We start from the raw sequence: 1,054,788 nt of genomic DNA, 5'->3' as shown, positions 1-1,054,788 counted from the left end.
TTCTATATCAATAGAGTACTGGCAGGCCTGGTTGATGTATGCTGTGTAGTTTATCTAGATGATATTCTTATTTTCTCAGCCTCAGAGGAAGAGCACAAGAAACATGTTAGACTAGTTATGAAGTATCTAAGAGAATACCAGTTGTTTGCAAAGCTTGTCAAGTGCACTTTCAAAAGATGAATGATCTCATACCTCAGATATATCATTAATAACAAAGATATTAAGATGGATCTAAAGCAGGTACAGATGATTATAGAGTAGCTCTTGCCATGAAGTTTTTATAATATCCAGATATTTCTGGGTTTTGCAAACTTCTATCAGAGGTTCATATAAAAGTACTTGATTATTATAATGCTGTTAACAGATCTCTTGAAGAGCAGTGAAAAGAAAAAAAAGAAAGAATCTTTTCTCCTGATGCCTGCTGTCAGAGAAGTATTTTGTGAGTTGCAGATGATCTTCTTCAGAGAGTCTGTCATTCAGTACTATGATTCAGAATATAGAATATGTCTGGAGATGGATGCTTTGGAACATGCTGCAGATATGATATTACTACAGCTGTTTGAAAATGAGTGGCATCTAGTTGCCTACTAATCATTCAAGTTTGACCAGACCCAATGAGCCTATGGCATGCCAGATAAGAAGATGTTAGCCATTGTCTGAGTGTTTGTTTATTAGTGATAGTACTTAAAAGAAATAAAGTACTCTGTAGAGATTATCATGGACCATGCAAATCTTCATTCATTTATGAAGTCCATGAATAAGATGGTATAATAATGACATGTAAGATGGATAGAGATTCTTGAGATGTATGACTTTGAGATTCTCTACTGCTCTGGAAAGCATAATCCAGCTGATGCATTATTATGAAGACCAGATTATGTTAAACTAGAAGAAGACATTGGTCTGCTGATATATATGCTCAAATAATATTATGTGGATAGTGTTCCAGAGTGGAATCCATTTGAAGAAACTTTCTTTGATGAAGAAGATATTTAAGTATATGCTGCTTGTACTGTTCAAAGCAGTAGGGTAGAGGTAATGCAGAGAAGATCTGGTGGCATCAAGATGATTAAGTCAGTCCAGAGAGCATCAGTTAAAGATGCTGGAAAGACTTAATAAAGAAATTGCAGGAGATTCTGGATTTTCTGTGTGCATATAAATATAGTGATGAAAAATGAAAAGATCTATAATAAATTAATTATGAGTGTGTTGGATCTGCTGCTAGAAGTATAGAGAGATGATCTCTCTGTATAAGTGAGATTTGCTGAGGCAGGATCTCAGCAATTAGAGTGGAAAATAGATGAATAAGGTCTTTTGATGAAGAGTGGCAGGATCTACATCCCTAATAATCTAGCTCTAAGACAGGAACTACTATGAGTCCATCATGACAATTCATTTGCAGGTCACTTTGGTGTGATGAAGATGTTTGTCTTGCTTTGGCAAAAATACAATTAGCAATTGATGAGACAAGATATTCAGATGTACATATGTGAATGTCAAACCTGCTAATGAGAGAAGACTCCAACACACAAACTATATGAGTTGCTTGTATTATTGCTGACATTCAGTAGTTTCTGGTGTTTAATATTCATGAACTTTATAATGAATCTCTCTCTGAGTGAAGAGAAGAGAAACTCATACAATACAGTTCTGGTTGTTGTGGATTAATTTACAAAGCTTGCACATTTTCTTGCATGTAGAAAGAAGATTGATGTGTCAGAGATAGCAAATCTTCTGTTCAGAAGAGTGTTTAAAGACTTCAGATTTCTAAATAATATTGTTTTGAATCAGGGATCTGTTTTCACAAGTGAATACTGATCAGAGCTATATTTTCACATGAAAGTTAGACAAAAACTTAGCATAACATTCCATCCACAAATGGACAGCTAAACAGAGATACTGAACAAGATTTTGGAGAGATATCTTCATATCTATTGTAGTTATAGACAAGACAACTGGAAGAAGTGACTTGTGTATGCAGAATTTGTATACAACAGGTCAGAATACTCTGTAATGCACATGTTCTCATTCAAAACAATATACAGCTTCAAACCTAGAGAACCAGACAAGATTCAGAAGTCAGTCAATAACAACAACAACATACAGATAATGCCTGACAGAAGACTGAGGATAATCTTTATATTAAGAGATAGTCTGGTAGAACATTTGATGAAAGCAAAAGAGAATTAAGCACAGTTCTATAACTAAAGATATCAAGATAAAGTGTATGCACCTGATAATGAAGTAATGTTATCATCAAGAAACCTACAAACAATATATTCTTGCAAGAAGTTAGACAACAAGTACTATAGATCTTTCTTAGTGATAGAGGCCATAGGAAATAATATATATTGACTGAAGCTCTCTCTGAGCTATCAGATTCATAATATTTTCCATGTCTTATTGTTGGAACTGTACTACATGAGAACAGATAAGATGTCAATATGTTCTTCTGTAGTACTGGTAGATAATCATTATAAGTGGGAAGTAGATAAAATCTTGAATGACAAAGCATGCTACTGCAAGAGATGTTATCTAGTGAAGTAAAAAGAATTCTTTATTAAGGAATTAATATGAGAACCTGAGGAAAATCTTGAAAATGCACAAGAAACTCTTAAGAATTACCTAAAGAAAAGACAAAATTACAAGAAGACAAACAAACCTATATACAGAAAGAAAGATAAATATAACATAAAATAAACATAAAGATCACAATGCATCTATAAAATCAAGAATTTAACAGCAAGAAGATGTACTGTGAGGGTGCCTGAGATGCAGTCATAATAGTGGTGAATCAGTTATAGATAAGCAAGACTCAGAAGTCACAGATACATTTGATATAATAACAGATAAGATCACAATAGAAGATGCAGTCACAAAGAAAGATATTACAGACAAAGAAGTATAAAGAGAATGAAGTATTTCTACAATACTCTGAAAACCAGAAGAAACAACATTAGTTAGATAATTAATAGAAGACATGAGATTGGCCTAAGCAGAAGTTAGTCTGAGAACAAGTAAGATAATACAGAAGATCTATAAGACTGGTTTCTGTACTATCTTGAAGAGCTTTAGTTCCACTCATTAAACAAGTTATAAGATAGTCAAGTAAGACTTGAATATTTGCAACTTCATTTTCTACTCAAGAGAGAACAGTATAAACTAGACTTGACAAATAAGAAAACTCAGATGAGCTATCTTTGATAGATTCTATCTCAGACATGAGGTCCATGGTCTTGGCTACATAATGTGAGGCAAGACAACAACATTTCATGGAAGATTCTTTAACAGTAGAAGTGATCTGGTGGTGGTGATGTTTAGCAGCTTCTGAGTTGAGTCCACAAAATTCACACATGAGTATACTCATGCACTTGATATTGTATGAATGATGTGGATTAGCTGTGTCAAAACTATAGTATTTTTCTCAAAGTTGCAAGAGTCAATAAACTAGTTTGACAGTGGATTCTGGAACCTACAGCCATATCAGAACAACAAGAAGAACAGATAAAGATATACTTACATTATAACAGATACAGATTTGATATTCTAAATAATAAGAACAAGATTTCTTCTCAGCATTCTATAGATAAGACTCATCTTTATTCAGGTGGTTTGTGAATATTAAGTAAACACAGACAGAGTACAGAAGAGTGTCTTCTTTGTTATACACAACAGAGTCTTTTAATAACAATATTGTGATGAGTTATAAAACAAACAAGAAACAACATCTGAGTCTAAACAAAGCAGAAGAAAAGAAGAAAGAAGAGAGTCAGAAACTCTCTATTTATATCTGTTATAATATATCAAGATTACTAGTCCCACAACTTATTGATAAACAATGTGACAACAGATAACAGATGATATAGCAATCAGATAAGTAAACAAATAAAGAAATGAGTATGTGATGAAATGCTGGACTTTTGTAATAAAACAATTACTGTCCTATAATAAAGAATGTCTACTGCAACTGGTAGTAATATGCATGTGGGATATCTATATAGACAAGCAGTGAGTAATGCAGAAGCTTACACATTCAAGAATCTATAATGCTCCACCAATGATAGAAGAGCTATAACAACATACAAAAAACCACTTTAGTGACTCTATGTCTTGAAGTTCAAGGCCTCTGGAGAGGGGGATAGTGTTATGAATGTAGACCTAGATCAACCAAGCATTGAATGATGTTGGATGTTCAGGGGTATTCACATGACCCCAATGCTGAATGTATAAGAATCACATGATTTGCATAGATTGTGGGAACCCCAGCATTCAGTCTCTGAGTGAGGGAACTCCTATATTTTACACACAACTCTCTCCCATCAGTTGTGGGCATCATACCTACTTAGCTCTTTCATACCTCTAATTCTGGGAAAACCTATGTGACCTACAACTGGTTCACCTAACATCTAGTTATAGATATTAAAGATAAATACAATCAGTTTGAAACCATACAACTGATAAATATCTATAATGAAAAAGATCTAGAGAACAACTCAAATCTTTAAACTATTGAGAGAGAACTAGTAAATATCTCAGCTTCTTAATACTCTATTGTTACTGGAGATATGAATGCTCACTATTCATGATGGAATTCAAATATAGTCAATTCTGTTAAAGCTGAAAAACTAGTAGAATAGCTTGAGGAGAATAATATGAATTTAATAAATAAGATAGACAGAGAAACTTTCTTCAGATCAAATTTATCATCTAAATTAATTATAGATTTGATCTTCTTCTCCACTAACTTAACTCAAAAGATACATGAGTAGTGAATTGATGAAGCTCTTCACTCTGACTTTGATTATGAAATTATTTAATTTAGTATTGAACTAAATACTGAAAATCTTGTTGAAAATTCACTTTATTTAAATTAATATAACTTTCAGAAAGCTAATTGAGATGAAGTAAATAAATCTCTTCTTCAAAATTTAGAAAAAGAAGAATTTCAATAGACTTCAATAGATAATACTTCATCAGAACTTGAATTAGAAGTAATTAAATTAAGAAATCTAATTCAAATCTTTATTGAGAAACACATTCTCAAAAAGAGAATAACTAAAAGATCTAAGTCTTGGTGAAATAATGAGCTAAAAATCAAGAGAAAAGCTATGATAAAAGCCTTTAGAGAACTGAAAAATAAGCAAGTTAGCTTAAAGTTCTTTCAACAAACTAGAAATGACTACTTTAATGCTATTAAAGAGGCAAAGTCATCTTGTTGAAATGAATTTCTGGAAAATACTCAAGAAAAAGAGATTTTTAAAGCATATAAATATACCAAAGAAAAAAAAGTAGAAAAAACTTCTATTCTAGAATTCTCAAACTCTGAAAATAAAATAGAAAATAAAGCTATTTTATTTAAAGAGAAATGTAATGCTTTTATAAAAACTCTTTTCAGAGAATCATCAAGTTATCCACCAATAAATTAAAATGAATATCATGAAAATCCAGATTAAGAATGGCCTAATCTTCAAGAAATAGAGATTAAAAACTTTATTTTTTCAGGCTTCAAAACCAGTACACCTGGCCCAGATAGTATATTCTTTCTTATACTACAAAAAATCTATCCAGTACTTAAAGATAGATTTTTCAAGTTATACTCTATACTATTTGAAAAGAGATATCATCCAGAAATCTGGAGAGAAGCTACTGGAGTTATTCTAAAGAAATCAAATAGAAAAGCTTCATTACCAAAATCTTACAGAATCATCTCTCTACTTAACTGCTTGAGAAAAGTTATAGAAAGAGTTACTGCTTCTAGACTTTCTTATTGAGCCTCTCAAAATAAACTACTATATTTTGATCAGTTTGAAGAAAAGAAGCAATGCTCTGCTATAGATACTGTAATAAGCTTAGTACATGATATTCAATTAGCAAAAGCTAATAAATTAGTAGTCTTAGCTCTTTTTATTGATATAAAAAAAGCATTTAACTATATTTCACTAAATAGACTCTTAAAAGTCTTCTCTGATTTGCAACTATCTAAATCACTAGCTATATGGATTTTTCATTTTATGCAAACAAGAAAAATCTAACTGATTTTTGATGGTGAGAAACAACAAGAAAAGATATCTATAAATACTGGAATTTCTCAAGATTCACCTCTATCTCTAATACTTTTCTCTATATATACTATATTTCTCTTTAAGAATAATAATGATCTAGATTTTAAAGATATCAGAATTTCTAGTTATATAGATGATACTGAACTTGTTATCTTCTCTTTCTTAATAAAAGAAAACTGCTTTAAGTTAGATAAAGCTTTACAAGTAATGTCTAATAGACAAGATTCTTATGTAGTTCAATTTGATATGGAAAAGACTGAGTTAATCCACTTTACTAAATCATTTAGTGAAGATAACTCAGTTAAACTACATGATCAAGTTTTTAAATCAAAAAAGCTAGTGAGATAGTTAGGTATTTGGCTTGACAATACTCTTACTTTCAAGAACTATATTGAAATTAAGATATCAGCTGCTGAAAGAGTTCTTAATTAAATAATCAGACTTTTAAATACTGAAAAAGACCTTACTTTTCAAGCTATAAGATAACTTTATATAGCTTGTATTACTTCAGTAGCTGATTATGGTGTTCAGATTTGGTGGAAGAATCAAAAGAATCTTCTCTATAAGTATAAGAAACTTCAAAACTCTGCTTTAAAAAAGATTCTAGAAGCTTTTAAAACTTCTTCAATTTATACTATAAAGATTGAAGCTGCTATTCCTTCTGCTAAAGTAAGATTTAATAAACTATGCAGAAACTATACTTATACATTATTAAAAATGCCAAAAGAATATGCAATTAGAAAAAAATATCTTCTAGCTTTCCACCTTATAATAATGGTGTTGATCTTGATTGAGGAAGGTTTTTAGATTAGAATCAATCAGAATTAAATAATGAATATGTTGTACAAATATCAACTAAAAGAAAAAGAAAAAAAAGAAAAATCAATAAACAAAAAAAGTATCCAACTATTCACAATTTGTTCAATGATTTCAAATATATTATCTTCTCTAAAAACAGAGAGAATCAAAGCAAAATAGAATGCACCTTGGTCTGAAAATCTAGCTGATTTGATAGATATTCAAATTGAAAATTCAGACAAGAAAACAGCTAAAGATAGTCACATAAATAAAATTAAAAATTTAGATAATAGATCTTTAATTCTCTATTCAGATGGATTCAAAGCCAAAGAAAGTTAATATACTGGTGCTAGTGTATACAATCTACAAGATAATATTAGATTCTCATGAAATCTAGAAAAATATCTTGAAGTCTTTGATGCAGAACTGTTTGCTATAGATAAAGTATTTAAATTAGCAAGTTCAATCTCTCAGTCTTAATCAAGATCAATATCAGATATCTGAGTGTTTTCTGATAGTCAAGCTGCTATTCAGAGTTTCATGAATCAAGATATTAATTCTGACTTATATTATCTTTAATCTATAAGAAAAACTACTAAGTATATCAGAAATCAACAAATTAATCTACATCTTCATTGGGTTCCTGCATATACTATAAATATACATGAAAATAAAGAAGCTAATCTAGCAGCAAAAAATGCTACAAAATTAAATCAAGTTTATTCAGAGAGATATGTAACTCTTACTTATATAAAAAGACAAATAAAAGAACAAGTAATGATAGAGTAGTATAAAGATCTTTTTAATAAAGAAAGCTCTACAAATTACTACTCTTAATTTAAAATAAAGTTCAGATGAAAAGTATCAGCTCTTTCTATATCAAAAAAAATATGGTTAACTATTTGCTAATTAAAACTTAATTATGAATATTTCAGATCTTATCTAGTAAGATTATCTGACTACTTTTTCAACTTATGCTCTTTCTGCAACTATGTTGAAAATTCAAAGCATTTATTATTAGACTACTCAGCTTATCAAACTGAAAGAAGAAAAATTTAACAAGAACTTGATATTTCTCAACTATCTTTAAATTTTATTTTTGAAACTGAATTAGACTTAAAATGGCTAGTTTTATTTCTGAAATGTACTGGAATAGCTACTAGACAGTGGCTTTCCCAAATATGCTAATTTTATTTCTTTTTTGATTTATATCATATTGCTACAAGAACTATTATTTTTCTTTAAAATTAATATTATGCTCTATCTGCTATTTGACTTTTGTAGAGAAAGAACATCTTATATTGTCTTGAAATACTTTGAATTTTATCCTTTATTCAGTTTCTACAATGTATACTAAGTAAATTCTAACAAAGAAGCTGTTAGGTAGTCTTTATAGTCACTGACTACATAAGACTATAATGAATAATAATAATAATAATAATAGTTGCCAGAATACAGATCTTTTATCTTGCTTTTTTTTTTCACATATATTTCTTCTAAAGATCCATTGTCACACTGATCCACTCATACAATCCTCACACTGGGCAGCAATAGATCTGATACTATCTTGTGAAAATATAAATATTGTACTGTTCTTTTTTGAATTAGCTATACTGCCTCTAGCAGACTCTTCTACCAAGCACAGATAATGCCTATTGGGACCATCAAAAAAGAACTGATCAAGCAAGATTGGGATAAATTATATTTCAAGATAATTTGGTTCATCTTTTGTTAATAGCCAGAGAATTTTATTCTCATTGCTGCCCTGTGAAGCTCCTGCAACAGGTATCTTCCGTAATACATAGCACTGGAGCTGCTGGTCATGGGTGAGCCAGATTATTAAATAATCACCAAATCTAAGCTTGTGAACTATCTTGTAGCAATCTCCACAAAAGATATCTTCAATAAGAATTGGATAGTACCCACCAGGGCTGTATCTTTTCAAATTCTCCACATCTGACTCAGGGTAGTAAATTTTTTTGGCTTCCAAAGACAGTGGCTTAGCTATAGAATAATAACACAGAAATAGATATTCTGGCTAAGAAGCAAGTCAATGTTGCATCAGTGGAGATTTATGAGGAAGTCTTTGGTGATATTGCTGAAAGACACTAAACCAAGAAAACAAAGATCCAACTCTGCTAACAGGAGCAAATTTCCAGCCAATGCTCATTGTCTTCTTGATGTGTGAGGAGTTGATGAACTGTTCAGGTTAGCCACTGATGACAGCTGAAAGACAAAACAGCCAATGCTAGCAGAGCTAAGGCAGGCTATGCCTCAATTAAGGATAGGCTGGTGTGATCACAGCCTCACACACCAACAGGCGCCAACATCACAGCCAGTCTGTCATTGATTTGACCAAATCAATACCTCCAAGCATCAACCCCTGAGGATTATTTTCTGGGCTTCAGGAGAACCCCGCTTTTGCGCTCTCTTCCAGTTGCCCTTGAAAGATGTCAAAACCATGCACGAGGGATTTTCTCCTGAATCGCCTTTTTGCTCCTTTCTTTTCGCCCTCAAACATTATCCGGAAGCAGTCTCAGCGGAGCTTGGAAAGTCATGGCTTCGTGGTATGATATAGGTTTGCCCTGGAGAGTCCTCAAAGCCGTGGCTTTTGGTGTGAAATATTTAGCCTGCAAAGGAAGCAGTCACCAGGTGTGATGATTGCTCAGGCTAATAAGAAACTGAATTCCATTAGGTAGCTAATCAACGACATATTAAGCATGAGGAAGAAAAGAAAAAGAAAGGAAAGATGCAGGCTGCGGTGCGGTTTATATAGCCAAGCAACGGGAGTCCCGGCTTTGAGCCCTGGCCCTAAGCCCTAATCGAGATAACCCAGTTTAGAGCCTTAGTGCTGTCACACCAGGTAGAGAGAGCCGTAGTAGATGGTTTTAGAAGTCAGAAAATCAAAGATGAATAGGCTGAAATGGAGCCATTTTTGGTGGTTTTAGAAAGAGCCAGAAAGCCAGAAATCCAAAAGTACCCAATTGCTCATTGGTTATTACGGCCATGAATTAGCAGGCACGCGCAGTGTATATGTATCGGCCTTACCCTTCAATTATTTAGTTCCCCTCGCATGAGGCAGCATCGAGGCGTTCTCTGTTTGGAGTTGACCCCGAGTGGCTTGCCCACAAAGCAAAGTGATGCAGAGATTTACTATGGTCGCAGCCAAATGTAGCGAGTCCAACGGTGGCAGAAAGATGGAACATTTCAGCGAAACCTTGAATCGTGTCGGAGCCGTGGTTCCACTGTTCCGAAAACCGCCGAATTGGCAGGCACTAAGCCAAACTAACTAGAGAAGAAGCTGCTGAGCTTGCTATGTGCTATTCCACCTGCTGAAAGTCTGTTGAACAGCCTGTTGTTCAACCCCCCAAGTCTTCAATCCCTAAGCCTACACTGTGCTCACAAGCTCCACCAAGGTGCAGCAATTGCAATATACTTGGGCATACAAGAATAAGATGTCCTAATCCTAGTTTAATTTAATTTGATTCAATTAGGGGTTGTTGAGCGTAGATAATTTGAAATAAAATTTAATTAGTTGGAATATGGAGATTTGGCTGCTCGCTCGGGGATGCTCGCTCGCTTGTACAGAGGTGTGGAACAGAAGTTCCTGGAAAGCTTATACAGACAATACTGTTTTACAAATATCTACTACCCCACCAAATTTGCTAGGAAACTCAAAGTACCCCTGAAATTGACTAGTCACTCTTATCTAAATTCTGTTCCAAATTTTCATCTTCTGTATCCTTCCAAGGATCCTCTTTACCCAAATTATATAGAGCAGCTAGAGCTTCAGCAGCTTTCAAAGTCTCTAGACTAGCTGTTCAAGAATCTGTCTCAAGATTCTGCTGTTAAGAGAGCTTTTTCTTAAGCTGTTGACTCTTTTATATGTGAGACATCTTATAATCACTCTCTTTATACTCATTACTTCCTTTCAAGCATATAATCTCTTGAATATAATATAAAATCTACTCAATCTACTGTTAAATCTTTACTTGTGACAGCTCTTTCCAGGCTTTCTTTTATTCATGTTCAGTGGTCTTAGATTCTTGTAGAACATTTTTAGTAGTTATATATTACTTGAGCTATATTCAGACAGGCTCAATTATATTTAAATCTGGTGAATTACTAGACTAAAGTAAGTGATTAATCTTGTGTATATATATATATATATATAGCTCTTATTAGTGAAAATAAGTATATACTAAAGCTTTATCTTCTAGAATAACAGTATTGGGTTGTGATTCAAGATATTTCTTGATAAAAGAAAATAATTTAGCAAGAAGAATCTTCTGAAATGAAAGAAGTATCAGATTAGCTAGAGAATTTAATAGTAAGATAATATAATCTTAACATTTTCTGATATCTATATTAATCAACTTTTCTCTTGCCTTATCAGACAAGCTTGCCAGTTTTTATAGTAAATTTGAAAGTTGGCTTTCTTTTATAGTTTGAATAAATTTATAAACAGTAAATTCTATTAACAAGCTTTTATTTCTCTCTTATTTTTATCTCAGAGTTAATATTCAAGATATTTAGTTTCTTTTAAGCTTGATATTTGACTGCTGCAGTCTTTGATTTTCAAATATAACAGAGTTTCTTCTTCTTGTACATAAAGTAATCTTAAAATATGAAATCTGAGAACTTCTTTTATTACTAATATATACAGATAGAATTATAAGCTTTTGAAAATTTTTTTTTATACATGAACTGCTTCTCTTCTATACTCAAGAACTACAAAAGCTTATCAGTTCAGATAATATTTTTTTAGTTCTTTAGAGTTTAGTTCTTATAGATAAGATAGAATCTGAGTCTTTTTTTCCTTATAGATTTAGTTAGATCTAGTTTCCAAGTTAATTTGACAATAATAAAGTTGTGTTTTTTAAGAATTTATAAAACACTTGAATAAGATATACTAGCTTTAAATACTAGAATCTCAGTAGATTTCTCTCTTTCTAAGCAGCTATTAGTTACAGAGATAATGATTTCAACTTTTTTAATACTTATTTTCTTTAATCAGTCTGATCTAAAGGCATCTTCCATATAACTAAGAGAAATTTAAAAGTTATTCTTGAGATTAAAGCCATGGTCTTTTGCTTGCTTTTGAATATTATAAAGAGTAGAAGAAGAAGTCTGAAAAGTATAAGAAACATCTAAGATAGAAATTCTATAAGAAATTAAAGCAAGAGCTTGAATTTATATAACAAGCTTATTATAGAGAGAGATTTCTCTGGAAGGCATGATAGACAAATTTGATGTTTTAAATTTGGAAAGATTTGGAAAAAGATAGAAGTCAGACTGTTTGTTGAATAATAGAAAATACCTGCTACCCTACTAAATTTTGGTGAAGCAGCAGGTAACTGCAATACATTGTAACAAAATAGAGTTTCCAGAAACTTTTGTTCCATACCTCTGTAGATTAATGTCAGTAGTTGTTAGTAAAAATTATTAATATAACATAATTCCACATCAAACCAGATATCACACTGAGTTAGACGCTAAAATTATCATATTCCAATTAACTAGATTTTAATTCAAAATATCTTAACACCACAACACTCAATTAAATTAAATTAAATTATATGTAATTGAGAATATCTTAATCTTGTATACCTAAGAGTATTACAATTGCTGCAGTGTTGTAGAGCTTGTTAATATGGAGCAGGCTCAGATGGCAAAGGCTTGCAAAATTAAATAACTGACTGGTCAACAGATACTGCAAGCTCTGCAGATAAAACTAGAAGACTTTAAACTTCTTTACTAGTTAAATCTTCTTTTTGTTGAATTCAGCATCTAGATCTCTTGTATTTTTGCTTCTCTATCTTATTTATGTTGAATATATTCTGGTATTACTTTTTTATAATTATAATACTGACTATGCTATATTTACAAGTCTTGATAATTTAATTAAAGTTTTTCATAAAGTTCTGAGTCTGCTAGTCTTCTATATAATCTTTAATCTTATCTGTCTGCTGGTGTAATTGCTGCAGGTTACTAGATATTTAAAGTATTCAGAATATAATTAAATTACTAGAGCTGCTGTATAAAGAAATAGAAGTTTGAAGTTGAATATTCAGCTGCTGAATAATATAGTCAGACTGAAATAATACTATTTCAATAGTCTTGAAGTTATTCTGAAGACTCTGAGCTTTGAAAGCTTCTGCACAGACTGTAAAATAAGCTTCTAAGAAATTAATCTTTTGAATAGCATTAACTTTCAGTTATATTTGTTGTTGAACTAGATCTCTATATACTTGCTTTAGAACTGCAAAGACACTTATATTCAGAAACTACAAAAAATATGATGAATATAGTAGCATGCAGAGTATAATAATTTCAGTATTCTTGCAAATTTAATTAAATTCTGATGTAAGATGACTGCCATACTTGTCCAGAATAAGAAGAATAGAACTGTTAATCTGATATAGCTTTACTGCAGAAATAAACAGTCTAGTAAGTTACTTGATTTTTATCTTATTTATAATCTAACTATTGATACTAATATCTAGTCTTTAGTATTCTGAAAGATCTTTAAGTTAAACTTTCTGCAGACTCTAATTTTTGAAAATAATGTATGATGATAGTGCTCAGTCAGAAATATTTACTGTCTTAATTACAGTTACTTATTTGTGATTTTCAGACTGTAGTAGCTTAGTCTAGCTGTAGTACTCACTACTAGTAATAATCTTAGTAGTGGTACAGAGTCCTATTAAAAAGCTAATTTTATTAAAGTTATAGATATCTTTAGACAGAATCTCATACTTAGTAATTATATTTTTCAAAATCTTAAATCAGCTCTGAATAATCTTCATATTCTTATATTTGATCTGGTTATAATTATAAAGATATGAATAACAGTATTGAAGCTCTGTATAGTGTTTAATCAGTCTTGAAATCTAGTTCTTGCTAATCTGGAAGAGAATAGTGATGAAATACTATAGAGAAAGAAGATAATTAGCTGTATTCTCAATTAATACTGCCTGAGGAAGAAATTCTTATTTAGTTTGATCTAGTATTTATTTAACTAGCTTATCTTCTTCAGCAGAAGATAATTTAGCTGAATTTATATGTAAATTCATCTGTAAAGACTGTTCTTTTAGCTGATTGTATAAAGTAGAATGAGACACCTTAAATAGCCTTGCTGCTTCATGAATTAAGAAAATTTCTTGCTTTTTGAAGACAGAAATTGCAAGTTCAATTCTTCTCTCTTGCTCTTGAGAATTTGAAGACTTTTTATTGCAAATTGGTGGCATAATTGCGCATTGAAGTGGATGAGTAGTTAAATTAAAAGATATTTTGAAATGGTGTCCAACTTGGTGTGGTGTCCGGTTCGGTGTGGAATTACGTTACTTCCCGGCGAACTTGATCATTTGTCCACATAATATAGTCTGCTTTGCAAGTACTAATCAAATTTCTTGAATTTTATCTTTGTAGATGGTGAGGATGTGGTAGACCCAATACCATCTTTTGCAATCCTTATTGAATAAGCTCTGGTACATACAATCTCTTTTTCTACTTTCTTTTTTTCTTTTTGGTTTCTTTCTAGGGCAGCGGGCAGCTAGGTATGTATAATTTCATTTACTCCAGTCATACAGAGCCTGTGTACAACATCTAGACAAGGCTTGCACCTTTACATGGTGCCTAGGACTAGTAGCCTGTACACTGTACAGTGAAGCCAAGCAAGTTGAGTATTAAGTTTTATATCATGTGAACAAATGATCAAGTTCGCCGGGCAAGTTCGCCGGGTGATCAAGTTCGCCGGGAAGTACGTTAAGTTGTCAGAAACATTAAGTTAGAAAGTGATTAAGCAATGCTAAACTTAAAATGGTTAGTTTGTGCCACCTTCTTTGGCATACCAGGTACTCCGTACGGAGTACGGAGTACAGAGTAATTCGAATAACTTGACCACTGGGCACCTTCGAAAGGCTTGAATTGTGACCTCTTCTGCCTTGACCTTCATGATATAATCAAAAATGATGGGTGTCAAGCAAACAGTTAACTTGTTCCTTATTAGTCTGAATTTTTTCTTTGCCTCCAATGTGGTCTCTGGCCTAGACAAGTTCACCCAATTCAGCTCCCTTCCCAAATCCTTGTTGCCAATTCAACTTGACGATTCAAGCTACAACGAGATTGTATCTGATCCTCGCGATTACCATGTCGCTATTCTTCTTACGGCAGTTGAGGCTCGTTATGGATGTCAACTATGTCGAGATATGCAGCCGGAATGGGATTTGTTAGCGAAGAGCTGGAATAAGGCCTCTCACCCTTCGACAAGACTACTCTTTGGTACACTCGATTTCGATCAAGGGAAAGCTGTTTTCCAAAAGGTAGCGAGAAACATTCAAGAATAGATGACATTAACTGAATGTGAGGCTAGCTCATTCTTCAAACCGCCCCTGTGCTACTCCTCTTTCCTCCAACTGTTGGACCTGCTGCTAGACAGAACAGTTCGCCCCTTCGATATGATTTTAATGGGTAAGTCATGGCAAGGGAAATTCACGTTGGCATTGGAGCATCATTTTGATCTACTCCAGACCTGTTTCCGCGGACCAGCTTTACACCTGGATCAGCCGCCACCTTCCCGAAAGTCCAAGCCTTGATATAGTTCGTCCGGTAAACTACACCCGAATCCTGGGAATAACTACTTCCCTTCTCTGCCTTATTTCGATTTTTGCAGCCTCTTCTCCCTACATCTTGCCAGTTGTACGCAACCGAACTATATGGGCTGCTATGAGTTTGATTGCCCTCCTTCTCTTCACGAGCGGTCATATGTTTAATCACATTCGAAAGGTTCCATATGTGACTGGTGATGGCAAAGGTGGAATAACCTATTTTGCTAGCGGGTTTTCAAACCAGTTTGGGCTGGAAAGCCAAATCATTGCTGCAATATGTAAGTCCCAGCTTTTCTAAACTATGGAAATGTGAATATCTAGGTACTAATATTTATTTTCAAGATGGGCTTTTGTCTTTCACTATCATAGCGTTAGCCACAAAAACACCACAGATTGTTGACACCAAGGCACAGCAGGCAAGTGTTGTTATTTGGAGCATAATTTTATTAGGCATGTACAGCTTTCTCATGAGTATTTTCCGAGCTAAAAGTGGAGGTTACCCATTTTTCCTTCCACCATTTTAACAGTTTAAAAGTGCTGTTACTCTGAACTTGTACTTTACTTATTTTTTCTTTTTATTTTTTTTTCCTTTCAGCTTTATTTATATATACTCTGTATAGACTTATTATATGCATACTTTGCCTAGTTACTTACTAGAAATTTTAACTTTAAAATATTATTATTATTATTATTATTCATTATAGTCTTATGCAGTCAGTGACTATGAAGACTACTTAGCAGCTTATCTGTTAGAATTTACTTAGTAGACATTGTAGAAACTGAACAAGAGAAAAATCAAAGTATTTCAAGACAATATAAAATATTCTTTCTCCACAAAAATCAAATAACAGATAGTATATAATATTAATATCAGAAAAAAGCAAAAATTCTTATAGCAGTGTGATAAAAATTAAAAGAAAATAAAATTAATATATTTGAAAAAACTATTATTTAGTGACTATTTCAGTATATTTCAGAAATAAAACTAGCTATTTTAGATCTAATTCAGTTTTAAAGATTAAATTTAAAGATAGTTAGAAAATATCAAGTTCTTATTAAATTTTTCTTCTTTTAGTTTAATAAGCTAAGTAGTTTAATAATAAATGATTTAAATTTTCAACATAATTACAGAAATAGTATAAGTTAAAAGAGTAGTCAGATAATCTTATTAGATAAAATCTGAAATATTTATAATCAAGCTTTAATTAACAAATAATTAACCATATCTTCTTAAATATAGAAAGAGTAGATGCTTTTTATTGAAATTTTATTTTGAACTAAATAGTAATTTATAGAACTTTCTTTATTAAAAAGATTTTCATACTACTGTATTATTACTTGTTCTTTAATTTATCTTTTAATATAAATAAGGATATATATCTCTTTAAATAAACTTGATTTAATTCTGTAGTATTTTTTACTGCTAGATTAGCTTTTTTATTTTCATGTATATTTATACATGCAGAAATCTAATAAAGATGTAGATTAATTTGCTGATTTTTAATATACTTAGTAGTTTTTTGTGAGGATCGTACGTGTGGATCAGCGTGACAATGAATCTCTAGGGGAAATATACATGGAAAAAGAGTACATGAGGTAAAAGGTCTGTATTCTGGCAACTATATATGACTTGTAAACAAGATTGCCACTGGCTCCCAGCAAGGGGTTTGTGCAGTGACAGCCTTTTATGTGTGCTCATGAGCACATGACTTAGTGCCTCGCGAGGACACATGCAACTCCCAGTAGCTCACAAGCTGAGACCTCTGGCCCTCGCGGGTGCTGTTTGTCTGTGTAAGGGGTTCGCGGCGAATCCTTACATTTTTCTTATAGATTGAAGATAATATAAGCTAGAATTGAGATCTTGATTCATGAGTCTTTGAATAGCAGCTTGACTATCAGAAAATATCCAGATATTTGATATTAATCTTGATTAAAATTAAGAAATAAAACTTGCTAATTTAAATACTTTATCTATAGCAAACAGTTTTGTATTAAAAGCTTTAAGATGTTTGTCTAGATTCTATAAGAATCTAATATTATCTTATAAGTTGTATACAGAACAATCCACAGAATGCTCTTTTCACAACTCAGTTAATTCTTGTTCAAATCAGATGGTACTATATTTATTTGAAAGCTATTTCTCTACCTAAGAATTCCTCCAATTTTCACTTGGTTTGCCTTGCAAGTTGTTGAGATATAAGTGAAAATACATGGTGCTAGCTTTGCACCTATCAGAAACACTTCTCATATTATTATTCAGCAACTACATGATTTTTTCATCTGAATTTTTAGAGACAATCTCAATAGCACTTTTTATACAAATTATCAAATTTTCTTTATTATATCTCTATTATTTGTTATATTATTATACTATTTCTATCTGAAAAATCTCTTACTGGACACTTTTTTATTTTGCTTTTTCTTGCTAAGACTCTTGCTTACTCACATTTTTGTTGAGCTGTATTAAGTAAGCTAGAGTTCTTATTTTATCTACTCTTATTTTATCTCTCTATCTCTTCTTATCTGATCTTTACTTCACAAGCTTTGCACCAGCACTAAATCAGCTCTATCAACTTGATAATCTTGATATAGCTGAGCTAAATTAATTCCTGCAAATTCTGACTAATCTTTACTAAATTCTAGTATGTTCTATACTGTTTAATAGCTGAGAAATCAGAATTAATTAGTGAAAAATAGCTTTTTAAATACTTATAATAACCAAGTTTTCAAACTAGAAACAAGCTATAATATAGACTACTTTGCAAATCAGAGCAGTTTTTATTAATTTCTCTGTATTTAAGAAAAAAATCCAACTAGATCTTTAGTAACTTGACAGGTTTGCTATCTTTTTTATCTGATAAAAGATATGCTTGCTTTCTGGTGCTGCTATATATAAAAAAACCAGATGCTTTTTTTAACTTTCTGCTCAGAATATATCTTAATTTTATAGTACTGGCTTTGGTATCTTGAATATAAGTCTTTACTACTTCTCAGCTGGTTTCTGAAAACTTCCCTGCAAGAAGCTCTCTAGTTTAATATTTCTCTTTAAAAAATATACTTGCTAGTATTAATCTAACTAATTTTTGAGACATAATTGCTTATATCTCTTAGATTTACTAGCTTGCTCTCTTGCTTTCTACTTTTTCAATAGTTTTTTTATAGTTTTTATTCTAGAAGCTGTTTCTGTAATTACAGTCTTCAAGAACAACTATATAGTTTGCTAGTTCTCTTAAAAAACAAGTTCAGAATTTAATAGATGTAGTTCTGACTAAAGAAAAATCTACTATATTGAGATTTTCAGCTTTTAGTAAAACAACTGAACTAGTTTAGATTAACTATTATTATTATTATTATTATTATTATTATTATTTATTATAGTCTTATGTAGTCAGTGACTATAAAGACTATCTAGCAGCTTATCTGTTAGAATTTATTTAGTGTACATTGTAGAAACTGAAAAAAGAGAAAAATCAAAGTATTTCAAGACAGTATGAAATGTTTTTTCTTCACAAAAGTTAAATAACAGATAATATATAAAATAAATTTCAAAGAAAAACAAAATCCTTGTAAAAGTGTGATACAAATTAAAGAAATAAAGTTAACATGTTTGAGAAAGCTACTGTCTAGTAGTTATTTTAGTACATTTTAGAAAAAAAACTAATCATTTTAGATCTAATTCAGTTTCAAAAATAAAATTTAAAAATAGTTAAGAAATATTAAGTTCTTGTCAAATTTTTCTTCTTTCAGTTTGATAAGCTAAGCAGTTTAATAGTAGATGCTTTAGATTTTCAACATAATTGTAGAAATAGTATAAGTTGGAAGAGTAGTCAGTTAATTTTATTAAATAAGATCTGAAATATTTATAATCAAGCTTTGATTGACAGATAGCTAATTATATCTTTTTAGATATAGAAAGAGCTAATACTTTTCATGTGAATTTTCTTTTAAATTAAAAGTAATGATTTGTATAGCTTTCTCTATTAAAAAAATCTTCATACTACTTTATTATTACTTGTTCTTTTATTTATCTTTTTATATAAGTAAGAGATATATATCTTTTTGAATAAACTTGATTTAATTCTGTAGCTTTTTTTGCTGCTAGATTAGCTTCTTCATTTCCATGTATATTTACATGTGCAGGAACCCAATGAAAATGTAGATTAATTTGCTGATTTTTAATATACTTAGTAGTTTTTCTTATAGATTGGAAATAATATAAGTCAGAATTAAGATCTTGATTTATAAGGCTCTGAATAGCAGCTTGACTATCAGAAAACACTCAGATATCTGATATTAATCTTAACTGAGATTGAGAGATAGAACTTGTTAATTTAAATGCTTTATCTATAGTAAACAGTTCTGCATTAAAGACTTCAAGATATTTATCTAGATTTCATGAGAATCTGATATTATCTTGTAAATTATATACATCAGCACCAGCATATTGATTTTCTTCAGCTTTTAATCCATCTGAATAGAGAATTAAAGATCTATTATCTAACTTCTCACACTATTACTCAGTAACTACATGGTTTTTTCATCTGAAATTTGAAAGACAACCTCAATAACACTCTTTATACCAACTTCAAATTTTCTTTATTATATTTCTATTATTTGTTGTGTTATTATACTATTTCTATCTGAAAAATCCCTTACTGAACACTTTTTTATTTTGATTTTCCTTGTCAAGACTCTTGCTTACTTATATTTTTGTTGAGATGTACCAAGTAAGCTAGAGTTCTTATTTTATTTACTTTTATCTTATCTTTCTACCTCTTTTCATTTGATCTTTGCTCTCCAGACTTTATGCCAGCACTAAATCAGCTCTATCAACTTGATACTCTTGGTATAGCTGAGCTAAATTAATCTCCGCAAATTTTGACCAATCTTTACTAAATTCTAGTATCTTTTTATCCCCTCGTCCGGCCGCCAGGCAAAATTAGCGCCTTGGCACCAGATTATAAACTACAGTATTAATGGCATTTTTCTGACCAATAAGTTCACATACTAAAATATATGGGAATTTATTGGTTAAGCAAAACATGTTCATTACTGGTTTTTGTGTTGATTTCAAAAAATGTGTTTTTTTTACCTTTTCAAAAAATGTGTTTTCACCTTCTTAATTCCTGGAGCAAGAATGAAATCTCTCAACAAGGAACCCAACAACAGAGAATCTGCATCCAATTTCACAGATAATTCTACTTATTTAGAGATCTTTATAGCTATTAGAACTGACTATTTTAATAGAGCAAGCAAAATCAGCAAGAAAATGCAAATGAACTGTCAAGAAAGTTATAAAGAAAGTCTCTCAGATGAAAACTCCTAACTTTAAATTTATGAAATACTTTCACTGTCTGTCTGTACTAGATCTTTCTGCTGATATTAATACTATAAGCCTAGCTATCTTATTTACTCTCTATATTACTGAGAAAGATATATTGCAAATTGTGAAAGCTATAAATTAATATATAGGAATTCAGCAGATAAAATCTACTGCTGATCATAACTGTTTCTGAAAATTAACTACCACCATCAAGATCAAGATATTTCTTAGTATAATTATTTATATGAGAGTACATCAGTCTCTGCAGCTTTGTTAATACTAACAGAAGAATATTAAACAAGAATCTATTTACTTGTCTGATTTCTATATAATATTTAAGTGATTTAAGCAGCTCAAGTAGTATATTTATATATTAGACCCAAATCTCCACAGCACTCAGAGCTTATTTGATAAATCAAAACCCCTTATTATCAAATTTTCATACTATATATAGATGCTACTACCAATCAGGCTCAACTTTCTTAATTAATAAGATAATGATTCAGTGCTTTGACTACAGCAAGCACACAGTTAAAATATCTAACAAGTTAATTAAGCAGAGATATAAGATCTTTAGCTTAGCAGAACAGAACTATTTTTGAATCTTTTACATAAGTAGTCATTAATTAGGTATTTTGCATATGCTACAGCACTCAGAGTTGACCAAAACTGAATTTCTAGTAGTGAAGTTAATTAAGCAACTTTCTACTATTTCATCTAATTTGCTGCTATGCCCCTTGCCTGAGCTTGAAGATATTCATTTAAAGAAAGTTACTGGCTACTTAATTTATATGGATAACTACTTCTTGTTAATGACTTTATTCAGCTATCTATAAGAGCAAGAATATGAAGCTTGTGAAACTACATGACCAGATAAATTATCTACTATTCTTCAAGAGCTCAAGAAGCATGGTAGCTTAGCAAAGATTCTCTACAATACTTTATACTACTAACCTGAGAATAAGATTCTCTGTCTAGTCTGGAAAGATAATAATATAGTACTTACACTAGGCTGGTATTTGGGACCAGAATAGAATTTCATTTTCCATTGAACCTGGTCTTGGTCCTGAATTTAGAAACAGCTGAAATCCTAAATATGGAATCTCAGTCCTATGTCCTATCCCACTTAAGAGCTTGAGATTCTATTTTTATTCCTATTCTAGAAATTATTTCCTAGTCCCATCCTCAAATAGAAAATCATATCCTACATTCTATTTCAGCAAAGATGATAAACTTCTATTTCCTATTTCAGTCAGGTTCATAGTGAAACCAGAATAGGATTAGAATTCCCAGTCCCATTATATCAAATTTATAGGGAAGAGTCAAACTGATCAAATTTTGTGTAGACTGTTATCAAATTTTATTACTTTTTTGATGAAGGTGGAACTTTTAGGAAAATTAATTTGATTGTTAAAAGAAACAAAGTATTAAAACTAACTAATAACTGAAGCTAGCAAACAAACAGAAACTATTTAAATAGCAAGATAATTATTATTATTATCATCTTTATTATTATTATTCTTCTTTTTTTTTCTTTTTTTTTTTTATTTCTTCTTCTTCTTCTGCTTTTTCAGAACTGGCTTTGTGAACTGGACAGGGGCTCTAATATCTGTTATTTAACAGGTGGGGATCCTGACAGTGCTGAGGGAAGACAGAGAGATGATAGTGGGCAGTGGCAGTGATGATGGAGCAGCAGCAGCAGTAGTTAGTAAGGTGGAGGTAGTATACAGATAGTAGGTGGTGGTGGCAGAGACAGAGCAATCAGATGTATTAATCAAACTGAAATAGTTTGACCTAATTTTAGTATTAATATTAAGAATAAGCTTCATATCATTAGTATTAACTGTAACATACTTATGATGTGTCATTGTCATAACAGAGTTTATATTACTTAGTATAATTATTAATACTATTACTAAAAGTAACTTACACTTAAATAAAGTATATAAGATTGCTTTAGTCATCTTCTGAAGTAACTTAATAGTAGTACATTGCCAGTGATATTTATATTCTTGATAACAAGACAAAGTAATTTCTCAAATTAATTACTGAAACAAGACCACTGGCAAGATTAGCTCAGTAGAGCTTTGAAAGTAGCAGATTTTCTTGATAGCATCTATTTTCATTAATTAGCATCAAGACTATTATCAAAAATTATTACTTTTTGATATACAAGTGCTGATCTTTTAATTTTGAATGAGAAGGCAGAGATAGAGATTCTTCTGATTAAAGTTAATCAGATTAATATCTTTATTAACTTTATGTTAATTACTCTTCTTCAGAGTCTATTCTTTCAATATAGTCTTGTGCCACTTCTCTCCAGCTGTGCAAAATAAATATACATAGAAAAAATTAACATCTTGTTAGTAAATAATATACACCAGAGCAGTATTCTGTAAGTACTTATTTCTTAACATAACTTATTTTGTTGCAGTATATATTTATTGTATGGATGAATGTTGAAGTGCAGTAAATAAAAAGATGAGAGGGGAGAGAGAAATTATCAATATTAGCTCTGAAGAGAAAGAAGAAGAAGAAAAAGAGAAAGAGAAGAGAAAAGAGACTAATCTGATATTATTATTCTGTAGCTAGTATAGCAATAATATATTGATTTTGTTTATAGCAACATGTTTGTAGAATGTAAATAATATGTATAGTAATCATTCTACAGTAGTTAATTAGTACACTCTATAATTCTATTATTCTGTAGCCAGTATAGCAATAACATGTTGAGCTTGCCTATAGCAATATATCTGTAGAATGTAAACAATATATATAGTAATTATTTTATACAAGTACTTGATTAATATACTTTATAATCTTATTATTTTGTAGTCAGTAATTCAACTTATCAAATATAATTGTGAAGATGGGGCCAAAACAATATTCAATAAGAGAGAGGACTTGTGTGGCATGGGAGCATTGCCAGATCTTGAAAGATCATCAAAAAGATATATTCAAGACAGAAGAGACAGATTACAAGATATATTATTATATGCTAAAGAAAATCTGAGCAAAACATAAGTAATATATACTCTTAGTGGTTTGTGTTGAATTATATTAATATTCATTGCAGACAGGATAGTAATAAGAAGAATTACAAGATAATTAAAGATGAAGTTATTAAAAAGTTGATAATCAAGTAATTTATTAAGAGTAAGTCAAAAAAGTATTATAAGCATTAGCTTATAATCTCTCAGCAAAAGAAGAGAGAGAAGAAGAAGAAGTATTACTAAAAAAAAACTACAGAGATTAAGAATGAAGCTTGATAGAAAAAGAAGATAGAATTCAAAAGTAATAAAATTTAGTAATGATTCTGATATATTTAAATTAAAATAAGTCAGATGCAGCATTCTATTGCTGCATGTAGAGAGATCTGATTCTGCTAAATAATAGCCAGACTTGAGATCAAGATCATAACTCATAATTATAATTATCTTACTGTAGTTGGTGTGTTGAGAGAGAAGATTAAGAAAAAGATAAGAGAATCTCTAAATTAATTATAAAATCTGAGTAAAGACAACAACAGCCTATCTGTTTCAGAAAAGATGAAGAAAAATGATTTTGAGATTGTGGTGTTCTCTAATAAGAATGATAAGAAGAACAATAAGATAGAGAATAATTGAATTATTAATATTTAGAGAAGAAAGTTAGGTTTTTAGTTCTTTTTTCATATTAATTTGAGAATGAAATATCATTAAATTGACAAAATATTTTATTTTCCTGAAGAAAAATGTTCTATTTTGTTGATAAAGAAGATTTTGTAGTTGATTACTGTACTTACAAAGTAAAATAAGACTAACTATCTAGAGATTATCAAATTTTGCTCAGGCTCTGATCACATTTTGTTACTTTTTTGACTAAGGTAGAACTTAGAGAAAAATCAATTTGATTGTGAAAAAAAAAAAAAAATCTAACAACTAAAGCCAGCAAACAAGCAAAATCTACAAAGATTTCTTCAGAATTAATTATAGTTTAACATGGAAAAAAATAATTTGTATTGTGAAAAGAGCTGCATTATAAGTTATTTATTACTTGATGATTGACTACTGAAGCTGCTGAGTTAATTAATAATAAAAAGCATGGTGATCTTAACTGAAAGATAAAGCAATACTATTCTGATTTTTGATTAAAATTTAATCAGATGGCAGAGTATTCTAAGAGTACTCCAGAGATAATTTGCAAGCATTACTAAATCTTTTTTAGTTATTCAAGCTTTTCTCAAAATAATACAAGTGATCTGAAGAAGCATTTAATAAGCAAAGATTGTACAAAAACTAGTAATAAACAGAGTAATACTCTGATTAATATAATAGTAGATTATGGATTCTAATTTCTGAAATGTAACAAATTTTAGTAATAATTCTGATATCTTAGCAACAGTTTTCAAAGCATTCTTGAACAGATTCAGATCTGTCTGTTTCTGAATGTAATCAAGATAATTTTCTCCAGCAGCTTGTGCAAATATTAATATTCTTGAATCTCTTATTTTATGTTATTGAGAATCCAGCATTTTGTATATTAATAACCATGCTTAACTCTGTAATAGCTTTACAGATATCCACATGAGGAACATTATATTAGATTATAAATAATATATATAATTAGCTATTCTAAAATCTTCTTTTTAACTATAATTCAATAATCAAGATATCTCTGATAGTAAATAATTGAACAAGTTCCAATAATCTTGTCTTTATGATAATTAATAATTATTATATTATAAAGAATTGGGAGTACTGTAAGTATTTACTGAGTTTTAAAAGTTTAGAAAGTGCTTATACTGGCAAGAATATGATAGAGATTTTTTAATAATTACTAGTAGTATGAAGACTTGAGAGCAATCTTCTTGTAATTATAAGTAATAATACATCAAACAATGATATTATATAAGCATATCTTACACATTAGTTGAAGTCAGCATTGCAGCAGTTGAACAAGATAACTAATTGAAATGCAGAAAGTAAAATAATACTTTATCTTGCTTATATAATTTAACTTGTGGTTCAAGAGCTGGTTTGCAATCTCAAGATTCAGCTAGATAATAATACTTTACCCACTATCTTTAATAAGAGCTTAATTACTAATAATCTAGCATCAACAGATATATTTGCAAATACTCTTAGAAAGATAACAAAATTTGATAATGGTCTTGATATACTTGAGTTAATTTACTAATCTTTGCTTGATAATAGATTTATCTTGTTGCTAATGTAATTAATGTCTTCTCTTAACTCACTGTACATTTTTGAAAATATTAACAAGAGAACCAGTGCAAGATAATTCAAGATATTTGCATAAGATAAAATTCTATCTATAAGATATGTGTTCATATCTTGTTGCTTTAACAAGCTGTGAACTCATGAATTCAGAACTTATCACCAAAATACTAAAGACTTTACTTATTAAACTATGAGTAAAAGCAGCTAGAGTATATAATTGAACTGTTGCAGTCATTTAGTTAATTTATCAAGATACTGTTCAAAACAACAGACTTAATGATTCATCTGATATAGACAACATATAATTATCTTTGAGAAGAATAAGACCCAATAGTTGATAACAAGAGAGAATATTCAAGAAGCTATCAAAGTTGTTAACTTGAAATTCCAGAAATATTATGGTAATACTGAGCATTCAAAGAGTAAGCTGCTAGCTATAGCTGCTGCTCTTCATCTATCACATTATATAAGAGTATATGATTTAGAGAATTGAATCAGTAATGAGCATGAAACATACTGATAATATATTTTAAGATTTTACAAAAAGTATTATAAGAAATATGAACAGTCAAGAGAAGTAATACTTGATATAAATAATATATGTTTGTTATAAGTATTATTCTGATTTTCTCTCTGCTAACTTCTCTAGAATACTAAGTAAATAATTTTTGAGAGATCTTATTAAAGACAAGCAAATTTTCAAAATAAAATGAAGCAATATTTAAATAACAAGAATTTGATATTATTTCAAGCTTTAATTCTGAAACAGTGAAGAATGCTAAAGTCTGATTTTCTAACTGTTGCTCAGATGGCAAGAGACATTCTGGCTATATCTTTAACAGAGATTGAGATAGAATAGGTTTTCAATATTGCTTGGAATATATGTTATTATTAATAATCACAGCTCCATGCATCTACAATTAAGAAGATCATGCTACTTAAACATAAAGATAAGATGCATATGCTAGATGAAGCACTCATATCACATAAGAAGTTGGCCAAGAAAGTTATTCAAGATAATTAAGATGATCAAGATATTCTAGAGATTGTATGAGAAGAGATTGCAAGCCTGCTAAATCCACTACTTAATTCAGATAAGAAACAGAAAATATGTCAATGTTATCAATAGATAGACTCAAGTAGCTAATAGCTTACAATATAATTTAATTATGCAAAGAGTGTTATCAAATTTTGGTACTTTTCTGAAGTTGAATAAATTATGTTAGGACTATTACTAAATTTTATTACTTTTTAACAATATAAATAGGACTGAAGTTTCTGATCTCATTCTACACTTTACTGATCCCATTCCATATACAATATTGAAATTCTGGTTCTATCTCATTTTGTCATGTCAGATTCTGGGCCTGTTCTACTAGCTAGATTTTGATTCTGGTCCCAATCCTATCCCAATTCCAGTTTCCACAGAACTATCTCAATATGCTGTTAAATAACCCAGTCCCATCCTATTAAGCTGAGCTTCAACCTGATCCTGTCCTCAGAACAGGAATTGGGACAGGAATCTGGGACTGGAATGGGAAATTCTGGAACCAGATACCACTCTATTACTGATGATAACTTTACTGCTACTAGTATTTTTATTAATATTTATTTTCTTTATATTGATATCTATCTCTATCAACTCTGCAATATGAGGTATTATTATAGTTTATCTTGTAGGTCTTGGTAGCATTATACTAACTTAGGCAATTATATGTTGAAGCATTCAGAATATTAGAAGAACTAGTTGTAGATTATATAGATTTTCTCAGAAAGAGATACAAAAGAACTAAGTAGGTCTGATGTCTGCAACTGATAAAAGAAAGTCATGTGTAGAATGTAGAGATTCTCTAACTAGAAGACTGAACACTAAGATTTCCATAATCTGTATAAATTATATAATTCTTATATATTCAGAGTTGAGATCATGTAAGTTTCTTTTAAACATCTAATATTATCTGGTGCTTGGTTTGTCTAGGTCTACATTTGTAATACTGTATTATTTACTAGTGTTTTACTAGTAATAGCTTTACTACTACTAGTATCTTTATTATTGTTCATTCTCTTCATATTGATATCTATATCTATTAAGTCTGCAATATAGAGTGTTGTTATAGTTTGTCTTGTAGATCTTGGTGACATTGTACTAACTTAAACAATTGTATGTTAAAGTGTTTAGAATGTTAGAAAAACTGGATGTAAATTATGTAGATTTTTTCAGAATTTGAGATACAAAAGAGCTAAGTAGATCTGGTGCTTACAACTGATAAAAGAGAGTTATACATAGAATATCAGAGTTCTTTAACTAGAAGACTGAATACTTGAGTTTCTATAATCTGTATAAATTATATGATTCTTATATATTCAGAGTTGGAAATTATATAAATTTCTCTGAACATCTAATATTATCTGGTACTTGGTTGGTCTGGGCCTACATTTGTAACACTATAAGAAAAACTGCTAAGTATATTAAAAATCAGCAAATTAATCTACATTCTTATTAGGTTTCTGAACATGTAAATATACATGAAAATAAAGAAGCTGATCTAGCAGCAAAGAAAGCTACAGAATTAAATCAAGTTTGTTTAGAGAAATATATATCTCTTATATAAAAAGATAAATAAAAGAACAAGTAATAATAAAGTAGTATGAAAATCTTTTTAATAAGAAAAGGTCTACAAATTACTACTTTTAATTTAAGATAAAACTCAGATAGAAAGCATCTACTCTTTCTATATCTAAGAAGATATAGTCAACTATTTGCTAATTAAAGCTTGATTATGAATATTTCAGATCTTATCTAGTAAGATTATCTAACTACTTCTCCAATTTATGTTATTTCTGCACCTGTATTGAAAACCTAAAGCATCTACTATTAGATTGCTTAGCTTATCAAACTAAAAGAAGAAAAATTTAACACAAATTTAATATTTCTCAACTATCTTTAAATTTTATTTTTGAAACTGAATTAGATCTAAAATGATTAGTTTTATTCCTGAAATATACTGAAATAGCCACTAGATAGTGACTTTCTCAAGTATATTAACTTTATTTCTTCTTAATTTGTATCACTTTGCTACAAGAATTTTTGTTTTTCTTTGAAATTAATATTACATACTATCTGTTATTTGACTTTTGTGGAGAAAGAACATCTTATATTGCTTTAAAATACTTTAATTTTTCTCTTTTTCAGTTTCTGCAATGTATACTAAGTAAATTCTAACAAATTAGCTACTAGATAGTCTTTATAGTTACTGACTATATAAGACTATAATAAATAATAATAATAATAATAATAATAATAATAATAATAATAATAATATTAATATTAATATATAATATATAATATAATAAATAGAAAAATGTAGATCAATACAGATTATATAGCTAAGAAGATATTATATCTCAAAAGATTATTAATTTGTTTGAAGAGAAGAATCATGCTATATATACTAGATATGTAAAAGAAGAAATAATATAGTGAAAGTATCAGCTGAATTCTTTACAATATAGTATCAAAATTAATCAAGAGTATTGTCAAGATTTACACAAAACTGACAAAATCACTATTATTTATTCTAGTCTAGATATAAATTAGAAATATAGATTTAAATTAATTTCTGTCAAGAATACAAATCTCAGAAATAGAGAATAAAAGATACAAGTACAGAAAAAAAATATAATCAGCAAAACATATTCTAATTAGCTATTTAATATTTTATTAACTTAGAGAGAACATTCTGTAAAAGAAAAAGAGAAGAATAACAGATCAGTAAATAATACTTTTACAGTAAAACTACAGTATCAAGATAGCTAGATTATAATAAAGGCTGAATTACTTAGATAATTTTAGTGTATTAATACAGAGTTAGTAAAGTAATAAGTTTCTTTGTAGAGTACTGCTGAACAAATAGATACAGCAGCAAAGACATATAGTATTTAGAATATACTAGCTAGAATGATATTAAAGATTCATCTGTATTTTTATTTATTATTTCATTTCTTGCTTTTTGATATTTACTGCTTTTTTGATATTATAAAGGTTGAGATGAAAAATTGTTAGTGTGTTTGTTTAGTTTGTATTTAGAGCATGTGACCTATAGTGGATTTTGGGGGGATTCGGAAACCATAGATCCACTGGTTCTGATACATGGATTTTGGGATCAACATATATCCATGAAAACCATAGAATCTTAGTATATTTTTATCTACATTTCTAGCTTGGAAACATTCCGCTCACTACTTTTGGTTTATCAACCATTACAAGTAGATTAGAGTGGATTACAAAGTATATTACATGACTATTTGCAAATTCACTATGTACAAAAATTGATCTAAAAATGATTCAACAAGCATGTAGGATTCTAGGAATCTAGGAATTGATTCAATGAACTTGTAGAATTCCTAGGGATCTAGGAATCAATTCAACGAGCATGTAGTATCCTAGGAATCTAGGAATTGATTCAACAAACATGTAAAGTCTGAAGGTTGAAGGGATGAATCTATCAACAAAACCATTGGCAAATCCATCAATAATCAATCTAACTAGGTAATCAACTTAGCAAATCTCAGCAGCTAGGTAGAGTGGTTGATTGGTAAGTTGGTTGATTTTGGAAGGAAAAATCAACATGAAAAAACAAACAAAGCCCTTTGATCTTGAAAGATTTTCAAAGCTATACCATATTTAGTTAGGAAGCCTGATCAAAAACCTTAGCTGGTGCATGATATGTTCCAAATTTTATATGTTTCAGACCCTTTATACATATATGAGAAGAAATAGTTGCTATACTGTAGATCTACAGTTCTCAGTTGAGAAACTGGTGGTTGTCAGATAAATGTTTTCCAAAGGTTGCTCAGAAATCTCATTTTTCTGGTATGGACATGAAAGACAGCAGATGTATATCTTTTTTGTATTCTATTTTCAGCAGAAGATCACCAGATTGGGATTCTTTTTAAAGAGATAGAGTTAAAGATTTCTACCTCTTCTTTTAGAAGAGATAATCCATTCTCTATATTGAAGATCTCTGTAGAGATACCATGAACTACAAAGACTTTCCAGTGCTCATCTTTGTGAATTTTCATGCTCTCTATATCAAAGTTTATTAGATCTGAGAATATAGATATTCAAGTTTGCTTGTGTTTTTGAAGAAAATCAGCTGAAAAGTCTTCTGTTGTTATTAAAATTAGAGATTGTCCTCTAAATAACTTAGCAATTGAAGAAATAGCTGGTTTTTCAGTAATATTTGCTTCAGTAAAGCTGTCATTTATTCTATTTCTGAAGAAGAAAGCTTTGTTACTAATCTCTTCAAGTACTTGAGTATTCATCTTGAGAATTAGTCTTCTTTCTCTAAAGAGTTTTGGCTCAGAGAATTGTTTTTTATCTTTTTTATCATTTACTTTAGAGAGTAAAGAAGATTTAACTGAAGATTCAGTATTTAGTTCAGTTTTTAGAGCAGAAGAATATGATTTGAAAGCATTACTAGCAGATACTTTCTCTTAATAGCAGCTTTGCAAAGTATTATTACTGTCAGTAGCTATTTTTTTCTGATTTTCAAGCTGTATAATTCTTTTCTCAAGATTTTGAAGTTCAGAGTTCTTAAAAACAGTAGTATCTTCTTTTTCTTTAAAAAAAAGAATTTTTAAATACTCAAGATACAAGCATTTAGTTCTTTTTGCACAAGAACATGATTCTTCTTCTGAGATTCTTTAGCAAGAAGCTTAAGAATTGACTTTAGATCTTACTGTTCAGATTCAGAAGAAGAATCAAAAGTAGAAGGCATTTTAACTATATTTCAAGAAGTATCTTCTTGAATAAGAAAACAGAAGATAATCTTTTAAAATTACTTTCTTAAGAAAATCTTCTGGGGTTATTTTGTATTCCACTTGCTAGTTAAGCCAAACTAGTTCAGTTGTTTTACTGAGAGCTGAAAATCTCAATATAGTAGATTTTTCTTTAGCCAGAGCTACATCTATTAAATTCAGGACTAGTTTTTTGAGAGAACTAGCAAACTATATAGTTTTTTTTTGAAGACTGTGATTGCAGGAACAGCTTCTAGAATAAAAACTATAAAAAAACTATTGAGAGAGTAGAGAGCAAGAGGGCAAGCTAGTAAATTTAAGAGATATGAGCAATTATATCTCAAAAATCAGTTAAATTAATACTAGCAAGTATACTTTTTGAAGAGAAGTATCAAACTAGAGAGCTTTTTGCAGAGAAGCTTTCAGAAACCAGCTGAGAGTATTCTTAAATTTAGTAGTAAAGACTCACATTCAAGATGCCAGAGCCAATACTATAAAAATAAGGTATATTCTAAGCAGAAAAGTGAGAAGGGTAGCTGGTTTTTTCAGATATAGCAGCACCAGAAACCTAGCATATTTTTTATCAGAGAAAAGATAGCAAATCTGTTAAGATACTAGAAATCTAGCTTGATTTTTTTCTTAAATGCAAAAAAATTAATAAAAACTGCTCTGATTTGCAAGGTAGTCTATATTATAGCTTGTTCCTAGTTCAAAAACTTAGTTACTATAAATATTTGAAAAGCTATTTTTCACTAATTAATTCTGATTTCTCAGCTACCAAACAGTATAGAACATACTAGTATTTAGTAGAGATTGGTCAGAATTTACAGGAATCAATTTGGCTCAGCTATACCAAGAGTATCAAGTTGATAGGGCTGATTTAGTGCTGGTGTGAGGCCTGGAGAGCAAAGATCAGATGAGAAGGGTAGAGAGATAAGATGGAAGTAGATAAGATAAGATAAGAGCTCTAGCTTAGCTTGGCACACCTCAACAAAATGTGAGTAAGCAAGAGTCTTGGCAAGGAAAATCAAAATAAGAGAGTGTCTGGTAAGAGATTTTTCAGATAAAAAGAGTGCAATAACACAACAAATAGTAGAGATATAGTAAGGAAAATTTGGTAGTTTGTTTAAAAAGTGTTATTGAGCTTGTCTCTCAAAATTCAGATGAAAAGATCATATAGTTGCTGAGTAATAGTGTGAGAAGTGTTTCTGATAGACATGAGGCTGGCACCATTTATTTCCACTTATATCTCAACAACTGGCAAGGCAATTTACATGAAAATTGGAGAAATTGTTAGGTAGAGGAATAGCTTTCAAATGAATGTGGTTTCATCCATTTTGAACAAGAATTGACTGAGTTGTGAAAAGAGTGTGTGATGCACATGTTCTGGCAACTATATACAACTTGTAAACAAGATTACCACTGACTTTTAGCAAGAGATTTATGCAGTGACAGTCTTTTATATGTGCTTGTAAGCATATAACTTAGTATTTTGTAAGAACACATGTAACTCTCAACAGCTTACAAGTTAAGACTCTTAACTCTTGTAAATATTGTTTGTCTGTGTAAGAAGTTTGTAGTAAATTCTTACAGATTTTTCTCTCTTGTAAGTCTTGGTTTCTCAAGATAACTATCTTATTAAAAATCTTCATGAGTAGAGAAACAAAAAGATCTCTTGAGAAAAATAAAAATTTCCTTATAAGAAAAAAAGTACAGCCTTACTAGAGATGTGATATCAACATAACTCTAATAGTATAATAATAGAACAGAGGTAAATAACACAGCAATATATAGAGAGCTTCTATTGTTTTTACTAGCTCTGTATCACTATTAAATAATGAATACTAGCTTAAGAGAGAGCTTTCTCTTGCTTTTTTTTTCTCTTCTTTTCTTCTTTTTCTTCTCTAGTCTATATTATTATTATTAAAATAAGTGAACTCTTCAAGCACTGCTTTATATGGAAGACAGGCTTGCAGAAGACCTCTGATATTCTGAAAGAAAAAAATAGCTATATCTTGATGCTTTATCTATCTAGCCACAAGATTACAAGTTGATAAGTTCACTCTAGTTATGTCTTTGCTTTATATGGTTATGAGATCTTGCCTTTACATAAGGTTTGATTTGTGAAGAGACTGATATATACTAGTTACTGCTGCTTTACTCTCTTTTCTCTTTTTCTTTTGTAAGTTGTCTCTGCTTTTCTCTCTCAGAACAATGCTCAAACCCTTTTTCTTTTAATTATTATTTATTATTATTATTATTTATTATAGTCTTATGCAGTCAGTGACTATAAAGACTAACTAGCAGCTAATCTGTTAGAATTTAATTAATATACATTATAGAAACTGAAAAAAGAGGGAAATCAGAGTATTTCAAGGCAATATGAGATATTCTTTCTCCACAAAAGTCAAATAACAGATAGTATATAATCAATTTCAAGAAAATTCAAAGTTCTTGTAACAGTGTCATACAAACAAAGAAAACAAAGTTAACAAATTTGGGAAAGCCACTGTCTAGTAGTTATTCCAGTACATTTTAGAAATAAAATTAGCCATTTTAGACCTAATTCAGTTTCAAAAATAAAATTTAAAAATAGTTGAGAAATATCAAGTTCTTGTTAAATTTTTCTTCTTTCAGTTTAATAAGCTGAGCAGTCCAATAGTGAATGCTTTGAATTTTCAACACAATTGCAAAAAGAGTATAAGTTAGAAGAGTAATCAGATAATTTTACTAGATAAGATCTGAAATATTCATAACCAAGCTTTAATTAGCAAATAGTTAACTATATCTTCTTAGGTATAGAAAGAGTAGATGCTTTCCATCTGGGTTTTATTTTAAATTGAAAGTAGTAATTTGTAGAACTTTCTCTATTAAAAAGATCTTCAAACTACTCTATCATTGCTTGTTCTTTTATTTGTCTTTTTATATAAGTAAGAGATATATATCTTTCAGAACAAACTTGATTCAATTCTGTAGCTTTCTTTACTGCTAGATCAGCTTCTTCATTTCCATGTATATTTACATGTGCAGGAACTCAATGAAGATGTAGATTAATTTGCTGATTTTTAATAGACTTAGCAGTTTTTCTTATAGATTAAAGATAATATAAGCCAGAATTAAGATCTTGATTCATGAGTCTCTGAATAGCAGCTTGACTATCAAAAAACACCCAGATATCTGATATTGATCTTGATTGAGATTAAGAGATAGAACTTGCTAATTTAAATACTTTATCAATAGCAAATAGTTCTGCATCAAAGACTTCAAGATATCTGCCTAAGTTTCATGAAAATCTAGTATTATCTTGTAGATTGTATACACCAGCATCAGTATATTGATTTTCTTCAGCTTTGGATCCATCTGAATAAAAAATTAAAGATCTATTATTTAGATTTTTAATTCTATTTATATGACTATCTTTAGCTGTTTTCTTATCTGATTTTTCAATTTGAACATCTATTAAATCAGCTAGATTTTCAGATCAAGATATATTCTATTTTGCTTTGATTCTCTCTCTTTTTAGAAAAGGTAATATATTTGAAATCATTGAACAAACTCTGAATAGTTGACTTGGATACTTTTTTTGTTTGTTGGTTTTTCTTCTTTTTCTTTTGTTTGATGTTTGTTCAACATATTCATTGTTTAACTCTGATTGATTCCAATCTAAAAACCTTTTCCAATCAAGATCAATACCATTATTATATGGTGGAAAGCTAGAAGATACTCTTTCTCTGATTGTGTATTCTTTTGGTATTTTAAATAGTCTATAAGCATAGTTTCTGCATAATCTATTAAATCTTACTTTGGCAGAAGGAATAGCAGCTTCAATCTCTATAGTATAGATTAGAAAAGTCTTAAAAGCTTCTAAAATCTTTCTTAAAGCAGAGTTCTGAAGTTTCTCATACTTATTAAGAAGATTTTTTTGATTTTTCCATCAGATTTGAACATTATAATCAGCTACTGAGGTAATACAAGCTATATAAAGTTGTCTTATAGCTTGAAAGATAAGGTCTTTTTCAGTATTTGAAAGTCTAATTACTTGATTAAGAACTCTCTCAGCAGCTAATATCTTGATTTCAACATGGTTCTTAAAAGTAAGAGTATTGTCAAGCCAAATACCTAACCATCTTACTAACTTTTTTGGTTTGAAAACTTGATCATGTAGTTTAACTGAGTTTTCTTTACTAAATGACTTTGTAAAGTGAATTAGCTCAGTTTTTTCCATATTAAACTGAACTATATGAGAGTCTTGTCTATTAGATATTACTTTCAAAGCTTTATCTAATTTAGAGCAGTTTTCTTCTATTAAGAAAGAGAAGACAACAAGTCCAGTATCATCTATATAACTAGAGATTCTGATATTTTTAAGATTTAAATCTTTGTCATTTTTGAAGAGAAATATAGTATATATAGAGAATAGTATTGGAGACAGAGGTGAATCCTGAGGAATTTCAATATTTATAGAGATCTTTTCTTGTTGTTTCTCACCATCAAAAACTAGTCAGATTTTTCTAGTTTGCATAAAATAAAAAATCTATATAGCTAGTGATTTAGGTAGTTGCAAATCAGAAAAGATTTTTAAAAGTTTATTTAATAAAACATAGTCAAATGCTCCTTTTATATCAATAAAAAAACCTGATGCTACTAATTTATTAGCTTTTGCTAGTTGAATATCATGTACCAAGCTCATTACAGTATCTACAGCAAAATATTGCTTCTTACCTTCAAACTGATCAATATATAGTAGTTTATTTTGTGAGGCTTAATAAGAAAGTCTAGAAGCAATAACTCTCTCTATAACTTTTCTCAAATAGTTAAGAAGAGAAATAATTCTGTAAGATTTTGGTATTGAAGCTTTTCTATTTGATTTCTTTAGAATAACTCCAGTAGCTTCTCTTCAGATTTCAGAATGGTATCTCTTTTCAAATAGTATAGAGTATAGCTTGAATAATCTATCTTTGAATACTGGATAGATTTTTTGTAGTATAAGAAAAGATGTACCATCTGGGCCAGGTGCACTAGTTATAAAACCTGAAAATATAGAGTTCTTGATCTCTATTTCTTGAAGACTAGGCCAATTTCAATCTGGATTTTCATGATATTCATTCTAATTTATTGGTGGATAACTTGATGATTTTCTGAAAAGAGTTTTTATAAAAGCATTTTATTTTTCTTTAAATGAAATGACTTTATTTTCTATTTTATTTTCAGAATCTGAGAATTTTAGAATTGAAGTTTTTTCTACTTTTTTTTTCTTAGTATACTTATATGCTTTAAAAATCTCTTTTTCTTGAGTATTTTCAAGAAATTCATTCCAACATGATGACTTTGCCTCTTTAATAGCATTAAAGTAGTCATTTCTAGTTTGTTGAAAGAATTCTAGGCTAACTTGCTTATTCTTCAGGTCTCTAAAAGCCTTTGTCATGGCTTTTCTCTTGACCTTTAGCTCATTATTCTACCAAGGTTTGAATTGTTCAGATATTCTCTTTTTGGGAATATGTTTTTCAATAGAGACTTGAATTAGATTTCTTAATTTAATTACTTTTAATTCAAGTTCTATTGGAGTGTTCTTTATTGAACTCCATTGAAACTCTTCTTTATCTAAATTTTGAAGAAGATACTTATTCACTTCATTTCAATTAGCTTTCTGAAAGTTATATTAATTTGAATAAAGTGGATTTTCAACAAGATTTTCAGTATTTAGTTCAATACTAAACTGAATAATTTTATAATCAGAGCCAGAGTAAAGAGCTTCATCAATCCACTACTCATGTAACTTTTGAGTTAAGTTGGTAGAGAAAAAGGTCAAATCTATAATTAATTTAGATGATAGATTTGGTCTGAAGAATGTTTCTCTGTCTATCTTATTTATTAAATCCATATTATTCTTTTCAAGCTATTTTACTAGTTTTTCAGCTCTAACTGAATTGACTATATTTGAGTTCCACCATAAATAATGTGCATTCATATCTTCAGTAACAATAGAGTATTAAAAACTTGAGATATTTATTAGTTCTCTCTCAATAGCCCAAAGATTTGAGTTCTTCTTTAGATCTTTTTAATTATAGATATTTATCAGTTAAATAGTTTCAATCTGATTATAAATCTTTAACATCTATAACTAGGAGATCATTACTAGAACATATATTAGATTTTAAGCAGAGTTAATATCTGAACTATTTTCTAGCAAAAATCACTACTCTAGATCTCAAATTTTTATTTTCAGAGAGAATGCAATAATTTGCATTATAAGAGACTGTAAACTAATTATCTGAGCTCATCTATAATTTCTGAAATAAAATATAATCAATTTTCTTTTCAAATTTAATATCAAGACATGTATGCATTGATTTCTCATTTCTTTCAACATTATTCTGAAGAAAAGTTAATTTTGAAGAAGTATTTAAAGTTTTATTTAATATAAATTAATAAACAATGGTCTAACTTTAATTTTCTTTTTAGAGAATGCAAGTTGATTTTCATCTTCAGAATCTGTTTCATGAGATCTCTTAAAAACAGTTTTAGTTGTTGAAAGATTCTGTTCAGCTCTCACTAGTTTCATTAATTTACTAGTATTTTGTGCTAAATAGTTAGCTTTTTTCAAGAAAACACACTTTGTACTTTTAGCCACATAATTTTCTGAGCAGTTAGCATATTTTAATGTAGAGTATATATATTTTCTTCTAGTAATCTCACAAATTAATTATTCACACATACTTGTTTAATGTTTTTAAGTATAAATATTACATCTAGCTTCTTTTTTATAGTTTGATGCTGCATAACTATAGATTTGATAGTTAAAGTATTATGTAGTGCTTCTAAATCTCTCTAGCTATTTGTATTTACAAACTTTGAAAGTTTGTCCAGTAATTATAACTGTTTTCAGATTTTCAGCTATTGTAATATTTTCAATATAAAAAACAGCAGATGCATGTCTTTTCTGTATTTTATTTTTAGCAGAAAATAGCCAGATTAAAGTTCTTTTTAGAGAAATAGAATTAAAGATTTCTATTTTTTTTTTTTTAGAAGAGATAATCCATTCTCTATATTAAAGATTTCTGTAGAGATACCATAAACTACAAAAACTTTTTAGTACTCATCTTTGTGAATTTTCATACTTTCTATATCAAGATTTATTAGATCTGAGAAAATAGAAATTCAAGTTTGCTTGTATTTTTAAAGAAAATCAGCTGAAAAGTCTTCTGTTATTATTGGAATTAGAGATTGATTTTTGAATGACTTAGTAATTAAAAAAATAACTGGTTTTTTGGTGATATTTGCTTTAGTAAAGCTGTTATTTATTCTATTTCTGAAGAAAAAGACTTTCTTACTGATTTCTTCAAGTGCTTAAGTATTTATCTTGAGAGCTACTTTTTTTTCCTTAAAGAGTTTTGACTTAGAGAACTGTTTCTTATCTTCTTTACTATTTACTTTAGAAAATAGAGAAGATTTGATTGAAGATTCAGAATTCAGTCTAGTTTTTAGAGCAGAAGAATATAATTTAAAGATATTACTAGCAAATACTTTCTCTTGAAAGCAGATTTCTGAAGTATTACTATTGCTTTTAGTAAATACTTTCTGATTTTCAAGCTGTGTAATTCTTTTCTCAAGATTATGCAGATTAGAGTTTTCAAAAATAGTAATATCTTCTTTTTCTTGAAAAGCAAAGATTTTTTGAATACTTAAGATACAAGTATTTAGTTCTTTTTGCATAAGAACATGATTCTTTTTCTGAGATTCTTTAGTAAGAAGATTGAGAATTGACTTTAAGTCTTGCTGTTCAGATTCAGAAGTATTGTATGTGACTGGGAATCTTTTTGAGTTCTTTAGGGTTTGAAGAGTATCAAAGAGCTTAAAGAGAGTAACAACAGATTGAAAGTAGTAATTAATAGTTCAATAGTGCTCTGGTTGAGTGAGCAGTCTTACTCTGATAACAAAGAGTTTCTGTGCAGATATATCAGAGTCAGGGCAAGACTATCATATCTTCTCAAGAGTAGTGAGATCAGATACAATTGTACAGTATCATAAGACTTCAGTAATATAAAAAGTAATCAAGATATGAAAGTATCTGATTCAAAAATATCTGTAAGATAGATAAGAAAATTAATTACAATAAACAAGTTTATTAGATTTCTGGTAATAAGTGTTCTTATATATATAATATTCTTCTGGTAATAGTTCTGCTAAGCTATTTTATTCATTTTATTACAGTATGCTTGCTATATTCTTTAATTAGTTTTATTACACTCAGTACAATCAGTCAGCTTATCAGTTCTATTACTGGTTATGTAACTTTCTATTTTAAAATTTCTCTACAACAGTCTGTAACTCTGTCTTGTCAGATCTCATTTAATTATTCTGTGTCTTTGACTACCATGTCACAAGGTTCATAATATTATTCTCTTCTTTTACAATGTGTTGTTCTTAACTACTTTGCTTCTTATTTCTGAGATATAAAAAAGTGTTCTTTTATTCTTTTTTAGACTTTCAGATTTTTTTCTTTTCTTGTTCTTAGTGAGTATCTTTATAATTTTCTTTTATCATGTTATCTGCTTCTAATATTTGCAAGAATAATCTTTTTTTTGCTATTAAGTAATTCAGATTTATTATGCTCTCTCTCTACTTTTAGTGTTCTTTATTGAATAAGACTTATCTAAAGTTAAGTCATTCTTTTTAGTATAGTAAGTGTATTTATGCTGATTATTATTGTGTTTATAATAATATTTCTTTCACTGTCAACTGGCAGAAGCTATTTAAGACTCAGAATAAGCTTGAATATATTAAGCAAGAAACTTTCTCTTATCTTCTTCATCTTTAAAAGTAGAAAAAGTTGCTTTGTAATTGAGCTGGTAAATTTCTTGAGTCTGAATTAAAGTCTGTAGAAGATCTGGAACATCTTGAAAAGAAGAAATAAAAAAGAGTGGCTGAGTAGATAAAAGTTTAAAATCTGCTTACTTTATTAAATAATTTTTCTTTCTCAGATTCTCTTTTAGTTATTTCTGATTTGTTTGTTAATACTTTGCTGAGTGAGAGTATTATCAATAAGATATCTTAATAATTATCTGGATATTTCTGAGATTTTCTGTTGGTTTTCAGATGTTTTTCAAAATATTATACTCTTTCTATTTCACTAAGTAGTGAAGTTTTCTGCTGATCTTCTGATGATCTAGTATCTATTTAACTTTATATTCTTGTTCTTTATTAATTTTTGTAAGCATTTCTTTAGTGTGTAGTGATGCTTTCTCCAATAATAAGACATGAAATACTGGATGTATTCTTATTTTTTGAGTAGCTGAAGTTTATAATTATTTTTTCTGATCTGCTTTGTAATTTTGTATGATCTTAATTTTTTGAAATTAAGTTCTTTGCTTGGTTGTTTGGTTTTGATATTCTGTTAAATTAGAAATACTTTTTTCTTTTCTTTCAGAATTGGTGCTTTCTGACATCTTTTATTATAGTAATACTTTATTCTCTTATTCAGAAATTTAATATCCAGTTTTATCTGATTCTGCAGTTCTTATAGTTATATTGTTGTAAGTTCTGCTTCTTAAGTCTTTTGTTATGTAATTTTTGACTGTTTCTGTATTTCTGATTCTCTGTTATAGTTTATGTAGAATGATATCATCTCTATAGTGATGTTCTTTGCTTCATTATAAGCTAATTGTGTTATGAGCTGTAGTGTAACTTAATTATTCTGCTAATAGTTGATATATTCTTGCAGATATTACTTCAAGATTTAATTTAGTTACTCTGTCTATCTATCTGTTTGTGAATGATAGACTGTTGACATCTTCTGTTCAATTTTCAATTGTGCCATTAATGTTGTTCAGAATTTGCTTGTGAATCTGATATCTTGTTTAGTAATTATCTCTTCTGATATTCTATAATTGACAAGCATATTTTGTAACACTATCAGTGCTATATCTGGTGCTGTTGTTGCTTCTCTGAATAGTATAAAGTATTCATACTTTGTTAATCTGTTAGTAATCACTAGTATTAAGTTGTACTTCTTCTCTTCCATATTCTTTGAATTTGGGAGTTTTGTGATGAAATCCATTACTATAAATCTTTATAATTCTTGCAGTTGCAGTATTGGCTGTAGCTTTCTATATAATTAGTGTTTGTTGGCTTTGCTTCATGCACACATCTTATATTCTTTGATATATTGTCAAATATTCATCCATATTTCTGACTAATAGTAGATTCTTGTGATCTTCTTCATTATTTTGTTAATTTCAAAATATTCTGCAGTGATTGTGTTATATTCTTGTACCATTACTTGCTTTCTGATCTCTCTGAATATATATATCAGTTCATAATATAGTATCATTCTATCTTCTCTCTTGAAGTTGTTGTTTTTCTTATTAATCTTTTTCATATATTCATCTTTCTTTATTACTTTTTTAATCTTTTCTTTAATATTCAATTCTTCTATAGTAATTCTTATCACTTTCAATATTTATTAGTTCAGAATTATATTCTTTATTTCTTTCAACTCTCTGAAGAGTGTTCTTGAATTCTGTTCTTTTCTTATAAAATCTGGTCTTCAGCTTAATGCATCTATTCAGACATTCTTCATGTCTTTGCAGTGTTGTATTCTGAAATTATAGTATACCAGTACATCTGTGTATCATCTGGCTTGTTGTCTTGTAAGCTTTTTGATTGTTATAAAGTATTACAGATTGTTATAATCTGAGATAATTTCTGTCTGATATTGATTTTCTTGTAGTTCAATCTTCTATTTCTTCAGTAATACTACTATTGCAAGTAGTTTCTTATCATAAATATTGTAGTTCTGTTCAGCTGATGTTATCATTCTTGTATAGCATGTGACTAGTTATAGTCTTTCTTACTTGTCTGACTGTTGTAATCTTTTTACTATTATATAGTTTAATGCATCTGTATCAATCACACATCTTCTTATCAGATTGTAGTGTCATCTCATTTCTTCTTTTCTGAACTTGTCTTTTATTACTTTGAATGCTTGTTGATACTTCATTATCTATATAAATACTTTATCTTTCTTGAATAGTTGTGTAAGTGATCTTGCTTTCTTTGAAAATCCATGTATAAACTGTCAGTAGTAATTTTTGCTAGTCTGTAAAATATCTGAACTTCTTTAACTTTCTTTAATATCAGCTATTATAGTATTTCATCAATTTTTTCTGACTTTATTTATATTTCTTCTGTTGATATAATATGCCTAAGGTATCTGATTTTCTTCTTAAAGAAGTTATACTTCTTCAGTTTTGCTGATAGATTGTATTTTTGTAGTTTTTCCAGTACTTTCTTAACTTTTCCTGTGTGATCTTTTTGGTCTTCTTTAATGAATATAACTATATTATCAAGATATCTTATTCTAGGGTCTGTTTTTCATTCATTATCTTCTTTAATCTGTATCTGATGGTAGATATCTTTAATATTAATTAGAGTAAATTATGTTGCTTCTCTCAATCTGTCTTGCACTTCTTCAATCAGTGATATTAGATAGCAGTTCTTAACTGTAATGTTGTTTAACTGTCTGTAATTCATATATAGTTATAAAGTTCTGTCTTTCTTTAATACAAACAGTATTGAATATTCTGCTAGTGACATTAACTCTCTAATATAATCTTTCTTAAGATTATTCTTGATGTATTTCTTTACTTTAGCTGATTCTTTCTCATTCAATCTGTATATTGACAATTTTGCTGATTGTTTTCCTTCTTGTAATTTTATCTTATAATTCCAGAATTTATGCTTTAGTAAACTGTTGTTCTGATTTCTTTTTCTAAATATATTGATGTATTTCCAGAATTCTTCTGATAGAGTCTTCTTGATCTTTTTATTCTAATTATTCTTTTGTACTTACAGCTGTGCTGAGTTGTTGAGATTCTTTATAGCTTGATTTATTTTGTTATTATGAATTAAGTTTTTATGAATTTCTTTTGTATTAATTAATTATTCTTTATGTGATATCTTTCTGTTAATCTGACTTATTACAGTCAGTATCTTATCTAAGTTATTTCTGAGTGTAAGTCTTTAATTATAGTATACTAGTTCAAGAGAGTATTCACAGTTTGTCAGTCTAATCTTTTCTTCTTATTAATTAATTTCTGAATTGTGCTGTTTCAACCAAGAGTATTTCAAGACTATATTATAGTTCTCTAGATTTATTACTTTAAAATATACTTTCTTATAATGTTGTTCTATTCTCATTTTAATAAGATATATTTCTTTCTTAACTTTATTAAGAGTTCCTTCTTCTAGTTCTAATAACTGATAGAGATATTTCTTCATTTACTTTATAATGCCAGCTTGTTCAGTAAATCTTCTGTTAATAAATAATTCAGTCACTTCTGAGTTCACTAAGACTGTTGTGTACTTTGATTCAAATAAGATTATCATAACTCTAAGATAACAGATTTGTCTATTGGTAGCTAACAATTTTGCTTGTTTATTTATACTGCTTATAGACTCTTGTTTATAACAGTCTGCTTATTTTCTGAATCAACAAGAGTTATCTTAAGTATCTGTTTGTGTATCTTGCAATCATCTTTATTAGTATACTATTGCTTGTGTATTTTCTGTATATACTTGTTATCTTTGCATTCTGCACAGTTTTCACATTCTTTTAAATCATACAGAGATCTTGTTATTTTCCAAAATTTTTTATCTTTGTGAAATTCATATTAGTATTTGTACTCAAATTTGTTATAGTATAAGTAATTTAGTTCTTCTATTTCTTTTTGTTTTTTATTCCAGTGCTATCTGCATGTTATTATTATTAATAATCTGTTTTCTTTTTCACATGTGGTCCAGTGCAATTAATTGTCTTGAATCTGTAGTATTTTTACTGTTAGGCATCTTGTCTCTTCAGATATTATGCTTTTTATAAGACTGAGTTTCTTCAAGATATCTTCTTTATATTTCTCAAATTCTAGTATTTCTTAACTTGATTCTTTCTTCAGCTTTAATGTAGTTGTCTGTTCTTTACTTAACTAATATTCTTTATTATTACTGTTATCTTGTTTCTGAGTTGCTTGCAACTTCTTTAATAATTATAAATAATATTTACTGTTCTTTCTATTTCTGTGAATAGAACAATTATTATTGTAGTAAAAGCTTTAATAAATTCTGGTATGATCTGAATATTTTATAAATGAGATATTCTGTAAATCTGATATTTCTCATTCTTCTTTCTTAGTATTGTATCTGCAATGCTGGTAATCTTTAATATCATAATTATAGTCTCTATAATACATGAAATCTTCTATAACCCATGTCTATTGTTTGAACTCTTCTTGTTATTTCTGGTGAAGCTTATATAAACATCTATAAATCAGATATTAAGTATGTTTCTTGTGCTTTAGATTCTGAATCTCATTTATTTTCTGTTTGTAATAGTATTTGCAGTCAAGTGATTAAATTTCTTAATTATTACTTAATTTGCTTTTCATTTTCACACATAATTCTTTGTATAACTTTTATTTCTTGTTATTTAGCTTGTTTTAGCATTTTGATTTGTCTTCTAGCTGCTGAGATAGCTTCAGATAGACTTTCATAACTTGTTCTTTAAATATCTCTCTGAACTACTGTTGGAGTTCTTCTTTAATTTACTCTTTCTGAGTTATTATTTGAAGATGTTATTGAACTTCAAAGTTCACTTCATTTTCTTTTAAGATTGCTCTAAGTTTCTTATCTCTTTGATTTACTTTCTTTATTCTGCATTGTCTTGCTTGATATCTGAGCTTAGTATAATAGAAGTATAGTTTCTCTTTCTTTCTTCACTCTTTTTCTTTTTTATTAAGTGTGGTAATTTTCATCATGTCCAGCTCTATGGATGTGTGTCTGTAAGAGTCTAGTTATATATATTTACTCTGGTCTTGATCTTCAGTATAATTTAATAAACTGAGTTGCTTTCATAATGCTTTTTCTTGCTTTTTTATTTTTCATTTGTAAAGTTGGTTTCTAATTCTGACTGTCACTTCAATTATTTTGGTCAGAGTGCATGGTTGTTTCTCTAATTGTACTATTTTATCTTTAATCTTATTAAATAGTTCTTGATAGAAAATATCAGCTAAGGCTTCATTCTAATCAGTATTGATACAGACTTGCTGAAATCTTATAGCATAGTCTTGTAATGATATCTTTTATTATATATGGTGTAACTGCTGGACTGCCACATTTTATTTCTCAACTTCTCTAAAAGTAGTTTTCAATGTTCAAATAAAAATATTGTAACTGTTAATAATCTTAAGCATGTTGTTGTTCTGATCAACTTTGTCTTTTTTGTAGTAATTCTGCAGGTAGATATTAAACTAATTAAATACTGCTCTGTAAAGATATAATATTATCATTATCATCTTGTTCTTATTATTACTATGTTCTTTGTCTTTCATATTCATGTAAATGCACAGTTGTTTCAAGAAAGCTTGTAATTTTTCTTGTTTACTCTTGAAGAATTCTAATAGGTTAACTTTAACTTTATCTTTTTTTTTCTATTGTCTGGTGAATAAAATGGTTATAATCTGAGCATCAAGCTGCTTGTTATAATCTTTCAATTCATGATTCTGCTCTTCAAGCTTCTCAGTAATCTGTTTGAGCTGTAAGATTCTATTTATAAAATCTTGAGTGTTGATGGCTGGTGCTTTGAATGCAGACATGGTTTCTATATTCTATTAGATCTTGATATGGAGTGGGAGTTATATCTTTTATACTTTGATATGATGCAGAAAGTTCTTTCTTTATATATAATCTCTGAGATCTCAGATATATTCTCTTCTGAGTTAGGGGTGATTAATATGTTGTGTGTGACTGGAAACCTTTCTGAGTTCTTTGAGATTTAAAAAGTATTAAAAAGCTTAAAAAGAGTAACAACAGATTGAAAGTAGTAATTAATAATTCAATAATACTCTGGTTAAGTAAGCAGTCTTGCTCTGATGACAAAGAGTTTCTCTACAGATATATCAGAGTTAAAGTAAGACTATTATATCTTTTCAAGAGTAATAGAATCAGATACAATTGTACAGTATTACAAGACTTTAGTGGTATGAAAAGTAATCAAGATATGAAAGTATCTGATTGAAAGATATCTGTAAGATAGATAAGAAAATTGATCACAATGAACAAGTCCATCAGATTTCTGGTAATAAGTGTTCTTATATATATAATACTCTTCTAGTGATAGTTCTGCTAAGCTGTCCTATTCATTCTATTACATTATGCTTGCTATGTTCTCTGATCAGTTCTATTGTGCTTGGTATGATTAGTCAGCTTATCAGTTCTATCATTGGTTACATAACTTTCTGTTCTAAGATTTCTCCACAATGGTCTGTGACTCTGCCTTGTCAGATCTCATCCAATCATTCTGTGCCTTTGGCTGTCATGCTACAAGATTCATAACAAGAAGAAGAATTAAAAGTAGAAGATATTTTAACTATATTTCAAGAAGTATCTTCTTGAAAAGAAAAACAGAAGATAATCTTTTAAAAGAAAATTTTCTGAGATTATTTTGTATCTTACTTACTAGTTAACTCAAACTAGTTCAGTTGTTTTACTGAGAGCTAAAAATCTCAATATAGTAAGTCTTTCTTTAGCCAGAGCTATATTTATTAAATTCTGGACTAGTTTTTTGAGAGAACTAGCAAACTATATAGCTTTTTTTTGAAAACTATGATTGCAAGAACAGCTTCTAAAATAAAAACTATAAAAAACTATTGAGAAAGTAGAGAGCAAGAGAGCAAGCTAGTGAATTCAAGAGATATGAGTAATTATGTCTCAAAAATCAGTTAAATTAATACTAGCAAGTATATTTTTTGAAGAGAAATATCAAACTAGAGAGCTTTTTGCAGGAAAGCTTTCAGAAACCAGCTGAGAATATTCTTTAATTTAATAGTAAAGACTTATATTCAAGATGTCAAAGTCAATTCTATAAAAATAAGATATATCCTAAGTAGAAAAGTGAGAAGAGCATCTGGTTTTTTATATATAGCAGTACCAGGAAGCTAGCATATTTTTTATCAGATGGAAAAGATAGCAAACCTGTCAAATCACTAGAAATCTAGCTTAATTTTTTTCTTAAATGCAGAAAAATTAATAAAAACTTCTCTGATTTGCAAAGTAGCCTATATTATAGCTTGTTTCTAGTTCAAAAACTTAGTTACTATAAGTATTTGAAAAGCTATTTTTCACTAATTGATTCTGGTTTTTCAGCTACTAAATAGTATAAAACATACTAGAATTAAGTAAAGATTGATGAGAATTTGCAGGGATCAATTTAGCTCAGCTATACCAAGAGTATCAAGTTAATAGAGCTGATTTAGTACTGGCACAAAGCTTGGAGAGTAAAGATCAGGTAAGAAGAGGTAGAGAGATAAGATAAGAATAGATAACAACTCTAGCTTACTTGGCACACCTCAACAAAAATATGAGTAAGCAAGAGTCTTAACAAGAAAAATTAAAAATAAAAGAGTGTCCAGTAAGAGATTTTTCAGATAGAAATAGTGTAATAACATAACAAATAATAAAGATATAATAATGAAAATTTGAAAATTTGTATAGAGTGTGCTACTAAGGTTGTCTCTCAAATTTCAGATGAAAAAACCATGTAGTTACTAAGTAATAGTGTGAAAAGTGTTTCTGACAGGTGTGAAGCTGGCACCATTTATTTCTACTTATATCTTGTTATGTGTGACTGGGAATCTCTCTGGATTCTTTAAAGCTTGAAGAGTATCAAAGAGCTTAAAGAAAGCAATAACAAATTAGAGATAGTGATTAATAGTTCAATAATACTTCAGTTAAGTAGGCAGTCTTGCTCTGATGACAAAGGGTTTCTATGCAGATATATCAGAGTCAGGGCAAGACTATTATATCTTCTCAAGAGTAGCAGAATCAGATACAATCATACAGTATCACAAGACTTCAATAATATAAAAAGTAACCAAGATATGAAGATATCTGATTCAAAGATATCTATAAGATAGTAAGAAAAGTTGATTACAATAAACAAGTTTATTGAATCTCTGGTAATAAGCATTCTTATATATATAATACTTTCTGGTGATAATTCTGCTAAGCTATCTTATTTATTCTATTACAGTATGCTTGCTATGTTCTTCAATTAGTTCTATTACACTTGATATAATTTGTCAGCTTATCAGTTTTATTACTGATTATATGACTTCTTGTTCTAAGGTTTTCTTCTTAATGATCTGTAATTCTGTCTTGTCAGATCTTGTTTAATTATTCTGTTTCTCTGGCTGCTGTACTACAAGATTCATAATATTATTCTCTTCTTTTACAGTGTGTTGTCTCCAACTGCTCTGCTTGTGGTTCAGTAAACTGAATTACTTTCATGATGCTTTTTCTTGCTTTTTTATCTTTTGTTTGTAAAGTTGGTTTCTAATTCTGACTGCCACTTCAATCATCTTGATTAGAATATGTAGTTGTTTTTTTAATTATATTATCTTATCTTTGATTTCATCAAATAGTTCTTGGTAGAAAGTGTCTGCTAAGGCTTTATTATTTCAATCAGTGTTGACACAGACTTGCTGAAATCTTATAGTATAGTCTTGTAATAATATCTTTTATTATATGTGATGTAACTGCTGAGCTGCTGTATTTTGTTTCTCAACTTCTTCAAAAATAGTTTTCAATATTCAAATAAAGATATTATAACTGTCAATAATTTTAAGCATGTTGTTGTTCTGATCAACTTCATCTTTTTTATAATAATTCTGCAGATAGATATCAAATCAATCAAATACTGTTCTGTAAAAATATAATACTGCCATCATTATCTTGTTCTTATTATTGCTAAGTTTTTTGTCTTTTATATTTATATAGATGTGCAGTTGTTTCAAGAAAGCTTGTAATTTTTCTTATTTACTCTTGAAAAATTCTGGTGAATTAACTTTGACTTTATGTTTCTTTTCCTATCTAGTGAATGAGATAGTCATAACTTGGGCCTCAAGCTGCTTATTATAGTCTTTTAATTTATAATTCTGCTCTTCAAGTCTTTTAGTAATCTGTTCAAGCTGCAAGATTCTATTCATAAGATCTTGAGTGTTAATAGCTAGTGCTTTGAATGCAGACATGGTTTCTATACTTTGTTAGATCTTGATATGGGGTGGAAGTTGTATCTTTTATACTTTAATATAATATAGAAAGTTCTTTCTTTATATATAATCTCTGAAGTCTCAGATGTATTCTCTTCTGAGTCAGAAGTGATTAATATATTGTGTGTAACTAGAAATCTCTTTAGATTTTTTAAAGCTTGAAGAGTATTAAAAAGCTTAAAGAGAGCAACAACAGATTAAAGATAATAATTAATAGTTCAATAGTACTTTAGTTAAGTGGGCAGTCTTACTCTGATGACAAAGAGTTTCCATGCAGATATATTAGAGTCAGAGCAAGATTATTATATCTTCTCAAGAGTAATAAAATTAAATATAATTATACAGTATCACAAGACTTTAATAATATAGAAAGTAATCAAGATATGAAGATATCTGATTCAAAAATATCTATAAGATAGTAAGAAAAGTTGATCATGATAAATAAGTTTATCAGATCTCTGGTAATAAGTATTCTTATATACATAATACTCTCTGGTGATAGTCTTGCTAAGCTGTTCTATTTATTCTATTGCAGTATGCTTGCTATATTCTCTGATCAGTTCTATCACACTTAGTGTAATTGGTCAGCTTATCAGTTCTATTACTGATCACATGACTTGTTCTAAGGTTTTCTTCTTAATGATCTGTGATTCTGCCTTGTCAAGTCTTGTCCAATTGTCCTGTTCCTCTGGCTGCTGTGCCGCAAGGTTCATAACATATCTCAACAACTTGCAAGGCAAATTAACTAAAAATTAGAGAAATTCTTAGATAAAGAAATAGCTTTCAAATGAATATAGTTTCATCTAATTTGAACAAGAATTGACTGAGTTGTAAAAACAGTGTCCTGTGTCTAGTAGAAGAAATCTGAAAGATATGAAAAATATCTAACATAGCAGTTCTATAAGATATCAAAATAAGAACTTGAATTTGCATAACAAGCTTATTATAGAGAGAGATTTCTCTGGAAAGCATGATGTTTAAATTTAAAGAAATTTGAAAAAAAGTAGAAGCTAAGCTGTTTGTTGAATAATAGAAGATACCTGCTACCCCACCAAATTTTAGTAAGGCAGCTGGTAACTACAATACATTGAAACAAAATAGAGTTTCCAGAAACTTTTATTGCATACCTCTATAGTTCTTGCATATATTTCTTTTACTTAATAATATAAGGTAGTACAAGACATATTAAGTAGCTATGTAGCTTCAGTAATTAAGCTAATTTCTTACTTTTTAGGAGTAGAAATAGCAAGTTCAATTCTGCTCTCTATTTCTATAGAGAATCTTGTATTTTTATTACAAATTAGTTGTATTCTGATACATTAAAGTAGATAGTTGAGAAAGTTGAAAAAATATTTTTTACTTACTTGAAGATTTCACTTGCTTGTGAATTATATTATCTTGTTATTTATTTAAATTATGTAAGTTTTACAACTTCATATTTTAAAGCTATAAATCTGTAATTTAAAGCTTCTTGTAATTTAAAGTCTTTATTTCTTGCTTAATGTAATTCACAATCAAGTAAAACAATTAATCAAGTGAAACACTAAAATACACATACAAATCTGAACTTTTTGCTCTTTTATATCTTAACAACATTGTTGAATATACTTTTTAAAATCTAAATACGGAGGTGTGGAACAAAAGTTCCCGGAAACTCTATTTTGTTACAACATATTGCAGTTACCTGCTGCCCCACCAAATTTTGGTGGGGCAGCAGGTATCTCCTATTATTCAACAAACAGCCTGGCTCCCACCTTTTTCCAAATCTCTCCAAATTCAAAACATCAAATCTGCCCACCATGCCTTCCAGAGAAATCTCTCTTCATGATAAGCTTGTTACATAAATTCAAGCTCTTGCTTTGATCTCTTATGGAATTTCTATCTTAGATGTTTCTCATACTCTCCAGATTTCTCCTTCTACTCTCTATAACATTCAAAAGCAAGCAAAAGACTGTGGCTTTGATCCCAAGAATGACCCTCAAATTTCTCTCAGTTATGTGGAAGATGCTCCTAGATCAGGCCAGCCAAAGAAAATAAGCACTAAAGAAGCTGGAATCATTGCCTCTGTAACTAAGAGCCACTCAGAAAGAGAGAAATCTACTGAGATTCTGGCATTTGAAGCTGGTATATCCCATTCAAGTGTTTTGCAAATTCTTAGAAAACATGGCTTTGTTATTGCCAAACCAACTTGGAAACCAGATCTAACTGAATCTGCAAGGAAAAAAAGACTCAGATTCTGCCTTGTTCATAAGAACTGAACCCTAGAGAACTGGAAAAATGTTGTCTGAACTGATAAAACTTCTGTGGTTCTTGAGTATAGAAGAGAAGCAGTTCATGTATGGAGAAGATTCTCAGAAGCTTATAATTCTATCTGTATACACCAGCAATGGAAGAAGTTCTCAGATTTCATGTTTTGGGGCTGCTTTACATACAAGAAGAAGGGACCCTGCTATATTTGGGAACCAGAGACTGCAGCAGCCAAACATCAAGCTCAAAAGAAACTGAATGCCTTGAATATTGATTATAAGATAAAGGCAAGAGAGGAATGGGAGCTTGTCAATGGGATTCACCACCTACAAATTCACCCAAACCATGGAAGAAAGCCAACTTTCAAATTCACTGTGAAAACTGGCAAGCTTGTTCAACAAGGCAAGGGGGGAGTTGATTAGTATAGATATCAGAAGATGTTAAGATTCTATCATCTTACTATTGAATTCTCTAGCTAATCTGATACTTCTTTCATTCCAGAAGGTTCTTCTTGCCAAATTATTCTCTTTCATCAAGAAATGCCTTGAATCCCAATCCAATACTGTTGTTCTAGAAGATAGAGCTCCAGCACATACCTATTTTTACCAACAAGAGCTCTACAATATACACAAGATTAACTGCTTACTTTGGCCTGGCAATTCACCAGATTTGAATATGATTGAGCCTGCCTGGATGTGACTCAAGCAACATACAACTGCTAAAGGTGCCCCACAAGAATCTAAGACTGCTGAACATGAATGGAAGAAAGCCTGGGAAGAGCTGCCACAAGCAAAGATTCAACAGTGGATTGAGTGGATTCCACATCATATTCAAGAGATTATATGCTTGGAAGGGGGTAATGAGTATAGAGAGGGTGGTTATAAGGCACCTCACATATGGAAGGGTCAACAGCTTAAGGGAAAGCTCTCTCAATAGCAGGATCTTGGGGTGGATTCTTGGACAGCTGGTCTAGAGACTTTGGAAGCTGCTGAAGCTCTAGCTGCTCTATATAATTTGGGTAGAGAGGATCCTTGGGAGGATTTGGAACAGGATTCAGATGAGAGTAACTAGTCAATTTCAGGGGTACTTTGAGTTTTCTAGCAAATTTGGTGGGGTAGTAGGTATTTGTAAAACAGTATTGTCTGTATAAGCTTTCCGGGAACTTTTGTTCCACACCTCCGTATAAAGTATATAAATACTTAATAAATAGTATTATTAATTTGATTTATTTAATTTTATTATTTGTGAAGATACTTTAATACACACTAGTAAAAAGGTAATACAATCCTATAACTTAAGAAATAATTATTATATTTAAATAATTCTTATAATTTACAAAGTTTATTATCTCTGTATAGTATCTTCTTCATTTTATAATAATTAGACATAGACTTGTTAAGATATAAGAGAGCAAAAAGTTGAGATTTGTATGTGTATTTTGGTGTCCCACTTGCTTGGTTGTCCCACTTGGTTGTGGATTATGTTAATTACAGCTTTGTTGACTATTTTATTGTAATTAGAAGAGTTGGATTTTGAAATTGCAGTCATTGGGTGGTAAAAGATGTCGGGTGGTTATTAGTTACTTCCCCTTTACAAGCCACAGTCTGATCATCTGCCTGAATGCAAAACATACCTGCCTTCCACCCACAGATTTAAGAGGCTTCAGGTCCAATATGTGGCCACCAAATTGCATTTGCCATTCTGCTTTGGCCCCTCCCATTCTTCAGACATCTTATGTGTTTATGTCACAATCACGACGATTCGCTTCCTCAAAACAATGGCAGGCAAGACAATTTAAGGATATATACTGGCGAGAGGCGAATCTAAGGGGTCTAAAGAGCCGTGCAGCATTTAAATTACTACAGGTATATCCTTGTGTCTGATACTTTCAAAAAAGTATTTGGCAAAGTTGGTAATTTAGTTCTAGATTAACAATCACTATCGCATATTTGAGCCTGGGCAAACAGTTGTTGATCTGGTATTCAATTTAACCTTATCGTGAATTATGAAGCTACTAACAGTGGTGTTCAGGGTTATGCTCCTGGTTCCTGGTCTCAGGCATGCATTTCTACCACTCTTGCTTTGTTATCGTCTAATGCTTGATATTTATTGTAGGTTGCAGTTGACTTAACTCATCCGAATGGGAGGGTCCTGGGGATTGACATTATCCCTGCCCAGCCACCTAAAGGCGTATCAACGATCCAGGGAAATTTCCTTTCCCCTAGGATTCAGGCATATATTCGGGAATTCCTGAGAAATCCTGACAGAGGCAGACCCCTTCGAGAGGAACTCTGCTCGAGAACTCCCCAAAAAACTTGGACGGCCAATGAGGTGGAGACCTTCGAACCGGGATACATTGACAGAGAAAGGGATGTTAGTGAGCGTATTTCCAGAGAACCCTGCGATGAACACTCTCCTCAGACAGAAGCTGGGGAAGGTACAGTCGATGTTGTTCTAAGTGATATGTCTGCTCCCTGGAAACTAACCACTGGCTATTGGAAACGAAGTCTTAATGACCCGTATAATAGGATGATGAATACTAGCGGGCTGGGTTTCCGTGATCATGCCCGAAGTATGGTATGAGAAACAGTGCAGCATCCAAAGAAGCCTTGGGTTTGCTTACATGACATAGGATCTATGTAATGCTGCGGTGAACTTCAGTTACGATGTATTAAAGCCAGGAGGGCATTTCATTTGCAAATTCTATCAAGGGAATGAAGATCAACAACTCGAACTCCGCTTAAAATCCCTCTTTCAAAAAGTGCATAGAGAAAAACCGGATTCATCACGGAAGGTTTGGGTTCTTGATCCCATTTAATGGTACTCTCAACTAAAGACAGCCACAGGAGTCAAGAGAGGCATATTTTATTGGGTTAAAACGAAAGAGATATGCTATCAAATCAGACATTGTACTTTGACAGAACGGAAGTGTTTATGACTGCCGTTGCCATTTGGTACTTGCCAGGAACCATTTTTTTAGTCAACATAGATGTTGACGTGGTAACTTGGGTATGTGGAGGTTCTGGACAGTCAGGGGGTAATTTCCCCGGCTCTCAGAAGGGTTTCTCGATATATATAAGCTTCTCAGAGAGCCGCCAGGCTTGACACAAGGTGGGCCAAGACTATACCGGCTTTAGACGTCGTTTTAAGGGTGAAAATTGTCGCGTTTGCGTCTCAGCTTCCCGGCCTTCGGCGCAATTATTGAGTCCATCACTCAAGTCAAACAATGCTTTCTCGCGTTTTGCCCCGAGAACCCGACGCCGTTTCACGGCGTTGCGTCCCACCTCGGAAATGCCGAATCGGGACGCTTTGTCAGTCAAACGCAAGACCGAGATATTATTTTGCATCGTTTGTTCAGCCAACAAGTCAAGACTGTCGTGACGCCCTTGCATACGCTGCGTCATGTGTTCTTGAACCCCCGGCTTGTGATTCTCAAAAGAATTGGCATCCTTGACACTCGCTTCAAGTCTCGGCGGCGTGCTCCCCTCCCTAGATGCTGGGGAACGCTTAAATTCTTCGGACATAATGTGCGCAGTGTCGACATCGATATTAGTCCGGCTCAAGAAAGGCGTGACAGAAAAAAGGGATTTATCACCCGGAAGCGTAGAGGAACTTTTAACAGGTTGACAATTTTTTGATCTTCCCGGGGTTGCGATGGCTATCTGCGGTCGGCGCCGCAGAGGTCCCGGCATAAAGTCTTGTGACTCCGCTTCCCTTGCAGCTCCCAAGTAATTATCCAAATGGCTCCTTGGCGCAACTTCCACCTCAGACTGCTTTCCTTCAGCGATGTGCAACCTAACTTTGAGCTCTTTTACCTCATTCTCAAGGGCTGTGCGTTTATCCACTTCGGTCTTCAATCTCATCTCCAGCTTTTCCATTGAATTTTTCTGTTTCAATATCTCGTGGGCGGTTAAGTTACTCTCCTTACCCATCCGTCCCGAATCATTGTGTTTTGCGGACATCAGAACTTGTCGTTGATTCTGAAGTTCCGACTCCAACAAAGTGATTCTTTTCTGCAGGGCCAGTCTTTCCGATATAGCTGTCTGGTAAGAATTATTTTGTACGCGCAACTGCGATAGGCGTAATTTCATGTTAGAAATCTCTCGAGCCAAACATTGCTTATCAGCTTCAGTCCCGGGAATAGTGGCAGATATCGCTTCTAGGCAATTGGCTTCTGTCTAAAGAAAGATCAATATCTCATTTGAAACACACAGGAAAGGACGGCCACCTTGAAGGTCTTGATTTGTCGGAATTTGAATTGAAGGACAGTGTGAAGCTGGGAAAGTCTTGTTTGTACATATTGTAATTGCTTTTGTAAATTCAAACACCGTGCTTGCACACTCTGGAGCTCTGAGGTTGAATCCTCAAGTCTCCCTAAGAAGACATCCCTGTCGTGCTCTGAAAGTAGCTTGGCCACATTTGATGAGCGGCAGCTTTCTTCAATAACGACAGCTGTGGTTTGACCAAGAACCTTTTCATATTCCAATTGAAGTAGCAAAAGAGAAGTTGGCAAAATCTGCAGTATAAGTGTTAGCAATAGTAAAGAACACATAGGGAAGTCTGACTTTATTTAGACCATTGTTTTGATTCCTCTGCTTCACCATGGTTGTATAAGACTTGCGCCCAAAATATTAAAGGCAACAATTTCATCAGGCAGATAAAGGCAAAGAAGGAAGTATCAATATGAAGTGGGCTATTCAATTGATTCTACCTATCATAGTATTTATCAATGTATGAGCCAACACGGGAGAAGAAGTGTGCAGAGAGGTGTAAACCAAAAAGCAGCAGCCTAAAGTGTTCATCCCGCTACATTTTGTGCACAGATTTCAACAAAAACGCACTCAGCAAACCCCATAACATTTTGACCACCCAACACCTTGTACCACCCAATGACTGCAATTTCAAAATCCAACCCTCAACCTTCCAACCATGATAAAATAATCAACAAAGCTGTACGGAGGTGCGTCCCAGAAGTCTTTGCCGCGCTAGTAATTAGGCTTGTACCAGAAATACATTGAACTCCACCAAATTAGTATGGATCAGCCTGTACCTTTGATCATGGATTCATTTCTCCTTTTTTATGTCCCAAGTATTCATATCTCCCAAGATGTAAAGCTGCTAGAGTTTCTGCAGCTTCTAATCTTCTATTATTATTCATTATAGTCTTATGCAGTCAGTGATTATGAAGACTTCGCTTCTAATCTACTAGCTAAGTAATTTTTTTCTAGATTCTGCTGTTTTGATATTTTTCTCTTTAAACACTGATCTTTATACTTTTTAGAACTTTTATAATTACTCTCTTTATACTTATTCTCTATCTCAAGCTGTATAATCTCTTAAATATGATGTGAAATTCACTTAATTCACTGTTAAATCTTCTTTTATTAAAGCTTATTTCAGACTTACAGCTAAACTTTTTTTACAGTCTTGATTTTATATAGAGCTTTATAAGAAGTTATATATCTTTTTATCTATATTCAAGCAGACTTAATTATATTTAAATCTAGTAAATTCTCTAATCAAAGTAGCTGCTTTATTTTATATAAACTATATAACTTTCTCTGTACAAAATAAATATGTGCTAGTACTTTATCTTCTTACACTAGAGTTTTTTAATTAATCTTCAAAATACTTCTTTATAAAAAGAATAAGCTTGGAAATAAAAATCTTCCAGTTAAAACAAAATAAGAAATTAGTTTGTATTTTAGTAAAAATTCAGAAAATTTTCAGATTTTTTAATATTTATATTAATCTACTTTTTATTATTTTTGTAAGCCAGCTTTTTATTCTTTTCTGTAAATTAAAAGACTGATATCACTTTTTTGAAAGATTTTATAAAGCTTTATTATTATATAGTAGTATTAAGCTTTTATTCTTTTTTTATCTCAGCTTTTCTTACAATATTTCTTATTTAATTTTTTTTAAGTTTTCTGCTTTTTTATAGAGACTTTTGCAGTCTAAATATAATAACTCTTTTTTTATAAATAAAACAGTCTCAAAATATAAAAGTTAAGGTCTTCTTTTATCTTTATCAGATACAGGTTTGATTATAAGTTTCTAAAGTTATTCTTTATATGTAAAATTAAAAAGATTTCTGTTGATACTTTAAGATAACTAAAAGTTTATTTATATAGATAATATTTTTTCAGTTATCTAGAATTTAATTCTTATAAGTAATAGGAAATTTTAATCTTTTCTCTCTTATAGACTTAGTTAGATCAGATTTTCAAGTAGATTTAATATTAATAAAATTATAACACTGCAGAATTCATCAAATACTTAAGATTTATTAGGTTTAGAGATAAGAAAGTGAATTTCCCTTAGCCAGCTCTATTCTTGTGAATTAAATTTAATATCTTAGATTTTTTACTAAAATCTATCTCTTTAGAGTATTCTAATTATTTTACACATCTTTAACAAATAAAATATTAATTTGCTAATTTTTTTTAAAACTTGTAGCTGTAGTTTTTAACTTATTTTTCAATTATACAAAGAGTTTTAGCAGAAATTCTTAAAGCAGTAGAGACTTTATTAACTGATATTTCTCAGAAGACTAAAGGTAAAGTTTAAATATAAATAATAATTGAATAAAACTAATTATTTTCAAGTATTGAAAATTATAATTAAGATGAGATTCAAGCTGGTGATTACTTTAAAATCAGAAGGTAAATATAGATCTATAGTAGTTTAATTGAGAAGTATTGTACTTTTGATATAGCTATAATTACTAGTGTGAGTAAAGAATTTTACAATGCATCTCTGTAAAGCTGTTAAAGTCTCTGGAGCTTTTAATTTACTAGCAATCTTTTTTTATATTCTGCTACTTTGAGATCTTTTTCTTTAAATATTAATATTTATACTTTTTAAAGTTCTTATAATCATTTTCTTTATACTTATTCTCTTTCTCAAGCTGTATAATTTCTTGAATATGATGTGAAATTTGCTTAATTCACTATTAAATCTTCTTTCATAAAAGCTTACTTTAAGCTTTCAGACAAACTTTCTTTATAGTCTTGATTTTATATGAAGTTTTATAAAAAATTATATATTTTTTTATTTATATTCAAGCAGACTTATTATATTTAAATCTAGTAAATTTTCTGACTAAAGCAGCTGCTTTATTTTATGTAAATTATAGAAGTTTTTCCTATATAAAATAAATACATGCTGATGCTTTATTTTCTTGTACTAGAGTTTTTAATTAATCTTTAAGATACTTCTTTGCAAAAAAAATAAGCTTGAAAATTGTTAGAATAAAACAAGAAATTAGTATTTATTTTAGTAAAAATTCAGAAAATATTCAGATTTTTTGATATTTATATTAATCTACTTCTTTATTATCTTTATAAATCACATTTCTATTCTTCTCTGTAAATTAAGAAACTGGTCTTCTTTTAGGAATTTTATAAAGCTTTATCTGTTGTATAATAGTATTAAACTTTTGTTTCTCTTTTATCCCAGCTTCTTTTGTATTATTAAGCTTATTTAATCTTTTTTAAGCTTGTTGCTTTTCTGCAGAGATTTTGTAGTTTAAATATAAGAACTTTTCTTTTTATAGATAAAGTAGTTCTAAAATATAGATATTGAAATATTTTTTTATCTTTGTCAGATACAGATTTAATCACATTTTTTAAAGTTGTTCTTTATATGTGAAGAGCTCTCTATTAATATTTCAAGATAACTGAAGTCTTATTTATTCAGATAATATTCTTTCAGTTTTTTAAAGTTTAATTCTTACAATTAATAGTAAATTTCAGTCTTTTCTCTTTTATAGACTTAGTTAGATCAGATTTCCAAGTAGATTTCATATTAATAAAGCTATAATACTGCAGAATTTGCCAAATACTTGAGTAGAATATACTAGATTTAAAAAATTCTTAGTGAATTTCTTTTAACCAGCTTGATTTTTGCAAATTAATTTTAATATCTGAGATTTTTTACTGAAACATACTATCTCTTGAAAGTATTCTAATTAGTTTACTTTTTCAATAAATAAAATATTAATTTGCTGATTCTCTTGAAACTTATAGCTACTATTTTTAACTTATTTTTTAATTATACAGCTAGCAAGAATTCTTCAAGCAGTATGGAGGTGTGGAACAAAAGTTCTCAGAAACTCTATTTTGTTACAACATATTGCAGTTACCTGCTACCCTACCAAAATTTGGTGGGGTAGCAGGTATCTCCTATTATTCAACAAACAGCCTGGCTTCTATCTTTTTCCAAATTTCTCCAAATTCAAAACATCAAATCTGTCTACCATGCCTTCTAGAGAAATCTCTCTCCATGATAAGCTTGTTACATGAATTCAAGCTCTTGCTTTAATCTTTTATGGAATTTCTATCTTAGATATTTCTTATATTCTCTAGATTTCTTCTTCTACTCTTTATAATATTCAAAAGCAAGCAAAAGACTGTGATTTTGATCTCAAGAATAACTCTCAAATTTCTCTCAGTTATGTGGAAGATGATTCTAGATCAGATCAGTCAAAAAAAATAAGCATCAAAAAAGCTGGAATTATTATCTCTGTAACTAAGAGTCACTCAGAAAGAGAGAAATCTACTGAGATTCTGATATTTAAAGCTGGTATATTTTATTTAAGTGTTTTGTAAATTCTTAAGAAATATAACTTTGTTATTGCTAAACTAACTTGGAAACCAGATCTAACTAAATCTGCAAGAAAAAAAAGATTCAGATTCTATCTTATCTATAAGAACTGAACTCTAGAGAACTGAAAAAATATTGTCTGAACTGATAAAACTTCTGTGATTCTTAAGTACAAAAGAGAAGCAGTTTATATCTAGAAAAGATTCTCAGAAGCTTATAATTCTATCTGTATATATCAGCAATAGAAGAAGTTCTCAGATTTCATATTGTGGGACTGCTTTATATACAAGAAGAAGAAACTCTGTTATATTTGGAAATCAGAGACTGCAGCAGCTAAACATCAAGCTTAAAAGAAACTGAATATCTTGAATATTAACTGTAAGATAAAGACAAGAAAGAAATAAAAGCTTGTTAATAAAATTTACTGTCTATAAATTTGCTCAAATTATGGAAGAAAGCCAACTTTCAAATTTACTGTAAAAACTAGCAAGCTTGTTTGATAAGATAAGAGAGAAGTTAATTAATATAGATATCAGAACATATTAAGATTCTATTATCTTACTATTGAATTCTCTAACTAATCTGATACTTCTTTTATTCCAAAAGATTCTTCTTGCCAAATTATTCTCTTTTGTCAAGAAATGTCTTGAATTCCAACTCAATACTATTGTTCTAGAAGATGAAGCTCCAGCACATATCTATTTTTATTAATAAGAGCTCTATAACATACATAAGATAAACTGCTTATTTTAGCCTGGTAATTCACCAGATTTGAATATGATTGAGCCTGCCTGAATATAGCTCAAGCAACATACAACTGCTAAATATAAATAAAAGAAAGACTAGAAAGAGCTATTACAAATAAAGATTTAACAGTGAATTAAGTAGATTTCACATTATATTCAAGAGATTATATGCTTAGAAAAGGGTAATAAGTATAGAGAGGGTGATTATAAAATGCCTCATATATAAAAAGGTCAACAGCTTAAGGAAAAGCTCTTTTAACAGCAGAATCTTGAAGCAGATTCTTGAGCAGCTGGTCTAGAGACTTTAGAAGCTGCTGAAGCTCTAGCTGCTCTATATAATTTGGGTAGAGAGGATTCTTGAGAGAATACTGAAGATGAGAATTTGGAACAAAATTTGAATAAGAGTAACTAGTCAATTTCAGAGGTACTTTGAATTTTCTAGCAAATTTGGTGAAGTAGTAGGTATTTGTAAAACAGTATTGTCTGTAAAAGCTTTCCGGGAACCTTTGTTCCACACCTCTATAGAAACTTTGTTAACTAATATTTCTCAAAAGACTAAAGGTAGAGCTTGAATGTGAATAGTAATTAGATGGAACTAAAAGACTTCTGGAACACATCTCTATAATTAAGCAATCAATAAAGAATTTAAAATCTCAAGAAGCTTTAAATTACAGATCTATAGCTTTAAAATATAAAGTTAATAGAACTACAGTTGTACAGTAATTTCAAGACTTATAAATCTTCTAATACAAAGTCTCTTCTCTTTATTATAAATTATTAACAGATTTGTAAGAGAGATTTCTTAATTATATAAATAATTTCACAGTTACTAAAAGACTTTTCTTCTACATCTTAAATTTTACAAAATCTTATTAAAAGAATTCTTAAATAACTTATTAAAAAGTACTAGATTTCTTACTTTATTAAACATTATAAAGACAAATATTTACAGTTCAATGCTTATTTTACAACTCAGTTAATTCTTATTCAAATTGAATCAAATATTGTTAATTTGAAAGCTATTTCTCTACCTAAGAAGTTCTTCAATCTTTAAGTAAATTACCCTGCCAGTGGTTGAGATATAAGTAAAAGTAAATAGTGCTAGCTTTTTACCTATTGAAAACACTTCTCATACTATTACTTAGCAACTACAAGATTTTTTTAACTGAATTTTGAAAGATAAATTTAATAATATTCTTTAAATAAATTGTCTAAATTTTTTATTGTATTTCTGCTAGTTATTATGTTATTTTGCTCTTTTTATCTGAAAAATCTATTACCAGATGCTTTTGTATTTAAATTTTTCTTTAAAACTCTTGCTTATATTTTGTTGAGAAATGCTAAGCAAGCTAGAGTTCTTATCTTATCTACTCTTCTCTTATCTTTCCATCTCTTCTTATCTGGTTTTTACTACTCAAGCTTTTGTATCAATACTAAATCAACTTTATTAACTTGATTAGAGTAGTATCTAGTTCCACGATTTTCCAATCTGGTTCTAGATTTTTATCCTAATTCCTATCTTAAAAATAAGATTAGGTTAAAGCTCAGCTCAATAGAATAAGACTGGATTGTTTAATAGCATACTGGAATAGTTCTATAAGCACTGAGATCAGAATAGAATTGGGATCAGAATCAAAATCTAACTAGTAGAACAGGCCTGGAATCTGGTATGACAAAATAAGATAGAATTAGAATTTCAATGTTGTATATAAAATAGAACTAATAAAATATAAAATGAGACTAGAAATTCTAGTTCTACTTGTATTGTCAAAAGATAACAAAATTTGGTAATAGTTTTAACATACTTTTATTAATTTATTTAACTTTAGAAAAGTAACAAAATTTAATAATACTCTTTGCATAATTAAATTATATTGCACGCTATTAACTAACTTGAATCTATTTATTGGAAATATTGATATATTTTCTGTTTCTTATCTAAATTAAGTAGTGAATTTAGTAGACTTGTAATCTCTTTTTATATAATTTCTGAAGTATCTTGATTATTGTGAATAACTTTCTTGATCAACTTTTTATATAATATATGTCAAGAGTTAAACTGAAGTCACTATCTAAGACTTTACTTACACAAACATACTGCCTGGAGAAAAAAGAAGAAAACTGATAGCAAGTATATATATATACAATATATATATAATATTTGTGTATGACACTAAGCTGAAAAAAAAGTAGATGCTAAGCTAAATAGAGAATAATATGTAGATTTCTTGCACAGCATATCATTGAGAAGCTTGACCTGAGATTCTTAGTATAGCATGGTATTAAGAGCTTAGCTCAAGAAGAATAAAGGTTCAACTTTTTATAACATCTTTCTTTGGTTTATCAGATATTGTACTATCACCTGTGCTTGCAAATGCTATTTTGATACTTATAGTATTTTTTATTTATCAAGAGCTACTGTTTTTTATAAGTGTAGTGTTATTTCATATTAAACATGCATATTTCTTTTATTTGACAAGATATTTAAGGTGTCAGCAGTTTCTTCACTTCTCAAAATTCTTCTTCACTTTATATTTTTTCTCTTTCTCAGTAGTTGCCCCTGGTAGTTACTAATCTAACTGTTACTAACTACAGAAAAGATCTATAATATCTGACTGAAGAAGCTATATATAAAAGATATTGTAGATTTCTGGTGGCATATTCAGATAATAGTTAAGTAAGTCAGCTACTCTAATAATTATAAACTTGGCATTTTTTACATCTAGCTTCTTACTCAGATAATCTGTCTTGATATTAGACAGATCTAGTCAGATCTTGTTTTTCTATTTTGAAGTTTTACAAGAATTTACAAGTGTGATTAATGTTTTTTTCTTGTTCTTATTAAATAGCAGTTATTGCAGACTAAATTTATTTAGCAGCACTTTATAATTTATGTATAACAGTTTCTACTTGCTTGATAAAGTAGTATAAAGTCTGATTTATAAGTAAGATATCAACTTTAAAATTCAGAGAGCTTATATTATAGTTATATATTAAGAAGAGAAGACTTACTTCTGTTGATGTAGTATTATAATTATTAATTACTAGCTCAGCTAGTAGTAATTATTAGATTCAGTTATTCTGTGCAAAATTAATAAATTTTTAAGTCTTCAGTATTTGGTTCATGTATTCTGTAGATTTATCAGCCTCAGAGTGCAAAATTATGAAGAAATATCTCTTAATCTTTAACAGCTAGTATAAGCAGGTTCAAACCCTATCTATAAATTATAACTTTCAATCAGAAACAATAGTTATAGATAATTTATAACAGCAGTATATGCTTTATATAAAGACTTGAACTACTATCTCAATCTTAATATTTCTATATAGTTTAAAAATGACCTTTTTAATAAGTCAGTCTATAATAACTATAATATTTGTACATTTTTATTCTAATAGATGAATAATAAAGTTTATAGAAAGCTCTAATCAAATATAATTGAGAACAGAAAGAAGTTTTAGCATCTCTTTTTAGTAATTTTCTTTACACTATTATTGCTTGATAGAGATTGCAGTTTCATACAAAATACTACATATTCTTGACAAGTCTGGGCCAGAAATATTTATATATAAGTATATAAATTATCTGCTTTTTATTTAAATAATCTGGTATTATAGAATTATAAACCTTCTGTATAATTTACATATATAAATCTTCAGAATTTGAAATCAAATATTGTCTCTAAAAATATAACTTATTTCTGTTATTAAGTGTTATAAATCTTGTGGCATAGCAGCCAAAAGCACAGAATAATTAGATGAGACCTGACAAGGTGAAGTCATAGACTATTGCAGAGAAACCTTCCATAGTGGATTTTGGGAGGATTCAGAAACCGTAGATCCACCAGTTCTGATACATGGATTTTGGGATCAATATATATCTATGGAAACTGTAGAACCTTAGTATATTTTTATCTACATTTCCAGCTTGGAAACATTCCGTGCACTACTTTTGGTTTATCAACCATTACAAGTAGATTAGAGTGGATTACAGAGTGGATTACAGAGTATATTACATGACTATTTGCAAATTCACTATGTACAAAAATTGATCTAAAAATGATTCAACAAGCATGTAGGATTCTAGGAATCTAGGAATTGATTCAACAAACTTGTAGGATTTCTAGGGGTCTAGAAATTGATTCAACAAGCATGTAGGATTTCTAGGGGTCTAGGAACTGATTCAACGAGCAGGTAGGATCCTAGGAATCTAGGAATTGATTCAATGAACTTGTAGGATTCCTAGGGGTCTAGGAATTGATTCAACAAGCATGTAGGATCCTAGGAATCTAGGAATCAATTCAACAAACTTGTAGGATTCCTAGGGGCCTAGAAACTGATTCAACAAGCATGTAGTATCCTAGGAATCTAGGAATCAATTCAATGAACTTGTAGGATTCCTAGGGGTCTAGGAATCAATTCAACGAGCATGTAGGATCCTAGGGGTCTAGGAACTGATTCAACAAGCATGTAGAATCCTAGGAATCTAGAAATTGATTCAACAAGCATGTAGAATCCTAGGGATCTAGGAATTGATTCAATGAACTTGTAGGATTCCTAGGGGTCTAGGAATCAATTCAACAAGCATGTAGGATTCCTAGGGGTCTAGGAATCAATTCAACAAGCATGTAGGATCCTAGGGGTCTAGGAACTGATTCAACAAGCATGTAGGATCCTAGGAATCTAGGAATTGATTCAACAAACATGTAGGGTCTGAAGATTGAAGGGATGAATCTATCAACAAAACCATCAGCAAATCTATCAATAATCAATCTAACTAGGTAATCAACTTAGCAAATCTCAGCAGCTAGGTAGGGTGGTTGATTGGTAGGTTGGTTGATTTTGGAAGGAAAAATCAACATGAAAGAACAAACAAAGCCCTTTGATCTTGAAAGATTTTCAAAGCTATACCATATTTAGTTAGGAAGCCTGATCAAAAACCTCAGCTGGTGCATGATACATTCCAAATTTTATATGTTTCAGACCCTTTATACATATATGAGAAGAAATGGTTGCTATACTGTAGATCTACAGTTCTCAGTTGAGAAACTGGTGGTTGTCAGATAAACGTTTCCTGAAGGTTGCCCAGAAATCTCATTTTTCTGGTATGGTTAGAACAGGAAGTCATGTGACTAGTGATAGAACTGATAAGCTGACTAATTGCACCAAGCACAATAGAACTGATTATAGAATATAGCAAGCATACTGTGATAGAATAGATAGAACAGCTTAGCATGACTATTATCAGAAGAGTATCATATATATAAGAATGCTTATTACCAGAGATTTAATAAACTTGTTTATTAAAATTAATTTTCTTATCTATCTTACAGATATCTTTAAATCAGATACTTTAAATATCTTGATTACTTTTTATACTACTGAAGTCTTGTGATACTATATAATTATATCTGATTCTACTACTCTTGAGAAGACACAATAATCTTGCTCTGACTTTAATATATCTGTATAGAAACTCTTTATTATCAGAGCAAGACTGCCCACTTAATTAGAGTATTATTAGATTATTGATTACTACTTTTAATCTGTTGTTACTTTCTTTAAGCTTTTTAATACTCTTCAAATCCCAAAGAATTTAGAAAGATTCCCAGTTACACATAACATATTAATTATTTCTGACTCAGAAGAGAATACATCTGAAACTTCAGAGATTGTATACAAAGAAAGAACTTTCTGCATCATATTAAAGTATAAAAGATATGACCTTCATCTCATGTCAAGATCTAACAAAATATAGAAATCATATCTGCATTCAAAATACCAGCTGTCAATACTTAAGATCTTATGAATAGAATCTTGCAGCTTAAACAGATTATCAAGAAGCTTGAAGAGCAGAACTGTGAATTAAAAGATTATAACAAGCAGCTTGAGATCCAGATTATAGTTATTCTATCTACTGGACAACAGAAAAAGAAAGATAAAGTCAAAGTTAATATTAGGTGAACCAGTTGTAGGTCACATAGGTTTTCACAGGATTAGAGGTACAAAAGAGCTAAGTAGATATGATGCCTGCAACTGATAGAAGAGAGTCATGCATAAAACATAGAGGTTCCCTCACTTGGAGACTGAACACTGGGGTTCCCATAATCCATGCAAATCATGTGATTTTTATATATTCAGTGTTAGGGTCATGTGAATATCTCTGAACATCTGATGTTGTCTGATGCTTGGTTGATCTAGATCTACATTTATAACACTATTCCCTTCTCCAGAGGCCTTAGACTCTGAGGCATAGAGTTACTGAAGTGGTTTTTTGTATGTTGTCATAGCTTCTCTATCATTGGTGAAGCATTATAGATTCTTAAATGTGTAAGCTTCTGCATTACTCACTGCTTGTCTATATAGATATTCTGCATGTGTATTGCTACCAGTTGCAGTAGATATTCTTTGTTATAGAACAGTAATTATTTTATTACAAAAGTTCAGCATTTTATCATATACTCATTTCTTTGTTTGTTTGCTTGTCTGGTTGCTATATCATCTGTTGTCCATTGTCATATTGTTTATCAACAAGTCATGGGACTAGCAATCTTGATATATTATAATAAATATAAATAGAGAGTTTCTGGCTCTCTTCTTTCTTCTTTTCTTCTGCTTTGTTTGAGCTCAGATGTCATTTCTCATTTATTTTATAACTTATTATAATGTTGTTGTTAAAAGATCTTGTTGTATATGACAAAGAAGACACTCTTTTATACTCTGTCTGCATTTACTCAATGTTTATAAACTGTCTGAATGAAGATAAGTCTTGTCTATAGAATATCAAGAAGAAATCTTGTTCTTATTATTTAGAATATCAAATTTGTATCTATTGTAATATAAGTGTATCTTTATCTGTTCTTCTTGTTGTTCTGATATGGCTGTAGATTCCAGAATCTGTCATTAAACTAGTTTATTAGCTCTTGTGATTTCAAGAAGAATATTATAATTTTGATGCAGCTGATCTGCATCATTTATACAACATTAAGTGCATGAGTATACTTATGTATGAATTTTGTGAGCTTGACTTAGAAGCTGTTAAATATTACTACTGCCAGGCCACTTTTACTGTTAAAGAATCTTTCATGAAATGTTATTGTCCTGCTTTACATTATGTAGCCAAGATCATAAATCTTGTATCTGAGACAGAATCTACTAAAGATGATCTGTCTAAGTTCTCTTATTTGTCAAGCCCAGTTTATACTGTTCTCTCTTAGATAGAAAATAAAGTTGCAAATATCTGAGTCTTGCTTGACTATTTTATAACTTATTTAATAAGTGGAACCAAAGCTTTTTGAGATAGTATAAAAACTGATCTTGTAGATCTTCTGTATTATTTTATTTGTTCTCAGACTAACTTCTGCTTAGGCCAATCTCACATCTTTTATTAATTATCTAACTGATATTGTTTCTTCTAGTTTTCAGAGTGTTATAGAAATACTTCATTCTCTTCATACTTCTTTATCTATAATATCTTTCTTTATGACTGCATTTTCTGTTGTAGTTCTGTCTGTTGTTATATCAAATGTACCTGCAACTCTCAAGTCTCACTCATCTATAGCCAGTTTGTTACTGTTACAGCTGTGTCTTAGATATTCTTATAATATGTCTTCTTACTGTTAAATTCTTGATTTCATAAATATATTGTGATTTTTATGTTTGTTTTGTGTCATGTTTACCTTTCTTTCTGTATATAGATTTGTTTGTCTTCTTGTAATTTTGTCTTTTCTTTAGATAATTCTTAAGAATTTCTTGTGCATTTTTGAGATTTTTCTCAGGTTCCCACATCAATTTCTCAATAGAGAATTCTTTCCACTTCACTAGATAATATCTCTTGTGGTAGCATGCTTTGTCATTCAAGATTTTGTTTACTTCTCACTCATGATAGTTATCTACCAGTATCACAGAAGAATGTGTTGGTGTCTTATCTGTTCTTGTGTGGTACAGTTCCAACAATGAGACATGGAAAATATTGTGAATCTGATAGCTTAAAGAGAGCTTCAGTTAATATGCATTATTTTCTATGATCTCTATCACTAAGAAAGATTTATAGTACTTGTTGTCTAACTTCTTGCAAGAATGTATTGTTTATAGGTTTCTTGATAATAATATTACTTCATTATCAGATGCATATACTTTATCTTGATATCTTCAGTTATAGAACTGTGCTTGATTCTCTTTTGCTTTTGTCAAATGTTCTATCAGACTATCTCTTAATGTGGAAATCATTCTCAGTCTCCTGTCAGACACTGTCTGTATGTCATCATTATCATCAACCAACTTCTGGATCTTGTCTGATTCTCTAGGTTCAAAGCTGTACATTACTTTGAACAGAAATATGTGTATTGTGGAGTGTTCTGACCTGTTGTATGCAAATTCTGCATACACAAGCTACTTCTCCCAGTCATCTTGCCTATGGCTACAATAGATATGAAGATATCTCTCTAAAATCTTGTTCAGTGCCTCTGTTTGGCTGTTTATTTGTGAGTGGAATGCTGTGCTAAGTTTTTGTCTAACTTTTATGTGAAAACATAGCTCTGACCAGTATTCACTTGTGAAAACAGATTTCTGGTCTGAAACAATATTATTTGGAAATCTAAAGTCTTTAAACACTCTTCTGAACAGAAGATTTGCTATCTCTGGTGTGTCAATCTTCTTTCTACACACAAGAAAATATGCAAGCTTCATAAATTGATTCACAACAATCAGGACTGCATCATATGGGTTCCTCTCCTCTTCACTTGGAGGGAGGTCTGTTATAAAGTCTCAGAAGAACCTATGAGGCTACTAACCATATATGGAAGCTATAGGAACCATGGAATGTGAACTCAATAGATGTGTGTGCCTTCACTCCTCTCATCCAAAGGATTGTGGAATAAGAGGTGAGATGAAAACTCTGCATTGGATCAAAGAAGATCCGAGCTGCTAAGCTGGAGACTAACTACATAGAGACTAGTGTCTTGACACTGCCCCCTAGGCTCCAGTGAGTACTGGGAGAAGACAAATTTCTAAATACATAAATCCAACAAATCCAGGATCCAAGCTAATTCAATAACCAAATGAGTGGAATATTTCTTAGTAAATGGTAAGTGGAAGTCCAAATTGGAGGTTGAGCTCCAAATCTATTGCTGGTGTAATGTTGTTGTGGGTTATGCCACTTCTGCTGGTGTTTGTGTCATCCTAATCAAGTAAGTGTGAATGTAGGATCCATGTTGTTGAGATTCAATATCTGTAAGAATTCTTTAAATTTTTGTTTTCCAAGTGGCTTTATCAAGCTGTCTGCTGGATTCTCTGTTCCTGGTATATGGTAGAGTTTCACTCTTTTCTCTTTGAGAAGCTTCTTCATGAAGAACCAATGTGTATCCATCCATCTGATGGCTGGTGTATATGTCAGCTTGTGAGCTAGTGCTATAGTATTCACACCATCTGTATATATAGAAATCAGAGCTTTTGCTGGAAGATCAAGATCTTGTAAGAGCTTCTGAATCCAGAGTGCTTCCTTCATGACAGAATCAAGAGTGCAAAATTCTGCTACTGTACTTGACAGCACAATGATTTTTTGGTGTTTTGAGCTCCATGTGATGGGAGTTCCCATATAAAATAATATGTATGCTTCTGTTGAGCATTCTTCCTTGCAGTCTTGGTGACTAGCATCCATGTAGACTTGTAATTCTGGGATTCCAGACTTCAGAGTACCTCTGAGGGTTAGGCCTAGCATGGGAGATTCTTTTAAATAACACAGTATTTGTTTACTATATTCTAGGTGCTCTAGTGTTGGCTTCATAGCAAATTGTTGAAGTTTGTTGACAGCCAATGTAATATCAGGGCAGCTCTTTATTGAGAGCCAATTGAGAGCTTCAAGAAGCTGTTGCAGCCAGTTCACAATGCTTTCAGTAACTACTGAACTAGACTCAGGCTCCTGTATGCTGTACTTCTTCTGCCATAGAGATGGTCTGAATTGTTGAGCCACTCATGTAGAATTTAGCAAGAATCTTTTAAACATATAATTCTTGAGAGAGATAGATTATTTGCTTTGTATGAGCTTGTTCAATTTTGCAACCTAGGAATCTTGACAGTTTGCCTAGAGATTTTATAGGGAAGTGGTTGGACAGCTTGTTTTTGAAATCAGTAATGGTTTCTTTTGTAGAAGCAGCAATAAGAGCATTATCAATATAGATTATTAGTAGCAGGCCAGACTCTTTATCTATAAATATACATGGATCTGTATTCTTTAGTGACTTTAAACTGATCTTTATAAGAGCTTTTGTGAAGATCTTCTGCCAAAGATGTCCTGCTTGCTTCAGTCTGTACAGAGCTTGCTGGAGTCTGCAGATGAAGTCTTTTCTTTCTGTTCCAGTTGGAAGGCTCATATAGATCTTATAGTGCTTAAGTATGGCATGCAAGTAGGCTGTAACTATATCAACTTGTTTGCAGTGCATATCTTCAACTGCTATTTTTATAAGTGTGAGCTTGATAGCTGATTTGGTGACTATGGATGCAGCAGTCTTGTCAAAATTAAGGCCAAGATGTTGGAAATTACTGTATATGACTCATCTAGCACAGAAGGAGATAATGTAGCTGTCAGCATTCACTTTCAAGTCAAAAACCCATTTTCCAGATAGGATCTTAGCTGTAGAATCTATTGAATCTGTCTCAACTAGCTCTCAGGTATTGGCAGCTTCTAGCTTCTCAATTTGTTTTTCCATAGCACTCTTCCATTTGCTGGTATATTTGCTAGTTATAGCTTCTTTGTAGTTGCATGGAACCTTAACTTTGTAAGCTAGCAGGTCAGCTGTGAGATAGGAAGTGTAATCTTCATATAGTCCTGGTGATTTGCCTTTAGTTGTATGGCTTGATATGTGTCTTGTGGGCTAAGGGTTTGGCTTTATTGAAGCTGTAGGTTCTGGTTTGTGTGTAGGTGTGGATTTGGTGCTCTGTCCCAGTTCTTTCAATGCATCTCTGAACATCTTATTGTGGATTTGGCCCTTGATTGAGTTGTTGTTGCTATCTTCATTATATGGAGGCTCTGGTGTTTCTTTGATAGTCTTATGAACAGACTCTTGAAATTTCATCATGTGTTCAGATGCCAAAGAAGTCTTCTGAGATGATGATGTTATTGTTTGAAGCTGTGAGCTGTGCATTTGCTCCTGCATCCAGAAAGGTATTGGAATCTCAGAGTTCTTAATCAGATTAGTTTCTTGAGCATGTACCTCTGTAGACTCTTGTGTTGAAGCTGATAGAAGTCTAGTAGCAGCTTGCTTCTCTGTCTCTATAGCTTCCTGCTTTGGGAAGCTTGGAATCACAAAGAGTTCTGTAAATTTATTCTTCAGCTTAGAATCTTTCTTTTTTGGGAGGTCTGGGATGGCATCAACATTCTTATTGAACTTGGCATCATGTGTACATATAATTTTGCCAGTCTCCAGGATCCAGATCTTATAAATATGTCTATTCTTGCCTTCATATTCAACTAGGCAACTGAGTTGAGTCCTGAGTTTCATTTTATATGTCTTATTGTAGTTCACTCTATCCTCTGGCAAAATATGTGTGTAGGCTATACATCTGTAAGCTTGTAGGTGCTGTAGATTTGGCTTCTTTTTTCAAAAGAGCTTGTATAGCAATTCTCTGTCTTCAGCTGGAGGGATTCTATTCATAATGTAGCAAGCAGTTTGCAAGACCAGATCCCAGACTTCTTGTGGAAGCTTCACTTCTAAAATCATGACATGACTTATTTCTACTAAATAGCTGCTGATTTGTTCTGCTACACCATTTTGCTCAGATGTGTATGGAGTGGTCACTTTGCATTTAATTCCATGGGCCAGGGCAAATTCCTTCTTAAATAGTGAAAATTCAGTGCCTTCATTCATTTGTATGGTATTCATGTAGAAGCCTAGTAGATTCCTGAGCCTCTTGACATGCTTCTGGAGGCTATGTGAAGCTTCAGCTTTATTCTTGAGTAGTATAACCCATTTAAAATGTGTGCAGTCATCCATAATTATTAGAGCATATTTGAAGGCTTGAAAACTTGTTGACTTTATAGTTTGAAGATCAATGTGGATCTTCTGCCCAGGAACTGTAGACCAGATCTGTGGTGTTTGGGATATCTGCTGTTTTGATCTTTCTAGTGCACATGCTTCACAATAGAAAGTAGCTTGATCTTTTATTTTGATTTCCTGGTCTTTTACTGCTTTTTGTATGGTAGGGAATGTGCAGTGTCCCAGCTGTCTATAGAGAAGCTCTGGTGTAAGCTTTATAGTAGTGTATATCTGTTGAATGGCTTTCTCTTGCTGATGAAGTGGCTCTGTCTTGAGAATTGTAACATCATCACTTTTCTTAGCATATCCCACTAGTTTGTGATCTCTTTGTGTTTGCAGCATGTGGTCTACTTCTGTAAAGTAGAGATTCAACTTTTTGGTCAACTAGTTTGTGGAAAGCAAATTTGTGCCTAACTTCAGGTTATACCATGTATGTATATGGATCTTGTTGACAATGCCATTCTGGACAATGCATCTAATATGTACTATGCCACTACCCTTTATGGAAATGATTTCTTCATTTGAAGCTCTGTACCAATGGTCTGTAGTAGAATCAAAGCTAGTAAAGTAGACTTTATTGCAACAAATTGAGTGGCTGCAGCATGTGTCAATAAGCCAGGTTTCCAGACCAACAGCTCTCTTGAATATGGATGCCACCAAGCCAGGTCCAAATGCCATGCTGGTGAAGCTATTTTCAAATCTCATTATGAGATGATTTTCTCCTGTATTATCCTTAGCATTTTCACTGGAATTTGGTTGCTGAGATTTGAATTGACTCTGGTTTTTCTGTTCAGAATTCATGTGCCATCTTTCTTTGGGCCTTGGTCTCATCTATAAATGTGGCTTTGGCTTCCATTCTTGATATCTCTTGTCAGTAAAAAGGTGAGGGCATTGTTGTATGGCATGACCCAGAGTCTCACAATATCTGCAGTTGTCATTTATTTTACTAGGTATTTTTTCATATAAGAATTTAACATGGTCATTCCACAAGACTTTCTTCTGTGGAGCATATTTCCATATGATTTGCTTGTTAGAGACAGTCTCTTTGGATTTGGTTTGTCCAGCCATATATATCCTGCTTGGAGCTTCCACATATTTCTTTGCCTCCTGCACAAGATTCCTCATATCCTTATATATTATGTCACTTGAGTTTGTATTTCAAACTATTGATAGCACACTATCTGTGTAGTTCTCATTAATCACTCATACACCCTCAATTATCTTGTTAATTACTAGAGAAGAATGTAATAAATGAGGAGCTCACAATGCTCTCTGATATTGTTCAAGCAGTACATCAAGGTATTGTGTAACTGATCTCTAGTCATGTTGATGTGTGTAGAAATAATTCTCTGCTGCATGGATGCATGTATTTTTATCAGACTTTAGGAAGAGCTGCTTTGTGTAGAATATCATAAGAGCAGGATCATCAATATTGCCTCTATAGTACTTGCTGATCCAATCTCTAGCATCATCTTCCATGCTTAAGCTGAGCCATGTAGCAAAGAATGTCATGGCACTTTGCCATTTGATTTATATATCTTCAGAAGCCTCTGTAGGCTCTGGCACCACTGTATTATATAGAATCCCCCAGCCATAGTAGTTTAGCTGCAATCTGACAATGTTTAACCAAGTATTCATATTTTTCTTATCTTGTAGCATGGGGATTGATCAAATTGTTGTTTCAGTGATGTCTGTAACCATTTTGTCTGCTATATTGAAATTCCTTTTGATTTGGGGAGTTGTTTCTCTGAACTGGCAGCTTGCAATGCTGCCCTGTAGAAAGCCAACTCACTATGTGATGCCTGCTGGCTGTGAATGTGCATCCATGTTGGTGCTAGCATCCTCCATATATTCTGCTGGACTCATATTTCTGGAGATTGGATTGGAAGTTGGAGCTGAGAAGCTCTCCAGGTCAATGTTCATTGTTCTGTCAAGGGTTTTTCCTCTTTTGGGCAACTCCAAAGGCTTCAAAGATTCCTAAAGAAGGGCTCAGAACCTCTCAGAAGAATCTATAAGACTACTAACTATATGCAGAAGCTATAGAAATCACAGAATGTGAACTCAATAGATGTGCATGCCTTCACTCCTCCCATCCAAAGAATTGTGGGATGAGAGGCAAGATGAAAACTCTGCATCAGATCAAAGAAGATCTGAGCCACTAAGCTGGAGACTAACTACATAGAGACTAGTGTCTCAACATAAAGTCTATAGATATTGAACACCAGAGACCACTGGATGTTGGTAAAGATGCAAGCAATCTATATAGTTTATGTGTTGGAGTCTTTTCTTGTTAGCAGGTTTGGCATTCACATATGTATGTCTGGATATCTTGTCTCATCAATTGCCAATTGTATTTTTGCCAGAGCAAGACAAATGTCTTTGCCACACCAAAGTAACCTGCAAATGGGTCATCATAATGGACTTATAGTAGTTTCTGTTTTAGAGCCAGATTATTAAAGATGTAAATTCTGCTGCTTTTTGTCAAAAGATCTTATTTATCTATTTTTTACTCTGACTGCTGAGATTCTGTCTCAGTAAATCTCACTTATACAGAGAGATTGTCTCTCTGTGCTTCTAGCAGCAGATTCAATATACTTACAGTTGATTCATTATAGATTTTTTTGTTTTTTATCATCATATTCACACACACACAGAGAATTCAGAATCTTCTGCAATTTCTTTATTAAGTCTCCCCAGCATCTTTGGCTGATGCTCTCTGAACTGACTTAATTATCTTGATGTCATCAGATCTTTCCTGCACTATCTCTATCTTACTGCTTTGGACAGCATAAGCAGCATGTACTTGAATATCTTCTTTATTAAAGAAAGTTTCTTCAAATGGGTTCCACTTTGGAACACTATCTGTATAATATTGTTTGAGTAAATATATTAGCAGACCAATGTCTTCTTCTAGTTTGATATAATCTGGTCTTCATAATAATATATTGGCTGGGTTATACTTTCCAGAGCAGTAGAGAATCTCAAAGTCATATACTCTGAGAATCTCTATCCACCTTACATATTATTATTATGCCACCTTGTTTGTGAACTTTATAAATGAATGAAAATTTGCATGATTTATAATAATCTCTACAGAGTACTTCATTTCTTCTAAGTACTGCTGCCAATAAACAAACACTTAGACAATAGCCAACATCTTCTTATTCAGTGTGCTATAGACTTGTTGGGTCTAGTCAAACTTGAATAATCAGTAAACAACTAGATATCACTCATCTTCAAATAGCTGTAGCAATATCATACCTGCAGTATGTTCCAAAGCATCCATCTCCAGACATATTCTACATTCTGAATTATAGTATCAGATAACAGGCTCTCTGAAGAAGACTGTCTGCAACTCACAAAATACTTCTCTGGCAGTGAATATCAGAAGAAAAGGTTTTTTCTTTCTTCTCTTTTCACTGCTCTTCAAGAGATCTGTCAATAGCACTATAATAACTGAGTACTTTCATATGAACCTCCAATAGAAGTTTGCAAAACTCAGAAATATCTGAATATTATGAAAACTTCATGGCAAGAGCTACTCTGTGATTATCTGTACCCACTTTGGATCCATCTTAATACCTTCATTATTAATAATATATCTGAGATATGAGATTGTTCATCTTTTGAAAGTGCACTTAGTAAGCTTTGCAAACAACTGGTATTCTCTTAGACACTTCATAACTAGTCTAATGTGTTTCTCATGCTCTCCCTCTGAGACTGAGAAAATAAGAATATTATCTAGGTAAACTACACAGCATATATCAACCAGGCCTGCCAGCACTCTATTAATATAGAACTGGAAGATCACTGGTGCATTTGACAACTCAAAAGACATGACAAGATACTCAAAACTTCTAAACTTTATACAAAACATGGTCTTCCATTTGTCTCCTTTTTTGATTCTAATTCAGTAGTAGGTATCATATAGATCTATCTTGAAAAAGTAGCATGCTCCTGTCAACTGGCTTAATATCTCATCTATCAGCAGCAAGAGATAACAGTTCTTTACTGTAATTGTGTTAAGACCATAATAATTAACACAGAGTCTGAGTTCTTCATCAGCTTTGAGTGCAAACAATATTAAAGCTCCTGTCAGATTTTATAATAGATGTATCCAACTCTTACATAACTTGTTCTTGATGTACTCTTATAGAATCTCTGTCTGCTTGAATAATAGTCTATAGATTAGCATGTACAGGGGCTTACAGCTATTTTTAAGAATAATCAGATAACTGATCTTTATTAATTCTGGCAACTCTGCTACTTTTTCTTCTGAGAAAACATCTTTATAGTCTCTCAATCACTCAGACACTTCTGTCAGGACTTGATTGTCATCTGACACAAAAATAATATAAGAGAGTTTGTTCTTGATGTGCACTGCTTAGAGAAATCTATCTGCATTCAGAAGTTCTATTATTTTCTCTAAGAGTTAGTAATATCATGTCTTGTTCTTCCAGTCTATATCTGGATTGAAATCTTCTAACCACAGCATGTCTAGAACTATATTCACATCAACCATATTGATCACTATAAACATATGTTTTACTATCTTTATAATCCCCATGAAGTTCATTATAGTAAGTTAAGTCTTGTAAATGCTGTACTAATCAGCCTCAGCTCCATTCAATATCTTAATAACTCTTATGGATGTCTCTGGTTGATTCCAGTTCAATTAAGATGCTAGTTTATAGAAGATACTGTCCACTGTAGTATCTGAGTCCAATAGTGCAGCTTGCTCTGTAAGACTATCTGACAGTGTAGTCAGTATGGCCAACAGACACATACTGTGTCTGCTTGCCTTCTTTATTAGATTAATACTCTATCTTTCTAATGTTTGACCTGGATCTTGCATGAGCTTTATGACCCTAGCCTTTGCTCAATCCTCATTCTTTTTGTTTGTCTGCTGGAACTTGTTAGAGCTGTTTGTACAGAACTTTACTTTATAGTCTGATTGATCATATTTTAAATAAAGCTCTTCATTTATTTATTGTTTGTGTTTCTCTTTCAATATTTTTAGAAGTGGTTTCACCAGCATCTTCTTTATTTATGGATAATCTTCTTTATTATCTTGTTAAAACATATCTTTCTCTTGAGAGATTGAGATTTTCTGTTTCTTCTTATTTTAGTTCTTGTTCCACTGACTTTGCTTCTTCTTTCCTAGAATGAACTTAATAAGTGTTGCTTGTTCTTGTAATTCTGCAACCATTTTTGATTGATATTGCAGTTTATCTAGTTCAGCCCAGATGATTAATCTGAGCTTCATTTATAGAAAGAGTACACAAAAGAATTTATCTGGTAAACTATTCAGATTCTGTTTGAGTTCAGCAATATACATGAAAAACAAGAGTATGAATTGGTTCTCTTATTGAATAATGTTATAATAATACTGCATTATATCTTGACTACAAGTTATCTCAGATTCAACATTATTCTTACACCACATCTCAAATTCATTTTATAATATAGGTAGTTGTTCTTTCTCTATTTTCAACATCTGCTAATGCATCTGGGGTTTATTACAAAAATAACTAGACATCTAATTAATTCTGATCATATCTGATATCTTTTATAATAATTTTCTCAGGCAAAATTCCTGTCTTATTAAAGCTAATCATAATTTGCACTCACCAAGTGATTTGCCATGGTAGTAAGATGCTTTTGGTGGCTTCACATTGTTGAAATTATCTGACTTCTCTATTGATTTTGTGTGTAAGGGGAACTCTAAAAAAAAATTATTATTCACTATTCTCTGTTCATATTCTATCTGCTTCTGCAGTCTGTATATCTTATTTTGTTCATGTATGTCTGCTAGATTCTTTTGCAGATATGTCTTCTTTTCTTTAAAGATCTTCTCTCTTCAGATTTCATTTAATGTATTGAGAGGTGTATCTCTATTGCCTATATTGTCTGCTGGTGTCTTGCTAATAGTGGCTCTACTGCTATCAGCACCTTCATCAATATTTATCTTCTTTATATTAGTGTCTACCTCTGTCAGATCTGTAATGTGGGGTGTTGTTGTGATTCATCTTATGGGTCTTAATGGCATTATACTGACTTAGACAATCATATGTTGAAGTGTTCAGAATGTTAGGTGAACTGGTTATAGATCATGTAGATTTTCCCAGAATTAGAGGTACAAAAAAGCTAAGTAGATATGATGTCTGCAACTGATAAGAGAGAGTCATGTGTAAAATATAGAGGTTCTCTCACTCAGAGACTAAATACTGGGGTTCCCATGATCCATGTGAATTGTGTGATTCTTGTACATTCAGTATTAGGGTCACATGAATACCCCTGAATATTCAACATCATCTGATGCTTAGTTGGTCTAGGTCTATGTTTGTAACAGTTAACTCATCAGAACTCTTTAAGAATAAACAAGAAAAATTACAAGCTTTCTTGAGATAACTATACATTTACATAAATATAAAAGGCAAAGAACTTAGCAATAATAAGAATAAAATAATAATAGCAGCATTATATCTTTACAGAGTAGTATTTGATTGATTCAACATCTATCTGTGGAATTACTATAAAAAAGACAAAGTTGATCAGGATGATAACATGCTTAAGATTATTAACAGTTACAACATCTTTATTTGAATATTGAAAAACACTTTCAGAGAAGTCAAGAAACAAAATGCAGCAGCTCAGCAGTTATATTATATATAACAAAAGATATCACTACAAGACTATGCTATAAGATTTCAGCAAGTCTGTGTCAATATTGATTAAGACAATGAAATCTTAGCCAATATCTTCTATCAAGAACTATTTAATGAGATTAAAGATAAAATAGTATAATTAAAGAAACAACCACACACTCTAACTAAAATAATTAAAGTGGCAGTTAGGATTGAAAACTGACTTTATGAATGAAAAATAGAAATACAAGAAAGAATATCATGAAAGTAATCCAGTTTATTGAACCACACTAAAGATTGAAACTAGAGCAAACATATATAACTAAACTCTTACAGACACACATCTATAGAGCTGAATGTGATGAAAGTTAATATACTTGATAAGAAAGAAAAAGAGCAGAGAAAGAAAGAGAAACTATACTTCTATTATACTAAGCTCAGACATTAAGCAAGGCAATGCAGAACAAAAAAAGCAGATCAAAAAGATAAGAAACTCAGAGCAATCTTAAAAAAAAAATAGAGAGAACTCTGAAGTCTAATAATATCTTTAAGTAACAACTCAGAAAGAGTAAATCAAAGAAGAACTTCAACAGTAGTTCAGAGAGATATTCAAAAAACAAGTTATAAAAGTCTATCTGAAGCTACTCCAGCAGCCAGAAGATAAATCAAAATGTCAAAACAAGCTAAATAACAAGAAGTAGAAGTTATGCAAAGAATTATGTGTGAAAACAAGAAGTAAATCAAGTAATGATTAGAGAATTTAATCACTTGACTACAAATATTACTACAAACAGAAAATAAACAAGATTCAGAACACAAAGCATAAGAAACATACTTAATATCTGATCTACAAATATTTATGCAAGCTTTATCAAAAATAACAAGAAGAGTTCAAATAATAAACACAAATTACAGAAGACTTCATATATTACAGAGACTATAGTTATAATATTAAAGATTATCAGTATTGCAGATGCAACACTGAGAAAGAAGAATAAGAAATGCCAGATCCACAGAATATCTTATTTACAGAACATTTAGATTACATCAGAATTTATTAAAGCTTTTACTATAATAATAATTATTTTATTTACAGAAATGAAAAGAACAGTGGATACTATTCATAACTATTAAAGAAGTTACAAGCAACTCAGAAACAAGACAACAGCAATAATAAAGAATATTAATTAAACAAAGAACAGACAACTACATTAAAGCTGAAGAAAGAATCAAGTTGAGAAATACTAGAATTTGAGAAACACAAAGAAGATATCTTGAAGAAACTCAGTCTTATAAAAAGTGTGACATTTGAAGAGATAAGATACTCAACAGCAAAGACACTACAGATTCAAGATAATTAATTATACTGAACCACATGTAAAGAAGAAAATAAATCATTAATAATAACAACATACAGACAGTATTAAAATAAAAAACAGAAAGAGATGAAAGAACTGAATTATTCATGCTACAACAAATTCAAGTACAAATATCAATGTGAATTTTACAAAGATAAAAGATTTTAGAAAATGACAAGATCTCTATATAATTTAGAAGAATATGAAAACTGTACAGAATGCAAAGACAATAAGTATATACAGAAAATACATAAGCAATAGTGTATGAATAAAAATAATTGCAAGATACATGAACAGATACTTAAGATAACTCTTACTGATTCAGAAAACAAGCAGACTGCCCATAAACAAGAGTTTGTAAGCAGTATAAATAGACAAGCAAAACTGTTAGTCACCAACAGACAAATCTGTCATCTCAGAATTATAGTAATTTTACTTGAATCAAAGCACACAATATTCTTAGTAAACTCAGAAGTTATCAGATTACTTATCAACAGAAGATTTACTGAATAAGCTGGTATTATAAAGTAAATAAAGAAATATTCCTACCAGTTGTCAGAACTAAAAAAAGAAACTCTTAATAAAATTAAGAAAGAAACATACTTCATCAGAATAAGAATAGAACAACATCACAAGAAAGTGTGTTTCAAAGTGATGAATCTAGAGAACTATAATATAGTCTTGGGATACTCTTGATTAAAACAGCATAATCCAGAAATTAACTAGCAAGAAGAAAAGATTAGACTAACAAACTGTGAATACTCTCTTAAATCAGTACACCACAATCAGAGACCCACACTCAGAAATAACTTAGATAAGATACTGACTGTAATAAGTCAGATTAACAGAAAGATACTGTATGAAGAATAATTAATTAATACAGAAGAAATTCATAAAAACGCAATTTATAATGACAAAACAGATTAAGCTATAAAGAACTTTAATAACTCAGTACAGCTGTAAGTATAAAAGAATGACCAGAATAAAAAGATCAAGAAGACTCTATTAGAGAAATTCTGAGAATACATCAATATATTCAGAAAAAGAGATCAGAACAATAGTTTACTAAAGCACATACTCTAGAACCACAAGATAATACAACTATAAGAACTGCAGAACTAGATAAAACTGGTCAAATAATCAAGCAAAAAACTTGATTTTAAAAAATTGAAATTATACAAAATTATAAAGCAGATTGGAAAAGACAATTACAAACTTCAGCTACCCAAAAAGATGAAAATACACCCAGTATTTTATATCTTATTATTGGAGAAAGCACCACTACATGTCAAAGAAATGCTCACAAAGATTGATGAAGAACAAGAGTACAAAGTTAAATAGATACTAGATTATCAGAAGATCAGTAAAAAACTTCACTACTTAGTGAAATAAAAAGAATATAATATCTCAGAAAACATCTGAGAACCAACAGAAAATCTCAGAAATATTCAGATAATTATTAAGATATATTATCAACAATACTCTCTCTCAGTAAAGCATTAATGAATGAATTGAAAATAACTAGAAGAGAATCTGAGAAAGAAAAATTATTTAATAAAGCAAGCAGATTTTAAATCTCTGTCTGCTCAGCTACTCTTTTCTGTTTCTTCTTCTCAAGATATTCCAGATCTTCTATAGACTTTGATTTGAACTTAAAAAATTTATTAGTATAATTGTGAAGCAACTTTTTCTGCTTTTAAAGATAAAGAAGACAAGAGAGAGTTTCTTATTTAATATACTCAAGTTTATTCTGAGTCTTGAACAGCTTCTGTCAGTCAGCAGCAGAAGAATTATTATTATAAATATAATAATAACCAGTATGAACACACTTGCTATATTAAGAAGAATGACTTAACTTTAGACAAGTCTTATCTAACAAAGAACACTGAGAGCAGAGAGAGAATATAACAAATCTGAATTACTCAATGGCAAAAAGAAGATTATTCTTGTGAATATTAGAAGCAAACAATATGGTGAAAGAAAATCATAAAGATACTCACTAAGAACAAGAAAAGAAAAAAATCTGAAAGTCTGAAAAAAAATAAGAGAACACTCTTTTATATTTCAGAAACAAAAAGCAGAGTAATTGAGAACAACATACTGTAAAAGAAGAGAATAATATTATAAATCTTGTAGCATAGTAACCAAAGACAAAATAATTGAATGAGATCTGACAAGATGAAGTTATAAACTGTTGTGGAGAAGTCTTAGAATGGGAAGTTATATGACCAGCAATAGAACCCATACCAGAAAAATGAGATTTCTGGGCAACCTTCAGGAAACGTTTATCTGACAACCACCAGTTTCTCAACTGAGAACTGTAGATCTATAGTATAGTAACCATTTCTTCTCATATATGTATAAAGAGTCTGAAACATATAAAATTTGGAATGTATCATGCACCAGCTGAGGTTTTTAATCAGGCTTCCTAACTAAATATGGTATAGCTTTGAAAATCTTTCAAGATCAAAGGGCTTTGTTTGTTCTTTCATGTTGATTTTTCCTTCCAAAATCAACCAACCTACCAATCAACCACCCTACCTAGCTGCTGAGATTTGCTAAGTTGATTACCTAGTTAGATTGATTATTGATGGATTTGCTGATGGTTTTGTTGATAGATTCATCCCTTCAATCTTCAGACCCTACATGTTTGTTGAATCAATTCCTAGATTCCTAGGATTCTACATGCTCGTTGAATCAGTTCCTAGACCCCTAGGAATCCTACAAGTTTGTTGAATTGATTCCTAGATTCCTAGGATACTACATGCTCGTTGAATTGATTCCTAGACCCCTAGGAATTCTACAAGTTCATTGAATTGATTCCTAGATTCCTAGGATCCTACATGCTTGTTGAATCAATTTCTAGATTCCTAGGATCCTACATGCTTGTTGAATCAGTTCCTAGACCCCTAGGATCCTACTGCTCGTTGAATTGATTCCTAGACCCCTAGGAATCCTACAAGTTCATTGAATTGATTCCTAGATTCCTAGGATACTACATGCTCGTTGAATCAGTTTCTAGACCCCTAGGAATCCTACAAGTTTGTTGAATTGATTCCTAGATTCCTAGGATCCTACATGCTTGTTGAATCAATTCCTAGACCCTTAGGAATCCTACAAGTTCATTGAATCAATTCCTAGATTCCTAGGATTCTACATGCTCATTGAATCAGTTCCTAGACCCCTAGGAATCCTACAAGTTTGTTGAATCAATTCCTAGATTCCTAGAATCCTACAAGTTCATTGAATCAATTCCTAGATTCCTAGGATTCTACATGCTCGTTGAATCAGTTCCTAGACCCCTAGAAATCCTACAAGTTTGTTGAATCAATTCCTAGATTCCTAGGATTCTACATGCTCGCTGAATCAGTTCCTAGACCCCTAGGAATTCTACATGCTTGTTGAATCATTTTTAGATCAATTTTTGTACATAGTGAATTTGCAAATAGTCATGTAATATACTCTGTAATCCACTCTGTAATCCACTTTAATCCACTTGTAATAGTTGATAAACCAAAAGTAGTGTGCAAAATGTTTCCAAGCTAGAAATGTAGATAAAAATATACTAAGGTTCTATGGTTTCCATGGATATATATTGATCCCAAAATCCACATATTGGAACTGGTGGATCTACGGTTTCCAAATCCCCCCAAAATCCGCTACGGACTGATAAGCTAACTGATTGCACTGAGTATAATAGAACTGATTAGAGAATATAGCAAGTATATTGTAATAAAATGAATAGAACAGCTTAGCAGAACTATTACCAGAAGAGCATTATATATATAAGAATACTTATTACTAGAGATCTGATGGACTTGTTTATTATAATCAATTTTCTTATCTATCTTACAGATATCTTTGAATCAGATACTTTCATATCTTGATTACTTTTCATACCACTGAAGTCTTGTAATACTGTACAATTGTACCTGATCCCACTACTCTTGAAAAGATATAATAATCTTGCTCTGACTCTGATATATTTGTATGGAAACTCTTTGTCATCAGAGCAAGACTGCCCACTCAACTGAAGCATCATTGAATTATTAATTACTACTTCTAATCTGTTGTTACTCTTTTTGAGCCTTTTGATACTCTTCAAACTCTAAAGAATCCAGGGAGATTTCCAGTCACACACAACATTAAGTAAGTAGTTTGATACTAATATCTTTACTAAAAGCTTAGAGAAGAACTATAAGTATTAATTCTTGAAAGCTTGCTTTATTTCTTGAAGTTGTATATCTGCTGTGTATATGGAGGTGTGTCTCAGAAGATTTTACTCACACTAGTAATTATAGCTGTATCAAAAGTACAATACTCTCCAACCAAATAACTACAGACCTACATGTACTTTCTGATTTCAAAACAATTACCAGCTAGAATCTCATCTTAATTATAATTTCCAATGCCTGAAAATAATTAGTTTCATCCAATTGCTATTCACATCCAAGCTTTAGCTTTAGTCTCTTGAGGAATACCAGTTAACAAAGTCTCTCCTGCTCTAGGAATTCCTGCTAGAACTCTCTGTACAATTGAAAAACAAGCTAAAGACCACAGCTATAAGTCTCAAGAGAACCAGTAAATTAATATTTCATTTGTTGAAGATGCAAAGCAAGTCAGAATATTTTAAAGAGATAGATTTCAGTAAAGAATCTGAGATATTGGATTTGATTTGCAAGAATAGAGCTGGCCAAGAGAAATTTACTGAAATTCTTGCCTTTGAATCTGGTATATTCTACTCAAGTGTTTGGTGAATTCTGCAGTATTATAGCTTTATTAATATCAAATCTATTTGGAAACCTGGTCTAACTGAGTCTATAAGGGAGAAAAGGCTGAAATTTACTATTGCTTATAAGAATTGAACTTTAGATAACTAGAAAAATGTTATCTGAAGCCTGCTTAAATATAGATAAAAAGATATACAACTTCTTGTGAAGCTTCACACAAAATCAAGACTGCAAAGAAAGTTTGGCTGCAAGTCTAAAATAAGCTTTTGTAAAAGAAGATTCAACAGTGGATTAAGCAAATTCCACATCATATTCAAGAGATTATACAGCTTGAGAGAGAGAATGAGTATAAAGAGGGTGGTTATAAGGGTCCTTGAAAGTATAAAGGTCAGTGTTGAAAGGGAAAGATCTCAAAATAACAAGATCTAGAAAGGGATTGTGTAGCTAGTAGATTAGAAGCTGCAGGGACTCTAGCAGCTTTACATCTTGAAGATATGAATACTTGAGAGAATGTACTCTATACAAGAGAAGGAATAAATCTATGATCAAAGATACAGGTTAATCCATACTAATTTGGTAGAGTTCAATGTATTTCTGGTACTAGCCTAATTACTAGCGCGGCAAAGACTTTTGAGGCACACCTCTGTATATATTTCCAGTATTCAGCTAGTAATAGCTTCATTGTATTTTTCACTCCAGTGGTATGACAGATTATTATACTATCTGTAATTATATAAAGCTTTAATAGCTGGACTTTCTGATTCTTTAGCTATTTGTCATCAGCATTAGCCAGCATATCTTAATCATATTATAAGAGCATATTTAGTTCTATATTGAACTTTCTAAAGTAGTAGCTAATGTAAAAATTAAAGTTGTTTAAGATATTTATGCATTATATCTGTCTCTTATTAAGATGTTATCAGATTATAAAGTACTTTAGATTTTAGTAATTAGTAAGAATCTTGAATTTCTTAATACTACAGAGCTCAGAATTCTATTTTTATAACCACTTTATTACAGCTAGCAGTTTCTTGTCATAAATCTTATAATTATATTCAGTTAGATATATTCTTTAAAAAATAGATATATAATTATAGTGTACTCTTCTTATCATATTATAAGAGCATACTCTCTATTATATAGTCTGAAAAGTCTGCTTCAATCACTGTCTTACAGCTTGTATTAAACTGTAAGAAAATAAATACAGTAGTAAATATATTGTTTAATTTATTTAAATTTATTACTCTTCTTGATTAGTGCTATAAGCAGTACTACTATTTTAAAGAAGTTCTTTATAAATTATTAGTAGAACTTTGCAAATTCAATAAAGCTATACATATCTTTAACTATTGTAGAAGACTTTTTATTCTAGTATAGATTGCATCTTTTTGAAATTCATCTGCATATTTTTACCAGTCTTAATACTAAATTCAAGATATTTCATTAATATAACTTCAAACTTATATTTGCTAATGTTAATATACAGATTTATTTTTTATAACTATTATAAAATCTTCTATATGTGCTTCTGATATTTCTTGCATAATTCAGCAGAGAAGATTAAGATATTATCTATGTAGATAGAGTAGACCTTGTTTAGATAAGTATAAAACATCTAATTAATATATTTTTAAAAGATGCTTGAAGTATTTACAAGTTCAAAGAGAGTAATTATTTATTTAAAAAGTTTATATTGTATTTTAAAGACTATTTTTTATTTATTACTCTCTGATATTCATATTGAATAAAAGACTTAAATAATATCTAGTTTTATAAATTACTTAACATATTTAATATATTTCAGAGTTTTGTTGATCAAGAGCAACAGATATTAATGTTTCTTAATCAGTGTATTTAGTTCTCAGTAGTTTACACAGAAATATAAACCACTGTCAGACTTTTTTTATAAAGAGACCTGATGCAGCAGCACTTGATTTACTAACTCAGATAAAACTCTTATCCAGTAAATTTATTATAGAACTAGAAGCTCTTTTTGTAACATGCTGTATAATAACTCTTATAGAGACTGAGCTTCTTTTTCATTCTCTATTATTAATTTGATCTGGTGATTAATTTCAGATCTGTAATAGAAGAGTAGCTTATTGGTATTTTTTATACTGAAAATATTCAGAAATTTATAATAGTACTTCAGTAACTTTATTCAGTGATCTGGATAGTTCTTCTTACAGAAAATCTTGTCAATACCAGTTAAACTAGCAGTAAAGATGTAAGCTTGTTTGATTTTTTTTTTAGTATTAAGTTATTAAGCTGCTGATCAAGATTTGTAATACTTTCAGATCTCAGACTATTTATTCTACATGTTTAGCAGATAGCATAATGCTGAAGAACTTAAATCAGAGTATGTCTTTTTCTTTATTCAGTACAGCTATTTCTAACTGTAGTCAGAAATATTCTAGTATTATATTACATCTATTCAACCAGAAAACTTTATATATGAAAACTTGTATTTTGTGCTCTTCAATATTCAGTTACTATATATCTTATTATTTTGTGATTCTTTGCATTATAAATTCTTTCAGCATTTACCCAGAAATAAGTATACATTTAAGCTTGTACTTTTATACAGCTTGAGAAGTAATAAGGGAGTAATCTTAATATTTATTATTTATTATAATTTTAGCAACACCTGTATTATTAGTAATTATATATATAATAAAGAGTTTTATAGCAGATATCTTCTCAAACTTTCTTTATTTTTCTTACATAAGCTTTTTACAGTACTTCTGTCAGTACTTTTTAACAAAAGTTATTTATTTCTTTTCTTATTATTTCTTACTATATGCTCTTTTTCTAGTTTCAGTATAATATAAATAGTAATTATAGATCACAGTTGGGCTTGATGTTGTAAATGTTAAAATAAAATATAAGAGCGAATTTATATTATATAATCTGATCTGCTATATTAACATATTTTACAGCAAACTTGAACACCCAGTGAACTCAGACACTTTTGCATGTGATATAAAACCTTCTTAAGATAGCTTGCTTGGCTTTACCAAATAGGCTAATAGTCTCAGGCACCATGTAGAGGTGCAAGCCATGCCTAGATATTATATACAGGCTCTGTACAACTGGAGTAAATGAAATCATATAATTATTTAATCTTGAAAGAGAAATATCATATAATGTAGTAGCTCTCTGTTGACTTAATCATTGGTCTTTTACTGTAGAAGCAGCTAAAAAAAAAGTCTATTTGTACTTATTTTTACTGTGAAATAAATATATAATGATGAAGACTAAGAGATTTGATTGGTGCTAAAAAATCAAACTATATCATGTATAAAAGTGTCCAAGTTCACTGTGAAATATGTTATAGATAAAGTTCTCTTTGTCACTATAACTTTATTTTCTTATTATCTACTAATTCAGCTCACTGTAGCTGTCTTCCAGCATTAGCAAAGAGATTTATAAAGTTGCCAGCAGAGAGAAAAGTAAACTTCTTCAAAGTAAAAAAATTTAAAATCAAAGCTGAAGAAAATAAAATAGATATAGATACAGAATTTGATCTAATTCAGCTCTTGTATTTGATAATTAATCTAATAAAATTATGTGCAATATTTTTTATAAATTTCAGATGTTGGCATTTTAATAACTCTTTTTATTAATTAGATGCTCAGAGCTAATAGTAGATACCTCTTTTATAATTAATTATTTATTGATATACCTTACTTAAGAAGAAGATAGTTAAACTTAAACAAGATTATAAGAAAAATTTATTCTTGCTTAATTAAATATAGATATTATGAAGCTTTTTAAAAAATTAGCAGATAAGTTACTAAAGATTAATCTTATTTAAAAAATTTCTTGAATATGTACTCTATTATATTATAATAAGCTTTAACTCAGAAGAGCATTATTTTGACCGTATTTTTCTCTAATTATAAGTTTTTATAGACTGCTTGATCTTGTTCATTTTTAATAACATATTCATTAATTTATAGTTTGTCTTAGTAAATTTACTTCAAAGCTTGAATACAGACTCAAGTTCTTCTTATTGAATCAGGTACAGTCAGAGAGCTGATAACAAAAAACACTTTACAGAAGCTTCACTAGCATCAGCTAAGCTACTATTATTCTGAGCAGCTCTTAGCTGCTAGTACAGATTCTTATTCATCTGACTTTAATATATTAATAATTTAAAAACTATATTAGTGTGTTTCTTTTCATTTTCTTTATTATTTTGTGGCTTGCTTTAGTATCTGAAAAAGACTCTAGAGCTTCAAATGTAAGCATCTGATTTGTGTTTGTAGTTTATAGTTATAGTTTGTAGTTCTTATTACTGCTGTTAATATCTTAAGATGTAGGTGCAAGACTGACTTCTTCAGTACTGCCTCTTATAGTTCTGTTCTTTTTATTTTTCTGTTTGTAGGTATCTATTTTATAGAGTAAAGAACAAGTGGTATATAATATCAAGAGCCAAACTGAAGCTACTAGCTAAGACTCTATATATATGAAGGTACTGTCTGGAGAGAGAAAGAAGAAAAATAGTAGGCAAGTGTATGTACAATATATACATAATATTTGTATGTAATACTATACTAAAAGAGAAAGTAAGTGCTAAGTCAAAGAGAAAATAGCATAGAGGTCTCTTATATAGCATGTTATCAGAAAGCTCAGCCTGAAAATCTTTGGCATGATATCAAGAGCTTGGCTCAAGAAGAATAGAGGCTTAACCCTCTTACATATAAGTGCTTTATCTAGTATATATATCTTGTCTCTATGTTTAAGCAGCATAATTTCTTAATTATAAATGCATGAAGGTATAATTATTGATAATAATATATATCTCAAGCAATATTAAAAACTCATTCTATCTTAATCTCTGTTAAAAATATAGGTCAGAATATCTCTTGTTATCTGAGCAATAGTAAAAAAATCAGACTCTAGTATTCTTCATTATTCTAGAATTAGAGCTTAAGATAATATTAGATTCTTATCATTTAAATATCACTTTATTTTATTTTGAAAATTTGCTTGTTTTTAATTAGGTTTCTCAAAAATTATTTTCTTGATATTCTAGAGAAGTTAGCAGAGAAGAAAATCAGAATAATACTTATAATAAATATATATTATTTATATCAACTGTTACTTCTCTTAGCTGTTTATATATCTTATAATACTTTTTGTAAAATCTCAAAATATGTTATTAATATGTTTTATACTTGTTACTAGTCCAATTCTCTGACTTATATACTCTGATACAGTATGATAGAGCAGAAGCTAATAAATTGGTAGCCTCAGCTCTTCTTATTGATATAAAAAAAGCATTTGACTATGTTTTATTAAATAGACTTTTAAAAATCTTCTCTGATTTGCAACTACCTAAATCACTAGCTATATAGGTTTTTTTTATTTTATGCAAACAAGAAAAGTCTAACTAGTTTTTGATGGTGAAAAATAACAAGAAAAGATATCTACAAATATTAGAATTCCTCAAAGTTCATCTTTCTCTTCAATACTCTTCTCTATATATAATGTATTCCTCTTGAAGAATGATAATAATGTAGATCTTAAAGATATCAAAATCTCTAGTTATATAGATAATACTAGACAAGATCCTCATGTAGTTCAATTTGATATGGAAAAGACTGAACTAATTTACTTTACAAAATTATTTAGTAAAAGAGAACTCAGTTAAACTATATGATCAAGTCTTCAAACCAAAAAAACTACTGAGATAGTTAGGTATTTGGCTTGACAACACTCTTACTTTTAAGAACCATATTGAAATCAAGATATCAGCTGCTGAAAGAGTTCTTAATCAAATAATTAGACTCTTAAATACTGAAAAAGATCTTACTTTTCAAGCTATAAGACAACTTTATATAGCTTGTATTATCTCAGTAGCTAACTATAGTGTTCAGATCTGATAGAAGAATCAAAAGAATCTTCTTAACAAGTATGAGAGACTTCAAAACTCTGCTTTAAGAAAGATTAGATTGGAATCAATCAGAATTAAATAATAAATATATTAAATAAACATCAACTAAAAGAAAAAGAAAAAGAAGAAAAATTAAAAAACAAAAAAAAGTATTCAAGTCAACAGTTATTCAGAGTTTGTTCAATGATTTCAAACATATTATCTTCTCTAAAAACAGAGAATTCTGAATCAAAGCAAAATAGAATATCTTGGTTTGAAAATCTAGCTGATTTAATAGATATTCAAATTAAAAGATCAGACAAGAAAACAGCTAAAGATAGCTATTTAAATAGAATCAAAAGTTTAGATAATAGATCTTGCTCTATTCAGATAGATCAAAAGCTGGAGAAAATTAATATGCTAGTGCTGGTGCATATAATTTACAAGATAATATTAGATTCTTATAGAATCTAGATAAATATCTTGAAGTCTTTAATGCAGAACTGTTTGCTATAGATAAGGTATTTAAATTAGTGAGTTTTATCTCTCAGTTTCAATCAAGATACTGATTAGATATCTGGATGTTTTCTGATAGTTAAGCTACTATTCAGAGACTTATCAATCAAGATCTTAATTCTGGCTTATATTATCTTCAATCTATAAGAAAAATTACTAAGTATATCAAAAATCAGCAAATTAATCTACATCTTTATTGGATTCCTGCACATGTAAATATACATGAAAATGAAGAAGAAGCTGATTTAGCAGCAAAAAAAACTACAGAATTAAATCAAGTTTATTCAAAGAAATATATATTTCTTACTTATATAAAATAATAAATAAAAGAACAAGCAATGATAAAGTGATATAAAGATCTTTTTAATAGAGAAAGCTCTACAAACTACTACTCTTAATTTAAAATAAAAACCTGGATGGAAAGCATCAGCTCTTTCTATATCTAAAAAGATATAATCAACTATTTGTTAATTAAAACTTGGTTATAAATATTTCAGATCTTATTTAATAAGATTACCTAACTACTTTTCTAATTTATGTTATTTTTGTAATTGTCTTGAAAATTCAAAGCATCTATTACTAGACTGCTCAGCTTATCAAACTAAAAGAAGAAAAATTTAAGAAAAACTTTATATTCTCTAACTATCTTTAAATTTTATTTTTGAAACTGAATTAGGCTTAAAATAACTGGTTTTATTTCTGCAATATACTGGAATAGCTACTAGATAGTGGCTCTTTTAAACAGGCTAATTTTTTTATCTCTCTATTTATATCACATTACTACAAGAATATTTACTTTTCTTTGAAATTGATATTATGTACTATCTGTTATCTGACTTTTATGGAGAAAAAACATCTTATATTGTCTTGAAATACTTTGATTTTTTCCTATTTTTTATCTTCTACAATGTATACTAAGTAAACCTTAACAGAAAAAGCTGCTAAGTAGTCTTCATAGTCACTAACTGCATAAGACTATAATGAAAAAAAAAAAGCATAATAGATGAAGAGCAGCAGCTACAGCTAGCAGCTCACTCTTTAGATACTTAGTATTACTATAGTATTTCTAGAATTTCAAGTTAACAACTTTGATAGCTTTTTTGAATATTCTCTCTTGTTATTAACTATTGTCTTATTCTTCTCACTTTCTAAATACTGGAAAAGATGATTATAGATTGCTTGTTCTAGATAAATTATTGGATCTGTTATTTTAAACAATATCTTAATAAATTAACTAAATAGCTGCAACAGTCTAGCTGCTTTCAGTTATAGTTTAATAAGCAAAGTCTTTGGTATTTTAGTGATGAGTTTTAAATTTATAAGTTTTACAGCTTGTTGAAGTAACAAGATATGAACATACTGTATATTTTATAGATAGAATTTTATCTTTGTGAAACATCTTGAATTATCTTATGCTGGTTCTCTTATTGATATTTGTAGAAATATGTAGTAACTTGAGAAGAGGTATTAATTATATTAGCAACAAGACAAATTTATTATTAAGCAAAGATTAGTAAATTAACATGATCTACAAGCAAGCAAAATCCATAAGCAAGCGAAAGATTAAATTAACGCATCTCAACTAACTAGAATTTAACCCAAAATATCTACACTCAATAACCCCCTAAATAGATTAAATTACATTGCAATAGGGCTGCAGCATCTTCTTCTTGTATGATCTAAAATATGGCAGTTTGTACACCTTGGCGATACCTACAAACATGATGCAGACTTTGAGATTACAGGCTTAGAAAGTTGAGCAACTGACTGTTAAACAAATTGAGCAGGTGAAATAACAAACTCAGTAATTTCTTCTCTAGTTAGATCTTCTTTATATTGAATTCAGTGCTTAGGTCTTGTATATTTTTGCTTCTCTTTCTTAATTGCAGCAAATATATCTTGATATTACTTCTTCATAATAATGGTGTTGATCATTCTATATTCACAAGCCTTGATAATTTGGTCAAATTCTTTTATTAAGCTCAGAAATAAGCTCTCAAGCCCCTACTCTATAAGATTCTTGATCTTATCCACCTGTCAATACAACTGCTTAGCGCTGCTTAGTGTTTATAGAATTCAGAGTAACTGGAAGTTGCTAGATTAGCTAGTTAGATAAGTAGAGGTTTGAAGTTAAATATCTAGCTGCTGAATAATCTTTTTATTCTCATATCTTGCTTACTTGTGATTATAGCATCTGGAATAGCAGCATTTAAGTTTTATATACTATTTAATCCGATTTGACATCTAGTTCTGGCCAATGTGGGGAAGAGAAGAGGTAGAATCTTGAATGGTAAGAAGATGATTGGCCATATTCTTAACAAATACTGGTTAAGGGGAATTCTTCATTTAACTAGGTCTAGAATTTATTAAACTAGCTGATTCTTTTCAGGCTCAGTCAATTTGGTGAAATTTATATGTAGACTGATTTTACTTTCTTTTACTTGATGATATAAAGTAGTATAAGGCACATTAAATAGCTGTGCAGCTTCAGCAATTGAGCTAATTTCTTGCTTTTTAAGAGTAAAAATAACAAGTTCAATCCTGCTGTTTATTTCTATAGAGGATCTTGCATTTTTATTGCAAATTGATGGTATTCTGATGTGTTCAAGTGGATAGTTGAGGAAGTTGAAAAAATATCTTTTGCTCGCTTGCAGATTTTGCTTGCTTGTAGATTACATTAAGTATATCAAGACTGTTACCAAATTTTGTGATCTTTCTAAAAGTATTTGTAAATATATCTGTTAATACTAGATTATTAGTAATTGAACTCTCATCAAAGGTAGTAAGTAGAGAGTATCATTGCCTGGCTGAATCTTGATATTACAATGTATTAAAAGTATCAATTGATATAGCTAAGTTAAATTAATCTCTGCAAAATTCTCACTAATCTCTATTAAATAGTATGTCTTATACTATTTTGTAGCTGAGAAACCAGAATTAATTGGTGAAAAATAGCTTTCTAAATACTTATAGTAATTAAGTATTTTAGACTATAAACAAGCTATACTAACTATATTTTAAATCAGAATAGTTTTTATTAATTTTTCTGAATTTAAGAAAAAGATCAAGCTAGATCTCTAATAATTTGACAGATTTGCTATTTGTTTTATTCTGATAAAAAATATCTTAATTTTGTAGTGCTGCTATATATAGAAAAACCAGCTGTTTTTCTTACTTTTCTGCTCAGAATATATCTTATTTTTATTATCTTGAATATAAGTTTTTACTACTAAATTTAATAATATTCTCAGCTAGTTTTTGAAAGCTTTTGTGCAAAAACCTCTCTAGATTAATATTTTTCTCCAAAAGGTATACTTGTGGATATCAATCTAACTGATTCTTGAAATAAATTACATATATCTTTTAGATTTAACTAGCTTGTTGTCTTGTCTTGTAATTTTTCAATAATTTTTTTATGCTTTTTACTCTACTCTAGAAGATCTTTCTGTAATTACAGTCTTCAAAAAAACTATATAGTTTGCTAGTTCTCTTAAAAAACTAGTAGAATTTAATAAATTATAAAAGTGAACAAATTAATCTACATTTTTATTAGGTTCCTGTATATGAAGAAGCTGATCTACCAGCAAAGAAAGCTACAGAATTAAAGCTACAGAATTAAATCGAGTTTATTCAGAGAGATATATATCTCTTATTTATATGAAAAGATAAATAAAAGAACAAGCAATAATAGAGTAGTATGAAGATCTTTTCAATAGAGAAAATTCTATAAATCACTACTTTCAATTTAAAATAAAACCTAGATGGAAAGCATTTACTCTTTCTATATCTAAGAAAATATAGTTAACTATTGACAATTGTAGCTTGGTCATAGGTATTTCAAATCTTATTTAATAAAATTATCTGATTACTCTTCCAATCTATGCTATTTCTGCAATTGTATGGAAAATCCAAAGTATTTACTACTAGACTATTCAGCTTATCAATCTGAAGAAGAAAAATTCAACAAGAACTTAATATTTCTCAACTACGTTAAAATTTTATTTTTGAAACTGAATTAGTCTTAAAATAGCTGATTTTTATTCCTGAAATGTACTGGAATAACTACTAGACAGTGGCTTTCTCAAATGCACTAATTTTTATTACTCTTTTTATTTGTATCATATTGTTACAGGAATATTTGTTTTTCTTTGAAATTGATATTATATACTATCTGTTATTTGAATTTTAGGAAGAAGGAACGCCTTATATTGCCCTGAAATACTTTGATTTTTCCTATACTAAGAAAAACAACAGTAAAAACTTCACAAATCTACTCTTAAGAGAAAGTATCAAAAAATAGCTTTAGTACTAGTACTAAACTATATTTCTTTGCTTTAAAAAATGATCTAAATAAGGAATTTTTGATTAAATATTCTTCACTTTTTTGTATCTTTCAAATTAAAATAGTAAGGAAGGTAAAAAACAGCCTTCTGAGCAAAAAACCTTTAGAGAGAAGAGACCAGTTCTTAAGATAAATACTGAAGTACTTAAAAAAATTAGAAACAAGCTCTTCTTTTCAGAAATAAAATAAATGACAGCTTTACTAATGTAAAAATTACTGAAAATCTCCTTATTTCTTTAATTTTTAAGTTATATAAAGATTAATCTTTAATTCTAATAACAAGACTTTTGTGTTGATTTTTTTCAGAAAAATAAATAAGCTTAGATATTTATATTCTTAGGTCTGATAAACTTTAACATGAAAAGTATAAAAATTTATAATAATAAGTGCTAGTCTTTATTATTTATAATTTCTCTACACAAATCTTTAATACAGAGAATAAATTATCTTTTTTTAAAAGAAGAGATAGAAACTTTTAATTCTATCTCTTTAAAAAAAATGTTCAATCTGTCTATTTTTTACTAAAAATAGAATATAAAAAGAACATCTATCTGCTGCTTTTCATATTTAAAAAATTATAATAGCTGAAAATTTAAAAGAGTTATAATTACTGAACAGACTCTTAGAGTCTGCACGTACAAATAAAGAGATTTAAAAAAATATTGCTTAATACTATAACTATTAACTCTGTAGGTAGCACTAGACTATTAAAAAAGTTAAATATAATATGTATGTTCAAAAATATTAAGTATACATAAATACTTACTTTATAAGACTACTAAAAGAAAATATATACAGAGTACATTCTATACTAAAATAGACTAATTACTTAGAAAATTATATTGCAAAAAACATAAGTATATCTTCTTCAAAAAACCTGATTATTCAGCTCAACCTACTAGTAATAATTTTAATTAACACTAGTTAAAGTTAAACAAAATTTTTTTACAAACTAAATCTGTTTTTAAAAACCTTATAAAAAATATTCTAAAGATAAAGATCAGATCTTAAGCTTCAAAAAGAAAATTAAACTTTACATCACTATTTATTAATTTATATAAAATAAAACTTCAAATACTTCTTCAAAATTGAATTTTTTTTAAAGTAATGTTAAAAAAAAATCAAATAGCAATGCATACATATCTTGATACTTAATTTGAAAAGAAAATTGATTATATTTTATTTCAAAAACCATGGATGAACTCAAATAATTATTTTACAATCTTTTATAATATAGATTATTGCATTTTCCCTCTGAAAATAAAGATTTGAGATCGAGAATAGCTATTTTTACTAAAAACAATCCAGATATCTCTGCTTAAGAGATGCTTATGTACTCTAGTAATAATCATTTAGTTTATAGATGTTAAAAATATATTTATACAATCAGTTTGAAACCATATAACTGATAAATATCTATAATAAAAAAAATCTAGAAAACAACTTAAATCTTTAAACTATTGAGAGAGAACTAGTACATATCTCAGCTACTCAACTCTCTATTCTTACTGAAGACATAAATGCTTGTCATTTATTATGAAATTCAAATATATCAATTAAAGCTGAAAAACTAGTAAAATAGCTTGAGACAAAATAATATAAATTTAATAAATAAAATAGATAAAGAAAGTTTTTTTTAGATTAAATCTATTAACAAAATTAATTATAAATATAATCGTCTTCTTAAGTAACGTAACTCAAAAAAAATATATAAGTAATAAGTTGATAAAGCTCTTTACTCTGATTTTAATTATGAAATTATTTAATTCAGTATTGAACTAAATACTGAAAATCTTGTTGAAAATTCACTTTATTTAAAATCAATATAATTTTCAGAAAGTTAATTAGAATGAAGTAAATAAATTTCTTCTTTATAATCTAAAAAACTAACAGTTTTAATAAATTTTAATAGAAAATATCTTATCAGAACTTGAATTAGAAGCAATTAAATTAAGAAATCTTATTCGTCTCTATTAAGAAATCACACACGCTCTTTTCACAACTCAATCAATTCTTGTTCAAATTGGACGAAAGTACATTCATTTGAAAGCTACTTCCCCATCTAAGAACTTCTCCAATTTTCAGTTGATTTGACTTGCGAGTTGTTGAGATATAAGTGGAAATGTTGCCAGCTTCGCGCCTGTCAGAAACACTTCTCACACTATTACTCAGCAACCACATGGTTTTTTCATCTGAAATTTGAGAAACAACTTCAATAGCACTCTTTAGACAAACTATCAAATTTTCTTTATTATATCTTTATTATTTGTTGTGTTATTACACTATTTCTATCTGGAAAATCTCACTAGATACTCTTTGGTTTTGATTTTCCTTGCCAAGACTCCTGCTTACTCATATTTTTGTTGAAGTATGTCAAGTAAGTTAGAGTTCTTATTTTATCTACTCTTATTTTATCTCTCTATCTCTTCTCATCTAATTTTTGCTCTCCAAGCTTCATGCCAGCACTAAATCAGCTCTATCAACTTGATACTCTTAGTATAGCTGAGTCAAATTAATTCCTGCAAATTCTGACCAATCTTTACTAAATTCTAATATGTTCTACACTGTTTGGTAGCTGAGAAATCAGAATCAATTAGTGAAAAATAGATTTTCAAATACTTATAGTAACTAGGTTTTTGACTAGGAACAAGCTATAATATAGACTACTTTGCAAATTAGAGCAGTTTTTATTAATTTTTCTGCATTTAAGAAAAAAAATCTAGCTAGATTTCTAGTAACTTGACAGGTTTACTATCTTTTTCATCTGATAAAAGATATGCTAGCTTTCTGATGCTGCTATATATTAAAAAAAACAGGTGTCTTTCTCACTTTTGTGCTCAGAATATATCTTATTTTTATAGTACTGACTCTGGCATTTAAGAATATTCTTAGCTGGTTTCTGAAAGCTTCTCTGCAAAAAGCTCTCTAGTTTGATATTTCTCTTCAAAAAATATACCTGCTAGTATTAATCTAACTGGTTTTTAAGACATAATTGCTCATATCTCTTAAATTTACTAGCTTGCTCTCTTGCTTTTTACTCCCTTAATAATTTTTCCATAATTTTTATTCTAGAAGCTGTTCTTGCAATCACAGTCTTCAAAAAAATCCATATAGTTTGCTAGTTCTCTCAAAAAACTAGTTCAGAATTTAATAGATGTAGCTCTGGCTAGAGAAAAATCTACTACATTGAAATTTTCAGCTCTCAGTAAAACAACTAAACTAGTTTGAGTTAACTAGCAAGTAAGATATAAAATAACCCCAGAAGACTTTCTTCTAAAAGATTATCTTCTGTTTTCTTATTCAAGAAAATATTTCTTTATAGTTAAAATATCTTCTACTTCTGATTTTTCTTCTGAATCTGAACAGCAAGATTTAAAGCCAATTCTTAATTTTCTTGCTAAAGATTCTCAAAAAAAGAATCATGTTCTTAGGTAAAAAGAACTGTATCTTGAGTATTTAAAAAAATTTTTCTTTTTAAAAAATACAAGATACTGCTGTTTTTGAGAACTCTGATCTGCTAAATCTTGAGAAAAGAATTGCACAGCTTGAAAATTAAAAAGTATTATATACTAAAATTAATAGTAATAGTACTTTACAAGTCTATTCTTAAGAAAAGATATCTAGCAATACTTTCAAATTATACTTTTCTGCTCTGAAGACTGAACTAAATACTGGATCTTTAGGTAAGTTTTCTTTACTTTCTTCATCTTCTAGAGTAAATAGTAAAGTTGAAGATCAAAAAAGGTCTTCTGAGCTAAAGCTCTTTAAAGAAAAGAGATTAGTTCTCAAGTTGAATACTCAACTACTTGAAGAGATTAGCAATAAAGTAATCTTCTTTAGAAATAGAATAAATAACAGCTTTACTAAAGCAAATATTACTGAAAAACCAGTTATTTCTTTAATTGCTAAATTATTTAGAGATCAATCTCTAATTCTGATAATAACAGAAGACTTTTTAGCTGATTTTCTTGAAAAGCATAAGCAGACTTGAATATCTATATTTTCAGATCTAATGAATCTTGATATAGAGAGTATGAGAATTTACAAAGATAGGTACTAAGAAGTCTTTGTAGTTCATGATATCTCTACAGAAATCTTTAATATAGAGAATGAATTATCTTTTCAAAAAGAAGAAATAGAAATCTTCAATTTTATTTCTCTAAAAAGAACCCCAATCTGGCTATCTTCTGCTGAAAATAGATTACAGAAAAAACATGCATCTACTGTTTTTCATATTTAAAATACTACTATAGCTGAAAATCTGAAAACAGTTGTAATTGCTGAATAGACTCTTAAAGTTTGTAAATATAAATAGTCAGAGAGATTTAAAAGCTCTGTACAAGACTTTAACTGTCAAATCTATGATTATACAGCACCAAACTGTAAAAAACAAGCTAGATATGATATTTGTACTTAAAAATATCAAACAAGTATACATGAATGCTCAATTTGTGAGATTACTGGAAGAAAATATGCACACTTTACATTAAAATGTGTTAATTGCTTAGAAAATCATGTGGTTAAAAGCACAGAGTGTGTTTTCTTTAAAAGATCTAATTATTCAGCACCAAAATACTAGTAAAGCAACAAAACTAGTGAGAGCTGGAAAAAGATCTTTCAATAACTAAAACTATTTCTAAAAGATCTTATAAAACAGATTCTGAAGATGAAAAATCAAGTTGTAATCTCTAAAAAGAAGATTGAAGTTAGACTACTATTTATTAATTTATATTAAATAAAACTTCAAATACTTCTTCAAAATTGACTTGTTTTCAAAATAATGTTAGAAGAAATGAAAGATCAATACATATATGTCTTGATATTAGATTTAAAAAGAAGATTGATTATGTTTTATTTCAGAAACTATAAATAAGCTCAGATAATCAGTTTACAGTCTCTGAAAATACATATTATTGCATTCTTCCTGAAAATAAAGATTTAAGATCTAGAGTAGTAAATTTTTGCTAGAAAGCAGTCCAGATATCAACTCTGTCTAAGATCTGATATATGCTCTAGCAATGATCTTCTAGTTATAGATATCAAAGATAAATACAATCAGCTTGAAACTATACAACTGATAAATATCTATAATCAAAAAGACCTAAAAAACAACTCAAATTTTTAGACTATTAAAAGAGAGCTAGTAAATATCTCAGCTACTCAACTTTCTATTATTACTGGAGATATGAATGCTCATTATCTATGGTAGAATTCAAATATAGTCAATTCAGTTAGAGTCGAAAGACTAGTAGAATAACTTGAGGTGAATAATATAGATTTAATAAATGAGATAGGCAGAGAAATCTTCTTCAGATCAAATCTATTATTTAAATTAATTATAAATTTGATCTTCTTCTCCACTAACTTAACTCAAAAAATACATGAGTGATAGATTAATCTCTTCACTCTGGCTCTGATTATGAAATTATTCAGTTTAGTATTGAACTAAATACTGAAAATCTTGTTGAAAATCTACTTTATTCAAATCAATATAACTTTTCAGAAAGCTAATTAGAATAAAGTGAATAAATCTCTTTTTCAAAATCTAGATAAAGAAGAACTTTAATGGAGTTCAATAGAAAATACCCCATCAGAACTTGAATTAGAAGCAATTAAATTAAGAAATATAATTCAAGTCTATATTGAAAAACACATTCCTAAAAAGAGAATCACTGAAAGATCCAAATCTTGGTGAAATAATGAGCTAAAAGTTAAGAGAAAAGCTATAACAAAGATCTTTAAAGAACTAAAGAATAAGCAAGTCAGCTTAGAGTTCTTTCAACAAACTAGAAATGACTACTTTAATACTATTAAAGAGGTAAAATTATCATATTCAAATAAATTTCTTGAAAATACTTAAGAAAAGGAGATTTTTAAAGCATATAAATATACTAAAGAAAAAAGAGTGGAAAAAACTTTAATTTTAAAATTCTCAGATTCTGAAAATAAAATAGAAAATCTTTTCATTTAAAGAGAAATGCAATGCTTTTATAAAAACTCTCTTCAGAGAACTATCAAGTTTTCCACTAATAAATTAAAATGAATATCATAAAAATCCAGATTGAGAATAGCTTACTCTTCAAAAAATCAAGATTAAGAACTTTATCTTTAAGCTCTAAAACTAGTACATCTGGCTTAGATAGTATATTCTTTCTTATGCTACAAGAAATCTATCCAGTACTCAAAAATAGGTTATTCAAGCTATACTCTATTCTATTTGAAAAGGGATACCATTCTGAAATCTGAAAAAAAGCTACTGAAGTTATTCTAAAAAAGTCAAATAGAAAAGCTTCATTACCAAAATCTTACAGAATTATCTCTCTTCTTAACTACTTGAGAAAAGTAATATAAAGAATTATTACTTCTAGATTCTCTTATTGAATCTCCCAAAGTAAACTACTAAATATTGATTAGTTTAGAGGAAAGAAGCAATGCTCTGCTATAGATACTATAATAAGTTTAGTACATGATATTCAACTAGCAAAAGCTAATAAATTAGTAGCATCAGCTCTTTTTATTGATATAAAAGGAGTATTTGACTATATTTTATTAAATAGACTTTTAAAAATCTTCTCTGATTTGCAACTATTCAAATCACTAGCTATATAGATTTTTTACTTTATGTAAACAAGAAAAATCCAACTAATTTTTGATGGTGAGAAACAACAAAAGATATCTATAAATATTAGAATTTTTTAAGATTCATCTCTCTTTCCAATACTCTTCTCTATATATACTATATTCTTCTTGAAGAATGATAATGATTCAGATCTTAAAGATATCAGAATTTCTAGTTATATAGATGATACTTGACTTGTTGTTTTCTCTTTCTTAATAGAAGAAAATTGCTCTAAATTAGTAAAGCTTTGCAAGCAATATCTAATAGACAAGATTCTCATATAGTTTAATTTGATATGGAAAAGACTGAACTAATTCACTTTACAAAATTATTTAGTGAAGAGCACTCAGTTAAACTATATGATTAAGTCTTCAAACCAAAAAGACTAGAGTGATGGTTAGATATTTAACTTGATAATATACTTACTTTTTAAAAATTATGTGAAAATCAAGATATCAGCTGCTGAAAAAGTTCTTAATTAAATAATTAGACTTTCAAATACTGAAAAAGATCTTATCTTTCAAGCTATAAAATAACTTTATATAGCTTGTATTACTTCAGTAGCTGATTATAGTGTCCAAATTTCGTAGAACAATCAAAAGAATCTACTTAATAAGTATAAGAAACTTCAAAACTCTGCTTTAAAAAAGATTCTAAAAGCTTTTAAAACCTCTCCAGTGTATGCTATAAAGATTGAAGCTGCTATTCCTCCTGCCAAAGTAAGATTTAATAAACTATATAGAAACTATGCTGATAGATTATTAAAAATACCAAAAAGAATATGTAATTAGAGAAAGACTATCTTCTAGCTTTCCACCTTATAATAATAGTATTGATCTTGATTGGGGAAAGTTCTTAGATTGGAATCAATCAGAATTAAATAATCAATATATTGAACAAACACCAACTAGAAGAAAAAGAAAAAGAAGAAAAATTAAAAAACAAAAAAAGCATCCAAGTTAACTATTCAGAGTTTGTTCAATAATTTTCAAACATATTATCTTCTCTAAAAACAAAGAGAATCAAAGCAAAATAGAATGCATCTTGATCTTAAAATCTAGTTAATTTAATAGATATTCAAATTAAAGAATCAGACAAGAAAATAGCTAAAGATAGTCACATAAATAGAATTAAAAGTTTAAATAATAGATCTTTAATTCTCTATTCAGATGGATTAAAAGCTGAAGAAAATCAATATGCTGGTACTGATATATACAATTTACAAGATAATATTAGATTCTTATAGAATCTAGACAAATATCTTGAAGTCTTTAATGCAGAACTCTTTGCTATAGATAAAGCATTTAAATTAGCAAGTTCTATCTCTCAATCTCAATCAATATCAATATTAGATATCTGGATGTTTTTTGATAGTCAAGTTGCTATTCAGAGACTCATGAATCAAGAGCTTAATTCTGGCTTATATTATCTTTAATCTATAAGAAAAACTGGTAAGTATATTAAAAATCAGCAAATTAATCTACATCTTTATTAGGTTCCTGCACATGTAAATATACATGGAAATGAAGAAGCTGATCTAGCAGCAAAAAGAGCTACAGAATTAAATCAAGTTTGTTCAGAGAGATATATATCTCTTATTTATATAAAAAGACAAATAAAAGAACAAGTAATGATAGAATAGTATGAAGATCTTTTTAATAGAGAAAGCTATACAAATCACTGCTTTCAATTCAAAAGAAAATCCAGATAGAAAGCATCAGCTCTTTCTATATCTAAAAAGATATGGTCAACTATGTGTCAATTGAAGCTTGGTCATGGATATTTTAGATCTTATTTAATACAATTACCTGACTACTCTTTCAACTTATGCTATTTCTGCAATTGTGTTGAAAATCCAAAGCATCTACTATTAAACTGCTCAGCTTATCAAACTGAAAGAAGAAAAATTCAACAAGAACTTGATATTTCCCAACTATCTTTAAATTTTATTTTTGAATCTGAATTAGGCCTAAAAGGGCTGGTTTTATTTCTGAAATGTACTGAAATAGCTACTAGACAGTAGCTTTCTCAAACATGTTAACTTCATTTCTTTAATTTGTATCACACTTTTACAAGAATTTTGTTTTTCTTTGAAATTCATTTTATATACTATCTGTTATTTGACTTTTGTAGAGAAAGCACATCTCATATTGCCTTGAAATACTTTGATTTGTCTTTTTTTTCAGTTTCTACAATGTACACTAATAAATTCTAACAGATAAGCTGCTAGGTAGTCTTTACAGTTGCTGACTGCATAAGACTATAATGAATAATAATAATAATAATAATAATAATAATAATAATAATCTAATAACATTATCTGACTACTCTTTTAATTTATACTATTTCTGCAATTATGTTGAAAATTCAAAGCATCTACTATTAGATTGCTCAGCTTACCAAACTAAAAGAAGAAAAATTTAACAAGAACTTAATATTTCTTAACTCTTAAATTTTAATTTTGAAACTGAATTAGGTTTAAAATAGCTAGTTTTATTCCTGAAATATACTGAAATAACTACTAGACAGTAGCTTTCTTAAATATGTTAACTTTATTTTCTTTTAATTTGTATTACTTTGCTATAAGAATGTTTGTTTTTCTTTAAAATTGATATCATATACCATCTATTATTTGACTTTGGTGGAGAAAGAACATCTCATATTGCCTTGAAATACTTTGGCTTTTCCTCTTTTGAAGTTTTTACAATATATATTAAGTAAATCCTGACAGATAAGCTGCTAGGTAGTCTTTATGATCACTCACTGCATAAGACTACAATGAATAATAATAATAAAAAAAAGGTATTAAGTTGATAAAGCTGATTTAGTGCTAGTGTGAAGTCTGAAAAGCAAAGATCAGATAAGAAGAGGTAGAAAGATAAGGTAAGAGTATATAAGATAAGAACTCTAGCTTGCTTGGCATATTTCAACAAAATATTCAAGATATTCAGTTTCTTTTAAGCTTGATATTTTAACTGCTGCAGTCTGATTCCCAAGTATAGCAGGGTCTCTTTTTCTTATATATAAAGCAGCTTTAAAATATAAAATCTGAGAACTTCTTTCATTACTGATGTATACAGATAGAATCATAAGCTTCTGAAAATCTTCTTTATACACAAACTACTTCTGTTCTATACTCAAGAACCACAGAAGTTTCATCAGTGCAGATAATATTTTTCCAGTTCTCTAGGATGTTCTTATAAACAAGATAGAATCAGAGTCTTTTTTTTCTTACAAATTTAATTAGATCTGGTTTTCAAGTTGGTTGGTAATAACAAAGTTATATTTCTTAAGAATTTGCAAAATACTTGAATAAGATATACCAGCTTCAAATATCAGAATCTTAGTAGATTTCTTTCTTTCTGAGCAGCTCTTAGTCACAGAGATAATGATTCCAGCTTCTTTGGTGCTTATTTTCTTCAGCTGGCCTGATTTAGAAGTATCTTCTACATGACTGGGAGAAATTTGAGAGTCATTCTTAAGATTAAAGCCATAGTCTCTTGTTACTTTAAAATATTATAGAGGGGTAGAAAGAGAAATCTAAAAAGTATGAGAAATATCTAAGATAGAAATTCTATAAAAGATCAAAGCAAGAGCTTGAATTTACTAACAAGCTTATTATAAAGAGAGATTTCTCTGGAAGGCATGGTAAGCAGATTTGATGTTTGAACTTGAAGAGATTTGAAAAAAAGTAGGAGCTAGGCTGTTTGTTGAATAATAGGAGATACCTGCTACCCTATCAAATTTTGGTGAGGCAGCAGGTAACTGCAATATGTTGAAACAAAATAGAGTTTCCGGGAACTTTTGTTCCACACCTCTGTACTAGATTTCTCTTTAAGGATGATAAGGATCTATATTCTAGAGATACCAGAATTTCTAGTTATATAGATAATACTGGACATGTTATTTTCTCTTTCTTAATAGAAAAAAACTACTCTAAGCTAGGTAAAGCTTTACATGCTATATGTAATAGATAAAATTATCATATAGTTTAATTTAATATAGAAAAAAACTGAATTAATCCACTTTACTCAATTCTTTAGTAATAATAATTTAGTTAAACTTCATAGTCAAGTCTTTAAATCAAAAAAGCTAGTGAGATAAATATTTAGCTTGATAATATACTTATCTTCAAGACCTATATTGAAATAAAGAGCTTTTGAAAAAGTTCCTAATTAAATAAATAGACTTAAATACTAAAAAACATTTTTACTTTTCAAGCTGTAAGATAACTTTATGTGGCTTGTATTATCTTAGTTGCTGATTATAGTGTTCAATCTGGATAGAAGAATCAAAAAAACTTAATCAATATAAGAGACTTTAAAATACTGTATTAAATAAAGATTTTAAAATTTTTTAAAATCTCTTCAGTTTTTATAATATCAATATTGAAGCTGCTATTCCTCTAGCAAAAGTAGAATTTAATAGACTACATAAAAAATATACTTATAGATTAACCACCAGTCAATAATACAGACAACAAAGATATGTTCTTGAACATATCAGATAAAACCGAAAGAGAAGAAACTCTTGAAGAAAAGAAGACATATCCGCAAAAGAACTTAATAGATATATGTAAATAAAATAAAATATACAGGCTGCAAAAACAGATTAAATATAAACAAAAATTAGCAAATAATAATCTCTCTTCAGAGTTCCTCTTGCAGATATGATCAATAGAGAAATCAGATAATTTTGATAATGTAAAATCTTCAAAAGCACCTTATTACTATGGCAAATCACTTGGTGAATATAAAATGTGGTTAGCCTTAATAAGACAGCAGTTTTACCTGTAGAAATCACTGTATAAAGTAACAGATACTGTCAGAATTAATTAGACATTCAGTTACTTGTGTGATATATCTTTGATGTACTAGCAAAAATGTTGAAAATAAAAAAAAGAATGATTACCTACATTATAAAATGAGTTCAAAATATGGTGTAAGAATAATATTGAACCTGAGATAATTCACAGTTAAGATACAATGCAGCAATATTATAATGTTATTCAATAGGAAAAACCAGTTCATATTCTTTTTTTTCACATACATTGCTGAACTTGAACAAGATCTGAATAATTTATCAGATAAATTCTTCCATATACTTTTTCTACAGATAAAGCTCAGATTAAATATCTAACTTGAGCTTGATATACTACAATAATAATCAAGAACAATTGCAGAGCTAAAAGAGCAAGCAACTCTTATTCAATTAATCTCAGAAAAGAAGAAATAAAGTTTGTAAAAACAAAGACCCAAATAAGAAGAAATAGCGAATCTCAATCTCTTAAGAAAAAGATACATTCTAACAGAATAATAAAGAAAGCTTTTTATAAATAAAGATAATGCTTACAAAACCACTTCTGAAGATATCAGAAACATAAATAATGAATAAATAAAGAGCTCTATCTAAGATATAGCTAATCAGGCCACAGAAGTAAAGTTCTGCATGAGTAACTTAAACAAGTTCTAGCAGACAGACATAAAGAATAAAGATCAGGTAAAGACAAGAACAACAAAGCTCATGTAAGATCTAAGTCAAATATTAAAAAGGTAGAGTATTAACTTAATAAAAAAGACAAGCAGATATAGTATGTGTCTGTTAACTACACTAACTACACTATTGAGTGGTTTTACAGAACAAGCTATACTATTGAACTTAGATACAGTTTTGGTGGGTAAAAAAGTGTGCTAGTTGAAGGATTTAGATCTCACACTTTAGAGTGCACCTGCAGCTCATTTACCAGTAAGCCACCTTAGTACCATAAAATAGATAAATCTAAGTATAAAAAAAAGAAAAACTACATATAATGGAAAGCAGGACTAAAAATATTACCACATATCATGAAGTCAACTAATTAATAACAAGAAAGAGTACCACAAGAATATTCAAATTGCAGCTGTAATGGAGATAAGCTAGCTAGAGATAAATAATGTTCAGAAGTTTTAAAAACAGATAACACAACAATAAATGACATCACAACAGATAGCACAGTAGCAGACAGTATAGCAGCAGATGAAGATAAAACAACAGATACAGAACCAGAGAGATAATAAGATGTGTGGAGTATGTTTACAATATTCTGAAAAATCAGAAGTAAGTGCAGTAATGATCTTTTATGTGTGCTTGTAAGCATGTGACTTAGTGTTAGTCAAACTATGAATAGTAGATATAATATTGATCTACATAAGAATTAGTTTAGAATAAGTAAAGATAATAGAGCAAATATATAAAATCAGTTTCAGCAGTATCATAAAGCTTTTTTGTCTTGCTACTGATTGATAGACACTTATATATTTCTTATCTCAATACAGATCTGTAATATTTCAGCATTAATAAAAGTAAGAAAATACAAAAACTCTTGAATATCATTATTAGAAATTGCACTTGCATAAGATTTTAAGAATATTGCCAGATAATAATATTGAACAACAATAGTGTTTTGTGGAAGAATTATCAATAGAGAACAAGATACAATAATATAAGATGTATATTTTTTTGACTGAACTCTGATACTTTACAGCCAGAGTTCAAATCATGATATTTTTGTATCAAGCTACTCATCTCTTTCACAAGAGCTATGTAATAAGAGTTTGCGATAGCAAGATTCAGATATTGCTCGTGAAGACATAACAACTTCTAAACAAGATTAATTGCAGACTTATAAACCTATATTCACATCAGAATAACAAAGAAAAAAAGTGAAAACTCTCTTATATTGTGGCATTTACAGATAGCATGATCCAAACAGTGCTTACAGAACTTTTTCTCTTTATTTCAGACATATAACTTTTTTTTATTCAGATGATTATTGAATATTATATAAATATATACTGAATATAAAAAGATATCTTTCTTTTCACTAGAAACAGGGCTCTTGGTCACAGATATTGTAAAAGCTATAGATCAAACATGGTTGAAGAAGAAAAGAAAACAAAAGTGAGAAAACACCTACTTATAGTTCACATACTATCACAACATCTTAAAGTAATTAGACCCATAATTTGTTATTAATAAACATAACAACAGATAACAGATAACACAGCAACTAAACTCAATCAAAAATAAGCTGACAAACTAAGACAATAATATGATGAAAGACTAGATATTTGTAGCAAGCTGGGGAATATCTTATAATGTAAAATATCTACTGCAACTAGCAGTAGCACACACAGAAGATATTTATATAGATAAGTAGTATGAATGCAGAAACCTGCACATTCAAGAACCTATAATGCTTTACCAATAATAGGAGAGCTATAATAATGTAAAAAAAACCACTTCAATATAGCCCTATACCTCAAAGTTTGAGGCCTCTAAGGGGGGGAAGGTAATATTATGAATGTAGGTCAACTAAGCATCAGATGATATTAAATATTCAAGAGAACTTACATGATCTACAACTCTGAATGTATAAAGATTGCATGATTTGTATAGCTTATACAAACCTCAGTATTCAGTCTTCTAGTTCGAGGACTCTTTATGTTCTATGCACAATTCTCTCCTACTAGTTATGGGCATCAAACTTACTTAGCTCTTTTGTATTTTGAATTCTGTCCACAGTCTGTTTATAGAGATAGTCAAGTAATTGTGAGATCATTTTTCTATAAACATACCTTCTTCTATCACATGAAAATCTTTTAGAAACAGATTTAGTCGTAGAAAATTTCTGTTCAGCTCTTATTAATACCATTGATTTACAAATTATATATTGAGCTAAGTAATTAGAATTTTTGAAAAAGATACACTCTGTACTTTTAGCAATATAATTTTCTGAACAATTAGTATATTTTAGTGTAAAATATATATATTTTCTTTCAGTAGCCTTATTAAGTATTTATACATAGTTGTTTGATGATTTTGAGCACAGATATCATATTTAGCCTTTTTTTACAGTTAAAGTATTATATAGTATTTTTCTAAACCTCTCTGAAAATATATTTACAAAGTTTAAGAACCTGTCCAGTGATTATAACTGTTTTTCGCTTTTCAGATATTATAGTATTTTTGAACATGAAAAGTAGCAGATGTATTACCTTTATGGTCTATTTTTTTAGAGAGATAAAATTAAAAGTTTCTATTTCTTCTTTTAAAAGAAATAAGTCATTCTTTATATTAAAGATTTTTGTAAAGATATTACAAATAATAAAGACTCTCCAGTGCTTCTCATGAATTTTCACACTCTCTATATCAAAGTTAATTAAATCTAAGAATATAGATATTTAAACTTGTTTATATTTCTCAAGAAAATCAGCAGAAAAAGCCTTTTGTTATTATTAGATTTAGAGATTGATCTCTAAATAATTTAGAAATTAAAGAAATATCTAGTTTTTCAGTAAATTTTGCTTCAGTAAAGCTATTATTTATTCTATTTTTAAATAAAGAAGACTTTTATTACTGATTTCTTTTAAGTACTTCAGTATTTTATCTTAAGAACTAGTCTCCTCTCTCTAAAGAGTTTTTACTTAGAAGACTGATTTTTATCAACAGAAAAGATTTAGCTAAAGAGTCAGTATTGAAATTAGTTTTTAAGAGCAGAAGAATATACTTCAAAAGTATTACTAAAGTTATTTTTCAATATTTTCTCTTCAGAGTAGATTTATAAAGCATTACTAGTACTTTTATTACCAATAAATAATATTTGATTTCAAGCTGTATAAGGTTGTTTTCTGAAGAATAAAAAAATAAAAGATATTTTAACTATATTTTAAGAGTTATCATTCTTGAATTAAAAAAAACAGAAGATAATCTTTTGAAATTACTTTCTTAAAAAGGTCCTCTGAAATTATTTTGTATTTTACTTGCTTAGTTAATTGAAACTAAGTCAGTTATTTTACTGAGATCTGAAAATCTCAATATAGTAAATTTTTTTTTAGTTAAAGCTATATTTATTAAATTCTGATCTAGTTTTTTTAAGAGAATTAGTAAACTAAATTTTTTTTTTTTTAAAGACTGTGTAATTGCAAAAACATCATCTAGAGTGAGAATCATTAAAAAACTATTGAGAAGTTAAGATAAGACAGCAAACTAGTAAATCTAAGAGATATAACTAATTATATCTTAATAATGAGTTAGATTAATAGAACTTCAAAGTATATTTCTTGAAGAAAACTATCAAACTTTTACAGAAAAGATTTCAAAAATGAGGTAAGAATATTCTTAAATTTAGTAGAAAAGACTTACATTCAAGATACCAGAGCTAATACTATAAAAATAAGATATATTCTGAGCCGAAAAGTAAGAATAGCAACTGATTTTTCTTGATATTAGCAGCATTAGAAAGCTAGTATATCTTTTATCAGATGGAACAAGATAGCAAATCTATTAAATTCCTAGAGATCTAGCTTGATTTTTTTCTTAAATATAGAAAAATTAATAAAAACTACTTTGATTTCTAATATGGTTAGTATAGCTTGGTTTTAGTTTAAAATACTTAGTTAGTATAAGTATTTAAAAAGCTATTTTTTACTAATTAATTCTAATTTCTCAGCTACTAAATAGTATAAGACATACTACGGAGTACTTACTAAAGATTAGTCAGAATTTGCAGGAATTAATTTAGCTCAGCTATATCAAAAATATTAAATAGAGCTGATTTAATATTGATGTATAAGTCTGAAGAGCAAAAAATTAGAGAAAAAATAGAAAGATAAGATAATATAAGAACTTTAGCTTGCTTGATATATCTCAATAAAATATGAGTCTTTCACAAGAAAAATCAAAATAAGAAATTGTTCAGTAAGACATTTTTCAGATAAAAAGAGTGTAATAATACAATATCTAATAGAAATATAATAAAGAAAATTAAATTATTTGTTTAAAGAATGTTATTGAGTTTATCTCTCAAAATTCAGATGTAAAGATTTTGTCATTGCTGATTTATTAGTATAAGAAGTGTTTCTGACAGATATAAAGCTGGCACTATTTATGTTCACTTATATCTCAAGCGGCAAGGCAATTTACTTAAAAATTAAAGAATTTCTTAGACAGGGAAATAGCTCTCAAATACATATTTGTTTTGTTTAATTTGAACAAGAATTAATTACGTTGTAGAATGACTGTTGTAGATCATCTATAATCTCATCTCAATTATAATTTCCAATGCCTGAAAATAATTAGTTTCATCTAATTGCTATTTATATCCAAGCTCTAGCTTTAGTCTCTTAGAAAATACCAGTTAATGAAGTCTCTACTGCTCTAGAAATTCCTGCTAGAACTCTCTGTATGATTAAAAAACAAGTCAAAGACCACAGCTATAAGCTTTAAAGAAACCAGTGAATTGATATTTCATTTGTTGAAGATGTAAAATGATCAGGATACTCTAAAGAGAAAAATTTCAGTGAAAAATCTAAGATATTAGATTTAATTTGCAAGAATAAAGCTGATCAAGAAAAATGTTATCTGGACAGATGAGACTTTAGTTGTCTTGAAGCATTAACAGAAAGCTCTTTGTGTATAGAGAACAACTTTAGAGGCTTATAATTAAACCTGTATCCAGCAGAGATGTAAGAAGACTTCAACTTTTGAAAGTTATATAGTTTACATGGAATAAAGCAGCTGCTTTAGCAAGGGAATTCACCAGCTTTATATGCAATCAAGCCTGCTTGGATGTAGATAAAAAGGCGTACAACTTCTTATAAAGCTCCACATAAAACCAAGACTGTAATGAAAGTTTGGCTGCAAGCTTGAAATGAGCTTTTGCAAGAGAAAATTCAACAGTGAATTGAGCAAATTCCATATCATATTCAAGAGATTATACAGCTTGAGGGAGGGAATAAGTATAGAGAAGGTGATTATAAGGGTTCTCAAGAGAATAAAAGTCAGCATTTAAAGGAAAAGATCTCAAAACAGCAGAATCTAAGAAGAGATTGCTTAGCTAGTAGATTAGACGCTGCAGAAACTCTAGCAGCTTTACATCTTGAAGATATAAATACTTGAAAGAATGTACAAGAGGAGGAATAAATCCATGATCAAAGGTACAGGTTGATCTATACTAATTTGGTGGGGTTCAATGTATTTCTGGTACTAGCTTAATTACTAGCGCGGCAAAGACTTTTGAGATACACCTCCATAGAAGAGAATTATAATAATTATTATTACTAATTAGATCTACCTTTTTAACTTTTCTATTATTAGATTGCTAATATTACTCTCTTTATTCTTATTTTCTATGCTTTTTCTTATCAGACTATCAATTACTATTCTTTAACTTTTATTTTCTTACTAAATTGCCCACTCTCCATCTTTTTTTTGTTATTATTTTGGTTTTGCTTTGCTTTACATACCTACTTGTTATTATAAAACACTAATATAGAGACTAGAAGAAAATAAAATGAGAATTCTAATACTATATTAGAAAAAAGATTGTTTTAGTTCAAGATAACTCTCTTCTCAAGCTATATACACTATCAGTAGTCTGTATATCTTGTACAACACTTTTCAGATTTATTTCTTCTTCTTAGGTAGCTTATTAGCTAGAGAATATGAATGAAAATCTCTTATTTATAAAGTTTGCTACTATTCTCTTCTTAAAGTTATCTATATAAGTAGAAAATTTTTAGTATATTACTTCTTGTAAGCTTTAATATTTATTAAAATATATCTATATCTCTTTTTGCTACTTAGTCTACATCTATCTCTACTATACTATTGATGTATATTTTTTCTGCACTCTTACTATCTCTACTAATTCACTTACTTTGACAAGGCACTTCATTGTTTCCTGCTCCGATACTAAAGTTTGAGAAATATAAAAAAGAATATCATAAAGAAATTAAGCTTTATAAAAAAGTATATCTGAAGAATAAAAATACTCAATAGTAAAAATACTTTAAATTCAAGATAATTAATTACACTAGATAGCCTGTGAAAACGTATATAAATTATTGAAAATAATATCATACAAGTGGCACTAGAACAAAAAGCAAAGTTTTCACATTCTTTTAAATTATGCAGAGATCTCATCTATTTTCAAAATACCTTGTTTTTTGTGAAAATCACATTAATATTCATACTTAAATTTATTATATTATGAATAATCTAGTTCTTTTACTTTCTTTTGCAGAATACATGGATAATACATATATATAAAAGATATACAAAGAATAATATACTGATAAGAAGAATTGCAGAATATACAATCAGGTACTTAAGATAACTCTTATTAATTCAGAAAATAAGTAGGCTGCTACAAACAAGAGTCTAGAAGCAGTATAAATAGGTAAGCAATATTAGCTATTAATAAACAAATCTGTTATCTTATACTTATAGTAATTTTACTTGAATCAAAGTATACAACTAGAGTACCTATTTTTACTAGGAAACAGTCCAGATATCAACCCTGCTTAAGATCTGATATATACTCTAGCAATAATCTTCTAGTTATAGATATCAAAGATAAATACAATCAGTTTGAAACTATTCAACTGATAAATATCTATAATCAAAAAGATCTAAAGAACAACTCAAATCTTTGAACTATTAAAAGAGAACTAGTAAATATCTCAGCTTCCTAACTCTCTATTGTTACTAAAGATATGAATGCTCATCATCTACAATTAAAGTCAAATATAGTCAGTTCAGTTAGGGCTGAAAAACTAGATAACTTAAGTAATACAAATTTAATAAATAAGATAGAGAAATCTTCTTCAGATCAAATCTATTGTTTAAATTAATTATAGATTTGATCTTCTTCTCCACTAACTTAAATGATATATGAGTGGTGAATTAATGAAGCTCTTCACTCTGATGCTGATTATAAAATTATTCAATTCAGTATTGAACTAAATACTGAAAATCTTATTGAAAATTTACTTTATTCAAATCAATACAATTTTCAGAAAGCTAATTAGAATAAAGTAAATAACGCTCTTCTTTTAAAATCTAAAAAAAAAGAGTTTCAATGAACTTTAATAAAAAATATCTCCTTAGAACTTGAATTAGAAGCAATTCAGTTGAGAAATTTAATTCAAATCTTTATTGAGAAACACATTTTCAAAAAGAGAATAACTGAAAAATCTAAATCTTGGTGGAATAATAAGCTAAAAGTCAAGAGAAAAGCTATAACAAAAGCTTTTAGAAGACTAAAGAATAAATAAATTAGTGTAGAGTTTATTTAATAAACTAGAAATGACTACTTTAATACTGTTAAAAAGATAAAGTTATCATATTGAAATAAATTTCTGAAGAATGTCAAGAAAAGGAGATTTTTGAAGTATATACGATTTAAGTATATTCAAGAAAAAAAAAAGTAGAAAAAACTTCTATTTTAGAATTCTTAGATTCTGAAAATGAAATAGAAAATAAAGCTATTTTATTTAAAAAAAAATACAATATTTTTATAAAAACCCTTTTCAAACCACCAAGTTATCCACCAATAAATTAAAATGAATATCATAAAAATCCAGATTGAGAATAATCTAATCTTCAAGGAATAAAGATTAAGAACTCTATTTCTTCAGACTCTGGTACCGGTAAATCTGGTCCAGATAGTATATTTTTTCTTATACTGCAAAAAATCTATTCCATACTTAAAGATAGATTATTTAAACTGTACTTTATATTATTTAAAAAAGAATATTGTTCAGAAATCTGGAAAGAAGCTACTAAAGTTATTCTGAAGAAAGTAAATAGAAAAGCTTTAATACTCAAATTTTACAGAATTATCTCTATTATTGATTGCTTGAAAAAAGTTATAAAGAGAGTTATTATTTCTAGGCTTTCTTATCAAGTCTTTCAAAATAAACTACTATATATTAATCAGTTTGAAGAAAAGAAGCAATACTTTATTATAGATACTATAATAAGTTTAGTACATGATATTTAACCTGTAAAAGCTAATAAATTGATAATCTCAATCTTTTTTTTTAATATAAAAAAAAGTATTTGACTATATTTCATTAAATAGACTTTTAAAAATCTTCTCTGACAATTATCTAAATTACTAGCTAAATAGATTTTTTTTTATATACAAACAAGAAAAATTCAACTGGTTTTTGATAATGAAAAATAACAAGGATATTCTTAAATATTACAATTTCTCAAGATTCATCTCTCTCTTCAATACTCTTCTCTGTACGGAGTATATATTATATTTCTCTTTAAGAATGATAATGATTTAGATCTTAAAGATATCAGAATTTCTAGTTATATAAATAATACTAGACTTGTTATTTTCTCTTTTTTAATAAAAGAAAACTACTCTAAATTAGAAAAAGCTTCACAAACAATATCTAATAGACAAGATTCTCATGTCATATAATTTGATATGGATAAAACTGAACTAATCTACTTTACTAAATTATTTAGGGAAGATAACGTAGTTAAACTACATGATCAAGTTTTCAAATCAAAAAAGCTAGTAAGATGGCTAGATATTTGACTTAACAATATATACTTACTTTCAAGAATCATATTAAAATCAAGATATCCTGATGCTGCTGAAAGAGTTTTTAATCAAATAATTAGACTTTCAAATTCTAAAAAAGATCTTATATTTCAGGCTGTGAGATAACTTTATATAGCTTGTATTACTTCAGTAACTGATTATTGTATTCAGATTCAGTAGAAGAATCAAAAGATTTTACTTAACAAGTATAAGAGACTTTAAAACTCTGTTTTAAGAAAGATTCTAAAAGCTTTAAAAACTTCTTCGGTTTATACTATAGAGATTAGAGCTACTATTCCTCCTGCCAAAGTAAGATTTAATAAACTATATAGAAACTATATTTATAGACTATTAAAAATATTAAAAGAATATGCTATCAGAGAAAGAGTATTTTCTAGCTTTTCAACTTATAATAATGATGTTGATCTTGATTGAAGAAGATTTTTAAATTGAAATCAATCAGAATTAAATAATAATATTAATAATAATAATTACTATTTATTATAGTCTTATGCAGTCAGTGACTATGAAGACTACTTAGCAGCTTTTCTCTTAAAGTTTACTTAGTATACATTGTAGAAACTGAAAAATAGGAAAAATCAAAGTATTTCAAGACAATATAAGATGTTTTTTCTCTATACAAGTCAAATAACAGATCATATATAATATTAATTTCAAAGAAAATCAAATATTCTTATAACAATGTGACACAAATAAAAGAGTAATAAAATAAGTGAATTTGAAAAGGCTACTATCTAATAGAAATAAAACCAGCTATTTTAGGCTTAATTCAGTTTTAAAAATAAAATTTAAAGATAATTGAGAAATATCAAGTTCTTGTTAAATTTTTCTTCTTTCAGTTTATAAGCTGAGTAGTCTAATAGTAAATGCTTTAGATTTTCAACAAAATTACAGAAATAGTATAGATTAAAAGAGTAATCAGATAATCTTATTAAATAAGATCTGAAATATCTATAACCAAGCTTTAATTAACAAATACTTGAGCATATTTTCTTAGATAAAGAAAGAGTAGATGCTTTTCATCTGAGTTTTGTTTTGAATTAAGAGTAGTGATTTATAGAACTTTCTCTATTAAAAAATCTTCATACTACTTTATCATTATTGTTTTTTATTTGTTTTTTTATATAAGAGATATATCTCTCTCTGAACAAACTTGTTTTAATTCTGTAGCTCTTTTTGCTGCTAGATCAGCTTCTCTATTTTCATGTATATTTAGATATACAGGAATCCAATGGAGGGGTAGATTAATTTGCTGATTTTAATATACTTAGCAGTTTTTCTTATAAATTGAAGATAATATAAGCTAGCCTCTGGCTCTACAGCTGCTCTATCTCTGAAGTCCTAGGCTCATTCAAAGATCAACCAGACTTGTAGAAAATATAAATACAGACAGATATATCTTAAGCTATTATACATGTCTCTATAATAACTGACTGCCACAAAGTAGGTACTCTTAAGCTAGCATTAATTATTCTGATTCTAGTTAAGCTACTACTGCCTAGCTTACTGATCTAGTACTACTAGTAGACTAGCTTAGCTTCTGGAACTAGCTACTAGACCCTGCCTTCTAGTTACTAATCTTAGCATCCTAGTCTACCAATTAGCTATCACAATCTTACTATATTATACAAAAATAACTAACTAATTATCTTTATTAGAGATAACCAAAGGTGCTTTTGTTAGGTAGTTTTCAAATTTATTCCCTTAAATTGGCGCTCTACTTAGTTATCTAATTATTACTTATTATTAGATTACTAGGTGGAGTAGCTTTTAGTAAAGAAATGAAGCTTACACTATCTATATCACTTTTTAACTTTACCAGATGCCAGGTGGACCCACTATCTTTACTTAATTATCAGTTATTATTAGATAAGAAATAGTAAGTAGCTTCTAGTAGTGTGATGAAGTCTATTCATCTACATCATTTTAGCTTCACCAAATGCTAGATAGATCTACTATCTCTATCTAATTATCATTTATCATTAGGTGAGAAATATTAAGTGATGTAGTTAAGTTATAAGCATATATGTGTTGCTTTTTATACTGCAAGTCTGGTGGGTAAAAAGTGTGCTAGTTAAAGAATTCAAATCCTGCACTCTAAAGTGCACCTGCTGCTTATTTTATCAGTAAGTCATCTGACTAGATCTTATATTATAAAAACTTTTTTACATCAGTGCTTTTTTAATCAGATACAGCTGATATTAGTTCTGATAATTATAAAACTAAGATAACAGCTTTTATACAATATTTTATTAAAAAGAAGAGATAAAAAAAATTATCTGTATCATATTATAGAGCAAGAAATTATAATAATATATTATTATAGTACACTTAATCCAGCTTATCTGATTAGTCTTGCTATTTCTTATATTAAAATTATGAAAAAGCAAGAAGTTAAGTTTTTATTTATTAGCTTCAGAGTAAAGAGACCAGCCAGCTGTACTATATAGCAGAATTTGTAGTTAGAGAAGTATACTGTAACTTATTAAAAAGTCTAGTAAAATCTTTAATGTAAATTTATCAGAAGCAGAAGCTTCTATACAATATAGAATAGATTAAGATGAAGCTGAATTAATGATTTGATCAAGCAGCACTCAGCTTCTACTAGAGCAATTATATAATCTACCTTTTACTCTCTCTAGTTCAAACAGGTTATTTGGTAGCTTAATAGTAATCAGACAGCAATAATGATCTACTTTAAACTCTTCCTATCTAACTACTAGTTATATACTATATAAAAATTATAACACCAGCTGAATAAAACTGTAATATTCACAATAAAGGACTACTATATTTACTATTAGACTGTTCAGCTTATCAAACAGAAAGAAGAAAAATTTGCAACTATCAAAATTACTAGATATATATAAATTTTCTTCTTTTATGCAAATAAGAAAAATCCAACAGGATTTTGATGGTGAGAAATAACAAGAAAAGATATTCTTAAATATTAGAATTTCTTAAGATTCTTCTGTCTCTTCAATACTCTTCTCTATATATATTATATTTCTCTTTTAAGAATGATAATGATTCAGATCTTAAAGATATCAGAATTTCTAGTTATATAAATAATACTGGACTTGTTATTTTCTCTTTCCTAATAGAAGAAAACTGCTTTAAATTAGAAAAAGCTTTACAAACAATATCTAATAAACAAGATTCTCATGCCATATAATTTGATATAGAAAAAACTGAGTTAACCTACTTTACTAAATTATTTAGTAAAAAGATAACTCAGTTAAACTACATGGTCAAGTTTTCAAACCAAAAAAACTGGTAAGATGGTTAGATACTTAGCTTGACAATATACTTACTTCTAAGAATCATGTAGAAATCAAGATATTAGCTGCTAAAAAGAGTTTTTAGTCAAATAATTAAACTCTTGAATACTGAAAATAATCTTATCTTTCAAGCTATAAGACAACCTTATATAGTTTGTATTATCTCAGTAGCTGATTATAGTGTTCAGATTTGGAAAAATCAAAAGAATCTACTTAATAAGTATAAAAAACTTCAAAATTCTGCTTTAAGAAAGATTCTAAAAGCCTTTAAAACTTCTTGAATTTATACTATAAAGATTGAAGCTGCTATTTCTTCTGCTAAAGTAAGATTAAATAGACTATATAGAAACTATACTTATAGACTATTAATAATATTGAAAGAATATGCAATCAGAAAAAAAGTATCTTCTAGCTTTTTAACTTATAATAATGGTGTTGATCTTGATTGGAGAAGATGTTTAGATTGAAATCAATCAGAATTAAATAATAAATATGTTGAACAGATCTCAAGTAAAAAAAAAAAATTAATAAACAAAAGAAGTATTCTAGTCAACTATTTAAAATTTGTTCAATGATTTCAACTATATTATCTTTCTCTACAAACAGAGAGAATCAAAGCAAAATAGAATGCATCTTGATCTGAAAATCTAGTTGATTTTATAGATATTCAAATTGAAGAATCAGACAAAAAAACAGCTAAAGATAGTGAAATAGAATTAAAAATCTAGACACTAGTAGCATTATTGAAGAAATGGATTGAACTACAAGAAAATCAACATTACATAGGATTATCTTAGATTATAATAATCTGTAGTACTTTATAACAATATAAAAAACTCATAAAAACAAGCAAGATGATATGCACATGTATTAATATACTATAACCTTAGAATACAATACTACAAAGACACTGGAAATATCTAGGTAAATATTTTCATTTAAAAACTAGAATAAAGTAAAGAATATGATTCTGAACTGACAAATACTAAGGGCAACAAGAATTATTATAGAAGAATCAGATATTGAAGAACAAATTAAAAAAACAATAAGAAAACATGTATGCAAAAGGATTAACAAGAAAAACAAGAACTTCAGAGAAGAAGATAAGATAATACTATATTAGAAACTGATATATATATTTAAAAAAGTCAGAAGACAAGTAATGATACAAGAATATAATATAGTTACTTTAAGATACTTCAAAATCAATAAGGTAATAGAAATGATTGCAAGAATCTACTATTAATCAGAGATGTAGACAGATATTTAACAATATATCAAAAAATGTAAGATGTGTACACAAAGCAAAGCCAGCAAAAACAGTTATATAGAAAGCTACAGTCAATATCACAACTGTAAGAATTATGGAAATTTATAGCCAAAAATTTATTACCAAACTCCTAAACTTAAAGAATATAAAAGAGAAGAAGTACAACTCAACCCTGGTAATTACCAACAGACTAAGAAAATATAAATACTTTATACTACCTAGAGAGATAACAACAGCATCTGATATAGCACTACTGGTATTGGAAAATATACTAGTTAATTATAGAATACTAGAAGAAATAATTACAGATGAAAATACCAAGTTTACAAGTAAATTCTGAACAACACTGATAGTAGAACTGGAAATTAAGCAAAAAATATTGACAGTCTACTATCTACAAACAGATAAACAAATAGAGTAATTAAGCTAAACCTTGAAGCTAATACTTTTTTACCAAAAAAACTCTCATTCCACAACTTGGTTAATTCTTATTTAAATTGGAGAGAATAATATTTATTTGAAAAATATTTCTCTACTTAAAAAGCTCTTCAATTTTCAAGTAAAATATTTTGCTGGTTGTTGAGATATAAGTGAAAATACATGGTACCAGCTTCTTACTTATTAGAAACACTTCTCACACTATTACTCAGTAATTACAAGGTCTTTTAATCTGAATTTTGAGAAATAAATAATACTTTTTAAATATATTATTTAATTTTCTTTATTATATTCTTACTAGTTATTGTATTATTATGATTTTTTATTTAAAAAAAATCTTTTACTGAATCTCTTATTTTAACTTTTCTTACCAAGACTTTTATTTTACTAATACTTTATTAAGATATATCAAGCAAGCTAAAGTTCTTATCTTATTTTATTTTTCTATCTTTTCTTATCTAATTTTTGCTCTTCAGACTTTACGTCAATACTAAATCAGCTCTATTAACTTGATAGTCTTGATATAGCTGAGCTAAATTAATATCTGCAAATTCTGATTAATCTCTACTAAATAGTATGTTTTATATTATTTAATAACTGAGAAATCAGAATTAATTAGGAAAAAATAATTTTTTAAATACTGATATAAAGTAACTAAGTATTTTAGACTATAAATAAATTATACTAACTATATTATAAATCAGAGTCGTTTTTATTAATTTTTCTGCCTTTAAGAAAAAAAATCAAGCTAGATCTCTAGTAATTTGATAGATTTATTATTTTTTTATCTAATAAAAAGATATGCTAGCCTTCTGATGCTATTATATCTAGAAAAAGCAGTCACCTCTCTTACTTTTCTGCTTAGAATATATCTTATTTTCATAGTATTAACTTTAGCATCTTGAATATCCGTCTTTACTACTAAATTTAAGAATACTCTTAGCTAGTTTTTGAAGACTTTTCTGCAAGAAGCTCTCTAATTTAATAGTTCTTTTTAAAAAAAATACTTGCTGATATTAATCTAACTGATTCTTGAAATATAATTACTTATATCTTTTAGATCTACTAGCTTGCTCTCTTGTATTGTAATTTCTTACTAATTTTTTTTATAATTTTAACTCTACTTTAAAAGCTATTTCTGTAATTAAAGTCTTCAAAAAAAAATTTTATAGTTTATTATATTGTGGTTCTCTTATGTCTACATTGTACTATATAGTACATTTCTTCCCTTAGTTATGCTCTATCAGAGTCTACAAATTCTGATAGATTCTGATGTCTTCTGACATCAGTCTACAGTCATGTATATGTAGATAGCTCAGTTTTCTTTAGTTCAGGGAACTCAAGCAATTCAATTCTCAGACCACATCTGGTAGCATGTCAAGAGACTATCTCTCTGTCAGATACATATCTTCATGATATATCTTCAACAAAGCAGTCAAGGTCTTGTTCTTTGATTTGAGAATTGATATGCAATCAACTTTGATTATTCTCCAATACAGAATATGTGGGTGTCTAATAAAAACTTATTATAAAAATCTGCATTCTTAATCAGACTCTATAAGAGTATCTCTTTATAAAATAAATATCTGTCTTCTTTTTTTCAAATATTCATCCATCAGAAAACAATACTATTATCTATAATAGCTTTACAATTCTTGATATCTTTGCAAAACTTATCTGTTGTTACTCTTTTGTAAATCTCTCCATGACAAATCTCAATCAAAATCTCTCAGTTTCTATCTCTAAATCTTCTGATATTACTCTGTCTTCTACATTTGAATCTGATGCTGTAAACCATCTAGCATTAGCTGCCACTATAAACACTCTGCATGCCATACTTTCTGATAACCCAACATTATATGCAGTTTATAGTTAGCTTAATATAGTTATTAATACTACAACTACTGAAAGTTAGTGTATTAGTCTTTAAGAGAGAAGAGTAAGAGCTGATATGAAACAAGAGTGTGATTTAAAAAAAGAGATTCAATATCTGAAAAACAAGATAAGTGAGAACTTGAATTATCTAGTGAAACTTCAAACAGTAATACTTGTACAATATAGTGTCTAATTAGAGAAGTTAAAATTAAAGAACAGCAAGTCTTTTGCTTGAAAAGTCTCAGAAATCAAGAAATTCAAAGAATATAGTAGAAAGATAACTGATAATATAGTTGACAAGTAGCTTTTCTAATACTAATTATACTGAAATAGGAAACTCATCTTCACTAGAAAGACTGCAATCAATGCTCAGAAAGTTACTCTAGTATTCATCAGGCTTACAGATAATACTGCAAAAAAATAAGCTACTGAAGAAAATCTAACAGATTATAATCTAAACAATTATTATATATCTAATATATAGCAAGATTTTAAAGACTGAATTATCATCTGATATTCAGAACTTAATACTGAGAATACTTGATAGAAATATTTAATAAGTGTTAAACAGAAAGAAAATATTTAATTATACATTATTAAGCTTGATTAAGCATATATTAAACTTAAGTACTTATTACTAAAGCCTGTCTATATTCAGTTACTGTTAGAAGAACTAAAAAATAATATTTTAATAAAGTGAAAGAGAGAACATCACAAGCTGATAATAAAAAATAAAATTGTAAAAGTTTTTAAAAATATTGAAGAATTTCTGAGAATATCAAGAAGCAGAACTGCTTGGAGAGATCTTGATGAATCTGACTCTAATATAATAAATCTTAGTGCATTAGTCTCTACTCTTAATAAAAAGAAGATAGAGAAGATTAATGCTCTTTATTGAGCTCCAACTTCTTTAAAAAAGAACTTTTAAACCTGGTGACTCTGGTGCTACTACAATAATGTGTGTTATAATTATAGTGTAAAAAACTATAGATTAGCCAAATGCCCAAATGAAACTGATAAAAAAAGAAAAAAAGAAAGAAGAAAAAAGCTAATACTAATTCTAAATTAGAAAAAGAGTAGAGTTAGTAAATGCAGAGATACTTACTGATGCTCTATATAAGATCTCTACTTTCAATAAGATCTCTGATTTTCCTGATCTGCTGAACTCAGCAGAGGCTCTCAAGACTGAATTACTATCTTATTCAATACTAAACATCTTTATACTGCAGGATCAGAACAAATGCTCTACTATACAAAGATTGTTGTATCTGAAACTGATAAAAATATCAAGATAAAGATCTTGTAGAATTTTGAAGCATTAACCAAGTTTATTAACAAAGCTCTAGTAGAAAAGATAAAAGTTAAGTTAATTCTCTCCCAGAAAGCTGTCAAACTACTGAATGAGAAATATATGTAATTAAACTACAGAACTTATCTTTATCTTAAACTTGGTATCTTCAAATGCTGTATTGCTGCTAAAGTTCTTAATAACTTTAATTATAAACTGATCTTGAAAAGATTGTAGCTAGAAACTTGAGATTTGAACATAAGTTAGAAATCAGCACACATAAATATCACTAATAGACAAAAACAAACACACATAATATTGTCTTGTGACATGCAACAGCATATTAATACTGATGATCTTGAGCTGAATTTAATAATAAGTCATTAGTTAGCTTGTGTCTTGTGAAAAAAATTAACAGAGTGTTATCTTTATATTCTAAAGATAAAAAATAAGAAAAAAGAAAAGAAGAAAAAAAAATACTTCTGTTGAGAATTTAAAATTAAGAAAGTTGCTTGATAAGTATAAGAATATCTTTCAAAAGAACCTACTATTAAGACTTCTGCTAGACTGATTGTTCAAGCTCAACATTAATACTGAGAACATACTACTGATAAACATTCATATATACTCACTATTACAGATGCTTCTTGAGAAACAAAAATGCTAGATCAACAAGATATTAAAATAAGAACTTATATAATTATTTACAAGTTCATGAAGATTTTCTATTCTTTTTGCTAAGAAGTCTAATAATGCTTGGTGATTGTGCATTGACTATCAAGCACTTAACAAAATCACCTAGAAAAATACTTATCTGCTGCTCAGAATCCAGAAGCTGTTAGACACTATTAGTAATACTAGAATTCTATTGAAAATAGACCTTGCTACTGATTTCTGGCAGATTCAGATTGATGAACTATTAGTAGAGAAGACTGCATTCAATATATAATAAAGCAAGTATAAATTTCTTGTAATATTTTTTAAACTTATAAATACTCTGCTCTTGTTTCAAATAATAATAAATATTATTCTTTTAAAATATATTAGTAAATTCTGCTTGATGTATCTTGATAATATTGTTATCTTCTTTCAGTTGAAGAAGAAATATTTTGAGTATCTTTTAAAAGTTTTTAATAAGCTCTAAGTATATACACTCTATACAAAAAAAAGTAAGTGTATGTTTCTAAAGAACAAGCTCAAGTATTATAGTCATATTATAGAGAAGAAAGTGATATGACTCTTATCTGCTAGGGTGAATATGATTGTAAAAATAGCCTGTATTAAAGAATATGCATGAAGTCTGATAGTTCTTGAATTTGGCCATGTTCTATAGATAGTTTATAATGAACTTTTTGCAAATTACTGCTTCTTTATTAAATCTGTTAAGAGAAACCAATGAAAAAATAAGAAAAAAGAAGCTTTGTCTGATAATCTAGAATACTGTCTGTTACTTAGCATTTCTGGAATTGCATGAAGCTGTAACAAAAGATTCTATTATAATTTAATCAGATAAAAGCAAGTCATATACAATCAAGACTAATACTTTAGAATAGACAATTAGTTATGCTCTTTATTAATTAAGAAAGAACAGATTTCTCTATTCTATAGTGTTTGACAGCAAGAAGCTTACAGAGGCTGAGCTTAATTATCTAGTTTATAAGAAGAAGCTGTTAGTGATTAAATATATTCTGAAGATGTTTGATTAATATATTAATAATAGAATGCAGATAACTATAATTACTGATCACAAGAGTCTGCAGTATCTTTAGATAACTTGTAAGCTATTAAAAAGACTTGCTTGTTAAGTTGCTGACTTTCAGAAATATAATCTTTTAATTTAGTATTATTCTGACAAGAAAGATATTGTTTCTGATGCTATTAGCAGATGTTCTGATTTTCTTGAAACTGGCCCAGTTAATATTACTCAAACTAAGACTCTTTCTGCTCTCTATAATACTGAGAAGAAAAAGTGATATAATGCTATAATGATTTATCTTTAATTAAAGAAACTGCTTAACAATCTGTCACTTTGTTAAATAGTTTTGAAGATGAGCTATATATTCTGATATAGAAAATTAAATCTGTCTGATAGACAAGAATATGCTTATTCATATGTTCAACAAGAATGTGAAAGTAATATATATTAAGAAACTCTTTCATAATGACTTAATCAGATGTATGCACAACAAATTCAGTTATTTAGAATGCTCTAGATTGTTGGAAGTCATCCAATCTTATGAATATTGATTCAATATAGAGAGAGATATCCAGAATGCAGTCAAACAATGCTCAAATTGTCAAGTTACTAAAGAATTAAAGAAAAATTTAGAGAGAGAAGAAACTTAATACATAATTAATGTTCACATAAAGTCTTTCAAGAGATGGAGTATTAATCTTATAGAATGGTTACCCATAATATTTAACAGAAACTGGTGAATTATAACTGCTATTGACTATATAACTAGTTAGCTGTTAGTGAAGTCTCTAAAGAAGGCAACAGATAAAGAAGTTGTAAAGTTCATTTACAATAAAATATATATTAATTATGATGTATCTTAAGAGTTGTTGTTTGATAATAGTGTTAATCTTCTGTCTGAAGCTGTTCCTCACTATATTATATAGCTTCAAGTAAAGCACTGCACAATAACATTCTACTATTCACAAATGAATGAGAAGATCAAGAATCTGAACAGTATTCTTGATAGAATGGTGATGAAATATCTTCTTGAAAAGCTTATATATCTTTAGAATAAATATCTCTTGCAAGCACTGTTTGCTATATATATTTGTCTTCATACCACAAATAAATAAAGCTTCTTTTATCTTCTATATAGTATTCACTCATGTATTTCTTCTAATAACAACACTTTTATTCCTGACAACATATCTTTAGAAAATGCAGAAGAGAGGATTTGCAATATCATGCATGCTAGATTGATAATAAATGAACTTCTTCTTAACTAAGCTATTAAATCAAAGTGTATAAGAGATGATATGATCTGGGAAACAAATTTCAAGATAAGAACTTGGGTCTTTATACAAAATAAAAATTCTAAGAAGTTCTAATCTAGATAGTTAGGTCTGTATAGAGTGATCAAAATACACTCACTAGAAATATATACTCTAGAGAAATCTGATAACAGAGTTCTAAAGAATCTTATCAATAGTATAAAATTAATAAAGACTTATGTAAAGAATTCTAAAATATTATAATCTTTGTCTATAGTTAGTCACACTTTAAAGAAGAAAAATCTGTCAGTTGAAAGATCTTTAGAGATAAGATATATTATAAATGTGTATGAAGATAATATTACTTTCTATCAGAGCTGTCTACAATTATCAAGTGTGAGTAAAAAAAGCTTGAAAAGTGAATCAGATAATAAGTTAGAGTCTGAGAGAAAGAAGAAAGTAATTATATATAGTATTACTAGAAATAAGAACTAAGAGAAAAATAATAATACATCCAGTAGTAATTAGCTTTTTTGTGAAAAGAATAGTAGGCACAGAGCTTGTTCTTGCAAGAATAAGAATAATAAGTTGAAACATCCATCAGAATCAGAACAGAAGAAATTTAATAGTGAGCAGAGAGATATCTCTAATAATGTAAAATCTGGCAAGAAAGAAAGTAAATACTGGTCTACTAACTTGTTTAATAGACTCTTTACTATTATAGTTTAGTCAAGGCTTATAATTACTATAAGAATTACTAGTTGAATATTCAGATTATAATGAATGATAGAAAGAATGCAAGATACTGGTGATCTTTAAGAAAAATTTCTATTAATTTCTATCAGCTAATTATAAATAAATATATTGAAATAGAACTCTAAAAAGCACAAAGCAAAGAAGTAACTCTAAAGAGTACAGAAAATAAAGAGAATAATTTTAAAAAAAACAACAAAGAAAATAGTATGATCTACCATCTGTAATTAAATATTGAATCTTCAGACTCTTTCTTTAAAATATTATCAAGCTTCTCAAGTTAATTATTAATCTTCTGTAGAATAGTTTGAATGGTAGCACAGACATTACACAATATCTTAATATTGTTTTTAATGTTGTGTAAGAAAGAAACAAACCTCTGTAGATGAAGATATAGCTTTAGAGAAACTTACTTGAAAGTAGAAGAAGATTTCAATACTTCTTTATTAAAACTGAGAGCAGTGACAAGTTTAGTCTTTCAGCTAGAAGAAACATATAAAGAAGTATCAAGAACTTTCTAAAGAAAAAAAGACTAATATTCAGTAACTCTGAAATGTAGTAAGCAAGCATAAGAGAGGTTAAATCAGATATAGAATGTACAGATACTCTTTCTTATTACAAAACCAGATATACTTTCAGTAGTAATATATTATAAAAAAAGATCATTATCTTTTATGCAGGCAGCATAAGAACAGTGCTTGGTATGTCTTCAGATATAGATTATCACTACATTTATTTAATACTTCTTTCTGATAGACTTTATATTCAAGAACCTATTATTAACAGAACTGCTTTACTGTTTTATTAAATGACAGATGCTCAAGCTACTGATAGTGGTAACAGTCTAAGTTAATTCTGAAACAAAGAAGTAATGTAAGAGCAAGATCTGACAGATAAGTATCTTATAGACAAGAACTTCTGAGCTGAGTACAGAATACATTATGTTTATAATTAATTAGTAATAAGAAACTATCAGCAATAAACAAACAAGAGATTCTTATAATCTAATAAGATAGTACAAAAGATCACACTTGAAACTGTTGAGATAATATAGTTGTTTATAAAGTAATCAAATATTTTAATAGTGAACTTCTTTTCAAGATTAAGCAGACAAGAATTTTATTTTTTTAATCATAACTTTATACTACAAGAATATATTACAACTGATAGATCTGCTCTCTCTAAGAAGTATAGAAACTTGATCTCAGAAAGAACTGTAGTTATAGTCTGAGCTATACTTTCAGTATTCTTTTCTAACTTTTTAATATAGAAGGGGTTTGAGATTGATTTTAAAAGATTTGAAGAGACCTAGTTATTTTTAAAATACTCTAGTGAGAGAAGTAGAACCTTCTGCTACACTATTCTTGATAGTTTTGATAAAATTAATTTTAGTAGCAGAACATTCAACAGAGATCTTAACAGAGAGTTTAATAAAACTTTCAGCAAGAAATTCACTATTATCTTGAATCTTTTGTTTTTTCTTAAGTTCTGGTACAGGGGATTCTATAATACCTGTGTCAGATAACAACAACAAAGAAGAGCCAGATAGAGACTTACTATGGAACTTTAATTAGCAATGCTTGAACTTATACTTGCACTTTATTATTGAGAAAGTTTTCACTTCTGTAGAAGCTAGCATTGCATGCAAGAAAGTAGATAACTGGTTTGCTATAACATCTTTTATTATAGATTTTGATAATTTCTGTTTATTTTCATTAGTGGAGGTACAGGAGAAAAAAAAGACACTATAAAAAATTTATACAGCAATGATTAGAACTTCTATAGTCAAAGATAAATATAGAATCACAATAATATACATAATAACAACAATAAACAAAGCAAAAAAAGGGAATACAATAAGAGAAGAGAAAAAAGAAAGAAAGAAAGAGAAAGAGAGAAGATATTATTAATATTCTATATATATTATTAGATAAAAAAATTTCCTTACTAAGCAACAGTAACACCCACAATAATACTTATTAATAAGTCTTATTAGTAATCACATGCACATATTAACTCTTTACAAACTTCTTTTTATCAGAATCTTTCTAACATACCTATCACTACTAAGCTATATTTAATAGGCCTTGGAGAATCAAGTCCAATTAGATGGGGGAGAATGTGGTTCTCTTACATCTATATTGTACTATATAGTATATTTCTTCCTTTAGTTACACCCTATCAGAGCCTACAAACTCCGATAGATTTTAATATCTTCTGACATCAGCCTACAGTCATGTATATGTAGATAGCTCAGTTCTCTTTAGTTCAGAGAACTCAAGCAATTCAATTCTCAAACCACAATATGTAGTGTTTTTCTAAAAAAGCAGTTCAGAATTTAATAAATATAATTTTGACTAAAAAAAAATTTACTATATTAAGATTTTCAGCTTTTACTAAAACAATTAAGTTTAGATTCAGTTTAGATTAACTATTAAGATAGATATAAAATAATCTTAGAAAGTTTTAAAAAGTAATTTTAAAAACTTATTTTTTTAATTTAAGAAAATAATTTTTAAAATATAGCTAAAAGCTGATTAAGAAAGACTAATATCTATTATCTTTGATCAATAAAACCCTGAAATAAGTTGAATATGCTAGATGATTTATGAAACTAGATATTATTCAAATATTTTATTAGATCTGAATATCAGAGAATGATAAATGGAAAATAGTCTCCAGAATATGATATGAACTTTTTAAATAAATAACTAAGGTGGTTCACCACTCAACAAGCCAAATTTTTGCACCATCAAATTTCTTCAACACTTAATTTTAATATGTAATAGCATGACCAATAAAGCAATTAAGCTTGCAATTAAAGATCTTGAATTACAAAAGACTTCAAATTACAGTATAATTACAAAAAAATATTCAGTCAGCTAGGAGACTCTGTACTGGCAGTGTCAAGATCTACAAGTCAATTATTATAAAGCAACCTCTAGACATAAAAAGCTTATTAATATACAGAAAAATAAGTTTTTAAAGTATATAAATGAGCTCTGCAACTGCAGTCTTGCTTCTATATCTCAAATTCTTCAAAATATCATACAAGAGATGACAGAAGAGAATATAAGAATTAACTAAATAACATAATTTTGTGAGTACCACAAGAACAAGATTAAGTTTGTTTATTTTAAGCTTTTTGACAAGAGTAGATAGATAGCAGATAATTATTACTGCTTTCAGTACTTCTATAATCTTATATTTTAATGCTTTTTTTGCTTCTTTGCAAGTGCAGCTATTAAATTTAACCAACTTATTAAATACTTGTGCTACTGTATTTAGTTGAGCAAGAAAATTAGCAAGTATAATATTACACCAGAAAATATATATAACTTTAATAAAAAAAATTTGTTCTAGACTTTTATCATGTTTCAAAGTAGCTTGTCTTTATTAAAGCTTTACAAGCTGGTAAAAGTATTATAACTCAGAATAAAAGCTGGAAATTTCTCTTACTGCTTTATTCAATCTCTGCAGATAAAATTACATTTTTTCCAGCTCTTATTTATCAGAGTAAATCCAGAGATCTTCAGAATATATAGCTGAATAATTTTGATGAAAGTGAATATACTTACTTTACAGTCTTAGTGAACAGCTGAAGTAATAATAAATATAGTTTGCAGTAATTGCAACAGATTTTTAATCTGCATATAAAGATAAAAGCAGATAAAGTAAGATATCTGCTTCTACTAGATAAGCATTCTTTCTATATAAATATGAAATTTATTGAATATATAAACTGTAAAAGAATTCTGCTGTTGATTTTTCTACTGCACTCTACTTATCATTTGCAATCTCTTGATATTAGTGTTTTTAAGCTACTGGGCAAAGTGTATTCCAGCAAGCTGGAATCTCTACTATACTGTAGACTGGGCTATATTTAAATAACAAAAAGAGATTTCTGGAGACTATTTAATACAGTATGAAAGAAGGCTTTGACAGATGATAATATATGTGCTCTGACTTTATAAAGACTGAAATTTATTCACTGAATCTCCAGCATTAACTAAGCTAATTTGAAACTGCTAATTAACAAGGCTCTGTATCACTAGTTAAGCCTTCCATCTTTACAAATATACAGAAGCTTTGTCAAGAAATTAAGAGTATTTATTTTTGGCATAGCTTAAATTTGTAGAGTATTGAATAAGTTATCAAAATTAGTAAGTAATTTGCAATATGAAATGAACTGCTAGAGTATGAAAATTAAGCTTTAAAAATCAACTATTGTAATGGAGAAACAGCACCACAAGCAAGACAAGTCTCTAGATTTACTTGATAATAATCTGAGCCAGGTCTAGTTCTGAAGTTCTACAAAAGTTCTGCAGGCTCAGGAATACTGGAATGAAATAGAAACTGAAAAAGCTTATAAAATTACTCAAATACAAGAGATAAAGCTTCAATAAATGCTTTAAAGAGAGCAGACAGCTAGAAAGACTGAAGAAAAACAGATTAAACAAAAGACTATCTATATAAAAATCTGCAAGCAATAAGAGACTAAAAAGCTTGAATATATTATATAATAAAAGACTCAGTATATTATCTGTAAGAAGAAAAAGACTTTATAACAAGAAGAGAAGAAGAAATAGAGTGTTAAATATGCTAGTAAATACTAGTAGTCAGAGCTTCAAGTACTGACTTCAAAGTACTGTTAACAGAATCTCTCTGCAAAAGAATCTTATGACAAGTCTATATAATTTTTTCAAAGTAGTAGTAAGAGCTCTACAAGCCTCTCTAACAAGTCTTTAAACTTTCTAGCTGAGAAATCTACTGCTGATATTTCTTTACAATTTTTTCTATTCACTCTCTATATCTCTTGCTCTGGCCACAATATCAGGCTGTTCACATGTTTATTTTCATAGCCATACTAATTTCTATACTTCAAAGAACACATTTAATATTTAATATGTTAGGTAATCTAACTAGCACCTCGCTCACGTGACCTATATAGATTAGCTAAGATTTCTTTTTAGATAGCTTAGTGAATGACAAGCATACAAGTTCTTCATCAGATTATAGCTCTTTGTACTAAAGAGCAAGTGTATAAGATTAATTTACAGCTTAATTAGATATTAAAGCTTACAATCAACACTCTGAATAGTTATTCTTGTGAATAATAAGATTTTATAAGCATTAAAGAGAGTGTATGTTGAGATAGATATCTTCTATATGTGCAATCTCTGTAGCTTTCTAGCACTGAGCTGAAGAGTAAGTTGAACTTTGTAGCTTTCTGGCATCTGATTAGAGAGTAAGTAAAACACCTGCTAAATACATCTAGTAAGCAAATTGAGCACCGGGCAATATCAAAGTCATGGTGAACCATACTAATAAACTGGAGCACTGAACTTCTGATCAGAGGACTTTAACAGACTTCTTTATATTTTTAAGCTTAAATAATTAAGTAGACTCAGAGATAATCTGCCAAATAATAAGCAAAGTTCAAGAGAGAAGAGTGAACTTCAAATATTGTGCAGAATAATGCTGAATTAACAAAAGATAATACAAAAGCAACAGAAGTTAATATAAAGATAACAGAAGATAGTGTAACAGCTGGCATAGCAAGTAAATCTTCTATCAGATCAAGCAAGCACTGCAAATGCATCTGCAATAATGCAAGAAAATTCAGAGCAAGAAGCTTAACAAGAAGAAGAAGAGAACTGAGAAATAAACTCTGATAAGAAACTAGAAGAATATGTTAGTAATCTTATAGATATAAATATGTAAATTGGCAGAGCAATTACCCAATTCATGAAGATTATAAAAATGGTGAAGAAGTCTATAACTCTGACTGAAGCCAGCAACTATCTAGCATAAAGCAAAGCTATTCTAAAAATAGTCTGCCAAGTAGATATTGAGAAGATTATTCTGGAAAGACAAGAAACTTTATTATGGCTAGAGTGCTTGAAAATTTCATAATACTAGAATATTCAGAATAATTAGCTATATAATTTAATTGACAGTATAATATCTGCACAAGCCAGAGAGTACTTTAAGAAATTAAATAGTCTTAGTATCTACAAACTCTGGGAAGCTGTAAGAATAGTCTTTTAAGAAAGATCTGAGATATAGTAGGAAAAACCTATATATAGAGTTAATAAGAATAACACCATAGTCTGCTGACTCAGAAAAAAATTATATAAAAAGATTTCTAGCAATCTGTAAAGAATGTGAGAGATTAAAATTCAAACAATCTGATTACACTCTATCTGATATTTTGAAGACAAACATTATGCCTTGATGAAGAGAGTTCATACAGAACTGATTTGATATGGCATGCTAGAGTAGAATGAATCTACTGAAGAAGAATTTAAAAGATCTACTAAAGAATATTCTCCACTAAGTCTCTAAGAAAGATGAGAAGAAAGATGAATCTACAAGATCAAATACAAATACAATAACAAGCTTGAATGTCCAAAAGTCTTATAAAAATATGAACTCTAAATTCAATTCAGAAAAGAGCTCACTGCAAAACTAAAACTGCTATATCTGTGACAAACCTGGCCACTTATCTAAATTGTACAAATCTAACAAAAATATGAATTTGAAGCCTAATGAGCTTAAGAAATACTCCAAAAATAAAAGACAAGAAGACAACTACAGTTGCAACAGACAAGATTTATTTGATTCACAAAGCAGTTTTTTCTATAAGAGAAGTGTGTGAATCTACAGACAAATAGATTCTTGACTCTGGAGCTGAATTCCATGCAACCTCACATACAGATCTAGTTTAAATAGATCCAAAGAGCTATACAGTACAACTGCTTATAGTGAATGATTTGAAATCAGTCACCAGAGAATTTAGCACAGCTAATATTCAGACTGACAATGGAGAATTGAGTATTAGAAGAGTTAGAATTTTACCTGACCTTCAGATTAATCTTATAAGTCTTGAGAAGCTTATATAAGATAGCTTTGCAGTAGAACAGCTTTATATTGACAGAGAACATGTCTTCCTACTAGAATTAGTAGATAAAACACAGAGCTTTGAAGCTGTGCTTAATGAGAATAATATTCTAGTCCTATGAATATCTAGAATATGCAATTTACTGGCATATGTGTTTTCAGTATTTATGAAACTTTTAGAACCCTGCTATGTAACAGCAACTCTAGAGAATAAAGATAGAGATAATGTGCTTTTGGCACTGAATTACCTGGCAAAGAAGCCAGAAATCAAGAAGAATACAATAGCTAATTGGCACAAATACTGGAGGCATCTCAATGCCTATGATATAGCTATTTTAGCTAGAGATCTGAAAATGGCAATGTGAATAAAGAGAGTAAAGAGGCTAAAGTTCTGTAAAATCTGTGCTAAAGTTAAGCAAGCTTGCAACTTATTTGAATCTAGAACATGCTCTATAAAGTCTGAAGCTAAAATTTTTATTAATATTACAGATAGTGGCTGTACTCTATCTAAAGACTCTGATTCTCCAAGCTATATAGTAAAGTGAAGTATTTTCTACTTATAATAAATGATGCCACATGATACAGGTGAATCTATCTTCTGAAGAAGTGGGTAGAAGCTCCAGAAACTCTAAAGAACTAGATTAATATAATTAAAGTATCTACTAAATGAAAGATTAACACTATACTATCTGATAGAACTTCTGAATTAATAAGCTAATAACTGACTGAATTTTACAAAAGCAAGAGTATACAATAAAAGATTATGTATCTATATACATCTTAACAAGATGAAATAAGTAAATAAGAAATATGATCTTTTTGTAAGTGTACAAGAAGTGTACTTATAGACTTAGAACTATCTAATAAATTATGAAGTGAAGCTCTTGCCACCAACTTTATAATAGTAAATCTATTATCTACCTCAGTGCCTTTATATAAATGCAAGAACATGAAGCTACTAACACTCTTTAAAGTCTGAATAGATCTGCAACCTTATTACAGATAAATCTGTAGGTGGAAATGTGATGCTTATATAAAGATTTTGAATAAATTTTTGAAGCTCTAATCTAGATTCAAGAAGATTAAATTTGTAGAATATTGTAGCATGCACATCTACAGGCTTTGGAACCCAGAAATGAACAGTATAATGATCTTGTAAGATGTTATATTTGATGAGAAATTGAATCAAATTCCTATAAATTTGCTAACTAAAGCTGAATATGTTGAACTTCTGGAGAAGTATAATTATATAGATCTATTGAATGGCTGGCAACATAAGCTACTAGCTTATCTTGTGAAGAAGAAGCTAAAAATCATGAAAAAGCTTGTAAACAGTAAATTAGAGACTTTAGAGCTTACATATCTGAGTGAAGAGCAAGAAATTCTCTTGAATGCTATAAAAGAAAAAGAGACAAATGAAGCTAAGCTTCTAGTACTCAGTACATATACAGATATACCAAAATCTATTGCTGAAGCCAAATGCTCTAAAGAGTAGCTTTATTAAAAGAAGACTCTAGATATTGAAGTCTCTAAATTACAAGAGAAAGATATTTAAATTCTAGTTAAGAAGAAATTTCAAATGCAGATTCTTTCTAGCAAATAAGTATTTGACAGAAAGCTTAATAATACAGGTAGCACAGTATAATTTAAAGTCTGTTGGGTCTTATATAAATTTGAACAGCAAGAAGATGTTCACTACAAGAAGATCTATACAGTAGTTGTTAGTAAATTTACAACAAGAGTCTTCTTTGCTATCTCAACAGTTAAGAACTAGAATATCAGAGTCTTTGACTTTATAATAGTCTTTCTAAATGTGTTAGGAGAACTGGTCATAGGTCACATAGGTTTTTCTAAAATTAGAAGTACAAAAGAGCTAAGTAGATACAATGCCTGCAACTGATAGAATGGAGTTGTGCATAGAATGTAGAGGTTCTCTAACTAGGAGACTGAATGCTGGAGTTCCCATAATTCATGCAAATTATATGATTCTTATATATTCAGAGTTGGGGTCATGTGAATATCTCTGAACATCTGATGTTGTCTGATGCTTGATTGATCTAGATCTATGTTTGTAACACTATCCCCCTCCAGAGATCTCAGACTCTGAGACATAGAGCTACTGAAGTGGTTTTTTGTATGTTATTGCAGCTTCTCTCTTATTAATAAAGCATTGTAGATTCTTAAACATGCAAGCTTCTGCATTACTACTACTTGTCTATATAGATATCCCACATATGTATTGCTACTAGTTGCAGTAGACATTCTTCATTATAAAACAGTAATTATTTTATTATGAATATCCAGCATTTTATTATATACTTATTTCTTTGTTTGTTTGCTTGCCTGATTGCTATATCATCTGTTGTTTATTATCATGTTTTTTATCAATAAGTTATGAAACTAGCAACTTTAGTGCATTGTAATATAAGTATAAATAGAGAGTTTTTGACTCTTTTCTTTTTTCTTTTTCTTCTGCTTTGTTTGGGCTCAGGTGTCATTTCTCATTTATTTTATAACTTATTATAATATTGTTGTTGAAAGACTCTGTTATATACAACAAAAAAAACACTCTTTTATACTTTATCTGTATTTACTTGATATTTACAGACTATCTAAATAAAGATGAGTCTTGTCTATAGAATACTAAGAAAAAATCTTGTTCTTATTATTTAGAATATCAAACCCATATCTGTTATAATATAAGTATGTCTTTGTCTGTTTTTCTTGTTGTTCTGATATAGCTGTAGGTTCCAGAATCCACCATCAAACTAGTTCATCAGCTCTTGCAACTTTGAAAAGAATACTATAGTTTTGATGCAATTAATCTGTATTGTCCATATAATGTCAAGTGTATGAGTATACTTATATGTAAATTTCATAAGCTTAACTCAGAAGTCACTAAATATTACTGCTGCCAGATTACTTCTGCTATTAAAGAATCTTTTATAAAACATTATTATTCTGCCTTATATTATGTAGCCAAGATTATAAATCTTATGTCTGAAACAGAATCTATTAAAGATAGTCTGTCTGAGTTCTCTTGTTTGTTAAGTTCAGTTCATACTGTTCTCTCTTAAGTTGAAAATAAAGTTGTAAACATTCAAGTCTTGCTTGATTATCTTACAACTTGTTTAACAAGTGAAACTAAAGCTCTTCAAGATAGTATAGAAACTAGTCTTGTAGATCTTCTGTACTATCTTACTTGTTCTCAGACTAACTTCTGCTTAGGTTAATCTCACATCTTCTATTAATTATCTAATTAATATTGTTTCTTCTGATTTTCAGAGTATTGTAGAAATACTTCATTCTTTTTATGGTTCTTTATTTATAATATCTTTCTCTGTGACTGCATCTTCTATTGTAGTTCTATCTATTATTATACTAAATATACCTGCAACTTCCAAGTCTTACTTATTTATGACCAGTTTGCCACTATTATAGCTGTGTCTTGAGCAGTTTCACAGTATGTCTTCTTGCTATTAAATTCTTGATTTTGTAGACATGTTGTGGTCTTTATGTTTGTTTCATATTATATTTATCTTTCTTTCTGTATGTAGGTTCATTCATCTTCTTGTAATTATGTTTTTTCTTTAGATAATTCTTAAGAATCTCTTGTATATTTTCAAGATTTTTCTTAAATTCCCACATCAATTCCTCAATAGGAAATTCTTTCCACTTCACTAGATAATATCTCTTGTAGTAGTGTGCTTTATCATTCAAGATTTTATCTACTTCTTACTCATGATAGTTATCTACCAGTACTGTGGGAGAATGTGTTGACATCTCACTGATTCTCATACAGTACAGTTCCAATAATAAGATATGGAAAACATTATAGATCTGATAGCTTAAAGAGAGCTTCAGTTGATATGTATTATTTTCTATGGTCTCTATCACTGAAAAAGGTCCATAGTACTTGTCATCTAACTTCTTGCAAGAATATATTGTTTGTAGATTTCTTGATAACAACATCACTTTATCACCAGATGCATACACTTTATCTTGATATCTTCAGTTATAGAACCATGCTTGATTCTCTTTTGCTTTCATTAAATATTCTACCAGACTATTTCTTAACACAGAAATCATTCTCAGTTTTTTATTATTATTATTATTATTATTATTATTATTATTATTCATTATAGTCTTATGTAGTCAGTGACTATAAAGACTACCTAACAGCTTGTCTGTTAGAATTTACTTAGTATATATTGTAGAAACTGAATAAAGAAAAAAAATTCAAAGTATTTCAAGACAATATAAGATGTTCTTTCTTCACAAAGATCAAATAGAAGATAGAGCATAATATTAATTTTAAAGGAAAATAATAATTCTTGTAGTAATGTGATACAAATCAAAAAAGAAATAAAATTAACATATTTGGAAAAGCTACTGTCTAGTAGCTATTCCAGTACATTTCAGAAATAAAACTAGCCATTTTAAGCCTAATTCAGTTTCAAAAATAAAATTTAAAGATAGTTGAGAAATATCAAGTTCTTGTTGAATTTTTCTTCTTTTAGTATAATAAGCTGAGCAGCCTAATAGTAGATGCTTTGGATTTTCAATACAATTACAGAAATAGCATAAATTCAAAGAGTAGTCAGATAATCTTATTAGATAAAATCTGAAATATCCATAACCAAGCTTTAATTGGCAAATAGTTGACTATATCTTCTTAGATATAGAAAGAGTAGATGCTTTCCATCTGGATTTTATTTTAAATTAAGAGTAGTGATTTGTAGAACTTTCTCTATTAAAAAGATCTTCAAACTACTCTATCATTGCTTGTTCTTTTATTTGTCTTTTTATATAAGTAAGAGATATATATCTTTCAGAACAAACTTGATTCAATTCTGTAGCTTTTTTTACTACTAGATCAGCTTCTTCATTTCCATGTATATTTACATGTGCAGGAACCTAATGAAGATGTAGATTAATTTGCTGATTTTTAATAGACTTAGCAGTTTTTCTTATAGATTGAAGATAATATAAGCCAGAATTAAGATCTTGATTCATGAGTCTCTGAATAGCAGCTTGACTATCAGAAAACACCCAGATATCTGATATTGATCTTGATTGAGACTGAGAGATAGAACTTGCTAATTTAAATGCTTTATCTATAGCAAATAGTTCTGCATCAAAGACTTCAAGATATTTTCCTAGATTCCATGAAAATCTAATATTATCTTGTAGATTGTATACACCAGCACCAGCATATTGACTTTCTTTGGCTTTGGATCCATCTGAATAGAGAATTAAAGATCTATTATCTAGATTTTTAATTTTATTTATGTGACTATCTTTAGGTGTTTTCTTGTCTGAATTTTCAATTTGAATATCTATCAAATCAGCTAGATTTTCAGACCAAGGTGCATTTTCTTTTGCTTTGATTCTCTCTATTTTTAGAAAAGATAATATATTTGAAATCATTAAACAAATTCTGAATAGTTAACTTGAATTTTTTTTTTTATTTATTGATTTTTCTTCTTTTTCTTTTTCTTTTAGTTGATGTTTATATAACATATTAATTATTTAATTCTGATTGATTCTAATCTAAAAACCTTCCCTAATCAAGATCAATACTATTATTATAAGATGGAAAGCTAAAAGATACTCTTTTTCTGATTGCATATTCTTTTGGCATTTTTAATAGTCTATAAGCATAGTTTCTGCATAGTCTATTAAATCTTACTTTAGCAGGAGGAATAGCAGCTTCAATCTCTATAGTATAAATTAAAGAAGTTTTAAAAGCTTCTAGAACCTTTCTTAAAGCAGAGTTTTGAAGTTTCTCATACTTATGGAGAAGATTCTTTTGATTCTTCCATCAAATCTGAACATCATAATCAGCTACTGAAGTAATACAAGCTATATAAAGTTGTCTCATAGCTTGAAAAGTAAGATCTTTTTCAGTATTTGAAAGTCTGATTATTTGATTAAGAACTCTTTCAGCAGCTGATATCTTAATTTCAACATGATTCTTGAAAGTAAGAGTATTGTCAAGCCCAATATCTAACCATCTCACTAGCTTTTTTGGTTTAAAAACTTGATCATGTAGTTTAACTAAGTTATCTTCTCTAAATGATTTAGTAAAGTGGATTAACTCAGTCTTTTTCATATTAAATTGAACTACATAAGAATCTTGTCTATTAGACATTGCTTGTAAAGCTTTATCTAACTTAAAGCAGGTTTCTTCTATTAAGAAAGAGAAGACAACAAGTTCAGTATCATCTATATAATTAGAAATTCTGATATCTTTAAAATCTAGATTATTATTATTCTTAAAGAGAAATATAGTATATATAGAGAAAAGTATTAGAGATAGAGGTGAATCTTAAGAAATTCCAATATTTATAGATATCTTTTCTTATTGTTTCTCACCATCAAAAACCAGTTGGATTTTTCTTGTTTGCATAAAATGAAAAATCCATATAGCTAGTAATTTAGATAGTTGCAAATCAAAGAAGACTTTTAAAAGTCTATTTAGTGAAACATAGTCCAATGCTTCTTTTATATCAATAAAAAAAGCTGAGACTATCAATTTATTAGCTTTTGCTAATTGAATATCATGTACTAAGCTCATTACAGTATTTATAGCAGAGCATTACTTCTTTTCTCCAAACTGATTAAAATATAGTAGTTTATTTTGGGAGGCCCAATAAGAAAGTCTAGAAGTAATAACTCTCTCTATAACTTTTTCCAAGCAGTTAAGTAGAGAGATGATTCTGTAAGATTTTGATAATGAAGCTTTTCTATTTGGTTTCTTTAGAATAACTTCAGTAGCTTCTCTTCAGATTTCTGGATGATATCTCTTTTCAAATAGTATAGAGTATAACTTGAAAAATCTATCTTTAAGTACTAGATAGATTTTTTGTAGTATAAGAAAGAATATACCATCTGGGCCAGATGTACTGGTTTTGGAGCCTGAAAAAATAGAGTTCTTGATCTCTATTTCTTGAAGATTAGGCCATTCTCAATCTGGATTTTCATGATATTTATTCCAATTTATTGGTGAATAACTTGGTGGTTCTCTAAAAAGAGTTTTTATAAAAGTATTGCATTTCTCTTTAAATAAAATAACTTTATTTTCTATTTCATTTTCAGAGTTTGAGAATTCTAGAATAGAAGTTTTTTTCACTTTTTTTTCTTTGGTATATTTATATGCTTTAAAAATCTCTTTTTCTTGAGTATTTTCCAGAAATTCATTTTAACAAGATGACTTTACCTCTTTAATAGCATTAAAGTAGTCATTTCTAGTTTGTTGAAAGAACTCTAAGCTAACTTGCTTATTCTTTAGTTCTCTAAAGACTTTTGTCATAGCTTTTCTCTTGATTTTTAGCTCATTATTCCACCAAGGCTTTGATCTTTCAGTTATTCTCTTTTTGGGAATGTGTTTCTCAATAGAGATTTGAATTAGATTTCTTAATTTAATTGCTTCTAATTCAAGTTCTGATGGAGTATTATCTATTAAAGTCCATTGAAATTCTTCTTTTTCTAGATTTTGAAGAAGAGATTTATTTACTTCATCCCAATTAGCTTTCTGAAAGTCATATTGATTTGAATAAAGTAGATTTTCAACAAGATTGTCAGTATTTAGTTCAATACTGAATTGAATAATTTCATGATCAGAGTCAGAGTAAAGAGCTTCATCAATCCACCACTCATGTATTTTTTGAGTTAGATTGGTGGAGAAGAAGGTCAAATCTATAATTAATTAGATGATAGATTTGGTCTGAAGAAAGTTTCTCTGTCTATCTCATTTATTAAATTCAAATTATTCTCCTCAAGCCATTCTACTAGTTTTTTAGCTCTAACTGAATTGACTATATTTGAATTCCACCATGAATGGTGAGCATTCATATCTCTAGTAACAATAGAGTATTGAGAAGCTGAGATATTTACTAGTTCTCTCTCAATAGTCTAAAAATTTGAGTTGTTCTCTAGATCTTTTTGATTATAAATATTTATCAGTTGTATGATTTCAAACTAATTATATTTATCTTTAATATCTATAACTAGAAGATTATTTCTAGAGCATATGTCAGATCTTAAGCAGAGTTAATATCTGGACTATTTTCTAGCAAAAATAGCTACTCTACATCTTAAATCTTTATTCTCCAAAAGAATGCAATAATATACGTTATAAGAGACTGTAAACTGATTAGCTGAGCTTATTCATGGTTCCTGAAATAAAATATAATCAATTTTCTTTTCAAACCCAATATCAAGACATGTATATATTGACTTTTCATTTCTTCCAACATTATTCTGAAGAAAAATCAATTTTGAAAAAGTATTTGAAGTTTTATTTAACATAAATTAATAAATAATGGTCTAACTTCAATCTTCTTTTTAGAGATTATAACTTGATTTTCATCTTCAGAATCTGTTTCATAAGATCTCTTAAAAACAGATTTAGTTCTAAAAAGATTCTGCTCAGCTCTTACTAGTTACATTGATTTACTAGTATTTTGTGCTGAATAGTTGAATTTTTTGAAGAAAACACACTCTGTACTTTTAGTTACATGATTTTCTAGACAATTAGCATATTTTAATGTAGAGTGTATATATTTTCTTCCAGTAATCTCACAAATTAAGCATTCATGCATACTTGTTTGATGTTTTTGAGCACAGATACCACATCTAGCTTCTTTTTTATAGTTTGGTACTGTATGTTTATAGATTTGATAGTTAAAGCATTGCACAGTACTTTTAAATCTTTCTAACTGTTTGTATTTACAAACTTTAAGATTCTGTCCAGCAATCACAACTGTTTTCAGATTTTCAGCTATTGTAGTATTTTGAATATAAAAGACAGCAGATGTATGTCTTTTCTATATTCTATTTTTAGCAGAAGATAGCCAGATTGAGGTTCTTTTAAAGAGATAAAGTTAAAGACTTCTATCTCTTCTTTTAGAAGAGATAATCCATTCTCTATATTGAGGATTTCTGTAGAGATACCATGAACTATAAAGACTTCTTAGTGCTCATCTTTGTGAATTTTCATGCTCTCTATATCAAAGTTCATTAGATCTGAGAATATAGATATCCAAGTTTGCTTGTGTTTTTGAAGAAAATCAGCTGAAAAGTCTTCTGTTGTTATTAGAATTAGAGATTAGTCTCTAAATGACTTAGCAATTGAAGAAATAACTGATTTTTCAATAATATTTGCTTCAGTAAAGCTGTTATTTATTCTATTTCTGAAGAAGAAAGCTTTGTTACTGATCTCTTCAAGTACTTAAGTATTCATCTTGAGAATTAGTCTTTTTTCTCTAAAGAGTTTTGGCTTAGAGAATTGTTTTTTATCTTCTTTACCATTTACTTTAGAGAGTAAAGAAGATTTAACTGAAGATTCAGTATTTAGTCCAGTTTTTAGAGCAGAAAAATATGATTTGGAAGCATTACTAGCAGATACTTTCTCTTGAGAGCAGCTTTGTAAAGTATTACTACTGTCAGTAGCTATTTTTTTCTGATTTTCAAGCTGTATAATTCTTTTCTCAAGATTTTAAAGTTCAGAGTTCTCAAAAACAGTAGTATCTTCTTTTTCTTTAAAAGAAAAGATTTTTTAAATACTCAAGATACAAGTATTTAGTTCTTTTTGCACAAGAACATGATTCTTCTTCTGAGATTCTTTAGCAAGAAGCTTAAGAATTGACTTTAGATCTTACTATTCAGATTCAGAAGAAGAATCAGAAGTAGAAAGTATTTTGACTATGTTTTAAGAAGTATCTTCTTGAATAAGAAAACAGAAGATAATCTTTTGAAATTACTTTCTTAAGAAAATCTTCTGAGGTTATTTTGTATCTCACTTGCTAGTTAACTCAAACTAGTTCAGTTGTTTTACTGAGAGCTGAAAATCTCAATATAGTAGGTTTTTCTTTAGCCAGAGCTACATCTATTAAATTCTGGACTAGTTTTTTGAGAGAACTAGCAAACTATATAGCTTTTTTTAAAGACTGTGATCACAGGAACAGCTTCTAGAATAAAAACTATAGAAAAACTATTGGGAGAATAGAGGGCAAGAGGGCAAGGTAGTAAATTTAAGAGATATGAGTAATTATATCTCAAAAATCAGTTAAATTAATACTAGCAAGTATACTTTTTGAAGAGAAGTATCAAACTAGAGAGCTTTTTGCAGAGAAGCTTTCAGAAACCAGCTGAAAGTATTCTTAAATTTAGTAGTAAAGACTCACATTCAAGATGCCAGAGCCAATACTATAAAAATAAGATATATTCTAAGCAGAAAAGTGAGAAAGGCAGCTGGTTTTTTCAGATATAGCAGCACCAGAAAGCTAGCATATTTTTTATCAGATAGAAAAGATAGCAAACCTGTTAAGTCACTAGAAATCTAGCTTGATTTTTTTCTTAAATGCAGAAAAATTAATAAAAACTGCTCTGATTTGCAAGGTAGTTTATATTATAGCTTGTTCCTAGTTTAAAAACTTAGTTACTATAAGTATTTAAAAAGCTATTTTTCACTAATTAATTCTGATTTCTCAGCTACCAAACAGTATAGAACATACTAGTATTTAGTAGAGATTGGTCAGAATTTGCAGGGATCAATTTGGCTCAGCTATACCAAGAGTATCAAGTTGATAGAGCTGATTTAGTGCTGGTGTGAGACCTGGGGAGCAAAGGTCAGATGAGAAGGGGCAGAGAGATAAGATGAAAGTAGATAAGATAAGATAAGAGCTCTAGCTTAGCTTGACACACCTCAACAAAATGTGAATAAGCAAGAGTCTTGGCAAGGAAAATCAAAATAAGAGAGTGTCTGATAAGAGATTTTTCAGATAAAAAGAGTGTAATAACACAACAAATAGTAGGGATATAGTAAGGAAAATTTGGTAGTTTGTTTAAAGAGTGTTATTGAGCTTGTCTCTCAAAATTCAAATGAAAAGATTATATAGTTGCTGAGTAATAGTGTGAGAAGTGTTTCTAATAGACATGAGACTGGCACCATTTATTTTCACTTATATCTCAACAAGCAGCAAGACAATTCACATGAAAATTGGAGAGTTGTTAGGTAGAGGAATAGCTTTCAAATGAATGTAGTTTCATCTATTTTGAACAAGAATTGACTGAGTTGTAAAAAGAGCATGTGTGTGCAGTAACAAAATTTGTCAGTCTTTTATTAGATATCATCTGTGCATCATCATTATCATCAATTAACTTCTGAATCTCATCTGGTTCCCTAGGTTTGAAGCTGTACATTGCTTTAAATAGAAATATGTGCATTACAGAGTGTTCTGACCTGTTGTATGCAAATTCTGCATACACAAGCTACTTCTCCCAATCATCTTGTCTATAACTACAATAGACACAGAGATATCTCTTCAAGATCTTGTTCAGTGTCTCTGTTTGGCCATTTATTTATAGGTGGAATGCTATGCTAAGTTTTTGTCTAACTTTCATGTGAAAACATAGCTCTGACCAGTATTTACTTATGAAAACAGATCCCTGATTCAAAATAATATTATTTGGAAATCTGAAGTTTTTAAATATTCTTCTTAACAGATAGTTCATCATCTCTGACATGTTAATCTTCTTTCTACATACAAGAAAACATGCAAGCTTTGTAAATTAATTCACAATAATCAGAACTATATTGTATAGATTTCTCTTCTCTTTACTTAAAGAGAGATCTATTATAAAGTTCATGAATATTAAACACCAGAAATTACTGAGTGTTGATAATAATACAAGCAATCTATATAATTTGTGCATTGGAGTCTTTTCTTATTAACAGGTTTAGTATTTGCATATATACATCTGAACATCTTGTCTTATTAATTGCTAATTATATTTTTGCCAGAGCAAGATAAATATCTTTGCTATATTAAAGTGATCTGCAAATAAGTTATTATAATAGACTTATAGTAGTTTCTGCCTTAGAGTCAGATTATTAGAAATATAGATTCTGCTACTCTTTATTAAAAGATCTTATTTATCTATTTTCTACTCTGAGTACTGAGATTCTGTCTCAGCAAATCTTACTTATACAGAGAGATTATCTCTCTGTACTTCTAGCAGCAGATTCAACACACTTATAGTTAGTTTATTATAGTTTTTTTCATCTTTTATTACTGTGTTTGCATGCATATAGAGAATTCAGAATCTTTTGTAATTTCTTTATTAAGTCTCTTCAATATCTCTAGCTGGTGCTCTCTGGACTGACTTAACTATCTTGATACCATCAGGTCTTCTCTGTGCTATCTCTATCTTACTGCTTTAGATAGCACAAGTAGCACATACTTGAATACCTTCTTTATTAAGAAAGTTTCTTTAAATAAGTTCCACTCTAGAACATCATCCATATAATATTATTTAAGTGTATACATCAGCAGACCAGTGTCTTCTTCTAGTTTAATATAATCTGATCTTTATAATAATGTGTCAGCTAGATTATGCTTTTCAAGATGGTAGAGAATCTTAAAGTTATACATCTCAAGAATCTCTATTTATTTTACATGTCATTATTATGCCATCTTGTTCATGAACTTTATAAATAAATAAAGATTTGCATGATTTATAATAATTTCTACAGAGTACTTTATTTCTTTTAAGTACTGCTGTTAATAAACAAACACTTGAACAATAACCAGCATCTTCTTATTCAGCATACTATAGACTTATTGAATCTGATCAAACTTGAATAATCAGTAGACAACTGAATGCCACTCATTATTAAACAGCTGTAGCAATATCATATTTGCAGCATGTTTTAAAGCATTCATTTTCAGACATATTCTATATTCTGAATCATAGTAGCAGATGACAGATTCTCTGAAGAAGATTACTTTTAATACATAAAATAATTCTCTGGCAGCAGATGTCAGAAGAAATAATCTCTTCTTCTATTTATTTTCACTGTCTTTCAAGAGATCTGTTAACAGTATCATAATAACTAAGTACTTTTATATAAATCTTCAATAGAAGTTCACAAAACCCAGAAATATCTAAATATTATAGAAACTTTATGACAAGAGTTACTTTATAATTATCTGTACCTGCTTTAGATTCATCTTAATATCTTCATTATCAATAATGTATCTGAAGTATGAGATTGTTTATCTTTTAAAAGCACACTTAGCAAGCTTTGCAAATAACTGATATTTTCTTAAACACTTTATAACTAGTCTAACATATTTCTTATACTCTCTCTCTGAGATAGAGAAAATAAGAATATCATCTAGATAAACTACACAGCATACATCAACCAGGCCTGCCAGCACTCTGTTGATATAGAACTGGAAGATTACTAGTGCATTTGATAATCTGAAAGACATGACAAGATACTCAAAACTTCTAAACTTTGTACAAAATATGGTCTTTCATTCATCTTCTTTTTTAATTCTAATCCAGTAGTAGGCATCACATAGATCTATCTTAGAAAAGTAACATGCTCTCATCAACTAGCTTAACATCTCATCTATCAACAGCAAAGAATAATAGTTCTTCACCATGATTGCATTAAGACTACAATAATTAACACAAAGTCTAAGTTCTTTATTAGTCTTGGGTGCAAATAATACTGAGGCCTCTGCTGAACTTCATGACAGATATATTCAATTTTTGTATAACTTGTTCTTGATATACTCTTATAGAATCTCCATCTGCTTGGATGATAGTTTATAGATTGATATGTACAGAGACTTGCAGCCATCTTTAAGAATAATCAGATAACTGATTTTTATTAATTTCAGCAACTCTGCTACTTTATCTTCTGAGAAAACATCTTTATAATTTCTTAATCACTCAGATACTTCTGTCAGAACTTGATTATTATCTAATATAAAAATAGTATAAGAGAGTTTATTCTTGATGCATACTGCTTAGAGAAATCTATCTGCATTCAGAAGTTCTATTATTTTTTCTGAGAGTTAGTAACACTATATCTTGTTCTTCCAGTCTATATCTGGGTTGAAATCTTCTAACTACAGCATGTCTAAAACTATGTTTATGTTAACTATATCAATCACTATAAACATACATCTTACTATCTTTATAGTCCCCATGAAGTTCATTATAGTGAGTTGGGTCTTGTAGATGCTGTATCAATCAGTCTCAGCTTCATTTAATATCTTAATGACTTTCATAGACATCTTTGATTAATTCCAGTCCAATTAGAACACCAGTTTATAGAAGATACTGTCCACTGTGATATCTGAGTTCAACAGTACAGCTTGCTCTGTAAGACTATCTGACAGTATAGTCAGTATGACTAATAAATATATACTGTGCCTGCTTGCCTTCTCTATTAGATTAACACCCCATCTTTCTAATATTTAATCTGGATCTTGCATAAGCTTTGCAGTTTTAGTTTTCATCCAGTTCTCATTCTTTTTGTCTGTCTGCTGGGACTTGTTAAAGTCATTTATATAGAACTTTGCTCTATGGCCTGGTTAGCTATATCTTAGATAGAGTTCTTTATTCATTTATTATTTATGTTTCTCTTCTGATATTTTTAAAAGTGATTTCATCAGCATCTTTTTCATTTATGAATAATCTTCTTTATTGTCTTATTGAAACACATCTTTTTTTAAGAGATTGAGATTTTTCATTTCTTCTTATTTTGATTCTTGTTTCACTGACTTTGCTTCTTCTTTTCTAGAATGAACTTAATAAGTATCACTTGTTCTTATAATTTTACAATTATTTTTAGTTGGTGTTGCAGTTTATTCAGTTCAGTCTGAATGATTAATCTGAGCTTTATTTATAGAAAGAATACATAAAAGAATTTATCTGGTAGATTGTTCAGATTCTGTTCAAGTTCAGCAATATATATAAAAAACAAGAGTATAAATTGGTTTTCTTATTGGACAGTATCATGATAATGCTGCATTATGTCTTAACTACAAGTTATCTTGAATTCAACATCATTCTTACACCATATCTCAAACTTATTTCATGATATAAATAGTTATTCTCTCTTTATTTCCAACATCTGCTAATACATCTGGGGTTTGTCACAAAAATAACTGGATACTTAATTAATTCTGACCACATCTAGTGTCTTTCATAATAATTTCCTCAGGTAAAACTGCTGTTTTATTGAAGCTAACTATAATTTGCACTTGCTAAGTAATTTGTCATGATAGTAAGATGCTTTTGGAGGCTTCACATTATCAAAATTATCTGACTTCTCTATTAGTCATGTGTATAAGAGAAACTCTAAAGAGAAATTATCATTTACTATTCTCTGTTTATATTCTATCTGCTTCTGCAGTTTGCATATCTTATTTTATTTACATATGTTTGCTAGATTCTTTTGCAGACATGTTTTCTTTTCTTCAAAGATCTTCTTTCTTCAGATTTCATTAAATATATTGAGAGATATATCTCTGTTGTCTGTATTATCTGCTGATGTCTTGCTGATAGTAGCTTTACTACTACCAGCATCTTCATCAATATTCATCTTCTTCATGTTGGTGTCTATCTCTATCAGGTCCACAACATGGGGTGTTGTGATTCATCTCATGAGTCTTGGTGGCATTGTACCAACTTAGGTAATTGTATGTCAGAGTATTCAGAATGTTAAAAGAACCAGTTATAGATCATGTAGATTTTCCCAGAATTAGAGATACAAAAGAGCTAAGTAGATACAATGCTCACAAATGATAAAAGGAAGTTGCGCATAGAACATAGAGGTTCTCTAACTAGAAAACTGAACACTGGAGTTTCCACAATCCATGTGAATCATGTGATTCTTATATATTCAGAGTTGGGGTCATGTGAATACCTCTGAACATCCAACATTGTTCAATGCTTGGTTGGTCTAGATCTACATTTGTAACAAAATAAAACTCTTTCAGAGAATAAATGTGTATATGTTTAACTATCTACTGGATTCAAGCATGGGTGGGGTAATCTAGTAGAACTCTTATACCAGAGACTTTATAAGTTGAAGCAAGCTGCTAAACTTTAATATCAAGCAGCTACTGACTATCTGAAATCTCTAGAATTTTAGATCTTTCCATATAATGTGAGCTTACTCTACCACAAGAGAAAGCAAATCTATCTAACTCTACATGTTGATGACTGCTGTATAATGAGACCCAATAAAGCTAAAATAGAATAACTTATTAAGAAGCTTCAGAAATGCTTTAAGATTAAGAAGATTATAAAGCAAGACTGTTATCTAGACATGTGGGTTCAAAAGCAGCTAAATGAAAACCTTTTTGTGAACCAGGAACAGTATATTGAAAATCTACTGACTGAATATGAAATGAAAAACTGTAAACCTTCCAAAACACCAATAAAGAAAGAAATAAGCATTAAATTTGTGCTAAATCAGACTCTTAAAGATGAAGTTGAGAAGCAGACTACATCTATAAATTACAGGAAAAGTCTGGGCTCTCTACAGTTTTTAGTTATGTGTACAAGGCCAGATATTGCATTTGCAGTCAATTGTCTGGCAAGATTTAACAGCAGGCCCAATAAAGAGAGCTGGGTGGTGTTCAAGCAGATTTTATACTATCTCAAAAGCACAAAATTGAAAGAAATATTCAAAAGAGATATGAATTCTGAAGACTTAAAACTAGTGGCCAGTTTGAATTCTGACTAAGCTGGAGCTAATTCTGTGTACAAATTCACCAGTAGCTGCATTATTACCATGAATGGAGCTCTCATATTGTGGAGATCACAGCACCAGACATCTGTCTTAAAATCAATAACTGAAGTAAAGTATTTGACAGCTAGTAAAGCTGCTTGTGAACTAGTTTAAATCAATAATCTGTTAATAGATGCTGGGGTGATTAGTAAAAGCTCAGTAAAGCTAAAAAGCTTGAAATGAAGTATTCACAACAAGAGAGCAGTTAACTTAGCTAAAACTGAAGCTATAATGTAAAGAACATGCCATATTGAGATTTGACACTATATGCTAAGAGACTAGATTCAAAAGAACAAAATCTCAATTAAGCACATTGAAACTAATGTGAATAAAGCTGATGAGCTTATAAAGACTCTTGTAATAAATCTCTATACTCAATTTGTAAGTGTGATAGGGGTAACAGATTGATACAGAAAAATATGAAAGTTTATTAGTAAAGCCAGCAAAAATACAGTATTGTGGCCAACAGAGCTAAGCCTAAAAAAGAAATAAATCTGGATTTAGTAATTAATTTTTATTGTGAATTTGAGAGATTTAGAAGCTCTAGATCTTTGTAACTCTGCTTGCTGCTGGAGCTTATTGCATGAGAGGTATTAGGTAATTCAACTAGCACCTCACTCACGTGACCCATATAGATTAGCTGAGATTCCTCTTTAGATAGCTTAGTGAATGACAAGCATACAAGTTCTTCATCATAATAGCTAGTTTAATAATAATAATTTGTTGTTGAGATAATTAATAAATTTATAGCATGGAATATTAAAAGGAATTTGACTTATTAATTGGTTTAGCTTATTAAGTAGTGAGCTACCTTAGTTACTCTGTATTTCATACAACCACAGAAAATACTTTAATCTTTACTAATATAGTTACAGAGTACAGACAACAGTGCTTCAAAGTTGTATTGAAATATATATCTAGCTATACAGCAAGAGTCTGACAAACATACATATCTGTTGTGGAGCTAGATATTATGGCCATCCAACTGATTATATAATTATCATAAAGATGTTCTATCTCATCTCTGGCATAAATAATTCATTGCAATATTGTTAAGTAGAGTAGTAAAAAAAATGTATTTAAAAAGTTGCTGACAAGTATTCTTAAATATTTTAATTACTCAGTCAATTCTTTCTCAGATTCTCTATCAGATTTTGCTTTTCTATTTGCCATCTCTTGTTGAAGTTTAAAGGAAAACTTATTTGCTACTGCTGTACCAGTATTCATAAAATCTAAGTTATATAGACTTGTATACTAATCTCAGTCAATATAATTATTCACATAAAAAAGTCTTTTGTCTTTATGCAAAAACTTGTCTTTTGTTGCTGGAATAATATATGTATTACAGATGATATTTTTCATAGAGTAGATTTGTTATTAATTAAGATTGTAGCTTTTTGATAGAGACTTTTAAGATATTACAGATAATTCCATCTCAATCATGCCATGAATTATATGAAATTCCAGTACAGATCTGTAATATATCAATAAATACATTACTGTATATTGTAGATCATGCAGATAATATATTAATCTTTTGGCTTCTTATATATTTTATTTGTTTATGATTAAAAACTGTATAATTATAAGCTGGCCAATTATCTTGCCATTCAATATAGATCTACTTGTCTAGAATAGTTCATACACTTGAACCCAAATGTAGTTCTGCTGCCAGAAATTTGCTTTTCCCATTTATACTGATAAGCAACACATAATTTTCTTGATTAATCTTTTTAAGTTTGAGTCATTCTTTTCATCCAGTTTTCAAGTTATAATAGATTGATAAATTTGAAGACAGTATATCTTAACTTAATTTAGTTGAGATTTTCATTCATTATTGAAAGCATAAGTTTCTCCAGATTTTGTAATATTTAATTGCTTTTGCATTTCCCAAACAAATACAGCAAGTGCCTCAAGAAATTTATTATCTAGACTTTCTAATTAACTAGCTAGATCTGCAGCAGTGAGTTGATTCTTGAGAAGATTTCTAGAACTCAGTTCAGACAGCTACCATCTCAAGTCATGTATAGGTACTATCTCTGACAGGCATGTGTTCTTGACTTCTAGCTCATCAGCTGCTCTTGCTGCTTCTTGATTTAGAATTTTATCATCAAGCACTATATTCTTGATTAATATTATGTTCATGCAGGAATGTTATATTTGATTATTTGGTTCTAATATAATTCTTGCTTGTTAATTCTATTGAACAGCTTTTTAACTAAATATTTGTGTAATATCTTATAATTTTCAATATTGAATTCATCAAGACTCTTAAATTTATAGATAAATTACATATAGTGAACAAGTACATAAAACTTGAAAAAGTTAAAATACTTACTCTTAGCAAGATCTTTATTATTTGTCTAGTAGTTACTAAAAGCTTATTTAAGTCTGTTAATTCAATTCAGTACATGTTCAATATATTTTAATGTATTCTTATCATGCAATTAATACTACATAAGAAAAAGCAAATCAAGTAAATAGTAGAGCAGCTAACTTTATCTTTGTTAGTATTAAAGTAATTACTATAATTAACTATTACACAACTGCTCTCTGTTAAACTCTAGTCCATTGACTTATAGTACTGAACTTCTTGAAGTACTTTAGTGAATAATACACAGAAATCTGTCAAAACCACTCATCAAGCCTTGCAATATCACCAGTATCTGATATAGTAACAGTAGAATCAGAGTCTTTCTTCTCTTGGCAGATTGCTTTAAAGATATTCTTGATTAAAGTTTTTAACCAGTCAATCAAATAATTTACTAACTCTTTAAGTAATTAGTAGAAAATGTCAATGATCATAATACTATAAATATTTACCAATAAATGGTATTATATAAAGTTCAGAACAGTATGAACCTACATTTTTTTAATTCTTGTTGAAATTTCATCAAGTCTTCTGGTTGCTATTGCATTCTGCTGGTTCTGAAGCATTGCCAGTGTGTATTTATAGATTCTCATTATTATTATTATTATTATTATTATTATTATTATTATTATTATTATTATTATTATTATTATTATTATTATTATTATTATTATTATTATTATTATTATTATTATTATTATTATTATTATTATTATTATTATTATTATTATTATTATTATTATTATTATTATTATTATTATTATTATTATTATTATTATTATTATTATTATTATTATTATTATTATTATTATTATTATTATTATTATTATTATTATTATTATTATTATTATTATTATTATTATTATTATTATTATTATTATTATTATTATTATTTATTATAGTCTTATGCAGTCAGTAACTATAAAGACTACCTGGCAGCTTATCTGTTAGAATTTATATAGTGTACATTGTAAAAACTAAAAAAAGAGAAAAATCAAAGTATTTCAAGATAATATGAGATGTTCTTTCTCCACAAAAGTTAAATAACAGATAGTATATAAAATGAATTTCAAAGCAAAATAAAATTCTTGTAAAAGTGTAATACAAATTAAAGAAATAAAGTTAACATGTTTGAGAAAGCCACTGTCTAGTAGCTATTCTAGTATATTTCAGAAATAAAACTAGCTATTTTAGATCTAATTCAGTTTCAAAAATAAAATTTAAAGATAGTTGGAAAATATTAAGTTCTTGAATTTTTCTTCTTTCAGTTTGATAAGCTGAGCAGTCTAATAGTAGATGCTTTGGCCACTAGCTCTACAGCTGCCCTAGCTCTAGAGTCCCTAAGACCTATTTAGAGGTTAACCAGGCCTGTAAGAAATGCAAATGCAGAGGGATACACCTTAAACTATTATACATTTCCCTGAATTGGCACCTCACTTAGTCACTCAATTATTAGTTAGTATTAAATTACTAGGTAGAGTAGCTTTTAGTAGTATAGTGGAGCCTACTTACTTGCATCATTTTAACTTCACCAGATGCTAGATAGACCCACTACCTCTACTCAATTATTAGTTAGTATTAGATAACAAATAGTAAGTAGCTTTTAGTAGTGTAGTGGAGCCTACCTACTTACATTTATTTTAGCTTCACCAGATTCTAGGTGGACCCACTATCTCTACTCAATTATCAGTTATTATTAGGTAAAAGATAGTAAGTAGCTTAGTAGAGCTATAAGGATACATGTGTTGCCTTTTACACTACAACTTTAGTAGGTAAAAAAGGTGTGCCAGCTAAAGAATTCAAATCTCATACTTTAAAGTGCATCTGCAGCTTATTTACCAGTGAGCCACCTGGCATGGGTTCTTATTGACCAGGATTCTGTTAGATCCTCTCATGCATTAGGTGGAACAGTGCAAATAATATAGTATCTATCACTTTTAACTTTAGTTATCAACTCTTGTTCTTTATAGTTAGCTATTATTTCAGCAACAATAGGAAAACAGTTTCAAACTTGTTCATCAGTATATTTAATCATGAAGCCTGTTTTATAAAAGTGTTCAAGTGCTAATTGCTCAACCAACTATCAGTCAATTTTGCTAACAAATTCAGCATATATCTAGCTGTATAGCTAGATTATATGTTGTGATGATAAAAACCTGTAGAGCTTTAAAGTAAGACTTACACTTTAGTATAATTCTTATAAACTTATAATATACTTGAGATTTAAGTTTCTGTAATATATTCTTTAGTGATGAGAGAAATTCAACAAGCATTGTACTATTTATATTATAAGACTGCCTTGTTATATTACTTAAATTTCTAATTAAGAGATATATAGACCATGAGTTCAAGTTTTTATATTGATTGGTAAGCTGTGTTTTGTCTGTTACAATCAATACTAGTACTACAGTTACTCTATTAAAAAAGTTCTTCTGCATATTCTATCATCAATTTTCAGTATACATTTCTGTATACACTTGATTATTGCTCTGATTAAAGTGCTGCACTAGTTCATATATCAGATATTTCTGAAATAGTTTATGGCCAAGAAGATATCAAATAACATATTCAACTTTCTAATACTGAAGCTTACATATTTTAAAGTGCGCAAACCTGATTCTGACAAGAGAACTATTATATTTATCTGAACCCAATTTCTTGCAGTATAGTTATATAAGATCTCAGCAGCTTTTGAGAAGAGCTTATCTGTATTGTGAAAACTTAGTTATATAGTAATACTGTATAGAGAAGGGCTCTTCAAGAAGTTATTATTATTTCTCTTGCTAAGTTTTACTCTGAAAAAGAAACTTGCTATTTTATAATCAATCTCACTATAAAATAAATAAAATAGATTGTGTTCTTTCAGATATTCATAATCAGATTTAATTTGAACATTAACAGATACACCTGTTCTTTAATTTGTTATCTTGTATATAATAGTGTGAGTTGTAGATATGATAAAAAGCTTGGCTGGTGAAATCAGAATGTAGAAGTTTGAGATTTTTTTTCACAGCAGATTTTATATATTCTCTGTAGTTTTTTTATATCTATATTGTACTCTATAGTATTTTTTTTCTTAGATATTACTTTATCAAAGCCTACAAACTCTGATAGATTCTGATGTCTTCTGACATTAACCTATAGTTATGTATATGTAGATAGCTCAGCTCTCTTTAGTTCAGGAGAACTCAAGCAATTCAATTCTCAGATTACATCTGGTAGTATGTTAAAAGATTACCTTTCTGTTGAACATGTATCTTTATGATGTATTTCTAACAGAGTGGTCAAGATCTTGTTCTATAAATTGAAAATTAATATGCAATCAACTTTAGTTATTCTCTAATACAGAATGTCTAAGTGTCTAATAAAGACTCTTGTGCAAAATCTGTATTTTTGATTGAACTTTACAAGAGTATCTCTTTACAAGATAAATACCTATCTTCTTTTTTTGAATATTTATTCATCAGAAACCAATATTATTGTCTATAATAGCTTTACAATTTTTAATATCTTTGCAAAACATATCTGTTGTTATCTCTTTCATAAATCTTATTATAGCAAATCTTAATCAAAATCTCTTGATTTCTGTCTCTAACTTCTCTGATATTACTCTGTCTTCTATACTTAAACCTAACACTATAAATCACTCAGTATTAGTTACTGCTATAGTGTTATGAATCTTGTGGCACGGCAGCCAGAAGTGCAGAACAATTGAATAAGATCTGACAAGGCAGAGTCACAGACTATTGTGAAGAAATCTTAGAACAGAAAGTCATGTAATTAAGCAATAGGACTGATAAGCTAACCAATCACATCAAGCACAATAGGACTAATCAGAGAACATAGCAAGCATACTGTTATAAAATGGATAGAACAGCTTAGCAGAACTATCACCAGAAGTATTATATATATAAGAACACTTATTTTCAGAGATTTAATAAACTTATTTATCATGATTAATCTTTCCATCTATCTTATAGATATCTTTGAATTAGATACTTTCATATCTTAGTTACTTTTCATACTATTAAAGTCCTGTGATACTATATGATTATATCTGATCTTGCTACTCTTGAAAAGATATAATAGTCTTGCTCTGACTTTAATATATCTGTACAGAAACTCTTTGTCATTAGAGCAAGACTGTCCACTTAACTAAAGCACTATTAAACTATTAATCACTATCTTCAATCTGTTGTTACTCTCTTTAAGCTCTTTGATACTCTTTAAGATCTTAAAGAACTTAGAAAGATTTCCAGTTATACACAATATATTAATTATCTCTAACTCAGAAGAGAATATGCCTGAGATCTCAGAGATTATATATAAAGAAAGAACTTTTTGTGTTATATTAAAGTATAAAGATACAATCTCCATCTCATGTCAAGATCTAATAGAATATAGAAATCATGTCTGCATCTAAAGCATCAGCTGTCAATACTCAAGATCTTATAAATAGAATCTTGCAGCTTGAACAAATTATTGAGAAGCTTGAAGAGCAGAATTATAAATCAAAAGATTATAATAAGCAGCTTGAGGCTCAGGTCATAGCTATTTTATTTACTGAACAACAAGAAAAGAAAGATAAAGCTAAAGTTATTCTACTAAAACTCTTTAAGAACAAACAAGAAAAATTACAAGCTTTCTTGAAATAACTGTATATTTACATAAATATGAAAGACAAAGAACTTAGTAATAATAAGAACAAGATAATAATAGTAGTATTATATCTTTATAAAGTAGCATTCAATTAATTCAATGTCTACCTGCAGAATTACTATAAAAAACATGAAGTCAATCAGAATGACAACATACTTAAGATTATTAACAGTTACAACATCTTTATTCAGATATTGAAAACCACTTTCAGAAAAGTTGAGAAATAAAATGTGACAGCCCAGCAGTTACACCATATACAACAAAAGATATTACCACAAGACTATACTATAAGATTTTAGCAAGTCTGCATCAATACTAATTAGAATAATAAAGTCTTAGCTGACACTTTTTATCAAGAATTATTTGATAAGATTAAAGACAAAATAATATAATTGAAGAAATGACCATGCATTCTGATCAAGATAATTGAAGTAGCAATTAGAATTGGAAACTAACTTTATAAACAAAAAATAGAAAAGTAAGAAAAAGTATTATAAAAGTGACTCAGTTTGCTGAATCATACTGAAGATTAAGACTGAAACAAATATATACAACTGAACTCTTATAAACATACACTTATAAAGCTGAACATAATAAAAGTTAACATGCTTGATAAGAAAGAAAAAGAATGAAGAAAGAAAAAGAAATTATACTTTTATTATATTAAGCCTGAATATCAAGTAAAGTAATGCAGAATAAAGAAAGCAAATCAGAAAGATAAGAAACTCAGAACAATCTTAAAAAAAATAAAGAAAATTCTAAAGTTTAATAATATCTCTGAGTAACAACTCAGAAAGAGCAAATCAAAGAAGAACTCCAACAGCAGTTCAGAGAAATATTTGAAGAACAAGTTATAAGAGTCTATCTGAAGCTATCTCAGCAGCTGAAAGATGAATTAAAATGCTGACACAAGCTGGACAACAAGAAATAAGAGTTATACAAAGAATTATGTGTAAAAACAAGAAGCAAATCAAGTAATGATTAGAGAATTCAATTACTTGACTGTAAATATCACTACAAACAGAAAATGGACAAAATTCAGAACCCAAAGCATAAGAAACATGCTCAATATCTAATCTATAAATATTCATGCAAGTTTCACCAGAAACAACAAGAAGAGTTCAAATAATAAATACAGATTACAGAAAACTTTATGTATCATGAAGACTATAGTTATAATATTAAAGATTATCAGTATTGCAGATGTAACACTGAGAAAGAAGAATAAGAAATACCAGATTTACAGAATATCTCATTCACAAAACATTCAGATTATATTAGAATTTATTAAAGCTTTTGCTATGACAATAATTACTCTATTCACAAAGAAGAAAAAAATAGCAGATACTACTCACAATCATTAAAGAAATTGTGAGTGACTCAGAAACAAGACAATAATGATAATGAAGAATATTAATCAAGTAAAAAATAGACAACTGCACCAAAGCTGAAGAAAAAATCAAGTTAGAAAATACTAGAATTTAAGAAGCATGAAGAAGATGTCTTGAAGAAACTTAGTCTTATGAAAAGTGTAATATCTAAAGAGATAAAATATTCAACAGCAAGAACATTATGAATCTGAGACAATTAATTACACTAGACCACATGCAAAGAAGAAAACAGATTATTAATAATAATAATGTGTGGACAGCACTGAAATGAAAAGCAGAAGAAAGTAAAAAAATCAGACTATTTATGCCATAATAAATTTAAGTATGAATACTAATGCAAATTTCATAAAGACAAGAAATTTTGGAAAATAATAAGATCTCTGCATAATTTAAAAGAATATAAAACCTGCACAGAATGCAAAGACAACAAGTATATACAGAAAAAACACAAGAAATAATATATTAATAAAGATAATTATAAGATACACAATCAGATACTTAAGACAACTCTTGTTGATTTGGAAAACAAGTAAACTATTATAAACAAGAGTCTGTAAGCAGTATGAATAAGCAAGTGAAATTATTAGTTATTAATAAATAAATCTGTTATCTCAAAGTTACAGCAATCTTACTTGAATCAAAGTGTACAACAGTCTTAGAAAACTCAGAAGTAACTGAACTATTTATTGACAGAAGATTCACTAAACAAGCTGGTATTGTAAAGTAAATAAAGAAATATCTCTACTAGTTATTAGAACTGGGAGAAGAAACTCTCAATAGAGTTAAAGAAGAAACATATCTTATCAGAATAAGAATAGAACAACATCACAAGAAAGTGTGTTTTGAAGTAATGAATCTAGAGAACTATAATATAGTCTTGAAATACTCTTGATTAAAACAGCACAATCCAGAAATTAACTAACAAGAAGAAAAGATTAGGCTGACAAACTGTAGATACTCTCTCAAACCAGTACATTATGATTGAAGACTCATACTCAGAGATAACTTAGATGAAACACTGGCCATAATAAGTCAGGTCAACCAGAAGATACCACATAAAGAATGATTGACTAATATAGAAAAAATTCATGAAAACCCAACCTATAACAACAAAGTAAATCAAGTCATAATTAGAATTTTAACAACTCAGCACAGCTGCAAGTATGAAAGAATGATCAGAATAAAAAGATCAAGAAAACTCTATCAAAAGAATTCTGGAAATACATTGATGTATTCAGAAAAAGAGATCAGAACAACAGTTTATTAAAGCACAAACTCTAAAATCATGAGATAAAATTACAAGAGAGAAAACAACTAGCAAAATTGCCAATATACAGATTAAATGAGAAAGAATCAGCTGAAGTGAAGAAATATATCAAGAATAATCTTAAGAAAGATTACATTAGAGAGTTAATATCACTAGCAGAATATTCAATACTGTTTGCACTGAAGAAGAACAGAACTCTATAACTATATATAGATTACAGACAGTTGAACAGCATTATAATCAAGAACTGCTATCTGATACCACTGATTGAAGAAGTGCAAGACAGATTGAGAGAAGTAACATGATTTACTCTAATCAACATCAAAGATGTCTACTACCAGATATAAATTAAAGAAGATAACAAATGGAAAACAGACCTCAGAACAAAATACCTTGATGTTGTAGTTATATTCACCAAAGAAGACTGAAAGAATTACACTGGAAAAGTCAAGAAAGTACTGGAGAAACTATAAAAATACAACTTACCAGCAAAACTAAAGAAGTGTGACTTTTTCAAGAAGAAAATTAGATATCTTGAACACACTACCTACTATCTTTAATAAGAGCTTAATTACTGATGACCTAGTATCAACAGACACATTTGTAAATACTCTTAGAAAGATAACAAAATTTGATATTAATCTTGATATACTTGAGTTGATTTACTAATCTTTGCTTAACAATAGATTTATCTTGTTGCTAATATAATCAATGCCTCTCCTCAACTCACTGCACATTTCTGAGAATATTAATAAGAGAACTAGCATAAGATGATTCAAGATGTTTTCATAAGATGAAATTTTATCTATAAGATATATATTCATGTCTTGTTACTTTAACAAGCTGTAAACTCATGAATCCAGAACTTATCATCAAAATACTAAAGACTTCACTTATTAGATTATGACTGGAAGCAGCTAGAGTATATAGTTAGACTGTTGCAGCTATTCAGTTAATTTACTAAGATACTGTTTAAAACAATAGATCTAATAATTCATCTAGTATGAGCAATGTACAATCATCTTTTCCAGTATTTAGAAAGAGAGAAGAACAAAATCTAACAGTTGACAACAAGAAAGAATATTCAAGAAGCTATCAAAGCTGTCAACTTGAAATTCCAGAAATACTATAGTAATACTGAGTATTTAAAGAGTGAGCTACTAGCTGTAGCTGCTGCCCTCCATTTATTATGCTATATAAGAGTATATGATTCAGAGAATTGAACCAGTGATAAGTGTAAAATATATTAACAATATATTTTAAGATTTTACAAAAAGTATTATAAGAAATATGAATAGTCAAGAGAAGTAATACTTAATATAAATGATGTATATTTATTATAAGTATTCTTCTGATTTTTTCTCTGCTAACTTCTCTAGAATATTGAGCAAATAATTTTTGAGAGACCCCATTAAAAACAAGCAAATTTCCAAAATAAAATAAAGTGATATTTAAATAACAAGAATTTGACATTATCTTGAGCTTCAATTCTGGAATAGTAGAGAATGCTAGAGTCTGATTTTTTAACTGTTGCTTAGATAGCAAGAGACATTCTGACTATATCTTTAATAGAGATTGAAATAGAACAGATTTTCAATATTGCTTGAAATACATATTATTATTGATGATTGCAGCTTCATACATCTATAATCAAGAAGATTATACTGCTTAAATATAGAGATAAGATGCATATGCTAGATAAAGTACTCATATTGCATGAGAAGTTGGTCAAGAAAGTTATTCAAGATAATCAAGATAATCAAGATACTTCAGAGATTATACAGAAAGAGATTGCAAGCCTGCTAAATCTACTACTTAATTCAGATAAGAAACAGAAAATATGTTAATATTATTAATAAATAGACTTAAGTAGCTAATAGCTTGCAATATGATTTAATTATGCAAAGAGCATTACTAAATTTTGGTACTTTTCTAAAGTTGAATAAATTGATAAAATTATATTAGAACTATTACCAAATTTTATTACTTTTTGACAATATAAATAAGATCAGAATTTCTGATCTCATTCTACACTTTACTAATTCTATCTCATATACAATATTAAAATTCTGGTTTTATTTCATTTTGTCATATCAGGTCCCAGGTCTGTTCTACTAGCTAGATTTTGATTCTGGTCCCAATCCCATCCCAATTCCAGTTCCCACAAAACTGTTCCAATATGCTGTTAAATAACCTGGTTCTATTTCATTAAGCTGAGCTTCAATCTGATCCTGTTCTCAGAACAGGAATTGGGACAGAAATCTTGAACCAGAATAGGAAATCCCAGAACCAGATACCACTCTACATCTGTAAACTTTTATAAAACTTTAAGATAAAAAATAAGATCTGGCTAAATCTGTGCAATATTAAAACAGACTATCTGAGCAATAAGTTAAATGCAAAAAATATCAAGTTTATAGTTATTAGAGTGAGCTTATATAGCTACTGTCTAAATATACTACTAGAAATTTTCAATATCTTTTATATGCAGCTTCTCTATCTAGCTATTATAAACCTCTTCCCTAGCAAGCAGCAGTTGGATTAGCAACTGCCAGAAATAATTACTAAGAAAGAAGAGAAATATAAAGTAAAAAAATTTCTTGAGAAGTGAAGAAACTATTAATATCTTGAATATCTTATTAAATAAAAAGAATATGCATGCTCAACATGAAATAATACTATACTTATAAAGAAGACAGCTACTTTTGATAAATAAGAGTACTGTAAATATTAAAATAAAGCCTCCAGCATTTACAAATATTAATAATACTACAATATCTGATAAACAAAAGAGAAATATTGTAAAAAGTTAAACTTCTGTTTCTCTTAAGCTGAGCTCTTAATACTATACTATGTGAGAAATCTTCACATCATTTTTCTTCTGGCCTAGTGTCTACTTTTTCTTTTAGTCTAGTGTCACACACAAATATTGTGTATATATTGTATACACACTTTTCTATTATTTCTTCTCTTCTTTTGTCAAGTAATACATTTATATATATAGAGTTTTAACTAGTAGTTTTAGCTTAATCTATAACAGAGAATTTCTTAGTATATTATTTCTTGTAAGCTTTAATGTTTATTAAGATATGTTTATTTATCATATGCAAAAATCCTGCTAGTTCTTGGCAATACCAAGAATAAGAATTGCACTACTTTTGTATGGCAACTCTTATAGAAAGCAGATAGTCAAAGATCTTCCATTAATTAGTGAAAATCTCAATCAGTATTTGAAGCTCTGCTTATTATCTATTCTGGCAATTTTTACACAATGTCTCTAAAGCACAGACAGTCATCTAGTGTCTTCTCTAACAATCACAAAGGCTTTACTCCATACAGCTGTGGAGCCTTTAAGGTAGTTCACCACTAAGCAAGCCACACCACTAAACGAGCCAAATTTCGCCAAATGCTCCACGCAACAAATTTATTAAATATCTCAACAACCAGATCTTTATTATTAAATAGCTATTAAATATTAAATAAATGTATTCTTTAAAGCATAGAAATTAGTATAGTTAGGAAAATAAACAGGTGGACGGCCTAATATTATGGCCAGAGTGAGAGATTTGGGGGGTAGATAGGAAAGAATTCAAAGGAATGTCAACAGTAGATTTCTCAGCTAGAGAGTCTAATGTCTTGCTAGAGATGCTTGTAGAGCTCTTACTTCCTCTTTTGGAAGGTTGTATAGGCTCTCTGCAATGAGGCTCTTTAGTAGGGGAGTTCTTCTGATGGTGCTTTGAAGCTGGTGCTTGAAGCCCTGACTGCTGGCATTTATTAGCATGTTCAACTGCCCATTTTTCCTTCTCTGCTAGTTGTAAAGCCTTCTTCTCCTCACAAGCAACACATTGTGCCTCTCTTTGTCTAGTATGTTTGATTTTTTTGGCCTCTCATTGCTTCTGGGTCTTTTTACAGGCATTCTTCTGTTTAATTTATCTTTTTTCAACATTTCTAGCAGCCTGCTTCTTTTGAAGCTCCTGTTGAAGTTTTGTCTCTTGTATTTGAGTAATTTTATCAGCTTTTTCAGTCTCTATTTCATCCAGGTGCTTGTGTGCCTTAAGAACTTTTGTTGGAGACCAGAACTGTGCTTGACTAGGATTATCTCTATTGAGTAGGCCTAGGGGCTTGCCTTGCTTGCAGTGTTGCTTCTCCATCACTAGAGTTGATCTTAGCCACTGATTCTCATGTTCCAGCAGTTCATTATGAAGAGCAAACTGCTCACTGGCTTGAATAATCTGTCCAATGCTCTGTGAATTTAGGCTGTACTGGAGACATATATTCTTGATCTCTTGTCAGAGCTGGTGCATATTACTAGAAATAGGAGATTTAACTGGCAGTGTAGAGGCTTGAGCAGTTTCAAATCAGTGTAGTTGACATTGAGAATCCAGAGGATTAATTCCAGTCTTTGCAAAGCCAGCAAGTATATTTTCAACTGTCAAAGCCTTCTTCCAAGCCACATTAAATAGTCTCCAGAAATCTCTTTTTATCATTCAAATATAGCTCATTCCTTGACATAGTAGTGCTTCCAGCTCATTGGAATATGCCTTGCCCAGCAGTCCAAAGATTCCAACATCAAGAGATTGCAAATAGTGGGTTGAATGTGGTGGGAGGATTATAAGGAGGATCTTTTCATGGTCAGTGTATTCAATAAATTTCATATTTATATGGGAGGAATGGCCATCTAGTAGAAGCAGATGTCTTTCTTGACTAGCTTGTTTCTTAGTATGCTGATTGAAAACCTGTTTCAATCACTCTAGTTCATATTTATCATTGCTCCAACCATTTGTTGAAGCTGCAAAGTAGGCCCATTTGCTTCCATTATAATCATCTAGTCATGTATTCTGGAGATCTCACAATTTGCTCTGGTAAATAAGAGCTGGAGATAGTGCAATTCCTTCAGTAGAGACTGAGCAGAGCAATAAGAGGAATTTCTGACTACCATTCTGGGTGGTGGCATTCTTTCCAGCTTGTAGGGCTTCAATAGAGACTAATTGCTTTGAGGCATGGCAGGAGCCTAGGAGGAATCCTTTTTCATCAAAGTTATAGATGTTTGAGGGCTCAAGATTATATTGATCAATTTTCTGCTCCAACTACTCCATAAGTAGTAGTTAAATAGTTAGCCAGCATCAACAACTGCAATCACAAGTAATCAAATAAATTATCAAATTACAAGCATATAGAAGTGCTTAAAGCACTGATAGTTATCTGCTACCTGCCTATTTTGATCAATTGCTTTGAGATAAATGTATTTGATCTTGTCATTATGCTGCTTACAAAATCAATTAATCCAGTTGATCCCAACATTCTCTCCTGTCATCTCTTGTACAATATTTTGTAGGATCTGAGGTGTAATGGCAAGGCTGTGGCTAGAGAGCTTGTTTATATAATTCAGGAGCTCTGCCTCCTGTATATCAGAGAGCTTTTTCTTATATTGGGAGGCTGCTTCATCCTGAGCAAGTTGCAAGCCTTTATGCCATCAGCACAGGGTCTCTTAGTTAACTGAGTACTTTCTTGCAGTTGCAGTGTAATTTGGGGTCTCTTGCAATTCAAGATCTTCAATTGCAAGCCTAATTGAGGTGTTGTTGACCATGTTGTCACATATTGAATGTTGAACATTGGAGGAATTTTGGTGGTGGAAGATTTGGCTCGTTTAGTGGTGTGGCTCACTTAGTGGTGAACTACCTTACTGCTGCTGAAGCTTCTACTGCTGCTGCTGCCTCTGCTGTCTCTGCTGTTGCAAATACTGGCTCTAAAGCTGTTCAGACTGTCTTGTATAATCTCTGCAAGTGTCATATTTCCCGAATTGATTCTTCATCACTGTGTGGACAATTCTATTCAAACTCTGCTAGGACATACATTTCATTGATAGTTAGCCAAAGAGTTGAACAAGTTAAGAGAAACACTGCTGCCAGATGTGAAAAGATAGTTAAAAACTCTTTTGCAAATTACTGTACAAATTTCCTATTAAATCTGTCTAGAAATAATTCATCAATCCTAGCAAACTGCACTGCAAAACAATCTATATTATTACTAAAATATGTTTGTTTGCAGCTGCAAATCTGTCTTTCTTCTATCTTGTTCTCTATACTGTTGAATACTGCTGAAAACAATGAGAGAAAAGAGAAGAAAAAAGAGAATATTCTGACCAGTGATTTGAAGTAGAATTAAGAGCTAGATTATATCTTGAGTATATCTTTTTAAAAGATGATTAGGAAGAAGAATCTTCTTTCTTCTGCTGCTGATTTCATAACTGAAGAGAAAGCTGTGTGAGAGCTTTATATCAGAAAGAAGTATTTCAAGAAGATTGTTCAGAATAAATAAGTCTGACAAAGTCTTGAAAAATTAAAAAAGCTAGAAAAAGAAGTAATTAATACTTCTAATACAGAGAAGAAAATGAACAGATATATGTAAGAGATTGATTTTGTAGTTGCAATCAATCTCTGCATCTATTTAAATAACTGTATTGCTGTTTGAAAGACTCTTGATAAGAGTACCTGCAGAACTCTTGATCCTGCTGATATAGAGAATATGAAAATATTCTCTATATGACTGCATATTGGAGAGTCAGATTATAAGATGAAAACCTGCTCAGCAACTATTTGAACAGTAAAAGAATATAGTACTTCAATATCTTATAATATTAAAGATTTCACTCTGAGATCTACTCTTGCTATTCAGGCAAATCTTAAGTATTAGTATACAGCATATTCTTAATCTGCTTTAAAGCTAGATATTAAGATCAAGATGGAATACACACCTTTACTGAAAATATAACAGTCTTCAATAAAACTTATAACAGTAGCAATAGCTCTGTCTGTTACTGCTTCTTCTGCAGCAGCTTCTTAGTAATTAAATTACTTGCTTCAGCAGTAGAGTACATGTTTGGAGACTCTTTAAATTACTGGAGACTATTAATATTTGTTGATAGATTATTTTTGCTGCTGTGGCTCTAACTACTTTAATAAAGAAAACTACTACTTCCCTGATTCTGCAGACCTTAATCTCCACTATAATATAACTGCAGTGCAGCATGAAAGCTGGGTAAATGCTGTAGCTGCAGAAGAAGCTACTCTGCAGTAGTCTTCTATTAAATTAATATAATATTGGATGACAGAACAAGATTTAATTTCTTAAATCTCTTGTGATCTGATCAAATGCAATATACTACAATAAACAAAGAGTGTGATGGAGCAGATGTTGAAGATGCAGCAGCAAATACAGCAGCAGTTAATGCAATAGAGAATGATAGATTAAATAAATAAAATAAAAAAAAACCAGAAAAAGTATGAATAGCTTTAAAACCTCTGTTGTCAGCAGTAATATATAAAGTAAAATATGCTTCAGCATTAGCTATTGTAGTGGGGATTTCAGTACCTCATTAGGACAAAGGTTGTTCTGGTCTGAGGCGCAAACCACCCCAAAGCTACTATTCTTGAGCTATATAAACCACCTGTAGCCCCTGCATCTTGCTTATTACCTTCACACACCATTGCTCTTTTCTACACACTCATTTCTTACTACCAGTTCAGTTATTAGTTAGAGAATATGAAGATTTCTTGTTTATGAAACTTACTACTGTTTCTTATTAAAGCTGCCTGTGTTAGTACAGGGCTCTTTAGTACTATTACTTCTTATGAGCTTAGGCATCCATTAGAACATACCTATCTCTACACATACTACTTGACCATACCCTTACTATATTGTGATTTTTCATCTTTCTTGCACTCTCACTATATTAACCAATTCATCTATCTTGACAAGGCATTCCATCATACCCCACTTCATTTGGTGACCAAGCTGAGAAACCTGAAGATGATGATGCAGTGATTTAGTGACTGCCAAGAAAGAAAAACAAATTCTGAGACACATAAAGCAATACACTATTTCAAGATAAGATTTTATGGACTAGGAACACAGTACTAATCAGGTTTTTTATTTAGAAACAAGATTAGGGAGCTTAGATTTGAATATCTCTTATCTAGAGCTTGCCCAATAAGCAGATTTTTGGAAGATATTGACTAATAGACAGAACATACTGTGTGACATAACTAAAGATCAAGAAATCAAGAAATTAGAATCAGAATCAATTATGGCTGAAGATACTACAGAATCATATGTAACTATGTTACAGAATGAGAACAAGAGAATTGTGGTTCATTCCCACATTTCTATGTCTTCTCCTGGCACAGCAAATGCATCTTGGTTTGACAGCAGAGATGCTATCCTGTTTATTGAAAGATTTTATCAGATGTGCAAGAATCATGGGGTAATTAACCCTAAAAACATTATTGAACAGTTGGCTAGATATTGTGTTACATGAATTGAAGAATAAATGAAGATCTTGAAAGACTACAAAGAAGATAATTAGAAAGTATTCTTCAAAGAGATTATTTATGAATTTCATGATCAAGACATTACTTACAAGATTCATCATCAGAATTATTTCTGGACAATTACAAAGAAATCACATACTTGAGATGGCAACATTCATATCTATATTTAAGAATACACTACTATCACCAGTACAGTACAAGCTAATGGAAGGCTTGATAAATTCACTAAGATGTCTTGGTTTCTTCAGAGACTATCTGAGAAGCTTCAGAATAAGATTATTGACAAGGCCAAGCTCAATCTTTCAGACAATATGTCACCTATTGATTTTAGAAAAGTTGTTCAGGTGACCATAAATTTAATCAACCAGTATAAAGGGAATAAGAAGATCTTTAAAGAAGATAAAATAAAACAGAAGAAAATAGAGAAGCTTGATGAGCAATATTAATTAGCTAACAAACCTCCAACAGTTGAAGCTTCAAAAAAAACAGCTAGTTTTGCAAAGACTGAAGAATCCAAATCAAAATCCAAAGTCAAGAGCTCTGACAGCACTAATATTGAAGCTGCTATTAAAAAGATGATCAACAAGTTTACAAATTTAGCATTGGCCATGAGAGTACAATCAAATCAGCTACAAGAGAATTCTAATCAGTATTATATACTGCAGAGAGAAGAACCTCTAAAATCTATACCAAATTATTTAACTAATATAACTGTTAATTCTACAACAGTACAAGAGAATACTCAACCACCAGTCAACCTCTATTTGGCTCAAAATGACTTTTCTATAACAAGCTATAGTGATGCTTATGAACAAGAAGAAGCTTAGACTGAAGAAATTTCAACACATCTCTCATACTTTTACTGTGGAAAACCTGAACATCATCAATCTTAGTATTATGAATACCAATTCAATATGAGTAATGAATACTGCCATATTAATGATAAAGAGAACTTACATATAAGCTTTAAGAATCAAAACTATCAAGTTGTCACTTCTAAATCTGGAATCTCAAACATGTATATTGTACAGTTTATGGAAGAGAATGAATGAGTGATTCCAGAGTTAACAAGCTCTAAAAAGAAGACTAATTAGCAAGAAGAGATATCTTCTGCAAATTCAATTAGTATGAAGATTCAAGCAGAACAACTTGCATACCTAATATCTGATGAAGAATCTGATTCAGATAAGAAATATAAACTATTAGAAGAAAGAACATCAGTCAATATTAAAATCATTAAAGAAGCTAAGAATAATCAAAAAGCTAAGATTGCAATACTCTATACTCAGCATACTGAACAATTTATTACTTACCAGAATAATCAGACTAGTGTTAATAACAATATTATGAAAGACATTGAACTGATCAATCAGAAGAAGCCTGAAATTCAGAACAAGTTTACAGAGAAATAAAGATTAAGATATTCTGTAACAGATTACTTATTTTCTTAGATCTGTAATTTAATAAATGCCAATGAATTAATAGGTCAAATTCTCAATGAAAAAGTCAAATTGTCAGTCAAGAAGCTTATAGATATATCACCAAAACTTTATCAAGCATTCTTCAGATCAGGCTAGAATAACAGTACTAGCAAAAGCTATGCAAAGATTGGAGTCTTCAAACCAGTTTAGTCTGAGCTAAATATTAATTCTGGTCAACTTACATCAAAGTTTATGGTGCCAAAATTCAAAACAGTATACAGAATGTGTTCATTATATTAACCAGTCACTATAAACTAACAAGAATTAATAGCATTGATTAATACTGGTTCAGAAATCAATTTGTTATCTCAGAAGTATACTGAAATGTTGAGTCTGCCAATAAAAAATAAGTCACAAGTAACCATAATTGTTCAAACAGAAGAAGTCACTTTTTTTTACATATTTTGTGACAAAGTGCCTGTTTAAATTGAAGATATTATTACACATACCTCTTTTCTTATATTCAAGAGAGAGGATTAGCAACTTATTCTTGAAAGACCTTAGTAATTTGCTGCCTGTTGGAAGTGCAACACCTCAGAAGATAATGGAGTGAACTGTGAAATTTATAATAAGAAACAAACACATTGCCTAGTTTTTAAAGACTTTAAGCCAAACTCAAGCAATATAAGATATGCAACTGATAAATCAAACAGTAATTATTTAAATAATTCAACAGGCATTTAATCAGGCAGATGCCTATAGATACAAGATCTGAGAAAAATAAAGAAGATGTGATGAAGACAATAAGTATAAGAATTAATAATAAGAAGATTGAAGATCAGAAGATTGAAAAAAATAAGAAAGTTAGAAGCATTAATAATAATGCTAGTATTGATGATTACAGTAATGAGAAGAAACATAATTCCAGTATTGATGAATTTAAAAGCACACTAAGTCTAATCAGATTAATCAGCATACTGGTGAATTAAATGGATTAATCAGAAGACAAGAATAATTTTGTATCAGAAGTTCAGATTTTTCAATCTCCACTTTCTGATCCAGACAGTGCTATGGCTCACTGCAAACATTACACACACAATATAAATTCCAGCTTAATTCAAAAACCTATTTCACAAAGTATTTAACTAATTTACACATCTCTGAACAAAAATCACAATTTTGTCACAAAGAAATCACATCAAATAGACATTTTCAATAGTAGATGGGACATCAGGCTGCCTTCTTCAGAGGTCTGAAGAGTGTGCACTACTTATAAGCAGAAAGCTGATAAGATAAGATTATTAGCACCTGGAAAATCTAATGGAAGCAAGCCAGAAGATCTAGATAATTGAGTGGATGTTTGTTTGAATAAGTATTATTCTGAGAAGAAACACATTGTGTTTAATTATAAATTTGATGACTATATTAGATCTAGAATCACACTCTTTTCTGTTGAAGAACAGCTAACAAATAAGAGAATTAAGAAGCTCAAAATTGAATTCAAACTGATAAATCAGAAGAAAGAATTTTTTATATCAGTTCTTTATAAACATGAAGAAACATTGACCTGGTCATTTAAAGATCTATATGGCATTCATTCTGAATGCTTGTCTTCTTAAATTATTCAGACAGAGTCTCATAAGACTTGGTAGACTAAGACTTACCAAATTTCTTGTGCTCTACATGATAAGCTAATTAAAATCATTCAGAACAGGTTAGAAGCTAAAACATTAGAATCTTGCCATAATTTATATACCAATCTTTATTTTCTGGTTATAAAGAAACAGAAAAGTGAATATCATTTAGTTAATGCAGCACATATGTATAACAAAGTTACTATTCAGAACACTTTTATTTCTTCTAATATTGATGAATATGCTGAAGACTTCAGTGGATTTGTTATAGCTAGCCTATGCAACTTATTCTCTAGATATAATAATTTTTCATTAGCTGAAGAAAGTAGAGATATGACAGCCATTGCAACTTTTATTGAGCTCTTTCACCATACAACTTTAGTTCAAGAGACAATGAATTCACCAGCTCAAGCCCAACACAGAATAATGAAGATAATACATGAGGTTTTTTCAGAGATTGCTTAAGTCTTTATAGATGATCTTAGGGTAAAAGAATCACATATCAAAAATAAAACTGAAGTTCTTCTAGAAATAAGAAGATTTATTTATGACTATCTGCAGAATCTGAACTACATTCTATAACTTGTCAAAATCTCTGAAGCCAGAATCTCCAGCACCAAATCTCAATTCTGCATGTCTGAAGTCAATGTCATTAAATGGATCTGCAATTATGACAGACAACAACCTGAGAAAGCTAAGATGACTAAAATTGCAAATTGATCTACTTCTACAAGCATTACAGAATTACAAGAATTCCTAAAGCTAGCTGGATATTTCTGAATACTTATAGAGTATTATAGATGGATAGCCAAATCTTTACATTATCTGCTTTGATAAAATGTTATATGAACATGAACTAAAGAGTAAAATAACATCTTTATGCTTTTGAAAGAAAAGTTATGTTCATTTCTTATTATTCTTCTAATCAATTACAAACAAGATCTTTTGCTTATCACTGTAACTGTTGATGCTAGTGAATTAGAATGAGGAGAATGTATTATCCAGAAGTAACAAGAAGCTTGACATCCTACATAATATAAATTCAGAGTATGAAATGATTCAGAGAAAACATATAATGCTGGCAAACAAGAATGCAGAGCTGTTTTGAAAGTCTTCAAGAAATTCCAACACTATATATATGGAGTGCTCTTTACTTTGGAAATTGATGCAAAAACTCTTGTCACTCAACTTAATAGAACTGCTACAGATGTTTCTGGAGCTTTAGTTACTAATTAAATAGCTTGAATACATCTCTTTAACTTTACTGTTAAATATGTTTCTGGGACAAAACACACAGCTGCTGACAGACTGTCTTGTTAAGAGCTAGATATTAGAAAACAGACTGAATCTGAAGAAGATAAAAATCTGTTTGTCTTTATAGATTCTATAAGAGTTTTAGCTGGCTGAGCTCTTGATAGTAAAGATCTTAGAATACTGGACTTCACATATTCAGAAGAATCAGAGAAGATTGCACAATACCTAACCACTCTATCAAAATCATTGCACATGGAAGAGAAAAAGTATGTGAAATTCTGAAGAAAGACAATGAAATATGTAGTGGAGGTCAATTAATTATTTAGATGAGTGGAATCTGGTGTGTCTCTAAGATATGTTGTGGACAATAAAGAACAGTATAAATAAATTTTACACATGATGTACAACAAATTTGACTATAAAAAGTGAGAGAGAACATACTCTGCTCTACAAGCTAAATACTGGTAATCAGAGATGTATAAAGATGTGTTTGCTTATATAAAGTACTGTTCTCAATGTCAATAAAGAGATTTATAAAGATTGAGTGAAGAGCTTTATTCTATCTGAGCTCTTATCTGTTGGAAGAAAGTTGAAGTAGATATCAAGCACATGTCTTTCTGTCAAGAACAAAATTATTTAGTTATTGTCAGATGTAACTTCACTAAATAAGTGAAAGCTAGAGTCTTGAAAAAGACAACAGCTGAAGCTGTGATCAAATTTCTTTATAAGAATATTATCTGTCAATGGAGTCTGCCTGCCAAATTTGTTATAGATGGAGAACCAGAGAATAAGAATGTTGTGAAGACCTTACTGAAGAAATTTAACATTAAATATATTATTATTTCATCCTATAATTCTTCTGCAAATGATATGGTAGAAGTTGACCATAAGTTTTTGACTAATGGGCTAGCTAAAGCTATCAATAATACTGGAAGAAATTGAATTAAATATTTTCCTGTGATTCTGATGGCAGATTAAATAATAACTAAGGCTAGTACTGATATCTTCTCTTATAGATTACTAATGGACCAGGAGATAGTTCTTCTGATTGAACTCAAGATTTCTACTTAACAAACAATTCTTTAACAAAAGATTCAAATAACTGAAGACCTGCTTCTGATGCAAGCACAGCAAATTAAAAGACAAGATGAGAATATTCTGGAAGCAGCTTATTATCAGCTCTGAATGTGTGCTAGAAATAAGAAATACTTTGATAATACTTATAATATTCAGATCAACTCTCTTCTATCTAGAGATCTTGTCTTGCTTCACAATATCAAGAAAGAACAGAATATGTCTAGAAATAACACCCTGCACTTTTAATAACTAGAACTCTATAAAGTTAAGTCTGTCAATCAAGAACTAGGTTTCTATCATCTTGAAGAATTAGATAGCACTGAAATTAGAGAATCTATTGCAGGAAACAAATTAAAGAAGTATCTTATAGAATCTGAAATGAAGTTATTCAATAATAGCTCAGCAGATTCTGATATAGAGATGGAGAACATCTCTTAAAGATATGCCACCAGAAGTCAATCTAACAATCCCTCTAGCAGTTTCTCAGATGTCAGCTTCTTGGATCAGAGTGAAAATAAAAATGATCAAGAAGAAATGGAGTAAACACAATTTTCAATTGTTATACCAGATGACTAGAGCTTTGCTGTTGTTATACCTCTACAAGATGTTTAATTTGTTGTGTTTTGTTTGCAAAAGTGAAGTTTTTACTTGCTTATTCAGGAAGTTTCTTTTATTTGCCTGCAAAGTGAAGTTTTTGCTTGCTATTTCAGAAAGTTTCTCTTTCTTTGTTATTTGCATAAGTCTTTACTTTTTCTGAATTTTTTTGAAGATATTTAAAGATCAATTTTTCTTTTCTAGAGCTTTTACTTTCTTTTACATTTAAGCTTGATTCTTTACAGATTCAACATTTCATTTGCAAATTTTTTGATTTCTGATATTCTTCAAAAATAGCTGGACAAAGCAACCTGCCTTCTTTAGCACCAGCAACCAAAAACCAAGGTCTGGTTATTACCAGAGACAGTAGAGTCAACTTGGATAGCTATTTCTTCAATAACCTAACAGCAGCTATGGAATACATCAATAACCAAGCTCCACACTGTTGATATGGTCTACAAGTCAAGCTGATGAACACACTTATACAAGTGACTGATGTGATCACTGACTTAGTGGCCTATTTCTATCAATATGTTGAAAGATCTAGAGCTTGGCAACACATTACACACACCAATTTCAAAGTTAATTTTCATGATGCTCAAAAGATTACCCTAGATGTCAAACAATATCATATTAATATGCAAAAGATCAAGAATAGGCTTGTTACTACATAGAGAATAGACAAGATTGATGCTATATAGCCAAAAGTGAAGAGTCTGTAGACTGTACAAAAGCTTCACCATACTCTAAATATCTACAAGAATTAGAATAAGTTCACCAACAATATTAACAGCACAGTGCTCCAAAGACTAGATGCTACAGAAGCTGAACATTACCAGAGCTTAGCTATATTGCCAGACAATTATACTACAGCTAATAAAGAAGTTAATCACACTTGTGAACTTTCTTCAAGAGATGCTCTACATTAACAAGAACTTACTATTAGAAACTATAGTCTTCTACAGCTATTGGCTCTTTCACAGTTATCTAGCTTCCAACATTTAATTCAGAATATCACTAGAAGCTCTTCTACTGCAAGCAGCCTCTGAGATCTACTAGAAGAACCACAGTCACCAAAATTATCAAGAGATATTCCAATAAGTAGAATGTCAATACCATATAGCCACAATGTATCAGAAGCCTCTATACATAGTACAATGTTGATTAGATTATATAGATTGGAAACTGGCCAATCACAGCTGCCATTTGGATTTACCAGCACACTGGCCAATTTATTCAGTTAATCAAAAGCTCTAAAGTGCTGCAGTGAAAGAATTACAGCCATATCAGCACACCAAACTCTTCAAGACCTAGGCAATAAAGATGAGTCTGTTATTTCTTCTGAAAGTAATAAGAAAATACTCTGATATGAACAAGAAGAATCTGTCATGGCAGTATGCTCTGGTACTTGCTATTACTGTAGTTTCAAACAGCAGCTTCTCCAAAAGATAAAGAGTACTAAAACACATTCAGAGTTGAAGCTTATTTGCATTCTGAAGCAGTTAGAAAAGGTCTTTAGCAATAAGAAAGCTGACATCTATCTATACTATAACCATGCTAAACTAATAGCTTCAAAACTTGGTTTACAGACTCACATACTTAATAGAGAGAAGCTTCTCAATTATTTAGCTTACATCCATAGGAATTATCACAATATTAGCTTAGTCAAGACTAATGACAGCATCTATTTCTGGTTCTGTTTGGCAAATAGATCAGCTAGAGCTGAAGATGCTTTAAGCATTTATAAATTCAAACATCAGCCAAGTATCTCTCTGGTCACAAAGATAAAGACCTTTGACTTTAACCAATACACATAAATAACTGGAGTTAACAAGTTCATCACTAGCAATCTTCAGAAGAAATGGGAAACAACTGAATCTGTTATCATTCTCCAGCTAATACACTGGTGGAACAATAAATTACAAGATATCACTACCACAGTACTCACCCAGGTCAACAGCAAATACAACATATACTACCATCATCAGCAAATAATGAGAGATTGTGACAATTATGAATGATTAAGAATAATGTATTACAGTATCAGCCAATAACTTATATGCCAGAACCCTGCATACTATCTATAGTATATACTGACAAGATCCAATCACACTTGGAAATTAATCTTCTATTCATACTACATCAAGTATACTAAGCCAGGGGATAAAACTGGGTTTCACCATATTAATATCAATGTTCCAGATGCTATTACTACTGGAAGAGACATTAACATAATACAAGAATTCTTGATCTTAACTGCAGAAGAGCCCAGTAACTGTACAGAAATCTTGCCAGAAATGCATAATTATCTAGAGAATTAGTAAAGACTAGTTAAAGAACAAGACTTATTCACTGATAGCTATATTCACTACATTAAAGATATAATGTATACCAAGAACAACAAAAGAAAATTTAGTATTAGATGGACCAACATTATTTGCAAATCTGGTAATGTCTGAATTACAAGCTCTTTGCTATTTCATGAAGCCCATGATCCATGCAAAAAGATTCAACACACTATACTACTCTGGTATGTGGCAATTCAAGAGAACCATGAACATCTAGAAGTCAATAAAGCTGGTACATGGTCCCAGCTCTTCACTGCATATAGAGATCTAGTTTCAGGGCCTTTGTCTCCATCTGGTCATTTAAATTATTACACATCAGTTCCATATCAATTCCCTACTGCTATTTAATTACAAGGCTTAGAAGCTATATCAGATGCTCTGATAGAATAAATTAAATGAGACAACCTCATGGTAATTGAGGAACTTGATATTCTCTTTAGCTCTGATAACAAAAAGACTCAGGACTTTATTAATAACTGGCATCTAAAAATCACACAAATTGCTCTGAATACTATTGTCAAGACTTACCAAATTGAAAAGAAAGCTTTTGGTAATAAATTCTATTGGCATTGTGTGTACAATAACATTGATCCAGTATCAGTTCAGCCTTCTTCTCCTTCTGAGAACTTGGTGAAAGAAGAGGATTATGGTGATTATTATTAGAGATTGCTGCTATCACTCTTCTTATTCTTATTTTCTATGTTTTTTCTTACCAGACTGCTCATTACTATTTATTATTCTCTTATTTTACTAAATTGGTTTTATTTTATTTTATATGTTGCTTGTTGTCAGGGGACACCAATATTGAAGGCCAGGAGAAAATATAGTAGGAATTCTAGTATCTTATTAGAACAAAGATTATTCCAGTCTGAGGTACAAACCATCTCAAAGCTATTATTCTTGAGCTATATAAATCATCTGTAGCTCCTGCATCTTGCTTATTATCTTCATGCACTATTGCTCTTTTCTACATACTCATTTCTTACTATCAGTTCAGTTGTTAGTTAGAGAATATGAAGATTTCTTGTTCATAAAACTTGCTACTGTTTCTTATTAGAGCTGCCTGTGTTAGTACAGAGCTCTTTAGTATTATTACTTCTTATAAGCTTAGGCATCTGTTAGGACATATCTATCTCTACACTTACTACTTGACTATACCCTTACTATATTGTGATTTTTCACCTTTCTTGTGCTCTCACCATATCAACCAATTTGCCTACCTTGACAAGACATTCCATCATACCCCGCTCCACTATTTCTTCAGGTGAAGAACCTTTTACTATTTCATACAAATTATACTAACTATGAAGTTTTTTTATAGAGTAATATTATATCTTCTTCTCTACTCTATATCACTCTGAAAACAATTATCTCTACTTTGCTAGAACTTTCTACTTTTATGCTATCTCTTTTTATAATTCTGCTGTCAATTCCCTTCTCAGCTATGCTGCCAGTACTATTCATCCTGCCTACAATCTCTTGCCCAAAATTCTTGAGTCCTATTGACAATAAAGAGGATGATTTTGACTTGTTGGTCACATTTTTTGATTGAAAGTTTGCACAAATGAAGAATACTGACAGAAAACTTTATTAGGAGAATGTTAAAAAGATTGTTGTTTTCAATAACTGGAGAATCTATAATCTAAAGGCTATAGAGAACTATGAGTTTGCTATCTACAAATGCACTATTGCTAGTGATATAACTGATGGTTTAGCTTGGGATTTTTGAACAGAGCTCCAAAGATTTAAGAAATACCACTGATAATAAAAAGAAGAAAGAACAAATATGATATTAGCTTTACAGATACTTTGAAAATAACTTTTTGATTAATTAACTAATTAATTATCTAGCTTAATCCCATTCTCTTCTTCTTTTTTATACTGCTCCAGAAAGCATCTAAATCTTACAAGCTCATCCTCTTTATATATACTTCTCCAGCTGTGTGTCTAAATTGTGACCTGGTAAAGTAACCACTGGGATTCTTGAATGGCTAGCTCAAGAAATTCTTTATAGTTTTTGCAGAATTGCTGTAGAGATATCCAGTGTCTTTTCATTCAAGCTTTTAGCATGGAAAATATCAATTCTATAGAATTGAAGTCAGGTGAATAGAGAGGAAAATATTAAATAAGATGGCCAGCAGCTCTAATAACTGCTGTCATATCTTTATGGACATGGATAGAGATATTGTTTAATTTTATAATTATTGAATGGTCTCCATATTTGATAGTTATTACTGGCAATAACTTCTCTTGAAATCATTCAAGAAAGTTATTTTTTGATCAGTATCCTGGTTTCTAGCCTGTACAAGACAACCACCCATCAATTATTATAGTTTTGCAAATGCTCCATGTCCTATACTGTGTGAGATTTATCTCTGTATTTATAGGGATCTGTTCTGAAGATGTATATTCATATACTTGCCATTCTATCTTCTTATTGAATATAGACTCATTAAGAAATATAAGATCTTCAGCTACAAACTAGTGTATGTTATTAATATAGGTCTGCTGGAGATCTGTATTATAAGAGTGAGATATATAATAGATTTCCTTTCTCATTTATTCTTTTTTTGCTAGAAGGTGAGAGACTGTAGTCTGAGTAACTACTATCTCTCTTTTATGCCAAAGCCAGTTTACCAGCTCATCTTGTATATACCAGCTTTTATAAAGCAGTAGCTCAAACAGAGCTTCTTTATCAGCCCTGGTTAGTTTTTAAGAATACCCCAGATAGTGGTAATGAGATTTTTGAATGCTTTCATATTGCATTAGATTGCTTTGTATCTGGTAGACAGTTAAACAAGAAACATGCCTTTTTTTTGCAGCAGCTTCTGGCCACCAACCAAGCAGAAGAAGATAAAGAATTTCAGCTTGTTTAGAGATAGACAAACTGTGTGAAGTAGAGTGGTATCTGATTCTGGAATTTCCTGTCCTGGTTCTGGATTCCCATCCTGATTCCTGTCTCAAGAACAGGATTGGGTTGAAGCTCAGCTCAATGAGATGAGACTGGGTTGCTTAACAGCATATTGGAACAGTTCTGTGAGAGCTGGGATTGAGATAGAATTAGAACTGAGATCAAAATCTAGCTAGTAGAACAGGCCTGGAATCTGATATAACAAAATAAGTGTTACGAACGTAGACCTAGACCAACCAAGCATCGGACGACGTCGGATGTTCAGGGGTATTCACGTGACCCCAACGCTGAACGTATAAGGATCACACGATTCGCATGGATCGTGGGAACCCCAGCGTTCAGTCTCCGAGTGAGGGGACCCCTACGTTTTACGCACGACTCCCTCCCACCAGTTGCGGGCATCGTACCTACTTAGCTCTTTCGTATCCCTAATCCTGGGAAAACCTACGTGACATACGACCGGTTCCCCTAACATTCTGAACGCTCCGACATACGATTGCCTAAGTCGGTACGATGCCACCAAGACCCACGAGACGAACCACAACAACACCCCACGTTGCGGACCCGACAGAGGTAGACACCAACGTGGAGGAGATGAACATTGATGAAGGTGCTGGTAGCAGTGGAGCCACCACCAGCGAGACACCAGCAGACGATACGGGCAACGGAGGTACACCCCTCAATACATTGGACGAAACCCGAAGGGAGGAGACCTTTGAAGAAAAGAAGGCACGTCTGCAAAAGAATCTAGCAGACATACGTGAACAAAACGAGATCCGCAGGCTGCAGAAGCAGATAGAATACGAACAGAGAATAGCGAACGACGATTTCCCTTTAGAGTTCCCCTTACGCACAAGACCGATAGAGGAGTCAGACGATTTCGACGATGTGAAGCCACCAAAAGCACCTTACTACCATGGCAAATCACTTGGCGAGTGCAAATTGTGGTTAGCTTCAATGAGACAGCAGTTTCGCCTGAGGAAATCATTACGAAAGGCACCAGATGTGGTCAGGATTGATTGGGCGTCCAGCCATTTTCGTGACAAACCCCAGATGCATTGGCAGATGTTGGGAATAGAGGGAGAACAACTACCCACGTCATGGAACGAATTCGAGATGTGGTGTAAGAACGACGTTGAACCCGAGATAACTCGTAGTCGAGGCACGATGCAGCATTATCATGACGCCGTCCAACGAGAGAACCAACCCATACCCTCGTTTTTCACGTACATTGCCGAACTCGAACAGGACCTGGACAGTTTACCAGATGAATCCTTTCGTGTACCCTTCCTACGGACGAAGCTCAGACCAATCATCCGGGCTGAACTGGATAAACTGCAACACCAACCAAAAACGGTTGCGGAATTACGAGAACAAGCGACGCTCATTGAGTCCATCCTAGGAAAGAAGAAGCAAAGTCAGTGGGACAAGGACCAAAATGAGAAGAAACGGAAAATCTCAACCTCTCAAGGGAAAGGTGCGTCCCAACAAGACAACGAAGGAGGTTATCCACGAACGAAGAAGACGCCGGTGAAACCACTTCCAAAAATGTCGGAAGAGGAACACAAACGACGAATGGATGAAGGGCTCTGCCTAAGATGTGGCCAACCAGGCCATAGGGCAAAGTTCTGTACAAACGGCTCCAACAAGTCCCAGCGGACAGACGAAAAGGACGAGGATCGGGCAAAGGCTAGGGCCGCAAAGCCCATGCAAGACCCAGGTCAAACATTAGAAAGACGGGGTGTTAACCCAATAGAGAAGGCAAGCAGGCGCAGTATGTGCCTGTCGGCCACACTGACTACACTGTCAGGTGGTCTTACGGAGCAAGCTGCACTGTTGGACTCAGGTACCACAGTGGACAGTATCTCCTACGAACTGGCGTCCCAATTGGACTGGGATCAACCAGAGACGCCCATGGGAGTCATTGAGATGTTGAACGGAGCTGAGGCTGATTGGTACGGCACCTACAAGGCCCAACTCACTATGACGGACTCCATGGGGACCACAAAGGTGGTAAAACGTACGTTCGCGGTGATCGACATGGTCGACGTGAACATAGTCCTGGGCATGCCGTGGTTAGAAGATTTCAACCCGGACATAGACTGGAAGGACAAGACGTGGCGTTACCGACCCTCAGAGGAAACGGTGGAACTCCTGAATGCAGGTAGATTCCTCCGAGCGGTGCGCATCAAGAACGAACCCTCTTATGTCATTTTCGCGTCAGACGACAACCAAGTCCTGACAGAAGTGCCTGAGTGGTTGAGGGACTACGAAGACGTTTTCTCAGAAGAAAAAGCGGCAGAGTTGCCGGAATTGACGAAGGTCAGTCACCCGATTGTCCTTAAAAACGGCCGCGAGCCCCCGTACATGCCAATCTATGGACTATCGCCCAAGCAGACGGAGGTCCTACGAGAGTACATCAAGGACAAGTTATGCAAGGGTTGGATACGTCCGTCACGAAGTCCGGCAGGGGCTCCAGTGTTGTTTGCACCCAAAGCTGATGGAGGACTCAGGCTCTGTGTCGATTATCGTGGTCTTAACGCAATCACGGTGAAGGACCGTTACCCCTTGCCGTTGATAGACGAGATGTTAAGCCGGTTGGCGGGAGCACGCTACTTTTCCAAGGTAGACCTACGTGATGCCTACCACCGGATTAGGATCAAAGAAGGAGACGAATGGAAGACCACGTTTCGTACAAAGTTTGGGAGTTTTGAGTACCTTGTCATGCCTTTCGGGTTGTCAAACGCACCAGCGACCTTCCAGTCCTATATCAATAGGGCGCTGGCAGGCCTGGTTGACGTATGCTGTGTAGTTTACCTAGATGACATCCTTATTTTCTCAGCCTCAGAGGGAGAGCACGAGAAACACGTTAGACTAGTTATGGAGCGTCTAAGGGAATACCAGTTGTTTGCAAAGCTTGCTAAGTGCGCTTTCAAAAGGCGAACGATCTCATACCTCGGATATATCATTGATAACGAAGGTATTAAGATGGACCCAAAGCGGGTACAGACGATCACGGAGTGGCCCTTGCCACGAAGTTTCCATGATATCCAGGTATTCCTGGGTTTTGCGAACTTCTATCGGAGGTTCATACGAAAGTACTCGGTTATCGTGGCGCCGTTGACAGACCTCTTGAAGGGCAGTGAAAAGGGAAGGAAGAAAGGACCTTTCCTCCTGACGCCCGCTGCCAGGGAAGCGTTTCGCGAGTTGCAGGCGGCCTTCTCCAGAGAGCCTGTCATCCGGCACTATGATCCAGAACGTAGAATACGTCTGGAGACGGACGCTTCGGAACATGCTGCAGGTACGATATTGCTACAGCTGTTCGAAGATGGGTGGCATCCAATTGCCTACTGGTCATTCAAGTTTGACCAGACCCAACGAGCCTATGGCACGCCGGATAAGGAGATGTTGGCCATCGTCCGAGCGTTTGTTCATTGGCGGCAGTACTTAGAAGGAACGAAGTACCCTGTAGAGGTCATCACGGACCATGCAAATCTTCGTTCATTTATGAAGTCCACGAACAAGGTGGCACAACGACGACACGTAAGGTGGATAGAGGTCCTCGGGGCGTATGACTTTGAGATCCTCTACCGCCCTGGGAAGCATAACCCAGCCGACGCATTATCACGAAGACCAGATTATGTCAAACTAGAAGAAGACATTGGTCTGCCGACGTATACGCTCAAACAACGTTACGCGGATGGTGTTCCAGAGTGGGACCCATTTGAAGGAACTTCCTTTGATGAAGGAGGTATCCAAGTACGTGCTGCTCGCGCTGTCCAAAGCAGTGGGGTAGAGGTGGCGCAGGGGAGACCTGGTGGCACCAAGATGGTTGAGTCAGTCCAGGGAGCACCAGCCAAAGATGCTGGGGAGGCTCAACGAAGGAATTGCAGGAGATCCTGGATTCCCCGTGTGCGCGCGAACACGGTGACGAAAAACGAAAAGGCCTATGACGAACCAACTGTGAGCGTGTTGGACCTGCTGCTAGAAGCACAGGGAGACGATCCCTCTGTACAAGCGAGATTCGCCGAGGCAGGATCTCAGCAGTCAGAGTGGAAAATAGACGAACGAGGTCTTTTGACGAAGAGCGGCAGGATCTACATCCCTAACGATCCGGCTCTAAGGCAGGAACTACTACGAGTCCACCACGACGACCCATTTGCAGGTCACTTTGGCGTGGCGAAGACGTTTGCCTTGCTCCGGCGAAAATACAATTGGCAATCGATGAGACAAGATGTCCAGACGTACATACGCGAATGCCAAACCTGCCAACGAGGGAAGACTCCAACGCACAAACCATATGGGTTGCTCGCATCACTGCCGACACCCAGTGGTCCCTGGTGTTCAATATCCATGGACTTTATAACGGACCTCCCTCCGAGTGGAGAGGAGAGGAACCCATACGATGCAGTCCTGGTTGTTGTGGATCGATTTACGAAGCTTGCACGTTTTCTTGCGTGTAGAAAGAAGATTGACGCGCCAGAGATGGCAAACCTTCTGTTCAGAAGGGTGTTTAAAGATTTCGGATTTCCAAACGATATTGTTTCGGACCGGGGATCTGTTTTCACAAGTGAATACTGGTCAGAGCTATGTTTTCACATGAAAGTTAGACGAAAACTTAGCACGGCATTCCACCCACAAACAGACGGCCAAACAGAGGCACTGAACAAGATTTTGGAGGGATACCTTCGTGCCTATTGTAGCCATAGGCAAGACGACTGGGAGGAGTGGCTTGTGTATGCAGAATTTGCATACAACAGGTCAGAACACTCCGCGACGCACATGTCCCCGTTCAAAGCAATGTACGGCTTCGAACCTAGGGGACCAGACGAGATCCAGGAGTCGGTCGACGACGACGACGACGCACAGACGGCGCCCGACGGGAGACTGAGGATGATCTCTGCGTTAAGGGATAGTCTGGTAGAACGTTTGACGAAAACAAAAGAGGACCAAGCACGGTTCTATAACCGAAGACGTCAAGATAAAGTGTATGCACCTGGTGATGAAGTGATGTTGTCATCAAGGAACCTACGAACAATACGTCCTTGCAAGAAGTTAGACGACAAGTACTATGGACCTTTCTCAGTGATAGAGGCCATAGGAAATAACGCATATCGACTGAAGCTCCCTCCGAGCTATCAGATCCACGATGTTTTCCATGTCTCATTGTTGGAACCGTACCGCACGAGAACGGGTGAGGCGCCAACGCGTCCTCCCGCGGTACTGGTAGACGACCATCATGAGTGGGAAGTAGACGAAATCTTGGACGACAAAGCACGCTACCGCAAGAGACGTTACCTAGTGAAGTGGAAAGGATTCCCTATTGAGGAATCGACGTGGGAACCTGAGGAAAATCTCGAAAATGCACAAGAAACCCTTAAGGATTACCTAAAGAAAAGACGAAATTACAAGAAGACGAACGAACCTACGTACAGGAAGAAAGGTAAACGTGACACGAAACAAACATAAAGACCACAACGCGCCTACGAAACCAAGAATTTAACGGCGAGAAGGCGTACCGCGAGGGCGCCCGAGACGCGGCCGCGACGGTGGCGAACCGGCCATAGACGAGCGAGGCTCGGGAGTCGCAGGTACGTTTGGTACGACGACGGACGGGACCACAACAGAAGGCGCAGTCACAGAGGAAGGCATCACAGACGAAGAAGTATGAAGAGAACGAAGCGTTTCTACAACGCTCCGAAAACCAGAAGAAACAACGTCGGTTAGACAATCAATAGAAGACGTGAGGTTGGCCTAAGCAGAAGTTAGTCTGAGAACAAGTAAGATGGTACAGAAGACCTACGAGACCGGTTTCCGTGCTGCCTCGAAGAGCTTTGGTTCCACTCGTCAAACAAGTCGTAAGATGGTCAAGCGAGACTCGGACGTTTGCAACTTCATTTTCTACCCGAGAGAGAACAGTACGAACTGGGCTTGACGAACGAGGGAACTCAGACGGGCCGTCTTTGGTAGATTCCGTCTCGGACACGAGGTCCACGGTCTTGGCTACATGGCGTGAGGCAGGACGACGACGTTTCATGGAAGGTCCTTCGACAGTAGAAGTGGCCTGGCGGCGGCGACGTTTAGCGGCTCCTGAGTCGAGCCCACGAAATTCACGCACGAGTATACTCATGCACTTGACATTGTACGGACGACGCGGATCGGCTGCGTCAAAACTATGGTATTCTTCTCGAAGTCGCAAGAGCCGACGAACTAGTTCGACGGCGGATTCTGGAACCTACAGCCATGTCAGAACAACAAGAAGAACGGACGAAGACGCACTTACATCACGACAGGTACGGGTTTGACGTTCTAAACAATGAGAACAAGATTCCTTCTCGGCGTCCCATAGACAAGGCTCGCTTTCATCCAGGCGGTCCGTGAACATCGAGTAAACGCAGACGGAGCACGGAAGAGTGTCTTCTTCGTCGTGCGCAACAGGGTCTTTCGACGACAACATCGTGATGAGTTATAAAACGAACGAGGAACGACGCCTGAGCCCAAACAAAGCAGAAGAAAAGAAGGAAGAAGAGGGCCAGGAACTCTCTATTTATACCCGTCATAACGCACCAAGGTTGCTAGTCCCACGACTTGTTGATAAACAACGTGACAACGGACAACAGACGACATAGCAACCAGACAAGCAAACAAACAAAGAAACGAGTACGTGACGAAACGCTGGACTTTCGTAATAAAACGATTGCTATCCTACGACGAAGGATGTCTACTGCAACCGGCGGCGATACGCATGCGGGATGTCTATATAGACAAGCAGTGAGTAATGCAGAAGCTTACACATCCAAGAACCTACGATGCTCCACCAATGATAGGGGAGCTACGACGACGTACGAAAAACCACTTCGGTGGCCCTATGCCTCGGAGTCCGAGGCCTCTGGGGGGGGGATAGTGTTACGAACGTAGACCTAGACCAACCAAGCATCGGACGACGTCGGATGTTCAGGGGTATTCACGTGACCCCAACGCTGAACGTATAAGGATCACACGATTCGCATGGATCGTGGGAACCCCAGCGTTCAGTCTCCGAGTGAGGGGACCCCTACGTTTTACGCACGACTCCCTCCCACCAGTTGCGGGCATCGTACCTACTTAGCTCTTTCGTATCCCTAATCCTGGGAAAACCTACGTGACATACGACCGGTTCCCCTAACAATAAGATAGAACTGGGATTTCAATATTGTATATAGAATGGAACTGATAAAGTATAGAATGAGACTGAGATTCCCAGTCTCATTTATATTGTCAAAAGATAATGAAATTTGATAATAATTCTAATATAATTTTATTAATTTATTTAACTTTGGAAAAGTAATAAAATTTGGTAATAGAGTGGTATCTGGTTCTGGAATTTCCTGTCCTGGTCCCAGATTCCTGTCCCAATTCCTGTCCTGAGGACAGGATCAGGTTGAAGCTCAGCTTAATAGAATGGGACCAGGTTGTTTAACAGCATATTGAGACAGTTCTGTGGGAACTGGGATTGGGATGGGATTGGAACTGGAATCAAAATCTAGCTAGTAGAATGGGCCTGGGACCTGACATAACAAAATAAAATAGAACTGGGATTTCAATATTGTACATGAGACAGAATCAGTAAAGTGTAGAATGGGACTGGAAACTCTGATCTCATTTGTGTTGTCAAAAAGTAACAAAATTTAGTAATAATTCTAATATAATTTTATCAATTTATTCAAGTTCAGAAAAGTACTGAAATTTGGTAATGCTCTTTGCATAATTAAATTATATTACAAGCTATTAGCTACTTGAGTCTATTTATTAATAATATTGATGTATTTTCTGTTTCTTATCTGAATTAAGTAGTAGATTTAGCAGACTTGCAATCTCTTTCTGTACAATCTCTGAAGTATCTTGATCATCTTGATTATCTTGAATAACTTTCTTGGTCAACTTCTTATATGATATAAGTGCTTTATCTAGTATATATATCTTATCTTCATGTTTAAGCAGCATGATCTTCTTGATTGTAGATGCATGAAGCCATGATTATCAATAATAATATGTATTCTAAGTAATATTGAAAACCTGTTCTACTCCAATCTCTGTTAAAGATATAGTCAGAATATTCCTTGCCATCCAAGCAACAGTTGAAAAATCAGACTCTAGTATTTTCTACTGTTTCAGAATTAGAGCTCAAGATGATGTTAAATTCTTGTTATTTAAATATTGCTTCATTTTATTTTGGAAATTTACTTATCTTTAATAGAGTCTCTCAAAAATTATTTGCTCAATATTCTAGAGAAGTTAGCAGAGAAGAAATCAGAATAATACTTATAATAAATATATATTATTTACATTAAATATTACTTCTCTTGACTGTTCATATTTCTCATAATACTTTTTGTAAAATCTCAAAATATATTATTAATATGTTTCACACTCATTACTGGTTCAATTCTCTGAATCATATGCTCTCATGCAGTATAATGAATGAAGGGCAGCAGCTATAGCTAGCAGCTTACTCTTTGAATACTCAGTATCACTATAGTATTTCTGGAATTTTAAGTTGGCAGCTTTGATAGCTTCTTGAATATTTTTTCTTGTTATTAACTGTTGTGTCTTGTCCTTCTCTCTTTCTAAATACTAGAAAAGATGATTGTATGTTATCTATACTAGATAAATTATTGAGTCTGTTGTTTTGGACAGTATCTTGGTAAATCAACTGAATAACTGCAACAGTTTAATTATATACTCTAGCTGCTTCCAGTCATGATTCAATAAGCAAAGTCTTTAATATTTTGATGATGAGTTCTAGATCTATAAGTTCACAGCTTGTTGAAGCAACAAGACACAAACACATATCTTATAGATGGAATTTCCTCTTATGCAAACATCTTGAATTATCTTGTGCTGATTCTCTTGTTAATATTCTTGAAAACATGCAGTGAGTTAGAGAGAGGCATTAGTTGCATTAGCAACAAGATAAATTTATTATCAAGCAAAGATTAGTAAATCAACTCAAGTATATCAAAATTATTACTAAATTTTGTTATCTTTTTAAAAGTATTTGCAAATATGTTTGTTGATGCTAGATTATCAGTAATTAAGCTCTCATTAAAGATAGTAGATAGAGTATTATTGTCTGGCTGAATCTTGAGATTGCAAACCAGCTCTCAAATCACAAGTTGAATTACATAAGCAAGACAGAATATTGTTCTACTCTCTGTATTCTAATCAGTTATCTTGTTCAACTGCTGCAATACTGGTCTCAACTGATATGTAAGATGTGCTTATATGATATTATTGTTTGACATATTGTTACTTGTAATTATAAGAAAATTACTCTTAAGTCTTCATGCTGCTAGTAATTATTGAAGAATCTCTGTTATATTCTTGTTAGTATAAGCACTCTCTAAACTTTCAAAATCCAGTAAATACTTATGATACTCTCAATTCTTTGTAATGTAATAATTATTAATTGCCATAAAGACAAGATTATTGGAACTTGTTTAATTATCCACTGCCAGAGATATCTTGATTGTTGAGTTATAATTAAAGAGAAGATTTCAGAATAGCTGATTGTACATATCATTTATAATCTAATATAATATTTCTTATATAAGTATCTGTAAAGCCATTGCAGAGTTGAGTATAATTATTAATGTGCAGAATGCTGGATTCTCAATAGCACAAAATAAGAAATTCAAGAATATTAATGTTTGCATAAGCTGCCAGAGAAAATTATCTTAATTATATTCAGAAACAGACAGATCTGAATCTGTTCAAGAACACTTTAGAGACTATTGTTAAGACACCAGAACTGTTATTAAAATTTATTATATTTGAAAAATTAGAATTCATAATCTATTATTATATTAACCAGAGTGTTACCCTGTTTATCACCAGTTTTTGTATAATCTTTGCTTATTAAATACTTCTTCAGACCACTTGTACTGTTTTGAGAAAAGCTTGAATAACTGAGAAAGATTTGACAATGCTTGCAAATCATTTCTGAAGTACTCTTAGAATGCTCTGCCATCTGATCAAATTTTGACCAAAAATCAGAATAGTGTTATTTTGTCTTTCAGTTAGAGTCACCACACTTCTTATCATTAATTAACTGAGCAGCTTCAGTAGTCAATTATCAAGTAATAAACAACTTATAATGCAGCTCTTTTCACAATACAAATTATTTTTTTCCATGTTGAACTATAATTAATTCTGAAGAAATTTTTATAGATTTTGCTTGTTTGCTGGCTTTAGTTATTAGATTTTTTCTTTTCTTTTTTTTTTTTTCACAATCAAATTAATTTTTCTCTAAGTTCTGCCTTAGTTAAAAAAGTAACAAAATGTGGTCAGAGCCCACACAAAATTTGACAATCCCCAGATAATTAGTCTTATTTTACTCTGTAAGTACAGCAACCAACTACAAAATCTTCTTTTTTTACAAAATAGAACATTCTTCTTCAGGAAAATAAAATATTTTGCTAATTTAATGACACTTCATTCTCAAATTAATATGAAAAAAGAACTAAAAATCTAACTTTCTTCTCTAGATATCAATAATTCAATCATTCTCCATCTTATTGTTCTTCTCATCATTCTTATCAGAGAACATCACAACCTCAAAATCATCTTTCTCCATCTTCTCTGGAGCAGATAGACTGTTGTTGTCTTTACTTAGATTCTGTAATTAATTCAGAAATTTCCTTATCTTCTTCTCAACTCTCTTTTTTGACATACTGACCACAGCAAGATAATCATAACCATAAGTTATAATCTTGATCTCAAGTCTGACTATTATTTGGCAGAATTGAGTCTTTCTATATGCAGCAATAGAATACTGTGCCTGGCTTGTTTTAGCCTAAATATATCAGAATCATTACCAAATTTCATTACTTTTAAATTCTATCTTCTTTTTCTGCTAAGCTTTATTCTTAGTCTCTGTGATCTTTTCTCAGCAATACTTCTTCTCTTTCTTCCTCTTCTTTTACTGAGAGACCATAAGCTGGTACTTATAGTACTTCTTTAACTTACTTTTGGCAAATTGCTTAGCTATCAACTCTTCAATAGCTTTATCTTTAATTATCTTGCAATTCTTCTTGCTGCTATTCTGCCTGCAATGAATGTCAATATAATTCAATACAAACTACTGAGAGTGCATATCATTTATATTTTACTCAGATTCTCTTCAGCATATTATAACATGCCTTGTGATCTATTTCTTCTGTCTTGAATATATCTTTTTGATAATCTTTCAAGATCTGGCAGTACTTTCATGTTATATAGATCTTCTTTCTTATTGAATATTGTTTTGGCATCATCTTTATAATTGTATGCAATGAGTTGAATTGCTGGCTACAGAATAATAAGATTATAGAGTATATTGATCAAGTACTTGTATAAAATAGTTACTATATACATTGTTTACATTCTACAGGCATATTGCTATAGGCAAGCTCAACATATTATTGCTATACTGACTACAGAATAATGAGATTATAGAGTGTATTGACCAAGTACTGTAGAATGATTACTATACATATTGTTTATATTCTACAGGCATGTTGCTATAAACAAGATTAACACATTGTTGCTATACTGGCTACAGAATAATAACATCAGATTAGTCTTTCTTCTCTTTTCTTTCTTTTTCTCTTCTTCTTCTTTCTCTTCAGAGCTAACATTGACAATTCTCTTTTCTCTTCTCTCCCCCTACTATCTTTTTATTTACTGTGCTTTAATGTCTATGTGTACAACAAATATATACTGCAACAAAATAGGTCACATTAAGAGATAAGTGCTTGCAGAATACTGCTCTGGTGCACATTATTTACTGACAAGATATTAGTTTTCCCCATGCATATTCATTTTGCACAGCTGGAGAGAAGTAGCACAAGACTATATTAAAAGAATGAGCTCTGAAGAAGAACAATTGATGTAAAGCTAATAAAGATATTAATCTGGCTAACTTTAATTAAGAGAATCCCTGCCCCTGCCCTCCTATTTAAAATTGAAAGGCTGGCACTTGTATGTCAAAAAGTAATGATTTTTGATAATAGTCTTGATGCTAATTAATAAAAATAGATGTTATTAAGAAAATCCACCACTTCCAGAGCTCTACTGAGCTAATCTTACTAATAGTCTTATTTCAGTAATTGGTTTGGAAAATTACTTTGTTCTGTCATCAAGAACATAAATATTACTGACAATATACTGTTATTGAGTTACTTTAGAAGATGGCTGAAGCAATCTTGTGTGCTCTGTTTAAGTATAAGTTATTCTTAGTAATGGCATCAATAATTATACTAAGTAATATAGACTCTGTTATGGCAATAGTGCACTGTAAGTATGTTATGGTTAATACTGACAATATGAAGCTTGTTCTTGATATCAGTGCCAAAATCAGATCAAATTATTTTGATTCAATTAATGCATCTGATCATTCTCTCTCTGCTATCATTACCCACTGCCTGCATGCTGCCCCCACTTCACCAACTACCACTGCCATCACTCCATCATCACTGTCACTGCCCACCACCATCTCCCTGCCTTCCCCCAGTACTGTTAGGGTCTCCACTCATCAAATAACAGGTATTAGAGCCTCTGTCCAGTTCACAAAGCCAGTTCTGGAGAAGCAGAAGAAGAAGAAGAAGAAGAAGAAGAAAAAGAAGAAAAAGAAGAAGAAGTAGAAGAAGAAGAAGAAGAAGAAGAAGAACAATAATAATAATAAAGATAATAATAATAATGATTAACTTGCCATTTAGATAGTTTCTGTTTGTTTGCTAGCTTCAGTTATTAGTTAGTTTTAATACTTTGTTTCTTTTGATAATTAAATTAATTTTTCTATAGATTCTGCCTTCATCAAAAAAGTAACAAAATTTGGTAATAGTTCACACAAAATTTGATCAGTTTGACTCTTCCCTATGAATTTGACATAATGAGACTGGGAATTCTGGTCTCATTCTGGTCCCACTATGGACCTGGCTGGAATAGAAAATGGGAGTCTACCATATCTGCTGGAATGGAATGTGAGACATAATTTTCTATTTAAGGATGGGATCAGGAAATAATTTCTGAAATAGAGATGGGAACAGGACCTCAAGCTCTTGAGTAAGATAGAACATGAGACTGAGATTTCATATTTAGGATCCCAGCTGTTTCTAAATTTGGGACCAGGACCAGGTTCAATGGGAAATGGGATTCTGTTCCAGTTCTGAATACCAGCCTATTTGGTAATGCTCTTTATATAATTAGATTATATTGCAAGCTATTAGCTACTTGAGTCTATCTATTAATAATATTAATGTATTTTCTGTTTCTTGTCTGAATTAAGTAGTGGATTTAGCAGACTTGCAATCTCTTCTTGTACAATCTCTAAGATATCTTGATTATCTTGATTATTTTGAATAACTTTCTTAACCAACTTCTTCTAAGATATGAGTACTTTATTTAGTATATATATCTTATCTTCATGTTTAAGCAGTATAATCTTCTTGATTATAGATGCATGACGCTGTAATTATTAATAATAATATGTATTCTGAGTAATATTAAAAATCTGTTCTATCTTAATCTCTGTTAAAAATATAGCTAAAATATCTCTTGCCATCTGAGCAACAGTTAGAAAACCAGACTTTAGCATTCTTTATTGTTTCAGAATTAAAGCTTGAGATAATATCAAATTCTTATTATTTAAATATTACTTTATTTTATTTTGGAAATTTGCTTGTCTTTAATAAGATCTCTCAAAAATTATTTGTTTAATATTCTAGAAAAGTTAGCAAAGAGAAAATTAGAATAATACTTATAATAAATATATATTATTTACATTAAGTATTACTTCCCTTAATTGTTCATATTTCTTATAATACTTTTTGTAAAACCTTAAAATATATTGTTGGTATATTTCATGCTTATTACTATCCAATTTTCTAAATCATATGCTCTTATATAATATAATAGATGGAGGGCAGCAGCTACAGCTAGCATCTTATCTTTTAAATGCTTAGTATCACTATAGTATTTCTGGAATTTTAAGTTAGTATTTTTGATAGCTTTTTTAATATTATCTCTTATTATTAACTGTTAGGCCTTGTCCTCCTCTTTTTCTAAATATTGGAAAAGATAATTGTAGATTATCTATATCAGATGAATTGTTAGGTTTATTATTTTAAACAGTATCTTGATAAATTAACTAAATAGTAGCTGTAACAGTTTAATGATATACTCTAGCTACTTTCAGTCATAATTCAATAAGTAAAGTCTTTGATATTTTGATAATAAGTTCTAAATTCATGAGTTCACAGCTTGTTCAAGCAGCAAGACATGAACATATATCTTATAGATAGAATTTTATCTTGTGTGAATATCTTGAATTATCTTGTACTGATTTTCTTGTTAATATTCTTGAAAATGTGCAGTAAGTTGAGGGGAGACATTAATTATATTAGCAATAAGATAAATCTATAATTAAGTAAAGATTAGTAAATTAACTCAAGTATATCAAGACTGTTATCAAATTTTATTATCTTTCTAAGAATATTTATAAATGTCTCTGTTGATACTAGATTATTAGTAATTAAGCTTTATTAAAGATAGTAGATAAAGTATTATTATCTGACTGAATCTTGAGATTGCAAACCAGCTTTTGAACCATAAGTTAAATTATATAAGTAAGACAGAGTATTATTTCACTTTCTGCATTCTAATTAGTTGTCTTGTTTAATTACTGCAATACTGGCCTCAACTAATATATAAGATGTGCTTATATAATACTATTATTTTATGTATTATTACTTGTAATTGTAAGAAAATTGCTCTCAACTTTTTATGCTGCTAATAATTGTTGAAGAATCTCTATTATATTCTTACTAGTATAAGCACTCTTTAAACTTTCAAAACTCAGTAAATACTTATAATACTTCCAATTCTTTGTAATGTAATAACTATTAATTACTATAAAGATAAGATTATTAGAACTTGTTTAATTATTAACTGCCAGAGATATTTTGATTATTGAGTCATGATTAAAGAGAAGATTTTGAAATAGCTAATTGTATATATTATTTATAATCTAATATAATATTTCTTGTATAAGTATCTGTAATATCATTGCAAAGTTAAGCATGACTATTAATATGCAGAATGCTGGATTCTTGATAGCATGAAATAAGAAATTTAAGAATATTAATATTTGTACAAGCTGCTAAAGAAAATTATCTTAATTATATTTGGAAATAAACAGATCTAAATCTGTTTGAGAATGCTTTGAAAACTGTTGCTAAGACATTAGAACTGTTACTATAATTTATTATATTTGTGAAATTAAAATCCATAATCTATCATTATGTTAATCAGAGTGTTACTCTATCTGTCACCAGTTTTTATATAATCTTTACTGGTTAAATACTTCTTCAGACCACTTGTACTATTCTAAGAAAAGCTTGAATAACTGAGAAAGATTTAGTAATGCTTGCAAATTACTTCTGAAGTACTCTTAAAATACTTTGCCATCTGATCAAATTTTGGTCAAAAATCAGAATAATATTACTTTGTCTTTTAGTTAAGGTCACCATGCTTCTTATTCTTAATCAACTGAGCAGCTTCAGTAGTCAATTATCAAGTAACAAATAACTTATAATGCAGCTTCTTCTACAATACAAATTATTTTTTACTATGTTAAACTATAGTTAATTCTGAAGAAATCTCTATAGATTTTGCTTTTTTGCTGGCTTCAGTCATTAATTAGATTTTTTTTCACAATTAAATTGAATTTTCTCAGAGTTCTGTCTTAGTCAAGAAAGTAATAAAATTTGGTAATAATTCAAGCAAAATTTAACAATCTCCAGCTAGTTAGACTCATTCTACTTTGTACAGTAATCAACTACAAAAAATTGTTATTATCTACAAAATAAAATATTCTTCTTTAAAAAAATAAAATATTATACCAATTTAATAGCACTCCATTCTCAAATTAATATAAAAAAAAAACTAAAAATCTAACTTTCTTCTCTAGATATTAATAATTCAATCATCATTCATCTTATTATTCTTCTTATTGTTCTTATCAGAGAATATCACAATCTTGAAATTATCTTTCTTCATTTTCTCTGAAGCAGATAAGCTGTTGTTATCTTTAATTAGACTTTATAATTAGCTCAGAAATTTTCTTATCTTCTTCTTAACTCTTTCTCTTGATACACTGACTGCAGCAAGATAATTATAATTATAAGCTATAACTCTGGTCTCAAGTCTGACTATTATTTGATGGAACTGAGTCTTTCTATATACAGTAATAAAATGCTGTATCTAACTTGTTTTAATCTAAATATGTCAGAATTATTATCAAATTTTATTACTTTTGAATTCTATCTTTTTTTTCTGCTAAGCTTTATTCTTAATCTCTGTAATTTCTTCTTAATAATACTTTTTCTTCTTCTCTCTCTTCTTTTGCTAAGAGATCATAAGCTGATGCTTATAATACTTCTTTAACTTACTCTTGACAAATTACTTGACTATTAACTCTTTAATAACTTTATCTTTAATTATCTTGTGATTCTTCTTGCTGCTATTCTGTCTGCAATAAATATTAATATAATTTAATGCAAATTACTGAAAATACATATCACTTATATTTAGCTTGAATTCTCTTCAGTATGTTATAGTATATCTTGTAATCTGTCTCTTCTGTCTTAAATATATCTTTTTAATAATCTTTTAAAATCTGACAATGCTTTTGTACTGTATAAATCTTCTCTCTTATTAAATATTACTTTGATCTTATTTTCATAATTATATGTGATAAGTTGAATTAAAAACACTGTGTGATAGAATTATAAAGTATATTGATCAAGTACTTGTATAGAATAATTACTATATATATTGTTTACATTCTACAGATATATTACTATAGACAGGCTCAATATGTTGTTACTATACTGGCTACAGAATAATAATATCAGATCAGTCTCTCTTTTCTTTTCTTTCTCTTTCTCTTTTTCTTCTTTCTCTTTAAAGCTAATATTAATGATTTTTCTCTTTCTTTCTTTTTATTTACTGCTCTTTAATATTCTTCTGTATAATGAATTGTACTGTCATAATAAGTTATATTAAGAGATGAGTGCTTGTAGAATACTACTCTGGTGCATATTATTTACTAACAAGATATTAGTTTTCTCTGTATGCATTTATTTTACACAGCTGGAGAGAAGTGACACAAGACTGTATTAAAAGAATGAGCTCTGAAGAAGAGTAATTAGTGTAAAGCTAATAAAGATGTTGATCTGGCTAACTTTAATTAGAAGAATCTCTGTCCCTGCTTTTCTGTTCAAAATTAAAAGACCAGCACTTGTATATCAAAAAGTAATAATTTTTGATAATGGTCTTGATACTAATTAATGAAAATAGATATTATCAAGAAAATCTGCTACTTTCAAAGCTCTACTGAGCTAATCTTTCTGATGACTCTGTTTTAGTAATTAATTCAGAAAATTACTTTGTTCTGTTATCAAGAACATGAATATTGCTGACAATATACTGCTATTAAGTTATTTCAGAAAATAGCTGAAGCAATCTTGTATACTTTATTTAAGTATAAGTTATCATTAACAATGGCACTAATAATTCTACTAAGTAATATAGACTTTATTATGGCAATGATGCACTGTAAGTGTATTATAATTAATACTGATAATATGAAGCTTGTGCTTGGCATTAGTGCCAAGATTAGATTAAACTATTTTGATCTAATTAATATATCTGATTGTTCTGTCTCTGCTATTATTATCTGCCATCTGTATGCTGCTCTTATTCTGTTAACTACTGCTGCTGCTGCTCTACTATTACTGTTACTACTTATTACTGTCTCTCTATCTTTCTCTAGTGCTGTCAGGGTCTTTGCCTGTCAAATAGTAAGTATTAAAGCCTCTGTCTGATTCACAAAGCCAGTTCTAGAGAAGCAGAAGAAGAAGAAGAAGAAGAAGTAAAAAAAGAAGAAGAAGAAAGAGAATAATAATAATAATAATAATAATAATAATAATAAAGATGATAATGATGATAATAAACTTGTTATTTAAATAGTTTCTGATTATTTGCTAGCTTTAGTTATTAATTAATATTAATACTTTGTTTCTTTTGAGTTTTGATAATCAAATTAATTTTTTTAAAAGTTCTGCCTTCATCAAAAAAGTAATGAAATTTAGTAATGATTCACACAAAATTTGATCAGTTTGACTCTTCTCTATAAATTTGACACAATAGAATCAGGAAATTTGATCTTATTCTGATTCCAATATAAATCTGACTGAAATGAGGAATAAGAGTCTATCTTTTCTGCTGAAATAGAATATAGAACATAATTTTCTATTTGAGAATGGGACCAGGAAATAATTTATAGAATAGAAATAGGAACAGGATCTCAAGCTTTTGAGTGAGATGGGACATGAAACTGAGATTTCATATTTAAGATCCCAGCTGTTTCTAAATGCAGAACTAGGACCAGCTTCAATGGAAAATGGGATCCCATCCCAGTCCTGAATACCAGTCTAGTGTGGAGGATAGAAAGAAGGATACTTGAAGTGGTAGATAAGTAATATATCTGGAACATCATCTTCAGGCAGTCAAGATATTGTGTAAAAATTGCTAGAATAGGTAATAAACAGGGCTTCAAATATTAACTGATATAAACTTATTTTCTTGTAGAATTCTTGCTAATCAACAGTGGTTCTTTAACTATCTGATTTCTATAAGAGTTGCCATACAAACATGGTGCAATGCTTATTCTTGACATTACTAAGAACTAGCAGAATTTTTGCATACAACAAATATCTTTCTTACTACTTAATTTATATTTATCTTTACTATACTGTTAATGTATATTCTTTCTGCACTCTTACTATCTACTAATTTACTTACTTTAATAATCTTGTTCACTTCAGTATCTTTCAGCTTAATTCTTTTCTTAGTTCTGAAATCTAGCTAAAACTCTTCTTCTTTAGTTAATTAATATTCTTTATTATTGCTACTATCTTGCTTCTGTATTGCTTGTACTTTTTGGAATAATTATAGATAATAGCTGCTGTCTTTTCTGTCTTGATAAATAAAGCAGTTATTTTTATAGTAAAAGCTTCAATAAATTGTAGCATAGTCTGAATAATTTATATTATTATTATTATTATTATTATTATTATTCTTATTATTCATTATACTTTTATGTAGTAGTTAGTAACTATAAAGACTATTTACTAGCTTTTCTGTTAAGATTTACTTAGTATATATTGTAAAAATCAAAAAATAAGAAAAATTAAAATATTTCAAGATTAAGATATTCTTTTTCTATAAAAGTCATTTAACAGATAGTAGCTAATATTAATTTCAAGAAAAAAAATAAATATTTTTATAGCAATGTAATACAAATAAAAAGATAATAAAATTAGTTATTTGAAAAAGTTATTATCTAGTAGTTATTCTAGTATATTTCAGAAATAAAATCAGTTATTTTAGACTAATTAAGTTTCAAAAATAAAATAAAAGACAGTTGAAAAATACTAAGTTCTTGTTAAATTTTTCTTTTTTCAGTTTGATAGATTAAATAATCTAATGATAAATACTTTGAATTTTCAATATAATTACATTAATGTATTTTACAAGCAAGTGGGATAATCAAGCAAGCAGAACATCAAAATACACATACAAATCTCAATTTTTTGCTCTTTTATATCTTAACAAGTCTATATCTGATCATTATAAAATAAATAAGATATTATACAGATGTAATAAACTTTGTAAATTATAAAAATTATTTAAATATAATAATTATTTCTTAAGTTATAGTATTTTATTATTTTTTTACTAGCATGTATTAAAGTATCTTTACAAATAATAGAGTTAAATAAATTAAATTAATAACACTATTTATTAAGTATCTATATACTCTATATTGAAATTTTAAAGTTTATATTTAACAATATTGTTGAGATATAAGAGAGCAAAAAGTTGAAATTTGTATATATATTTTGATATTCTACTTACTTAGTTGTCCTGCTTAGTTGTGAAATATGTTAATATAATTCACAAGTGAGTAAAATCTGCAAGCAAGTAAAAGAGAAAATTAAGGCATCTCAATTAATTAAAATTTAATTTGAAATATCTATGCTTAACAACTTCTAAATAGGTTAAATTATATTGCAATAAAACTGTGACAGCTTCTTCTTGTATGGCCTAAAATATAGTAGTTTGTATATTTTAGTAGTATCTGTAAATATGATGCAGGCTCTGAGATTGCAGACTTAGAGAGTTGAGTGACTGACTGTTTAATAAATTAAGCAGATAGAATAGCAAGCTTAGAAATATCTTTCTTAGTTAGATCTTCTTCATATTGAATTCAGTACTTAGATCTTGTATATCTTTACTTTTTTTTTCATTTACAGCAAATATATTCTGATATTTATAATAGTGGTATTAATTATTTTATATTTACAAGTCTTGATAATTTGGTCAAATTCTTTTATTAAGCTCTAGATAAGCTCTCAAGCCACTGCTTCATAAGATTCTTGATCTTATTCACCTGCCTATACAACTGCTAGAGACTGCTACTTAATATTTGTAAAATTCAGAATAATTAAAAGTTGCTAGATTAGCTACCTGAGAGAGTAGAAATTAGAGTTGAATATTCAGCTGCTGAATAACCTTTTTATTCTCATATTTTGCTTACTTGTAACTATAGTATCTGAAATAGTAGTATTTAAGCTCTGTATAATGTTTAATCAGATTTAACATCTAGTTCTGGTCAACACAAGAGAGAAAAGAAATAGAATCTTGTATAGCAAGAAGATAATTAGTTATATTCTTAATAAACACTGATTAAGAGGAAATTTCTTATTTAGCTAGATCTAGAATTTATTAAACTAGCTGATTCTCTTCAGACTCAGTTAATTTGATTAAATTTATATGTAAACTAATTTGTACATGTTTCTCTTTTGCTTGATAATATAAGATAATGTAAAACATATTAAATAGCCATGTAGCTTCAGCAATTAACCTAATTTCTTGCTTTTTAAGAGTAGAAATAGCAAGTTCCATCCTGCTCTCTATTTCTATAGAGAATGTTGTATTTTTATTATAGATTAGTAGTATTCTAATATGTTGAAGTAGATAGTTAAGAAAGTTGAAAAAATATCTTTTGCTTACTTGCAGATTTCACTTGCTTGTGAATTACATAAGCAATTCATGTGCTTATTTAATTTCTTGTATTTCTTACTTTTTTAATAAAAGAGCATCTAATATTACCTTAATATACTTGAATTTCTTAACAAAATTATGTATTTAATATATAATAACTTAACAAATTTTTCTTAGTAGTTTGTATAGTTACCAACTGCATAACTTATAAGACTATAATAAATTATTATTATTATATATTATTATTATTACTTATTAATTCAAGATAGTATAAGCTAGAATTAAGATTTTAATTTATAAGTCTCTGAATAGCAGCTTAACTATTAGAAAAAATCAAGATATCTAATAATCTTGATTAAGATTGAGAGATAGAACTTGCTAACTTAAATACTTTAGCAAATAGTTCTGCATCAAAAAATCTAAGATATTTAACTAGATTATATGAGAACCTAATATTATTTTGTAGATTCTATACACCAGCACCAGTATATTGATATTTTTCAGCTTTTAATTTATCTGAATAAAGAATTAAAGATTTATTATCTAGATCTTTAATTTTATTTATATGAATATCTTTATCTGTTTCTTTATCTGACTTTTCAATTTGAATATCTATCAAATCAGGTAATTTTTCTGACCAAGGTGCATTTTATTTTTCTTTGATTCTTTCAGTTTTTAAAAAAGGTAATGTTGTTAAAATCATTGAGCAAATTCTGAATAGTTGACTTTGATTATTGAAATTATAGTTGTTGGATTAGTGAGAAATGTTAATTACTAGTCTTGGTAAAGACTTCTGGGAGACTAGTGGGGACTGGGCTGCACTTTGTAAATTGCTATCCTGCTACTCCACCTTTTCCTTCCTTTTCAAAGGCCTGAGTAATTCTTTCTGCCTTAGAAATCTATCCATTTTTATCATCTCTACTGACCTGCTTTCTTTCCTAAGTTGGTGCACTTTTTCTTTTATCCTCTCTTTAAATGCCTTGCGGCTTGGCTATGAAACAAAGTCACTTTGGAGCTCTTTTGTACTAACATCATACATGGTCTAAAAGTGACACGCTCCCGAAAACTTCAAGGAGGTGAAGAGCACCTGCCTCGTTACTTTGCAAAAAATGGGTTTGTTGATGCCGACCCAAAGAAGACAAAGAAAGATGGTGGTGGCAAGGCCAATTGGTGAGAAATCTTATGTGTAGCATAGAATTCTACTGTTGCTGATACTAGTGAAGGGGTAGGTCTGGAGAGGAGGTGCATGATTATGGCTATACATTTGCAAATGCTCGGCGTCGCTCAAACAGCAGCAACCAAGCACTTGAAGATTTTAAAACTAAATTTGAAGCTATCGAACACGATCCCGTCTTCGAAGAAGACATTCATGGACCAGAGCAAACAGATACGGAAACCTGTGAGTTGAAGGATCAAAATTCGGGACAATGTGTCAGTATTGTGGGCAGGTTGCACTCGGATACCGAGAAGCGAAAGGGGCCATAGATGCATTATCCTAGCCTGATCCGTTGAGATTTGCTGAGGACTGTTTAGTGAAATTCCCAAGCCATGTAATGTTCTAATGGCGCAAGCTGGAGGGTCTCAAGCAGGGTTCGTAGCTGCATATTTCATGCAAGCTAAGGAGTAGCTGAAGAGAAATGTCTTTGACTGATCCCCTAAATTTCTCATTGCTAGCCTGCAAAATCTAGACTCGCAAATATTAGTTTCTACTTCACGACCAGGAACAGGGAACACAAATGTTGCAGCTTCTACAGGAGCCCAATGTATGCATTTGCCTTAACTCTCCATATGGCTTGTTAATCCGGCGACTTTGTAAACATTGCAATTTCGAAAAGAACTGTGTACCAATAAAGTGCTCCAATGCTTCAACAAGCTCCACCAGCGTGCTTGCTCTTAAAGTAGCCTGCTGGATGGTAGCTGAAACAATAACTGACTGGACAGTCTATAATTTTCTGAAAAAATAGATGTATGCGAATTGCTTCATCTCCTCAATATCACCACCTTGAACAACCTTTTCATCATTGAAAAGAACCCATTGGCTGTCTTCATCCTGGGCAACTTCTTTTCGGACAAATGCAACATAGTGACTAGGATATGTCAGATCAGTACTTTCGGAAGAATATGCGCTTACTTACCCAGTATGAACTGAGACACCTTTGTGGCAGATGATGGCGTGTAATTGAAAGAGAGCAGGTATATCACTAGATCCTTGCAACTGCGCTGGGGATCCACTGCTTACTTGATATCCCTCGATCTCCGCGTCATACGGATGACTTAAAACCCAATCCAACGCCCTGTTGATATCTCCATCCGTTTCAAGGAGCGCTTTCCGAGCTTTCGGGCGATCAATGCCCATGTCAATTAGTTGACCAATCTTTGCTTCGTCTTCATGTGAACAGTGATTCCCACCGCTACCTGGTGGTGCGGAAATGTCCGTCGCATCGATATCCGGATCATCCATATGTGAAAGCAACCAATTCAACGCGGCATCCGTATCCGTATTTCCTGTGGCATAGAGTGCCTTTTTGATCCGAATCTCAGGAAACCCCATACTGAGAAGCATGGCAACCGCTGCTTCATTGGGTTGAAACTCGATATCTAGGGGTGAGGGCTCATCTTCTAATAAAATTTCGCCTGCCTGAATGCCAAGCGAGCGATATTGGCTGAGATCCAAGGGTTCGTCACTCACTTCGACGGGGATATTAAGTTTAGTTGGCACCCAGTTGATCAGTTCAAACCGTCTAGCGTTAATAATCAAGTTTTGCGGAAATGTCTTGAAGAGCGATCGCTTTCGGAAGCCCTTCTTGCTTTCGCACCCAGAACACGTTAACTCGACAATTTCTTCTGCAGTAAAAATATCGAGGCATTCCCTGAGAGAGACACGGTCAAATTTCGAAGATACCGGTGTTTCTCCGCTTGCGCAACTCTCAGCATCATTGTCTTCTTTCAAGCGACGAATTGGCACAGGAACAGAAATATTATCCTGTTCGTCAATTTTATATCGCACCTTTCCACATGATAGGCATTGTAACCGCTGCTCCAAATTAAAACGAAAAGATGCAACTGGATTGGGAGTGTCATAATGTTTATTGACATTTATAAGTTTAAAAAGGTGCAGAAGAAATTCAAACGCATCTTGCTGGCGCATTGTCGAAAATTCATCATGACCGCGACCAATTAAATGTTTTAGCATTCCTGGAGCTAGCCCTAACTGATGAGGTAGGTCTTGACAGCCCGTGTGGGCCACCGTATCGGAGTTTGGGACAGAGTAACGGCCTGAAATAAGCCCATCGGCTATTTTCCTTAGTTGAGTTTCGAGATCCTCCGCCGGTAAAGGTACTACTGGAGGAAGCTCTTGTGGTTTAAAATATCGGTATTCAAACTCCGGTAGGGAGAACAAGCACTGGAGAGCACTGGCAAGGTAGCAACTGTTGCCGAGGTTTCGCAAGCCGGTGAGTCCTGGCCCAAAGATAGGCTTTAGGTCCATCCCATCGCTTGAAGTCATTGTAAACTCCCATTTAAGGTTTTGCTCAATCTGCATTTCCGTGAGACTTTTCTCGGTTTTTTTCTGCTCAGTGATCATAATTCCCCAGTGTGCTAGGTGCAAAGCTAGATCCGGGTCAATTCGTTCCTCATTGCAGGCATAACAGAATACATCAGCAGACCCCTCAGGAGAGATCGAATTTAACTTGACCGAGACAGAATGTGTCAAATTAGAAGCATGTGCAAGTGCATGGGAATTGCCTCCCATGCCTCCAAACTGACTGCGACCACAGCCAACATTGCCACATTGTAAGCATAGCCAAAGATTTTCTTGCATGGAACACTGAGAACAATGAGAAAATTCTGCGGAATATTCAGAATAACTTCCCGAATAAAAGCCACGTGGGAATCGTTAAACATACTGTTAAGTTGCATTAAACTAGCATCATCCTGGGTGAGACACAGGATATGTTCACATGATGTAAGTTCAAGCTCCCATGCCTTTACTTCTTCCTTGCGAGAGAATGTGAGGGTGTTCATGACACCATCTATCACATCCTGCAACACTGGGATAGAAGAGATATCAACATCATCATTGTGGCAATCATAACATATTACTTTGATAGTGGTGTTATAATGATCTTCTTCTCTTAAGGGCTTGATCGCTAATTTCGATATTTTAGGGGGAGGTTCATCACGCTATAGCGCGCAAGGAGTTAGCCAAAGCCAGATTAACAAAATCTGTAAACAGTGTACAAAGATATCAAGTATGACCAGACCTGTATTGGCTTGCGCGTTCTCCTAATATTTAGGGCCAATGGGTGCTGACAGCGAGCATGGTGAAGGGCAGCATGATCTCTGTTCCCCGTACAACCTCCATTAAAGCAGCTGAGGCAGACATTCAGCCCAGATGGATCGTCCTGTAGTCCTTGTTAATAATGCATCAGGGCGACCATATGTGGTCCATGCGTACTATAGAGTCAAAACATTGGGTGCAATCTTCCCGATATACAGATTGGCTGTTTCTGGGAGGTTGCAGCCCTGCCGAATCCACATGCGGGCACACCATGCTTTTGCTAGAAGTTAACAAAGCCTTGAGATATAGCAAGAGAATGAAATGGGATAACTATTATGATCCCAACTGCGGTAAAAAAAGCTAAACCACAAGGGCTGAGGTATGAGGGGGTTGTTGGAAGCCAAGAGCGGAGCACGAAGTCAGGTTGTCATTGATTAATATGTAGGTAATTATGAAGGTATGAAGTATGGTGTAACTAACTAGTGCTTAGCGGGGGTGGCAGGTTGCGGCGGGTTACGACCCGGGCGCGCCATGTAAATGCATGATTGATTGATTGATTATGTCATCCACAGTCCCAGCTGCTTTGTCAGCAGCTATGCGGGTGTAACTTTGTGTGATTGCCAGCTCAGTGTGCTCTAAATACAAAATAAACAAACACAACAGCAAGCAAAATAAATAAACACAAAAACAAGCAAACTAAACAAATACAATAATATAAATACAGGTTTTTTATCCCATTCTTTATAACCCTAAAAGCAGTAGGTGTTGAAAAGCAAGAAATAAAATATAAATAAAAATGCAGATAGATTCTTAATACTATTATAGCTGATATATTCTGAATACTATGTATTTCTGCTGCTGCATTATTTACTCTGTATTACTTTTTAAAAAGACTTATTACTTTACTAACTCTATATTAGTGTGTCAGAACTGTTCAAGTAATTCAGTCTTTATTACAAATCTTGCTATTTTGATGCTTAGACTTTGCTGTAAGAGTATTATTCTTAGATTTATTATTCTTCTCTTCTCTTTCTACAGCATGTTTTCTCTGAGCTGACAGTATATTAAGCAGTTAATTAAAATATATTTTACTGATTAAGTCTGTTAATTACATTTTTTTATTCTCTATACTCAAGATCTATATTCTTGTTAGAAATTGCTTTAGGTCTATATTTTTAATCTACATCTGGATTAGAAGAAATAATAGTGGTTTTATTAGATTTATGTAAATCTTGAAAATATTCTTGGTTGATTTTGATGCTATACTATGGAGAATTCAGCCAGTGCTTTTATTTTACTAATTCTTTTCTCATATATTATTATATGCACTGTGATTTTTCTCTTTATACAAACTAATAATATTTTAAAGTGTGATATTTTCTTAGCTGTAAAATGTATATTAAGTTAATTCTTCTGTTTCTTGTAGCCAGGTGGCTTACTGGTAAATAAGCTGCAGGTGCATTCTAGTATGTGGGGTTTGAATTCTTCAACTAGTATACTTTTTTACCCATTAAGGTTGTGGTGTAAAAGATAATACATGTATGCTCATAGCTCTACTAAGCTACTTACTATCTTTTACCTAATAATAACTAATGATCTAGGTAAAGATAGTGAGTCCACCTAGCATCTGGTAAAGTTAAAATAAATGCAAGTAGGTAGTCTTCACTACACTACTAAAAGCTACTTACTATCTTTATTTAATGATAACTAATAATTGGGTAAAAGTAGTAAGTCTATCTAGTATCTAGTGAAGTTAAAATGAATGCAAGTAAGTAGACTCCACTGCACTACTAAAAGCTACTCCACCTAGTAATCTAATAATAAATAATAATTGGATAACTAAGTGGAGGTGCTAATTCAGGGGAAATAGATTTGAAAACTACTCAACAATGGCACTCCTGGTTATCTCTAGAGATAGTTGATTATCTCCAGAGATAATTGGTTAATCATTTATATGGTAAGACTGTGATGGCTAATTGGTAGGCAGGAATACTAAGATTGGCAACTGGAAAGCAGGGTTTAGTAGCTAGTAGACCTAGCTAGCTTCTAGAGCTAGTTACTAGATCAGTAGGCTAGGCAGTAGTAGCTTAACTAGAATCAGAATAGTTAATGCTAGCTTGAGAGAATAGTTTGTAGTAGTTGATTATTATAGGCATATATATAATAGCTTAAGGTGTATCTCTCTGTGTTTGCATTCCCTACAGGCCTAGTTGACCCTTAGATAGATCTTAGAGAACTCCAGAGCTGGGGTAGCTGTAGGGTCAAGAGCAAGATATCAGCTGCTGAAAGAGTTCTTAATCAAATAATTAAACTTTTAAATACTGAAAAGGTCTTACCTTTCAAGTTATAAAACAACTTTATATAGCTTGTATTACCTCAGTAGCTGATTATGATGTTCAGATCTGGTGGAAGAATTAAAAAAATCTACTTAATAAGTATGAAAAACTTCAAAAGTCTGCTTTAAGAAAGATTCTAGAAGCTTTTAAAACTTTTTCAATTTATGCTATAGAGATTGAAGCTGCTATTCCTCCTGCCAAAGTAAGATTTAATAGCCTATATAGAAAGTCAAGACTTTTAATCTTTGTAAGTATTGGTTTATCTGTATTGTTATGAATCTTGCAGCACAGCAGCCAGAGACACAGGATGATTGAACAAGATCTGACAAGATGAAGTCACAGATTGTTGAGAAGAAATCTTAGAATAAGAAGTCATATAATCAGTGATAGAACTGATAAGCTGACTAATTACACTGAGTGTGATAGAACTGATTGAAGAATATAGCAAGTGTACTATAATAGAATAAATAGAACAGCTTAGCAGAACTATCACTAGAAAGCATCATATATATAAAAATGCTTATTATCAGAGATCTGATGAACTTGTTTATTATAATTAACTTTTCTTACTATCTTACAGATATTTTTGAATCAGATACTTTCATATCTTGATTACTTTTCATATTATTAAAATCTTATAATACTGTATGATTATATCTGATCTTGCTACTCTTGAGAAGATATGATAGTCTTGCTCTGACTCTGATATATCTATATGAAAACTCTTTATCATCAGAGTAAGACTGCTCACTTAACTAGAGTATTATTGAATTATTAATTACTATCTTCAATCTATTATTACTCTCTTTAAGCTTTTTGATATTTTTCAAACTCTAAAGAATTCAGAGAGATTTCCAGTCACATACAATATATTGATTATCTCTGACTCAGAAGAGAATATATTTGAGACTTTAAAGATTATATATAAAGAAAGAACTTTCTGTATCACATTAAAGTATAAAGATATGACCCCTATCTCATATCAAGATCTAATAAAATATAGAAACTATATCTGCATTCAAAGCACTAGCTATCAATACTCAAGATCTTATAAATAGAATCTTGCAGCTTGAACAGATTACTGAAAAGCTTGGAGAGTAGAATTATAAATTAAAAAATTATAATAAGTAGCTTGAGGCCCAGGTCATGACTATTCTATTTATCAGACAACAGAAAAAGAAAGATAAAGTTAAAGTTAATTCACTAAAATTCTTCAAGAGCAAACAAGAAAAATTATAAGCTTTCTTGAGATAACTGTGCATCTATATAGATATGAAAGACAAAGAACTTAGCAATAATAAGAACAAGATAATAATAGCAGTATCATATCTTTGTGGAGCAGTATTTGATTGATTCAACACCTATCTGTGGAATTATTATAAAAAAAATAAAGTTAATCAGAATAATAATATACTTAAGATTATTAATAATTATGACATCTTTATTCAGATATTGAAAATCACTTTTAAAGAAGTTGAGAAATGAAATATGATAGCTCAGCAGTTACATTATATATAATAAAAGACATTATTACAAGACTATATTATAAGATTCAAGCAAGTCTGTGTTAATACTGATTAGAATAATAAGATTTTAGCTGACACTTTTTATCAAGAACTATTTGATGAGAGTAAAGATGAAATAATATAATTGAAGAAATAATCATGCACTCTAATCAAGATAATTAAAGTGACAGTCAGAATTAAAAACTGACTTTACAAATAAAAGATAAAAAAGCAAGAAAAAGTATTATAAAAGTGATTTAGTTTACTGAACCATACTGAAAGTTGAGGCTGGAACAAACATGTACAACTGAATCTCTATAGATACATATTCATAAAGCTGGACACAACAAAAGTTAACATGCTTGATAAGAAAGAAAAAGAATGAAAAAAGAAAGAGAAATTATATTTTTATTATGCTAAGCTAGAACATCAAGCAAAGCAATGCAGAATAAAGAAAGCAGATTAAAGAGACAAGAAACTTAGAGTAATCTCAAAAAAAAATAGAGAAAACTCTGAAGTTCAACAATATCTCTAAGTGATAACTCAGAAAGAGCAAACTGAAGAAGAACTTCAACAGTAGTTTAGAGAGATATTTGAAGAATAAGTTATGAAAGTCTATCTGAAGCTACCCCAGCAGCTGAAAGATGAATTAAAATGCTGAAACCAGCTAGATGATAAAAAATAAGAGTTATGTGAAGAATTATGTGTAAGAATAAGAAGTAAATCAAGTGATGATTAAGAAATTTGACCACTTGACTGCAAATACCACTACAAACAGAAAATAAATGAAATTCAAAACTCAAAATACAAGAAACATGCTTAATATCTGATCTATAAATGTTTATATAAGCTTCACCAAAGACAATAAGAAGAGTTTGAATGATGAACATGGATTATAAAAGACTTCATGTATCATAAAGACTATAGTTATAATATTAAAGATTGCCAGTATTACAGATGTGATACTGAGAAAGAAGAATAAGAAATGCCAGATCTACAGAACATTTTATTCATGAAACACTTGAATTATACCAGAATTCATTGGAGCTTTTGCTATAATAATAATTATTATATTCACAGAGATGGAAAGAATGATAAATACTATTTATAATTATTGAAGAAGTTGCAAGTGACCCAGAAATAAGACAACAGTAATAATGAAAAATATTAATTAAGTAAAGAACAGATAACTACACCAAAGCTGAAGAAAGAATCAAGTTGAAAAATATTAGAATTTGAGAAATATAAAGAGAATATCTTGAAGAAACTCAGTCTTATGAAAAGTGTGACATCTGAAAAAGTAAAATACTCAATAGCAAGAATATTATAAATCTGAGATAACTAATTACACTGAACCACATGTAAAGAAGAGAATAGATTATTAGTAATAATAACATGTGAACAGCACTGGAATAAAAAACAGAAAGAGATAAAAGAACTGAATCACTTATATTATAATAAATTTAAGTATGAATACCAATATAAATTTCATAAAGACAAGAGATTTTGAAAAATAATGAGATTTCTGCATGATTTAAAAGAATGTGAAAACTGTACAGAATGCAAAGACAACAAGTATGTATAGAAAATACACAAGTAATAGTGTACTGATAGAAGTAATTGCAAGATACATAAACAGACACTCAAGATAACTCTTGTTAATTTGAGAAATGAGTGAGCTGTCATGAATAAGAGTCTGTAAGCAGTATAAATAGGTAAGTAAAATTATTAGTCATCAATAAACAAATCTGTCATCTCAGAGTTATAATAATCTTACTTGAATCAAAGTGTGCAGTGATCTTAGTAAACTCAGAAGTGACTGAACTATTTATTAATAGAAGATTCACTGAATAAGCTGACATTGTGAAGTAAATAAAGAAATATCTCTACCAGTTATTGAAACTGGGAAGAGAAACTCTTAATAGAGTTGAAGAAGAGACATATCTTATTAGAATGAGAATAGAATAATATTATAAGAAAGTGTGTTTTGAAGTAATGAATCTAGAAAACTATAATATAGTCTTAGAATACTCTTGATTAAAATGATGCAATCCAGAAATTAACTAATGAGAAGAAAAGATTAGACTGACAAACTGTAAATGCTTTCTTGAACCAGTACACTACAATCAGAAATCTACACTTAGAAATAACTTAGATAAGACACTGACTGTAATAAGTCAGATTAACAAAAAGATACTGCATAAAAAATAATTAATCAACACAGAAAAGATTCATAAAAATCTGACTCATGATGACAAAGTGAATCAGATTACAAAGAATCTCAATAACTTGATGCAGCTGTGAGTATAAAAAAATGATCAGGATAAAAAAATCAAGAAAACTCTACCAGAAGAATTCTGGAAATATATTAATATATTCAGAGAAAGAGATCAGAACAACAGTTTACCAAAGCATAAACTCTAAAATTATGAGATAAAATTACAAGACAGAAAACAATCAGCAAAATTATCAATATACAGATTAAATAAGAAAGAATCAGCTGAAGTAAAGAAATACATTAAGAATAATCTCAAGAAAGATTATATCAGAGAGTTGATATCACCAGCAGAATATCTAATACTGTTTGTATCAAAGAAAGACAGAACTTCATGACTATGTGTAAATTACAGATAGTTGAACAGCATCATGGTCAAGAACTGCTATCTAATATCACTAATTGAAGAAGTGCAAGACAGATTGAGAGAAGTAACATAGTTTACTCTAATTAATATTAAAGATGTCTATCACCAGATATAAATTAAAGAAGGTGACAAATGGAAAACAGTGTTCAGAACACAGTATGAACTGTATGAATATAATATTATGCTGTTTGAACTAATAAATGCACTGGCAATATTTCAAGCACTTATTAACAATGTACTACAAGAGTATCTAGACAATTTTGCCATTGCATATCTTGATAATGTGGTTATATTCACCAAAGAAGACTGAAAGAATCATATAGAAAAAGTCAAGAAAGTACTGAAGAAACTATAAAAATACAATCTACTAGCAAAACTAAAGAAGTGTGATTTCTTCAAGAAAGAAATTAGATACCTTGGACACATTGTGTTAACAGAAAAAATATAAATGGAGTCAGGAAAAATTGACAAAATACTACAATAGCTGATATTAAAGAAAGTCAAAGAAGTTCAGATGTTTTATAAACTAGTGAATTACTACTGACAGTTCATATATGAATTTTTGAAGAAAGTGAGACTACTTAGTTATTTAAGAAAGATAAAGTATTCAAATAAATAATAAAGTATCAACAAGCATTTGAAGTGATAAAAGACAAGTTCAGAAAAGAAGAAATAAGATAATACTATAATCTGATAAAGAAATATGTGATTAACATGAATGTATTGAACTGTGCAATAATGAGAAGATTACAACAATCAGATAAGTAAGAAAGACTATAACTAGTTGCATGCTATGCTAGAATAATGACACTGGCAGAACAGAACTATAATATTCATAACAAGAAACTACTTGCAATAGTGGTATCACTAAAGAAATAGAAGATTGAACTACAAGAAAATCAACACCAGACAGAAATCATTTCAGACTATAACAATCTGTAATACTTTATGATAATCAAAGAGCTTATGAGATGACAAGCCAGATGGTATGCAGATGTACTGGTACACTATAATTTCAAAATATAACACTGTAAAGATACTGAAAATGTCTGGGTGGACATATTAAGCTAAAGACTAAATCTTATAAGAAAAGAACAAGATTCAAGAACACTCTTTAAAAAATTAAAAGAAATAAAGAATATGATTCTGAATTAACAGATGTTGAAAGTGACAAGAATCACTACAGAAGAATTGAATATTGAAGAAAAGATTAAAGAAGTAATGAAGAAAGATGAATATATGAAAAAAATTAATAAAGAAAATGACAACTTCAAGAAAGAAGATGAAATGATACTATATTATGAACTGATATATGTACCCAGAGAAGTCAGAAAGCAAGTAATGGTACAAGAATATGATATAATTACTGCAGAACATTTTGAGATCAATAAAATAATAAAGAAAATTATGAGAACCTACTATTGGCCAGAAATGTGGACAGATATTTAACAACATGTTAAAGAATATAAGATGTGTGCATAAAGCAAAGCTAATAAACACTGATCATATGAAAAGCTACAGCCAATACTGTAACTGTGAGAATTATGGAGATTTATAGCAATGAATTTCATCATGAAACTTTTGAATTCAAAGAATATAGAAGGGAAGAAGTATGACTCAATACTAGTGGTCATCAACAGATTAATGAAGTATAGATACTTCATACTTTTCAGAGAAGTAATGACAGCACCAGATACAGTACTAATAGTACTGCAAAATATGCTTGCCAACTATGAAATGCTAGAAAAGATAATTACAGATTAAGACACCAGATTTATAAGCAAATTCTGGATAATACTGATGGTATAATTGAGAATTGAACAAAAGATATCAACAGTCTATTATCTACAGACAGATGGACAAACAGAGTAACTAAATCAAATCTTAAAGCAATATCTGTAAGAATATGTTAACTATCAACAGAATAATTAAGTTACACTATTGCTTATGACATAATTAGCTTATAATAAAGTAAAGAACACCACTACAGAAATAATATCATTCTATATAAACTATAGCAGAGAATCAGAAATACAGAAATAGTTAAGAACTGCATAATAAAAAGCTCAAGAAGCAGAACTTATAGCAATATAACTATAAGAACTGTAAAACCAGATAAAACTGGACATTGAATTCCTAAATAAGAGAATGAAGCACTACTATAACAGAAGACACCAGAAGATATCTATTCTGAAAAAAAGAGAAAAAGTATTTCTAATTTAATGAAATATCAAAACTAAATAATTAAGTGAAAAACTTGATTTCAGAAAATTGGGACCATATAAAATCATGAAGTGGATTGGAAAAGTCAACTACAAACTCCAGCTACTCAAGAAGATATGAGTACATCCAGTATTTCATATCTCATTATTAGAAAAAGCACTGCTACACACCAAAGAAATGCCTATGAAGATTGATGAAGAACAAGAATATAAAGTTGAACAGATACTAGATGAAAGAAAATCTGAGAAAGAAAAGTTATTTAATAAAGCAAGCAAGTTTTGAATCTTTATCTGCTCAGCTACTCTTTTTTGTTTCTTCTTCTTAAGATGTTTCAGATCTTTTATAAACTTTAATTCAGACTCAAGAAATTTACTGGCTTGATTATAAAGTAACTTTTTCTGCTTTTGAAGATAAAGAAGATAAGAAAGAATTTCTTACTTAATATGCTCAAGCTTATTCTGAGTCTTGAACAGCTTCTGCTAATTAGTAGTAGAAGAACTATTATTGTGAATAAAATAATAATCAGTATAAATATACTTGCTATACTGAGAAGAATAACTTGACTTTAGACAAGTCTTACTCAGTAAAGAATACTGAGAGCAGGAAGAAAGTATAATAAATCTGGATTACTTAATGACAAAAAGAAGATTATTCTTGCAAATATTAGAAGCAGATGATATAATGAAAAGAGAATCATCAAGACACTCACTAAGAACAAGAAAATAAGAAAAAAATCTGAAAGCCTGAAAAAGAATAAAAGAACACTCTTTTATATCTTAGAAACAAGAAGCAGAATGGTTGAAGATAACATGCTGTAAAAGAAGAGAATGATGTTATGAATCTTGTAGCATAGCAGTCAGAGACACAGAATAATTGAATGAGATCTGACAAGACAGAGTTACAGATTATTAAGAAGAAACCTTAGAATAAGAAGTCATATAATCAGTAATAAAACTGATAAGCTGACTGATTGCACTAAGCATAATAGAACTGATTGAAGAATATAGCAAGTGTACTATAATAAAATGAATAGAATAGCTTAGCAAGATTATCACTAGAGAGTATCATGTATATAAGAATACTTATTACCAGAGATCTGATAAACTTGTTCATTATAATTAACTTTTCTTACTATCTTACAGATATCTTTGAATCAGATACTTTTATATCTTGATTACTTTTTATATCATTAAAGTCTTGTGATACTGTATAATTATACCTGATCTTACTACTTTTGAGAAGGCATGATAGTCTTGCCCTAACTCTGATATATCTGTACAGAAACTCTTTGTCATCAGAGCAAAACTGCTCACTTAACTAGAGCACTATTAAATTATTGACTACTATCTCCAATCTGTTGTTGCTTTCTTTGAGCTTTTTGATACTCTTCAAACTTCAAAGAATCTAGGGAGGTTCCTAGTCACACACAATATGTATAAAGAGTTTACAGCAAGTTCTTATTTATATAAGAGATTTGCAAGTGAATTCTTATTCATGTAAGAGATTTGCAGGCAGATTCTTACAGATGAAAAGCATCAGCTCTTTTTATATTTAAAAAGATATAGTTAACTATTTATCAATTAAAGCTTGGTCAAGCATATTTCAGATCTTATTTAATAAGATTATCTGACTACTTTTTCAACTTATACTATTTCTGCAATTGTATTGAAAATTCAAAGCATCTACTATTAGACTGCTTAGCTTATTAAACTGAAAGAAGAAAAATTCAATAAAAACTTAATGTTTTCCAACTATCTTTAAATTTTATTTTTGAAACTGAATTAGGTCTAAAATAACTAGTTTTATTTCTGAAATGTACTAGAATAACTACTAAACAGTAGTTTTCTCAAATATATTAACTTTATTTCTTTAATTTGTATTATACTTTTACAAGAATTTTGTTTTTCTTTGAAATTCATTTTATATACTATCTGTTATTTGATCTTTGTGAAGAAAGAACATCTCATATTGCCTTAAAATACTTTGATTTTTCTCTTTTTTCAGTTTCTACAATGTACACTAAATAAATTCTAACAGATAAGCTGCTAGGTAGTCTTCATAGTTACTAACTGCATAAGACTATAATGAATAATAATAATAATAATAATCTTGTGGAGCTCTACACAAAATCAAGACTGCAAAGAAAGTTTGGCTGCAAGTCTAAAATAAGCTTTTACAAGAGAAGATTCAACAGTAGATTAAGCAAATTCCACATCACATTCAAGAGATTATATGGCTTGAGAGAGGGAATGAGTATAGAAAAAGTAATTATAAAAGTTTTCAAGAGTATAAAGATCAGCATTTAAAGAGAAAGATCTCAAAACAGCAGAATATAGAAAGAGATTGCTTAACTAGTAAATAAGAAGCTGCAGAGACTCTAGCAGCTTTACATCTTGAAGATATGAATACTTGAGAGGATGTATAGAGGTGTGTGTAAGGATTCACCACAAACCCCTTACACAGACAAACAGCACCTGTGAAGGCCAGAGGCCTCAGCTTGCAAGCTGCTGGGAGTTGCATGTGTTCTTGTGAGACACTAAGTCACATGCTTGCAAGCACACATAAAAGGCCATCACTGTGCAAACCCCTTGCTGGGAGCCAGTGGCAATCTTGTTTACAAGTCATACATAGTTGCCAGAATACAGACCTTTTACCTCACATACTCTTTTCCATGTATATTCCTCCTAGAGATTCATTGTCACGCTGATCCACACATACGATCCTCACAGTGTGGAACAAAAGTTTCTGGAAACTCTATTTTGTTACAATGTATTGCAGTTACCTGCTGCCCTATCAAAATTTAGTGGGGTAGTAGGTATCTTCTATTATTCAACAAACAGCCTGGCTTCTATCTTTTTTCAAATCTCTTCAAATTCAGAACATCAAATCTGCCCACCATGCCTTCCAGAGAAATCTCTGTTCATAATAAGCTTGTTACACAAATTCAAGCTCTTGCTTTGATTTCTTATAGAATTTCTATCTTAGATGTTTCTTATACTCTCCAGATTTCTTCTTCTACTCCCTATAATATTCAAAAGCAAGCAAAAGACCATGACTTTGATTTCAAGAATAATTCTCAAATTTCTCTCAGTTATATGGAAGATGCTTCTAGACCAGACCAGCTAAAGAAAATAAGTATTAAAAAAGCTGGAATCATTATCTTTGTAACTAAGAGTTACTTAGAAAGAGAGAAATCTACTGAGATTCTAATATTTAAAGCTGATATATCTCATTTAAATATTTTGCAAATTCTTAAGAAACATAACTTTATTATTATCAAACTAACTTGAAAATCAGATCTAACTAAATCTGCAAGAAAAAAAAAACTCAGATTCTATCTTGTCTATAAGAACTAAATTTTAGAGAACTGAAAAAATGTTATCTGAACTGATAAAACTTCTATAGTTCTTAAGTATAGAAGAAAAGCAGTTTATATATAGAGAAGATTTTCAGAAGCTTATGATTCTATCTGTATACATTAATAATAAAAGAAGTTCTTAGACTTTATATTTTGGAGCTACTTTATATACAAGAAGAAGAAACTCTGTTATATTTAGAAATTAAAGACTGCAGCAGCCAAACATTAAGCTTAAAAAAAATTAAATATCTTGAATATTGACTGTAAGATAAAGACAAGAGAGAAATAAGAGCTTATTAATAGAATTCATCATCTATAAATTCACTTAAATTATAGAAGAAAGCTAACTTTCAAATTTACTGTAAAAACTGGCAAGCTTGTTCAATAAGATAAGAGAGAAGTTAATTAATATAGATATCAGAAGATATTAAGATTTTATTATCTTACTATTAAATTCTCTAGCTAATCTGATACTTTTTTCATTTCAGAAGATTCTTCTTGTCAAATTATTTTCTTTTATTAAGAAATGTCTTGAATTTCAACTCAATACTGTTGTTCTAGAAGATAGAGCTCCAGCATATATTTATTTTTATTAACAAAAGCTTTATAATATATACAAGATTAACTGCTTACTTTAACCTGACAATTCATCAGATTTGAATATAATTGAGTCTGCCTGAATGTAGCTTAAGTAATGTACAACTGCTAAAAATACTCTACAAGAATCTAAGACTGCTGAATATAAATTAAAAAAAGTCTGAAAAGAGCTGCTATAAGTAAAGATTTAATAGTAAATTAAGTAGATTTCACATCATATTCAAGAGATTATATACTTGAAAAAGGATAATGAGTATAGAGAGAGTGATTATAAGATATCTCATATATGAAAGAGTCAACAGCTTAAGAGAAAGCTCTCTTAATAACAGAATCTTAAAGCAGATTCTTGGGCAGCTGGTCTAAAGACTTTGAAAGCTGCTGAAGCTCTAGCTGCTCTATATAATTTGGGTAGAGAGGATTCTTGAGAGAATTTGGAACAGGATTCAGATGAGAGTAACTAGTCAATTTCAGGGGTACTTTGAGTTTCCTAGCAAATTTGGTGGGGTAGTAGGTATTTGTAAAACAGTATTGTCTGTATAAGCTTTCCGGGAACTTTTGCTCCACACCTCCGTACAAGAGGAGGAATGAATCCATAATCAAAGGTACAGGCTGATCCATACTAATTTGGTGGGGTTCAATGTATTTCTGGTACTAGCCTAATTACTAGCGCGGCAAAGACTTCTGGGACGCACCTCTGTAGTTTGTGAATGAATAAGATCTGTATTTGATTGTTGTGGTGGTAGGGGATCAGCAGATTTGAAGGTGAAAACGTGTTTTTGAAAATCAACATGAAAACCAGGTATGAACATGTTTTGCTTAACCAATAGATTCCATATATTTTAGTGTGTGAACCTATTGGTCAGAAAAACGCCATTAATACTTGTAGTTTGTAATCTGGTGCCAAGGCGCTAATTTTGCCTGGCGACCGGACGAGGGGATAGTTCAGGAGATCCGACGGTCTCCGTCGAATATCATCATCTTGCCACTCATTACAGCATGCAGGGAGGTGGCTCTATGCTTGAAGTCTCAATGTTGGGAGGAATTTCATACCATGATAGAATGGAATCCTCCTCACCAAACTAAGGCTAGCTGAAAGTAAAGTCTTGATATTTTACCACTTACCTCCCCAGGGACGGACGAGGGGATAGTCTGTATGTTGGGTCCGACCACTCAGAGCGTCCTTCTTCAACGCTATTTTAAGCCCATACGTCCGTGACCGTCACCATGCCGTCCATCACCATTTGTGGGAAGTCTAGGGATCGCATTGGCAGAGGCCGTCAGGCCACCCTGGCTCATTTGACATGAGAAACTCGAGTAGGCAGTACGAACTGTATCCCATTACTGCACTTGTTTCATCGACATGATGGCCTCTCATTCAGCTCCCTCAAACGTGCCCTTATCCGATATCGACAACCAGTACTGGAATGAGCGTTCGGAGAGGCGGACAGCAGCTCTACATCAACTGAGGCGGTTCTCAAAGAAAAGTTATGCAGAGAGCAGGTGCCACCTCCATTTTGGGCCTTCTGTCAAGTCGCGGACGTATCCAAACTGGAAGAGATGGTCCTTATTGTGCAGCAGGCCCCAAATGCCAAAATAGCACAACTTTGCCTGGAACCGACAATTAAGGATTGTGATTCGGCGATAGCCCGATGTGAGTTTGCGCATCATTGTCCTCATGGAGAAGTTCTTTTCTGAGCTGAATTTTCATTAGGGCTGCAAAACTTAAGTGCGAGGAATACTACAACCTCCGGTACAGATCGTTCAACAACAGCGAGCCGTAATGTTTGTCAATTTTCACAAAGCTAGGGTGGGCTTTGCTAACGGGTCTTCAACAGTGCAAAGAAAGAGATCAGAGCAAGTGCGTGCTTACTGGATGGGAGGAACCGGATACTGCGCATATTTATACGCATAGCCTTATAAAAGCATCTGGGCGTGAACCAAGAGCAGTCGGGAGATTCTGGGATATCCTTGGTTTGTTTTGGGAGGAGGAACGTGTCGAACAGTGGAAAAAAGGAGATATTCAGTGACCCACGGGACTTGAAGGCACCAAAGGATGGTTGCTTTAACATGATCAGCCTTGATAAGCATCCACACGCTCTCTGGGGAGCTGGTCGTTTCGCCCTGCGACCTAAAGAGCTCTCTGCAGATCTCAAAGAACTAAAAGTTGAATTCCATTGGCAGCCGAAGCCCTCGCATGAGACAGAAGAAATTGATCTTCTTACAGAGCCAGCAACGTCCCGGGGTTTGTACAAGTATGGGGGACGTGGTTTGCCAGTCCCTACAGGTACTTATAAGGAAGATGGTGAGCCGGAATACAGGCCTATTGCTTCAGGGGATATTTTTTTCTCTGACTACAGATGACCCTGACAAACTACCACTACCAAGCTGGCCCCTCCTTGAAATGCAGTGGCATTTACAGAGGATTGCAGGGATGAGTGGGGCCGCCGAAGCAAGCGGGGACTTGGACCACAATGATGATGATGACGATGGAAAAGAGATGCCCACATATGATCGTGACGCCAATGTACGGAGCGTTAGAGCCATCTTTGAGTGGTTACGGCTTTTACCGGAAAATGAGCAATCTACACCCCGCCCATCCCCGCCCATGTCTGTCAATCCCCGTGTAGGAGCTCGTTTCGCTCCCGCTTAGTGACCAAGAGAGAGAAGGCCAAGCGGGTGCTGGTCGGAGGTTATGGCTCATTAGAGGTAGCAGATGGAGGAGAGCGAATTTCGAGAGAAGGTTGCGTCAATGGACACAGGAAGGAATCCCTCCAGGTACTTAAAAACAAAAATTCATCCATATAGTCGATGTCTTCAGCCCCCAACCATATGCTCGTCCAGTCAGGTTTAGTCCAGGCTGGATGACAGCATTTCTGCTGGTCCAACATATTGGTTGCTTCCATTGCAATTGTCCAATCTCCTTCATTTCGCATGCCGCATACCTTCCCATAGTGTTTGGTCAGCGTCTCCATTAGGACGTGCGAAATTCAGCCGCTTGTAATGACCTGAGCGTTGCAAAGCAGTACCCAGCTCTCAGTGCGTGAGTCGAACACTTCCTGGCAACAAATGTGGTATCAAGCTGCCCTATTGTGCCATTGGGCCAGGGAGCTCAGGCAACCCTCCTTTTCCCCCGACACGGTATACTGGTGGAGTTTACATGGTATTTGGCAATTGGCTAGCGCAAGAAGTGCGCGAGGCTGTGGGCAGGGAGGCATCCCTGGGGCAAAAAAGTTGGCTTGGTCTTCATGAGTCGACAGCAATCGGCGCAATATCACAACAATTGGGAAAAGTATGCAAGGCTCTCACCAAAATTCCTCTTTAGGAAATTATGCATGTCAACATAATCTTTCTGCACCGCTGCCTGAGTTTGATCTTAGCACATTTCATTAGGATACGTTAACCACAACAAGGAGGGAGCGACAACTCTCAGAACCAATCAGCTGGCAAGGAGAATACAGGATGAGCATTGATTCATCACGGGCGTATCGGATCCATTACCCTGCCTTGAAATCACTTGAGTCTCTCGTATGCAAGACTTCAAGACAGCCAATGGAAGCTCGCCCTTCTTGGTGCGAGTGATGAGAGACATATTCATTCCTTTGTTTGCCTGCTTGGGCTACCTATCTGCATGGAAGGGATCAACTCAGTCAAGCTGACCTGTTAGTTTTGCGGCACAGCTTCTGATTGCACGATTTCCTTGCGAAGCATCGTTTTAAAACACTGGCTGAACCACAAGGCGACTCGCATATTGACCGAGCCAACATTTTTTCGTACAGGGGAGGGAAGGCTGCAGCGCTGACAATGCCTTGTGGATATTTAAATCGACTTTTCTGCTGTCTCATCAGAGATAGAACTTAAACTTTCTCTTTACAGATAGATATCTCACTCCCTTCTGGATCTTTGACTACCTGTAATTCTCAACATACTCTCCTTATCTCCACTCGGCACCAGAATGTCGGGAATCGTGCTTCGCTCAATCTACTATGTGGCGCTGAAGCGACACATCCCCATCGAGCTAGCCACTCAACGTAGGGATTACAACGGACTCCTGTTGTGAAATCTGTAATGTCTAGCGGAAGCAAGGGCATCAAGCATCAAAGGTACCACTATATTGGACACGGAATGTAGGTACGAATATCGTTATATTGGCATTGGCTCTTATGCTTGCTCATTCATCCCTCTCTCTCTTTGATGAAAGTCGGCAAGATAGGTACGGAGTACACATAGTTATAAGAGGAATGCCAAGAAACTAAAGTACCGCTCCACATCTCTGATATCGCAACTCCCTGATTGCATTGATGAGAATCTCAAGAAGATTGCCGCTGACCTTACGGAGCGTGCATTCAATAAACTCTCGCCGGGGTATCAGGCAAACATCCAAAAGATAATTATCACGTACGGATCAAACCCACCTTTGAGGAGCGCCCATAGCCTTGCAACAGGGAGAAGAAGTGAGGAAGCACCCAGAAGGCGGGCAGAGGAGCAAAGGGAGGAAGGACTGCGAGAGATTGCCGTTGCAAACGACATTGGATAGGAGTGGGAAAGAGGACAGGCAGACTGGCCTTCAAATAGTCGCGGCGACCCTGAAGGGCACCGTGGAAATGGTGTGCCTGTGGAGCGCGAACCTGCTGCGATCGAGAGCACTGGCACAGGGCATGAAGACCGGCCAGCGCGCATGCGGCGTGAGACCAGCTGAAACCAATGGAGCGCGCCGGGGAAGTCCGTACTGTACCATGTAACTTTGGTGAGGGGCTGGTATTGGTAAAACGCCAAGTCTTCCTAGCGAAAGCAAATGGCTTTTGGTCCACACCTCTGTATGTGGAATTCCTTGAGTCAATGGCGATAAACCCAGCAGCCCAAGGCGGAAAGCCGATTTTTCCTTTACCAAATTTTTGTTTTTTAGGGAACCAGTAAGTAGTACTTCGTACATTAGGGAAAAAATGTCCAAAGTCCATCTTCTTGATTATGTAGCCGGGAATGTTCGATCGCTTGTCAATGCTGTGGAAAAGTTAGGATATCAGGTTGAATGGATTCAATCCCCTGAAGACGTGAAGAAAGCCGAAGTTAGTGCCCCGTACCCTGTACCCCGTAGTTGAAGTGAACCGAGAATGCCAAAATATGTCGACTGACTACAACTTAGAAATTGATACTGCCTGGCGTGGGACATTTTGGCCACTGTGTAACACAGCTTTCAAAGGGCGGATTCCTTGAACCCATCAGGGAACACATAGAGTCCGGCAAACCATTTATGGGAATTTGCGTTGGCCTTCAAGTGCTATGTCAGGGATCCGCTGAGGCTCCTGGAGTCAAAGGATTGGGCCTAGTGCCGGCGACCTTGACGCGATTCAACTCTTCAAACAAAAGCGTTCCCCATATTGGATGGAATTCAGCAAAGTGCGAAAAAATCAGTCAAGGCAGTCCACAGACATTTTTCGGTCTGAATCCAGAGAGCAGGTATTATTACGTGCACTCATATGCAATTCCTTATGGAGACGGTCTGCTTAGCAACGGCGAATGGGCCGTAGCTACGGCCACGTACGTAGACGAGACCTTTGTTGGTGCTATAAGTCGAAAAAATGTCTTTGCTACTCAATTTCATCCGGAAAAAAGCGGTGCCGCTGGCCTGCGCACATTACACGCTTTTTTGGCCGGGGAAAATGGTCTTGTTGGGTGTTCACCGACGTTGCTTGTGCCCGGAGACCTCACACGACGAATAATTGCTTGCCTTGATGTTCGAGCCAACGATGAAGGTGATTTGGTGGTCACAAAAGGAGATAAATATGATGTGCGCGAGAAGAATGACGACGCCGGCCGTGGCAAGGTGAGGAATCTTGGGAAGCCAGTTGATATGGCAAGGAAATATTATCAACAGGGCGCAGACGAGATCGTTTTCTTGAACATTACGTCCTTTCGCAATTGCCCGCTAGCCGATGCGCCGATGCTTGAAATTCTTCGCCAAACAGCGGAGACAGTCTTCGTCCCATTAACAATCGGTGGGGGAATAAGAGACACTGTTGATACTGACGGCGCATTTGTTTCTGCGCTGGATGTCGCAACAATGTATTTTAAATCAGGAGCTGACAAGGTCAGCATTGGCTCAGATGCGGTGATTGCGGCTGAAAAATACCATGCATCGGGAAAACGGCTTTCTGGCACTACAGCCATCGAGACGATATCAGGTGCGTACGGAAATCAAGCCGTAGTGGTTAGCGTGGACCCGAGGCGCGTGTACGTTTCAAGCCCAAGTGATACTCGGCACCACACAATCTGGACAGAGTACCCAGATGATCGGGGCAATCGGTACTGCTGGTATGAATGTACCATTAAGGGAGGCCGAGAAGGGAGGGACATCGATGTCAAGGAATTAGTTGAGGCTGTGGAAGCCATGGGTGCTGGAGAAATATTACTAAATTGTATCGACAAGGATGGTTCAAGCAATGGGTTTGATCTTGAATTAATAAGAGACGTGAAGTCATTTTCGACGATACCCATCATCGCCTCCAGTGGTGCCGGTAGTCCAGCTCATTTCAAAGATGTTTTTGAACAAACTACGGCCGACGCTGCTCTCGGTGCTGGTATGGTATGTGGAGATCCCATTCAACGGCATAAATAACTGTGGGTGCAAACTAATATGGGACCAGTTTCATCGTGGTACATTCAGTGTTTCTGAGGTTAAGAGTTACCTTCAAGAAAATGGGCTTGTTATCCGAAGCCTTGACAACCTGGGCACTTGATCTTCAACATAGAGAGGCTGTTAATGGAGTGATTCCGTGAAGTGAATTTGGTGCACGCATACAGGATTCATCCTCTCCATTTTGAATTGTACAGAGCCCAAGTTCAAGATATAAAATCAAACTAAAGGGGTCGCGATGATTCAACCTCAGGTACTCTGTTCCCTCACAATCCAACAGGCAAGTTGTGCTGGTATGGCATCACTTATTGCAGTCTCAACGGCTTTGTGTTGGGAAAATACACTGAAAGTGTCCAATAATAGGAGCTATTCCTACTTTATCAGTACTCTATTAACTTCATTCCACTTTTGAACAAAGACTGGAAGTAGCACCATAAACCATGATAAGCTAGGGCATGCCGGTGGCATCTTAATATGAGTATATAGGGATAGCACTCACTGCCAGGACTGATGCGACACCAAAAGTAGCGTGAATATACTTTGTTTGACTGAAGCTTGAAGGTTCGCAAAACAAACAATCAATCAACATAGCAAAATCCATTTTAGCCATAAATTAACACAAAAGACGATGAAAAGGGAAACCAGTTATATTTATTGTGCTTGTCATGCTCCCTGATAAAGCATTGTTAATAGTGCTGGGGAATTGAGCATTACAGTCATATTGAGCCCGGAATGCTAACTGGGAACTTCAAAAAGGGGCGAAAAAAAAAAAAAAAAAAACGCATCACGTCACAAACAAAGCGCCAGAGTGAATTTTTGGGGAGCCATCACAGTTCTTCATGTACTGTGGCCTCAGCTTGCTTCGAAGAAGCAGGTGTTCCACTCTCCGTTGAAGCAGTGGACGCGACGGTCTCAGTTTTCGGTTTGCCAGTAACATCGCCTCCCTCCTCCACTTGTCCCTTGACATAAGCATCAACATGATATTTTCCATTATCACGGATAAAGTTCGCAAGATCTTCAACAGTTCTCGTTCCGCGATATTCCACAGGAGAATCCTTCGAACCGGCAGGGTAAAGTTTTATCGTAGGAAAGCCTTGAATTTCATCGGGTACATCATTCGCAGTAGCATCTATTTTTGCAATGACGACCTTTGAAGAAAATTCGGGATTATTCGCATAAAGCGAAGCTAGCTGTTCATATTTAGGTGCGAGGCTAAATGTGAAAGTCAGAGATGAAGCATGAGAGATGATAGAGAATGAGGGGCTTACGCCTTGCAGTGCCCACACCATGGGGCGTAAAACTCCAACAATACATCCTTGTCGTTGTTTTTCACGATGTCTTCGTATGAGTGACCAACCACGACAGTGACGGGCCCTTCTTGGGATTCAGGTACTGGTTCAGACTTGATACTGGGTTCAATTTTTCCATCAAGAACATCCTGGACGAATTGGCTGATGTCTTTTTCATCAATTTTTTTGGTCTGGTCATAAGGAAATTTCGTGTTCTTCACAGTATCCTGAATAGCAAATGCTGGAAACTTCTCAGGGTCAAGATTGAGATTTCCAGCATGCGCTCCAAAAGCTTTCGCATCAATGGTAGCAAAATTAATAGCGCCCTTTAGCTTTCTAGCGAGAGGCTTCAGGTCTGCAGCGAATTGCTCACGTTCTTCCAGCGTCTCTGCAAAGATATAAGCAAGAGGAATCCCTGCCTAAGCCCAAGAGGACGTTCACCGCAAGGTCAGTTGGATCTAATTAAATGTTGCCAGGAAAAGCTATCATTACTCACAGCCATGTAGCCAGAATATGTTTCAGGTCCAACTTCGCCGACAAGAGGAGTGCTAGCAGTTTTGACGAAGTGAGTTATTGCTTCTTTGTCGAATTTATCGACAAAAATGTCCTTGCGATCATCAAAGTCCTTATATAGGACAATTGCTGGCTGTGAGACACCCTCAGCCTCCGCCAATGTAGCATCATTGGTGCCTGCAAAAAGATATTCATCGCGTAACGCTTCAGCAATGGAGGTGAAGGTCTCATTTGATGCCTTATCGTCCTCTTTGAAATATCCAACAACGACTATTTTGTCTAGGCCTTTGATAGTTTCAAAGGTATCAGATGTTACCTTAGACACAGCAGGTAGAGACTGTTTGATCATAAAGGATACAATCCTAGCCATGACAATTCAGCAACATGTAGCAAGATGAATAAGGGGTGTCAAAGCTCATCACATACGATTGCGACTTTCTAGCACCATTGTAGGGCTTTGTTGACTCCAAGCCGCGGAATACCTTCAGTGTGGGATAGCCTTCAACGCCATATTCTTCACACAGCGCGGCTTCTTCAGTGCAGTCCACTTTGACAAGCGGGATATTCTTCTCCTTCAACTCAGACGCAGCCAACTCGTACTCTGGGGCAAGGGCTTTACAATGCCCACACCATGGCGCAAAGAACTCCGCGAGGACGAGGTCGTGTTGCGTAATAAAATCTTTGAAATTATCAGCCTTTAGGGATTTGACACTAGACTCGTCATCAGCCGCGAAGGCGGAAGTTGCAAAGCAGATGCCCGCCAGGCCAAGGGCGAGATGGCGCAACTGGTACATCTTGGGTAGATTAAACCCCTCGGCTCGCTCAAAAGTCAAGGCTCGAGTGCGAGGACGGACGCGTCAATGGTATCTTGACCGACCACTGCACAGATGCAACAAAGGAATTGATGGCTTGGAATGATCAGTAGTAAAAGAAAGGCTTCAATTGTTCAGCCAAGCATTGGAGAAGAGGGCTGTTTGTGTCAGGATTTGGGGAAATCAGAGGTTGTTATAGCTTTGCCCAATGAACTTTGAACTTTTGCGGCCGAAGATAAGGACAGGTTGTTCTTTTCAGGGCAGAGAAGACACGACATTACTAATGCGCCCCTTTACCAGTATCTGGAGCCACTTAAAATGTGTGGCGTATGGACTCTATTCTCCGCACAATGCTCCGCCTGGATAGGAAGAATCCTCCGATAGGGACTGGCGAAGTTGCTCACCAACTCCACATTTTAGTTAACTTAACTCCGGCTGTGGGCTGACCAGCTCCAGCCTTGTGTAGGCAGATCAATCAACCCCTGCTGCTGCTGCTGCTGCTGCTGCTGCTACTGGGGACTCCGTACATACGGGAATTCAAAATGCTCAAACAGTGTTGTCTGTGACTTCTCCATACATTTGGTTGAATCTGACTACATAATTATGGCTTGGCTTGGTAAAGTTCATGGCCATTGCAAATGTCAACAGGTATGCTCTCAACCCTGAGCTTCTGCACCTCACATCAGGTTCAATAGGCAGATGTTCAATGATACACTGATGTAGTTGGTTTACTAGCCATCTTTTGTTAATAGTGTGTACAACACACAATAGTTTGGTACAGCGTATTCATATTCCACACATATTTAGGAGTAGGTCAGTAGTTCCCTTCTCTCCAATGATTTCACCGGGGGGGGTAGTTTCACTAAGGTCATGTAGGAGAGGAGTAAGGCTGTGACGAGGCCATCTACAATCTGGAGCTCCCTTGCGCAGTAGTTATCACAGATGCAGAAGTTGAGATTGCTAACATCACTATCAGCCTCATTCATGCTTGAGACTACTCTGATGCACTGATACTAAGTTATTACTAACTGGTCATGATGCTATCAGGACAACATCTACTTTGTCGCCTTTCCTCAAGTAAGTATTGAGTACCATAGATACACTCTATAGTGCTGAGTAGAAACTGAACGGTCCTACGCCGTACGGAAACTGAAAATATGAAGTATACTCCATGCCCTGTACTCCATAGACGGTTTGACATTTCTGTTGAAACTCATCGTGCTACTCCGTACTCCGTACATGGGCGCCAAGCTTCCCTTCAACCTGACCATTCGCTAGTTAACTAAACATTTCTGGACTACTCTGTATGTACGGAGTAGAAGCTAGCTTGGCATCCACTGCCATGATATCATAACTTACTACCTAACTATCCTAGGTAACTTTGTACGCGCCCTGTCAGGGTAACTGCTCTGTATGTATGTACATCACGTCCAAGGTGGCTTGTAACAGCGTAACCGCGCTAATCTTCGCTTGGACTTAGCCAGACCTTGACATCATGTATGTGCAGGACATCCCAGACCAAGGAGCTTCTGCAGACCTTCTTTTTGTCCTGAATTTCTCCGCAATCTATGCATATTCTGGTTTGAGCCTGCCGAAGCGAGAAATAAATCGCCAAACGTGGCGCCTTGTGAATGTTTCAAAATGCAGTATACACCGTTTATCTCGGACATCGAAATTCCTTTCTTCTCCTCGCTTGCGACGTTGAAACTTAACCATGATAAACTCGACGATTCAATCCACAATATCTTAGGGTTCTACGAAGTTCGGCCCTCTGATCCACAGGAGGTATCCTGCCGGATGCAAGTCCCCGGCAACGCCCTGGTCGCTGATAAGTGGGTTCTGCTCAAATGGTCTAAAGGTTCTTTTATTGACTTGCCATTTAGAGTCCCGTTTGGCGCTTTTCGAGCCGAAGGTGTGATTAAAAATTTCAATACTGCTGAGGAGTATCGTATCGTCGACAAATCAGCCATGCTTCACGATGCAGGGAAGCGAGTAAGTTATCACATAGTCCTGGCCTTGTTATACGGCGCTAAGCTCACGACATCACTTAAGATTTGGGATGCGATAATGGATGGTTCAGTTTATTCATCCCCATCACTTCTTGCGTCGTTTTTGATGCTTTCATTTGCAGATCTCAAGAAGTATAGATTCTCGTACTGGTTCGCATTTCCCGCCATTCATTCGAACCCCCCTTGGGTTCCATCGCCTGTGCATCATGATAGCCGAGATCTCGATAAATCGGAAAATGCGATTCACCAATCTTCCTTCTCGTTGACCAATTCAGACAGGGATGCATTAGTAGATGCAGTACTGGCGTGGCGGTCGACTGTAGAGCCGCGCCAGCATGGCTTCTTCCTCGCTAGAAGAGTTCGACATCTGCCTTCTCAACCTCAGTTAGAGTCTAATATACCCACCGACCCTGGTTCTAATGCAAGCCCACTTCAAGCTCCAGACTACAATAAATGCAACTGCACGTGGGAAGTTTCATCTCTGTCCACATACGAGAACGGGTTTTTCGGAAATGCCGCAGCGGAAGACTGTTTTATTTGTTTTGTTGATCCATCCAATTACCCAGATGCACCGGGCTGGATGCTAAGGAACTTGCTCATCCTAATCCGACATAAATGGAGGCTCAATAAGGTTCAAATCATTCGCTATCGTGAAATACCATCGTTTGCCATGGAACCCCAAAGCACTGTGATGATCTTGAAGTCTGACACGAGTATCGATGATAGCTTTTCTCGCTCTGGGAGTTTAGTCATGCCTAAGCTTAGTGGATGGGAACGCAATGCAAATGGTAAGCTTTCTGGTCGCTTGATAAATCTCACAGAACACATGGACCCCGAAAGGTAAGCCCTTGACATTCCTGAAAAAAGAAGAAGCAACTAATATGATGCTTTTAGAATAGCAGATCAGTCAGTAGATCTTAATCTGAAGTTGATGAAGTGGCGAATTACTCCAAGCCTTAACTTGGATGTTATCAAAAGGACCAAATGTCTATTGCTTGGTGCAGGAACCCTGGGATGCTATGTGGCGAGAAACCTCCTAGTAAGTGGGAAGACATTTTAATGAGATTGTTAATCTAATATAATCATAGGCCTGGGGCGTTCAAACAATCAATTTTGTTGATAATGGTTCTGTTTCATTCTCCAATCCTGTAAGGCAACCCCTTTTCGGATTCCATGATTGCCTATACGGTGGTGCCAAGAAAGCCGTTCGTGCCGCCGAAGCTCTCCAGGAAATTTATCCAGGGGTTTGTTCCACCGGTCATGTTCTGTCTATACCAATGGTAGGACACCCGATGGTCAATAATAATGATGCGAAAAGTGATTATGAACATCTAAAGAACCTTATTGATCAACATGATGCCATTTTTCTGCTGATGGACAGCCGAGAATCCCGTTGGTTGCCTACTGTCATGGGCAAAGCTGCTGGAAAGATGGTCATGAATGCGGCATTGGGATTCGACACGTTTGTTGTAATGCGCCATGGAACTACCGCTAGACGTCAGGAGTCTGTCCTTGGCTGTTACTTCTGCAATGATATCGTGGCGCCAGCAAATGTAAGTTCATCTGGCTCCATATATCCCAAGCTTGGAGTCTAATGCTAGACAGTCCACCAGGGTGCAAACCCTTGACCAGCAATGCACAGTGACAAGACCAGGAGTAGCATCTATGGCGTCCGCCTTGCTAGTTGAGCTTTTCGTCTCAGCCCTTCAGCAGTTTAATACACCCCCAGCCCCCGACTCCTCAAGCCATGAAGAAAACTCCTCACACCCCTTGGGTATTGTACCCCACCAGATAAGGGGATTTTTGTCAACCTTTTCAAACGTTGTTGTCACTGGACAAAGCTACGAATTCTGCAGTGCCTGCTCCAATAATATTGTTCATGCATATATCACAGATGGGTGGGAGTTTGTTCAGCGGGCAATCAATGAAAATGGGTACATCGAGGAAGTTAGCGGGTTGAAAAAGGTAAGTTCCCTTACAGTAATCTATGATAAAATGCTGATAGGACTAGGTTCAACAATCAGCAGAAGAGGCGATTGCGTCATTGGAGCTAGAGGATCCCCTTGATTCAGAAGGTGAAATGCTGTAACAGGACATAAAGAGCATTTACATGCCACAATCGTTCCTTCTATCCTGGATACATACCCATAGTTATCGTCCTATGAATTTACCTGAGTCAATTGGACACAAGATGAATCGATGAAAGGCCCTTCGCCCCATTATACCCAATTGCAAGGCGTAAGTGGAGATCTTCACAAGTAGATGTATGCAGAGCGTATTCCAGCAGGGGTATCATGTTGAAGGTCGCTTCATTTCTTTGTAAGGGGCTGGTTCTTCGAGCGACTCTCGCGTCTCCGCTGTGGAGGGATTTCGCTTTCTCTTCCGAACAAACGCGTTCAAATCATTTGCGCCTTTGATAGCTTCTTCCAGTAACACTTTCCCCGCCGGTGACTGAACTTGATTAAGTATGCTATTTTCCAATACACGATCCGGAACCTGAAAAGAGTCCGTAATTGAATTTGGTGGATGAAGTAGATCAGTAAGCTATCGACAGGTTAGTAAATAGACAACTTCAAAGCAATATGAAAACTAAAGCAGAGAACACACCCTTTGCTGCATATCGGCCACAATCTCCTTTACATCCTCTATGTTGCGACTAAGCTTGGCCAGTTCCTGGATATTGCCGGACCCCATACCCGCCAGCTTCTCTTCTTCTGAAGATATTCTGAACTTACAGCACTGGATTGCCGCTTCCATATGTTTTGCTGCTTCTGCTCTCATTTGCAAATCGACTTGCGATGTCACATGGCTATCTTCGCCACTCGTTTGGGTGACGGAAGAAAATTCCAAGGCTAAAGATAATTTGTAATGACATTCAGCAACTGTAGAGTCCCCTGGCGGAAAAAGTTCACGTTTAAGTTTCAATGCAGCCCGCAGGTCGGACACCGCCTCTGAGAATCTTTCACCCTCTAGGGAAATTTCTGCTTGTAAATCGTAAATATCGGAAAGTCGCTCCTTCAGCCTTCTAATTTCGGTAGATTCGGGAACACCTTTCTCGCCAGAAAACGACAGCAATATACTGTCCAATTGCCGCGATAATAACACACGTGCCATGTCAAGAGTTTCGAATGCGTTTTCGAAATCATCGTCTTCGACGAGCGCTTCGCGCCCCGTATCCCCGGCGTCCTCCTCGTCTTCGTCGTCGTCATCGAAATTTTCATCCCCGTTAAACTGAAAATAAGTTTTATTGGTACCGGTGTCACTGTTTGTTTTCACATCTCGCTCTGCAGCTGCTTTATCTTCCGTGGAAGTGTCATTTTTGTCACTTTGAGGCATAAAGAATTGAGGTTGATTAGACGATTCCTTTCCCCGGGGTTTCGATGATTCAACCACATTTTGAACAGCGGCCTTAGAGCCAAATACGTCGCTTTTGCTCACTGCAACGTGATAGAGGCATCTTCCATATGAGTAAAGCAAATCTGCATTGTCGATAGCCATTTCGCCATTTAATTCAGCTTGTATTTCAACCGCTCGAGAATACAAGTCGGCAGCGGAGTTATAGTCTTTGATCGCTTCCTTTGCAGAAGCTAGGCGTTTAAGCTCTGCCAGGCGATCTTCCTGAGAAGAAGATTCTAAAGTTTCTGGCATGATCGAGTGATTCCCGGCATCAAGGACCGAAACGGCGCGTTCTTATGCAATGTTCAAGGAAGCTTTGTACGAGGGTACGATGGATGTGGCAAAGGTGGTGAAATTTAGCTCCCTTTCTCTGTTCTCGATAAGGTACGACGTCAATTGTTAGAACTTAGTTAACCTTATTGAGCAGTTAACTAAGTAACTAAGTTAACTTAGTTAGCGCGTCTTACCTAACTCGTCCGCCATTCGGGTGGTTGCCTTCATGCGGAAGTACGTATCTAGACGGAGTACTCCATGACGAGGAAGTTAACGGGTCACGTGGTCCTAACCCATGTTGGGCTATGACTTCAACTCTTCGATCTAAATCAAATCCCTGCCACTTCTTTGGGGCACTTGTAGATTGCCTCGAGAAACTATGAAACAATACGAAGTAGATAGTTGTATGATATAGCCATTTGACTTCCAGGTGATCAATATTCTGAGAATGACACGGAGTAAGGGACATCATAACATGTAATTATGATTTAGTCTACAGAAAACTCAGCCGCCTTGCACCCTAACTCGCCATCCTATCCAACAACGCCTTTCATCATGTCTGGCCTCGAATGTCAGTCATAGGGCCGAGGGATTAAAGTTTGAACTGGCATTAAGTTTCTTCTGGATTGCTCCTGACAGCACCGACAATCCATGTAAACCAGTCGTCCAACCTGCCCCTTTCAATGTAGCTGCGTAGCAATTTGGCTTCTTCATCAAAATCTTCGAGTAAACGAGCTTGCTCTTCTGGGAGGAGACGAGAGGCAAGCCCCTGGGGAAGTATGTTCGAATTGGCAATATCCACAGGCGTATGGACTTTGCAAAACAGCTCGGACTCATTTTCAAAGTCTATCGAATTTTCAGTGAGTGCATACCAGAAAGATACTTCCTTCAGAACAGATTGGAATTACCTTTTATATCACTCAAGGTCCTAAATAATACGGTGGACCGGATAACATCTTCCACTTCTTTATCTCCTTTTTGCTTGGTGCGATTAATGATATCCCAATCATCGCGAATCATACAACGCCGCCAGAGAAGCTTTTCAAGAACATTGCAGTATTCAGGGTCCTGACGGCTCAAATCACTCAAGCTTAAAGCTTTCAATGCCAAACTAAATTCATGGCCGATAATATCCTCGTCCCCATCTTTCATAGAGGGTGCGGGATCTATTAATGTCAGGGTATCAACCAGTTCGTCAGGCTCCATGGGGCACTTGGCAACCAACTTCGCTAAATTACGATGAAGAGCTTCGCGAAGAGCGGGTTTCGAATGAACGATTACCTTCCCGAACTGCTCATTGGCTAATTGCACCTCCGCACTTTGGTCAATTGCGCCGTGTATAGCAGGTGCTATATGACCGTACAGCATTTCTTGAATGCGTGAGAGCTCGGAAAGATCATCAAACCGTTTAATATCTTCCTGAAGGCTTGCTAGATCCTGTTTCTCCGAACTTTCAAGTGTCGCAAGCCGACAAAGCTTTCCTATTGCGAGTTCCACTTGTTTGCTCCATAGATTCGACTCATAGCTTGTCGCAAAATTGCATAACGATTTCGAAGCGCTGCCATAATCCTTTTCTCCTAGGACATCATTCATCCAACTCAGCTTGGCGTAACGTGGTCGCTGATGCAGAAAACGAGTAATATGTTCTTGATACGGTGACATCAATACTAGCATCTCTGGATAACCAGCCAATATCTGTCGGGTATAAAAAGGGTTAGCCCAAGCCTCGCCAAATCTCTCAAAATACTTGTCAATTCTCAGTTGGCAAGCCTCCATTTCGCCATCGTATGCTGGGTCGCCTGCTCCTGCTGGATGACGATCTCCAATCCGATTTTCCATTTCGACTATAAGTTCAACCAATGCGTCCATGTCCTCGAAATTCTCAGCGAGCTCGATAGACTCTTCTAGTAAACCCATTGCTGCCATCTTGTAAAGGTGCGTTTTACGGTGCACAATGTAACATTTTTGAAGCTCTTTCCCAGCATCCTGCTCCTCCACCGAAGCTTGGGAAATGCACCAATTCACACGCTCCATATACAGTTTCCATAATACTCTGAACGCTTTGGGGATGTTCTTCTTAATTCGTTGGATCATACTAGAAACGGTCTGATCAGGACCCCCCGGATCTTTTTGTTTCAGCCATTGAAGGCAAACATTCAATTCGGCATCAAGGAGTCGTTCGCTCTCGACGTAGTTGACTTTGTCCGCCGTCCACAGCGCGGAAATCAAGCTGTACTTAGGCATCGGAAGCCCATTTATACCCGGGTAGCAATCCCTTAGTCCATATAGCTTAGCGTGCTCCTCCCGGAGCTGAAAAGTGGCACCCAAAGCAGCCAAAGAAAGCTCGCTCGCTTGCAAAATTTGCCAGACGAGCTGTCTATCCAATCTGGTACCATTGTTGGACATATCCCTAATGCCGTGTAGAATCCAAGGAACGATATAGTCCATTCGCCATGTATCGTGGATAAACCAATGGCGAACAAGATCTTCTTCCCTATTGCTAGAAGGGAATTTGGTTCTAAACCTTTCTCCCATCTGTCCTAGAATATATTCCAGATGAGTCCCACCAATTTCAGAGTTCCTACATATATTTTCCTGAGCTTTCCAAACCGCCCTATGAGCAGCTACTTTCTCAGCGTGTGATAATAGAGTCCATCTTGCCGGATAAGAGAGTTGGAAATGTTGCTTGCTTAGATAAGTAGCCAATGCGCAAAGAGCTGTAGACCGCAATTTCATTTGCTCATCTAAGCTTGCCACCGTCGCCGGAACAAATTTGGAATTAGATCGAAGGATGTCGCTGCTAATCTGAAGAGCCGCATCCTCAAGAGCGCTTGGCGACATGCACAGTTCCTCGTAGCAAGTAAGATCCAATGGGTTGCCTTTAATATCATAAAATACAACTTGTTCAAGTCGAGATTTCACCGTTATCCGACCTTCGTCAACACCTGTGCGGGATATGGGTCGAGCACGAACGGAAATACGAATCAAGCCGAGATTCTGAACCATTATGAGGCAAGACGGAGATTTCTGGTCAAATTGTGAACGCTCAACTCCACATCCAAGAATTGCGTGGTCATTTTCATCGCGGAATTTGATATAGTCCTGAAACGGGGTCGGAATAGGCCCGCCGTCAAGCAATAGCTGCGAAGAAGGCGATTCTCGCAACGGTACCAAAGATAATAAAACAATTCCACACTCGAAAATAATGAATCCAGTGTGCCCAGGTTTAGGGACGTGTATCCGTGGTGTCCATAGATTATCGTGCCTAGTCACAGTCGGTCTAGGGGTGACTGAGGAAATACGACCGACGGTGACTTGAGAGCCGTGGATATCTACCTCAACAACCCAATAACAGTTCGACCGCTGTCGTGTGGCGGACAAAAGCACCCATAGAGAGTATCTATCCTCACTTCCCTCTAGGTCCACGCTGCTAGAGTCCTCCCGAAACGTGAAGTCCACAAGCTGGTAGGAATCGGGATGATAGTCTGTCGAAATAACACAACTCTCCAATGCGTGACTTACCGCCTTCACCACCTCGATCCGTGTTTTGAAGATACTCCCATTGCTCCAATGAGTGTCCCAAACTTCTATTAAACCGGAATTTGTAGCAACCAAGAGGTTGCGGTGCCCCCGTCGATATGACTTGCCAGCCTTGGCAGCAACTACATTCTTCCGCCAAGAAGCACTTGAAAGAACATTCCGAATTCCTCCAAGTAAACCACCGCCCGTTAATCGCGATGAAGCATTGAGAAATTGAAAGTTAAGGGCCGGCTTTCCCTGTGAGTCTCGAACGCAAACATGACAGACCCGTCCTGTAGATAATATGACTATGAACCCCGCTGGCTCAACATTAACGATCTCTGTCGCATATTCACCAGAAAGCAGCCCAGGGATTGCATCTTGTAAGCCGCTCCGTTGTTGTTTAATCAACCCAAGTATCGTCGGATTTGAAACAGTTTCCCAAAACAGAACTTCACCGGTTGATGGAAGGACAATGACTAAACCAGGTTCCGAGTGAGTTGATGGAGAGATGAGGGTTGCTAAAGGTAAAGCGTCGCTCGGCTTTGCTGAAAGTTCTAAAAGGGAAAGCACACGGACATCATTCGTAGCTAATGATGTAGAGGCGGCCGAATATGGCCATAGAATTGCGTTCCTTCTGGTAAGGGCAACGCAATATCCAGCATCGGGAGAAATAACACAACGAAATGGTTCTAAAGGGGTTAGACAAACGCTGGGAATCGATAGCCTTCAAAGGATTAGGCTAACCTCGTAAGATCTCCTTCACCCTATCCGGGACTGATGGTAAATGAGTAGCTAAATAATAGTCGTTATTTACCTATTGGAAGCATATGTCAGCCACAAGCCGTCGTCAGATATCAGTTCGACAGTCAATTACCAAGATATTTGACATCTTAAGGCGGTCACAGTTATCGAGTTTCTCTGGCGCCGGACTAGAGGTATCATGTAAGCCGGTGTTGTTCGGAGGAGTTGATTCCCTTCGCGCTGTCTCATTTTCGCTTTGATTAAAACCAAGCTTTATTTCACACTCTTCCTCCGTATCATAGTTATCGAAGGAAGTATCCCGCAGCAGTGATTTTTGTTTCTTTGCTTTCGGCGGATTGGAAACGTCATCTGAGGTTCTCTGTCTTCGGCGAGAGTTTCTATAAGCTAACGGAACCTGGGTTGCACTATTTGTGGAAAACATGATGAAAAAGGTGAATTGACAGAAGTTTGCAGGTTCAGTCCTGTTTCTATGCTTGCTTCGGAATGCTATTAGAGAGACGAAAATGGCACTTGTCTGGAGAGCTAAATAAACTCACAACAAGGAACAGTTCAGCGTTTGGCGAGGACACGCTCCGACAGAGAGCGCGCAAAACTTCACTCACGTTGACAAAGCACCCCATACGTCGTACTCCGTACTCCATTTAGTTTGGTAGACTATGGAGCTGTTGGAGCATGGAAAGCTAATCTTGGTTGTACTGCTACAAAAGAGGCTAGCGACATCTCATCTCTTACGGTGAGATGGAGCTTGGCCTGATCACGTGGGGTCACGTGCGCGCTAAACCCAAAAGAGTTAGGGTGCGCGAAACAGGAGCTCTCCCAATTACATAAGGTAACCAATAATGCTTGGCATCTGCATCTTGCCTGCGGAATAATGTAATCCACCCCTGAGCGAACCTGTTAGGTAATCCAACCAGCACCTCACTCACGTGACCCACATAGATTAGCCAAGATTCCCCTTTAGGTAGCTTAGTGAATAACAAGCATACAAGTTCTCCATCAGGTTATAGCTCTTTGCACTGAAGAGCAAGTGTATAAGATTGATTTACAGCTCAATTAGATATTGAAGCTTACAATCAACATTCTGAACAGTTATTCTTGTGGATAATAAGATTTTACAAGCACAAGAGAGAGTGTATATTAAGATAGATGTCTTCTATATATGCAACTTCTGTAGCTTTCTAGCATCAAGCTAAGAAGTAAGTTAAATTCTGTAGCTTTCTGGCACATAATCAGAGAATGAGCAAAACATCTGCTAAACACATCTAGCAAGCAAATTAAGCACCTGACAATATCAAAGTCATGATGAACTGTACAGATGAACCAGAGCACTAAACTTCTGACTGAAAGGCTCCAACAAATCTCTCTACATCCCAAATCAAGCTTAGATAATTAAGTAGGCTCAGAGGCAGCCCACCAAATAACAAGCAGAAGTCTAGAAAGAAGAGTGAACTTCAAATATTATATAGAATGATGCTGAATCAACAAAAGATAATATAAAAGTAATAAAAGTTAATGCAAAGACAATAGAAGATAGATAACAGCTGGCACAGCAAGTAAATCTTCTATCAGATCAAGCAAGCACTACAAATATATCTGCAACAATGCAGAAGAATCTAAAGCACAAAGCTCAATAAAAAGAAGAAGAGAATCAAGAAATAAACTCTAATAAGAAACTAGAAGAATATGTCAGCAATCTTATAGATATAAATATGTGAATTAGCAGAGCAATCACTCAATTCATAAAAATTATAAAGACAGTGAAGAAGTCTATAACTCTGGCTGGAGCCAGCAACTATCTAGCATGAAGTAAAGCCATTTTAAAAGTAGTTTGTCAAGTAGACATTGAGAAGATTATTCTGGAAAGACAAGAGACTTTACTATAGTTAGAGTACTTGAAGATTTCACAATACTGAAATGTTCAGAATAATTAGCTATATAATCTAATCAACAGTATAATATCTGCACAAGTCAGAGAGTACTTTAAGAAATCAGATAGTCTTAGTACTTATAAACTCTGGGAAGCTGTAAGAACAGTCTTTCAAGAGAGATCTGAGATACAGTGAAAAAGCCTACTTACAGAGTTAGTAAGAATAACACCACAATCTGCTAGCTCAGAAAAAAATTATATAGAGAGATTTCTAGTAATCTGTAGAGAATTTAAGAGATTAGGGTTCAAACAACTGAACCACACTCTACATGATATCTTGAAGATAAATATTACATTTCAATAAAGAAAGTTCATACAGAACTGATTTGATATAGCATGCCAGAGCAGAATAAATCTATCAGAGAAGAATCTGAAAGATCTACTGAAGAATATTTTTCATTAAATTCTTAAGAAAGATCAGAAGAAAGACAGATCTATAAAGTCAAATATAAATGCAACAAGCTCAGATTCTCAAAAGTCTTACAAGAATACAAACTTTGAATTCAATTCAGAGAAGAGCTCACTGCAGAACTGAAACTACTATATTTGTGGCAAATCTGGTCATTTGGCTAAATTTTGCAAATCTAACAAGAATTCAAAGTCTAATGAGTCTAAGAAAGACTCTAAAGACAAAGACAAGAAAATAACTACAGTTACAACAGACAAGATCTATTCAGTTTATAAAGCAGTCTTTTCTACAAGAGAAGTGTATAAATCCACAGACAGATGGATTCTTGACTCTGAAGCTGAATCCCATGTGATCTCATGTATGAATCTAGTTCAAATAGATTCAAAGAGTCATGCAACACAACTGCTTATGATGAATGGTTTGAAATCAGTTACCAGAGAATTTGGCATAGCCAGTATCCAAACTGACAACAGAGAATTAAGCATTGAAGGGGTTAGAATTGTGTCTGGCCTCCAGATTAATCTTATAAGCTTTGAGAAGCTTATACAAGACAGCTTTACAGTAGAACAGCTTTATATTAACAGAGAACATATTTTCCTACTAGAATCAGCAGATAAAATACAGAGCTTTGAAGCTGTGCTTAACAAGAATGACATTCTAGTTCTATAAACATCTAGAATATGCAATTTACTGGCATACATGTTTCCAGTATCTATAAAACTTCTAGAGCCCTGCTATGTAACAGTAACTCTGGAGAATAAAGATAGAGATGATGCACTTTTGGCACTGAATTATCTGATAAAGATGCCAGAAATCAAGAAGAATATGATGGCCAATTGGTATAAATACTGAAGGCATCTCAACACCCATGATATAGCTATTCTAGCTAGAGATTCAAGAATGACAATGTAAATAAAGAGAGTAAAGAAGCTAGAGTTCTGTAAAATCTGTGCTAAAGTTAAGCAAGCTTGCAACCTATTTGAACCTAGAACATGCTCTACAAAGTCTGAAGCTAAAATTTTTATTAATATTGCAGGTGGTGGCTGTATTCTATTTACAGACTTTAATTCTCCAAGCTATAGTGAAGTGAAGTATTTTCTACTTATAACAGATAATATCATACAATACAGATGAATCTATCTTCTGAAAAAGTGGATAGAAGCTCCAGAAACTCTAAAGAACTGGATCAATATAATTAAAGTGTCTACTAAATAAAAGATTGGCACTATACTATTCAATAAAGCTCTCAAATTAACAAGTCAACAACTGGCTGAATTCTACAGAAGCAAGAGTATACAACAGCAGATTACATGCTTATATACATTTCAACAAGATAGAATAAGTAAACAAGAAATACAACTTCTTTGCAAGCAAACAAGAAGTGTACTTATAGACTCAGAACTATCTAATAAGTTATGAGGTGAAGCTCTTGCCACAGTCTCTATAATGATAAATCTATTGTCTATCTCAGTATCTCTATATAGATGCAAGAACATGAAGCTGTTAACACTCTTTAAAGTCTGAATGAATCACCAATCTTATTGCAGATGGGTTTATAGATGGGGATGTGACATTTATATGAAGATTTTGAATGAATTCTCAAAGCTTCAATCTAGATTCAAGAAGAACAAATTTGTAGAATATCATGGCATGCATATCTACAGGCTTTGGGACCCAGAAACAAACAGTATAATAATCTTGTGAAATGTTATATTTGATGAGAAATTGGATCAAATCCCTACAAATTCACTAACTAAAGCTGAATACATTGAACTTCTGAAGAAGTATGATTACATAGATTCATTGAATAGCTGGCAACACAAGCTACTAGCTTATCTTGTGAAGAAGAAGCCAGAAATCATGAAGAAGCTTGCAGATAGCAAATTAGAGACTTTAGAGTCTATATATCTGAATGAAGAACAAGTAATTCTCTTGAATACTATAAAGAAAGAAGAGACAAATAAAGCTGAGCTTCCAGTGCTCAGTACACATACAGATATACTAAAATCTATTACTGAAGTCAAATGCTCTGAAGAGTGACTTTATTGAAAGAAGACTCTAGATATTGAAGTCTTCAAATTATAAGAGAAAGACATCTGAATTCTAGTCAAGAAGAAACCCCAAATGCAGATTCTTTCTGACAAATAAGTATTCAATAGAAAGCTCAATAATACAGATAACACAGTACAATTCAAAGCTTATTAAGTTATATATGGATTTGAACAGCAAGAAGACATTCACTACAAGAAAATTTACACAGTAGTTATTAGTGAATCTACAACAAGAGTCTTCTTTACTATCTCAACAGTCAAGAACTGAAAGATTAGAGTTTTTGATTTTGTGACAGCCTTTCTAAATGGAACTCTTCCAGAGGATAAACATGTATATATTCAACTATTCACTGGATTCAAGCACAGGCAGAGTAATCTAGTAGGGCTCTTACACCAGGGACTCTACAGGTTGAAGCAAGCTGCTAGACTTTAGTATCAAGCAGTTACTGACTATCTGAAATCTCTAGAATTCCAGATCTCTTCATACAATATAGGGTTACTCTATCACAAGAGGAAGCAGATCTACCTAACTCTACACATCAATAACTGCTATATAATGGGACCTAATGAAGCCAAAATAGAATAGCTCATCAAGAAGCTTCAGGAATGCTTTGAGATCAAGAAGATTATGAAACAAGATTGTTATCTAGGCATGCAGGTTCAAAAGCAGTCAAATGAAGATCTTTTTGTGAATCAGAAATAATATATTGAGAATCTACTGACTGAATATAAAATGGAAGACTGTAAATCTTCCAAAATGCCAATAAAGAAAAAAATAAGCATCAAATTTGTGTCAGATCAGACTCTTAAAGATAAAGTTGACAAGCAGACTACATCTACAAATTACAGAAAAGATCTGAGCTCTCTACAGTTTCTAGTTACATGTACAAGACTGGATATTGCATTCACAGTTAATTATCTGATGAGATTCAACAGTAGATTCAATAGAGAAAGCTGGGTGGTGTTCAAGCAGATTCTACACTATCTCAAGAACACAAAATTAAAAGAAATAGTCTTCAAAAGAAATATGGATTCTGAAGACTTGAAACTGGCAGCCAGTTCAGATTCTGACTGGACTGGAGCTGACTCTGTGTACAAATCCACCAGCAGCTACATTATTACCATGAACAGAGCTTGTAAGGATTCGCCGCGAACCCCTTACACGGACGAACAGCACCTGTGAAGGCCAGAGGCCTCAGCTCGCGAGCTGCTGGGAGTTGCATGTGTCCTCGCGAGGCACTAAGTCATGTGCTCGCGAGCACACATAAAAGGCCGTCACTGTGCAAACCCCTTGCTGGGAGTCAGTGGCAATCTTGTTTACAAGTTGTACATAGTTGCCAGAATACAGACCTTTTACCTAGCGTACTCTTTTCCATGTATATTCCTCCTAGAGATTCATTGTCACGCTGATCCACACGTACGATCCTCACAGAGCTCCAATATTATAGAGATCACAGTGCCAGATGTTTGTCTTAAAATCAATAACCAAAGCAGAGTATTTGGCAGCTAGTAAAGCTGCTTATGAACTAGTTTGGATCAACAACCTGTTGATAGATGCTGGGATAATTAGTAAAGGCTCAGCAAAGCTAAGAAGCTCAAAATTAAGTGTTGACAACAAGAGAGTGGTTGACTTAGCCAAAGCTGAAGCTATAATATGAAGAGCACATTATATTGAGATTCAGTACCATATGCTAAGAGACTGGATTCAAAAGAATGAAATCTTAATTGAGCATGTTGGAACTGATGCAAATACAGCTGACAGACTCACAAAGGCTCTTGCAATGGATCTCTATGCTCAATTTGTAAGTGTGATAGGGGTGACAAGTTGATACAGAAAAATATGAAGGTTTATTAGTAAAGCCAGCAAAAATACAGTATTGTGGTGAAATGGAGCTAAGTCTAAAGAAGAAATAAATCTGGATTCTGTAATTAATTTTTATTGCAGATTTGAGAGATTTGGAAGCTTTGGATCTTTGTGGCTCTTGCTCACTGCTGGAGCTCATTGCATGGGGGGGTGTTAGGTAATCCAACCAGCACCTCGCTCACGTGACCCACATAGATTAGCCGAGATTCCCCTTTAGGTAGCTTAGTGAATAACAAGCATACAAGTCCTCCATCAGAACCACCTTGGAAAAGATACTCCGTACATACAAATCTCAACTTTTTGCTCTCTTATATCTCAACAACATTGTTGAATGTAGGCCTTAGAATTTATATGTAGAGTACTCTGTATATACGGAGTAGACACCTAGTAAACAGTCTTATCAATTTTATTTATTTAACTCTATTATTTGTAAAGATACTTTGATACATGCCAGTAAAAAGATAATAAAATACTATAACTTAAGAAATAATTATTATATTTAGATAACTAATTCTTATACTTTACAAAGTTTATTATAACTGTATAGTATCTTCTTCATTTTATAATGATCAGACATAAACTTGTTAAGATAAGAGAGCAAAAAGTTGAATGTATATTTTGGTGGTTCGCTCGGTGGTTTGGTTCGCTCGGGGGCGGATTACGTTAGTTACCTAAATGTATTATTAATCATCCTTCTCTTCCAGAAAACTTCGAGCGCTGGTCTTCTATCCTCAATAGCAAACATCCAGAGCCAGAAACAAGACTTGGGATTCTGGTAAATTCGGGCCTTGTAAAGCTGAAGTTCAACCATTTTTGTGAGAAGCCGCGCGAATCAGCATTTCTAAAAAGGGGAAAAGGAAAAGGGAAGAAAGAGAGATGGAGCGTATGCTGCTGCTCTCTCCTCCATCGCTCGCCGCCCGCCCAGAGAGGTTGAACACAATCCTCAGCTCTCACAGTCGATATGCCACTGATCTCCAGATGCTTGATCGCGTAGCGGCCGGCCTTGTGTCGCTACCGCAATCTACCTATGATATTGTCATGCTTTTAACAGATGTTGATGGGTTGGGAACAGGCTCGACCTCCGCGATGGGTCGCGGGGTCATCCAATCCGTCGTACGTGCGCTCCGCCCAGGGGGAAAATTTAAAAGGGAAAACGGGACTTTCCCATCGACGGAATGTCCAGACAACACCGAACTTATGCTTGCGGGGCTGGTGTTCGATGATACTGGCGGTCTATTAAAGCCGGACTTTGGCCCTGAAAACATTGTGCCACTTAAACTTGGAAAAAGAAAACCCGTCCACTCAGTTTCGAGCAATGGCACAGGTACTAGTGGACCTCATGTCAACATGCAATTATCGACTGGGTCCATGCTGAAAGGACAAACCACGACCATCAAAGGAGTAGGTTTCGTCGATTTTACCGACGATCCATCTCTTTCCGAAGCCGATATCTATAGCGGGCAGACGGATGACGAACTCATTGATGAGGAGACACTTTTGGATGGAGAAGACATGGGGCGACCAATTATTCAACGTGAGTTTGGTCTGCTTTATAGATATAATCTCTTATGGCAATGCTAACATGCTTTCAATCCAGCACCAGAATGCCGCCCAAAAGCTGGGAAACGTCGAAGGGCTTGTAAGGATTGCACCTGTGGACTTGCAGAAAGACTGCGTGAAGAGGATAAGGCTGCACGCGCCAAAGCAGATGCTACTTTGGAAACTATGAAACTAGCCCCTAAAGAGCTGGCGGAAGTTGACTTCACAGTCCAGGGCAAGCTGGGGAGCTGTGGGAATTGTGCTCTTGGCGATGCTTTTCGGTGTGATGGATGCCCATATATTGGCCTCCCTCCATTCAAACCTGGCGAGGAGGTCAGACTTTTGAGTAATGATGTCCAGCTTTGAACTCGCAGTGTACTCGGGAGCATGATCAGGCATTGTTCCCCGTACCTCTCTTGTCCACGATGTAAATGTATGCCTTCGCATTCATGTTAGTTGCCTGAATTGCCTCGTGTCTTCATGATCTGAAATTGCTTCGATTTTGCTTCTGTGGTTTAACCTACCCATGAGAGGCCTCACTTGTCTGACATTTTGAATTTATCTAAGACTAAGAGTATGAATAGAGGCCATGTCATTGGTTACATGCATATAACCATACACGCGATGGTGTAGAGTATGAACTTGGCGGCTTAATCACATCACAAGGACTTTCATCGCCTCGATTTGGAATGAGGTATCTAGAAATTAGGAGAATTATGGTTAGGAAAGGTCAGGGTATGAGAAATATGAAATAATTATTCGGGTGCCCAGAAGTTCCCGTTCCCTCTTAGATGGTCCAAATAGAGAGTTACCTCACCCTGTACAGAGTACTCCCGGATGGTTGGATGCCATGGGTCTGACTGCGCTAATCCTATTTAATTTTAGATATGGTAGGCCGAGGGCAGCGAGACTTTGCCCGAGGGAGGCGAATGAGCGTGGTGTGGTTGGAGCATCGCAAGTCATGCCCCAAAAGAAAACTCAGCAACACATTTTCATCCTTCACCTAGTTGGGACTCGCAGAACAAATTCTACTTCATTGACCCAGAAGGGGGCAAATCTACAATAGAAAAGAAACGAATATCAATTGCTTTAGATATCAACCATGTCCTTCTCAACACTTGTCCAAGACATCGCATACAGAGACTCCCATCCCGATGACCGCAGCTCAATCTTGTCGAGAGGAGGCAGGACTCGATCCCATGCCAGCACGGCCGCGACCAGCGTAAGCATTTCCGGCGACATCTCGAGCCAGTTACATGCTGGCTACAGCCATCCACTGAACCGCATCTGGCAAGCTGAGAGGCAATTAACCAAGGTCAGTAATGTACCATTTTTTTTGTTTCCCACCGGTTTCGCTAGATCGCAACTAACCGAGCACTGCTCACCCAAGTCTATGCTTATTTACCCCCTCTTCATAACCGATGTTCCTGATGAAGAAACTCCTATCCCATCCCTACCAAATCAATACCGTCGTGGAATTAACCGTCTCGTTCCCTTTCTCACCCCCCTGGTAAAGAAGGGCCTTCGTTCAGTTATCCTTTTTGGGGTCCCTCTTGCCCCTAACGCCAAGGATGCTCTCGGTACAGCAGCGGATGACCCGGCAGGCCCAGTTATTCAAACCATTCGCCTCCTTCGCGCACAATTTCCTCAGCTCTACATCGTAACTGATGTCTGTCTGTGTGAATACACTTCTCATGGCCATTGCGGGATTCTGCGAGAGGACGGCACGTTGAACAATGCTCTATCCATTGATCGAATTTCCGACGTGGCCCTAGCATATGCAGAAGCTGGAGCGCATTGCGTTGCTCCTTCCGACATGAATGATGGTCGGGTCCGTGCCATCAAACTCAAACTAATCGAAGCTGGCATTGCGCATCGCGTGCTCCTCATGTCCTACAGTGCTAAATTTAGTGGATGTCTATATGGACCGTTCCGCGATGCGGCAGGATCAGCTCCTACTTCTGGCGACCGTAAATGTTACCAACTACCACCTGGTGGCCGGGGTCTCGCCCGTCGTGCAATTCAGAGAGATATAGCCGAGGGTGCAGATATTATCATGGTGAAACCGGCAGGTAGTTACCTCGACATCATTAGTGACGCCAAGGAACTAGGTAGGGACATGCCCGTTGCGGCATATCAGGTCAGCGGTGAATATGCGATGATTCATGCGGGTGCTAAAGCCGGTGTGTTTGATCTGAAATCAATGGCAACAGAAAGTACAGAGGGCATTCTGCGCGCCGGTGCCGGCATCGTGGTGAGCTACTTCACACCAGAATTTTTGGACTGGCTCAGTTCCTGAACAATGCTATGAGATACCAAGGAGATGGAGCTTAGGGGAGTATTAATTTTACTGCCCTAGAGCTTGAACATCCCTAATGCTTTTCTGGTTTGCCAGAAACCCCCAGTACATCGTGGAGGCTGTCATTATCCGCTTCGAATAGGAGTGACCGCAATCTTAGTCCTACTTTGCCATTTGATCTGCACAACACTCAGCTACATGGTCAAAAATGTACCCGGGATCTTGACTTGTGTAACTTAAGAATTATCATACCTAATGTAGGGTTTCAATGAGGTCTATGTAGACCATATTCGCATCATATGCTGACTAAATATGATGATTCATCTATACGGTTAGAAAAGAACAATTGCGACAGCAAAATAACCAATAGGCAAATAAAAGGCGATATATCTAATGTGCGGCCATCCAAACGGTGAATATGTTGATACTACAGACATACAGATCATAGATGCAACTACTCCGGGACCAGCCCTCCCATGACAATTAGGAATTGAAAACAAGAGGAAAAAAAAAAAAAAGAGGTAGGATGTGAGTTAGGACATTATCAAACGGCACAGCAACAGGAACAAAAGGAAAGGAAAGGAAAAGAGCAAGGCAAAAATATATAGATCCGCAGTGTTGACAGTAAGATAGGTTCGATCAACCTTTTTGGGCTGCGTAGAGTTCCAAATGTAGAAACCCAAACACGCAACAGGAGAATCAAATAACGAGAATCAAACATAATACACCGCTGAGGCTGTTTTTTTTCGCATCAGAACATGAGTATCGTAGCAAACAAATACGCTCACGGATAATTGGGTTTTAGACCTTGAAAGCCATAGGGCAAAATTTGAGACCTGACAACTTCACCAGGAGCAATATACGCCCCTCTTCCCAGTGTCACACCCGGCAGAATCGTGCATCCAGCGCCAATCCAGCAATCTTCTGCAATAACAACCGGGCGTCCTTGGTAACGGCTTTGCGAGCCTTTACGCTCTTGCATACTACCAATAGCCATCGAACTAAGAATGGTCACATTGGGACCTATCCACGTATGCGCACCGACGGTAATAGTGCAGTCATCCGCGAAGAAGCAGTTTTCAGATATCAGAACATCCTCCCCAATATTAATGTTATAGCCGTAATGGCAATTAAAAGGGGCTTCCACCACGGCACCGGGACCTAAAGATCCAACCAGATTCGAAGAAACGCTTTCGGTTTGCCCCTCTGAGGAAGGTATCAAAACTTCGTTCAATAGCCGAGTACGCTCGATGGCACTAATGCCATAGATCGGGTTACCGGCATTGGCGAACCGCCAAAGGGCAGCTTTGCAGCGTTCCCGATCCTTGATCAGTTGAGGATCGAAAGGTCGATACTGTTCGCCGCTGAGCATCTTCTCCTTTTCTGTCTTTCCGCTAGATTCAAACGTAATATGAGGTTCCATGTTCAGAGCCATTCGTGCTTGGGCAGAGTAGTTGGCAGGGTCAATACGAGGAGGGCCCGACCTTTGTTCCATTGTCGTCTGAAATACGGCCATTCCTGGCTTAGCGTGTGTACTATGAGTTAGTTCACAAGATGAATGCACAACCGGATATTCCGACTTAGACTTGTCGGCGCGGGACATTTCCTTCAATCCTGAACTCTCTCGGAATTCAGGTTTTGGTGGTCCGTCTGGAAGATAAGCCGTTGGCCCCTGAGCAGTCCAAGAATTTTTAAGCCATGAGTTTCTCGAACCGGGCCCCGGAGGGCTACTAATGTATTGCGTTGCCGCCCGATCGGCTTCATCAACAGGGACTGGTCGAGATTTACTACCATCTGGGAGCATTGTCGCCTGAATCCTCGCGTCATGGCGCTGAGGGCTCATTTCGTGCGTGTATGGGTGAGCGACCTCTGGATAATTTCCTTTTGATTGCAAAGGAACAGGCCCTTTAGGGTTTGCGGGTTTCTGCCAAGTGCTACGGACAGAATACCCTTCACAAGGAAAATTGCCGCGAATGCAATTATTACCTGAAAGTTTGATTAAAAATCTATGGCAAAATAGTTTCTGTACGTGGTGGATCGATAAAGCCAGTGTAACTTACACGCAGGGTGCTGCTCATCACACTTCTTCTTTCGCCTACGGCACGTCATACAACCCGTTTTGGTTCTATTACTGAACACCCTCTTCCTTTTAGGGCCGGGCTGCGTAGCAGGTGTTTGAGATTGCGCTTGCGACTTGCTTTGAGGTTGGGTTTGGGTTTTGTTTGGAGGTTGAATTTGGTGATGCGGTTTATCTTGATCATCTGGTTGGTTCGTGGCATGAGTAGCCAATTGAGCCTGATTTGGGCCTGTGGTTTCATCCGGGTGCCCGTTTGGTACAGGATCCCAGGCTTTCGAAGCGACATTGTTGTCTTGCACATCCCGCTGGAGAGCTTCTGCGACCTGTGCATCAGAAGACTCAGCAGGGGGGGCTGACTGTTCTCCATGCGTTGTAGACCGTGAATCGCGGCTATCCCAGCTAGGGCGATGAGAAATAATGTTGGTTTCATCTGTTGGGTCGGCAGAGGAGTATTGTCGCTGCATAGTCTTCACCGCGGGCTCGGATTCAGGGGTAGTGGCCGGCTTTCCCATGCCGTTCGTATCTAGCGAACGTGCCTGCACCGTTACGCTATCATCCGCTTTAGAGTTGGGACTTCTGGGATTACTTTGAGTATGATTATTGGTCGATGGCGAAGGATGCCTATCACTAGAATCAGATCTCTTCCGTTTGTTTCGATTTAGGCTGGCGGAGCACGCATCAGAGGTCCTGAGGTTTTCGATTTGATCGTGATTCACTTTTTCCGATAAGCTATCCATTAACAGTTCGTTCTGCGCGGGTGAAATCTTTTGATGGTCACTTCCAGGTCGGCTTTCGACAGATCTTTCACATTCATGGCTGCGGTCAACCAGCGGTTGGAGGTCCGAAGAGCTGTGTAAGAGCGAAGGAGGATCTCTGCCGTTGACGGCAGTAAACCGAGACGGGCTTTGCTCTATACTTGGGTCTCTTGTCGAATCATGGTTTCCATTAGCCACCGTTGGGGCCGCCACAGCCGACATTGCCACTGTTGTTTTATATCTGAGTCTAATCTAACCGCGCAGTGTAACGGAGACTTTAACAAGGCCCCTCTATGCCAATGCGGATTAGAATCGGTTGCGCGGACCGGGCCTTTAGGGACAAGGAGCTGGTCTGTAGCGGATAATGGAGCCGGACAAGCCTTATCACTTTTCAGTGAGGCCTGGCAGTGGATTTATGGTAGACGCATACGATCGAAGCTGAAGTGGTATCAATCATGCATAAATCACAAGATTCCAACCGCCGCGGTGAGGAAACAGTTCGGCAGCTAAGATAGAGAGGCAATGGCGCCGACCAGAAGGTGGATATGAACTATGGCGGGCTTAGTGGGTTAACCAAGGACTTAGAACGGACAGTTAAAAATATAGAAGCGATCCTTGAGAAGGCAGTAGATTAGGCATAAATGGGTTAAGGATCAAGGTAAGGGAAGAACGTTTTGGATGAAAGCAAAGTGTGTATGTATTGAAGGTATGACGATGGAGCTTTTAGTCTTCGGGGTATCACTGATCTCCTGCTCTAAGCTATGGGTTGGCTAGAGATTGAGTGTCTCGAAAGGAAACGGAAAGCGACGTAGATTAAGTGACGGTGGAATGGGACTGGAAACAATCGAGTGGGAAAGGGAGAGAAACAAGAGGGAGAGGGGAGTTGGAGTTCGGGTGGGCGATTAAAACCACCTATTATTATGAAGACGACAAGGCGAAGCAGAGCTGAGTTAAACTAAATTAGGCTTGGAGTCGACGGTTAGAATTTAGTCCCAAGGGAAACTGGGAAAATCAGCGACAAGAGCGAAAGAGGTGAACTGCTCCTCTCAAGACAACGAATCACCGACTATAGGTACTCCGTAGCTTTGGCCCCCTCAGTCTCTTATCCCGTATTTCGAGTCGATGGTCATGCCATAACCGATTAGATGAGATATTCTCTCGACTCCTCAAGGTGCGACAGGTCCTTGAATGAGAGGCGGGGGTCTGCGAATGGTTGAATCAGACCTCCAGCCTAACCGCCCTTAACCCAGCGAAATTGAGCGATCAGACGAAACTTAGGGCGGCTGGGCGGGTGGGAAGGGCGTTTGTATCGTTTCGTTTCGGCTGTCGCTTGCGTTGCGATTGGATTAGAACTGTATTATTGGTTTGCGCCTGTTTGGCCTGAAAGAAGGTTGTAACCCTGGTGGTCCGGAAGCTGTTTTGCCTTCACGCTCACACGCATTGGTATTATTCAGTACTGACCTGTATTTTTTCTTACATGAAAGTGTAATTCATGATCCTGATGCATGTTCTTTTGCGTCCCTGTCCAAAAAAAAAAAAAAAAAAAAAAAAAAAAAAATATATATATATATATTATACAAGAGCTGAAAAAACCACAGGTCAAATAATGACAACTTGTTGAGACTGCTTTTTTAACAACACAAGTTGAATTACACCAGCCACTTAGATGGACATATCACGCACCTGAGCACTCCTGAAATTCAAAGGTTGTCAACTCGGTACAGCGTACTGTCAAAGATACATGGTACCTGCCAGCACATACGGGGTACAAATAACCAACCTTCTTTACTCGTACAAATGTATGTACGGTGTATGCACAGGCGGAGGCCAGCCAGCTAACTAAGCGGCGGCTGGCATCAGCTTGTTCATCTGGAGTTAACCTCTCAACTCTGTGGACTTTTTGTCCCAGCCAAACACTGCAGATCGCACATGGCAGGCAACGACAATAAAAATAGCAGTTAACTCGGGACTCCGTCCTCCGTACTCCGTACTCCGTAGGCGCTGCAGAATGTTAAACCGCCTAGCGCGGGGCTCATTTTCTGGCCAGCCAGTTCAAATTGAAATGCCTTCTCGTCTTCTTGACAGGGATGGACGGTCGAAAATACCGCCGCAAAGTCAGCGACCACCAAAATCCTGACCACCAAATTTGCCTCCCTATCCCCGCCGTTGGCAGTCTTTGGTTACCCAAAGAACTAATCAATCGCCATCTATTCAGAGGTGCATAGCGCGCTCCCAAATCGCATATTCGAGTTCCGGGATTGCAGTACTATGCGTGCTCCGAGTAACGTTATTGGACATACGGAATCCATGGCCAACCAACCCCTGTTGCCAGAACCAAAAGGAAGTGGGTTCCATGTGGTTTGGCTCAGGAACTCTTTTGGATATGACTTCTTGGGTCTGTATTTCCAGGAACTCCCCGGTTGCAAATGTCATTTGAGGTGACTTCAAGCTGAGTTACCAGGTCAGATTTCAAAGCCAGCAAAATAATCCAGGTGCAAAAAGAAGCCAAAACTGTAGGCAAAATACTCCACACATAATATTCATGTATTCAATCAAGAGTACCCTCTCACTCCAGAGGTCTCCAGGCAGAAAATGGAAAATTCGAAATAAATTCATGTCCAGAGAACTTTGGATAATGTATACGGGGTACAACGTGACTTGTATCAATTTATCCTGGGCAATGGAATGGGGGGGGCTGGGGTTTGATGTTTGTGGAACAAAGACTTTCCCGCGGTGACACTTGCACATCTCAGCGCCAGTCGCTAACCAACCGCTTGTCGAGGAGGGGAATCTTTGAGTTTTCTTGGATGCACAGTCTTGCCAATCAGCATGAATTGCAGGGTGGCCAATACACCATGTTCATCTTTTTCCTCACCAAGAGAAATTTTAAAGATGTGGGTTTGGTGAAAGTACAGAGTACCATGAGTTGAACGAATAGTTTAATCACCTAGAAGTTCCAGTTAATATGCCCTGACATTCATGAACTGGCTGCCCAGGTAACTACAACTTCGAAAAAGTAGAACAATAATCCGAACTGTCGGGTTTCCCGCTGCGGCTCACTTGACGAGACGGGGTACAGAGTACGGAGTACAAAGTTAGTTAGTCTATCGCGGCAAAGGCGTGCGGAAAAGAGGTTTTCCGAACTGAATCATCCTCGGTGGCGGCAATTTTGCCCGCGCTCGCAAAACATTTTTGAAAGTTGGGACGGAATCGTACGGAACCCCAAGTACTTTTTCATCATCCCTTCATATCTTGAAATTTGCACAGTCATGAAGTTTGATATGGCGGTACATCTTGGGGCAATATAAAGACGACAACCCGTGATAGATATGCCGAAAAAGGGGACTAGATTTCCTAAACCTGGATTAGCTCCTCTATGATGCAATTTCTAATGCGAACCAGTGAGTACGGAGTATTTGCACCCGTTATCGAACGATGAATCTGCTAGTGCGTTGACATTGATGAACGCTCTAAGTTGAATCAAATTCGGGTCATGTCGTTAAAGCCTCGCGATTCCGTTCCATGCGATTGTACGACCAGCTCCTACAAACGGGATCCAAGCCGATAGTGGCAAGCACCGACGGGCGGGAGAGTATCAGCTCAACTGGTGAACACACCCTGTAGCCCGGAGGAAAGAATTATTTACGATTTCTATAGCTACCTATTTACCCATAGCAACATTTATTGTTGAGAAGATATAACCTCAGAGGCCGAACGATTGTGGGGTAATGAGGGAACTGATGATAATAATGCGCGGGAGTCGGTGGCTCGGTGAGCCAGCCTCTTCTGGTGAAACCATAGACATGTACTCCGTACGGAGTACGGAGTAGTTAACGGAATGCACACCTAGTTACATCATATCGTGTATATAACTATGAATGCATGTCCATACATAGATACCACAGAACTCACTGAGTATCCCGTACTCCTTGCATGCCACGAATGTACATACATCCATATGTATACACAATAGGTCGCTGCCTTCCTAGGTACCAGTTAATTGACACGAACGTTACGTGGGATAGTTCGACTGCCGGATGTCAATTGTCGAAGGCGGCCACATTGTCACTCCGTTCCCAGAACCTTGCTCCACATCTCCTCCTCCGGGAAAAGAACCGTCGAACTCTTGAACACGACCTGTGAGTTAACTAGTGAAGTGGATCATGTTTGCCTCTTGGCCCAAACTTCGGGTGTTGGATCAGACGCGGCTGTTGTTGAGGGACGGCGAACTTTTCGCGAGCCACCGACCATCACCACTACCGAATTTCACTGCCAGGCATGTCCGATTCTAATCAAACGCGCATCGGCCACCATAACGGCTCTATCGTCTGAGTTAAAGTCAGGATGGATTGGCCATTAAATTTCTATCCTCCTTTCGGCCCTTCAAAGATATATTTATCTTTAAGTCTCTCATTGATCTCCTTCACATACCTGTAGAAGTATCCAAAAGGGAGACTCTACTTTCATTTTCGACATCTTTCGTTTTTTGTTCTATCCCAAATAAGATACCCATGTCTAAGCCTCAAGTTCACGTCGCTATAGTTGGGGCCGGCCTTGGGGGCCTGGCTGCAGCGATTGGCATAGCAAGGGCCGGGCACAAGGTCACACTTCTGGAGCAAGCTCCGGAGCTGGGGGAGGTACGGATAGCACATACCTCCGGGTCTGCAAGATCCTATCTCTTATATGTGACCGGATATTAACCTTTATTTCGTCTTATTATTTAGATTGGAGCAGGCATCCAAATCCCCCCCAACGCGTCCCTGATTCTCAAGCGGTGGGGTATCCTAGACGCCATAGAAGAAGTCTCTGTTCGCCCGAAAGATTTTATCCTTCGTTCTTATCGGGATGGGAAAGTACTCTCAGTCCAAAATGTCCTTCCGTATACCGAAAACCGATATGGGACACCTTATCTCCATATTCACAGAGCAGATTATCACAAGATTCTTCTGAAGGAAGCGATAAGGCAAGGTGTAGAGATTCTACTTGACTCTACTGTGATAGGAGTAGATTTCGAGAAGCCAGCAATTCATTTGAAAGAAAAGCCTGATTTCCACGCCGATGTCGTCATTGGCGCTGATGGTCTTAAATCGGCGTGTCGAGAAGCCCTTCTTGGCCGGCCCGACCCTCCTCGCCTAACCGGGGATTTGGCATATCGAATTATCGTGAGGGCGGAAGACATGAGGAAACATCCTGAACTCTCGGAGTTCCTTGACCAGCCATGCATAAACTATTGGATGGGACCGGATGCTCATGCGGTGTGTTATTTCCTCCAGGGTGGTGGCCTATACAACATTGTTTTAATCTGCCCGGATAACCTTCCTGAGCTTGTGAATATTGCGCAGGCAGATCTGGAAGAAATGCGGGCTTTCTTTGAAAACTGGGACCCAAGGTTGAAGGTTATTCTTGATCTGGTCCAAGAAACCAAAAAATGGAGATTACAAAACAGTGTAGAAATGGCAACGTGGTGCCACCCGAGCGGAAAATTTGCATTGCTAGGGGATGCGTGCCATGCGACTCTTCCATACCTGTGAGCCTCCGAACATTCGCTGCTGTTTTTATTGGGCACTGACAGTCTATCAGAGCACAGGGAGCGGCGCAAGCTGTGGAGGACGGGGCAGTTCTCGGCACTCTGTTTGAGGAGCTCGATGACAAGGCTCAGCTAAGCGATCTACTCGCTATTTATGAAAAAATACGAAAATCGAGAACAACTCGGGTGGTCCAGGGAAGCACAGCTCTTCGGGACATTTTCCATATGCACGACGGCCCAAGCCAGGAGGAGCGGGATAGGGTACTCCTGAATGAAGCACCCTTCGAAGGATTCCCTAACCGCTGGGCGGATCCAGTTTTCCAGCAGTTCTTGTTCGGATATGATGCACGTGCCGAAGCACTACAAGCATGGGACGCATATAAGAAAGGGAAATCCCCCGAGTCCATAAAGGGAGTTGAATCTCGCCTGTGATCATACTGAGCGTTGTTGCTATTTTTGGTTTTTTTTGTTTGCCTTTATGCAGGAATGCTGTATCATCTGTTCATAATTCTGTATATTGGACCGTTCTAGAGCCCTGAGGATCAGGATGCCTCAGAGAAAGGCCTTCAAATATTGTGCCTTGGAAGGCTTCTATAGATAATCTGGAAAGTATAGAGAGCATTTACACAACCTAGGCCATAAGAAATAGCTTCAATGAGCGCTGAGGTAGAAGCAGGACCTATTTTTATTTTGTTACCAAGGGCTTAAGAATCATATGGATCCTTCAATGAAATAGCGCTGCATTTAACTGTAAAGGAGGAGAATTGAAGCTTAAATACCCGAGAAATTCATAGTTGATGGTTATCAGGTTGTAACAACTATGATCACCAGATCACCCAACCGCGCCATGGCAGAGAAGTGCAGTTAATGCCGGACCTGTCAAACCCAGAAACACTCCCAGGTTCTCTTAAATAGTTACTAATGACTAAGCTGTTAACTAATGTAATCCACAAGCGAGCGAAAGATTAAATTAAGGCATGACAACTAACTAGAATTTAACCCGAAATATCTACACTCAACAAACCCTAAATAGATTAAATTACATTGCAATAGGACTACAGCAGCTTCTTCTTGTATGGCCTAAAATATGGCAGTTTGTATATCTTGATGATGCCTGTAAACATGATGCAGGCTCTGAGGCTGTGAACTCAGAGAGTTGAGTGACTAACTGTTCAACAGATTGAGTAGATGGAATAGCAAGCTCAGCAATCTCTTCCCTAGTTAGACCTTCTTCATATTGAATTTGGTGCTTAGATCCTGTATGCTTTTGCTTCTCTTTCTCATTTGCAGCAAATATATCCTGATATTGCTTCTTTATAATAGTGGTGTTGACCATTCCATATTCACAGGTCTTGATAATTTGGTCAAATCCTTTCATTAAGTCCTGGGTGAGCTCTCAAGCCCCTGCTCCATAAGATTCTTAATCTTATCCACCTGCCTATGCAACTGCTGGGGGCTGCTTGGTGTTTGTAGGATCCAGGATGACTGGGAGTTGCTGGATTAGCTAGCTTGGGGAGTAGAAGTTTGGAGTTGAATATCCAGCTGCTGAATAATCTTCCTATCCTCACATTTTACTTGCTTGTAATTATAGCATCTGAAATAGCAGCATTTGAGCTCTGTATGATGTTTAATCAGATTTAACATCCAGTTCTTGCCAACACAGGGGGAGGAGAGATAGGATCTTGTGTGGCAAGAAGATAATTAGCTATATTCTCAACAAATGCCAGTCTGGGTCGGATTCCTTGTTTAGCTAGGTCTAGGATTCATTGAACTAGCTGATTCTCTTCAGACTTAGTCAATTTGGTTGAATTTGTTTATAGACTAGTTCTTGCACATCTTCCTTTCACTTGATGATATATGGTAGTATAAGACACATTAAATAGCCATGTAGCTTCAGCAATTGAGCTAATTTCTTGCTTTTTAAGAGTAGAAATAGCAAGTTCAATCCTGCCCTCTATTTCTATAGAGGATCTTGCATTTTTATTGTAAATTGGTGGCATTCTGACACGTTGAAGTGGATGGTTGAGGAAATTGAAGAAATATCTTTCGCTCGCTTGTGGATTACGTTAACTAGCTCACCTAGTTAGTTAACTAGTTACAAGTTACCTAGCCATTTAAGTTAACTAACAAGTTGGTCCTCAGGACTGCAGCACACTTTGAGAAATGGAGTCATTTAATTATCCATTTGGACCCTGTACTCTGTAGTTCACTGTGTGGCTTAACAGTTGATAGCTACTCGGTAATTAGTTTTCCTTTTGAGGTGGTTGAGGATGATCCTTTCTGCTGGTTAATTTCCCCTTGCAAATTATTGATAGGTCGCAGCTGTTAACTAACCAAATTAACTAACTGGTCAAGTCCCCAAGTCCAACAGTTAACTCGTTTGGTTATTCAGTTAGTTAACTACCCCTCCCCACTCGTCCATCTCCCTGATATTCGAAGCTAAGAACTGCTTCCTCATCCCACTCACATTCACCAGGTCGACCTCAATTCTTGCACCCTAGCTGGAAAAAGAAGGATTGATCTTCCTCGCGGGGTGTATCCCTAACCTTGGTGCACCATGTCTGTTTCGATACAGGAGCTGGACAACACTGTCCGAGCTTTCTACGAAGGCTCAGGCGATGTTGTATGTTTCTTCCCGAGTTGTCCTAAGACCCGAGCATTATGAATAACTGCAGATGCTAATGTCCCTTGATTCGATCAGAGAAAACAAGCGCAACAATCATTAACAGAGGTGTGACCAGCCAGTCCGAGGCAATTTTATCCCTAATCGCGCCGAGATGCTTACTTCTATCTACAGTTCAAACAAAACCCCGAGGCCTGGTTATTAGTGGGAAATATTCTACAAGAGTCGAACTATGTTCAAACAAAATGCAAGCAGCTGTAAAAGTTCATGCTACATTTTGAATTAGGCCACTAACTCCTCATAGATTTGGCCTTGCAGGTCTTAGACGATGTGATTATGACACGATGGAAGGTTCTTCCGCGAGAGCAATGTCAAGGTACAGCTTCTCCGATCGTTTTGGTTTTAGATATGCGTTGTTCACCTTTCCCCAGGTATCCGAAACTTCATCGTCAATTGCATCATTGAACACTCCAAAACTGAGGAAAAGTTGAAGAGCGAAAGAGCATTTTTGAATAAACTCAACCTCGTCCTCGTTTCGATCTTGAAACAAGAATGGCCGCATAATTGGCCTACGTTTATTAACGAAATAATTTCATCTTGCCACACGAGTTTGTCCATCTGCGAGAACAACATGGCGATCCTTCGTTTATTGTCCGAGGAAGTTTTCGACTATTCCCAGGACCAAATGACTTCGACAAAGGCACGGAACCTGAAAACCACAATGTGTCAAGAGTTTTCTTCTATATTTCAACTATGTTCCGAGGTTCTTAATACTGCTACTCAAAGCAGCTTAATCAAAGCGACACTAGAAACGCTTCTCCGGTTTCTCAATTGGATCCCGTTAGGTTACGTTTTTGAGACACCTATCATCAATACTCTTCTCAATCGTTTCTTGGACGTGCCCGACTTTCGAAACGTAACATTAAAGTGCTTGACCGAGATCGGGAGTCTACAGGTTGGACCTCAATTTTCGTACGACGAGAAGTTGGTACAGATGTTTACGGAGACTTTGACAACTGTTTCCAAAATCATTCCCCTATCATTAGATTTAAGGCAAACTTACGCGGCTAGCAACTCCAGGGATCAAGAGTTTGTTCTCAACTTGGCACTTTTTCTCACAAACTTCTTTAGTGTGCGCTTACATGTGAGTAATTTATTTTATTTATTTATTTTTGTTTTCCTAATCTCCAAACAAAGCCAATCTGACCATGTACCAGCTTATCGAAAGGCTCCCCAATCTTGACTACCTGACTCACGGACATTTTTACCTCATCCGCATTAGCCAAATTGACGATCGTGAGATTTTCAAGATCTGTCTGGAGTACTGGACAAGACTAGTCCAGGAGCTATATGAAGAAATGCAGCAACTCCCAATAACGGATATCAACCCTTTAGTTAGCATGGGTGTGAGCGGTTTGTCAAATGGAGGGGCTCCTAATCCTAGCACTCTTGCCAATTATCCTCTTCGCAAACATAAATACGCCGAGGTCTTGTCGAGTCTCAGAACTGTGATGATTGAAAAGATGGTGCGGCCGGAAGAAGTGTTAATTGTCGAGAATGATGAAGGCGAAATCGTTCGCGAATTCGTCAAGGAGAGTGATACGATCCAGCTATATAAAACTACAAGGGAATGTTTGGTATATCTTACGCATCTTGATGTTGTCGATACAGAGAATATCATGGCAGACAAGCTAGCCAAGCAAGTTGATGGGACCGAGTGGTCATGGGCGAACTGCAACACTTTATGTTGGGCCATTGGGTCGATATCTGGAGCAATGAATGAAGAAACAGAAAAGAGATTCCTCGTCACCGTTATTAAAGATCTCCTTGGACTCACCGAAATGAAGCGCGGGAAAGATAACAAAGCAGTGGTGGCGAGTAACATCATGTACATCGTCGGACAGTATCCCAGATTTTTGAAAGCACACTGGAAGTTCTTGAAAACGGTGGTTAACAAGCTTTTCGAATTCATGCATGAAACTCATGAAGGTACGTATAGCGTCGGAACCCCCTGAATTTGGCTAACAAGGTTTGGTGAAAAAATAGGCGTCCAGGATATGGCCTGTGATACATTTATTAAAATTGCCAACAAATGTAAAAGGCATTTTGTTGTGCACCAGCCCGGCGAGGCAGAGCCCTTCATCGACGAAATTATTGGATCAATGAGCAAGATTACCTGCGACTTGTCCCCTCAGCAAATTCACACTTTCTATGAAGCTTGCGGCTATATGATTTCCGCCCAGGGTCAAAAGTCAATACAGGATCGGTTGATTGAAAACTTGATGTCATTACCAAATGCCGCGTGGGATAGCATTATAAATCGGGCGAACCAGGATCCTGCAACTTTGCAAGATGGGGAGACGATTAAAGTTGTAGGTAACATCATGAAAACGAATGTCGCTGCGTGTTCCTCGATCGGGAGTTATTTCTATTCCCAAATAGGCCGTATTTATCATGATATGCTGAACATGTACCGGGCTTCCAGTCAACTGATTAACGATGCGGTTGCGAGAGATGGCAAGTGACTCATGTTTTACTGTTTGATGATTTTTTGCTAACCTCTTGCAGGAAACATCGCCACTAAAACTCCAAAAGTTCGTGGACTTAGGACCATCAAAAAGGAAATTTTGAAGCTCATCGATATCTACGTTGAAAAAGCGGATGATTTGGACATGGTTAACACCAGAATGGTACCGCCACTTCTCGAAGCTGTCCTAGTAGACTATAATCGAAATGTGCCAGATGCTCGAGAGGCAGAAGTTTTGAATGTTATGACTACCATTATTCATAAACTTCATGTGCGTATTTACCCTCTCACGATAGAGCATTGCCACTAACAACATCACAGAATCTCATGGAAGATAAGGTTCCAATCATTATGGAGAGCGTCTTTGAATGCACTCTCGAGATGATTAATAAAGATTTCCACGAGTATCCGGAGCATCGTGTCAGCTTTTTCAAGCTTCTCCAGGCTATCAATCTCTATTGCTTCCCAGCCCTCCTTAAATTGGACGCCAGCCAGTTCAAATTTGTTATCGATTCTTGCATGTGGGCTAGTAAACATGATAACCGAGAAGTGGAAAACACTGGCCTTACCATGTGTCTTGAACTAATGAACAACATGGCAGAGACTGACCTACAAACGTCAAGCATTTTCTTCCGTCAATTTTACATTCCCATTTTGCAGGATGTTTTCTTCGTTCTCACTGATACGGATCACAAAGCCGGTAGGTCAATGAGAAACCCTGAGTGTGGGAAGCTCGACTCACATGGTTCTATAGGTTTCAAGTCTCAAGCGATGCTCCTTTCGCGCATGTTCTTCTTCGTTACTACCAATAAAATCCAACAGCCCATCTATTCCCCTGAACAAGCACCTATGGGAACTTCAAACAGAGAATTTTTACAGGAATATGTGGGAAGTTTGCTCCAGAGTGCCTTTAAAAACCTTCAAGAGTAAGTCGAACGCATCGCTCTGGTCAACCGCCACATCTGACATTGACCGCTCTAGGGTGCAAGTAAAACAGTTTGTTCAAGGCCTATTCACTCTGAACGATGACTTTGCGAAGTTCAAGACGCATCTGAGAGACTTTTTGATTTCACTAAAAGAGTTTGCCGGGGATAACGCGGAGTTGTATGCTGAAGAAAGGGAACAAGCCCTTAGAGAAGCAAAGGCTGCTGAAAGAGACCGGGCAATGAAAGTGGGCGGTCTCTTAAAACCGGCGGAGATGGACCAGGAGGATGAACTTTGACTCGACGAGGAGTTGCGGACAGAATTTGAAAGGTCCGCCGATCGCTGTGCCCATCGCTCGCGGACATCGTATTCAAAGGGTTTTATCTTTGATGGGTGGGAGCTCTACGGTGTCTAAAACCCCATTACAACACAAATCCAGATTAAACTCAGGCTTGGACCGCTTTCGAAGTGCCCCCGCTTGTTAGCTACCCGCCTCCGCCGCACAAGCAACGACGAGCGGTAATGCCTCGCTTATGAGGACGTGATAAGCTACTATTTTAAGAGATCAGGAAACCACAAAATAGGGAGACATGTGTTTAATTTTGAGCAGTGTATCAATATTGTCCATCCACTTGTATTGTTGGATGTATCCACATTGCCATTTCCATTTGTTGGCACAGCTCAACACTGTGATAGTGCTGACCTTGGAGGCTGTAGATATTCACTATTTCAAGAATATCAATTTAAATCAATGGTATTGGATGTCGGAACTCCACATGTACTGGGACCGGCCCGTCATTTCCTTTTTTTTTTTTTTTTTTTTTTTTTTTTTTTTTGGTGCTTCACGGGCCCAGTTTCGCATATGAAGTACTTCATGCAGTCTCCATTTTGGAGAATAAGGCGGCCACGATTTAAAGTGGATTTTATCTTAGGACATGCATTCCTAGGAACAACCATTGATATGAACTGCATACTCCATACCAGATAATATACAGAGGACTCCGTGGTCAACTACCCATGCAGAGTACTCCGTCGTAGGCGCGGTTTATTAACTTTGGACTCTTGACGGCGCCATGACAAGTATGATTTGCAATTCTTGGTGAATGGTGCAAGTGATAACGGGTCAAATATAGTTACAGGATAGAATCTTATCCCCAGAATACTCCGTATTGAAGCTTATGTTCATGTCACGCAAAATGCAACGAGATTCAAATTGATTCCACCCAATTTCCCCGGATACGGAGTATTTTGGCAATGAATCGTCTTAAACTTGATCCCTGATCCCTCTTCAGGCAATAGGGCAACGACCGGGCCGCCGCGGTTCACTCTTCTCGGTTTCGAGCCGGGGCAGGACGTAAGCCGCGACGATGCAGCAGGTTACTGGAATAGTTTTTGAGGCCATATTGGGCTGCATTGCGGTAAAAATATCATTCAACACCTCGTTGGGCCCTTCTCCTGCGAGCACTCACTGAAAAGTGGTCATACCCGCGGCCTCGGTTTGGGACGCTTGACTTCCTGTCTGTTTTGTTTGGACATATTAAATCAAGACTTGGCACCAATGGCGGGCTTCGATGATTTCGAACCAGATCCTTCCGAACAATTTCAAGACCCGCGTTGGAGTATCACGAGGCGCCCTCTGCAGTACGGCGAACAATCATTCGCCCCCGTCAAATCCGGAAATGTAAAGTGAAGTCTGGACTCCCATTTTTCTATTATTGGAAAATCAAGGCCGCATGTGTGCCGACATCGACCCTCCACACTTTGCTGGCTAACCACATATATATTAGAATACGAACACGGCTGACGGGAGTTTGAAGCAGTTCCCGTGGCTTCGCGTTCTGCCGCCTGCACTGTATTGCATTTGAAGGCGCTTTAGCCGACCGAGATGCGCGGAAGCGATGGTCTTCATTGAGGTGCAGGACAACTTGACTGGTCCAGGGAAAGACAAGGTTTCCCCTTGGAGGCATCATCAAGTTTCCTCCCCACTGGATGGTGTGCCCGTCAAAGCCTGACCCGTAACCAGTGGATCAGGTTACATTTCTCAGCTGGTGCTTTTCAAAACTCATTGACCGTCCTCGTATCCAGGAAGACAAGGAGCTCGGTTCCTGCTGATAAAAGCATGAGCCAGACAGCTATAAATCGAGGCTCCTTCCTTCGCAAGTTGGTAAAGGTTCGACATCATCAACAGCGATATTTGCCTCGATTCGACACCGCGACACGAAGTCCATTCTTCCGCAACAGCTCCGCTTAAAAGACGGTCCCATAGTTTGTGCCCCAGTCCGGACTCTAGATATTGTCCTGGGTTATTTCTGACAAAACCACAGGAAAATATGAAACTCACTGCGGCTGCTCTACTTTCTTCCCTCGCTTTCGCCTCAGCGTGGAACCTGGATCTTTACACCACCGACAAGCGCCATGTCAAAACGCACGGAACCAGAGACTCCGGCTGTAAGAACATCGAGTTCCACCCTGCGCTCAAAGTTAACCGTGCAAATTTCCGTCCCGCAACCAATAACTGGCCTGACCCAAAGACTTTCGAGCTTTATGCTAGTAAGAACTGCAAAAAGTTGAGCTACCGTAACGGCAAAGGCAATCACAAGATGTCCGCCAGAACCATTCGCAGTTACAAAGTCTACTAAGAAATTTCACAAGGCCATCAAGGCAGCCTTCGCGTACGGGCTGAACAGCATGATGGGTGGATGGATTGCCTTCAATGCTGGTGGCAGTGGCGTCATATGTCATTAATGTAGTTGGGAATCTAGATTTCTCTTCTCAGGCAGAGGGTCCTGTATTTCATTCTCAAAGTTGTCAATTTCCTAAATGTATACTTCTTCATTCACCAAAAATATCTCAAAAACCCCTGATAATTCTATCTGGTTGCTGTTGCAGACACGGCGGCCGGCGTACTCTGAACTTTGTACGTAGTACTCCGTAGACATGATGGGAAAGGGGCAAGTATTAACTTACTGTCGCACGCACACTTAACTAGTCACCTATGAAGTTTTCAATCTGTATTAACTAAGTTACGGAGTACTCCGTAGTCAGCCTAACCAGTTAACTAGGTTAACAGTCCATGGACGGAGGACCTGGTCCGGGATTTTAGCTCATTAGTTAAGCTCATCAGCCTTTGGGATGGCTGCTTATCACAACAACAACTAATGCTGCCAAGGGCCCCAATGCGGAACATTCTCACCACACCTGTTCTTTTGTGATAATCAGAGCCTTTGAACCATTTGCTGATTCACTCCAAACCATCACCAATAACTTCATTGTCCCCGCCTCTAAAATAGTATCGAAACATATTATCCACCTTGTACCAGGGAAAATCTAGCATGGCGCGAACAAGGCCTCCAAACCCGCCCGCCCCTAGTATAACTACTACCCATGTCGAATCCTCCAACATCCAACAGACAAGACGGGGAATACCGATTACTGGAACCCTAAGGCTACGAGGTGAGGCAACGGCCACAGAGGAGAGCCCTGCCGAACGGAGACATATACGATGGGCTGAAGACGTTGTCGACAACGAAGGACAAGGCAAAAAGAGCTCAAAAGGTACATAATCCCACCTAGGAGAAATATGCGCTTGAAGACCTTCGATCCCTTTTTTTTAAACTAATAAAACTTCTGGGTCCAGTCTGTTGCATATATCATAAGCCCCGAGAGGTTGGCGAAAGCAGTTCAGAGTCAGATTCTTCCGACTCCGACTCTTCCGAGAGCAATAGCGACAGCGAAATCGATAGTGGAGAAGCAAGAATGACCAACAGCCGCTCTCCGAGACGTCATTTACACAATCATGATCATGGTGGCAGTGAGCATTCAGGTCACGGCAGAAAACGACCAAAAACGAAACCAAAGGTAAACGCTTATGAGCGGGTGCCGAAGTATAACGAAAAACGGGAAGGCACTGGGAAAGGCCCTTGACAGGTTCTGGAAGTATAGTGACGATAATGGATTTACGAACCACTACTTTGGCATTTAGTTTACATATGAAGAATCGCGACATATATTATGGGATGATTATTCGTGTGGGGGGACATTTTCGTCTGCTCGCCAAAACAGTCATGGATTTTTGACTGATGATCATCTCGTTGAAACACGCATTACGGCGGAGTCGGTTTCCTGCGCTCTCTATAGCCTATCCACCCCGGCATACGCGAACCCATTTTAGGATGTCCCGAGTTTGTTGCTATAAAGGGAAGTTGGGAACTTTGTCAATGGAACATTGAGGCTTGATGAGAGATGACGTTTAAAATGTATATAATATAAATAGGTGCCCTTAGACCATCATACTCCGTCTCCTAGTGGCAGGGCCGCGTTGCAAGCGCGTTGAGTCGATTGGGGTTTTAGCATAGCCAGCCGCAGTCTCCTCCGTGGAGAACTCAAACATCCCTTCAGCAGGTGGTGTTTTGTTGTACATATCAGTCCTCGTCGTCAAATCGGCATGGCTAGCATCAAGTGATGGGTTTGACGAGTACCTCCGTGTTTCACTTCGCTTTTTTGTCTGGCAACGCTTTTTACTTCCCGCAACAAGAGTTGAAATAGCAATGCTAGATGCTGATTGCCCGTTATGGTAATCCCCGTCAGGATGGGCGGAACATCCCTCCGCCATTTGTTCATGATCGGGTAATTTTGTTGGCGGATCCTGGGGCGCCTGGACGGGATTGTTATTTATAGTGTCACCTTCTTCGGGCGTTTGGAAATGTTCGGGCTGCGATCTCGAAATACGCCGAAATCTGTCTTCCCCAACGGCATCAACAAGCTCCTCTGTGGGGCGTCTCATTTTATCTCTGAGGTTTGGCTCGGCATAGCTCACAGGTCCTCTTGATCGTCTAGACTGTCTAGTCCTTGTATTTGCAGATGCTTTGCCGTCCGTCGGACCCGGCTCTGGGAGTATGTCTGCGCTTTCGGATGTTGCAGCGCGATCGACCATATTTGGGGTAGCAACTGGTGGGTTGGTGTCTAAACAGTGGCCCACTTCCTTGGGTGAACGGGCTCCCTTTATGGGTGCCTTCGGGTTGAATTCAGATAAGTTAGGTTCTAAAACGCTAGACTTTAGCTTGTCGAAACTGCCGCGCTCGTCCTTTATTGTCCTGCTACACGGTGTTCCATTGATCTGTGTGAAATGTCGTTTTCCTTCACCTCTCAGCTGAACTTTTTCTGAATCAGTTTTAACCGGTGACCTTAGGTTTGTGTTTGTGCTCTCTGCAGCAAATGGTTAAATATTTGCCAAAAATATGTGAACAGTGAAGGGAAGATACACTTACTTGGTCCTAAGGCTCGACGCCCAGGCTTCTTTCCCCCCACAGGTTGCCTTTTGTGTTTGAAGACTCTCTGTATGGGTTGGTCCTCGCTACGGATATCTATCTCCTGTGGCAGGTCCTCGGATGATGCATTTAGGCGGGTGAACTGAAAATCATCTTGACAGTTGGAATGCGCTGAGCTGGGCTCTCCCTCTTCCTGTACATCGAATTTTCGTTTGGATCCGGCCCTTGGAGGTATATGGCCATATCCATCTGGGTCTGTAAACCGCTCAGCGTTGGGAAGAATATCTTGTAGAAACGAGCTATCTCTACGTTTCCTTCGCGGTTCAAGGGCCGGCAATTTATTTTGGGACAATAAATTGACCTTGGAGCATTTACTGCTCTCGGGTGATTTCTCTGCGAAGAAAGGACTGGAAACATTAGCAGGAAGAGATAAAAGCGACCCTGATATCGAACAAGGTAGCGTGTCTTCTTGCAGTTGATCGTTTATTGGTGATTCGGGAATTTCTTCAACCCTGGGACAAGTCAGACAAGCAAGTTTTGGTGTGGAGCAAGGCAGGCGTGTTTTCTTACTCAGGAGTTAACCTCGGAAAATATTTATCTTCGCAGATGACAGGAAGTCTATCTTCGTCTCCTGTCGAGACAGTCTTTTCAGGCTTCACATTTTGTCGGCAACAGGAAGGAGACCGCAAGAAATCAGAACTATGCGATTCCTTTGGCGTAATAGGGTGTGCCCTCCGAGGCAACGAACCAAGATCGGTAACCAAAATGGATAGCTCGGCTAGTTTTGCTTCAAGTTTCTCTTTGACAGAGAACAACTGGTTACCGAAGCGCTGACTACCCTGACACTTCTCAACTTCCCTATTCAGATAACTAATTTCATCGCGAAGGGCAACGTTTTCGGTAAGGAGTCGGGACACTTCGGATTCAAGGGTTCTTATCCGCGCGGATTGAATTGAGTTTGCTCGGGCAATTTCCCTATTCTGTCGAATAAATCGTCGCTTCACTAATGGAGTTGTTTAGTACTATGGCGTTTCGCTCGCAATTTCTACACTCACAAGATTCAAGAGACTCCGTTGCCGGAGGAAGATCGTTGAGGCGGGCCATGGAATTGTGGTTCTAGAAGCAGCCTTCCTGTAGCAGGTATAACACCCTTCTATTCGAGTCAAAAACAAGATGGCAACATGTCAGTGAACCGGCCAGTTGAGATTGTCGGGATGTTGTGCTTCTTGGATTGGCGAAGTTGGACTTGTTCGGATGGGTTTGAGTAGAGCAGAGGTTTGTTGACATTTAACTCTTTCTGGTTAGATCATCCCCTAGCAGAAGCTGCCGGAGCAACCCGCTGATCTCGGCAAGTGCTGCGTTTTGTCACCAGAGCAGGCTGCTTGTCGCCAGCGATCACAGAATGTGGCTTTCAATCCTGCCGTCGAGAAAGTTGAAACCTTGATTTGCGCATTATGGCCCATGGCCCGCGGCCGACCGGCATGTTCGGACCATCTGCCGGGTCATCCTTACGACAGCCAAACGGCCTGTCTAGCTCGTCTTCGCAAAACTCGTCCATTCTTGCTGCCCGAGTCGCCGCTAAAAAGGCTGAGCTTGAAGACCTTGTACAGCTGCGCGATGTCAGTAGCGCGTTGGCGACCCAAATGGAAGTATTAAACGGGAAACTTGAAACACTACGTGATGGCACAGAAGGTTTGTCATTTCAATCCTTGCGTTGCTGCAATGATTGAGACATAGACCCTGTATTCGATAGACGTTGGCCGCACACGTTAACCATTGACATGGCGTTGTACTTTAGCTGTTGCTTGTGTTATGGCAAATTGGGAGAATGTGTTGAGGGCTATCAATATGGCGTCGGGTGAGTAAACGGGTGAACAGATTTTGACCTCCTTTGAGATAACTAATGAAACCCTTTCGTTCGTCTCAGCAACAATGACTCGGACCAACAACAGAGCTGTTGAATCAACACATCAACAGGGCAGCATTGACAACCCTCAGGGGTCCTCCCTCCCCGCTCCGCTAGTGCGCATCCCAGCTGAACCGCTGGAATCAACTCCAGGAAACGAGCCTTAGAGATTGGTAATGATACCCCGAGAACAAAAAGGGTCAGGGTATGCAATTCTTTCTCCGATAATATATCTGGGGTTTTGGAGAAGAGTAGGCAGCGTCGGACGGAGCGGCTTGTTCTACCGGCTCCCTATATCGGTGCATGATCCTCACATATTAGTTACTGTGCCTAGCGCCCTGGTTTCGTTCTCCTTTGACTACCCTCTATGGCGGGATACGCAGTTCTTCCTGTTGGTTCAATTGTCGCATTAGCGCTACGTACACATCCAACACGTATTAGATTTATCAAAGGAGAATATGCAACTTGGCTGTCGAGCGCGTCAGGACAGCTCGATAAGCGATATTAACCCCAACGCGCGAGAAAGAAGTCTAGAGTTAACCTACAATGAGACGATAGTTAAATAGGTAAAGTCTCGGGCCAAGTTGCAACGGTCCACGCCCGCTCAGGGTGGAGCCTTTTGAAATTAAACCGCAATCCCCTGGTAGTTAAAACACTGATTCATGGATTGAGCCGAGCCTTCAAAATGAAAGGTGTCGTTCTTGACTACAAATACCCCGTGCGTCTCCCCTGCTAGCCCTTGTTCCGTTAACCTTTACATCCCTCTTAAAGAGTTGTTGATGTCGTATTTCCAATTAAGGAGCGAGACGGACGTGTATTTTGATGACGCGCCCCCAAGACCAAGCCACCAACATATCAATAAACCTACGATGGCAGAATCTGGGCAATGCCATATTATGTAGGTGACGTTTACAAAGTTACAAAGAGTTGATACCATAGCCAATGATGCCTTTTGGCAGATCGCGTGGCGTGTTGTTGTTGAAACCGCGTTCGCGTACACACCAATCTTGGGGGGTTATAGACAAACACCTCTCTCGCAATTGAGGAAGTTTGACGGAGATTCGCGCGCAGTTTTGATAAGCAGGTTATTGGTGACCTGGCCGTTCATCCTCCAGCAAAGAAAACCACGCGTTTCCCGAGAAGACACCCGTCAGGGAAAAAGCAGGAATAATAAAACCCGAAACCCAGCAGCAGAAGAGCTCGACTCCACTGCGGCAAGCACGACCAGCTTGAAGTCACTTTTCTTTGCTTTTTATCAATCGAGGTATGCGGCTCCCGTGTCTATTTGCTCTCCCCACGCCCTTGGACTCCGCCCCTCTGACTGACCTCGTAGGCCGGCATTTTCTGCTTATAGTCTAACCCGGAATAGTCCCGGAACCTACATCAATGCAAACGGAAGCTTTGGAGCCTGCCCTCGGGACTCCGAGATTCGATCCCGATGTGCACAAGAGTCCGAGAGAGGATGGCCCAACGAGCGGTGAAGACTCCTTTGTTAAATCAATTATCACTGGCTCTCCCCAGAAATCCTGCACCCACAACACTTGGATGGATATAAAGTGGGACGCGCCACCTGAATCCAATTCACGTGTCTCTCCCAGCGATTTAGCACAAATAAAAGATCCCCTTGATGCTATTGACGCTCTAGAGGAAGCCCTTGAAGAAATCGGAGAAGCTTTACCGACAGCTCAATATCATGGTCTCGATTCCCCCCAAAGAGGGGGTACCCCGGTTGAAACTAGCAGGAGCCAAAATGGAGAGACTAACCACACGGTTTCCAATTGTTCAAGGAAAGAGACCACCAGCCTCGCGATATCGGAGGGGTTGTCATGCATGGACGGACCTCCCAAAGATGCAGGTGAAAATGCGAAGCCGAAGACTCCACGACAAGCACCAAGCCGAGCACCCGAGCAAACTTGCGAAACACGAACGTTGTCGAATTCCAAACCCAGCAAAACCTCTAGTAACTGCACGGGTCCCAAGGTAGCAGACCGCTCGGTTGGCGAAGCTCTCGCTGCAGGTCAACTTGGTCACACCCCAGCCAATGTGCCGAAGACTTCTAAGACCGAACAGTCCAAAGCGAACCGACTTAGCATCGCCTCACTTAGTACCTCAAAGCCAGGGTTTACACCAGTTAAGTCCACCAAACCCCTCACTAAACCGACCTTCGAGTTACCGGGCGAGGCCATTTCACGGCGCATGAAGGCTCAGCGAGAGCAGCGTCTTAAAAAAGAGGAAGAAGAATTACAGCGCAGACGGGCCTTTAAGGCTTCCAAAATTCGATACAGTATTGTTCCATCTACTGAAGTTAGAGAAACCATTACCAGCCGCTCCAGGGCGAACCTAAGTGCTGCTGAGAATTCTCACAAAGCTCCAGCCCAGGCAGGTACAAGATTGAATTTTTCAAACTCAGCGCAAGCGAGCCCTACAGATAGAACCTCCCTAAAACACACTGGATCCGATGAGCGCCTTGGACGGCGGACGAGTTTTGCGCCCCCAAGAACGCGTCATTCGTCGGTGAACAGTGACCTAATCTCGCGCTCCTCCAGTTTGAAAGCTGTGTCCAATCTTGCCGGGACAAACGGGGCCCAGACCAGAAATTCTATGACCTCTACAAAGACCCCAGCTACAAAGACCGATCACATAATACAGAAGTCCCGAGGGAAAGAAATATTCGGACAGGATCGTCAATTGGTACAGGAACGTGAGCGCGAGCGTAAAGAAAGGGAAGATGCTGCTAAACGTGCCAGAGCAGAAGCAGCACAGCGTGGAAGACAGGCAAGCCGCGAATGGGCAGAGCGACAAAAGCAAAAATCCAAGATTGTCAGAGCGAGCCTCAATGCCTGAAGTCCGATCAGTGGGGCCGGCAGGCGGATTAGGTCCAAAGTACGAAGCGAAAGATTGGCGGTACTTATCTGGAATCCTCGCCCATTAAGCATGTATGAATTCAAGCCCGACTGTGTTTTTTTGATAAGGATCTACAGGCGGTGTGCCTGGACGATACCGTGGATGAACATCACTCACATTCTCGTAGTAACTAGTGCCTGAATTTTGTTTTCCTGCTTTTTCCTTTTTACCACCACCTCCCTAACCAGTTCGAGTTATTCAACTGTTAGGGTACGAAGATAATCATATGTTTGTACTACTACTACGCTGCTCGTGTTGCAAACTACCCTCTCTCTTCTTTTAAAAAACACATTCTCTCTGTCTGTTGATTCTACTGTTGGCATGCTGCAAATGTATTTGGTCCTCTTGTCTTCAAAAAGAAAGGGTTTTTTTTGGGGGGGGGAGGGTTTGGTTTCATGGTGCGGGTATATCCAAAATGATTGGGGGTTTTTCTAACGTCCGGAGAGACTGCTTTCGGTCACCTCATCCATGACAGATGACCGAACTACTTTTATGTCCGGCAGTGTTCATGAAATATGAGTATGGAAACCCAAGTTCAAGCGTTACTAAATTTCAGTCAGCTTACTTTTCCCATCTTCCAACTTGTGCAAAATCAACGGAACTTACAATTCATCATGCAATATCAAATCTATACCTCTAACACCTCGCATCCTCAAACGAGAGTATATCAAGCCTTCAAGTTCCGGGCTAGGTGGCCGAGATTTGAAGGAAATTTATTTATTTTTATTTTTATTTTATTTTATTTTTTTTTTGGCCAGGTCTATGTACGAGACCGAGCTCTCCGGCGACGAAGTCGGAATGGTGGCTAGGAGACCACCCCCTAAAACACCACACGCTCATATAGAGCATGCAGCATTTCCAGAGCGTCAAGATTCTGCAGAGTGCAGAGTGTTTCCGTAACAACGGTGGGCTATACACCAAGCTGCATTTGATACTAGGCTATCCAAAGGCCGGCACGCGGAGACTTTTATGGAGACAAGGAGATAGGTCTAATAAGTACATATTTTCGCTCATGATCATACCGCTAAAGTCATGGACCTCTCTTTCATATTAGCAAAAATAATTAGTCCCTTGTGAGTTTTTTGGATTGAGCAAATTACAGCAAAGCAAAATATGTAACCATCGTTAGGTCCAGCCCCTATCAATGGGGGTATAATATCTTGGGCCGGATGATTTTGACCATATTGGAGATCGGAGTGGAAGCCTCCAATATTTCGCATGCGGCGAATCTCAAAACGATTGAATGGGTAAATTGACCCCATCTACGGAATAGACCAGGAGGACAAATGACATTCATGTACCATAAGCCGACTGCATTCTACAGCTTAGGGGGTGAAAGACCGGAAACCGATGGCTTCTAGCCCTAAATTACGATGCTCAAGTCCATCAAAGACTTGTCAATGCTCTCGATAACGAAGGTGGGCAATGCAAATAGAAAGAGAATTTTCGGTAGCCAACGGAGGTGTTACTTTAACAGAGCAGGAATTTCGACGGCACCGGGTGCCCAAAAGTTATGCAGTGTGTTATTTCCTATGACATTTATCATGAGAATGGAGAGGATTGTATGTAGAATGCAGTGGAAAGAGCATGCAGAAAGAGGTAATGACCCAAATCGATCCAGCGCAGCAAGCTTCTGACCTGCTGGAAACCAAGCAGAGTTGAGGCTGGGAATGGCAGTTGAGAGAGTTGGACGTGAGTACGGAGCACTCCATACAGTTATCAAAATAGGCTTGAAAAGACAACCTCGGAGCGTTCCTACGTGGAAGTCGGGCTAGCCTAGATTCTCCCTTGATGAGAAGAAGAAGGACATGAGGCAAACGAGATTTGAAAACAGTGGGTGATATCATCGCAATTCTTGCAGCGAAAAGCATTTGCCACCTCGGCTGCAAGCGGTGGACATGCGAGACAGACGGCCTTTTTTTTTTTTTTTTTTTTTTTTTCTCCCTTTAAAAATTATTCTTCTCGTATATGCCCGTCGCTCAATCGTGGCTTAGTGGCTTCCACACAAGGACTTGGCGGTGCGCCTCTCCACGAGACTCAATCAGACGACACCGTTCACCAGCCCTATGCACCCTTGACGAAAGTTAAAAGAAGCTTTCATGAGGCGAACTCGAAATTTTTTTTTTTTTTGTCGTCGTTAAAAATTCTCTTTCCGACCAGGATTGTCTCTGGCTTTTTTGCAAAAGGACGAAAAGAGCCCCTCTCAAACCAGCGCGACCACACGGATGCAGGATTCCAACGCCATCTGAGTGAGACCCTGAGATGTATCGTGTTGCAAAACCAACAATCGTGAGGGACGCTCCACGCACAGCTTAAAAAGAAAACTTTCCGCCAAATATGTTAGTTACAACATGGTTCGAGCTGAGCAAGTTACACAGGCACCACCATTTTCCCCAGTAGTTATTGGAGCGACCGCCGACACGCACCCCCCAGCTGGATACCTGGACTTTTGTAGTAGAACCCTGGCGATCCTCATGACCTGGAATTTGGCCCCAAAAGCGAACGGGAGAACGATGTTTGTATATCACAAATGTACATATGTATGTTTATATGCATGTCCTGTACATACGTACATACTTATTGGACAATGTATCCATTGTTCCAGATTTTCATAAAAACAATTGTTCAGTGTAATGTTGAGGTTTGAGAAGCAAACACCAATGGTAAGCGCTGAGGCCTGCACAAGGTCCTTAGTTGAATACTTTTCTTCAATATTTTTTTTTTTTTCTTTGCACTGGTTGGGTAGCCAGACCCATTTTCCTTTGTCTTGATGAAAAACTAACATTTGTTTGATCATCTGTGAGGATCCATAGTGGTCTTGCTCCAATTGTTCCAGATTTCAGCAATGCACTTTCACACAGGGAGACAGGCAATTTATCAACAGGGAATAAGATGAGTGAGTCGAATCGTGGTGTCTGTAATTGACATGTCATCATACATACAAAAGATACATTCTCAAATCAAAAAGCTCATCAGGCACCAAAGGAAGAAAAAAAAGCAGCCAATTGCAGTGCACGCACAAACTTCCATTCCCCCTTTTACCATGGTGGACCTAGCCAGTAAAATCTAAACAACAAACAAGTGAACACCAGACCTATTGCCCTGAAATCCACCAGGAGTGTTTCGCAAAAAGCAACCAAAATGCTCCCTGTTTGTCCCACTATGGATTGAAATCCCGCCTTGAACCTTTTCCAAGGTACAAAAATACTTTAGCAAGGGTGGAGAAAAAAAGGTAAAGAAAAGAAGCCTTTCCATGCGCCTCAGAAAAGTTCTCCTTCTGGACTCTTCTGTCTTCCATAAAACCATTTCCCCCCCAAGTCACTTCCAACATTTGTTTGAATGGAGGAATTTCAGAAAATTTTGCATAAGATTGAACAGAGTGTAGAATAATCCCAACCAACATAAAATGGTTATAACGCCGGCTTGAATGCTGCATGGATGATGCTAAACACAAAAACATTTTTGCCCAGATTTTTTTGATAAATGCTTAACACGTTGAAAGAAAAAAAAAGAGGCCTCCCTGGAGAGTAAAAGATGACCGTAGGGAAAAAAAATAAAAAATAAAAAATAAAGAGATATCGAACAGTAGAGGAGAAGCGCGAAAGAGAACCCGTAATCTCGTAGAACACAGTAATCGAAGCTTAAATTGCAGCGAGCCCTGTATCATGCTTTTGTGTCGATATCAGGTTCGGGCGATGGAAAAAAAAAAGATATGTATAGATATTATCTTATAATGCACATTTGGCGGATAAGGGTTCGTTCAAGAAAGGGTCAAGCGTCGTTTCCAGTCACGAACCTGGTCGAAACAACCAGCGTATTCTTCCAGTTCGGTTTTGGCTTGACCAGATAGAGGGATAGAGGTCGAAGAGGAGCTGCTTAGCGACGAGAGGGAGGTTTGCGAAGAGGTTGGAGATAGAGTCACTCGGGAGGACTTGGAAAATATATTTGAAATGGAAGACAGTGCCGTGTGAACTCGCTGGGTGGTGGGCGTAACGAAATTGGAAGGAGCACCGAGTGGTTGATTTTGCCCATTGTCCTGGTTGAAGACCGTCCAGGGCTGGCCGAGGCCCGTTGTAGATGTTGGAGACGAAGGTTCTGACTCGGACGTCGAGTATTGATCTATCTCTGCGAGCCGGCAAGTCTGAGAACAGTAGGCTCCCCCGAGAGTTTGTCTGTCACAGACAATGCAAAAGTCGAGAGACCAATCGGTAGACATTGTGGGTTGATTCTGAGGTCGGAGGGAGCGGATAGAAATCCTTTTTTTTTTTTTTCTTTTTTGAGAAAATATTCTTTTGGCTGGTGGCTTATCGGTTACTGCCCCAGGCACCGAGAGAAGAAGCAGGATATATAGCAAGTGCGTGGGGAGGGGGGGATGTTGTGGTCACGGTTCAGGTAGAAGCAGGACGAGGACGAAACGATGACACGAAACCGGCCGAGATTTGACTGACACAATGAAAGAAAAGGATGTCGAAAGACAGATCACAAGGTAGAAGAAAGGATGGGAGCGGGGGGTTTTCTGAGGAACTCGTGATTGAAAAGAATGCGTCGAAAGTGAAGAGTGATATGGAGAAAAAGTGGTGTGATGTCTAGGAGGGTCCTCGAGAGAATGTAGGGCGGCTGTAATACTTTTTGAGGACAGGGAAAGGTAGAACACCAAGGTACACACAATCAAGAGAAAAAGAGGTTTTAATGTGGATTATTATTGTGCATGGTTTTGTTTTTCGAGAAAGGGCGTCTCTTTAAGTTCGAATTAGGGGACTTCTCAATCGTTCCTCCACCTTCCCCCCCTTGGCCGTGGGTGCTGGGAGTTTTACATCCACGCAGGCTGATCATCCCGGAAGCTTCGAAAAATTGGGTCAACAGGATGAGGCCTGGTCTTGGGTTGCCTGCTAGTCTCAAAGTCTGGTTTATTTTATTTTTTTTTTTGGTCTTTTTTTTCTTATTTTTGAATTTTGAATTTTTTGGCCCAAAAAGGAGACCCGACGGGAGCAAAAAATAAAACCGAGTTTGACGTATGGAATCACAGAGAAGCGTCCATGTGTCTAGCGTTAGAGGCTAGCGCTGGGCCACCATTCGCCCAATTTTCCTGGCTCTTTTGAGGCACACCCACCCAACCCAGGGAAATTTTCCCTCTTGTCAAAACAGCGGCAAGAGTGGGCCGGGAGGGGTAAGGTGGACATGATTGGGCTCAGGGGGCGGCGCGAGGGGGATGAGCAGGGGACAGGGCGGCGTTGAGGGGGGCCTGTCCACTCAGCGCCAGCCGTCGATTACCGCTAAGCCGTGCTGTAATTACAGAACACTTGCAGCCGCGTCTGTGCACCCGCCCCTAGCCTGTCTGGGAATGGTGGGCCTGCGCTCCCGACGTGCCAAGTGGGCGAAAATCTCTGGAGTGGCGTGGCTATCTCGGATGAGGAATGGCGCCATTGTGGGGGATCTGAGAGTCACCACAAGCGAAAGGTCCCACCCCCTCAAGAAGGTACCGTACCGTACGGTATGGACAGAGGAATTGTCACAGCAATTACTCCGTCCTGCGAGACACTTCTTTCCTGTCTGCACCCACTTCCAGGGGAGGTTGTTAGTTGATTTGAAGCCTAAAGCCGATCAGCCAACTTGGGTCATCATCCTCGACGTTAAAACCCTCGCAGATCAAATCGCTCTAATGGCCCATCAGCCTGGCGTCATCACTTCCTTGTCGTGGAAGACAAATTTCTCTCCCGTCCTGAACCCTCAGGGAGGTTGCAACGAAGACAACCGATCTCAAAGGGGAGACAAACACCTGCTTGCAGGATGGTATTGGCATTGCGTATGATACTGAATACAGTACTCCATGTTTCCAACAGCAGGTCATGCAGGCTGAACCTTCTGCTGCATGCAGGGCCTGTCTGGCTTCGTCGCCCGTCTGAAGGGAGGCCTGAGGGTCTTTCTCGATCATTCCTTTTCTGTCCACTGTATCCGCCCATTATCATTCATTGAAATTTGATATCGCCATCCTCCCCGTATGCTATCATTATTATTCTCATTATTAACTATTGACACAGTCTTACATCATTCTTTTCAAATCTCAAACATTCCGACTCCCAGACTTGCGTATTATTCTTTCCGACGGCAATTTTTCGGGTAGGCTATGTTCTGCATATTTGCAGGGATGGCACAATGACATAGCCCGATCGCAATTGCACTTGTGGCGCCACCCTCATCAACCCTTGCAAGTTGGGTGGTGTGGTGGGGGGGGGAATCAGGAGGGACGTTGCTGCGCTCTCGCTCTCGCCCCGAACCATCGGCACAAGAAAGAAAAAAAAAAAAAAAAAAAAAAAAAAAAAAAAAAAGGGAAAAAAAGAAAAATGCAAAAAGGGAAGCTGGATCCCCGACGAGCCTTTGTGAGGGCTGTTGATAGAGGTCACAGAAGTGTTGGTCTTGGTCTGTCAAAAGTTCAACAGATAGAACTTAGAAAGGAGCGCTTCCACAGGTCCACGATACCTGTTCCACCGCGGAAAGTCCGAGCCTAAATTTACAGGAGTGCGGCCCATCAATAATTGCAAATCTTTCAAAGTTACTCCTTTACAAGCGCTGCTTGACTTTGCTGGTGCCTCTCATTCCGATCTACAATTGCATCATTTTTGTGACTTCTGATGGCTTTGATTGTATCGAGACGCTACTGTGCGGAAGGACCGTTGCATGAACACCTCGCGCAACTAATGTCGCTTCCCATCGTACACTTGCACCGGACTTTGACATATTTTACACAGAAGTTATCCCTGTCGCCATCAACCAAAAGTCCAACTTGAACTTCTGAAGTACGGAGTGGACCTCGAAAGTTTTACGGAGTACGGAGGTGGCGCCTGAATTGGTCCGTGGCAGCGGCGGCTACCAGAAATAAGGAAACCGTCGCACCGTCCTCCAGACTTCAACTCGAGGACAAAGTTCCGGCCATACAGATCTTCACTCCTAGTCTTATTGCCACACCAGAGAAAACGGTTGGTGAATTTAATGAAGCTGGACATCTGGGCTGCAAGACATAAGCATTAAACCTGTTGATATCATTCCCTTGGCCTTCTGTAAAGTCTGGAGACACCTGTTCCTGCGGCTGGGCACACGCAGTCCTCATTCCTGCAGCCAGAGAGACCAATCAGCTTACACTCAAGAGCTCAGCTCTTCTCATTGAACCAAGACTCAAAACACGTCCGAACACTCCAACGTTAAAAAAAAAAAAAGAAAGAAAGAAAGAAAAAGAAAAAAGAAAAGGAAAAGAAAAGAAAGAAAGGAAGGAAGGACACGAACTGGTTGCAGAACAGTTTCATGCAGGCGAACAGCAAGCTCACAGCCTGAGCGGTCGATGTATTCCCCAAAGCAGAACAAAGAGACCAAACTAATGTCATTCACCCACTGTCTACTCTGTAGTCTGTACAGAGTGTAACTAACTTGAGTATTGAAGGACAGAGGATTGTAGAGACTCCATGCAAACAGGCTAAACCGCCAATTGGAGAGATATTCGACCCTCGGATCAGCAACAACCACTCGCAGCTGTTTTCATGTAAAAGCATGGAACCTGTTCTGAAGCAAGTTTCCCACCCGGTTTCGGTTGAAATCTCACCATACCCTGGGGTTCCACGTTTTCTCCTCTCGTTATCCAGTTTTATTATCAGCATTTCAGTTCCTGCCACTCAATCAACAGTTCTCTCCTCATTTGTAGACATTTCATTTGCTGAAACTGTGTTGTTCTAAGGAGTAGACATTGTGTTCCCCCACTGATACCAATATGTGGCACAAATGACTTGGTATCTGCAACAGTGGTTTGGAGCAGGCAAAATGAAGGCTGTTATGCAAACCAGGTCGTGCCTTGGCAGGCTATTTAATGCCGTGGGTGAGGATGTCTTTTTTTTTTAAAAAAAAAAAAAAAAAGAAAAAAAAAGAAGGCGCCTTTACCGGCATCTCATGAGATGGCGAAACGCCTTTGGCTGGCAAGACCTTTTGGTTCTTGGGCCAGCGGTTCAATTACATAGCACGCTTGTCAGCAGGAAACCTCCGAAACCAAGCTGAAAGAACTGGGCGTCAAAGCTCGAGATGCCACCTCAGAACAGACATCGATCAGGAGGCGAGGGTTCGCAGCAATTGCCCGTGGTGAGGATCCTGTGGTGTGCTCTGCGTCGCTCGTGCCTCGTTCCATGAATAATCGGTCCCCGGTCCTTGACGAGAAGAAAAAACCACGCAACATTCAAATCTCCCTTTCCCTGCGTCGATCAGCCCTCAAATTGCTGGGACCTGGAATGCTGCACGAAGACGATTCAGGAAACCCGACCGGCATAAAGGTTTCTTGGACAGATGCAGTAGCTTGCAGCCACGCGCACCGTCCTTGCTTGGCTGTGGATTGAACAAAATGCCACCCGTTCGAAAACAAAGCTATCCCAAGCTTGATTGAAAAATTTCCAGCTGCTCCGTGAATCTCACGCACACCATCGAGATCTTCTCCTGCCAACCCTACTAACACCCGAGTTCAAGCCCACGATCGAGTTGCAAACTTCTTACTCATGGTGACCCATCCTGTTTCTAGCTGTTTCCTATCCATACCTTGAAATGGCTACATATTGTGTATGTCCATGATACAGGTTTATTTTTATTTTTTTTTTTCCCTCCTTTCTTTTTCTCCTTCCCTCGCATTCAATTTTGAGATTTGTTCTTGGATCTCTTGTGTTGTGGGGTTGACAAGGCGTGGCCCGTCCCATGTTCGCTGCTCCACCACGCCGTGTCCCCGCAAAAGATTCAAGGGCGGCAGATTATTCATTAGTTCCTCCAAACGGAGTTCCCCGTATTCACCAGTGCCGCATTTTTGGCACCGCTCGACGACATGTGGAGCACAGTCTTGAAGGAAATCACAAGTATGGTGTTTGCATGCCGAGGAACCGAGACGCCTATCCAGACAGGCACTTATTTCTGCATACATATTACATTTGGGGCATCGCCTGCATTGCATTGCATGTCAAAACGCGACCATTCCTTGTCTGGAGCATATGTATACATGGTATATTTGGTACATACATAATGCGTCTCGAACTGCATTTGCTGGTCAGGGCAACGAATCAAGTCGCATGAATTGAAATTCGGGTGCTGGGAGCAGTTCCCGCAACATGCGATTCGATATGGGCACACACTGGGTCTTCCGGATCCATATGGGAGATGCCACCTTTTAACCTCTTTTCTCAAACTTTGACAGCAAGGCCGATACTCCGCTGCGGAAATCCAATAGAAATGGTTTCGAGTTTTGTGGTCCCATTGTCTCCTCAGGGCCTGACCCATACTTGGGCGGCTGGTATCGATACGCCGGAGTTCGCAGCATGACTGGGGCCTGTCGAAGCGTTCGATGCCACGTTTATCGCGAATGGCAGCCGCCGTTTGATCTTAATTTTGATTTGTTTACGTTTTCTATCAAAGCTTCGGCCAGCGGACCCATACTATAGAACACTGAAGGACTTAACATAACTACTCATCCCTCAAGGATAAGAGAAGTCTAGATTTCTTTCACCTTATTCCCTAACGCCTTTCCCTTTCATGCATGCGTTGCTTTATCTCCCAGGTACGGAGTACGTACCACCCATTTTACCCTCGATGTATTTGCATCATAGTACAAAACCCGCAACTCGCGATGTGCACACGGTTCATCGTCTTTGCACGACTTTTTCTCCCGATATCCTTTTAAAACTCTGAATCTCACTACCAGTGCCCCTTGGAGATGTCGTTCGACGATCCTTGTGTGCCGGGAAGCCGAAAATTTTCCACCGAAGACAAATGGTTCTGCACCCCATTTCAGGCCAGTTAAAACGAGAACACGGTTCAGCGGCTGCCTCGAGGGGAATTTTTGACCACCTCACCGCGGTGCAAAAGCGGATGGTATTCATTTATAATCAATGCCTATATTTCCGCATCATAACCAATCCACGCTGTTTGGGTTGTAGCTGACATTTTCCACTCTGTAAATGGGGGAAGTCTCTACACCTTTACTTCGGAACAGTTTTTCTTGCGTCAAAAGCACAAAGTGCGGGGAGTCAGTCTTAAGCTATAGACCCAAAATTAAAGCGAGAGACCGAGTCCTAGAAGTGATTCAGGGCTTTTTTTTTACCTCAGGGAATTTTGTTTCATTCGATCCAAAAATGTTCTCTCAACTATACCTACCTAGCGTATACAAGCCAGATGCGAATCAATTCTCCTTTGGCCAACGCTATCGCAAAAAGCATAACAACAAGAAACATTCAAGATCATTTATACAACTATGAGGACAACATACCACGCCCAACATGGTCAAAAACTCATTTGCATGGAAATTTAATGAAGATGCTTTTATTCGGAGCACGTTATGTTTGGCTGTCACTTCGCCGGCGTCCGTGAAGCCGATTGTCTGAGAAGGAAGGTGTTTGCCTCAGTATTGCTTTCGAGGCTCCATGTGGTTCCACATCGCCAGCAAGAGTGGTGACACGCGAACCCGGTAGTTAAAAGTCCCACCCGCAGAAAAGCCCACACTTTAAAGCGGGCTATCCGGACTCAGGTTACGAAAGTCAGGTTGAATAAGGTAACATGCGGTGCGTGAGTGGGTTGGTAACTGTGTAACCAACCAAAACAGCGTTGCGCGGTAAATCGAGGATGGGAGCAACCGACAGGATAAGCCGTTGCCCAAAATGTTTAGCAAGGGGGATTAGCCACGGGTGCGCAGGCAAGGGCATCTATGATGCTAAAAGGCCACCCTCTCGTTGATATCATTATGGTCGCATATTTTATGCCGCCAAGGGGATGAAATTTTCAAGGGCTTCGGTCAAGAGTTTTTCTTTCTTCGGGACAAACCTGACGCTGTACTTCTTGGGAATGGCAACCAAGCTGGTTGGGTCTGAGTTGCCCTTGATTGGGTCCCACTCAATCCTGCCCTCTGGTTCGATGCGGAAACAGTTCAACATGCGAAGGAACACGAGGTAAAGTTCCCGGTTGGCCAGGAGGGAGCCAGCACACATACGGTAGCCAACCCCGTAGGTGAACATTGGAGCATCGGGTTGTTCCAGCCAACGTTCGGGTCTGAAAATTTCGGGATCTGACCATACTTCAGGATCTACAGTAGTAAAACGTTAGAGAAAGTTGGAAGAAAAAAAAAAAAAGCAGAAATTTTCCATATTCTTACCCATGTTACAAGCCCAGGCATTGAGGAAGAAGACGCTGCCTTTGGGAATAACTTTTCCTTGGTAGGTAATGTCCTTGATGGATGTTCGTGGCAATGCTAGACGAAGAACAGTGTAATATCTGGGAAACAAAAATTGGTTACTCAAATACCGCTCATAAAACGTAGATATGTCGTAGCTCACCTCAAGCATTCTCTGACAAGCGCCACGATATACTGACAGCTCTGATCATCGGTGGGATCACAGAGCGGCTTATCAATCGAGTGATGTTGCTTAATAGCTGCTGCAGCTTTATCTTGGATGTCAGGTCGTTCAGCAAGCATACCGATACTCCAAGCTACCAGAGTTGTGATAGTATCCAGACCGCCCGACAGCATAGTCAAACTGATGGATGTGAGTTCAACATTGTTGAGTCTAGCCTCCTTATCGAGCATAACATTCGCTTGGATGCAGGGCTTGTGTTCGTTTTTAGCCATTCTCTCCTCCAACCCACGGTTTAGATAGTTCAAATACTTGTCGCGACGGTCGCGCATTTCGGCAGCCTTCTTGGAGCCAACACTGAAAGGATTCAAACGAAGAAGTGGAATATAATCTTGCAAGTTGCCAGTCGTGCTTCGGAAGCGACTTATCTCATCCTCAACATGGGTGATTTCGGCAAAGAGCTCTTCCTCTTGAGAAGCCATGCGGACTCCCCAGTTCAGTGTAAGAGCCAAACTCAGACTGAGTCGTTGGATCATGGGCATAGGGTCCACAGCAACCCGCCCAGCCTTTCCATACTTCATAAGCTCGGCGACGAAATCCTTAGATTCGAGGTCGAGATGGCTGACATAGGTTTGGACGGAGGGTCGATTCAGAGCAGAAGCTGCACCCTTTCTGCGTCGTTTGAGGGACTCACTAAACGGAGATGTTCCAATAGTTGTTCCAGCGGTATTTGATACGACCTAATTTGCGGGTTACGTTATTCATCAGTACATCATTCTTCTTTCGAGATGCAGCCGGATAACAACGAGAAGCGTGGCGCTCACCTTGTGGAACGTATAGAACTCCGGGCGAGAACTCAGAGCCTGTGCATTTTGACCGAATAGGACTTTGGCCGCCGCAGCCGAGTTCACGACGATAACGGGAATGTTGCCGAGTTGAATCTGGTAGACTGGCCCATATTTCTTGGACCACCTGCGGTACTGCTCGGCGGCATTCACTCGAATCTGAGCCAGGTTTCCGATCAGGGGAAAGCCCTTTGGTCCCTTGAAGCCGGGAACACGAGCAGCCGCTCGGACGAATTCATTGGCGATGACATAAATCCCGGGAATCAACAGCGCAAGGACTCCAAGTGCATGAAACGGATGTGCGATGGCCTGCGAATTGAGCGCAGAAATGAACGATGACAACGCCATGTCGGAATTCTCGTCTCGACTGGACGATGATGACGATGGACGACCAGTGTTCTTCCCACGACGGGGCTGTTCATTCTATTATTATAGCCGTGAGTGGCGGCTACATGGGGCTAGAAGAGCGATGGAATTTGTTCCGCCGTGGACGAGCTTCCCCGGCCCAGCTTTCCCCCCGCACTGAGAAGACGGATCGGCTGGGGTACGGAGAAGTTACATAATTCGGTGAGCCGGTCGGCGGTCGGGCTTTCGGGATGAAAACAGTGCAAACCTGGGGATGGTGGAGATCAGATTGCTTGGGGCAAATTCCCGTCCTTCGGAATCATTCCGCGCCGTGCCTTTTCCAATCTGGAGGGAAAATCTACGTTATGCGTCGATGATAACAAATCTGGTATTCGCTTTTTTCCCCATCACGCTTTGAGATGAGTGTGTTCCGGATGTTAATCCCGCAGTCGTCGGATCGCGGCGGGAGTACGAAGTAGGCAGTTCGAAAGGGGCCAAAATTTAATCCGCCTCGTACTTTTCGTACAAGTGTATCTGCACGCGGCTGTACGACAAGACGGGCAATTGATTCCTAGAGGTTCCTTTGTCAACAAAACACTTCGTCTATCGTGATAACCTTTCCAATTTTTTTTTTTTTTAAAACCCTCCTCCCCGTTCCTCGAGATCGCGCTGGTCCTTCTGGCATATTCAAGGCTACCGTCGGCCACAGATGCTTCAACTCCGCATTGAAAGGAGAACGGCCCCGTACGAAACGCGATACATGCCAGATTGACAAGATACCACAAAACCCATTGGCACAAGTCCGCTTCGCACTGCCTGGCCGGAGGGAAACCAGTGAGGGCTTTCTGGAAATTTAGCGGAAAAAACCACGACTCTGATTACGTGATCTGTCACATGCATGCGAGCGGCGCGTGCCTGGGATCGGAACGGAATTTTAATGACCCATGCGCGCTAAATCCCTTTTGGGCAATAAGTGTGATGCGGGTTCGGACTCTGATTGGCCGGGAAGCGCTAGCGTTCCTCGCGAGGAATGACGTTTCGCCGGAGAAGGAGTACTTCGGGGTACCTTCTTTCACGGGCTGGATTACGTCGGTGCCCATGTGTCGCGAGGTAACTCTCTTCCCTGGTGACGATCGCTCGCCCAAAGCTTTTCCCCAAGGCCTCTATTTTCGCATCCGACTTTTGCAAGCGGCCGTTTCGTTCATCGTTCTTCTCCTTCTTTGATTCCACTATGGTCCGTTTGTCCTCCTAGCATGTATTAGTTACGCCTTCTCCTCTGCCCTCCTTTGCTCGGTCAATATTGTATTTTTACTTGACCCGACTCAAGATTTTGGTTGGTACATAGCTATCGGCCGTGTTCAATCACATGCGAAACTGTGGCGCTTGAACAACCCCCTCCAAAAAAAAGAACCGATCCTTGCCTTGACAGACGCCTTCGTGGAATCTAAAAGCGCAAGATATCTGGTCTCATTTTTGCGGTCTCGTCCTCCTCAGCCATATATGACCCAAGACAATGGCTACCAGACCGCCTAATCGGTTTCTAAAAACTTTCTTTTATACGGTCGCGGCTTTTGCGGGAGCGGGCGGCGTCCTTTATATAACTTACCGGCCGCGGAATATTCCAGGATCCGATCCAGCTGCCGTCCCGCCTCCTCGTTATGGCGAAGGCGGGAAGCTATTGCCCCCGCAATTCCCTTATATAAAGAGCCGAGATGAGCAGATACGTGATTTAAAGAGGAGCTCGGCGGGGAGCCTTCAAGGCACCATTAAAGGAAAGCAACTTTTTGATGGCAAAGGAGGCAATGGAGCCACTGCCGCTCATGATGAGGAGCCCTTCGATCTCCTTGTCATCGGCGCTGGAGCAACCGGAGCTGGCATCGCCCTTGACGCAGCCACTCGCGGTTTGAAAGTCGCCGTTGTGGAACGCGACGATTTCAGTGCTGGAACGAGCAGTAAGAGCACGAAGCTGGTGCACGGGGGCGTCCGCTATTTGGAAAAAGCGGTCTGGGAACTTGACTACAACCAGTATGTTTCCTCGGTCAAATTGTCTTTCCTGAGATTCATCGTCCTAATGGCGTGCCTCCTAAAAGGTATTCACTAGTTAAGGAAGCCCTACGCGAAAGGAAATATTTCCTTCATACAGCCCCTCATCTCTCAACGTGGCTGCCAATCATGGTTCCAGTTCAAAGATGGTGGCAGGTTCCGTATTTTTGGGCAGGGACCAAGTTTTATGACTTCTTGGCAGGCTCCGAAGGAATTGAGAGCTCATATTTTTTGCCTAAGAGTAAAGCACTAGATGCCTTCCCAATGCTGAAAAAGGACAACTTATTCGGGGCGTTGGTTTATTATGGTAAATCCCTGAGATACCTGTTCGCTGCATCGGTGGTGCATTGAGCTAATCCGTGGCAGATGGGGCCCATAATGATTCGCGTATGAACGTGTCCCTGGCTATGACGGCCGCTATATACGGATGTACCGTGGTGAATCATATGGAAGTAACTGGCTTGACTAAAGATGCAAATGGAAGGCTTACTGGGGCGCGTGTGAAGGATCTTATCGCCGAAAGAAACGGTCAAGAAGCCCAGGAATTCACCGTTCGCGCTAAGGGGGTCATAAACGCAACCGGACCTTTTACAGATTCTATTCGAAGGATGGATGATCCTAACATCGCTGAGATTGTAGCGCCGAGTTCTGGCGCTCATGTGATCCTGCCGGGATACTATAGCCCAGCGAAGATGGGACTCATCGACCCGGCCACTTCTGATGGCAGAGTGATTTTCTTCCTACCTTGGCAAGGGAACACGATTGCGGGCACCACGGATAGCCCGACTACGATAACGCCACAGCCGATACCTTCGGAAGATGATATTAATTGGATCCTATCAGAGATCAGAGGATACTTAGCTCCAGATATCAACGTTCGACGAGATGACGTGCTTGCTGCTTGGTCTGGCATCCGACCGCTGGTGCGTGATCCTAAGGCTAAGAATACAGAGTCCCTGGTTCGAAGCCATTTGGTTTCCGTATCCAAATCCGGCTTGTTGACTTGTGCTGGTGGAAAATGGACCACATATCGCCAGATGGCAGAGGAAGCTGTGGATGAGGCGATTAAGCAATTTAATCTTCAACCTCGAGCCCTTCGGATAGTTCCTGACATCAGTGGCACTGGCTATCACGTCGACAAAGCTATTCTTGATGGTTCCTGCCAAACACATCAAGTCCGCCTGATAGGCGCTCACGGATACTCAAAAACTTTGTTCATTAACCTTATACAGCACTTTGGGCTGGCCACTGACGTTGCTAAGCACCTTACAGAATCATATGGGGATCGTGCCTGGGAAGTAGCTGCTATGTCATCGCCAACGAATATACGTTTCCCTCTATGTGGAGTTCGCATATCTCCACTCTATCCATTTATTGATGGCGAAATTCGATATGCTGTTCGTCGTGAATACGCGCAAACGGCGGTTGATGTTCTCGCCAGGAGGACTAGGTTAGCATTCCTCAATGCCCGAGCTGCCCTTGAAGCCCTCCCTACCGTTGTGGATATAATGGCAGAGGAACTGCACTGGGACGAAAAGCGCAAAGACGTCGAATGGACCGAGACGGTCAAATTCCTTGTTTCCATGGGTCTTCCTAAATCTCGAGCTGGCGCTACAAGAAAGGATGTCGAAAAGGGCAGATTGACTGGCGTCAGCTCCACTCAGACCAAAAGACCTTTGGTGGACCGTATGTTCCTCTTGTTCTTGAAAAGCATCCCAAGTTTCTAACATAAAAATATAGGCACCAATCCAAATGCGATTCAGTTGGACCGAACCCTACCTGAATAACCACGGATTCGTGGCCAATTCTTTGTTTAAGCATCGACCTCTTTCCAGACACGGATCTATTCCTTCTCCTTACAATTTTGATCTTATGACCTTTAATCTCTTCCCTTCTTTCTTTTAGATATTTTATAGAATGCAATTGTGCATCTCTACTACCATGATATTAATGTCAGTATGCAGACATACGCATATGGCATGCATTACAGGTTTAGAGGTGGCTGCTTGTAAAGCGAGATAAAAATAAATTAATAGACAAGAACGAACTGCATTTCATGGAGTTAATGATCAATTTTTAGGTTTGAACGTTTATGCTTCTTTGAAAAAAGCGAGGGAGGCCTTCAGCAGCCTATTTCTCTGTTCCTTTAGACCTCGATATCTTCACCCAATACCGAGTACAATCATTCATTTAACTCAGGGCTATAGGGGCTCTGTCCCAAATTTAGATCTGTATGTAACTTACATATCCAAAGCTGCATGGCTACAGAAAGTCCATGCTTAACCCTTGGCAGCTGATGCAAGTCACCAACAAATGTCAGCTCCTCCATTGATTAACCACCCAGTCACTGTTAATAGTTATAAATGGTTCATAGCCACTATCCCGATAACTTCGCCCCCTGCAAGCCAGCTGGCGTGCAAGTATCCTTAAAAGTTTTCGGTTTGGATACCAAATTCAGAGTTAAACCTAATCGAGCTTCCAACCAGAAAGAGTTCCGGGGTATTCAGAGGTTTTAGTATCCTTCCGCGTGGACTGCAAATACAAGTATGCCTTTCTTAACTGGCCAACTAACAGATCTTCGTATGATTTTAAATCCATTTCAAAGAGCGAGCCTCAGCGAGCGGTGCCTCGAGATCTCCGGTGTTGGCGACGCCCCAAGCCTTGACGTAATGCACCACACCTGCAAGAGTATAAGCTATCGATATCTAGTAACTATGGAATTATTTTGACAAGGATTCTTCCCGAAATAACGAGGAGCCTCTGCATAATTAGTTTGATATATTATATTGAACAAGGCCCCTACATCCTGAGTGTTGTTGGTAAGTGATTCGAGCCTCAACGTGGGGGTTTTGATGATAGTTCTTAGCAAAAAGTTTGCGGAAGAGAAATTCAACTACGGAGTAGATCTTGTAGAATTAGTTTCAATTTTTAAAATTTAGTAGAAAATTGAAAAGAATATTGTATAGAAGTTATAGTGCCCAATTTCTTCTAATATTTTATATATCATTATTTAGCTTCTAACACTGTATTTATCTGATAGTTCATGCTTGATACTTCTTATTAGTTTTTCTTGAATATTCTCAGCAATACAAGTTCAAGACTGACTTTAAAGCTTTTCAAAGCTGCTTTTTCTCCTTCTCAACACAGTTAACATTAATAAGGCACAGAGGAGCAATATACAGAAGAAAGCTAGTGTTCAACTTAGGTATACAGGGTACTAAGAGGACGAATTTCAAGAAGAGGCTGCGTTATTGTTCAATTGTGACATTGTTGTCTTCTGTGTAGTGTTTTGGATTAGATGTCTTCCATCCCAACAGCGTCTAATCCCTATACCAGATTGGCGTTTTGAAAAACACCTAGTCTAACATTCCCAGGGACTGACATAATTCAGATATTTTCAGGGTAAGGAGGTATTTTCTTTCTATATTGCTAAATGCTTCATGGATTGTTTTCCCGACAGCTTCTGTCTCATTCAAAGATTGTATCATATGTAATTCTGGAAATCCTATGTTGTCATTAGGTTGTTCGCACTTGATTAGTATTCCAGAATTTCCTCCTTGCCAACTTTTGTCAACTTCTATAGACAGATCCATTTGTGATGCAATAATTCTGCTGCAGACTTTCGAGTCTCCGGGTCAATTTCTAGCATGCCTTTTAATGAGATCAATAAAGATATGGACTTCAGAATCGGGCACATCACTAGTTTTCAGGAAAGGCTTCGTTCTGCCGTTTATCAGGCGCTCAAGTCTCGTGGGTTCAAGTTAGAGATTCGGAGAAGATTCCCTGGAACCAAGGCGCATTAGGATGGTAACAGGATATCAATGGCATCAATAGAATGAATGTACAGTACCTTGTTTGTCAAAAAGTTCTGCGCCTCGATTCCCTTTTTTTATGAAGTCAAGTGGGAACGGGCCGAGGATTTCAATAATTCTTGCTAGATGATCATCTTCAGCGGTCCATGTCCCGTTCTCTGATGCTTCACCGGAGAACAGAACTATCCCTTGGACAAACTCCATAAACCTATCAATATCAGGTGTATATGTCAGGATAATTCGCGCCATAGACCAACGAACAATAAAATTTTCTTACAAGACATCCGAGGCTCCATATATCGACACCAGTATCCCAAGGGGCGCCGATAGTCACCTCAGGAGCCCTCAGAGCTGGCGACTGGATTAGGTTTGACAGACGATCTTCCCCCCAAGTCGCTATAATCAAGATACGTTTCGTGTGTGAAGAAATGCGACGTAACCTACGTACCAATGCCGAAATCAATTATTCTGATGCGAGGGTTTATCATCTCCGAGACCAGCGGTGTTGTGATAACCTCTCGAAGCGGCACTGTAATCCCACGTTGACAATCGGCCCGCGCGGGAACTTCCGACAAATACTGAGAAATAGCATGATTCGGGTTTTCCAGCTCTAGAAGTATATTTGTTGGTTTCAGATCTATCGATGGTAAGGATGTCAGCATTGAAGCAAAAGGCCAGAAATTTATGCGGTATCTTATGTCATACCTGTATGAATGATGCCACACTCTCGGTGCAGGAAATCAAGCCCAAGAAGAAGCTGTCGTGTTATCACTTTCACAGATTTCAAAGGTAGCTGTCCGTCTTCGTATTTGGCGGCTTGAAAGTCCAGATGGTGTCCAAGTACGTCAAGTACAAAACAGACATGATCTCCATTGGGTCCCGTATGCTTAAATTGATCGAGAAGACTCAACACATGGTTGCGCCCTCCGTGAGAACTTTTATTAGAAACTTCTAAAATTCTCGAAAGAATCTCTTTCTCAAATATGTCATGGGAGCCGCCGTAACAGTCGGCTCTCAACACCTTGAGTGCTGGGTATCTCTGATATCTACATGACGAGTTAGTTTGGTGTACGACGGCGACGGGCAACGTACTTCGAATCTCTAGCTAGCCAAACCGTGGAATATTGCCCATAACCCAATTTTCCCAGGACAGTGTACTTAACAGAATGAAAAGTATCGCCTAGGGAAATGGGATGAAAACCCCTAGTTTTGTAATAGTCCGGTTCTCTGCGACTGGATAAGGATTCAGAGGATCCGACGATGCTAGCTGAGATGCTGAACCAAAGAACTTTGAGATTCGAAGCCGAGTTTTTGCCAAAGAGGTTTTTATTGTATTCATTATCTCAGTGAAGACCGCGCAATATAGTGGCACGCAGTATGGAGGTCTCGTACAGATCGCCGGGGCGCTGGTTATGTATTATACGTTCGCGGACAGGAGGAGTAGGACAGGACGTTGGTCCTGACCGAGTAGCGCTGTAATCTGACCATTTTAGTTTTCTCACAAATGCTTATTTATACAAGTGACCAACTCTTTATAAACATAATCTTGCCTTGTTGACTTGTCACTTTGGCTGATGTCTTACCTTACTTACTACAAATTACTTGTATCTGTCTGCTGATTACTGTGTGATGCAAGACAATGTGGTTTAGACTGCGCCATATCAAATTCACCACTTTCCTTGATAATTTCATAGTCTAGTGATCACCTTTAGGGTCGAGATTCTTGGAGTCGTCACGTTTTGATCCTCTAGTCAGCATGAGCAGCAAGTTCCACGTCTAGCATTCCATTGGGCCCCGGGGCCAGACTCACTTGACAATTGTCTCAGTAACACCCCATCAATCCATGTCGGCTTTGTTTGCATCAAAGAAATTTTTTATTGCCTTCTCTGCTTCCATGCGCTTTTCAGGATTGCTTTTATATATGCCTTCTCTAAACCATCCAAAGGCTTTAATTGACGAACATAGTACGGAACATGATGATAGGAATGGCGCAGAAGCTAAGCCTCTGAAACAAGCTTGTGGTAAACTGTAAGCAGAACAAGAGAGGAGAGAAGATGTTTGGGCTATGTATGGAAGTAATGGTAGCAAGAAATTGAGGAAATTGAAGCCTCTTTTATAAGTGGAAGAGCACGGAGTGCAATGTGACACAGTAAGGTGCTTTACCAAGACAATTGGCTGGTAGAGCCTTTCCTTTCTTTTCTCTCCTTGGGAGTAGGTGTTGAATGGGAACGCCGAGTTTCATACTTGGAAGCAAGAATCTTCCTCTGGTCCATAGTTCATTGGCGAGATATCCTATTAAGATTGACCACAAGCAACTTGTGGTCATTGAGCCCATATGTGGTGACGAGCGCTGCAGTATAAAATGATTGAATATAGGCTCCGCAAGGCTGTAATGTCTCATGTGCTTGAGAAGGCGATACGCTGCTGAAGACCATCAAATCCCGAGGCGCAGCAGCAGCATCGGCTGCTAACATATCTTGTCTGGCTTTCGAAGCGCTGGTACATGCAATGTGCAATTGCATAGCATTTGGCAAAAGCAGCATTTTTGGTCAATGCTTCATAACAGCCACTGGATTTCGAGGGATACCCTGCTACATTTATAAATCATGCATGATCATGGTGTTGTTCAAGACTGATGTTGTTGCAAACAGGGGAAAGGAGAAAAGTTTGAAGTGGTTTAATTTTTGACTTATCTGAATTAACTACGGAGTAGGTTAGTTAACCAGTTAATTAACTAATGAATTTGTGGCCATGTTTTTACAAGCTAGTACTTGTACAAGAACCTTTCAATTCTTTGTATTTGTGTATATTATATATGTAAGGGGAAGTAGATGGCCCTGAGCCTCCTCGCCAAGTTCAGCCCTACCGCCAGCAGGTCTTTCAATGTGTCTTGTTTAATGTGCTATCGTGTAGCGAAGAATGCTAAAGAACAAGCATTTGCATAGCAGCTAGCTAGTTGAATGCTTGATGCTGTAGTATAGAGAGTGATATGTAAGTAGATTCAATCTAATTTCACAGTATATCAAAAATAGAAGACTGAATCACTGACTGCTTGGATCCTGGAAGGAGGCAAGCAATTCCAGGATCCAAGCGATTGACCTATACTACATAGATCTCACACTAAGATGTCACCTTCTGTTGTGTTCTGTGAAGCTTTGGCGATCAAGTGGTTATTTGTAGCTACTCTGTAGTTTGTAACAATATACTATACAGTGTATAAATTTAAACAATAATTTTTATAGGTTTTAACTGTATAGATAATAATAATAACTAGTTGACTAACTAACTAGTTAGCAATAAAACTGATTACAGTTGAGATGAGAGGACTTGAGCAATGAGGAGATTTGGACTGGCCATTGTTCTGAAACTAGAAACTACATTTATAGTAATTTGGTTGCGGATTCTGTACTCCGTACTTTTGATACAGTTATCATTACTAGTGTGGTAAACCTCTGTATTGGTTGACAATACTCAAAAATCCCAACCAGCACAACAATTTCCGTCTATATCCCTCAACACCCTTTCATAGTTGGATTTAACACAAGGACGTTGGCGGGGGCCTGGGTCGTACTATGAATAATAGATTTCAAAATTTGGTCCTGGCCCAGTGGCAGCAATACACTCAACGCCAGGCGAGCATCCAGTTCGTGAATCGTGAATCGTGAATCGAAAATTCAGGTACCGTATTAAAGACGAAAAATAAGTGAAGTGCGGAGTCTCGCAGGCGGCTCGTAGTAGATCTCACCATAGCTTGTACCCGATAACAAGTCGGACATAGGTAATCAAGATATTGAGCCTCGGTGCTGACATCTCGTATTAAAGAGCAAAAGGAAAGAAGAAACGCGTGAACGAAGGAGAATGGGATACCAAGGACTGATCCGGAGCAGAACTGATATATTTGGAGCCGGAGAGCTGGGATCCCGTATTGCCCTCTTTCATATGAACCAAAAGTGCGTTTACGGACGTCGGTGAAAGCGACTGTTCAGATCGGAATGGAGAACGTAGTTACGTCCCAAAGGCCATCGGCAACACCCAATAACGGGTTATTAGCGCCCACCACACAAGATAAATTCGTCAATATCAGAGGGTGCCCCTCGGAAATTGTTCCAAAACCGCTCCACCGCACGTTGAGCTATTGGGGAATCGCGAAATCGGTCCCGGAAATAGTTGAAGAGTGCAAACTCGTCGCGACTCAATACATACGTATCAGGCTGTGATTGTAATTTCCGCCAAAGCTCACCGATAGCTGTTTCAAGGATAGCGCTCACCCTGGGATCTATCTGGCCATCTTCGCTGTTTCTGGCTGACTCTAACGCTCGTCGAACTGCTTCACGGTTTGGAATATTAGGGCTGTTTGCCATTGTGACTTTGAGTGGAATCTGGCTCATCGATTTTGCTTTCATCAGAAGCAGGATGGGGCTCCCCCGTGCTTTTGTACCATCCCAGCTGGTTGCTATTTTCAATCTCGGAGATGAGGCTCATGAAATTTGCGCCGGCGATGACGCTGACTCCTCTCACATTGATTATTCGGACAAGGAGAGTAATTTATGTGGCAGCGAGTGTGAGGGAGCCTGTTAGGCATCAAGGCGGCCCCCTTTCTGCTGACGGTACGGAGTAACTACTTTACCATAAAGATAACCGGCGACCACTATTTGCAAACGGTTATTTTGGGCTTATAGTTGGTTGACGTTCCCTGCTCCTGGCCTTGTGCCCCGCTCCTCCATTCTAGAGGGTGAGTTAGCCCAATAGAAATATCTGAGAGCACACAGTTGTGAATTGGTATTGCGCTGCCAATTCAAAATAACCATGTGGCGGGCCGGTGGGGCATTTGATGGCGCCCCTGCATCATGGCTTTTTGGATGAACGAAATACCTCGATCAGCTTTCACCGCCCACAGTTCGAGTCAGGCGTTGTTCAGTAGCTTGACAGGTAAATGCGTGTACCGACTGGGATAGCCATCCCTGAACGCAAGCCTGCCCATGACCCCATCGAAAGCTGGGTAGATTTACAGACGCGGCAAATACATCAGTAACGTGACACTAACCCAAAAAAGGAGGAAATTCTCACGTCCGTTTGGATGTGAATAGCGGAAAGAAGTGCAGGATAAAGGAGTTGGTCCTCCCTTGACAACGCCGTCGGCGAAGATCACCTCCTGCTAAAAGGCGCCAGAACGATGAGATCGTGCACGAGTCGCGCAGGGAGACCCATACAGCATCCGTCCGCACAATTTTCCGAATGTTTGGATCCACAAAAAGCTGTGTATCCACTGGGCTATCATTCCTGGTCATGAGCCTAAAATAGTTTCATGCACAGCGGAAGCAATCTGCACGAAACGATGCTGGGCACTATCAAGACGAGCTGAGGGGCCATTTGCATCCAGGTTGTCTCCAGCGCGGCTCTCATCAAAATAAAACAACACCCAATTCTGATTAAATTGGATTTCTTCACATACCTGGTTACTCATAGTCCTGACATATAACAAATCGCCATGCCAGGAGAAGAGACGCTGCCCGAATTCTATGGAATGGAAAAGTGAGAGTGGAGTTGAGCCAGCAAGCGTCGGACCGCGTCTCACTCATGAATTCAGTTCAGATAGGTCGCGGTTACCTCCGCGGCATGTTATTCCCTATTAGACGTGCAGCTGAACCTATTAGCTGGTTTTTTGATGAAGCACTTGCCACAGGAACGCTGCCATATTTCGCCTGACGTCTTCGAATCCCAGTTCAATATACCAAGCAAACGATGCGTTATCGCACGGACCAACGGATATCAACTGAACACCGCTCCAGTAATGTTTGCTGAACATACAAGGACCCAGCGTAGGGGGAAATTCCTGTCATTCCTCCTCAGCGTGTTGAGCAGAGACAACAAGGGCGAGCGCGAATTCCAAAGGGTTGCCTTCACGTTTATGACGACATGAATGTCAGCCCAATCCGCTTCGAAGGAGGAAAGAAAACATGACAGCTACCTTCATGTTAGTTTGGATGGTAGTCGAAGATACTGGGCTCTAGATCGGGCGATAGCGGCATCTGGCGTAGAGCGTTATGCTCCTTTCTTGAAGAGAACATTAACTATCGTTCCAAACCAACACCGAATCATTATTGAGAGTCAGATTGATTTTGTTCCGACTCGTGGCACCACACCCTCGCATGACAGATTTGTAATGCGGAAGGGTTTTGAAAACCTAAACACCGGGAGCGATGCTGCATTGCTGCGTGGAGGAACGGAGGGAGGAGAGAGAGAGAGAGATGAGATTTGCGGGATAAACTCTATCTTTTCGCGATAACGCTCCTGGTTCCGTGTGTTGACTCAGCGTCACAACATTGAGATCGGCTTGTGTTTCGCCGCTGTTTCCCTTTCTCTTATCCAGAGGGTTGGTTTCTTCTTACACCGTTCTTAATACGGGAGCGGCATTTGGTTTCTTCCAGATAACCCCGATGCCTTCTAAAGCATGAATTGTCCACGTAAGAGCCACCGTGTTGACGGCTGCAGACGAGCTGTTAGAGCACCACGATGACGTCTTTAGTGGAAACTTTACCATCCACGTTAAGATCCTTGGACCTCGGGCAAGTCTATACATGTCGGGTCATTTAAAGTCAACATTGGAGATGATGAAGCCACATTGACACGCCAACGGAAGGCTTGAGTCTGTTCCATCCTAGGAAATCATTGCGGCTAGTCGGAATCGAGCCCATAGATCACTCATTGTCTCTGGCAAAGGAATCGGAAACCATTCAACAAAAAAGACCTGCAAAGTGATAATAGTTGCCTGTGAACATGTTTGACTTTGAGATGGAGACCGGATTATACAGCGACAACAAAGACCATATGGGTCCTATTTACGAATCCTTTCCCGCGACCTCTCTCCACGATACGGGAAACATCCTAACCCTACCACCAATGCATTCTCAGCTTTGGAATTGACAACTCCTTGTACAGGGAATTCCAAAGGCATGTGGTGAGACCCGGCCGGAGAGGACACCTTGCTACCAAATTCACCGAGTCTCTACTTATTTGGAAGCTGGTCGTGGTGCCATCATCTGCGCAATATAGGAAGTTTGATAGGCAGGTAGTATAGTTACCATTTTATGGCGCTAGACGCTCGTGCGTGCAGAGTATAGTTAATCATGCATGTTGTGACTTACCATTTATCTAGATCGTAGGGTCCTTAGCATCTCAACTATCCGCCGGTGGTCACTCGCGCCTAGAGATTTTATAGGTGGATATGTAGGTACTTGATTTGCAAACATCATTTCTGGATGGTCAACGAGTTGGTTTGCAACCCCAACGCCAATGCAGTACATTACATGGCTCATTGTGTGGAGCTAGTGGGTTGATAGCGCGTGTTGGGGCTCTCCTGCTCAGGAATTGTGCCTGAAAATAGCTCTGGTGCAGATCGAGGACCCAGATTATCGGGCTGGCCGGGGAGGCGCCAAACAACCATGTCGTTGCGTCCTTACACACTCCAGACGGTGCACAGTTCAACAAGACCTTGTCCGGCGAGCATGGGCTTTCCGGGGGAGTCGGTTATAGCCTACGAGACCAAGGCGCTCAGAGCACACGTCAGTCACGTGGCACACGTGTATGCCGCGCGGAGCCCCTTGACTCTACAGGAGATGTCTAATTAAAGCCGACAAGAATAGCAAGGTGCTCCGTACTCGATATTGAAAACATATGTGCGTAGGTCTTGAGTCCTCGAAATTTGGTAGTTAGTGGCTTGCGGAGCACTCGTCTCCGTACTGAAGATACAGTGAGCCGGGAAGGCTCGACGTGGTCACGGGCAACTTAGCAACTTAACTAACTAGCTACTCCCGGGCGCACAAGCTGTTAGTTAACCAGCCAGCCAATTGCGGAGTACCAGCTAATCGATAAGGAAGGACGAGGGGCGGCTGAGGAAAACCATCGACTCCGACCACAAGACGAAAAGGTCCAGGCACCTGTTGTTAATAGCGTTTGAGACAGCGTCACCCTCTTTGTTGTGTGCATTGTTTCTTTTTGGCTCCTTTTGTTTTTTGAAATGGTTTACTACTTCACATCTAACGTTGTTGAGCCGGCCGCGTTCATTTATGTCGGCAGGGACAAGGAGGAAAGTATGCAAATCTCAACGATTTTCTTCTAATTGGCTTTACTTTGCTGATATGAGTGCCGTAGATGAGGACTTGATAAAATATGGACTGGAGAGTGATGTCTGGTAAGCTGGTCTAGGACGATTCTCCTCCCTTTTTTTCTGAGCCCTGTTTAAACTGACTCGCCAGGGTTCGTACACCCCCGCGTTCCCAACAATCCGCCATTCTCGGATGTGCGTTGTTTCCTGACAGACTCCTAGTTCCATGTCGACAATCTGTCGAGTGCACATGTCTACCTTCGCCTTAATGAAGGCCAAAGTTGGGAAAATATCCCCCAGGACTTGCTCGAAGATTGCGCGCAACTCACAAAGGCCAACTCTATTGAAGGTGTGACGATACCGAAAATCTCCAAGGCTGCAGTGTCTATTCTCTAATAACGACAATCTCATGAGAGGACAGGAAACAAAAAGGATAATGTAACGATCATATATACGCCATGGTCAAATCTATTAAAGACGGCTTCGATGGCGACCGGCCAGGTCTCTTTCCACAACCCGAAGTTGACCCGGAAAATATTTGTCCCTGCACGCCAGAATCCAATCGTAAACCGACTAAATAAGACTAAAATTGAGAAGTTTCCCGATCTCAGAGCTGAAAAGGAAGAATATCTTTCGAAAATTAGGAGAGAAGAGCGAAAGCGAAGAGAGGAGAAACGTGCCACTGAGAAGAGAGAACGCAAAGAGAGGGAAGAGCTGAAGTGGCAAAAGGAACATGCCTACGATGACTTAATGAACGAAGAGAACGTTCAGCAAAGCAGCAACCAGAATCGTGACGAAAGCTATCTGGATGATTTTATGTGATAGGGGCTATACCAGCAAATTATTTTCCTTGTGGCTTTTCTCAACCGCCTCATCCTCGTGCAATGTCGGAGGAGCGAAAGTTGAATAACCGCATTTCGAAATGGATGTATGCAAGACCACCGGGCAGTTTTTCAATCTAGAGCCCTCTACTCTAGGGCTACAGAATGCATAGATATATCCAACGTCCCAACCTATCTCCTTTCTTATTTCTTCGCTATGTATACCCCTCTGGTCTTCCTTGAAAGGAGCTATACCTGGATTGCTGCACAGCCAATCCAATATATGGATGCTACCTAAAGCCGAAGTGATAATCGAGCAATCAGGATCACGAGTATACTGCTCAGTTTCATGCAATATCTGTGCATGCTGTTGAGGCTGGGGGGTTACTGGGGATGTGCTAGAGGAGTAGATCGGGGAGAGCACACGGTTTTGATATATGTTGCTTTCTCAATAAATGGTGCCCACAAAAGCTGGAAGGTCTCCTGTAAATGGGATGGATTCTTTGGTGAGAATATATTGATCTCGGCTGCAATTTTTAGTGTCACTCTCTGGGATTTTTAATGCCTATAAAGGTGGTCATCGCTGTGTGCCTCGACCTTTTGAGCCTAGCTTGCATCTTTATTTATATATTTTATACATTATGCCTGCATATTCAGAATTGGATCGCTGCTGTAGTAGTGTGAGCTGACTGTTAACGCCGACGGGCGATGCATAATATTTGGCTTGAATAAGCTTGAGACAAAGGAGAGCCGACGGAGAACAGGTCTTGGGTAATGAAGCGGTAAAAGGCGAGCTTTCCAGGCTGCACAAGCATGCTGTCTCAACTCATGCACTGCGAATTGCTTTTCTCAAATCTTGCAAATCTCAAGAGTCTAGTTGGATGTAATAATCGAGCAGACGGGAAGAGTGGAGAGACATCTGAACTGGGTAAAGGATGTATAGATATAGATTATACCGTCATCAAGTGGCGCCTTGGGAACAAGGTGCTAAAACCCCGGGTAATCCGTCAGCCCCCCCTCCTCGTCGGGGGGTCAGGCTATCGGGACAGTAAGTTCATGCACCAAGGCACTGGAACGGCATAAGGCACATCACATTTAAGACCCATGTGTTCTTGATGATAGTGAATATCCGCTATTTGGCGCCAAATGCCTTATGATCAAAGTCATAGCTACAGGGGCATTCTCGCCATTTTAGTTACGTGATGTCGCAATCCACCGAGCCGGAAAATGCCATGCTGCGGTAAGCTGGGCTCCAAGACTGGCTGAATGAGTCTGGACAAGGCGCGGGTTACGCAATAGTTGGATACCAAACCCATGTGCCTGAAGCGCACGAGTCCGCAGCACGGATCCCCGGTCAGCCGTGTATGTGTTAGGTAATCCAACTAGCACCTCGCTCACGTGACCCACATAGATTAGCCAAGATTCCCCTTTAGATAGCTTAGTGAATGACAAGCATACAAGTCCTCCATCAGGTTATAGCCCTTTGCACTGAAGAGCAAGCATATAAGATTGATTTACAGCTCAATTGAATATTGAAGCTTACAATCAACATCCTGAACAGTTATTCTTATAAATAACAAGGTTTTACAAGCACAAGAGAGAGCATACATTGAGATAGACATTTTCTATACATGCAACCCTTGTAGCTTTCTAGCATCAAGCTGGAGAGCAAGTTGAACCCTGTAGCTTTCTGGCACACAACTAGAGAGTGAGCAAAATGCCTGCTAAATACATCTAGCAAGCAAATTAAGCACCTGGCAACACCAAAGCCATGGTGAACTGTATGGATGAACTGGAGCACTAAACTTCTGACCAGAAGGCTTCAACAAATCTCTCTACATTTTAAACTGAGCTTAGGCAGTCAAGTAGACTCAGAGACAGTCTGTCAAATGATGAGCAGAAGTCTAGAAAAGAGAGTGAACTCCAAATATTGTGCAGAATAATGCTGAATCAACAGAAGATAATATAAAAGTAACAGAAGTAAATATGAAGATAACAGAAGACAGTACAACAGCTAGTACAGTAAGTAAATCTTCTATCAGATCAAGCAAGCACCACAAATATACCTGTAATGATGCAGAAGAACCTAGAGCATAAAGCTCAACAAAAAGAAGAAGAGGACTGAGAAATAAACTCTGATAAGAAACTAGAAGAATATATCAGCAATCTTATAGACATAAATATATAAATTGGCAGAGCAATCACCCAATTCATAAAGATTATGAAGATGGTGAAGAAGCTTATGATTCTGGCTGAGGCCAGCAACTATCTAGTATAGAGCAAAGCTATTCTAAAGATAGCCTACCAAGTGAGTGTTGAGAGGATTATTCTGAAAAGACAAGAGACTTCACTATAGCCAGAGCACTTGAAGATTTCACAATACTGGAATGTTCAGAATAATTAACTATATAGTCTAATTAATAGCACAATATCTACACAAGCCAGAGAATACTTTGAGAAATTAGATAATCTTAGTGCTTACAAACTCTGGGAAGCTGTAAGAACAGTCTTTCAAGAGAGATCTAAGATACAGCAGAAAAGCCTACTTATGGAGTTAGTAAGAATGACACCACAATCCACTGACTCAGAAAGAAATTATATAGAGAGATTCCTAGTAATCTGTAAGAAATTTGAGAGATTAGAGTTCAAATAACTGGATTATACTCTACATGATATCTTGAAGATGAACATTATATTCTGATGAAGAGAGTTCATACAGAACCAATTTGATATAGCATGCCAGAGTAGAATAAATCTACTGAAGAAGAATTTAGAAGATCTACTGAAGAATATTCTTCACTAAATTCTTAAGAAAAACCAGAAGAAAGATGAATCTACAAAGTCAAATACAAATGCAACAAGCTTAGATTTCCAAAAGTCTTACAAAAATATGAACTCCAAATCCAATTCAGAGAAGAGCTCACTGCAGAACTGAAACTACTATATTTGTAGTAAATCTGGCCATTTGGCTAAATTTTGCAAATCTAACAAGAATTCAAAGTCTAACAAGCCTAAAGAAGACTCTAAAGACAAAGACAAGAAAATAACTATAGTTATAATGAACAAGATCCATTTGGTTCATAAAGCAGTCTTCTCTATAAAAGAAGCACACAAATTCACAGACAAATGAATTCTTGACTCTGGAGTCAGATTCCACACAATCTTATGTATGGATCTAGTTCAAATGGACCCAAAGAGCCATGCAACATAACTGCTTATAGTGAATGGTTTGAAATCAGTCACCAGAGAATTTGGCATAGTCAGTATCCAAACTAACAATAGAGAATTGAGTATTGGGGGGGTTAGAATTGTGTCTGATCTCCAGATTAATCTTATAAGCTTTGGGAAGCTTATACAAGATAGCTTTACAGTGGAACAGCTTTATGTCAACAGAGAATATATCTTTCTACTAGAATTAGCAAATAAAATACAGAGCTTTGAAGCTGTGCTTAATAAGAATGACATTCTAGTTCTATAAATGTCTAGGATACATAATTTACTGGCATACATATTTCTAGTATCTATAAAACTCCTAGAGCCCTGCTATGTAACAGCAACTCTAGAGAATAAAAATGATGTGCTTTTGGCACTGAATCACCTGGCAAAGATGCCAGAAATCAAGAAGAATATGATGACTAATTAGCACAAATGCTGGGGGCATCTCAATGCCCATGATATAGTTATTCTAGCTAGAGATCTGAGAATGGCAATATAAATAAAGAGAGTAAAGAAGCTAGAGTTCTGTGAAACCTGTACTAAAGCTAAGCAAGCTCACAATCTATTTGAACCTAGAACATGCTCTACAAAGCCTGAAGCTAAAATTTTTATTGATATTGCAGGTGGTGACTGTACTCTATTCACAGACTCTGATTCTTCAAGCTACAGTGGAGTGAAGTATTTCCTACTTATAACAGATAATGCCACACAATACAGATGAATCTATCTTCTGAAGAAGTGAATAGAAGCTCCAGAAACTCTAAAGAACTGGATTAATATGATTGAAGTATCTACTAAACAAAAGATTAGTACTATACTGTTCAATGAAGCTCTCAAATTGACAAGCCAACAACTGACTGAATTCTACAGAAGCAAGAGTATACAACAGAAGATTACATGCCCATATACATCTTAACAAGATAGAACAAGTGAACAAGAAATATAACTTCTTTGCAAGCAAACAAGAAGCATACTTATAGACTCAAAACTACCCAATAAGTTATAGAGCAAAGCTCTCATTACAGTCTTCATAATAGTGAATCTATTATCTACCTCAGTGTCTCTATACAGATGCAAGAACATGAAGTCATTGACACTCTTTAAAGTCTGGATGGGTCATCAACCCCATTACAGATAGGTCTATAGATGGGGATGTGATGCCTACATGAAGATTTTGAACAAATTCTCAAAGCTCCAACCTAGATTCAAGAAGATCAAATTTGTAGAATATCATGGCATGCACATCTACAGACTTTGGGACCCAGAAACAAACAGTATAATGATCTCACAAGATGTTATATTCAACAAGAAATTGGATCAAACCCCTACAAATTTGCTAACCAAAGCCAAATATATTGAACTCCCAGAGAAGTACAATTATATAGATCCACTGAACAACTGGCAATACAAGCTACTAGCTTATCTTGTAAAGAAGAAGTCAGAAATCATAAAGAAGCTTACAAACAGTAAATTAGAGACTTTAGAGCTCACATACCTGAGCAAAGAGCAAGAAATTCTCTCAGATGCTACAGAGAAAGAAGAGACAAATGAAGCTGAGCTTCCAGTGCTCAGTACACATACAGATATACCAAAATCTATCACCAAAGCCAAACACTCTGAAGAGTGGCTTTATTAGAAGAAGACTCTAGATATTGAAGTCTTTAAATTACAAGAGAAAGACACCTGAATTCTAGTTAAGAAGAAACTCCAAATGCAGATCCTCTCTGGCAAATAAGTATTCAATAAAAAGCTCAATAATACAGGTAGCACAGTACAATTCAAAGCTTATTAGATTATACATAAATTCAAACAGCAAGAAGATGTTTACTACAAGAAGATCTACACAGTAGTTATTAGTGAATCTATAATAAGAGTCTTCTTTGTTATCTCAACAGTCAAGAACTGGAAGATCAGAGTCTTTAACTTCATGACAGTCTTTCTAAATAAAACTCTTCCAGAGAACAAACATGTATATATTTAACTACCCACTGGATTCAAGCACAGACAGAATAATCTAGTAGAGCTCTTATATCAGAGACTCTACAGATTGAAGCAAGCTGCTAGACTTTGGTATCAAGTAGCTACTGACTATCTGAAATCTCTAGAATTCCAGATCTCTTCATATAATGCAGGGTTACTCTACCACAAGAGAAAGCAAATCTATCTAACTCTACACATCAACAACTGCTGTATAATAGAACCCAACAAAGTCAAAATAGAATAACTCATCAAGAAGCTTCAGGAATGCTTTAAGATCAAGAAGATTACAGAACAAGATTATTATCTAGACATACAGATTCAAAAGCAGCTGAATGAAGATCTTTTTATGAACCAGAAATAGTATATCAAGAATCTACTGACTGAATATAAAATGGAAGACTGTAAATCTTCCAAAACACCAATAAAGAAAGAAATAAGTATCAAATTTATGCTAGATCAGACTCTTAAAGATAAAGTTAACAAGCAGGCTACACCTACAAATTACAGAAAAGGCCTGGGCTCTCTACAGTTCCTAGTTACATGTACAAGACCAGATATTACATTCACAGTCAATTATCTGGCAAGATTCAACAGCAGGCCCAATAGGGAAAGCTGGGCAGTATTCAAGCAGATTCTACACTATCTCAAGAGCACAAAATCAAAAGAAATAGTCTTCAAAAGAGATATGGATTCTGAAGACTTGAAACTGCAGCCAGTTCAGATTCTGACTGGACTGGAGCCAACCCTGCATACAAATCCACCAGCAACTACATTATTACCATGAACAGAGCTCCAATATCATGAAGATTACAGCATCAGATATCTGTCTCAAAATCAACAACCAAAGCAGAGTATTTGACAGCTAGCAAAGCTGCTTGTGAACTAGTTTGAATCAACAACCTGTTGATAGACACTGGAGTGATTAGCAAAGACTCAGCAAAGCTAAGAAGCTCAAAATTAAGTGTTGACAACAAGAGAGCAGTTGACTTAGCCAAAGCTGAAGCTATAATATGAAGAGCACACTATATTGAGATTCAGCACCATATGCTAAGAGACTGGGTTCAAAAGAATGAAATCTCAATCAAGCATGTTGGAACCAACATAAATAAAGCTGATGAGCTCATAAAGACTCTTGCAATGAATCCCTATGCTCAATTTGTAAATGTGATAGGGGTGACAAGTTGATACAGGAAAATATGGAGGTTTATCAGTAAAGCCAGCAAAAATACAGTATCACAGCAAAACAGAGCTAAGCCTAAAGAAGAAATAAATCTGGATTCTGTAATTAATTTTTATCACAGATTTGAGAGATTTGGAAGCTTTGGATCTTTGTGGCTCTCACTTGCTGCTGGAGCTCATTGCATGGGGGGTGTTAGGTAATCCAACTAGCACCTCGCTCACGTGACCCACATAGATTAGCCGAGATTCCCCTTTAGGTAGCTTAGTGAATGACAAGCATACAAGTCCTCCATCAGTATGATTCGGGTCGGGAAGATCTTTGTTCCTCTGCAACTTTGGTTGGCTAGGTTTAACTACTAAGTTACGTACTATGCTGTTGAAGACTATGAGAATACGTCCTCGACAGCGGCTCCACCCTAGCCATTTCGTTCTTCCTCCAGAACTCCAATAATAAGCCGACATTCTCATTATTTGCCTAATGGATGCAATTGTCGTCGTCCCGATACACAAGAAATTTCGCTAAACAGAATGCCGACAGACACAGTTTCTACCCCTCCTCAAGGTTGGTTTCCGCTTCATCGCTACAGAGCGTCCCAAGACTAATCTAACTCGCTTCTTCGGGGCAAAAAAGCCACGGGAAGGTCTAAGAAAAACAAGAAGAAAAAAGGCGCTGGGAAATCGAATGTTAACGGAGAAGATGATCGCAAGTTTCAAGTGTCTCATCAGAGCGCTGCGGCGAAGTCCGATGAGGCCTCCGAGTCCACGACGAAGGTAGCTCCATTGACAATAGCACTGATTTTACGGTGATGTGGCTCTAATTCTAATCCAATTGCATATCTAGACGCCTGCTGAGGATCTAGCAAATGGTTCACAGCGCGAGGACACGGAAAGTCAGTTGGAGAAGACGGACGATGAGGAAGAAAACCAGCCCACAAAGGAGGTTCTACCACCCACAAGAAATGACGAAATATGTTCGGAAAATTCTTTCAAGCAGCAGATGCCATCAGGTATCGAATCAGATACACGGTTTGAAGCTCTCGTACGAGATCGCGACTCACTCCGAGTGGAGGTTTCAGAGATGCGAAGGACCCTCGAGAAGATACAGTCAAAACATGATCAAGAGATGGAAACCCTTCAGAATAAACTGCAAGAGACACACAATGAGAAGAATAACGCGGAAACGCAATTTCGAAATCTTCTGGGCAAGGTCAACACCATCAAGTCCCAGCTAGGAGAAAGGCTGAAAGCCGACGCTGTATGTCTCGCTCAGAGATTTCAATGTCAATATGCCCGCTAATCCTTCGAACAGGAAGAGTTAAGCCAGGCAAGAAGCCAAATTGAAGAACTAGAGGGCCAAAACGAAACACTTAAGTCCGAAGTTGAAGCTAAATCAGCGCAGATTGAGTCGTTGGAGAAGGAGGGTGAGCAGAGATCTAAAGAACTTTCAAGCCTGAGAAATAGAACGAACCTTTCTCAGCAGAATTGGTTGAAAGAAAGGGAAGAATTGCTAGAACAGGAGTCGTATCTACGTGCAGAATTCGAAGAGGCCAAACAGGCCATGCATAACTGGGAGATTCTTGCTATGGAGGAACGATCCGTTCGAGAGGGGCTTGGGGATAAGGTGGTAGACTTGGAAGAACAGCTAAATGCTCTCAAAATTGACTATGAGAGAGTATCGAAGGAAAGCAGAGATCAGGAAAATACGATCGAGGGTCTTCAGAAAGCTCTACAGGAGATCCAGAGAGGTGAGCGCTCCCATACAGGCATTGGGCTTAAGAAGCATCCTGCGTACTAATATTCCGGTGTAGCTCGAAAGCAAGAGTTGCGAGAGCTGGTCGAAAGCTCTGATCTCCAAGCTGAAGATCTCCGGAAGAAGGTTCAAACTGCTGAAAAATCAGCTGCCCAGGCCACTGCGGAGCTGGAAAAAACAAAAATGGAGTTAGAAAGAGCGCTGCCCTTTGAGAAGGAAGTGAAGGAGAAGAACCTCCTGATAGGAAAGCTTCGGCACGAGGCAGTCACGTTGAATGAGCATCTTACAAAGGCTTTACGTTTCCTTAAGAAAGGGCGGCCTGAGGACAATGTGGATAGGTGTGTCGTAAACGATTGTAAGAGCATCGCGATAGCTTCTAACCGTGGGATAGGAATCTTGTGACAAACCATTTCCTTCATTTCCTCGCACTTGATAGGTCAGACCCGAAGAAATTTCAGGTCCTACAACTTATAGCTGCACTTCTGGGGTGGACGGATGGTCAGTCGACTTCCTCTTTTGTTCGTCAAAAATTATACTGACATACGTAGAACAACGTGAGCAAGCTGGCCTTGCTCGGCCCGGAAGCACTGCATCGCTTAGCCTTCGAGTCCCTGGCGCCTCACTCGTGCAGCGGACCCCCAGCTCTCCTGCACTTGCAACGGATTATTTCTCCGAATCCACCCCTTCCCGTAAGGAATCGCTGGCAGAATTATGGTCAAGCTTCCTAGAGCAAGAGGCCCAGACTGGAAAGGAACAAAAGGACTCCAAAGCTGGAGGTGAATGACGATGCTTGATGACTTGTGCTGGCTCACGCTTTCATTGTCGGAGTTTCTTTTGCAACATTCTGTATTTTATATATCCATGAGAGAACAGGGTATCTCGGCTAGCAATAGATACATGAAAAAAAAGGCCAGACCTGTGGAAACTCAAAGTGTTGCGCCAAAATTGCCATTATCCACGATCCAATCTCTCACACTCTTGTAAGCTATGTCAAAATCATCATTGACTACGATTTTGTCATGAGCTCCCGGCTGCTTGGCATATTCTAGTTCATTGCTTGCTTGCGCCAACCGTTTACTGAGGCTATCTTCCGTCTCTGTTCCGCGGCCACGGAGTCTGCGCTCTAGTTCTTCGATAGATGGAGGGGCGAGGAATAGGAACCGGGCATTAAGGTCGGTCTTTTTGACTTGCTTGACTCCCTATTGTTCTCGACTCATTAGCCAAAACACTGCTTTCGGCTAGTGTGCTGTTTGAATCCCAAGCCCAAAGAGCCAAGAGAAGGAAGTAAAATCATACCTCCATTTCAATATCCAATATACAAACCCTCCCTTTTTCGCTAATATTTTTCACCGCCATGGTGCTCGTTCCATAGTAATTGCCACCGAATTGAGCATATTCGATAAAGCCGCCTTCGTCAACAAGATTTAAAAAGGCTTCCTTGCTTGTAAAGTAGTATTCGCGACCATCGACTTCGCCAGCACGAGGGCCTCGGGTGGTATCTATGTGCCCGATTAGCTGCTGCTCCCCTGTCTCTTTAGAGCCGGAAATGACAGGCGGTGTTGCCCATAAGCTTCTAGCTGGTGCTAGCTTATACTCACGAGATACGGAGAAGCTGAACTTATCAGGAAACTCGGCAAAGAGCCGCTTAAGGATCGTGGACTTGCCCGTCCCTGATGGCCCGGAAATCACCACAGGGCGAAACTTGCGCACTGCAATGCGGCAGGGCACGAACATGGCGGTTAGCCCAGGTAGCGAACAGAATTCGCAGAGGACCTACCTGTAGCGGCCATTTTTAAAAATCGATACCGCTCACAGGAGCCAAGGCTTCGTAGTAGCAAAGTCTGTCGAGCAGCGGGGAGGGAAAAAAGAAACGAACCTGGGGCGTGAGTTGCGACCATGGTACAGCCCTCAAGGGGGGTTTGGTTGTTCTTGGCAACGTTATTTCCTCCTGGGGTTGAAAGTTCACACTGGGGAACAGATGAACCACGCGAACCGCCAAGGATGCCCAACTTAAGAGCTAATCCAGATGAAGATACCGATGACAATCTTATTCGCCATCTTTTCTACGGAGTACTCCATATGGATTCTCATGGACATAGGCCAGACCTTGATTTATCTCAGGAAGGTCCTCTAGTGAATCTTTTGGAGTTGGATACTGTTTTCATTTACGATGGAAGCCACCAAAAAATTGAAGACAAAATGGGTCTGGAGGAGTTATAGATTAAACAAAATATCAAGTCCGAACTTAGCAAAGTAAGAAGACATGCTTCTGTGGACGACCTGCAATCTCGAATCTATCCCTGTAAGCGATGCGAACAAGCAGTGGAGAAAAAAAAAAAAATACTAATTCACTGATTAGAAAAGGAAACCATAACAACTGCAATAGGATATCTGGAAAATGTAGCACTAGCTTGCTCGCAGGAACGAAATTGCTTGTATTGTATTCGCATATCCGGCCAATGCAGATCGAGTGGCTCGACATGACCTAGCCAGCAAGAAGTTGGAGGTGTTCACCTCAGTAGCCATTCATCGTCATTCTTTGCGAATTGCGGCTTAGCTCCCTGTCCGCCGAAGGGCTTATGGGTCGACTGCCATGGCCGGTAGCACTGCTTTCTTTCAATGCAAGCAGCTGCTTCGCGCGGAAAGTTTCGTAGTGAATCTGGCTTGTGGTCTCAATTAAGTCTTGAAGGTGGGTTCGTGTAAGGAAATTGCGGAGGTAGACAAATTCGCAATGGCTCTCGTCTTCGACATTGATTACACCCCAACGGTTCTGGCGACCACGAACTTGTTTGCCATTAACAATGATTGACTTCTCACTTCCAACAACGGCGAATGGAATTATGTCCTGCATACCGTGTAAGTATGGTGGCTAGAAATGCGATGAGATACCCCGAGACAACGATGACTCACTTTAATCTGGGCATTGACAGCCCGTTCTTCATCATCCAGCTCATCATTGTCATATGGATACATTTTGAGGTTGTGGAAGGCAAACTCCTCCTTGATTCTTTCCTTGAACGCAGAACGCTCCTCCAGAGTCAGGGAATCGGACTTGGCGATCACCGGCACAACATTAACAACATCGGAAAGTTTCTTGAGGACAACGATGTCAATAGGTTTCAGGCTGCAGGCTCTAGTTAGCATATGTTGAGCTCCTATTCCTCAACTGATACTCTACGTACGCATGTCCGGAAGGCTGGATGAAGAAGAGACAGCAATGGATTCGAGTGTCCTGAATATAGCGCTCTCTCTGTGCAGTGAGTTCCTTTCGGAGGAATGCGGAGTGTTGGTCTTTGATGTACTTGACGATCGGATCCCAGCTATAGAGAGCCGAAGAGTCAGTACTGTGCCCATGTTCCTGTTCACCACATACACGAACCAGCGATCATTATTAACTTGGTCACCGTAGCCGGGAGTATCAACGATATTCAATCGCAAGCGGACACCATTTTCCTCAATAACTGGTTTGGTGTTAGCCTGGGTAAATGACCTTTACGAGATATGGGACGTACTGTGTGAGACGGTTTGGATTTCCGTCGTGGAACGCACAGGCTCATCTGGTGTCAAACGGCCCTTGGAATCAATTAAGTGCGAAGCAAAAATGGTATTGATTAGAGTGGATTTGCCGAGCCCGGTTTGACCTGAAGGAGGACCGAGTTGGTCAGAATGCGATAAACCCTCAGGATGATACCTCGGGGGCACGAACCAACACACATGACGTTGAACTGAAAGCCACGCTTCAGCAGCTTCCGCTCGATCTGCGAAGTGATGCTGTCGAAACCGACATGGCTTCGAGGATAAACCGTATTATTGGCTTGCTGTTGGGCAGACTGGGGAGTCGGGGATGCCATTTCGACTGCTCTCCGCGTTGGTTTCAGCAAGCAAAGCGAATCGATGGAGAAAATCCGTCTAGATCTGTTCGACAACCGATTCAAGGATCAGATCGAGTGAAGGAAGGGATCGGGCTGGCCAACTGAACGGTGGGAGTGGTAGTGAGTCTTCTCTTGACGAACAAGAAACCCCTTAAATTTCTCAGTCCTGCCGATGGACAGCTTGGTTCGGTTTGCTGCGTGAAGGCCAATCGTGGATCAGGGGCTCAAAGAACAACATTAGCCCGCTTCCGGTTTAGCGCTGTTTCCCAAAGCTCCACGAAATTGGGCCAATCAGGGTCCTTTGCGCTCGGTTTCTTCACGAACCCAAATCGGCTGCTTATATAATGATCTTGAGTTTTGCAGCATCTCGCTCCCCAAAGGCTCTGAAGCGGAAGGCGATACCAATCTGTTGCTCTCTGCCGGAGATATATACAGCATTCGCGGCGCGTCTACCAGGTTGCTCGAAATGGCTGCGATAAGACCGATTTGGGCTTCGCCCTTGCCCCATCTCTTCATACGAGCTATCCCTTCCCTCACACTCTTCCAATCTTCAACATCGAGCCGACTGCTGCAATATCTCCCACGCTCTTTTGCCCTATCCTCCAAGACCATTGCCCCGGGTGCCATAGTGCTAGGCCTTCCTTCCATCCTCTCTGGACTTTGGGAATCTATCCTCCGTGCGGTTCCCAAGAAGAAAACCTCTCATATGAAGAAAAGACACCGACAAATGGCTGGCAAGGCTCTAAAAGATGTGAAAAACATGACCAATTGCCCCGGCTGCGGCCAGCCAAAGAGAGCACATCTACTGTGTCCTACATGTGTTAGCGGTACGTTTATAGTTATTATCTGCGGGTTTGATCCCGATGGATAAAGAGAAATCGACTGACAGTTCCGTCTCCAGAGGTCAAGCAACGTTGGCGAGAAGAGGAAAAACCGGCAATATCAGCCTGACCTTTATCTATGTTTGGATTTTGCGGAGCTGTTAAAGACCTTGGATGTATAAAACAATTAAAGGGGGCATGGCATGCGAATTGGCGTTTAAGCGGGTGTTTGCACTATTGATTCCTTGATGATTCATCAGTTGTATATTAGTTTGTATGACAAAATCAATTCTAGATTCCTTTTTGCAATATAAAATATATCTATAATATCTTGTTTTTTGTTTCCTGGTGAAGAACTCTTCTGCATCACATGGTTTGCTCATGCTTTTATGAAGCCTGAGCTTTTGGAGTGATTGTTGCGGCCTTAATTTTATGAATCAACCATACACAACACTTTCAACACATAGCATAGTCATCACTCCATATTAAAACTCTGAACGCCAGGAGAACAAATTGGATGTGTTAGAATACAGGGATATCATTGTGCAGATATGGTAAGAAATCCTAGAGGGACGTTTTTGAGGTGCAAGACAACTTCTAACACGAAGACAGTCGAAGCAATATCTAACATTGCACACTATTGACAATGGTGCTGAACCACAAAGACCCCAGAAAGGGCCTCATGCTTACTGAGAATTACAAATAGCCCATCCTGTCGATATATTTTCTTTGGCAGTCACACCGACCCAGATCCTATCAGCCTCAGGCTCATCATCCCTCAATGTTCATTCAACTACAGAGGCAGAGTTTCCCATTGCCCAATCAATGACAAAAGCTCACAAAATTGGTTGCCACCACATAGTAGCAACTCAGGATGGACTAAGGGCAGCCAGTGCGGGTTTCAGCGGTGAAGTCAAACTGTGGGCATATGAAAATGGGATGTGGAGCGAGGATACAAACTGTACGTGTGAAGTCCCTTTGAATGTTGACTGCCTGCCATGCGAGAAATGCTCTCTGCTCATAGCATAACTACAAAGATACTGGAAAAATCTGCAATGTCTGGGCCATAATTCTGTCTAGTGATGGGCATTATCTCGCTGGAACTACCCATGACGGCCACATCAAAGTTTGGGACCTTCAGAATGGCGCTCACCAGATCCATGACTTTGAGACGAAAGGAAGTTTCGGCATGTGTATAGATATTGTATGCGCTGACAATATTTTTCGATGGCGAAAATCTGACAATATCTTCCCAGTCACCCGATGGACGATTTACGGCTTCTGGCCATCAAAGTGGAAGCGTTTATATTTTTGATAATAGCACTGGCCGGATGCCTTATTCTCTATCAGGTCCGTTCCATTATGTAGTGCGCCCCGACTGTCGCCAACTAACTGTCCGTAGGCCTTGTTGAGCCGGTTCGGGCTGTGGCCTTTTCGCCGGGAGGGAAATTGCTGGCCGCTGCTGGAGATTCAAGGGTGATTATGCTCTACGAAACATCGTCGGGCGAGCAGGTGGCAAACTTTAGCGGACATTCGGCATGGATTATGTCTCTAGACTGGAGTCACACCGGGGAATATCTTCTCAGTGGGTAAGTATTTTAAGGAATATCTGGGATTTTTTTTCTCAGGCCGAATGCCTCTGACACTTTAGGTAGATCGTTTGACGGAAAGGTAAAAGTATGGTCAATTGAGCGGAAAACTTGCGTTGCGACTCTTTCGGAGTCTGACAAGGCGCTGTGGTGTGTCAAATGGCTACCAAAAATGGGAAACGCAGAAGGTTTCGCGACAGCTGGTGCAAATCGAAGCATTGCATTCTATCGTGAGGCTACGGGGGGTTGAAAAGAGCCAGCGCTCAGTCTCTGAATCACACTCAAGCTTGGGAAATAGCGGGTTTGTAGTTCATAATCATGATGTTAGAATGAGGGGTATCTCTAATGCTCAAAGAAAAATATATCAAAGAATGGCATAACCCGGTGTTTCGTTCACTTCATTGTTGCCACGAATAATTTTCGCATCCGTTTAAGGAAGGCCCCAAAATCCCTGTCTTCGTTGACAATGTCAAGTTCACGTTCGATGACCGTCCTCTCCAACTTGGGCCGGCAATGGAATACCTCGTAATCCCGGGAGGCGGTCCCAAGCTCAAACCAGGCCTCTCTCTCCCAGTCCTTTTCCAACAAATGAGTATATACAATCTTTAGCCGATCATCCCTCCCTGCACCTTCGATCCTTAAGCATAGATAGTCCTGCCAAAATTCTAGCTCGGGAGTGTTCAGGCGTGATTGGGCTTCAAGCTGTCTCGCGTGCGCTCTCTGAGCTTCCAATCTCTGATTGATGGCCTTTTGTGTCTCTTCAATCTGCTGTTTTAATCGGTCTCGCGTTGCCTGGCGGGCGTCACGTTCTTGAGTTACTGTCGCAATCGCCTCATGCATTTCTGCCGCTTCCACAGCCTCTTTTTGCAATGTTTGCGCGTGGGTTTGTGCCTTTAAATTAAATATTTCAATATCTTTTTGCTTCATACGTCGGTCCTCTGTAACTATTCATTAGAATCTGGTGGGAAGGGGAACCGGTTGCCGTCATGCAATCAGTTTTAAGGAATAGTACCTTGGAGCTCTGCAAGATTCACCCGAAATTGATTTTTCTCCTCTAAAACTTGCTTCCTTCCTCTCTCAATAAACGCGTCAAATCTTGCGGTAAACTGTGCCATCCGCGCACGTAAATCGTCGAATCCAAAATTGAGAACTGGAAGTTGGTCGGCCATGGATGGCGCATCTGCCGATGTCAGAGGTGGGCGCATGCCCGACACTGACATCGAGGGATCAAATGTTGAGGCCATGATATATCGCTAATTTATCAATCCCCCCAAAAATGTATGTATGTATGTATGCTCCGTGGTGATTTGCCCTTTGATCAATGGGAACGAACTTCGCTGGTGTTTTTCCAGGTGTCAAGAATATTGGTTGCGCAGCAACATCCGGTCTAGCCCCAAGGTTACTTCGATCTGGCTACGGAGTACGGAGTACTGAAACCCCAAATAGGTTGGCGCAAACTGAATATGGCGCTAAACTCAAAATAAGCTTGGCCCTTTCGCCGAACAAGACGAATTTCTGCATGGAGCACTCTTTTGAGCTCTCAAGCCAGCACTATGACCATGCCGCTACTTTTCAATCCATAGCTCCTCACAAACGATTGCTATCTAAATCATTGACACACGTAGTGTGTGCATGTTGATTTTCTCCGCAATGAATACCAGTTTTCTTCAAGTTTTCTTGCTGCGTACCACGCCTCGATCCAAACCAGATGGATGACCACTGTCGTCGAACTACCCTGCAGTATGGGCACCTTGGAACACCATTCTACCTTCCAGGGACGCAAAATTGGGAGTTTACGCGTGTTCCTAAGCGAAGTTGGTATAATCATTACTAATGCTGAATAGCAACACGCTGATGTATCGCTAGGTCCGCCCTTTACTGCTTTGAGGGAAACTTTTGTCACCTCCCTTGAACCCGATTCCACTTTCTCGAGTCCTACAACTCAGCATGAAGCTTCTCGAGTTGCAAGAAAGGAACATTCATTGTTGAAAGCATATCCGGAATTGGCCCCAAGCTTGGGGTTAGTGAACTCTCACGACAGGTCCTCCCAAGTCATCACTGCAACTGTGACGAATTTTGACCCCTTGGTTTCTACGCGTTTGGCATTTGGAAGAGCGGTCAACGAGAATCATGCCGGTAGTCAGTCAGTTCCGATAGTAGTAACTGCTTCTGGTGATCCAGCAACATCCATTGCCGTTATCCCCCTCGATCTCAAAACTAAGAGTACGCTAGCCGGTTCGAAGCGAATGCTCTCTAGTCCGAACCTCGCATACAGCGATGGCGCATGGTGGAAATGCCCTGGAGGCCCAGTGCAGCAAATTTGTTTCGCAGAATCTATTGATGAAGAAAACACGTACTTCGCGGCGAGATTTTCCCAGAGCACTATGATATTTCGCCCTTTGCGCCATAGAATGCCATTACTCTCATCCTTTGGAATGAGAGGTTTTATGCTGGAGCCGCACTCGAAGACCCATCTCAATGCAAATCCATTGGTTGATATACCGATTTCGTTAACTGGTGGCCAGCCGCATGCCGATGTTACTTTTAATCCATGGTACCAACGGCAGGTCGCGATTATTGATCGTTGTGGGAAATGGAGCGTTTGGGATATACGTGGCAAGCACCAGCTTCAAGCTGATTGGATTGCTGATCGAGGTCCCTGTGGATCTCTGTCGCGTGCGTCTGGGTTAGGAATTTCTGAACCCACAAAGGAAGATCATTTTGATGGCTGGGCTGCAGTCATTTGGGTTGGAGATGTGCATCAATTACTGGTCTGTAACCGTCGCAATCTGGCCCTATGCAGACTTAGCATGCAGCCGCCTGAACAGCACCTCATATCCCTTGGGTTACAGCGACCTTCTGAGTGGATTTTGGATATTTCTAGAAGCAAACATAATCCTTCCCACTTTTTTGTTCTTACCACAACCAAAGTCCTGTGGTTGAATGTTCTTCCAGTTGAAGCATCCCCGGATGGCCATGGTGTATCCACATTGCTGAGTTGGAAGCATTTCCGGGATACAGAAGACACAAGCCTCCGCCTCGCACAGGTGCTGGTACAGAACGGTACAATCTCTCTCTGAGTTTCCCTCATTTTCTATGATGGCATATCTAATGAATTGTAGCATTATATATAATTATATTTTCTCATTTTAACGACTTGACTGAAGCCTTTCGGTTCTCGCTCTCGGCGGAAGAATCGTCAATTCCACTATCCATATCCGATCCATTCCTTCTCTCTACCCCTTGGCCCACGAATGGAGCCGAACATCCAGAAGATAGGCAGAAGAGTTTCTGCTTTTCGTCCATGCTATTTGAAGAAATTGATGCCCCCCCGGGTTTCAGCGACGAAGATAGCGGAAGTCCAACACTAATTAAATTTATTGGCCAACGTGCAGATCTTGCAATAGTTGAAGGGTTATATTCCATGGCTCTACCCTTCGAATCTCCAGAAGCAAGTTATCCGCGCCCTAACTCTATTCTGCCTCAAAGAAGACGCAAGTTGGCTAGCTTGGCTCGGGTTGACGACTTTGACTTTGTAGTAGATGATGTGGATGAACCAGTAATCCAGCTAGAGATTGGGATGAAGCAGAACAACAGCCTCCACCGATCGTTCCGCCGAGATTTTCAGCCACACCAACGGACTGAGCAATGGACATCTCTGCATGTTCGAGTGATTACTAGTGCTAGCCAACCAGTTCCACGACAGGATGAGATCGAGATTCAAATACAAGGATTTGACGATTGGATTCGCCTGGCTACCAGCAGACTCCAAGACCAAATAGCTCATGATTCAATGCCTGCGGTATCTCAGACACTGTTAGTGATTGTATTTCTCTGTGTCTTGGTATGTGGTGCTAATGAGCTTGCTAGACTTGAAGCACTCGGTGTCCCACCGGCTCTAAATGCAATTGATAGTAACGCAAGGAACTTTGCACGATTTATTCAGACCATGTCCAGTCCAGTACTAGAGCCCCGCCACCGTCGTTGGTTATCAGGGTTGCCGTTGCCATTTTCCGCTACATCACGGCTACCTGTTTTCACTCCAACGCAGCAAAATGATATGTCCCTTGCAGCACTGTATGACTCCCTTGTCTACGATTGGCTTTCTCCGCTGTCAGATCATGTTCCCAATCGGGTTCGGATGTCAAAAGAAAGAATGATTCGATGCATGGTTGCAGAGATAATGTTTTCGAGAATTAGCCTTGTGCAAATGATGCCAGAAAAGAGAGAGTCCACCAGTCTTGAGGACCAGGTAATGACCTCGTCAGGACCAGCCAATGAGCCGCCGTTTAAAGGGGGACGGCGTGGTGCATCACATGACGGTATATTACCAAGTCAAGGTGCAAGCTTTACACCTATGCTTTACCAATCTCATGAGCCGACAGCGCGAGCATCTCTCGCTTTGCACCGTTATACTACCGTAAATCCCCAACCTGACCCCTTAAAGCGTGTCATGACAACATTATCCCATTGGAAAGTCGGCACTGATCCGGCGGATTACGACTGGCAGAAAACAGTTCACGCGATTCAAGATGAACAGTCACTGTCCGGGGACCATCCAACCGTCCAGAGACGTCGTAGGCGTGAAGAGCGCAAACGACGCCAGCTGGAAAAAGCTCAAAAGCAGGCGTCATTAACGCCGTCAACACCGAAATTAGTTGACGGCGGGAGAATGTGGGGAAGCCAACCAGACAGGGCCATTCGTATCTCTCCGGTCGAGCCCGAGCTCTGGAGCAGCCAAATCAAAGAAGAAAATATACCCCTGACACAGGTAGAAAGAGGAGTATTTGGTAGCAGAGAAGTGGCGCGAAAGAAGATGGGTAAGGAAAGGAGAAAAAGGCGAGCAGCCGGATTTTGACATTTCGAGCTTTTTTGGGAATATGCATGTATGAGCCAACACACTGATATGTTTGTATCTTTTTACACACCATGTCAACTAAATACAGACACCGGAGAGAGTGTCATTGTAAAAATACCAAAGGCAGACATATTTCAACCTGCATTCTCTAGTGAGATATCTAAGTAGCACCAAAACACAGCTGATTCCGGGTCTCAATCTTGGCGCCCCCAAGACTATTTAAAGGGTAATCTAAACCGAAATTCTTGCTCGATATTCGAACCCGATATGAACTCCATGTCGATAAAACGCCAATAAAGATGTATGCAATCACTAGCATGGCTGTCACGCACCTCCATTACGAACTAGCGAGAAAGAAAAGTAACCCTCGTTCGTTCGTGGTTGTGCATTTGCAAGAAGGGGTGTTGATGGTGTATTTACACCTACTATTTGCCTTTTTTTTTGAGGTGGAATTCTCCCTGTCAAGGAGAAGAGGTTGGTCTCAGGCCTCAGATTTAGCTTCTGATTTCAGGGTTTCATCGGTGGCCGAAAATATCGATTATATCGTCAATGTCTTCATCATCTTCCCCATCCTCTAGCTCCTCCTCTTGATCATTGGCGGGGTCTTCGTCTTCGTAATCGTCTTGTTCTTCGTCATCATCTTTTTCCTCCTCGCTGTCATACTCTCTGCTTCCCAAAAAGCCTAGCGTCGCTCTTTTAAGCGCAGAGACGGGCCAGAAACTACCTCTTTCGTCATTTTCGCTGTCTGAATGTATCACCTCGGGTTGCGAAATCGTTGTCCATATTGATCCTCGTCGTCGACTAAGGCCAAAATAGTTACTAACAGTCGGGGATACGGATCGTGCATTATAGCTCTGCGGCAATGCAGGAATCGCCCGGCTTCCTGATCCTATTATCGAGCCTAGAGCATCTGATGACCCATCTGCTGTCGGTATCGATCGAGCTACGGTTCTATTTTCAACAGATAAGTCGTTTGGTGTTCTGGGTATAGATATCGGTATACCGCTACCCTGTCGGGAGACAGGTTCATCGTTTTGGTCGTTATTTGTGGAAAACAATCGAATTTGGGACGTATTGTAGGAATCGCATCTAGCATCGTTAGCGAGTTCCAAACAAATGGAGGTAAATTCCAGCATACGTATCGCATTTCAGACCCAGCCAGTGGTATTGCACAACGCTCTTTGCATGGCAATCGTTGCAATTTATGACAGCTTTGGTATTTCTAAACTCTGCAGGCATCGGCTGGCTCCCTATCGTGCGGTCGAGATTTCTAAAATGGGCTTCCATGTTCGCGACAGTTTTGTTACAGATTGGACAACGGTATGATGTCTTGGAGTATTTATCAAAGCATTTTTGGTGAATGCTATGCCCGCATTTCATGAATATGACTGGGTCAGGAGAGGTGAACATGTATTCGCCGCATATAGGACAGTCGCATTGGGTAGCGCGCTCAATGCATCGATGGCTGGTTTCGATCTTAATGGGTAAACATACACTACATGTCTATGGCACCGTCAGCGATTGTCACGATCATTCTCTTTATAGAATTCTAGCTCATTGGATACCTTGCAGTGGAAAAAATCTTTCCCAAGTCCTTCCCCGCGACGACAGATCCCGCAGTCGTGGCAGTGGTATATACTCTTCGAAGCATCGTTGTCCCAAAGTTTGCAAATTCCGCAATAATAACAGGCGGCTTGGGTGCCACACGATTTACACCACTGGTTAGCTTGTTGAGGTGTTTGGCACATCATGCATAGCATATTCTCTGTCTTTCGTCGAATGAGGGTATGATCCTCGATATCATCATGACAGAACCTGCATGTATACCACCTTTTGCATGTAAAGCATTGGAGTTTGACATTTCTCCTGTAATGCTTGCATCCCAATATCTGTTGTGCTTCCTCATCCAGCAAATTTCCTGCTGCCAAGGCAGAAAGAACAAAGTCGTCATGATCGTAGGGTTGGGCTAATGTTGCGGTACCGGGATAATATGTCGGGGTAAGGTCATCCATCGAGAGATAATAAGGATTACCAGAAGTATAAGAGGTGATTGAGGAAGTGGAAGCTGGGGTAAGGGTAAACTGGTCAGACGAGTGTTTACTCCGCGGCGATAACGGAGTCCAAGGCCTATCATGAGGTTGAATAGTAGCTCCACGCTGCAGCATGGGCTGGGGAGATCCAGAAACCCCGAGCGAGGAACGGTAGCTCTCGGTCATGATCGCATGTATTTGCTGAGCCTTTTCGGCGTTGGATGCACCGCCTTCCCGAATCGCGTGGATACGTTGTCTGAGGATGCGCATGCCGTCGTCGGCAGGGAGAGACTGGCCATTGTCAATCCAACGTTCGTTTTCAACGGTCAGGCCTAGATTGCCATCTCCAATGAGGTCATCACCATCGGTCGCGATTCGGCTCTGCAGCAACGTAGTCATGGCGGAGCTTTCGTCCCACGACGCCCCGGCCAGCATTGATCGGGGCTCATCATTCTGCTGCAATGCATGATAAATGCCGCTTCTCGTACTATTTGATAGTATTCCCGATTGTCGCCGGCTTAGGTACCCATCATGGCTTCTAGAAGATTGGAGCGATTCGGAACTGGAGGAAGGCCAAGGCGGTGATAGTTCAAATTGGGGAAACGGCAATCCCGATTCTGTGACCCGCACGGAAACCGACTCCAGGTCGTTTACGTTTTCTGGTGCATCATGGTTGTTATTCTCGTTTCGAGGCTGGATAACTTCGGGGCTGGCGTCCCGCGACTTGGATTCGGCCTGGTTCGAGGGCAAGGATTGCATGTCGAGCGGTCAGCGTGAGAAGTCCCGAAGATATTCATTGATCAATCAGGCAGGAGATCACTGGAAATAGCAATGAGATTATTTCGTCTCATGCTTTTCAGTGTTGAAACAAACATAAGTGTCTGTATGAGGGCTTGACTGTGGGGGTTCATAATGGATTTGGGTGTTTCTCAGTCAGCCCACGCCTGATGTTACTCCACGAAGTGACATCTCGACATAACAAGCATTCATTTATACGAAAATGGTTGACAAACACACATTCAAGTGAAGTAAGTTTGTATAGATATTACTGAAAATGCGATTTTTATTTGAAAGATATGTGGCACACGGATCATCCATACCAAAAGACCAAAAGATAGGACCTGTCAGTGGGGTTTGCAACTATGTATGTACGTTAATGAGCTGAGCTTCCCATCGGGATTCAAAGCCCTCGAACCGTGTGTGGAAACTGATCACTCTTAGCCGATGTAGCAGCTTGAGTCTGATCGATAACCAGGTGCTCCATATGCGACATTGCACCGCGAAATAAAGGTCCCTGTGGTCACTATTTCCACCCGTGGCTCGCCCGCTTTGGATTTTGTTTTATTTTGTTTATTTCTTTTTTGTCAATAGCTTTCTATCAATAATTTGTGACTATATCGGATTCATCAACATCGCAGGCACAGTTCCAAGCTTTCGTTCAGTAGATGTAGGGCGTTATCAAAATGGACGTAAGGAATTGAACGGAATTTGTAATCGGCGTTGGTTCTCTTCTTTGAGAAGCTACCATTAAATCAGTGTCGTGCAACACAAGCTGAGGGGATGAGCACTTACAATGGTGGGTTCCACACCATTGAAGGGCCTCGATAGAAATTGACTCGTGTCAAGTTCTTCAAAATCTTGCGCTCCGTGGTGCCTGGCTGTTTGCCCCGATCGATGAATCTAATGGTATTGATGATCCTTTGAGGGCTGAAGTCCTCTGAGGATCCGGATCGAAAAGCAGATCGAAGGATATTCCGCACGTTGACTCGTTCGGGTTTGGTATACCTCACGGTGCGCAAGGCCGTTCGGTACAAGTGTCTGTAGGAAAGGACAACAGCATGGCGGTAGCTTACTGACCGGAGAGTATCGACGGTAAGTGACATCTGCAGTAACTATCGCTGCTCGGCCTGTTTATGGCTCTCTGTCGCGATTGAGCGGTGGGGACTTCAGAGAACGGCTGGCTGTTGTGGACGAAAACTGGGTACCAAGACCAAAGTGTTGACTTATTCGACTCAGGCCTTCTGCAAGGCTCACCCCGTCTGGCTCATGGCAATTGCGGTGAAGCCTGCAAACGCGACTGCTGGCCTCTAGAGCAATGCTCTTCCGACGAGCCCTGGGGCCAGCTGGAATCCAGAAGGGAAGCGCAAAGGAGAGCGCGAGCTGCTTATGTCATACTCCTAGGTGCGCACAATCCTCAGGCTATTGTAATCAATACATGCCCGGAATAGGGAAATGGACTCTGGTTATACACGATGAAGTGATTTTCTTCAAGATGTACGCTGATGCGCTATGAACGCGGTGTTTTCACGTACTCCTTAAAGTATATCCCGCCAGTTCTTAATCGCGAGGTTGAAGTCGGTTGAACGGACTTTATTCAAGGCATACCGCGGTGCCTCGTACTCTCTACTCATATAATAATTACATATTGGGAAAACATTGCAGGGCGCCTATATACACTGGATGAGTTGTACGTTACAAAGAAAAGAGCAGACATGATAGGCACAGGGATCTTGAAACAAATAAAAGGCTTGGCTAGCTCATGATAGGTATCGTCTTCCCAACCATGGCATATCAGTACTAGTACTAGAGATATCTACCAGAAAACACCATTTGTTATTGTTTTCAGCAGTCCTGAAGAGCTCTTCGATTTGTGATCTGTTGTCAGTAATTACTTGATCATAAGTACTAGGAGATCCTCATACCGTGAAGCAATATTCTTTCGGTAGAACCTGTGTCTGGATTGAATGCTCTCTACGCCTCTATATGCGCAGGATACTGCCTCTTCGAGACTGGGGCCGTAGGTAGAAACCGAGAAAACCCGTCCTTCGGCTGTTGTGAGTTCACCATCGCTGCTTCTGTTATTTCTGGCATAAAATATCTGTATATCAAGAGGCATAACAGGACTTAGCGGCGAAGATTAGTCAATCAAAGAGAAGTAAACAGCGACCTTCAGGGGGGTGAGCAAGGTAATGATGTTTCCTTTAGAAAGAGATTGCGGGTAACCGTCTGCAGGATCAACAATGCTGCATGCATATCCAGGCAAGACTGGTATAGATACTGTGTTTAGTTTCCCCGTTGAACAAGCAAGTAACACAGCTGCAAGATCACATTCCGGCGCGAGAAGCATCATCATTGTTTGCGTTTCAGTATCTCTAAATCTTGCATCGTATTCCAGGACTTTGGGCCCATTTCTCGCCATCATAATACCTGTGAAAAGTATGCCAGTAAATTGCCGCCCTGATGCCATGTTAGCGGCCCGCATGCCATTTTAGAAGGTCATGGCATATACTCTCAAGCCTTAAGCCAATCCAGCATAGGCTGAATGATGTCACAGTCAATTTCTCTTGATTGCTCCTGTCCTACAAAAGATAAGGATGCGTAGACTCCCATGCTCCCAGTATTTTGGTCCTTTGTTGCAATCCAAGATCCATTAGTGATCCTGGCCTTGTGGAAGCAATATGAAGGTTTTTCCATTACTGAAAGTCAATATACTAATTTTATCACCCTCTAGGTATTCTTCAATGACAACAAACTGCCCAGCAATTAGGGAGTCCACAGTTACCGCCATTGCCTCGAAATACATAAACATGTCTGACCAACGGGCTCTGTGTCAATTTCCAGGCTAAGCTGTGATCGCGGCCTCCTTTTCCAACATGGAATATCCTCTATCGCAAATTGGATGAGGAATTTAAGAGATCGAGCATTGCTGTTGATTGATGAGAGGAAAATTGGGTGGCCAGGAGGATGGGATTTTTCAAATCTAGAAATGTGACGGAAGTTTTGCTTCGCGAAATTACATCGTTTTGTGAGTCTACCATACTTCTAGAAGAATATAGGGGTCGGACTGACTATTCAATATGTATGGAGGACGGAGTAGCTACTCCGTATACTTCTCGAAATATCTTCTGAATCTAGGCCATAGTTATAATATCTTTAAAAGTAGTTGGATAATAAATGGTCACTTCTCACCTCAACATCGAGACAAAAGTCGCATGAATACTATGTAATATTTACATCATTTACGAAGAACTCCCTACTCCGTAGGTAGTTTGGTGGTTTGGTGTTGGTAGGATCTACGTTTAGAGAAGCTTTACGGTACGGAGTACCCCGTAATTTGCTAGTATTGAAAAAATTCCTAAAATCCGCTATGCCTAGAGTACTATTAGTGTCACATGACTGGTCAGGTGCAACCTTGGCCCGAAACGCTGCACCCGGAAAGGCCCTTAATAACGAGGCTTCCCACCTGTTCCACCTCGCTTCTTCTTCTGCCCAACGCACCCTGAAAAAACAGCACTGAACACCGCCCTCGTCAACGCAAACTGCGTCCTGAATTAGACAAAAAGAAGTCCATGACTGCTTAGGCACCTGGACTCTTGTCTTGCATAACTCCTTCCTTGTCCCCAGGATCTACTTCTGGGCCTGCTTAGGTCACTGCTAAGCTTAATTGAGAGTTCTCAAATAAGATACTTTGTGTGCTTAGGAAATAAGCACACTGATTCTCTTTTTGCGAGCAATAGTCCTTTGATCCTAACTGGTGTTCTTCTTTCCTTTCTTTTTTTTTAAAAAAAAATTAACCACACATGAAACAGGCAGATATGCAGATGATTCTCCCTATTGGAAATAATATTTTCTGTGAGACGATGTACCTTTAAGCCTTGGAGGTGCTATCTTTCCAGTGACGTCGCCCCTCGTGCTAGGTGCGGTTGTCGGCAACGGTCACCAGAATGACTCGTGTACTTCATCGGGCCGGGTCGGCGCAAGCCGCTCGTGCTCGCAGCAAAGTCCCCAGAACCAGTCTTCGCAAGCACAAAATAATTATGGAAACTGTCACTCAGGAAAAGAAGAAGCTTCGGAGTGTTGTACGACTTTCAAATCATGCAATCTCTAAAACAATCCCTTTATCGATTATCGCGTGTATTGCTGACTGCCAGTAGATTTCCTTCGAAGCAAAGGCGCCGCCTGGCTACACGTTTATACCGGCCGGGAATCCCAAATTTACTACTGCATGCAAGGAAATATGTCGAAAAGATGGCCTCAAAGTGTATACTGTTTCGGTGAGTGCATATCAGCTTGCTTCTCCATCAATGCAAATCACTAATGCCCCCTTGTTCTCGCTAGACCACACCTCATCAAGGCATGCACAATCTTTCCCAACAAGTTCATAGGATCGGCTATCACTTTCCGAGTGTTGTAGTGGCCACGGTATGCATGGACCGAGGTGTCTTCCTGTCATCGACCGGGAAAGTTATGCCCTATCGGCACTTACCTAGTCACGGACATGTTAGAGAGTTGATGCGCGAACGAAGAGCAGATTCGGAGATATCGCAAACGACAATCAATGCCGAGGCCCGCGATGCGATCAAGGACTTATTTCCTAATATTCCAGATAAAGACTTGAATCAGATCATCAAAACCGCGTTCCGAAAGGTATGTCAACTTCGCACTTCAATACTCTGCTAATAAAAACATAGGGTAAACGGAAAGTTGGGACTGCTGTTGAACTCCCCCTAGCACGTCGCGTCCAGTTAGCCGTGGTCGCGCATATACGTCATGTGTACACCGATTATGATCGTCTACTCAGATTAATGTCTTTTCAAGAAGCTCGAGCTGCAGTTGAAGAACCCTGCCTTGCGAAGCTTGTACAATGGAGAGGTGATGATGAGAGCGGTGAAACCGTTCTTGAAGACGTATTTCGCGAAGTTATTGTTATCTCCGATGATGAGGATGATGATGTCAGTGAAGACAATGAGCAGACACAAGCAGAACGGGATTCAAGTGTCGAATTTGTGTGCAGCAATACTGTGGTCAAAGAACTTCAGACTTGGCCATTACAATACGGTAATTCGTGCACTGTGGATAGGAGCAATCTCCCTGAGCCTTCTGAAGATGAAGCGCCTCCAGGTGTTCGCTTTATTCCAGACCCTCCAAGGAAACGGAAAACAGGGGATAAGAAAAAGATTGATCGTAGAGGCTTCAGCAGATACCAAGCCTGGGATCGAGCCAGAGATCGTTATAAGGATATGTTAAATACGCGTCCTGGCCATCAACCGGCCGGACAGTCGTCTGGACATGATTCCTTACCCATGTCCACAGAGGCGCGGCTGCATGAGATGCAACCAACCCGACAGTTGCCCTATACCGGAGAATTACAACCCCGACCTTTACATATACTTCACCCTGTGGACGCACCTGTTTCAGTGGCCCAACGTTCGTACCGAGATGTAGACGACGCCGCGTCACAACTATATGTGAGGCATCTGAGTCCTGCAATGCAGGCCGCCTAGGTCTAGCCGGGAGTTACAAGTACGTTTACGCTAACTGTTACAATTTGCAGATGAGACGACCCGAACCTCCCAAGATAATCCGTTTGTCCGACGGCTCCATATTTGAAAGAGCCGATAAAATTACGAGACCAGGTTATGATATGCGACCGGGTTTCATTCCTCCTTCATCGCTTCATCCCCGCGGGTATATACCATCTGAACAGGTGAAGTATAACCCAACTAGTAGTAATCCTTACGCTCCCATGCAGGAGACGATCCATAGTGATAGTGAATTCCGTGGACGCACCACAGCCATAGGCCATTATCCAGATGAACATGGTCGCGAATATGGGCCTGACCCGGGACTACTTATGTCGCGGAAGCGGGACTCCAATGGCTTGTTAATCAATGAAGCTTACCGTGAACAGCCTCCACTTGAGGATTTGTCTGGTAGAATGAACATCATTGAAATTGATGATGGCAGGTATCACTTCCCCCCCAAAAGGAGCAAGATCGTGGTTCACAACTCCATTGAGAGTTCGCATCCTGAGGGCCACAGAGAAACTTCGGAACTCCTATATCCAGCCGGAGACATGGACACTCATCGAGAGAAAAGCCTTTATGATTCGAAAAGTGCAGCACAGGGTATTCTGATTAACAAAACACACATTTCTAGCAGTGGATATTCTGATCCACCATTCAATCATAGAGAGCGCCTTGGAGCACAGACGGATCGAAGGTCGACTGGGGAACCACACTTAACGGACATTCCCACTAGAAAGGATCCGCTTACCAGCGATTTCGTTGACCGTGGACATCCCCATAAGGGCCAAGGCCTGAGACATCTTCCTCTTGTTAATCATTCTATTCATGCTGCTACGAACAAACCGTCTGTTGTCAAAGCAGACAGCTCTTTATACGGGGTCAGGGATGACACAGATAATGTCAAACCTAACCAGTTTTCGCAGCTCTCGCGCCCTCGACATGTGCTTCTTGGACCAGAGCCCCGCGAAGGTCGGGAGGTCCAGTTAAAAAGGTCTGGCCACGCCAATTCTGTTGCGATGCAGGTGGATTCACCAAAACGGAGATCCTTTTTATCTAATCAAGATACACGCTCTTCGCGTATCTATTCCCACGACTTTGTTCGTCCTGTAGCTTCGCCGGGAAACAAGGAGCCCTTGAGATACCAACCACATTCCAGACTACATGATGACACAGCAGGTCAAATGGGTCGTCATCCACCAAAATATTTGCAGCAATCTGATCTTTGTGAATATACCTCAGATCGTATGATTGCATATGAAGCCCCCTTAAACCGCTCCCTATCGCCTCCAATTCACCACTTTAGTTCCCGGATTGCCAACCATCGTCCTGCTCATGCACCTCGGCTCTTGCAACAGTTTCCGGTTTCCACCCAGCAAGAAACTTATGATGGTCGTATAGTAGAAGATTCTTACCGTGGTATCCTGCCAGAACAAAAACGGTATGGTTGATATTCTCGGACGTTCTTTTTCAGTGATCGGTCCACTATTGGAATGGACCGCCGCTCTTCGTTTGGTGTGTGGCCGATGCTAACATATGATGTAAAGATATTTCCAACAAGAGCTGGAAACCCGTCCACCAAATTACCGCGAGCCAAGTGTTCGAAGGGAAGCTGTTGAAGACAAGCGTCCTCACACCAGACACGTTGTACTGCGAGACCCTGTGCTTATTCGGGGGAACTGAAAATAGCCATCAGCGGCGCTGATCCCGATACAGCCATGTGATATTTCTTTATTCTTTTTTGTTAATAAGATTTCGCAAAGGCAGACGAGGGCGGCGAAAGGTCATTTTGTATAGGGTCCTTGACCGTCTGGAAGTCTGGTTGAAATGTATTTGCTGTACATACTATTGACAGACGACTTATGTCTGTGAATTTCTGGATACCCCCAATACTACAGCTAGTTACACATTTCGCTTTTATTCTGTAGCCAGGTGGCTAGATATCGGCAGAAACATATTACATACAACGAGATTAGTCAAGCTATAAATATTTCTCCTTTCGTTTTTAGAAGCCAAACTGTATCTACAGACTGGTTGATACGTCATTGCTTTCCCCGCCTGGCAAAGTGGTGGTCACTTCGGTGCGACAGACAACAGCACATCGGCAGTGTTCCAACAGCCCTAAGTTGGAAAAAATAACTATGGAATTTCTACTGCCAGTTCGGAAAATGGCAGGCTCTAGACAGCCATCTCCGTCCCATCTGCCTCGCCTTTAATCACAGTTTTACCAGTCTTCTTGATCGTGTTGAGAACGGTGTCATACTCCAGGGTCGGTTCGGCGACGACAGTTGCCGTTTGCGATTCAAGGTTTACATCGAAGGATTTAACGCCTGGACACACAGCTCTCAGTTAGTACGGAGTATGCCGGCTGAAAATCCTCGTGGTTCAAGTTGCGACGGGTTATTGATAATCGCACCTTCAAGCTTCTTGAGAACTCGCTCGACTGCTCCCGAGCAACCGCCACAGCTCATCGTGACATTAAATTTATATTGGTGTTCTGACATGGCGGCTTGGTGTTATCGGTTCGATAGGGGCTTGCAATGCCTGAATTGCGGGGTAGTCAGCGAACTCATCAATGGAAATTTTCTCTTAATTCTTTGATCAGCAACGGTTTAACTAACTTGACTGAGAATTTAACCACTCTATACTCTATAGTCAACCAGTTAATCACTTCTTAATAGAAGAGGCACCCCGTGAAATTGATGGGAGAAGTAAATAGTTGTTCAAAGTAGTACAAGGAGGCAGTTTTGGGATTCAGCGTTTTGAATGTAACCACGGTTTATTCGTAACTTTTCTGGTTAGTACTTCTCCAAATGTAGTCAGTTTTGACAAAGGGAGAAGCGTGTTTTTATAACAGGTCTGTGGACGGTTGTCGGTGTGAGCAGATGACAGAATGCGCGAAAACAACTCAAATATTATAAATCAGCAAATGCTTTTATTCTACAACTCCACAGTTAGTTAGCTACTTGCCGTCTGAAAACCGGTCCAGCAATAATATCTGCAACAACCTGGAACACCTTCCATGCAAGCTAACAGCGCAATTCGCCTTTTCGCGCGAAAACACCTCAGCCCTGAAGAAGTTCGGTCACCCCTTCGCTGGCTATCGATTCGGGGCTCTTTGATGTAGCCAAAGGATATCGGCGCATAAAAATTCCTCATTTCTCTCGAAAGCGAGAAACATGGATACAGGTCAGAAACCACCGACTGACTTCTGTTGGCGGCCCATGGTAGGCGAAATAAATCCAAGTTAAAGGCCCAATATACGTACCTAGCCAAGGTCCCTCGTGCTCAGAGTTGAACCGGATGGACACATACATAGTTCGACTAGCCTGGAAGTTATTTTCAAAATGATGGGCACCGGAAATCCTCAAATAACCAAAGAACTTGAGCGCCCAGAAAGGAAGATAGGGCCACGCGGCTTATATACCCCCAGACATGCCTTTGCTTTCCACCAGTGGTCTTGGGCCATGGTTACCCCAAATGGCCCCATCTATGCGTGTTCGAAATCTATCTTGTTCAGATAACTAAGTTTTGGTTCTCCGCACGACCCCAAATGTAGCCGACGGGCCGACAGGTCTCTGCTCCCCAGAGAAGTCTCTAACAAGACTGTTTGAAACAAGAGTGCCGAGGTTGGAAATGGGAACAGATGGGGATAAGGGCAATATCTGCCTTATGAATGGAGGCATAATTAAAGATGGATTCATACGTCACATATACAGTCTTTTCATCTTTATCCCTACACCAAATTGTGCCAATACCTGGGGATCTAGGGACCGAAAATGGCACAAAGCAGCAACCTTAGATGGGCCTGCAAAGGGCAGCGCCCCGTGAGAATTGCAAATTGTTCAGGGGCTCGAGGTAATATTCAGGCGGTGGGATTTTGATTGGTCTTTAACTGATATGTTCGACTTCTAGGCGATCCAGGATATCAGATGTTGCGTCAGGTAACGCAAGGAGATGTTGATTTTGTAACTGGAGATTATCTTGCAGGCATGAGGGTCCTTTCTCTAGTGACAACATTTGCAGACTAACATTACAATAGAGATGAATCTTGCAGAACATGCGGAAGCTGTGATAGCAGGAAAGCATCCAGGTTATGACCCTTATGCACTTGATGGCATCGAAAAATCAATTGATGCAATATGGGAGAAGCAAATCAAGCTCATATTGAATGCCGGAGCCCTTAATCCGAGGGGTTTGGCGAAAGAAGTATCAGATCTGGTGAGAACATAGCTTTGATATATCTCCCCTTTGTTTCTTTCACTGAGCTCTTTGAAGATTCGGTCACGGGGATATGATTTAAAAGTAGCGTATGTTGCCGGCGATAATCTTCTTGAAGAAGTGCGAAAGAGCCTGGAGATAACGGGTCAATTACCCGCCCACCTTGATTCCAACAATGACCAAGTCCAATTACAAGCGCATGCTACAGATTTGTTGGATACACATAAAAAGCCGGTTGTTTCTGCAAATGCATACCTAGGAGCTAGGGCAATTGTGAAAGGATTGGAGCAAGGCGCGGATATCATCATCTGCGGCCGTGTAGCTGATGCCTCGCCTGTGATTGGAGCCGCATGGTTCTGGCACGGTTGGAGTGACACTGACTACGACGCTTTAGCAGGCGGCTTGGTAGCAGGCCATCTGATCGAATGTTCCGCATATGTCACGGGGTCCAACTTTTCTGGGTTTACGGAGTTCGATACGGATATGTTCCTTGATCTACCGTTTGGCATTGCTGAAGTGGCCGAAGACGGAACGACTGTGGTCACGAAGCACGAGAATACCAAAGGCCTGGTCAATGCAGATGTGGTCAAATGCCAGTTCTTATATGAATTGCAAGGAGATGTTTATTTGAACAGTACGGAAATGTATCCTTACTCTACGTGGAACGCAGTCTCGAATACTCACTACATACTAAGGCGATGTTAAAGCATATACTCGAGACATTGTGATCGAGAACATCGGTAAAGATCGGTGGGTCATTCTTGAAAACGACTGCAGTCAACCGTTCCTTTTTAATTGACGTGGTCCCTTTCTTGCGAATAGAGTTAAGGTCTCCGGGGTAAAGGGGGCACCGCCGCCTCCAACCACGAAGCTTGCAATTTTTTATCGAGGAGGATACGAGGGCCAACTCCTTGTAAATGCAACAGGATACGGAACTGATAAAAAATGGGAGCTGTTCGAGAAGCAGGTGAGGTTTGGGCTCCAAAAAAGTGGCTATGGAGACAAATTTCAATTCCTGGAATTTCAAATGTGAGTAAAAGAGCACCGAGAACTTGGCTTTTGCATTTCCAAACGGCTGTGTAACTGATTTTTGAGGGAAGTTGTGGTACTCCTGCGGTTAATCCGTCAAGCCAATTGCAGAGTACGACTTATTGCCGCGTTGTCTCACAGGCAGACGAAGCTGATAGCATCATGGCGGTTCCAAAAGCAATGCAGGAATTTACGATGCAACATTTTTCTGGTATGTCAAATTTCCTGTAGCGCAGAAGACTCTAGACTTGAGGACAAGTTGAACGAACGGCGAATCACAGGGTTCCATCTTTCACTGGACATGCGAACCGCAATACCTCGGCCATATTTGGCCTTCTATCCTGCTCTCTACCCCCAACAGGCACTGAATGAGACGGTGACTTTCTTGAACCCCAGCGGAGCGGATGACTTTAGCATTGCAGCAGGACATCCTTCGCGGTACGAGCCACTTGAGGCTCGATGTAATTATGAAACAAATGGCCCATGCGACCTTTGCTCCTTCGGACCTATGAAGACTGTCCATTTGGGCGATATCGCCCTCGGGCGGTCCGGAGATAAGGGGGCGAATATTAACATCGGGCTGTTTGTTCGATCGGTAGCCTCATGGGACTGGTTTCGTACCTTTATGACGCGTGAAAGAATCCGCGAGCTACTGGGCCAGGACGATCGGGGATATTTTATTGAAAGGGTCGAGTTTCCCAATCTCCTGGCTGTACACTTTGTGATCTATGGGATTCTTGGGCGCGGAGTTAGCAGTTCGACGAAACTTGATTGCCTTGGAAAAGGATTTGCAGATTATCTTCGGGATAAATGGGTTGAGGTCCCCACACAGTTTTTGGAAGCTTCTGCGAATCTCTAGACCGTATCATTAACTAGTTTCTGATCGAGTGATCCTGGCATCTTCATACTCGGCCCTTCTAAGCTGGGGGTCTTCACCGCCTCCTTTGTAGGTTTACCAACTTTTTATATGCCGTACCCGGGCGGGGTCAATTTTTGCCACTCTCCTCATTATCGCCCTTTCACGCTCTGACCTCCGTATTTTCTTTGCTGGTAACTCTCTCTTATGGCTTGAGGCAAGCTGCTCTGTCCTGCAGGCAGGCTGATCAGTGACATCACCTGTCGTCGGGGCCAGCCTAGTTTAGCGACAAAAAATCTCCTAGAAAGTTCTCGCCAACCACATGTTTGATTACATAAGCCAACCGCATGACTGTGTTTTAACTAGGCAGAAGAGACCTTCGATGGACATTCCTGAAGGCTGAAACCAAGCGGCCCGCCTTGGTACCTAGCCCGTACCCCTCGTCGGTCTCGCTCTGCAGCTGCTCGTCGTCCAGAAAATCCCACACCGTCAAACGCCCTTCTGTGGCTCTTCTCTTCCTTTTCTCATCGCTTCTAGATCTTCGAGGATACGCCTCTTTTTCTTCTACCCCTTTACCTGATAAGTGTAGCATAGTTGATAATCTTCCTTTGCTGCTTCATCAGTTATTACACACGGATCCTTGTTTCCCGCTCGCTCATTTTCTGCTTCTATTCTTGGGGTTACGCCGTCTACACCTGAAACGGCGATCGACGGCGAAAGCAACCAGCCGGTTCCTTGACATGCCTCATTATTAATTTCACCTTTTTATCAACTTATTATTGTTTCTGCGCTTTTTCATTTCATTTTCATTTTCATTTTTCTTTCCTTTTCTCTTCTCTTCACCCGCACGGCTCGCCCCCATCCCGTGGAACGAGAGGGACTCTTTCATGAATCCCCTTAAAAGCCCCCGACCATAATGATTCGGCGCAACTCTGACGTCGAATTCTCCCTTCCAAACTCCGGTGTGGATGGTCGGGTCACGCCGACGAACGTTCCTAACGAAGGGGATGTCGAAATGATTTCAGAGGATACCCCTTCGCCTCTCACGCTCCCTCCGCACCTAATCGCCCGCCTTTACCCAATTCCCAAGGACCGTAGACGACCGTCTGCTTCGTCTTCTCGCCGCAGCTCCATCTCGTCCCTTCACTCTGTCGTGTCCACTCATGGAAGCTCGCATAGCGATCATATGGCGCAACATCTGCGCCGCGCTTCCATAATCGAATCTCGCAAGGCGCGTCTTGCGGATAGGGCGGCGCACGTCGAGAAAGTTAGGTTACGCGCAGCCCTTGCGAAAAATGCGACAAAAAATGCATTGAAGGAGGAGCGGGCCCTGGCAGCGCAGCAGGCGAGGGAAAAACTGTTAGCTGACATCGCTGCCAAATGCGAGGAAGAGGTGCGTAGGGCTAAGAAAAAGGCAGAAGACATAAAAGAGCGAAAGGCTGCAGAACACGCAAGACTCCGGGTCGAGATGGCGGAGAAGTTTGCGGAAGTCGAGCGAAGGAGGCTGCTCTATCAGCAGACTCTCCGTCGGCCTCGAAGGACAAGCTCTGTGGAGGGGAAGCCTCCCAAGCAAATGCCAGTGAAGAAGCTCAGCCAGAATGCGGCTGTGTGTATTATTCAGAAGGCATGGCGCAATCATCGCGCTCGCACCACGATCAATTTGTTTAGGTCCTTGGATCTGTCTTTGGAAAGAATCCGCAATCTCAGCTTTGAGGAGGTTGGGGCGCTGCTTTCCGAGGAGAATGTGCTTAATGTGACCACCAAAGTGCTCCGTTTGTGTGGGCTGCAAGATTTGGGAGAGAGTTCCATGAGCGGGAGAGGTGCTGTGCGAGTCTTCCTGAGCAGTTATCTGATCCTGTCCCATCCTGCACAAGCTTTGAGCAGCAATGGAGAGCAAGAGCAGGATTTAATTACAAAGGCGCAAGATTTGCTTGTCATCTTCGAACAAGTCATTACCCAGCTTTCATCAATTGGAGTTTCCCCAGTGTCCTTATCCAGCGACCTCCAAACGCTGTCGCAATCTTACAATACTTTCTTCTCTGCCTTCCACGCTTGGAAAACCCACGATTCAACGGTGCTGATCGAGATTATGCTGGCCCAGTTTGTTGAACTGGAGCTTATATGGCAAACGGTCAAAGATGATCGCGATGGAGGAGTTGCTGACGATTACCAGAAGGGTATCCGTCACAACCAGATTCTACTATTAGCACGTTTGAAGAGACTTGCTGGCCGAGACAAGGCCATGGAGATGGTTAAACAGGCACTGAAAAAAGCAAAGCGAGAAAAGCGTCGAAACGGAGCCTCCAGCGAGGCTATACCCCGTGCCGTAACTGACCAACCCTCAGCCGCCAATAGACCCCCAGAGGACGTTCACTCCCCTCTTGGTGAAGTGTTTTCAGCTGATACCGAGCGTTGGCCGCAAGACTCCCTTGAAAATCAGTTGAGTCCACAGGATCGATTCGTTAAGCTCCTGACGGCTTTACCAGATAACAGAACTCTTGTTCATGAACTGTTAATCAACCGCGAATATAAGATTGACCAGGGATCATATACAGAAGTCCGAGGACGAGTTATGAAGCATATGTGCGAGTCGATGAGGAGAGACGCCGAAGTTGGCCTTGGCACCAGCTTGACCGTTGCCATGGCCACTGTCATCCAGGACCGACTTCTGCGCTCGTTGAAGCCCGGAAATTCACTCCATAACTTAATAAGCGAGGTGTTAGATCCAATTCACATCGCAAATCAGTGCAAAGCCGGAAAATTCTCCTACGATGCATTTTTCGACTTCATGAGTACCATTCTTCCTAAGCTGTGTGCTCCCTTCCGTGACCCAGACGTGAAAGCCTTCGCGGAGGACACGTCCGGAGATGCAATTGACCGCTTGGCTAGATTGATGGGCATAATCGACCTCCTATCCTTGGACCATACTAATTTCATGTTGCAAATGGCTGCCCCTCAGCTAATTCGAGAGGGGCCTGGGTACGAACAGCGAGCGTTTAGCAAGGAGGTGGAAAACGGAACGATCACGCTGGAGAAGACAAGGCGGTTTTGGCGGTCTAACCGTGACTCAATCATTGAGGAACTTAAAAAACGAGACCCTGGAAGTTCGGAGGTTACACCTCCCGTCGCAAAGATATATGCGCAGGGATTGGTTAATCTTGTCTTGAGCAATGGAAGGCTATGTCATGATCAAGTTCCGGAAACGCTGAGCCTGGATCACTCTCGACTGGAGGCCCTCCGATCTCAATCGTTCAAAATCGCGGCAACAGCCGCTATTCTTCTCAGCGCGAAGAACTTGTTGAAGCGGGATGTTCGGTGCCAATGGAAGGGAGAAGCAGAGCGTATTCTGTCTCTTGATTTTGGTGAAATTAAACCGGAACGTGTTCAATCTATTCTTGACTCGACACATCCCATGCCAGCAGCAACAAGATCACAGCTTTTTGCTACAATCAAACGGGTTTTGATGCCAGCTTCTGCGGCATCTGCGACGGCTTCGTCTTCATCGGCACCGGGCGTTATCGCGACAAGTGGACCAGCTGCATCGTCTTTCATCCAATCTTCAAATGCACCCTCCGAAATAGCCACATGTGCGCGATACTTTACAGATCCGGTTGCAAAGTTGATGTTGTCTCGGCTTCGGGCACACGTCCTGGCGCGCCTCAGCGCCGCCAGTGCGAAGGAGCGGGTTCGCACTACCAGCACTGCTAGTCAAAGTCTTGCAGCAGCGGGTATGCCGGAATTTGTCAACGAGGTGGGCAAGCTTGTGGATAGCTTGAATCGAATCCGGGAAGTAGACTGGATGTGCCATGGTATGACGTATGAGAATATCTGGAGCGAGGATGCTGATGAATAGAGAAGACGAGCTGTGATCCCTCCGGCTTCATGTTTGCTTTGTGCCCATTGTGTGTTTGTTATTCTGACATGTATACTTTGTATTCTGTTTTATCGTTATTGCTACTGCTATACTCTTTGGATGGAATGGGAACCAATGCCTATGCATCCTTGAAAGAATTTTTGGTGTTCCATGTGTCGACTTGCCTTTGCTTGTTTGTCGAGAACATGATCATGCCTCTCATTCTGATGTATTGGTCCTGCTTCATCGACGAGGCCTCCATAGGGACCGTAAAGGACTATAGTCACGTAACCAAGCCATTGACATTCTGAGATCAACTTGCTGCTGGCTCATTTGAACACCTAGCTACACAACCTGATCAGACCTTTCGGCTCTATGGACATGAAATCTACTGTATGCTTTGCAAGATTGCATACGCTTGAAACACGTTTGTAGCCCCATCAATGCTCATCAAGTTGACCCCGAAGCCAGCATGCGAGCGGAAAGAAGAAGCCGAAGGTCGCAAAACAGCAAAATCGCTCCTATATCGGATGGCCAGACTCGAAGTCTCGGCCGGCGGTGAGCGCACGTGAAGAGTGGAATTGCGCAACTCGGAAAAGGCTGAACACTTCCCACGTGGTTGGCATGTTCCGCAACGATGGTTTCCAGTCTTCTTGAATAACTTCTAAGCCGAAGTGGAGCCTTCCGAGCGGCGAGTGTTGGAGACTGAAACTGGTTTGTCCTCGAGATCCATGATTCCGTGATATTCTTCTTATCGTGGATTTTCTTGATGAGTACGGAGCACTCCGTACCTTCTTGCTCGACTAAGCCAATGATGGCTCCCCGGGTACGGGTTTTCGACAAGGTCAGTTGAGCGAAGGATGAAGCTGTCGAATACGATGCCCTAACAGCGGAGCACTCGCACTCCACGCTCAAGGTCGCGGCGATCTGTCTTCTGCTTTTACGATTATCCTTGCCAAAATAAATTTTCTGTGGATGTGGGAAATGGCCCTGGGTGGCTGGCTGGATGTACACAGCGTGCCTGGAAGGTAATTGGTTGTTTGCCTCTTTCAGAGTTCTCTGTGATCTCAATTATATGTACGGAGTACTCCGATATGTAGTTTATTCAGAGGATGGCGTTTGATGTCGTCCTGCTCCAATCAAATGATTTCCAACTCTTGTTTACTCCGTTCACTTCCAAGACATTGCATGGATAAATCGAAAAGGGAACTGCTAAAGTTAGCTTACCCCTATGGAGTGACGAGCACGTAGCGTCCCACAAGCTCAGGTGCCCTGTGCGTTAAGTCGCATTGAAGCGCAATAGTTATTTTTCATCCGAACCCTAGCAAGCCACAAAGGGCACCCTCTTCCAGAAATATATGCCTGTTCGGCACAGCGAGAGCAGCATGCCTGAATGCGGATGCAACTCTGGTACAGGGGACGAAAATAGCCGGATATTACTTCGGATCTTCATTTTTTTCACCGCTAACACCAGGAATTTGTCACCCCCTCAAAGTCAGGTGGGCTGCTCCGTGGTCTGTCGCTAGTTACCGAGCGACAACGTTAGGACACTTCTTTTTTAATTTTCGCTATGTCCAGAGAGACCCGGCAGGGCCGAGCATCCGAGATTTTGCTCGATTCCGCCGTGATGGCGTTGTTCCCATTCTTCGGGTGGGATCCTCGGGCAGGGTGAAACACGCTGTGAGTGGGCGAGCGAAGGGTGCCACCGGAGATCTTCGCCTTAAAAGTCCCTCTCGGGGATAGCGCGATCGAGGGTGGGTGAATCAGTGGAGTCATGTTCAGATTCTCTTTCGCGACTATCGAGCTGACACAATTCTCCGTTCTCAAAGCTCAGCATCCTTCCTCCCTCTCGACACCAGCAGTTGAAGAGGTACCCACAACGTCCTGAAATGACGCTAGCTAGAAAGTTGCTGCTTCAGCTCAGTCCAAGGATGGCGAGGAATGGCTTGGGCGAGCTTCTGCGCACCCCTTGTCCTTTTCCTCCACGCCCTGGCCAATCACGGCAGGTCTCAAGCAAGCCCGAGTACGGAGTATGCAGCGAGCGAAAGGTGGGAATTCTGGCCTGCAGTTGTGTGGGATGCCGAGCCAGGTAGTCTTGACTCGCTATCGCCAGGGTTCTTGGTGGAAGCCTGCCTCCCCTCGCTTCGCTTCAACGAGTCCAAGTCTTTGATGATACCCTCCCCATTAGCCGTTGCTTTAATAGCTGAGAAAGGAGGAGGATGTGCGCAACTTCTATGATTGAACGTCCTCCCATGCTGAACCTGGAGACCCGTTTACCTTAATTTTCTCCTTTATGCTTAAGTTCTTATGCGTCTAGTGTCTCCTAGAGTGTTCCCTGTCCCTTTCCTCCGTGGGGAATGCATTTTTAGCCCTGCCAACTGTCAAATCATCTCCAGAGTATGCCCAAGTTAAAAAAGCCCGAAACAAACAAGCTCAGTCTATAAGTTCCAGTGTCTCCGGATCTTGGCCCCGAGGCTTTTCTTATATCTCCTTTATCCCAACTAAAGTTTGTGCTCGCTGCTCAGGCATTTTTGAAGGCTTTCCCCGGTTCTGGCTGCTCAAGGTCCTTGACAATGAACTACATGCATCTTCACTTTTCCAGGTAGTATCATTGTAATTCATCCCTTGGGATTTTCACAATGAGCCGCGCCCACTTGGCTTTCTGCTGTATTGCGAGAGAGCGCCACCTCTGATAGCCTATGTTGTTTTATCCATCCATACGGCACTCGATAATAATGGCGAGTGAACGGGAATCTGGGATAAATGATTTTGTTCCCGTATCATACAGTGCGGGCTTTATCGTCCTCTCATACCTTGTTAGCCTAGCTGGATGTGCAACCTGTTTAGAATTGCTTCATCGGCGGACGTCTCGATTCGGCCTATATAATTGGTAAGACTCCAACACTTCTCACACTTCTAATCGCAGCCGACTTAACTGACTCGAATAGGTATCTTCTAATTAGTGCGGCAGTGTGTATGGGGGGTATTGGAATCTGGTGTATGCACTTCATCGGAAACCGGGCAACCATCCTTCACCATGGCACCGATCACCAAATCTCTTATAGCTCCGCCTTCACCGCAGTGTCATTCCTCTTACCGATTGTCGTTCTTATGATCGCATTTTACTTCATTGGAATAAGCGAGAACACAGAAATATATTATATCGTTCTCACGGGAATTTTAACCGGTGCTGCTGTTTGTGGTATGCATTATGTCGGCCAACTGGGAATAGCGAATTATTACTGCAGTTACAAGCTTGCCAATATTATCGGTGCGGCAATCATTGCAATTTCTGCAAGTATTACTGCCCTGGGGGTGTTTTTCCGATTGCGTGCTTCTTGGACACACAGCTGGTGGAAGCGACTGCTCTGCGCTTCCATTCTAGCTGTCGCAGTATCGGGCATGCACTGGACGGCATCGGTGGGCACTTCATACCGAGTTAAAAGGATATTCCTGGACAACGGAGGCCAGCTATCGTCCAGCCAGACTGTGATTGTTTGCACTACACTAGTATGTTTGAAACCGGACCAGATTTAATTTTGGTATTGCTGGCTAATTATCTTTTGGCAGTCTTGCGCAGCATGCGCGTTTCTTATATTCCTTGCGATTTTCACCAAGCGACAATACAACCGTTCGGCCCATCGCGTTGGACAGCTAGTGTTGGCATCCGCATTTTTTGATCCCTCAGGTGGAGTTATGGTCTCACCAGAAGGCCTCCTACCGACCCAAAAGATCACGAATCAATATATTGATAGGGTACGAGATACTTAGGGCTTTTTATCCCTACTTTCCTTCGTGGATAACTAACAAGCTATATAAATAGACTTTTGCCGACGAGGAATTCGGTAGAAACCACCCGGCATTTATTTGGGCATTCCGTGCGAGTCACAACTGGTCCATCTTTAGGAAACTCATTCCTGGAATGAAGTATCATCTTCTCTCTGACACAGCCACGAAGCGGTTTTATCCCGGCAATAGTACAGAGGCGTATGGTGGTGTTGATGTGGATATGAATTTCGAATCCGTTTTCAAAGAACTTTTCTGCGTGGCAGCTCAAGAGCTTGCGGACAAGCTCCACCAGCCTCTCGATAAGATGGGGGTGTTGTATGATGATGTGATGATCACAGGGACTCAGCCCGGGAAATTGGAGCTTGATTCAGAAACCGATCCTGAGTCGCTATGCCCGCCTCAGAGGGTTCTAGGGAAGGGCCAATTTTTGTTCGCTGTGCGTCATCTGAATAGAGAAGAAGCTGTACAACTTTCTGCGAGTGGATGGCGGTTCGCTGCTGGGCCACAGATAGCTCCAATGATAGCACGGGCTATGCAAATACCTCCCGATGAGATGCTGATAAACTTGGAGAATCTACGAAGCTACGGTTCCACGCAGGAGATGATGGAACCCGGTGTTTATTTGATCTGTTTCTCTCTTTATCCTTCGGTCAGAAAAGGATTTGATGTCCTTGTGCGCAAAGATGCACCGAATCTTCTTCCTCATGTGCGGTTACCGATTACATCCATCTCACAATGGCAGCTTGATATTTTATCTCGAATGGATGAATGGCCATTGAATCTTTGCCTAAAGTGGCTCAAACAACATGGCGACAGGCCTACTAAGCCTGAAATGCAATTGTTTTGCCAGCAGATGTACAATGCAACATCTGACCTTGCGGACTTAACTGAGAGCTCTGCTTTTGGGATGGCTAAATTTTCTGCTCGAAAGATCATGATTCCCTGCCGCTTACCCGGGCAGCCTGGAGGGTCAGGCAAATGCACTGCTTTTTCGTTCCGTTTCATTACTGGTTTACAGTCCAGCATTCCCCCTCATCCCCTTTGTCTTACCCCTCTCCGTCTCTTCACTGCCCAACAGCAGGTGTACCCGGGCATTGTGGACAACGCCAATTTCCAACAATCCGTTCTCGAAGAATTCGGCCATTGTGCGGCACACCCAACCCCCAAAAAAGGATCCCAAGCGTCGTCTTTGGTCGGTTCATCCACCCAAAATTCCCACGGCATACGGCCAAGCCGAAAGAGCGACCTTTCTAAAACCACCATTTCCGAAATCGACGATGGTCAATCGAACAAGAAACCTCCTTGGGGAGGTATCATGGTCAGCAATCAAGTAACCGTGGATGTCACGGAACGTCCAGCATCTTTCTGTAGCACTGGTGATTTTGAGATGCAGGACCTCGGTGTCATGGCTGAAGCCAGCTACGCTGGCGCGTACGAGACGTTCGTGGACGAACTCTGCGCCATATGTCGAGAGACAGCCGACGTTCAGTGGGATCTCTAATGGATGATAATGTGAATAGTATTAATACAGCTTTAATGGGAACGGTTTTTTTCGATGTTCGATGATCTTCTTGTTGCTTGGTGATATCGCTGCTGGCTCTTTTTTCCTTTTTTTTTTTTTTTTTTTTTTTTTTTTTTGGTTTTGGGTTTTCCCTCAGGATCTTCTCTGTCTTGCTTGTTGTGGCTCAATTCCAAAAGTTATTATAGCTAACTAGGACCATGTTAGCAACCAGGCGCATACGGGATAAATATTGTATCATAGAAACCAAGATTCGGATACACATGTGAATATTCCAGCTACGTTTTAATCCTCTATAATAGCGAACTCTATCTGGTGCTATGAGAATCAATTGCTTGCTTCGCCCTTATCAGCTTGGTACCAATTCAAGCTTCGAGAAAATATCCCACGACCATCATAATCGTCAATCTCTCATCGAAGTAGTAGATAATCACAAACAGAGCGGCTGATATGCTTGAACATGATCAATTAACTAGTTAGTCTTCCAGGGTGGCTCCACTCTTGCAGTCACTCAAGACGCTTTCTCATTTATCATCACTGCCTCCATCCCGAGGACGAAAACCACAAGAGAGAGTCGCAGCCAGTCCGCCACGGAATTTCGCACAATTCTCACTTGTCCCGCTCTCCTTTCCAGCTACCATGCCGTCGTCGACACCCGAGGGATCTCTCAAGCACCTCTCTGACCTTACCCCGCCTTCTCAGGACCGCACCTGGCTCACCTCCCCGCACCCGCGCCTCCCCATAGCTGCAACATGCTGCGCTGATAAATCAGTTCGAGTCTACTCACTCGTGAACTTTACCCTCTTATCTACCATATCTGGCGGCCACAAACGCTCGGTGCGGTCGTGCGCTTGGAAACCCCACGTAAAAGGCGAAAGCGTGCTCGCCACAGCTAGCTTCGATGCTACAGTTGGAGTCTGGAGACGATGGGATGGATTTGGGAGAGCAGAACGGGACATGCTAGGACTTGCAGGTGGATTAGCGGAGGCGGACCGCCAGGAGGGGGATGATACGGATGGTGATGAAGAGGATGAAGATGAGGAGTGGGGTTTCGCCGTGCTGTTGGACGGGCATGATAGCGAGGTGAAATCAGTGTCTTGGTCTTCTGGCGGGTCACTACTAGCAACGTGCTCGCGTGATAAGTCGATTTGGATATGGGAAGATCTAGAGGATGGGGATAATAATTTTGAAACGGTGGCCGTGTTGCAGGAGCATTCAGGTGACGTGAAGTGGGTGGCATGGCATCCGGAGGAGGAATGTCTCGCTTCGGGGAGCTATGATGATACCATTCGGCTCTGGAGAGAGGATGTGGACGATTGGGGACAGGTAGCTTGTCTAAGAGGTCACGAAGGCACTGTTTGGTGTGTCGAATGGGAGGCTCCTACGTCAATCGCTGGTGACAACGGCGATGGCGCTCCTACTACTATGCCAATTGATCCCGAAAACGGGAAACTGGCACCATGCGAACGAAAGAAATGGATAGAAGAGCGTTCTATGTCTGGTCCACGGCTTGTTTCCTGCTCAGATGACAAGACCATCCGAATATGGCGAAAACAACCCCAAGAAAAGCCACCTCCGGTTCAGTATTCATCAATACCGAGTACAATTCGTCCTGCTACTATTGATGAAACCTGGATCGAAGAATGCCAGTTACCTGCCATGCATGACCTGTCTATATACTCCGTAGCATGGAGCAAGAAGACAGGTCTAATCGCTTCCACGGGCGCAGATGGACGGATTGTCATCTATCAAGAACGTTTCACATCCAAACCTCCGGCGCACACCACATCAGAACAAGATAAACCAGATTCAGCACGAGAGACCCAGAAAGCCAACGGAGAGAGAACCGCACCATCTACAGCATGGGAAGTTGTAGCATGTGTGGATGCCGCTCACGAGATTTATGAGGTCAATCATGTCTGCTGGGCGAAACGAGCGGATCAGCGCAAGTCTCAGCAACAAAATTTAGACAATTCGGAAATGGACCATGCTAATGAAGAAGAGGTCCTTTTAAGTACTGGAGATGATGGTGTTGTCAGAGTCTGGACGTTAGAGCGATAATTCCCCTCGACGTCGTGCTTCGATTTTGAGGAATCTCTGTTCCATTACTGCGTACATTTAAGCCCGGAAATGAGAAAGCTTTCGGACATTGCTCTTATCACTTTTGATTCTCCCCAGCTTCGGGGCAATATAAACGACTGAATGTTCAAAAGATATCTAATGTGGTCTCGAAAAATGTATAACAAATCATTCACATGACAATCAATGTCTAGCCAGCGCGCCAGACTCCTTCCAACACGTATATGCAGATTAATCAGATTTTGGAACGGTGAAAGAGGAGGACAGTAGAAAACACAGAGCTTATGAGCTGGATGATGAAGGCATATTGCTAGGATGGTACGATTCCTTCTGTGCACCGAACTTTTCATCCTCATCCTCGCTATCTCCTCCTACACTGCCGTGACCATTCGCACCCCGGGACCTATCGTCCGTACCGCGTAAAGTGTCCAATTCGGAAGCGTCAAAATCTGCAGCGGCCTCTATATCATCATGGGACGAGCGTTTATTTCGGAATCCGGAAAAAGATCCGGAGCTTAGGCCGTTGAGATTTGGGTAAATACCACGGTATCCACTCCCTTGTCGCTGGCGACGAGAGCGCCAAATAAAGAATCCCCAGACAGCTGCAGCAATGGCAACAACAACAAGGGCAACTTCTCCCGATTTATAGTAAGCTGCCCAAGTTGCAGCTTTGAGTTTCTCCTTCTCGCGCTGCTCGGCAGTAGTGCTGTTGGGGTGATTACCAACAGAAGTGAGAGCTCCTTTTTCACCATCGATGCGAGAATCCGCAGGATTTCCTCCAATGCTAGTGATATCAACACCCAAAAATCTGTCAAGCATGTCACGCGACCGTCTCCCGAAGTCAAATGGTACCATATGGCTGGCGTTGTAAAATAATACATATGTTAGATTCCGCGCTTCTTGATAATAGCCTGCGGCCTCTCCTTCAAAAGTCCAGTCGTGTCGTGGTGCCCAGACTCCGGGCGAAAGCTCGAAGCCCGCTCCGCCAGACCATTGCATGTTGTGGATAAACTGTTCAGTGCCAATATGATTGCAGATAAAATCTTTGGCCCCGCTGAACAAGGTAATAGGGATTCCAGACTCGAGAATTTCTGGCAACAATTGCACTGACGGCTTGGAATTGCGCGCATTAAAGTTGCTCGACACTGCTCCTGTGCATTCCCGCCAGCCAGTTCTTTTGTCATCGTTGACATGTAAAGCACTGATAACATCGTCCCGACGGAGGTATGGGGTTATATGCTTTAAATCTGGCGGCCAGTTCATCCCACATGAAGGGAATTCGTCCCTAAGTCTGATGTCATACATGTTTATACATTTGCCATTTTCTCTTGTCACCTCAAGAACTGCAGAGAGAACCTTTTCACAAGCGCCAGCGTGAATCCGGTCCTTACCACCGCTATCGAGCTCGGATATACATTCCGAATGTGCCCTTTCAACCCGTTTAGCAGCATCGGTGCCGCTTTGTATAAGGTTCTCCTTGTAGGCATAGGTTAGATAGGCCTGATATTGTTCCACAGGGGAGATCCACCCGTTGCCAATAAGCAGGCCTTTGAGGTTCCAGAGTCGACTTTGTGCCTGGGTTGTGGTATTTTTGTTACGATCTAAAATCGCTTTAGCAATATAAGGTATATACTGGCCGGCATAGGATTCGCCGGCGAAATATAGCTGCGACCAAAGGTTAGCACGGATTAACAGAGGCCAAGGTTGTGGAACAGGTAGGGTAACTTACATCATCATGCTCATACTCAGGGAACAACTCAAACCACTTTTCCAGGAACGTGACGAAATGGCTTGCCATCTCGTCCAGTTCGTGGATATAGCTATTGGTATTGACATAACTGAATCCTGTGCCAACAGGCTGGTCCACGAACAAGATATTCGCAAATTCGTCCCAAGATCCTTCATTATATATCAAGGTGTGATCGTCCTTTAATCGATACGGTCCAATCTCCATCAAAGCGCCATCCATAGAGCTGCACCCGGGCCCTCCATTTAGCCAAATAACAGTTCGTTGACGATTAGCGATATGACGATTCTGAAAATGCCAGAAGAAAAGGTTCCCATTGTTTTTGTGGTCAACTTCGACATGTCTATCAAGAAAATAACGTTAGCACAAATAGCCCCAGAGGCGAAGATAATCAATAAAAAATTGACTGGGGGGCGGAATTCCCGCCACGGCTCGCCTCACCCAGCATGCATCTTCAGTAGGGGACCGTCCGGCTGTCCTGGGAGCGAACGAACGTAGTAATTCGAAGCACACTTCTTTTCAGCAACAACCGAGCTTCCCAATACCCCCCATACTAAAAGCCATCTCGCCAATGTATGTAGCAGGAACGCCGGCGTTCGAGTAAAGGTGGATGTCGAGCGCATGGTGGGCAGCGATGACCGCTCCGGCAGAACAAGTCCCCACGCCTGAATGGAACTCTTCACTCAACTAACTATTGCAAACGATACTTAGAAATCATGTATGAAACGGTGGTCTTTGCCTCTGGAAAAAGACGCCTGTTCCGTGAGGATTTGGATGTTCTTTTGGTTGAAACAATGGGCCTATCGATGCGGGTTGCGGAATTGCCGCAGGAACATGGAGCTTCCCTTGACGAAGAAACCGAAGAAAGCGAGAGAAAATAGAGAGGTTAAGAGCCCAAGAGAGACAAATAGCATTGCATACCTGTCAAAATGGCGAGAGGATCCAGGCTGTGTTGCAAGTTCAAGGGGCGGGCGGTTATGAGGTGGTATCGCCGTTCTTGTTAATGTTGGCGAGATGGCCACATCTCCCAGAACACCCGAGCTAGTGTGCAACCCGACCCACCGCTGACAACGCCAATGTAAATCCTCGGTATCCAGTCCCGGATATGCAGCCGCACCTACGTATCCTGTATACCAAGTGGAGCAACACACTATTTTAAGCTTGCGCTAGCTGTTACCGAGCAACTGTTTTAGTGCGGTGATGATAACGTTCTATCTGGACTGCAGCGGGCGGAAGTACGGAGCGGTCAAAACCGGAAATTCTAGTAGAAGAAGTTGAGAATGAACTGCGAAAGATACAAGAATGATTTCCTTTTACCGGCATCGCGAATCAAAGTGACTTCTAACTTTTAATCTCTTGGGAAGCCCGTAATTGCATTAATTCAACATGGAGTATGTAACGAGTCCCAAACAGGGATCTGCTGATCCGCTGATCCTTTCTGCGCAATGGGCCTTTCTCCAGAGTATGCCCCGTCAGATTCCACGGAATATTTAGCAAGTTCGTCATAGCAAATCCACTAGCCCTTTATCCGCATCCTTTTTAATGAGCTCAATCATCCCCTGCAGGAGACTCGTCAGCGCAAACTCGGCAAAGGGGTCCAGCTCTAGGCATCAGCCGGCTCACCTCGGGCATCACGGGCTCCCCTTCTCGACCTTTCACATATCTAAATGGCATTTCCGTAGTTTCGTGCTTGTCGAGTCGTAACTCCGGATAATCTACCCATTCAATCTGGTCCAGAGGAGCTGTATCCATGCCCTGTAAGCATGAACGGAATGCGAATGGAGCTGGGAAGTTACCTTTGTCCTCGACGACCATGCGAGTTACCCTGACTGCAGTATCGGTTGTCATCTGCTTAGGCCCTAGTCTTCTACCCGCATAACCCTTCTTGCGCAATTCTGATGTCCTATCTATAGACAAAAACCGCGTTAATGTGCTTGCCATCAGGCATTGGGTATGCTTAAAGAGAAAGCTAGCAGACAACCGTACCTCGCGGAGGGTCATCTCCTAAAGCAAGCAGGTACCCAATTAGTAGCTGATCCAAAAATGCTTCTGGCATTGTACGAAAACAAAGTCATTTGTGCCAGCGTCTTTATCGGGTCATACCAAGGATGCCCCCATAAAGAAAGATATCGAACGCATCTCCATCCGCCGGGGATAATTCTGATGTAGCGGCTGGATCTAGTAAGCAGACCCTGGGCTTCTGACTGGAAAAAATCTCTTCGACACCTCGGTGCTCCACATGTAAGCTGTCCAAAGCAGCCAGTTCAGGCGGCAATTGCAGCGACTCTGGAACGGAGGTGAGCATGAATTTAGCGCCTGCTGCGCAGGATTCCTTTGCGATAGATCCGTACTCGAGAGCAGACCATGGGCCTAACTCCGGATCCAGATGCTCAACAACATAGGTTTTGGTGGTCGTTCGTGGTATCTCGCCCATTGTATTTTATCCCGATGATATCAAACTCCGTCTTGCGCTTTTTCTGACGAGGTGAGTACCAATTTCAGGTTCGCCAGTGCCCGAAACCTAGAGTGCTTCAGCTACCTCAAATCTTGTGCAGAGTCCTCAATCGAGAGATTTGTCGATAGGTGCACCTCCTGTTTGTCTGTAACTCGGTCTTTGCGGGCTGGCCGTTGCTAATCGTCATCAGCAGAAAATTCTAGAACTCGAGAAAATGTAGCGCGCGGCAAACAAACCACTTTTTCGCTTTTCTATACTATACAAAAAGTAAAAATTAGATATTCTGGAAAAATTCTTGTAGTTAACTAACTACCCATGGGCCCGAGATCCAGAGATGGGGTACGAAAATCGATGCAGTGGGCCTGCATCCAGCACAGAAAATTTCCCAATGCGCCGCAGTTGGGCCGTGCATACAATGAAAACAAGTAAAACTACATTCATTATGCATTTACACATTGGTTGTTCGCCTGAACAGGCAGCTAGGTATTTACTACTGAATCCGATGTTTACAAGCAAATGGTCGAGTTGCAAGTGTCTACTCTTGCGCTGTATCACCATAGAATTTTACAATTCCTCCACATGTCACACGAATTAGACTTGGAAGGATAGGCTATAATATTGAGAGCACAACGTAATTCCTTCGGGGAGCTAAGACATTGAAAACACCGGCTATAATGGTCTAGTCATATCAAGCCTACGTCACTTTCATGCGGAACCAGGATGCTCCTAACGAATGTGTCCGGAGCCTGGCCCATTCCATTCCTCGAACGCTTTGATATGCATGCGGGGGAACCAGTGGCCCGCTTGACACTGAGTTTGTCCATTTGAATAATATGTGACAGAAAATCCCATATCCTGGAACTACCCTGCTCGGAAGACTTCAATCCGAATTCCCATCTTAAACCCGCTATGTTGGCTAGTAGTTAAGTACTGGAACTACCGCATGAACTCACAGCAAAAGGTTGCTGACGGTCGTTGAGGAACTCTGTATCCCAGAATTTCTCGAGGCAGGTGTCTAACATAATGGGGTTATGTTGGTGACACGCTGCAGCATCCAAGGTTATACATGTAGGTGAGATTGGATGCAAGCAGATGGCAACTGCGGGCGTCCTTGGAGCGGAACGCATTACCATGGAAAAAGATATGTTGGAACGTACGTTTACTCACGACATGCCGACGGAGGTGGCTATTCATAATGGATGTTCGCCGTTTGCAGCGGAAATATCACATACTTTGACGTCCCAAGAAATCGATAGAGAGTGCGATAAAGGGTAGAAGGTATCAACTATTGCTGAAAATGCCAATCCTAATCCGTAGTTGACTCCTAAGCCAGATCATCTCATTACCAGAGCAATTTAACTTCTTGTTGTGAAGCATAATCCGTTGAAGTCGATACGGCTGCCAGCAATGCTCGTACATATTGACTGGATCCGGTCAATACAGATTCAATGATGATGGTCCTCTCTCCAGCTGAGAACGGGCAGCTGAGGGAAACAGTCGCCAGAGATCACAATTCATCCTCAGCAGCGATCGCGCAAACAACCTCGCTAGTTTTCAGACCCTCTTCGATTAAGGTCGAGATGTGCAAGCTATCGGCCAACAAGTGTCCCTCCTGGGTTCTTCTTATCAAGGTGTTGCCGCTTCGACGCCCAGACTCTGACGCTGCCGACATTGGCGCGATAGCTGAGGGGAAAAAAAAAGAAAAAAAAAAGAGAGGCGGGAAAAGAAAATGCAAGGGGAAGGACAATGTCACCCGCTCCCTTTGCAAAACGGTGAGGGAGAGTTCTGGGGGTGGGCAGACCACAGGCGTAGTAAGGGCCAGTGTGCATCCTGGAGCAAGCTTGATGGCCGGATAACTACAAGATGAGATAAGTACGCTGGGCTTTTGAAGCGGGACATGACGCTGTTAGAAAGGCCGGAGCAAGAGAAGACGTGGAGGACAGTTTGTCTTCTGTGGATGATTAACTAACTGGTTTATGAGAAGAATGGCTTGAGATCTGAGTTTGGTGTGGGAGAGGTGATTCATGTTGTTTGCGGAAACACAATGACTTCTGGAGAGCCTTTGAAGCCAAAATGAAGAATTTCACGTCCCTATTCCTAGCCCATAAGAATGGCGATATTATCACAGAGCCTGGCAAGATTGAAGTGTTGATCCTTGTCAAGCAAGTTGAACCGTGAAACGGAAGAAACGGCTTTCCACGACCCCTCTTCACCCACAAGAGAGTTTGGCTAGTTCGGTCGTGAGCTCCCAGCTGATCACCTTATCGATAACCACCCAACCCAGTTGAATAACATCGAGTTCAAGTCGTCAGCACTCGCTCGCCAACCCTTCTCTCGCCCCCATTCTGCTCTTCAACGTGCCTCTCTACCAGCTCTTGTTTCCCTTATGCAGTAGCAATTATTTACTTTTTCATCCATTGGGATTGCTGCCAAACCCACCTATGCTATCCTGGCCCGCCTGAAACCTTACCTCCTCCTCGTTAACATCATCATCACCGCACTGGACGTCTCTGCTCACGACCACAGCTGGCTGCTCAAAGTTGACCGAATTTTGCCTTCACGGTGCCATACGCCCAAACCACAGCCATGAACCCTCATCAGCAGAATAAGATCGACATCAATGTAATTTCCACCCCCATCCTTTCTACCTAGACTCAAGTTCACACATTCCCCGCTAACCCAATCCTTTGTCTGCTCCTAGTCTCTGAGCCCCGATGAACAGCGTCTTTTGCGGCTGTATGGGAAAATTCCAAACAAGAAAGACCTGCTCCAAAATAAGCTGAAGGTTGATCCGTCCATTTGTTTCAATCCGGGCCTCTCCTTGGAAGCCCCTCATCATGTCTATTCTGATGCTAATAGCCCCCATATAGGAACGAAAATATTTTGACTCGGGCGACTATGCTCTTAGCAAAGCCGGCAAAGCATCCGACGTTGGAGTTACCAGCATCGGTTCCCGTCATCCTGTCCCGGAAAATATCCCTCACCTGACTGCAACCTCACCTCCCCAAGCAAGCCCCATTCCCGGACATTTCAATGGTCATTCCCCAACCCAGACTGGCGGAGCCCATAACGGGTTACCCGTCGGGATGAGCCGTAGTCCGATCCGAGAAAGTAACTTCCCACACCGAAAGTCGAGTCTGGGAGATAGCGGGCTTGGGGAGGAGGGCCAGAAAGAGAGGTCCAAAGACGCTGGTGAGGGTCTTACTAGTGCTGAAGCGCGCAATCGTGACACCAAAGAAGGGAGCATAAGTCCTCCACGAGTCACAGGCGGTTTGCCAATTCGGAGATAGTCTTGAAGTTCCCCCGGCGTAAAGTGAAAGGGGAGAGAATTTGGCTACAATCTTGAAGTTGGTGGTATGATTTGCTTATTGAGATGGCAACCGTTAAACCGTTCTTTGCACTGGGTGATTCATATGGAGTACCGAATGGGTATGGATATATCGTGGGTGTCTGCTTGTGGAATGCTGAGTGGTCAGTGAGCTTTCCAGGGCTGTGAGCCTGGAATCTCGTTGTGGAGCTCGTTTGCCTTTTATCCTTACTGTTACTTCTCCCTTCCTTATCCCATATCTAAAAGACCCTCGCATGTCCTCAACAAGCTGTCCAACTAGTCTGGACTTTACGTTGCTTCCCAGCTCCTTTGACCACAACTTCTCTTCTTCTCCTTCACTCTCTAAAACCAGCCTACTCATGCCTCCCCAATACTTCCCTCTCCCCTTCTCCTTGAGCAGCCCGTGACATCCCTTCTGTCTCTCTGCGTATCTGTTTTTGGGATTAATGGGGCTTTATCTGTCACCCTGTGTTTCCTCTCATGACCAAGTAACTCTGCATTTGTTATGAAAGCATTCTGCTTCTATATCCAAATCAACACCACTACTTTTCCACGCCTCTAGTTATTTCCTCTTGACCTTTTTCTTTACCTGCGGTGTCCCTTTTCCTATGCTTTTTCGCCTGTTTTTCCCCCTTTTTCTAAAATTTTCTGACATGAAATGTGTTTTCCTTGTGTTGTCATGCTTCAGGCTGAGAAGAAGCGTTTATCATTTGCAACTGCTCTGCTGATTTACTAAATCAAGTCCAAGTATATTTATTTTCTAAATGACGGCGATGATATTCAATTCAATGCTTTCAAATTATCAATTTCCTTAACCCGAGTGATATATTGTACACACATAACTTTGCAATTTCCCCCCCTTTGCTCAGCATGCATCGTTATAATCAAAACAGATAAAGAAACAAGTTAGAAGAAAATGCTGAGGGAGCGCAAGGCAGGGACTTTCTGTTGGATTTGCGGTGGTTTGTTAGTAGCTTTGCATTGTGTGAATCTGGCAGTGATGATAGGTGACTAAAGGAACAGGGATAAAATACAGTGGATGAAGGGCAAGGGCGATGGGATTCTTCATTTGGGATGTTTATCTCTTGATACAGCAACGCCTGGATATCCTACTCTTCTCTCGTCTTTGCCCTAAGACTTGGTGATCATACCACCAGGATTCGGTCGAGCCCGGCCGCACGGCAGGTCGCAGTTAGGGTTCTCGGGTACGTTTAAGAGGGACTTGGACGCTTAGCAAGAATGGGCAGGAGTTAGACGACGTAATGTCCTCCAAATCCGGCCCAAAAAATGGATCAGGTCCGAAAATCGACCGCGGAACGAAGGACTCTTAAGCGAATGTGTTCGCAAGCGTAATTTCCGATAATCAAGATATCATAAGAGCGTTCGGAAGCGTCCGAGTCTAGGGGGATATAACTCGGATTGCGAGAATAAAATGCATCGCAATTTACACGCTGCGAACCGGTAAGCAGCTTCTTGGAGACTGACTAAACAGCCACGCTGGACATATGGCCTCCGACTTCATCATCTCATGTCAGGTATCCAACTGTGTCGAAATAATCCAAATAAAACGCTTGCTTGAGTGGATGGCAAAATATTGCTTCCGATGGTAGTCATGTGTCGATATTCTTTCAGAGCTCCAGTTCACGTTTCAGTCTGTCTTCCAATGTCCAGTCAAGCCACCATCAATATCGTCCTGCTTGCCCAACCACAACTCGACCGCGTAAAGCCCCATCGTGCATCCCAGGTTGACCCATCTCCAAAAGTTCCCGCCCATGGCTCCAGCACTCTTCCACCATTCCCCATTTGCTCCCGTGGATTGGGCAGCAAAATGTTGCATCAGCAAGCTGGTGTAAACGGCAATGAGAATGGATGGTGAAAACCAGCTCAAGAAACCCAAAAATTGACCAGCACCGTCGGAATCATCAAGAGACGCTTCCTGGGATAGAGCTCTTGCTCCAGATTCCCGAACTGCAGGGATAATCCTTGTCGATGCATAGAGCACAAACAAACGATACAGCAAAGATATCAGGACGGAAGGGCTGATGGCACTGAAAGCGGCGCTCACGATATTAAAAGCGGTGTGGATGATGGACGGCAAGGCAGACAGCGTATGCATAAGCGTTGTGTACGAGGCCATGATGATGGGTGGAAGCGGAGGAAAGTCGGGTTGCGAGGACACGGATGGTGTCTCTAAGGGCGTCGAGGGTTGATAGTCGGTGAATATCTGATAGATGCAGAGAACGATGTAGGCAAACAATAGGGAGCTCTCCACCGGATTTCCTCGACCGCTCCCAATGCCCCATGCGCAAAGGAACACAGCACATGTGATTGCAACCCCGATTAAAGCGGAATCAACGCTGCTGATCTCTGGAAACCGTAGCACACGCCATAGAAAGTAAATCGAGCTCGAGATAACCGAGGCGGACATAACAAGGAGGCTGATCTAAGCAGGAGTTAGGTCGGGGGATCTTTGGGGGCGTAGACACGAAACATAGCTTACCATCCAGCTGTCACTTCTTCCACCTCTATTAACTAGCCATCTTGTGATTTGACCGGCAGCCTGAATGACTAGCAGACTGCAAAACCCCTCAGCCAACTGGAAGACTGGAGTAGACCATTGGAGAAGCTTGTCCCAGCTCCCTAGCGACACTGTTTCGATCAAGCCGTTGGCACCGAATATCCATTCATGGATTGAAGTATCTTGTGCTCTCTTCCCATTGAACGTCCTCTCTACCCAGCCGCTGGAGTTATCGGAGTCGACAGAAAATTTATTTAGGGACCAGATCAGGAGTATAGGTGCAACTATCCATTGTGTTGACCTGGCGAGGATGATCAAGGCATAACGAACTCGCGAGTTATCCGGGGTGGTGAGCTTGAGCACGGAGAGTAAAAAGTAGAACGTTGCCAGAGACAGGGAATATGCCAGGCCGCAGGTTCTCCCACCGACATCGAACGCGAGGGGAATGGACAGAACGATGGCGGTGAGGAAGAAAGCGGACGAAATGAGACGTACGATCCACATCGATAGTGGAAGCTAGCTGTACGCACGTTGAAGCTATTCGAGTGGAATCGGGAAGCAAAGACTGCCTGACTGTGCGGTGCGAACAATCTCGGAAGAGGCCCTTTTAGACGATCTGCAGTCTGGTGCTGTCTTTTGGGTGTTCCCTCGTGCCTGTCTCCAAGATAACGACTTGGCTGTAGGCTTTCCTGTGTCGAGATGTCCCGGTCAGACGCAGCCGAACCGATGCTCGAAGGTAGAAAAATTTCAAGCGTTGTTTTGGTAGAGGGACGCCGGCTAGCTTCGTGGGAACTGGGGAATAGCCAAAAGCAGCAAGCGATTTGGTGACGGCGACGATGACGATGACGATGATGATGCCAGAGTGTCCAGAGGCTAAATTTTAATATATTTAATCCACAACAATTACATGTAACTCTGATGATAGTGATGATAGAAAGAGAATTCAGGAGGAGACGAGGAGGAAGAAGAAAAAGAAAGAAATAAGCCAGAGCGTCTTCTCCGTTCTTTTATTTATCACAATTAAATTTGATTTTCCTTTTGGCTTAATTTTTGCTTCCCCCTAAAATCGCGGCCAACACATGCTCGTAGTGTAGGGTCGCGTGCAAGCGAGAAGCAGAGCTAGAATGAGCTTTTTAAGCAATTACTCCCGTACTCTAACATTAAATACATATCAAGATGTGTAATGCCTGCTAGGAAACACTGTGCTTCCCCCGGGGTAACCTCTCGCCGGCTATTAAGACTTGGTTCATCAATCCTAGCTGTGCTAAGATGCATTCTCACGTCATAGGCGAATGGTTAACTAGTTGAAACAACTAGCTAGCTAACTCGTTCACCCACTCAACCACCCGGCGCGCCATTTGCTTGTCGCTGCAAGTTCTTACGATCCCCTCGGAAACCACCTTCTTTCCGCAGCGATTTATGAGTCGCGTTTATTCTCGACTGCTCAGGATGGCACAGGAATCAGCTTCGAAGAAACTCAAGGCAGCTGGTCCTCTGATCGGCACCCACAAGTAATTATGTCTGCTTGAAATTTTTGTCAGAGAAAGCATGTTGACATAATTCTAGTGGGCATTTCCACGCAGACGAGGCCCTAGCCGTGTATCTTCTTCGGATGCTGCCAACGTATTCTTCCTCGCCCCTCATTCGCACCAGAGATGCAGAGCAGCTGGCCGCCTGCCACACCGTTGTTGATGTTGGTGGGGAATACGACCCGGCAAGGAATCGCTATGATCACCATCAACGCACTTTTCAAAACACCTTTCCAAACCATCAGACGAGACTATCGTCTGCTGGCCTAGTATACTTGCACTTTGGGAAGGCAATTGTCGCCCAACACATGTCTAAGCCAATTGACCACGAAGATGTTCAGCTTGTCTACGAAAAGTTGTACACCGATTTCATTGAGGCCCTGGACGCAAATGATAATGGCATATCCGTCTATGAGCCCCAAGCGCTTGCTGCTTCAGGCTTGCAGAAGCGCTTTCGCGATGGAGGAATCAATATTGGCTCCCTAATCGGCGATATGAATCTGCCAGATCCCATCGAAAACCTCGACGAGGATGGCCTCTTCGCCAAGGCAAGCAAATTCATCGGAGAGACATTTGTCAGGAAGCTCCGTGCTGCATCTGGCTCCTGGTTACCTGCCCGAGAAACTGTGCGAGCCGCTTATGAAGCCCGGTTTGACGTTCATCCCTCTGGCAGAATCATCTTGCTCCCAAAAGGTGGGGTGCCGTGGAAGGAGCACCTATATAACTTGGAGGTAAACGCTCCGGGAGCATCCACTATCGCTCCATCCGACGACCCAAGGCTTGGAAAAGAAGCATTCTATGTCCTCTATCCGGAGTCCACAGATCCAGGTGCCAAGTGGCGGATACAGTGTGTCCCCGTTGACGAATCGAGCTTCGAATCTAGGAAGCCGCTTCCCGCGCCCTGGCGTGGAGTCCGAGATTCAGACCTTGACGGTGTCATAGCTGCTGAAACCAAGAGTAAGAATCTCGCCCCGATCCCCGAGGGAGCCATATTTACTCATGCGAGCGGCTTCATTGGCGGTCACAAGACGAGGGAAGGGGTACTCGCAATGGCAGTTAGAAGCTTGCAGTACAGCGACTGAAAAACATCCTGTGTAATTGCACTGTTTATCAACGCGGAAAATATCCATCGACGGCGTATTGGTCTACATGGTAGCATGGTTTCTATATCTAGTTACCTATCTCTATACAAACCCCTAAGTTACCAGATTGCCCGTTATAGCAATCTTTCAACCGGTACTGTCGCGGGCATGATTCTCGCAACAGTATCATCAGCCACTTAACAACCGGTCAGAGAGTTGCCCATAGTGCTATATTTCCCGAGACTCGAACCCCTCCACTTCTTCAGGAGTAAGAATTCCCGTAATTTTCCGAATTCCGTTTCCGTATATGCTTGTTTGCCACAGGTGGAATATGCATATACGCATGCACATTCCCGGGCAGAAATGCTTTAGTGGCCTTGCGGCTGCGCATACTTCCCTCGAAGAGCATAATGGTAGGTCCATTCGTAATTCTAGCCAGCCGGTTAAGTGTGTCTTCCACTTTGCATCCAAGCGACGTCTTAAGAGCAGACCCGGAAGGCCGGCAAAGGTTGCAAGGGCACTCGTGAATAAAGATTGGCGAAAAGGAGACTCAGTCTTCTTGTATTATTCTCGGCGGAAGCGCTCCAATATCCTCAATGTTATCAGATCCGACACCCTGCCTCGCGTGCCCCAAACTTGTACTCGTTTCCCCCAGTAGCTTCTCTATAATTTTGGCTTTGGCAGTTGCTTTTTTCAGCCTTTCGTCGAATTCAGCGACCGCTTCTTCTGCATTTTCCATCGAAAGCGTCAAAGGATCCACCAGGGAAAGAAACGCCGCGAGATGCTTCTCTAGTCGGGGGTTGGGAGGTAGGTCAGGGAGGTGGACATCATCACGATCAGGGGTATTCGTGGAGACTGCTTCAGCGCCCTCAGCAGCGCCATTCAAGCTCTTGGAAGCGTGTAACAAGCCATGATTCCCGGGTAATCGCTTCGCCCAAATTATTCCCTTGCCGTATAGTCTTCCCATCTCTTGAAATTTTTCAAATCCATTTTCAACCGCGAATACGCATCCTTCGTTGTAGCCGGCGACTTCTCCGTCTTTAAATCCGAGCTCGTACCCCTCGGCGTAGAAGGTCTCCTCCAAGTCAAGTAAGCTGTCAATGTCCATGCTTGATGTTGGCGCGTCGTAATATAAGGAAGTTTTTGCTTGCGGGGGAATATCTCTCAAATCAAGGAACATGGAAAGAAAGTTGTGTCACTTCGGCGTGTGGATGACTCAATAGCTTTCCTCTCCCGCTCCGGCTCCGAAATTTATTTTTTTTCTTGTCTCCCCGCCCCCGCCATTTCAGAAAACACCCCCCCCGTTCCCCCTGTCTGCAACAACTAACTCCCCATCGAACAAGCAATATGGGCTCCCAAGAGAAAATCCTGCCCCAGAAGGGCCAACGGAATATTCTCGTTACCAGCGCCTTGCCTTACGTAAATAACGTTCCCCATCTCGGAAACATTGTGGGCTCCGTTCTTAGTGCCGATGTCTTTGCTAGGTTGGTCCAAGTGCCCCGATGAATCCTTGCAGCGAAACTAAGCAGACCGGAGCAGATATCACAAAGCCTGTGGCAGACCGACTCTATACGTCTGCGGAACCGACGAATATGGCACGGCGACGGAAACCAAGGCGCTCGAAGAAGGTGTGACGCCCGAGGAGCTATGCGCCAAATACAACAAAATTCACCAGGAAGTTTATGAATGGTTCGAGATCGGGTTTGACTTTTTCGGCCGGACTCCAACGCAAAAGCATACCGAAATATCGCAGAGCATTTTTAAGCGACTCTACAAGAATGGATACCTGGAGGAGAAGACCGCGGAACAGCCATTTTGCGAAAAGCACCAATCCTTTTTAGCAGACCGATATGTGGAGGGCGAATGCCCCCGGTGCCACTACGATGATGCCAGAGGAGACCAGTGCGATAAATGCGGCTCTCTCCTGGATCCTTTCGATTTGATTAATCCCCGTTGTAAGGTCGACGGCGCGACACCAGTTAGCCGTCCAACGAAACATATTCATCTTCTATTGGATAAACTTCAGCCGCAGATTGAAGATTGGGTTCGCCCTGCTATAGAGAAAGGAGACTGGCCGAAAAACAGTCGAGTCATTACTGAATCATGGCTGAAGGAGGGCCTCAAAGATCGTGGCATTACGCGAGATTTAAAATGGGGTGTACCGGTTCCTCTCGAAGGCTATGACAACAAAGTTCTTTACGTCTGGTTCGAGGCTTGTATTGGATATCCTTCCATAACGGCCAACTACACCGATGATTGGGAGCTCTGGTGGAGAAATCCAGAGGACGTCCGATTATACCAGTTCCTCGGAAAAGATAATGTACCCTTCCACGCTGTCATTTTTCCCGGCTGCCAGTTAGGAACAAAGGACAATTGGACCATGTTGCACCACCTTAGCACCACCGAATATCTTAACTATGAGAACGGCAAGTTCAGCAAATCCCGCGGTATCGGTGTCTTTGGAAACAATGCCAAGGACACTGGCATTCCCCCAGATGTGTGGAGATACTACCTTCTCAAGAACCGACCAGAAACTGGCGATACCCAATTTGAATGGCGTTCCTTCATCGATGCCAACAATGGAGAGCTTCTTGCGAAACTGGGAAACCTCGTAAATCGAGTTGTCAAACTGATAGCGAGTCCCAAAGCTTACAGCAGCGTTGTGCCTGATTTTACCATTCCGGAATCATTCAACCCCGTTCTAGATGATGTAACAGCCATTCTCCGCCAGTACATTGAAGAAATGGAAGGGGTTCACCTTCGTGCTGGGCTCATCACCGCTATGAGGGTCGCTGAAGCCGGCAACAACCTCATTCAATCAAACAAACTCGACAATTCTCTCATTGCCAACGAGCCAGAACGGGCTGCCACCGTGGTCGGCATAGTGACTAACTTAATTCACCTTTGTGCCAGCGTCTTCTCTCCGTACCTCCCCGCAACATCAAAGTCCATTCTCGAACAACTAAATGCTCCATTCAAAAATATCCCATCCCTAGAAGACCTCAAGGACGGTTGGAAGCCCACTGCCATCAAGGCTGGCCATAAGATTGGCAAAGCAAAGTATCTCTTCTCTAACATCGACGTCAAGAAGGCTGATGAATGGCGGGAAATGTTTGGTGGTTCCCAGGCCGAAAGGCGAAAGAAGGAGGAAGAAGCTGCCAAAGTGGCTGCCAAAAAGGCCGCAAACAAGGCTAAAAAGAAGGAGAAGAAGAAGCAGCCCAAGGGAGATAAAGAGGATGTACGCGTGGGAAAGAGTGTGGAGACCTCTGCAAAGGGAGGTGCAGAAGCTGTTTCTGCAACAGCAGAAGACAAGAAGGGTGAAGCGGTGGAGAAGATTACTGATGGCGTTGCCCAGGTCACGATTCCCACATCTTAATACTTGTCAATGGCGATGAAAGAGTATTTTTTTTTTCCGTGGGTTATCTCTTATGATATGATGTGATTATCTTTTCTGATGCTCTCTGACACATTGGGGAAATACTTTTCTATTCCCTTCAGTTTTTATGTCGCCCTTTTTCCTTTAGAGAAAACATAGATGGATATACATTATGTATACCATGGGTTCTAGACATAAATGATAAGACTGGTATCTGCGCAATAGTTGCCTGATTATTGGGAGAGGTGTAGAAGTATTCTATACTCTTAACCCCCTCCTGCGTGGTGAAGTTTGTCATACCTATTCTATTTGAGGACTAGAAAGAAACTCGTAGACTGACCAGAGGCAACGAAGGGAATCATACTCAAATGGGAGATAACAGCAGCCAGAATACCATGTCCAAACATCGCGGTCATTCCAGAATAATCAAAATCAGAGGTGGAAAGGACACGAATGGTCAATGCGTTTGTGGTACAGCTTTTAGGGTAAAGGAGTCGGCGGGAAGGAAAGGCATAGCAAACAGCACATGCTCAGGGAACAGCCATCATGCACTGTTATGGAAATGGTATATTATTCAATCGTGGCCGGCCTGCTTCGACGTGTGCTAACGTATAGGAGTAAACGGCACTTTCTAGATCCTAAGACGCAGGGCTTCTGTGAATGCATGTTGGTGGTCCTTGGTTATTGTATTAGAACTAATCGGGTGCACGATATCGCATCATCTGGTCCTGCGTGCGTTTGAAGGGCGAGGTCGGACTTCTTCTGCGGCGACAGGATGCATCATGACCTTATTCGGAGTTTGTGGAGTATTGCCAGTATATCCCTTGCTCCAGTCATAGCTCACTGCATAGGCAAAAATGTTCCCGTTACGGTTGAAGGTGGAACAGGAAATCGTCCCTCCGACATTGGGAAATCCCTTAAGTCTGTGCTTGGCATCTTTATCCCAAAAATGGAACGTTCCGTCGCTGCCTGCCGTACTGAATGTGCCGTGTGTGGGGTGGAAGGCGATGGAATTGACCGAATAGACGTTGCTGACGGTTGTGGAGCCACTGGGGCTTTCGCGGTGACACTTGAAACTGAAGTTCGAGCTAGAATCCTTGTCTTCAACATACTGAATCGCACAGCGACCCTCAATGCTGCCAACTGCGAATCCTGTAGCATCCGTGAAGCAGCTGACAACTCTTGTTTGCCACTTGAGGGGCGATTGCATGGTCTTGTAGAACTTTGTAGGTTGGTCCAGATTCACAATATTAATATATCGATCTGCTGTGCCGATGACGAGAAGCTTGTTCCTAACGTCCATTGTGTATACCCGTTCTTGACAATCGAGAGACGCAATGGGCGTAGACTGTCGCAAATCCCAGTACTTTACAGTTTTATCCCACGAGCCGGTGACGAGCAAAGGCTGACTTGAATTTGCTGGATTTGAAATCATGCGGCAGCATCGAATAGGCGCGTCATGCGCTGCGACTTGAACAGGATTGCTGGGGTTGCCAGCTAAGTCGAGCATACGGGCGGCTTTATCTGCACCGACACCGACAACCTTGGTCCCATCCTACAATGTAAAACACATGTCAGGACCTGAGTAGGAGAAACGACAGCAGGCTGAATTCGAATACGTACAGGCGACCAACAACAGTTCAGAACAGGACCCTGGTGCTCAAACAGCGCTTTCCCTTCACTCATTCCTTGTTCGTTGATCTCGTAGATACGGACTTTCTTATCCCATGATGCCACTGCAAGGTGGTCGCTAACACTTGAAAATGCGAGATCGGAGATGCTATCCTCCGGGGGCGAGGACAGGGCAACATCCTTAGAGAGATCGCCTGTCGTGCTGGTGGTGGAGCCAAAGAGGGCTGACGACATTTTGGTAGTCGTGGGTTCCGCGTCGCTTCAACGTCCTGATATGAAAGAAAGAAACCGGTACACCAGATAGCATGCAAATCAACCCTGTAATATAAAAACGGGGCAAAAGGAACAGAAAGAAAGCTGAATCAAGGATGGAGGTTGAGCGTGCGATTCGTCGAGTTCAGGAATCTTTCGCTGATGGTCAGAGGATGCAAACGTGTCAAACAAGCTTCTATGATGACTAACCTCACTGAACTGTTAGTCACGAGGTTTCGGAACCTTTTTATATTGGTCACGTGAGAGGCGAGCTTACCTGCAGTTGTACGGAGTACTCAGTACGCCGTACCTCCTTCAGCAAGCCAGAAGCCCCCGCTGGAGGCATACATACATAATGCATATCACACCCTGTACTTCGTATCAGCCCGTGGATAACCACTCTGTGGTTGTTGCCAGGTGGTTAGATAATAAACTTGGGTATGGAGTAATTACAAGTACAACTCAACCATAGGCTTCAGGAAGGAATTTCGACTTGGCGGTGTTGGGTACTCCGTAGTGCGGAGGAGTCATTTGCGGATTTGTGACGTTCCTCAACGGTCCCGGCCCACAGATCAGAGCGCAGCAACCCGCTTTTAACTGCCGGACCGCTTAGAATGCTGTCGCCGGCAAAGCAGTGTGAACGCGTTCTCAAATCGCTCATCCACCAGGTACCAGAGCTTAGTTACTATTGACAACTAGACCGATCCCCCCACCACGGGGAAACTATGAACTGATAACCCGAAAACATTACTAATTATCCCATCATGACGAGAATTCCGATCAAAATTTAAGAGTGAGACTCTGTACAAGTTGAAGGCCCTCGGGATTCAATTGCAATTCCAATTTAGCTGGCTAGGAATATATCTTCGGCTGCAGGAATATCCTTCTTTGCTCTTCGTCACCTAGTTACAACAATGGCCGCAACAAATCTCCCCGCATTCCTTCAGGAATCCATCAAGTCCACCAAGGTTGATTATCGAAAATTGGGTCGTAGCGGCTTGAAAGTTTCCGTCCCAATCCTTGGAGCTATGAGTTTCGGCTCGACCTCATGGGCTCCATGGGTGATCGAGGAAGACAAGGTATCATGCCCTACGGTCAAGTCTGCGAGGATTCGTTAGATCTTGCTCACACCAAGGGTCAAACCATAGGCCCTTCCTCTCTTGAAAGCTGCGTACGACAGGGGTTTAAATACTGTATTGCTGCCCTTCCAATGTAAACCGTGAGATGACATCCAGAGAAGCTAATATAGCCCCCAGTGGGATACGGCCAATGTGTATTCAAATGGCATCTCAGAAGAAATTATCGCCAAAGCCATTGAAAAGTACAGCATTCCCCGCGAAAAACTGGTGATCATGACCAAATGCTGGGCCGTTGTCAGCGAGCACGACAATGTTATGGCATTTGGACAAAACAAGGTGTATGCTCGTAGCAAAGATTATGTCAATCAACTTGGTTTGCTGCTCCGCATCGAAATACTCAGAATGATTATGCTGATAGTTGTGTATAGGGCTCTCGCGCCAGGCAATTTTCTCTGCAGCGAACGCCTCTTTGAAGAGGCTCAAGACGGATTATATCGATCTGCTCCAGATTCATCGATTCGACGATGAAACTCCTATTGAAGAGACCATGGAGGCACTCCACGATTTGGTGAAATCAGGAAAGGTCCGATACATTGGGGCAAGCTCGATGTGCACATATCAATTTGCGATGATGCAATTCTGTGCGGAGAAGCGCGGCTGGACCAAATTCATTTCCATGCAAAACAAGTACAATCTCCTATACCGAGAAGAAGAGCGGGAAATGAACAGATTCTGCAGGGAAACAGGTGTAGGACTCATTCCGGTGCGGCATCCATTCTTCAACACTGAACTGCTGAGGAGTAGAAACTTATATATGTGTGATCATAGTGGTCTCCGCTGGAACGAGGTTTCCTTGCCCGCCCGCCTTCCGTCGAACCTGTCACGCCTCGAGCTGAGTTGTACCTAAAGACTAACAATCTTACCGAGGAGGACCTTGAAATTATCCGCAGAGTGGAAGAGATCTCCAAGAAGAAAGGGAGGAAAATGAGTGAGATCGCTATAGCTTGGATTAAGAGTAGGGTCACCAGTCCTATCATCGGATTCAGCTCTATTGAACGGATTGATGAGGCTTTAACAGCAAGAGAAGTGAGTTTGACAGAGGAGGAAGAGAAATATTTGGAAGAGCCGTACAGGCCCAAAAAGGTAGTCGGTCATTCTTAGATGACAGAAGGGAAGAAGACCGTCTTTTTGGTTGCTTGGATTTCAAAGCGTCTGCTTATTTTCGGCTAGCGTCATACCAAGACAATTACGCAGAACTATCCAGCGAGCATCCCATAGGTCCTTCAAGGCTTGCGCTGTAATCCCTTGATAGTGAGGCGACTTCGGAGAAGGCGATTCCGAGTGCCGAAAGGCAGGCTATTGATCACGTAACTGTCCATCACAACAACAGTTATTGTTTATCAGAATAGTCTGGCTTATCGGGCTCATTGTTTTGGTTCCTGAACAGAAGCCAACTCCTGTCTTGCGATGCCTCTTCGTTGGAAGAAAAGAGTGAAGGGCACAAGACGCGCAGCCGGCGGGTTGGCTTGTTGGCTCCGTCCTCACGCTACTCCGGATTTGGCCTAGTGCTGTGGATTCACAGCGTGGCGAAAATGCGGGGTACATTAGCTAAGCCGGCAGATCCCATGATGTTGATGGGCCGAAGTGGAGCCGATGATGTCGCGGTACTCTAGAAGTACCTCCAGAACACTGCTCCAGAGCTGGCTCAGCGGTGGTTGATGTTCGTCTGTATGGCCGCGCAGTCGAAGGGCTTATGAGGCCATTGTGCCAACCCGCACTTCGTTTGGCAAGGCCGGCCCATGCCCAGTGGACGGTTTGAGAGCAAGCCACCCCGGGCGGACACCATGGTTAACGGGCATTCCCAGGGTTGGTCACGAGACCGCCAGCCACGCTTGGAGCTGCCGCGCCGGATGGTGGCGGCCAGTAGATATACCTCATGGATACCTCCTGTGTGTCTTGGATAATGGCGTGAGTCCATGGTCACTCGGATGTCACGCATGGTATCCTTCCCCCTTTCGGCTGGGCCAAAACCCCGCTTTCGACGGCTGGGATTCCTCCGTCCTCTCTCCTCTCTCCCCATCACTTGACTCCCATTTACCCCGTCGTCGCACTCTCTCTGTCTCTCGCACAGCACACACATACACTACACTCTTCACCACCCATCTAATCCCTCTCCCGATTCAATCCGTCTTCCAAGACAGCCCATCTATACAGCTTCTCCCAAGCTCCAAGGTAAGCTACCTCCCAAGCTTGATACCTACGTCCTCTCCCAACCGCCACCCACCTCGTCTTATCTTTCGTTTCAAACCATTGATCCTTTAATACCTTTAACTGACAGATTGCTCAATCTCAGCATATTCTCGACTCATAAACATGTCCGAACCACTCACCAAGGTCGACTCTGCCGTTGCAGGTCTCTCAACCTCCCCATCAGAGGGCAAAAAGGCCTCAAAACGTGTCACACAGGACAACGGTGTCATGAACATTAACGACCTAGGTATGCTTACTTCCTGATGCTTTTTCCTATTGAGGGGTTTGTGCTCCCAACTGCCTGCTAACATCGTAACCTTTCTCACAGAGAAGGAAGGAATTGAACTACAAATTGCACCAGAGACTCAGAAGTTAAACTGGTAAGAGGCAGCTATATGTTATTACCTCATCAACTTCAAGGTTATTTTGTCTGTTCAATGGCTGATAGCATGCGATAGGAAACTCAACACGTCACCTGCAAGCCTGGATGAGAAAGACACTCTCAAGAAGCTCCTCACAACGCCTCCTGTTAAGAAAATTGACCTTCACTTCCCTCTCGGACTCCAAGTCACTGCCCGAAATCTAAAAGGTGTTACAATCAAAGATGCCTTGGACGCGATATACAAGCAATTTAAGAAGAAGGCATGTGTTGTGCACCAATCTTTTGTATAAGTCTCAGGTGGCCTGTATATGCTTAATACGGACCGATTGCTGACAACCTTTGCGTACAGGCAGATGATGAGCTTGACAATCCCATCCTCGCTGGTTTCGAGTGGGATAAGGAAGAATCCTGGACAAGATTGATCGTACATCAGAAGAAGGAAGGCGCTCCGGTAAGCAAAAAGGCAAAGAGGAAGGGCGAAGCCTAGTGATATCATGCTGCGTTTTAGCGAATCGCACTTGGCAGATAGACCCGACTCAGTGTAAGTATGGTTAGAATCTTTTGGTTCTGCATCGCCGGCACAGAACGTTATGATAGGTATGGGCGTGGAAGGTTGCAATGGCATGTACACGATGTATCTGTATCTACTATGGACTCATATCCATTCAGCTCAAGGAATACTGATGGATCAGATGCTCATCCACCACCGTGCTGTGTCCATTTGTAATAGATATATAAAGTAGACTCTTAAGGATTGTCGGTCACCAACAAGAACCAGTCGTCCGTCCTGCTTGCACCCGTGAAAAAGGGCATTGTATCATATCAATTAAACTGTTATGGTATCTCGTACATTTAATTACAGACGCATGGAGAGAGGCTATTTATCACCAAAAAATGAAGAGAAAGGGATATGCAATTAACTAGCATCACACCTGACTTGGGGAGCGGGAACTAAGTTTTAAGTGGCCTGCCGCTAAGCTAGGATGTCCGACCGTGCACGTCTGATTCACGAGCGCCTTCGAACGAGGGAGAGACAAAATCTAGAGAGAATGGTAGCTAGCCACGAGATTCTCACTCTCATTCTCATCTCCCGCTTCCAAGCAACACCTCAACGATCTCATCTAGGATCTCGTACGCTAGGTGCAGATTTAATCTTCGATTGTTCGTCGTGGCAAATATTCTCCTCGCAGCCGCCTGGGCATTAGCTCTACCCACAACACTCCCTGCCAAATCCGGAATGAGTGTTGCTAACACCACACTGGCGTCGGTACGGCTTTTCATCTTCTCCGCAAGGGTGCGTGGCTTGTTTTCACGGAGCTTTCCACCAGGCCACATTGTGTCCTTGATCAAGGAGATGTAGCGGAGCAACGCAGTATCTTGCACTAGGGATTTGGCGTTGTCGCGAATCTTCCGCTCGATGGTGCCACCAAGGAGCTGGTGCAGGACCACGACTACGGCGCGGCCTCGTAGCCAATTGTTTCCTTTGTTGAGTTCGAAGATTTCGAGGAAAATGTCACAAATTGGTTTGACGAAGGGCTCGAGCTCGCGATCTTCGAACGCACTGAGTTCAGCTTCGGCTTCGGCCGCTGTAAGGCTATCTTCGGGGGTGATAAGCCCCGGTTGTGGGGTGAAGCTACGCTGGGTCGTTGCGGCGGATATGAGGTTTTGTCCGGCGGCAGATAGTTGGTCAAAGACGGGTATACTACCAAGAATATCGTCCACAGAATCGGTAACGGAGTTGTAGATACGGGTCACAAGGTCGCGGCCCTCGCCTTCCCGTGGAGTGCCGGAAGAATGAGTGGCAGGGAGGATTGCACGCTGGGATAAGAACGCACGAAGTTCTCTACTTCGACAGACGTCCGGGAGGAGTAGAAGCTGTTGCAGATAGGCTTCAAGACCTAAACGGCGTTTATGTAAGAAGTCTTTTTGAAGTTTCATTACCACCCTTCTGCGTGGAAACTCGAGAGGTCGGACAGCCGGGTATCGTGTTCGAAGTTGGTGATGGAGTTCGTGAAATTCGCTATATCGACGGGGAACAGCCCACGAAGCAGCTGGCATTTGTTCGCCAGCTTTGCGAGTTACCTCGATGAGATCTAAGACCGCGTCAATACGTATTTAAAATGAAATTAACGAAGTAGATATGCTTACAGAGAGCGTATTCACGGCCATCTTCCTCTTTGCCAACTATAATAGACTTGATCTGGACCGTAGAGCGGCCGTAAAGGCTGTTGTCACTCTCCTGTAAGATATACTGTTGTCTTTGCATCTCCTTTCGACGTATCTCTCGTTGTAAACTGGACCTGGACTTTCCCAATATTCGCAACTCTGCGGTATTGTTCGTCAACTCAGCTTTTCGAGTCAAAGCGCCGACGATTGCTTCTTGTGACATGAGTTTTTCTATATCCGCACTTAGAGCAGAAATAGCTTCCGTCAAACCAAGGTCACCCGGAGCAGCTTCATGTATCTCATCTTCAGGTGATTGAGTTTCGTCCATGACCTCATCTGCATACTCGTCTTCAATGAATTTTTTTTGGTCTGGAAATAGATCGTCATCTGTGAAAACACCAATTCGGGAAGAAGTATTAACAAGACCCAATGAAGCTATACTGGGTTTCGGCTTCTCTGGAAGGTTCCCATGTGGGCGAGTCGAGTCAAAAGAACTTCTCGCGGAATCTCCATCTCTGACAGGGTACGGCAACGAGAATGGTGATCCAAAGCCGCTTTTTGACTCTTCCGGTTTGATTTCATGAGGCTCATTGCTCATTATGTCGTTTAATGCAGCTTCCATATTCGCTATTATGCGACTATCTTGCATCTCTCCATCTCCATTGTGAGATCCCTGGCCGGGGCTGTATGTCGACGACTCCATTGGGTCAGGCTCTATTTCATCACTAAATAAAGGTGCGCGAGGCGAGTCCAACAAGGACCGCCTCTCTGTCGGCAAGGCATCAGTTAAAAGGGACAATTTAGGTGCTTCATTGGCGGGAAAGGGTTTTCGCATGTCGCGGGATTGACAGCTGGACTGAGAACCAGTTCTTTGTAATGCGGCAGGAAACATATCGGATGCTGGCGACCGGTTCAGCACCTTTCTCTCTAACGGAGCAGAGGAAACTGTAGCTGCCTCATCAGAGGCTAAGTATTTGTAATACAGATCCGATTTCTGGAATCCCGGATAGTATTTGTTTTGCATTTCTTCCAACACCATTGACTGCGTAGTTAGTATTGCTGTTCTAGCCCTACGGTATTGTTCGGGGGTGGCCCGTTTGCCGGCGCTAATAAACTCCTTGACGGCTTTTCGTGACTCTTCGGGGACACGAAGTTCGGGCTTTGATAAATGGTTTTCGCTGATCAGTATCATGTCATTTCGGTCCGTTGCCGTCCAAGTGACGGATCTTGTCGGGGTATCATCTCCAAAATCATCCTCTAAGGGATTCCTAAATCCATCAACAACGATCCAGAACTGTACTAAGGACATAAGACGGTGCCGATCCATGTATTCCATAAAGTACGACAGACCCGAGGCATTATGCATAATATCCACCAAAGAAACTTCGTGCGGTTTAGATATGTAGCTGTAACGTAGGTCGGCGTTGACCTGGGGGCTAGAGTGGCCGCCAAGCGCTGAGAGTTTTGCAACTTTCTGATCAAGCACTCTTTTCCCCGTCTCAAGGCGTCTTAAATAAACTTGGTCCTGACCGTCGATCATATTTTCACGTTTCAATTGACTCGCTATGTGACTCCTAAATTTTCTAGCGTCGGACAAATTGTTACATCGTCGTATAGCTCTCACGAAACGTTCAAAGTCCCTTTCTGAATCGTTGGGGGCAAGCTTAGGAAATTGCTGCGACCGCTTTGACCTCGGAATCGCAGAGGCATGCTGATCCAGAGCGGCGCGAAGCTTTCGAACAGTCTTTCGGTCCTGAATGGTTGCTTGGCCATAGGCCTCCACAAGCTGGTTCCATGAATCCGGGTCGGCTAGGAGGTCCATCAAAGGGAAGAGAATGGCGCAAGCTATAATTTCCCTGATCAATATTGATACTGCCCGGCTATCGAGTAAAGTTGACGGTACCAAACCAGGAAGTAGAGAGACAACGATTTTCCGCAGGTGATTTTGCTGAGCATTATTTTTATCGGGAAAGGAGGGTGACGTGGCGGGGTGTAGATTGCCATCTCTGTACCTGGATGCAATAGCGATATCTAGCTCTTCAGACTCCGTGACATTATGCGTAAGATTCTTCCCTCTCACGGCTCTCTCGGCCTTATCGAATTCTTTAAAATGCGCAGTCAAGATGGGTACAATTCGAGACACCAAAATTTCCACGAGATCTTCACTTTCCAGTCTCGCCCGCAGATTGTGAATCGCCGTTCTTATTGCACGATCAATCTCGTTCGCAAATTTGAGATTGCTGCTAATATTTCCATACCATGACCGGATGAAGTCTCTTATGGCGAACTGGAGTAGCTCATCGAGAGCAGCGGAGACGATGAATGACTGTGGGTAGAGCGGCTCCGGCTGATATTTCACATCGACTCGGTAGCTCCCGCAGTGCTCCTCCCAGTTCTGAGGGGAAAGAAAGGCAATGGACGTGCCAGCCAGGCTGACCGGCCTTGCTCGATGGTCGAACCCATCACGAACGGTGAGTACAACCAGGGCTCCAATAGTAAGAGCCGTGAGAGCAGCTCCGAAAGCAAAGGAATATCCGAGAAATCGAAGGACAGGTAGCCATTCAACGAGCAGACCCCAAGCAAGGAGGCCACCAAAGCTAGCGATGAGTATATCGCGGCGACCTAAGGCCATTCTTTCAGACGCGATATTCGGGTCGACCCCATGACTGCTAGCTCAAAAGCGGCATAGATTAGAAAACTCGCTTCGCACTCCTTCGCTGCGTCGTCCTTCAATGAGTGAATGCCATCCGATGCAGACCAGCTTGATGGGCCGCCCGCGAGGATAAGGATCACGTGGCAGAGCTGTTCCGGGTTTACAAATTTCCGGGTAATGCTCGCCAGATCTTACGTCATATGGTCTTGGCGCTGCGGGAGAAAAAAGTAAACAATCCCAACAACCAATTCACACAAGGTAACTTGTCCCGTTCAACTTCCCTCAATTGCACCAACGACATTGAAAACATGCCATCCTTGACGGATTTTGTCGATTTCAACCAGCCTAGCTTCAAAGGTATGGCGATACCCTTGCTCCACTTGCAGTGTCGCCTGTTTCCTGTCTATTCAAAAGCGAAGGTACTCTCGAGTACTTTAGACGAAAGTGGGTGCTGACAGTCATGATGCGAACAGTTGCTGCGGCTGCCATTGCTTTTAATCCAATTTTCTGGAAGTAAGCCACTGGCTATATTTATTGATTCCTCCACATTGATCAGGCTAACAAATTCGATAGTGTGGTTGCTCGACAAGGTACGCTGCTAACGAAGCTGATCTCGTTGCACCCTGCCACTGCAAGTACTTATTTGTCCAAACGCAACCACAGAATACCGAAACCACTTCTTAACTCGCATCTTTGGTAGTCCCTATTATGGCTGCTATTTCCTTGCTGTAGTCATTTTCTCGCTAGGGATATTCCGTGATAATCTCTACAATGAAGCCCTCAAGGATCAACCATATTTTGCGCCTGTCCACCAACCTTACGTTGCCTACGGCCTTTTTGCCGTGGGAAATACCCTGGTAGTTTCCAGCATGTGGGCATTGGGCCTTACCGGGACCTATCTAGGTGACTACTTCGGGATTTTGATGGACGCGCCTGTCACTGGGTTTCCGTTCAACGTTTCAGGCGCACCGATGTATTGGGGCAGCACCATGAGCTTTTTAGCTGTCGCGCTCTACTATGGGAAGGTGGCAGGACTCGTGTTAACCGCGGAAGTGTTTATTGTGTATTGGTTGGCCCTGAAATGGGAGGAGTATGTCGTTCACTCGGTTTACGATCGCTATATTTACTCAATCGTTAAACTAACACATCGCTCTCGCATAGCCCTTTCACAGCCGAAATTTACGCGAAGCGCGATCGAGACAGGGCAAAGTCCGGGAAAAACAGCAAGCGGGCTTAGCGGGTCTTACCGCACGTCGAATTATTCGCCTGGAAACGGGGGCAGATCAACTCCCTCGAACTGGTCATTTCCACGAGACTTCAACAGTGATCTCGGCTATCATATGGCCAGTGATGGCAAAGGCAAATAGGTTATCTGGCAGAGCAAGAAGCTGGAACAACCGACCATTGAGCTATGCATTCGAGCCAAACTCTCGTGCATCCTCAACGATCGACCGAAATAGAACTCCCAGCACCACGGTGGAAAACATCGGCAGGAAGACACTATTATTACTGCCCCAACAAACAAGTAGATTTGTCGCAATTTTATAGCGCCAGTTGCTTCACAGTAGCAAAGAGTGCGATAAAAATAATGCTAATTTATAACCTCCACTATTTTGTACAAAGGTACCCTTTTAACTTTTGACCCTTCGAGGGCTAGAGGCAAAATTAGAGCTACGCTGTCCAATCAAATCTCACTTTTTACAATTAGAGAGGACGCTGATCGAACTGTTGGTCACATTGCTCCGTTGTCAAGAATCAGGGGAAATACCAACATGAATAAATACTACTGCGAGCTTCTATGGCACAGATCTTTTTGGAGGAATTTGACCCGGCGCTCGCATCATCAACAAATAGCATCGATATAATAAAACCGCAAGCAGCCCATTGCCTCAGAAATACGCCTGATAATGCAAAATCCGGTGGTAGGCGAAACGCGCCCCAGAGAAATCCGGCAACAAGATTCAAGCCATGGAAAGGGATTGAAACACCCGTCGCTATGAGTAGAAGGGAATTTAGTATGTAGTCATCTCCCTTACCCCCTCCGTCGTCCTCTCTTGCCTGTTGCACGGCCCTCCTCCACCTCCGCCTCCTCTTCATCGGCACCCTTTTTTAAGTCCTCCCCCTCCGGCAACCCCCACTTCTCTTTGTCATACCAATCCTCCCCATCGCTCATTTCGCCGACATGGCCCTCTGCCTTACACCATTCGAACACGTCTTCCTTCAGTCGGTATGCTTTACGCAGCATCTCTAAAATGTCCGCGAACAAGCGGACTGTCTCACTCTGTTTCTGAATATAGGCCCAGAGTAAATGACGTGCTTCTTCCGCTTCGAATGGTGCAAGGCCGCAGTTGCGGTCTATTTTTATAGATGGGAATTCGTATAGTGGGTGAGGTACTGCATCGTCGTCTTCAACATCGGTAGCATCTGTTGCTTCCCCGAAAGACTTTGGTGATGTGGCTCGACTTGCATCTGACGGCTGGGGCAGTTGATTTGCCTGTGCACGCGTAGTCATTCGGCGTGGAGGTTCGGGTAACTCGTCGCCATCAATGGCGCTCCCGTCGAGCTCGTTATCAGCCTCCATTCCAGTTTTCGAGGTGTCCTGTTGCACAGATTCTTCCTTTTCTTTTACGTTGTCCTCGCTTGCTGAATTGAATCCTGCACCATCTGGGTCTTTGTTACTTTGCTTTTCTAGCATCAATTCGGCGTGGCTTTCCCTGTGTTCTGGTCCCGACCCCTTCTGTTGTTCCGCTACGTTCTTACCAGCATTGTCTGTCTGCAGGGAGACATCCTCCATTTGAGCATCCGTGATTTTGTCCTCGTCAACCGGGGCATCCACCATTTCGGTATCTAGGCCAGATGGTGCATTCGGAGCGGAAACGTTTTCAACGGACGCACGGGAATTTAGTTCGACAACCTCTGGAGGATTCTGCTCTAGAGTAGTGGGTCGGGCTTCGGAGGAACGGCGAATGGAAGATGTGGTGTATTCGGGGACATTGGTGACGAGCGGCTGGAGATCTGGTGGTAGGAGGAACGCGGGTTCAAAAACTGCTCTATCTTGGGGTTTCTCTACGGCTCCGCAAGGAATCCAAGGAGCATCCCCCAGTAATTGTCGGTGAACCTTTTTCGCCTGCCAGAGCGCATATCGCTCCTGTCTCAGCCTTTTATCTATGAGATTAACCATGTGTAATATGGCCTTGTTCTTGTAGGGTTCTGCCATCGACGGATGGTCCGGAAGTTCTGAAGGGTGTCTTATTGGAGCAAGGAGGGCTATAACGATTGATTCACTCGGGTTAGCTCTTTGAATATTTGGGTAACATTTACTCAGGCGCTAGACACCGGGGTTGGGGCTAGACTCACTCTCAAGAGCTATGCCAGAATATGGATTCTCCTCTGCGGCTTCTGCGTCGGCTGTCGCATCAGAATCATCATCATCAAGCTCATCACCTTCAAAATCATATCGCGGAGGGTTGTATTGCAAGATATGTCGCGTGTATCCTGCGTGGTCAACTTTCTGTGCAAACATAAAAGCATGTCAGACGTGGTCAAGACATCCAAAAGCAGTTCACTCAAAGTGCAAGTGTCTCCAACAATTAGCATACCATTCGGTAATAATCCTGGCCGTTCATGATTCCAAGTGCGCCTTCATGGACGTATTTAGAATTCAGTCTGGTTTTATTGCCGCGATTTGTTGGCTGAGTGATTGGCTCGTCGTACGCATCCTGGCCTTTATGGAACGAGGGTCAGCATCTTCCCAAAACTGCATTTGTTTTCGATGGGGCAAAGAATGAGCCAACCTAATCTCTCTCGAGCGAGGGCTCTCTTTAAACCAACAATCGTCTCCTCGATCATAGCTAGTTGGGAAGCCATTCTTTCGTTCGTGCAAAGGCCAAAGGTCAATCAGGAAACGCACAGAATCGGTGTGCTTTCCACAAATATATAGTGACAGCGAACGCGGTAGAGTTAAATTCTTATCTTGCATTGACGTTTCAGGGTTTGTTGCGAAGGAAGGGATGCTCCGTGAACAAGTGAGGAACCGCTGGAAGAATTCGAAGGAGTCGGAACTTGGGCTGAGAGCTGGCTAAGACGAGGACGAGGTATATGTTGCACAAGTCATACCCAACGGATCAGGGGGTCAAGAAGAGAAAGGAACAGGAAGTGTTGAGCTTTCGCTGTGGCTGCTTCAACCATCCTGCTTCAGTGACTTCACGATCGTGGAAGCAACCTTCTTGACCGCTTTCGATGGCAGAATCATCGGTCCGGATTAAAGTTAATTTACTGCCGGGCAACGCTGCGCAAGGTTACTTATCCACAATAGGGCTAGCGCCGGGATGCACGAGAAGATGTCTAATTTTAGCCCCTAATGCCGTCTCTCTGATCAAAGGAAAAGGTACGGAGTATACGGAGTACAGATGTTTTTCGGATCAGTGTTCTTTGTTGTTATTATTTAATAAACTTGATTCTCCCTATCAAGGCGCGATTCCCAATTGTAAAGAGCATCGACCTCGGAAGATTAGTTACAGCCCGCAGTTAAATTGTTTTTCCAGCACAGGGATGAAACCAGTTCCTAAGGCGAGTAAGCTGGAAACCATGGGATTTTCCTGGATTGAAGTTTTCGTAGGTATCAATCCGGTGTCCTTCATATGACGCCATTCGAGTGGAAAAGAGGAGGGGGGAGAAATCCTTCCTTGCGAAGGTGACGTCTGGTTTCAACGGCCGCTCGAGCGGCGGAGCACAGCACATGGCTTTAGGATTAAAGCCTCCAACTGGCAGAAACCAACGTCTTGATGTTTCCATCTGCCACTGCCATCCAGTGCCTCTATATCGGGAAACAAAAGCCATTGACTGTCGCAACCAACGCTAGAAATTTCCACGAGCTTGAGATGACCAAACCATGCCCTACGCCCCTGCTTGAGGACCCAAAAGGAATTTATGGCGGCCGGATCCAAGAACTGGGACCCGTAGTGAACCAAAGCCAATCCTGACACAGGACTCGCATGAATTTAGAATTCGGCATTCCTATCATCGATCATCCAGCAGGCCATTCCATCTAGACAACCAAAGCCCTTCAAGGAAGCACATGTCATGAGTCTAGCGAGCAAACGCAGGCTCCCACATTGAGCTTGGTTTCTAGAGCGACTGTATGGCTTTCCCAGAGTATGCCCGATGCAGAGTATTCGGAAGGCCTAAACGCGCGAAGGAAGCGTACGCATCGATACAAAACCCGTTGGCGTCCTTTCTCGTTCATTGCTTGCTGCAGTCGTTTTGAACAAGAGGCGTAAACGATGCGCCACCTCGGGGATACTGTATCTAGATCACATCGACAGGTGAAGGCGAGAGCAAGTACCAGGTCCGTTCCCACAAGTCCTCAAACTGTTTAGCCCGCAGCTCCCCCTCGCCATATCCGCAAGGCCTCACACGAAGCATAGGCAACGTTGCATTGGCAAATGATCTCGCCTTCCAACGGGATATTATACTTTCAAAGAAGTCGCCAGGAACCCGGTTGCGCAGCAACTTGTCATGCTTCCGCCGAGCCACAACCCATGAAAAGCCGAGCCATTGCTGATGCGCAGTCTCTCCATCGGGACGCTGCAAAACGCACGTCGATGGGAGACCGTTGGAGCGAGTCCCCCGAAGCCAGAGGAGTATCGAGGTGACATCCCTATCCCGATCCTTCGTTAGGGCGTGCCGCTTCCTCGACCCAGTGGCAAGGAGTGATGAAAGGCCCACAACACACATATGGTAAGTGGTGAAAAGGTGTCGCAACACACCCCTGGCGAGGATGCCACTGTTGCCAATAGCAAGATTCGCTTCGTATGCCGCTGGCGGCTAAGGAGGAGGAGGAGTACCGCTTGTGAAGGAAGCTCTCCAAAAAGAGCTTTCAGAGGCCGATTGCGCGGGCCCAACGCAACTCCCCTACGAAGTCTTCACTTTAGGAAAACATGCTCTATCAAATTTATCATGGGGAGGCCTGCAGGCTGGTATTTATGCTTCGAGAGACCGTTCAGCCTGGGCGTAGTTGAATAGCCCGCAAATCACTGCCGGTTCCGTAATTTGATCCTTTGAAGCAATGTAGACGGTGTCGGCGGACTCAACAAAGGATCCTGCATCATGGACGCATGAAAGCCCTCAATGCTCGGGAATCTGGGCGTAAATACCAAGAAGAATGAAAGAAACACAATACCAATTTTCCGCTTAGAATCCGAACCGGGTATTTGTAGTACCACAAAAATGCGTAACGTCGAGAGAGAGCACTGTAGAAGAATTATTGGCTGCTGCGTACGCCGTAGATGATACTAATGCAGCAAAAATTTGATGCCCTAAAGCCCTCAAAACCAAGGCTCACTTCCGAATCTGTTGATGCAAAAGTATGCATTACACAATAAAACCATACCCCTTGAATAATTCCCCAGCCAGGCCTTCTGCTCCATCGCAATAAGCTACCAGGTGAGCAAATTGTTATCCAGTTTCTTCGTCAATTCTTGAAAAGCTCTTTCTAGCTCCACTTCAAGCACACAGCGAACTTTCAACGAACTCATTGACGGCCACACCCCCCGTTCTCCCTTCAAGACCCAGTGTTTAAGGGTATCCCTAGTTGGTTTATTAAAGACCTTTGTCAAATCCTGAACCGAAATCTGTGGTAAAAGCACAATGCATGAACCTGGAATGTTCTCTTCAATAAGGATTGAACGGAGCAAATTAGGCAAGCAATAAAAGCTATCTAGTTGTCTCAGGCGGCAGCGGATCTCCACCTTTGAAAGCGTATATAGAAGGCGGAATATCTTCCACCTTCTAGCCAGAACTTTGGCGCCAGGACGATGAGTGGCCTCACCAAAAATAGGAATAATGAAGGGTCGCGCTTGTGAAATAATGAAATGATTGACATTCAGAAGCTCCGGTAGGCGGCGCAGAGGCGATTCCTTAGAACGACAACGGAACGTATGCCACGAATGAAGATTGAGATTATCAACTGGTTTCCATGGCACGATCTTCCCTGTCTCGCTTTTACACCAGATTGTGACTTCTTCCTCGGCAGCAAAGGACACATTGGAAGCCAAACAAGCGGACCAGATGAGCTAACAGTCCTATTAGTCCAAGGATATTTGAAGAAGTACGGGGATCAGGAGTCCACCTACCACATGGGGCGTCGTGATGTAATTTAGAAGATTTGGAGCGCCTCCTATTGTCGACATTGCAAGAGTTATATTCAGAACACGTTTAGTCCTGCTGTAGGCTTCTTCAAAAGTAATATCTCTTAAAGCAGCTCGCACATGATTTTGCAATGTGATGTGATCCCGAAAGTAGTGCTCATTTAAGCAGCGTATAATTCTGCGGAGGAGACTCTGGAACCAACCATATCCGTCTTCGTGAGAAAATATATGGAACCAGTCGAGGCTATGATATGCTCTCGGTTCTTCGAAAGCCATTATGTCAAGATACTCTCCCTCAAAGAACCGCTCTAGTTCATTGTCCGTTCTAATGCATAATAGAGCTGCGACGAAAGCTCCTGTGGCCGTCCCAGTTATCACGCGAGGGAGTAATCCTTCACGATAAAGAGCCCTCGCAACACCGATGTGACAGGCGCCAAAGATAGAGCCTCCTTGAAACAGCAAAGTTGACCTACCCAAGCCTTGCCTTGCACCACGTATAAAATCAAGCTTGGCTTGAGTATTGAAGCCAGTGTGATGTGGTGGGCTTGTCTGTAGCTGCATCACATAACGCAGGGATATCACTTGTTGCGCTGCGTAGCTTTCGATCAAGTCCTTTGTCCCCGCAAAAGCTTTATTGTATAGTTCTGGCACCGCGATATTGACCATGTTCCGAATTAATCCTGTCCGGATGGTATTGCATACTACTCGAGGATCATCTATATCCTTTGCCCTGCGTAGCTTATCCAGTCGTTCTGTGATGTTCCGATAATTATACAAGGTACTTTCCGGCTCCCGGCGCCTAAAGCAAAGTTGCGACACTGGTAAGCTAATGGAAGTGCATTGGATTCAATATCCAAGGGATATGACACTGTCTCGGAGAGGAAGCCGTTGGACCACGTACCATGCACTCAATCCAAAAATATCATCCAAAGCAACCGCAACGTCTCGCCACTCTTCAAATGTCCTCGCTTGCTCAAGCCTGCGGAAGAGCATGAATTTTCGAGGATAGCTCCCGATCAGGAATGTCAATTGCAGAAATTTCTGGGAAAATAGGGTCACAACTAATGTAACCAACCCAACTGGGTGAAGGTAAGGGTAAAGAACATAAGGGAGTGAGCGTATAAAACGCGACAAGAGCATCACCGTTAAATTAATCAAGGACAACATTATGAGGAAAATTAGCTCGAAAAAATCTAGAAATGTTTCGCGGCGAGCCATGGTGATTGCTCTGACATCTGTAGAAATCAGCTATCTAGGCGATCGAGACAGGGTGTGCATCGTTTTCGTGTCTCCTTCTTTCCCTTCTTTACTTGTGAAAGACTGATGTATAGGTCCTGACTTACTGCGGAGGACGAACTTTGCAGCCATCCTATTTGTGATAGTCTGTAGGTAGGTGTCGGCTCCTAGTCATAGCTGAATTTGCAAGAGATCAATTTGAACGACCCTGGAACTACGAAGCATAAGTCGAGGCCTGAGTCAGTACGGCGAATGGAGTTGTGTAGGAATATCAGGTTAAGGATAGCAGAGACCGGTATGTTTGGAGCTTCCAAGTTATATATGAAGTCATAACTCAGTCAGAAGGTTTAAATAGCCACCCACTCTACTTTGTATACTCCATAACAACTCTGTTGGTTGAAACAAAGTTCCCCTCGACAAAGGTGTAAGTGAATTGTAACTATATGAAAACCCATCAGATGTGCACATGCAAAATATAGATTTGGGGCTTATAAGCGAAACTAGACATCTACTAACTTGATAGTCATAAAATGTTTGTTGAGAATTGTTATGAAACTATCAGCTCAACCCCAGCGATAATCATAACAGATGCGCCGCCATCAGCCCAGCCATAGGAAACAAAGCACTGCAATCGTTTTCGAAACAAGGGAGGGCGAAATAAAGTAGGAAGACGGGTCCCGTTGAAGATACACGTAAGTTTTCATTTTCTCAGCGTATGCATATAGAACATTAAGAAAAGAGGATTCCATTGTTCCCGTTGGTTGGGCACCTTGCTATGAGAATATTCTAGCTTTTTTTTCCCATCACCAATTCAAGGTCATCCCGGATTCCTTCTGACGAAAAATGGCGCCAAACCGTTGCTCCCTTATTCCTCAATGATGTTGCCCTTCTCCGAGACGTATATACCGTCCAAGAACTGTGTAGATTGTTAGTACCATGCTTGCGTAACCCTAAATGACAATAGGGATATTGATTTTGGTATGTGGCTAAAGAAATGGCGATTCTCACTTTTCGGATATCCTTGTTTCTCACACGACAGACTTGGTTGATATCTGCACAGGTCTGTGAGACACCCTCAATGGAGTTTCCGGACAATTGAATCTCATCCTTAACATTCTGGGAAATGACAACTTCAACACCAGGTTGGCAGACAACGCGACGGACAATTTGCTCGCCAAGGAAGTTTCTGTAGGCAATAGATGTTAGCGCAACCATTTCATCACAGCAATCGCCGCACAACCCAAGATCCCCCGACGCAAAATCCAGGCCGCCCCATGCCAAAATTTTTCACATAACATTGCTTCCTTCCCTCCTTGTGAAACCTCTTAATCATTTCACTTTCCATATCCTTCAATTCAAACCATGTCGAGGCGACCAAAAAGGACAGCGCAACAATGTCAATGGGGATATCCATACCGGATCTCAACGGTAATCAATCCAGTCTCCTTGTTGGTATCAAGGTTGACGTTGATGGGAAAGTGAGCATAGACATAACGCATCTTGTATTTGAAGCCGCGGGTAACACCAATGATCAAGTTGTTAATGATCGTTCTGACGGTGCGGAGGGTGGCGACGGCTTTGCGTTCTCCGTGGTGGATTTCGATCGACAGAACGTTCTTCTTTGGACGAGAGAAAGAGACCGCAAGGTGCGACAGATCCTTAACCAGCTTGCCTGCAGTGAGAGATATATGTAAGTGTACATGCCATCGTTACCGGCGAGAACGTGTCGGGACGGGAGGATTCATGGGTTTCTCGAAATGTCGGAGAGTGATCGAATCATACCTCGTGGTCCTTCAACAGTCACAACCCGCGAGCGGATGTGAACGCTCACTAAAATATATCAAAACCTGTTAGCATTTGACTCTATAACAACAGCCAAAGCTTTCCTCCCAGGCGCATTCCTCCCCGGCTTCTTTGCAACAGAGAATGTGGTCCAAATATTCCAGCAGGACATCCGATTCCCGAATCCACCACCACTACCAGCGCCGAGTCCATGCCGTCACGAATCAAGGGGTGAAGCTCACCATTTTCGGGGATTGTCAAAGTCTCCTCGGAATGTATGTAGCGCATCTTGACGGCGTCTGTCTAATTATCTCCGACGGGAGTTGGAGGAGAAATATTAGAAGGACAGAGGAGAATATGTGGTCGTGTCGTTGGCCGTCGTCGTCGTCGACAAGTCGAAATTCCCAAAACCCACACACGGAAGCAATTCAATGGGGCTTCACAACTGTGTGCGTCGCTTAGGGCACGTTTGCGGTTTAGCGCGATGCAAACCACAAGGCTGCCGTGACGCGCCAAAAATGCAATTCGACTATTCCTAAAGCGGTAAAGAGCTTTGCTTCGGGGCTGCGGAGACAAGTTCTTCCGTGCAAGACTGTTGTTCTCGCCCACCCAACCACTTGGCAGGGCCTTGCTATCATGTAAGTGCGCACGGGAGTAGCATGGAGGGAATGCTACGCAGTAAAGAGATGGCTACGGAGTACATACATCTTCGATGGATCATTGTTTTTACGAGAAATACGAAATCCTAAAGAGGGAAAAAAGGACAGAAGGAAAATAATAAAAGGTCCCAAATTTTTTGCCGAAAGGCTTTCAGTGAAGAAAACGCCAGGCATCCGGGCGGGGCGACCAGGGAATTATATATTTGCCCTTTCCAACAATCAAATGCCGTCCACAGCAGTATGACCCCAGATAAATATTAATCGTGGTCAAATTACCCATCCTGTATTCAAACCATCGAGCACTTGCCACGGATTCCAAAGGCATTCGAGCCACCCTGAATCCCCAAATGGATGGCGCGTTCGGAATAAAACAATTATCCTTATATCCAGCAGGTATCACATATGCCCAGTTATCTCTTGCGTAGTAGTTCCAAGTCATCGATCTCTCCAGGGACAACTTTACTGGTGGTAAATCTTAGACCGGCTTATCATCAATCCGTTTTGCCTCCACCAATCTTCTTCCAACCATCTGCTTTATTTTCGGGGCTAGTTCCCTCGAGATATCAAGTGCTTCAATATCGTCCCCACCACCGATACTCTTGCCGTTGATGAGGACATTTGGAACAGTCCTGCGCCCAGTATTGCTCGACAGCAAGGCCTGTAGCTCCTGCCCGAGCGGGTGCTCGTCTAATTCGACAACGAAGGGCGCAGGGACAATGCTATACTTTTCGAGGAGAATATATTTTGCTTTGCGGCTGTAGGGACAGTAGGACTTTGAGAATATAATGACTGAGTAACGAAGACAGACTGTCAGCGTGATCGTGCACGATCTACGTTGGACTTGGGAGGAACCTACTTGGCGATCTCTTCAGTATGGAATTGAATTCCACCTCAATTTCCACTTCTTTCGAATCGCTTTCCTGCTTTGGCACATCTTTTCCCTTCTCGTCCGACGGGGGCACCTTCACCCGCCCCGCAACAGATCCGCCACCATGCTCCCCTTCAGAGTCGCCTTTCGGCGCCACCGGGCTTTCATATCGCTGTCTGTCAACGGCGATAGCCTGTTTATCCTCTGGCTTTAATTTTCCCGGCTTCAATTTTTGGAACATCACTCCATCGTCTTCCTGCTGCCCGACTTTCCGAGCATGTTTGGCATCGAGCGCTTCGACAGTTTTTTGGTAAATCCTCTGATTTTGTATTCGACGTTGATCGGCCTAGCAATATATGGCCCGTGATCGTTAGTTATTTGAATAAATGCAGATCCCTCTCGGGGACCACACGCGAGGAGCCGGGTAGAATATTTACCGTCAGGTACAGAATTAATAAAACGATCAAGAAAACTGAGATCAACAACAGCTTTATTCGACGATAGGGCGACATTTTGCCCGTTGCCCACTTATGGGCAGGTCATCAGCTTGCCTTCTGTTTCCAAACGCGTTGCTGGGCCTAGATATCCAAAGAACTTCAGGTGCGCAGGTTCTCTCGCGGAATATAAAGGCAGCCTGCTCGCGAAGTTCAAATATGATTGATATGGCTTATTGGATCGTTAAAGAATGGAAAATGATTGGGTCTGGCTTCTTCAACCGCGATTAATATTTGCTTGCCGATCGGTGACACCAGAGGTGTTCTCGGCCCGTTTGTCCAGGACGACCTGGAATACTCCGCAGCCTTGCCCCTTAAAACGAACGAACCTTGCTCTTAAGGTTTAACAGGTCATCCAAATCTCGAAGCTTGATTCACTCAGTCATAATAATTGCGAGCAAATTATTGAAAGTACTCCGTACGGAGGACTTTTTTAATATTTTTGGCAGAGAAACCAGATTATTGGCACTGGGTCGTGGCTGAATTCGCTAGTCGGCGGGAACTTTGGAACAACTGGAGCCGGCTTCGCTCTGAGGTCTCATTTGCGCACTGTCGACGGAGCATGTCTCTAAAATACGATATATATAGCCCTACGTGTGAAGCTTCATAGATTTTATACGACGCTGGAACTTTCTGGTCCGTAGGGAGTGCTTCGAACCTCTACCGAAATCCAGGATTTTGGTATCTTGCGCCCTCAATCTCCGGCGACCTGATCGTTGGAATTCCGGTGACGGCTGTACGGAGTCAGTCAAAATCGTAGCCATTAGGTATCTCCCATGGTAGTTGACCGCCAAAACCCACAGGCCAGCACGGTGGCCTCACGGCTGTATTGATTTCAATGCTCCGTAGGCCAGCGCGCCCTCATGCAGACCTTCGTTCGTACTGCCCTATCTTCATATTTCTCATCGCGTACTACCCCCATTAAGCATTCCCAACGGAATAATCCGTACCGCTCGCAGCGTCACAATTTCCTACCGTCCAGGCTAGCACTCACTAACAACCTCACGCTAAACCATCGTTAGTGACATAGTTAGAACATTCCCTGTTAGCTCCCGGGTGGAAACGCCGGGAATCAAACTTCCTCTAAAGTACCATGCCACGTTGATGCGATGGCTACGGAGTAGTTTCATTTAATGGTTATAAACATGGCATTGGGCGCGCATTTTTGGAAAACCGACAAGGCTAAGGAAGCGATTGATATCAACTTGCTGCCTCTATTGAAGTTGGTTATAGTTACGAAAGCTTGTTATAAGTACGCCAGAAACACATGCGATAACTCCAGCTATAGGCCATTTTTCAACACTGACGAGGTTAGCAGTACATGTTGGTCTAGCGAAGGGTCAAGAGGCAGAAATTAATAGGAACAGGCAGTTGAATTTATGTAAATAGGGAACTATCTAGCCATCGAGGAGTGAAAGGAAGATCCATGCATACATGAAAAAGCCATCTGACGGATGGGCTAGGAGGTATCTCAAAAAAAAATAAAATGGAGGCACAGTTGGATGCTCTGCACAAAAGCAAGAAATCAATCTCGCATAGCACAAAAGGCCGCAAAAAGAAGTAGGGGTAGAATGAAGGGAAGAATTGTACATCAAGAAACTGAATATCAATCAAATCACAAATACACAGCTTTAGCCATGGTGGCTCTTAAGCCCAAGATTACAAATTAGTGGTAAAGGGGTCATAAATATGGAATGAGTGCGGTGCAATTGGGTGGGCATGTAGCCATACACATGGGGCTTTTGCAAAACGTGATTCAACTTGGGAATTCCGTCCGATTCTTCTCCCACAAGGCCGTCGCAATCTATGTTAGTACAGTAAAGCAAGAAGGTTATTGGGACAATACCAGTGGAGAATGAAATAAATGTGGGTATAAAATATCTGTGGATCTAACGTGCGGTCACCGTGGCTCTTCTATCTCGTCGTCCTTGAACAACAGTCGTCCAATCTTCCCATTCTTTTGCCATTTCCATGAGCACATTCCCCATAACTGTGGCGGAAGCCATAAGGCCATGGCCTTCACCTTCGAGGACACGGACCTCGCACCGTCTCATAGTTTTTCCAAGCCATCTGACATTATCGACGGGCACTCGAGTGTCTTTAGAGCCGTGGTGTATGACAACAGAACGTGTGATATCATTATACCTAAATCCAATAGTTTGTCGGCGCTCGAGGCAGATCAGTAGGTCAACGGCTGGATTCGCATTGGTCGTGGCTAGTTCCCAGATAGCATGGGTTAAGCGGTTATCGTAATCGCTTTGTCGTTCACGATCTTCTCTTGCAGCGGCAGCAGCAAGGATGGCAGATTCAGCGTTTGGACCAGAAGGATCAGAAGTTGCGCGTGACACAATATCTTGCGACTGGCGGTGAACTGAGGTTCGAGGCACAGTTGTTAAACCGTTTCCGGCGTCCGTTCCGGCAGTGGTTGCGGCCTGCACGGGCGCGGGGAGTTCTTTATCTTTTGCGAGTGCATTAAGTCGTTTATTTTTGCGGGATGTCTTTGGCAGACTGCTTGTGACACTCGCACTGGTCGTAGTCATGAAACGAGAATTCGCGACTTTCAAAATTGGCGTTGGTAAAGCCCGGAGAATGCGTTGGGAGTAAGGAAGTGCGTTAGCCGGGAGAGGGTCCTTATGAGACCCCATTCCGGACATCTGTGAAGGTGGAATCCATGGTGCGAGCAAATGAAGTCGTCCTCGGATGTGCTGAGGCATGCGCAAGGCGGTTGCAAGGGCATATATTGCACCAGCAGAATGCGCTAGGATCGAAAACTTTGTAATCTTTAAGTGATTACAAATGGTTGCCAAGTCATCTATTTGCTTGTTAGTTTATGATGCTTTCTAGTATAGCCCGGTAGAAAAGAATACGCGAACTATCTAATTGAGCTCGAAAATCGCTCTGGAAAACTAAATGAATTAAGGAACATACCGGGCCAGCTAAGAGGTCCTGAGCCATCGGCACAAGGTTCACTTTCACCAACTCCAGGGCGGTCAGGTGTAATCAGCCGCAGCTTGAGGGTTCTTGCGAGTTCATCATAAAATGCAGTAAGGTATCTTGTGAGACCCATTCCCACACAGCAAAACACTACATGCCCCCCTGGGTCGCCCACTTCAGAGAATGCTATTGTCCGGCCCGTTTGTGGGTGTCGCACTTTTTGGGTTAACCTTGCAGCCATCATGTAAGCTCGTACAGCATCGTCCACTGAATCCGCGCTCGATGGTCGTTCGTCTGCACCTGTCGGTGTTTGCGGAACTGGTGAAGGCACGCCGGAAGAAACCCTCCGGTGACTTCTGGTATCGGAATTTGCACCATTAGAACGTCGCTTTCCAGCTTTATGCAAGGGCTCATGTCTTTCTTGCTTCCCCATCATTGGCTGTATATTTGTCGTTTTAGACGCAAGCGGGCCACTGTTTCTCTTTTTAACTGATGTGGTTCGGCGGGTTTGAACGGTGGGTGAAGGTGCGCTTTCTTCAAGGTCGAAACTCAGCTCGAGTCGGGTGAATCGGGTCTGTTCTAGAGAAGTGGAATCTCGTCGTTTAAACGTGCCAGATGGAGTGACATGCTTCACAGATGATTGTGGACTTATTTTAGGGGTGGAAGGGTATTGTCCTGCTGGCTTATCGTTGGCATGTGAGCTATCTTTGTGATTTTGCTGCTGATTGTTGGTCTCCGTAAACCCCTTCGGCGTTCGGTCATTCTCCCCATTCACTTCTGCAATGTCGCGGTCAATGGTAAAGTCTCTGCTAGAGTATATACTGTGACGGGTGGATCGTCTTTTTTTCGAAGCTCCGCCATTTTTATAGCGTAGAGATGACTCTCGCGCAGGAATAAATCTGCCACTTCCAATGCCTCCAGGGCTTAAAGTAACAAAGTCAGTTGCAGTGTGAGAGGAATTTAGAGAAGGCGCCGAATCCCGCCGTGGAGTAGAATCCTCAGGAGGCTGTAAGTGCTCTGCATCACCGCTTCCCTCCTCCGCCAAATCGGCCATCGAAGGGGTCGAGCGCAGACTTAACCGGCTTCTCGAGCTGCTGAGACGGTTCCCGTCCGCCACACTTAAGCGATCAGCATCCTTGTCCTTGAAGAATTCCCGCGACGACCTTTTTAGGATACTCAACGGAGTTTTCAGGCTCTTTCTACCCCCACTGCTGGACGATGCAATACTTGTCATGGACAGCCGGGGACCGGGTTCCAAACTGACTATCCCAAAGCTAGAGAATTCGTCCTTCCCATTTTGCGAAGACGCGTACGACGCCCGAGATCCAGATCGGATCAGCGATGATTCACGTTTGGTGCTTCGAGAGGAGCGGCGGGATCGCGATCGCGCAGGGGGTTTAGACATGCGGACGATCGGTGATATGGCAGCATCGTCCGGGTGTAAGAAATCGGAAATAGAATCATCGAGTGGTGTTCTGTATGCCCCATAATCCATCCCAAACCCAGGACTGGGGGGCGGCGCTAGATCATCTTGCGGAAATTCTGATTGCAAGCAATTTGGTGAGGAAGGAGCAGTATGGGACCCAATTTTTGGAAGACTGTCGAAATGATTCCGCGCGGGGCTCGAGATGGTGGAAAGGGAGGAAATGAGGGAGGAAATGACCTCTGGAGATGCGGGTTGGATATGTACATGGTCAGTGGACGACGGTTCCGACGCTGCCAGTGAACGGGCTGGCAGGGATTGGCGTCGCTGAGAAGAGCCTTGTTGAGTCCGGTGCATTCGACGACGCGGAGGGATAGGTATGGCGGACGGTTCATCGAGCTCGTCGTGGCTCGCGGCGTCCATGACTGGGGTCCAGGATGGGAGCTGGAAGGATGCCTAAACTGCTCGGAATAGCGCGATGAAGTGAAACGCAGGCGGCCCGGCTCGAGCAGCGACCATGATTTCTGCCTCCTTCGATTCGGAAAATTGCTGCCAGCCTTAAATTATTTCATTCAAGATTTGCGCCCATGGTCCCACACGGGGGGTAAGGAGGGTATGCAGTTAGTTCCCGGCTTGCTTTTAGAATTATTGTTTGTTCCACTTGCTGCTGTGAAAGCTCTGTCACTGCAAGATTGTGCTCTCCGAAGAAATAAGGCGCCTTGATTGCAGGGACCTTTCTGATTCCTGTGCTTTGGGAGGGGAAAATATTGAGTCTGGTGAGCGCAAGGATCAACTGACGGGTGTGGGCACCGTGTCTTGGCCTTGGAATTAGGGATATTATTTAAACCCCTGAGTGGTGTGGGATCAATTTGTGTCCTTCGCACGTTTTGATCACCCTTAGCTCATTCAATCACATAGGAAATGCATGTGGATGGTGTGGTTGGATGGCCCTCTGTCTGGCTTGTGAAGCTGGACAATCTCGTGGGCGCAAATGAAATCTCAGAATTGGGCGTCTCCATCCCCGTGAACTAATTGCTTCATTCTCCTATTGGAAGCAGTGTAAATCAAACCATCCTCTGCCATCCTCTGCTGTCCCCTTTCGATGCGGGCCTTCAGACAATTTGATTCAGCTTGATTCAAGTTGCACTCCACAGTGCGTAGCCTGGAAATGTCTCAAAGCCAGTTCATCATCTTTCCACTTCAAGATAATGCACTTTACATTCATGACCAGTTTCTTGAAAAGGCATCCATGCGACAAAAGTCAGGGATTCCCAACAGGGGAACACAAAGGTGTGTGATATTTGAATATGTGCCACCTCCCTTCCACACTCCGCATCGGCGGCATCGTGCATCTTTTGACTCTTCTGTCAAGTCTATGCGTGCAGCAAACGGAATTGGTCGGGAAATCCATGCTTCGCCATGTTCCCGCTACTAAAGCAAAGCGTGAATATGAATGATCGGAGAAGCAAGAAGCTCTCCACAAATCCTTTAACCACATATATATCTTATGCTAAGAATCCATGATGGAAACTGATCCATGTCCATATTTTGGAAGGTATAATTTTACTCCACATCGACAGCTACTTTCGATACCCGATACAATAGTTTGCCTGTTGAAGGGGGGGTATAGTTACATAACAGGAAGTTCGTTTGAGGACCAGCTGTAGCAGATGATTCAATCCTGAGACTTTCTGCCCTGTGAACCCATCAAGAGTAATCCGTACTCCGTACTCCATTCTGAGATCTGTGCCGTGGGAATGTCGGGCTGCTGAATTAAATTCAATAAAGAACTGCAAACTTTCAACGGCTGGGCCAATCGGAGGTGCGGTGGTGGCTGTCACGTCCAAATTGTGCGAACAACGTCAACATCCCACCACCAACTTGCTGGGGTCATCGCGCTCTAGGGTCAGTGACAAGGGCAGACATTGCACTCGAAGGAGCCTCGGAACCTCCAGAATCCATTCCAAGATGCCTTCTAAACACTATCCAGTGACACTGTGACTTCACTGACCAACCACATCGATTTTTCAGCGGGGAACCGAGACGATTCCGCCATGGATGCCTATCCTCTTGACTACGTCGGCCACAACCTTCCGCTTGTTCTTCTCTCCGGAATTGAACCCGCTGGTCAGGAATCGTTACATCTACCGTCGTCCGATGTCACCTATCCCCAGTTGAATGAGAACGGTATCCAAATATTCTCCGACTTTCCGCCATTAACAGATGCGACTGCAAAGAGATTATTAGTTGACCTCCTGGCGGAGGATGCGTCAAAGTCTCCATGGAATGCCCGGGCATACGGCGGAAAAGCAGGAGGAATCGGGTTTAGAGTAAAACGGGTTGGGCGGGTAGGTTAGCAGTCCCATGATTCATGTTGTTCCCGGCAAGGTGCCTTTCCCCAAATTACGTTCTACAAAAAAGGGACGAATTCAATCTGGAAATCCAGTCCGTCTCAAAAATTTGTGATGCTGAATTTCTCTTGGTGTTCAGAAACTCGCTGGCGGCTTCATCAAATTGAAACAAACGCGCTGACCGTCGTCCACAGACCTATACTCTCCCTCCACGTAAAGCCCGGCCGCCGATTCCATCGTCATCCCCCAGCAGCAGCAATCACAATGAAGCCGCAGGTGCTCCCCTTATCCTGCATTCGCCAATTTCCCCCCTGACCCCCGCCTCACCTACATATCCAGATGGGATAGCAACGCCCTTATGGGTAACAAAACATCAGAGCTTGGTCCCTGCCGCATTCGTCAATTTTTTCCCGCTTACGCTTGACTCAAATATGGCGTCCCTTCGCGACAATCAGCTGAAGATTGAAATCAACAGCTTAAAGAAAGATTGGGCCAGTTCTGGTTATAAGACAAGGTTCGTGGTCGCGCTTATATGTGAGGACGGGCCCGTGCCTGGAGACATAAATGATCGGATATCGAGCATACGGAGGGCTACGAATCTAGACCTTAAGAACATCTTCGTTCTTCCACCTACTCCGTCGCAGGAGGACTTTCGTGATTTTGTGAGGTCTCTCTTTTCTTCTCTGCAGGGTCCATGCGTCGAGTACTATCGAGATCTGTCAAAACACGCTAGGCGGAAAAGAAATCGAGGGTCTATACCTCCCCCAACAGCGCCCCCCACAACAGGAACATCACAAACGCTGGCAGCTCAGGGTTGGAATATCCGGTACGAGTTTAAACTCGGTGTGTTTGCAGAGTTTCGCCAGGAAATAGATGCTGCCTGTCGAAGTTACGAAAGCGCGTATGCGCTACTCTTCGGGGAAGAAGTGTTTGAAACGATTGCTGGATGGAGTCCTCGGTTCGATGATGCGCGAATGTTAGCTGATGTTCTTGCCATTCGGATCATTCGATGTCTTTTGTGGACTGAGCAGACAACTTTGGCTGTTCGAGTATGGCTGATGCATGAAAAGCGTATAAAGGATATTGTTGGCAGTCGTGGGAAGGGTACTAACAACTATGGCTGGGAAGCCTGGGAGGCTAGATGGTCACTAGTAATGGCTGATCTAATGCGCCGAGCAGATTTATCCGTTCTAAAAGTCCCAAGCCATGCAGCAGACTCCGATCCAATCCGCCAGGCGACAATATATGCCCCCCCGGAAGAGACTATATCTGCTAACGAAAGGCTGTACCCTTGGGAATTACTCCATCATGCGGGCTACTGGCTGAATCGGGCCGCTAAGCATACTTCACGAAGAAGGTTATTGGCTGAAAAGATCCCAGACGAAGATAGATCCGCGCCCACCCAAGCGTCACCTGCCCAGGCAAAGGGTCGATCAAATGTATACGATACATACCTCGCCCCAGAGCCTTTCGATGAATACCCCCTTTCTGGTAGCAATGGTACAAACCATTCAAAACTGATCATTAGCTATCTTACAGCTTCTTCGGAGGAGTTTTCAAAAAGAGGCCAGTTACGCATGGTAGAGAGCCAGAAACTAGATATGGCAAGGGAGCATATGCGCCTAGGCGAATGGGAAATTGCATTGGATATCCTCCAATCAATATGGCCGGTCCTGACTTGGAGAAGGGATGGTTGGTGGCACCTAATGGAGGAATTTGGGTGGGCGCTGAGGGAGTGTGCACACCACGTTGGGCACTCTGAAACCATTATAAGAGTTGATTGGGAATTGATGAACCGCTGTAAGTGACTGTCGCAGATGCACACCTTCTTTGTCTTGTCTCGAACAAATTTACTTCGAAACCGTACTGCAGAGTTTTCTAATTATTCATAACAGGCTTTACACCGAGAGTAGGATGGAGCTACGATCTGAAAAGGGGCGTTGTAGACCTTCCCACTGTCGAGCCGAAGCCTTCCATCGTATTCAAGGAAGAGGAGGTAATTTCATTTTGTATGTTGTCGGAATATCTAATTCTTTAAGCTTCTCGGATATCCTAATTTGGCAAATAGTGTCAGCCTCATTCGCTTTCCAAAAGCTAGAAGGGAACGTCGGCGAACCATTGCAATCTCAGCTCGTTATTGGATCGTGTGCTCATGGAAGCGCTTCGCCGATTTCTTTAACTGAAGTGAAGGTCACCTTTGAGGGTAGCCTTCGTCCAATCAAGCTCCAGGCAAGCCATGAAGCCGCGATAGTCGCGTGTAACCAAACCGAGATTTCAAATATCACGCTATCTGACTCCCTACTATCGGATTCGGCCAGTATTCTATCACATCCGAGCAATCTGCCTTCCATGATTAGTACGGCCGATCTGACATTAGCTCCGGGTCAGACCAGGGTTTTCAATCTAATATTTATACCGCGTGAAGCTGGTGAAGTCAAGGTGTCTTCAATCACTTTGATGTTCGAAGATGACAGGTTTGACATTACGTATGTCGTAACTCAACAGCCTTCCAAAGAATCTGTCTGGTGGACTTTGGGCAAAAAAGGCGCTATGTCAAGAAGAATTGGCAAAGATAGAGATACTTCCGCCTGTAATATTTTGCCAAAGCCACCGAAGGTTCTTATCACAACCCCCTCATTGCGCAATCACTATTATACAGATGAGCATATGGTCCTTGACGTTCTAGTTGACAATGAAGAAGACGAACCGGCGGAGATTTCTGTTGAAGTTAGGTTACTTGGGCAATCGGAAGCGTCCGCTCAAATAAATTGGGCAGATGAACCAGACGCCGATGCTCAGTCTAATAAGTTTGCTCCTACAACCCCAACTGGTTCTGAACCCCCTCTGGGCCAAATAAAGCGAAGGAGTATCGGTATCGTTGATGCCACTTGCCGGAGAACACTACCCCTCATGTTCACAGACACGTCCATGCCACAAGACTACGAGCTTGAAATTTCCGCATTCTACCATCTTGTTTCAGATCCGGCAACGCCGATATTCAAAACAGTGACTCTTGACCTCTCTTTTATTCGCCCCTTTGAGGCAAATTATGAGCTCATGCCTCGTGTCCATCCAGATGCTTGGCCGGACTTTTTTCATCTCGATGAGCCTGGATTTAGTGATGAGTCCGAGTCCAGGGCGCACGGTCTGCAGCAACGATGGTGTTTGAATTGCAAGATAATCTCATTTGCCCACGAAGCTCTATTGATTGATGAAGTAGAGGTAACAGTAAACGGAATAGCGGGCGGGCTCGTTCGCCAGGTCGGACCAGCGTTACGCAAGGATAATAACGCAGCAGAGATCCTCCCGGAACAAGTTTGCGAATGCGACTTCAATATTGAACTTCAACGCCTCGCTCTTGACGACCGCCAAACGACGACGCTAAATCTATCCCTTGATATCAGATGGCGCCGGCAAGGGGCAGAAGTGGCATCGTCCTCGACCATTGAAGCATTCATACCTAAAACGACGCTCCCAATTCCCCGCTTCGTCATTCCTATGGGAGAACCACGCGTTCTGGCAACGGTTATGCCGTCGTCGTCTGCCCTCTCCGGTTTCATCCACCTGAACTACACGCTTGAAAACCCGTCAATGCACCTTCTCACTTTCAACATTACTATGGAAGCCAGTGACCAATTCGCGTTCAGTGGGCCAAAGTCGATCGCAGTACAGTTGGTGCCGTTGAGCAGACACACCATCCAATATAACCTCCTGGCAACTGGAAAAGACAAATGGATACAGCCTCAGTTAGTGGTGGTTGATTCCTACTACAACAAGACGCTGCGGGTGTTGCCCACGGAAGGGATGAAGGCGGATAAGAAGGGAATTTTGATCCATATAGCCTAGTCCAGGCTTCCATACAAGAGGTCTGCTTAGATAGAGGATAATCTTTACAAAAGTCACCACCCGCAGAATCCTTTGCTAGGCTGTCAACCTAACCTTCAATTCCCCCCTTCTTCTTTTTCAGATCAGATGAAGACCAGAGCAATAAAGCTTATACAAGACCTAAGTTAAATATTAAAAGGATAAAGTATCAATTTAATAAAGAAGACAAGCAGGTACAGTATGTGTCTGTCAACTATACTGACTATATTATCACATAGCTTCACAGAACAAGCTGCACTGTTAAACTTAGATATCACAGTGAATAGTATTTTTCTACAAACTGGTGTTCCAACTGGATGAGAATCAACCAGAGACATCCATAGAAGTTATTAAGATGTTGAACAGAGCTGAGGCTGACTAGTATGACATCTACAAGACCCAACTCACTATACCAGATCTCCCGTCATAGCCGGGAGCGCGGAGCAACTATTTAGCCGAGCCCTGAGCGTCGCTTAAAAATAAGCCACGCTTCCTCACACACTGACTGGTTACTTTATCTAGGATAGCTTACAGCTCAATATATTTCTAGATTGATTCTCTCACGTTGTTCTCATTCCCTTGGTAGGGTATTCTCACATCAATTGCCTTAGTTAATAATGGTATGGCTCGGCATTGGCCGTGTTTTCTGTGTGAGATTTGAATGAAATTCCGTTTGGGACACAGCAATATGCTATCCCTCCTAGATTTGCCTGACTTCTTACTTGAGGAAGTGATTGCGATGGCTATTGGTTATGTTAATTATTACGACGCTTCCGGGACGCATAGTGTGACCAACAAAGTGCTTCCCCTAGCATTGTTGCTTAACTGCCGCCGCATAAACGCACTCACGGATCGTATTCTCTTACTCCAAGGCTTATTTCATGTCAACACGATTCAAGGTTTCCAGAGTCTCGTCGATCTGCTTGGGCATGAAAGACTGAATTTGGTGAGGTGGATCTTTATGCCTCTAAGTAATGTTAATTTGGGAGATAATTCTCGTGAGGGTGATATTGCGACGGCCGAAGACGGATTCGAGCAATGTATATCGCTGATGAATTGTCTTTCTCCACGTCTTCGTGTGCTTCTCCTGCGCGATCCCTCCTGGGACAAGAACCCCATGGAGTGCGACAGAGCCCACAGAATCATTGCACAAGCTGTACAGCGGTTTGGTGATTTAAAACGCCTCGGCTTCCTGTTTCACCATCAGTCGCTACCCCTTTGCGTCTTATTATCGTCCTCTAGCTCCTACGTAGGGAGCAGGGCTGCCAGTTGTGCTTCTGTTCCGAAAAGACCAATGTTTTCTCAACTCCGACACTTACATTTGCATGGTCGTCTTCTGCCACATGTTACATCTCGGCAGCTGATCGAAGCTCTCTCAGAGCAAAATTTACCCTCTCTCATAAAGCTGGATCTTGGCCATATTTACCATCACCCTCAGTCCAATGATGGGTTTGAATGGATCGTGACTCCGGAAGTGTTCCTAAATATGCACCCGCTTGTTCACCTTCGTTGGGTTACAGACTGTGACGCCAGCGGCGCTGAAGGCTCTGTTCCACATCCTCCACCTACAAATGATCACTTGGTAGCTCTCCGGCAAAAGCATGGCCACACTCTCCGGCAGTTAATAATGCAGTATGCCACATGGCTTGACGAAACAAGTGAACCAGCTACTCTCGGATTCACCAGAGATGACGCCGCTATTTTCTTAAAAAACTTGGACCTCGTAAAAGTGGTCCTCACAGTCCCACACTTAGATCTGTACCTAGTGTGGACTACCCCAAAAGCAAAGCTGGAAGCTCTTCGGTCCATAGGGATCAGCCCGTAATCCGATGAGGAGCCCCTATCTATTCTCCGGCGTTGCCATTGAACCGGATCGGATCTATATTATTAGGTTCTCGAGGGATATGGGTTCTCTACCTCTCATAGGTCGCTCTGGTGGGCGCCTAAGTGCGGGGCTAGTCTGGCGATGAACGGAGATGTGTAAGCGCCGGGTTCCCTCCTGAAGTCGATCTCACAGCTCAACAATAGCCCTATCCTCGAGTTCTGCAGACTACGGAGTTCTGAATCGTTTCATCAATTGGAGAGCAAGTACTCAAACGGAGAGAGGTTTGTAGGTACAGGATCGCGTTGGCACACAAAGGGGAAGGCATAGCAAGGAGAAGCTTTCAAGCAGGTTCTGCCTCTCCCTGCAGCTCTCTTGCTTCGATTTCTGTGTCTTGTTTGCCCAGCGAAGCGCGTGCCTCCTCCCGGGCAAGTTTAACTACCACAAAGGCAGTGAGATGCTACTAGTACTAATAGGAATACTTGTTTTCTTACCATGGATGCACACTGCAGCCCGCTTGCCGCTGAACATGGCGTGTGGCATGTTGGTGCTGCCGTTGTTGTTGGCGTCTCCGACCGCAAAGACACCCACAACGCTCATCTGCATACTTGCTTGGTGCACTGCTATCTGATTTGCTCCCTAGCGATGGACTGTTGCCTGGCGCTAAAGGTCTATCGCTGGCATTGCATAGAAAGCTGGCCAATTACCATTTATTGGGCCTCTGAATATCTCAAGCTAGAGGCAAATACTGCATGGAAACCATGGGAAGACCATTAGCACAGCCATGCTCTGCTTCCTCCTTGGCCTTCTCCGGCAAGTATTAAGCACCAGCTCAGGCACGAAGTAGAAGCACTTGTGCAAACCCCTGGTGGTTACCTGGCCAGGCATTCAAATGGTCGACAATGCCATGTTCTTCTTTCAGATTGAAGGACAACGCATCTTCGAAACTTCGGGGGTGTCATCATTCTGATTAGGCGCCTACCAGGACCTACACCCACTCGATCATCGAGCCGGGGAAACAGAACCTATGGCCAATCATTGTTTACCCTGGGCAGCCGCCCAGGGTTTTGTATCCCGACCGGTCCGTTGGGAATGATAAGCTAGGAGGGCACAGAGCCGGGGTTTGTTGCCCAGGCTCTATCAGGTTGCTGTCCATTCTATTTCGAGAATCGTGGATTGACTGCCCCAGCATCTTTGACAATGAAGCATTGAGAGCTGTCGACCAGTGGTTCTACATTTTAGCTCCAAGTGCCTTGTTACATATTTGTGATTCTCCATGAAGGGTGAGAGAAGCTAAGCACTGCATTGGATGAAATGTTCTTCTAGCTGCTGCCTGTCTTTAGCTCTCTTCTTATCCTATCATGCATGGATCAATTGAGCCCAACCTGAATACCATGCAGGCAGGGCGCAGGGCGCGTAGTGGTATAGTTACAGACTGTTGCCTGCTATGTCCAGTCGTCTAGACATCACTCAACACATATAAAGCCCTATAACCTTGATGATGTTTTTGGATTCTTTTGAACAGTAAGCAATTCAGCAAACCATTCGCCTCTGAATCAACTGTCCTCATTCTGATCAGCCTTCCTAACCTCTGCAATATTTCACTTGTCTTGCCCTTCCCCTGTTCATCATGGGTGGCCGTATCATTGGATATCTCGGGATCCGACGAATCCCAGTCGTCATCGCGCGAGAGATTACCGTCCGAGGCACGGTCGTAGCTAGACGTCTTGTCGACACCATTGATGCCAAGGTCGTCGACGTGATATTCCGAAAGGTGGAGCACGCATACCATGGGAATATCCTGTTCACGGAGGAGCAAAAGAAACAGCTCACAGAAGTGCGAATAACGTATGCACTCCCTCTCAAGTCGAAATTCATAACACGGCAGATTCCCATCGCTAACCTCCTGTTATTACCACCTAGTTCAATGCCCCACGAAAGTGATCTGGATCTCGACAACCACCTTTCCTTCGTTGCGGACAAAGAGGAGGAGCCCGACTTCCTCAAGGGGCATGTTACCACCAATCCAGCCCAGCAGAAGGTATGTTCTGGTATTACGAGGAAGGTGTGATGCAAGAATGCTAACCTGAGATTAGCTGGTTGTCTGAAGCTTCGTGTGTTGCGCTGCCAGGTGGTTCGCCGCTACCGCAAGATCTCTGCCTCTGGTTCCAGATGGAGGAGGCAAGTCGAGTCTCGATTCTGTATTGCTAGTGTCGCTAGCAATTAAGTCCAGTCCAACGCTGGACAACATAAAGACATGAAGTGACCCTTGATTGCTCCCACCCTCAACACTAGAAGAATCGAATAACTTTCTAAGCGACATCCTGAAGCCATGGGTGTCTAAGCGCTTGCTCAGCCGTCGGTCGCTCATCGGGATCCCAAGTCAGGAGATGACAAATGAACTCGACGCAATCCTTCGGGACTTTCATGACTGAAAGCTCGTCCTCCAATGACTTTGTACCAATGAGACCCCCAGTAACAAGAGACTTCGCAAGTTCAAACTCCTCCGCGTACTGAGAATCCTTGTCCCAGGGGAAAAGTCCAACAAGCTGGAAGAGGTTTCCGATGCTCCACGCTGCTTTCGAAGTCTCAGGAGATTTTGATAAAATCTGAAAGGTGAGTCCTGATGGTCCAAACAATGTCTTGGTCGCGAGAAAATGAGCCAACTTGGGGCCATTAGTAAACCTCAAGCCGTGGAGGAAGATGGGAGGTGTTGACTTACGCTAACGCCCACAGACCATACATCACACGCGGGAGTTACTGGCTTCCCCATCCAGACTTCGGGTGCGCGTATAGCGAGACCTTGGATACGTTCGTCGAAGCATCTTCCGCTCCGGATCACTACCAATACTGAGTCAGACAACAAGAACATAGTAGTTGCAGGGACGGTGAATGCTACTTACAACCGCCCAAGTCAGCGAGCTTCACAATTGGTGAGGCCGAATCAGCGCCAGAGACCAGGATGTTGTTTGGGTTGATGTCTAGAAAACGCGTTAGTTAGCTTATACGGAATATTATACAGAACAGTCTGACCATTTCAGCTCATGGACAAGGAGACACTTGTACCTGTATGGACGGCAGTGCCCTGCCCATCCATGTCGGCAAAAGCCGTCAAGGCCCGCAGGACCGATTTTGCGACCACTTTTGGAAGTGCGTTGCTGGGAGATCTTCGTTGATGCCGCAATGACCACAAGTCACTGTCCATCCACTCAAACACCAGGCATTTGTCTGTACCATTATCGACGGCTTCGTGCAATGATCTTATGACAGGCGAGTTTCGGATGCAGTTGAACTGATACGCACCCACCTCCCGCTTATACAAAATCGGGAGGTCCTCTATTTTTATCATGACGCTTTCATCACACTCAATTAGTTTCGTCAGCAATCAATGAGGCGTTATGCTGTGCTAACTCACGGAGTTGAAGTGCCTTGGATGTGGCCCTCGAAAACGTTGCTCTTGATCGCGCGATCCACCAGATATGAAGCTCTCTGGCCGGCTATCAGGACCTGCTGTCCTCTCAGGATCAGGTCGTAGATCGGACGCGTCATAGTCACGAGTAGCTGCTTAACTGGTTACCGATATGATCTTGGGTATCTTTCTCTTTTTGGTGAACGACTTGCGGGTTTCTGGATACAGCAAGGAGGCTGGAAAGGGGCGGCGCGTGGATGGGCTCGAGGCCAGCAACACTGGTGGGTGACTAAGCAACGGCCACAACGGAGATGACCCTTCCATCAACCACCCTGATCTTGACTACGGACGCTATCTCGATGCTCGACTGAACCTTTGCTATGAATTTGCAGAATATTAATATTATGGGCCCAAGCCACTACTTTCAAGTGATCTGTACTCATGGATTCTGTATAACTTGGTCGATGAATACACTGGAGAAATATACACCTGTATGCGTTTTCCACAGTCGCAAAGAACGAGGCTCACCTCCAGTCGACCCATGCAGCCTTGTCGTCTCGCGCGGTCTGACAGCAAAACCCGCTGCGCTATCTTCCCTCCTCCTTTCAGCCCTGATCAACATTTCAACCACACCGTGTTGCTACAGGACACATAGCTGATATTTCTTTTTGTCCCCAGGCTGATTCGTGGGGACAGAAGGTTGTGTAGAGATGTAATATTCAGGCGGTCAAAGCAGACAAAATCTAGTGAAAAAGAGTGGTTCTGCTGGGACCTCTGAATAGGTACTAAAGTCACGTGATATAGAAGGTCCAAGTTTCAGATTGGTAGAGGGAGACTAAATACACCGGGGCACCTGACATAGGGGGAAGCCGTATCAAACACAAATCGACTGCCTTGCTGTCAGGAGTAGCATGTGCCCTTGTGCCAAGCGTACTCATCGATGGGCTTGTAAGAGAGCCGGCGGTGGGGCAAGGACAGCTACCGCTACATCACAGTCCCGTAGCGCAGTCGCATATTGTTCCGCTACGCCTTCCGTCTGAAGTATTTGTATTAGTCAGCCAGTTGTAGCTATAGCTTAGCTGAGATCCAAGATCTCATCTGAATATCATGATCTTTGAGAAGCATAACATTTGGTAGCATGTCCTTTGGTTTCATCCAAAGAAGAACTGTTCTGTTGCAGTAACAATACTGCAGCCTATCACCCATTCAAAATTGCACCACAGCTAGATTTCAACAGCATTGCTGGCAAACACTGCTGCAGATGGTTGAGGACAGAACAAGCCCTCTTCCAAATCAGGAAATTTGAACAACACCCTATACCCCACATCACACTGGCAAATAAAGTCATTCCACCTCAGTTGACTCACCATCCTCTTCTCATCTCAACACTCATTTCTCAAAAAATTTCTGAGATAGCTTCAAAAGGCCTTCTCAAAGAGTACCCTCTTCAAGAACCTGGTTCCACAGTACTTTAGCCCAGACCATCCAATCTTGACAACCTTTTATTTCTTCTGTTTGAAACTCTTCTTCACAACTCTAAAACATGGATACCCTGGCAGAACCTTCTGCTGAAAAACCCTTGACAGAAAACCCTCCTGAAGAAACACCAGAGACACCAAAGAAGAACATCAAGTTCAGATACACCAAGGTCTCATGGAAGACAGACACATTTCTTGTGCTATTATATCACAACATCTTTTCTGAAGATGGTCTACAACATTTGCAGTATATTCTATCAGAACAGAATTACAGCAGAGCAGAAGCAGTATACATACTGGAAAGTGCCCAACAGAGAAAGGTTTTATCAGATACAGCAGAAGACTTTGCAAACTCAGATAAAAAGCTACACACCAGAGTTAGATTCTTTAAACAATGGGTTGAACAGTTCCAACAGGGTCTGCAACAACAGAATGGGGGATACACCATATTTTTAAAATGGACACCCCTCTCTTCTGAGAAGAATTCTGTTAGAACACAAACCAACTTCTGTTACATCTGCAAAAAGTGCAACACTTTATCACTCAATAACATTAACTTGAACAAATCAACAGCTATAACAAGTTTTCTTGGGAGCTTTCATTGTTCTGCCCTGGACACATGGGACCTCAACTCTCTTGAAATTGATAGAGGGGCTTCACAGGTCAACTTATCAGCAAACATGTCAGCAAGCAACAGAGAGTTACATGATTATTTTCAAGAGAGCAAAGAGAATCTCCCTCAACAATGTCATGAAGCTCATCAAGATGCATTCTTTTATGGTGATGAAACAGTTGGACCTAGGCAGACCAGGAACATTTTCTCAGCAATCAGAAACAATAATAGAAGATCTTCCTCCACTCACAACCATTAAACTTCATCTCACCCACAATCATCAGCTTATAGTCATGAACACATGTTGTGAGACAAAAACAGGGAACCACCTTTATCAAGTAAACCAGACTCATCAGACAGTGACCATGACTCTCCATATTATCAGTATCATCTTAGACCATCTCACTCACCTCCTTGTAGAAGGGGTGATGCAAGACAGCAGCACTATGGCACACATCACAACAAACAAGAAACTACAACTCACTTGAAACCCAATGAAGTCATGCTCTTCAACCCCAAAGAAACTAGAGTGCAATTTTTTATCTATTGTATAGAACAAATGGTGGCTATTGAATCAAAGAAAGCTGTTCTTCATGTATTGCCACAATGTCTGAAAGAGAATGCTCTTGAGTAATACACTGCCCTCACCTTACAGATAAGACAGAGAATGAACACATCTATATACAAATAGAAACTTCAGTTACAGCAACAGTATCACATTTCAAAGATGGCAGCCACTCAGGAAGCAAATCATCTAAGATACTACTTTTTAACAAGAGATGAACTTCCCATGGCCAAATTTCTGACACAAAAGATAAACCTCCTGAATGAAGCCAGTATAACTGACAAAGATCACATTATTCAATACATTTATGATAGCATCAAACCACAGCTACAGATAGCATGCCCTCTGGACAAAGACTTTATTGATGAGAATCTGGAATCATACTGTCAGAAGTTACAGACACAGGAAGAGCCAACCTTCAGAGTGTGGTCCACCAATCAGCAACAGTTTCAGAGGCAGAATCATAACTACAGTCCAGAGAAATACAAGTAATCACCACAGCATCAAGATACTGCAAAAGAAACTCAGAATAAATCTCAACAGAACCAGAATTGTTTCACACCATGCTCAACATGTGGAAAACAGTATTGGGGCAAATGCAACAAGCTACCTAACACACCTAAACTTGCTGGCAGCATTCTCACAAAGCAAAAAGCCTATACAGTTAAAGCTGAGCAAGCCTCCATCTCATCCACCTTAGATCTAGAGAATGAAGAGCATAACTATGATCATTTACTGCCAACAGACTATATCTCCACTTCTGAGAACTCTGACTCAAAAAACTAGCATCTTCTCTTGAACACAGTTTTGCTTTTCAGACTACAGCTAACTATTTACCTGATTGTATTGATGATAATGTTTATTTTCATGTTTACTTGCATGCTGTTTTGCAAGCTACTGCCAGCCCCTCATCTCCACTAACAGTACATATGCTTAATCTGGACAGCAAGCTCTTTGAGACCTGTTATGATACAGGATCAGGTATTTCCATTATTGATAAGCACCATCTCAAGGCCTTTTATTCAAACCTGCAGCTGCAGCCAAACTATGACAGTATAATTATCAAGATACACAGCCTATCATCTGATTCTATTCTTTGCACTATACTGTTATCTTATCATTACAGTTCACTTCACAGCAGGACATGTCTCCTCTCTCAGCAATCTTTCATGTTGTTGAAAGGATTCCTCCACAAATGTTAATAGGCATGAATTTATTGAAACCCTGGAACACTACAATAAAGCTGGGAACTACCTGTATTCTTTTGCTGAACCCTGATAGCAAACAAAAATTAAAGATACTACTTCAATCTCAAAAGATACTATGCCACACTGACACCCATTCTGTAAAAAGTTTCTGCAAGGTGGCAATTCAAGCTGCCCACTCTATAATAGTGCCAGCTGGCTATGGCAAAGTCATTTCAGTTACCCACAAATCTCTTTCTCAAACTGAAAACCAATGGTACCTTCAGTCACTACCCAGAAAATCTGCATCAACATTTCTCTCTACATCTCAAGGCCTAATAATAGGAAACAGAGTTGATCACATCATAATATCAAACTTCAGTGACTAGGACAAAAAAATTCTCCCTCATACTGTTCTCAGCCATCTCATTTTGCTAACAGACAGTAACATTGTCACAAATTTCACCCTGACCAACAAAACTAGACAACACAATATAGACACAGAGGATCAAGACAATATGTTCTTTGAGCTATCAGATCAGACCCAACACAATCATGATATTAATAGGGACACTTGATGAATAGATATTTCAGATCACTGGGGTTCTGAGTACTGACAGAAAGTCCTTCAACTTCTATATAGATATAAACAGCTGTTCTGAGATGAACTTGGATTAGTAAAGGATGTCAAGATGTCAATTCTCTTTAAAGACAACAGCAACATCTCTGGACTCAAACAAAACCTGTACAACCTTTCCTCCTGTGACCACAAGGCAATAGACAGAATACTCAACAGCTTGCTTAAAGAGAATCACATTGAAAAAGTCTCTCTTGATAAACCTTCACCAGCTGCCTCTCCTGTGTTTGTTGTATGGCAAGGGGGAAAACCCTGTTGTGTAATGGATCTACACTGAGTGAACACAAAACTATTACCAGACACCTATCCCCTGCCAAGGTAAGATGTCATATTGAATGCACTTGGTGGATCAGTGATCTTCTCTTCCCTCAACATAACCAAAGATTTTTTCCAGATACCAATAGTTATAAGGGATCAGTGAAAGACAAGCTTTGTGACACTCCACAGAAGACACAAAAGACTAACAGTGGCAATAATAGATTTAGGCAATTCCCCAGGGTTCTTCCAATATTACATAAAAAACATCTTGAGGAAATATCTCTGGTCATTCATGCTTGTCTACATTAACAATATCATCATATACTCACCAACTACAGAGCAGCACCTTACACACCTTGACCAAGTCCTCAGAACACTCATGGAATCTGGATTGACCTTGTCAATAGTAAAGTCACACTTTGCCTATCCATCAGTAGATCTACTAGGTCATCATGTCTCACAACTGGGACTGTCCACACAGCAATCAAAAGTGGAAGCAATCAGAAAATTAGTCTTTCCAGAAACTTTAGCTGAGTTAGAAACAGCAATAGATTTCTTCAGTTTTTACCACCAATTTGTCCCTTACTTCACTACAGTAATCACACCACTGCAGCAGCTCAAGACACTTGATTTCCATAAGAGTCCTGTGAAAGGACAACTTCATAAGAAACATGCTGCTCAATCTCTTCTTAACCTGATTGCTCAAAACACCCCTGGTAAAGAAGATAAATTAATGGCCTCCACCAAAATTGCCTGGGACAAAGCCAAGGATTTGCTATGTAATATGCCAGTCAGGAAATTCCCTGACTTCACAAAATCTTTTATATTACATTGCAACAGTTCTAAAGAGTATGATTTCAGGGCAGCCATCCATTAATTGGACAGCAATGATCAGGAACACCTGGTAGCATATTTATTGTGGGAATTAAAACCTAACAAAATGTCTTACCAAGCAACAGAACTAGAAGCTGCAGCTCTAGTATGGATGTTGCAAAAAGCTCCACAATACTTCAACCAGGGTGACATTACAGTAGTTACAGACTATGACACTCTCAAAACAGCCCTGCAGACCATGCCAATGAACAAACAACAGAATCAAAGATTAAACAAATAGTTATTGTTCCTCTTCCAGTACTGGCCACAGATGAAGATTGTCCATTGCAAAGGAAAAAACCACAAAAATGTCAACACCCTGTCCCACTTACAAGTAACAAAAATCTACAACTCTTACCCCATCTCCACTTTTATAGAACTGAGTGACAAATTGAAATAAGACATTTGAGATATCTTGTCCCAGAATCTTTGCTTTCAGAAAATACTTTGCAAATTGAAATCTTTGCCTATCCCAAATGAGTATCACAACTTTTGGCTAGATACAGATACAGGCCTTCTCTTCTTCACAGAAAGTGATAGAATGAGACTCTGTATTCTCCAGACTTTGCAAGTGTGATTTCTTCAGCAGGCCCACAATAATGTTGTGCATGGTGGAATTGAAAAGATCTTTCAGCAATTACGTAATATTATTTTTATGCCAAAATTGTACAACCTAGTCACAAAATATGTCAACCACTGTCTGGTATGCAGAATTGCAAAACCAATGCCTCATCTTTCCTACAGTAAATTACAGCCAATCATTACCCCAGACCAATCATTTGCAACCATTACACTTGACTTTATAGTTCATCTTCCACACTCTGCAAACACAAACAATGTCTTGATATCTGTAACAGACAAGTTTTCTAAATAAGTCTGTATCATTCCCAGTAAAACCACAGACAGAGCTGAGGAGTGGGCTACAAGATTCTTCAATAAAATTGTCTGACACTGGGGGTTCCCAGACAAAATGATATCTGATTATAACAACCACTTTCTTTCAATATTCTGGTGTACTGTTTTTCACAAAGCATCAGTAGACCTCTGCTACACCATTATATATCATCCTCAGGCAGATGGACAATCTGAGAAATCAAATCAGACCATTGAAGTTGCTCTTCACTGTTTGATTGTCAGCCACAATATGGAGGAATGGGAGGATATTCTGCCAGAAGTTGAATTCAGTCTAAACATCTCAATATCAGCAGCCATCTTATTCTCTTCTTTCAAAATTCTTTATGGAGTCAAATCAAACACTGCCATACTACCCCCTTCTTCAACAATGGATAAAACTGGCAATCACTTCATAAATGCCTGAGACACTATCAGAAAACAAGTTGCAGATGTTATTAAGTTGGCACAAGCCCACATGGCCATTTACTATAATGACAATCACAAACCAATGGAGCTATCCAATAAGGCTTACATCAGAGTCATACAGAAAGAGAAACACAGATACTCTCTTTCTGAGAATAACACAATCTCTCCAATTCAAGTTAGACCTTATCCAATTGTTGAACATGTCAGGCCTCTAGCTTACAGAATGGACTTGCCTGCCTGATTTAAAGATATTCATCCAGTGATTTCAATAATTCACCTTAAACCAGCAGCTGATGATGACCCATTTGAACACCATCTATCACCACCACCATCAGTTTTAGTTGATGGAACAGAACACTGCATCATGAATAAAATTGTGGACACCAAAATTGGATTAGACAGACAGCACTACATGAAGATCAGATGGGAAGCAGCACCTCTGGAGAAGGATACTTGGCACTTACATTCCAAACTATTAGAAGACTGCCCTATCTTAGTACAAGCTTATGATAAAGAAATAAGACAGAAACACTGTGACAAGCACTAAGTTGCTGGGTCAGTGCCTTTTCAGGCTGGGGCAATGTTATGCTATGCCTTCCGTCTGAAGTATTTGTATTAGTCAGCCAGTTGTAGCTATAGCTTAGCTGAGATCCAAGATCTCATCTGAATATCATGATCTTCGAGAAGCATAACACATATTGCGAAGCCGCTCGGACATTTCATCCCTGTGGCCAGAAATCGTCGAGAAGTATCTGTGCATGTCAGCCAATCGATTGGGTTCTTGAACATGAATAACCAATGGTCAGAAAGGCCCCCAACTTGCTCAGATCAATCATTTCCAAATCTTTCCCAGCCCATCGCGTCATAGTCTGCTCCCAGCCCGATTATTGCATGTGATGGCAAATTTTATGTATTAACTCTTCTTACCCTTCCAGCAGTCAGAGATGCAGCTAATGTGAACATATATTCAAGGAAGCTTTCTCCCGGAAAATTGTGCTCAACGACCGAGAACCAATACTGGTTGAAAAAAAGCCTGCAATTTCCGTATCCTGGCAATTATACAATCCCCCTCCTTTCAAAGGTACCCCCGAGCCAGCATCGGAGAAGACACCCGACGTAGCAGCAGAAGCAGCTTTGATGTATGTTCAAGGTGACTATTTTCAAATTGATGGGCTTAAAGTGATCGCAAAGCGATACTTTCAGGCGTCGTTTTTGGAGTGGCACAAGATGTATTCATTCACCACTGCTGTTGAGGAAGTGTATCGTTCAACAGGCAAGCATGATCCAGGGCTCAAGGATTTGGTCGTAGAGTTGATGATGGCTAAATTGTGGATTCTCTGGAAGGAACATAAGCAAGCTGTCAACAAGCTCCTGGAGACTATACCTGCATTTTCACATGACCTCTGTGTTGCAATGATGGATAGACGCTATTACCGTTGAATAGATCCATCGTACTAGCCATTAGACAGAGAAGTCTTCTGGAAGTTAAATTGCGTAAATACATCAAGGCTTAGCAGAAAACCACATAGATCTATTTCTACTTTGGTCGTCTACCCCTTGTCCGCCCTCGGTTACTTGGTGTTGATCGGTCGTTGAGAATCGAGTACCTTTGCCGCAATGACGCCAGCGTCCTGTTTGGGAACCTCTGCTGGATCACCTCCCGGGGCTTGTTCTGGCGCCTTATCGACAGAAGAAGCTCCTCGTCCGCCTCAGACCATCGGGCCCGGTTTGCTCCTTGGTCGATCATGCTCTCCTCGTAGTCCGCGCGAACTTGTGGCGGTCCAGACCCTCCTCCAGATCTTCCAGGACCGGCAGGGGGCGTGCCCATTGTAGAAGGGCGCATGAGGAGCGAGTAGAGTCCAAGTGCAACAGAAGAAGCCAGCGTCATCGCCTCCTCTGAGGGCATTGGAGTGTGACCTGCCTTGCACAGGCATGTGTGACCTGCTCGGGTAGGCTCCCGAAGCTGGAACTGCTATTATTACAGCTATTAAGTTACAGCAACAAACTCCTTCACATCAACAGAGAAAGGTTTCCCCGGAAGCCTTGTCAATCCAGCCTGATGCATCCATCGCATCCATTTGGAATTGCCATATCTCATGTAGTATGCACCTGAATTTAAGCCATGGGAGATGGGAGAAGCCACTTCCAGCTCCCTCTTTTTGTGGTGCCCTGGGAGATGGAAGATAAAAGAGAACTAACTAATGGAACAAAGTACGCGGCGTATCTAAAATCTACGCAAGTACATACAAAACAAGCCACAGTAGCCTATCCCACTTTGATATTGTCAATAGCCTTGTCAAAAGCCTTGATGATCGGCCCATAGAGAATCTCTGGATCCTTTGGTGTACCTGTAAAGATGTCGCTTTCGCGCAAGGGAAATAAAATTCCCCGCAACTCTCTGCAAAGCGGCTTGATACTATCAAACTTGGGCGGAAACTCCTCCAAAATGAGCTCAAAACCATTGACACCGACCACACCTAGTTTTGCAGTAGCAATGTTTCGATAGCTATTAGTATACCAATTTGTTAAAAGACTCTTTTTTGGCCACTGCTTACCCCAGCCACGAAGGGCGCACTGCCAGATAAGTACATAGAAGAATGATTCGAGATCGTGCCGATATGTATGATCGATGTTGAGCAGCACCTCAATAGCCATGAACTCCATGGTGCCAGTGCGATAGCGCGCGCCGCTTCGCCCGGTGCCGAGCTCCTTGGCAAGGTCCATGTCAATCAGCATCCCCGCGAAGCCAGTCTTCTTGGAATCGGTTATGATGATGTTGTTCTCAGAGATATCCCGGTGGAGGATGTTTCCTTTGGAGTATAGGGATCTATGTGCCTTGACTGCATCACAAAGCACTTCCAAGAGTTCCAGAGGCGACTTGTAGTTATGGATTGGCCGGCCAGCTGGGAATATGACAAGACAGTGAAAAACACAGTTATCATATGCACTGTCACTGGGAGCGAGCAGACTGGCCCCTCGGGCTTCTTTGACATCATATGTAACCTCATTCTGTGGCGCGCTCGATTGCCGGCTGTTGGACTTGGATCACTTTGATTTCGGGCCAGCATGGACAGACTTACACTTCTTCAGATGCTCAGCGGAACTCTCTGTGATGGTTAGGCCATGGTGGTTGCTGAATGATCCGGAGAGGACACTGTGTGGCTGAGAAAAGGATTGTGAGAAGGACGACACGGCGCTGGGTGTAACACGGAAGGAGTACAGCTTTATAAATGTCATGCCTGAGCGCATCTCCTTGACACTGGTGATAGACCAATGGCCGACCAGTCTGGCAATGCCTTTGACTTCTCTTTGGTTGGCTAATCTGAGGAGCTCCGCTTCAGGCTTCTGTCTGTCAGAGGTCCAGGAAAACTTGGTGATGTGATCCCAGTCCTTGGAGTATGGGACTTTTGTGAGATAGCAGGATGTTCCGCGGCAGACAATCGCCTGTTGACGGGTGAGAGGCTGTGGTTTCATCTGCAGCTTCATCTCAGTCCCCTCCTGCGCAACATATATGAAGCGATGGTTGCTGTCCTGCTCTGTAAATGTGTCCAGACCTAGTTCCTCCTCAGTCATCATTGTATAACCAGCAATCACCTGTATGAATTGTTCTGGCTGCTCATGGATATTGAACAGACCCGGGCTGTAGCATCCTGAATGGTCAAAGACCCATGCTGTCATAAACAGCCCGCAGATGGTAAATGTGTGAAGGTACTGCTGTGTCAGCTGACAGGTAAACACATCTCGCGCATATCAGGCAAGCTGCACCAATGTCCTTTTGACACCATCATTGTTAGATGCCTTGAGTTCGCCAATCACCTTGATGTCTCCCCAGTCATGCTCTGTATCTGATGGTTTTCCGCTCTTTCGTTTGACAATTAGATTGACCTGCTGCCGGCCGCCGGTAAGTTCTGTTGGTATGTTTATTGTGTAGTAGCGACGTTGCTCCTTCAAGAGCAGTTCGTCCTGCAGTTGAAACAGCCAGTTCTGTATGTTGTCCTGGGTACACTGAAGAAGTTTGGTCCATTTGCCGCCAATGTGTTGGTTCTTGATTGACTTGTAGACATCCTGAGCACGATCTGTCCAGTTCTTTCCCTCAAAGTATTTCTCAAAGAACCCTTGCACGTCCCAATATGTGCAGCCCTGGATCTCCTCAAAGACTCTTGCCTTGACCAGCTGTTGAGTCTGTTCACTGTCTTGCTGCAATGCAGAGGTATGCATGATCAGCCTGCTGTCAAATATGGGAGGGAAACTTGGTGCAGTTGGGGTCACTCTTGAGAGTTCAGTAATGAGATTAAGAATGGCACTCCAGATGTCATAGTCAGATGCCTTTTGGATGATGAGCTTTACTAGCAGGCGGTAGTGGGTGTAGCTGAAGTCGCTGTTCCGAACACGCTGAAATAGACGCGCTATTTCAGACGCAATGTCACAACCACTGTTCCTCAACCGAAGATTGAAGGCTACTTTTTTTCCCTGCAGGGCAGGGAGCAGTTGTGATACTGCCTCCTGGCAAAGGTGTTCAGGTCTGTCGTCAGCGCTGTCAAGAGAACTGACAGAGGAATACGAATGCTCCGCGTCCAGAAGTGACCTTCGTAACTGGTCGAGAGAATCGTTCAAGGGATGGTTGTTAATAATCTTGCAATCGTCTTCCGATAGAGAAGCCATTTCTTAAGAGGAGGGGAAGGGAGATCAGACTTGGAATAAGGGTAGAGCAGCCGGGGGAAAGTTTCTTAAGGCTGAGCTCTCGACCGTCATTAGCTGCGGAACGGATCAGCGCGTCACGTGAGAAAAGGTGTCCGCGGGCGCCCGGAGAAATGCGGGAGGGGGCGGTTGATGGAGGTATTCAGGCCAATGATGCTATCTGGAATATCCGGGTACCTGCAAGAGCCTGGGACACGGCCACAAGGGCTGCTATGACGCACTCCACGCCCGTGGCGCAGGCTCTGCCTTATCCGGGGGGCAAGTGGGGCTTGTTGCTGCCAAATTACAAGTAAGCTTTCGAGGATGTGGAAAAACGCGGGTTCTGATTGGCGCCATACCTTACGCCCGTGTCATGCTGAGACGCGTACTGTGCTCGAACGCCGGGCGAGCACGGCGCATGGATCGCGGTCGCAAAGGGCATTCCCGGCTGCAATGACAAGCTCAAGGAGGGCAGGAAGAGGCGCCGGCCTCCGCAAGCTATACCGACCCGAAGAACAGGAATGCTGGAGCTTCACGGCCCGAGACAGCCGGACGCGCACACATGTGATCTGACTGGCCTATACCTCCGTAGTGTGTATTGGGGAATACGGAGCTAACTAGCTAATTGCTGATGTTTGTCATTAAATTAAATTGGCCGACTTAATAGGTAGTGGTCTTGTCAATCCCGTCGCCATCCCAGCCGCAGTCAGCCAATTCCGCCGCATGCTGTGCAGCGCAGATCAATCTCTGTGACAGTTACCATCGAGCTTGGTTTGTCATCGAAACTGATGCTCCGATCTGGCTTTCTCCAATTATCTCTCCACAATTTCTGAAGACGGTCTCTCGTCAGCGCGGTCATCTTGGCTGAGAGGTATTGATTATCGCGGATAACTGTTCATTAATTCGAATTGATACTCGCGCTTTCTTTCGAGACAGTTCAATTTCCATTTGCGAAAGAAGAAGTTGATTTAAGAAAAATAAAAATAAACATGGAAGACTCAGCTCCTCAACCAGCCGTCTCGCTGGGACAGGGGGTCGAAACTGCGCCCGGTAAGTAACCATTGTCGGCTTCGAAGTCTCTCTACGACCAACCCATAGTTATGTCGACATGTATCCATATACATAGTAATAAAAACCTTGAAAAACCTACAGGTCCCCTTCAAGCAGAAGCCATGGGCTCAAACCACCCTGAAGGCTATGACCACGTCTTTGACACATCCGACGGTGTGGGCAACGGCCCTCGCATTATCAACATTAGCGACAACTTGGAGGTCTTGTGTGGACCGCTGCTCAACTACAAACGATTGAGTACGGACGATAGTGGTCGCACAATATGGCACGGAACGGTGCTTATTGTTACGCTCCCTGGCCAAAAACACCCCATGTTGCGATTGAGGCCAAAAGGCCCAGTAGCTCGCGGCCAAACTGAGTTCCACACCAATGGCGATGTCGCTACTGGAAGCGAGACGACGATCAAGGGACAAAAGCTCTTTGCGGATCCGGATAAGGCTTTCTGGAGATTTTTTGTTGCCGTCCCGCTGGAGAACTTTGAGGCGAGGTGGGAGTATATCATTCCAACGTTCCGTTACCAAAGCGGGAAAACAGCGAAGGAGTCCTGGAATTTTGTTGTCCCATCTGTGTCAGAGTCAATGCGCATCATGTTCCATTCCTGCAACGGGTTTTCGGTTGGAACAGACCTTGACCATTGGCAAGGGCCACTTTTGTGGAACGATGTGCTTAGGCGCCACGAACAGAAACCATTTCATGTCATGATTGGTGGTGGCGATCAGATTTATAACGACTCTGTACGGGTGGATGGGCCATTAAGGGTCTGGACCGATATTACCAATCCCGCAAAAAGACGATCACACCCTTTCCCTAATACTATGAGAGAAGAGTGCGACAAGTTCTACTTCAATAACTACATCCGATGGTATTCTACGGAACCGTTTGCAACCGCAAATGCGCAGATTCCCCAAATCAATATCTGGGATGACCACGACATCATTGACGGATTTGGCTCTTATACGGATCATTTCATGAAATGCTCAGTATTCCGTGGAATTGGGGGTGTTGCTTACAAGTATTATTGCTTATTCCAACATCATACCCCGCCGGCAATGTCTACCTATACCACTGATACCCCGGAGACCATGCAGGCGGTCAATGGCACTTCCGGGCAAGACCCACGGCAACTGGAGAACAGCTACGTACTCCAAGAAAAGGAGGATGACCCAAGTTACATTCGCGGTGCTAGGCCTGGCCCATACGTGGAAGAAAAGGGCCGAAATATCTGTACTCGACTAGGCAAGCGAATCGCATTTATTGCAATCGATGGGCGTACCGAGCGTACTCGTCACCAGGTCAACTATCCAGAAACTTATGACCTCATATTTGACCGACTAGAAAAAGAATTATCCGCAGCTAATGGCGAAATTAAACACGTGATTGTCTTACTAGGAGTTCCTATTGCTTATCCTCGTCTTGCTTGGCTGGAAAATATCATATCTTCCCCAGTTATTGCTCCTATTCGTTTGCTTAATCGACGTTTTGGTGTTGGTGGTGATCTTTTTAATAAGTTCGACGGGGAAGTCGACCTTTTAGATGATCTGGACGACCACTATACAGCTAGACACCATAAACGCGAGCGCAGGATACTCATCCAGCGACTTCAGCATATTTCAGAGAGATTCTCTGTTCGAGTGACCATCCTTGGTGGCGATGTACATCTAGCAGCCATAGGCCGGTTCTACTCGAAAGTTGGGAGCAAGATTCCGGTCATCAATGACCCAAGATACATGGTTAATGTCGTCAGCAGCGCTATTACCAATAAGCCCCCGCCAAAAGCTGTTGCCAATCTACTTGCTCGCAGAAACAAGATTCACCATCTTGACTTTCACACCGATGAGACGCTTATGAAGATTTTTAACGAGCAGCCTGGAGGAAAAGAAAAGTCTGCAGATTTCAACAAGGTGACGATGCCGTCGCGCAACTACGCATGCATTACTGAAGTTGATTTTTCGGGTGTCAATGGGGGAACAAAAGTTAACGAGGAAGAGCTGGCGCAATTCCCGGCACCGAAGAATGGTCACAACCCTCTTCATCCCGGTGAAGTGGATGCAGGGACAACCCATCCAGCTGCCGATGGAATCACTAGTAGAGTGGGCATGGACGGTGGATTAGATGTGTCAATTCGAGTTGAAATTGATCCTGCCGACAAAGAGGGCACAACAGAAGGATACGGTTTTTGGAGTACGTTCTTCATACCCACATATATCCTCGGAAATACACCCTTGGGGGAAATTATTATGAGGTTATGAATGCTAATGATTTATCTATTAGTTCCACCATTGGTGTCCCCGAGAATGGAGGGCCATCACCGTTTCTCCCGTCATCGTGAGGATCGGCAGACAGCAGAACCCAGCGCAGCCTAGATGTACCATGGATAAAAGTATTCCTTTTCTTATCTTTTATATGATGTATCCTATTTTTGTCTTTTCCTGTTGTGAAGAACTTTTTCGGGATTCCTAAACTGTACTTTCTGGTGGAGGATTTTTGCCCCGATCTTGTATTATAATTTTTTGTTGGTTTTGGGCAGTTGTTCACGTACAGTTGATGCATTGTACAACTTTCCTCTTTTGCATACCCAAACACTCCCTGAGCCCAGCTACCTCTTCCCTGTCTTTGCTCAAATTTTGGTGATTGCATGTTAATATCTCTCTCTAACCCCCTGCATTTTACTCCATAAATCTTCTTGCCTCTTGAGAAGCTGTCTCCTTTTATATCACTTAATGTTTGGTATGGATGCTGTTAATTTTTTTTCTATCCCGGTGGTGCTGGTCATCTCCTAGCTGAGAAAAGAAGTCGCAAAGCTCCCACATATCAACTTATCAAAATTTCTCATCTGTTCACCCACAGCTTCGCCAAGTTGCCGCCTTGTTTCCTTCTGCATAATTTACATGATTTTGGGCGCTATCAATATTCTGGTCACTGGTTAATTAAGGCTGATCTGAACTGTCCGTGCGGGCTTTCCCCAATTTCCGATCGGCGAGAGAGGGCATACGCTACGATATCAAGTGTACCTATCTTTTGCAACATGGGAGGTTTGGTATTCCTTTTTATAGGCAAGCCAGAAATGATCTTCGGCTTAGGAATGAAGCAAGTCATAGCTTGCACCGGGTTTGACTTGTGGCCCATTCGGTGGTAGATAGACCTGTAGGGCCGTGGACCTGGTTAAAAAAATATTACTAGATCCGGGTGAGACAGGGTGGATATATTTTGTTTTGCTGAGCTATGGTCTCTGGACTCCGTGTGCTCTAGGATATGAATCCTCTATACTCCGTAAATACCCATATGACTCTTTTACAACTAACGTTTGGTTTGAAGACAGGCTGGTTATGCAATGACATCATAGGCTTGGCAGGAGTTTTTGGCTCTGTGGTGCCCACATTTCAAGGATAGAAACAGGAATCCAAAGCTTGCACGGACTAGTCTTCTCGGTGGGAACTTCTCGCTGGCCTGACGTGTTGACCCCTTTCTTTTTCCCAAAGGGGGGGTTGATTGACAGTGACATCACACTAGTCACGATGTGGCGGACCAAAAACCCGCCTCGATGGGGAAATAGTATATGAATCTCCCTCAAGCCTTATATCATCCTTAGTTGGATTATGGTATATATTCTATACGCATGATAGTACCTTTTTAACAAATAAAACTGCTGTGACTTTATACTCTTTGGTTGCTGCTTTAAAAAGTTTCTCTGACATTTGTTCAATCTGCTCCACTACATTTTAATCAGTTGCAATGGCAGATTCGTATGTTATATAAGTTCTATGCTGGCTATCAGACGGCTAATCTTCTTCCAGGCCCTGGCGCAACCAATATCATGAAGAGGAGTCCGATCCAGAGCCAGAAAGGGAAAAGGCTCAACCACAGCCCCAGGTAGCGCAACAGCCGCAGCCGCAGCCGCAGCCGCAGCAGCAGCAGCAGCAGCAGCCTGGCAGAATCCTTACACAAGATCCGCAAGCACAGCAACAAGTTGCAATACAACGAACGGGCAACTTAGGGGGACGAACTGGCGCAATCCGCGAATCCCGCATCAAAGACCGCCCTCAACCCAAGGATCAACGAGACAACAGCTTGAAAGTCAAGATAGAACTGGATCTTGAAGTAGAGGTAGATCTCTACGCTCGTGTCCAGGGAGATGTGACGATAGGTTTGATGTGATGCATAAATATAAGAGAATGGTAGGATTACTTGATCTTGCCACTTGGTCCATTTATGCCTCCTGTGCCATGGCGTTATGGTGTTCCTACTGTTTTTGCCCAGGGCTTTGGTTGCGGGATGCTTTTGGTTTGGCGAAGCGGACACCGGCAGGTGTTTTGTTATGAGATTTTGATCTGCAATTTAAAGATTGGCTAACTGAATTTGAGAGAAATTTTTTTTTGCGGTTGATTCCTGCGCCGCCCTGAATTTTAGGGTATAGGACTACATGTTGAAGTTGATAGGATGAAAATATATCCTAGAAATAGCTTACCAAACAGGATTGTTAGTTTTCATCATAACAGGGCTTCAAATATCATAGGGAAACTTGTTGGCAGCATCTGTTTTGTCACCCATACAAACTATAAACTCAAATAAGCATAATTTGATTTGCATGTTGCTGTTGGGTGTCACCAAGCCCACAAGCCGAAAAGCTTTCAACCGATTCCATGACAGTTAATCTGTTAGAAATTGTGAACTTGTGATGATGATTCTCCTATTGAGAACTTAATAGAATATCAGCCACCTATGTCCTTATTAATCTCTATCAGAACAACTAATGACTTCTTTATAATACAAGCTAAAACCTTTATATCTAGACAGCAAAGTAACCAGCTCTCTTATCTGCCCATAACGCCCAAATATGTTACAGATGTGATGGGTACTCACTTGTGAAGTACCCATTTTCTGGCGCGACTACCGATATCCGTCAAGAAATCTATGCCAAAAATTCTTTTTCCTTTCCCTCTCCCGTTTCTCCTTCCATAGCCACCCAACAAGAGCACCAGTAGCATATCCGCCCAAATGCGACCAGTGGTCCATGGCCGCTATTCTAAACGGTAACGCTAGAGTAATAATTTCAACAAGCACGATTACAGCCAGGAATGTACTCCCATTCGCCGAAAACATCTCTTGCCAATCGCGTGGAAGGAATGCAATCGTGAGTTTGTCACTGGAGGTTAAAGATGGTTAGTAAAGTTTTTGAAGTGAATAGGAAGGACATACTTCGAGTGTAGCATGCACCAGGCTGCAACTAATCCCGCAATGGCGCCACTGGCCCCCAGAGATGTGATGGTCAGTTTATTTCCGAGAACGTGAGCGGCGAGTGACGTTAGGGAGGCGATAACTCCTGAAGAAAGATAAAGCGCCAGGAAGTCACCGCGACCGACCTCATCGTGTACTATGAAATGTATATGTAAGCACATTTTCGACAGCTGAATACCGATAGTTGACTCGGGGCAAACATGCATCTTGTCCCAATAAACCAGAGTATAAACATATTAGCACCCAAATGACGCAGTTGCTGATGACTGAACACACTGCCTATAGTACTTAACGAATATGGGTATAGAGGCACACTGATAAAGTATCTGTTAAGCATCCTCCATGCCGGAGGGAACGCTTTCCACATCAGAAATACTGTGACATTAGCTCCGATGAGCCCAATTGCAGTCGCTGCGGCAGGAGGAACGGTAGGTAAGAGACGGTGTTCACGAGAGGGAGGCTCATATGTCTCGGAGTATAGATAGCAAAGTCCGGCGGTGAGAATGGCGACACCCAGCGAGGGAAGTATGCGGCGTGGCTACGGATCTCATTAGAATTGCAAAATATCCAAAACTGGACGAATACATACCTTATTCATCTTCGATGTGTCTACATTCGTAGATGTGGCGCGTATGTGATGCTTTTGAATCCATGCCAGAGCAGGGCGTAGCTGTGGATCCGCACGAGGACGAGCTACAAATGCGATTAAATACACTCCTTTGAACAGGGCCACAAGCTTAGTTAAACTCTTACCTTCTGTGATCGCGGATCCTTCAAAATTTGCCAATTCGGTATTCCTCTGAATCGACCTTGCGAAGTTTTCTTTCTCCTTTGCCTCGGACTCCAACCATTGCTGCCTCTCATCTTCCTCTTTTTTCTTGTTAATCTTCTCATTCTTCTGCCTAATCTCTTGGAGTACACTACGCCCGTACACGTCTCCTTCTTTTTCAACCTCCGCTCCAAATCTTCCGCTTTGAGGCTTGTATAGACCCAGTTTTTCAGCACGCCGCATTAACTTTTCCTCCTCTTCCTGTTCTTCCCTCTCAATTCTCCTCATAATGGCCGCATCTTCATCAACAGGGAAATTCCTGCGGAGCCACTCCAAGCCATCGTCCAAAATATGTTGTGGAACCCCGTTCTTGATATCTAGCGGCAGCTCCAAGTCCAGAGTGCCGGCCAGTCGCCGGCCATGGAGGACTCGAAGAACACGATTCCCGAAAACAGGAGGTATCCTCGGCGTCCCAAATATCTGTGAGATCTGAGAATGCGAAAGTTCACGCGGTTGGAATCGAACGCCTTCTTCTTGCGTCTGGCGACTATTTGGAGGGGCGCTCGGCTGTGCGTTGAGGAGTTGAGAGGTGTTAAAGGAGCGGTAGAATCTGCAATTGTACGAAACTATAGTAGAAAAAGAGGTCCCACTTTGCTTTGAGGTTCGAAAGCTGAAAGCTCCTTGGTCCGAGCTGGGCGCAACTCCCATGCGCAAACCTGGAGGTCGGCTATCTAGGCATAATAAACGGGCAAAGCTTCGAGCTGAGGAGGATGGCTTGCACGGCGGTGAGGAGCGAATTCCAGTGCATGGACCTCGCCATGTCATCGAAAATGCATTGTTCATTTCTAGCAGCTAGCTTTAATCTCTTGAAAAGTCGGTTTCTAGTCTCGTGAAAATGTTTGGGATGCCCGTACTCGCAGCGACGGAGGAGGGCATGCGTCCTGCTAGAAGGTCAGGGTTGTGCGCAAAAAAACAATTAACTCATTCAGCGCATCGCGGTCAGCCAATTCACCCTCCACAGAGGATAATATTACCCAAGTATTGGTCTGTCCTGATTCATGGATGTCGAATTCTGGGCTTCCAACTGATTTCGAAATATTGATTACGTAATATTTCGGGTTTAACAAGTCAAGCTATGCTTTTAACTCCGGAGGCATCACATGATTGGCATCATAAGGTCGTGGATAACGTGGAGGCAACAGAGCGTCAAAGCACCAAAGCATCACGCAGCTTTCGACCATACAGATTGAAAGAAAGAGATAAGCACTTCAGGGCAGAATGTCGTCCGAGTCTTTACCTATTACTTCGACTGCCTTCGCTGCAGCTCTCAAAGACCTGACCATTCCATTGCTCTACGCGAAGGTGTTTGAACTCCGCAACTCAATATCCCACCTCGAGCGATCCAACACCGAACTCAAACAATACATAGAAATAAGCCCAGGAGGCGATGAAATTTGCCAAGAAGCCATATCTGAAAATGAAGAAGTCATCAAGCGAATGTTGGACCGGATCGACCTCGTCAAAGCCGAGGTGGAGGCCCGTGGACAAGAGTGGATCGAATTAAATGGCACAGACAAGCTGGATGAAACAAGTGAAATAGGACTTGGACCTGAAGCGGAAGATATTGAACTACCTGATGCACCGATTACTGGAAGTGATAACGAACGACTGCAAGTTGGCCAGCCCCAGACCCGATCTGTTGAAAGCAACGGGGCATCTCAACAGGAATCGATGGGGCCCCGGTCAGGAGGCAACGAAAGACAACAAGAAGACGAGTCAGAAGGGGTGTATCTTTAAACTGAACTGAAAAGAGCGATTGATACACAAAGCACGGCAGGTCCTTATCCCTGCTGAGCACACTGCAGACACTGCTTGAGTTTTGAATTCTCAGAAAGTGTAGCTTTGCAGCCCGGGATTCAAAGCTTTGGATGCTTAGATTGCTTTACAAATCCCGCTTCATACAGGCGCCTTGATCTGCTTTGGACGGACCGTTGAGCTAGGCTATCAGATAGAATCTGGGGATGGAGAAGAATACGTGAGCAATAGCCGCATGATACCCGGGTTAAAAGTCCTTCCGCCCGAATGCATGAGCGGCCGGAGAACAACCAGATATTCGCAGCATTTCCATTGAACTTGGCCGTAACTGGAGAAACAACCACTATTTCGTAGCTGTGGTTGACATAGCAACTTGAATATGGACAGAGAAATCAAGTAAATAAACATGAAATATGGTCCATTTGCCCACAGTGACAAAGTAACACCGTAATTAAATGCATATATGACTTTCATCCAGTTGAGCCTTCTTTTCTGTGGCCGAGATTTAATCAAGCGCTATAACGCCCATGAAAAAGAATATGAGAAAGACACATCGTTCCGTTGGTAGTCATGCAGAAACTTGCAAAGATTCAAAACGCCCGTGATATCGTAAATAGCCAGCTTGTGGGATGTTTATCCTTGAGAAGACGTAGAGGGAGCAGCAGGCTGCTGGGCCCAGTGACCGGCAAGGGCTTCTGGAGGGATTTTCTCCTGCTTGATATAAATGTCGATCAACGGTTGCATCGGTTCCATCTCCTTGTCAGCGACAAGCTTGTAGTATTTAGCTACCGTCACAAAATGCACGAAGCACATATTCAAAACCTCGTGTTTGTTAATATGCCAAAACGGGTTTTCCCAATGGGCATGATACAAATGAGCGTAGCAACGGAACATTTGTTTCATAATGCCTTGGCAGTCCTTGTAGAACGTTGGTGGGAAACCACTTGATTTACCAATCCAATCTTGGGGAGTCGCTCCAGCGGAATTGGTATTGTTCGTGGCTCCTGCGGGTGGGCTGGCTGGCGACGGATTTGCTACAGACCCAGGCGTAGTTGTGAGTTCAGCAACGGCGAAGGTGGTGGGAGGCGATGACACTTGTTCCGTCGGGAACATCACCGGGTCGTGGATTTTGCTCACGATCCATTTCTCGACGCGATTTATAAATTTGGGAGCCGATATCTTCGCTGCTTTCCCGTCCACCAACCAGGTATATGTCAGGCTATAGAGACAATGGTTATGAGCACGTGTTCACTAGCATCGGCATAAATGGCACAACATACTTTCCAGCAGACATGGTAGGGCAAGTTAGTTCGTTACAGATTGGAAGCCCGGTATGAGTGTTGACTTCCTGGACCACTTGGAGCATGCCATGAATGAGGCGGTTTTGTTCCACAACTGTCTTGGTATTAGATCTTCTGAATGAGCATGTTGAGTTTGGTAACATACTCTGATGGGCCAGCCATTCCCCAAGCTCTACATTCTTCGGACAAGCACAGAGAGTCAAAAAATTCCCCTTGACGTTGAGGGGCGCATATTTCTCCTGGAAGAAGTACTTGATACCTTCACGCTCACTCGGGGTATTATCAGCACTAAGCGGGGACGAGACCGAGGATGCATTCGCGTTTGCGGTTTGACTCGACGAATACGTAGGTGACTGCTGATTCGATGGTGCCGTGCCATTTTTCGGAGGGTTGTTGTTATTGTTGTTCTTATTCCCACCCCTACCAAATCCCTGACGGCTAAACAAGGGGAAATTAGCAGCAGTTTGAACAGCAGAGCACAGGGAGAAAAATGAAACCAAGATCAAAAGAGTACAATCAAGACTGAATGCAACAAGATGAAGGAAAGTGTAATATCACATTTGAAAGGCCCTGTGTAATGGGGACACAAGCCATAATAGTTAGAACACAACTGGGGAACGATGAGGGACAACATACACGCTCTGGAAGAACGTCGCCATGATTGAAATCTGTCTAATATTGGACCACAGAACCAAGCAGTAGTTTACCTATGGTGTCTTAGGTCGCAGCAACAGCTAGATTGAACAATAGAAGAAATTTCTGTCCGTGAAATCTCTCAGTGTGTTTGGAGAAAGTGAGTAAGTGCCTCAAGAATAAGATGGCAGAACGGGGGAGAAGTAAACTCCGGCTCGGATTATCATCTCACTCCGGCATCGATTCGTGCCCTGCCACGCTAGGAGAACTTGGGGAATTAGCGTTAGATCTGGTGGAGCAGAGAGAACTGTGAATGCGCTCACAGCTTCAAGACCTCGTCTTCATCAAGTGGTGTTAGTACGACAAACTGTTTTTCAACACTACTTCCTGTTACTCAGCGCGTGCAGCTTCTGCGATAGCCTTTCGTCTTGTTCAAGCATTTTAGGATTTACACACTCACAAACACGCCACACCTCTACGGAGTATTTCAAACACCTATCAGCCTATCCAAGCTCTGAAGGGATACTCTACGTTTCTAGGAGATGTCTTCGGGTGGCGATAGTCCCAGAGTGGACGAAGATGAAGTTAGGGATACAATTGAAAATGCATCTTTACCAGGCGAAGATAGTCCACCATCGCTTGAAGAGGATAAGCCGGACCTTGACAACGACGACGCGGACCTCTTTGGATCTGGCTCTGAAGGCGGAGACGATTCACACGAGTATGCTCAACATGGCCTTGATTCAAATTTAACATTGTGTGCTAACACGTATTAGAAAACCCCGACGAAAGCTTGACGATGAGGAACTGGATTCAGGCGACGATGAAGGGCGCTGGGATCGGCGTGAATCCCCGATGGACGAAGATGGCGCGGAATTCGGTGAGACGCTTAATATAATGGACCTTAACCTTGGTCGCACTACAGAGCCGGAATCCACGGACGGACAGGTTGGTTCTTTTCGCCTGTGGTACAATTTCTTTTACTGACATCCGTAAATTTCAGTTCTATACGCTGAATATGCCGAATTTCCTGTCCATTGAGTCCGAGGATTTTAACCCTGAGACGTACGTTGCGCCGCCATTTTCTTCCGCTTCAACTTCGCTTTGCTGGCGCTATGACCCCAAGAATGGAAAGGATATTCAATCCAATGCACGTATCATCCGCTGGTCAGACGGCTCTTTGACACTTCAACTTGCCTCAAACCCGACCGAACAATACCGAATGCCTCTGAAACCTCTGGGGCGACCTAATAATTCCTCTAAAAACGCTGATTATGACTCTGAATTGGACTCGCATGTCTATCTTGGAGCTGCTGCAGAAGCTTCATCAGTCATCCGTATCACTTCACACCTCACCGGACAACTTTCCGTTCTTCCTACTACAGTTGAAACAGATGATGCGGTTCAAAAACTACAAGAATCATTGGCGGCTGCAACCAGAACCGGCCGAAAGAATCCTGATGGCACTGTTGCTATGTTCGATGTCAAGGAAGACCCGGAACTTGCAAAGAAACAGGCCGAACAAGCTGAACGCGAGAAGCTTCGCGAGGCCCGACGACGACAGCTAGCTGCAGATCGCGACCTCGATCGTGGAAGGCGTGTAGGCCTCCCCGGAAGAACCGGTGGAGCTGGTCTTACGATCGCTGGATTAGAAGGTGACGACATGCTCGCCACTCGAGGGCGCATAGCTAAGAAACCCAGGCGTAAGCCCAACCGCCGTGGAGAAATTTACACCGACGATGAAGAGGGATATGGTCGCAGGGGTCGGACTCGTGAAGATGAATATGACGAAGATGACGGTTTCCTTGTCCGCAGCGACGAGGAAATAGAGATTGAAGAGGAGGAGGAAGAAGAAATCCTAGAGGAAGACGATAACCTAGAAGCAGAGGGTGAAACAGACGACGAGATTTCTGCTCCACATAAGATGGCCACTCGTGAAAATGAGAAGTCTCCGAAACGACCTCTCGAGGATGGTGAAGAACCGGAAGGGGCCAAAGCGGGCACTCCCCCAGTGAGAAAGAAGAATCGATACGTTGTGGAATCTGATGAGGATGAGTAACTTTAGGATTCCGGTCTGTTCACTCGAAGATCATCAACAATTCCGTAAATTGTCCCTTTTGTTTCTCTATTTCATATTTTTTTTTTTTTTTTTTGTTTTCTTTTTTTTCAAAAAAAAAAAGAAAATCGCCCGCGCTGTGAGATACGGGTGCTTTGGGTGGGAGCCATGTCTTTATAGTGCACTTACATTGGTATCTCCATACGTTGGGCGTCTTATTCTCGGTATTTCATGGGCAATTTAGATCATAGGGTTGTCGCATGCGGAATACTTCGTACCTAGGTCCAATCCATAGGAAAGTGAAAGTCACTTCGGATTCCTCAATATCCCTCGCAACTCCCTAAAATACCTATATAGAAGCAGAAACGCATGTCCGGACATTATTCGTGCCTTGTATGGGAACTGAGAACTACATACAGAGAAAGTTAGGTGAGAAACGTAGAGAAGAATGTGGTCCTAAGGCTGCAAGCCCGCAGAATCCAGACAGTCACACAGATATATTCCACACATTCCAGTTTGTGAGGAGACCATTGTAAGACCTGTTGTCTATCAGCTAAAGGCCCGATTCGCCCTCATCAAAATTAAACCTTGCAATCACCTTCCTTGCACTACCTATGACCCTCAAACAAAAGTAGTCTTGCTCCTTATTGTGCTCGCTCTGATGCTGACAAACTGTGCCGGGTGCATCCGCCGGATAAGCTTTATCCTGCCAGGTTTGCCCCTCTGCATGGATTTTTCGTTGTCTCTCCTCCATATCCTCAATCAACGAGAGCAAGCTCGGTGTTTCAAGGCATTGAGACTGGACAGCATGGACTATAGGCGGCACGCTACTTCCAATCACAGCATGCTTAACGACATTATGTAACCATGCTCTCCAGTGCTTCCGGCGCGGTTCGGGATCGGTAGGCAGCGATGCAATATATGAGGGGTCGACGCTCAGGTTTCCCAGGGCTTCGGCATCTTTGCCAAACACTAGGAGCCACCCATCGGCTACCACATTCAGGAGCGTACCGAGGAGCATGAGGTTTTGCATTGAGGTGTTGAAAGCTTGCGGGCATATTTGGCAGTGAATCACGGATTTCGCGGTGCGTGCTGCGCTGTATAACGTTGTTAAAGTGTGGACAGAGAGCGGAAATGACGACAGTGTTGATATGGAGCTGAGGCATAAGTAGAGATATGATAAACATGAACATTGCGTCGTTAAACTTGGAGCCAAAGGGGAGAAGCTGGAATCTGTGGGCTGGTAATTTGGTGTTTGGAACATCATTGGGGTGTTTATTTGCGAATAGTCCGGGTTATGTGGCTTCCACTCCAGAAGAGGTTCTGGTTGGAAAACTTCGGACTCGAATATCGGCCCATCTGTGACAAACGGACCGGCTCTCAAATCATACTGATTTGTCATAAAAGATTTATAAATTGCCGGGCACATGTTAGCGGCCTCCAATGCGCCCACGGGGTCTGGAATACCCTCAAGGATCGGTAGTAGGTCCGTAATATTGCTGTCATCCAAAGTCTGACTAGGTATGGAATTCTTGCTCTCATCGGACCGTTTCCTCTTTGGAGGCCGCCCCATCGGCTTCTGGAGGGAATAATGACAGACCAACGACTGCTTAACACAACGGCTGCATCCTGTCGCCTCTCCCGAACATTTTAACTTTCGCTGCCCTATAATCGAAGACGTTGGTACGCGAGAGACACCAACGCGCAATCAGTCAAAACGACTTACTGCACTCATCGCAGGCGGTGTGCCGCTTTGGGAGGGCTCCCGCATTGAAGGCCTTGACATTCGAGTATGAGAAGTCCATAACCGGGTCAAGCCAGGGAGCAGTTGCGTTGGTTTGATTGATGTGCATCGCAGCGGTGATGCCCAGAAGAGCCCGACTTAATATTGACAGCAAACCAAAAAAATAAATTGCTACTGACTGCGAGGGCTGGGTTGGTGTTGGTCGGAATTTGTCGAGCCTGGATAGGAGATTCGATGCCCCGCGCGATTTCAGGCACGCTCCAAAATCTTTCAACGGCAGATGAAGAGCAGGTCCGCCTTCGAACATGGAACTCTACTCTCTCAGATCGACCTCCTCAGATTCTCTGTTACCCTTTTCTGTGATTTGAGGCGACGTTGACTTCATAACATACTTAACCTTCTAACCATGCGTGTTGCTCCGTTGACCAATGACAGCAAGTTCAGGTGGCTACCAAGGTTGAGAGCGACGGAACAACAATATTCCTGAGACAGTCGGAATTTTGTTTTTGCAGGTCCGGGCAGTTTCGAGCGGGAAAAAAGCTGCACAATTTCGAGAAACTGCGCCGACGGCAGGGCTCAGCGAGTCATCCAGGCCCCGATTGTTCGCGATGGATTACTCCAAGGGCTCCAAGAAGCGCAAGGCTATAACGAAAGATGTTGACGAAGACCCGAGCGTCGTCTCTGGAGATGAATACGACCTTGAAGCGCTCGACAGGGACGATTCTGATAGCTCCGCCGACGCGAGCGACTCAGAGATTGAGTTGATTGGCGATTTCAGCAGCGACGATGGAGAAGACGACGATGAGCTTCATAGCGATGAAGTCCCATCCGATACGGAACCCTTTGCCCGGGCGAAAAGTGGGAAAATTGCAACCGGCCTTGACGGTTCTTTAGATGGGGAAAGCAACGACTTGTCCGACGATAATGAACCAAATTACCGAATTGAAAAAGATGCAAATGGCAACGAGCGGTATATCTACCCCGAAATCAATCCTGATGATAATTCGGAGTATTCCGAAGTCGATGAAGAGGCCAATACGATTGGCGATATCCCACTGTCTTTCTACGACCAGTATCCCCATATCGGCTACAATATTAACGGGAAAAAGATCCTGCGCCCCGCAAAGGGTCAAGCATTGGATGCACTGCTAGATAGCATCGAGATTCCAAAAGGCTGGACTGGTTTGACCGATCCATCCACCGGAAAGCCATTGCAACTAAGTCAAGAGGAGCTGGAGTTGCTGCGTAAAGTACAGATGAATGAGATCACCCAGGATGGCTACGACCCCTACCAGCCTACCGTCGAGTACTTTACGAGCAAGCAAGAGATAATGCCTCTCAGCGCAGTCCCCGAGCCAAAGCGAAGATTTATACCTTCGAAACATGAGGCAAAGCGTGTTATGAAAATTGTTAAAGCCATCCGGGAAGGCAGAATTCTTCCGTATAAGCCCCCGGAAGAAGAGGACGCAACTCAAGAAGGAATACAGACATACGATTTATGGGCTGACGAGTCTCCACGGCCAGATCATCCAATGAATATTCCAGCTCCCAAACTACCACCACCAGGATATGAGGAGAGCTATCATCCGCCGCCAGAGTATCTACCTGATAAGAAAGAGAAAGAAGAATGGGAGAACCAAGATGAAGAAGATCGCGAAAGAGAGTATCTGCCAACGGATTATAGCACTTTGCGAAAAGTGCCAGGTTACGAAAGATTTATTAAGGAGAAGTTCGAACGTTGTCTCGACTTGTATTTGGCGCCAAGAGTACGACGGAGCAAGTTGAACATTGACCCGGAGTCTCTCCTGCCTAAGCTACCTAGCCCCGAAGAACTTAAGCCGTTCCCAACAACCTGTGCAACACTATTCCGAGGTCATCGCGGGCGTGTTCGAAGCTTAGCAATTGATCCCACTGGGGTCTGGCTAGCTAGTGGTGGAGATGACGGTACCGTTCGCGTTTGGGAGCTACTCACTGGCCGACAATTGTGGAGTGTTAAACTAAGCGATGAAGATGCAGTCAATGTCGTCCGTTGGAGGCCAGGCAAAGAAGCTGTCGTTCTAGCAGCATCTGTTGGTGACAGTATCTATCTTGCTGTTCCCGATGTTGTTAATCCGGAACTGGAAGCGGCTAGCCTTGAGGTGATTGATGCTGGCTGGGCCTATGCTACCTCCACAGGAACAAGTGCTACAAAGAAGACTTCACCGGTACAATGGACTCGTCCTGCATCTTCCCTCGCGGATTCTGGCGTATATGCAGTGATTCCATTAGGTTATATCGCCAAGTCAATATCCTGGCACCGTCGTGGAGACTACTTCGTAACCGTCTGCCCTGGTACATCGACCCCTGCCTCAGTCGCGATCGCCATCCACACTCTCTCCAAACACCTTACGCAATATCCATTCCGCCGACGTCTCAAAGGTGGGGGTTCACCTCAAGTTGCGCATTTTCACCCTTCCAAACCTATCCTCTTCGTTGCCAATCAGCGCTCAATCCGCGCATATGATCTCTCCCGTCAAACTCTAGTTAAAATTCTCCGCCCTGGCGCCCGATGGATCTCCTCCTTCGACATCCATCCTACATCCTCCTCTACTTCTGGCGGCGATAATCTTATTGTTGGTTCTTACGATAGACGTCTACTCTGGCATGACGTCGATCTCTCCGATCGCCCCTATAAAACGCTTCGGTATCACCAGAAAGCCATCCGTGCCGTTAAATATCACCCTCATTACCCTCTTTTTGCAGACACGAGTGACGACGGCTCTTTACAAATTTTCCATGGCAGTGTCACGGGGGACTTACTCAGCAATGCTAATATTGTACCTTTGAAGGTGCTAAAAGGACACAAAGTCACAGGGGACTTGGGAGTGCTAGATCTTGATTGGCATCCAAGGGAAGCTTGGTGTGTTAGTGCTGGAGCAGATGGCACGTGTCGGCTATGGATGTGATAGATTTGATACCTCCTGTCTTGTGTAGTGCACGGATATGCCCTGATACATGTTAATTTAAAGCGGCGCTCTGGGGTTAGCTGTGAGATATAGTGCTCCAAGCTTTCTCAAAACATGCTATTCCTTTAATGAAAAATGCCAATGAGATATTTTAAGAAGACGTCTAACTGGGTATATTTTCAAAACTTAGAGGTATATATGTACGTACATACATACAAAGAGTATGGTGCTGAGACAAATAGTTAAATCGCGACATTCCCGCCTCCCCATTCTCTCCTTAGTCTCTCATATCTCCTCATGTCAGTAACACTTGGTCTAATCTCTGTCTTTGCAACTACGAAATCTTCCAATTTGATTGTATCTCGCCGCTTGATCGCTGCATAACCGGCACGGCGAAGCAATGAACCCAAATCTGCACCGCTGTAGCCCTCACACGAGCGCACCAGGGCTTCGATTTCCGGGGTGACTTCAACAGTTAGTTTACGAACCAATGTACGAAGGATATCTACTCGCTCATTCTCGCTAGGTAGATTAACAAAAAGAAGAGTTTCAAGACGACCAGGTCGTAGCATGGCCGGGTCGATGATATCTGGCCTGTTGGTGGCAGCGATGACATATATCCCTTGTCGTGCGCTACCAAGCCCATCAAGCTCAGTAAGTAATGTGTTCACCACACGCGCAGACGCTTCGGAGAGTGTATCATCGCGACGAGGGACAAGAGCGTCAAGTTCGTCAAAAAATATAACGCAAGGAATAGAAGACCGCGCACGAACGAAGACTTGCCGCACTGCTCGTTCTGATTCGCCAACGTATTTGTTGAGAAGCTCGGGCCCCTTGACACTAATAAAATTGGCACGCGATTCGTTAGCAACGGCCTTAGCAAGCAGAGTCTTTCCGCATCCTGGTGGTCCCCATAGAAGAACACCGGTTGGGGCTGATATCCCGACCTGAGCATAAATTTCAGGGGTTTTGATGGGGTCGACGATTGCAGTGACGAGTTCTTCGCGCACGCCACCGAGGGCGCCCACATCAGCCCAAGTCGTATCAGGTATTGTGGCGAAACCTTCACGTTTCGAGGAAGGTTGAATTTTGGGGAGTGCGGCCAAAAAATCCTCGTTGGAGACAAATACCGTTTGGGGTTCAGATTCCGGAGGCGCCTCTCGAGCTCGCCTTATCAGGCGGCGGAGTTCTAAGATTTTCGGGCTTATGTTGCTCTGAGGCTCTTCAATGTCCATCTCTTCATCGCCTAGAGATTTTAAATGATCTAAATATCGCTTGATAGCAGCTGTCCCCGCTGTAGATACCAGATCATTCAAATCAGCTCCGACAAAGCCAGGGGTCCGTTTCGCAAGTAATGGAAAATCCAGACCATTGGCAAGATTCATATTTCTTGTCAATGTGCGTAGGATTTGTTCTCTGACTGGTTCACTAGGAACACTGAGATTGATCTCCTTGTCAAAGCGACCACCTCTTCTCAAAGCTGGATCAAGACTGTCTGGCCGATTTGTTGCGGCCAGCACAATAACTGGTTTTCCATCCGTCTTTTCCAAAGCTAAGTCGTCCATGCATGTGAGTAACTGGGCGACAATTCTCTTCTCCATTTCACGCTGGGCACTTTCACGCTTTGGAGTGATAGCATCAATCTCGTCAATAAAGACAAGACAGGGAGCAGCCTTTTTAGCCTCGTCAAAGTGTTCCCGGAGTGCCTTTTCCGATTCACCCGACATTCCAGAGACAATTGACGGAGCAGAAATGGCGATAAATGGAACACCCAATTCTGCCGCGAAAGCATTGGCAATTAGAGTCTTTCCACACCCGGGAGGCCCGTGCAGTAGGACACCGCGTGGCGGCTGAACTTTGGACGAGGAATAAACTTGAGGCCGAGTCATTGGGAGGACAATTAGATCTTCCATCTCTTGAATCACGTCGTCCACGCCTCCTAAATCTGCAAGGCTCACATATGTCGGTGGGGATCGGTCGATAGAACTCTCCGCTTTTCGACGTTTCGAGATCGATTCACCACCTGTTTGACGCCTTTTGTTTGTGGGTTGGGGGACCGACGACGAGGACTCAACCGCACCATCTAATTTCTTATGAGTTGGCGGTGTTTTCGACTGTGTGTTCCACATTCCCACGATGCTCTTGTTTACGCCATTCAAAGCCTAAGCGGATATCAGCAATGTATCAGCTTCCAGTGAAATCGTGGCGCCATACCGGAGGCTGTTGTTTCTCGACCAATCCCTCAAAGTCTCCTTCCAACGACTCAGACTCATCTTCACCCAAAGCGTCAGCTTTAATAACGTCCAATACCCGCTCAATACTGTCCTCTAATAATTTTTTGGGTCTGCGATTTAAACTGGAATTGGATTTCTTGATTCGGTCGTAAATCATAGGCACACCAAGCCGTAAATCCGAACCTTCCGCTTGCTGTTCGTCCACGAGCTTGCGGATAATTTGGTAGACCTGCAATGATAGGTAAAAATTCAGCGCTCTATATTCATTCGGGAAAGCCATCAATGTGCTCACCTCCTTATCAAGGCCATGCCCAAGGCTTGGCCGACCGCCGCGATTCCTTGGTGGCATTTTGTATATTAAAAATGCGCTTGTCTCGCTCGCCGCCCGAGATCAACTTTCGCTTCCTGTCATAAATTTGCTGTATCGACAGGCCGGTAAGTTGCCCTGCCGAAGATACCGGAACATTGTTAAGCCGAGACGTAGTCCCTGTTTATGTAACGATTATGCTTATCGATAAGGAATCGGTACCGTAATTCCGATACAGTCGGCTGATACAAGCCATCCGTCGTCGATTCAATGCGTGAGAAGCACCTCACTGGATTGGAAAACGTGCTCTTGAGACTATTGGAGATGCTAGTAAAATGGGAAACACTTCCAGCTCGCATAAAATATCCGCGCAAGATAGGTACGTGTGGTACTGTTATCACAATTTGCTGCAGCGCAAGTCGTCGAATGCGCCGTTGAGCGAAAGGGCGCCTCAGCCGTTTGCCGTTCCTGTTCTACTATACAAATAGAGATTTGTTCTTGTTTTACTCGCTGACTATGAGATTCTGATTCCAGAGCAATTCTCGATCTGAAAAACCAACGAGATAAGCTACATCAGTACCAAAAGCGCATCACTGTCCTAACAGACCGTGAAACGGCCATTGCCAAAGAATGTTTGGCTCGCGGCGATCGATCGCGTGCTCTCTTAGCACTACGACGCAAGAAATATCAAGAATCTCTACTTTCCAAGACTGATTCACAGCTTGGCCAACTGGAAAAATTGACAGGCAGCGTGGAATTTGCCTTGGTCCAAAAGGATGTCTTGTTTGGCTTAAATCAGGGTACGAAAGTGCTACAAGCTATCCATAAAGAAATGGGGGGACTCGAGGGAGTAGAGAAGATGATGGGTGAAACACAAGAGGCTAGAGCATACCAGGAGGTTCGTTTCCTACGCTGCTATTTCATTCCATTATCTAGACCTAGATTACCAACGGTTCGCAGGAAATAAGCCACATGCTCGCCGGACAGATGTCGAATCAAGACGAAGACGAGGTAGAAGACGAATTGGAAGAACTCGAGCGAGAGGTTGCTGGGGGTGTGAAGCTCCCTGATGTCCCAACGTCAGCATTGCCGGAAGAGGAAGAACGGAATAGAGCCACGACAGCTAGCCAGCGTGCCCGCGCAAGAGCCAGGGCACAGGCGCAGAATGCAGTCCCCATGGAAGCCTAAGCCTTGTATCCCTATATCTGCAGTTTCTTTTCTTTATTTCGCCAGGGTTCCCGCACAATATACAGTCACCGCACGGCATGTACATACGCGGTGTGATGTCGGTCTGATGAGTGTTAATAGAAGGAGTTAATGGTATCGTCTGATTTCCTACGCATCCGGTGCGTGCACTTACTACACTTTGGACACAGGATATATCATACCCCCAGTTGTTGGTAATCGGCACCGCTCCCTAGCTAGTATTAATTCATTATTATCATTTCGCTAAGGTAGAGGGAAGCTAAACTAATAGAATAATAGAGATCTATCATATCTTCCAGTATGTCCACCACGGAACCCGTCCTACTGTCCAATCGTCCTTCCAACCCCTTCGCCCACACCTTGTATAATAACATGATCCTTCGGGTTGGCCGCTGCCTCATACAACACCGTAACCGGTTCTCTGATGAGAGCCATATAATGCCCTTTAAAGCCGATATACCCTACCTTTGTGACCTCCTCGTCTCCCCCACTCCAGTTATCTTCGAAAAATAAAGTAACAGATGTCGTAGTGTTCCACTGAGCTCGGTTAAGGGGAATCTCCAGGGCATCGGCATCTGAACCTGTGAGTGTCTGGGGAACGGTAAGTGTTTGGGTGGCCTGGAGATCGGAGGCAGTGGAGAAATCGAGATCCGGTCGATTGCGGAAGAGTTTAATGGTCTTTGGGGCGGAGGTGGTAGGAGGTGCGTAGAACAAGAGGGAGTGGAGTTTAACCTGGCCAGTGAATCTGAAATTGACTCTCGTCAGCCGGAAGTACTGGGTTTGTTAGATGGAGATGTGGCGTCAGAATATATTGACGGAGGGGCAGAGCATGGCGGGGTAAATAATGAATCAAGAGGCGTCAACTTGCGGCATTCGAGGATCGGAGGTTGGACTTACGGGATATACATCAGCATCTGCTCATCCACATCGCTTTCCAGCTCGGGGCTATCGTCTAAACGCTGAGCCCATGTTTTCTTGACGATGGCAGTGCCAGCCTTTGGCTCGGATTCGTTCAGCGTGACAATTCCATCGAAATCGATCTGCTTATATAAAAGCGACTGGAACGCGGGGGTCAAGTCATCGCTATGGTCATGATCATGATCGTGGCCACCATGGCCATGGTGGTGGTGGTGGTGGTGATGTGACATTCTAACACCGCGGTTCTCTATAGTTGGTAGGAAGAAGCTGATTGAACACAGAAGGGACTTGGATTTAGATAAACGATCTGGGTATTATAAAACGAAGGATGGGGTCAAGGGTGAACCTCCACCCTCCAAAATCTTTTTGGGTCTCGAATAACGATCAAGCAAGGGGTATTCCCTTATTCTTCTCTACTTCCCACTAGGATTAGGCCGTGTCGCCCCTTTATGTAATTCGGTGACAGAGACATCAAGATCAACAGACGAGTTTCTTGGACATGCATCACAACGTTTGCCATTTACTCTACTTTTGCCCTCAACACAACTGTAGTATCTAAGCTAAACAGGTCACTCTTTCACCTGGTAATAGTCAGAGGCATACTCAAGGAGCCATGACTTTTGAATTTTAGTGATATCCCGAATAAATATCTTGCTGCTTGTTTGCAGGACCTCGTGGAAAATCACCCAGTCCGCCTTTCGATTCTATTTGTTACTTGTTAGTACTTCAACATCTGACCACTTTCTCTTGGATATAACTTACAAACAACAACGAACTCGGATGCGCGTGAAGGGTTACTCCTCCGCTTATGGTTTTAAAGGTGCCGTCTGGCTGCATCCTAGCAGCATGTCCAAAATATCCCGTTGTGAGGCACCGTTGTATCTGTTCCGCAGTAGTAGCCAGCTGAGACTTGCGGGAGGACAGGGTTTCGTCGATCTGAATTCCAAAGCGGTCCAAGTATCTTTTAAGCTGTGCACGGATGCTAACTGCCTTTTGCATCGATTTATAATTTAGCGAGTTCTCCCGGCACCACTTCGAGTCTTTCTTTCCCTTGGTGACAAAGGCCTGGTACACATTCAGATATGTTAAATGATCCCCTTCCTCCACGGCAAACTTTCTCCGCGCGGATTCCATACCCTTTTTGTCGCCCTCTTGTTGAAACCAAACGGACCCTTGAACACTCGTCATGGCTGCTATGGATAAAATTTCACTGAGGCATCCAAATGTAGAGGCGTTAAGCAAGACTTTGGCCATCATAGGCTCCACCGAAAGCTCAGCCATGTGAATACCAAGAGGTTTGGTCAACTTTGCGTACTCATCCACAGCTCCTAAAGAGTAGAGCAGCTCAAGCGCTCGAACAACAAGCTCCGCAGGTGGGCTAGAGAAGAAATCAAATCGGACGATATTATCAATCCCAAGTGCTTTCAACTGGAGAATCACCGGTGCCAGGTTTGACCTTTGAATCTCTGGAACAGAGGCATCTGGTAGACATGCGTATGATTCCTCGGTATAAAGGCGAAAGCACTTGCCTGGTCTTGTTCTCCCGGCTCGCCCGGCTCTCTGGGAAGCAGATGCTTTTGAGATAGGCACTGCCGTTAAAGTATCGATCCCAGTATTTGGGTCATAAGCACGGAGCTTAGCATATCCGCAGTCAATAACGAATACGATCCCATCGATTGTCACGGATGCTTCAGCAATATTAGTGGCGACTATGACTTTGCGGGTATTTTCAGGAGCAGGGTCAAAAACATAGAGCTGCTGTTCCGTAGTAAGTCCCGCGTACAGGGGTAATGGCAGTAACTCCTGGGATTTTGGGGGTAAACTGGCAGCACGCTCCGAGATTTTTTGGATAGCAAGATCTATTTCTTCTCTTCCGGTGAGAAACAACAAGATATCACCATTAGTTTTCCCCGCATGGATGTCGAATACTGTCTTGATAGCTCTCTCAACATAATCTTCTGCCGGACTCTCCAGAAACAAGCAATCAACCGGATACATTCTCCCCTCGAGGCTAAGAATTCTTCCCACTTTGCCGCCCATTTCGCTTCCATTCTCCGCATTAAACTGGTCTTCTGCAAAAAAACGTAAAAATTCCTCTGCCTGCAACGTTGCACTGCTCACAATAATCCGCAGTTCCGGTCTCTTTTTCATGATCTTTTTGAGTATCCCAAGAAGGATGTCGGTGCTTAGGGAACGCTCATGGGCTTCGTCGACCATAATCACAGAGTAACGAGATAACAATGGGTCTACGAGAGCCTCTCGCAACAGGAGACCGTCCGTTAAGAATTTTATCCGGGTTGCAGAAGACGTTACGTCCTCGAACCGAATTGAATACCCGACCTCTTGGCCGACACTACACCTCATTTCCTCGGCGACCCGAGCCGCAACAGTTGTAGCAGCCACTCTGCGAGGCTAATTCATGAATTAGCATGTGCATCTGTAATTCTACCGCAATGAGATATCAGTAGTTAACATAGCTGGGCAACAACCTACCTGGGTGACTGCAATCTGCTTTCCATCTGCACACCATCCTGCTTTGTCAAGGAATTGAGGCAATTGGGTAGTCTTTCCGCTACCCGTTTGTCCCACGACTATGGTTACAGGATAATTTTCAACGACATAAAGCAAGCTATTGCGATGTTGTGCAATCGGCAATAACGCTGGGGGTTTATAGAGCGACGAGATGAAGCCCGGGGAGAGGTCAAAGTCGGTGGCCATCTGAGTAGGTTAAAAGTTCACCGGGCTAGTCCAACAGAATATATTGCTAACCGTATTGAGCTAGCCATGACCGAACGCTCAAACTCTCAAATTCCCGCCCAATCGGTGAATATGACTTCACTGTTTTCGCGCGATGCTTAGGCTTAGACAGACGATTGAGTACCCCGACCTCATCTGGGGCCGGGGCTGGCTAGGTTGCTCGGCGAAAGTAAAATCCGAGACACCAGCCACATCACCTACTAATCAGTTTTCTTTGGTTGTCTGGGGCAGATGGCGTCACTTGAGTTTGAGCCACACAGGAACTCGTAACGCAACCGTCAACATCCCGAGGGGGGTCAGCTTTCTCGTCTCATTCACCGATCAAGTGCACTTTTATTTTTCGCTTCAAAGCTAGCTTACTTCTTCTTTATAGATTTTATTCGGGCTGTTTTTACGACATAAAAGTCAACAGTATAACAATCATGGCTGACGGGCCAAAGGTACGAGAAGCTCAGATTTCGTGCTGCCTAACGGCCAGTATCTTGCTGACTGTCGAGCGTTTAAAGAACATTGTCAATCCGGAATCCCCGACGACCGCTCGCCCGCTCGATTTTGATGATGAGCCTCTTGAAACGGGAGTAACTTCAACAACTCCAACACTTAGAACTCCGAATGATGAAGCTCCTCCGAAACCCCCGCGTCCACTTAGTCCCGAGCAGGAAGCTGAGAATACGCTGAAGGAAGCATTTCCAAGTATCGATGCCAGCGTTGTGAGAGCTGTGGTAGTGGCTAGTGGTGGAAACATAGATAGAGCCTTTCATGCCTTACTCGGTATGTGCTTTCGAGTCTTCTCCCCATGTGGTACGTTTTGTGAGCTCATCTCAGTTTCAAAGGGATGTCCGACCCGGATGCGCAAGTTGACCCTCCTCCTATGAAACCACCTCGCCCTTCAATCGCTACATCCACCACCCAGAGACAGCTCGAGCAAGATGAAATGTATGCACGCCAGCTGGCTGAGCATTATAACCGTTCGGAACAGCACCGTAGCTATCCTCAGTCTGGATGGGATCATGAACCCCACTTACCACAGAGACAAAGAGAGACCGGCTTAAAGCCGAATGAATTATATGACGATCGAGAGCACAGCTTTATTGATGGTATGCGTGGAACGAACTGCAGACGAGGCCACGGTCGTTTGAGCTAACGTTACCTTTAGACGACCTTCCGATAATTAAAGAGAACATCCGCAAGGGTTTCTTGGAAACCCAAACAAGAGTCAACACTTGGATGCAAAATTTAAAGAAGAAATTGGATGGCGAAGAATCGGAAGATGAGATTAACTACGAGCAAAATCGGCAAGGTCAGCAATACAGACAAGGATTTGGCGAGTCACAAAATTATCGACCAAGGAGAAGTGGTGAGGCTCGTCGCAGTGCGGACCGCGAACGATATGATGCGGATCCACGGGTTTTGAGTGATGATTTTGCAACCTTGGAATTAAGAGATGAAGAGGGTAAGCATTGGCTAAGATCGCCTTCGGAAACATAACTGACGCATGAATGAAGCACCTCCAATTCGTCCACCGCGCCCCGCTGCCAACCCGGATTTGTTCAAATCTAAATCATCCTCCCCTGATCAACGAAAGGTCTCATTTCAAGAAGGCCCACCAGAGGAGATCGGCGCCCCCCATTCTTCCCGTTCAGATTCTCAGAATCGCGCTGCCCAACCACAAGGCAAGCCGAGTAAGTGGCAGCCGTTAGCCACGGTGGAGCCTTCTCCGGTTACGGATCACGATCCTTTTAGCCTTGGGGATTCTGATGACGAGAAAGAGGTTAAAAAGCAGGAGGTGAAGTCGGAGGAGAACGAGAAAATAAAGTCGGCCACAACAGAAGCTGCTAGAGGGGATGCTGGAGCGAGTGGTAGTAATAGCAAAACTGACAGCACTTCTGGAAATCTATAACCTGTAACATAGCACTGAGAGCGAATATACTTGGTCACATTCCATGTTGACCTAGCGTGCATAGTTTCCATATTACCAATTGATCTATTTGCCTTATGTATTCAGGTCATTCCCATCTTGTGTGAGGGCCACAAACAATCCTATAAGAAACACATTGCCTGAAGGCCCAGCATGGTATCGTGTCATAAATCATAATAGCAGCGAATAAAGTACCAATTGTTAACAAAGAAATATCCTCCAAAACGTCGCCAGTATTGTTCCATATCTGGCACTTAACCACCCAAAATAGCCTTGGCCCTATTCACCACCGACAAGCCCTCTGCTTTGACTCGACTCCTTCCGGAGCTCCTTGATGACGGTCTACAGGTGATAGGATGACAGCTGGAGTCAGTCTATGCTTCAATTTCCCTTAAGGTAGCTCTGAAGGGAAGCAAAGAGAGAAGTATCATGGTTTTCTTTTCTGTGCTGATTTGTCCAAAGAGGCATTACGGGGGAACTTACGGCCAGCGCCTCGGGGTTGACGCCATTTTCAATTAGAGATACACATAGAGACAACTCTGTGCGGTCCAAATGGGTATTCTTGACGATCCGCCTATGAGCACAGCCGTCTCTTTCATGGGACGAAGAATTGCGGAGTGTGTACGTACCAGGAGCGTGGATATCTCGTGAAGGATATCGATGACTTCACGAGCTGCTTGGCGCTTTTCGTCCTGTTGGGATGGCATTTGCGAATTGAATGAATACTATAGTCCCTTGTAGAAACTCCAAGGTTGAATGTATATATATAATTTTTCTTTTCCTTTTTTTTTTTCCCTTTAGACAAGTGACCGAAATGTTGGAGAGTCCAGCAGGACGGCCAAACAAAATTAGAGCGCGACCAGTGCAGATCCCAAAAGGCAAATCAACGCCCACTTTTTCCCTCCTCGAGGAACACAGCCAAATTGAACCCAATTAAAGAGGATAATCACTTAAATCGTGCAACAGAAGTCATGTCGCTATCTTCACAACTGGTAATAAGTGACATTCACACACTCCCTCAAAAAAGTGCCACTGCCATCATCGAGTGCATCACGCGTCTTGAAAAGCGCACTTTCCCGCCCTCAGAAGCATTCGAATTTACCATGGACCTATGGAAGAAAAAGCCCAACACGCGAGTGATATACGTGAAGTTTACAGAGATGGCCTCTTCAGTATCTCCGAAAACGAAACTAGCAGATAGAGTCACTAGTAATAGTGCTACGAATGTGATCGGCTACGCAGTGTACGTGCGTATGAAAGGCACTGCACTGCTGCATAAAGTCTGCATCGCGGAACCGCTCCGTGGGCAGGGAGTCGGCAGGCAGTTGATGGCGTATATCGAGCAAAGATTACGGCGGGAAGGCTGTCAAGCTGTGCAGCTGTGGGTTGACAAGGACAGGGCGGCTGCGAGGAGGCTGTACGCGCGATGTGGGTTTGAGGAGCAGGAGACGGTAGAGAATTACTACGGGAATGGGAGGACGGGGATTAAGATGGCCCTGGAGCTCGAAAGCCGCTGAAATCCTTGCTTTTCTGAGAGTCGTCGTCGAGAAAACGAGCTTTGCCAGCTTTGTCTGGTTCTTTAATGTGGGATAACGGTCGGCAAATTGTGCGCGCATTGTCATTGAAAAACCAGGGCCGCTGAGAACCTGGGATAAGAAAGACTGACACTGCAATCCTTCGTGCAGCAAATCACCAGGAACCATTGGACAATAAGACTTCACATGATCGGAATGATGTCTTCAGTGATGGTGGTTAATCCTATGAAGTAAAGGCTCCGTCTAGACATCTCAAAAGCCACCAGCAGGGTGAAGCAGCATCATCTCTTCAGGAGGAACAAGGGGACCCCAATGACCAATCAGGGTGGGTTTAATCAATTGAAGCCTGCTTCTATCATGTGCAAAAGGGAGACTTTGTTTGGCGCCCTTTAGATTAATGTATACAATGTACTCTGTATTTCACAAAAGAGAACGGATGTCGCTCTGGAGTGAACTAATTCTGTGTCCGTGTGTTCTCCCAAAGCTCCATATGGCTGTCCCGGCTATTTTCCCTAAGAAGCAAATCTGAACCTCCTCCTTTCAAGGAAGCGGGCTGGTGGCGCAGCGGTTAGCGCGTAGGATTGCAGATCCCAAGGTCCCCGGTTCAAATCCGGGTCAGCCCTAACATAGTGACTTGATTTTTTTTTTTAGCCCCATGATCGATTAATTATATATAGGCGGTGGAGAAAATGGTGAGGAAATGTGAGGAAAATACTCCTTCGCTTTTCAAGTAGCTTCTTAGAACAGCCGGCTACCATGGGTCATTACTGAATTGTCTATATTTATGTCGAGCCGGGCACACGCTTCGGCTGACTCCCCTGGAAGGACTAATTTACGCAATGCCAATTTCTAGAAGCTAGAAAATCATTCATATTCCGCTTTCTCAATTAATTACACGGCATTTGTGGGAACGACCTAAAGACTCGGCATATTCGTGCTTGAGTTTCGTGACTTGCGGCCTTTGACGAAAGCAGCCCGAGAAAAATGGCCACTGACTTCTGTGTACTCCGTCCCGAGTCCTCTCTCGCTGTTGAAAAAAATTGTGATTGGGAAAATTTAAGCAACAGTGCCTGGAGACTTCAGGGATGGGCTCCACGATACCACGTCCTATTCGGCAATCATCGCAAATCAATAGCGTTAAAACTCTGCAAAAGGGTGTTTGGTGGTGCGCTTAGTCCGGAGTGCTCAAGGCAATGAAAATTTTTCACTTGGCCTCGTGGCGGGATAGTGATCCAGATGGTGGCTTTCGAGCTCAGAAGCGCCGTGGATGCGGGCGCTTTCAGGGAGCCCCTGTCATTGGACAAGAGCGAGAAAACTTGCAGCGGGGAAGCGTTTTGGTCGGCCTAGTTTACTTATTTTTCTCCCTTTTCCGTTTCGCATTGAAAAGCAAGGCGTTATTAACTAACATCCCGAGCAGCAATGGTGAGTTCCCCCAAAACACACTCGTTGCGCTGACGCATAAGTGCCCCGTGTAGACCACGGGCTCTACAGTATTATCTCGCACGATTTTCATCGTTAACTCGGGATGTACGGAGTATTTATGGAGGTATATAGATCCATAGGTTGTGATGCGGGTACGGAGTACCCCGAAGGAGATCTCTCCATCAGTCTGAGTTTAATCAAGAACCTCCAGCTTGTTTCGCGTGTTGCTATCTTCAGAGACATGGTGGAGTCTGGGCGGCAAAGACCATCCCTTGTTGTACTGTGGGCATGGATCGATGGATGTACCTCGTTGCCTCCAGATCAAAGCTGTCTGGCTTGACCGCAGTTTGAACGGGGCACCGGCATTGAAAGCAGTAAAATGTTTGTTCTCCGTAGTTCTAATTGTTTTGGTGATATTTGTTCGAGGTTCCAGATGCTTTTGACACCCCGCCAAATTGCAGTTCAGAGAGCATAATTTAGGCTTTTTCTTTGGTCATGGCGTAACTCTCAGGCGTACGGCAGCCCATACGATCTTTTCCGTGAAGCTTTTTCGTCATTTCTCACATCAACCCTCCCAGCACGCGACCTCCTCCGTTTGCCAACCCCTGATATCTGATTTCCGAAGGGCAATTCGAGTAGAGAAAGGAGCTCTTTCTGGCCGGAGACGAGGCACACGAGCCCAACAGCAATCTTGGCACATCCTCGCAGCCGCCTGGACCCCCAGGCTGCTCCCGCTGACAACCCACATTGACCTTCGTCCTCCACCTCACTTCGCCCTCCTCCATCCCCCGACACAATCTCCCCTTCAAACTCTTTCACAACAACACAAATCCTTTCTCCCCACGTAATCCTCCCACCCAACACCCCCGGGAACCTCGCGACCACGCTCCTCTCACGCCCAATCGACATTGCTCGCTCCATCGACCGAGGTTGCACCCATAAGACGACACACACAAGAAACAACGCCTTACCTGGACTTGACAACACTTGAAAGATGGGTCAGACTTTGAGTGAGCCTGTGGTTGAGAAAGTAAGTTGCTTCTGTGTTGTTTGTTAGAGACAGATAGCAGCCATTCTCGCGTCACCTCAGCTCCAAATGGGCGACTAAGCGGGGCTCATGCGTGCAGCTTTGCACAATGCTTAGTCGTCGCTCCTCTGTTGCTCCCGCTGTTAATACCATGGGACTAACATGACGCGTTTTCTTCTTTGTGACAGAACTCTGAAGAAGGCTCTGATGAGTGTGTTATCTATGGCCTTTCTGCCATGCAAGGATGGCGCATCAGCATGGAAGATGCTCACTCTGCCGTGCTTGACCTTCAAGCAAAGTACCTGGCTAAAGACCACCACCCAACAGACCCAAGTAAACGCCTGTCTTTCTTTGGTGTTTATGACGGGCATGGAGGTGAACAGATGGCCCTGTACGCGGGGAAAAACGTCTCAAGAATTGTTACCAACCAGGAGACATTCGCGCGTGGAGATATAGAACAGGCGCTGAAAGATGGATACCTTGCAACTGACCGCGCCATTCTTGAAGGTGGGTGCCATTCTACATACGTTCCGAGTGCTGTTCGACTCGGCTATACTGATTCCGTGCGACCTTGTCTTTAGATCCTAATTATGAAGAAGAAGTTTCAGGCTGCACTGCAGCTGTGGCTATTGTCTCAAAGGATAAGATCAGAGTTGTATGCGGCCCACCTAAAGTCTGTACAGTCGGCTTTCTCTATTCGCTGCTAACCTCTTCCTAGGCAAACGCAGGTGATTCCAGATCTGTTTTAGGTGTCAAGGGTCGTGCGAAGCCGCTCTCCTTTGATCATAAGCCCCAGAATGAAGGTGTGCTTTGTTTCTATGCTTTCATATGTCAGTTTCTGGGCTCCTAACCTCCAAATAGGTGAAAAGGCAAGAATTAGTGCGGCTGGCGGTTTTGTTGACTTTGGTCGTGTCAATGGCAACCTTGCTCTATCCCGCGCCTTGGGGGATTTTGAATTCAAGAAAAGTCCGGATCTGTCGCCTGAACAGCAAATTGTGACTGCTTATCCTGATGTCACCACTCATGAGATAACTGAAGATGACGAGTTTCTCGTTATTGCCTGCGACGGTACGCCTTCATGAGTTTTGTTCTCCTCTGCCCGAGTTCTAAAGTTCCTAAGCTAACATATTTCTACCAAAAGGAATCTGGGACTGCCAGTCGTCTCAGGCTGTTGTCGAATTTGTTCGACGTGGAATTGCCGCAAAGCAGGAATTGCACCGGATTTGCGAGAACCTCATGGATAATTGTCTGGCTTCCAACAGTGAGACCGGTGGTGTTGGTTGTGACAATATGACTATGATCATTGTCGGTTTTCTCAATGGTAAAACGAAAGAAGAGTGGTATAACATGATTGCTGAACGGGTTGCAAACAACGATGGACCCTGCGCTCCTCCGGAGTATGGTGAGCTTGATATTACCCAGCCCAGCTCCTTGAACTTTGGCTAACTCGGTTTTCTAGCTCAATTTCGAGGTCCTGGCGTTCGACGTCAATTCGATGACAGCCCTGATGAATACGATCCAGGACTTGATAGCCGGCCAACCGGTCGCAGCGGCAGAATCATCCTCCTCGGTGATGGTACCGAATTGCTGACCGATATGGGAGATGGAGAGATGTTCGAAAATGGGGACAGAGTCTCTGAGCAAGAGTCTACGCGTGAAGTCACTAGCTCTGTTGATGAACCGAGAAACGAACGTAAGGGCACTCCCGGACCTCAGACCAATCACGTTGCTCACTCCAATGGCCCAAGCAACGGATTGACAGCGGAAGCAAGCACCACCGAGATGAATCCTCCAGCCCCAGCTGGAGTCGAGCAGTCTGCCAATGCGTCTACCACCGAAGAGCAACCGAAAACCACCTAAAATGCGTCCGTCTTCTTTCAGTTTATTCTTCGAAAGTAATGATTCTGCATTAACCAGTGTTGGGGGTATTTGACATGAGCTCGAGCTTTGTGACCTTTTCGTGATGGATTTTTCTTCTCCTTTTTCCATTTCTTTGCTTCTTGTACTTGCTGATTATTTTCCCCTGGGCTTCCGTGGCGTGCTTGCGGAGGCCTCATGACGAATACAACTTTCGACTACATACGTGAGCCTTCGGCGCTGCCGTGCACGTATGCTATGCCCTTGTCACCAGCTTTTTCGACTTTTCTTTTCCTCTATGAATGCATTTCCTGTCTTGCCAAAGGAGGTTATTCGATGAATGAATGAGACTCGCATGAAACGACGGGGACCGGGTGGATGAAGGCCAATTAGGTTACTTGCTTTCTGATATCGTGGAGGGGTTCCATCCATTTTTCCTATTCTCTTCCTTTGTTCCCTTTTTCTTTTTGTGTTCCCTTTCATTGTCCGTTATCACCCTGTCGAGGCGTTTACATGGGTTAATTTAATCTTCGAGTGTGCAAGCTGAGGATAAATAGCCTTCTTCCCATTTTACCCTTGTGTCCACTGTTTACCCTATCTTACAGAAATTCCCGGCACCAAGCCCACGCTGTTGCAAAGGGAAACGGTTTCTGCTTGAGGAGGTAGCATACTTTCTTTGAACGGGCCGTGTTTATTTGGTCAAGCGCTGAGGCGTGAAGAATGCAGCGATCCCACAGGCAGGTTGTCGTAAACTCGTCTGTGCGAGCTTGCAAATCCAACCCGCGACGATTCTATAGACACTATGTATCAGTCTTCTTAAGATGAGGAGCAATCAGAGCAAATCAATTTCTCTTCTTTTTACACTTCGCGGCAGGGTACAACCGATGAGGCGGGATATTATGCTACGTAGGCCAAGTGCCGCTTCATCCGTATCCCTGCAAAACAAGATGATCATCATAGCTTTTGAGAAAAAATAAAAATAAGAACTCACCCCCTTTTCCATCATTCTCTATCAGTGGGAAAAAAAAAAAAAAGAAAGAAAAGGCCACAGTGCGCCGTCTAAGAAATTCCAATCCTTGAATCCAGAAATCGCCTTTTTGTTTTCGTTCTGGAGAACAGTTCTCCACCTGCTGTCCGGAATCGCGGGAATGGAGCTCGGGATCCACCGCCATTGGTAAACCTGAGGAAGATTGGAAACCAACACATTTGAAAGTTGAAACCCCCTTCTTCGAACAACCTTTCCGGATCTCGCTCTGTCAGACACTCAATCCTGATTCCTCGGAATAGGACGCGTGCAGAAGGCGACCGAACGTACATCTATCCTTAGAGAACACGCAAATGTCGTCGCCGTCGTCAACGGCCACGAAGCGGAAACGCAGCGTCTCCCACCTACCCGCTCCCGATATCCCCCAGTCATCAACTGCCGAATTGCTTCAGCCGTCATCCCGCGACGCCTCTGGTGAAGAAGGGGATGAATCCGCAGCTCCCAGCACATCCGTGAAACATAAGAAACCTGCCCTTGCTGCCGACACGTCCACCGTTCCACCCTCCAAGCGTCCTAGGACCCGATCTATAATACCTTCAGACTTAGCGGCCCAGACTCTCAACGGCGATACATCGTCAATTAGCAAAAATGATCCAGGCGAGCCGTCGGAGACGACGGAGGCAAGTGTAGACATTGAGCATCGGGTGAAACGTCGATCGGGCTCATTCCGTCAGCCAAGAAATCAGGATGAGCGGATGAAGCCGCCGATGAGAGCGGGTTTGCAAGATCCGGCTGGTTACAAGACCAATCCACCTCCTACTGGACGCCCAGTGAGGGTGTATGCGGACGGTGTATTCGATTTGTTCCACCTTGGGTATGTGTTATACGTCCTTTCTTCCAATTGATACATAATTTTTATTTTGACCGGAATACTGATGGAAATTACAGTCATATGAGGCAGCTGGAACAGGCCAAGAAAGCATTTCCCAATACCCATCTCATCGTCGGTGTGACCGGAGACGCGGAGACACATAAGCGAAAGGGTTTGACCGTTCTGAGCGAGGTTGAGAGGGCAGAAACCGTCCGTCACTGCAAGTGGGTGGACGAAGTTATACCGAACTGTCCCTGGATCGTAAGTCCGGAGTTCCTTGAGGAACACCAGATAGACTATGTTGCCCACGACGATATCCCATATGGAGCAGACGAGGGCGACGATATTTATGCCCCGGTGAAAGCGGCAGGCAAATTTTTAGTCACTCAAAGAACAGAGGGCGTGAGCACCACAGGTATCATTACGAAGTATGTCCTTCTATCCATGCCTTTGTACCATTCAGATAAGCTCCTCTGTTGCTAATACAAACCTTCACTGTCCAGGATTGTTCGAGACTACGAAAAATACATCACTCGGCAACTCAAGCGAGGAACCTCCAGACAAGAGCTTAATGTCTCCTGGCTGAAAAAGAACGAGCTTGAGATCAAGAGGCATGTCATTGAGCTTCGCGACACCATAAAGAATAACTGGTCGTCAACCGGTCAAGAATTAGGCAAAGAACTGAGGCAATTCTGGCAAAGCAGGCCAAATAGCCCTGCTCGACGAAGCTTTGACTTTGGACATAATGGCGTCACAAGCCCAACGGGGAGCGGAAATATATTCGGATTTGGAGGTAACAAGTCACACCTCGATAATTCGAACCGGCCAGAGAGCCCCGGCGTAGGCCGGACAGAGGATTTTGCAACAGGATATAGTTTAGGGTTGATCGGCGGGGTTCGATCATGGGTGAGTCGCATGCTCATCGGCTTCTTTTTTTTTTTTTTTTTTTGAAATTCTACCCCATTGCTCTTCGAGTCATTCCAGCGTCGAGCTTTCGGCCATTTTGCTTACCATCTTGTTATAGATGATGCGCAGCCGTACTTCTCTGCGTGATACACTCAGCCTCCCAGCATCGCCTTCTGGCAGTGATGAGGAGCGCAATGGTACTGAGGATACGAAGGCTGAGGCCCCCGGGAATTCGAAGGTAGCTACCTAATATTTCATATACTCAACAGAATGGGCAGGACGATTGAGCCCAGGAAGACCGTGTCCTTGCTATATAATGGCGTTCGTTTTTCTTGGTAATAAAACGATTGCTTTGCGACTATGTTAGTGGGTAGCTAGGAATCCCTAAATATCCACCTCTAAATGACCCTGTCTATGTATATACACCTTATGCATCTCAGTTTCTGCTAGTATCAATATATAGCCTAAAGGATCGCTTGCCTCGCTTATCCCCGTTTGGGTCGAGACCTACGATTGGAATATTACCTAGAAAGTATATTCAATCATTGGGGACTGAAACCATACGAGATCTATGTGGATGGATGACATGGTATATATGTATAGAGTCCTCCGTACTCCGTATATAGAATTAGTTCGCATCCTTGAAATAGTCCTCGGGATTGAACCGAGTCGCCTCCCAACCAAATCTTCAATACGGAGCACATAGCATTCGGCTCCGTCGGCATTCCTCAATTTGATTTCGTAGCCACGGATCCAGCCAACAGGCTATTAGTCATAGCACTCCTCGTCATCGGAAGCGAAGTTGTAATTTCTACTACGTACGATGTAAAAGATATCTACGACGTGGAGATTCGCGATAAAGGAACCGAACTTCTGGTTTAACTAGCGGAGCGCACATCTTATGGCGCGCAGAATTTTTTTTACCCCCCTCCCTCGCCGTTACCAACGTAACTAGATCGTCCAAGCCATGACAGTTTCTCCTGTTGAACCTGGGGGGAGTCCCGCGACCGTTCCACCAGACGAGCTCCGAGAAGATTCGGTATCGCGTGTCGAACTGGAAAGCGATTCTGCAGAGCCAGGGGCTTCTCGGCATGACCAGGATTATCAAGGTGCTCCAAACAAACCGCAAGCAGCTCCTCCACGCCCCGACCATCAGAGAAATAAACGCCACGGCGCATACCTGGATGTCACGAATGCCGGTTCTTCACACTCTTCTTCGTCCGATTCCCTAGTCTCTGCACACTTGCTTCCCCCAAACACCGTGCAATCCGAACCTGTATTTGGAGAACCAGTCTCCCCGTCACCATCGCCTGCACCGGAACTCACAGCTGCGTCCCCGCCTCCGAAATTAGCATGGAAGCAAAAAATTACCCGGACGTGGCTTCTGGGTAAGGGGATGCTGATGGTGATGTCGGCGCAGTTTTTCGGTGCATCGATGAATGTGATGACGAGATTGTTAGAATTGAATGGGCCGCACGGCAAAGGGATGCATCCGTTTGAGGTAACAAGCTCATCCCTGCTGGTTGCATCCTAGTCCCCGGAGAGACTAATAGGTGTTTTAGATCCTCTTTGTCCGCATGTCTGCAACCACTTTCTGCAGCTTCCTGTACATGTGGTACACCAGGGTTCCGCAGCCTTTTGGTGCTCCCGACGTTCGAGGCCTCCTAGTTCTCCGTGGAGTGAGCGGCTTCATCGGCGTTTTCGGACTATATTACTCACTTGGCTACCTGCCGCTGTCAGAAGCGACGGTGTTGACATTCCTTGCGCCGATTCTAACTTGCTACGTCTGCTCTTTAATCATGCCGAACGAAACTTTTACCCGCAAACAGCAGCTGGCCGGGATTGCTTCGCTTCTAGGTGTTGTCCTCATTGCCCGTCCAACGTCGCTCTTCTCGAGTATAGTGAGGTCCTCTGCAGAAGGCATCCCTCCGTATAGCAATACCACGTCCCTTCAATCGCCCATTGCCGCAAGAAACGCCATAGTTGGCAAATCTAGCACCGGTCCCGACTCCGACTCGACACAGCATCTCATAGCCATTGGCGCAGCTCTCGTCGGTGTTCTTGGTGCCACATCAGCATACACTTCCATCCGCAAAATTGGTCAACGAGCCCATCCTCTTGTAAGTGTAAATTACTTTTCCACCTTGACCACGATCATCTCCACTATCGCCGTGCTGGTGCTTCCTAATGTATCGTTCCGTCTCCCTGCCAATGTCACGGAGACTTTGCTCCTCTGCGGTCTGGGCATCTGCGGCTTTTTCCTGCAATTCTTGCTCACAGCTGGGCTGTCGTATGTTCCTCCGCCATCTGTTGTAGGCGGGAATGGCGCAGGATCCGGGAAAGGTAGCTCGCACGGCTCGCGGGCTACAAATATGGTGTATACCCAGATGTTGTTTGCATTGTTTTATGATAGGATGATTTGGAATTCAATGCCGTCGGCGCTGAGCTGGGCTGGGTCCGGGATTATTCTTGCCAGCGCGATTTATGTCGCGATTGCGAGAGATGGGAATAGGGAAAGTATTCTGGCGAATGTGAAGCATGAGGGTGAAGAGGAAGAATCTGCAGATGGGATTCTTGCGGGTGCTCGTGGTGATGATCTGGAGAGCGGGACTGCTAGGGCGAAGGTCGTGTTCCGGAATGATGGGTGCGAGGCGGTGGATGAGGAAGAGAGGAGAAGCTTGCTGCATGGTCATGAAAACGACAATGATGACGATGATTATGGCGAAGGCGAACGAGCGCAGGAATATACGCTGCCACGATGATCTATGAATAATGATGGATATGACCACCCAATGCGAACGGGGTTAATGAGGATGTATGATGGGAATAAGTTGGGTTCGGACTTCGCGATGGATATTTGTCCGACCCATACCAAAAGAAATAACGATTGCGGGCTTATAAATCTATATAGAAGATGTCTTAGTTAACTAGAATGTATGTACTGTACTTTTGAGCCTACGGCTTAACAGTGTTCGTTTTTGATGACCGAGAATCAGGGCAGTCCACCATAGCAAGGAGTACAGAAGCAAGTCGGTATTTCGTTGCGCCAAACGTGAACAAATCAGAGCAGCTACGCTCAGGCAGTTCCCTTGTATATCAATTTCGATTTATTATTGGGCTTCTTGCCGTTCGCTGCTCAGCCTAAATTTCTACAAACTGAACTAAAGGAGCTTCGGGAGATGCAAGACAACTTGCAGCACGAATGCCTTTTTGTCATTCTGAATTTCAAACATACATATTATACTACGTGGGCTCTTCGCAGACTCCAAGTCCAGCACAGGCGCCCAGGGAACATACCACTTATCTATGTAAAGGTGAAAGTATCTCCGCCCTTCTCCATCATCATGCTTCCTATCCTCTTCGTCCCTACGACTCTCTCTAACTTTAGCGCATCCCACTTCGAAAACAGAGCACGCACGCCTTTTTCTGCTGCTTCCCCAACCGCAGAGGGGTCCAGTCCCAAGAAAGCCACAATCTCCCCGTAGAATAGAGGGTTATCGGGCACACCGTACATGATCACGCGCTTAACACCGCGGATCTTGTAGCGGCGGAAGTGGTGTAAACGCTCTGTATAGAGAAGTACAGAATGGCGGCCATTCATAAAATAGCTTCGGGCGCGAGCTACATCGCGGACAGAAGTGTACTCCGAGATTGCGCCAAATGAGAGATTGGTGGTTTGCGAGGAAGTGGCAAGGTAATTCCGAATACGAACGAAGTCGAGATACGAGGGTATAAAAATCAGGGTCCCTGAGGCAGAAGACTTTCCGGAGCCAGACCAATTCTTCGCGAGGGACGAAAGAACGGTGTTGGTGAAATACTTGAACCGAGTCTCTGGGTCCTTGACGGGAGACAGAGAGTCGAAACGCGAGAAAGTTTGTTTGACGGGCACTGGAACGGGTAGTTCGAGAATCGCGCCCTGATATGTGGTGTTTATTTTGACTTTTCCAGACACGTTTTGAGCGTAGGTGGAATAGACCGAGTTAATTTCAGGAGACATGAAGGATGTGAAAATAAGTGTTTGGCGGAGGTATTTGGCGTTTCCATCAAGGTACCATGTTCTGACCCGACTGAAATCACACCCATGGGCTGCTTTTGGTTGCAGATTCAAATGCGAGAACACATATTCAACGTGATCCCAGTTCTGCATAAGAAGGGCGTCAGCATGATCGACAACGACCAGTTCAATAGATGACAGAAAATCATATTCTTGCTTCTTCCCACTGTGAATAGTCAGCGGCGCATCAGCAGGAGTGAATACGGTGTTATCCTTACTCTTCCTTTTCCATTGCAGTTCGCAAGCCGAGTGGACTCGCGAGGATGATATCGGAGTTGTAGAATTGGGTAAAATATTTCATCGTTTTCCTGGTGAACTTCAGACCGAGCCTGAACATGTCATCATCGTTACCACCAAATAGCTCCTGGAAGTCTTCAGGTTTGTCTTCCCAGGACTTATCATCGGTTTCAGAAAACGTCTCTAAGAATCGCTTTTTATTTTCTTGCTGGTCGGCTCTATAAAACTTAGAGATTGAATCTACGACCCGCACACAAGCTTGTCTGGTAGGGAGCAGGATCAGAACTTTAGGCCGCGTGAAGCCTTGATCTCTCATTTCAACGTCTTCTCCTTCTTTAGGGACACGCGAATTATTCTTAACCACTCGATCTCGAGTTTTAATTATGTGATTCAATGCATGCAGGCAGTACATGTCTCTCAGGCTGGCTGCATTTTCCGTAGTTCGGGCACCATAGAGCATGTCATAATAGCCAAAAATATAGGGTGCGATGCTGCTATTTTGGGCGTTAATTTGTGACATGTGCTCCGATGCGGTTTCCGATAGCTTGCGTTTGAGTGGCAAATCCTTTAAGCTATGTAAGGGAGGCAGAGCCAAGGACTGTTCATTGCCCGCGTATGGATATGTTGCCGTAATTCGCATGCCGGAAGAGAGTTGATGCTTGCTTGTTTGCCATGTTTTGGTAGAGGCTTCGATCCGTTTGGATAACCGAGCTTCATCGGGCTGAGAAAAGTGTGCTTCGAAAGGGTCGGAACCTACGTTTATTGTTAGCCGGATGCTTCTCAAGACAAGCAAGATAATAGGGCCATACCAGCGGCTGCGTCACGATCAGCTTCGTCAATTCCATCGTTTTCATCCCCACTTTCGCTCTCATCATCTGATGCCTCCTTGACGTCTAGATCGTCCTGTAGTTCCGAGTCGACCTCTCTTGGTATCGATCTCTTCACCTTGTCCACTTGGTCTTCCTTGCCATTATCTTTATTCTTATGTTTTAACTTTCGTTTCTTCCTGGCTGGCCCATTTGGATCTGCGCCAACATTCAGCAGCTGAAGGAGGGCATTGTAGGGTTTCGCGGTCAGTCTTTCCTCTTCCGCGCTATCGGATGAAACTACCGAGTACTTCGCATCGCTAGCTTCGTCTAGCGACTCGTTGTCAAAAGCATCTGGCCCCTCGCTTGGGGAATTATCTTGACTTCAAAAAGGCGGTTAGCTGGAGGAACTTGTGGGTGGAAAAGTATTGGACATACTCAAGGTCCTGCACTCGAGAAGTTTCAAATTTCGGCAGCTTTCTCCTAGGAGGGCCTCGCCTGGCGTGCGCACCTTTGACAGCCATTGTCAATGATTCCCGCCGGGGTAAAGCAGTGTTGTTGGCCTTCCACGCTGACGCTCGTGGTGGTAGGCTTTTTTTTTTTTTTTCGGTAGATGATCTTATCTTATCTTAGCGTGAAATTTCCACACTGGAATCCGCACACACAAGACATTCAACATCACGACAAAGCGACCGACCAATCCCGCCCCCCCACGCCCTCCAAATCTTGCCTGATACCTCGCATCCGACAGGCACTATTCTTTTTTTTTTCTGCTGCTTGCAATCATGGCTGACACTGGATCGTTTATTCATCTGGCACGGCCCTTGGGTCCGGCCACCGTCGGAGTTGCTCCCAGCACTGCCCCTCTCAACGTTGTTATACAACCACAGGTAAAGCCTCGAAAATGCGAGCGGAAAAATTGAACATAACTAAATTAACACATATATACAGGCAATTTTCTCTATCCTTGATCATTCTTTGCGCCGAAATGCTGACCAAGAACGCGTCATTGGCACCCTTCTCGGTACCCGATCGGAAGATGGCACCGAAGTTGAAATCCGCACTTGCTTTGCTGTCGGTCACACGGAGACTACCGATCAAGTTGAGGTGGACATGGAATATCAAAAACAAATGCTTGCGCTGCACTTAAAGGCCAATCCTAAGGAAGTTCTCGTTGGTTGGTACGCCACTTCGTCGGAACTGAACACTTTTTCTGCCCTTATTCAGAATTTTTATGGAGGTCAGGGAGATGGGACGTGGCCTCATCCTGCTGTGCACTTGACTGTTTCTACCGAACCCGGAAAAGATATTGAAACTCGGACGTATATCTCTGCGCCAGTGGGCGTTACTGCTGAGAGAGCAGCTGACAGTGCTGCGTTCATTCCTGTTCCATATGAGATCCGCTACAGTGAGGCGGAAAGAAATGGTTTGGAGGCTATTGCGCAGGCAAGAGATGCAGAAGACCGGGCATCCAGTTTATTTACCGATATTGAGACCCTCGAGAAGTCGATTGAAGAAGTCCTCGGCATGATCGATAGAGTATCGAAATATGTCGAGTCGGTTATTGATGAAGAAGCACCCGCTTCAACGGCTCTTGGCCAGTTTTTGCTCAACGCGCTTGCTCTGGCACCAAAGGTTGATCCGGCCGATATTGAAAGTGACTTGTACGTTGTTTACCCTTGCCGTTTCATGCGAACCCGTTTAAAAACTAACTTCTGGCACAGCAACAAACACATCCAAGACGTCCTCGTCGTTTCGTATCTCGCAAATACTATCCGTACCCAAATGGAACTCTCCAACCGGCTGGCTACCGCCCAGCTCACCCTTGGAGGTGGCGACAGTACGGCCATTGGTGGTACAGGTGCTGAAAGCGGAGGTCAGCGTGGTGGCCAGCGCAACAACCGCCAACGAGGCGGCCAGCAACGGAATCAAGCTGAGGAATTGCGAGCATAATCCACCTAACCGTCAATCCCTCTTAACGAACGACCTTTAAACCACTCAATCTCACCCTTCCTATCCTCACCTGCCCTCTTGGCCATGAATTAATTACATACGGAGGCCCTGGACTGCTAGACACGATGTTTCCTCGGGAGCTAGCGGTTTCTCCATGCTCTTGGGAACTTCGATGGATCGCAGTTATTTATTCTAACCTATTCGGCTGTGGCTGTGGCTAAAAGCAAGGCGTCTTCGGAGTTGCTGTGCCATGTTTCTGGTTTGTTGGTTTATGCCACCCGATGCCCATGGGAATCTTTTGGTATTCTTTGCTTGAGGAGGATCGCGAACAGATTTTGAATTTCTCTGCATGATGGATCATGAAATATGAGGCATGCATGTATAGACCAAATGAATCATTTGCAATTCAATTTTACAGTCACAATCCCTACTTGAATTGCTCCCGGAGGGACGCACGCAGAAAAAAAGCCCAAATACACCTAGCAGTTACGCCATTCTCATGCAGTCCCTGATCAAATGCAGAAAAGTGTGCTAAATCGCGAGCCATGTAACCCAGATGTCATTCGCATGCTTGATCTTTCTCGTAACGCCTGACTCGCCTGTGACTGAGACCCGTATCCGTTGAGCATGTTCCTTATCTATTAAACGCTGGTTCCCAAGTCCCTTAAAAACGCCATCATTGCATCGTGGATATCGCTGTGTCGTAGAAAATTTAAGCGGTTGATTCTGCTTTAACAGTCGAAACCTTGCGCTTCTTTCCTGCCCCACTTTCTGAAGCAGCAGTCTCCATACCGGCAGCACGCTTCTTTCCCTTGCCCTTTTTCTTTCCGGCGGCAGCATTAGTACCATCCACGACGGTTTCTGCTCCCTCGCCATCAGAGCCAACAAGTCCCTCAATTTCCTTTCCAGCGGTCGCGTCTTTGCCGACTCGATCGTCGTTCTGATCAAAGGCCTTGCGGGCTTCTTTCAATTCCTTTTCTAACTGGAAGAGTTCTTGGACACGGCCGAGCTTAGCAGCATCGCGACGAATGACGAACATGAAGTCGTCGACCTTGACTTTCTGGCGGCCAGCATGGGCTGCGACTTGGGCTGCCGCGTGGCAGGTTTCGATGATAAAGTCGGTGACGATCTCATCGAGAACGCGAACGGTCTCCGGGTTGGGTTCCTGAGGAAAGTCGGGATGAGGGGCGTTATCGCCAAAAGCGCGTAGGAGCTGTCGAACTGAAGATAGTAGAAGAGTAAGTATGAGTAGACATGTTTGGATAAGTGGACTGCACCAGTAGCAGCGCGTTCTCGAGCTCATTAGGAGAAGAGACAAGCAAAGAGTTAAGTTAACCAAGTCAACAGAAGGAAGGCTTACGCTCGTTGCCAAAGTTTAGCTGAGCATGGTGCCGGGTCAAGCGCACGCGTGGCTCCGACATCCCGCTGGCCTGGACAGCTGCGGCAGCCAAGTCTTGTTCGGCGGTCTCTTCGCTGTTTACAAATGCGAGGGTATAGTGCTCGTAGAGTCCGGGAGCAGGAAGGATCGCGTACGAATGGTCGCCGTGTTTGAAGGTGAGAGGCTTGGAAGTTTTGGGAAACGGAATCCAGTTTCCTGCTGGAGGAGGAGGAGGAGCAGAATGCTCAGAGTGTTTGTGATGGGCAGCATCGTTACTTTCCATGGTCCTTAGTAAGGTGGTTTAGAGTCAACTAGCGCGAAGCTGATTCACCAATAGTTAGTTAGCCGCGCGGTTAGGAAATAGGCGCAAGATGACCCACGCCAGACACCCAACTGCAAAAGACACCTTCACAACAACCGGGTAGGAGAAAGGAAAGAGAAGAAAAGAAAGAGAAAAGAAGTTTTTGAGCCCAAGAGGATCCAAACACGAGCCACAATGGTAAGTTCCTTTACCTAAAGTTCCTGATTCCTCTCAGCAGACCTAGCCGCCGACATCAGCAGTGATGCCAGAACAGCCGCTTGTCCACTATGCGTGAAACATCTTACTGACAATTGTCTGATCAGACTGCACTGTTCAACTTCCAATCACTCCTCCTAGTTATTCTCCTAATCATTTGCACGAGTACTTATGCGCACTCAATAATGCCCGGGATTATGGACCGAAACCAGAATGGGTAAGCTTCCACCGTTCAGACGCTGCCTTACATCGACTGCAACCAGGTTTATGAGGAATAGCAAAGATACTACTGAAATCACTGTAGCCAAATGCTGATGCTGTTGTTTCTAGATTCTTTGGGATATTTTGGAAATGCGCCAGGGTTGGAGAACGGCTGAGTCCGTACGTGAGCTTATGCTGTATTGCCATGGCTGTAAGTCCGCCGAGCGCCTTAGAAGATCAACCCAAATGCAGTTCCTTATTTGCTCTAATGGGAACACAGGTTTCCCTTTTCATCGGCTCTTAGAATGTCTTGCAATTCCCTAGTCACACGTTCTACGATGTCAAGCGGGTTCCGGCGTTGGGAGTCATAACTCACTTCGAAGCGGTTTATCTTACATCATTATAATGCACGAAGGATTAAACTATCCTGACTGCAACATGTCTGATGCATGGGATCCTTGGGCATTCAATTGGCCCGCTGCTACACAATGCGATCCTCTCATGGTCGGATCATATAGGCATTTTCGGAAGGGTTCCTCTCCTTGATAAACGGCCCTCGCCCCCTGGGCTTTCCTATCGCACGCGTTGGGAATTGGCACCAAAATGGTTTAGTATCTCCAGTGGCCCGTGGCAGCCGTTATTCTTCGCTCGCCTAAATGAATTTCAGGGCAGGAATGCACATAACACGTGTCCAACCCATACCAAGTCTTTCTCCCCGACCTATTCTTGCGTCGCTGATCCCAAAATCCTCAAACTCTCATCTTTCGGACCTGTTGAGCTGTAGGGTATACCTATGCATTCCTCTCCGATCACCAACTTTATATCATGGCTTGCATCCATATCATATGATTCCATACTAGCATTCCATGGATTTGGGACCTTTCGTTTTCTTTTTCTTTTTTAATCCCTCCGCATGCAAGAGGCGCAGGAGAACATGTAGGCAAGGGTTTCTCATGATTAGGATTGGCTGTAAATACCATATTTCGTCGGTTTGTTTAGCATGCTTTCCGTCAACTTGGTTTTGCAATGTCTCTCAAGTCATGAAATTTGGGTGGCAGGGTCTGCTTGGAAGTTCCTTGCACATGGAAGATTGATGACCTCGGGGAAATATAGGGCCAACATGTGTGAAAACCGATAGCAAAGTTACCACGGTATGCATAAATTTTGCTCATTACACATATCATGAGTAATGCCCTGTGGGGTAAGCTCTGTTGACGTTTAGCTCTTCAGTCAAGTGAGCTTGTTCATCCAAAACAAGATCTTTCACCAAATTTTGACTTGACTCTCTTGGAATGTGCCCATTGGAATTGCTGTCCTGCTTTTCTTCACGCTGATCAATTAATGTCAGAGTTTCCGGATCCACGCCGGCTTTTTCTAGCCCTTCACGAAGCCGCCCTTGATCCTGGACCGCTTTAAGAGCCTTGATAGTATATCTGTTGGGAGTCAAGTTATCCAACAGCATTTCTTTCAGCCCCTGGGTAAACTTCATAACCAATCCCAAATCTGCATATCCTCGAAGCATCACATTCCACGCCGGGACGTCCATTTGCGCTCCACATTCCTGCATCATCTCACGAATTATATCGGCAACTTCTAGTCTCCCATGGGCCATTGCACCAGCCAGCAGAATATTCCAAGTCACCATGGATGGACGAGCTTGCTGAATCGGTCTATTTTCTCCTCTAAGGATTGTCGTCTCTGGGAGGGGGTCGTACATATTTCGAACTATCGTTATGGACTGACTGACCATGTCTCTATCTCGACGAAGCGCCATCAGAAACGTATCGTAGACATGACTAGTCTCCGCTAATTTGCCAATAGGATTGTGGCCATGCCGGACAAGCTCGCAAAATCGGTCATAGACTTTAAGGGTAATTGCTGAGCTATTGCGTAGCTGGAGATAGGCAGCAACCATGATAACCAAGGCATGCGATGACGGAGAGGAGCAGTTGTCCCGGACAGTTGGCTCTCCCTGGATTATGCCAAGGTCTTTGAGTGGCTGAGGATCATGCCCTTGGCAATAAACCTGCATCATCTTTTTGAAAACTTCGGGTATATTCTCGGGCGTAGCCGCCTCATACAGCCCGTGCAAAACCTTGCTAATAATATGAGGCTCCCGTGCTATCTCGGGATTCGACGCTATCATGCGACGGCATGTTTCCACTCTTAAGGCATCACCGCGCGTTGTGGCATCATTAAGCAACATCATAACCGCATAAGAGTCAGGCAAGACTTTAGAGTAATTTAGAATATCCCAGGCCATATCCGGATCGTCCATTTTCAAAGCATTTTGAATAACAACATTTAAAATCGCGCGTTGAGGTTCTATACCAAGACCCAACACTTCGGGGAGAAGTCGAAAACTGCGAATTCCGTTTTCATCACACGTGCTGTCTAAGCTAAGGAGCTTACAGCAATGACGCACGATCTCCTCTGACTGGAGTGAATCCCGGGAAGTAAGTCGGGAAGGGACTAGCCGTAATGCCCGAAGGGAATTTTCCGCATCAGCAAATTCATAGAAAAGGTCCATGAGATATAGCAGAGTTTGAGGCGGCACGTAGACTTCACTCTGGGCGATCTTTTCAAAGGTCTCCCTCAATTGGTCTGGTTCGCAATGCTTAAGGTACACGTGTATGCCTCGTTGGGAGGCGCTTATAACTGGCCATCGATGCGGGCCGATAAGAGAATGCATTGTGCTGTGATAATGATGCTTATTTTCCGGAGTGGACGTCAAGTCCTTGTAATAGAATGCGTCGAGATACAGAAAACATTCAGACACCATGGAAAAAGAAGGAGAAGGCCATTGGTCAGTAGATTCCAAAAACGTCAGAACATCGCCTGGTGAGTTCAACAAGAGCCAAAAGGCGATATCCGGCCACATCAGGCGCTTAGTCGCCAAGGGCAACTCGGACCAGAAGCTCTTACCGCTGCTCACACTGCTGAAATGTTTAGCCCAGTCTGCCACGACTGGCCATTTTTGCACCCTAAGTAGATTCCAAATCTCGACACTGGGCATGCCGGCATGCTTGTTTGCGAAGCAATTATCAAAATTCCTCTTCCAGTCTTGACGGACGATGGTATAGGGGTAGAGAGAATTCCACCTTGCTTCAAACTCAACGCCATAAGTTCTTGGATTAAAGGCAAACCCAGGGAGAGCATCAGCTTCCTCTGCCAGACATTCATCTAGCTGGCGGCGCTTCAGTTGGATTTTTGGTAATGTCGCACCCTGACTGTCAACTGGACGCCAAAGACGCGCGTCTCGCTTTTTCATTCTCTGTATTCCTTCTAGTAAACTCGTCTTGGTTTCACCAAGGGAGTCCTGAAGGGAAACGTGCGAATCGGATTCGTATAGCTCAGTTCCATTATCCTTTTTTTGAGTAATGTTAGAGATCCGATTCGACGGGGGTTCCTGCAGAGCTTGGGGCGCGGATTGGCCAAGACGTTGCCTTAATCGCCGAGACACTGACGAGAACGCAACATGCCTGGGTAGAGAAGGCCCATCTTGCGGGCGAGAGGGAGGAGACTTTTGGGTTAAGGGAGAAAACTCCCCCGTGGAGGGTGAAGGGGAGGCAATGGATGAACAACCTCGTTTTTGGTCATGGGTCGGGAAAAGATATTTCTCTTCATCGCGCTCTTCGAAGTCAGGATTCTGTGTCGTTGCTGCTTTCGCTCCCGGTAAACCAACGCATTCTGAACTGTAGGAAAAGGACTGAGAAGTAGGAACACGTCTATCCGATATTTGGGCGCTTTTTAAGGCTTTGGGGTGCCAATTGGAATGTCGGGGTCGCAAACCGCGAATCCGGACAGAAATGCCATTCATGGAGGTATCGAGTGACACAAATTGCCCATGCGAATGGATTCTTTTGCGGAAAGGACTCTCGAAAACAGAGCAATCTTGTAATCTAGGATCCTGGTGGACAGCTTTGACGTAGCAGTCCGACTAACTACTCCGTACAGCCAATTTTTTTGACGCGAGCGCGAGACAGCAAGTTGGCCAGTCAGCTTTCCTCCAAGGCTTGGCATTTCTGTGGCTGGTTACTTCGCGAGTGTGGCTACGGAGCTTGCTCTCACCGCAGTTTTTGACCACGAAGCAAACCAGCTACAGGCCTTGCTAACTTTCAGCTCTCTTTGCTACTTTCAAATTTTACATCTCTCACCGTTTGGGTATGGCGTCCACACATGCCAATCTCGATGCGGCCTCGGTGGACCGCAAAACGCGGCTTGCAAGGCTTGCGGCACTGAAAAGAAAACAACCAGAGTCTGATGCGAAAGAATCCGGTCCAAAGGAGGAGGAACATTCGGAGGACAAGTCCGTCAGCATAACCTCACGATACCTTTCTGGAAGAAACTATGACCCAGCAACACGAGGTCCCAAACTTGGCTTCGAGAACGCGCCTACGGAGGGGCAAGTCACCTTGGAGGAACAGGCAGCGAAGATCGCGATATCCACCGCAGAGGCTGCCAAAGAGGATGAGGAGGTGGATAAACCTATCGATTTGTTCAAACTACAACCCAAAAAGCCGAATTGGGATTTGAAGAGGGATCTTGACGCAAAGTTGAAGATTCTCAATGTGAGGACGGAGAACGCGATAGCACGTCTTGTCAGAGAACGGATACAGAATGCGCAAAGAAACGCTAAACAGAAGACTAAGGCCGGCGACATGGATGGAGAAGAAATAGGCATCGAAGGCGAAGCCTTGCTGGAGGGAATGCATGCACGCGAGCGGGAAGAAGAGAAAGAGAGAAGGGAGCGAGCAGAAGAGGACTTGAGCTAGAACTTCACCGCCACAAACGACATGGCGGATCTTTTTGACGTCCTCTGCTTATACGAGCTTTTACCGGCTGCAATGGGATGGAGCATCGGAGCCAAGGCTACTCGAGATATCAAGATGTCATAGTTTCTAAAAGGATATATGGTACATTGCCGGTTGTTAACGTTATAAGCGTGATCCTCCTTGGCGCCGAAATAATGATCAAAATGCAGACGACAACGCATGCGGCAAGTGGAAAGAGAAAAAAGGAAAAAGGGAAAAAGAGAAGCCAGCATGCAAAGTGAGAAACAAAGAACGTTCACTTGCGGTGGAACATAATTTTCACGTCCTCATATTCATGGCTTGCGTCAAGGCCAGCCGCTTACTGTACGGGCTCAAGCTTCGCCTTTCGGGTTGAGGTGCCTCACGTCTCATAGTGTCATCATCTCCCCGTCTGTCCTTCGCGGGAGAGCGCATGCGACGCCTGATCCTGGATCTGCTAGGACTTGAACCTGGAGAAGGTTTTCTATACCCCTGAACAGGGCTTGGTTCATTCCACGTTGACGGTCCGTTTTGGTTCGCTGAGGGTGTTACCGAGCGCCTCTCTCTCGCAATCCTGCTCCTATCCATGCTTCGACTATCAGATCTACCTCTCCAACTCCTTCTCCTCCTTGGATCGCACCGTCTTCCCCGTTCGCTAGGGCTTTGCGACTTCCACTTGCGTCGAATACGGCGGTCGGTTTCACGCGAGCGCGAATGCGTTTCCGCATCTGAATCGGACGAAAAATATGATTCACTTGATGAACTTCTTGCTTTTCTTTTACGCTCATCCGTCCGGAAGGGTGATGGGGACAAGTCGTGCCGTCTCTTCGGAGGGGAGGACCGCGAGCGGTTGGTGGATATGGTGGAAACTGAACTCGAAGATCTACTCGAAGAGACTGAAGGGGACCGCGATTTCGGCCTTCTCGTGCTAGACCGCGTGACATCCCTACTTGAATTTCTTTTGCTAGGGTGTATCTCCCCGTCCTTTCGGTTAAGGAGACTGCTTGGTGGTCCTTTTCTAGAAATGTCGCTTGTTAGACTTGTATGGACATTAATATTTGAGGTAGCCACACATACAAAGTCGAGGCTTCTGTTGGGATTTCCGTTGATAGTGGCTGTAGCAGCTTCGGGTTCGCTAATTGCTGGGTTCTCGATGGGCGCGACGTATATGGACGTTCTTGTGGAGTCACATTGCATTCGTAGCTGTAGTGACGTTTGTAACAGTCAGCACCAATAAAGTCTGGAATATGAGGAGTGGAGACATATCTCTTTTCAAGCATTTTTGACAGAGGGTATTCGGAGTCGCTTTCGACGGACCCCGGAGCCCTGGAATATTGCGATATCGGTTCATCCCACTGCTTGGTTCAAAACAGTGTTGCTCTTGCTTGTCGGTTCTGAATCCTGTCGCAAAAGTGTGGAGCGGAGCGGAACAAAGCACGGTAGACAGACTGCGCAGATGTCTCCGCGGTGATATTTCTTCTTCTAGTTATGCCTTGCTTTACCTGCCAACTGTGCAGCCTTGAAAAGTGACAGGAAGCGCAGCTCAGTCCTTATACCAGCTACCTACCGCAGCCGCCTCTGTTTTCTTCCAGCCCGTTCGGCAGCCCCAAAGCAGGGTCGATGACTAAGCTTTCACCGATGACATAATCACCACCTCCCCACAGCTGCAGCCGCCAAGCCACCTGCGCCCAACCTTTTATCGACTTTGTGCACTTCCTCCTTTCCGCTGCCCACGCTTCAACGGCCTAGATTTGCGCCTTGACAGCATCACTCCTCTTTACTGCTGCCGCAGAAGACATCATTTCTGGTTGTGCACAGTATGGTTTGATGCTCACAAGGCACTCTACCAGTTTGCACAATCTTTTTCAGCCTCAAAGAATTCTTTCTTGCAGCCCTTGGGACTGGCCAGTGATTCAGCAATCATCTCCTCACCTTACCCTGTTAACTCTTTTCCATGGCGGATATCCATGTCCAAAGATATGTCGTCTGTTTTTCTGGGTTTCTGTGTGGTGGCTTGTCCTATTGACCCTGTTTCTGCTGTATGATCATTTGTTGCGTCTGTGAGCGGTTCTGCCAGGGCGATACTGGTCTTTCATATCTACTGGGGTTCATTATCCTTTTTTAAGCCTTGCCATGGCTTCAAACACAGCTCAATTTACTAGCCAATTATCATTTGCAAAGGTTTGTTTTGCTTATAAACCTCTTCCTTGATGTTGATCTTCCTCGCTAAGATTCTCCTTGCTAGGTTGCAATGATGAGCCCGCCCCTTGACCAACGCATTTTGGCCTCTCATCCGAATACCAAGTCTGCCAAAGCCATTTCCACCATGCCAATGGGGACCGCTCCCGTGGCTGATCCTTCCGATCAGCAACCTTTACCATCTGGTGATATCCCCAGTCCGCAAATGGACGATCTGTCGAGAGGGGTAGAACTCCTCCATCTGTCGAGCGAAAAAGAAGTGTCAGGTGGTTTAGAGGCTTCTGGAGAGGATGGTCAATCAAAGAATGAAGGAACATCTGATGATGACCAAACCCACTTATCCAGCTCTTCTACGAAACCAACGAGTTTTGACTCCAAGAGCATGGCTTCCGTAACAACTTTCGCCATGGATGAGAAGGAGTCCTTACGGCCCGACGATAGTGCGAGCGTTCAAGCGATAGAAGAGGATGATTTCTCTGGGTCTGCTTCCGGCGCACCTAATTCTCAAGTTGGCTCAGAGGGTAGTGCTCGTCTAAACCGTGTTAATCAGTTAGCCATGGCCCAGCGATTCTCCGGCATGGCACCGACTAATATTTCACGACTTAGCGAAGGATTAAAAACCTTTCATGGGGATTCAGCCACAAACCCTCCGAATGAGCGAAGCCTTCATGGTTTCCCCAACGAACCGGACGAGAAATTGCTTGAGGCAATGCGCTCACCGAAAGATAGATTACTTATACTACAGCTTGAAGAGAAAATTATCGCCTTCATCAAGAACCCTAGGTTAGTTTGGCCCTACAACCTGGTGTTATAAGCGAAGCTGATGACCTTTGCAGCGAGCAATCATTAGAGCTCCCTCCTTGTAACGCTTTCGGTCGCTTGCTAGCCCATAAATTGGGTGATTATTACCACCTAACTCATTTTGTGGATAACAATGTGACGTCGGTTCGTCTTCACCGGACGCCGTGGTGCAGGCTGTGAGTTGATCCTATTTTAGTATAAGTTTGCTATCTTGAGGCTAATAGTGTTAGTCCTACCCCCTTATCGGCACTCTATGCTGCCGATGCTATGAGAACTCCACCTCCAGCTGTTCCAGCGATGAAAATCATGCGCCGCGTTGGTCAACCTGGGACGTCAATATCCGCGGGAGGTAGCACTGCGCCTAGCTCATCAGCCCCATCGAAAGCTACTTCGGAAGCAGGGGCAGAAGGTTCTGGCGAAGATGGAACGGAATCGTCCATAGCCGCTACTCCAGCAAAAGAGCGCCAAACATTGACACGAGAGGAACGCGAAGCAAAGTATCAAGAGGCTCGCGAACGAATATTCAGGGATTTTCCGGAATCCAAACCATCAGACAGCCCCAATAGTGGCGAGCATAGCTCAAATGTCTCCAGGTCTAACTCCAGGGTCGGTCGCAAGAAGCATAGACAAAGAACACCTCACGATGATGGCTTTGAGGCGAGATCGCAGTTTAGTACCTACTATGGTGGTGTGCAGTATTCATCCACGCAGATACCTTTTGGGGGAATTGTGCACGATGCTTCCTTTGTCCCGCAAAGCAGCTACATGTTGGGACAGCCGCCAGCCGCGGGGTTGAATTTCGCCCAAAGTAATCAGACCACATCCATATATCCGCCTCATGCCAATCCTGGCGTTTTTCCACAGTATCCCGTTGGTATGGCAACGCAAGGCAATTGGCAAAATGGACATATGCCAGCCGCCCAGTATGCAAATTTCCAACAGGGCAATCAGCTCCCGATGATGTCACAGCAGTCGTCTACGAGATCATCCCCGGCAATGAGCTCTTATGCCCTGCCAACTGGCATCCAGTATCCGCAGTCTCCTCCTTCGTGGAACCAATCTACATACCAACCTGGCTATTCGTCACCAACAGGGCAAAGGAATTCCCCAGCTGTACACTGGCCCAACGTTCCACCTAATTCAATTAATCAAACCCCAATGACTTATCCGTATGGTCAGTCTCCAAATCAAGCATATTCACAGACACCCGCGAACAATGGCACTCCGAACCCCTTGCCAGGGAGTTTCATACGATCAACGTTTAATCCCCAAAGCAGATCATTTGCGCCCGGTGCTGGAATCCCTCGACACAAATACTCAGACAATGTTACACCCTCCCAAGCTTCCAGTACCTACCCAACCATCAGCCAACAATGGATAGCGCCTCAGGAGAATATGAACCGATTCCCACCAAAAGGTCCGGGACCTCAGCCTAATGCCAAATCTCCGCTACCTCAATCATCGGGCCAAGGTAGACCGGCCGATAACCAAAATTCGATTGCAAAATGGGGTACGCCTTCGCATCTTCCACCAAAGCCCCCACCTTCTGAGGTGCCTTATGATTTTGATCGAATGCCTCGGACATCAACCGTTCCTTCGCAAGCCTATACAAATAATACATCGACTCTTTCAAAGCCAGCCGCATCAAAGTCCGGTCCTTTGGTGGTAGGTGGGGCTGCGCCTCAGAATTCTCGGTCTCATGGAGCTTAGGCTACAGTGTTGTAGCAGTTTCCTTGCATGCTTCGGTATGTCAACATCCCGGTTATCTAATCTAGGACATCCGTTTATCTAACAACCACACTAGGCGCATCAGGGCATCTTCTGGTTATGGGTAACGTTACACATGTCAACACATAATGTTCACAGGTCGGCGTCTCATGGTTCCTGGTTTATGATTTCCTCCTTGAGAAAGGATTGCTTTTGCAAACCATGGAGTTCTCAAATGAAATTGTGGGGTAAAAATGGGGGATATGATTGATATAGAGTAGCTGCATGAAAAACTCGAGTCTTTTCTTAGACCTTTGCCATGTCCATTTCTTCATCTACATATACCCTATATTGCACCCCCATGACATCCTACTCCTCGTTGAGTTTGTCGTTTGCTATTAACTTTTTAAAAGTCTTCAGATTACCACAAGCACAAACATATCTTTCGATTGGGATCAAAGGGCCACATTCCTTCATAAGACTATAGTTCCCAATGACAATGTCAATGTCAATGATCATAACCAAAGCATAGAACTTGGGGATAATATAGAGCCCCAGATGCAAATATCTAAGCAAATCATCCACCATGCAAGGTATTACTCTGTGTTCAACATAATTTCAGCTAGATATATAATATACAGAAAAAGAGGCATCACTCTAAAACGCCATCAGTGCGAAAATCTTGGTCAAAAAGAAGACAAATTCCCCCCATTCATTCATACACCACGCTTCAGCAAGTCTGCCTCAGCCCTTTTGACTTCTTCTTCTAGTGCCTCCACCCCGTCTTTCCTGAAGCGAGTAACCTTCTTAACATTCCTCGCCGTAATCTCGTTAACCTCCTTGCCCTCTGTTCTGCGCCGGGCAAGAGCTTTAGCGGTCATGGCGAAACGCATATCCCGTGGTCCGTCGACAAGCTCAAGAATAGCCGAGGGTGCTTGATCGGGCTTTCGGGGCTCGACGCGCAGCACGCGGGTGTACCCGCCCGGGCGGGTGAGATAGCGCTCGCGAAGGGTGCCGAAGAGCTTGGGGAGGAGAGCGTGGGGTGTCTAATTGACGGACAGTCAGTAACGATACTCTAAGGGCACCTATCTCAACGTATGGGGTCCAAGAAAGATTCTTGCAAAACGGTTTTCCGGGAGTGAGGCAAAGCATACATAAAAGATCGACAAGGCCCTTTTCTTGCTGGCTTCCGTATTCTTCTTCCCCAAGGTTATGAGCTTCTCTGCTAGTCGCTGTGCTTCTTTGGCTTTGGGCCATGTCGTTGTGATTGATTCATGAGTAAAAAGCGATGTAACTAAATTTCGGAGGAGAGCTTGTCTGTGCGAGGACTTTCGACCTAGATGTCGATATTTCATTGCGCCGCCGGCCATGGTGAAGCACTGAAGATGGGTTAGAAAATTCAGGCAAGAATTGTAGACCTCTTTCGGACGAATGTCAAGCGGGGGACTAGGGACGTGTGGAGAGTTTTCAGGTAGACTGGAAGCAATGGACCTTCACACACGAGAGCTGGCGTGGGATGAAATACAGCTCTGGTGTTGTCGGAGGGTCGTGCATTGGGAGTGAGAATCGATAACGTTCTGCGGCGGACGACGAAGATCCGCCCACCAATCGGAGCCGAGAATTGGCAACCAGAGCTTCTCGCCCGCCCACAGCACCGCTTCCATCAACAGAATGGCGAACATCGAACGCATCTCAACCGCGTGTGCCCCTTGTGAAATGCACAATTAAAGAGCTTACTTCTCTCGGCAGACCAACTACACACTAGAATGGGTTTTTTCACCGGCTTTGTACGTCCATTCCTTCTCCTCGTCCACAACGACGTCACGATCTTACCAGTTTCTTAAACCGCTGCTAGTTTGGAGGATTCGCCCTCACTGCCTCGATCCTCTATATAACCGTACACCTGCATCTTGCGAACCGGCATCATCAACATGTCCTTCTACGCGAACAAATCGATCTTCTTAATACTCTCTCGCTCCCAGCAACAGCCAGAAATGGGCTCATTGGCAATGCTGCCGCTGATGTAATGGCTCGTCGAGGATATCTTCCCCGACAGAGACCGGGAATCATGGAATTGGGCAAAGAAAAATGGAATCAGGAAGTCAGGCTATTAGTTAGGAGGGCGCAGGAGTTAAAGTGGGAGGATGTACAGGAAAAAGTTCAAAAAGGCTGGGAGACAGCAAGGCGCTTGACGAAGGACAGATAAAGTTTCAGTCATTGCCTGTTCTATCTTTTTTTTTTTTTTTTTTTTTTTTTTTTTAAAAAAAAAAGGCGTTTGATACCCCTTTCTGCAATATATTGTATCACAATGTTTGAGTGCATGGATTTATTGCAATGTTAAATGTATGACTTCCAATGTCCTAGTATCAATTCAGCCGTTGGTCTGACCTTAACCCTGGCGGCTTGACATTGATGGGAGGCCCTGAACTCAGCCCACGGCATGCAACCGCGCTCCCTAGGATCCGCGCCGGCAGGCTATTCAGTAGAGAACAGAAGCACCAACAACATGCCCTACAACAGCCATAGGACAGAAGCTTGAATTTTGGTATAGTTAAAGGACCATACCAACGACAACTCGGTACCTCAGCGAACCTAATTCAATGAAAAATTAAGGCTCCTTTGCATAAATTTCCTCAGCCATTTGATGCGGCAGAGTCCATGCTTTCGCTCTCGCTCCAAATTTCTTTACTCTCCCGCTCCACGGCTCGCATGGCATTGGCAACTTCATCAAGTTTCGCTACGACATCTAGAACGCTGCTATTAACCCGTTCAAAATACCGGTCGTTGGCTTCTCTCCTCTTTCTTGCAAGTAAGATGTCTTTTTCTGTCTTCGCATCCAGCACTTTATCGGGTGCATGGTCATCGGTTGCCGTTGATGCGCGCCGTATAGACTCCGCTCCCTTTTGGCCACCTAGACCAGACTCACTAGCAGAACTATCGGCAATCTCGTCCGTCTCACTTCTCGCCCATGCCTGCGCCAGCGCCAGCTGCTTAACACGGAGTTCTTCGAGGGCCATTGCATGTTCCGCACCAAAGGCATGATCTCCACTAGCAGCACTCAGCTCAACTTCTGCAAGGGTACTCTGCATCTCTTCCCACACGGCATCTCCATCATCTGATTGCGCTTGGGCCCGAGATTGAAAAGGGCGGAGGAAGGGCGAGCCTAGCTCCGTGCTAGCACCGAGGAACCCTTTAGAGGAGCCATGCCTCACGGAAGCTTGCGACCCTTTTACGGAAGATGATGCACTTCCAGGTTCCTGAGAGAGGTTGAGGAGTCCTGGAGGTAGCGACAAGTTAGACGCGTTGCGCGAGGGAGGTCCTTGGAAGAGGGCTGGACGGGGAAGACGCTGGGCGGATTTTGTCCTGGGTTGCGACATTATATCAAGAACTTGTGTAGTTGTAAAAGTTCACACCACTAGCCTAGAATTCACGGAGGGACTCGTCAAATAGCAGTTTGTTGCTCTCTCTCGTGCTGTCTTGAATGATGAGCGGCTGGGAGGACCTCACGGACGCGGTTGCCGGATAAATATATTACCGATAGCTATCCCAAACTCGCTTAGCGTTAGGGCGAGGCGAGCGACACATCCACAGTTGAGTTTGGAAAAATCGACGACAGCGACCTCCACCATCGACAAATCAACCGGGCTCCCTGAACCGTTGTATTTTTGCGATAACATTTTTCGGTACGTATATCGAGAATTTCCTATCGCCCCTGCTGCATGTACTTTCCAGCCTTTCCAGCCTCCTGTTCAGCCAAAAGAAGCCTTTTCGATTTTCGGCACCAGAGACTAACTCGAGGGATCCCAAATCGATAGCAAAACTACCTTCAGACATTATTCAATATGGGTAAAGGAAAGCCGCGCGGCCTGAACGCCGCCCGTAAGCTCCGCAACCATCGCCGCGATAATCAATGGGCCGATCTTACCTACAAGAAGCGCCTCCTCGGAACTGCCTTCAAGTCATCTCCCTTCGGTGGTTCCTCTCACGCTAAGGGCATCGTGCTCGAGAAAGTCGGTGTCGAAGCTAAGCAGCCCAACTCCGCTATCCGAAAGTGTGTCAAGGTGCAATTGATCAAGAACGGAAAGAAGGTCACTGCTTTCGGTGGGTTTAATACTTTCGCGGGGAAACTATAGATAAACGGATGGCGGGTGCTGATGCATTGTGGTCAACTAGTTCCCAACGACGGTTGCTTGAACTTTGTCGATGAGAACGACGAAGTCCTCCTCGCCGGTTTCGGTCGCAAGGGCAAGGCCAAGGGTGATATTCCCGGTGTTCGATTCAAGGTCGTCAAGGTCTCCGGTGTCGGTCTTAGCGCTCTCTGGAAGGAGAAGAAGGAGAAGCCAAGATCTTAGATGATCTTAGGGAGTCCCGGGATTGGGGAGTGCTGTGTGATGGGATGGCAAGGGGGACACGGCTTTTACCGGCCGAAACAGCATGGGATATTTTCGCTGCTACTCCTACTACGATAGAGTGGGCGGTTGTGGTGGGCCAAATCATGCAAACTGGTCTACGGTGTTGAAATGCTACCTCTTAACCCGACTGGGTTCATGTTGGTCTTGGGGAGCAAGTAGCACCCATGGAAATACCGGTAAAGAAATAGCCTATTCCCATTTTCTCTATGATAATGTTCATAAAATTATAAACGTCATTGCATCATGATTCCAAGTTCAAGACTCATGTTCGTGTCACAATTTGACATCTTCATTGCGATAGTGATCTGCCACAATGCGGTATAGATATGACGGTGCATGACCCCCACTAGAACAATACATTCATTAGCTGTGATCTGCCAAATAAGACCAGCCAAGGAAATGAAAACATACATATTTGTGATATAAAGGTCGATCAGCTCGGCGGGCACGTAGTCAGACAATGGATTCACCACATCAATGTTGTCCACCAGCTCTCCATCTTCATAGGGAAGCACCGCACTTGGATCTCCATATTCAACCAAAGACTGCTGGTCGAATGGGTATACAGGGCTCAGTTTGTATACACCGCTCACAACAACTACTGGGGTCTTGTGCGCTTTCGCAGCATTAGCAATGAGCCTTGTGCCTGCGGCAGCAACCAAGCCACCATTTGCAAGGACACAATCGGTCCCAAGAATGACTTTATTGACCTGTGACATCAACGCAAATACCGCTGAATCGGGTATCAAGATAACGGTGATTCCTTGGGCAATTAATGGTTTCTGGAATGCTTCCGGCGTCAACCGTTCTTCGTCGCCACTCCTGATACCAGTTACTGTCGCATGGGTATCATCATGGTTGTTTGGGTATGATTCTACCTGAATAACGCTGAACTTTCGTTTTGCTGCAGCTTTGAGGAGGAATTTTTGCACCGTGGTTGACGCTGTGTGGGTGAGAATCACTTCGTTTGAATGGATGTGATCGAGCGCATAGGCCGCAATCTGGTCATTCGCCTGGTTCAGCTCTTCGAGTATCTCTTTTATACCATCAAACACTTCACCTCGGTAATCTCGGGGCTTATCGTCGCTAGTATCTGGCTCTCCTCGGGAAACGCTGACAGGCGAATTGGGGTCTGTAGACTCAGGTGGGTATGAAAGCAAATTAAACATTGACGTTCCTGGAAGAGCGGGTGCTGCCGTAACGTGACCTGTGAAGGACGGCCTTTCTAGAGAATCGAGGTGCGATAGCTTCTCGAGTGCGCCGCCGGGGTGTGTTGGCAGACGCGCGAGGTTGTGAAAACCACCGTGAGGAGGGGTATGAGGGCGCGTATCGTCTGATCCGGCGTCGCTCATCATTCCGCAGTCTCGTTTCCAGCTCTCAGCTTCATCTCTCATCATACCCAATACACGGCGGACAATGTTGCCAACGATCAGTTGTCTGGGCTGCGCGGACACCAATCGTCTACCAATTCGCTTGACATGGTCGATTAACGTCGCCGGGTCATTTGATTTATTGGTGTGCATAGCCCTCAAAAGGAGATGCGCGGTCGCAAGCGCACATGAGTGCGGCTGTCGGATGTGGCGTCTTTTTAAGAGCCTGCGATTCCTATTAGTACGATAAGGCGCAGTTGGCTAGATTAACGAACGTTATTAAATTTTCTGTGGATGCCTCGACTGAGCTTTGTTTCAAGGATTGAATATAACTAGATAAGCTCGGAGTCATGGGTAATATCGCTGGCGCCGCCATCCTGGCTATCTTCTCGCCCTCCTAACTGTGCCTATTTTTCTGGTGGGAGTCTTGACGATCTTTTGCTCATATGACTCAATTGAATTTTGAGCTCAAGCAAAATGGCTTCGAATCCAGAACAAGGGAATATCAACTTAGAACATACAAATGAAAGCACAACCAAATGATAGGGAAGTAAATAGACTGGGAAGTATCAAGCTGACTTCCTAGATTTTTGCCAAACAAAGCATCACTTAAAATACTGAAGCAATGAGCTTCCCAAACACGTTCGCGCAGCGAATCCAAACCATCACCAAGAGAGGAAAGGCGCAAAGCTTGGCAGCAACCTTCATTCAACCTCAGTCTGCGCAGCTCACCACTCCTCTCAGGCTATAACATACCCTCTCCTTCTTAAGAGCTTACGGATCAGATGAGAGGGAAAGCTATGTATTGGATCAAGAAAGATCAAGGCTGAGAAGCTGGAGACTAGCATCTCGACACATTTCAACGGCTCTCTCATCCAGACTACCTTCATTAAAATGGTGGGTTTTGCTTACAACAGTGGATATGTTTTGAGGTTTCAGAGGACTATTCTTATCGCTGGAGCTTTTTAGTCGCAACATCTTGATGAACCGCGTGATCAAAGTGCCTATTACAACATATATTTCCATGTACCTCAGAATTCCGCTTAGAAGCTTAACGTGTGCCCATATTGTTTCCAATTGAGATAACTAACACTATCCTTTAATGAACAGCACAGAAGAGCTTTCCTTGAAACCTTGGGCCAAATCCTCGAGATCTGGCGGGAAAGATCAGTCATCTCAGGGAACCCGCAAAATTCTGGACACCAAATGCTGCAGCACTCAGTCATACAGCTCAATGCTGAAAGGTGGTGAAGAGAATTCTTCCCAGTCCCGCGGATTATTCCGGTCACCACGCCATCTTAGTGCTCTGGCTCTGAGGGTGAACTTTCCTTCAGCCATTGATTTACCATCAGCTAAAACAGCTTGATAAACTGCAATGCGTTGGTACGAGGAAGTGCCAACTTGTCCAAAGGGGTGGCCGCGCACTGAGCTGTTAAATCCCGGTATTGGATTTTCTGGAACCTGATGTCTATATGCTATGTACAATACATTTCTAGCCGGGCTTTTGGGCTGATCGCCATAAATAATTCCAATAGCATGGAGTGTGTCTTTTTGGTGCATCCTGAAATATTGTCTTTTTGGCCTTGCTATCTGTATGGATGGATAACTGTGCATCTGTTGGGTGGGAAGGGTTGTTTAGTGATGTCTAGAGCAGCTTTGATAACACTTTCAGAGCTTATCACGAAGCAAAGAATCTTCTTCATAAGCGATTCAGGGGAATCTCTGCATCTGTTATCAGTGCAAGAAAGCCTCATAATTTGCAAATTAACACCCAGAGATTAATATAAGCAGGGTGGAAGATTCAGTGTCAAAGCACTAGTCTTGATGATACCCATCTACACAAAGCAGTTCTTAAATGCACCTCTCTTTTTGTAGCCAGGATAGGGAAACCGGATTCGGAAGCAGGGTATGTCAAGGAATGGAAAATCGGCAGCGAAACAAACTGAAAACTGACGACTTTAATTGTGAAGCCGATGATTTAGACGACAGAATTTGAAATTAGGCGAGGGACAGGAGGTCGCAGAGGGCCAAATAACGTATTGCAAGTCGGTTAGAATGCGGGGTAATGAAAGCCGTTTCGAGTAGTTAAAACTTGCCCTGCTTTTCCATCGATTCTCCCGCGTACTCTCGCCCTAATACTTCGTGACAAGATGTATATTTGAAGTCGACACTTCTTATTCCTTACTGCATTATCGCCTGCAAGTGCTGTCTCGTTTCCGAGTCTTTATTTCTTGCCGGTAGTAGTGGCGACCTCAATACTGGCTGGGTCAAGGTAGTCGACTAGCAACATCTTATGGCCAGAAAGCACTTCACCGTCGCACATTTCCTGTCTGGTGGCTGGTTGATCAGCATTGGGGAACTTGCTTGCGAGTAAAAATTTACTTTCGAATCGCGGGCGGCATCTGGATTGTGAGGGATTAAACTTGATGCCGTGAAGGGGCGCAGCTTGGTGGTTTGATGCTAGAAAGCCGAAAACCCGAAAATGCAGGATTGCAGAATTGCAGCAAGGTAGAACGTATTCTCACTCTGATGTGTTGTAATTTCAAGCAGGGTCGGGGTTCCGGAACCGAGTTATTCCTTGCCAGACAAAGGAGCTTCGTTTCACAAGCTTCTTTCTTCACCATCTGCGTGCACACTGTACGATCAGGACGGACATAGAGACCAATCGCGAGCCTTAAAGATTTAACTAGAGTTCATCCACTCTTATATCTCATCCCCCTGCAAGAGTTTTCTTTGATCTGCCAGGGTTCTTCACTAGCTACATTGAAGTCGAAGGTTCTGCTCATCGGGGACGAAGAACGTGAGTGATCTGTAGAGCTAGGGAATGGTGTGGTGTGAAACGGAGGTCTTACGGAAGAGCTTCTTGTTGAAACTGAACCCGGGAATCGTTGGACAGCATATCAGCATAGCCTCGTCTTTGACGTTGGCCAACTCGACACCGTTGCGTTCTACACGGTCTTTCCCGTCTTGGAGCTGTCCATCAAAATCAGCTTCCCAAGTCCCGTGCATATTCATCGTGCACCAGCTTTCCTTCTCGATCCCTGGTCAGGGATAGATTGGATTCATCTCGTTGAAGAATGCAGTATCAATGGCGTTGTGGCTATCAACATTGAGTTGACCGGCCTTTCGCTCGCTACGAAGCAGGTACTGCCTTGACAGCGGCTGGTTTGCGTGCCGGTCAAATGGTAGAACTTGTGACCACACTCGATGAGGCTTTGTTTCACATTGTCATTATCGGGGTGGTGATGGAGAGGGAACGCCTCGAGATGGTGAACGGGGGCGCGAGCCGTGGAATCTAGGAATTTCGAAATGGACACCAGCTGTCCCGAAGATTTCGTCTTTAGAATCCAAGCGATGCCATTCCACTTTGTATTTTGAGCCGTTTCGCTTTACCTTCCTTTCTCCAACATCGAAGACCACGCATCTCGGATCCGAATTTCACGCCATGCATACTTGTAGCTTGGGTGCTCTTATCAGTCGCTCCACCATCCCCGCTCCTTTCGACCAAATTAAGGTAAAGCATCAGAGATAGCACGGTAAGCCCTGCTTATCCAGTGTCCTGAGTCCAAATCCTGCATTTTGTAAGTAAGTTGCTTTCCCCAGTCCAGTGTGCCTGTAATATCTGTTATACTGTTGTGTTCATCAAGAGTGGCAAACTCTAATCAATGTGCCTGCTGTGTCTGTGGCTGAAGCATGCGGTGATGGTGATTAAAGAAGCATTCCTATATATGGAATATGGAATTTGGAGTACTCTGTACGAAGTATTAGCTCCCAAGTTGAATTGCGTTTTGAAGAATTCTGCCCCGCTTCGAGTCGATTAAGCATGCCCTCATGAGTTGGGTTTGAAACACATCACATAATAGGAGAATTATTTTTTGAGAGCTAATGAGTCTCAACCACTCACTGAATGATGGTAGGACGCATTTATTCCTCGGGCGGCAGACAATCCCACATGGCATCAAATACTATAATATTGTCATCCTGAAGGGATTGGCAACTCTTGAGGATAAGTCCTTCTGGTGGACTAGCCACGGAGTGATCGAAAGCGGATTCTTCACACCCACAGAGATCCCTGCTGAAACGTTACCCTCGTTGGGTGCCCTCCTTCAGGTCTCCATATGCTCCCGTCGGAGTGTCCCCAATTGCGGTTTCATTTCAATTAGTTGCTTTCTTTTTTTGGAGTAGCATAAATCTTCGTACATTTCTATCCATGAAACGTATTGTCGGAGTGCCAGGGAGTGTCGCGAACGAGGAGCTCTCACGAGGCTCTATTTGTTTTAGAGCAGAGGCGGAGAGCAACCGTAGTCGCGTTGGGAATTAGTTATAACATGCGCAGTTCTGTCAACTCGCTGGGAGACTAACGCACTCAAGAACAGTCACTGAGAGCATTCTGGTTAAACTCCCCACCAGCAGGCATGGTGGTGGTTGGGCACGAGAGACCGCAGTGCTGATATCGTTGACGCCGGGCTTGGCCCAACAACTCCGCGTGGGCTTCCCGACTCCCCACCTCACCTCAACAATTGATCCGGCTCTCTTTCGTCACTTTGGACAACGCATTGTGCTGGATCTCTGTCTGGATCTTTTGCTTGTGATACATGCCATCATTGCATTGGAACCTCTGGATGTGAAACAGCGGCGTCTTGGGGTAAGACTACGTAGTGATCGGAAGCGATCCCATTCTTTTATTATTGGCGGCGCATTTTGGTTTGTCCACGCCTCACTCAAACTCGTCTTCTCAGCGCCTCCGCATTCTGTTCACGAACGACAATACACTTTCATATTCTCGCACCAGAGTTCAACTTGGTCAGTCATTTGCTCTATATAGGCCTGCGTTCATGGCCTACGCCAAAAGATGAACTCCCTCAACATCCTCTCGTCCCGCGTCATCGGCCAGACTACGCCGTCGTCCTCCCGATCGCCCTCTCGATCCCGTTCCCGTTCCCACTCCCAAGGCCCCACGCTCTCTGGCAGAAGTGCTCTAGCAGGGAATAGGTCCTATAGCGAAGGAAATTTACATGATATCGGAGCACTTGAAGGGTCAACGGAAGAGGAAAATAATAGTAGTGACCAACCTAATGACGTTGCACCGACCATGGGAGACGTCGAGGAGAAGGCCCCTTTGTTGCATGGCCTGCAGAAGGACGGAAAGACATTACGAGCAAGCGAATTGCACGCAATAGCACAGCAGCTAGTTGAAGCCCTTGCGGAAACCTTGTCATCCATATTATACACTCTTGCATCACCGGCTATATACCTTGTGCGAACTTTTCGCGATGATAATGGCCGGTATTCCCCTCTTAACCCTGTCCGACGGATGCGATTGTCCGGCTCAGAGTCCAGGAAAAACGCAATGGCGCTCGAAGCTCCAGGAAAAACAACGAGAAGGTCAAGATCCGGTTCCATGAGGAGCAACGTTGGTTACAGAAATCTGAGGACCTCTCCGTCCAGGGAGTCAATGTCTTCCATGTCGTCCAACGCCTCCGAGTCCGATATCGATCGAACACCAACCAAGGCGGGCCGCCGGCACTCAAGGTCAAAATCGGAACAGATAACCAGCATTGGAAACGAAGTGACGCCTAGACGTTCAATTCGAATCCAGATACAAAACGGTCGAAAAGGCACAGGAGATAAGGTGCATAGAAGGCGAAGTAGCGAATTAAGGGATACTGCTACCAACGTTGCCGCTGAAAGCCTAAAGTCGCCGATATCTCCTTCAATCCATCGACTCACCAAATATCCCCACGCTCCCGCTCCACCGCGACCACTGATTCCACCTCGACAGCCGTCTTACGCGCCCGGCTCAGGAAGGCCTAGATTCCCTCAGAAGACTTTAATCCTTGACCTCGACGAAACCCTCATCCACTCTCTGGCCAAGGGTGGTCGCATGTCTAGCGGCCACATGGTTGAAGTGCGGCTCTCCACGCCCATGACTACATCCACCGCACCTGGTGGAGCATCCACTACCCTGGGCCCGCAGCATCCTATTCTCTACTATGTCCACAAACGACCGCACTGCGACGTATTCCTGCGCAAGGTTTGCAAATGGTACAAGCTTGTGGTCTTCACAGCGAGCGTGCAAGAATATGCCGATCCAGTGATCGACTGGCTGGAACAGGAGCGGAAGTTTTTCCATAGTCGGTACTATCGGCAGCACTGTACGTTGAGAAACGGGGCGTACATCAAAGACTTGAGTTCGGTAGAACCAGATTTGAGTAAGGTCATGATCTTGGATAATAGTCCAATGAGCTATATATTCCATGAAGGTAAGGCTGTTCACACTTGGTAGCTTTGTAATGGACACGGGATGTGGTATGCTAAAGCAGTATAATAGACAATGCCATCCCGATTGAAGGATGGATTAATGATCCGACGGACAATGACTTGCTACATCTCATTCCATTGCTGGAAGCAATGCAGTATGTGACCGATGTACGAGCATTGCTTGCCCTTCGACGTGGTGAAGCTATGACATAGAAAACCCCGGCAGTATGCTCGGTAAATGTTAATTGTGTGAAGTTGTATATACATAACTCAACAGTTCCTTTTTTTTTTTCCGTTTACTTTTCTGTGTCTTCCTGTTTCATCGTACCACCCAAGCATTGAGCGTGCATTTTCATTTATATATCTCTGCCTGTTGTCTGCAGGGGTTCTATTATCTCTTTGAATGGGTTTTGACGCTTTTTCCCCCTTGTTCTATGATACACCTTTTAATAGCTTGCCAGCCATGGTTTTCTCTCGTCTCTGACGCCTACTTTATTAATGGGTTGAAACACGCACTCCTCCCTACCGTCTTCATGAGAGCGTGTAGCCGAGTTATCCGATTTGCATACCCCATTTAGAGTAATTTGCTTTGGATCACCCTTGTCCTGCACAGCTGAAGAAGAAAAAAGTGTACTGTTAGTACTGTATAATACGCAAGCCGGATGGTCAGGAAATTATATGTCTTTGTTCTATCCTTGTGCGTCGAGAACCCGAAAATCTATGTACATACATACAAGAGAATTATTTCAAAATCTCTCCACTTCTAGGACCACTCTTATGGTGCTTTTCAAGGGAATGGGAGAGAAAGCTAGGTTTGAATTTTATTTGGTAACTTCCACAAATGCCTCCTTCAAGGCCTGGATCGCTTTGTCAATATCATCCCTTGCAGGATCCGTCACACTCACACCCATGTGACCGAACCGGATATACTTGCTAGCAATCTCTTTGTGGAGGCCTCCAGCAAACACGACACCCTTCTTACCCAAGATTGGCAGGATGTCCGCGGGCGTCAGACCCTCAGGCAGTCTGATAGCCGTCATGGCGTTGGCCTGGTTCTCAGGCTTGGTGGCCAATTGGTGCAAGCCAAGCTCAGCAACAGCGCTCTTGACACGCTGGGAGGCAGCACGGTGAGCAGCAAAGCGCTCAGAGAGAGGTTTAGATGCGATCTGGACGAGGGACGTGTGGAGTGCCCTGACGAGCTGGGTAGCTGGAGTGGCAAAGTATGACGGCTTGCCGGCCTCGTAGTTTTGCATGACGGGAAGCCAGTTGACCATCGAAGCGTAGTAGCTAGCCGGTGGGCTCTGGCGGGTCTTGAACCTCTCCATGGCACGGCCGGAGCACATCACGATGCTGAGGCCGGGAGGACAGCCGATGGCCTTTTGGCTGGCGGTTAGGACGACGTCGATGTCCCATTCGTCAAAGGCGATTTCTTCGCACCCGACGCTGCAGACACCGTCGACGACAACGAGGGTGTTGGGGCTCACACGTCTGACGAGTTCAGCGACGGCCTTGATATCGCTGAGGACACCGGTGGAGGTGTCGACGTGGGTGATGGTGATGACTTTGTAATCGGCGAGTTTCAATGCCTGTTCAATGTCTGACAGGGATGGCCGGTCCCCGATGGGAGCTTTCAGCTGGGTGGCCTTGGCGCCGTAGGTTTCGAGACAGGCAGCGAAGGAGTCGGCAAAGTAACCGCTGTGGAGGACGAGGGCTTCCTGGCCGGCCTCGATGAGGTTTGACGCAACGAGGTCCCAGCCAAGGGTGCCGGAGCCCGCGAGGATGAAGGGCTGGGCGGTGGGAGAGGTGCTTTGGAAGAGCTTGCGGACAAGGGTCAAGGATTCACCAAAGGTCTTGACGAATGCTGGGCCGACATGGCTCTCGCTTTGGAACAGTCAGTGCATCTTTGATTCTCAACGGAAGAAGCGTAGTAGAGACGAAAGACGAGGGGGCAAAAGAGCTGTTAAACTTACGCGAAATGAGACATGGACTGAAGGACGGCATCGTCAAACTCAATCGGGCCCGGGATGAGCAGGGTAGGGTGAGGAGCTTGGGCAGACATGGTTGCAGAGGCGCTATTCCCGGTCGTGGTGCTATAGTTTCGCTGTTGCTGCTGTGGGAGTTGCTGAAGTTGATGGCGAAGAGGGGCTTCTCGAAGAATGGGTTTATATTCTAGGTCGTCGGGTTCGACAGAGACAGCTCTCTCGGTCGAGAAGGGGGTGTTCAGTGCAGGCAAAGGCAGTTTCTGATCAAAATGCCTGGAGATCAGACTCAGACGTTGGCGGGTGGAGGAGCGTGAGGACGCCAGGGTGACGGAGGGGGAGCACGCCGCGGGGTAGATCCGGGAGGCCGCGAGTCGGAAAGTTGCCGCCAGCTTGACGAGCGCGTGGAGACAGACTACTTGTTGAAAAGAGTGCTAGCTACGCCGGGCAGAGTGCGTGGGAATCTGTTGAAGAAGCGAATGTGTCCTTTCTCAGCCGATGTGAATCATTTCTCTACCTTTGATGCTGTCGGCGAATCGGTGGATAAATACTAACCAAATTTTTTAACTATTTTTTTTTTTTCTTCTTCTCCGGCAGTGAACCTTAACCGCCGAAAAAGGGGTTTCTACGGAGGATACTTATTTAGTTGCAGGCAACTCGACGCCATGTTCTCCCGTACTCCGTAGGTATTTAGTTAATTAGAAAGACATAAAACATAAACTACCAGCTTCAAGTCCAATTGAATTGATACTTCATAAATATGACTCCGCCTCCCAGTACCAGTTTCTCCCCATCAGACATCCTCCCTGCAACTCTCTCTCGCCTGCTAGCCCTTTACCCAAACACTGCCCGCAACGTATACCAGGCCAAGCTGGAAGCAAAATCAAAGGCTTCTAAAAATGACATTGACGAGCAAGTCCGGTCATTCGTAGACCTGGACAATTGGCGCTACGAAGTCCTCCCCGCCACGTTAAAGCATAGGGCAGAGGGACAAGGCCCGTCCAAAGCGAGGCCGGCGAAGCGCGTCAAGAAAGCGGCAGACGCTTCCGATGAACTGCGCCTCAAGAAAGATGAACTGGTGCAGCTGATGGAATGGAAACTGTGCGAGTTTGGCCTCATTCCATTGCATGTTGAATACAGAAATAATTAAACCCTTCGTAATAGAAAGCATGGCTCCTTTAGGCCAGCGCTGATGAACCTCATCCGCTCAAACCCGGAGCCCGCGATCTACACCGCAACCAGCAATGCAGCTTCTTCCTTGCCAACAACTACCGTTGGCAGTGATACTGATGCCGATGCTTTCTTCCCTTCCCTCAGCCTCGAGGTTCTCACCAAGTCCCTCCGCGGCGTGGGCCCTGCCACCGCATCACTGATCCTCTCCGCCAGCACCGCAGGCGGAAGCGCCAACCAAGTCCCCTTTTTCAGCGACGAGATGTACTGGTGGCTGTGTTCGCACCGGTATCCTTCACCAGCAAACCCTGCAGGACCATTAAAGCCTCCGCCAAAGCTAAAGTACACTATGAAGGAATATCGGGAGCTTTGGGGCTGTGCTCGGGAGCTTAAAGCACGCCTTGACAACCTGGATGGTAATCATCTTTTTTCAATGCAAGATATCGAAAAAGCCGCCTTTGTCATCGGTCACTTCGAGTGTTCCGGCTATGCTACTGCTGCTGCGAATCCTGATCCCAAAACCGCTTCTTCTAAAGCCGCCAATGAGGGTGAGGATAACGAGCAGCCTGTAATTCAAGAAACTGATGTTGGCAACAAGGATGGAAAGCCAAAGAAGAGAAAAAGGAAGCACTGATGCCCGGGAAATCATTGACGTTGATGTTTTACTTGCTAGCAATGTATGTTTAGAGTCAAGAAGACTACACACTTATCGATACCCGGAGTTCTGGGAATGGAGATTACATTATGAACTGCGTTTAATTTCCGTTTATCAGTGATCATACCCTATTACTTCGACAAAGAGCCATCAGCGCATGACCTTTTGTCTCCAGCAAAGAAGAATTTCTTATCATAGTACACCATGAATAACCGCCCTAGAACGGTATTGTAAAACGGATAGAGTAACTTGTCAAAATACATGTTCGGCCAAATGGCTCTCAGAGGCTGCCGGGGGGGGGGAAGGGGAAGCAAGGCATGAATCTTGACCGGAGACCTTTCAAAACCTGATCTCACTACAGACCTAACTGCCTCTATATACTATCTGTACATGGACTCGTAAAATAGGAGAAAGGAAAGCGAGCAGACACGTAACAATTCCTCGCCCATTCCAATAAATAGTTCCCAGGAACGAGGAAGCGATGAGTGACCCTTTAATAAGTTGCAAATCCAAAGAAAAAGGGATGCTATGGTACGACAGTTTACTCTTGCCCAAAACCAACTGTTTCTTCCACAGCGATGGACAGTTTGTTTTGTAGTGCTTCATATGTCTTGTACGGTGGAAGGTCGAGGCGGTTGAAACTATAGTATTCCTTGTCAGCGAGTCGATCAAAATCATCACACAGATGAGGAGAGCGTACCAAGTGTGAGATTTGGGAAGTGCATTGATGTCTCCCGACTTCTCAATCGTAAACCTTCTCGGACCATCGCTACCCTGTAGGTCTTTGAACCCGTTGACGGGAATACGCGAAGTACCCGTGGCAAACTGCAACAATCTCGACTTTTGTTCCGCATCCCAAGTTCGTATAATTTTCCAGAAGTTCTGAATGACCTCGTCTTGCTCCTGGTATCCACGATAATCGGTATGCTTTTTCCAATCATCGACATCAATATCTGCGATTCCACCAATCAGGAGCTCAAGCTCTCGCTCATCGAAGACATTGACTAGATCTGCAGGAATAAGTTCGTTAAATCCGGTGATAAAGGCGTTGAATTGCTCTTCCACTCTCTTCTGAATCTTCCATTCAGTGACCAACCTGGGGTCTTCGTTAGAACTATAACATTTCAAGAAGCAAATGATAACCGCTTACTCAACATATTGTCGCTTATTCTCATTGGTAACAGCAATATCTCTTCCATTTGGGATTAGGTCGATTGTTTTATGTTCCCCAAACTGTTCATCGTCGACGGCAAAAGTCAACTCAAACACTCCCTCAATATCATTCTCCCTGTGGAAAAGAAAGTTAACTAAAAGCACCAATAGCCGCTGTGATTTTGTAATCCAACTTACAAAGTCCATGTTAGATTTCGGTGGAAATCTTCATCCACACCTTCCATGTCCTGCAACGTGACCTTCTTCCTCAACATCATCTTGTAAAAAGCGCCAATGAAAAATGAATCCAAGAACCGTCGATGGAAAATCGCAAGTCCAACCACTCGTCCGATGAATCTGAAATAATTCAGGTGCTCTGGGTTGACACCGGAGTGTGGGTTGATTTGGAGTGTATAATTATCGTGGGCGGAATATTCAAACAAGCAGTAGAACGGATTAAACATTTCGTGAGAAAGAAGGAAGAAAAATTCACTATACATGTCAGCATTGAGAGGGATCGCAGATTAAAGGCAGAGCAGAGCATTGTACTAACCGTGACAAGCCACCATAATCAAGGCCGTCCTCGCCATCAAACTTGATCATCAAACGTTTCTTAAGGTCCGATGGGCTCTGTCGCATGATCTCCGCATATGAATCTTCGAAAATGGCACTTCGCCGTATCTTGACATGGCACTGGCCGGACATGATTCTTAGTGCGGGCTGAGATCTAAAGTAGATCAATTTACGGCGGAAATCGCGTTTATACTGTGGAACCCCTTGATCGAGAGATGACGGCAATCGCGGATCGTCCCACGTAGTTGTCTTCGTATTATGATCCACAAAGTAGACTCGAGCAGTATTTGTCAGGCGCATTTCCCAGCCACTTGGTAGAGGTCCAAGCTGAGAAAGTGGTTGTGAGGAGATAGTAGTATTATTCCCATTCGCCCCAGGGCCGTACATACGGATATATTGTTGGCGGCGAGGGTCGACCCAGGTTGTTGTTCTGGTGTTATGGTCAACAAAGTATGGACGGCCTTCGGGAGTATATCTCTGCTCCCATCCTGCCGGAAGTTCTCCAGAACCCGCTGTGGTAGCTCCTGTAGTCATCATCTGCACTGCTGTAGCATTGTTGGCAGATGGGGGAGTGCGAGCTTGTTGCGAATCCGGGGAATTTGCACCAGTGCGATCCTCAGGTAGCATCCGGTTCTGATGAGCTCGCCGTTCCATTTGCATATTGGCTTCGAGCTGGGTCCTCTGCGTCTGTTCATTGTAGTGTGCTGATGGACGAGTCCATGTCGTCGTCCGTGTATTATGATCTACATAATAGGTTCGACCTAAACCGTCTTCTCGCCGTTCCCAACCCGCAGGGAGTCTTCCCTGGCTATCCTCAAAGGAACTCAAATTCCTATGTTGGTTCGGCATCCCGTTAGCCTGTGACCCACCGCCGTTTACTGGTACTGCGGATGTAACGGCGGTTGCGGTGGAGGGATTTCTTGAGGGTTGTAAATGGGATGTAGGAGGCGGATTTGAAGCGGGAGATTCTGCAACACCTGAATTTGGGCGTGGTCCAGGAAGCGATACCGGTGCTGTGAGGGCCGGGGGGTGGTGTTGCGTAGGTGCTGGCGCAGGAGGAGCTGTAGAAACGTGGGAACGCGGCCCACCTTGGTTCGCAGGTATGGGCGTCGATAAATTGGTAGAAAGGTTGATAATTAGTTTTCCATGAACAACCATGTTGTCATTGGATTTTTTAAGATCTCGCGTGAGCATCTCTGTCAAGTGAAGGCAGTGAGCATCCACAATATTAACCTGAGGCACAGTTGAAAGGCAGGTCCAACTCACCATCGTCACCAACGTCGAGGTCAATCACATCTCCAATTCGAATGTTTATTACGCCGAGAAACCCTTGGTCCTTCTTCTTGAATTTCTTCTGGTCAAATATCTGGATCGCCAATATGCTATCTTCCGTGACCCTCCTACCAGTCCAGTCACAGTTAGTGGCGAACCAGGAGAGAGCAGGACGGGGTATGTGGTCATACAAGTCAAACATCTCATTCCAATACGGATTTAGCGTCTTCTTGATCACAGAAGTCGTATGTGTTTGTTCACCTCCCACCGTCGCCACGGCGAAAGGATCCGGAAAGCCTTTGAAACACGTCCACGTCAGTCACCCTCTGCAGCAGCGGATCAACTAGATACGGCGAGAAACTCACGGAACACATCTCGTTTGTATAACCCATCGGCAGCGATGACTACTCATAAGCAGCGATTAATATCACAACTGCGAAGACAAATGTGTACGGGGCCAACAGGGGGAGGGGGCAAGTATAGATGACGCCTTACTCGTAACTCGGAGGTTTGGTTGTCTGCAGCAGATAGATGCCGGTCATTAGGGGCCGCTCATTGAAATGAAGTGTAAAATCAGGAGTTTACTCACGCAGGTAAATTTGAACCCATTCTTCTCACAGTTTCGGTTGTTCAGTCAAGAGGCAGCGGACGCGGTCCCCCGTCTGTCGAGACGGTTTTGATTGAAGCCAAGCGCTGTGGCTTCGACGATAACGCACATTCAGCGCGGGGCAAGGGTAGGATAAAGAGAACGAGAGGAATAATGCGGTCCACCCAAGGTAGTAAGGAGCACAGAGAACAAAGGCAGAGATTGAATATGCTCGCCTCCTGACTGTCTGTCCCGATCGTGATCCTGGGTTGCTGGAAGGATGGGATGGGATGGGATAGATAGGCTCAGCCCCATTAAGACCGACCTAACTTAGTCTGTGGCAGAGTGGCGCTCCCCGCTCTTGTCTCAAAACCACCAAACGCTGACAGATGGACAGGAAATTGGAAACGGCTGAGGGGGAAAAAAGGGCGTTGCTCGACAAAGGAGCAGTTTAGAATGAGGTTGTTTGCTGCTCTTTTGCCTGCAGGATCAAAGCGGCGATGATGCGGATGAGGCAGCGTGTTGGCTGGATCCGGCGGATATCAATGTGGAGAAGTCAACGAGCTGACAAGGATTCAAAGCCACCAAGATGCCGCCGCCAGATGTCATCAAGATCATTACATGCCCAATGAACCACTGCTAAGGTCGACTGTATCTACAGATATGATTAAAGTGATGTTCCAGCAACGATGTGCACATTACTACCGTAGGAGAAAAGGTTTCCTTTTCAATGAAACGACAAGCCCTGCCCGTGCGCGATATTTAACAAACATAACAATGGAACAGTCTACCTGTCAGCTGGTCGCCCGTGAGCTAACATATCATGATCTTGCTTTTTAAACCGAAGGAGATCGCAGGGAGAAAGCTGATTCAAACACACAAAGTCATAAGAAACCTCAAAACAAACTCTCCCACACAGAGTCCAGCAGAAGTCGAAAAACAATTGGCATCGAAAATCAACTGCTACCCATCGTATCTGCTCTTGAATCTTGGTCCTTTCTCCCCTTTGATGAAGTGTCGTGACGTATCATACACACACGGATTTGCCCCAACTCCCAAGTTACCCTCTTTTCCGCCAGGTTAGAAAGCGTAGACGCCCTGGCCCGTCCATATTCCCAATTAGATAGGCAAAAGCGGGAATCATCCCGAGTTTAAATGGCCCCAAAGTCTAATTTCTAATAGGGAGCGTAGCCCCGGCCACGGCCGCGATAGCCGCCACCCCGATAGGACCCGCGAGGATGATAGTAGCCTCCACGGCCGCCGCCATAACCACCTCCATATCCACGACCGCCTCGGAAGCCGCCGCGCCCACGGCCACGGCTCATACCAGGCAGGTTTGTGCGTTTTGGGACAACCTGTTATCGTGGAAAGCAAATTAGCTCTGCGTGGGTCATTGCATCTATGTTGCTACGCGGATCAGACTCACCTTGAGATTTCTGCCGCGGAACAAGCTCTCGTTCAAAACCAATGCCTGCGCCACCAGGCTAGGCTCACTGAATTCGACATACGCATACCTGCCACATGGACCACCATTAGCACTCCATCTCTTGCCAGGCAGCGATGGCGACATGGGGAAACAGAAGAATATCCATGTGGACAAGAGACAATGCAGAAGAATGTCATCAAAAAAAAATAAAATAAAAAATAAAATAAAAAAAAAAAAAAAAAAAAAAATCAACACCGAAAGCAATGAATCAATCAATTAATTAATTAATCAATCAATCAATCAATCAAAACGCACCCCTTCGGATGTCCCGTAAATTTATCCAGCAAGATTGTCACCCGGTTTATCGACCCGCAACTCTGGAAATGAGCCTGAATCTCCTCCGGCGAAGCACCGTAGTCGACGTTCCCCACAAAGATACTTCGCGCATCGATGTCTTCTTTATCTTCACGAAGGTTTTCCGATTGCTTGTCTAGCGACGCTTGCATTTCGCGCAGTTTGGCGGCCTCAGATTCCATTTCGGCGACCCGTCGCTTCATCGCTTCGATCTCTTCCTGTGGACGTAGAGGCATCAGCATTTAGCTTAAGACGTGGAAAAATGATCGCTTGACGCTTGAGCGCTCCCGGTCCATATGTAGACTCTAGGAGACTGAAACATGCGTACCTCATCGTCGCCGGGTTTGTCTTGCGTGTTCAGATACTCCTCTGGGATATCTCCAGTGGTAGCCATATTTAAAAGGCGAGTCGAGACGTCGAGTATTCTTAAGTTAAGCCTGTTCTATAGGCCGAGGATAACGTATTTGACGTTGTCTGTCGCAAGGGAAAGAACTAAGAAAAGAGATAACTATGCAGTCAAGAGGGCTGATAAAGCAGTGGATCTGATGTCAAAAATAATATGCAAATGTTTTTAATAGAATTCTGTATATTTAGTACGGCTCGGCGCAAGAACCAACGGGCACTGTCAGAGCAGTGAAGGTTTGAATTGTTTCGCAGCCAGTGAACCGATCATCGCTTTTGCTTGATGCAGCGGAATTAGTTAGCTTTGATGGGTGATGGATGAACTAGCTTAGCTTTGAACAAATTGGGCATGGTGGCGACCAGATTGCCCAGTGGCTGCAACTCCAGACATGACCTCGCCATCATCAAAGCCCCAGCAATCAGCACCCTTTTTATAGCAAATCTTGTGTCCTAAAGGAAGTTGGGCGTGAAATGATAATCAATAAGTTCACTACTATAGGAGCCTGGCTTCTCTGGGTGATAGTGCTGTGTATCGAGATGTGATAAATAACAGCTCCTGTACTATTACTCTACAGAGTACACTGCTGAACATTGTTTTCGTTGACGTGATCCAAGATAGCGCTGGAGTTGCCAACCCAAGAAAGATAGGAGTCAAGCCTATACTCCCATTCTTCGTTATTATGTATGTACATAAAAGTCTATAAAGTAAAAACAAGCAGCAGACAGAGATCATAAAGTAGAGGACATTAAGCAGAGCAATTAAAAAAGAGCTGACTCAAGCCGCTTGGGCACTTGGTTTTCGATACGACATCTTCTCAACAGACACAGTCTCAGTTCCCTGATCATCCGTCCGTAGCTGATAGACATAGAGCACCAACACGTCGCCTTGGACCTGGAAATCAAAAATATCATCAGTAATCCACCCTCGACATATTAGTAGCAAAAGCCGGCCTCAAAACCAACACATTCCCCAACCAGCCCGCTGCCGGATTGAAGATCTGAAATAAAATACCGGGAACACTCACATCCATTAGACAGAAGCTCGGCACCACGTCCTCACCCCCACCGTCCATTGTAAATGCTCCCGTAGCACTTCCGGGATTCACGAAAAATCTCCCCTCCGCCTCAAACGCATCAAACCGATGTGTACCGCCCCACAGCAAGACATCCACATCCATCTGCCTCGCCGCGATCAGCAGCGCATCCGCATCACCCGACGGAACAATCGTATGGCCATGCGTAAAGCCGATACGTAGCGATCCATGGGTTATAACCTTCGACAGGGGCAGATTCGGCGAGTCGACGTCGAAGTCACCCTTAACGAGTTGCAGGTCGGGAGCAATCTGGCGGAGAAAATCAAACGTTTCGCGGTCTGTCAGGTTTCCCAGACATAGAATCTGGCCAATTTTGCCTGGCGTAAGGAGCTTTTTGAACTATTTGCCGTTTGCCGGGAGATGAGGGATGGGAGGTTAGTCTTTCTAGCCGGTCTCGCGCGCGAGCCTTCCCAACATGCCGTGAAAAGCCGGGGGGAGGGAAATAGAACATGAAAAGGAGAGGGCGGTATCACACCTTAGCCGGTAAATCCTGTTGAACAGCAGGGCGATTAGCATCCGAAGAACCCCTTAAATGAGCTAGGCGCTGCTGCAATGCCCTGCCGTACGTACCGGGGCTCTATCAGGTATGAAGAGGTCACCAATGACCAAGACCAAACGGGAGGTCATTTCGAAGTCTCCTTGTGCAATAACTTCTCTAGAGGCCCATTCCTAGAAAGAGTTCCAATTTTCTATAAGCAGAGACGATGATACCAGGGACAGCCTCGTTCCTTTGTCAACTTCAATAGCTACTCCAATCGTCTCCCGGGTTGTTCGCAAGTCGACAATTACACGTGACGTCAGGCCGGAGCTGCCAAGAGGAAGGCCGAGACTGAAGCTTGTAAATGGGAATATCATGGGCGGAATCAACCTAACCCTACCCTAACACGGCACGGAATCCTACTCCCTACAATCGAAATATGTGCATATAATTCTGCAAAATGTATGCAAATAGATGGCAAAAAGAAATCACTGACATTAGAGGAGTGATGCCTTCAAAGGAAATTCGTTCATAAAGCTCTCTACAGAGTACAATTTCCCGTAACCCAGATATAGGAAGTTTTCACCCGACAGCTCATACTTCATATATAACAACAAGGCTCCTGAGCAATGGAGTGGAAAAAAGAAAAGTTAGGCCACGAATCAACCATGGCCATAGCCACTCACAAACCCAAAGCAAGCCAGATGCTATCATCACGAATTCAGCGTGCAAAACAAAGAGTAAAGTGGTGTATGGAGTATTATGCAAGGAGGGGGGAAAAAAAAGGACACATAGCAGGGAATTGAAAACCCGCGAACCCCAAACGCCAGTGGCTGATTGTGCAAGACCCAGCCCTAAACCGTGTGACTGAGGAAATATACTAGTCAACCGCCCGCTCGCCACCAGGAAAGTAGAAAAATTATAATGAAATAATTGGAAAAGATCGGTATAGGGAAAGGATCTAGAACATCGAAAAGTAAAAGAGGATATCGTGTGGCTGTTGAAATCCAGACCACGTCCCGATACATGGCAACAGTCAGACTATTTTCGGCGAGGTTTCCTAGCACTACCTTTCTTGCCCTTCGTGGGAGAGGCTGGAGGCGAGACAAATGTGACGCGCTTCTGTTCAGTCTGGATACTGCTATTTTCAACAGTGCCACTGGTGCGACTGCGTTTGATGGATCTCGTTTTCACAGGATTTGCTTGCGGAGGCCGCGTAACGGTGGATAAATGGCGCTTGTGAGGTTCGGAGTAGCTGACGGAGGTCGTGGAAGTTGTTGATCCGTCACCACTCGCTTCAAAGCCATCCTGAACCTCAATATTGTCAAATGATATGTCGTCCTGGCCGGACTCCGATGGGCTGGGACTCGGGCTTTCGGATTCTGAGGGAGCCTCATATTCATCGTCATCACTGACCAAGCTAGGTGCCTGGTTGGATTCAACAGTGTTTGGGCTCAGATTAGGAGAGTTCGAATCAACCATCTCAATATCACTACTTGGCACCGGCTGCCGTTCACTTCGCGGGCTCGTTCTTGTCGCCATAGCCGGAGAGTAGGGAGATCGGTGCGCCGCTGGCGCTGAAGGGGGGTGTCTTAGAGGTGGTAGAGATGGCACCTTTTGAGAACGCTTGTCAGATCCTTTGCGGCTACTTGGCCGCTGAGTCTGCAGGGGAGCAGCCACAGAACGAGCTGGCAAGCGAGTACTTCGAAAATTAGGCGGGGCTTCTTGAACGTTGGATGTAGTATCCACATCCATAGCATCCGCATCGGAGTCGTCCTCGGAGGAGTATGAGGCGATATCTGTCTTTGTTAAAGCGTCGCCAACGATATTAAAGAGATCCAAGCCAAGGCCCTGCTTCTGCAATAGAGCAGAAAGATGCGGCGTCTGTGGTGAAGCTTTGAAGTCGGGGCTCATAGCAGAGTCACGTATGCTTGGTGGAGGAGCTTTGGCCGGGGAGTAGGATTCCACGTTAGCCGCCTCACTTTTGGCAACGGGTCTGCTGACAGGCTTGTCTTCACGCTGGGTGTTTGACGGGGACCGTTTTTGCATGGCATTCCTCGCCGTGGAGTCTAAAACATGTGCAGATCTAATCAAAGGGTGAACGTATCCCGGAGGGGCATTAGAAGCTGTTTCGTTGTTCCGGCATATCATCGCGCCAGACTCGTCAACCTCTACTGGCTCACCCGACGCTGCAGCGGCAGCATCGTGGCTGGCAAAGCTGCGATTATGAGCTATCCGACAGTGATTAATAAATCCTTGTGTGCTTGAGAAATTGTCTCTTCGACAATCCAAGCACACCAATTTTACTAATTTGCCATCTGATTTTCGCTTCATAATCATGGGTCCGGCTTTGTCTTTGGGTGGAGGGTAACCACTCGAAAGGGCCTGTAGTTTTGCACCGGCTGAGTTTCGTTGCGACCTTGATGTACTTTCCGCCCACGATCCACGCGTCGTGCGACCTTCCATCAAACTCTTGCCCGCACCATAAATTCCAGAGGGTATAGGCTCGAGTTCGCCACCGTCGAATCGAGGATCTGGCAATAGCCATCTTGCGTAGTGGCGACTGTAAGGGCCATCGGTAACTCCCCATGGAGAGGGAGAGACCGGTTGTCGACAGTCTTCAGGCCGTGAGACCGCAAATCCCGTGCCATTGCTAACAGCTTGCGAAATTCCGGATATACTCGAGGTTGGAAACGGAATCTCGGAGCAGCGACGAAGTTGCTCCATAGCGACCTGACATTTTGCGATTTCCTGATCGATAAGGCGCAGTTCGTTGTGCTTGAGCAGGATTTCGAGACTGAGCTGAGCTTCCAGCGTTTGGCGCAACGTTTCGACATCCATCCTGTGAATCGATGCGGCGCCTAATGCGCCTTCTGTTCCCTGCTGTTTCAATTGTTGGCCCTGTATGCTCTTTCCTTCTCCTCCACTGTGCTGCAGTGAGGCAGCCGTTTGTACTATAGCATTATCGGTGGATGTTGCAGAGGGCGGTGTCCTGCTCGTAGGCTCAAGATGTTGCGCTTCGCTCATGTTATTCTGGGCAACGTTGTTGGCTTGGTGAAAGGACTCTGCCTTAGTTGTCGGTGAAGTGACTCCGTTGCCGCCACGCGGTGGTCCCAATTCACTCGAGTTCGTCCTTTTCCGTTTTAACTTGTGCGGTGTCGGGCCTGCCATGTTCGGCGACTTTTGCTGCGGTACAGCCAACATCTTCACCTCCTCCGCTGTCACCTTATTACCCCCAATAGACCAAGGAATCAGTCGAAACATTCCATATGAGAGCTGACCCTGCTCGATCTCCCTTCCTCCTTTTTTCCGTCCCACCGTAACCAGCACGAGTTAATTCAGCGACCGGGCAAGTCGCGTAGGCAGCTCATCTACTATCGCAGTATCACCGCCACTGATACAGTAGGCAAGCGCATCGGTTATTCGATCGTATCGATGCCAAGTCGCGTTCAGTCAGGGCGACGGGAAGCCAAGGGGAAGGTGACGTCGACAGGCGCGGCGTTTCAGGAGCGGAGCAGGTGGCGAGAGAGCCCAGCGCAATCTGGGCGCGATAAGTGATCTCTTTCGGACCGGGTATGGAGGGATTAAATCAAACAAGTATCTGCGTCCATGGGGTAGCGGAGAGAAGAGGGAGGAGCATGGAGTCGATGTCGCCGACACGCATATGGGAGAAGGGTTGAGTTGGATCGGGCTGAGACAGTCGGAGTTAACTAGCGTGTGGAGAATGCCTAGACGTCTTACTGTAGCAAGCCAAATTGACGTATGTTATGCGCGATGTATACGACAATTTTGAAGATACGGAGGATGGCGCGCAGCAAGCGACTAACCGCAAAGTGAGTTCGAGGAGTTGCTGTGGTCAGAAAGTGGTTTGGTGTTGGCTGGTGGCTATTGACTGTCGTTCCTGTTGTCTGGCTAAGGCCGGAAGGGGGGGGGGTGTGACGTCCACGGCTATTTTCTGGTTGAGTCGCCCCAGGCACGACGGCCCAAAGAACGGAACGGAGCAAAGTTGGTCTGATAACGGAGTACCTAAAATAGGATGAAGCAAAGAAGGCTTCTACATAGCAGAGCCCACTGCTCGGAGGTGACGGACGAAAGAGGATCAGCCCAACACTGCAAGACTTTTGCAAATCGAGGGTTCGAGATGCATCGCTCAGCTGGTGCTCCAGGGTCGCTCAACGTGAGGCGGAGATGAGAGGAGTGCAAATACCGCGTCTTACAGGGAATAATACGGGCCTTGCCTGCCAGTCACTCAGCTGGAACTGGTGGACGGATTACTCACCCACTAACTCCGACTCGGTGCGTGTATTTCAAATACGGAGGTTTCGGTTTCTGGAAGAGTCGCGAGGTGGGAGACCGTATCACGCTAACAAAGTCTAGGCACGGCACTTGTAATTTACCGCCAAGCCTCCATTAAGCCTTATGAAACACACGCGTTCGTTTACGGACTGTACGGAGAAGCTCCGGTGCGCTGTGACATAAAATCCGACGTCGCCGCAGTCTCCAGCCCGTGTGTGGTGAGTAACTATATGTATAGATGAGTGCTGTAGAGGATAAAGCGAGCGAGGACAGGCTGGCTCTGCTGCGCGCATGCTGTTGGCCAAGAGTGGATTTGTGACTGGTCAGCAATGAGCATCCACGCCCGCCAAGCGCGATGCTTCGTAACTTCTGGATCGGCTTCGACCCTGACCAGGGGCCCACCGCGCTGCAGCCAATGATGAGGTCAACATCGGTGTATCACGTGATATCAACTTCGGGTGGCCGCCGCGTCGGGGCCAAAGAGCTTCTACAGAATTAGAGGCATCACGAAGTCGAGGGAGCTCAGCTTCTGCAGACGATGGAACGTGGACTGCAGGCAGCGTAAAGGCAACTGCTATGTAATGGATTAGTGTCTGACGGCGGCCTCTGCTGTTCTCCCGTTCTTTGTGTAGTCACTCACATAACTACTGGCTTTGTTGATCTTTGGCGTGCGATCCACGGCAGCTTCTCTAAACCCACAGCAGTACACATTCCCTTCCCTGTCTAATCTTGCCTGAGTAACCAAGATCACAAGACAATACGTCTACACACTCCATTACACTAGCCCTTCAATCACAAAGGAGCTTACATAGCCGCCACCTCATGGTGCAAAGGTTGTGTGTGTGTGTGTGTGTGTGTGTTGTAAAACGGCTAGAACAGTCTTGATGGAACCTGTTAGACCGCTCCCTCCCCGAATCATCGTCAAGCGCATTGTTTACTTTAAATAGTACCCTGAATATGTTGGTGTTTGTCTTGGTAGGAAAGGCAATACGATAGCTTGCAGTAGAGGTCAATGCTCTGATAACACCCAATCTCGATAGCCCATTCTGCTAATAATATGCCCGGACTTCCCAGATATTCAAGCAGACATTTCTCACAAGTTGTCATAAAAATACATATCAGATCGCCAGCTGCAAAAGCTCAGCACGGAGCTGACCCGAAACATGAGCAGCATAAAACAGAGTAAAACGGCAGCCAGGATCCTTCACACCGGTTGGTATATGTTGCACAAAAAATCATCCAGGAAAAGACTCGTATCCTCGTATAATCCAACAGACATCCATTCTCTCACTCTTGCTCCCTTCTCTTGTTTTCTTTCCCCCTCCCTCCCTCCCCTCTCTCCCTCTCTCAACCCAATTAAATCGATGTCCAAATGATCCGAAGAGGCTCAGGATGCACCTTCCTTCATCCTCAGCGTAAAATTCACGATGACCGCCGCAAACAATGCCACCGTCAAGACCGTAGGGCCAAAGCGATCGTCGAACCCGCTCTGGCCCCTTTTGCGAATGCTCGTCGCACGCCAGTGGAATGTCACTAGCGCATATATCATGGCAGCCATGGCCACAAAAGTAAAACAAGCAGCACTGATCTGGCCAACGCGATCCCCGAAATTAAGCAGGCCCAGCGCCAGGCCGCCGAGAATAATGGTGAAGTTCAGCCATGAGAGGAATGTTCGTTCGTTGGCGAAAAAGACTTTGGGTTCGACGCGGGTGGGAAGGGCGATTCGCTTGCCTACGGGAGGCATTTGTGAGCATGCTGTTGAAGGGTCGGCAGAGTGCTACATTCTGAACGAGACTAACCTGGGGCAGACTGAAGGAGAGGTTGACTGGACATAATGTGGTTCTGGTGACTGGTTTTTTTGTTCAAGGATACGGAGTGACGACGGGGTATGCCATACCATGGGCGTTGCCTAATATAGTTAGTTTAGCGTCACCCACATGCAAGGCGCGTATCGCTGCTTTTGTAACTTTATATAAGCTGCCATCCTCCATCACGAGAACAGAAGAGCCGGAATGATTGGATAACAACCTGGATGAGGCCGAGTCACAGACCAGAAAGGAAGAATCTTAGGCAAAAGGGTCACAGAACTGGATAGTCAGGATAATTGGGACCTATCTAGACTGGTGGATAGACAGAGTAGTCATGACTATCTAAACTATCACCCCGAAAGCATCATATATATAAGAATGCTTATTATCAGTAATCTGATGAACTCACCTGCTAGAATTAAGTCTTTTACACTGTTGATATCGCTTTGGATATAACTTAATATACTTATTAAACTGACTGTTGGGACGAGAATGGGATAGAATTTCCAACATCTCTTCATAGCAAGTGTATTCAGTAGCTCATCATATCATTCCTATTCTATTTCTTTGTATAGAGATACCGAGTTCAGTTCAGTTATTCAGTTGGATTAACCCCTTGAGGTTTTCTGTTCAATGACTGCCTCGATTGTCCCACAGTTATACCGATAGAATTTCCTTGCGTGGCTGTATCGCAGGTCATACATACGTCAAGAGAAAGTATACCCTTCAGTTGGTACGATGCCTCAGTACCGTGCGTATACGATTGAGACGAGTGTGGCATCCTGGCAGATCAGTGGATAACACAAGCCCGTGACTTGTACTCATTCTCACCATTATTTTTCTCAGTAAGGATTCTGATGCAATTACATGGAGGACGGACGAAATGCCCGAAGCCTTGGCTGGTGCTTGGGTACTCTCCTGATAAATGATTGCAGCTTGCCCGGAACTAGGCCAGAGGGAAACCTCGCTCGGGAGGACATGATGAAACAGCGGAGGCAGCTTTAACGGTGGGATCCAGAAACACTCACGCGCGACCAAACAGCATAGGAGTATAGATATACGGGGCCTGATTAAAAGCGATAGAAAAAAGAGATCAAAAACAGCAACAAGGAAATAAACAAACGCGTAAAGTCAACATCCAGCAAATAATAGGCTTTCTGGCGAGTTTAGATAAGTGATTCGCCGTTGCTAAGCTGCAAGGTCACCGCCAAAATAATCACAGCAATCTGTTGCGACATCCTCCGCGCTCGAAATGTCTCAGGGCCCAAACTCGTTCATCGTCAAGAATGAGTTATAGTCAGCAGTGCGCTCAGGGCCTGTAAGGTACTCAACATACTCGGCGTCATAATCCGCCATGACAATAAATATCTCGTGCCGCTCCTGAGCAAGCAGCATGCCACTTCGGCCTTGGTACTATTTGAGGGGCTCGGGCTTTCAGGCTGCGATGGTTCGGACTGCGGTATCTGGTCCATAGTTTTGAACCGGGTCCCCTCCGCGAGGGGGTAAAATTGAATATGGCTGTCGACGTAGCGGTCCTCGATGTCCTCGGTGCTCAGCCTGGATTGTAGAACGAGCTGTTGATAGTACCACATGGGCTTAAAGTCTCCCAGAGGCGGGACGGGGAGGAGATCATCCGGAGGGTCCATTTCATCTTCCCTGACCTGTTTGACGAGTCCTTTCCAGTATGAAACGTCGTTCAACCACTCTTTGGCTTTTCGGTCCCCTTAATTCCGCAATTTTCAGGCACGAGACCGGCAGAGCTGTGGATTTTCCAAAGAGCCCGGAGGGCAAGGTACTGTTTTGCTTCGATTTTAGAAGCCGAGGAGTAGTCCTTGATCATATATATATATATATATTTGGTGTCACGGCATCTTGTTGGCTGGCATATTTTTTCCACAGTCTCTTCGAACTAACCATAACCGGAAGAGACTTCTCGACAAGGTCCATCTAGCTTGAGTTAGAGGTATGTATCAAGCCAAGAGAAAGAAGAGAGTAAATTGGAAACTGGTGGTGAGCGGCAGAAAATAAAAAGAAACTGAAAAAAAATTAAATGCCGACAAGGTACAAAAGCCCGCTGCCTTGTATATCTAGTTGCCCTATAAGTGTAGTCTAGGAGCAATCACTAAAACGGTGCAACATGTTGACTAGAGGCATAGTGATTGGAAAGACACCCTAGGCCCAAAACGAGATACCTTAACTGGTGACGGGCCATGTCACCTGGTGGATGAGATGTTTCCATCTCTGTTCAATGAGAGCAGAGGCATTAAACATTGTTCTCATAGCTGCAAACATATCCAGACATCCTCTGTTCAAGCAGGCAGTACTGTCCAGAAGTTTCAGACACAATATGATCCCAAAATTCATGCATCCTATTGTGAATTTTGAATGAGCCCCACTTCCATGAATAGCAGTGGAATGCGGTTTGGCTCAGCATAGGCGCCGATATTCTGGAGGCTCATGGGTTCTAAATTGAAGAACTTGAATGGGATTGGTTTGTGGCAGATGTGAGACTTCTTGGCACTGTAAAATCATGATTTTGCACTACTTTGCACTCCGTAGTTGGCAACATTCGAACTCGATAGCCTCCTATTATAGTTACAAACAATTAGCCGGAATTATACTCTGTACTACATTTTGTTATTTGATTGAAGCTATTACTGCTTCCAAATTACAAGACAACGCCACCGCGCTTAGCATTCTTGGACGCTAGCGTCAGAGACACCATCCGAGTCTGCCAGCAAGCAGAACGTGGAATATAAAAATGAGATGCTATCAATTTCTCTCACTTGCAACTTGTTTAAATTGTCTTCCTCTTTTGCCCCTTCCTGCCATTTGAGTTGCGCAGTTGACTTGCGCACATACATACCTCGTCAACATGACGTCCTTGAATATAAAACACGTGCGTCATTTTATCATTTCTCGCTTTGGGAAGATCCAACGCGTAGCCCATATAGTGGACTGCATATTCAAGGAAACAAGGGCCCTGAAGCACAGCGAGCTGACTGAGAATGGCCTCTGGAACTTGAGAATCAGCCTATATTGTATTGATCCCGAGAAGCCTTCTGTTAGCGATCGGATGAGTTTCTACGCTCCACTTCCAAAAGAATGTCCGAAGATTTACTGGGATGAAAAGAAAGACTTGTTTTGGAAACAGCGAACTGGGCTCAAGTAGGGACCACGCCCTGTCAACAATCACCTCCAAATCGTTTCTAGCGACTTCTGGGCCGCCTTGCTGGACCAAAATAAGAGCCAGCTGTGGGACCAGCGCAGGTAGTCCTTTGCATTTTCCTTTTCAGACTATGAAGAGGAAATGGAGAAATTTTATCGACTTCCCTTTCACTTCCAGATGCAATAACGAGTTGTCGAGCATCGGATCTGGTGAATATTCCGCGTCATGGCAAATGCTCGGGGAAGCCGATTCTGTGGTGACCCGGTACCTTCACTGCAGTTTCAGGATAGCCCATGCTGCTGAGCCCCTGGAGCCCCTTCGGCTCAGTGGGATGCTGCCGATTGTCGCAGTCATGAAGTGGAGAATGAGACAGTGGCGCTATGTAAACCATGATATTTTTTCAAGCACTATCCCCAAGAATCGATATTTGTTTTTGAGTATTTCGCGGACCATCTCCTACATCTTGCTCAAAAGGACTTGCCACTCGAAGTGACAAAAAGGATTCTCAGGGATGCTCTTCGTGGAATTGTAGAATTCCATGATCAGGATATTGTTCATACTGGTACGTAATCCCTATCGTGAATTGTAAGCGGTGCCTTACTTGGAGTAGATATCAAGCGGACAATGTTTTTAAACGCGTCATCTTTGCTGTTGGGGAAGATGAGTTGGACGAGGATGTGGACCGTTTGAGCATTGTCATTGAGCGCCAAGTATCATACTTTGCAGATGAAGGTGGAATGAGTGGGTTTTTGAAGCATCTTGGTGATAATCCCTGGGTTCGTGTTTTCGAAGTAATTCGGGATGGTTTCGACAAAGATCACCCTCGCAGACCATTTTCCCTCTGGAAGGGTGTTGATAAAGACTTTAAAAGTGCCATGACAAATTTTGATCCGAAAAAGAGAATCACGGCCCATGAGGCGTTGGCGCACAAGTGGTTTGAAGATGTCTCACATGAGCAGGAGAAGCAAATTCTCTTAAGAATCAATATCTCTAATTAGCGCTTCTCAGATTGTTACATTAAGCCTTCTCAATAGGGAATGAACAAGGGGAACACACAGATGAATATTCAATCACACAAACTTCAACCGCGAGTAAGCAAGGCGGAGAATGCTAACTGCTTGATGACCTGTGGATTGCGGAAGGGACATGTGTGTATCAAAGGGAAAGCCATGACAATTATGTGAACTACACTATCTACTTCTCCACTCAAGCCTTCCTTGGTCCACCTGCTTTCTTCTTCACTGCTCTTCCACAACATATTGGCTGCTGATGTAGTTTCACCTTGTCTGCCTCAACAGGGGTAAACTCCTCTACAGGCTCCCAGATGCAGTGCCATGCAACATAAACCCATGACTTCTCATTCTCATCTCATAGCCAAGGAAGCCACACTTTATTGCCAAATCAGGCCACATGGATCCAATCAATATAGAGCTACCAACATGTAGTGGTTTCCAACAGTACAGGAGGCTGGGGTCTAATTGTTTTGGGCTGCTTTTGGCTTGTTGTTTTGGAGCCACTGTCAGTTGCAGTGGTGGTGTCAATCATCTCAGTGCAGTTATATTCACTATCCTCATACTTGCTCTTGAGAGCCCAAGTGAGAGGGATCATATCATTGTTGTCTGATGCATACCCTTCCTTGACCACATGATCCAAAGATATCTTAGACTGCTCCCTGTTACTTGAGAGTCCTGAAGTCTTTCCCAAGATCGCGTCCGACTGGGACACATCACCCCCAGCCATGGTCTTGTTATTGCTCAAGCACAGGTTCAAGTCCTCAGTAATTAGGATCAGTGTGTCTGGTGCACATTAGAATCGTAGAGACCGAGGGGTGTAAACATACGTTATCTTGAGTGTCTCCAGACTCTACCTGCATACAGGGACCATTCCTGAAAGCACCATCCAAACTAGTAGAATTAGCAACTGAGTGGCTAGGCCATGGGCGATTCTTATTGCCCTGGCTGGGATTCTTCAGGTGATAGCACGCCTCATCCAAGTCAAGCAAGACATCAGTATCTAGCAGGCCAAGATTATCATCATCAGAGAAGAGATCACAGAGCAGATCTTCATCATCACTAGTTATATAATTTTTTTTTTTCTCTGTCTGCAGGCTGGCTCTGGGATGGTGAGGGAGATGTTTCCATACTCAGTGCTTCCACAATTCACACAGATGTTAGTTTGTAGGGCTCCAAGCTCGTTCATTCTGTGTAAGTGATGCTAGAATTTGTAGCAATGTTCACCTCCGTAGCCTTTGGATAAAGATTGCCAGGTTGGTAGTCAATGAAGCAAAGGCTTGACTAGAACTAGGAAACAACCCAGAGCAATTGAGCTGAAAATTGTTCATCTTGCTACAGGTGACTGTGGGAGCAGGATTATTAAGTTGGGTATAGAGTAAGGAATGTGTAAAACTAGTAGGAAAAACAGTAGATTTTATCTTCGAATCTGCGCTGGAAACATTGTGGATCCTGTACTTTCACGCTTCCCCGCTGCGGCACAAAAAACCGACACAGGGACCCAAAATAAGCCCATTCGACGCCGTACAGAGTACTTTCCAGATAATCATTCTTTGCATGTAATAGATCACCTAGGCAAAAATGCCAATCACCAGTTCAATATCCCTAATAGCATGCCACATTGTTCATGATTCGTCCCACCAGACCAGCGAAGAGGGCAGGCCAGATCTTTGACCGCTCCGGTTCCCCCCAAGCTAGTTACGGGTCTTGGCGTGCTTATCTAAGGAATATTCTCACGACGTCACTGTTTGGGACGAGCACGCAGCGGCCTGGATTATTTTCAAGCTGAAGCTGAGGCGAGGATTCCGCAGTGAGCTTTAACCTGTTGTTTCCAACTTTATCGTCCCTCTTCAAAGCCTTGAGTGCTGCGGAGCCTTCCCCTCGTTCACCAAACCTCGCTTACCTTCTTGACCTTGCGACATCTCACAATGACCACTGAAGCTACGCCTAACAATCCTGTTCGTATCCCTTTCTCGAAGAGTACGAGCCGCTTGCTTTGTTTGTTAACAGCTTCTCCCCTGTAGCCTGTTCCGATCGAGGAGTTGTCAAGGATTGCGGCTGAGGTATGATTGGGATTGACACCCGTGTTCCAAAGCGAAAGTTGACCCCTCCATACTCACATCGCAATTTGAGCTGCTACGCAGGCATGCGACGCAACACTAGAAGGTGTTAGCAGCTATGACCACGAGAAAGTTGGCCAATGGAGCTCTCAAATAATCGTACGTTCTATCGAGCCCTTCCATTTTCGCATTTCGTCGCAAATGATACATTGACCAGCGACATATCAACTAAACCATTCATTGCCCACAGAACAAAATCCTCCAATCGCTAATATCAGCCACCACGTCCACTGGTTCCACACCCTCTCCATCCCCATCAGAGTCCAAACAACCCTCCTACCGTTTTACCGTGAACTGCACTGTAATTCAACAAGGCCTCACCGACGCGCAATCTTCAGACTTTAACCTAGGCGCGAACTCGGTCGAAGTTGCGGGGCGGCGTGGCATGCACTCTGCGTCGGGCGCATACTGGGATATCAAGCGCGACGGGATGTGGACATATAAATACCCAAATGGAATCGAGAAAGGGTTGGACTTGGTGCTAAATGTTGTCTGGTTCGGCTCTTTTTGAAGTGAACCCTGAAGAAGCGAAAGTAGGCAGTGTGCCCCTTTATGGTGGGGAGTTATGTTGCTTCTTTTTCTTTAAGCTAGGCTCATGTTCAACAACACAAAAAAAGGAAGTAGGATGAGCCCCGCGTGGATTGTAGATTCTTTTGGGTGTAACGAGATCAAGAAATTAGCGTGCGGAGAGGTCAAGGATGAAGGTAAAGAGGAGCTTCAATATACTCCGCGAAGCATTGGGTATTGGATCCATTTCTTATGCCGATGGGTGTTTATAATGAAACTGGATCTTTCAGGTCCCTCGATTCGCGGATTGGCGTAGAAAACCTTTATGACTTCTCAGACCTATGACATGTATTGGCAAATTCAATTTGCAAAACATTAAACCTTCGGAGCCTCTTCTATCCTAATGTAATAAAATCCACCCAACGCCATGCCTGAAGAAATAAGTCATTGAGAATTTGGACATGAAATACAGGGAGTCGTAAAGCAATGACGGGGCAGAGAAGGTATCATAAATTCGACGAAAAGGGTGCATATACATAAATTTCAACACCAACAAGCTTCTTTTAACAAATCATCTCGGTTCCGAGTAATCATTCAACGCAACACACACTGCCCCTCGATGATGGCCGCTGTACTGTCGGATGATCTGCCCAGACGCGAGCTCCCACAAGCGGGCATAATGATCACTGCACACCGTAACAAGATATGCGGAATCTGCGGAGAAGGCACAATCCCAAACCCAACGCTGGTGAACGGCAAGGGTGGTTTCAAGATAAAGCGTGTTGGTGGTTGGGTCTATAGGAGGCCTTTCTAGCAGCGCTAATGACTGTGGGCTGGGTTCCTCATTTTCAGTGGAGCCTTCGTAATCAAAATCTCTTTGGGTGGGGTGCGAAACCGGTCCATCTCTGGAGTCTGAGCTTGAGCCGTATTCGTGGGGCCTGTCCACGGTCGTATGCTGACTAGCGGCGGTTTCAGGGACCCCGTTGGTCAGCTGAGGTTGATACATATGGGCTTTGCCGTTTGGTGCTGGAGTTTGGGGTATTGGAGAAGAAGCATTGTTAGGGCCTTGGACCTCCTCTCCTGCTGCGGCCCTGGCCTCAGCCGCGGCTTTTGCGGGGGGGTATTCCGGGTCAAGGTTCCAAATTCTAGCAGTATGATCTGCCGAACAAGTTGCGAGATGTTTAACATCAGGGGACAACAAAACCCTTGTGATGTAGTCCTTGTGTGCCTGGAAGGTTGCGATGGGCACTATTTTGGTAAGGTCGTGATCTTGCACCATGCGCCATAGGTATACATTTCCCTATAATGCACCACATGAGCAAGGTTGGCATTTCACACAAAGTCAGCTCAATGTAGTGTTACCTTATTATTTCCAGCGCAAAGCAATGATCCATCACTGGCAACACTAACGCTTGCCACAGACACATCTTCCTCGGGTATCAACTGATGACTGCAGCGATTCTCCCCTAGATCCCAGACTCTGATGGTACCTGAGTAGTCGCAGCTAATCAACTCTCCCTGATTCGGGTGGATCACAACGTCGTTAACCGGCGACTTGTGATTGTAATTCCTCTGAAGCGACCCGGACCGCGTCTCCCAAACCTTGACTGTACCATCTTCTGAGCTCGTAACCATCCATTTTCCTTCGCAGTGAAACGCGACGCCGGTGACATTGTTCGTGTGGCCATTGAACGTCATAACAGGATCGGGTATATTGGACTTAATGTCGTAAAGGTTCACGCTGTGCCGGCCAGCCGCAGCGATATAGCGCTTATCGGGGGTGATGCATAGCCGATTCACCTGGGACAAAGGGTGCTGGATTGTCCTCGAACATATTCCTGAGAGGGCTTCCCAAAACCTGGTTGATGAGTTAGAGGTGACCTTCCAGAATTCACAGGTCAGCATTAAAAAATTTTAGAAAATGTGTTGCTTACCGGATTGTATGGTCATAGCCAGCTTTGAAGGGAGATTGGCCTTAGCTGCTTTCCCACTTCGTGACAATGAAGAGGCATGAAGGCTTACCGGTACATAGAATGACACTCATGCTGAAAGAATTCACGTCCTCAACACCCGCCAAATGGAAATACAGGATTAAAGAATTAAGGAGGCTCTGTCGCACTCCCTTGGAGGACTCTTGAAACTGCGCAGGCAGCGTTTCTGGGAGCTGTGAATGTCCCGACTCTTGGCTGATAGCGATAAGCCCAGTTGCGGCAACGCCACATGACTAAGATTTGGTTATTCAGCATTATACTAGAATAAAAAAGGCTAGTTCGGTAGTTCTAGTGCTGTGATTACACATCACAACCTTCACTTTGGGGCAAACGCACGGACCACCGCTTAAATTGACATTTTGTTCGAGAAAATTGGTGAAGGACGTGAGGCTTCGAGCTCAATTCTGTCGGAACACAGCGTTTTCATGTCCTCTTGTGAACAATAGAGATCTCTTTGGGCCTTCTATTGGTCTAACTGTTCTACCTGAGTGATTGGATTGCCATCAGGAGGTTGCCCCAAGGCACACATTTCCTGGTCCCCATTCACGGCTCCAAAACTTCCATCAGCATAGTGCTGGTGGGCTCCCTCTACCCTTTTGAATCAGGTTATAAACCAGGCTCATCTCTGGGGCTTTAGATGGTCCAATCCATCAAGCTACCTTTGCAGCTTCATCTTTGATAGATTTCCTATCCAAGATGGAGACAGCAACGCCATCTTCAGAAGGTATTTATGCTTCTTTAGGCTTGCAACAGCACCCTACTCCAAACCATTCTGAACTCCCTTCTTCTCAGCCTGTCACTGGTCAAGGTCTGGGGCTTACACCTCTCCCCGGGTCACAGCTGCAGCAGGATCGAAATCACAATCAGAACCAGGACCTTGATCTTCAAGGTCTTGGTGCGGGTGATGACCTGTTTGACCTGCCGGCCGAGTATGATTTAGATCCGAACGAGCTCGATCGGTTTCTCCGCGATGTAGACCTTTCTGGTTTGTTGTCAACTCAGGGTCAGCCTGGCCAGACGCCCACCAATGATGTCCCGGTGGCTGGACCTTACCAAGCCCAGAACCTGATCACTGGAACGCAAGAACTCCATCGTCCTGTCCCGACCGTCCTTCCTGGTCCTACTTTCGCGAGTGATTCGAGGTACCGACGACTTGCCCCGACACCAGGTCGTGGACCCGAGCATAAAAGATCTGTCGATGATATCAGTGTTGATGAGGATCATGTACTATCCTCTGTCAAAGGTAATGAACCTGTTGCAAAGAGACAGTGTATGGGCCACTCCATTCAGTCCACCTTTATCGGCGATAGTCATCCCGTCTCCAATGTGTTCCGTCACGACCATCGACGCCGTCCACCCCGGATGGATGCAGCCATAGGGTCAATCGAAAAGCCTCAACCCTATGCTAGATCCGGCGTTCCTGTGATCGCAACGCCTATCCTTAGTGAAGCACACCAGGGTTCAAACAACCAATCACGTTCATCTTTGGGCATTCCCTCGATCGGCCTGTTTAACGCATCTAGCAACTCGAGCAGTGCGTCAACGAACAGCGTAGGCTCCGTATCGACATCTCTTGCATTGGAGAAGCGAGGAGATCTCGCAATCCACCAATCCACGAACTCCCAAGCAGCATTATCGTTACCCCCGTTTCGCCCCCATGGCGTAGCACCCGCTACTCCATGTCACTCAGTAGATATAGATGCTGCTAGTTTTGAGCGTGAATCGTCTATTGATTCTCTGTTTGATGATCGGGCCAACAGCCCGTTGTTGGACGCCGCATCCACAAGCCAGAACGCCGGAAAACCTCAATTTATGATGCCTTTGATAGCAAATACCACTGGACCCCGGATATCCGAGCATCTCAAGAAAGTCTGTCAGTTAAAAGATGAGGATATCCTTCTAACTCAATCTCGAGAAAGTGGGTGGTTTTGCCGCCAAAGACCCAAATATATCTCCCCATACCCCCGACCGGGGGGAGATCTAGGCTATCTTCCATCTAGCCCATCTCTTCACGTCAGATCGATCAAAGCCGCGGATGACGAGGTTGCATCTCTCCTCAACGACTATCGAAAACGACTCGAGACGTGCATTTCTGATCGGGATAAACTCATGGCGGAACTCCAGATGTATAGCAACGTTGATCCGGTGACTCAAAAAAGTCAATATCAGAGGTTTAAAGACGACATTAAATATCTGAAGCGGGCGGTAACTGTGAACGCGAAAAAGGAGGAAGAGGCCTCAAAGGAGGCGCGTTATTGGCAAAACCGGTATTTCGGTCTTGTCAACATATACAATAACCTTTGCGCACAGTTCCATCAACTGCGACAGCTAGTGCAGCCAATGCAATTTCAGGTTCACCAGACTAGGCTAACCCAACAATGCTCCGCACCGGCTCCAATTCAGCAAAATACCCAGGTACCCAGACTACCAAGCAATCGCCCTGCACCAACTAGCGTGACGTCGACCCCTGCTACTGGTAGCGCCGTACCATCTGCTGCAACTTCTGCGCCTATGACTCCTAGCGCTTCATCTGCACCAACCCCAGTCATGGTTGATTTAACTGGCGACGCGGACGGCGATATGTCAAGTCAACCAAAGAAAGCTCAAAACGTCAATTCCACTCCTGCAACAGACATCCCAGTTTCGCAGAAAGAACTTTTCAAGTCCATGCGCAAGAAAGAATATCGGTGGCTGGGTAACAAAAATCACATGCAACAACGTTTCACGAATGCTTTAACCAGTCAGCCCCAACCGCATACTAATGTTCCATCAAATACGGCTAATACTTCCTCTACCCCTACGACACCTAACAACTGTCGACATGACAGAGTAAAGGACAACAGTGTATCTGGTCGCCCTCGTCAAACCGCGTCAAGTCGTCAGATTGAAACGGGTGTGCACCAGACAGCAACCATGCCCGATGCGTGTGATCCCGGAGATAATGAATTTGCAAGGATGATGGAGGGAAATTTGCAGGGTTCGAGTGATATAGACACAACAGGCTCAGGGACGATTTCTGACCCAGCCACGGTTGCGGCCGACACCTCAGAAGTGACGGAAGGAGATGATGATGAATTTGCGAGGATGCTGGAAAAGGATCTTGAAGCTTCAAGTTGAGCAAGAGGCATGATTGTGTCTGAAGGATGTTGAGGTCGTCTGAAGCATTCGACAGCATTGTAAGGTGTTCGAGGACGACTATTGTGTGGGCTTTGTGGATTTTTGTTTTTCTTTTTAAAATCAAGGCTGGTATTGACCTCTGCGAGTGTGTTGATACTTTGTCTCCCTTCAATGTGTGTTTGTTTTCCAAGGATTTTTACAAGAAATTGTGGATGAATTGAAGGATACGGCGTGATTTCAATGATGCTGTATGTGTATGATACCCTTCACGCTTATGGTATGTGTTGAAATGAGAACAGCTCCAATATTATCCATTCCGGTTCTGGGGTATTTCTTGATCTACGGCACACTTAACAGAGCCCTGTTCGGGAGTCACAGATCAAAGCTTTCCTAATATTTCTAAAGTTTTGAATTTTTCGAAGATACAGATATCAAGTAGGGATAGGATAGTAAAAAGGTGAATTCTGCTGTACGGAGTACTTTCCGGCGGTCTTATTCACACTTCTCATCTATCGCAAGGGGACGAAGGGGGGGGGGGAAAATGCAACAGGGTATATAATCTAAACGTCCACCCTCATCCTGTTCCAGCCATGGGTCCTCCGCCTGGTATCGCTGCTTTTTTCCTCTCCGCCACTTGCACAATGCCTAGACGAGGAGGAATTTTCCCTCCGCACGAACGGCCCCTTTTTCCCGCCGCCAACACCATTTTTTTCTTCCCGTGCTTTCTTCCTGGGGCCACAGCAGCAGCAACAACAGCACGCGCACAGGCTGGCGGCATGGAAAATGAACCCGATAGCTGTCAGGCCCACAGCAGTCCACATAAACGCTAGCATCCGGGTGCCCAACTGAGCGTGGATATTCAAATCTGCCTCGTTTCTCACGAAGACCATTTTGAAAATTGTGAACATTGCCGTGGCTATCACGGAGGCGGCAGCGGTGAGGAAAAATGTAGCGAAGGTGAGAAGGGTGAGTGGGAAGAGGTATCGCTTCTTTGCGAAATGGGTTCGTCTTTTCGACGGGGAGGGAGAAGGAGTGGTGGGGTTCGTGGTGGAGACAGAGAATGGGGTGAGAAGTATACAGATGAATGCTAGGACGGCGGCGGTAAGGAAGAGGCCAAACATCCAGTGGGATGCTATACGTGCGATGTCGAGAGCTTGGGTGACGTCGCCCGGGAGCGCAACTAGTCGAGAGCACTTTAGTGCCTAGCCTTTGGGTGAAAGCGGGATTTTTGAAATGGCAATGGACTTACTTGTAGCCCCAGCAAGCAGCTCATTCAGTAAAATCTCAACGGGGTTGAAGAAGTACATCTTTCTCGGGGCTGAGCAATATGTGATTCCTGAACCGTCATCGTATCCTTCGCAGAAATTCCACAAACCGACCTGGTAGAAATCATGCAGCCCGATCGTCCGGGCAATACTGTTGATGAGGACGGCGTCCGGAACGGAACGGGGTATTATCTCTGATAGATCGATTTTAAGGAAGTATGTGTCTCGGAGTACGGGTCTGTCGCTGACATTTCCGATCTCGACGAGAATGAGAAAGATGAGGGCAGCAAGGTAAAGAAGGGCGTAAAAGAGACGCCATCCGGAAAATGAGCCTCGTTGTAGGTCTCTGGATGTTGGAGGAGAAGCCTGATTCCTATTCTCTTTACGACGGAAGCTCAAGGGTAGAAAGGCCATTGTTCATCCAATCGATTACCGTGGAGGAAGGGCAACCACCGGTAGCGGGTATGGACTCCCGGCTACACTTCGACTAGAAACGAACGTCACCCGAACGGAGGAAGAAATTCAAACGTTCGAAGCCAAAAATCGGCAACGATGTGTTCCAGCATGACACAGAACGAGAGACAGGTGCGGAGGGATGTGTTTGATATTTTCAGAAACGGGTGAATATACCAAAGGGCCATGAAGCAGGAGTAATTCGCCACCGCCTTTGAAGGAGACGCGTCCGCAAAGAAACGACAAGCTTTTTCAGCCAGTAATCGTGCGATTGATTTGGGGACAAAATCAGGGAATCAAGGTGGAGCTCCCCGTACGGTGCGGATGGGGCGTTGGGCGTTTGGTTCCGCAGCATGGTCTTTGTCTCCGCCAGCGGGCGCTCTCTGACATCTGCGCAAGCTCTGGTCGATGTCGTGGACACTTTGCGGCTCCACACTCCCGTCAACCAGCCATGTTCAAACAGCGGCAGTCCGGAGTACAGTATCCAGCACGGTGATCCGGATCTCAGGCCGGCCCCCACTGCCCGGGATCTCTCCTGTCAATGGCAACGGCCGTGTTGGTTGCCGAAGAGAATTCCAAACGCGCGGCGCAGGGGCTTACGTAACCGCGGCTGAGGGAAAGTGGGGCTTGGACCCACTACGTCATTGCCAAGAACCGTCAAGCATAACCTTGTTATGTCAGCAGGACATGGATCAGATAAGATAGGGTTCGGTCCCTGATCCGACGGAAGTTCCCTGTACCGTACCGACGGCGAGAAAACCGAGATATGTTCAATCGGCAATTAAAATTAAACGTCGAACTGTTTACTACGACAGACGGGTATGGTGCGGTGCGGTGCGTTTGCCCGTTAAAACACTACGCTGACTGGAGTACAACTCGCACCGTTGGCCCAGAGCACATCAGCCCTTGATTTTTACCCCGCTCCAGAGATGTTCGAAAAACGGCTACATATGTAACCGTGAGCAATTCTGCTGCCTACAATGCGGAATGAACAGAAACTCAATTAATGGCGGAAAGGTTTAACCTGGCCAACTTGTGCAGATAGCCGCTTGAACACCCTGAAGGGCGAGGCAGGACCATTGGCTGAACGGAAAAGCCCGGAACTACATCTCGTATGTTGTACATGCCTGGGCCAAATTCCCCCTGCCAGGAGGGATGTCCGTGTGGGGGTTGGCCATGTTGAAGATATAATCTCAAGTCTTCCGATCCGGACAGGACCGAATGTCTTCCTCATCTTGTCTGTCGCGCCTTTCTCTAAGCTGTGGCCATTCCCTTTCCAAAAAAGCGCTCACACCTATCAGTACCGTACCAGAATGGCTACCTCCAAGAGCAACCCACTCCGAATCGGAGTTCTGATCAGCGGCTGGGTGCAACTCCTAGACCTCGCCGTAATTGACCTCTTCGCCATAATGTCCCCCGGATATATCAAAACCTGCCATCTCCCACAGTCTATCGTCGACCTAGCCGTACCTTTAAAAATCCACTACATCGGCGCGTCATCGGCGCCTGCAAACCTATCTGCGAATGTGTCCATCAATCTCACTGACACCGTCTCTTCTCCCTCCGTATCCCCGGGAAATCTTGACATTCTCATGATTCCAGGCCCGGATCCGAACCAGGTCCCCTCTGACGACCTCAAGACGTTTGTCCGAGAGCATCACGATGTCGGAACCACGATCCTTAGCATATGCACTGGCTGTATAGTAGCGGCACATGCGGGTATTCTCAACGGCAAAAGGGCCACTGGGCCTAGGATTATGATTCCAGGACTGCGCGAACAATTTCCAAAGGTGAAAGAGTGGGATGGTTCGTGCAGGTTTGTCAAGGATGGGAATGTTTGGAGCAGTGGTACGACCTTTTCTCCTGGGACCGTTCTGCTTTTTCCTTTTCGTTTCTTCTTTTCTTTTAAAATGCGTGAATCTGACAGTGCTTGTCAAAAAGGGAGCATAGCCAATGGATTTGACCTTGCCATCGCATATTTGCGCGAAAATTATCCCGCACCCCTTGTGGACGTGGTATGTGACCTGTCTGAAGTCGCAGAGAGGCCATCTGAATATGTTTCGGGCCTGAGGTCAGAATTTTTTGGAAAGTTATGAACATTTTACCGTTGTTCTAACTTGATAAGAAAAGGTGAAATGCCTAAAGAAAATAATTGTTCTTAGGACTCAAGCAAAAAAAAGATGGTTCATGGATATAACTTCTGCGATGATTCTCAACACCTCTCTCCCCACCTTTTTTTTTTTTTTTTTTCTTTTCATACAACCCAACATTCTAGGGTATATAAGAATCTTTTGAAGTTCCCAGACCTATACCAGCCCATATATACCTTTTCCCAAAGCGCCATACGCAGATAATCGAAGCCGCAAACGCCCATCAGCAAAGAGTATAACCGCCATCACGGCAAAGTAAACAGAAAACTTGTTGTAATAGTGGCCAGAAGCCCAACAAAAAAGCTTTGCTTCGCACCGGAAGACAGGCCTTTGGACGCGGCGGAAGTTTGTCGGCCACAACACTTTCTGTTGTATGTGACGTTATTACAGTTCGCTGCAACCTCGAATACAGATCCATTGAAATTGCCGATGTTGTAATAATCGACCAAGATAAAATTTGGTGGCCGAGTCCATTGTTCTAAACGCAATTTGTGGTTAGACAGGTATTAAATGAGAGTCGAAAGGCGTAAAGGGGTCTGACCTGTGCAATTCCCAGCCATGGCGCCGGCACTTCCGTATCCAGAAACGGCATTTGTCTCATTCAGTAGAACTGTATTCGGGACGAGTAGGCTGGCACCTGCTAGAGAAACCTCGGTATTGAGGTTATGGTTGGCCATGTATAGGCGCTTCTTTGCATCTTCTGCACTTAGGCCTGGTGGTCTATGGACAACGCAAGGAAAGTCTCTATTTGTCGGGGAGAAAGGTGTCTCCCACATTTGTGAAAACTCATCCAGGAGGTATGGTACTTCGGTCTGGTTAGCTTTGTAGTCGAGATATACAATTGCTCTCTGGCCAGTCAAGATGAAGTGGGAGAGAAGTGGCCAGTCATCGAGGGCCATCGGTATCTTTGAAGGGGTGTAGACATAGTCGATTAGACCGGAATTCTCTATGGGTTTGGTGTAGTTGGTCGGAAGGATGAAGTTTGAGTTGCCCATCAAAATCGAGACAACGTCGTACGGATTGGCTCTGAGCCAGTCGGCTACTTTCCGCAAATAATCCTCCAACGGGCCGACATCGAGTAAATCACAAGAGGAATGACACAGGCGAATGGTACCGTTGATATAGTGAGTCTGGAATTGTACTTCAAAGGGAGCACGGAGCAGTTAGTGAAAATATGCGATAGGAGGGCGTCGAAGGTCCCGGATCGGATCACTTACGCATACGAATTCCATCATTGAGTTGGATGGTCACATCAAGTTCCTGGTTTCCGGCGATATTTCCCCGCCGTACGAAAGGGCTGTTGTGGGCCGCAATATGTGTGATGTTGGAATACTTCCTTTCACAGAACTCTGGATAACCGTTACACGGACGGGTGTTTGTGGGGACGGCAGCCGATTCGGTCGAAGTGGCTGTAGCATTCCCAGACAGTGTGGTTCCATTTGTGGTGCTCACTCGCTTGCTACCGATGAGGAGAGTCCCCCCGTCAGAAGTTGCAGTGCTCTCTGAGCCGGTAACTGTCTCAGTGCCGGTCCGGGCAGACTCTAGCTGTTTATCCGTCGCACTGACAGTAACCACCGATGAGTAGCTTTTGTAGAGACCTGAGGTGTCGGAAGGAATGGGATCACCAACGGATAGCGAAGAGGGTATGTTTGTCCCTGTGAGGGTGATGATATCGTCTGCATATATGGAACCCAGCAAAGAGGCTACGGCAAGAAGACGGAAGCTCAGCAGCATGGTCAGAAACACCGGCTGGTTCACACAACGCAGGATCTCGGAACCAAAGGATTGTTTGGGTTAAATCGAGAGAAAGTTATTCATTCAAGGACGCAAAAAAGCCAGATGAGATAATACAAACAAGGGGAAAGGCCGAGTTCATCACTCGTAAATCGAATGCAACGGCTGATGCTTCAGAGCTAGGCAGAAAGGGTTTCAACTTGCAGGCAAGGGACGATGGAAGCAGCCCACTCTCTGGAGGAGAAAAACGAAAAAAACTAAATTCAAATTCGAGATCAAGATCAAAACACCGCTTGCAGATCGAAACAAGAACAGGAATGACAATCGCAGCAGATCATCGTCGCGGAGCTGGTGCTATAAAAAGCTGTCAAGCAACTGGCTCGTTCGGTGACGATCCTGACAGCGCCCGCCGTCGTCATCGCGGGCCCTGCGGGTGGGTCGAAGGCGGCCGTGAGACAGTCGCTGAGCCAGCAACGTACATAGCGGGTGGGCGGCGGCGGTGAATGGTCTCTCTCGTGGGTTGAGAGCTTGTTAGCGGTGGAACCCGGCGCGCCGTATTGCATGTAAGTACATTTCCAGTTATCAGGGCTGTTCGACAGCCAACTAACTAACTACTGGCGTGAGCGACATCGAATCCCATTGTTTCCCCCCTGACGATGTCAAACTGTATTTCGAACAGTCCTCGTTGCGTGTCTGCTAGTGTCAGCCAGAGCATGTAAATTGTGGCACCCATTTTAAGTAGCCATCAAAAATAAACGAATCGTCGTCGTCGCGGGGGAAAATCGCTGCTGGTGAATCAATCGGTGACGGTGGGCGGGGATGCACATCCGGGCTCAACGCAAACGGACTTTCAAATTTGCTTCTCTGAGCTGCCTTCGCTCGCAAAGCAGCCCGTCCGCGATCCCCTCCACATTGTCTCTAGCCAAGGGAGCAGTGCTTTAAGCCTTGTACCTCCCCCTCCACAGGACCTAGAGAAGAATTTGATTCACCCTTCAAAAAAAAAAAAAAAAGGAAAAAAGAAAGGAAAAATGGTCGACATCGTCCCCCTCTGCTCCTATCCGTCCTACCTCTCCCTCCTCCCGTCCATCCAGACATGTAACATCACCAATCTCCCCGAAAACTACTTCCTCAAATACTACATGTACCATGCCCTCTCCTGGCCACAGCTCAGCTTCGTCGCCGTCGTCCGATCCCCGCCCAATGGCGGCAAAGCCAAGTACAGCGGAGATTATCCCAAGGTGGTCGGATACGTGCTCGCCAAGATGGAGGAGGAGCCACTCGACGGAGTTGCACACGGGCATATTACAAGCTTGAGCGTGATGAGGACGCATAGACGGTTGGGCATCGCCGAGAGGTTAATGAGAATGAGCCGTATGTTCCCAGATCCCGCACCTCCTTGAGGAGCCCATCCACTCTCACGCTGGTTTTCTCCTCCTCTTCCTCTTTTGTTGATTTCTATCACTTTTTGATGCTAATAATAGAAAACCTGATCCATAGAACGGGCGATGGCCGAATCTCACCGGGCCCACTACGTCTCGCTGCACGTTCGAGTCTCAAACACCGCTGCGCTGCACCTGTACCGTGACACACTCGGCTTCGAGGTCGAGAAGGTCGAATCGAAGTACTACGCCGACGGTGAGGATGCGTACGCCATGCGCATGGATCTTCGGGACCTCTGGGTCAAAGAGGACAAGGAGCCCAGAACCGCTGCGAGCGAAAGTGAATCCGCTGCCAAGACGAAGAAACAGGAAGACGAAGGCGACAACGATGTGCAGGATGAGGGCGATGAGGTGGGAAGCATGGGCAAAAAGGAGGACGGCAAGGAAGGGGAGAAGATGGTCAAAGTGAAAATTGGACGGGCTCTGGGAGTGGGAGACTTGGTGGAGAGAAACGAAGCGGTACGATGAATGTGGTTCTGATTAGGATCGTTCCATAGCCATTAAACTCCGCCGCGTTGTGCTGTTCCCCCCCCCTCACGGCATCATCTACGTATTCTTCCCAGCTTCACGGGTGCTTGTGAGGTATATTTTATATTCATAGAATCCTTCTGAAGCTAAACACTACTTTGGTGTGGGGGCATCTATAAAAAATATTAGCAGCATGCCGCTGCACCTTATTGCATGGAATCCTACCGAGTACAGTGGATTCGTACGAACTGACAACAGATGAAATAAGAGAATCATCAGTTCATTAATAGTACCTGCTAAATCATTATAGGCTAATACCATCAGACCTGCCTTACGCCATAACAACCAACCGGAGAGAGCCTTGCACGAAGGGGACATAGCAAAAACGGAATAAAGAGGGCTAGATATATGTATATACACATATATCCCACAGGGCAAAAGTTCTGGTTTCAATTATTTCGCCCCTGTGGAGGATTGTCTCGCTCACTGTCTTCTCGCTCTTCATCGTCAACAGGAAGCACTCCGGTCTCCTGCTTGCCATCACCAGACCATTGAACCGACGGCGCCTCGGCCTCGCGTGATTTCTTCCAGAATCCCGACGACTTTGGTACCGCATTGCTGCTGGTATATCCCCAGCTCATCGTCTGTTGTGTTTGCTCCTTGCTCCAGCTCTTTCCTTTCCCCTTGCTAGATTTTGTAGAGTTGTCTTCAGGTTTATCCTGCTGATTTTGCATTGGTGGGATGTCTGTCTCCTCGGTCTCAGTTCTCGTCTCCTGGGTTAAACCAGTGGGTATCACTGGGGGCTCAGAGACGAACGGAGAGGAGTACGCCGGAGGCGGTGACATTGGGGGACAGGGCGGCACGGGGACATGCGTCGGGAGAGAAGAGGTCGGCGGAGCGATGTTAGCGGGATTGTGAGTCGTGCCAACTTCCTGACCTTTGACGCCTAAAGCTCGAGATATTAGTAAAAGAATCTTTAACTTGATGCATTTCTCGCACAAAGCGGAAAACAAGCTCACCTTTTCCCCTTTGCTGCTTTCGCTCCGCCTTTCTAGCCTTTCTATGCTCTTTCCTCGAGCTTTTGATCATGCGTCGAAGCTGTTTTTTCTCCTGGCGGAACTCATTTCTCATAGCTTTATACTCTTGCTTTAAATTCCCCATTTCGGCTTTAATAGCTCGTGCTTCCGCAACCTTGTCGTTGAACATCTCACGCGAATTCGCCCCACGACCCGGCCCACATCGGCTCGAAGATCGTAGTTCTCTATGTGCTGCCCTCAGCGCGCCCATCTCATGGCGTAGCGCTGCAACTTTCGCGCGATGCTCCGTGTTCAGATTACGGGCCTGAGTGCGACTTTCGCGTAAGCTATTCATTTCGGACTTAATGCTAGTTTCATTGTCACTGTGTTCCGAATCTGAAGAAGACGAGGACGAGAGCGAATCCGAGAATGATGACGAAGAGGACGACAGAGAGGAAATAGAGCCGCTCCGTGGCCGAGAACTCATAGGACACCCGGAGTTAGACCAATAAGGTCCCATGCCACCGCGACGGCTGCATCCTCCCCTGCCAGCGCCTGCGCCCCATGGACCGGATGGATTCCAACGGTATGACCAGGGCGAGCGCCTGTTGCAAGCTTTTTCGAATTGTTCGGTGGCCCGCTCGAACCTGTTCCCTTGCTGCTCAAAGTAGTTTTCCCATGCCTGTCCCTTGGCTTCCATCATTCGGCCGAATGACTCGGCACTTTCTTCGAATCTCTTTCCATGCGCCTCGGCTTGTTGTTCGATGTGTTCGCCATATCGTTGTGCCTGCTCGGAAAAGTTGTTTGCCCAGTTAACGATCGCGGACGCCCAGGACCCAAAGGGCGACTGGTGTTGCGCGATCTGCGGTCGGTTTCCTTGGTTTGTATCGGCTTCGTTTTCCGTGTGAGGTTGATATGGCCGAACAGGTGTAGGATCAGCGGCATTTTCGCCAACTGGCTTGCGAGGAATGCTATGCTGCGATGCAGGTGGTGCCGTCTGCGATCTGGACAGAGTCGGGTGTGCGCCGCCAGTTCGCAGTGGCATTGATCTGACCGTCGATGGGTAGCAATTGGGGCAAAGCGGAGAGATGGTTGTGGTCCCAGATTCAGAGGGAAACACATATGCCACCCTCATTGCCCGGGGGCCAAAGAAGTGCTCATTCCATTCATCGACAACGGCCGAAATTCGAGCTTTCCGCTCCTCATTAGCTTCCTGGGGCCGATCTTTATGGTCTCTTGCAATCTCCCGACGAAGCTTTCGTGGAAGATCCGGATGATTGGACGCAGGGCCCAAATGTGAAGGGAGTAAGTAATTTAAAAAAGTAGCCCAATCGTGCTTAGAGGCTTCCGCAGCTCGAGATCGCCAGCATCGCGGGAAGCGGGAATAGTCCTTGGCCTGGCTTCGAGTGTAGATGGTTATGGTATGCTCCAGGATCTCCTCGTCTGGGCCATGAGGGACGACTGATGGACGCTCATTGAAATACGAAGCAGCAGAGATGAAATTATCCGCTGGCTGTATAGAATAATTGGGTGATTGTGCGAAAGGTTCACCTTGAACAGACAAATTGCCAGAGGTTGGCGTGAGGGGATCGGAGGGAGTATACGGAGGAGGGGCGTCGTCCGGACTTCCTTTCCGCAGTGTCATATCGCAGAAAATACTGTAGCTAATAGATAGAACTTGTTTAAGGAGAATTAAAAAAAAAAAAAAATGTTACAAAAATAAAAAGATGTTTTGGGTATCAAATGATCGAAAGGCGGATGTTCGAAGGAATATGTATCCAACGATTTTGTGCTGGAATTAACTACATAGCCTGCATCCTGATCAGCCATCCTCGTATCGCCCTGGCCCCAGGCAGCACAATAAGGACGAACGAGGTGCAGGGAGGGTTGCACCCCGGTCGCCCAATCCTCAACCTAATTCTGCTGCCTTGGCTCGCTCTTGTCCCGGGTTTCGAGCATCGGTTAACGGGGTGAAATTTGTACACGACTTTTGTCCTCTCAAACGATGCTTCACGATTTCGAAGAGTTTGAATTACGTAGCAACGGCCTATCGGCGAAAACCATTTACCAAATTCCATAAACGCATTAACTCGACCACTAGCAGACTTGTCGAGCTTTGCTGGATTTTTTCTTTTTTTTAAATTCAACCGGAGTCATTGAATCGCTCTGCTGTACGCAAAAACATGGCGCTGAAACACCTGCTCTGAATGTGTAGGTTATCGAGTCCAAATGGCGGCTCGACCACACAATGCATCCAAGTTTCCATCCAACTCTAAGTCAATCGATTCTCCTTCCAAGGCCAAGGAAGGCTCAAAAATTGAAACTGCTTTCCCGTCAAATCAAAACCCGCGCGGCGGCCCCGCGAAATCGCTTAATGGGGAGGCCCGTCCTTGATCCCATTTTCTCCAGCAACCAGCCCCAGATGTCATCGCTGACCCCAATCTCTAACGCTATCAAAGACTCTTTCGCGACAATCAACGACAGCGGCCCTCCGACCTGCTCTTCCTGCACCTTCCTGCCGGAGGGCGGCCGAGGGCTCAATATCATCATGAGCTTTAGACGGCGCAATCTTGGCATCCCAGCGATAATATCGCAGAATCTTGCAAATCTGGCAAACCCAAGTTGGGGCACGTCCTCAACAGGCAGCGTGATCTCAAGAGACGGGATACTTGCGAAGTGCGCCGGGGTGATCGTCCTTCGAAAGGCAAGGAAGTCATGTTCCCTTATGTCTAAAGACCGGTTGTGGAATCGAAAGCCGGTAGATGCATACATCACGTCGAGTGACTCGGAGTGTCTGCGTCAAATAAAAACTGCTTAACTTTAGAAGACCACTGGAGGAACAGGCAACCCGAGAACTTAACCATACATTTGGTGGCAGGTGTATGTCAATGCCAGATTCAGTTTACACGACTTTCTACTCTTGCATCTGGTCAAGTCAAACCAGTGATGCCAGCTCGCTTCGTGGCAGCGACAGGTGCCAGGTTTCAAGCTGTACTCGCCGGTGATGCTATCCAGCAGCCAGAATCCAGGATGCCGATGCTGCCGCTGAAACAGACACCCAATGAGTCGTTTAGGCCCGGGGCTGATCACAACCACACTTTGATGCTGCCAGCGGCCGTAAACATACTCATAGACGAGAAGGCGTATTTCAAATGGAAGATCCAAGAACCTGAACGTTTCTTTCTTCTTCTTTATTATAATGAGCCGGGCTCCCTTTCACCTGAAGCAAGGAAGGTTATGATCCGCTTACCTTTGTGAAGAGGTGAAGAACTGTCTTGAGCTTCATGGTGACTGCTTTTCAATGTAGCTTTCAGAGATATGGGGGTTGTGAGTAGTTTTCTAATAAGAATGGACCGGGTTTTTATGGTGAAAGATGTCAAATAAAGGTAAGCTCCACGTACTTAGTACTGATATGGCATTGTAGGCATCCTTGCCGGTTTTGTATTGTCGTGATGTGTAATTGGGCAAGCATCCTTCAAGTTGCCAGCCCGTTCTTTTTATTATCAGTGGAGTTATTTATGAAGCTTTCACGCACATTGTTCAGCCACTAATGTAATGTGAATCCCGGCGTCCACAGCTATGGGTTGTTATGAGGCAGGGATGCTCCCTCTTGATATCCAGGTACAAGAGAAGAAGGTCAGGTTGGTGCTATTTTACTAGTTATTGGGTACAATTAGAGTAGAATGACCTGACTGACACCTTTAAGGCAAAGGAAAGGATATAGCAGTTCTTCAGCATTGAGGCTGAAGAGCTGGGAACCTCAGGTGACAGGCATGTATCTCGATGGTAGATCATTGTCAGCCACTTTGAGGGCATATGAATATGGGGAGAGTATGATAAATAAGGCTTTGATGTCGAGTACTGGCGAAGGGAAAATCATGTATTGTGAGATTGTAAGGTCTGCAGTTGTGTAGGAATCGAGGTTTGTATGAGGATTCAGGCATTAAAATATAAAGCAACCAAGAGGAAATATACATCTTGAAAATTTAAGAAGGAATTAAACCAGCGCAATAATCACCTTAATATGCATGATAGCAAGTTCCAGCTGTCTAGAAAGATGCGCGGATAAGGATGGGCGGCGGAACCGCCAGCATCCATGGCACCACAGTATCGACTTTGATGGAGAACGTCCTGACCATTTATATACAGACAGAACCTTGACTGACGCTGCACTATCCTCACGGTTCAGTCACTCTCATATGCTGCTGATGACCACTGCTCGCCAGGCTTGAGCAACCCCGTGAAGATAACGCCGCTGCTAAAGAAATAAAGATAAAAAATAGACATAGTCCTGACACCAAAATGGGAGGTTTCAGGTTCCGAAGAGCAATTGGTTTATTTTCCATTCAGAAAATAAGTTACGGACCATTCTGATGGTCAATGTAAAGTCAAAAAAAAATGGGTTTTTCGCCTTCTTTCATATTTATTTGGCCCTTGCGAGAGTGATATCTGACTCTTCAAGGCTAAGATCAATAGGAAGCCCAATGATAAGGTGTGAGTTTGGGTACGAGCAGGGCTAAAATCCTTAGGAATCGTATCAGATGCGGTATTTAGCTTTACTTAGCCATTGTAGAGTGACTGTGGGATTGTCACTCCCCCGGACAGACTGTGCTGCCAGTGACTGAACGGTATCGACCGGCTGGAGCGCATCACGAAATCAACCTCGGCCGGCTAACCATGCACGGCGTCATGTTTTTCCACCTCCACCACCCCTGTTTATGGCTGGAAGGCTTCTAAACCAGACATAACAACCACATTCTAAACAGATTCTTCACCGGGTCTTTTGACCAATTAGCGTTCTTGCATGTATGCTACAACAGATGAGCCAATCTGAAGTTCAAATCTGCCCCTGTGAGGCCTTTCTCCTGGAAAGATTCCGAGAACAAGCATTACTTTTTTAAGAGCTAGGTTAAACCATACATACGTGATGTCCCGTTGGGGTTTGACTTGATGAAAGTCTTTCCTTTCTTCCTCCTTTGCTTGATATCTAATTGTGTAGCTTTAGATATTGTTTTATGTGTGCTTACTATCTCCCCATGTAGAAGCCACATCAAACGCTTTCTCGACCCTGATTCAGAGCGTTGAGATGCTTATTCTGACACACCTTATGGACAATTGCGGCTTTCACAAGTTAACAACTGAATTTGCCAGACAGTCGCATTCTACCTGATGGTGAGCAGATCCAGAATGCGGACTAGATACACATCAGATAAAGCATGAAAATTTGGAGACTTTATATCTTCCTGGATGCTCTCTTTTCGAGAAACCCATACATCGAACGAACGCTAGTTTCTTATTTGCAAAATTCTCCATCGACAAAATCAAACACCAAGACTTTATCAAGATAACTAGCAACACTCTGACCGTAAGCTTTGTGTGCTGGGTCTTCTTTCGTGAAGTAGTCTCGATCCTCAGCGTTTGCGAGTTCAACGACAAAGGCGTGCGTCATCCCATGCTTTTTTTATACCACAATATATCAGCAAAAGAACCCATGGAACTGTGCGATTCTCTCAGGGTGCAAATCTTGTTTACCTGTAACCCAACGGTCGAGTTATCCACTCCACTGGTCATGGATTTGATGTACGGTTTCTGCGTTGTCGGATGGAGGCAGATGTCCTTCAAGGCCATATTCCGCGTAAGTGCCTTGTTTCAAAGAGTTGTTAGTGCTTTGCCCTGACGACAGAGGAGATGGTTACTCAGCATACATCCTTAATAACTTCCTGGCTGACTTCCGGTTTAAAGCTAACAAGGACAATGTGAAAAAGTGACATTCTGGGCCCTTGTTACAGAACTGAAATAAATCTAAGCTGGAAGAACAACCCAAAGGAGGCAATAGAGTGACAGCTTTCTGGAATGTGATGTTGCGAAGCAGAAATTCAAGGTGGGGTAAACAGATATACCTTTCGCAAAAAGAGTTGACAAGAAGGCATTCTACCAGGGTGGATACCCTGCATCCGCAAATAGCACCCTAAGATCATGAATGGGCCAACAATTCCGAATTAGTGTATGCCCCGTAGACACGTTGCAGCTAGCCTGGGCAAGCTAAAGGGTGTTTTCGGGGTTGGAGTCTACAAAATGCGATCTAATTCATCTTGATGCTATCATTGATCGTTCGAAGTACTAGTCGCAGCGTGTTTACTGGTTTATATACTCATCCTCAAACCTCCATTTGCACAAATCACACTCCCTGTACACCAGGCTGCATCTTTCGTACATAGCATCCCCACCACCCCAGCTATCTCGTCCGTAAACGCTGGTCTTCTACCTCCCATCTTCTCCCTAACCGTCCCCAAGTCTTCTTCACTCAGCCTCTCCTCGCCAGTTCCCGTAAAACCTGGCTCGACAATCATATTGCTCCCCGGTGTGTTATCCTGCCACCCTTGCATTCTTTTCCAAAACCCCTCCCCGGCTGCCCAGTACATATCACCCAGCACTGGACCAGGGTTAACCGCGTTGACGGTCGCGCGATCGCCCAATTCTCGCGCCCAAGTTCGCGTCATTGCTTCCAATGCCCCCTTTGTGCCAGCGTAGACGCTCTAGCCGGCAAGCCCCAGGCTAGTACTGATGCTGGATAAGTTAACGATACGTCCAGACCGGTTGCGAGGCAAGTATGGCGCGATGGCCTGGGTTAGGAGCAGAGGTGCGAGCACATTGACATTATACTGCTTATTGAACGTATCGACGTCGATCGGGCCTCTCTCGGGGTCGTTGAGAAATCTATTCTCTGAGATACCGGCATTGTTTATGAGAATGTCGATCTGGAGGTGACTGCTACCCTGCAGAGCTACGAAGTGTTGCCGAGCTGCGAATAGGATTTTCTCAACTGCTTCTACAGGATTGCCGAGGTCAGCCTGTTGAGCAAAGCACTGGATGCCGCATGTTGCCTTTAACCCCTCGCAGAGATCATGAATGCGTGCTGTAGAGCTGGGAGAAGTATAGACCAAGAGTAGATGGCAGCCCTTCGAGGCTAAATTCTCAGCAATTGCAGCGCCAATACCTGGAGATAGTAGAGCCTAATGGGTCAATAATTTTGTGGGTGTCTTGCTAGGATCCTTATTGGGGTTGTCTACTTGCCCCTTGAGCCCCCCGTCACGATGCCGAATTTCCCCTCCAAGGGTCTATTCAGTGTACCCTGCATTGCAGGAACCTATAAAATGCTCTCGATATGGAATCAACGTAGCCATTCAAGATTCCCAACAGCCCACATCTATTAGTACTGGAGCTTATAACCTCCTGTCCGTCTTCATCGTAACCCCCGCCCCCGCAATATTGTAGGGATCGCCGGATCGGCCCGATGCCGATGACTTCATAAGCTGGATTTTACTATTTTTAGCATCGGATAGAAATCGCTTGCGAGATGCCTAACTTCTTTGCTTTTCTTTTCCTTTCTTTTCTTAATTCTTTGTCTTCTTGGAAGAACGGTCTGTTTGCCCCGATAATGGAGTTTTGGGTCATTAGTTATTGGAAAGATAGAATTAACCATGATTTATTTCCAACAAAGCTAGGTGCATAGTCCTCCAATCCCTCCGGTAACTATTTCATTAGGCATTCATTATGCAAATTCCGACAAGAAGGAAAGCTCACTAAAGAAGCAAAGGCCATACAATAGTAACCGCCATAGAATATATTTTGCTAAAACCGGATGTTGGTAGAATTTGAAAGATACCGCATTCGCCAATTCAGCTTATCCAATACCAACAAGGAGAGCTCGACATTAATCCCAGGCTTCTCCCCAGTCCTCCTCCTCAGCGGTGGGTTCGACTTTTGGCTTTGTCTCAACCACTTTCTTTGGTGGTTGAACTATTCTCTTTGGTTTCGCTGCCGTACTAGCACCAGAAACTATTGGCTTCGATGATGTCGTGGATGATCGTGTTGTTGAGGTCTTTGCTGTTGTGCTGGTCGTGGTGCTAGATTTACTCAGTCCCTTTGGCAGCACTTTCTTCGTCTTGGCTTTCGACTGTGCCGCTAGCCAGCCTGCAAAATCAGGCTCTCCTCCGTCATCAAATGGTACAGCCGGTGTTGCTGATGGAGCTGGGCTTGGAGACTCGCGGGCCTCGAAGAGCGCGTCTGCTTCTTCCTGTTCGTGATCTTTGTCTCGTTCTTCTGCCATGCTTCCCCATGCTTCGAATCCATCATCTTCAATAGTCGTTGTTTCTGGTGGACGCTCAGATTGTGTTCGAGCTATGCGATGTCCGTCACTCGATGACGTTGATGTCGTTTCTAGTCCGCGCGACGGCGATTTCACGGTCGTGCGGGGCATCGAAGATGCCCGGGTAGCGTTACTTGCTTGACTCGCGCCCCCCTGTGATCCGGCTGGCTGGATTTCACCTTTTGCACTGGGTGGTTTGTTTGTAAAAGATGATATGGCCCATCCTGCCCAAGATACTCCATTAGACATCGCGGATTTTGCTGTTCCTGCAGCGGACACATCTGGGCTTGCTTGAGGCGGCAGGGCAGTATCGGCCATCGTAGATGCATACTGACGGATTTGTTGTAGGTAAGTGTCAAAGGTCTTGTTTGCCTGATCGCGAACGAGTCTGCAACGCATTAGCATAGGTGGATACTTGCTACTTCTTCAACTTACTTCTCCTTGTCTATCAACGCTGGGCTGATCGCCGGGATAATTTTGGTAGCGCAATCCTCTTCACTAAAGAGATCTATGGTGGCGGCAAGTGCTAATAGGGCTGCATTTCTAGCATGGACGAATGGGTCTCTGAGCGATCGGGTGAATGCAGCAACGAGTACTTTTGTTCTTGACTGGATTCCGACATTAGCACCTATACCAGAAAGACGAGAGCCGAGTGTTTCTTACGCTTTGCCCTAAATTTCTTGCTATTTTCCCTAGGCATATTGTGGTATTTGTGCGAATACCTGGCTGCTCGTCGTTTGCGGTCTTAGCAAGGTAGCGCAGCAGGTCACCATTGATGGTTCGATCCGACAGTTTACCTATTACTGTGAGAACTGCTTTGACTGTTTGCTCCCGTACGACCGGTGCCATGTCAGTAAAGCCAGTCACCTGTAATCATACCATTGTTAGCGAAACCCAACCCGTGTTCGTGAGCTACCGTACCATGTGAGGGAATATCTTGTCGTTGACTTTTTTCGGTGATAATCGGTCAATCATTAATGGGAGGTTATCAAGCAGACACACTCGAATCGCTCTATCTGGGTTTGCGAACAATCGTACTATGGCCGGAGTGAGCTTCTGGTTATATTCGTCGTCTGTGAGTTTCGTGCCGATTTTCAACACCGTTGTCAGAACTTTCGGGCCGCCACCCCCAAATTCCACTGACTTCAACAGTTCAGGAAGGATTTTCATCTTGAAGAACTCTTCCGGGAAGTCATCGGATAGTTCATCGAGTTCACTGCAAATTATTAGATATTCCTTTGACTGGCAAAAAACGTTACGACAAAGAAGAGACGCACTTGATGAATTCTTCTCTCTCTGCGTCATCTTTCAGGCCCAAGCTATCAATGTCTTGCGTTAATCGAATCAAAGGCGAGTCGAAGAACCCGCCGGCTCGCTGGCCTTGTTCAATGAAATGCGCCAGACTCAATCTTAATTTCGGGTTTGGGTTCACTAGCTTTTTATAACTTTGGTGCATGCTTGGAGGAATATTCGACGTCTGGCCAGCTTGATTATTTTGAAAATTTCCATTAAATGTCTCGAAAATAAGACTCCCAAAGTTGTAAGAATCCACGGCGTGGAGGGGGTTTCGTTTGATAGTTTCCCATCCGCCCTTTACAACTTCAGGAGGCGCATAGCGGTGCGAGTCTGGCAGGAGGCTGCCATATGTCTACGGCAAGAATTAGTAGCCGTCCATCGCTTGATCCATTTTTCGGGGCATGGGAGAATAAACAGACATATATCACGGCATCATCTTCTTTCATAGAGCCTAAAATGTCAAATCCACCTAATTTCCATTCGCCGCTCTCGCTAGTATATATGGAAGAAACTCGGACAGCACCGTGTACGGAGGCGGCGTCTTCGTTAATGAACTTGAGAGTTGACTAGAGACATGGCTGGGAATTAGCTCGGTGACAATGGAGAAGAAATGATAGCATAGTAGTAGACCTACAGCAACGGAATGGAGACCCCATTTTGCTGTCTCTTCTGAAAGACTTCGCCTCTTCACTAGCCATGACAATGGAACAACTCTCTCGGTCACGATGTAGATATGGGTATCTGTCTGTCCGCCTTGTTAACCACCCCCAATCTCGAGACAGGCGCCCTCGTTCATCGCTTCCGCCTCCATCGAGCATTGTGCAAAAACTAACCTCAACAGTGTCCAGCACTCTGAGAACTCCGGGGTGGCGTAACGTTCTTAGTTTCCGGAGCGCGTTCTTTGCAAGCGGGAGGCGCGATCGATCCTGTGAGATCTCGAAGGTGAATATGCTACACGACGAGCCATCTTCCTATACAAAGAAATCATTGTTAGCGAAAGAAGACGACTAAACAAACTTCAAGGCTGCATACTCGTTTGGTGCCGTTGTGCAGGGACCAGATGGACTCTCCATTGTCAACTCGATCCCCGAATGAATAGGGTAATGAACTGCTTTTCGAAATTGCAGAGACAACGGCAGATTTTAAGAAATCCATAGCATAATATCCCCCAATGACAGCTCATACGATTCAAGGCCTGATTCAGACGTCGGAGCCTAGACCTGGCAGCTATGACATATACGGAGTATTTGGGAGTGATTTGGTGTTTTGATGACCACGGTTTCTTGTCCCTCCCTGCTCCAGATCTGCCAACAAAATATCCCTCTAAACCAGTGAATGGACTCACTTTTGCAAGTTTCCACACGCCAGGGAGCAGACCTCCTCGGAGACTAAGCCGCCACTACTATCTGCCCATAAACACATTCAACAATCTTTTTAAATTCGATTTATCAACTGATAAATCACCGGGGAGTGGCGGAAATTCGTAGTTCCGGGAAGTCCTGGAGAATAGTTGATCCATCCGAGACAATCTTATCTTATCAGAAAACGAGCCAACTAACTAGTTAGTTAACCATATTAGGCCTAGTTTCGGCGCAGGTTGCTACTCGCTTCTCTTCTCGTTTTCACCTCTCCCGTACCCGTTCTTCGCTTGCTTTCTCTCATCCTCATCCGCTGCTTTCTCGCAACGGCTTCTTCTCCTTAAGATATCAGATCAACAGCACGGTGGGCTGCCTATGCACCAATAGAAGCTTCCTGCTTCCTCGTATCACATTGTACCCTCCATGAATTGCCCGCCGGAAGTGCAAGTCGACGAGGTATAATATGGGACCCCCTCCCGTTTCTTTTTCCTTCTTGAGAATGAGCCTCCAGGGGATTCAGACAGATTCGATATCATGCGCAGCAATATGACGCTGCCTTTTTGTGGGCTGGCAGGTAAAAATGCGTCCTCTTTTCGCAAACGAATACCTAGAATAAGTCTCTCAGTCAAATATCTTACTTGCTATGAGCATCACGGATGTGGCCCGCTCTACCGTCTGGATACCATTTGATTTCAATGTCCATTATTCCTTGTTGCCTTTTGCTTTCTTACCTGTGTTCTTTTCCCTATCCCCTTTCACTTTCTATGGCCTCCTCCTTCATAGATTGAATTCAGATCCACTTCCACACCACATTTCTCCGATGATGATCAAATCTGGTAAAAGGTCAGACAATAACACGGAGGCGATAACGTTGCCAGATATTTACTCGCAGAGAGTGTTTGCATTTCAAGGTTCATCCAACACCTGTAAGTCAGCAGCAAAACGGAATCCCGGCGTATCTCTCTCCCCTTTTGTCCCACCCGAGCGAAAGGCATGTTCCACATCCTGGGCAAGATGCACTAGCAGGCAAGATGGGTCTGTTTTGCAAGCACTCCATAGCAATTGACCGCCATGGAATTTGCTAGTGCAGAGTGAAACCCCTTTACTGGGCCACTTATCACGGAGCTTTTGATCCACTTTGCTCTATGAGGACACAAGAGCTAAAGGCAGTGGCCGACATGACGGATGTTTTATCACCCAGGAAGTGAACTGCTTTCGTGGGAAAAAGGGCGGGGTTGATGGTGAGAGCGGAATCCTTTTGCTTTTTGATCGACCTGAGTGATGTATGTGAACCCTTTGAGAAGCTACCTTCTGTGTGATCCGGCACCTTTGACCCTCCGTCGAATGACGACCAATTTTTATAAACTGAAAAGACCTGAGGAGAATTCCATTTCTTCGAACATTTCTTGAAGCCATTTCGTCCTTTCCTTGTTATTCTGTCTCTCCTTTTGCTTCCTAATTGCCAGCGTACACCAATATCTATGACGACTTTTTGATCGCCAAGAGTCCGCAGAATTATTAGTATTTGCTATCTGAACTTCGTTTTGGTTTGACCATCTTTGCTTTCCCCTCCATTTGCGTTTGATACCCGCAAAAGCCGTCTACGGATTCGGGATATGTCTAGTTGTATACGTACATACTGAGCACCAAATGTATGGTTGCGAGAAGAGACTTATGTTGCGTACGGAGCTTATATTACTACTGTTGAGGTGTAATATCTGATTCCTACAAATTCTATAATGCAAATACAAAGTCCCCGGCGATTCATTAGCCATCAGGGCCAGAACGCAATAGTCACCCATGATAACCAGCTCGTATTAACTTAACTATCATTGCCACACTTCACAACTAGCAACAGAGTGCACCCACTGCTCTTTCTCTCCTTGCGCAAGAACCAAACTTAGAAAAGGGGGGAGAGTGGCTAAATCAACACATTTCCATCATCCGATGGGCATCATTCCACAAGTCCAATGCCACAATCAGACCTTCAACTCTTTAGGAGAGTGCCACATCACTAACAACTAAGACTGAAACCATACGAATCGGTTACAAATTGTGCCTTCTACCAGCAAAGATCCTCAAATTAGGTGTCACCCCTGCTTGCAAACTATGATCCATCTTCATCCAATCTCAAAGCTTCCTATGTGTGCTCATCAGCAAGGTAAAATTTTCCCACAGGTTTGTAGGAGCATGTCATTCGAATTCCGGAATTGATATTGCTTCTGTCAATAGCGAGTATCATCGGCGCGAGGAACGGGTGCATATCGTGATACAATGTGCACCAGTATAATTGGAGCTTACTGCCCTGGATAACTAATCACGTAGTAGTTTCGGAAATGTGCCGAGTTAAAATACCGAGGAAAGGGGCATCGGCGATATTTAACACGTCTTTGCTGCATGCCTGTTTTTCACACGTCTTCTCCGAAAACCCATCAGCATTGATGACAGTATCAGAAGGCAGTAATGCGACTCACTCCAAGTTTGTGAAAAAGATTTGCGCGCTTGGGTTCTGCTCGTAGTCGTCGCCCTAGACGTTGCCCATATCGTGAGAATGTAAAGAAAGTCATACATATGCTAAAAAGAGATAGTAGAAACCGAAACGAAATCCAGTCAGAGTCGTCCAGGTTCGTCATGCGGCGCGTGCAGCCAAATGGGGAAACGAGTATCAGTGCAAGCATCAATAGACAAGGCACCATCGCGCAAATGCGGCGCGTTTAATTTTGGAGTTCATTTCACCTCTTCGGCACCTTCGTTAGGATGAGGACCTGAAGCGGGCCCCTGAGGAGGTCCTTGGGATTGCATGTGCGGTGGAGGCATATGCGGCATTTGGTTGAAGTTATTGCTGGGTGTTCGATATTGGTGGTGGGGATAATGATGCGCTTGGCTTGGGCTCGACGCAAAATGTGGATGCTGTTGGGGGTGACCAGGACGAGCGCCAGGCACTATCGGGTGTAAGTAATGAAAACCGACAGAGATTATTTGGGGAGCTTACTATGACTAGGCTGCTGGGGTGGATAGAAAGGTTGTCCGTGTTGTCCAGGATTCATGACCATAACAGGCTGCGGAGGTTGACCTTGTTGCGAACCTTGATGGACCATCATGGGCGCACCCCGGCTGGGGCTCGGATAACCGCTGTGGGGCTGCGGAGGTGGTTGTACATGTGGATAAGCGTGGCCAGGGCTCGGGGAATACATCTGCATCTGAGGATTATATGGAGGCCCCATGCCCTGAGGCATTCCCATATACGGACCGCTAGAAGGTTGATGAACCATCATCGGGGCTCCCATACCGTTTTGTGGATTAACAAATTGTGGCGCGCCAGGGTAGTGTCGCATATGAGGAGGCTGTGGACCTTGACCAACATAAAACTGAGGTACCCCTTGCCCCATTGCCAGCTGAGCATGAGGCCCCATTGGTGACTGGTACGGCATATGAGCGTGTTGGAGCCGTGGGGATGGATAAGCATGAGAAGCGGAAGCCGATACTTGCATGCGGTGATGATCTTCAAAATGAGGCTGTGCGGCAGGATGGTGCTGCGGAGGGAGAAGGTGATGTGGACCATGGGGAGGACCATTGCTAGGTGGCACATTATGATTGCCATGTTGAAGGTGGAAAGGTAGTGGGGCTTGATGAGGCATTGGAGGGTTTGATGCTGATCGTGTCTGAGGTGAGATCGCAGGTCCTCCGCCGGGTGGTTTGAACATATCGGCATACGTTTTCTCTTGATTGATAGAAGCAACTTCCCATGTTGGTGGTGTCTTGTACGCTGGAGGAATACCACCATTGAAAGCAAAGTCCTTGAGGCTCTGTTCCGTGGCCTCTTTCTTCATTCTTTTGATAGGATTAAAATGATCATTCAAGCTTGGTCTTTCCGTAGCTGGAAGTAGCACCTTGGCGCCGAAGAAAGCCGATGGGCTTGCTGCTCGCGAAATTGACCGGGTTCGGACATTTGAGACTGGGCTTGAGGATACAGCAGATGTACTGGCAGGATTGAAAGTGTGTGCTGCAGGGTTTGGTCTGAATTCCATAGCTCGGGCATTGAACTTGGTGGACACCGCGGAGGTGGGAGTTTGGGTGGGCTTGTGAGCATTAGCATGATCGCCGGCCATTGGGCCACTTGGCGGGACACGAGTATCTTGAAGTGGAAGAGGAGCGGGCAAGGAGCCCATGGCAGCACCTTTGCGTTGCTGCTGAATGTCAGCTAGACGATGGCTTAGCAATCCAGATCCAGCACGTCCGGGGTGAGCAGGTAGATGGGAGACAGGACGCCCACTTTGTGGTCCTAATGGTGGATAACCCTGACGGCCTCGGGGATACATCTGTCGTTCAGGCGGCGGCATCGAGGGCGCAGTGGCTGTATCATAGCGAGCGGGCCCAGTCGATCCAGTTTGGCGGGGCGCAGTTTGTTTCTGTTCCGCCGTAGCGGTAGATGAAGCGGTTGACGCGGCGGCGGCAACAGCGGCAGCGGCAGCAGCTTTCGCGGCGGCCTCACTAGCCAGTTTCTCTTCGTGTTGCTTCTTAGCCCTCTGGATAATTTCCTCCTGTTTGTTAGGATCTTTAGCTAGTATAGGCACTAAGTCTTTTGGAACCGGTGTTCCCAATTTGAAGTTCTTGCTGAACTTGACTAGTTCGTTGAGTTTGATAGTTCTGTCATATTGGGCTTGGTTACGACGACGTTCTTGGAGTTTCAATTTCTCGTTGTTAGCAAATTGACGGAAGTGGTCGAGAACCTCAGTCTCGACATTCGTTGCTGCATTTTCCACACCGGTGCGCTTTGGGGGAATATTTAAACTCGGGATGGGTTTAACAGCTGTAAGCTTACCCTCAGTGTCATTGAGTTCAATGGTCGACGCTGGCTTCGGCAAATCCGCTGGTTTAGTAGCATCTGCAGCTTTGGCTCCGGTGGCCTTCCCGCTTTCCGCCTGCTTATCCTGTTGCTTCGCTTCTGTTTCCCTGGGGCCAGGCTTGGGTTGTGCCGTCTTTGGCTGTGCAACTTGAGCCGAAATAATGGCAGGATCCACTGGAGCACCGGGCACAGTAGGATGTCCCATGGGAGGTCTTCTAGCAGGTGGAGTGTATTTATTGGGCCCACCAGTCTGCAACGGAGGGAAGTCATCACGACGAACACCACTATACTTCTCCTCCTCGCCAATATCGTCCTTGAGATTGACAAAGCCACGTTCTTCACGAACATGAGGATTGTCTGTTTCGCTGGATTCGATTTCGCGAGCAATACGAGCCGCTTCGGCTTCTCTTTGTTTATATGATGGGTCATTGCGATCAATGCGGGTGGTATACAGGTTCTCATCGTAGCTCGAAGTGGCACCGAAAAGTCGAGCATTGGTCTCGAACTGGTCCCAGGTGCCGGTTGAAGCGGATCCCTCCAGAGACATTTCCACCACTGCATCTGGCCCAGGTTCCCAGCGCTGCAGTTCCCTTTCGCGTCCTGGTTGATTTCCGGAGATATCGGTGTCGGTTCGGAAAGAAGAGCCTAGGCGGCGGCATTAGGGTGCGTGACGACTAAGAAATTACTTTTGAACTCACCATTTTGCTCCTTCACCCCCATACCGGCGGTGGAAACACCAGCCACGGCGAAATCTGCAACATCTTGCGCATCGAAGATCATCTTGTGGTCTGGACCAGACCCAAGATATGGACTGGCCTGGTGGCTTGTGCCGTTTGGGCGGATTGAATCAGGGTCCGTGGAAGCGCGGCGTGTCATTTTTAAGACAAAGGACGTTTCGTTGGGTTCTGTTCTCGAACCCGAAAATATGCCAGAGAAATTTTCTCCGTTCTTGGTGGTTATTGTGGCAGTCGAGCCCTGAGGAGAAGTAATCAGCATCGACCTTGGTCGGCGGCGCGAATGAGCAGCTCCCAACTTACAATGAAGGCAGTCATCAGGAAGACAAGGCGATCATGTGCGTGCATATCAGGAGTGTTTGATTCCTTGTTTGTTAGGGACTTGGGAGAAACTGCGGGCTTTCTACCATGACCAGCTCCGTTCTGCTGCGAGGTGGGACCGGTGTCCTTTCGGGTGATGGCATTCGCACTCTGCATCCAGCCTCTGGGGGTGTTGTTGTTGTTGCGCCTGCGAACAAAGGTCAGCCTGGCCATGTCCATGATCCTAGCAATCGGGTTTCCCGGGGGTGTCATTGTTGAGGGGAGGTAAGCCAGGGAAAGGTGCAGAAAGGAGGTAGAAAGGAGCTCGCCGGCGGGAAGACACGGAGTGAGATGCCGAAGGGAGGGAACGAAGAGAAGGGGCAAGGAAGGAGGTGTCGCTATATATACGTGTGTGTGTTTTTGTGCAGGGAGGGCAGAGACGTCCGGGGCATCGCATCTGAGGAAGGCGACGACGGGGCAAAGACGATATCAGAAGCAGCTTACCTCTGGCCTCCATCGACCGGGCTGCCAGACTGCCTGCGACCTCCGTCTTTGAAGGCGGCGTTTGGCCTCATTGGGCCTCTGTTTCCAACTGTGTTCTGCGACATTGCTGTTGTAGCACTGGCTGAGCTTCTCGTAGTTCAGTGTTGCGATTGTTGTGATAAGGGTAGAGAGTTCGTGTTCGTCAAGCTCATTACCTGGTGGACGCCCAATTCCAACAGGCTGAAAGCTCGCTGGCGGAAGAAGACAGGAAAATTGGGTTAGGGAAAGGCAAAAGGGAGGGGGAAAAAAAAAAAAGGAAAAGGGCACAAGCGGCCAAGCACCGCCCGGCGGATGAAGGAAGTTCGACACACGGCTTGTAAGGAGAGGACTGCAAAAAGACGTCAATTATATCAATAACAAATAGAAGGAGAAGGCTGAAGGGAAATTCGAAGATGAAAAATTAAAATGACGCTGTGGGGATGGAACAGTGCGACGCAGAGGCGGAGGGGGAAAAGGGAGAGGAGGAAGCGGAAGAAGCATGAAGCAGGTCGTCAAAAAAAAATTATGTGGAGAAGGGCGAGGAGAGCGAAAGAGAGCGAGAGGAAGAGAGAGAAGGGCGGGAGAGGAGCGTCAGCAATACAGGCCCGTCACAAAAATTTGGGGGGATGAAATGCTGGTAATTACAGCACCGTCACTTTGGTCTTGTGTTTTGTAACTGTGCGTGATGATTGGCCGGCACCATCCCGAATGCCGGGTTGGTGAGGCAAGCGCCAAGCCGACCGCCGTATAGGCCCTGTATCTGCAGTCCAGCCACACAGGCGGAATTACACCATCCAAGGCTTGCCGGCCAGCGCGATCTGACACACACAATGTAATTTTCTGTATCAAGCTGACACAGCTCACTTCTTCACAGCCCAGGAGCACGCTTCACTGTTTGATATTATTATTATTATTATTATTATTATTATTCTGGTGATGATTATGAGAGGATGACAGTGCTTTGAGGGGCTGGCAGGTTACAGGATCGTACGAGAAACTGTGATGTCAGTGGGAAGCACTCCCCCAGATAAGCTTCCCCTATATAAGGTTATCCTGTCCTGGCTTTCCATGGTCCTATGGCCATACATATTATTTACAAACAATGCACATGCTCCGGATGATCAGAAAGAAAACTACCTGAAACCCTGATCCGGGACACAAGCCTTTTTGCTGACAGAGCAATCTCCATTAACACCGTGGTTGTAGTTTTCCTCCCATAATCATCATTGTCCCAAAACAAGGCAGCCTTTGGAGAGCCTTGCCAGGCTGGCCACCAACATATACAGGCAAGGCAACACAATCCTTTCGGGAGTGCTTGGCCTTCGCAGCCAGCGCTCCCATTCAATATAGCTTTTACTTTGTAATGTACATACATAGGTCTGCACCCTTCAGAAATGTAACAGCAGCGAACCAAACTCAAGCAGTAGAAGGAAGGGTGCCTCAAGAAACCTTGTTACTCATCTGAAGCCCTCTGCAGGGTTGTGGTGATTGGAGCGAGCAAGGTACCGGGTGTAGAGAGGTGGGACGAAATGTATGTTTGGCTGACTGGACCTGTTCAGCAACCACAGACCCTGCATGGGAGTCATTTACTGCTGCCCGGTAAGAAAGAAAGGGGAGGATAAAAAGAGATGATTGATGATGAAGATGATGAAAAAAAGGAAAAAAAGAAAAAAGAGAAAAGAAAAGAAAAGACCAATCCAGTGAAAAAGAACCGCACCGAACGGCTGGATGGTTGAGCATGCTCTGAACTCCCACGCTAAAACCAACTCGGGATGTTTGATTAGGTGTGATAGCGCTAAACCTGGCCACTCACGGGCTTCCCTCATCACTAACCCAAAAAGCGAGCCTGACGAAGTGAGTGACACCAATTCAAACGCACTCCACCACAAATCACCACCCCTTTGCTGCCATGCGAGCCTGGCTTTTTGTAGCAAATAGTTAAATGCTTGCACCTCGCCCACCATGGAATCTTATTCCAGATACCAACACTCACCACAACGGCGCGCCGCGAGCTCAGAGCAGTCCCAGCCGCCCATGGCACAGTCGAGCAGCAATAATCCCGGTGCGGCTGGGGAGGCCTCTGGTGGCCGGGCTTCATCGGGCTCCGTGAGGTCTTCGGCACCCAGAACGTCGGTGAGTTCGGCTCTGCTTCTTAATGCCAGTTTTGTTCCAGACGACGTGGCTTTGTGAGCACCTCATATGCTGACTCTCCTGGCTTGTGAACCAGCCCGACAAACAACTCTCCCAGATCGAGAAGAGCGTCACACATCTTCTGGTGGCCACAAAGGAGCTGCTCGAGACGCTGACTCAATGGTCAAGAGGCCAGGCATCCGAAGTGAAGGTTTCCGACGTATATGTCCGCCTTGGCTACGAGTTTAATCTTGCCTGTCGGGCTTTCGGGGCCATCGGAGTTGATACTACAGATCTCGGTCCTGTCCCTGACCTGTTGCGAACCATCCTTGAGGATACCCTGAGCCAAGATGCCTCCACCGAATCTCTAAACCGATATCTACCGCGCATACGCGATATCATCATCAACCTGCTTCACGGTTTGAAGCGTAAGCAAGCAAAGCTACGATCAAGGCAAGCAAGGGGTGGACCGCGCCAGGGAAGCCAAGGAAGCATTGCCAGCGGAGAGAATGCCATACCGCCGGCAGCGGATGAACTTCCTCCGCAGCCTCCGCAGAATCGCCCTCCAGATGCACGGCAGAGCACACCATACGCCGACGATCAAGCGTCCGTGGCAACTCGAAATACATCGTCCAATTGGCCTACTGACCGCCAGGGTGGGACATTTTCAGAAAGAGATGCGATCAGAAGGGAGGCACAGCGTGCGATCGCCACGTCTGTTTCGTCGTCATCGATGTCCAGTTCCACGATGCAGAATATGCCCGTTCTACAGCCCTACGACCAAGACTCCGTGACTGCTCGCCCCCAATCACCCGCTAGCCAGAATCAGATTCACGGCTTTCCTCACCCACCTCCCCCGCCGCCAAAAGCAAACGATGCCATCGGAATGCTGCAGAGGAGCGGCGAGCTGGAACGCAGGGCTTCGCGAAGATTCTCTGCGTATCAAATACAGAAGCATCTTGGTCCCACAAATGGCCTTCCAGTCCTACCATCTTCTCAATCGTCACAGCTGAATAGTCGTGGGCGTGACGTACGTGAGTCAATGAACGCAGTGCGCCTTCGTGGTCCTGCTCATGGCCGAAAACAATCAGGTCATCGTCGAGTGGGCGATAGCACCAGGCCTCCCACGACACCCGAACCTTCGGTGATAGCCAAAATAGAGCCACCACCAGAACCTGTTCCAGAAGACAGCCCAACAGCGAAAACTCCAACGGACAAGGTCCGTCCTTCACGTGACATTGAACATAGGGATACCCCAATCGTGGATAAACCTGTCCCCAGCCTACCACAAATTCCTGAACGAGACTCTCTTCAAGAGGGAGTAGACAAGGCCAGCAAACAGGAGACCGATCATGGAGAGACAAGAACTGTGTCGATGGACTCGCAGAACTCACGCCCCGCTCAGTTCACCCCAGATATGTCGCCGCCACCGTCAAGCAAAGAGGTTACTTTGTTCCTGCAATACAAGACGAAAATCAAAAAATATGTCCTCGCGGAAGGTTATGCTGGCTTAACTATTGGGAGACTCCAACTAGCATTTATTGAGAAATTCGCGTGGAATACACATAATAACGGTGTGGATCTGCCCGAAATTTATATCCAGGATCCGATTTCCGGTGTACGCCACGAGTTAGAAGATCTTAACGATGTGAAGGACAGGTCAGTTCTTGTTCTAAACGTCGAGGCCCTTGATGAAGTCAAAAAGCACATTGACGAAAGCGTCGGTGGTGTTCGACGTCTAATTGAAGGGGTGCGGGATACCATGGACAACCAAGCTGCCTCTATCCAGCTGCTGACCGACCGTCAGCAACAAGCAGCCAAGGAGATCGCCCGTCTCGCTGCGGGTCCAGCACCTCTCTCCTCAGCAAATGGACAGTCACTCGCATCGACTGCCAAGGGCAGTTATGTGACAGAGATACAAAGTCTTCGTCGCGATCTTGCCGTTCTTCGCCAGACTTATTCCAATTTCTCCTCCGACGTCTCAGCATCTATGAACAACGTTCGAACAAAAGCCAATGCTGTGAAGACCGTAGCTACTGATATGAGTGTACCCTCGTATGAAGGGGATGCGGGCCGTGCTCGTGTCAATGCAGGGAAGAAGGAACTTGCTGACGAATCCGAGAAACTCGTGGCTCGCGTTGATGATCTACAGGACCTCGTAGAAGACCTTCGCAAGGATGTCGTAACCCGCGGTGTACGGCCATTGCCAAGACAATTAGAAGCCGTTGGCCGCGATATTAGCGCCGTGACCAAGGAGCTTAAGAAAATGCAGGACTTCCTTAAGCGCGAGAAGCCTATCTGGACAAAGATTTGGGAGAAAGAACTGCAACAAGTCTGCGAGGAGCGAGACCAACTCACAATGCAGGAAGATCTTGCTGTTGATTTAGAAGATGATCTGGAGAAAGCTACGCAAACGTTTGCGTTGGTCGAACAAGCGACTAAACAACAAGCCCTTCAGTCGTCGAATCCTGACGGCAACGCCACAGTTGTTAGTTTTAGGGTTGCGTCGCGAACACTTCCCTTAGATCCATCTATAGATCCGGTAAAGGCAAAAGATAGCGTCCTAGGAGAAGTCCGAGCTCTCCAACCGAACCACGAGAACCGTGTCGAGGCCATCGAGCGAGCAGAAAAGGCAAGACAGAAGGAACTGGAGAGCCGACGTATCGGCCAATTCCAAAAAGAACTGGGAGCCTTTGTCGAAGGAGGAAAACTAAAGAAGAGCGGAGGATTCGAAGAAGCGGAGCGTTTGAGAAAAGCTAAGGACGAAAAGATTCGAAAGGAGGTGTGGGAGCGTATGCAGGGGTTGAATACCGGAGATACTGAGGAAGAACAACCCGCTCCCCAGTCCCCAAAGGAAGAGTCGCCACTTGAGAACGGAGAGCCAGACACTTCAGCCCTAAAACAAGATGAAGAACCGGAGAATGCCGCGGATGTCAGAAATGAGGTCGATGCTCCTGCTGCCCCTTCTTCACCCCCGGCCAACACCACACCTGAAAGCCCAAAGAGTGCTTCGGGCGGAAACAGGTCATCGTCTGGTCCTGGTATGTCTGAACAGGACGAACAGACACAGTGAGATTGCTAACAGTGTATGTAGCGTCGCCAAGTAAGCACTCATCCTGGCTAGGATCTTTTTTTTCTAGCTAGTTGCGTGCGTGCCTTTGCCGCGATGCCACTGTTTACACACTTTTTAATCTATCTCATGTGTCGAATTTCTCTATGATCTATGTTCCTTCTTTCTCTCTTTTCTTTGATACTTCCTCCTCACCGTCGATCCGATCATTGTGTGATGCTACTCGATGACCCTCAGCAAAAATGTCTATGGCGAGATTGCTCCACCGCTGCCCTGGCAGAGTTTCTTTATGTCTTTTCTTTCCTTCTTTTTTTCACCCTCCCCCCCCCCCCAAATTCCCCCGATAGTGACTCCTCTTTCACTAACCCCCCTGCTCCCGCACTACATTTCACCACCCATTCCCTGTTTGCCTCCACAAACCACATCCCGATCACTCATCCATATTTTCCCTTCATGATACCCATTAGTTGATATTTTGCATACATGTGACCCCTTCCCCATTTCCAATGTTGATATGATTTTCACGCACCCTTTACCCCCCTTACATTATGGCCCCCGATGTGCATGGAAGTGTTAGAATTTTTTTATTTGATGAATGGATAGTGTAGGGATGCAATGGTTAGGGTGTCAATTTAATACTTCGTTATGACAAAAAAGAAAAACCCCCCTTCGAGTTATTCAGTAGCAATTAAATCTTTCTCCCAGTGTAAGATCGAGGGCTATACTCATCCGCCAAACAACATCACGTCGGCCTGCTTGAAGACCTGAAGACGAGAAAGCTCCTTTCGTGTCTGCCTGAGCTGCCAGGTGCAACTTGAAGCACTGAACCGGGGTCGTTAGCTCCCGAGTGGGTCGGCGTCAAAAAGCATATGCATCGCCGCAGGGGTGACATCCATGACAACGGTTCCCCCGGCCCGGGGGGGGTCGATCAAAGTTGTGCCTACGAAAGCTGCTAGCTTGTGGAGCCGAGCATGGGTCAAGGAAATATGAACCTATTTTATGAAGAACTCCGAAGTAAGGACAATCAATCTGTGTCTCGTTGCTTTCCAATTTTTCCGGTAGATTATGTCCCGTATGTATGTATATACGAGAGCACCCAGCATGGAACAGGACGAGCAGGGAATAATACGGGAAGGAGTTGCGAAATCGTATTCTCGGAGGCGACAACATTATCAGAAGAATATGGGTGCCTGCATGTAAAAATTTCCTATTCCGTGAGCGTATAAAGCATCTCTCGCTCCTCCAATGCTACGAAAATGCGCCTGCATTCTATGGCTTTTGGGAGAGGTAGCGTTAGCCGACCTGATTGCCAGGACGACCAAACTTCTTAGTTTCAGAAAGGTATATACCGTACATTCAAAGGGTCAAAACGGTAGGGAGCGACTGTCAACCAGGTCCCGAAGATATTTGATATTACCCGCTGTTATCACCCAAGCTCATAGTCTTATAGGTGACTTGACCTCATCCGAAAATGACCCGAAGCAAAAGCTCTGCGCAAACAGACCTGTTTTCCCGGTTGGAAGAGCTTTTGAGTTCACAACCTTCAGCCGCAGGATCTTCTCCATGCAGCGCATCGACCCTTTTGGTCGAATTGGGGACACCATCTGTCTCAATTGCTGTTCTCGACAAGGGCGAAATACATTCTCGTTGTATCACGAGCTTGTACGACAATGAATTGACTCGGTTTCAATCCGGCTCCATTTCGAAGGCTATCGCTTCGTTGGCCGTTTTCAAGCTGATTGAACTTGGGAAGCTGTCTCTGCATGGCTCGATAGCTCAGTACCTCCCCACATCCCTCATGCGCCAACTTGAAACGGCGCACACAGCAGGATTATCCCAACACATCACGATCGCCCAGTTGCTCAGCCACACGTCAGGGCTTGAGCCTGATGGGGTCTTTGGGTTTCCGGGCTATGAAGAGAGCAGCAGCGATGGAGAAACCGGTCTTCCTGACCTAAGGACTATTATTGCCGGCGAAGCGCCATGCAACACTCTCCGCATCAAGCTCGCAGATTATCCAGGTCATCGTTTTAGCTACTCTGGCGGGGGACTAACAGTGCTCCAGATGATAGTAGAGCAGGTACTGGGAAAACCATTTTCCACAGTCATGCGGGAATACCTTTTTGATTCCCTAGAAATGACACGATCAACGTTTGAGCCGCCAGGCCCCGGAGATATCAACGGTTTGGAGCCTTTCGATCATAAAGGTGAGGGAAACTATGCCCGACCATATTATTCTGGTCATAAGCCGTGCGAAACAACCCACCGGGTTAATCCCGAGCAGGCTGCTGCCGGATTATGGAGCACACCAGAAGATTTGCTTAAAGCAGGTCGGGCCATACTAAGGTCACTGAACGGGGAACCAGATGCATTTCTGAACCAGGCATTAGCACGCACAATGCTCACCGAGGTCCAAAATGGCGTCGCCCATTCATGGTTTGTGGCCCGGGAGCCGCCATGGCAGGTATTCAGGCACGCGGGTAGCAACATGCCTGGCTGGAGATGTCATCTGATATGTTTTGCAAACGACACGGGATCGGCCTCTCCGAAGAAGACGTACACGCACCAAGATGCGGCGGTCCAGGGGGAGGGGTGCGGAATCGCAATAATGACAAACTCGGTTGAAGGCGTCGCGACTTACAGTAAAGTCCTATTCGCAGCATGCTACCTACTGGGCTGGCCTGCTCCACCGAAACCACGAGAGGGCTCCGACATCGTAGTCCCATTCGCCGATACCCATACAAAGGTTGATCCCCAGTGGATTGGGTGGGAAGGGCACTGGGATGGGGGATGGGAACTCTTTGAAGGCCAGGACGGAGCCCCTTTTGCCAGATTGAGAGGCATGGCCGCCGTGAGCTTGTACGTGGCGGCGCGTCCGCGGAGCATGGCGGAGATGGCCAAGCCACGGGGCGAGAGAAGCGTGGATCTTGTTTGTAGCGGACTCGAGATCATGTTTCGGCTGATGACAGACGGGCGGGAGCGGGTGATCGAGATCTGGCACGGCGGGCAGCGGGATCGGCGGCGGCTGCAGCGGGCCGATATACCGAACTAGACCTGTTTAGGAAATGATCTCACTTAGCTAGTCTTGGCAGAGTTTATGACTAAGCGGGTAGTGCAAACCACGCAAACACACAGGCGCCGAAGTTTCGCCGGAAAAACGTCAGCGACACGAGCTACTGTATTCATTCGCCCGCGGCAGATGTTGGGAGCTCCAATAGGTCGAAAGAGATATGCAAAGTCAGTGGCTTAGCTGCATATACTGTAGAGTGACAAGCCTGCAAGGAACGCCGGTGAAGTGTCCGACGATGAAACAATGAAGCTGCGGTGAACCAATGCTAACCTCACAACTGTCCCGGGCGTCTTCGAAACAAATTCACAGGGAAGAATGCAAGGCCGCGTCAGACCTTTTCAAAGGGGGAAAAAGGCTCCTGAACCACAGAGTAAACTATTAAAATATTATCGGACTGACAGAATGTGATGACAACCACCAGCAAGTCCTTCAGATCCCGCTAGCTAGCTGTAATTCAAGTTCGCTATCAATGCCATCACCCTTGAGCCTACCCAGCTCTCTCCTCCTGCTTCTGACCGCAGCGTTGCCGGCGCAGACTTCACGGATTTGCACTACGCAGGCAAATACAACCCTTGAGCTCGATCGAATAGAAGCACGGACATGGGAAGACTTACTCCAACGCCATGCCTCAATAAGCCGCAGACTTCGCGTGGAACAGCCCACCGCAGTCCGCAAGATGCCAGATGACGAGGGCGAAAAATTCTGGATGGACTATTGGTATTTCAACGACGACAGACATGATCCTCGAAAACGGGACGTAGCCAGCTATCTCGAAGACGACGAGATGAACAACAATCTCGCTGCGCTGGAACCCGCCTACCCAATACACTTTGAGCGCACTGTTCCGGGCTTCTCTGTCTTCGGGAAAGAGTTTTCGATTCCCAGAAATTTGCGCCCAGGGAATCTTTTTTCGAAGCGAGCTTTCCAGTGCCCTGCCAGCACCCGGCCTTGCAGCTCCATCTCCCGCCCCAACAGCTGTTGCTCTCTCGGGTCCGTATGCCAAATCGTCCGCGACACTGGCCTGGGAGACGTTGGCTGCTGTTCTGGTGGCAGCAATGGCTCCGGCAAGAAATGTTCCGGGAAGCTCCAGTCGTGTCCAGACGGGTACACAAACTGTTCTGAGTTCCCTGGCGGAGGATGCTGTATCCCCGGGTACACATGTGTCAAGGACGGGTGTCTATTTGTCTCCACGACAACAGTGACAATCACCGCATCTTCATCCTCTGCATCTACGACCGCCAAACCTACAACCACAACGCAGATCGTCAATCCACCCATCCGCCCAACCTCACACCCGACCATTACCACCACCGTACTTCCCACCAGCACCGGCATAGGCACCACCACGGACCCTGAAATCCTTGACGACTGTCCCACAGGCTTCTACGCCTGCAGCGCCGTCTACAACGGTGGCTGCTGCCGCACAGGCCGCGACTGCAATCCAACCTCCTGCCCACCCTTCACGCCATACACAGCGATCAACACCAACGGCGTGACCGTCATCATCCCCGCGTCCGCCACTGGTGGTGCCGCCCCGCCCTGGAGGGCAAGCAAATGCGCCGACGGCTGGACAACCTGCAACGCCGACGCGGGCGGAGGATGCTGTCCCAATGGCTTCCGGTGCGGGAGAGAAAGCTGCACGTTCTCTGGGACGGGGACGGCGGAGGCACGTGCCACGGGAGGTGGTGAAGAGGTGGTAGGGAAGATTCCGCCGGAGAGCGGGGCGCAAATATTGCTTCCGAGTCTTATGATTCTCGTTGGCGCGATGGCGGGACCGAGGTTCATCAGCTGGATTGCTGCAGCATGAATGACGGGGCTTCCTCTAAGGCTTGTGGGGCGGCCGTGGTGACGCCATGTCAGCTATCCCTCATCGTGACCCCTGTTCCTTTTTTTTTTTTTTTTTTTTTTTTTGGCGCTACAGGGAAGACATTGTGGGGAGCTTGGATCTGGAACGGAGTTTAACGGCCTTTTTTTGGGGTAACTCCGGAGTAGGTAGCTAGTTTGGGCTGTTTGCACCTGATATTCACATGCTTTTCGTGATAATTTTTTTCTTCCCTTCCCAGTTTGTTCCCTCGTCCATGGTTATGATTGACTTTGGACACTTGACAATAATCATTGCCATGAGGGCTCCATTTTCCCGAAGCATGCAGTTTTTCCCATGTGGATGAATTGATGAGAATGTCTAAATTCAAGTCTATCGGATAACTAAACGTTGTCTTCCAGCCATCGAAGGCCTCTCTATCCACATCGCCATTTGTCTATCCATCCCGTTCTTCTATGTTTCTAGAATCTAAACAGTGTATTCAAGCAAAAACAGTAACCAAATCAATACCCATAAGAAAGGAGAATATAGGAAAAAAGAAAACGCCAAATCTCAATCCAGGGGGCACAAAATACACGTTTGAAATGCGAAAGGGAACATCAGCCCTCAGTTAAGAGAAATCACAGCTTACTGGGCCTCTCGTTCTTCACCAACACTTCATGGCTTGGATAAGGGTCAAATGTCATGGCATTGACTGGGTTCAGCTCGCTGGCCCGATGGAATAGATCTTCGTAGACTTTGCCGTCATATCTGCCCAGAGAGCTGTCGAGTTGCCAGTCAGGGAACTTCCATGAGTCCACCAAGCGCACAGCATGTGGACGGACCTCCTCGAGGAGATTCATCACCGCCTTGGTACGAGTGAGAACAATTTGTCTCGTCGTGACAGCTCCAGAGGTGAAGAACTCAGCGGCCTCACGCTCAAGGGTGTGGAGAGCATGCAGGCGGAAGAGCTTGTGGAGAACAGTCATTGTTTCGGGATCAACGGCGGCGGCGGTGGCAGGGGAGGACACTGCCTCATAGAAGTTCTTGACAACGAGGTACTGGGAGTGGGCGGTGGAGAGGCGCCAGAAGTCGACTAGCAGGCTGTTCCAGGATCTCTTCTCGACATCGCGGTGCTTAAGGGCCTCGAAGGTCAGATAGGCAGTGCGCCACGCGAATGCATCAACAATGTCCTTATCGCTATCGAGGATGTCGAAAGCAGCACCTGTGTCACGGCGAGAAAGGTAGGTCGCGAGGACACGGCAGGTGTCATTGTTTGCTGGCTTGCCAGCGATGACGGAACGGGCAGATTTGAGGAGCTAATCAAGTATTAACATCTTCACCTTTTTTTTTTTTTTTGGATTCCTTCAATACGGGCTATGTGAGAGAGACTTACATATCGGGCAACCTGCTGCGTGAGCATGTAGTTGTCTCCTTCCCAAGTAGCAGTCGGGAGGTAATCGGCGTACCATGGACCAATCCCGCTATAACTGCTGTAGCCGTGTCCACCGCAAGCGCGACGGCAGGCTTCCAATCCCTCAACAGCAATGGTACTTCCCAAAGCTTTGAGACCGCAGGATGTGGCATGAAGGTCGGCAAGGAGATCAGCTCCAGGGTTCAATTGCTCGGGACCAGCGCCCCTGGTCTTGGTTCCATTTTCGGTAGCCTTCATCAGGCTCTGGTTTTGTTGGTAAAGAGCCATCATGCCACGGCCCGTGAAATGCAGCGCAAAAGTGGCGGCTAGAAGGGGTAGCAATCGAATTTGGACCATCTTATAGTTGATGACCTGGTTCTCTCCGGTTTCCGTCGCCGGCGCATCACGGTCTTGGAATTGTCTTCGGACCGCGCAGTACCTCGTGGCAATTGTGACACCACGGGCAAGGACGCCACCGGATTGGAGGACAATGGTGGAGCGCACCCAGGTCAAAGTTCCGTACACGAGGGAGGGCAGTGCTGGGCGGATGTACTTGCCAGTGTCTGGATCAACCCTTGAGAAGCGGGCAAGCATGTTCACGTGGGGAATCTTGACATGGTTAAAGAGTAGGAAGCCATTATCCATGGTGCTAGATAAGGAACGTTAGCGCAACGTAGAAGCACAAGCAGAGCAAAAATAAATCCTCACTTGTAGCCAAATTTCGGACCAATGTCGCCAACATGGATGTTCTCCAGCGGCTCATGGGTCTCGAGGTCGCGAATATGGACAACGAATGGATGAGGACCGTAACTTTTGCCGCCAATAATCAGCTGAGCCATCACGACTGCGTGGTTTGCCGTTCGTCCGAGGGAGCCAATCCACCACTTGGAAGCGGTCAGGGTTGGAGAATGGATGATGAAAGTCTTATCAGTGGGGTCCCAGGTAGCTGTGGTCTCGAGGCCACGGACATTCGAGCCGTGGCCCAATTCAGTCTGTGCGTAGCAGCCGATGATTTCGTATCTCTCTGCGCGCTCGAGGAAGAGTTTGTGCTGCTCTGGGGTGCCTTGCTCTCTGAGGGTGACCTAATCGTTTGCGACAGTTAACAGGGTGATACATTTTTATGATTTCTAATGGGAGTCTGAAAGGCCTACCAAGAACATGCTGGCGTGAAGTCCATAGGGTGTAGGTTCGCCGAGCAGGTCGTTCGCCATCATAAATTCGTCCTGGGACCATCCATGCTGCTCTCTCAGATTTTGAAGACGTTTGGCCTTGCCGAGAGATCTCTTGAGGCGTTCTACACGGCCAAGTGTGTGGTTCTGCGATTTGTCGAAGACGGGCTCCTTCTCCATGATTGCAAGGAGACGTTCTTGTCTCTGCAGAGTTTCCTTTGTGTGGATGAGCTCCGCGAGCTTGTCGACGGAGACGTTTGACTTTGCCCGCTCTTGTTCAAGCAACTCCGTGCCCTGAGGCCCGGCGGGCTTCAGCTTCTTCACCCAATCCGGAGTGGGAGACATGGCTGGAGGAGGGAAATCAAAAGAAGATAGGAAGAAGATAGAAGGGGAGGAGAGGACGAGGGGAGAGGGAGAAGACGTAAAAGAGTCAAGGTGGACTGGATTGTGAGTTAGGAGCTGGGAGGTGGAAGACGAATGCGAGAGGGCAGCTGGGGAAGAGAGGCATAATATAGCAGCGGCGGCGGGGATCACGAGTTGCCGGCTGAAAGCCACGGCGGAAGCCTCCGAGCTGCTCGATCGGGCATCTGCCGAGGTTCAGCCCGCCAGCTGACATAATTCAGCCCCGAAGCCAAGGTTTACTCATCCCGACCGTCCAGGCTACACGGGACTAGCTGCACGGAAGTGTACTTAGCTGTACGGAGATAAAAACCTATGAGTTTGCAGGGTCTGGAGCACATACATCAACACCGCAGAGTATGGAGCTTGGGTGCAATGCATACCACATTGCATAAGAACTATGGTGTTAGCATTGCTGCTATTTACTCCTTGATTCATCCTTCGTTGTCTTGAAGAAATCATCCCCCCCTTGTTTGGTTCTGTAACATTTTAGTCCCGCCACGCCTATGCGCGACTGGTTTATCGAGTCTTCGATGCATTTTATTCCTACTGCACCCCTGAAGACACTTACCCACTCCAGCTCGCCTCCGTCAAGATAATACTTTAATTTCCAGCTCTCATCCAATATGCGGTAACCAGCCTTATACCTGCCCTCGTCGCCCTCCCCATCCTCACCCCCGTCCCCAGCTGCACCCTTCCCAATCCCTTTCCCAACCCCTTTGCCAACCCCCTTCCCAGGTATCTTCGCCCTCTTCTTTCCGCCCTTTTTGAGTATTTCTAGACGATGGCATTGTTCTATCGTATCTTTCACCCTCTTTCCCCAGTCACCACTGGAAAAGCCGCCTCCCCATATTTTGACGCCACCGTGATACCAATTCGATCCGCGGTAGAATGAGCATCCCGCCCAGGGCTTCTTCCGGGCTGGCTGGCGTACGATCTTCGGAGTTACACGGTACTTTATACCTCCAGATTTGAACCAGCCGCCCCCCTTCCAGTTCAGAGGGTTGTTTTTGTCATTTCCGTCGCATCCATCGATGATCTGGCCTATGAACTTGTGCCTGCACTCTGTGACATTCATTTCTGGCCCTAGGCCTGGCTTCCAGTCCATAGCAATGTCCACTTCTTCGGGCGTTCCCTTAAGATACGTCCTTGCGACCGATCCTGAGCCTTTATCCAGGACCCCTCTGATAGTACAGCTCTTCTTGTCCGGTTCGCCCTGGCCGAAGGCTTCGGTACAAAACTCGTCTTCAATGATGTCCTTTATAATATATCGAGTTACGTATTTCCGCGAACCCAAACCGAAACACTTCTTTTCTTCCTTTCCAGGGGTTTTTTTCGTTGAGCCGATTTCATCCCTTTTTTCGGGTTTCTGAATGCCTATTAGATTGGGCAATGGACCCGGCATATAATGCTTGGGGTGTCCATGGATGCTTACCTCTGGCTCCATAATAGGAAAGGTGCAGACAGGAGTTATTCCGCTTTCATCGTCTTGACGTTTGGCTCGCATAGCAGCCCCGCTAGAAGTAAGGCAGACCCAGCTATTGAGGCAATTCTTGGTCCTCAACCGCTCGAAAGTCCTCAGAGGATTTGCAAGCAAGGGGATTACTTTCCCGAAGTAGGTCTTACTGTCCCTTGTGGGCAGCAGTGCAGAAAGAGAACCAAGAGGACTAACACAAAAGGAGAGAAGCAGCAGCCTGGAGTATCTCATGGTGAGATTACGTGAGGGCTCAAGGAGAACAAATTACGGTATAACTATCGTCCACAAGGGTTTTTCGGGAGAGAGAATTAGAATTAGATCTCCATCCACGCCGAAAATCGAGCAATGGTTTTTTTTTTTCTTTTCTTTTCTTCTTTTTTCTTTTTACCTTTTTTTTTTTTTTTTTTTTTGGTTAGATTCATGGCAGTTTATCTATTGTAGCTTCAAACGGCCTGTTTTAAAATGCTTCATCTGGTTGTCCAGCGGCGATGGCACCACAAAACGAGCTCACCTTCCGTTCAGATCAAGCACAGAGATGTTAAATGTCGTGACACGGCAGCAGTCGCCCAAGCAGACGGGCACAGCACCCTAGCCCGTCCGACAGTGATTTAGCGATGAAACAGAGGTTCCCTCCCTCTAGCGCGCCGGTAGCAAGAGGAAACAGGAACTTCTAATGGTTAGACAGATGGTCGACATCGAAAACTGCGGCCCGTTTGAAGGATGGGCAAGCGGGACGATGAAGTCATAATCCCCCAAGGCCTTATAGACGCTCGTAGGACGTATTACACCATCCTGAAACCATTTTCATTGTAACTGATTCATAGTACTCCGGGGAATGTTAGTTGCCGGGGATTTTCCCATATTGGGCGGCCGGTCGGGCCAACCTGGACTTGCACGTTTTCACTGCAGTTGATCATAAGTAGTCAACCAGTTAATCGTGATGGGAACCATTAAATAGGACGTCAGATCTAATGAATGAATGACAGCCATTGTGTGGAAATATATGCATAATGAGAATGGTTGAAACAAAGCTGTTGTAAGCTAATTCTCATGTGAAGCCACAGACTGCAGAATGCAAACCACATGTTATCTCTGGACTTTATAATGCAATGTTCCGACAAAAATGACATGTTAGAAGACCACTAGATTAGTCCACGCTAACTAGAGAATGCGTCCGAATAACTCGAGAAGTACTCATCTCTGGCCGATACCTGATAGGATACCAGGTCTCGGAACCACCGCAAATCCGTATAGCAATGCAAAACAACTGCCACTGCATCAGTCAAATCCGAATGTTCCCGAGAGGTTAATTACTCTGTACATCTGCGGCTGCGAACCTCCGGTCTCTGGCACACAGGCCCTTTCTCGTCGTAGCATTTTCTGAGGCTCTTGTTGAAACAGCCCTTCGTTTCAAACTTTTTGGCTTCCTCCAGTCAGCATCAGCTAGAAGGTTTGCTGTTGCGTTTCCTGCGACGCGCTTTTTCGCCGGGCAACACCCACAGTCGCATTTTTCTAATAGGTATCACTACTCCACTAGATCCTCGAACATACCATGAAAGAAGGCCGTTCGAGGGTGATGAAGAGGATGATATGCACATAGGAAGTTCTTTCTGACTAAACTAGATAAATGATCAGAATCCAAACAGAGCCATTTTCCCATCAAGACATCGATTCGTTGCAGGACAGGAGAGCCATTTACCGACCCTGGGAAACGTGTCCACGAAGGCCTTCGAGCCGAAAGCACAACCTGATGTTTTTTAGGGATAGAGGACCATTGGCCCTATGTGATGCGTAAGAGCACAAGCTTACAAGCAAAAACCGGTCCTTGATATGAACTCGGACCAAATACATCAAATCCCACAATGAGTTACGGGGTTCTACGGTCAGAAGCATCTTTTGATGTATTCTGTCTCTAGTGGCGTGCTATGAAAAGTAACCGCCTTTCAGGATTCAGTGTTCACGTACTTAGGGGATCGCAGCATCGAGAAATGTAACGACCTTAGCCCGATATGGAGAAGAATTCTAGCATAAGGGACATAGTTAAGCCTAGTTGGCCATTCCAAATTACCGAAGAGAGCGATCGGTAACGTACTATCGAGCCTTTTAATGGGAGAAACAGTGCTAGAATGGCCTCTATCGCATTCCGACGGTGGATAGTGGCGCAACATTGTTGGATATGCGAGCTCTCAATGATCGCATCTCATTGGGGCTATTTTGCAACCGAATCTCGCAGGCCTGCTAATTACACTGCTGCGGCGACTACAGCAGCAAGGATGCAATGCTGCTCCTGAGGTGACCGGTCAGCTGGGGACTCATGATATCCTTCGGGAGAGAGATGCTATTTGAAGAACAGCGCCACTGAAGAACACACGATACAGAGTATTGTTTGACTGATGGAAAGCGATGGGAGATAACAAGGAAGTATTGTCGTGTATTGTCGTCAAAGGGTTAGAATAATTATCCCCCGCCGGTCAAGGTCGCCATCTGGTGGTGAGAGGGTAGCTAACCAGCCAGTTAATTACTATTCATTCGGGTTGTGAAGGCAGAGTCTTCAAGTATGAAAATGCTATTGATCTGCCGTGATGACAGGGAAAATCCCCAAGTTGTAATCAGTTAATCCTTGAGACGATGGCAGAGACAGGTAAGTTGTCTGGTGGTGAGGGATTACTTAGTTATCTCGCTCGACCTTCCCTGGCGGGGACCTTCTGGTCCAGTGACATGACAACTTTGCCGACAGCCATCCAAACTCCACCTCATATCATCACCAAACACCACCAGCACCGCGAGCCCTCCAACGTCGCTCGCATTCCCATTCAAGGTCAACCTCTTTCCGAATTATTTGTGTCCTTGGGCGAGGTTTACCAATTATCCTCGCCGGCACCTTTCGAGCCACGAAAACCATCTTTTATCGCCTCCGAACGGTGGAGCCGAAAACCCTTCTTATCACTCCCGGGGCATCTAATCCACCTTTAACAGACATCGCCGGTCATGCCTGCAAGGCCCGTTTCCCTTTCCGCTCGCTCGCGGTGCTTGCTCCGCGCCCCGAAACATTCTCAGCGCCAGGCTTTCTCGACGCGGAGTCCCCTTAACGGTGCCCATGAGCCACACTATGATCCCCCAACCGGTTGGTTGTTCGGCGTCAAGCCAGGTCAGAAATACGTAAAAGAGGGATGGGAAGGTCTGTGGACATATGGATTTGTGGGAAGTTTGGTGGTTGCGGGAATCGCATATTCTTTCAAGCCGGATACTTCGTACGTGCAGCCATATCCTCCACACGGCGTTTATCCCCCATATCCCGAGGCAATTTCCCTGATGTTTTTACCTTTGAGACTTGCTTTGTTATTTATGCCTTATTCGCTGTATATTTGATGAGTAAAGCTAACTTAATCTATTTTGTCCAGGATACAAACATGGGCTCTAGAGGAGGCAAGACGGCGGCTCGAAAAGGAGGGCATCCTTGAGGATCCTGATGTCGTGAAAAAGGAATAAACCTTGCATCCTGGCCCGTACACGTTTTATATTCCGCCTTCTGTACATAGAATCTCCGTCCGCTACGCGAGGTTGAAAAGATGTATGACAAGAGGCCCTGTTTGTTCAGTTTAGACCAGCCATGATAATTCAAACAGAAGTGCTGTTTGCTTTGTTATAATATGGAATAACAAGCTTGTAGCTGTCATGATTGTGGTTTAGGCTCTAAAATTGCATAGTTGGATCGTGGGCCCTACATAGATGAACGGAGATAATTTCGCTTGACCAAATATTCAGAATTTCAATGCTGTGGGGATATCTGGGAGCGTACCTATCTACATGGGAAATGAATTACGTATGTACATGAAAAATCTAATTTGCAGGCTACCGACGCTCTTTGAAAGCGTCAGACTTCGGGGTATATATCCGTCCTCCTTAGCAGTGGCATTTCGTTTCGGACTTTTTCCAATAGTTTAAAGTCGATATCTGCCACCGCAATTTCTGGTTCGCCAGATTGGGACCCCAGCTTGGCCACGATTTCCCCCCATGGATTCACGATCATCGAATGACCATAGCTGAAGCGCTTATTATTGTGCTGGCCGCATTGAGCGGCTGCCACAATATACGATTGCGTTTCAATGGCTCTAGCTCGGAGGAGCGTTTCCCAGTGAGCTTGGCCGGTTGGTATAGTAAATGCGGACGGGTAAGTAATTATCTGGGCACCTTGTCGCCGCAGAGCTAGGCTGATTTCTGGAAAGCGAAGCTAAAGACCCCCAGTGTCAAAGAGATTCAGGTTGTCGTTAGAATCGGGGATATTCAATTGAGAAGATGGCAAAAAAAGCAGTTAACAGTCGCGCAGTAGGTGTCAGCTTACATCGAAGCATATACTTAACCCAAGACGACCAACTGGTGTTTCAAAGGGAGGGACAATCTTCATCCCTTTCTCAACACTCCTTCACGTTTATACCGATGATGAAGCGTCAGTAATCCTTTGACGAGAATCTCTCCAGGTCTCATGATTTGAGGCGGGGTCTAGATACCCCTACGAGTAGGCCTGCTCACCTGCTCTCCTTTAACACGGGACCGCCTTTTATATCAACGTCGAAAAGATGTATTTTCTGATATCTTTGGGTGATCTTCCCAGTCTCATCAATCCAAATTAATGTATTCTTGACCTTCTCCCCGCCTTGAGCAGGCTCATGTATGCCCACATTAATCGGCAATCTTGCTAATCTGGCCTCTTTTTGCAATCCCAAAACAAAATCACTCTCGTTAACCGGTCGAACTAAGAAAAGAGACTCTGCGGGAGACGCGGCAATGTAATCTGAGGCTTCGGGCAGGAAGAGCGCCTGTGTCGGCCGTGGGACGTTAGGTTCGAACAGATGTACGTGAACTATACTGCAATAGTGGATGCTTTAAGCCCAACCTTCGCACCTGCGGCAACAGCCTTGTGTACAAGTATTTGACACTGAATAAGATTATGAGCCATGCTCGCGGTTGAGCAGAGCTGGCCGACTGCCTGCGGAGTGGTTAGTAAAAAGATTTGTAGGTATCGGCTCGGAACTCTATACCGCTCTCGTCATCTTTTACGTCGCGGAGCGCATATACCGATAGCTCTTTGGCGCAATTCACAGGCAAGAGGATGTTAGATAGCTACATTGCACTGCTGGAGTCTGAGCACACGTATGATGTAGCATCAACATCCCAGCACCCGGCGCCTCGCATCGGCGACTGATATCGGCTCGGTTAACCTTCCTGTTTCTGGGTGAAGCTGCTTGTAGATCACGTGATATCAAAGTTGTTGGAAAGAATTCCTGGCGGGCTTGTTCGCGACGCGGGTGGATATAATCTTTTCGAGGGATGGGAGGACTTATCTCTTAAAGTTTCCAAATATGATGTGTTCTTGAGCGGGTTTGACTCTACGGAATTCCAGTTACCGTGTGAAATTTATCCCGCGCCCAACCGCGCAGTAACAGAGCTGAGACTCTGACCTTAGGCCCGCTTGGTCGCGACGGGGGGACACAGAATTTCATTCACGTTTGACACCCCTGCCATACTTGCGATATACGAATCGTAGGTCTAAATAATCAGCTCTCACCATGAAAAGTTTACGGAGGGACCGCTCCTCCCACCCACACGCTGCGAATGTTTCCAGCAAAATCTTTGTGAGGACAACTAAGAGCGGAAAGGTTCAGAAGATTGTACGAGAACTATATCTGAGACAAGACATTCCGTGCTCATCAAAATTATGCCCGTCATGCCTCTCATATGCGCCAACGGATGCCAATGGCAACAGTGAGAAAAATACCCATTTTCTGGACGTTTATAGGTGCTAATTCGGCCGATAGTCACGCCGTTTGTCTTATCTGAGCGACCAGCCGGGACGAAAGCATTTCCGAGAGGGCATTACCTGATGCCAGATACCAATGCGCTTCTCAATGGAATGGATCTTTTCGAGCAGACAAGCGCGTTCTACGATGTGATCGTCTTACAGACAGTTCTAGAAGAGCTTAAGAACCAGTCCCTCCCTTTATATAATCGGTTAATTTCCTTAATTCGGAGCGAGGAGAAGCGGTACTACCTCTTTTTCAACGAATTCCGCTTGGAAACACATGTTCGCCGCCAGCGAGACGAGAGTATAAACGATCGCAATGACAGGGCTGTGCGTCGGGCAGCAAACTGGTACTCTGAGCATTTAAGCGAGGTTTTGAAGCAAAGCAGGAAAAATTATACGGTACCGGCAATCGTTGTTATTACAGACGATAAGGACAATATCTTGAAGGCGAAGAAAGAGGGCGTTTCTGCGTTGTCGTTGTCAGATTATGTCGCAGGCCTTGACGATGCAGACAGACTCCTGGACATGGTTAATGAGTCGAGATCTGCACACGACGCCAAACTTCAGAGAGGGCAATTGATTTATCCGGAGTACTATTCCATGTCAAAGTTGATGACGGGTTTACGTGCAGGAACTTTACACCAAGGCATATTCAACGTTTCTCCTTACAACTACCTCGAAGGATCAGTTCAGGTGGCGGCGTTCGACAAGTCTCTGCTTATTCTTGGTCGAGAGAATAGTAATCGAGCAATCGCCGGAGATTTAGTGGTCGTTGAGATATTGCCAAAGGATCAGTGGAAGTCTCCTTCCACGAAGATCGTGGATGAAGAGGCGCTCACGAAAGACGAAAATCCCGAGTCTGAAGAAAATGAAGCAGTGGTGACAGAAAGAGAGCGAAGAGCACTTCAAGAGGAAGTCAGAAAAGCCCACGGAACAAACCCTGAAGGGCGACCGCAGCCCACAGCCCGTGTAGTTGGCGTGATCAAGAGGAACTGGCGTCAATATGTGGGTAATATTGATGGCGGGTCATTTAGTTCTGAAGCTTCGTCCGGTCGCAGGCAACAAGCAGTATTTGTCATTCCCATGGATAAACGTGTCCCGAAAATTAAAATACGCACCCGACAGGCCAGTGAACTACTGGGTCAGCGTATATTGATAACAATTGATGCCTGGGATCGCGACTCGCGCTATCCAACTGGCCACTTCGTCCGTTCCTTGGGTGAACTGGAGACAAAGGGAGCGGAAACCGAGGCCCTCCTACTTGAGTACGACGTGCAATATAGGCCGTTCTCGCAAGCAGTCCTCAATTGTCTTCCGCCCGAAGGGCACAGCTGGAAAGTTCCTGGAAACTTGGATGACCCATTATGGAAAGATCGGAAGGACTTGAGAGATTTGCTAGTTTGCAGTATTGACCCTCCAGGATGTCAGGATATTGACGATACTCTACATTCAAGACCATTGCCAAATGGAAATTTCGAGGTTGGTGTTCATATCGCGGATGTATCCCACTTTGTTCAGCCCAACAACGCCATGGACATTGAAGCCAGCATGAGAGGAACTACCGTGTATCTGGTTGATAAGCGTATTGACATGTTACCAATGCTTCTCGGCACCGACCTCTGCTCCTTAAAACCGTATGTTGAGCGCTTTGCGTTCTCGGTAATCTGGGAGATGACGCCTGACGCGGAGATAGTATCAGCCAATTTTACCAAGTCCGTGATTCTTTCCAAGGAAGCTTTTAGCTACGAACAAGCGCAGTTGCGAATTGATGATGAGTCTAAGAAAGATGAGCTGACCCAAAGCATGCGCACATTGCTGCGCATGTCCAAGATCCTACGACAAAAACGCATGGACGCTGGAGCTCTTAACCTTGCTTCCCCAGAAGTCCGTATCGAAACTGAATCGGAACTCAATGATCCAGTAGCCGACGTGAAAACTAAAGCTCTTCTCGCTACCAACAGCCTTGTTGAAGAATTCATGTTGCTCGCCAACATCACCGTCGCCTCCCGCATATATCAATCATTTCCACAAACCGCCCTTCTTCGGCGTCATGCCACACCTCCCCCCCAAAACTTCGAACAGCTAATCGCTCAACTCTCTAAAAAGCGCGGCCTCACCCTCGATGTATCTAGCTCCCTAGCCCTCGCAAACTCCCTCGACAAATGCGTCGACCCATCCAACCCATTTTTCAACACCCTAATCCGTATCCTCGCAACCCGCTGCATGACTTCAGCCGAATACTTCTGCGCCGGGGCCCATGCAGAATCAGAGTTCCGCCACTACGGTCTCGCCTCGTCGATCTACACGCATTTCACCTCCCCAATTCGTCGATACGCTGACTTGGTGGTCCATCGCCAACTCGCAGCCGCCATCGGGTACGAAGGACCCGGCGCGTCTGTGGGCGAAGGCCTCGCAACGCGCAGTAAACTAGAAGATATTTGCAAGAACATCAACCACCGACACCGCAATGCGCAGTTCGCTGGCCGCGCAAGCATAGAGTACTACGTCGGCCAGGCGCTCAAAGCACGCGGCGAGATGGAAGCTGCGAAATCCGGCAATGAGAACGGCGCTGCTGCGGGCGTTGATGAAGAGGGCTACGTGATGCGCGTGTTTGATAATGGGATTGTGGTCTTTGTGCCGAGGTTCGGAATTGAGGGCGTGGTTAGGCTGGAGGATTTCTTGCTCCCTGGACAGAAGGTTGATGAGATTGGGGTTCGTGGGGGGAGGCATATTGCCGCGAGGAGAGAGAGCGAGTTTGATCCCGAGGAATATGCGCTGAGGGTGCGAGAGAAGCAGCATGAGGGAGAAGATGGGGGTGAGAAGGTGAAGGCGGGAAGTGTCTACATTGAGTTGTTTGAAAAGGTCAAGGTGAATGTGAGTTCCGTGAAGGAAGAAGGGGTTCGCGGGGCGGGTAAGCGGAGAGTACGGATTTTGGTCTTGGGAAAGGCGTAATATCTAGTCTCTTTGCTCTCTAGGTTTTGCCTTTTATGTTGTTGTGGCATCTTTTTCTGGGAAGAATGCATCTAGCGGGCTATTCACCCCTACTTTTGTTATAAAAAATAAAAATTTTCAATTTCTCGATTCCCATGCCAGTTCCCTATCATTTTTATCTCATTTTGATTCTATTTACTAAGCCCGCCATGTGGATACATGCGAACGAGTCCTGAAAAGTCCGTAGAACAATGCTAATAAAATAATGCTGGGGATATATGCAAGCCAGTCGGCCGAATTCGTATGTTGCTTCGTGTCCCAAGAGAATATACGTCGATTATTAGGGGTGTATGCAAATTAACAAATCCACAAGGTATTGCCCTAAACACATCTAGCGCGATATTCGTATCAATCGTCATATGCCTAGTGGAGGTAAGAAGGATTTGTATTTTTTTGTAAGAGATGCCTCAGGCTTAGGAAGGCATCGCTAGGCTATAGCACATCCATAATGCCATAACATATAGGTATCGTGCCAGGATCTTGCAACTATTAGGTATATGGAGAAGTCCCCGTCTCTCCATCGTCAAACATGGCCACGGACCATCATCCTGCGCAGCAAATGAACCGGAGACCAAACCCGGGTGTCTATCTCAGGTGAAGGCGGAGACGGCAGAGCAGAAATAGTATGCTCATTAGGGTGGCTTGAAGCATCTCTATCGGGCGAAAGCTGGTTCTCAGGAACCGACGGGGTGTTTGTGTCTGGATGACGGCTTTTCAGTGTTGCAGAAGTGCCAGCTGCAAGGGCTACGGCTCTCTTCTTCGCTGCTATTTCTACCTGACCAATTTTCCAGCCACGGACGAGCCATATGCTAATACCCGCCACGATGTATACCAGGCCTGTGAATATCTGCGCATAGAGGTAGACCCACTGTTTTTTAGAGTCGTCCTTTAGCAAAACGGCGATTGGTTCTGACACCGTCGTCGGCGGCACAATGAGCACCCAAGATATACTAAGCCCGGCTGGTAATTCTTGCATCCCGATTACTTCTGCACAGACGGGAACGACAGTGGTCCAGAAAGTTCCTGCAACAGTGCCCACGATTATGGCAAAAAAACATAGCACTCCCATGTTGAGAGACGGAATCCAGACGGCGAAGCAAAGAAGGCCACAGAAGAATGTGAAAACAGTGGCCATGTTGATCCTCCCAAAACGGTCACTGATGAGACCTATTACAGGTCTGCCTAGGCCTTGTCCCAAATTGAGAAGGGCGCCGACAATACTCCCTTGATGCGGAGAAAGGCCAATAGAGAGTGCGAAATTGGGAAGACTGAAGATAAGCACGACGTAGCCAAGCAAGCTGAAAATGCCCCAAGCTTGAAGCAGCAGAAACTCGGGCCGCTTCAGTAGTGGAAAATGAAATGCGCGATAACGGCTTCCTACGGCCTTATTCCGGTCTCTCAGCAGATTGCACGCGACTATATTGATGCTGAACGTGGTGATTCCAAGAACACGGAAAGCCCAGGCCAATCCAAGACGGGGGATCATCGCGCCGGCTCCTAAGGAGTACGCAAGTCCTCCCATCCCCGAGCCAGCGGCAGCGATTGCGTTTGCAACACTTCGTTTCTTCAGGAACCACTGCGGGGTGATCCCAACAGATCCAATGAAAATACACCCCATTCCCACACCAAAGCATACGCCCTGACTTAAGAATAAATGCCACTGCTCTTTGGCAAATGATGCTCCGATGAACGAGATAGTTTGCAGGCAGACCCCTATATTCAGAATTGTTCGATTGCCGAAAAGGTGTATCAGGTGGGTGACCAAAGGTGATATTAAGAGGGCGCAAGACATGCTTAGGCCGCCGGTGAAGGCGTATCCGATTGCGCTCATATTGGGGAATATATCGTTAGAGAGATAGTGGGACAAGAAGACACCGTAAGACTACATAGAACAAGTGAGCAATGCGTTCGCAAGTCAGATACAGGAGAGGGATGTAGCGTACACTGTTAACTCCCCATGTATTTCCGTTGATGAAAGCTGCACAAGCAACACACACCCAGCCATACCCGCCATCTGGTGGGACGTCTTCTGGTGGCTTCTCCTCCAATCCATCCTCCGCAGATGACGGAGTCACTTCGTCGCCGGACAGTTCGGTACCATCAGTATCTCTTTTCTCATCTGCACCCGGTAATGGTGGATGCGTGATTCGGATAGACGAATTGTCGCCCATGGTCCTGGTTAGTTAAGGCCTAGTTATGGCCGCAGACATTAATCCCCTTTTTTTTTTTGGGTTGGAAATTAGTCAAAAGTGCACGCGACTCGCACAGAGGGCAAAAAGGAAAAGGGAAATCAGGAAAAATAAAATAGCTAGAACTGCTCCGCAAGGGTTGGTGGACTTTAGTTAATATAGATAAGTGGATAATGCCGGCAGCACCAACGGCATACGTCGAGCCTCACAATATCCATCGAGCGAACGGCCGGTTCAAATTGAGGGACGACGCGCACCGTTGCAGGGCGCGTCGGGCTTATAAATTTGCTGGCCCCGTTGACCCGTTCTAGCGCTGTCCGTGGGGGAAGAGAGCAACAGTTGCTTTCTTTTTGAAGCATCCCGGCTGCACCCACCTTTCCTAGCCTAGCGGTGTCCTGGAACACCAGTTCCTTCGTGCCAAAGAGGTGCGATCAGGAAATACGGTGGACGAGATCGAGGAGTTAACTCCCGGATTGGCATGGCTGGAGAGCTGTGCCTAGGCATATCTTCGCAGCGCCCTACCGCCTCAGAAAGTTGGGGTCTGTGGGGGGATTTTGCGGGAATTGTGCCGGAATTTTGCCCCATCCTGACCGTCAAACTGCTCGGGTCTTCCCTCTCTCTCGACAGACCGAGGTGGCCCAGACAAGGCGGAGGTGGCCAATCGGGCGCTAGAGAGCAGGGCCCCAATGTGGGGGGAACCGGGTAACTCTCCCAGCGCTGCTTTTCCCCGACTGCGCGCTGAGCGTGAGGCTTCGGGACGCGGTGCCGACTGAACCGGGTGTCAGGGAACTCTATTCGCGGCCAAAGGATCACCTGCGCTGGGCCCTGCTCTCTCGTCTTCCGTTTTTGAACTTTTCGTTCTTTTTAGAAAATCAAAAAAAAAAAAAAAAAAAAAGGCAAAAAGCAATTGTACCCTTGCATCTGCGTCCTCATTGGCCTACCCGCGTCTAGCCCGGACTCAGAGGCTGGACGGGGTGGCCTGGGTGACCATCGTGGCATCCATGAGGCAGAAGGTCCGACGTGCCGATGGAGCCATGCAGGCCCAGCATTCCATTGGGGAGAAACGAAGGGATCTGCGGGCGCGACGACTGGGTGCGCGAGGTGGGATCCTGGTCAACTGGAGGGGGATCGGAGTCAACAAACTGCGAAAACAAACCACAGGGGCATTCAAGTGTAAGAATTGCGAGCTTTCTCTGCGCTTCGCTGAGCGAAACCTTCACCTTCGCCAGAATGCAACCCGGCGAATCGCCCGGACAGCTTTCGGGTTAGTGGGCCCAGACAGATCTCTGAATGGGATCGGAACCGGAACTGGGCAGGCAGAACTCCCTACATATGTGGCTTTCTCGCGAAAAGAGTCTGTGTGTCACAGGGGAAGAAAAGTGGGAAGTTCTTTGCCGTAACCACCTGAGGCACTGAGATCGTTTGAATGCACTCGGGAATGCCGGCGATCGGGATCCCAGATCTGCCGCCCCTCCGCCTGTTTAGTTACCAGATTCAAGGAGAATTGAATGAGCAATAATATTTAATATGTTTGAGTGATAAATTTGCGTCCGCCAAAAGCCCAGTCTATGATTAGCATTTACACAGGCAAAAAGAAAGCAGAGAGACAAAGGGGGAATGGAGTAATTGTCCAGCGGCATACGTACGCACGCATGCTGATCCAGGCAATTCAATGGGTTAATCGCATCGTGCACATCGTAAGCCAGGAGTCAAAACAGTCAGCAGTCGAGAACGACGCAGGGGACGATCCAGCTTTGCCAAGTCTACGGAGTACGATGTGTGGCGTTACAGACGTGGAGTTCACCACGTATATATATATATATATATATATGAAGTCATTATCATGACTGTTTCATATTTGCAAAGCTGGGTCGAGGGAGTTCACACGGCCGCCTTTGACGAGGATCGCCGGAAGGCTTCCCGAATCCTGGCTGGCGCCCTCTCCACGCCTCGATCCAATTCTGCAACGACGACCACTTTGACGAAACTAAGGTTGGCTGATTGCGGCAGCGATCTCTGTGACGGGGCCAGCGGCTAAATTATGTAGTTACAGAGTTAGCTCGTCACTCCCACCAAGGTGGATGATGCGATCACCGGTGGCACCAATGATAACTTCGATACCGGATCACCAGCCGCGGAACCCTCCAGATTGGTCGTGGTTTACCCTCGATTCCAGGAAGTCAGCGTGTAGGGATGTACTTGGTAGTCGCGCAGAGTAAATATTGCATCGATTGAAGAGCGCTGTGTGAAACAGAGAGAGCCGGTTGGCCCTGGCAACGGGCAGCGAGACTCGCTAGTGTAAACACGCACACACCCTGGCCGGATACGTCACAGACTCGCTCGATGCGTTGGCGGCTGGTGATACGCGAGGACTGCCGGCGGGCGTATAAAGGATACAGCCAACGAACGCAGCCCTCGACTCCCCGCCGATCTCCAATTATCTGAGTGAGTCTTCGAGGAGTTGGATGTCTGAGAGTCATCTCTCTTTTCCCCAAATCCTGCTCCTCTGACGTATCTGTGCTGCTGCTGCTGCTGCTAGGTCAACAAAGAGCAAGCCCATGGCTGGCTGAATTGCTGTCCACTCTCTTCACGCTGAACCGATATAACTACTCCGTACAGGCAGGTCCACTTTTATGGTGAACACGATCACTTCATTATTTACAGTCGAGAATCGTCCGCAGAGACAGCCATGGTCCATTCCATCCGATTCAAGTCCGGTACCCGGAAGGTGTCTCCTCCCAACCCAACCTTCATGGACGACGACCAGCTCGGTGAGTAGAACAGGAAGAAGAGTCCCTCAGGGAGAGATACGCCCCCTTTGCGGGAGAACCGAACCGATATGGTCTTCGTCTTGAGTCAATATTGAGTGTCTATGAAGTGGAGGCTGCATCCTTTGGTTGACTAACTCTTCCTACGCAGCCCACTACCTCAAGGACCTTCGAAACAACCGCCCTCCCCGCCCAATTGGCTCCCGCCCGCTCCCTACGAAAGACACGGCTCTCTTAGGATCTCCGCAGAACAATGACCTGCCGCCTAGAGCGTCCTCTGCCCTCTCAATGTCCAGGCCAGCGGACCCCTCCGGCCCGGCCACCGGCGATCTCTTTCCGCGTTCTTCCAGCGCTCTGTCCCACCGTCGATATATGTCCGAACTTCTCCAGCAGAACGAACCTGGAGAATACACAAGTATCCCGGAGGAAACGGTGGATGAGACCCCCAGGAATACGTCGTCTACACCGATAGTGTCGTCACCAAATGCTCAGTACCGAGAGAGCGGCCACAGATGGGTCGAAAAACAGGCAGCACGCTCGCTGCGAAACGCACTGGAAGAAATGGACCTCCAAGATGAGGAACAACGTCTGTACGACGCAGCACACGAGGAAGCTGTGGACTTGGTCTTGCAGCACCAGAAGTATGGATTCCAGGAACAGAATCAACATGCCCCCTACCGCAACCCTGACGTTGCGAATCGTTTTCTACGATATTCTGAAAGGGGAGGCCATTTTAGAAGCCATAGCTCTGCAATTTCGAGATCTGGACGAGACCTCTCTGAGTCTGACAGTTCTGGTGGAAGCAACTCCGCTAATTCCCATAGAATCTCATTTCCAGCAGGAGTTCATGGGACAAGGCCCCAAACTCACCACGATAATTCTACTTTCAGAGTTAAAAAGAATTCATCTCTGAGGCGGACTTCAAAAGTAAATTTTTCTTTGCCGGAAGATGACATGCAGCAGGCTCCCCACCCCCAGCTATCGCGAATTTCTAACAGCGATTCTTCAAAGGGGCTGTTTAGAAACCCAGAAGACCAGATCTACGAGGAGCCCGAAGATCCGAGCTCCAAGGCTGAGGCAGCGACCGATAAATTTATACCCTCTGCTCTTAGGGTGAAGGCTCGAAACTCGCTCCCACGCGGTGCACGATCCCTTCCTCGGCAGGCTAATAATAGAGCCGGTAGCGAGAAGAAACTGTCCATTTTTGATATTCACAAAAATCCTCCCACTCAGTCCAAAAATCCTTTTTACAAGGCCAACAATTTCTCTACGACTGCCAACTCCACAAAAGAGCAGGAAACTTCGCCTACAAAAGACGGGATCGAGATACGTAGTGAGGAGATTCGTGCTGCAACCAGCATGAGGCTCAAGGACAGGAGTTCCAGACTCCCTATGCCATCAGCTGTCAGTGATCGGCCTGGCCGTCCCATTGTGAGTTTTGATCCTGACTGGAAAGCTCCAGAAGAGGAAGCCTACGCCAATTCGAGAGGCGCCCGACAAGGCTTCGGACAATCGTCATCGCGGCCGTCGATTGAGAATACCTCTACTCCACACAAAGATCTAGCACCTACAATCAATGTGAGCGAGGCCCCAAGCGTTCCCTCAATCAGTGTTGAATGCGAAGACTCCACGCCGCCGTCTATCCTTGTATCAGAACTAGGTCCTCCCATTTCTTCAATGCCACCTCAAAATGAGCCAAAGCGACGAGAACTCCCTGACCCCAAAAAGTATGCAGCCGAACAACGCAGCAAGAAGGCAGCGGCATTGTCCAAAAGCCGCTTTAGCCATATTACTCCTACCAGTATCAATTTCCCCACCGCGGCCTGTGCTGCCTGCGGCCTGCCAATTTCCGGACGGATAGTGACTGCGTGTGATCACCGGCTCCATCCTGAATGCTTCACATGCTACCACTGCAGCACCGCGCTCGAATGCGTTGCTTTTTACCAAGAACCCGAGTCCAGCCGTGCGGAGCGCCTCGCCGATTCACACGAAGACGATCAAGAAATGAACTACCCCCGATTTTATTGCCATCTCGACTTCCACGAACTGTTCTCCCCGCGCTGCAAAAGTTGCAAGACCCCCATCGAGGGAGAGGTAATCGTTGCATGTGGCGCCGAATGGCACGTGGGCCATTTCTTCTGTGCTGAGTGCGGTGACCCGTTCACGCCTGAGACGCCGTTTGTCGAGAAAGAAGGGTATGCGTGGTGCGTACGCTGCCACTCGCGCCGGACGGCGGACAAGTGTCGTGCGTGCAAGCTGCCGGTGGTAGAGGATGTGGTGGTTACTGCACTTGGTGGTCAATGGCATGAGAAGTGCTTTGTATGTTGTGAGTGCGGCGGGGGGTTTGGGCCCGAGGGAAGGTTTTTCGCTCGGCAGGGAAAACCGAGAGTCACAGCGAAGGGAAGGCAAATCGGGGGACCTGTGGAGACAGCGGCTTGTGAAAGCTGTGAAGCGAGGAGGTTGAAGGCCTGAACGTTTTGGGACTTGGTGAAATGAATGGTATATATAATTTCTTTTTATCGTGTTTCGCATTGAAAGAGGCTGGATCCCCCTGAGTGGTGTATAGAAGCTTAGTTTTTGATATTCAAGTTCATTGGGGTTCCTTGGATCGGGTACTGCGTTTCGATCTCTTACAGATTTCCCTTGATCTGCCGTCAGGGAGTGTAGAAGTAGTACATATTAGTACTTGCAAAACGACGATGTCTGCTCTTTGACGCCATATTTTCTTCTAGTTTCCAACTGGAGGAGGCTTGAGCGGACTCTATATATAGTAAGTTCACAAAATGTAGATGGCATGTGGATATCTGGTAGGGGCCACCTGGGGTGCAAAGAGATATAAAAACTTAAGGAATCCATTCCGGATCCTCCTTTCTCCGCCAAACTGCAACGAACTTCTGCCCTCCATTCCTCGTCACCTTCTTCCCCTCTTCGGTCTCGTCTCTCATGATTCTCACACATTCATCTTTATCTAATTCTTCGTCATCCACCCTTTCCCACAATTCACTCACGCCGGCCGCACCATTGCCTGCTACTTCATCCGCAGTTCCCTCAAAGTGGCTCACCATCCATAGGTGCAAGTCCTCAACATCGGTGATGGTATATAACTTTCCTCCCGGTCTTAGCACGTATGCATACTCTGCATTCAGCGACGTGGAGACGATTCGCGCCTTATGCTTCCGAGCCTTAAAGTGTGGGTCTGGGAAGCATATGAATATGGATGAGAGTTGATGGCGCGAGAAGAAATTGGGGAGGAATTTCATCGTGTTCGAGCGAATGGCGGAGATATTCTGGTATGACGCGGAGGACACAGCAGCTGAAGGTGAAGACTGGATTGATGATTGATTTTGAAGTTGAGACTCGCTCTTATCTGGTGAGGAGGACTCTTGTGGGGCCTCTGGGGGAGGCCTTTGGGAGCGAAGGGCCTGGATCCGTGCTGTCACGTATTCGAGAACCTGAATGCGGATCTCCATCCCTATAATCCGAGTTCAGAAGATATCTATCGACAACAAGGGAAATTCGATGCAGAAAACCTACCAACCATCAACGTATCAGGCATCACTGGAGCCAATGCGACAAGCAACCCCCCAAAGCCGCACCCTATATCTGCAACCTCCACATCTTTCAACAATTTTCGAAAGCCAGCCAAATTTGTCTTACTCTCATCCGGGTCCACGTATGCAGGGAAATGGATGGACCAGTCCATGTGGTCAGGGCTAATTGGACTGTCATTCGTTGCGATTAGCACAGCTATTGTCGGTGGGAAGGGAGGCGTCGGAATGCTCACTAGCTCAAATGATGATCCGAAAACGGATTCGCATGAGCACGCTGACGGTAAAGTCTCTTCCTTGGCATCTGAATTGCCCCGGATTCTTGGGCTTTTGCTTCATCGCGGTATTCATTGCGCTTTTGGCGCTTCGGAGGTGGGGGTGTCATCGTTGGATCGAGAGCGAAAACTGCGAACCGGGCGATCCAATTGCTGTTTTTTTCTCTCCACTTTTTAAATCAATCAATGAAGACTGATAAGAATCATATATTTCAATCTCTAGAAAGAGAGTACCTGTGCTCCGTACGCCGTGTCGGGTGGTGGGAAAATGGACAATAACAACGAGTCAAGTTCTCACTTTTATCTTATCAGAACACGGGCCCAAGCGGACTTCCTCGACTTTTAAACTTTCGACCACCTCGTCCCTTTCACTTCTGCCATCAACATTGTCCTTGAGACGAGCGAAGGGAACATTGTCCTTGGAATACATTTAAAAGAAGAAAAAGGTTTAATTCCCAATAAAAACCAACAAAGACGAGCGAAGGGAACATTGTCATTCTCGAATCGAGCGCAGCGTGTTATGCGATCTTTTCTTTCGTCCCAAAAAATTGAAAAACTTCGGGTCTTTGCTCGGTCAAGACGGAAAAGCAAGAATCGAAAACCGCAAAGGATGCTTCAAGCTTTTTTCCAATCAATTTCATAAATGGATTTTGTGTAGTAGATCACCAGCAATTGTGGTGATGGCTTTTTTCTTTAGCCTATTGAAAGTTGCAGATGCCCTCCTCACCCGGGGTTGTTGACTGACAATGGTTGTCCGCCTCAGGGATTCCTCGTATATTAAAAACTGAAAGAGGATTTACTCAATTGGATCAGCCTGACTGCGTTCTGACTGAATGAGTTTTGGTGTCCAAGTTCAATTCGATAGTGTTTCGAATCACAACACGCCAAAGGAGCTTCCATGCTGGAAGTTTCCGCTCATGATTATATCTGTTATTCCTCAAAGGTTGATTTGCAGAATCATTTACCTTCTCATACTGGTTTTGAGCTGCATTGCAAAGCTACCCTGAGCAGAATTTTTCTTCTCCTCAGCATAAAGTGAGAATGAACATTGAACCCTCACGGACTGTCACAGCTCTCTGGCGAGTGCGGAGAGATGCAGTTCCAAACCCAGATAAAGATCTAGTTATTCCTGGGGCAACCTGGGTTGGCCCATCCTGAGATGCATCCCAATGCGCAAGATGTCATTTACGACTGTATTACCACATGCTGATTGGATATGGCGTTCCCAAGTACAAGGACAATGTAGCCAAACCCATGTTGAATGTTGACTCTGCTCCTCAGGGGTTCAATAGAGCGATGGCTAGTGTGCCCAAGAGAGAGTTCTGACACAATGAATATTCTATCTTTCAAATACAGTTTGGCATTGCATTTTGGCGCTTACTCTTTCATTTGAAGTCTCGGAATGCCTAGAGTCATGTTGCAACATATCATACTGGCCTCTATGAATGCACTTGTCTAGTCATATTTTGCCAGAAGTTCTCATTGATGACCGTGGCCTCTGACATCCTGAACCTCTAACATAACCTGAACTGGTCCTCTGCAATCACTGAGATTAGACCGCTATGGCATGAGCGGTGTCTTCATTTGGTCCTTGATGGGCCCTTTGAAATGGTTCGGGGATCACAATGCGGCCTCCAGTTGTAAAAACACCGTTTGTGATATTTTGGCAGTCAGGAGTGTCTTCTCAATATTCGGTCAGCGGCTGCAATTCTCCCAGTGAGGCTAGTTTATCTAGGAACTGAGGTTTGATGCTGTCATTTCCGAGATAAACACACTTGACTGAGGATGGAGGTCATACGAAGGGCACTCGTAGGGGAAAGCTCCACTTGGGGGGGTTGGCAATCGACCGTGAAAGTCACTTGAACCCTGAAGTCTGAGTGCATCGTCAAGCGCTTGAGATGAAGAGACGCGTTCGTTAGTTAGCTGGGCGTGGAATGCGGCCTCGGATCGTCCTCTCAACCGAGGAAATCTCTTGTTTTGCAGCTCTGGTTTTGCGCTCTGAGGGGAGAATGACAAAGCCGTGCTTTGGTGAAACTGGCAATCGCTGTTCTTTCTTATCTCTAAATCGATAGGTGTCTCCATGTGACTTGAATCAAAATATTCTGGGCAGACTGAGCCTTTAGTTATCAGGCGACTGCGGATGTAGCTTCGGGTGAATCCAGATTGTCTGTCCCTAAAGTCGGAAAGCGAGCAAGGAATGGTTCTCTGCGTGCGGAGAACCATTTTAATTTGCAAGATCCTGGCCTCTTCGTTTATCCAGTCCTACTTCGGATCCTACACTATACCTGATGATAGAACGGCAGAGATTTTCAGTCCCTTCCACTTGGAAATTGAATATCTCCATAAAGTTAGTGTTTCTTGAATACAAAAATACTAGATCCTTGGTGACTATCATTACTTGACCATTGAATTTCAATGTTTAATGGTTTTACTACAGGTTCAGGAATGGGTTTCAAAATAGAGAATGTTACACTGACCGATATCTCTACGTTGAGCATTGGGGCTTGGGAGTGCGGGGTTGAAATTGAAATCCTTGGTGCGCTTTTACCTGATAGTATAGCATGCGAAGTCGGACTGGTTGATTTAAAAGAGATGTTCTGGCTCTTTGGGTTCAGCGGGAGAAACTCCGATCCGCCCAGATCCCGTTTCGTGCCGGTGGTATCTGCAGGCTCTGCTATGTAGAAGAAAATGATTCGGAGAAATCCACCCGAGGGCATCAGGATGGACGGAGTATCTCTTTGATAGAATGGAACAAACAAGGAAGTATATCAGTATATCTCGATCAGCAATCTATGATCTCTCTCAACTCTTGCCCGCAAAACGTCCGATAGCCTAAGAATATACACTTACTTGCGACGTTGAACGCCCACGTCGTTCGCTAGACTTACCTCTTGCTCTCCTGGTCAGTCCACTTCACCTCGAGCTATGAGCTAAAGCTAACATCAAGTGCGAAGAGTCTCAAAACCAGGACAAAGGGAAAGGAACAACAATGTCTCAGAAGTACGAATGGTTCGTCCGCCTGCCCGACAGACCAGATGTGCTCGAGACACGCCTAGAAAACCGACCACTGCACGTCTCTCATAACAAACCATTGATGGAAAATGGCACCATTATCTTTGGCGGCCCCCTTCTCTCTTCACAGCCGACAAGTATGGAAGACGGGCTCCAGAAGATCACTGGGAGCATCCACTTGATCAAAGCAAGGACGGAGGAGGAAGTGTGGGAACTGGTCAGGGACGATCCTTATGCAAAACTTGAAGTTTGGGATCTGGAGAAGGCGGAGGTAATGGCGATGAAGTGTTTTATTATGGCAGATATGTAAATAGGCCGATGTGCATTGGGGCTGGCCCATTGATGAGATGGGCCCCGCGATTGCACTTGTTGCCGTGCCCTTGAATGTTATGGACCGTTTGGAAGGGCAGTGAAGTCCAATTAGAGAGGCATTTATTGCTACAACTCTTTTTGACAGTCCGTTTTATCATCCTACGTGGGAATTGCCCGTAGACAGGTGTAGATTGGAGATGTAGGTTTTAAGGAGGAGAACGCAGAAAGCTGTTTCGCTAATCAGCCACTAGGACGATGCATCGGAAAATCCATTGGTTACACAGCAAACGAGATAGGTAGAGCTACAAATGTCCCTTCTTGCCCCACCATTCCCCGGGTAACTTAAGTGCTTCCACCCGCTTGGAAATCCTATCGTTCATGTAGCAGAAGCAAGCGGTGGGCATGTGGGTCGTGGGCCATTCCTTAAAATCTCCCAGTCCGCTCCTTTGACTGGACGGATGAAATGCCCGACCCCGGGCCAGGTGCATGACACACAGCACACAACTTGAAGTCCAAACGTAGTAAAACAGACGAACGAATCAAAAAAAATGGAAGGGAATTAACAAAGGAAAATAGTATCGTTGAGGCTAAAAACTTGATCTCCAAGACAGGCTCGGATTTATCGACCATCGCGAGGTTGCATTCGGGGTTAACTGAGACTCGTGTCTGGATCCCGCATTCGCCTTGAGGTGATTGATTTGGCGTTTTTCATTCGCTCGCTAGGAATCCAAACATTTCCGAGGGAACATGTCTTTTTTAATCAGCCTGCATATGTATACGCGAAGCGATGTCCGCACGACCAAGGATGTCCTCTAGGGACAGTTAGCCGGGAATGGTTCGGCAGAATACGGAAGGCTAAATAAAGCTCTCCCCGGAGTTTCTTCTGCTCCGCTACCGTCTCGTCCCTACTTGTCGAGGAAAGTCCCCTGCCAACGATATTTGGAACCTTTTTTTGCTTTGCCCCCGAGGAGCGCTTCTTAACAGTGCTTGTAGCGAAGAGGCTCTCCGCAGCGGCTGTCAATCGGTCGGGATGTGGGGCGGGATCTGCGCCTAAACAGCGCCACACCGCCGCATCGGGTGCGCCAAGCAATACTGCCAAGGCTTGGCTCTGAGCTTGATTTTTAGGTAGATGGGATCGCGCGGAGTTATTAGACCTTCGGCCTCGGACTTATTGACACGTCCATCGATGGCTCACATAGAGCTACATGGGCGTATATATTTCCGCATCGCCTTGGGCGACCCCATAGGAAAGCATGCATGGGATTTCCATAAAGTCTTTCGTATCCCCTTCGTTTCTCGTCAGCAGAGGACTTCACGCAAAAGCCACGGCAGCCTATTCTCGCTTTGCCTTTGTCAGCCTCCCCGCGACTAACTATCAGCCGCAGATACACAATGGCTTGCAACTCCGCGGCCTGGCTTACTGCCGCCAAAGCCACTCCTTTCGAAGTCAAGCCCGCGCCGCTCTGGACTCCCGGCGAAAACGAGATTCTCGTTCGAAATCACGCCGTCGCCATCAACCCTGTCGATGGTAGCCTTCAGGCTTTTGCCTGGTGGCCCTTCGAGTACCCGACCATCCTGGGCCAGGATGTTGCTGGTGTCGTTAAAGATGTCGGGCCAAATGTAACCCGATTCAAGAGGGGAGACCGCATAGTCGGTCACGCCGTCGGCATGGCCACAAAACGCAACCAGGACAACGGTTTCCAGGCCTACACCATCGTCCCGACAAATATGGCCGCCGAGCTGCCTGAGAGCATCTCTTTCCAAGACGCTGCCGTCATACCACTGGCATTCTCCACCGCGTCCTGCGGGCTCTTCCAGGATGCTTTCCTAAAGCTTCAGCCCCCAGCAGAGCCTCCCCAGAACCCAACTGGAGAAACCCTGCTGGTCTGGGGCGGCTCGTCGAGCGTGGGAAGCAATGCAATTCAACTTGCTATTGCTGCCGGCTATGAAGTCATCGTCACCGCCTCTCCCAAGAATTTCAATTACGTGAAGAAGCTTGGTGCCGCGCAGGTATTTGACTATAGCAACCCTACCATCGTCGACGAGCTCGTGGGCGCATTCAAGGGCAGAACTGTCGCCGGTGCGATGGATTGCATAGGCGGAGCGGCCACCAAGGCTTGTGCTGAAGTCGTGCAGAAGTCCAGCGGAAGAAAGTTCGTGTCGACCACAAAGGGCGGATTTGAGGAGCCTCCAGAGGGGGTAGCTGTCAAGAATGTCTTTGGAACAACGCTCAAGGATAATAATGTTGGTAAGATGGTCTATGTGGACTTTTTGCCGAAGGCACTGAGGGCGGGATCCTTCGTGCCGGCTCCCGCTCCTTTGGTTGTAGGCAAGGGATTGGAGAGTGTTCAGGGAGGAGTTGATATCATCCGCAAGGGAGTTTCTGCCCAGAAGCTTGTTGTATTGCTCTGAATTTTTACAGCAGTACGTATGTATGTACACTACATACAAAATCCCCGGGTTGGATAGGAAAACCAGAAGGCATGTGGCCAGAGCATTGTGAGAGGGTGAGGGACGAATAAAACAGATTATGACACTAAAACAGTCCTACTGTATGGAAACGTTTGGCTTTGGTTGCTTCAGAAGCTACCATCCTAGCTTAAAAACCGTATCTTGTTTTCTTTACGGTATCGATTTACGGACATTGGAGGGTGTGAAACTTAGCTTTCTTTTTTCTCGAACTTTTCCCTAAAACGGAGTTGGCCATACCATTTTAAACCTTCGTTAATACTCGCCACGAGCAGTTATGCTTCTTGGCATAAGCATGTGCCGCAATTGACATGCTGCCCAGCTGAATGTAGGCATCAGAATGTACACATTTTATGGCTCAATCGAAAAGCCACAAGGCATCATACTGGATACCATCAGCCTATGGGCTTGCAGCTGAAATAAGTATAACGCAGCCAATGCCCACTCAATGCCGCTTTGCATCCCAGACGTCGGGTGAATGTAATATGCAAGTATGGGATACACTGTGTCAACGGTAGCTTATGCAGAGGCAGAAATTGCTACTTAAAACGGAAGAACACCTTCCGTTGGCCGGCGGTCGTGAATATCGTGCTCCTTTATGCATGGATAACGTGGAGGGTGGAAATGCGACTTTCCTGTCTTCTGAGCATCCCAGAAGTTGAAAAAAAAGTTCCTTCCGGGGATAATCGTGCCTCTGTTCGCGGATATTCGTTTAACTGGCGGTGGCAAGGGATAGCTTCCCCTCCAAAAGAACTATTCGTAGGGGGCCATTGACTCGTATCTTATGTATCAGGCGAATATAGGGAAACGGGATGCGCTGGGCTAGAAAATACTACCACCACCATCCCGAGGTAAGAACTGCGTGACTTTTGCACGAGTTGGTCGGTTATCAAGCCTGTGACCATCCTGATAAGTTTACTCTTCCTCGAATTTTGGCACATATGCACCCAGACGTATGTTGCAGGATTATTCCCATTCATGGCAACAACATTTCAATTCTGCTTTTATGGCCAGGTTATGCTTTGGAAGGAGGTACTGCGCCGTCTCGGTTTGTTGCTTCGTGTAGACAATGCTAGGGATAGCCCATTTAATTCGGCAGCGAGCTGGTCAGGAGTCTAAGAAACGTGGCTTCTCTGTAATCTTACAGGTTAGCCAGGATATGCTTTCGTTTTTAAGTTCCCCGCGAGATTCTTTGACAGGCCATGCACGCGGGGTTGTGGGAACCTCTAGCATAGATTTGATGCCACCATCCTGCATACGCTCAAGCCCCAGAGTGCACCCAGACTGGTTGGCTGTTGCGGCCCTTTAACCCAAATGCACACGCTGTAGAGCTATTTTTATTCGGATTTTGATAGTTCCAGCGCGAGATTAGTTAACCGGATTTGACAATAGCTTAGGCCATTCTAGTCAATGCAGTATAATTCTCACATGCATCCATTTCGTATTTTGAACGGGCGCTCCGTTTGTGTAGCTGAAGAGAATCTTTCATTCTATCCTCTTCTTCCTCTTTTATCAGCAGTGTCAAGAAATGCACCTATTGAAGAGTGCCGAGGCAGCATCTGACCCGATGTGCGGTGCAGTGTAAGGATGCTGGAGCTTCAGGGGGTGGATCGATGTCGTTGGCTCATGGCCTTTCCTTGGAACCAAGGGACATACGCCTCTACTAGAGTACCCATATAGCAGGAACCCCCGGCGCAAATTCGTTCCAAAACTTGTGTTTGAAGCCAGTGCCCAAAAAGAAAAAAAGAGAAAGGAAAAGGTCCTGGCACCAATGGCTCAAACAGGGATGCAGAGAACCGCACGCAAGGGCGAAAAGCCTGAGCTTGTACGCCTCAAGCACATCCTCCATGACTGATCGCCAAGAGGATGTGCAGGGGTTGGAGACCACCAGAACAGTCACGAGAGGCTTAATGTTCATGATGGCTCTATTAGCAGGCCATGAACCATGGGACTGCTCCTTCAGCTTTCCAGCGCTATTGTGCATGTACAGCCTGGAAACGCACGTATGGGGTGTTGTCAATTTTGGAAACCCAGAACATTCGCATGCACAACACGACATTCCTGCCAAGGACTTACGAGTGAGCTATGAACAGCATCAACAGAAACTTTGAAGTCAATGCTTGGTTTATAGCCAACACGCCTCCTGTTGACAGTGGGTTTTAGTGTCCTTGAATGTCGCCTTCAGTATCCAAGTCTTAAAGACTATCGTGGCTATGTTCTCCAGTTGGAAACCTCCCCTGCTTCGAGACTAGGAAAAAGAAAGCTTTCAGACTTTTCCCGCACATTACTGTTCGCCTTGTTATCTCTTTATAGGATTTTGTAATCCTATATCCTACCGCGAGAGGTCCGAAGTTGAAAACCAAAGCTCACCTCAAGATGTCGGAATCAGTGGGATTCAAAAATACAACTTCAACTTCCCAGCCTCGACAAAAGCCTGGAGCCGCCTGCGAAGAATGCCGGCGGCGAAAGCTCCGGTGTGATCGACGACAGCCTCAATGCGGATTGTGTGAAGCGTCTGGCAAGGAATGCCTGGTCTCGACGACTCGATCTCTTCGCGGACCCAAGCGCGGATATCTAAAAGCCTTGCAGGCTCGAATTGGTATGTTTTGGATTCCATGTCATGGGGTTGAATGCTGTGGGAATGAGGAGCATTTTTGGGTTCAACAACAAGAAGGGAGATTCTGGCTAACGCTTTGGTAGCTGTTCTTGAGGGAAGGCTACTTGAGCAAGAGCAACAGAATAACCAAACCGGAAACGTACCGACAGTGGTGAACGAGAATGCGGTTGGGAACCTACCATGTAATGATCAGAACTTTGTACAGTGGGATCTTCCAATTCCGGAAGAAGATATGTTTTTGCAGGACCCGTGCTTCGGATCGAAAACTAATGACTCACTGGGAGAATCGTCATTCGACGCCAATTCATTCAACGTCCCAAATGTTGTTGAAAATGTCAATGATGAGGCGAGATTCCAGGATTTCGTCAATGCCACGAAGGTGTTGGATATGTCTGAAGGGCCGGACGAGTTCAATATCTCAGATTTAATGCAGGCAGATCTGTAAGTAATATCCCAAGTTTTTGCTGGGAGAAATCGATCGAGGAGTTGTAAGAAAGGAGAGTCGGCTTTCCGTCCTAAATATAATGATCCTCGATCTAACTTAATAGTAGAGATCAACTATATTTCGATAGAATTCACACATTTGCGCCCATTGTCCATCAGCGCCAGTATTTTTCTTGGAGCCGGCAGCCCAACAAAACCGAGGCCCAGATATGTTTACAATACGCCATGTGGACTCTCGCAGCGTCAGTATCGGCGCATTATCAAAGCATCCGGGACTCTTTGTACGGATTTATGCGCCGTGCACTCGATTCCTTGGAAGCAGAAAATATAAACCTTGCGGTGACAGATATCGAGCAGGTTCAAGCTTGGCTTTTGCTAGCCATTCATGAGTTTATGTGCGTGGATTTCCGCCGAGCATGGATCAGTGCTGGGCGCGCATTCCGGTTGATTCAACTTAACTGGTTTCACAACATAGAGCCCTTAAATATGACGATCTCGCAGATGGAATGGGTTGAGGCTGAAAGAAAGAGGCGAACCTTTTGGATGGCATATTGCCTGGATCGATTTGTTAGCATCCGAACCGGGTCTCCATTGACTTTTAGCGAACAAATGGTACGATTATCTGCGTGGATTGTTGGAATAAGTGCCACTAGCTGACTGAAATACTTCTTTTGTCCAGATCACGATTCGTCTTCCTTCGCCCGAAGCTGCTTTTGAGAACGACCAGCCCACACTGATGGGATTTCTCTCAGAGGCAATCGCGGCGACAGAGCCTATTGCGCCATCGACATTTATCGAATGCATCATTATGGCAACCATTAGTGGTCGTGCTCTAGCCCACAGGCACCAGTTTTTGGTCGATAATATCTATCTCAACGCAAGGGAGGATTTCTGGGACCACCACCACTGGATCAATTCCATTCTAACCAGAAAAATGGACATATTCACTTCAGAATATCCCCTCCGAATACAGCAAACGGATCCGATGCTGCTTTTTATCAGCATGATGTGGCGCACTACCGTTTTACATCTTTCTCAGACAATGGAGCATGCGATACCATTGACAGACGAGAAGAGACCAGTAGTGGTGGAATATATGGGGCTGTCCTCAATAGCCGCACAGGAAATGGCAGATTTGACAAAAAATTTATCGCAACTCAACCGTTTCAAGGTGAGAAGATGCCTCCAGAGTTATACATCAGAAGGGCTGATGTGGCTGGCATTGCTGTGATCGTAGGTCCATCCATTGACGTCAATCCCCTTATCGCTTGCAGCAGAATTCTTCGGTACATATCGCGACGTCGACAACTCATTTCATCAGCTGCATCAACATATCATCGAGGCGATGCACAACTTGCAAGGGCTCACCAATCTTGGTCCGAGCTTTCACAGGCGTTACGTATAAGATAGTGGACAACGTTATGGCACGGAAGGTTCACTTTTGAACTGCCGAAGGTTAAATGTGTAATCGAATATGGTTGTAATGGGTTTCGGCCCGGGTTCTAAAAAGGGAGCAACGATGATTCTATGGCGAGTCAAGCATGCATGGAAGGTGACGTTCATTTAATTTTGTTTTTCCCCTGTAGCATGTAGCGAGCCTGGGGAATTATAAGAATACTTTGGCAGTCTTTTTAACTGGTTTTGTTTGAAAATCAAGTCCAGATGAAGCTGGCTTAAATTTCTTTAACCATTTCAGGTTCTTTCACGCTTTTGTTTTTGTCATTCATCTCGAGAACACTGGGTAAAGCGACAAAAAATTTCCACGGGAACAAGGAATAGCCAGCGAGGTTCCGCAGCGCCTACGGCTAGCATGAGTACCAGCAACGAGGGCTACGAACGTCGTTTGCGTCTCGGACTTAACGAGGGGCCGCATCTGGACCCTGCACGTCGTGCAAGTCGGCCACACCCATACATCTTCAGCATTCCCTGTTTTGTCGGTTTTATGACAACTTGTCCTCCCAAGATTGTCTATGGAGTAGTGAGTTGCATACTCCGTACTCGTACGACAGCCGAGGTTTTAAACCGTAATATCGATGTCACTATTGGTAGATATTCGCAATATCCGCTTGCAAACTGAGGTGAGATGGGCGTTAATTGATAAATTTTTACCTTGTGGCGTATGACAGAGTGATGTCACGTATATCCTCCGCAGATGGGGTGCAAGTCGCGATCTCTGTTCTCCGAGCATCGGGGGCTGGCCATCCTAGTAAAATCAGCCAAGATTTCATAGCTAGACATCCCTACTTTGTACGTGCATGATTGGCATCCTTCTTTATGAATTGCGTCTTTGCTATGGTGGACCTTGTGAGTGGGAACAGCCGGGCTCTTCAGCCCTATTCCGGCTGACGACTCCGTCCTATGCGGTTTGGCATCGAGGGGATCGAATGCTCCTGAGGTTCAGTCTCGCCGGTGGGAAAAAGGGAGTCACGTGCTTGATTATGTACTTAACCTAAGGTGGATTAAAAGGGGACAAAAATATCTCGTCGTGAGCTTCCATCAGGCAATTCACACCCTCAATGGAGCACGACGGACATCGCCGCAGAAAAGTTCAAGACGGTGACGCGACAGAGGGCGCACGGGCTTATACCGGACGAAACACGCTTCTGCAGTGCGAGTCTATCCTTGAAGAGGGAAAGGTTTTATGGAATCAGGAGTCTGCGACTGGCCCGGAGGAGTCTTTTTCTGATACCTACGAGGCGACTGTCGCCAGAGATGGGAAGATAACACCGTCTCCTAGGCAGTGCCCTTCATACGGAGCGGTTAATGAGTCTTAAATTTATTTCTCTACCGTAATGGAAATTATCACTCCTCGAAGTGTGAGAAGCTGGGGAACCCTGACTTGCTTCAGTATACTCTCCCCTCTCTCCGATCAGACCCTTACCTTGGTGTCCAGCATCAGGCCTGTGAGTAAGGTTTGGAGTATTGTCCGCCCTTATGATTTCAGGACTTTAATTTTCTAGCAAGAGAGGACGGTGAGATGGAAAATCTCTATTGCTAGCCAAGGAAGTACACGCCTAGCCCTTTACGTCTTCGACTACCACACCCTGTTCGTGTATCGGAGAAAAAGAAAGGACTTCTACGGAGTATAATCCCTCGAATTGATAGGCTGTATGCGGATAGGGTTCAAGCCAGGACTTTTCCGCTTTCGCCCATAGTGTTAATCAACCTCTGCCGAATGTGTTCTCCTACAACAGTCTCAACTCCCGATCCGTCAAGTGCCACAGTTTTCAATTTCAGGTTCCCATTCAAAAAGAATGGAACGCTGTATCGGTGGTTTACATTCGAGTTGATCACCCGGTGCCGAGCACTGCGATAGTATCCTGCCGTCCATTTCTGAAGCATGTCGCCGATGTTGATCACATAGGAATTTTCCTTTACCGGAACTGGGATCCATGTTTTCGTTGGTGGATACCAAACTTCGAGTCCTTCTGTATTTGGCTCTTGGAGCAAGATTGCGATTCCGCCGAAGTCCGTGTGATCACCAACTATACTCCGTATGAATACTCTCAATCAGATTTGGAAATTTAGAAAGTTTTCCCAGGACAGGCCAAAAGAAAGGAGGGAATCCTACCTCCGAATTGGTTTTCGTGCTTGACGGGCTGAGGAGCATAGTGCAAAAGTCTCATTGGAATGGAGGGATTTTCCGCAAACTTGTCAAAAACGTCTGGCGGGCAATTCCAAGCTGCTGGAAGGCCACGAGCGAGGATTTTGAGGAGAACTTTCACCAAATTCACCATTGTGCTTTGATACTCCATGATAGGAGTGCGGAATTCGCTCTCAGGGATAGCGTCCGGCCAAAGATTTGGGCCCGTAGAGAAGCTACCGCAGTCTGGATCATCCTCAGGGATCTCTGCGCCGATAATAAATGCCTTTTCCGAGAAAATGATTTCAGTCTTATTTTCAAAGTGAAAAGGGACAAATCTAAGTTTTGGTTTACCTCTTTTGTATCGGGCAACAGACCCTCCTGGTGGACTTGGATTCCGGGAGGTTCATACCCTCGGAAGGACTTCCCCACGGACTTCGAAATGGCAACTTTCATTCTTTCTTCCATGGGCAGCTCGAAAAATCTTTTGGAGCAAGAGAGTGCCTTATTCTGCTCGCTTGTGGAAACACCATGACCGGTCAGGTAGAAGAAGCCATATGTGGTGCATGCACGGCGGACAGCTTCAACGACATCCTGCACGGCTTCTTCGGTAGCATCTTGCCACAAAAATGGACTGATGTCAATGGTTGGGATGGTCTGGGGAACGGCTGTCTCGACAGTCCCCATATTGCCAATTGATTTGGGTTGCTACTAGGGATGGTCTATTGATTGAAGGAATCGACGTGTGCATAGGTAGTTGCAATTATGGCCTAGCACATTCCAGGTGCTAACGCGCTGTCATTTTTATATCGTTCGAAAAGCTCTAGTGACATGACCTCGGGAGCGCAGAAGATCCAGCAGCATTGAGAGTAACCCATCTTCGTCTCTCTAGGCTACAAGGCCTGCTCCGTAATTGTTTTCACCATCGGAGTTTGACAAAGAGCAACATTGAGAATTTGAAAACTCCGTACCGACGGTTCCTGATTCCGGGTTGTTGATAATGCGAAACCTTGTCGGACCAAATATACTCCGCTGAGCGGAGTGATAACTATCGTATCCTGCGAGGGGTTTTCCCGGCCCATGGCCACTAATTATCCTAATCTCCCGTCCAATCGATGTGCACAAAGTACGGAGGCCCTCTTACTGACACTACGGTGTGGATGAGTGAAGGAGGTCCGGAGAGTGCTATGTAGACAGACAGGGAAAACGGAGTTTTTTTCACGAGCACAAATCCTACATATTGCCGTTAAAAAAACTACTGACACCCCACAACCACAAGTTAAAGATATCTCACATCAACCAAGTCTTCCTTGAATAAACCCGGACTCTTAGTACAAAAGAGAGACCGACAAAGCTCGTCGTCTAGCCATCCAATATTTTCTCCAACTCCAAATCAACTCATTTTCGCTCCAACAAAAGCTACCCTCTGTCTACCAAAGGCAATACCGCAACGATGTCTCAGCAATACGACTGGCTTATCCAAATCCGTGCCAACACCGAGGACCTCGAGGGCCGCATTAACACCCGCCCAGCGCATCTCGTGCATAATAAACCATTGACAGAAGCGGGGAAAATCCTGTTTGGGGGCCCTTTACTCGCGCATCAACCAGAAAGCCCAGATGCAGATCTTGCAGTCACGGGTAGCGTTATGCTGATTCGAGCGGGGACCGAGGAGGAAGTTCGACAGCTGGTTAGGGAAGATCCTTATGCGAAAGTTGGATTTTGGGACGTGGAAAATGCAGTTGTGTCGCCTTTTCGGTGCGTGGTGAGGAAGAAGACGGCGTAAGGGGTGGAGGGCCTGTGAAAAGGCCATCGGAGGTTGGGTGTCTAGTTCCAGCTTTTCATTTGCGCCGAATAAAGGTAAAGCATAAATTGTCTGTAGGAATTTGCTGAAATATACAGACTATTGTGCCTGCGTTCTCTTCAAAGTGTTCCTTGTATCCTCTTCTAGTATCAGTGTAGAAGGGAGGTTGTATAGTAGCAATCCTCCCTCAAAATGCAACCTGTAAGCACCAAAAGCGAGAAATGGAGAACCCAAAGAGAAATAAAGGGAGAGAGTTCGATTTTTATCTATGAATTACTTCATTAATATGCCGCTGATTAGATTCTCAAAAGCAAAAATTTAAAACCTTCTTCTGACAGTCTCTGCTGCCGTTAAATCGTTAATATAATTGGGGAATCCAATCAACGACCAAGAGATAACAAAACTTTTGGGCAGGAAATTAAACGCCCAGAATGAATGCTTCGATGACTGACAATCTATCTTTCTAGTGGCGTGGGTATAATCTAGCCACTGCCACACCTGAAGTTTAAGATGGTATACGTTATGCTTTGATGTTGATTTTGAACCCATACTGGGCCACTCTCAACCCAGCATACATAAAACCAGCGACACAAAGCGAGACACCACCGAAGATCCACAAGCCAGTCCAACCTAGTGGATTTTGTGTGCCCAAGATACGGCCACCGCCAGGTCCACCGGCTAACACACCAAAGCCGATGATGGCATAGGCCATACCAATTCTGGTTCCGATCTTGGTCTTGTCTTTCGTCAGGATGACGAAGCAGAGAGGCGGCATCCCAATGAGAATGCCGCTGATGAAGCCAGAGAGTAATGCAATGACGATGAGGCCTCCCTTATTACTTGCCGCGATGGTGCAGAGGATAAGGACTCCAGAAATGGTGGCGCCGGGAGATATGAGGTTGAATGGTCCCGTTTTGTCCGCGATGACATTGGGGACACTTCGACCGAGACAGGATGCGGCGTTGAAAATAGGCACAATGTAGAAGGTGATTTCGGTGCTGGCGATGTGAAGATTCTCGGTGAAGAACGAGAGGAAGAATAGTTGGGTAAACAGCCCCATAAAGGCAATAAATGAGGCGATTACAAAGAACATGTAGGGCGCATCCGTGAAGGCGGTCCAGTCAATGAACGATCTAGCCTTTGGTGGTTTAACGCGGAGTCTCATTGCGGCGAGTGGGAAGAGAAGTGTGCCAAGTGCGAGGAAGCCGATAACGCGGACGGACCAGCCGAATCCTACCCGGTCAATAAGCCGATGGAGGATAATTGGGTAGATGACGCCGCCCAGCGACGAGCCAGAAGCCGCCAGGCCAACAGCCAAGCCAAGTTTCGTGCTGAAATAGGTGGGAAGAATGGAGACGCAGGGTACAAAGAGGCATCCGGCCCCAATTCCAATGCAAAAGCCCTGTGCAAGCAGCACTTGCCAGTAGGCGTTGCAGATGCTAAGCATCATGTGTCCGAAGACAAGACCAAAAGTGCCGACGAGGAGCAATGAGCGAAGGTAGCCCCGGTCGTAGAATGGGCCGACGAGGATACCGGCGAGCAACACCATGAAGGCCTGAATTGAGCCGATCCATGAGATGTCGGAGGAGGATCTCGAGAAGAGGGACCCTGATTCGTAGTATGTCTGGTAGACACCGAAAGCATTGAGGATGCCCCAGCTATTGAAGTAGAGCATGAAACTGCCGGCAACATGAAGCCAGGCTGAGAGACCGCCGTTTGGAGGGGGTGAAGGCCCACCAGGAGGCAGCACCTTTGAGGTCTGTTCAACGACGGGCGGCGGCTCAGGATTGTCGCGCTTCTCTTGCTCGAGGCTGCTTGCTGACGACACGGCGGACGGCATTGTGGGCGGGACGGCCTCTGTTTTCTCTGGCAGCCGTAATGGAGAGGACAGGTTATTCTTGGATCCAAGAAGCTTTCCACTCCCTCTGCGATCCAACAGCACGAGTATTTCTACTCGCCTGCGCTGCCATGATCAGGGCCAGCGGACTCGGGCTTGTCGGCGGTGCTATCGCTCTCCACGACACCTGCGCCGATAGCTCCGCGGTCGACCCAAAAAGCGCGGCCGGCCGTCTCGTTCTTCGCCACGGAAAGACGCCGTAGCTCGAGAAACTCCGAGCCGGACGGCGATGGGCAGAGCAGGCTGTGACTCTGAGGGTTTCCAGGCATTGGTGGACTGTTTGTTACTGTGAACGTGGAGTTGGGTGAAGTTCATCCTGGCTGGCGAACGTGTGACGTCGCTTGGCATCGTGATAGATTTAAGTACTTGACGTATTCCACAACCAAGCGGGACACCCAAGCGAGCGGGACACCAAAATACACATACAAATCTCAACTCTTTGCTCTCTTATATCTTAACAAGTCTATGTCTGATCATTTTAAAACGAAGAAGATACTATACAGATATAATAAACTTTGTAAATTATAAGAATTATCTATATATAATAATTATTTCTTAAGTTATAGTATTTTATTATCTTTTTACTAGCATGTATCAAAGTATCTTCACAAATAATAGAGTTAAATAAATCAAATTGATAATACTGTTTATTAAGTGTCTATATACTCTACATCTAAATTCTAAAGTCTATATTCAACAATGTTGTTGAGATAGAAGAGAGCAAAGAGTTGAGATTTGTATGTGTATTTTGGTGTCCCACTTGGTTGTGGAATACGTTAAGTATTTCACGGGCACAGTGGGGTTGGTTGAGCCAAGTTCTCCCACGCGCAATCAAGCGCGCAACCGCGATGTGACTTTCAAAGCCTTTTTTCTTGGGAATGGACAAAAGAGTGGACGGAGGAACTTGACTTGTTATTCCGATGGCAAAACTGAACCCCGTCTTCTCAGCCCTTCGCCCTCGTGTCGAGCCCTCACCAATACGACGGCCGTCGTGCTTTTTCTCACCCACGGGTCGAGAGTGATGGCGGAAGGAGAAGAAGGAGGATAAGGCCATGCCCATGGAAGTTACTGGCCCTTTTTGCCTTCAACTTTCCCAGGCTTTTTCCCCTTCCTCCATCTATCCCTACGCTGAGGTGGAGAAACTCACCGGAGTCAAGATTTGCGCTGCTGGACCAGAGAAGATTCACTCTGTACCGACTCACAAGGCACGGATAACTGCCAAAGGCACCGTCTAATCCCACTATACAATGGCTGGCACAGTCTGCATGGATCAGGACTCAACCATTCACCTCCCTCGCATCCTCTGCCTCCACGGTGGCGGCACCAATGCACGCATTTTCCGCATGCAGTGTCGTGTGCTTGAGCGCACCCTCCGCTCCACATTCCGTCTGGTCTACGCCCAGGCTCCATTTCCAGCGCAGCCAGGTCCAGATGTGACTTCAGTGTACAAAAACTTCGGGCCATTCAAAGGCTGGCTGCAGGCAACCGCGCAAGCCCACGAGTACAGCGCCCAGAACGTAGCGGAGCAGATTCACGACTCTGTAACCGCCGCCAGGTGTGCAGACAATCTACTCGGTGCCACCGGCCAGTTTGTGGGGCTTTTGGGCTTTAGTCAGGGTGCGAAGATTGCAGCGAGTATCCTCTTCGCCCAGCAATATGGAATGGGGTTATCTGGCGGCCAGTTTGACTGGCCGGACCTCCGTTTCGCGGTACTCCTGGCCGGCCGGGGCCCCCTTGTATGGTTAACGCCGCAGGCACCCATGCCGCACGGGGTTGTTGACCCGACGTCTCCAGCAATGCTTGTGCAACAACCCTTCCTTGCTGATGACTCCGATGAGCACATTCTACGTTTGCCGACAATACATGTCCATGGGCTGAATGACCCTGGAATCGACCTCCATCGCGAGCTTTTGAATCAATATTGCGACCCCAATTCCGCAACTTTGCTTGAGTGGGAGGGCGCACACTCTGTGCCAACTAAGAGCAAGGATGTGAAAGCAGTTGTGGAGCGAATATATTCCGTTGCCCAGGAGGTAGGCGTGCTGAATCTATGGAGATAAGTACCGGGTTACAGTTCATACCCCGTTAAGGTAGCATTAGAATCAAAGAGCGCATATCTATCTTGCGGGCGAAGTAAGAAATATACAAACTTTTTTCTTGTCTACTTTATTCTTCCTGTACGGTCGCATTTAAGGAGCCCTAACCAAAGTGGTTGCTTTTCTACATTCAGAACAACATCATGCTGGGTCTCGCTGGTTAGGGACAGATTGTTTTCGACTAGCCCTGCGGGACAATCCGCGATGCTGTGATGACTCCAAAGAGTCGCCTAGGAGAAAGAGGATAGTGTGTACTCCATACAACTCAAAATATATTAGTCCATTCTACTTCCATAAATATCCCTTTCTATAGACAGTACGAAGTACTCTGTGCTCCAAAAGGCGGGCCCAAATAAGTCAAACAAGAGAAAAGAAAATAGTTCAAGTCAGCTAATTCAAAAACCCCATATCCTTCCAGCTTTTAACAAACAACCTAGCCACCCGCTCGCTCACAGGCCCAACATTTGCCAGGGTCCTTGAGTGCTCTCGCGCCTTCGCCGTATCAAGCAGAAGTCCACCACATGACATGCGAAGGAAGTTCCCGTCAAGAAAGTCTATCAGTATAATTGCTGGGTTCTCGCCCTCGGGGCCTTCCACCCGCCTTGGATGATCTGTCACGCGCTGTACCCAATCTTTGAATGGGATAACGTTCTGTGGCGGTATATCCATGGCATCCGCCAACACAGGAATCATTTCCTTCCATGGTTGACGAACCGGGTTGTCGATGTGGTAAATAGGATATAAGGTCGTCTCTTCGGGCAACATCAGGATATCGACAAGCGTGCTGGCGACGTCGTCTACAGGTGTCCAGGAGAGAAGCCCATCAAAGTCCGGTAGGGCCTGAAGTGTCTGAGAAGATTTAAACACGAACGACAGATGCTCCATCGGATTCCAGTAACCGCTTGCGCTGGAGCCTCCAACCTGCCCAAGCCGGATAGCCGTGGCACGGAATCGGTCTGGGTATTTGTGCAACGTTTCGTCAAGCATACACTCGCAAATGTATTTGGCATCACCATAGCCTGTGGGTATCACGGATTCGATTGTCATCCGCTCCTCAGGAACATTAACCTTGCCCGTCCAGATGGGCCAGTGCCCGACGGTCGCAATTGAGGAGATGAACTCGAACGTCACCTTGGTTCCCTGCGACCGTCTACTTGATATCTTACGAGCGAGATTGAGCAGGTTGCGCATAATCTGAAGCTGGGGTGTAAAGTTCTTGACAGGCCACTTGGCATTCATGAGCCATGCATTGTGAATGATATCGGTGACATTGTTGACAAGGTCTTCATAGTCGACCGTTAGTAGACCAAGGTTAGGTTTTGACAGGTCTGTCTCAATCACACACAATTTTCTGGAAGCTTCCGGATTAATACTGATGCCTTTCTTTGTCAGAGCCTGTTGCTGCCGCTCTTTGGGTACCTGTCTACTTCGCCGGTTGAGGCATACAACGCGCCTGATATCTGGGAGAATCGCAAGTTTGGCAATTATGTGGGATCCCAAGCTGCCGGTGGCGCCTGTCACGAGCACAGTTTTGCCCTTCGGATTATGCTTCGGAAGAGAGGCCGATAATTCATCATCGACAGCCGCGGCAAAGCCGTCGGTCAGCTCCTGCACGTATTTATTGACGACTGCTTGTCGAGCGGCACAGTCAGCTGATCGAATCTCAATGGGCTTGGGGGTGGAAGGAATTCGGAGCCTGTCGCACCTAGAACCCGAAGCCATTGCGATAATCAGCTTCTCAACCTTGTTTTCCGGCATGTTACCGTCCGTCCAATCAACATGCCCATAGCCAACAGACTGTAAATCCTTCTCCCATCTGGACTCGCATGTAACAGCATGTGTGCGGCCATCATCGAAGAACCACCAACCTTCAAATAGCCCAAAGATCATATCGACCCAGTAGAGTGTACCCGTCATCTCCAGCATCATAAGGAGCCCATCTGGTCGTAATGCCTTACGGATATTCTTTGCCGACTCACACAAGCTGTGTGTCGCGTGAACAGCATTGCTTGCAATAACGACATGTTGAGTCCCGATGAGATCGTCCGCAGGCGCCTTCTCAATATCATGGGTTCTGAACTTCATGAATTGATAAGGTTTGAACTTTTTCCTTGCACCAGCGACAAAGGACGGCGCAAGGTCTGTAAAGGTATACTCGATTGGCACGTTCAACTTTGCCAAAAGAGGAACAATCCACTTAGTTGTTCCACCAGTACCAGCACCCATCTCCAGAATCTTGAGTGGGCCAGTGCTCATATCGAGCTTAGAGATAAGCCGACACAAGAAGTCTTCCATCTGTGAATAGAACAACCGGTTCAGGGGCCAGTCAGCATACAGGCCTGAGACAAGCTCGCGACCCTCCTCTGTACAGAAGATCAACTTGATCCCATCTGTATTGCCTCGCAGTACCTCCGCTAGATTGGAACCGGTGTAGAAGGTAAGTCTATCTGCCGTATTTTGATCCGGGAAGCGTTTGAGTAGCTGCTCGAGGATGTCCTTGCTGGATTCTGGCGGAGGTGGAGTGGTAGTTCGCGTGATAGTGTCGTCATCGAGGTTTATCAGCAGCGCTTCCTTTGCAAGCATCCGGTAAAGGTAATCCACCAAACGCCTATGTTCCGAAGGGTGTGAAACGCGAGCTAGCTTCTGCCCGGGCTTTGCCTCCCGCAGATTATATCCTAGCTCATCAAAGGCCTCAAGGGTAAGTGCAATACACAGTTGTGTTTGGACCGGCATGACCATATCAACGTAGTTGGTCTGGTTATACTCGGCAATTTTCTCATCCGTTAACTGTTTCGTTTCGTTGAATGCTTCCATGACTGTGGCGAAAGGGAGTTCGAGGCCGGTAGGTTCTTTGTTCAGAAGATCTCTTTCCGCCTCGGGCACAGGAGTGCTTTGGTTGGTTTGAATAGTAGAAGCGGTGAACTCGTTATTGGTGTTTGATCTTTCATAGCTATCGTCAGACTCCCCGTAATCGCTGTCGGCAGCGACCTCCCCGCCTGTAGAGCGTTTCACAGCGCTCTGAACACACTTGAGTAGGTTACACATGTCCACAATCTGCATGAGCTCACTTTCAGGAAGCGTAATATTGAATGCTTGCTCAATCTCATGGGCCATCTCCATTCCCATGAGAGAATCGATACCGAGATCAGCAAGTTGGCTATCATCTTTAATCTCATCCAACTCAAGACCCGAGAGCTCTACTAGAATTGCCTTTACCTTCGGGCTCACGTCTAGACTCTGAGACTGCTTCTTCCCCTTTGCCGGTTTGGTGATATTTGGTGCGTGGTTGGCCGATATGGTGGACTCTGGTGACAGGGTAATCGTGGAATTAGCGGCTCGCTCCACCTTGATTGACCCTGATTTTGCAGCGCAACCATGGGCATTCCTCACGGTAAGACATGAAAGTAGTTTGCTCATTGAAACCTTCGGTATTCTGACATAGCTGATACCGAGAATTGCCTCAACTAGTGCACCGCTGCTGGCATTAAAAACAAAAACATCCGTGAGATATGATGTCTCCGAAGGGTGGTGGTGGGTTGCAAACACGTGGAAGGCCTTTGGATTGAGGTCTCCGTGGTAAAACTTCGGTGACCTTATCCACTGCTCAATCCCATTGGCAATAAATATATCCGTTGGAGCTCGATCTGTCATGCAATTTACCCAAATACCTCCAACTTGACAGAAGCTGTCGACAAGGTGGGCGTCAAGCCATGATTCGCTATCGCACTTCCTGACAACATACCCAGCGGACTGATTGCCACGACCGACAAGTTTCTCGAGACCGCGATAGTCCTCACCATAGTCAACAATCTCAGCGAATATCCTGTAGATGTTCGTGCTCTTGAGAATTTCATCGACCTCACCACTCGTTAACAGATTCAAACAGCTTTGATGGCCGATCAGCCGCTCAAACCGCGCGAATTCAAGTTTAATCATCAGGTCATCTGAAGGCCGGAAGAGCACTTTACCAGTTGTATGAAGTGTTTTCAAGGCGCTGTTTGCCAAGTCGGTGCTGAATACCTCGAAATTCCAGGATGGGGCTGTGCTCGTGTCGTCTTCATTAACCTCGATCCAAACTGCCCGCGCTGGGTTGATGCAGATAGGAGACTGATTTTGAACGCCATGGATCTGCGGCATCAGTTTTGCAGCCATGAGGTCGGGGCGGAGATTGCGAATGGCCTCGACGACAAGATCCAACTGCACCGTTGATGGGCAAATGGGCTCAGTTTCCGCGATGACGTGACCGACGATAAGCCTATCATACTTCGAGATCATCGTGTTGATCTGGAACTTAGCGAGGCGCTTCCTGCCATCTTGATATCCAACGAAGGTGAGAAGTTGGTCAGGAACCTTTTCTTCTTCCTCCTTCGGCAAGGGTGGCGTCGATGATACCTTAGGGGGAGCCCTAAGCTCGATCCAATGGGACACCTTATCGAACTGATATGGAGGAAGCAATAGAGGAGTATGCTCTTTTGTTTGTGCAATCTGATGTGGCCAATGGTGTACTTTCAGGCCAGCCCTCCACAAGCTCAACGTGGTGTCAGTGAGATTGTTGATTCCATTGTCGCATGTGATATTGACAGCGTGGAAGTGCGAACTACCAGGATTACCAAGCGCTCGGCTTGCCATGGAAGTAATCGTGGAGTTGGAACCAGCTTCTAAAAAAATGCATGATAGGTGACGCTTAGAGAGTCGCTCCACCGCATGGTGGAAGAACACCGGGGAACGGATGTGGTCCGAAACAAACCTAGGGGTGAGTTTTTCTTGATGAGGAAATTCAGTTGCCCTCTCCATGGGAATTACGGGTTCGCCAAAATTTAGATTTTTGGAAACCTGTTCTAGCTGCTGAAGAAGAGGGTCGAGCAAAGCACAGTGAAATGCATTGGTAACATTCAGTCTCTTCGCTCTCATCGATGAAAAAGCTGGTGTGGAGATAGCAGCAGCGACGGCTTCGATAGACGCTGTAGAACCAGCAATAGTGAAGCTCCTGGGTCCGTTGTAGCAGGCAATGCTGGCTGGAATCTCCCCTGGACAGTTTTTGCTTGACTCGCTAAGAAGTTTCTCAACATCCTCCACGTCAGCTTCCACCGCTATCATGGCGCCTTTATCACCACCCCAAGCGTCCCGAACAAGAGTAGCGCGGCTCACAACCATCCTCAAGCTGTCTTCTAGGGAGAGGATTTGCGAGACGCAAAGAGCTGTGAGCTCGCCGAAACTATGGCCCACAACTGCAGCTGGTTGAATGCCTGAGTCAATCCAGCTGTGAGCACAAGCATACTGCATCGCAAATAGTATAAGCTGCAACTTAACAGTATCCTGAATGGGTGAACGCTCGAATATACTTGGGAAGATACTCCCAGCACCGAGTGAGCGTGCAGCCGCATCGACAGTGTCAAGGTGTTTTTGGAGGATAGCCACACGTTTGTACACATTTGGATCCAACCCAATAAATGTAGAGACTTGGCCACCAAAGCAGAGCACGACTGGCCGAGGCTGGCCGGTAGTTGCAGCACTAGCAACGCTCATATCGCCCTTCTCGAACATCTCTAGCTTCTGCAGTAGTTCATCCACTGATCGAACACTAAACATCAAGCTACGCTCGAGGGAACGATTACTTTGGCGGGCAAGGTTAAAGGAGATGTTAGACAACGAAAGTCCCTTCGTTGAAGAGCTTTGTCCAGCAATAAACTTGCGGAAAGCTTCAGAGTACCGACGAAGGCTTTGGTCGTCAAGACCACAGAACCAGAATGGGAACTTGGTCCCAGCGGGCACTTCGATAGGGCTCTCCGGAGCCGTCTTAGATCTGGGAACTAGCGGTTGCGTGATAACCATCGAAGCGTTAGATCCTGATGCGCCGTAGTTATTGATAAGCGCTGCCTTGAAATCGGTGTTCCATGCCTGTAATTTCGTGGGAATGCTCATATTATCTGCCGGGGTAGCATCGATGGCCGGGTTTATTGTATTGAAGCTTGCCTGGGGAGGAATCATCCCCTTTTGGATCATGAGCAGAACCTTGATAATTGAAACAATTCCGGACGTGCATTCAATGTGACCGACGAGGCCCTTGACCGAACTTAGCGCAAGAGGGCCCGCCCTTGCCGGCCCACCGAGGGCTTTCCGGATACTGTCATATTCGGCAGGGTCTCCAACAGCGGTTCCAGTGCCATGTGCCTCAACAACGGAAATTTCCGCCGGCTTGATGCGGGCTTGATTCGTGACAGCGTAGAAGAGGCTGGATAAGGAGGGAACATTGGGGACAAAGATAGGAGTGCAGTTTTGATTTTGTTGCACAGCTGTTGCAGCAATGACACCCAAGATTTGGTCCCCATCAGCAATGGCAGCAGAAGCCTTCTTTAGGAACACAGCAGCAATGCCCTCGCCTCTGCAGTAGCCATCAGCGTCAGCATCAAAAGGCTTGCATTGTCCTGTGGTGCTCAAAAAAGAGGCCCCTGCAAGATTTTGGAACCAGAGAGGGCCGCTCATAATATGGGTCCCCCCTGCGAGGGCGGCATTGCATTCTCCACTAATAATTGCGCGGCATGCCTGATGCACAGCAACAGTTGATGAAGAACAGGCTGTATCAATGGTAAGCCCTGGGCCTGTCCAGCCGAAGTAATGGCTGACTTTTCCTGCAATAAAGCCTTGCAAATTCCCAGTTGCAGAGAAGGCGTTGGGCGCATGACAAGCGATATTATTCTCATAGTCAGTCGCACAAACGCCTATATAACATCCAATGTTCTTCTCGGGGTTGGCCGAGTGGAAGTAGCCAGACTGTTCGACAGCTTGGTAGGCAATCTGTAAAAGATGACGCTGCTGAGGATCCATTGTAGCGCTCTCGCGTGGGCTTCTCTTGAAGAATTTATGATCAAACATATCGTGGCCATTGACAAAGTTGCCAAACCACTTCCGCTTCGGGTCAGTATCACGGAATGCTGTCTCAAAACCAAACCGCTCCTTAGGAACCTCCCTGTGCTGTGATTTCCCTGAACATAAAAGGTTCCAGAACTCCTCCAGGTCCTCCGCGCCGGCGACTTTACATGACATACCGACGACGGCAATGTCATTGTCCGAGTAGGTCCGCTGGTCCTTCTGCAATCCCTCGAATTGCTCGTTGGTTAGATCTCGATCCGCCACATAGACCACCTGTTGGCTCAAACCGCGCATGAGTGACGGTGGTATGCACCGTTCGGAGCCAAACGAGAAGATGGCGGCATTTTTATCATTTAGGCTGCCAGCACGAACAGTGGAGAAAGTCCGATACCATTGTGGAGGCTCTACCAGAATAGACGTCAAAGCATGGCTGTGCAAGGTCCCTTGGGTGATCAACTCCCCTCCACTGTTTGATCTAGTGGGTATCACTAGCTGCGATGCATCAGGGAGTTGAAATTCTGGATGGGTATTACAGAATTCAACTAATGAACTTAACTGAGGTCGGTGACATTCGGCATGAAAGCGTCCGAATAGGCCTACTTCAGATACCATCACACCGGACGATTTCAGCTGCTGCTGCAACTTCGAAACCGTTGAGGATGCCGCGGTCACAGTGACTCGATATTCATCATAATAGACGGAAACGTAGGCCTAGATGGTCCCATTAGCTATAATATCAAGGTAGAGGCAAGAACATTGATACAGGTCCGGGGAGGGGGGCAAAATTTTTTTTTTTTTTTTTTTTTTTTTTTTTTTTTTTTTTAAAAAAAAAAAAAAATATTTACCTCAGGGAAGTGCTTCAGGACACGCAAAACCTCCTTAGCGCTCTCAGCGGTGTTGCAGAGAGTGGCGAGAGACTTTGAAGTTCCAAGTTCAGACTCTCTATCCTGAGAGTCCACAACCATTCCAATCAGCAGGCCAAGACGAACTGCGACGGCGCCATACTTGACGAACTCCTCCCTATGAGTTGCACTTGATACAGCGAAAGCGCTGAGGAGCCCTGTGCAGAAACCAAGCGTCTCTGCGCCATGCTTTGAATCAAGGAGGTGGTCAGACTTGTTGTCCAGGTCAAGTTGGTTACTGTGAAGAAAAGCCGTATACTGTGCCAGGTGAGATATAACAGCAAGAGGAATCAGGAGCGCGTTCGGAAGCGGGAACGGGATTTTGAGCTGTTGTCCAGTCCTAAAGGCAAAGTCTAGATTTTCCAACTGATTGAGAGCTGACCAGTCTTCAAGATTTGGAAGCGCTGCGATGATAGTCCTCCAACATTGCGGGAGTTCGGCAATAGCTTTAAGAATCCAGTCGTGTGAATCGGCTTCAATCACGGTTTTCCGTAACTCGGTAAAGGAAGCCTCGTCGAAGGACAAGGGAAGAGATCCGAATAGTAAAATCAAAGGTCCTGAAATGGGGCACTTTAACCGATCATCCATGTTCATCATCGTTGCCGGTTTCCGGTTCTAGGGGATATGGCAAAGGAGAGAGAAGGGACAGATCTATTGTTGAGAAGTCTATTTCGTGTGAAAGAAAATTTATGAGGGGATTGTGCTCATAATTCACTTGGACGAATATACAACATCCAAGTCTGACCCCTTTCTTCGTTTGGGCTTTTTGTTGCTCGTTGGCTCTGTGAATCGAATGATACGGGGCGGCGGGGGTATTTATGGGTTATAAAACGAGTGGTTATAGAAAGAAGACAATTTATTTGCGGTACAGGAGCCCGGAAAAAGAGATTATCAATGTGCCCGGGAGAAGCTGAGTTACGGATAAATAAAGGAGGCGAGACGTGGGTATAAGGACAGAAAAGGCTCATGTCCATATTTGAAGTCCGTGATAGCAAGGTACATCTTGTATGTGGCTTGCTCGTCAAACAGCATTCCTATACAGCAGGAACAGCAACTAGCTTTCCTGGTTGGCATGAATCCACAGCAGGTGAAACTATCGCGGCGGTTCGGAAAAAAGAACCAAGGAAATTAAGCAATTGAGGCCAAGATAGTCCAGCTGAATTGAACAGGTAGAGTAGGCCTTCGTGTCATACTATGCCCGTTGAAGCTACGTTTTCGTCCGCCGACGGTGGATATAGACACACCATACGGTGAACGAGAATTTTGCCAAGCTATAGCACGAATGGGGTCCTGCCCATTGCCGTGCTGCAATGCTAAGAAGCGCCCAGTCACCCGTAGCGATAGCCTTTGACCCCTGTCATGGACAAGGACGTCGAAGCCATGGCAGAGGAAACTCCGCGGGCGGGAAATACTCCGGGGTCGTCCCCGTGCGCCTGGAATTTCGGGACCTGACAGAAGTATGCCGCCGAAGACATCAGGGAATTGATTCTCGATCCACATAGGTCTGGCCACGATATTGCACGTAGAAGCCTTTTTCGGTTTTTGATTCTTCGTTCACTCACAGCAGCGCGACGGCATGCGACTCGGCACGAAGCAAAAGCGCGTTTCCTTTTTGTTGGCCAAGATTGCCAAGAAATTTCGGTTCTATTTTGATCACTCGGAGGTATCGGTCGGAAGCTTGGGCATTCGGAGCTTGGACCAGCAGCACAAAATGTCGCTCAGACTTCTCAAAAACCCAAGTGCTGCATCAGCTTGACGTGACTGGTACTAGTCGTATTGAACTGTTATAGTAGATGCGATAGATCGCCCGAACTCATCGTACTCGGCAGCGAGTTACTCCGTCAGGAATTACCTTTCACTCTCACTCCACGCAAGCCATACAACAGGCAGAACCAATACCATGTTATCAAGAGCTGAAGGTAGCTAGACCATGCCTCTCTCTCAGTTGCGCTCTAGTCCCCTCTGCGATTACGCCTTTTTTGGCCATCAATCCCTTTGTACTGCCTCGGTTCTGGGCTTCACGGCGACGTGAAGCCATCACATCAATTATTTTCAGACCGTTCCCACATATCTCCCAATGCCGGATACCGCTACTGGAGAAGCGCCTCTCGATATCGCCATTGTTGGCGGTGGTATTGTCGGAGTTGTGCTTGCAGTCGGCCTCATACGTCAAAAAATAAAGGTCATGGTCTATGAGCAAGCCCAAGGGTTTCGTGAGATCGGTGCCGGCATGGCATTTACAGCCAATGCAAGGCAATGTATGGATCTGATCGACCCCACCATTACCGTAGCGCTTAGAGCAAGCGGATCAGTCGCAACTTCAAGCGGCGACGAGCAGGATCCAGATCCAAACGACTATCTTCGGTGGATCGATGGGCATAATCAACACCGCAAGGTTGACCCTTCTTATCAGAAAATGCTCTTCAAAATTGATGCAGGGTACAAAGGCTTTGAGGGATGCCGTCGTGACCGCTTTTTGGAAGAGCTTGTAAAAATTTTACCTGCAGACGTGATCCAGTGCAGGAAGCGCCTAGACACTCTTGAAGAGAAGGAGGATGGTGGAAAGATTCGCCTGATATTTTGTGACGGAACGACAGCAGAAGCTGATGCTGGTAAGTTTGTAACCGGAGTCAGTTTTACTTCTGCTCTCGTGAATGATCACTGATAGATCGTTTCTCAAACGCTGCAAGTCATTGGATGTGACGGGATCAAGTCACGTGTGAGAGAGATTATTCTCGGAGAGGGAAATCCAGCATCATACGCTCACTATACACACAAGATCGCCTATCGTGGCCTGATCCCCATGGCCAAGGCGATTGAAGTGCTGGGAGAGTACAAAGCCAGGAACCAGCACATCCACGTTGGGCCTAACGCGCATCTCATCCACTACCCGGTCGCCAACCAAACTATGATCAACGCCACAGCCTTTGTCTCGGACCCCGAAGAATGGCCTGACGATAAACGAACGGTCGCGCCCGCTACTCGGAAAGACGTCGAAGATGCATTTGAAGGTTGGAGCCCTTGCGTTCGTGGGCTAGTCAGCCAGCTCCCAGAGAAACTCGATAAATGGGCGGTATTCGACCTCTGGGACTATCCCGCTCCATTCTACAACAGAGGTAAGATATGTCTTGCTGGTGATGCCGCCCACGCTTCCAGTCCTCACCACGGTGCTGGCGCGTGTATGGGCATCGAAGATGTGCTATGCCTTTGCACCCTGATGGGAGAAGCGCGCGTTTTGATCCAGAAAGCCCCGACAATCAGAGATCAAGCTTTGATCTCGGTATTCGAGACGTTTAATTCTGTTAGACGCACGAGGAGCCAGTGGCTTGTGAACAGCAGTCGAAGGGTTTGTGACCTATATCACCAGCCAGAATGGGCCGACCCGGCAAAGTGGGTTAAGGCTGAGACCTGCTTTGAAGAAATCAAGGACCGGTCGCATAAAATATGGCATTTCAACTATAATGTGATGTTGCAAGAAGCTACCCAGGGGTATAAACAAAGCCTGAAGGCATTAATTGGTGCAGTAAGTGGCTTATGAGACTGGGGATAAATATGGCCGAAAATACGACTGGTCGCTGTTCTTTCGAATGAGTTTTTGTAGTAGATAAGATCGCGTACTCCGTGTCGAAGATAGTAATTGAAACCAATTTCAATTTGTTAATTGCGCCATATAAAGGCCATTCGACCCTCAAAATATAAAGCACGCGGAGCAATACACGCGTCGCAGGAATTTGCAACAGACTTCACATGCGAAAATTAATACTGGATCAAGGATCGGCCAAGACTCACCGTAATAAAAGAAAGAAATGGAGGATAGGGGAAAAGAGCTCTCCTTATTCCGGCTCTGGAGGTAATTTGCATACCCCACTCCAATCCAGCCTCTCAGCTAGGTGACTGAGTCGACGCGAATGGTCGCTGTTATTGCTGAACAGCTGCAGCAGTGGTGCCCTCGAGCATGTCTATTGCCCAGTTCGGGTTCCAGATCCCAAGCGGCACAGCCCAACAGCTCGCAAACGCTTGGCCTTGACTTCGTCCTCGAGCAGCTCAGGAAAAGTCTGCGGACACCGGCTGATTGTCTCTTGACAGGCTGACTCAAAAGTGCATGGCTTTGACGACGTCGGTCAAACAAAGCGCTGTGTTGGCTAAATTTAGCGATGATTCACGTGATGATGCTCGCTTTTGAGAGTTTGTACGCAAACGCGACGTTTTTCCGCGGCAACATCCAACAAATCTCCAGGAAGCACCGAGATCAGTTTGTGCCCTGTTGTCTTCTCGCCCTCTCATGAGGCATTTCCAGCTTTCTGTTTCAGGGCTCCCGGAACATAAGTGCGGCCTCATTAACTACTTAGTTAGTTAGCTAAGATACGGGTTTACTTGTTCCCGAGACATACGAGAAGCACGGCCGACGATGAAGGCTGCACCGAGTTGAATCCCTCCTCTCTTTCTGTTAAACAGACCCTATACGGATGTAAGGGGCAGTGTTATGTCATAGAGACCAGGAGCAAAAGCCAGAATGCGAGATTGAAGTATATTTAGCATTGGGGGGAGGGGGGGTGCGGAGGGATCTCGGAGCTCCAGTTAAACCGCGGAGACTGGTCACCATGATGTTCAGGCAGCTGTCGAGATGTTGCTGAATTTGCGCAATGATGCAAAAAGAGATACGCTATCTAGCCTCCTGAGAGAGAGATGGATATAAAAGTCCATTCCCGTACCCCTCCAGGATCAAGTTAACCCTAATATTGTCCTGTGTTTTCGTCTCAACCATCATTGATAAATAGACATTTAAGTCCCTACTGGCGTTGGTTGGCCTTTTTCAGAGATGCAGCTCTCTGTCGCGATCCTGAGCGTGCTCGCCTATCCTCTTGCTTTGGCGGCTGACATATTCAGCCCCGATTCATATGCCGCTGGCGATGTGATCTTTCGGGATTTCGCCATTATTGGCGGCGGAGCGGCAGGAACATACGCAGCAATCGGCCTGCGAGATATGAACAGATCCATTGCTTTGGTCGAACGCTCAGGAAGGCTGGGTGGCCATGCGGTCACTTATACCGCTCCCAAGACTGGCGGAACGGTCGACTTTGGAGTGCAACTGTACCTCAACAATACCCTCTGCCGCAATTTCTTCTCAAGACTCAACACTCCCATAGCAAACGCGTCTTTTGACTTTGCCGGAACGCCCGTTTATGCCGATTTCGCCTGGGGAACTGTCTTACCAGACTTCCAGATACCCCATCTCGGCCCCGATTATGTCAATGAGCTCAACAAGTACCCGTATCTCGAGAACGGCTTCAATTTGCCAGACCCTATCCCCAAGGATCTGCTTCTGCCATGGTCGCAATATATACAAAAGTATAACATCAATCAATCGGTGCACGCCACCCTTGCGCGACCCGCAAATCCGGGAAATCCGCTAAATACCCTTGCGATGTACGTCTTCAACGACATAAACCATGTCATGCTGGCTGAACACAACGGGCTTGCAATCGTAAACGCCAACCATGACAACTCCGAGCTCTACCGGAACGCCTTGGCGGAGCTGGGACCAGACGTCCTGCTGGACTCGACCGTTCTCTTCGCCCACCGGTCAAGAAGAAGAAGAGGTGGCGTCAGTCTCGTTGTGAAAACTCCAGCCGGCAATAAGCTCATCATGGCCAAGCAACTTATCATCGCTATGCCGCAGATCCTCGACAATATGAAGTATTTCGGCCTCGACCAGCGCGAGGGAAGAATCTTGTCGCAAATCAGAGGTTCCCCATACTACGGTGGGGTGATAAACAACACCGGCCTCTCTACGGATTACAATTATCACAACGTCGGCGCCAATACTTCCTATCACGTCCCTGCCTTGCCAAACGTCCCAGTCATCACCCCGACCCACGTGGACGGTCTATTCTACTACTGGTACAACCCTGGAGAGCCGGCAACCAGGGACAAAGTGCAAAAGGCCATGACAACTACGATCAAGACACTGCAGAGAGCCACCAACGGCACAACCACGGCAGAGCCTGAATTCCTCGACTTTTCAGATTTCTCGCCATTGCGCCTTGATGTGTCATCTCAGAGCATCACCGGCGGCTTCTACAGGGACATGTACGGCCTGCAAGGGTACAGAAACACATGGTATATCGGCACATTGTTCGTCGTCGGTTCCAGCCAGGTGTGGAACAACACTGCGACTATGCTGCCGAGCATCGTGTCGGCCGCGTGGTGATGGGCATAAGAGTCTTTCTGCAGTTTTTCAACGTTGGGATCGGCATAGAGCGCACGGCGTTGGTATGAATGTGCTATTCGCAAAGGTGCTGGAAGCTGGTGCCATGTCTTAGCAAGTAACAATTACCATGACCAACCTTGTATGTACTTATTATGAGCAACAATCTTTGGTTCTAGAATGTTTGAATATGGAATACAAGTTAATAGCTCACTTTATAGTTCTTAGTCCTCTATGATTAATAACTGAGAAGATGTCGATCACACCTCTTACTCCGAGAGCAGTTGAGGGCGTGGAGTGTTCGCCATGTTTCCCGCAGCCGTCGGTCATGCTGTTTAGCCGGGCACTCTGAGCTCAGGGTTTCCGCATCAATGTACAGTTCCTATAATAATCAGGAAGGAATTTCGATTATCCCAAGATGCTCAATCATACTATGCCCATAGTCGCGCAGCAGGCAGGCCGCTTTGTTAATCTGCTTGACAGACGCCATAAACAAAGCCACTAAAACATTGTCATGAGTGTCTAGATGTTTTTGATTGAAAGGCGGCCAATTGCAAATAGCTATCTAACACATTTGGTCTTGCAGTGAGGTCGCGGAAGAACATGCTGAATGAGGAGATATTTAAATACATCGACTAACCACTATCATTTCAAGGCAATGTCTGAACAAAACACCCAATGGTTTTGCGGCGATGATTTCATCTCAGCTACATCCGCACCAAATTCCTAATGCTCCAGTTGTTTTTGACGAACATTGATCTTTCTGCTATCTCTCTTCCCTTGGTTGTACGCGTTGGGGTCGCGCACACCAGCTCTTCTTGTATTGCGATGGCTTAATTTGACACCTTGCTCTTGTAAAAACTCATCAGCAACTTGGCTTGCTGTCTCCTGGAACCTGATCAATTGTGTTTCGGACGACCATGCTACATTTAAATTCTGCAAAGCGCTCATATCGTCCGGGTCGGACGGTTCCTTTTTCACGAGTTTCGCCATCTGCTCATCCCAATCCCCAAGAACATTAACGTCTTCATCGTCCTGCATTGAGAAATCGGCTTTGATGTCCTCATCAAATCCAGTCATTGACACATCGCCCAAAGAGACTCCCTCAAATTTTGTGGGGCCACCCTGATCATCCTCTTCGTCGCAATCATCGTCGCTATGGTGAGCTTTGTAAGGGGCTTCACCGCTGTCCTCCGCCAACCGTGATGTTCCAGTCGGATTCCCGTCAAGCTGTTCGGAAACTCCAAGCCGCCCTAATTCTTGTTGCCGATGTTGCTGCTCACGGAGTTCCTCAGTTGCTAGACGTTCAGCCTCTTCCTTCTGAGCACGCGTAGCTTGCAGCGTCTTGTCTTCTCGCGCCATACAGAGAAGACCGCGTGCTACGCCCATGCTATAGCTGTAGGCCGAACTCCCACCTTTCTGATCACATGCCCAGTTTGATATTAGATTGTAAACCATCTCGAAAGCCATGGCAGCAGAGACAGTATTCAGGGCAATACCATAGAACGTCCATCTGATATACCACATCCCTTGAGTAGAGTAGTGTTTGCAATCAAAAAAGGTATCCATTGCATGTGCAACAATGCTAACAAAACCTTCATTGTTCGGTCTTGCGTTTAATTGGCGCGATTTTCTAATCTCAACGATGCTTTGGCCCCCATGCTTGTGCAGCCCATCTTCTTGCTTGTCGTCCGCGTTCAGCACGTCAAGCATACTGATGTTGTACTGTGTCATGAGCTTTGACGACAAAAAGAGCGCCGCCTTAGCCTCAGCTTCAGAAGTATTCGGATGATTGGCTTTTTGAATACACTTTTTCAGTCGTTCAACCACGCGGTTGTCAACATCGAGCTTCGGAGCAGAACAGCGCTGGTCCGCTAATTCCTTAACTTCCGCTTTGTGGAGGGGTGTCCGTCTTTTACGGCTCCGTTTCGCTGTGGTTGCTGCCGTGGTCGTCGATGGGCTTGTAATATTAAGGTTGCTAACATGGTTTTGATGCTCTGCTCCGAGGAGTGTCATTGAGTTCATGATTATCCCTTGTTGCGCATACATTGGGGCCGTGACTGAGTGAGGTCGCCTGGGACCATACTCTTGGGACATATTCAAAAGATAACCAAGAGAACTAAACTGCCTATTTGAAATGGACTGGTGGTCGGGTATTGGCAGAATGGCAGTCTTCTCCTGAGATTCTTCAGTTTCCATTCAAGAGCAGCTTTCAGTCTGGCTTGACAGTCCTAGAGGAGGAACGGAATTGGGGAGTGCATACCTATTTGTATTCCTTTAATGAAGCCCTTCCTTTCACTGAGTTATTCTCAGATTGTGATGGCAGAGTACCTCTAAAAGCAAAGCAAAAGCAGAAGGGAGGGTTCAGAAATGATAACTAAAGAGGGGTCTCAGCTGTAGGTGATGGTCGCTGCCTGTGTTGTCGACCTTTTAGCATAGCAACCAAGATGCAGTAATGATTGGTTGCTAAGACCAATAGGCCTACAAGGCACTTGAGACATGGGAGGGCAGGACATCAACATCTCTCATCACTACAAATCATCACCAGCTACATCACAGAAGATCTCAGTCTTTGAGAACAAAGTCTGATATGATAGAGAAGATGTGACTTTCTTCAGTCTCTATCATATTTTAACAAACATTTTCATTTGTTAGTTAGACTCTAACAAATATCATTGGGGATTGACTCTCATGGTATTGGGAACTATCCCATGGGTATTTTCTGATAGCTGACAATTGACTAGGTATGCAAAGATTCCCCTGTAGATTGATGGAGCCAACCACCTAACTAGTTAGTTCTTAGATCACATGGGGGAGGGTAGCCCTCAGCCTTCATGAACTTGAGCATCAGGCCACATACATCTAGTCCCGCCACAGAAGGAATTGGGCAATCGCATAAGCTTTACTGAATTGATGATTCTGTAAGAAGGTGGGTGACTGGTGGGAAGATGGGATGATTGGGATAGCGGAGGCAGAGGGTGAGGTGAGGTGAGGTTGAGGACGATGCCCACAGGTGAGTAACCAACCAACTAGTTACAGCAGCCTATAGCATCCAATCAAGGCTGGGTCCCAACTCCAACCAGGGAGTTGAATCACAGTCAAGAGAATGTCAGTCAGACCATGCCAGGATAAACCCATGTCAGCATCAACCAGATGGAGAGAAATCTGCGTATACAACCTTCTAATACTTTTAAATGGAGTGGAATAACCATTTTCCAGTTTGAAGAGATGGAATATTCTGCGTGGGCCATTAAGTACACTTCATCCAGAAGACCTGTACTCCGTGCTCCGTGCTCCGTACTACTATGAAGGAAAACATACCCACATGCTCCTTCTCAGGGTCAACTGTAGCTGAGAGTCTCAAGATGAGATGATTATGGATCTTGACAGGCATCCATAACAGAATTTCTAGCCTGCATCTCCCTGAATTAATGCTCAGAACTAGTAGTCTATATATATTTGATAAAGCAAAGTGGTGTCTTCTTCTGGTTCTGATATATATGTGTGTCTGCACAGTGCCTACAGAACTAATGCAATTAACTAACTAGTTAACTAATGAAGATCACATTTACTAAGTACAACATGAAGCTTAACATTCAGGAAAACAGCAAGTTATTTTGGGGTGGTTTTTTTGCGGAGGGGTGCCGGAATGACCAGGTTATTTGGGGGGCGTGGCGTTATAACATTTGATAATAACCCTTGATACCATCACTATATGTAGCATCCAGGCTTCTCCGCGCAGCTCCCCCACCCATACAATCCTCATTGACGACTCAAGCAGACGACACCAGCAAGTCCACCTCCGACACGCATCGCACTCGCAGCCGGCCATTCCTCCCAATGCCACCGCTCACCTCACACCCGGCCACCCCAACCCCCGCAGAGCAAAACACCTTTCCCTTCCCCGCGCCGCACTCCTTTCCGCCCTTCTTCACCCTCCAGCCCAACGCTCAAACCCTTCTCTCCCAGCTCCAAAAATGGTCCGCCCTCATCCAAGCATACTGCCGGCATCACCGCCTCTACCGTCTCTCCCTCGTCGATGCCCTCGATTCCCCACTGTTTCACAACAAGCAGATCCGCAAACGGCTGAGCCTGGTGGACGCACGGAGGATTGTGGATTGGATGTGCGGTGCGCAAGGCGGTCGGAGAGCGGAGTGGGTTGGTGGTGAGGCGGGAGGGAAGAGCGTAGCGTGGATCTGGTGGCGGAGACCTGAGGAGTGGGCTGGCGTGATTGCTGACTGGGTAAGAGATCGTTTCGTTCTTCTTTTTTGGATCTTTTTATGCTGATGATTTTAATGGCGCTGTAGGTCGAGGAAACAGCGCAGAAGAACACTGTTCTCACGCTTTACGAATTGACAGAAGGGGAGGCTACGATGTCGCAGGAATTCCACGGCATGGATCCAGATGTGCTGCAGAAGTCGTTGCATGTTCTGGTAAAACGCGGGAAGGCCCAGGTGTTCGGGAATGAAGACCAGCAAGGCGTGAAGTTCTTTTGAATGATATACGATCTTCCGTTGATTACAGCGGAAGATGGATTCTAACGACGAAGCAGAGACCTTTTATCAATGCCTGCCATACAAATATCACAAAATAAGACCTTGGCCACGGTCAACGGTGATATGTTACAATTCATCTAATCAACAGTTGCCTCGGCACACGCCGGTGTGTGCAGGGATCTTAACATAACCAGGATCAATTGCCGGATGCTACCAAATCTTCTTCCTTCCACTCATACTCATCTTTCCACCGCCACTCCTGCGACATTGCAATCTCCAACAGCCAATCCGTGCGCACAATCTTAGGGACTTTTCTTGCGTCTTGGACCATTGTTTGAAACCTCGGCCAAAGTTTCACATGGCTTTTGTCGCCGCCGCTGATGAGATACACCTCTTCCTTGTGTGCCTCTCCGCCATCCGCACCGCGACGCCCGGCAATCGTTAGCGGCCGCCCCCGGTACATTGCGCACTGTCCACCGTTTGTCTCGATGATAGACTTAAATACGTCGAAACCGCCGTGTATCGTTTCAACGCAGAATATCGTTCGACCCTGAAGGAGTCTATTCTGATTCTTTTCAGCTCTCTGCAATGCTTGGTCGAGAGAGAACTCGTATTTTTTCTCTGACTTCTTGTCACGCAGTTTGTATTTATTCGGGTCGAGCAGTTCATCCTTCTTGACACAGTCGGTTATGAAGTCGCAATTTATGATCTTCGGCGCGTATGCAAGGGCATTGACAAATTTTTGGGTCTTTAGGATAGATGGGGCAGCGAGATGTGAGCATTTCGACGCATCTTGGACAACCATGATTCCAAGGTCACGTAGAATACGCTAATGTACGTGTTAGCAACAAGGAGCCCAAACAACTTTGCTGCGAATAGGGAACCGAAAGACAAACCCTATCATTATCCTCCTGTCTCGCATTTCCCACCCATGGAGAATATCCCGTAATAAGTAAATGCATAGACACCTGTGGTCTAGTCTTCTTTTGCTTTTTGGTCTCCGTATCTGTGGTCTCATCGGGCTCAATGGACCGTTTTCTCGATACGACCGCGCCATCGTCGCTCTTCCTTCTACCACCATAAATAACTCCGCCGGCTCGCCGTTTCTCCCTCTCATAGAGAATCATATCCGGTGCGAGGTCCTGTAGGCGTGCTGTCGCAACATCTTTAGACTTTCTGCTTCCAGTGGTGGATGGGGTGTCGTTCTCTTTTCCTTCAGCAATGAACCGAGATACATGGGGTGTTTGGAGCGAGAGGCGATCCCTTTTAGTCGTGGGCTTTGATTCTGTCGTTCCTTGCGGCGTGGAAGATCCTAAAGTAGATAATTGTTTTGCAGTAGTTGTCTTTTCAGGTTGTTTTTTCACGTTGCTGACACACACATTGTTTTCCTTCTGCTGCACAACGCTCGGCGGCGTGTTTTTGTTCGTCGCTGCATCTTCTTCACGGGGGAAGAAATGTTCTTCAATGGCAAACTTGTCAATCTGTGTCTGACCTACAATCTCGCCGAGATTGGTTCTCTGGGGGAAATGCGTATATCGAGGATTGGTAACAGTCTGCATCTGCCACTTTGCGTAACTATCCTCAAGCCATAGATGGTTCACAACGTGGAGATTCCATTCTCGGGCTGCAGTGCATTTTTCACTATTCCCATGTGCTGTGATCAGATGCGTATTATCTTGTCTTAGAGACTTTGTGCATTCGGCACCGGCAGCAACAATGAGATTTTCCAAGTATATTCGCGCTTCGCCTGAATAATTCGACAAACTGATTTTCAATCCGTTAAATCCAGGGATACCGGATCGGGAAACCGGGTAATGAAGTAGTCGACGGAGTGGAGATATCCAGGTGTTCCGTGTGATGAGATGGTATAACCATGACAAGTTGCCAACCTCCTTTCCTGCTCTGGAGGCAACCTGATAATCCTCACCCTCGCGATAGCGGCCAACATAAATGTCTGCACTACCGACGTCATAGGCAATCCTACCGCCGCCTTTCACTATTAACGTCTCAAGACATTGAAGCAGGCGTTCTCCAATCTTCAAGTCGCTAGATATCATCACGCTTTTCCCGTCAAATACATTCAAATCATCCCGCACTTCGTCCGCTGAAAGCAAATATCTTGGTTCTGGAGTAGAAGCGCCAATGATATCTTTGTTTGTTGTTCCTTTTATGGGATCATCGCAGCGAGCACGGAGAATTTCGGGGTCGGGAAGCATATACGGTCGTTCGTCTATTCTCTTACCCAATTTTAGGCAATCATCGAACCTAACTCACTTAGACTTATCAGGCAATTATGCATATGAAATGGGCCTTACCAATGAGGAAGCACTATCTTTAAATTACTTAAACGTCCAGCGGCTTGTCGGCACTTGTCGGTATCCATATTCAACGCAACAAGGTGCGTCGTACTACTCGTAAGTCTGGCTGTATAGAGCCCGCCCATCGCCAGCACTCCTCCAATAATCGCATCCTTGTCACCTTCTGGTATATCCGCACAGCTAACGAGGACGTCATTCAAAAAAAGCCTTGGGTCGGGATTATATTGTCGAGGATTTGCGAGCTTGTTTTTGGAGGCAGAAGCGTGAACCCATTGCGGCTTAACAACGGGAATCAGCGCGTCACATGCAGAATCGTGACCGGGAAAGTCAATGGTGGAAGAAACAAGGTGCGTAAATTCGCTGATTGGGGGTAACGGCGTAGGCGACTGATGGATGACTACTTCACCTCCACGCTCCTCGATTGTAGATGACAGCTATAGGCAACTATTAGTTCGATAGGCCAAATTAAAATCTGAGCGTACGTACTTTGGAGGCGACATCGTTATCAAGTTTGTGAGAGCGGATGATACATATTCTGGTTTGTGAGAAGAGCCCGCCTTCAATATGGGAGGGTTGATCTGCCATGATTTTCGATGCGTAGATAGGCAAGGAGCGAGATAAAATGCTACTTTGAAATATAGATAGCTTAAATAACAATTATCATAGCGGCATATCGGGAAATGACGGAATCTGTTCAGCCAAAACCGAAGAGCACCAGAAGTTCTCGACATGGGTGTTGATATTGATCCGCCGCTGGCAAACGTGACGGGTCGACGCGTCCCAAGCAACACCAGATCATGTGATATAACTAATTAAACGGCATTGATGACTAATAATATCTATGCCAAGCTCAGGACTCGGCGCTTGGATGCTGCCGGGGCCGGCATTTCAGCCTCGGCTCGTTGCCAGCCGTACTCCGTAGACGGGGCGGAAAGCTGAAGAGGAGGCGGGTTCGGCATGGGGTGAGAGCAGTGATAGCTACATCATCAAGGACAGAGACCTGTCTCAGGAGCCCGGGATATATGCAAGCGGAAACAGAGGTCTGAAGTTGCGATGGCTGCCACCACTTTTCCCTTCCGTGTGGTTGAGCACGTCACCCCGTGCCAACACATTCGGGAATACCCCCGGGCGACGAGCACGACTCAAGAGGAGACGCTGCACCTCTCTGTGAAGCAGTACATTCCGCTGGACAACCCCAGTCCGCAGCCCGGAGATGTCACCATCATTGGAGCGCATGCGAACGGGTTTCCGAAGGTGAGGCGCCCCTGCGCGTTTGCCTGTCGCTACACCGAGCCTGACATTATTAAATAGGAATTATACGAACCCCTTTGGGAGGAGCTGTTGGCACGCTCTAAATCAAATGGATTTCGAATTCGGGCTATTTGGATTGCAGATGCTGCACACCAAGGAAACAGCAGCGTGCTAAACGAGCACGCCATGGGCAATGATCGTATGAAGACCCATTTCAAATAGTAGACCTATCACTAATGCACAGGGTAGCGTCATGGTTCGACCATCCTCGAGACCTTTTGCATTTGATCAACTTAAAAAGGGAGGAAATGCCTCGTCCGATAGTGGGCATTGGTCATAGTATGGGCGGCGGGCACTTGTTCGTTTATCCCAGTTGACTTCATTCGAGGACGAGTCCCTAATATTTCTTATGTAGGGTGGCCCTGTCTACCATCCACCCCCGTCTCTTCACGACCATCATTCTCATGGACCCGGCAATTCAAAACCTCAAGTCCTATATTTCCGACCATACCTTCCACACCAAGGGGACTAACATCCCTACCACCACCCGTGCATCCACCTACCGGCGAGATCTCTGGCCTTCGCGCTCCGCCGCCGCCGAGATCCTCCGCAAAAGCAAATTCTACCAATCCTGGGACCAACGCGTCTTCGACCGCTGGATAAAGTATGGTCTCCGCGAACTGCCCACGGCCATCCACCCCCTGGACTCACAGTCCCAAACCCTACCGCCGGGCCAGCGCCCCGTAACCCTAACGACAACCCTCCACCAAGAGGTCTTCACCTTTTCCCGCCCAAAGTACTCCATCGCCAACTCAGACCGGGAAACGCAGCGCCTCACCCATCCAGACATCTCCCTTGACGTTCCTAATAGCCACCTCTTCTACCGCCCGGAATCACCACGCATGTTCACATTCCTCCGCTACCTGCGTCCCAGCGTATTCTACATCTTCGGCGAAAAATCCGACATGAGTAAACCCGAATTCTGCCAGGAGAAGCTCGAAACCACCGGAGTCGGGGTTGGTGGGAGCGGAGGAGCGAAAGAGGGCAGGGTTGATGCATATACCCTGAAGAAAGTAGGTCATTTAATCCCGATGGAGGCAGTAAAGGACTCAGCAGAGCTGAGTGCAACGTGGCTGGGGAAAGAATTGGAGCGGTGGAGGCGAGAGGAGGAGATTTTGTGGAAGCAGTGGGAAGGGAAGAGCAAGGTGGAGAGGATGACCATTGATGACGAGTGGAAGAAACACATCGGGCCGCCACCATTAAGGAACGGGAACAATAAAACAGAAAAGAGAGCACCGAAGTTATAGACGCCGTATATACACATGCCTTGTATAGCTAAGCCTAGACATATAGAGAATACAAAGGTATCTAGCCTAAACCCTTATTATAATCCAATGATGTTTCGTCTAGTCAAGCATCCGAGGTGATTTAGGGGCCGTAGGCTTAAAATACCTATTAGGGCACACCCTCTCCAGATACACCATCCATACCTATTCATATCTTCAACGCAAGGCAAGAAATCGCGTTGGGTGCTCCCTGCAGAAGGGAAAAAAAGTTGCATAAGACTCTTTACGCCTTTTAATGATACCACAATGACTTTCTCCCATGGCCGTGTGCAAAATTCAGCGATCACCAAATAAAGAGGATGTTGATCCGCCTATATGACACATTCTCATTCTCAATTCCCAGGCCTCGCAAAAGCCCATTCCCTGACATTCAGCCACCCTTTCTTGATTCGATTTTGAATAGAATCCTCGTCCGATGGACGTACATTCATCTCACCGGATCCACCATGAAACTTTCACCGCTCACAACCGCAACCTATATGGAAGCATGGGCCTCTTGCATCAGACGGGGAAGACCAAATTTTCCAAGAATGGAAGTCAAACAAACTCTTCAAAATTAAGATTCTAAGAAATGTCGGCACCGTCTTGGCCACCATGCAAGGTGGCATCCCGGAGGAGCTAGTCTCACTACAGTGCGGGTCTTTCAATGTCTACCTGTGCGTGAAGTTTGCAGATGGTGGTTCTGTATTCGTCTAGTTTCCAATGCCCAGGCACACCCATGTTTCCGGAAGAGAAATTGAAGTGGAAGTCTCGGTGATGTGCTTTCTGGAAAGACACACGGATGAATCATCTGTCCACCCGATAGAACAATACTATCGAGTCAGCTGAAGGGTGCAGATATACAACGTGGCTTATAAGCTTGCCTGAGAAGGTTAACTCTGCATATTTAATCTTAGCCCCTTCAAACTATTCTCTGACAATTTCTGCATAACAAACATTCTTACCAATGCTGAATTCAAGCTTGCAGGGACAGCCAACTCAGAGTCCACTCATGCTGTGTCAGCAGAATCTGCTCAAAGCCCATCTTACTGACTGCTTCTTGATTGTCCTGGATATTGACCGGATAGATTTAATGATTGGTCTCAGACTTCAAGGAAGCTTGAGAGAAGGAGGAGACAGCTATCCAGCATGGTAGATATCAGACAACAACACTCTCTTCAGAGATATAAAAGCGAGCTGGGTGTCTGATACGGTCTACTGGGTCATGACTGACAAACAATTCTTTGGCGCTACTGGAGACACTGGATACCAGTTCCACTTGCTCACAAAAGAGGAGAGAAGGACGAAAGAAAATTGGCTAAGAAGGGGGAGTGCATGTTGAAAGACTGGGGCTCAGTCACAGTGCCCATGAAGTCAGTATTGTAGCTGGTAAAGTGCGAAATGAGAGTGTTTCTGCATTTGGGAAGATCGGCTTTAACCTCACTGCATTCCATGATATCGATGCTCCACAAGAGCGGGAGCCCAGAAAACCGAGAAGTTCTCAGCTAAAAAAAAAATAGATACTCACGACGAAACATCAAGGGCAGAACAGGTACTTTTTGTTTTGGGAAGACCCATCTATACATGTAGTTACTCGCATCAGCAAACGTGGGAGAAAGGTGAAATTCAGTATTCAAACAATTTTCACAAGAAAAAAGTGGAAGTGATCTTTTCTAGCCCGGAGCAAAACCGCAAAAGAAATCTATACTAAGGGAGGTACTCGAAACCGAATCCGAAAAAAGAAAAAGAAGAAAAAAAAAGGGAACATGTTACTCTAATCCGTCCGATAAACCATCAGATTCAAAGAAGATAGGTATCTAACATCAAGAGAGATGTGAAGAAAAGGTGTAACATGAAGAGTTTAATGGGTCTTTATCGCGGCCGTTCCGTTCAAATGGACGGGCTTTGGGATCTCTTTCTCGACACGGACAACGTCAGGCCAATTGTAGAACCGTGGCCAATACAGTTCATACTCGTCCTGGCGGCCGTTAAGGCAGTGCCGGAGCCAAATGCCCCAAATGATATAAATGTATGCACCAGTTCCAGTCAGAAGATGCCTAGAGATGTAAATTAGCATTGAATGCACCCATCGTTGAGGTTCAGATCGACAAGTACATACCACCATCCATGGCCTTCGAGGACGATACCCCACGGAAGACCGATTCTCCTGCGCCAGCCTCTAAAAGTGGAGCAATAGTGGTTGTCGAGGTTCCAGATCAAAAAGCCGGTAAGGAACGAAGTCAACCCAAACACAACCATGAACCACATGGTGTTCAGAATTTTCAAATCTCGGGTGTTCTGGGAGAGTTGAACGTCTCTCGAGGAGCATGGGTTCGAGCCTCCGTTGACGTGTGCTGATGCACTCAGTGCGAGGGCCTTGCGCCATTTTGATCGGAGGGTTACCTCCATTAACCACATACTCCGAAGGACAACCACGACTGTCAGTATGGCGTAGGCATTCTGGTGGAACCTTGGATCCTGGAGATAATGATAGTATGCGGTGATGAAAATAGATAGACCGAGAAGACTGGAGCCGAGTATGGCGCGGGCCTTTGTAGATTTCGAGAAGGAAAAAGTGGCGTAACACATCAAGCACGTGGTATAAATCATGGAGAGTTCATCGACGAGCTGCATTGGGTCTAGTCGAGCGAGAAGGTTAGCGGATGGTTTGGGAATGGGGATAGGAAGTTCAAGGGGCGAAAGCGCACATTTCAATGTAGAATGGAAGAGCAAGCTTCCAAGGCCGACGATAAAGTAGCCGATGAAAGCGATCTGAAAGATGAAATCATGGCCATTTTTTCGACAGCTGATGATCCCCTTTACTCCGAGAAAGAGAAACAACGCATTGGTCAAGGAGTTGACGATCTCGGCAAAATAGATGGTGGCATAGTAATCCTAAGTTGCAAATGCATACTGTCAGTCGACGCGCCCTGAACAAGATTATAAACGCGAGGATACCGGAAGTTATTTCTTACCTCCTCACACCAGTTGAGAGTCGAGGTGACGGGACTCCAGAAACCTGTCCGAGCAGGCGGGTATGGAATATGGAACATTTTCAAGTGAGGAAGAGCTAGACTGTTGATCCCTGCATCGGCCGGGAACGTGCGGAGCAAGAAGCAGGGATGGCACTGGGCAAACGAGCGAAACGAGATATCTACTGAATAAAGCAAAAAAAAAAGGCACAAGAGAGAGAATAAACTAAGGGAAAAAATTGTTCCTTTTTAAGAAAAAGAGCGCAGGATTACGAGGCGAAAAAGGTTCGTGGGGATGGGGAAAATTGAAGAGGCTTTAACGATGGATGATGGACCTGTGACGTATTGCGTGGACTGGCCTCTGACAAGATGACACTCGGGGTGACAGGGGTCAGGAGGGGAGAGCAGCAACGAAGACCAAGGCAATGGTCTTGAAGAGTAACGTATGGGAGGAGGAGGAGAAGAAGAAGAAGAAGAAGAAGAAGAAGAGAGCGTGTGTGAGAGACAAAGAGAGAGGACAGGAGGAGGAAGCAGAGGGCAGCACGTTACGTTGCCCTCGCCGGCGATTCCCTGGTTCGGACGATAAGACCCGATAAGGCAGCCCTAACTGACCCGCCAAGAGCCGACCGTCCCGGACCTCCGCCGCCCAATCGCAGCGCTGCTGACTAAACCCTTCCGAGTTCCGTTCTGGGCGGCGCGTCCTTTGCTAAAGATAGGCGCTGACGCCCTGGCTGCCTGTCAGCGCCGGTCTCTGCAGGGTCCAGCCCCATGATCTGTCGCTTCTCGACCACCTCGACTTCTGGCGTGCCTCCAGCCGTCCCCGGAAATCGATGCGACAGGAAAGTCGCCCCCAAGGCACCGCATGCACCGACGGCATTTGTTGCCTCCAGGGACGATTCAGTCTGACTTTGTGCGTTCCACGGCTCAGCAGAAGAACAAGAATCCACCCCGCAACAAGGTCCGCCACCTGGCTGAGTGACGAGAGACGGTCGTTGGAGTCGGAGCAAGATCCCAACTTGAAGAATCCCACTGCCGGTCTCTGCTTCAATATAGGAGTGTATACGGAGTAGAGATGAAGGGGGACATGCTTAGTACCGTTTCTCCGTTCGTACCAATACTGGTAGTTGAGATAGTAGCGCAAACGGCCTTGAATCCCGAAGGACTATCCACTGAGTGGAAAAGGACTCTCGGTAGTACCGTAAAACGAAGGATTTGCCTGACGTTCTCCAGAAAAAAAAAGGTAAAAATTCAACAAGATGGCTACGAGTTGAGTTTTCCATCCGAATCACCTTGGCTCTAATGCAGGGGCAAATGGCATATTAGATCATCAATCTCCATGACTCCCAGAGGTGGTGGTCTGTCTGGCCGGGAAAGACTTGGGAAAAAGGAATGCCCCAAGACTGTAACTATGTATGACAACGAACGGGTTGTCTGAGCCTCAGGGAAACATACTTCAAACACAGAGGCTTCAGGGATCTTCCCATGACATCGCTGGTGACAGGTGCTATATGCACTCGGCCATGGCCAGGCCTTGTTGAAAAGCCAGCCCATGTTTCGCATCCGAATAGAACCAAGGTGTGGCCAAAACGGGCTAAAAAGTTTGAACAAAGAATAGTAACGACCAGAGTTACAGTTTGGCAACATGGGTCCTGGCTTGCTAATGGCGGATGGACCACCGAGAGGAAAAGAGGCTGTCATCTTTTCCAGGGCCGTCATTTCTGGGAGGTTTGTCTTGCGGACAAGGCAGGCCTGGATGCAAATTTTCGGCTCGGAGGAACTTCCTCATGTGTCGCGCTCTTCTCGCCTCTATTCTATCTTCCCAGACATCATAGAGATTAGTATCAGGATCAACGCTTGGTAGAGCTCCGAAAGCAGGCCGTAAATACGTTGTGCATCACAACCTCACCTCGAAGGAATCGATCATTCACACACCAGAAGTATCTTAGGTCACCCCTTCGAGTCTCTGGCTTGCCCAGGGAACCAACAAGGTTGGAAACGCTGGGCCGGCCCCCTTGTTCATCCGCTCCGAAGTCCTGCCCAATCAGATCCTCACCGCAACAGCGACCACTTGACATCACTCGAGCCGCTCGTTGACGGATCCAAGCAACAGAGACGCTCCCCCTCCTGAGAAGAAGTTTCCTTGTCCCTAGCGCTTAACGGTTTCGCAAGAACCCATTTTATCTCTCCAATTAGATCTCCATTTACCTTCGAGCCCCCCCTACCTTTTGCTAGCTACTGCCCACTTCCCCTGTTTCGAAAGTCAAAATGTCCATTCCCAATGAAGCTCTTCAAAAGGTGCGGCACCTGTCAGGGTCAACACGACACAATCGCGATCAAAGCTCCATCATAGGATTAGTTCTAGCGCTTGCTGACACCTGTATTGCTACTATTAATAGCTAGTCCAAGAGATTGAATCTCAAGCCATTGCCTCGCAGCAGCAGATCGGCCTGGTCAAGTCCCAAATCACATCGAAGCAGCGAGAGGTACGCCTCCTGGAACTCACTTCGAGCGAGGTGGGCCAAGTTCCGAAGGGAACCAATGTATACGAAGGTGTTGGTAAAATGTACGTTTATGATTTTCAGCCGTTGCTGCCGACGGTGTATCTGAATCCCCTCTTTTCATTCACCATCGCTATGGTCTCGAAACGTTCCGAAGGCTGATTTGTGGGTGATGCGTGCTTGGCTTTTATAGGTTCGTCGCGACGCCTATCGATAATGTCAATAAACGATTGTCAGATGAGCAGAAGGGATTGAAGACGGATATCACGAATCTCGAGAAGAGACTACATTATTTGGAGACGACATTTAAAAATAGCCAGAACCAGATCGAGCAGATTTTCCGGAGTGGCGGGAGATCGTGAGGTGTTGAATCTTCTCCTTTTTTCTTTATAAAAAGATTGTGGACATTTACTGCATATGAAAGCCTACGAAGCGTGAGCGCGGCCTCGACAATATTGGGATGGTCGCCTGGGGGAGAAAGCTCGCCCTGGGTCTTGGCTGTCGAGGCAATACTTTGCAATCCGTGAACGTGGGAGTCTCTGCACATATTCTTGTTGGAGCGTGGAGAATTAGATCCATTGAGTGAGATTGAGCGAGAGGTGATTGTTTTTGGCAATCGAATGTGCTGGGCTCCAAGTGGAGTGGATGGGATTGTTCCAATGACTTCTGTGACTTCGAGTGCCTGGCATTATGGAGCGTCTCATGAAGCTCAATGTGATGTAGAATGACTATCATTATATATATATATATATATATGTATATGTATATATCAATAAAATCGAGTGAGCTGTATTATAATCTCCGGTGACCGTTGCTATTAAGTAGACTACTCGCGTGACTGATAGAAATCCGAATATCCAACTTTTGCGAGCATGGCCATATAATTTTAAGATAGTATGTTATAAAAACATGAGGGAAGCACTTGCAGACTGGCAGAGGATAACATAAAGTCGATATGTATGTGGGCATGGGAGGCATACGCCCCTGGAATAAGCCAGCCACTTGAATTAAAAGCAGGACTTATATTTGCCAGAAAGTGAGTGGTATATAACCAGACAGCCCTGGTGGCCGAACGGTCGGTCCTTGTGGGTTGGGATTACGACGGGTCTCTCCGAGACACTGCCAGTCGTCCCTCTACTCCCTACCGGAACGCAAGCCTGCAATGCAGCTTCAGGTCAAACCCCCCGTCGAAGAGGCAGTGGGGGGGCGGGCGGTATACGCAGGTGTCAATTTTTGTTGCTGAGTCCTCCAGCATATATTTTTCGTCTATAGAGGCCTTGAACATATGGGTATTGGGGTATCTTATCCATGATATGTGGTGGGTGCTTTGCATGCAGTTGTTTTCGCTGTAGGTACCTGTACCACGGAGCTATGAATCGCAGAGGGAGCTCTGATATGCCGTCCCGAATTGGAAATTGAAATTTGAGCCACTCGGAGGCGCCAAGTTCGAATCTCGCTCTCGAGCCTCGAAAAAAGGATTACTTTTTATTCCCATATTAATTCACTTCGATCGGAGTACTCTGTACAATTTCTCAATGCAAAAAAATTAAAAATAAGAAAAAGGAAAAGAAGGAAAAAGACTACTAACAGGCTACAACGCAGCCTGCGAAACAACAAAACTGAGCGGCATTATCACATCCAATTTCTGGTTCCTGGTTCGGGACAAGACTCCAATCAAGGAACTCCAAGCTCTCTTTCCAAGGGTCTTGCAAAGTCCCCTGTGGAGCTGGCGGCTCTTCATCCAGGTTTCAAGGCCGTGCCTCAGGGAATTGGGCGTCGAATAATGACATTCGTGCGTTCATGGGGCATTTGATAAGGTAGACACGCAGAGAGATGCATCCTGGACGAAGGAGGCAACATCAAGCTAATGCATTCCGTGATTAGGGCGGTAACCACTCCTTCACAAAGGACGAGTTAATGCACTGCGCAGATTTGCTCGAGCATGTTGGCGGTTAGGGTGAGGGCCAGCTCAACAGCGAATGGCTAAACTGGCACGAGAACATGGCCAGGCGAATGAGACACAACATCCTTTCCTCACCAGGTGCGGGATGGTTCAGGCGACCCCTTGCTTGTGATCAGCAGTCGTTGATGGCACAATATGATTGGGAGCTTGAAGAAGCGACAGATATTGCGACGCACTTTCAGGCAAATTCTTGGCCCGCACAGCGATGGCACCGGCTCCACATTCTGGTGGGCTTCCTGGCTTGAGCGGTGGTGCTAAATATGTATACAGACCCAGCACGGGGGAGGCTGGGAGAAAGGATTCCTCACGGAGCCGTGGCCTCCCTTCATTCTCAACAGCAAGACTGCTGCAAGATATGGAGTAGACCCTTGAAACATCCTCTTCGAGGAGCCGCCCAACCATCCAAGGATCGCCTAGCTATTCTCAGAAGTCAACGTCCTCTGACGCCGTCTGCTGCCGACAGCGCTGCCCTACGCTGCAATCGGCCCCGCTTCATCCCCTTCTTCTTGCTCACTGGGCGGCTTCCGTCCATCCAGCCAGCGGCCGACCCTGGCGGCGGCTCGTCGTAATCAAACATAAGAGGCTCTTCGTCCACATATCCGCACAGTCCCCTCTTCATCCTCAAACCTCCAACATCATAACAACCCCATTTATCGAACTGCTGCGACGTGAAAGGCCTCAGGCATTACGGAAGATTAAATAAGATGCACCAATAAAATATACCCTTCAATTTAACTATAAATAAACGAAGCCGAAGTTCGTTCTTTTTTGCCCTGTTGTTGGGGACGTGCACGACTTACGAACATCCCACCTTAGACCTTCCAACCTCAACGAGGCACCTATACTATCTTATCTAACGTCAAGTATCATCGCCTATAACATTGTTCCATCCTTTTTCTGTCCCCTGATTTCTCGAATACCAGTTTTTTCTGTTTTTGAGGCCCCCTTTCCCAAATATTTCTTCGTCGCCCCGCTCCTAAATCGCTCTGAAATTCACTACCAAAGAGAGTCGTGGCCGTTGGAAGGATCAGGCCACGGAAACAAATTAGCCAGTCATGCCACGATTCCGAGGTATCCTCGAGTCACCATCCAGCTCGGATACAGATTCAGACTCCTACCAGGAGGACCGATTCCGCCACCATAGACGTCCTGTTGACAGACGTCGTGGTTTCCTCGACATCAAAGCCCCCCGGGTCAGAGCCGCCTCTGTTGGTGATCGCCATAGGGATTCGTCAATCTACATCGGCATCAACAATGAAAACTATTCCAAGTCCCCGCCGCGTCCGCGGAACCGTGCCAGGTCGTTTTCCCGTCGGCGTGATGCAGCAGGTGCCTGGGACGAGGTAGAAACAAACATCCTCCGCGAGCAAAGAGCTATCCGTCAGGAAATCATTGAACGCGATATCCGAGACCGTTATCGTGAGCAAGAAAAGGAGCGGCTGCGTGAGCGCGACCGAGACAGGGACCGGGATCGGGATCGCGACTACGAACGGGAGCGGGAGCGGGAGCGGGAGAAGGAACGCGAGAGGGAACGCGAGAGGGAACGCGAACGGGAACGGCTACGCGAACGTGAGATACTTGAGCTCGAAGCACAGCTTCAATCACAAAGAAGAAAACTCGAGCAATTGGTTGAAGATAGGCTCTGGGAAGAGGCAGAACGGGAAGAAGAGATATATCGACGCCGAAAAAGGCGGTGGGAAAAACTAAGGGATAAAGAACTTGAACACGAACAGCGGGAGCGCGAGCGTGAACGAGAGCGTGAACGCGAACGTGAGAGGGAGCGACGTGACCGAGGGCGCGGTCGAAGCCGAAGCCACAGCCATAGCCGTAGCCGAAGCCGGTACAGGGCTTGCTGGACCCGTGACGAGATCGCAAACGAACTTGCGCACGAGGAACTACGTCATATAAAGCAGGAAGAGGCTAATAAGAAGCACGTCGAGGATGCTTTTTTGATCGCACAATTCCGCGCCTTACAGGAAGAGGAAGAGCGTAATAAGCGCGAACGGAAGATACGGCAGAAGATAGAAGCTGAGCGGGCGAAGCAGGAAGCAGAAGAGCTAGAAAAACAACAGCATGAACAGAAGCTAAGAGAAGAAGCTATAGAAGAATATAAGAGGGAAGAAGCCGAGAAAGAACGCAAACGGCGTGAAGAGGAAGAGCAGGCTGAAAAACAGTTCAATGAGCGGCTTCAAAGGTTGTTTGGTAGCCATGGGTTTTCGGAAGAGGATATGAAGAAATTTTTAAACCAGAATAAAGAAAAACCAGAGCCCAAAGCTATAGAGCCGCATGCTCCCAAAGATCAATTTGTCAAGGTACGCGCATTCGGCTCCCCGAGTTACGCAAACCTATACTAAAATCATTGAAGGTCCATCGTCGGTTTATCTCTCCTTCGACGCTTATGGCATACGGACTTCCATGGGAGTGGGATCCTGTAAGTCTCCCTACGCCCCACCGTTGATCGCTGACCAGGGACCAAGATTCGCTAACTCAAGTCCTACCAACCCTAAAGTACGATGCAGACTACATGCTCATCCATTCTTGGGTGCCTCAAGAACTCCAGGAAGAGCTCTTCGAGCATACCCGTCGTCTACGCGAAGGGCGCATGCTCCCCGCTGCGGCGGAACCTGAACAGAGCGCAGAATACGTTGAGCTGAGGGTGAATGATAAGAAAAAAGATCAATTATTCCTGGTGAGGAAAAAGAAGGGGGCGAAGAAGCATATCTTCGTTGAGCGGTAAGTAGGTTAGGAGCGAAGCAGGCTCGCTTCTGGACAAATGCGATGATGAGGCAAGGTGTATCGCTCATCTTCTATCATTGGCTTTATAACCTTTTTCTTATAGGGAGATTTGGTTTTTGTTCTATTCTTGAAGGTCTTGGCTCCTTGTTTCCTTTCTTTATTCATGATTTATTCTTTTTAGTCCTTTTGTCTACTCAGTCATATTACTCCAAAACAAAAATATGCTGATGATTATAAGGGAGAGATGGTGCTAACAATGAACGACCAATATGCCTCATGAAGGTCTTAAAGATGAAAAATACCAATAGCACATATTATAATTAGTAAAAAAGCTATCTGTTCTATTCCACCATGTTAGTGGGATTGATCATAATATGACTAGGGGGTTTGAGCAAATACTTGGAGTGGGTTGATTTCATTGCGTAGCTGCCATCGACATAAACATACTCCGTACATATAACTCCATTAACCCATACGCATCCCGTCTATACAGAAAGATCCCATGATATAGATAATTTTACAAATCCGGCCTTGTTCCCAATTCACCAAAACCATGCTCAAATGCAATGACAGGAGAAATGGCCATGATAGATGCATAGACCTCAGCTTACAACACTCCCTTAACATCTCTCTGCTCCTCTGCCCATCTCTTCTCCGCCCACATAATCAACTCCTCGTAAACCGTCCATGCCAGTGCCGAACTCAGCGCCTTCCTTCCCATTCGTAATCCTAATCCGCCAAATAAACTCCTCATTCCGTCTTCTCGGAGCATCAATGCAGTCGCACGCATCATGTTTTTATATTTGGAGGGCATAAGTTGGACTCGGGTTTTCACGACATCGAAGGGGTTCGTTATGGTGGTAGCCAGACCTGCAGCGAGGGCGCCGGAGATGAAATTTATGGATGCTGTTGAGGGGGGTGATTTCTGCTGCTCTGTAGGAGTGCTCCGAGCAGAAGGGGAGGAAGCCCCGAGAAGGGAGGCAAGGCTGCGCTTCGATTGTTCGTAGAAGACCACATAAAGTCCTGCATAGGGAGCATCGCGGATAGCGGTTGCTCCAAAGCCAGCAAATAGGCCTCTCACGCCTTCGTGCCGGACGATATCTTTCGCTGCTCCCCATAAGCTGCGATAAGCATAGTAGTCGGATTCATAGCGGACTTTGAGGACCGTTACGGGCATCATAACGAATCCAGCGGCTACCCGTGCGACGGCGCCGGTTATCAGGTTTGCTGTGTGTGAAAGCTTGGGTAGAGCAGACGACGCAGACACCCCCGACGGGGAGTTTCCATTCTGTGGCTTGCTCCCATGGCCGCCCCGGAACAAATACCCGGGATCATCGGCTGCAACTGCTGTTCTTAAAGTGTTTAAACTGGTGAAATACAGCGCAGAACCGAACCCTGTTCGAAGGGCGGAAGGAAGTGTGCCACGCCATAATCCCTGAATGGGATGCGGAGAAGCCAAGATAGAGCGGATTGTCGGCAGGAGAGCAGCTGTTTCTCGAGACTGCTGGACTCGGGTTTTGAGAAGGTCGGCAGGTTGAAGGAGGATGGAGGAGGTGAGGCCGGAGAGGAGGCCAGCCGCAAAATGAAAGGTTGGCTTGGATAGATAAGCTATTGCATGCGTTCCGGTTATTTATGACCAAGCTTTGGAGGGAAATTGGAGCTGGTGATGGGCATACTGGAGCTTTTCAACTGCACACTGGAATGGGAGCCATTAGACATTCTTGTCCACTCGATCCACGAGCAGTACAGGTATTACCTATATCCTGAAAATGCTTGATTGGAGAACACTCGGATATAGGATCTGAATTTTCGAATCTTTCGTCTCTTGTTACAGAAGTTGGCTGGCGGGTCGCATTTTTCTTCGGAGCACTTTTGGTTTGGTGACTGAGTGATTCCAGATCACACCGCTAGGCGAGAGCCTAAGGTGATGTCGTCATCGCATCGTATTCTGACACTGCGGGGAGATGTGAAGGTCGAAGAAATCCACAACAGGGCGCAGTAAGTTCCGGAACGATGACATTCACAGGGTCATCACATTTTGCTTTCCGAACCAAGGAATCTCGCTCCAAGATGCCTTTCTTCCGCCAGCAAAGCCCTCGTCTTTGCCGTCCATGCTGGCAATTACATAATCAAGGCCTCGGGAAAACTTGCTCTCGGCCCGACCCTGCGCCGAGTCACGTGCAGGTACCTCCCGAAAAGCCGCGCGCCTGGCCGCTCTTGGGAAACCCTGCGTGCATCCACGATCGCCTTGGGAGGGGCTGCACCGCTTCGGTTTGGCACGCAGAAGCGAAGCCACTCGTACATTGCGGCCCGGATGAGATGCTGTGAACGAATCGACACTAGACATGGAGTGTCACTTTATACGGGGATCGTACTTATACTTTCCGGCGTCTTCCGCCGGGCTCCGAATTGTTGTTGAAAGCTCCAATGGAGAACATCGCGAGATGCTGACCTTAGGAGCGCAGCAGATGTCAAAACTGATTTCCTCCGGGGCAAGATCCTTTATCAATGACGTCGAACAAGGAGTGACCAACTCCGTTCATAAGTTAGGCTTTGCCAGTGCCTTGAACTTGCCATGCCAAAACAACAATTCGCACCAATTGACTCGGCACTTTCACATTCATGAATAGTATCAGCCCAGTTAACATGATGCCACCCGCAGCAGGTCATGATCGAATCAATGATGGGACCATGAAGGCTAACAAGAGGAGACCCCGTGCATTCTCTCCGAGATGAACTTCATTTTACAGTATGAACGGCATTGGGAAATAGACAAGGCCACCGCGTGGTGGATGTAGCTGCTCATCTGGTTCAAAAACTACAGAATTTATTGCTCAGTATGCTCTCTCTCCCCGCTCTTCGACTTCTTGATACTGAAGAGTTCCTACATTTGGAAAGTTATCGTGTTTAGGTTCATGGTTACACCATGAACAAAGAACCTACCCTTACTGCAAATTGCTTAATTCAACCTACGAAAAAAAAAGAAAAATACAAGAACCGTACCAACCACCCCAACCGACCACCCGAGACACCGACGCCACCAAGGGGAAATATTCCCATGCCTGGCTAGATATCTGGAAGCACCGGCTTCTAGCCTCCCAGGAGGGCAGCGACTCGATGAACGAGCAGCGAAACGTGCTGTCTTTGTTTCTGTTTTGGTGATTTCATTTACTGTTTAGCAGTTCTCAGAGACGAAACAGTAACTCCGCGCGAGAGATGTGTTGAGATACATGTTAAACCAACCTCCCCAGTCACCAAATTCTTGTCTTGCCACCAAGTTTGAACATCTTCTATTAATGTAAAATTACGGTCACTTTGACAACGAAAACAATGCAGCAAGCTCAATCTACTGATAATTGCTACACCGACGAGAGACAGAGGCTAAGTCGTGCTTGGGCTGCACGACAGAGGCTTGCCATGAGACAAAAGATGAGAGAGATGCGATCAATGACTGGGCAGGAAGGGTAAGGGTGGACTCCCAGGTGTGATACTTCAACATGTCTCTTCGATTCCACTTTTATAAGGTATTTCAGTATGAAGGATTCTGCTAACCGTTTTCTGACTGATTAGGCATCCTCTCGAACATGAAACGATGAAATGCTCCTCATGTGGCATCCAGATAAAAGGTACCATCCAACGGATTTAAATAATCGAAGTCCACAAGATGAATTCAAACTAAAATTACATCGTCAGATGATGTGACTCCTTCTGCGACAGCGTGTCGTGTCAGCCTAGCCCCCGATCAGGTTATATTAATGATGAACCCAGATTCCGAGGCCTCCAGCGCACCGGGTAGTATTTCTACAGATAGCAGGTCCTCTGGTGGAGCCTCGCCTATCGCGGTTTACCCCGGAATCTCTTTGGGACGGTCAGGAACTATTATCGTAGTGTCGACCTCCTCGGGGGCGTCTGGAGGAGACAGAGCGGCAGCTTTCACGACCGCTTTGCACAAACTAGATGCAGCCGCACCGGCCGTTGTCAAAGCTCTGGATGGCTTGAACTAGGTTCTTTTTGTTTAAAAATGCTTATAGCCAAATCTTAATTGTCTGAAGCGAAAATCCTGAATTTAACATTATCGAGCGCAGCGTGTTGAGGGGAGAGCAATATGTCATCAATAGCTTATGTCTCAAAGATGATCCAATCTGTGGATTTTTGGAGAGAAATATATTTAATTTTGCATTAACTACGGAGAACAGCTACTCGGTAGCCCTTCAGCAAAATAGGAATTCCGGAATCTCGAACGACTCGTCAGAAAGTCTCCACGTCAGAGGGCCGACTTGTGATACGGGCGGCATCGACCAATCGACCATGACCTGCGCGGCTTTGAGCATCACCACAATTTCCTCCACTGTGGGAACTTGCAAACAATCCAGTCTCATTGCAACAAATTGCATTCTCCTAGCGCAAATATTGCAAAATCAGGGGGCAGACATGTACAGGCTAAACTCCAACCCTCGCAATCTTTGCGAAACCGGGCGCTTAAGCGGAGTGACCACTGATGCCTCACCACAATGCGCCGCACTCTCGCAACCCCGGTCTTTCCTCGTTTTCTTTCCAACCTCACAGACTCACCCTCCCATTGAATACACCAAGTTGACTGCAGGACCATGGAGGTAAAATACTATGAAATAGATCCGGATGGTGACGTCTTGCTGCTGTTGCGAACCGCAAAGCAGGAAGACGAAAGTAGTGAAGACAGGGAGTCTGCCAACGATGAGCCCAAGGCTGAGACGCCAAATGAACGGATGGAAACCGAAAAGCGCGAAACCGAATGCAGCGGCGACGCGAAGTCGGCTGACGAGAAAACCAAAGCTGAATCGCCAACCGAATCGGTGGAATCAAGTGATATAGACATCCGGATGCGGCTCTCTTCGAAGCATCTTATCTTGGCTTCGCGTTATTTTCAGAGGATGCTTGGCGGTGATTGGAAAGAAGGATGTATTCTCCGCGATGGCCGGCAATTGGAGGTCACCGAGGAGGGCTGGAAGTCCGGGCCCTTCTTGATTCTGATGAATATCATCCACGGCCGAACGAAGAAGGTCCCTCGAACCGTGACCATTGATGTTCTTACAGAAATCGCGTCGCTTGTTGATTATTACGAGTGCCTGGAGGTGGTTGAAATCATGGCTGAGATATGGACCTCGAAGATTACCATTCCGCATGTCACTTTAAAGGATATTGCCCAGTGTATATGGCTTAGCTATACTTTCCGTTGGGAGAGCAAGTTTAAGACCTGGACAAAGCGTGCTATCCTAACACTTGAGGGCCCGTTTTATACCCAGGGACTTCCCATCCCAGACAGAATATTGAGTAAGCAGCTTATAAAGTCACACGGCCTCGAGGTCCGGACAACCTCCCGAGCTAACGGAGACAACAGACGAGATACAGGAGCGGAGAGAGGAATCGATTAAGCGGATTGTGGCATACCTCCATGGCCTCCTTGCCGAGTTCACGAAGACAGAACCCTGCTGCACTGAATGTAGCTGTATGATGCTTGGGGCATTGACCAGAGCTTTGAGCATGATGCACCTTCTCTCACCACGGCCATCCAGACCTTTCTCTAGGTTGAACCTGAGGGACATGCTAGATGGGCTTGCGAAAATCTACTCACCAAAATGGTACCTGAAATACCATGGTCGAGAAGCACATAAATGCAGCCTAGAATCCATAATACAGCCAACACTTAACAGTGTGACAGAAAGTATTACTGGTCTAGAACTGGAAAATTTTGTTCGTCCTGAGCCCATCTCCAGAGGAAGCCTGCGGAGCAGCCAAACAAAAGATTAGTATGAGCGTTTTGACATGGTATTGCTACTGGCTATGGCAAACTGCGTTATTGGCTGCTGTGAAGGTACCCATTCATGTGGCCCTGCTTTGGCTTTTTTAATGTGTTATACTGGCTTTGATATCATTGTTATTGTTATACCAGTCTTCTTTTAATTGACAGCAATGGACTTGCGAGAGTCAAGCTATCTAGAAAGTGAGAGTCAAAACAAGCCTGCCGGCTCAGCAAGACTGCCTCATTTGCTCTGATTCGCATCTCAGTTTGAAAGTCACGGATAGCTTGCTCAAGAGATTTCTTCCCATTGCGCCAGAGCTGAATTTGGTTTTTCAGCAAGACTGCATCATACATACCATGATTTGCCGCTTCTCCTCGGTCTTTTCCCAAATGGTCAGTTAATTCGCACTGTCATTGGTCATAGAGAAGAATATGAGAGAACAACTTACACATTGTCATTGGGTGAGCGGCATCTCCTAGAATGGTTACCCTCCCCCCAGAACATACATCCCAGTCCAGCGTTGGCCAATCTTGCAACTTGATATCCAACGCTTCTTGATCGTCAGTTATGCTCTCTAGTGCTTTGCGAAGCCCAGGATAGAATCCTGTCCCCTCCTTAGCCTTTTCTTTCAGTTTGGCTATTTTCCCAGCATTGTCTGCTGGAATTGGCGACTCATCCTCCTTCATTATCCAGCTCATGTTGAATTGCACTTCATGATACTCCTTTTCTGAACCAGCGCTTCCGTTGAGCTGAGGTGTGGATACTCTCGAGCAGAAAATGTAGACACCGGTGGCTGGGTGGGTTCCCTGCCATAAAACTGGAGCGACGGAGTGAAACGGCTTCATGTACTCTTCATCTCCTCGAAGCTTCAGGCCAATGAAAGCAATGGGAAGATCGTGGAGTGCGGCTTTTTCGCGGCCCATGAGCATTGATTTAGCCCTGCTGTTCTTTCCATCTGCGGCTGCGAGGATTGCTCCCTTTACTTCTGTTCCATCGGCAAAAGAGACAACGACGCCATCGTTTGTGACCTTGTATCCCGTGAAAGCTTTGTTCCATTTGATATCAATTCCCTGGCTCAAAATTTCGCGGAGCTTGATTCGATGAACTCGATAATGCGATTGGGTTTCGGCTGCGAATTTGGGTTTTCCGGTCTCCAGATTTAGATAGACGGAAGGAATACGATCTAAGGGCAAAAGAAGTCATATATACAAATCCAATTTCAGTCACCTTGAAGGTCCTTCGGTCTATGTATTCAGGCTAAATTCCACTTACCCCTGTCTGCCACTTCTGGATGCACATGGATTTTGGGGATTTGAGCATAAAGCTCAGGAGGCAAACACGATGCAAGCGGCTTCATTGCCCAATGTAAAGAAATAGCCCAGCCTCCATATCGTGAGTTCAGGCCACTGTCGCGTTCGTATATCTCGAATGGAATTCCTTCTGACTTGAGGGCCTGGGCCAGGGTCAATCCCACCAAACCGGCACCAACAATGATGATAGGAAGATCTGCTTGGACACTCATTCTCAATCGGTACTTTTGCAACGAGCTTTTTGAATCCGTTCACCACACGACGCCAATCTTTGTTGTGCACTCAGCGATGGGTTTGAGAGCGGCTGAAGTTCTCGAAAGGCCAGCGGCTGTGCATAGAGGTTGTCACAGACATTATTAGACATGTTCAGCCCCCGCTTTAGCAATTTCTGTATTTTAGTTAGCTTCTTGCTTGCAATTGTTTCCTGGCAGCCTCGGATTTGTGATGACTTCGGGATGTTCTTTGATACTCGAGCAAGTCGGCGTTAAGAGGCCCCTTTCGCTTCTCGGCGACTAGGGCGATCACACCGACCCGAATCCGGTTCCGAAAGCTCATTCAACCACCGAGCAACTTACAAACAAATGCACACCTGCTATGGATTACGACGGCCCATGATAGCGTCCAATCTGAGTGATAGAACGTCTGCCTGTGAGCGATGATCGGCCAAGATATGGCGAGTCTCATATGGAGTACTCTATCTCTAGCTCTAGGCTTGTCAAATCGTGATATGTCCCCCGTATGTCTTGATATTCTTGATGCGATTTATAATAGATCGAACCCAAAGAAAAGGCCCTCAATTTTCTTTTTGACTTGAATATCCCAAACCAGAACTGAATGCAGTGTTGTACAAAGTTATACGGAACTTGATAATTTCGAAAGGAGCTGGAGAATTTGGGTATTAAAGAAAAGTACTAATTGGACTTGCGAAACGCACTGACTACCGGGCAATGCGAAAAAAAAAAAAAAAAAAAAAAAAAAAAAGCCAAAAAGAAACGGCTGTGAGAGTATAGTAACGTAGAAGAGGAATACCAGTGGAAAGGAATTTGGTGTTGGATGCCGTAGTGTTCAGGGCCTGCGAACCCACCAGTTAGAGCTCCTGCTGCATTGGCCATCGATTAGTATCGCTATCATCTCAGGCTCATATGTTGCCACAAAATACCGAGCAAAGTAAATGCCTTCCAATCAGGCGCAACACAGGCTCCCACTTCTACTTCTCTGAAAGTAAATCGATCGCCTCCCGAAGCGCCTCAAGCTTCTCCTCTATGTGCATCAGCTCTCGTCGGGTTTTGGCCATTTTCTCCTCCGACAAGACGGTTTGTCTTTCACCGATTATCTTTTGCCGCTCCATATCAGCCTTCGACTCCTCAACTTGGTTAACGTATGTGAGCAGACGAGCTTTCTCTTTGTGCAGCTGTCCCAATTCTTGTTGTCTCGAATATAGCTCAGCCTGTATGCTCTCGAATAGGGATTGGTCGCCGGAAGCCATTTCTTCAATTAGAGCGGATGAAGGACAGTGGAATTTTGTTTCTCGTTTAATTGATAGACGTTCGATATTACGTGTGGAGGCAATGCACCCGAACCGAGTTCGAGAGATGAAGGTCATTCGCTTTTTTGCTTTTTCTTAACCCCCCCCCCCTTTTTCTTTTTTTTTTTTTTTTTTGATGACAGTTGGGTTTCTTTATTGCGTACTGATCTTGCCACGTCATCTCACCACTCTTTTGTGCATATTGCTGCCCTTACTGCCGCCAAATGATTAAAAAGAACCTGCACCTCTGGTTCCAAATTAACACTCCATGAGATAGGATATTACTATCCCTTGTAGGACAATCTGTAGGAATGGTCGATAGAAAGGTCAAAAGTTGAAGTGCGAACAAGCTGCCGCTTAATCGGTCTGCACTACATTGTGGTCAACACGTCTGTCTTTAGAACAAGAATCCTGTCTAAGATATTATTTCGCACCTTGTCAGATAAAACAGCTTCTATTGCTGTGAGCCTTGAACATTTCCTGAAGCATCACGCAAGGGAAGGGCAAAATCTCTTCTGTGCGCAAGTCCGTCGCGTGCTCAAAGCGACGTCCCACTACCGTCCCTCCGTGGATGGCCTCGTCAAATTACACGAGACATCCGGACATCCCAGGCAAAATCCACTGCTGCAAATGTCAGAAATATAACTATACACCGCATCCGGGGCTAAATTTACCCTTAATTGACAGTAATTCTGTTGTTATGTTGCTGTTTGGCGCTCCCTCGTATCGAATCCATTAATCCAAGATCGCAGGTATCGCTGGGGCCAATTTGGGAAACTCTGGCCGTAAGTACGTGCTCCTCCGAAAGTGGAAAATAGCAGGATTTGCATTGCATCTAACTCATTTGGTATAGTACGTCGGCTAACTGTAATCACTGGTCGACCTTCATATTCTCGTTTGATATTGAGCTCAATGCGTGACAGCGGGAGCTTTTCGGATTGTCCGGATAGAGGGTCATATGATAGAACCGGAAAATATCCGGACACCTGCTGAGGATAGATTTTGATTGATGCTGCTGTGAGTCGTGTTCGCCGATTCGACCTATAAGTCAATCTAAACCGCCCGACGGGTGCGTCGATCGCACGTCCGCTACGACAGAATCTCGTCGAATACATCTAGCAACGATAAGCATTCAGCCCCGTCTTCTGACAGACAAGCCAACAGGTGGGATTCAAAGCAATCCCAGCCGGGGTTTTCCGGCCCCAACTCCCACACGCCCGTCTCGCTCGGGATCGTTGCTGTATTCTCTTCGTGCGAGGCTAACTGTCAAATTCCCAAGGTTGATGGCTGTCGGGTGAAGTTGTCAATTGCAGAGGTATCTCGAACATGCAGGAGGGTGTCCTTTTGTCTCGTATCTGCAGGTTGGACTGGAGCAGTTCGGGGTCAATATATGGGTCGAATATACGTAGATTCCTGTTGCAATCACTCAGGCTCTCCTCCAAGTCGCGGTCTTGTACTCCATCACACAGAATGTTTCCAGAAAACACAATTTCACCACACCCCACTCCTTTTGCTGCTGAGACATCTGCTGCATGCATCCTTGTTGACCACCCGCTCAGTCCTGATTTTGAGGTGGGAACGGGGAGCTACTCGAGCACGGCATGTATTTAAAACGGATATGATTTTCGAAGAGAGTAGATCAAATATCTAGCGGTTTGGTGGTTGTCCGCGGAGAAACGTGGATTTCCCATTGAGAATCAATCCGCTTTGCCGGGAGAGACACCTTTGAGCACCTTTGAGGCCGGCGGCGTACAAACACGCTCAAAAGGTTAGAACACCCGGCTACTTGGGAGGTCGGTGTTAACCGCGTCGGTTTTGATACCTGAGGGGGACATGTCGATTTCGTAAGACAGCAGCATATTTTCTCTGATATTAACAAGCTGTGACAATGATGTCGTTTGGCTTGTACATAATCCTCTTTGTTGGGAGTTAAGTTACATGATTACCTACCCCTGGAAGTTTTGTATGTACAGCGCCTTTGGAATTCAAGTAGGAGGTAGAATCGTTTTTTATGGTGCTCAGTGATATCAGCAAAAAGTACGGAGGGATCTTGATGTCAGGGTGAACTAAGCTCATTAACTAGAGAGTAACTAACTAGTTAGTTAACTTGGCGCGAGACTTCATGACCTGGCATGCCTTAGCCCCATAGTCCATCATCAAGCCGAAATTCAGGTGGAAACACAACATTCTTTATTCGAAACCGTCAGGGTGTGTCCTGGTCTGAGCCATCCTCTTCGGCGTCAGACTCTTCAAAGCCCTCACCTTCATCAACGTCTGAGGCTCCACCGCGATACACTCCATCCTCGTCTGTCTCGTCCACCAGCTCGTTCGTGCCCATAGAACCTATGGCGATAGCAACTGTGTACGAGTTCACAAACTCAGGGGCAAGTCGCACCGTCAAGGGCTCATCTGGTGCTTTGTCTTCATTGTCACCTTCGTCCTCACTTTCATTGAACAGAGTGTCTACAAAGAGAAGACTGTTGTCCGCGCTGGTCCGTTCGTCGGCAACAAGAAAGTAGTAACAGCCAACAGCTGTATCATCTGCGTTATCCTTCAGGAATTTGGCGATCCTTTCGAGACTCCAACCGATAAAGGGAGACTTGAATGACTGCTCAACAGGTGGGCGGGTAAAGTCGTCGACCGTGTAACGTTGGATTGCGGGGCGGGAGGTGTCCGACAACACCAGAAGGGCTTCAGATGTATCTTCGCTCTTGCTGTAAGCCGTCTCTACGATGCTAGAAAGCACCTGTGAAGCGCATTAGTATACCTTTGGTCTCCCTCTGCAGCAGACAAGGGATCTTCTAAGTACCGAAGGCTCAACATCATAAGTGCAGATAATGGGGATCAGTTCAACCATCTTCGATTCTGTGAGGAATTTTTTTCTTCTCTTTTCCTTTTTATTGATTCTTATTTCGTGGTCTCTTTATTGGGACTCTCTAAAGAGATGAAAAAGATAAAATTGAGACGAAGCGGGAGAGGAAGACAGGGGAGTGGAGAGAAGAAGCAAAGAAGCCTGAAGGCGATCATAACAAGTCATGGGGCAGCCTTTTCTCCTCCAGCGAATACAAACTCACAAAGTTGAGAGTACAGGAGTACTTCTGGAGGTACACAGGAGCTCTGCTGTTCCAGCTGGTATTTCAATGTTCCATCCACACTCCATCAGGTCAGGCCTATCTTCCTGTCACCAACCGGCCTGCCTTCGCACAACGCAACACGACAGGATCTGAACTGCTTCCTTCATCCTCTTCCATACAGCCTCTTTTTGTCAGCCGCAGCTGATATGGGATCGGCGAGCTTGTTACTCTGGCTATCCGACCGCAACACCGGCACCTGGTGCTGGATGTCTGTCGGTAGCATGAGAGTAGAATACCCAGATATAAAAGATACCATGCCTCCTTGCTGGATACCATTTACAGCAGTATCAGACCAGCCCAGTCCTGTCAGCATCTGCAAATCCCTCACCAGCGTTTGGTTTGCTCTCTCTATTCCCAATGTCTTCTACCGCAGGTCTCTCTCGGCTTTCTGCCCTCTTCCTCCTGTTCTTCTTTTTCCTCAGTGTTAGCGCAAAGACCTTTACCTGGAACTGTGGGAACTCCGTCGGGACGTGCAACAACTACTGTTACTACGCCAAATGCCGATCAGGAGCAAAGAGGAGCTTTACCTACGACCCTAACAAGAGTAATGCCAGAAAACGTCGAGTTGCATCGGGGTGCAGTAAGAACCCGTGCGGAAGAAAAAGCAGACTCCCCTTCAAGAAGTTCGGCAGGTCATGCGATGAGTTCCCCTTTGCCAGTACGAAGGAAGGTGGAAAGGGTGCGCAGTTGAGATGTGTTAACCCGCGCGAGAATAGCAGTATGACCAATTCCTTTCTCGCCCTGAAGCCGCAACCATTTTCCAGTGAAGCTAATGATGATACTTAATGATGCTCAGGCGAGGGTGGCCAGCTCCGTGGATTCTACAGAAAGCTGAAGCCTGGCGAAAGATATGGCATCACTATCAGAAACTACGGAAAAGCGTAAGCGTTTAACCACTCAACCCGTCACTATTCTACTTGAAGCACGTGGATAAAAGACAGGCTAACCAGCCATTTAAAGACGCTATTGTGCGCGACGTACCTGCAAGAATGACGGAGGAGAGTTTTACCTCAATTCCAACCGCAAGTTCGTGGGCAACAGGCCCAATGCCTTGAATGATGCTTCAGGCTTCACCATGAACGAAGGCAACGAGGCGCCCGCAGATCTGAAGCAAGTGGAAACTGAAGATGGCGCTACTCACCTGGTTCTTGCTGAAGATCCCGATGACCCCGTTGGTGTAGGCTCACAACTTTGGGATTCAGAGACCGACAAGAGCCATACCGTTGTTCGTGTGCTTTGAAATTTTGAGAACATCATGACTGTACTTTCGGTTCTGACGGAATTGGCCGTCTTCCCTTTACCTTATGTTCGCATATAAGCCTACCAAGGCTTATGAATTTGTTCTCGGGGAACTATATAGATATATGATAGGCCAATCTATCCTTTCGGTGGAAGCTTCTCCTGATGCAGGTTGTTTTTTCAAAGTCTGCCCATGTATGCTCCAGCTTCCTCTACTTGTAAACCGCAGTTGATACTGGCATGATTTATAATAGGCCACCTAGGCAAAAACGCCGTTCGATATCCTTACAATTTAGCGTAGTTAGTTAGGTCTAGTGTGCTTAGTTAATGATATATGACGAACTTACTAGCTTGCTGATAGGCCCAGTCCAAGTTTGGCTCCACCAGACCGCGCTAGTTGACTAATCTCCTCCATGTAAACGTCCTTCAACCTACCTCGCTGGAACTGCTTCAATGATATCAATAATACAGCCTTTCATGCTCTGCTTCCTCATATTCTAATACTTTTGAAGCACAATTTCCTCAGCTTCATGTATCGGGTATCAATGTGATATCCCATATGAAGGATCACTGGAAGGTGACACTTTGGTGGGGTAAAAGTCTTGCATTGCATTAATTCCTGAACCCTATTTTCCAACCATGATGTTGAAAGAGCAAACTCAAGACAAGGGTAAAGGGATGATGGAAGGAGGCTATACGATACTTTCTACCAGATTTCTCTAAACTTCTTAGAATTCCTGAACGGTGAATTATGTTACATACCCCGATGTCAAGTTCACTTTCATTCCTGAGCAGACACTCTCCCGACAAGATCCTTCAGTGTCATGCTCACTGATTCCGGCAATTCAATGGCAGGAAAATGGGTTTCGCCACTGAGTTTGACAAACGAGAACCATTCGGCATGCTTTCCCTGAAATTGTTCATGTAATTCCACATAACCAGGTTGTTTGGGGTGGCTGAACACATGTCGAAGAAGTGGAGGGTCCGGCATCGCCTCCATGCGCTTCATCGGACTGCCCCAAGTCGCATATGCTCTCTCGACCTCTCGGCAACCTCGGGCCCACATATCGAATCCATGTCCGCCGGCATTCTTGATTCTTGATTCGCGCCATTTATGATTTGAGGTGTTTGCTTCCCAAGCAGCAATGAGACCGAACAGCGCCGCTCGCCATGTTTCCTTATTTTGAATGGCTTTTAATGTGTTGACAAACTCCGGAGGAGCTTCTGTCATAATAAGATCGAGAAGCAGTACCGCTGGGACTCGTTCTTTGCCCAACGTCTGGGCAACTTGCATCGCAGCCCAGCCCCCGTGGGAATGAGAGATAGCAACGAACTTTCCCACTTCGAGTTCTTCAAGCAGAGCCAAATAATCCTTTACTTGTTCCTCCACGCCGAAGTCTTCCACACGATCTCGGTTGGGCCCATGCCCTCTCCAATTCAAACAAACCACCCGATACTCGTAAATCAGATACGGGAGAAGCTCTTCCCAGCCTCGATGGTCCTGGCACCAGCCCGAGAAGACGACAATGGCTGGTCGCTCGCTAGGAATGCCATAGTCGATAAATGACAATTGCTGTCCGTTGATGGTTTTCGTGTAGAGCATTGCGAAGATGGGTTCAAAACAAAGGTGAGCGTTTGATAGCTTGATGCAAAAAAGAATGAGTTACAAACCCCCAGCCTATTTAAAACAACACAACATATACTCGAGGAATCTGCTATCATGGTCAATGTTCCCGGAAAGCAGGACGCCCAAAGGTATGTCTACGGATCCGTCATTTTTCCGCACTGGGAAGTAAGTCGGCGACTAAGAACCAAGTCGCCGTCTTGCGCTCCTTGGGCTCGGAATAGCGTTCAGTACATGGAGTACTCCCGTCAAATCAGAGCTATGATTGTTCCGGGAGCTATCCAGCTCTGCTCCGGGTCAATCGGATTACGCATTTTTCGGGTCGGGATCAGCTCCTTTGCTTCCAATCCCGGGTAAAGGCTCGCTTCCGGAAGTTGGAGCCCATTCGAGGGGAAGAAGACCCTGGAGTCGATGAGCTCAGCTCCTATCCGCAGAGATCATTTGGTGAGCACCACAAGCTCTGTCCTACCCCAGAGTCCCAAATATACGGTTCAGATTTACCCCAGATTTTGGGATGGGGTTCATGGGGTAGCTAGACACTTGAGCCTCCAAGTTTCTTTTCATGCCTTTATAAGGCTACCTTTCCTTTATTTCTTTTATATCTACCTCCATGTCTGCTTCTGAAATTACAGCTTCTCCTGTCATAGCGACACCTGTCCCAATCGTCCCCGCAAACCGCGATGTCCCCCATCGCAGAAGAAAAGATAATGGGCGTCGAGCGCCATGTTGAGAATACCGCGCCCGTCAAAGTTGATGACGACACTGAGGACACTTTTCGCCCACCGTCTATTGGCCTTGCAGTGTGGCAGAAGCTTCTCGGTGTCGGCGTGGAGCTACGAGGCCTCGAGCCCGTTCCCTTAGACAAGCGGACCGATCGTCGCTACATCAATATATGCACGATTTTGGCAGCTTCCATGATTAGTTTGTTGCCGTACGAGATATCCCCTTCCTTGTATTAGTAGAAACTTGTGTAAACCTGCTGATCTAACTATCATTAGGCTTGGTATTGGACTTGCACCCACTCTTGCGTATGGGCTGTCATTTTCACATGCTGCGGCCATGATTATCTGCCTGCAGTTTGTGCTTATCATCCCATCTGCTTATATCGCCACCATTGCTCCCAAGACAGGCATGAGACAAATGGTCCAAGCACGATATTCCTTTGGGTCAGTCGACTATAAATTGGCAACCTTCTCTCTTCTCTCGTATCTTCAACCTGACAAGTAAATAGAAAGTACTTCAACGGCTTCAACTCGCTTCTAGTTACTCTTGGAAGCGCTGGTTTTGGAATTATTGCTTGTGTTCAAGGGTCCCAGGTTCTCACATCTATCAATCCCGAAAGGCTCCCTATTGCCGTCTCAATCACCATTATGATGTTGGTATCGCTGTTCCTTAGTTTCATGGGCTATAGCGTTCTTCATTTTTTCGCGCGCTGGGCCTGGACTGCCACCCTATTCGCTATCGTCGTTCTTACAGGCACATCAGGAGACAAGCTATACCAGCAGGCTCCACCTAGGGCACAAGGCGCTCCGCCTTATATGGGTATGGTGGCATTGGCAGCTGCTAACATGTTAACTTGGGTCAACATCATTGGTGATTATGCTTCATATATGGCACCAGAGGCTCCATCTATCCTTATAATGTGCTATGTCGTCGCAGGCCTTGCTGTCCCTTTCTCGCTATTGATGCTTCTCGGAGCTGCGATTGGAGGCGCTATACCCGTTATCCCGGCATGGGCTGAGGCCTACAAGCTAGGCGGTATTGGCGGTGTCATTGGCCATGTTCTCATCGAGCGACTTGGTGGTTTTGGCAAGTTTATCCTTGTCATTCTAGCGTTCTCAGTTGTCACGACATGTGCTCGGGATCTCTATACCGTCTCTTTCAACGTCCCCGCAATTTTGCCACCTCTACGGGTAGTTCCCCGAATCGTCTGGGCAATAGTTGCCACTGGAGCGATGATCGGTGTTGCGATCGCGGCTTCGGCGAGCTTCTTAGAGTCAATGGCCTCCTTCCTTCACATCTGTGGATACACGGCAGGAACAAACGCTTGTATCTACCTGGTCGAATGGTTTTATTTCCGAAAGGCAAACCCTGCTTCAATGGATCCCGCTATCTGGGACGATGCCAGGGCTTTGCCTTCTGGTATCGCTGCAGCGGCCGCAACGTTCATTCCCTGGGCGCTTATTGTTCCAAGCATGCAGTCTGCTTGGTATACTGGACCTATCGCTAAGAAAGCTGGAGATTTGGGGTTTGAATTTGCCGTGGTGGGTGCTCTGTTGGTGTATGCTCCCGTAAGAGCGCTTGAGATCAAGTACAGAGGACATTTGTGAACCTATTACAATTTACTCGAAAGCTCTACTGGAAATCATATCAGAATCCTCTAATCATTTGGCCAAATGGTTTATGGTGTCTTCCCACTAAGTGTTCCTGATGTTAATTTACTATAACCATCTCAGTTAAAAATCATTTGTCTATATGCTTACATTCTTTAGCAGCTTTTGGGCTATTTTCCCTACCGGGCATGCTAGCAATTAAGTCAATGCCTAACTATAATTTTACCATGCATATCTGTTTGCCCCTATATAGCTCTGATCATTTACACTACCACAACGAGCTGTTGATTTTGTCTTGGTCTGATTGGGTTGGCACTTATTAGCTTTCTTTCGAAAAGGTATCTAACTATTTCAAATTTCGTCTCTGATGCTGAATAATATCCTACAATTTCTTCTCAATGCAGTGCTCCGAACGAAAACTCTCGTCAATAATCAAAGTGTTTGATCCCAAATCCACGCCCTTGGAAAAGGCCACCCAGACATCCTTTACATGTGATCCGACCCTCTCAACAACGTCTCTGCTCTTCGAGCCACCTAGCATAGGAGCATCTTCCCAAGAGGACCAGGACCCCAGCAAGAAAGGCAAGTCAATTGTATGCGCTGCTCCCCAGGGGCTGCTTGGAGGAGCCCATCGGAAGTAGAAGGACGAGCATTTTCCGCCAGCCGCGAGAACCTGCTTTTGAAAGTGCTTTGACGGCGAGTGGAAAACTTTCTTCGTAATTAGCCAGCTTACAAGCCAACGAATACACCGGCCAAGGAGAGGAATCGTAAAAAATCGAGCCGCACGATCATTCATTGCCGCAAACGGAGTGCCTTCGTCTTTTGTACAGCCAATCAGAACTGGAATGTCCTTGGCCCTCTTCCGTATAACATCGTCAAGTTCAGATATCTGGGGAAGAGGATGTTGTCCGAACGAGGGCGCAAAGGGCATGCCGCGGGAACCAAGTTTCTTCGCCGTAATCAGTAGCTGGAGCTGGATTGATAGCAGTTCTTCTATCGAGGGAGAACCAGCAGCTAAACTTTGCAATTTCTCCTGTGCAGCCTTCGATAGGGCCAGAGTAAGGCTCTCCGCGGATTTGTCGTATCGTCGGCCGATGGGGGCGCTTTGCAATATCGCGCGATGAAAGAGGCCCTCAGTGCCTTCCGCAGCCATCAAGCAGAAAATTGAATCTGCTCCCGCGGATTCTCCAAAGAGTGTCACATTGCTGGGGTCTCCACCAAAGCTAAGGATATTATTTTTGACCCAATTCAGCGCTTCAATCTGATCAAGCAATCCAAGATTTGCTGGCGCAATTCCAGGGATTTGTAGATAACCGAAAATTCCTAGACGATATGTGACACTAACGACCACGACACCGCGAGCCGCCAGCTCCAGTCCTTGATAGCAGTCAAGGTCTCCGCCGCCTGTGAGATAGGCACCTCCATGAAAGAACACCATGACAGGAAGGTTCTGTCCACCGATCGGAGCTGCAATACTTAAATGGGTGCAGTCTTCGTCCATGACCCTACCTTTCGCCAACGGTCCGGTGACCATATCAAGACGCGAAGGAGCTTGCGGGCATATTGTAGATGGCCGAGTGTAATCAACTACGCCTTCCCAAGGCGCAATTGATTGAGGAGGTTCAAAGCGTTTGGCATGTGCGTATGGAACGCCGCGAGCGTGAACTAGGTTCTCCTTCTGAGCTGCGGAGATGGTGCCAGAGGGTAGCTGAATGACGATATCCATCCGATCATGCATTGGTAAGACACAAAAGGTCCAGTAATTCAGGTATATCAGGATAGTAAAGGAGCACAGTTAATCCTTGGTATGCTCTGCATCAAAGCGAAATAATAGCTCCATTGTGTTCTGTATAAAAGACTTGATCTGAGCAGTTGGGACTGGACAAACCCCCACACTGATGCGAGATCGAATCGCTAACACGTACCCTGGAGACTCAAGAAGTTCGCTCTCCACCTGAGAGCTAATTGAAGCCAAATAACTCTAACTGACCATGTGCTACATCCATAGGACACGCTAGTGATGGCGTGGGGAGTCGAGCATGCAAGACAGGCGGCTTGAAAATAGCTAGTCGGCGACTAGGCGGTCAGGTTTGGATAACCCTGGAGTTTCCATTGTTTAGTCCGTGCGTTCAACGACAGTCTGTTAACCAAACCAAACAGTTCAAGACGGTGGCGGGAACAGTTGAATAGCCAAGGTATGCCAGGCTAGCTTCAGAAAGATGTCGCGGAAGATGTCGTCGTTGGTTCTCTTTGGGGCGAGCCAGCGATTTTAGGGTTTCGACATTCAACCAAGGCTGGCCAAATTGCTAGAAGCCGAATAGCCGGCTCGTCGTCGTAGTTTCAAGGTCGGTCGTCCTTCAAACTGTTCATTGATCTGCTACCGAGGAGATTCAGGCATCAGAATGTGGCCCTAATCGGCAGCCAAAGTTCGCTTGATCAACATGCCCGTGTCGGGTACACGAGTCAAGGTTGCATGCAAGCTGTGCAACTCACGGCGTGTGCGCTGCGACCGAACCGAAAGCACCGCCTGCTCCAACTGTCGCAATGCCGGTCACCACTGCGAGCCCATTCAATCGAGACGCGGCAAGTATGGATCCTCACGTTATTGCTTGATATCATCGTTTTGTTTGCTGGGTGGCGTCCTCTGCATATGAGAAGAAGAAAAAGAAACTGGGGAAATGTAGAAGAGCCAAGCAGCCGGAATTTCGGAGAAGGATGACTCGTTCCTCCAGACGAAGAAACTGATAGGCCCCTTTCACTTAGACACCCAAAGCACAGAAAAGACCGCCCGAACGCAACCAGCATCTCAAGGTCCCGCCCGTCGCAGACCAATGAACGTAATAACCATCAGCCGGCTGATTCACTTCGCCAAAGTACTTCCTGTCGCAGTTCCCAGGCAGCTTCGGATGCCTGGGACGGAGCTAGCAGTCCGGGAAGAACTCTCCAAAGAGATCTCAACCATTCTAGTTTCAATGGCTCCGGAGGAAATGGTGAACAGGGTAGGCAGGAGAATGGCAGCAACCCAGTTGTGTATATGGGAGACTCTTCCAATATAAATTATTTCATGGTCCAAGTCGGCAACCCGTTCCAAACCTCCAGCCGACCATCTTCTCGTGGCCGTTTCTGGGGCGAATGTCTGCAACGCTTCTTCTTTGAGAGACTGGACCAACAAAGCAAGCAGCTAATAGACCAGGCGTGGTCTGATGACTGCGAGCATCTCAGGGGCTTAGGCGCACTCCAGATGCCGCAGAAAGAGACCAGCGATTCATTGCTCAAAACATTTTTCCTCTACTCACAGCCTGTTTTTCCTATCTTCGACCTGTTGGATTTTTCATCTCTTTATGGAGCAGGCAGGGCGTCTCCACTGCTCTTAAATGCCATTTTTCTAGTGGCTGTCATGCATTGCCCGGAGTCCACTCTCGCTGCAGCAGGGTTCACCTCCAGATATATTGCTTGCTTAACATTTTATCGGCGGGTAAAAGCTTTATACGATGCAAATTACGAGTGTGACGCTATTTCTACCATTCAGGCAACTCTTCTCATGTCGCACTGGTGGGGAAGTCCGCTGGAGCAGAAGGATACATGGCACTGGCTGGGAGTGGCAGCGGGGCTGGCTCAGTCTTTAGGAATGCATCAATCGTCCGTTGCACCCGTTTTTTTATCATTTCTTGCCCCATGGGCCTTGTGGATGACTGACATTTGACAGAAAATCTTATTCGTCACTACAGCCAAGATATCGAAGACTATGGCGGAGAATATGGTGGACGCTTTATGTATGTTGGTCGCCTTGTATGGACACCATGATGGCTTCTTACTAAGAGTCGATCGCAGGTTCAAGATATTCATATGGCGACAGTCCTCAATCGACCACCTCATATCAGCTCCTCCTTTTTCGATGTAGGACCCTTAGATGAGACAGACTTTTGTGACACAGAAGTCACCGGAACAGACATCTTTCCAAACTTAAGCCGTGAGAGTAGACTGTTTATAATCCATTTTGCAGAGTTGATTTCGAAAGGTATATTTATTTGGCAACCGGGCTGCAAGCTATACATGTTTTTTAGGAGAGTTGGCTAACTATCTAACCTGGCAGTCAATGCCTGTCTCACTGAAAAACTCATGGCCTCTGGGAATTCACCGCATGGACAGCCCATCGACGAGGACTGGCATCTAACTTTGCCACCAAAACTACGGGACCTGCCATCACGGATCTCGATGGACCATGGGTTCTGGGGCTCCATCTTACAGATTTCCCATTGGTATGGAGAAACCTGGTTGAATATTAATGTTCTCTTGCTAACGGGCTTTGATAGCAACTATCAAATTGTATTTCGCCGTCAAACGTCAGAGAGTTCGGGTAGTACTGGTGTAGGGACTGTGCCATTCAACGCAGCAGCCAAAACCACCCGACTAATCGAGGACCTGCTCTCATCTGGAACTCTCTACCTCGCACCTAGACACATGTAAGTTGCTCATTACTCTCTATCTTACCACATGCTTCTTTGTCCATGGGTGCTCATGATAATTTATTTTTTCCCCAGCGTTTCTGGGATCTTCGCCTCACTGGTCATCCACATTATAAATATCCGCAAAGGGGATGATTACATAAAAATGATCTCCGAACATTGGGCCAACTTGTCGATGACTGTGCTGAGCAAATTTGAAGAGCTATGGCCGATTGTGGTGTGGACTCGACGTCTTTTCGAATGCATCTTGAAACCGCCGTCCGCAGAGGCGACCAGCAACGCCGCAGGCAGTAACCTAGGTTACTACCAACAAACAATTGATGAAAGCAGGATACCTCAGATGCTCTCTCCGGATTCAATGGCCGAACACCACGTTGGTAGAACTAGGCATGCTGCCCAGGAACGAGATTTAGCCGATGCAGCGAGCAGTGGGATAGGTACCAGTTTCTTTCCTTGCCAGCAGAACGAGGATTTTTCATCGCTTTTTACGTCGTTTCCATTTGGAAGTCTTTTAGAGGATGCAGGATTCAGCCCTGTGACTGGCCTTGCCTATTTGGACACCACGATGGCCCAACCGCCGCCAGATATGTCCCAGCTACCATGATTGTGAGCATCAAGAAATAAGCGTATCGCAATTTGCTGGCACATCTCCCTAGCCCTAAGCTAAACCACAGAGCTGCACTCGAAAGTGGAAACATGACTCATACAATACATTTGACTGTTGTATAGATGCCATGATGACAATTATAGTTAAATAACAAAGTTTTAGCCCTCAAATACCGCTTACTGCTCAATGACACTCGCAGGAATGTTATGGGGTGCCCGAAATTTCATGAGCGATAGTTACGAGTAGAGAGCAAGAAAGTAAGTACTGGAGTTTGCCAAGGAAAGTTGGTCAACTGCGTCCATCAATATTGAATATCAAGTGATCGATGATCCAGTTTCAGATATATCTCCCATAAAGAGACGTAGACTCCTAGGCCCCATCATAGTCATAATAAATATTTCATCAAAGAAAACTTAAGAACCGGAAACAGTTTCCCTAGTCCGGGTCAAATCGTCGCTTGAAGGATGAAGCTTGACTTTCTCAGAGTTAGCCCAGTCACTCTCGAGTCTGTGCTGTCGAGTATCAATACGCAGCGCCACCCCCAGTATTGGTAGCTGCAGTTTCATAATGGGTTGATGCGCGAAGGCGATTATAATCGTGCTGGGTGATTGGGAGATAGCTCGCAGGCTTGTCCTCGCTCACACACGAAGGAAGGCATTTGATAACCGACGTAGGGTCTGGAGCAGTGAAGTAGGGAATGGAGTAACGTCCACGAACCATACGATTGAACCCCTCGTAGCGGTCAGAGAGAGGTGGTAACGTAACCCGATGAAAAGTTGAGCGGAGATAATCTTAAGAAAAGTTAGTGACACATGACGACGGGAAAAAGAGATCGATGAGAGTAGGGATGGCGTTATATATGGATAATACCATTGCTCCATCTCTGTAAGAGATCTCCCACATTCATAACTATCGCATCTTTGATTGGCGTTGCAGCTATATAACGACCCTTATTGCGAATGTCTTCAACTTCTAGCCCGCCACACTCATCTTGAAATAGGAACGTGATCGTACTCCAATCAGTATGCGAGGGCATACGCGCATACTTTTGCTCCTCCAGCAACGCCGCTGGGAGAGGAGGGTAGTGCAGCAATCGAAGTTGGTTATTGTGCCCTGAATGAAACTTCAGCAGATAATCTTCTTCTTCCAGGCCAATTCCGATAGAGATTGCCCGCAGGACATTTTTTGTCACTTCGAAACAGTCCCAGTAGAACTGTGTCATGAAACTGCGGAATCCCGGCAGCATCTCTTCAGGAATCCACACATTCGGCTGATCCTGATTCCCATCGCTTCCTATATCGTAACTTTCCTATCGATGAGGCGTGTAAGTCATTTTGCCACGGCATTTTGCAAACCTAGCATTCATCCAAACAAATGGGATCCAGCGATCACCTTGTAGTCAGTTATCTCTCGCAGTCTCTTTGCGAGCTCCGGGTCCTCCTTGTCGCTCATTGCCTGCGAAACCTTTTCAAGCCCGGGACTCGAATATCCGCGATGAACCGAGGCACCGCTTGGATGAGGAGCTTTTTGTTTCTCATCTGAGGAGAGATTAAAAAATTTCTCCGACCAGGCAAATGCTTCAGCTACTTTTTCAGGAGCCATTCCGTGGTTCACAATGTACACAAAGCCGACGTCTCTGCATGCCGACACAATTTCCTGGGCCACCTTCATCCGTTCCTCTCGCGAGGAGCCAGGCTTCCAGTTGGCAAAGTCGACGACGGGAATCTCCTTCGGGGAGCTCTCAGGCTCGCTATCACTCGCAGCCTGACCAGACACCATCGTGAAGGGGCTCAGTGCAGCACAAACAACAGACTAAACTCGAAAACACGTCGTCTGTAGGAGGCAGTGGGGGGAATCCAGCTTTTACTGAAACGCATTCACCGTCTTCGTGCTCAAGCCGGATGACTACATCATAATGTGGGGGAAGAACAGGGCCCGTTGCAGGCTCCCCGGACGCCCTAATCCTGGCGAATCATTATTGGTGCTGATGTGTATGTAATAAAATTCAAGACCGGATGGTGGTCCATGAGCCGGCCAATGCAGACCCCGGCGACAGAAGCGTGCTCCAACTGCCAAAAAGTGTGAATCGCATGCCCATCTCGCCTGTCGCTTGGATCGGTGAGCTAACGTGGTCCGGTACTGCAATCAAGTAAGAAGACGTTCCCTGGTGGTGCAAAAGGCTGGGGTCTTGAAGATTTCAGCTCAGTCGAAGACTGAAACGACGGAACCAAAACAGCGTGGATGATGGCTCGGGCAGCGGCTGAGGTTGCTGTTGCAAGCGCCGTGTGCTTCAGGAAAAAAAAAAAAAAAGGTCGTTTGTTGACATGGCTCCGGTTGCCGTGGCAGTGAGACAGCGTGCCCGGGCAGTGGAGATGCCCAGCAATGCCAGCCCGAGCGCCATCATTGGGCGACGACGATGACGACGGGCTATCCCCGGCGCTCTTGGAATCAGGATCTGTTCAGCGAGTGACAGTTCATCAGTCGCGAGATCCTTTTCTTTTCTTTTTCTTTTTTTCTTTTCTGTGGGCGATGGACTTGATCAATTTCGATCCTGCAACCGCTGCTTGACTCTGTTCGAGTTGCACTGGCGATCGTCCAAGGCCGTTTGCACTCGGTCCTTCTCGTGACCTCTCTCGATGATCTCACGAACCACACGCTTTTTCCCTGTCACGATGTACGTTCCGGCTGAAGACCACGCCGTTGATCTTCTTTCAAAATACGCAGAATGAGTCCATTGCCACGTACTAACGGGAAGTTGAGATAACCCCTAGAAATAATAACCACAAGAGAGCCCGGCCTTCGGTTTGCAACCCATTGCGGGTTCTTGTGAAGGATGCGAGCAGGACTCTCGTTGCTCCTCCCCATCCTCGTCCAAGCGACCGGCTACGACCGCACCTCTCCCTTCCACCAGCCCGTCATCGACGGCTCCGATATCATCGCCCGCGACGGCATCGAAGCTCTTTTACTTCTTAAACGCCAGAACGGCTGTCCAGCAGGTTTCAACTCATGTGCGTTCCTAGATGCACCCGGCGCCTGCTGCCAAAGGGACACGATATGTTCTCGCGATGATGCGAACAACATCGCATGCTGCCCGACGGGCGCAGCCTGCACCGGAATTCTAACCCGTAGGCCCTACTTCGCTTCCCACCTTCGTTCTGACATCAAGTAGCTGACAGCAATGCCTAGAATCGTCCTCCGCAACCACATCTTCTGGCTTCATGTTTCCAGAGCCAGGCACCGCGACGACGACAAATCCCCCATCCCTGACCGGCAGCACAGTTCCCAATGCCCCTTTTCCCTTTGTATACATACCCACAAGCTTCAGAGACCAGCCAGAATGCGTGCAATCATACTCCGGCTGTGTGTCGCAGTTCCAAGCTTGCGCCAGCTCCCTAGGCGGAGTTAATGGAGTGACAATAAGCGGTGCAGACGGCGCCGGAACGACAGTACAGGGAGTAGAACCCACCGCGGACGCCCAGTCGATTTGCCTTAGTCTCAGTCGCGAAGCCTGCTACGGTCTTCAGGAAGCCTACTGCACCGCTTTCCAGGACGGTAGCTCTGGGGCATCGCCGCCATCGACCAGGACTTCGCCTCTTTACGAGATCCTGACCGGACTCGGGATCGCTCTTGCAGGGATGATTGCTTAAACGAGAAGATGATATTATGTCCGATTCGTACTTTCCACGACTTCTCTCTGAATGGAAAAAGGGAGATATCGCTATGCCGTGATGTCCATTTACTCTTGGTTTATGTCTATTGATTTACGCTGTACATATTGCACTCACAGGGTATGGGAGCATTAATTTCACATAAAAGGTACGCACATAATGCTGTTCAATAGTGTTTGTTCGTCAGGATTTTGTCCATAATGAGGATTTGCTTTGCTATGCTTTTCAACACACACAATCCTTTCTAATTAATACAATATTAAAGGGTGGCTTCATGAATCATGGGCCCTTTGGACCCCCTTTGGAGAGTTCTTTTTTTCATTTTATTTTATTTTTTTTTTCTTTCCCTCCTTATTAAATTCGCTTAGTCCTTGAAATTCAATAAGCCTTGATAGACTTGAGCCTGGCGACGGTCTTTCAAGTCAAATGCAGTGGAAAGAGTACAAAATGCATGTTTGATTTTCTCCATGTTATCCTAACCAAGAAATCAGGGTTTCAGTGCTACATATTCTTGACCCTTGGTCCTTCAACCACGGTGACAATGACTACCCTCTCTCTACCGATGTCATGAAGCTGTCTTCAAGAATAATCACAAACTCTCATGAGTCAGAGCTGCTGGCGCAACCTTGATTGAGATGCGCATTACCTCCTAGAAACAGCTTTGGGGACGGTAGCTACCCGGAGCTCAACGCTGATCAGAGCATGTGTGTCTTGTTGCTGCCGCGGAAAACTGCCCTTGCGTCTGGGATTCTGGAAATATTCCATAGAACGGCGTACTTAGGTTGTTCGCTTCATGTTCCTTTGCACTATGATACCCATACAAGGTTCTATGGTTGTCCTTACCGGCCTTGGTGATTCATAGGGATGACTCCAGCGGTACGTGCTTTAAACGACAGAATGATGTTGTCGTGACGTTTGTCGATACTATATAAACGGAGATGTCGCCCGGAGAGCTTTCTTCCCTATTCATATATATATGAATATATATATGTCCCTACTCGCAATGACTCGTTTATAAATTCTTCTCTTGCGATTTCAAATATATATTTCCCTTAATTGCCTCGCGGGCTGATATATATATTTACATACGGTTTACGGTACAGCCGAATAATATATATCCTGCCGGTCATGGTGTCTACGCATGATCAAACAATCCCAGCAGTACCTTATATCCTTCAGCTACCGAAGGAGCTTCTTCTCGAAATCTTTGACTGGCTTGTCGACGTCAACCCTCCTTGTCATGAGCGGGGCCGTACTTGGAACGGCACTTTCTGGGCAGTAGCGTTAGCCTGCAGACGGTTCTATGCCACAGCCACGCCATATCTCTATCGCAGCATGCAATTCGGAGGCGCTAAGATAGAGCATGGATTTTACCCGATAGGCGATCCAGTCATCTGCCTATTCAATACGTTGAAAAGCAGACCGGACTTGCGCCGACACTGCAGGCACCTGATTCTCCATCACATGCCGCTTCTCAAAACACGAATGGCTGGCGAGATCTTTACTCTTCTCACCAACGTTAGAACGCTTGAACTCGGTGGCGATACCTTTTCGCGACTCTGGCCGCATCTCATATTCCACATATCGTCAATCCCACTGCAAAGCCTCAAGTTGAGCCAACCGCAGATATCGGGTGAATTAGCACTCCTTGTCAGAAGATTCCCTCCGGCACTTACGAGTCTCACCTTGTCCGGTTATTGGAGGACACAAGCAGACCTGTTTCTTAAGTATGCAGAGAAGAGATGCGACACTGTCACTTCTCTAAAGCTCCTCAATTCCGAGCTTTTTCATTGTGGAGTTTTCGAGGCCTTGGTGATGATGTTCCCGAAACTAGAACACTTCACCCTCGAAATGGCGGCCCAATTCCCGCCTTGTCGACACCTTGAGCCGCCGGCGTTGACCCGCGTATTGAGGAAGTGCCGTGATTCATTGAAAAGCCTCACCTTGCGACCACTCGACTTCCCACGCGGGCCATGGAACATGGCCACGTTCAACTTTCCGAACTTGGAAACACTCCAAATTCCGGGGCATATGCTCACCGGCGGTTGTGGAGATTTCAGGGACACGGCCGATATGATTGTATGTCCAAAGCTGCGCCGCCTGGTCCTGGAGTACTTCTACGGAGATACGTTTGCCAACACAAGCGCGGACCTCGGAAAGCCGGACGTGCAATGGCTCTACGAATTCGCGGAGCACAGCTATATGCAACGCCCGGCCTTGCAGGAAATAAAGGTGCAGTTTGACAATAAGATTTATATGTGTCCTGGAGACCGGTATTATCTGTATCCCTGGGTGATGCTCAATAACCTGCAACGGGAGATAAGCCGCTTCGGAATAAAGCTCACTTACGACGAGCCTGAGAACCCGTGGGATGGTTTTAGATTCCCATATCATGCGAGGGCCGAAATGTGGCCGTGTCCCCTTCACCCCTACAGTTTTAGGCGCCTTAGTCAGGAGCGAGCACCGCCTGATGATGTCCCGAAGTCAACGTTCGCCACGGAGATATCCTGGACCACATAATAGAGCTGGGCACCGAGAGCGATTACTCTCAAATCGTCATCGCATTCGGGTCGTGCATTTTTCTATATTTTTTCTTTTTCTTTTTCCTTTTTTTTCCCCTCCCCTTTCAGATCTTATTTTTCTCTATCGCCATCCCGTTCATGTTCAGCTCAGTGTGTTTCCATGCAACGAGTCAGCAATAAGAATGCTGCGGATGGAGGAGTTGCCTTGGTAGGAATTTTTTTTTACAGTTTTTGACTGTATCATATATATAGATAATCTGTTAGCATTTCACAATCCGGAAAATAAACAATCTCAACCTCTTGTCCGTCATGAACTTTCTTTTCGTTAGCAGGAGAGCCAAGACAAAGGTGTGTATAAGCTGGTTCGGCAAAGTGTGTTTTTTGCCATCCTGCCATTTAGTGGACAGTCTCGAGAAATGTGTCTCAGTTAAGCGCCTCTTAAGTATCGGGTTTGGCGGCGATGATCGAGCTTTCAGGGAGAAGAGAATGGGCCCGTGCCCGTTGCTTTCCAAAACCAGAGTGCGTTCTTCAATGCTACATCGCCAATGGCCGAAGATAGGATCGCAAGACGAAGGATAACCGGCTCAGAAGCATGGAGTATATGCCTGTATTGATCGTGGTATCCTCCAACTTCACCAAACCGTCGATTGGTCCATACTCCGTATTCTCATGGGCGATCAAGCAGAACCGGTGAGGCCTGGCGCATCTCCAGGGGTTTTGTCTGCCAGGGAAAATCTCGAGCAAGCCAACGTTGGCCAGTTGCGTGGTCGTTCGCGGGCGTGTTGGTCCCCCGCATCGCCAACATAATCCATCATCGCACTTGATAGAGTTGATGCCGCCCGGGACCGTTTTCTCGAGCACCATCGCGATCCTGCGTGGTTGTCCTCTCGCTATTTTTATTCATCGCTGTTTCATCAGCAAACTGCATCGCTTGCGATCGCCCTGGCCGAGAAAGTCGGTGGTTGGGCATTGATGGAGCGGGTGGCTGGGAGACTTCCCGCCCACCGAGCTGTGGTGACGTGAAATACCCAGCCTTTTCTGGTTCACAAACACGAAATCTTTTTTTTTCCCTCTCCCTTTTACCTTTGCCTTTCTTTCTATCTCCTCTTTTGTCTCTTACATTCGTCTGTGTTCCCGGATTTCGAATAGCTCTCCTCGTCGGACCGGGCGAGAACCGCTGTGTTGTTGACATTCTCTCCCAGCCCATCATCCTCCCTGGCAACGGAGGTCAGGAGCTCAGATCATAACACTCTGCGGCCAACTCCGATTGCACCGGGTGTTGGTCACGTCATTCATGATTAACGGCTATTTTTCTGTTGTTCCTTGGTCTCAATTACCGTTCGCTGTCTAAACTGCACACCAGCACGCGCTATATACATACATATATACATCATATCCGAAGCCCCTGCTCCAGGATGCGACGAGCAACCCACCGGTCGACGGCCCTCTCCGTCGTTGCGCTCCTTGCGGTCACACCTCTACCGACATATGCTTCGCCATTCCCTACCCAGTCGCCCAGTCATGATATCCTCATACACCGCGACTGCGCCAATCCTTGTGGTTTCTACGGCCAGGTGTGCTGTCAGCAGTCCGAAGAATGCTACACGAATTCCGACGGCCAAGCTGCATGCAGATCCGCTTCCAAGGGCGAGTGGGAGTACTTCACGACGATATACACTCGGACAGATCTCGTAGTGGTCACCTCGACAGGCAGTCGCGCCGCCTCCCCGACCTCGCCCGGAGACACGCAATGCAGAATTTCCCTGGGTGAGACTCCGTGCGGGGATACCTGCTGCACTGCCGCAGAAACATGCAATGCAAAGGGCGTCTGTGTCGAAGGAGGCAGTTCCCCATTTCCTTCGGCTAGCCCGCCAACGAGACCGACCAGCGACGCGACCGTGACGGCCACAAAGGCACCAACCACGACCGTTGGCTTTATCCCAGCCATCAGCACCGACGGGAGCACGTTGATCGGCGGAATCACCCACGGCAGCGGCGGGCTCAGCGGCGGGGCGATCGCAGGTATCGTGATCGGGTCTCTTGCGGGGGCGTTTGTGCTGCTGCTGCTCTGCCTCTGCTTCTGCGTCGGAAGCATCGCCAGTCGCATCCGCGGCGTGTTCGGTGGTGGGCGTCCACATCCACCGTCAACCGTCTACTCCTCGTCTTACATGTATTCGGCTTCTGAGAGCGGCGGCGGGCATGGAGGCTGGCACGGGGGACAGCCACCGTCGGAGCACGGGAAGTCTGGATGGGCTAAGTGGTTGAGCATTGGATTCCTCGCTGGAGCGATTGCATTGTGCTTGGGCTTAAGGAGACAGAGAGCGGAAAGGTCTGAGAAGAGTTATTATTCGTACTACACCGCGTCGTCGTCCGAGAGCAGCTCGAGTAGCCCTTCTAGCGGCCGTCCACCACGCAGCGGTCACCATCCACCACGCAGCCATCGAGGATACCCGAGTGACCGTGGCTCCAGAAGCCATGGATCGCATTGAGGCGAGTTACACCACCGCTACTGGACAAAACAGTGTCTCGATCAACGCCTCACCGAACCACTTCCAAGACCCCCCCCCCCCCCCCCCCCCTTCCTTTTCTTTTTTTTTTTTTTTTTTTTTCTGCTTTGTTCCCCTCTCCCCCGTTCTTTCAGAAAACGAAACCCTTTTCTCTAACGACAGTAATGATCCGACCTGGGATAATGTGGATTGGGCTCTGGGATTTGCGCATGGACGTTTTTGTTTCGCTTTCCAAGTATCTTCTGGGAGTTATGTGGTGTTAGATCTGGCCAGCAGCCATTATTTTACGCCGAGTTGATGATGACAGCCTGTGGGCGGATTGAATGTGCTATAAAGGATATTAGACGATGGACATATTGGCACCAGAAAGTCGCAAGGAGGCTTCAGGGCCATCGCATGATGGATTTCAACGGATGTATGATGTTACGCTTGATGGATCTCGCTGGTAATTAAAGGCTGCATTCCTGTACATACATAGTAGTAGTTATACGAACATAATCACGTTGGTTCGATCAAGCGCTGATGCTGGTTGTGAATGAGATGGATCGTAACAAAACTGCTCAAGCCCTGCGCATTCGCCAATCGGACACCTCCGGGCTGCAGCCGAAGCTGTAGAGCTGCCTGCTTCGAGCTGATTTGCTGAGGGCTGGGCGCATCGTCCGCCAGTGGTTGCCCCTGGCGCCGCGAGCCTCTCGGCGGGGGTTGGCGATCCGGTTCGGTCTGAGTGCAACAGGGCTCGGAAGGGATTGCTTTGAAGCAGTGCTCCGTGCTGGCTTCTGGGCGATCTTCGTTGTGATCGCGAAACTTTGACTCGTTCGACCAACGAAGTGAAAAGCCGTCGGTCCGCTGAGTCAGCACCCTCCCACTCCGGCGTCTCGAGCCACAACCAGCTCGCTCGCCCTTCTTTGATCTCTCTCTCTCTCTCTCTCTCTCTCTCTTTTTTTTTTTTTCATTTTCCCCCTCACTCTACTTGAACCATTCTCTCGTAGACACCCTGCTTATCTACATGCCTCTCGCGCCACACGATCCCGCTGAATCGCCGCTCTTCTTCCAGACAAATACCACTCGGGGCCTCTACCCCAGAGTGAAATCCTCCAGAAAGGGCTAGAAAAGAGAAGAGAGGGACGTCCACTCTCCATACTTCCCATCATGCTCCAGGCTCAGACTCAACACCTCTTCTCCCACCAGCATCAGTACCCCCAGGCTGATTCCACCTGGCTCCAGCACCAGCAACACCAACAGCACCAGTCGCACTTCCAACAGCAGCAGCAGCATCACTCCCTTGCGGCCCAGCATGCCGCACAGGCACAGGCTCAACAGGTGGCCGCAGCTGTAGCTCAGCAACAACAGCAACAACAACAGCAGCAGCAGCAACAACAGCAGCAGCACCCACACTACAATCGCCTTGCGCTGAGCGGTGCCACCTCTGCGAACAATCCCCAATCCGCTCAGGGCGGTCCCGATAGCACCGCCCTCGGAGCTGCTGCAAACATGGACAGCATGATCAGCGAGGAGAATCGCAAGGTTCTCGTGTGGGTTGCTGAGCTGCTGGATCCGAGCCGGAGGGAGACTGCGCTCATGGAGCTGAGCAAGAAGAGAGAGCAGGTCCCCGAGTTGGCCTTGATCATATGGCATTCATTCGGTATGTCAATGTCCCTCCGTCCACTTCGTTTCATTGTCGCAGTTACGTTCCTTAAGGTACTAACTGAACGCAGGTGTTATGACATCGTTGCTGCAGGAGATAATCTCCGTCTACCCGTTGCTGAATCCTTCCCAGTTGACTGCCGCTGCGTCAAACCGAGTCTGCAACGCCCTTGCTCTCTTGCAGTGTGTCGCCTCTCACAATGAAACGCGGGCTCTTTTTCTGAATGGTGAGATTGTTTTTCCCCCTCCCCAAACCAAAAAAAAAAAAAAAAAAAAAAAAAAAAAATGTTGCTACACACATTGTGTCTGTTGTTGTGGGGCTCTTAACCAATGGATCTTTTTCCGTAGCTCATATTCCACTCTTCCTCTACCCGTTTCTCAACACCACCTCAAAGTCCCGCCCTTTTGAATACCTTCGCCTCACATCCCTGGGTGTGATCGGTGCTCTGGTGAAAAATGATTCGTCGGATGTCATCAACTTCCTTCTTACAACTGAAATCATCCCCCTCTGTCTACGGATCATGGAAACCGGATCTGAGCTGAGCAAGACCGTGGCCATCTTTATCGTTCAAAAAATATTGCTCGACGATATCGGTCTCGCCTACATCTGTGCCACGTACGAACGTTTCTATGCTGTCGGCTCAGTCCTGAGCAACATGGTCACTCAGCTTGTTGAGCAGCAGACAGTTAGATTGCTCAAGCACGTCGTGCGCTGTTTCCTTCGGTAAGTTCTCCACTGGGAATTAGCCTTGAGAGACCTACCCGCTTACTGTGATGATGATTAGACTTAGCGACAACAACCGGGCGAGAGAAGCCCTTCGTCAATGTCTGCCGGAGCCACTTCGTGATGCTACATTCTCCTCTGTTCTCCGTGACGATGCTGCCACGAAACGATGCCTTGCTCAGCTTCTCATCAACCTCTCCGATAACGTTGTCGACACGTCTGCAGGTCCTACCATATAGCGCAGAAGGCCCTCGATATTCACAATTATCATTGTGAAAGAAAAAAGAAAGAAAATAATCGGCAATATAAAAAGGATCCTGTCATTTTTATAGATATGGTGACAAACAGGAAAGCAAAAAAAAAGGGGAAGAAACGCTGCTGCTGCTTTTCTTTTTCCCCTCGCTTTACTTTGGTGTGATTAATTCTCTTTGAGCATTTGAGAGTTGCGGGGAAAGAGATAAGGAAGCCTTTTTGCCATATACCATGTACCAGATTTTGCCTGTTTTTTTCCTCGCCTTTTCTACATGTGTGGGCGGATTTTGTCCGTCTGATACATACCCCCTTTCGTTTCAATCGCGTTCAATGATGTTTTCATTAGCTGCTTATTACCAAGTTGCTTTTGCATTGTTATTTTTGATGTTTTTTTATTCTTTCGCTCATGGGCACTGGCGTGTGGGGATTATGGGGAATCGATCGGGGAATAGGTGTGTGGCGATATATGGTCTTCTGGGAGTTTTTATGCCCTTCTGTTTCAAAACTCATGTCTTCACTGTTTCCTCGCAAGTTGCCCCTATGGTTGATATCACAAACAGCATATTTTCTCTTATTGATGTGTGGGATTAGCGAGACCATCTTAGTTTCAAGTTTGTGGGGGTTGTTTACTTCGCTTTTGCTCTCTCTGATCTGCAATGCTTCCCTGATGTGCGGTGCGGCTTTTCAATCTTTTTTGGACAAAAAAGCAATATTTGGTTCATTTCAGTGGGCGATATGATGGGTGGTATTCTCCTTTTCCTTTTTTTTCCCCCTTCTTTTTTCCCTCGTTACCGAGCTGAGAAGATGGGGCTTTGGGCTTTTGGGCTTCCAACCATCCGCTTTCTCAATGGAATGGATGACGGAAGCTGATCGGGTTTCTCTGTGCTCTTTTAGATGTCCACATACATCTTTTTGCTTCTCTAATCCATCCTTTTTTTTTTTTTTTTTTTTTTGCACATTCCCCCCCCCCCCCCCCCCCCCCCCCCCCCCCCCCGCCCCGGGGCTACCTTCTGAACTGTTTGCCTCACAGGCCGGTGCGCAGGTTCGATCCTCGCCCCGAGTCTTCCTTGTGCAGCCTCTCATAGGAAGAACAGCCCTAGTGTGCTTGCTCATCGTCTGTTTATTCCCTTTGGCAGAGCACAAGTACAGAAAATGACAGTCTTGATCGTACGTGCGGCGGAGAAATAAGAAAGAGGGGGGAGGGTGGAATTGATATCCTTTTGTTGTTGGTGGTTTTTTTTTTTTTTTTTTTTAAAGCTTTTTTCGCATGTACCTGAATAATCAATATGTAAAAACTCCATAGCTAGCTAGTAGGACATAATACCACCAGCTCCTTTTTTTTTCTAATTTCTTAAAGCAGTTTGTAGGGAGTGCGTGTATGATACTTAGTTTCTTAGGTTTATTCTCTTTTTTTCCGCCTTCCGGGTGTTAGGCGTGTAACAGGGGGAATTGCAAACGGCATTCATGAATTTGCCGGCGGGAAAGTCTTGCGGGGGATGGGAGAAGGGCACCTGATCACTGCCCGGAACGGAGTTGCCGGGTTATTCTTCTTCTTTTTTTCTTTGGCAATGCGATACATCGATGCGGCAGGGATGGAACGGTCTCGCCCCAAAAGAAAGAAGGAAAAACAATAATACGAGTGAATGACCGTCAAAATCTATGTCACTCCCCGTCTTGGCTACCTACTGCTAAACCTAAGATGGAGAGCATCTCTCCTAACTTAAATGTTCAACACGACCGAGATCAAAGCCGGTAAAAGAATTAAGGGTCGAGGCCCTCAGCGACAGAATGGAATCGCTCCACTTTTCACTTACGAGTTTCGTCTCAAACGCACAATAAATAGATTGGTAAATATTGTTATTGTGAAAAGTGGTAGGATGAACATGTCGCATTAAGGCCACGAGTCAATCCTGCCAAACAGGGTCGAGGAGACGTCAGAACCGGCCTAAATATAAAAATGGAACAGACGGAGCAAATGAAGATGGAACGCACAGCGGCACAGGAGTGCATGCCGAAGAAAAACACACACACAATAAGTTTCTTGAACACGAGAGGACGGAGATAATAATGACATCAGAAAAATCCTCCGAAAAACCAACTTTTATAACGATCGCGCATGACTACCGTTCAAACAACGGATCATCGTCGATGCGGTTGGACGATCAAGGCATGGCTCGAACCGCCCATCATCACAGGCCCACACAGTATCACATAAACAAAACAGTACAAGATCAATCCAAGTCGGAAAAAAAGAATCACAGCAGAGAGCAAGACCATTGTTACTGTTGAGTCTCCGCGAGAGACTTCCAGTACGCCTCGCGTTGACGGCTATCCTCCAAGGCCTTCTCCAATTCAGCGATGCGACGCTCCATTTGCTCCTGGAGTTCGACCTTACGGGCGCGAGATTTGCGAGCAGCTTCTGTGTTCCTTGCACGCTTGGCGGCAACAGGATCGCTGGTATCATAAACGATTGGTGGAAGAGGCTTATCTCGATTGCGTGGCTTGACTCCAGAGATGGAGGAAGGGCGAGTTGAAGACCGGCTGTTGCGGGGAGATGCTCCGGGAGAGGATGCAGTGCGGGTCATAGGTGTGATGAGCGCGCTGGGTGCTTTTGGTGAGCAGAGAGGCACCTTCTCATCGAACTTTGGAAGCATCGCGGATTCAACCGGGAACAACGACTCCCACTCTTCATGGCCGGGGCCAAGGTCCGAATCAGTAGCAATGAGCGGCGAGGTATCATGGCTGAAGTAGCCGGGGGACTCAAACGAGGGAGTGCTCATGTCGGTGAAGGAGGTTGACGGTGGGGCGGACGAGTCCATCATCAAGTCATTTGGAGACACGGTCTGGGCGGGCATCTGTTCTACGACAGAATTGAAGTTGATAAGCTGATCGAGCTGATCTTGATCTAACAAGGAACCGTGGGAAGAAGAGCCCAGGTCCTCGACGTACTGGTCCGTCGAGAGATCCAGGAGGGTTCCGATATCTGGACGCTGGTTAGCCACAAGACGCACGGCAGATGCAGAGAGACACCATACCGAGCGGGAGATTAGACGTAGACATCGCTCGACGATGATGTTGTGTCTGTGGATGCTGTGGTGTACTGCTTCCCGTACCGGGAAAGAGGGGAACTGGAGGACGAACGGAATGCGGTGAAGCGCCGCGGGCCAGCAACAGAGCGTTTCGGCGCTGCTGAGGCGAGATATTCACGCGTGGACGAGGAGGAGACCAAGTTGACGGGACACAGAGCCCCTGGGACTGACCGATGATGCTTGCCACTCTCGGGTCTTGAGCAACGGGCGAGCCGGACGAACGAGCCTGCAGCTTGTGCTGGTGTTGCTGGGCGAGGAAAGAGTGACGACGAAAATTGCGTGCCGAAGCAGGGTTCAGCGGGACGGCGGGTCTAGGGGGATTCGCTTGGGGAGAGTTCCAGTCGCGTATGCGAGACGGCGCGGGGAAGAGCACGAAGTCGTTGTGAGGAGCGTGCAGGGGATTCGAGGGAGCCGGAGGCTGCTGGGATGATGGGGGTTGAGGAGGCCATGTTGACTGTTGGTTATCCGTGGTGAACGACGTAAAGTCGAACGTGATGGTTGGAGTTGGAGTCTGGGAACTCGAGCTGCGCAGAGCGTTGCCTAAGTTCAGAGGTCCTTCACGAGGAAGCTCTGAAGAAGTGTGAAACTGGGGGTAGACCGGAGTGGTTGAGGAGAGTATGGTTACGGTGTTGTCTCTTTCCTTGGAAAAGAGAGAAGGCAAAAAGCGAAGAAGCTTAGAAGGCCGTCATGATGGACTATCCCTTCTGATTGACCTTTTCTTTTTAAATGTAGAGTGATTGTAGATGGTTTGTGTGAATACTGTGTGGGAAAGATTGTGAGTGTGGGTTGAAAAAAAAAAAAGAGAAGAGAAGAGGCAGAGAAAAGACGGGCGGCGGGGGAAAAGGAGGCTGCCAGGCAGTTAATATGAGGCCGCTGCCGGCTGTGCATTACCTAAGCTCTTCGGCTGGGCGAATTGCAGTGCGGCGGGTCGTGGGGCTGAAAATACCCTCACGCTTTGCCTGATTCGGCACTCCGACCTAGCAGCTATCCCGGATCAGGTATAGCGCCAACAGGGTGGACCCGCTGCTGTGACTCACACCCCCATTGACGCTGCTGATTGGCCAATGTGTTACCCCGACGCTCCGAACGTAATTGGCTCTAAGCCGCTTCTGGTAACTGCGCGGGACCTCTCTGGTACATGACACTGGCCTGGAGCTCGGCTGCGCGCTCATGTCTCGCCCAGGTACCCGCTGCTCTGGCTCGTTCTCCCGGCTCGCTGCGACGGACGCGTCCCTTGGAAACCGAGCCGCACTCTTCAGCTCGTTCCTAATGAAGTCATCCAGCCCCGTGCCATCCGCCTATAAAAAAGAAGTCCGCTCAACTCAATTGGAGGCCTCATTTCATCCGTCCCGGTTTCACACAATTTCAGCGACCATCTGAACACCCATCGAAGATTCGAAAAGGTCAAAGGAAGTGGCCTCCCAAGGTTGAAGCTTGATGGGAAGTTGAGTTCACATGTTCGCGAGCTTAAATTGGGTGCGGAAGCGGATCCTCCCATTGCGCCTCCGGAGTCGCAATTCGTCCTCCGACATCGCGGATTCAGCCACGGGGCCCACAGGCTGATTTCCTCGTCGCGCTGCTTCAGCTGCGTCTGGGGCTTCGTCTAGCAGGTCAGGCTAAATACGGAGTCGCTGCCAGGGTTTCATTATTATGTCAGTCCGCTGCCCGGCGTCAGATTTTCTTTCTAGGATACAAAAACGGTGTTCGTCCCCGCGCCCTATTGTCATTGATCAAGAGTTTGCGAACCCGAGATGAACAGATGACATCGCGATCACAGCTCATCCATATCCAAGCCTCATATCACAGCCATCGAGATGCGATCGAGTACAGGTCAAATAACTCTCCCGGATTACATGCGCCATTTGATGAGCGGGTGGAGGCAATGCGAAACCTGCAACGCCCAGCTGACGCACATGTCTTTAGGTACTCCGTATCCCTTGCAGTTTACAGCAATCGGCTCGAAGATAAGAGAGATTCGATCTCCGCAGCTTGCTCACTTCAGCAATGGCGACAATGATGCACAGTGGTAAATTCACACCGTCCACTCATACAAGGATACCGCGCGAAATTCAGATTGAAGCAGGAAATATGAATTGAAATCAGTATTTCCATAACACACTCCTCATGCATAATTTTGCCCCAAGTCGAGAACTAGAGATGCAATGGCTATGTTTTTGTGCAGTACAGTGAGAAAGTGTATGCTGTGTGCGCTGGAGTTAAATATGACGCTTCAATGGACGAAGGAGCCTCAACGACCCAACGTATGTGCTTCTATTGCAACAGCTTGGTTCCTCGCCCACAAGCGTCAATTCCACACCCCCGAACATTGACGACATCTCGTAACTCGCGTGGGGACCCTGAAAGCAACAGGCCTCAAGAAGCTGGCTCAAGCAAAGGAGAAGGAAGTTCTTGCTTGACGGATATGTAGTGGATGCCCTTTTTTTTTCAAGCTGAAAGGAACCTCCCCGTAGTAGCATGTTGCTATCCAGACTTATCGAGGTCAACTCTTGGTGCCAATTGAACTCTCCCCATACTTCAAGCAACAGGCGAGGAAGATTTGGACAAAACACCTCCAGTAGAGCAGAAGGAGCAAGCTGATAAGATTTGTGTCCAAGACGGCGCTCTATTCGCCCGGTAGTGTGTTGGAGCGGCCAATTGGCCTTACAGATACCTACTTATGTAGTTCCTCGTGAAACCCAATGCTTCGTCGACGGATTCGTCGGGAGAAATGACAGCATGATCTCGTTAAAAAGCTTTGATCCTCAGGATACACTCCATTCGCTGACTGGTCGGTTGTTGGCTTCGAGCTGGATCTGGACGTCCAGGACCTCTTTTTTTTTAGTTTGCATGGCCAAAATTCTGATGATTGGTTTCCACAGATCCTGGCATAACCACTCTTGGACGAGCAGTGGGCAAGTTAGGGAACGGCCCCTGCAAACAAATTGTCCAGGATGGTGCAAACAGCAGCCAGTGAGAATTCCGTAATCGGCGGACAAGAAGTCCCACAGCTCGGAAACCTGCGATGCTCAAGCGCCATCGGAGTCCCGCCGTTTAGATCCCGCCAGGTCCAAGCAAGAAACGGTTGGTCCAGGGGGCCCTGGAACAGAGCCACACCCACACAGGTCCCCGCAGCCCGTAAACTCAGATCAGAACTCACTAATACTTTTCTTTTTTTTGAGTTTTCACGCAGGAGTCATCTGTGGCAGCTGTTCGTCGGCGCCAACGCAGAATCTGAAGATATCTGCTTCCGATTTCTCAACCCGGAGCAGGGAGAAAAAAAGGTACCATCGGGGCTGGCTGTTACGGCAGCACAAGCTCAAGCAAACCGGGCCAGGCGAAATCCCCCAGTCACGCGTGCTACGTCCCTTGGCCACCCCCGCACGCCCGAGATACGACCCTAGCTCGAGTACCCAAAGTACAAGCACCTCTCCGCTCTCATCGACCTTACTACGCCATCCATCAGGCTTTCGCTTCTTCATCGTCAGACTGTCCATGCATTGTTGACAGGACCAGGGCTTGGTGACATTCGACCCCTCGTTCCTGAAGCTCGGCCATCTGCCGTCCTGCCCTTCAACTGTCGAGTGATAAAACTATACATGCAACCAATCACCTATACTTCGTATACTTCCGCTTGCACTTCACGCTCTCTCTCTCTCTCTCTCTCTCTCTCTATCAGAGCGGCGGACTTCTACAGCCGTGCGTCTTGCACACCCGATTGCTAACAGACACCTGGCAGATGGTAGCCGGTCCCTCTGTTTTGTTTCGTTGACCGAGACCTCAGCGGCTGAACAACAATCACAACAATGTCCGCAACAATGAGGCCTGTCAACACCCTGCGCCCGTGTCGAACTGGTACCCGTGCGGGGTTCCAGAGGCGTCTGGTGCTCGCTCTTTCAGGTACGAACCCTTCAATATCTTAAAGGCTGGCAGCTCGCCTTTTTTCCTTCTTTTGTTTTTGTTTTTCTGGGGCGATCACATCTTTCTAACGACGTCTCTATTTTTTTTGCCCACCGTAGCTTTCCAGTCTCGCACATTCTCCTGCACTGCACAGAGACGAGACGATAAACTAAAAACTACCCCTTCCAATCTCATCACCTCCGTCCCGTACTCAGCCCTCACGGTCGGCGTTCCCCTCGAAACCTACCTCAACGAACGCCGTGTGGCTCTCACGCCTCAGAATACAGCCCTTCTCCTCAAGAAAGGCTTCAGTCGCGTGCTCGTCGAACGCGGTTCCGGCTCCGAGGCCAAGTTCCCAGATGAAGCGTATCAGAGTGCGGGCGCGACCGTGGTTGGGCGCGATGAGCTATGGGCGGACAGCGACATCCTACTCAAGGTCCGCGGTCCTAGGATCGAAGGAGATATCAACGAGGTGCACCAGATGCGCGAAGGTTCAACGCTACTTTCACTCCTGTATCCGGCGCAGAATAAGAGTATCGTGGAGGCGTTGGCCGCTCGGCGGGTGACGTCGTTCGCAATGGATATGATTCCTCGCATTTCTCGTGCTCAGGTGTTTGACGTGTTGAGGTGTGTGGTGAAACCTAGTGAATGTTTTACGTATCCAGGGGGATATAATAGATGCTTATGAGAATGGGTCTTGTACAGTTCTATGGCAAATATTGCGGGCTACAAGGCCATCTTAGAGGCGTCAAATCACTTCGGCAGGTTTTTACCCGGTCAAGTGACTGCAGCTGGGTAAGTGTTCACAACTCGTCGGGGAAATTTTCTTTACCTAGAAGCTCAAGCTAATCGTTTAAACGCTTTACAGAAAGGTTCGAGGATGCCTTCCGTATGTTGCATCTCTACAGATGTCCACTAATTCGCTTTTAGATCCCTCCGGGCAAAGTCCTGGTCATTGGTGCTGGTGTCGCAGGTCTTAGTGCAATCTCTGCCGTAAGCTCCCTCCCACCCTGGTGTGATAGTGAGGGTATACGATACTTAACCTTGCTAGGCGCGTCGGATGGGTGCAATCGTACGCGGTTTTGACACTCGCTCCGCGGTGAGAGAGCAAGTTCAATCTCTTGGAGCTGAATTTATCGAAGTTGATATCCAAGAAGATGGCTCCGGAGCTGGTGGATATGCAAAAGAAATGTCCAAAGAATTCATCGAGGCCGAAATGAAACTGTTCCTCGAGCAAGCTCGTGAAGTTGACATCATTGTCACCACGGCTCTGATCCCCGGGAAACCCGCTCCTAAGCTGATCACTGATGAGGTACGGAAACTTGGTCCAGATTTTTCGATTGGACCAGGCTGACACAGAATTTAGATGGTCGCCGCGATGAAACCAGGCTCCGTTATCGTCGATCTGGCGGCTGAAGCTGGAGGAAATTGCACGTTGACCGTTCCGGGACAGTTGGTGACTCGAAATGGCGTTACTATTATCGGTCCGTAACGGCCATTCAGACCTTGGGACTTGAGGAGTACTGACATGTATACAGGTTACACTGACCTTCCGTCCCGGCTTCCCACGCAATCCTCTACTTTGTACTCGAATAACATTACCAAGTTCTTACTCTCAATGAACCCTGAAGAGAAGCACTTCGGTGTCGACCCTACAGATGAAGTCGTACGCGGCTCAATCGTCACTCACGGCGGCGAAATTCTCCCGCCAGCACCGCGACCTGCACCTCCTCCAACGCCGCAGCCAAAGGCTGCAAGCACAGAGGTGTCCAAGGAGTCCGCTGAGCTTGCCCTGACGCCGTTCCAAAAGGTATCCCGCGAGGTGGCGACCGTGACAGCGGGAATGGGATCAGCTCTCGCGCTCGGGAAATTTACGGGCCCATTGTTCATGAGTAATGTATTTACTGCCGGTCTCGCAGGTCTAATCGGATATCGAGTTGTCTGGGGTGTGACTCCTGCTTTGCACTCTCCCCTGATGAGTGTGACCAATGCGATCTCCGGTGAGATATCCAACAGGTGAATCAAGCTCTTCCTATCATTTTCTAACATGCTTCTTTCTTAGGTATGGTCGGTGTTGGAGGCTTGTTCATCATGGGTGGTGGATATCTTCCTGGCACCATTCCTCAGGCCCTCGGGGCTCTGTCTGTCCTTCTCGCTTTCGTCAACGTATCCGGTGGATTTGTGATCACCAAGCGCATGCTTGATATGTTCAAACGTCGGTTATGCTTCCCTCTCTTAATATCGTAGCTCTCTGACACTTTTGCAGGTCCCACTGATCCCCCAGAGTATCCTTGGTTATATGCTATCCCCGGTCTTCTCTTCGGTGGAGGATACATTGCCGCCGTAAGCACTGGAATGGCAGGCCTTGTGCAGGCAGGCTACCTCGTGAGCAGCATTCTCTGCATCAGTTCCATCTCTGGGCTTGCCTCCCAGGCAACTGCACGACAAGGAAACATGCTCGGTATCTTAGGTGTTAGCTCCGGTATCCTGGCGTCTTTGGCCGCCGTTGGCTTCCCCGTCGAAGTTCTCGCCCAGTTCGTTGGCGTCGCTGGTATTGGTAGTATCCTCGGTGAGTAGGAGCTAAGTTCAACGTACGGCCCTGAATTGAAAGCTAACGCGGGTATAGGTGCAATCATCGGCCGTCGCATTACGCCAACTGAGCTCCCCCAAATGGTTGCTGCTTTGCACTCTGTTGTTGGTCTGGCTGCTGTCTTGACCAGCATTGGTAGCGTCCTCGCGGATATTGGATCGATCTCTACTTTGCACCTTGTTACCGCCTATCTAGGTGTCCTCATTGGTGGGTCGTGGTATATGATTTTCAAACTTGGCGGTTCTATTTCTAATTTGTATTGCAGGTGGTGTCACTTTCACCGGTTCAATCGTCGCGTTCCTTAAGCTTGCGGGGAAAATGGCATCCAGGCCGCTGAACCTCCCTGGGCGACACTTGGTTAACTCCTCACTACTCGGTAGTAACATGGCGCTTATGGGCGCGTTCGTGACTATGGCTCCTGGTTCACCCGCCATCGCTGCTGCATGCTTGGGCACAAGCACGGTTCTGAGTTTCTTGAAGGGATATACCACCACTGCTGCTATCGGTGGCGCTGACATGCGTACGAGTTTCCATGTTCTTTTCTACGCTTGATGCCCAGTCGCTAACAAATCACTGCTCAAACAGCTGTCGTAATCACTGTCCTCAACGCGTACTCTGGTTTTGCTCTTGTTGCAGAAGGTTTCATGTTGGATAACCCGTTGCTTACCACTGTTGGCTCATTGATTGGAGTCAGCGGTTCCATTCTGTCGTATATTATGGTAGGTCTACCTTAATCTTTGGTAGAGTCTAGTGTAGCCCGTGCAGCTAATTCGATTCCAGTGTGTTGCCATGAACCGGTCATTGACCAACGTCTTGTTCGGTGGCATCTCTGCGCCAACGCAAGCCGAACACAAGATTGAAGGGCAAATCACAAAGACTTCGGTCGACGACACCGCTGATGCTCTCCTAAATGCAGAGAGTGTCATTATTGTATGTTCCTACGTTCCTTTTTTTTTTTTTTCCCCTGGCAAATCTTGTTTACTAAGGGAATACTAGGTTGTCGGATACGGTATGGCTGTCGCCAAGGCTCAATATGCGATTTCTGAAATTACGCGAATGCTCCGAGCCAAAGGCGTCAAAGTGCGGTTCGCCATTCACCCTGTTGCCGGAAGAATGCCTGGACAGTGCAACGTCCTTCTCGCGGAGGCAGCTGTTCCGTATGATAGTATGTGCTTAAACTTACCGCCCACACCCTTCATTTTGTAAAGTCGGTAAGCTAACCTGTGATGCGTAGTCGTTTTGGAGATGGATGAGATCAACGATGACTTCGGCGAAACCGACGTTACCCTGGTCATCGGTGCCAATGACACGGTGAATCCGATTGCGCTTGAGCCAGGCTCCGCTATTGCCGGCATGCCCGTGCTCCACGTGTGGAAGAGTAAGGAGGTCATTGTTATGAAGCGTGGAATGTCCAGTGGTTATGGTATGTCAGCCCGTTTGCCAGCCCCAGAGGGAGAAATATTTGGAGATTTTAATCTTTCTGACCGGTTAATTAGCCGATGTACCGAACCCCATGTTCTACATGCCCGGAACAAAGATGTTGTTTGGCGATGCGAAGAATTCATGTGATGGTGAGCCCAGTCCTTCCTCAACCAAACCGACCGCGAGCATCGGGATTACTAACATGCGTGTGATAAAAACAGCCATCCAACATGCTCTTGAGTCTCGAAAGTAGATTGACAACGCCTCACTAAATGCCGCACCACGAACATAACCTTTACTCGACGCATTTTTTTTTTTTTCTCCCCACAGGTCAGTAAGGTAATTCACAGCAAGTCGGTTTGTTGGATATACCCGGTATAGAGCAAATTAGAGCTGCGACGCTAGAACTTGCATGCTTGATGCCATATGCTGCCTCTTTTTGCTCTGAAGCGGTAATTTTCTCGATGCGTTGTGTAGATAGATGATTTGTTTGATCGAAATAGTTGCATAATGATACCTGTTTGTTTGGTTTGCTCCATGTCTTGTCCCATTACCGGATTATCTCTCGGTCCGTATCACCACGCGTTTGCTCGCGTATCTAGCCACATCCGGCATGGCGCATCTTGGCAAAACGCGAGTTCCAGAAGAGGGCAAGCGCGGTCTTGGCGCTGGTCGCCTTGCCCGGCGGTGACATCGTGAAAATTGCCTGCTTGCGCTTTGCACACGACCGCCGCTGGTGCTGCACCACGACCTTCGCAAGAACTGCTCAACGCCGTGCCTGTCTCGGCCTCTCCATTGCACCGTGTCTTCTCCCGCCGCTCCCTCCACAACCCTCAAGACAAACACAAATTTCCTCCCCTGCCGCCATACCTTCTTTTCTTACTTCCCCCCCCCAAGTCCCCTCCAAAGTTCCTCATCCATCAAACACGCGCGTCTGATCGCCCGTACCTCAATCCCGTGTTCCCTCCGCACCTCGTCCGCCCTTCCACCATGGTTTCGCGCAAGCGTGCCAGGGAGGAAACGGAGGAGCACTCGGTCTCCGCTGTGGATTCCGGCGTTTCTCACGAACATGGGGGACTCCTGCATCGGCTGCGCAACATGTGGGAGTTTGCCAATCTCGTCGAGTACATCTTCTTGTTCGGCAAGTCCATGAAGATAGACGATGATTTCGACATCGAGGTACGGCCTTTTTTTTTTTTTTTTTTTTTCCGTTCCCCTTTGGCTTCTAGCCTTCAAAGTCGCGTTTTGTTTCCATTTTATCTTTCATTTCCGCTGGCGTTTTTCCTTTTCTTTTTCTCTTCCTGAGACCCTCTACTTTTCCTTTCTCTCGCGATAACGCTTTATAATGAGGTTGGTTCTAATATTGTTTTATGATATCTGGATAGGATTTGGAGACCGAGTGCCTGAAACCTGGACACTCGGAGAAGTTGCTCGAAATCGGCTTGTCGCTACTCAAGTTTGTCTCCTCGCACCGCGGATTAAAGTACGTTCATTCCATGTCCACTTTCGTTCCTTTCATCCTTGCCTAACCGCTGTCCTTGCACTGCCCTTACAGTCGAGAAAATTTCGAAGAATACACCCGCCGCCAGTATAACGCAAAGGCACCCGGACGAAACCCATTCGGCGATGAAGAACAGCCGAAGAAGTTCCACGAGTTCGATATGTTCGAAAAGATACGCATCCTGCAGCAGCTGGCTACCTGGACGCTATGGAACCCGGAGAAATTCCGCGAAAGGATGCCGGAACAAAAGGAAACGGAGCAGACTCAATGGGTGAGGCCCCACCTTTTTTTTTTGGCTACCTTCTATATGAATATCTTCACTAATTTTCTATCGCTTGGCAGCGCATTGAAGAATTGGGCTATGATCGCGATGAGCGACTCTACTACCTTCTCGATGATAACAGACTGTATCGCCGTACTGAGCCTCCTATTCCGCCACCCAGACCTGCCAAGCCCAAAGCAAACTCCAAAAAGGGGAGGGCAGCTGCGCGAGCTGCGAAACGCAGGAAGCTCGCTGAAGATGAAGTGAAGCGCGAGGAGGATGGTCAAGCGAACGGCGACGCCACCGAAGATCCATCCAAAGGCTACAAGTGGGAGTGCATTGCTATCACGCTTGCTGAATACAACGCATTTATCGAAAAGCTTCGAAAGTCCAAGGATCCAAACGAGCAAATTCTTCGTGATCGTATTGTGAACGACGTCATCCCAGTAATAGAGAAGGCTGAAGAGGCGCAGCAGAAGAAGATTCAGCGCAGGGAGAAAGAACTAATAAATCTTCAAAAACTCGCGACGGCGAAGAGATCTAGTAGAATTGCAAACAAGCAGGAAAAGGAACGCCAAGAGCTTCTTGCTGCCGAGGAGGCAAAGAAACACGAGGCTGAGCGTATCGCTGAGAAGAAGCAACAAGAGTTGAGGGAGCAAATTGAGAAAGAGCGTATCTATCGTCTCATGACGCGAGAGCAACGACTCAAGGATCGCGAGGAGAAGAGGAGATTGCACGAAGAGCATCTTGCTAAAATGGAAGAGCAAGCGAAGAAGTTAGAGAGTGGAGAGGCTAGGCTTTCAGAACGACAGCTTAAGGCCATGATGGAGAAAGGCAAACAAGATCTCGAGGCTCTGCAGGGTGAAGAGTCATGGTTTTTTGACTGCTCTGTCTGTGGAGTGCATGGAGAGAACTTGGATGATGGCACTCATAGCGTCGCCTGTGAAAAGTGCAACGTGTGGCAGCATAGCCAGTGTCTCCGCATCCCGAAGGAAGAGGCAGAGAAAGATGACTTCCATTTCATCTGCGCGGATTGTCAACAACGTATTGAAGACGCTAAACGGCCGAAACTCCCGCCCTTGAAGTTCCGCATTCTGGCATCCGCGTCGCCACCATCCGCTGAGGCTACCAAGGCCAACGATGAAAAACGGAATCGCCAGCCTGATGAGTCTCCCGTCAAGAAGCCCAAGAAACCGCGTCCCACTCCCTCCGCTCAGGCCCCTGCGTCGCAGCCTCCAGGTGCTCCCGAAATGCATCCCGGTGTAAATGGTCTCGCAATCTCGCAGCCCCAGGGAACATATTTCTCTCCCGCTCAGATGATCCCGAACGGGATTCCAGGAGCACATCCTTCACCACGCCCAGTGCAAAATGGGACAATTTATCAGCCTATCCAACCGCAACGCCTCCCTCCCATTACAGCTCAACCCAGCCATCCAGGGTTCCCAGCTCACCAAGTTTCTGCTGGGCAACAACCCGAACCACAGCTCAAATTTATCCAACATTACGCCACCCCATCTCAACCCCACTCAACAACTACCTCTTTCAACTCTCAGCGTCCCTCTTCCTCCTACTCAGCCCATAGCAATTACCGCTCCCCCATCCAGAATCGCCCATCTATGTCTCCAACGCAAGGGAATCGTGATGTTGGGCCGTTGGCCGGTTTTCCTCCGTCAGCAACCCCGGACGGCGCCATTCCCAGCACCCCTTTTAACCATAACCAAGCGCATCATGTTGCTAGCTCCCCATACGTTAACCAAACCCCTTCTGCTTCTTTCTCTGCTACGCCTCGTGCTTCCTTTGCTCACACACCTCCCCCTAATTATTCTCAGCCCGTCGCCATGTCAGGTCTCAGCCCAACGAAGCAGTCACCTCCTCGCGCGCCCCTGGCCTTCTCCCCCAACATAGGACATACAGCTATTCTCCCTCCCGTGCAGAAATTACACCCCAGCCCTAAGCTGATGGGTCGATCATCTCCAGATGCTCCCATTCCAGCCCCGGTTAAGAGCATGACTCCTGAACAGGAGGATCGAAGGCGGAGGGAAATGGAATTTTCGGCTCAAAACTTGGCACGTTCGTCAGGTCCGAGTGATAGCCCGCTCCCACGGCCTCCTATTTTACATCCCACGCAGCCATTACCACATCAAGCGGGCGCTGCTATTGATAGATCGTTTAGTGGAGGCAGTAGCAAATAAGTGCCCAGCTTTTCCTTGCTCATAGCGGCTGGGAAAGCTTTGAGCTATTGGACGAGGCTCGTTTGGTCCCTGGAAGTATGTATATCTCCTTTCACGAACGACAGTTTTCCTTTATTTTTCTATCTTTCTTCGTGAACATCCGTCACGATGCTCATTTCTTTAATACGTCACATCTTCTAATACATACACTATGCATTTCTACCAAAAGCATGTACGTCTTTACACAATATCTTCTTCACTTCGTCATGTGGTTGGCTTTCTCATTTTTGTATTCGGCGTCTTGCATTGGGATGGAGAATTGAACAGGATAGACCTACTTTTTCTGTTTGGTGTTGTTTTGCTTCCTTTTTGTTTCTCTCTGATTGTGGTCTATAAGAGTCTTTGAAGGACAAACAATTCCCTATACTGGCCTTGAAGAGTTAAACTGTACAGTAATGGTTACGGTCACAGCTACGATGCATTTGGCCTTTTGGCGATGTATAATATCTACAAACGAATGAATGTAGATACTTTGCTGTCCTTGCTTCGAGCCAAAGGAAGGCCCCCTTCCTTTTTGACCTATTGCGTCTGGATGCCTCGCGTCTATCACGCCCAAAGACATCGTGCTGCTCCGAATACGCCCTGGATGTCAACCCAGGCCGCTACCTTAGCCATCAGGGGAAGCTGCCAATCCACACGCACCAGGTACGTATGAAATTATGGAGGTAGCTAAATAGCGCCAATCTAGCGCTTCGACAAGAACCGATCTTACAGCTCCGACGCTAGAAAAGAATGCCGAGTCACATAACGTGAGTGCAGTGCATTTATCTCCGCTTGTTGATTTGATGATAATGCATATGGAGTGGTTCCCCGAATAAAAGGGGGGAATAGAGGGAGGGAGAGACCAAAACGGGCCAGAGACACAACTCACTCGCCGACTCTTGCATGCCGAGACGGTTCCAACCCGCGAAGGCTTCGCTGGTCAGCCCGAGCGGCTCGAATTCCGCCACGGCTTGGGTGAAAGTGGGAAAAGAAATACTCCAAAAATATCACTTTTCCAAGGGCACGGCCTCCCGGGACGATGGAAAATTCCCCTCGTTCACGGCTGTCGGTAGCTACTTAGGGGTTATCCCGCTGGTTCAAGAGAACGCCCCGGGAGAGGGTGTGTACAGCGCCCTAAAAGAAAAAAAATAAAATAAAATAAATGACGAATTATGCTTCTTCCCGATGTAAACCAGGTATGTTCTGGAGTACATGTTTAGACACGTTGACACCTCGCATAGGCCTCTGGGGTAACTCAAGACGTCATCGCGGGCATGCCAATCGTGACAGCTACACATATGCGAGGTACCCAACAGACGACAGGGAGGGCTTATTGGATGTATCTTGTCACTCGAAGGGAGCAAAACGCCTCGGCTAGAAGCTTGCTCACTATAATAGGCTAGGCTTAAGATATATAACTCATGCTCGAGCTTGTGATATATCGGATGTGTTACTCGGCTGCCTCGGAATCGCTTCCCCTGTGGCAGGAAGCAACGCACTCCTCCAGCTCGCCGGGATCTTTTTGTACGCCGTTCCAGAGCGCTCGTGTAACTCGCTACAAGCTCCCCGGTCTTCTCAAGCTTCCAAACGATGATAAGGTAAGCCCGTGGAGACGAAGCAATCCCACAAAACTTTCTGCAGCGAGGCTTCTTCGTGACACTCTGAACCACTTCCTCGAAGACACCCCCACAAGTCTGTCTCCTAAATTGCATGGCCTTTGCTACTACTGGGAGTGTGATCTGGGAGATCCAACGCTGTAGAAGCTTCCACGGGCAGAAAAATGCCAGGTTGTGTGCTTTTGTTTTGTCGTCTCCCTGAAATGGCCTTCTGTGATACCGACATTCGCAAGTCGGTCGCGAGTCGGCGGGAGAAGGTGTCATGAGATGCTCGTGACTATAAAAAAATGGAGGATCTGGCACTGCCAGCGGAGATTCCACGCGACACGCACGCCGACTACCATTCCCCGGAGACAGGACGTCTGCCCTACAAGGGAGGACTGCCATACAGCCCATTGTGCTTCGCCGGGGAAGCCCTCCACTGACACGTGTCATGAGGCAGCTTCGCGGATGAACCCCAGGAGAAAAACTTGCAGCGAACCTTTTGGGACCATTTCCCACCGGAAAAAAAAAAAAAAAAAAAAAAAAAAAAAAAAAAAAAGGCTGCTTCAAACGACACTCTGCGAATATATCCCCCTTGGAATACGTTTCGAGAGAGACACCGCCGTGTGAGCGGGATGCGGGTTTTGATGTCAACCAACAGGTCCTGAACAAAATCACGTACTCCGTAGTGAAGGGTTAGAATACGGAAACAGCTCCATCACACAGGTAGCGGGGAGTTGGAGGGCTTTGCCCTGCCATCTAACCAGCGGTGCTGAGCTTGTATGTAATTCTTCACAAGCTTCGAATCTGGGAAGCTCCATGGTGATACGACGATTTGCCAATAGGGCCATGCCCCCTCAAAAACGGTGCATATCGTCACACCATGGTCGTACAAGAGATCCCCCAACACTAGAAAAAGGAAAAGAAAAAAAAGGAAAGAAATTTTGATCCCGTTTAACAATTGAATTATCTAGAGTTACTTTTTTTTTAAAAAAAAAACAAAAGGGGATGACGGCACCTTGCCAATCTCCCACGGGCTAAATACCTGCCCGGCCGTTATGGCGGCCACAGATCTGGAATCTCTCTCCCCCGGCTTTTGCCATTTTCAGTGTCGCACATTGTGAAACAGCTGATCAAGAGAAAAGGAAAATGATATCAGCGCACGTTGGGTACGCCCTCTCAGGGATTGGAGAAGTTTGCCGGGCCGCTTCAGCGGGATGCTCAAATTCAACGACTCATTGACAGGTGCGACCACTGGGCAAGACTTCCACCCTGTTTAGAATACCTGCACAGGCATTGCTCAACCCCGTTCATCCTGGAGGGATATGGTTGATATCCCTTGTGCAGGGAGAGCAAGAATTCGAACTTGTTCGCGCCTTGCCTGCCGGGAGCATACAGTCTGTGAAACTCGTCCTGATTGCCCCATCGCCGCTTTCCTGGCTGTGCAGGCTTTGAACCAATGAAAAAAGGGAAGAAAAGAGAAAAAGATCGTTCGGCCGCGGCAGACCGCCTATCACCACCAAGGTCAACATGTATACACGTGGGATGGAGGGAGACACCGATATCAAATGTACTGGTCATTCCTGCGATTCCATGACTCAGGAGGTAACACTCCCTTCGGGCGAACCGAGGCAGGAATCACGCCCAAACGCAGCCCCCTTTTTGCACGGACTATCAGGAGAGACAGCTTTCGCGACCAGACAAACAATTGAATCACCACATCAAGGCTTCCCATGTCGTAGAAAGATACCTTGTCTGTTGTTTGTTTCTCTGGTATTTTGACCAACTTCCATAGTCTCAAAACAAGACAGATAAGTTAGAAGCAACATCCATGTACTCCATATAGAGTAATAATAGCATCTTTGCAATTGAATCTGCAAAATGGCCAATAACCTAACCCAACAAGCACATCTCCTACTTGGAGATGAAGAGGAAGAAGCAGGAGGAAATAAGAGTTATTTTCTGTTCAAATCCACAACTTTGCTTCTCCTTTTCCAGCATAGCCAACATACCCATTCGTCATCTCTGTTTCATCTACAGAGTACACATCAAACCCTTTCGCTTTTTCTTTCAAAAATGAGCCAACTGCATATTAGAGTGTTCCGTTGGTTGGGATCTGTATCTACAGCTTACCAAGCTACTGCATATCGAAGGACTCGGGGTTCAACCACGACGGTCATCTCGTCTGCGGCCGGGTAGTCGGGTAGTTAGGCCTATGAGGTCGAGACACATGTGAGAATGTGGCATTATAACAATTATTTTTTTTTTCCCCCCTTGAGCGGACCGCGGTCGACCGCGCGGTCACCACCACCACCACCACCACCGTCATCGTCATCGTCGTCATCGTCATCATCGCATATGGGCGTGGAGAGTCAAAGTCTTTTTCTTCGCCCACGCCTCCAGGGGTAAAACTTCCAAGACAGAAATGGATTCTTTCATCTGCTCGACAAACTTCAACCTCAACGCCATACTCCCAAGATATCCCAACGGTACTCCGGTGACCCAGGGCAGCGACGAGGAAAGTTTTGCCGATTCCCCTCTATTTTCCTTTTTCTACCTCTTTTTCTTTTTCTCTTTTTTTTGTCTAAACAAGTTGTTGTGGGCACGGGACCCTCCCGGTTTGCGGCGACGCATCTGTTGCCTGAGTTCCTAGAGTTCCTGGGGCGAAAAAGAGATCTTCTTTTTCGACGGAAATGAGCCCTCCGCTGGCGAATGGTAAACAAGCTAAAGTTCTTCAGGAGTCATGATCTAAAACAAAAGCAAAAACTGTTGTTCTTGGTTGCATGCTTTTTTAACCCCCCTCCAAAGCTGGACGGCTGGGAGCAAAAGTGTGGTTCGCCAATTAAAAAAGTGAAAAAATAGTACTGCAGAAGGGGGAGCCAAAAAAAAAAAGGCGCACGGGCTCAGTTCCTGCAAAGGGTGAAAGAAAAATAATTAATCTGATAGGCGGGAAAGTCTGCAAGTCAAAGGCAAACAAAATGATAGCTCTGATTTTCTTTTTTGTTTCTGAGTTTGGGAGGACGGGAAGTAGGCGGGTCGATGGCTCAAGGGCAGACCTGGTTGCCGGGACCAGGCGAGGCAAATCAGAGGAAATCTCACACAAAAGAATAATCAATGCGAGCTCGAGATGGCGTTTGCCGCGGATGCAGTGCGGAGTACGGAGGGCTCCGTGAAGTCGAAGGAATGGTGTGAAAATACATATCTGTATCCACAAACATTAGTTGGGCGATCAGCCGGTTTCTGAGGAAAAGCTGAGACCGCATATCTCCATCCTATCGTCGACGGCGATACGAGCTCACGAGCCCCCAAAATTCTAATTTACCCGCGGTAGAAGCTCCAAGAAAACTAGCACAGGAATAGCAACGATAGCAAACGGGCGTTGGAAAAAGATGCTCAAACAGATTATTTTTAGCGTTGTCGCGGATGAAACTTCGTTGGGATCCGGAGCAAGCTTAACTTAAAACTCTCACTAAAACGATCGACGCCAGGGACTCTCAAGCTTGGCATCGACATCGGCCGTGAACCCACAAAACAATGGTACTCCATGCGGAGTACTCCACGGAGGAAACTGAAAGGGCCAGCTTTCGGAGGCTTGTCTGGGATAAACGCGCAACGAATAGAAATGAACTAGATCCGCCAATCCCTGCTGATATACCGAGTCTTCCCCTCTCGTCCTCATCCGGCCAGAAAAGGGCAACGCCGGACCCGGTAACCTAGATAGACTGATAGTTACGCCATTATGGACTTAAGAGAAGCTCTGAGTAAATTATCCTGGCAACACGTCCTGGAATAAAAGGAAGGTGACACAGAAATGGTTTAATGAGCTACCGCGGTGGCCCAACCCCCCACAACGGCCGGAAGATCATCGCGGGCTGAGAAACATTCATGGGGGAAAAGGAAAAGGTGTGCAAGGTTCTTGAGACACACGATCTCTTTTTGTCAGTGCGAGATGTCACTCTTTAGGCACACGTGAACACGCCTTTCTGGATCAGAAATTGGCGGATATCAAGCGAAAGGAGGAGGCACAGTAGCTTCAAGTCTGCGGAGTGGAAAGAGGATACGCACATTGGTGTTTCAGAGTCAAACCGCAGTTTTGTCTCTCTCCCTCTCTCTCTCTCTATATCTATCTCTGTCTGTGTGCCAATTTTACAACCGACAAGAGTCCAATTGCTGTGGGAGAGCTGTGGTTGGTTCGAGGAGCTTTGGAGCTGTATAAAAATAATTTTTGAGTTGTTGTTGCGCAGACCCCAGTACAAATGATCCACAAGAGTCAAAGCAGGATGGCATCATCAGTAGAAAACGAGCCGTTATCTGCTTCCCTTCACTCAGCGGGGTTCGATAGAAAAGACTAGCACGAGGATTGGACGACCTGTCTGGCTGGCCGTGCTCATCGAGTAAGATAAGCATGACACTCTAACGGATGCGCTTGAAGTGCACTAAGCTAGGACGGTAAGAGGATTCTCGAGAATAATGACAAGCTTGGAGATACTGGGGTGGCGAAGATGGACGGCCTACATGTTCATCGAGCGCGCAGTCCTGTTTGGCGCGTTGCAGGTATGGGCTGCAGCGCGTTGCCATGGGGCGAACCGGTTGAAGCCAGCACCGATCCGGAGGCCGTTGGTCGAACCGTCAATCCACTGAGCCGCATGGGGAAGATCCATGGAATAGGTTTAGAACAGGCGCTGCAGTGTATGTTTTTCTTTTCTTTTCTTTTCTTTTCTTTCTTTCTTATTTTTATTTTTATTTTTTATATTTTTATTTTCTTTTATTTTTATTTTATATATATATATTGTTTCTTTTTTGGGCTGGAGGAAGATATCACGCTAGAGTCCCTTACCTTAACTTTTTACTCTGATCTTCTCTTGATCTTCGCTCTCTTTTGTCTTCCGGTGTGTGACGTACATGCAGACCTTTCTTCTAGAAGACGAGACGCTGATCAAGAATGGGGCATTCACCTTGAAAGAGCGGGAATCACGTCATCAATACGGCGTCCTCAGACCAATGAGGCTCTCAGAAAAGTGTCCTGCTGCCCCTTTCTGTGGTTAGGCAATTGCTGAACACGATACATCCTGCGAACGCTTGCATGCATACTTAGACTAGCCGGAGCCATAGGGGATATGGGATAAGAATAGTAAAAGTCAGTGTGAGGGAAACGGGGGTTCTTTGGCCCTGCAGGGCCAAGCCGGAACTTTTTCGCACTAGGCAACGGATCGCTGCACATTAGTTTCTGCCGTCCGTTGGCCGCGGCAGAGCAGGCATCCCGGGGGAAGAAGAGGCGGAAGTATGGATGCGGTTCATGAAGTACTCCGTAATGGGATGGGGGGAGGAAGCGGAATACGTGATTGATGATGATGGCTGGGAAAAGGCGGCTAGCTTCCGAATATGGCTTCGGCAACGCGCTATGCGGACGGGAGGGAGAGCGATGGTGCCGGTGACAGTGGCTGCGGCGGAATGGAAGGACCGGGCGTCACCCGGTACGAGCGAGACGAGAAGCTGACCAGAAGCCGGCCGGGAGTGCTTTGTACGTTGTACTGAACATATACATTACTTACATACAGACGTAGAAGGTACATACCAACGATGCATTACCTGACGGAGGTGCAGTACTTAGACGCGACGCCTCAGCTACAGCCAGCAGGGGACAAAAAGAAGCAGTTCTGCGCCACAGACGTGTTTTTTAAGTGACAGAGCGGGGGCGCGCGCGTATGTGTGTGTGTGTGTGTGTGTGTGTGTGTGGATGTGTGGATGTGGGGATGTGCGTGTGCGTTGGAGTGGCGCCAGCGGGCAGGCAGAGAGCCGGCGCGGCAGTTATGAGCACGGCGAGCACGCACTGAGGATCTATCTTTAGGGGGGAACACCCAGAGAGGATGCAAGACAATGCTCAGACGATGCATGTCGAGCTGGGCCGGCCGCAGGTCTCCAGGACACCCGGCCGATTCCGCGCCCCGGCGATCGATATATTCGAACCAGGAGAGGCAGGTGCGCTATTTTCAGAATGACCCGCGAGCCATATAAAACTATCAATTATTAGGTAGGTACGGAGCATGCACGGGTGGTGCATTATAGGTATTCAGACGGCAGGAACGAGCGCTATCTGGTGCTCACATGGGGAAGAGCGAGAGAACAGAGGCGGGAAGGAGAGAGAAATAGGCAAGTGGGCAAGGCTTTAGGTTGCCAATTCGGGAATGGAGAGGGGGGTGTGTTTGCCTTGAAACGCCGTCAGACAGGGCAGGATCCTCTCCACAGCGGCCGTGGGTTGTTGTGGTTGTGGTTGTTGTGGTAGTTGCGGTGGTGGCGGTGTGGTTGTGGTGACGACTGGAGTGCGATGTTTCGCAAATGCCTCAGGATGACGTGCCGGGCGCGCACGGACCATTTGGGCTGGACGGATCGGGCGTAGCGCCAGATCCACGCGGGAAAAAAAAAAAAAAAAGAAAAAGAAAGCGAGCGATCGAGAGACCTCGATGGGTGCTTGCAGGCCCCGGAACTGAAGAGGCCCACACCCAACAGTCTTAGCCAACCAGGAGAGGATAGCGCGCGAATACCCCATACAGAGAGGAACCGACAGAGAGACAGACAGACATACAGGCGAAACGACGCATGGAGCTCCCTACATACATACATCGGAGGGTCGGAAATTGGACGAAGGGTGGCCATTGGGCAATTCCACAAAGAGCGCCCAGGCGGCCCCCCGACCAATCAGAGCAGGCCCGAGGGAGCGGATAGGTTCAATCTGGCTAAAAAAAAAAAAAATATCTCGCAAACTTCCGGTCTAGCCTGGCTTGGTAATAATACCTTCCCCCCTTCCACGCTGCTTTCCCCAAACCTGTTTTTCCCAGTCCACTAAGTCAATAATTCACCGAGTTGATCCTATTTTACATATTTTTTTTTTCTTGCCTTGAGGAAGGCCACAGACCCGGGTCGCTGGGAATGGCAAGCGATGACAGATACTGTACGTGCGGGAAAGCCAGAATCTGTTGCTCCCCGCCTGCTCTTCGACCGTGGTTCCTTCCCCTATCCCTCTGTTTCGAGCAGTATCACCTGACGGGCAGCTGCTGCGGGTGATCGGGGCCTTCCCCCTCCTGCTGGGTGCTAGTGCTGCTCTTTCTGATTCCTGCTGCTCCTGCGCTTGCTTGTCCCGTTCCTTCCTCATCATCAACTACTCACTCTGCTGGCTCCTCTTTCCTCTTCCCCTCACTTTCTGTCCCTCGTCTCTTCGACTGTCTCTCTCTCTCTCTCTCTGTCTGTGTGTGTCTGTGTGTGTGCGTTTCCTTCTAACCTTTTCCCTTTTCGTCTCTCTCTCTCTCCCCCCCCGCGATGCCCCGCCCGTCGACGAATCAACCCGCCTCCCCGCCCGTTGGTTCCCGTGTTGCCGCAAAGTTCACTTTCATCCTTTCCATGGACCCATGTATGTATAATCTCTTGCTCAAGTGGCCAACCCAGCCAGCCATCATCGCTCTCAATCCACCGTCCGTTGCGATCAACCCGCCTTCACCTGCCACAAAAGCGTTGTCCCAATTTTGTTCTTTTCCCTCACTCACCATCCACCTCCCCTGTGTAAGCCTGGTCAGTGCGTGCCCCGTCGTCGCGCTGCAGAATCAGCACTCCCTGCTCCCACAGTCTGTCAGGCTTTGCTAATGCAGGTAAATGGCTTGCCGGGAAGGACAGTTCAGACCCGACGGGCCGGGAGCCAGTCATAACCACAAACCACTATCCACTCGCCCTCGGTGAAGATGACATATACAGTATCTCCCATCTCCAGCAATCCACAGGATGTACCCCGGACATACACACAATTTATAACAACACGTCTGTTGGTCTGCCTTAATTTTTTTTTTTTTTTTTTGCCATTGGGGTTCAATCAAACTCTATCACTAAGCTAACTGTCTAACCGTTCTCGACCTAGTCAGTTAGGCTGGACGGGCAAATCCCCGCCTTCCAGCTTGCTCTGTCGCAGGCCCGACGGATGCCACCCGAGCTGCCAACAACGGACGGAAGCGACACATTCTCTCTATTTCTTGACGGCTGCTTGACATGTATTGTCGCTGTTCAGGTCCTAGCCGTAGTAACAGGACACACACAGACGCCGTCTTGGCCAGCTCACAAAATGTCAAGTGGTTAATGCAAAGTTCCAGTTTAGTTTGCGCTCGATCGAATCAGCGTGTCGATCACTGTCAGATGGCGCACCGACAGGGATGATCCTGGCACCAGACCAGGGAAATCCGCGATCTGAGATTGACCTCTACTCTCGGGATGGGGTTGAGGTGTTGACCAACCAAGCCGCCTCTTCTTCTCAGCGGTTTTCAAACGTCTTTGTAAATCTGTCCCTGCCAAAGCCAAAAAAAAAAAAAAAAGATCGAAGATCCAAAATTATTAATAACAGCGGCCCCCAAAAATGGCCCGTTTTGGTCTTTTTTTCGCCTTTGCAGAGAAGATCTGACATATTCGACTGTCTCTGTCGGTAACTTCCTGTCGACCGTGGACAGTCTCTTGACTAGCTCGCCAACTCAATCTGGGGACTTGCCAACTCTATCTTCGCGCTACTCTGCTGGCGACCCGATCGCTCTCCAATGAATATGAGCGGTAATAAAGCAGACGAGCGCGAAGGGGGGAAAGATCGCAACTATGTCCAAACTAGCACGTTGACGGCTCCAACTTTGATCCCCGGCACTAGACAGCTTCCTCGTAGTGTGTAGCCCGGACACTGGACATGTCTGCTTCGAGCAGAATGGCATGGAAGCGGGAGCAAAGAGGCAAATCATCCCAACAGCGACACCTTAAGTCCACACACACACCCACACACACACACATATCTATAAAGAAAAGAAAAAAATCCTCTTTTCCCTCTTCCCCCAACCTGCATTATATTATTGCAGCAAGTTAAACAAGCTGTTTCTTCTTCTGCTGCTGCTGCCGTCGCTGCTGGTCCTCACCACTGTGCCGCAGCAACCACTGCATCGATCAAACACAACAAACGTCAATGACTGCATGCTCTTCTCGTGCTTCTTCTCCTGTCTCCTGCTGTTGCTCTCTCCCCAATTGCACCTCCCCGGCTGCCGCACCGCATTGCTCCCTCCTCCTTGCATGAACACAGACCGCCCAGCCCAAACTTTGATCTCTCTCGTCCTGCATCCATACATGTCTCTTCTCCTTCCACTCCGCCCAACGACCCAAACTTCCAGAAATCCGTTGGAGCTAGCCAGAGGGTGGGCCCGGTAAGACAGACTAATGTAAGTCCCAGCAGAACCCGTCGATCCATCCTCTACTCGGTGGATTGGCCTTCTTCAATTTCAGCATCTTCTCCCTCTCTTGAGCGCGTTGTTTGGGTGTGTATGTGTGTGTGTGTGTGCGTGTGTGTGTGTGTGTGTCTGTGCCAGCCGCTCTCTCTCACCTGGCTATCAACACGCACCACTCACTCCAGGCCAACCAAACCCCCGGCATTGGCGTTAATATTTCGTTTCTTTTCCCTCCTTGCTTGTATTACCCTCGATCTCTGGTACTTCATTTTTTTTTTTTTTAAAAATATTTTCTTATTTTGCTTTTAAGACCTACTTCGGTCTCTGGCTGTGGCCCATCTCGCCGTACCCTCGATCTGTTGATCTGGGAGTATTAATTAGCTACCAATATCCCACATATCATACATATATATTGTCGGTCTTACGCATATACAGCCTGCTCTCCCCTTCTCCTCTCTCATTATTTTCACTCCATTCCGACTTTGGTCGCTGGCTCTCCATTCTGATCCTGTAGTCATTCCCCCTTCTCGCTTGCTCCTGTCCAGCACTTCCGCAAACCATCAAGAAAAGACAAAAAAGGCGAAAAGGACCGCTAATCAGAGAAGAAAGACTTTCAAAAACAAACAGTTCGAGACAAAGCACTCTCCTGAAGAGACATTCAAAGCAACAAGCTGCTTCCGTTAAAGTTGGGTGAGTACAAAGATGTTCCATCTCATATCCATACAAAGAACATCTCCCCGTCCACGTTCCTGAACTTTCCTACCCCCTCTCCCCACAACAATCCACGAGCACAAGTACAAGCATCCAGGAGTTACTGGAGAAAGACAACAAGCAAGCTAGGACCTCTAGCCACCTGCTGCTGCTTCCCCCACATGGGAGTTGGGGGTAATTTGCAGGAGAATGGCTTCCAATAGACAAGGAAGCAGAGTACCTTCAAATATTTTTCCCTTGCATCCATTGATCATGGACGTTGATTTGCTAATTGTCTTAGCACCAGCTTCCCAAAAGCATAGAAAGAGAGAGAGAGAGGACAAATTGCCTGTTCCTCTTCTGGGAGAAGACTAAAATAGACACATGCTCGGGCGGTCGCATCCTGCATGTCTCTGATCCAGTCCCTGTTCCGCGTCTATTAGGGGAAGCATAGGGTAAAACTGCGAATAGAAAACAGCTTTCCCAGATTCCTTCTCGCTAGTTGGGTTTAGCTCCTCTCACATACCCGGATGATCGAGACGGTGCCTCCCGAAAGCAGCCCGTTACTCAGCCAAGCTCCTGTTTCAACCTCTCTTATTTTTGTCTTTGGAGATATCGCTCCCGGGCAAAAGTCCGCTTCTTCGCTCTCCTCCCACTGCTGTCTTCAGCTTTCCCCTGGAGACGTTGGCAGCAGCCCCTGTTTTGTCTAAAATAAAAGAAGACGCATCTGACAAGTCAGGGTCAACCAGATCACTCCTGACGGTCCATAAGGATAATAGATACTCTTATCGCGCGGCAGAAACTCAAACCAAGGACCCCTTTTTGGTTTGTCCTTCGTCAACCGGATCCGTGGGCAAAGAAATCCCACGTTGCTTCAACATATAAAAGAAACAAAATAAAAAAAGCCGATTCACCACAATCCTCTTGAAGATAAAGCGACGCAAGGCCCAGACACTCATACACCCTCAGGCACAACAAGGCGAGTATAAGGCATATTCCGCCACGTGGAAGTGATTCGAAACAAGGCAAGGGCCAAGAGGGCATCTGCCGACAACTTCTTCAAAAAGGTATCTTTAGTGCAGCATCTGTGCATTCAGGTTCTTCTTCTTTCACAGTCGTTTGATTCAATGGATTGACCGTTTTTTTCTATTTCCTTCAGAAAACGACTCCGCCATTGACACTTCAACCTGCGCCATCCACTCGCCACTATCTCCATCGCCTTCAACGAAAAACCTGCCGCCCGGACCAGGCTGCTTTTCCAACCTCAAGCACGTGCTGGCACCATTGTCTTCTTTTTTCCGTTGACAGTCACGTCTGGGGCTCTGCAACGGGATTCCCCCCCAACTTCAGGCGACCTATTCTGACCATTCACCTGCCGCAGTAAATTCGCTTCTGTGAATCGTAGTGCGCTTCGCTTTCATTCAAAAGGAAGCTTAAGACCCCCTCGTTCTCGAAGGAAAAAGGAAAAGAAAATAAAAGAAGATATACTATCAACAACTTCCAGCTTTGAACGGGAAGCAGAGGCACAGAGAAAAAAAAAAAAAGATAAGAACTCGACCAAATCCTTCATTGACCCTCGAAGGACTTAATCCACGAAAGAGCACGCTTGTCTGGCTCTTTGACGATAATGAACCATCAGCATCCTCCTTCACCTCCACCATCTGCAGACGGTGAAATCAAGAACCCTTTTCACGACTTGTCCCAGAATAATACACTACAGTCTCCGTTCCTTCGGAACCATCACCCTTTCACAACCATGTACGCAAGACAGGATTACCCGTTTGCAAAAATTGATGTGGATAATAGGGATGTCACTGAAGTGATGGTAAGTGGCAGTTATCGGGTCTTGACATATGCACGTAAAGCCATGGGATGTCGTTCGTTTGGCTAACGAAACAAAAAAGGCCGGATACCCACAGACCGGCGCCTTTAATAGTGTACCCGGGGCAGAGTTCCCACAAATAACTTCGGTGCCTCAATTGGTATGTTGACAAGCTGTTGCTCAATGCGGAAGAAAAGAGGGATTGACTTACGAATTATCAGACTTACGTCCGCGCCATGCAGCTCACGGGTAACCAGCACCACCAGCATCACGCCGTAGATATGGGACGAACCGGAAGCGGAGGGTCCAGTTCCTCCAGAGGCTCAACAGGAATGCACAAGTTCCAAGAGGCCGATAAGAGCAGAGTTCAGAGGATGACGAGAGTCAGAAAACGCACAAGAACCGCCAGATCAGACAAGCGTAACCTAATCATCACTGCGCCGCTGAGCGTGCTGACCAAGGACATGGTACACATTCCGATCCGCGACATGAAAGCCTGGGTGAATAGATCCGCTGAAGTGCGTCGGAAAGAAGTTGCCGCAAAGAACGGAAAGATCGCGAGGCCGATGAATTCGTTCATGTTGTACCGCTCCGCGTATGCTGAACGAACAAAGGAATGGTGTGCGCAAAACAACCATCAGGTGGTATCGCGTGCATCTGGCCAGAGCTGGCCGCTTGAGCCGAAGGAGATTAGAGACCTATACGAGGGATACGCTACGATTGAGCGGGATAACCACCAAAAGGCTCATCCAGACTATAAGTTTGCGCCAAACAAGACACAGAATACCCCAAAGAAGAAACAAACGGCGACGAAGGATGACGAGAACAGTGACCTCGATGACGCCGGGTTCGACATTCCTGCCTGCTCACGCCCAGTGGGTACCTGGCCGAGTCGCTCCGATGCCGACGAGGGATTTGGCAGTCGTACCTCCACTCCGTTTGACAAGGATAGCAGCTATGAAAGTCGCACTTCAACCCCGTTCGATCACCCCAACGGTGATATGTATATGCATCATTCTGATATCAATCGGTCATCGTGGGAGATGGTCAACCCAGGAAGGCCCCTTCCCGGTGTTCTATCACCGCCAGAGCAGAGCCACTACTACCAGCCCTCAATCCACCAGAGCGTGCTAGGTCCCGGCATTGAGGATGTGACGTACAAGAAGATGGGTGTCCCTGGCGTATCCTATGAGCCGCAGGGAACATTAAACGGCCTCCCTGGAAACCCGCATCCTGACCTCCTTCCAACACAACCCAGTCGAACCGTTGAAGACTCCACCCAGGTCGACCCCCAACTCCTTGAATTTAGTCACCACCAGCAGCAATCCGTCACCGAAGCAGGTAGCTATCCTGGCCACCTAAATCTCTGGCAGGTGCCCCCGACAACCCAGCACTATGTTCCAACCAGCATCCCGGCGCAGCAGGCAGAGGAATATTTGTCCGCACATGCGCAGCAGACCGGGTTCCATCATGGTGCGCCCTTGATGGAGAGTCGCGATGTGTGGGGTGAGGGACACAACGGCGAGGCTGTCAAGCAGGAGTTTGGGCAGGAGTTCGACCAGTGGCTCACCGGGCATCACACGTACTGATCCGCTTTGAATTTGATGTGATTTTCTCTTTCTTCCATTGTGTTTCCATTTTTCCATTTTGTGTTCTTCACTCCACGCAACTTGCGGATAAAGGGATATGGGAACGGGGAAAGGAATGGGAGTTGCTGGTCATGGGAAATGTCTCTTTTTTCTTTTTTTGTCTTCTTGGGTTAGCAAATTTTGTTTTGGGAGCGCGAATATCTCTTTTCTTTTTTCTTTTTTCTTTTTTCTTTTTTTCTCTTTTTCCCCTTTACATCATTGGTAGGCATGAGTTTTTCTCTGTCTCATTTTTGATCTTTGTCCTTTGTGACCTCCCTTTTTACGCGCCAGGGCTTGGGGCAAGATGCGATGTGATGGAACATGGGATATCACGGCGTGTGTATGTAGTCCTTTTCTTGAGAGCTGCCTGGCGTTTTTGGCCCCTTGTTTTCTAAGACGGGTTGGATATGATCATATCATTTTTCTGTCTTCTTTCCTTCAGGTTTTCTGATCACAAATTTGGATAACTCGGATCAGGGACTTTCAATCATTTTTTTTCTTTTTTCTTTTTCATTTTTTTTCTAATCGGCCAGTGCATCCGGAGGCGGCTGTCTGAACACCTTTTTTTTCTTTTGGTCTGGAGGGTTTTGGATCTGGGCGGCTTCGGATTTGGTATTTTTGACGAGCCATGGTGATAGATATGACGTTTATAAGTTTGAGAAAAAAAAACGAAAAAAGAAAAATATTTTTTTTCGAAGTTTGATGTTGATTGCTTGTTCGGAATGCTTCGGCCGCGACATGGTTGAGGAGTGTTTCATCCTATCCTGGCCTACATACTACTTTACCAACGCGTCGCGACACAGCAAATAAAGATATTATTTCAATCTTGAACTGATGAAAGCTCTCCACGCCGCAATGATGATGATTATCTTATGACAGATATATATATATAGAGCTTCCATTCATGATTAATTTTTATCTTGTAATTGCCTGTTAATCCTAAAATTGAGCTGATCTCTCCCAATTACCCAACCAAGAACATAACCTCCCTCGCCATCATGTACGGCGACCTGGGAAACAAACTGGTATCTTCCCACCAACCCCCAAAACGCCAGCATAGTCAAACACCTCCTAGCTAACTCTCCCTCCCTCACCTTTTTTTCCTCCTCCACAGGTCCAACACGCCAAACGCATCCAATCCCTTCCGCACGTCCCCCCTCACCACACAGACCTCGTGAGCAGCCTCATCGGCGAAGTCCACGAGCTCAACGCGAACGTCACCCACCTACTCTCCCCTTACGGCGACCAGGACGGCAACACGCCAGCCTTCAACCCGTCCGCCGATCCGGCCACGGCGTGCGCTCTGCTCGTCAACCACCTGTGCATGCGCCGCAACAAGCGGTGTCTGTTGGCGTATCACCGCGTGCGGGTGGAGAAGGTTGAGGAACTGTGTTGGAAAGGGTGGGATGTGGTGGATTATCGGCAGGAGAGGCGGCAGCAGGAACAGCAACGAGGGGAACAAGGTGGTGGTGGTGGTGGGAGTGGGAACGTGTTGAGTCCCGAGGAGGAGGAGTACCTGAGGCTGTATGGGGAGATGCTGCTGAGTTATAAAGGCCAGTGGACGGATGTGGATCTTACGGGAAGTTTGGAGCCGCCGCGGGATCTGTTCATTGATGTGAGGGTGCTCAAAGATGTGGGGGAGGTGCAGACGGAGTATGGGTATGTTGTTCGTCGTCTTGCTCTTCTGTTTTTCTGCTGGGTTGGGGGGCTAGGTAAGGGCGTGGAGTGTTATTTTATTGCTGACCTACGTGCAGGTCGATTAATTTGACGAAGAACAGTCAGTTTTATGTTCGGCTGGGGGACGTTGAGAAGCTCATTGCCCAGGGATATCTTCAGCGCTTGAGCTGAGTGGACTACAGAGTGGAATGGGGAAACAGAATTATCGAACTTTTGCGATTTGAGGAGGCTGGGTCGCTGGGATACGGGGACTATGCGACCTACAGTATGATCGTGAATCGCTTTTTTGTCGTGGAAGGCTATGCCTCGACTGGAAGAGGTATGCTTAGAGGGTAATCCCATCAATGTTAACTTTAGAGACGAAAACGCTTCGTCTCATGCCTAAGGTCTGACGGGTAACGAGACACCGTACAGAGTGTATTGGATGATGGATCGTGTGCGAGAGACAATGGGGAATAATTATGCTGTACGCATGGGCTTCGACAAAGCGGAGGACGTCCTGGAATGGAAGAAGTTGTAAATATAGTCTCAGGGCCGCTTGGAAATACTCCGTACTCCGTAGTTAGTATCAGAACAAATAAGTTTTATCGCTAATCCCTGTCCTCAGTTATGTCACCGTGCATGCGACAAGGCCCCGTCAGCCTAGCCCGTGCCTTTTGGCTATCATCGCGAACGAAAGAATTTTTTTTTTTTTTGGGGTCCTTCTCAAGCTCCTTTCGTGGATGTCTCAGTTCTTTGAGGCAACGTTTCTCGGGTGCGAGGAGCGGCTAAAGCAGGCTTCATCGCCAGCACGACGGATAGCAGTGGACTGCCCAGCGCTATCCGGTCATTCTCAGCGACGATGTCGCCACCCGCGATGGTCATGGCGGTCCAATTTGGCGACAAGGACGGGCCCAGAATGGAGAGTCGACTGACCAAGAGATACGAGATGGAGTGTTTGATTCCTGCGCCTTTTGAGTTTCTGCGCTGAGCTGGAATGGTGTCGCCTCAACGTCATACCGAACTGTCTCGACCTCACGCGGCGTGCGATGACAGCCGGCCCTTTCTTTTTAATTTTTTTTTCTATCTTCGCTTTCTTTCGTCGAGTCTTTTCTTTTAACCTCCTTCTCGGCGTGCCCAAAACAAGTATTTTTTTCCAAGGTTAGCGATATCGGCTAGGTTTATCGCGTTGACTATCTTTATCTTGCTGTCACTTCCCCCCGCGCTGGGTCCGAGGGCGGTTCGCGACCCCAGGATCCAAAACCCCCATCCAGGAACAAGCTGGACGTGTGGAACTGCCAGAATTTCCTCGAATAATGCCGATAAGCTGCTGATCAAACATGGAGGGAGGGAGATCACCTGGACCCGGGTCCGGTGGCAGAGAAGAGTCCAGCCAAGCGCTCCCGAATCGGAGGAGAGCTTATAGCACTAGGGATACCCGAGACGACCGGCTGTGGTCAAGCGAAGCGCCTGCGCGAACCAGCTCGGATGCTGCTGGGACTGAGAGTCTGAGAAGCTGGAGTCGCCGGCCCTCGGTGAGCGAGAGGACGCCTGCGAGGTCTTTTTTCCACAGGGCTTTTCATGGACCGTTGGGTAAGTCATGCATCGGTGCTGGTAGTGTGCTTTGTCTGTAAGATCGAATTGGGGTTGAACGACAGAGCTAACGCAATAGCTACCTACGTGGGTCGTGGCGCGCAGAGGACGGCCAATACTCTTTTCAGGGTGTGCGAGAACAAACGACTGAGTTAGAATCGCGAGCTATATCCGATGCGGAATCGATCCGTAGTGTAACAACTACATTCTCGGGGAATGGCGACAGTGTGCCGTTGTCGCTGGATCAGAGGATCTTGGAGCCCTTCAGGTCCAGAGATCGAGCAGAGAGCCATATTTCCCAGCCCGAGGTGATTGTTGAAGAGGAGTCCGGTTCCGATACCCCAAGGGCGGGATCTGCTCATTCTGGAGGATCTGCCTTGACCGCTTTGCTGCGCCCTCCCCAGCAGGAGCAGCAGAGAGTAGATTCTGATATACAAGACGATATCCTTGGTGAGGACGGGCACGACGTTCCGGAGGAAACACCTTTGGTACGACAAGAGTCTAGGGCAAGAAGTCCTCGCCAGTATGGTACCTTGGGGGACGCGGAAAACCCTCTGCTTCTCCTTCCAACCTCCACGCCCCCATGGGATGCAAAATCTTCTCCACCGACAAAGAAGATACAGTGGAGGAATTTCTGTGATCCAAGGAGGTGGGACAGGCGGACAATACTCCAAAAGGGCGTTATATACCCGGCAAGCCTCCTACCAGCCGTGCTCTTAGGGCTTCTCCTGAATGTCCTAGACGCTCTGTCTTACGGAATGATCTTATTTCCTCTTGGAGAGCCATTGTTTGCGGACAGGGGTGCCGACGGCATATCGATGTTCTACATCAGCACTATTATTTCACAGCTAGTCTACTCTTGCGGTGGGTCTATCTTCAAAGGTGGCATTGGTTCCGAGATGATAGAAGTCGTGCCTTTCTTCCACAAGATGGCCCTTATGACCTTAGCCAGGGTGGGTGCGGATAACATGGATTCTGTCCTGGCAACAACAATCCTGGCATATGCACTCAGTTCTATCCTTACAGGGACCGTCTTCTTCATTATGGGTGCCACCGGGCTGGGATCCTTTATAGGATTTTTCCCTCGACATATTCTGATTGGGTGCATTGGTGGCGTTGGTTGGTTTCTTGTAGCAACCGGAGTTGAAGTGTCTGCCCGACTTTCCGGTAATTTCAAGTATGATCTGGATACGCTGGAGAGGCTCTTCCAGCTCGATACCATATTCCTCTGGACGACCCCTTTGCTTCTTGCGATTGGTCTGCTCGTTGTTAAACGATATATCAAGTCGAATTTTCTTGTGGGGGGATATTTCCTCTCCGTTGCATGCTTGTTCTATTTTTTCAAACTTGTGCTGGGTATTCCTTTGGACACATTGCGAGAAAAAGGATGGGTGTTTGAAGCTCCTGCGTCCGATAACCCTTGGTATCACTTTTATACTCTCTACAGTGAGTCTTATCCGGTGACCTCTTGTAGCATATCTATTCGATCCTTTGCAGCCCTGACGTTGCTTTAGACTTTTCTGCAGTCAATTGGCCTGCCCTGGCAGATACAATTCCAGCCATGTTCGCCTTGACTTTCTTCGGCATTCTTCATGTTCCAATCAATGTTCCCGCTCTGGGTATTTCTACTGGAGAAGACAATCTCAACGTTGACCGGGAGCTAATCGCCCATGGAATTTCCAATGCATTGTCTGGCTTTGCGGGAAGTATACAGGTAAATCTCTTTCTTTTCTTTTTTTTTTTTTTTTTTTTTGGCCTATTACGAGTAGGAGATTCTTTTACGCAATATACTGACAATTGGCTAGAACTACTTGGTGTACACAAACAGTCTTCTTTTCATTGCGAGCGGTGGGAATCACCGTTTGGCCGGTATCATGCTGGCCATAGCTACTTTTGGGATCCTACTAGCCGGACCTGGTCTTATTGGGTTCATACCCATCATGGTTGTCGGAGCCCTGATATACATGCTGGGGATAGAACTTATGGAAGAGGCTTTGGTAGATACTTGGGGCAGGCTTCATAGATTGGAATATATGACTGTAAGTTGTATACGCCATCACAACGTTATATTTCGAAGCTGATAGTCAACAATAGGTAATGATAATAGTCGTCACGATGGGCGCATGGGATTTCGTCACTGGAATTGTTGTTGGGATATTTCTTGCTTGTCTTAATTTCGTTGTCCAGGCTTCCCAGAAGTCTGCGATTACAGGAACTTACACGGGACAAGTCGCCGTGTCCACCGTGCGGCGGAATCCAACCCATGCTAAATTCCTCAAGGAAGCTGGGAGACAGACGTTTGTCATTAAATTGTCTGGGTTCCTTTTCTTCGGCACCATAGTGAGTGTTGAGAAACAGGTACGGTGGCTGATCGAGGGGGAGGTATTCAGCCATAGGCCAATTCGCTTCCTGGTACTCGACCTTTTGCACGTCAAAGGGTTGGACTTCTCCGCCGCTGAGGCTTTTACTAGACTGAATCGGATGCTGCAGACTCGACGAGTGCACATGATCATTTGCGGCGTCGATATTTCCGGCGAAGTAGGCAGAAGCTTACGAAACGTCGGCCTATTCGAGCAAGAGAACGAAGTCCCCGTTCTCGAAAATCTAAATTCCGCCCTTGAGTACTGTGAAAACGAGCTTTTACAAGCGCTGCATGATCGAAAGGATGCAATGTCAGGGATAGCAAGGACCGAGCCATCATCGCTCAAACGTACGTCAAAAAACTCCCCTTTCCACCCTACGTGGATATTGTGTTCCCCTGGATACAGGCTAAGGGCACCATAGCCATATTCAAGCCCCAAACATCCGACCTCCCCGTCAACTCTCCCCGTAATCTTTACCTACACCAACTCGCCGCCACCACTCTCCGCGAAGAAAGTGCCTCTACCGCCGCCACCGCCTCATCCTCCACCCCAACCGGCAAACCTACGAGCACCAAACCGCAACACCAACCCCCTCTCTCTCTCCTCATGCACACCTTCCAAGGTCTAACCACCCAACCCGAAGCCTTCTGGGCCCCCGCTGCGGCCTACTTCACGCGTGCCGAGTACCCCGCGTCCAGCATTCTCTACCGCATGGGCGAACAGGCGCAGCACTTCTTCCTCCTGGAGTCCGGGATGCTGCGGGCGGAGTACGACACGCCGCAGGGGAATTATTTCGAGCTGATCGCGGCGGGGCGGCCGTGCGGGGAGTTGCCGTTCTTCGGGGCGACAAGGAGAACAGCGACGGTCAGGGCGGAGACGCCGTGCGTGGTGTGGATGATGGGGGAGGAAGGGTGGAGGAGGTTGAGGGAGAGGGATGCCGATGTGGGGTTGGAGATGATGAGGGTTTGTTTGAAGTTGACGGCGGAGAGGATGCATACGATTACGTCGTAAGTGCTCTCTCTCCCCCTTTTCCCCCCTTCTTTGTTTTCGTGTTTGGGTTGGGACTGACTTTGAGGGTGTTTAGGTATGTTTTGACGGCTACTCGATGACGATTTCGGGTGGGTATTTTCTTTTTTGTCTCCTAATTTTGTTCATATAAAGTTGGACATTTTGGACATAGGTGGCTTTCCATTTTTTTTATACCAAATTTATGGATATGGGTACCATCCGGAGGGGGTTGGGGTATTTTCTACGGAGTACGTTGGACATAGACATGGGGATTTGCTAGACGGGAAAAGGGTAGTAGAATGTATATTTTTCCCATGGGGGACCCCAAAAAAAAAAAATAAAATAAAAAAAAAAAAGGAAGGATTGGAGTAAAGACAGTCCCAATAATATCTCTTATTCATATCTTGTCTTGTCCTGTATATACATACGCCTTGTGGTTAAACCTGGGAGATGCACGATATATTTATTTTCTAGAGCAAAGGCACGAGCGCACGCTAAATTCATCGAACCAGAAACCAGCACGGTCCAGCGATCCTATCTCCGTACCTCGTCTGAGTGGGCAGTGCAATTGCTACAATGAGGCAGCAAATAATATCACAACAAAAACAAATTTCTTTAGGTATGGCAAGCGTCGGTGTATGTATGTGCAGGCCTTTCAACGGTGACATCTGTCTCTCTCCCCCTCTCCGCATCATACCCGTGCATGCATGCCGAATGATCCCCCGGACAATGTGTAACCTCCTCGGCGGCGTGGGGGGGGGGGGGAATGACAGGAGACGTGCACACGCTATACCTCCGTCCTCCGACTCGCCGGCCGTGGCTGATCACTTAAAAATGTCTTGAAACAACCTTTATTGGGGGGGCCTTTTGTCAGTGCTGGAGAGTGGATTTTAAACCATATATACACGGGGGTAGGTCCAGTATCATGGTTTGCTCGCTGGAGAGTGTAGTGTCTGGCTTCTACCAGGAGAGATGGTAGAACGTTGTGTCACCTGTAAAGTAGGAGGGTGACAAGTCTAAAAAAAAAAAAAAGAAAGAAAGAAAGAGGACTCCTTTTACTCTTAACTTTGTCATTAGCCTGAGGATGACGAAGTGGGGAATAAAAGTGATATGAACATCCCGGCTCACTCGAAGAGTTAGCAAACGAACATACAAGGACAAATTTAACTCTTATAGAGGGCGCGGAATAGGCTCCATGCGTAGATACATTGTTACCACCGGGGTGCTCCGGAATAGCAATAAAGAAAGAAGGGGAGGGAGACAAGAGGCTGGAGATGCATGTTGACAACCACAACTGCAATAACGCCGAGAGCTTCTGTACGGCATGGGGCCCAGCTTTTAGCTGTACAAGGGGGGTAATATGGACTTGGTTGCTTTGGAACGCTTTTTGGAATCACGTCCCAACAGAGGTCGATGGGGAAAAATCATTCCCTCCGATCATGGCTTGCGGTCACAAGGAGATGGCACGACAGAGGTGACAAGTGCTTCCAATGGATGAGAAAAGGAAAGCAAAGACCAAAAAAAGGCGAATACGTCATATATCTACCCTGTACCACAAGAGAACAATAACCCACTGTTGGTAACAGGTGGGTGGCCTGATTGTTTCTTTTTTTTTTTTCTTTTTTTTCCCTCCTAGGACCTTGAAGGAAATACAGACAAGAAAAAAAATAATACTCCGTACAATAAAATGAAGTAAAATCACAAGTTTCATGTGTGGTACTCTGTATTGTTCCTGGCGCCATCTGGCTGTGGAGTTCCTTGGTAAGGGGTAAGAGAAATGACTCGGCTCATTAAACATGAGGTCGTTGGATAGGGTTGATTCCGGGCCAGGATGTCGGAGTCTCAAATCGAAATTGCGAATTTATTGGTAGTGCGGCACAGGTCCTCGGCACAGTTACAATCATTAGGTAGGAGAATCCCCATGCTTTTCGCCACCCCTTTTTTTTGGTGGTATCGAAGGCTGGGAAGGAAGAGAAAAGTTGAACAAGAAAAATAAAAAAAAAAAATAAAAAATTGGACAAGAACAGCCAAAGTATCCACACAAGCTTGCACATCAAACTTTCCGGAGGGAAAGGTGGATGAGTCATGAAGTAGGATGTACCCACAGTACCTGTGAGGAGGCGGAAGCTTTTCACGCTGAGAACCCCGTAGACACTTGATTCTGGACCTTTCTGCGGAGAAGAGGAGAAAAGATAGGCTTGGAGAGGGTATCATGCTGGCCCAGGCTCAGCTTCAATTGACGATCAAACATCCTACACTGAGTCCTCCGTACAGTGTTGATATGTTTGTGTGCGCACTCAAGTAGGCTGTCAGTGGGGACCGTTCTTGAAGTGCTGAATGTTCCCCCGGCCGGTCTAACTAAATATCTGCATTTTGCTATGGTGAAGCTCCCGGTGCTTTGTCGTCCTGTCGGGATCAAGCCCTGGGTCTTTCGTGGGTCCGATGGCGGTATTGGAACCCCACCGTTTGTGACAGGAGAGCGGGCGTGTGACGAAAGCTTCATTCCACCACATGGCTCCGGAGCAGGAGCCGGAACAAGACGACAACCAGGAATATCGTCGAGAAGAGAGAGAGGGGGATAGAGAAGAAAAAGAGGGGATAGGAGAATGAGCACAAAAGAGAGTGTGAGAGCAAGACAGATGCGGGCGTCTCGGGAGGGCGTGAAGTTTGGCTGTGTCGTTTTCTGCCGAAAAAGGGGGTTGAGAGTGAGTCGGATGATTCAGCGATGCCAAGCCTGTGTCGCCAAGCTTCTAGTCTGTCTTGGCGCATGTGGGGACACCTGCACGAGGTAACGCCCCCGCTAGCTGGAAGGGGCTAGCCCATACATTATGTCATTCAAATTGGCCAATCAGATGTCGTTCCTCGTATACAAGCCGTTGGCACGTGATTGACACTCTGACTAATCCACTTCTTCCCCCCCCCTCTTTTCATTTCCTCCTTCGTGGAGCCTTTTCTATTTTGACGATTATTTTACCGGGGGGGGCAAATGTAGGAGCTGTCATCGAATTACGGGAGAAGAGACGTTGTTGCTCGTCAGTCAGCGGGAAGATGGCGAGTCGCTCGCGGTGAAGGAGGCGAATGGATAAGTAGGGAGAGCCAACTTAAAAGAAAAAAAAAAAAAGGGCGGGTAAAACGGATGTTGAGGGGGGTAGAAGGGATGTTCTGGGTGGTGTGAAATGGTCATGCGATCATCAGAAAAAGGCGGGAAAAAGGGAGAATTTGGAGAAAATAAGCATATTTGGATGAGTTGCAACCAAAGACAGCTTGGCTCTGTCGGGGGACGAGACTCTTCCTCCCACGGATCCGTCCCATCCAAAAAAAATGATGTATGTCTCTCATGCCCAGAGTATATCTGTACATACTCTTGTATGAAACTCATTTTTATTTACCTTTTTGGTTCAGGAGCGTTGCGGCGTTTCTTGCTGGCCAACAGACGCGAAAAGAAACGTTCCGCCAAAAAAAAAAAAAAAAAAAAGAAAAAAAGAAAAGAAAAACAAAAGAAAGGTTCGGCGGTGGTAAGCAAAAAAAAAAAAAAAAAGGCAAGCCGCTGGAGAGATGGACGATCGCAGGGTGGGGTGCGTTTAGTGACTTTTTTTTTTTTAGTTTGGCCTTCTCCTGGACGTGCGAGCTGGGATGACCCTTACCTCCCTAAAACAAGAGCTTGAACCCTGCACCAACCACGGGCCTCAGAAACGGGTTCGACTCGTCAGCCGTCTGCGAGGAGGAACCACGGCGCTTCCCAGTTAGGCGACGATGAAGCTGCAGCCAGCAGACATGGGGACTCCGGAAAGACGCCGGCAATAACGGTGTGAATTAATGCTGCGATCCCCTTCACCACCGAGTCGCAAAGTGAGCTGCTCTGCGTGAGTGTAGCGGGGATACAGCTGGGGGAACGTAAACGAATATAGTTAACTATGTACTCCATACATACGTAATCTGTCAGTACGGTATAGACACAAACTCGAAGGGAACTAACTATCGTATGGATGATTCTGTGGTGAAATACGGAGTCTGTATGGATTTTTGACTTTTTCTTGTCTGCGAAGAATGACTACAGTATTATACAGCAAATACGGGCGGGAGGGGAAAACACTGGAGCAGAAGCACAAGAGAGGCGAGATCAGAGGTATTCCTTTACCACCCCGCCCCTTTTTTTTACGGACATTGGTAAAGTAAACGGCGAAGCGTTGGGGTGAGACAGGTTTCATCCTCCTATCAGATATCGCCCGTCAATGCTCGGGGTCCCAGCGATTCGCCCTTCGCCAGCTTTTGAGCGGACCTATCACCGACGCCCTACCTCTCTCTCTCTCTCTCTCTCTCTCCCCACCCCCCTGACCCCGACCGTTGACGCTGCTCCTGGCGGTGGTTGCCGGTCACTGGTCGCTGGTCGCTGGTCGCTGGTCTCTGGGTCAGCAAACAGACAAACGCAGGTCCCGTCTCCGTACCGTATGTAACAACATGCCTGCATACGTACATACATACAGTCAATCCACTGTAACTCGGGTATGCATACGTACATACATACTGTCCCCTGTAACTCGGTATGTACTTGTGTAGTCGATGGAGCGTGTGTCCTGTCATTTCCGTATGGGTAATGTACCAAGTTCCCCACTTACCGAAAACTGGCCACGAGCAGCGCGATTTGCAGCCGCTGATTGGCCAGTTGCGGGGGGAAGAACAGCCCAGAACCGACTAGCGATCAGCTGCTCTTTCCCTTGCTTGGTTTCTCCTTTCCAGCCACACCCACTCGCCGCCGCCGCCCGGTCACGACTCACCCAAACTCGCCCTCCCTGCTTTTTTACCCTTTTTTCTCTTTTCTTTTCCTTTCTTTTTCTTTTTTTTTTTTTTTCTCCTTCTCTTCTCTCTATCTTCTTCTCTTCTTCTCTCTTCTCAGTCTCTTCCAGCAGTTCGCTTTTTTCTGCCACCAATCGACATTGATACCCCCCCTGTGCTTTGTTGCTTGTTGGCCTGTACTTATTTCCTTTTGGCTTCTTTTCCTCTTCTTGAGATACCCCCCACAAACAAACGAGATACCCAATCCTATTTTTTTGCGGATTTATAACCACTTTTATTGTAATAATCCCCTTCCTCAAAGTAACAGCCCGAAGAGCTCTCCCTCAAGCTTCAAAGGGTACAAAAAGGGTAAAAACACACACACACAACCACAGGTCAAGGAACGTTGTCATCTAGATCCTGCTAGACAGACACACGCGAACTTCTTACCTTGAAACATCACCATCTCATCGAGTCAAGTCATGTCTGAAGCTCAAAAGCCCGTCGAGGAGACCCCCGTTGCTCCTCCAGCCGCGGAGACCGCTGCTCCTACCACCGAAGCCCAGCCTCCAGCTGCTGAAGCTCCAAAGGACGCCCCCGCCGAGCCCGAGGAGCCAGCCAAGGAGGAACAGAAGGCAGAGGTGACTCCCGCGACCGATGGCGTGCTCGGCCACAAGGCACCCGGCTTGGTCAAGTAAGTTGTCCTTTCTCAGAGCACCTCGTTGCTAAGGGGATTGATGGGGCACGGCTAACAAGTTGAACCCCCTTCTTCATTCAGGAGCCTTCGTTTCTCTAAGCGCTACTTCTGGTTCAGCGACGATGCTGTCGAGGTCTCCAAGCTCAGCACCTACTTCCAGAACGAGAAGCTGAGCATCGCCCACCCAACCGCCGCCTGGGCTAGCCAGACCGGAAAGGGCCTGCTCTTCATCGCCAAGCGTGCCGAGGACAAGGCTCACCCTACCGGAATGATCAACTTGGTATGTTCATCGGACCACGTGCACTGCAGTTTTAGAGCGACATTAATGCTCATCTGATGTCCTTTGTACAGGCCGAGGTCTCCGATATTGCCAAGGAAGGTTCCAACGAATTGACCTTCAAGTGGAACGGCCACAAGCATGCTTTCCAGGCAACCTCCGGCGACGAGCGTGACAGCTGGTTCGCCACTATCGAAGCCAAGTCTGCTGAAGGCAAGGCTGAAAAGGAAACCATCGTCGGTAGTGACGGATATAAGGCCGAACTCGAGAAGCTGAGTATGTGAATTTCGAACTAGTCATTTCTATATTTTCTTTTTTTTTTTTTTCTAGAGTAAGAAGGTGGAGTGGAACTAACTGGTCTCACTAGCTGCTAAACCCGCAGCTGCCACGGTCGCCCCTAGCTCGCCAAAGAAGAGCCTTGAGGCCAAGGGCAAGGATGCTACGAAGAAGCCCGAGGGCGAAGAAGCCAAGGCAAAGAGCCGCTCCCAGTCTCGCAAGCGCGCAAGCATCTTCGGAAACATCCTAGGCAAGAAGGATGAGGGAGAGGCTAAAAAGGAAGAACCTAAGACGGAGGACAAGGCAGAGGGAGAGGATGCTAAGAAGCCTGAGGCGGAAACCCCTGCTGAAGAGCCTGCCGCTGCCGCCGCCACTACCGAGGCCGAAACTCCTGAGACCACTGAAGGTGAGAATGCTTTGCCGTTTTCTCTCACTTAATTTATAACTAATACATCCTTCTAGCTGCTCCAGCTACGGAAGCCAAGCAGGAAGAGCCCAAGCGACCTGAGGCCAAGGCTAAGCGCAGCTCCGTTTTCGGAAGCTTCCTCCAGAAGGTCACCAACCAGGGCCACGGCAAGGCTGACAAGGAGCCTGCAGCCAAGCCAGCAGAGACCACCACCACCGTCTCTAGCACCGCTCCACAGCTCGGTGACCCAGTCAACCCTGATGCGTCTGAGCCAATTCAGCCTGAGAGCGTGACTCAGCCAGAGGCCAATGAGCCTGCTAAGGAGACACAAGAAGAGCCCGCAACTTCTCCATCTTCTATCAAGGGTGGATTCCTTAACTTCATCAAGAAGGATAAGCACGAGGTTAGTACAATCAAACCCTTGAGTTGACGCCAACACCAGTGAACATACGTTCTGACGATTATCCAGGAGAAGAAGGAGGCTAAGCCTGAGGACAAATCCGACAAGAAGCCAGAGGATGCCCCTGCTGCTGAGGAACCAGCTGCCCCTGAACAGGCAACCGGTGCCACGTTGAAGGAAAAGAGACGTACTTCGTTCTTCGGAAACTTCGGTACCAAGAAGGAGAAGAAGGTCGAGGCTGCTGAGGGTGAGCAGGCCGAGGGTGAACAGGCAAAGGCCCGGTCCCCATCTATCCCAAGACTTGGTGGCCTCTTCCGCAAACCAAGCAAGGCGGTCAAGAAGGACAAGGAAGTTGCCCCTGCTCCTGCTGAGGGTGAAGCTCCCGCCGAGAACACCGAAATCACTGAGATCAAGGAGACGACTGAAACCGCCACCCCAGCTGTAAATGGAGCCGAGACCTCTGAGAACAAGCCTGCCGAACCTGCCGCACCCGTTGCACAGCCCGTACAGGCTGCTGCTTGAAGGGCTGAGGCCAGGACGAGCATAGTTGAGATCGAGAAATGGTGGGACCAGCGCTACATGTCTCGACCTGGCACGTTTCAAATCCAGTAAATTGCTTCCCCTAACCGTAAAGCAAAGCCCCTGGAAGGATGCATGAAAAGATCGTCTCCCACCGCCTCCATCACTGACAATACGGAATAAAAAAAAAATTATGACGCCATGACCTGGAAGACAAGCCAAAGCCCCCACCTCTCCTATCTCGTATGAATTCGCCATGTCAAATTCCATTGCTCGCTCGCGCGGACGCGGCCTGTGTCCCATTTTGTGTTATTGTCTTTCGGTGCGTTGTGTTTGGGAACCTACTAAAATTTAAAATTGCGAGGTGGACGTGAATGATACCCAATAACCCCCCGATACCCAATTGTTGCCGTGTTTGATAATGCCCTTTTGTTTTGTCGCTTGGTCTGCTATTTTGAATCTTTTCTTGATTATTTTTCTTGCCAAGTGTGGTCTATTTGGTTCTTATTTGTCGTATGGATGTACATCAGACGAACCATATCTTTATCTATCTTGCGGTGTCGTGGCTGTTCTTAATTCCCGTTGACTTGAGCCGAACTGATTTAGGAGGTTGCGATGTGACCGTCTTGCTTCTATTCTGCGCGAGTCATTGGGAAGAGATTGTAGCTAGTATTCTTGATAGTCTCGACGCTGATGTTTTATTAATAATTAATAGTGCTTGTTATCTTCTGTATCAAAGTACAACTCATTTTCTGTCTGATCCTTCTTGTCGTTCTGCTCCCTACGAGTAGTGCCTTGAGTTTCTGGTTAATGGCTGGCAGCTGAGACTTGTAGATCCCATTTGACGTTGAGATAACTAGTTCTTACGGTGCATGTCCAACATCGCTCGGGCTCTGTGCTGAGGTTCTTCCCAAAAGCACGCGCAAAGCCCGCATAACACTTCAGCGCATGGATTCCAAATGGGGTTATGCTCAAGGAATATAGGGCTTTACAAGCATTGGTCAGCTGGGGTAACCCATATATTGACTACCTACTTTGGAACTTCGATGGAGCGACAACCAGGGTGCTATGTGGTCTCTCGAGTTTTACGGGTATAAAAGGGGCGGCTGTGTGTCAACCCCCTTTTCTTTTTGATTTTTATTTTTATTTTTATTTATTTTTCCCTCCTTGTATTCACTATTAACTACTCCGTACAGAGTAGGTATATTTACATCGAAAAATAATCTTGTGCAGGATCATAGCGTTCACTAAAAACACACGCCTGTATGTATTGTTTTTTACATCACACACAGCTCAGACTTGCCTTTATATCTCCTTCATGAGCACATCTCCCGTCCCATCTCCATCTCGCCCTTTGACTTAATCTTTCCCTCCCCTTTTTTTCGTTCGCTTCCCATCCATGTCCAATTTCCACTGAGCTCCCACTCTACTTCCAATGAATGAAAGCATGGGGTGCACAGGAGAGAAAAAGAGGGACATATCAAAAGAAAAAGGGTAAGTCGCGAAGGGGAGAAAGGGGAAAGAAAAGAATCGTGAAAGGAACAAGGATTAGAGCCGGGGAGGGAATACTGCCTGTCATAAGTATCTGTATGTCATCATCGCTGTGTATCTCATAGGTAAGAAGGGGGGGTTAGAGGAAACTGCTGGGGTGGGATTATGCAAGCGGACTACGAGAGCACTTGAGTTCCCTTACTCCTACCACTCTCCATCTTTGCAGTCCTCGAGCCGAATTGGATGGCTCTTTTCTTCTCCTTCGCCACCAGGTTCATGCCCAAGTTCCACGCCACCAAGCGCAGAGCTTTTTTCCCCGGTTCAAGCTCTGGTTCTTCAGGACATTCGACCACTCCATCTCCGCCTGCCGATTCTGCGCCATTGGACGCGATGCCGAAGCCACACTTTTCCCAAACGGGACGTTGAAGGGCCCATCTGAGAAAGTCCTCGTCAAGATATGGATATCTCGCTTCGCGGCCCCAGTTCGAAAGGACGCGATCATCGCGTCCGAGGTTCCTCTTGCCTAGGCGCCCGACGTCCAGATCGATCTCGTCGACAAGGCCCTGGAAGCCCTGCCGTGCGAAGGCGAGGGCGTGTCGTTGGTATCCGGCGAACACTTCGTCCGCGCCAAGGCCGGAGAGAAGGACCCGTGCTGCCGTCGTGTAGGGAGTGGGTACCCCGGAATCATCATCTGGCGTAACTTCGCCAACGCCGCGCGATGCGAAGTATAGCGCACACGTTATCGACAGGTCCATCTCCGTGTTGTGAGGGCGCATCAGGCGTCGAATTTGGTCCCTATGCTGTCTTGTTTCCGCGTAGGGAATATTTATGCAGACAAACCGCCACGGGCGCGTCGGACAAACTCGGCGCAGCTCTGCGTACGATGACCGGCCGGTCTTGCGGTCCGGGCAATCCTCAAAGACAGAGGTCTGGTTGCCGTTCTTGGCAAGATTAGCTGCGGCTACTCTGGGGTTCTCGAATGCGACATTCAAGAGGTCGATCGGCTCGTCTTCTGGGAGTAGTTCATGCGCGAGCCTCGCCAGGATGGTGCAGTCAAGCCCGCCGGAGAAGAGGACTGCGACCTTTGCTCCTGCTGATAAGGAAGGAGGGTCGGGAACGGCCTGGACGCGAAGCTCAAGTGATTGGCGAAGTAGATTCTCTAGTTCGAGCACGGATGGAGAGCTGGTGACAAGCGGGGACGGGGCTGGGGGTGTGGTATCTGGAAGGCATTTGTTCATGGGTGGTATTGGAGCACTCTACGGCTTTCAAGTTAGCTTTAACCTCCTGGCATTCCAGCGAATAAACGTACAGGAAATGCCGTGAGAGAACTCGTTCCATGTACCCATGGAATGGTTGTTACATCGACGATTCGAGAGCCGCGAGCAAGATGGATAACATGGATGCCGTCAGTGGTCACTTCTTCAAAACAGTTAGATGAGGATCCATCACAGACGCTGGAAATCTTGAAGTTCCCCCTTCCGTCCCATCCAGTCAGCAATGATCTTCTCCCCAGGAAGTCTCTGCCGTAGATAATCCTCGATGCGTAGCCATCATAAAACACAAAAGAAAACGGGCCTGATATGGTACTGACAGCATGTGCCAATCTGGGCAGGGGGTCTTCACATGCATATGATCGTGTGGGATCCTCTGAAGGCCTGACTGACTCCAAGAACAGCTGGAAAACTCGATGGGTATCGTTTCCATTGATAATCTCATTCGACATTTTCCATGCCTCTCCATTCCAGCAGAGGACTGACTGGCTGGAAGGGTCTACGAGAGGCTGTGCTTCCACATGATCCCCTCTGAGAGCAAGAACAGACGATATGAAGGTTAAATACCGCTTGCAATCTGCGTCGCCGTCGCACTGCTCATCGCCGCCACTTGGTGTTGGGCACGATACGCATGCATGATGAGCCCGGTAGCTGTCTGGTCCTCTATTCCTGATGATGCGCTGTGTGTCTTCTTCGGGGTGGACAAACTCTGTGCTACTAAGCGAGAAGAAGATGCCACACATCGTGGACTGCTCCTGGGCAGCGTAGAGTTGGCCAGAAGCTGTCTGAGGAGCGACAGGCGGAAGCGCAAAGGGGGAGGATTTTTCCAGGGCTGGGTTGGGATTCGACCTCAGGTTGGGCTTATCAGGGAGCCGGCGGAACAATAACCCGTGCGATAAGGCTCCCGTGATCAGCCCATCGCCCAACGCTGAAACTCCCTTCGATATTCCCCCACGGCAGCGTCCTCCAGCGTGTCGGGACAGTGCAGGGAGGCTTTGCTATGCTGACAGGGTCGCCGAGCTCGTATTTGTCGTGCCCTTTCTCGAGCATGAATATGTCCTGCTGTTGACTGCCATCTAGTTACCTTTCATTTTTACCGCGGCTGGTGCAGAGTGTTGGATCTCCCGTATTGACGGTTGAGCTTATGCCTCCCTCATCGGAAGTCTATATATCTTCCCCTTCTCCTACACCAGACAACAAGCAAAACCAAGAACCACCACTATCTGGAGTTGGAGGACCTGGCAGCAAAGAGCCTGCCGCTCCCTCAATCAGGACTAGTCCCACAGGCTTGCTTTCCCCTGAAGATGGTGAGAAAGACACAAACTTGTTCAATGGAGCCATGGATGAATCTAAGCCCACGATGGAAGATAACGTCTCTTCTGGAGACACTATGAAGATGGAACCCGAGGATAAGCCCTCCGGAAGTCATCCTGAGAGATCTTCGGAAGAAAACATGAGACCGCCCACTCAACCGATGGAAAGCTTGTCAGTCTCGAAGAGAGCACCGGACACCTTGCCAGCCTTACAACTTGATACCGACACCGATTCCACCCTTCCTCCTCCTCCGCCACAGAAAGACAATACTTATATAGATCCTACTCCGAAGACTCCTCAAGCTCCGTACTCCCCTCTCACAACTCCAACCTACGCCGATAAAGACCTCCCCGATGTTCCTCGAGATGTTCAAACAGCTGAGGCTGGTGGGAAAGAAAGTGATAAGGAAGGGGAAGACAGGAAATGCGAGGGTTCGCAGTCGGAGATTCAGAGCATAATAGAGCAATTCGCGGACGAAACAACAAGTTTGCGTCAAGAAGAAATAATGTCTCCTCGACTTGAGTTGGCCGCACATCCACGTTTCCCTCCCCGTAAATCCAGCCTCGAGCCCGTCCCATCGTCCTTGGATGGCGCGGGCGATCAGCAGTCTAACTCCCGGCAACCACAAACGTCTTCCATCCTATCGAACCATTCTCGCAGGTCTCTATCACCCCCCGCCGTACCACCGAAGTCTCCCCCGAGTGTATCCCAGAAAGCGACTGTTGGCGAAGAAACGGAGAGCACCGGTCCGCCTCCTCCAGAACCCGAGCCCGATCAGCCATTTGACTTCCACCGCTTTCTGGAGCAGCTGAGGCATCGAACAGCCGACCCAGTAGCTAAATTCCTTCGTTCCTTTTTAACCGAGTTCGGGAAGAGGCAGTGGATGGTCCACGAACAGGTCAAGATCATCGGTGATTTCTTGGCGTTTATCACAAACAAGATGGCCATGTGCGACGTCTGGAAAGAAGTCTCCGACGTTGAATTTGACAATGCCAAGGAAGGAATGGAGAAGCTGGTCATGAATAGGTTGTATTCCCAGACTTTTTCTCCCGCGATACCACCCCCTCCAGTCCTCCCTCGAAACAGGAGTAGAGGGCGGAAAAAGGATTTGGAGAAATTGCTAGGCCCTGGCAGACGAGGTCAACATCAAGAAGATGTCGAGCGGGACGAAATTCTGGCCCAAAAGATCCGGATCTATAGTTGGGTGCGAGAAGAGCACTTGGATATACCGCCGGTCAGTTCGAACGGCCACCGCTTCCTACATTTGGCTCAGCAAGGTGAGTTCGTCTCGCGCCGATAAGCTTGACGTGATCCCTAACTGTTCTATACTAGAGCTATTGAAGATCAAAGGCTACCGCGCTCCAAGAGACAAGGTCATTTGCATTTTGAATTGTTGTAAGGTCATTTTTGGTAAGGATTTCACGCATATTCTCCCTCCAGGAACAAAAGTGCTCACTTCCTGAAGGTTTATTAAAAAACTCCAGAGATAGCGACACATCTGCTGATTCCTTTATGCCGCTTCTGATTTACGTTGTGCTGAAGGCCAACCCCGAACATTTGGTATCAAATCTACAGTATATACTTCGATTTCGCAACCAGGAAAAACTTGGAGGAGAGGCCGGCTACTATCTCTCTTCATTGGTATGGCCTCAATATCCATGCCAACCCTGAAAGCATCTAACACCTGCTGCTAGTCCGGGGCCATACAATTTATCGAGACACTTGACCGGACCTCTTTAACAGTCAGCCAAGAAGAGTTTGACCGGAATGTTGAAGAAGCAGTCTCTGCCATCGCCGAAAAACACAAAGAAGCTGAACAATCACTCAGTCGGGAAGCAGAAAAACCCCTAGCATCTCGTGAAATTACCCCTCGAAATTCGGAAGAGCTGGGATCGAGATCCACCGACTCGCCCTATGCCTCTAACCCAGAGGACAATCCTTCAATGGCTGGATTACTGCGTACTATCCAAAAGCCGTTGACGACCATTGGCCGGATATTCTCAGATGAAACAGAATCTCAACAGCAGCAGCAGCGAACGCTCGGGCCGCCGCAGCAAAATCCGGGATTGGCTTCAGCTCCATATCAGCAACAGCAACAGCAACAGCAAAGCAACAATGGGTTAAGAGGCGTTGATAGGCAGCGAAGTCGGAACGAGCCCCCAACGCAGCAACAGAGGAACGGATTCGAAGCACAAGAAGCGGCTGCGCGCCAGGCTAGTGCTGAGGCAGCCGAAGCGCACCGTATACAGCGTGCTGAGCATGCTGACGTTGTGGAGTAAGCTGGCCGCGTTCCTGATTCCTCAATGATATTTTAACACTGATATATCGCCAAAAGGACGTTATCGGGGATGTTCCCAAACTTGGACAAGGATGTCATCGATGATGTTGTCCGGATGAAGGAAGGAAGGTAAGGACCGCCTTAGATGCCTTTGGGCTTTACTCGTAGCTAATGAGCCTCCCCAAGAGTTGGTCTGGCGGTAGACGCATGTCTCGCTCTTAGCGCCGAATAAATCACCCAGGACGGAAGATTTGTCGTCGTCGAGCAGTGTGACCTTGAGGCAATTTTATTGAACTGTAGGCATGAGCATAGTGCTGGGGATACCCTTGAACAATTGACCATTTGATATTCTTCATTTTTCAACATGCCCACTGGGGGACCAACAAGGTAAATAAAAACCGTGAAAAGTCATCACAACAGGTAGTAGAGCGACATGATGCAGAGACTGCTGCTGGCGCGTTCATCTGTTCACTTTTGTTTAGCACAGAGGGCATAGATACTTAATTTTAATAATTTGCCGGAGGCCTCGCGCCTGAATTTCATATTTCTTACCACTGTGAGTGCTCTGTACAGAGTATAGGATTTCAAACTTGTTGTTCGAAAGCTGCATGCTCCAGAGCCACAAAGTTTCTGGTGTTCATTTTCGTCATCACACGCAAGTCTGCAACACAGCTTGGCCGGCAAAGCTTCAAAAACCACTCCAAAAGCCCAAAAGAAAAATATTAACAGGAACCAAAGAAGGGCCGAGCAGACAGCTTTGCTTGCTACCTTTCCCGCCGGAGCTGACCTGAATGCAGCATGCCGAAAAAGAAGAAATCCCAGGTCAGCCTGGCGAGCGAGGACGTCAAGGGAGAAAGCTCACCAGCAGCAAGCGTTCCTGCGTCTCCAGATCCTCAGTCGCCGCGGCCGCCGCTGCAAGGATCCGGAGCGAAGAAAGGAGGTGAGAAGAGCAAACAGGCGCAGCCCTCGACATCGGCACTCATCATATGTCGGAACAAGTAAGTTGAACCCGCCAGATCACAGTTGTACTGCTTCTTTTTCCCACACACGATGATACACCTTTGTTTTCGTTGTTCGTTTTGGTTTTTTGGCGCTCCCCCATGTCCTTTTGGCCCTTTGGAGGAGATCGGTTTCCGCTGACGAGATGGGACGCAACTTTGCAAAACACGCAAAAGACACTGGCGATACATTTCTTCTTTTCACGGCCCTTGGCTCCAGCTACCTCCGGATATCCTCGAGACCCTTTCGTTTAGTAACTATGCCTCCCCGCGACCTCATCCCATCGACCCCGCTGTGTTCTTCGACATCGTCAAGATCCGCCGCTCCATCGAGGAAGCCACCGACCTCGCCGTCCGAGCTGCGAACGGGACCACCTCTTCGGCGCTGGGGAATTCGCTCAATGCCTCCAATGGCATCCTGAGCGGCGGAAGCAGCGCGGTGCTCGGACTAGGGATAGGCGGGGGCAGTGGGCACGCGAAACTGAGCCGCGAGCGACGACATCGCATGCGGGAGCACGCGACGCAGAAGCTCGCCAAGGCGTACCGGCTGGACGAGATCGCGGCGAGTGTGGCGACGATGCAGTCTGCGTCTGCGCTCGAGGAGGTGGCCAAGCTGGTGCTGCAGCGGAACGAGTACGACTGCGATGCCCAGTATGTGCATTTTTTCCATGAGAAGATTCCGTCTCGGTCGTTGGCGCAGTGTACGAGCCTGGAGCCGCTGGATGAGATCATTGCTACACGGCCGCGGGAAGGGTCGACGTTCAGGACAAGAGCGGTGACGAGGGTGTTTAAAGATGATTATACCGGTGCTGCGAGGGATCTTACGGAAGGGCTGAGCGTGTTCCGTCTATACATGACTCCACACGTAGAAGGCAAGGGTGAGGCTGAGCTGTTCGCCGCTAGGAAAGAAAATGAACCGCGGACCATGGATATCCGGGAGGAATTGAGGGTGGATGAGAAGGATCAGCCCACGGGCTTGGAGACGCAGCTATTGTTCCATCGGGCCGGTGTATATCTGAGTATCGCCTGCCAGCACATCAAATCTGCCTTGGATGATCTAAAGCTGTCTCAGAAGGAACGCATCCCTAAGCCAGAGCCCTACAACGAAGGCGCCAGCTCCCCGTCGTTGTCCCCTGCTGGAAAGGAGGCATACCGTCGGTGGCTGGAGGCGCGCAAGATTATAAAGACAAATGCCCGACGTGCCCTTCGTGACTACATGAGCTTTCTGTCGCACTTTGACTATACGCCAGGCCTTTCTTGTGAAGTAGCCGAAGCATTCCTACGCAAGGTCAACTATACGTCATCTGGAAATTTCGGAAAGCCACGACGGCCGCGGACCCATCCAAGCCGTCTGCTTGAGTCTGGGGACGGCAGCGAGGATATCCCCGGACAGAACGGTCATTCGTCTCTGCCTTCCACTACGGTATATAAAGTCTCCGAGCTCTTTTCTGCGCAACCTCCGCCGGACCTCCCTCCTTTCCCCGCCGAATCCCAGGAACTGGTTTCCGCAGCCCAGGCACATGGCGGCGACAGCGATGATCACTCCTCTCACGAAGCTGTCACTTATCACCCCCTCCTGACCGATGCACTCCACTCACTGCTTCTATGCCACGCACTCGTCCAGACGTCTTCAAAAGAACTTCTTCGCCATGCCTACATGGCTGCCCGGGTCGCCCGGGTCTGCGACGGATATCCGATCTTTCTAGCCCCGCGGTCTCCCTCCCGTGCAGACTGGATGGAAGTGATCAGTCACGTAGATAACTGGATCGATTTGAAACAGCCGTGGGAGTCTCTCTGCGCGCCAGCACCCATTTCCCAGGGGCAAGGGATCGAGAAGATTGGCCTCACGGAGGAGGAAGAGCGGGAGAATCGGAAACATGAAGCGATCCTGGAGGCACTGGGAGACGACCGGGTGTTCGATGAGGCAACCTTCCGGGCTGTGGTGCAGGCGCGCGAGAAGCGGATGGAGCAGCAGCAGCAGCAGCAGCGAAAGGCGAGTGGGCAAGGCGGTGGCAGCCCTGTGATCAAGCGCTGGGCGCAGGAGGATGGGAAGGAGTATCCTATCTGTACGGAGCGGGCGGAGGGCATTATTCGGTGGATCCAGGAGGCTCCTCTCTCTACAGGTGAAGGACGAGCAAAGGGGAAGAAGGGGAAGAAGAAAAGGTCCTCCAAGGGTGATAACGAGACTCCCGCTGAAATCACGACGTCGAGAGAAGACAGCTTCCAAGATGCGGATTGAAGTAGACGGGGGCAGCAACTTCTGCTGTGCTTTCAAAAACGTGGGCATCACTGGGCTACCTTTTTGAGCAAAAGTTTAGGATTCCCTCTACGAAATGGCGACGGAACGGTTTTTTCCCTTTTTCCTTTTTCCTTTTTCATTTTCCTTTCTTTCTTTATATTTTTGGCAAATCATCCCCGGAAATTGGATTTTTTTTTTTTTTTTTTTCTTTCGAGCAATGCGCCGTGTCAATTTGGGATCTTGTACGTGTACAACATAGCTACTTCTTTGCTATTGGAAATGTAATTATTGGAATCATGCTTCCTTTTCCACGAATATCTTACTAAATAGAAGTAATAAATTCAGGTCATGTCTTCTGTGATAACTAGTTGAAATATGATGTTGTAGTTTGATGATTGCCTTTTTTGGGGACTCCGTATGTGGTGTGTTTGGTTTGTTTGATCGGTTTAGGTGATCTGCTACATTACATAATATTATATCACATGATTTGCCACCCCGCTTGATCCTCCAACCAATCACAGCCAGCACAGAGCCTCTCGCTTAGCCTTAGCGCGGATTGCGGTGCCCCACTCTCATGTATAAATAAGTGCTGGGCCCCCGAACCTTTTCAACTTTTTTCTTCTTTTTCTCTTCTTCATACTTACCTTGTCTCGGGAACCGCGATCATGAAGGCGGGCTCCCATGAGATGGTCCCTGCATTGCACAGCGCGGCGGACGCGTCTTGTTCATCGGCCTTCGGGTCTTTGAGAGGCGTAATTTTTGACTCCCTTCACTCCACAGTGTGAGTGAGACTTGTCTTTTTTCATCAATTTCTCTCGCTATACGCGAGAGGTTGGAGAAGAAAAACGATGGCCCCCTATGTCTCAAGTCGATACCTGTTCTCACCTTTTTAGAATAGAGCACTGGAGTTTCGCCCCTTTTTTTCCGCATGTGCTTTTTTGTATTCGGGCAATTTAAACTGCCAGGGCATACTCCGTATGGTTGTTTTGGTTCAGCAAAGCAAAGCGAAGTGTACTCCGTAGTTGATGAATAGTACTCATGTAGGCCTTTGCCTCGTAACAGTGAATGACGTCGCAACCGCCCTGGCTCGCCACGTCTTAGCGCAGGCAACTCTATTTTCCTCATAAAGCGTCGATGTTGGTGAATGAATCAAATAGCCAACTTAAAAGACTTTGTGTGTGCATCATGTAAGACGATAATCGTGAGGCTTAGAAGATTTAGAAAACTTGACGTCCTTGTCTCAGCCCCATTTCACCGCGGAGGGAACCAAGATCCATAACTACGAACCCCCCCACCATGCCAATCCAGCTTAATCCAGCTCCCGCGGACGACTCCGGCGATAAACAATCTGCTTCTCGAAGCAACTCCTCTTCGTCCGATTCCCAGCAGTCCACCCAGTGCACCGCTTCTTCCGCCACGGGCATGTCTGAACATGGCACGGGTACGGAAGGGCAGCTGAGCAGAGAGGAAGCTGACCGCCTGTACGAGGAGCGAATGGAAGAGGAATACGCAAAGAGGGAGGGTGGAGCATAGTTTTTAGCCCTCGAACACGTCTGCGATATTAAGCCGCGATTCAGCTCCGTTCTGGACGTAACATCTGCTCCACCTTTTCCCATCTGTGATCGAGTGTGACGGCCGGTGGGCGCAGAGATGCGGGGATAGGCTCAGCTTTGTGTATATTCTAAAAGGCTACTACGCTTCGTCTTTCTCCTACATTATACCTTGTTCCCTCCGATGCATGAGATGCAGTAGACAGGATTTTTCGCATAAAGCATGAGAACACGATGGAACATACAACATCAGAGGTAACATCCTGTTCAAAGTGTACTTTTCTTAAGCGCCACATATGAAATATCAAAGGTAGAAGAATCGCCTCCACCTGAAACCAATGTCGAGGGCCTTGGGATCCCCCCCATCCATCCCCCGCTGAAGAAGTGGTTGGTATCGCCAAGATCCCTGAAGCTTTTGCGTCTCACTCATGCTGAGGCCTCATCCCGCCTGTAAAGTCCCACACACCCCCGAAATGCGGCAGCGCCCAACCGCCACGTGCGTGCACTATCATCAATCAGCATCCAACAGAAAAACCACTGTCTGGGACGGGTGCACTACGCGCGCCGGAACGTCATAGTTGATGGTACCCAGCTACTCGCTGCGAAACCCAAAGAGCACTTTCCATGGCTCTGGCATCAGTCGGCTGAGATGTAAAGGACTACAACGGCATGTTAGCAAAAAAGAGTTCATGTATGTACGGAAAAAGGAGCCCTCGATTGTATCTTACCATTATTTCCCCGTACAAAGACATCGCCATAGGATTTTCTTAACTTTCCGTTGACAAATTCCTGCGTCTTTTCCAGGGCGATGTTCATATACCCATCTATAGACTGCAGTTCGCCTACAAAAAAGGAAGACCAACCGGGATAAGCTCATATCGGGAAAAAAAAAAAGGGTTTACAACAACGTACCTTTGTAGACGACGCCAGAATTAAGCTTGACGGTCACGGATGCGCCAGTGATCCCGCTGAGAAATGCCGAGGGATCCTGGCTGTCGGCGGCTCCTCTGCTCTCCATTGCTGAGGCAAAAGAAAAAAAATTGGTTCAAAATCAGGCAAAGTAGTAGCCTCTAGCTGGCTGCGGAAGAGTGGCTTTTTTTTTAAATCTGTGACTCTTGGCGGAGGGCCGGCCTGACAATCATCAGGAGCTGTCCTTGCTGGTTAGGTGGTGATGAACTGGCGCGCTCCAAGGCGGTGACAGCGTTTAACTAAATGGATGAGCAAAACTCTCAAACTCAACGAAACTAACTTCCACCACTTTAGCCAACCAGAAACACCAGAAGTAGCTTACTATTTGCTGTGATGCTATTGGCCTGGTGGCAATGAAGCTTTGTGCGGATCTACGGAGTTGCGAAAGGTTGATATCTCAGAATCTATGGTAAATAGTTGTTCGCTATGGAAAAAAACCTGAGACAGGTTACCAATGCTGATCTTGCTACTCGCTCAGGGCTTTGAAGGACTGTAAAATTTAAGGGGAAAGGGATCTCCAGCATCTCAATATGATGTTCCTTTCTTTCATTAACAACCACGTGCATTCATGGACGGGGTGCACCTATATAGATCTAAACAAGTGAATCCGTGGCTAGAGGAACCTCAACTCGTGCTGTGTCTAACGCACACATTCTCGGCGGATCCTACCGGAAGAGTCTCTAAGAACACTTCTTTTCCTTTCACGTTTGCTTCCTTCCACCATCCGGCACAACCCACAGTCTCCTACAAAAAGCAGCAGAAATGGCATGCTTCTTGGTACTGAAGAGACTACTACTTGGGCCTTCCCCGCCATCTACCCAGGACCGCCTCCGGAAGAGGCTTGGTGAGTTCACACCTTTAAGAGAAAACCCCCCCAGGTGCCGTTCCAGATCGAATCCTCTAACGCATCCCTATCCCTATAGAGCAACGCCACCTGCTGTCGGACGAAGGCGAGAGCAGCCTGCAAAACGGCCAGGGCCGCAGACTCCTCGATTTGGAGGCGCAGACTTACGACACCTTTGATGACAACGCCAGCAACGCCTCGACTCGCTCCCGCATCAACCCAAGGATCATCTCCGATGCCATCTTGGGTCTTTCTGACGGCTTGACCGTTCCGTTTGCTCTCAGTGCAGGTCTTTCGGCTCTGGGCAATACCAAAGTCGTCGTGCTCGGTGGTCTTGCAGAGCTTGCAGCAGGAGCTATTTCGATGGGCCTTGGCGGATATGTAGGAGCCAAGAGCGAGATGTAAGCTATCCCATTAACCTGCTTCGTTGGTGGGTAAAGAGTGTCATGGAGGACACCAGCTGACATCCCGGTGTGCAGGGAATCTTACCAGGCTACCAGACGCGAGACTGAAGAGTTAATCGATGGCGCGCCAGAGGAGACTGCCACGCGCGTTCGCCAGGTCTTCGCTGAATTTGGAGTCCCGGAGAGCGTCGTGGAGGATATCAGCAACAAACTGCACGATTCACCGAACCTACTCATGGGCTTTCTCCTGAAATTCCACCACGGCGAAGCAGAGCCAAACTGTAACCAGGCCTGGATCTCCGCGATCACTCTTGCCTTGGGTTACTTTGTTGGCGGTTTCATCCCCTTGATCCCATACTTTTACATTGACAAGGTCTTGGTGGCTCTTTACTGGAGTATTGGCGTCATGGGCGTCACGCTCCTCGTCTTTGGATACATCAAAACCTGCATCGTTCGCGGCTGGTACGGTAGGGACAACATTATCGCCGGCATCAAGGGCGGACTTCAGATGATCTTGGTTGGAGGTTTGGCTGCCGGGGCCGCGATTGCGTTAGTGCGTGCTATTGATCAAGGGGCCGGGTAACCAGCGGTTGGGGGCGTTGGCTTACTGCTTTCGATTTCAGCGAGTACTCTCTGCGATTGATTGGTTGTTGTCCTTGGGGTTCGGCGCCATAATAAAGGGGAAAAGACACCAGGAGTAAACCGGTGCTTACAGACTTTGCAGGATAGTTTAGACTATACCCAATAAGCAAAATTTGAATTAAGCCTCCCAATGCTTATGTCTCTACGTCAAGGCCCTCGTAATCAGCTCCTTGCCTCTGCTTGACAGCGGGATCTCCAGAGCCAGCTCATGTCCCCTGTCGGACATCTTGCCCCATGTTTTCCTGAGAATCCCTATCACCTTCTCCTCGTCGTGCTCCCGCTCAAACTCCTCGAACTGGTCATCCAGGAACACCAAGCACGCAACGTCCTCCAGGACCTGACACTCCTCGTCCGTCTTCATGTTCTCCTTCCGAACCAGGGCCGCAACCCTCTCCGAGTCCGCGGCCGAATAGCCAGAATTCAAACAAATCTCCTCCACCAAGCTGGCATGGCGCTTCTTTAAAGCTGCTCTCCATGATAGATAGCCCATTTTGTTCATTGGGTAGGAAGAGCGAGGTACTTCCCATCGGCGAAGGTGCTGCGCGCGCACCGCTAGACGGAGGAGGTCTGACGGGGACGGAGTGTGCAGGGTGAGGTATTTGGACATTTTGTTGGCGTAGTGAAGTTCATAGGGAACCTGTTTGTCGTCAATTGTCACGACATTCGGATCGTCTGAGTGCGCATTATCTATCGCGTGCAGGGCCGATTCGAAATTAGAGACCATTGTTTTGTTATTCTTGTTTCTTTTTTGAGCGTGCTCTAGTGGTGATGGTGAATAGTAACTGGGTATATGCACAAGCTGCGAATTCTTTCCTTGAAGCGTTGCGATTTGAAGATATTTCGCGCGGATTAATTCCGGCGCATTTCGGGAAGGTTTTACGGCGGGGCGATAACGTTATATCGTACTGTATAGTAAGCGGACCCTCGGTTGTTCCGATTCTAGTGGCGATTTGCCAGGTGTCGACGTAAAAACACCGGTATCAGAGGAAGGATGCTCTCCTTGCGTGGACGAGCGGTTCTTTGAGCGCTGTCCATATTAACAAGTCTACTTGCTACCGACAGCGAGGGCGGCTTGATATGTGAAGCAATTCCCTCGCTGCTCTGAGATGGACACGAACTAGAAGAAACAAAAGGAGATGCACGATAGCGGATATTTGTAGGCTTATAGGAGGTCTCTGTTCGGTCCAACTTATCGCATAGTATAGTGGAGGGTAACTATACCTTTATGCGATATGAAGTCAAACCATCTAGCTATGTTGTTCTCTTCCGGTTTCGCCGCACAAAGTACGCCCTATCAGGCACTCATGGCTGTCGGGTAACCAAAGAGGGACTCCGAATCCCCTCTAGCCCCTCCGCACGCCAAGCGCCGTGTTTCAATGATATTACGAGCGGGAGACAATCAATATCATCCAACAATTGCTATAAACTCTCGAACTCCACATGTCTAGATCTGGCCTTACAAGGTAACTAGCTGTCGTCCCCATTGGATATCTTCCTGCGACACGGATCTATATTTCTTACAGAGCAACCCTCCCAGCATGGCCGCAGATCGACCCCTCACCTCATTTCGCCTGCTATCATTTGACATCTATGGCACCCTCGTGGACTGGGAAACAGGAATTCACGAAGCACTGAAGCCACTGGTATCCCGCCTCCCAGATAACCATCCCCTTAGATCCGATCATCTCGCGCTGGGAAAAGCGTTCGGTAAACATGAGCGCGGTCTGCAGACTACACAGCCACGGCTTACCTACGACCATGTGCTGAAGACTGCGTACGAGCAATTGGCAAAAGAACTCCATGTCGTCCCCCAGGGGAACGATGCGGAACACTTACTGGACGAGGAAGCATGCATGTTCGCTGCCAGCATAGCTACCTGGCCGCCTTTCCCCGACACCGTCGATGCGATGCGCCGGCTCAAGAAGCGGTTCAAGCTTGTTCCGGTGTCGAACGTTGACCGTGCCTCGTTTGAGAAGACTCTGCATGGCCCGCTGGACGGTGTGCATCGCGATCTGATGGCAGGTGGGCCATTCTTTGACGCGATATACACTGCGCAGGATATTGGGTCGTACAAGCCCGACCTACGGAACTTTGAGTATCTGATATCCCATGTGAAGGAGGAATTCGGGGTGGAGAAGGAGGATATTCTGCATGTTGCGCAGAGCCTGCATCACGATCATGAGCCGGCGAAGAAGATAGGCCTGAGCAGCGCGTGGATTGCCCGGGGCGATGGCGGGCAGAGCGGGATGGGAGGGGAGGTGAAGGAGTATATCCAGACGGGGAGGGTGGCTTTCGGGTGGCAGTTCAGAAGCCTGGCGGAGCTGGCAGACGCGGTCGATAGGGAGGGAACGAATAGCTGAATGCCGTAGTTTAGTATACTCCGCACTGTGTATCGCTTTGCTTATACTCCGTAGATTTAAACTAACTTAGTTAAGTTAGACGGAGCGAGTTACATAAGATTATACACGTGACTGAAATGATCACGGGACCAGTCAAGTCAGCCGCTAAACCCGAACAGGCTAGATGCGGCGTGTAGGGCGGGCGACAAAGGCCGGCGCCTCCCTTCATCATCAAGCGTCGCCCCCAAAGAAGGACCTTTCTCGCCCTTTGGCTGGAGACTCAGTTCGGGATCATCGTCGGCTCTCTGGATCTCAGCACCGTGGGATTGATTGAGAACTCTGACGGCCTTCCTCGCCTCTGGGACACACTGATCTTCTCATGCTGCGGCGCGTGAGTTCAGCATCAGTCCCCCAGTCGCCACTTTTGGAACCTCAGAAATCCCAGTGGCACCATCGCCTACCACACTCAACCCCGACCGCTCATCTTGACGATCGAGCCGCTCACGTCCGTTTCCCTTCTCCATTTATGACCGCCACCCCTCAGAGCTATGCATCGAGCTTCTCAACGACACAGTCGACGTCACCCGCCCAGAGCGCATCTCAGTCGGCTCCAGACTCTTCATCCCCTCCCTCCTCACTCGCAATGTCTGCGCAGCCTGCCCAGCAGCTCACCGCGACTAACGCCTTCCCCACTCCCGCCAGCAGCGTGAGCGGCGTTGCGAAGGAATCCCAGGATCCATCCGAGAAGGCGGCTCGCGCTTTGATGGAGTCAGCTGAAGGCGCGCCGGGTTTCACCGATATTGACAATGGCATCCTCCAGAACCAACAAATCCCACAGAACCAGCAAGAAACCATCGCAGGACTGATTCCCCAAGAGGACGCAATGGACATAGACCGCAAAGATGATCTATCAGAGGACCCCAAAATTGCCGCTCTCCAACAGGATATCGGGCAGGCGTTTCACACTTGTAAATCCTGTAAGGCCTCAGATCTACTGTTTGGTTTGTGACCTTGACCTGTGCTGTATTAACATGGCTAGCCTACTCGATATCTGGACCAAGCCCTCGCTTTGACCTCATTTCTCTTTACGGACTGGGTCCAGTGGCCGCCTCCGTTGCTCGAACGGATCCGGTCACAGGCGAAAAGATTAACAGGCTGAGGAAATCCTACGAAGGGAAGATCAAGGGGCTGGGACTCTCGGGAAGGAATAAAGCGGTTAAGCGCGAACCCGGAGCGCCCGGTGGATTAAGGCAGCTGACAATGTGGCCTGAAGAAGAGTGGCAGAACCAAAAAGTAATCGGGAAAGATATCAGAGTTGCTGAACCAGATTCTACACTACACAAGTTGCATATGAGGGCTATGAAATTGGAGCCTGGGCCTGTGCCGAACAACGACTATTGGGAGGATGTCCTAGGCCACGAGAAGCCACCCAAGCAAGGTGCCTCAGCTGTTCAGCCGAAGAAAGCAGCGGACACTGTTGGTGGTGCTGTTCGACAGAGTACCCAAGCTAACGGCACACCAATATCGACGCCCGCCCCACCCGTTGAGTCGGGTCGACCGAAACGTGCGGGCAAGAAGAGAAGCTATAATGATAGCAGTTTCGTTGGGTACGGAGAAGGCTTCCCAGACGATGACCTAGATATGGATGGTGGCTTTTATTCAAACAGTGAAGAAGGGGCTAGGGGTTCAGCCAAAAAGAAACGAAAAAAGGTGATAACCTCTATCATTTTGCTCCCGCAGATCTCTTTCTCTTTCCCTCGCTCTCTCTCCCTCTTTTTTTATTTGGGGCGGCGGGGGGTTGGGGGGAGAATTTACTCGACTCGAGACTAACACACCTACCAGGATCATGTTCCGGTTGTTCCGCCCTCACTGACGGAGCGGAAAGGCAGTTATGGCGTCGGAATGTTTGGCGTTGGCACACGATGACGCATGCTACGATGAATGAGACAAAATTTGAATGGACACCCGCAAAGCGTTTGCCAGCGCGCATTACGAAAATGTTTCCGCGACGAAGAGTGGGGAGTTGCTCTCTCTGCAGCCCCAAGTATGATAGTTTATTGCTTCGCAAGCATCCATTACGGGATCGACGATTTAGGACCTCCGTTGGACAGACTTTCGATTTCGACTTCGACTTCACTGTACACAATTAGGTGTTTTTCTATTGCTTTGATTATTATTCCGTCACTGGGGCAAATTTGCATAATGGCGTAGGATATACCCGCCTCGGTCCAAAAATGGCGTTAAGACGACAATTGGGTTTTTGATTTTCTCTGGGAGGATTTCTGGTCTGGCTGGGAGTGGGTGTCATTATTACAATGGATTTTCTGATTATTTTGCTTTTGCCCTGCCCTAAGTGGCCCCTATGTCTCGTTCTTACCGGGTGGGCCTTGGTGAATCCATATGGAATTCAAGGTAATAACTACCCTTTCCCCCTCGAAATTTAGCTTGTTTCTATTGCGATTTGAGTCACATTTCTCAGGCTACTGCTTTGCTGCTTTGCTGATGGTGTCTCCCCCGCCATATACGTGGGCCATGAAAGAAAGATGAAGTAGTTTTGCTTTTTTGTTTTGTTTCTGAAGTTGGGCTTGTGTTGGGTGTGAAGAGAGCCATGGTCGTCTATGTCTTTTCTCCTTTCTATGCACGGATGGTTCGTTCCACTGCTGCTCATATTCACTGCATGGAAATGGACAAGCCGCCCTCCTTGTCAGAAGAAAGGCAAGTATCTTCTCCACCACGACAAGACCCTGTTTCAACATCCCCAGATGAGAACGACAGTTCGATGGGAATATACCAGTTTAATAGCTCCCTTAACAGGTTGCACACTCGAGATGGAAGATTGCTATTATACACCTTTTCCCGTCTCCGGCTGTCTCTTTCTTTAATGATACCTGATATGTATGCATGTACATATATGACCTCTAGAGAGGTTCTATAGCGTGAATACAGACATGGGAACTTGAAATAAAAGCCTTTCTTTTCTTGTTGTTCGACGCGGTGGTGGGATAGTTATAGTTTGAAACAAAGGGAAATTTTTAGCGAGATCGAAGCCTCGAGAGGCACCAGTGATAAGTCGACTATGTGTATGATCTTGGCTGGCTGGACCTTTCACTATTTTAGATCCACACAGTGACACATTTGAGAGCGCTTTCGGGAAACTCAGCTCTTGACAAGCAAGCAAAGACCTTGAAGGTGAATGTTGCAATAATGCTCACTATTGAGCTCAGACATATAAATAAGGTCCCTAAGTCAGGATTGTGCGGCACAAGCACACCCTTTCCCTATTTTTACTTTGGCCGAGCTGCAGATATCTTTCCCTTTCTCAGAACACAGTCCTAATCACTGAGAGAGCCTAAGAATTGCAATATGTAAGTTGGTTATATAGATCTGAAGGTCTCAAACTATCTATATATAAACAACTTCAAATTTTCAACCTGACTCGAAAAACTGATAGCCTTAGTTTCCAGCAGACTCCTTGCATACAGCACATAATTCGCAAGCGAGAAACGCTTTGGATCGCTCCCAATTTCTGTTTAATTTTCGAATCAGACCATTTGCATCGATAAGCTCATTTCCCTGGGAAAATTCTGACCAATGACGACATACATGGTTTAACTGAAAGATTCGGAAAACCTGATGAAAACCCTGGCAGGCGTCAAAGGGGAAATATTCCTGTAAGACAAGACTCTGTCCTCGAACTTAATGTGAAGTTCATAGTTTGTCCTAAAAACTCAGCTATAATGGCAATTTTTTGTGCCATTTGGGTATTTTGTACAAGCCTGTAAGAATAAAGATCTTCCCCCCCCCCCCCAAAAAAAAAAAAAATAAAAAAAAAAAGGAAAGAAAATAATAAAAATAAAAATAAAAAAGAAAAGAGAGAGTGAGAGAATAGAGGAGCCCAGATATATGGGCCTTGCTTTAATGCAGCGGGTGCGCACCGATAGAGCTCCTAAAGCGCCCAGAAGTACACTTAGAAGGACCGAAAGTCAAACCAGTGAATTCACTAGTGAGGGGCGGAACAGCAAGTATAATCGCAGGAATACACGCAACTCAGAAAAACAGGCGCATCAACTGCAACGGCCAGCGTTCATACACCTTTTCGTCCTGCCGTGAAGGAGAATCGACTCAGAAGACAGCTGTCAGCGACGCTCATACGCGGGAATATTTGTTTTTGAGAAACAAAAAATTATGATAAATGGGCAAGGATATCATTTAGAGAGCCGAAACAAGCAATAAAGGTGAATAGATCATGCCAATGCATTGTAAAACGTAGCAGATTCGTTTACGAGGTAAGACACATCAGGAAGCTCATCGATAAGATGCGCCATCAGCTCCGACTGCTCTTCTCGGCTTAAGCTTCGGTCCCTCCAGCCAGTATTGGGGTATGGTTGGTTGAAAAACTGCGAATATTGACCACCGAATGCGCTTGTCCAAATCATAGGATCCAGCGGGGCGTTACCATAGGAGAGATGGCTGGCCATAGTTGATGCAGCAGAATAGTTAGAATCCCAATTCCGTAAACCGGTGACAACAGACGGAAACGAATTATGAAACGAGCTTGGGTCAAACAAAAGATGGGGTGGCGCTAAAGAGGAGGGGGAGTCGCAAATCGGAAGAGGCGCAGATTGCTGAGTGGGAATCGAGTCAGTGAGGTACGGCGAAAGCGATGAGTGAGAAACGGTTGGCTGAGAATCTGAGCTGTGATAACTATTGCGCGAACAACATGCTTCCAGAGAATCATTGGTTCCATAAGAACACTCCGATGATATCGTTGGTGACCTAAAAAAGGAGGGATGCTCTGGCGGCATTAGAGTGGCAGATGTAGCAGGATCGGGACTCGACATTTGCCGCGGAGTGGTGACATCGTGTGAAGAAGCTGGAGACGGTCGATTCGATGGAGTATGTACCACAAAGGATTCATCGCTGTCATAAGCCTTGAGACAGCCAGCTATCAAGCTCTTATAGAGTTGTCTGCAGGACTCGACCCCTGGCCAACGCTCAGCACTAACAGCAAGTACTTCCATGGCAATATTAATGTGCTGGATTACTTCCTCTATTGGATGCTCATGACGAATGCCAGGGTAAGAAAGTGACCAGAGAATCGTATTTAGGGCCATGCACACGGATTGGGTCCATATCCAAGTCAGATCCACCGAGCCTGTTGTCACTTGATCTTTGTGCATCTTGATATTGAACGCACAGGCATCGTAACACCTCTGCGCCGCCTGTAACGAAGGCTCTGGAACCTGTGGCGAGGGCCGGTACATAAAGACAATCATGGTATTACGCCTTCCTTCGAACCTGTAGCGCGTCAGTCGTCTTTTAATTCCGTATTAGCTGTGTCGTAAATGTATGGAACATACCAAACCGGGCTCAGTCCACTTCCTTCATCGTTGGTAGGACAGGAGTTAACCCATTTATCGATTTTCTCTAACATCTGGGAAAACCATGGATCTTGGTCATCAATGGGTGTATCCCGTTTTCTCAAATAGAGGGTGCGCCGTATTTCAGCTTGAAGAAGGCGCATTTTGAAAAAGTGGATGGCAATGCACTTTTTCATTATAGGCTGCGCTTCTGGCGATACGCCTTGAGGAGTGATGTACTTGTCATCGACAACCTCAAAGAACTTCACATTAATATGATCATGAGTAACGCAGAAAGCGCTCGGCCGGCCAAGACTGTGTGAGAGACCGTACTCCATGGATGTTACGATCCAGAACAGCCGTCTCCGCATATCAACTTCAAGGCAGTTCAAAGGTTCGCCAGTTGGCGACGTGGCAATGGTAGTTTCGTCAGTAAGGCCCAAATCTTGACATATTTTCACTGCGGTTCCGACAACCCAATAAGCTGCCGTCCGCGTGGGGGTCAGAAGTGAGTATTGACCAATGAGTACGAAGCATTGCAGGGTGGAAATATCCATCTTTCTGATGCTGGCATCCAAGTACGGTAGAGCAGCCAGGTAGAACGCATCTGCTAATCCGGCGAATTGCGTGCTCAGCTTTTGCATGCTGATTGCAATGACGATCCGCAACTGGAAGTTTTGGCAAGGATCATCGGAGCCATTGTAAACCGCATCTACGTCCTGTCTAAAGGATGGCTCGTGCAAGGTGGGAAGCATGTATTGAGCTGCAACTCAAAGTCAGCCGACCATGATGCAGGGTTAACCTGTGCGCAATCGCTATATAATACCCTTTGCCATGAACAGGTCCACCAATCTCTCAGTCAAGCCCCGGTCAGGCAGGTCTGGTTGGGCTACGGAGCTAACCAGCGGATATATTTTCGACGTTGGTTTCTGGCTCTCTTTCGTAAAAACGTATTTGATCTCTTTGGCAGTTATCTCATTAACAACCTCCTTTATGCTTTTGGTGTCCGTGTTTTGTTTTGCCATCTCCATCACGAAGCGAGTGATTGCGATGCCACTCGACGGCCCCAGAAATCTCGATTCATCATTTTCTTTAAATTTGATAAGGCCTCCCCCCCGAACCATGAGTTCGGGGTCCGGCGAGTTCTCGATCTGACTTTCCACCTGTGCGAGTTCTTCGTGGAGTCTCCTGACCTTGTCTTGAAGCTGCAAGATATATGTTCTCGGTACAGTCGTATTCTTGACCGGATCGAAATAAACGCATTTGGAGTCGCTCCGCTGGCATGGACCGCATCGAGGAATTCCAGTGTCGCATCTAGATTTCCTCTACCGGAACCTCATGAAATAACGCGGCGGATTAATACAAGCCAAAGAAAGCAGCAAGTAAAAGGAGGCAAATTGAGAAGTGGCTATCAGGGACGTATTGCTCTTGTAGTTCTTACCTGTCTACATCGTGTGCAGGCGGTTAATGTATGCGCAATGCGCCCGCCCATCTGCTCCTCTGGAGACTGCGGGGAGCCTTTTGGCAACAGTGTCCCGCGGGCGGCAGAGCGCGGTGGTTTCGAAGCACCGGCATCCATTGGGACAAGAGCTGCGCGAAGAGACAATGCTCAGGCTTCATCGTCATCCTCCTTGCGGCGGGCTTGCGGTGAGCGAGCTTGATCGACGCAGCTGAAAGAGAGTTTGGCCGATTCGGGATGTGGGGACGAAATTACTGACTAAGCCCAGCCCTGTTACCAGTCGATACGCACCTTGCGCTGGTAGCAACCGAGCTGATACCGGTGTATTCTCAACCTCTGTTACCTGAAGGCCAGGGATTTGCACGTGACGCAGCTGGCGCGGCCTGTGCGGAGTCGGCGACAAACGAACGACAACCAGCGGCGACTGTTGGGCACCCTGACTCGCCAGGACGACGTGCATCCAGCGCATCGACACCGCGTCCGGAAGTAACAATTGATGGGGCTATCCATCTATCAAGACACCCTCCCAGGAGGCACTCTGTGCTTCATGCGCCGGAAAACAGCCCACCCCCCAAATAACAATCGACTGCCGAAGGCGGAGCCAGAGCACGAACAGAGAGAGGGTTGCAGTGAAATAATAACGCTATCACACAGCTCACAGCATCATGCCATCCAATAGGAGCGGGGAAAGGTGAAAAGCACAGAAACATGAACAGGGGAAGAAAACCACCAAGGTGGAGAGTCACTTCCAGGGTTCATTGAAGGGCGAAGCTCATTTTTTATATCCAAGCCCACAGCCCACTCCCAAACGCTAATATCTGCACAGACGTGTGATCCTTCTAATAGTAACCTTGAATAAGACTGATCAGTTCACTCCGCACAGTTGGTCCCCACAACACCTGCTTTCCTGCCCCGTACTCTGTACTGCTCAGGACTTTCACCTGAATACAGACGCAGCATTATCCACTTTCCGTAAAGCTAAGTTGATCATCGCAAATACGTCAATTACAGTATTTAAAGCTTTCTCTCTATGTCCCATCTTCTATAAGAGGACCATCTAATGAACATAATGATAGCCAACTAAAATAATCTCCTGAAAATTATCCAGCCCAAGCACTGAGACCATGCTGCAGTGAAGATTCCGGGAACAGTGAAAGCTAAGCTTTATATGGAGATGTTTGCAATCAAAAAGTTTTTGGAGGGATTTTAAACTCCATATGAAACCAAGATGAAAAAGTTGCTGAGTGATGAAGATAGTGACTTGGTCCATTCAGCCGCTGCTGAGAAATGCTCTTATGGCTCCAGTCATTGTGAAGAACAAAAGGAAATCAAGACCTGATTTGCCTGAAATAGCAAAATGATAGGGCACAAGACATACTTCTGAAGGTGTGTGTGGTTCAATTTCAGGTTCATGGTTTGGGCTAAGACTCATCCTGCTTGTAGCAAGGCCCTCTAAGCTGACACGCTCAGAACAGCGGACGAAAGCCTTGTTTCTTGGCTGTGATATGTAATCAATTGTACTCCGTAGTGTTATCCGGTATGTTTGCTCGAGTGGTACCCAGATATTGGTATGTATAGAAGTCTTATTCTAAAGGAATTTCATTGCACGAGACGCGTGGGAGTCATATGCTGATTCATATCCTTGTTATTCCGTACAAATCCTAGATAGCGGACATTCATTGATATCTTAACTACCGAGGTGAGTTCCATGGAATCCCGTGCAATTACAAATGGGCCTAGAATAGAGCAAGGGTACGACCAAGGTCGTAATTGGTCTCTGAAGGTGTTTCAAGTCAAAACGTCTCATAATAGTGCCAGGTATCTTTACAACACCCGCCAGTCAATTGGGTTAATTAACTAACCATTCCACTGGAAAGAGACAAATCTCCCTCATCCATTCATTCCGCAGCTGAAAAAATGGTTAAAGTTTTCAGTTCAGCGACTCCAAATGAACCAAGCTCTTTCTTCCGAAAGCCCATGCCCGGCTATACGCAACTGCCGATGACACTCCCGTGCTGTTGGTTACAGCCCTGTAGAATCGATATCTTCCCTGCAGGGACTGGCGAGTCCGTGGGAATTCTCAGGTCGCTGGTGGCCAATAACACCATGGCGCACTACTGATGAGGAGCGGGCCTTTATCCCACTACTGACACTCATTGAGACGTCTACATGAGTATACGTGAGTCTGACCTCCCTGTGGCATGTGAAGGGGAGCTTTGCAAAGGAACAGACCCATACAACAGTATACACGTCTCTGTCTGAGTTTGAGTATTATTCGGTCAAGGATTCTAATGATGTGCACTGCTAGTCAAAAAAGCTCCCGCGGGTGATCGTATGGATATGAACAGTTTAGGTATATACGAGAAACGAAAACAGACATGACTGTGGAATGGTTTTGGTTCCACAAAATGGGGCAATTTCGACGTCGAATTGTCAAAAAAAACGATCCGCGTCAATAAAAGGAGAGTCCGTAAAATTTTCGAGTATCTTCCTCCCCGTATTCATCTTATTGATAGCTCATTTAGAGGTTCTCAAACATAGCCTTGATACCAGCCCAGGTTTCCTCACCGCTTGGGATAATCTGGTCAGGTGGAAGAACGAAACCGTATCTACCAGTATCACGGAGCTCAGCAGCGAAACCTAACTCAATATTTCCAACATCAACAGCCCAGTCGACGCTGTTTCCGTTCGCCTGATAGATAGTGTTGCAAATTGGGCCAGTGGTGAAGCTAGTACCGTGAACTGCCTCGACTGCCTGGCTAAAGGCGTTCGCGAGGGAAATATGCATGTCGTGGTTATCAGGGGTCTCGGAGCAGCTGTAGCCATATGCTGTTTTAAGGGGAAGAAAATATCAGCGTGATACTATAGAGAAAACAGCCAACGGGAAAGAAAAGACAGATAACGACAGAAACGAGAAGGGAGCACTAACGAGTCATGAAGAGCTGAGAGTAGGAGTGCCAGTCGATGTATTGTTTTACACCCTGGCTCTCTACAAGTCTCGGAAGGTATTCGAGCCAAAGTTGGGTCTCTGGGGCGTCACCGGGCTGGGCTCCTATTGATATGAAATAAGCGTTTTGCGTGACAGAATATGATGGTTGAGAGAGATGCACCTCTGTAAGTTTCATCGCAAGGATCTGGAGATGAGCCGCTTCCTTCCCACATGTAGGGCCAGTTGCGGTTCAGATCAGTACCGGGGCAAGCACCCTGGTTAGGGGTACGGTTCTTGCGCCACATGCGGTCACGGGTTTGGGTGAAGACGAATCCTACATAATTGCAGTTAGCAAAAGATTTCTTACGCAAGCTTCAATTGGAAAGCATCCCAGGACGAGGCATACCGTCTGGGTTAGCAACGGGGAAGATGTAGAAATCATAGCTGTCAAGCATGGCTTGCACTGTAGCGTCGGCAGCACTGGAATTGCTCAAAAGGCTGGCAGCCATATATTCCACAACCTAAAACCACGATTAGTTTGCCGAATACAGGTAGCTGCAAACCATAAAATGAGGGATCTCACCATGGTGGTGATCCATTCACGGGCATGGGTAGTTCCGTGCCAAACCACAGCAGGTTTTCCTTGTTCAGCTCCCCAAATATGGATTCCCTGGATAGGGCGGTTCTCGTAGCTGTTTCCAACACTGACAATCTCGGAGTTCGAGGAATGCTGGCTCTGGAGCTCGTTGAGCCAGTTCATGTGGTCATCAAAGCTGTGATAATCCATGAACCACTCGGAGTCGGGAGCGGTTGCATATGATCCAGCTAGATCAAAGATTAGCGATCGAAAAAAGAGTGTCTGCGTCTCGTGTATTTACATACCTTTGAAAGCACTAGAGTGAGTGGATTCACTCTCGATAGAGGCTCCGAGATCCTCGTGCATAATCTCTGTCTTGAGGCCAGCGATGGCCTTGTTGAAGGCCGAAAGCTGGTTTGGTGGGATAACAATATCTGCATCGGAGCCGGCAGCTTTGGGATATTTCCATGTATCCAGCTTCAGGGTTTTAATGATATCGACAACCTTGGCGTGGTTGCTTTGTTCAGTTGGGATGCGAACAACTTTGTATCCGCTGTAGTTTACATTGGGGACGGCTGCGGCGAGAGCAGACGCCACGAGCGTCGACAGAACAGCGAGCGACTTCATGATGCAATGAGAGAACGACCCAGGTACCAGACAATGCTTCACCAGTCCGGAAATTTGCAGGCACGGCCGACTTCAGTACGGTACTTGAACGCCTTGAGACCGCAAAAGACGGAAATAAGAGGAGAAGATCAGTCCTCAGGATTTCGTCAGGACTTTATAAAGAAGGCTATCCCGCATGGATGATACCGGTTTCCTTCGGGAAGTCATCACGTATGATCATATACCGCGTGCCATGCAGGCATGTCCTGCGGAGAAATGATGGTGCAGAGCAACTAATATTTAACGTGCGGAGTATTCCGTCCCACAAATTAGGTGAGTGGCAGCGTAAATCCCAGAGCTGCAATTCTAATGTGAGCCATTTCCACTGGCTGCCATGCACGCTCTCAGCCAAACGGTATCTGGAGTTAGCTTGACGTTTTACTCGCGAAACCAGAGACGGGCGACCAGCCAAAACACCCCCAATTCGCCCCACATTCATAATCGGACGGCAATGATCTTCATCAGGGACGAGTACTCCGTATGTTTCGGGAAACGTCAGTCCTCAGTAAATCGGTCGCCGAAGTGAGCCGCCAGGGGCGAGGGTATCTGACTGGCCACAGTTTCAGGCGCGCCAGTACCAGACATCATCCCACGGGACAGAATGTGTCACCGGAAGCCACGCCGATCAATCGCAAGTGGCCTTTTCTTTTTTCATTCTGGAATACTTGGAGTGATCAAACGCGCAGTCAACTAATTTCCATCCTTGTTTCTTGCAGGAAACCACATGCTGTTGAGTTGTTGATGATGAATTTGTTCATGAGACCGACCTGCGAAGCATAAATGGGCAAATGAAACAGCCCTCCCAAACAATTTTAAGTCGACACTAGCTCTAAGAGTTTCAAACAAATGCTTATTTATTACTCTTGTACTCCGTACTATGCGGGCATGAAAATTTGTCAAAGCAGAGCAGCCAGAGGCGGCAAACATGACGAGAGGTTGTGAGTTGACTCCGCATTCCGGAATAGACCTTGATAACCTGCTGTGGTTGTGGGGGGGTTTATCCAGGGACTGGACGAGCCGAAAATCTTGGACGCCGCCGAATCAGCGCTCGAAAAAAGACGTCGAAGAGTGGAAAGGTTGGGTTGCACTCGGGCCGTATCAGGAAGATGAGCATCCTCCAGGCGTTGCTTCCCGTCAAGACCCCACTCCTTCGCCAATGCGAAGATCGACTCAAGATCTTCTGTCGAGGGATTCGGCTAGCGCTAGCTGCGTCCTCAATGTCGCAAGTGATCTTCATACCGGTCCGGTGGGCATCCTCTGACCACGACAGTTGAAACGTCTCCAGCAAGGTCCTGAAGGCCGCTAAATCCTTCGAAGAAACCGACGCCTCTCCTGGCTGCTCTCCGTCCAGAGCAACGCTTCACGTCGCCCTGCGATGTGATGGGTCCTTCGACGGAGGTGCAGTTAAGGTTGTCGGGGCGGTGGAGCCAGCTACCCGGCTTCCGGCTCGCTGACTGGTTGTTATTACCCCTGAATCTCACGTGATTGTATTGATTACTAAGTTTATTCGGCCAATCAGCGCGCGTTGACTGCTCGCTCACTTTTTATTTTTTTTTCAAAAAAAAGGGGATAAAAAACTGGGAGTGCAAGGAGGATGTAATGAAGACCGAGGATGTATGGATTGTTAACCCCTGCCCCATGCCGTCCTTCCCCCAGTCAAGTTATTCTACGGAGTCCTCTGAAAAAAGACGCGTCACACGACGTCGGGGCTTTTCCGGGGTACGGAGGGCCTTCTGTCGAAAAGGGACCCAGAAACGTTCCTTTTTTGTGCCGGCCGACGGCGGCAACGGAAATTCCATGGCAAGCGTCGCGTCTCGTACTCCCGGCTATTTTGTGCAAGAAGCTCAGGGCGACAATAAGGCGTTGGAACCGATGAACCCTCTCGTCAACCAATTGGAAAATAGCCCGCGCTTCTACGAGGACCTTGTTGTCTGCATCACAAGTGAAGGGCGTTCGTCCGCATTCCACAGTACTCCGTATTCGGGGTTACGCGAATGATGCAATGTCTTTGTGAACCCGCCCCCCCCCCCCCCCCCCCCCCCCCCCCCCGGTACCCCGTATCCCCTACTTCGCCTCAAATTTTCACCGAGTTTGTGATCCAGATGCTTCATTAACACACTTCATTGCCGTTTATCAAAAGGGATAATAATGTACATCGAAAAATAGGCAATGGCATTAGCACAAAGGAAAGAGGCGCCGGGCCTCAGAATTATTCAATAAGACGCATAGGCCGTAAAAGAGCGATCCCCTGTTTTTTAAAATAAAAAGATAATCAACGTTTGAAATCTCTATCTTTAGTAATATATGTATATATGAAAGGAGCGGAAGAGAAGGAATAGGTAAAGGAGTGGAAACGGAGTATCGCGCTTGAGTATCCCTCTCTTTCGAGTCATGTTGAACAGAGGAAAATTCTATGTCACTTACACGCCACTATTGTTATACAGCAACCGGTTTGTGGTGTCTCGTCCGGGGTTGCGAATTCGAGGCTGTGATAGGCGCTTGATCCGGTTGCAGACTTGGCCTGAGGAAATTCCTTCAAGGGCCATTAAGTAAGCTCCCACGCCAGCAACATGGGGAGCAGCCATGGATGTGCCAGACAAAACCCGTCTCGCATTGTTAGGGAACACGGAGGGGATTTGGTCGCCCGGTGCGTAGATATCCACTGAAAGCCAAACAACACCGTCAGCAAGGGCCTTTCGGTCATTTCACTCGTACATTTGGAGCAACGGTTTATAAACCTACCAACACTCCCAAAATTGGAAAAGTCCGCCCGAGTGTCTCTTTCTGTGCTCGCTGAAACCGTGCATACCCCACGAGCCGAGGCGGGTGAGGTATTCGCTGCGTCTTCCTGCAAAGGGATCAGAATACACAAACTGCCAACGCAGGTTGGAGAAAGGACACAGCATTTTTAGAACTCACCCCATCGTTACCGGCTGCAACTGCAAGAAAGATACCGGCGTTTGCTGCATTTGTAGCAACCTGGTTGAACGCACGTGCCCCGGTTCCACCCAAGCTAAGGTTCATAACGGCCCTCCCGAGGATGTTGTTTCGTCTGGCATGGTCTACACACCAGTTGATACCGCTAATGATGCCGCTAGTACTCCCACTGCCTTCGGCATTGAGCACTTTAACAGCAACGATGTTAGCTCTCTTGGCCACGCCGAAGTTTCTCCCGGCAAAGGTCCCGGCGGTATGAGTTCCGTGACCGTTTTCATCTTGGTTGACATCGTTAATCTCATTGGTACCCCAAGTAGCGCGTCCCTCGAACTCAGGGTGCCGAATATCAATACCCGTATCAACCCCATAGATGGTGATTCCCCGACCGGCGGATTCATCAAAGATATAGTCACGGTTACCAGGCCTCTTGTTAGAGATTCGTCCCAGTCCATAAGAGGGAGCATTCCTCTGGGTGACGAAGGCGGTAATATTCACCATTCGGTCTGGCTCAACATACGCCACCTAATTCAAGTCAGGAAATTGGGGTTAGTCATGGGCGGCATGATTCATCTCTCACAGCAGAGTTATTTGCTATTTGCTCGATCGTCTCCCGGGCAAAAGAGCCGCTATAACCTTTCATCCCAGTCGCGCTCCAAGTGCGAGATACACCGCTAAACGCTCCTGCACGCTTCCGGGACTTACTATTCATACTCGTGGCCCAAGTTCTGTGTGATTCGAAGTCGGATTCAGAAATTCCTTCATTCATGACAACTATGTACGAATCTGGAATGACGTCGGTAGCGCCGGCGGCGGCATTGATCATCTCACCTGCCTGGGCGGCAGGGAATGCCGTGATTAAAAGGAGAATGGCGCTGGAGAGGAATCCCATGGTTGATGATGGTTAGGAGTACACTTGAGGGCCCTGCGATGAAAGAGATGTTTATCGCTTGGTGATCAGTGGTGAGAAGATGGAAAGAGACAAATATATATCCAAGGCGGCGGGAAAGCATCCCAATGAATTAAGTGTCGATAGCATCCGCAAACCTGCGACACCTTCAGAGGGAGCCCGATTTACTTTACCCCGGAGGACTCTTCATGCAACGCGAGACATCTCAAACACCCAGTGTACGGTGATTTGTTCCGTTTGCTGTTTTACGCCACAGCAAAACATCATGAGCCTCGTGCAGTCCTCAGAAGAAAGGTGAAATTATTTGTCGGGCTGTAAGATTTGGCTTGGTATAGTGGTATGCCGAATAGACTTGGTTTAGGGGCATACGTCTTCGTGTCGCTGGAGCAAAGCTGGCTTTAACGCCAGGCCATAGCAAACAAAGACTACAAAGGAAAAATAACATGCTCGGCCCTCATGTGCGGACGATAGATTCAAATCGGCCATGAAGCAGCCGATTAAGTAATGAAAACCAAGGGAATATGTGATTCTATCACATATCTTGAGGTTAGGCATATTCTGCCTACTGGCACTGGACATGGAAATTTCCTTTCCAGTGATCGAGTGAATTGTCCTTTGCTGTGTGCTTTGATCGAAGGATCCGACCATCAGGAACCATTCCCAAACCTATGAAGTCAGACCAAGACTCAAATCTCAAACCCTAGTACCGGTGCCACATGTCTAACACACATAGAGCACGTTAAAAATGCGCGCTTTGTGTCCTTCGCGATACCATAGCGCAGACGCCACGCCGTACTCTGATATACAAGCAAGCCGAGCTCCATGCTCTTTGATGGCGGGATGAAGAACGCCGGTCATACGAGGAGGGGAAAAAAAGAAAAGGAAGGAATCTCGACCTCGTTCGACGGGTGGCTTCCCACTTATCTGAAGCCAGCACACATCCAACCGAAATGCGTTCGAACTCTGAGCGAACCGAGCCGTATTCTGCGACACGACAAGTTCCATCTGCAGCTACAGATGGGTCTCCTTGCTCCCTAAATAGTAGCAGCATGTGGTCTGACCGGACGAGTATCCTCATAAGCGAAGAGGTAAGCATCAGTCATGGCCGCCGCTACCTGCCCTGGCCCCCTAGGAAAAAGTTGTCCGTCCGTCTGCCTTGCCTGTCTGCCCGTCTACATACACCCCTTCATCAAACCAGCAGCGACGTTGGAAGCCTTCGCTTGCGCTCTCATTGGCTAAGGTCCCTGTCTGAGCTAACATGCTTAGTCACATAGCTGCAGCCAATCACGGCAGCGGGATAGGCTATTCACGTGATCACACCCCTTGCCTCACCGCCTTGCAGATCGCAGGCTGAAACTCGACGGAAAGGAAATGCGCACAGAGCAAGACCGCTTCGCACCAGCCAATTCGTATCAGACGGGTATCGGGGCCCCTGTGGTTGTCCCACTGTTTGATCTATTTTAAATCTGCTCCTTCGTGCCGACTGCGCCGGTGAATATGGGCCCTCGGAGAGATTCTGCAGAGCCTGTGGATCTCACCACGCCGGTCCCGAGGATGTGGTGCCTTCTTGAGATCTGATCACCATGCAGATAGTGGACATTACATCAGATATTAGTCATCATGCCCTTACCCATCACGTGATATGTAGAAAGCTCCATAGCGGATTTTGGGGGGATTCGGAAACCGTAGATCCACCGGTTCCGATATGTGGATTTTGGGATCAATATATATCCATGGAAACTGTAGAACCTTAGTATATTTTTATCTACATTTCCAGCTTGGAAACATTCTGCGCACTACTTTTGGTTTATCAACCATTACAAGTGGATTAGAGTGGATTACAGAGTGGATTACAGAGTATATTACATGACTATTTGCAAATTCACTATGTACAAAAATTGATCTAAAAATGATTCAACAAGCATGTAGGATCCTAGGAATCTAGGAATTGATTCAACAAACTTGTAGGATTCCTAGGGGTCTAGGAATTGATTCAACAAGCATGTAGGGTTCCTAGGGATCTAGGAATCGATTCAACAAGCATGTAGGATCCTAGGAATCTAGGAATCAATTCAACAAACTTGTAGGATTCCTAGGGGTCTAGGAACTGATTCAACGAGCATGTAGTATCCTAGGAATCTAGGAATCGATTCAACAAACTTGTAGGATTCCTAGGGGTCTAGGAATCAATTCAACGAGCATGTAGGATCCTAGGGGTCTAGGAACTGATTCAACGAGCATGTAGGATCCTAGGAATCTAGGAATTGATTCAACGAACGTGTAGGGTCTGAAGATCGAAGGGATGAATCTATCAACAAAACCATCAGCAAATCCATCAATAATCAATCTAACTAGGTAATCAACTTAGCAAATCTCAGCAGCTAGGTAGGGTGGTTGATTGGTAGGTTGGTTGATTTTGGAAGGAAAAATCAACATGAAAGAACAAACAAAGCCCTTTGATCTTGAAAGATTTTCAAAGCTATACCATATTTAGTTAGGAAGCCTGATCAAAAACCTCAGCTGGTGCATGATACATTCCAAATTTTATATGTTTCAGACCCTTTATACATATATGAGAAGAAATGGTTGCTATACTGTAGATCTACAGTTCTCAGTTGAGAAACTGGTGGTTGTCGGATAAATGTTTCCCGAAGGTTGCCCAGAAATCTCATTTTTCCGGTATGGCTCCAGCTTCATTCGTCCTCCGTAGTAGTGACTCGATCAAAAAAAATCGAGGAATGGAATCAAATTGAACTAAAGCAAGTCATGATTGCATGGCCTTGACCTTGTCCCAAGTTTGCACCGTGGATCCTTCAATGCAATGACATCTGCGTAGAGAAGAATCACGCTGACAGCAGCAGCAGCGCGGGACGTTGGTTGGAGTATCCCCGTGTTGTCATTCGGGAGTGAGCTCCGCCAGTGGCTGCAGGCGACGAGTGCCTAGACGAGCGGGCGGGGTTAACCGGAATTGGGTATCACAACACCCTCCACGCAGCGCCCCAGAGATATCAGAACCCTGCCGCGTACGCGCGTGTCCGGTGAATCGCAGTTCCCCAATAGGCGACCAAACCGTCTCTCGCCATCAAGCTTCTAAAACAAACTTCTGATCGGTCACACCACCCTTGATCAAGCAACCTTCTGGTCGATTGATTACAACTATTACCTTTCTGCGTCTGATGGCGCTCAGTAGATGCATTTTATAAATCATAGGCGAAGGTAAAATGAGCCCTTTGCCTGAAATTTTTTTTAAAAAAGACCCCAAAACAGTTGCTACCAAGTAGTGAAACCTATTGGCAGGTCTCGGTCATCCAATCAACCAGATTCGTGACATTTCCATGCTCTTCCCCACGGTTGAAATAGGATGGGATAAGAAGTTGTACGGAGTACCAAGAGTGAGGCACCAAGAACGAGCCTGGATTTGGAATTTAACTGGAAGCCAGGGAAAAGACTGGAGAACTTATTTCGTATACTGGTGGGAGACATGGATCGGCGTCTGTGTCTGCGACCCTAAGGTAGTTGCCGAAAGACGGCGAAGCAATGCTATCGATTACAAAGTTCTTCTCATCGGTACCCTTGTTGCTATCGCTCGCTGAATGTCCGTGGCCTTTTCTTGGGTTCAGAGAGAGAAACATGGCGCCCAGCTATAAGATCGGGATACTCTTCCCGATGGAAGGCGCAAATATGTGGCAAAAAAAGATTGATCCAAGCATGTTGCGAAGCCTGATCGCCGTTGGGAGCAGTCATGTTTTTAAGAGTACATAGGCAGCCGTGCCTAACGCAAGCAGCTTGATTCGGGGAACTCGAGACGACTCATTATTTGTCCAAGACCCAACTCCCGTTCACAAGGCACGTTTCTTCTTCCTTCTCCGCATTTTGCCCATCTAACGACGATACTGGGTATGTTAGCATGCGAATCTGATTGGGGTCTCCCGATGCAGACTGCATACGTGCTTGTTGGGACGGCTACACACACATATGGGCCACGTTGGTAATCATAACTGGGCTGGTCAACCCTCCCTTTCTTTATTATCATGCACGCCGCTCGATGCATGATTGTGGAAGTGGATGGAAGGAGGGGCTCTAGAGCCGCTACAATCGTAGTTATGGTGGCATTGACGAGGCTGCAGCGCCTGTAGCTCACTCAGAACCTGAACTGTGCAGGTGTCCAGCTGGGATGAAGACAACAGCAATGCAGAGGGACTATAAGCATCTGGTGCGAAGCACTCTTGTCATTTCGCAGTATAAATCCCTTCAATTCCCACCCAGGGGCGTCGTTTTCACTTATCCACATGTCCCTCTTGACCTAGTAGAGTGAAACTAGAAGAGCGAAACAAAGCGAATGCCTTGATTCATGGGAAAGAAACTCCCTAACTATAGATTCTCGAAAAGGAAAGGTCGAACTGTCTCAAAAACTCAGTCTATCATTGATAACGCCATTGCTAGGTTTTCTCGCAGATATTCAACCTATAAAGACACAGTGAGTTGGTTTGAACATGTCATAAGCTCTGTGAAGGGAGAGGGGAGGGACTTATCCCAATCTAATAACGTTTTCCACCGCCAGATGCCCTCAGGTAGCAGAGTCGCTCCTGCAGCTAGAAGTGAACTATATAGTAAGGATGCCCAGATTGTCATCGAAGAGCAATTCCAGACAGTCATGGACTCTTTCCAGAGACTCTTTGGGATATTCAGCGTGGTGAATAAATCCGTGTATTATCGCGATTTACTCCATCTCGAACAGGTCATGGGCGCAGAACTGGACAAAGAAACACATCTCCGAAATTTGACGAATGCGGTGTCAGCAGTTTCCCAGACAAAAGATGAGGAGATTAGAAAGCTCGCCGAAGAAAACGAGAGGTTAAAGACGGAGCATGAGACCTTCGAGGAGAACAAAAAGACCTTTAAAGCTGAGAAAGAGGAGTTTGAGAAAAAATGTCGCGACATGGAAAAGAACTACAAGAGTCGGGAGGAAGAGCTTGAGGAGAGGTTTAAAAACAAATATAAAACTGCGGAAGAACTTCTTAAGAAACGTGTTGAGAGGGAGAAGAAGGCGGTGGAAGAAAAGGTGGAAAGCGAACTCGAGGAGCTCAAATTCAGCAACGCAGAACTGAAGATGAAACTCGAGACAAAAATGTCCGAGTCCGAACTCAAGATTGAGAGGTACGAGGCGTACGAAAAATTGCAGAAGGAAAAAATCAACGACCTGGAATCAAAGCTGCAAGTCGTTGACCCCAGTTATGCGATGAGCAAGAAGTCCAGCACATACTAGTAAGAGAGAAAGCGCCCTCTTGAGCAATAAAAACATGAAAAGCTAACCTCCATCTGCACAACCAGTCACGAGATCTTCGGGAGATTTTCAGATAGGATTGCGAAGATTGCGGACGATCATTTTGGAAAAAGCCCACCCGAGGATCACATAAACATCGTACGTCCTCCGTACTACCAATATGAAGATGATTTTGGTTCCTTTTTTTTTCTTTTTTCTTTCTTTTTTCCTTTTTTTTTTTTTTTGGCTAACAACGCAATAGATGCAACTTTTAGGACAGCAGCACAGACTTTCTGAGGTCAGTGAAATATTCAATTATGCTTCCAGTTCGGAGACGGAAGTCGCAGCAAACCTCAGAAAGTGCGCCATTCGCCATTTCATTGCATCTCAAGTCGCTAAGGTGCTCATGAATTCACCCTTCTCCCCAAGGACATCAGATGGTCATCGGGACAATAAGGGTCTGCAAGCTATTCATGACTCATCAAAACTCAACAATCACCAAAGGATGTTGTGGAGAATGATCACTTTGAGAGCTATTGATAGCCGCGCCGGGTTTACAGCATGGGCTAAAGAGCTATCAGCTGAGGCCATGGAGAAGATTCAATGCCTCGTCGAAAACAAGCAGCATAGTAAAATCAAGAGAGAGCTGGCAAGCCTGTTCGAATTTACACTTGATGTGTGGGACGTAACGATGAGAGACGGGCGTAATTTGGTGATCAATACGCACCCGCCCAGCAAGAATAACGGGACGTGGAAGTTCATAGACAACCCTTTGCCTTTCAGCAACGGAAACGGTAGCACTACAGCAACTGCAGTACCGAGAGTCGTAAAACCAGAGTCGTTTGCCATCTTCCCTCGGATCACAGGGGAGTTTGAAGAGGAAGGAAAGAATGAAGATATGAAAGAAGAGATTCTCCATCCGGGAATTGGGCTCTTCTCTGATTCTCCTGTGTTCGAACTGGGCCTAAGGGAGTTCCGGGAGCTTAAGAGAGAGGTCAACAATTCCCATAAGCGACATGCATCCATTTCGTCCCCAATAATAGCAGAGCCGCAGCAGCTATCACTTGACACAGGAGCTGGCAGGCCGAGAAATGGGTCGACCTAACCGTTGGCATTGGCTGGAAAAGGGAAAATGAGGAACATAACCGATGAGTTTCAACTTGGATGATAGGTGTCCCCATGTTGTTGTCGACTTCCGCTTTCCAGAATTGCACTCCAATTGCTCAGCCCCAAGGAAGCGTTTCATTTCATCGGTAGTCAAAGCAGCTGGGGCGAAAGGGCCTCAGCACCATGCCTAGGCTAGAAAGGGAATGGGACTCGTAATACTAGTAGTTAGTAATGATAATTTATCAAGGCCGCCATTCCACATATTCACATTCATTTTGCATAACTAACGAGGTCGGTAATATTGGCACTTCTGTCTCCTCCGCCCGGTGGGTGGTCTTGTCGCACTGTTGGTAAACTGCAGGGAAGTATGTCGGTACTTCATTGGCGAGAGCGAGATTCCCGGTAGCCATGGACCGCCCAGCTCTTTGCGTCGCAGGTCACTCCGACAGACTCGAACCTTGAGGGTGTGCGTATCCAAGTGTGCGGCTATCGGACGACATTAGTGCTGCGAGAGCGTTTTTGACCTGTGAGGTTCACGCACAAGGTGAGTAGTTACAGAGAAAACAGTAAACGTACTCCATATTTAATCGCTAAATATATATATATATATATATATATAAATATAAAATAATAATAATAATAATAAATAGAACTAATTTTGCCCGATTTCCCTGCGTCCTTCAGGCCCCAAGGGAGTGATTAACGCCAAAACGGACGGCTTCAGCAATCAACACCCAAATTTAAAAATATTTCTGGGAGCGGACATGACTCACCATTGGTCTGAAGCTGAGCCCCAGGAGTCTCCTTGACTTGTGTGACTGGGCGGGGAATCGTATTTTGTGCGACGTCGACGACCTACACGTTAGGCGGTCGATTGGCGGGGAACTCTGCGGGCGAAGAGGGCACTTCGGGACCCTTGGCCTAACCACAGTTGATCTCGTCCGTCCCAAGGCCAGCGACAGGCCCGGCAACAGAACGGCGGCCTGGGTCTCACTGCAATCATTCTTCAGCCCCCGTTTTAATAATCATAATATCACCGCTAGTTGGACGGATCTGCCGATAGGGCTGAAGCACTAACCCACCCGTGAAGCATCGAATGTATGTCAAGCTGGGCTTGCTGACCCAGCTCCAGGGCCGCTGATCCACCCCTCGTCCACCTTGCCCTGCTTGAAGATGTGTGAGGTTCGTGGATCTCCCTTTTCTCGACCGCGTTTCCCGCCCAGACGATGCGTTCTCCTCAGTCTTTTGGTATTATCATAGTTAAATCAGCTGCACAATTTCACCTGCTTCCCCCGATGCCCCTGTCGCCCACGGTGTCGGGAGCTTGGGAGAAACCCCAACCGCGTCCTCAAGCACCAACCCGCTGGAACACGCACCCTCACGCCCCGCTCGAGTATGCATTGAAGAAAACTGGTTCTAACCCTGTCGCAGTTGGCTCCTAGCCATGGCATCAGTTTATCCAGACTTAGATACCCCCCTTCTTAAGGTCAGCCGGCCCGTTGCAGCATGCTCCCGGTGCCGCAATGCAAAGATCAAATGCGACGGCAAGCTGCCCGCTTGTTCCGCCTGTGAGAAAGCAGGAAGAGGCAGCAGCTGTTCCGGCGCCACAGATAAGTTTGCCAAGGGCAAGGAAAGAAGCTACGTCGCCTCGCTCGAAGCCCAATGCGAGCGACTCGAAAAGAAGATCGAAGCCACCAAACGACGTCAGCAGGGAATCGTTGTTGCGCAGGCTGACCGGGAGAACGTCGGCGTACATGCAACGCCGACGGCTACTACTTCATCCTCCAACGGTGGAGATGCTACCTACGGCCAGGAGTGTTCTGACATTGATGATTTGGTCGGCGATTTTGGCTTTTTGTTCGTTGCTCCTCAAACCCAGAGCCCTCAAACCCCCTCCCATTTCACGAGCTGTGTTATGCTTACGGCACTTACAGGGCTGTAAATGCGACCTCCAGGGATTTCTATGGAATCTGTTCTTCCACCTCATTTGCCGGCTTACTCCTTACCGTTGCTGTCGCGCAACCACTGCCGCGGCCAATCCCACGCATCGGGTTGCCGCCCCATTCTCAGGTTGCGAGTCTTACCCTGAGCTACTTTGATAATTTCTATCCATTGATGCCATTTTTGTCAGAAACAAAGTTCTGGGCTTCTGTGGATGCTATCTACCAAGATAATGGCCGCTTTGCAAATAGTCACGATCATTGGACGCTACGTATGGTGCTGGCCATTTCCGCCGCCTCAAAATCAAGACTTATGAATGATCGAGACAGTCAGATAGCAATGTCCCATGTGCACGTTGCACTTGGTCATTCCGAAGATGTCCTAAAGCCAGGCACCATTGCCGGAATCCAGGCCATCTTGCTTCTCGCACAGTATTCCATGCTTAATCCGGGTCATTTTAGGACATGGTACCTTATTGGGATCGCAGCACGGGTAGCCACTGACCTAGGCATTCATCAAGAGCACGCCTCCGCAGCCTACCTCGACAAAGCTGTTTTGGATTCTCGCCGAAGAACTTTCCACTGTGTATATTCTCTCGATCGGTATGGATCCGTGTTCCTAGCCACTCTATTTTTCCTTTGCCTAAAGGCTAACACTAAGACATGCGGGCATAAGATGCGTGAGCACAGCTTTGGGTCGGGCATTTTCATTTTCGGATGACTCCATCAACGTCCCATTTCCACCGGATCCGCCGCTTTCTGCCCCCCCGCCGCCCTGGCACAGCGGCCTATTTCTCAGGAGCATTGAACCTGCATTGTGTCTCTTTCAAATACGCCACTTTCAATCGGCTGCTTATCAAGACATGTTTCTAAGTGGGCACCAGCATTCACCTACTGCGCAATCGTGTGCCTGGGAACGTTGTTCAGCGGCAGCGACCTGGTTCCAAAATTGTCCCAAAGACGCACCAGCGCATTTCTCTACCTTGTTTCACCTCGAATACCTTTACACCCTTATTCTCGTGCTATCTCCATCAAACCGCTCTCCAACAATCAGCGAGACGAATCAAATTCTTCTTTTCGAATATTCCATCGACTTTATCTCCCAGCTATATAATGAAGTTACAACCCCAACAGCTTTCGCCCCACTTCTCACATACATAGATATCGAACGCACCTACTACGTAGTATGCAAATTATTCAATCTTCTCCGTCAAAATCATCATGAACTCTTGCGAGACAAGGACGCTGAGCAACGAAAGCTTCAAAGTTCACGTCCTATTGGAGGAGCTCTTCCCGCACCATTAAGAACGACCGCCACATGCCGACAAGATTCGACAAAGCGGGCCCTAACATGCCTATATGAGGCACATTCGATATTCGAATATGCGTTCCGTCGTTGGAATGTGCGCTCCTTATTGGATGGCTTCAATCACAGCTCCACTGAGCTTCGAGCGATGCTGTCATCGATGCTCGAGCAGCAGCAGCAGCAGCAATACACTCCACCTGCACATGGAGCCGTTAAACAATCGCGTTTGCCCAGGTACTAGCCTGATTAGTGGCCGACAACATCAAACAAACATATCTTGGATATCTGGCATCTACGGAGAACACGTCTCTTAAGGCGTCTGTCCAGCTATTTAACGGGTGTCTATCATTTCTATACATCTTCCCATGAGACATATAACTGGGACTCCCTTTGTTTCGCCCGTTTAACTAGCTTCTCGATTTCATTTGTTCTGCAGAGGAGGGGGTTGTGCCCCCGGATGTCATGATCCTCTGACGCGAGCATTCCTATACATTGGCTTGGATGATCAAAAGCAGCCCTATCCGTTCTGCCTTTCTCTTTGAAACTGTTTAATTTTCTGCCATTACCCTTGATGGCGATAGCAGGTATAGCATAGCGCTTTTTAATCAAAGTTCTCACATTTCTGTACATGAGCACGCGCTTTCCTATGCATATATCCACACAGGCTGCACTTGCCTCGCACATTCCTGCAGCGCGCAATATATGAAACGTGCAGAGAAAGAGCAAGCCAATGGCCGACTTCATTCCCGGGAAAGCCAGCAGGCCATCCGATCATAACAAGTCGACCATCTCAACGATGATATTCACGAGCCCTTGCGCAAACCACCGCCGGAAGAGTTCGCCTCTCGACTAGGACTGCAATTTTATCTTTTTAGGCGCCTATCGCTACACTACAAAAGAAATGTATTGGCCATTGGCCTGGGCGATCTTCACCACAAGCAGCCTTGTGACCCATGGTAAATTTCCGGCCCTTGAAGGAAAATCTCACCTACTAAAAGGCGTTACACTTCAGCTAGATCAATAACAACACATGCCGCTCCACCTGACGGTGGAAAGAACCCGCAGATCTCCAAATCAGGCCTCGAGACCGTCGAGACGAGCCGTGAAGGACTCGACAAACTCCTCTCTACAGATTCTAGTGACGGTTTTCGCGGCGATCCCATCAAACCATACGGCGGTAAAGTTCCAATACATAGGAATAGTCTCCTTCGTTCCGAGCAATTTAGACGGTTGGTCGGCGATCTACAGACCTGCGGCACGGATCTCCTCTCGTATGGATCTGAAGATTTCCTCGCAAGATCTACCGAAGTAAAAGGGTCAAGTATAAGATCTTGTCGGGAGGCGATATTCACCTTCCTCAAATGGACCAAGGGCGATAATCCGTACCTGAATCTTTCGAGCGTCAGTCGTGCACAGTTGATTAAAAGTGCGTTAGATGGTGATTGCGGATGTGCGTATCTGCCCAGTTCGCAGCTGACGTTTTCGAGTCTACGCCATGGACATGCAAAACGAAACAATATCGATGGCATGGATGATCCTCCCGCTCATGGTCACACTCAGTTTAAAGGATCATCAAAGATACCCAGGGCTAACCCACTTGAGATCCCCGATGTGCCAACTCCATCACATCTACAAGCTTGCGAAGAGAAAATGTGTAGAATCGGCGACTTGGACAAAATATGTACTCAGCCCAAATATCGAATGACTATGGCTGAGATCGGGGTTTGCAAGATGTGCTACCCCAAAAATGAGGAGCAGCTGCGACTTTACTGCATTGTCCGTGAAAAACGGGAGAGGAGGGCCTTTTTTGTGGCGTCTGCGATGGTAGCCATATTCGCGATCGGCGTAGCGGGGGTAATCGTTTTTAATGACTGCGTTCAAAAAAGAGCGAGAGAGGCATCTAGCAATATGGGAGAGGGAAGGATATATCCGCTTCGATGCTGCGGTCTCTGGGATTTTCTCAAACGGCCCTGGGCTTCACGGGTTTGCGGATACTTCAAGCGCGGCAGAGAAACAACAGGTGTCGAGGGATCTACATTCAACAGAACAACCGTTACAGAGGAGGCGGTACTTGCTAAAACTTTCGAGGACGGAAACAGCACGAACGCCGATCATTCCAACGGGTACGAACTCGAAACTATCGATCCTAGGGCCCTGAACATTTTTCAGAGAGTCGGGACGTATGGGAATTGGGCAATAGAAAGTACAATTCCTGCTGTGCCTCAAGCCGAGAGACCCAATATTCAAAGGCGATTCGCAACGACGAACGTCTCGTCAGCTTGGATGTCTTCCAGAGAAAGCTTTGACATCGATGATGTTCCATCCCCGTCTGCGTGTCCCACAGAACCTATCTCTTCACTTCAAACTGGCAACGTTCGCAGCGAACGCTGAACGATATGATTGGGGGCGTAACCGAAAATAAGATTCTTGTATTGTGAGGCGAAACAACGAGGAGTCAAGCTGCGGTTGGCTGTCATAGGTGGCAAATTTTGTTTTGTCTCAGCTAATCCCTTTTTGAGTCCAGATCCTTTGTTCGTTACTTGGGTACTTCGTACTGAATACAAATACTCCCTAGTTACACAATATCAGACAAAGCTCTAGCAGTGGGACGATTTACCTCAGGATACAGTCATCATTCCCATGACTTGAACGGCAAAGCATATTCCCTGGTCGAAGAAAGGAGGCCATTCTGTGGAGTTGAGAACAATCTGTAGTCGACCGTGATCACCAGACTCGATATGTCTAACTCCCTTCAGCAGTTCAGGAGGGTTAATCATTTTCCACTCCTAACAAACTATCTAACTAAGTGATGTCTGAGACAAGAGATACTCCACACTGTCAAACTACACCAATGACTCCCGAAGTCCTTGTTCTTCTCAGCTTAGGTTGAGATATGCACATATATGTACTCCGTATATCCGGAGAATATAAGATATTTCATACATGCCTTGCAAGACATTGTGCATGCAAGCCCCGCCCCGTCTCCCATTTTAAGTCATGAAAACATGAGGTTCATTTCACATATGTACTCTGTACCCAATCCTCAAAACAATCGTCCTACCTTTGATCTTTGCCAATTTCTTTCTTTCTTTCTTTCTTTTTTTTTTTTTTGCCTTCCTCTTTGGCTTTATAGATCCTTCGTCCTCTCATCGCTTCCCTGGATCCAGGCGTCCAGCTTCGCGCGATCTCTCACCTTAAATCCGACCTTGAACTGCTTTGGATCAAGCGTCAAAGCACACTTGTTGATACCGGCCTCGAGACAATCCAAGATCGGATCGTCAGCGCGGTTCTTCGCCGGAACGATTCGGAACGCGGAGATGAGGCGCAGGAAAGCGGTGTAGAGTTCTCGGTTGGCGAGGTGGGAGCCAGCGCACATGCGGCTACCAGCGCCGTAGGCGTAGTGTGGTGTTCCTGCACCATCGGAGACGTTGAGGTAGCGTTCGGGGCGGAATTCGTAAGGGTTCTTGAAGTGGTTCTCGTCATAGTCGGCGGCATAGGCGTTCTGTGAAGAAGACATAAGTGAGTTAGCGTTCATAGCTGGAGAAGGGACAGCCAGGATGGCACTTGTGGGGAGGGAAAATACCATGAAGAAAGTAGTTCCAGCGGGGATAGTTGCTCCCTTGTATTCGATGTCCTTGATACTGACGCGTGGTAGGCAGATGGGGATGACGGTCCAGAATCGGAGAACTTCCTTGACAAAGGCCGTGATGTAAGGGACTTTCTCTTCGACGAGACATCGCTCCCAGGCATCGCCATCGGGGTAGACCTTCATGATCTCCTGATAAGCGCGTTCCTGGATCTCTTGGCCATGCGCAGAGGCGAGATAAGCGATCCCCATAATCAAATTGCCGGGAACGGTATCGAGACCGGCGGACACCATAGTCAAACAGATAGACTTGAGCTCAGCTATATTGATACAGTCAGCGAAAATGCCTTAAGAATCATTCGAACTACAGAAAAAAAAAATACTCACCTTCATTGAGCTTGGCCTCTGGATCCTTCAAAATATTTCCGGTAATACATGGTTTATCGGTGCCCTTCGCAATTCGGTCTCTCAGCATATCCAAGAGTAAGGACAGATATCTATCACGACGCTCTCTGAACTCCTTGGCTTCATTGTTGCGGCTGGGCCATAGCCGCAGCAACGGAATATAATCCTGCCAGTTGTTGCTGGTGCTTCGGAAGTTGCTGACCACGCGCTCGACATGGCAAATTTCCTTCAAGAGTTCGTCTTCGATGCTGCCATCGATGCGGATACCGTAGTTCAGGGTCAAACTAGTGTTAAGGGCAAAGCGCTGGAAGTATGGGTTGGGGTCCACGTCCACGGTTCCATCTTTGCTGTCATTCAGCAACTCCTTGATGCTGACTGTGGATTCGAGGTCGATGATTGGCATGTATGATTGAACCGCAGGACGGTTAAGAGCGGTGGCAGCGGCCTTCCGGCGGCGCTTGCAAGATTCATCCCATGGAGAAGTGCCAATGGTGAACCCCTGTGAACTTGAGACGACGGTATGGAAAGTATGAAGAGTTGGGCGGGAGATTAGGGATGATTGGTGAGTGATCCAAAAGTGTTTGACGGAGTCAAACGTGTTTGCAAAAATGATTCTCTGAAAAGGAACAAGTTGACAGTCAGTCAAAATTCTGGATCTCACTCCTCTAGCATGGGGGTTTCTTCACGTACTTTATTACCAAGTCGGACCTGGAAGACCTCTCCGTATTTCTTCACCCAGCCTTGGGCCTTTTTCGCGTGGGAGTCTCCGAGCTGTATCAGGTTCCCAAACATCGGTACGCCTGGAATCTCCGGGAGATTCTTGATCTTCGGGATGTCGGTCTTATTCAATTGCTTGATCACAAAGTAGACCACCGCCACGACGGCGATGGCTATCGTCTGATAACCCATGTTTGGCAACCTGTGCACCACCGCTCTCAGAGATTCAGACCAAAAGACGAGCAAATTGAGGTGCTGGCTGACCGGGGTGGAGATACCGATGGGCCGCTGCAAGCGAATTCGGAGGAGTGCTCTCTTCCCTGAGCCTACATGCAGAGAACTAATCCAGCCACCGAATAGGTTGTGCAATATCCGAGTCTGCAGCTACGGGTCACAGCGAGTCTTGAAAAGAAAGGAAGGTCGTACCGGGATCAAATAAATACCCAACAATGCAAAGGCCGGAATTTCGACTCAGCGTCATGAATGGAGGCCACGGGAGTTCGTGAGAAAATACGTAACAGGTGCTGCCGTCTCAACCTATTTGACTTGGGGCGTCCCCGCATTTACCCACAGGCCCGTATAGAATCTCGCTGAGCGCGGAGGTGTGATTCGTACGGAATTCCGCACACGATGATTCTACAGCTCAGAATCCCATTCTGAGGGACGAAAGCCAAGCATATTTCTATGCATAACTAAGCTTCATCGAAGGTAGAATCTCTGACTGCGGCCACGCCGGCTACAGTATACGACCCCTTAAACGCGAAGCGGCAATTGCGACGAACGACGGGCGATGATGAGAAAGCTGCACATCCCGAAGCTGGCCGGCGCGCCCGGGCTCAACGCCAAACCCCACACCACTGCAAACCTTCCCCGGCGTTTCCGGCTTGGCGCTGGCCCGTGCGGCAGCAGTTTGATGGCGCGGAATTTCCGCCGTTGCGCGTTTTCCCCCGCATCAACATAGCCGGATCGGGAGTCGGGCGGCGGGCGGTGCCGACGACGAAGCCGAGAGCTGGCAGTCAACGCGCACATCAAAGATGCCTTTCTAACTGTCATGTAGCTAGCTATATACTCTGTACAGCAACACTGATCTGTTCCCGGGAGCTACGGTGATATCTGTCGTCCAAGTGCCCCAGCGGCTAATGCCACTTGAGGGAGCCAGATGTCCTCCGTACAGCGAGCTAGAAATCCCCGATCGTTGGCAAACGGCGAAGAGATCCACTTGGTGGAAAAATCGACCCCATACCTCACGCGCCTGTCATCCGCCCAAGCGACAACGTAAGGTTTCATTCCGCACTTGGAGCTGTACCCCAAACCCAAGCTTCTTGCCCAGGATGCAAGCTTTTCCGTATGCTTCACTCGAGATGGCGGTTTTGATAAAAGACTTTATTGGGAAGGGGGGAGGAAGGGCGGAGGAGGGAAGAACGCCGAAATAAGGCCGTTGGAGAAGTCGATCTGATGCTAATATCCACTTTGGGCTACGGGGCAACTAGTCACTAAATTACTCTGCGTTTACTACGTACTCATCTGCAGGATTATGGCTCCGCATAGCAAGCCAGATACGGAATGCAGACCATCAACATTTTGAATGCCTTCCATGGAGATCATTGCCGCCATGTGATAAGCTTGGGAAAAATTTAGTCTTTCGATAACGGGGCTTTGCATGATTTTCATCTCGCATGGCGCGGTGGATATCTACATCCCTCGCCCCTGTGAGAACCGCCATCATCCAGGAACCGCATAGATGGAATTCGTGCCGCTGGGCCGACTGATCTTGAATATCGGTCCAGGCCACCGATCCCAGTGCCGTCGACCGGAATGCCCTCGCGCGCTAGGTAGCGGCAATTGGGATGGCAAACACAGCAGGGATTCGAGGTGCCAATTTATCCTGCTCCTCTGCGAATGGGAAGATAAGAAAAAATCAATATAAGGGACTGGATGATACCCTCTTGAAGAAACATTCATATTCATCTCGGAAGCGAGACTCGCGTGCATCCTCAACATAATGATACGGAACGATACCATGCTGGATACTCTGTACACCTCACAAAAAGAAAATAGATCTCAGGCGTTGAGCGATAAGTGCGCACCTTATACGGAGTACATACAATGCTTGATTGTGAGTACAGATACAGACACACATGAAAACTCCAGCACCCTTTGATCAGCATGTCACAGGATTTGCTACTGGCTTTGGCTATAGTGAAGGCTACTCACACCTTCGCCCGTTATCAAAGCCCAGCTCGCTTGCGGCTTCTACTTATCTGGATCAAGATATCGTTTTGCAATGGTCGAATTAGAGCTAAAAGTATTGCTGTTTCCCTGCAGATGTATGGTTTGACAGTTGAAGTGAAGCGACTTTGTCTTGTACGACACTACATGTGTGCGGTGTTTGTTGGAACCAGATGGGTGACAAAGAGCGTCGCAGCAGGCTCAGCTTCGGCTCAAATTGGAGACGGAAAGCTTTGAAAATGAGCGGAAAACTCAAAAAGAGAGATTTTGCTGACCAGAATCCCGATCAGCGTCAGAATGGCAAAACGAGATGTTTCTGGTTTTCAGCTTGTCCGCCTAGCATTTCAAAACTGGCCGTGAATTCGTATTTGCTGACCAGTCTCCCGTCCAACATGAGGGTCACAGCAGATTCAGTGACAAGAAATAGACAAATGAATCCATGGCCGAGGAAAACCAAAGCGCCCTAGCACCGATGCACGTGAAACCACGGAGCAGTGAACACTTACCAGGCCATTACTCGCTAGGCTGCTCCTAGTTGAGTCGACGGATCAAATTGCTTGCAATACCAACTCGCCTTGCCAGTTTGGAGGAGTGCATTCTCAAGCTTCTGGAAGGCTTGGCGGAGCATGCACTCGTCTTGGCGATGCATGACAGCTGAGCGAGCAGCGATGAGGGCGTCGCGCAATATGGCGCCATCAAGAACACACGTCGAGCTATCCAGACAGATCATGCATGCGGATGCACGGCGAGGGAAGGCGAAGGAGCGCTCTACATGCAAGGATCAATACTACATTATGGGGGTAATCATCTCATGGGATCATCCCAGCCAACAACTGTGGCTTGCCCCTAATCTTATATGGCTCGACGGAAGACATGGCTTCTAGAAAAGAGAATTCCATCCTTTTTTTCAGCAGGAAAATTTTCACTCCACCTGGGCCGTGCATTTTAACAATCTCAACAAAAAAAAAAAAAAGAAAAAGTTAAGTTTTCATGATCCTATATTACTTATAGGCCGGCATCTTAAGACAATCTGAGCTCCCCTTCTCATCTCATTGCTCATTTGACGAACGCTTTTCTGTAGAGCTATCATCCGATTTGTCGGAAGATCTGTGAAGTTACCTTCGGAAAGACGAAGAATGTGGAGGGAAAAAAAAAAAAAAAAAAAATAAAAAGAAAAGAAAAGAAGACAAGCACTTGTGTGAGTTAGTGGCGGGTCACCTAGCATCAACGAAAAATCGACTTCTCTGTGCGATCACGCAAGAGAATAAAGTATGGGATTCCGAAGTAACTCGCTGGTACAACTCGATGACGGTGTGGATGCGGGTGAAACAATCGTCGCACCAGTCAGAAAATGTCTGCTTTCCCAACCGCGACTCCCTTCCGGTCGATCTATGGAGAGCGGTGAATGCAGTCAGCCGCAAATCGATGTGAAGCACCCACATGAAATGCCGACCGTCTGAAGGCGTGATCTCAGGCAATGCACCCCCAAGGTGCCTCGCTTCAAGGTTTGTTTTATCCAGCATATCGCTGTCAAGGTAAATTATGATCATCTCAAGATCGAGATGCTGGTTTATTTTATTTTACTTTATTTTCCTTCCCTGCCTTTGCATTCTTTTTTGCAATGCATCCACCCAATACCCCCAATATCTTACCTCTTTCAAGTGGTGTTTTTTCTCGAAATTTCTGCTATCTTTCGAGAAATCATAACGGGCGCAAGTAATTCGAGATAAGGACTCTCGTACGGAATATTTCCATGCTCGGTCAAGTCACTTAATACCTGTGGCAGTGAACCCGGTTTTGCCCTGTCAGCCAATTATGCGGCTAAATAATATGTTGGTTTTGAATCCCGGCGGGAGTTTTAACATGGATACCCATGGGAGATTCCATAATGCGATTGCGTATGTGTGGCCATAATCTCTTACCAGGGGTATCTCGATCTTATTGGACGTTGGAATTCACACGAGCCAAGGTCGTAACTCGCACTCTGGGGTTCCCACCCTCTGATTCATCTTCTGGACGTCTCAACGGCGTTCCTTTTTTTCTCCACGTTTGGCCGCGAATTGGTTCGCGTTCGCCTATCCTCCGCTGTAGATCCACATGGTTGTTCTACGGCGTCAACCCTTGGAACGCTTCTTTGCGGTGGGGGGCATTTTGTTGTCCGGTATTCAATACGGTCAAAACAATTTCCTCGCACGTCGTCTTTCACTCACAAAATAAAAATCTCCGTCCTTGAGTAAAAGAGCAAAGAGACGAAGCATCCTTCGTATCTTTGGCAGTCGATGAGCGATTCGCGAGCGAATCTGGGGTGGCATTGCTTGGCAAAAGCTTCGTCTTCAGCGAACACCCCAAGGAGGCGAACTCCCGTCAAATTGAAAGCATGGTTGTGTCCACCTGCTGCTGGAAGCGTCAGGCATTGCTGACCCTGGTCTCAGGCGCTATCAAAAGGGGGGGGGCCTCTGGTCATCATCCACGCGCCATTGAGCACCATAGCCGCCCCTTGCTCGAGTGTTACATCGAAATAGCCGTGGCTCCACATAAGATTGGTCGGTGGGTACGAAGGAAGGAAATCAGCAGGACCCGGTACAAACAAGGAAGCCCGGGGAAGCAAGGAGGTTATCCACATATAAAAATTGGAAAACAGTCTTTCAGACGGAGCTGCAAAAGCTGGTGGAGTGCCAACAGGTTATCTTCAAATTCAGCCTCCATGGATTTTGGACGAATATCGATACCGGTATTCGTGCGAGATGGGAGGCATGTATCAATCGATACACTCACAGGTAACGCGACCAATAGCTTCTAAGGAAAAAGAGAACCGAAGTGATGGAGTCATCACCATAGGCACGACGCGAAAACGAAACCCCACAGATTTAGCGAGGGCTAAGCTTTGGGGAAACAAAACGGGCTACATGTCCTCGAAGTCACTCGGAAAGTGCGAGAGGCGATTTCAGACCTTCGGCTATTTCAAGTATTCAAAGTTATCAGCCACTTAACTTACCATGCCGTGATGGCGGCTGCTAGTAAACTGAAGGTGGTAATTCGTTCGGACAACTTAATTCTGATCAAGTTCCCCTCGCCGAAAACGTGTAACAACGCCCGGGCGTACCCCCTTCCCCCTGTTGCATCACTGAGCGCTAGTCGTCGAGTTAACTTCTCCAGCTTTGGTAGCTTTTTTTGTATATTTGCGTGTGGGGTGCGGTGCGGATGGTTGCTTTCGACGAGGGCGCCGTAACTACAAGCCAACTAACATCTGGAACGACACAGGTGGCCGCACGAGAAGCCCAGGGATCTGTGAGAAAGCCGACTTTAGCCCGCGATGCTACTCACCCAGAAACGGAGATAACATTTGCTCTCTGCTGCAAGCAACAAACGTCTGACCACCCTGATGGTTTTTGATGATTGGCGCCCGCCAGGCTAGGGCCTAGGAGGTAGGTTTGTAGCCGCCGCCCACTAAGCCACTTTTCCCAGGAGTTGGATCCCCATGTCTACCCGTTTCCCACCACGGAGACCATTTCCTGCTTTTTATTGTCTCAGATTGTGGATCCGATGTGACCTCCTCCCGGGCTATTCTCCGCTCGACCAGCGGAGACCAACGTGCCCATGCTTTCCCCGCCGCGAGATGGGAGCTTAATATATCTTGTCCTGTTTCCCTCTTCCTCCCTTCCTTGGCCGCCTTTCCTTCCGTCCCCTTAAACCTGTCTGCTACTTTCCTTCTCCCTTGGCCACGTTGGACTAGGTTACGTCCCCCAATTAACCCACCATGTCCGACAGCGACGTCAATGTCGACGTCACCTCGACGGACAATGAAAAGCGACCAACCCCTCCAGCCCGGGTCTATGGCCTGGCTGCCCGAGTCGATCCTACCGTTACCTTCGAGGAATTTCGCTACTGGGCGAAGCTCCAGCGTGCGGAGGAACGAGAGGAGAACCTTCGATATATCGAAGAGCAGGGCCCTATGACGCTATCCAAGATGATCAAAAACCGATTCTCCCACGGAATCCACCATGAGAGGAAGAAGAAGGAACAGAAGGAAGCAGCCAGACGGGAAGCGCTACAGGTCACTGCGGAGAGTAACGGCGAGCAGGAGCAAAACCCGAAACAGACCGCGCGTGAGGAGACGATGACAGTGACGGAGGAGGAATGGAAAACAGCCAGCAGGGCGCTCAAGACAGCGGGCTGGGGCAGCGTTTTCTATCTGATCACAACCGATATTCTGGGCTGGGAGACCACTGCGTATGTAATCTTCTCTTTGAATGCGTCCGTTCACCCGAGTTCCAGGCCTAGTCTAATCTGGCCTTGGGGAAATCTAGGTTCGTGTTCTCCAGTGTAGGATTCGGCCCCGGCGTGGCTCTGTACATCATCTTCGGTTGCTTCGCCGCCCTCAGCGGTTGGATCTTGTGGAGAGTTTTCCTAGGATTGGACTCGGCGCAGTATCCAATGGTTTCATTTGGCGACACGTACTTTCGCGTTTACGGCAGGAAGGCACGGCACTTCATCAACGTAGCACAGTCGCTCCAGCAATTTATGACGGTCGCAGTGCTTATTCTGTCGAACGGTATCAAGATCGCCCAGCTGTCGAAAAGAGAGATCTGCTTTATCGTCTGCATGATCATCTTCATGGTAGCTGGCATGATGTTTGGCAGTATTCGTAGCTTGCAGCACATCGGATGGTTTGCCAACGTGTCCGTCTGGGTTAACATCATCAGCTTCATCATCATGTGAGTACCTACCTAACTATGCCTCTTGCTGAGAGGGAGATAATGACTGGCAATAGCATGGTGGCAAGTGCCAACTTTGGAATCGATTACGCCGCCGTCACGCGGTCCACGCTGATCAAAGAGATCGGGCCCGTTCGGACGTTTGCAGGTCCTCCACCGGACCAATACCAGCAGCAGGCGCACGGCTTCGCTGGCCAGTTCAACGGTGTCAATCAGATGGTTTGTACGTATCGCCGCTCTCTTTTTCCTTTTCTGCAGCTTCCTCTTGCCAGCTTGCGTTGACGCCTTTGGATCGTGATATTAGACAGTTACGGTGGTGCTCTCCTCTTTGTCGCTTTCATGGCAGAAATGCGCCATCCGTGGGATTTCTGGAAGGGCTTGCTCTGTGCCCAGGTCTTCATCTGCCTGGTCTATCTGTTCTTCGGAGCCTTTGTACGTCAGCGACGTGTTCTAATTCTCGGGGTTCGTATTGATCTAACCTCATTCCTCCAGGTCTATGGCCATTACGGCCAGTACTCAGTGGCCAACCTCAAGAACGTCATTCAACCCCGCGCACTTCAAATCGTCTGCAACTCCCTGGGCCTGATAACGGCCTCGATCGCATGTTGTAAGTAGCCATCCCGTGCCTACCCCACCACCCCCAAAGAAAAAAAAAAAAAAAGAAAAAGCATGCGGGCGCTGAGACATTTTCGGCTTGACTGACCGCTCCTATCTTGGTAGTGATGTACTTCAACGTCGGCATGAAGACGGTCTATATTGAGGTCTTTCAGGAGGCCTTTAAATTCCCACCGATCACGACGCGCAAGGGACGATGGATGTGGTACGCCCTCGGTCCCGTCTACTGGATCGTCGCGTTCCTCGTGTCGGCATCGGTGCCGAACCTGAACGGTATTTCTGGTCTCGTGGGCGCGCTGCTGATCCTCAACTTCACGTACACGTTCCCGGCCTTCCTGTACATCGGGTTCAGGTGTCAGACCGATGCGGCGCTGCCAGGAGAGGGATTCGACCCGGCGACGGGCGTGACGACGAGACTCGACGGAGGATGGAGGCGATGGCTGCGCGGCTACAAGAAGAGCTGGCCAATCAACACGCTCAACCTCTTCTACGGCCTCGGTGGGCTCGTGTGCTCCGGGATGGGGGCGTGGGCCGCTATTGAAGGGCTGAAACAGGTCTTTGGGCCCGGTGGAACCGTTGCCACCTCGTTTGGGTGCGAGCCACCAGTGTAAACGGCCGAAACGCAGAGACGCTGGTACTATTCATCATGGGACCGCCCACCCTGCTTGTTTGCTTTTCCCCCCGCCCTTGGGTTTGATGGAAAGGGATGGGAATAGTAGGCGGTTTTCCACGAAGTAATTTGACGGTGGGTACTGAGAGTCTCCGTGCAAAAACAAAGGCACACGAAATGAGGATTATATGTGTGTAGAAAGTGCTTTGACATGAAAGGTACTAATGAGATATACTGTTTGTGTACTCCGTATATATATTCCTAAAGCAAGTACCCGTAGCGAGAATTGAAAGCTTGAAAGGTGAGTTCAAAGTCATCGTGTTTGCTGGAGAAGAAGAAGAAGAAGAAGAAGAAGAAGCAGAGAGAGGATTCTTTTCCACTCGTCCAGGAGGTTCATACTTTTTTGGATGGGAACCTCAAATGACTCATTTTGGGGCTCTCCGATGCGGTGGGGCACGCAAAGCTTTGGTGGTTTCCCCAATCGGGTTTCCGACTTCTGGGCCAGTTGCTTCCCTCCTGATTGGGCAATTCGCCCTGGTAGCCGCCAAGAGCCGCGCGTGATGGAGCCTTTCCCGATCGGGTAGCACTAACCCTAACACCTTGCCCTACATTCATAGCTCTGCGTGCCTTTTTTTTTTTCTTTTTTTTGCGTTTCCTTTTTCCCCGCCAGAAATCTTCCCCCCTCCCCCCAGTTTCTTGGCGCGTCCCCCGGCCTGACCGTGCTGTAGTGTGGGGGAGAGAAAAGCGAGAGAGAGAGAAAGAGGAAAGCGGCAACCCAAACCTTTTCCCCACAGCACATCAAACCTTCCATTCTCTTGCGTTGTCAGGCGCGATTTCGACTGGCTGCCTACCCGCTTTCGGATGTTTTTTTTGTTCTTTTTTTTTTTTTTTTTAGCGTCGTTCCTGCTCTCATTTTTGGGAGAAAAGCTCTTTAGCTTCTCATCCAAAAGGCAGGCGCGGAATGTTTCCCTCTTCTAGCGACCATTATGTAGCTTTTCGCGGGGAAAAGGTTGTGCTTCTTCCTGGTTGTCGGGTCTTTTTGGCTCCCTTGGCTCCATCTGAGCTTGTGCGTTGCGTGCGTGCGTTTGTGAGTGTGTGTGGACCGGCAATCCAGCAGTGAAGCTTCGAACCCCCGTCTGAATACCGGCCGTTTCGGAGCTGTCGATGACGGCTTCAAGGCCAAGGAATGTATGTATATGCGTTTTGCTTCCAAGGATGCGAAAAGGAGCGGAATAATTCCTCTGGTGGATCATGCCCATGGGCAGAAGAAGGTCAAAAAATATCCCAACCCTTGGGGGGGGGGGGATTCAAACCGGAATGTTCTCTGCGATCCGTTGTCTGCATGGGCCATTGCTTAAAACCCGGGGGATATGCTTCGCTGTCTTTGCCTTTTTACTTTTTTTTTTCTTTTGTCCTTTTCTTCAATTTGCCCTTGCTTTTATTTGACTGGTTGGTTTTCTTCCGGCCTGGTGCGAAACGGTTTCCTCGTTAGATAAGCTGGGGGATCGACTTAACTACTCCTTGTCTTCTTGCTCGATTTTCGGCTTCTTTTCGCAGGTTGACCCAGCTAGCCAAGAGCTTGCCTGCGCAACAATTCTCGCGCTGTGTGATATTGATAACGGACGACCTTGTTCTTTGCGTTCGTCCTGAATCCTGCATTTCCGCGGGGGAAGTGCCCAGACAAATTGCTACATTGTCCTGCTTCCCTGGCCCTTTGCTTCTTTCTTTTCTCTTTTCTCTTTTCTTTTTCTTTTTATTTTGTGGGTAAAGATCCTTATTCCGGAGCAATTGCACAAAAGAGTGGATTAAGATGACTGACCCGCCCTAAGTTGATAGTCCCGGGCGAAGCTCTCTCTCCCTTATACTTTTATAAAACACGTTTCTTCAGCGACCACACTCCGCCTGCGCAAGTCTTACCGGCTCACAGGCCAATTGGTAGCGGCCTTGGCCCCTTGCGATAGTTACTGGACCTTCACGTCCTTCCACCACGGCGAACTATAATCGGCGAAACGAAAAATGCCGGATACGAAAGAAGTCATCGACGAGGCAAACTCCAAGGAGACGGTCTCCGAGGTGGAATTCGACCCGGCCGCAGAGAAGGCCCTCCTGTGGAAATGCGACATCTGGGTTGTGCCCATCCTCTTCCTCCTCTTTCTGCTGTCGTTCATCGACCGTATCAACATCGGCAACGCACGTCTCCAGGGCCTGGAGAGGGACCTGAACATGGAAGGCCACGATTACAACATCGCCCTCTTCATCTTCTTCATCCCGTACATTCTTCTTGAGGTTCCCAGCAATCTTATCCTCAAAAAGGTCGCGCCCTCTACTTGGCTCAGCGGCATCATTGCAGCATGGGGTACGTATTTTTTTTAATTTTCTATTTTCTATTTTGCTCATGAAGGAGGAGCGTGGGGGAGCTCTTTTATATTTAGCTGGAGCTCTTCTGACGGGGCATTATCATAGGAATTGTGACAGTTTGCCAGGGTGTCACCCATAGCTTTGCTGGGCTGGTGGTGTGCCGTTTCCTCCTCGGTGCGTTCGAGGCCGGTTTCGTCCCAGGTATGTTATGTTATGCTTATGCGCCTTCACTCATGTAATGATCTAACAACGAGCCCCAGGATGCGTCTACTTGATCTCGATGTACTACAAGCGACATGAGCTCCAGACGCGAATCAACCTCTTCTTCTCTGCTAGTATCATTGCGGGTGCTTTCAGCGGCGTGAGTATACATACCACCTTGCAGTGCTCATATCTCAAAACATGGGAAAGGAGGGAGGCTAAGAGGCTAACGCGAAATTCAGCTACTCGCATACGCAATTGCAAATATGGACGGAGTCGCCGGCTACGGGGCCTGGCGTTGGATTTTTATCCTGGAAGGGATCGCAACCGTGGTGATCGCCGTCGCATCAAAGTTCATCATTGCCGACTGGCCGGAGACGGCTAAGTTCCTGAAGGAGGACGAGAGGCGACTCCTGATCGCCCGGCTGGCCGCCGACAACAAGGGAGCCACCATGGATCGCCTCGATAGTAAGTCAATCAAGCGGTGCTTGACGGATGTCAAGGTTTATCTTGGGTAAGCACACAGATCTCTGAACAAACAGAAAAAAGAAAATAAAAATAAAAAGAAAAAGAAAAAAGGAAAAGAAAATTAAAAATAAAAATAAAAATAAGAAAAGAAAAAAGCGCATGAGGCTAATTGGGGCTAACGGGGTGTTAGGATCCTCATGTACTTTGGCATTGTGAACACCGGGTATGCAACCTCGTTCTTCACGCCCACGATCCTGAATCAGTTGGGATGGACAGAGATCATGGCCCAGGTGATGAGCATTCCTGTCTTCGTGGTGGCCACGGTGGTCACTCTTGTGTGCGCAGTGATCTCGGACCGCATGCGACACCGCTACGCGTTCACGTTGCTGGGCTGCGGCGTCGCCACAATCGGGTATGTGATCCTGATCTGCCAGCACAGCGTGTCGGTGGGTGTGCGGTACATGGCGGTGTTCATGGTCACCGCGGGAGGGTTTGTGGCACAGCCGGTGGTGATGGCGTGGGTGAGCAACAACATGGGCGGGCACTACAAGCGATCGATCGCGTCGTCGATGCAGATTGGATTCGGCAACAGCGGCGGGCTGGTGGCCAGCAACGTGTTCCTGAGCAGCGAGAAGCCCGGCTACCCCACGGGTTTCGGGACCAGTCTGGGGCTGGTGTGGATCTGCGTGCTGTCCTGCACGGCGTTCTTCTGGTGGTGTCGCCGGGAGAACAGGATCAGGGATGCAGGCGGTCGCGACTATCGGTTCTCCCTGCCGGAGGATGAGCTGAACAACATCGGTGATGACCATCCCACCTTCAGGTTTACATATTAAAAAGAAATAATACGGAGTACATATAATGGAGTATATAACAAGGGTGCCTCTTTTGTTTCTTTTTTCCTCTCTTTTTCCATTTCTCATGAGAACCCTACCATTCAGCTCACTCTTTTCTGGTTTCATATAATTATTTATTTCCTTAGTTATACTCTGTATGTGGTTCGGGGTTCCTGTATATAATAAGTGCAGAACCAAAACTTTTCCCCCCAACTAAGGCCCTTCGTATAGCCATCCATACGGAGCTCTTCCATTTTGACTCTCTCAACGGCTGCGGGGTAATAAATTGACTGGCGCCTTGGCCTGGCTGGGCTGGCTCTTTCTCTCTCTTTCACTCCTTCCTCTTCTTAAATTTCAGCCCGGAGAAGCTCTCCGCCTTTCCCCGTCCGGCAGCAGCAACCGGCAGCGAAGTTGACGCGGTGATTGGCCTTTCCTTTTCTTTTCTTTTTTTTTTTTTGGCCAGTTCCAGCAAGCAGCAGCAACCTTGCAGCAGGCGCGCATCCGCCTCCCTGTCGCGCTCCTTCCCTTTCCCTTTTCCCTCTTACATACCCCACTCCTTCGCCGCCAGTCCCGATGCAGCCTAGCGCCACGCCCCGAAAGTTGGTCTAGACGGGCGCCGATCGCGGGAATTCGAGTGGACCAATGAGGTCATGTGTTGCCATTTCCTTTTCTGCCAAGGTTCATGTCTTGCTTTTTTTCTTTTTTTTTACTTCTTTTTTTTCCCCCTTCAATGGATGAACTGGTGGAAAAAAAGGGAGGGAAGGAAAAGTACTCTGTAAAGTGAGAGAGGTACAAGAAAAAAGGTGGAAATTACCTTTTTCTTTTTTTTTCCCGCTGTTCCTGAATCCAAAGCTTGGAAAGTCGCCACCTGTTTTGTTTCTTGTGTTGTTTTTTTTGTTTTTGAAGAAGAAGAAGAAGCTGCTCAAGTTGGAAACGGGAAGGAAGTCATGATCGCTTCGACTGACGACAACAACTGACTAATCAGGTCGAAGTCAACTCTTTTTTTACATAACCGGCCGACTTCGCTGCTTGGGATTTGTTTCCTCCGTATTGAATCCCGAACGAGTGGGAAAAAAAGACGGTTTTTGGTTTCTCTTCTGCTTCTGCTGCTGCTACAGTTTTTGATTTCTCTTATTTATTTTTATTTTCGTCGCAAATTTGGCGGGATTTGAAGTTTCGGTTTCTTTTTTTTTGAAAAGATCCCCTTTTTCCTTTTTTTTCGCCTCCTTCCGAACAACGGCTCGGGTTTATATAAGGAAAGTTACACTTTTTTTGGGAGATCTAAGACAAGAATCGTCGTCGTCCTTCTCTGGTATTTGTGCTGCCTGGATTGCGTCGACAGAGTGTCGCTTGTACTGAGACCTCCCTGAATGATTCAAAAGCGGCGCCTGGCGACGATGCTGAGGATTGAATGACCTCGAACTTCCTCCCGCGTCCTCCTTTTTCTTTTCTTTTTCTTTTTTTGCTGCGCGTTCCAGATAGGACCCTGGCATCAGCCTCAAGGCTAAGAAAGATATAGAAATTCCTTTCCTCCGGGAAGATCCAGCCAAGATCAATCACCAGTTTTTTTTCTTGAGCGTTTTCTTTATATTCTTTTTATTTTTATTTTTATTTTATACCGCGCGTTTCGACTGCCCATACGGAAGCCGAAACCTCCAAGTGTTTTGCGACAACAAGGGGAGCAGGCCGTTCCCTCGCCATGCCGACGAATATCCCGGGCCAACTTCGTCCGGCCTCGCAACCAACGCGAAAGGAGGCCGAGGTGCAAAAGAGAAGACTCCGCCTCCTCCCTCGCCCCATCAGAACGCTCTCCTTCTCCTCCAAGAACACCTCTCCGTCCCCGACCACCCTGTCCTCGCCCGTTCAAGGGCCAACTCGCGCCTCCGCCTCTAGAACCCCTACGACCGCGCTCACCACTCCTTCCTCCCCTACTCCATCCCCCTCGAAATCACACCGGCCCGCCTCCTCCGCACGCAGATACTTCCGCCCATCCGCTCTAAAGAAGCTCTTCACCCCCAGCTCCTCCGCGACCACGCCACAGAAGGCGCAGCCACGGTCACACCCACAGTCGCAAAAGAAACACGGCCAAACCAAGAACCAATCCCAGATCCCGACGACCCCGACCCCGGTCCCGGAGCCGCCGCCGGCACAACGACCCCCCCTGAGCCGTCTCTGCCAGGCATCATCGTCGATCCTCACGTACCACCGCAACAGGATCCTCGACAGGGACGAGCGCTCCGAGCGCTACTGCAAGATCCCCCTCACGCAATGGAACCTTGAAAGTCTCCAGTCCGAGCTGGCCGAGATCCGGATCCGGGAGACACTCAGCGCCAATCTCGGAAATAGCGGCGCGAACAACAAGAATAACGACAGTGATCGTGGTCGTGATCGTGATCGTGATCGCGATGATGATGATGATGATGATGATGATGATGATAATCCTCGGCGCAGAGATTACACCACCAGGGATGAAGCGGGAAAAGTTATACTTGACGACGTCGCCACCGCTGCCGGCGCGGCGCGGGTCTTTGGCGGCCAGGCGAATTATAATTGTAATGGTAATAATAATAACGGCATCAACATCAACATCGGTGGTAACATGAGCGTCTGGAACAAGCCCTCTTCGAGCCCGAGCCGGCGGAAGGTCGAGGATTCCGTTTTGCCATGGTTGGAAGCGATGCAAGACTGATTCCTTTTTTCTTTTTCTGTTTTTCAAGAAATTTTGTTCTTGTTATATTTTTTTTTTCTTTTTTCCCCCAAGTCATATACTCCATATACGACTGATCTTCTTTCTTTTGGATGATATTACTGGTGTTTATGATGATGTTGAATTGTTGGAAGATATCCCCTCTTTTCTTTTTACATGTTTTCTGGTATCTTTTCTCTTTTTTTTTTTTTGGGTCGCGGACGGGGTGGCTGGATGTGAATTGGGATTTCAATGACGAGTATGCGTCTGCCTTGGATAGACACAGGGCCTGCTCGTTTTGTTTCTGCACTTGTTTCTTTGCCTGCTTGTTGATATACCCCCCTCCCCCGTGATACTCTCTGGCACCACAGTAATGCTAGACGGTGCAGCTTTGCTATCTGTGCTTTTTTTATTTTTTTATTTTTTTTTTTTTCAAAGTTCTCAACTGGATCGCCTCTCCATATCAAGAACAACTCCGGATTGTACTATCACAGAAGAACACGGGGTGGGAAAGAAAATCAAAAAAGAATCACAAACCAAGATTGTTTTTCTTCCTTTTTCTTTTTTTTTTCCCTTCAACAAGCAGGGCTGTTTTAAAAGGGGGGTTTTGCTCAGTTAGGGCTTGGGTGCGTCATACTGTGATTGTTTTTATGACTTACATGCTTATTCTACTCTGAATCTTGGTGTGAGAGTGACAAGAGGATACAATCAACAACACTATCCATGACATTTTCTGAGATACATGTTTCTTTTAACTTCTTTTTGGACCATGTCTGGTGTCGAAAGGTGTGATTTGCCTCTCTCTGGGGACCGGAACCAAAAGACTTTATGCATGGACAGAAGGGCGAGGGGTGTGGATACAATTCATCTTTTTTTAATTTTTTAATTTTATGTATCCTGAATTCTATCGCACCGTAACTTGACACATGCGTAACCATTTATCTGACATAGAAGACAAATCTCTCATCCCATCTCATCCTCATCGCATCTCAGGTGTTGGGCCCGGGGGCGGAATTCTCTCTCACATAGGAATTGTTTTTATTAAGGGAAAAAAAAATAAAAATAAAAGGGGGAGAAAAAGGAAAAACAATTCCCTCAAAATTATTTTCTCATCTATTATTCAGTTTCCCCAACCATGTATACATAAAATTCAAAAATTCATTAGGTGGAAAAATAAAAATATAGTAAAAAAAAAGGAGCGACCACCATAATAATAATATCGTCATCATCAAGGCATGGCCTCCTCCCCCTTCCCAATCCCTTTACCCCCTCTTTATTCAAAAGAGGCAAAAGGGAACTCAATGGCTCAACAGATCATGCACGCTGATGCCATTCTTCCCCCCGGCGTCAGAGTTTCCTCTCGGGAACGCCGGCCTGGGCATGTCGGCTATCCCGCTCGAGGCCCTCCGGTCGATGTTCAGCATCAGCAGTGCCGTCGTGGCTTCGCGGTCCATGTCCACGTCCATGCTGTCCCGGCTGGAATGTGCCTGGGGCAACATTGAGGGCGTGGAGGCGCCGCGTTGGTGGCTGTGTTGGCACTGATATTGTTGTTGTTGTTGTTGGTGCGGGGGGATGATGGGCGATGTGGTGCTTGATGTGGTGGAGGTGGTTGAGACGGTCGATATGGTGGAAGTGTTGGAAGAGAGGGTGTCGCGGTGGACACGAGGCGGGAAGAAGGGGGTGTTTGAAGGTGGGAGGGCGGGACTGGGGAGGATCATGGGGATGATTTCGAATGGGGAAGTGTGGGAAGAGCGAGACTGGGTATCTCCGCTTGCTCGGGGAGACGTAGTTTGGGAATAAGATGCAGATGGTTCGGGATGCGGATTGAACTCCGGAGAGGCAGAGTATGAGGATAGGCCGGTTCCAGGTTCTTTGGGGGTATTCCACGTTGGCGACGTGGGTGTAGAGTCTCGGCGGATGTTTGCGGCTTTGAGGTCCGCGATACACTGTTCGAGATAGTTTACGTATTCTATGCTTGCCTGTGGGGGGAGAGTTTCAGCATCGGTTAGCCAAAGTCTGGGGGCACCTCTATACATCTCAAAGAGAAAAAGAGACCCAACCCGTACCTGTAGTATAGCAAGTTTATGCATCTCCTGGCCCTTGCAGGCCGGGATCATGTTCTTCAGGGTGGCAAACTCCTCGTTCATCTTCGATCTCCTCCTCCTTTCGATGAGGCTATGTGCCGTCCGGCGTGCGATCTTCCGACCGGCCGCGGTCGTCGCACCGGGCTGCTTCCTCTTCGACCCGCTTCCGTCCGCGGACGCACTCTGGCCATCTTTCCCTTTTGCCTGCGCACCGGCTCCGGAAGCTTTCGGCTGTTCCTGGCCTTTTGGTTTGACCTGGATGATCTTCCTGGTCTTGGTTGGTGGTGGGGGCAGGGTGAAATCGGCGGCTGGCCTCTTTGTCGAGGATCTCTGACGCAAGGTGCGGGTGGAAGACAACTGGGCGGCGGCATTGATGTCGGGAGACGGGGGCGAGAGAGGAGGGAACAGGCTGCTCTTGTTGGAGGAAGAGGAGGAAGAGGAGGAAGAGGAGGAGGAGGATGAGGAAGTGTTTGTGGTTGTGGTTGTTCCTGTGCGGTTCGACATGACGGGCGGAGGCAGGGAAAAGAAGACGCCAACGGGAGAATTGATGCCCTTGTCCAGCGCCGCAATCTCCGCCGACGGTGCCGGAGTCAGAGGCAGCTGGGCCTTTGGCATCATGAGTTTCGATTGCGCGGCAGCCAAGCCTCGTGGGGGAGGGTGGCTTCTCTCGAGAAAGCCCCAGTGACGAGTTGAGTCTGCAGGAAAGAGATGGAAAACGAAGAGATAGAGATAGAGATAGAAGAAGAGCAGAAGGAGGAAGAGGAAACAAGGAGAACAGGAGAACAGGAGAACAGGGGGGGGAATGAAGCCTCAGACGAGGGAAGAGAGGTCCGTGAGAGCGTCACGGCGCGGCATGATGGGCAGCTGCATCTTGATGGAGGGAGAAGCGTAGCTTATTGTACACGCTGCTGTTGTCTCGCGCCCCCGGGCACACAGAGAGAGAGAGAGTCTTGCTGAGGACATCGAGGGAGGGCAGCGCCCGGCGGCGCCTCTTATAAGCATTACCCTCGCCTTTGGCCGGGGCTAGTTGCGGTGCCGGCGAGAGCAGCGAGCTTCCAGGCAGGGTGTCGCGTGCTGCCACTGATAGGCTGGCAGAGTTTCCAGGGAGACGCACAGACCAGTTCACATGTGGCCGCTGGGCTGCGTGATTGGCCCCAGCTGGTGTTTTTTTGATCTTCTCAAACTCACGCTTTTCGCTGTCGGATTGTTGAGCGTTGCGGTTGTTCCCGTAACGGCTGTGATCATGGAGTAGTTGTGTGGAGTACAGAGTATACTATAACCACTATACTATACACACGAGAAGACTACGGAGACGCAGGCTGTCTTGTGTTTTTCACCATATTTGTATTTTTTTAATTTTAATTTTTTTTTCTTTCCTCTGATTAACTAGTTGAATGCTGCTTTTAACACCACATTATAGAGTACTCTGTAGATACAGCCATCACTGTCTTCCCTTCTTCTTCTTCTTCTTCTTCTTCTTCTTTTTTGGGTTTCAAAGAGTGATCAGAATCTCCTAATTTAATCCAAAATACTCCTGTATTTTCCCCTTCCTTCTGCTGGGCGGTGTGACTTGGGGGTGGTGGTTTTTCAGTTTTGGTGCTTCACAAACAGCCGATCCATGACATAGCCCGCAAACATATCCGGCCCTGGCGTTCCTACCACCCAGTCAACCCGGTTCCCCGACCGATTAGCCAACCACAGCCCGTTGTCCTCAACGTCCGGGTCATCGTGGTCCCGCCGCTTTCGATTCCGTCTATCGATCACGCACATCCCACGCGTCCACTGCCCCGTCGTCTCGACCCGGAGGTCCAGCGGCGAGTCGAGCGACAGCATCCACTGCCACGAGTCCGGCAGAAGCGCGTACCAGATGCACACCGGGTCATGGAGGCTTAGCGCCGCCATGTCGCCCTCGTGGCCCGGGTGCATGGCCTCCAGCTTGGCGAAGCTGTGCTCCAGGATCGCAGATGTCCACTCCACCAGTGGCGAGCCGGTCGCCACAGTGGACGCGATCCGGTCTCGGAACTGCCCGCGTGTCAGGTTGTGAGACCTGGTCACGTCGAGAGACACCAACTTAACCTTGAGCTGCTTGCTCAGCGTCGCGGGATAGACAGGCAGCGCCGACGGGAGGTCTGCCGGCGGCATGGTCGACAGCGGCATCTGTGATGTCAGCGCAAAGATCCTAGCCGCCGCCACGGGATCCGCGTATGTGTTGAATTCCGCCGTGGGAGTTACCTAGATATATATCTGGTCAGCATCAGTTCCTCTGAATCAACTCTCCCTTCCTCTTTCTTGCTCTTTCTTTCTTTCTTTGTTTCTTTCTTTGTTTCTTTCTTTGTTTCTTTCTTTCTTTCTATCTCTCTCTCTCTCACACCCAAAGGTTCCATACATTTCCAGGGCAATCAACAGCACCACCCATCACCACCACCTCTTTCACTCTCAGAAATGTCTCCGGGTCTTCGGCCGCCGCCAACGCGAGATTGGTCAGCGGTCCAAGGGCTATAATCGTAATCGTCCCGGGGTCATTCTCCCGTAGTAACCTAAGCATCTCTTCGTAGGCTGGTTTCGTCGACGCGATGAATGACGAATGACGTCGAGCGGCAGCCTCCAGCTCTTCCACCGACGCCGGCAGAGGCGAGAACAAAGACTCCCATCCTTGCGCCGGCGTGAGATGGGGATGCTAGCAGTATACGATTAGAAACTCCAGCTTTCCGCTCAAAAGAAAAAAAGCACATCAAAGACATACACTTGTATGGACATTACCGAGGCCATCTTTGCCGTCTAGATATGAAAAGAAACCAAAAAAGTTAAAAATCCCAACACCTTGTTCAGAAGGGGTGAACCGTGACCAAGCTCCTTCAACGTGGTTTGGAAAAGGGGGATCCTGAGCTTACGAAAATAATCCGCCAGCATCTTCTCTCCAGCCAAGGGTCCTTCGGCGCCGACGGCCATGAGCGGCTTGGACGCCATCAGCGCCTCGAAGCCAGGGGCCAATCCGCGGTTGTGTCTCCATTCCATCTCCTTTTCGATGATGTGGAACATAGAGACTGCATTTCGAAGACAGCTATAAATGAGGCGTGTAAGTTCTCCCCTTGCTACATACGTACATGTACACACACACACACACACACATATATATATATATATGTATGTATGTGCATGTTCTATGAAGTTGGTTGAGGTTGATAAGAAATTGGAACAGACCTCCTCACTTCGATGTTTCCAAAGGTCAAGGAGACCAGAAGCACCTCGATCTCCTCTGCCTTGGAGGAGAAGGCGAGAAGAAGAGCGAGGATATCATCAATGCCCTGGGGAAGGAAAAAATGGTGTTAGAACCTTTGCTGGCCCTGTTGCCTTTTTTGTTTTGTTTTGTTTTCTTTTCTTTTCATTTTTTTTTTTTTTTTTTAATATGCAAGTTATCACCACGAACTCACGAAACAGCGACATGTGTCCCGTCCCATAATGTTTCCATGTACAGATACACCACCCGGGACGGGAACAGGAGTTACAAGATTTAAAAGGGCACACCAGAAGAACAAAACCAGAGGAAAATCAGGCCTTGCCTCACAGGATCTGTATCAATAATGACTCTGCTTTTCGGAGCCATTGTCACAAAATGCCGTCTCTATTCTTTTTTTTTTTTTTGACGCAGAGACAATTCCTGCGCCCTCCCGTACGTACGGGGATTATTGTTACTGTTTCTCTGCCGGTCTCCGACAAGCAGTCGTCGCAGTGGATAGGAGTTAACAAATAGTATTCTCCGGCCAGGCCCGAGACTCGCGCAAACCCCCACAGGGCACGAGGCTGGATCAGTGGGTGGTCTACGTTGTGGTGACGTGACGCAGATATTATCTTAATGGACTGGCGAGGATATCAAAGGAGGGCAACGGGGCTGGAATACGTTAAAGCCAGATGTCGACGAAGCAAAAGATTCAACAAAAAAAAAAAAAAGGAATTCCAAAAAATGGGAAAAAGAAAAAAAAGAAATAAAGATCAAGGAAAATGAAGAAGCGGAAGCGCGGGGAAGTGGGGTGGACAGTGACGGCGGTGGCGGCGAGGGAAAAGGTTTGCGTTTCTGGACCGAAGTTTCTCCCTTTTTGATATACATACTGTAACTAAAGAGTTAATGAATGACAGATTCAAGCGGGCATGTCCACGGTTCTGGCTGAATTTCCTCCAAGAGCTTAACTTGTCTGGCGGTTCGTCTGGCTTGATGTGGAATCATCGTTCATTATTTCTTTTTCTTCTCTCTTCTTTTCTTTTTTTCCTTTTTCTTCTCTCTTCTTTTCTTTTTTCCTTTTTCCAGTCAAGTGTACAGAGTACATACAGAGTACTCCATCGCTAGTTGTGTGTGGATGTGTGGTGTGCTCGCCTATTGTCAAGCAAACCCCCCCCCAGACACATATCATCCCCTTGAAATCCGTGATAAAACAACAGTGTCTCAGATGCCGCCCGGGTTTTTCGTCAGGATTATCACCGCTCCGCTACCCGGTGCCCTCCTCCCCCTCCCCCTCCCCCCCCCAAACACAAATCGTGGCCGAGAAATATGAGCAACAAGACACCCACAAAAACAGGGACACTCCGAAATTCCCTGCGCTCCGTTACAGCCGAAGCGCTGCGCCGCGCCGACGCGTTCCGAGCGTCTCAAGCGTCCGCCCACTGTTTCCTCCCAATGAGTTATTGCCTCCGTATTGTTTATCATCTTTATTTTTAGTTTTAGCGATTTGCTGATTGGACGATCAATGATTCAATTGCTTCCACACCGCCGCGACGCCCATTGAAGACGCACACACACGGTCCTCGTGTGACAGGTCCTCCTCGAAGGATGTTGCCTCTGGACCTCTTTTTTTTTTTTTTTTTTTTTTTTTTTTTTTTTTTTTTTTTCCCTCCCTCTCTTCTATTATTCTTCTTCTGCAGCGTGTGAAGACTTCCTCGTTATATGCGCATCCCGCCTCCCGTCCCCCGTACTAGACTCTTGACCCGGTTGCAGAATAATACTTGGTGATTTGCCAGGGGGCCGGCCCAGAATTCCGTTGGCTGACGACCGAGGACAGGACCCCTAGACGGGATATTCCGCCTCGCCAGCAAGAGAAACGTAGCATCGGGAAGATAAGCCAACACTTTTTTGTCTCTGTCTCCCTCGTGGCGGCGCTGGGGGGCTTCGATCTTGGAGATATGGTAATAATACATGTAACTGAATACTAACAAACTCAAGGCGCTGGTAGAAAGTACTCCGTGCCTGGGGGGAACCTCCGAACATTGCCATCCGAGCGGCCTGTCTCCTCCTCGAGCCCACGCCAACGGGGAGTGGGGGGCCTGCTCACCCAATGGAGCGGCGCGCCGTGGCCGCCTCGCACCCAAGGGAGAATTAAGCCCTTTTTTTTTTATCGGCAAAATAGATGTGCCCTCTAATGCAAGGGACAACCCCTGTCATTCGTCGTCTGAGAAGGCTGTCATAGAGTTCTTCCATGCAGCATTCCGGAATGATTTTTTGAAAAAAATACGTACTCCATACCGTGTTTACAACTTTCGGTCGGATATTCCAACCCTCAAGGTCGTTCCCGTGCAGGACTTGTGCAAGATACAAAGTTTAGGTTACGTCGCCTAACAACATACAGACATACATACATACAGAGTAGAGAGCGTCTATCTCCTCCACTGTGGTCCTCATTATGCAAGTTATTGTGGATATTTTCACACCTCGTTAATCAGCAGGGACTAGTTCACCCGGGATCTTCGCAAGATGTGTCCAGATTCCAGAACAGCTTCACCAGCTTGGGCATGAGTAGACTCTGTAGTTTCACAGGAGATTCAAGATCCCTCCCTGCAGGATGTTCTGCTCGAATATCTGCAGAGAACAAGTTCTCCCTTCCCCCTTCCCCCCCCTCTTTCTCTCTCTGCACGCGTGTTCAAACTGGCTTACCTCCGTGATCATGTCATGATTTACTGCGTGGTGGAACTTGGCAACGATGAGAGTGTCACCGCCACTGCCACTAGTCACCCTCAACAACCGCGCCTATCCAAATAGCGTTTAGCGCACCAGATGTTTCTGGTACTGATTACAGTGGATTTCTGGATAGCTGGCCTCAACCAACCGCGATCCATCACCCCCTTCAACAGGACAACTCCCTCTGCAACCCCGACCCCCAGTTCGACCTCGCGTCCGATCACTCTGCCATCACTCATCCGTCACCTTCACTCCCACCTTTCTGACTTTCCCTTTCTCCTCTTCTTCCTGCTCTCCGCCAACCTTCTGCCTGCTGCTCTGCCCTCCCTTTAGTTGAGACATGTCTATCATACCGCGATGACCTCAGCTCCCGGTTTGACTCCAAGTACATAGAACTGTAGGTATTTTTTTTTTTTTCTCACATTGTCTCTCTCCATGCGGTAGCTAACCGTACTTTTTCCTACTTTCCTTTCAGGAACGAGCAACATTGATTCGACTGCAGCTTTTCTTTTATTTCCCGTCGTTTGGAGCTTAGCAACGCCTCTCGAGATTCACGCTTCGTTGTGGTCCTTTCCCCTTTTTCCTCTCTCTCTCTCTCTCTCTCTCTCTCTCTCTCTTTTCCCCCCCGCGCCACCTCCGCACAAACCCGGACGTCTTCGTGGGCGTCTCGATCAGCCGCTCTAGACCCTGCTTATTTCCATTCTTCATTATCACCCGGTCGATCGACCCCAACTCAAACCCACCCACCCCCTATACTTTCCGTCCCCACAACAGGCCAGCGCTGGTTGATATCCGCCGCTGGAAACATCCTCATAACACCTGATCATACGTTCCACTGCCCTGCGGTAAGCTTTCGTCCTCCCTATCTGGAACGTGGGCGTAGATATGACTGACGCGTGTTAACGGTGTAGCTTCCGCAAAACCATGAATCCGTATCTGCGCTGGGCGATTTTGCTTCTCGTCGCCGGTGGGCTGGCTTACTACTACCGAAAGGGTTCTCCCAAGCCGAAATCATCCTCCATCAGATCGAGCCTGGAGAAAACAGACCATTCTCTGTCGACTAAAAAGCTGAAACAGCGCAAGCCGAAGAAGGCGCCTGAAGCGACAAATACCAGTGGTAGCCCTACCCCGACCCCGCAACCTCAACCTCAACCGGGAGTAGCGCCTGCCACAACGTCTGCCGCTGCCGATGAGGGCATGAGCAACCTCGAGTTCGCTAAACAATTCTCCAAGGTGAGAGAAGGAAATGCTATCGCGACCGGTACCTCGAAGAAGGCCACTCCAGCACCCCAGCCGGTATCTCGCCCGATGACGGGAGGCAGCGATGCGCCTGGTTCGACCAGTGCTTCATCTTCGATGACCGGAGGGGATGCAGATGACGATCTGTCTCCCATCGGATCCCCAGTTATCAAGCCAGCTGGCGACGTATCCGACATGCTCGAGGCACCTGCACCTGGAGCGTCTGTCCTCCGACTCACCGGATCGATTGAAGACGAGCACAAGGCGAAGAAGAAGACCAAGAAGTCTGATGGATTTAAACCGGCGGAGACCAAGAAACAGAGACAGCAGCGAATCAAGAGGGAGAATAACAAGCGAATGGTTCAAGAGGCGGAGACGCAGAGACGCGCTCTTCTTGAGAAGCAGCTCCACACTGCCCGCGAGCACGAGCGCCAGGAGGCCGCGAAGTCCAAGCCACCAACCTCAAACGCGTGGGCGCCTACTGCTCTCATGAACGGAGTGAAGAAGACCGAAAGCTCCCCAGCTGCGCTCCTTGACACTTTCGAGCCAGGCACCAAGGACGCTACCCTCAAGTCAAAGGACAATAACAACAACAAAGGTTCAGCGGCAGCGCCAAGGAACTGGACGGATGACTTACCTTCAGAGGAAGAGCAGATCAGGCTTTTGAGTGCCATGAGCAGCGAGAATGAATGGACGACGGTTTCAAACAAGAAAAGGGACCGGCGCCGAGCAAACAATCCAGGTGGGGCAATGAGTGATACAAGCACCTCAGACGCCCAGGTTGTCAAGCCTGAACCTGAACCTGTTGTGAAGAGCCGTCCCCATGTAGAAGAGAAGACATGGACAGAGCAAGGCCATCCTCTTGATTCTGAATGGGCTGCGTGAACAGGAAACAAATTAAAAAAAAGAAAAGAACAAAGAAAGCCAGCATCTATTTACTCTCCACACTTTTTAGCCATCAGCAAGCAGGCAAACAGCACTCACATTGCAATCCTCACCGTGCTCTTCTCAACTGATGCAATGTAAGAGTTATTTTAGCATTTGTGTACCTGGTGTTTAGTTTTCTTTTTTCTTTTTAAGGCTATCTCTGTTTTTTTTGTCCTTTTGTCTGCTTCTGGTTTTCTACAAAACAAACTCTCCGGCACGGTCGCAATACGACTTCAGTTGATCTAGGGACATCCCACTTGAGTCTCAGGTCAAGTATGCTCTAAATCTCATTTTTACCATGCAGATGAGGCATCGTCACAAAAGGAGTTTCATTCCTAGTCAAGCAATCCCTTTTATAATTGAGGCAAAGGTTGTTTATGCAGCTGATCTCCTGGTGCTCCAGAATTCACCTACTGTGACATCTTTATACCCTCCGCCCTCATATTCCCTCTCCTTTTCATCCTCTCTTCTACATTTCAGCTCTACCCTTGATACACCAAAAAAATTCCCTGTCTGAACTCATGACCTTCAAATGCAGCCCAAGAGAGCCTGTTGTGTGTCTTTATTTAATTATGTTTTTTCATCCATGTTGAGTGCTTCTTCATGCTGGCCCCAAGTATGCTTGCTTCTTACCTCGCCTCCTTACTATTGATGCAGAAGCAAGAAAGGGAGAGTTCAAGAGCTCCGCGGAAGCATTTTGAAGACCAGCATTTGATTCTGTTTTTTCCAATTTTGCAATTGATAGTGATGTTCTTTTCTATGTGTAAATGTATTCTGCTACTGCTTCTGTTTGTATGTATTTAATCCGGCGGTTTTTTTTTCCTTTTTTTTTTTTTTTTTCTTTTTCTCTTCTTTTGCTTCATTGCTCTAGTCAGGCTTGTCTGGGTTGTGTGGATTTATGAAGAAATTCCTTGTACAGTGACCGCAAGCCCTTTCTCTCTCTTTCAATGCCAACTTTATATTCATCCACGCCAAGGACTGATAGATCGAAAGGCCATGAAATATATCTCCAGTTGAGAGCTTTGACTGGGTGTATGGGTCAAGCAAAATAGATCGGCCGGCTCGGTGCGGACATGAAAGGGTTTGGCGGCTGGTTGAACGGCGCCCCCGAAAAAAAAAGGAAAAAAAAAAAAAAAAAAAAAAAAAAAAAAAAAAAAAGAAGAAAAGAAAAGAAGAAATTAATGCTGAGACTGATCCAGTAACAACCAGCCTCCGTGGACCTCAGCGTTGCCATGTAGCTTTTATAGACGACCTGCTCCAAGTTAGCTAGACTATTTGAATGAACCTTTCAGGGCACCACATTCTTGTCTTTATACTATAGTTCTATGTGATATTCTTTTACAGCTTCATATATGTGTGTGTGTGACTTTGGAGAGCATGGCAGCATTTATCTTGAACTGCTTGAGCAAAAGAAGGCAAATTATGGATATGGGATCACTGCCACTGGGATGAGAGTTGAACAAGGGGCAAAGCATACATGATGTAGGGATGTGGTGTTTTTGTGATTGATGTTTAGTGTAGCGTCTCTTACTCCTCCTTCCGTGGCCTCTTTACTTGTGTTTGTTCACTGGAAGGAAGCAACTGATGTAACATTTTGCAGAGTCAGTATGGCCAATATATCCCTGCTAGTTATACAGAGTAGTAGAAGTATACTATGACGAGGGCGCTTCCCTGCCTGCATCTTTTCTGCAGACACAGTGGACACCATGGCTGTCCCGGTCCGATGTTAATCCCCTGTGGATCCCGTGATATGATCGCCCGCCAGCGGGCTTGGCAACCAAACCGCATGCAGCAGCATCGAGTGCCGTCCGGAACAAGAGTTAATCGCATCGTGGCCTGTACTGGGCACCCTCCGGTCCTCACTTCACAGCTTGTTGTCCCAATTCATTTATTCTCACAACTCCCCACCTCTTCTATTCTGACCCTCCTTTTTACTTTTCCCCCTTTGTTTTATTGTTAAGTTGTCACAATTTTTGCCCCTGCGATTCTGTGAAGAAGCAGCAACTCATCGGTCTCATCTCGGGTTCTTCTTCCTCTCCCTCCTTTACCCCCCGCCCGCGCCCGCGCAACTCGCCACGAGTGAGGAATCAACTGTCAACCTTCCCTTCCCCACTCATCCTTTCAATTCTTGAATAACAACATAGCTTGGGCCCGAGCGAGTCATGGCGCAGATCCGCGGCACTGCCGGATACAATCTGGGTCACAGCAACCCGTTTGTCGGTCCCGGTCGGGCTGACGCTACAAATGACCCGAGTCCCTTGGATGCGATCCGTGAGCAGACCAGCAAGATCGAAGACTGGTTGGAGACCATTTCAGACCCGATCAAGCCGTATGTCTGCAAATTTCAAGCCCTCTTTACTCACTCCCTTAACACCTCACCTCCGTTTCTTTTTCCCCAAGACCTTGTGCCCCCGCCCCCAGCCAACTTTTCAACCTTGTTTTCCATAGTACGTTGCAACTAACCAGAATATGTGTTTTGGTAAAGATATCTTCCCGCAATTGGCCGTTTCTTGATTGTTGTTACCTTCCTCGAAGATTCTCTGCGCATATTGACACAATGGGGCGACCAGCTCTCGTATTTGCACGAATTCCGATCCTGTATGGGGCGCCCTCCCTCTCTCCTTCCGGCTTCTAGCCGGCACAAATCGCCGTGCAGCTCATGTGTAGCCTTCGGGTGCTAATTGCTGTCGTCTTATACAGTCCCACGAGGAATTTCTCATATCTTCCTTCTCCTGAACGTTATTGCCATGTTGGTTTGTTCCGTCTTTGTTATTGCCCGTAAACATAGCGAATACGCTGTCGCCGGTCTCCTTGGAGTTGTCGTTTCCCAAGCCCTCGGATACGGTCTGGTCCTCGACTTGACCTTTTTCGTTCGAAACCTCAGCGTGATCGGGGGTCTTCTCATGGTGCTCTCAGACTCGTGGGTCCGCAAGAAGTTCGTCCCAGCCGGCCTGCCTCAGCTCGAAGAGAAGGACCGCAAGATGTATGTCCAGTTCGCGGGACGTGTGCTGCTCATCTTCCTGTTCATCGGCTTCATTTTCTCCGGATCCTGGGGCTTCTGGAGAATTTTGGTCAGCATCCTTGGATTTGTCGCGTGTGTTATGGTTGTCGTCGGCTTCAAGGCTAAGTGGAGTGCCACGATTTTGGTCGTGGTGCTCAGCATTTTCAACATCCTGGTGAACAACTTCTGGACAGTATGTATCTCCGATCAAAAAAAGAGGGGTGGAAAAGGGTGTGGCACTGGGTGAGATAGTTACTGACCACACCGCACAGCTTCATTCCAAGCATCCTCACAAGGACTTTGCCAAATATGACTTCTTCCAGACTCTCTCCATCGTGTGAGTATTCTCAATGCATCTTAGCTGGTGTTTCGTTTCTTTTTGTCTGAGTCGCCAGCTGGACGATTACTAATGGATTTGTTTCATCAGCGGCGGCCTCCTCCTCTTGGTTAACATGGGTCCAGGACAGCTCAGCATGGATGAAAAGAAAAAAGTCTACTAATTTAGCCCTTCCCCCAAGCACTACAACTGCACGCATTGCATTCACATTACATTCTAGTTGTCGCATGAACTGTCACAAGAAGAGTCCGGTTCTCCAAACTGAGGTTGAAGAGCTGGAATTGGATCGCAATGTGATATGAAGGAACTCTGCATAGTTGCATGAGCCTCGACACCCTCAAAACTCATGTATACCCCTCCCTGGCGCACCAGCCAGCTTACCCCACATTTCCCATATTCCAATCCTTGGATTGAATCCATCTGATCTGAACTACAAGCAACCTCGAAAAAGGTCACCCTTTTCAACGTCTTTTTTTATGGTGGTATTAGCTGTCATTGGAATTTCAAATAGTCTCTGGAAGCACAAAGCTTGCAGTTTTGAATAACTACTTCAATTCAGATGCTAACATTTCTTTTCTGCCTTTTTTTTTTTTTTTTTATTTTTATTTTTATTTTTTTTAACAAAAAAGCTCCTTTTCGGATCTAGCAACTTTACGGTGTATCAAAAACCTTCCAATAGTGTATTCTATAGGCTTCCTTCACATCCCACTTCGCATTCTTCGATCAGGCATTTTCTATGTAAGATTAAGGTCCGTCTCTCCACCGCCTGGGAAAGGAAAAAAAAAGCTGCTCGATATGTTTGGTTCAAGAAAAAAGAAAAAAAAAAAGAAATATAAAAGACAGTTGTAACAATCCCTTTGTCGAAACCTGCAGCTTTTACATATTGCGTGCATGGTGACGTACATGAGTAGACTTTGCTTGTTTTTAGACCTGCATGAGTATGTGGCCGGGTAACATTGGGGTTGTGTGTGTATTAATATGTACTCCGTACTCCCGTTCTAATTCAAGACAAACAGGCAGTTTAACTCATGCATATACGAACCTGAAAGTACTCCAGGTAACATGTATGTTGCATCGTGGGGCATTGCAGGAATGGTATTTGCATTGTCAAATATGTACTCCGTATTCTTCCCGGACCATATGCATGCAGCCATTGAAGGGGCTTGTCCCAGATGTTTTCTTTGTCTTTCCATTGACTCCCAAGGAATATCTAACAATATAAGGATTCGTGGGACTGGAAGAAAAAAGAACGATCTCAGTTGCTATCAATCATTGAATAAAGAGCCATGGTTTCTTCTTTTCCTTTCGGGAAAAAAAAAAGGATGACAAAGATCATCGAAGCATCGCCTCGGTAGGTAAAAACGCTAATGAGACAACGTACTTGCTTGCGTTGGGATAAAAGAGACGAAAGGGAGGGTGTAAAAGAGTCGCAGCGAATAGCTGCAATAAAAGAGCGGTTTAAAGCAATTAATTTTGAAGCCGTAAACGATTTTCTACTATTCTTTCTCCAAGGCCAAATGGCAAAAGGTTCTAAATATCCATACTCCATCGATACGGTTGAATATGCCGAAAGTCGTCGAAATCATCAGCGTCCGCTTCTAGCCGCAAGCCAAGACAGCGCTTAGTGTTATCATCAAGGTTATTGGCATGAGTATTAGCAGCCCATATGGGTGTTAATGGGGTTCGAAAACGAAAAGCCTTTCCGCTATCAACAGTGTCGTTTGTCGATGGACGATCTTCGGCGTAGGTGGTGGAGGTTTTGTGTAGCAAGGCTGAGGATGATGCTACAAGGGGTTCACGTTGAAGAGCTCGGGAGCCAGGAGAATTAGAGGGAGAGATCAACGTAGGAGATAAGGTTAGGTGAACGTTTCCGGATGTTTCTGTGTTGGAGGGTAGACGGGACGATGGCGCTATCGTGGAAAGTGGGGCACGGGGCGTTTGTTGTCTAGATATCGAGGATTCTAGAGAATCGGTTGAAGTCCCGAACGACAGGACTGGGCAAAGAATATCGCCTGACTGTTGCTCGGGAGTCTTTCGGTGACTGGAGGTTGTGGGTTGTAAGGCATGGGAGCCCTCGCTCGGGTTAAGAGATATAGGTGGAGGTGATCGACCTGACAGCAGTTTACGTCCCTTATGAGATGGTTTAATGCTTGGGGAAAGCTCGGGTTCTTCAGGAATGGCTGAGGGCCTTTTGAGAGGGCTGGTATCACGACTTTGCCGTACCGACGTTTCAGCCCTCACCTTCCCTGCCATGACCTTCGCGCTGGGGGGAGGTTGTAACATCCACCGAGTTTCTGCTCTGCTTCGAGGGCCACAGACAACAGGAGGATGGAGATCGTTGACTTCTGGGTTCCGGGCAATGTAGTACTTGGACGAGTTGAAAGAATCTGATCGCCCTCGACCCGAAAGTCCCACCGATGACCCCTTCACCTCTAATCCCCACAATTCCTCATCTTCACGCTGATAGCGAAGCCTATTCCAAGCATCTCCAATAGGGTTCTTCAACGCATCTTTATCCTTCTTGAGGCCCTCCAGCGTTCCCGTTAGAACCTCCGGATCGGCCGGTCGCTGAGGGGAGGTCAGATTTCTCTGACTACTGGTACGGCTGGTGCCATTTCTATGTCCCTTTCGCGACGGCGGTCCGGGGCCGAGAGCAATCTCTTCACTCCAGTAGGAATTTGTGGTGAATGGAAATGGCTGGTGAAAGAAGACAGGTTGGTCTGTGACTATACCCTCCCTGCTCGGATCTCGGACGGTTCGTGCAGCCTCTCTCTTCCGCTTACGCCTGTAAAAGTACTCGCCGCATGGTGTACAGGAAGCGTAGTAGAACACTGCGGATTGTGCTCCTCTAAAGAGCCACATTCCGCGGCACTCAGGCGGTGGAATGGCCGGAACTCGACAACTGACTGGTGGACAGGTCGAAAGGGTGCATTACGGAGATGGTGGTGGATTGTATTGCATGAGCTGGAGCACGGATCTGTATGGTCGAATGCACAGCGTTCTGTGAACATGGGTGAGGTCTATAGGGGAAGCTTTTTCTGGGGGGTGCTTTTGTCTATTCAAGGGAGGGGCTGGAAGTCGTCAGAGTGACCCGTGGCAACCGTAAATAAAAAAGACGCATGAAACCTTCGCCATCCGCCCAGCGTGACGAGATAAAGACAAACACAAAACGCCGGCGTATTCTATGCAGTGTTGAAAGAATTGATGGGTGTTGATGCCAGAGCAATCGAAGGAAAAGGAGAGCAGATCAGAGGAAAAGGAGGAGAATAGGGGATCAAATGGCCGAGTTGGGGTTGCCGCGAAGTGATGATGCTGCGATGGGTGCTTAGCGGGAAGGGGCAGAACCACCGCGCTAGCCCGTCCAGGTTAGGCTGGAGGTTGGCGGGGCTTTCGGTGGATCCGAAACGCTCGGCGGGCGAAAATACATGACGAGGCAGTTACAACCATACGCAGTACCGCCGCGGCGGTTCCCTGACCCCTCTGCCGTGCCCGGGCTGCCATTGGCCACTGCCGGCGCTAAGCATTTTTTAACCGAGCCTTTCCTCTAGTCAGTGGGCCGCAGGTAATCTATTTTCGAGCGTTCTGTATCGACGTTTCCACGATTACCGGCCTCTCCTGCTTGTTTCGACTCCGGGAAGGGAAAAATCCTCCGGAACGCTCACCCGATATCAGATCCGATCACAAATGTATGTATGTGCATACATAACTGCGGAGTACAGCTATACCTCTGTAGATATGGGCGTCGTTGAGGCCATGTTGGAAGAAACATCTCGTAGTTGAGTCGCCCTGCACTAGGCTGCTCTGAGGGATTTCCTCGCCTGAACAGATCCACACACTGGCACCTAAACACTCAACCCGCTGCAAGTTCAGGAGAACCATGCAATTTCTCTAACAACTGATGCTTGGGCCTTCCAAGCAATTGGGCACTTGTCCGCCATTGCTTGACCGGAAAACGGTGAAATGCGGCATTTGTTTGCACCCATAAACTCACCTCCTTGCGGTGAACATGCGCCGAGACTGGGCGTATTATCGTCTGCAGGCCTGTGGAGGGGCCCTGTGCACCCTTTGCGTGTGCTCGGTATGGAGGTACAGTAGAAATTGGCCTGGGAGAAAGCACGCACGCGACACAGCACAAGAAGATTGGAACATAAATTACCCCTCCAAGTTATTATCCTATAATTTTTTGTATATGATTTTTATGTCTAGTTGTGAGTAAATCCTTTTCTGTAATTCGCTAGGTCGGTCTCCGATTCAGCCCCCAAAGTTCCAAGAAATTCCAGCAACAAGGCAAGGAGCATCAATCGGATTAAACGCAACCTCGCAAGCATTGCCAGCATATGTCCTGGTTAACTATACGCTTGGCCCAATTGAATTAGCTGCATTCCCCTTCATATTGTTGCTCGGGCCCGACGATAGGTACATCAGACTTGTAACCCAATTCACCACCTATCTTCTAAACAGGGCTGCAATTGTTCAATTGGCATCGTTTCGAAATAGTAGACATAGTCGTACACCTTCAATCTGCCGAACAAGCCGGGAGGGAATGCCGTACTCCATATCAAGAGGTGTTTTTGACGAGATACGCCACGAAGGACCAAAAAAAAAAAATTATCCGAACCTTATACTGCAATGCCCGAACTTCTCCATGGTATGTAACATTGTGCTAGCCAGCCGTATGCCCGGGGGAGCCAAACGCCTCGCTGAAAGACCATTATTATTTTGTTTTATTGGCGTTGCGAGTATGGACAAGGTGCGCCTCTCAATAATTCTTCGTTCCCTTGATGACCTCGCCTTTGACTTTCGACCAGTCGATCTTCCCGTCTACCTCTTCGTCAATCTCCCCGCATATCACCACGTTGTCGCCACGAATCAGATATAGTCCATGGTCAACTTCTGAGCTCGGTTCAGGGTCATCTGGCGGCCTGATTATCCGCTCCACCGTTTCCGACAGGACGAGATTGGTGAGTTGGTCCGTGGAGAGAAGCGTGCCTATCAAGGTGCGGCCATCGACAGTGAGAACCAGGACCTTTTCTTAATTTGGCGGAAAGGGAAAGAAAGAAAAGAATATGTCAGCATCATCGTTTGAAAGCTGAGTGAGTCCAACAAAAAAACCAAAAGGAAAAGAAAAAAGAAAATAAAAAAGAGGCGAACATCCATGACGATTCGGTCGGGGAGAAGGGGCATTGGGTTACCAACTGTTTATATAGGGCTGCAGAGACATGGTTCGAAAGTGCCCTTGATTTTATCGGTAATGCTGCCCCCGGATTCACTAGTATAACCCTATGAGCCTTTCTCCTCCACGACGATGCTCTCCCTCCCAACCTCGCGGCGGCGATTGTCTGGTAGGTCTTGGGTTGAAGAAATCGCAAAAACAAGCTGCGATGGCTTTAGGGCAACAGTGAAGTCATAGCCTAAGTTCCGTATCTGAGAGCATCCAAGAAGAGGTAGCTTTCGTTTTACGTCGTTCTCAAAGCAGCAGCAACACAGCCGCGGTGCATGATGCCAGCGTCGTCCAACAACGACGACCACAGCTTCCAAGACGCGCTGCTTGCTTAATCCATGCTTAGTCATCATATTGGCACACTTTCCACAACAAATGGAGACGAAAAAGCAACTGTTTGAAAGATGGGCCAATCCTGTCCACTTTGGCTCGATTTCTATCTAGGCAGTTTGGTATGTTGCAAATAAAAGGTCATCAGAAAATGAAGTATCCCCTAATATCCAGTTTCGACCCCGAACCCAAACTCCCAGTGAAACAAAGCAGTAGAAGCAGCAACTTTCGCCTATGCCGAACGCTTGAAAGTCCAAAGAACTCCGTAAGCCGCAAGAAAAAAAAAAAAAAAATAGAAGTTATTTGCTGGGAGCAACGTAAGGTATATTGCGAGCGCCTCTCGTGACGATGGGCGTTGTAGCTACCAGACTAGATTCCCACACAAAGCATAAACTAAGCGCAGTTATTTAGACTATTGTGGTATCTATCATTTTCCAAAGAATGCCTCCCTTCCCTGCAATAGTTTCGACTACTTCAGGATCGTCAGATCTAAAGGCACACTGCTCCCTCGTCCTGCACGGTACAATTTTTGGCCCCCCTTAAAATCCCTAGGTTTTGGCAAGTGAGATTCATTCTGGAACTTAAACCTTGAATCCTGAACAATGATTCTTGAACGTCCTCCTGTGGTTGAGGTTGTCGATCCAGTGCTTGATCGTTGCGGACCAGTGCCGTTTGAGAGCGTGTACGCGGACGGATCCAGCATCGAGCGCATTGGAGGTTGGTGTGCGGGACGCGCATTGAGGTCAGGGTGGTCTGCGAAGGACGGGGGACGAGAGGATAGTGGTGTGGAGAGAAGGGATGATGTGCGTGCTGATGAGGCAGACGGAGGGGACGCTGGAGGTGGAGGTGGCGGAGGAGCTGAAGGAGCCGAAGATGCGGCGGAATGTGAAGGTTGGGAGTGACCAAATGCGTTGCGAGCCGCTTGCATTGCTATGGAAGCGGCCGCCGCAGCCTGTCCGCCGTTCGCGACCGGTGGAGTTGGAGGAGGGGGTGGCCTAGGAGCCGATGTAGTAGGAGGTGGTGGAGGTGCGGATGGTGGAGCAGGAGCGGACAACGAAGGTGGCGCGGGGGGAGGGGGAGGGGCTGCGGACACCGGGGGTGCGGGAGGTGCGGAGACCTTTCGAGCAGAGCCAGGAACAGGAGGGGGTGCGCGTCCCGCTCCGGGCAAGGGAGGTGGTGCGCGTGGCGGTGGCATGTCAGGAGCGGACTTCGCTGAAGCCGTTGAAACCGGTCTTGAAGATGGTTTCGGTGGTGGTTTCCGAAGGTTTGCAACTAAAGGGTTTATCGCAGGTGGTGTCGGGGCTTCTGCGGATGGCCGAGGCGGTGGACGCGCACTTGGTAACTTAGGTGCTGTTGGGGGTCTGGGGGCGCTTCCTGTAGGTGCTGGAGGCTTCGGAGCCCGTGGTTCAGAGTCCGTTAGATATGAAGCGTCAGGTGCGGCTCCGGTATCAATTCCACCACGTTTCCTTAGCTTGGGCATTCCTCCGGCAAACAGGCCACCAAGTTGTGGAGCCGAAGGAAGAGCAGAGGCACCGTCGCCCATATAACCATCTCGGCCACTGTCACTATTACTTCGCGCTCGATTTCCCCCAGGTGCAGTGGGAGGAGCTAAACCAGTGGGTGGTTTGAACATCCCGGGTACAGGCGGTGCGCCCCCGACAGGAAGACCGGCCGAACTCCCTGAACTCTTGGAAATCATTGGAGCCGATCTATCATTCGTCACCGTTTTCTTTAGGCTCTTGCCTTTTGTGATATCCGTTAACAGCGCAGACTGGTATCAAGGTTAGCCTACGGCTCATTCGCCGGGTATGCTAGGACGCTTACTCTGTCCTTGGCCACTGCTTTGGGGGGTTGCTTTGGGAGATCTCCACTCCTTGGTGGTCTTCCCGGCGGAGGAGGCGGCGGCGGCGGAGGGGCACCACCGCCAAATCCGGGCAGGGGCGGTGGTGGAGGGGGAGGTGGTGGTGGAGGTGGCATGGTGCCTACGGGAGAGGTAGAAGGCGGGAATGTGGTTTAGTGAGGGAGAGGCATAGAAAATACTGCACTTTATCGAGATGATAGTGTATATCGAAAAGCAAAATGGATATTGTGCCGGTGTGTATTAGATGCCCCGACGACAAGAAATCAATCATCAATGAATCGCTGCTGTGGAGGCAGTCAGCTCACGATGTCGATGTGACGAGATGTTGGGATTGCTCGCTGCTCAGTATCGTCAGCATGTGGCGGTGCGGGTCAAGGCGATTAGATAAGCCACACCTGCACTTGACAGCTGCTGTGTCGGGATTTCACTGCATCATTGGAGCACAGAGAGCGTCGAGTCTCCGTGCTGCAGCAGAGAAATATGAAGCGCATTGCGCTTCGGGCTCCAAGAGGAGCTCGAGATCTGGTATGTCAATTCTGCGAGTTTTCCACGTCGTCCCGACGATTGGCGATGCGCTCCCAGCCAGCACTCGTCGCACCGCACGCCCCACGAGCTTCCAGAAATGCCGACACAATTACGGGCCATTCGAGCAATTTCACCCTTCCTAGAGCGTCTCTACACCGGTTTGCTTCGAGCTCTGCGGTTTTGAAATCACAAGATGACCCAGACCTCATGCTTCGTGAAGTGCTGAAAGATTCACATGTTATGATAACTGGGACGACATTACCAGACGAAGAGACGATTGTACGCTTACTCGAACGTTGCAAAAGTATTACGAATATTGCTCTTTCGGATAACAATGCTGCTGCGCAGACAGCCCAGGATAATGCGACATCGTCGCTTCTTGACCTTGAGAACGAAAACGGGAGCAGTAACAAGCCAGCCCCAAAGAGGACTGTACAGAAAAATTTCCGGCAGAGAGCAACAATTGGGATCTCATCTATGCTTAATGAATTACTGCGAGACCCGAAAGTTTTCATAACACCCAAAATCCTCCATGAATACACTGTGATCCAATCCCAGCTCAAAAAAGGAGACCACTTTCCCGAGATCTTTTCCCTCTACGCAAACAAACCCGCACCGCAAGTCAGCGGATCAACAATCACGTACCGTGCTGTCAATCCTAAAACACCGAAGAACGCAATACCACAGAAACTTGCCGATATGGCCCTCGAGGTTGCCATTGAGCAAAAGAATCTATCCCTTGCTCTCGCTATCGTTGACACAACCTTTTGCACGCCGGCTTTCCGCCGCGCTAAAGTTCTACAGCGGGCCTCCCTGCCTATAGCGGGATTAATCGGTACTCCCCCGGCAGCGTATATGGCCGCCAGCTATGCTTCCACTTTCCAAAACACCATGAATCCCACAACTTCAACGTGGATTGCCTTCTCTGCCATCCTAGCCTACATTACATTTACATCCTCAGTGGGATTGGTTGCTATTGCCACCGCAAACGATCAAATGCAACGTGTTGTATGGATTCCCGGCATGCCACTTCGACAACGCTGGTTGAGGGAGGAGGAACGTGCAGCAATGGATAGGATAGCCGTGGCTTGGGGTTTCAAAGATCCATGGATGCATGGTGAAGAGGAGGGAGAAGAGTGGGATAACCTAAGGGAGTTCTTGGGTATGAGAGGCATGGTTTTGGATAAAACAGACTTAATGGAAGGCATGGAATAAATCTGGCTTACATATGGCCCCATTATGACGAAATCTTGATAGAGTGTACAATACTAGGGCGATCGCAGTGCCATTTCTTAACCAATTACTGGGTGTCCAAATGAGAAGAGAACTATGACAGTGAATAGAAATAGTCGGGATATTGCTTTTCATTCGTTATTTGCAGTAGATCGTAAATACACATCTATCGACATGATAATGCGGTCATACAATCCATGACAGGCTTAATAGAGTCTCTTAGGAGGAGACATGGTGGCCTTAATTGTCAAGCTGCCAACGTTTTGCCAACCCTTCTTCAACAAGGAGACCAAGTAGTTGATGGCCAACATAATGTTAGAGATCAACTCATCCTCGGTCATGCCAACGTTTCCAACAGCGACACCCATGCAGAGCACCTTCTTGAGCTGGAACTTGATGGTGGACTTGACATCGTTGATCTTGCCCGCGAGATCTTCGTTGTGGGAGATAGGGGTAGGGAATTTACCGGCTAGACACATTGTCAACGATGAACCGTCATGGAATATTGCAAATCGCGTTCTACCAACCTTTGGAGAGACCTGGACCCAAAAGACGGGGGATCTGCTTAATCAAAGAGTCGGAAGCAACAAAGGCATCGTATTTGCGAGCCAACTTCTTGATGAGCTTCTTGTTCTTGTTAAGCTTCTTCAAATCATCGGCGGACATGGCGTCAATGCCGTGGTGCTTGGCACGGTCAATGTCATGCTGGTCACCAAGAACGCTATCCGTCACAGTCATGCCATCAGCCAAAATCTAACCAGACCACATCCCACATATAGTTGTTCACGACATACCAGACGCTCATTCCAGGGCGAGGAACGGAGGGCAACTTGATGGTGCCGGAGAAACGCTTGTCACGCTGAGGATCATAGTTCTTCAAGCCGATCTGGAGCTCGACGGTTTCGAGGAAGTTTCTCTTCTTCTGGTTGTTGGAGTAATCCAGAAGTTGTTGCACGTTTTGGCGCACGCCAGCTGTTCGAGTTCCGTCAGTAACGGGCCTAGGCCAATTTGTCTATGTAAGCCCACTCACCGACTGTGACCTTGGACATGATGAATACAGTCTTCCAGAAGAATAACCTTGGGAGTAATTCTTATGGTGAGGACTTTGCGCTCGATATAGTGCTGACTTGAAGAACGAAAACTTCACGAGTTTCGCTTTCCAGCGGATTTGTGGAGTTGGGCCAGTTCTAGCCTAATAAGGGTTAGTGCAGCCCTAGTTAGATAGTTGTGCTGACTCATCCAGTTAACATTTCCCTGCAATTTCTGGGCTCAGCGCATACTTGGCCCAATCAACACATTTAAAGGATGGCCCTTCGAAATCAATTAAAAACTGGTATAGATTGCAGCAGCTATTTTTTCGCATTCTATACTCCGTATACAACGTCTTTGATATTTGTTCTTAGATAGTCACAAGTTCAGTGGTCTTTGCCATTGCGACAGTCACAAGGTCCTTTTCCTGCAGCTCCTCTATCTCTGGCGCTCCCTCCAAGGCTTCAAACCCACAACTCTGATACAAACTGATCGCAGGTGCATTATTTGCAGACACTAAAAGACTGATATTGACTTTCCGGGCCCCAAAATTCATAGCATCCTTTCCAACTGTCTCCACACTTTTGACCACGAGCCTGCGGCCAATCCCTTGTTTCCGTGCTTCTGGCAAAACAAACATCGATGCGGCAAAGTACGCCGCCTCCCCACTAACGAGCGAAGACATGTCCAAAGTCGAAGATGGCCCCATCGAAGAAAATACTTTCCATGGGGAAGCTGATTCAGATCCATCCGCTGCAAGCGCCCGAGGGCCCAGAAGAACAACCATTCCCACCCATGGATGATCTGAGAGGAGCTTTAGATCATCGTCAATGTGATCATCCTCACAACCCTCTGTCGGCGACGTCCTATTTTTAGCAAGCGCCACGAAAGTCTGGGCCAATGGGTTTTGCAGCCGCCGAGCCCACGCCGCATCGTCAAATTGGCTTTCTCGTTCATAACTCGAGGAAAATGCTGATGGATCAGCCTGGAGAGCGGCCAGACGAGCTTTTCGGAAGTTTTGGCTTAGCACTGCGAGGGTCAGGGGGGGAATGTTAGTCCCCGGCGGAACTCGGACCACGGTAGCTGTTTTGGGATTCATGTTCATGCAGGGGACTGTTCAGTGGGCTGTTGTTTCGTTTGAAATGAGGGGACGATATTGGTTTCACCCAATAAATGTATACGTCAATGAAGGACAGCAATGTTTTGAGTGAGGGGAGGAAGCGACTCGGGACCGTCTTCCCGCAGATCTCACGATATTTATGTTACTGCTGACAGGCTAACTGTAGTTAAGCCTGGTGACTCAAGGCGAAATCCCAGGCATGGCTCTGAGTCAGTCTTTTGCCATCGAGCGTTCCATCGCATCGTATGGACCTTTTCTGAGACCCCCTGTCCAGGGCAGTGCCTTAGCGCAATCCGGAGAGCACATGAACGGAGAAGACCGCTCCCTGTCCACTAGTTAATGGAACGCAGCCCGCACTGCCTCGGCGGCAGGGTCTGGTTGGTATGGGCTAAGCGCCGGGCAATAGTAAGGCTTGCTTCCATGCAGCGCAGGTCTGAAACGCCCGCCACCTTGTACTCCATAGATTGCCTTCAAAAGGGAGTGAAGTCCGTCATTTTTCAGGGTGTCACGAATTTTTAGTTTCCAGGTTGTGAAACTTTTTCTGATAACAATCTGGAGAGTCCGTGATCATTTGAGTTTAGAATTGAGTTTAACTACCGAATCGTTCCCGCAATGGCGAATCCACACCCCGCCTCTGAGGAGACACCATCGATGCCAGATTACTACTACAAGCTCCCAAACTGCGAATCGTTACGAGCGAAGCTTTGCAATCTCGATGACAGTTCTGATTTCAGGCGTTGCCAGTACTATCTCGGAAGTGATGAGACGCGTAACTTTGTCGTCGATTTCGATGACAATGGCGCCTGGTGTGCTTTTAACATCGAGAAAGATGAGCTATCTGCATTACTAGATAGGAATGTATGTTATTTTATTGTTTTTCCCATAACCTAACTGTACAAAATCACAAGACGGATGTGCTAAAACGCACGTACATACTAAATAGACATCGAAACCTTTTGAGACCAGATGGATGTAAGATAAGGAATCGTCTAGCCAAGCGAGATATCTTTGATCATTGACCGGTTTGGATCTATAGTAATATATGGGCCCCTGAACGACAGGTAGAATTGATACAGGTAGTGTTTGCAGTTGCAGCGCGTCTTCTACTTGTCGGACGGATAAACTAATGTATGCAGGCCCTTACCACCCGTTACGAAATGTCCCATCGCCTCGGAGGGTTAATGTGCTCGGATCCTTCGCGATCAAAAAAGATTACTCCCGTATCACCAAAGCTTGCGTGTGACAAGCCACACGCAGAGCATAACGAGGGAGACGACCTTTCCGAAACCACCAGATCGGGGGATATTGAATCAGGATCTCGTTTTGAAAAGCTTGCCTCAGTGGAAGGCCCCACATCCCTTGAGAAATCAAAAGAGTTCGACATGAGTGGCTTCTCATTCTCACAACTGGTAGACAAGATTTGGCACTTTTCGTCAGTGGACTATGGAAATGAGTGTATGCCTTCACAAAGAATATTCCTATTCGGGCCATTTTGCTAATTATAGCAGACACCTGTATAGGATACAATTCTCTTTATGTTGTTCCCAGTGTTGCATTCAAGCAGCCCCCAGGTAGACCTGATGGGAAACGAGTTTGGTCTTGGCTTATAGTGTGCACCGACGGTAGGGTTATTCGAGTAACCAAAGTTGCTTCAATAACACAGCTGACAGTGCAAAGGGACTGTTATCTCCATCCAGGAAAACCCTTTTGCCCAGGAAACGTTGAGCCCCGACCAGAGACAAGCCGCCTTGAAAGTAATCCGACGTAATACTGGTCTGATTCTTTCTGGGATATCAAAACAGCACAAAGAGAAAAAGAAGCAAAATCCGCTCATGAACACGCACATTAGGAATTTTTCTAATGCTTCCTCAGATATGAGGATCAAAGAGGGTGAAGGGCCGAGCTTGCTCTTCTACTATATCTTCGATGATTGGGTAACCAATTATGGCTTGGTCATAGGAAGAGAGCATTCGTACAGCTCCGCCCTTGAAAAGTTGGTGAGTAGTTTTTGCCAGTTCCAAGAAACCGTGATTGAAGTAGGCTGACACCAACCAAGAGAACCGATATGCTGGAAAAGCCCCAAGTAGACCTGATAACGGACCTCCACGGGATGGGAAGAGAGCTCGCGATTTTAAAAAGACTATATCAGAGTTACGAGCTCATTGCCACCAGAATTCTTAATCGACAGGGGCAGATGATGGAGCAAACGCGCAGAGTTAATACACGAACGGCCAGTCAAGTCCGAGGCCTGCACAAATATACTTCCGAGCCCATGCGAAACGAGAGTTGGAGATCGTTTCCCACTGAAAGAGACTGTGACGAGAGTATAGAAGATTTCGGGTTACAACAGATCGGAGGAGCGCCGTTGAAGGAAGCGGCACTCAACCGTATCGAGCGGCTTGCCGACCGAATAAGACTCTATGCTTTGAGTGAAATCGAGGAGTGTCTGAATGAAAAGGAGACCCTTACATTTTTGGTAAACAGTCATTACCTCCCGGTGTCCAAGTAATTTTCGAAATCTAACTCGTGTTAGGTTTTCAACTTGATCGCAATCAAAGATTCGCACGCTGTCGGAAAGCTAACCCGAAGCACTGTTCTACTTTCCAAGGTAACAATTCTCTTTCTACCAGTGAGCCTGATGACTAGTTATTTTTCCACGGAGATCGACGATCTCAAGGCCTCTTATACCGCCAAAAATTATTGGGTCTCCTTCGCAGTGATCATGTTCTTGTCCGCTGCAGGACTCTCTTTGTTCGGATGGATCCACAATGTTATTGGTGGCAAGTCAACACATCGGTCTATAAAAAGGCACTTCATGCAGGCGCGGAAAGCTCTGCAGCAAAGGAGGGCGAAGAATTACTCGTGATTTAGAGGGTTCGACTTTGGTGACGTCGGTCTTTTTCAAGCAACTTTGGCCTATCTTTCCAGTCTTGGTGAAAAACATTTTGGAATATTTATGATGCAGTGATATGGAGTATGACGAATGGAGTCTTATTATTTGTGGACATAGAGGGAGGAATCTCATGCAGTTCAGCTTGAAATCACTGTACGCCATGCAAGTCAGTAAAATCTCTAATCCAATAGGCCATGATGAAGCGCAGTCTCCTGCATTCTAAAAATGATGAGGAAGAATAACACCTAGCTTCTCTAACAAGTGTTCATGCAGAGCATTCCATTCAGTCCTGCAGCTCCAGAGCCTGATTAATTTTGGAGCCTGAGAGCTAAAAACCCTTTCGAATATTCACATGTGCCACTTAGAATTGAGAAAGTGGCCTCTTGTCAAGGAACCATTGCTGATCGCAGGCTGCACCAATTCCAAACAGAAATAAAAAGAGTGGCTGAAAAAGGATGATGAGACGAATGCTATTCTCATATTTTTCCCCGAGCGAAAGCAGTGTCATTCAGATTGCCTCCTCTTGTTTTTCTGTTGCTCCAGTTTATCGTGGAATCACGCCTTTTTTTGGTGTGGTGGGCCAGTTTGGGTGGCAGAAGGGCCTTGGCTGGGCAAGTGTGGGAGAGTGACAAAGGCTACGCTGAATTCCTCGACCTGACATTCTCCCCAAAATTTCCATCTCCATCAGAACAACTGTCAATCACCGGAAGATAGGAGACCTCTTATCCTTCCACTCAACCCACTACATTGAACTTTTTCTGACATTCGCCCCATCCGGCACTCTTTTCCTTGTGAGTTGATGCTCTTTCTTGTTTTCAGCCCTCTGTCAAAGTTACAAATGGACCCAACCTGTTCTGTCCCCTGGATGCCTACCCTCCTCATTTCACGTCCCTCCACCTCCCACATCAGCCACCTGTCCGCTCCCCTTTAGAACCCTCTTTGCAAATCTTTTACCAGGCACGTCAATATTATTGGTGCATATGCTAATCTGTTGCCCTGTTTTCCATCTACGTTTAGATCTCTTTTCCTACCTCTTTCTACGACAACACCACCAAGATGGGTATGACATTCTCAAAGCTGTTTGACAGCATATGGCGGAAGAAGGAGATGAGAATTTTGATGGTCGGTCTTGATGCCGCCGGAAAAACCACCATCTTGTATAAACTGAAACTCGGTGAAATCGTCACGACTATTCCCACAATTGGTAAGTGTTGGCGTGGCCGCGTTTGCATCCAAAAAAAAAAGACGTTGGGAGAATCCGGGGGTAGACGCTAACACATGCTGGTACCCGACAGGCTTCAACGTCGAAACCGTCGAATATAAGAACATTCAATTCACCGTGTGGGACGTTGGTGGTCAAGACAAGATCAGACCCCTTTGGAGACACTATTTCCAGAACACACAGGGCATCATTTTCGTCGTTGACAGCAACGATCGTGACCGTGTTGTCGAGGCTAGAGAAGAACTCCAGCGCATGCTTAATGAAGATGAACTCCGCGATGCCCTCCTCCTTGTCTTTGCCAACAAGCAAGATCTTCCTGTACGTCTTTGAACAATCCCTCCGATGTACCGGGCGCTACTAACGTGATTGCCTTACAGAATGCGATGAGCCCCGCCGAGATCACCCAGCAGCTTGGCCTCCAAAGCTTGACACGACGTGCCTGGGTAAGTCGTATTTCTCCCGTCATGCAGCGTCAAGCATAGCTAATCCGTCCCACAGTACATCCAATCCACCTGCGCTACAACCGGTGATGGTCTTTATGAGGGTCTCGAATGGTTGGCCAACGCCTTGAAGAAGTCCGGACATGACTAAATGCTCTCCAATGATTGATGTGTAATGCCAACAATTGGGATTACGTGTTGCGTCGGTGCGGAAATGTGGGCTTGGCGGTACACGTTTTGATAGGGTCCTTTGTTTCTCAAACCTGGCGTCATCTTTCTTACTTTCCGCCTAGTATGATTGTCGTGCTTTTACCTCTTTATATTTTGTCTCCTTTTTATAACCTTACTCGTTGTCAATTGAAGCCCTGCTTTATTTATATACACATCGGGGTGTCTTTGTGTCAACGAAGGGTGCGTCGTCTTTGGCCTGTCATATGTGTGCTCAAAGCCTCGTACAAAGCTGCCCCGTCAAACTCACTACAACCCTACCAGAGCTTTGGCTGTCTAGTATTCCTCTCCACACCTTATACTCTTTTTAGAAGTGTCTAATTACGGGGAAGAAGTCGCAAAACAATTGTACAAAGCACTTGCCGGCGTTACTTTCCGTCCCGCGGGGGTTTGCTTTATTCCGAATCATTTTTGGACCGGTCGGAACAGGAATTAATACATCGAATCATCTCGTCTCTTGCAACTTGGTTTCAGTGGCATGTCCATTCTTTTGAAATGTTTTGGCGGGGTTAGTGTTTTGAGTGGAACGTACGCCGAGGTGGCAAACAAAAGCTATATAGGCTTCGATAAGGCACTTAATTGCATCAGCTATAAGTTTCAATATATTCATCGGTTGGTAAATTCGCTGCATATCTGAAGTAAGGAATCTAATCCAATACTAGATATGGATTTATCTCTATAGAAACCGAGCAACGAGGCACAATGGGGTGTGAAGACCGAGGACATTTAAAGCAACAAGAGTTATAAAGAAATTAAAAAAAAAAAAAAAAAAAAAGAAAAAGAAAAAAGGGTCCTTAATCTAGGAAATAGCAACCCGCCAACTTCGTTTAAAAGGTTTGTATTAATTGGTAAATTGGTAAGGTATTTGAGGGATTGCGGGCGACATATTTGCTTATGTATGTAGTAGAGTGCTGTGTGTTTGTAGGAGTCTGGTATCAAAGAAAAGAAATCATGTCAAAATCATCCAGGAACCCGGGAATATGCGCTTGCCATTACTCGTTTGTCATCATCGTGAGGTCATGAAATCGTTATCAAGCCGTGTTCTTTGTTCACATCGATTCCATGGCGTATGCGGCCGTATCAGGTCGTGTGGACATTTTGGTCAATTCATAGCCGAATTCGTTTCTGCCTGAGAATCACCGTGTGTCGCTCGCTGAACTTGTAGAGTGGCAACCTTGTGGGTACAGCTTTGAGAGCGCGGTTCGATACCCGTTACCCACCACGCAGCGGCATGGACGATCTGTATCACACACTGCAAGTCCTCTATCGTCTGGGGCGCGTAGATCATTACGAATCCCGTAGGCACAAATCTCAGCTTCCACCACCAGCTCTCTCTCGCTAGGGGATGGCGTTCTCCCCATCCCTTATCGATGATGTGTTTCACGTCCAGGGGGTGAAGTGTTAGGTGGAGACTGCCGTCGCTTGGGTGAGAATGACATACTTCGCCGTTGCAGGTCGGCTGGTTCCTCAGAGTCGGAACCGAAAACAGACCAGTACTGTGTTTTTCGAAGCATGAAGTATCAGTGTAAAAGCGGTCGGAATTATGGACGGATATATCTTTGATTGCGGCTGCAAGCGCTGAGTACATGGCCGAAGTGCCTCGCTGGGTTATTTGACGCTGGGGAGCGATCCCCGCGACTTTAGGTCGGGATAAACTCCTTTTGGGCAAATTCTGTAGAATACCGGCATGAGGGTGAAGGTCGGGAGGCAGACAGGGCGGATTTAGAGGATCTCTAAGCACGAAGATCTGCAGCACACAGATTCGAAGGTACCCTCTAAAGGTCGAGGGCGTACCTCCTGGGCCTAGGGCTAAGAAGGCATGATATCCGCTGCGTACCCTCCGAATGAACAGCGTCAGAACCAGTATTGATATTGTAGAGAGAAGCGTAAGCATGAGCAGTGAAGAGGTGTATGAATCCACATCAATAAGGGCCATGTATCCGGCGCCAAATTGCTGCGTGGACGAAGAAGCTGCTTGTTGATGTCGAGATGGTGAGCGTGATATGCCGAAAACCCAAGGCACAAGACCGGCTAAAAATCGCTGGACATCCAACTGCATACCATTTGTGCTTGAGGAGGCTGGAAAGGTAATCATAGAACTTCGTGATTTGAAGTAGAAAACAAAAAGTCCTCTTGCATTCGGACTTGAAAGCAGGGGGACAGGCTATATGAACCAAATAGAAGAAATTATGAGAATATAAACGCAATATCAAGAAGGATGGTTCCTCGTCTTTATCACAGGGCTCATTGTGTGATTGATGCAGAATCGGCTCTAACAGTGAACCAACGCGGCAGGTGAATTCCAATGCCTGACTGGTCATGCCCAAGGATTGATCGATTATTAACATTTAGTTGCATGAAAACTGTGTTCAAAGCTATTAGCATGATTGTCTCTTGCAGCTTCGGAATTGGCCTAGGTCATTGCTAAACGATGTTGTGTGTGCATGACACATATGCCTTGTTCAGATGACATCCAGGCCACCCAGCTAGTTAAATTTGGGTGAAGGTGGAGTTAGTTTGTCACAAATTGCCACTCTTTTTCAGATTTCCCACCATATATCCAAGATGACGTGCCTTGTTTCTTTATTGAATGTCGGGTTCTTGATGGCAGTGTCTCCAAATGCGATTAAAAAAAGAAAAAGAAAACTGAAAAATCCAAAAGCTGTTCCCCACACAGCTGGTGCAGGAGCTGTAGATGCATAGATTTGTCCTTTCAGCTTTATGTCAGCTTGAAGGGAAAGTCACTTTGGATGTAGCCTTCAGCCATCCGCCAGTTGATGTGTTTCTTGGATTCGATGCCACCATGGAGCACGGAGAAGTTACGCAACAGCCAGCGTCAGGGCTCCACGGAGAGCCATGTCATTGATCCACGTTCATCAGGGACGGAACAGTTGCCAGAATCTCCAACACTATGGACGATTAGCTGGCATTCTCAGCCCAGTTTGTGCGGTGTATTTTGTCATCGATAGCTCTGGATTCCTCGACGCTGAATGGTACCCATCCCACCTGTCAGGGCAGGACCGTGGCTAGGGATCAAAATTGACTTTCATCTCACCCTAGACTGACTCAACATAGAGGGGTGAATCTCTTTACTCCGGGGTGTGGAGGAAGAAACTTATATGTTCAAAAATTTTGGAAGTCTCAAAATCCCCACTTCTACGAAGGAGACATGAGAAGGATTACAAGTAAGGGATTCGAAAATCGAAGATACCTACATATCCATCCAGTGACAGTTGGGCCTCAATAGCCGCTAGCTAACGTATTCTCGTATGTTTTCGCCAGACACCCGGCATCGCATAGTTTCTCCTGAGTCCTGCATCGCACTGTTACCTACCCTGGTTCTTTCTGTAGCATGTGCTGCTGTCCTTTTGCCTCATCACTGTTGTATCCCTATGATAAGAGGCCATCAATGAATTGCTTTTCGATATATGTACGGGGTACGTACATACATATATCAGTCTGTGACACTTTTGCAAACAAAAATAGTGGCTTGCCACGACTCATATGGACCCTGTATGTTGTATACCCCCAGATTTTAGATCGAACCAACTAATTCCGGGGGAGTGGGGTGGAATCGATCTGTCAACTCGGCTGTTTCTTCAGTCACTGCAGGAGAACCATGAAAAGTTGTGTCCACAAGTCTTGTCGGCATTTCAGATCCTCAATCCAGGGCCATACGAGGTTCAGTGCTGGCATTGGATAGAAACGTTTTTGTAAGTCATCTGATGCATTACTCATTCATAGTAGTTGTCCCTCCATGCCAGCTCAAATGCTGTCGCTGGACAGAAGGCTCATTGAATGCATCCTCCATGCAAAATGTCGTGGATTCGATCCTGTAGGGGTGTCCAGCCGACATCGTGGATTTGTGGATAAGATGCCGCGCTTACCTCATCAAATAGGCTATTCCACATTTGGATTAAATTTCTCGCTGAGTCATGCCCGAGGATGGCGCCAAGACGTGGTTGCCGTGGTGAACGCGCTCTCACATTAGTCCGAATTAGGTATAACCTCAACCAATCAAAACGGCTAATGGGACGTGCGGGTCTCGAGTCTGGCGCTGCGATTGGTGGAGGCCTTGGCGACTGTTGACTCGCGTCCGTTCCGTGAGCGGAAGGCTTGGACGACAGAGGCACGTTTGACGTCAAATGGACGACTGAGAAAGCCCCGGACGTCGACTGTCTCGAGAAGATTCCCTACCTCTCTCCGGTGGCTCAAGCTTCTAACCTCATCATCCTCTCTGGCGGATCGCTCTGCGTCGCCAAAATACTACTTTCGCTCATCTTCCATTGGGTGAATCTAGTTCGCAGGGCGTTTGACGGCTGTGAGATGCTCGAGTGACAACTCTCACCAATGCTTCGACCCGCAACTTAGCCTGTGATTCTGGTACGATTTTTTTTTTTTCCCTCTTCTTTAAACCAGGGCAGCGCAATGGGCAAAAGAGATTCATCATATCGGGAGAAATACCCGTATCTCTCTCGAGAATCGTCCTTCGAACGCGATGAAGAATCCTACTCTTTCTCTGACTCCTCTTATGGAACGTCGGACTCTGCAAGACCAATACTGCACCCTCCAATACCGCGCAAAAGACCCGTATTGCGGCCTTATCGTTTCCCGCACACTGTGATGAGATGTGTCTGCCTGGGAGTGTTTTGTGCATTGCTCTTGTTCGTGTTTGCCCTCTTTAGGGTTACTCTGATACACACCTTTATCAAGCCCATTGAAATAAAGCTCCCAGAGGGTGAGCTGCTGCCGAGACCACCACAGTGGGAGAGATTTCCCTTTCTCAAGCGATATTACGGCGGTATAAAGACGTTAGTGCCAAGACAGAATAATGTGCCTGAATACCCTGGCGAGGAAGTCGACGAAAAAGTGAAGAGCGGTAAAGGCTTGCCCACAGAGGATAAGAAGAAACGGGATTCTCAGCTCTCCAGTTTCATCTTTGATCCATATCCAAATTATACCTCCCCAGAATACATCGCTAGATACGGCAGTAAAAAGGATTGTTTTCTCGACACGGCTGGAAAGGTCTCGGTCCCATATGTCCGCCATTACAATGGTGTCCCGAAGGGATTTCCAGACGCCATAATTGGTTCGAATGAGTTGCTCGGAATCAAAGACGACATTTGCTTCGATCGATTCGGGAGGTTAGGTCCTTACGGCTTGGGATATGGTTCCAGATCTGGGGGCAGTGGTGCCGGACTTGAGGGTGACAGGTCTGGGATAGAATCTGTTTGGGAAGACGTCCCTCCTGTCGATTTTCGGGGTATCCAATGGGCAGAGGTTCAAGACCGTTGTGTTTCCGCGAACCGACACCGTTTTCCAAAACCATCCAAACCGAGAGTTGACTCTTTCCGGACGCTTCCACTTGCAAAACGACCCGAGGGTGATCAAAAGGGAACTGAGACGGTTCCCGCTAATGTCACGATTGGAACCGACCGTCTTCCTCGGGTTGCATTTATCATTCGCACGTGGCACGATTTCAAGTATAACAAGGAGTCCATCATGTACTTACGGTCGTTGATATCCGAACTTTCTTTGGTATCTGGCGGAGAATATATGGTACATTTCCTTATCCATGTACGGGACGACAATCTTCAAATTTGGGCCGACGACGAAACATACAATCGTGTTTTGGAAAACGCCCTTCCCAAGGAATTTTGGGGGATGGGGAGTCTGTGGTCGGAAAGACAGATGGGACTTATTTATGGTGGGCTTGAGGACGCGTTCGTTCGAGGTCTACCAGTTCATGGTGTTTACAGGAGCGCATTCATGCCACTACAATACTTTGCTCATCAGCATCCGGACTACGACTTTTACTGGAACTGGGAGATGGATATACGGTACACAGGGCATTGGTATCACCTACTCCATAAAATCTCGGAATGGTCAAAACAGCAGCCACGCAAAGGGTTATGGGAGCGAAATTCACGATTCTATGTTCCCAATGTCCACGGATCGTGGGAAGATTTCCGACAAATGGTCCGTGTACAGACTGAAATTGGAACGAATAATCCGCACAATATGTGGAGCGCGTTAAGGAAAGATCAGAAAAAGGGCTACCGACCATCAGAGCTCCAACCGGATAAGCCGATCTGGGGGCCCGAAAGACCTCCGGCAGAACAAGATATCCTCGAGGTGGGCGGTGAAGGGATACCGCCAACGACATACGAGAAAGATAAGTACGAATGGGGCGTAGGCGAGGACGCTGACCTCATTGTTTTAAACCCACTGTACGATCCCGAAGGAACAACCTGGCTTCTGAAAGATGATGTCACCGGGTACAACAGGAGCCACGAGTATCCACCGCGACGAACGTCGATCATAACAGCATCTCGTCTTTCACGCAAATTACTACATACAATGCATCGTGAAACTACCATAAAGCGACACACCATGTTCTCGGAAATGTGGCCCGCCACAACATGTCTTCACCACGGTTTCAAAGCCGTGTACGCCCCCCACGCTGTCTACATAGACCGACGGTGGCCACCGGTGTACCTGGAGTCTATTTTCAATGGAGGCAGGAATGGAGCCAGCGGTGGTTCACGAATGTCAGTCTTCGGGGACCGCGAGCATAACTTTCAAGGTACGACATGGTTCTACTCGGCGGGACATGCCCTAAACCTCTGGAACCGATGGCTTGGGTATAAAGTGAACAATGACGGCGGTGAAGACTTTGAGCTCGCTAACGAGGGGCGCATGTGCCTTCCACCGATGCTGTTTCATCCGATAAAGGAAGTGAGTTTGACCATTGACAGCAGTTGACCCGTGACCACAAATCGGAGCTGGTGTACATGGATTGTTGATGTTTCGGAAAATGCTTTCCGATCTATAAGTTTTCTGCACTTCTTCTGTTCTGTTTTAAAATTCCCAACGAATGCCCCGTGTTCAGTGCTTCTCACTTTAGTCAGCGCCGTGGGATTTCGCCTTCTCGAAAGTCGAAATCCACGATCCACAGAACTTAAAAGATTTGAGATCAGATCCCGGCTGGATCATTTTCTGTGGCGAAACTATTTTCTTTACCAAGCAAGAGGGCTTGGGGATAAGGCTATGCATTCCATGGTTTCACTGTAACTCGATTATGCACAGTTTTTATACATCCGAGCCAAAGGCGTGGCGATGGGCATATGTGTTTCTTTTTTTAGGAGGTCCTGGTGTTATGGGGGAATCATCATTCTGCGGTATGCATCAAGGAGTTTATGTGGCCATGGGAAATTGTTTCTAAGCGGGGTAGAAGGACCAGAATTTCCTCTACATGCATATGATGTACTCAAGAGCTCTGTGAATAATATTTTTCTTTATATGCGACTAAGACTCCAAAGATAACTTCAAAGTTAATGAAGCAAACCTGGGAGCGGGGAGTTAGGATGTTATGTCGGAGTACGAGATAAGATTGCGAGCCTATCTTATATCTGATAATCAACGTCATAATGTATATTTCCCGACTTGCTTTTGAATGGAGGACGGGGCGCATGCTTGGAAGAGGCTGAGGGTCGGACGGCCCCTTAACGAGGAGCCGAGAGGAACCCAAGCCTACCTTGGCCGGCTGGATACAGTTATCTGATGCTACATTCCGCATCCGACGGTTCTCGATTTGCTGGGCGAGCAGGAGATCGCCAGTCCATCCCACCAGCGGACTGGTATGTATTTCTCGTGCGGAGGCAAAAACTGGCCTCCAGAGAGGGAAGAGGTGTTTCAGCTAGGTCTCCAGCCTGTACTCCGTGCTCCGTGTTTATGTTGTTCGTTGGCGGTTTTAAAAAATTGTCGCTGGTAGCTTCAAGATGTCCATAGAAACAAGAGAAAAAGTTAAAAAGGGCGTGGAGACACCAAGACCAGCTGACGACGGAATACACGGTTTGGGGGGGTTTAAGGTTAAATGTTAGCCCTGTCCAAGAATATGCATAACTCAAGAGCACTGCGGGACCTCGCTCGCCACCCTTCTGAAAGGAAATTATGACAAATTAAAAAAAAAAAAAAAAAAAAAAAAGGTTGGTGGACGGCGCTGCATGACGCTTCCCCATCTCCTACGATGTGGACTGCTGTCCACGAGTCCACGATGCCGAGATCACTTCCTCCAATGTTAACTCTGTACGGAGAAGGCGGTGAAATTACCTGCTTGATCTGCAGTTAAACCATTTTGCCGGTGATATACTCTGTAACCATGCATATGTATGTCCGTCGTCGTGGGGGAGCTTTTTTGAAACAGGCACCTTGGTAGCGCGGGGCCTCGAGCCATGTCCGAACATCCTGTGCACAACAATCAGCTCCGTGCTGGCAGGCAGGCAGAATTTGGCGCTTAACAGCAAGATGTCGTTGCACCAGAATGCAACGGGAGGGGGATGGAGTGCCTGAAAGCCAAGCTCCTAGCTCGCCAGCTAGCCAAACCGCTAAACATCCGGCGGCTGCAAGCTGCAGCTCTTCCCCAGATGCCGACCACAATTGGCCAGTCAGTTGTGTGCAGCACACCCGCTTTGACACCAAGGAGCATGTAGGTGTGGCCGCTTCTGTGACGGCGATGTTTCGGGCAAACGGGCAGAAACTGGTTTGACCAGACCGGCCACCAAACTGTGGTGACAGTGGCGGCAGTGCGGAGAGAGGAGAACGCCCATTTGCTATTTTTGGTGATTTTCTTTTTCTTCTTTTTTTTTTTTTTTGGTTTTGTTTTGTTTTATGTGAAGGGCTGCTATGTGCATGAATATTTAAGGTCGTGATCATCAACCCAGGCTTTCTTTCTTTCTTTTTTTTTTTCTTTTTTTCTGTCTTCCTCTTTCTTTCTTTCTTTCATTCATTCATCGCCAGGTCAACCGCCTTGCTCTCCTTCCCCCCCTCTCACCGTCCACTCTCACTCTCACTCATCGTCCATTGCCTGTCATTGAGCGGTCTTATCCATAGTTCCCCCATACTTCTGCTGTCACTGGAATCTTCACGGCAGAAAATTGCTCTTATTTACTTGCTATCAAAGCTAATCTGACACCTGTGCTCTGCAACATACCCCCCATTATCAGACCTGCTGTCTTGGCAACTTCAAGTTCGGCTTTGCCTGTCTGCCCAACTCGCATCTAATTCTGCTTTCTCGGTTGACTTGCCTGATCCAAGATGCATGCAAAATCCCTTCTTGCTTTTACTTCGCTCTTGAGCGCAGGCTTTGCTGCCGCTCAGACTGGAAGGCTTGGAGATGCTGATGTCACTGTTGGCAACTCTCCCGCCGTGGTGTACGAGGCCGAATTGCTAGACAAGAACAACACCAACTTCCGTGGCACCGTCCTTGTCAGCGGTTCTAGCGACGGCGTCGGCGTCATTTACAACGTCAATTTTACTGGGTTCCCCCCTTTTGGAGGCCCATTCCGTGAGTAGCTCCCGCAACCCAATTCAACCTTTAACCCTTGGTTCTGACCGTTTTCCCCCACCAGTCTATCACGTCCACGACCAACCCGTTCCCGAGAACGGGGACTGCCTCGGCACTCTTGCCCATCTTGACCCCTACGAGCGGGGTGAAATGCCCAAGTGCGACCCTTCCAGGCCACAGACCTGTCAGGTTGGAGATCTAAGCGGCAAGTTCGGCGATATCGAAGGCGTCAACGGCAGTTTTTCCTTCCAGCAGCAATACCACGACCCCTACTCCTCCGTCACCTACGGTCTCGGCTCCTTCGTTGGAAACCGCTCTATCGTCGTCCACTTCGCCAACACAACGCGTATCAACTGCGGCAACTTCACCCTGAAGGAAATCAGACCAGGTAGCCGCGGTCTCCCTTGCAACGGAAGATTCTGCCCAAACAGTCCTTCAGGAAGCATGTCAGTTCCTGTTCCAACTACAACTAGCCCTCCCACCTTCGAGGGTGACGCTGCCAAAGTGAGCGTAATGTCTGCTACTGGAGTACTTGCCGCTCTCATTGGTCTATTGTGGTGACTTTGATTTTTCAATGTCATCACTGATCACCTTTTAGGATCCTATTCTTTAGCGGTGGCGTCTAGGATAGCTTAAATTAATCCGTTCACATGTGGGTGGAAATGCCTAGTTCACTGTGACGCAAAAATGCTCTTATTTGCTGGGTAGCTGCTTTGACCAATCCCTCTTTTTTTTTTACCCTTTTTCTTGTATTCACTTTCACTAATAATTAATGTCTACACCTCTTAATGTGAATCAATATGCAAATAACAGGGGTAAAAAAGGGCTCCTCTTCATCAATCTTTGGCTTCCTTTTCACCGTACATAAGCTTGTACTCCATATAGTGAGTGGGTAACCAGTTTAGCAAAGTGGCTTACTCGGTTCTTTCTCTGTGCAGTTAGCTTTTGATTATGTATATGTGTAGGGAGCATACGAAGTACTTCTCGAGGAAACATACCCGTTTGGGGACGGAGCTCGCAAGCTTCGAGTATCACTTGTTGCGGTGGCTGAAAAGGAGGTGGGTTTGAAGACGGTGGCGGTCTTCGCGGGGGGTAATTTTATCTGCTTCTTTGCAAACCTCAGCATGATGATAAACCAGACCTCCTCTGGGAGGGGAGGGGAAAGGGAAAGGAGGGAGACAGGTGTGTCAGTTCTTTTTACACAAGTTTTTGAAACAACGCAGTAACACAGCTCATTGGAAGCAAGTCACGGCATCCTCTGTGATGTCTCTGGTATTTCATTTGATATTCTTGAGTGTTGAATTCAGGCTTTTTATTTTTTGTGTTCTATTTCTCCCTTTCTAACTACCTATCTATAACTTCAGTAACTGTATTCTGGGGAACATGTATGTGGATTATATGCATCAGGTATGCATGCATGTTTATGTATGTATATGCAGTGAAACACCTGGGACAAAATGCAAGAGCTTATCCTGTGCAATTCCTCCAGCTGCTGCTGGTTGGCCACATTCTGAACCTTGGAAGGGTGGGACGTACGTAATGCAAAGTACAAGGTCCTCACGCGTCTCAAACCAATATGGTTCTCAAGGAGGCATACACAAATCACAAATCATCTTCTCAGGCAAAGAGTACACCTATACTCCAGGGTGTTTCAATCGTTCCGTGGTTTGGGTGGTTGGGAAATATAGACGATCTGACCGTGTTGTTGAAACCTTTTTTTTTTTTTTTTTTTGGGGGGGAGGTCTAGGTTACCCTTGGGCCCATGGTACGGGAGAATCTTGATTTAGAAAAAGTGACCAACTCCATCGTACACCTTTAGATTTAGACCGGGCAGGGCCCCGAAAAAATGGTGTTGAGATTCGACGTTGTGTAACTCTCCAGGTTCTCTCCAAACTTGTCATTATTCGGAGGAAAAGAAGGATCAGCGAGTGCAAAAAGGGAAGGGATTAAAAAAAAAAAAAAAGGGAACAACGTCGAGAATCCAAAAGGGAAGATGGAGATAGTTTCCCCAGCTTGGAAGTGATTTTTGCTAGGCTTCTTGGGCCCAACGACGTTCTCGAAGCGGCATCTCCTCGCCAGCTTTGGCGCGGGTGCCATCTACTTCGTGACGCCAAGCCCAATACTCCCCAAGGCGTTCTTCAGCGTAATTGGCATAGTCGAAGTCGATCTGCGAAATCGTCGCTTGGATCAACGCCCATACACCCCTGTTTAAGCACGTCAGTTCGCAGGCGCTTTGACAGCATGGGGAGGGGATGGGCGTACCAATAGAAACCAGGGATTCCCCTGAACCTATCAACGTCCTGGAACAGCTTCTCGACAGCTTCTTCCTGGGTTTGACCCAAATCTGCATATTTACTGTAACTTTGGACGTATTCTGTGAGGAATCCACGGCGGACGGAGCGCGTGGGCATCATGTTGTAATCACAGTCGTAACCACCCCACTCGGCGAAGTGGTTTGCAATATCGAACGCTGCGGGGGATGGTGTGGCATACTCGTAGTCAATGAAGCTGACAGTTTCGACCGAGTCCTGTTCAGAGGCAATAGACGTGGTTGACTTCGGCTGTCGAATAACATTCGCGCTTAAAAGATCGCAGTGAGCGAAGACCAGCTATCACATCATCAGTTCCAACTCCGATTCAGATATATACATAAGTAAATAAATAAAAAAAGTAAAAATAAAAGTAAAAATAAAAATAGATATAGAAAAATGTATATATTAACACAACTTACCCCATTTTCTCCCAGGCCTGACTGATCGTCTAACTCCGCGACAATTCTTTCAAACTCTTTCTGAAGCCGCTTTCGTCTTTCACGCTCCTTATCGGTGGTAACGGGGAGAGCGAGAATCCACTTCTGCAACACGGTCCAAAGTGTGGGTATTCCATCTCCCTGCTCTTTGACCGGGTGGATGTCATCGTCGACTTCGACAGAGCAGTCCGTATTTCCATCCACAATGTCCAGGGGAGTTGCAGTCCCGTTTGCGGAGTCTGGGATAACTGGATTAGTGGTATAGTCATTGATCGGGAGGACGGCATGCCACTGGGCAAGCCGCCGTGCAACCGCCCGCCAGACATGTGGTTGGGTAAGGTCATGCGGAGAGGCTACCTGGCCACGGATAAAGCGATACAGGAGGCCATTCCTAAACCGAGCCAGCAGGGGAGGAGCGAGGCCTTTTGACGCAAGCAAGGCATGGGATCGTATTTCCTCTGCATATCACAAAAGATCGGTTAGAACCATCTATCCCCACGAGTGCCAGGAAAAAAGGAAACTTGGGCAGAACGTACTTTCTCTATCGATGAGGACCTCTGTATGATTGCCGTAGGCTCTCATCAACACTGCTTCATTGTCAATCTCCTCGTCGGTCATACCCGGGGCTCGTCGGATAATTTTCAACAGCTTTGAGCAGCGTGTTAGTGGGAGTAAAAATATATATCAGTGGCATCGAAATGGTGGGCGATTTGCTACGTACCGTGTTCGTGATGCCATCGGTGAACCTCACGAATTCAATCTTGCCTTCAGCATGCTCCCACTCCGGTCGCAAAGCCAGGACAAGCCTCAATGCCGAAGCCTGGGAGTCAGCATGAGTGTACGACAGAGGAATGTACCTTGTCGATGCATGGCCTGCACCTTGGGTCGACTGGCTAGGAGCCATACTGTAAACAAGTTCTCTATAAGGGGGGGCGTCTCGTGCGAGCGGGGAAGCAGATCAGTCCGGGGTTGAGCAGCACTGGGCCAAGTGTATTCAACCAAGGAACGCAGATTCCACAGAAACCTGGCAAAGGCAATTAGCGGACGTCCCTCTCTTCAAATAACAAAAGAACGCCCGTGGTACGGAGCAGCAATGAATGAGGTTTTTTTTTCTTTCCTTTATGGCGAAGGGTGTGAACAGGGTGGTTTATCACATGGTTTCCCCACAAGGTCGCTGACATCTACTGGACCGGGGGTGTCCCAACAAAAGAAGAACCAAAAACAAAAAAAGAAAAAGCCCTTGAGGGAACACAGTCCCACGATTGAATGGAGCTACATACCAGATAGTTACGGCGAAGGGCGGCGATGTGTCTTCTACCCCGGGTTTCGTGACACGGGCGTGAAGTGGGTGGGAAAGGGGAGGAAGAAAAGCAGGGCGGTCTCGTGCCCACCATGCTGTTCCTGGTAGCCTGCCCAGCGCTTGGTGGGAGCGTCCCTAGCGTCATTCCCAGCACGGCCCTGGAGCGAGCCAAATTGCTTGTTTTGAGTCTCGCCGAAGTTTGGATCCCGAGCGAAATCCCACGGCAGCTGCCCGACGGGCGAGTCACAGCTCCGTTCACTTATGCGCTAGACCGTACCAGGCTAGCGTCGGTCGGACCTGCACGGTCTAGAATTTTATCCGATTGGCCGGCGTCGAACTGCTGGGATTCGCCAAGACACACATTACATAATAAACACGCCTTGCCTTATTAGGACTAGTTATTATCTTGATATATCACGTGAGTCCGGCTACAAAATCGTCGCTTCCGCACAGAAAATTTTTCCCTTCTTTTTTTCTCTTCTTTTCCTTTCATCTATCATCAGTAGAGGTTTACATTGACCATGTAAATTTCGCACCGGAGCTCCGTCAATGACGGCTTGCTGAGGGTTGTTCTGTTTCTTTCCCTATGGATTGCCTTCCGTTCCCGGCTTCGGAGAAGAGAGTTGATTTGACGACTTGCGTCTTTGACAATTCGCATGGCGAGGCTTTCAATCGTGAAGTCTGGCTATGGAGGAGGCGTGACATTATGAATTTTTTGCGGCTATCTGCTTTTGTGGGATTCATCTCTGGAGCTGCTCGGACTGTGACTGTCGTTTACGAGCTGTATCATGTGTCAAATAGAAGTTGATAGGAAAAAGTTACAATGGAAAACAGATCTTTGACAATCCATGCTGAGGTCCTTTTGAAGACGAAAGATTTCCAATTCTCGCTACTATGCCGCATTTATGCTTCTGCGCTGCGTTTTTTAATTATTCTCAACATTCCTCTCTGGCTTCAGGCCTTTGGCCTGCTTCCAGGTCCTACAAAATCACGTATTAATGCGTCACTTGGTTCGTAATCATCATATTCTCCTACCGTCGTCGCTATGCTCATGCCTTCGTTGCCCGTCCAGTTTGAATAATCTCCCCAGTCCTCCTGTCGTCGCTTCGTAAGACCGGCCAGCTCGAACCGTCAGCCTTAACCAGTGTCAGCTCCATTTTAGTTCCCATGATCTTGTATTGCGACTTCTCCGTGTCGATGGGCGCGAACAGCTCATAGGTATCTCGAAATCGCTTATTATCCGTAGTTGGGAGGTCAAATTCGATCATGTTCGGAGAGGAGAAATGAACCTTCGCTGTGTCCTTGTCGATCTTCTTCAGATAAAATGATACAATCACTGTGGAGGGCGTTTGATAGAAATCCGTGCTGTACCGTGGAGGGCCAAATGTTAAAACGGGCTCGAAGACACACTGTGAAACGGCTGTGAGCTCACCGAACAGTGTCAACTTTTTCCTCCCCTTTCTTCCCTTTACCAATGAATAGATGTCTCTTTTTTGTATTACAGCCGGGGATTTTCATAAACTCGTCAAACTCCAAGACTCGTCTCTTGCAACAGCTCCATCCTTTGCTCCCCTCGTGGAATATCGGTTGTCCGGGATGGTGCACGCATTCCTCCTCGTCTCTCGACGCGCCGGGACTATATTTGTCGTTGCAGCCCCTTCGGCGACATACCGAATTCGCAGCGATCTCCAGCAAAGGATCGTCGGATTCTGACTCCGGAGGGGCCGGAGTGCCGCTCGGAGTAGGAGTGTGTACCCCAGTAGCCCCGAGTGTCACGGGGGGATGGCTGGGCCGCGTCTGAGAAATGGGAACGGTCTTGCGAACTGCGCCTTCTGTTATCTCCTCTGTTTCTATGCCTGCTCTCTGTGGTTCTGCTGCGGGCGTGTCATCCACTGTCGAGTGTTTTCCAACCGTGCACGGCGCGATCTCGAGGAATTCGTCGAAGTTTAGCACACGCGGTTTGCAGCATTTCCAGCCTGGAGAGGCGGGGAAGGAATAATTAGTTCCAACATGCTCTGTAATGTATTCCGGAATACAGAGGGTTTCTGTAACCCCGGTGTTTGAAAAGCGCAGAATAACACTGGGGGGTTGGCAAGACAAAATGCGCTTGTGTACCTACCTTTGTGCCCCTCATGGAACACTGGCGGGCCAGGATGGTAGTGGCAAGGCTCATCCGGGTCCTCAAAGTCCTTCCCACAACCTTTGTGGACACACTTGAGAGGCATTTTAGCTAAAAGTAAGATCGTCAATCAGCAAAACACTTTTACCAACATCACACAAGAAAGTAGCTGTGGAAGACAAGTTCGCGGGCGGAATTTTAGCGGGCAAGCGGCACAGCAGCTGCCCCCAAGCAAATCGAAGCTTCTGGATAATTTTCTTCCACATTCAAACCTGCCAACATCCACGCCATCTTGGTTCAATTGACTTTCAGCCCCAACCAACGTACTTACCCCAGGTCTATCTTTTACAAAATGCGCCCGACCAGATTTCTGTCGCAAAATCTCCGATTGACGCTATTCACGCGGGTCAATTGCTCCCTCTGCGATGTCGTCAAACACACATTGAACCAGGTCCAAACCGCACGGCCCTTTGACTACTCTGAAGTGGACGTGTTGAAAAACAAGGAATGGAAGCAAGCATATCAATACGAGGTTCCTGTTCTACACATTCAGAAGCGGATATCCGCCGGTGGCGATCCCGAAGTGCTCTCGGAAGCAAAAAAGCTGTTCCATCGCTTTACCCAGGAGGAGCTGGAGAAAGCAATGGATGAGGTTGAAAGCTCCAACTGAGCCGGTGAGTCGGATTCTACTGCAATTCAATGGGGCGTACAGTATCCTTAACGTGACATTTAGTAAAAATCTATATATTTTGCTCACACAAGCCCGACCACTGACGGCGGTTATCCAGCCTTTGCCGTCGTCAATGAACCTTCGAGATGAGTCGAAAGCGCGTAGACGTCGGAAGTAACGGAGATCTGTCCGATTAAAACAATGATCTTAGAAAAGTGCTCTATACAATCAACGACGGAGGTTTGGGATTTCTCCTCTGGGACAAGATACCATGTGAAATCCTTGTGAGGCAAATTTTTTGGCCATTTCGCCATTTGGACTGAATATACCGGCTTTTTTCCCATTGTCCACTGCTGCTTTGCGGATTCGCTCGATCGCGGCCTCCAACTCGGGGTGCAACTCATTAATCACTGGCCGGCCAATGTTGTTTCCCAGGTCATATGGCCCGACGAGCAAAACGTCAATTCCTGGTACCCTGGCAATCTCTTCGACCTTATAATTCATACCCTCTTGTATTAGTTATGACGACAGTTTTCCCCCATGTACAATAGAGAGAATCTTTTTTCCAGGCGATTTTTGCTGACGCACATTTTCTAATCCTTCCTTGGTCTCAATTTGCACAATCGTAAGCAAGGTGTCGTTCGCGTGGAGTAAATACTCCGTTGCAGAGACATTACCAATGGGACCCATGGCGAAAGGACTCCCAAAGCCCCTTTTTCCCATCGGAGGGAACTTCGCAGATGCTACCAGCTTTCTAGCATCATCTGCAGTGTCAAGCAGTGGTACAAGGATCCCATGGGCACCGGAATCAAGGGCTCCTTCAATTCGAATGTCAGCTGCTTCGCACATGTGCTTCTTACTCCTGTTTCTAGGCTAGACTCCTACGCTTGACCATCCAGCCTTCATTTGCAGCGATGCGGACTATCGGACTGACGCCTAGAGCAGCAATTGCGGCCACCGCCTCGTGCATTTGGGCGTCTAGGGGCGAAGTAGACATCAGTCAATCAGCTTCCACCTGTGTGCTCGAAAACATTGTTCAGGAGTCCACCGCAAAAAGGTATGCCTATCAGCCGTGCGGGGAACCATGGGGTTTCCCAAAACCCATACCTGCAATGTTTCCATGTTCGGTATCAACACAAATCCAGTCGAAGCCGCTTCTCGCCAGAATTCGCGCAACATTCGTGCCTGGCAGCATCTGCCATGCGCCGAACGCCTGCCCTCGGCCCGCCTGGAGCACCGTTCGTAATCTGTTTGCCGCCTGCATTGTCCTTTACAGAAGTTACCGGTAGCAAAGAAATGTGGTTCACTATCCCTCTTGCAAAATGAATTCCAGCGGAAAAAGCTACCGTTATTAAATTCAACTCCAGGGAAATGGTAGGCTTGGACGCTGTGTTACAGCGAGTCAAGTTGGTTGCTTGTGCTCGGGCCGAAGGGTTTGCCGCTACCCAACATTGATGTGCCTCATTAGTTAATAGCTGGTTGTTGCTATGCGAGGTAGTTGAAAGTTTAAAGGATGCGTGCATCCGGGGCAAGCTAAGGGCTCCTCGTGCCTCCGGAAAACACTATGAAGCTAAGGTTTACTTCTTCCAGAAAGTTAGCGGGCGGATATTCCACTTTTAAATTCAAAGTGCAGTTGCAGAGCACGGAAAGCTCTCTACCGCCAAGTACAACCGCCAATCTAGCATTGTCTAGGGCACATATATGCTAGATTGTGAGCGCTGGGAAATGGGTGGGGGTTTGCCCTTTGAGAGCTGCTTCTCTAAATTAAGTCTTTTACTTCCTATTTTCTTCTTCTTTCTGCTTTTTATTTTGCTACTTTAAGAATTATACTTTCCTGTTTCCTATAGTTACTCGGTCCAGCTTATGCTTCTCTTTTCGTGGGGATCACACTCTCCAGGGCCTCCAAGACCTGGTTCGTGCTTCAGTTTCTTAATTTCCAGCTCAACCTCAAGGTCCTCTAATCCTATCCTTTTTTTACTGCACATTTTACTATTATTTTTATTATTATTCCTGTCTGAAGCGCGTTCTACAACATGCCAGGTTGCCGACGTCGACCCACATTTGGCGATGTCTATGCCGTTAGACTGCCACGATTGAGGGTACTGATAGGAACGTACCAAGAAGGAATTTTTTGTCCGACCCGGGATTGGGACCATATCTAATTTCCGCACAAAATCGAGTATAAAGAACAGGCTGCTCTGAGGTTGTGATTGGGCCTGTGTTTGAGAACATCATTCGACACGGCTGTCTGGCACGAAACTTAAGGTGACCGAGCCGTGAAAGAAGTGCTTTCCTGAAGATTTCTCTATGTATTTCAGGCAGGTTTGGTGTTTCTGTCGCCATCCTCATGTCAAACTAGCGTAAAGTCCTCCGCCTATGGAAAGCGTCCCGGTCCTATGAGAATCGAAGCTTCTTGGATGCCATTGTCTTTTGTTGGAGACAGCGATTTGAGATAGTCATGTGCTGCATTCGCAATTAATTGTGCATATCCAAGGCCATTCGGAACGGCTTATCATGCTGGCGTTTAGAAATTGACCAGAACTCAAGGATGTAGAATTTTGCAGTAAGATCATCCAGGATAAACCACCCACACTGCGATGACATCTAGCGTTTAACATCTTGGAACAATGGTGTCCCGACCTTAGAAATGCTTCGACGTTCAAACATCAGAGCGAGCGCCCCGCCGGACGTTTGCAGCCCAACGGAAAGCCGAAAATCTTAACCGGAAGAGCTAACACATTTACGGCTAGTGGGCTGGTTTTAGCGTGACTTTACATAAGCCGTGTCAGTCGGAGCAAGCAAGTGGCATCAGGGGATTTTATCAGATGCTTGCTCGCAGTCTCTTTGTTTACGCCTCCAGGCCCCTCACCACTCGTCCATTGGGGGGTTTCACTCCTAAGCTGACTTTAATTTATCGCTCCCCGAGACTTCTTATTGACTTTCTTCACATTTGCTTCTTCCACATTTCCGATCTTCCTCTACGTGTCCAGAGGGACGCGTCCGCAGCCGTGACCACCGATCAATATGAATGCAGATAACCCTAGCGAGCCGAGCACCCCTAGAACGATACGATGCGATCGTTGTCGCGCGGGACATAGAAAATGTGATGGCCGGCGTCCAGGTAAGTTGTGCTCTATCCACGAGTTCAATGGCCAAAAACCCAACCAATCCTAGTGCCTCTTAGGCTGATCTTCGCAAAGCATGTGGCCAGTGTTTAGGGAAAGACCGCGAGTGTACCTATCGGCTTTCGAGCACGTCGAACACGTCCATCACATCTCTACGCATCAGTCAAGCATGCACGGTGTGTAGAGCTAAAAAGAGAAAATGTGATAGGGAGTTACCTGGTAAGCAACCATTTCATTTGCTCTTTGCTGCTTGCTTAGCCCAACTGGATGTTATGCCTGCCTTTAACACAGTAGCTGATACATTACAGTCTGTGGCCCATGTGTCCGAAGAGACCTGGCACTTCAATGTGAATACCTTAGCTCCACCCCTGCCCGTCGTTCGTTGTGAGCCTCCCTTGCCCATCCTTCGGATCATTCTTTTTTGGCCAATATTTTGTTTCTTATGATATTGCTTTAGACTTGCGGATAATCCCTTGATACACCCAAGATCCGACGGAGAAGACGAAGCTCGCCCTCGAAAGCATCCAAGATTGTCGGGTTCATCCTTTGTCAGAGGGAGACCTGCATCACCATGCTTGGAAGCCGAGCCTAATGGCATCAATGTCGGCACAGATGAGAGCGGTCCTAGAATAGACGAAACTGATGCAGGCAGAAATGAAAGCGATACAAGCAGTGATGACAGTGATACTAGTGGAGATGAAAGTGAAACCAGCGAAATTGAAAGCGATTCCGACATGGTTAGACACGATGTTAAAGAGGTTGAATGCGATCCCAGTGAATGTAGGGGCGATGGTGTTGACATTGGAAGCGATTCTGGCGAGGATGAGAGTGATTCTGGAGAAGTCAGACCTGATGAAGCTGGAAGCGATGTCGGTGAAACTGCAAGCGATCTCGGTTCTAGTGAAGATGAAAGCGATTCAGGCAAGGCTAAACGCGATGATGAGGAGGTTGAACGCGATCCCAGCGAAATTAGCCGCAATGCTGTTGAAATTGAAAACAACTCTAGTGACGATGAAAGTGATGACGGTGAAGTTAGAAATGACGCTACTGAAGATGAGAGTGATTCTCTATCCGAAGTGGAACAAAACGGTGTAGAGGAGAAATCTCCTGGGGGTAGCGACGCGCCGTCGGACATTGAGATGGAAGTAGAGCCTGCCACACAGGACTTGGAGCCGCGGAATTACAGAAACATCTCAGCTATCCCTCCGTCACCAACAAGCGTTTCCACAGAGATATATAACTCTAGAGGCTCGGATGAGAACATCTCCCTGTTGAACAATTTGAAGGAAGCAATCTCTCAGCGTACGGATACCTCTAAACCGGGAGTGTGTGAACTGGCGAAAGCTGAGCTACGGAGGTTGTCCATGAGGATGAAGGCAAATATCGGATTTTTGGAGGTACAGCCCGATGCCCAGGACTTGGTCCTCCCTACACGCGAGATTGCAGATCAGCATATGGCGCTTTATTTAACTCGTGAATACGTTAATCTACCAATTATCCATCTTCCAGCATTTCAACCCAAATATCTGGAATTGTGGCAAGAAAAGGACCCAATGGATGACAAGGGTGCCTTTCAGGGCATTGTCAATCTCATGTTAGCTCTCGGTTGTCTTCCTAATTTCGACACTCAGGAAGAGGCCTCAATGTACTTTGCTAGGGGCCAGAAGCTCATACGACTCGGAAGTTTAAATGGCGAAGATATACCTTGCGTGCAGGCCTACATCCTTTCCGCCCAATACTTGCTTGCGATTGGAGATGTAGATGCTGCTTGGAAGTCCATTGGCAATGCCATTCGGACTGCACAGGTTTTACACCTTCATCTCAAATCCGGGAGCCAGCACTTGGAGAAAAGGGTGGACAGAGAGCTTGCCAAAAGGCTATGGCATAGTGCCATCATGTTAGAAAGGTAAGTCTAGCAGATTTTGACGAATTTCGGCAATGTTCCTGTTGTCACTAACCCAACCCTTTCATAGGATGATTGCTGTGAACTCTGGAATGGCATCAATCGCTTCCCCACCGTTTCGGGCCCCGTTGCCTATTCCTCTTGAGACCGAATATGTAGATGTTGTTTTTGGCGGCGAACCCATGTCTGGCCCTGACCGACCTTCAATTGTTGAATTCTTTACAGCTTCGTGTCGTTTGTATGAAAGATACGACGACATTGTATCTATCCAAGATGAGCTTCGCATTACCGACGGCCGCTCGCCGCGCAAGACCCTAGAAGCTTTCGATCCTCAGAAATTGCTCGATGTCGATAGATTGCTGTGCAATTGGAATGCTGCGTTACCACCGTTTCTCCAGTCACATGCACCTGCTCATGAAAACACCATTGCACTTCGCCAGCACAATGTGCTCCGTGTGCGGTATCTTCATCTGCGACTGCTGCTATGGCGTCCATTACTAGCTATTCTAGCTGCAGACCCCGAAATTTGCAAACCCAACCTGATTAATGGTTTGCACAAACCCGAAGCAAGTCGGCTCGATACACCACTCATATATACCATTGCTAAAGAGAGTGCCATCAAGTGCATTCTATGTGCCCAAGAAATTGTCCGCATCCTAGCAAGATTTGAGCGGTTGGATGAAAAATCGAATCCTGTTGGACCTGCTCCTTCTTGGTGGGATAACATAGGTTATCTGTATTGCTGCGCCACTGCTATGCTTGCGGCTCGCCTGTGTTCGAGTGCTTATGATGAAATGCCTAGAAACAGTGTGGAAGACTGCTGGAGTAAATCTGTCGATCTTCTGATTAGATATCGCAAGTTAACCCCCCTGGTGATAAGGTGTTTGACTGTGTTGGAAAAGCTTTCTTCCACTGTGATGGAAATCGAAGATAAAGACGAGATTAAAAAGGAAGCAAATGGCGATGAGCAATTTGTCCGGCGAACAAGGGATATGACTTGGTTGGAGATGCTGCCTGTTGATGTTGAAAACTGAATATCAAGAATATGAAAACGGGACCTTGATTACCATTTGCGATGGTATTACTACGACTTCAGACCTTTTTTTATCCAGTTGACCTTGTAAGGATTCTCAATGTGGTCGAGTATTTTCACATCTCCCTCCTTTGCGCTTCTGCCAAGGGACGTGCATGAAAACCTGAGCTGGCATTATGGTGCATGGTTTGCTGGTTGGTGGATATGGCCTTGTATCTATATCAATATTTTGTTTGAGGTATTAATTATCAACCCATCAGAGCTACTTTGAGAGGTGGTGGGACATTGCCCTACACTTCTCTTCTTTACATACGCAGAGGAAAAAGATTTTACGTAACATTTGCTTCTTTAAGAACTAGATATAAGTACAATGGACGCCTAAATAACTTCCCTTGCAACCATAGGATTTCAGGCAGGTATCCCATCAGGAAACAGGCTAAATTAATATCATTATGTGATCATATCATCATTAAGTCATTAAAATGTAACGGTAGTTGCGTTGAGGATGGCACCAACACTGAGCTATGCGACTAGCCGTGCAAGCACCTCAATTTAGAGCCATACAACAGCGACAACCAGGCAAACAATTAGGCCAAAACAACTCCGCTGCAATTCCTTTCTTGTCTTTTCTGACACCACTCCGCCAGAAATCGCATCTGAGGAAGGCTTTGGTACTGGGTTTCGGTGTGATCGGGGAAAGCTCAAAGGGGTCAGGATGCTGGGAGAACTTATTGACATCGCGGCATCGTCGGGGATGGAGGCAGGAAGTATGGGTAAATGGGATTTCGGAGGTAGAATGTGTGCTTCGGAGCCCGAAGAGATGATGTTGCGCAATCGGTCGGGCCTGGGGTGGGTGCTTGCAATGACTGGTATTACCGGTAGGACGAGATTAGATGTAGTTTCATTTATGTAGCTGTATACGGGAAGTCGAAAGTTCGGGCCGATGCAGAATGAGGCTATTTTTCCAGTGAGTACAGGGTATTTACTATGGATATGTAAATATGGGGGACGCAGAGAACAGCTGGCATGAACACACCACCGAATCTTTCAAGTGATCCAACAAGAGAATGCCTATTATGCTGCATTCCGTTCAGCAAGGTTCCACAAAGGCATGGCAGAATCAAGACTGCCATCCAGACTGTTGGTATCCGCAAGAACATCCACATTTTGGCCAGATGGATTGTTCATTATTAGGCCCTTCGAAGGCAGGGAAACGGTAGTGAGAGAACAACACAGAAGGAGGAGAAATGAAGAACAGGATGAAAGAGACCTGCTCCTTCATCAATTCAAGCCTCCTTGAGAGTAGTATGCATGCAGAGAGGAAGCTGCACGTCAAGACAAGCTGCTACTCATATATTGCCCATTGTTGTATAAGGGGCCTAGGAATGCGCCACATTCTGCGGCTGATAGTTGTCCCTTTCTGTGGACAAAATTGGGAGTGTCATTAACAGTGTTTGAGCCGTTGCACATATGCAGGGTTGCTTGGGGCGCAAGGTCAAGAGGCTGGATGTCTGAAAGGATGACATGGGGCCTTTGTGGCCTGGGATGTAGCCTTGTTTTTCTTACCTTGGCTCTCTGCACTGGAGGCTCGGTGGAGTGATCACTTCAACTATTGGCCCGTTTACTTGAACTCTTTCCATCTTCACCATCCTAACCATTTAGCATGAGGTACAGAGTGAACTGTTCCCGCTTTACTGGGTTTCAGAAACTGAGTGCGTTGTTGGAAGGTTGTCCATCTGGGCATTTCTGTATGTGCTAAGTATACATATGCCTCCAGAGCAGCCAATTTAGGGCAACCTGATTTAGCATCAATGCAGTCTAACTGAATTCAGCGAATAACTCCGGACAAGCTGCGTCGCAACAAATTCATGTTATGGTACGGAGTACAGACAGGGGTTTGCAGCCCCCACAATGTCTTGTCAGTATATGGGGATGGCATTGTGCTGTGATCAAGTTATCATCAACTTAATGCTTGTGTTGCCAGTTTCCTGAGTGGATATTAACTTGCCGGTTTAACGGTTAAATAACCCGATCAAACCAGCTGAAACATCTGAAACTGAAACAATTTGATATATGAGAGCTATCCCATGACACACATGCGAGCCCATCAGAAATGAGTTTTGTTTCCTTCAGCAAGGACTGAACGCTAATCCAAAACAATATCAAGGGTATAACCATCGAAGATTCGTAATGTTGTTCATATTCTTACATAAATAGACGAGAATGAAAAGAGGAAAAAGATCAAATAATCAAAGCCTTGACTGTCCCAATTTCTTGGTTTCCGCCTTGTACACCTTGACGAGCTGTCTGATCGAGAGGTCGAGGAGCACGTCCTCCGAACCTCCTGGGATGCGGGCACCCCAAACCTCACGGGAAATTTCTACGAGTAGATGACAAGATTAGCAAACGGTGTAGAGGCCAAACTATCCAAACCTGTAATCAGACTTACTTTCAACGAGCTCTCCTTGGCCCGTTCTCGTTAACCCGTTACCACCGAACAACAGGACTGCAACCTGCGAACACTCATTAAGCACCATACCCGCCTTTGCCTTGGCTAAAGCAGTGAGACCCCCTAGCCGGCGATCACCCTCGTCCTTAGGCATATGCTTGAGTTGATACAAGAACTGCTCGACCCACGCCCACATGGATTCTAACTCTGCACCTGCCTTGGCCAGGCGGTGCCTCACAACGGGCTGATCCATCAATGTCTTGCCGAAAGCTTCCCGTTTAATGCAGTATTCGAAGGCCGAACTGAGCGCAACACGTGCCTGACGTGTTACACCAACCGCGATGGTAAGACGCTCATGGTTAAAGTTGGTCATGATGTACTTCATGCCTAGGCCCTCTTCGCCGATGAGATTCTCAACTGGCACTTTAACATCGTCAAGCTCAATGTACGTGGTACCGCTAGCGGTTTGACCGCTGACGTAGAATCGACGCATAGACACTCCTGGATAATTTTTTAAGGGAACAACGACAATCGATAGGCCAGAAGCCCCGGGACCGCCGGTGCGAACAGCCATCGTAGTATAATCGGACCAGATACCATTGGTAATCCTTGGACGTGTTAAGAAAGTTCTTCGCACCACGCAAAGAATGGGTATCGCACTCACCATTTCTTGGTTCCATTGATAATATAGTACTTTCCGTCCGCAGTCTTCTCTGCCGTTGTAGTGATATTGGCAACGTCACTGCCCGCATCAGGTTCAGTGATAGCAATGCACATTCTCTTCTTGCATGTCAGGAACTCTGGAAGGAATCTCTCCTTCAACTGCTCGCTGCCGAACTTGATAATCGGGGGAATACCAAAGGCCAACCCGGCTGTCAGAGAGCTGGGCGGCCCATGCAACCCCGATCGAGCCATCTAATCCCTCAAAAATGCATAATTAGCCCCCAAAATCTCCCCGAAGTTTGAACATGGAGTCTTCTTTTGCACCCACTTCATCCAGGTATATGCCCGTGTATACGAGATCCCAGTCCTCGACTTTGACTCCCAGAATGTCATGGATATCCAACCTCTTCAGCCAGTCAACAGGCAGTGGAGAAGGCAAATTCGGTAACAACATGTTATGCTTGCCAAATATTTCAAAAACATGTTCGGGTACTTGGCTGTCACGCTCCCATTCCATGGCATGCTTGTTTAGATTCTCCCAGAGGAAAGCCCGGCATCTCTTCTGGAACTCTCGATGGGCATCTGTGTAATATGGTGAGGGGAGACCGCAGAGATACGGAGGCTCAGAAAAGGGTATAGGGTTTTCAGCATTGGTCGCCATGCTAGCTGCTTGTTTTGAAGTGAATACGGAGTCTATCGGCCACTGTAGGCTTGGATGGAAAAGGTTCGGCGATTTGAACGATGGGGTTGACCAAGGGCAAAAATACATAAATATGCTTGGAAGTTAGAAAAGCTACGTCGATATCGGTATTATTTATAAACGAGAGCTTCCATGAAGAAACCTCCTCAGCCCGAATATGTAATGAGCCCGAAGCAACTCGGTGGAGAGGCGCTGGCGGTCCGGGTTGGAGTTAACCTTGGCCCGGAGAGCCGAGGCTCGCGGCACGTGAGGGTTAGGTAGGGAGTCTGAGTGCCAACAGAAAATTTCACTATTATCAACAAGAATCTGGAGAAAGCCCTGCTCCAGGGTGAGCCGATTTCTGGAAATATTATAAATTCAATAAATATAGATAGTTAATGTTACTAAGTAGAAATGCAGATCTAATAACGCAGTGATCCCTCCCTGCACAAAACGCAAAGCACCACACCAAAGAATATAAATCACAAATGAGGAGGAGGAGGAGGAGGAGGAGGAGGAAGAAGAAGAAGAAGAAGAAAGAAGAAGAAAAGGGCCAGGATGGATACTCTCAACCTATCCGGTAATAGGCTTTCTGGATGTATCTGTATTCCTGTATCAAATCGGCTGACCCATTATTGGGTCATTCACAATCGGCGAGACGCCTGATAAGCTAGTAGGTGTTCTCTTTTGCCATAATTGCGGTGTATTCTCTCCACTTGCGCCGACACGAGTCGGGGTGCTTTGAGTTCCATCGCTCCAGGACTTATCACCCCCAGCCACACTACTTGTACCTCCACTGCTCGTTTTCCCTCCTCTCTTCACCATTTTGCCTAGAATACCGACCAACTCAGCTGCATCTTCGAAACTTTCGTCGTCCATTCCTTCTTGGGCATTGTATACATCTGCGATAGCCTGCTTGGCAAGTCGCCTACAGGCGGTTGCGTCATTAAGACAATCGTACAAATATGCCGCATATTCGAGTTTGACGGAGAGTCTAATGGGGTGAGAGCCTGGAAGGAGTTGGTCGGCGAGCAGAGCTGCGTAAGTAAAGCATGCTGTGGCACGCGGAGTGTAATCGAGTGCTGGGAGAATAAATGATGCAGCGCTCTTGGGGGTTTCGGGCTGTATTACAAGCCCTGGTGGCCGAGATTGCGCGCGGTTACCACCCCCTACAGGTCCACCCATGGCTGGTGGAGGCGAAGGCACAATGGAATCTCGCTGACCTGCTGGATCAACTTCTGATCGACCGTTTCGGGAACCATTCGTAAGATCAATATGTGAGGTTGAGGAAGAAAAGGTGTGAATTCCAGAATTGTGGATCCTTGGTTGGTTGTGAAAAAGGACAAAAATGTGGTAGAAAGAGGCTTGGAGCTTGTATGATAGGACTTTCAAGTCGACATAATCAGTAACCATCGGAAGGATATATTGTTCCACCATGATCAATCCCTCGCGCGAAAGCCATAAGATATGGTGGTAAAGGTGTAGCGACTTAGTTTCTCGGGTTGGATCTAGTCGACGTAACTTGCGGGCTCGAAGAAGCTTCTTCGATAGAACCACTGAAAGGCCGAGAATCTTATAAAGCATTCCAGAGAGAAAAGGATTCGTGTGGCTCGTCGCTGTTGCAAAGTGGCCCAAAAACTTTTGGTCCACCTCTGAGGAGGCCATCCATGTAGCGAATGCAGGAGGCTCTGCTGAATCTTGCCACTGATAGGAAAGATGTATTAGCTCCGGCATATGGTTAGGATTTTGGTTTGGGTGTATAACATTCTCGATCGAAGGGGCATCCATGGTCAATTGGGTGGCTCAAAAAAAAGGTTACAAAAGGTGGGCGGAGAAAAGGGGCAAACGAGAGAAACAAAGCCAAATATAAACAAGTTCAACTGGAGGCTTAATATAGAATCCGTATCTCGTCACTGGGCATCATGGATAGATTTGGGAATGTTTGCTGGGATGATAGACTTCCCGGCGGCTAAATCCCCAAATTAGGTATAAACTGAATAAATGCCTTACCTTCAATGCGGTGATCAGTCAAGCCCCGGCGCTTATAATAATTTCGGGTGAAAATATCGCAACAATGCTATTTTTGGTGTAATTGTAATTGCGAGTTCTGGGTGGGAGGATATGAGTTGATCTTGGCCGCGAAAGGCTCGTTTGAAACGTCGTCAGAAGTTAGATTGAGGCCGTTCAAGGTCCCGGAAACCGATAGATAGTGCTGTGAGACGATCCGGGAAAAAGAAATAGTATTAAGGAAGGCCGGTGGAACTTTCTTATCTGACAAAAAAGTAAGATCGTTCGACAGGCGTATGCTGTTTAGAACTTGCCGATCTATGTAAAACGCCTCCGCAGCCTCAAGTCAAGTATAAAAAAGAATTCTGGCGAAGCGTATTAAAGACGTATATCGTACAATATTCCTCAAATTTCGAACTAGACAAAGCGTTCAATCGATGGTGCCCAGTCGAAGCACGGTATGTATCGGAGGTCGCGAAATGTAACATGAGAGTAGTATACATAAGAAGCCTGCAAAGTAGGTAACAACGATAACTACTTGCTTCGACATGTTAGCTATACTCTCTTGTTATAGTACCAGCCCAACGGCATACCTTAGTACCGGGATTTATTCAATTACGGTAAGGCATTGGTTCGATTCACCAGATGATAGCAACGAACGGCTCCCACTAAGAGCAAATAGAGCCGAAGAGTAGCTGGAGAGAGGGATGGAACGGTGGATATAATTCCTGAGAAATTCGTAGTTCATTGTTCGCAATTGCGTGCGAAGGAAGGTGATCTTGGGTGAAATATCCGACAGATTCAGGCAGGGTTGAAGGGAAGCGTTGGGCGCATATCGGGGGTTGAGCGGGTCAAAATGAAGCGAGTCAAGGCATGTTCGGATTCGCAACTTCAATTGACATGAGAACCTAACAGAAACGAATCCATTGATCGCGCGGACTCGGAGGATATCTTGTTGAAGGTTTTCTCGGCGAAAGAACAGCGACAGGCGATGCCCAAACCTGAAAGGGAAAATTTCACGGTCGACTTGAACTTATTGCTTATTTTCCGCAATCCGGCTACCTTTGGGATCTGCAAATCTGACCGTGACACAAGAAAAGTAATTAGTTGCTGTTCACAAGATAATATGGGAGAGCGGTCCTTAAAGTCGGCTGAAGTTCGAACGCTGGCGCAATGCGACCGTTGAAATCTCAGAATCACAACACATGGCACACGACAAGACAGCGCCTCGTCAACGGGATCAGCTTTTTTTTCCCCAACTTAATTACATCAGGTTCGCACAACGGGACCTGGAGACCGGATTAGCCTCAGATTCTCGTGAGTTGGTGCTGCAGGTTGCATGCACTCAATCAGAGCTAAGGACACCGCCAGTTCTACGTGTCAGGCCGGGAATAGTCCGCGCCTCAACCCTGGGGTCCTCCATCGACTCCAGTTCGCTTCCGCCCCGGTGGCGCCGTCAACAAGGCAAGGCGCAAGGGCCACAATTCCTGTTCAAGGCGAAAAAGTGCGCAGTTTGTCATGGGTTCTTCCTGGCGTAACTCCATCTGGTATGTGTCCGGCCGCGCTTTGAGTTCAACGTCAGAGCCCGCCTTGTCTTGGCTCGTGAATAAAGCCGACACCCAACCCCTCGAACCCTCGAACTCCAAGCATAATGAGTTGACGTATTTCTTCGATGCCTGAGATGGCAGAACTCGGTCCTCCATGCGGAGTACCAGCCACGGTGTTTGGAGCATCGGCAGAGTGTTTTTGTGGGACCCGTTCCCGCTCAAGCTCCATCATGAATTCCATGGCTCAGCAGATGGGGTTCGCGGAATCCACAGCGCTCAAAAAGCGAATCCGCATAAATGTAGAGACCATTCCAGAGCGCACTCCCACGCTTTCGTTTGGCTGCTTCATCGCTAAAGCCTCTTGTGTCCTGTCAACGCAAAATCCACCAACTGAGCGCGTCTTCATGCGCCCCATTCAAGGTTGCTGGATATCCTTCCATCGGAGCTCTCGTTTCGCTTCCTTCGGCTTTGGTTCGCGCTCTGCCGCGGTTTCTCAGAGATTCCCGCATGGTAGCCGCTAATTCTCAGGAAAGGTCCATAACACAGGAGGTTTTGTACCAAAGTTGACATTAGTCAAGTGGCGTCTAGCCTTCAGTTTTTGCACGTGAGATGATCTTAAGTCGGCTTCTGAGGCATATACTTTTGGAGGCATTTTGGGCCATAGCGAAGGTCATCCATTTCAACTACCCCGTAAATGGGGAGAAAACAAAGCACCTTGGATATTTATCATTCCTCGCTTTATAGGCGAACCACTACTTCGAATCCATACATCCCAAACTTTCGGAAAACGTGGCTACAGTGCATTCATTTCTTTCTTTTTAATATGCAGCCTTCTTTGGTAGTCTATGACCCGATGAGATCCTCGCATCAACAAGCCCTCCCTTTTCCTTTATCGTTTTCGTCATCATGTCCCGGTTCTTCGACCTCTCGTACTTTTAGCGAGTCTCTTATCGCAGTATATATCTCATCTATGCCATTTTTTTCCTCACGTCGCACCTCTATGGCCGCCTGGCGGATCATAACTCTGTCTGCTTCGGCGTTGATCATGTCGTGCTCGAGCAAGATTAGTCTCAGCCTCTCTTCAATCCGTGTCACTGTTTCAACCAGCTCTCGATCTTGACAAAGATACGTTTCCCTCTCAAGCACTGCACCACCAGCGCGGTCGTTAGCGCAAAACTTCTCGGTGTCGATGAATGCGCGCCCCGACACATTCCATAAGAGGATTTCTGCGTCCTCTTCGATGGTCCATGGTTTATCGTGGTTCCAATGTTTCGCTCTCCAGTTTCGGGAGAGACGACCTTTTAGTCGCATATCATTAAAGTGACCAGAAATTGAATTAATAGACCTTGCATTCCCCCCTGGTAGGTTTTTTAACAGCCAGTCGTTCGAAACATTCGGGTCCATGGCATTGACTACAAGGAAATTTTCCTCTTTCAACGTCCACTTCGCTCCTGAGTTGGACTTGTTAGAAAATACTTGGAGACAGGACTTTGGGTTTCACACCACTGGACTGTTTCACTTGACCCTATCAAAACATCTTAGTCCTTGACATGCAAATAAAATATGGAGCACCTGATCCCGGGATGTTGCTTACCTTTGGAGCTTGATAGCTACCCTGAGTGTCAGGATCCATCTTTTTTTTTTTTTTTTTTTTTTTTTTTTTTTATGATTCCGCTCTCTGTCGAGCGTTGGCTGGATTCTTAGTATCACAAGTATGTCAAGTGGACACAAGTCTTGTTAAGATATTTATACGAATAATGAGAAGCCTGAAATGCTGTTATTGGAAAAAGTATTGAATATTTGGCGATCTAGAAGTAGATAGAGGAGCCCTTTAAAGCTTTCGCGCTGAAAAGGTCGAAAACTTTTATATTCGGTCAAAAACCTGGCTTTCGAGAGATTCGGGATAGGCCGGCCGTCCCTTTCACCAAGGACATCGTTGATAGTCGGCACTTTGCTCTTAACAGCACGCATTTTGTCCTCTTTTCGGCTTTCAACGGATAGCTCACGATTTACTGGATCTTCCGATACACGCTCTTTCTCGAGCAACAATAGATCGAGTTTTATGGAGCTTAACCAAGACCAGGTTGAGATGCAAATTTTGTATGTAAACTGCAATATTTGGTCCTCTTCGTTAAAATATGAACACAATGACGGTTGGTTCCCTTGTTTTAGTAGTAAATTAACGCGGACGAGCTACATATAATTTTTCGGCGAGTCCCGACCATGCTTTTTTGGGAGTTTCATAGAAGCCCAACATCTTAGGTTTTTGTAGCGTCGGTGAAATTTTTGGCTGCTAGAATGCAGCGCGAGCTAAGGCCGATTGAGAGAGCACCATGTAATGCCCACAGGAGTGATTTCCGCCAGAATATTCGAAATAATGCACCCAATAGCTAGCTGTGCGCTTCCATATCAGGGAAACTTCAGTGTCAATGCCTTGGTATGTACTCCGTATATCAATTCTTAAGGAACCAAGGCTTGTAAGAGCTGGTGGATCGCCTATAGTTAGTTTTGGTATTCGCCGCCTTAGTGCCATGGCGGCAAAGAGCTTTTTCATATTTAAAAGTATAATGGTGCTCTGAGAATTATGGAGAGTTTCGATCAGGCCATAAACACTATAATATTTGGGGGGTAGGCAGTGATGCCTTCCAGCCAACAGGATACCTTTTCGAGACAACATGGTAGAATGGGCCTGAAGGAGTTGTCGTGTTTCCATATCGAGGTATTAAAATAAATTATTTGCTTGGCAGAAGTTTTTCATCTCCTAGAAGACTTGAATTTTCTCAGAAGTTGACAACTTTTGTCGGATGTGGTCATCTAGAACTGACATGTAATAAAAGGGTGAAATCTAGAACATGTGAATCTTGGTAAAGGGGTATTAGAATAGTTTTCCCCAGAAGCCAGGGGCATCTTAATTGAAAGGACGAGGAAGAAGCGAAGTCAAGCCTCTTCATAGGAACTTTGAATCTGGACAGTGCCATCCTGCTTAGGCATGTTGGGTTGCGTGAGGAGAGAGGGTGAGGCTGGTTTATATACCTTGCGACGAGAAAGAAAGGTAGAAAGATGTGAAGAGTTTTTAGTCCCCTTCATTGGAAACAAAATTTGCGACGAAAGTGATGCCAAAATCATGAAAATGGAAGGTTTCTTTCTACTGATGTAGACCTTCTGACGAAAGTGATGTGGAGTTTGTGAATAACATTGGAGATGAGTCCCTCACTTCTTCATTCTGCTGAAGATTAGAGGGTGAAGGAGAAGGCTGATGCAGCTCTGTTCACCGACATAGTGCCCCAATGAATACAACATAGAAAGCCGAGTCTCCACTTTGCTATAGAGACCGGGAAGTATCTGGAAAATACAGAAAAGGGTCAAAAACACTTCAAGGATGAAGGGTAGTGCAGAACAGATAGAGTTTTATATTCGACTGCGCATCTGTTAGTACAGACTTATCCATAGATCATTATAGCTGGATGGCTAGCTAATAGTAGCTGGCCCTCAAAACAACTTTCGCATTACCTTGGCCGTCGGTGGATTAGACGGCATCGGGCAAAAGCGAACTGGCCTGGGGAACACTGTACTCTAACAAATGAATCGCAAGGTGCTTAGCTGCTTCAACAACCATCAATGCATGACTATCAGACTGTGGCTATGAGGAATTGTTAGATGTGAGGTAAATAAGGTATTCTCAAATCTGTTCAAAGGGCAAATTATCAAGCAAGTAGGGAAGAGTATATATGCTCAGAAAAGAAGATACTGAGTGGGAAAGCGATAGTGTGTAATAATGACCTCCAGGGCCCTTTTAAAAAAGGGGCATTATACTAAAAGTGTTGGGTCTATATCAATATTTTCGATACGGAAAAGAGCCCGCTATGAACCTGCAACGGAAACACGGATGCGAATAAGAAGTCCGATGAATTAGAGAACAATAAAGGATCGAAGAAAAGCACCTGGCAATGCAAGACGTGTCGGTGGTAGGGTAATAAACCGGTCAATATGCTAAAGTCGGAATTGTCGGAAATAAAGTATATAACCGAAGCGTGAGTTAATGAGCTAGCTATAGCTGAAGCAGAGGAGCAGAGCAGCGGTTCATTAAGGGCGTGCAATTAAGTTGCGTAGCTCATCATCATCAAAATACCCAACAAATGCCCTTCGCAGGAATATTTTCCAAATATTTCTCCGAGAAATGGTTGTTGTCCCATTTCCCTCTTCAAAAGAATGTAGAGCTGGACTTTCGGTTTCCGACTTGGTGACGTCTTGGGGTGGGTGGTGTTCGCAACCTTTGAGGTCATCGTAGGTAACGCAGTCTTTCTGGATCTGAGCGAGGTCTGGACTCCTCGCAATCCTTCTCGCCAGCTTTAAATAACTCTTTACGGTCATGTCTTTCAGTTTAAATAGCTTATCGATACGAGTGTTGTATTCGACTTCGAATTTCAACGATGTGTTTCCGGTGGTGCTGCTGGGCCACGGCCATTCAGCTTGCTGCAGCCGGTACTCACGCCAGCTTGAAGGGGGCATCCTAAATTTCGAGTTCATTTCCGTAATATTGGCAAAAAGTTGGGTATATCCTAACCAAGTGAAAGGCTGGTTTGAATAAGCTGGTCCTGGTGGCGCCGTGCGAGAAGGTGGTGATGGTATCGTAAACCTTGGTGGTTTCTTTCCATCTTTTTGTTTCTTCTTTTTTTTTCGACGCTTTTTCTTCGACAGTTCCACGTCGCTTTCCCATGTGCTCCCAAAAGATGAAGTTTCATAAAGTTTAGCGTGAGAATCACCAGCACCTTTGATGTGGCGGTGAGTCCATAGTGCGGAGTCGTCCAAGCCTGAGATATTATACTCGATAATTCTGAGGGATGGAAAATAGTTTGGAACAACGCTCGGTGACACCAACGAGACTGCGTATCTTTCGGCCCATTTTCCGCCTATTTGTCGATGATATTTCTTTTTCGATTTTCTCAGGGTGGCCCCAAGGATATCTTTGTGCCTATTAAGCACGCGTAATTTGGCACTCTTAGAAGGTGGTGACGGTAATTTAGCCCATATGTCACGGAGGTCGCGAAGGTAACTTGTCCGGGACTGTGTTGTCATCTTGTCGCGTGAATCTGCTTCATAGTCTGGTTCCAGAGCGGCGGCTTGGTCTCCAATTTTCAAATCACGGAAGTCTTGGAACATGAAATGGTCTATATTCATATGCCCAAACATACTACCGACGACCACGTCTCGGTATTGCTTCACCCATAAAGTATACTTTTGCCAACACGTCTCGTCCCAATTTTGCTTAGAAGATGTTCTTGCTGGAGGAACATGGCCTATCAGGATGGCTTTCATGCTCCTATCTCTTATAAACTGAAGTTGGATTCGTAGCCATTCCATATGTTCATATCCGGGCTGAGATTTATCATAGCATCCATCAACAGCGTTATTTGAGGCGAAGAAGTACATAGTATTCAAGCTGAATACCGCCAACTTATTCGGTATGACTTCGACGTAAAACCAACCTCCTTGCACGAAGGAATGACGCTGTTCTTCTGGGATGAACTCACTCCACATGCGGGCGTATGTAGTCGTCCAACGGTTGGGGCCAGCATGAAAAATGTTATGGGGCATCACATCGTTGTTGCCTATCGTGGGAACGATTGGGATCCGCAGATGCATTTTCCCTTTGCTTGTCTCGGAAAATACGTCGCGCAAGCTATCAACCATGGCTTGGTTCAATGCGATGATTTCGGTTTTGGAGCGAGGGATATTTTCATCGTTGTCATGTCGCGCCGAATCGCCGGTCCACACCACGAAATCAATCGAATCACGAAGATTCTCTTGTATCCATTTGAACGTAGCGTTGACGAGGGTAAAGGGGCTGTCGCAATCGGTTCCAGCCGATCCCAGAGACCCCGCATCTCCTTTGCCTCGGTGACAGTCGTGACGCGAGTCGGAATTGGAAAAAGCCTTGTAATGGGAATCCGGGTGTATATCTATCGCGTCGCGTGTCAGCAAAATGGCAAGCCCCTGGATCCGGACGAGTATCGTATCACCTGTTATGTGGAGGAAACGGCCATGCAGCCTCGGTGTGTCCGAATTATCCAAAACATCATCTTCAGTGCTATACTCGGCGCCCGCTTGAAGTGGATGCTGTACTTGCCCGGTAACTCCAGATATCCAACCGGCAAGCAGCAATAATATCCACGGGCGTTTGGCCATGACGTCGTGTTGAGAAGGAGAGAGGGCGCCCTGGCCCAAAGAGCTCGCCCTATATCATAAGAAAATAATCCTGCGAGAAGACCCAGATGAGTATGGGGATTTATAATAAAGATTTAACGCCCTCCACGGAGCTTGATATATTTTTTTGTTCACCTCTTAGCAGCCGTTAAGTGCAACCTTGTTGGAAAGTTTGGCTGATGGTCCCGGACCTGGCGGCTCATTGGCCCACGGCGGCCCCGCGCGACATGAATGACATCAGCTCGCCGTTGACTTGTGCGCGTTTTCTGCAGACGTTCGCAAGCCACCAGTGGTGTGTGAGCCAACCTTGCAATCGTGAACGTGATACTGACACGGCGTTGGATTGGGTCATAGGGACACGCGCTTTGGTTGCCATCAGATGGCTTAACGAGCTAAAATATGGATTTGATCTCCGTTCCTGCGGAGAGGCTAGAGTAGTTTACTTATATAGCTAATCTCCCCGGTCAGCCCCCGGTTTCACCGGCGACGCAACGAAGATCGGAAACGATTAAAAACGACGGCCATACAGAGTCAATAGGCCCATTAATGTGGTATATATGGTACAATTGCATGATAAGACTCCGTATGATGCTGCAGGACTGGATGTTTTGGGAAGCTCGGCCGAGGTACATAGCCACCAGAAAATCCACAGTCGCGAAATACCATCTCAGCGTTGAATTTGGTTGAACGATTGATGAGGGTGAGTTAGTTTCACGCGGGTCCCTCCTCCAAGTCTAAGATTCAGCCTTGGTTGAACTCAACTCCGTCGGCTTTGTGAAGCTCTGTAGCTTTTTGAGTTACCTCCCGTTATCCCGGTGGGCTAACCAACTAGTAGTTACATGAACCCCTCCCCAGGTCTCGTGCAACTCCCGTGGTATTTGCGGCACGTTTCTTCTCATTGTCCTATCGTCTACTTGCAGGGTGAAGTCCCATTATTTACTCCTATCTTGCTGAGAAATCTTACGTTTTAGTATTACATCCAAAGAACCATGTCGGGCTTCCCAAGCTTACAACCCGCATTCACGCTCCAGGTAGGCTCCTGTATACCTGATGCCCCTCTATGCCGAAGGACATCAAAAGCTAAACCGATGGCGGGCCCGGAATAGGTGAAAATTGAGCCAGCGGCATCTGTTGGTATGGCAATGTCCCAGTAGCTATCATTTCACGATAATTGAGACGCCACACTACAGGAAGTGCATCGCAGCAATGCGGCCTGCTCATCACGGTGCGCCTTGCAAGCAAACCTCTGACCTGATGACCTCGAATGACTAACATTTCCTATCAGCCCATGGTCGGTGGTACAGTGAGGAGTGAGCCGGGCTTCTCCCCGGCATTCAATGGGGAGTTCACCGGCACTGGCAACGATTACATCCACGTCGATCCCGATGGGAAGCGTTTTAGACTCAATGCACATGGCCTTATTCGGTAGGCGTTTTCGATGAGCCTCCCGGACGTTGGAGACTGACCAAACGCTTATGCTAACAGAACGGATGACGGCGCGGTATGAAATCACCAACCCTTTCGGCCCGGCCATGCCATTATACTCATACAGTGTCTGCTCTCTATATCAATAGTTGGTATATCTCCTTTATACAGGCATTGTAAACGTTACTCCGGAACTCAACGCCATTATGAGTGGTCAATCGGAATCAGCAGTCACACCTTTTGGTGATGCATGTATGTTATCTACCGCCCCGCTTGCCTGATGCTACCGTTCTTGATTTACTAACATAAAATTTTGTAGTTACTCACCTTACATTCAAGGCACGTATATCCGCCCAGTCTGTTGGACTACATATAACCATTTTGGCCAGACGCTAATTTCTCCCTTATTACGGAATAGACTGGAGATGAGCGGTACACCTTCCTCGAGTCGGGGGTGTTCGTTGCAGCCGGACATTTCATCTATGAGAAAGGTCAGCTGCCAATTGTAGAATACAAAGTTAGTAAGGTCTGCAAGGGATGAGGGTTATCAGTTTAAGTGGGTGTTGGTTTGTGAGAAAGGCACAGAAGCGAACATCGTGTCTAAGGGGTTAATGAAAATATTCTTTCATATTATTGCCAAGTCGTAGGTTATCAGTGGTCCGGAAGTATTCAAACCAAACGGCAACCTTACGATAGCTGAACTCCTCTCCCGAATTGTCTATTCGAAGAAGAAAAAAGAAAAAAGAAAAAGAGCGCTGCTTCGCTTAACCGAGTAATGGGTCCCTCTCACCCTCATATCCACTCATACTCTCACCATTTTCAGCTTCAAAGAATGCACGCTGTCCCCTGGCCCCGTCTATGTATGCTCCAAATCCCATACTACTCCCCCACCCTTCACTTAGCAAATCGAGAATACCGATACCAGAAAAGCTCCCTGATATCCCCCCGTCTTGGTCTTCTAAACCTCTCTGCTTTCGTTTTAGTTTATTTATGACCCGTGTAACCACCGTCCACACGAGTAGGCCAACTATAGAAGTCCCCAGTATAGATGTGATAGCCGTTAGTACTGTAATCGTGCTCACAGCACACCCAAGCGGTCTGGAACGGAGTTCCCATTGTTCTTTTGGGCCAAGAGGGCAGATCGAATTGTTCAGGACGGGCGAAAATATGGGAATCGTGGATGGATTTGGGACACAGGCTGAGGACTGGAGTTTGAAGAATGCACTTTTTAGATGGGGCTCATGCTTCATGCCCATAGCCAGGCATTGATAAAGAAAATACAGATATTGTGGAGAAGGAGAGATTTCAACGTACGAATGGACACCAACTACAGGAGCTTGATGCTTTCAGACAGCTCCAGCAGTCCTGGAAACCCCAGCAGAAACGGAGGAGGTCATCGTCGCTGGATCCGCTCAACGGCGTGATGAGAGTATTAAGATTGTCCATGCCGATGAAAAGAAATGTAGATGGCCAAGTGTATATGGAATGCGATTGTAAATGCATAAATTCTCACATCGCGACAGGGAATAAGTATTTCGAATCCCACGACAAGAGTAACGATCCGTACGGCACATCCAGGTAAGGGATATCAGACTTCGGCTCTTGGGGCTAGGCGTCCATTTTTGTGTAACCACAAGGTTCTCGACCGCGCCAAGATATTCCTCCAATGCAGAAATACGTAAATCAAAAATGTGCTGGAAGTCACTGATAAATATGTGGGCAATCATCGAAAGTCTGGCGTATGGCCGACCGATACTTTGATAGACTGCGACATCGGCTAAGGCCGTATCAACAAAAGACGGCGAGTTTGGACAAATAAATATCTCATCATAAGCACCAGAAGCGCCTGTGCCTTACCGGTAAACCCATCCATATTAAGGTAAAAGGGGGAAAAAAAAGGAAAAAGGAAAAGACAATACAGATATTAATGAGACAGAAGGGAGTCAATCTCGAATAGAGAACCCCTGAAATCAATTCAGGCCCTAGAGAAGAAAACCAACTTTAATTACTCCCGTACATAAACGCACGAATCCTCTAGTGAACATTCATTCCACATGATAATCATTGCGGTATTTCGCTCAGAAGAAAAATTAAACCACACGTTTAACCTGAACAGCATAGTCTGTTAGTCTTGCTGCATAAAGGGGACTGGACAGCTGGTCCAAAGCCATCATACCTCGAAGAACCTCTTCAACCACCAGACCTGGAAAATGCCGTTTGAAATGAGCACGCCCAATTGGAAAAGACTCCACCATTTTACTCTAGCATTCGTACTTTCGGCGGTATTTCTGTGGGTGCGTTCGCGGACGATGATATACTGCTGCTCATCCTTCACGTGGGCGAGCTCTTGAGACAATTTCTTCACTGGTAAGGATTTCAGCGAATGCTCCTCGAATAAGGTAATATTCACATGTGGGTGGCGGTAAACAGACCTTCAGTCTCCAAGGGATCGGTTGGAAGTTCGGACTCAGGGACGTAGACAATTCCATGCACGTTGAAGGAAACCTCTTTGCTGTTTGAGGACCATGCTTCGTTTCCGAAGCAGTATACATATTTACCGTCTCGGGTTGCGGTAAAGGAGTACTCGTCGGAGGATACCGATGATTTGCTGTACTGATGGTGGCCGGCTGGGTCCTCGATCTACGCAAGTCATAGCCGTCAGTTGGGGCACAATGGGAATGACGACGATATCGGGGGGAATCCCAAATCAGAAGCATACCCAGAAGTTGATGTCGAGATTATCGCTTCCGCCGAATTCTCTATCACCAGTCTGGAATGTGACTGTCATTTGGTCTCCAGAACGTAATTGCTCGAAGAAGCATTCCCTTGAATGTGCGCGGAGAAGAATGTTATGTGATGAGACTACCCCTATCCACCCCAGGATGACCACCAAATAAGTCGAAGGAGAGAAGCGCATGATGAATTTGTTCTCAGTATGTTCAATTCAGTGTGTGGCAGAACTGAGAAGCAATGAGCGAGAAATGAATAGTGTGCTGGCCTGGATATCTATGTAAGTGTCTTGACACCAAGTGTCCAACTCAATTTCTAGCAACGAAGCGCGCACGGACCAGGTACACCCAGTGAGCGTCGCGAACTTTCATACTATGGACTCCGTACTCCGTACACATAGAATAAACTCTTCCTGGGCATCCATATCCCCCTACTAGCTTTCGTACCACACGCTTTAAATTGATTGACGGCATAATCCTCTAGCTTATGCTTTGATTGTCCCTCATATGCATAGAGGCAATACAGATTGTAGATACTTAAGCTATCCTCTAAAAGAATGAGAACAGCGACTGAGTGCTTAGTCTGTATTCCTACGGAGTACATGCCTTTCACTTTGCATAAGCAAGGACATCGCTAAACAAATGTTTATAGAATTCCCCTGGTCAAGAACCAACTGGTATGTACTGTATTGGAGTACATAACAAATGGATCAATACAGTATGAAAGACATGATTTTTCACACTTGCCCTTTCTTCAATGTTCAATAGCCTCTGGCCAAGTTCTCAGACCAATTCCTCATTCTCCCAAACAGCGGAACATAGAATTCTGCATCACTCAATTCCTTTCATCGGAAGTTCGGAACTTTAGGCTTTTAATAAACAAGATGCCTCTTTCTGGGCATCCTTTGCCAGAGATTAAGGTCTCATTTGCTGATGTTTTCAAAAGTTCAAAGACTTTGCGTGAGGAAGCTGCAGCGGCAGCTTTGAAGGTAATCATCATACAAACATACTGTTTGTCAAATGAAACCTCCTAACCATTCCTAAGCGATCTCTATTAGAAGCTAGCAACAAGGAAGCCGAGGAAGCCGGGCCGCCCCCGCCGCCTCCGAAGGAGCCCATCCCAGCAACAGAACAAAAGACGGAGGCGAAGCCTGCAGCTCCCGAGTCGGGGCCGGGGCTAGCTGCTAAAGCCTGTCCAGCGGAGGCGGCCACTTCAACAAACTCCATTTTGGAGTGGACGCCAGAGCAAGATCTACAGCTCTTGAAAATGAAAGCTGAATACACCCCTTGGAGAGCTATATCAGCATCCATTGGGAAACCTGTGTTTGCATTAAAGGACCGCTGGGGAGTGATTCAACCAAAGACAAGTGCATCGAGGGACAAGCAGAAGGCCCAAAAGGAAGCGAAGCCGACCAAGCTGGAAAACGAGAAGACCCGTGAACGCAGGGTCTCGTTCTCCGAGCCGATAGTTACACCGGATAACGTGAGTTCCCATACTGCCTATCACAACGTCTTCCGTGTTTACGCTTCATGTTAGCATGCTTACACTCTCCTATTCCCGTAATTAACTGTAAGAATAGGACGGTGCGCGGGACGCTGACTCCTCTAAAAAGGTTCTTTACCTTGACGAAGCCTTCACGCTGGAAGATGTCATCCTCCTCAATCAAATCGCCGCAAGGTATGATGAGGATAAGTGGATCAGGATCAGCTCGCGTTTCTTTGATAAAACTGGCAAACGGCTCCCTCCACGGATTCTCAAGAAGCACGTTTGCGTGGATTGAGCCGCCGAATACTCAAATCTAAGGAAATATCCACCTTTCCGTTTCACCCTATGAAATCCTAGACCTAGGCATGGGTTCTAATGCTTTGAAATTATCCATCATAGACAAGGCCTCTCTGAGTCTGCGATTAGCTTCATGATATAAGAATGCCAAATGACAGGTCCTTGTTCAAAGCCAGGCACCTTCTCTGTAGGATGGTAGCGTCGTTCATGTAGATTTATGGTTAGGAGGCGAGGTAACATTTGCAACCCATATTTCAGGTACCAAGGAGAAAGTCTATCACTGGTTCAACTTGCTCAGAGCGAATGGGTAAGTGACACGGCTCCATTTATTGCACTGTGATCACTATCTATGATATATTTAGATCTGACAGCCGGAACTGTTCATCCCTTTTCGTCACAACTGTTTACTGGTCAGGAGTCTCTGGGCTAGAACGCAGCAGCTTTGTGAAACAGCACTTGGCCCTGTAAAGTGGGCGTAACGTGTACGGTTCCCCTGAATTTTGGGTCCAACCTGCAAAGGATTGTGGCGCATTACTCTGATTTTGAGCCAATAGTGGTTAGGTGTCAGCTGGTGGCTTGGCCCTTTTCAGGATAGTGCAACGGGAGTGGTGATACTAGCGCAGTTTCTGAGACTGTATTAGGATTACGCCGAGGAAACGGCGCGCTCCAACATGTTTCCCACGGGCGGGTGAGCTTGAGAGTTTGACATTTCCGCTGTCTTTTCCTCTCCCTCTCCTGGCTGACGACATTGAGGTGGATTCGTTCCCTTAAAATCCCATATCATTCCTATCCTTCGTTTTCGCCATTTAGTCTTTATTCCATCTCTTCCTTCTCCCATCCCCTTTCTGTCGCTGATTTCTTTCATTCACTTCTTTCATTAAGACCGGTTTCCTCCCAGCTTCGTCTCGGTTCTTTTCCCTGCACCTTGTATATCGTACATCCGTGGAATTCGTCATTCGCTGGGAAAGTTGATAATGCGTTTGTCGACTCTCCTTCCTCTCGCCCTGGCGGCCGTACCCTCTGTCTCTGCGGCCGGCAAGCTTGGCTTTGCTCTCGGTGTTAAGAATGCCGATGGTTCCTGCAAATCCCAGGCAGACTTTGAGAAGGATTTCGATGTTTTGAAGGCCCACTCAAATATCGTCCGGACATACGCCGCGGCCGATTGCAACAATGCTGAGGCCATTGTTCCAGCTGCTAAGAAGAAGGGATTTAATCTTGTCTTGGGTGTCTGGTGAGCCGAATTGATTGCTCATGTTTGGATGCCGCAAGGGCATGTTAGAAAAGAGGGTCTAACCAGCGCCCGGTTCTATTAGGCCTGATGTCCTGGAGTCCTTCGACGCAGACACCAAAGCTTTGCAGAAAGTAATCCCAGGAAATGAAGATGTGATCACCGCTATAACCGTCGGCTCTGAGACTTTGTACCGTGGCAACTTCACCGGCCAAGAGCTTTTGCAGAAGATCAACCAGGTTCAGAAGATGTTCCCCAAGGTTAAGGTCGGCACTGCAGACAGTTGGAACAAGTATGCCGATGGTACTGCTGATCCAATCATCGCGGGTGGTGTCAAGTATCTGTAGGTGCATTCGCCGCCGAACAGAAGGACGGGACATAACTGACCAGGATTACACTTTGCACAGACTCGTCAACGCTTTCGCATTCTGGCAAGGACAGGACATTTCCAATGCCACCGACACATACATCGATGACATGATGCAGGCCATGGTTCACATCCAGAAAGTCGCTGGAGCGAATGCTAAGCAAATTCACATTGCTACTGGAGAGACCGGTTGGCCAAGTGGTAAAGACAACTCCAATACATTATCTCGGCCTTCAGCCTGGCATATGATGTACTGATTCTTCTATAGACGGTGGAAGCGACTTCGGTGCTGCCAAAGCTGGAACTAAAAATGCTAAGACCTTCTTTGAGAAAGGCGTGTGTGCAATGCTTTCCTGGGGCGTCGACGTCTTCTACTTCGAGGCTTTCGATGAGCCATGGAAGCCAAAGAGCATTGGCGACAATGGCAAGGCTGCTGACGAGACTCACTGGGGCTTGTACACCGCTGATCGCCAGTCCAAGTACACGCCTGTGTGCAAACATATTCGATCTTGATATAACCACCACCTGAGGCTGCTGTGCTGGTCTCCGAGAAAATGGATGGGTCTAACAGTTTGGGAACGACCCGATGCCTAAGGGCTTTCGCATGGTTGAGGCCGCTCCTTAATTTTGTTTTCGCGATCATCTAAGGTAGGCGATAGAAATATGGCTATTGCAGGCAAAGTTGGCGCATTGTAGCTACTCTCTTTAGACTAATTGAAAATGCGATTGTTTTATCAATGTGTCCCCCCTGATTCATGTCTCATGCGTGCGTGCTGCGCCGTATGGCCGAATTACCTACCACACAAACTGTGGAATTAACTTATGCCTTTCGTCTCATGCAGATGTCAAGAGCCTACTTGATCTATGATGCCTTTTTTTTTTTTTGTCCCCCCAGAAGCTGTCGTGTCAGGGATGCTATAAATAATTAAATTATCCGGGAATTCCATATCCTCAAATTATATAAAAGCATCTAGGCCCCTTTTTGATGCGGAGCATTCCCCTTTTTCTGGTCTGTGCCCAAGCACCCGAATACTGTGTGGTTGCGGGCGGCAATTTATTATGCGATGGGAAATTAGTGTGGAAACCAATAATTCCACTCTTGATGATTTCCCCCTGGCCGCCTAAAACTTATTTTGCTCCGGTCAAGTTTGCGTCCCAAACCCAGCAGGCCCGAAAGCAACAAGAGCTTAATCCAGTGCCTTTGGTGATGCGCACCATGGTTCATTCTCTGGATTACCCAAGCTCTCTCTGACCCCGGCTTGTTTACCACAACATCTCCGTACTTTTTTGTTGTTTCCCGACAATCCTCGTGGCACCAATTCTGAGGCGTGGTCCACCGTTTTGGTCGCGTCAGGTGCCCAACGAAGACTCCTCGCCAATCCACGTCCTGGATCGCCGTTGACGACGGAATCCCGCTCTAACGTGAAACCCGTTGGACTGCTGAGTTGGTGATTTGGGTGTGATTTCCATGATTCAAGATTACGCCGAATACCAAGGGCAGCAAGCTGGTGCTTGCCACTGCAGAATCGAAAGGTAGGGGTCGGACATCGTCAACGCATTCTCCGAGGATAATTGCGTCGAAAGAAGCTACGAGAGTTTTCATACTTCTCTTCCCCACGTCCTATTCCTCTCTACACGTGTGTATGGATTGCAGGCTTACGCATAACCTGCCGCTAGGTCCCGCCAATCGGGCGTCCCAATTGCCTCCCCGCGGCTCGAAGCAGCATAACACCAACGAGCTGAACGTGCCTGTGCCGGCCGTGAAGAGGTCCGTAACACCAGGAGCCTCGAGCCTCGCGGCTGCTCCTCCTGGCCCCGACGTCTCCCGGTCTACGTCTCCACTACAACTTTCGCTCCCTGCTCTTCCGAAGTACCATCCTGCAGCGGGATCGCAGCTGTCCTCTCCAGACAATAGAAGAGCGGAAAGTAGACTCAGCAGCACTTATTATACAGCAGCCTGGGGCTCTCCATATGCAACACCGAGTCCTAGACGGCTGTCTTCCTCAATAAGAAGCCGTCGGGGTATTACAGATTTTGATTTGGAGGCTTCCCCTAATCACTCCATGCACGCTGGACAGCCAGAACCGTCGTCAAGGAGGAATAATTCGCGTGATATCAGCGTACCCCCATCGGAAGCCTCTCAAACCTTTTACGGCTCGCTTGGTAGACGGTTGGAGAGGGATCGTCTGGTGCGGCAAGGGGGAAAGTCGATAAAAGACTTCACTCAGGATTGGATTAACCAGTATCTTTCAGGGCAATTACGCTCTGAGCGGACAAATTGGTTAAGCGACGATTCCGGTGACGACGTAGCATCGTTCCTTACAGCCAAAAATCACTTTAGCGAATCCGAAGGTTGGCTTGGTCTTGACGACGATCCATTGGAAGACGACCCTCTGAAAACGCCGACAGCGTCTACTTTCTTCAACCGAAAACTTAAAGAGCCCGCGGCAAGGCTTGATCTTCCGAGATTGAGAGCTAAGCATCTCAAAACGAACAGTTCAGACACATTGAGACAGTCTGACTTTTGGGATTTCGGATACGACCAGGACGCCACCCCTGCCGTGATGCCGAACACCGAGTCCTTAGAGGCTACAGAGCCTGAACTCGAGGTAGCTCGCAAGTCAAGCATACCTGTCTCACCGGTTGAGAAACCGCTCCCGCCTCCTCCGACAGTGGATGAAGAGTCCAAAACTGAACCCATACCTCCCACTATTACTAGAACTTCGACCCAGAGGGCAAAAAAGCGTGTTCTCTGGAAGAATAAACCATGCGTGATTGCACTTCCCCTTAATGATTCCCGTGGTGCAATTGAAAGCTCAGGCCCACTCCTCACGCCTGCTGATGTCGAACGACGACTGAAGGAATGGGAAGAGGCTGGGTATGATGTCCGTTCGGTTGGATATGATCTTTCACAGAGTCGTCCAGCATTCCCTGATGCTGCCGAATGTCATCAAGAGTGGCAACAAAGGAACTATGCCATTAGCTTCCCTGATCAGGCGGAATGGGACGCTTATGTCAACTTCTTGAAAGAGGAGAAGCTCAGGGCTCTCGGAGTATCTCTTGGAGGTGATGACCTCGCGTCCGCTCCAGTGAGTCAAGCTCCGTCGCAGTTCATTGGAAACACGGTCTCTCCGCCCATTCCAACTTCGTCTGCGGCTAGTAACCACCTAAATATGTCGGGAAACCCACTCGCAGCAATTTTGGGTCAAACAACAAAGCCAAATGCCGGTCTCCTTTCTATGACTTCTCCATCCTCTCCTTTTGGCTTCTCTGCCAGCTCTCCATTTTCAAACCCGCCTGTATCGTTTTCAAGCGAGCCTGGGTATTCTTTTATGCCGTTTCAGACGCCAGCAACGACAACCCAAGGCACTCTCACGCCTCAAAATCTTTATGGTATTCGAACCGGCATTCTGTCGCCTGTTGGCGCTACAAACATACCAAACCTGGGTTCATTGCTGCAGCCAGTATCCCCGCTTACAGCTGATGAGTCAAAACAATACCCAGCGGGGTTTAATGCTCACCCTTCATTAAATCATACGTTCGTCGGTCAGTCACAAACGCCACAACTTGGAGATGCCAGTAACATTATTTCTCCTCCTTTGGACAATCCTGGCCTCGAAGTTGAGGCAGATTCGGACACAATACAATCTTCTTCTGGCCCTGAAATTGCTCACCCAACTCCACGAGGGCACAACCATAACCTAAGCGAAACGCTTCAAAGGGGTGTCGAGCGTGGTGATTTCCGGCTTGGGAACTCGGTCACAAAAGAACTTGAAGACGACCAGGGAACTCAATCTCGCAATGATCTGATGAAATCGCGGTGGGACATGCCCGATGAATCTGCTCAACATCCCTTTGCTCAGGCAGCCCAGACTAGTCAGCAGCATCATTTGCTACAGCAACAATTATTTGGCGAGCAGCCTCATGGAGAAGGCCAGCTTGATGGGTCTGAGATTGATACGAATCCAAGCTTGTTAGGCACTCCTACCCATGAAAACATGCAACATCACGGATTTAACCCAATTAGCCATCAAGAAAGCAGTGCAAATACTTTCATCCCACGTCATCAATCGAAGCCCTCCCTCTCCAATCTCAATATTGCTGCTAAAGCTTTCGAACCGACGGCAACTTTCTCTCCAACTAATTATTCATTCATGACCAACACCTTCCCGCCTGGAGTCAGTAACGCTGGCACTATTTTCAGCCCTGGCCTTTCACAGCACAGTGCGAATTCGCATTCAAGTAGCTTCAATGTGAACGCTCCGACTTTCGAGGCACATTCAAACCGAAACTCGCTTTCCAATTTCAAGCTCTCTTCCGCCTCTTTCAACGTTGAGGCTCCTGTTTTCAACCCTGGTCAAGGTGCACGCGTCGACGTCCCTCAAAATACGTCCGCTGAAGGTAAAAGCAAAATATATGGTGGTTTCAATCCATCCGTCATTGTGCCACCAGCCAAAAGGTCGAAGGCGATCCCAATTGTACGACCAGAAGAACAAAAGGAAGAAATGCGGGATACTGATATGATCGAAGATGAAAGCGGAGATCATGATGTGCAAGGCCGTGAGAAACGCAAGCGGAGATCAAAGGATGACGGTGGTGACGAGACATCATTGCCCATCCTCGCAGATATTGCAGTAGATTCCAAACCGATTCTTCCGGTTGTCGGAAGCCCCGCCAACGTTGACGTCTCTGAAAAGAGGGATGATGCTGAGAACGAAACCGATAAAAGATCGAATGTCGTGGCAGCTGAGGATGAATTTGAAGCGGAAACAGACAGATCCACAAGCACGCCTATAAGTGAATCTACCACTTGGAAACCGTTTGAATTCAAGAACGAAGAAGATGCAGCTGCTTTCCATGCAGCCCTTCCTATTACTTCCGTTCCATTTAGTTCCAAGAAAAGCGAGACACTCTCGGAAGCTTCTCCAACGCCAGATAAGAAAGGTACGATGCGGCCTATCTCTAATTCGAATAAGGAGCTTCCTCTTCTTCCTCAAGAAAACATTGAAGATAGCCAACAAAAGGTATCTGATTTGAAACCAACGCCAGAATCATTGGAATTCAAACCCTCTGCTCCGTTCTCAGTGCCGGGTCCAGTTGAACTTCCGGCGGAAAGACCTGAAAAACTGGTTGGCTTAGAAGGCTCCAAGTACGCTGTGCGTAGTCCGGCAGTCTCCGACGCTGAACAAGCTTCTCCCACGACAGATCTCTCTCAGGGCCAATCTAGTGCGGAAGCCGAGCGGTTAGACGATAATCTCGAACACGACTCGCCCAACGAGCAAGAAATCGATGCGGTTATGCGTCAATTGAACGAGGATGACCAAGATCTTGGTATCGAGAGAATGGAGCCATCGCCCCCTGAGCATATTGCTATCAAGGACAAGAATGTGCCGGAAAATCAATATGGTACTCCTGAACTTGCTGCATCAATATTAAGTCACAGCAATGCCCCTAGCCTAAGCCCTCGCAATATGTCTTTGACGCGAGGAAGTTTGCCCAAGCTAAACACAGGCATTATCACGCCCTCGCATGCTCTCTTTACCCCTCAACGAAGTTCCAACCTTGGCTCTCAATCTCCAATCCGCCACTTGAATAATCCCGATATCGATCATATTAGTGATTGGGATGATGCTATTTCGTCTGGCCAAGAAGAAGAGCTGCAATATAGAGCACGTTTCTTCGACACTCATGTTGATGAGGTTATCGGTAGTGTATTGGACGATCGTCTTCTTCCTCTAGAAAGGACCTTGGATACGATTGAAAACTCGATCGCTTTGCTTGCGTCACAAACGGCGACGCGAAGAAGCACGTCCGCTGATGTTGAACATAGCGATGCAGATGACGAAGATGAAGATGAAGATGAAGAAGCCGCTAGACACAGGTCACGATCGCCCCTTAATAGGCAGAATCGACTTATTGAGAAGATTAGGCAAGTCGTTTCGGAAAGTGTGACTACCAACCAGACTCCAAAAGAACCTGCGCCGCTGGTTGATCTATCCGAGATTCATAGCTCCCTTGCGGAATTGAAGACTCTAACAACGCAATTTGCTCCGAAGGAAATTCCTTCCGTCGATCTTTCCGAGGTTCATGCATCACTTTCGGTCTTGAAAACTTTGGTCACCACTAAATCGGAACAGGACGAAGCGAGCAATTTAAAAACCGAAATCATTGATTCCATTGTCAATCATCCTAAGCTTGCTGAAATGATGCGTAGTTCAAATGAGGAAAAGGATGCGGAGAAACTTCAGATGCAGCTTGAGGGTCTGCAAAGTATGTTGCGCCTCGCAGACGATCGAGCGGAAGAAGAGTACAAGAACCGAAGGAGGATCCAAGACTCCTTGGCGGAATCGCAGAGACTCCTGAAGGCCGCTGAGGATGATGCTGTGCGACACAGGGATGCTGCTGCCGCTTCCGAAGAGGCGCTACGGACCTTCAAAGAACAGAAGTTGCCTGAGATGGAACGGCTAGAGAAACAGTCAGCTCTGCTCAACGAAAATCAAGAAAGCCTACAGCTCACACTTTCTGAACTCTCGCAGAAGAACATCACACTCCAAGGAACACTTGACGAGTATAGAGAAACCGGTGATCATTTACGCTCTCAGCTTGATGAAGTGGAAGGAGAGAATAAGGAACTTCGTCGGACAATTAGTGTTTTGAAAACCCAGATGGAGGATAGCCTCCGTGCTCGCCAAAGTCTTCGAGGAAAATTTGAGAAACTTCAAGAAGACATGGTTACTGCTGCCCGGGATATAGCTCAAGAGCAATCATCGTGGAGAACAAAGGAGGAACAACAAGAGATCATGTATAACGTACTGAAAGCACAGTATGATGACGAAGTGAAACGCCGGAAGAAACTGGAGCTCCATATCGATGATTTGGAGCAGAAGGAAAAAGAAGCCACGAAATTGAGATTCATCCTTGGGCAGTCTCAGGAAGAAAATGCGAAGTTGGAGGAGCTGTTGATGATGGTGCGACAAGAAAGCCATGACTATCAGAATAAGGCAGCCAAATACGAACGCGAATTCAATGAGGCTCGTGAAATAAGTCGTATTGAAATCCAGAGAGTAAGGACATCAATGGAAGCTGACCTTGAGAACGCGAATCATCAGGTCAATTTTGTTCGTGCGGAGCTCGAGAGTCAGATCAATAATCTTGAAAATCAATTGGAGACCGCGAACATGGATGCGGATACGTCTAAAGCGAGATTCGAACTTCTATTAGAAGAAGCGAGAGATGCAAAAATGGCGGCCCTCCACGAAGCTGCTGAATCGAAGGAAATAGCGCTTCAGGAGCAGCGCCTTGCACATGAGCGAACACTGAATGACCTTCGAGAGCGACATGCCCGTGTTTTACACAATGGATCTGAAGACCGGCAGCGCGAGGAATCTCATTATATGGAGTTGATTGCACTTCGGGATGAGCGGATCGATCACCTCCATGATAAGGTCGCTCACTTGGAAGAAAAGCTCGAAATCGCCAAGACAGCAGCGCGCACCGCTGCTCAAGCCGCACAGAACGCCAAGGCAGCACAAGTCATGTCACCAACTCAGGTCACTTCGCCGTCGTTGACATTCACAAAGGGTACTAATGTTCCCGAAAAGATATCCCCTCAGGCACTTCGTGAATCAATCCTGGTGTTGCAGGATCAGTTGCAACAGCGAGAAGGGTGCATCGAAGAGCTTGAGCATGAGCTTTCGCTTATTGATAAAGATGCACCGCTGAAAGTAAAGGAAAAAGAAACAGAAATTGCTTGGCTCCGTGAACTGCTCCATGTTCGTTTGGATGACTTGCAAGATATCATCAATGTGCTGTCACAACCATCGTTTAATCAGAGTGCCGTACGCGATGCTGTTATCCGCTTGAAGGCGAATCTACAAATGCAGCAGCAGGAGAAAGAGAGGTCAATGGCGGGTGGTAGCCCCCAAACATTCCCTTCGCTCTCTGCAATCTCGACTTTCGCCGCGTCACCACGTGCTCTGCCGCTTGCGGCTGCGGCTGCGTGGGGAAATTGGCGAAAGGGGAGGGAGAATTCTTTGGGGCCCAATATGGCCGATAACGGGTCCAACAGCAATGACAATACACCATCCAAAGCATCAAGTTCACAAAGCTTCTTGACCGGACTGTTAACGCCGCCTCACTCGAACATGCGCACCTCGGCGAGTCGTTCCGTTCCTCCGCCACGTTCTTATTCTGACAGCCGCCCACTAAGATCCTCTGGCGCGACCCGTCGCAGGCCGTCAACTCTCCAACCGGAGGCAACACCCCAGCCAACGGAGGCTCCACGGACTCCACCTCTTTTGCGAAAGTCAAGCTATGACCATGATGCGGAAGCGACGAATTACGATGAGGCGTACGCTGATGATAACGAGAGTATCATCAGTGGTATTCTCACACGGGGCTCGACCGCGCCAGCTAATGATGGCCCGTTTGGTCCGGCCATATAATGGCGATGAAAGCGAAGTCGTTTCGCTTATATTAACTTTTTTCTGGGATTTGCCCGGAAAACTGGTTTACCCTTTCTCCCATGTCGTTATTAATTTTTTCCCCTCCTCCCCATAACTATTTCCCTATTTTCTCGGTCTTTCTCATATCATCGATGCATAGTGATAACGATTTTCACGCCATTTATTATCTATCACCGTTTAATAATAATCTCTTTAGAATTCCTGTATATTTATCTCCCACTTTCGTTCTCTCCATCTGACCTTCAGTCAATCGTTATCATCTATACAAGTCTTTCATTCCAAAATTTTTTTAATCTCGTTTGCTTTCCTTGATTTTTGACTTTTTTGGAACTTCCGGGATATCCTTTGCCCCCAGGCTGCATTGAGTGGATACAATTTTTTGTTACTTTTGATCGACATTTGAGACACCCGTTTATACCCCATTCTTGAATTCCTTTTTTTTTTTTTTTCCAATTTGATTTTTTATATCAGAATGTTGCTAGTATTTTCTCCGCTTTGACCAGATTGATAGCCATACATATATACATATACCCTTGCAATTTTTAGTATATCTGAATTTGGTACTTTAGATTATGAATGATATACAATGAGCTCGGATAAACGATTCCTGTTTTGGCGGCCCAAACTTGTTTTTATACTATGGTTTACGCTAATTTGTACCTGGATGCCAAGATGCCGAGGCTCCGTTGGTCTTATGTCAGCTACCGTATCAGGACTAGCGCAAGCGTGGCGTTCCCCGCAGTTCAGGCAGCGCCAGGCAGAGCCGCATCCACCGTGTCACCGCCGCCAGGCAGCCGCACGCCAGCACGGACAGTCCAGCGCGGGCGGGAGTCGAGGGCTGCTGGGCGACAGCCACATCATCCCAAACAACATCGCGGCGTCAATGATGCCAGACCAAGTGGCAGAGCAGGACAGCTCAAGCCAGAGTAGCAGCCAAAAAGGGAGAAGTGCATCTTGTGCTCAAACGGTTGGAATCCCGGCTTCTGTGATTGCGCCAGCCAATGGGTTACGAAGTTTGGCCAATCCTTCTTACGCGTGGATCTCAACAGAGAAAGCCTGGTATCTGCCAACAGAGACATTCCCTCTGAGCATTTTGTCCAGAACATGGAGATCTTCTGGATCAACTCCAGCCATCGTGGACATCGCTGCGTCAGCCGCAATTATATCGGGCCGGCCAAAACCTTAAAATCGGGGCCGTGTACATACCCAGGGCGCGCTGGAAAGCTCAGGGGGCGCTGCTGTGTCTCTGGGCTTTTTCAAGCTCTAGTTCCATCACATGAGCGGAAAGCGCTTCTCTATCCTCAGTTCTCAGACTAGGGCCCACCTGATCAGGTCCTCCCATGAGCACTGGTTTCGCTGCACATCTGTCCGCTGGCTATCCGACGAGCTGCTCCAACTCGAAAGGTGGCATGTCAAGTTCAGTGTTGAGGCACTTCAGAATACTGCCAGCCATACTCCGTATACTTAGCGCTTCATGATTTCGCGTGACGAAGCTACTCGAAAGGTTTTATAACAAGGTCTTCTCTATTAAGACGGAGCAGGGTGATGAGGAGCTTCTTGCCAGGATTCTAAATCCTATGTCGCTAGCGAAGTTGCTACCCTTGGCTTTTGTATGTTGTGTCTTGTCTTCTGCTTGGTTATACTAGTTTTCTGAGCTTCGCAATGTCCTTGATATACCTGTTCCTGAGGTTGTAGCTTGGAGCTCACCGTCGTTGCGTCATATGTTTTTAGGTGCTGCGAGTATTATCATCACTAGGCTACAGATCAGTTTCTGCTCGGTCCCGGCGCATTGTGGGATAGAGGCGAGCGACTTCTCACACAAGCTTCACTGGCGAGAGATAGTACGCGATAGATACGGCAGAGAAACAGAGATTGACAGTGATAACACACCACTGAACTCCCTCCTTTTTTCAAACCTCTCAAGTTGACACGTTTAGCGAGAGCAACCACTAGGTGTAGCGGGGGTGGCCGTATGAATTGGCGACCGAGACGGGACTGTTTGGTGGTATTCGAGACAATACATATTCATATATATATATATATATATATAATACAAAGCTAGAAAGTAAGAAAAGCTAATAAAAAAGAAGCACCACGTAACCTCCCATTATGGTGAGATCCTATCTTCACCTCGTCACAACGGCCTGTGCCCGCCAGTGGTCTTAATATCCTGGAAAGCCTTGCATCTATCTCTGGCATTTGGTAGCATAAATCTCCGCTCCTACGTGCTTCAGATCATGGGATACTGCAAATAAGGCAAACAGATTCCGTGCTACGCATAAATACTGCATAGCTATCAGTAAACGTTAATCAATAGATGCTGGTTTCTTGCCTCCGTAAGCTTAATAACTTTGGAGGCTATCGCTGGTATAACTTGACGGAATTCACCGCAGAATGAAATAATCTCAATTCCTCAGCAGTGGCCGATCGCGCTAGCCTGTTGGTTAGAAATATATCTAAGTTGGTAGAAAAGGCGAACATCATTTCTGGATGTTTCGCATTCCTAGCATCTTCCTAGCAATATATAACAACCAAAAAAGGGTAGAGGTAAGCTCTTCTTTCAAAGACATGAACTGATAATTAGTTAACTAGCTGTACAAATCACCAAACAACCCGCAAAGCCGTGCCACCATCATCCGGTTCCGATAGATCCTGCAAATCCCAACTTCCATATTTAATGCAAACATTGAAGAAAAGAAAAAGAAAAAGCACAAACCACAGAGCTTTTGCACACGAAGAATCATTGAGAAAGAAAAAAGAGGCAAAAATGGCCTAAATAACCGTAAACGCTGGGACGACCGAAAGATGGCTGCGATCGCGTATCCGAGAATCGAAGGAGCATTAAAAATCTTTCAAATATAAAGTGAAGAAGATAGAATACACGACGCTTATTAATGCGCCTTTTCTAGCGTTGAGTCTTGGACCAGCTCTTCAGTCCTGGACGGCGACGCAGGTGCAGAATGGAAATCATCACGTTCTGTTGACCGACCACGGTCGTCCTCTGCGGGTGATTGAGATTCGCCGGACCGAAGCCGCCTTAATCGGTTTTGAATATCGGCAATGCTTGTCTCCTCGTCGACCGGAGAAATGGATGACAGCGTGGCAGAGTCATCGATCTCTGAGCGACTCGAAACTGGAGAGACGACACGTTCAGGGTTGCGCGGGGGTAGAATAGGAGGGACACGCTTAGGTATGGTGACGAGCCGCGCCTTTGCGAACGATGCTGGTGCTGATGCGCTAACAATGGGCACGTTGTGGTCGGATAAATTGACTCGCCGTACCGGAACATGCTTGACATCTTCGTGTTTGAAATGTGTGGATTCATAGTCGAGCTCCTCCGCTTCGGCAGCCTTGACGGCTCGAGGAAAGGTATAGCTTGTGACGCTTCGAGGAGGACTTGTACTCGTAGGGGAGTAGCCGCTTTGTTCGAAATAAGAATCGTCGGTCTGGGTCCCTCGATCAGCGCTTCCAAAGCTCCCTAGGCTGTTGCGGACGCTGGATCTTCTTGAACCTGAAGCGCTGAATCTCGCAGATTTCGGGCTGAGAGAAATTGGCCGGTAGTCAAAGGCGTCCAATTTCGGGATTTGACGAGTACCAGCTTCTCTGATAAGGATGCCTTCTCTCTCCAAGGCTTTGACGCCATAGGGGTCTGGGTCATCGGCATCTGGGATACCGAACGTTCCTGTTAAATCAATATCACCAGGAGTGTCACCAGAAGGCAGCATATCTTCCTTGACGTCACCATCGCCCTGGGCTGCTTTCAGTGTCTGCATCAACGTTTTAATTGACGACGGGGGCCTTTTAGTTTTGCCTGCCAATATATCGCTGACGGATATTCTCTCGCCGTAAAACCGCTCGTTTTCGTCACATCGCTCAATCACAATGGTTCCTTCTATTTGGACACCGGCATAAAACCCCCGACCTTTTATATACGTCCAAACTGGAGCTTGTCGTTTGTGGACCTCAGTCTCCAGATTACCACCTGCGCCAATCGGACCAGCTGAGGCAGCCACTTCGCCACCGAGTGTGCAGCGGACGGCTTTGAAGGCTTCCAGGGCCTCATAGGTATTTATTACCACTACGCAATCGTAGATATCCACTCCGGCAAGGAATCCTAGCCCAGCTGTATGCGTCATAATTCCGGACGGGGGACTCCATTCTCCCGTCTCTTTGATTCTTCCGAGCAGAACGCCGCTGCCTCCAGATCCACTAACCCAGAGACCCGTTCTCATGGTTGTAAAGATAGCCAATCCCTTTGCTTGCTTGATGACCGACGCCGGGATCCTTTTCACTACCCTTTGTTTCCCTCGCGGGATCCCCTCGGTGGGTTTTGTACCATTTCCACTGTCTATTTCCGCATAGAAACCATCTTTGCAGAAACTTCGCAGGATCCGCGCCGCCTTCTCGCTCTCTAGATCTAGAGTCGTCGGCCAGAAGGCTTCAGCGCCCAGTTTATTCGACAAGCGGTTTATCGGACGTCCAAGTTTGTCAAGAGTGTGCCATGCCTTATCGAATCCTCGTTTGGAGTAGACTTTGGCCTTTTCCCATTTTCGTTGCGTCGGCGGCGCCATTCTGTGATGGTTATATCCTTTATCGATATCTCATCGAGCTCTTGGTAGGGCCATAGGTCGCGAAGAGGCAATCAGACATCTCAAATGTGTCAACAGAGCGAAAGAAGTGCAGAATCCGCAAGAAGTTCTCCCAATCAATGATTTGATCCGTGCTTTGCGACATGCATTATTCTTGAAGCGATCGACAAAAAAGCAAGTTTGGAGGCTTGACGAGAGAGGCAAAGAAGGTAAAAGAAAGGTATTGAAGGAAAAACAACAGGATGGATCCCGATGGCTTAAACTTTTCTAGACGAGGAGTCCTTTCGAAATAAACCGCCTGGCGGCTTTCTCCCTGCAAACTGGACGCTATCTATGTACTACCGACTGGATGCAGAGCGTGGCCAGGATGATGATAGACCAAAGCACCATGTGCCAGGGGCCCTTCATTGTTCCAACCCATGCTACCACCCTCCCCCAATTGCCTCCTATTAAACCTAGTAAATGGCACACAAGATTTTCCGGGCACGGAGGTTATGCGTCATTGCTTCCACTGCCGAAAGTATGTACATGTGTGGATGCATGTATCTAATACATCATCGGCGGGCAGAACCACGGGCAGGGATGAGGGTATCGAATACCGCGTCGGCTGATTCGGTCGAAGCGCGGTCGATCCGCTCTCGAACGTTGGTGGCGTCGGCGCATGAGGGAAACAAGCATTCAAAGGGTTGGTCATGCAGGACCAGATGTCGAGGCGGATGTCCCGTGCCAATTGAAGCCTATCAGCAGTAGTTTCATTTCTGTCGAAGATATGTTTGACAGGTCCGAAGTACATACCCTTTTAAGAGAAACACGCTGGTCAATTTCCCCGCGAGGCAGCCCTTTTGGCGGCCCCTCCCCCAAGCCCTGGTCAACTGTGAAACATACTTGGACCCCAATATTGCGCTGGCATGTCACAGATGTTGGCATTAGGGCCGGCTGGCGATCATCTTGGCGGTCAGGTCCTTGGGTGCTTGTTTTCATGTGTTCAGCCCAGTGACTTCTTTTCCCTTTCTTTTCTTTTCTTTTTCTTTTTCTTTTTTTCTTTTTTTGGTTTCTCCTATGGATGGCCTTCTTTGTCTTCATGCGCCCATGGCTTTCGACAGCACGCAAACACTGCCATTCAGTTCCAAGCACTCCTTAAATCTCACGCTGCATGAATATTTATGTAGGTCTCTGCTCACGGAGGAGACATTAGTTGTTTGCAATTGATAGAGGCCCTTGATGTTCCACATAGTGCAACAGAGAAAATACTATCCATACATCTTACAAAAAATTTTCACATGCTCTTCTCTCTTTTATCAATGTTTTTGGGGGATTTGGCACTTGGGTTATTGTGTTGTAGAGGTATCTATATTTTTTTGCCATGTTAAACAATCTCAAGGGAAAAACAAAGCAAACGAAAACGCTTCTACAGTGTCTTCCCATATATCACATACAGAAAAAAAAGAAAATTTCCCTCCAGAAAACTAAAAACCAAAAGGCTGTAAAATCACAGTGGCGCTTGAGGACTTTACAGAGCACCAAGCTCCTTCAGACGGCCGATAAGACCATCGACATCTTCGACTTTTCCGCCGCCTTGTCTCGCCGGGGGTTCTACCAAACGCATAAGCCTTTTGATGATCTGCAGAAAATGAGATATGGCGTGTATAGTCGCCAGAGGTTTGAGGATAGGGGGACCTATGAATCTTACCTGTAACCTTTAGCGTCTTCAATCTCTTGGTGTTTTCGACACCAAAGTCAGCCAAGGTCTTCTTTTCCAATGGCTTCTTCTTGGCCTTCATAATGTTTGGCAAGCTGGCGTATCTCGGCTCATTCAGTCTCAAGTCTGTCGTGATGATCATGGGCAATTTCGCCTTTAATGTTTCCACACCACCGTCCACTTCTCTTGTAACCTCAATCGAGCCCTCAGCGTCCTTCACGGTAACTTTGCTCGCTTGCGTGGCTTGAGGCCAACCCAACAGCCCTGCGAGCATCTGGCCAGTCTGGCCTTGGTCTCCATCAATGGCTTGTTTCCCCAAGAAAACCAGATTGATGTTTTCCTTCTCAACAACGCTCTTCAGCAGCTTTGCAACTGTCAATGGCTCCAAGCCACCTTCGTCACCTTTGCCCTCCGGAACGTCTACCAAAAGACCTCGATCGGCACCCATGGCCATTGCGGTGCGGAGGGTATCTTGACATTTCGGCCCACCAGCGGAGAGAGCGAGGATATCTGCAACGTTCATAGGACCCTTGCGTTCGCGCAGGCGGACGGCCTCTTCTACCGAAAGTTCATCGAAAGGATTGAGGGAGTGCTTGACGCCGGCGGTTTCCACACCGGTTTGGGTTTTGTTAATGCGGGGTTTGATCTGGGGACGTGAAAGGGAAGATCAGCCTTTGGAAGACAAAAAAAAGATCATACACGGTCCATTGGTCGAACTGCAGCTGCAGCCGTTCTGGATGCCAACAAATAAGGACAGTAAGCGGGCATGGCGTCCATCCAAGGTGCGAAAGTCACAATGAAGAAATTGAAGCCGGGAAACGCACCGCAAAATCGATCACCCTCTTAATAGGCACTAATATCCGTAGTCCACTGGCCATTGTGAAAGTGCGTAACTCGATCCTCCAGCGTACAATGGGGCTGACCTTTACGTTCCTTGAGGAGATGTCTCTGTGTTTGTCCAGCCTCTCGAGTCGATTCCTACCGACAACCCTTCGGATCGGAAAGCCGTCGCCAAGCTATGACCGTAATGGAGCAATGAAATTCCTTTGCCAAGCCTCAACGGCACCTCTCCGACTCTACCCAGCACGTAAGCTCGGTTGCCGAAGCTTTCCGAAAAGCCGACAGTCGGACCCGAGCTTCCTCTCAGCTCCAAACAGTATGGATGGGACGAATACAAATGAGCATGATATCCAAACGATGTGCTTGACAATGATCGTTCGCATGGTCGCTGGTCAGGCCTATCTCTTTCGCGCTGTAACTACGCGCCGCGATGACCGGTGAGCCTGACTGCTGATTTGGACTGTTCGATATATCCTTTGGCCCGAAGCTTGGGACTATGGGACTATCTCATGCAAAAAGGCGCTTTCACTATAGAGTATCCTCCATTCACCATGTTTCTTGTTTATACCGTCCAACCCTCTCCATATCTATAAGATACTTTTCCGCCTCCTCTCGACTGCTCCCACGCGTCTCAAAAGTCTCAATTAGTGCTTCTCTCACCGCCTGCGGCATCCGACCAGACGACCCACAGATGAAGACCGCCCCTTGCATATCATGCAACACCCTGAAGAACGCATCTTTGTTTTGCCGGATGGCATCCTGAACATAGAACTTGTGCTTTTGATCCCTAGAAAACGCCGTGAAAACGGTAAGGTCAAGCGTTTCCTTCAGTTTGTTCCACTCTTCTTGGAAAAAGAAGTCAGCAGCTCGGTTGCGGCCGCCGTAGAGAAGGATAACTGGCCCAACTGGTGGAGGAACGTTTGGACCGTGCTTGTTGCGATATGCCTCCACGAGAGCAGCCTTTTCCCAAAGCAGTGATCGAATAGGAGCCACACCCGTTCCCGGTCCTATTACCACTGAAGGCTCTAGGAGTTGTTTCACGGATGGACTTAGACCACCTCTATGGAGCTGAACCTTCATGGTGCTACCTGGCTGAAGTACGGCAAGATATCTTGTACATACACCCTCACGGATCTTCTTTATAACCGTCTGGTACTTGACTATGGCCACCAATAGCTCGAATTTTGTTTTCCCCTCTACTGTTTTCTTTAATCTACCACCGCTAGCAATGCTGAACTGGCGCCCGCGTAGAATGGGGAAAACGTTGCATACCTGCTGCCAAGGTACTTTGACGGTGTCGAATTCATACAGCACTTCCAAAATGCTCCGTCTCGACCGCGTCGCATAATCATAATATTCGTCAATATACTCCGGGTTAGTGAATTCTAGAAGGCGTTCTTTCTGCATTGTATCGTCTGTGAAATGGGATATCTGCGAGAAAAATGATCGACGTGGAATTGCCATGATATCTAAATAGTTTGTCAATAGCTCGCGAAGTGTAAACCCAGGTGAGTTTTGCAAGAACGATATAGGAGGATACGATGACGGAAGCGAGGACTTGCTTGCCGGGGTGAAACACAGTGGAATGTCGGCGTCGGCTTCCCATCCCATAAGGGATAGGAGAGTGTTAACATCCTTAGCAAAATTCTTGGGAGTTATGTGGAGAATGTCGCCTGGAATGTATTGTATCGACTCGGGGACCGCTAGGGTCAAATGTCGAACATCTTGCCAGTGGCTTTCTGGGGTAACGCGGATATTGTCAATTAACGTTGCAGTGATGGAATTGGGAATCGGTCGTGTATCATGATCCCGCGGTTGTAGAGCAGGATATTGGACTATCTGTTCCTTCCCGGTTCCGTTATTTTTCTCGGGTTGAGAAGAATTGCCATTGGTCATTTGGTGTTCCTTGCCAGTACCTTGACCCCAAGGAGCCAGAGCCCATTTCGGCGGTAATCGAACATCATCTGGTATAGGATGCTGTCCGGGCTTCAAAGGAAATTTATCCAACAAAAACTTTTTCAGGCTCTGGGCCCAAGGAACAAAAGTGCCATCAATGCTAGAAGAGAGCGACTGGTTAGCCTATGCTGCGAGATGATGATTAACAAACGGAGTCATACCCTTCGGGATGCTGCTCATCTGCTTCACCGCTTGGAAATATCTCGTTTGCCCCTAGCTGCAGGAGCCTCTTATGCATTTTTCTGGCCGCCCAATTGAACCTGTCCCTCTGGTCAGATACTGAAGATTTACTCTGGGTTCATTCTGTGGAAAGCATACTTCGGGTAGGAGCTGTCTCCAAGCCCGAAGAGGGCAAAATTGACATGCTGCAGGTACGTTGGCAAGAGCCTTTTCAGCAGCAAAGACCGCCAGAACGTCTTTCCACTGGCGGGGACATCACCTTGTCCTGTTGTCGAGACGGCAAAAATAGTCAAAGAGTGCCCATTCAGGGATTCCTAGTATTACTATAAGCATATATCCATGTCTATAGTCGCAAACGCACAGCTTGTTAGCTTACTGCTTCAATTGCATCCAGTTCTGACACATGTGTCTCAAAATGCAGACGCTCCGTTAAGCGGCCCAGCTCTTCTGCTATCTCTTGCGAATTTCCCGTTTCGGAGGCGTAGACAACCAAAGCAGTCCTTGGAACGCCATTTTTACTGCTGGCCATCTCATCAATTTCGTCTGTGAAGGCCCCCCTTTTGAGTTCTAATGCCCCGCAATATATGAATCGACTCTCCATTTTGCGACAAGAAGTTTGGGCGGGACCGATCTCGGACGATGACATCATCAGGTGCCAAGAGACAGCAATAATGCAAACTGTGCAAATCCCCCCAAAATAGCTCTCAAGGAGTGGAAAAATGCCATTACGTGCTTCTACGGAGTACTTAGGTGTGCTTCGATAGCGCCTGGCCTTCAATACATTGTCAATTAATAACCATGACATTTTAATAATCATAAATATGTATATGTAGTTTATCACAGCTACTTGAGAATTTGTGATAAGGGTATCAAATATTGTTAGTACACATCACCATCACCTCCATCGCCGTCACCATAGTCATCAACTTCATCGCCAGCATCGAAGTACTGCTCTGCGTTGTAATCCCCGCCCATATCCTCCTCATCTTCTTCAAAGTCATCGTCCACGATCTCTTCTTCGCCTTCGCCCTCGTCTTCTAACACAGCCTCATCATCCGTACCTCCTCGCCTATCAACATCCGATCCTTCATCACCCTCTTCATCAACAGCCCGCCGCTTACGGGCCGCGTCCACAGCCTCCTCTTCCTCGTCATCTTCAAATCCCCGTTTCTGACCTACCCGTGAAAGAGCCCCGAAGCCGCTGCCCATTCCCCCAGGCAAGCCGACAAATTTCGGATCAAGGGTGGACCACAATTCTTTTGGGAAGAGATTCATCTCTGCAAGGAAGCCCGCCATCAGTATTTAGTCGACCAACAAAGTAGTGATCAAGCACCTACCAAATGGTACCGCACTGAGTTTGGGCAGCGTCCGCGCTTTTTTCAGGTACCGCTGCCCATATGTTGCCATCCCCTGAAAAGGGTCAAACTGTGCCCGTAAAGGCTGGCCTCCCTTTCCATATGAGGGAGGGCCGCTGAGCACTACATAAAAGGGTCCATCGTGAATAGCCTCTCGTAGTTTTCGGTAGTAATCGACTTGTGAGTCTTCTAATGGCGTTAGAGGTTTTGCGCGGGGTACTTTGTATTTCTAGGGTGGGAGAGTCAGCAAGAGACGGGAAAAAAGGCGAGTGAAAGGTTGCGTTTGATTACAGGGAACAATGGCGTGGGCGCGGTATCCGCCTCCGCTCCAGGTTCGGATTGCCATGAAAACTCTGCTCCAGGCAATCTTCTGCCTCGGGCTCCTCCACCGCCGCGACGGGACATGCCAGCTAGCTGCACAGATAAAAGAAATTTAACGGGCCGGAGTTAAGCGCGCAGAGATGGGCTAGGAAGCCAGCATTACTTCATTATCACAGATTCCCTAGGAACATCAGCAAAGGTTCGGGAAGGCTGGCATTGATGATATGGCATTCAAAGCATTTTCAAGATGCTTTTGGAAAAAAGATCATGGCTCGCTCGAGATAATTGCTCTACGGTCATCACGCTGACTAAGCCGGAGGAGGGAGAACTTTATGGCCGACATAGCCAAGCCGAGGTCCATGCCGGGCGACTGCTCGCACACAGGAAAGAGTATGGAAAGAGTATGGAGGCAGGCTTGCTTGTGCTCATTACGGAGTACCTGTCATGCAATGTAGGGCTTTAAAAAAATAAATATATATATAGGCTATTAAAGCGATTAATACTATCACTCTAATTCAGCGCCAGAGTTTCCCATCCGAGCATTGCGTAAAACTATCCTTCATATCCTCGTTATAGTTCCAGTGCATCAACCCGGCTGCCAATCTGGCTTGTATTACCCCATGGTCCCTGGGCTACACGCCGCTTCATAGTTCGTATAACATCCTCAACACCATTGGTACTTCCGCCGATTCGTTCAATAGACGACTCGAGCGCAACGAGTGCATCATACTTGGCAGTAGCGATTCTCCACACAGCACTCTCCGTGTCTCCTCTTCCCCCGGCAACAAAGTTCGCATGCGTCTGCGGGTCTTTAAAAAGGTAAGGTAGAACAACAGTTAAAGCTGGAGGAACGAGTAGCGCCCAAGCTCCATGCAACGGAAGATTTCCCTGGGACGCTGGCCCAAGCCGCTCGACCTCGTCTTCAGTTGGAATAGCAAACCGAGCAGTAGTGATGCCTTCCGAGGTCGAGCCTTGTTTGATCACGTCCCAGTTCGCTGTTGCGACTGCTTTTATGAACGCGATTGCAGCCAAAGCTGTATCAGTCATCGCCACTGTCTCGGCGGCCGCCACGACGTTGTTCCAGATGGCCGTGTGCTGATTTAGGTATTGGAAATAGAGCGTCCTTGCGGCCGCTGCCTCTGCACGGGAACTGGTTGGATTGTGGCTTAAATCCTCTTGTTGCTCCGCATCGCTATCAACCTTGCGACCTAACGGTCCGTGAAATATTCTTCCCAGTGCACCCAGGGTGTCCTTATGTAGTGGCTTTGAAGGAATGGAAAATAGTGGGTTTAAAGATCGTTTCCCAGCCTCCAGTAACATAACTCGGGGCAGTGACGCTAGAATATTAAGTTCACCGCTTGGAACTGCTCCGTGGGCCCATTGAACTGATGGCATATCAAAAGATTGGAGTGTTCGGGTAAGGATTTTATCCAGAAAGCTTTGTTGATTTTGCAATAAGTGATTCGGGTAGAGTTGGGCATACTGGGAAACGTACGCCATTATTGGACCAGAAAGATAAGCAGCTTCTGCGGGATCCAGGGTAGAGGGCTCCACAAAGTATTTCATGATTCTGTGATGTAGGCCAGAGCTGACCAGGAAATCCAGGGATGGAGAAGAGAACATTGGGTGAGACACTTGAGCGGTGCTGCAACGCTGCTGGAAACCAGGAGCGCCGATTTTTAGGAGATCCTCGAGGAAATGGATGAGCGTCATGTGCAGCAGAACATCTTCGGTGTCCACCATTTGGCAGGCTGCAAAATCTAACAAATTCTTGCATTTAAACCCAAGCTCAACATCTGGGAAATGTGATGCCGTAACCGCCTGCCAATCCAGCGACCCTACTCTAGTCACAAAATCCATCAATCTTCCCTGAGCCACTGACTTTTCCCGCTTGCTCGGCTGCCCGGGTTGTCCGTCATTATCAAGACAGCATATTGAGAAGAGTAGGCTGTACACGTTTCTGTCTCCAAATAGTCTTCTCCACATCAGGCCCAGGCCACCAGAATTACTACTTTCCATGTTTCCATTTCTCCACGGCTGATTTGGGTGATCGATCCGGAGGAGACACCATAGAACATCGAAGGCCGCCTCCGCAACAGCGGTGGTGGTGCTTGTGAGCCATATCTCCACTAAGGATGTCACTAGAGCTGAATCGCCTGCAACAACTGCCGCATCGCTAACGGACTCGCTAGCTTTGCGGAGGAGCGATAAAGCAAGGAGGTTAACCGGGTGTGAAGGTGCCTTGATACCGGCAAGAATATCGAGGGGAGGTTCGATGGACCGGATCTGTGAATAGTTTAGGTACGTCGCTGCTTTCGTGGCCAAATTGGTTAGCGGAGTCGGATCTTCTTGAATAGTGGGGAGGAGGTTGGAGATCTGGACTAGGAGCGCCGCTGACACTTTTGGATCAGTGCTAGCGAACAGCTCCGCTTGAAGCTTCTCGATTAAACGGACATCTAGGCGAGTAGAGGGATCCGAATATATCTGATCGAGGTGATCCCTGAGCTGATCGTACGTCATGGGAGTACCCATTTTTTTTCCCCTTGTTCGGGCTCGAATGTGAGCCTATGGAAGAAGACAAATCCGACGTGGATGAGAGTGAGAGCAAAACAAGACCGGTTCCATGATGATGACGAGGTGGAGGAGCTTGGTTGCCCCACGAGCAAACAAGACAAACAACCAACGCAGTCAATTGCTCCCTGCAATGAGACCTTCAGCGCGCTTGACGATGATCATTGTTTTGAGCGTTTCTCATCTGCTATGACTGGCAAAGTTTACAATGGAGAGAATGCCTAATCCTCTCATTTCCCAAAAGTCTTCGGATTCGGGACTCCACGCCTATCTTCATCCCCTCGTTCTCCTCAACATCTCAGACCATATCACCCGCCATGCAGTCAGACAACAGCGCGGTCCAATTGTGGGAGCTCTTCTCGGTCAACAAAAGGGTCGATCGATTAGCTTAGAACATGTTTTTGAATGCAACACTGTGATAGAGCCAAACGGAGATGTATTTTTGCATCAGGCCTGGTTCTCAGAGCGCCTTCAACAATGTACGTAATTGGAATTCCCCTGAGGTCTCTTGAAAGCATACTGGAACTAATGGCGGTATTGATTGTTAGTTAAGGATGTTCATAAGTCTCCTGCATTGGATTTAGTTGGATGGTTTACGATAACGCTGCCGACGGGTCCAACACCGGCGCAATTACCACTTCACCATCAGATCCTCGAACAATACAATGAAGCAGCGATACTATTAGCATTCCATGCCTCGGAGTTACAAGACACGTCCTCTACCATAGGAAAACTGCCACTTACAATATACGAGTCCGTCTACGAAGAAGAGACCATGAGCGATGGCGATAGGTCGATGGAAATTGACGGTCAGGCCCGCCAGCTAGCACTTCGATTTAGAGAGCTCCCGTATTCGATTGAAACCGAAGAAGCTGAAATGATCAGCGTTGATTTTGTTGCCAGCGGTGGCGGTAACGCCGCTGCCATTGATTCAGAGGTGCCGAGTGAAACCAAGGCCAAGATGAAAGATGAGAGGAAAGAAAGGCAGCCAAAAAAGGAGGCACCGGAAGTATCCCCGCTCTCACGCGAAGATGAAGACTGTATGCGCAATTCCAATGTGGAAATAATTTATCTTAGTTTCCAGCTGACCAAAGTTATAGTAATTGCAAACCTCACCGTCCGTTTGGGAGCTGTTAGAACACTCGAATCCCGTCTCCGTCTGATCAAAGCATACCTTCAATCCGCACAGTCTTCAACTTCTAGCGTGATCCCTTCCCCTTCCTCTCCTCCACTTTCCAATTCTATCCTTCGAAGTATCTATTCACTTATATCCCACCTGACTCTCCTAAATCCACAAGATTCAGACTCTATCTCTGTTGAGTCCCTCGCCCAGGCCAATGATGTCGCACTGGTTGCTCTATTATGTTCTATGGGTGAAAGCATCCGGGGATTACGTGAAGTTGGCAAAAAGTTTGCTGTTGCGCGCGCTATGAAACATAGTATGGCTGCACAACATGGTATGGAATCACAGATGAGAGGTGCTATGTGGTGAATTAGGTTAATTTGTGCTTATACTTTACCTCCATATTGGTTATTGATTTGGATTGCTAGTGGAGAATGGCGTTTATTCTCCTCTAGCCAGGCGCATGAAGGATATAAGTGAAGCGATGCTTCGGGAATGAACCCGCTAATGAAAATTTACGAATCTTAGAGAGGTTGGTTAGACATGAATAAAGAAATGGACAAATCCCGAGCCAGTCAGGTTTATTTGTGTATCTACCGAGTTTTCTCTGCAACCCTGAGAGCATATCTGTAAATAAATATTATCGGGTCACAATATACATAAAGACAATGGTATCATTAAGAAGGGAGAAAAAGTTGCTCCCGCCCTAGAGTCTTCGCAGTCAAATTAACCTGAGCACATGTACCAACGTATTTAAACATAGCATTGTGTTCTGCTTTTTTCCGGCGTATCACTCATTGTGATCCAGTACGTTTCATTGTGTGTGGTGGAGAATCCGTAACAGGGTTATCCTGAGCATTCGCGAGTAACTCGTCCCTTTCACCGCCATAAGAGTCATACTGTCGACTCGTCGGTTGCATCATCATCATCTCATCGCCCGATTGCGCTCCCAGGTACGCTGTACCTTGCTCCTGCATCCTTACTGCCGGTGTCTTAACGGTGAACGAACTTCCTGGTTGGCCCTGATAGCTCGGATCAAACTGTCGATGTTTTCTCCCCACGAAGAGCCATCGAGCACTTCTTCCGATTGCTTTGATAAGATCCCAAGGGTTAAATGCATCTATAAGTGCTTTGATCCCGAGGAACCCACCTTGGTAGGATTCCATGCGTGGTGCATCGAAGTCGTCCTTAGGAGCGTTCATATGTTTTGAATTGCTGAGACTGTATTGCTTCCAAGGGAAGGCCCAGAGATGGAGAATAGCGAATGCAGCCATTTCAACACAAAGTATGGTAGAAGGGATACCAAGTTTGATGTCTGGCAACCCCATTTGACTCGAAGGCTTGATTGCGCCAGACGAGGTGAGGAAGGATATTGTAATCTGGAATGGAAAGGTCAGACAACTTTATTCGAAGACCAGAGGGTCAGCTGCCCGTCAAAACCCACCTCCTGCCAGAATGAAAGAAAAATGACGAGTTTAATGGCAAGGATCTTCATAAAAGGAGAATGTGGTGTAAGGTCCTCCTTCAGTTGAATGTAAAACTGGATCAGACAGTACATGGCAACTGTGACACAGATAACTTCGATGACCATGACCTAACATACGAATTAGCATCATTTTTCTTGTATGGAGATAGACCCTAATAAAAACCAACCCATATATGCGCAAAAGCAGGGCTTAACGACTCTGCACAGTAAACGTGGAACTTTTGCGTCACAACAGCGACGATAGTCATAGCTACTCGTATAAAGCAATACTGGAATACTCCTGTCCAGATAATCTGTCGTAAAAACCGTATCAGCTTTCGTAGGATATTGCAGCATTCAACGGTGTGCACTCTACATTGAACCACGTCAGCCCACTCCTGGGAGTCCTCCAAATGCCTCTTTCACCGCCGCAGCATTTCTGAAACCAGTCCAATGGCCAGTACCACGGCTTTGGAACGATACCTCGAAAATATTCTTTCTGCTTGTGCAGGTCGTCGGCGATATAGTGGCACATAAGAGAGAAAAAAGCAGAGATGGCAAAGGCCTCGTAGCAATCTCGGAGAACCTGAAAGTATACGGTGTGCCGGTAGTGATAGAAAGAGAGGAAGGATACTACGGCGTAAATAGGAACCATAAACAGAATTCGAATGATGCTGGGAAGAGGTGAACGTTATTAGCAATCCGATCTATAAAATCTTCAGTCCATAATCGAAACCAAACGCACTGTCTTTGTTCTTGAGGCCGGAGGTAGTGTACGGCATGTTGGAAGACGAGGTAAACGGATACAAGCACGGCGATCAGGGAGAACGTTGCAGATATTATGAGGCCAAGCTGATGGAAAGTGATGCCCCCATCCCAAAGAGGGACCTCGGAGACTGTAAGATCATTAGCAATGGTAGAATGTGCTCAGGGGAATTACAATCCACCTCGCTCCGCCTGCAGCGTCTCGTTGCACACCGGCCAACCCATTGATGCATATGTTTCATCAAGTACCCGTCTTCGCCAGTGACCAAAATGACGGTGTTGGACACGCTCGGTCAGGACAAAGCAACTCAATATTGCTATTAAAATCTGATACCCAAGCAGCCCGTATCGAATTTCGAGCCTGACTTTCAGCAATCCTCTCTCCGTACTGGGTATTCCGTAGCTGGCGCTGAGTCGAGGCTATTGGGTGTGGATCTCAATTTTCGCCCAAGCGCCCTCTACGTCAGTGCACAGACGCCGTTGAAACACAGCTTGTTTGCCCTGCAAAAGGTAACCCTAAATATAAATAGAAAACAGTTATTTCTTGCTTGTGGAATAGCAGAGCCTGTGCTATTCTTTGTCTTCACACCATCTCTGCTTCAGAGAGACCATGAGACCACTTCCCCAGGTCCTCAGCCGGGGGATCCATTTGTGTGGTAAGGGTATGAAGGTTGATTCGCCCTCATCTAACTGCTCTGCAACACTCCTCCTGCAAAGTGAGCTTAGTTATTCTAATGTGTACATACAAAGTAATTATTTAGTGCCCAACTTCAATTTTAAATAGTTAGTTCTGCTATCCGCTACCAAACTATGACCAGACGGCCATCAGAGCATCTTCCGGTGAGGGACCAGAAACCAAGCAAGACAAGCTTTTTTTGCTAAGAAATTTCCAGGGTGTTTTTGACTTGGCACGGTTTTGGCCATCCACCGCCTACAACAGAGAAAGCTGGTATTTGACTTTGGTAAGCGGATATCAAAATCAAACGTAGGCCTAGGTACTCGTGAATTTGAAACATTTAGGTTGATCAGCAGGTTGCGCTTGCGCCTACGTTGGACGTGCGCCGCTTTGCTCTGCGTAGATGGCTTGAGATGAACTGAATAAGCCGATCCAGATAGCTTGAATGTAAAGAGCAGCCCCATGCACGATATGCCCACCATGGGGCCTTCAATTTGGACGTAGCAAAGCTCTAGAGACCTTCGTAGTTGCTGTGATGCCTTCAAGCAACAACAGAACTTTCCAAATTGCAACATCTGCTGTTATCCATCCTTGATCAAGAACCGTGTAAGGTCCATCCCACACGCGTTAATATCTATTATTGAACCTCATTGGCAAACGCCCATTTGCCATATAACAATAACTCGACTCATGAAAAGTGGACCCGTTGGTATTGACCGGTATACCCCCAGGGAACGTTTAAAGCGTAGACGGAATTTATACTGAGGGAAAATTGTTGTTGAAAGGCGTCCAAGAACGATGGTAGCATGACCTTGAAAAAGATCAAAGAATGATAAATGGAAGAGTAGTTTACCTTCTACCACGCCAGCTGCCTCCCCACTCAGCGAATGCACCGCCTCCTCGCCCCCTTGGGGCGCGGCCTCGACGGGAGCCATATTCGGGGCCTTGGTCAACGAAGAAGTCATCATCTTCAAACGTGAATCGACGCATCTCATCACCACCCGGTCGGCGAGTAGGCCCTGCACGAGCAAGATCGTCAAATTTGTCCAAACGCTTATCTGACGCCTCCCTGGAGACCGGAAGGTAATATAGTTTAGGCTTGGCTGACGTGGATAGGAATCGATCGTCGAGGGCTTTGAAGCCACTGGCGGGGAGGTTGGATGGTGGTCCAGCTTGCAGACTGCCTCGACCGAAGGGTCTCTCAGCTCGTGGTCCCGTGGGTGGTTCTCTCCCAAGGTTAAACGACTGATTACGGTTGCGAGCCGTGTTTGAAACTGCCTCCTGAAGGACAGCAATGGTCCCATCTTCCCGGTCTTCATATATCACTTCCCAGCGGTGAGCGTCACGTCGGTTATTCCCGGCTTGTTCGATCTCAATCCATTCTTTCACCTTCTCCTCCGGAACGAAATCAACCCACAATGGCTTCCGTGTTCGCTCCTCGGGCCAAATGGTGGCATGCAGTGCTGTTCGAACGCGGGAAGCAGCGGCGACATTGGCAAAGGTAACGAAGCAGTGAGTTTTAATCGAGTCAAGGAAAAAATCAAGGATAATGTCTGGATTAGGAGTCGAATCAGGCGGTGTGGCCAAAGCGGCGAGATGTCTCTTGAGATTGGCAGGTTGCAGGGGACGCATAAAATCGCGAATGTACAAAGAAGTCGTGGCCGGATGGAGCGCTGGAGCGACAACGCGCTCTTCATCTTCGGCAGGTGGTGGGGACTCGCGACGACCCGGAATTCCGTTCGCAGAGAACAAACCCTTAAAACGAGCGTCACCAGCAGGCTTTTTCGTTGCGGCTATTTCTTCGTCTTGCTTTTGCAATGGCCCATGCTCCTGAGGTACAGGCTCCTCTTTCCGTTCTGCCTTCTTGCTCTCTTCATCATCTTCCTTAGTACTGGAGTCCTTGGGAACTGAATGGCTATCGTCTTTCGGGGGCTCCGGTTTAGGACTCTCTCTTGATTCTTGGCCTATTTTTGGTTGCGCTTGTAGGTCGTCGACCTTGGTACCATCCTCCTTGGTTGAAGTCTCCCTATGCGTCTCTAAAGTATCAATTTCCATTGCTTCTGGCGCCGCTGGGCGCTGTGTAGCGGTTATGAGCTCATCCGGGCCTTCATTTTTCTCAACCGAAGACAGGTCTTCCTGCAGGATAACGCGAGGATGGCCATCTTCTGCTCTAGCTCTCTTCTGGGCGGCGCTTCTCGGAGATGGGGGTGGGCTTTGGCTGCGACGCTTTCTTTTTTTCGAATCATCTATCTCTTCTTTTTGAATGTCCTTTTCGGTCGAAGGGGCTTGGGATGGACGTTCATCGGAGGGTTGAGTAGACTCTGTCTCGGGAGGCTCCGGCAGTTTCGCTGGTTCTTTCTCAAGATCAGACACTTCATCTCGGTCCTTTACTGCCACCGGCTCCCGGGAAGCAGGTTCAAGATCTGGCTGGTCGTTTAAGGGCGGAGCGACCTCTCCCATCGTCACATCTTGGGGCTGCTCCTGGGGCTCCTCTTGGGGTGGCTGCGATGGTTCTGGAATGGGTGCACACGCGGCATCACCGGAGTCGGAAGGCACAGGCTCAGCTGCCGGTCGAGTCTGTTCCGGGGACGGCTCTTTTTGTTTTGTGGCTTCTTTTGGGAATGATGTTACGGTCACTTCATTTTCGGCCTCAGGAACACCTTCACTCGCCACCTTTTCAGCGACATTCTCGTTTTGTCCAGATGCGTCGGACTCCAGTAATCTGTCAATAATCTGTTGTTTCAATCGGAGGCGAGTCTGAGGAATACCGCGTCGTTTCAATTCCGCTTTCAGATCAGCGACCTTCCAACTATTGTAGTCGGCCATGATGGCGAATTGAGCGCGACGCGCGTGACCGAGAATCGACTATTCCCCCTAAAGACGGTTGAGGGTATTGTGTATCAATGCGATGTAAGAATAGCCCCACTAGTTTCTCGGTATATCGATAAAATACTAGAAAGAAGCATGTATTTAGATAGGGCTGATGAACGAATGGAGGAAAATATGCACGAACTTCATTTCCTTCAAGCGAAGAGCTTCAAAAGACTTGACAAGCTTGCGGACGGGTCTCGTGCATGGCGACGCTAGTCCCAACCAGGCCCAGCCGGGTCTTGGCGATATTGCCCGACGGCCCAACATCCACGTGACCAAGGAAGAAGCCTCGGAGGAATATCGGCCCGATTGAGCCGCCAAGATCCATCGAATTTGGGTGATGCACTGCTAGACCGTGAACGGACTAGCGTGATTTACAGTCATTTCCTTCGAGAAAACTGTCTGAAACGCGCGCATTTGATTGGCCAGGAGTGGTGTCATCGCCGGCCAAACAGAACGCAGCCTGACTTTCCCGCCGAAAAGTCAGTTCCCGACAAATTTTCCTTTAAAGTGAACCGGATCTCCCATCTGGCTCGGTTATGACTGGTTGAATTGCCCTCCTCTCTCTTCCTTCTCCTGCGAAATCCATACTCCGGCCAAGCAAGAGGTTACTGAACTCCCCTCGCTGACCCTGGAACACCGATTCCCTGATCTACATACATATATTCGTTCGTTCGTTCGCTCTGATCGAAGCGTTGCAATCCGCAAGATGGGGAGCGACGCACTGAGCGTCGTACAGGGAGGACCGAAACTCCGTCAGTATTCCCTTTATCTTTGTTTTTTTCTTTTTCTTTTTTTTTTTGCCCCTGCGCGGGCCAACCTAGGCTCCCCTTGTCCCTAGCATGAGCACCTGTTGGACAGCTACTAAATCCCGTAGAGAGAGTCGTGTCGCAACCTGAGAATCCCTTCGCGAGCCTCATCTCCGACCAGTCTATCGCAATCGTCCCTTCTTTCACTCTCGAATCTGGAGTTGTCTTGTATAACGTCCCTGTCGCCTACACGACTAGAGGAAAGTTAAATGCAGCCAGAGATAATGCTTTGGTTGTGTGCCATGCCCTGAGCGGCAGCGCAGATGTCAGTGACTGGTGGGGTCCACTGCTGGGTGGTCCCGGTCAGGCATTCGACACCACGAAATTTTTCGTGGTATGCCTCAACAGTCTGGGAAGTCCCTATGGCAGTGCTAGCGCTGTAACGTACAAGGATGGCGACTCGAGAAAAGGTCTCTATGGACCAGAGTTTCCGTTGACCACGATAAGGGATGATGTAAAGTATGGCATTCCGATATCCGTATTCGACACTGGGAACCAGTCTGACATTGCTTTAGTATCCACAAAATTGTTTTGGACGATCTAGGAGTTCGACAGATCGCAGCCGTTGTTGGCGGTTCGATGGGTGGCATGTTAACTTTGGAATACGCGTTCCTTGGAAAAGATTATGTTCGTAGCATTGTACCCATCGCAACCTCCAGTCGCCATTCTGCATGGGGAATAAGCTGGGGTGAAGCTCAAAGGCAGAGCATCTACAGCGACCCCAAATACGAGGACGGTTACTATTCGTTCGATGACCCACCGGCCACGGGACTTGGTGCGGCGCGAATGGCAGCGTTGCTGACGTACCGAAGTCGAAATTCGTTCGAAGCGAGGTTTGGCAGAAACGTCCCAGACGCCTCCAAACGCCAGAACGTCAATAGCACCGCCCGTCTTCCCACACCTCCAAATGATCATTGGGCTGTTCATAACGACGGACACAAGTCAACCCGGACGGCCCCAGTGCAAACTTCGACTGAGATTCTTGCTCCAGTTCCCCAGTCCGAGATTAAATTTACCGATCCACAGTTCAGTGGTGCCACTCTGTTCAACGCTCCTCCTTCACCCGCGCTTGATCCTTCCAAGCGTCCGGCTACATACTTCTCCGCCCAATCATATCTACGATATCAAGGGCAAAAGTTTGTGAAACGTTTCGACAGCAACTGCTATATTGCAATCACGCGAAAACTCGACACACATGATGTTTCGCGCCACCGGGTAGATGCATCTTCGCTCACGCCGGTAAAAGATGCACTTGCGCAAATTCAACAGCCAGCTTTAGTCATTGGAATTGAGAGTGACGGCCTTTTCACCTTTGCCGAACAGCAAGAAATTGCAGAGGGCATTCCAAATGCACGACTGAGAACAATCGACAGTCCAGAAGGCCACGATGCATTCCTGCTGCAGTTTGAGCAGGTTAACCGTCACATTCTTGAATTTTTCAGGGGAGTCCTACCTGAGATCATGGCCGCTGATGGTGATACCGATTCCAGCAAGGACCATGTTGCTCAACTGACGAAAAGCAGTACCTTCGGCGAAGCTGAGGTTGAAGATATCACTGCTTGGTGAAACCCGACATTCCGCTTCCACCCGTCAGAAAGGCCTCGCAAGTCCCACTTTTTCCCGTTCCCTCCCGATCCTTTTGTGTTTAGACCTAAGCTAGATTGAGCATCCAACTGCTCTTCTTTGATATCCAGAGATGTGTCTCATGTTCTTATGCATGTTATGAGTGGTGGCGTTTTCATCGTGCATCCAACTGCACTTGGATTTTCTTTTTTTCCCTTTCTTTTCTTTTTTTTTCTTTTTTTCTTTTTATTTCCTTGATATCCACCTGCGTTCTCTTGTATACGAGAAGAAATAGCCTCTTTCCAAGGCGCATACTTGCCGCCTAAGACTTTTTGCAGCACTGTTATGATGTTCAAGAGTAGAACTGCCCTGAGAACTGCCTATGTAATGTATGTATTGTACATGTGTGAAAGTCGAGAGACCCAATGGATAAACCCGTCGGGTGTACGCATCATCCGTGCAATTATTCCCTAGCTTCTACCTTAGTATCCCGCCCAAGCGTTTAGTTTAAAGCTGATTTACACTTCTCGCCTGAAGCCTCCCAACCCCGCCTAACACAAAATCATAAGGTGGGGATACGGCTCCTCGTACCTGGTCACCGAGCTGGAAAGCTCCAGGATTCCACATCGTAGCCCAAAATTGTCCGGAGCCCCAAGTTTAGCTCTTCGGTCATCGCTTCCATTCGCCCGGAGCACGGGGTACTCCGGGGTGGCGCGACCGAAGAAACATCGTTATTAGTAGCTATTTTGAAGCGCGCTTTGGAAGTTAAACCCCGCATAAACTCGTTAAGTTGCCCAACTACATGACGACCGGGCTCGGCAGGCTAGGCGCGATTGTTAATCCTTAATTGTTGCTTATTTCAACGGAAGAAGGTAAAAAGTGACGATCAAGAGAGAGAGAGTGTGTGTGTAGGAGGTTTCCCCCAACCCCAAATTTTTTCTAGACAGTTCTGCACAGTCTCCAATTTTGGTTACCGGGATGCATCCCTTAAGGGCTCTGAGGCGCATTCTCCCAAGCATGCTCCGTATGTCCATGGTTCGGGGATCACCCCGTATCACCGCCCCTTTTAGCCTGAGGAAGATCGCCGTCTTCCCTATGCCCTGGAGGATGGAGGACCAACTGCATTGTCCAAGGTTATTCATTGGCTGGGCCTGATCCATTCTGCCGGCCATGTGCCTCCAGAATGTTACCTCTGTGACCTTGGTATGTGGGGATTCTGGGCCTTACAACCATGGACCTGACGTGGTGATCCCATGTTTAAGACCAGTTGACTTGAGTGATCTTTGGAGTTTACATCGCTGCGCAGCAGGTTAGCCTAAACCTTGCTTTTTGCCATGTCAATTGCCGTGACTTCAAAATCCCTCATCGCAGTCTTAGCCTACTTTTTGATGGAGTCTATGGCTCATCAACCTCCTGCAGAACTCAATGCTCTGGCCCATGGGGTTCCCGCCACGGGGTGGTGGTTCTACTTTCTCTTATTCCGCAGAAGTGCGGAATGGCCGAATGGAGAGCGCCTGGACCAGGTCTTCTCTTTGAAGATCATAATCTCTACGGAGGCGTTGGAGGGTGGCTGCATGCCAATGCAATGGCCAAGCAATTGAACCAGCCCAGAAACGGCTGCCCATGACCATTCCGGGGCCTCTTATTAGAGAAGCATGTATCCCCGCGATTACACATGGAGAAATCTCAGCTTATGTTCCACTCGGACTGTACTCTGTACAATGTTGGTTGCCCCAGCCCTGTTACATACAGCGGCATATATACCCAAAATACCTACATTCCTACGCACGTATACATACATACATACCTCGCGACGTTGCACCCTTTCTCGCACAAAGCGAAATTAACCCCTTGCATTAAAAAAAGATACATCCCCCCTGCAACCGAAGAATATTTTATAGCCTAGGACTGCTTTTATCTTATCTCTTTGGACAGTCAGGATGGTGTTCACTGAGCAGCTTCATCCTAAAGGTTTGGGAGATGTTGTTGATCATATCAACACTCCAACAGAAAAAGATGAAGGCTCAATCAAAGTTCAAGACATCCAGCTGGAGGATGACTTTAGCGATGTCGATGAGAAGAAGGTCCTGCGAAAGATGGACCTTCGCCTGATTCCCCAGCTGGCGTTGCTTTATCTACTTTCCTTCCTGGATCGAGGAAACATTGGAAATGCAAAGATTGAGGGCCTGGATAAAGACCTGAATTTGCAGGGCTCGCAATACAACTGGACCTGTAAGTTTTGACGAAACTCTTCTTATCAACTTTGTCATTTCTGTGTATATCTCTTTTTTTTTGGAAGAAGCTGATTCTGATTTTGTAATTCACAGTGACCGTCTTCTTCTTCACTTACGCTACTTTTGAGATTCCCGCCAATATTCTCCTGAAGAAGCTTCGCCCATCAATATGTACGGTGTCCCGGGTATGCCTCATTTTTGGTTTCCGGAAATGCTAATTCTGATTGCAAAGTCCTACCCTCAATTATGCTTGCTTGGGGAACCGTGATGGTAAGTATTAGTGTTCGCCAGAGTACCAAAGGGCCAGCTAATTTTATTTTCTTTATTCTAGACATTGATGGGACTCGTGAAGAACTACCATGGCCTTCTAATTTCACGCCTTTTCCTCGGAGTCACAGGTACTAGATCCCATGTGCATTGCACTTTTGGTTAACTGGGCTAACGAAAGGCAGAGGCTGGATTGTACCCTGGCTGTGCATATTATATCACTATGTGGTACTGTGCGAAGGAGGGCCAGTTCAGACAAGCACTGTTCTTCAGTGCTGCTAGCATTGCGGGGGCGTTCTCAGGGTTACTAGCTTTTGGAATTGCCGTGCGTCCCTCCTCCTTCTCCTCCTCCTCCTCCTCCTGCGGATATCCTTAAGATTTAGCTGCCCTAACTGGTGAATAGAAGATGCACGGAGTCGGTGGATACGAGGGGTGGCGATGGATTTTTATTCTAGAGGGCCTTGCCACGGTCGTCGTCGCGGTGATATCATTTTTTACCATCTACGATTTTCCCGAGACCGCACCCTTTTTCACCGAGCGGGAGCGCGCATTCGTTATCCACCGGTTGAAGTACCAAAATTCGAAACCTGGTTCTAAAGTTGCACAGGACGATGAATTCCGATGGAAATACGTCATCGACGCATTCAAAGACTGGCAGGTCTATGTCGCTATCATCAGTAAGTGTCCCTGGTGATCACTGTTCTGGATTGGCTTTTGCTGATAACCTTTCCAGTGTTCTGGGGTATTGTTTGCCCACTGTATGGCCTTTCACTTTTCTTGCCATCCATTATCAGAGATTTGGGTTTCACGTCCTCTACTGCCCAGCTGTTAACAGTAAGTCTCACACATTTCCCTCTCTCAGGTGATTTTGCATTTTTATGACATTGGACCCTAGGTCCCTGTTTACTGCACAGCTGCTACTATCGCAATTATTTCAGCATGGGTGGCAGATAAAAAGGGGTCTCGTTCACCATTTATCCTTTTCTACATGTGCATCATGGCTATTGGATTCATCATCTGTATAGCAAGCGCTGGAAGGGGTGTGCCTGGTCTTGTGTATGCTGGTGTTTTTATCGCCGTGTGTGGTAAGTAATGCGCAATGATGCTCCCCCTTTTTTGCCTAGTATCTTGCCCGGAAAATTGAACTGACGCTGCGAATAGGTCTTTACCCTGCTTTCCCAGGGAACGTCACGTGGCTTAGCGGCAACCTGTCCGGCAGCTACAAACGCGCAACGGGCATGGCTATTCAAATCGGGGTTGGAAACCTGTCAGGCACTATGGCGTCCAACTTCTATAGAGCCAGCGATGCTCCGAAATACTACATGGGACACGGGATAGAGCTCGGATTCGTCATCGCCGGTATCATTGCTGTGCTCGTTCTGCGATTCTCTTATCAGCACATCAATAAGAAGAGAGATCTAGAGGGAACCGGGAACTTAACCGAGGAAGAGATGGCCGCAATGGGCGACAAGTCTCCTGCATTCAGATACTCGCTGTAATCTCGTTGCAGGAGAAAATGTGCACACTGAAGATCGGACTTCTGAGTTAGACTTGAATTTCTGCACAAATCTACTACGGAACCGGGTAAAAAAGTGTTGAATTTGTATGGCCAATGGTGCTCAACCTTAGCTTAAAAAAAAGGGTTACATAAATTCCGAATCTTAAGAAGATAACTATGTACTCGTTAATAGGACAATTCGTATTTACCAGGAGGCCGCCGTTTTCGGAAACCCCCCGTGTTGGGTTTAGCGCCCGCCCGTCGCAGGCCCGGTCCAGTTTAGCATCATCCCAATCAGGGATGGCTTCCCGCGCTAGCCCGCAACGAGCAATGGTCTGACGGAAGCCCAAGAAATTTTGAGCATAGCGGGCTGGCGAAGTCAAACAACCCTGGCGTCTCGAACTCTATCTAGGAGCCACCAATGAGCATATCGTTTTGGCGAAATGCAATCGGGCAGAAACAGATACCAATCATCCTCCTTGTATGGAGCTAAGCAGTTAGTGCACTTGAAAGCTTCGCAATATTCTGGGTAGAATCCACTGTATTCCCAAACAAGAAGCCCAGTGACAATCCATTGGTTGCAGTCGTCCATGTCTACCGTAATGTTGTCTGGTCGAAGGTCACCGTGCGTGAAAACAATCTTCATCTCCGTGGGTTGAGTCGGGTAAAGTTGACGAAGCAGCTCAGTGAAGACTTGACCGCCAGGATGAGGGCTCGAGAACAAGAATTCTTCAAATTCAACAAGGCTCCGAATCGGCTTCTCACTCTTTCGTAGATGTCTTCTGATGTCTTTGCAACCTTCACCGGCCACACCTCCAAGTGCGGAACCATCAGTGTAAGGTATAGACCTCAGATTTGACATAATCACGCCCAGCTGATCTCTGATGGAAGCTTTCTGGTCGTTGTCCATTTGAGGCCACACTGTCGCAAGAGTCGTCGATGGCTTGTAAGTCTGAAAAATGAGAGTTATGCCACTCATTCACACATACCCTAGAGGCCTTGGAGCAGGGATGTCAGGTTTGTGGCATTCGAGATATTGCAGTGTCGTATATTCAGTGTCGTCATCCACACACCATATCGCCTTCACAACGACATCGGTGTCACACTTGAAAACCATCATTTGGTCCAGGACCGGGGACTTCCAAATAACCTCGCTTGTTCGCACGAGGTCAAGCATCCGTTGAGGCAGACCATCTGGTAGAGGTTCTGCAATTTGCGACGTCTCTTCGAGTAGTCCCAATACGGTTGAAGATAGAGGCCATACAATGTCAACGGGATCCGAAGGTCGAAGGCAATCACGGATGTCACCTTCACGTCTTTTTGTGGTCTCGGACTCCTCTGCCGAAGAACATCTATCAGCCTTGCATAGGTATTGGCCTCCCATCCGGTCATACCGATTATTTCCTTGCTTTCTGCTCGACACTCGCCTTGAAATTCGACCAGGCGGATAGAATAGTCCAGGGGCATTTGCGTCATCAAGTTGATCTCCGGGTCATTATCGACGGCGGCTTGTAAATTTCCTCAACGTATGAGTGTTAAATTTCGCGGCCTTTGATTTCGGAGGTGTTGAGGTAATCGAAGCATGTGTCCTTTGTTTAGGGTTCGTGTCGATGGTTGTGTGCTGCGACATTTCCGATTTTCCAACTTAGTTCCCAATCTTGCGGCCCTAAGTTTGGAGGTTGACATGACACTCGAGTCGTCTATGCTTCTTTTCCGGGTCATGAGTCGAGATGAACAATGTCGATAACCGCGGCCAGCCAGATCAGAGTAGAAGGGAAGGGCAAGTTATTGTCGCGATTGTTAGAAAGATAGAGCGAGACGGAAGGAACAAGGTGGTTAACGAAAAGAAGCCTCGGGAGCGGCGTAGACGACCTGGGCACCTGTTATGCCAGCCAAAGATGATATATTCAGATGAGATCTCTGATCTCGCATGGTGGTAGCTAGACAGGGACATGTCAGGAGATCCAGGTCACATGTTACCAAATGACGGCCGAAAAAGGCGTCGAGTGACGCCGAAAGTGGCAGCCATTTGGTTAAACCCAAATTGTCTAGTAGGAGAATAAGCAAATCCTTCGGATCAAACGGTTGCTCTTAAGCTTTGTCCGTGGCTTCTTTTGCTGCAAATATGTCGTGCATACACGAGAGAGACTGGCCCCGTCGAACCTTGCCACTAACTAAGTTAACTGCATAGTTAGTTAGTTGTGGGCTCAGTGCGGGAGTGCCCGTCTGGGGTTGACCCTGCTTGGCCTCCTTTGACGATTGGCCGTGGGAGCCGCCTGACGGAATGCGTCGGGCCGAAGATTTTGCCACGCCACCATTCGAAGGTTCCAAGAGGCAACTCAAATTCGAACGTGGCTTTCGTGGGTTGCAGCTCTGCGGGGATTCTACAGAGTAAACCAAGACACTCAACACTCAGCCTCCACTATTGCCCGCTATCCTGCGTACGGGATGGACCAACAATCGGAGTATATGAGACAATAAAATTCCCAATGCCACCACCAAGTGCACAGCTAGAGACGTTTAGCTCAGCGAGAGTATCGAATTTCTGGCTTTCTTATGAATCGGCTAGTTACCGAGGCAGTGGCTTGATAACGCTATTATACAGAGGTGATCCTGCAACTTTGGGGGTATCCGTTCCGTTACGGGTGTCCTTCGGCCTGGTGTTTAGATTTCAGAATCATATCGAAATGTAGATGAATTGGTCATGAATATATTTACGGTTTCCTATCCTTGAGAACGGTTGCAACTTTCAGCCTTTCTCCGAGTGGTTTTCGAGGCCTGTTATACGTGCTTTTTATCACTGCATTTATATTTCCAAAGCGATCTGGCGCTTTGCATGGGGATGTCTGGCAATCATCCACAGCAGATATAGTAAAGTTTGATAATATACGTAGAAAATCAGATGAGAAATATAGGAAAAAAAGAAGTAAGATTTGATGCAGCTGGAAGATTTTAACTATCCAAAATGAAAACTAAATAAAAAATAAATAATCGGCGGCTTATTTACATTCATTGGGAACTTCCTTGCTGCCGGTGCGATTGTTGCGATTGTATCTAGCACCCGTGCCCAATTCACGTTTGGCAAATGCCGTCCAGATCTCACACTTGTTTTCACCGCCAGTAAGAGCCTTGTCAGCATCAAGGATCGCGTCACGGGCCTGGACGAAGTTTGGATTGCAGGGTTGGCTGAATTTCACCACGTCAGTAACTGCTTCGCAATTTACAAGGTAAACGAGAGTAGAAAATTAGGGGCTCTCCAACGTACATTTTCATGCCATCAAGGACGATCTTCATCGCGAGATATTTGCCATCGGTGGGAACACCGTCCCGGAAGACAGGCTTCGGGCCATCATTCTTGCCATGCTTGTCGATTAGGTTCCACAGCAATTCATAGAGCATTGTCGCCCACACGGTGCCGACGGCGTGGACTTCATTCAGCTGGTTGACAGACGTGTAAGTGAGCGGGTTGATTTCGAAATCAGTTGAGTAGGGATACGCCCGGACACCCCCAGGGTTGTTGGAAGCCCATGCGCTCTTTGCGTAAACCGTGTTACGGGTGTCATTACGCTTGAGGCGAACGGCGGTGGCATAGAAATCTCCCCAGCCTTCTCCCATGCCGCCGGATTCTAGGCCGTTCAGACAGCGTGTGTTGTCCGGCCCGCCTGTAAGTCGGTTCGAGACTAATAAAACGAGTGTTTAGATCAAAAATGCTTTGGCTTTTAAAGATGACTTCGTTCGTCCTGCAAGAAAACTGAAAAAGCAGCGGAAAGACTTACGGCCATGTGTGTATTCATGAATAACAATGCCTGCCTCGAAACAGCCGTCACGAGGAGGGTTAGCTCTGGTCCAGATATACATGCGCATGCGGCCCGGTCTGCCATCAGGAGGTGTAGCGAAATTGGCATTGTTGGTGCCGGAGCCATCTTGAGCATTCAAAATCACATAGTCATTACCCTTACCACCCCGATTGCCATTGCTGACCTGAAAGTTTCCAGCTTCTTCGGTGAATCCTAATGTGTATAAAAGGTCATGGTATGTGTTTGCGGAATAGAACAACTGAGTAATTGATGCATTGGTGTAAGATTTGGGGGGATTCATAGATGGCGAGTATCGATATTCAAACCTAAGGTTACGGCTGTTCGGCCGGTAATTGTTGAGATATTCAGTTCCACCATCGGGGTTATTCTGCGCAATTCCATTATTACCCCGGGTTGTGGTATAGTTTTGTCTTCCATCGCTAATCCAAGTGAATGGAGATGCAGGAAGCTCCCATGGATCCTTAAAGACCTGACGAGAACCCTCAGTGGGATCATTAATTCCCCAAGGACTGTGAATGCAAATTAGCCTTCGCGACTTTATGCTCCCCAAATTCAAGCTTCGGCCTCAGGGCACATACTAAACTTGGTAGGTTGCATGGGCCACATAGTCGACAACGTTATGAACTTTATCGGAGTCCTTTGCATCAATATATGAAAGAAGCCAGTTGTCACCGATGTCAGTTTCCACTCTCCAGGTCAGGGCCAAGCTTCCATCGTCCTTTACAATGTAGACAAGTTTGGCTGTAGGTTCAGAGAGAGCTCCAGAAGTTCCTTTGAACATATACTCTCCACGATTCGTGGCACGAGCGGTCGCCTTTTCAGTCTTAACAGGAAGCTTGAGCGCCTTGCGAGCACCGTTGAGTGCTTGAATGGGGTCAGAGTGGTCTCGTGTCAAAGAAGCACTGGGAACCTTTCCTGTGTAGAAGGAATTGCCAAAGGAGAAGATCTTGCCATCCTTGCCAACCTATTACGATCGTCAGCTGTGGTGGTGGTGGAGGAACGGTAGATTATAGATTGGAACTCACGTTAACATTGAAATCGGCGTTGTCAACGTCAAGGCCATTGATTGTTTGGCGGAAGTAGACGTGACCGAGACCAGTATCGCTGATGTAATGATCATCAACGACGCGGAAGGTCGCTGATGGTATAGTCTGCTTCACAAGCTTGGTGGCCACATCAACATAGCTACCGGCATTGAGAGACAGGATAGCAGAGTTCTCCTGGACATCATTTGTGTTTGTATAACTGGACTTTTCAGGCAAACGGTAGGCGTCTAAATCAACCCCTCGGCGGGAGAGTGCACCAGATGGCTGGGTATGCGCGATAGTATAAAGAGGCAGGCTAAGAAGCCCGGCGGCAAGCAGAAGGCCGTGCATGATAACCCGAAGATTATCCAAAACAGTGAAGGACCGATCACTTCAGAGATAGGAAGCTTATCGGATAGAGCCTATCACTCAAGCCTTCCCAGGCTCTCCAGGAGAGAGTTCTCGACTTTATATTAGGTGGATGAACCCCCTGCTGTGCAGAATTCAATCAATGCACTGCATCCAGGTTTGGATGGGAGCCGAGGGCCCTTCATCATGCCGTCTGGGGCACCGTTGAATTGAGACCAGCCCGCATGCTTCCTTGATAGTTGACCCCACGCCGATTTGATCCCCGGCTTGAGTTCACCGGCGAGCATTGCAAGTGGGGAAAGGCGGGAATTCTCCAGGGATCTCATCACGCGAAGCGAAGCCGACTACAACCAAGAGCTAGGGTATACATTTTGCACAGTCAAGCCGAGGAGACTAGAACAAGTAGATGTGTAATATAATGCTGGATTCGGGCTAAAGCTTTGACAAAAAGCAATGGCCTATGGGCGGGACATGGCTGGCCCTGGAGAATAGTTACTAAAGGGCTTGCGGCCAAGGAAGCCAAGTGTAACCTTCTAACTTAGCACGTTGACAAAAGCTAGATCAAGTATAGCCGAAGAATAAAAAGGATGTGACGTTTAGCTATTCTAGTATCTCTACTAGAACAACGGTTGAAAGGAACAGTCTTGGGAGAAGTGCTTCTTCTCGCATCTGCAGACCAGCAGCGTCTTTGTTGGCCAAAGGCCAACATGACGAAAAGAGAATCTCTCTACAATCGTCTTGCCAACGGAATAGGAGTACGTGAGGATATGCCCTGCCAATGGACCGGCAGTGACAGGGGGCCATCCTGTACGGTAGGATGAGGGAGGTGAGCGGGAAGGGGTTCTGACGGCAGAGTCGGGAAGATGAAGATGGGCCATAGACGAAAATTTCGGTTCCAGGGATGACTGAGCTGCTAGAACGGAGGATAGTTAGCTCCATGATCCCGAACCCCATCAGTTCAGATCGGAGATCACCTGTCATCTCTGTTCTCCCGACCAGGCTCCCTGCAAATGCCAGCCGATGCGGTCCGTTGAGGTATGTCGATCTTGTCACGTGGATTGCTCTACATACCGTGCTTTTAGTCATCAGGCCTACTTTCGGATTATATATTATCCGGAGAAAAACGAGGTAGCGTCTTGGCATCGACCTGCACCAAAAAGAGTCCCGAGCCAAGTACAGGCAGAACTCGAAGTCTTCAACAAACATCGAAGTTGAATCGGTGATCGAGGGTGAAGAGAGGACCATCCCCAAAGCTTGGCAACTAGCAGGCTGCTCAGGCGCCGACAATGCCCCCAGACTCCTGGGGCCGGAGATCAGAGAATCCGAAATTGCAAGTCATGTCCGCTGCATGACTGCAGATGCTTCGAGGAGGTTTGCCCAGTCTTTTGAACGGCACGGGAGAGCCCAGATTGGAGCTTTTTTATTCCTCCCGTACGAGCACTTAGATCTTTCCCCTCACGGTCCTAAAACTCCTCGGCCAGAGGCCAAGCGCTCTGAGGGATCTCGCGTTCCGGACCTCGCTTTTGAGGCTCATCTCAACGAGTCCCAGTGGTAAACGCTCCTTGTGGGCTTGAACGAACCTTGGTGGTACGGAGTATGGAGTAGTTGGTGGAGATATGCGCGCTATCGCTACATCAATGTCGGCTACAACGCCGAACATGATGCATCTCCAATGTGACACGGAAGATCTTCACTCCCAAGGGCTTTATTTGTCATATTTATTGCTCATTCATTGTTCTTCGGCGGACGCCTTCGTAAAATCTTAATTCTTGACCCTGGTTCTTGGTCTTTCGATCCCTTTTCCCATTGGCATTCACAATATGAATGACATCTTCTCGTCCCGACAAAACACGAAGCGCAGCATCCCGGTGTGTATCAACGCGATTTTTTATTTTTATTTTTATTTTTTTTTCAATGAATTAATTTATTTACTTTTTGGGAAGGGGATGTCAGTCCCGTGTCGAGAGCATGAGGTGAAGAGGATCGCTCTGTGGCACGAATGCTGGTGGTGGTCGATGAAAGTTGTTGGCAATCTTGTGGTGAAACACGCTAGGATGCCGAGCTAAAACAATGAGCACAGCTCATTAGTGAGTGAATCGTTGGGGGAAGAAGAGCTTCTCGATCAGCAAGGCGAAAATTCGGTCATCCGAAACTTCTTTGAGCCTTGCGTTTATTCTTGCTGGGGCTGCTAAATTCCCACCGTCAGCTAGCAGGATGAAACAGGATCTCAGATCTCCACGGGATCCTCCCGCAAGCTTCTTGATCTAGAACCCTTCAGGTTTGCTTGGCCTGGAGAAATCACACTGTCATTGGACACCCTATGTCTATTTTTGCGCTCACGGAAGTCTCCAATAAACTGCAGCAGGAATGGAGAGCTGCAAACTTGACAACTACCTAATAAACAACACATTCGGATCTTCACGTGCCTTGCTACTTGTTACTGGGCTCAATGAACAGGCCACAATTCTTCCTGGCCTGCTCTGAAACCCTCACACCTTCAATCACATCACTCAGCAAGCTACATCCTTGTTGAGCCAAGTTTGCATTATTAACGGGCTCAGCTACCCCAGACCCAAGTTGATTGTTCCTCTTCTTCCGACACCCAGAGAGTACCTCTAATCTTTTCAGCTCGTGGGCCTGCACCAGTTCTCTTCCTGTAAAGAAACAAGCTTCTCTAAGCTTCGCTGTGGGGTTTAAATAAGCTTGGTCGCGCAGCTTGTCGGCGTGCCATGATGAAGGGCATTCTAAATTTCCAGCGGCGACGACGTCGTTCTAATGTGAGTTCATCTCTAAGTGCTTTTAAGTGAATATTATGCATAGGTATCAGGAGTCTAATACTTTGCCTAATAATAAATAGTTTAAGCCACCTCGCAGCCTCGAAGAAGCGGCAAATAATCCGAATAGAAGCTTCAACATCATAGACCCATACGCTCACACTACGCCCGACTCTCCTAACAGTGAAAGACCCTACATCGATCCTCTTACTTCACTGTGCCTTCGAAATTCATGCTCGCTCCTTGTTCAGAATGTTAAATGCGGCAGAGGCAGCCAGAATGAAACCAATTCCGTGAACAATACTTTATCGAGCTCTATCGAGTCGCGCCAACCTCAGCGCCATTATCACAGCACACCTCCTATTTCTACAACATATCCAAAAAATATGTCCTCAATATCCTCTATGGCTACCGAAAACGCCAATACAGCACACATCAATCGTCTATCTACTTTGGCCGAAGAACCCACCATTTATAGAGAAGAAAGGAACGATTCTGGGGTGACCATGAGTGTCGGTAGCAATGCTCATGAGCAAAAGGATACTCAGTACCGGCCAGCCACAGCCAGCGCCTTGAACCCAACCAGCCCAGTGAACTGGGAGCACTTTTCGCTTTCTAGATCCAAAAACGCAAACAACATCGACCCCTGGAACAAGTCCACTTCATCTACAGAGGTTTCAGCAATCACCGCACTTGGTCATAGATTAGGAGCTGAGCAGGCCACTGGACCATCGCACGCGAACCCGGACGAGCCTCTCACAAACTTCAGGGACTCCCTCGAGCAGCAGTTTGCGATAGATACTTCCATTCCGTTCAACTTTAACAGCGATGACTGCTCACCGCATGATGAGACTTGGTTCACACATCACAGCATCTCCTCTTTTACCAACCCATACGAAGCCCAAAACCGCGCCAGGCAGTCTCGTCTTTCGCTTTTCACCCTGTTCGGCGAACCAACCGAAGACACTCACTCGGCTGTGCCCAACAAACGTCAAAATCTGTCCTTTGCTAAACGGTTTTCAGCGCACTTTTCCTGGAAAAGGTATTCAAGAGGCTAGGGAACAAGGGAATCAAGCAGTTTCTGTGATCGCTTCTCGTCAGTTTTTCGTATTCCTGGGGTCGGTTCTATGGGTGACTATAATTATTTTTTGTAACCTTCCCGCAGGACAGGCCTTTTCAATTCGTCTTCAATATTTCTTCTTCCTTAGCACATGTAATTCTCTGGGTAATTCTCTTCTGTTTTAAATTTTAAAAGGTTGTCCCTTCTTTCACTATTTGCATATATGTGTCCCAAGAGTACACAAGACCTTGCTTTGATTGTAATATTGTTTGCAAAGCCTTGACATGCACACCATTTTCCTTATACCCTCTTAACATTTGCTTCTATACGTGACTGTAAAATAAGGATAATGCTAAGTTATACACAGTTAATTCCTCATCGATAAACGGGTATTGGCTATGCTTCATAGAAAACCATTACATTTTAGAGTGTGTGGGCTCAATAAACCAGTTAACCAGGAGTTTTCTCTTTCAAAAAAGTCGATGCAAAATAGCACAAGGGCATATGTGGAATGGGGTCAACATACAAGAAGTCAACGCCTAACTCCTGGCACACAAACAAACAAAAACAAATGGAACATCAAAAATGCAGTCTGTTATATTAAAAATTCCCATGTTTCTTTTCATCATTTCCATGCCCAACCTTTCCCTAAATTGTAGAAAAGAGAAAAAGGAACTCCATCCCATATCTTCGCACAAAGGTGTAAAAAGGAGGTAGGCAGAGTAGGCAGTTATAAATCAATTTCACAATGCATAATAAAACAGTGTAAATAATTGAAGAAAGAACCTCAGAGTTAATCCCGGCATGTCTGCTGTGTTTCATTTTAAAACAGGGAAGATCACGATAAAGTGAGTGTAGGCGCCTTTTCACCTTCGCTGCCTTTTACTTTCGCTAGGGACTCTCATCGATCCGCTCTGCTCATTTCCATCGTCGCCACTCCCGGCAGCACCACGTCCACGTTTTCGCGGCCAACTGACAGCAGGACTGCCGGTTTCGACTTCTCTCCCACCGGCGGTCCCTCGAGCAGTATTGCCAGTTTCTCTACGGCTTCTATCGCGATCTCTCTCGCGATCTCGGTCTCTTTCACGGTCGCGTGTGTCACGGTCACGATCTCTATTTCGATCATCCCCTCTGGTCCATCTGCGGTCGTCAGATCCCGGAGGCGGTGGCGGCGGAGGCGGAGGCGGTGCAGGATGTGGAGCACCTTTACTTGGTGCAGCACGGACAGAAGACTCGAACGAGCCGCCACTTTGCGAACTAGGACCGTCGTAGCGATCACGTTTGTCCCTTCTTGATCTGCCAAGAGGCTGGGTTTGTGAGCTATCCATGATTTGACCAGCTCTTCTTGGCTCTTGCGGATTGCGCAAGTCATCTCTGTTGTCTGATGGTTCATTAGCACGGCCGCGGTCACGATCGCGGTTGCGTTCGCGGTCTCGATCTCGATCTCGATCACGTTCTCTGTCGCGCTCTCTATCTCTATCCCGAGGCTCCCGCTCTCTGTCGCGGTCACGATCACGCTCTCTTTCCCTTGGGCGTTCTCTATATTCTTCCCTCTTGGTGTCACCTCGCCTCACATCTTCATCACCACGCCGGCTTCGCTCACGGTCTCTATCTCGATCATTTGTTCGGTCTGAAATCTGATCCGTGCTACGATCTGGTGTATGAGTGCCGCTGGAACTATGACGAGGTGAAGCTCGGGTCTGAGACGCAGCTTCTTCAATGATTTCACTCCTGCGACCTGTTCGTCCCGCTCTGCGCGTCTCCTCTTCAAGTTCTTGACGATGGGACTCTTGTCGAGGCGTACCGTTCGCTCGGGGAGGGAATAAATCTGGCTTTCCTCCAGCCTGGCCTGCGCTGCTTGGAACCTCGGCGGGAGTTTGCGGCCTAGTTGTTTGCGGTGATAGAGCAGTTGCGGCGCTACTCTGGCGACCAGTAGCGCCTCGACCCCTAATCGTAGTGCCTTGACTAGCTCTATCTGGAGGCCCGGAACCTTGCTGCAACATGTTATTCAAGCCAGCAAACCTCTTGTCACCCCGACCTCGCTCACTGGGGAATCCAGATCCTGGTGCTGAAGTTCGTGTAGGCGATGGGCCGGCTGGTGCTCCACCACGAGGGCCAGAAGGTGCCGAAATGGGTGCAGGGGAGGGTGGCTGCCCACTTGTCCCAAACGAACGATCCGGGGCTTGAAGGGCACGTAGTCGATCTGGATGGATACCAGAAGTGTCAAGGGGTAAGGGCCCACTGGGACCAGAAGTAGGAGGGCCTTGATCTTGGTGTTGTCCATGTCTTCCACCGGTCCAGCTGGACGGCCCAGTGGGAGGTTGGCGATCAGAGTGCAATGGAGGACCAGTCTGTAAGGGTGCTGGTGCCGTAGTATTTCTCGCCCCGCGTCCGGATATTGTTCGTCTTGGGCCGGATGGAATGTCGGTAGAACGGTCAAAACCCTCCTGCGAACGAATATACCTTGTTTCTTGATTCAGGCGCCCATAGTTAGGGTCGGATGGGGGGCGCAACTCTCGTGAATCCCGTGGGAAATCTGGCTGAGAACGAATGTCGGGGCCACTGGGTTGAGCTCTGTCACCCCTTGGCCCAAGGGGTACATCGTCACGGCGAGACATTTGCGGAGGAAAAGTCTTTCTATCGTCGCGGTCGTCAACTTTATCTTGTCTGCCACGATTTTCCTCTGATCGTGGAGTAGGAGGTCGGGAAGAGTGCGGCCTTCTGTCATCTCTTTGGAGCCTTCCGGGCTCCTGACGCTGGGTGTGATCACGGTTCGTGTCAGCTTTACCGTCGTGGAACGGCTGAAAGTTTGGCATTCGAGAGGGATGCATCTCATCGCGAGGTTGCCGATAAGAGTCTTGTCTTGGTTGCAAAGTATCCGCTTGATTTCCCCTGCTCCTGTTTAATCGATCCGGGCGTTCTTGATCACGTGGAGGCGCCAAATCACGACCGCCAAGTCGACCAAGATGATCTTCCGTGAGTACGCGGCGCGAGAAATCTCTATCCATGCGCCCAGGCTCTCTTCGCTCCCGATCATCGTTAGCACGACCGTGGATCCTTGTGTCACTTGGGTGCGAATGGTCGCTGACCATCTCCTGACGACCATGGTGCGGCTGTCGCGAATAGTCTTGGTATCTCGTTTCACGACCATCGCCTCGAGCATCTCGCCTCTCGGGAGCCTCTAAAGGTTTCACTGACATCCGTCCATCCCTATAAGAACGGGGAGGCTCAGGTTTGTTGGGTAAGTTTGGAGGCGGCTGTCGCATTGCGGGCCCCGATTGCCAATCAACTTCCGGTCGTTTGGGAATGTTCGCCGGCTGAGACGCCTCTGATCGTGGTCTTCTTTCTGGCCGAAGCTCCAGCGTTGTATTCCTTGGAGGAATCGGAGATTGAGTTTCTCGAGGTAACTCAGCCGAAGGCTCCGGTGGCGCTTTGTTGACTAGCTGTTCATTGGCATTGGCTCCTTGCCTGTCTACTTCAATGGGATTTTGCTCGTCCACGGTGGGTTCCGTGCCACTCGTTTGCTGACTAGGAGAGGGTTGAGCAAGAGGTGTAGCTGAATTTTGAGCCTGAGCAGCTTTCTTCGCGTTCGCGGCCCTTGCATCATCAACCTCTCCCTCCTCTACCTCCGATTTACTTACACCATTTGCGCTGGAACTTGTCAGCGAAAACGGAACAATTTGATGGGAAAAGAACGGATCAGATCTACGTACTTTGCAGGAGCGCTGGTGGGCTTGAACTCGGGAGCTGCTGCGTTAAGACCAGCTTTAGGTGTCGCCGAGCGAGATTGCGGTGTGGCTGATTTGGCGCCAGCGGTCTTTTCAGCTGCCACAGACTGGTTCTATTTCGGGTTAGAGTGCTCGTGTGTAAGATTTATTCGAGGGACTTACAAGCATGAACGCTTGAGGAAGAAGCCACTTCTTCTCCCTTCTTTGTAGGTCACCGATTAACGAAGCTGCTGGAATTTTGACGTCATCACGAGAATCTGTCGTCTTCAAATTATTGACAATGGTGAGCATATCGGTCCCTATCCAATTAAGAGCAGGGAAATGCTGAACAACCGCTTTCAGGACGCTAATTGCGTTCCTGATATGCATATATTCGCCGCAGGTCAAGCATGTCTTCAGTGCCGCGCCGAAAAGTCGATGCCATTTGTATAAAATTCGTCGAAAATCTTCATAATCTAAAAAGACACTGGGTTTTCCCTCTGAGTCAACGGCGGTCGCAAATCCGGGGAGGTCTCGCTTGGCTCCATATGCTTCCTTCTCATAAACCGTTTTATCAGCATGCCATCTAGCTAGATCGCGGAAAACTTCGTTCAGAAAACGACCTAGATTATCAGCTTCCTTCGAGGTGCACTGGAAAATAATACTTGTTAATCGTTGATCACGGAAGAACTGATCCAGAAGTCCAACGGTCCTGAAATTCGGGGTGCCAGAGGAGTGGAGATATTTTAGAATTTTGAAACAGTAGAGAGCGTCAACAGGGGATAACAGAAGGCGAGGAAGCAAGCATTGTTGGATAATGGCGAGATTTAGAGCGTCGTGTTTCCCCCTCATTCCCGCAAACCATTTGTCCCGTTCTTTTTGCAGCCTTGCACGGGTCTGAGTAAATCCCTTGACATGCCGTTTATGTTCAAGGAGAATACGTTCATGTAATTCGTTGACTTGTTTCTTTTCTCGCTCTTTCCTTTGTGTTCCAGCTATGCTTAAATCAGAGCGGTCACTGGAAATGGCGATAACTTTCTTCTTTTGTCGCTCAAGCTCATCCTCGTATGATTTCTGAGGTACGTAAATGTCGTTGAGCGATAACTGCCAAAAGGTAGCGTAGAATGGCAGGCCAACAACTTCCCATAAATCATGCGGTAGCTTGGATTTCATCTTTTCCATCATTTCATCAAGAACAGGATGCCAAGGGGTAGTTTCTTCATTGGTTCCAGATGGCGTTGGCGGATTAGCAGAACTTTCTTGGCTGTCTTTTTGCGCCTCCTGGGAGGTGGAGTCAACCGTCATGAAATCGCCAGGTCCAATTTCCTCAGGACTCTGCCCGGCGTCTCCAGATTCTCCCATTTCCACATCGGCATCGAGAGTTTTGGATGGGGTAGCCGCTTCCGATTCTGCTTTCTTCGACTCGGCTTCACGCTGTCTCTTGTCGTGCTCAAGCACGCGATGCGCAATACTGGGGCGAGAAATCCAAAATGCTACTTCTGTCTGAATCCCAAACTCGCCAATAAGGGATGAGACGTCTGGAACAAAGGAATCGAACTCTTCAACGGTAAAATTAGCTCGAAGGAGGTCTAAGTACTGTGTTAATACGCGATGGATCTCGTCAAAGATATTGCCCAGTAACTTGAGTTCGATATCAGCCTCTGATTCCTTGAACACGCAAGTGACACGTTCTTGGGCGATAGCTATTAGAAGCTGACCGGCGAGTTTCGAATCAGTAAGGGCTCTCATAAGACGCTTGGATGTAGTCTTTGATTCGTGGCGTTTGTCCAGGAGCTGTAACATGGTCTGCGACTGTAGAACTTCACCTCCAGCCATCGCTTGAACTTGGGCATCGTTGAAGTTGGTATCGGTGACAATTCCGGCCATAGAGCTAATCAGCTGCTCTAAAACGATAAGATCGGTTGAGTTATTTTGGCGAAGCTGTTCCGCGACATACTGGAGAACAGGGACCGGGTTGACGATGCTCGAATATCTTTTGAAAACCCTGCCGGCGAAAGAAGCTAGAGAGTTCAGCCACCTACTCGTTAGCAAGCCGCTCTCTTGCATTCGACTGCGACCCTTCTGCCCCAAAGAATTGATCAAAGACCACGTCAAAATGTCGTAGCCCAAGTATGTGAAATATCGTGCGCACTCGACGACAACCTCAATTAAATTCTCATAGGATTCGATTTGGCCTACGGCCACGTTGATAACGATTCCAGGATTAGCGTATGCGATTTTTGCCAGGGTTCGCGCCATTGGACGAACATTTGTCTTGCTCAACCGCTTCAACGCATCCTTCGTCTCGAATCTAGCTTGATCAAAAGCAGATTTAATATCCGGTAAACGGGATGTCTGTCCAAAATACCATTCGGCATATATAGAAAACCGAACATGCTGAGGGAAGTAATTGAGTAATTCGAATACTTCGTTAACCACTCCAGGGTTGTTCTTCGTCAAGCTCAGTGCAGGAACTAATAACCGCCTGCACAAATCCATCCATCGTGTGCGGTTTGATTCTGATACGTCTTCCTTCAAGCTGTGTTTGCCGATTCTGGCCAATTTCGTTAAGAGGCTGGGATCTTGACCGATCTTCACACCCGATAAGTTTAAGAACGAACTGCAGAGCGCAAAGACGTCATCAATTGACTGACACACTGGAATACTGTCGGTCCAATCATCCCAGTAGAATCGATAGTCGGTTCCGTCATTGTCTTGTTTGTCCAGTAACGCCCAGCGAAGTACACGTTGTGGAGCAGCGTCTGACAGCCGTACACGACCTTGTGATACCGCACCTTGCTCCGAACCAACAATTTTCTTGCGGTCCCTCAGTTCGGACCGCGACGGTAGCGGTTGGACCGATTGATAGACCTTATGCAAGCAGTAATGGAGGATTCGGTGAATGTACTCGGGTAGTTCGGGATAGCCATCAAGAAGCCAAGGGAAACGGCCAAGAATATACAGAGATTCTGGAAGAGCACCAATGGCGAGCAAACTTTTTAATAACAGAACCTTCTGGTCGGCCGGTTCTGGGAGCTGTTCTTTCTCTTCGGTCTTTTGGGGAGCTGTTTTGTCTTTATCTTGTTCCTGTTCCTTGGCTGGCGTTGCGGACCTCGTCTCTAATCCACGAGATCTCGCGGGAAGGGTAAGAGTATCATCAGCCAGCGCTCCAGCTGTCATCAATGCATTCATCATGCCAGCACCACGGCGCCCAGCCTTTTCTCTTTCTGCCTTTTCCTTCATTTTTTCCTCCTTGAGTACTTCCATTTCTTCATCTGGTCGCCAAAGATGTGGATATAGGTCACGAAGTGATATAAAGCCAACTTTTATGAGAAGAGCGGCAAGATATATCAAATTGTCCGGCAGAACATCGGTGGCATTCCGTGCATCGGATGAATAAAATCGGAGCTTGAAGCCAAGTAGCTGCGCCGCAACCCTGTTTCCTTTGGGTGGTAACGTGCCAGTTTGTTCAATCCATTTTTGCGTCTCGTCCCTCGTTTCGACGTCGATATCGGAGACAAGCATGTGGTTATCGGAATCAGATGCCAAAGAGCGTCCAATTTCAAAGAATGCTTTAATGCCAACTTGTTTCGCTCTATCCCAGAATAGGCGATCTCTATGTTCATTCAGGCGGAGAGCTTCCTCCCGTTCTTCGTCCGTCGTAGACCAACCAGGGGAGCCCGGTAACGCCCATTTTGGTAACCCCAGTCCGATTCCACCCTCCGGAGCGTTATCCTCTTTCGGCCACCATGAGCTTGCGCGGAGAAACTTCACACAAAATCTGTACTGTTTGACGAGTACGGCGGCGAAGACATCTAGAGTTACGTCGAGCACCCTCCCGACATCCATGTCGAAGGCGCCAATCATTGCTTTCACCCTTTCAAACGTATCCTCCACAACCTCACTCGACGGTGGTTCGTTATTGCTAGTCGTGAAAAGTTCAGTAAGGAGTTTAGAATAACCCTCTGACTCTTCACGCAGTAGATTATAATTCGATTGACGGTAAAGGATGTTTGTCTGTTTCCGAATACCCATGCGGCCGAAGGTATCACGGATTAGGCCCAATGCTTGTAACAGAGGGGTATCGAGTTGGAGACGCATAAGAGATGGAGATATTCCAGTGGCAAAGGCGAGAGGTCGTAGATTTTCGCGGGAGGAGTCGGCATCTGTGAGGATTGATAGGGTGTCGAGGAAAATTGAATGGCTGTCGAAGGCAAGGTATGGTGCCGTTCGGTCTCCATCATTGGAGTCGGATCTTTCGCCAATTATCTGCTTGACGACTGCTCCGCCTTCGACAGGTGGTATTCGGCATTCGAATGCAGACTGGATAACTTCCTGAAAGAGGGACGCTAAAGTGATTGTGTCCACGTTTGAACAAGCCTCTTTTCCTACTTCGACGACCTGCTGTTTTCCGGTCGAGGACCAATTTTTGATCCGGTCGTCAGTAAGATAATCATAGGCGTAGGAAGATGGTTCGGCCTTTTTCGAAACCTGGGGTTGTGGGGTCGGAGACTCTGTAATTGCGGGTGCTGGCAATCCATTCGTTTGGGAAAGCTTGGGCTCGTCTGCAGTTAAAGGCGAAGCTACCCTTGAGCTTTCTCGCAGCTGGAAACTAGATCCATCACTTCCTCTGCGGTTATTGCGATTGCCTCTACTGGCTCTTCTACCGCCCCTCCCGCGAGTGTCTCCCCCATCCCTGGACTGGTTATAGTATTGGCTCTGCTGCTGCTGGGCAAGGTTGAGATTTGCAGGCCGGTGAGGAGATGGCCGGGAGCCATCATTGTTCCAGTCGCCAGACCACGACCGATCGCCTCGCTTACGCTTGTTGCCGGTGCCTGGCGGCATGGCCGGCGATATAAATCAAAGGACTCCTCTGGATAGGCAAAGTTTGCTAGGATTGATTCATCAACAGACCTGCGAAGCTGAAGTCAGAACGTTTGCTAGTGGGGAAAAAAGATACAAAGGAGAGGAGCACTACCATCTGCGCGAGCTAGACGAGAGGCATTAGAGTCGTGAGTGAATCGTCAGGTCGTCTGCTGTCGCCTGTGTTGCCGCCAGAGGCCTTTGCCAGACGGTCCTGCTCGGTGCTCCCTGCCAGCCCAGGAATGGCCGCCGCCTCCATCGACTTGCGTGCCGCGCTAGTCCTGAAACGGAATAAAGCTTTACTGAAATCACGTGGTTGATAAAGAACGCCAAGCCCACGTGGCTCTCAAGTGGATTATTAAGCAGTCCTTGGCAGATCGCCTCACTTTGCATTTGTCCATCAAAAAAAAAAGGCGCGCAGCCGTTTACCAAATGACAAAATGGGCGCCGAAATCAGGAATTGTGGTTTTCTTTCAAGGGAAACGAATGATTCAAAGAAATTCTCTTCGAGCTTGAGCCCTCTACTGCTGGAAGAGTTTCCAAGACATTACGCGCGGGATCCTTAGGATCTGTCCTCACCAGCAGCCATGGCTTCACCGAAGAACCAGGACAACAACGGCGCTAGGGCTATGAACGCGATTTTCCTGCTAGATATTTTCCCCTAATTGAACTAAGACGCCCTCATTTTCTCCAATAACATGCTATAGCCAAATTATACATCTGAAGGCCTTAACTCATTCCAGGCTCTCATCCACTGCCATCATCAGTTAAGGGACAGAAAATCGCCCGTCTTGAACATATTCTAGGCTGCCCCCCCATCGAGGACCCTTTCTTTTCTTTCTTTCTTTCTTTCTTTCTTCCTTTACCCCTTTTTTTTTTTTTTTTTTTTTTTTTTTTTTTTTCCCCACACCACCGTGACGAACGCCGTCGAGGAGATATGCCAGTTCCCAAAACACCATCCAGTCCTGAGGTTCTTTGTTTTGAAGATCTAATCCAGGGCTTCAAAAGTCAACTTCACGTTTGGGAGCTGCCTTTGAACTTGCTTCCATTTTTATCCCAAAATAATGCTCACGTCCCCCCAATCCAGGTGCGTTTGAGTCATCAAAGAGCACCTCCGCTGTCTTCGTCGTGACACTGCCATCAGTGGTCGATCAGCGGAGATTCAATGGGCTTTGATATATAGTAAGTGAAGTGCATTCAACTTATCAGAGGCCCTTCCGCGCCAGTTCTCGGAGGAGTGGATGTCCTCTCCCCGAGTTCAAGATCTTCTGTAGGTATTGTTTTAGGATCATTATCTCACAACGGAGCAGAGGAGTTGCCTGAAGCCAACGATTCTCGCTCGTTTTCCTTTCTCGATTAATAATACCATCCAAGGAAAGGCGGGGCTGCTTCCCAGAGATGTAACCCTTGCTTCCGCCATGCAGGCTTGAGTTGCTGATGCTCTGCCGCGCCGTTCTTCGTGGCGTCCCCTCGTGCGCTCCGCTACTGGGCATGACGTCATAGCTGTCATCTTCGCTCGCGACACGAAACGCGCTCCCCGCCTGGCATGGATACCAAAGCTATCACATTAAGAAATCACTTGCCTGGCTCCCAAGGACAGCAATGCAATTGTGTGGGCGATCCGAGTGTCTCCATCAAAAATTTCTTTCCCTCAAGTCTAGATCAGCTCGTCAGGGTACTAAATGCGGATGAATTGAGCACTCCGCAAGCTAAGCGCATCTTGGCCGCCTCTAGCAGCCATTCGTATCCCAAGGATCAAAAACCCAAAGTTCCGCTTTCGTATTTTCTGGGGAAGGCTGTGCCTCGTGCAAAAGTTGCAGCCTGGCACAGATCCTTCCAAAAAGGAAGATGTCGTGTTTTCCGAGATTGATAAATTCCTAGCTGATTCTCCCATGAAGATTCCGAGAACGCAGAGGTTCCTCATTTCTACATATACTCGTCATATTTATATCCCTGATCTGCCATTCTAAACCACGATGACAAGCCCCATCGCCTTCAAAGGCGGCTGTGCCTGCTCCAAAGTTCGCTACACCAGCACCGTCTTCCCCGAATGGATAGGCCACTGCCTCTGCACAACCTGCCGCAAATGCGCCGGTGCTCCCTATCAAACCTTCGCTGGTTTCCCCCGCAGCGCCATAACTTGGACTACCGAACCACCCAAATACTTCCGGGCAAGCGACTTTGCCAAACGCGGGTTCTGTGACCAGTGCGGTTCGAGTCTGACCTTCGAGGTTGACTCTACCCCGGACAAAATCTCGCTTTCACCAGGCAGTTTTGACGATTGGGACGTGCAAGGCGGGAAAGACGCCTTTGTGAAGCCGGAGGGTTATATCTTTGCGGCAGAGAAGGCCGTGTGGTATGAGTTACCGAATGATGGGTTGCCGAGACATGAAAAGCTACCCCCTGCGGAGCCTGAGAAAGATAAGGAGGCTGCAGAAAGCAAATGAATCCATATAAATTGGTCATGGTTTAAATGATGTTATCGTTTCCTTTGAATACATAACGGCCAGATGAAGATGGCGTTTCCCGGTTAGGCGGTTTGTGGAGTTATGCCATATAGTGAGAGAACCTTTGTTGACTGAGAAAAGAAAACAGGCTTAACGCAAGCAATTTACCTGCAGTAACATACAAGTTCTAGAATGAAAGAACTGACCGTCGATGTAACTATACATTCGTACACTATCGACACACTTTAGAAGGCAGCCCTAAAACAGAACATTTTCGCATCACCACAGATTTCATAAAAAGTGCTTGCTCAAGGCACGTCATATCGCTGCAAATGCCGGGTGAGAAATCAATCTTGTATGAAAGCAGCATCGCATCGAGTACACATTAAACAGATTAGAATGTGCTTGTCGCCAAACGACTTGCCGCATTTTTCGCATCAACACGATCCTCATCGTCTTCAATTGTTCCACTTCGGGATCTGACGATACCCGTTCTTGACCCACTGCCATTCACTTCCGCATCCTCTTCGGGTAAGGGAGCAATAAGACTTCCAGTAATGCTTCGATTCAAACTATCACCTCGCCGAGGGACACCGCTCCACGCATCACCCTTGGGGCCTTGGCTGGAAGCCAAACTCGCCCGGCGAGCTGCAGGGTGCGACTCACGGCCCAAACGGCTAAGTCCGCCGGAAGAGTCAATCGCACGGACATCAGCACGCACGCTCTCGAGTGTACTGAGGGTGCGGCGTTCAAACTCAATTTGACGAAGTGTGTACTCTTTTATGCTAAGCAAAAGATCGTCTGCCGTACGGTTGAACCAGCGGCGCTTTTCTTGGAGCAGATTGTTGGTGACTCGTTGGGTCTTTTTCGTCAGGTATTCCTCGTGTTGGATAGCTTCATCCAAGGCGGTGATAGCCTCATCAACCTTGTCAGCTCGAACGGATGAGCTAGCCTTCAGTCGGTCAGCGGCAGCACGTTTGCTTCTTGATGCTTGCTGCGCTTGGATCAATTCACGCAAAAGAATATGGCGGTTTGTCAGAGTTTCCTTGACTATGAAAGCATCTGAAGAGTGGTAATTCAAAGGATCACTAAGTGTCGTGGCTTCGGCTGTTCCTTGTGCTGCGTGATAATCGCCGACAGTTTGAATAATCTTGCCAAGCTTCCGGTAAGCGTTTGCCAATCCAGGATGAGTCTCCTGCACATGCATTTGTCCCAACTTGACACCTAAGTCGGATTCGGCGAGCGCAAGCCCTGTAGACCCTGTTTAGCCATGACTCTAGCAGAAGATAACACACATAGACCTACCTCTCCTAGCTTTTACAATGCGATCAACTTTCTGGGCTGTTTCCATGGTTCCAAGGTAAAATCGTTTAACGATGGGTCGCGCATCTAAAAGCTCTGGAGTATCGTCTGGCGGCGGAGCAAACTGCTTCAAATATTTCCTTCGAACACCCGTAGCAGGTTGTTTCATTCTAATCATGGGACTGTAGCCCGCATCGCTTTCCACAAAGAGGACAACCTCTTCATCATGCATAAGTACATCGTTGCTACAGACATAATTGAGCCACCTCTGCATCGAAGCTTTCACGCGCATCTCATCTTCATCCGTTCCGGCACCAGCCGGTGTGAGCGGCGGAGGAACAGCAGGGACAATCGCCTCGGGGTTGGATGATATTAGGTGGTCGGCCAATTTAATGAACTCGGAATGGGTACGTCGTACATCGCGGAATTGAGTGGTTCTGAACCTGGGTATATTGGTCTAAGTTGAGGAGGCATCGTTAGTAAATCATGTACTGTCTTCTGCCAGATCTGGACACAGGACATGTGACATACGTGCACATCAAAGCGTAGGATTGGATCTTTCTTCCCAACTCTTTCCAGACCAGTGATCTTCGCTTGCAGCTTGTATTGAGAAGCATTCTGTCGCGATTGCTGTCTGGCTCCGGTTTGGTATCTTGCGGGCGCGTGAGCGCGGCCGGGCGTTTGGGAGTGAGGCTGGTGTGGGTGGGCCTGTTCGGCGTGGCCCTCGTCATAATTGGTACCGTCTGTCTGAGAATTCTGAAGGCGATCTGACAAGCCAGAGGAGTTTGTGGCCCCCGTTGTTGGAGGCTGCATATGCTCCGATGCGTCTGTGTAAGGAGAGTCGTGCTGCGGGGGCGGCAAAGGGGACGGCGGAAAGTCAGCCGCAGGAGGGATGGTCCTATCAACTCGCGGAGACGAAGAACCCCATGGTGATGTGCCAGCGGGATGATCTGGATCGTTGGATATAGATGAATAATCCATGGTTAGTGATTCTCAAAATGGTGAGTTTGTGATGCCTGTGGATGGATATGCGAAGGCAGCGAAGGCTAACAAGACAGCTCAGCGATCATCGGACGCGGCAAGCTGCCCTTCGATGTGGTCTGCTAGAGGCAAAGGAGGACGAAAAGAAATGCCTAAAAGAAAGAAATCAATTCGTTAATCATAAAAAAGTAGAGGAGCGAGTTCATGAGAGGCCTAAGGATTCCGAAAACCAGCAGCTTTGACCCGGTTTGGATGGCGGTTTGGGTCTTGCGGTCCAGACACCGCCGCCGCACCCAAACGGTTTCTGCCCCCCAGTCCAACCGAAATCTCTACATTCTCAGCAGCTCCAAACTCAATCTATGAACCAGCATTTGGAACGATATCACTCCCGCCTGTAGCCATTGATAAATACAGCTGTCGTTCTGGCCTCTATAATCGCTCAATAAAAAAAAATAATTCTGAACATGCTATGATCCTTTCAGCCACCTGTCGGGATGTTCGTTGCTTCTCACTATCCCATCAGATGGGTGTGCTCAAGGTGCCACCGAGGCCTAGCCGGTCGATTGAGGACGTCATTGAGGCCCTTGAGGCTTCCAGTCCGCGGATATTCAACGTCTCCTGATCCAAATGCAATTGAGGATCTGAATCTTACTCGAAATATCGGGATCATCGCCCACATCGATGCGGGAAAGACGACCACAACAGAGCGTATGCTCTACTACAGCGGATTCACTAGAAGGCTCGGCGACGTTGACGATGGATCAACTGTAACGGATTTCCTCCCTGCTGAAAGAGCCCGGGGAATAACTATACAGTCCGCCGCAATTACTTTTCATTGGCCTCCAGTTGACCAGAGCACAGCAAGCTCCGAAGATGCGAAGGCAAAAGGACTTCCAAGGTCCGTTCTACCGCACACTATCAACCTCATAGATACTCCCGGACATGCCGACTTCACATTTGAAGTTTTACGGTCCTTGCGTATCCTGGACGGAGCCGTATGCATTTTGGACGGTGTTGCTGGGGTTGAAGCCCAAACAGAACAAGTATGGCATCAGGCCTCTACGTACAGTATACCCCGTATCGCCTATGTTAACAAACTCGATCGTGAAGGTGCTGCATTCGGTAGAACCGTGAAAGAGATCGGATCAAGGCTTGGTGCATGGCCGGCTGTATGCCAAATCCCATGGTTTGAAGGCGGCGACGGCAAATTCAGAGGTGTTGGTGATATCATTTCACTACAAGGTCTGTACTGGGAAGCTGGCGGAGATGGCAAGCAAATCATTGCATCAGGCTTGAAGGATTTAGAGCAACAAGATGGCCAGTTCGCCCAGGAGATGAAGAATGCACGAATTGCCCTCGTCGAACTCTTGAGTGAGCACGATGATACCATGGTGGAATGTTTCCTAGAGCACGATGAAGACCATCTAGCAGTTAAACCAATTGAGATCTGGGAGAGTCTGCGACGCTGCCTGTTACGAGACGGTAACAGGGTCATTCCGACCTTTGCGGGCGCGAGCTTCAGAAACATTGGCGTGCAGCCACTCCTTGACGCCGTCGTTAACTTGCTTCCAAGTCCGACTGAGCGGCCTGATCCAGAAGTTAGCATTGGATCAGTCAAAACCGGCTTGCAGAATCTTCTTGCAGGGAAGGTTTCTCTGGAAAGCACAAATAATCCAACGAAACATAAGCATAAAAAGAAACACGCATCGCTGCACTCGGACACTACTACTGCCCTTCAGAAATTAGAATGTTGTGCTCTCGCCTTTAAGGTGGTGAGCGATGCAAGGAAAGGCGTTCTGGTATACGCCCGTGTCTACTCCGGGACCCTCAACCGAAACGCACTATTATTCAACACAAACCTTGACGTTTCGGAGAGAGCGCCTCGAATTTTTAAGATGTATGCGAACGAGGCTGTTGAGGTGCAGTCCATTCCAGCTGGACATATCGGCGTTATTGCCGGGTTGAAGTTTGCCAGGACTGGCGATACATTGCTATCCTTCACCGGAAACAAGCAAAGTGCACCGGAACTATTGAACACGTTGCAACTTCGCCCTATCGATGTTCCTCCCCCTGTGTTCTTTACCAGCGTTGAGCCATATAGTCTTAGCGAGGAAAAGAATATGCAAGACTCTCTGGCATTGTTGCTCCGTGAAGACCCTAGCCTTCACGTCTCTGTTGATGAAGATTCGGGCCAGACTCTGCTGAGTGGCATGGGCGAACTTCATCTAGAGATAGCCAGCGATCGACTTGTTAAAGATTTCAAAGCAAAGGTGTCCACCGGACACATTGAGATCGGATATCGAGAGTGTATCTCGGAGGCTTCATCTTCAACAACACGGATCTTTGATAAAGAAATCGCAGGCCGGAAAGGTAAAGCAGGATGTGCAGCTGTTGTGCAACCCCTTTATGAAGGACAGGAAAACGAACGTACGGAAGATCCGAGCATCCTCTTCTCGAAAGAAAAAGATGGCAACCGAATCACAATCAAAGCTCCGGGTCTTATTTCGACGGAGAAGACGAAGCTACCCGGGGACCTTCTTCCGCATCACCTGTCTCTGCCAGTGATTCAGAGTTCTATATATAATGGTTGTCTCGCTGGACTTACACGCGGGCCAAAGTATTCTTTCCCAGTACACAGCGTGGATGTCACCCTGACCTTCGACATAACAGAGCATCTCTTCGGCAGCGATACCACACCGTCCGCGCTTTCAGCCGCAGCTCGTCTCGCAACCCAATCCGCACTCAAAGAAGTCTCGTCAAATGCATCTCTCATGGAGCCTGTCATGAACGTCTCAATCAGCGTCCAGGAATCAAGCCTCGGTGCGGTGGTACACGACATTTCTTCCTCGCGGGGTGGTCATATCGTTTCCCTAGATGATGATACGTCTTCATCAGCAGAAGCTACACTCGACCTGCCTCCGATCGATGTATCTAAGATATACGCCCCACGCGACCCATTCGGGTCATCATCACCAGATGATAGATTGTCCAATGCAACGGCCAACCAGTCACGTATGATAACGGCCAAGGTCCCCCTGAAGGAGATGGTTGGGTACTTGAAGCATCTGCGTAGTTTGACGGGTGGCAGGGGAACCTTTGTGATGAGTGTTGACCGATTCGAGAAGATGAATAACCAGAGGGAGAAGGCTGTTTTAACGGAAATGAGAGGGTTGTAACCGCAACTTTCAGCGCCGATTATATTTTATTTTTATTTTTTTTTCTTTTCGCTTTGGACAACGTCATCGAGACTTTTTCAAAGCTTGGGTCCACGGCCAGTGTGCTTCTACTTCTTTTTTGTATTATTATGAATGTAAAACTAGACAAAAAAACGCTGGGCTGTTCACGTCGATGCTCTGTGCTTTACGTCGGTGAGCGCTGAAAAGCACGCCTTCCTACTCTTCTTCGCCGGCGTCTCCGTCCCTTTCCGTTGGGGGTGTAGACTCTCGCTTCCACGAAGACCTCAAGCTGCTGTCTTTGCTCGTTTTGTTCCCTCAGAAATAAGTTTCGCGGACGCAGTTCGTCCATCATAATCTAAGGCATAGTTCTTCTGAACTTGGTCGGAAAGGGCCCCCAAACACGTCCTGCGCCTGATCTTAGCAGCGACACCAAAATATGGATTCCCAAGCACCTGTTACCAACGAATCCACCGCATCCGGTAAAATGCACGGCGAGCCATCACTCATGTCGGTTCTTGCCTCTTCATGCTGGAACTGTGAAGCGCGAACTCGCACAGAGATTGTCTACCTGATTCCTCATCACGATCCGGCTGTAAGTCTCGCCGGAACCTCCTGTTTTCGCTGCATGATGGAAAAGCTAATCTAGCCGCAAGCTGGGCCTTCTCTCGAGACTGGGGTTCATCCAGGAACCGCTCCAATCACCATCCAACATGGTTCCCCTGTGCCCGACTTGCCGTGCAAATTTTGACAGCACTGTGGACCCTGGCTTTGTTTTCCTGCCTGTCGACTTGAAGTATTTCATGCAATATGAAGAAAATGATTACCAGAACAGATGCCAACAGTTACTCTCTGGGAGAAAAATTGAGCCTAGAACATTCCCGACGGCACGGAATTATTTGGATCACCAAATCAAGCAGGGTGTGGTTCGTCCGACTTCGACAGGTGGGCTATACCGCCGAGTCTTCTTTAAGAACTTTCTCCCTCCTGCAACTAATATGAAGCATCTGGAGTTACCCAAGACCTTTAATGGCTCGCCCATCGCAACCATTCGCCGTGCCTTCCAGGCTCTGGGGAGTCTTCGTTGCGGAGCCTGGTCTGAAGTGAGAGACGACCTCTTTAAACTACAGGGTTTATATTCTCGATGCTTACCGGAGACGCCGGATCTTCAAGATCTTGCAAAACCGAAACGATCCGTTAATGGCACTCGTGTTATGGTTCTAAAGGCCTGCCGCAATCGAATAAACAATTTGCCGAACTAGGAAGTTCGAAGGAACCTTTTTTTTTTTTTTCCTTTGTCTTTTCTTTTCTTTTCTTTCTTTCTTTTTTTTTTTTGAGTGGATATCTCTTAATCTTTGTGGTCTGCACTTTTTATCTCCTTAATTTTGCCTCCACTGGTCGCTTATTCTTATGTTTGGTCGATATATCTGTTAGCCGAAGGTCAAGTTGGATATTGAAGCGAAGGCTCTATAATATTAGCCTATGCAATGACATAAGCGTTGAATTCATCTTAACGTGAAAGAGAGCTGTAATAGAAAAGCCGGCGGAAAGAGGATATTTATATATACGAGAAAGCTGGTATGAGACCCATCACCAAAAGAAACGCCACCAGAGAGTAATCCAACAACGTGGCCGGGTAAGTCTCAACAATGTCAATATAAGGGTTCGCTGGGCGTGTATATCATGGTCCATTTTTTTTTTTTTTTTTTTTTTTTTTTTTTCTCTCACCAATTTTCATCCCAATCATCTTTTCCCTTTGGTGCCGAAATTCCGCCAGTGCTTGACCCTGTCGTTGTCGTTGTCGTCGTCGGGGTGTTCTTCTTCATCGCTGCAGTCCCGATTGCCCCGGGTTTACTCAGCGGCGTGCTTCTCGATTCCCCAAGGGCAGCAAAATCGTCCCAAAAGTCTTTTCTTTCCGGCTCAAAGCGCCTCGATGCAGATGTTGACCTGTTGCTGGATCCATCTGAGGGACCCTCGACGAAACGATTGAATGAGTCTGAAGCGCCGCGGGCGCCGGATTGGATATTGCGAGATACTTCCGCTGCTGCTATACGGGCCTGAGCTGCAAGATCAGATTCGGCGAGCTGTGAAGCGAAGAATAGGTATTAGCCACACTGTCAGGTATTACATATCTCTTGGAAAAAATTGGGATGAACGTTACGCACAGACTTCGCGGCCGGTTGTAGGTAGCTATCATTTACCGTCTTCGCACTCTTCCCGATTGTACTTGTGAACCAGCCGAATCCCTTCGTCAAGGCGGCAACGGGGTCGGTTTGGAAGTCGTTAATTCCTGGTATACTGTCACCTTGAGATGTCTGTCTTGCTGCTGGCATTCCGCCTCCAAATCCAGTGTACTTCCCACCCTGCGAGGGAGGCAGGCTTTCGGATCGAGCAGCATTCTCTCCACCCAACTTCGCGAAATAGTCTTCATTCTGCTCTTTCCGACTCCTCATCCTGCCTATGTCCCCAGGAGATACTGCCCTGGATTGATCTGGGCTGATACTCCCCAGCGTACCTGGAGTATTTGTCCGCGAAGTAGCATTCTTCTTCTCCTCACCAGGCACATACTCCCTGCCTTCTACCTTGGCCGTCAATCTCGCCTTCCACTCCTCTCCGACGTCACCGCTATATCTCTCCTTTATCGTAGCATCGTCAAACGTCGTTCCCTCTGCCATGGTTGTAGAGTGACCGTCGAAGAATTGTTTCCACGGCTCATTGCCTCCATGCTCCATCCGCTGTATCTCTGCCATCTTAAACGCGTCCATTGTTATGCTCCGGATAAAGGATATATGCACACCGAGTCCCCTGTGTATGCCTGCACAATTGAGACAGATGAACGTACCGAACTTGGGCGAAGCCTACATCACAAAATCCATCGCACCATCACAACCTGTCAGTCATAATCCATTAAGAGAACAAGAAGAAATACACCAAATCACTGTACACTCCATATGAGAAAACAGAGAGAAACATACCCATTGCGGCGACGGCGCACCGCAGTCGCAGCATCGATCGTTCCCCTTGGACTTCTGGATAAGAGCCAGCTAACAAACCCCGGGAATGTCAGCCCACGAAACCAATAATCTACCTACCTGCTCCCTTCCACTCCCAGCTTCAATTATCAGACTTACTTTATTCTTTGTCTCGGGATCGACCTCCCATAGCTTCGACATAGTGTCCGACTCTAGGTAGGCCAAACGCACAGGCACACTCCTGCAGCAACAGTCAGCAATGTACGAATGGAGGCCAACGCACCACCCAGGCGAGAAAGGAGGGTACAGTCAGCTCAACAAAGTAGTTCAAATAGTACCAAATAACTCCCTGCGTATCTCTCCGGGGAAAAAAATAAAAATAAAATAAAATAAAATAAAATAAAAGAGTCTGATGGAAATCGCGGGGGATACTACCAAAAAACATAAAAAAAAGCTTCCCCCTTAAAATCGCCGTCGATCAGCGGTAAGCCCGCCCCGCTCAGAACCAAGCCGTTCTGCACCAATCAGTTGACAGACTTGATGCGAGGAGGTAACATGGTGGAAGGGAAATGATAGATGCTGAGAGCTGCAGAAGGACTCGGGGGCTTCTCTCGTGAGGGTTGAGAAATACAAGCAAGTATGGAGTAAATGTCTCTACAGAAAGGTTCCGCTGGGTGATCCCGGTTGACAACGTGAACGGTTCTCCGTCGAGTACTCCGTACTCCAACTTCGGTAGCGCTCGCCGGGGCCCGAAAGCGGCTTGTAGCAATGCAATATGACATGTTCAGGTCTACAGAGGACATGGATCAAGTCTACATGGTGTTGGCTGAATGGCCAGAAATTTTTGGAAATCATCATCATTTCATCAGAGAATTTTGTCCTAAAGTCATTAACTGACAAAGGAGCACAAGGAAAGCCCCATTTGACTAGTTTTTAGTTAGGCATGCTGATTTCACAACCAGAGGGTCTGCAGGCATCGGATGACACCCAGAGCAATAAGAAATGTCGATCACTCAATGTAAGATATGTTCACGATAAACCCATTTCAGATGGCTCTTCACACCCCACCAACTGATCCATCAACCATCTGTAAGACTGCTGGCTTGTGTGGAAGATAAACCGATTTAAGCAGTAGCTGGAGCGGCTTCCTGAGTAGCAGGTTCAGTGGTTTCAGTCGCAACAGCTGGCTCGTCTTCCTTGCCAGGGCTATCAATGGCGACCTTGACCGCGATCTCACGACCATCGATATTCTTGCCATGCATCTCTTCGACTGCCTTCTTCTGAAGCTCTTCAGATCCAAGAGTGACAAAGCCAAATCCACGACCCTTGCGAGCTTCACCGCGTGCCTGGAGTTTCTTGACCATGAAGCGTGGGATAGGGCGGAGAGCAATTTTGGCGGAAACTGGCTCGTAGGCGGCGAAAAGTTCCTTAAGCTGTTATGACAACGGGGTTAGGGCGGTTTTGAAGTAAATCACGGGAGTATGCTAATCTTACCTTGTCCTCGCTCAGATCGTAGGGCAAGTTTGCCACCATGACCTTGGTCTTGGAGGGAATGCCATCTTCAGGTGGACCACGTTGCTTACGGGGACGGCCTTGAGGCTTAGCAGCTGCGTCCTTGCCTTCGCTGCCTGCTTCAGCGGGCTCAGTGGCACCCTCAGCGGTATTGGTGACTTCAACGATAGGAGCCGCTTCTTCACCAGTAGCTTCAGCCTTGACTCCGTTCTGCTTCTTGGTTAATATGGGCTAACTTTTGATCGCGTCGATCAAAACAAAGAGCGCAGCGGAAAACCTACAGCACGGCCTCCACGACCAAATCTACCACCACGACCGCGGCCGCGGCCGCGGCCTCGTCCACCGCCTCTCTTGCGTCCTTGACCTCCAGCAGTGCCTTCAGCACCACTTTCGGCCTTCCCCTCGGCGGGCTCTGGCTTGCGAGCAATCTGCACAGAAACTCTGCGCTCAAGGATGTCCTTGCCGGTCAATGCAGCGATGGCGGCCTGAGCCTCCTGCGCGGTGGCAAGATCAACAAAGGCATAGCCAACAGGACGGTTGGTTCTAGGGTTAACAGGAATGGAAACGCTCTCACTAGGAATGCGTCAAAAGATGAATCAGCAAACACAAGGTAGGGCAGGAAAAAAAAAAAAAAAAAAAAAAAAGAGAGAGAGAGAGAGAGTATGTGTGTGTGTGTGTGTGTGTATGTGATCGTGTGACAGGAAAAGAAAAAAAAGAGAGATTTCCTGCAACAGGACGACCGGAAAAAGCATGGGGACGTGTTGAAAGCATGAACAGACGCCGAGAAAGACGTGCAGAGAGCGAGAAGCAAGAGAAACATCAGACCGAAGAAGCAGCACTTACACGTTATACCCTTTGAAGAACTCCTTGAGCTCCCCCTCAGTGGTCGCGTACGCGAGGTTCCCAATATACAACCGACGACCTTCGTCGGCACTAGCTGCAGTAGCACCAATTTCGGCGGTGGCGGCGGGAGTACCGTTGGTTGGTTCGTTGAGGCTAGTGTTGGCCATGGTATCGGCAAGTTCGTTGACAGCAGAAGACATGTTGAAGAAGCTGAGTTTTCTTTATCGGACACGGGAAAGAAGAGATTGAGAAGTGACTTGACCGGTGTGTTGATAATTCAACCAGACTCAGAAAAGCTGAGCTGCCTCTGGGACTTGAGAGGGGGGATGGAAGGGTCGCTTGGTGCCCTAGATACTAGAGAGGGGGGGGAAGTTGAAGTGAGACAGTCTGTCTTTGATCAGTGTTTGCAGCGACTCGGTGATGGATGCTGAAGGGGAAGGGAAGGGAAGGGAAGGCGAGAGCGAAAAAGCGAGCAATTAAGGGGGCAACTGCCACAACCGCTTGGCTGGGGCGGTCTGCTTACCTAAGGCACCCGGCAGATCCCCAATGCGGCTAGTGAGGCCCGGGCGGTCTGGAGGGCGGCGCCTACCGCCTTCGTCACGCTAGCACCCAATGCGGCATTAGCGCCTGCTGCTGTGCCAGTTCCACAGCAACCTTTGCATCATCAACTTCGAAAACACACGCAACTCATAACTAATTCGCATTTTACCAGGTTCAGTGTTCTCCTCTTTGCTGTCTGGGCAGCATTCACGGTCAGAGAACTCACCAAAAGTCAGCTCACTCCTCCTCCAGGTTCTTGCTTGTTGTGTGGGATTGCGTGGATGTGGACTATTTTTCTTGGATGATCATAATAAAGCTGGGTGTTGCGCTTCACACCCTGGGCCAAGAAAAAAAAACAACAGCATCCAGGTCATCGGCAGCCTAAACTCCATCCAGGCACCTGTTGAGCAAACAACTTCAGAGGAGGCACTCGATCGGCTTCCAAATCCGGGTCCGAACCCGCACTGACTCACTGAGTACGGAGTACTCCGTACGGTGTGCGGAGTCCCATGCCAGCAAAAACGCAATCATACCTCTCACCATCATCCACGTGTCCAAGCCCAACAAAGGCCTGAGCTCGGTTCATACCCGCTGCTTCGAATTTTCTACTATTAATTTTCTACTATTACCTCCGTACGTTCACTTTTTTTTTTTTTTTTTCAAAGTCAGGATTTTACTCTGTATTTTAGAATAGCTTCATACGGAGTCCTCTGCAACGTATGCGGAGTACTTCAGGCAAAGAGAGCCCAAGTTCGTGGATGCCACCAACTACTTAAACCGAAATGGCAATAATGGCACCACTTTCGCCGCACCCCGGGGTTGCGAATAAGTACTCTGGCTCCTGCTTTCGCGTGCAGTTTTCGAGGCCACGGATCTTCATACCCATAACCAGGCACAACAACCCCCGGTCACTTCATTTCGCGGGAAATGCGCAAGTTGAGAGAGACAATAAATTTGCCGCCATGTGGGATATTACATAACACGTATGTAGGCAACTAACTTTACTCCTCCGTAACTACTATATCTCAACCGTTCCTGCTTCCTCGAGGCACCGCTGGAGAGTGTGTGTGCTCCTTCCACTTTCGGGGCTCTGCTTTTATTTTTGGATGTTGTTTTTCTCTGATTTGTGTGGTCTGGATCGCTCTTTCTCTGAGCAACTTCGTTATGTTGGGATATGATTGGTCAAAGCTTCCTTGTTGGCCAAACAGAGCAAAAAACAGTTTAAGGCAGGTACGGAGCACGATGACGTAATATTTTACCAATCAGCATTGGGCTTGGCGGTATTCCGTGCAAACGACCGATAATTGGACGTCCTCGAAGTGCCCGGCAGGACCGCCATGCCAACGTCCAGACCAGAGCACGTAAATCTCTCGAGAGCATAGGCTGGCCAGCCTGAGCGGATGATACGAGGCCTGCGGCTTTCGAGGCTTCAAATGGGACGGTAAACGGGATGGAGATGCCTCTCAATTTCGAAACAAAACACTTGTCGTCCTTCTTGGAAATCTAGAATATATCGATTGGGACAGCACAAGCAAAAGCCTAGGAGCATCCGTTTGATGGCCTCCGGGATCATGATGCTAGTCTGTGCCCCCTGGTGCAGCGGTCCGTACATCGTCTGCCGATGAGAGGGATTGCATGATCACGGGAGGGTATGTCTGTATGGGACGGGGTGCATACATAAGTTCCCAAATCACACAATTCATTTCTTTTCCATCAAGCCATCAGCTTGATTCAAAGTAGCATTCTGTGGAAGTCTACTTCAATTTCCTACTATCCTAGCAAAGCCATTCTCCGTTATTCATATTACACGAGGTCTTGCATGAGAAATCCTGAGGAGACCCAATTAGTGGAAGATGTTGTTCCTTGCAAAATCGGGAAAGCTGTGTGATGATCACATGTATCTCTGATTCTCTGTGGGATATTCCTGTTGTTCATCTTTGGATGAACAATCGTACAAAGGGCTGTGTTATTAACACATCCAGCTATCATCATCACTTAATCAGAATCTAAATGACTCGACAGTTTTTCATTAAGCCCATTCCTATGTGATGAATCTGGAGACCTGAATGCTTATATGCCTAGAAAGTGCCATTCAACAATCATTGCATTCTTGTGTCGGTGTGTACACACCTCTTGCATACTCTGGCATTGTCCTCCATTGACAATTATGGCCCATCCACCAGGTTCATTCTAGATTGGCATTTCAGCCATCATTAAGCTGAAATAAGACATCTTTGAATAGTCAAAAGCTTTCGATTCTCTCCATTGTTCCCGGCTTCCCCTGAGTCATTCCAATTAGCCATTCTGCCATTTTGTACTATCCTCTCCAAAAAAAAAAAAAAAAAAAAGGAAAATTCTTGGCCATGGAGGAACCTACTTTTTCCACCTGCCAGTTCTTGATAGCTTTCTCTACGCCACTTCAGTCAGCTTCGTGAATATCCATCTGAGCTCCGATATCTATATTCCTCCTCAAACTTTGCTCTTCTTTCTTCAGTCAAAGCATCCATACATACTTCTACATACCTATTTTCAATTCCTTTAGATCTATTGACATGGCACCACGCGAGACAGATCACTTCACAGAGGACTATTTTATCTACATCACGGATAGTTCTTCTGATGAGTGTGCTCCCGAAGATGAGGGTATTTCTTCTGCCTCCTCCGGATACGAGCCTACGGATGACGGCAATATTCATGTAAAACCAGCGAAATTGGAGCTCGAACGTGAGGTTTCATTCTATTCCCCATCTTGCTTTGTCTGTGAGGTACAGGATGGTATGAACGATGACCTGGAGACTGATATCTTAAAAATAGCTACGATCGAACCACCTGGCTCGAATAGAGATAAAGAATTCAAGAGCCAGAGCACGGCAGACTCGCCCAAAGTTTACCACCGTACTCCTACAGGCGATAACGACACAGGTATCAACCAACCATCGAGCCGAGCCGTTTCCCTGTCACCTCACTTTGACGCGCAATTTTTCTTCGACCTCGCCAGTTCCATCTCTCAGAGTTTTCCTTACCAGCAGTTTGCCGAACAGCATGGCTGTACCGTTGATGATGTTAACGATGTGTTGGTGGCCAACGTCGTCATCCCGCTGATAAGCATGGCGCCGCAAGAGCAGCCAAAAGCTATCGGGGCCGGACCATCGACGACTCCAGCGATGGGAGAAACATCAGACCAGAGCTCCTCGAAAAGAGAAGATGATGCAAACAACAACAGTGCCAAACCGACCAAGCCGACTGACCTAGAGCAGGAAATTGAAAGTGGTGAGAATGTCGAAAACGGCCAGACCCAGACTGAAAATCGCACCGACGATGGTAAAGACAGAAGCACACCTGCGTCTGCCGCTGAAAACTGCGAGAAACCGACTCAGCCCGCTGAACCAGCTACACCATCGCCGTCCAGACTCCGCAAACGGGCTCACGAAGAGGACGAAGAATCGACCGATTGGCCAGAAACCAATCAGACGAACAGATTCACAGCCCAGTCTGCTCTGCTCGACTCGCCATCTCCACAGAAAAAGCTCAAATGCTTTTTCCCTGAACAATCAGCACCCAAGATTTCCCTCAATCGCCCAAAGAAGTGCATGCCCTCCAAGCCGGTCATCCTTTCAGACTTGGACCCCTTGCTTATATATGAGTTGACGGGCGAAGCACCTCCGCCAGCATGCAAGCCGGGACGGCGCCGGGTCTACCGCGATTTTGCAGGTAGTTATCAAGATGTTGTTCCCCAGGAAGGGCCGGCCATCACTGGGTATGCTGGTATTTTCGGAAAGATGCTCGAGTCGGGGGAGATCCAGGCTGTGGCGGAGCCCAACCGTAGGAGGAAGTTCATATTTACGAAGGACATGCAGAGCCAGGAGGGCAGGGATGAGGGAGAAATGGACTCCAATGAGAAGGAAAGTTGCCCCCAGGACCTTTTCGAGGGTGAAGATGAAGAATCCAGTGTGCCAGATGAGTTTTGGTATTAAGACTGGATGGTAGGATTGAGTGGCCTCGTTGTCGGTGACTTTCGTGTTTACCCGGGTTGCTTTTCTTCATTTGAGTTGTAGTTGAAATTGGGTTTGGAGGCAAGAGGGCTTTTTATTGTTCGTTATTTCAAAGTGATTGTTGAAGTTTATATGTGGCTTTTATATTCGAGTTTCTCCTATGCCATATAAATTTTTAAAAAATGATACCGACTTTTTCATAGCTGAGGTCTTCACAGCGATGCGTCGTGTGCGATCTTCTAAGAATGTGGGCTGTAGACGGGACTCGGGGCGAACGGTAGAGGATCCAATTGGAGTGGAAATTTAATGGCTTGTGCGGGAAGATAGCTGTAACTTGTCCTGTGGACTTGTTTTTCTTCAGATCTGATGTGGAATTAGTGTTCCTTTTCTCTGGTGGTTGATTACCTATTTAGCTCGAAACACCTGCGACAGGGACAGTTTTGGAGGGCTGTGAGGGACATCTTCACCTGCTTCCAGATAAATGAGTACTTTGAATTTGATAAATCAGTCACAACATGTGTAATTGATATCAAATGTGACAAGTTTATATACCCCGGTTTCTATGAGCATCTTTGGGGCGAGCGCGAGCCTTTGTTGAAAATGCCACATTCATTCAAGCGAATGGTTGGTGATTGTTTGCCCATAAAAGGGAATAAGAAATGACCACCAGTTCCATGGGTATCATATAAGAACGCCTTTGCTTCCATTTTTCCTCATGGGTATATGGCATAAAGATGCACAATTGGAATTGAGCAATAAATTAAGTCAGAACTGCACCTCTTGAAGTGTTACCAAGCCACATGATTTCCTCAACGCGACAATATGATACTAAACAGCCATGAGCAACTTTTAAGACATTCAAGAAAGGTGTAGGAAAAACATTAACACATTCCAATTGAAAGAGCCAAAGGTGCGATCAAAGACCAACTTGCCCAATGTAAAACAAATGCCCCTAAGAACAGAAGTACAAAACAAAGTACAGTGCCCAACTGATGAATTCCTAAAGGTTTTAGGAAGAGGAAAATGTTGAACGAGGATCTTTGCCTATTTGTGAAACTTAACAAGCAGCACCAGAGAGCAGGGGCGTCTGCTTTTCTCGACTCATCGATTGTACTGTCCACTTCCATAGTCGGCGGATGGCTGGGATGTATGGCCATATGGGCCTCCATAACTTGTGTCGTAGTCATGCATTATGCCGCTGCCCATTGGAGCCGGGGAACGTCGAGGCCCAGTGTCTGTGGGGGCTGTCGGATCATAGGCAGACGGAGGCGGGCGGTGGGGACTGGTGTCTTCGATCTCATGTTGTTGCAGAAGAGCATACTCATCACCGTCGTCATGAGTGCCCAAATGCGATCCCCCAGGACGACCGGTTCTAAATTCTGTATCTCCATCTTCCTCATCGAGCTCGTGGGGGCTAGAAGAGAATGCGGCCTTCGATTGAGCGGCGAATGTGGGGTCAGATCCATCATATGGCATCATGCCGGTACGACGGTAGTCCATCACGTCCTTTATTGACATGAAGCTCGTAATAATGAAAAGGAGACTTGTGTCGATGATAATCAGTAAATTGGCCCGATATAAAATCCAAGGCAAGCCGGCAGATCTCGCTCGCTTTGGGGGGGAACGCTTACAAAACAAAAGCACCGAGGACAGCCGTCCCAGTGCTCAGCGTGCATTTCGCCGGGCTCCCATATGCAAATGCATCGCATCCTGTCTTTCCATCTTTCTTGTTGTCCTCGTCATTCGATCCCGCTGCCTTCCCGCTCCCAACATATGTTGCAATCGCGACCCAGGCGGTGAACCACAAGAAGGTATAGAGGCCATCGACGGTCGCGAAGGCGTAGGGATTACCGAAACGGCGAGCTCGAGGCCATATCGGAACAGCGGTCAGATATATCAACCCGGGAATCGAAAACCAACACTTTTGATCAACGAAGAAAACAGATTAGTAACAGCGTTCTCGGGTGGAAAAGTCCTAAGGTTGCTGGGTCGATAAATAAACGAGTTCAACGTACCAACGCGAAATACCATGCGGTGCGGCCGTCAGTTTTCCCATCCCTTGTGAAGACGGCGATGGTCATCGCCCATGCCAGGAATATAATGAAGGCCTGGAAGGCATGAATGATGTTTTTTGTCCGAGAGGTGTTGATATGAGGCAATCTCATTCTTCTCGGGATGAAAGAGGTCACGTTGATCCAACCAGTTTCCGGTCACTTCGTGTTGTTGTCTCTGTTTCCAGATCGGTTTGCCTCCGGATCCCCTCAGTCAAATCTGAAACCCCCGTGATAGATCTTCCGCAAATGCACGGAGAGCGATCGGCGTGTCAAGCTCCTCTCAGGGATCCCAAAAATTTACAAAAGCGCTTGGCAAGCGAAGGTTTGAGCACTGCTGTACGGGGTATCAGAAGAACAATAGACAGAAAAAGGAAGAAGTGCAGGAGGTCATGCCAGCATCATGGTCGGGTCTCTTTGAGCTGGTGCAAAGAAGATGGATGGCATACAACTAACAAATAGCAATACGAAGGCTGCTCGCCGCAGCAGCAAGGGTGGGTTTGTTTACAAGGCTGAGCCGGGGGAGGTTTGGTGGTCTGCGTCAGCTCTCGGCGGCCCGTGTCGCTGCTTGGCATAACTACCTCACGGCGATGAACGAACAACCTGCTGTTGTTGAGATGGATCACAGAGCGCAACTGGAAACATGCTGCTCTCTCACAATTCAGGTTTGATGTCGCCAGAGTCTACATAGCTAACACATATGACCCCACCCAACAACTTATAACTAGTTATATGTGACGAGCTAGCTGAGAGTTAGCAGCTGGGCCGCTGGAGCCCTACGGATTGCAGCAGATATGACACATATGAGATGTGAGACCTATGTTTGTTTGGGGTCAATCACCTGGATCCTAACAGAGAAGGTAAGCAATTAAGCTACAAATTTATAAAGATTGAATCTATATACATATAATTCTATACTGTTGAGCTTCCTACAAATTAGCTGCAGGATGAGTGCTTGTCTACCAGCATACGTTCTTTGCTACATGGGAGGACAAATCTTTTCTAAAAAGGCCTGCTGGCTGTTTTTATGGATCTTGTGGCACCAAAATGGAGATACCATACTAAGAGTCTGCAAAGAACAGGATGGGAATGAGATTGTGCACTGTGGAATGGGTTCACAGCTGTTAGGAAATCCCATCCCGTCCTGACCCCAACAGTCAGTCTAAGCAATACTTGCTTAGTGGAAACTCTACGCAATACGCCTATCCGACAAGGCCAACCAGGATGGGATTGTGTCTCCTGGGTAAGGGAGGCTCTAGTAATGCTCAAGCTGATACGAAGGCCTTAAGGACGAGCGCGATGGAATGGACATCCTCCGGGCTAGCTATCCGGCTGCCTAACATACTTACAAGCTTCATTATTTTTGGTATCCTCTTGAGAGAAGGCGATGGAAAGGTAGGCTGATAGTCATTATTCAAAGTTAACATCGACAAGCGAGACCAATGGCGTGAATGAAGAACTGCAAGGGTGTGTGTGTATGTGCGCGCGTTTAGTTACATCACAAAGCTAGATCAGGCTTTAGAAGCCATTCATGTTGCCAAAATATGGTATAAATGTCCCTGGGATTGATCACAACTAGCCAATGAATTCTTCAACTATTATTGCTCAGCTGTTTGACATGGATACCCTAAGCTGTGCGACTGCAAGAGATTGATGGATGATAAGACGAGCGTCCTAAAAGGGAAAATGTTAGGGCGCAACTACGAGACATGATCTCCGCTAGATCACTGGCCAGGACAGGCAGTATAAGAGCCGGCAAGCTGGCACTGGAGATTGACATCGATATGGCTTCGATCGCACCTTATCAAGCATGACATCTCTGATAGATCTGCCCCTTGATATATTCCACGAGCTTGCTGCGGTTTGTGCTCCCCCCAGGCCAAAAGTAAATAAAACGACACGTTTATGTCTATACTTTGCTAAACTCTGCGGCAGTTCTGCGGCAAAGCAGAGCTCTTATCCCTGCGGCTCGTCTCTCGACCGCTAGCTTCCTTTTTCCTCCCGTATGCGGACCGACAGCTTGCCCTCGAGATCCGCCGTAGAGCCCATTACCACTTGCACAGAGCTGCGGGAATTTCAGGCTCTCATGAGAAGGCAATGGTACGGAGGTTATTAGATGCTGGGGCACCTGTCAACCAATACGACGCGGCCGGCGAGACTGCTTTACACGTGGCAACTCGTCATGGCAACCTGAACGCAGCACATGTCTTGCTAAGGGCTGGTGCGGAGGTTGATGCAATCAGTGCCCACGAATGGACGCCGTTGCATCTTGCCTGTCGATACGGCTATGTGGATATCGCGCGAGCGTTAGTGGTCTTTGGAGCTGATGTTAACAAACCCGGTTTCCATGGCTGGACGGCTTTGCATTATGCCGTTCGGGGCAGACACGTTAATTGTGCGCGGGTGCTTCTGGAATTCGGCGTTGAGGTTGATATATGTGATAGTGACGGGCGATCAGCACTGAAAGAGGCGAAACGCCAAGGATGGGGTGTGTACAGTTGCTATTATGTCAAGTCATAGCTTTACATGCATAGCGTTAACGCTCTTAAGACCTTGACTTCAGATAAACGGCTCTCTATACCGAATTACGACTTTTTAATATACACACTTAACATATCCGTCCCCCTTCCATTCTCATATGACCGCGTCGGCTTTATATATAGCGCCCGCGAAAACGCCCCCTTTTTAATCCCCTGAGCGGCTCCAGCTTCACCAACAATACCGTCACCTCCGTCCACCATCAAGTTCCAATGCACACCAGTCAATCCCCATGGTGGCCCTGGTAGACTTGGATCCTTCCAAAGGGGGAACTCGAGGCACACAACTTGACCGGTTGGAGATAAAAGATCGACCATCCGCGAAGCCCACTGCCTTCGCATGCTTGGGTGGAGGGCACACAGGAACTGCACATATCAATATCGGGCCCCTCAAAGTAAACTCTCAAACCAGATTAACTAGAGAACCCACCGTATAGTCATAGATAACATCAAATTTGATCATACCTTCCCAGCCCGACTTGAAAAAGTCTGCATGGATAATGGTTACTTCACCGGTCTCCTGCCACTCTTCCCATGAAGACCCAAAGTTATACGACTGAGGGTTTGCAAGTTCATTCTTCGCATACTCTTGTGCAACGGATACCCCCGTCGCAGAGACTTCAAGGCCATACACGTCGTAACCGTGCAGGGCGAGCATTACGACATCGTAGCCTTTCCCACAGCCCTACAGCCACACACTTAATTTTCACCTGAACATGAGTGGTGCATAGCCATGAGTGTGGAAAATACCGGTACTAGGGCTTTCTTTCTCTTCCCGTCTATTGTAAAGGGGCTGAAGAGATCGCGCCTCTCTTCGATGAGGTCGATCAATGCGGGCGATGGTTTACCTTTATCCCAGAGATCACTATTATCTGTGTCTCAGAGGTGAGACCATCCGTCGCCATGATTCTCTACTGTCCTAAACGTCTATATTAGTCGAGATTGTATGTAAACTAAGACTTATAGGGTGAATAACATACCGTGTCTCAAAGTGTTTGATGAGGCGTGTTTGCCCATGTGGGCACTGAATACTTTCAGATCCAGCCATTGACGCTCTTGTAAACTTGTCTAAATGTTTCACCTCACATAATAAATTCACAGTTACTCGTACATCCCATCTTTATATGGTGTTGGGAGTGGCGAATTTCCAGGACAACGGCTCAATTGATCTAGACAGAGAAAGTGGAGCGTTCCGGAGATGAGGCTAGGTCTCGGGAGCTTCGCCGGCCCAGTGGGTGGCGAGAGCCTTCGGAGAGACGCCTTTTGCATATCCGGTTCGGGTAGGAAATGGGCGCGGGAGAAGCTTGGCAGAGATCAGATCAGATCAGATCAGATCAGGTCAGGAGCGAGGGCTTGAGTAATATAAAGGGCGCGATCTTACAAATTTTGGGCAGCACGGTAGTTGGATTCACCCATATTCAGATGTAGGTGGGCGTTATATCAGCCGCACATGGTTTTCTTCGATTCGCCTAGTTAGATGAGTTTCACTTCTCTCGAGATAAACATTTACAGTACTTCTATATTGTTATTTGCTTCCTCTATGAATGCCTGGCAACATTCAGGAATCAACAGCCATGACCCAATATCTCGGCCAGCCCCTCAGTGAATCTATCACAGAGCACATCGGTGCCACACCGCTTGTACGATTAAACCGTCTCCCTGCTTCATTCGGAATAAAAGCCAAGGTATGCGCAAAACTCGAATACTTCAATGCTGGAGGTTCGGTCAAGGACCGTATTGCAAAGCGCATGGTGGAAAAAGCTGAGCAGGACGGGTTGATTAAACCGGGTGACACGCTGATAGAAGCGTCAAGTGGAAATACGTGCGTGAATCCCAATATACTGCAAAAGGTATCATCCAGTCTATTGACATTTGGTGAAGTGGCATAGCGATAGCCCTTATGGCAGCGATAAAAGGTTATAAGTGCATCATCACCCTCTCAGAGAAGATGTCATTGGAGAAAGAACAGATCCTCCATGCACTAGGCGCCAGAGTCGTACGCACGCCGGCCGGTGTCCCAATTGAACATCCAGAGTCTATACTAAGTGTTGCCAAACGATTAAAAGAAGAGATACCAAATTCGTGGATCTTAGATCAATACAACAACCCGGAAAATCCCCGTGCCCATGAATTTGGAACCGCAGAAGAGATATGGCACCAGACACAAGGAAAGGTGAATGCTGTGGTCGCGGGAGCCGGAACAGGGGGCACTATCACTGGCATGGCAAGGGCACTCAAAAAGAAGAACCGAGGCGTGTTTGTCGTTGGGGTGGACCCTGTTGGATCCGTCCTTGCCCAGCCAGCAGCCCTAAATGGGAAGAAAAGCGAGTATAAAATCGAAGGAATTGGGTATGATTTTGTGCCTGGAGTGCTCGACCAGGCGGCTCCCGATCTTTGGGTCAAGACAACGGACAAAGAATCGTTCCAGATGGCGAGACAACTGGTGAGCCAGGAGGGGATACTCTGCGGCGGTTCATCTGGTGCAGCTTTCGCAGGTTTGCGCCAGTTTCTTGAGATCCACCCAGAGTTCAACGTCGAAGACAAAACCATTGTGCTGGTGTTGGCAGATAACCTTAGGAACTACCTAACCAAGTTTGGCGACGATGCGTGGATGGAGAGTAATGGATATGGATTAGATGTAAGTGATAGCTGAGTCGCATCACAAGTAGCACACGCAGACTGTAAATAGATAGTTTTGGCTGAAATACCATATTGATCAAGTTGACTCCATAATTGGAATAAATCAACATATTTGACCAGCCCAAAATGTCGCCGGAGAGTCTAACTCCCTTTTTTCCCAGTCGGCCTAGAGGAGCCCGCCGCCATATTACTTTGTCTATATTCGACGAGGCACTCTGGGCTATGCCATGCCCAACTCATCCATTCGTTCAACATCGGTTCTGAAGAATCTTGAGAAATTGGATTGGTAGTTGCATTAAACGGCTCCCATTGGCCGGCTGCCCATGGGAGACAAAAGCTGTAGTCTTCACTGCCAAGGGACTGTGGTGGACCTGATGCCGCACAAAGTCCCATTCCCTCTTTGAATAGCTTCAGCCATTCAGGGTTATCTGCTGCCGTTTGATTCCACGGGTCGTCGTCTCCGTACATGATACAGCTGGCCTCCTTTTGTAGCAATTCATCACTGACAGTGGCCCCTGCGGCCTGGATCCCATTTACGAATCCAGTAAGGCGTGCGGTGAGATATCCAAACGGCGTTGGCTTGGATGCCGTTGATGTGCGCTGGTCCGTTGGTTCTGCTCCCCGAGCGTCTTTAGCAGCTAACCGAGAAGCGCTGAAGGGCTCTATCCCGGTGGACTCAATACCGATCAAATAAGGCGGCATCGCATTTCCCACTGCTAAAGCCACAGATGGATCGAGGCCTCGACAGCCTCGCCAGTCCTTCATTAGTGCCCCTTTCCGGAAGTGCCAGGCAATATGGTCATTTCTTTCAGACCATAACGTGAATGTTTCGCCGCAGAACCCGCATCGCGAATTGATATTTGTCACTTGGGACTTCCAGGTGTCCATCGACGGTATGAGATTGTTGACGCCATGCACCAGGCGCAAAATGCTGGACCAAATGGTCCTTGCGGTAAAACGTTCGCAACGCGACAGGTTTCTGCTGGCATAGGCTAAACCGATGGGACTCGATATGGCTTTCCGATGGTTGGGGGCTGTCACAGAAGGTACACATCCTGGTACCGCCTGACGGATCGTTGTAGGTCGAACCGAACGGGGCACAGGTGAAGGTCTCCAGGGATAAGTGCAATGTATTTTCATGCCGCGTCCAGTCATGCTTCGTGCGAAATGTGTCCGTACAGAACGTACATTGATACGGTCTTTTGCCCACTGACCTTTTCGTTGAGGGCGTAGGTAGAAGCAGGTTTTGTTTTCCGTCTATGACGGCGCCGAGAGACTTTCTCCAGGTAAAAGCGACCGAAAGATCCATGAGAATGGTTAGAGTCGAAGCTGTAGGCGGATGATCTGGAGCTACTTGATACAGCTGATCCGGACGCTTTGGAAGATACCAGGGATCGAGCATCATTATCCTCCGGCGGTGATTGGTGCTGTAAGTCCCCGGTGGGCAGGTAGCTCGTTCCACTGCGAGCCACTGCACTCCTAATAGCTTCTAAGGATGCAGCTTCGACTTCTGGAGGCGAGTTTCTCCATCGGTCAAGTGGACTGAAAGATGGCCATTGCTCGTCCGAAACTTTGCGGGGTTTATCGGGGCAGTTGAGAGACGTGGACGTCAGGCACCGGTCTGCAGACGCATGTCTACCCCGTCTGCGAGCGTTTGCAAACCAGGTTGACACTTGAGTGACAGTCAGCTCGGTTTGCTCAGCCAACTCCGCTTTTTCCTGCTTTGTCGGATAAGGATGGCGGCAGTCCTGTTTAAGCCATTTCTTTAGAACTTCCACCGCATCCTCAGACCAGTTTGACAATTTGCCTATTGACTCAGGGTCCTGAGGCTGTACATAACCTATGGTACGATTGGAGAAGACATGCTGATGGACGGATTGGTCCGTGTCGTACAGAATCGCCTCCGTACTGTGCGTTGACGATGCCTTGGGAAGATGGAGTTAAGGTCAAAGGACATGGAGTCGGATGGATTCATATTACCCATCGACTCCTGGATTTCGGTAAATTCGGCGCCCGAGAGCACGTCGAGGCCCGTGCGGTTGGGAATATGCTGCTGTGATTCATTGGACATCTTCATCTATCAGCAGGCTACATATGCTGAACATCCAACACAGCGAGAGCCCTCCAGACGTGTAGCTCTTCCCGGTGGTTGCTTGCTTGAGGGATGGGACGTGCGTTCAGAGTCGCCACCAGGTATCACGGGTGAGACTGATCAGGGCGCGCCCTATCCATTTCCTCTTTCGGCGCTACTTGACAGCAATCTGGAGTGTCTGTGCATACTTAACCATCTAGCACCCTTTTCCTTTGCTCAGCCCACCGGATCTCTACCACATCATGCTCAGCAAAGCGACATCATTCACGGCTTTGAACCAATCCGCTCAATTTACCCTTCGTGTTGCTGCTACGTGTAAAAAAACTTCATGTCTTAAGCCATAATTAGTTGTGGATTAGTCAGATTTTAACCAACGGTGTTCAAGGGGCAGAGGCAGAGGCAGAGGCAGAGGCATGAGCATCAGCGACAGTGATGAATAATGGGATTCGATATACGGAGTGTAGTTAGTGGTATTAGGTGGGTGGGGTTAATGTAAATTTTCAACGGGTTCCGGTAGAAGATAAAGCAAAAACTGCGCATGGCCGAGAAGCTTCTTCGAATAATCCTCATGTGAGCCGACACCTGCGGAAAACGGTCGGGTGTGAAAATTGCACTCGAGAGGTTTCCCAATCTGCTCAATCCTCTTGATCTCCCTACTAGCAAAGCAGCAGAGACATCAGCACGGACACGAAGGCGGGCTAGGTGTGTGGGAGAAAAGACTATTCTCCAGTAAGCCCGCCGAAGATGTCCAGTAATGGGGACGAACGGAACCAGGACCAGCCATGGCCTAGCCATCCGGCATGTGTATCTTCATGCACCAGATTGCGGGAAACAAGGTTAAAACTGTTGAAGGGTTAAATACATTTTTAATTATCTCTGGACACAGTTTTTGAAGGCGCAAGTTTCCCGAAGTTCCGAAATTCGCACAAAGGCTCCGTTCGCAGCTCGAAAAACGGATGAAGGGTGGCAGCAAAGGCTTGGCCCGAGAGACACTTCGTGGAACAGCGTTCATCCCCCCTGGCCGATTCGGAGGAAGCTGGGATCGTCGACCGGATTTACCTCTTACGCGTGGCTCCTCATGTTTGTCTCGCAAGGACGACAACGAGCTGCCCCTCACACAAGAAAAGAGAGCTTCATCGTCCTCTTTAGGACCTGGAGACGGGACATCAATGCGAGGCGTCGTTAACCATCAGGTCAAGAATCGCCGAGTTGGTTAACTCCTGCAGGGTTTTCGTCCCGACACAAGCTTTGCCCCTTCTGTTACATGTCTCTGATTTCGAGCATCACGTTGACGAAACGAACCCTTCGATCTCGAGATTCGGAATCGGGGTTTTACCGATCGATACCCCTCAACACGACGATTGCTAGGGTTATCGCGCACCAGCGGAGCGTTGACCATTGCACGGCTTTGTCCGTGGAAGGTTTAGCTTCAGCACAACCCTTACCAACCAAGCGGCTGGCGACTTAAAAAGTAGCCGCCGTCGCTTACCCATGTTTGACAAATGACCGGTTAGCTGCAGGGCCACTCCGTCGTGTTCGAGCATTTGACCTTGTTGGAGAGAATCGAGCCGGTAAGAATGGCCTCATGCGCCTCTCGTCACAGCTAGCCGAATTCTGGGAATCTGTGCGCCTCTGGATCTTTAAGATTTTCGCGGGAATTCTTGCTGAGCAGAAGGTTCCTTGTGCTGTGCGGGGGGTGCTGAACCTCGTATGGATTCCGCGTAGATCAAAAAGGTGGCAAACCCCATGGGATGCGGCTCGATGGAGCGCATATGGCGGCCGCTTGTCCTCCATAGTCCGCACCAACCCTGAACGTGCAGAGCATCTCGGGACAACGTGTTGACACCGGGGAAGAAGTTCCATTCTCCGTCGCAGCACGTAGATGTTTTTGACGCCCTAGTCCCGCTGGTAGCGCATCTCGGAGGCAAGATGCATCTTTCCGTCGAACAGCCAGGATGTTGGCAAGGGAATTCAACCCGTTGGGATGCTCTCCTTGAACCTAGCAATAGCTGGCTGGTCCCTGGCGCCCTTTCAAGGGTGTCTTCTTGTCCCGTCTCCATTTTTGACTTTCTTATCCGTATTAGCATCCTTCTATGTGGTACTTCTCTTACATTGCTGCAGATGCGGCTGCATTTATAATAAGCTGGGTCTCTCGGCTGACGCGCATCCTGCTGGGGAGGGGTTTTTTCCCCCCCTCCATAGTCACATTCTCCTTTCAGATTCCCTGAACTATGCGCACATAATTAATGATTCCGTGGGCGTCCGACAAAAGTTTGTTATGTGGGCGCAGTAGATATAGTACCTTATCTGGTTTGGTATTTCTTGTGTCGGCAAACTCCCAGGAGAACTCAGTCTTCCGTTCCCCTTCATTCAGCCACATTATTCCATAAACAAACAATGATGGAAAACGGACCCCCTAGTGAGGAGTATTACCTTCCTCGAGACTCGAGGCAAAGGAGACCTGTAGGCTTTGCTTGTGACTTTTTGACGAGAGGCACCTGAAGGCAAGCTAACAGCGCGTTATTATAGGACGATCGACGCGAGATCGAATTGCTCCACTATGTCTATAGCCGGCCAAATCTTGAGGAATTAAGAGGCTGTCCAGAGAAGGTTCTGGGGGCGATTGATGAGTTTGGCAAGAAAAAAGCATACTTGATGAATGTAGGCCAACGCAAGGGGAAAATCGTTACCAGCCTCATCGAGGAGGTTAAACCACAGGTGATGATCGAGCTTGGGTCTTATGTCGGGTACTCTGCCATTCTGTTTGGGGATGCTCTGCGTCGTGTGGGCGGCAAGAAGTACTACACCTTGGAGAAGAGTCCTGAATATGCTGCCGTCGCCAATATGCTGCTTGATCTTGCCGGCTTGCGAGACTTTGTTAAGGTCTTGGTCGGGAGTAGCGACGTTTTGCTGCATAAATTATGCACCACCGGCGAGATTATCACAATCGAACTCATGTTCCTCGACCATTTCAAGCCTGCCTATACCACTGATTTGAAACTCTGTGAGCAACTCGGCATGGTTGCAGCTGGGACCGTCCTTGCCGCTGATAACATGATCATGCCTGGTAACCCGGTATATTTGGATTACGTGCGAAGCAGCGTTGAAACCAAGAGGAGCAAGGCGAAAACGTCTCCTAGTGGATATGAGATATTCTCTCAGAACATCATGTCTTGGTATGTCGACAGAGATGCGAAACCGGCGTTCGATGCCGTCGGTAATCCGAATTTGATTTACGAAAGCCGGTTGGTCGAGAGCTTTGAACCATCTGGAGAGCCCGTATGTTAGCCCTTGCTATATTCCGTTTGTAATATTTCTTTGTGTCTATGCTGACTGTTGTTACACCAGGATGGAATTGAAATCACCCGTTGTGTTGGCGCCCAAGAACCGAATCATTTATAAGTATTCCGTACCGGAAATAACACTGATGTCCCACCGGCAACCAGCTATGCCCTCGACGCTTCACCTGCGTTAAACCACTTTCGAACAAAATTGCAACCGTGGAATGCGACAAGACCATCGAATTGCGTGGTAGAGTGATAAACCTCGACACGTTGTATGCTATTGATTAAGAGACGGAAGCAACCCGAGTCTATCATGCCCTGCCGCCCTGCGTATTGAATCCATGTGACATTCCAAATATTGCCTTTTACGTATAATCGAAGTATCGTCCAATTCACAATGTTGCGTTAACGGCCTGGCCTGGTGTACACATTATCATAGAAGCATTTAGTTCATGTAAACCAACACGCAAACACTAAAAGCCTAATCCGTTTCAAAGCAGGAGACAGCGCCGGTGAAGTCTTTTCAAGTTAAAACCCCTAATCGCAGCTGGTTACTCTTAACGTACTTACAGTTCTTGATAGAAAATGGACTACTTTACAAAAGCCTCTGTGGATTGAGGGAAATAGGGTGTAAGCATTTCATCGAGACTTAAGTCGGATCTTTGAGAGCCGCCCTTTTGCCAACCGCTATCAGGATTCGAATGCTTTTCGTCGGGGAGAGTTAACTAGTTAACCTAGTATCCTTGGCCCTAAGGTAACTATAGACTCGAAATCGTACATGGCCCGGGACTCGTAGACCGTGGTTTAAGCGGTCTTCATATTTAGCCCCTTCAGAAACCGTGACCGCCCGCATTAAGCAACAACTTGATAGCCTTAGGAGAAAGCGGAATCGAATGCTTACTCCTGAGTAAGGTGAATTGTGTCGGCTGCTCTTTGGTGCCATTGCTAACTTGGCTTGTGCACAGCTAGAGGACGGGACGCCGACTTTGCTGCCTTTTGCAGCTGGCGAAGCCCAGTTAGCGTGTTCGGGTGGTTGAGTTTTGAAACTTCAAGCCGGTCCTGATCCCAAAAGGATAACTGGCGGGCTAAACAGGTCTCGTTATGTGATCTGAATCCCATCCTATCAACTAAGCTGCCCTTTTGCTGGCGTACCCAAAATTGCCGGCCCCTGAAGAGGAATACAGCTGGATACAAGGCTGTTTTTATTCTTCACAGAAACGGAGAAAATGCAATTAACTAAGTGATGCAGTACATTATGTCATGCCGTCTTCCTCAACGCTATGAATAGCACTACATGACTCGAGGGGTGGAGTTAGCTGTACTCCGTACTTCGTGCTATGGGCGGAATAAGATCTCGACATTTCGGAGCGCGCTCCCGCGACCTGGTGATCTTGGCTATGCTGTGGAACCACTTATGGGCTCTCTTCTCCCTCACTATGACGCAAACTTTCGATAGCACGGCACGGTCGTTCGTGGAGCCGTCCCAACGGTAAATGCTCAGGCATCACCAGGATTCTTTTCTGCAACATCCCTCCCACCAAGCTTTGCGATGACAAGGGGGTGTATCGGCGATTTGACTGGGACAGGATCTGTTATTAAACATTTAGAACTTGCAAGAGAGCCCTTGAAGCATCTTCATCCGATAGTTCTGCCGCTTTTCATTTAGGACTTCCCTCAAGTTCGCGGCTCAAATACTTTTGTTCTAGACCCTATTATCCTTTACACGGGACTTTGAAACTTTCAGTCTTGATATCCTCGGCATCCTTTCGAATTCAATGTTTAAGGCGGATCTGAGAAACCCATTGAAGATCCGGTCATTTCCAAAGGGCAAAGTTTGATCTGTCTCAGAAATCGAAATAGTTTAGCGTGGGGATCGCCAGCCTTGTCCGAAGATCTCATTGCCTCTCCCCGTTGTTGGTGCAAGCTCTCGTGGCACGAGAGTTGCGTGACGAGCGAACCTCCCGCGTCACACATACATCGACCTCCAGAACTTCTCCAAACGGAGGACATGTGGAGTCTTTCTCTTAGGTTGTGCAACGTGTTTACGCCACATGAAGTAGTGTATCCTCCAAGTTTGCAACACCCGAACTCCGGACGTAGTATGGAGCACAAGTCTCCCGTTCGGGTCAAGAGTTTATCTGGCTGGAAACCCGGCATGTGTTGCAGAAAAGCTGCATCTGGATACGGAGGAGAAAATGAGAAAATAGCCTTCCCCTTTCCAAAGTCTGCGCACCGCGCTTGGTTCCTTTGTCACTCTCCCGGTTGCTTTGGGAAGTCCTACCGTTGATCCGGCGCTTGAGCCAATAAATGAAGTCTGTGGCTTGCGTTCGACTTTCTTCTTGGGCGGTCAAAGCTTAATCGCGAGTCGCCCTGTCTCTGGTTTTCCGTTTCACGAATTTCTCGCTCTGCACTGTTGCCCGAAGCCCATTGCCACCGCCGCGAGCTCCACGTGGTGGGAGTGGTCAGGCTTCATATCTTCGAGGACCCCCAGAGTCCAGAGAGCCTGCCATGCGTACAAACGTTAACTGCGGGGACTCTCTCTCCTTGTGGGCAGGGCCTGCTTTCGGCCACCCATTTCTTGGATGCAACACGCATGCGATAACTGCAGTATAAGCCACGTTTGCGCGCCCAGCGATGCAGAATCCAAAGAACAGGAACAATGCACTGTGAACACGGAAGATGGCCCAGGCTTGGGCTGCAGCGATTGGTTGCTGTCGAGCCAGAAGAAAAAAAAGAATGTTAAAAAAAAATGCGTGACTAGCAAAAGTGATCTGCAAATAGGACAAAGGGCCCGCTTGGGAACAAGGTGAACGGCACAGCCTGCAGATTGGTACTTCTAGACCTTCTGCACCCTCCCCGCCTTTTCTCAAGTGGCGGATCTCGAGCGCTCCTGGGTGTCTCCCGCGACCTACAGTTCCTTGGGTAGGTGCAGTATTATTATTCTCAGCTTGGCTTGAACCGGCTTCATTTCTAGAGGTCCGTTCGTTGATGCTCTTTGTCACTTCTATTCTCAGGATAATTCTCTCCTTTACACCCTTTATACACATTGCGGACAATGAAGAGCGTGGGGTCTGGCCTAAATACTGGCAGACTGGCATCAGTCCAGCATGTCATCGATGGCATTGTTGGGGGATTTCTCGCTCCTATTGTATCGGAGGAATGAACCAGAGTTCGACCCCAGCCTATCCGACACCTCGAAGGCCCCTATGATATTAAGCATCTCTGGATTTTTCTCCGGCGTTGCCCTCCTCGTTGTCTTCGTGAGGCTTTATGTTCGCATATTCGTTGCCAAACGCTTTTCGCTCGATGATTTTTTCATAACACTTGCATCGGTGCATCCAACTCCTCGTTGACCGACTGATAATGTTTCTATATCCTCTCAACTAACGCTGCCAGTATAGGTCTGCGCCTCTCTCCTTATCGGGTATTTAATTTTTGAATCGAAACATGGACTTGGGCGATATACCCAGTTCCTAACAAGATCTGACCTTTCTGCGCTTGTAAAACTCGCGTACTTTCATTTCATGATCCTTGGACTTGGAATCTACTCTGTGAAGATATCATTCGGCCTCTTTCTTCTGCGAGTTCTTGGAAGAGGAAAAAGACGTGTCTTCGTGAAATGTATCCTTGGTATGCTTGCGATTCACCCGTACCATACCCTATATTTGGAAAAGCTGCTTATACTTTACCGCCGGAAGCTGCTCTATTTGTTCTTCTGTTGGCCCATCTCGGGCTTCAAATCTTCCGCTGCATTCCCGTGTCTGCTGGGTGGTCACTCACTGAGAGAGACACGGCGCAATGTTTGTCGAGAACGGGGTTTATGGTGTTTAATATGGTAATCTGTGGTGAGTTCATTTTGTGTATCTCCTCATGAGATGATAAGCTAACTGGAAACTAGGTATCGATGCTGCTATTGATGGTTGTTTTGTAACTTTCTGCGTTGTTTTGTTTCATAATCTTCAGAATACCCGACGGTTTCGGTTGGCATTTATAGTAATGGTGGCATTCGGTTATCTGTCAGTTTGAGAACTATGGCCCTGGCTTGACCGAAGTGCATACTAAACTTGGTTTTCTAGGACATGCTTCGCTGCAATAATTAAAACTTCAATGTCGGTGTACGCTTTGAAAGTGAAGGTGAAATACCGGTATGTTTGCCTCGTGTCCATGGAGCAGATCATTCTCAATTCTAACAAGGTTAACATCTTAGTGGTGATGACTACGGTTTATGGTCTCTGTATGTTAGCAATTCCCTGTCCGCGATATATCACAAAACTCTTTCATCATTCATGAGACCTTAAGCTTATTTTCCGCCGCTTAGTCTGGAACTCCATCTAGCTTTAATCTCGACATCTCTTCCGACCCTAGGACCCATGTTTAAACGATTTTTCTCCTCCCAAGCCGAGTCAGCCCACCAGCTTACCACCGGCTGCTACACCCGTCGCCGCCCCGAGCGACTCAACCTTTCGCGGCTTTCTACCGCAAAAAGTTTCCCTCAAGCGACTCCCCGCCCCAGCACCATTCACAGCGAGTCAAACGACTTCGAAAAAAACCCGGGAAATCGGGCCGGAATATGCAACTACAAGGTCGAGATCACCGGCCCGGCTATGCCCAAAAAGATCAGAACCAGCTCATTTGGCGGATATCGCCCTTCTATTAATAATATTAACGAGAATTGCGAGACTGGAGAGATCATTTCGTGTCCTCCCAGTGCATTCACAGCGAAATTCCGGTCATCCAGAGAAGAAAGTGAAGCGTGCCCAAGCTCACCCACGAGTGGTATTGTACGAAGGACAGATGTTTATGTATGCATGGACGATGCGGTGGATGAAACCTGTGAGACTGAAGGTGAAGGGACAGAACCAAGGAGATCAAAATGGAAATTCTGAATGTTAAAGCAGTGATTGAGTTTAGCTAGTAGGGGTCGGCATTCCGACTTTTGAGTACAACTGTTTGTTTGGGTATCCTTTGTTGGATATGTTGTACTTAGCATGATCATATGCAGGATTTTGCAGCATTGATGAATCAAGGATCCTGAAGGAACTGATCTCCCAGTCCTCGTTATAATTGCTGTTGATTTTTCAATGGAATGAGAGAAACATTTATAGAGACATAGACCCTTGTTTCTGACTCCTGAGCGACGAAAACTCAGCAAAGCCTCTTTGGAATGAATTGACACACTGGCTCAAACTCTTCTCTCTCTAGATAACTTGTCTTTTCCTTGAGTAAAGCAAGCAGTTCAGGAGCAGGCTTGTAGTTCTCCTGAATGCGAAATGAGACATGCTTGTAAGGTTTTATGCTCTGGCTTCGCATCCGAAATGGCCTTGATGCACAAACTCTATAGTCAAGACTTTGGCCAAGAAATCACGAAGCAAATCTTACAATGCTAGCTTGATTTCTTGTTTTGCATTGAGAATGTTAAGAGTATATATCGGACAGACAGTATCCGTCCACATTCAAAGAGCTATACACAAATAGGGGAAATACAGTTGGAGTTCTCTTCTCTCAGCACTAAACTGCTTGATGTGGGGGGAAGTGTAAATTTGGTTGGGCCAATGCGGGGTATATCTGATGCTTCCCCTCACCAAGAAGGGAGTTGAAAGAGTGCTGCTCTTATCCTAGTAAAGGGAATGGTAAGCAATATTCAGATTCCTCTGCACGGGGGAGGCAGAGACGTATTATCACAATATTCTGTCGATAGGTGTTGGTACTAGCACTCGGTGTGAAAGAGACGGCGTCATGGACGTATCTACTCCGTATGATGTACGGAGTACTCCGTACGAGTACTGAAACGGGGAAAGGAAAAGTACATGTTCAATACACAGTACGAAGTACTCCGTAACGTACGTCGGATAGCTAGAGCCTTGTATCAACCCCAACCGAATTCTGACGCGGAGTTTGTGTTCTTGAAGCCCGATTGGTGGTGATGAGCGATATTACATACGCTGTGGACCCGTTCCCCTTTTACGACAAAAGTGACAAAAAACAAGGAGTAAAACATACCATTACCTCCTCCCTAACCGCCACTCAAGCACAGCAAAAGAACGTCAAATCCGCGGAAAAACCTCATGGCAAGCGAAACTTTTGGAGTTGTTTCGTATCTGTATTCCCGTTTCAAGACAAAGACTTCACAGCAGAATAGTCGCGATAATTACCCCCCAGTCGGTTACTCTGATCGCATACGGAGTAGTTCTGACTCTTTTTTGGAGCTAAGCCTGGCGTGTTGGTGGCAGCAAGTTCTGCTCTGATAGTTAGTACAGCGTCCATGCGGGCAGATGGCGAGTTTAGAGAGGATATTGCTGTTTTCGTTGCTTTAGATTCTCTTTCCATTCTGCTCTTTGTTGCTCTCAAAAAACCAGACGCTATTCTCTTTATTTCTCTGTATCTCCATCTCTTCATAGAGAGTATACTCGAAGATGCCGATCGCAAAAGTTCCCACCATAGAAAATTTTCGCAAGTTCCATGGCTTAGAGGTAGATATCGACCGTTTCCTGAACCGATATGTCCCGCACCCAAGATGGCATCTCCTCCCTAGGCCGGTAGCCCATTTTCTTGGGCATCGGCTTCATCCTCCCAAGAAAGTTGGGAATGTCCTGGTGATGCTTTGGTCCTTGATCGGCGTGTTCACCGGGCTGTTGATCGTCACAGCAGTGTCGACCCATATCCCTTCATTCCGGCAGCATGGGGCCCCGATCATTGTTGGAAGCTTCGTGAGTTGATCCTGCCAGCCAAGACCCTGTCCAGCGGCAGCTCCCTTTCATGATAGATGTTTTTATTGACATGTTATAGGGCGCAGCAGCGGTCCTGGAATATTGTGCGATAGAGTCTCCGCTGGCTCAACCTCGAAATGCACTCTTTGGCCAATTTTTCTCGGCCCTCGTCGGCATATGCATCGCAAAGCTCTTTTCGTTGAACCCAAACCACGAGAGCTTATACTGGATCGCCGGACCGATTGCATGTGCGGCGGCCACATTGGTGATGATTATCACCAAGACGATCCATCCGCCAGCCGGTGCCACTGGTTTACTTGCAGTCGTAGATCCAACAACAAGACGTTTGGGGTGGTTTTTGCTCCCTATTGTGCTGCTCAGCTCCGTGCTGATATTGGCGTCGGCCCTACTCTTCAACAATATTCAAAGACGATTCCCTCTTCACTGGTGGACACCCGAGAGCCTTCTACCCACGGTTCGCGAAAAGGACGACGGCTCGACCACTGACGCCAACGAAGAGAATCCATCAATTCTTACTCTCAATGAAGACAAGGCTTCAGACGACGTTCAAATAATAATCAAGGCCGGCCAAATTTCCGTGACTGGCTCGATCATCCTTACACCAGATGAAAAAGAGTTTTTAGAGCGACTGAGTAGACGAATATAGATTGTCTGTCTCTTTTTTCCTGTTTTATCGTTTCATGCATGATGATAGTCCGATAGACGACACAGCGATGTATAATGAGCCACAATAGACAGAATCATTCATTATACAGTCCAACAGCTATCATTCGCCGTTACGCGCGCGGAGGGGTAGCCTTTTATATTCCACCACACTCAACATCCATGTGACGGTTGTGCCACGGGGCCTCTGTATGGCTCTTTGCCGGCGAGAGTTTTGCGCCTGGGCCTCTCAAGCCTCTCGACTCTCGACTCTTCCAATTGAGGCTGCCGGCGCCGAGAGAGCATGTGGAATCGAGTTTATTACTAAGCCTTTCGGCCAATAGTTTTGGCGGCTTGGCGGTGGCGTGCACTGTTGCTTATCTAATCAGCCCCCCACAAGGATTTTTCAAATTCAGACTCAGCGCCCAGCAATGAATAGACATCATCAAACTCTGACAATCTTCCCTCTCTGCACTCACAGGAGGAGATTTCTTTTTTCCTTTACTTCTTTTTGCCTGTCTATTTCCTGTCTTGTTCTTAATTCATCCAATCCTATTGGAAAAAGCTGAGAGTTACGACTTAACTTAATAGACAGCAGTGTTTTTCTTGTTCCCTTGTTCCAACCCACTTTCTTAGGGCTTCTTCTATCGATAAGACCCCCCAAGACCCCACCTAACACAGGATATCGTGCAAACCTTTCAGATTGCTTTATATTTTTTTTTTCCTCTTCGTATTTCCATATATACATAGACCTCTTGTTCTCGAGCCTCTCCCACGGCGATTTCCACATTTTTGACTCGGTCGCCATCTGTTCCTATCCAGACGATACATATTAGACTCCCCCAGCACAAAGGAAAACACCACACAGTCAAGATGGTTTCTGCATCCAAGGCTGCCCGCCAGGCAAAGCGTGCCGCTGAGGGCAAAGAGAAGAAGACACCCGCTTCGCGCCTGTCGTCGAAGGTCAACTCGAAGAATGCTTCTCGAGCTTCGTCTGTTAATGGCGATCAGGTAGAGGATGCCAACCTCATCGAGGAACCCGCCACCAGCGCCTCCAAGATGTCCGACATCAAAAGATTGACAGAGCAGATGGACAAACATGGCTTGTCTGATCGTGTTACGACGGGAGTGTTGGCATCTCTTCCCTCGAGTCAAGACGTTAAGATTACTTCAGCGTCTCTCGTTTTCCACGGCCGAGTCCTCATCACCGACTCCACACTCGAGCTCAACTATGGCCGGCGATACGGCTTGCTTGGTGAGAACGGATGTGGCAAATCTACATTCCTCAAGGCCATCGACAAGCGGGAGTTCCCTATCCCAGAGCATATTGATATCTATCTGCTGAATGAGGGAGCACCCCCCAGTGAACTCGGTGCTTTGGAGTGGGTTGTTAAAGAAGCAGAGAACGAGATGGAAAGGCTAGACAAACTTGCTGAAGAAATTTTGGAGAAGGATGGACCAGAGAGTCCCATTCTAGAGGATTTGTATGAGGTAAGTCGGAGCTGTACTCTTCCCCGTTTGCAGCTCATGTAACAAGACTAATTGTGATATAGCGCATGGAAACCATGGACCCTTCGACCTTCCACACCAGAGCCTCTTTGATCCTTACTGGTTTGGGATTCAACAAGAAAACTATTACTAAGAAGACAAAGGACATGTCCGGTGGCTGGAGAATGCGTGTTGCTCTTGCAAAAGCCCTATTCGTCAAGCCATCCTTGCTTCTTCTCGACGATCCAACTGCCCATCTTGACTTGGAAGCTTGCGTGTGGCTTGAAGAATATCTAAAAAAATGGGATCGCACTCTTATCCTTGTCTCGCACAGTATGGATTTCCTCAACGGTGTCTGTACGAACATGATCGACATGCGTCAGAAGTCGCTGATGTACTATGGTGGTAATTACGACTCTTACCATAAGACTCGCTCCGAAAACGAGACGAACCAGATGAAGGCCTATCACAAGCAACAAGAAGAAATCGCTCATATCAAGAAATTCATCGCATCTGCTGGTACATATGCCAACCTTGTCCGACAAGCCAAGTCACGTCAAAAAATTCTTGACAAGATGGAAGCCGATGGCTTCATTCAACCAGTGATTCCAGATAAGATTTTTACATTCCGTTTCGCCGACGTTGAGAAGCTACCTCCCCCTGTTCTTTCGTTCGACGACGTCACGTTTTCCTACAGTGGAGATGCGAAAGACAACCTCTACGAGCACCTCGATTTTGGTGTGGACATGGACTCCAGAACTGCATTGGTCGGTCCTAATGGTGTTGGCAAATCCACCCTTCTTCGTCTCATGACCGGTAAACTGAGCCCAACATCTGGAAGTGTCACACGCCACACACACTTGAAGCTAGGATTGTACAGTCAGCACTCCGCAGAACAGCTTGATCTTACCAAATCGGCGCTCGACTTCGTCCGAGACAAGTATAAGGAGAAGTCCCAGGATTACCAATACTGGCGCCAGCAGCTCGGCCGATATGGTCTTACAGGTGATGCTCAGACGGCCTTGATGGGTACCCTGTCCGAGGGCCAGAAGAGCAGAATTGTCTTTGCTCTCCTTGCGATCGACGGACCCAACATGCTCTTGCTCGACGAACCTACCAACGGTCTTGACATTCCTACTATCGACAGTTTGGCAGATGCCATTAATGCATTCAGTGGAGGTGTCGTCGTTGTTTCTCATGACTTCAGGTTTGTATTGCTGTCTATCTTTGCCCTATCGTAGTCTAGAATATTAGATATGCTAACGTGCCTCCTTGTATAGATTGCTTGACAAGATCGCTAAAGACATCATGGTTTGCGAGCACAAGACTGTTCGACGATGGGATGGTTCCATTGGCGAATATAAGAATTACTTGAGGAAGAAGATGATTTCCGCTGGTCAGGTTTAATCTCTCTTTTCCCTCCTTACATCTTTTTGAAAGAATGCTTTCCCTTTATAATACCATACTATGCAACTTTTGCTCGTTTTTCTTTCCCTCCTTGCAATGATAAAAAGGGACGGCTTTTTATTTTTTTAGTTTTTGCTCTGGGCCGGTTTTTGGCTTGGATAAGAATAAGCCTCAAAATGGCAAATAGGTTATTTACATGAATAAATTGATCGCGCATGCCTTCTGTGCCCATGAGCAAAAGTATATGGCTGCGGCTGATATGGCTGGTAAGCTGCCTGTGTTAAGCATTGTGATTTTGCCTTTGTGTAGAGCTGGATGATCGAATGAAAGAAAAGCCATCATTCATTTTCATAATAATATCTGTAGACTTTATGGTATATGATGCATCCGAGTTCCCAAACCTGCTAAATGAAGCCCATCATCTATCGAATATCAAATCCGGAGAAGAAACCCTCCAAAGCATTCCAGATCCCATGCCGTTTCGTATATGTGCCAATCATTTATTACCACCATTACCAGCCTCCTCCGCCTCCTTCTCCAACTTCCTCTTTTTGACAGCAGGACCCTCAGTCTCATCCACATCGCCTCCGCCAGCGGTAGGGAGCAGGGCTGGCGTGGTGCTCCCCGAACCCTCCCTCCTCTGGGTCCTACCCGCGCTTAGCTCAGAGAACTTCTCGGGGTTTTGGCAGTGGTAAAGTTTTTTGCCAATGCGTTTTAGGTTCTTCATGCGGGCCGGATCTGGAGGGACATTGGGGTCATGGGTGTTTAGATACGTCCCCAGGAGCGTGGAGCAAGACTCCAGGACACCCGTGAGCTTTGCACGGAGGGCGAAAAGCATGGCTAGAGCGGATTCTGGAGCGCTGGCTGGCGGGGAACCAGACGGCGCGGGGCCGAGTTTTGTATCGAGGTAAAATTCCAGGAGGGGCTGGTCCACGAGGAGGAGGGCAGAAAGCCAGATCTGTGAGGGTGTGTAAAGGAAGTAGGCATCTGTCATTTGGGCGGCGGTTTTGAGGATTTGTCTTGTCTTCCCATGGGCGGAGGCGATACGGTCCGTTATGGAGGCTGACGGTGCCGCTCCCTCTGCCGGAGGAATGGCCTGGATGGCTTCTTGGAGCTTTGCGGCCGTTTGCTCTGGGTGATGGGGACCAGGCGCACCTTCGCCTTTTGCTATGGCGGTGAGTTCCATGACTCCGCCTTCCAGGCCCCGAAAGGGGTGGCGGATGTCAAACGCGAATCGTAGGCCCTGAGTAAGCAGGAATTCTGGAGCTATAATATCCTCTGCAGTCGTATTAGGGATCTTTTCCGCAAATGAACGCAGGGACATGTAGTAATTGTCCGTTTTCGTGGCAAGAAAAAGGGCACAGGGCATTATTGATTTCGGGTGATAGGTCATAGGCGAGTTGGTGACATAGAAACGGCGCAGATATTGAATAGCGGTGGCCTACATCCATGTATAGATCAGTATCCATTCACTGTACGAGCCCTATAGAGATGCCCAGGGTGGGAAGAGTCCTTCTTACCCTCACCGTCGTCGGCAGCGGAGGCTTGTATTCATCCCCCAGCTCCAGCGTTTTCTCACAATAATATTGCACCAATTCCAATTCGTCTTCCGGCGTCAAACACTCAATCTCACTCTCAGGCCCTGCGGGTGTATTGGTCTTTGAATCTGGTTCATCGCTGCCTCCAGGCGTCGAAGTCGCGGGGCGAGCTTCTTGCGCCCGACGGATCGCATCTCGAACACGAACGCTCGCAAGGGAATTGGTGTTTTCTCGAATAGAATTTAAAGATTCCTTGGTGAACGACCAGAGCCGGTACTGGGTGGACGTTCGATAGATGTCGTCCTCGAGCATTGTGTGAATGGAGTTGGCGTTGGGGAGAAAGCAGGTTTGGAACGGATGATCGAGCTCATGTGGGTCGTGGCAGCTTCAGATTTTGAGCTACGTACGAAGTGCGGAGATATCGAATACACATGTCAATATTATATTTTGGGATGAGGTACTCTGCAACCTGGATGACTTAGGTAGCGAATCCAAATTTTCATGGTTGATCAAGTTATATTTACTCTGCTCCATCGACCCGAACCGCGAAATCCTGCCCCACGCGAGCTGTTTTGTGAAGTGATATGAGAATAGTATTCCGCATTAAACCCAACTAACGAACCTAATCTGAGATAGAGAAAGGCTTGAAGAATAACATATTGCACATGGTGACAATAACACCTCCCATTCCTGCTGCTGAAACGCCAGAAATTTGTTCGCCAGACACCTTTCGCTATCCACCACCTTCATCGATCTGTTTCATGGTCATTGACACGTAAAAGGGGTACAAGGTTCGTGCGGATAATGGAGTTCACACTGGAGGTCCTTGCAAAAAGAAAACATGACGCAGGCGAGGGGAGAAACGTAATGTTGCTCCCCAGAACACCTTTCATGGCTCTCCCAGAAGACGAGCGGTTACATCTCCCATGTAAGCCTCCTCCAGTTCGTAATCTTCTCCGTCCATCCGGTCGATGCCAACATATTTGAAAGCTGCAACGACTCTTGGGACATCGAAGCCCATGCTGCAGAAACGGTCGATGAGATCCTTGTTATATCCCTCATACCTGTGGATCGATTGGTTAGCGAAGGGGAAAACGATGGTTTTCGACTCGGGAAGTGGATAAAACATACGCGGCAAGTTCTTCTTGCTCTTGCTCCTGCTTCGACTTGATCTCTTTCTCGCGGATGGACGCCGCTGTAGCCCCGCCGCTGCCTTCGCCAATCTGCTTTTTTGGCGCGCCGGCATGCATGACGGCCCATTCCCTTGCAACTCGTTCGAATTCCTTTGGATTCCGAAGTAGCATGTTGGCAACTTCGGCATCTTGGGGATCTTTTGGCTCAGGAGTGCTGAGCAGAGACTGCAGGGAGAGCAGCGCAGACTTGATGGTAAGGACGGGGGACCAGGCCGTGCCCAATGTGTCAAGGCAAATAGCTCCCTGTGGGTAGAGCTGCATTAGCGGTTCTGTTTCCAGATGGTGATGAATTGCGGCTCCCTACTCACAGTTTGACTGCTGACATTTGGATGCCACAATTTGGTATCAAACCTCATAACTGGAGGGCGGAAGGGGTACTCGTTGGGGATCCTGATGTCGACGCGATAGGTTCCACCTTCGTATGGGGTCCCCGGAGGACCCTGAAAAGTTCCCTTCAAATGTGTGAGGTCGTCCCCACCACCAATGGGCTCGACAGCAACCTGGGAGTGACTGTCATCATGAATGTCTGCGAGTTCTTTGGCGATGCGGCGAGCGCGATTTGAAGCCATGATGGACAATTGAAAGTTGGTCGAGTCGGCCGACGTAGGGAAATTATAAAGAATTCACCGAAGAATATGTGCAAGAAGTGAATCTAGAGGCAATCTATCTAAAGGTCCTTCCGGGTATTCTGAGTGCTAACGATGACTAGAACTCGAAGTTAGCTTCTTTTTCTGGCTAATTTCTCAGCCATGTTTGCCGGGCAAACCCAGAAAAAAAGTGTGTCATGCGACATGCCGGCGCAAGATATGGAAAGGCAAGATGCAAATACCTTTTCAGATGGATGCTGAAGAAATGCAACTAAAAGGAATAAAGGCAATGGAAATTAACGGAAAAAAAGATTAATAAATAAACAACAACACAGAATAAATCAGGCCTTCCTTGAAAAGTCTTAAGGCTGGGTCAGACAACCAGTGAATGAGTCAAGGATTGACCGGTCGGACGGTGAGGACACAGAAAGGTTACTGGAGGCTTAATGAGAGGCAGCTGGTTGCACAAGTGAAGTCCAGAAGAGTCAGAGTGGTGGTGGAAAAGCAGTAGACGGGGCCGTGAACAAGATTGAGAAGTCAAGCAGAGGAGCAAAAAGGGAAAAAAGGTTGAGTGCCAGGCTTAAAAGAGCATGCAGGTGGGTGAGAATGTGACGATGCTATCCGTCAGCGGCGTCTATGATTGCTAAGAGTCGGATTAGGCTGCGCAGGAAACGCCTAGGCAGATACAGCGGCTTGCAGGGTTTGGGGTGGAGAAGATGGGGGGGAATGGCGGATGTTACGAACCAACCAGAACCGCACAGGTGCAGGCGTCGAAGTGGCTATTTTGTGGTCCAGTCAGGGAATGGAGAGTGAGGTGGCAGCGGGTGGACGGGCTTCAGTGAGTGGAAGAACAGGAAGAGACAAGTAGCCGATGTCTTCTGTAGCCAATGCTGAACGCGATGCTTGAGCACTGACCGGGGAGTCTGAGGTCGGTATGGGCGGTTTTGTTCACCAACTGCACCGGCACCCGGGGCTGGATTGGGTTCCAGTTCTAAATTCAACAAAAGGATAACAAATTCAGTTGCTGTTGTGGATGGTGAAAAGCTGTCTCCAGTGCAAGATGGGATCACCAGCCAACTCTTCTTCTTCTTCTTCGTCTTCATCACTCTCTCTCCTTTTCGTGTCTGGCGTTCGCGTTTCGTCCGGTCTCGTCGCGGAAGGGCACTGCTGACATAAGCATCGACGAGTTTGACTGACTAAGCCACAGCTTGTTGTCGCCTCTTCCAGCCAGCCAGCTTGGGCGAAACGACGCTCGACTGCCAGAAGACAACAGCTTCATTGCACAGATCCTACAGCCTTCCCCTGTCTCTCCTGACCCTCGACTGTCTATAGCTGCAAGTCTCTGTTCGTAGCCATTTATCTATATCCAAAGCCACTCATACATTCAAAGCTTCGCGAAAGCCTAGTCCTTTAATACAATGGTCAGCTTCTCTCCCTTTCCTTCCTGGCTTGCTGTTTTCGAATATACTAAATTGGATTTACTGTAGGGAAATCAACCATCCCAGATGGGCGGTGGCCCCCCGGGGGGCGACGGGAAAGACGAGAAGGACAAGAAAGTATGGATCAGGGCTTAACCCCCCGTGACGGTCAACCACGTTATGAGCTTGGTTTTTCCGCTGCTAACCTGGCATTCTCGCAGAAGGAAAAGCCAAAGTACGAACCTCCTCCACAGCCCACGACTAGAGTCGGGCGTAAGAAACGTAAGGCTGCTGGCCCCAATGCCGCTGCCAAACTCCCTACGATATTCCCGACTTCACGGTGCAAACTGCGATACCTCCGAATGCAGCGGGTCCACGATCATTTGATATTGGAAGAGGAGTATGTCGAGAATCAGGAACGTCTCCGCAAGACGAAGGCTCAAGCGTCGGCGGCGCCCTCGGCCAGTGATGACTTTGATGCTTTGGATCGAAATGCGGATGAGAGGAGCCGCGTCGATGATATGAGAGGGAGCCCGATGAGCGTTGGCAATCTCGAGGAGATGATCGATGACGATCATGCAATCATCTCTAGCGCCACGGGTCCCGAGTACTACGTGTCTATCATGTCTTTCGTGGACAAGGACCTACTTGAGCCTGGCGCCAGCATCCTCCTGCATCACAAATCGGTATCGGTTGTTGGCGTGTTGACCGATGACGCGGACCCTCTGGTGTCTGTTATGAAATTGGACAAAGCACCCACAGAATCGTACGCAGATATTGGAGGGTTGGAGTCGCAGATTCAAGAGGTTCGAGAAGCCGTTGAGTTACCGTTACTACACCCAGAGCTATACGAGGAGATGGGTATCAAGCCCCCGAAAGGTGTCATTCTCTATGGAGGACCAGGCACAGGAAAGACCCTACTTGCCAAAGCTGTCGCCAACCAAACCAGTGCTACCTTCCTTCGTATTGTTGGTAGCGAGTTGATTCAGAAATACCTTGGTGATGGTCCACGGTTAGTCCGTCAAATTTTCCAGGTTGCTGCAGAGCACGCCCCGTCTATCGTGTTCATTGATGAAATCGATGCCATCGGAACAAAGCGTTATGAATCCACTTCCGGTGGCGAGCGGGAAGTTCAACGTACCATGTTAGAACTTCTTAATCAGCTAGATGGGTTCGATGACCGTGGCGATGTAAAGGTCATCATGGCCACCAATAAAATCGAGACTTTAGACCCGGCCTTGATTCGACCTGGCCGTATCGACCGCAAGATTCTTTTCGAAAACCCAGATCGTGAGTTTGCCTTTAGAAACCGAAGCTGCTGTATTTTCCTGCTGACAATGCTCCATAGAAAACACCAAAAAGAAGATTTTTGCTCTCCATACGTCCAAAATGTCTCTCAGCGACGACGTAGATCTGGATGAGTTCATTAGTCAAAAGGACGACCTTTCTGGCGCGGATATCAAAGCTATCTGCTCTGAGGCAGGGTTGATGGCTCTCCGAGAGCGGCGAATGCGAGTTCAAATGGCAGATTTTAGAGCTGCTAGGGAGCGCGTGATGAAGACGAAGAGTGAGAACGAGCCTGAGGGCCTCTACTTGTAGAATGGGCTTGCGACTTGTGCATATTCGCGGTGTACACTAGTGCATTTAGCTGCTTCTGATGCTTAGCGACATCTACATAGTTATTAAATCCAGAGTTCTGCTCAGTAAACCCCGTATAATACCGCCGTATTATGTTGACAATATATCAGCGTTCCCCCTTACCGGCAACCTGAGGTACGTACGTCGCCCGCGAAAATAAAGGTGCAAACACCGCAAACTTTGCCACACCTTGCCTCATCAACGGAGCTTGAAGAGCTGCCATACACTGACGTCCAGCACACGCGGAGTTCCAAAGGTCTAGTGAAATCATGGACGGATTCGATGAGGAAGCGTTCAAAAAGTTCTTCCCGAGTACCTTTGGGAAGCAGAGCAGAGAAGCCGACGTTGGGGGGCAAATCAACAGGACGAAGCGAACAGAAGCGGCAGCAAAACCACAGCAGCTCGCGGGAAAGCCCGACGTACAGACGCAACAGGAGGTTAATTCGAAGGCTCCGGCAGCTCAGCAGCCAGCCTCCGCCTCCGCGTCCGGCTCTGATTCCGATTCCGACGACTCAGAAGACGACGACGATGAGTTCCCGGTGTCGCATGATCTCGTGTTTAAGACGCACGAGCGGGCAATCACGACCGTTACCGTTGATCCCTCTGGCGCTCGAATGATAACTGGTTCGACAGACTGCACAATCAAATTCCACGATTTCGCATCCCTCACCCCGACCACTCTGCGCGCTTTCAAATCCGTCGAACCCTCTGCGAAGAAACATTCCGCTGCTTCGGAAACACACCCCGTTCACGTTGCGAAATTCAACCCTTTGTCTCCGGGCTATGTGCTGGCTATTGCTGCGACGCCGCAGCCGAAGATCTTGTCCCGAGATGGGGATACGTTGACAGAGTTTGTCAAGGGGGATATGTATCTGCGTGACATGCGCAATACGAAGGGTCATATTTCGGAGGTTACGAGTGGGACGTGGAGCCCGACGGACTCCAATCTATGTGCTACGGCGGCGACGGATAGTACAGTTCGAATATGGGATGCCAACATTGGGAGAAGTCAGAAAGAGGTTATTGTGCATAAGTCGAAGGCGGCGGGCTCGGCGGGGAGGACGAGAATAACTGCTGTCGCGTGGGGGTCCCCGGCGCAGGGAGGGAACAATGTGCTGGTGGCTGCTGCACTGGATGGGAGTCTTGTAATGTGGGGTGGAGATGGACCGTTCACAAGACCGAGTGGTGAGATTAGAGACGCGCATACTCGGGATACCTGGACGAGCGGTTTGGACATAAGCCCAGACGGGAGGTTGATTGTGACGAAGGGAGGAGATGACACCATCAAGCTGTGGGACACTAGGAAATTTAAACAACCTATCACGACCGTGTCGCATATCTCTAATTCCAATATCTACCCTACGTCGAATATACAGTTCTCTCCCACGGGTGCCAATATCATCACGGGCTCACAAGCGGGAGATCTGTATATCCTGAATCCGGCAACTCTGAAACCCGAGCTTAAAACACCCATCACCCCCGATTCGCCGATAATCACCGTGCTCTGGCACGAGAAGTTGAACCAAATACTCGCCGGCTCTGCAAACGGAGGAACACATCTTCTATACAATCCGAATCTTTCTCGCAACGGCGCGCTTACTATTATGTCCAAGGCCCCGAAGCGTCGCCACATCGACGATGACCCCAATCTCACTACGGATCTGTCTCTCGGTTTCTCCGGTGAAGGTATTATCAGCGGCAGTGGCATCGCATCTGCCACTAGCTTCTCTAGTAGGCACCCTACAATTGGCCTGACCGCGTCTGGCCGCTCCCGCGATCCGCGTCGACCGCATCTCCCTGCACAGACGCCTTTTGCTAAAAGTCAACCCGACGAGAAGCATATCAAGGAGAACATCCCTCTTAGTTCCATGAGAGATGAAGATCCGAGAGAGGCATTGCTAAAGTATGCGGAAAAAGCGGAGAAGGACCCGATATTTACAAGTGCATGGAAACATACGCAGCCGAAGCCGATATTCGCTGAACTCAGTGACGACGAAGAGGAAGAGAAGAAGCAGGGGCATTTGGGTCCAGATAGAAAGAGGATCAAGAGATAGGGAGGCGCATCCGAAGGTGCACCTTTCTTTGCCTTATTTTTCGTGATACTCTGCCGTTGAGTCTTTTATGTATGGCTTCATTTTCAATGGGACCTCTGGCGTTGCTAGGGTGTTGGGGGATGGTGGCGGACCAGCCTGATGGAGGGAAATTGGTTATTTATACTACCCATTTGTACTCTCTAGACACGATTCTTCTCTATCGAGGGCTATCTCCAACAATGTTACGGCGTGTACTCCGTAGACAACACCAACCCAACGCAGGGAGTTAGAAGCCCTTGACGTCACGCGCTGCTTAGATAATCCGACCGAGCTTTCTCCAGCCACCTCAGCTGCGCCTCTGTCTCCGCTGACTAACTCGGCTTAGTTCGTGAGGGAAGAACCTTAATCCCGGGTGCTTCGAAACTCTCCGCGATGCACTTGGAGCTTTTGGCTTAGCTGAAATCCAGGAGAAGCGTCTGCAGGTCAATACATTATTGATGAAGGCAACGTAACGGTTGATTCGCGGAGGTAGTTATGTCCTCCCTGTCACCCTGGGCGAATCGCGGGATCGACAGCGACCCATCAAGCTTACCACTCTTTGTCGGCAGCGGGGGCCCTCGCGAACCCGGGACGAGAGGTTCGGCGGATGTCAAGCGTGTAACAACTGCTTCCGTATCGTTCCAGCAAGATTGGGAAGAGGCGGGCTTGCCGCCTGACGCGTCTACTGTGGGCTACACTTTTTACGGTTCCTTGCGTATTTAACCTCTGATAGCCTCGACGACGGTCCGATCGTGACACCAGCAGGATGCTGCACACGTTCTTTCTATCCTTTTTTGTTGACAGCGTCGTATCGAATTCCCCCCTCTCTTCGTCCTTACACAATGATACTCCTGGCAATGGAGGGGATGATGGGGGAGGAAGGCCGATAAGCGAATGGTCGTCCACGATCGGAATCGTTACCGCGATTGTTGGAAACGTGCTCATATCGTTTGCGCTGAATATCCAGCGTTATGCTCATATTCGAATTGCACGTGAATTGGAGCGGAAACAGATTCAAGATGGCTGGAAACAGAGGAGCTCTGCGGTCGGGGGCCCATCGGGCGGCACCTACGGGACCGTTTCTGGAATCAATGAAGATACCAGGCAACAATTGGGTATAGATACGCAGGCGGAAGGTCAGAACAATACATCTCGGGCGAGTTGTGGCCAGGAAGGAGTGCTTCAGACGCCTGGTGTTCGTACTGGCGCCGACGGGCCAGCACACAGGGACCACTCTATAGAGGTCGATGATGCTAGCGACGACGGAGCTGACCGCTTGAAACAGTCGTTTCTTTCGGAGCGGACAGTGACTTCATTGGAAAAGACGTCCCGCAGAGAGCGAAAGTCCTACCTCAGATCACCCTATTGGTGGACAGGTATCATACTCATGACAATAGGAGAGGCCGGAAACTTTCTGGCTTATGGTTTTGCACCTGCATCCATTGTCTCTCCTCTTGGTGTCGTCGCTCTTATATCGAACTGTGTTATTGCTCCAATTATGCTGAAGGAGAAGTTTCGTCAGCGAGACTTCTGGGGCGTGCTTGTTGCCGTGGGTGGAGCGGTAACCGTTGTATTGAGTGCCAATACTTCCGAAGGAAAGATAGGTCCTGGTGACATTATGGGGATGATCACACGATGGGAATTCGAACTCTATCTCGGCCTGACCGTTGGCATGATTCTTTTTCTGATGTGGGTGAGCAAAAAGCATGGACGGAAGACGATTTTAGTTGATGTAGGGTTGGTGGGGCTATTTGGTGAGTCTATTACCTTGAATTAACGCACTTCTGTCACTAATGGGTATAGGTGGTTATACGGCCCTGTCCACCAAAGGTGTCTCATCGTTGCTTTCCTATACGCTATGGCACGTTATTACCTTTCCCATCACTTATGCACTTGTTGCAATCCTCATATTTAGCGCGATGATGCAAATTCGTTACATCAATCGAGCACTACAGCGGTTTGATTCGACTCAGGTTATCCCTACTCAATTCGTTCTATTTACGATATCGGTGATCGTTGGTAGCGCCATCCTATATCGTGACTTTGAGAGTGCTACCTTAAAGCAGGGCCTGCAATTTATTGGAGGCTGTGCACTGACTTTCCTTGGTGTCTATCTGATCACGAGCGGCAGATCTCGAAGTGAGGAGGATCGAGAGTCAGATCAAGATGAGGAGGAAGCTATTGGTCTATTACATGGCACACGATATCGAGACTCGGTCGATTGGCAGCACCGAGGTGCTTCTGAAATCAGTGGGGAAACCGACCAAGCCGGACCTGTAGAACAGGACAGGCAGTCCCGCCGCGGGTCTCTTCTAAGTGAGCATGACGTCCGGGATGAAGATGAAGAAACACTTCGCACTCCACGTGCACCGCTATCTAGTTCTCCTGACTCTCTACGGCCTTCCATTTCTGATACGTCTATATTGGAACCATCAGAGGCTAGTCCCGAATTACACATTACAAACCCATGGATTCAACGTCGAGAAGATCCAAATCGACCTCCGGCATCAGAAGTGTATCCCGGTACACCGCCGCCGCGTTCTAGTGTCATTCTTCAATTTCCCACCGCCCCAGGGGTGATCGACTCCCCTCGACAGGCTCAATTAATGCAAACTCCGAAACCTCACACAAGCCGCGCCCATTCGCGTCGACATACAATCTCGAGACCTCCTACTCCTTCGTCACGATCTCGCCTTTCTTTACGATTCTCTCCAGGACCACTTCTCCCGCCGCTCTCAAGCGGATTGAGTGCTGTCGTGGCGGAATCTTTGCGGCGCGGCGAGGGTTCACCCGAAAAACGTCGCCGAAGAAAACCATTCAAAACAACTCTAGATGGAAGAAATCCCGGGTCGGGAGAACATGCAGAACAAAATGTGGACTATGAAACCGACACGAGCCTTTTTGGTGACATTGATCAACGCCCCCGAGGTGGTGCATCCAGCCGCGCGCGCAGTTTAGGACCACCCCTGTCTTTTAGACCATCACTCACACCGAACGATCAGGAGCATGCTGTGTCCCCAGCCAATGGGGGGACCCCATCCCACCGCAATCGTGAAAGGAAGGACTCTTGGACGGAAAACCTTGCACGCTTTGGCGCCAGTCTACGCCAAAGCGGTCGACGATGGGGACTTATATTTAAGGACTATGATGATGATGATGATGATGGTGGTCTCAATCCTCAATCCTCCCTCGAGTGAAGCAAATGCACAAGACCCAAGCCACGGGTCGGACCTACAAAGAGCCTCGCATTGATACTTGCCTGCATCGTGAGATTACTGGCTATTCTCCGTGCACATTATATCTATCTCCTTTTTTGGGTTGCTATTGTCGATTCTTGCTGATCGGTCGCGATTAAGCAACATTTACAATTTTCCTACTCCATTATATGGTCGCTCTTTTTGACATTAATTAATAATATGATACACAGACGCCCCTAAGGTGGTAGCCTCCGTCTATACCATATCAATTTGCTTTTGGCGTTATCGGGTGGACAGGTTGGCTTTTTCTTTCCTGGTTCGCGAAAGGATTTTCGGACTAGGGTTTCTAATACTTAACTTCTTGCAACACGTTCTCTCCTGGGTTTCAAAGTCTAGTACACATTTCTCTCCTATCTCATCCAATGATGCCATGTCTAGCATTTTAAGAGCGAGTGAATCAAGGCAGACTATCAGATGTACAGTACATTGGATAACTTCTTCAAGTGCTCCTTAGCTGACTACTATTCCTTGAGCGGATGCTAGCATATGTACAGATGATCAGGAAGGTAGGCTAACGTGGATCGCTAAGATTTGTATGGAATAGCGGGTAGAATACAAAGTATTGTATCCAGCTTTCTATTCCTCTAACAGTTGAATATCCTCGCCTTTTCCAGAGTTGACATCCGTGTCCGCTGAAGGAATCACTGGAGAACGCACTGCCTCAGGGTCGGCTCCACCAGTGGGTCTACTTCCAGCACCCGTTGTATTCGCACCGGAAGCAGCAGCAGGACTACTTCCATTGCCCTCTCGTCGGTTTCTCGCTCCTTCTTTCAACTTTTCCCACCGATCTCTATATCGACCCAACACAGTTTTCAGTTTCTCATTTTCTTTCCCAACCCTCTCGAGCTCCTTCTCATGATTCTTCACCAAGTTCTCCAGATCCTTGATTTTATCGATGTCCACCGCCTCCTGCCTTGCTGGCGGAGGTCTTGATGCAGAGGCAGACGGGGAAGCCTGCCTTGACGCCACAGCTTGATTTTGGATAGCTTTTAGTGATTGCTGCAAAGCGAATGAGGAAGACTGCGCGTTCACCTCCCACATATGCAGGCGTTTAGCTAGAGTATCCGACAGATGTCTCAAAGCCTGGTTCTCCATTTGAAGCTCTTCTAGAGTCTTGGTGTCTCTGGTAGCTGTGGTTCCAGACGATGATGCCTTTGGAGTGGAACGACCGTTTCGCCTGGTTCCCTTAGTCTTGTCTCGGTTCATGCTCCCTCGTGCTTCTGGGGACGGGGGATTCTCGCGGGCGTCAACAAAGGTGTCTTCGTCCTCTTCAACGCTATTTCTCCGCGCTTCTTTCTCTGCACGGGAAAGGATACCTGCGTATGATATCATCCCACCAGAAGTAGGAACAACGTAAAATGATTCTGAGGTATTACTACCGAAGTAACCATCTTTGTCTTTAATGGCTCGGAGAGCTGCGCTGGACACAAGGTTCTTGACATCGGGTTCCCTGTGGGAATACTGTGTAAGATCTGCTGCTGCAGAGAACTTGTCCACTTTTGTGTCCGCCGGGGATTTTGTAGCAGTAGGGGATCGTTGACCAGCTGCATCGGGTCCTAGAGGAAGACTAGCAAAAGCGAGAGGCGCTGAGAGTTTCGAAATAAGGCCACCGAATGTGGAGTAGAATCGTCGAAATGGTTCATCACCAGCAAGAGACCTAAATGGCGCGGAAATCTCGTTTCCACTATCCGGCAGTACGACCTGCTGCTGTGTGATTTCTGTCGGGCTGATAGCCGGAGACCAAGACGGTTTCCAACCTGATGCCCTAGTTGAGTGAGTGTCGGTATGATTGCTAGCAGTGCTCCTTATCTTATGGGGGAACTCTGCCATTTTCGCGCCTCCATTTTGGGTGGACAAGGTGGGAGGAACAGGGCTTCCGCGACGGGGATAGGCAGGTATACCACGTGCTGAAGCTAGATTGCTTGCAAGGGAAGTCGTTTCGCGATGACCGGGCCGATTTGTCGCTTGCAGACGCGGTGGCTGCTGCAAGGGCTGGGATGACGGGTGCGTTGTAAAGGGCGCAGGCTTGGAGGGGCTGTTTGGAGTGGCCGTCGGGGCTACGGTCGAGGGGGAAAGGCCAGATTCGGGTTCTGGTGACGAGACATTGGGTGGATTCTCATGTTGAAATCTGATAATTTTCGCGAGCCGTTTATGATGTTGTTCCAGTAGGAGAAGGGTTCGTAACGCCTGGTGTCCAAGATGCAGTGTCAGAATACAAGTAGTTCATCGTCTCCACAGACGGATCTCACATCTTTGTCAGCTGTGTTTTGCGCAGCTATGGCAAACTCCCCCGCTGCGAGATCATGTTCCTCGCTCGCTGCTACAGGGTTTGCTTTGCGTGTTTCAAGAAGGGCGTTGCGCGCATGGGTGTGCGCCTGCAGAGAGAGCAAGACGTCAGTTGCCGTTCACATGCGACGGCGCATCAGCGCGGTTGAGTGGGGCCTATCGTTACCAAAGTTAGGGGAGATGATTCCATGACTTGTGGTTCTTGTCCACCCTAGCTCTCCGAGAAGTTCATATCAAATCAAACTGCCAGAAACACCCCATAACTGTCTGATCCGCATCCACATCCGCAGAGCGATCCCAAGCAGACGCGCCAGCTCGGAGATCAGCCCGACACGCGATTAGTCATCATTGGGCACCGCTTTGTGATCATGTGACTATTCGCTTCGGGCTCGCCGGCGGCATGCAGAGAGCTATCTATCACCTAGCAGAAGGGTGTCTTTGCGGTGTCCTAAGTAGCTTTTTGGACTACATTTCCGCCGGAAACTTACGCATCCTGAGAGCGGGCATCTCCTTTAGGGAGCTTTGCATTTACATTTTTGATTATGTTGTGGTTGAGACAACGTGGCTCATCCGTGTGTGGGCTAGTTGCCCGTTGTCTACAAAGGTCAACACTTTGAGCGATGCCGTTTGCGTTACACAGGCCTGCACCGGTTTGTATTATCCGAAGAACCCAAGCTTTCACTCCATCCCTTGAGTAGCCGAACCGAATCCGATGGACGAATGCGTAGAAGTTGAGGGAATCACTTGTCCAAGTACTCCGTAGTCCGCTACCGTTCCATTGTTGTCCAGAGAATCGAATCATATAATCAATCATCTATCGCTCAGCTGGTATCACTCCTTCAGCGAGGTTTGAAAGAATGTATCGCTGGAAATATTTCCAAAGTGCTCCACGGAATAGAATTCAGGAGTTTCGGGGTAAGTCAGCGTTGTCAACTCAATCTTCCCTTCTATTTCCCCTCCAAGACAGTCCTTAGAAACAAATAGGAAGCCAGAGTGAATGAGAAGGGGTCAGTTTTATGTTTGAAGGGAAAAAAAAAAAAAAAAAAAAAAAAAAAAAAAAAAAAAAAAAAAGAAGAGAGGAAAGGAGAGAAGAGAGAAGGGAAATAAGAATTGGAAGAAAATTGCGATGGAATGTTGGTGGCCGGCACTAGGCTATATTTGGGCTAGCGTGTTAATTATTCCGTCTGTGCTTATCGATAAGCCTCCTTGACATCATTGCGGCTCAGCCGGACGACATTCGCTGCTTCAAGACGGCCAGCGCTGGACGAGGAGACGACGCCGGGCCTGCTAGACATGGAGCGTGTGCCTTCAAGTAATATACCTCCTTCTGTAAGGGCTCCCAGACTGCTGGGATTGCATGGTGCGACCTGGCTATACCCTCTCAAGGTAAGGAGACAAGACTCCCCTGTGAATGAACTTGGTCGGGTGGTGTTGATGATATAGCTTCCAGGGCATCGTCTACTTTCTTCGTCATCGCTTTCTCTGGCCGCTATTCCATGCTCGCATGCTACCAATAGCTCTGCTCTCCGCCTTTATTTACGCCCTTCTCTTCTTCTTCATATACCTCCCGCAGGTTGCATTTCTGGCGATCTTTCATGGATGGGCTGGTGCCTGGATTAACGGGGCCTTCCTCGTCCTCGGTGAAGGTGCTGCCATTGTGGCCCTTTTATTCGAAGCATTCTTCGTCGACGAGACCCAGGTCGATATCTTCGATGCGGTCCTCATTAAAACGGGGAACAAGGACCTTGTGGGCACAGCAAGACTCTTGCACCCCGAAGCTCCCGATCCAGTGAACATGCTGGGTAAGCTTAGCGTGGGCGCAGTGTATGCACCGTTTTCGTTCCGGCAGATTGTGGAGTTCATCGTACTCTTGCCGTTAACCTTGGTCCCGGTGATTGGAGCGCCGCTGTTTCTCGTCCTCACGGGCTATAGGGGCGGGCCGTTTCATCATTGGAGATATTTCCAACTTAGAGATTTTACCAAGTCTGAGCGGAAGGAATTTATCGCGAGGAGGAAGATAAGGTATACAATGTAAGCCAAGATTCCTTAAGAGTTGCTTCGATGTGCTTGAGCTGGAAATTTTTGGCTAAATCCAGGGGGTCCAGGTTTGGCACTACTGCTCTTATACTGCAGTTGATTCCATTCTTCTCAATGTTCTTCCTTGTCACTACAGCGGCGGGCTCAGCGCTCTGGGCTGCCGACATGGAACGGCGGAGAAAGCTTTTGAGCGAGCGAGTGGTTCACATTGAAGAGGAATATCACGACAACCCAGTTTAGGCCCGGTTCGCGTTTGGTTTGCAAAAGTCACTGCCCTTCAATCTCAGCGGCTATCTATTTATCCCCTTTCTGGGTGTTTTTGCGGGCATCGTGGGAGATCTTTCAGTGTTCGTCCGAAATTTTCGCAGCATTAATCTGTGCAATGTGTGCCGGATGCTTAGCTCTTCTGGGTTCGTCTGTGTTACTACTCCGTAGATCATCTCGGTATTTCTATCATGCGTCTGCTCTTCAAATGGTATTCAAGCCTATCACGGATCTTGTTGGATGCTTGACACTTGTGGGAAGACCAGATATCTGTATTTGTCACCTAGAAGGAAGCTTTCTTTTATTCTCCTAAGGTCGTCTATGGTCTCTGGCAACGAGATACCGGTTACCTCGTAGGCAGATAGGCGAGCGAAAAACGAGCCGAGGCCGCGGTCGCCGTCCCTCCGCAGAAGCTCTCCGCGAGTACCCCGTAGAGTCTGGCATAATTTATAAGCAGGATAGATGTAACAAAAGTTGTAAAAACGAAGATAAACCAATAATCCAGAAGCCATCGAACCATACACAATCGGTTGGCTTCCGAAAACGCATCAAGCCTTGTTCCCGCAACCGGCGACCGTTAGTTGGCTCCCAAAAATAGCTTATGCTTTCCCGGTCACACACTCCTCGGATCAGCTCCCAGTTCTCGCCATCTCAATCACCCTTAACGAGGCGACAGGAGGCAGAGAGGGAAACCGAGTTGTGGTTTTTTTTCGAATTCCTAGAAGGATATCCAATTGTCTGATCTGGACGATTCTTTCAAGTTGGACTGAACCTTGGAATCCGTCAGCCAGGCGTTTCGTCCGTAACTAACTGGGCGAGTTAAGGTTCACGGCTCCAGCGCGAGAGTGTCGACTAAATCCGGAGCTTCTCAGCCACGACCGTTTGCTCAGCCATGCTCATCTGAATACACCTTTCAGCGACGATGAAAACACTGCACGACGCTGGACTCGACTAAGATCCTCACTTTTATGAAATTGTACATAGAGACCAGTGGGGAGACACCGCTTGTCGGAGGCCTCCCATTTGTTCCGGTAACAGATGGAGAGCAATGCGAGTGAATCCCCTTCCGCATCCTCCCCAAATGGTCTCAAGATCTTCACCAGGCCCAAGCGAAGCCGGACCACCCTGAACGAAATAGACCACCCATACGCGTCCGATCAAAGCTCGAGGACCCCCTCTCTCGACATCCGCCCCTCGACGAGCCATGGCAGCAGCGTGGCACCAACTGGGCTCGCGAAGTTCATCCCTGGAGCGAAGAGGCGACAGCGGAGGAAGACAAAGGGGGCCAATAATGAAAGTTTGATTGACTTGAATAGCGAGATTTCGGGGGAATCTCGAGTCTCTCTGCCGGCTCTAGAGGTAAATGGGGAACGTCACAGGCCGATTACCGACCCCAGCCTTCTCATGGATGACCCGGAGTTTGGAGCGTACGTTACAAGCTCAGTCTTCTCCTTTGATGCACCTATAACAAACTAGATAGCATTTACCATGGACTACTTTGTACTTCGCTGTCGGACATGCTTATTGTGGTGGATAGGGACTGACATACTGGTACTGCTCTTAGAGGTCCTCCTACCGCTCCACATAAACTACATGCCGATGGGCCTCGAACATCGCCGCTTATTACAGTATCCGACCCATCAATTCGTGAAGGACACCACGATACGCAAGGCGGAAGTTCGGCTGCGAATTCTGAAACGGCCTCTGACAATTTGAACTTAGCCATACTGCGTTCGACCGCCGTTGGAGTCCCGGCGCATTCACCCACAAAAGAAAATGTGGGTTCGTCGACAGGGCGGAAGCTGAGAAGTGCCTTCAACCCTCGTTCTCCGAATAGAAGCTCGAATACCAGCCCGGACCGGGGGTCTTCAAAATCGTCGGGAAGCAAGGCCGGAAAGGGGTTTTTGGGCTCTGCGGTTAGGACGACAAGCTTTTCTTCAAAGAAAAACAAGAAGAGCCCAGAAGATATCCCGCCGCTGCCAGCTCCTCCTAAGCTTCCTGAGGATACTGTCTCTAAAAACAACCGACATTTACCTCCCCTCGACACGACGCCCAGCACGCCCCCCCTTGGCCATAAGCCTCTACCGGTCAAGACAACCGTCACTCCTCCAACTCCAACAAACCCCCGATTGCAGGAAAACAATGCCGAGCTTGTCCATTCTCCCGAGTCCATGACAAACCCTTCCTCACTCCCACCCAATGCTGTTCTCAGCCCCTCTGGTAATATGATATCTCACCGGCGTGTGCGATCAGCATCCGCGGCCCATCCTCCAAGTAAACTATCCAGCTCAATGACAATACCTTCAACACCTTCTATAGACGAAAAGAGTACAACCCCAGGCTCGCGGAATGGCCAGGGCAATTCTGCCGGGGGTGGTTTCTTTTCCTCGATGTTCTCCGCCGCGCAAAATGCAGCCTCAACTCTTTCCATTGGCTTGAATCAGGGACGAGCCCGTAACGCGTCGGATCCCGGGGAGGCTGAAAAGCAACCCACGCCAGACCAGCCCGAGAATAGGTCACGGTCGTCGTCAGTCCGTGATACCGAGGTTGAAGAGAAGAAAGAACAGGCGATAGATACCCTTGGCATGGGTAATTTGGATTTCAGCCACCTTGGGATAGACCCATCAGCGGGCAATCAGGTAACCACACCTGATGGTGTAGTTTTCACAAAGACCGATCAGGGTCACCGTTCACGGGGGAGTACAGTGTCGGAGCGGGATGAGCTAGCAGCGAGGATAGAGGATCTGAGGGCTGCTCGAGCCGTATCGATGGCGTATGAGAAAACTCCTCATAGCGCAAGCTTCCCGGCTTCCATCGCTGAAGATAACCAACTGGATAGTCGTGCCAGTGCGCCATTTTCTGGTCTCGGTAAAGGAGGAAGTGGTGGTGAGCGCACGCCACCCACGGCGAGTATCGTTGATGGCGACATTTCTGAACGCGTTATGCGGAGTGGGAGTTTGCGAAGCCGTCGTGGTATTCGTAGGAAACGTGGATCTTCAGCGGCTACCTCCACGACCATTGGGGCAATTGGGGCCGCGTTAGGTATGCCAGGAGCCCACTTAAGCACTCCTCGCTTAACAGGCTTTGCTGTGGCTAGCAAGAAGAGAAATCGAGACTTTCATCAACTGTTCAGGAGTGTCCCGGAAGATGACTATTTGATTGAAGACTACAGCTGCGCGCTTCAACGAGAAATCATCTTGGCTGGCCGGATCTACATATCAGAGGGTCATATTTGTTTCTCTAGCAATATTCTCGGCTGGGTTACTACATTGGTGATTGGATTCGACGAGATAGTGGCCATTGAAAAGGAGTCGACGGCTATGGTGTTTCCTAACGCTATTGCTATTCAAACCCTTCACGCGCGTCACATTTTTCGCAGCCTGCTCAGCAGGGACTCAACGTATGATCTCATGGTAAACATCTGGAGAATCAACCATCCCACGCTCAAAAGTTCTGTCAATGGAGCACAGATTGAACAAGGAACCGGTGATAAGACAGAAAAGGCTGAACTTAGTGACGATGATAACGCTTCTATCTCCGACGGCGAAGAGGTTTATGATGAAGATGAAGAGGGTGGAGTGGCTGGCATCATGGAAAATGTTGACAGCTTGGCTACTAGTGACATTTCGGAGCCGAGAAAACGCGTGGCTCGAAAACCGTCGACAATGCTGGTATCTACGGGTATTTCATCCCAGGCAGTCTCCGTAGCGGCTGGTGATGAATCCAAAACTGGAACTAAGTCTGGGACTTCGACGGATGTGTCCGCGCAATTTCCCGGTCCGAAGACTCATGCGCCCACTGAATTCACGGACCCTTCCGGACGTTACGATAAAGTCGTCAAAGACGAAACAATTCCAGCCCCCTTGGGTCAAGTTTATTCTCTAGTATTCGGAGCAGCTTCTACTTCATTCATTTCGAAGTTCCTCGTTGAATACGAGAAAGTGCTGGATCTGCAGTTCGAAGGCGACAAGAAAGGTCTGACAGAAGAGACCAAAACCAGATCGTACACCTACATCAAACCCCTGAATTCGTCCATAGGCCCAAAACAGACGAAATGTATCAGTGTCGAGCAGTTGGACTTCTTTGATTTGGAGAAAGCCGTGCTAGTAACCCTTACAACCCAAACTCCAGATGTCCCGAACGGTAACGTGTTTTCCGTTAAGACGAAGTACCTCTTTACCTGGGCGCCAGGAAATTCAACTCGTTTTCTCATGTCTTGTGTTGTGGAATGGACGGGGAGAAGTTGGATCAAAGGTATGTTTGGTAAACTATTGATATCAAGGTGGTACTAAATTCGTGATAGGTCCTATTGAAAAAGGCGCTAATGACGGTCAGCTCGGCTACGGGACTAATTTAATAAAAGCTCTCAAGGCCGGAATCGCTCCTAAGGCTCGCAAGTTAACTCCTAAAGGTACTACGAAGAGTAAAATCAAACGCACGAAAACAACTACTTCTGAATTGGATGCGAGCAATGGCGGAGCCTCCAAAGCCGATAGGGCCGGAGCTACCAGTTGGGGCCTGTTTGAACCATTCCGAGGTCCGCTTTCTCCAATCGTTGATATATTCAAACCGTTTTGGAGCTCCAATGTGGCTGCTGTACTCGTGTGCAGCCTTCTACTCATGATGTGGTTACGTACCCCACCGACTTCTTCCATAAGGTCACACGGCATTGCTCCCCACCATCTCTCCGTGCCTGAGAGACTACTTGCCTACGACGAATTGTGGGCTAAAGAAGAAAGCGATTTGTGGGATTGGTTAGAGGACCGTGTTGGGATGGACGGTTTGGCTATACCGGCAGCCGGTATAGAAAATGGCAATTCAAAACAGCGGCGCAAACGAGTTCACAAGGACGCAGAAGCTCGCCTACGAGACGAAAGAATGTCAGAACGTGAGATTGTAGATGCTATTCGTGTGACGCAGAAACGGCTAGAGACTCTTCAACAAGTCATTGACAGACGGAAGCTTGACCGACAGCGAGGCGAAAGTGAAGATCGTGCGGCTAAAAACTAAAGGCCTTTAAAAGTTTGTGACCACGGTCGTTTTTTCACCGGCCAGTGACTCTTGTTGACATGGGACAACCATGTCTGTGTTGATATATTTCCCTGGAAGCGAGCCCTTACTCTTCTACCAAGATTGGTAGGAGTTTCGTTTTCTTTTCCTCTTCAAAAACAAGCATTCTCTTGAATTTTGTTTCTTTTCCATTTGTCCTCTTTACTTACGAGGCGTCTCGGGTAACAGAAGGCGTTCCAAGTCTACGTGAGCGTTTCCTTTCTCTCTTCATCAGCTGTACGTATACGAAACGACATGCCAGCTGCATTTTCCACTTTCATATGTTTCTACACCACCACGAGCTGTTTCCTTCTGCTGCTCCTCTAAACAACCCTGGACTAAGTTGCTCCGTGTGACAGGTCCTTGATACTCTCGTTTGTGCGTCTTTCTATTTACCACATGCTGACGCCATCTCCTTTTTGTACTCTATCCTTTGCTTTTGCCTTCTAGCGTGTTTCTCGTATATAAACTTGGCGGTATATAGGCTCTGCGGAAATTAGATTCATCGTGTTTGTGACTTTTCCAGAGAACATCATCTCGGTGGCTCATCCGCTCTTCCTGGCCGCTCTGTGTTACGTCAGCGCCCACTAGCTGGTCCTAAACAATCCCCTCTCACATCTGACGTCGCATTATATATATCGAAACCTTGATAGTTCAGTCACACGAGGAATGAAAACCAAATAGGATCATCCACGATGGTTTCTTTATCCGAAGTGCGAGCTGCGAATGCCCAGCTCGTCAAATGCTCACCGGGAGGAGTTTATGTCTTCGTCGGAGCAACGAGCGGAATCGGGGAGAATGCTTTGCGCAAGTTTGCCCGCCTTGCTGCAAAGCCGCGGGTGTATATTGTAGGGCGAAATCTCGTCGTGGGAGAGTCTCTTTTGCGAGACCTGCGCGAGTCCAACCCAGATGGCGAGTTTATCTTCATTCACACGGACATCTCTCTTGTGAAGGATGCGGAAGACGTTTGCGCAGAGATCGCTAGCAAAGAAACCAGATTGGACTTGCTATTTCTATCAGCGGGTTATTTCCCCTGGGATGGTCGACAAGGTTGTTTTTGAGAGTTTTCTTCACGTCGCTCTAAACATTCTCTAGGCTCATGCTCTGACATATACTCGACAGACACCGTTGAAGGGTTGGATGCCGCTATGGCTACCCGTTATTACACGCGGATCCTTCTGGCCAAACGTCTTGCCCGGCTTCTTGAAGCATCTCCAGCAGGAAGAGTTGTCAGCGTTCTTTACGCAACCGGTTCCACTCGTCTTGTGGAGACAGACTTGGGGCTTGAAAGCCCAGAAAATTACAGCATGATGAAGGCTGGAGTTGGAACGGCGACGATGAACTCTCTTGCACTGCACCATTTAGCTACATTACATCCTCGGGTTTCGTTCGTACATACCTACCCGGGCGTTGTTCGGACGAAAGGATGGGCGAACGGTGGTCGTAGTTTCGTTGGTCTGGTTGTGAAATATGTTCTAGCTCCGCTGACATGGCCTTTTGCGTTAAGCGTCGATGAAGCTGGAGACAGGGCTTTATATACCACTATCTCTGAGCAGAACAGAGTGGACGGGTCTGGTGCCAGTCAAGTAATTCTAGTCAACTGGAATAATGATACAGTCCAGCCTGATAGACTGACCAGGGAGTACATGACGAGCGAAATGCTTGGGAAGGTTTGGGACCACACAGAAGCAACTTTGAAGTCGATTTTAGAAAAATAATACCGTTTGATTGCCATTATGATCTGGTGCCAGAGCCCGGTTGAATATCGAGACAGTGTCAGTGTTATTTGTCGTTGTGAACGCCTGCACAGATTATATACTAGCACAAGTCAGTCATCATTGTATGATGAATGCTGCTAATTGGTTAATCATTTAGTTAACATAGAAAATGAATGGAATTTCTTTTTGATGTCGAGACCCATGCCCCTTTGTCGTGCTTGAGCCCTTGTTAGGAGAGGGCAACCATGTCCAATACTTAGTTGCATATCCCTTTTTTGCTTTAGAGGATGAAACTCGCAGCGACAATGCTTTCATACTGGATGCATTATTAATTCATTAACCAATGTGAATCTCATCCAACACACATATATACAATCATAGATTAATCATTAGACATTTCAGCAAGCCAAAAAAGAGATTGAGGTCAATTTCCGTCGATTCAGCCTACACCGCCCGGCTCGACCCATCTCCACACTTTCCTCCGCACCCGTTAACCCCTTTGAGCACCTGGCTCGGAGTCCGGGCGTAGCTTGGTGGGACATCAAGCACCGGGTTCCTGTCAAAGAAGTTTCTGGGACGGAGCAATAAGGTCATAGGCTCAGCAGGCATGATTGGGAAGTCTTCGGGAGAGGGGAAGTGCGTGATGCCGAACGTATGCCAGAGAACGATATCAGTATTCTCAATGGATTCGTTTTCGGTTTCGGATATCCACATTGGAAGGCCGTGAGAAGGTTCGCCTGATGTTTGAGGAACATGTCGGCCTGCTGGATGGATTTGGTCGTCGCGGTCTAAGATCAAGGTTAGCCCTATATTAACAACAATCAAACAAAACTTGAGGGGTAGTCTGCTTACATTTGGTAACATGAACGGCATGTCTGGCAAACCCTGCACGTTTCCAAACCAGTCCTCCTTCCTTAGGAAGCAGAGGCGGGACTTCTCTGCTCACGAGCTTATAGCTGACAGGCTTCTTGCTGAAGGGGTTCAATTTATTCGTGTTAGCCATCTCCCACGTGCGGCTGGTAAAGCCATCATAGTCTGACATGGCTTCCTTGGGAGTCGTGAACTTCGTTTTCTTTGCGTAAAATGCGTTTCCATGCTTGTTGATTAGGCCACCGACTTCGCCCGGGCCTCGAACCGCATCAACCTGGAAGACGGTATTGTTCGATCCGTCAATATTAGGATCAACACGGAGACAGAAAAGGTGCTGGTGGTTATGAGCGTTGACGCCCGGGTACACCTCAGTTCCCCAACCGTGTGTATCTTCATTAGGGTTCATGGCATAGGTGTTGAGAATACCGGTCAGCTTGATATCAAGCTGGACAGTTCCGTCCTGGTGGAAGATCCAGTAGACGCAGTATTCGTAGTTGGCCGCGGTGAAAATATGAGAAATGATCAATTTACGGCCGCGAGTCACGATGACAGAATCATCACGGAAATCGGTATGCTTGAACAGGATTCCAGCGTCTTCCTCGTGGATACAGATCGCGTTCTTAATAATCGTGCTTGCACCGGCTGCGTTGACAAAAGCGGCATCCATATAATGGATGGCGCCCTTGCAGTCGCATCCGAGAGTCAAGCTATTGGTCATGTATCCGCCGCCGTATTCGCCTAAATCAAACGCGTGCTTGCGCTGATGTGGGTGTTCGGGATTTCCATATGGAACGACCATCTCGGCGAGCGAAAGTCGGTAAAAGACGGGGCGGACTGTACCTTTATCGTTATATGTGATGTTATTCAAGACAATACCTTCTCGATAGTTGAAACCAACGTGGATATTCCAATTTTGCCAATTGATGGTTCTGCCGTCAACTTTGAAAGAAACTCCTTCAGGCTGTGTAATGTTAATTGGCGTAACATCTTTGCGGTATCCGCCTTCCTTCTCAATAGCTTCAACATGGTAGTTGCTTGGAGGAGCTCTACTGATCGGTCTCCGAACGGGAGGAATGTCGATGTGAATAAACTCCTTGGTCTCTGCATTATAGATCGGGCAGAAGTCCAGTGGGAACGCATATTGGCAATCGTCGATGTTTGGGCGGTAGTACATTAGTGCTTGCTGTAAACGGACGTTGTTTCCAAAGCGTTCATCATATCCAATGGTCCAAGCTGCATAGATACGATCAGCTCCTCGCTTACGACGTTACAGATATGACGAGAGTGGCACTTACGATCACAATAGACTTTGTGCATATCCTCCCTTGGGATACCGAGGATCTCGCATTGTTCAATGATCTTGGGGTCTTTCCTCATCAAACCTTCGACAGCTTGCAGATCCTCCATCGTGATCAATGGCTGCACTCCGGGCGTGTGCTTCCACTGTACGACCTTCTTCTCTGTCAGGTCCACGACTCCATCGTAGATTTTGCCACCGGGAGCAATGACAACGGCATCAGCCATTCGATGCGGACGAGGGGCATTGTTTGGATCGGCCAGCCAGGCCATCATTTCCGCTTTCCGTGGCTCCCACAGCGTAATCGCATTGAACCTGACGGAGCCATGTTCAGCACGAATGATTGCCACAGCAGCATCAATTTCCACCGTAGTGAGAGGGTCTAAGGGATGTGGAATGGGAGATGTCCCGTCCACTTGGAGGGATAGCTGCTTCAAACGATCTAATACCATTGTTAAGGGATGTGATTTGGAAACCAAACAGCACGGATGAAGATGGTCAACGAGTGCGATGAAAAGAAAAGAAATAAAGGGAAATGAAGGCAGGGGGGGTTCAATCACAGCTATATGTAGCAGGACGGAATCCGTGAGGGGGTGTAGCTATACGCTCATAGTATAGGCAAAGCTTGAGCATGGACAGTGTCCCCGCAGAGCGGCAGCCGGCAACCCATTAGAGCCCAGGCACAAGAGTACAGCGAGGTACGAGTTCTAGGATAAGAGCGCAAAGCTCCCCATGCAGCTAAAGCACTTTCAGGCCGTGTCATTGAGAGCAGTCCTGATTATCCGTATCACCAGCTTCCATCTCCGTTGTCGGTGATAGCGAGATGAGAAATTTTCGGAGACCCTCAGAACGGGACTTCTTACAGTGATCCATCATTGACTGGCCTTGCAACCCGTCGCGACCAATTCGCCCCCGGGTCTCTCTCTGGCCATCTCCCTCGATCTCGAGGGTGTCACAGCAGACGCTGGACATTGCTGGCACACGCCACCGACAACTCCGCTTGCGATAGGGGATTGTTTTTCCTGATTCGGACTAGCGCCCCCTCCCTCGCAAAGAAGCTCTCTTATCGGTTCTGGAAACTTGATCCGACCAGGCCAGCTGTATCAGTGACACGACGCCACTCACGAAATTACGTTATGCCACATGTATCTGGTACTTTCCGGGTGTTTCTCTATCTTCCCCACTGGATGCCCTCGCGACGGGGGATCGGAGACACGGTGCAACGGATGAGCTGGCGGGGCGTGGACGTGAGCCAAACGCCCTCGTGTCAGGGTCTGCCGTCGGTCTGTGCATGCCAGCCTCCAACAACACCGGCTATAGTTGACTGTTCAGGTCATTAAAGCCAGCGAGGGAGCGCAGCTAAGTTATAATATACGGTGATTTATGCTGTCACGAGTAACCGCAGGGCGTACTCTGGACGAAGTACGGAGAATTGCACGGCAGTGACAAGCTCCAAATACCTTGAGGCTTGAAGCTCCCCCCACACTGCACCAACATCCCCTCACACCGTTGTAGCCAGAAGCCAGCATCTCGCATCTCTCCCCACACACCCCTTTCCCCGCATCGGGATGCAAGGGTGAGACCGAGATGGGGATCTCTGATTTCATGAAAGATGCCGATCCCTTGTACACACATCCCCGGGGAACAATGTACGGCGGAAAACTTATGTCAAATTTTTGACGAATATAGCTGAAGACTGGAAGAAATCGCAACCAAGAAAGAATATTTTAGCGCCGAGAAACACCACCGTGAATAGAGCACACCCGCGCCGAATGAATTGAGAACAACACTCGACTCAGCGCCAGGACGCACAGCACGCAAAAGTAAAAGAGAGGAACAACTCCAAAAGCAAACTTTCCACACGAATACATGAAAAGAGCGCAATAAGATAGAACAGAGACAGAAGCAGCACACCCCCCCGGCAACCGCAACCGCAACAACGTATACAAACCAGGGAAAGAAACCTGGTACCATGGACAGGAACAAAAAAAGAAGATCGAAGCGAATAAATAGCTACGGTTGCAATTGGCGCCTGCTCCAGCATGCTGGCATGAAAAATCAAGGAAGAAAGTATGAGACCCAATACCCGCTTCAAACGTTTCCTTCATTTAAATGCCATTCCCCAAAAATTGTTTATGTCCTTCCGAGCTGAAATGCCCCGAAAACGCCGCCGCCTCCACCAGGGGTCAAACTTGGATTCCCGCTGACGTGGGACTGTGGCGCTGGAGTCTGGTTGCTATTCAGCGCAGCATGACCGGTGTTTGGAGTACTCGGAGTTGCCGTGTTCGAATAAACCATCGCCCCGTTCAGATTCGGAGTCTGCTGGGGTTGATTGCCCGTATGATAAGGCATAGCGGGGATCTGTCCGTTCAGACCCCAAATTTGACCAGAGTATTTAGCTTGATCAATGGTCCCATTGAACACCAGTTGGCGCATCTTCCAGAATATTTCACCTGTTACAAGCGAGTCGGACCCTGCTTGATGTGCGATCCCTACCCGCTTAACGCCTAGTTCATCCGCGATATCCTGCAGCCCCGATTTCTGTCCAAGGTTGGCCAGTATTTGCACAGCGCCTTGAGTGAGGGGGGATCCATTCACCGATTGATTCCGGCTCGCATGCTTCATGAGAAATTTGATGTCATAAAGTGAAGGGAAGAATATAGAAAGGAGCTTGTGGAACTCCTCTTCGTCATCGGGAAGAGGCTTGCAGAGCATGATCTTCATTAGATAGCCAAAGTCATACCCAGAGTGGAACGAGATCCAGTGTACGTCATCCAGCAGAACCAGTCCGGAGGTCATCAGCAAAGCGCCAAATTCCAGCGGATCGATTCCATTCTTTTCGTGCATCGTGAAATCGATTCCGGCCTTTGCTAGCATGCTTGTAGACTCCTGTGCGTACATGTCATTCTCCAAAGAGAAATGGAAGTTGAACTGCCAGGTACATGGCGCCGGAACGAGATGATTGCCGTTCGCGTGTAGAGTGCCATTGGCAGGATACGCAGGCGGAACCTCGCCCTCTTCCGAAAATAGGGTAACCCCGAGCTGTATCATCTTCAATAGATCCACGTTACACCGTAGCGTCTGATAGTGGTAGTCTGCTTTTGTCGTAAAAGTGCCCATTGGCCGTGCAACGATTCCGGGAAATTCTGTGTCCTAGACAGTATAAAACATGGCTATAAGCACATTCACACCGGGAAACCCCTAGGCCTTCAGGTAAAAACTGTCCGCAATGCTTACCATGCTGATATATGGGTATTTCTCCACCAACGCACGAAGGGACTCCATTTCCTGCGCCAGGTTATGCTTCCATACATCCCTTATCCTCGATTTATCCGCCTTGCCATCCATAACCAACCGACCGTCATGCACCAGATGCGATTGCTGCTGCTGAGCTTGTTGTTGCTGCTGCTGCTGTTGTTGCATCTGAGCACCACGCAGAAAACCCATCTGAGCAGCATGGCTCGCGAGGCCTGTCCCGCCTCCATCTGGGATACCACTTCCAGCGGCTCCGGTTGCAGGGAATCCAGTTACGGTCATTCCATTGGCGCCGGGGAGCGTAAACGGGTTAATATTAGAGCCAGAGGTGCCGAGGCCGAATCCTGGGTGCCCACCAAGTGAAGAGGGGGGTATTCCGGTGCTGGCGGTCTGGGGGTGTGCGCTATGATGCTGTTGGGACTGCTGTTGTTGCTGGAGGTGTGCTTGTTGAAGATGGGGAAATGGGCCTGCAATGCCCGACGGCCCGTATCGACCGGCAGGCGGTGGCATCGTGGTTATATGCTTCGAAACCTCGTAGAGCGCGGTGGGAATGCCGAAGTGGGATGGGGCATGAAGAAGTTTTAGCCAGAGAGAGACGGCAACAAGTAGAAATGGCAGCCAGCCAATGCCAAGAGATAAGATATAACGCGTTTGATGTAAAGTTGTTAAGAGTTCATATACTCTGAACAGCGATGGCAGTGAGTGGGAATCAGCTTCATTGACAATTGAGAGTGATGTTACTGCTTGCTCGCTGGCAGCTTGCGCCGGCGCCTCTCCCTTCGCCCAAGCGCCCAATCGCGAGCTTAGCCAAATCGGGCCTAGCCTAGAAAGCGCCATCTCCAGAAACCTGCTTACCTCATCACCCGAAGCAACAACCTCGAGATCACGATTCACCTGGTGGATGCGCCAGCAGCCGTGCCAATTGTGGTGGAAGAGCCGCTACAAATTACTGCTTCGCTCTTCGAATATCATCAATTACATTCCATCTATTCCGACAATTTCCCTATCGTGTCCTCGTTGTCCCCACGCCAGCGACAATGGCTCCCCCAAACCCCACCGGGTTTGACATGAAGACTTTCAAAGCCGCAGCTAATCCGAAATCCATATGGGCCCAGAAGGATCCATGGAAGCGAAAGTAGGCACCATTCTCTTTATATTCCGTCTTTACCGCATCCATGCTCGTTTTCCATGTACCTCCTGTTGGAACTATGCATCTAACATCATCTGCAGCGAAGCATGGCGATACAGCGGCCCCTTCTCCCGGATGAACCGACTCAGAAACAGTTTCCCCGGTCTAGGAATAGCAACTGTTGCCTTTGCGATATATTGCGGGTACGAGTGGGCGTTCTTAAAGGATGACCACCACGGTGAAGGGCATCACTAGAGACTTCATTTGCTGTATGACCCGGGACCGTTGCGGATAGATTAGAAGTTGGCGCCGACGACGATCGGTTTTAAAAATGGGTGGGACATTTAAAATCCTATACGCATACGAGTTCGTTTGGATGGAATGATGGGGAAATCCTGGAAGTCCGATGCTAGGCATAAGCGTGGGGAAGGTCCCTATTTTCACATAGATTTTGAAGGCGCACTGACTATGTTTCCCATTCTCCCTCTGACATCTCTGTACATATTACGCCTTCCGTGCACACTACGATTGTTATAAAACAAGCTTATTTGTTTCCAGATTCAAAAGGTGACTTTCGTCTTTCCGAGATAGCGGGCATCAATGCCGTGCATGCATTCTATTTAGTCACCCAAATTTTATGCTTCCAATTTTTACTCCTCAAAAACCAACGCAACTCCATCATCGCCAGCTGTTACTATTCTTTTCCCTCCTTGGTCCCCATGCACGAATCCTAGAATGCCCCCGGATTGTTCGCCGTCCTCGTTCTCACTGATCCCCGCGTGACCTCTCCATTCTTTGAGAAGACCATATCCAGCAGCAGCAGTTCCACCACGCGTATCCCATCGTCGTACCACACCGTCCATGCCCACCGAAGTCAGTAACCACGGTCTACCCGACGTTGTGGATGCCGGGCCAGTAGGTCTCTGTGTTGAAGCTTCACCGTCGCGAACAAAGTCGACCTTAACTACCGCCGACTCTCCGTGAGCACCTCGAATATGACGTCTAATAGCGAATCGATGCGCCACATCAAACAGAACTATCGAGCCGTCCACGGAACCGGCAGCAAGTAAGTTAAGGGGAGGCGAGGAAAATGAGACGGTTTCGATACCATCCGATTGCGCTTGGAGAGACGCTAGAAGTGTCCCTGCGCCACCACCAGCCGAGGGAGCTGCTCCACCAGCTTTAGATTTCGATTTTTGTCTTGAAGTCTGATTGGAATCTGATGACACACGCGGAAGTCCGACAACTTTGATATGTCCTTCAGCTCCACCAACGACGGCAAATGTCCCAGAAGGAGCTATAGCAACAGAGTATAATCCACCGTCAACGGCAAATCTCTGGTCTTGCGCTGTCAAACCCACCACAGTCTGTGTACCTGCAGATGAAGCGGTGCCAGCAGCAGCGGCCGCACCAAAGACATCATACACATAGAAGCTTGCATCTTCCGAAACTGTAGCCAGTAGATTCCCGTCAGGCGACCACGCACCAGCAGTACAAGAAGCTGTATGCTGAAAAAACGACGCCAGCATATAAAGTGGCGCCTCTCGATCCTGCTTATCGACCCGATATACCCATACACTGCCGTCATTCGCGCCCAACGCTACCACATTCCGTTTCTCCTCATTCCCGCTTTGCGACACGGGGCAGACCGCCAGCCAATTGATCTCTTCCACCTCTTGGACCTCTGCCAGGAATTCCCACGACTTTCCTGTTAACGAAGCGCTCGTATCCCTCCACGCTCTCAGTTTCCCATCCAGCCCCGCCGTAAGCATGTACTCGCCTGCAGGTTCCGTAAAACAAACTGCATTTACAGAATCAGTATGCCCATCCAGCCGCAAAATTGGCTCAAGTGACTCTCTTTCCTTCCTAGGCTGCGGTGTCGTCTCATAGCTTGTGGGTAATAAAGGTCTATCATCCGTAGGCGTCGAATCGAACATGTATGCCGTATCATCACCAGAACCTGTAACCACGATGGACGTATGTATGGGGTGCTGCGCGATGCAGAAGATAGAGTCTGTGTGCTTGTCGAAGTGGGCAGTGGAATCGTTTTGGAGAGTTATTTCTAAATCCTCGTCTTCGTCGGAGGCGTCCTCCATGTGTTGATCTTCATCGGGGATGATTTCTTCGGCGGCGTCTGCGGCGTCAAGGAAGACGTCTTCGCCTTCCTCGTCATGGTGATGATCGCTTTCGCGCGGTTGCTCTGGCATTGTGAATCGCGATGTATAAGATAAGGTAGGCGGGAATCCGGGAGAGAAATTTTGGACGAACAGGGGCAGTGCGGGGTGGGGAAGTTGAATAGATATCCCAAAAATTCGGTCTCAAAGCAGAGACTACTGCTCTGTAAAATGGAGCTGACTTTAATTGACAGTCATTAAACCTGCAGGTTATGCCACTATATAGTAAAATCTCTGGATGCTGATCGATGAATGTAGAAAGTTGGATTATAAATCCAAAATTTTGGCAGCGTCCGCCAGCAGGGCCGTCACTCCTATTCGAAAGGAAGCAAGCAAAACACGACCAACAAGATGACAGATAACTAACTTAGAGCTACTTTCAATCTTAACTTGGTAACCAATTCAGGATAAGTAAAAAGAATTAATTGTTCCAAAAATTCTCCTTTGGACCTTTACTAGGGCCTGTACTACAATGATTCCCGAATGTTCAACCGGGGAACGTGTAGAATGTGGAATCAAGCTCCTCTATCATATGTGGGACTGCTATCCTTAGACTTAGCGTGCATCACACAGTAGACCTCATTCCTCTTCAAGTTGCTCTCATCTACAAGCTGCCCGTTGCAAAGATGTCAATGATTAACCTTTTGGAAGATTTGAGCGGCCCGGCTCACCGGGATATGTTTCTTCCGGTCATCTCGGGTTTATCTAATTCTTATCTCCAGCTCAAATGGCGCCCTTTTACAACACCGCAGACCAGGATGCTCGAGACTCATCTTGCAAGCTGTTGGCGGACAAAACCCGCTGGTGACTGCAGGTAGCAGAGGTGTTAGTATCTGTTCACCCTTTCTGATCTCGTTAACTTCAGCTTCGACCTAGCCCGCTTCAGCTAAAACAATGGGTTCAGAATTGAATACTTCGACGCGCTTGCTCCCTCCGCCTGGACCCAAGATCCGACGGCCTGTGCCCTCAGACCCCTATCCGCCATGCAACCCCCCCTTATTCAACGACGCTATGAGCATTCGTACCACGGTCTTTATCGATGAACAAGGATGCTCGCCCGAAGGCGAACTTGATGAAGACGACCAGCGCAGTTACCACTGGGTCATGTACGACACCCAAGCGGACAAGCAAGAACCTATTGGGGTAATAAGATTAGTTCCACCACCACACCCACCGCATGAAGTCCACTTGAGTAATGGAGGGCGGAATCACAGCAAGTCAGGTTCGGAGGGCCATGCTCAACACGAGGAACCATGCGTGAAATTGACGAGAGTTGCCGTGTTGCCGGCCTATCGGGGATTGGGTTTGAGCCGCAAATTGGTCGATACGACCCTGAATTGGGCGGCGGGACACAAGGAGGACATCAGCTCTGCCCTCGGACCCAAGGAGTCCTGGAACGGACTTGTTCTGGTCCACGCTCAGGTGCAAGTGGAGGCACTGTACGCTCGAATGGGATTCGTGACGGATGAGAGTATGGGAAAGTGGGAGGAAGAGGGCATTTTGCACGTTGGAATGTGGAAAAGGATTGAATTAACTACCACAAGACACTAAAGTCCTTGGATTTGGGTGGTGCTGTATGCGATACATCATGAACCGCCGTGATCGAAATTCGGCGGGTTAGACCTTGGCATTTGCACATAGCTTTTGGACGTTGAGTACGGAGTACGGAGTAATTGGAACAGAAATAAATATCGCTCCAGCGGGGTTGGCGGGTTTTCGATAAGGTGTATCAAATCTACCATGGTCGCAGTCTGGATTGATACCTTTGAGGTTGATGCTTCCAGATTGCCTGTGAAGAGCCATGGTACTCCAAGAACGTCAAACTCAGGACTGGTCTCGGAAGGTTGACCTCCTCCCAAGCGCTTTTTGGCTTTTGCGCGGCCGAACGAATCCATCAAATTGTTGGGTTGGATGAGGGGAGCGCCCAATCACCGTCTCCCGTTATCATTACCCAAACCTTCAGCCCCCGCAGAACGAAAACAGGGGCACCAATCACGCCTGCACATAGCGTGGTGGTCGCCCCGAATTAAGTGTGCAGCAAGGCCCCGGGGGATACTGAATGCCGAACCGATCATCCATGTTTGCTTGGACCTCGGGTGAGCTTGGAGCAATGGGGACAAGTTGTTTTCGCGATGGCAGATCTTCCGCGGTTTCAGTCGAGCTGCTGGCTCTGTCTCTCATTATTTTTCGCTTCCTTCCTCTGTACAGATTATCATCTTGGACTACTTCAACCCGCTGTAAATCGTTTGAACCAAGCCTCTTCACGAGATGGTTTTCCGTGCTCCTGCTTGGGTCGGCGAGCTGCCCCCAATTCCTGATGACGTTGCCATCTGCGACTTCATGCTGGATGACAAGTATGGCCGATATCCGCTGGCCTCGTCGAAGGACCCTTTTACATGTGGAATGACAGGCCGCACGTACTCGGCTGCAAAAGTAGCTGAACGCGTTGATGTTCTTGCCCGGGCTTTAGCGAAGGAGTTTGGTTGGCACCCGAACAAGGGAACAGAATGGGAGAAGGTCGTTGGTATTTACAGCTTCAACACGGTAAGGCAGTCGTCTACCGATCTCTTCATCAGGGGCTGGGTGGTTGATGTCATCTGTTTAGATCGACTTTTTGGTGCTTTGCTGGGCCATCCACCGGTGTGGAGGCATCGCTTCTCCCGCCAATGCCGTGTACTCTGGCCCTGAGCTCACTTACCAATTGAAAGACTCTGGAGCCCAAAGCCTCTTCACCTGTCTCCCCTCTCTGCCCATCGCTCTCGAGGCAGCGGCTCAAGCTGGCATTCCCCGAAACCGAATTTACATCCTCGATCTTCCTACCGAGTTTACGGGGTCTACCGAAGCTCCACAGGGCATGCGGACTTTGGAGCAGTTTATTACCGAAGGCTATTCACTACCAAAGCTGGAGAAATTGAACTTTGGGCCCGGACAGGGAGCTAGGCAGACTGCATTCTTGTGTTACTCGAGTGGAACATCAGGTCTACCGGTACGTTGAACTTGGATACTTAGTCCATCTAGTGCTGTATGGGGTACTAATTCCGCGCTAGAAAGGGGTCAAAATTGCCCATAGGAACGTTATCGCCAATACTCTTCAGATGATGGTGTATGAGGCGCCTCACAGGAACTCTCTGAAACCTGCCGGTCAGGGTGCCTTCAACGACGTCGCCCTCGGCCTACTCCCTCAAAGCCATATCTATTCTTTAGTAGTTATGTGCCATTGTGGACCGTATCGCGGTGATCAGGTTATTGTCCTACCCAAGTTCGAGCTTAACCACTACCTTCAAACGGTCGAGAAATACAAAATAAGCACGCTCTATCTGGTAGGTTCTGTTCCTACCCGGCTTAGCTCTCTTTGTGCCCTTGCCCTTTGCTGATCAAAACCATAGGTACCTCCGATTATTATTGCGATGTTAAGAAATAAAGAGCTATGCGATAAGCGAGATCTGAGCGCAGTCAGAGCCATTTTCACCGGAGCTGCTCCCTTAGGCAAGGAGACAGCTGATGAGTTACAACAATGGAAACCATCCTGGTTGATCAAACAAGGATACGGTATGATTCTCGCTGATGGGGTCCAAAATACTGAAGTGTCTAATGACCAACTTTAGGTATGACTGAAACCTGCACCGTCGTGTGTACTACAAGCTCCCATGATGTTTGGCTTGGTTCCTCGGGCTCCATCCTTCCTGGAATCGAGTGTAAGATAATATCTCCCGAAGGCGTTGAACTCACGGGCTACGATGAACCCGGGGAACTGGTCGTGAAATCTCCATCTGTTGTTCTAGGATACCTGAATAATGAGAAGGCGACGGAAGAGACGTTTATTGATGGCTGGATGCGCACCGGAGATGAGGCTGTTGTTCGCGTTGCACCCAGCGGCAATGAACATATCTTCATCGTTGACCGAATAAAAGAATTGATCAAGGTCAAAGTAAGTCTGTCTTTTCGCTTGTAGTAGACTCGATCCGATGCTCATAAAAGTTTAGGGTCTACAAGTCGCCCCAGCAGAACTCGAAGCCCACATTCTCTCCCACCCGAATGTTGCCGACTGCGCCGTTATTCCTGTCCCGGATGATTCCGCTGGCGAGTTACCGAAGGCCTTTGTTGTTAAGAGTTCCTCGGCAGGATCGGACGATGCAGCAACCATCAGAGCAATTATGAAGCATGTGGAAGACCACAAAGCGCGGCACAAGTGGTTGAAAGGAGGTGTTGAGTTCCTTGATGTTATTCCGAAGAGTCCGAGCGGCAAGATCTTAAGGCGCTTGTTGCGGGATAAGGAGCGAGAAGCAAGACGCAAGGCCGGCGCAAAGATTTAATGCGGCGGCCAATGATTGGTACATGCATATATAGAGATGGGCTGGATTGGAAGGCATGGCGGTATGGAGTCGAGCGAAAGCCAAGCACATTAACATTGATATATATTGCTTTTTCCTGTGGACATGTATATATATAGAGACCTGAATACACAGTTAGCCATGAATTTGTCCAAAGGCAAGGGTAGTTTCTATGTAGCACACCAAATGGGCCATCCATATCCCAATTCTACTGTTTAGGTTCTTTCGTCACATCTCTCACACTTGATTGCTGGAATCTTTCACTTTTGCCTTTGATGCTTTGCAGTTTTTTATTCATTTATTTCGCTCTTAGTTTCGTCTCACTTGGAAATAAATGCTGGTTACTGTTTGTCGCATCTTTCACTTTCAAAGCTTCGGTCACCGATGAGTCACTGATTGCAGGAGATCTTTTCGACGAATCTTTCATTTGGTGTATTGGACTGCTCTTTGGATCATGCCCACTAGATTTTGAGTGACTAGACTGTCAAAATTCAAGCTTGCTGCCTCAAGTAAAAGTGTTAAGAGAGCTGGACATCACTGAACTGCTTTAACTCTTTGCTACCATTGGCTACCATTCTCACAGCATTCACCCAGTCTTGCAAACTTTCCGTCGCATCTTCACTTTTCGTCGTAATTTATTCAACATTCTGTCTTATCTTCACTTCACCACACAGCAACCGGCAATATTATTGGCCCTTCTTTATTCATCGCATGACACTGTGGTAAGTTAGTGATCAGACGGCAAGATATGATACTAGATTCTCAGTGCAGCAGATAGGGCCCCAGAGAGGGTATAAATATCCCCTCTTCCTCCAGCCCTTTTTCTCTTTCTTTTTCTTCAACCTCTATCAAGAGTCGAAGATATCAATACCCTTGAGATTCAACGGCTTTCTTCTACCGCATAGCATACAATGTTCCGCCTTTAATTATCATATCATTTCTAGCAGCTCGATATCCTTAAATCGTCATTGCAAAAAGGCCTTCAAATCTGCCCACATTCAAAACCATTTGTTCCATTATTTTATATTGTCAGAAGGACAGATTATATACTCACTAAAGCCCGACTCCATAACGGCCAGCCAAGGACGAAATGGTCAATCGCTGCTCAGGGCGGAAAAAAAATTCGCTTTTTAAGGCCATAATTTAGGCCATACTCAAGAACATAGAGACCCTTTGCCTTCCATGCTGCGAAGGCTGGGTGTTTAAGGGCCGCTACCAAAGCATAAACGGTCGCCGTTCCAAAGACGCCAGCTCCCCCCTGCCAAGACCTTTGGCGTCGGTTGAAGCAAACGTCAATCCAAACGGCTTGTCGGCCAATCTCTTAGGCTAAAAGCAACGCCGTCGCGAAGGAGCTTTATGGGCGTGTACGCAGTATTAACTGCCGGTTAAAAATCGACTAACAAGCCTTTTCAATTGCCCGGATTACGGGAAAATGTTCAGGTCCATATCATAAGGAAACCTACGAGACGTCTTTGCCATCCAGGCTGTGGAGAAGCCTCTAAGCATCAAGCATGCAATATTTTAACATATTGGGTTCATACTTGCCCTTTATATTTGCGATCTATTATTTTATATTTCAATCAGACATAGGCATGAGATCTATGTCTACGGATTCTAAAGTTTTAAGAATTATGCCGGTTGGAGTTTAACTGATCCAAACACACCCAATTCTTCGGTAGAAGAGACGTCACAATGATACCTACTCCCAACCTTCATCCCTGAGCCATGAATGTCTCGACAAGCAAATATCTCGTCATTCTGACGGCGTCCATCTGGCGGGACCTTAAAACGGTCTTGGTGATGTTTAATTTGATCCCCCTACAAACATAACAGCAGCTTATCGCATCATAATATCGGTTACTTCGATTATCCTGTTAAAAGATAGATCCTATAAACATCCGCGCCATACAATCTTGACTTTGGCTAGAAGCTATTGCTATAGGTGCCGAGGCTATACCAAGTCGCCAAAGAGGTCGGGAGGAGTCCCAGCATCGTGCGGCACAAGTCTATGAGCGCCGTTGCTGGTACTATATATAATATAGTGAGTGAAATGAGCTCTTTTTCGGGACTTTTCTACGTTGTCCTATCTTCAGTTTTACGGCAAGATATACGATACTTTGTATTTTCTGCAGATGTATTCTACGATGTTACGAGCTGTCGTAACACTGCGAGTCCTGCTTGAGTGACTGATGCCCCCTTCATTTCACGCCCCTTTGTTTGCTCTCGTGCCTTATGTTATTATGAAGATTTTCCCTGTATCTGTTACATTTTAATACATATTTCTCCTTGTGTTCTTCTCTTCTTGTCACTCAGCATCCTGCTTATCACTTCATATTCCAGTGAATCCTTTTGCCCCAGTTATGCTTAGCGCGTCCTGTCTTCTCTCACAATGTCTATAAAAGCCCTCTGGGCCCCTGGGGCCGTTCTTTTTCCCTCGCAGTCTACCGCACAGTCCTCAAATTCCTCGAGTCTTCGCCCTCATTTCGCTCTTGACTCTAACGCCGTTGATATCCAGATATCAAAGCCTATCAACTCGACGTGCCACGTCGCTAGACAACTGGAAGGGACGTTCCTGTTCTTTTCGATTATCAAAGCTGTCCGATATAACACTAGCTACAGCGCTTGCTAATAGGAGAAGACCATTGGCTTTATAGACCATGGCTAAGTCACGGAAGCCTGTCTCTCGCGGCAGTGACAAGAGGCTAGTTCAGAATGGCGCAATTAAAAAGACCCAGAAATCAAGGGGTGAGTTGGGCTTCATTTCGAGTTATGGCATATAAGACCACTAATGCTTTCTTAAGGTAATAAAATAAATAAGATCACTTCGTATCTGGGGAGATCCCAAGATTCCTCAGAAGAGGTTCCTAACGTCCCGCCGAACGAAGCGCGGCCAGAGCCAGTCGGTACTCCACCAGCGTGGGCAGTTGATCGCCCCGAGTTGTGCGATGCGCTACCCTGGTTTCGTTCAACTCAAGGAGGCTGCTATTTCAAAGACGGCATCGCATTTGGCGTGCTGATTGATGGAGACGCCGGTGACAGGGCACATCTAGACCACGAAGTGGTAATTACTCGGGTGTAGGTTTTCTATTGCTATTACGATATTAATTGATCTGACATATTCCTAGTGGCGGAGGCTGCATAAAAGTTGGGGGCAAACTTCAGCTTACTGAAGATATCGATATCAAGAATCCCGCATTTAGAGCCCTCATATTCAACCTGGAGCATGATATCCCCGTTGGTTTGGTTGTCGGTATGCTTTCTTCTCACTGGGATAACACATATGAAAGAAATACTAACTCTGTATAGGAGATAGAAATGTAATTTGCACAACCAGGGTCCCGCATCGGTACAACGTGATGAGCTTCTTCCGAGTCACGGATATCTGGTACGAAAAGTCCGGACCATTTACCGGAGCAAAAGTTCGTTTCGAAAAGCTAGATCTGGAGTCTCAGAGTTGGTGGGCCGCCAAAAACGTTGACGTGCCAATTCCTGTTAGTGAACGCACCGATGCTAAAGCACCAGTACTCCCAACTTGCCCAGAGTGCCTCCAGTTAAGTCATCAAGTATACGCCCAAGGCTGGATGTGTTTGAAACGCGAATGCAAGAAGTTCTGGACAATGAACAATCGAAGCCCGCCGACGGAACTAACATTCGCCCCGCACTTCTTGAAGATGAGACGTCAAGCTCCATGTCCGATGCGACCCCAGCATAGCTTGGTACCGGATCTTCTCGCCACGTTGCCTCAAGATAGCAGGATCTCTATTACTGCACGAGTGATGTGGAAAGGGATTGTTTGCCCAAGATGCAACAGATGCGTCGCAAGAACTCTCTGGAATGGCTGGAGCTGCGCTAAAGAAGATGGCGGGTGCGGATTCAAGCACATCAATCTCCCAGTCTCTATGGACCTACGATCAATTATTTCCGACTTCGAGATGGGCGCCGCAGGCCATCGATATCTGGTTGGAAACGAACTGGTGTGCAGGTCTCGTGTTCAGTACCTAAAAAACTACCGATTGGACATGTTCGACCTAGGAATGGGCAATATCATGACCCATTTCGCAGCAAATACCACGATTAACAAGCGTGAGGGTGGTCCAAACGATCTGTTCAGGAAATTATGCACGGAAGATATCGGGCTGAAACGACATAAGCTTCAAGCTAGCGTCGGTGAGTTGTATTGAATAGTGCATTTTTTTCGATAGCATATATCGACTAACAAGTCGAATCCTACAGTTCAAGGTACTCTAACGTCGCACTTCGCGGTCAACTTTGTAGGTGACACTATATTTCAGTCTTGCTTGTTTGATGGCTGATTACCGTTTCTAGGGGATGCCGTACAAGTATATAGTGGCTGTTGATTCAAGGCCGTTTAGCGAGACACCGTCATTCCTCCTTCGAGCCCTGGGCCGTCTTAGCTGGGCTGTCATGAAGACGGTGCCGCCGACAGAGTTCCAACAACCCAATGAACTCCTTACGCTGGGGTACTTTGAGAAAATGGCAATCAATGTAAGTCAATAATTTTTTTTTTTTTTTTTTTTTTTTTTTTTTTTTTTGGCCCCTTTTCCCCAGGGTGTCTAACGGAAAATAGTACCATGACGACGGAGAAGATACGCTGGGGCCCACGGTTGCGACCTTATCTATCGGTGCTCCCGCTACGATGCTCATCCGCATGAAGGGCAAATACTTCAGAGTCCCAGAGCCCAAGAAGAAAAACATAGCACCTAACGACCTTGTTCTGCCGGGCTGCGCTATGGAAAAAGAGCGGCGCGAGTTAAAGATGCTTTACGAGAACGAGGAGATTACCTGCGCCGAATATTGGGATGCCCTAGCGCGACTGAAGAGCAGCAGAAAGGAGGCAAAACCTATGTGCTCGCTCGACCTCCATCACGGTGACATGGTTGTTATGCACGGCGCGAACCTACAGAAGTACTTTGAGGTAAGCGCCCAGTCCGGCATTTGCAAGTATTTTACTAATAGCCGACCGTTACTAGCACTCTGTAACACCGAACGGCGACCTTCGATTTGCATTGACGGCCAGATATGTCATGCCGGAATTGGTCGAACCAGAGCACCACTGGAAGGGCAATCTTGAGCCTGGCCTGGATTACAAGTACGACGGCGACGAGTAGTAATGACCGATGTACTCCGTATACGGCGTGTTTTTTGAAATTGCCGCCAATATATCGCACAATTCGATCATCCCGAGGTTTATACACGCTTTGATTTTTCTGGGGTTTAAAATGGTTGGCTTCCTGGCATTTTGCTTGCATGGGGGCGTTGGCATCATTATGGGTGGCCTGTTCTTTGCACTTTGATACGGTGGGGCGCTGGAGTGTGGCGATTTTCTTCTTTACCACGACCAGGGTATCGTTATTAGAGGGAATCTCGAATGCTGTAGAAATACGGAGTACTTTCGCTGGGTTTCGAACGTGAGAAGGCTTCGTCATGTCCTAGACTTCCAGGATACTAATTATCTACTACCTAAGGACAACAAAGTTTCATGCGGTTCCCTAAACTAGACGGAGTAGAGCTGCTGCGTTTAAACCGTGCCGTGGACCCCTCCATAGAGACACATGCATACATGCGACCAATGCACGAGCTGCTGTTTCTCGCCGTCTCCCCTCGCTCTCGATCCCACCGGTGTCCTTTTTATTAAAATGCCCTGCTGGACTTGCTGCGTTGTCGCACAAGTGGGGCGCGATTAAGTAAGCAAGAATGGGCGCGGGGACGCTGATGCTGACTAAGGCACACGTGCTAAGTTAACTAGTGAACTAAGCCCGCTTTGGATGAGGCTCTAAGACACCGCCCTGCGCTGCGATCGTAACAACCCGTCATCTCAGGCGTGCCTTTCGCCCCTTGTCGCTGGCTGCGAGCTTCTCCACGTCGTTCGTTTCTCTCTGTTCCCTCTCTCCAACTATTAATTTTAACAGTACATCGGTTTTAATCGCCTGCGACAGCTCTCCGTCTGACGGGACACCGAGCAGGTGCCCCCCTCGAACTCCTCTCCGTCGGCGTCTCCGTCCGTTTCCCGCTGGCTCGTTTGGTCGCTTGGCATGGTCCCATCGATGCCGAACCCTCGCACACCCTCCACGTTCCCCGGAAAATTCGACAGGGCTCGCTCATCTGTTGGATTTTCAGCTCGCTCTCAACACTCACATGCGTCTGTAAATTTGGCTTATCGCTAGATGCGCAATGGCGTACCAAGATAACGTCCCGCAGCGCTTCACCAGCTCTGCCTCTCAGACGCCGTCGGTGTCGCAGTCGCAGATGCAGTACTCATCCGGTTCCCAGTTGGGAACCCAGCAGAACCAGATCCCTTTGCGACGCAGTCCCAGTTATCAGTCTGGTGACGACGCGAGTTACTGCCAGCCGACATCCCTCGGAAACGGCGCATACCAAGACCAATCCGGCCGCGCCGGAGACTCTACAAACTACAACCGTGGTGGCTCGCAGAGCACTCACGGTTCTCGACACTCTCAGTTCTCCGTGGGCAGTTCTCAACACTCTGTGATGAGCCAGGCCTCGTCGCACGGCTCAGCCATGTCTGGATACCAGCACCAGTATCAACCTCCGTCTTCGACCTCCCCAAGTCAACCCGTCTACAACCCTCAGCAATTCGCGCAGCCGTCGTCCCCTGTGTCGTCGCAATCGAGATATAATCCTCAGGCCTTCTCTGCGACCACTGTTCCGCAATACGCAAATTACTCGTATCAGTATAACCCTGCAGCATACCAGTCTCCCACCGGTTCATACCACTCCTCCCAACCATCCCCTAACCTGCAATGGCAGAGCCCTCAGACCCCCCATCCGTATAGCCACCCTTCACCGTACCAATCTTCCCAGCCCCAACCCACCAGCCAACAACCTCTTCCTCCTCCTCCTTCCTTGGCCCCTAGGCCCCACGAGTCGTATGGTTCTTATTCTTCGCCTGAAACACCCAATCCTCCTCTGCATACCGCCCTAGGTTATTCTCCAAGTGTCTCCCACCATTTAGTATCGTCCCCCGTATCTACTATTCCGTCTGGATACTCTACATTGCCACCTCCTTCATCTACGGTTCCGCCTTCGTCTTATATACAGAATGATAATTTCCCTCTGCCGCAGCTACATACCTCTTACTCAGGCTCTACAACGTATCAGCATAATTTGCCCCATCCTCCTCCGCATGCCCCAAGCCCCCATGATTCTGCAGCCCAATCCCATTCTCATCAGACAAGCAATGAATCGGCATACTATGCCCGGCCGGCGTCGTTTTCAGTTTCCTCCCAAGTTCCCATAACAGATTTCGCGCCTACGCCCCCGCCGCATCAGGACCAGCCATCTTCTCCGCGTCGTGCGGACACCCTAAACCGCCATCCACAGTCGCGTCCATTACCCGGTCCGCCCATCGAGCCGGAAATGGACCATGGCAACGGACGTGTAGGCTACAATGGTCGGGTCGAAAATGATCTGAGCTATGACGATATCATGAAAGAGGTGGAAGCTGCCGTAATGGAAGGAAGACCGGCGAGTGCTCGGCGTCATAATTCACGTACCAATCACGCCATCCAACAGCAGCCTCCAATCCAGGAAGCAGATGAAGTTTCTGGTGCCTCGCAAGCCCAGTTGCGAGTGTCTCCTGATGTTACGCCCAGTCATATGAATGGCCACGAAAACATCAGTTCCACTGGTACCGGACAATATGTGAATTACACTGCCTATAGCGATGATAGCGAAGCCGAAGCGGCTGCTGGATTGGCCGCGTTACAGATGGCCGAAGAAGAAGAAGCCGCTATGCGCGCGAGACGGAGTACTCAGTCATCACTGCCTGCTGCATATTCATCGCACCAGGACCGTCCACCGAGTTCTGCGACCCCCGCTGAATCGAGCAGTGACAGTGATTACCGACGTCATGACATGGAGCTGTACGGTGGAGGTTATGATGCTCAGATGCACTACGGTTATGATTTCGGTGCAGTCTCTGGTAACGATCGCCTTGAGCCGACGTCCGGATCACATCGAAGTTCAACCAAATCAGCGGAAGGTAAATCCAATGTCTCTGACTACGAGTACCCAAATATTGATGATGAGTCAATTCATCCTTTTCCTTCTTTGGCTCCAATTGCTCGAGTGGATACCTTCGGAACTGGCGGTCTATCCGACCCGTCGTTTAACCCAAGGAGATTAAGTTTTGATGATGGCGACGAAACCCTTCATTCGGGTAGGGCTGCCCAACAAAATTCATTTACTGCTACGCCAGAGGAAGGGGAACCTCAAGAGCTCTTTTTCCATCCCGGAATGACCTCTCGCCCCTTACCACCACCGCCTGTAAGCACGAGTTTGGCGACACATCTCATGCCTGCTGGGACTTATCGAAGTCAAGACCAAATAAGCCAGGATGTGTATGAACAGTATTCCCGGCCTCAGTACCCAACTACCCCTGAAGGATTTACTCAGGCCCATGCTGCGTCTTCGGCTGTACCTCGGTCGACGTCTTTCACTGGCCACACCACCACACCCCGCACTGATCCAATTATTCGCTCTAAGACTGATGCAGATAAGGTTAAAGTTAAGCAGAGCTATGAATCATCATTATCAACCCCGTCAGTCCCAATAGATCTCCCGACCATTCCTGCCGGAAAAAGAAAGAAATTTAACCCGGCGAAACTGTCAACGGAGCAGTTCAGAAGATGCACTGAACCATGGGCCCTCAGTGCTATCGTGGCTTGGGTGAAAGACCTGAGCGAGGATGAGACGGACTTGAAGCAGCAAGCCATCGTGGACGCGATTGTGGCATTGTTTACGCACAAAGTGCCTACAATGAATATTGCTGATGCCGAAACTCTCGGTGCACGCGTCGTAAAGGACATGTTTGATGCCGGCGCTCTGCTCCATGATGAAGAATGGGTCAAATTTGGAACAGAATCACTATCGGGAATTCTATGGCAAATCACCGGTCAAGGTTGCTATTCGTCTCGTCTTCACGCCGTGGAAACCGAGTCATTTGGCCGATGTTATTCATACCATTGTATGAGGACGTTGAAGAAGATTAACTTGCAAGCACAAATGATGGAACCCGAGAAGAAAGCCGAGGACTGGGCTACTTTTTACAAAATTGGTAAAGAAGTTTTTGAGACCCATTCGAAGAAGGAAATTGAGCGTCAAAACAATTTGCATGAAATCGTCACCACGGAAGATGCATTCATCTCTCAGCTCGACGTTGTACGAACGCTCTACCGCGATCAGCTTGCTGCTTCTCAACCGTCTATCATCAGCCCTAAACGACGCGACAGGTTCTTAAACGATGTTTTCGGCAAAGTCGACGAGATTAAGAGAGTCAATGAGAATTACTTGCTTGCTCAGCTTAAGTATCGTCAAAAGGAACAAGGTCCATTTATCGCCGGTTTCAGCGATATTTTCCGAGAATGGATCAGAAAGGCCAAAACTGCATATATTGAATATGCAGCTACCTTTCCCAACGCGAATTATCTTGTTAGGCGTGAAGCAGAGACCAATTTACTTTTCAGGCAATTCTTAAACCAGGCGAGAGAAAATAAGATGTCGAATAGGTTGAATTGGGACACCTACTTAAAGGCTCCTATCACACGCATTCAACGATATACCCTCCTCTTGTCTACTGTTCAAAAGAATATGGTCAAAGACTGTGAAGAAAAGACGAACCTGGGGCAAGCGATTGAAGAGATAAGATTGGTGGCAATGGAATGCGATAATAAAGTAGGTGAGATGACCAAGAAGGTAAATCTCAGAGAACTCGGTGCAAAGCTGCAATTGCGACCAGAAATGAAACGACTCGTGGAGCTCAATCTGGAGCACCTCGGGCGCGAAATTATCTATCAAGGTGACTTGCAACGGCCAAGAACGAAGAGATTCAATTGGGTCGATACCCGCGCCATTCTGTTCGACCACTATCTAGTATTAGCGAAAATTGTGACCAACAGGGACGTTAGCAAGTCTGTGAAATATGAGACATATGATGTCTCTAAACTACCGATTCCCATGGATCTGCTCATCCTTGAAAGCTCGAATGATGATCCTGTGATGAAATCATCTGTCAAGGGAATAACCGCGATTACCCCACCTGTCAAGCCAGGTACAGCACCTGGACAGTTGAGCCATACCGGCACGAGCAGCTCTACAAGCTCCGGGGTCTCCGTTGCGTCCAATAAGACGGTGGTTCCGAACACCGTTCTTGACGGTTCAAAGGATGATAAGATTTTGTATCCTTTCAAGATTAGACACCTTGGCAAATCGGAAGTCTACATCTTGTACGCAAACACGGCTAAAAGCCGACGTGAATGGTGCGAAAAAATCATTGAAGCGAAGACAAAGCACGCTGCATCTCTATATGCGCAGAATGCAGAACCGTTTAGGCTACGGGTTTTGTCAGACTCCGCTTTCGCCTACTCGGACTTTGCTATTGGGTCAAAGAGTGTTGTGATCAAGGGCACTCCGCTGGATCGGGCAATCGAAGAGGTAGAGAAGAGATACGTCAATAACTTGTCACGTCCTTTACCCATTTGTCGGGCGTCAGTGAATTGTGCTACAGTGTTCCAACAGCAGAACGGGCATAAGATGTGTGCTGTTGGAACAGATTATGGTGTCTATATCTCGCATTACGACGATCCTCGAGGATGGACCAGGGTAAATTTTTCTTGTTCTTTTCTACAGTCGATGGTTCTGACATTGTGCTATTAGGTAATTGGCATGTTACGGGTGACTCAAATTGCCGTGTTTGAAGAGTTCAACCTGTTCCTGTTGATCGCTGATAAATCTTTGATCGCGTGCCATCTCGACACTGTCTGTCCAGAGAAAGGCGCAGCAGCGGCCCAGAATGACTCGCAACGGCGTGCCCCCCAGAAGTTATCTGGTAATAGGGAAGTTGGTTTCTTCGCCGCAGGGCGGATGAAGGACCGTGCTCTTGTGTTTTACAAGAAGCGCGACGGAATCTCTTCGACATTCAAGGTGCGTGGGTCTTCGGCTTTCTTCTGTTATATTTACGCTTACTAACTGGATTATCAGGTGCTAGAACCAGTCCTCCAAAAGACATCTTCGTCGAAGACTCGCTTTCTGCGTAGAGGTCACACGGATTTTTTCCGTGAATACGATGAGTTCTATATCCCTGCAGATAGCTATAGCATCAATCTATTCCATACTTCTCTCGCTATCTCAACTTCTCGTGGAGTTGAGGTTTTAACTCTGGACAAGAAGCAGCCGTGGTCGGTGCCAATCCTGCGTTCGGAGCAAGCAGATGCTCAGGCACATCTTACACGTATCGCCAACAGAATAAAAGACCTTCGCCCACTAGGGATGTTTCGTCTAAGCGACAGTGAATTCTTAGTTGCCTTTGAAGAATGCGCGGTTTATGTTAACAAGCACGGCGACGTGAGCCGCAGCGTGGTTATGGAATTCGTCGGAAAAGCTCATTCAGCGTGTCTCTATGGGAAATTCCTCATCCTGTTCCATGAGGATTTTGTTGAAATCCGCAACGCTATGAACGGCCGTTTGAGACAGGTCGTTGCGGGAAAGAACGTGACGCTCCTCGATGATGGTGGCAATTGTAGCAATGGAGTCGGGAACTTAGGCAGCGCGCCGATATCGTCGATAATTGGGAACTTTAACGATGCTGCATCTGGTACTCTTGGCGGAGGTACGAACGGCCTTGGCTTGTCGAGTGGCTTCAGTACCGTCCCGCGCACGGTGAAGATCTGCATGACACACCCTGAATATGAGAGAAGTCAGATTGTGATCGAGTTAGTGGAGAATGAGGGACAGGAAGATTAAATCAAATTCTGAAGGTTTATATTATAATTACTTTTGAGGGCCTTCAGAAAGCCCCTGCAGGCCATGGGAATTGGGGATGGATGGATAAAACTTTTTGGCTATCAGGCTTTTTGGCCTCCTTTCGTGGAATTCTGGATTGTGGGACCATTCAGAAGATCTTTAATGACTTGGATTTTTCATTGTCCTCTTCATGACGATGGGTCTATTTTATTTGATTCTTGTTATGTGATCTGGATGCCATGTATAGAAACCGACAAGAAGGGGATATGCTATGGCTTTTATATTTTTCTTCCCCATTTCTTGTGCGGATTTGGATTTCTTCTTTTATATGGATTCTTTTACGACGCTTTTGATGGCTGACTGGAACTTGATTAGCACTATTTTTTTATATTTTTTTTTTTTATTTTTTATTTTTTATTTTTTTTCAGTCTGTTGGTTTCGTCACGAAATACATTTGCTTTTATTGATACCTTCATCTTCCTTTTAATTCTTCTTCCTTAATACCGCCATTTGTTATATTCTGGTCACTAGCTTTGCCTTCCTATTTGTTTTCATGATGCGTTTCATGTTTGAGCTCAGGAACTGGTATTGGATTTTCATTGCGTGCCCAGTGAGGTCATCTTAGAGTTCATATTGATAGTGCCTGGACAAGCTGCTTTTCATAGATATGAATGGAATTGTCATTTCAAATATGATGTTCAAAATTCTAGTCCTATCCTATATGGTTTTAAGACCTACATCTTTGTAGATACCTGTTCATAAATGTCATCACCGATTATCGGTACTTGATACGTACACTGGGGGTTCCAAATGTACAGCTCCCCAAGATCAACCGGCACCCCGAAGCAGTGAAACGCCCTGCAAAGGCAACCAAAACCCCAACATACAATACAGCCAATCACGCGATAGGTATCTCTCTAGGATTCAAACTCAACCTTGCCCACGGTTCCGGTTGTCCCTATTTTCCCAGTATCCCCGGCGGCTGGCGATAAGGAGGACGACAGCAGCCTTTCCTTCTCATATTTGCTCCCTTCGTCTCTCTCCCTCACGCTCATAACCTCCGCACCTTCGAGAAGATCTCTATCTCTCTCCCTCGCCACCTGCGCAGATCTATTATCCCTTCTTCGCTCGTCATACCCCACACCATCCTCATCCTCCTCGTCCTCGTCATCTTCCGTGCTTCGATTGAGCGCATTTCGCTCCATTTCACGCTGCGCTTCGTCCATCCGCTTCTTCACCTCAGCAGCCACGCGCATTCCGTCTGAGACAATATTATCTAGAACACCACGCAGTCCTTTGTGGCCTGGTGGTACAATGCCACCGGAGGCGCCTGCGACAGTGGCGGCACTGGCAGGCTGAGAGGCTGCAGCGCGTGGCGAGCCTAGATTGGCGAAGGTGGTGAGGTTCGAAGAGAGGGATGCTGAGCGGGGTGCTGTGGCTGGGCGGTCGGAGAGGTGGAATGAACGAGGGAAGAAGTTTTCGAAGAATTGTTCCAGGAGTTCATCTGCAAGAATTACCATGCGGAACGTCGGGAGGGTGATGTGGAGTGGATGGGCTGGGTCAAGGGCGATGTTCGCTGCCTCTGAGGCGCGTTTTGAGGGAGAAGTTGGGGTGTTCTGAGAAGCAACGGCAGGCTTTGGCGGAGGAGATGTATCGCCTGAGGTGGCCGGAGCGGGAGATTCGTCTTTATTGTCGTCATTAAGATCTAGTAAATCATCGTCGTCATCATCACCGATGGCAAAAGAATCAAGTTGGTTTGCCGTTTCCGCGACGCTGTCGGTGATGAGGTTATCTTTGTTGTGAGGATGACTTGGGTCGGCGTATTCAAAGCACCTCTGGATAAAATCACTGACGCTTCCCAAAAACCTTTCTTCAGGGGTCAAGTTTGTTTTCATTCGAATCAACAATTGATCTGAGTCCTCAGCCTGGGTAGGGTTCACGGTGCCTTCAAAACCCCGCCGAGAGAGGAACAAAAGTGCCTCTGACATCCGTAGAATGCCCTCTCTATCTACCTGTCCAGTGCCATCGTCATCATAAAGATCGAAGAAGTAATTGATCGTGCTCAAAATATCCCGAGTTCCCTTTATGCGAGCCAAGCCATTGACAACATTTTGTAGGCTTAGCCCTTCGTTTTTATCCACTTGCCACTTACGATAAAGACGTTGAATAAAGTCGTGATCGATAGGTTCAGGATAGTTTCCGTCAAGGGACTTGCTGCCTCGTATGCTAGAACTGCGATATGAATCCGAGGTCGACTCCCTCATTGATGACCGCGGCGAGTCCGCAACCGCCCATCTCGCCGTAGTAGCCAAAAATTCACGGAAACCATCATAATCCATGTGAGTAGGGCTTGGTCCAAGCCCAACGCGGCCGACCTGAGCTTCCACAGTCGTTGCTAAGACTGAATAACGAGCAGCGCTTTTCCTGTGTTCTCGGTCTTTACGTTTTTTCTCCTCTTCTATAAGCCTCATTCGCTGCTGTCTATCGTATAAAACTTCGTAAAAGCGATCGTAGATGGCGCCAAGGTCGTCAACGCTCAGCTTCTTGCTTTCTGGACCAAGATTTCGAATTGAAGTTCTCTTCGCAAAACCTTCGATGCTGTCGAGAACTGCATTTTTGTGTCTCGCTCGTTCTTCGACGATGGTCGAGTGGGTAATTGCAGAGAACTCCTTAAAAGCCACTACCATAAGCTCTTGGAAGCGAGTGATGGCGCGCAGCTTTGGATTTTCGGATCGTGGGTGAGCAGATTCGTCTAAACGAGAAAAGTAGGATTTAAGGATAGAGATAAATGTCCCATCGTCGGTGACATCCAGCAGCTCCTCTCCGTTGATGCGTAGGATGGCAAGGCCAACCTGGAACAAAACCTTTGGGCCTTCGAGGAAAAAGACATCCAATACACGAAATGCAAATACAAGGGGCATCGAATTGATATACAAGGATAGAAACCATGGAAGAGACACGACAGAGAGCTGAACATCTGACCGCACCAAATGCTCCCAAAGAATCGGCATTGTCTTTTCAACAAGAGACTCGAACACTTTCTGGTCCAATAATGTTCCGTACATAGTCGTAGAATAATAACCTGGTAGTAGGCGATCACATAACACCGACAAAAGGAAAAACGCCTGTGCCTCGGACATATAGCTATGGAAGGTTAATACAAGAAACCAACTACAAAAAGGAACCGTTACTCACATTAACAGGGCTGCAACGACGATATTCATGGCCTGACAATATCCGACTTCTTCATTTATCCAACTGTATGCGGTCAAAACCCGTCGTAACCTCCCGATGCCTTCTTCGCTCTGGAACCCAGGATATTCAGGCAAACTTCGGTTTAGATCTTTCTCGATCTCATCAATTGCGAGAGATTCGCGCCCAGAAAACTTGGAAAGGGTCTCTTCGTATAGATTTGGTGACCTGAGTCGCATATAGAACGAACCGGAAGTAATTTCCCAGATCTCGCCGCGAAGTCGATTCGGGAGGCCCACGCGAATAAGCTTGTGGAAGATAGGTTGTCGTATTATTGTCGCATTGCGACCGTTTTCTTAACGATTCAAATCTCAGCAAGGAAGCGGATCTAGCGCTAGGCATTCCGACATACCTCTAAAGTACTCTCCCCATAACCTCATCTTACTTCTATCTCTTAATTTTCGAGCATCACCGGGGTATCTAAACACCAACCCCAGCCCCGTATCAGGAGGCTCTCTCGGTGGAACGTCGGGATCGGCCTCGTCCCTGTGCTTTCCTGTTCTTCCAGCCAAAAAAATATATTCAGAATGACATTCTGAAACGACATTTCGGAGACTATCGACTTCCTTCATACTCTCTCTCAATCCCTTTTTCAGCCCGTTGCAAAACCGTTCGCAGGCCTGCCGACTACCAACAAGGTGGAGCGTGAACCTCTGTGGTGTCGTCTGCGCGTCTTTACCACTCCCTTTGACCAACGCACCATTCCACGTCGTCAACGCCAGGGAAAACACATGGCTAAGGCTATTCAGCCGCTCTACTCTCCGGATCGAACAGAGCGGCAGAGTAAACCCATTCCCCGACGGACCAGTCCCGTGTGTTTGTCCTGTAAACGCCGACGACGCGCCAAAACTTGCAGATGGCAAGAAACTCGTAGGCTGCGTAGAGAAGCACAAGAATCGTTCGCTCAGGTGTAGGTTACCCGGGTACGTATTTCCCACTCGCCCCGCGTCTCGGGACCGTTCGCCCTGCGTAGCGCTAGAAATGGACGACGCGGAGGAGGAGGAGTAGGGCACGGGTAGGACGAGTTCGGCCGTGATCTCCTGCAGCGGGTTCTGGGAGTCTGGAAGACGGAACTGCTGGCGGAACAGGGATCCCTTTGAGGGATTGCGGTCAGAACTGCCAGTCGAGGCAAAGCCGAAGTTTGCAGCGTCTACGAGCGACTGGGCCTTCTGAACGAGGGAGGAGAGCTGGAACATTGTGGCTAAGGATCATTTACGGCGCATATGAAACGGGGAGGAACGTGTTGTTTGCCGGCTCAGAGAGGATTCGCGGATCGTGGAGGCAAGGCGGTCGCCGCGATGCGAACTAGAGGGAGGCTCCGTCACAGGCAGAGAAGGTCCAACAGCATCGTAAGAAGTGCTGTTGGGCGAAGGACCAGCGAGCCAAAGAAAACCAAAAAAGACAGCAGCTCAAGACCTGCAGCTCATGCTCTGCAGATGCGGACAGAGTATTGGGGGGGAGTATTGTCTGCGTCGACGCGCTGCTCCTGATATGCAACTTCAGCCAGCTGCTGCAGCTAGCCTCGGCGCTACGATGTTCCTTCCCGGGGCTGCTCAACGGCGCATGGATCGTATTCAGGCGGAGATCATCATCAAACGGTTCAGCTGCCATTTGGCTACGGGCTTCATTCATTTCCAGGATAAAATTCACAAATTTACCTAAAGGCAGAAAGATACATAATAGACAAGCAGACAAACTGTAGTAGGAAAGCCAAGTCCGAAATTCATATCTACCAAGGCGGACAAAACAAAACGGTTCAAAATCAAAAGTAGAGATTCGGGAGTTAGCCTCAAAAAGAAAAAAAAGGAAAGGAAAAAAAAAAGGTCGATGCAGTCTCCGTCGAACCCCCCGTTGTCTGGTAAATAGTAAGCACTCCGTACGTGTGGCCTTTTCATGTATTTCCCCAAAAAAAGAGCATGATGGCACGTAGGTTCAGTTTTTCAAAATCGGAAATCAAGTTTACTCCTTTTCAGCAGGAATGACAATTTTGCCGTAATCACTTTCGTCATAGTGAGGTGGCAGATCGTATTGCTCTTCCGTCATAAGGGCTTCTTTCTCAGGAGCAACTCCTTGCTCCTGATCGACAACGCGCTTGTTACTGTGTCGGCGGAAGAAAGCTCGGGCTGCAACAAGACCACAGGTAAGTTGAATTGCAATGATAGCAATGCTGGTAACGGCGACAACGCCGATGAGACCAGGAAGGAAAACGGTTTTCAAGATGTGGCAGAATCGGTGAGCGAAAGTCTTAGATTTGTGTTGCTGATGAGTATGATGATGGCCGCCATGTTGCATCATATCGTGGCCTGGGCGCTGGTGCTGCGAGCTACCAACTTTGTGTGGTCTGCGATGGCATCCTTTGACCTTGGCCGAGACCTTTTTAGCAATGGCGAGAGCACGGAGTTTCGCCGAAATAACAAAGGCACGAATGCGAGCAAGGATAAGGTGCTTCAGGCATCTACGATCCCTTCGGCACTGTCGCCACGATTTCTTTGGCATCGGAAGGACACCGGCCTTGGATGTGACGATCGTAAGATCTCCATTTGGAGATTTAATGGTGGGTAAGTAGACAGTAGAAACTGGGACCGGGAAGCCGCCAATGTCAAGAACGGTGAAGTGGAATAAAGTCAGCTTCGAGTCTGAGTCAGGGACGTCAACAACCTGGAATTCTAGGCCATATCCAACGGGAACAGGAGTGGATGCTTTCATGTCCGACTGGCGGTGGAGGACTGTTTCAAGGGAAACCGGTCGGTTCTCCAGCGGGAAGACTTGACGGCCGTTCACGGAGAGGGCGTTACCCTCGGTGGTGAAGTTAAGAGGCTGCCAACAACATCAGGGTCAGTAAAAGTTCGCCTGAAAATGGTATTGCCAACCATCGGATTACTTACCAGCCAGCTATCCCATGCATCGTTCAAAACAAGCTTGGAATCCTCGGAAAGAGAGGGAAAGGGACATTCAGGGCACTGGAGCCGTAAACCCAACTCATGGGAGCCGCCATGGTGAGCGTTGAGATTTGTCTCTGGGACAACCAGGAAGGCAGCGGACTGGAGCGCCAGCAGACTTGCGGTAAGGAACTTGGACAGCATCTTTGCTGGCTGTGGATTTAGAGGGATTCGATCATCAAAGGGAGGAGCTGCGGGAAACGGATGTTGTCGGGATTATATGACAGGGGGCGTGCTAAAGAAGAGGTTGATCGACTCCTCGTGGGCTGGTTTCGCAGGTGAGGCTGAGGCGGCGATGATGAAACTTCGTCGGAGCAGACTCGGAGGGGGGCGGCCAGGTCTGGGGATTGCTCCGTCCCACCGCCGACAGGGTTGTCGAGCTAGCCGGCACCTCGCGCTTGGTTGGTTCTATTTTCAGAACTCGCATGATCCGCCTCTGGGATCGTCAAACAAAACACAACAGGGAGTCGACGGAGACTACAGTCGTGAAGTGACTCGAGGTCACTGAACATCTTTCAAAAAACGTCCCTCTCGGGACACCAACAACCGACGCAATAACCAGGTCAATCGTGTGCCCAGCCAACCTCCTCCCAAAAAAGAAAAAAAAAAGGAAAAGAAAAAGAGGTAGGTTAGTTACATGAACAGTATCGGGCCTCAGCACCAATCCCAAAGGAGGGCCAACAGCCACGAATACATGCAAGGAAAGATACATGACTTCCGGTTGACCATCATCCCAGCCCTGAAGGCAGGACGACTGGTCGTACATGAATAACCATATTAAACCAGAATCAGACCCCCTCCACCCTATTTACACACCGGAATGGAAGAGGCCGGCTGAGCACACGATGTCAAGTTAGTATATAATCCGGAACCCACCCAGGATCATCGGGCACAGCATGCTGCACCCTACCCAAGCATAACCCGGTCAATCTGCAGCCAGTCGCTGAGATCGAATCTCAACTCCTGGAGCCAGAACGGCCAAGCAGACATGCCTCCCACTTCGGAAACGACGGTGTTGGCTTCGAGCCATATCTGCTGGTCACCGCTGCCGCCCCAGAGCGTGATGAATGCCCAGAGCAGCATCAGGAAGACGAGGAGCAAGCCTCTCCCCCATCTGCCCTCCGAGATTATCACCGGCTCTGTCTGCACCAGGCTGTCACTCGTTTCCGGAGGCACATCGGCTTCAGTCTGAGTCAAAGCCTCCAAGACGGCGACTTCAACCTTGACCGTCTGCATCGAAGTGTCTACAACCTCCACACTCGCGGCCGGAGCCGTTTGTGTAGAAGCCTCGACGAACTCCGACACAGGAGCCTCTGTGATAGTGGACGCGTCGACCACGCCCTCACTCTCCAGCGAAACGAGGAGATTCCGTTCCACGGCTTGGTCAGCTTCCAGATCTCCAAGGTTCTTGTCATCCTCGCTGGGAAGCTGGACAGCAGCGTCTCGTAGACACTCGACGTGCTTTCCGGCGGCGGTGATTTCCTTGGCCGCCTCAATCGCCTGAGTCAACGCCTCGTCACCGATTTCCAGCTCGGACTTGGTTGGGACCTGTTGCTCCAAGCCGTTTTCACCGACCTCGGTGTTGTCCTCCGCGACCTCTCCTCCCGCGATCGCCGCCCAATCAGCAGCCTTGACAGCGTTAGACTCGGCGGACTGCTCCTCCTTGGACTCAAGTTGAGCCTTGAGCTCGAGGTTTTCCTCAAGCAGGAATCGGCAACGCGTCTCCGCCTTGTCTAGTTGCTGAAGGATTTCATTCTCACGCTGATTTGCCAAAGACAGCATTATCTCTTTTTCCTCCTCCCACAGTTCTCTGCGTGGAAAGAGGCGGGCATAGTCCTCCTTCAGAGCGCGGATTGTTTGGTTCCGACCCTCACAAATCCGGCCCAAAGCCAGGACCACTTCCTTGAGTTTCTGGAGCTTCTCTTCTCCGCTGCGAGAGCTGTCAGCCAGCATCTTTTCGAGTGCAGCGGAGTCGAGGCCCTTGCCACCCTGCACGTAGAGATCGGACATCTCATCGTGTGCAGAGATCTGCCCCATATACGTCGCCCACGCGCCCGGCGCTGGGCACACAGGTGTGCGCACAGCAGGGCGTTCTGGACGACGCGCTGTCTTCTGCCGGTGGACGACGGCTGCGTTCGTCGGATTGGCCACATTGGTTCCACTCTGAACTCCAGCTTTTCCTAGGCCGCTCTCCCGAGCTGGAGTTCCTTTCGCAACCGATCCCTCTCTCATCGCCGCCAATCGGGAATCAAATTGTCGGCTTGACGGGTCCACCGCGCCCGAAGGAAGCTTTGAGGCCGGTGGACCCGCCAAAGGGGTTGTCGGACCCGATGGCTGTTGTTGCTGTCGTCCCTTTCCGGTGTTGCTTGGCTTGGGGGACTGTGATGACGAAGGCCCGCTGGAGGATTGGGTTGGCTGCCCAGCGGGGTTGTGAGGAGATTGGCTGGGCTTGGTCACTCTCAGGTGAAGAGGAACTTGGTTACCAGCCGGGGCTGGTTTTTTCTTGCCGTTCCTTCTTCTGGCGCCCTGAGAGCTTTGCGGCGTGGCAGGCTGCTTGCCCTTGCTGTTGCCTCCCGAGCCTTGGGGTTGGTTGGGAGTGGTCGAGGTCGGATTCTGTCCTTGGTTTCCGGCCGGCCGCTTTCCCTTGCCTTTTGACGCGTTAGATTGGCTTTTTGGCGCCATTTCGTCGAAAAGAGCCAACTGCTGCTTGTTCGACGAAGTGAAGTTGCCAAATCGCGATGGGACCCGAAGTCCTCTCGAGCGACTTTAGGCGAAACGCTTGAGCTGAGAAAGCTAAGGGAAAACTAGGCATAATATGTTAGCTGAGGCTCGATGTGCATGTTTATATGTGAAAGATATGGGAACCTACCGTGGGTACTACCAGGGACAGGCGGTAATCCGCGAGTCCACGCGTTCGAGAGTCGATATGGACACGAGGTCGCGAGAGATATCACCTAGCCCGGTGCTAGGTAATGACGAACCACGTGTGGTTAAGCTCAAACTTGATGGTCGAAACTCGAGCGAGGGTAACAACGTGAACTCGAGAGAAAAAGGAGGCAGTTCGCTGTAAAGCGAGAGTGAAGAGCGAAGCTTTAAAAATGGTTAAAGAAAAAAAGGGGTGAAGCGGAGAGAGCTTGCTCTTGGTGAAGTGGTCAAGTGAAGTCAACAGGAACCGCGAGGAAGAGAAGAAAGAAAGGGAGAGGGAGAGGAAAAGAGAGAGAGAATCTTATATAGTGGCGTCAGATCACGCCCTCGCTTAGCTCAACCCGTGATCTTGTTTACCTGGAGATGTGTTCCTATAGGTTGCTAGGCGGCGCGTTACGGGAGTTCCCGTGCATCGAAATTGATAGACTCGAGGGTCTGCATAGCAACAGCTGGTCTGTTGTTCTGCTTGTGGGCTACCAGGTTCTCCTGATGTGTTCCTCGGGGGGGTGGGGGGGGGTCTTCACTGCTCATGCGTTGTAACCCACAGAAGCCCCTTATACCTAGGGGATTGCAGCATCTCTAATAAGTGATCGCAAACAAGGGCTTCAGAAGCCCATCAATCCGTCGACTGGAAGGCTGTAGAAGCCGCTATCTGCTCCCTTCTACAGGCGAGTTCAATGGTCTTTTAGAGCGGACTCGCTTAGGCCTGACAGCTTGTTTTATGCCCCTGGTACTCTTAGGGGTAGTACTACTTTGTTGCCGCCCTCAGCCATTGTTTTTGCATGTTTTAATGGTTAAAAAAGAGAGCTCTTTTTGACCACCTTTCCATTGTGCTGCTCGCCTTGTTGCGCTCGACGAAGTCAGAATTTCCGCATCGGGAAACTCATATCACGTGATTATCATCTTCTCAGGGGCAGCGGGCGGCTGGAGGAAGTTCTGAGCGTCTGTTCGATGCGAGTAGCCCATTGAGAGATTCGAGTGCAGCTGATCGAAGTGGTAAGAGCAAATGGAATTGTCCCAAATAGTAGCTTTCGAGGGTATTTCAAAGCTCTGTATGCGTTCCAATACACACGTGTGTCAAAGCCGTGCCAGGCGCAGCAATTTCTAGCCCATAAAAAACGGATAGCAGTCAAATAAACATTCTTAAAACCTCTTTATAAATCACACCCTGTCTCAAAGCCTCCTCGAGAACATATTCAGTAAAGATTCGCTCATCAAAGCTTTGACTTCTTCATCCCCGAAACGCCAGTTATTCCCTCCCCAGAAAGAAGGAAGTCAGGGTATTTGAATCCGAGGCCTGATCGGCCAGACTGTGTTCTCCAGGCACCTCCATCAACTGTTCATTGCGTTGTCAGAATAGCTTTAAACGTGAAGCAAGGAAGGAAATTCAGGACACGTACCGACTATAGTAGAACCAGTCACGTAGTTTCCAGAATCAGAGAAGAGATACACCGTGGCGTCTGCAATCTCTTTGACGGTGCCGTACCGTCCCAGTGGGATGGCAGATTGGTCGGCTCCCTTCTTGGCGAGACGTCGCATGCCCTGGATTTGCCATGTTAGCCCAAAGTAAAGTTGGCATTTGGTTGGTTCCGCCATACCTCAGTGTCTCCGATGGGTCCTGGAGCAATGATATTGGAAGTCACACCAAATGGACCATACTCGATGGCAACACTGTTTGAAAGGCCATCCACGCCGGCCTTGGCCACTGTAACGTGTGCCTGTAGGGGTAAACCGGTGTAGTGGATGGTTGCACTGACGAAGATGATCCTTCCTCCGGTCCCAGTAGGAGATGCTGGATGGAAACACATAATTGCTCAGTGGTGAACAGCAATAAGCAGACGGTCGGTGGAACCGAGAATACTTACGAGTCGCTCCATCGGATTTGTGTTTTGCGGCGGATTTCAAGAGATAAGGAACGGTGGCTTTCAGCGTGTTGTACGAACCAAGAACGTCGATATCTATGACTGACTTGAAAGCATTGACTGACAACTGTTCGATCGAGGCCAGAAAGTTCCCCGCAGCGCCGGCACTGTTCGTTTTGAAATGTTAGTTGAAATTAAGTCTGATAGCAAAAATTCGCAGCATCGTCGTACATGACAAAGTCAATTCCGCCCAGCTCCTTCACACATCGGTCAACGGCATTCTTCAGGCTGTCGATGCTTCTGACATCAACAGCCCCGATGCCGATTACTTTGGCGCCTGGACGGGCAGTAGCAATGTCTCTTGCCATTTGCTCTGTCTTCTCAACATTGCGTCCCACGATGCAGGCATTTGCGCCTAGATGGACCATGGCCCGAACTTGAGCGCTGCATATTGTGCCAGAGCCACCGGTGCAGAAGAGGACTTTGTTGTCTGCAGGGAAGAAAGTAAGAAACCAGAATCATCAGTGTTCTCAGGGATGGGCGATGAGATGTACCAAAAATGCCATCCCTCCACACATCACTCAGGTATGCAGATTTGGGCAACGACATTTTGGGGACAAGGTAGAATGTAAAATCTTTTAAAATATAGTCTATTGGTTCAAGTGGTGCAGCAAACTACATAAGACTTGGGTGGAGGATGACAGACGATCACTTTTATAAACTTTCAAAGCACAGCTTAATGCTGGAGTTCCCTGTCAAACTGCGAAAGTAACGAACCTCGGCAGGGCAGAAGCCAGCCAGATGGTCAAAGAATTAATTACGAAGTGGCTAAGCTTCAAGCTCCCCCCCCACAGGGTCTTTCAACGTATACCGTGTACACAGTACGGGATACCGGGGTTTGTATGTTCCTCGCCGTTTTGTCTCCGTAGTTGACCTAACTACGCCTCTAGCGATGACTTCTCATGATGTAGCTGCTGTGGCACGTTCGAACGGTGAAGCTCAAGCCCGACTGGACCTCGGTGCGGTCCAAGAAGCTGGGTGGAAACTATCCCTCAAGGAATGCAGGGCGGTTTCAGCGCTTATTCCGGCGATGCGATGGATAGCGTTCCTCGAGTAGCATTCCCATTCGCATACTCTCAGCTTTTCAAAGATAGAAACCTTCAATCCCGCCTCATAATCGCTTTTCTCCCTTCGTTCCGCCCTGCGCTGCCAACCCGGGGATCCGATTACATAAGCCAAGACCGCTGGCTGGCGCCGGCCGTTCCATGACGACGATGATATAAAAAAAAAAAGGCCACGAACAGACAGCAGAGACGGCAGCTTGGGGCTGGTCCTGTGTCGTGGGCATCAGTGAGCAGCTATTATCCACAGCATTGCTTATGCATTGTATGATTAGACGACTTCACTGTTGAGAATTGTAATTCCCCCAGTGGTTTTGTACCAGCGAAAATTTCTTGTTCGACATATCGATCTGCTATCTGTGGCGAATGGGAATAGGATTGGCTACGCTACGAAAGAAAATAATATTCACTTAGGCTGCGTGCAATAGCTCGTCTCGCCATGGCTTGTCCCATCACAGTCGCGAAGTTCGTCGGAACGATTTCCCTCGGCCTGTTGACCGTACGTTATTCATATTCCGCCTGTTACTCCACGAAGGCTTCCACCACTATGACCAGACGAACCGCTTTGCTAACCAGCTCTCTTCTTGTAGGGTCTATCATACTCCGTTTCAACCGTTACAATCCCCGCTCTCCAGCTTCTCCCTAGCGCGAACACCGCCGCCGAGACACTCAATGACATCCAACTCCGTACCCGCAGACGGGTGCTCACTCTTTCGAACCTTGCCGCTATCTCTCTCATTTCAGCCTTCACACTCTCATCTCCCCGCAGAAAACATCCGTATCTCATCTGGACCAGCCTTTTCGCTCTGATCGGAGGCACGGGTCTCGAATTCTGGTACAATCGCAAGGCCATGTCCTGGGGCTGTCCCCTCCCAAGGTCGTTGTGCCGTAGCCCGTCCTCCGCCTCCGCATCCGGACCGTGTCCCCTTAGCTTCTGCTCCTGGATCACAACCCATCTCGGCTGTCGCAGGACCCAGGTGCGGAATGATCGAAGACGCGAAGAGGAAGAGTCGAACGGCAACGTAAGTGAGATCGAGATCGTGGAGGAATCTGACGCCCTGCCCACGCCTGCCACAACCACCAGGGAGCAGTCCACAACTCCGGTCGAGCAGGCAGAGATGAATGGCGAGAGTGTGAAAGAAAGTATGGAGCGGGAGCGAAATATCCAAAGGATCAGATCTTGGATCGTCGGAGTGGCTTTCTCTATGGGCGTTGTGGGTATCTGGGGAGACAGCGCTTAAGGATGTCGATATCGCGTTTCATCCACTGACGCCGGGCTACCACCAACCCACTGTATCTCTCACCTGGATCCGAGTGAATCAGCTGATCACTCGATTTCTCGAGGCCTTTTCTTCTTTTTTATGAGAAAAACTCTTACCATTGATTTGCATATATATTTCGAGAGGCGAAGGCTAGGTGGTTGGATGATAGGCGTATTTTGCTTGTTCCCGAATCGTCTACACTTCATCTCCTTCTCTACTCTTTTCTTTTCCATTTATGGGATCATCCATCTTTCGCTTGATATGCAACAGGAGGAACCAGATGGTCGCAGATAGTTAGAAAGATCGAATGTAACTTTAGGAGCTAACCGGATAAAAGGCGACGGGCCGGTATTCTACGAATCTTTTGTGCAAATATGTATTTTATTTATGGTATATTATCAATTTGCACTGCTTTCCAAAGCACTACTATCAGCCAGGATGAGTGATTTGGGACATGAAGAAATATCCTTTCATGTTGTTAATGCTCCAGAAAAATGAAATATCACTCTCTGATTTTCTTATTGCTGTTCTGATAACTCTACTATTACAGGATAATGATGGAAAATCATCAAAGAAGTTGACCTCGTTGCAGCAACAGGCCAGGCAGTTGTCTCACATCTCTGCAAATGCAGGAATCAATGCAGAAAATCAATAACCTATCTTCACCTTTTTCCTCCCGCAAATTTTCATTGTCTCAATAACCCTACGCTTCTTCGTCGGGCTTTGCATTTCCACATGCACATCATTTCCACGCATCTTTCTTTTCAAGGGAGACTCCAGATGCCTGTCAAGCAGCTCATCTTCAAGGAATGCATGGCGCACATATACATCAATGGGCGGCCGCAAAGGGTGTGTATCCATGATCCAGTGCTCATCAGAAAACAGTCGACGGATCCAGCTCTCATTCACCTTCATCATTTCAAAGTTCCAAGCGCTGCTGTTAATGCAGATGCCACGAATTTGAAGTAAAGAATTTTCTGCTTTGCAGACCGGATAGATTCGACCTCCGAATGCACGCGTTTCCCAACCAGTACCAGCTTCGCGACATGTGATTCCAGGAGGAGTTTCGAACGGCTTGCCGTCAGGGCGTAGTCTGCCTTCGTGAATACATTGGAATTCCAGTACATGGGCTAATTCATGGCATAGCAATACTGCTAGGAAGAAGAGAGCGGCGAGTTTTTGACTGTCTCTCGGCCCACAATCCTTGAGAAGACGAATGAGATTGTAGTCTAAGACAATCAAATCTGATGCAACATTGGGGCGGAGAGTTGTTTGCGCGAAAGAGCAGGAATTTGGTTCCATGTCAGGATCAAAGTCAATGTCAGGCATCACATTTTTGACCTGACTGATAACTTCATCCTTTGATAGTTCAAGCTCTCCACCTGAATCAAGCCACCCTTCTATAGGGCTATGGTGCTGACGCCGGACAAATATTCGGAGTGACTCCCAACGTTGGATTATAATTCGCGAGGCGAGGAGGAGGGCTGGTTCAATTAGTGTGTATGCGTTATCAGTGACAGGAGTTTCTTTGCGGAGCATTGGGAATCTAGCTCGTGGGAATAGATTTTCAATTTGAAGGCTGCAGAAGCCATGAGGGTAATCACTGTAGTCTTCAAGGATAAAGTCTTCATCGCGGAAAGCAAATGCCGTGTCCTCAGTATGTGTGTTTGCCATATTTGCCATATAGACCTATTCTTGAGACTTCAAGTGCACTTCAGGTTAACTGTCAAAGGTTGACTTAGGTCAGGTGTGATTCGGCACTTTCTTGACTCACATTTCAGTCGTGATGTGGCGATGAACAAATAATGATTCTCGGATTCGTCGGCTTTGGGGTGACTCACGTTGAATCACGTGAGTTGAATTTCCTGTTATGGCTGGAAAGTGAGAGGGGTAAGAGCAAATCAAAATTAAAAAAAAAAAAAGCTTCTTGGGTCGTAATATGCTTCTAGACGTATTATACTCCTACGGAGAGGAATGCTTCTATACATTCAGGAGCTGGCTCACCGCGTATACTTACCAGCTGCTTGACTTGGTCTATGTAGCGATATTCTAACATCGATCCGTAGAGGTAAACAGGCACCTCCCAAAACAATAAAATAAAGTTGAAGGAAAAGAGAAGGGGGGACTGAAAAAAAAAAAATGAGAGAACAGGCAAGATAGAAATTATAGTTTCGGAACCACCAGTCCCTGCTTAATCTCCTCCTTCGCCTGCTCCCTCAGCAATCTCTTCAAAATCTTCCCACTCGCATTCTTCGGGATCGAATCCACAAATTTCACTCCACCCGTTAAGCTCTTATACTTGGCTAACCTGGCGGCCGCAAATCTCTTCACCTCCTCTTCACTTAAGCTCTGCGCCTCTGGCACCGGCTGCCTCACCACAATGGCCCGCGGGTGCTCGACCTTCTCTTCCCCTGGCAAAGTCACCCCAATGACGGCAGCATCCATGATCAAAGGATGAGAAAGCAGCACGGCTTCGATCTCCGGCGGTGCTACCTGGAATCCACGCACCTTGATAAGTTCCTTCTTACGATCGACGATATACCACTTCTTGGTCTTGCTGTCGCAGTAGCCGATGTCTCCCGTCTTGAAGAAGCCGTCAGAGTCAAACGATTCAGCGTTCGCGTGCGGATTCTCAAAGTAGCCCGAGATGATAGTTGGACCACGAACGCAAATCTCGCCGCGGGTGTCATAGGCAGAAATGTTGTTGCCGGAATCGTCTATGAGCCTGGTGAAGTTATTTAGTTTGTGTGGACATAGGGATATAGCCAGTTCATTGGGAAATGGACAGTTTTGAGAAGGTAATAAAGGTTAAAGCTCAAATACTCACTTCATCTCAAGGCAAGGGATAGGCCGCCCAACAGAGCCTGTAGTGTCATCTTCCGGCCAAGGGAACCTTGTCGCAACGCAGGAAGTTTCAGTCATGCCCCATACCTGGGTGTATCTCCCACGTTCGCTCAACAAAGCACGAAACTGCGCTTGAACGCCTTTATCGAGAGGAGCAGCGCCCACTGCTCCGCTCCGTACACTTTTCAAAAAAGGTTGTTTGGACAATGGCGATTTAACGATAGCAACGGCCATTGGTGGAACGGTAGAGGCCTCAGTGACTTTGTATTTCTGAGAGACCTTTAGAAACGCTTCAAGATCGAAACGGCGCATGACGTAGACGACATGTCCGGCTTTGAGTGCACTGGTATGTGTCGACGGCACAGCGGATGCATGAAACATTGGAACTGCCACGATGCGCGAAATCTGCACAAAGATAGGATCAGGACCCAGGCCCTAGTTGTTTGACTAGACCTATCGAAGCACAAACCTCATACGGTAAGGAAATCACCCCAAAAACCAGCTCATGCTGGGCGATAAGATTATAATGACTGATCACAGCCGCTTTGGGGAGCCCAGTGGTTCCACTGCTGAATAGCCTCGCTGCTGTGGTATTCTTACATGTGTCTAGGTCATTGAACCGTACCCAATCCTCTTCGCCGTAGTTCATGAGGTCGGTCCATGAACTGCAACCAGGTGGCAGAGGTCGTCCATTAGTGTTAAAAACCCAAACTCTCGAAGAGGGGATATTATTATCCTTGGCCGCTAAGAGGACATTTTCCAAAATTTCGGGCTCCGAAATCAGGAAATTGACCCGAGCGGTTTTGATATGGTGTGACAGCTCAAATTGGGTGTAACTTGGATTCGTCCCCGCGAAGACACCGCCAGCACCAATCACTGCAAGGAAGAGTATGGGGTAGTAGATCTAGTTCACATTCAATTAGCATTGTGCGTGAGTTTTCAGTATGGCATTTAACCCGTACGTCATTGAACGAGTGGACATTTAGGCAATCGCCGTTTTTGAAGCCGTTTGCCCTCAGGCCGGCAATAAGTTTCCGAACCAACACTCGAGCCTGATTACACGAAATTGATTCCGAGGCATTGTGCGGATTAATATAGATCTGGATATAATTAAGCAACGTTGAAATCACCCAGCAGGTCGATGGAAAGGGGGGGGAGAGAGTTTCATTTACTGGCTTGTCTTGATCATACTGGGGATCGTCAAAGATCCAAGAGAGGATATCCTTGGTCGGCAAAGGCAGATATTCATCTGGCCTAAAGAAATCCATAGTTGCAGAAGACATCCTCATAGATACCTCCTTAGGATCGATGGGTACTTCAGGCTCTTCGTGATCAGTTTTGAATTAGTATAGAATGAGAATGAGAGGAGTGTCGACAAAAACGCTAATATGGAAAACACATCTTTCGGGAATAGAATGCATATTCCGACGACTTCGGCCATTTTCTGACAGCAAGTTATATGGCACATAGCTACCTACTAGTTACGTTGGAGAAAGAGCTGGATCGATGCCGTGCTGTCGCCGACCCCGCAGACACTACCGGTATCAACGAGGTACGAGGCCCAGCAATCTGCCGGGCCTGAAGAGCACCTGAGGGATTTCCACCCCCTCAAAAAAAAAAAAAAAAAAAAAAAAAAAAAAAGGGGAAAGTCAAGGGGATTTTTCTTTGTCTTTTTTCATCTCTTTGACTTCTGGCTCCATGGCGCTTGGCCACGATAAATGCCGGCCCTTTCACGATAATTCCCTACATGCGGGAAGTCAGATAGTTAAGCAGCAAAGGAGCATTGTGTGCCTCCCCCATGGCATTCAGGCGTGTTTCTCGACAGAGCTGGCCGGACCGCCGTCGCCTTGGGCTGTGAAAGCTCCAAAGATAGCGCAGCCGCTGGGCGGGGAAAGCAGCCGGCAAATTTTGGCAGAAGGCGGCCAAGACAAGATACTGTACGGAGGTGCGTCTCAAAAGTCTTTGCCGCGCTAGTAATTAGGCTAGTACCAGAAATACATTGAACCCCACCAAATTAGTATGGATCAACCTGTACCTTAGATCATGGATTCATTCCTCCTCTTGTACATCCTCCCAAGTATTCATATCTCCAAGATGTAAAGCTGCTAGAGTCTCTGCAGCTTCTAATCTATTAGCTAAGCACTCCCTTCCTAGATCCTGCCGTTTTGAGATCTTTCCCTTTAAACGCTGCCCTTTATACTCTCGAGGACCCTTATAACCACCCTCTCTATACTCATTCCCTCCCTCAAGCCGTATAATCTCTTAAATATGATGTGGAATTCGCTCAATCCACTGTTGAATCTTCTCTTGCGAAAGCTCATTCCAGGCTTGCAGCGAAACTTCCTTTGCAGTCTTGGTTTCGCGTGGAGCTCCACAAGAAGTTGTATGCCTTTTCATCCACATCCAAGCAGACTCCAGATAACATTCTTCCAGTTATCTAGAGTCCAATCCTTATGAGCAATAGCAAATTTCAGCCTTTTCTCTCTTATAGACTCAGTTAGACCAGGTTTCCAAGTAGGTTTGACATTAATAAAGCCATAATGCTGCAGAATTTGCCAAACACTTGAGTGGGATATACCAGATTCAAAGGCAAGAATCTCAGTGGATTTCTCTCGGCCAGCTCTATCCTTGCGAATCAAATCCAATATCTCAGATTCTTTACTGGAATCTATCTCTTTAGGATGTCCTGACTCACTTTGCATCTTCAACAAATGAAATATCAATTTGCTGGTTCTTGTGAGGCTTATAGCCGCGGTCTTTGGCTCATTTTTCAATTGCACAGAGGGTCCTAGCAGGAATTCCTAGAGCAGTAGAGACTTTGTTAACTGGTATTCCCCAAGAGACTAAAGCTAGAGCTTGGATGCGAATAGCAATTGGATGAAACTGATTATTTTCAGGCATTGGAAATTATAATTGAGATGAGATTCAAGCTGGCGATTGTTTTGAAATTAGAAGGTACATGTAGGTCCGTAGTTATTTGGTTGGGGGGTATTGTACTTTTGATACAGCTATAATTACTAGCGTGAGTAAAGACTTCTGAGACACACCTCCGTACGGAGTAGAGAGATAGCGAGAGACAAAAGACGCCCAGAGACTCTCATGACAAGACAGCGCGAAGAGCGAGGTAAAAAGGAGGGGTCTTCGAGACTAGAATTTGACCAATAACAGGGCAAGGAAATACTTAGTTGGTGATATTTCATTGGCTAGAGTTGTTAAAAATGACTCCTTAAATCGGCCAATGAGATCGGACGGCTGGGCAACCTTAAATCAACCACTTCAACGACTCGACTTGGCAGGACGACAAAACCATCGAAGCGAGGCGGCCGCCAGCATAAAAGAAGCAAAGTGGTGGCATCGCTCGCCCTGTTTTGGACTATTTTCCCATCCATTATGATAACTCCAGTTGACAGGTCGTGAAGTCAGGATCTTAAGCTAGTTCTTGTGACGCCACTGGGCGGATATCACAGGAGGACGGTTGTGCACCACGCGGCCAAGTGGGGAGATCGGACAGGCTGCCCAGCATGTCTTGCAGACGCAGGGGACAAAAGCAAAAAGAGGGCCCAAAAAAAGGAAAAAAAGAAAATAAAAGCAAGGAGAAAAATGTGAAATATCCATTTGTTTCATTCTCCGAGTGGACTTCGGCGTCAATGAAAGACCAAGCCGTGGCATGCCTGATTTGGCGCTTCATTGTCTTTCAAATGTGAATCACTCTACTCCGTACTCTGTACTAACACGCAATTCCCTGCAGCAATCTAACATGTCCACTGCACACTGCGTCTCTTCCCGCCGGATATCCACCTTTTGGGGGGGCCTTGACTTAGCGGACCAGACCTGTCACCTTCCCCCCGGGACCTACATTCCGCTGGCTGGCGCGCGTGTGGGCTCGGAAGGACGCACCAGCTTATATGCTTTTTGTCTGCCGTTGACCGAGACGCCAGCAGCCAATTCAACATGCACACCGCTTAGTGTCCCAACGTGACGGCGTAAGACCAAGGACCCATTGGCTAATGACTTGTGTCGCCGCGCTTCTACGGCTGCCAAGCTGTCGTTTGCGACATCCCACGCTCAAGCTGCCCATCATGCAGGAACTAGACCAAGTTTATAAAGGGTTCACGGCTACCTGCATGCATCCGTCGCGCCTCCTTTCCCTCGGTTTTAACGTCCGATCCGCAGCGTTGGGAGGATCCGCTGCCCTCACTCAGCATTAGTCTCGAGAGCAGAGTGATGTGAAGTTTCTCACACATAAGCCTACCTGACTAGCTGCATCCTCACCGCTTCCAACAGGTACCCTTTTCTCGATTTTGGACCAGTATCAAGATTAGCAATCCGGACCGCTACACCCATGCAGCCGGGGCTTCAACCAACAATGAGCCCCAGTGTAAGCATATCCTACTCCCTTCCCCCAACGGTGAGTCTGCGCCTTATGCTGCGTTTGTGCTTTGGACTGGGGTTTTAGAATGGTGCGATTGGCCTTCTGGAAGCTCTCATTTTCTCTCTCCATTCGAAAGACTAGCCTCTCATGGGTAGCCACAGCCCAACTGCCAATGGTTCCAGGTCTGGCCGCATGGAACACTGTTACATCACACTCAAAAGCAATTTCGGCACCAAAAAAAGCAAACTATCCTTCCATATCGAGTGTTGCAAGATTCGGAAAGTGGTTACGGTCGTGGAGGAGCATCCCGACCTTGCCGTCTCTGCCTCCCTCCAGTAATATCCCCGGATCAGCCGTTTTCTGCCAGATCTACTATTCCAGGCGCTATGCAGGATGGATCCTCGAAGTCTATCTTTATCCTTTTCAACAAACTGAAAAAATGTGGAGTTAAAAATTTCGCCTGGCAAGCGTTATCCACTTTAGTGCAGCTGCAGCGCCAGCTTTCTTTCTTTTGCATTTTATACCATACATTAGTATGTGCAGTTTTGGTCAATATATATACATTGCTCCTGCTTCGTCTATTGGTTGGCCTATGCTTTTCAAATATGTCATCATATGAAAAGCTAATCTCAGTTCAAAGTCATGGCAACACAGACAATGCTGTCCTTTCCATGATCCTTGAAACCGTTAAAATTGATCTGTGGCCTGCGCTGCAGCAAAGCGTCTGTAAGACAAGCGAGCCAAAGTTGGCCCCTCTTTCCGTTGAGATTTGACATTGGTTTACACAATTTTGTGAGAAGCCACTCTGTACTTGTCAAAAGCCGGCTTCCTCCCGGTCATGTCCTAACAACCCTCGCGCGCTCATATTTAACGAGCTTCCTTCTTCCAAGAGTCCACTTCAAACAATATTAATCAATTGAAGGCTGCCCAATTCTCTGCTTTCTCTTCCTATCTCCTTGCCTCTACAACGTGACTTTTACATCCTCACTATCGTGATACAGTGTATTCCATTTTATTAGACTGTTTTGAAATTCAGCAGTATCACAAATACACTCATCGACTCACATATCTTTCCTTTTCTCTCTCCTTTCTTTACTTTCCTCGTTCAAGATGGCCCCAGAACTTCTACTAGAAACAAACCTGGTCCCCACTGGCCACCAGCTGGAGAAGGTGTCAGACAATATTGATACTGTGAACGAGCTCAAAGCCTCACTCAAGCAAACCGATGGTCCATCACAGCAATTCGGCGACAACAAAGACAAATCCAAATTCCGTCAATATGAAGAGGCCTGCGATCGGGTGAAGTCCTTTTACGAAGAGCAACATACCAAGCAGACTGTCGCCTATAACATCCAAGCACGACACGATTTTCATTCCAAAATAAGGGCCGAGATGAGTGTATGGGACGCGATTGTCAAATTGGACACATTGGTCGATGAGTCCGACCCGGATACGTCACTGTCCCAGATACATCACCTTTTCCAATCTGCAGAGGCCATCCGCCGAGATGGAAAGCCAAGATGGATGCAGCTTGTCGGTTTGATACACGATCTCGGCAAGCTCCTCCACTTCTTCGGCGCTAAAGGCCAGTGGGATATCGTTGGCGACACATTCCCAGTCGGCTGTGCATTCGACGAAACAATCATCTATCCGGATACCTTCGTCAACAACCCGGACTACAAGCATGATGTGTACAGCACCAAATACGGTATATACAAGCCAAATTGTGGACTCGATAAAGTTATGTTATCCTGGGGTCATGACGAATACCTCTACAGGGTGGTCAAGTCCCAGTCCACGCTACCGGAGGAGGGACTTGCCATGATTCGGTACCATTCATTTTACCCGTGGCATACGGCTGGTGCCTATCGACACCTGATGAACGGCCGAGATTATGAGATGTTAGAGGCTGTAAAGGCCTTTAACCCTTATGATCTTTACAGCAAATCAGATGAAGTGCCTGACGTCGAAAAGCTAAAGGTAAGCCTCCGCCTTACGTCCCTGTTTACTTTGGGTTTTGTTTTCTAATCCAGCCGTTTTGAGTAAGCCTTACTACCTCGGACTTATCGATGAATTTTTCCCTCAGAAAATTATTAGGTGGTGATCTGACAACTTTTTATCCCTTGATTGGTGCTGTTAGCTTTCTCAATTGCTTCCCGCATTCTGTTTCTCCCGCTCACTTCTTAAAGATTTGGGCTCCCATATCTGTTGTTAATAGTCGCCTAGCCTGCTTTTCCTGAGCTATTTTGCCCCTAGCGCCCATGGTTATCGCCTGTACTCTCTAGATCAGTGACGCAGTTTATTTATGCCTCATTACATCTCTGGGCTGTCATTTCTTGCGACTTTTATTTGGATTTCTTTTCATTATAGACATTTCTTCTAACACCCACTGTCCTCTGGGTTTGCGATTTTGCTCTTTCATCCCAATCCAATTATTCTATCAGCCTGTTCCGCTTTATCGAGTATCCTATATCACATGCGGGACAGTTCAGTCCCCAAACCTCAATTTGCCTATAAAACATCATGAAGAAAGTAAATTTGGGAATCTGCTTCCTTTTACAAGTTCATAGATTTGTCGGGTCCGTTACTGCCCCTTTGTTGGCCAAAAAAAAAAAAAAAAAAAATTCATCTCACATAGACCTTTATTCTCCTTGGGTGAATGGAGCTTGATTTCTCTATTTGATCCACTCCGTCAGATAATTTTTACCACCTGTCCCCGCTATAAAACAAAGATCTTGCTTGTTAGATATGCAAGAATGAAGCATATGGTTTGTTGAGTGGATATACGTGTCTCGAAGCTCCTGTATTCCTTTGAATAAGAGTAGTCAGCGGGATACCTAAAACGCTAGAACAAAGAAATAAAAAAAATCCGATCTATGTTCGTTAAGGTGTCTATTTACTTCACCAATTTCTAAAAGTTGCTGTGCAATTGCGCCCTATAGTCTTTTTTTTTTGACGCCTAAGCACCCTGTCCTGTAAACCCAGGGCCCAAACCAAGAGCAAACGCCAACAAGAAAAGGTCATCGGAGAGCATATCATCATTTCTTCCCAAATGCCTCCTCTCCTTTCAAACTCGATCCAGTCTCACATCGTCCATATAGCGAGTCTCAAAATCCTCACTCCGCTCCACTGGATTCAAGCTGTCCGTCTCCGTCTCCGTCTCATTCTCCATCTCCGCCTCCAACTTCCCACTCTTCATCCCCTGACTAACATCCTTATCATACCCGTCCTTAAAGCAGATCGCCGGATTAAACGCATTCAGCACCACAACAGCGATAACAATCATCACGCCCTCCAGCACAATAAACAACGGCTCATCTCTCATCAGCGGACCATCCCAACCCTCTGATAGCTCCGCAACGCGATACACGCACCGCGTGAAGATGGTCAGTGTCGACACCGCCAGCGCCACGAGGAATGCGCGGAACCCAAAGGACGCGCGCAGACGAGCGTGGCGCGGGTCCAGCGCCGCATCGCCGCCCATGCTGCGCATGCGTCGGTAGGCGCGAATTGAGAAGTCCACGGCGAGCAGGATGAAGGCGCTCAGCGTGACGACTTGCGCCACGAGCCCGGCGATCATGATGTTCTTGCCTAGGTCGGCGCCGTCGGGGTCCTCGCTGGAGCTGGCGATGCCGCCGCCCGCGCCCTGCAGGGAGAGAGCGATGATATCGCAGGGGATGAAGATGCGTGGGTACCACAGGGGCCGGATGCGGGAGTTGTCGGCGCCGAAAGTGGTGACGATGCGCGAGAGGGTGAAGTAGATGCCTGCGGCGAGGAAGGCAGGGGCGATGGTGAGACAGCAGATTTGGATCATGAATGGGACCTAAGGGGTGGGATTGTGAGTTGGCTATGGGTTTTCTTTCTTCTTTTTTTTTTTTTTTTTTTTTTTTTTTTTTTTTTTTGGGGGGGGAGGAGGGAAAAACTGTAATGGTATGATATCGACTTACCTGCTTCCATGGATTATCCCACATAAGGATGCGACCGACATAGCCTACAGCTTCTGCGACCGTGCCCAGGACCATTGCTATGGTGAAGCCGACAAATCTCCTCGTCACTATTCCCTGGATCAAGAAGATGATCGCGGAGAGACCAAAAATAGCCGTCAGGGTAGCATTGGCTTCGAGTGATGGGCGATATTTGTACCACGAGAGTTCAATATCGCAGGTTTCGAAAGTGCAGCTTTCAGTGTCGAGTTCACGCCGAAAAAGCGTTGTGAGTAAGGCTGTCGTAGCAGACATAATTTGAAGTCAATTTGAATTGCCTCAAATATTAAAGGATATGTTTGAAAGTAGGGAAAAAAAAGAAATATCAAAACAGTACGAAAGTAAGGAATATCAAAATATTCTATACAACTTTGCAAAAAGCAAAAAGGCTAATGATATTGCTCTGCTGCTTTGGACAATACCTCAGGATTTCCTGAAATGTATCAATTACTTTTATATCCTTTTCTTCCCTCAAGGACTCCGTACTCCTCACATCAAGAATAGATCTCAATCTCGACTGGATCTCCAAGCCGAGCTGAAATTGTAACCAATGCCACAGGTCTCGACCAGAACGAAAACGACAGTTAACCCCAGCTGAATTGCGTAGATAGGGCTACATACGTAACCCCGTTTTCCCGAAGGAACCATCAACACCAACTAGAAAAGCAGACCTCGTCCCGTGTTGATGCTCAGCATAGGGCAGGGGGCCCAAGATGCTCAAGCCACAGCAAGACGATAGTTTACAGGGCGAACGACTGCGCGTGGCATTGTCAAGGAATGGAATAATGTTAACATGCTATTTCGCAAGGCTGAAGCATTTGGCTCTCCGCGCAAACCTTCAAGTCTACCGTTAAGGGAGGGGGAAAAGAAATGGGCATCCATAGAGATTTGGGAAACTCAATCGGGGAAATTGAGCATTAGCGGAAAGTAAGGGAGCAACATTTTTCTCCGAGCAGACAAGCTGCGAGACGTGGCTCGACAGCAGTGCATTCTTCATCCACTCAGAGATGAACTAAGGGAAGCTTCGAGTGTTAGCGATCAATCCCCGATCGCTAGATCATCGACCCGAAACGAGAGAAAGAGAGGGAGGGAAAAAAAAAAAAAAAAAAAAAAAAAAAAAAAAAAGGCGTTGCCTGCTCAAGCAGCCAAACGGCCGTAAGAGAAAGTGTATAAGCACGATTGACAGCAAAAAATAGAAGCATCGAACAGTCAAGCCAGTTTCTCATTGGGCTTTGATTTCAGAGACCCTTGCGCGTCCTCCGTATCGAAGCGTGCTCCGCCCTTCGCCAGCTGGAACCAAAGCCCCCTTGGTTGCTCGCACGAGACGGGGGGCCAGCCAGTGAACGGGCTCTGGCTGCGACGACCAACGTGTTGGGGCGGTACAGTATTGTACTCTGCTTCGTCGACTCCGTCCCGACGCTGCCGGAGCTCGTCGCGAAAGGCCAAAGAAAAAGAGGCTTGCGGGCGGGCCGGTGGAGCCTCACCGCAACACGTGAAGCTGGGCTGTGCTGTGGCTGGAATGATAGTTATGTAAGTAAGCGCCCAAGCCCCATCGACAAGCAAACACCGCAAACAACGCAAACCGGACAAACAAGCCCCGGAATCCATCAAGTCATTATTGTTAGTTATTAAAGAATGCTCGCTTGCTGAGATAGTTGGATCTCACCGCGGTGATCGATTCCGTCCACCCATCCACCGTGCCCACCGCTCTGGCGTGAGCTCCACGTGGAGAACCGCCTCGCGCTTCTGACGTCCCGAGCCTGCCCACTGCCGTTTTGCCACCCAGCCCTTCTCTATTATGTCCGAATACCTTCAACCCCCTCTCGCGCTGGCGCTGTCGCTGTCTTGTTCCAGCGACTTCACCTCTTGGCATCCCAACCCCCCCGCGGGCCCGGATCAACCCTTGGGGCCCTTGAACAGAGGAGCCAGTCACAGGACGGCTCATGTCCTTGCGATCGTGACAAGTTACTTGTTGTTCGGCGGGTAAAAATTGCCCGGCCAATGACTATCGTGAAGATGTCTGCTGGGGAGGCCACTTTCTGTAGATCCTTTTTTTTTTCACGACCAACTCCCTTCCCCTCGACGGAGACAGCTGCTCAGTCAACATCACAGGGCAGTATTTACCCGTGCATACACTGCAAGAGCCGGGGACGAACGGGGACGGACGGCACTTGCAGTCCTAGACACTGTCTCTCCCGAGCCCCAGCCGAATCCACTTCGTAAGATGTCAAAAAAAAAAAAAAAAAAAAAAAAGGAAAAACAGTTGTCCGACGATACCCTTTCTCATCGAGCGCAAACGCCCATTTTACATTCCGTCATCATGGCTGGATCTGGTTTTCTGTAGACACGTATTAAAAGAATGAAAAAGAAGAACCCCAGTTCTTTTCCTGTGGTTTCTTTTCTTTTCTTTTCTTTTCTTTTCTTTTCTTTTCTCCTTTTTTTCCTGCATTTTAAAACGACCTGGGGATAAAATATCATATCATTCCTCATCGGCTCACTTCCACAACCTCGGGATAAGGCAGGCCTCCCCCAACTGTCGAGGTCGCACAGCCCCCCGCGTGTCTGAAACCTGCCTCAGCTTTTTTCTGTGGGGCCAGATACATAACATACGTCGGCCACTGTGACCGGATCACCAAGGAGGTCCTGGTCGGCGAGCCCTTGTATTCACCGAGCGATACGGAGCACCACCAAAAAAAATCATTGTTCATAGAGCGGCTGTTCGTAAAAACAAAAAAGCATATTGTGACTGTGCTAGCCCACGTGGCGGTGGAAAAGAAAAGAAAAAAGGAAGAAGAAAAAGAAGAATAGTAATATAAGAAAGGGCAAGGGAGAAAGCGACAGTGGTGTGTGGGAGGGATCGAGCACGACACGACCTCGATGGTAGGAATGGATGTAACCGCAGTGGCGGACTCCATCGCTGCCTGAAGCTCAATCGATGACCGCGGGTTAGTTCATCCGACGAAAAGGAGCAACGGCGGTGTACATAGTCGTCTCTACAACTACGCCACAGACGGGCACATGGTCATCAGATACGATGATCCAGTAGCAAAGCCGGAGAGAGGGAGCGATATTCCCTCCCCGTTTTCTCCCCCCAAAAAAACAACACTCCATGGCAAGTATCCGCGCATGCATATGCCTTCTCCGTATCCCGATATTGTTTATCCGAGATCATGCTATCCCTACCCACAAAGGGCGGGGGGGCAAAAAATAAATAAGGGTTAAAAAAAATGAGAGAAGCGAGAGAGATGCCCATTGCTTTTCTGCGGGGGGCAACCTTGTTTCATCAGTGATCAGCCAAGGACCTTCGAAGATTACGTTGGACCGTAAAATAGGGGGTTTGGGTTGGGTTGGGTTGGAGGGAAATTTTTACCTCGTGAAGAAGAGCCGGAGGGCTCCTCAGCAAGCTCTTCCGCCAGTGACTGGTCGTGTTCAAGCCGGGATTCGACTTAATCCCACACGAAAGAGACAAAATAAAATCAAGTAAAACACCAAAACACAGAGGAGAGTTGAAGATTGCTCTCTTCCACGGAGGGCGGAGGAGGTTCCTCACACGCCCGAGTAGGCTGCATATTCTCGCAGCAGCCCAACGGCGCCTTCGACGTAATCGTACATATCGTATCCTTGCCGGCACGCTTTCTTTTTCGCCGTTGTTTCTTCGCCCGCCTCCACCCAGGTCCAGCGAACCAGCTCGTAGCCAGTTCGTCGGAGTTTCGAAGAAAGAGTACATACAGGATGTTCCATAGCAAACTCGCTCCACCCCCCTTTTCATTTTGGTTTGTTGATGGAATTTTTTTTTTTTTTTTTCCCTTTTTTACCTACTTTCTTTGCTTGCGCTCTGCTCCCTGAGCGGAATGCATCGGTTGTTTGGCCAAGCCTGGGAGGGGATTGTCTGGCGGATGTGATTGGTGGAATTGGGGTAATTTTTATCCTTTTTTTATTTATTTATTTACTTTTCCTTCTTTGGTCCTTTCTATGCTTTTTTGGAGAAATCACGATGGTGGGGGTGGAAAGGGGAGATTGGCAGGGCGTCGGCTGTTTCATCAGGTCTGAGATTCTTTTTTTTTTTTTTTTTTTTTTTTTTTTTAGCAGGCACGCACACGCATGAAGTCACAGGTGCACACCACAGAGGGGTAAAGTGCACACTCCCAAAATGTTGTGTTGACGTTGGCTGGCTGGCTGGGTGGGCAGGAAAAGTGGAAGGAGCGGACCTGCCCGACTAACAAACCCAGCAAGCACACAACCTTCCTGTTCCTTCAGTATCTTTCTCTATCTGGGCTTTTGCTCCTTCTCTCTGTCAGACAAGTTTACTGTAATCTCCTTCCTCGGCCGTGGCTGCCCAACGGAGCACCAAAAGTACTCTGTACCTACCTAAACCCTTACCACTCACCCACACTAACCTAACTCAAAAAAACTCGCAGCTTCCCTTTTGCTTCTACTGCAAGGCAAAAAAAAAAAGAAAAAGAAAGGCAAGTGGGGCGCAATCTGAAACCAAAGAGCCGGCTGCATGGTGGGGCGGAGGGGGGGGGAAAGGGAGAAAAAAGGGAAGGGGGCAACGAGAGAGAGAGGGGGGAAAAACAAACCAGATGATGTCATCGCCAACCTTCCACGCGACCGCCAGAACAACAAACCACCGCTGTTTTTCCACACACACTCCTTCTCTCTCTCTCTCTCTCTCTATAATCGCTTCACTACCTTCTGCTACTTTGGACTTTGTTTCCCGGGAAGTCCATGCACGTGCCTATGCAATGCAGAGGGTCATATGACTTCTTCAAGGTTTCCCCTTCTTCACACCCTGGCGGCGGAAACTTGCCCGGGATCATCGCTCTCTCTTCCTCGTCACTGTCACTATCACTGTCACCGTGATACTCAGTGGGGGGGAAAAAAAAAGAAAAAAAAAAGAGAGAGAGGGAGAGAGGGAGAGGGAGAGAGAGGGGGGAGACATGGGCATCCGCCGCGGGGCCCCAGCGGGGCAACCAGATAAAAATAAGACAGTAGCAAAAGTAAGATATGGGATGGGATAGGATGTAGTGCGATGGGGGAACGTGTTGGTCAGGCATCGCTGCTGTTCTCTGTGTGTGGGATTTATGTACGAGGATGTAATATGTGCTCTGCCCCTTATCGCGGTATATGTATGTATGTATGTATGCATATCTACTGTGAGAAAGTAGCAAATGGGTGGAATAACGAGAATGATGAGGTGAGGGGGGAGGAGAGTGTGTGAAAGGATGATGAGAAAAATGTCATTATGATGAACAGTGAATTTCGATTACTCAATTTCAAGCACATGTTTATAACAAAACAAAAAGAAAAGCGAGCGACAGATAGCCTCCCAACCACATGGATGCACCCAAAGCAAGTAGAAGTATCCTTGTCATAAAGTTCCAAGTCCTGCGAAGGGGGAAAAAAAAAAAAAGGAAAAAAGAAAAAAAGAAAAATTGGGCGGGTGAGGAGAAGCGAACAAGGAGAAGGGCCTCCAGGACCACCAGCAGAAGCGAAAGACCGAAAATGAAGAAAAGAAAAGAAATTGAAAATCAAGTCGGAAGAATAGGAGCGGAACGATCAATCTTGAGAGCGATCAAACAGGTGGCGCCAGGAGGGAGGGAGCAGCAGCAGCGGCACCGGTGGCTAGCGAGCTGAAACAAACAAGCAGCATCCACCGATCCGCACTTTGATCGGCTCTCTCCCTCCCTTTCGCTCTCGAGCCGCATGTCCCTGCTGATCACCCATTTTCGTTTCTTTTTCCGTTTTGCCCTTATTTTTTTTTTTTTTTTTTTTTTGGGTTCTTTTCTCCACGATTAACGGAGGAATAGCACAGCGAACCGGCGAAAAGTCAGGAATCACCGAACAAGATAACTGCTCCCCGTTCGTTTGCCACCCCCTGAAATCTTCGCCGGAGGGGAAAGAAGTAAGAAAAGAAAAAAGAAAAAAGGGTTGTGGGAAAAAAGGAAGGGTTTCCTCATATTCTTATTGGCCCAGCCGGCCTGTGACATGCCTGTGTGACCCTGGGCCTGTCGCGGGAGCCAAGTGATCCGATCCTGTTTTCCTTCCGAGAGTGTTTTTCCTGCAAAGTGACGAATTGAAACCTCGCGTTGGACGGGACCGCGCGGGGGTAGGAGGGATCTGCGCAGGGAAAGGAAAAGAATAGCGAAAAGAAAAAGAAACAAAAGAGAGCAGAGAAACGCCGGTGCTGGTGCTTGGGGTGGGGGGGAGGGAAAGAAAATGGGCTAATAACAGATATCCTCCAAATGCAAAGGCGTCAAAAAGTATGGGTAACTAGAGAACAAGAGACATAGTAAGAAGACTGAACAGAATAGAACAAGAAAAGGAAAAGGAAAAAGGGTATTGTGCAAGCCCGTATGCCAGCGGGACAACTCCTAGAAGTAGTAAAAGAAATGAAGGGGGGAGACAATCTATAACAGTGAATGCTGAAAACCTGAAGAGGAATTCGAGAGAATGTAAAAAGAGAATTGGGGTTCCAATGAATTCTGAACTTTTTTCTTTTTCTTTTTTTTCTTTTTAGTCAATTTGTGTGTCTTATCTGGCTCTTTTCTCGCAATGTATCCTGCCTTTTTGCCCTTGTCTTGCCTTGCCGTATTTTGCTTTTGTGGTTGCTTTTGTGTCCTTTTTTGTCATTTCTCTCCTGGGAGATAGTTTTAAATGATAGGGTAAACCGACGGATTCCAGTCCAAGAAAGTAGAGTAGTAGCACCTTTTTTTTTGCTGATAGGGTCGGGGGGTAATTCGGCATCGAGCGCTAGGGGTTTCCACCAAACTCTTCCCTTTTCTTTTCTTTTTTTTTTCTTTTTGTTTTTGGGATGGTTTCTTTCTTTCTCCTTACTACCATCCCACATACACACGCGCACACACTACCTTTTTACATCATGCGCCTAGTTCTCCTTGCTGGTCGTGCGCTAGTGGCCCTATTTGGACTCCTGCACATCCCAGGATCTCTTGTATGTCTTGTGTGAGCGCAGCGCAGAAGAGAATGGCGATGAAGAACCTGGGCGCCGGAGATTGGAGGCCTAGATGGTGGAGGTTAACAAAAAAAAGGAAAAAAAAAAAAAGGAAAAAAAAAGACCCCTGTGCCAATATAGTCTGCGAGGGAGGAGGTGGGGAGCGCAGTAGAGTAGATATAACGTACGATGCAGGTGGAGCACTTGGCTCCTTGGACATTGACGCGGCCGCGGCATCCGCGCGGGTAGTTGACGCAGGAGTACATCTTCGTAAAGAAAGAAAGAAGGGAAAGAAAAGGAGAGGAAGAGGAGGAGAGACGCGACAGGGGGCCTCGAGAGCGGGATGTCGCGCAGAGTTGAAGAGGTAAGAATTGAGTGTTGTCAGACGCAGGGTGGTCTGTCGTTGGGAGAAGAGAAGCAGCTGAAGGTAAGAGCTCAGCCCGGAGAGGATGTTGTAGTAGTAGTAGTAGTAGTTGAAGAAGAGATTGATAACGGCTTGCGCCCCGGACGGGTTATTATAAAGAGATAAGCTGGGATTGGAAAGGATTGTAAAAGGCCCAAGATAGAAGAAGGCAAAGGGAGTGGGTGCTCGCCCAGGAGGAAGAAGAAGAAGAAGAAGAGGAGGAGCAGGACGAGAGTAGTCGAGCAGCAAGGCGTAAGAAAAGTCAGCAGGATTATGATTAGGTTGACAGCGGGAGGGAGGGAGCAGGAAAGGGAGGGCGGGCGAGGCCTTATATTTCGGAGCCCGACAAGGGAATCAAACCTAAACCCGGCCTTTGTTTTCCAGGAGTCAGAAGTGGGTAACGCTGGAGTTTGGCGATTGACTTGCAGCTCCGGTCCTGATATCTTTCGGGGGGCCCATGGCTTGGGTTGCTTATCCAGCCTGACAGCCTTTTTTCTTACTTTTATTTTTTTTATCTTTTATTTTTTATTTCTTCTTTATTTTGCATTCTGCATTTCTGTATTCTGTATTTTTCGCCTTTTTACGGAGTACACTGCAATAATCCCTAAACTACGCCTGTCTGTCTTTTTCCTTCTCTCTCTCTCTCTCTCTCTCTCTCTCTCTCTTTTTTTTTTTTTTTTTTTCTTCTTTATTTTTTTTAATCATTATTATTTTTTAAGTATTTTTTCCCCCCTTTCTGTATTTGTCTATTTCAGCCTGTTACCACATTAACCCTCATGCCTGACATTTACCAGGCAGAGCAGTCCTTCTGTAACGCGGTTAAGCCTTTTCCATCTCCTTCGTTTTCCTTTTGACTTTTCTCGACCCTCCTTTCTTGTCTTACCACCGCCAAATCCACGGCGCCCCCCCAGTCTGCATCATATTCTTCTGGCCGGGCGTCAAGATAACACATAATAGTTACATACAGCCAAAAGCCGCAGCCGAAAACACCGAAGCCCTGTTGTTGGGCAGTACGGTGTGCAGATAATTAATGATATACGGGAAGCATAATACGTACTCTTGTAATAATATCCAGCGAGGTGGAAAGGCGAAGCGCACCGTCGTACCGCATATCACTCATTCACTCACTCACCCGCGCACTCTCATTCTCACACAAGGTCTTAATATAGTTCACAACGTCCCCGATGCACCGTCCACACATAAATGCTATGTACATGCACACTCTGATTCGAGCAAACTCTCGGTCAATGACGAGCGCCCGGCCCTTGTCCACCCTTTTGCAGAATTATCTCCACCGAGAAAGAAAATAAAAAAAAAAAGCCAAACAGGGGCTTGGCCGATGGTCCTGCATTCGGAGGGGTGTGTTGCTGAGCTGAACGTGCAGGCTGGCTATGCATGAATGCCTGGATGCTAATGCTGTATGATGTAGTTGATGTATTTTCGCTACGGCGGTGCAAGGGCAATCAATCAACAAGAAAAAAAAAAGAAAAGAAAAGAAAAGAAAGAAATAAGGTGAAAAATGAAAAAGCAAAAGGAAGAGCGAGACCAGTTACTCCGCACTCCGTACGAAGGATGTATGTGTGTCAGACAACGATCTGCATCTCTCGCGATTAGGCGGGAACTTTTCTATGTCTGTTTCTCAACCGCCGGTTTGGGCTCTCCTGATTTCGGAGGCTGCCGTGAAGGGAGAGAGAGAGAAGGGGGGAGGGGGGCGCCCAGGTGGACAGTTCACGAGCAAGCGAGGGTATCGACAAGGGGAATTTGAGGACAAAACCCTTCTCCTCCTCGTTTGTCGTCGTCGTTCGCTACCTCTCGCTCACCGCTCAGCAGCATCCATGGGGTGAGACCAACCGGGCCATCGTCAACCCCCATCACTTCAATCTAACTGGCCGTCAAATCACATCACGCAGATACATACATATATGTAGTTAGTACACACGCACACACACACACGCACACACACACACGCACACACACAATCAAGGCAGATCGATGACTTGAGACGGTCAGGTCTCAGTTCCATTCCAGTTGGCCAGATAAATGATAATAATAATTGCGATCAAAATGAGATGTTCGCCTTCCATGATCCCTGCCGGGCTTCGAGTTTCATTTTCAGGTTTGACACTTCTGACAGCCACGGTCGCTGCTAGGCCGGCGATGCGTTTAGGCTTTAAGTTAGTCAGTTAACAGATAAGTTAACAAGTTGGGCTGAAGCTAGTTAGGTATGTAGTGGATGCGATGATTTGCCCTGGTTCGACCCAGCACTCTGGTTCGATCAAAACGCCTCAGGAAATCAAAAGGAAAATCGACAAGCCAAAAAAAAAAAAAAAAAAAAAAGAAAACAAGAAAACCAAAACCAAAAAAAGGCAGAAAAAAAAAATAAAATAAAATAAAATAAAATGAACGAAACAGAACGGGCATCAAGCTAAGAAGGGCTGGCACTTTTGAAACGCGCTGGGCTTTGTTCGGATCCATCGGCAGAGCGAAGGCCAGACCAGACCGGCAACACGCGCTCGATGAGATGCGATGGATGGATGGATGGCTGCTGACTCGACAGCTTCATGATTTGCTTCGAGAAAAATGATAATCCAAGAGAAACGCCCGTCACCGACTCAGCCCACGTTTTCCACACCGTACCGTCGGAGCTAGCCGACATCCTTCGAAGCCGTGATGGTTTATCGTGAACCCTTCTCGAGGCGGTGACTTGCATCTTGACTTCTTCCCCACGCACTCGTCAGCCACTGACAGCTTAACGCGGTCTTTACGAGGGGAAGACGTACTAATCTGCTCCCCTAGATAAATTCTCCGGGATTTTGGCCGCTAACATGGCTGGAATGAAGTAGCATCGCATGCCGGCGGCTCGTTCCAATGTGAACTATGGAGAACAAGAGTATCCGTCCTTCAGCCCTCACGAGACAGCCCAACGGCACCCGCCCCCCAAAGTTTAGCTCAACCTACTGTAAAAACGGTCTTGTTGAGATTGCCCAGCGGTCTCGATCTCGCAAAGGTGAATCAACACCGATCAATCGATCAATCACGTTGTCTCTCAAGTTAATCTCCACCCGTTGATTCACCGACAATCCCCTCCTCCCTCTTCGGTTTTAAGCTCGTCCTTAGCGAGGCCGGCCTAGAAATGTCTCTGGAATCTTCTCGCGGACGGACCATCACGCCCAAAGCCGTGGCCCAGGTGTATGCATGTATCCATCCCACCGCCCCCAGAAACGCCCCCTCAGCCATCAGCTAGGTTCTTATTTTTTTTTTTTTTTTAAAAAAAAAAAATATTTCTGTATAGTGTTTTTTATCCCCCCCTTTTTGTCCCTGCGCCCCTTCGCTTTGATTCTGGCCGGCTGGGTCTAGAACTTCTACGCCGAAGAAAGAGAACACAGCAAGTAACAGCAACAGCAATAAAAAAAAAAAAAAAAAAAAAGAAAAAAAAAGAAAAAAAAGTCAATTCATGCGCCGTCTCCATCACAGCAGCTTGCAGCCAGACACAGCTCCCTTCCTGGTGCAACCTGACTCATAGAACAAGAGTTTTTTTGTACGGAGTATTTTTTTTTATTTTTATTTTTTTTCCGTTGGGTTTCTCAGACCTTCCCGCGTGTTCCGTGCTCTACGGAGTAGTTTTCTCTCTCAACCATTGCGCGTGAGGACAAGGGGGAAAAAGCAAAATGATCCAGCCCGGAGAAGGCTGCATATCGACTTCTACAAAGAGTATGTCCATCCATCCAGGCGTCCAACCGCCCCGGCGCCCTCCGGCAAGGCAACCGTTGGCCTGCACATGCCCTTCTTGTTATCGTGCGTCTTGCCAGCGAGCTGAACCGGAAGCCCCCTAGGAGCATCCCAAAACCCGCAGCGTCGGGGCGCACCACATCCTGCAGGTAACTCTTTGTAGGGAGAAGGTAGCGTACTTACGTACTGAGTGACTGTCTATACATGCACGGACGTATTTCGAAGCTGAAGGGATGCGCCTCCAAAGACACGTTGTCCATTTTGATGTGAACGGAGCTGAAAAGTGAAGCGCTCCTTTGATTGTCAACATGGATCAGGGACTCAAAATGCCTTTTTCCTTTCTTCCTTTCTTCCTCTTTTTTTCTTTTCTTTTTTCATTTCATTTCATTTTTTTTTTTTTTTTTTTTTTCCCCCACAAACAAAGTTGATGTGTATATCCATTGGGTTAACTGGCAACTCTAAGCATAACTATCGTCGATCTCGAGTTTGATACCGTTGTTTTTGCTACCCTGTGTACGAGAATTATGTACTTCAATCTTCAATCCACCAGCGACCTTTCAAGACGTTGGGCGGACTCGGAGACTGACAAGGCTCTGAAGAAAGGTTAGCCCTCGAAACCAGCACGCTTTTCCAGAACGGTTGGAACTAACCAGTTGGTAGTTCTAGACCACGTCCCGCCTGAAAATAAAGGGCCCGCTGTCGCTCCAAAACACGCATCCATGCTTTTTTTCTTTTTTTCTTTTTTTCTTTTTTTCTTTTTTTCTTTTTTTCTTTTTTTCTTTTTTTTTGTTTTAAAAAACAAAGCGATGCAAAATGCGGCAGGCCGATCCAGCCGAAGCAAGGCTCCTTGGATCTTCCCTTTCGTGCATGCATGCATAGGAGTATGTATTCGCCAGCCCCGTACGCCGTACATATGTAGTTACATACGGCGAAGTTAGTGCCTTTTCCTTTTCTTTTTCTTTTTTTTTTTTTTTTGTCATGCAGCCTGTCCCATTTATGCCGGACATCAAACGTCCCGCCAGAACCGCCGCTTCGGTGTCATTAGTTAGTTTGAGGCTGGTAGATCGTCTGGAGTGGGCTCAAGACGTAGTTACTCCGTATTTGATCGGCATTTTACTCTGTATTTGTTTTCCTTTTTCAAGTCTTTTCATCTCTCCCAACGAAATCTGCAGTGGCTGGTAAATTTTCTTTTATTTTTTATTTTTATTTTATTCAAGCTGTTATTGTAGGCATTCGAGACACCTGGATAATGATCATGGGAGAGAAATCCTCATGTAAATTTGCCTGTAGGCCACGGATGAACTGTATGTATGTACTCCGTACGCACGTCGTATACTTGTATCTGAATGAAACATCCTCCCTGTGTGCCTGAGTCATTCCTGGCGATAGTCTTGTCGTCCCATCGCTTCCCAAAAGGGTCCAGGAATGCTTCACAGCCCTAACTGATCGTCTCACGCAACAAGTACAGAACCGGCTAGTATGAAAGGGGCCGGGGGAGGATTCAGGGAAATTGTTGAAGAATTCAAGGAAGAAGCCCTGCAACGGCGTTGTTGGTCGAGTTGGTCGAGCCAAACTCCTCTAGATCCTTGCGAAGTCAAGGGTCCAGACGTAAGCATTTGCTAGTTCGGTCGGTCGGCCTCCATCCGTACGTCTATGTCCACTTCCTTTTGCCCTGTTTCCCGAGATCAAAACAACGCATGTGAGTGCCGTGATGCAAAAATCATCCCACGGCACGCAAAACCTGCGACAAATCATTAGGGTCTCGGCAACTTATTCTCCTTTCCTTTAATATTAATATTAAGGATCGGGCAATCTTGTCAGTGACAACCCTGCCAATTGCAAGCATCATTGGCATCACTCCCCTGGACAGAAAATCCAATTTCTCGGGATTTAGCTTGGCTACGATCTTCAAATTTATCGAAACAGTTTGCCACCTTCGCAACCAGGGATTATTGAACGAAGGGAGGGAAAAGAAAAAAAAAAAAAAAAAAAGGAAAAAAGAGAAAACGAGAACGAAAAATGGTTGAAGAGGGGAAAACACAGGGAGAAAAAGAAAAATCCAAAACCTCAAGTGTGTACGACCGGCATGTGCTCCTTCGGGGTGGGGGCAAATAATATTGACTTTCTGCGCCAGATTGAAGGCGTAAGAAGAGAAAGAGTTGCCAGAATAGGCATTATTGACGTTCTATGTTTCATGCCGCTTTGGCCATCTGGCAACCTGACAGCAGACACATCCGATATGCACGTAATGTGTGCGCGGGGTGGGTGATCTCAAGGTTGAAACGAGCCCCCTTGCCCATTTCCCAGAGGAGTTTGGGATCGAGAGATCATCTCATATACTCCATGGAGTGTTCCGGGTGTACGTATGCATGCCCGAAACGAGGCCCGTCCGGCATATAAGCTTCATGTGCGGAGTACGTTTCATGGATGGCATCTCATGCGATATCTTGCGGTGTCAAATGTCCAATTTATCCTGAATTTGGGGATCAACCCGCGAGGAACGTCCGGAAGCCATAATACGCAGCCGCGACTGCTAGAAAGGCTGCGAGCATCAAACCATTTCCCTCCCAGGTGAGGCCAAGGTAAGCCGCAGCACCAATGGCCAGCTCTTTGCGTCTGGCAGTTGCACGCTTGGTGTCCCAGTGCGGATCGACTTCGAAAGGAGACAGGTAAGTTCCAGGTTCCGGATGAGCTTTTAGAGGCACCGAGATGAATAGAACCACCGCACGATGATCCGAAGTTGAGAATAATGGAAGCACGGTATACGTGTGAACTTTGATGCCCTCGGACTCAGTCACAACGGAGGGATGGTTGCGATAGAGGATCCGATCGCACCAGCTTGGCCAACGGTTCTTTGCCCACTTCCAATTACCGTTGGGGTCAGCGAGTGCGGCATCCCGAGCCTCCAATGAGTACTTGTAAGTCGGTGGGAATGTAATCTTAGCTTCTTGGAGCTCGTCGAAAACCCTCCCCGCTTCGCGCTCACGAGTTAGTTGATCTTGCATGAATAAAACCGCAAAGTGGACAAAGTCATTTGGATGATCCCTTGGTCGAGGAAACCGTCTACAATCGTCCGGCCCGGGACCGGTATCTGATGTGCGGTAGTTGAAATCACCAGCAACAAGCAGATACGATTTTGGTGAATACAACGCTGATGGTGTGCTCAAGGATGATGGTGCCCGGAGAAGCGGCACCCCTTCCTCATCTTCTTGCGGATGCGTGCGATCAGAAGAACTCTCTGCTTCCTCGGGGTGGAAAACGAGCCGTTGTGCAATGCTTTTCCAGTCTTCATTCCTTCTCTTACACTCACACTCACCAGGAGCCAAGTGTGCACTGACAAAAGTCATCTCCACAATGTCATCCTCACCATCATCATTGCTATCTTCTTCTCTTCCTGCCAGATATCCAATCCGTGCTCCAACGGCACCTTTGTTCCCTGTCTCTTGAACCCCTACACCGACCTCGGCCATCTCAACGTAACGTATCCTCCCAGAAACGTCACTTCTCGCAAACACCATCAACGCGGTCAAGCCAACATTTTTCGAAAGCAGGTTGACATAATGCACACCCCCATTATCATCATACCCGGCTCCCCCTTTCACTGCAGTCGCTCTATCCACCGCGCTTCTGACAGAAGCGTAATACTGATCCAGATATGAACCGCCCAGAAAGGCATAAGCAATCGGCGCAATTTCCTGAAGTGCGAGGACCAGGATATCGGGGAGGTTTGCGTCCGCTTGTGGAGATTCTGGTTGTGATGTGTTCAGCCCGTCGAATAAGTGGGAAGCGAACTGTTCTTGTTCAACAACGTTACGAGCGCAGTTGAACGTTAGGATGTAAGCATTAAGGGATTCCATAACGGGCGGCCAAAAAAAGGTAAAAGATAAAAGAAGAGGCCGAGGCTAGTAAATGTAAAGGCCTCCCTCAAGAGGCCCTGGCGGACCTGCGTCCAGCTTGCGAGAGATGAAGCACGTCGTCAGGCCGTCCGGGCACGAAGCTCTTGTGTCACGTGGTTTTCTTGCAGCCAACCAAACCTCTACGGAGTACAGAGTGTGCGAATACTAAGAAGCTCTATACGTGCCTAAAACTTTACTCCCAGCATCTGCTCACAAACCCACATGGCTGTCCTTGTGTGCAAACTCAGATCCCTCTCCTCATCTTGGTTCAATGGCATGTCTGCATCACCTGCCCCAAGTTTCCCCAGGGCCTGGAACACCACAACCTGATCACGCATGAATGAATCCAGGAACCGGTTCGAAAAGCCGTCTCCTAATACTTTGTTGAGGTCCCGCGTGCCACTTCCATCCGCGAGCTCATACATTAAGTCCTCGACACATTGGTCAACCAAATCCCCGATCATGCGTTCCAAGTCCGTTCCCGTCTTGTGATCTGCATTTGTCCGTGATTTGCCTTTTCCTTTTGACTTTCGTGGGCCTTTGTGGCCAGACTTCTTGTTTGATTCAAGACTACTGGGTGAACCAAGTAGTGCGTCTCGCCCCAGGCGGAAGCCTGTCGACGTATGCGCGACAAGGAGAACGTAAATTCGAGAGCGGTGGTGTGTTGACTCCGACCAGTGTAATTCGATCTTCGGCGGCTGAAAGCTGGAGTTCCCCTTTCTCTTTGCGCCGAATTCGTGGGAGACTTTCTCAAAAGTGTAGTTTTCGATGAACTCGCGAACGGAATTAGGGGCAAACCGTTTCCCGCTTTGTTGCATCTCAGGAGAGCCATCGGAGTTGGAGTCGAGCCCTAAATCTTCTTCCTGGCTCCTGTCTTTGCTATCGGTGATATGACTCTGTTTACTATTAGGGTGGTGGTATTTATTTCCTCGTTTCGAGCGGCGGGCCGATCCTGCTTCATCTAAAGACATGTCTGGCGCCAAAACCGTGATATCGATCTGCGTGATTCTCCCTCGCCTCAACACGTGGAGATCTATTCTAGGGAAAATCGGAGAGAAGGCACCAGAATCAGACATAGATTCATGATTATCCCCTGACGCCGCTCCCTCATTCGATTCTTCCCTCGTTTCTCGAAGTTTCAGAGGGGTGATCAAAAAAGATACAGACCCCAGATTCGTCTGACCCGCGCTCCAACCGCGGTGCTTCAAGTTCACGCTGAGCTGAGGTAGCCCCAGTTTTGCAAAATTTGGGATAAGGACCTGTGAGACGTAATCGTAAGAGAGAGAAAAGGAGACATTCGTCCCGCCTATCACACTCAGTTTTATACTGGATTCGCGGAGGTTTGCGTTCCTTTCGGTAACCCGAGCATTGTGGCATGCGCCAGCATACAATAAGTATGGATATAATGCTTGAAATATAAGGAATGCGGAGCCTGGGGTCTTTAGGCGGATGTTGTACTCTGACCGGATCGGAAGTACATCGTTCATCGATTCCAGTTTTATCATCGCTTCCAATGGCGCAGCGAGGCCCTCATCCTTGTCCTTGGCTTCCTCTTCCGATGCAACAGCGGCATCTTCCCTAAGTTGGCCTCGAGGGTAGAAGGTGATTTCGGAAGATCCCACTGTCGCATTGACAGCGGTGCCACCACAGACATCACGTAGGCACTGGATTGCCGCTGCATGCGATGGCCTCAGGCCGGGTCCTTGTCTATTGGCTCGAATGCGGGTTATTTTGACCGGTCGAGATGTCAGAGCAGACAGAGCAACTGCGTTCCGCAGAAGTTGGCCGCCTCCTTCGAGGGTGCTGCCGTCGAGATGTATCATTGGTAGCAGGTAGTCAACCGGAAGGGAATTCTAGATAAGTTGAGTAGAAGTATAGATGGCTCTCTACCTTGCAAAGCGAGGCTCTCATGCAGTAATTTCGCGGAAGATCCAGCAGGAGTTCTATGCTGTGATGCTTTATATACGGGTCTACGACGGAATAAATAAGTATGGATTGTTCAAGGGCCAACATACATGTTTTCTTCCATTGCCATTGGTGGTGGTTTTGCTGCATCTGGATGGAGCGAAAACAAGGATGACCCTCCATCCTGACTCACACAGAGACCAGGCAGACGTTTGAGACTTGGTTACGTTCCCTTGTTGGCCGTATAGCCGCCCTTGACATCTATCTTTCTTTCTCGGCGTGATTTACAGGGGGTCAGGTTTTGGAGGCATGGTCTCAACCTTTGGAAGGGCCTTGTGTGGGAATCTCAATGTGAGAAAACGGCCTGACGATGGATCTGATTGTAGCACTCATTCATGATGCGCGGAGTCCAAATTCCTTGGACCTCAACCGAGATCGGGGCTCCGGGGCAACGTTGTTCCGTAGAGGCTGTAACTTACACTTACAGTACTGTGAAATTAAGTTACGGGAGCTCCGTAACTTACCGTCCCGCGACTTGAGCCGCATTCCGTGGCTTGGTCTGTCTTGGCTAGTTATATTACCTAAGCAGAGCCCGCCGGTTAACGTAACTAACGTTATTTAACTAGTTAACTAGTTGACTTAAAGCTCGCTCGCCAAGCCTGGCGGTTCGTTGTCGCTACATTGACATCAGCCGCTAACGGAGCACTCCGTGTACAGATGAAATGATGCTGCCCGTCTGAGAGTCATGGAGAGTTTCGGTGCCCAGGTTGTGCTTTCCAGCGTATTCCGGCTGCCGGGCATGGGTGTGCAAGCCCGGGCCTGCCGTGTTATCGACGGTTTCCCGCTCTCCTATTCTCGCCGCCGGGGTTGAACCTGCCCTCATATTTTGTGTTATGGCCGTTGTCCTGACGGCCGGCTTGAGTCTGGGATCATGCCACTGTTGAGCGTCTGCGGCGCGTGTCGTCCTAATAGAATGCCTACTCCCAGCTGTTAGCCGCTTATCAGACTTTAGATATATTTAGACCGGCCACAGTATATACAAATCTACTCTTTCAATACATACTTTGGGACAGCCAAGCCCTGCGACAATGCTTTCCAGAGGCTCCAGTGCCAACTCCAGGCTCAAAAGAAGCAAGTCTCTTGCTTCAACCAAGGGTAGACGCCGTGACCGTTCCTTTGCTCAACCCGTCGACGATGAGAGAGCTCAAAGACACGCCTTAACTGCGGCGTCACTTGCAATGCAGCGAGCCACGAGGTCATCCTTTGATGACTCAAACGATAGCGAAGCTGGAGCTCATCGCCCTCCTGTCCAACTATCTAGGTCTCAGAGCATCCGCTTCAGCGACGGTACAAATGCCGGCGTGAGAAAGATGGGTTCTATCCACTCCTCCCCGGCGGCAGCACATCTTACGGCCAACGATACTGTACAAGAGAAGGAAGACGGATCACGGGCTCAGACAATTGATAACTTCAAAGAATTTGGCATGCTCGACGACGACATACCCTCCGTGCCTTCGATACCGTCGTCCTACCGAAAGCTTCGCAAATCAAAGTCGATGTTCTCCGCGCGTTTGCGTACTGGCTGGTTAACCAATGGTTCCCGCTCTCCAAGACGAAGTCGCCGTCAATCACAAGACACTAGTAAGCATCACTTTGCTCGCACTCCGCTGCGTCGATCGATGTCATTCTTCAAGGGGCGGGACAGTGTGCCCCCGACAAAGAGGCATAGTTCCACGAATAGCCATAGCCCTGCGATAAAACTTGGAGGAGAACAGGTTTTGCGCGATCTTAGCAGAACATCCAAATCTGACACTCTTGGACCGAACATCGCGGGAGAAGGGCGACGCGAACAGAAATCGTTGAGGAGAACGCTTCGAACCAGCACCTCCATGACAAACGATGACGACCCCAGATGTTCGACCCGATATGCGGAGGAACGGTATAGAGATGGTCATCGTAGCATGCGGGCGAGGCTTCTCTCTCAATCGATTAAGAATGGGTTCCGCAAGATCTTTGGGCGGCATGGAGCTCTGCGAGGGAGCGTGTCTCCGCAGCAAACGGACACATACCGGCCCCATGTTCGAGCCTATATCGACCCCGAATTCCAGCCCGATCTAAATCCCAGTCACATGTCGACGCCCACATCCCATTCTAATCACCCAGACGCCAGTGTCTTCAACGTGTATCGTGGATTCTCGGGCCATCGACCTGCGAGCATCCGCTCGATGAAAAGCATAGATAGCGTCTCTACATCAAATTCTCGAGCTACGACTTGGACAAATTCTACAATGACAAACACTATCAACACGACACGACCGGTTGAAACACGTCTATCCATTATCGAAGAACATGGTGATGATCCCAATAAGCCCATTCGTATTCAGCCTCGTTATCACGATGGCTATTCTGCGTTCAGACAGCCTCTTTGTCTCGATCCCATGGCCAATTCCATTGACAGCCAGCGAGTCTATTCCGCTCTAATGCGAAAAATAGACGGATCGAATACGCTCAAGAAGCAGAGTGATACTACAAGCCAATGGCTCGAAGGTGCTGAAGCCGGCCGAGATAACACCCAGCCGCCTTCTAGCTCACAGCGCCCGAGCCAGGGGACAAGGCAAGCTCCTGGCGAAGCGCTCATGCGCTATAGTCAAGTTGTTTCCATCCCCCCGCGAAGCTCCCCAAGTGTTCGCAGCTACATGTCAACGCAGCCTACTTATATTGTAGAATCCCCTGGACGCACCCCTCAACAGATCGCTCAACGCAATGAGAGCATTCTCCAGCATCTTTCACGACGGCCTTTAGGCCGTTTTAATTCTAATGCGTCTCATTCCAGTCCTTATCGACATTCGGCACAATACGCAGGTGATACTATAACTACGCCAACAAGGAGCCGTTATTCTGATGACGATTCGTGTACCGTGGTGGTGCGGAATTCGCCCCCTTCCGATAGCTTCATTGTATCGCCTAGCGTCTATTCAAGAACAACAAATACTCCGGGTGGCCATCAGAATAACATCGATTTTGCCTTTTCTGAACCTGATGAAGACCGAGGTACAGCTACCATCATAGGTAGAGAGACGCTCCCTAGCACACCTCGTGGCCGTGATCGAATATTTAGAGGTAGCGCTGAATGGAAATCTTGGATGAATTCTCAAATGGAACTTATTGATCGACCGAGCCTTTCAAATGAGCTTGACATTAAATTCTCCGCTAGTGATAGAATGCACTACAGAGAAGATGCTGATATTCATGGCGAGATCTCAGAGGACGAACCTAGCTGTGGATTCCGAAAGGTCAGTCGCAATAAAATCTGTGTAAAAGCTCCTCGCTGTGAGGACAGATTCTCCAACAATGAACGGCACGCCTTGACAGAATTGAGTACTATCTCCCAGAACAACTTTTCTCGGCCTTTCCATCGCTCACCGAGTGGGCCAGTATCAATTGGTGCCACAAACGCGAGGAAAACGTCCCTAGTAACACACCAGCATACTCCTCCATGTAGCGCCCCGGTCGTTGTCGATATGAATGTGCCTTCCACTGGCTCCAGTCGATCCAGAAGCAAGTCGAAAACTCCTAATCAGTCTCCATTGATCTATAACAAAACTCGCCAGCCTGAATCACGTAGATCATTGACTGTGTCCCCACTTGATGGCCGGAACCCCCGTACCTCCTTGTCGACTCGAAGCCGACATGACGGGAATGTTCCACCCCCCTTTTACGGAGCTGACGTCAGGAGGCGGATGCCGAGTGTCCAATACAGCTCGACACGTTCAAGGGGAGGTGATGGTTTAATGACCAAGGAAAATAGAGAAGGGAACAGGAATAACCCACCTGATAGGAACGAGTTTGCGGAGGGATTTTCCAAGATCAGGGATCTCCACTCTACCATTAGCAGCAAGCGCATGGTTGATTTATTCTTGAGCGATCGGAGACGACTCATGGGAGGCGCTGATAGCCCCACTGAATCAGCGTTCATTTGAATTCCTCGAGGAGCGACATCATCGCGGGAAACATTTCGATCCCAGCAGATAGGCAGAGCATTATATTCCAATACCTGAACCTGCAACGTTGAATGGCTTGAGACTTTCGAGCACAGTTAAAACATACACGTTAAGATATCCATAAGCTCTAATATTAGTATACTTTAGGAGTATATGTGAGACACTTTAAATATTCTTCTTAGATCTTTATTAAACTTCCTGGGAAAACATGTAGAATTATGGCTTGAGGAGGGAAAAGGGAAATATGTGAGGAATTAGCTCACCCGCTTGCTTGAACTGGGGCACAAACGGTCTCCGCTCTATTCCCGGAGTATTCTGATAACAATTCGTTCGTATCAGAAATGTATTCCATACTCACCGTACGATTTCTCAATTGAATCATGAAATACCTTGTCATATACAATCGAAATGAAATAGATTTTCCACCATTCGGGTTTTTGAGTTTCGGTTTGAGCATTGTGTGTTCATCGCATCGTCATTCCGAGGTGTCCATGTCGCTTCCTGCAAGATAGCTGCGACGGACTCCAGAGTCTCTCGAGTTGGCGTGATTGTCACTGCTCCGTATACAATTCCAGCGTCGAATGACGATTTTGACTAACATTAGCCGCTGCCGATTCAGCTCAGAAGGGTGTGTCGACGACTTTGAGCCGAAGGAAAAAAGGGACTGTTCCGTTGTTTTGTATCTGCAGTAGAGATGAAGGCTGACTCATTCCATGAAAAATAGACATTTATAATTCCGCGTATCGATAGGAGGCTTTAAGGCTCGAGTACCTCAAACGTCTCGAGGCTGTTTTGCCTGTATGACGGGCTTTAAGATTCTCTGTACCAAGGGTCGCCCAGGGCGGATGATTGAACACCCCCTTTTGCCCCTCACGCTGCCAGGACGCATACCATTGGATTTGCTCCGGATGACAACAATGAAGAATCATCGTGATGTAGGAGCTCTGTCAATCAGGGTATATAGATAAATAAGCCGTGGTTTTCTCCCTCGATCATATTTCTTTTCACCATTTTGTCCGAGTCCTTCGTTTCTCTGTGTTATCTCTTATGCCAAACAGGTGCACCCATCCGTTTTATATAAAATCGACGTTCCTTAATTCCTCTTGTTTTGTTAGTACCATAGCTATAACTTTTTGTGTTTGATAACAAAAATACCACAAGGATGGTCATGGAAATTGATCCAGCCATTGTCTGGGGATGGCGGGAGAGCAGAGGTTTCTTTATAAACAGCTGTGTCTTCTTGTGCCTTCTTATCTTGACTTTTGCCCTTCGACGAAGAATCCGGTCCCAAAACATACTCATCACTTATTCCACCCGGATAAGCCTCCTGGCGATAAACATAATAGCCCTGGCTATCATCTCCGCTCAGTGGGTCAGATACGACAAGGCGTTCCGCCACCTAGACGACAAATACCCGGATATTATCAGGAAGCAAGTTGTGTCGATGCAGTGGATCAACATCATCTTCGTCGTCGTCACTATATTGGGATCTGTATCCTGGATTGGCACCTGTCTCGGTGGACGACGAGGACCGGAGTCGAGTATCCCGAAAAACATGATGGCCCATTTCGCGGCGGCTTATGCATGGCTGCAAACGTTGCCTTCAGCGCAGGCCATGCTGCCTAATGCGTCGTATTCGAATATGCCTGGCGCAGAGCTGTACAAGCCAACGAATTCCGAACTGAATCTCGTTGACCTCGCAAATGCCTGGTGCTACGGCGGCTTGGCTGCGCGGAGTGCTGTGCTCTTTGCTTCTATTATTGTCGCCAATACGATCTCCAGACTCATCGAGAGAGCAAAATTTGACATCGACGAGCATCGGATTCTTCGTCAAGTCCAAGCTACTAGGGCTTATCTTTCGAATATAGAACGTGACTCACCAGAACGTCGTCCGTCACATCCATACGATGTCGAGAGTGAGCTGCAAGTCCTTCCACCCGTGGCTCGATCCTGGTCGTCGATGTCTCGGGATTCAACACTTTGCGATTATAGATAAACGTGCCGGCTTCTCGTGTACGGAGGTAAGATCGATGAATAAAGCAGCCATCGCTGGGGTTTCGATGTCGAAGTGAAAACGTTTCCCCAAGAGAGCGGCTAAGTTTCCCACAATACGATACCGGTTTGAATATCCGCGCCGAATGGACCACTTCTAGAGATAGATGTATCATTTCTCCGCCGTGCAACCTTGTTGCTCTTGTCCTCATCATGTCCGTTTCCACTTTTTGGTTGCTTTCACGAAAAAAGGGGTTTAGTCCGCGCATAAGTCCTGCGAAAGAAAGTTTGTAATCAGTAATTAGCATACTGTCATTTTGCTGGCCTTTTTGGTTGCTCTTTGGTTGAGTGCTTCATATTAATCAACCTCATCTTGCTTCTTGTGTATATATACCAGCAGATTGCAAGGTTTTGAAAGAGAGGGACATGTGGTGGAACATAACTAATATGTCATGTTATATTCTTTTCTTCTTTTCCCTGTGAGTGTATGTGCAAATTTGACAAGAAGAATAAAGAGACTTAGGCACACATTATTACTTAGAAATGAGGGTTGTGCGGAGTCATTTGAAAGGCTGTTTAAACAAACATCAAATGAATCAAGCAAAATAGAACAATAGGGAAGGGAAATAGACTTCAGAGATGAACACCGATGGAATTTGCCTCCCCACGAGCATGTACTGATAAGAAAAGGCTGGATCAGATACACCTGAAGGGAACCGAGCGGAAAGGAGATGGGAGTCCAGGCCACACCAGACCCGATAAATGTGTCGCGCCCATGATACACGGGGAGAGAAAAAAAAAAAAAGAAAAGGACTGACAATCATTATCCATCCTATATTCTAGTAGGTCAGTATTAAAATGAAAAAGCAAGCATAATTTTCCCATCCCTTTTCCTTTTGTTTTCCCACCAGCCCTTCTCCCCTTTCCCCCAGTTATCGCCTAATTTGAGAAGAGATGAAAAACAACCTTGACCATGCAAAATGAAAGTAGGAACTGTTTGTAGAGACAGCGAGTCCTCCATTACGCACAATAGTTAGCAGGAAAACTGCCCTTGACGCCTCGCAGTTCTCCTTCCCACCAATCGTCAGTGCTCTCGGTCTTTTTGATGACACGAATGCGGTCGCCTTCTCTAAACACGAGGTCGCCAGCACCTTGACCGCCGAAGTCGTATAGTGCGGTCACGAACTGTATCTGGGATGATGCCGATCGTGGCGGGGGAGGAGGGGGAGGGGGCTTTTTCTTTGCGGCGGCTGCAGCCATTGAGGCAATTGCAGCGGTAGGTGCGGATGTTTGCCTTTGTGTGTTTCGTGAGACGGGGGTTGTATAGGCCTGTTGTGGTGGAGTAGTATGGTAGGGAGAGGGATCCAATGATTCGGAGGGGGTTGGGCTTATCCTTGGGGGAGAGTATTGCTTGGCTGTGTTTGCTGCCATTAGATTGCCAGACGGGGCGGTGTTGAAGCCATTTATCCGTGGCCGTGTGTCAGCTGGGATAGATGGCGGTGCATGCATGGCGCGAACCGGGGAGACAGACGGTTTACGAATTGCAGACGTGTTGCTGGTATGGCGTGCACCCAATCCATTCCGCAGTCCGCCATTTCTGAATTCATCGGAAGCCTTGCGTTGGCGACCTAGTTTACCATGAGAAATGCAGGCGATTGATTCCGCCTGTCGCTGGATAGGGAGGAAATCCTGCTCCCACGTTTGAATCACCACGTCCATCGGAGGTGGTGGAGACGGGAAGTTCTGCTCCGAGGAATAGTTGTGTAGCGAAGTGTAATATAGAGCAAGAAGGGTGTTCTGGATCTCGATCTGAGCGGCGAGAATGTGTGGAAGAATGGAGAATGTGGCAGTTATCAAACCAGGCAAATGGTTGCGAAGATGATCATCTGCCGCGTTGTATTCCTGCAAACCAACACTAGTTAATCGAGGGACAATCGGCACGTCCAGTTCGACAAAGCATGCACAGGCACCCACCTCTATGGCTTTGGCCAGGTCAAGTTCAGCTTTAGCAAGGGCCGCATTCTCTCTATCTGACCGCCTCGATTTCTTCCGCGCGGTGTCCACTCTACCTTGATACCGTTCATAATCGAGCTATACGTCCACCAAAGTTAGCCTCGATCATAAACCACCTCTTGAAGCCAATACTCAATTGCCCAAAATAAATCAATAAATAACAATTGCCCAGCGATGAACCTTTTCATGTCCATGCGCGCATTCGGGCATAATTGGGAGCATGGTCCAAAAACATGCGCAGGTAGGGATTTCGGACCTTTTTATCTTCGCGTTTCTTCATGACCTTCTTCATCGGCTGTAGATAATCCTTTGCTTCCATCGCAGGCTTGATCATGCGGTCGTCTACCGACTGTATCTCCGCCAAAAGGTCAACGCGGAGGGACTCGTATTCCTCCTTCAATCGAGACGTCCTTTCCAAGGTGGATTCTGGTGTTATTGCAGGAGGGTGAGCGGTAGGTTCGGACGAGCCGATAATAGGCTGGTAGAGCGTCTCGAATTCCTGGAGCAGTCTCGCCTGGTAGGTGAGGATGGAGGACCAGGCATCGCGCCATGCTTTGCTCGAGTCGATGATCTACTCGCAGCGGGCGAAATAGACTAGTTTAGCCAGGACATTTCGCAGGAAGGTTAACGCCGGATCAAAAAGTTTGCCGTGGCATACCTTGGTCAGCAGTTTATCGGCATTGTCAAAGTCCTTGAGGAGCACGGAGACTTGGCTCTCGTCGGCGGATCTTTTCATCAGCTTGCCGAACTGCCTATGCATGGTCAACATGGCGGGCAACGACGGGTTCAGAGGAGTCTGTCCAGATCCCTCGACTGGAATTGTGCTAGCTGCAAATTGTAAGATCGATAAGTGAACAATAGTCGATTGCGGAAAGGTGGGGAGAAGGCGTGGTTTTCGAGCTCGGAGGAAAGGCGGAGAGGGAGCCGCCTGAAAGTCTGTCAACGGGAGAGCAAGGCAGTTGTGAAGGGAACGACAGGCCAGACGGCTGCAGGAAAAAAAGTATGTGGGACAAAATTGCGAGCAGATGCGTCACCGGGATGGCGATCCCTCCGCAGAGTTGGCTGTTTCACCTCTGCGCAAAGGCGTGGATGGCGGGCCAACCAGCCAACTACGGCCTCAAGCAGCGGGACATCCTCTTTTTCCTTTCCCTTTTCCCTCCCGTGTTAACTACTAATACAGAGAAACAAAACGAACAAACGAGGGTGCTACCAACGAAGAGAAAAGCGGTTTCTGCTGAACAATGAACGAACCATCTCCAGGACCTCCCAGAAGCTTGGATGAAGGCTAAATCGGTTGATTCGCAGCCCAGCACCCGATTGGGCCGCGAGCTTCGCCGTTCTCAGCTTGCGTAATTGCTGCCCACACACAGTCCACCGCCAGTCGCTGCGCCAGACGGCGACGAGAGGGCGTGCAGTATCGCGTGTGACGGCCGGTCCATGGCCCTGCCCCGCTGCTCTCTGAATTGAAACAAGCCCATCTCCAGAGAGATTGATCTTGTATCACTTCCAGGATCGAGCAAGGATATGCGGGAGATAAAATCAGGCGACAAACTCAGCCAGTGAGCTCTGTAGCTGAGGTACCTCCGCCAACGGCGTAACATTGGCACAATGAACCCAAAACGGCTGCAGCACTCGCGAGCTTCTTCTAGCTCGTTAGTTAGTTAGTTACATGATCAATCAATCCCCAATGATGGTCTTTTGGGGATGAGTTCTGCTCCGAGCTACTGTGATTTGGGGCTTGGACATTTAGCTACGGCATCAAGTTATTGGGCCACCATTCTTCCTCTAGACTAGCAAGTAGGTAGATAGCCATGTTTTCCACCATAGCTACCTATCATCTATTCTCGCCTTCATCCCCTTCAAACAAGCTCATCGTCGACGGTGCAATTGAAATCTGCCGCGGGACGGAATGAATGCTGACTAAGCGTGTTTTTCTTGACGCGTCGGATGCACGCGACAGGCATTTCAGCCGGCGACGAGCAACGATCAATGATCAACAGCCGTCCGCACGGGGCTGGGGAGTCGGTTGCTGGAACGTAGGGAGCTGGGCCGAGCTCGACAATGGACTGCACCCCCTCCGCCAGGATGACACGCCCGGTCGCCAGCCAGACCACCGCGGCCGTCATCAGGTTCTCCTGCCTCTTTACATACGACATCAAACGAAAAGCGAAGCGATGGCAGGACGGGTTTCTCCGCTTTCACACGTTTAATCGGCGGGTGATGGTCTACGGCACGTCCGGAGATTTTGTCGGGGACCTACACATGCGGGAGAGCAGTACCGTCCAGGATGGTGACCAGCTGGAACTGGAGCGGGGTGTTCTCGTCGAGGTTGGCGAGTGCTTGGAGAAAACGGAGACCGATCTAACTGAACTGCTGGAGAAGAGGAAGACAAACTCGACTGCATCGCCTGCGAGGACGATGATTCAGCAAACTCCTGCCGCCGCCGCTGCTGCTGGGGTGGTCGCGAACCCTGCTAGACCGAAGTCGTTGAATGAGCTGCTGGGGAAGAATCGCGGCCCACTGGGGAGAGCCGTGCTCCCCACAAAGTCGCCATTTCAGCTGCAGCGTGAGAATGATCAAGACCAGCATGACCATGCCGCGGACCGGCCGACCAAGAGAAGAAAGCCATCCCCGGTGGTTGAGAGACAGCGGGAAGGCGACGCCAGCATTGCCTCGAAAAATCTTGAACGAATCTCCGCGCGTAAAATAAATGACGGGGGAAGTACCGGAATAAACCTCGCATCTACTACGAAGCCAAACCAGAATGACACATCCGGTGGTTTCCAGCCAGCCAGCGCGCTCAAGATCACTTCTTCAAGCCGTGCAGAGCATGGTCGCAAAGGATCCAAGAAAGCCCTGTTGGGCAACCAGAAAGCGATTACCGCCATGTTTCATGGAGATAAGCGCGACATAACCTTTCCATCGCCAGTGGAAAACCCACGCAAGAAGCTCATGTGTTTAGAGATATCGAAGAAACCCAAGACAGGAAAGAAACCAGCCCAGAGGGAATCCACTGGCAGTTCCTGGAACACATCTATTCCGGGAGGTGGAATCGAGCCTTCCTCTGGTAGCTCTGTAACTCCCTTGGGAGGGCTGTCCAGGTCTGAGGGCGAGAAGATGGCGGTCTTGACCCCAACGGGCGGAAACTCTCCTATGGACTACATTCCATCCACCTCTACGATGCGCGTTCTCGAAGAATCTTTTCATGTATCTGAAGCTCCTCCGAGTTCCCAGAAGGCTACGAGGTCGATATCAGATTTCTTCAAACCTAACCCACCGCCACCAGCAATACAAGAAGAAGAAAAGGAAAATACCAGGCCATCACCGAAATCACCATCGCTGTTACGGAGTCATTCAGATATTGAAGCTCTTGCGCAGCCAACTGAATCTACTACCCTTCTATCAAATCCCGCCCCTCCACATAGACACAGAACCGCGGCCAACGGCCTCCAGAAATCCCTATCAGATACCTCTGCGCTAAGATCCAGGTCGAGTCGCCCTAGTCGCAGCTTACAGACTCGGCTGATGACAGTTAGTGGCAGTTGTACGCCTGATAGTTCGAGGAATGACGAAGAGCAAGGGCCATGGACGAGTGAGGCTCTTGATTTATTCGATTGGTGGCCACCCAATCGACCGAAGCCTGGAGAACGAGGACAAGAATTATAGCAACAGCAAGCTATGTTTCAGACCTGAGAAGGCTATATATGCCGTCTCGAATACTGAATCAAGACCACCAAAACATTACGCAATGCAACCCATAATAGCGTGGGTTATTACGATATGGATTATGCAAGGGACCCTGAGCTCAGCTGACGATGTAAATAATGAAGTATACCGACGTCTTAATTGAACAACTTTCAGACTCCAGTTGCTCGAGAAGACAAGTATTCACACCATGAGATAGAGAACGCCAAAAGCTGGGAACCAAAAAAAAAAAAAAAAAAAAAAAAAAAAAAAAAAAAGTCCATCCAAAAACACAAACCAAAGCATTCTAGCAGGCCGAATATAAGAAGCCATCAACAAAACATAACAACAAGTGGGGAATCAGCACCGGGTATCTCCTAACCTATCATGAACTAACGCTCCCCCGACACAACATCGTCTCTAGCTCCTCTTCACCAAAATCCCACTGACATAAGGCATTGGCCCCCACGCAAAAGACGTCTTTAGGGTATCACTCGCCCATCCGCCATCTCTTTCAGCGGCTTTCCTCAACATCTTCCCCGTATCCCTATTCATGTGACAGCTTCCCATGAAGAACGGCCAACCGAGTAGCGTGTAAAACAGCTGCGCCAACCGTCCCACAATACTCCCCTGCCTCGTGCACCACGGGTTCACCACGTGTTCCGCAATGAGCAACTTACCGCCGGGTTTCAGCAAGCGGTACAAGCCCTGAATCGTCTCCTCGGGTCTTGGCACCGAACAAAGCACTCGCACACATATAATGGTATCAAAGACGCCGCTGCCCAGCTCCTTGAAGCCCGCCTTGTCCAAGGCTGGGATGAGGGATTGCGGCTCGGCGCCGCAGTGGAGGATCTGGTACTTTGACGATAGGCCGCAGGAGTCGATCTTGGCGAGAAGGTCGGTGTGAAGGCCATCGGTGGGTTCGGCGCCGTAGATGGCTTTGATGCCCGGGCTGGTCAGGAGAGGCATCTGCGTTCCTGTCCCTGGGCCGATGTCGAGGATTACGCCGCTAGCGGTGGAGAGGAGGGCTGGCATCAGAGCGCTGGAGCCGACGGGTTCTGCTGGTATGGAAGATGGGGGGTCCCGAGCTCCTAAAAGTGGGAAGGGAGGGTTTAGTTTTTGAGGATGGGACATTGTAAGATGAATATAATCGAGGGTTGGAGTAAGACAGAAACGGCGGCTGTCGAACACATTTTGCACCTCGCAAGACAGCATGATTGCTGCCGGACTCCCGTCAAATGCAGTTTGCACGAGCTGCAAATGCAAGCAATCTACATACCTGAGAACTTTATCCAGAACCTCGAAAAGCCTTCGGCTCTGATCTGGGACATCCTGAGAATCGGAGCAAGCAGTTCTCCCCGTCTAAACACCGTGTCCAAGAAGACTACCGTAAAATCTAAAACAAAAGCAGAATTGGAAGGACTGTCAATAAAGAAGAATCACGGCGACCTCGAAGATTCCTTCGCAGTGGGATGAATTTACTGACTCCATGCACTGCCGAGCAACAGGGGCGCTGGCTCTGCAAGGTCATTGACCCGTTGGCAGAAGGTGGGTGGCACCATCATGTCGGACATGTTGTCTCGAGGTGCCGTGCTTTGTTTTGTGCCTTGGTTGGAGATGGGAGCCCAGGAAGAAGTGCTGCTGCTCTTGGGTGCACAGGAGACAGTTGAGAGTTACAGCGGCAGTTTGGGGTATGGATGCTCGCTCGAGATGTGCGGCGCGCGAGTCGAGAACCTTGGCTCTCAGATCGGCACGGCAAACCTTGCTGCTCGGCCGCCGGTCGGGATTCGCCCGCCCAAACCAGACGCCGGCGCGCCTTTCCCCGCATATTACATAATAGACTAACTACTTTCTCACGTGATATAAATGCTTGGCAAGTTGGGAATACTGGAAGGCGCAATGTTTTACGGGTAGGAAGTGGAAACAACGGAGTCTCGGAGGAAGAGTAATCCGTCGACCCATTCGAACCCAGGTTTTTAACAGAATCCCAACGCTAACCTTGTTGCTAATGGTGCTGCTTGCAGAGAGACACAATCAAGTTCGTCCCGAGTTCCAGGCTCACTTCGGTTGCCGGGTACGCAGTTGAAGAGACTTAACACGCGGTAACCTATGCATACCCCTAAGCATTTCCAAAAAAAAAAAAAAAAAGGGGTATTCGGAGACGCCAGCTATGCTTTGGACTCTGGTTTTCGCCCATAGACGACCGTCCTAAAAATAGAGAATTCGAGAAGTCAGTGACTGGCTTGTCCAACTCTCATCTCCAGCACAAACAAAAGATTCTCAGGGTACCGGAGAGACCGTACACTTCTTGATAGGCGTGAATCTTCGAGTTGCGAAGCCCACGCCTCACCTCCGCCAGATAAAGTTCTACCTCCTCGCGGGTCCACTAGAGACCGATTAGCGATTTGTATGGACGGTGTAGTTGAAGGGTTCGAAAGAGGGAGCTCGTACCCCCAAAAAGTTGGTCAAGAGCAGCATTGTCCAGCCTTCTATTCCTTCCTGCCACTGCAAACGGTTATACTTTCCCAGCTCCTTGAGGTGAGGATCCTTCGGCCACGGCCCCAGGGGCACCTTGAAACGATTCTCAACGACGTCCACAAAGCCGGCGTCGATCATTCCCTGACGGGATTCGTCCACGATTCGTAGCGTCTTTCCAAACGCATCGCCAGCTTCAAGGGATACTTGGCCCCATTTTTCAAATATTGTCTTCTCGACAGTGCCATCATCGGACTTGAGGTATACCGACTGCTCCAGCTGTTCGATGTAGCCACCCGGTTTGAGGTTTCTGCACGTAGGTTAAAGAAACAGGGAAACAAGTTAGAAACCTCGCTGGCTACCCCAGTGTGCACGCAGGCAGTCATCCGCATACCTGTACGCTTCCTTGTAGAACTTGTCCCAGTCGGCGACGCATCCGTACAGTCCTCGCACGTGGATGAAGTCGAACGGGTTTTTGTAAACCCATTCGTCGCAGCAGTCGTCGATTTCAAACGCCACATTTGGCGGGACAAACCTTGGCTGAATTGGCGACAGATCGGTCCCTATGACTGAAGCGGACGGATGAAGGTCGGCGAATTCGCTGGTATCCAAAGTTGAGTAAATTCCTCAGCCCATAATGACAGAGCTACGCAAACCCGGGGGGGAAAAAAGAAAGAAGGGGGGGGGGTTGTGATGTTTGGACTAACATTGCCCATATGCCAGTTCCAGTTCCCACATCAAGGACGCGCTGGTTAAAATTAAGGATGTTTTAGCACAAACCGGCATCATCGCAGCCTCCATAGAAAGCCCGGAATGGGGGCTTACTTGAGGGTTCTCTGGAATAGGAGCTAAATAGAGCTTTCCATGCAGCATAACCGAAAAGACATGATGCCTGCAAAGAGTCAGCATGTCCGGAATAGTGAATCTGTAACAAAAGTAAAGAACGCACCCGATATCTAAGTGGTCTATTGCCTTTTCGTCATTAGGACCCCTACAAGTCGGTTAGAAAGCAGTTCCTCTGGCATTAGGCGGAGCACTGTCAGGAGGCAAAATGCGGTACCTTACCAGTAGGCCCCAGCATGAAACGCATGGTAACGTCTACCATTTTCATAACGGTAATTGGTAATGCTGCTCTTCAGCGATGTGTACTCTCTGGAGGCAAAATGGACACGGGTTAACAACGCGGATCGTCGAGAGATAAGGTGGCAGAGGTAGGGACATGTTTGACACTCACGACCCAGAGTCATCTCCATAAGCGGAGTCGGAGTCTTGGACGGAATCCTTAGTATCGCGGTAAGAGGTAAGCAACGTCCCTCGGTCCTCACCACGAAAAAAAAAAAAAGAGGGTGACCTACCACAGCGATATCCGAGTGATTCCCGTCCATTTCTGTTTCCGAAAACGTGAACTCTTTGGCTCGAGTTCCGAGAGAGGATATACGGCGAGGTGACTGAATATTGATATTTCAATGCATCGCAATGTTTGAGAAAATATTTGGGACCGGGCGTGGAACCTTCCGTGCCACAGCTTGATGGTCTTGTTATGGGGCAATATTGGTTGCTTTTTGTGCTCCGCCAAAACCATCACACATGTTGCCCCCGAACTTAAAACGGCGAGCGGCGTTGCCCCATTGCCAGGAATCCTAAAATGCCGCCACCATCCCTGCTTAGTCCAGAATTCTTGTTGCTGGTCTTTTTCGAAAGAATCCAAACCTTCTCCGCACCCTTCAAAGCCAAAACGGTGCGATCCGGGCAGGGACATTGTTCGCATCCCCGAAGGGCATTCCCTTGCCGCCACAAGCACTTTTGAGCTGGCGAAAACGAGCCAACCATTTCGCCAGGCCCCCGAGTCAAAAAATCTAATATGCGGACCGCCCATGCCGCTTTTGCTCCGGATGCGGTCCCTCTGCATTGGGTGGAGCATGGAGTGATCGCGGCGCCCGCTTCAACCTTCTCTGCCTGCCAATGTTGGGCTTCCCCGGCCAATCCGCCGCTCGTTCGTGGTCTCTCCCCACTGGCGCCTCGCGCTATGGCTTTCCTTTCCCGCCAATACAAACTTAAAACCTTTCTGGCTCAATTTTAAGGAGCTGCAAGGAAATGCTCGCATGAACGGGGTATTAGAGGAGACCCATGCTCCTGACCTTTTAAATCATGTTTCCGGCTGGCCCCAGCTCCAGCTGCTGGGTTTGTGTTCCGGAATATTGGGGAATACCTGAATGATATTCTTCCGACATGAAACCCTTTGTTCTCACGGAGTTCGGTTTCCAAAGCCATTGGATCCTGCTAGCAGCCCTATATCTAGCGGGATGGGCTGTTTACCAAGGGATTAAAACCTTATACTGGCATCCGCTGGCCAAATTCCCGGGCCCTCGAATTGGAGCTCTCACTCGTCTTTACAAAACATATGTGGAATGTGTCGCCCAAGGTTCTTTTGTGCACTTGCTAGAAGAGCATCATGCTCGCTATGGTGAGTCGATACACTGAGCATGATGGTGTATAATAACTGATTCATGTCCGTTTTCTCTAAAGGCGACATCGTGCGTGTCGGGCCAAACGAGGTATAGCTGTCATTTATCATTGTCTCCCTGATCATAGTAAAGAAGCCATGCTGAATACTTCAACCCTCAGCTACACTTCAGTAATCCTGCAACCTATCTCGAAATCTACAACCCATCCAATCGATGGGATAAAGAGGAAAGCCTTTATCATAGCTTTGGAGAGGACCGGTCGTCGTTTGGCTTCTTGACATACAAAGAAGCAAAGGAACGCAAGGATGTTCTGAATCGCATGCTCTCCAGGAAAGCTATCCTTGGCTCACAGGGAATCGTCCAGGAGAAAGTAGGTGCTTCTCCTTTATTCTATATGAAAAGCTCCTCAAAAGTTTTGGTCTAACTCTTGGAAGGTTGTGGAACTATGTAAATCTTTCGAACGGAAGAAAAACTCAACAGTAAACCTCTTTTACGCTTTCCGATGCATGTCGATTGATGTCATTACCTGTAAGTAGAATTTACTGTTGGCAGCAGCATATCATACTTACTCTGGACTAGATCTCTGCTTTGGCAGCTCAGTTGATGCTATTAATGCACCAGATCATCAGGCACCAATTATCATAGCGATGGATGCGTCATTGCCTGTGTTTGTTCGCTTCAAACATTCTGCGTTCTATAAGTCCATGATCGTGAACTGTCCGCCGGCTATTTCTAAGATTGTGAGCCCGTTAACAGCAGGCTTGGTAGATCTCCAGCAGGTAAATTCCAAACACATCCCAGCGCAAAGCCTCTGGCTAACCCAAATAACTAGCTTTTAAAAGGCCAAATTAAGGAAATGACAGAGGACCCTAGCACATTGGAGAAGCTTCCGCACTCCCGGACAGTTTTTCACGAGCTGTTGCGACCAGAGGCGTACAAGAGCCGGACCGTACCATGTGCAGACAGCCTCTATGAAGAAGCGCAAGCCCTTATGTTTGGCGGCGCAGATACAACCGGCACAACCCTCATGCATGGTACTTTTTACATATTGAAACAACCTGAAGTGTATCGAAGATTGAAAGAAGAGATTCATGCTGTCTGGCCGAACCTGAACACGCTCCCTGATTTGACTGACCTGGAGAAACTGCCTTATCTTGTAAGAAAGCAAGTTGCCCAATTCTGATATACCTGGACTCATTTAGTTTTCCTTTCTAGACTGCTGTTCTCAAAGAGTCATTGCGCATGAGTCCGGGTGTCGCATCTGCGCTTCCAAGGATTGTGCCACCCTCGGGCGCTAAAATATCAGGACAATTCATTCCCGGTGGAGTAAGTGCATATAATAATTCTCTTACTGACGATGTGGCCCTAAGCCATACTAATAAGAGCCTCCTTCAAAGACCGTGGTAGGGATGAGCAGCCACTTTGTGCACCGCAGCGAAACCGTTTTTGAGAAGCCGAACGAGTTTATCCCTGATCGCTGGCTCGGAGAAAAGGGATCGCAACTCGATAAATGGCTCTTTAGCTTCTCTCATGGCCCTAGAAGTTGCCTAGGTCAAAAGTAAGGGAACCCCCCCGATCATTTATTTGTTTCATTTCTAGCTAACTGCGATTCCGTTACTCCAGCCTTGCATGGGCAGAACTATACTTCTGTTTTGCGCACCTTTACCGGAAATTTGACATTGAAATGGATCCGTCAAGGTAAGGGAGCTTTTTCTTAGGAAGGCTCGATTCTTCCTCCCGTGTTCAACGCTAACTTCTTTTCGTTTATAGCCCCCGCGAGCTTCAGTGGCGTGACCGCTTTTTGCCTGAGTATATAGGGCCTCATTTGAAAGCCAAGATCACTCCTGTTGCCAGCTAAAAGTTGTGCCCTTGCTGTTGAGAACATGTTCAATCATACCTATGCCTGCTGTGCAGATGGAAATGGGAGATAGCTCAAGCTTATTTCTGCACAACTTTCTAGTTAATACTTAATCAACTCTGTAGATTTGCCAGACAATATAATTATTCAATGGAACAGGTTCCTCAAAAATGGTACCAAACTAACGTGTAGAATTTCGCATGCTTTAGGAGATCCTGTCATATTTAGCGATCTAATTTTTAAGCACTTAGGCACCGCCAATGCCTCCTGAGTGTCACCTGAATTTCAGGGCTATACATCAGTATCATGTATGATCCTTGTTCTCCGGCGCGCTACGTAAACAGATATGTAGAAGGATTTTCATTATCCACGGCCATTGGCTTCGCACATGCTGGGCACATATCCTTGGATATTCTGGGGGTTTTACCGGCGGTACGGAGTACCAGAGGAGCAAAATACCAATGGGAGAGAGGCCATTACTTAACCAAAATCACACGAATGGCGGTTGAAACGTCTTCTCTTCTTTGATAGGTGGTGTGCACGGAGTCCAAAGTAGCTGGCCGCCGTAAGCACTCTTGTAGGACACGCTGAGCGCAGACGGGCATTTGATGTCTTTGTCGGTCGTCGGGATCTCGGAGTAATTGCTCGGAATTGTAAGCCGATGTCCGAGCGACGTCACAGATTAAGTTAACTAGTTAGATGCCACGTGACCTGGCGTTTCGGCCATAGCAGAAATGGGGAGGATTTGTAAACCGTAGATCCACTAGTCCCGATACGTTTACGTCGGAATATACGTTTATCCGAATCCACGGTTGTTTGGAAGTTTAAAAATATATACGTTCCGAATTCGGAAACGTAGCTTCCGATCCTCAACGTAGAAATCGGGAAACGTTGAAACCCCTGATCAACGAATATATCTAGGAACGTTCGGGATACCTTTTCGGGTTTATAAATATGGAGGGAAACCATTATAGTATAGAAACCATTATAGTATAGTTACCCCAGCAGACACTGGAGAGAGAAATTGGATTTCAACTAATGCGCAATACTACATACATCAAACCGCCCGATCCACCTATAAAAAGGAAACGCTCCAAGTGCAGTTGAGAAAGGTAGTCGGCAGAGCAGAATCTAGTTCGAGCCTTTCGGAATCTTTGCTGACAGGTATAGTGTAAAGGCTTGGTTTGCGGATTGCAGGTAGGCCGATTATATGAATCTCATCCCGATTCACCTGCAAAATCGGCAAATCCAGTACCCTCTCGCGCCGAATTTCATGAGCAGAGAACATGGCAAAAAAAACCCTCCAGCTGCTGCCCTGGTTGTGGGTGAATATGCACCTTATTTGCCCGATCTTGGTGCCCGATGCACGAGTATACTCAACCAGATCATCGAGTTTCAATGTAGTGCGATGCGCATCTCCATTGAATGTAAAGGTTAGCTTTTGAAACAATCGGATTGGGGTCGAACCTCTGCCAAGCATATGTTGATATGCCCAATCACTGCTGTATGAAAGTCGGAGCTTTTGCAAAAAGGGATGCGTAACTGGTAGTTCAGAAAGCCGCGCGCTTTGTAAACCAAGCAATTCCATGACTTTGCGGCTAGCTGGTAGTCGGCAGTAGGCATTGATTAAGGTATGGAAGGGGGTGGTAGCATATGAGTCATCGGCTTCGTCGGCATTCTCATCATCATCTTGTTGCTCATTGTGTTCCGATCGCACGAGGTCTTGCATGAGGATCGGACATTCGCGATGAAGTTGCTTCATCTGGCTGGTGATATAGGGTTCCGATTCCATAAGAGCCCCATCAAGAGTCAAGGATATAGTGCGTTTGAAGCTCTCATGAATCAGTAAAACCTTTTCAACATCACGCTTGTTGGTTCGCTGCACAAATGCTTTGTATTCACGGTGTTTATCCTCCCCGATCAGTACATTGCAGTTATTTGGCACAGCATACTCCTTTGCCTGGTCGGCATAGTGCACCCCGATATGCATGTTTGGTCGGTGTTTCAAAGCATGTAACATCTTACCTGCTTTCGGGGCAATACTGACGGTGTTGATTGAAATATCCTCTGTCGGGGGTGTAACAATCTGATTGAACACTGGTGAATTCTGCCGTGATCTCAGCATCCATACTGCCCGGCTAGCCGACCGTGGTGCCTCGGCAGCCATGATAGTAGCATCTATCACTTTCTGAAGCATAGTTCGGGCGTTGGCAACCACACTTTTAAGTTCATTGTACCCGACAGATGTCTGAGAAGTCAATAGTGAATTGCTTCTTGCAATAGCACCAAAGGTTTTAGCAAGCAACAAACACGGAATGTCGGGATCAATTGACTGTTCACCAAAGGAGTTATAGAGAGCCTGCTGAACAACAGTCTGAATCCAGTCAGGCTTTAGGGCAAAGCGGAGTATAATTGGGATCACAATTGAAGCTCGGGCGTGTTCCTGGATTTGGTAGGACTCCAGATGGGTAATTGGGGACTGCAGTCGGGCCCAGCGTCTCCGAAATGGAAACCTCTGTAGGGTTTGGCAGTATTCCTTCTGCCCCTCAGGTGTCAATATATGTGATATCAATAATGTATGCGCAATTTTGGACAGGCCCGAAAATTCACTATGACAGGGGTCAGAGGGGAAAAATGTCACCAGATTCAGTGCCGGGCAGATCTTCAAAACCGGGGGACTTTCCTTGGCCAATCCATGGGTCTTCCACAGTGCTTCTCGCTCCCGAACAGTCCGCTTCGCCTCAATTTCGGCCCGCAAATTGAGTAACTGGTAATGGTATCGGCCGCGTTTCACCAAGTCGAAATTCATATTGAACCTCTCCGCATCGGAGACAGTACAGCTCCGACAGGAGACTGTTGCAGTAGGGCGTTTGATCCCAGCATTGTCATTTTGCTGCGGCATGTCACCAAGGTAAGCAATACAAGGAGCAATGACCCTGACAGTTCCTTCACCAGTTACCACAATGTCAAATCCTCTTTCAACTGCTTGTAAACCGGGAGCCAACGCCTCCACAACATCGGGAAAATTTGTAGCATGAGGCCCGAGAGCGATTGTATATACATTGTTTCGTCGTCTTCTTTCGGAATCATTAAGTCCTGCAGGGATCATATAGAAGCCAGTTATATTTCGGTACATGTTCCGATATAGACCGAATCCGTCAATGAACAGCTGGAAGGGAATGGATATAGTCCTCTTGATAGGGTCGCCTGGGCAGAGCATCTTGATCAGCATATCCCTCCCGTATGCCGCGATTTCCAGTTCACCCCGGAGTGGAGTGCTAAGTCGGAGCTCTTGTACAGATGATGTGTCGCGAATTGTATTCATCACTCGCCGTACAAAGAGCCCATTTGTTTCTGAGGGTTTGTAGCTACCCGATCCGTCAAAGGTGTAGTCAAGATGGACATCCAGTCGGGCTAGAATGTTGTCTTCATGTATGATGTGAGTTTCCTGGTCTTCCAGTAAGAGCAGCTCGTTCGGGCAAAGCGGAGGTCTCAGGGAATGGATTCTTTTATCAAAGCTGTTGGCAGTAATAGTGTACTGGACAATAAGAACAATTTCACCAGGTTTTGTGCAGGCCAGTCTCCGGTCCCGACCCACAAATTGAATCCTTCCGATATGGATTTCTTGTTCATTCCAAGTGCACCTACATGCAGCATTGTTGCACCTGAAACGAACAAAATCGGAAGGAAAGACTGGTGTCCCGTCAGGGTACCATGCAAAGTCACCCGACGAACACCTAATGGAGCTCCCCCAGCTCCATGATTGCCACAATTCGGTCGGGTTGTCAACTAGGTCGGCCATACCAATATGTATCTTCTTGCGAAATACAGGAGACCTTGCCAGTAATGACAAAAGAGCCACAGGATCCTGAAAGAATAAATTAGATGTGAGAGATGTCTGTATTAGTCGCTTCTCGGCAGGTGAAAGAGTTGGCATTTTCAATGAAACAGCCGGTATGGATGCCCGTCGGATGGGAAGCATAGGGAATTGAGCTCTGCATTTCTTCTTCAACGTGCTCAGCCCCAATGGTAGAGATCTCAGTGCACCGATGTCTTCGGGAATCTGTAAGACTTCCCGCAGTGCCTCGTAGTGTCGGCGAGATATTCCCGATTTTTCGCACCATAATCCTAAAGCGAGCGTGAAGTGGTCCAGCATTTCATCAGGCTCCGCACGCGCATGGACTAGGACCTCCGACGGGTCATTCATTGTAGTCGGGATGTAGGTCTCAGCTGGCTGGTCGCCCAATGAATCCTCTAGTTGTGAATGAAAATCGGAATCTCCATTGCCAACCGGGTGCACTGGATGTAACATAGTCTGTAACCAGGGTTCGGATTCGGGCTCTTCATACTGTTGTGATTCATTGTTATCAACTGATCCCATGGGTAGAGCTGCCACTGCTTCTTGTATAATCTCCTGTACCCTGATGTCTTCTGGTTCAGAATGAGTGTCGGATAGAGCGTCGGGCGGAGCATCAGAGGCATCTGAAAGACTTGCTGCATCCTGTACACAGTGATTAGAATGATGCAGGCTGACAGAGGATCCAAGGTCTTACATTCAACCCTGACTCCTCAGTTTGATTGTTCGGCTGAATGTCGGATTCCACTGAAGGTAAAACGCGATTGCAATCTTGCGATTCCCGCAACAAATGGGCATGCTGTCTGCGCCTTCGAAACTGCGAGGCTGGGAATGGCAAATGAAGTCGCCTTCTCCAAAACATATAGTCCTGTATGCGCCTCACGTACCTCGGACGTTGCATGTTTGCTCGAGGTTTATACGCTGGTTTCCGCAGTGGTTGAGTTTCAAGTTGCAGGAACAGTGAGGGTTGCTGCGGAATTTCTTTGGGACAAAGTATGTAGGAATTAGAAAGAAAATTGCTGTTCGATTGGGGAATCGGACGTATTATAGCAAAGTTGAATGTTAGAGCAGCCGCAAAATGTGCCAACTGTGCCGCAGACCAACTGTAATATCCCGATCACCTAGACCTGTAATTGGCCCTAAGGGATGCAAGGTCAGCGATGATCTGCATCGTCCTGGGTGATCGGCCTATTTCAAAGAAATCAATCACTTAGTGGCGTTGAATTTTAGAATGTAGGGGAATATGGATACGGATCCGAATAGCAACTTGGGCAGTTGAATGCGCTCCGAGTCAACTATATAATAGATAGCGAACCCCTCCGAAATTCAAGCATTCACTCTCGTTCATCCTCACTTCACTCTGAACCACGGCAATCCGATAGCCAAAATGTCGGAGACACAGAGCACGCCAGCGCCAAAAAAGACAGCTCGCACGTTCCCATGGCCCCAATTGCACAGCACGCCAAAGGCTCAAGGGGCATCGTTCGGTTCGAATACAAGTACCCGAACCGAAGCGTTCTCTGATCATACAGAGATTGAAAAGCGGGTTCGAGTGGTGGAGCACGAGATACGAAATCGGGTGCGATGGGCCTATATATCGACATTAAATACTGACCCGATTCCGGATACCGTCCAGGAGGTGCTGAGCCTTGAGGACTGGGAAGCCGGGAACGACTCATATTTTTGTGAAGTTTCCAGGCGCATGTCGGACCTCTGTAAAGGTTGGAAATGTAAGACCTTGAGTAGCTTGAAGGTCGGAACAACGTCCCTAAACTCCTAGTTATGGTATAAACTGACCTCATTTGCAGGATCATGTCAGGGAATGTATTGAACTCAGCTTGACTGAGAATCCCGATTTCGGACTCCATGAAATAACCGATCGACAAAAGCTGATCAGCTATTTTGCCCGATTGTTCAAGTGGGACCAATTCTGTGAAGTCTTTTACTGGGTCAAGCCGTGTGTCGATTTTGAGAAGTCAGCTCCACAAGGGAAATGGTATTTTGAACGTAAGTCAATGGTAAATCTTAATTGCCATGATTTCTGCTCTGACAGTTATGGCAATAGAGGTGTATGCAAATTTAGCAGCATACGTGAAGCTATATCTTGATGACAACAGTCCGAAACGGGACGCATCCACCCCGTTGACCTACACCTGGGATTCTGTACTCAAGCTCTGGGACTGCTTGACACAGAAACCAGGACTGAGAGATGTCAATTCGGACGACTTCGCCCGACGGAAGGTCCGACCAAGGAAGCCAAAGGCTGTCCATGTTGAGACTTTGCCAGGAATTCTGGATGCGGTCCAGTTGACATCTAGTATGCCGCCCAGGGAACCCGATTCACGTCCGGCTCAGGCAGTGCAAGCCCCGCGGGAGCCAGAGAATGACGATTCAGACAAGGAGAATCGGAATCCTTTGCAGGACATCACGGAGGATTATTTTGAGACTGCGACAAATCGGCCTGCCTGTTCAAAGAGACCCGCGCCAGCCGCAACTGGTCGCAAACCCCGAAAGAGACGCAGATTCTAGTTGAATACATGAAAGGTACCTTCTCGGGTCAAAATTGGCTGTTAGTTTGTGCTTCAAAATAGATTTCGGGGTTTGATATCTAGACTTCAATGCAATGCTCTGTTATATCAATGCTTGCAAGAGCCGAATTTCGCTATATTCAATATATATCTCTTTATCGTTCGCCGTAATCAGCCGTAGGAGCTCTAAGCAAAATGAGTTAGCACTTAGTAATGTATAAATAGACACGTCCCGATTAGGAAATCCAAAACAATCAAGCGGACACGCTAGATATAATAATCTCTTCCCACACAAAATCTCTCTCTTCTTCTCTTCTTTTCTTTTTTTCCTTCTCTTAAGCTCATTATATTTCTCGTCGCCCCTCCCCCCCTGTTCCAATATCGAGGTAAGTGGTGGATTTCGAATGAAATAAGGAACTGCAGCAAACTGAAGGACAATATATGCAGAAATATCAAAAAATGGCTCCGCAAACGCGTAAATTAGCAGCAGCTCAGGACGAGCACTCCCCGATGTCCGCAAAGAAGAAGCCAGGGCGAAAGCCCTCGGCTGTCAAAGAAGAGCCCGCTATGGGCGATACACTCTGTGGTCGCTGTTTAACGTTCGTATATACGGCGCACATCGACAAGCCTTGTTCACGCAAGCAAGGAACCGCCAAGGCCTGCACCAATTGTGCAGGAGATAAAAAAGCCTGTGCTCCTGTCCCTTCAGAGATGCAGAAGGAAGTGGCAGCATTGCTGTCTGACCATGACGATTTTCTCAGGCTTAAGAACGCGACGCTCCGAGAAGAACTGAAAACCAGCATGGCGGAACGGGCCGCTGGTCTCAGTGAAATGCTTGCCAAAATGGCACCCCCGTCGGTCCAAACTGACAACTCCCCCCCTCCCCCCCCTTTTAACGCTGAAGTTGGTGCTGCCACTTTGGCAGCGTTGGAAAAGCTTGTGTCTATCCAAGCCGAACAAAAAGAGCTTGCGGAGCACACATTCCGCTCTGTCAAGGTAGGTTGAACTGATTGGAGATCATACATTCAACTCATGCTAATGCAGTTATATATATAGAATATTGAAAGGACCTTGGCCGACATCCGCCGGGACTTAAAGTCCAATTGTTTACCTTCTGCGGTCAGTATACTTGATGCAATGTCGGGATGAATTGAACTGACTTTGATATTTGATGACAGAAAAAGCGAAAGGCAGAAGAAACCATTTGCGAATCAGCAGCCAAGATAGGCCGATTTGCTGCTGCCCTGCCCTCTGCTGCGTCCGCTCCTCCCCCCCCCTCCCCCACTCCGATCACGCCTTCTCCCTTCGTTCAGTCGCAGCCGAACCTATCTGCGTCGGGCCTGTCTCCAACTGGAGGCAGCGGAGCCGATTTGCTCGAAAGTACGATCAAGCGGCCCGAATGGGCTCGCCCTGACGATTCTTCTGCGCTCGCTTTACGCCCTGTCCCCGAACCAGAGACTCCGACCGGTGAGGAGGCTCCTGAAATTTAAAAAAAAAAAAAATTCATTACGATTCGGGTTGTGCGGGTGGTTCTGTAAACACTTAGTAGTTAATTTCTAGCAATTAAAAAGCTTCCGAATCGGGTTCAAAACCCTCAATTGGTGCATCATACGTTCCGAATTCTATACGTTTCGGACCCTTTATACGTGCATTGTAAATATATGGTGGATCTACGGTTTCAAGCTTGCGATCCGTGGCTCAACGGGTCGCGTCGGATAAACGTTTTCCGACGGTTGCCCGAAAAGCTCATTTTTCCGGTATGGGGCGCGTCGCCCGCATTACCTCATCGCGCGTGGCTTTGGCTAGGCTGCAGTGTCGACGGCAGTCAAGCCAAGCGACAAAACGAGCGGCGCAGGACTTCACCATGAATCGCACTTTTCAATTGCCCAATATCTGAGAATTTGCCTTCAATTTTCAAAGAGGACTCTGGGGTTTGTTTTGGTTTTACTCGGTGACAATGGCCGAATCTGAGTACAATCGAGAGGATGATAGCTTTGAGGAGGAGGAAGAGGTTGATGACAGTGTGAGGGACACCCAAGTTGCCTGGGCTGGATTGCGCCCGTTAACTAGAGCAGGGCTACAAATCTGTCAAAGATGCTGTTTTGTTTGCTATCGAAGTCAGCGAATCCATGTTGACAGCCGCGCCGAACCCTACCTCGAAGAGAGCCCGACCGGAATCTCCAGCCACCGCGGCCCTGAAGTGTGCATATCACTTGATGCAACAACGTATCATATCAAACCCAAAGGATATGATCGGTGTCTTGCTATATGGGACAGAGTCCTCCAAATTCTACGATGATGATGAAGACGGAAGAGGAAGCCTTCCTTATCCTCATTGTTATCTCTTCACAGATCTTGATGTCCCGGCAGCATCCGACGTCAAGGAGTTGCGCGCCTTGGTAGAAGACGAGGATAGAGCCGCTGAAATATTGGTTCCGTCTAAAGAACCCGTATCAATGGCGAACGTGCTGTTCTGCGCTAACCAGATTTTTACGACGAAAGCACCAAATTTCTCGTCCAGACGGTTGTTCATCGTCACAGATAATGATAACCCGCATTCAAAGGATAAAGTATTGAAATCCGCCGCCACAGTGCGTGCAAAAGACTTGTATGATTTGGGAGTGGTTATTGAGCTCTTTTCCATTTCCACTCCGGATCATGATTTCGATACGTCCAAATTTTACGATGTAAGTCTTTGTTGATACTGCTCTCGCCGATTAGCGCTGATAAAGAACTGTCCAGGATATGATATACAAAGCTTCCCCCACAGACCCAGAAGCACCAGATTACTCTTGCACTTCCACAAAAACTAGCGGCGCAGATGGGATATCGATCTTGAACAGTCTTTTGTCTTCGATCCACTCAAAATCTGTCCCTCGACGTGCATTATTTTCCAACTTGCCATTGGAGCTCGGGCCAGAATTTAGAATATCCGTCAGTGGGTTTCTTATATTCAAGCGGCAAGCACCTGCAAGAAGCTGTTACGTGTGGCTCGGAGGAGAACAGCCGCAGATTGTGAAGGGTGTGACCACCCTCGTTGCGGATGATTCTGCCCGGGAAGTAGAGAAATGGGAAATCCGAAAGGCTTACAAATTTGGCGGAGAACATATTGCATTCACGCAAGAAGAGCAGAGTGCTTTAAGAAATTTCGGCGACCCGGTCATTCGCATTATCGGGTTTAAGCCAATGTCGTCGCTTCCGATCTGGGCGTCAACCAAGCAGTCAACATTTATATACCCTTCCGAAGCAGGGTTCGTCGGCTCTACTCGTGTCTTTTCGGCCTTGCAGCAGACACTTCTGAAGCAGAAAAAGTTCGCCCTTGTTTGGTTTGTCGCTCGGAAAAATGCAGCTCCTGTGATGGCAGCGTTGATTCCCGGTGAGGAGAAGCTGGATGATAATGATGCCCAGGTTATTCCTCCAGGCATGTGGATTCAGCCTCTGCCCTTTGCAGATGACATCCGCCAGAACCCTGAGACTCATAATATTGTTGCACCCGAACCTTTGATCGACAAGATGAGGGAAATCATCCAAGTATTACAACTTCCCAAGGGGCGGTATGATCCGCAGAGATACCCAAATCCATGTAAGTCACTTACCACCATTCCCATCCACGGACTCTAACTGTTGGACAGCACTACAATGGCACTACCGCATTCTTCAAGCTCTGGCTCTTGATGAGGACTTACCAGACCAGGCTGAGGATAAAACTATCCCCAAATACAAACAAATTGATAAAGTTTGTGTGACTTTTTCCAATATGTGTTGACAGGCTGAGCATTGGATCTTATGGTATCAATTGAATCCTCGCTAACTCTGCAATAAGCGCGCTGGCGAGCATGTTCTCGAATGGGGCGAAGAACTGGAAACCCAGAAGAGACTACTCGAAAACTCGAAGCCGATTACTTCCACCTTAGCCAAACGGCCGGCACCTAGCAGAAAGGCAGAAGGCGACGAACGAGCCACTAAACGAGTGAAAGCAGAAAGCACAGGAGACGCGGAAGTAAAGATGCACTATGAGAAAGGGAGTTTGAATAAGGTTTGAAATTGATTTTTGTATTTCATTGCCATTTGTGGTGTCGGACATTTGGTTAACTTAATACCATAGCTTACAGTGACGATTCTGAAAGACTTTTTATCAAGCCATAATCTTTCAGGGACTGGCAAAAAGGCTGATCTAATTGATCGGGTTGAGGAGTTTTTTGACAGGAAGTGAATGAATTTATGTCTAGAGGCGGCCAGCTATCCCTCCTTTGGGTATTTGATACCGGTTTTTCGCTTGAGTGCCCGCTTAAACTGTTTAGGCTTCGAATTATGTGTTGATAACCTTTCCTTTGGGCCGCTTTCTTGGTTAAAACGCGTCATCTAATACGAGATGAATTAAGTATGACCGTCCGCTTGCTGCGTTACTGCTCTGAATGGCCGAATTCCCATACATTGGATCAAGTCGGGGCACATCAGGTTCTAGCCTGGGTATTCATGTAGTTAAAGGTGTGGGCGCTGGGCGGTAGGGTGGAAATGACAAACCCGTGGATCGATGGTCTTGCGCTATTGCTTCCGCTTGTTCGCTGGGCTTTCTTCCACGTTGTTCCGTCCATCAGCACCTTGCACACGGCCTCCGCGCATTCATCAACCAAGACAGACGACCGAGTTCATACTTCACGTGACCTTTTTGTTGGCTCAACGAGATAGTTAGCTCTAACAGAGATCGTCGATCAACATTCCGTGCGCCGGCTCGTCGAGGAAGATGTGGTGTGATGTCCGTCGGATGCTCTCAATTCAGCCCGTGGGCCTTCAGTTCCCCTGAGCTTCCAACACCACCGACGGTATCTTGCAAATCATCCCTCGAGAAGAGTCCTATCCAACGCTAGACAGGGGCATTGGCTCCGATAATGTTGGATTGATCAGCTTCTCTGAAAGTAGGAGCAAATCCCGAAAGTCGATCTAGGGTGCTGGAAATGGAGATGCCTGATTTTTTTTGAGTATCAAGTTCTTAGAGATAGGTGATACCAAATTATCTCGTTGGGATATAAATACGGCCGCCATCCAGGCGGGATATGGGAAATGTAGCTTGCTTCCACAGCAAAACTCTGCTACCCCCAGGTCCGGCAATCAATCATGCCTTCGCTACCTTCCCAGGACCGTGAGGAAGATCGCTTCACGCCAGCTGTTGAACCAATGCATGCGAAATCGGCGGAGGAGCGGAATGCGTTCCTGTCCATGTTGAAGAAGGATAGCAAATCACACCGTGAAATCACGAATAGCTATCTGAACTTCTGGCAAGCCGATGGTGGGAAAGCAAGAGACGATACCGAGGATGAGCGAGACGGAAGGATAAGCGAATACATGTCTCTTGTGAGCAGGTAGACCTGCCGCTTCTGTCTATTAAGATCATCGACATGATTTTGGTTGCTAACGGATGTGTGGCAGCTACTACGATCTAGCCACAGATATCTACGAGGAAGCATGGGCACAGTCTTTCCATCTCTGCCGCTTTGCGATTGGCGAACCGCTGCAGCAGGCTCTTGCACGACATGAGCATTACTTAGCTTGTAGGATTAATTTGAGCCCAGATATGCATGTGTTGGATGTGGGTTGTGGAGTTTGACGACCAGCCAGGGAGATGGCAACCTTCACGGGGTGCAATGTTGTGGGCTTGAATAATAATGGATATCAGATCCAGCGCGCAAAAGCGCATGCAGAAAGGGAGCGCCTGAGTCACAAGGTCTCCTTCGTCAAGGGGGATTTCAGGGTATGTTGTCGAGTATACAGATTCACAGATAAACAGATTGACATATTGACAAAATATTTTACAGCACCTGGAATTTCCCGAAAATTCGTTCGACGCCGCGTAGGTGCTAAGGCGGTACAAGGCCGGATTCCAGTCCGTAGCGATCAATCGAGGAATAGTCAAGTACCAAAGACGTCCAGTCTTGGTTTGGACGTTGTCCCAGTCCTCTATGCTAGTAACATTTCCGGCACCGTCGGTCATAATGTTTTGCCAATTGAAATCTGGGAGGCCGACGACGAACGTCGCATCGGCGGATTCTTCAGTTGTAAAGTGTGGCAGGCACGAAATTGCCATATCTAGGATCTTTTGAGCGCCTGCGTTGATACTAGGGTTGCGATAGATCTCTCCATCTGGGCGGGATGCTAAGCAATACTGGAGATACGCTTGCGAGGAGGTAAAGGATCCGAAGTCTTCGACCTTAAGGACCCTCCCATAATCCTTTGTTCCAAAGGTCCCGTAATCCCAGCGATAACAAGGCCCCCTTATCAGAGCATTGCCCGTAGGGAATAGGGAACCAACGTGGCTGAATTCGAGCCCTTGAAGCTGTGACATTGCCCCTGCAAGGCTCTCCAAGATCTTAACTCGCCACTCTTCCAAAGCGTCGAGTCCCGATGGTTCAAACCATGTTAAATCCGCAGGGCAGCCATGTACAAAGCTCAAGGCCATGAATGGGGCGTCGGGAGTGTTGCAGCTGTTATAGAAGGCGAATATCCCGGGAATAAGGATGCTCGTTACGGCTCGGATATATATTGCATGGCGTGAGCCAGAGCTATAAATGCACGCCTCGGCAAGGCTGCCTCCCCGGCCCGTTGCTGGGACGCGAATCACATACTTTTCTCCATCATCGAACTCGACAACGTAAACAAGATTGTTAGAGCCACGAAGGAAGTCAATGACGCGGCAAAAGGGGTTGAAGCTTTTTTTACACACCCATTGAATCCTCATGGCCACTTCTAAGAAAGCAACCTCTGGGATGCTCGGGAGGGGGGCCAAAGCGGATCCCCAGGGTGTCAGATCATGTAGATCCAGCATTTTGCTGAACAGGCATTGCTAGTGTGTTCATAAAGAGGCAAAAGAAGTGAATGATCTGGTGATGTGAAGGTGATTATTGGGCAACCAGTGAAGGAGAAAGTGAGAATAACAAATGTTTGCGGAGATGTGCAGCTCATGGAGATTCTGTTTTTAGGGGGGGAAAGGAGGAGCCGTAGTCAGGTGGTATGGCTATCGCCACGGCGATGGATCAAGAAGGATGGCATGCGAGCAAATTCTCTTGGTTTGTAATTCCTATCTCTATCTGACTCGAGAGAAGCTGATGAGCTTTACTTCGGGGAAGAACACTGGAAGATATTAGACAGGTATATTGAAGCCACTCCCAGGTGATTTGGGATCACCAGATAGAGCTGGTAAACCGTGTAGAGAGGACAGCAAGACAGGTAAACATGCCTTACTTGAGCCTCTTTGATTGTTTTTATACCAGTGGGAAACTGAAAGGGTTCATGGTACCTTCAACCAGCTAATGGGTATAGGGAGGAGTTATGGAGAAGTTATACTGTGGTGACAGCAGTCTTATACACTGGGGCCTAGGGGTTTGTCCCTCCATACTTTGAAGACTTTAGCTGGCATGTTCACTTCACACTTCCCAGTCTGTTTGGGGTTGTTGTGCGCAGTTGTTGATGTAAATCTGGCGGTATTCACCCTTCACTCTCCTCTTCACCCACTTCTTCTCCGGCTTCAATGGCCATTTCCCGCTTTCTCTGCGCTCGCTCCCGTTTCTTTTCGAGGAGTTTGGTTAACTTCTTGGCAACATTGAAGACACCTCCCGTTCCTGAACCACAGGCTGCACAGGAGGGATTCTTCCGATACCGTTGCAAAGCACATGACTCGCAGAAGTAATGGCCGCATTTTGTTGTCACAGGGTTCTTGTAGGGCTGCTTGCAGATGATGCAGGCAAAAGGAATGGACTCCAGCATCTCATCTTCGTCGTCGCTCCCATCCTCGTCGAGCTTCTTATCTCTGTTTGCAGAAGCCACCGTGCGACCGACAATTTTCTTGCCTTTTGTTTGGCTGTCCCAGTCACGGTCGAGCTCCCAGCCTTGTTTGTAGTCTTCTCGGGCATGAAGGAACTTGCAGGTGTCGCCAAACCCACAGAATCCTGTCTGCTTGTAGTCCTTGCACACATCAGGAGCGAAGTCGGTAAAGGTGACCGTGCGGATATTGGTTGGTGCTTTTATCGGGCCGAACTGCTTTGAGGGAGCGTCGGGATTTTTCTGAATGAATGATTGGTACTTTGAGGATCCTCGATAGACTCCGTCGTGTCCTCCTTCAGGGGCACCTGGGCGGCTTCGCGTCTTCCCGAGGAGGTGCTTCGCGCTGAGCTCATCGTTGCCAGCCTCTTCATCGTACCAATTTGAGTGTTTAGTGGCGTCGTTTCCGGCAGGGAGCGGACGAGCTGCAGACGGTTCGTCAGACTCTTGTCGATTCGCCGGGGCAGATGTGGAAGACGCTGTTATGACGGCATTCTTGCGCCGGCGCTTGACGGCGCGGCCCTCATTGTCGTCTTCGAAGGAGCTCAGATCAGAATCCGAATCGGCAGCGGGTGGTGGCGACGGAGCTTTCTTGCGCACACTAGACTTGGCCTTTGCGGAGCGCTTTTTAAATGCAATGGGGGCTATGGGTTGTTCCGAGGAGGCTTCGTCCATCTTTGCGGTCGCTGAGGACAAGCCGGGTCTGGTGCTGCGAACGGCGACGGATTCGCTCGCGATGGTGCTGTTTTTGGTTTCGTGAGTTATTATCAGATGAGATATGGCTTAGTCATCTACGCATGAAACAAAATTTTAGCGCGGTACGGTAATTACCAACAGGTTGGGGGGAAAATCAGGATTCAGGATGCACAGCACGCTCAAAAGAGCATGCGAGTATGCAGTAAAGAAAAACAGAGGGACATCTCAATCATAGCTGTTGGAGTGTCAGGGTAAGGGCCATGCATCCATCTTCTGTAACTACAACTCTGCGATTTGGGATGGAGAACTGCTGCTGTAGTTATGCAGTCAGACCACTGTAACGATGACCATCCTGATACGCTTCCAGAATAAGGCTAAAACGAGCAATTTCCGGCTTTTCGCTGGCTTAGTTAAGGTTTGCTCTCCTTTCTCTCACTCGCCTCGCAGTCTGTCTCTCTCTCTCTCTCTCTGTCTCTTCCCCATCCCCGCCCCAGCTGCCACTGTCGACGTGTTGTGTGTTCTCCGTGCAATACAATTCGTTGCTTTTTTGGCATGCAGTGACAGTGTGGGAGATCAGTCATTCATTTATCTGTTTTTTCTTTTTTTCCCATTATTTTCCTTGTTTCTTTTTTGTTATTGATGCTTTGCACCTGGAAGTCCACAAATTGTGTGTTGGCAACCTACATCATCCTCGCGGCAGCCACCCAATAACGCGTCGTGAATCTGGACAACTCAGACATTCAATCAACCAGCCTGTCGCCTTACTGTCAGTAGTACTCCCTACTGCCTACCAACTCAACAGGGGGCTATGTATGGAATGCTGTGGCGATAAACTGGTGAGAAGGACCCTCGAGTTAAGCTCAACTCTTCCAGGTTAGCGTTCGCCTCGTTCCAGGGTTTCTCGCCGACGGTTACCGCAAGAAGTCGCTGGGCTACAAACAATGATATTATCCGCATAGCTCGCTTCCCGGCCATTGAAGATCTCATCGCAAATCATGGCCGATTCTCTTCCTATGTATGCTGCTGGGGCCGTTGGTGACAATGGGGTGGACTTGGACGACCCGTTTGTCTCCAGTACGCCGGCTGGAAACCATACGCAACGCGAACCGCACCGTTATTCCTCCTTTGACGCGCAGCTTTTCACCCTCAACACGTCCTCGCCTGCGCAAGCGAAACGTGCTCTCGAGGCGCATTTGGCTGAAACAGAACGCAGATTGGAGGAAACGTCAAATCTTGGCACCGCCCTCATAGAACAGCAGAGAGAGCTCATGGACAAGTTAAAGGAGGTCGAACAACAACATACAGACGGTGAGATCGGACCCGATTTACGGCGGAAACTCAATGATCTGGAGAGGGAGTACAACGAGATTGGTCGTGAGACCGCTCGAGTTGCGCTCGGTCCAAAAGTCCGGCTAACGGGCCAGGAAGATGGCCTGGCCACCCCGTCGTTGGATTCTCGTGTAAGCTCTTCAATACTAAGGCCTGCTGATCGCAATGTCTAACCCCCTTTGACAGCATCATGCAAGTCCATCCGTGTTCTCCAGTCAAGCTACCAATTCACCCTCCAAGGTTACCGTGCCTTCTCGAAAGCAGCGCAACCAGCCCTCGAGCCGCGTACATGACATCGAATTCGCAACCGAAATCAGTACTTCTCTGCTCGCTCAAGTCCGTCAACTGCAGGCGCTGCTTGCAGAAAGAGAAGAAGCGATCAAAGCCCTCACACTTGAAAAGTCTCACCTTGAACTTGAAGCCGAAGGCTTTACACAACGACTTCGGGCACTGGATGAGAGCGAACAGCGGTACAAGGATGAAAACTGGAGCTTAGAAACCCAAACACATGATCTCCTCGCTGCCGCCAAAGAAGCTTCTGACCGTGAAAGCCGTTTGACAAATAATCTGAATGCGCTCACGGTGGAAAAAAACAACATCCAACGGGAACTGGACGAGCTGAAACAAGCCAATGGCAGACTTGTTGAGGAGAATATGGCTACCCAGAAGGCTCTCGATTCCGAACTTCATATTCTCAGACGGAACATAACTCTTGGGGAATCTGAGCGCAATGCTCTTCAGCAAAAGGTTGATGAGTTAGCAGGGCAAAACCAGGAACTAGCTAAAGCCGTCGCCGCAAAACTACGTCAACACGAAGCGGACTCAGCGAAAGACCCCAACTCGGAGGATAACAGGAAGGCATCGGATGACCTAACCCCCGAGAACTCTCCACCTCCTTCGCCAAACAAACCAACGCCCCGTCATGGTCTTTTGGAGTCCGAGACCTTGAAAAGCTCTCTGCATCATGCCCACCGTATGATTCAAACCTTAAAGGGCACGATTCATAGAGAGAAGACCGAAAAAATAGAGCTGAAGCGCATGTTGCAAGACGCCAGGGACGAGCTGGAACAGCGCCGCGCAGAGCCAGTCCGCCCAATTAGCTCACATAATAGGCGCCAAAAACCCAAAGGGGACAACTTCAAGAAGCCGGCACGCCCTGAGATGCTTGGAGCTGGAAGAAAAGGTATCACACAGATCGAAGTTGCGGAGCCAGAATGGGAAGACGAAGGTGAACCAAGTCCAACTCGTGTCGCTCGACCAAATAAACGGGCTGTTTCATATGGCAACTCCGGAATTGAATCTAGCACAACCAGCGATGCCTATCAGACAGCCAATGAAACTGAGGCCTTCGAGACCGCTAACGAGCGTGAGGTCACTACTGAGAGCGAAGCTTTCCAAACCGGCACTGAGAATTTCATCGATGAAAGCAGCGATGACCTCACGGAGACTGAATCCCGCACTATGCATACGGGTACCATTCGGCCTCGACGATCCGGGCAACTCAATTCTACCAGGCCCATGTCTTTTGCCAGCACTGCCTCGACGTCTGGAGATGAGGACGAATATATTGAAGTGCGAACTCCTGTTCAACACCAGCCACCACGCTATCGGATTAAAATGAGTCGTGGAAGACGAGGGCGTGTGTCACAGGAGTCACATATACGGCAAGGAAGCGTCCCGCTAAGTCCTCGTGATTCTCCGGCAAGTTTAAACAGCCCCCCACAGAGCCCCCGACAAAGGGAAATCTCTGGGGGCCAAAGCCTCTTTGCCGAACTCAGTGGTTTAGCTGGAGCTGGAAGTGACAGCGAGTTTGGGGCGCCTCTCCGTTCAAGCACCATGTCTGAGACGTCTACTCCAAGCCGCCGTCAAAGTTTCGCGACGCTTGCGGATTCAAGCCGACCGGTAACAGCAAGGGAAATAGTCATGGTTGATTCTTGTACTATGACTGAACCCCTTCCGCCAGCAGTCCCTGCACAATTCGAAATTGTTTCCCCCCCCGAAACTACCTCCGATTATAAGGACGCAGAGACGTCGACAGCGCCGCGCGAAGTAGTAGACGCGTTCACCACCTTTGAAAGAATCGTCATTGACTCTGCCACCCAGTGTATGCCCATGGAAACTCCCCTCCTGGCTAAAAGCGAGCCTGCTGTTACCATTGATATCGCGCCAGAAATACCGGACACAGATGCCAATTATGACTCTCTTCATGCTACCATCGAGACACCGCCCTCTCCGGTTATGCTCCCAATGGAACCGACCATCCTAGACATTTCCCCAATTTACTCCGAGCAGACTGCCCCGATCTCGCCAATGCCAATTGATCTTCAATCTCGGCGACCCTCTGTGCGCATGGATATGTCGGTCATTGCTTTTGAGGATAGTCGCCCTTCTCTTCCTGCTGTTACACCATCAAAATCTTCGTTGGATCTGGCTATGTCATCAATTCAATCCACATCCACGAACCCCCTTGCAGCCGTTCCCGTCTCCCTACCCGAATCAAAACGTGCCCAGGTCCTTGAGTTCTCAACTATCTTTGAGGTTGGAACCTCCCCGAAGGAGGCGATTTTCCCTACTGTGCCTCCTATGGCTCTAGAAGTGTCCAATATTCAATGCGTGGAATTCCTGCCCGTGAAACCTGTACCCACGATCCTAAGTGTAGAGCCGCCCACGGATACCTTGAAATTGAACGGTATAGGAGCTCAGCCCTGCCCGCCTCAAGTGACCGATCGCGCCACTCAGTCTCAGATTTCGACTATGGATAGAGGAATCAGTACTTCGCCTTTACCTAAAATTGAGACAGAAAGCCAGGGTAGTCAGACTGCCCTGACTGAGGTACTGGAAACGGGTGAACGATCTTCTCAAGTTCAAATCAGCACTGCGGAAATATCCTCTCAGACCATCTTGACCGGCTTCCAGATTGATAAGCTTCTCATGGAACGTCAAGCCAGTCGCCCAGTGACTGCCATCGAAAGTAGCCAAGCACAAGCTGCTATAATAAGCACGCAAAGCTCTCCCTTGACTACGCCGAAAGCGAAACAGCTATCCTCTGCCCAGACAGGCTTGCTCCGCCCGAACAATGCGACTAGACGACCTGATAGTTCTGGCAGTCAACGCCTGGGCAACAGCCTTTCCGTTCCACCCCTTCCCGTTGATCATAAACAGACCATCGCTGCAGCATCGCAGAGACTATCTTCAGAGGCGTCTCCAAGCGTGATGGGACCGCCCATTGCTCCAGCTTCATCGTACCGCAGTTCCAGCCAAATCAGACCGCGTACGCCAAGCGAGCAGCCCAGCCGTAATTCAGCCCGAAATCAAAGCACTCCACAGACGAAGTTTCGCCGTACGAGTACCAGCATGGCGTCTCGCCGGTCCTCCATATCGTCTTTTGCCTCGGAGCTGGATGAAAGGTTTAATATCGCGAAAGCGACATATCCTTTTGAATCCGGTGCCGATCCTCGCATGATTCAAGCCATTACGCAGACAATGATTGGGGAATTTTTGTGGAAGTACACCCGCAAGCTTGGTAGATCGGATATGTCGAACACTAGGCATCAACGATACTTCTGGGTTAACCCGTACACTCGGACATTATACTGGGGTCCCCACGATCCTCAAGTGCTTGCAAAGTCCCAGCAAAGGTCCAAGAGCGTTGCCATTGAAGCTGTTCGTGTTGTCAATGACGATAACCCCTATCCACCCGGCCTTCATCGGAAGAGTTTGGAGATCATTACGCCTGGTCGAACACTCAAGTTTACGGCGGCAACAAGCCAACGCCATGAGACATGGTTCAATGCTCTCTCATATTTGCTCCTTCGAACTACCGATGATGAAACTGAGGAGCAGGATGTGGTGTGGGAAGCTGGTAGTGATTACAACGCAACAAATGGACGGAACTCCCGGCAAGCGGAATCGAGAAGATCAATCTCTTCCCATAATAGTCGGGCTGCTCGTACAATTTCCAAACAGTTTGTTGAGACGGTTCCCACGCTTCGTCGGCCAGTGACTCCGAACCAGCCATCGCCGTCTCCGTCTAGTCGCCCGGGTTCATCCTTGCGACCCGACCAGACAAGACCTGGCTCTGTGACCCGGATCAGCAATGTGTTCAGGTCTTCAGGGATTAAATCGACGTTCTCAAGTCGTAGGAGCAGATACGGCAATGCTGGTGGAAGCATTGACAGTACGAGTGCTGCTAGCAATGACAGTGCTGAGGAGCTGAGGCGTGTGATTGAGAGACAAGACCGGGAGGCTGATCGGCTGGAGAATGTGCGGGCTTGCTGTGATGGTGAGTTGCTCAAGTTTATGTTCAATTGTGGCCAAGCCCATCCCAGCATACTAATTATTTCCCAGGGAAACATGATGTTAGCGCCCTCTCGAGGACAAGCCGATACAGCGCCAGAATCAGCCCCCTATCCCACCATGTTCACAGCTGAGTTCTTCAACTGCTGCATTGTCGTCTGTTCCCGATCATTTACTCGAAAGCTTCGACAACGTATTTTATAGAAAAGCATATTGGCAAGCCGTATGTTGTGGACGAATTTCCTTGCGTTTTTTTGACTTGAATGTTTTCTTTCCCTATTTCGGTGGTCTTTTAATGATTACTCGGTGCATTACATAAACCCAATATTCCTTGTCAGGTCTAATATTTCTGTTCGTCTTTTGGTTTTGCTTTGGAGGATGAGCCACCAATTTGTCGTTGAAGTTCTCCGCTCCATCCGCAATCATAAATCGTGAATCCTGCTTCACTTCTGAGATTTTGTTGTTGCAGAGCAACTGGTCATGTCGCTTCTTCCTTTAATATGTTTTGACTGTTTTTCTTGTGGTTGGCGCAATTATAATGTCGATTCAGCGTCCTCCGACTTTCACTCTCTTGCCTGCTTACGCCGTCGTAATCCCTTTCCTTTCTACGGTGCTCATCCATAATTCGGACTACCTTTTTTTTTTTTTTTTTTTTTTTTTTTTCTGCCTTTCCTTTTCCTTTTCCTTCCCTTTTTTCTGAAGTATCTCCTTATAGTGTGAAAACAGCCTTTCTCTTCCCCTTAGGGCAACATGTATGCTCCAACTTCCTCGACCTTTCGTGTTAAAAGGCCGTACATGTGCGAATATGAATGAAACTACTTCTCCAGCGGGCTGATTGGCCGTTTAGCAACTTGCTTCGCTAGTATAGAGTTGGTGCTGTATGACGGAGCTGACTTCAAGGGTGTGAGGCGGCAGCAGATTTACCACGATTTCACAATTTGAATGCCCAGCTACCTAGTCAAGAAGGATCTATTTTCACCGACCAGCATTTCAACAATTCTAGCGTCTACACCCCGCCATGGTAAGTGAAGCCAGGTGGTTTCAAAATGCTATCATAAGCGTAAATATAGCAAGTATATAACCGTCGATGCAATATATGCATGAAAGTTATACCAAAGCCAGGGATGAAAATCTCATAATAACATCCTCCTCTGAGGATCTCAGAGGTTCAGGCACAGTGCTATGAGGGGACATGAATGCATCAGAGTGTCCCCCGAGGGCATGTGAGGGAACCGGAAGCAATCAGGACCCAAAAAAAAAAGGAACTGGCTCAATTGATGAGTTTCAGTACATTTCCAGCCGGCGACTACGCTGGTCTTCGAGTCTACGGCAAAAGATATATAAATGTCCTTTTATCTGTCCATGGACATGTATCCATTTGTCTTCCCAGAGCTCATCATCACAAAATAGTGAAGACACCCTCTGCACTTGCAAATATCTAGCTATCTTGTCCTACATGCTGTTCTCAAGATATTCGGAAAGATGAGCGAATTTTCCACCGCGCCATCCTCGACGGCCTCAGTGAAACTCAAGTCAGATTTTACACCCGCACCAAAAGGGATAGGAGAGAGAAAAAGCTCTCGCAATCAAGAAGGCGCAGGCTTGACTGCTCATAGTAAATAAAAATACACACTAAGCGTACCGCACCCAGCTTGTCTTCTTACATCCCTATGTATGCATGGACAGTCAATAGATTCACCGCGATGTCAGCATCCAGCTCCTCAAGGCATTGATCCACTCCCATCCACGTAGCCACTTGATACCACCAACTATTCCGTCCAAATCTCATCGCTGTAGTAAACTCCCAATATTCAGGGTGCCAGCCTGCTGACTCCCAGTCAAGAAAACCGGACAAATGCCGGTTGTGATCGACAAGGGTGTTGTGCTTTGAACCCCCATGAGTGAAGGTGACTTGATGTGGAAGTTGCTCAATTTGCTTTGCGCGCATGAATGTTTTGTCGTATTCAGCTCTCGACTTGAAACTATAAGTGAAAGCTGGAACCAGAAGATACTGTGTTAACTCCCTTTCGCTCGTAAACAGACCCATGATGTGGTTAGCCACTCGAGTGCTCCGGATGGGTGTTCCAAGCACAGAACAGATATGATTCTGGTCAAAAGGTATTTGCCATAGGTGTATTGAATCCAGGCACAACTTCAGCTTGTCTTCATTGTTGTGTTCAAAGAGATCACTGGAGTACTCAAGGAATATCCCAGGCAGCCTTGTCATCAGAATCAAAAACAGCTGATTGTATGAATCTCCGACATGTTCTCCACAGCTCAGGAGCTTGGGAACATGTATTCCGGCAGCACGCGCCATTTGCACTGTGACTACTTCCTCAAGACTTGTTTGATCAGTCCCCTTCATAATGAGCCCAAAGTGCAATTCCGCAACGTTACTGAATGGGAGATCAAACCAAGAGCAATATTGTTTAGAGAAATAGAACAGAACTTTATGAACAATGGCCCATAATCAGCACGCAGTTCTGCTTGGTACAGCAGGTATCAGAGGAGTAGTTTCAGAGATGGTGGATGGCATCGGTCGTCGCGGCCATGTGTAGTCAGGCTTCAAGATGCGTGGCGTCCACGCTACGCTCCCATTTCTGAGGCAATGTACAACCACAAGGGTACCTTTTCAAAGTAAACCTGGAGATTTCAGAGTTCTGAAGAAAGAGAGATGCCACTGATGCACCCTTTCCTTATGTTTCTGAAGGACATGCTCGTTCGGCCGCTCACAAGTGATAGAGCAGACTGATTTCTTGCATTGGAGGCCCAGCACTGCTATGTAATTATATGTAAACATTGAGATGAATTGAATTTAATTTCTGCACTGTTATTGGTCATAGCCAGTATGACCCACCCAAAATTCCAAAAACTTTAGTCCTCATTAGCTAGAAATTAAGCTTATAGTAGACTTTTATTGGTGGCGCCCCAAAAAAAAAAAAAAAAAGGCGTTACACACGTCATACTCAAAACAATGCCACAAAAAGAAAAGGTTCAGCACGGATAAGTCAGTTGAAGCAAGAGCACAAGAGTTAATAAGCTACAAACATTAATGCTCCGCAAAGATAGGTGTCACAAAGAGACAGAGAAATGGAGAACTTTAAATCATCAGTTGGTCCGACGCCCAGTGCCAATATCCCCCGTTCCCATGCATTGTTTAGGTCCCCAGCATTTTGAACGGCAAGCCCACTTCCTCTCAAAAGGTGCTGTGGTCGAATCAGATTAAGTTCTATTCACATCAGTTAGTCTCCTGTAAAACGTAGGTGCTGGTTAAGGACTGTTCACCTTTTGATTTCGCGTGAATTAAGCTCAACTGGTGGATGCTGGACAAGCTCGGGCTGTGAGCTGTAACCTGTCATAGCAGGAGGCGGAGGCATTGGGTGTTCAGCGAACCTCAGTTGTTCTGGGGGAATATTACATCTACGTCGCTGTCTCCGCTCATACAATGCCCATGCGATGGACACCAAGGCAATAACTCCGAGCGGAACGCCAACTCCTGCACCGATGGCGATGTTCGTGGAATTGCTGGAGGATGATCCATCAGATGGACCGTTGCCTCCAGGTGTAGAAGAAGCTGATGGGCTGTTCGTCGCAGTAGGTGCTGAGCTGGTTTCGGTCGGCGCGGTCGCACGCACAACGCCAGAAAGGGCAGCATAGCCGATTACCACTTCCCCATCATCGAGGGTGAAAGGCTCTGCATCGTTGACACAAGTTGTCTCAGATCCTCTCACGACACTACCAAGGCAGCAGTATCTCGGCTCTCGCCCACTCGAAATGGGGACAATTACGGCGCCTCCGCTGGGGTTATCGTCGGGCCCTTGACAGACAGGCGGGCATCTGACAGAGTCCCAGTTGCGATCGGTACAGCTTCCCCGCGATATGACAAACGGTTGATCGCCGACTTGCATGCAAAGACCATTGCTCAGGCAAACATGGTTATGTCGACAGCAGGCGGTGAATTCGTCCGATGAGCAAGGCACATCTCGGTTCGACTCGCCGCCGTCGGGAAAGTAGCACGTCGCCGTAAATGCCACTGCTGCAAGGAACGATTGAAGGTAGAGCGGCAACCAACGCTGCGATAGCCGCGCCATCGTTGACGGCTTAGCGTATGTCTATCTGGGCGATGTCGACAGAAACGAACGGACGACAGAACAGAGGTGGATGGCCTGGCAGGGCTTTCACGAAGTTCGACTTGCAGGTCCAGGGGTGAATTGACGGGTTCACACTGCTAACTGAGCCACCCGAACGGGACACCCGGGGGCGATCAGCGGAGAAGTGCACCCATACCCCAGGTCCCATGGATCGTCAGCTCACTGGCCTATGGATGGTCGTTTTGGTACTGCCGTCGTTACAGACCTTGCAGGGATAGAACTTTGTGAAGTTGGGTTGTTTTCACAGCAAAAGCCTGGAATCAGTCGACTTTGACAGGGCATCCTAGAAAGCTTGTCGGTGATATGGCCAACTACGGAGTCAATCAGGGGACAAATGCCAATAAGAAAAGCAGAAACGCTCTCTTTTTTCTCTTAAGCGAAGAAAAGAGGATGTGCATACTCGCTCATGCAGCGTTCAACTAGGAGTATCCACCAGGACATCGAGGGTGGCCCGTTATTGGCGACGACCGCCGATCTTGATGGACACTCTCGGGTCCTGGGACGACTAGTTGGCAGCGGAATCTAGTGCGTATCTGAG

The 1,054,788-nt window shown here is 44.7% G+C and overlaps 316 protein-coding genes and 1 non-coding gene across 325 annotated transcripts; 164 read left to right on the top strand and 153 right to left on the bottom strand.

Annotated features, from left to right (window-relative positions):
* The first annotated feature begins 14,768 nt into the window (after window positions 1-14,768).
* OST3 (oligosaccharyl transferase subunit ost3/OST6) lies at window positions 14,769-16,025 on the top strand. Its single transcript, XM_003066811.2, has 4 exons — window positions 14,769-15,184; window positions 15,235-15,332; window positions 15,392-15,747; window positions 15,812-16,025. Exons 1-4 carry the CDS (start codon window positions 14,831-14,833, stop codon window positions 15,991-15,993), a joined length of 990 nt encoding a protein of 329 aa, XP_003066857.2. The 5' UTR covers window positions 14,769-14,830; the 3' UTR covers window positions 15,994-16,025.
* Window positions 16,026-53,831: 37,806 nt separating this feature from the next.
* Window positions 53,832-55,076, top strand: MRM2 (21S rRNA (uridine(2791)-2'-O)-methyltransferase MRM2; the record flags this gene model as incomplete). Its single annotated transcript, XM_003066810.2, has 7 exons — window positions 53,832-54,023; window positions 54,086-54,136; window positions 54,190-54,216; window positions 54,274-54,623; window positions 54,687-54,735; window positions 54,791-54,952; window positions 55,005-55,076. 7 exons carry the CDS (start codon window positions 53,832-53,834, stop codon window positions 55,074-55,076), a joined length of 903 nt encoding a protein of 300 aa, XP_003066856.1.
* Window positions 55,077-55,082: 6 nt separating this feature from the next.
* Window positions 55,083-57,178, bottom strand: D8B26_006895 (uncharacterized protein). Its single transcript, XM_003066809.2, has 3 exons — window positions 56,724-57,178; window positions 56,387-56,674; window positions 55,083-56,336 (listed from the first exon to the last, which is right to left on the bottom strand). Exons 1-3 carry the CDS (start codon window positions 56,760-56,762, stop codon window positions 55,281-55,283), a joined length of 1,383 nt encoding a protein of 460 aa, XP_003066855.1. The 5' UTR covers window positions 56,763-57,178; the 3' UTR covers window positions 55,083-55,280.
* A 147,399-nt stretch (window positions 57,179-204,577) lies between these two features.
* On the top strand, window positions 204,578-205,705 carry D8B26_006894 (uncharacterized protein; the record flags this gene model as incomplete). Of its 2 annotated transcripts, none has more annotated exons than XM_003070311.2 (3): window positions 204,578-204,755; window positions 204,863-204,983; window positions 205,043-205,705. In XM_003070311.2, the coding sequence occupies 3 exons, from the start codon at window positions 204,578-204,580 to the stop codon at window positions 205,296-205,298; spliced, it is 555 nt and encodes a 184-aa protein (XP_003070357.1). In that variant the 3' UTR covers window positions 205,299-205,705. The 2 variants fall into 2 exon arrangements, with proteins under 2 accessions (XP_003070357.1, XP_065981412.1); XM_066125330.1 differs by having other exon boundaries at window positions 205,037-205,705.
* An 8-nt stretch (window positions 205,706-205,713) lies between these two features.
* Window positions 205,714-208,522, bottom strand: D8B26_006893 (uncharacterized protein). 2 transcript variants are annotated; one of them, XM_003070310.2, is made up of 5 exons: window positions 208,270-208,522; window positions 208,076-208,216; window positions 207,719-207,995; window positions 205,949-207,659; window positions 205,714-205,900 (listed from the first exon to the last, which is right to left on the bottom strand). In XM_003070310.2, the coding sequence occupies exons 1-5, from the start codon at window positions 208,363-208,365 to the stop codon at window positions 205,756-205,758; spliced, it is 2,370 nt and encodes a 789-aa protein (XP_003070356.1). In that variant the 5' UTR covers window positions 208,366-208,522; the 3' UTR covers window positions 205,714-205,755. The 2 variants fall into 2 exon arrangements, with proteins under 2 accessions (XP_003070356.1, XP_065981411.1); XM_066125329.1 differs by lacking the exons at window positions 208,076-208,216; window positions 208,270-208,522 and having other exon boundaries at window positions 205,949-208,017.
* A 13,788-nt stretch (window positions 208,523-222,310) lies between these two features.
* Window positions 222,311-222,780, top strand: D8B26_006892 (uncharacterized protein; the record flags this gene model as incomplete). The annotated part of the gene is made up of 3 exons (XM_066125328.1): window positions 222,311-222,404; window positions 222,465-222,535; window positions 222,589-222,780. 3 exons carry the CDS (start codon window positions 222,311-222,313, stop codon window positions 222,778-222,780), a joined length of 357 nt encoding a protein of 118 aa, XP_065981410.1.
* Window positions 222,781-222,820: 40 nt separating this feature from the next.
* On the top strand, window positions 222,821-223,594 carry D8B26_006891 (uncharacterized protein; the record flags this gene model as incomplete). The annotated part of the gene is made up of 2 exons (XM_066125327.1): window positions 222,821-223,055; window positions 223,111-223,594. 2 exons carry the CDS (start codon window positions 222,821-222,823, stop codon window positions 223,401-223,403), a joined length of 528 nt encoding a protein of 175 aa, XP_065981409.1. The 3' UTR covers window positions 223,404-223,594.
* Window positions 223,595-224,818: 1,224 nt separating this feature from the next.
* On the top strand, window positions 224,819-225,287 carry D8B26_006890 (uncharacterized protein; the record flags this gene model as incomplete). The annotated part of the gene is made up of 2 exons (XM_066125326.1): window positions 224,819-224,877; window positions 224,981-225,287. 2 exons carry the CDS (start codon window positions 224,819-224,821, stop codon window positions 225,285-225,287), a joined length of 366 nt encoding a protein of 121 aa, XP_065981408.1.
* Window positions 225,288-225,602: 315 nt separating this feature from the next.
* On the top strand, window positions 225,603-227,982 carry HIS7 (Histidine biosynthesis bifunctional protein hisB). The gene is made up of 3 exons (XM_003070308.2): window positions 225,603-225,816; window positions 225,894-227,333; window positions 227,395-227,982. Exons 1-3 carry the CDS (start codon window positions 225,694-225,696, stop codon window positions 227,485-227,487), a joined length of 1,656 nt encoding a protein of 551 aa, XP_003070354.1. The 5' UTR covers window positions 225,603-225,693; the 3' UTR covers window positions 227,488-227,982.
* On the bottom strand, window positions 227,832-230,290 carry PDI1 (protein disulfide-isomerase precursor). The gene is made up of 4 exons (XM_003070307.2): window positions 229,613-230,290; window positions 229,170-229,548; window positions 228,653-229,092; window positions 227,832-228,596 (listed from the first exon to the last, which is right to left on the bottom strand). Exons 1-4 carry the CDS (start codon window positions 229,978-229,980, stop codon window positions 228,212-228,214), a joined length of 1,572 nt encoding a protein of 523 aa, XP_003070353.1. The 5' UTR covers window positions 229,981-230,290; the 3' UTR covers window positions 227,832-228,211.
* A 1,231-nt stretch (window positions 230,291-231,521) lies between these two features.
* On the top strand, window positions 231,522-234,271 carry ATG7 (Autophagy protein 7). The gene is made up of 7 exons (XM_003070306.2): window positions 231,522-231,830; window positions 231,882-231,990; window positions 232,051-232,847; window positions 232,902-233,046; window positions 233,096-233,560; window positions 233,613-233,972; window positions 234,019-234,271. The coding sequence occupies exons 1-7, from the start codon at window positions 231,640-231,642 to the stop codon at window positions 234,094-234,096; spliced, it is 2,145 nt and encodes a 714-aa protein (XP_003070352.1). The 5' UTR covers window positions 231,522-231,639; the 3' UTR covers window positions 234,097-234,271.
* A 27-nt stretch (window positions 234,272-234,298) lies between these two features.
* D8B26_006886 (uncharacterized protein) lies at window positions 234,299-235,782 on the bottom strand. The gene is made up of 2 exons (XM_003070305.2): window positions 234,615-235,782; window positions 234,299-234,551 (listed from the first exon to the last, which is right to left on the bottom strand). Exons 1-2 carry the CDS (start codon window positions 235,653-235,655, stop codon window positions 234,300-234,302), a joined length of 1,293 nt encoding a protein of 430 aa, XP_003070351.1. The 5' UTR covers window positions 235,656-235,782; the 3' UTR covers window position 234,299.
* Window positions 235,783-236,087: 305 nt separating this feature from the next.
* On the bottom strand, window positions 236,088-240,381 carry D8B26_006885 (uncharacterized protein; the record flags this gene model as incomplete). The annotated part of the gene is made up of 4 exons (XM_003070304.2): window positions 236,088-236,522; window positions 236,585-239,887; window positions 239,943-240,012; window positions 240,073-240,381. The coding sequence occupies 4 exons, from the start codon at window positions 240,379-240,381 to the stop codon at window positions 236,287-236,289; spliced, it is 3,918 nt and encodes a 1,305-aa protein (XP_003070350.2). The 3' UTR covers window positions 236,088-236,286.
* Window positions 240,382-246,947: 6,566 nt separating this feature from the next.
* Window positions 246,948-248,228, top strand: DRE2 (electron carrier). The gene is made up of 2 exons (XM_003070303.2): window positions 246,948-247,745; window positions 247,809-248,228. The coding sequence occupies exons 1-2, from the start codon at window positions 247,088-247,090 to the stop codon at window positions 248,114-248,116; spliced, it is 966 nt and encodes a 321-aa protein (XP_003070349.1). The 5' UTR covers window positions 246,948-247,087; the 3' UTR covers window positions 248,117-248,228.
* A 528-nt stretch (window positions 248,229-248,756) lies between these two features.
* HEM2 (Aminolevulinate dehydratase) lies at window positions 248,757-250,346 on the top strand. Its single transcript, XM_003070302.2, has 2 exons — window positions 248,757-249,065; window positions 249,141-250,346. The coding sequence occupies exons 1-2, from the start codon at window positions 248,853-248,855 to the stop codon at window positions 250,047-250,049; spliced, it is 1,122 nt and encodes a 373-aa protein (XP_003070348.1). The 5' UTR covers window positions 248,757-248,852; the 3' UTR covers window positions 250,050-250,346.
* A 487-nt stretch (window positions 250,347-250,833) lies between these two features.
* On the bottom strand, window positions 250,834-253,752 carry CAS91 (Maltose acetyltransferase; the record flags this gene model as incomplete). The annotated part of the gene is made up of 2 exons (XM_003070301.2): window positions 252,110-253,752; window positions 250,834-252,035 (listed from the first exon to the last, which is right to left on the bottom strand). Exons 1-2 carry the CDS (start codon window positions 253,101-253,103, stop codon window positions 250,834-250,836), a joined length of 2,196 nt encoding a protein of 731 aa, XP_003070347.1. The 5' UTR covers window positions 253,104-253,752.
* Window positions 253,753-257,312: 3,560 nt separating this feature from the next.
* Window positions 257,313-259,047, top strand: D8B26_006881 (uncharacterized protein). The gene is made up of 3 exons (XM_003070300.2): window positions 257,313-257,518; window positions 257,606-258,408; window positions 258,462-259,047. The coding sequence occupies exons 1-3, from the start codon at window positions 257,393-257,395 to the stop codon at window positions 258,838-258,840; spliced, it is 1,308 nt and encodes a 435-aa protein (XP_003070346.2). The 5' UTR covers window positions 257,313-257,392; the 3' UTR covers window positions 258,841-259,047.
* Window positions 259,048-260,855: 1,808 nt separating this feature from the next.
* CRM1_2 (Karyopherin transporter) lies at window positions 260,856-263,556 on the top strand (the record flags this gene model as incomplete). The annotated part of the gene is made up of 7 exons (XM_003070299.2): window positions 260,856-261,031; window positions 261,110-261,139; window positions 261,206-261,278; window positions 261,336-261,407; window positions 261,463-262,175; window positions 262,249-263,020; window positions 263,078-263,556. Exons 1-7 carry the CDS (start codon window positions 260,966-260,968, stop codon window positions 263,554-263,556), a joined length of 2,205 nt encoding a protein of 734 aa, XP_003070345.2. The 5' UTR covers window positions 260,856-260,965.
* Window positions 263,557-263,598: 42 nt separating this feature from the next.
* Window positions 263,599-265,256, top strand: CRM1_1 (Karyopherin transporter). The gene is made up of 4 exons (XM_066125325.1): window positions 263,599-263,829; window positions 263,880-264,258; window positions 264,313-264,484; window positions 264,540-265,256. Exons 1-4 carry the CDS (start codon window positions 263,704-263,706, stop codon window positions 264,778-264,780), a joined length of 918 nt encoding a protein of 305 aa, XP_065981407.1. The 5' UTR covers window positions 263,599-263,703; the 3' UTR covers window positions 264,781-265,256.
* Window positions 265,257-266,812: 1,556 nt separating this feature from the next.
* Window positions 266,813-267,121, top strand: D8B26_006878 (uncharacterized protein; the record flags this gene model as incomplete). The annotated part of the gene is made up of 1 exon (XM_003070298.2): window positions 266,813-267,121. The coding sequence occupies one exon, from the start codon at window positions 266,813-266,815 to the stop codon at window positions 267,119-267,121; it is 309 nt and encodes a 102-aa protein (XP_003070344.1).
* Window positions 267,122-267,814: 693 nt separating this feature from the next.
* Window positions 267,815-268,406, top strand: YPI1 (Type 1 phosphatases regulator ypi1; the record flags this gene model as incomplete). Its single annotated transcript, XM_003070297.2, has 2 exons — window positions 267,815-268,037; window positions 268,120-268,406. The coding sequence occupies 2 exons, from the start codon at window positions 267,815-267,817 to the stop codon at window positions 268,404-268,406; spliced, it is 510 nt and encodes a 169-aa protein (XP_003070343.2).
* A 144-nt stretch (window positions 268,407-268,550) lies between these two features.
* D8B26_006876 (uncharacterized protein) lies at window positions 268,551-270,853 on the bottom strand (the record flags this gene model as incomplete). The annotated part of the gene is made up of 4 exons (XM_003070296.2): window positions 268,551-269,687; window positions 269,750-270,261; window positions 270,320-270,752; window positions 270,805-270,853. 4 exons carry the CDS (start codon window positions 270,851-270,853, stop codon window positions 268,762-268,764), a joined length of 1,920 nt encoding a protein of 639 aa, XP_003070342.2. The 3' UTR covers window positions 268,551-268,761.
* A 276-nt stretch (window positions 270,854-271,129) lies between these two features.
* Window positions 271,130-271,930, top strand: D8B26_006875 (uncharacterized protein). The gene is made up of 3 exons (XM_003070295.2): window positions 271,130-271,441; window positions 271,548-271,607; window positions 271,677-271,930. The coding sequence occupies exons 1-3, from the start codon at window positions 271,204-271,206 to the stop codon at window positions 271,820-271,822; spliced, it is 444 nt and encodes a 147-aa protein (XP_003070341.2). The 5' UTR covers window positions 271,130-271,203; the 3' UTR covers window positions 271,823-271,930.
* Window positions 271,931-272,911: 981 nt separating this feature from the next.
* On the top strand, window positions 272,912-274,613 carry D8B26_006874 (uncharacterized protein). The gene is made up of 2 exons (XM_003070294.2): window positions 272,912-272,919; window positions 272,989-274,613. The coding sequence occupies exon 2, from the start codon at window positions 273,042-273,044 to the stop codon at window positions 274,497-274,499; it is 1,458 nt and encodes a 485-aa protein (XP_003070340.2). The 5' UTR covers window positions 272,912-272,919; window positions 272,989-273,041; the 3' UTR covers window positions 274,500-274,613.
* A 3,106-nt stretch (window positions 274,614-277,719) lies between these two features.
* On the bottom strand, window positions 277,720-278,019 carry D8B26_006873 (uncharacterized protein; the record flags this gene model as incomplete). Its single annotated transcript, XM_066125324.1, has 1 exon — window positions 277,720-278,019. One exon carries the CDS (start codon window positions 278,017-278,019, stop codon window positions 277,720-277,722), a length of 300 nt encoding a protein of 99 aa, XP_065981406.1.
* A 300-nt stretch (window positions 278,020-278,319) lies between these two features.
* On the bottom strand, window positions 278,320-278,775 carry D8B26_006872 (uncharacterized protein; the record flags this gene model as incomplete). Its single annotated transcript, XM_066125323.1, has 1 exon — window positions 278,320-278,775. The coding sequence occupies one exon, from the start codon at window positions 278,773-278,775 to the stop codon at window positions 278,320-278,322; it is 456 nt and encodes a 151-aa protein (XP_065981405.1).
* Window positions 278,776-283,277: 4,502 nt separating this feature from the next.
* D8B26_006871 (uncharacterized protein) lies at window positions 283,278-283,646 on the top strand (the record flags this gene model as incomplete). Its single annotated transcript, XM_066125322.1, has 1 exon — window positions 283,278-283,646. The coding sequence occupies one exon, from the start codon at window positions 283,278-283,280 to the stop codon at window positions 283,644-283,646; it is 369 nt and encodes a 122-aa protein (XP_065981404.1).
* A 988-nt stretch (window positions 283,647-284,634) lies between these two features.
* D8B26_006870 (uncharacterized protein) lies at window positions 284,635-287,278 on the bottom strand. The gene is made up of 4 exons (XM_003070293.2): window positions 286,738-287,278; window positions 285,896-286,653; window positions 285,715-285,833; window positions 284,635-285,645 (listed from the first exon to the last, which is right to left on the bottom strand). The coding sequence occupies exons 1-4, from the start codon at window positions 287,104-287,106 to the stop codon at window positions 285,320-285,322; spliced, it is 1,572 nt and encodes a 523-aa protein (XP_003070339.1). The 5' UTR covers window positions 287,107-287,278; the 3' UTR covers window positions 284,635-285,319.
* Window positions 287,279-288,560: 1,282 nt separating this feature from the next.
* GUT2 (mitochondrial glycerol-3-phosphate dehydrogenase) lies at window positions 288,561-290,933 on the top strand (the record flags this gene model as incomplete). Its single annotated transcript, XM_003070292.2, has 4 exons — window positions 288,561-289,128; window positions 289,194-289,453; window positions 289,513-290,832; window positions 290,887-290,933. The coding sequence occupies exons 1-4, from the start codon at window positions 288,617-288,619 to the stop codon at window positions 290,931-290,933; spliced, it is 2,139 nt and encodes a 712-aa protein (XP_003070338.2). The 5' UTR covers window positions 288,561-288,616.
* Window positions 290,934-292,973: 2,040 nt separating this feature from the next.
* Window positions 292,974-293,620, bottom strand: D8B26_006868 (uncharacterized protein; the record flags this gene model as incomplete). The annotated part of the gene is made up of 3 exons (XM_066125321.1): window positions 292,974-293,156; window positions 293,236-293,354; window positions 293,407-293,620. 3 exons carry the CDS (start codon window positions 293,618-293,620, stop codon window positions 292,974-292,976), a joined length of 516 nt encoding a protein of 171 aa, XP_065981403.1.
* Window positions 293,621-297,004: 3,384 nt separating this feature from the next.
* On the bottom strand, window positions 297,005-297,361 carry D8B26_006867 (uncharacterized protein; the record flags this gene model as incomplete). The annotated part of the gene is made up of 1 exon (XM_003070290.2): window positions 297,005-297,361. One exon carries the CDS (start codon window positions 297,359-297,361, stop codon window positions 297,005-297,007), a length of 357 nt encoding a protein of 118 aa, XP_003070336.1.
* Window positions 297,362-301,548: 4,187 nt separating this feature from the next.
* Window positions 301,549-301,884, top strand: D8B26_006866 (uncharacterized protein; the record flags this gene model as incomplete). Its single annotated transcript, XM_003070289.2, has 1 exon — window positions 301,549-301,884. The coding sequence occupies one exon, from the start codon at window positions 301,549-301,551 to the stop codon at window positions 301,882-301,884; it is 336 nt and encodes a 111-aa protein (XP_003070335.2).
* A 6,784-nt stretch (window positions 301,885-308,668) lies between these two features.
* Window positions 308,669-310,792, top strand: D8B26_006865 (uncharacterized protein; the record flags this gene model as incomplete). The annotated part of the gene is made up of 7 exons (XM_003070288.2): window positions 308,669-308,820; window positions 308,890-309,029; window positions 309,100-309,513; window positions 309,568-310,003; window positions 310,067-310,346; window positions 310,400-310,506; window positions 310,557-310,792. The coding sequence occupies exons 1-7, from the start codon at window positions 308,787-308,789 to the stop codon at window positions 310,790-310,792; spliced, it is 1,647 nt and encodes a 548-aa protein (XP_003070334.1). The 5' UTR covers window positions 308,669-308,786.
* GUK1_1 (guanylate kinase) lies at window positions 310,706-311,868 on the bottom strand. 2 transcript variants are annotated; one of them, XM_003070287.2, is made up of 4 exons: window positions 311,786-311,868; window positions 311,607-311,717; window positions 311,305-311,507; window positions 310,706-311,207 (listed from the first exon to the last, which is right to left on the bottom strand). In XM_003070287.2, exons 1-4 carry the CDS (start codon window positions 311,796-311,798, stop codon window positions 310,935-310,937), a joined length of 600 nt encoding a protein of 199 aa, XP_003070333.1. In that variant the 5' UTR covers window positions 311,799-311,868; the 3' UTR covers window positions 310,706-310,934. The 2 variants fall into 2 exon arrangements, with proteins under 2 accessions (XP_003070333.1, XP_065981402.1); XM_066125320.1 differs by having other exon boundaries at window positions 311,607-311,868.
* Window positions 311,869-312,208: 340 nt separating this feature from the next.
* On the bottom strand, window positions 312,209-314,056 carry CDC10 (cell division control protein). The gene is made up of 6 exons (XM_003070286.2): window positions 313,715-314,056; window positions 313,521-313,649; window positions 313,388-313,469; window positions 313,191-313,328; window positions 312,919-313,132; window positions 312,209-312,853 (listed from the first exon to the last, which is right to left on the bottom strand). The coding sequence occupies exons 1-6, from the start codon at window positions 313,857-313,859 to the stop codon at window positions 312,524-312,526; spliced, it is 1,038 nt and encodes a 345-aa protein (XP_003070332.1). The 5' UTR covers window positions 313,860-314,056; the 3' UTR covers window positions 312,209-312,523.
* Window positions 314,057-314,261: 205 nt separating this feature from the next.
* On the top strand, window positions 314,262-314,996 carry D8B26_006862 (uncharacterized protein). Its single transcript, XM_066125319.1, has 2 exons — window positions 314,262-314,707; window positions 314,782-314,996. The coding sequence occupies exons 1-2, from the start codon at window positions 314,347-314,349 to the stop codon at window positions 314,829-314,831; spliced, it is 411 nt and encodes a 136-aa protein (XP_065981401.1). The 5' UTR covers window positions 314,262-314,346; the 3' UTR covers window positions 314,832-314,996.
* Window positions 314,997-315,252: 256 nt separating this feature from the next.
* D8B26_006861 (uncharacterized protein) lies at window positions 315,253-316,113 on the top strand (the record flags this gene model as incomplete). Its single annotated transcript, XM_066125318.1, has 5 exons — window positions 315,253-315,255; window positions 315,314-315,350; window positions 315,408-315,662; window positions 315,739-315,905; window positions 315,958-316,113. 5 exons carry the CDS (start codon window positions 315,253-315,255, stop codon window positions 316,111-316,113), a joined length of 618 nt encoding a protein of 205 aa, XP_065981400.1.
* A 70-nt stretch (window positions 316,114-316,183) lies between these two features.
* Window positions 316,184-316,540, top strand: D8B26_006860 (uncharacterized protein; the record flags this gene model as incomplete). Its single annotated transcript, XM_066125317.1, has 2 exons — window positions 316,184-316,290; window positions 316,357-316,540. 2 exons carry the CDS (start codon window positions 316,184-316,186, stop codon window positions 316,538-316,540), a joined length of 291 nt encoding a protein of 96 aa, XP_065981399.1.
* A 130-nt stretch (window positions 316,541-316,670) lies between these two features.
* Window positions 316,671-317,631, bottom strand: SPC25 (kinetochore-associated Ndc80 complex subunit spc25). Its single transcript, XM_003070284.2, has 2 exons — window positions 317,303-317,631; window positions 316,671-317,228 (listed from the first exon to the last, which is right to left on the bottom strand). The coding sequence occupies exons 1-2, from the start codon at window positions 317,532-317,534 to the stop codon at window positions 316,684-316,686; spliced, it is 777 nt and encodes a 258-aa protein (XP_003070330.1). The 5' UTR covers window positions 317,535-317,631; the 3' UTR covers window positions 316,671-316,683.
* A 250-nt stretch (window positions 317,632-317,881) lies between these two features.
* On the top strand, window positions 317,882-321,291 carry D8B26_006858 (uncharacterized protein). The gene is made up of 4 exons (XM_066125316.1): window positions 317,882-318,104; window positions 318,157-319,353; window positions 319,413-320,106; window positions 320,161-321,291. Exons 1-4 carry the CDS (start codon window positions 317,999-318,001, stop codon window positions 321,146-321,148), a joined length of 2,985 nt encoding a protein of 994 aa, XP_065981398.1. The 5' UTR covers window positions 317,882-317,998; the 3' UTR covers window positions 321,149-321,291.
* On the bottom strand, window positions 320,195-324,028 carry D8B26_006857 (uncharacterized protein). The gene is made up of 3 exons (XM_003070282.2): window positions 322,714-324,028; window positions 322,287-322,651; window positions 320,195-322,237 (listed from the first exon to the last, which is right to left on the bottom strand). The coding sequence occupies exons 1-3, from the start codon at window positions 323,935-323,937 to the stop codon at window positions 321,664-321,666; spliced, it is 2,163 nt and encodes a 720-aa protein (XP_003070328.2). The 5' UTR covers window positions 323,938-324,028; the 3' UTR covers window positions 320,195-321,663.
* A 203-nt stretch (window positions 324,029-324,231) lies between these two features.
* D8B26_006856 (uncharacterized protein) lies at window positions 324,232-325,295 on the bottom strand. Its single transcript, XM_003070281.2, has 2 exons — window positions 324,751-325,295; window positions 324,232-324,699 (listed from the first exon to the last, which is right to left on the bottom strand). The coding sequence occupies exons 1-2, from the start codon at window positions 325,059-325,061 to the stop codon at window positions 324,585-324,587; spliced, it is 426 nt and encodes a 141-aa protein (XP_003070327.1). The 5' UTR covers window positions 325,062-325,295; the 3' UTR covers window positions 324,232-324,584.
* An 800-nt stretch (window positions 325,296-326,095) lies between these two features.
* Window positions 326,096-326,440, bottom strand: D8B26_006855 (uncharacterized protein; the record flags this gene model as incomplete). Its single annotated transcript, XM_066125315.1, has 1 exon — window positions 326,096-326,440. One exon carries the CDS (start codon window positions 326,438-326,440, stop codon window positions 326,096-326,098), a length of 345 nt encoding a protein of 114 aa, XP_065981397.1.
* Window positions 326,441-327,446: 1,006 nt separating this feature from the next.
* D8B26_006854 (uncharacterized protein) lies at window positions 327,447-331,208 on the top strand. Its single transcript, XM_003070280.2, has 6 exons — window positions 327,447-328,037; window positions 328,113-328,232; window positions 328,297-328,605; window positions 328,650-329,426; window positions 329,513-330,924; window positions 331,031-331,208. Exons 1-6 carry the CDS (start codon window positions 327,903-327,905, stop codon window positions 331,164-331,166), a joined length of 2,889 nt encoding a protein of 962 aa, XP_003070326.2. The 5' UTR covers window positions 327,447-327,902; the 3' UTR covers window positions 331,167-331,208.
* Window positions 331,206-332,293, bottom strand: ATX1 (Cytosolic copper metallochaperone). The gene is made up of 3 exons (XM_003070279.2): window positions 332,105-332,293; window positions 331,900-332,027; window positions 331,206-331,813 (listed from the first exon to the last, which is right to left on the bottom strand). The coding sequence occupies exons 2-3, from the start codon at window positions 331,985-331,987 to the stop codon at window positions 331,662-331,664; spliced, it is 240 nt and encodes a 79-aa protein (XP_003070325.1). The 5' UTR covers window positions 331,988-332,027; window positions 332,105-332,293; the 3' UTR covers window positions 331,206-331,661.
* A 969-nt stretch (window positions 332,294-333,262) lies between these two features.
* On the top strand, window positions 333,263-335,592 carry D8B26_006852 (uncharacterized protein; the record flags this gene model as incomplete). The annotated part of the gene is made up of 8 exons (XM_066125314.1): window positions 333,263-333,341; window positions 333,399-333,427; window positions 333,510-333,704; window positions 333,762-334,338; window positions 334,400-334,454; window positions 334,527-334,733; window positions 334,805-334,944; window positions 335,015-335,592. 8 exons carry the CDS (start codon window positions 333,263-333,265, stop codon window positions 335,590-335,592), a joined length of 1,860 nt encoding a protein of 619 aa, XP_065981396.1.
* A 913-nt stretch (window positions 335,593-336,505) lies between these two features.
* D8B26_006851 (uncharacterized protein) lies at window positions 336,506-339,442 on the top strand (the record flags this gene model as incomplete). The annotated part of the gene is made up of 1 exon (XM_003070277.2): window positions 336,506-339,442. One exon carries the CDS (start codon window positions 336,506-336,508, stop codon window positions 339,440-339,442), a length of 2,937 nt encoding a protein of 978 aa, XP_003070323.2.
* A 2,735-nt stretch (window positions 339,443-342,177) lies between these two features.
* Window positions 342,178-344,732, top strand: D8B26_006850 (uncharacterized protein; the record flags this gene model as incomplete). The annotated part of the gene is made up of 4 exons (XM_003070276.2): window positions 342,178-342,332; window positions 342,391-342,952; window positions 343,013-343,198; window positions 343,266-344,732. The coding sequence occupies 4 exons, from the start codon at window positions 342,178-342,180 to the stop codon at window positions 344,730-344,732; spliced, it is 2,370 nt and encodes a 789-aa protein (XP_003070322.2).
* A 566-nt stretch (window positions 344,733-345,298) lies between these two features.
* Window positions 345,299-346,950, top strand: CIA1 (Cytosolic iron-sulfur protein assembly protein). The gene has a single exon (XM_003070275.2). The coding sequence runs from the start codon at window positions 345,390-345,392 to the stop codon at window positions 346,809-346,811; it is 1,422 nt and encodes a 473-aa protein (XP_003070321.2). The 5' UTR covers window positions 345,299-345,389; the 3' UTR covers window positions 346,812-346,950.
* On the bottom strand, window positions 346,469-349,551 carry KEX1 (Cell death protease). The gene is made up of 3 exons (XM_003070274.2): window positions 349,018-349,551; window positions 348,559-348,919; window positions 346,469-348,494 (listed from the first exon to the last, which is right to left on the bottom strand). The coding sequence occupies exons 1-3, from the start codon at window positions 349,197-349,199 to the stop codon at window positions 347,112-347,114; spliced, it is 1,926 nt and encodes a 641-aa protein (XP_003070320.2). The 5' UTR covers window positions 349,200-349,551; the 3' UTR covers window positions 346,469-347,111.
* A 341-nt stretch (window positions 349,552-349,892) lies between these two features.
* On the bottom strand, window positions 349,893-351,202 carry D8B26_006847 (uncharacterized protein). The gene is made up of 5 exons (XM_066125313.1): window positions 350,680-351,202; window positions 350,563-350,580; window positions 350,373-350,483; window positions 350,200-350,318; window positions 349,893-350,135 (listed from the first exon to the last, which is right to left on the bottom strand). The coding sequence occupies exons 1-5, from the start codon at window positions 351,008-351,010 to the stop codon at window positions 350,079-350,081; spliced, it is 636 nt and encodes a 211-aa protein (XP_065981395.1). The 5' UTR covers window positions 351,011-351,202; the 3' UTR covers window positions 349,893-350,078.
* A 1,278-nt stretch (window positions 351,203-352,480) lies between these two features.
* On the top strand, window positions 352,481-353,134 carry D8B26_006846 (uncharacterized protein). Its single transcript, XM_066125312.1, has one exon. It carries the CDS (start codon window positions 352,483-352,485, stop codon window positions 352,885-352,887), a length of 405 nt encoding a protein of 134 aa, XP_065981394.1. The 5' UTR covers window positions 352,481-352,482; the 3' UTR covers window positions 352,888-353,134.
* A 483-nt stretch (window positions 353,135-353,617) lies between these two features.
* D8B26_006845 (uncharacterized protein) lies at window positions 353,618-354,321 on the top strand (the record flags this gene model as incomplete). Its single annotated transcript, XM_003070272.2, has 3 exons — window positions 353,618-353,653; window positions 353,733-353,816; window positions 353,902-354,321. 3 exons carry the CDS (start codon window positions 353,618-353,620, stop codon window positions 354,319-354,321), a joined length of 540 nt encoding a protein of 179 aa, XP_003070318.1.
* A 1,493-nt stretch (window positions 354,322-355,814) lies between these two features.
* On the bottom strand, window positions 355,815-357,881 carry D8B26_006844 (uncharacterized protein). The gene is made up of 2 exons (XM_003070271.2): window positions 356,860-357,881; window positions 355,815-356,802 (listed from the first exon to the last, which is right to left on the bottom strand). The coding sequence occupies exons 1-2, from the start codon at window positions 357,379-357,381 to the stop codon at window positions 356,008-356,010; spliced, it is 1,317 nt and encodes a 438-aa protein (XP_003070317.1). The 5' UTR covers window positions 357,382-357,881; the 3' UTR covers window positions 355,815-356,007.
* A 222-nt stretch (window positions 357,882-358,103) lies between these two features.
* Window positions 358,104-360,569, top strand: D8B26_006843 (uncharacterized protein). Its single transcript, XM_003070270.2, has 2 exons — window positions 358,104-358,388; window positions 358,444-360,569. The coding sequence occupies exons 1-2, from the start codon at window positions 358,297-358,299 to the stop codon at window positions 359,486-359,488; spliced, it is 1,137 nt and encodes a 378-aa protein (XP_003070316.1). The 5' UTR covers window positions 358,104-358,296; the 3' UTR covers window positions 359,489-360,569.
* Window positions 359,981-360,596, bottom strand: D8B26_006842 (uncharacterized protein; the record flags this gene model as incomplete). The annotated part of the gene is made up of 1 exon (XM_003070269.2): window positions 359,981-360,596. One exon carries the CDS (start codon window positions 360,594-360,596, stop codon window positions 360,039-360,041), a length of 558 nt encoding a protein of 185 aa, XP_003070315.1. The 3' UTR covers window positions 359,981-360,038.
* A 190-nt stretch (window positions 360,597-360,786) lies between these two features.
* On the top strand, window positions 360,787-363,000 carry MES1 (methionine--tRNA ligase mes1). Its single transcript, XM_003070268.2, has 2 exons — window positions 360,787-360,972; window positions 361,028-363,000. The coding sequence occupies exons 1-2, from the start codon at window positions 360,836-360,838 to the stop codon at window positions 362,862-362,864; spliced, it is 1,974 nt and encodes a 657-aa protein (XP_003070314.2). The 5' UTR covers window positions 360,787-360,835; the 3' UTR covers window positions 362,865-363,000.
* A 109-nt stretch (window positions 363,001-363,109) lies between these two features.
* Window positions 363,110-364,845, bottom strand: GLE2 (RNA export factor gle2). The gene is made up of 2 exons (XM_003070267.2): window positions 364,488-364,845; window positions 363,110-364,419 (listed from the first exon to the last, which is right to left on the bottom strand). The coding sequence occupies exons 1-2, from the start codon at window positions 364,728-364,730 to the stop codon at window positions 363,583-363,585; spliced, it is 1,080 nt and encodes a 359-aa protein (XP_003070313.1). The 5' UTR covers window positions 364,731-364,845; the 3' UTR covers window positions 363,110-363,582.
* Window positions 364,846-365,662: 817 nt separating this feature from the next.
* D8B26_006839 (uncharacterized protein) lies at window positions 365,663-367,095 on the top strand (the record flags this gene model as incomplete). Its single annotated transcript, XM_066125311.1, has 5 exons — window positions 365,663-365,827; window positions 365,897-365,941; window positions 366,005-366,200; window positions 366,256-366,590; window positions 366,656-367,095. 5 exons carry the CDS (start codon window positions 365,663-365,665, stop codon window positions 366,986-366,988), a joined length of 1,074 nt encoding a protein of 357 aa, XP_065981393.1. The 3' UTR covers window positions 366,989-367,095.
* A 697-nt stretch (window positions 367,096-367,792) lies between these two features.
* On the top strand, window positions 367,793-369,165 carry D8B26_006838 (uncharacterized protein). Of its 2 annotated transcripts, XM_066125310.1 has the most exons (5): window positions 367,793-368,059; window positions 368,181-368,324; window positions 368,406-368,457; window positions 368,536-368,743; window positions 368,809-369,165. In XM_066125310.1, the coding sequence occupies exons 2-5, from the start codon at window positions 368,201-368,203 to the stop codon at window positions 368,944-368,946; spliced, it is 522 nt and encodes a 173-aa protein (XP_065981392.1). In that variant the 5' UTR covers window positions 367,793-368,059; window positions 368,181-368,200; the 3' UTR covers window positions 368,947-369,165. The 2 variants fall into 2 exon arrangements, with proteins under 2 accessions (XP_065981392.1, XP_065981391.1); XM_066125309.1 differs by lacking the exon at window positions 367,793-368,059 and having other exon boundaries at window positions 368,096-368,324; window positions 368,536-369,165.
* A 105-nt stretch (window positions 369,166-369,270) lies between these two features.
* Window positions 369,271-373,353, bottom strand: MDM1 (Intermediate filament protein). Its single transcript, XM_003070264.2, has 2 exons — window positions 370,608-373,353; window positions 369,271-370,552 (listed from the first exon to the last, which is right to left on the bottom strand). The coding sequence occupies exons 1-2, from the start codon at window positions 373,255-373,257 to the stop codon at window positions 369,543-369,545; spliced, it is 3,660 nt and encodes a 1,219-aa protein (XP_003070310.2). The 5' UTR covers window positions 373,258-373,353; the 3' UTR covers window positions 369,271-369,542.
* Window positions 373,354-373,586: 233 nt separating this feature from the next.
* On the top strand, window positions 373,587-374,886 carry OPI3 (Phosphatidyl-N-methylethanolamine N-methyltransferase; the record flags this gene model as incomplete). The annotated part of the gene is made up of 5 exons (XM_003070263.2): window positions 373,587-373,635; window positions 373,752-373,791; window positions 373,852-373,868; window positions 373,942-374,368; window positions 374,440-374,886. The coding sequence occupies 5 exons, from the start codon at window positions 373,587-373,589 to the stop codon at window positions 374,513-374,515; spliced, it is 609 nt and encodes a 202-aa protein (XP_003070309.2). The 3' UTR covers window positions 374,516-374,886.
* Window positions 374,887-375,018: 132 nt separating this feature from the next.
* D8B26_006835 (uncharacterized protein) lies at window positions 375,019-377,158 on the bottom strand. Its single transcript, XM_003070262.2, has 4 exons — window positions 377,073-377,158; window positions 376,878-377,002; window positions 376,636-376,789; window positions 375,019-376,545 (listed from the first exon to the last, which is right to left on the bottom strand). The coding sequence occupies exons 1-4, from the start codon at window positions 377,143-377,145 to the stop codon at window positions 375,311-375,313; spliced, it is 1,587 nt and encodes a 528-aa protein (XP_003070308.2). The 5' UTR covers window positions 377,146-377,158; the 3' UTR covers window positions 375,019-375,310.
* A 2,387-nt stretch (window positions 377,159-379,545) lies between these two features.
* On the bottom strand, window positions 379,546-381,900 carry D8B26_006834 (uncharacterized protein). Its single transcript, XM_003070261.2, has 4 exons — window positions 381,770-381,900; window positions 381,328-381,661; window positions 380,412-381,225; window positions 379,546-380,351 (listed from the first exon to the last, which is right to left on the bottom strand). Exons 1-4 carry the CDS (start codon window positions 381,792-381,794, stop codon window positions 379,716-379,718), a joined length of 1,809 nt encoding a protein of 602 aa, XP_003070307.2. The 5' UTR covers window positions 381,795-381,900; the 3' UTR covers window positions 379,546-379,715.
* A 190-nt stretch (window positions 381,901-382,090) lies between these two features.
* Window positions 382,091-383,882, bottom strand: D8B26_006833 (60S ribosomal protein uL6). The gene is made up of 5 exons (XM_003070260.2): window positions 383,687-383,882; window positions 383,445-383,492; window positions 383,079-383,334; window positions 382,671-382,848; window positions 382,091-382,578 (listed from the first exon to the last, which is right to left on the bottom strand). The coding sequence occupies exons 1-5, from the start codon at window positions 383,730-383,732 to the stop codon at window positions 382,528-382,530; spliced, it is 579 nt and encodes a 192-aa protein (XP_003070306.1). The 5' UTR covers window positions 383,733-383,882; the 3' UTR covers window positions 382,091-382,527.
* Window positions 383,883-384,155: 273 nt separating this feature from the next.
* On the bottom strand, window positions 384,156-385,692 carry D8B26_006832 (uncharacterized protein). The gene is made up of 3 exons (XM_003070259.2): window positions 385,409-385,692; window positions 384,960-385,317; window positions 384,156-384,892 (listed from the first exon to the last, which is right to left on the bottom strand). The coding sequence occupies exons 1-3, from the start codon at window positions 385,481-385,483 to the stop codon at window positions 384,579-384,581; spliced, it is 747 nt and encodes a 248-aa protein (XP_003070305.2). The 5' UTR covers window positions 385,484-385,692; the 3' UTR covers window positions 384,156-384,578.
* A 1,662-nt stretch (window positions 385,693-387,354) lies between these two features.
* Window positions 387,355-390,245, bottom strand: D8B26_006831 (uncharacterized protein; the record flags this gene model as incomplete). Its single annotated transcript, XM_003070258.2, has 2 exons — window positions 387,355-388,277; window positions 388,394-390,245. 2 exons carry the CDS (start codon window positions 390,243-390,245, stop codon window positions 387,355-387,357), a joined length of 2,775 nt encoding a protein of 924 aa, XP_003070304.2.
* Window positions 390,246-391,706: 1,461 nt separating this feature from the next.
* Window positions 391,707-396,095, top strand: D8B26_006830 (uncharacterized protein). The gene is made up of 4 exons (XM_003070257.2): window positions 391,707-392,170; window positions 392,368-393,973; window positions 394,069-394,182; window positions 394,242-396,095. Exons 1-4 carry the CDS (start codon window positions 391,877-391,879, stop codon window positions 396,017-396,019), a joined length of 3,792 nt encoding a protein of 1,263 aa, XP_003070303.1. The 5' UTR covers window positions 391,707-391,876; the 3' UTR covers window positions 396,020-396,095.
* A 630-nt stretch (window positions 396,096-396,725) lies between these two features.
* D8B26_006829 (uncharacterized protein) lies at window positions 396,726-397,862 on the top strand (the record flags this gene model as incomplete). The annotated part of the gene is made up of 1 exon (XM_003070256.2): window positions 396,726-397,862. One exon carries the CDS (start codon window positions 396,726-396,728, stop codon window positions 397,860-397,862), a length of 1,137 nt encoding a protein of 378 aa, XP_003070302.2.
* A 340-nt stretch (window positions 397,863-398,202) lies between these two features.
* D8B26_006828 (uncharacterized protein) lies at window positions 398,203-398,465 on the bottom strand (the record flags this gene model as incomplete). The annotated part of the gene is made up of 2 exons (XM_003070255.1): window positions 398,203-398,297; window positions 398,354-398,465. The coding sequence occupies 2 exons, from the start codon at window positions 398,463-398,465 to the stop codon at window positions 398,203-398,205; spliced, it is 207 nt and encodes a 68-aa protein (XP_003070301.1).
* A 1,024-nt stretch (window positions 398,466-399,489) lies between these two features.
* D8B26_006827 (uncharacterized protein) lies at window positions 399,490-399,967 on the top strand (the record flags this gene model as incomplete). The annotated part of the gene is made up of 2 exons (XM_066125308.1): window positions 399,490-399,900; window positions 399,956-399,967. The coding sequence occupies 2 exons, from the start codon at window positions 399,490-399,492 to the stop codon at window positions 399,965-399,967; spliced, it is 423 nt and encodes a 140-aa protein (XP_065981390.1).
* Window positions 399,968-400,171: 204 nt separating this feature from the next.
* Window positions 400,172-401,408, bottom strand: D8B26_006826 (uncharacterized protein; the record flags this gene model as incomplete). Its single annotated transcript, XM_003070253.2, has 5 exons — window positions 400,172-400,525; window positions 400,582-400,700; window positions 400,763-400,840; window positions 400,926-401,212; window positions 401,275-401,408. 5 exons carry the CDS (start codon window positions 401,406-401,408, stop codon window positions 400,172-400,174), a joined length of 972 nt encoding a protein of 323 aa, XP_003070299.2.
* Window positions 401,409-408,868: 7,460 nt separating this feature from the next.
* Window positions 408,869-409,636, top strand: D8B26_006825 (uncharacterized protein; the record flags this gene model as incomplete). Its single annotated transcript, XM_066125307.1, has 2 exons — window positions 408,869-408,973; window positions 409,169-409,636. 2 exons carry the CDS (start codon window positions 408,869-408,871, stop codon window positions 409,634-409,636), a joined length of 573 nt encoding a protein of 190 aa, XP_065981389.1.
* Window positions 409,637-409,733: 97 nt separating this feature from the next.
* On the bottom strand, window positions 409,734-410,102 carry D8B26_006824 (uncharacterized protein; the record flags this gene model as incomplete). Its single annotated transcript, XM_066125306.1, has 1 exon — window positions 409,734-410,102. The coding sequence occupies one exon, from the start codon at window positions 410,100-410,102 to the stop codon at window positions 409,734-409,736; it is 369 nt and encodes a 122-aa protein (XP_065981388.1).
* A 359-nt stretch (window positions 410,103-410,461) lies between these two features.
* D8B26_006823 (uncharacterized protein) lies at window positions 410,462-410,932 on the bottom strand (the record flags this gene model as incomplete). Its single annotated transcript, XM_066125305.1, has 2 exons — window positions 410,462-410,673; window positions 410,752-410,932. 2 exons carry the CDS (start codon window positions 410,930-410,932, stop codon window positions 410,462-410,464), a joined length of 393 nt encoding a protein of 130 aa, XP_065981387.1.
* A 309-nt stretch (window positions 410,933-411,241) lies between these two features.
* On the bottom strand, window positions 411,242-412,858 carry D8B26_006822 (uncharacterized protein; the record flags this gene model as incomplete). Its single annotated transcript, XM_066125304.1, has 2 exons — window positions 411,242-411,907; window positions 411,962-412,858. The coding sequence occupies 2 exons, from the start codon at window positions 412,856-412,858 to the stop codon at window positions 411,242-411,244; spliced, it is 1,563 nt and encodes a 520-aa protein (XP_065981386.1).
* An 874-nt stretch (window positions 412,859-413,732) lies between these two features.
* On the top strand, window positions 413,733-416,314 carry D8B26_006821 (uncharacterized protein). The gene is made up of 3 exons (XM_066125303.1): window positions 413,733-413,923; window positions 414,026-416,125; window positions 416,216-416,314. Exons 1-3 carry the CDS (start codon window positions 413,863-413,865, stop codon window positions 416,305-416,307), a joined length of 2,253 nt encoding a protein of 750 aa, XP_065981385.1. The 5' UTR covers window positions 413,733-413,862; the 3' UTR covers window positions 416,308-416,314.
* Window positions 416,315-417,676: 1,362 nt separating this feature from the next.
* On the top strand, window positions 417,677-418,099 carry D8B26_006820 (uncharacterized protein; the record flags this gene model as incomplete). Its single annotated transcript, XM_003070250.2, has 2 exons — window positions 417,677-417,687; window positions 417,739-418,099. The coding sequence occupies 2 exons, from the start codon at window positions 417,677-417,679 to the stop codon at window positions 418,097-418,099; spliced, it is 372 nt and encodes a 123-aa protein (XP_003070296.1).
* A 566-nt stretch (window positions 418,100-418,665) lies between these two features.
* On the bottom strand, window positions 418,666-420,791 carry D8B26_006819 (uncharacterized protein; the record flags this gene model as incomplete). Its single annotated transcript, XM_003070249.2, has 5 exons — window positions 418,666-419,087; window positions 419,141-419,315; window positions 419,495-419,717; window positions 419,769-419,872; window positions 419,933-420,791. 5 exons carry the CDS (start codon window positions 420,789-420,791, stop codon window positions 418,832-418,834), a joined length of 1,617 nt encoding a protein of 538 aa, XP_003070295.1. The 3' UTR covers window positions 418,666-418,831.
* A 359-nt stretch (window positions 420,792-421,150) lies between these two features.
* Window positions 421,151-423,832, bottom strand: D8B26_006817 (uncharacterized protein). Its single transcript, XM_003070247.2, has 4 exons — window positions 423,701-423,832; window positions 423,210-423,502; window positions 423,044-423,158; window positions 421,151-422,982 (listed from the first exon to the last, which is right to left on the bottom strand). The coding sequence occupies exons 1-4, from the start codon at window positions 423,721-423,723 to the stop codon at window positions 422,397-422,399; spliced, it is 1,017 nt and encodes a 338-aa protein (XP_003070293.2). The 5' UTR covers window positions 423,724-423,832; the 3' UTR covers window positions 421,151-422,396.
* D8B26_006818 (uncharacterized protein) lies at window positions 421,200-421,817 on the top strand. Its single transcript, XM_003070248.2, has one exon. The coding sequence runs from the start codon at window positions 421,227-421,229 to the stop codon at window positions 421,743-421,745; it is 519 nt and encodes a 172-aa protein (XP_003070294.1). The 5' UTR covers window positions 421,200-421,226; the 3' UTR covers window positions 421,746-421,817.
* A 372-nt stretch (window positions 423,833-424,204) lies between the features above and the next one.
* On the top strand, window positions 424,205-425,811 carry D8B26_006816 (uncharacterized protein). Its single transcript, XM_003070246.2, has 3 exons — window positions 424,205-424,418; window positions 424,474-424,645; window positions 424,701-425,811. The coding sequence occupies exons 1-3, from the start codon at window positions 424,240-424,242 to the stop codon at window positions 425,754-425,756; spliced, it is 1,407 nt and encodes a 468-aa protein (XP_003070292.2). The 5' UTR covers window positions 424,205-424,239; the 3' UTR covers window positions 425,757-425,811.
* Window positions 425,812-426,270: 459 nt separating this feature from the next.
* D8B26_006815 (uncharacterized protein) lies at window positions 426,271-427,843 on the bottom strand. The gene is made up of 2 exons (XM_003070245.2): window positions 427,480-427,843; window positions 426,271-427,418 (listed from the first exon to the last, which is right to left on the bottom strand). Exons 1-2 carry the CDS (start codon window positions 427,802-427,804, stop codon window positions 426,307-426,309), a joined length of 1,437 nt encoding a protein of 478 aa, XP_003070291.2. The 5' UTR covers window positions 427,805-427,843; the 3' UTR covers window positions 426,271-426,306.
* Window positions 427,844-428,072: 229 nt separating this feature from the next.
* On the top strand, window positions 428,073-430,597 carry ERB1 (Ribosome biogenesis protein erb1). The gene has a single exon (XM_003070244.2). It carries the CDS (start codon window positions 428,106-428,108, stop codon window positions 430,440-430,442), a length of 2,337 nt encoding a protein of 778 aa, XP_003070290.2. The 5' UTR covers window positions 428,073-428,105; the 3' UTR covers window positions 430,443-430,597.
* Window positions 430,598-430,665: 68 nt separating this feature from the next.
* Window positions 430,666-433,025, bottom strand: D8B26_006813 (uncharacterized protein; the record flags this gene model as incomplete). Its single annotated transcript, XM_066125302.1, has 3 exons — window positions 430,666-432,604; window positions 432,657-432,905; window positions 432,969-433,025. The coding sequence occupies 3 exons, from the start codon at window positions 433,023-433,025 to the stop codon at window positions 430,685-430,687; spliced, it is 2,226 nt and encodes a 741-aa protein (XP_065981384.1). The 3' UTR covers window positions 430,666-430,684.
* A 245-nt stretch (window positions 433,026-433,270) lies between these two features.
* VPS20 (Vacuolar protein sorting-associated protein 20) lies at window positions 433,271-434,278 on the top strand. The gene is made up of 3 exons (XM_003070242.2): window positions 433,271-433,362; window positions 433,518-433,881; window positions 433,944-434,278. Exons 1-3 carry the CDS (start codon window positions 433,319-433,321, stop codon window positions 434,169-434,171), a joined length of 636 nt encoding a protein of 211 aa, XP_003070288.2. The 5' UTR covers window positions 433,271-433,318; the 3' UTR covers window positions 434,172-434,278.
* An 83-nt stretch (window positions 434,279-434,361) lies between these two features.
* On the bottom strand, window positions 434,362-435,545 carry D8B26_006811 (uncharacterized protein). Its single transcript, XM_003070241.2, has 2 exons — window positions 435,087-435,545; window positions 434,362-434,934 (listed from the first exon to the last, which is right to left on the bottom strand). The coding sequence occupies exons 1-2, from the start codon at window positions 435,335-435,337 to the stop codon at window positions 434,511-434,513; spliced, it is 675 nt and encodes a 224-aa protein (XP_003070287.1). The 5' UTR covers window positions 435,338-435,545; the 3' UTR covers window positions 434,362-434,510.
* A 131-nt stretch (window positions 435,546-435,676) lies between these two features.
* D8B26_006810 (uncharacterized protein) lies at window positions 435,677-437,925 on the bottom strand (the record flags this gene model as incomplete). Its single annotated transcript, XM_003070240.2, has 3 exons — window positions 437,601-437,925; window positions 435,870-437,519; window positions 435,677-435,811 (listed from the first exon to the last, which is right to left on the bottom strand). Exons 1-3 carry the CDS (start codon window positions 437,823-437,825, stop codon window positions 435,677-435,679), a joined length of 2,010 nt encoding a protein of 669 aa, XP_003070286.2. The 5' UTR covers window positions 437,826-437,925.
* Window positions 437,926-438,147: 222 nt separating this feature from the next.
* Window positions 438,148-440,126, top strand: CUE5 (ubiquitin-binding protein cue5). Its single transcript, XM_003070239.2, has 5 exons — window positions 438,148-438,304; window positions 438,371-438,635; window positions 438,698-438,961; window positions 439,021-439,317; window positions 439,370-440,126. Exons 1-5 carry the CDS (start codon window positions 438,287-438,289, stop codon window positions 439,762-439,764), a joined length of 1,239 nt encoding a protein of 412 aa, XP_003070285.2. The 5' UTR covers window positions 438,148-438,286; the 3' UTR covers window positions 439,765-440,126.
* Window positions 440,062-440,578, bottom strand: D8B26_006808 (uncharacterized protein; the record flags this gene model as incomplete). Its single annotated transcript, XM_003070238.2, has 3 exons — window positions 440,412-440,578; window positions 440,266-440,343; window positions 440,062-440,124 (listed from the first exon to the last, which is right to left on the bottom strand). The coding sequence occupies exons 1-3, from the start codon at window positions 440,487-440,489 to the stop codon at window positions 440,062-440,064; spliced, it is 219 nt and encodes a 72-aa protein (XP_003070284.1). The 5' UTR covers window positions 440,490-440,578.
* Window positions 440,579-440,753: 175 nt separating this feature from the next.
* On the top strand, window positions 440,754-441,503 carry D8B26_006807 (uncharacterized protein; the record flags this gene model as incomplete). Its single annotated transcript, XM_003070237.2, has 1 exon — window positions 440,754-441,503. One exon carries the CDS (start codon window positions 440,754-440,756, stop codon window positions 441,297-441,299), a length of 546 nt encoding a protein of 181 aa, XP_003070283.2. The 3' UTR covers window positions 441,300-441,503.
* Window positions 441,504-441,867: 364 nt separating this feature from the next.
* On the top strand, window positions 441,868-441,940 carry D8B26_006806. The gene has a single exon. It is a non-coding gene; the product is annotated as a tRNA-Cys (tRNA).
* Window positions 441,941-443,303: 1,363 nt separating this feature from the next.
* PTC2_1 (Protein phosphatase 2C 2) lies at window positions 443,304-446,539 on the top strand. 2 transcript variants are annotated; one of them, XM_066125300.1, is made up of 8 exons: window positions 443,304-443,769; window positions 443,955-444,273; window positions 444,348-444,421; window positions 444,485-444,569; window positions 444,628-444,834; window positions 444,908-445,168; window positions 445,226-445,459; window positions 445,529-446,539. In XM_066125300.1, the coding sequence occupies exons 1-8, from the start codon at window positions 443,734-443,736 to the stop codon at window positions 445,624-445,626; spliced, it is 1,314 nt and encodes a 437-aa protein (XP_065981382.1). In that variant the 5' UTR covers window positions 443,304-443,733; the 3' UTR covers window positions 445,627-446,539. The 2 variants fall into 2 exon arrangements, with proteins under 2 accessions (XP_065981382.1, XP_065981383.1); XM_066125301.1 differs by having other exon boundaries at window positions 445,515-446,539.
* A 101-nt stretch (window positions 446,540-446,640) lies between these two features.
* D8B26_006804 (uncharacterized protein) lies at window positions 446,641-448,879 on the top strand. The gene is made up of 4 exons (XM_066125299.1): window positions 446,641-447,482; window positions 447,557-447,907; window positions 447,983-448,385; window positions 448,504-448,879. Exons 1-4 carry the CDS (start codon window positions 446,962-446,964, stop codon window positions 448,633-448,635), a joined length of 1,407 nt encoding a protein of 468 aa, XP_065981381.1. The 5' UTR covers window positions 446,641-446,961; the 3' UTR covers window positions 448,636-448,879.
* A 348-nt stretch (window positions 448,880-449,227) lies between these two features.
* On the top strand, window positions 449,228-451,376 carry D8B26_006803 (uncharacterized protein). Its single transcript, XM_003070234.2, has 2 exons — window positions 449,228-449,886; window positions 449,948-451,376. Exons 1-2 carry the CDS (start codon window positions 449,353-449,355, stop codon window positions 451,145-451,147), a joined length of 1,734 nt encoding a protein of 577 aa, XP_003070280.2. The 5' UTR covers window positions 449,228-449,352; the 3' UTR covers window positions 451,148-451,376.
* A 248-nt stretch (window positions 451,377-451,624) lies between these two features.
* UTP25 (rRNA-binding ribosome biosynthesis protein utp25) lies at window positions 451,625-454,046 on the bottom strand. The gene is made up of 4 exons (XM_003070233.2): window positions 453,921-454,046; window positions 453,486-453,865; window positions 452,658-453,429; window positions 451,625-452,605 (listed from the first exon to the last, which is right to left on the bottom strand). The coding sequence occupies exons 1-4, from the start codon at window positions 454,004-454,006 to the stop codon at window positions 451,690-451,692; spliced, it is 2,154 nt and encodes a 717-aa protein (XP_003070279.2). The 5' UTR covers window positions 454,007-454,046; the 3' UTR covers window positions 451,625-451,689.
* A 142-nt stretch (window positions 454,047-454,188) lies between these two features.
* On the top strand, window positions 454,189-455,918 carry D8B26_006801 (uncharacterized protein). Its single transcript, XM_066125298.1, has 3 exons — window positions 454,189-454,372; window positions 454,434-455,146; window positions 455,207-455,918. Exons 1-3 carry the CDS (start codon window positions 454,268-454,270, stop codon window positions 455,433-455,435), a joined length of 1,047 nt encoding a protein of 348 aa, XP_065981380.1. The 5' UTR covers window positions 454,189-454,267; the 3' UTR covers window positions 455,436-455,918.
* On the bottom strand, window positions 455,907-457,096 carry TAF13 (Transcription initiation factor TFIID subunit 13; the record flags this gene model as incomplete). Its single annotated transcript, XM_003070231.2, has 2 exons — window positions 455,907-456,656; window positions 456,796-457,096. 2 exons carry the CDS (start codon window positions 457,094-457,096, stop codon window positions 456,148-456,150), a joined length of 810 nt encoding a protein of 269 aa, XP_003070277.1. The 3' UTR covers window positions 455,907-456,147.
* Window positions 457,097-457,309: 213 nt separating this feature from the next.
* On the top strand, window positions 457,310-457,835 carry D8B26_006799 (uncharacterized protein; the record flags this gene model as incomplete). Its single annotated transcript, XM_066125297.1, has 4 exons — window positions 457,310-457,312; window positions 457,438-457,547; window positions 457,661-457,742; window positions 457,812-457,835. 4 exons carry the CDS (start codon window positions 457,310-457,312, stop codon window positions 457,833-457,835), a joined length of 219 nt encoding a protein of 72 aa, XP_065981379.1.
* Window positions 457,836-458,711: 876 nt separating this feature from the next.
* Window positions 458,712-461,410, bottom strand: D8B26_006798 (uncharacterized protein; the record flags this gene model as incomplete). Its single annotated transcript, XM_003070229.2, has 1 exon — window positions 458,712-461,410. Exon 1 carries the CDS (start codon window positions 461,349-461,351, stop codon window positions 458,712-458,714), a length of 2,640 nt encoding a protein of 879 aa, XP_003070275.2. The 5' UTR covers window positions 461,352-461,410.
* Window positions 461,411-461,697: 287 nt separating this feature from the next.
* On the top strand, window positions 461,698-462,306 carry D8B26_006797 (uncharacterized protein; the record flags this gene model as incomplete). Its single annotated transcript, XM_003070228.2, has 1 exon — window positions 461,698-462,306. One exon carries the CDS (start codon window positions 461,698-461,700, stop codon window positions 462,304-462,306), a length of 609 nt encoding a protein of 202 aa, XP_003070274.2.
* A 318-nt stretch (window positions 462,307-462,624) lies between these two features.
* On the bottom strand, window positions 462,625-463,604 carry D8B26_006796 (uncharacterized protein; the record flags this gene model as incomplete). Its single annotated transcript, XM_066125296.1, has 2 exons — window positions 462,625-463,342; window positions 463,402-463,604. 2 exons carry the CDS (start codon window positions 463,602-463,604, stop codon window positions 462,625-462,627), a joined length of 921 nt encoding a protein of 306 aa, XP_065981378.1.
* Window positions 463,605-464,066: 462 nt separating this feature from the next.
* D8B26_006795 (uncharacterized protein) lies at window positions 464,067-467,465 on the top strand. Its single transcript, XM_003070226.2, has 5 exons — window positions 464,067-464,505; window positions 464,570-465,306; window positions 465,360-465,500; window positions 465,555-467,069; window positions 467,129-467,465. The coding sequence occupies exons 1-4, from the start codon at window positions 464,458-464,460 to the stop codon at window positions 467,032-467,034; spliced, it is 2,406 nt and encodes an 801-aa protein (XP_003070272.1). The 5' UTR covers window positions 464,067-464,457; the 3' UTR covers window positions 467,035-467,069; window positions 467,129-467,465.
* Window positions 467,466-467,612: 147 nt separating this feature from the next.
* D8B26_006794 (mitochondrial 54S ribosomal protein bL17m) lies at window positions 467,613-468,548 on the bottom strand. Its single transcript, XM_003070225.2, has 2 exons — window positions 468,186-468,548; window positions 467,613-468,077 (listed from the first exon to the last, which is right to left on the bottom strand). Exons 1-2 carry the CDS (start codon window positions 468,399-468,401, stop codon window positions 467,748-467,750), a joined length of 546 nt encoding a protein of 181 aa, XP_003070271.1. The 5' UTR covers window positions 468,402-468,548; the 3' UTR covers window positions 467,613-467,747.
* A 249-nt stretch (window positions 468,549-468,797) lies between these two features.
* D8B26_006793 (uncharacterized protein) lies at window positions 468,798-469,259 on the top strand (the record flags this gene model as incomplete). The annotated part of the gene is made up of 2 exons (XM_066125295.1): window positions 468,798-468,818; window positions 468,887-469,259. 2 exons carry the CDS (start codon window positions 468,798-468,800, stop codon window positions 469,235-469,237), a joined length of 372 nt encoding a protein of 123 aa, XP_065981377.1. The 3' UTR covers window positions 469,238-469,259.
* A 346-nt stretch (window positions 469,260-469,605) lies between these two features.
* On the bottom strand, window positions 469,606-470,660 carry D8B26_006792 (uncharacterized protein; the record flags this gene model as incomplete). The annotated part of the gene is made up of 2 exons (XM_003070224.2): window positions 469,606-470,394; window positions 470,539-470,660. The coding sequence occupies 2 exons, from the start codon at window positions 470,658-470,660 to the stop codon at window positions 469,665-469,667; spliced, it is 852 nt and encodes a 283-aa protein (XP_003070270.2). The 3' UTR covers window positions 469,606-469,664.
* On the top strand, window positions 470,620-471,383 carry RPS23 (40S ribosomal protein uS12; the record flags this gene model as incomplete). The annotated part of the gene is made up of 3 exons (XM_003070223.2): window positions 470,620-470,714; window positions 470,847-471,132; window positions 471,205-471,383. The coding sequence occupies exons 2-3, from the start codon at window positions 470,874-470,876 to the stop codon at window positions 471,381-471,383; spliced, it is 438 nt and encodes a 145-aa protein (XP_003070269.1). The 5' UTR covers window positions 470,620-470,714; window positions 470,847-470,873.
* A 333-nt stretch (window positions 471,384-471,716) lies between these two features.
* GCD7 (GCD complex subunit gcd7) lies at window positions 471,717-473,351 on the bottom strand (the record flags this gene model as incomplete). Its single annotated transcript, XM_003070222.2, has 3 exons — window positions 473,089-473,351; window positions 471,855-473,039; window positions 471,717-471,789 (listed from the first exon to the last, which is right to left on the bottom strand). The coding sequence occupies exons 1-3, from the start codon at window positions 473,187-473,189 to the stop codon at window positions 471,717-471,719; spliced, it is 1,359 nt and encodes a 452-aa protein (XP_003070268.2). The 5' UTR covers window positions 473,190-473,351.
* Window positions 473,352-477,665: 4,314 nt separating this feature from the next.
* NEM1 (Nuclear envelope morphology protein 1) lies at window positions 477,666-479,287 on the top strand (the record flags this gene model as incomplete). Its single annotated transcript, XM_003070221.2, has 2 exons — window positions 477,666-479,076; window positions 479,145-479,287. 2 exons carry the CDS (start codon window positions 477,666-477,668, stop codon window positions 479,285-479,287), a joined length of 1,554 nt encoding a protein of 517 aa, XP_003070267.1.
* Window positions 479,143-481,579, bottom strand: D8B26_006788 (uncharacterized protein). Its single transcript, XM_003070220.2, has 2 exons — window positions 481,045-481,579; window positions 479,143-480,955 (listed from the first exon to the last, which is right to left on the bottom strand). Exons 1-2 carry the CDS (start codon window positions 481,131-481,133, stop codon window positions 479,896-479,898), a joined length of 1,149 nt encoding a protein of 382 aa, XP_003070266.1. The 5' UTR covers window positions 481,134-481,579; the 3' UTR covers window positions 479,143-479,895.
* Window positions 481,580-481,813: 234 nt separating this feature from the next.
* D8B26_006787 (uncharacterized protein) lies at window positions 481,814-482,977 on the top strand (the record flags this gene model as incomplete). Its single annotated transcript, XM_003070219.2, has 2 exons — window positions 481,814-482,154; window positions 482,218-482,977. The coding sequence occupies 2 exons, from the start codon at window positions 481,814-481,816 to the stop codon at window positions 482,855-482,857; spliced, it is 981 nt and encodes a 326-aa protein (XP_003070265.1). The 3' UTR covers window positions 482,858-482,977.
* Window positions 482,978-483,043: 66 nt separating this feature from the next.
* On the bottom strand, window positions 483,044-486,934 carry D8B26_006786 (uncharacterized protein). The gene is made up of 10 exons (XM_066125294.1): window positions 486,465-486,934; window positions 486,371-486,393; window positions 486,241-486,279; window positions 486,067-486,172; window positions 485,870-486,003; window positions 484,584-485,799; window positions 484,229-484,522; window positions 484,029-484,166; window positions 483,579-483,974; window positions 483,044-483,519 (listed from the first exon to the last, which is right to left on the bottom strand). Exons 1-10 carry the CDS (start codon window positions 486,482-486,484, stop codon window positions 483,420-483,422), a joined length of 2,466 nt encoding a protein of 821 aa, XP_065981376.1. The 5' UTR covers window positions 486,485-486,934; the 3' UTR covers window positions 483,044-483,419.
* A 205-nt stretch (window positions 486,935-487,139) lies between these two features.
* On the bottom strand, window positions 487,140-488,910 carry SGN1 (cytoplasmic RNA-binding protein). The gene is made up of 4 exons (XM_003070217.2): window positions 488,570-488,910; window positions 488,203-488,459; window positions 487,888-487,975; window positions 487,140-487,816 (listed from the first exon to the last, which is right to left on the bottom strand). The coding sequence occupies exons 1-4, from the start codon at window positions 488,633-488,635 to the stop codon at window positions 487,637-487,639; spliced, it is 591 nt and encodes a 196-aa protein (XP_003070263.1). The 5' UTR covers window positions 488,636-488,910; the 3' UTR covers window positions 487,140-487,636.
* A 508-nt stretch (window positions 488,911-489,418) lies between these two features.
* VPS29 (Vacuolar protein sorting-associated protein 29) lies at window positions 489,419-490,507 on the bottom strand (the record flags this gene model as incomplete). Its single annotated transcript, XM_066125293.1, has 3 exons — window positions 490,308-490,507; window positions 489,669-490,076; window positions 489,419-489,535 (listed from the first exon to the last, which is right to left on the bottom strand). The coding sequence occupies exons 1-3, from the start codon at window positions 490,362-490,364 to the stop codon at window positions 489,419-489,421; spliced, it is 582 nt and encodes a 193-aa protein (XP_065981375.1). The 5' UTR covers window positions 490,365-490,507.
* A 723-nt stretch (window positions 490,508-491,230) lies between these two features.
* D8B26_006783 (uncharacterized protein) lies at window positions 491,231-493,608 on the bottom strand. The gene has a single exon (XM_003070215.2). It carries the CDS (start codon window positions 493,477-493,479, stop codon window positions 491,257-491,259), a length of 2,223 nt encoding a protein of 740 aa, XP_003070261.2. The 5' UTR covers window positions 493,480-493,608; the 3' UTR covers window positions 491,231-491,256.
* A 1,862-nt stretch (window positions 493,609-495,470) lies between these two features.
* On the bottom strand, window positions 495,471-496,404 carry VTC1 (vacuolar transporter chaperone). Its single transcript, XM_003070214.2, has 2 exons — window positions 496,311-496,404; window positions 495,471-496,242 (listed from the first exon to the last, which is right to left on the bottom strand). Exons 1-2 carry the CDS (start codon window positions 496,342-496,344, stop codon window positions 495,899-495,901), a joined length of 378 nt encoding a protein of 125 aa, XP_003070260.1. The 5' UTR covers window positions 496,345-496,404; the 3' UTR covers window positions 495,471-495,898.
* Window positions 496,405-497,346: 942 nt separating this feature from the next.
* On the bottom strand, window positions 497,347-497,965 carry D8B26_006781 (uncharacterized protein; the record flags this gene model as incomplete). Its single annotated transcript, XM_066125292.1, has 1 exon — window positions 497,347-497,965. The coding sequence occupies one exon, from the start codon at window positions 497,963-497,965 to the stop codon at window positions 497,600-497,602; it is 366 nt and encodes a 121-aa protein (XP_065981374.1). The 3' UTR covers window positions 497,347-497,599.
* A 1,229-nt stretch (window positions 497,966-499,194) lies between these two features.
* D8B26_006780 (uncharacterized protein) lies at window positions 499,195-499,491 on the top strand (the record flags this gene model as incomplete). The annotated part of the gene is made up of 1 exon (XM_066125291.1): window positions 499,195-499,491. The coding sequence occupies one exon, from the start codon at window positions 499,195-499,197 to the stop codon at window positions 499,489-499,491; it is 297 nt and encodes a 98-aa protein (XP_065981373.1).
* A 229-nt stretch (window positions 499,492-499,720) lies between these two features.
* On the top strand, window positions 499,721-500,486 carry D8B26_006779 (uncharacterized protein; the record flags this gene model as incomplete). The annotated part of the gene is made up of 3 exons (XM_066125290.1): window positions 499,721-499,870; window positions 499,963-500,050; window positions 500,107-500,486. 3 exons carry the CDS (start codon window positions 499,721-499,723, stop codon window positions 500,484-500,486), a joined length of 618 nt encoding a protein of 205 aa, XP_065981372.1.
* A 1,770-nt stretch (window positions 500,487-502,256) lies between these two features.
* D8B26_006778 (uncharacterized protein) lies at window positions 502,257-503,518 on the top strand. Its single transcript, XM_003070212.2, has 4 exons — window positions 502,257-502,456; window positions 502,523-502,561; window positions 502,643-502,717; window positions 502,809-503,518. Exons 1-4 carry the CDS (start codon window positions 502,427-502,429, stop codon window positions 503,127-503,129), a joined length of 465 nt encoding a protein of 154 aa, XP_003070258.2. The 5' UTR covers window positions 502,257-502,426; the 3' UTR covers window positions 503,130-503,518.
* Window positions 503,519-503,538: 20 nt separating this feature from the next.
* Window positions 503,539-505,246, bottom strand: LST8 (TOR complex subunit lst8). The gene is made up of 4 exons (XM_003070211.2): window positions 505,148-505,246; window positions 505,060-505,081; window positions 504,488-504,983; window positions 503,539-504,425 (listed from the first exon to the last, which is right to left on the bottom strand). Exons 1-4 carry the CDS (start codon window positions 505,167-505,169, stop codon window positions 503,697-503,699), a joined length of 1,269 nt encoding a protein of 422 aa, XP_003070257.1. The 5' UTR covers window positions 505,170-505,246; the 3' UTR covers window positions 503,539-503,696.
* Window positions 505,247-505,812: 566 nt separating this feature from the next.
* Window positions 505,813-508,559, top strand: D8B26_006776 (uncharacterized protein; the record flags this gene model as incomplete). The annotated part of the gene is made up of 1 exon (XM_066125289.1): window positions 505,813-508,559. One exon carries the CDS (start codon window positions 505,813-505,815, stop codon window positions 508,231-508,233), a length of 2,421 nt encoding a protein of 806 aa, XP_065981371.1. The 3' UTR covers window positions 508,234-508,559.
* A 109-nt stretch (window positions 508,560-508,668) lies between these two features.
* On the bottom strand, window positions 508,669-510,472 carry D8B26_006775 (uncharacterized protein). The gene is made up of 2 exons (XM_003070209.2): window positions 509,483-510,472; window positions 508,669-509,413 (listed from the first exon to the last, which is right to left on the bottom strand). The coding sequence occupies exons 1-2, from the start codon at window positions 509,910-509,912 to the stop codon at window positions 508,794-508,796; spliced, it is 1,050 nt and encodes a 349-aa protein (XP_003070255.2). The 5' UTR covers window positions 509,913-510,472; the 3' UTR covers window positions 508,669-508,793.
* Window positions 510,473-510,776: 304 nt separating this feature from the next.
* On the top strand, window positions 510,777-512,047 carry D8B26_006774 (uncharacterized protein; the record flags this gene model as incomplete). Its single annotated transcript, XM_003070208.2, has 2 exons — window positions 510,777-511,799; window positions 511,893-512,047. The coding sequence occupies exons 1-2, from the start codon at window positions 511,265-511,267 to the stop codon at window positions 512,045-512,047; spliced, it is 690 nt and encodes a 229-aa protein (XP_003070254.2). The 5' UTR covers window positions 510,777-511,264.
* A 28-nt stretch (window positions 512,048-512,075) lies between these two features.
* D8B26_006773 (uncharacterized protein) lies at window positions 512,076-514,166 on the bottom strand. Its single transcript, XM_003070207.2, has 3 exons — window positions 513,319-514,166; window positions 512,643-513,242; window positions 512,076-512,579 (listed from the first exon to the last, which is right to left on the bottom strand). The coding sequence occupies exons 1-3, from the start codon at window positions 513,833-513,835 to the stop codon at window positions 512,347-512,349; spliced, it is 1,350 nt and encodes a 449-aa protein (XP_003070253.2). The 5' UTR covers window positions 513,836-514,166; the 3' UTR covers window positions 512,076-512,346.
* Window positions 514,167-514,300: 134 nt separating this feature from the next.
* Window positions 514,301-515,991, top strand: ARD1 (N-terminal acetyltransferase A complex catalytic subunit ard1). The gene is made up of 3 exons (XM_003070206.2): window positions 514,301-514,398; window positions 514,460-515,206; window positions 515,333-515,991. The coding sequence occupies exons 2-3, from the start codon at window positions 514,864-514,866 to the stop codon at window positions 515,740-515,742; spliced, it is 753 nt and encodes a 250-aa protein (XP_003070252.2). The 5' UTR covers window positions 514,301-514,398; window positions 514,460-514,863; the 3' UTR covers window positions 515,743-515,991.
* Window positions 515,992-516,029: 38 nt separating this feature from the next.
* D8B26_006771 (uncharacterized protein) lies at window positions 516,030-518,445 on the bottom strand. The gene is made up of 2 exons (XM_003070205.2): window positions 516,762-518,445; window positions 516,030-516,688 (listed from the first exon to the last, which is right to left on the bottom strand). Exons 1-2 carry the CDS (start codon window positions 518,401-518,403, stop codon window positions 516,192-516,194), a joined length of 2,139 nt encoding a protein of 712 aa, XP_003070251.2. The 5' UTR covers window positions 518,404-518,445; the 3' UTR covers window positions 516,030-516,191.
* A 458-nt stretch (window positions 518,446-518,903) lies between these two features.
* Window positions 518,904-519,693, bottom strand: D8B26_006770 (uncharacterized protein). Its single transcript, XM_066125288.1, has one exon. It carries the CDS (start codon window positions 519,528-519,530, stop codon window positions 519,093-519,095), a length of 438 nt encoding a protein of 145 aa, XP_065981370.1. The 5' UTR covers window positions 519,531-519,693; the 3' UTR covers window positions 518,904-519,092.
* A 2,210-nt stretch (window positions 519,694-521,903) lies between these two features.
* D8B26_006769 (uncharacterized protein) lies at window positions 521,904-522,725 on the bottom strand. Its single transcript, XM_003070204.2, has 3 exons — window positions 522,464-522,725; window positions 522,291-522,401; window positions 521,904-522,213 (listed from the first exon to the last, which is right to left on the bottom strand). The coding sequence occupies exons 1-3, from the start codon at window positions 522,527-522,529 to the stop codon at window positions 522,052-522,054; spliced, it is 339 nt and encodes a 112-aa protein (XP_003070250.1). The 5' UTR covers window positions 522,530-522,725; the 3' UTR covers window positions 521,904-522,051.
* A 176-nt stretch (window positions 522,726-522,901) lies between these two features.
* D8B26_006768 (uncharacterized protein) lies at window positions 522,902-523,258 on the bottom strand (the record flags this gene model as incomplete). The annotated part of the gene is made up of 1 exon (XM_066125287.1): window positions 522,902-523,258. The coding sequence occupies one exon, from the start codon at window positions 523,256-523,258 to the stop codon at window positions 522,902-522,904; it is 357 nt and encodes a 118-aa protein (XP_065981369.1).
* A 36-nt stretch (window positions 523,259-523,294) lies between these two features.
* D8B26_006767 (uncharacterized protein) lies at window positions 523,295-523,896 on the bottom strand (the record flags this gene model as incomplete). Its single annotated transcript, XM_066125286.1, has 2 exons — window positions 523,295-523,771; window positions 523,852-523,896. The coding sequence occupies 2 exons, from the start codon at window positions 523,894-523,896 to the stop codon at window positions 523,295-523,297; spliced, it is 522 nt and encodes a 173-aa protein (XP_065981368.1).
* A 309-nt stretch (window positions 523,897-524,205) lies between these two features.
* D8B26_006766 (uncharacterized protein) lies at window positions 524,206-527,604 on the bottom strand. Of its 2 annotated transcripts, XM_003070202.2 has the most exons (9): window positions 527,236-527,604; window positions 527,037-527,174; window positions 526,838-526,948; window positions 526,623-526,769; window positions 526,185-526,555; window positions 525,829-526,123; window positions 525,571-525,774; window positions 525,343-525,515; window positions 524,206-525,295 (listed from the first exon to the last, which is right to left on the bottom strand). In XM_003070202.2, exons 1-9 carry the CDS (start codon window positions 527,356-527,358, stop codon window positions 524,473-524,475), a joined length of 2,385 nt encoding a protein of 794 aa, XP_003070248.2. In that variant the 5' UTR covers window positions 527,359-527,604; the 3' UTR covers window positions 524,206-524,472. The 2 variants fall into 2 exon arrangements, with proteins under 2 accessions (XP_003070248.2, XP_065981367.1); XM_066125285.1 differs by lacking the exons at window positions 527,037-527,174; window positions 527,236-527,604 and having other exon boundaries at window positions 526,838-527,001.
* Window positions 527,605-529,355: 1,751 nt separating this feature from the next.
* D8B26_006765 (uncharacterized protein) lies at window positions 529,356-533,375 on the bottom strand. Its single transcript, XM_003070201.2, has 4 exons — window positions 533,106-533,375; window positions 530,554-533,052; window positions 530,036-530,503; window positions 529,356-529,977 (listed from the first exon to the last, which is right to left on the bottom strand). Exons 1-3 carry the CDS (start codon window positions 533,281-533,283, stop codon window positions 530,289-530,291), a joined length of 2,892 nt encoding a protein of 963 aa, XP_003070247.2. The 5' UTR covers window positions 533,284-533,375; the 3' UTR covers window positions 529,356-529,977; window positions 530,036-530,288.
* Window positions 533,376-535,880: 2,505 nt separating this feature from the next.
* BUD6 (Bud site selection protein 6) lies at window positions 535,881-539,237 on the top strand (the record flags this gene model as incomplete). The annotated part of the gene is made up of 3 exons (XM_003070200.2): window positions 535,881-536,096; window positions 536,191-539,134; window positions 539,188-539,237. The coding sequence occupies exons 1-3, from the start codon at window positions 535,926-535,928 to the stop codon at window positions 539,235-539,237; spliced, it is 3,165 nt and encodes a 1,054-aa protein (XP_003070246.2). The 5' UTR covers window positions 535,881-535,925.
* Window positions 539,238-540,443: 1,206 nt separating this feature from the next.
* Window positions 540,444-542,215, top strand: D8B26_006763 (uncharacterized protein; the record flags this gene model as incomplete). The annotated part of the gene is made up of 1 exon (XM_003070199.2): window positions 540,444-542,215. Exon 1 carries the CDS (start codon window positions 540,635-540,637, stop codon window positions 542,213-542,215), a length of 1,581 nt encoding a protein of 526 aa, XP_003070245.2. The 5' UTR covers window positions 540,444-540,634.
* A 188-nt stretch (window positions 542,216-542,403) lies between these two features.
* Window positions 542,404-544,144, top strand: D8B26_006762 (uncharacterized protein). The gene has a single exon (XM_003070198.2). The coding sequence runs from the start codon at window positions 542,703-542,705 to the stop codon at window positions 544,038-544,040; it is 1,338 nt and encodes a 445-aa protein (XP_003070244.2). The 5' UTR covers window positions 542,404-542,702; the 3' UTR covers window positions 544,041-544,144.
* A 248-nt stretch (window positions 544,145-544,392) lies between these two features.
* POX1 (fatty-acyl coenzyme A oxidase) lies at window positions 544,393-547,147 on the bottom strand. The gene is made up of 4 exons (XM_003070197.2): window positions 546,600-547,147; window positions 546,157-546,530; window positions 545,431-546,097; window positions 544,393-545,353 (listed from the first exon to the last, which is right to left on the bottom strand). The coding sequence occupies exons 1-4, from the start codon at window positions 546,960-546,962 to the stop codon at window positions 544,676-544,678; spliced, it is 2,082 nt and encodes a 693-aa protein (XP_003070243.1). The 5' UTR covers window positions 546,963-547,147; the 3' UTR covers window positions 544,393-544,675.
* Window positions 547,148-547,434: 287 nt separating this feature from the next.
* Window positions 547,435-548,523, bottom strand: D8B26_006760 (uncharacterized protein; the record flags this gene model as incomplete). Its single annotated transcript, XM_066125284.1, has 2 exons — window positions 547,435-548,385; window positions 548,452-548,523. The coding sequence occupies 2 exons, from the start codon at window positions 548,521-548,523 to the stop codon at window positions 547,435-547,437; spliced, it is 1,023 nt and encodes a 340-aa protein (XP_065981366.1).
* A 2,721-nt stretch (window positions 548,524-551,244) lies between these two features.
* On the top strand, window positions 551,245-552,264 carry D8B26_006759 (uncharacterized protein). The gene is made up of 2 exons (XM_003070196.2): window positions 551,245-551,744; window positions 551,895-552,264. Exons 1-2 carry the CDS (start codon window positions 551,482-551,484, stop codon window positions 551,980-551,982), a joined length of 351 nt encoding a protein of 116 aa, XP_003070242.1. The 5' UTR covers window positions 551,245-551,481; the 3' UTR covers window positions 551,983-552,264.
* Window positions 552,265-552,272: 8 nt separating this feature from the next.
* NIT2 (Carbon-nitrogen hydrolase) lies at window positions 552,273-553,450 on the bottom strand (the record flags this gene model as incomplete). The annotated part of the gene is made up of 4 exons (XM_066125283.1): window positions 552,273-552,724; window positions 552,836-552,914; window positions 553,024-553,310; window positions 553,361-553,450. 4 exons carry the CDS (start codon window positions 553,448-553,450, stop codon window positions 552,368-552,370), a joined length of 813 nt encoding a protein of 270 aa, XP_065981365.1. The 3' UTR covers window positions 552,273-552,367.
* Window positions 553,451-554,374: 924 nt separating this feature from the next.
* Window positions 554,375-557,341, top strand: DIS3 (exosome catalytic subunit dis3; the record flags this gene model as incomplete). Its single annotated transcript, XM_003070194.2, has 1 exon — window positions 554,375-557,341. The coding sequence occupies one exon, from the start codon at window positions 554,375-554,377 to the stop codon at window positions 557,246-557,248; it is 2,874 nt and encodes a 957-aa protein (XP_003070240.2). The 3' UTR covers window positions 557,249-557,341.
* Window positions 557,342-557,810: 469 nt separating this feature from the next.
* D8B26_006756 (uncharacterized protein) lies at window positions 557,811-559,851 on the bottom strand (the record flags this gene model as incomplete). Its single annotated transcript, XM_003070193.2, has 2 exons — window positions 559,231-559,851; window positions 557,811-559,169 (listed from the first exon to the last, which is right to left on the bottom strand). Exons 1-2 carry the CDS (start codon window positions 559,456-559,458, stop codon window positions 557,811-557,813), a joined length of 1,587 nt encoding a protein of 528 aa, XP_003070239.2. The 5' UTR covers window positions 559,459-559,851.
* A 2,314-nt stretch (window positions 559,852-562,165) lies between these two features.
* Window positions 562,166-564,858, top strand: D8B26_006755 (uncharacterized protein; the record flags this gene model as incomplete). Its single annotated transcript, XM_003070192.2, has 2 exons — window positions 562,166-562,247; window positions 562,396-564,858. The coding sequence occupies 2 exons, from the start codon at window positions 562,166-562,168 to the stop codon at window positions 564,714-564,716; spliced, it is 2,403 nt and encodes an 800-aa protein (XP_003070238.1). The 3' UTR covers window positions 564,717-564,858.
* Window positions 564,859-564,988: 130 nt separating this feature from the next.
* TRM8 (tRNA (guanine-N(7)-)-methyltransferase (tRNA(m7G46)-methyltransferase)) lies at window positions 564,989-566,255 on the bottom strand. Its single transcript, XM_003070191.2, has 3 exons — window positions 566,029-566,255; window positions 565,779-565,966; window positions 564,989-565,716 (listed from the first exon to the last, which is right to left on the bottom strand). Exons 1-3 carry the CDS (start codon window positions 566,175-566,177, stop codon window positions 565,088-565,090), a joined length of 966 nt encoding a protein of 321 aa, XP_003070237.2. The 5' UTR covers window positions 566,178-566,255; the 3' UTR covers window positions 564,989-565,087.
* Window positions 566,256-569,056: 2,801 nt separating this feature from the next.
* D8B26_006753 (uncharacterized protein) lies at window positions 569,057-569,389 on the top strand (the record flags this gene model as incomplete). The annotated part of the gene is made up of 1 exon (XM_003070190.2): window positions 569,057-569,389. One exon carries the CDS (start codon window positions 569,057-569,059, stop codon window positions 569,387-569,389), a length of 333 nt encoding a protein of 110 aa, XP_003070236.2.
* Window positions 569,390-570,783: 1,394 nt separating this feature from the next.
* On the top strand, window positions 570,784-571,803 carry D8B26_006752 (putative secondary metabolism biosynthetic enzyme; the record flags this gene model as incomplete). Its single annotated transcript, XM_003070189.2, has 1 exon — window positions 570,784-571,803. One exon carries the CDS (start codon window positions 570,784-570,786, stop codon window positions 571,801-571,803), a length of 1,020 nt encoding a protein of 339 aa, XP_003070235.2.
* Window positions 571,804-574,236: 2,433 nt separating this feature from the next.
* D8B26_006751 (uncharacterized protein) lies at window positions 574,237-576,152 on the top strand (the record flags this gene model as incomplete). Its single annotated transcript, XM_066125282.1, has 4 exons — window positions 574,237-574,459; window positions 574,561-574,918; window positions 575,026-575,533; window positions 575,601-576,152. 4 exons carry the CDS (start codon window positions 574,237-574,239, stop codon window positions 576,150-576,152), a joined length of 1,641 nt encoding a protein of 546 aa, XP_065981364.1.
* Window positions 576,153-578,024: 1,872 nt separating this feature from the next.
* On the bottom strand, window positions 578,025-579,191 carry ASL3 (2-oxoglutarate-dependent dioxygenase asL3; the record flags this gene model as incomplete). Its single annotated transcript, XM_003070187.2, has 3 exons — window positions 578,025-578,406; window positions 578,493-578,790; window positions 578,859-579,191. The coding sequence occupies 3 exons, from the start codon at window positions 579,189-579,191 to the stop codon at window positions 578,045-578,047; spliced, it is 993 nt and encodes a 330-aa protein (XP_003070233.1). The 3' UTR covers window positions 578,025-578,044.
* Window positions 579,192-579,957: 766 nt separating this feature from the next.
* On the top strand, window positions 579,958-580,290 carry D8B26_006749 (uncharacterized protein; the record flags this gene model as incomplete). Its single annotated transcript, XM_003070186.2, has 1 exon — window positions 579,958-580,290. One exon carries the CDS (start codon window positions 579,958-579,960, stop codon window positions 580,288-580,290), a length of 333 nt encoding a protein of 110 aa, XP_003070232.2.
* A 538-nt stretch (window positions 580,291-580,828) lies between these two features.
* Window positions 580,829-582,148, bottom strand: D8B26_006748 (uncharacterized protein; the record flags this gene model as incomplete). The annotated part of the gene is made up of 1 exon (XM_066125281.1): window positions 580,829-582,148. The coding sequence occupies one exon, from the start codon at window positions 582,146-582,148 to the stop codon at window positions 580,829-580,831; it is 1,320 nt and encodes a 439-aa protein (XP_065981363.1).
* Window positions 582,149-582,258: 110 nt separating this feature from the next.
* Window positions 582,259-582,474, bottom strand: D8B26_006747 (uncharacterized protein; the record flags this gene model as incomplete). Its single annotated transcript, XM_003070185.2, has 1 exon — window positions 582,259-582,474. The coding sequence occupies one exon, from the start codon at window positions 582,472-582,474 to the stop codon at window positions 582,259-582,261; it is 216 nt and encodes a 71-aa protein (XP_003070231.2).
* A 978-nt stretch (window positions 582,475-583,452) lies between these two features.
* D8B26_006746 (uncharacterized protein) lies at window positions 583,453-584,265 on the top strand (the record flags this gene model as incomplete). The annotated part of the gene is made up of 1 exon (XM_003070184.1): window positions 583,453-584,265. One exon carries the CDS (start codon window positions 583,453-583,455, stop codon window positions 584,263-584,265), a length of 813 nt encoding a protein of 270 aa, XP_003070230.1.
* A 314-nt stretch (window positions 584,266-584,579) lies between these two features.
* D8B26_006745 (Type I Iterative PKS) lies at window positions 584,580-592,670 on the bottom strand (the record flags this gene model as incomplete). The annotated part of the gene is made up of 2 exons (XM_003070183.2): window positions 584,580-591,882; window positions 592,017-592,670. 2 exons carry the CDS (start codon window positions 592,668-592,670, stop codon window positions 584,692-584,694), a joined length of 7,845 nt encoding a protein of 2,614 aa, XP_003070229.2. The 3' UTR covers window positions 584,580-584,691.
* A 1,480-nt stretch (window positions 592,671-594,150) lies between these two features.
* On the top strand, window positions 594,151-595,611 carry D8B26_006744 (uncharacterized protein; the record flags this gene model as incomplete). The annotated part of the gene is made up of 2 exons (XM_003070182.2): window positions 594,151-594,685; window positions 594,764-595,611. 2 exons carry the CDS (start codon window positions 594,151-594,153, stop codon window positions 595,609-595,611), a joined length of 1,383 nt encoding a protein of 460 aa, XP_003070228.1.
* A 1,281-nt stretch (window positions 595,612-596,892) lies between these two features.
* D8B26_006743 (uncharacterized protein) lies at window positions 596,893-598,284 on the top strand (the record flags this gene model as incomplete). Its single annotated transcript, XM_003070181.1, has 1 exon — window positions 596,893-598,284. One exon carries the CDS (start codon window positions 596,893-596,895, stop codon window positions 598,282-598,284), a length of 1,392 nt encoding a protein of 463 aa, XP_003070227.1.
* Window positions 598,285-598,848: 564 nt separating this feature from the next.
* D8B26_006742 (uncharacterized protein) lies at window positions 598,849-600,306 on the bottom strand (the record flags this gene model as incomplete). The annotated part of the gene is made up of 1 exon (XM_003070180.2): window positions 598,849-600,306. The coding sequence occupies one exon, from the start codon at window positions 600,304-600,306 to the stop codon at window positions 599,008-599,010; it is 1,299 nt and encodes a 432-aa protein (XP_003070226.2). The 3' UTR covers window positions 598,849-599,007.
* A 1,723-nt stretch (window positions 600,307-602,029) lies between these two features.
* On the top strand, window positions 602,030-604,486 carry D8B26_006741 (uncharacterized protein). Its single transcript, XM_003070179.2, has 3 exons — window positions 602,030-602,523; window positions 602,589-603,551; window positions 603,623-604,486. Exons 1-2 carry the CDS (start codon window positions 602,122-602,124, stop codon window positions 602,775-602,777), a joined length of 591 nt encoding a protein of 196 aa, XP_003070225.1. The 5' UTR covers window positions 602,030-602,121; the 3' UTR covers window positions 602,778-603,551; window positions 603,623-604,486.
* D8B26_006740 (uncharacterized protein) lies at window positions 602,974-605,680 on the bottom strand (the record flags this gene model as incomplete). Its single annotated transcript, XM_003070178.2, has 4 exons — window positions 602,974-603,606; window positions 603,674-605,042; window positions 605,093-605,529; window positions 605,582-605,680. The coding sequence occupies 4 exons, from the start codon at window positions 605,678-605,680 to the stop codon at window positions 602,974-602,976; spliced, it is 2,538 nt and encodes an 845-aa protein (XP_003070224.2).
* Window positions 605,681-606,018: 338 nt separating this feature from the next.
* Window positions 606,019-607,722, top strand: D8B26_006739 (uncharacterized protein). The gene is made up of 4 exons (XM_003070177.2): window positions 606,019-606,349; window positions 606,407-606,545; window positions 606,596-606,704; window positions 606,762-607,722. Exons 1-4 carry the CDS (start codon window positions 606,149-606,151, stop codon window positions 607,651-607,653), a joined length of 1,341 nt encoding a protein of 446 aa, XP_003070223.2. The 5' UTR covers window positions 606,019-606,148; the 3' UTR covers window positions 607,654-607,722.
* A 1,335-nt stretch (window positions 607,723-609,057) lies between these two features.
* Window positions 609,058-611,131, bottom strand: D8B26_006738 (uncharacterized protein). The gene is made up of 4 exons (XM_003070176.2): window positions 610,647-611,131; window positions 610,380-610,566; window positions 609,791-610,310; window positions 609,058-609,728 (listed from the first exon to the last, which is right to left on the bottom strand). The coding sequence occupies exons 1-4, from the start codon at window positions 610,722-610,724 to the stop codon at window positions 609,533-609,535; spliced, it is 981 nt and encodes a 326-aa protein (XP_003070222.2). The 5' UTR covers window positions 610,725-611,131; the 3' UTR covers window positions 609,058-609,532.
* Window positions 611,132-611,308: 177 nt separating this feature from the next.
* Window positions 611,309-612,359, bottom strand: D8B26_006737 (uncharacterized protein; the record flags this gene model as incomplete). The annotated part of the gene is made up of 3 exons (XM_066125280.1): window positions 611,309-611,685; window positions 611,739-611,760; window positions 612,096-612,359. The coding sequence occupies 3 exons, from the start codon at window positions 612,357-612,359 to the stop codon at window positions 611,309-611,311; spliced, it is 663 nt and encodes a 220-aa protein (XP_065981362.1).
* Window positions 612,360-612,908: 549 nt separating this feature from the next.
* Window positions 612,909-613,503, top strand: D8B26_006736 (uncharacterized protein; the record flags this gene model as incomplete). The annotated part of the gene is made up of 3 exons (XM_003070175.1): window positions 612,909-612,938; window positions 613,040-613,206; window positions 613,335-613,503. 3 exons carry the CDS (start codon window positions 612,909-612,911, stop codon window positions 613,501-613,503), a joined length of 366 nt encoding a protein of 121 aa, XP_003070221.1.
* Window positions 613,504-615,654: 2,151 nt separating this feature from the next.
* On the top strand, window positions 615,655-618,151 carry D8B26_006735 (uncharacterized protein). The gene is made up of 3 exons (XM_003070174.2): window positions 615,655-617,416; window positions 617,470-617,535; window positions 617,614-618,151. Exons 1-3 carry the CDS (start codon window positions 616,160-616,162, stop codon window positions 617,839-617,841), a joined length of 1,551 nt encoding a protein of 516 aa, XP_003070220.2. The 5' UTR covers window positions 615,655-616,159; the 3' UTR covers window positions 617,842-618,151.
* Window positions 618,152-618,221: 70 nt separating this feature from the next.
* Window positions 618,222-620,142, bottom strand: D8B26_006734 (uncharacterized protein). Its single transcript, XM_003070173.2, has 2 exons — window positions 619,517-620,142; window positions 618,222-619,448 (listed from the first exon to the last, which is right to left on the bottom strand). The coding sequence occupies exons 1-2, from the start codon at window positions 619,557-619,559 to the stop codon at window positions 618,448-618,450; spliced, it is 1,044 nt and encodes a 347-aa protein (XP_003070219.2). The 5' UTR covers window positions 619,560-620,142; the 3' UTR covers window positions 618,222-618,447.
* Window positions 620,143-620,812: 670 nt separating this feature from the next.
* Window positions 620,813-622,033, top strand: D8B26_006733 (uncharacterized protein). Its single transcript, XM_066125279.1, has 3 exons — window positions 620,813-621,304; window positions 621,411-621,466; window positions 621,534-622,033. The coding sequence occupies exons 1-3, from the start codon at window positions 621,171-621,173 to the stop codon at window positions 621,842-621,844; spliced, it is 501 nt and encodes a 166-aa protein (XP_065981361.1). The 5' UTR covers window positions 620,813-621,170; the 3' UTR covers window positions 621,845-622,033.
* Window positions 622,034-622,447: 414 nt separating this feature from the next.
* On the top strand, window positions 622,448-623,627 carry D8B26_006732 (uncharacterized protein; the record flags this gene model as incomplete). Its single annotated transcript, XM_066125278.1, has 2 exons — window positions 622,448-623,150; window positions 623,218-623,627. The coding sequence occupies 2 exons, from the start codon at window positions 622,448-622,450 to the stop codon at window positions 623,625-623,627; spliced, it is 1,113 nt and encodes a 370-aa protein (XP_065981360.1).
* A 133-nt stretch (window positions 623,628-623,760) lies between these two features.
* On the bottom strand, window positions 623,761-625,142 carry D8B26_006731 (uncharacterized protein; the record flags this gene model as incomplete). Its single annotated transcript, XM_003070171.2, has 3 exons — window positions 623,761-623,999; window positions 624,069-624,803; window positions 624,893-625,142. The coding sequence occupies 3 exons, from the start codon at window positions 625,140-625,142 to the stop codon at window positions 623,761-623,763; spliced, it is 1,224 nt and encodes a 407-aa protein (XP_003070217.1).
* A 995-nt stretch (window positions 625,143-626,137) lies between these two features.
* Window positions 626,138-626,533, bottom strand: D8B26_006730 (uncharacterized protein; the record flags this gene model as incomplete). Its single annotated transcript, XM_066125277.1, has 1 exon — window positions 626,138-626,533. The coding sequence occupies one exon, from the start codon at window positions 626,531-626,533 to the stop codon at window positions 626,138-626,140; it is 396 nt and encodes a 131-aa protein (XP_065981359.1).
* Window positions 626,534-628,658: 2,125 nt separating this feature from the next.
* On the bottom strand, window positions 628,659-629,312 carry D8B26_006729 (uncharacterized protein; the record flags this gene model as incomplete). The annotated part of the gene is made up of 2 exons (XM_003070170.2): window positions 628,659-629,201; window positions 629,265-629,312. The coding sequence occupies 2 exons, from the start codon at window positions 629,310-629,312 to the stop codon at window positions 628,659-628,661; spliced, it is 591 nt and encodes a 196-aa protein (XP_003070216.2).
* Window positions 629,313-629,946: 634 nt separating this feature from the next.
* On the top strand, window positions 629,947-630,829 carry D8B26_006728 (uncharacterized protein; the record flags this gene model as incomplete). Its single annotated transcript, XM_003070169.2, has 3 exons — window positions 629,947-630,307; window positions 630,386-630,470; window positions 630,550-630,829. The coding sequence occupies 3 exons, from the start codon at window positions 629,947-629,949 to the stop codon at window positions 630,827-630,829; spliced, it is 726 nt and encodes a 241-aa protein (XP_003070215.2).
* Window positions 630,830-631,503: 674 nt separating this feature from the next.
* D8B26_006727 (uncharacterized protein) lies at window positions 631,504-632,431 on the bottom strand (the record flags this gene model as incomplete). Its single annotated transcript, XM_003070168.2, has 1 exon — window positions 631,504-632,431. The coding sequence occupies one exon, from the start codon at window positions 632,429-632,431 to the stop codon at window positions 631,610-631,612; it is 822 nt and encodes a 273-aa protein (XP_003070214.1). The 3' UTR covers window positions 631,504-631,609.
* A 701-nt stretch (window positions 632,432-633,132) lies between these two features.
* D8B26_006726 (uncharacterized protein) lies at window positions 633,133-634,782 on the top strand (the record flags this gene model as incomplete). The annotated part of the gene is made up of 3 exons (XM_003070167.1): window positions 633,133-633,383; window positions 633,451-633,618; window positions 633,684-634,782. The coding sequence occupies 3 exons, from the start codon at window positions 633,133-633,135 to the stop codon at window positions 634,780-634,782; spliced, it is 1,518 nt and encodes a 505-aa protein (XP_003070213.1).
* Window positions 634,783-635,129: 347 nt separating this feature from the next.
* On the bottom strand, window positions 635,130-636,523 carry D8B26_006725 (uncharacterized protein; the record flags this gene model as incomplete). Its single annotated transcript, XM_003070166.2, has 1 exon — window positions 635,130-636,523. One exon carries the CDS (start codon window positions 636,521-636,523, stop codon window positions 635,168-635,170), a length of 1,356 nt encoding a protein of 451 aa, XP_003070212.2. The 3' UTR covers window positions 635,130-635,167.
* Window positions 636,524-637,226: 703 nt separating this feature from the next.
* On the top strand, window positions 637,227-639,915 carry D8B26_006724 (uncharacterized protein; the record flags this gene model as incomplete). The annotated part of the gene is made up of 7 exons (XM_066125276.1): window positions 637,227-637,372; window positions 637,549-638,424; window positions 638,492-638,558; window positions 638,617-638,803; window positions 638,879-639,044; window positions 639,099-639,248; window positions 639,327-639,915. The coding sequence occupies 7 exons, from the start codon at window positions 637,227-637,229 to the stop codon at window positions 639,853-639,855; spliced, it is 2,121 nt and encodes a 706-aa protein (XP_065981358.1). The 3' UTR covers window positions 639,856-639,915.
* A 105-nt stretch (window positions 639,916-640,020) lies between these two features.
* On the bottom strand, window positions 640,021-641,637 carry D8B26_006723 (uncharacterized protein; the record flags this gene model as incomplete). The annotated part of the gene is made up of 3 exons (XM_003070164.2): window positions 640,021-640,649; window positions 640,729-641,167; window positions 641,251-641,637. The coding sequence occupies 3 exons, from the start codon at window positions 641,635-641,637 to the stop codon at window positions 640,381-640,383; spliced, it is 1,095 nt and encodes a 364-aa protein (XP_003070210.1). The 3' UTR covers window positions 640,021-640,380.
* A 739-nt stretch (window positions 641,638-642,376) lies between these two features.
* D8B26_006722 (uncharacterized protein) lies at window positions 642,377-643,835 on the top strand. Its single transcript, XM_003070163.2, has 3 exons — window positions 642,377-642,532; window positions 642,619-642,983; window positions 643,045-643,835. The coding sequence occupies exons 2-3, from the start codon at window positions 642,692-642,694 to the stop codon at window positions 643,503-643,505; spliced, it is 753 nt and encodes a 250-aa protein (XP_003070209.2). The 5' UTR covers window positions 642,377-642,532; window positions 642,619-642,691; the 3' UTR covers window positions 643,506-643,835.
* An 819-nt stretch (window positions 643,836-644,654) lies between these two features.
* D8B26_006721 (uncharacterized protein) lies at window positions 644,655-646,187 on the top strand (the record flags this gene model as incomplete). The annotated part of the gene is made up of 1 exon (XM_003070162.2): window positions 644,655-646,187. One exon carries the CDS (start codon window positions 644,655-644,657, stop codon window positions 646,044-646,046), a length of 1,392 nt encoding a protein of 463 aa, XP_003070208.2. The 3' UTR covers window positions 646,047-646,187.
* A 672-nt stretch (window positions 646,188-646,859) lies between these two features.
* Window positions 646,860-647,258, bottom strand: D8B26_006720 (uncharacterized protein; the record flags this gene model as incomplete). Its single annotated transcript, XM_066125275.1, has 1 exon — window positions 646,860-647,258. One exon carries the CDS (start codon window positions 647,256-647,258, stop codon window positions 646,860-646,862), a length of 399 nt encoding a protein of 132 aa, XP_065981357.1.
* A 205-nt stretch (window positions 647,259-647,463) lies between these two features.
* Window positions 647,464-648,955, top strand: D8B26_006719 (uncharacterized protein; the record flags this gene model as incomplete). Its single annotated transcript, XM_003070161.2, has 2 exons — window positions 647,464-648,502; window positions 648,900-648,955. 2 exons carry the CDS (start codon window positions 647,464-647,466, stop codon window positions 648,953-648,955), a joined length of 1,095 nt encoding a protein of 364 aa, XP_003070207.2.
* Window positions 648,956-649,612: 657 nt separating this feature from the next.
* D8B26_006718 (uncharacterized protein) lies at window positions 649,613-650,608 on the top strand (the record flags this gene model as incomplete). Its single annotated transcript, XM_066125274.1, has 2 exons — window positions 649,613-650,197; window positions 650,271-650,608. The coding sequence occupies exons 1-2, from the start codon at window positions 649,705-649,707 to the stop codon at window positions 650,606-650,608; spliced, it is 831 nt and encodes a 276-aa protein (XP_065981356.1). The 5' UTR covers window positions 649,613-649,704.
* Window positions 650,609-650,720: 112 nt separating this feature from the next.
* RCD1 (Cell differentiation protein rcd1) lies at window positions 650,721-652,036 on the top strand (the record flags this gene model as incomplete). Its single annotated transcript, XM_066125273.1, has 2 exons — window positions 650,721-650,923; window positions 650,985-652,036. 2 exons carry the CDS (start codon window positions 650,721-650,723, stop codon window positions 651,160-651,162), a joined length of 381 nt encoding a protein of 126 aa, XP_065981355.1. The 3' UTR covers window positions 651,163-652,036.
* Window positions 652,037-653,454: 1,418 nt separating this feature from the next.
* On the bottom strand, window positions 653,455-656,962 carry D8B26_006716 (uncharacterized protein; the record flags this gene model as incomplete). Its single annotated transcript, XM_066125272.1, has 5 exons — window positions 655,626-656,962; window positions 655,302-655,562; window positions 655,156-655,241; window positions 654,211-654,788; window positions 653,455-654,158 (listed from the first exon to the last, which is right to left on the bottom strand). Exons 1-5 carry the CDS (start codon window positions 655,650-655,652, stop codon window positions 653,455-653,457), a joined length of 1,656 nt encoding a protein of 551 aa, XP_065981354.1. The 5' UTR covers window positions 655,653-656,962.
* A 562-nt stretch (window positions 656,963-657,524) lies between these two features.
* Window positions 657,525-662,709, top strand: D8B26_006715 (uncharacterized protein). Its single transcript, XM_003070158.2, has 18 exons — window positions 657,525-658,161; window positions 658,281-658,788; window positions 658,867-658,956; window positions 659,030-659,033; window positions 659,092-659,154; window positions 659,213-659,473; window positions 659,528-659,645; window positions 659,700-660,161; window positions 660,224-660,376; window positions 660,428-660,730; window positions 660,788-660,958; window positions 661,017-661,271; window positions 661,337-661,470; window positions 661,532-661,681; window positions 661,748-661,916; window positions 661,986-662,174; window positions 662,248-662,322; window positions 662,395-662,709. The coding sequence occupies exons 1-18, from the start codon at window positions 658,068-658,070 to the stop codon at window positions 662,424-662,426; spliced, it is 3,231 nt and encodes a 1,076-aa protein (XP_003070204.2). The 5' UTR covers window positions 657,525-658,067; the 3' UTR covers window positions 662,427-662,709.
* A 454-nt stretch (window positions 662,710-663,163) lies between these two features.
* D8B26_006714 (uncharacterized protein) lies at window positions 663,164-666,300 on the top strand (the record flags this gene model as incomplete). The annotated part of the gene is made up of 4 exons (XM_003070157.2): window positions 663,164-663,352; window positions 663,559-663,656; window positions 663,729-663,945; window positions 664,017-666,300. 4 exons carry the CDS (start codon window positions 663,164-663,166, stop codon window positions 666,126-666,128), a joined length of 2,616 nt encoding a protein of 871 aa, XP_003070203.2. The 3' UTR covers window positions 666,129-666,300.
* A 6,829-nt stretch (window positions 666,301-673,129) lies between these two features.
* On the top strand, window positions 673,130-673,432 carry D8B26_006713 (uncharacterized protein; the record flags this gene model as incomplete). Its single annotated transcript, XM_066125271.1, has 2 exons — window positions 673,130-673,221; window positions 673,312-673,432. 2 exons carry the CDS (start codon window positions 673,130-673,132, stop codon window positions 673,430-673,432), a joined length of 213 nt encoding a protein of 70 aa, XP_065981353.1.
* Window positions 673,433-675,061: 1,629 nt separating this feature from the next.
* D8B26_006712 (uncharacterized protein) lies at window positions 675,062-675,382 on the top strand (the record flags this gene model as incomplete). The annotated part of the gene is made up of 1 exon (XM_066125270.1): window positions 675,062-675,382. The coding sequence occupies one exon, from the start codon at window positions 675,062-675,064 to the stop codon at window positions 675,380-675,382; it is 321 nt and encodes a 106-aa protein (XP_065981352.1).
* A 2,609-nt stretch (window positions 675,383-677,991) lies between these two features.
* D8B26_006711 (uncharacterized protein) lies at window positions 677,992-681,889 on the top strand. Its single transcript, XM_003070156.2, has 4 exons — window positions 677,992-678,737; window positions 678,830-679,495; window positions 679,575-679,652; window positions 679,714-681,889. The coding sequence occupies exons 2-4, from the start codon at window positions 679,298-679,300 to the stop codon at window positions 681,079-681,081; spliced, it is 1,644 nt and encodes a 547-aa protein (XP_003070202.1). The 5' UTR covers window positions 677,992-678,737; window positions 678,830-679,297; the 3' UTR covers window positions 681,082-681,889.
* A 156-nt stretch (window positions 681,890-682,045) lies between these two features.
* PSF1 (DNA replication protein psf1) lies at window positions 682,046-683,402 on the top strand. Its single transcript, XM_066125269.1, has 3 exons — window positions 682,046-682,145; window positions 682,235-682,779; window positions 682,875-683,402. The coding sequence occupies exons 1-3, from the start codon at window positions 682,119-682,121 to the stop codon at window positions 682,966-682,968; spliced, it is 666 nt and encodes a 221-aa protein (XP_065981351.1). The 5' UTR covers window positions 682,046-682,118; the 3' UTR covers window positions 682,969-683,402.
* A 623-nt stretch (window positions 683,403-684,025) lies between these two features.
* D8B26_006709 (uncharacterized protein) lies at window positions 684,026-688,070 on the top strand. Its single transcript, XM_003070154.2, has 7 exons — window positions 684,026-684,369; window positions 684,475-685,815; window positions 685,884-686,083; window positions 686,175-686,408; window positions 686,464-687,079; window positions 687,154-687,739; window positions 687,817-688,070. The coding sequence occupies exons 1-7, from the start codon at window positions 684,117-684,119 to the stop codon at window positions 687,839-687,841; spliced, it is 3,255 nt and encodes a 1,084-aa protein (XP_003070200.1). The 5' UTR covers window positions 684,026-684,116; the 3' UTR covers window positions 687,842-688,070.
* A 4,535-nt stretch (window positions 688,071-692,605) lies between these two features.
* Window positions 692,606-695,831, top strand: D8B26_006708 (uncharacterized protein). Its single transcript, XM_003070153.2, has 6 exons — window positions 692,606-693,207; window positions 693,292-693,490; window positions 693,562-693,763; window positions 693,855-694,169; window positions 694,226-694,572; window positions 694,639-695,831. The coding sequence occupies exons 1-6, from the start codon at window positions 692,996-692,998 to the stop codon at window positions 695,089-695,091; spliced, it is 1,728 nt and encodes a 575-aa protein (XP_003070199.2). The 5' UTR covers window positions 692,606-692,995; the 3' UTR covers window positions 695,092-695,831.
* Window positions 695,832-696,755: 924 nt separating this feature from the next.
* D8B26_006707 (uncharacterized protein) lies at window positions 696,756-698,593 on the bottom strand (the record flags this gene model as incomplete). The annotated part of the gene is made up of 2 exons (XM_003070152.2): window positions 696,756-697,835; window positions 697,889-698,593. The coding sequence occupies 2 exons, from the start codon at window positions 698,591-698,593 to the stop codon at window positions 696,756-696,758; spliced, it is 1,785 nt and encodes a 594-aa protein (XP_003070198.2).
* A 226-nt stretch (window positions 698,594-698,819) lies between these two features.
* On the top strand, window positions 698,820-701,975 carry D8B26_006706 (uncharacterized protein). The gene is made up of 6 exons (XM_003070151.2): window positions 698,820-700,441; window positions 700,497-700,574; window positions 700,630-700,805; window positions 700,859-701,439; window positions 701,500-701,571; window positions 701,629-701,975. The coding sequence occupies exons 1-6, from the start codon at window positions 698,995-698,997 to the stop codon at window positions 701,672-701,674; spliced, it is 2,400 nt and encodes a 799-aa protein (XP_003070197.2). The 5' UTR covers window positions 698,820-698,994; the 3' UTR covers window positions 701,675-701,975.
* Window positions 701,976-702,176: 201 nt separating this feature from the next.
* Window positions 702,177-704,983, top strand: D8B26_006705 (uncharacterized protein). Its single transcript, XM_066125268.1, has 2 exons — window positions 702,177-702,440; window positions 702,618-704,983. Exons 1-2 carry the CDS (start codon window positions 702,241-702,243, stop codon window positions 704,677-704,679), a joined length of 2,262 nt encoding a protein of 753 aa, XP_065981350.1. The 5' UTR covers window positions 702,177-702,240; the 3' UTR covers window positions 704,680-704,983.
* Window positions 704,984-705,855: 872 nt separating this feature from the next.
* Window positions 705,856-706,765, bottom strand: LSM6_2 (U4/U6-U5 snRNP complex subunit lsm6). Its single transcript, XM_066125267.1, has one exon. It carries the CDS (start codon window positions 706,293-706,295, stop codon window positions 705,897-705,899), a length of 399 nt encoding a protein of 132 aa, XP_065981349.1. The 5' UTR covers window positions 706,296-706,765; the 3' UTR covers window positions 705,856-705,896.
* A 100-nt stretch (window positions 706,766-706,865) lies between these two features.
* On the bottom strand, window positions 706,866-707,247 carry LSM6_1 (U4/U6-U5 snRNP complex subunit lsm6; the record flags this gene model as incomplete). The annotated part of the gene is made up of 3 exons (XM_003070149.2): window positions 706,866-706,888; window positions 706,958-707,071; window positions 707,142-707,247. The coding sequence occupies 3 exons, from the start codon at window positions 707,245-707,247 to the stop codon at window positions 706,866-706,868; spliced, it is 243 nt and encodes an 80-aa protein (XP_003070195.1).
* Window positions 707,248-707,674: 427 nt separating this feature from the next.
* D8B26_006702 (uncharacterized protein) lies at window positions 707,675-709,576 on the top strand. Its single transcript, XM_003070148.2, has 3 exons — window positions 707,675-708,042; window positions 708,122-708,443; window positions 708,522-709,576. The coding sequence occupies exons 1-3, from the start codon at window positions 707,961-707,963 to the stop codon at window positions 709,027-709,029; spliced, it is 912 nt and encodes a 303-aa protein (XP_003070194.1). The 5' UTR covers window positions 707,675-707,960; the 3' UTR covers window positions 709,030-709,576.
* Window positions 709,210-709,812, bottom strand: D8B26_006701 (uncharacterized protein; the record flags this gene model as incomplete). The annotated part of the gene is made up of 1 exon (XM_003070147.2): window positions 709,210-709,812. The coding sequence occupies one exon, from the start codon at window positions 709,810-709,812 to the stop codon at window positions 709,231-709,233; it is 582 nt and encodes a 193-aa protein (XP_003070193.1). The 3' UTR covers window positions 709,210-709,230.
* Window positions 709,813-710,528: 716 nt separating this feature from the next.
* Window positions 710,529-711,500, top strand: D8B26_006700 (uncharacterized protein; the record flags this gene model as incomplete). The annotated part of the gene is made up of 2 exons (XM_003070146.2): window positions 710,529-710,551; window positions 710,626-711,500. 2 exons carry the CDS (start codon window positions 710,529-710,531, stop codon window positions 711,446-711,448), a joined length of 846 nt encoding a protein of 281 aa, XP_003070192.2. The 3' UTR covers window positions 711,449-711,500.
* Window positions 711,501-711,710: 210 nt separating this feature from the next.
* On the top strand, window positions 711,711-714,331 carry D8B26_006699 (uncharacterized protein). Its single transcript, XM_003070145.2, has 3 exons — window positions 711,711-712,404; window positions 712,467-713,137; window positions 713,270-714,331. Exons 1-3 carry the CDS (start codon window positions 711,807-711,809, stop codon window positions 713,351-713,353), a joined length of 1,353 nt encoding a protein of 450 aa, XP_003070191.1. The 5' UTR covers window positions 711,711-711,806; the 3' UTR covers window positions 713,354-714,331.
* Window positions 714,332-715,641: 1,310 nt separating this feature from the next.
* Window positions 715,642-719,047, bottom strand: D8B26_006698 (uncharacterized protein). The gene is made up of 4 exons (XM_066125266.1): window positions 718,229-719,047; window positions 717,614-718,112; window positions 716,788-717,550; window positions 715,642-716,725 (listed from the first exon to the last, which is right to left on the bottom strand). The coding sequence occupies exons 1-4, from the start codon at window positions 718,364-718,366 to the stop codon at window positions 715,672-715,674; spliced, it is 2,454 nt and encodes an 817-aa protein (XP_065981348.1). The 5' UTR covers window positions 718,367-719,047; the 3' UTR covers window positions 715,642-715,671.
* Window positions 719,048-720,767: 1,720 nt separating this feature from the next.
* On the bottom strand, window positions 720,768-721,034 carry D8B26_006697 (uncharacterized protein; the record flags this gene model as incomplete). Its single annotated transcript, XM_066125265.1, has 1 exon — window positions 720,768-721,034. One exon carries the CDS (start codon window positions 721,032-721,034, stop codon window positions 720,768-720,770), a length of 267 nt encoding a protein of 88 aa, XP_065981347.1.
* A 136-nt stretch (window positions 721,035-721,170) lies between these two features.
* Window positions 721,171-722,379, bottom strand: D8B26_006696 (uncharacterized protein; the record flags this gene model as incomplete). Its single annotated transcript, XM_066125264.1, has 5 exons — window positions 721,171-721,298; window positions 721,357-721,509; window positions 721,582-721,696; window positions 721,759-722,000; window positions 722,058-722,379. The coding sequence occupies 5 exons, from the start codon at window positions 722,377-722,379 to the stop codon at window positions 721,171-721,173; spliced, it is 960 nt and encodes a 319-aa protein (XP_065981346.1).
* A 964-nt stretch (window positions 722,380-723,343) lies between these two features.
* On the top strand, window positions 723,344-723,679 carry D8B26_006695 (uncharacterized protein; the record flags this gene model as incomplete). The annotated part of the gene is made up of 1 exon (XM_066125263.1): window positions 723,344-723,679. The coding sequence occupies one exon, from the start codon at window positions 723,344-723,346 to the stop codon at window positions 723,677-723,679; it is 336 nt and encodes a 111-aa protein (XP_065981345.1).
* Window positions 723,680-724,838: 1,159 nt separating this feature from the next.
* SUB9 (Secreted subtilisin-like serine protease sub9) lies at window positions 724,839-726,244 on the bottom strand (the record flags this gene model as incomplete). Its single annotated transcript, XM_003070142.2, has 4 exons — window positions 724,839-725,080; window positions 725,161-725,266; window positions 725,338-725,877; window positions 725,933-726,244. The coding sequence occupies 4 exons, from the start codon at window positions 726,242-726,244 to the stop codon at window positions 724,839-724,841; spliced, it is 1,200 nt and encodes a 399-aa protein (XP_003070188.1).
* Window positions 726,245-730,613: 4,369 nt separating this feature from the next.
* D8B26_006693 (uncharacterized protein) lies at window positions 730,614-732,630 on the top strand (the record flags this gene model as incomplete). The annotated part of the gene is made up of 4 exons (XM_066125262.1): window positions 730,614-730,739; window positions 730,824-731,527; window positions 731,594-731,684; window positions 731,788-732,630. 4 exons carry the CDS (start codon window positions 730,614-730,616, stop codon window positions 732,628-732,630), a joined length of 1,764 nt encoding a protein of 587 aa, XP_065981344.1.
* Window positions 732,631-733,453: 823 nt separating this feature from the next.
* On the top strand, window positions 733,454-736,476 carry D8B26_006692 (uncharacterized protein). The gene is made up of 4 exons (XM_003070140.2): window positions 733,454-733,814; window positions 734,064-734,489; window positions 734,567-735,175; window positions 735,249-736,476. Exons 2-4 carry the CDS (start codon window positions 734,077-734,079, stop codon window positions 736,117-736,119), a joined length of 1,893 nt encoding a protein of 630 aa, XP_003070186.2. The 5' UTR covers window positions 733,454-733,814; window positions 734,064-734,076; the 3' UTR covers window positions 736,120-736,476.
* A 303-nt stretch (window positions 736,477-736,779) lies between these two features.
* Window positions 736,780-738,269, top strand: D8B26_006691 (uncharacterized protein; the record flags this gene model as incomplete). Its single annotated transcript, XM_066125261.1, has 2 exons — window positions 736,780-736,834; window positions 736,891-738,269. 2 exons carry the CDS (start codon window positions 736,780-736,782, stop codon window positions 738,267-738,269), a joined length of 1,434 nt encoding a protein of 477 aa, XP_065981343.1.
* A 478-nt stretch (window positions 738,270-738,747) lies between these two features.
* On the bottom strand, window positions 738,748-741,229 carry D8B26_006690 (uncharacterized protein). Its single transcript, XM_003070139.2, has 4 exons — window positions 740,560-741,229; window positions 739,852-740,485; window positions 739,462-739,784; window positions 738,748-739,380 (listed from the first exon to the last, which is right to left on the bottom strand). Exons 1-4 carry the CDS (start codon window positions 740,776-740,778, stop codon window positions 739,006-739,008), a joined length of 1,551 nt encoding a protein of 516 aa, XP_003070185.1. The 5' UTR covers window positions 740,779-741,229; the 3' UTR covers window positions 738,748-739,005.
* A 5,343-nt stretch (window positions 741,230-746,572) lies between these two features.
* D8B26_006689 (uncharacterized protein) lies at window positions 746,573-747,142 on the top strand (the record flags this gene model as incomplete). The annotated part of the gene is made up of 1 exon (XM_066125260.1): window positions 746,573-747,142. The coding sequence occupies one exon, from the start codon at window positions 746,573-746,575 to the stop codon at window positions 747,140-747,142; it is 570 nt and encodes a 189-aa protein (XP_065981342.1).
* Window positions 747,143-747,249: 107 nt separating this feature from the next.
* Window positions 747,250-748,940, top strand: D8B26_006688 (uncharacterized protein; the record flags this gene model as incomplete). Its single annotated transcript, XM_066125259.1, has 5 exons — window positions 747,250-747,530; window positions 747,587-747,753; window positions 747,835-747,962; window positions 748,023-748,137; window positions 748,251-748,940. The coding sequence occupies 5 exons, from the start codon at window positions 747,250-747,252 to the stop codon at window positions 748,754-748,756; spliced, it is 1,197 nt and encodes a 398-aa protein (XP_065981341.1). The 3' UTR covers window positions 748,757-748,940.
* Window positions 748,941-750,771: 1,831 nt separating this feature from the next.
* D8B26_006687 (uncharacterized protein) lies at window positions 750,772-752,615 on the top strand (the record flags this gene model as incomplete). Its single annotated transcript, XM_003070137.2, has 5 exons — window positions 750,772-751,111; window positions 751,219-751,314; window positions 751,374-751,474; window positions 751,557-751,828; window positions 751,973-752,615. The coding sequence occupies 5 exons, from the start codon at window positions 750,772-750,774 to the stop codon at window positions 752,613-752,615; spliced, it is 1,452 nt and encodes a 483-aa protein (XP_003070183.1).
* A 1,699-nt stretch (window positions 752,616-754,314) lies between these two features.
* D8B26_006686 (uncharacterized protein) lies at window positions 754,315-755,304 on the top strand (the record flags this gene model as incomplete). Its single annotated transcript, XM_003070136.2, has 1 exon — window positions 754,315-755,304. One exon carries the CDS (start codon window positions 754,315-754,317, stop codon window positions 755,302-755,304), a length of 990 nt encoding a protein of 329 aa, XP_003070182.2.
* A 1,083-nt stretch (window positions 755,305-756,387) lies between these two features.
* Window positions 756,388-758,392, bottom strand: D8B26_006685 (uncharacterized protein). Its single transcript, XM_003070135.2, has 2 exons — window positions 757,368-758,392; window positions 756,388-757,280 (listed from the first exon to the last, which is right to left on the bottom strand). The coding sequence occupies exons 1-2, from the start codon at window positions 758,001-758,003 to the stop codon at window positions 756,600-756,602; spliced, it is 1,317 nt and encodes a 438-aa protein (XP_003070181.2). The 5' UTR covers window positions 758,004-758,392; the 3' UTR covers window positions 756,388-756,599.
* Window positions 758,393-758,755: 363 nt separating this feature from the next.
* On the bottom strand, window positions 758,756-761,332 carry D8B26_006684 (uncharacterized protein). The gene is made up of 6 exons (XM_003070134.2): window positions 760,951-761,332; window positions 760,587-760,690; window positions 760,277-760,446; window positions 760,129-760,163; window positions 759,772-760,062; window positions 758,756-759,617 (listed from the first exon to the last, which is right to left on the bottom strand). The coding sequence occupies exons 1-6, from the start codon at window positions 760,987-760,989 to the stop codon at window positions 758,973-758,975; spliced, it is 1,284 nt and encodes a 427-aa protein (XP_003070180.2). The 5' UTR covers window positions 760,990-761,332; the 3' UTR covers window positions 758,756-758,972.
* Window positions 761,333-763,573: 2,241 nt separating this feature from the next.
* D8B26_006683 (uncharacterized protein) lies at window positions 763,574-766,466 on the top strand. The gene is made up of 3 exons (XM_066125258.1): window positions 763,574-763,726; window positions 763,805-764,174; window positions 764,241-766,466. The coding sequence occupies exon 3, from the start codon at window positions 764,254-764,256 to the stop codon at window positions 765,451-765,453; it is 1,200 nt and encodes a 399-aa protein (XP_065981340.1). The 5' UTR covers window positions 763,574-763,726; window positions 763,805-764,174; window positions 764,241-764,253; the 3' UTR covers window positions 765,454-766,466.
* A 910-nt stretch (window positions 766,467-767,376) lies between these two features.
* D8B26_006682 (uncharacterized protein) lies at window positions 767,377-769,626 on the top strand. Its single transcript, XM_003070132.2, has 5 exons — window positions 767,377-767,824; window positions 767,981-768,093; window positions 768,196-768,689; window positions 768,769-768,833; window positions 768,924-769,626. Exons 1-5 carry the CDS (start codon window positions 767,658-767,660, stop codon window positions 768,994-768,996), a joined length of 912 nt encoding a protein of 303 aa, XP_003070178.1. The 5' UTR covers window positions 767,377-767,657; the 3' UTR covers window positions 768,997-769,626.
* Window positions 769,627-769,910: 284 nt separating this feature from the next.
* On the bottom strand, window positions 769,911-772,085 carry D8B26_006681 (uncharacterized protein). The gene has a single exon (XM_003070131.2). It carries the CDS (start codon window positions 771,693-771,695, stop codon window positions 770,364-770,366), a length of 1,332 nt encoding a protein of 443 aa, XP_003070177.2. The 5' UTR covers window positions 771,696-772,085; the 3' UTR covers window positions 769,911-770,363.
* Window positions 772,086-773,592: 1,507 nt separating this feature from the next.
* Window positions 773,593-774,054, bottom strand: D8B26_006680 (uncharacterized protein; the record flags this gene model as incomplete). The annotated part of the gene is made up of 2 exons (XM_003070130.2): window positions 773,593-773,864; window positions 774,030-774,054. The coding sequence occupies 2 exons, from the start codon at window positions 774,052-774,054 to the stop codon at window positions 773,593-773,595; spliced, it is 297 nt and encodes a 98-aa protein (XP_003070176.1).
* Window positions 774,055-774,464: 410 nt separating this feature from the next.
* D8B26_006679 (uncharacterized protein) lies at window positions 774,465-776,533 on the bottom strand. Its single transcript, XM_003070129.2, has 2 exons — window positions 776,209-776,533; window positions 774,465-776,155 (listed from the first exon to the last, which is right to left on the bottom strand). The coding sequence occupies exons 1-2, from the start codon at window positions 776,359-776,361 to the stop codon at window positions 774,854-774,856; spliced, it is 1,455 nt and encodes a 484-aa protein (XP_003070175.1). The 5' UTR covers window positions 776,362-776,533; the 3' UTR covers window positions 774,465-774,853.
* A 224-nt stretch (window positions 776,534-776,757) lies between these two features.
* Window positions 776,758-778,058, top strand: D8B26_006678 (uncharacterized protein). Its single transcript, XM_003070128.2, has one exon. The coding sequence runs from the start codon at window positions 776,816-776,818 to the stop codon at window positions 777,983-777,985; it is 1,170 nt and encodes a 389-aa protein (XP_003070174.2). The 5' UTR covers window positions 776,758-776,815; the 3' UTR covers window positions 777,986-778,058.
* A 151-nt stretch (window positions 778,059-778,209) lies between these two features.
* On the bottom strand, window positions 778,210-779,052 carry CRP74 (60S ribosomal protein uL1; the record flags this gene model as incomplete). The annotated part of the gene is made up of 4 exons (XM_003070127.2): window positions 778,210-778,472; window positions 778,531-778,724; window positions 778,798-778,975; window positions 779,034-779,052. 4 exons carry the CDS (start codon window positions 779,050-779,052, stop codon window positions 778,210-778,212), a joined length of 654 nt encoding a protein of 217 aa, XP_003070173.1.
* Window positions 779,053-779,345: 293 nt separating this feature from the next.
* D8B26_006676 (uncharacterized protein) lies at window positions 779,346-780,240 on the bottom strand. Its single transcript, XM_003070126.2, has one exon. It carries the CDS (start codon window positions 780,135-780,137, stop codon window positions 779,403-779,405), a length of 735 nt encoding a protein of 244 aa, XP_003070172.2. The 5' UTR covers window positions 780,138-780,240; the 3' UTR covers window positions 779,346-779,402.
* A 524-nt stretch (window positions 780,241-780,764) lies between these two features.
* Window positions 780,765-783,242, top strand: D8B26_006675 (uncharacterized protein; the record flags this gene model as incomplete). The annotated part of the gene is made up of 8 exons (XM_003070125.2): window positions 780,765-781,010; window positions 781,096-781,124; window positions 781,189-781,228; window positions 781,289-781,607; window positions 781,661-781,774; window positions 781,830-782,149; window positions 782,209-782,628; window positions 782,686-783,242. 8 exons carry the CDS (start codon window positions 780,765-780,767, stop codon window positions 783,016-783,018), a joined length of 1,821 nt encoding a protein of 606 aa, XP_003070171.2. The 3' UTR covers window positions 783,019-783,242.
* Window positions 783,243-784,101: 859 nt separating this feature from the next.
* On the top strand, window positions 784,102-784,858 carry D8B26_006674 (uncharacterized protein; the record flags this gene model as incomplete). Its single annotated transcript, XM_003070124.2, has 4 exons — window positions 784,102-784,249; window positions 784,341-784,585; window positions 784,645-784,710; window positions 784,766-784,858. 4 exons carry the CDS (start codon window positions 784,102-784,104, stop codon window positions 784,856-784,858), a joined length of 552 nt encoding a protein of 183 aa, XP_003070170.1.
* Window positions 784,859-786,037: 1,179 nt separating this feature from the next.
* D8B26_006673 (uncharacterized protein) lies at window positions 786,038-787,030 on the bottom strand (the record flags this gene model as incomplete). The annotated part of the gene is made up of 1 exon (XM_003070123.2): window positions 786,038-787,030. One exon carries the CDS (start codon window positions 787,028-787,030, stop codon window positions 786,038-786,040), a length of 993 nt encoding a protein of 330 aa, XP_003070169.2.
* Window positions 787,031-789,363: 2,333 nt separating this feature from the next.
* On the top strand, window positions 789,364-791,700 carry D8B26_006672 (uncharacterized protein; the record flags this gene model as incomplete). Its single annotated transcript, XM_066125257.1, has 1 exon — window positions 789,364-791,700. One exon carries the CDS (start codon window positions 789,364-789,366, stop codon window positions 791,698-791,700), a length of 2,337 nt encoding a protein of 778 aa, XP_065981339.1.
* A 1,931-nt stretch (window positions 791,701-793,631) lies between these two features.
* D8B26_006671 (uncharacterized protein) lies at window positions 793,632-795,133 on the top strand. Its single transcript, XM_003070121.2, has 2 exons — window positions 793,632-794,281; window positions 794,346-795,133. Exons 1-2 carry the CDS (start codon window positions 794,032-794,034, stop codon window positions 794,840-794,842), a joined length of 747 nt encoding a protein of 248 aa, XP_003070167.1. The 5' UTR covers window positions 793,632-794,031; the 3' UTR covers window positions 794,843-795,133.
* An 880-nt stretch (window positions 795,134-796,013) lies between these two features.
* Window positions 796,014-797,934, bottom strand: D8B26_006670 (uncharacterized protein; the record flags this gene model as incomplete). The annotated part of the gene is made up of 5 exons (XM_003070120.2): window positions 796,014-796,485; window positions 796,544-796,890; window positions 797,013-797,488; window positions 797,567-797,678; window positions 797,752-797,934. 5 exons carry the CDS (start codon window positions 797,932-797,934, stop codon window positions 796,311-796,313), a joined length of 1,293 nt encoding a protein of 430 aa, XP_003070166.2. The 3' UTR covers window positions 796,014-796,310.
* Window positions 797,935-799,379: 1,445 nt separating this feature from the next.
* On the bottom strand, window positions 799,380-800,555 carry D8B26_006669 (uncharacterized protein; the record flags this gene model as incomplete). The annotated part of the gene is made up of 3 exons (XM_003070119.2): window positions 799,380-799,695; window positions 799,763-800,306; window positions 800,450-800,555. The coding sequence occupies 3 exons, from the start codon at window positions 800,553-800,555 to the stop codon at window positions 799,380-799,382; spliced, it is 966 nt and encodes a 321-aa protein (XP_003070165.1).
* Window positions 800,556-800,801: 246 nt separating this feature from the next.
* D8B26_006668 (uncharacterized protein) lies at window positions 800,802-801,119 on the top strand (the record flags this gene model as incomplete). Its single annotated transcript, XM_066125256.1, has 1 exon — window positions 800,802-801,119. One exon carries the CDS (start codon window positions 800,802-800,804, stop codon window positions 801,117-801,119), a length of 318 nt encoding a protein of 105 aa, XP_065981338.1.
* Window positions 801,120-801,229: 110 nt separating this feature from the next.
* D8B26_006667 (uncharacterized protein) lies at window positions 801,230-802,383 on the bottom strand (the record flags this gene model as incomplete). Its single annotated transcript, XM_066125255.1, has 5 exons — window positions 801,230-801,304; window positions 801,390-801,611; window positions 801,708-801,937; window positions 802,005-802,097; window positions 802,227-802,383. The coding sequence occupies 5 exons, from the start codon at window positions 802,381-802,383 to the stop codon at window positions 801,230-801,232; spliced, it is 777 nt and encodes a 258-aa protein (XP_065981337.1).
* A 1,760-nt stretch (window positions 802,384-804,143) lies between these two features.
* On the top strand, window positions 804,144-807,253 carry D8B26_006666 (uncharacterized protein; the record flags this gene model as incomplete). Its single annotated transcript, XM_003070117.2, has 5 exons — window positions 804,144-804,240; window positions 804,320-804,463; window positions 804,553-804,628; window positions 804,702-806,150; window positions 806,218-807,253. The coding sequence occupies 5 exons, from the start codon at window positions 804,144-804,146 to the stop codon at window positions 807,179-807,181; spliced, it is 2,730 nt and encodes a 909-aa protein (XP_003070163.2). The 3' UTR covers window positions 807,182-807,253.
* A 2,116-nt stretch (window positions 807,254-809,369) lies between these two features.
* D8B26_006665 (uncharacterized protein) lies at window positions 809,370-811,160 on the bottom strand. The gene is made up of 4 exons (XM_003070116.2): window positions 810,621-811,160; window positions 810,294-810,544; window positions 809,630-810,237; window positions 809,370-809,560 (listed from the first exon to the last, which is right to left on the bottom strand). Exons 1-4 carry the CDS (start codon window positions 811,059-811,061, stop codon window positions 809,430-809,432), a joined length of 1,431 nt encoding a protein of 476 aa, XP_003070162.1. The 5' UTR covers window positions 811,062-811,160; the 3' UTR covers window positions 809,370-809,429.
* A 220-nt stretch (window positions 811,161-811,380) lies between these two features.
* Window positions 811,381-812,674, bottom strand: D8B26_006664 (uncharacterized protein). Its single transcript, XM_003070115.2, has one exon. The coding sequence runs from the start codon at window positions 812,634-812,636 to the stop codon at window positions 811,587-811,589; it is 1,050 nt and encodes a 349-aa protein (XP_003070161.2). The 5' UTR covers window positions 812,637-812,674; the 3' UTR covers window positions 811,381-811,586.
* A 1,707-nt stretch (window positions 812,675-814,381) lies between these two features.
* D8B26_006663 (uncharacterized protein) lies at window positions 814,382-814,711 on the bottom strand (the record flags this gene model as incomplete). Its single annotated transcript, XM_066125254.1, has 1 exon — window positions 814,382-814,711. One exon carries the CDS (start codon window positions 814,709-814,711, stop codon window positions 814,382-814,384), a length of 330 nt encoding a protein of 109 aa, XP_065981336.1.
* A 681-nt stretch (window positions 814,712-815,392) lies between these two features.
* On the bottom strand, window positions 815,393-816,158 carry D8B26_006662 (uncharacterized protein; the record flags this gene model as incomplete). The annotated part of the gene is made up of 3 exons (XM_066125253.1): window positions 815,393-815,976; window positions 816,029-816,050; window positions 816,120-816,158. 3 exons carry the CDS (start codon window positions 816,156-816,158, stop codon window positions 815,393-815,395), a joined length of 645 nt encoding a protein of 214 aa, XP_065981335.1.
* Window positions 816,159-818,345: 2,187 nt separating this feature from the next.
* Window positions 818,346-820,833, bottom strand: PPN1 (Endopolyphosphatase). The gene is made up of 2 exons (XM_066125252.1): window positions 820,546-820,833; window positions 818,346-820,485 (listed from the first exon to the last, which is right to left on the bottom strand). The coding sequence occupies exons 1-2, from the start codon at window positions 820,709-820,711 to the stop codon at window positions 818,609-818,611; spliced, it is 2,043 nt and encodes a 680-aa protein (XP_065981334.1). The 5' UTR covers window positions 820,712-820,833; the 3' UTR covers window positions 818,346-818,608.
* A 767-nt stretch (window positions 820,834-821,600) lies between these two features.
* On the top strand, window positions 821,601-822,695 carry D8B26_006660 (uncharacterized protein; the record flags this gene model as incomplete). Its single annotated transcript, XM_003070113.2, has 8 exons — window positions 821,601-821,760; window positions 821,836-821,863; window positions 821,920-821,954; window positions 822,015-822,154; window positions 822,215-822,230; window positions 822,304-822,406; window positions 822,474-822,493; window positions 822,573-822,695. Exons 1-8 carry the CDS (start codon window positions 821,719-821,721, stop codon window positions 822,693-822,695), a joined length of 507 nt encoding a protein of 168 aa, XP_003070159.2. The 5' UTR covers window positions 821,601-821,718.
* EMP24 (p24 complex component) lies at window positions 822,571-825,156 on the bottom strand. The gene is made up of 5 exons (XM_003070112.2): window positions 824,874-825,156; window positions 824,587-824,794; window positions 824,331-824,518; window positions 823,469-824,262; window positions 822,571-823,181 (listed from the first exon to the last, which is right to left on the bottom strand). Exons 1-4 carry the CDS (start codon window positions 825,069-825,071, stop codon window positions 824,245-824,247), a joined length of 612 nt encoding a protein of 203 aa, XP_003070158.1. The 5' UTR covers window positions 825,072-825,156; the 3' UTR covers window positions 822,571-823,181; window positions 823,469-824,244.
* Window positions 825,157-825,767: 611 nt separating this feature from the next.
* Window positions 825,768-826,664, top strand: D8B26_006658 (uncharacterized protein; the record flags this gene model as incomplete). Its single annotated transcript, XM_066125251.1, has 3 exons — window positions 825,768-825,872; window positions 825,929-826,366; window positions 826,464-826,664. The coding sequence occupies 3 exons, from the start codon at window positions 825,768-825,770 to the stop codon at window positions 826,662-826,664; spliced, it is 744 nt and encodes a 247-aa protein (XP_065981333.1).
* Window positions 826,665-827,398: 734 nt separating this feature from the next.
* Window positions 827,399-829,006, top strand: BGL2 (glycoside hydrolase 3 protein). Its single transcript, XM_003070111.2, has 4 exons — window positions 827,399-827,897; window positions 827,980-828,237; window positions 828,302-828,462; window positions 828,530-829,006. The coding sequence occupies exons 1-4, from the start codon at window positions 827,641-827,643 to the stop codon at window positions 828,772-828,774; spliced, it is 921 nt and encodes a 306-aa protein (XP_003070157.2). The 5' UTR covers window positions 827,399-827,640; the 3' UTR covers window positions 828,775-829,006.
* Window positions 829,007-829,729: 723 nt separating this feature from the next.
* On the top strand, window positions 829,730-836,705 carry D8B26_006656 (uncharacterized protein; the record flags this gene model as incomplete). The annotated part of the gene is made up of 2 exons (XM_003070110.2): window positions 829,730-829,794; window positions 829,916-836,705. 2 exons carry the CDS (start codon window positions 829,730-829,732, stop codon window positions 836,703-836,705), a joined length of 6,855 nt encoding a protein of 2,284 aa, XP_003070156.2.
* A 2,442-nt stretch (window positions 836,706-839,147) lies between these two features.
* D8B26_006655 (uncharacterized protein) lies at window positions 839,148-841,752 on the bottom strand. The gene has a single exon (XM_003069395.2). The coding sequence runs from the start codon at window positions 841,295-841,297 to the stop codon at window positions 839,618-839,620; it is 1,680 nt and encodes a 559-aa protein (XP_003069441.1). The 5' UTR covers window positions 841,298-841,752; the 3' UTR covers window positions 839,148-839,617.
* A 766-nt stretch (window positions 841,753-842,518) lies between these two features.
* On the bottom strand, window positions 842,519-844,016 carry D8B26_006654 (uncharacterized protein). The gene is made up of 3 exons (XM_003069396.2): window positions 843,839-844,016; window positions 843,006-843,660; window positions 842,519-842,908 (listed from the first exon to the last, which is right to left on the bottom strand). The coding sequence occupies exons 1-3, from the start codon at window positions 843,890-843,892 to the stop codon at window positions 842,826-842,828; spliced, it is 792 nt and encodes a 263-aa protein (XP_003069442.1). The 5' UTR covers window positions 843,893-844,016; the 3' UTR covers window positions 842,519-842,825.
* Window positions 844,017-844,223: 207 nt separating this feature from the next.
* On the bottom strand, window positions 844,224-846,591 carry TAH18 (NAPDH-dependent diflavin reductase; the record flags this gene model as incomplete). Its single annotated transcript, XM_003069397.2, has 4 exons — window positions 844,224-845,910; window positions 845,972-846,070; window positions 846,129-846,304; window positions 846,367-846,591. The coding sequence occupies 4 exons, from the start codon at window positions 846,589-846,591 to the stop codon at window positions 844,401-844,403; spliced, it is 2,010 nt and encodes a 669-aa protein (XP_003069443.2). The 3' UTR covers window positions 844,224-844,400.
* A 225-nt stretch (window positions 846,592-846,816) lies between these two features.
* Window positions 846,817-847,840, bottom strand: D8B26_006652 (uncharacterized protein). The gene is made up of 3 exons (XM_003069398.2): window positions 847,637-847,840; window positions 847,328-847,574; window positions 846,817-847,267 (listed from the first exon to the last, which is right to left on the bottom strand). Exons 1-3 carry the CDS (start codon window positions 847,748-847,750, stop codon window positions 846,870-846,872), a joined length of 759 nt encoding a protein of 252 aa, XP_003069444.1. The 5' UTR covers window positions 847,751-847,840; the 3' UTR covers window positions 846,817-846,869.
* A 308-nt stretch (window positions 847,841-848,148) lies between these two features.
* D8B26_006651 (uncharacterized protein) lies at window positions 848,149-850,198 on the bottom strand (the record flags this gene model as incomplete). Its single annotated transcript, XM_066125250.1, has 1 exon — window positions 848,149-850,198. One exon carries the CDS (start codon window positions 850,196-850,198, stop codon window positions 848,237-848,239), a length of 1,962 nt encoding a protein of 653 aa, XP_065981332.1. The 3' UTR covers window positions 848,149-848,236.
* Window positions 850,199-850,392: 194 nt separating this feature from the next.
* On the top strand, window positions 850,393-852,023 carry D8B26_006650 (uncharacterized protein). The gene is made up of 3 exons (XM_003069400.2): window positions 850,393-850,716; window positions 850,786-851,277; window positions 851,338-852,023. Exons 1-3 carry the CDS (start codon window positions 850,446-850,448, stop codon window positions 851,727-851,729), a joined length of 1,155 nt encoding a protein of 384 aa, XP_003069446.1. The 5' UTR covers window positions 850,393-850,445; the 3' UTR covers window positions 851,730-852,023.
* Window positions 852,004-853,997, bottom strand: D8B26_006649 (uncharacterized protein). The gene is made up of 6 exons (XM_003069401.2): window positions 853,773-853,997; window positions 853,571-853,721; window positions 853,202-853,499; window positions 853,014-853,139; window positions 852,805-852,954; window positions 852,004-852,739 (listed from the first exon to the last, which is right to left on the bottom strand). The coding sequence occupies exons 1-6, from the start codon at window positions 853,813-853,815 to the stop codon at window positions 852,155-852,157; spliced, it is 1,353 nt and encodes a 450-aa protein (XP_003069447.1). The 5' UTR covers window positions 853,816-853,997; the 3' UTR covers window positions 852,004-852,154.
* A 980-nt stretch (window positions 853,998-854,977) lies between these two features.
* On the bottom strand, window positions 854,978-857,092 carry D8B26_006648 (uncharacterized protein; the record flags this gene model as incomplete). Its single annotated transcript, XM_003069402.2, has 1 exon — window positions 854,978-857,092. The coding sequence occupies one exon, from the start codon at window positions 857,090-857,092 to the stop codon at window positions 855,116-855,118; it is 1,977 nt and encodes a 658-aa protein (XP_003069448.1). The 3' UTR covers window positions 854,978-855,115.
* Window positions 857,093-857,683: 591 nt separating this feature from the next.
* On the top strand, window positions 857,684-859,980 carry MET2 (homoserine O- acetyltransferase). Its single transcript, XM_003069403.2, has 3 exons — window positions 857,684-857,892; window positions 858,015-858,405; window positions 858,462-859,980. The coding sequence occupies exons 1-3, from the start codon at window positions 857,847-857,849 to the stop codon at window positions 859,510-859,512; spliced, it is 1,488 nt and encodes a 495-aa protein (XP_003069449.1). The 5' UTR covers window positions 857,684-857,846; the 3' UTR covers window positions 859,513-859,980.
* Window positions 859,981-861,449: 1,469 nt separating this feature from the next.
* On the top strand, window positions 861,450-863,640 carry D8B26_006646 (uncharacterized protein; the record flags this gene model as incomplete). Its single annotated transcript, XM_066125249.1, has 9 exons — window positions 861,450-861,741; window positions 861,837-861,914; window positions 861,976-862,013; window positions 862,075-862,141; window positions 862,196-862,335; window positions 862,414-862,687; window positions 862,744-862,844; window positions 862,906-863,095; window positions 863,172-863,640. The coding sequence occupies 9 exons, from the start codon at window positions 861,450-861,452 to the stop codon at window positions 863,507-863,509; spliced, it is 1,518 nt and encodes a 505-aa protein (XP_065981331.1). The 3' UTR covers window positions 863,510-863,640.
* A 247-nt stretch (window positions 863,641-863,887) lies between these two features.
* Window positions 863,888-864,418, bottom strand: D8B26_006645 (uncharacterized protein; the record flags this gene model as incomplete). The annotated part of the gene is made up of 1 exon (XM_003069405.2): window positions 863,888-864,418. The coding sequence occupies one exon, from the start codon at window positions 864,416-864,418 to the stop codon at window positions 863,888-863,890; it is 531 nt and encodes a 176-aa protein (XP_003069451.2).
* Window positions 864,419-864,487: 69 nt separating this feature from the next.
* Window positions 864,488-864,975, bottom strand: D8B26_006644 (uncharacterized protein; the record flags this gene model as incomplete). The annotated part of the gene is made up of 2 exons (XM_066125248.1): window positions 864,488-864,846; window positions 864,903-864,975. 2 exons carry the CDS (start codon window positions 864,973-864,975, stop codon window positions 864,488-864,490), a joined length of 432 nt encoding a protein of 143 aa, XP_065981330.1.
* Window positions 864,976-866,500: 1,525 nt separating this feature from the next.
* Window positions 866,501-868,702, bottom strand: MEP5_2 (Fungalysin/Thermolysin Extracellular metalloproteinase 5; the record flags this gene model as incomplete). Its single annotated transcript, XM_003069406.2, has 5 exons — window positions 866,501-866,694; window positions 866,774-867,188; window positions 867,285-867,835; window positions 867,905-868,290; window positions 868,352-868,702. The coding sequence occupies 5 exons, from the start codon at window positions 868,700-868,702 to the stop codon at window positions 866,508-866,510; spliced, it is 1,890 nt and encodes a 629-aa protein (XP_003069452.2). The 3' UTR covers window positions 866,501-866,507.
* Window positions 868,703-871,449: 2,747 nt separating this feature from the next.
* On the top strand, window positions 871,450-872,552 carry D8B26_006642 (uncharacterized protein; the record flags this gene model as incomplete). The annotated part of the gene is made up of 2 exons (XM_003069407.2): window positions 871,450-871,497; window positions 871,578-872,552. The coding sequence occupies 2 exons, from the start codon at window positions 871,450-871,452 to the stop codon at window positions 872,550-872,552; spliced, it is 1,023 nt and encodes a 340-aa protein (XP_003069453.2).
* Window positions 872,553-873,420: 868 nt separating this feature from the next.
* THO2 (THO complex subunit 2) lies at window positions 873,421-881,106 on the bottom strand (the record flags this gene model as incomplete). Its single annotated transcript, XM_003069408.2, has 3 exons — window positions 873,421-876,205; window positions 876,268-876,395; window positions 876,445-881,106. 3 exons carry the CDS (start codon window positions 881,104-881,106, stop codon window positions 873,421-873,423), a joined length of 7,575 nt encoding a protein of 2,524 aa, XP_003069454.1.
* A 1,843-nt stretch (window positions 881,107-882,949) lies between these two features.
* Window positions 882,950-886,285, bottom strand: VPS17 (Vacuolar protein sorting-associated protein 17). Its single transcript, XM_003069410.2, has 3 exons — window positions 885,405-886,285; window positions 884,877-885,330; window positions 882,950-884,822 (listed from the first exon to the last, which is right to left on the bottom strand). The coding sequence occupies exons 1-3, from the start codon at window positions 885,852-885,854 to the stop codon at window positions 883,966-883,968; spliced, it is 1,761 nt and encodes a 586-aa protein (XP_003069456.2). The 5' UTR covers window positions 885,855-886,285; the 3' UTR covers window positions 882,950-883,965.
* D8B26_006640 (uncharacterized protein) lies at window positions 883,101-883,571 on the top strand (the record flags this gene model as incomplete). The annotated part of the gene is made up of 1 exon (XM_003069409.1): window positions 883,101-883,571. The coding sequence occupies one exon, from the start codon at window positions 883,101-883,103 to the stop codon at window positions 883,569-883,571; it is 471 nt and encodes a 156-aa protein (XP_003069455.1).
* Window positions 886,286-886,348: 63 nt separating the features above from the next.
* On the top strand, window positions 886,349-889,030 carry MEF2 (Ribosome-releasing factor 2, mitochondrial; the record flags this gene model as incomplete). Its single annotated transcript, XM_003069411.2, has 1 exon — window positions 886,349-889,030. One exon carries the CDS (start codon window positions 886,349-886,351, stop codon window positions 889,028-889,030), a length of 2,682 nt encoding a protein of 893 aa, XP_003069457.2.
* Window positions 889,031-889,466: 436 nt separating this feature from the next.
* Window positions 889,467-890,500, top strand: D8B26_006637 (uncharacterized protein; the record flags this gene model as incomplete). Its single annotated transcript, XM_066125247.1, has 3 exons — window positions 889,467-889,622; window positions 889,684-890,223; window positions 890,462-890,500. 3 exons carry the CDS (start codon window positions 889,467-889,469, stop codon window positions 890,498-890,500), a joined length of 735 nt encoding a protein of 244 aa, XP_065981329.1.
* Window positions 889,821-892,498, bottom strand: GCS1_2 (Zn finger-containing GTPase- Activating Protein for ARF). Its single transcript, XM_003069412.2, has 5 exons — window positions 892,435-892,498; window positions 892,003-892,240; window positions 891,193-891,885; window positions 890,180-891,111; window positions 889,821-890,120 (listed from the first exon to the last, which is right to left on the bottom strand). The coding sequence occupies exons 3-4, from the start codon at window positions 891,790-891,792 to the stop codon at window positions 890,752-890,754; spliced, it is 960 nt and encodes a 319-aa protein (XP_003069458.1). The 5' UTR covers window positions 891,793-891,885; window positions 892,003-892,240; window positions 892,435-892,498; the 3' UTR covers window positions 889,821-890,120; window positions 890,180-890,751.
* Window positions 892,499-892,841: 343 nt separating this feature from the next.
* Window positions 892,842-895,441, bottom strand: D8B26_006635 (uncharacterized protein). Of its 2 annotated transcripts, XM_066125246.1 has the most exons (6): window positions 895,121-895,441; window positions 894,878-895,047; window positions 894,355-894,741; window positions 893,793-894,084; window positions 893,494-893,721; window positions 892,842-893,432 (listed from the first exon to the last, which is right to left on the bottom strand). In XM_066125246.1, the coding sequence occupies exons 3-6, from the start codon at window positions 894,552-894,554 to the stop codon at window positions 893,124-893,126; spliced, it is 1,029 nt and encodes a 342-aa protein (XP_065981328.1). In that variant the 5' UTR covers window positions 894,555-894,741; window positions 894,878-895,047; window positions 895,121-895,441; the 3' UTR covers window positions 892,842-893,123. The 2 variants fall into 2 exon arrangements, with proteins under 2 accessions (XP_065981328.1, XP_003069459.1); XM_003069413.2 differs by lacking the exons at window positions 894,878-895,047; window positions 895,121-895,441 and having other exon boundaries at window positions 894,355-894,798.
* Window positions 895,442-897,446: 2,005 nt separating this feature from the next.
* On the top strand, window positions 897,447-898,979 carry D8B26_006634 (uncharacterized protein; the record flags this gene model as incomplete). The annotated part of the gene is made up of 1 exon (XM_066125245.1): window positions 897,447-898,979. The coding sequence occupies one exon, from the start codon at window positions 897,447-897,449 to the stop codon at window positions 898,866-898,868; it is 1,422 nt and encodes a 473-aa protein (XP_065981327.1). The 3' UTR covers window positions 898,869-898,979.
* Window positions 898,980-899,581: 602 nt separating this feature from the next.
* Window positions 899,582-901,345, bottom strand: D8B26_006633 (uncharacterized protein). The gene is made up of 3 exons (XM_003069415.2): window positions 900,902-901,345; window positions 900,518-900,807; window positions 899,582-900,429 (listed from the first exon to the last, which is right to left on the bottom strand). The coding sequence occupies exons 1-3, from the start codon at window positions 901,049-901,051 to the stop codon at window positions 899,988-899,990; spliced, it is 882 nt and encodes a 293-aa protein (XP_003069461.2). The 5' UTR covers window positions 901,052-901,345; the 3' UTR covers window positions 899,582-899,987.
* Window positions 901,346-902,747: 1,402 nt separating this feature from the next.
* D8B26_006632 (uncharacterized protein) lies at window positions 902,748-903,457 on the top strand (the record flags this gene model as incomplete). The annotated part of the gene is made up of 2 exons (XM_066125244.1): window positions 902,748-902,798; window positions 902,873-903,457. The coding sequence occupies 2 exons, from the start codon at window positions 902,748-902,750 to the stop codon at window positions 903,455-903,457; spliced, it is 636 nt and encodes a 211-aa protein (XP_065981326.1).
* A 20-nt stretch (window positions 903,458-903,477) lies between these two features.
* D8B26_006631 (uncharacterized protein) lies at window positions 903,478-904,639 on the bottom strand. Its single transcript, XM_066125243.1, has 4 exons — window positions 904,455-904,639; window positions 904,225-904,393; window positions 903,905-904,159; window positions 903,478-903,840 (listed from the first exon to the last, which is right to left on the bottom strand). The coding sequence occupies exons 3-4, from the start codon at window positions 904,130-904,132 to the stop codon at window positions 903,523-903,525; spliced, it is 546 nt and encodes a 181-aa protein (XP_065981325.1). The 5' UTR covers window positions 904,133-904,159; window positions 904,225-904,393; window positions 904,455-904,639; the 3' UTR covers window positions 903,478-903,522.
* A 379-nt stretch (window positions 904,640-905,018) lies between these two features.
* On the top strand, window positions 905,019-906,127 carry D8B26_006630 (uncharacterized protein; the record flags this gene model as incomplete). The annotated part of the gene is made up of 2 exons (XM_066125242.1): window positions 905,019-905,296; window positions 905,356-906,127. The coding sequence occupies 2 exons, from the start codon at window positions 905,019-905,021 to the stop codon at window positions 906,125-906,127; spliced, it is 1,050 nt and encodes a 349-aa protein (XP_065981324.1).
* A 128-nt stretch (window positions 906,128-906,255) lies between these two features.
* On the bottom strand, window positions 906,256-908,191 carry D8B26_006629 (uncharacterized protein; the record flags this gene model as incomplete). Its single annotated transcript, XM_066125241.1, has 3 exons — window positions 906,256-907,225; window positions 907,303-907,954; window positions 908,008-908,191. The coding sequence occupies 3 exons, from the start codon at window positions 908,189-908,191 to the stop codon at window positions 906,256-906,258; spliced, it is 1,806 nt and encodes a 601-aa protein (XP_065981323.1).
* Window positions 908,192-910,190: 1,999 nt separating this feature from the next.
* On the top strand, window positions 910,191-912,038 carry D8B26_006628 (uncharacterized protein). The gene is made up of 3 exons (XM_003069419.2): window positions 910,191-910,669; window positions 910,736-911,485; window positions 911,555-912,038. The coding sequence occupies exons 1-3, from the start codon at window positions 910,604-910,606 to the stop codon at window positions 911,606-911,608; spliced, it is 870 nt and encodes a 289-aa protein (XP_003069465.2). The 5' UTR covers window positions 910,191-910,603; the 3' UTR covers window positions 911,609-912,038.
* A 2,335-nt stretch (window positions 912,039-914,373) lies between these two features.
* Window positions 914,374-916,664, top strand: D8B26_006627 (uncharacterized protein). 2 transcript variants are annotated; one of them, XM_003069420.2, is made up of 7 exons: window positions 914,374-914,822; window positions 914,892-915,120; window positions 915,189-915,335; window positions 915,389-915,506; window positions 915,567-915,635; window positions 915,698-915,724; window positions 915,809-916,606. In XM_003069420.2, the coding sequence occupies exons 1-7, from the start codon at window positions 914,598-914,600 to the stop codon at window positions 916,374-916,376; spliced, it is 1,383 nt and encodes a 460-aa protein (XP_003069466.2). In that variant the 5' UTR covers window positions 914,374-914,597; the 3' UTR covers window positions 916,377-916,606. The 2 variants fall into 2 exon arrangements, with proteins under 2 accessions (XP_003069466.2, XP_065981322.1); XM_066125240.1 differs by having other exon boundaries at window positions 914,490-915,120; window positions 915,809-916,664.
* A 1,239-nt stretch (window positions 916,665-917,903) lies between these two features.
* On the top strand, window positions 917,904-918,206 carry D8B26_006626 (uncharacterized protein; the record flags this gene model as incomplete). Its single annotated transcript, XM_066125239.1, has 1 exon — window positions 917,904-918,206. The coding sequence occupies one exon, from the start codon at window positions 917,904-917,906 to the stop codon at window positions 918,204-918,206; it is 303 nt and encodes a 100-aa protein (XP_065981321.1).
* A 40-nt stretch (window positions 918,207-918,246) lies between these two features.
* On the top strand, window positions 918,247-918,864 carry D8B26_006625 (uncharacterized protein; the record flags this gene model as incomplete). Its single annotated transcript, XM_066125238.1, has 2 exons — window positions 918,247-918,255; window positions 918,277-918,864. 2 exons carry the CDS (start codon window positions 918,247-918,249, stop codon window positions 918,862-918,864), a joined length of 597 nt encoding a protein of 198 aa, XP_065981320.1.
* Window positions 918,865-919,310: 446 nt separating this feature from the next.
* On the top strand, window positions 919,311-921,989 carry ARB1 (ABC transporter ATP-binding protein arb1). The gene is made up of 3 exons (XM_003069422.2): window positions 919,311-920,351; window positions 920,414-921,555; window positions 921,629-921,989. The coding sequence occupies exons 1-3, from the start codon at window positions 919,734-919,736 to the stop codon at window positions 921,753-921,755; spliced, it is 1,887 nt and encodes a 628-aa protein (XP_003069468.1). The 5' UTR covers window positions 919,311-919,733; the 3' UTR covers window positions 921,756-921,989.
* A 100-nt stretch (window positions 921,990-922,089) lies between these two features.
* D8B26_006623 (uncharacterized protein) lies at window positions 922,090-923,709 on the bottom strand. The gene is made up of 2 exons (XM_003069423.2): window positions 923,276-923,709; window positions 922,090-923,196 (listed from the first exon to the last, which is right to left on the bottom strand). Exons 1-2 carry the CDS (start codon window positions 923,603-923,605, stop codon window positions 922,252-922,254), a joined length of 1,275 nt encoding a protein of 424 aa, XP_003069469.1. The 5' UTR covers window positions 923,606-923,709; the 3' UTR covers window positions 922,090-922,251.
* An 87-nt stretch (window positions 923,710-923,796) lies between these two features.
* On the bottom strand, window positions 923,797-925,707 carry UBC1 (Ubiquitin-conjugating enzyme E2 1). The gene is made up of 4 exons (XM_003069425.2): window positions 925,316-925,707; window positions 924,795-925,191; window positions 924,425-924,729; window positions 923,797-924,357 (listed from the first exon to the last, which is right to left on the bottom strand). Exons 2-4 carry the CDS (start codon window positions 925,053-925,055, stop codon window positions 924,183-924,185), a joined length of 741 nt encoding a protein of 246 aa, XP_003069471.1. The 5' UTR covers window positions 925,056-925,191; window positions 925,316-925,707; the 3' UTR covers window positions 923,797-924,182.
* A 395-nt stretch (window positions 925,708-926,102) lies between these two features.
* On the top strand, window positions 926,103-928,205 carry RPT2 (ATPase of 26S proteasome regulatory subunit 4). Its single transcript, XM_066125237.1, has 4 exons — window positions 926,103-926,494; window positions 926,561-926,629; window positions 926,716-927,781; window positions 927,840-928,205. The coding sequence occupies exons 1-4, from the start codon at window positions 926,492-926,494 to the stop codon at window positions 928,088-928,090; spliced, it is 1,389 nt and encodes a 462-aa protein (XP_065981319.1). The 5' UTR covers window positions 926,103-926,491; the 3' UTR covers window positions 928,091-928,205.
* Window positions 928,206-928,366: 161 nt separating this feature from the next.
* On the top strand, window positions 928,367-930,400 carry D8B26_006620 (uncharacterized protein). Its single transcript, XM_003069426.2, has one exon. The coding sequence runs from the start codon at window positions 928,399-928,401 to the stop codon at window positions 930,181-930,183; it is 1,785 nt and encodes a 594-aa protein (XP_003069472.2). The 5' UTR covers window positions 928,367-928,398; the 3' UTR covers window positions 930,184-930,400.
* Window positions 930,401-930,620: 220 nt separating this feature from the next.
* Window positions 930,621-933,398, top strand: D8B26_006619 (uncharacterized protein; the record flags this gene model as incomplete). The annotated part of the gene is made up of 2 exons (XM_003069427.2): window positions 930,621-931,955; window positions 932,005-933,398. Exons 1-2 carry the CDS (start codon window positions 930,968-930,970, stop codon window positions 933,396-933,398), a joined length of 2,382 nt encoding a protein of 793 aa, XP_003069473.2. The 5' UTR covers window positions 930,621-930,967.
* Window positions 933,399-933,925: 527 nt separating this feature from the next.
* Window positions 933,926-936,038, bottom strand: D8B26_006618 (uncharacterized protein). The gene is made up of 3 exons (XM_003069428.2): window positions 935,911-936,038; window positions 935,708-935,833; window positions 933,926-935,645 (listed from the first exon to the last, which is right to left on the bottom strand). The coding sequence occupies exons 1-3, from the start codon at window positions 935,932-935,934 to the stop codon at window positions 934,035-934,037; spliced, it is 1,761 nt and encodes a 586-aa protein (XP_003069474.2). The 5' UTR covers window positions 935,935-936,038; the 3' UTR covers window positions 933,926-934,034.
* A 953-nt stretch (window positions 936,039-936,991) lies between these two features.
* D8B26_006617 (uncharacterized protein) lies at window positions 936,992-938,347 on the top strand. The gene is made up of 3 exons (XM_003069429.2): window positions 936,992-937,130; window positions 937,195-937,775; window positions 937,850-938,347. The coding sequence occupies exons 1-3, from the start codon at window positions 937,038-937,040 to the stop codon at window positions 938,019-938,021; spliced, it is 846 nt and encodes a 281-aa protein (XP_003069475.2). The 5' UTR covers window positions 936,992-937,037; the 3' UTR covers window positions 938,022-938,347.
* Window positions 938,348-939,038: 691 nt separating this feature from the next.
* D8B26_006616 (uncharacterized protein) lies at window positions 939,039-943,610 on the top strand. The gene is made up of 3 exons (XM_003069430.2): window positions 939,039-939,472; window positions 939,610-942,299; window positions 942,349-943,610. Exons 1-3 carry the CDS (start codon window positions 939,084-939,086, stop codon window positions 943,053-943,055), a joined length of 3,786 nt encoding a protein of 1,261 aa, XP_003069476.1. The 5' UTR covers window positions 939,039-939,083; the 3' UTR covers window positions 943,056-943,610.
* Window positions 943,611-943,787: 177 nt separating this feature from the next.
* On the top strand, window positions 943,788-944,950 carry D8B26_006615 (uncharacterized protein). Its single transcript, XM_003069431.2, has 2 exons — window positions 943,788-944,144; window positions 944,217-944,950. The coding sequence occupies exons 1-2, from the start codon at window positions 943,790-943,792 to the stop codon at window positions 944,810-944,812; spliced, it is 951 nt and encodes a 316-aa protein (XP_003069477.2). The 5' UTR covers window positions 943,788-943,789; the 3' UTR covers window positions 944,813-944,950.
* A 226-nt stretch (window positions 944,951-945,176) lies between these two features.
* Window positions 945,177-947,908, bottom strand: CAO1 (Copper amine oxidase). Its single transcript, XM_003069432.2, has 3 exons — window positions 946,978-947,908; window positions 945,665-946,915; window positions 945,177-945,600 (listed from the first exon to the last, which is right to left on the bottom strand). The coding sequence occupies exons 1-3, from the start codon at window positions 947,429-947,431 to the stop codon at window positions 945,257-945,259; spliced, it is 2,049 nt and encodes a 682-aa protein (XP_003069478.1). The 5' UTR covers window positions 947,432-947,908; the 3' UTR covers window positions 945,177-945,256.
* Window positions 947,909-948,628: 720 nt separating this feature from the next.
* Window positions 948,629-951,071, bottom strand: D8B26_006613 (uncharacterized protein; the record flags this gene model as incomplete). Its single annotated transcript, XM_003069433.2, has 2 exons — window positions 948,629-950,132; window positions 950,217-951,071. The coding sequence occupies 2 exons, from the start codon at window positions 951,069-951,071 to the stop codon at window positions 949,113-949,115; spliced, it is 1,875 nt and encodes a 624-aa protein (XP_003069479.2). The 3' UTR covers window positions 948,629-949,112.
* A 200-nt stretch (window positions 951,072-951,271) lies between these two features.
* On the top strand, window positions 951,272-951,618 carry D8B26_006612 (uncharacterized protein; the record flags this gene model as incomplete). Its single annotated transcript, XM_003069434.2, has 2 exons — window positions 951,272-951,369; window positions 951,465-951,618. 2 exons carry the CDS (start codon window positions 951,272-951,274, stop codon window positions 951,616-951,618), a joined length of 252 nt encoding a protein of 83 aa, XP_003069480.1.
* A 302-nt stretch (window positions 951,619-951,920) lies between these two features.
* On the bottom strand, window positions 951,921-953,687 carry D8B26_006611 (uncharacterized protein). Its single transcript, XM_003069435.2, has one exon. The coding sequence runs from the start codon at window positions 953,568-953,570 to the stop codon at window positions 952,014-952,016; it is 1,557 nt and encodes a 518-aa protein (XP_003069481.2). The 5' UTR covers window positions 953,571-953,687; the 3' UTR covers window positions 951,921-952,013.
* A 604-nt stretch (window positions 953,688-954,291) lies between these two features.
* On the top strand, window positions 954,292-955,248 carry D8B26_006610 (uncharacterized protein). The gene is made up of 2 exons (XM_003069436.2): window positions 954,292-954,362; window positions 954,442-955,248. Exon 2 carries the CDS (start codon window positions 954,549-954,551, stop codon window positions 955,086-955,088), a length of 540 nt encoding a protein of 179 aa, XP_003069482.2. The 5' UTR covers window positions 954,292-954,362; window positions 954,442-954,548; the 3' UTR covers window positions 955,089-955,248.
* Window positions 955,249-955,805: 557 nt separating this feature from the next.
* Window positions 955,806-958,009, top strand: D8B26_006609 (uncharacterized protein; the record flags this gene model as incomplete). The annotated part of the gene is made up of 6 exons (XM_003069437.2): window positions 955,806-956,081; window positions 956,143-956,523; window positions 956,585-956,857; window positions 956,924-957,086; window positions 957,143-957,465; window positions 957,521-958,009. 6 exons carry the CDS (start codon window positions 955,806-955,808, stop codon window positions 957,848-957,850), a joined length of 1,746 nt encoding a protein of 581 aa, XP_003069483.2. The 3' UTR covers window positions 957,851-958,009.
* Window positions 958,010-960,525: 2,516 nt separating this feature from the next.
* On the top strand, window positions 960,526-962,997 carry D8B26_006608 (uncharacterized protein; the record flags this gene model as incomplete). Its single annotated transcript, XM_003069438.2, has 8 exons — window positions 960,526-960,613; window positions 960,670-960,943; window positions 960,994-961,118; window positions 961,175-962,035; window positions 962,102-962,139; window positions 962,195-962,374; window positions 962,457-962,804; window positions 962,860-962,997. 8 exons carry the CDS (start codon window positions 960,526-960,528, stop codon window positions 962,995-962,997), a joined length of 2,052 nt encoding a protein of 683 aa, XP_003069484.1.
* A 1,063-nt stretch (window positions 962,998-964,060) lies between these two features.
* D8B26_006607 (uncharacterized protein) lies at window positions 964,061-970,310 on the top strand (the record flags this gene model as incomplete). The annotated part of the gene is made up of 3 exons (XM_003069439.2): window positions 964,061-968,509; window positions 968,564-968,830; window positions 968,888-970,310. The coding sequence occupies 3 exons, from the start codon at window positions 964,061-964,063 to the stop codon at window positions 969,647-969,649; spliced, it is 5,478 nt and encodes a 1,825-aa protein (XP_003069485.1). The 3' UTR covers window positions 969,650-970,310.
* Window positions 970,311-970,400: 90 nt separating this feature from the next.
* D8B26_006606 (uncharacterized protein) lies at window positions 970,401-974,097 on the bottom strand (the record flags this gene model as incomplete). The annotated part of the gene is made up of 3 exons (XM_003069440.2): window positions 970,401-972,793; window positions 972,845-973,196; window positions 973,254-974,097. The coding sequence occupies 3 exons, from the start codon at window positions 974,095-974,097 to the stop codon at window positions 970,567-970,569; spliced, it is 3,423 nt and encodes a 1,140-aa protein (XP_003069486.2). The 3' UTR covers window positions 970,401-970,566.
* A 373-nt stretch (window positions 974,098-974,470) lies between these two features.
* D8B26_006605 (uncharacterized protein) lies at window positions 974,471-976,186 on the bottom strand. Its single transcript, XM_003069441.2, has 2 exons — window positions 975,787-976,186; window positions 974,471-975,718 (listed from the first exon to the last, which is right to left on the bottom strand). Exons 1-2 carry the CDS (start codon window positions 975,982-975,984, stop codon window positions 974,861-974,863), a joined length of 1,056 nt encoding a protein of 351 aa, XP_003069487.1. The 5' UTR covers window positions 975,985-976,186; the 3' UTR covers window positions 974,471-974,860.
* A 560-nt stretch (window positions 976,187-976,746) lies between these two features.
* On the bottom strand, window positions 976,747-979,278 carry D8B26_006604 (uncharacterized protein; the record flags this gene model as incomplete). Its single annotated transcript, XM_003069442.2, has 1 exon — window positions 976,747-979,278. The coding sequence occupies exon 1, from the start codon at window positions 978,520-978,522 to the stop codon at window positions 976,747-976,749; it is 1,776 nt and encodes a 591-aa protein (XP_003069488.2). The 5' UTR covers window positions 978,523-979,278.
* A 701-nt stretch (window positions 979,279-979,979) lies between these two features.
* D8B26_006603 (uncharacterized protein) lies at window positions 979,980-981,236 on the bottom strand (the record flags this gene model as incomplete). The annotated part of the gene is made up of 6 exons (XM_003069443.2): window positions 979,980-980,101; window positions 980,166-980,307; window positions 980,364-980,557; window positions 980,631-980,794; window positions 980,859-981,117; window positions 981,182-981,236. The coding sequence occupies 6 exons, from the start codon at window positions 981,234-981,236 to the stop codon at window positions 979,980-979,982; spliced, it is 936 nt and encodes a 311-aa protein (XP_003069489.1).
* Window positions 981,237-981,857: 621 nt separating this feature from the next.
* Window positions 981,858-983,445, top strand: D8B26_006602 (uncharacterized protein). Its single transcript, XM_003069444.2, has 2 exons — window positions 981,858-982,247; window positions 982,339-983,445. The coding sequence occupies exons 1-2, from the start codon at window positions 982,188-982,190 to the stop codon at window positions 982,987-982,989; spliced, it is 711 nt and encodes a 236-aa protein (XP_003069490.1). The 5' UTR covers window positions 981,858-982,187; the 3' UTR covers window positions 982,990-983,445.
* An 80-nt stretch (window positions 983,446-983,525) lies between these two features.
* On the bottom strand, window positions 983,526-984,729 carry D8B26_006601 (uncharacterized protein). Its single transcript, XM_003069445.2, has one exon. The coding sequence runs from the start codon at window positions 984,691-984,693 to the stop codon at window positions 983,659-983,661; it is 1,035 nt and encodes a 344-aa protein (XP_003069491.2). The 5' UTR covers window positions 984,694-984,729; the 3' UTR covers window positions 983,526-983,658.
* A 444-nt stretch (window positions 984,730-985,173) lies between these two features.
* On the bottom strand, window positions 985,174-986,599 carry D8B26_006600 (uncharacterized protein; the record flags this gene model as incomplete). Its single annotated transcript, XM_003069446.2, has 3 exons — window positions 986,324-986,599; window positions 985,838-986,259; window positions 985,174-985,735 (listed from the first exon to the last, which is right to left on the bottom strand). The coding sequence occupies exons 1-3, from the start codon at window positions 986,501-986,503 to the stop codon at window positions 985,174-985,176; spliced, it is 1,164 nt and encodes a 387-aa protein (XP_003069492.2). The 5' UTR covers window positions 986,504-986,599.
* Window positions 986,600-986,628: 29 nt separating this feature from the next.
* On the bottom strand, window positions 986,629-987,143 carry D8B26_006599 (uncharacterized protein; the record flags this gene model as incomplete). The annotated part of the gene is made up of 1 exon (XM_066125236.1): window positions 986,629-987,143. The coding sequence occupies one exon, from the start codon at window positions 987,141-987,143 to the stop codon at window positions 986,676-986,678; it is 468 nt and encodes a 155-aa protein (XP_065981318.1). The 3' UTR covers window positions 986,629-986,675.
* A 3,053-nt stretch (window positions 987,144-990,196) lies between these two features.
* Window positions 990,197-990,999, top strand: D8B26_006598 (uncharacterized protein; the record flags this gene model as incomplete). The annotated part of the gene is made up of 4 exons (XM_066125235.1): window positions 990,197-990,262; window positions 990,368-990,561; window positions 990,710-990,759; window positions 990,860-990,999. The coding sequence occupies 4 exons, from the start codon at window positions 990,197-990,199 to the stop codon at window positions 990,997-990,999; spliced, it is 450 nt and encodes a 149-aa protein (XP_065981317.1).
* A 337-nt stretch (window positions 991,000-991,336) lies between these two features.
* Window positions 991,337-992,330, top strand: D8B26_006597 (uncharacterized protein; the record flags this gene model as incomplete). Its single annotated transcript, XM_003069447.1, has 2 exons — window positions 991,337-992,206; window positions 992,274-992,330. 2 exons carry the CDS (start codon window positions 991,337-991,339, stop codon window positions 992,328-992,330), a joined length of 927 nt encoding a protein of 308 aa, XP_003069493.1.
* An 853-nt stretch (window positions 992,331-993,183) lies between these two features.
* On the bottom strand, window positions 993,184-994,464 carry D8B26_006596 (uncharacterized protein; the record flags this gene model as incomplete). The annotated part of the gene is made up of 2 exons (XM_003069448.2): window positions 993,184-994,049; window positions 994,174-994,464. 2 exons carry the CDS (start codon window positions 994,462-994,464, stop codon window positions 993,294-993,296), a joined length of 1,047 nt encoding a protein of 348 aa, XP_003069494.1. The 3' UTR covers window positions 993,184-993,293.
* Window positions 994,465-1,007,675: 13,211 nt separating this feature from the next.
* Window positions 1,007,676-1,009,150, bottom strand: D8B26_006595 (uncharacterized protein; the record flags this gene model as incomplete). Its single annotated transcript, XM_003069449.2, has 1 exon — window positions 1,007,676-1,009,150. One exon carries the CDS (start codon window positions 1,009,148-1,009,150, stop codon window positions 1,007,780-1,007,782), a length of 1,371 nt encoding a protein of 456 aa, XP_003069495.2. The 3' UTR covers window positions 1,007,676-1,007,779.
* A 224-nt stretch (window positions 1,009,151-1,009,374) lies between these two features.
* Window positions 1,009,375-1,011,012, bottom strand: D8B26_006594 (uncharacterized protein; the record flags this gene model as incomplete). The annotated part of the gene is made up of 1 exon (XM_003069450.2): window positions 1,009,375-1,011,012. One exon carries the CDS (start codon window positions 1,011,010-1,011,012, stop codon window positions 1,009,375-1,009,377), a length of 1,638 nt encoding a protein of 545 aa, XP_003069496.2.
* Window positions 1,011,013-1,011,838: 826 nt separating this feature from the next.
* On the top strand, window positions 1,011,839-1,015,157 carry D8B26_006593 (uncharacterized protein). Its single transcript, XM_003069451.2, has one exon. It carries the CDS (start codon window positions 1,012,183-1,012,185, stop codon window positions 1,015,072-1,015,074), a length of 2,892 nt encoding a protein of 963 aa, XP_003069497.1. The 5' UTR covers window positions 1,011,839-1,012,182; the 3' UTR covers window positions 1,015,075-1,015,157.
* Window positions 1,015,158-1,016,257: 1,100 nt separating this feature from the next.
* On the top strand, window positions 1,016,258-1,017,091 carry D8B26_006592 (uncharacterized protein; the record flags this gene model as incomplete). Its single annotated transcript, XM_003069452.2, has 1 exon — window positions 1,016,258-1,017,091. The coding sequence occupies one exon, from the start codon at window positions 1,016,258-1,016,260 to the stop codon at window positions 1,017,089-1,017,091; it is 834 nt and encodes a 277-aa protein (XP_003069498.2).
* A 634-nt stretch (window positions 1,017,092-1,017,725) lies between these two features.
* Window positions 1,017,726-1,020,352, bottom strand: D8B26_006591 (uncharacterized protein). The gene is made up of 4 exons (XM_003069453.2): window positions 1,019,759-1,020,352; window positions 1,019,357-1,019,671; window positions 1,019,062-1,019,178; window positions 1,017,726-1,018,989 (listed from the first exon to the last, which is right to left on the bottom strand). Exons 1-4 carry the CDS (start codon window positions 1,019,867-1,019,869, stop codon window positions 1,018,108-1,018,110), a joined length of 1,425 nt encoding a protein of 474 aa, XP_003069499.1. The 5' UTR covers window positions 1,019,870-1,020,352; the 3' UTR covers window positions 1,017,726-1,018,107.
* A 484-nt stretch (window positions 1,020,353-1,020,836) lies between these two features.
* On the top strand, window positions 1,020,837-1,022,766 carry D8B26_006590 (uncharacterized protein; the record flags this gene model as incomplete). The annotated part of the gene is made up of 1 exon (XM_003069454.2): window positions 1,020,837-1,022,766. Exon 1 carries the CDS (start codon window positions 1,021,162-1,021,164, stop codon window positions 1,022,764-1,022,766), a length of 1,605 nt encoding a protein of 534 aa, XP_003069500.2. The 5' UTR covers window positions 1,020,837-1,021,161.
* A 114-nt stretch (window positions 1,022,767-1,022,880) lies between these two features.
* On the bottom strand, window positions 1,022,881-1,024,471 carry D8B26_006589 (uncharacterized protein). Its single transcript, XM_066125234.1, has 3 exons — window positions 1,024,271-1,024,471; window positions 1,024,064-1,024,180; window positions 1,022,881-1,023,875 (listed from the first exon to the last, which is right to left on the bottom strand). The coding sequence occupies exons 1-3, from the start codon at window positions 1,024,356-1,024,358 to the stop codon at window positions 1,023,205-1,023,207; spliced, it is 876 nt and encodes a 291-aa protein (XP_065981316.1). The 5' UTR covers window positions 1,024,359-1,024,471; the 3' UTR covers window positions 1,022,881-1,023,204.
* Window positions 1,024,472-1,024,664: 193 nt separating this feature from the next.
* D8B26_006588 (uncharacterized protein) lies at window positions 1,024,665-1,026,701 on the bottom strand. The gene is made up of 10 exons (XM_066125233.1): window positions 1,026,615-1,026,701; window positions 1,026,494-1,026,540; window positions 1,026,325-1,026,411; window positions 1,026,209-1,026,250; window positions 1,026,085-1,026,151; window positions 1,025,967-1,026,007; window positions 1,025,654-1,025,860; window positions 1,025,236-1,025,569; window positions 1,025,088-1,025,170; window positions 1,024,665-1,024,992 (listed from the first exon to the last, which is right to left on the bottom strand). The coding sequence occupies exons 1-10, from the start codon at window positions 1,026,642-1,026,644 to the stop codon at window positions 1,024,953-1,024,955; spliced, it is 978 nt and encodes a 325-aa protein (XP_065981315.1). The 5' UTR covers window positions 1,026,645-1,026,701; the 3' UTR covers window positions 1,024,665-1,024,952.
* A 665-nt stretch (window positions 1,026,702-1,027,366) lies between these two features.
* D8B26_006587 (uncharacterized protein) lies at window positions 1,027,367-1,029,742 on the top strand. Its single transcript, XM_066125232.1, has 10 exons — window positions 1,027,367-1,027,723; window positions 1,027,786-1,027,814; window positions 1,027,885-1,028,094; window positions 1,028,159-1,028,252; window positions 1,028,304-1,028,503; window positions 1,028,557-1,028,880; window positions 1,028,940-1,029,050; window positions 1,029,122-1,029,282; window positions 1,029,348-1,029,422; window positions 1,029,495-1,029,742. Exons 1-10 carry the CDS (start codon window positions 1,027,489-1,027,491, stop codon window positions 1,029,580-1,029,582), a joined length of 1,527 nt encoding a protein of 508 aa, XP_065981314.1. The 5' UTR covers window positions 1,027,367-1,027,488; the 3' UTR covers window positions 1,029,583-1,029,742.
* Window positions 1,029,743-1,037,803: 8,061 nt separating this feature from the next.
* On the top strand, window positions 1,037,804-1,040,786 carry KU70 (ATP-dependent DNA helicase II subunit 1). The gene is made up of 6 exons (XM_003069458.2): window positions 1,037,804-1,037,989; window positions 1,038,042-1,038,653; window positions 1,038,709-1,039,549; window positions 1,039,599-1,039,702; window positions 1,039,790-1,040,002; window positions 1,040,072-1,040,786. Exons 1-6 carry the CDS (start codon window positions 1,037,924-1,037,926, stop codon window positions 1,040,177-1,040,179), a joined length of 1,944 nt encoding a protein of 647 aa, XP_003069504.1. The 5' UTR covers window positions 1,037,804-1,037,923; the 3' UTR covers window positions 1,040,180-1,040,786.
* Window positions 1,040,787-1,040,861: 75 nt separating this feature from the next.
* Window positions 1,040,862-1,041,890, top strand: ERG6_2 (Delta(24)-sterol C-methyltransferase). The gene is made up of 2 exons (XM_066125231.1): window positions 1,040,862-1,041,326; window positions 1,041,394-1,041,890. The coding sequence occupies exons 1-2, from the start codon at window positions 1,041,082-1,041,084 to the stop codon at window positions 1,041,569-1,041,571; spliced, it is 423 nt and encodes a 140-aa protein (XP_065981313.1). The 5' UTR covers window positions 1,040,862-1,041,081; the 3' UTR covers window positions 1,041,572-1,041,890.
* Window positions 1,041,597-1,042,786, bottom strand: D8B26_006584 (uncharacterized protein; the record flags this gene model as incomplete). Its single annotated transcript, XM_066125230.1, has 2 exons — window positions 1,041,597-1,041,618; window positions 1,041,783-1,042,786. 2 exons carry the CDS (start codon window positions 1,042,784-1,042,786, stop codon window positions 1,041,597-1,041,599), a joined length of 1,026 nt encoding a protein of 341 aa, XP_065981312.1.
* A 57-nt stretch (window positions 1,042,787-1,042,843) lies between these two features.
* Window positions 1,042,844-1,044,492, bottom strand: CWC24 (RNA-splicing factor). Its single transcript, XM_003069461.2, has one exon. The coding sequence runs from the start codon at window positions 1,044,451-1,044,453 to the stop codon at window positions 1,043,446-1,043,448; it is 1,008 nt and encodes a 335-aa protein (XP_003069507.1). The 5' UTR covers window positions 1,044,454-1,044,492; the 3' UTR covers window positions 1,042,844-1,043,445.
* A 487-nt stretch (window positions 1,044,493-1,044,979) lies between these two features.
* Window positions 1,044,980-1,050,898, top strand: D8B26_006582 (uncharacterized protein). The gene is made up of 3 exons (XM_003069462.2): window positions 1,044,980-1,045,934; window positions 1,045,990-1,050,085; window positions 1,050,151-1,050,898. The coding sequence occupies exons 1-3, from the start codon at window positions 1,045,470-1,045,472 to the stop codon at window positions 1,050,231-1,050,233; spliced, it is 4,644 nt and encodes a 1,547-aa protein (XP_003069508.2). The 5' UTR covers window positions 1,044,980-1,045,469; the 3' UTR covers window positions 1,050,234-1,050,898.
* Window positions 1,050,899-1,053,021: 2,123 nt separating this feature from the next.
* Window positions 1,053,022-1,054,522, bottom strand: D8B26_006581 (uncharacterized protein). The gene has a single exon (XM_003069463.2). The coding sequence runs from the start codon at window positions 1,054,188-1,054,190 to the stop codon at window positions 1,053,381-1,053,383; it is 810 nt and encodes a 269-aa protein (XP_003069509.2). The 5' UTR covers window positions 1,054,191-1,054,522; the 3' UTR covers window positions 1,053,022-1,053,380.
* Between the last annotated feature and the right edge of the window lie 266 nt (window positions 1,054,523-1,054,788).

This window comes from Coccidioides posadasii, chromosome 3 (genome assembly GCF_018416015.2).
Source record: "Coccidioides posadasii str. Silveira chromosome 3, complete sequence".
In the NCBI taxonomy this organism is placed as follows: domain Eukaryota; kingdom Fungi; phylum Ascomycota; class Eurotiomycetes; order Onygenales; family Onygenaceae; genus Coccidioides; species Coccidioides posadasii.
The sequence above is the reverse complement of the archived record's forward strand: the minus strand, read 5'-3'. Positions and strand labels throughout refer to the sequence as shown.

Coding starts and splice junctions, on each gene's coding strand:
- D8B26_006633 (XM_003069415.2), bottom strand. CDS start 901,051: ATGAGATTGCCTCATATCAACACCTCTCGGACAAAAAACATCATTCAT. Junction 900,808..900,901: donor CCGCATGGTATTTCGCGTTG/GTACGTTGAACT, acceptor GTTGATCAAAAG/TGTTGGTTTTCGATTCCCGG. Junction 900,430..900,517: donor GTCCTCGGTGCTTTTGTTTT/GTAAGCGTTCCC, acceptor CATCGACACAAG/TCTCCTTTTCATTATTACGA.
- LST8 (XM_003070211.2), bottom strand. CDS start 505,169: ATGAGTGTCATTCTATGTACCG. Junction 504,984..505,059: donor GGCTATGACCATACAATCCG/GTAAGCAACACA, acceptor CTCATCAACCAG/GTTTTGGGAAGCCCTCTCAG. Junction 504,426..504,487: donor TTTGCGCTGGAAATAATAAG/GTAACACTACAT, acceptor GGTGCATTATAG/GGAAATGTATACCTATGGCG.
- D8B26_006650 (XM_003069400.2), top strand. CDS start 850,446: ATGGAGAGAATGCCTAATCCTCTCATTTCCCAAAAGTCTTCGGATTCG. Junction 850,717..850,785: donor CTCAGAGCGCCTTCAACAAT/GTACGTAATTGG, acceptor ATTGATTGTTAG/TTAAGGATGTTCATAAGTCT. Junction 851,278..851,337: donor CTCACGCGAAGATGAAGACT/GTATGCGCAATT, acceptor CCAAAGTTATAG/TAATTGCAAACCTCACCGTC.
- D8B26_006705 (XM_066125268.1), top strand. CDS start 702,241: ATGCCGAAAAAGAAGAAATCCCAGGTCAGCCTGGCGAGCGAGGACGTC. Junction 702,441..702,617: donor CTCATCATATGTCGGAACAA/GTAAGTTGAACC, acceptor AACACGCAAAAG/ACACTGGCGATACATTTCTT.
- D8B26_006739 (XM_003070177.2), top strand. CDS start 606,149: ATGGCTGCCACCACTTTTCCCTTCCGTGTGGTTGAGCACGTCACCCCG. Junction 606,546..606,595: donor GCACGCCATGGGCAATGATC/GTATGAAGACCC, acceptor TGCACAGGGTAG/CGTCATGGTTCGACCATCCT. Junction 606,705..606,761: donor AGTATGGGCGGCGGGCACTT/GTTCGTTTATCC, acceptor TTTCTTATGTAG/GGTGGCCCTGTCTACCATCC.
- LSM6_2 (XM_066125267.1), bottom strand. CDS start 706,295: ATGGGAAAAGGTGGAGCAGATGTTACGTCCAGAACGGAGCTGAATCGC.
- D8B26_006804 (XM_066125299.1), top strand. CDS start 446,962: ATGTCGTCGCCGTCGTCAACGGCCACGAAGCGGAAACGCAGCGTCTCC. Junction 447,483..447,556: donor TTCGATTTGTTCCACCTTGG/GTATGTGTTATA, acceptor TGGAAATTACAG/TCATATGAGGCAGCTGGAAC. Junction 448,386..448,503: donor TCGGCGGGGTTCGATCATGG/GTGAGTCGCATG, acceptor ATCTTGTTATAG/ATGATGCGCAGCCGTACTTC.
- D8B26_006593 (XM_003069451.2), top strand. CDS start 1,012,183: ATGCTTTCCAGAGGCTCCAGTGCCAACTCCAGGCTCAAAAGAAGCAAG.
- D8B26_006692 (XM_003070140.2), top strand. CDS start 734,077: ATGGCATCAGTTTATCCAGACTTAGATACCCCCCTTCTTAAGGTCAGC. Junction 734,490..734,566: donor GTCGGCGATTTTGGCTTTTT/GTTCGTTGCTCC, acceptor CGGCACTTACAG/GGCTGTAAATGCGACCTCCA. Junction 735,176..735,248: donor TGTGTATATTCTCTCGATCG/GTATGGATCCGT, acceptor TGCGGGCATAAG/ATGCGTGAGCACAGCTTTGG.
- D8B26_006818 (XM_003070248.2), top strand. CDS start 421,227: ATGTCGTCCGAGTCTTTACCTATTACTTCGACTGCCTTCGCTGCAGCT.
- D8B26_006815 (XM_003070245.2), bottom strand. CDS start 427,804: ATGTTCGAAGGCGGACCTGCTCTTCATCTGCCGTTGAAAGATTTTGGA. Junction 427,419..427,479: donor CACCGCCTGCGATGAGTGCA/GTAAGTCGTTTT, acceptor CTTCGATTATAG/GGCAGCGAAAGTTAAAATGT.
- D8B26_006801 (XM_066125298.1), top strand. CDS start 454,268: ATGGCTGACACTGGATCGTTTATTCATCTGGCACGGCCCTTGGGTCCG. Junction 454,373..454,433: donor ACGTTGTTATACAACCACAG/GTAAAGCCTCGA, acceptor ACATATATACAG/GCAATTTTCTCTATCCTTGA. Junction 455,147..455,206: donor GCCGATATTGAAAGTGACTT/GTACGTTGTTTA, acceptor CTTCTGGCACAG/CAACAAACACATCCAAGACG.
- TRM8 (XM_003070191.2), bottom strand. CDS start 566,177: ATGACACCCCCACCTCCGAAGCGCCAAAAGCGCAATGAATACCGCGAT. Junction 565,967..566,028: donor TCGGATCATCATTTGAGCTA/GTGAGCATTCCG, acceptor AACGAATGACAG/TCCAATTAGCCCTGACCACA. Junction 565,717..565,778: donor GCCTGATACGTTGATGGTTG/GTAGGTTTTCTG, acceptor CTCGGATTATAG/GGATGGAGATCCGCATTCAG.
- D8B26_006698 (XM_066125266.1), bottom strand. CDS start 718,366: ATGGATGCCGGTGCTTCGAAACCACCGCGCTCTGCCGCCCGCGGGACA. Junction 718,113..718,228: donor CCTGCACACGATGTAGACAG/GTAAGAACTACA, acceptor AGGTTCCGGTAG/AGGAAATCTAGATGCGACAC. Junction 717,551..717,613: donor GGACCTGTTCATGGCAAAGG/GTATTATATAGC, acceptor TTTGAGTTGCAG/CTCAATACATGCTTCCCACC.
- D8B26_006811 (XM_003070241.2), bottom strand. CDS start 435,337: ATGTCACATCACCACCACCACCACCACCATGGCCATGGTGGCCACGAT. Junction 434,935..435,086: donor CAGATGCTGATGTATATCCC/GTAAGTCCAACC, acceptor AGTCAATTTCAG/ATTCACTGGCCAGGTTAAAC.
- PSF1 (XM_066125269.1), top strand. CDS start 682,119: ATGTACGGCGACCTGGGAAACAAACTG. Junction 682,146..682,234: donor GCGACCTGGGAAACAAACTG/GTATCTTCCCAC, acceptor CCTCCTCCACAG/GTCCAACACGCCAAACGCAT. Junction 682,780..682,874: donor GAGGTGCAGACGGAGTATGG/GTATGTTGTTCG, acceptor ACCTACGTGCAG/GTCGATTAATTTGACGAAGA.
- D8B26_006817 (XM_003070247.2), bottom strand. CDS start 423,723: ATGGCGACGTTCTTCCAGAGCGT. Junction 423,159..423,209: donor GGAATGGCTGGCCCATCAGA/GTATGTTACCAA, acceptor ATACCAAGACAG/TTGTGGAACAAAACCGCCTC. Junction 422,983..423,043: donor CCTACCATGTCTGCTGGAAA/GTATGTTGTGCC, acceptor TTGTCTCTATAG/CCTGACATATACCTGGTTGG.
- GUK1_1 (XM_066125320.1), bottom strand. CDS start 311,742: ATGTTCGTGCCCTGCCGCATTGCAGTGCGCAAGTTTCGCCCTGTGGTG. Junction 311,508..311,606: donor GTTCAGCTTCTCCGTATCTC/GTGAGTATAAGC, acceptor TCGGGCACATAG/ATACCACCCGAGGCCCTCGT. Junction 311,208..311,304: donor TATTGGATATTGAAATGGAG/GTATGATTTTAC, acceptor CGAGAACAATAG/GGAGTCAAGCAAGTCAAAAA.
- D8B26_006587 (XM_066125232.1), top strand. CDS start 1,027,489: ATGAAACCCTTTGTTCTCACGGAGTTCGGTTTCCAAAGCCATTGGATC. Junction 1,027,724..1,027,785: donor AGAGCATCATGCTCGCTATG/GTGAGTCGATAC, acceptor TTTTCTCTAAAG/GCGACATCGTGCGTGTCGGG. Junction 1,028,253..1,028,303: donor GTCGATTGATGTCATTACCT/GTAAGTAGAATT, acceptor ACTCTGGACTAG/ATCTCTGCTTTGGCAGCTCA.
- D8B26_006581 (XM_003069463.2), bottom strand. CDS start 1,054,190: ATGGCGCGGCTATCGCAGCGTTGGTTGCCGCTCTACCTTCAATCGTTC.
- D8B26_006771 (XM_003070205.2), bottom strand. CDS start 518,403: ATGACACTGCGGAAAGGAAGTCCGGACGACGCCCCTCCTCCGTATACT. Junction 516,689..516,761: donor AAAGCAGCAAAGGGGAAAAG/GTGAGCTTGTTT, acceptor CTCGAGCTTTAG/GCGTCAAAGGTCAGGAAGTT.
- ERB1 (XM_003070244.2), top strand. CDS start 428,106: ATGGATTACTCCAAGGGCTCCAAGAAGCGCAAGGCTATAACGAAAGAT.
- D8B26_006655 (XM_003069395.2), bottom strand. CDS start 841,297: ATGGCGCCGCCGACGCAACGAAAATGGGAAAAGGCCAAAGTCTACTCC.
- D8B26_006708 (XM_003070153.2), top strand. CDS start 692,996: ATGTCTGAAGCTCAAAAGCCCGTCGAGGAGACCCCCGTTGCTCCTCCA. Junction 693,764..693,854: donor GGCCGAACTCGAGAAGCTGA/GTATGTGAATTT, acceptor TGGTCTCACTAG/CTGCTAAACCCGCAGCTGCC. Junction 694,573..694,638: donor TCAAGAAGGATAAGCACGAG/GTTAGTACAATC, acceptor ACGATTATCCAG/GAGAAGAAGGAGGCTAAGCC.
- D8B26_006816 (XM_003070246.2), top strand. CDS start 424,240: ATGTCTTCGGGTGGCGATAGTCCCAGAGTGGACGAAGATGAAGTTAGG. Junction 424,419..424,473: donor GGCGGAGACGATTCACACGA/GTATGCTCAACA, acceptor AACACGTATTAG/AAAACCCCGACGAAAGCTTG. Junction 424,646..424,700: donor CGGAATCCACGGACGGACAG/GTTGGTTCTTTT, acceptor CGTAAATTTCAG/TTCTATACGCTGAATATGCC.
- D8B26_006702 (XM_003070148.2), top strand. CDS start 707,961: ATGGCATGCTTCTTGGTACTGAAGAGACTACTACTTGGGCCTTCCCCG. Junction 708,043..708,121: donor CCGCCTCCGGAAGAGGCTTG/GTGAGTTCACAC, acceptor CTATCCCTATAG/AGCAACGCCACCTGCTGTCG. Junction 708,444..708,521: donor GTAGGAGCCAAGAGCGAGAT/GTAAGCTATCCC, acceptor CCCGGTGTGCAG/GGAATCTTACCAGGCTACCA.
- D8B26_006665 (XM_003070116.2), bottom strand. CDS start 811,061: ATGTATTTTTGCCCTTGGTCAACCCCATCGTTCAAATCGCCGAACCTT. Junction 810,238..810,293: donor ATCAATGGAACCAAGAAATG/GTGAGTGCGATA, acceptor AACACGTCCAAG/GATTACCAATGGTATCTGGT. Junction 809,561..809,629: donor CCAAGGAGAGCTCGTTGAAA/GTAAGTCTGATT, acceptor ATCTACTCGTAG/AAATTTCCCGTGAGGTTTGG.
- D8B26_006858 (XM_066125316.1), top strand. CDS start 317,999: ATGGATGACCACTGTCGTCGAACTACCCTGCAGTATGGGCACCTTGGA. Junction 319,354..319,412: donor ACAGGTGCTGGTACAGAACG/GTACAATCTCTC, acceptor AATGAATTGTAG/CATTATATATAATTATATTT. Junction 320,107..320,160: donor CCTGCGGTATCTCAGACACT/GTTAGTGATTGT, acceptor TGAGCTTGCTAG/ACTTGAAGCACTCGGTGTCC.
- D8B26_006589 (XM_066125234.1), bottom strand. CDS start 1,024,358: ATGTCCGACATGATGGTGCCACCCACCTTCTGCCAACGGGTCAATGAC. Junction 1,024,181..1,024,270: donor GTTGCTCGGCAGTGCATGGA/GTCAGTAAATTC, acceptor CTTTTGTTTTAG/ATTTTACGGTAGTCTTCTTG. Junction 1,023,876..1,024,063: donor GTTCTGGATAAAGTTCTCAG/GTATGTAGATTG, acceptor TCCCACTTTTAG/GAGCTCGGGACCCCCCATCT.
- CWC24 (XM_003069461.2), bottom strand. CDS start 1,044,453: ATGGACGAAGCCTCCTCGGAACAACCCATAGCCCCCATTGCATTTAAA.
- BGL2 (XM_003070111.2), top strand. CDS start 827,641: ATGCGTTTGTCGACTCTCCTTCCTCTCGCCCTGGCGGCCGTACCCTCT. Junction 827,898..827,979: donor AATCTTGTCTTGGGTGTCTG/GTGAGCCGAATT, acceptor CGGTTCTATTAG/GCCTGATGTCCTGGAGTCCT. Junction 828,238..828,301: donor GCGGGTGGTGTCAAGTATCT/GTAGGTGCATTC, acceptor CACTTTGCACAG/ACTCGTCAACGCTTTCGCAT.
- D8B26_006857 (XM_003070282.2), bottom strand. CDS start 323,937: ATGCAATCCTTGCCCTCGAACCAGGCCGAATCCAAGTCGCGGGACGCC. Junction 322,652..322,713: donor AAGATTTTTTCCACTGCAAG/GTATCCAATGAG, acceptor ACGGTGCCATAG/ACATGTAGTGTATGTTTACC. Junction 322,238..322,286: donor CTGGGTCTGAAATGCGATAC/GTATGCTGGAAT, acceptor TAACGATGCTAG/ATGCGATTCCTACAATACGT.
- POX1 (XM_003070197.2), bottom strand. CDS start 546,962: ATGTCTCCCACTCCGGATTGGGTGAAGAAGCTGAAGCCCGCCGGGCCT. Junction 546,531..546,599: donor TTCACGCCAGCATGTTCTTG/GTAGGCCTTTCA, acceptor GCAAACGATTAG/GTCACCCTCAGAGAGCAAGG. Junction 545,354..545,430: donor CGCAGCAGGTTGCCCGATAT/GTAAGTCTCTCT, acceptor ATACTTGATTAG/CTCCTCAAATCTGCCCGTTC.
- UTP25 (XM_003070233.2), bottom strand. CDS start 454,006: ATGGCTGTCAAAGGTGCGCACGCCAGGCGAGGCCCTCCTAGGAGAAAG. Junction 453,866..453,920: donor TCTCGAGTGCAGGACCTTGA/GTATGTCCAATA, acceptor GCCTTTTTGAAG/TCAAGATAATTCCCCAAGCG. Junction 452,606..452,657: donor ACTGCAATGGAAAAGGAAGA/GTAAGGATAACA, acceptor GACTATTCACAG/TGGGAAGAAGCAAGAATATG.
- D8B26_006685 (XM_003070135.2), bottom strand. CDS start 758,003: ATGATGCCAAAGGCCCAGCTGCCTCTGACTCCGGCACCGTCGGCGGAG. Junction 757,281..757,367: donor ATAAACTTGCTATACTACAG/GTACGGGTTGGG, acceptor CTCCCCCCACAG/GCAAGCATAGAATACGTAAA.
- D8B26_006678 (XM_003070128.2), top strand. CDS start 776,816: ATGCGCTCCCAGCCAGCACTCGTCGCACCGCACGCCCCACGAGCTTCC.
- D8B26_006591 (XM_003069453.2), bottom strand. CDS start 1,019,869: ATGTTGACCATGCATAGGCAGTTCGGCAAGCTGATGAAAAGATCCGCC. Junction 1,019,672..1,019,758: donor CCGATAAACTGCTGACCAAG/GTATGCCACGGC, acceptor CGCTGCGAGTAG/ATCATCGACTCGAGCAAAGC. Junction 1,018,990..1,019,061: donor ACCTGGCCAAAGCCATAGAG/GTGGGTGCCTGT, acceptor GTTGGTTTGCAG/GAATACAACGCGGCAGATGA.
- DRE2 (XM_003070303.2), top strand. CDS start 247,088: ATGGAGCGTATGCTGCTGCTCTCTCCTCCATCGCTCGCCGCCCGCCCA. Junction 247,746..247,808: donor GGGGCGACCAATTATTCAAC/GTGAGTTTGGTC, acceptor CTTTCAATCCAG/CACCAGAATGCCGCCCAAAA.
- D8B26_006722 (XM_003070163.2), top strand. CDS start 642,692: ATGCGAGCAGGACTCTCGTTGCTCCTCCCCATCCTCGTCCAAGCGACC. Junction 642,984..643,044: donor CTGCACCGGAATTCTAACCC/GTAGGCCCTACT, acceptor AGCAATGCCTAG/AATCGTCCTCCGCAACCACA.
- D8B26_006620 (XM_003069426.2), top strand. CDS start 928,399: ATGGACGGATTCGATGAGGAAGCGTTCAAAAAGTTCTTCCCGAGTACC.
- D8B26_006690 (XM_003070139.2), bottom strand. CDS start 740,778: ATGGGTTATCAGACGATAGCCATCGCCGTCGTGGCGGTGGTCTACTTT. Junction 740,486..740,559: donor AGGTCCGACTTGGTAATAAA/GTACGTGAAGAA, acceptor GTTCCTTTTCAG/AGAATCATTTTTGCAAACAC. Junction 739,785..739,851: donor AGAGGCCAAGCTCAATGAAG/GTGAGTATTTTT, acceptor GTATCAATATAG/CTGAGCTCAAGTCTATCTGT.
- D8B26_006602 (XM_003069444.2), top strand. CDS start 982,188: ATGGCTTGTCCCATCACAGTCGCGAAGTTCGTCGGAACGATTTCCCTC. Junction 982,248..982,338: donor TTTCCCTCGGCCTGTTGACC/GTACGTTATTCA, acceptor CTCTTCTTGTAG/GGTCTATCATACTCCGTTTC.
- D8B26_006778 (XM_003070212.2), top strand. CDS start 502,427: ATGACCACTGAAGCTACGCCTAACAATCCT. Junction 502,457..502,522: donor AAGCTACGCCTAACAATCCT/GTTCGTATCCCT, acceptor TCTCCCCTGTAG/CCTGTTCCGATCGAGGAGTT. Junction 502,562..502,642: donor TGTCAAGGATTGCGGCTGAG/GTATGATTGGGA, acceptor GCTGCTACGCAG/GCATGCGACGCAACACTAGA.
- D8B26_006794 (XM_003070225.2), bottom strand. CDS start 468,401: ATGGCCGGCGGCGCAATGAAATATCGACATCTAGGTCGAAAGTCCTCG. Junction 468,078..468,185: donor GGGCCTTGTCGATCTTTTAT/GTATGCTTTGCC, acceptor TCCGTCAATTAG/ACACCCCACGCTCTCCTCCC.
- D8B26_006618 (XM_003069428.2), bottom strand. CDS start 935,934: ATGGAATCATCTCCCCTAACTTTG. Junction 935,834..935,910: donor AATCATCTCCCCTAACTTTG/GTAACGATAGGC, acceptor CTCTCTCTGCAG/GCGCACACCCATGCGCGCAA. Junction 935,646..935,707: donor AAAACACAGCTGACAAAGAT/GTGAGATCCGTC, acceptor CTTGGACACCAG/GCGTTACGAACCCTTCTCCT.
- D8B26_006682 (XM_003070132.2), top strand. CDS start 767,658: ATGGCGCAGATCCGCGGCACTGCCGGATACAATCTGGGTCACAGCAAC. Junction 768,094..768,195: donor TTTGCACGAATTCCGATCCT/GTATGGGGCGCC, acceptor CGTCTTATACAG/TCCCACGAGGAATTTCTCAT. Junction 768,834..768,923: donor TTCCAGACTCTCTCCATCGT/GTGAGTATTCTC, acceptor TTGTTTCATCAG/CGGCGGCCTCCTCCTCTTGG.
- D8B26_006676 (XM_003070126.2), bottom strand. CDS start 780,137: ATGAACATGAATCCCAAAACAGCTACCGTGGTCCGAGTTCCGCCGGGG.
- MES1 (XM_003070268.2), top strand. CDS start 360,836: ATGGGCTCCCAAGAGAAAATCCTGCCCCAGAAGGGCCAACGGAATATT. Junction 360,973..361,027: donor AGTGCCGATGTCTTTGCTAG/GTTGGTCCAAGT, acceptor AGACCGGAGCAG/ATATCACAAAGCCTGTGGCA.
- D8B26_006711 (XM_003070156.2), top strand. CDS start 679,298: ATGAACCATCAGCATCCTCCTTCACCTCCACCATCTGCAGACGGTGAA. Junction 679,496..679,574: donor GGGATGTCACTGAAGTGATG/GTAAGTGGCAGT, acceptor GAAACAAAAAAG/GCCGGATACCCACAGACCGG. Junction 679,653..679,713: donor TAACTTCGGTGCCTCAATTG/GTATGTTGACAA, acceptor ACGAATTATCAG/ACTTACGTCCGCGCCATGCA.
- D8B26_006709 (XM_003070154.2), top strand. CDS start 684,117: ATGGAGGGAGGGAGATCACCTGGACCCGGGTCCGGTGGCAGAGAAGAG. Junction 685,816..685,883: donor TCACTTTTATACTCTCTACA/GTGAGTCTTATC, acceptor ACGTTGCTTTAG/ACTTTTCTGCAGTCAATTGG. Junction 686,409..686,463: donor ATAGATTGGAATATATGACT/GTAAGTTGTATA, acceptor AGTCAACAATAG/GTAATGATAATAGTCGTCAC.
- D8B26_006623 (XM_003069423.2), bottom strand. CDS start 923,605: ATGCTCGAGGACGACATCTATCGAACGTCCACCCAGTACCGGCTCTGG. Junction 923,197..923,275: donor CGCTGCCGACGACGGTGAGG/GTAAGAAGGACT, acceptor ACATGGATGTAG/GCCACCGCTATTCAATATCT.
- GLE2 (XM_003070267.2), bottom strand. CDS start 364,730: ATGTCGTCAGCCCTCTTTGGCTCCACCACCAGCACGACAGGCGATCTC. Junction 364,420..364,487: donor TGAACTGTTGTTGGTCGCCT/GTACGTATTCGA, acceptor TTTACATTGTAG/GATGGGACCAAGGTTGTCGG.
- D8B26_006738 (XM_003070176.2), bottom strand. CDS start 610,724: ATGTTCCATATTCCATACCCGCCTGCTCGGACAGGTTTCTGGAGTCCC. Junction 610,567..610,646: donor CTCTCAACTGGTGTGAGGAG/GTAAGAAATAAC, acceptor TTTGCAACTTAG/GATTACTATGCCACCATCTA. Junction 610,311..610,379: donor CTTCCATTCTACATTGAAAT/GTGCGCTTTCGC, acceptor TCGCTCGACTAG/ACCCAATGCAGCTCGTCGAT.
- CIA1 (XM_003070275.2), top strand. CDS start 345,390: ATGCCGTCGTCGACACCCGAGGGATCTCTCAAGCACCTCTCTGACCTT.
- D8B26_006886 (XM_003070305.2), bottom strand. CDS start 235,655: ATGCCAGAAACTTTAGAATCTTCTTCTCAGGAAGATCGCCTGGCAGAG. Junction 234,552..234,614: donor TGGCCGATATGCAGCAAAGG/GTGTGTTCTCTG, acceptor ACCTGTCGATAG/CTTACTGATCTACTTCATCC.
- D8B26_006832 (XM_003070259.2), bottom strand. CDS start 385,483: ATGTCGCCCTATCGTCGAATAAAGCTGTTGTTGATCTCAGTTTTCTTG. Junction 385,318..385,408: donor TATTAATTCTGTACCTGACG/GTAAATATTCTA, acceptor ATATATTGCTAG/GCCGATCAACGTCGAATACA. Junction 384,893..384,959: donor CATACTGAAGAGATCGCCAA/GTAGGTTCCTCC, acceptor TTCGTTACTCAG/TCATTATATTCTCAAAGTCC.
- D8B26_006835 (XM_003070262.2), bottom strand. CDS start 377,145: ATGGCTTCCCAACTAGCTATGATCGAGGAGACGATTGTTGGTTTAAAG. Junction 376,790..376,877: donor GCCAGGATTATTACCGAATG/GTATGCTAATTG, acceptor ATGTTTGCACAG/AAAGTTGACCACGCAGGATA. Junction 376,546..376,635: donor TTCTGGCATAGCTCTTGAGA/GTGAGTCTAGCC, acceptor CAATCGTTATAG/CCCTCCTTGCTCCAATAAGA.
- D8B26_006821 (XM_066125303.1), top strand. CDS start 413,863: ATGGAAGACTCAGCTCCTCAACCAGCCGTCTCGCTGGGACAGGGGGTC. Junction 413,924..414,025: donor GGGGGTCGAAACTGCGCCCG/GTAAGTAACCAT, acceptor AAAAACCTACAG/GTCCCCTTCAAGCAGAAGCC. Junction 416,126..416,215: donor AGAAGGATACGGTTTTTGGA/GTACGTTCTTCA, acceptor TTTATCTATTAG/TTCCACCATTGGTGTCCCCG.
- PDI1 (XM_003070307.2), bottom strand. CDS start 229,980: ATGTACCAGTTGCGCCATCTCGCCCTTGGCCTGGCGGGCATCTGCTTT. Junction 229,549..229,612: donor GGTGCTAGAAAGTCGCAATC/GTATGTGATGAG, acceptor TGTCATGGCTAG/GATTGTATCCTTTATGATCA. Junction 229,093..229,169: donor CATATTCTGGCTACATGGCT/GTGAGTAATGAT, acceptor TCTTGGGCTTAG/GCAGGGATTCCTCTTGCTTA.
- UBC1 (XM_003069425.2), bottom strand. CDS start 925,055: ATGGCTTCAAATCGCGCTCGCCGCATCGCCAAAGAACTCGCAGACATT. Junction 924,730..924,794: donor CAAATGTCAGCAGTCAAACT/GTGAGTAGGGAG, acceptor CTCTACCCACAG/GGAGCTATTTGCCTTGACAC. Junction 924,358..924,424: donor GAGCAAGAAGAACTTGCCGC/GTATGTTTTATC, acceptor ATCGATCCACAG/GTATGAGGGATATAACAAGG.
- EMP24 (XM_003070112.2), bottom strand. CDS start 825,071: ATGCGCTTCTCTCCTTCGACTTATTTGGTGGTCATCCTGGGGTGGATA. Junction 824,795..824,873: donor ATCTCGACATCAACTTCTGG/GTATGCTTCTGA, acceptor TGACTTGCGTAG/ATCGAGGACCCAGCCGGCCA. Junction 824,519..824,586: donor CGATCCCTTGGAGACTGAAG/GTCTGTTTACCG, acceptor AATCCTTACCAG/TGAAGAAATTGTCTCAAGAG.
- D8B26_006649 (XM_003069401.2), bottom strand. CDS start 853,815: ATGGGTTGGCCGGTGTGCAACGAGACGCTGCAGGCGGAGCGAG. Junction 853,500..853,570: donor CGGCCTCAAGAACAAAGACA/GTGCGTTTGGTT, acceptor ACCTCTTCCCAG/CATCATTCGAATTCTGTTTA. Junction 852,955..853,013: donor CTGCTTTTGCGCATATATGG/GTTGGTTTTTAT, acceptor TTCGTATGTTAG/GTCATGGTCATCGAAGTTAT.
- D8B26_006769 (XM_003070204.2), bottom strand. CDS start 522,529: ATGTCACTTTTTCACATTGTCCTTGTTAGCTTTAAACCGGAAGTCAGC. Junction 522,402..522,463: donor GCCAGGAAGTTATTAAGGAT/GTATGCTGAGTA, acceptor CTTTGAAACAAG/GCACTTACGCGGAATATGGC. Junction 522,214..522,290: donor ACTCGACCGTTGGGTTACAG/GTAAACAAGATT, acceptor GTATAAAAAAAG/CATGGGATGACGCACGCCTT.
- MDM1 (XM_003070264.2), bottom strand. CDS start 373,257: ATGGCCTTAGGTCGCCGCGATATACTCATCGCTAGCTTTGGTGGCCTC. Junction 370,553..370,607: donor TGGCCGTGAATACGCTCTCT/GTAAGCATATCT, acceptor ACGCGGTCTTAG/ATCTCATCGAGGTAACTCGC.
- CAO1 (XM_003069432.2), bottom strand. CDS start 947,431: ATGGTATTAGATCGTTTGAAGCAGCTATCCCTCCAAGTGGACGGGACA. Junction 946,916..946,977: donor GCACAAAGTCTATTGTGATC/GTAAGTGCCACT, acceptor GTATCTATGCAG/CTTGGACCATTGGATATGAT. Junction 945,601..945,664: donor TGCCGTTCATGTTACCAAAT/GTAAGCAGACTA, acceptor CCTTGATCTTAG/ACCGCGACGACCAAATCCAT.
- D8B26_006715 (XM_003070158.2), top strand. CDS start 658,068: ATGTCCGCAACAATGAGGCCTGTCAACACCCTGCGCCCGTGTCGAACT. Junction 658,162..658,280: donor TCTGGTGCTCGCTCTTTCAG/GTACGAACCCTT, acceptor TGCCCACCGTAG/CTTTCCAGTCTCGCACATTC. Junction 661,272..661,336: donor TATCGGTGGCGCTGACATGC/GTACGAGTTTCC, acceptor CTGCTCAAACAG/CTGTCGTAATCACTGTCCTC.
- D8B26_006874 (XM_003070294.2), top strand. CDS start 273,042: ATGCAAACGGAAGCTTTGGAGCCTGCCCTCGGGACTCCGAGATTCGAT.
- D8B26_006775 (XM_003070209.2), bottom strand. CDS start 509,912: ATGGCCTTTCTACCCTTGAGCTTCCGTCGTAAAGAGAATAGGAATCAG. Junction 509,414..509,482: donor GCTGCTTGCTGGGGCTACAA/GTAAGTCCATTG, acceptor GCTCTCGACTAG/TTGCGCTCCCGGGCGACGTC.
- HEM2 (XM_003070302.2), top strand. CDS start 248,853: ATGTCCTTCTCAACACTTGTCCAAGACATCGCATACAGAGACTCCCAT. Junction 249,066..249,140: donor CTGAGAGGCAATTAACCAAG/GTCAGTAATGTA, acceptor TGCTCACCCAAG/TCTATGCTTATTTACCCCCT.
- D8B26_006706 (XM_003070151.2), top strand. CDS start 698,995: ATGCCTCCCTCATCGGAAGTCTATATATCTTCCCCTTCTCCTACACCA. Junction 700,575..700,629: donor TTGTTGTAAGGTCATTTTTG/GTAAGGATTTCA, acceptor CACTTCCTGAAG/GTTTATTAAAAAACTCCAGA. Junction 701,440..701,499: donor GAGCATGCTGACGTTGTGGA/GTAAGCTGGCCG, acceptor TATCGCCAAAAG/GACGTTATCGGGGATGTTCC.
- D8B26_006616 (XM_003069430.2), top strand. CDS start 939,084: ATGGAGAGCAATGCGAGTGAATCCCCTTCCGCATCCTCCCCAAATGGT. Junction 939,473..939,609: donor GATGACCCGGAGTTTGGAGC/GTACGTTACAAG, acceptor TACTGCTCTTAG/AGGTCCTCCTACCGCTCCAC. Junction 942,300..942,348: donor GGGGAGAAGTTGGATCAAAG/GTATGTTTGGTA, acceptor AATTCGTGATAG/GTCCTATTGAAAAAGGCGCT.
- D8B26_006803 (XM_003070234.2), top strand. CDS start 449,353: ATGACAGTTTCTCCTGTTGAACCTGGGGGGAGTCCCGCGACCGTTCCA. Junction 449,887..449,947: donor AAGGGATGCATCCGTTTGAG/GTAACAAGCTCA, acceptor TAGGTGTTTTAG/ATCCTCTTTGTCCGCATGTC.
- D8B26_006846 (XM_066125312.1), top strand. CDS start 352,483: ATGATGGTCCTCTCTCCAGCTGAGAACGGGCAGCTGAGGGAAACAGTC.
- ATG7 (XM_003070306.2), top strand. CDS start 231,640: ATGCAGTATACACCGTTTATCTCGGACATCGAAATTCCTTTCTTCTCC. Junction 233,047..233,095: donor ATGTGGCGAGAAACCTCCTA/GTAAGTGGGAAG, acceptor ATATAATCATAG/GCCTGGGGCGTTCAAACAAT. Junction 233,561..233,612: donor ATATCGTGGCGCCAGCAAAT/GTAAGTTCATCT, acceptor AATGCTAGACAG/TCCACCAGGGTGCAAACCCT.
- D8B26_006635 (XM_066125246.1), bottom strand. CDS start 894,554: ATGTCTTCTGCTGTCAACGAACTTGCCGATACCATGGCCAACACTAGC. Junction 894,085..894,354: donor TTCTTCAAAGGGTATAACGT/GTAAGTGCTGCT, acceptor ACGCATTCCTAG/TGAGAGCGTTTCCATTCCTG. Junction 893,433..893,493: donor ACGATCTGAGCGAGGACAAG/GTAAGATTAGCA, acceptor TTGTCATAACAG/CTTAAGGAACTTTTCGCCGC.
- D8B26_006762 (XM_003070198.2), top strand. CDS start 542,703: ATGCCATCACCCTTGAGCCTACCCAGCTCTCTCCTCCTGCTTCTGACC.
- VPS20 (XM_003070242.2), top strand. CDS start 433,319: ATGGGAAACACTTCCAGCTCGCATAAAATATCCGCGCAAGATAG. Junction 433,363..433,517: donor AAAATATCCGCGCAAGATAG/GTACGTGTGGTA, acceptor TTCTGATTCCAG/AGCAATTCTCGATCTGAAAA. Junction 433,882..433,943: donor AGGCTAGAGCATACCAGGAG/GTTCGTTTCCTA, acceptor AACGGTTCGCAG/GAAATAAGCCACATGCTCGC.
- D8B26_006733 (XM_066125279.1), top strand. CDS start 621,171: ATGCAGCAAGCTCAATCTACTGATAATTGCTACACCGACGAGAGACAG. Junction 621,305..621,410: donor TCAATGACTGGGCAGGAAGG/GTAAGGGTGGAC, acceptor CTGACTGATTAG/GCATCCTCTCGAACATGAAA. Junction 621,467..621,533: donor ATGTGGCATCCAGATAAAAG/GTACCATCCAAC, acceptor TTACATCGTCAG/ATGATGTGACTCCTTCTGCG.
- D8B26_006671 (XM_003070121.2), top strand. CDS start 794,032: ATGCATGCAAAATCCCTTCTTGCTTTTACTTCGCTCTTGAGCGCAGGC. Junction 794,282..794,345: donor CCCTTTTGGAGGCCCATTCC/GTGAGTAGCTCC, acceptor TTCCCCCACCAG/TCTATCACGTCCACGACCAA.
- D8B26_006854 (XM_003070280.2), top strand. CDS start 327,903: ATGACTCGTGTACTTCATCGGGCCGGGTCGGCGCAAGCCGCTCGTGCT. Junction 329,427..329,512: donor ACGCCGCGTCACAACTATAT/GTGAGGCATCTG, acceptor TACAATTTGCAG/ATGAGACGACCCGAACCTCC. Junction 330,925..331,030: donor ATCCTGCCAGAACAAAAACG/GTATGGTTGATA, acceptor TATGATGTAAAG/ATATTTCCAACAAGAGCTGG.
- RPT2 (XM_066125237.1), top strand. Junction 926,630..926,715: donor AAGACGAGAAGGACAAGAAA/GTATGGATCAGG, acceptor TTCTCGCAGAAG/GAAAAGCCAAAGTACGAACC. Junction 927,782..927,839: donor TCTTTTCGAAAACCCAGATC/GTGAGTTTGCCT, acceptor AATGCTCCATAG/AAAACACCAAAAAGAAGATT.
- D8B26_006631 (XM_066125243.1), bottom strand. CDS start 904,132: ATGCTCGCCCTGCACGGTTACGACGTGTATGGCCTTGAAGTCTCTGCG. Junction 903,841..903,904: donor ATGTTATCTATGACTATACG/GTGGGTTCTCTA, acceptor TGATATGTGCAG/TTCCTGTGTGCCCTCCACCC.
- D8B26_006847 (XM_066125313.1), bottom strand. CDS start 351,010: ATGGGCGAGATACCACGAACGACCACCAAAACCTATGTTGTTGAGCAT. Junction 350,319..350,372: donor CATGGTCGTCGAGGACAAAG/GTAACTTCCCAG, acceptor GCATGGATACAG/CTCCTCTGGACCAGATTGAA. Junction 350,136..350,199: donor GGGAGCCCGTGATGCCCGAG/GTGAGCCGGCTG, acceptor AGTCTCCTGCAG/GGGATGATTGAGCTCATTAA.
- D8B26_006893 (XM_003070310.2), bottom strand. CDS start 208,365: ATGGTGTGCCCGCATGTGGATTCGGCAGGGCTGCAACCTCCCAGAAAC. Junction 208,217..208,269: donor CCCAATGTTTTGACTCTATA/GTACGCATGGAC, acceptor CAAGGACTACAG/GACGATCCATCTGGGCTGAA. Junction 207,996..208,075: donor GAACGCGCAAGCCAATACAG/GTCTGGTCATAC, acceptor TGCGCGCTATAG/CGTGATGAACCTCCCCCTAA.
- D8B26_006773 (XM_003070207.2), bottom strand. CDS start 513,835: ATGCTGCTGAGCTTCCGTCTTCTTGCCGTAGCCTCTTTGCTGGGTTCC. Junction 513,243..513,318: donor CAATGATGGAATTCGTATGC/GTAAGTGATCCG, acceptor CTCCCTTTGAAG/TACAATTCCAGACTCACTAT. Junction 512,580..512,642: donor CATGGCTGGGAATTGCACAG/GTCAGACCCCTT, acceptor AATTGCGTTTAG/AACAATGGACTCGGCCACCA.
- D8B26_006734 (XM_003070173.2), bottom strand. CDS start 619,559: ATGTCTAATGGCTCCCATTCCAGTGTGCAGTTGAAAAGCTCCA. Junction 619,449..619,516: donor TGTGCAGTTGAAAAGCTCCA/GTATGCCCATCA, acceptor CGCATGCAATAG/CTTATCTATCCAAGCCAACC.
- ARB1 (XM_003069422.2), top strand. CDS start 919,734: ATGGTTTCTGCATCCAAGGCTGCCCGCCAGGCAAAGCGTGCCGCTGAG. Junction 920,352..920,413: donor TTCTAGAGGATTTGTATGAG/GTAAGTCGGAGC, acceptor ATTGTGATATAG/CGCATGGAAACCATGGACCC. Junction 921,556..921,628: donor GTTGTTTCTCATGACTTCAG/GTTTGTATTGCT, acceptor CTCCTTGTATAG/ATTGCTTGACAAGATCGCTA.
- D8B26_006895 (XM_003066809.2), bottom strand. CDS start 56,762: ATGGTGAAGCAGAGGAATCAAAACAATGGTCTAAATAAA. Junction 56,675..56,723: donor AAAACAATGGTCTAAATAAA/GTCAGACTTCCC, acceptor CTTATACTGCAG/ATTTTGCCAACTTCTCTTTT. Junction 56,337..56,386: donor GACAAATCAAGACCTTCAAG/GTGGCCGTCCTT, acceptor ATCTTTCTTTAG/ACAGAAGCCAATTGCCTAGA.
- D8B26_006786 (XM_066125294.1), bottom strand. CDS start 486,484: ATGGGTTCAAATTTACCTGC. Junction 483,975..484,028: donor AATAAGCGACAATATGTTGA/GTAAGCGGTTAT, acceptor CGAAGACCCCAG/GTTGGTCACTGAATGGAAGA. Junction 483,520..483,578: donor CTTCCCAAATCTCACACTTG/GTACGCTCTCCT, acceptor GGAATACTATAG/TTTCAACCGCCTCGACCTTC.
- PTC2_1 (XM_066125300.1), top strand. CDS start 443,734: ATGGGTCAGACTTTGAGTGAGCCTGTGGTTGAGAAA. Junction 444,274..444,347: donor TGACCGCGCCATTCTTGAAG/GTGGGTGCCATT, acceptor CCTTGTCTTTAG/ATCCTAATTATGAAGAAGAA. Junction 444,570..444,627: donor TCATAAGCCCCAGAATGAAG/GTGTGCTTTGTT, acceptor ACCTCCAAATAG/GTGAAAAGGCAAGAATTAGT.
- D8B26_006795 (XM_003070226.2), top strand. CDS start 464,458: ATGGCTTCAAACACAGCTCAATTTACTAGCCAATTATCATTTGCAAAG. Junction 464,506..464,569: donor GCCAATTATCATTTGCAAAG/GTTTGTTTTGCT, acceptor TCTCCTTGCTAG/GTTGCAATGATGAGCCCGCC. Junction 465,307..465,359: donor GCCTTCATCAAGAACCCTAG/GTTAGTTTGGCC, acceptor TGACCTTTGCAG/CGAGCAATCATTAGAGCTCC.
- D8B26_006788 (XM_003070220.2), bottom strand. CDS start 481,133: ATGTCTGCCCAAGCTCCTCACCCTACCCTGCTCATCCCGGGCCCGATT. Junction 480,956..481,044: donor CAGTCCATGTCTCATTTCGC/GTAAGTTTAACA, acceptor ACTGTTCCAAAG/CGAGAGCCATGTCGGCCCAG.
- D8B26_006684 (XM_003070134.2), bottom strand. CDS start 760,989: ATGGCTCCGAAAAGCAGAGTCATTATTGATACAGATCCT. Junction 760,164..760,276: donor GATGCTGGCGGATTATTTTC/GTAAGCTCAGGA, acceptor TTTCATATCTAG/ACGGCAAAGATGGCCTCGGT. Junction 759,618..759,771: donor CTGTTGATTGCCCTGGAAAT/GTATGGAACCTT, acceptor ATATATATCTAG/GTAACTCCCACGGCGGAATT.
- KU70 (XM_003069458.2), top strand. CDS start 1,037,924: ATGGCCGAATCTGAGTACAATCGAGAGGATGATAGCTTTGAGGAGGAG. Junction 1,039,550..1,039,598: donor GCAGAGATACCCAAATCCAT/GTAAGTCACTTA, acceptor ACTGTTGGACAG/CACTACAATGGCACTACCGC. Junction 1,040,003..1,040,071: donor AGAAAGGGAGTTTGAATAAG/GTTTGAAATTGA, acceptor TTAATACCATAG/CTTACAGTGACGATTCTGAA.
- D8B26_006699 (XM_003070145.2), top strand. CDS start 711,807: ATGCTGCGGCGCGTGAGTTCAGCATCAGTCCCCCAGTCGCCACTTTTG. Junction 712,405..712,466: donor GTTTCACACTTGTAAATCCT/GTAAGGCCTCAG, acceptor TAACATGGCTAG/CCTACTCGATATCTGGACCA. Junction 713,138..713,269: donor CCAAAAAGAAACGAAAAAAG/GTGATAACCTCT, acceptor CACACCTACCAG/GATCATGTTCCGGTTGTTCC.
- D8B26_006654 (XM_003069396.2), bottom strand. CDS start 843,892: ATGGCCAGTGGACTACGGATATTAGTGCCTATTAAGAGGGTGATCGAT. Junction 843,661..843,838: donor AGAGGGTGATCGATTTTGCG/GTGCGTTTCCCG, acceptor TCACGTCCCCAG/ATCAAACCCCGCATTAACAA. Junction 842,909..843,005: donor GAAGACGCTAAAGGTTACAG/GTAAGATTCATA, acceptor TGCGTTTGGTAG/AACCCCCGGCGAGACAAGGC.
- D8B26_006881 (XM_003070300.2), top strand. CDS start 257,393: ATGTCTAAGCCTCAAGTTCACGTCGCTATAGTTGGGGCCGGCCTTGGG. Junction 257,519..257,605: donor AAGCTCCGGAGCTGGGGGAG/GTACGGATAGCA, acceptor CTTATTATTTAG/ATTGGAGCAGGCATCCAAAT. Junction 258,409..258,461: donor CATGCGACTCTTCCATACCT/GTGAGCCTCCGA, acceptor ACAGTCTATCAG/AGCACAGGGAGCGGCGCAAG.
- KEX1 (XM_003070274.2), bottom strand. CDS start 349,199: ATGCGCTCGACATCCACCTTTACTCGAACGCCGGCGTTCCTGCTACAT. Junction 348,920..349,017: donor CTACTGAAGATGCATGCTGG/GTGAGGCGAGCC, acceptor TTTTCTTGATAG/ACATGTCGAAGTTGACCACA. Junction 348,495..348,558: donor CTGAGTATGAGCATGATGAT/GTAAGTTACCCT, acceptor CTTTGGTCGCAG/CTATATTTCGCCGGCGAATC.
- D8B26_006627 (XM_003069420.2), top strand. CDS start 914,598: ATGTCATCGATGGCATTGTTGGGGGATTTCTCGCTCCTATTGTATCGG. Junction 915,121..915,188: donor CTTCGTGAAATGTATCCTTG/GTATGCTTGCGA, acceptor TACCGCCGGAAG/CTGCTCTATTTGTTCTTCTG. Junction 915,507..915,566: donor ATGGTGGCATTCGGTTATCT/GTCAGTTTGAGA, acceptor TTGGTTTTCTAG/GACATGCTTCGCTGCAATAA.
- VPS17 (XM_003069410.2), bottom strand. CDS start 885,854: ATGGATTATTCATCTATATCCAACGATCCAGATCATCCCGCTGGCACA. Junction 885,331..885,404: donor TCCTACGCTTTGATGTGCAC/GTATGTCACATG, acceptor TCCTCAACTTAG/ACCAATATACCCAGGTTCAG. Junction 884,823..884,876: donor CATTGTAAAAGCTAGGAGAG/GTAGGTCTATGT, acceptor CAGGGTCTACAG/GGCTTGCGCTCGCCGAATCC.
- D8B26_006601 (XM_003069445.2), bottom strand. CDS start 984,693: ATGGCAAATATGGCAAACACACATACTGAGGACACGGCATTTGCTTTC.
- D8B26_006605 (XM_003069441.2), bottom strand. CDS start 975,984: ATGCTGTCCAAGTTCCTTACCGCAAGTCTGCTGGCGCTCCAGTCCGCT. Junction 975,719..975,786: donor ATGCATGGGATAGCTGGCTG/GTAAGTAATCCG, acceptor TGTTGTTGGCAG/CCTCTTAACTTCACCACCGA.
- D8B26_006766 (XM_003070202.2), bottom strand. CDS start 527,358: ATGGATTTCTTAAAATCTGCCGTTGTCTCTGCAATTTCGAAAAGCAGT. Junction 526,949..527,036: donor GAGTGCTGGACACTGTTGAG/GTTAGTTTTTGC, acceptor CAAGGCGGACAG/ACAGATACCCATATCTACAT. Junction 525,775..525,828: donor ACAAGATATTCCCTCACATG/GTACGGTAGCTC, acceptor GTATGATTACAG/GTGACTGGCTTTACTGACAT.
- D8B26_006681 (XM_003070131.2), bottom strand. CDS start 771,695: ATGTGGCTCTTTAGAGGAGCACAATCCGCAGTGTTCTACTACGCTTCC.
- ERG6_2 (XM_066125231.1), top strand. CDS start 1,041,082: ATGCCTTCGCTACCTTCCCAGGACCGTGAGGAAGATCGCTTCACGCCA. Junction 1,041,327..1,041,393: donor TACATGTCTCTTGTGAGCAG/GTAGACCTGCCG, acceptor GATGTGTGGCAG/CTACTACGATCTAGCCACAG.
- D8B26_006615 (XM_003069431.2), top strand. CDS start 943,790: ATGGTTTCTTTATCCGAAGTGCGAGCTGCGAATGCCCAGCTCGTCAAA. Junction 944,145..944,216: donor CCCCTGGGATGGTCGACAAG/GTTGTTTTTGAG, acceptor TATACTCGACAG/ACACCGTTGAAGGGTTGGAT.
- SGN1 (XM_003070217.2), bottom strand. CDS start 488,635: ATGGCTACCACTGGAGATATCCCAGAGGAGTATCTGAACACGCAAGAC. Junction 487,976..488,202: donor TTTACGGGACATCCGAAGGG/GTGCGTTTTGAT, acceptor TCCATGTGGCAG/GTATGCGTATGTCGAATTCA. Junction 487,817..487,887: donor TCCGCGGCAGAAATCTCAAG/GTGAGTCTGATC, acceptor CCACGATAACAG/GTTGTCCCAAAACGCACAAA.
- D8B26_006679 (XM_003070129.2), bottom strand. CDS start 776,361: ATGCCACCTCCACCACCACCTCCCCCTCCACCACCGCCCCTGCCCGGA. Junction 776,156..776,208: donor AAGCAGTGGCCAAGGACAGA/GTAAGCGTCCTA, acceptor CCTTGATACCAG/TCTGCGCTGTTAACGGATAT.
- D8B26_006870 (XM_003070293.2), bottom strand. CDS start 287,106: ATGGCGTTGTCATCGTTCATTTCTGCGCTCAATTCGCAGGCCATCGCA. Junction 285,834..285,895: donor CTTGTCAGAGAATGCTTGAG/GTGAGCTACGAC, acceptor TTTGTTTCCCAG/ATATTACACTGTTCTTCGTC. Junction 285,646..285,714: donor TGCCTGGGCTTGTAACATGG/GTAAGAATATGG, acceptor TTACTACTGTAG/ATCCTGAAGTATGGTCAGAT.
- D8B26_006735 (XM_003070174.2), top strand. CDS start 616,160: ATGCCACGATTCCGAGGTATCCTCGAGTCACCATCCAGCTCGGATACA. Junction 617,417..617,469: donor CCAAAGATCAATTTGTCAAG/GTACGCGCATTC, acceptor AAATCATTGAAG/GTCCATCGTCGGTTTATCTC. Junction 617,536..617,613: donor TTCCATGGGAGTGGGATCCT/GTAAGTCTCCCT, acceptor CCAACCCTAAAG/TACGATGCAGACTACATGCT.
- HIS7 (XM_003070308.2), top strand. CDS start 225,694: ATGTCCAAAGTCCATCTTCTTGATTATGTAGCCGGGAATGTTCGATCG. Junction 225,817..225,893: donor AAGACGTGAAGAAAGCCGAA/GTTAGTGCCCCG, acceptor ACTACAACTTAG/AAATTGATACTGCCTGGCGT. Junction 227,334..227,394: donor CTGCTCTCGGTGCTGGTATG/GTATGTGGAGAT, acceptor ATATGGGACCAG/TTTCATCGTGGTACATTCAG.
- D8B26_006582 (XM_003069462.2), top strand. CDS start 1,045,470: ATGGCCGATTCTCTTCCTATGTATGCTGCTGGGGCCGTTGGTGACAAT. Junction 1,045,935..1,045,989: donor CCCCGTCGTTGGATTCTCGT/GTAAGCTCTTCA, acceptor CCCCTTTGACAG/CATCATGCAAGTCCATCCGT. Junction 1,050,086..1,050,150: donor TGTGCGGGCTTGCTGTGATG/GTGAGTTGCTCA, acceptor ATTATTTCCCAG/GGAAACATGATGTTAGCGCC.
- CDC10 (XM_003070286.2), bottom strand. CDS start 313,859: ATGGCATCCCCGACTCCCCAGTCTGCCCAACAGCAAGCCAATAATACG. Junction 313,470..313,520: donor AATCCAAACCGTCTCACACA/GTACGTCCCATA, acceptor ACACCAAACCAG/TTATTGAGGAAAATGGTGTC. Junction 313,329..313,387: donor CAAGTTAATAATGATCGCTG/GTTCGTGTATGT, acceptor GGCTCTCTATAG/CTGGGATCCGATCGTCAAGT.
- D8B26_006838 (XM_066125310.1), top strand. CDS start 368,201: ATGTCCGAACCACTCACCAAGGTCGACTCTGCCGTTGCAGGTCTCTCA. Junction 368,325..368,405: donor CATGAACATTAACGACCTAG/GTATGCTTACTT, acceptor CCTTTCTCACAG/AGAAGGAAGGAATTGAACTA. Junction 368,744..368,808: donor GTGTTGTGCACCAATCTTTT/GTATAAGTCTCA, acceptor CTTTGCGTACAG/GCAGATGATGAGCTTGACAA.
- D8B26_006862 (XM_066125319.1), top strand. CDS start 314,347: ATGGCTGCGATAAGACCGATTTGGGCTTCGCCCTTGCCCCATCTCTTC. Junction 314,708..314,781: donor GTGTCCTACATGTGTTAGCG/GTACGTTTATAG, acceptor TTCCGTCTCCAG/AGGTCAAGCAACGTTGGCGA.
- D8B26_006856 (XM_003070281.2), bottom strand. CDS start 325,061: ATGTCACTTACCGTCGATACTCTCCGGTCAGTAAGCTACCGCCATGCT. Junction 324,700..324,750: donor ATGGTGTGGAACCCACCATT/GTAAGTGCTCAT, acceptor ATTTAATGGTAG/CTTCTCAAAGAAGAGAACCA.
- D8B26_006588 (XM_066125233.1), bottom strand. CDS start 1,026,644: ATGGACGGGAATCACTCGGATATCGCTGTG. Junction 1,026,412..1,026,493: donor TATGGAGATGACTCTGGGTC/GTGAGTGTCAAA, acceptor TTTTGCCTCCAG/AGAGTACACATCGCTGAAGA. Junction 1,025,171..1,025,235: donor TCTTGACCAACTTTTTGGGG/GTACGAGCTCCC, acceptor ATCGGTCTCTAG/TGGACCCGCGAGGAGGTAGA.
- D8B26_006833 (XM_003070260.2), bottom strand. CDS start 383,732: ATGCGCTACATACATTCCGAGGAGACTTTGACAATCCCCGAAAATG. Junction 383,493..383,686: donor TTTGACAATCCCCGAAAATG/GTGAGCTTCACC, acceptor GATATATTTTAG/TGAGCGTTCACATCCGCTCG. Junction 382,849..383,078: donor TTGATTACCGTTGAGATCCG/GTATGGATATCC, acceptor TATTGCCTACAG/AAACTTCCTTGGCGAGCAAA.
- D8B26_006683 (XM_066125258.1), top strand. CDS start 764,254: ATGAATCCGTATCTGCGCTGGGCGATTTTGCTTCTCGTCGCCGGTGGG.
- D8B26_006875 (XM_003070295.2), top strand. CDS start 271,204: ATGGCCCATGGCCCGCGGCCGACCGGCATGTTCGGACCATCTGCCGGG. Junction 271,442..271,547: donor ACTACGTGATGGCACAGAAG/GTTTGTCATTTC, acceptor GTTGTACTTTAG/CTGTTGCTTGTGTTATGGCA. Junction 271,608..271,676: donor GGCTATCAATATGGCGTCGG/GTGAGTAAACGG, acceptor CGTTCGTCTCAG/CAACAATGACTCGGACCAAC.
- CRM1_1 (XM_066125325.1), top strand. CDS start 263,704: ATGGTTAACACCAGAATGGTACCGCCACTTCTCGAAGCTGTCCTAGTA. Junction 263,830..263,879: donor CCATTATTCATAAACTTCAT/GTGCGTATTTAC, acceptor ACAACATCACAG/AATCTCATGGAAGATAAGGT. Junction 264,485..264,539: donor GCCTTTAAAAACCTTCAAGA/GTAAGTCGAACG, acceptor TGACCGCTCTAG/GGTGCAAGTAAAACAGTTTG.
- D8B26_006611 (XM_003069435.2), bottom strand. CDS start 953,570: ATGCCAGAGCAACCGCGCGAAAGCGATCATCACCATGACGAGGAAGGC.
- VTC1 (XM_003070214.2), bottom strand. CDS start 496,344: ATGTCCAGTCAACCTCTCCTTCAGTCTGCCCCAG. Junction 496,243..496,310: donor TCTCCTTCAGTCTGCCCCAG/GTTAGTCTCGTT, acceptor TGCCTCCCGTAG/GCAAGCGAATCGCCCTTCCC.
- D8B26_006664 (XM_003070115.2), bottom strand. CDS start 812,636: ATGGCCTCCTCAGAGGTGGACCAAAAGTTTTTGGGCCACTTTGCAACA.
- D8B26_006617 (XM_003069429.2), top strand. CDS start 937,038: ATGGAGCGTGTGCCTTCAAGTAATATACCTCCTTCTGTAAGGGCTCCC. Junction 937,131..937,194: donor CCTGGCTATACCCTCTCAAG/GTAAGGAGACAA, acceptor TATAGCTTCCAG/GGCATCGTCTACTTTCTTCG. Junction 937,776..937,849: donor AGGAAGATAAGGTATACAAT/GTAAGCCAAGAT, acceptor CAGGGGGTCCAG/GTTTGGCACTACTGCTCTTA.
- D8B26_006770 (XM_066125288.1), bottom strand. CDS start 519,530: ATGTATGCATCTACCGGCTTTCGATTCCACAACCGGTCTTTAGACATA.
- D8B26_006759 (XM_003070196.2), top strand. CDS start 551,482: ATGCCTGCAAGGCCCGTTTCCCTTTCCGCTCGCTCGCGGTGCTTGCTC. Junction 551,745..551,894: donor TCTTTCAAGCCGGATACTTC/GTACGTGCAGCC, acceptor TATTTTGTCCAG/GATACAAACATGGGCTCTAG.
- D8B26_006741 (XM_003070179.2), top strand. CDS start 602,122: ATGCCACCGCTCACCTCACACCCGGCCACCCCAACCCCCGCAGAGCAA. Junction 602,524..602,588: donor CTGGCGTGATTGCTGACTGG/GTAAGAGATCGT, acceptor ATGGCGCTGTAG/GTCGAGGAAACAGCGCAGAA.
- D8B26_006834 (XM_003070261.2), bottom strand. CDS start 381,794: ATGGCTGCAAAGTTCGTCCTCCGCA. Junction 381,662..381,769: donor TGCAAAGTTCGTCCTCCGCA/GTAAGTCAGGAC, acceptor TGATTTCTACAG/ATGTCAGAGCAATCACCATG. Junction 380,352..380,411: donor ACATCACGACGCCCCATGTG/GTAGGTGGACTC, acceptor TAGGACTGTTAG/CTCATCTGGTCCGCTTGTTT.
- PPN1 (XM_066125252.1), bottom strand. CDS start 820,711: ATGGCCAAACGCCCGTGGATATTATTGCTGCTTGCCGGTTGGATATCT. Junction 820,486..820,545: donor CCGTTTCCTCCACATAACAG/GTGATACGATAC, acceptor GCGACGCGATAG/ATATACACCCGGATTCCCAT.
- OST3 (XM_003066811.2), top strand. CDS start 14,831: ATGATGGGTGTCAAGCAAACAGTTAACTTGTTCCTTATTAGTCTGAAT. Junction 15,185..15,234: donor GGAAAGCTGTTTTCCAAAAG/GTAGCGAGAAAC, acceptor ATGTGAGGCTAG/CTCATTCTTCAAACCGCCCC. Junction 15,748..15,811: donor CCAAATCATTGCTGCAATAT/GTAAGTCCCAGC, acceptor TTTATTTTCAAG/ATGGGCTTTTGTCTTTCACT.
- D8B26_006765 (XM_003070201.2), bottom strand. CDS start 533,283: ATGACACGCCGCGCTTCCACGGACCCTGATTCAATCCGCCCAAACGGC. Junction 533,053..533,105: donor GGGGGTGAAGGAGCAAAATG/GTGAGTTCAAAA, acceptor GCCGCCGCCTAG/GCTCTTCTTTCCGAACCGAC. Junction 530,504..530,553: donor ACCCCAGCAGCCTAGTCATA/GTAAGCTCCCCA, acceptor TACACCCGATAG/TGCCTGGCGCTCGTCCTGGT.
- CUE5 (XM_003070239.2), top strand. Junction 438,636..438,697: donor AGCCTTTCATGCCTTACTCG/GTATGTGCTTTC, acceptor TCAGTTTCAAAG/GGATGTCCGACCCGGATGCG. Junction 438,962..439,020: donor AGAGCACAGCTTTATTGATG/GTATGCGTGGAA, acceptor CGTTACCTTTAG/ACGACCTTCCGATAATTAAA.
- D8B26_006844 (XM_003070271.2), bottom strand. CDS start 357,381: ATGTGGATCGTACGTCTCATTTCGTCCGCTTTCTTCCTCACCGCCATC. Junction 356,803..356,859: donor GAAGAAGTGACAGCTGGATG/GTAAGCTATGTT, acceptor ACTCCTGCTTAG/ATCAGCCTCCTTGTTATGTC.
- D8B26_006610 (XM_003069436.2), top strand. CDS start 954,549: ATGAGCATTCGTACCACGGTCTTTATCGATGAACAAGGATGCTCGCCC.
- D8B26_006628 (XM_003069419.2), top strand. CDS start 910,604: ATGATGGAAAACGGACCCCCTAGTGAGGAGTATTACCTTCCTCGAGAC. Junction 910,670..910,735: donor ACTCGAGGCAAAGGAGACCT/GTAGGCTTTGCT, acceptor GCGTTATTATAG/GACGATCGACGCGAGATCGA. Junction 911,486..911,554: donor TTGAACCATCTGGAGAGCCC/GTATGTTAGCCC, acceptor TTGTTACACCAG/GATGGAATTGAAATCACCCG.
- SPC25 (XM_003070284.2), bottom strand. CDS start 317,534: ATGGCCTCAACATTTGATCCCTCGATGTCAGTGTCGGGCATGCGCCCA. Junction 317,229..317,302: donor GAATCTTGCAGAGCTCCAAG/GTACTATTCCTT, acceptor GAATAGTTACAG/AGGACCGACGTATGAAGCAA.
- GCS1_2 (XM_003069412.2), bottom strand. CDS start 891,792: ATGGACGCGTTTAAGATGGCAGAGATACAGCGGATGGAGCATGGAGGC. Junction 891,112..891,192: donor TACAACCGGCCGCGAAGTCT/GTGCGTAACGTT, acceptor TTCGCTTCACAG/CTCGCCGAATCTGATCTTGC.
- MET2 (XM_003069403.2), top strand. CDS start 857,847: ATGGGGAGCGACGCACTGAGCGTCGTACAGGGAGGACCGAAACTCC. Junction 857,893..858,014: donor ACAGGGAGGACCGAAACTCC/GTCAGTATTCCC, acceptor TAAATCCCGTAG/AGAGAGTCGTGTCGCAACCT. Junction 858,406..858,461: donor ACGATAAGGGATGATGTAAA/GTATGGCATTCC, acceptor ACATTGCTTTAG/TATCCACAAAATTGTTTTGG.
- ARD1 (XM_003070206.2), top strand. CDS start 514,864: ATGGTCGACATCGTCCCCCTCTGCTCCTATCCGTCCTACCTCTCCCTC. Junction 515,207..515,332: donor GAGGTTAATGAGAATGAGCC/GTATGTTCCCAG, acceptor CCTGATCCATAG/AACGGGCGATGGCCGAATCT.
- D8B26_006652 (XM_003069398.2), bottom strand. CDS start 847,750: ATGTCCCGTCGCGGCGGTGGAGGAGCCCGAGGCAGAAGATTGCCTGGA. Junction 847,575..847,636: donor CGCCCACGCCATTGTTCCCT/GTAATCAAACGC, acceptor CTCCCACCCTAG/AAATACAAAGTACCCCGCGC. Junction 847,268..847,327: donor ACTCAGTGCGGTACCATTTG/GTAGGTGCTTGA, acceptor GCTTCCTTGCAG/AGATGAATCTCTTCCCAAAA.
- ATX1 (XM_003070279.2), bottom strand. CDS start 331,987: ATGTCAGAACACCAATATAAATTTAATGTCACGATGAGCTGTGGCGGT. Junction 331,814..331,899: donor AGTTCTCAAGAAGCTTGAAG/GTGCGATTATCA, acceptor CTGTGTGTCCAG/GCGTTAAATCCTTCGATGTA.
- D8B26_006830 (XM_003070257.2), top strand. CDS start 391,877: ATGGATGCCTATCCTCTTGACTACGTCGGCCACAACCTTCCGCTTGTT. Junction 392,171..392,367: donor GAGTAAAACGGGTTGGGCGG/GTAGGTTAGCAG, acceptor CGTCGTCCACAG/ACCTATACTCTCCCTCCACG. Junction 393,974..394,068: donor TTGGGAATTGATGAACCGCT/GTAAGTGACTGT, acceptor TATTCATAACAG/GCTTTACACCGAGAGTAGGA.
- D8B26_006783 (XM_003070215.2), bottom strand. CDS start 493,479: ATGTTTCGACTGATTCCTTGGTCTATTGGGGGTAATAAGGTGACAGCG.
- D8B26_006843 (XM_003070270.2), top strand. CDS start 358,297: ATGAGTCGCGTTTATTCTCGACTGCTCAGGATGGCACAGGAATCAGCT. Junction 358,389..358,443: donor CCTCTGATCGGCACCCACAA/GTAATTATGTCT, acceptor ACATAATTCTAG/TGGGCATTTCCACGCAGACG.